The sequence below is a fragment of the Equus caballus genome, chromosome 17, assembly GCF_041296265.1.
Source record: "Equus caballus isolate H_3958 breed thoroughbred chromosome 17, TB-T2T, whole genome shotgun sequence".
In the NCBI taxonomy this organism is placed as follows: domain Eukaryota; kingdom Metazoa; phylum Chordata; class Mammalia; order Perissodactyla; family Equidae; genus Equus; species Equus caballus.
Genome location: NC_091700.1, coordinates 69954630 through 71108062, shown reverse-complemented (window position 1 = coordinate 71108062; position 1153433 = coordinate 69954630). Strand labels below are relative to the sequence as shown.

General features: G+C 38.0%; 8 protein-coding genes and 6 long non-coding RNA genes across 87 annotated transcripts; 6 read left to right on the top strand and 8 right to left on the bottom strand.

The window, feature by feature from the left end:
• Positions 1-31159: 31159 nt before the first annotated feature.
• LOC138918542 (uncharacterized) lies at positions 31160-33373 on the bottom strand. The gene is made up of 2 exons (XR_011428020.1): positions 33126-33373; positions 31160-32920 (listed from the first exon to the last, which is right to left on the bottom strand). It is a non-coding gene; the product is annotated as an uncharacterized lncRNA (long non-coding RNA).
• On the top strand, positions 32506-54269 carry EDNRB (endothelin receptor type B). The gene is made up of 8 exons (NM_001081837.2): positions 32506-32566; positions 33373-33910; positions 48192-48304; positions 48440-48644; positions 51080-51229; positions 51630-51763; positions 52313-52421; positions 53914-54269. Exons 2-8 carry the CDS (start codon positions 33425-33427, stop codon positions 54046-54048), a joined length of 1332 nt encoding a protein of 443 aa, NP_001075306.2. The 5' UTR covers positions 32506-32566; positions 33373-33424; the 3' UTR covers positions 54049-54269.
• A 117107-nt stretch (positions 54270-171376) lies between these two features.
• On the bottom strand, positions 171377-227792 carry SLAIN1 (SLAIN motif family member 1). 4 transcript variants are annotated; one of them, XM_023621712.2, is made up of 8 exons: positions 226982-227792; positions 213308-213447; positions 189667-189816; positions 188388-188537; positions 185930-186271; positions 179604-179759; positions 174300-174582; positions 171377-172461 (listed from the first exon to the last, which is right to left on the bottom strand). In XM_023621712.2, exons 1-8 carry the CDS (start codon positions 227596-227598, stop codon positions 172386-172388), a joined length of 1914 nt encoding a protein of 637 aa, XP_023477480.1. In that variant the 5' UTR covers positions 227599-227792; the 3' UTR covers positions 171377-172385. The 4 variants fall into 4 exon arrangements, with proteins under 4 accessions (XP_023477480.1, XP_023477481.1, XP_014587635.1 ...); XM_023621713.2 differs by lacking the exon at positions 189667-189816 and having other exon boundaries at positions 226982-227751; XM_014732149.3 differs by lacking the exons at positions 189667-189816; positions 213308-213447; positions 226982-227792 and adding an exon at positions 205043-205285.
• A 26202-nt stretch (positions 227793-253994) lies between these two features.
• SCEL (sciellin) lies at positions 253995-526922 on the bottom strand. Of its 39 annotated transcripts, XM_070240352.1 has the most exons (38): positions 526763-526922; positions 464991-465088; positions 424420-424500; positions 378337-378495; positions 343126-343187; positions 341775-341892; positions 338636-338695; positions 334952-335020; positions 329558-329626; positions 328928-328966; positions 327762-327842; positions 325302-325367; positions 308566-308646; positions 306040-306105; positions 304255-304314; positions 300458-300502; positions 299208-299267; positions 298849-298908; positions 298143-298202; positions 296764-296823; positions 296183-296242; positions 295751-295807; positions 294627-294686; positions 290422-290481; positions 289731-289790; positions 288749-288808; positions 286153-286203; positions 284891-284953; positions 281205-281264; positions 281004-281063; positions 280578-280634; positions 272631-272693; positions 266233-266325; positions 265459-265530; positions 263547-263621; positions 259899-260007; positions 257455-257557; positions 253995-255774 (listed from the first exon to the last, which is right to left on the bottom strand). In XM_070240352.1, exons 5-38 carry the CDS (start codon positions 343166-343168, stop codon positions 255758-255760), a joined length of 2217 nt encoding a protein of 738 aa, XP_070096453.1. In that variant the 5' UTR covers positions 343169-343187; positions 378337-378495; positions 424420-424500; positions 464991-465088; positions 526763-526922; the 3' UTR covers positions 253995-255757. The 39 variants fall into 39 exon arrangements, with proteins under 39 accessions (XP_070096453.1, XP_070096457.1, XP_070096454.1 ...); XM_070240356.1 differs by lacking the exon at positions 296183-296242; XM_070240353.1 differs by lacking the exons at positions 424420-424500; positions 464991-465088; positions 526763-526922 and adding an exon at positions 391016-391269.
• A 42-nt stretch (positions 526923-526964) lies between these two features.
• Positions 526965-783248, top strand: MYCBP2 (MYC binding protein 2). 30 transcript variants are annotated; one of them, XM_023621317.2, is made up of 86 exons: positions 526967-527604; positions 554962-555037; positions 559813-560028; positions 567869-568022; positions 572547-572743; positions 579008-579250; positions 579477-579548; positions 581256-581352; positions 585177-585250; positions 585392-585530; positions 587031-587107; positions 588006-588210; positions 589623-589787; positions 592049-592207; positions 596828-597032; positions 599731-599876; positions 600417-600518; positions 609582-609689; positions 616397-616516; positions 617479-617560; positions 622645-622762; positions 628364-628568; positions 629478-629631; positions 638597-638769; positions 639845-639970; positions 640058-640185; positions 645147-645238; positions 647238-647372; positions 648736-648819; positions 650169-650265; positions 652173-652365; positions 652866-653140; positions 656775-656996; positions 660884-661075; positions 663218-663424; positions 664292-664423; positions 665800-665978; positions 668374-668516; positions 670225-670325; positions 671023-671241; positions 673665-673890; positions 674923-675041; positions 675948-676035; positions 678345-678394; positions 680534-680706; positions 682209-682353; positions 686367-686582; positions 691143-691198; positions 693349-693464; positions 695645-695742; positions 696434-696550; positions 697251-697391; positions 706064-706138; positions 708800-709024; positions 709888-710020; positions 713601-713723; positions 716441-716596; positions 730383-730484; positions 734577-736220; positions 737151-737320; positions 738283-738527; positions 741060-741227; positions 745293-745450; positions 746490-746689; positions 747831-747980; positions 749316-749476; positions 750516-750672; positions 750834-751058; positions 753113-753178; positions 754585-754824; positions 755122-755220; positions 761110-761190; positions 762237-762503; positions 762982-763265; positions 764550-764646; positions 765977-766096; positions 767722-767823; positions 768609-768737; positions 769117-769249; positions 770531-770634; positions 771616-771804; positions 772623-772730; positions 773961-774170; positions 776700-776807; positions 777441-777606; positions 782415-783248. In XM_023621317.2, exons 1-86 carry the CDS (start codon positions 527303-527305, stop codon positions 782528-782530), a joined length of 14370 nt encoding a protein of 4789 aa, XP_023477085.1. In that variant the 5' UTR covers positions 526967-527302; the 3' UTR covers positions 782531-783248.
• On the bottom strand, positions 768169-794663 carry LOC138918541 (uncharacterized). The gene is made up of 3 exons (XR_011428019.1): positions 794537-794663; positions 772758-772890; positions 768169-768771 (listed from the first exon to the last, which is right to left on the bottom strand). It is a non-coding gene; the product is annotated as an uncharacterized lncRNA (long non-coding RNA).
• A 308-nt stretch (positions 794664-794971) lies between these two features.
• On the top strand, positions 794972-815305 carry FBXL3 (F-box and leucine rich repeat protein 3). The gene is made up of 5 exons (XM_023621701.2): positions 794972-795106; positions 799217-799565; positions 802387-802509; positions 805187-805358; positions 811641-815305. The coding sequence occupies exons 2-5, from the start codon at positions 799218-799220 to the stop codon at positions 812282-812284; spliced, it is 1287 nt and encodes a 428-aa protein (XP_023477469.1). The 5' UTR covers positions 794972-795106; position 799217; the 3' UTR covers positions 812285-815305.
• Positions 815306-815594: 289 nt separating this feature from the next.
• On the bottom strand, positions 815595-825153 carry CLN5 (CLN5 intracellular trafficking protein). 2 transcript variants are annotated; one of them, XM_023621702.2, is made up of 4 exons: positions 824911-825153; positions 821726-821891; positions 820817-821042; positions 815595-818609 (listed from the first exon to the last, which is right to left on the bottom strand). In XM_023621702.2, the coding sequence occupies exons 1-4, from the start codon at positions 825063-825065 to the stop codon at positions 818098-818100; spliced, it is 1059 nt and encodes a 352-aa protein (XP_023477470.1). In that variant the 5' UTR covers positions 825066-825153; the 3' UTR covers positions 815595-818097. The 2 variants fall into 2 exon arrangements, with proteins under 2 accessions (XP_023477470.1, XP_070096452.1); XM_070240351.1 differs by having other exon boundaries at positions 815595-819860; positions 824911-825146.
• An 11443-nt stretch (positions 825154-836596) lies between these two features.
• LOC138918539 (uncharacterized) lies at positions 836597-1149428 on the top strand. The gene is made up of 3 exons (XR_011428015.1): positions 836597-836733; positions 903545-903602; positions 1149291-1149428. It is a non-coding gene; the product is annotated as an uncharacterized lncRNA (long non-coding RNA).
• On the bottom strand, positions 843821-852682 carry ACOD1 (aconitate decarboxylase 1). Its single transcript, XM_001488399.4, has 5 exons — positions 852481-852682; positions 848763-848924; positions 847907-847996; positions 846436-846641; positions 843821-845550 (listed from the first exon to the last, which is right to left on the bottom strand). Exons 1-5 carry the CDS (start codon positions 852490-852492, stop codon positions 844605-844607), a joined length of 1416 nt encoding a protein of 471 aa, XP_001488449.1. The 5' UTR covers positions 852493-852682; the 3' UTR covers positions 843821-844604.
• LOC138918538 (uncharacterized) lies at positions 906090-909837 on the bottom strand. Its single transcript, XR_011428014.1, has 2 exons — positions 908833-909837; positions 906090-908629 (listed from the first exon to the last, which is right to left on the bottom strand). It is a non-coding gene; the product is annotated as an uncharacterized lncRNA (long non-coding RNA).
• On the top strand, positions 909886-916182 carry KCTD12 (potassium channel tetramerization domain containing 12). The gene has a single exon (XM_023621700.2). The coding sequence runs from the start codon at positions 910201-910203 to the stop codon at positions 911179-911181; it is 981 nt and encodes a 326-aa protein (XP_023477468.1). The 5' UTR covers positions 909886-910200; the 3' UTR covers positions 911182-916182.
• On the top strand, positions 1015914-1061460 carry LOC102148499 (uncharacterized). The gene is made up of 8 exons (XR_288655.3): positions 1015914-1016118; positions 1016636-1016851; positions 1030126-1030278; positions 1032155-1032263; positions 1052569-1052655; positions 1053305-1053443; positions 1053606-1057092; positions 1061197-1061460. It is a non-coding gene; the product is annotated as an uncharacterized lncRNA (long non-coding RNA).
• On the bottom strand, positions 1026552-1088115 carry LOC138918540 (uncharacterized). Of its 3 annotated transcripts, none has more exons than XR_011428016.1 (4): positions 1088001-1088115; positions 1067570-1067702; positions 1054864-1054965; positions 1026552-1028205 (listed from the first exon to the last, which is right to left on the bottom strand). It is a non-coding gene; the product is annotated as an uncharacterized lncRNA (long non-coding RNA). The 3 variants fall into 3 exon arrangements; XR_011428018.1 differs by lacking the exon at positions 1026552-1028205 and adding an exon at positions 1048057-1050189; XR_011428017.1 differs by lacking the exons at positions 1026552-1028205; positions 1054864-1054965 and adding an exon at positions 1065072-1065650.
• Positions 1149429-1153433: the final 4005 nt, after the last annotated feature.

Below are 1153433 nucleotides of genomic sequence, written 5' to 3'. Positions count from 1 at the left end.
TTCTCTGAATCTCACATTAAAATCCCTGGAAAAGGCACCCACTGGCTTAGCTGGGCCCCAGTACTCAACATGAACAAATCACTGAGGCACAGGGAATGGGTCTGGTCAGTCAATGGCCTGCCAACTGAGGTCAGGGAAGAGGTCATATGCTATGGTGGCAGCCCTATGGTAGCCAGTGAAAGGTGGCACTTCCAAGGAGAAGGATGAGAGAAACACCAGTAGACAGTATCACAGAAATCCCCTAGAGGAACTTGACTGAAATATGGCCTGACATCCTGTTACTCAACTGAAATGCTTCTGAAAAGGACAACATCATCTCTATATTACTAGATAAAATGGAAAACTTTTCTTCCCTCAGCATACAGCAACTCTCATTTATCGTTTCTCATTGTTGACAGCCCCTCCCCGCTTCTTGAAAGTGGCTCCCTAGTTTATGTGATACCGTCTTGTCCTAGGACTTCACCTTGGGTAGTTTTTCTACTCTGTGTGTTATAGGCTTCCTTTCCTCTGCTAGTTCTTCGTTCCTCCATAATCCCCGAGATATAAAAGCCCTCTCGCTTATTGTAATAGCTTCATATGATTTGTTCTTGTTTGATATTTTTCTCCCTTAATTTATCTTTATCATTTCTAGTCGGGTGAATATTATGAAACAGAAATAAGATCCAAATCTGTGTACACATGGGGAATAGTTCCCTATAGTTTTCCACGTAATATTCAAATTTCTGAGTTCATACCCTTCCTGGTCTGGACCCCACTCACCTTCTCTTTCTCTCTTGTACTCCTGCCCTCTCTGTCATCACTGACTCCAGCTTCCACGGCTCTGTCTCATCACTGGGAACAGAATCTGTCTACTTCAACTCTTTTTTTCACCAATTTTCTTCTAACTCCTAATTTTCCTTCAAAATTCAATTTAACAGCAATTGATTATTCAACAAATGGTTTTCAGGGGGTAAAAGGCTGTATTTAGGGCAGAAAATCAAGTTACATCTTCACTTTTTGTGTGCATGTGTGTGAAGAAGATTCAGCCTGAGCTAACATCCATTGCCAATCCTCCCCTTTTTTTTCGCTTGAAGAAGGTTAGCCCTGAGCTAACATCTGTGCCAGTCTTCCTCCACTTTGTACGTGGGATGCCTCCACAGCATGACTGATGAGTGGAGTAGGTCAGCTCCCGGGTTCCGAACCCATGAACCTGGGCCACCAAGCGGAGCATGCAAAACTTTAACCACTCGGCTATGGGGCCGGCCCCCACATCTTCACTTTCTAAAAGTCCCTGAAAATAAATCTCAGATGCGATTAAAAAGATGCATAAAAAATTAAAAACAAAGGAAAATGAGAAAATTAGTAGTTTATTAGTGAATTTCTGAAGAGGTTAATTAAGTATAAAATTAATTTTTAAAATTTAAAAAGATAGCATTGAAAGAGCTAATTGAGTCATAGTTTGGGGTTTTGGTAGTTCAAACAAAAAATATTAAAAGGCAAATGACAAACTAGAAAAATATATAAACAGACCCTCTTTTACTATTCACAATATGTAAATAACTGTGGAAAATTAATAAGGAAAGCACTAAGACCTCAGGAGAAAAAAATTTCAAAAGCCATGGAGAAATATAGACATATTTATTTTTAAAATGAAGAGAAATAGACCAAAAATTTAATAATGGTTACTGCTAAGTGGCTAAGGCAGAGGAGATTTTTATTTTATTTTTTTCTGTCACAGGGATTTTCCACAATTTAATTACGTTTTACATCTAAAAATGTAATGTAAACTATGTATAAAATTGTTCTGTACAGTAGTACTGAAAAATGATGAGAAATTGGAAACAGCCAATTCCCAAGAAAAGTCCAGGACTAAGTCTTTAAGTCTTCCCCAAAAGACTTCTAGCACAAGATGGATTAGGTTCCTCCGCCTCAGCATGGGTAGCAAACACTTCCATCTTTGGCTTTTGCTTCCTTTTGGTCTCGTGCTGCTGCGGCTGCTGCTAGCCCAAAGGAACTCTTACTTCCTGATACCTTAAGTTACCCACAATTACCCACAGAAAACGTGCTCTGGATCCAGCCTTTTAACATGCTAATCCAACTGCCTGGAACACCATCTCTCCCTCGTCTGCCAGGTGGGTTCTCACTTGGCCTTCAAGACTTCCAGCATTGTTTCAGTAGCTTTCTCTGACTTCCTCAAGCAGAGCTGGCTGCTCTTGTTTCCGTGTTCCCATAGAACCCTGTGTATCAATCCAGCTTCAAGATCAAGTCGAAGTGGAAGAGATTTATTGGGGGAAAGCTCTCTGGAAGATAAAGGGCAGAGGGAGCACGAGGAGGCGGGGAGAGTCTGCAGACTGTGATGCAGAAGCTTGGGTAGGAAGAGTCTGAGACTGCAGTGCAGCTCTGGGAAGATTTCAGCCAGCCCAGCAGGGAACTCCATTGCAAAGACTGCCATCAAAGAGCTTCCTATTGGGCAGTGACTAGGCCCTACTTCCCCTGCTGTGTTCAGTCATTGATGGGGGCAGTCCAGAAAGAGTGTAGCATCAGCTCAAATGCTATAATAGATCCTAAAGTTGCTGCAATTGAAAGCTGTCACCTAACTTTCCTCCTTGTCCTGGGTTTTCTTGTAAAAAGTAATCTAAGAGACATATCCATATGACTGTATACCCTGTAATATCATAGACTGCATAATATTATCACTTATTGTTTACCTGTTTTTCCTACTCTATTAAGTGCTTCAAAAACTAAAATTTTGAAAAGGAAGAGATAAGTTTAAAATTTTTCTTAATTTAATTTAATTTTTGACATGTACAGACAGTATCTTATTTACCTTTGTATCTCCAGATTGATGCTCAATAAATATTTGCTAAGTAAATGAATACGATGAAAAACAATGTGGCAATCTCTATGTTTTATCTCCAAAAGTATATTTTTTAGCTTTGTGAGAACATAGTAAATGATAAAGAAAGCGTATTTTTTACTCTTTCTATTTGCATTCATTTCATCTCAACAATTATTTGGCTGTGGTTTTCTTAGCAGTAAAATATACAGATGAAACTACTACAAGTCCTGAGTTTGAGCAAAAGAAACCAGAACATCAATATTCTTACAATAAAGATATCAAGTGCCTGTAGACAGGGGCACAATAGCTATTTTAAACCTTCATTTCAATCTTCAACACATTAGACAATCTTGATAAGCTCCCATTTCATTGAGAAAATAGAAGCCGTCTATCAGGTATGAACACCTTCAGATTCCCTTATTATCTGTCATCCATTTGAAAAGCTCATTAAAAACTACATGAAGGCATGGAGAACTGCAGAAGTAGCAAGTATTGAGCACTTACCGTGTACCAAGCACTGTAATATCCAATTATCCCTCAGCTCCAAAAACACAAGGGCTTCAGAAAGGATATGTAGGTGTCTAAAGCCAAGTTAAATCCTATTTTTAGAGCAGAGATTTGAAGCCAAATTTCTTTGACTCCCAAACTCAAGTATGTTATTCCCATAAGACCATTGACTCTAACTTTAAAAATTCTCTTTGAACCCGGAAGAAATCTTGTTCAATCAAAAGAAAATCTCCCTTCTACCTTTCTAGAAGATTTTTGTCTAGCACATCAGAGATTTTGTGGAGAATTAGACTAGTAGATCCCTGAAGGCAATATTAAATGTGATTTACAAGATACCATTAAGTAGTCTCATTTTTAGGAAAAAGCAGTTAAGCATTCCCTCACAACCAGTACCTACTCCTTTCTAATTGCCATTAAGAAAGTTAGAAATTCACCAGATATGTTTGACCAATATAGGTTTAGAAATTTTGATGGAGCTAAAAATTGAATTTATCTTAAAATTTTTGATGGTCATCCAATAGGAAATCCAATAAAAACCAAACTCTTTATTCTTAGATGAGTGCAAAGACAGTACAAAATCAATGAAATTATCTTTAGTATTATTATTACTATACAGGTGGTCATTGGTCATTATAATGAAGGGCTCAACTAAATCCTCAGTATAAGTACACATTGTTTAACTTGTTACACTGGGAGTTGTGACCAATGTTGACTTCAAAATGCTTTTTCACTTAGAAAAGCTTATTTAATTATGTCAAGGCTTTTTAAGAATAGTCTTAGATTGCTTTCCCCATCCCGTAACCTCATAGGATTTGTTTGAAGCTTTTCTCAAGTAAACGCTTGCTTTAAAGAACCATTTCTCACCCTTGCAAGTGTGGACATAAATCACTTGTATAAACTTGAAACTGCCTAGTATGATTTTTATGGAAACAACAATGGCAGTTCAACAATGGAACTGAAAGTGGGAGTGCCGACTGTTATAAATACATCACTAATAACGTCAGTGTATTTCCCTTGTCTTCCACACAGCTATCTCTAGGGAAATAAAAACTCTGTTACATGTTAACTTGAATTCCTGTCATTGTACTCTACCCATCAGTCTCTTAGTCTCAGGCTTATGGCCTATGGCTGAGGTTATCATCTAGTGTATCACACACGGTTACCGACATAGAATTGAAATCAATGGAAAAGGGATTTTTTTTTCTTATATAGGAGAGGCCAGTGATTCATGAGCTCCGCAATAAATCAGAGTGAACCAAAAACAACTGAGCAGTAGGACAAATCTTAGCTGGAAAAACTGGCGGTTTCCAGAGGAAAAGATATTAAACCTTCTCCTATGTGTTGATAACTATATTTGCTTCAAGTTTCTAAACCGTTGAAAGTGATGACACAACTAGCTTGACAACATGCCAAATGCATCATTTCCTTCCCTCTCCCCTCTGCACTGCACCCTCCCCTCCACCCCAACATTTAAGGAAGAAGCTGAGGACAGCCAACTCTGCAAGATTATACTCTAGAACTTTAGTCTGGCTTATCCTGGGACATTTTCGCCTTTTTCTTTAGATAACAGCTGTTCTATAGAGAAGCAGGTGTGCAATTTCTCTGCAGGACTTCTGAGTTTGGTTTCTGTGATGTTTCTGTATGTATATAATAGTTTCAAGACTTGTGGCTTTGAAGAGAGTCTTATTTTGTAATTATTACTGCTTCAGACATGAGTCAGGATTTGAGGCACTGTATATCTCAAGGGTTGACTAATGAGGCCAAATAGTGACAAAGCATTACTGTCTTACTCTGATCACTCCACCAGCTGTGTCATATCTGAGTCTGCTTCTGAGGCTTGCTTTGTCTCTTCAGATCATATTTCTTCTTGGCTTTTTGCGTGACTTGTATATTCTGTTGAAAACTGTACAAAATGTATCAGATAACAGGAACTGAGGGAAATAGTCCTTCAGTATGAGATTTTCTATCAATCTCTTTAGAAGTTGGGCTGTGTTTAATATTTGCTGTAGCTGTAAGTTCCAGAGGCTTCAAATTCCTCTACTATTCTTGATTTTGTCTCCTTTATTGACTTGGTATTCCCAAAATAATAGTCCTTAGAGAGAGTCTGAGTCTTGCAGCTTTCAGCTATAATCTACTATGGTTATCTGGGCGCCCAGTTTTTGTGGCTTCTGTTCCAGGGAAGCAGATGTTGGCTATAACTCTCTAGATTTTCCTGTCTCTCCAAATTTTGGTATGACGGTTTGCCCTGTGATTTCAGTTCTCTGATGGGTCCAAGAAAAGTTGTTACTTTTCGATTTGTTAGGATTTTTCTTGTTCTAAGGGTGGTAGTAATGACCTCCAAGCTCTTTACAAAATGTTGAAGCTGAAACCAGAAGTCCAACCTTACTGTCTTGGGAATCAGCAAAAAGGTGCATTTGTTTGTTTGTTTAATCCAAAAGAGCCCAAATGATTATCCCAAGATCTTCCTAGAGGTTTTGCTTCTTTTTCTTGTTGTTAGCAATAGCAAGAAGGATCTATATATTTTAAAAGCTAAAAATTAAAATCAGTTATCCAAAAACATAAAATACACATATATACACACAAGTCAATAAAGTCATAAATCCTTGAGATCAAAGGGATCAACACAGGACAGTCCTACTATAGGCCCCAGTTGTAACGAAACACCCTTCTAAGACAAACAGCATTGAGTTCACAGTAACCCCAAGGTATTCACTCAGTCATTCAACAGCTGCACCCCCTCCAAGATCTCACACTTGGAAATTTGTCTACAACACCACTACTTTTAGTCTACCAACTCTTTCACTTTTTTACCTTAGGGAAGATACGGCAAAAGTACTTTATTACTGCCTTTCTAAATCCAGTCCCACAACCTAGTAGTTGAACTAAGTTCATTCTGGCTTCTGGGATTGGCCCCTACCCAACTGGCAAGAACCAATCCTTTAATATGTAGGTAAAGTGGATGACTTGCTCTTCATGAGAATATGCCTGGGCACCTTTGTTCATGCTGCTTCCACTGCCTGGAAATACTATTCTCTCTACTCTGCCTTTTGAAATTCTATTCATCTTTTAACTCATAATAACCACTTCATGAATCTACTCAAGTCTACATGAGTTTCTGTCTTTGAACTACACAGCCTTTTATTTATACCTCTATTACAGACTGACAGTAGTCTGCCTCTCATCTAAATTTAGGCTCACCTACTTTATCTCCTCTAATAAGTGAGCTCTAATTTCTTTTAAGATACAGCTTATACATAGTGCCTTACACCTTGTAAAAATTTGTCAATCTAATGTACAAAGGGAGATTAAATTTGTGATGGCTCATTGAATTATATAATCTTGAAGTTGACAGGACTCACACATGTCCAAGACAACATATTAGACCAATGTATTCAGGGAATGGATTCTACTTATAGCCAGGCCCCTACTTTACATTGGTTCAATATCTAGGGCCAAGAATTCTCTAGCACCCTTTGAATAATATTCTCTCTGGAATATTCGTGCTCATGCTGAGGTTCATTGGCCATCTTTCTGTCCAGTCATGCAACCTGGTAAATCTTCCAAAAGTTTATTCCCATAAAATTGGTATCTTAACACCCAAAAGATCAGAGAGTTTTAAATTTTATAGATTTCACTTTGCAATCTGTCCTCTAGACTGTTTAGGTGTGAAATAAGATAAGACGGATCATTCCATGTGATTCCGTATAGATTCTGTTATGTGGTCATTTAGCCTGAGCTTGACCATCTCCAGTGTAAGGAGACTTTTGTAAGGTCACTTTCTCAAGTTTTCTGAAATGTCCGGTGTCTCCCCCACATTTATTTCAATAAAGGAAAAGAATTATATTATAGAAATTTAGAAAAGTACTGATAGCTGTCTTTTTATTAAAAAATTTCTTAAAATTTTCTAGAAACTTTCTGGAAAAATTTATTTACTTATTCAAAAAACAAAGAATATGGCATCTGACTTGGAATAGTGGATATATTTCTGATGGCTGAAGCCAAGAAACAAATAAATAATGAAGCTTAAAAAGTCCATGGAAAAGAAACTAAGATAATGAAGGGGGAGTTTAGGCCTTGATGAGAAAAGGCCAAAAATAGTTAAATTTCATAAATCAGAGTGATAAAGGCTGAGAGGAGGCTAAGAAAAAAGTGTATAAAATCATTAAGTTATTAAATAAAGCAAACATAGTTAAGTGACTAAATTTTAGAACAATGAAACTAGAACATCCTTTAAAGTTGAAATCAAAAGCAGTACTACTTATGAAATACCTAAGCTGGTAAAATGATCTCAAAACAGCTACAGGAAAAATTAAATAGGTAAAAGAAGAGTTACAGTAAAGCAATAGATGAGTTCCATGGATCACAAAGAGAAAGATGAAATCCATGAGCCTGTAAGAAACCTCCATTGTCGTGGCAATTACCCTATACAGTTAGACCTCTTTAATGCTTGGATTTTAACAATAGTTGAGACTGTAATAGACATTTCATATGATGACATAAGTATAATATAATAGGTTCAAATCTTTTTATATACTAGAGATCATTTAAAGAAAGCACTGTTCTTAATTATTATATCCCCACAGCAAAATTCTGCTCTATAGGACAAAGTGTTACACACTTTCAGGGAAGTTATACCAAAGAATAGCTTTGTAGCAGAAGGAGTATTTAACTAGAATGTAATAACTATGATGTGTAGCAATCCTTAAGTCAGAAATTGATTTCTACTTTAGACTGATTTCTATTTTAGATGTTTCCTTAAGTGGCAGGCTAACCATTTCCATCAAAGAAAGAACTTTTGTAATGGAAATAAAAATTTATAACATATTAGACAGATCTTTGCAAAGGCATAATACCTGTCAAACTATTATTATCCATATAATTAGCATAAAATAATTTAAGAATAATTGAGTCTGTTAAGAAAAAGTTTGTATAATTTAGAGAATAAATAATGTTTGCTTAGTAATGTTTCTGAAAATGCCTAATTCGCAATTTCCTTTTTCCACTGATTTGAGTCAGCATCTTGCCAACTGTCTAGACATCTTCTATTAGTAGAAAAAAATTACTGACATTTTTGTTTTAATCTAGATGATAGATATGAGTAAATATGGTAAGATTGGGTACATTATTAATTCTTTGTATGATGATGCCAATGGCCTTTATTTGCTGTAAACATTGCTGTAAATGATTCAAATTGTCATCTTTATTAATCCATGCAAAGTGATCTAATCAAAGAAAAAGGGAAATATATGAAAAGCCTGTTTGATATATCTGAGAAGTATGTATAATCTAGTGGATAATGTGTGGGCTCTGGACTCAGGTTTCTTGGTTTCTGAAACAGCTTTATTTCTGTACAGACTTCAGCAAGTTATTTAACCTAGCTTCCCGTAAAATCCTCATCTGTAATTAGCCATCTCTCAGAGTTAGTGTGAGGATTAAGTGAGATAATACAGAACACCAGAAACAGGGCTTGATTCATTGTAAACACTTAATAAATGTAAGACAATGTTATTTCAGGCTTTTCTTGTTAATATTACCAGACAACAATGAGGAATTTTATACAATGATCTTAAAATTGTATCAAATTACATTATAACATTGATGAAACCTTCTATTCTTCTATCTCTCTTCATGGATATTTATGAAATTGCAAAGTGACATTGAACTTACCCTATAGCTCTATACTCAAAATGCTGTTGTATATAATTACTTTGGCATTCCAGGCAAAGTTTCTGTTTTATTTGAGAATTGGTTCAACAAATATTGATTAAGCATTTATCATGTGCCAAATGGATTCCAGAGCACAACACAATTGTCCCTGTCCAACTGTCCATACTTAGAAGGTTTCCAATAACTAACATCTCTTATCTCTTTTTAAAAATTTTAAACCACAAAGTTATGGCCTGAGTGTTTGTGTACTCACAATTCATATGTTGAAGTGCTGTCCCTCAACATGATGGCGTCTGGAGATGGAACCTTTGGTAGACAATTAGATTCAGATAAGGTCATGAGAATAGAGTCCCTGTGATGTGTTTAGTGCCCTTATAAGAAGAGGAAGAGACACCAGAGCTCTCTCTCTCTCTTTCTCTCTTCTCACCAGCTAAGGATTTGGTAACAAAGTAGCCATCTTCCAGTAAGGAAGATAACTCTTACCAGAACCCAAGCATGCTGACATCCTCGTCTCAAACTTCCAGCCTCCAGAGTTGTGAGAAATAAATGTCTGTATTTAAGCCATGTAGTCTGTGGTATTTTGTTATTGCAACCTGAGCTGACCAAGACACTTCCGTTCCAGCTTTCCCGCCCCAGTTCTGATGATCTGTGCCCCATCATTTAACCTGCTTAAGAGAAATTCCCTCATCTATAAAATAGATATGAGGTTGTTGTGAGAAAAATGAACCAACAAATGTGAAAAAAATCTTATGAATATTATGCAAGTATTCCTTATTTGATATAACACTAAGAGTATTTTGATAATATGCAAACTAAAGAACATCCAATTAAGATAACAGTGCAATTTACACACTTGTGTCTCCTTGTAAACATTGGTCCTTTCCAGATATTAATTTTCCTCAGAACAGAGAATAGACAAATAAACTATACCACCTCTTCTCTACTAGGAAGTTTTTCTTCTAGAAATAATTATGAGTGTCTACAGGGACTTAAAAACAAACAAAAATTTAGCCAATGGACTTCTCTATTACCATCATGCTGAACCTCTGAGCTGCTTCTTGAATCTCTTCCCTCCCTTGGCTTCTCTGACTTTCCTCCTACCTCTTTTGGCATTTCTTCTCATCTTTTGTGGGCTGGCTTCTGCACTCACTCCCCATATCCAGCCTGCATCAGAGCATCCAAACAGAATGCTGATAACCCCAAACAGGAACCTGCATCTAAGACGTAAGCTCCAGACTCACACCTCCAGTTTTCAACCAGACATCACATCTGGATATGTCTCAAGCATCACAAATTAAACTAGTCCCAAATTGAATTCATCATCTTTCCCACTAGATTTCTGAGCTTCCTCTCTTAATGAATAGTACCAAACATGCACCCACACTAGAATGGCCTCTAGACTCCTCTTCTCATTCTCTTCAGCTCACATCTTGTGAATTCTGAGTCATAAATGACCTCCTCAACTTCCACTCATTCCCTTGCCAAATATTTAAAGTCAAAGTCTCTTCATCTTTTTTTTTTTTTTTTTTTGTGGAAGATTGGTCCTGAACTAACATCTGTGTCAATCTTCCTCTATTTTTATGTGGGACACCACCATAGCATGGCTTGATGAGTAGTGCATAGGTCCGTGCCTGGGATCCTAACCCACAAACCCCAGGCCACTGAAGCAGAGCGCACGAGCTTAACCACTATACTTCTGGGCCGGCCCCAAAGTCTTTTCATCTTGCTCAGGGACTTGGACAATTTTAGCCCAAACAGTCTCTGTGCATCACAACCTACCCCCTCCCCCACACACCTCATCCCTTTTCTACTAGACTTTGAATGATATTTTCTGATAAACTAATCTGCTCAAGACCCCCACTGTGATTTCACATGCTCTCCACACCTGAAAAGTAAACCCGATCTTCTTAGGTTGGTATGTGGGAGCCTCCATGATCCTCCATGTCTACCTTCCCAACATTATTGCAGTGAATGGCCCTCTTCTGGCCTTCATTCCACCCATACCAACATTGAAGTTACCTGGGTGCCTTTGGCGGTTTTATATCTCTGAGAATTTTATTGAGCTGTTCCATTTTTATGAAATTTTCTACCTTCTTTTTTTGCCTGGAGAACATCTACACACCTTTTACAGCTCAGTTCCATTATGACCTTCCTCATGAAAAACTTTTAAACTCTTTTCTGTTAGGATTAATCATTCTTTCTTTTCTGCCTTCTCTCTGATGTTTCAAACCTTTATCACACACATACAACGAATCTGCTTTATGGCGACAATAATATCTGACTCCCCTCTATACATTCAACCTCTAGTGCCAGCGTAGCACCTAGAACTATGAATGGGTGAATAAATTAGTGAATGGAGAGCTCTAGTGATGGTGAATATCAAGATGGTGTACATTCCATAAGAACATGTCAGTAGATTAGAATTTTAAGCCCAATCTGCTAACATAATTGTTTTTTAAATGTCTAGAGAAGACAGTTACATACCTTTGTTGAGTACTCACAAGATGCAAATACTTAAGCATCATTATCACATTTAATCTGCACAGCAATTCTTTAAGGTAGACATCATGCAGCACCTACAATGTACAAGGCATTTTTCATTCACAACCTCATTTAATCCTTCCAATAAATTTATGAAGAAGGTATTATTTTGACAAACATACAAATGATAACACTAGAACTCAGAGAGACCAGAAAATTTGCTGAAGGTCACACAAGTTAAAAGTGTCACACTCAAAATTCCAACCTACTCCTCTGCCCACCAGAGTAAATGTTCCCTAAGTTATATTTTGAATTTCAACATATCCCTGATATCCACAGATATTTTGAAATGGGCATATGAGTTGCTAGCATCTTAAGATTGTTACAGAAACAAATATTTCCAAAAAAGGATATTTGCAGAGCCTTTAAAATAGCCCTATCATCAACATTTCTTAAATATACATAATGCAGCACAAGGGAAATTTGCATGTTTGAGTACTTGGCGAAAGATCAAAGTTTGCTTCTTTAATGTGATGTATCCTTTAGTTGGTCATGACAGATTTATTACAACTGGATGCTTTCCAAAAGTCATTATGTTTCCTGATTTATTCGTTTGTTTTAATCTTGGAGAGATTTAAATTGAACTCTAAATCTGTGTGATTAAAACATTAAATTTGAGCACTGTCTAAAAAGAGATTGAAATAAAAACTGCTTTGGCCAACACCAATTGTTGGAAATTTTTTATTTCAATTGCATTTGTTGTCTTTTCCAATAAGTATGTCAGTGGAAGGCCAACAGGGAAGCTGTGAGTGGACCTAGAAATCCAGTGTCAATGTGAGCATGATCAAACATTTGCTTAAGAGCCCGGGATTGCAGTCAGATGGATTTGGTCTCAGGTTCTCGATCTGTCATTTACTTGCACCATGGCCGTAGGCACAGCGTTACCTTCTCTGAGCATCAGTATCCTCTTTAAGGCTGGGGAAATATCTTCTTCATAGGATTTTTAAAATAAGATTTTAATAACGAAAGTAAGTGACTGATATATCATTGAAATTTCACTCAATAAATGGGAACTATTTCTACCATTATTGTTTTAAATACTAAACCTTGTTAAATAAGCAACAAAGATTGGTATTTCTCATATCATTTCCACATGTCACCATGTAAGGATGTTCTGATAGATTAGATCCAGGAAGAGACACTGAAAAGATTGGAAAAGAGGTAAGACAGTCTTTGATGTCCACCTTACTCCAAAGACTTGGAACGCCCTTGGTCCCCTAAATCCTAGTTTCATCCGCTAATGTTGCACCTTCTTCATCCTTCCTTTTCTGAGATAGACAGTATCTAAGATTCAGCACTTCTGTTTCCACCTTCAGGTCTATTCTTTCCCTGTTCTCAACTGGCTTTCTCTTCTGATTTTTTCAGATAATCTAATTCACCAAAATAGTTATGTCTGTGTTATAAAACTGGATTCTGATATTATTTTGTCTTCTCTTTGTATATAAGAAAGAGAATTGAGTCAGTCAGGAAATAGCTATATAAAAATTAGTTTGTGAGCTAATACTTTTTACTAAAGAGAACTGTTATTGTATGATTTGAGCTACCCTAGCCAAGATATTTTACTAGAGATAATTGTTTTTAGATAAAAGGATATTTAACTCCTATTTAATAGTAACATGAAAATTACTTCTCTTCAAGTAGACAAATCTAGTCAAACTATATTTTAAGAAGACACAAACTCTACATGGTCCTTTCCTCCCATTTTTTCCTTCCACTCTTAGAAGAAAGGACAGAGAAGACACTGAGAAAGTAGTAGAAATTTCCTAAAATCAGATACCTGGAAGTGCAAAAAATCTCATGCATTTAAGTAACTCAGGCAGTCCAAGAAGGAAAATAAACTGCTTATGTTGGCTAAGGGAAGCAGTCTGAATGGAGTTTGACGTTAAATTGCTCTAAAGACTTGGGAGCTAAATCCTATTCATAGCAAAGATACAGTTCAAAAGACACGTTTCAGGGTGAGTTAATAAACGTGTTGCTTGACAGTCAAGGATACGATCACGGTTAAATCTTATCTAGGAATTAGTGACCAGGTTCCAAATTGCCTAGAAAGTTATTTCTTTAAATATTTGTTTTATAAGAAGATATTCTATGCTACTTTGTGTATTCTCCTTTCAGATATTTAAACAATTTTATTTTTCCATTTTTATAATCAGAGGACAATTTACTGTTGTATTTTGTGTCTGGTAAAAATCACACTCCTTATGTTGTGAATCACAGAACCTATGTAGTGTGTGTGATGAGAATTCAAAATAAAATTCTAAGACAGTAAGGAAAATTTCCATCTGAAAATTAGCTTAATAAGAGCCTTTCTAGGAATTTTCACAAGAGCTCCTTGCCAGTGGAATTCTCAACATCTCCCTTGCATGCAAGAATCCTCTAAATATATTTACATCTTAAATTTTGTGGCAGGTCAGGTTTCTGTCCCCTCATCGTACCCTAAACATAGCTACCCAATTTTCAAGGTGAACTCTGATCAAGGTCACCAAATTCCCAATTGGACATGGCTTTCCACCACAGGTGAAGAAGAAAGATATAGATAGAATCTTCAAAATCTAAAAATCCCCCGCCCAAAATTTGAAAATAAAGGACATAATAAAGATTCTCCCAAATATGAGGATAATTGGCATCATGTAAATTGATTATCTTGGAGACAGATGGACTTTTCATCAGCATATTTTAGTGAGAGATCAAATACCCAGAATTCACTCCTGGAAGAAAGCATCATCTAACTCAACATGTACCCAAATCCTGAAGCCAACAGTAAGAGTTAACAAAATCCTGGTCAAACCTATGAAATGAACAAGACCTAAGAGCTGTGGGAGTCTGGAAGCCCCTGACCAAGAGGCAAGTAGTCCAACATAAAATGTGGACAGAGATCTGAGGACACAACAGAAGACAGATTAATAAAATTGTAGTGTGAGCTCCTGAAGAGCCTGGAGCCTGACTGCTTCATCATTTTACTCCTACTGTGCTTGTGAATAGTTAATACATTTATTGAAAGCATAAGTGAAACAAGGAAATGGGGAGGAGGAGGCTGAGATGACCGCATCCAGCCATGGGCTAGTGGGCTATTGCCAAAGTCCAGAACACGAAGTGATATTTTAAAAAAACAAAACTCAGGGGCTGGCCCCGTGGCCGAGTGGTTAAGTTCGCGCGCTCCGCTGCAGGCGGCCCAGTGTTTCGTTAGTTCGAATCCTGGGCGCGGACATGGCACTGCTCGTCAAACCACACTGAGGCAGCATCCCACATGCCACAACTAAAAGGACCCACAATGAAGAGTATACAACTATGTACCGGGGGGCTTCGGGGAGAAAAAGGAAAAAATAAAATCTTTAAAAAAAAAAAACAAAACTCATATCTGCGCATGTTTGTTGGTAGCTGTAATAATCGAAGATCTTCATAACTAGTAGTGTGTTTGCTTTAACATTGTTTTAGTTACCTATTCCACAATGTAGCTTTAAGGTTTCCCTTACAATGTGATTGTGTAAAGTACTTAGAACCATGTTGAATCAACTTGCAAGCTGAGTTTTCCCAGATAAGAAATGATCACCCTCTAACTTAGAGTAGATGCAGAAAGATGTGAAAGGAAACACGTAAAGAAGTAGTATCAAATTAGGAACAGCCACATAAATACTTACACGCTGGACAGTCGCTCAGAAGTTTATTGATAAATGAATAAATGAGTGAAATGAATGCCTGAATGGTAGTCAATTCACCAAGAATTTTATCAGGAATTTAAGTATCAAGGAAAAGAATTATTATATGGAGAAAAAATTACAAATAAAAAGTGTGGCAAACCATTTCTCCATCAGATATGAGATGTATTTTAAAAACTAGCAACTAAGCTATCTTTTGTATACCATCCCTGCTTCAGTGTCTGCGACCCACTATCCCCAACTGGGGCAACCCAGCATCAAAGTGAAAAATAAAGATATCAAGAAAACCCTTTCCCAAATAATATAATAATTTGAACATTGATTCCTAAAGAGCAAAGCCAGTTTCTCATGACAAGAGTTTCCCTAAATTATTGTAAAGTAAATTATTTTTTTATAAAAGATACAGTGCTATTGTTTACCAAATGGCTCTCCCCCTCACCATATCAAGTATGATATTAATACATAAGGATCAGGCCAGCCCAGTGGCGCAGTGGTTGGGTTCCCACGTTCCGCTTCTTGGCAGCCCGGGGTTCACCGGTTCAGATCCCAGGTGCGGACATGGCACCGCTTGGCAAAAGCCATGCTGTGGTAGGCGTCCCAGGTATAAAGTAGAGGAAGATGGGCTCGGATGTTAGCTCAGGGCCAGTCTTCCTCAGCAAAAAGAGGAGGATTGGCAGCAGTTAGCTCAGGGCTAATCTTCCTCAAAAAAAAAAATAATACATCAGGATCATTGGCTAGTTAGCTTAGTCACGTGATCCAGTCGAAGTAGTTTGCCCAAAGTACCTGAGTTTCCCAGATATCTAATAAGTCCTTAGCTGTAAATACGTGGATTTTTCTGAACGTAACCACATACCTTCTTAATGAGAAAACAAATATTAATATATAATGTTTTTTCACTGTTTACTATAACTCAGACTTTAGTTTACATTTAATTTTAAGCAATCTAATTTATACTAGCATGTCGAATATGTATATGTATATGTGTGTATAAACACACACACATAGAGATATGCATATGAGTATATATATTATAAATATTTATATATGCCTATGTAAAAAATAAACCACTTTACAAAAAGGAGTTGCTTTTCTTTGAGTCTAAGTCAGAATCACTTCACCCTTATAAATAATAGTCTATGACAATGTTTTGAACTTTTTCAAGTATGTTATTAATACTTACATGTTAATATATTCCTTAAACACTCCCTCCATGTGACAGTAGTTTTGCTTCTTATATCCATGGATTGAGACCACACATAATGACATAGAGCTGCCATGAATTCAGTGGGTTTTTTCAACTGCTTTCTCATTCTTTGTATACATTTATATATTTTTTTAAATCAACTTTAATTCAGGTATTCATTGAATAAGTACTTACTAACAGTATTAGTTATCTATTTCTGTGTAACAAATTATTCCAAAGTTTAGTAGCTTAATATAGCAAACATTTATTATAGCTCATAGTCTCTGAGGTCAAGAATCCAGGAGTGGTCTAGCTGGGTAGTTCTGGCTCAGGGGTTCCCATCAGGTCATAGTTAAGCTGTTGATGGGGATTTAGTCTTCTGAAGCTCGACTGGGTCTGCAAGATCCACTCCCAAGCTCATGCTCATGGCTGTTATTAGGCCTCATTTCTTCACTGGCTTTTGGCCAGGGGCCTCAGTTTCTCCATAAGAATAGTATCTCCATAAGGATACTCATAACATAGCAACTGACTTCCCTCAGATCAAGTGATAAGAGAGGGAGAGAGAGACAAGAGTATGTGTGTGAGTGTTTGTGTGTGTGTGTGTTTGTGTGAGAGACAGAAAGAGACAGAAACAAAGAGAGACAGAGACAGAGAGAGAGAAAATAGGTCTTTTTTAACCTAATCTTGGAAGTCTCATACTGACTTCTGTCATATTCTACTAATAACACAGAACAACCTTGGTACAATGTAGGAAGGGGTTGCACACAGATTTAAAGGTAGGAGGCAGAGATCATGGTGGGCCATCTAGGAGACCAGCTACCACAGTAACTGATTGCATATGAATTGAAACATATTCTAAACAACACATACTTCTAAAACTAAAAAATAAGAGTCCTTCGTAAGCTTTCTACACACTTTGCCACCCCTATATAACTATTATAAATGATTGGTATATATGTTTTTTTATTTTTCTTTATGTTTTTACACATACGCATGTATGTGTATATGTACATGCACGTGTATATATACTTCGTCAAAATATTTTGGAGCTATACATTCTGTTCTGAAGCATATCCTTTCACATAACACTCTGTTGTGGACATCATTCCATACAGATACACTTTATTCAGTCATCAGTGATTAAATAGTATTCCATATTATGGATGTAATAAAATTATGTAGTGAACAATTTTATAATGGTTATGTATAGGTTGCTTTTAACTTTTCTCCATTGCAGTTACTTCAATAAATTTGTGTTTGTATTACATTAATCACAATAGCATCTACATATATTTGAAACAAAAGGTCAGAAAATTCAAGTAATATCTTCTCCAAAAGAAAAAAGGGCTAGAATTTCATGAGGGGATTTTTCAGTTAAGTTTTAAAGAAATTCACTATGTACATATGTAGTTTAACTTCTGATACACGCCTAAGAATGTTTGTTCAAAAACTACTTTGTATACATGCTCGCAGCACCTGATCTCAAGGGACCTAAAATCTTTGGTGGTGGTAGCGGTAGTGATGGTGGTGGTGGTGATTTGATAGTGGTGGTGACAGTGGTGGCGATGATAATGGTGGTGGTGGTGGTGGTGGTGGCACCTATGGTGGTAATGACGGAGGTGTGATGGTGATAGTCATGATGGTGGTGATGTTAGAAGTGTAGAGAATTGTGGAGTGCGTTGAGGCAGACAAGCAAACAAGATTTGTCAATATAGTGTAATAAGTATTGTGATAGGTAAGCACTTAGAAGGCCTAATCAAACTGGGGCATAGGGAAGTCTTCCCCCTAAAACTGTCACACGCGAAGGATGTAGGTTAGCCAGGCCAACTGAGTCATCCATCATTAATTTAAAAGCTGACTTGTGTTTCCAGTTCTCTTATTTATCAGTTCACACACACACAGACACACACACACACACACACCTTCATTCTTCAATTCCCTAATATTTCACAGAGTTAAGCATCTCCTCCCTGCCTCCAGAAAAGAAATATACTATGGCTACCATCTTTAAACTTTGGTAATTTATTCACTTATCAATATTTCCTGAAGTCTTACCATGTGCCTGTTACTGTTCTAGGCAAAATGAATATGGTAATGAACAAGAAGAAAAAGTTCTTGCCTTGTAGACTTATAGACCAGTGGAGTGAGATAGACAACAATCAAAAAGAAAAGTGTATAATTTGTCTGAGTAAGAGGATGCGAATGACAGAATAAGGTTTATTTTAGATAAGTAGCAAATAAGTGTCGTTCTTATTCATGGTTTTCGTATCGGTCATAACTATTTTGATTACTATACTTACCGAAAGATGCTTTACTGAAAATAATTTGGCAAAAGGGGAGTTTTTTAGATACACTACTATTTCAACCCTAAGGAAAGGTAGGAGATAGCTAGGCTCAAAAGAGCTGGATGGATGGACTCAAAGTCAACAGAGCTCTTCCTCACTCCTGTTGGGTAGTTGACTAAATTATCTTAATTGTGCACTGACCTCTGCCATTTCATGGAGGCCACTAATATCTCCTGTGAAAAATGGTTTCCCTGATCTATTTTTTTAAAAAAGAATCTGATAGCACAGCTTGGATCTGGTCTCTCCCTACCAATCAGCTATAGCCAACGAGGCTGGGTCATATGGCACAAGCATAACCTCTGGGGGCATCCAACCCCACATGGTCAAGACAGAAAAAATCTCTATGGATCAGGAAGCTTCTCCAAGAGTATCATTTATAAGCAAGTTGATTATAAGGTTTTTTTTAATATGATTTTTTATAGAAAATTTGCACAATTCCTCAACATATGAAAAAAGGCAGATTTGGGGGCATGACTTTAAATATAAACTCTAATAAAACTGAGCCCCTTCATCAATGTCCTTACGATACTTGAAGTTTCATTTTATTTTAGTCTCAATTATGCATGTAAATATTTTAGATGTATTAAAAAATAGAAATCTGGCTTTACATAATGGCTTTAGGAAAACAGGCTGCAATTATCTTAGTCAACAACATTATCATGACATTGGGCAGAATCTACTTAGATGCTGCTTTTCAAAAATAGCATCTGGAGACTGAATTTCTGTTTCTCTTTGGCTTGCAAAAATCATTATTTTGCTGCTAAATATAGGCCTATGTATAATACACATTTAGAGTTTGGGTCTTTACCTTATAAGGTAAAAGTGGGTGTGGATGTGTCATAAAATAGATAATTCTACAAATTCCACTGGCACCAATAACAAGACCCAGCTGTGTGTGTTAAATTTGCAAAGACCAAAATTTAGGCACTGCGTGCATTTAGCCAAATCTCATTATTTCTGAGAACATCTCAGAATTGCTAAAAGTTCTATTTTGGAACATAGATGTATCAATAAACACTGGATTTTTTTAAATAGCTTTCTGTATGTACTTTTGAAAAGTCAATAAATTACAAAGCATCAAAATTTCTGACATGATTTTGCTCTCAGATCTGCACTGATATGGATGGTCCATGTCCATCTTCATGAAAGTTTCTACTTGAAACCATTTCTTCATCACAACACCACTGTCTTTCTGAAAACAAACATCCAAAGAATAAAGAAATCATCTATGTTAATTTGTGGTACAATGTTACAGATGTTTAATAATAATAAATACAAAATTTAAAAGTATTCTGGGCCGGCCTGATGGTGCAGCGCTTAAGTGCACACATTCCACTTCTCGGCGGCCCAGGGTTCACTGGTTTGGATCCTGGGTGCGGACATGACATGCTGTGGTAGGCGTCCCACATATAAAGTAGAGGAGGATGGGCACGGATGTTAGCTCAGGGCCTGTCTTCCTCAGCAAAAAGAGGAGGATTGGCAGCAGTTAACTCAGGGCTCATCTTCCTCAAAAAAAAACGTTTTCTGAAGTAAAAATGGGAACTGACGCCACCACAGACCAGTTATTTAGATACTCCTCTCTAAAAGCAGCTTACTGGGAGCACTCCTTCATGAAAGTACATTTTGAGAGCTTGCTGAAATAAGACATCAGAATCTATGTAGCTCTAGCTTTGTAACTAATGCAAAATCTGCTGTCTATATAACTATTTTCACTGTTTTCAGCTTTCTTCCCTGATTTTCAAGTGGTTATTGTTGAACTGGTCATAAAGACCTTGACTATGTCTTTGAACACCAGTGAAACAAACACTGAGGTGGTCAGTATTACTCATTTTCTGGTCATCATATTGTTGGATTATCAAAAGAAGGCATCCATGGGACTGGCCCAGTGGCATAGCAGTTAAGTTCAAGTGCTCTGCTTCAGTAGCCCGGGGTTCACTGGTTTGGATCCCAGGCGCGGACCTACGTACCACTTATCAAGCCATGCTGTCCCACATAAAATAGAGGATGATGGGCACAGATGTTAGTGCAAGGCCAATCTTCCTCAGTAGAAAGAGGAGGATTGGTGGCAGATGTTAGCTCAGGGCTAATCTTCCTCAAAAAAAAAAAAGGCAATCCAGCACCATAGCCAATACCAGAATTGCAAGACTTAGCTACCAGTCAATCCATAAATGCATCAAGTCTATCAGGAGCAAAACTTCGCTAGAGAGACCCCATCATGATCTAACAGCGTCCCTACCTTAACATTTACCTTCAAGGAACCGGAAAACGTATTAATAAAAATGATCTCTGATATTTCTAGACACTTTATTCCAAGAGCTATACTGAATATTTTACAAACTATAGAACATAAATTTTACAACGGAGCATTATTCTTACGCTCCCTTTTACCCAAGAGAAATATAGAGGTAAAATGATTCTCATAAGGCTTCTCAGTTTGGTAAATGGCCAGGATTCAGAATTGCCAAGGTCCATGCTCTTTTCTCCTTTCCAGGCTACCTCCCTTACAAGGGGGCATGATTCTCTCCTATTTCTAGTTCAGAGATTTAAAAGGAAGATGTGGTCAAGAAGGCAATGGAAAATTGCCCACCATCAAATCAATCTTTAGGTCCTTAACAAACATCTAGCCCACATAAGAACTAAGAGAGAGAATATCTCACTGTTCTAAGATAGATAGACCTTAGCCCAAAAAATAATAGCAAATAAGCCACAGGAGGGCAAATCCTATAATGTACATTTAGAAAAATAAAGGCCACCTAAAAAGGACAGAAGCTATGTCATAAGACCAAGCGAAAGCCAATATCATCACTAAATGTCAAAGAACATTCACAGATGTATATGGATGAAAAGCTACATCTACCATGACTAGATCTTACAGATTTATCTTACCCTTTTCTCCTTACATCATACTTGCAACTGTTTAGGAAGATAGAGTCATGTATATTTTGGACCTCTCACTTGTGTGCTCTGAGGATTTCTAATAATCAAAACAATTCACAGTATTGGGCCCACATTATATTTGCTCATGCAAAACAAACAAGACCTTTACATGATTATTTCCATTGTCAGTCACTTCCAGAAATCTGTTGTAACAAGCAGCATAGTGACAACTACAGGAAATGAATCACTAACCTTTTGACCTTCATCAATGTCTGCACCTAAAATTTAAAGCTGATACATGTTTGCACACGACTGAGTTTTTCAACTGAAAATGCCTACTCCAGAACCAACCACGATTGCTTTGGATCTTTTGTTGATGGCCCTAAGTAAATTTGATACTCACAGAAATTCATTTAAAAGTTGAGGTTTGGAAGATGGTTGTTATGGTTAAAGTAAGCGTTAGAAATATTTTAAGAAATGCTTATAAAATTCTTCTTAAATAATTTGGTGAAAATGTTACTAAGACAATGACATTTTGCCCTTGCTTCTACTCCCTAGAGCAAATTCATCTTTTCCCTAGAGTACAGGTAAGGATCTCATTGTTCTCAGATTTGGTCTTCTCTTGACTTCCGAGAAGTTGTGTTGTGTCTGAAATTCCAAAGGAAAAGGGTCATTTTTGTTTTTCAGGCAAATCCATTGCATTTATATATTCCAGATTAAATAACTTAAATATGTGTTTTTAGAGCTAATTTTAAACCAAACACATTGTTGATGCCTCCAGTGGTAAACATTTTCAGGAAAAGACATTCCTCTTGAAAACAAAGCTCCTTAAAATATCGTGTACTCTAGCTAATTTTACACCAAAAAAACACTGTCATGAAAAAAAATATAAAATATTTGGTAACAATACTGAAACCACCCTGTGGTAAACAAATAGGATGAAACATTTGCTCAGAATATTTCTTGGTGGTAAGTGAAAACCACCAAAGATCAGGTCACTTGGTTCTGGACATAAGATAGTGGCTAACACTACAGCTTTGAAAATACGATGACATATTATGGTACTCCATAATATTAAATTCATACATACATGTATATATAATAAAAGTGTTACCTTATTTACCCCCCAAATTTTCATAAAAGATTAATTTAATTGCTTGTCTACATGCTTGCATATAAAAGATTAAATAAACCTGAGTAATAATATAGCTTTTTCTGCAAATACTTGACTCCCTCACAAGATATGGATTATTTATTGTAAATATCTGGATGGATGGATGGATAAATGCACTAAGAGAAAAGAAATTGTGTCAGGCTAAAGATATTACCACTCTTACTCAGGATAAATCTTATCCAAAGCATCTCAGTGATGATATTTACCTACTTTTTCAACTACTTTGGAAAAATATCATGAAAACATTTCTGTGAAGTTCATGATTGTCAAATTCACCTAAATTCCAGGGCTAGTATTTCACCAAATTGTCAAAAAGGGAGAATTTGTCTTAAATTTTTCTTGAGCAGCCCCACCTCTTGTTGGCCCTTGACCTAGTTCTTAGATACAGACTTCCTCAATCCTCACAGCCCAAGATGGATCTGCTAATGTCCTTCTTGAGCAATTTCAGGCCTGCCCAGCTTCTACACCAACTAGAACAAGGCAAGATATAGTTCAAGAATCCAACCCTCAACCTACCTCAACTTGGGAATCTCTGAACTTATTCAAACTCCCAGAGCAAGGAACTGAGGGCTCAGTGCCCCGACAGTGGTCCTTGAATCTCTGACTTCTACCACCAGGAAGGGAGAACTAAGCAATTAAGACTATTTCTGTTGAAGATGAGAGATAGATATCTCATATGCACATGTACGTGTGTGTATGCATATGTGTATTTTAATTAGCTTGAAGCCTTCACAGATTTAACAAGGTAATGAATTATTCGGCCAAGTTTCCAAAAAAGCAGGAAATCCAGAGAAGTAAAACTGCCATTTTGAGGCTGCTTTTCCCTCCCCCAGGTATTTACCAATCCAGTTGGGGGAAGAGGCAGCTTTTTTCCAGCTTTGAAGAGCTAGGAGGACAAAAGTTGGAGTCCAGGATACATAATGGGTGGTAGCCCTGGCAAATGCTCTCCATTTGGTGTTGCAGCTCAAAGATGTTGCCTTTTAATCATAAGGGTGGGTCATAAGTAAGTGAACTTTACATGAACTGAAACTCAGCTTCAAGTTATGTGCCAGCAGCAAGCATGCAGGGCATCAGTGGCCCCAACCATTGGGAAAATTTTGTGAAAACCCCAACAAATAGTTGCTGCTCACTAGTCTTGGTCCAAGACTTTCTGCTCATCAGTCTCAACCTGTGCCAGCCTCAGCCCACCCTTTCCCCAGCAGGATGCTTCCTGCTTAGCAACCTTGGCCAGTGATTGTGGACCAACTCTGGCCCAGGACAACCCAGTGAACTTCTCCACCATCCAGGGGGCCCCAACTTAGCCTTGAGGAGGGGCCCTCTTTTCTAAATGTTCACCTTTCTTTAGTGCTATCTTTCAGTGCTGGGGTATTCTTTAGAATTCTCTTAGTAGTCGTAGCAGGCAGCCTGTAAAATGGTCCTAAATCACCCCCACCTCCTGGAATCTATACCCTTGTGTAATGTCCTCCCTTGGAGTGTGGGCTGGACCTGGTGATTTGATTAATATAATATGGAGAAAGTGATGCGATGTCACTTCTAGTATTACAAAAAGACAGTGACTTCCGTACTGGATGCTCTTTCTCACTCTCTTGCTTGCTTGCTCTGAGGGAAATCAGGTTCCAGGTTGTGAGCTGTGCTCTGAAGGAGCCCACATGGCAAGAAACTGATGTCTCTGACCAGTGAGGACCTGTGGCTTGCCAACAGCCATGTAATAGGCTTTGAAGCGGGCTGGGGGGGGTCTGCTACCTGAGTGAACTGGAAGCCTGTCTTTTTCTAGTCAAGCCTTGAGATGACTACACTCCCAGGTGACACCTCATTGTGGCTTGTGGGAGACCCTGTGCCAGTATGAACCATCACCAGATTTCCCTCTACTATATCTGTCCTGCCTGCCTAGCATTTGGTGCCCCAATATCTCAAGCGCTTCTTTCAAACACCGTTCTCATATCACCCAACCACTGCCTGTCTCCATAGTGGAATTAATTCCTTCTGGCCCTGTCCCACCCTGGTGATTCTCTTTACCTTCTCAATAGGAAAAACCTGCTCTCAAGAAAGGACCATGAGCACATTAGTTCCTGAATGTGGAATTCCAGACATCAGGAAGCCAGAGGGAAAGGCATGCGTTTGGGTGGTGGTGAGAAGGAGAAGTGGTAAAGGTTCACAGAAGCCCGACATCATACCATATTATAAAGTCAATCATACACCACACTGCCCAAGTATAAATCCCTTCCCATGGCAACAAACAGAAGATTTTCTTTTCTCAGGAAAGCTCCAGAAGGAAGGATGATGAAGGACTAGCTTGCAGTTTACATTGGAAATTAAGTTATTTATTTGTTCATCTGTTTGGCTTCAATCCTCTCCATTGTATCAGAATAAGAAATGAGAGGGGAAAATAAAAGAAGACAACTATTTTAATTCTGATACATTTAGAGATAGACATATCACAACATTTTATAATTTAACTATTCATATTTTTCTATTCATTGATATTATAAACTAATTATTTTCTGGGAGTTAGTTTAAACTATAAACAGTGTAATTGTGAAATGGTACAGCTGCTATGGAAAACAGTTCCTTAAAAAATTAAAAATAGAGCCACCATGTGACCCAGCAGGGTATCCTTCTGGGTGTATATCCAAAAGAATTAAAAGCAGGGTCTCAAAGAGATATTTGTACACCCATGTTGGGACTGCTATAAGAAAAATACCATAGACTGGGTGGCTTATAAACAATAGAAATTTATTTCTCACAGTTCCAGAGGCTAGGAAGTCTAAAATCAAGGCTGGCAGATTTGGTGTCTGGTGAGAACTTGCTTCTTGGTTTACAGGCGGCCGTCTTGTTGTGTCCTCCATGGCAGAAGGGGCGAGGGAGCTCTCTGGAATCTCTTTTATAAGAGCACTAATCTCATTCATGAGGGCTCCACCTCTCAAAGTCCTCACCTCCAAATACCATCACATTTCGGATTAGGTTTCAACAGATGAATTTTGGAGGCACACAAACATTCAGTCTACAGCACATGTTCCTTGCAACACTAGCCAAGAGGTGCAAGCAACCCAAATGTCCATGGATGGATGAATATATACACAAAATGTAGCATATACATACAATGGAACATCATTCAGGTTTAAAAGGGGAGGAAATCCTGTCTCATGTTACAACATGGATGAACACTGAGGACATTATCTTAAGTGAAACAATCCAGTCACAAAAAGACAAATACTGTATGGTTCCACTTATATGAGGTATCTAAAGGAGTCAAATTCATAGAAACAAAGTAGAATGGCGGCTAACAGGACCTGGGGGGAAGGGAGAGGGGAGAGTTGTTTTTTAATGGGTACAGAGATTCAGTTTTGCCAGATGAAAAAGTTATGGAGATCTATTCCACAACAATATAGATATACTTAACACTACTGAACTGTACACTTACAAATGATTAAGATGGTAAATTTTACGTATTTTTGACCACAAGAAAAAAAAATAAACACTGCAGATATTCAAAGGATTGATCACTCTCTGGATTCCCTATTGCTTTCTCCTGCCTCCCTCCCTGCCTGCTATTTTCTCCTCACTGCCTTTGCAGTGGCCCCTCAAATGCTAGCCTCACATTGCCCCACTGCCCTTGTAGGAAGTATGTCTCCTGTGTATTTCCTGTGAGATTGTGTGAGTAATTTCATTTGGATAGTCCATAGCTGATGAAGCCATTTCGGAATCCCTGTGTCCATAGGTAGCAACAACTGTTCTTCCTAGCAGGCTTGAAAGGGAAGAGGCGAGTCCCTGCACACGCATCTCCAGAGGAGATGACCAGAAACAGCCTTATGAAACTGGACGCGGCTGTGAAAGCCCCTGATGATCCCTCCCTCAACAAAGGTATGCCAGAACTCTGAGCTGTTTATTTTACATACGGCTGGAGACCACATTATTCATCTAACACGAGGTAAATAAACTTTCAGGAAAACCATTGTTTCCCCTTACGTTTTGGTTCAAGTAGTTCTGTTCTCCCGCAACTGGATCAGAAATGATAGGAAATCTTTTAAAGATGTCAGCAGATTTTGGTTGAAAAGATTTCCATTAAAATCCAGAGTTTAATTATTAGCAGAAATGAAATTAAAATATCTCATTGATTAAATGCAATTTTTTAAAAAGACTGCTGTTAAATTTTCCTTTTCTTTGTCTCCCAGCATACTCTATTTTGTACTGCAAAAAACTTTTCCTTTCTTTAAAAAAAAAAAAAATTCTCCTTAATTTTTTTATTGAGGTCACACTGGTTTAAAACATTATATGAATTTCAGGTATACAGCATTCTATTTCAACTTTTGTATAGACTGCATTGTGTTCACTACCAAGTGTCTACTTGCCATCCCTCACCATACACACGTGCTACTTTACCCCTTTCGTCCACTCCCACCCCTTCCGCTCCGGTAACCACCATCTATTCTCCAGATCTATGTGTTGTCAGTTTATCTTCCACATGAGTGAAGTCATACAGTATTTGTCTTTCTCCATCTGAATTATTTCGCTTAGTTTAATACCCTCAAGGTCCGTCCATGTTGTCACAAATGGCAAGATTTCACCTTTTTTGGCTGAGTAGTATTCCATTGAATATATATATGTACACACACATATATATATACATATACCACATCTTAATTCATTCATTCATTAATGGCCACTTAGATGGCTTCCAAGTCTTGACTATTGTGAATAATGCTGCAGTGAACATAGAGGTGCATTCATCTTTTAGAATTAGTGTCTTCGTGTTCTTTGGATAAATACTCAGAAATGGAACAGCTGGATGATATGCATTTCTATTTTTAATTTTTTTGAGGACTCTCCATACTATTTTCCATAGCGGCTGCACCAATTTACATTCCCACCAGCAATTCTCCTTTATTTAACTGTGGACTGTTAAATCCCCGAGTTTCTCTTTCTCCTCTCTTTCTAACTTACTTTGACTATGTCACATCCCTTTGGACACATCATTAGGATGTTAAAAGAAGAGAAATAAGGAAAGGTGAAAATTAAAGAAAATAGTAAGAGAAAATGATCCATAAGCTCATCATAAATTATAATCCATATGAAATAATCGCCCCCAAAAGGAGAGCTTTACACATGATAGAATTATTCTGATATAAAGTAATGATAGTGTTTCGTCCATGACTGAATGGCCTAAAATAATTTACAGAAGTGTCAAGCATGCACTGACACACCAAGAAAGCACAGATTGGCCTGCCGGCTTAGACAGGAATTTTTAATACATTTTTAAGGTTGTGCCAAAGAGTTCCTGTGAGCAGTTTTAAGGAGTTTGTAGACCAGGTTACTCTCATTTTTTCTTTTACTGACGCTGGTATAAAAAAAGAATACATCAAAGAAAGGAATATAGAAATTACTTAAGCCATAAGCAAGAGAGCAAATCCTCTCATTAATTAAGGTAGATCCAGGCTGAAGCCGCTGAACTATGCTGCTTTTCTCAGACAGAAAAAAGGAAGCATGGCCTTCCTGCTTCTCAATTTTTCTATAAGCAGAAAAAAACAATTCTGTCTTATTTCTAGTTATTATAGTCCTATCAAATTTTCATTACTTTAGGGGCATGGACCAGAACTAGGCACTATCAAGCAATCATTGACAAGCCTTCAAATCTTACATTCTCTCATTTTAAACACACCCCTAATTTATGAATCATATTTTAGTTACAGAAGCTGATAATAGGTATAAAATAAATCAATAAAGTAGAGATGATGCCTTAATGAAGTTCTATAGGAAATAGTGTCCAAATCTGAAATATTCAAACTTTGCTTCTTTAGAAGAATAAATTCATTTTCAAAAAGCCCCATTAGGCATAAGTCAGAGAGACATACACATTTGTCAAAGCTCTTCAAACTGTTCACTTGTGCCCTGTCCATTTAGATATATATAAATTACATCTTAATTTAAAAAGAAAAAAAAAAAAGCCCCCTTAACCATTAGGCCCGAATAGCTACAGCCATTTAACACAAGATAAAAATCCAAGAAATAGAAATGCTCAGGCTGCTTCCTATTGATTTGTGCACTTACTTTAATTCTTCTTTATGCTCTTACTTCAACCACTGTTTGATCATTGGATCTGTTCCTGGGGGAATGTGTGGAGAAGCAACTGAACCAACACTTTCTGTGTTTTTCACACACCTTGCCCCTCAACATTCATGATTTAGAGAATGCAAGGTAGATTTTGAAGGGTACATTCATATCAAGGGGATTACATGAAAGTATTAGCTTTTTTGTGGCTAAAAGGGCTTTTCTTTGTTCTCGTACCAGGGGAAAAGGTTTGCTTTGCAGGAGCTCCCCATGGCAAACCTCTTTGAGGAATGAATTCTGAAGTGCATTCAACCATGTCTGCAGGACCTTCTAGTTAAAGCATTTAAAAGGGATAGTGGGACATTGTCCTTCACCACCCTTTCTGCCTTTGATGGGTGATCTCAGCCAATCTGGGATTTTGATACACTTCCTGGGACATTTCCAAAAGTGTCTTCATAAAAGCAACTTTGTGAAAGATTCCATATTTACTAAGTTAAAAAAAAGTCCTTCATAAATGCTAAATGCAAAATGAGTTCAAACCCAAAAGTTTTCGGGAAAGGACTACTTAAATTTGATACAACTTTTTGATCCTATTTGCAAATGAAACTTACATAGCACTTTAACTACTGGTGAATTTACTAATTAAGTTTATCAACAACAGATTTTAAGTCATAAAGTGAAAAACCTTGTATCTGTAGTAGTATTGCTCAAGGCATGAGTAGAGAAAGTAAAAAGAAGGAAAAAAATCTGACATAAGATCCTTTCTTAATTTTCTGCTCTTCAGGCCATTCTTACAGGGTCGGTTAGTCTGTCAGACTGACATACTAGAACAAGAAGGCATTTTAGAGAGCATCTAATCCTTTTCCTCTATTTTACAAAAGAGGAAACTGAGACTCCATTTCTTGTGACATGATTAGTGTCATTCGTGAGGATCAAATAATAAATCTTTCACATGATTACCTTTACTTTTTCACTCAATTTAAGGTTCAGTTAAATGGGGCCGGTCTGGTGGCGCAGCAGTTAAGTTTGCATGTTCCGCTTCAGTGGCCTAGTGTTCGCAGGTTCGGATCCCAGGTGCAGACATACACACTGCTCATCAAGCCATGGTGTGGTGGGCATCCCACATATAAAGTAGAGGAAGATGGGCACAGATGTTAGCTCAGGGCCAGGCTTCCTCAGTGAGAAGAGGAGGCCTGGTGGCAGATGTTAGCTCAGAGTTAATCTTCCTCAAAAAAAAAAAACTTCAATTAAATGTTACTGACGTCTAAAACACTGCTTTTCAAAAAAAAAAAAAAAGTCTCTTTAGACTCTTTGTAATTAAATTAATCAAAAGCACAGTCTGTGTAACCAGAGGGGGCTGGCCTAGTGGTGTAGTAGTTAAGTTCTTGCACTCTGCTTCAGCAGCCCAGGGGTCACAGGTTCTGATCCCGGGTGCGGGCCTACACACCACTCATCAAATCATGCTGTGGCCCCGTCACATATACAAAGTAGAGGACGACTGGCGCACACGTTAGCTCAAGGACTATCCTCCTCAAGCAAAAAGAGGAAGATTGGCAATAGATGCTAGCTCAGGGCCAATCTTCCTCACACACACAGGGACAAAAAAAGCACAGTCTGTGCAACCAGAGAGTCTTGAATTCAAATCTTGGTTCCAAATCTGTGACGTTGAGTGAATTTCTGAGGTTCCATTTCAACACCTGTAAAATCATGAAAGACAATTTCTAACTCAAAGATTGCTGTGAGGGTGAAAATGAGATCCTATGAATAAGGTGCCTCACACAGGTAGGAGACCGTATATAGGGGATAGCCAACATTGTGTTTTAAATTCCAGGTGAGAAATGTGTACGATTACCCTAAAATTATTTGGCTTTGTTCTTGAACCCTATAACTAGAGTTCCTAAAATATAATTAAATAGCTTAAAATTGTAATTACCAAACCTATAAAAAGTAGTTCTTGAGCTCAGCTTGTGACAAGTGTTGTGATGGTACAGAAAGAACCTACCATTCTGCCCCTCTCCTGAAAAAGAAATTAATTCACATGAAATCAATAGTGACCCATAAAAGTCTCTATGTGATCAAGCTCTCAGTTGTGTTTAACAGTCTTAAAGTGCTATGCAAAAAGAGAAGAGAGAGATCTTGGTGAGGCTTAGAATAGACATCCAGGACTGGGTGCATGAAATATGAATGGAGGTGAAGATGGGAAAGTGAATGGAGAGGGAGAGAAAGTGGTCCCTCCGTTTATGAATGATGGGGAAAAGCACAGGTTCACAACTGAGCAAAATATTCATACTCCAAATGCACCTATATCATTCCTTATTCACATAACACTGTTACTTGGCTCAGCTATAAAGAAATTGAATGTTGACTTTGTTTTTATTTACCAAGACAGGGAAGACAAGTACGGTGATCAAAACATCCAGATTTGGCATTAGCACTCACAACACCATATTTCTCATTTCTGTAGCCTTACTCTTTACCCATGTTCTTTAGACCATATTTCACACATAGAGCTCACTTTTTTAAATAGAAATTGATTTTCTACTTTCACTTTCCCAGAAAGCATTGCATAGGAGCCAAAAATCCAAGATTCTTATCCCATCTATGACATTAACAAGCTGAGAAGCCAAGAATGAGCCACCTAGCCTCTAGGTGAATTGCTTGCATGGAGTGATTCCTCCTGGGTCTGACATTTCACAGATTCAACAGGGATTTAGTTGACTGGAGGAGAGCAGAGTAATATCCAACGTGCATCCCACAGTCTGACTTTCTGACTTCTGTTTCATACAACTTAGGGCAAAACTGTCAGTCACTATTATTTCTCTCTATCCCTTAAAAATTGAGTTCCAGAATGGATAGGAAGAATTTATTTTAATGCTCTGCCTGATAAACAAATATCATCTTGTATTTGAACAGTAGCTTTCTGATTATTTTCATGTCCCCTATAGGTATCAGGTCTCTCGACAGTATAAACATCCTTGAGATGGCCTGACAATAACTCTTCAAGACATAAGAGGAAGAGAGAATAGCCACTGCTAGAGAAACGAGGGAGAAATTTTAGTCCTCTCCGAGGGCAGTGAGCTAGGGCTTGAGAAGAAAGGATCGGATCCCGCTCCTCCGTGTTGGGGCGGATGTGGACTAGAAACCTAAGGCAAAAACAAAAACGGAGCAAAGAGCAGCGCCCCCAAACCAACCAGGTCTTAGATATCATAGCAGGATATTTACCAGAAAGAAAAGGCACAGTTGTCATTAAAAGTCCAGGTTAACACGTTTAACAGAGAGTCCTGTTCTAGTCTGGATTCCCCAGCGCGTCGCGGGGTGCGTGAAAAGTTGCCCTTGATTTAGGCTTGTCTTTTGAAGAACTTAGAACTATGACAAATAAACAGCTTCTCAGGATGCGTCTCTGGCGGAGGACTGCCCTCTCCAATGGGTAGCTCCTGCTGATGCTGTCCAGGCATCGCCCAAGGGGAGAGGTTGTGGCGCGGTCGCAAGGCGCGGGAGGAGTCTGGCTGTGATTGATGGGGAAGGGACGAATGAATAAAAGTACTTGTCTAGGGACAGCAAAGACCCCGAGCACGCTGTGGAGGCTACACTGTCTGGCATTCCCTCAGCGTTTCGTCAGAGCCAGACCCGCCTGCAGCTGACGGGAGGCGTGCTCTGCTCCAGGAGAAAACTGGAACCGAGCTGGGAGCCGAGCGCGTCCAGGGAAGAAAGTCCCCGCTCGTCGCTCTGCGCCTGGTGCGTCGGATCCGCGAGGTAAACATTCTGGCGTGGTGTTAAATTAATATCGGTGATTGAACCTTTTGCTGGGGCTTCGGCTTGGTCTACTAGTTTGAAGATACTTTTTAAAAAGTTAAGTAGAGAGAGCGAATTAGATGAGGTTGGAGTAAAGGAGAGCGCGTAAGTGTTTCAAGCCACTTGGAGGAGACAGAAGCTTCCGAGTAAAGGCTGATGCGCTCCCAAGTCGGACCGAGTTGAGAATTCTCAGATTTTCCGAGTCAGCCCGCGCACTCTTGCGGGCGCAGGGGGAACCAGAGGGCGGGCAGCCCAGGCGGAGCAGCTTTCACCCGCCGTGAGGAGTCTTGTTCAGACATCGGGTATCCGGGTTCCCTGTGGAGCAAAATGCAGAGATTGGCATATGCCCTTGGCCTCTAGGTGCCGTAATTCCCCGCGAGCCCACGCGTCCTTAGCCTAGCCAGAACGTACATGCTTCCTCCGGACACACCAAGGAGCTCAGAGCTTTGCCTTGGAGACCCATCCTTCCCTCCCTGGTACACCCCTTCCAGAATGCCCCGCCTCACCGCGAATCATTTACCCAGGGTTAGGGGTGGGGGAACGGAGGGAAGAAAAAACACGGAGAAAGCTGGTTCTAAAAGGACAGTTGACCGGCGCAGGCGGGTCACACGCGCCAGAGTTTCCCGCTGGCGCGCCAACTTGAGTTACTTTTGCGCGCTGATAGTAGTGGCGCAGCTGAGCTCTGCGCTCTGCGCTAGCGGTTTGCAGGGGCGTGGCTGGGGTAGCTGATCCAAGGGTCCTATCTTCCTTCCCTTGCGGATGTCCAGAGTCTGAAAGCTGCGGAGCGGCCACCTGACGCTCACTGGAGCAGGCAGCAGCATGCAGCCTCTGCCAACCCTGTGTGGACGCGTTCTGGTGGCGCTGATCCTTGCCTGCGGCGTGGCAGGGGTCCAGGGAGAAGAGAGGAGATTCCCGCCGGCCAGGGCCACTCCGCCACTTCTGGGGTCTGAAGAGATAATGACGCCCCCGACTAAGACCTCCTGGCCGACGGGGTCCAACGCCAGCGTGCCGCGGTCATCAGCACCTCCGCAAATGCCTAAAGCAGGGAGGACGGCGGGAGCCCAGCGACGCACCCTCCCTCCTCCCCCGTGCGAAAGAACCATCGAGATCAAGGAGACTTTCAAGTACATCAACACAGTAGTGTCCTGCCTAGTGTTCGTGCTGGGCATCATCGGAAACTCCACACTGCTGAGAATCATTTACAAGAACAAGTGCATGCGGAACGGCCCTAATATCTTGATCGCCAGCCTGGCTCTGGGAGACTTGCTGCACATCATCATTGACATCCCCATCAATGTCTACAAGGTAAAGAAAGTCTGCTAATATCTCGCCTGCGGGGGCCGGGTTAGGAAGGGGGAGATGGGCGAGCCTTTGCTGGGAGCTTACTCAAGAAGATCCTCCTAAAAGTCAGTAATCGCTGGAACCAAATTCTCTTCTGGTATTCCGTAGCCTTCTGTTATGCCTAGAACAAGTGTAGTCCCCAGACCAGCAGCATCAGCGTCACCTGGGAACTTGTTAGAAATGACATCTTATGGCCTCACCTTAGACCTACTGATTCAGAAACTCTGGGGTGGAGCAGAGTAGTTTGTATTTTAACAAGACCTCCATGTGATTATGATGAACTGTAAAGTTTGAGAACCATTGGTTCTGAAGTATCTAGTCCCTAAGTCCAGCTCACTGGGTACGTTCTTTCTACTCAAAAGTGTGGCCTAGGGGAGAGCCTGGCGGTGTGGTGGTGAAGTCCCTGCACTCTGCTTTGGCGGCCCCGGGTTCAGGGTTTGGATCCCAGGGGTGGACCTAGACACCAGTCGTCAAGCCATCCTGTGGCAGTGTCCCACATACAAAATAGAGGAAGACTGACACAGATGTGAGCTCAGGGCCAATCTTCCTCACCAAAAGAGTGTGGTCCATGGATTGGCAGGGTTGATATCACTTGACAGCCTGTTAGAGCTGCAAGTCCACCCTAGACTGACAAAATCAGAATCTGCATCTTTTTTTCTTCAAGATTGGCACCTGAGCTAACATCTGTTGCCAATCTTCTTCTTTTATTTCTTTCCCCCAAACTATGTAGAATATACATAGTTGTATATTCTAGTTGTAGGTCCTTCTAGTTCTGCTATGTGGGATGCTGCCTCAGCATGGCTTGATGAGCAGTACTAGGTCCGCGCTCAGAATCTCAATCTGCTAAGCCCTGGGCCACCAAAGTAACAGTGGCTCAGCCCTGGCCTAGGGGATGTTAGCTCAGGGCTAATCTTCCTTAAAAAAAAAAAAAAAAAAAGACACTGTGAATTTCTTATATGCAGGAACTTGCCTTAGTCACAGCAGGCAATGGGCAGAGTAGTAAATAAATTAAGTTGTATGAGTACTTCCTAACAATGATGACTACACTTCACAAACCTTTGGTAAGTCAGCATTTCCTCTTCCTGTTCGCAGTTGGATGATTTCCTAAACCCTAGTAGATGCTGTGTCTGCCCTTATCAATTCAAACAACATCTTTCCAGCTCCAACCTAACGACTCGGCCACAGACCGGCCCCAGAATCTGCACCTTAAGATGCCTAGGTGATTCATTTGTACACTAACCTTGGGAATCATTGTCTTGGAGGGCCCTGAAAGCATAAGGGCTAGAATAGGAATAGGTTTTTAGGAAGCAAATGACCTACAAGAAGGAGACCCAGACTGGTGAGTACACAACACAGTTCACTATTCTGAATGACTGCACTGCACCTGCTCTATATTGAATGCCTCCAGGGGGCCAAGCTCTGGAATAGATGTGTTACTTTCCTTTTCTCCTCCTTCCCACAACCCACGAGGAGATATTACTCTATTTTACAGATGATTTATAGGATGTTCAAGGTCTCACAATGAGAAAGAGATGGAGGTGGAAATCAGACCCAAATCTGTTAGGTTCCAATGTTTAAGTGGCACCTCGTTGATTACTTAGCGGACAAGATAAAGAGCACTCAATGTAGAGTGCCTAACAGTTTCAGCGGCTAACATTGTTGTCTGATTACCAGGGGCATCAGAGGAGATAGAAAGCTAAGGCAGGACATAAACCCCCACACTTTTTGACTCCAAATTGCTTTGGGACTCTGGACACATCCCAGCATCTCTGGGCCTCAGTTTCCTCAACTCTACAGTAACGCTGTTAGTGTCCACTGACTAAGGTTTTATGGTGTTAAGAAAAATAGCCAAAGTGAAAGAGCCAGAAAATTTAAAGGATACGCAAATATGTAAAACTCTGCTTGCGTATCATGCTCAGCAGTGGAAAGTCAAACATAAAAACAGAACTAAAGTGTAAGGGAATGGGAATGTGCTTTGGGGCTTTGCCTAAAGCTAATCCTGGGCTCAGTACTCAGGAAAAAATGGCTAGATTGGAAAAGGGTTGCCGGAGACACTTTGATCTTTGTGGCAGGAGAAGACACCATAAGGCATGCCTTTAAATTGCCTTTCATGAATCTCTTGGAAATCTTAATCCAAAGAGCCACACTTTAAGGGAATCCAAGAGATTTCTGAGGTTTACAGATAGGATTTGGATTAGGATCCAGGCCCTAGAAGGAAACACTCTCAGAAATGGGGGATAAATAGAAGAAATCCTAAAATCCTGCTAGGCAACCACTTCTTATGAACTCTGAGGGTTCGTAAGTCAGCCAGGAGCTGAAGTGCTGTATGGAAAGTGGGGTTGAGGACATTTTCCTTCGATGTGTTGCCTCCAGGCCAGATGTACATCAGCTCTTCCAGGACCATCATACTTTCTCTGTCTGGTCAAATTATTAAATTTGATAAGCCAGAGGATATCTGACTCCCAAGGGGCACCCAGCTTTTACTTTCATTTCAAAGTCCTTTATGATTTTCCTAAGAAGTTACATCCTTTTGCCTGAAGTCATTCAGTCTGTTAAAGCTGTTTTTACTTCTGAAACAAAATTATTACAAATGTGACCATCTAGTCATCTATATTGGTCATAAATGAATCCATCACATAGAATTAGGTCCCATCACTAGGTTTGCCATCAGTGAATCCTATGTAGTGGCCTTTGGTTTATTTTTATAGTATGCATAAATATGTGTCACTTGAGAGAGAACATAACAATAACGGCTACCGTTTATTATGCATTAGATACTTAGCTTATTTCATTAAATCAGTGCCGCAAACACTATGGAGGAGCTACTGTTATCACCCTTGTTTTATGGGGAAACTACCTGTTGAAGAGGCGAAGAAGTAACTTGCCCAATGTCACACCTCTAGAAAGTGATGAAACTAGGGCTTGAACCCAGGCCATCTGGCCCTAGAGCTATGATCTTCCCTGTCCCCCTGCACTGAGCGAGCTCGGGCACGGAATGCTCTTTTCCAACCTGGAGTATTCTTAGGACCTCATTTACTGCACTGGTTTATGTGACACGCTACCACACAGTAGGATACTTGGCAAGCACTTCTAGTTCTAATTTGAATCATCTGAAGATTTCTGTCTCCTGAAATCCCCTTCAGATGGTCTGTAGTATATAACATTGATACTATCACTGTTTGTTATTCTAAAGGCTTTATTTACCAAAACACCGAATACAGAACCAGTTGAAAGCCACTTATTCCCCTAAATAATTGTGACACCATGGAAGTAAGTTTGAAAAAGTGCATTTAGAATTTTAGAGTAGCCGGGCATTATACTTCACACAAAGTTATATAAGCGAATTATGAATGCCATTTAAATTTATCCTAAAGTGGGAGATTTGAATCTCTAAATCAGTGATTTCCGATTTTGTTTTTGTGGGGTATTACAATTTTCTTTGAGAATCCGGTTAATTATATATATTACATATTATCTGTAATTAATTTATTACAGGTAATTTACATATACATTATAATTAACATATATTATAATACACATATATACATATATATACACACACACACATTTACAATTTCTGGGGGTTCATAGAACCTCTCACTCCATCTATTGGAACACCCAGGAGCCCAGAAATGTCAATGTGAATCTATTACATTAATCTGGAGTTCAGTAAATCTGGAGTTTGACAAAGTTGACAAACCACAAAATGTCACAGATCTCGCTGGAAGCCATAGTCCTTGACACCACTGTAGAATGAGACGGGATTTCACAAGGAGGCACTGCGTGAGGGACTGAAACACCTTAGGAAACATGTCAGCTGTGCCTTGACTCCCTCAAGGAACTGGGTATTCAGAAACTTCTAGGAAGAGTCAATCTACTCACCAGGTCTCCTGTGCCAGGGAGGAAATCTTGTCTTGAAGGCTAGAGAGGTGTCATAAGACAGTCAGAAAACTGAAGCTGTTGAAGTACTGCAAATATTCAGTAAACTACTGAAAATAAAAGCCTTGTTTATCCTTCTCAAAAGTACATAGTAGGGCTGTTACATGCTACATTACATAAGACCATCCAGATGAAAAATGAAAAGGGACTGATTGCAATCCAAAAAGGGTATTTTAAAATATATATGTATTTATGTGTATACATATACATATATAAATATATTAAATGTTATAAGAATGTATAGATACATAGGTAGACAGGTAAATATCATTTGGCACAGTGGCTGGCACGAAGTAAGCAAATAAGTAAATGTTATTAGGGTGTGTGTGTGTGTGTATGAACATGAATGGAAATGTGTTTGAGTTTTCTTTTTTCAGTTTTTGCCATTATAAACATGACTACAAATAACATCTTTGTACATACGGCTTTGCACACGTGTGACTATATCTGAAGGGTAAATTCTAGACCTAGAATTACTGGATTGAAGGATATCTGCATTTGCAATTTTGATGGATATTGCCATATTGTGCCCCAAAGTTATTGTTGTACTCTTAGTTTGAATCACTATTTTATGTAACATGTCCACATAGATATACATGTATTAATGTCTATCTCTAATATATACAGGGGTCACCATGCCAATATTTACGTGGTTTATATCTGTACCTGACCCAAAAGCCAATGTTTAAGTATCTGATGTGAGGATGAATATCTCCTTATTCACAAGCTACTTATTGTGTCCTTCCTGTATAGACTAAAATGAGTGTGGTAATTTAGATGTGTGTGTGCCTGTGAGAGGCCATCTAACTACTAAGTTGTAGGAGCACCAATGTCAAAGCTATGTGGGAATCAAAAGAGATTCATGTACTTGTGGACGCTGTGAACGTTTTTATGTTCTTGGTTGGTTGGTTAGTTGGTTTGGCTTTGTTTGGTTTAGCAATGATATTTAACAAGCCTTGAGTGCACATTGGAGCTAAAATTTCTTTAACTTCTCAAGTAGTTAAAAATTCTTGAGTAAATAATGTTTTTAAATTATTTCTGGATTTTATTTAACAACTGCACTCTCTTTGTACTATGTTTACATAAATGAGTTGACAATTAATTCTCAAATATAGCTTCCCTTATGTTTAAGCAAACTGCATTTGAAAACAATCTGCTTATAAACTAGGACAGATATTGAAATGGACATTAGTTTAATAAAGATCTAAGTGTAATCGGATGTCGAGTAGTGATGGAGAGCTTTTTAAATTTAGGCCGTGAGCCGTTGGAGTGCCCTTAGATGGTTTTGCTGTTAAGACTTTGTAGGCGCTATTGGAGGCAAAGAGACTGCCTTCGTAGCTCTGAGAGGCGAAACTGCTGATCCTTAACATTTAACTAGTTAAGGTGGGGTGCATCTAACATTAAAATGCTGGCGTGTCAAAATGTGGAATTGCTTCACTGAACCCACAAATGAGTTTCGAGTAAAGTGACCTTGTCAGGTAATCAGACATTGTCTGTTTGTGACACACTCAAAACTATATTTCTGATCAAAATCACCTTTCTCATTATCTGATCTTAGACTACTTTTAGTACTTAACAAGTCTGTATTAATTAACTAGTTTCATCGTTAATAGTAAAAGTTAATGGAACAGCATTAAATTTAACTTTCGAAGTCATAATTTTGCAATCCTTAAATGGAAGTTTATGCGTACGCAGCAATTCAAGAAGTAGAGGTGTCATGGGGCAGGGAGTCTAATTTTTCCCAAGATAATAACGCTGTTCCCGTTTCCAGTTAAGTAACTAAGACATTTTAGTGATATTTTAGTCATATTTAGAGATTTTTTAGTAGCAGAAGAATTTTGAACCAGAACCAGAGCCTAGATACCTTTGAGATTCATTTATTTAAAGTCAAAAAAATTTTAAGGATCACCAATTAAGCACATTTAAAGTACTAGCTTTTACAAGAGTATTATTAAACAATAAGACAGGAAGCTTTGAATGACCTCAAATCAATTAACAAAGAAAGCCTAACTCCCCACACCCACCTAGCAGAGCACCTGTAACAGTCAATACCAGACAAGTGTTTATTGACGAAAGATGTTATATATAAGGTGTAAGGGCAGTGGGCTTTAGTAACTCATATTTTTGTAACTGTCCAGATGAAAAAGATGGGGGAAAGTTTGCTCCCCTTTCTGTATGAGGATATAGGTCATAACTGAATAACAGGTCAATAGCAGAATTCAAATAACCCAGAAACTCAAGACTTCATATTCCCAACTCACTGCTTCAAACATGGATTCCTGTGACAAGATGGTTGGCAAACTCTTGGCCTTGGACATTGAAAGTTTCCCTAGGTTAAGTCTATGGTACTTCTTGTGTTTGCCTTTGATCTGCCACTTGGTCACTCCATAAATCCAAGCATCTTAAAATGTCAAAGCAATGTTTACTTCAATATGGTGAGACTTATCTATCAAAAGTTTACATTTTTTCCTTTGCTCACTTTAAATGAATCTTTCAGGATTGAAGATATTTCCATAGCTTTACAAGAGGATAACAGCCAAGACCCTGGTGTTTCATGGCCAGCGAGCCATGGTCTTCATTTCACAAAGAAAACCATATAAGGTTATCTCTGTGTGGCTAATATGCTATAGTTGATTATTTTTAGAGAAACATGCCAAATGCTAATAAATGATTAAGTGCTTTACAGGGTGTTGACAGATAAAGCCTGAGCTGAAATAAGATTCAAGATGTAATTTATTAAGTGAAACATGCTCTTTCAGGACTTTGCAAAGTTAAGAAGAAGTTGGTTATGTTTGGGAGATAGCTGAGTGTGGTGAATTGTATACCTTAGCTGACAACTTCTCTAATTTTAGACTTCTTTTCTTTCTAAGGCTTTTATTGTAGAGACTCATTATTTCTCTTTCCATACAGACCCTATGGCAAAAATGTAAAGGAACAAGAAAATGGCCAAAATGTGATGGCAGAAGAGAGAGAGAAAGAGTCACTCTTGAGTCAGAAATGTATGAGCAAGTTGCCTTAAGCATTTCTCAAACTCTTCTCTGTCCCTGAGACTCACTGCCATACTCCTGCCTCCTGCCTGTTGTCCCCTCTCTACTTCTCTCCTCTTTAGCTTCACCATCGTTTCCAGAGAGGAGGAAAATTATTCTCCGGATGTTTACTCTGTACATTGTCTTCTTCCCCCTGACTCAGTGTTTTCAAATTATTTTAAAGGGCTTTTAGACTCCATAATAATCGAACATTTTCTGATAGTAGTTTACCAGTGTCCCATAGGATATTCTACAAATAGAATTAGGTTTCAGTAAGACATGAAATTACTTAATAAGGCTTGTTGAATTCATTAACTTTGAAAGTCTTTCTGAGCCATGAGGCTATCAGGTTATAATTCTTCAGTTTCTTCAGGTGTCATGGTGATCTTAGAAAGTCCATCTTAGATAAGTGACTCTAACAGTAGGCTAGGGTCGTAAATAGCATTTATTATTTCTCTTGGTTGAATCTTTTCAGAATATGTAATGTGTCAATGAAAGTTTTTAAGCACAAACTGTGGATATATTTTTTTTAGGTTCAGATTATAGGAGAGTAGCAATACATTTCTTTATAGGCCTATTACAGACTTAGAAGTAAATTTCACTGTAACACTGGTAGGGAAATATATTTAAGGTGAACTTAAATTTCTCCTAAGAAATATTTATTTTTCATCTCTTTCGTATCTCTTTGCTTCTCTTCGAGGTTTGTTTCAAAACCCTTACTTCATCTTCAGGGAGTCGTCGTTCTATTTTAGCGAGTCAAAGGAATCTTTCTAGAGCAGTGGGACACCCTCTGCTTTGTGGGTGTGCATGCACAGATTCCTAGAGATAGAGCTTCTGCGTTGCACAACTCTGGGGGGTGCTGTTCACATTGTGGTCTATTTAAATGGCACCGCTGGGGGATAAACTGACATTATTTCTGACCCACATATTTCTAACTCACATGGCCCAACTTTTAAGTGATTAAGTGCATTTTGATGGATGCAGGGTGGAACTTGTAATTGATATTTGTCCCCAAGGGCATGGGTACAATGTATGTCAAGAAAATATTTTCTATGCACTTGACCAGTGGCTTACTTTAAATTCTCTCTATACAGATGAGTAAAAAAAAAAAGGGAGATCTAACATGGAAATCCTTGAATAGGGGTGCCTTGTCTTATTAAAAACACTAGTTCAAAGGCAGAAAAGCTCTTATCTGCTACAGGAAACTGAGATAAAAACAGAAGAATACACCCTTTCCCAAAGTTGTGAAACACAAGCACTCCGTTATTTCCCTCTTTTGACTCTTGCTGTAAAAACGTTTCTATAATACCAGTCATTGGAAAGAAATATTCACAGTTCATCGCAAGATGAAGCAGATAGCAATCTGGCAAAGTAACCCTAGTTGTCATCTTTAATACTTTGCTCAACCACCCTCTTAAATGATAATCTCTTACAATGTCTCTATGCTTACTGCGTCCATCTCCACCAAATTTACAATCCTCTACTACTAAAACTCCTCACAGGATCTCATTACATAGTGAGAAACAGTAGGGTCTGCTTTATGTCAGTCATTTCGTTGACAGGTTTGAGTAGGAGAGAGAGGTGGGAGAAGAATTTTTGCTTTTCACCTTTTCCAGCCTGCTCAGGAGGCAAAACTCCAACAAGAGAACAGCCATCCCTCCTCATGCCTCAATCCCCGACGCCCTGGCTCTATGGGTCAAGAAGACCTGAGCATCTGGAAGTGGGGAGGACATGGACTAGACAATACAACAAATAAACACACAGTCATCTCATTTCTCTAAAGAATTCATTTCAAATATGAGAACTGAAAAGCTCATAAAAAAGTTTCGTCACATGATTTCTGCCTTATGATCAAATAATTCATTCATCCACTCATTCATCCACTGTTATTCAAGGCGCTTTAATGAGTGACCGTTGTGTGCCAGGCACTGTGCTAGGCATTAAAAATGTTGTAGAATATTCTGAAACAAATAAAGAGTTAAAGCTCAGTGTGTTCTCGCAATAAAAAAATAGGAGAAAAAATGGTATGTATGGTTAATGAGGCAATTGAACATTTGTTAATGCAAGACAGTTAACTTTGGCATTTCCTGACTTTATGAGGCTTGATTCCTTTGGGTATTAACAGTAGTGTGTATTAACAGGATTTTCTCCATTTAATTTCTCAAGAATGTAATTTTTAATTAAAAGAGAAATGAAAAATGTAAATCCCCCGGTTGGGGAAATTTTTGTAGGACTCACTTAACGATACCTTTAAAGAAAAGATATTTATTTCCTGTTCAGGCTCTTTATCCTTTTAGAAATTAACAAAAAAACCTATATGGTTCAAAAATAACTTTATCATGTAATGTAAAAACAGTTTCTTTGGATTCTGTTGCCTTTTCTTTTTCTCAAGCAGCTATCCTAACATAAAATTTTGAAATCATAGCCATACTTGAGGAGAGACCTTATAGGCAGTATGGTCATAACATTTTTCAATCTAGGGTTTATTTATTTGTGTTTATTCATACAAAAGAAATGTGCTAAGGAAGCAGCATGGCTTTAGAGGAATAGGGTCAGCACAAGCATAGGCTGCTATTTGTCAATTGGCCACCACCTTCTCGTAGGACCTAACAGTAACAAAAGCTCTTCGGTGAATGAGACTCACGGTGTGAAAAACAGTGTCAGTTATAGGAGTATTTTCTAACTGGCTACATCTGATAAATTGTAGGTAACATATATTCAAACTTAACTTTAAACAAGACCTGAAAATTTAATTCATGTGGCGGGGACCTGGAACCAATCTCGAACTCTAACATTCATTTTGCAATCAGAGAGTCTTGTTTGATTATGTGCTTGATTTGTCTTCAGCATTCAGATCTTGCTCATAAGTTATCTAATTTGATGGGGTAAAGTCCAAAGAAAACAACCAAACATAAAGAATAAGAATGTGTCATTGGTGGGGTTTAGAGTTGCTTCCTCTGGCAACAAAGAGAATCAATTTCCTCTACAAAGAGGAAAGTTATATTGTTGGACTTCAAATTATAGTTGTTGAAAGTCATTATTTTTGACAGCAAATAGTGAAGCAATTAATTTTCAGGAATCATAAAAATCTATAAGAACATTCTTTCACCGAATTTTAAAGATATCATCTTGGTTGAGAGTGATTTTTTTTTTTTTAACTTCACAGCTTTTCCCCCACCCAGGACTTTGTTTACCATTAAACAAGAGGTTGAAGTCTTTGCATTTAAATAAGCTCCAGGCACTAAACTGCCCAAAACTTTCTTAGTGGAGGCCATGAAGACAAAGATGAGCATCAGTTGTGGGCATGGTTTCTGTCACAGGATATCAGGCTTCTGGATGTCTCCGCAAAGCCTTCTGATCGGAGAGAGTCAGAGGTTGCCAAAATCATCCTTCTCACTACAAAATAATAGAAGTGGCAGTGGGCACTCCATCCCCCATTTTCTATGGCCTCTCAGGACGAGCAGCATTCGGGTCTGAATTGAAACTGTGAAATACTGAAGCTGATAAAGGTTAACACTCCCTTTTTTTGCAGTCTTTTTCCCTTTTGAAGGGTAGATTAGAAAACCGTAGTCTCTCATTACGTTTAGGTTTCTGACTATCTCTGTGTTACACTTGAAGAGAATCCCTAGAGTTTTCAGTTTGTGTTTCTCTATCCTCTGTGATAACTTGGGTCAGAGGTTGGGCTGCAGGCCTCCCAGTGGTATGAAGAGCAAGCATCCACTTTCTAGGCTGAGCCAAAGACAATAGAACCTCAAAACAGGGCCTGGTTTCACTGCAGAGCTCATTTTCATTGGCTGGACTTCTTTCCCTGCAGTGGCCTGGACACTCATTCATCCTGATTCATCTGATGGCTGTACCTGTGTGATACTAATATTTGCATGTTTGGAATTCGTTTGAGACAATAAAATACTTGAGACTATCCAAATTTTTGGACACGACATGAATAAAATAGCTAAGTGGTTAGAAGAAAATTTTACTCTACATCTAAATATTTTACCATTATTTGACACATAGCTATGGGCCTTAAAATGCTAATATTGATTTAATTCTAAACATTCTCTTTTCTAAGGTCAGCTTTTCTAAAGCACTATAGACTCTAGAATCAGACCACGTGGGTTCAAATGTGGATACACTACTTACTTAAGTGAGTGACCAAGGACAAGTATATCAGTTGTCTAACGACGAGCAGCAAATTACCCCAAAACTTAGTGGCTTGAAACAATCAACATTTATTATCTCACACTGTGACTGTGGGTTGGGTATTCAGGAGCAGCTTAGCTGGGTGGTTTTGGCTCCATCTCTCATGAGGGTGCAGTCAAGATATTGGCGGGGGCTGCAGTTATCTGAAGGCTTGCCTGGGGCTGCAGGATCCCCTCACTTCTACACCTGGCAAATTTGTGCTAGTCATTTCAGGAGGCCTCAGTTCCTTGCCATGTTGGCCTCTCAGTGGAGGTGCTGGAGTGTCCTCCTGACATGGCAGCTGCCCCCCCCCCAGAATCAGTGCCCAAGAGAGTGCAAGGAGGAAGCTCTAAAATGCCTTTGATGAACTAGTCTCAGATGTCACATATCATCACCGTCACCACATTCTACTTGTTAAAAGCAAATCGTTAAGTCCAAACGACATTCAAGGGGAGGAAAACGAGGCTTCACCTTTTGAAGGGAGGAGTAGCAAAGAATTTGTGGACATAGTTAGAACCAACATAGCAAGTCAATAAACTTCTAAGTGCCTCAATTTTCTTCTATAAAATGAGGATAATAGTAATACTACCTCCTAGGATTGCTTTTGGGATTCACTGATAGATGATGTGTAGAGTGCTTAGAATAGTGCATTTTAAGTGCCATATCAGTGTTAGTTTTGTTTTTTTTTTTTTGTTTTCCTAGTTCATCTAAGGACAACCAGAATGATTAGACAGAATATGGTCTGGATCATTTACACCAAGCTGGGCCTGGCAGAGTCCTTGTAACTGGTCTGGAAGCTTTTGCTCTCATATTTCTGAGGGTAATTGGCAGTTCTTTTGAAGCACTTTGAATTTGTAGCTGGTTCAGACCTTGGTACCCTGAGTCTTCCCCATTTCAATAAATGGCTCCACCATTCACATGATAAACCTCTTTGAGTTTCCTGACTCCTCAGTCAATCCTACATCCAACCCATCCACAAGTCCTGCTAGCTCTACCTTTAAAATATGTACGTCTATAACCCAGTCTCCTCAGCCCCATGGCACCACACGGCCCAGCCCACCATGAGCTCTCACGAAAGCTTCCCTTTTTGGCCACACAATATATTCTACATTGAGGAGCCAGAGTGATCTTTTTAAAAACATAAATAAGATCATGCCATATTCCTGTTCAAAAGCAATGAATTTCCTCAAAAAAACATTCAAACTCCTACCTCTACAACATCACATCCTAGACACTTGGCCTGGATCACTCCACTTCAGCCTTATCAGCCTTCTTAATGTCCCTTCAACTCATCAGGCTTATTTTGACCTCAGGGCCTTTGCACTTGCTCTTTCCTCTGCCTAAAACGCTCTTTGCTTGGCCTACTCTCTTATTCTAGTCAGGTCCTTACTCAAATGTTGCCTGTTCTGAGAGACCTTGCTGAGAAGCCTATCAAGACGGTACCCCAAATCCCACCATACTCTCCTAATATGATAATACAATGTTATCTGACAATTTTTCTAAAAAAATGAATTAGTTGACAACTTTCTTAAATTGTGAGATTTCATATAAAAATTTCAATTGGGGTCTAAAAACCAAGAGATTTTTGTATTTAGAGTCCCTTGGCAAAAATCACATCATGTTCATTAGCAGCTACTCCTTTTAGATGAGATTTACCCCAGACCCCAACACTCCCTATTATCTTCCCAACACCAATGACTTTCTTACACCTGGCCCCCTCCGTTCCTCTATGTTACCTGACTGGCTCTGTCGGCTTTCAGAACCCTGTAATAAGTATATTTGTGGTAAGTTTGCCAACATTTGTCCTACATGTTGGTGTAATTTTTCATGTCTAACTTAGAAATGAAATTGATCCCCTGTTGGAGCTCCAAGTCATATTGGTAATGAGATACACATTTCAGCCTTTGGTGCCATTCTAGTTATAGAACAATCGCCCAGCTTGACAGACTCTGGAAAGAACCTTCACTAGTGAAAGGACAGAAAGATTCAATTGTGTTTCAAAATAGTTTTCACTTTTGGAAGGTTACTTTTTAAAACATTTATAAAAAAACATAGATTTGAAATACTTTTCTTTTTTTTTCAAAACCTCATGAACATTCGATCCAGATGTTTACCTAAAGGGATTCATTAGCCAGTGTGGGGCACACCCAGTCATCTTAAGAAAGAAAACAACTGAGTTTAACAAGAGATGGCTGCATAGTCTGAAGTCAGACAGAAAGAAATACATGTATAATTGGGAATTGCAGAGGTCATATTCTGTCTTGTACTCTGAGAGTTCCGGAGAGCAAAAACTAAACAAACAAATAAGTAAATGTTACAATATATGCAATAGGAGTTGATAAGTGCTATAGATAAAACCAAAAGTGGAGTAGAGTAAGGGAGATTGGAGGCCTGGGTGGTTGCTGTACTAATAATGTGATCAGGGTAGGTCATGTGGAAAAGATGAGATTTGATCAAGGCCTGAAGGAGGTAAGGGAGTTAGCCGGGTGGATCTGTGGGGAAAGAGCCTTCAAGGATAAGGAAAGACCTGCAGTGAAGCCCTAAGGCAGGAGCGTGCCTGGTGTGTTCAAGGAGCAGTGTGCCTACTGTGGCGGAGTTACTGTCCAGTCAAGTAAGCTGACTACAGTGAAGAAAAAGTAGGCGAATGCCCACGCTGTTCTCCATGGGAGTGCCTAGTCTCTCTAGCTAAGGAACATTTATCATCTATTTTTAACTAACCCGTGTCTTGACGTGGCCGTGACCTGAGCATTTGAGACTCCATGACAGTATCAGAGACGTGTTCAGCACCGCACGTTCAGTGTTGTCAGGGGAAGTTAAGTGACGGGCCTCAGTTGGCCCCACGGTCGAGATCCTGACCCTGAGCTACTATAAACGCATAACGAATTCTCATGAACTGGCTGCATTTTCATTATTCTCAGCCCACTCTCTTGTTCCATATATCGAACACTGGTGCTTTTCAAAGGAGTAGTCCGTGAGGAAAAGAATAAGAACTGGAATTTGCTATCTTACCCTGTACGTTAATTACTCTCCACTAAGTAATGCAGTTGAGAGGGCGCCTCATGAAAGTCTCCCTAACAGAGCTTCATGTCTCCTCCATGCAGCTGCTGGCGGAGGACTGGCCCTTTGGAGTCGAGATGTGTAAGCTGGTGCCTTTCATACAGAAGGCCTCCGTGGGCATCACTGTGCTGAGTCTGTGTGCTCTAAGTATTGACAGGTAAGAGTGAATATTTAAGTGAAGTATATCCTGGACACTATACTAGTGATTGCTCTGTAACTTAGAAAATAAACTATATAATTCAATAAAACCAGGCTCTGCCAGCTTGGCAAACAATTCTATTTTGCTCTTCAGATATCGAGCTGTTGCTTCTTGGAGTCGAATTAAAGGAATCGGGGTTCCAAAATGGACAGCAGTAGAAATTGTTTTAATTTGGGTGGTCTCTGTGGTTCTGGCTGTCCCTGAAGCCGTGGGTTTTGATATGATTACCGCTGACTACAAAGGAAGTTATCTGCGAATCTGCCTGCTTCATCCCACTCAGAAAACAGCCTTCATGCAGGTAAGTTTTACTTTTTTTTTCCCTTTCCATCTTGCCTTATAAATATTTAGGTATTTTCCCCCTGATCGCCCCTTCTTGGGAAGGTATTGATTTATGACTGTCCTTGGCATAAATTAAAGTGTAAGTTCCAGGACTGCGGGGTTAATGGTGAGTAACAACCCAAGCTGCAGGAAGCCGGGTCACTACATCTCCAAGAAAATCCTGGTGTTCAGGGATGCAGATAACCCAAGTTCACAGGAGAGAATCTGTCTGAATTTACAGCTTTTCTACTCAAATCCCCACAAAGACTGACCACTACTACGTATTCTGCATAAGACAACACAGCAGCCTTGAGAGAGAATGGCTGCTTCAGCGAATGGTCAAGTAGAAGTGGCCCTGCTATGGCAGGATTCTGAGCAGCAAGCCTGTCCTCTCTGTAGAGGGAAGGCTGCCATTGCAAAGAACTTTTCATCTTGGCCATTTATTCAAGAACGTTGAATTAGGAGATAGCAAAAAGAAGGGCAGTGCTGGTCATCAGAGTACAGAGCCTTAGTGTAAAAGGATCTTCCCAACAGAATGGGTTAAGAGGAGTTAAAGCAAAGGGGGCTGGTCCAAGTGTCACCGATGATTATTTTCTATTTTATATGTAAAAAGACTGCATGATACTTTACGAATTGTGTATATCATGGTAATCAAAAGAATAAAGAGGGACATTAATGTGAACTGCATAAGTTACTTAAATTCTGCTCTGACACAGATTAATCTGGAGCAACAAGTTTTTTTAAAAAAATTTTAAATAGAGCAGAAAAACAATAAGAGAAAAGGCATGTCTTAAGCAGTTTTGATTTTTTTTAATTGATAGGTTAGATTTATACATTACTGAGCTAAATGATTAACATAGACCTTTTCATATCTGTTTTTCCCATAAAACAAACTTGTTAAAAAGTGAAAACTTCCCTTAAACACTAGGATGTCTTTACATATTCAGATGTGGTATTTCACACAAAGACCACCTTAAGGATAACTTGCTTATGTGAAGACAAAAATATTAGAATTTCCAAATATTTTGAATTTTGTCCAACTACTTACATTTTATGCATAATTATAGCACACTGCCCTAGAGAATTGAAATGCTTTTTTAGGAAAGTTTGTTTCATTTAATGTATTTAATTATTTGCTCAGTAGATGTGGCCTGAAAAATTCTATATAGTATTTATGAAATGGATTTTATTTAGAAGGTATTTATTTCTTGATGAATATGATTTTTAAATTTTTTTTATTGAAATATAACTGGCAGACAGTATTATAATAGTTTCAGGTGTACAACGTAGTGATTTGATATTTTTATACATTATGAAATGATCACCACACCAAGTCTAGTTACCATCCATCACCATACATTATTACTATATTATTGACTATATTCTTTATGCTGTACATTACATGCCCATGACTTATTTATTTTATAACTGGAAGTTTTTACCTCTCAATCCCCTTCTCTTATTTTGCCCATCCTCTCACGGTTCTCCCCTATGGCAATCACTCATTTGTTTTCTGTATCTATGAGTCTGTTTTTATTTGGTTATGTTTGTTAGTTCAATTTGTTTTGTTTTTTACATTCCATATTTAAGTGAAATCGTGCAGTATTTGTCTGACTCATTTCATTTAGCATAATACTCTCTAGTTCCATCTATGTTGTTGCAAATGGCAAGATTTCACTCCTGTTTATGGCTGAGTAGTATTCCATTGTTTATGTATATACCATATTTTCTTTATCCATTCATCTATTGATGAACACTTAGGTTGTTTGCATATATAGGCTATTGTAAATAATGCTGCAATGAACATAGGGGTAATATATATCTTTTTGAATCAGTGTTTTCATTTTCTTTGAATAAATACCCAGAAGTGGGATTGCTAGATGGTATGGTAGGTCTATTTTTAGTTTTTTGAGGAACCTCCATACTGTTTTCCATAGTAGCTGTACCAGTTTACATTCCCACCAACAATGCACAAGGGTTCCCTTTTCTTCACATCCTCACCAACACTTGTTGTTTCTTGTCTTTTTGGTAATAGCCGTTTTGACAGCTGTGAGGTGGTATCTCACTGTGGTTTTGATTTGCGTTTCCCTGATTAGTGATGTTGAATGTCTTTTTATGTGCCCATTGGCCATCTGTATGTCTTCTTTGGAAAATATGTATTCATGTCCTCTGCCCTCTTTTTAATCAGATTGTTTGTTTTTGTGATATTGAGTTTTATAAGTTCTTTATATATATTGGATATCAACTCCTTATTAGATATATTGTTTGCAAGTATTTTCTCCCAATCAGCAGGTTGCCTTTTTGTTTTGGGGATGCTTTCCTTTGTTATGCAAAAGCATTCTTAAAATTTAACATTTGGTATGTAAGATTTTCTTAAAGAGGAATATTAATCATAAAATTCTCTCTTCACCGTAGTTTTACAAGAATGCTAAGGATTGGTGGCTATTTAGTTTCTATTTCTGCTTGCCATTGGCCATCACTGCATTTTTTTATACCTTGATGACCTGTGAAATGTTGAGAAAGAAGAGTGGCATGCAAATTGCTTTAAATGATCACTTAAAGCAGGTAAGAAAATAGAAATATGTACTAAGGCATGATTACAATTATGGTTAGGAATAAGAAAATTATTGTGATGATAACAAACTAAAATAATTATATACCAAAGCATATTTCCCTTTCTTGCTTCTGGTATTTTTGAATATACACGGGATATTTTTTATATTATCTATCTAGAGATATTCTATATAACCTAAAAGGATCTAGAAAGAGCCATTACTTATTAAAATGAGTCTCTAGTTATTTTAGTTCTAATTCACATTAACTATTTAATTTGAAGCTCATTGTCCTGAATTTTTACAAATGCCACTGACTTTTTGTAAACAGTGTTAACTGTTCTGCTTAGCAAGGATAATGCCGTGATTATAACGAACCATTTATTCAGTGTCTGACTGTGGTTTTATTTCAGAGAAGGGAAGTGGCGAAAACAGTATTCTGCCTGGTCCTTGTCTTTGCCCTGTGCTGGCTTCCTCTTCACCTCAGCAGGATTTTGAAACACACTCTTTATGATCAGAATGATCCCCATAGATGTGAACTTTTGAGGTAAGAAAGGTAAAATAGAAATTGTATTGTAAATAATGCCATTCAGAAGTTTTTCCATTAACCCCTTTCATAGGCAGAAAGAGAGGGTATTACTTTTCTAATCCTTAAGGAGCAATTAAGATTCTCCTTTTTTTACTTTCGCTCCTATTTTAGACGAAGGAGTAAAGGGGACTTATAAGAACCCTGGAAATGGAGCGCCAGAGTTGTCAAAATGATGAGTCAATAGCATGATTGAAAACATCAGGTCTGATTCTTCTCTACACTTTGTAAATCCTTCTTTCAGCCAGCCTCAGCACTTCCAAATGAGATTTTATTTTAAAAGAGAGAACTGGGCAAGGGGGTGGAGGGTGGGCAACGACAGAGAATGAGAGAAAGAGAGAGCCAGGCAGAGAGGAAGAGAGAGAGGAATTATTATCAGCAAAGGCCAGTGAGAAAGTCAAAACTATTGTTATCAGTAATTTTTTTCTTCACAAAAACACAAAAGTCTGCAAAGAATACATGCTCAGAGCAGCATATTTTTCACAGACATGTTTTGGGCTTTTTTTACAGCTTTTTGTTGGTATTGGACTACATTGGCATCAACATGGCCTCCCTGAATTCCTGCATTAATCCAATAGCTCTGTATTTGGTGAGCAAAAGATTCAAAAACTGCTTTAAGGTAAGAGTTTTCCAAAATGAAAAGCTCCCTTTAATCTGGCACCAAATGTAACCCTTCCAAACTATTAATATTTCTATCCAGAGAGATCTAGTAAATTGTTTTACATTTTCCCTTGCATTACATCATGGATGATTTTTTAAAATATGACTTTTGCTCATAAATCACTATAGTTGATTTCTGCCTATAAATCTTAGTCAACCACTCCCTGCTGCCTCAACCAATCAGTTATAAACATAGAATTGTTAATAAAATTAATAAAAATTACATGCATTGATATCTGACAGATATCACATAATAAAATAAGAGCTAAAACATGAATTAAATACACTGTTTCTGTTTTTGGTGGATTTTGGACTATGCAGCACAATTTGGATTATAGTTAAGTTGGTCTCTTTTTCACATGGACATAAGAATAACAAGACAAGCAAAGAAATTTTATTCAAGTTCTACCTCTTCTTTTCCACCTTTGTAAAGCAGAGATGTGCTCCTTGATGTAGAATATGTGCAATTATTCTTCGTTCAATTGCTTGCCTTGTAATACCCATCCAACCACTCCTTCACTCCTTCAACAATTTAACATGAAATGAAATGTTCCCTCTCCTTATATGGGAGTGATCTATTTGTCCCTGGTAGTTCATTATTGGAAAGCCAAGAACTTAGCTTCCTTGTAAACTCTAAGGCAGTCTATAAAATTCTTTACCCACTCATAAACTCATAGATTTTAGAGCTGGAAGAGAACATCATCAAGATCAACTCCTTCATTTTACAGAACAGAAAACAGTGCACCTCCCATTTCATTTTCTTATGCATATAGATTCTCAGAAAACAGAATGAACAAAGTTTTGCATTTTAAAAAATCCAAGAAAAAAATTGGATAAATAAAGCTGAAACACTTTTATAGTTTATAATCTCATTGTATAACAATACTGAAAAGGAACATGAGAATAACATGTGGCTGAAAAAAATGGCAATGTAATGTTAAACTCATTGACATGGAAAGGTGTTTATGACACTGTCAAGTGAGAAAAAGCAGTCTATGGAGTAGTATGTATAACAATTTTATTAAAATAAATTATACACATGCTTCCACAAACATGCACATATACAGTCATGTATATGTATGTGTGTGGTCATATTTCTATTTGCATATAAAAGGTCTTGAGTTATATATTTATCAAGTATTAAGAGTATTTCTTAAGTAATCAAGGGTAAATATCAAGAATTAAGAGTGACTTTCTCTTTTAATTTTAATTAAAAGGTGAAGTATTTTAATTATATACATTTTTTTCTTCTCTGTATTTTCTAGTTTAAAAAAATTGTCATATACTACTTGTGTAATTATATGTTTTTAAGGAGAAAAATAAGAGAGCGTGGAAAGAAAGTGGCCCAAGAATTCTGGATCATGCAAAGAAAGTCAGAACCCTAGAAAGTAGGAAGGGTCATGACAGTGTAACTGATGTAAACATATAAACGAGTTATTTGTTTTGTACAGTCGTGCTTATGCTGCTGGTGCCAATCATTTGAAGAAAAACAGTCCTTGGAAGACAAGCAGTCATGCTTAAAGTTCAAAGCTAATGATCACGGATATGACAACTTCCGTTCCAGTAATAAATACAGCTCATCTTGAATGAAGGAATATTCACTTAATCTCATCTTCTTTATTTTGGACAGAAGTCATTAAGACAGTGAGGCATTTGCCAAAACAAAACAACTGTGTGTTTGCACAAAATAATGTAAAAATGTAAGACTGATTATTTTCTTAACACTCACAGTTACATATGACATTTTATGAGCTGTTTACAGCACGAGAAGAAAAGCATCAAGAATTAAAAGCCTCATTGTGAAAGCACTTGATTGTTTTACAGTCAGCACTTCAATATAGCTCTTAATAACTTCCAGTATGTTCAGACACCACTTACAACTAAATTGAGCCCACTCAGAATTCCTATTAAAGAGATTTATTTTTTAAATTAATGTAAATCCAATACAAAAAAAGAAATGTGTCACTGTAAAACAGAATTTTTAAATGAAGGTTAAATTACTCAACTTAAAATTTTAAAAATTCTTTAAAAGAACTTTTTTATTCGTAGTATCACATCATTGGTTGAACTATAATTGGACACAAAATGTGAAAGCAGTTTAGCTGGTGTATTTTTTTGACATTAGAAACCTATTTAAATGATCAGGAGGAATTACCAGAAAGAGAGATTAAGGTTTTTGAAAATCATTAAACTTTTTACATTCGGAGAAGAGCAAATGTCACAAAGAGAAAGAGAGAGAAGGGTTGGAACACTCCCAGAAGACTGCTTTGAAATCTCCCATTCATGTATTCTGCAAAGAAAATACTATGTAGGATTTTTTCAGGATTATTAAAACATCTTCTTTCACTATTGTAATTTAAACACTATTTGTTTAGTTTTGTCGTCTGTAATTACTTAGCTACAATACACAACGTGTAGATGATTAAATGAAGGGCAGGCCCCAGTGTTCATACCTTTACAACGGAGAGATGCCAGTAACCCCGTAATGGACAGAATGTGAGTGGCTGGAGCAGGGTCCACTTGACAAAGGAGAAGTCAGCATCGTCTCTCACCCATGCTGTAATAAAAATGCTCTCCAGCATATGTATAATATGATAGTTAAAATACTGACTATTCTTTAAGATCACACAAATTAGTCAATTTAACAGCTACCTATAAAGCTTATTACTAATTTTTATATTATTTTTTGTAAATAACTAATAGAAAAGAATTCTTGACATGGTGTTTTTCTGTCACTTACAGGCAAAACTGCTTTTTGAGACTGTAAAAACCCCGTACTTTGTGCATTCTTGCCTAATTCTTTCATCTCCCCAGGAAGGTGCCTTAGGTTAACTTGGGATGAGATGCGTGTGAAAATACATACAAGAGAAAACGGAAGGGAGAGGAAATGAGGTGAGGGGGGAGGAAACCCATGGGGACAGATTCCCATTCTTAGCCTGACGTTCGTCATTGCCCCGTCACATCAGTGCAAAAGGTCCTGATTCTGTTCCAGCAAAACACACTGCAATGTTCTCAGAGTGACTTCAGGAACAAATTGGGCCCAAGAGCTTTAACTCTGTCTTAAAATACAACAGAGTTTCTACATTTTTATTTTAGTAACCCGGGGCCACATGTTGGAAATAAGCTAGCAATGCTGTTTTCTGCCAGCATCTAATGTGATGATATAGTAAATCAAACCCCAACAATGTGGCCAAAAAGAAAGGACAATAACTAATTCACATGCCACATGGATTCTATTTACAAATCACTCACAGTCTTGTTTATTAATTTCTTCCTGATCACTTTTTCAGATGCCTGTCATCACAAAAGACCTTTCAGACTTTGGTTTTTAAATTAACGTTGAGTCACAAATATTTTTGCAGTTTGTTAAAATATGTTTTATACCTATTCAAATTTCAGATCGCTTTTATTACCATGTACTGAATTTTGTTTCTTCCTCCTCATTTACATCCTAATACCCTTTCCTTCTGCATGTCTGCATTGTGGTCTGTAATCATCTTGCCAAATTTTGAACTGCACGCAGAGTACATCCATGCATTATTTATAATAAAATTGTGTTCAGTAACATTTCTAAAAATGTTTGATTCAAAATGTGAACATACTGATAAAGGTTGGTAAGAAACAAACATGATTTTTTGGCATGATTAAAACCAATATATAGGAAAAGGTGCTACTATTTAACTTTAAAACATCTTTCCTGGTATTAAGGACTGCATAATATAGCAAAGGACAAAAATAGCGTTGGTATGGATGTTAAAACTTAAAAGATTTACAAGTGATTTTAGCCTACTTTCTCCTTTATACATTGCTAATCTGGGTGCATGTTCAGACACCTTTTAGTATTGACAGCTTATGTATGGCCAAAAGAATACAATTTATAGCAAAACATGAGTATGCTGAAGCTAACTTTATAAACTTGTAACATAACCACATAAAATAATTATATATTTTGTTTTTCTGTGGTCACTTAAAGTGGCAACTACTATAGTGGCTGATTCCTTGTTAGGTAAACAAAACCAATAAAAATTTGAATTGCTTAAAAAGAAGACCAGCTTATTTTTTACGGTGCAGGCAATAATTCATTAAATACTAAATGATTAAGTGTTTCAAGGAAATACAAATATTACAAGTGGACATTATTTATGTGAAACAGACAGTTATCGAGGAAATATGAAAGTTCTTAAATTAAAATGCCAAGTTTCTGGTTTCCAGGCTGCTTTGTTGTATTTTATTGTTGTAAGTAACCAGCTATACATACAGACATCCGCTTTTCTGAGGTTGATTATCTGGTTGATGGTTTCCAATGGTCCCTTATGTCTTTCTATCTCTGGTTGCCTACCTTTGGAGCATTTCACTTTTTAATCATTATTGTACCATAGGTCAAAGGGGAAAGGTTGAAATGTGATTTGGGGATCACTCATTTCATTTCACAAGCTTCTTCTGAGTGTTTACTATGTGCAAGGTGGGATGAAATTGATAAAAATGCAAGATTCCTAGTAGATAGGAGACAGAAATGATAAAATTTAATACAAGGAAAATAAAACGAGCACTAAATAAATGCATACTGACTGTTCTTGAAGTTTACGTGTCTGTATCTCTTAGCACATATTATCTTTCTTTTTCTGACAAAAGTAATCAAGAATTAGCATTTATTCCTTTCCCATATAATTATGTTAAACCCAGCCTAGTGTTCTAGAGATTGCTGTGGTTATCTCTGAACTTTGCTGGATTTCAGCTGCCTAATCTCAGCTGGGCATTTCAAGATGTAGGTGGTTTGAATTCCAGGAGCTATATGAGAAGTACAGAAAAGGAAAACATGGGCAGTACCCTCTTTAAGCAGTCACCAAAAAGAGCCTACCTTCTCTTGAACAGTTAGTTGTCAAGTTATAATAATAGTAATGTTGCCCACACAATTCATTATAGTAAAAGTAGGCAAAATAAATACAATTTATATTCTTGGAAGAAAACCAAAAGATGTAGCAGCCCTAAGATGGAAATGTCCAGAAACCCAAATAGAGTAGAGGCCAAGCTTGTGAAGAGCAATGACTCTGGACTGACTTGCTTTCAGTCTAGTCAGCCTCAGAAGCAACAACGTTAAATAATCAACAGATCTAATGAGTATACCCAAATTGGGAAATCCCACTGGACACTTCCAGGATTCAAGGCTCACCCGAGCCAAGGGAATAACCCCATCATGTTAGGCAGGCAGCATGTGTAATGGAAAAAGCACCAAAAGTCAAAAAAAAATATGATATTCTTGATTGTTTTGGAAATATGGTTAACCTCAAACAAGCCAGTTAACATGTAAGAGCCTAAGTTTAATTATCTATAAAATAAAAATATTAATATTCCCAGCCTAATTCTTACATCAAATCAACAAATTTTTAGTGTACTTACTATATAATTTTAGTGTACCCTAAATGCAGAAGACATAGCCCCTGCCCTCCAGAAACTCACAATCTAATAGAGGAGATAGAAAAATAAACAAATGAAAACAGATGTTATAGGTACTGGAATATAGATACATACATGGTAAGAATTGGGGCATTTAGAGAAAAACTCATCAGAGGACTTGGTACTTGAGTTGAGCCTTAAAGGAAGTTTGCCAAGCAGACAAGGAGTTAATGGCATTACTGGCAAAGTGACTGTCTTGTGGGAAAACTGAAAGGGATGAAACAGCAAGCCCAGCTCAGGAAAAGGGCTGAAGCCCAACATGCTCAGGGAGAGGTTGTGAGAGGTGAGGCTGGAGAGAGAAACAAGTCAGGGAGGGCTTTGTGTTCTAAGAAATGGGGTTTGCCCTTTCCCATGGGCCAGTGCTTCTCAAATGTCTGAGGATTGCATGCCACAAACTCATCTGGGATGTTTGTTTAAAATACAGATTCCTGGCTTCCAATTCTGATTCATATAATCAGAACTTCTGGGCCCCACAAGTGATTAATTTAACAGAGACTCCAAGTAGCTTTTATGCACCTAAAATTGAGGAAACCCTGCATTGTAGGTATTTGCAAAGTGCTGAATATTTTAAACTAGGTACAACAGGATAAGTTCTGTTTTCGTAAGACTGCTTTGGAAGCAGCCTGTGGAGCATGGATTAGAGGACTCCAAGACAGAAAGCAATGAGACTGGATAAACAGCTACTGCAACTGACGGAGGAAAGAGATGAAGGTCTGAGAGAGGAAAGTGTGTGGGGATAGCAGAAACAGGTCAGGTCAGATGGAAAGGTAGAATCATCATACGTATTGATCAGATAGATATGGAAGATAAAGTTCAATTAAGAGGTTTCTGGCTGGAATGGCCATTAACCTAGATCAGGGATCAGCAAACTATGGCCCAAGAGCCAAATCCAGTCTACTGGCCTGTTTTTGCTGATAAAGTTTTATTGGAACATAGTCACACACATTTGTTTACATATTAACTATACTTGCCTTTCAGGACAATAGCACGATTGAGTAGTTATGATAAAAACCACATGGCTCACAAAGCCTAAAATATTTACTCTCTGGCCTTTACAGAAAAAAAATTGCCTACACCTGACTTACATAAATATTAAGGAAAAAGAGAGGCAGCAATTGAATTGGAAGAGAAAAAATAGTTCTTGGAATGGAATGAATTCTATTTTGGATAGAACGAGTTTAAGGTGCCATAGAGTATCCATGGAGAAATTTAGGAGATATATCTGGATTAAGACAAAAACTGCTTATCGTGTTTTAGAGATACTTATTAAAGAAGGGGATGCCTGGGAGTCCTCAAGGAGAATCAGAAAAAGTAGGGAAAAAAAGGAAAGAACAGACGGACATTAAAATAACAGGAGTCACAAATGCAAGAGGAGTGGACAGAGAAGAGAAATTCAGAAGAGACTGCAAAGAATAAGAAAGACTGGGGTCACGAAACTCAGGGGAAGACAACACAAAAATAAAGGAGTAGGTTGCGAACCAGAGTAAGATGAGAATGGAAAAGTGACCTTTGAAACTGACAATTCAAAAAACATCAGAAACGTCATCTAGAGCAGTTTGTGTGCATGCATGTGTGTGTGACATATAGGATGACAATATGTCTTTATTTTCTCATCTCCTATTCACTCAATATATATTTTATACATGTCATATATCATGTCACCTTAGCAGTAGAAAAAGATTAAGCTTTTGGCTAAAGATAGTGTATTAAACATATATGCTTTTTTCCTCATCTTCCTTCCAAAATGCCACTAAAATGACAGGTAAAATAAAAATAAAAAGGTATAAATCCACAAAGACAGAGATGAAAGAGCAAACCAGCCAACTAGAAACATTAACAAAATTGTGTAAGATGAAAACCAGACAGATGAGGGACAACTTATTCAGATTTAACTTTCCCTACTAAATGTCTACCAGAGACAGGGCAACATGTTTCAGAGCCCAGAAGTGACGCAGGAATTGGAGGCAGTAAGTACCTTTGAAGACAAGAGACAGAAGTAAGGTCAAAAACAAAAGAATTGATTAAAAGTCCAAGAGCACAGACTCCAGCATTCAACTCCAGCCTGTACAACTGGTGATTGTCCCCAGTCAGCTAAGAGACATATGGCTTATTTCCTGGACAGGTTGTGCCAGATTACCCATGGACTTAGTCACAATGAGGACATCTGTTGGTGGAAATGAGGCCTCTTACTGGAATCAAAGGCTTCAGCAAAGACCTGCCTTATAGACTCTGAGAGCTGCAGCCCTCATTGCCGACTAGACACACAGAAGAGTGACCAGCAGCCTTACATGTCCCAGGCAAGAGACTGAAGATTCTGTTCTGAGAAATAACCAACTCAAGAAAAAAAAAATCAACATCAGGGATGAGGAGGTTCTCACTGAATTGAGTCTTGCACCTGCTCCATTCCGCCCACATACATAAAATGTCCAATTTGCCTCTTAGTGCCACACTATTACATATGAACAAGCAGGCAAAGGTCAGTAGACATTTTAGAAAAACTTCTGAAGTGAAAGATAGCACCTGAAGCAAACAGAAAAAGGGTAGGTAGACTGAGGAAACGCAAAAAGTGCAGAGAGCACAAGAAAAAATTCAACAAAATTATAATAAATTTCCCTATAACAATAAAAAACGAAAAGCAAAAGCATATGAACAAAAGGAACATTTAAAGATCTAGAAAATTTTCCTGCAAAATGAAAATATATTAAAAGAAGTAAAACAAAATACAATAAAAGAATTTCAAAGGTGAAGTTGAAGAAAAGTAGAATGTAAAGCTACTGGACCAAAGTGTGCTTAAGCAAAATGGAGGAAGGAAATTAGGGAAGCCAGGAAACAGGTGAATCCAACACAGGAAAGACTCACAAACTATTCCCAAGATGATTGAGGGGGGAAAAATACTGGTTAACCTGTCTCTGATGCAATCATCTGGTTAGGAGCCGACGAGAAAAGGAAGGATATCGCCATGAAAAAACAGAACAGAGAGAGAGCCTGTTATAGCTGATTTATTTGTAGGAGTTGGTAATTCTATGAAAGCATCTGAGGATCAATGAATGGGAGTTACATAGAAAGCAAGCAAATGAATAGTAATTAGGCAATTATTAATCTCCAAAATTTTTTCTTATGGAGAAAAAATATATATAATCGAAGCTACATGACTGGATATAAGCAAATCTACATTGTCAATGTAAACATGGAAGATTGTTTTAAATAATCTTGTGATATAAATAAAATTGATAGAAATAAATTGGAATAAAAAGGGGAGAAAATTATGTGTGATGGTTATGATACAAGAAAGCTGAATCTTAATTTTCTATTGTAAAAATGTAACATGCACTTTGGAAAATAATTGGGAACTATCTAGGAAAGTTGGAGATATGCTTATCCTGTGACCAAAATTTCTACTTGTAGAGAAACTGCTATGTGACCCGGATATAGATACCAGAATGTTGATGATAGTATTGTTTGTTTCAGCCAAAAATGGAAAATTCAAACTCCAATAGGAATAGTTTCAATAGCTAAATTTTGTGGCATGTCCATACAATGGAATGGTCTACTACAGGTTTCTCAACCTCACCACTAATGACATGTTGGGCCAGAAAATTCTTTATTGTAGGGGCTGTTCTGTGCCTTGTAGGGTGTTTAGCAGCATTCCCAGCCCCAACCCCACTAGATATCAGTGGCATCCCCTCTCAGTCGTGACAACCAAAATGTCTCCAGACATTGCCAAATGTCCCCTGAGGGCAAAATCACCCCCTGTTGAGAACTAGTGATGATTGAAAGGTGGGGGTAAGAGGGAGGAAAGAGTCAGTGATACCTCCCAGGTTTCTAGCATGGGTGATGCCTTTCACAAGGAAAAGCCAGCCTGCAATTCTTTTGAAGGATGTGTGTGTGTGTGTGTGCATGTGTACTAGAATTGAGAGGAGAACATGTATTTACATGTATTTGACTTGGCGCGTCTTAAACTTGAGTGGTTTGTAAAATGCTTGTCTTTTGTTTAATACACAATAGTCTTGGGAGAGTTTACATAATGATGGAGGTCAAACTGCTAGAGGGGAGACGTTGAAGGTACAGAAGAAAGGAGATATTTGAGGGATATTCGAGAGAAGAAAATCCTGAGAAAGTGTAAGGAGGTGGGAGTGCAGTCATAGCGGGAGAGACTGGGTTTAGACAAGAGGAGAGAGAGAAGGGAAAAAACCTCTTTTGATTAATTTTGGTTCAAGTCTCTGTTTTCTCATCTTGCTGCTTCTAAAAAGTTGTTCTTAAGACACATGTAATCATATATTTACAAAATATATTTTGGAGTACCAAAATAAATTACATTTAATTTTTTAATTGTACAGAATAGTTTCCTTATACATAATAAACCACGTTAGAGACAACAAAGACTTTGTTGAGATTATTATGAGAGAAAACTATTTAATTGCTTTTTATAAATATTGGCCAACAGCTTGAGTTGAAATTGTAAACTCCTTGGAGGTTTGTGGTTATGCCTCTGCCTCATTTGTAACTCACCACGATGCCTTATGTGATACTTTCTATGTTGTGGATATTCAGCTGATGCTGACCACAAGTTTATAGTCATTTAAGTGCAAATGTAAATTTTTGCTTATTAGATGACTTGGGTAAGCAGTAAAACTCAAAAGTTAGTGACTGATGACAAATTTTAAGTTCTAGGTCAGATGACATAAATACTGGTAACTGGACTATCTATTAAGCATTCCAGATACATCAGGAGCTGTGTAGCTTTAAAATTCTTTCAAAGACGGAAAGGCTACATTTCTTTTAAAGAAGAAATTGATTTTGACCATCAAAATTATTCCTAAATCAGCAGCATTGGATATGTGGTCTGATCTTAAGAGTGTATAACAGAAGGTGATCTTCCATGTCTTTCCTTCACATTTAATTCTTCGACCTAATGCAAATGATCTTCCAGCCCTACCAATTCCACTGAAACACCCATGTCAAGATCACCCAAAACCCAACATTGTCAAACTCAGTAGACATTACTCTGTCCTCAAGATATCTAAGAAGCAATCAACACAACTGACCACTCTCCCCTCCTTTCAACACTCTTCTCACGACTCCCGTGCACCATGTCCTGGATTTCCCCCTGCTCCATGGACCATCCTTTCTTAGATTCCTCTGTCTACTGCCCCAGCCTCTATTGTGCCCCTGGAGACTTGGTCCCCTGCACGTTCTTTTCTCTCCTTTCCATTCTGTTCATAGCTGATCGCATCCATTCCCAAAGCATTGAATTAGCTGCTGACTTCTACATTTATACCATTAACCCAGCCCTCCGCTGAAGCTCCAGATTTCTCTTTACAACAGTCTCTCTGACATCTCCATGGACATAGGAAATCTGACACATCTAAATTAAAATTCTTGATTTTCTCACCAAACCTGTTTTCCACCCCACCACTCTCAGTATGCCCCTGTTGAGCAAAGGGTACTACCAACCACCCACTAACTCAAAATAGAAACCTTGATTCCTTCCTTTTCCTCACTTCTCACTTCCAATGCAATAGGAAGCTCTGCCTCTGGGTTCTACTCCAACATGTCTCTCAAATCTATGCACTTTCTCCTTCTCTGCCTCCACATAGGCGGGTAAAGCCATCATCATCTGGATATTTTCATTGTTTACTGATTGGTCTCTCCACTTCCACTATTTGTAAAATTATAATATTTTAAAATGTATATTGGATCATGTCACTACCCCCATTTAACCCCTTAATAAACTCTCATTGTACTTGGAATAAAATCTAAAGCCTTTAACATGACTTATGAAGTCTGCCTGATGTAGACGTCTCTCTCTCCAGTCACATATTGAGTCACTCTCCCTTTTACTTCCCATCATCTAGTCACTGTGGTCTTCCTGTGGGTCCTCACAGCCAACCACTTTCCTGCCTCAGGGCCTTTGTACATACAAAGTGGTTAGAGCACTCTTCCTACCCCCACCCCCACTGTTCGGGTGGCTAGTTCCTTCTTTTTTCCTTTAGGTCTCAGCTTACATGCCACCTCCTCTAAAGGTGATACCTCCTCTAAAGGGGATATTTAAACTGAGACTGGAAAGAAAAGGCTCTCTTGTCTAAAGTAGATTCTTTTTGTTATTTCCTATCTGAGCCCTTTGCATGTTTCCTTCACAGCCCTTACTGCAATTTGTGATTTCTTTATTCTTGGTTTGCTTACCTGATTTGGGGGAGGGGGTTCTCCGAGACAAAACTTCCTAAGGGCAGGGTCCACACCTACCTTGTGTACCACTGTATACTTGGTATGAGTGCCCAAGAAACATTGACTGAATGAATGAAACGCCCTCTATAAAAAATACTCTCCGAAATAATTTTAAGGTAATTGTTTATTCAGCCTTGAACTTCCTCTTGTTCTGGACAAATAATTCAACTACCTGAAACTTTCAAAGACTTCTTTTTCCTCTAACAAATTGCTTGGTTTTGTAATTCTTTTCTGAATTGATTTCATTTTCTCTTTTATTCATTTACTCTAGTCAGTGAGAGAGCAATGAGAAGAGATATTCCAGTAATGTACTTTTCTCATCTTTCCTCGGGCCTGGAACCTCTTCTGTACCCAATGTTCTAGGGAAACACCACGTCTTACTTGTTATAAATAGAGCAACATGACACGAGCTCAGGTCACCTGCATGAGTAAATGGCCTTTCTTTTATGGAAAAGGAGGGTGATGGATATAAAAGTGATATTAGATTTGCTTTTCAATTTTCTTTTGTAAAACAATTGTTTGCCTACTTATCCAGCCAGATATCTTGTCTAACAAACATGTACTCTGTCTCATAAAACATTCTAAGTTTGCCTTTATGAAGAAAAGCATGAACCAGGAAATCACTTTAGAAAAAAGCATCAGAGAGTTTGTTTCCAGGACTATTACTTGAGAGATTATTTTTTCAGTGTCACCTTTAAGCTTTAAATATGATGTAAACCAATGTCAATAGGTCAAGGCACAACAAATAGAATAATAAATTCAGATAAACTCCAATACATCCAAAACAAATTATAGGCTATTCAGCCCACAACAGCAATAAGGAACAAATAAATCAAGCTGATGTCAATCCAAAGAACCCAGAATCGTGTGTCATGAAAAGTTCCCTCCAATACAATTGACCACTTAGGGACAACAAGGGGAATGGACTGTTTTCTTGTCCCCAACCTGTAGAATTTCTTTAAAAAGCCATTCCGTGCAATTATCTAGCTGAAATCTTCAATTCTGTTACTTAGGGGAAGAGTTATGAATCAATCAAAAGGATTTCTAGTGTATCTTTTCCCAAATATCTTGTTTCCTAAGAAATCAACTGTATCAAAAGCAGGAGTAAGCAGTAAGACGACACATGGTATCAAATCAAAAGAGGAAACCAAAATCAGGACATCGTATGTTTTTCTTCCTATTCAGAGACTGGTAAGAAATACGTTGTGTACCAAGAGAGCTGATAAAAACTGGATGCGAAGAAATACGTCCCTTGAATCCTATGTGCAAATAAATATTAAACTGGCCTCATGCAGTTGTTAACTAGCACTTACAGCTGGGGTCTGCACGTAATCATGCCTTTTAAATTGTCATAGTTTTAAGCTGAGCAATGAGAGCAATTTTTCTAACTACTTACCCCATCCCGTTTCTACCCCACCACACACACACACACACACACACACACACACACACAAACACACACACAAGCACCCACATCAAATAGACTCCCTGCCTCCAACACCATAAAGCATTTTAAAAATCCAGCACTGGATGAGCAAATAAAACTCTTTTCTTTCCTTCAGTAGCAGCCTCCTTTATCTAGCAGGCTGCAACATGTTAATGTCTAGTTTTCTGGGAGAACAAAGGGGGTGTGTGTGTGTGTGTGTATATATATACCTCTTGAAAATCCTGTAAAGACCCTAATATGTGATAAGCAGCAAATTTCCCCTTCTTTCCATTCATTCAAAATGAGCCCCTTCCTTTTGGGATAATCCATGAAATTTTAGATTATGCTTACACAAGAACATGTTTACATTCAAATCATATCAACAATCTCGCACTAACCTAGATTTGTGTCATTTAAGATTCTTATTGGCCACAATCTGAGGGTCGTCGCATTTGTGTGGCATGCAAAGAGTGCTGTGTGCCCCACAGTCCTCAGATCACCTGTGCCCCACAGTGGTTGGTGGCAAGAAGGCCCTTTCACCTTCACTTTGCAGCTTAGTTACCTTGTTTCTTAATAAAAATGTCATTAGAAACCAAGATTTTTCAGTGAAAGAGCAAGTACAGATATCAAATCAAAGAAGTTGAGTAGAAACTCTATAATCCTGTATTTGAATGGAAAATATCAGTCTGAACCCACAAAGTATTTTCTCTTAAAAATGTTGTTTTCTAGTTCTGTCCACTAAAAAGACTTAGAAAAAAATGACCAATATGGTAGCAATATATACCTTGAGGGCCCAGATTATAATTTCTAATTATATTTACCACCGGGAAGAACCAGGGCTCCTTGGAGAAGTGGAAGATTTCAGTTCTGAAGCAGGAAATGTACAAGGAGGGTCTTGAGCCTCTTGTAATACCACAGAGCAAGGAAATCTTCAAAGACTGGTAGGGTCGTGTCAAAGACATAGCAGCCAATTTGAAGAGGCTCCCCCTGGCCAAAGGAGTACCATTTGAACAATAAAGTAAATAGTGACTACCATGGATCAAAATGCATCATATGTTAAAAATCAGTGAGTTCAAAATAATACAATAAAGAAACAAAAACATCAACAGTTCTATTGCAGTTTGTAAATATTTCTATTGTATCACTTACCACATAATTGCCCATTTTTATGGCTCCTGATTAAACTGTGAGCTCCTGAAGTGCAAATATCACTGAAAGAGGTAAAGAACCACTGCCCTGTAGAAAATGTCCTTTGTACAGGGTCTGACTTTTAGTTGGAATTTTACCCCGGAACTCCACTGAAGTCATTCTTCCCAAGGTCACCCATGGCTGCCATGTTGTTCAGTCCAATGGTCAAATTTCTGTCCTTTCTTAACCTATCAATAGCATTTGACATAGATAATCACTCCTTCCTTCTTGAAACACTGTCTTCTTTCAGATTTTTTTTTTTTTTTTTTGAGGATGATTAGCCCTGAGTTAACATCTGCCTCCAATCCTGCTCTTTTTGCTGAGGAAGACTGCCCCTGAGCTAACATCCATGCCCATCTTCCAGACGTGGGACGCCTACCACAGCATGGCTTGCCAAGAGGTGCCGTGTCCACACCCAGGATCCTAACTGGTAAACCCCGGGCTGCCCAAGTGGAACGTATAAACTTAACTGCTGCACCACTGGGCGGGCCCTTCTTTTAGTTTTTAAGATATTATTCCCTCTCTCCTTTCTTAGTTTTCTTTGTCAGATATTCTTCATCTTCCTAAACTCTAAATATTGGAGTGCTTCAGGGCTCAGTTCTCAGACTTCTTATCTTCTCTCCCTACACTCACTCCTTAAGTTATCTCTCCTAGTCTCCTGGCTTTAGATTCTATCTCTATGTTGATGACTCCCAAAGTTATATTGCTCGCCTCAACTTATCATATGAACTTCAGACTCATAAAACCAACTGCTTACTTGATAAATTCAATTGGATGTTTAATGGGTGTCTTAGTTTGAGGATGATCAAAACTAAACTCCTGATTGCCAGTTCCCCTCCAAAATTTGCCCTTCCAACAGCTTCCCCATTTCAGTTGATGACAACTCCATTCTTTCAGTTGCTCAGGACAAAAATCTTGAAGCCATCTCTGAGTTCTGTCAACCAACTTCCAACCTATTAGCAAATCCTGTTGAATTTACCTTCAAAATGCATCTAGAATCTGACCACTTCTCTCCAAATCCAACGCTACTTTCATTGTCCAAACAATCATCCTCTCTCCCCATCATTACTGTAATAGCCTCTTTGCTTCTGTCCTTATTTCGCTAGAACTCCTCAGAGTAAATCAGATCATTTCTCTTCTCTGTTTAGATCTTTACCCCCTTCCCAAAAAGTTTTCTATCTAGTCGAGAATAAAAGCCAAACTACAATTTTCACCCCAGTACGCCACTGAAACAGCTCTTATGAAGGTTACCCATGACCACCATATTGTTAAACCTGATGGTCAGTTTTCTCTCCTCCAGACACTACAAGATCTGGGCATCTTGCTACTTCCACATTCTCAACTCCCACCTCTCTCCTCTCTCACTCCGCTGTAGCCACACTGACTTCTTTGAATATGTCTTTAACACTCTTGCCCAGGGCTTTGTATCTGTTCTCTCTCACTTCTCTGCGGTGTCTACTCAAATGTCAACTTCTCCAGACCACCCTATATCATATAGCAACTGCCCCTTGCCTGGTATTTCCTGTCCCTCTATCTTAGTTTGGACTTCTATAACGAATACCGTAGACTGGGTAGCTTATAAACAACAGAAATTTATTTCTCAGTTCTGGAGGCTGGGAAGTTCAAGATCAAAGTCAGTAGATTGGGTGTCTGTGAGAGCCCTCTTCCTGCTTCATAGATGGCCATCTTCTCCTTGCGTCCCCACATGACAGAAGGGGCTATGAAGCTCTCTGGAGCCTCTTTTATAAGGACTCTAATCCCATGCATGAGGCCTCCACCCTATGAACTAATGACCTCCCCCACCTCCAAATACCATCTGATTGGAGATTAAGTTTCAACATATCATTTTGGGGGGACACAAACATTCAGTGTATGGCATCCCCTTTTCCTGCTTTATATTTCTCCAAAACAATGTTTATCAGATCTATCACACTATGGATTTACTTGTTTTGTTGTCTGTCTTCTTCAACTAGAATCTCGGCTCCACAAGGGCAGGAATCTTTGGTTTACTGCTCTGATCTTAGCACCTACAACAGTGCCTAGAACATGGTAGACACACAACAAATATTGGCTGAGTTAATGCATTAATTCGCCAAGTATTTATGATGAACACATTGGGTTCAGGCCAATTGTTGTTGAATGTTGTTACCCAAAATCACATAGCTGGTTGGAGGCACAGCCAGAATGAGTGTCAGGTCTTCCAACTCCATGTTCTGTACTCTTTGCAGTAGATCACACTGTCTGCTGCTTGGGGACTACTGTTTCCAGTAATTACTTAGATGAATGGACAGATTTTCTACAGTCTGTATACCTAAAAAGACATGAGGCACTGCCCACTTGGTATGTCATATTCTTTGAGATTCTTTAAATTAAAAATCAAGAAGGCAACAAGTATATATTGTAAAAAAATATTCTACATTTTAAAGTACATCAAAGAAATACAAAATGATGAAAGTGAACCTTTCTATTTTTTTGCATTTTAGACATTGGATTATGGATAATTGACCTGATCCCTTTGAAAGATACAAGATAATAAAAACCCAGGAAGAGGAAACAAGTTACTTGTTTTCCTGGCAATGTTTTTCAGTTGAACTGGTAACTATGAGTATATCTACCTCGTGAACATTACATAATATCAACTAAAAACTGCCTGGTGAAAAAAAATATATCCTTTTATTGCTATTCTAAGCCACTGGATAACTTCAGGTGCAAGAAGTGGGTTATTTCAGTAATGAACAACATAATTTAGAAACAATAATAACAAGCTTTACCTTAATCAGTCTTTTCTGTGAGTAATTCAATAACTAATGACATCATTACACGGTGTATGAGGAGCTTGGCTTCCCACTCCATTTCAAACAAAGGAAATCCTCTTATTTCTGATTAATATATTGGGCTTCCAGATAAGAGTTCTTTGACTAAAAAAAAAAGTATGAAATCCTCTGATTATTTTACCTTTCCCGTTCTGTGTATAAGGCAACTCAGTTCCAGAACCTGCTCAAGGTCCAGAAATTAGTGATCCAATATGAATAATAACCTGTATTCTGATTCCCAATCTAAACTTTATTTCATTATGCAAACTTCCTTCCCTATAAACAAATCCATTTTGAAACACAAATAATCTGGGGTAGGTCTACCAACTGTTACTCAAAAGTGTTTTAGTTGTGTGCTCTCAATTAGCTAAGGACAATGGGGAAAAATGATTAATTCTGAGGTATTTATCACCATAGAATCATTTACCAAAGATGAAGCTTGAAATAAGGACTCGCTTTCCCTCTGTCATATGACTTTTTCATGACCTTCTGGTTAGACCCAGGGAATCAGTAGGGAAATGTCCCTCAGATGTTCTGGGTCCTTAAAAGAGAGAGGACACATACAATTCCATTTCCCAGATCCCTGAGTCCTGATAAAAGGGACCAAATGGCTTCCCCTGAGGTTGAGAACAAGCTCCAGGACAGAAGGTACTATTCTCCTCTCGAGGAACAGAAGGGACCTCTGGAGTAAAGACATATTGCAAACACACTATCAAATCAATACTAAGAATTAATGTTCGCACATACCCACTAGAATGGCTATAATCAAAAAGACAAACAATAACAAGTGCTGGTGAAGACGTGGAGAAATTAGAACTCTCCTACATTGCTGGTGGGAACATAAAATGGTACAGCCAGTGGAAAATAGTTTGGCAGTTTCTTAGCAAGTCGTATATAAATGTATCATATGACCAAGTAATTCTGCTCTTAAGTATCTACTCTAGAGAAATGAACATCCGTGTCCACATAAAGACTTGTAATGCGGGGGCCAGCCCAGAGGCATAGTGCTTCAGTTCACACACTCTGCTTTGGTGGCCTGGGGTTCACGCAGACCTGCATACTGTTCATCAAGCCATGCTGAGGTAGTGCCCTACATAGAAGAACTAGAAAGATGTACAGCTAGGATATACAACTATGTACTGGGGCTTTGGGGAAGAAAAAACAAGGGAAGATTGGCAACAGATGTTAGCTCAGAGCCAATCTTCCTGACCTAAAAAAAAAAAGACTTGTAATGTAAATGTTCATAGCAGACTTGTCATAATATTCCCATGCTGGAAGCAATCCAAGTGTCCGTCAACTGGTGAATGAGTAAACACAATGTAGTATATCCATACAATGGAATTCTATTTATCAATAAAAGGGGAAAAAAGTACTGATACATGCTACACTGTAGATGAACCTCAAAAACATTATGCTAAGACAAAGCTAGACACAAGATCCAGATTTAAAGGCCACTTATTGCATAATTCCACTTGTATAAAATGTACAGAAAGGGCAAATCTCTACAAACAAAAAGCAGATTAGTGTTATCTAGTGCTGGGGTTGGGAAAGGAGACTGACAGCAAATGGACGGAGGAATCTTTCCAGGGTAATGGGAATGTTCTAAAAATGGATTGTGGCAATGTTGCAAAATTCCGTAAATTTGCTAAAAAATCTTTAAATTGTATACTTAAGTCAGATAACTTTATGGTATGTAAATTATATCTCAAAAAAGTTATTTTAAAAAGAGAAGTAGCAGACATTCACAGGGAATTAGGAAAGTCTGTAGAGAGATACTGGCTGCAGAAACTCCCATAGATCTTTTGAATCAGAATATGAGGTCACTTCAATACCTTATTTTCTCTTTGTTGTGCATCTTGCAAAGCAGTTGTGTATAATGGGAATCTGGTCCTGCCACACGTCAGTCCTCCTGTTCTGGAGCCTCTTTAATAGTGGTATGTCTTCTCACACACTGCTCTGCATCGTAAGCATTGCCAAGCCCAAGCACAATGCTGGGCACAAATGTAATACAGTTTGTTTTTAAAATGCTGTCTTGACCTAATTTTGAGGTCCTGACTAGTTAGAGGCCACTTAGTTCCCCTTCCTGAACAGTTAAGTCCACACCCCAACTGCTTCCCTTGTCAGACTTCCACACTCTGAGCTACTCTAAAACAGCCCTAATCACCCCAGGGCCTACGAACAGCCCCTGTACCCTGGGCCTGAAACTTGAATAGTTGGCCAAGCCACAGGGAGCCCAGAAACCTAGATAATCTCACTTCTTTGCCATATAAGCTACCCACTACAGCTTCAGCTGGTTGTTACCATGTCCCTGGGGGCAACACCGTGTATAGGTCTACCCGGCAGCCTTCTCTCTTTCTGAGCTCTAACTAACAAAGAGTTCTGCCTTTCATCCATCCAAGTGTCAGTGTGCTGTGTCCTGCCACCAAAAAGATGTTTAATTCTTTTTTTTTTTTTTTAAGGTTTTATTTTTTCCTTTTTCTCCCCAAAGCCCCCCGGTACATAGTTGTGTATTCTTCGTTGTGGGTTCCTCTAGTTGTGGCATGTGGGACGCTGCCTCAGCGTGGTCTGACGAGCAGTGCCATGTCCGCGCCCAGGATTCGAACCGACGAAACACCAGGCCGCCTGCAGCGGAGCACACGAACTTAACCACTCGGCCACGGGGCCAGCCCCAAAAAGATGTTTAATTCTTATAAAACAACAGAGAAGACGCTCGATGGCTTACTAGGGAAGGATGTGTCCACGTGAAACCACGTATCAACAGAACTTTCAAGTGCATTTTTCCCAAAACTTCTCATTTGCTAAGCACTTGTGAAGTCAGTCTAACTGGTCTGGAAGTATGTACACTTGATTTGGCCCTGGAAAGCTCCAAGGTTAATGTATCTAACAGTTTTCTCTAAAGTATTTTTTGATTAAACAATATGGTACTGGCACAAAAACAAACACATGGATCAATGGAACAGAATAGGGAGACCAGAAATAAACTCATGCTTATATGGTCAATTAATCTATGACAAAGGAGGCAAGAATATACATTGGGGAGAAGAACATCTCTTCAATAAATAGTGTTGGGAAAACTGGACAGAAACATGCAAAAGAATGAAACTGGACCACTTTTTTACACCATATACAAAAATAAACTCAAAATAGTTTAAAGACTTAAATTTAAGACATGAAACCATAAAACTCTTAGAAGAAAACATGGGCAATAAACTCTTTGACATCAGTCTTAATATTTTTTTGGAGATGTCTCCTACACAAGGGCAACAAAAGCAACAATAAACAAATGGTACTAAATCAAACTAAAAGCTTTTGCACAGCAAAGGAAACTATCACAAAACAAAAAGGCAACCTAATGAATGAGAGAAGATATTTACAAATGATATATTCAATAAGGGGTTAATATCTAAAATATATAAACAAACAACTCAATAGCAAAAAAAACAAACAATCTGAATTAAAAATGGACAGAGGACTTGAATAGATGTTTTTCCAAAGAAGACATACAGACGGCCAACAGACACATGAAAAGATGCCCAACATCACTAATCATCAGAGAAACGCAAATCAAAACTACAATGAGATATCACCTTACACCTATCAGAATGACTGTCACCAAAAAGACACCAAATAACAAGTGTTGGTGGGCATGAGAAGGAAAGGCACCCTCATACACCTGGTGAGAATGTAAATTGGTGCAGCCACTATGGAAAACGGTATAGACGTTCCTCAAAATATTAAAAACAGAACTACCATACAATACAGCAATTCCACTTCTGGATATTTACCCGAAGAAAACAAAAACAATAATTCAAAAGATATATCACCCCTATGTTCATTGCAGCATTATTTACAGTAGTCAAGATACAGAAGCAACCTAAGTGTTAATTGATAGATGAATGGATAAAGAAGATGGTATATACTTATATAATGGATTATTATTCAGCCATAGAAAAGAAGGAAATCTCGCAATTTGCAACAGCATAGAGAGACTCAGGGGGTATTATGCTGAGTGAAATAAGTCAGATGGAGAAAGACAAATATCATATGATTTCACTTATATGTGGAATCTAAAAACAAAACAAATGAACAAACAAAACAAAACAGAAACAGACTCACAGATACTGAGAACAAACTGGTGGTTGCCAGAGGGGAGTAGAGTCAGCCACTGGGTGAAATAGGTAAAGGGGATTGAGGTACAAATTTCCAGTTAAAAAATAAATAAATTATGTGGATGTAATATACAGCATAGGGAATCTAGTCAATAGTTTATAATAACTTTGTATGGTGACAGATGATTACTAGACTTATCAGGGTGATCGTTTCATAATGTATTTAAAAGTCAAACCACTGTGTTGCATGCCTGAAACTAATGTAATATTGTGTCAACTATACTTCAGTAAAATAAAAGAAAAAGCATTCTTTGATTGTTTCTTTATTCTAAAACAGGACAGGTAATCACAGAACTCATTTTGACAAAGAGCCTAACAATGTGTCACTTTTAAAAAAACTATAGTCACTACTTTCCCAGGATTTTTATTATATCCTAGGAAACCTTTGATAGAATGAGAAATCACCGATGCTGAGGCAATCCAGCTTATCTCCTTTGTCACACAACTGGAAGAACATACCATTTTCATGCTTATAAAATTCAAAACTGAGCTATTGACTTAGAAACTGACAAACATCATTGACTTCCTTCATAACTCACTGGTGCATCTGCTATGTAGAGGGATTTGGGATAACTTAAAATATTCCTCATCTTGCGTCCTTCTTTTTTCCAAAGAGCTAAATGTTACGGTTACAGGGTACTGGTTGAGCAAGTAGCATTTAGTGGTTCCAGATTTTCTTTGGTAAACTCTTACATGCAAAAACCAGCAGTGTGACGTACTTTAATAAAGAGGAATGCGTTGTTTATTCTCTTTTCAAGTCTGTCTGGGAGATAACATCACTGTCCTCTTTCAGAGGCTGGCGCTTCAGCATGCTCACTGTTGCAGGAGGTTAAAGAGACGCAGCATATAGGCAGTAAGATGTCTATCAGAAGTTTGTCTCCTCCTCCGCCCATCACTCCTTCCAATCCTCACTAGTTGATTTGGAGCTGTTCTTAACTGCTTTCAGACCAGCTTTCTGAACATTTACATTGACTCCAGAAGGTACAGATTGAGACTAGATATAAGACCTCTTAAACAGCAGAGGATCCAGTAGAAGTTAAAGAAGATGTTAAAACCCATTTAAATGAGGATTATACTTACAGAGATTTATTTCCTCCACCAGACAAAATTTATTGGCGTTGCCTTAAATGGGAATCATTTGCATTGCTATAGACCTTTGAAAGATCCATTTAATTAAGTAATCAAATAAAGTTATCTGAGAGAAAACTGCCTATAGAGATAACTTGAGAAGTAAAACAAAGCTCCTGAATTCTAAAATATCCCCTTCACTAGTCTGCAAAGTGCTAGAGATTTTTTGCTGGCATTATACTTTGGGAATAGTTATTGTCTCCAGAATTTCCCTGCAATAAGGCATCATCACCAGATGGAAAGAATATAACAATTAGCTTAGATGGGTTTATTGAATTTCCTTGTGACAGAGAGCAGGTCTTGAGTGAATGTGGCCCAGCCTAGCCTGGTTATCCTGAAAACTTCTTTGGGGACAGCAAACATTGAAAGGCCTTATTTTTGCATTTACTCATTTATTTGCACAAACACAAGAGCTTTTACTATGACGTGGCTAGCTACAGTCAAAAATTTGGTATTAACCCAGCCATGCCCTGGCATGGACCCTGAAGAGGTCATGGATGTTCTACTTACAACAACTTTATTTCCACATGAGATTTGAGACAATCCACAACAAAGAATGTCCGTTAAAGAAGCTGGTAATTTAAAAGTAAGAATATATCAAAAATCTGAAAAAGACAAAAACTAAATCCAGATTTATATCTTTTCTATGAATGGGTAGAATTGGTTATGAGTGGGCTAACCTACTGACATACCATTTTGCAATATCAGAAAACCAAAACATTCTATCAGGGAAATGAAAGTTTTCACGGGTCCTAAATTATAGGAAATTTTTCAAATGAAACATATTTAGGAGACATTGACTAACACAGGGGACAAATTCTAAAGAAATAGTCTAAGAGCAAGTGCAAAATGGAGGCTCATGGGATAATTTCATGCACAAATCCTTAAGAATATGAGTCTCCAACATTTGTGAGAGAACGATTCTCACAAAGAACTACCAACATTCTGAAGGAAAAGAGACAAGACAACTAGCCACATATATCCTTCCCCCAAAAAGATGTGTGTAAACTCACATGAATAATTTTTAAATGATACTTTGAAGAAGAAAAACATTTTAAAGTATTTTGATTAACTACAGATTTTACATGAGCCTCCTTTCTACAACATCATGACTTCACGTTCACCCTTCACCCAGTAATTAATGGGAATTTGTCATTTAGTCATACGCAATGATAAATATCAGTGTCATTGGTTCACGAATTCATATTCTATGACTTGGCATGATTAAGCTGTGATAGCAGCTCATTCAGAGAAATAAAACTGTAATCTGTTTGACTAGTCTGCATCAAATAGAAAATAGAAAAAGGATATCACAGGGAGCTGCTAGCGGGTTGCCCACGGCAGTGACTCAGTGAGCAAAGCTGCTGAAAATGAGGTAAAACAGAAGTTTCCTTGCAACATCCCCTTCTCTGTAAAACTTTTATCTTTTGCCCATCAAGTTTCAGTGGATTCTGCTTTTGGAGGAAATTATTAGAGTTATATGTTTCATATTAGGAGGCCCACGCTTTAAGCTTTAGGCTCTGGAAGTTTGTATTTTGTCTAGCCGCTTTAAGTCTACTGGAGCCAAAATCATTTACCTGTTTCATTTCAAACATGCATTGCAATCCTTTGTTAGAACAGGATATTATTCAGATTCTTTGGAATCAAAACAGAAAGCTCAATGAAAATCAGAATTTGTCTCTCAAAGCGGGGTTTTGTGAACTTTAATTTCCTTTCTGTTCAATTTTAGAAAAATTATAAAGCTCTAATTCAGTTTATGTAATTATTTTCATTTAAGAAACACATGTTTTTAATCTCTTCATTACTAGACTATTGCAAATGTAAGTGGGAAAATACAACTTGAATACTTACATGGGTATATTAATAAATATACATACACATATATATGTATTATATATGTTTACTATGTACTCAGATATTCACCTAATTCATATATTGATGGCTGAGGTAACTAAAACATAAACGTTGGAATCGCAGGGCTCAAAAGAAGTGCATGAGTCCTATGGGCAGGCTCCTGCTACGTCAATGCTTTTAAAAGACTATACGATGTATGCGTTGAAGTGCTTGCGAAGTGCAAACCTCTGATGAAAATCTGGCTCCACCTGTCAGCTCCACTTCTACCCAAACACAGCAGAAATGCAAGATCCTCCTGTGGGTCCCAAAAGGATTAAATTTGGCATCCATTCAATGTGGCTGTCCTTTATGTCTATGCAGAATAACTTCTCTGCCAAAATCAGAAAGGAAATTCAATTCCATCAAGCATCTGCTAAAGGTTCCAAATATCTGAGAGTTTAGAGAGAATCCAAGAGATGATCAATTCTGACATCACTTAGCTCCTCCAAGTTCTTCCCTAAGCCCTCTTGCCTCAGACACCAGCACTATGGTTGTCTGCTTACTAATTGGGTCTCTTTGATTTGGTTTAAAAGTCCCCTCTGAATTCCCAGGCATCTAATCCCCCTAGGATGCCCCTCAGTGATGATTAAGAAAACATCACTTCCCACAAATCCCAATCTAATTTTAACTATTCTCCAGTCCTTTCCCTTGTGAATGCACACATGTGTGCGCACATGCACGCACTTGCGCGCACACACACACACACGCACGTCTTCCTTCAAGTGACTCATACTGAGGTAATGGAGAGGTGTGGAGAATCCTGGAAGGACCATCTTGCAGGATTAACCCCATCTGCTGCTTCTCGTGGCAGCTCTGGTCAGCAGGTCAACAGCTGCTACCCTGGCAGTTAGCACCAGGGCTTGTGGTTTCTCCCTTTCTCCCAGCTGTTTTAGGAAGACACAGCTTCGGCAGCTGTTTTCCTGCAGCAGCTCTTGCCAACATACAGGGTTTTGTGTGTGTGCCCAGCTTGTTCAGCTGTCTCTTAAGATGACTCCTCAAGTACCATGTCAACACCACCGTTACTGGGAACTCACAGTGCTGCATCTGTTCCAGTGGGAATTGCAGTGGTGTACATCTCTTCTAAAGAAAGGATCTATTTAAGATGCAATTGATTCTAGAGTTCTGCTACACTGTAATGCTTCCCAAAATTTCCAGCAAAATTCCGCTGACATCAGTGGAGAGAAGATATGTGACCCTTGAGGTTTTGAGGCTTAACATGAAGTTACACTGATTTATGGAATTTTACAATCACAAATTTCTTTGATGTCTCATATTTTAGCCTAAAAATCCATATGATTTAGAAATTTACTTCAGAATATATTTGTTTGTTTTAATGAAAAATGTTTCTTTCCCCATCTCAACTCATCAATCTTTTAGTAAAATTGACGCTCCAGAGATAAGCGTCCTGTCTGTCTTATTGTCTTGTCTACCTGGGAAACCTTTGCAATTCACTCCAGGGATAATGATGATGGGTGATGATGATGACAATGATGATAGCGAGGATGAAGACATCTATGATGACCACAAAAACAGCTAGTTTTTATGGAGTGATTACCATGTGTCAAGAATTGAGCAATGCCCTTGGCAAGCATTCTCTTACTTAATTCTTATAACAAACTTATCGGTTAGTATAATTATTATCCTTATTTTGTAGATGAGTTAAACGAGGCACAAAGGACTTAAATAACTTGCCACTTGAAGACTTTTAGCTAGAAAGTTGAGGATTCACAATACGAGCCCCCACAATGGTGAAAACCATTGATTTCTTTTTCTTAGTCTTCTTATTTCCTTTCTTATCCTTAAGAGGAACTAACAGTTTCCTACCATGAATCCCTATGGGGCTACATGCCCAGAAACTCAGGGAAGACTCTAGCCAATTAACAGAGATGACCCCACAGTAACTAGGCAGCCAGTGTGTTACCTAGAGGGCTACATAGGGACAGAACTTGAGGAACTAAATCGTGCCAAAATAAACTTGTCTGCTACATTCTTTCTCAACTCTCAGATATTTTGAACCCTATCAAGTGCTATCTCATGAATGAGCTCTCTTTCTGGTACCTGTAGAGCAGATATTCTTGTTGGTTACAAGAGCCATATGCTCTGGGGCACATGTGCCCCAGTAAGGTTTAGTGTCACTCTTCTGGATGGCCACTCGGCCCCCTTTTATTTATTTCCTAAGGCAGGACTCAGTTCCTTTCAGGTCCTGCCCTCTCTTATGTCTCAGAGGTAGCCTTTTCCCTTAAAGCTGCGGCTCTGCTTTCATCAGGGTCCCCCTCAAGCAAGTAACTATGGAACTTGGCCAAAGCTGAGATAGATTTTTATGTTTTCTCTGCATGAACACTGGGGTTCCTGTGCAAATCAGATCTCAAGAATATTCCTGGCCACTCTATGATTCCCCAGGCCAGATATGCAAACTAATTCTAATAGGGTAACTAGGTTATATCTAAATTAGTTTAATAATAAAAGAACTTTCTCTCTCAGGTCTCCTTGCTTCTTTACCTGGCCAAAACTTCTTCGCAGACCCATTTTAAGGAGATATCCTCTGCATCCATAACAGGTCTCTACAAGAAGTATTCATTTGAACAGCATGCCAGTATCTTTTGTAAGGATTCGATTGGAGATGTAAGTCACTACTCAAGACCTTACATAAGGGTCAACCAAGGAAAATTTAAATTCCATTCCAGAGATACCTCATCTCTAAAGAAGAGTTTTGTACACTTCACCCAGAAAATGGAAGCTAAGTAACATGCTTCTCCCTTAAATCATTGCCAGGAATTTTGATTTCAGTTTAACATCCAAATTAGATAATAAGTTTATTTCAGGTGCTTGGTATCATCTATTGAATATTGCAATTTGCTTTAGCAGCTCTCAAGCCTAGCTGTACATTAGAATCTTCTGTTTCAAAAATACTAGATGTCTGGGACAGAGTCCAGCCCAGATCTAAGGGTGGGGGCCAGGTACTAGAATATTTCAAATGCTCTCTGAGATGATTCAAATGTGGAGGGGGAGCTGAGAACCATTTCTACAGATTCTCTAAAATTGTTGGGGTTATTTTTCTTTTAATTCCAGTTGTCTTATTGTAAACTGACTTATTTACCCTAACTCAAGTTCTTTTGAAAGATAAGAATCATCATACGCAAATATATAAACTGTCAATCTTACAATGTTGAACAGGTCCATATCTAACCAGTCTTTCTCAGCCTTGGCTGTCCATCATTATCACTTGTGGAGCTGATAAAAATCCACACCCAGAGGCTGGCCCCGTGGCTGAGTGGTTAAGTTTGTGTGCTCCACTTTGGTGGCCCACGGTTTCACCAGTTCGGATCCTGGGTGCAGACCTAGCGCCACTCATCAAGCCATGCTGAGGTGGCATCCCACATAAGCAGAGCCATAAGGACCTGCAAGTAGAATGTACAACTATGTACTGGAGGGCTTTGGGGAGAAGAAGAAGAAAAAAAAAAAAAAAGACGAGAAGATTGGCAACAGATGTTAGCTCAGGGCCAATCTTCAAAAAAAGAAAAATCCATACCCAGCCCATACCCCAAACCAGTTAAACCGTAATCTCTGAGGATGATATTGAGACATTGATAATTTTTAAAGCTCCTCAGGTGATTCCACGGTGCACCAATGTTGAAAATAACAGATCCATACTCTCTCTTCACCCTTATCCGTGTCTTCAAACATGCATTGTTCATGGACAAAATTACTAAACAAGTCAAGTTTATTTTGCTTCCAGCATAAGCTTTTTGTGGCCTTCTTTTCCAGCCATAGAGCATCTGCATCATGTTTCCTGACATCCTTTAAGCCTGCCCCAGGAGCACTTGCCCTTCCTACCCGGATCTCCTCCCTTCTCACTGAGTGTGTTCCACACCCACAGAAACGGTGCATCCTTCCAATCTGTCAAAGTCTGACTAGCTAAGTGCAAGGACACCCAAGTACAGAGAAACCCTGTTTGTTCCAATAAATAAAAAATTACAATACATTCCATCCTCCTTCTCTTTTCAAATTTCTTTTATTTTTTCCACATTTGTCACCCCTCCTGACACCTTCTGGGAAAGATTCTTGAACATCTCTCATCGCTAACTTGAATTGGCTAATCAATTTTCCTGTTTAATTCATTTGTTGACTTCATCTATTGTTTACTCAAAACTTCCAATTTCTTTAGAGCTGAATATCAAATTCGTGTTAAGAATTATCAATATTGTAGGGGCTGGCCCAGTGGCGCAGCAGTTAAGTTTGCATGTTCCGCTTCAGTGGCCCGGGGTTCGTGGGGTCAAATCCTGGGTGCGGACCTACACACCACTTGTCAAGCCATGCTGTGGTAGGCGTCCACATATAAAGTAGAGGAAGATGGGCACAGATGTTAGCTCAGGGCCAGTCTTGCTCAGCAAAAAGAGGAGGATTGGTGGTGAATGTTAGCTCAGGGCTAATCTTCCTCAAAAAAAAAAAAAGAATTATCAATATTGTTTGACATTTCAAAACTAGTATTGACCCAATTGCATAAGATTTCTTTGAAATTTCTAAGTGCTGCAAAACATCTACCTTGAACAATAAATTACTCTTCAAACTCTACCATCTTACTACGCAGTGGTTTGCCATTGCTCTTACAGAAATGGAGCACAGACTAGTGTTTGCCTGGGGATAAGAAAGAGGTAGGAGCAACAGGAAAGTGGATATGGCTGTAAAAGAGCAACATGAGAGATTTTTTTGGTGACAGAGATGTTCTGTACCTTGACTGTATCAATGTTAATATCTGGTTGCAATGTTGTACTGCAGTTTTACAAGATGTTGCAACTGAGGGAAACTGAGTAAAGGGTACACAGGTTCTCTCTCTATATTACTTATCACAAATGCATGTGGATCTACAATTATCTCAAAATGAAAAGTTTTAAAAAATCATTCCCATGGCTTACAAATCTCATGAACTAACACCAGTTTACCTCCAGCTTCACTTGGGCTTCTCTTTCCCTTCACTCTTTATACACACAATGCTCCATTCTGTCTCAAGGAAATTGCACATATTCCCTCTGTCCTAAATGGGGGCACAAATGCAGTGCCCTTCCTCCCTCTCGTGTATCATTCAGTTCTTGCTTTCAAAGTCACTTACTCAAGAAAGTGAATCATTTCCCCATACCAAGGGTAACTAAGTCAGAAGGATTGCCAGCATCAACTACACTGGGCCTAGAGCTAGCCTTCTCAAGACATTGGGGCCAGTTTGGGGTCCAGAATGTCAGTCCAGACCTATCACTCCCTCACGGTAAGTTTTCCTTCAGGATTCTGTGTGTATGTTCTTTGCATTTCAGCCATTATATTTTTTAAAATATTTTTTCTGCTTCTTTCTCCCTCTCCTCTCCTTTTGGCACTCCTATTACATGTATGTTGGTATGTTTAATAGTGTCTCACATTTCTCTGAGACCACATTCATTTTTCCTCATTTTTTTAAATCTCTTCTTCAGATTACATAATCTCTATTGATCTTTCTTCGAGTTAGCAGATTCTTTCTTCTGCCACTTCAAATCTACTGTGGAGCCACTCTAATGAAGTTTTTATTTCAGTTATGTTACTTTTCAACTCCACAGTTTCCATTTGGTTCTTTTTTAAAAAAAATAATAATTTCTATCTCTTTATTGGTAGTATCTGTTTAAATATGAGACATAGTCATCATATCTTTCTCTGTGTCTTTAAGCATCATTTCCTTATTCTTCAACCATTTATTTAATGGCTGTTTTGAAGTTATTGTCTCTTAAGTCCAACATTTGAGCCCTCTCACAGACTATTTCTGTTGCCTGCTTTTTTCCCTGTGTGTGGGCATTTTAAAGATTTTGGTTTTTTTCCTTTTTCTCCCCAAGGCCCCCCTGGACACAGCCGTACATTCCTAGTTGTGAGTCCTTCCATTTGTGGCATGTGGGATGCCGCCACAGCATGGCCCAATGAGCAGTGTCATGTCCATGCCCAGGATTCGAACTGGCAAAACCCTGGGCTGTGGTAGCGGAGCGCAAACTTAACCACTGAGCCAAGAGTCCGGCCACAGGCATTTTAGATAATATACTGTGACAAATGTAGGACTGATCCCTCCCTTGGGATTATTATTGTTACTGTTTGTTTATTTATTTGTTTAATGATATGGCTGTACTACTTTAGTGAAAACTTTTTACCCTACAGTCTGAAGCCTCTGATGTTGCCCCTCAGAGGGCACTATCCTGGCATAGCATAGTCTCTGTGGGATGACAGTAGTTTTAAGGGGGCTCTTTTTGACTATCTTTTGCCCTGATCTCTTTGTTGTCAGCTTCTGTTAGTATCACAACCATCTGTTAGTCTCCACTAAGTGCTGACTGATTCTCTCTTGTTTAGACAATGCCTTGGGGTATAAATTGCTCCATAGCCTGATCTAACTAAATTTAGGCCCCTTTGCAAGGGCAGTTTTTGAAACTAGTCTCTAAGTTTTGTTCTGACCTCAGGAGCACTCTTTTTATCTGTCTTTTTCTCTAATTCTTTCTAAAAAGTAGATACACTCCCCATACTCTGTTACAAATAAGTGTTCCTTTGGGCAGATTGTCAGCGCTCTCTGTTCTATGGCCTGCGTCTCATCCTCGGCAAAATCTCTGAGCCACCGCCCTAGAGCTGGGGGTTGGGACAGTGCCTGCTACTCTCAGAGCAATACCTCTGCTTTATGAGTAGGGAACTAGGCAAAGACTGAAGCCTTTGATCTTCTCAGCTTCCCTCTTGTCTTCCCTGGTGTGGGTCCTCTACCAACCAAAGCACAATTCAAGGCGAGGGCAATGGGAACCTGTGTTCTCAGTCTGCCATGCCTGGTGTAGATCCTCCACGCTCAGAGTGGAGGCTGGGTAAAGGAAGGTGAGCCCCCAACATCTCAGCCACACCCCCCTGGAATTTCCTCCTCTGCAACACAAAGCTGGGGGGAATGAAAAATGCCCATAGTCTGTGCTTCCTTGGGGAGATTCTACAGCCCTTGACTGGAAGCTGTGTGGGCAGAAGGAGCCCTGTCGTCTCAGCCACACCCATGCAGAGTGGAGCTTCTGTCATCATAAGTTAGGAGGGAGGGGGGAGAGGAAATAAGTCGTAACTCAACTGCTACAGACTTTCACTGTTCTTACTGAGATAGTGCATTTTCTTAAATAAATATTTCTTCATTTTCTGTATGACCTTAAGAAAATTTCCAAACTTTCTTTTTCTTTTTTTCCTAATAATTTTCACCAGTTATGGCTGTATCGCAAAGGAACAGGCCTGTGAAGCTCCTCTTACTCCCATTCTGGAATCAATTCCCATTAAGGCCAACTTGATTCGTAGAAAAGTTCTAGAGTGATTCTCAGAAGAGGAAGGCTGAGGTTCTTGATCCTTTTCCTTCCATGAAGTTTCTGAGACCTGCGTGAAAATCCCCAATACTTTGATACTATATACCAAGAGTATGAGGAGAAGCGATCTTTGTCAAACCAAAAGTAAGTATATTTTTCTATCCGTCTTCAGGAGAATAAGTATCTACTCTCATTAAAGCTACCTAACCAAAAATTTGCACTCTCCTCATAACAAAGAAATTTAAGAAGTAACTTGAGGGGCTGGCCCAGTGGCACAGCGGTTAAGTTCGCACGTTCCGCTTCTTGGCGGTTCGGAGCCTGGGTGCGGACATGGCACCGCTTGGCATGCCATGCTGTGGTAGGCGTCCCACATATACAGTAGAGGAAGATGGGCACGGATGTTAGGTCAAGACCAGGCTTTCTCAGCAAAAAAGAGGAGGATTGGCAGTAGTTAGCTCAAGGCTAATCTTCCTCAAAAAAAAAAAAAGAAGTAACTTGAGATTTCCAAAACAAGTCATAAAATTGGTAGGCAATAATTCTACCGCAGTTTTTCTTGATAATTTTTTTTATGCTCCACATTATCCGTCACACAATTATATAGACCTACTACACTGGTTTAATATCAGTCCTCCCATGTAGAATGTAAGCTCTGCGAATATAGGATCCATTTTGTCCTTAACACCTATCATAGAACATGATACATGGTATGAATCCAATAAATGCTAGTTGAATGAATAGACGTTGATAGTAGGACTTGGTGTTAGGACACTGATACACTTGAATATTTGGGGGAAAATTGACAATCCTTTCAGTGAACACGTAATTTGAAAGTAGCTTTAAGTCTAGGCCAACCCTAGGAAAGAGTACAATCTAAACTATCTTCCAGGAGTCTGACCGATGTCCCTTTTCCCCTGTCTTCCCCCTCCATTCCTCCTTTCCCCTTGAGTGAAATTAGACTGCATTTAATATCAAGGTTAGTCTTGAAAATGAAAACGATATCCCATGACAGAAGCCCAGGAAGAAAAGGAAAAACTTACCATTTGCCTTGATAGTATGGACCTTATGGATTGACTGTGCGTTTGACAAACTCCGCTGTTTTTAACTATCAGCTAGCCAAATCAATTCTTTCCATCAGGACATCCCTTCTTTTTCCATTTATTTTTTTATTGAATAAATTTGATGTGTTATGTTGTGTAAATTTAAGGTGTACGGTGTGTTACTCTGATACATTTATATATTGTAATATGATTGACACTGTAGTGCTATTTAGCACATTACATAATTATAGTACATTATTACCTATATTCTTTATACTGTGCATTAGAATTCTATGGCTTATTTACTACTCACTACAAGTTTATACTCTTGAACACCATCACTCTTATCCCCACCCCCATACACTGATAACTACCATTTATTCTGTTTTTTAAAGGTTTAAATTTTCTAGATTTCACGTATAAGTGATAGCTATTAAACCTTTATCCAATATATGGTTTGCAAAGGTTTTCTCCTATTTTGTAAGTTGTCTTTTCATTTTGTTAATTGTTTCTTTTGCTGTGCCGAAGCTTTCGAGTTTGATGTAGTCCCATTTGTTGTTTTTTTCTTTTGTTGTTTGTGCTTTTGGTGTCATACCCAGAAAGTTGTTGCCAAGACCAATATTACTGAGCTTCTTCCCTACATTTTCTTCTACGAGTTTTAAGACATCAGGCCTTATGTTTAAATGATCCATTTCCAGTTAATTTTTATGAGTGGTGTGAGATAGGGGTCCAGTTTCATTGTTTTGCATGTGTTCCTCCAGTTTTCCAAGCACCATTGTTGAAGAGATTATCCTTTCCCCATTGGATATTCTTAGCTGCCTTGTTGAATATTAGTTGACCATATTTTTTGACTGATTCTTTGGGATTTTCTATTTATAAGATGATATCATCAGCAAATAATTACAATTTTATTTCTTCCTTTCCAATTTGGATGCCTTTTATTTATTTTTCTTGCCTAATTGCTCTAGCTAGGACTTCCAGTACTATATTGAATAGGAGTGGTGAGAGTAGGCACACTTGCCCTGTTCCTGATCTTAAGGGAAATGCTTTCAATTTCTCTCCACTGAGTATAATGTTCATGAGCTCCCTTCTTGGTTCATATCTCAGGACCCTGAGCTTTGAATTAATCCAGAGTTCTAAGACCAAGATTATGACAAGATCTGCTGCACCTGAACGTTACATGCAGTTCCTCCTCAAAGCCATTTGTTCAGTTTTTATTCCATCTGATTGATTTGGGAACAAATAGCCCCATTCTGAAGGGGCTGACACATAAGGTTATCAACACTGAACCTTTGTTTCACAATCATTGTACTTGGTCTTCTGAGAATATAATAGGGATTTTTGTTTAGGAATTATTCCATTACTTGCTCAACATTGAGACCAAGCCCAACTCTCCAGAAAGCTTGTGATATATACCAGCAGCAATATACATCATCCCCAGGGTTATTTTTATGTGGTTATATTTCTTAGCGTCTGAAAGGTAGGGATTGGAAACCATAAAAGAAAGTAATGAATATTAAAATATTAAACAAGCAACATAACATGTGGCATATACTTTTACTATTACATTTGTCCTCCTCTAGAAATTTCAATTTTTCCTACTTAAAAAAAGAAATGAAGATCTAGGTTCTTACCTACCTACTTATTAAAATCAGAGGAAGAGAAGGAAAACTTTCAAGTTAAATTGTAACAAGAGGCAGGAGAGACAGAAATCACAGGCCAGATACACCTGCTGTGGAATTCCCAGTGTGATGCTCAAAATAATGGCTAAAAGTATTTCAATGGAAACTCTTTCCCAAAGGATTATGAACCCTGTTGCACTTCTCTGAGATATTTTATGTTATTTTGATTTCTACTATGATACCAAAGCTATCTACATGATACTGAAATAGTCAGTTATTATAATAATTTCAGTCAAATTTATGGATGGGTGTGACAGAACTAGATGAGGCATATCCAAAAACAAACAACTTGCCAAAATACCAATTCTAAATTGACAGAAGCATTAATAAAGTCACCAGTTAATGTTAACTCCTAACAAGAAAATATGAATTTAAAAATACATAAGTAAGCTTACTGTCTATAAAGATTTTCGCTGTGAGGAAGGCACAATAAAAGTGACATATCTATTTTGGAAGCACCACAAATCACAGGCGGACCACAAATTACTTCCAAGGAAAATAACTAGCAAAATAATGCTATCTAAAAAATGTCTCCATTTCATCTTTTCAGGATTATTCTGGCATTTAATAAGTCCAAAATTTTTATTGCTTCCATTTCTTTTAGCTCTAAAATACTAAACAATATTTTCTAAATTGACCTTCCAATAAATTTTGTTTATTTATATCCTGAGGTAATCAACAAATGACCAAAAACTTAAATGTTACTGAAAATTACATCACAAAACCTCGCTGTGGAGAATCTAAATTATCTGTTACCACGTAGCATATGGTTTAAGTCAAAATGACTTTACAGTTCAATCCTCTGCTCTAACAAGACTTTACTATTCCAGTAAACTGCCCAGGAAGATGAAGTTGCAAATAACTTAATTGTTTTTTTGGAGGAACTTCCCAAAACTCCATTTGTTCCAATAATGGACTACTCACCTAGCCCTCTTCAGAGTAAATATCCCATCTTGGGACATTGGATTGCTTCTCTAGGCTCATCAATCAATGAGTTACTCTTCCAGACTCATTTTAAAACTTTCACCTCACTGTGTCCACCAATTCTAAACTATTTTGGAACAAACTTTTCTCAGTCCCAGTCAGCCCCTCTACCGCACGTTAGAAGATGTGCCTTAACCAGAACCCTCAAAATCTTATAAATATCCCATCTACCCTTCCTCTTCTGAGAAGCTACAAAAACTGTCAAGGAAGGAGTCTCTCTTACTGAGGTAATAAATAACTTGACTTTGCTTTATCAATAGGTTATTTTGGTATTTTTTTCAGGACTTCATGGAATCAGCAAGTGGCACTGTAAACTTTAAATAATCCTACCATATATTACAAAATCAATGATACTATGCCCATTATCTTCATTTATGTACTACATTTATAATTATAGCAACTCCCTAGTAAGTGTTTTATTGGACTAAGTAGATAAATCTAACATAGAAGCTTAAGAAAAAATACTCATGAAAATAACCAAAAAGTACTCACATGAAAACTCATCTAATTACTTTTTACAGGATAGAAAATATGCCATAAAATCATTGAAGGTTTTTCATGCTTTCGGCCTTGGGTTGTTTTATCTAGTACTTTTCAAACTTCTGTTATAACTATATGAAGAAATCTGCACCTTCTCTAACTTGATTAACTTACCATAGTGAGCATAAGTCCTTTTGATAACAGCAGGTATACAGGACATTAGACTCACCCCATAACATAATTGACAGCCTAGTAAAAACTTCTAGACATTTTCCGATGTACTATAAATAGGTCAAGTCTTTTGTCTTCTAAAATTGAATGCCAAAAGATTTAACTAGATATTTCTATTCCACAACGTGGCTCTGTCATGTAACTTTATTCTGAAATCACTTCAATTTCTATTAAGGCATTCCTGAAACATACCTTGTTAATTAGTGTTAAAGCATGACAGTAGGAATTTGTATATTTATATATGGAAGACTAGTAGAGCAGTTCCTTTTCTTGGGCCTGGAGTTTGAGACCTAATACATAACTCCTCTTTTTCTCATCCAGGTTCTAAACCGTTTGAGAGGTAGATGCAAGCAATGGAATTCAAAATGTCAGATTCATTACTGATAAAGCTCTTGGAAAATGGAGCTGTAGGTCTATGAGTCTAGTGGACTTTACTGGCAATGCAGATAATGTTAGACCTCTCATTTTTAGTCCTTCCCCTTATAAAGTCTCTAAGATGAAAGCAGTTGATGCGAAAGAGCACCAGGAAAAAGAGATTGAGCTATGTTCCTTCTGAATTTTGTCCAATTTTTTCTTCTAGTCTCCCTAAGGAGATAAACCACTTTACCTCCCTTAGTGAGGCCTGAGTAAAGGGGTGGAGAAGACAAGAGAGTTTATTCCCAATGGAAAACCTTCCTGTGCAAACATAAAACCAAGAGAGGAGTTTGTCCCTAAGCACATAATACCTAGATAATAAGATTGGAGAGGTGACAATAGGTAACTACTACTAATCATTTATCAAACTATTTCCCCTGCTGTTTGGGGGAGATGCTGAAGATCCCCATCATCATAAATAGATTTAAAATAAGTTAATATTTCTCCAGAAATTTCCTGTCACTAGAAAATATATGTTAAAAGGTAATTTTCTTAAAGAGTGAAATCATGACTCTTATACCAATATAAAATTAAAACATGTCAAAGAATTTAACTCATTAATAAGCAAGGGAACCAGTAAGATGTTGCAATTGATTCAAAAAAGAATTCAACAAACACGTATACCTATATACACAATCAAGAATGAAAACAGATTCAAAATTGGTTAATGTCCACAGGAAAATAATAAATTGCATTTCCATTGGTAAAAGTTTTTTGCTTTTCTATGGAAAAGTTATTTACATTAGTATACAATTTAGACTGTAAATTTCTTAAAGACAGCAAAAGGCAGAGGTAATTAGGAAAAGTGCAGGATGCCCAGCCATTTTTTTGTACTTTTCAGTCTTCCATAACATTCCTTAATGTGTTCTATTAGTGACAAAAACTATTACGTAAACTGTTATCTCTTAATCTACATTTTCACATTAGCATATGTTATTTCACAGTCAAAAATATGAGATGCACAAAAAGTATGTAAGAACGTTCATCATTTTCTATAAATTTCTGTGATCGCCACATTTCCTCTGGACTCCGGTTGTCAGTATCCATTCCTGCTAGTATCAGCTGAGTGTATTTTCCGGCCTGGGAAAGGGCATGGGGCCTGAATGTGCCATTCCTCCCTCTCTCTCATCTCCCCAAAAGCAATTGCAGGAGCGATTACCTGGCTCTTCATCTGCTCTCTTCCAAAGATGGTCCTGAACCCATGAACTTTATTTCCTGATTCCCCCAGGGCTTTGCCTTTGATACTCAAAACCAAACTTTTGCTACTCAAAAACCTTATATAATCCAAAAGCCCAGTTACTGCAAACCAAAATTCTTGGCATTCAAAATTATTGTTTTTCTTTTAGTTCAAATCACTGTTTTAAAACTGAAGTGATGTCTCAACTGTTACTTTTTCTTGTCATCTCTGCTACAATAGTTGCAGTGTGCCCCAAAGCAACGGATGCTTCTGTCAGAAAAGGAAGACGTTTCTATATAAGGAAGTATAAGACCCTATGGTAAGTGCAAGATTGAATCTAAACAATATATCCTACTTGAAAATCTGCAAAAATTTATTATTTAATGATAACATAAAATCTAAGTCAAAACTATTTAGAACATGACCAAAAATACAATTACAGAAGGAATAAGCATTATGCTCACAATTTTTTTTAAAACTTGATATAAAGTCTATGCACTTGTTAACTCTTGTATAGGATGTAGACAAATTAGGTCTGCTAACAGAAAAGGGAAATTGTACAGATTCAGATAGATGTAGGTTATGTTGTCTCCTGCATGGCCCTCAGAAGACAAAATCATTTGATTCCTCTTTGAAACATGATTTCCAGGCTAAGCTCATCTTTTCTTTTTAAATGATTTATGTTTGGAAACACTATCCGAATTAACTGTGTTGATATCAGTAGACCTGGCTTTGCTTCTGACATCACCTAGCAGCTCTTACTCATATGGTTACTGCTGTGATTTACCAAAACTTTTCAGATTTTGAATTGCCGTTATATCTACGGCAGTTGAGCAAAACAGCTAAGGTAAAACAGGAAGATGGAGTTTACAGTTTGAGGAAAGCAACAGCTGTTGGATATCTGGGCAAGAGAATTGAGAACAAAACACAAACTTGTGTTGACCATGCATGCAAGCAGAGGAGATAAACGACTCAATGAAACGACTCACTTCATTTTCAAGTAAACTTTGTAGCTGTGGCTCCTTGGCTGCTGTGTTAAATATTTAAATTTACCTTTAATTATAGCCGAAGACTGGACATCAAAACCTAAATTCTTTCAGCCTGCTGCAGAAAAGATGTTAAATGCTTACTTCTAAAAATAACTTTGTTAATTGCTTTAGTAAGACATAGATCTGACAGCAGAGCCCTTGAAAATAAATACTGCATGGATCAAATTATCTATTATTTTAGACAAGCTATAAATGTGTTTTAATAGGCCAAAACTGTAAAATTGTTGGAGGTGTTGCCTAGTTTTTCAGGGGGGATTAAGTTGCTTTGCTTATTATTTTTTTGCTATTAATGATAGTATTTGTGTGTACTCAGATAAGACTTGGAACTGTACACAATATACGGTCAAGGAACTCTCAATTTTAGATTGAAAAGAAAAATAAAGCAGTCATGATTAAACACCTTCAAAATATTTTCATGTTTCTATTTTTGTGTTAGCTTTTTTCATTTTTCATTCATCCTTGAAAGCCTCCAAGTAAGAGAAAGAAAAACATGAGACTAGCAAGAAAGGAGGAGGGAAGTTTGAAAGAGAAGAAAAAATGAAGGGAAACAAAACAGAAAGGAAGTAGATGAGCAGTGGTTCAGCTGGGGGCACTGGTTGTAAGCAACAGTAACTGAGTCCAGCCAATGAAGCAAAAATGGAATTTACTGGGAGCCTATGAGTGAGTTCACAGAATGGTGAGTAAAGCTCAGAATCCAAGACTTGGAAAGGACAGGAATTAGGGTAGAAATGAATGCTCACATTCTTCCAGGTGGGATAGATCAGTTCTACTGATTTCCTGTCCTTCCATCACCGTGCCCTGGGTACAAATATCAAAGGCAGAGAGTCTGACCAACCTACTCTGGGTTAATGCCTGTCTCTTGGCTGTAGGGGATCCAGGTGGATTGTGATCCATCCAGATTGCATCTGTTGGGAGAATTGAGAAAGGAGAGTAGAATATCAAAACGATGAGCGAGAGGAAAAAGTGAATAACAGTAACCCGGAGCAAAAACAATGAATTCTTTGCATTTGTACATATCCATTCAATTAAAGCACACTTTTTGAGGCTTTCACTTGTTTTTTGTCAGGATGAGGATAGGGAAGGGATTAATGAGGATGATCAAAGGATAGGTAGAGGCTGATATTTCTCGGGAAACAGATAAGTAAACCATTTTTTTCAGAATAATTTCTAAATAGTAATATGAATAAAAGATATACCTTCTCATTGAAAATTCTGTCTTGAAATGGATTTATACTTGATAACTAACCAAGTAATTTGTAAAATCAACCCAAATTATAAGTTATGTTTAAAAGAAATACACTGTTTTTATGTTCACTTAAACACAGCAATTGAGCAAATGCCAAGAAATTTGAGTTTCTAGAATTCTGATAGAAATAATTTTAGTTAATAGACCATTTAATAAAATGCAAATAAATTATATTTAACATATCTAAAATAGTTTATTCTCTCAAAAAGCTTCTATTAGCATTTTTCATTGCATTATTTCTTTATTCATTTTTTTAAAGGGTCGTGCACAGGCAAACTCCACCTCAACCTGGATGAAATTCCTATGCCATTAGAATTACTAAGACCCAAATTAAAAAGGTTTTATGCTATCTTAATATACTAAAAATTATACTGAAAGTACTTGAACACCTTTGTTTTAGCATGCTTTAACTATTTTAGAAGCATTTCCAAATATTTGTTTCTTTTCAAAACTTAGCTTTAAATATTCAAATCTTAGGAAAGAGAGTTTCATTAACACAGGACCAGAATAATAATAAGGCAAGAAATGTAAAGGAAAATTATTTTGAAGGAGCTCATGTAACTAATGTTATTCAAATTCTGGGGATTATAGGCAAGCAAAAGAAACAAGAATTACAAGTAACAGCCTCATCATTAACCTACTGCTTCTGCTTCCTAGTTATATGACCTTATTAAGTCACTTAATCTCTCTAAATCTCAACTTACTTACCAGTAAAATGGGAATAATAATATTGCTTACCTCGTAGGTTTCTTGCAATGATTAAATTAACGTACAGTGTGTATTGTGATGTCTAGCACATGGTACTAGGTAGTTATTAAAATTGCTAGCTTTGCACCATATAAATAAAGATCTATAGTCTGAACAAAAAGAATGGAAAATTGACATCACTCCAGATATGAGGTAAAGATATTCCAAACTATGGAATTGCATTTCTTATAACTAGCCAATTAATATTTGTGATTGAGCTTACATAAAATAAAGTCTAAGCACACCAAAGCATCAGTGTAAACTTCCCATCCAGTTCTCCTCATCTTGAACCTAGCAGATGGTGCTAAAATAAACACTGATGGCAGTGAGAGGCCTTTCTCTGTATAGCATGACTATTTCCATTTAATTACCCAAACATGGCTATATGAATTGCTTCCTGATGAGAACTGAAAACCCCCCGGGACCTCCTTCATATCCATTCTATCCACGCTCAGCAATTGTGCTGTGCTCTGGCAATGAAGTCTGTCTGCATTCTTATTTCTAATTGTTCTCTCTTTGGAAACGTCCAGCTTCAAAGACACTGCAGAGCGAAGCCCCAACATCAAATGCTCTGCTCAAAAGCAGTAACCACATTTGACTGCTCTGCCTTGGTGGGTAGCTATTTAACTACTTGGGTGTCAGCTATTTGTTGAGCCCTACATTGCAGGCCTGTTCAACCCCTTAGGCACCCTGGGCTCAGTGCCTGGGGCCAATGAGCTTGTCAAAGACCTACAAAAATGTTTGAGACCCGAAAAAAAATTATGAACTCCAAAATACAAAAAGAAAAACCAAAGCTGAAGTAATAAATGTTTAAGTAAATGCCTATTTCTATTCAATTTCAATTTCTGTTCAATTTTATTTACTTTTCAAGTAAGTTGCTATGCATAAAAATTTCGTTATATTTGCAAAAACTTGCAGATTAGGTTTTCCTACTTCACTATTTCATGCAACTTTTTGACAATCCACAATGATTGCCAAGAAATATCAGCCATTCATAAATTAAATGTGTTATTTATGGCCAAGTAATTTTAATTATTTATAAAATAATTATTTTGATGTGGGATATGGGTGCATTGAAATGTATTTGTAATCACATGGCAGGGTGAATCCAAAGTAAAATGCTTATGGACTACTAAGATCTGTTCATTGAGGTTTCTCGGCTTTGAGAATACAAGAAGGACGACACATCTCCGCCCCCTAAGCTGTTGCTAAGTCTAAGGAAAGAGACCAACAAAGAAACATGAAAGGATCCACAACAGAAGGAAGTACAGGTCCTGTGGCTGTGCATAAGAACCAGCCACATGTACACACACACAGACACACAAACTGGTGGACACACACAAACGGGTGGGTGATGAGGAAGAAGGCATCATCCTCAAGTGACACTTACACTGAGCTATCAATCCCACTTTTGAAAACCTATTTGGAATTTCAGTCTAGTTTGGGAATCTTAAATCCATATTAATATGAACATGAGTCAAGAGTGATCAGGATACAGGATAGAGAAGCAGTTCTCCAAGTTTGTTTCTCACCCCAAAACACATGAATAGTGACCCTCTTATTGAAACTGGTGGCCAGATAGCCATTAATGATTAGGTAGATAGTAACTAAAGTTTTTTTTTCAGGCAATTATTAATTGTAGCCTTTAGTTGTTTGCCCATCCATTATTAGCTGTGCTGCTTATTCTTAAAAGTCACGTAGATAAGCAATATGTTATCAGACTCCCACAAGGTTCGTTATAGGTAACATCTCTGATGCTTGGGTCATGATGGTAGCAGTTGCCTAAGTTGTTTCTGAGGAACTGAGAGTTGACTCCTTGTCCAGTTCAAGTTGGTTGAGACCACCCATCCATCAACTAGGCTTGCATGGTTGAGTGTCCAATAGGTGACCCTTTGACATCTGGGGGGCCAAAAACTCCACCCTCAGATGATGAAGTCTTGTGAAGAGATATGAAGCTGGACTACATTTGTGCAGATCATCAATTCCCTCACTTTTCCTTACCTCCAATCATCTATCACCACACTTCAGACAACTCTGCCCTTTTATCCCATAAATATCCGTAATCCCCATTTTTGGAGAGGTGGATTTGAGACTTGTTCTCCTGTCCTCTCATTTGGCTGCCTTGTGAATAAAACCCTTTCTCTGCTGCAAAACTCATCATCTTGGTGATTGGCATGCTGCATGGTGGGAAAAATGAGCCTGGTTTGGTAACATTACATTTGATTCATCACTTAATGTGTATTGAGTACCTACTACATACACTTAATGTGTATTGAGTACTCCGTACCTTCTAGGTACTGGGAATACCTATATGAAACTCTCCTATGATTTTGAGGACATTCCTGCAAAATTCAGAGAATAAAGCCAAAAGATCTGCAGACTTCTTCTTTAAATATGATATTCACAAAGCCATGGATTAGTAACTTGCTTTCTAGAGGTAGCAAGCATTGATAAGATCCACTGTGAATTGTGGATCTTATATCCCCATTCCAGAAAACAAGAGAAAGCTAGTGAGTGATAGTGCATTAATAATTTTTTAATTGTAAATAATTTCCAGACATCCGTATTAAGGTCTTATTATCAACATCAGACCCCAGAATACCTTTTCCTACTGCTCTCAATTGCAAGAATAATAACTATTGGGTCAGAAGGGAATGCCAACAGATTGTTAGACTAAGAGGAAGGAGGGAGGGGATCTGTCCAGTCCTAGGGTTGGTAGCCAGGAGAGCCTTAAGTGTTCTTGAAGGTGAAATGACACTCACCACTCAAAGGCAACAGGGGGAAAAGCGAGAGTTCTATTGAGAAGGAAAGAAAGGGAGTGAGAAAGTCAGAGAAAAAGGGAAGAAAAAACAGGGAAAGGGAAGGAGGAGAGAAAGAAGAAAAAAGAGAGAGAGAAGAAGGAAAGATACAGAAAAGAAAAGGATGCAGATATTAGAACATTTCTGGGAACACGATGGCTCTGGAGATTACTATCCCCACTACTCCCCACTTCCTTTCTCCACCTTCCATTATTTCAGAATAACACATTTTGTAACCAACAGGAAGAAGTAATAAACGATACCTTCTCCCTCCAAGTTCTTGCAGATGGTTTGAGCACAAACAGTTAATAGATATATAAGATATATAACTGAATTCCTGGTCTAAAAGTTAAATCTAAAGCCTTTTTTCCCCCTCTCGTTCTCTTTCAATTTATTTAAAAAGTGGATGAAAGTATTTATCATCTTTGGTTCTTGGAAGTGAGTGTCATTTGATGTGGTAAGTCCTATCTTTGAGCCCAGCAATCATCATGGATTGCGTGGTTAGTGTGGTTTTATAGAGCAAAATGCTTGGCAGTCATAAAGCAAACGCATTGCTAAATCAGAACAAAAGGTACATTAATCCTCTGAATAAATTAGTATTAGATTCACTATTCTAGATGGAAGTGAACTAACAGGATATTCATTGTATGTGGCTTGCAAAGAGTAACTGAAAATGAATCTTCAACTGGCAAGAGAAAGGGAGATTCCGTCTGGTTTTCTTTTTCAACCTTCCAGTGCTGTTTTGAGATTGTGAAAAGACATGCCTGTAATATGACTTTATTAGCTTTCCAAAAGAAGTTTAAGATTAACCAGAAAGGATATGATTTAGCATAAAACATTAATAATATATTCTGCAAGGAAACAGATGCAAAAGAAGCCAATAAGCCCAGTCAAAACTAATTATTTAGTAGGCAAAACATCAAAACCGAGAAGCAAGATGTACTCCACACACGAGTTTGCATTTGTGCCTGAGCCACTGGAGCCCAAAAGGATCATTGCATTACTCCGTTGGCAGATGCATCCAAAGAACTGGCCGTGTTGTGTCTTGTCATCACAATGCTCCTTTCTGTTAAATGGTTTAAAATGTTTGACAAGCACATTACAAAGCCATCCAAGGAAATGCTTCCCTTCCAGGGATTAGATTCTTGCAGCCGACCATTAACACTGGCCTTTGTCAGTGATTCAACCCACATTAGCAACAGAAAGCTTCTTACAAACAGGCTGGCCTCTTAAGAAGCCTCTAAAGGGAACACTGAGCGCATTGTTATTGCTTCTTCACACATTATTAATGGAGGTTTAAGGGAGGGGAAGGGGGTTGTTCCTTATCCCCAGAAATTCGTCTTTTTTTTTAAACAATCATTTCCTATCTTTATCATATTAAGACAGTAGTCTAATCAGATTGCAATGAGATTAATGACTTGATTCTTAATGAAATGGAAAGAAGTCACCTAGCAAAATGGTCTTTTTCTCAAATGTGTACACCTACCAAAAAATCTTTGGCCAAATTACTGCCGGAAAAAGAATACTCAAAGTCACAGAAAATGAGACTTTGGCTCCAAATGAATATTTCTCTACATAATAAGGCAATGATACAAGAATGGATTCGTAGACCAACTTTCCTTTTCATTGAGTATTTATTACCATGAGATAGCTTGACTCTCAGTTGGTTTGCAACTTGCTTTCATGGAGTCATGTTTCTAATTAAAAATTATATCTCTCTCTCTCATCATCCATTCACGCTCTCAGGTTTCTTCGTCTTCTTATTCATGCTCTACCTCAGTTTCCAGACACCACTGACTGCACAAAGAAACTTCAATAGCTTGTCATGGCCCTCAAAAACTTTTCCCTGCTTGGGAGGGACATAGATGTATCTAAATTGGAAGCTGATTATTTGTCCTAACCTACTTTTCCTTACATTCAAATATAGAAGCAAAGTAAAATAGCGCAGTTTACTTTCTCTAAATCACATGCTCTGTTGTTGCCCTTCATTCCAATCTGAAGGCATGTTATGTAGCCAATAAAATACTAGACATGAAATAATTAAATAATGGCCCCAATCTCCAAACTATGGGCATGTTTGGAAGTTTCGTATAAGACCTCTTCTCTGACACAACGCGATTGGGATTTATAGATTATTACTAATTTATAGAGTCATTTTTATGTGTTTATTCTACGCATACGTAAAAAATATGTGTCCATACAACAACATTGCATTTTAACTTAATATTGTTGTACACTCATTTTCCAGTCTTCTGATGTAGAACCAAGGTCTTTTGAATGTTTGAATTTGGGTCCTGTTCTCTGCACAACTCCCGGAAAGATTTATCTAGGAATTTCAGGGTTACTTTTTAAATTCTTTTAAGTGAACCTAGAACTTACCAGTGCTCGCAAAGGACAAACACTGCAAAATCATCAATTTTAATTTTTCCCAATATTTTACAACTATCTCACCCACACTTAATTCAACACAATTTTTTAAATCCCTCTCCTTTGTGGTGTCTTTCCAATATTCTAAACATTTTCCACAGAAAACCTCTGTCTTTTCACATTTTAAATATTTAATTAAATATCTGTCACATTCTAACTGCAATAACACATACATCTGGAATAAACTGTTTAATAAACTTATATTTGTATCTTATATATATATCTCCTACATATATCTTAAATATATATATATTTATCTGGTATCTTATATATATATCTCCTACATATATCTTAAATATATATATATTTATCTGGAATAAACTGTTTAATGAACTTATATTTGTATCTTATATGTATATCTCCTATATATCTTAAATATATATATATATTTATATCTTAAATCACTAGAGCTTATAAACAAATTTAGGAAAGACACAAGTTAAAAGATCAACTTATACAAATCAACTGTATTTTTGTACACAAATATCAAACAATCAAAAGTGAAATTAGGAAAACAACATCATTGGCAGGAGAACCAAAAAGAATAAAATACTTGGAAATATATCTAATAAAAAAGTGTAAAAGTTATACACTAAAATGTGAAATATTACTGAGAAATTTTAAAGATTTTTTATTTTTCCTTTTTCTCCCAAAGCCCCTTGTTACATAGTTGTGTATTTTTGGTTGTGGGTCCTTCTAGTTGTGGCATGTGGGACGCCGCCTCAGCGTGGCCTGATGAGTGGTGCCATGTCTGCGCCCAAGATTCAAACAGGTGAAACCCTGGACCGGTGCAGCGGAACGCACAAACTTAACCACTCGGCCACGGGGCCGGCCACCTACTGAGAGAAATTTTAAAAGATCTAAACAAAAAATATTTCATGTTCATGGATCAAATGATTTAATATTGTTAAAATTACAATTTTTCCAAAATTAATCTTTATATTCAATGTAATCCTGATCAAAATCCCAGCAGGGTTTTTTGTATAAGTCAATAAGCTGATCCTAAAATATATATGACAATGCAAAGGACCTAGAAAATTGGGGAAAATTGAAGTTATCCAATTTTAAACCTTCCCATAATACTAAAGTAATGAGACAGTGTTGTATTGGCATAAGGATAGATGTACAGATCAACGGAATAGATTTGAAAGTACAGAAATAAACCCTTATATTTATGGTCAATTTACTTTCATTAAAAATGCCAACACAATGAATGAAGGAAAGGATGGTGTTTTCAACAACAGCTGCTGAGACAGCAGGATATTTTATGTAAAAAGAAGAAAAAGAAAAAAGCATCTAGATCCTTATCTCACACCATGCACAAAAGTTACCTCAAAATAGACCATAGATCAAAATGTAAGAAATAAAGGTAAATAACTCCTAGAAAAATAGAAATTTTCTAGAAGAGAAAAAGCTAGACTTATTATTGTGATCATTTTGCAGTATAAACAAATATGGAACCATTACATTGTACACTGGAAACTAACATGTTCTGAGAAACACATCATCAAGTGTTTTTGCTGTTGGGCAAACATCACAGAATGTACTTACACAAACCTAGGTGGTATAGCCTACTACTACCTAGGCCATATGGTACTAATCTTATAGGACCACCACCATATATGCAGTCCGTTGTTGACTGAATCATCATTATGCAGCACATGACTGTAATGCTATATGTCAGTTATATCTCAATAAAAGAAAAGAGAAAAATCTTTGTGATACTGAGTTAGCTAAAAATTTCCTAGATATGACCCAAAAAGCAAAATTCATTAAAAAATTAACAAATTCAACTTTAAGTTAGAATCTTTTGCTCTTCAAAAGACACTATTAAGGAAATGAAAAGATAAACCACAACAGGAAGAAAATTTTTACAAATCATATATCTTATAAAGGACTTGTATCCAGAATATATAAAGAACACTTACAACTCAATAATTAAAAGATGAACAACCCAACTAAAACATGAACAAATTTTTGAATGAATATTTAAACAAAGAAAAGATACACCAAACACTAACAAACACATGAAAAAACATTCCACATCATTAGTCTTTAGGGAACTGTAAGTTAAAACCACAGTGAGACACAATTTCATGCAAAATGACTACAAGTAAGAAAAACAAACAATTACAGGTTGTGGCAAGGACGTGGAGAAAGTGAAAGCTTCATACATTGCTAGTGGGAACATAAAATGGTGCAGATACTTTGGAAAATATTCGGCAGTTTCTTAAAAAGCTAAACACAAACTTACCATTCAACTTTGCAATTCTCAAGAGAAATGAACATATATGTCCACATGAAACTTGTATATTCATATCAGCTTTATTCATAATACTCCCAAACTGGAAAAAACCGTCAAGTGGTGAATAGATTAAACATGCAGTATATGATACAATGTAATAAAAAGAAACAACCTACTGATACATGCTATAACATAGTTGAACTTCAAAAATATTGAGCTAGGTAAAAGAAGCCAGACACAGAAGACTACAGATTCTATTATTCAATCTACATACGTTTTTTAGGAAAATGCAAATTGAGAGAGGCAGAAAGTAGGTCAGTGTTTATCTGGGCTGGGAATGGGAGCAGGAATTGACTGCAAACAGAAAAAAGGAAAATGTCCTAATACTACATTGTGGTGATTGTTGCACAACTCTCTAAATTTATGAAAAATTACTGAATTGTACACTTACAATGGATGAATTTTATGGTGTAAATTATACCTCAATGAAGCTGTTTAAGAATAACTAACATTTGGGGGCCAGCCTGGTGGTGCAGCAGTTAAGCTTGCACATTCCACTTCGGTGGCCTGGGGTTTGCCAGTTCAGATCCCAGGTGTGGGCCTATGCACCACTTGTTGAGCCATGCTGTGGCAGGTGTCCTACATATAACGTAGAGGAAGAAGGGGATGGATGTTAGCTCAGGGCCAGTCTTCCTCAGCAAAAAGAGGAGGATTGGCAGTAGATGTTAGCTCAGGGCTAATCTTCCTCAAAAAATAAAGTAAAATAACTAACATTTGGGGCCAGCCTGCTAGCATAGCAGTTAAGTTCACATGCTCCACTTCAGTGACCCGGGGTTCTCCAGTTTGGATCCTGGGCACAGACCTACGCACTGCTCATCAAGCCATGCTGTGATCCCACATATAAAATAGAGGAAGATAGGTACAGTTGTTAGCTCAGGGCTAATCTTCCTCCAAAAAAATAAAGTAACTAACATTTATTGAGCATTTACTAAGTGCCAAGCACAGTGTTGATTATTTTGCATCAATTATCTCATTTAATCTTCCCCAAAACATTATGAATGTATAAATCAAACTCGTAATGTTTTGAGGAAGACTAAATGAAATAATTTATTAATATCCCCACTTTATGGATAATGAAACTGAGTCAGATAGGGGTTAAATTATTTGCTCAATAGCATACAGTAAGTAACTAGTGGAGCCAGAACCCATACAGCCTGACTTCAGATTCCCATTTCTAAAGCACTGCACATATACTGTCTCCCAGTAAGACAGTCAGCCTGATTACTACATCCGACTTGTTTAGATTAGTATGATTCAGATCATTTTCTAGATTTTCCTATATTCCAGTAAAATAAAGTTCCCTACACCCTATATATTTATCTGTATGAAATTACTGATAGTGGACTATTCATGACTTCAAAAATGGCAATTTCACATAGTTCAATCTAATATAACTTTATTTTTTTTTAAGTTTCTGAACCAAGAGCCCATAGTCAAGTACATGTTATTTTAGATTCTAAAACTTTTCCCATAAACCAATTTCTGCAGTATCTTCCTATTAGTACCAATTCCGTAAAGCCTTTGGGCTCCTTATACAATGACTGCAAATAGTTCTATTCAAAACTGTTATCCCACTATTGCTGCCGATATAATCTGCTATTTTTCATGTCCTGGCTATTTTCTCTTTTCAGATTTCTTCGTTAGTATTTCTGAAGACATTTACTATCCCCCTTTGCATCCTTTTCAACAGAAATGCTTAAGTAATTTCTAACCAGAGACAATAAAGACACAGCATTGAGTCTTCATTTTCAATGACGTTATTCGATCACCATTGTTTCTTGAAAATGTTGGATGTTACTTTATAAGCATAAGACTCTCCACTTATTTTCTTAGTTCTGGACCTGTTTTTGTGAACTTCTAGATGCACAGTAAGTAAACAAACCTTCTATTTTGTTGTGCTCCTCCACACATACAAAGAGAAGTATTGTCCTGTGTTCTATTATTGATAAACAGTTCAAAATCCTTTCCTAAATAAAAAAAAGGAAGGTAAGTTTTTCTCTCAAATACCCTCACACTTTTGGAACAAGCTTTTCAAACTTTTCATTTCACATTCCCATGACACTTCCAGAAACACCTAAGCATTTACAAAATAAAAAATCCACTTTAAAAATATGCCATTTTTTTCTCTAGCTGTATATTACCTGTTATTTGATCACACCAAAATTATCCAATAGATGGGAAGATTCAATCCCACTGTCCCGTTGGGATCGGCACTCTGTTGGCACCACTCTTCCCTCCCAGCTCAAGATGTAGAGTCTTTAAACAGAGGGTCTAGCTTTGGGTTTCCTCTTTGGAGAATCTCTCTAAGTTTACCCACTCTTTGCCCTGTGGGACAGCTACGTTCACCTTGAGAATCTGTTTCTAACTGCCTTTCCCCTCCCTGTCATCCTTCCAAGATTAGAGGTTTTCTCCAGGCATGTGCTGTTCAGTACTCTGGCTACTGGCCACATATGGCTATGGAGCACTTGCAATATGGCTAGTCCAGATGGGTGTGTGGTGTAAGTGTAAAACACTCACACAACTTCAACTAGTACGAAAAATAATGTAAAATATCCCATGTATAGTTTTCATACTGATAACTTGTTGAAATGGTAATATTTCAGATGGTTTGAATTAAATGAAACATATTCTTAAAATTAATATCATGTTTCTTTTTGCTCTTTGAAGGTGGCTACTGGAAAGCTTAAAATCACGTATATAGTTGTATTACGCGTTTTGCATTACATTCCTTGTGGACAGCACTGATCTGTGCTAGCTCTTGGTAGGCAAGCTTCCTTCTTCCACTGGTGGAGAGCTTCTCACAGGCCCCTATCGAACCCTTGCTCGCAGCACCTCAGCCCCAGCCAGCCCTGCTGAACTCAACCAGAAGGGAATCTTGGCAATATCTGTAAAAATATCAATTAACAATTCCAAGGAAAAACTATAGAACTTCACAAAATGATTCTAGAATTCATCTGAAATGCAGGAATACCTAAGGATAATTTTCAAATGAAGAGAACCTTCCTAGAAACTCATAAGTTTTTGAGAAGCTTAAAGATTCTCATAAATGGGAATTATTTACTGCTATGTCTGCTGCATAGTAAGCAAGCACTCTATGTTAGCTATGAGTATTGTTGTTTCTTACCAAAACGGATAAAAGTATAACAACTAAAATCTTACAGACCTAAAAAAAAAGATGATTTTCAGACGGTTGGTATAGATCTATAAGTGACAACTTTTAGATATGTAGAGTATTTAGTACACTGTGTGATTAAATCTTATTGTAGATCAATGAGTAAAAGAATGGATTATTTAATAAGTAGTCTTCAGACAACCAACTAGATATTTGAAGAAAATGAATTCCAGACTGATGACTGGATGAAATTTTTTAAATATTTATTTTAGGAGAAGAAAAACTATAGGTGAATATTTATCTGATCTCCAGCATAGGAGGACATTCTTAGCAATAATAAAAAAATGGACCGTAATTAGTTTTTAGGTGGTGAACACTTGAAATATATTATGATGTACATCCAAAAGCTATATAATGTTATAATCCAATGTTACTGCAATTAAAAAAAAAAGAAAATATAAAAAAAAGAAAAAGAAAAAATTATACACGAAAAGAATGATATATTTGACAGCATCAGAACGTAAAGCTCTTTGTATAAAAAGCTGCTAAAACAAACAATAAACTATAAGGAAAAATCAATACAAATATTACAAAAATTCAAAGATTTTACTTTATTTATTTATTCTTTTCAGGAAGATTAGCCCTGAGCTAACATCTGCTGCCAATCCTCTTCTTTTTGCTGAGGAAGACTGCCCCTGAGCTAACATCTGTGCCCATCTTCCTCTACTTTATATGTGGGACACCTACCACAGCATGGCATGCCAAGTGGTGCCATGTCTGCACCGGCAAATCCCAGGCCACCGAAGCAGAATGTGCAAACTTAACCACTGTGCCACTGGGCTGGCCCCTGATTTTATTTTTAAAAAGGCATATATATCAATAAGAAATGTATCAGGAACAAAATAGAACTAAATACAAAAATGAACAAAAGATAAACCTGTCAAGAAATATTGAACTCCACTAATACAAATTATCAAACAGTTTAAAGTACTAATACTCACTGCTAGCAATGGTGCAATGAAATAACATTCTTACATGGTACGGATGAGATTCCAAGGGCTGTAATCCTTTTAAAAAATATTTGGCAGTATATAGCAAGAGCTTTATATCCCTTAATTTTAGGATTGTTACATAAGGAAATTATCATAATTTCCCTCTACGGGAAAGTTTAAATAAAGTTTTCTATAGCTATATGATGGAACATTGCACAATCATTAAAAGTAATGTATGTAGAGTGTTTAAAACTGTAGACATGTTTTATAATGTTAGAATAATATTAAGAATAGGTGGCAGGCTAGATCTAGTCTTGTGTGACAATCAGTAGACGTAACAGTTTATTTCTGTGATAGTCAACACTAGTCACAAATGATAGAAGCTCAGGTTGAAATCCAACATGCTACCAGGAGAATTTCATGGAAGTGCTAAGTACCGGATGAAGGGCAGGTCACAGCTGGGTCAAAGCAGTGGCTGGAAGCAGACTCGAAACAGTGTCAGAACACCCTGCCTCCCCCTCTGTGGTTCTGAGGTCATCTTTATTTTCTCAGATTGACTCTTTCTCCATGGCGGCAAGTATGGTGTCGATCTCATATCTCACAGCTTTATCTCCGGAGAAGAACTGGCTCACTTATAAGATTCTAAGGAGAAACATTTCTTGGTCTACTTTGGGTCATCTGTTTCATCCCCTGGACAAATCACTATGGCCAACAGGCAAGTTCCTGAGATTGACAAACACAACTTGAAATACAGGTTTGACAAAGCAAGTTAGCTGTTCCACAAAAGAATAGGGGTACTGGGCAGACAGAATGTGTTTGTAGCAAATGAAAACCTCTTTAAACAGGAAAATTTCAGAAATCAGCTTTTCTGATGGTCCTCAACAAAATAAAAACAACAACATATGTAAAAAGGGAAACATACCACTATGCTGTTTTAAAGATAAGTCCAGGGTAAAAAATCATAACAAAATGACAAATCCTTAAAGAAGTGACATTATTTCACTTAGTCTTCACGGTGAAGTATTATTATTTCTAGTTTACAGATGAGCAAATTGAGTTTTAATTTACTAAATTATTTAGCTACTAGTAGGTACTCCAAAAGAGATAAGTACTCAAGAAACTTAATTGCAGAGCCTCTAGTTTAAATACTATCATATGAATACAACAAAAATTAAGATGAAGTTCAAAGATCTGAAGAAAAGAAAAGAATTTTGTTCTGTGCGCCCAGGAATCTGGCTTTATTCTAGTTATTTTCTAATTATTGGCTCCTCTGACAATTTTTAAAAAGACTCCATGAGAGTGACATTATTATTCCTATCTTACAGATAAGGTAACAGAGGCTCAGAGAGGTGGAAGAACTAATAAAGTGTAAGTGGTAGAGTATAGATTCTAAATCAGCTCTGTCTGGCTCCAAGCTTAATAGAGTGAATTCTGACGTACTGTTGCCAAGGTGTGGAGCCATGAGCTGCTGGCTGGTTGGGGGATTATAAGCAGTTTGGTATGGTGCGATCATAGAGTGCAAGGGAGAAAATAAGAGTGGAGAGAAGAGTTGTTAATTTATTCTGGCAGTGATTTAATTTTAAGCAGGAGATTAATGCAGCCAATCAGATTAACACTGAAGTCACATATATACCCTGAAAAATTTGACTTTAGGAAAAAGTTCACCGTAAGTTTTTTCCTTAGACTTGGGGCTGAGGGGGGGAAAATTGACGATAATTGAACTTCCTAAGAAGGCACTAGCTTGTCTTGGCGTCTAAGTTTATTTGCATACTACAGTGCTTCCGTATTTAAATTTGTACACAAATGTCAGTAATAATTGATAAGTTGATTATTGTCCTTCTATTATTTATTAAGATGACATTTTATTGGGTATCTCCTTTCTCAATTGTCCACACTTGGGATAGTTATACAATCTTATGCTTAATTAAAGGACAGAAACCAGTCCTACAGACAAGTCTGAATGGCTTCCGGTGTCAAATCTCAATGAACTTTTTAATCTAGTATGTACAATCTGAATAGAAGACTATCTCCCTGGGATGGTTCCTGGAGGGTTATTATTATGATGATGATTTGCTTTTTCCTTGGCTAAAAAACAGCCATGTGGCTTTCACTTTAGGTCACCATCCCGTCATTAACTAATGGGTTTTAGGAACAAAAAGACAAAGTAGACAGTGTCTGATTTCCTCTTCCTTGTATCTCCACATAGTAGATGTTCACTAAATATTTATTGTATAAATAAATGAAACTCAGTTCAGGTCTTCTGGAACACTTACCGAGAATTTTCAGGATTTTTTTGTTGCTGTTACTGTACTGAAAATCCAAAGACAAATAAAACATTGTCCTTACCCTGTTTTAAATTATCATCAGGCACAAATGTTTATTGTAATCCCAATCTGGTAAATGCAATAACAGAGTGCCATGGGAGCATGGTTTGGCCACCTAGCCCTGGGCTTAAAAAGATCAGAAAAGATTCCTGGAACAGTTGATGCATTCGCTGAGTCTTAAAGGAAGGGTCAGAGTTAGAAAAGGAATAGGGAGATGGAGGCAGCAGTGTGGGGGCATGTGTGTGACAGGTATTAATTTCTCTCAACATTCCGGCGACAAAGATTTAATATAAATTCACTTGGAAGATGGTGCATATTTCACCTGTCAGTGTCTGGAGACCCTCCCATTTACCCCTGGGTTATCCCCACCCCCTCCCACCCACTACCACCCACCACAACACTCAGAGGAAGTTTTAAGTAATCATAAAGAAACTGCTGATGTTGATGAGATTTAGTATGAAAGTTAGACTCATACAAACCGAGCAAGGCCACTGGCCTGGAAAAGGCCTTTCTTCTGCGTGTATTCTTCCCCACATCTCCCATAGAAGACAGAGTTCCTTTGGATCAAAGAATCAGAGAATCCTGGAGCAACCAAGGAAAGATTTCCTTTTGTTTTTGTTCAAAACAGTTCCAGTAAACCAGCCCCAGGCTGCAAATCTCCGTCATAAATAATTTCTGCAGTGTGCGGTGAAATGCTAGTGCCTGGGGCAGTCACTAATGTCAGAGCAAGGGAAGACGGAAGTCTGCAGAAGTGTGATGATAAACTTGTCTAAGGATCCCTAAAGTTTGTTGTGCATACCTCACTGAGAGAGGAGGATTAGCCTACAGAAAAGGGCAGGGGCTTTGGGGTCAGACCCACGTGAGGTTGAATCCTGCCTCTCCTGCAAATAATTATGTGGCCTTGAGCAAATCACTCAACCTCCTTGAACTTCAGGGTCCACATCCACAAAATGGGAACAATAAAACCTTCCTTGCAGGGTTGTTCTGAAATTTTGTGAAAGTATATTTTAATTCTCCAACACAGTGCCTAGCCCGGAGAAGGTCCTCAATAATTGGTGAATACTACTATCATTGCATTATCATCATAACTTTAGTTATTTAATACATGTAGTTTTGGCAAGGAAGCTAGCAGCCCCAGAATCTTCCCTGATGGCCTTAACTCATTGAGTTCACTGGCCTAGGCCAGACCTGTGCTCCCTTGCTAATTGTAAATTAATAAAACGTCCAGCTAGATCTTATAGGATATTCTCTAACACTCCCACATAACCTGTCTTCACCCCTTATACCCTGAAACTCACCAACTCACCTTATTTGTTTGATGAGATGTGACATCCATCTTTCCTTGAGAAAGACTCTTCTCCCTGACGAGACTGGCCACATTACAGCTCAAGGCTTTAGTCATAAGATCTACTAAAAGGACTGACAGAAATTCAGTTTATTAGAACAAAAGTTGTTTTAAAAAATCAATTAATTAAATTCAATAGAAAAAGACAATTCCAACCAAAAGTTGGTTTTTAAATATTTTTGTTTGGTTTTGTGTTTGCTTTCTGTTTCATTGAATATAGAATTAATAGTCAAGGCATCTTCAAGGAAAAATTGCATTAATAAGAATACTGGGCACACTCTAGATTATATACTAAAACAGAATTCAAGTCCTTTTATGGAAAAGTAGCTTCAATATTTACTTTAGTCCATCTTTGCCCATTAAATATTTCTGTGTTTCTGAAGTACCATATGCTAAGAAATATATATATTTACCTTTGGGTGATATTTTTGTCAGTTGATACATCACATAGAATCTCTTTCCACACCATTGAATATTTCTATGAACAGATGCCAAAACTGCAAGATGAATGTTTGAGGGTTTTTTTCTGCTCTATTACATATCCAGAAAAATTCAAACTTTTTTTTCTTCCAATCATTTAGAACTTCTTCTTCTTTGGGAAGAAGAAAAAGCATATTCATATTATATTTATGCAATATAAAACAGGAGAGGAGTTTATTTTACTTATCCATTTTAGAATGTAGTAAACCAAGTTAAATAATTCAGATTAAAAAACCACGTTAGGTCTACAAGAGTTGGTTGTCTACACCGATGAAATTAGGCAGTTAATCGTGAGATCTGGACTTTACTTGGTATATTGAAAGCAACCTAAACACTGTGATTCATAATTTAAACTTCCCCTGTTAGTATAAGATGCATGCCTTGTTCTTAAGCATAAAACAATGCATCAAAGATTTGCTTTACAAAGCAAAGGATTTTTAACGATTACATTGATACTTTTCTTGTCCTTTGGACATTCCACCACGCTTTGGATTGTGGCAGAGAGGGCTGGCCGTTCTTTAAGCCTTCACGCTCTCTTTCCTTGGTAGCAAGTCATTGCTGGGAAGTGGCTACCCCACCAGAGACGGCATTTCCTAATCCCCTCCTTCTTTCATCTACATATGGGCATGTGACTGATTAGCCCCAGTGGAACGGGAGCAGCAGTGATGTATGCCACTGCCCTGCTGGGTTGGTTAAGAAGCAGATGTTTCTTTTTCCACTCAGCCAATACCCAAAGAGACCTGGTAAGCCACATGTTGAAGATGGCAGATCTCCCATCCACTTGTACCCTGTCTAATTAAATGGGTCAAAGCACCCCACCTCCCCACCGGGAACATCTGCATTGGAGACACATGAACAACAAGAAATAATTTACCCTGTTAAATGACTAGAATTTTGAGATTTGTGTCTTACAGTAGCTCGCAGTACCATAACTATTACAGGGTAGATACGTTCTAATTATTAAAAGCGAGAAACTGATCTATAAAACAAATTAATTACACAACATACTTACCATAGAATTCAACGCAGATAACGAATTGGGATTACTGCCAAAGTTAGGGAACAATGGCAAAGAGGCCAGTGACTAAGGACAATGTCTAAGGTCCAACGTCTAAGGACCTCAGGTAGAGCTTCCTACTGTGTAGTGTTTTAGTAGATTCATCATGATACAGGGTTTGGCCCTCTGTATTGTGGGAGCAAAGTTCACTTTACTCAGACGACCTAACCACATTAGTCAAACTCACAGGAGATGAATTTAGGAGGCTCAATGCCAATATACACATTTACTATGACACCTATACTTATTATGCTCTCTTGAGTACACTGGATAACTACTCCTAGAGACATATTCACCAATCCTATAGCTTTTGAGTTATTTCTTTCCCCTAAATTCTATGCAGCCGAAAATCCTGTTAACATAATTATTTTAAATAGTCAAGCTATAGCAAAAACGCATAGATAAATGTTACATGACTATCTCACTGCAAATATATCTGACTCACTTAGCAGACTTGGAAAGAATTTATTTTGAAACTATCTCTTAAGGAGAATTACTCCACAAATGACTATGGATATTTATCAGCTTTACTCTAAATGATTGACCTATTCTTCCATTTGGGGGCCACACTGTGCTGAAAAGAGATACACATGACGTAAAGTCATAGAAGGCAAGAAGTGGGAATGAAGAAGGAGGATTGAACAATTAGGTAGTGAGAGATAAGAGCCCAATTTGATGTATACATCAAATTAAAAGGATATTTTCCATGACATCAGTACCTAGATAGATGGCCAAGAAAACTGAGGTAATTGGATTATTTACAGAATCACTGTGCTTATGTTTGTGATCCATCTATATATTGCTACATCATCCTGCAGGCCTGAAGTGAACCTCTGGAATGTATTTATAGAACACCTGCTTCACATGCTATCATTTCCTCAGAGTCAAAATTCAGGTAAAAAAAGTCCCATCAAAAAGTAAAATTTGCTGGTCTAGGGGATTAGCAGGCCAATCTTAAATGGACAGATTCTTCCAGATAGAAGCAAAATGTTACTTTTAATATAAAATGTGGGTGATTCCTAGAGAATAGAGCATATCAGTTGAAAAGTACTAAGTGTGCTTGAACTCACTTCAACATAAGAAACATCCTACTACAAATCAAAGGTTGTAGACAGTGGAATATGTTTTAAAATCTGTGTTTTCAGGAAAATTCTGTACAGGGACTATCTTCTAGTTGATCAGACCATAAAAATACCTTTTCTATCATTGTACTTCATTGTATTCCTCTGGTCTACCAGATAAAATGTGAGCTTCCCAAAGCGGAGACTGCACCTTCTTCTTTTTTGCCTCCTTATAGCCAAGTCTCCAGAGCGGAAAGAAGGGAGGTAAGCAAGACAATCTACTGGAATGCAGGAATAAAAATATTAGAACTTCTACTAACTTACTTAATCATATTCTTCTACGTATTAAATGTGTTTTAAAACTTAACATTTTATTTTTAAAAGCACCTGTTTGGGGAGTGCATGCACAAGACTTCTTAATTAATAGTGATGTAGGACTAAAAATTGTATAGACCACTGCCTTATGGAAACTAGCATAAGAAAACAATTATTAAAATAATGTGCTGACTGGGCTGTTGCCACGCCACTGGTACAGCTGCAGAGAAAATGAAATGGATGTCCTTGAGATTGAATTCATTCTTTCATTCAGCAATTCTCCATTGGGTATCTACCATATGCCAGAGGCTGTGTGGGGCAGGAGCCACCAGAGAAGTGATTGTGTTGTTAAAAATAGAGTGAAGTGACAGTAAATCCATGACCATTTTCCCCACCTGGGATTGTCCTTCCCTGTCGTGAAAAGTGCTCTGATCCCTTATCTTCAGGTAAGGACATCCCTGGAGGAAACCCCCCATTCCTGTATGGCTAAGAAACTATGATCTACACTGTGATCACTTAGTGAACATTATTGACATACTGACAGTGGGATTGCCAAAACAGAAGAACAAAAGAAAAGTTCATTTAATTATTGCAGTATTGCTTAGGATGTTCAAGTACATATACTTTTCAATTATGTGGTCAGGATCTTAAGAGAGTAAATACGATCTACATACAGTTGTCATGAGTGGCAAAGAGTACTTTCTTACTACACGCTAACAACTGCCTAACAGATACCTGAGGAGCCCTGGCTGCTGCATTCACATGTAACCATATAATTAAATAGATGTAAACAAATTAGAGCAAGATTGTGATACAATACCAAAATTATAGTGATGCCTGAGTTTAACACACATGAGGGGGAAAGTCATAATTGACAAATTACAAACATAAGGCATCCATGTGATTTGGAATAATGTGCTGCAAAAAAGGAAATATCTAACCCAAGTTTGTTTTTTCTTTTCTATTTTTTTTTCACCTTAAAGGACACTCACATGGCTTGCATAGTCGTGTGATTTTCTGTCTTGCAGACATCTGGCTGAATACATCATAATGCATGTTGTGTCTCTCAAAGCAATGTTTCTTCAAAATTCAATCCCTGTTTTAACAAAAGTGACTTTCTCTCTCCATATTAAAATTGGATCCAAAGAAATAGTTTGGAGTATTATAACTACCACCAGCATTTCCCTTGCCTAAAAGTAAGGAAATTTGGCAAGATTTGATCCTTCTTCAAAAGGCCCACATACTTAAGAGATGTCTATTTATATGTAGATCACAATGATAAAACACGTGGTTGATTGGATTATCTTACTACATGGAAAAGTAGTAATCAGTCAGCCAGTCAAGTTCTACTCCACTCACTCCAGACATCCAATAGATGAGAACTCACAGCAGATCACTGCCTTTCTTCGCTCACAAAATCTACCAGAAACAGTCTCTGCTGTGAAGCACTAGAAAAAGAGATAGAGAATTTTGAATGTCACTGGTTTTCCTCCATCATTCTTTATTCAGTATGCCTGAGAGCAATTTTCAATAAATTCTTCATTGCCTGTAGTCTTATTCTATTTGATCCCTAGAAATAGGATCCAATCTGATTTAGATTTCTGTGTTAATATTCAAAGGTATCATAATAAGCTTATTATGTAAAGTAATTAAGAATTAAGCTATCAAATGTAAAGGAGTGCATTAGAAAAACATAAACCTATTCATCAAAAATATAAGCATAAATTTTAACATACCCCAGTGTATATGTGTGTATGAAATAGTGAATGTTTGTGATGAAAATATTATGATATAGACTCTGCCTAAAGTTTAGTCTTAAAATCTCAGAATCACAAATAAAAGACTCTAGTAGTCTAGCAACACAGTCTCGAAGAAAGGAAAAGTGGAAGCAAGCCAACTTAGGAACTGATTAAGTATTCAGCAGAGAATTTTCTGTGGCTCTGTCAAAAGGCTCGGTCAGTGCATTTAACTATCTGAACAAAAGGTTGTTGAAATCACACAAAGGATTTTCCTAATTCAAATGCTACAGATGAGATGATATTCACATAGAAGCACACCAGATCTTCAAAGCTTAATAAAGGCCACATCTATTCATTTTATGACTTTAACTTGCAAGCGGAGTAAGATATAAAACAAGCATAAAGAAATCTCTTTAGAAACGGAATTCCTGTTTTTACTTTACATATATACTTCAAGGCGCACATTCAGATAGAGGGCAAGTGCTAGATCAGACACAAAGAAGAGATGTGAGCAGGTTATTTTGCTCCAGTGTAAGAACAGCATCATTTTTATCAGGCCTAAAAACCCTCATTATGTGAAAAGTGGCCAAACACTTTTGAGTTAGAACATTTGTAAAAGAGAGATCGGCAGTTTAGCAGAACAGGCTGAAAACTTACATTCAAAGGAGCCACATATTCAAATTTGGATAAAGCTTAAGAAGTAAACAAAATGATTCCATGTATTTAGTGGCTCTTTGATAAAACTTCTTTACTTTCACGGGTCAGTGGGTACAATAGCTTCAATCAGTCTTAACAATAGAGAAAAAAAAGGAACAGGTCATACTGCCTCTCCAACTTGGGTGTGAATTCTGTGATATTCTTCCTGTTAATATTCTATCCTCACCCTGAAGTCAAATCGTATAAAGTTCCAATTAGAAAAATCTTGGTAACACTTACGAGAGAAGTTTTCAAACTATGTTCTACAGACGACTCAGTCCCACAGGGGCTGGCAGGAGAAGCCTGAAGTGAGAGAAGCCAGAGGAGCAGAACTTCAAACTGGTCTCTGGACCCCAGAGCAACCTTATTCTTTTTTTTTAAGTCACTTTATTGAAGTATGATTGACATACAAAAAGCTGTAATTTTTAACGTACACAGCTTGATGCATTTGGAGATAAGTATACACTGTGAAACCACCACATTCAAAGTTATAAACTTATCCATCATCTCCCAGACCTTTTATTTATTTGTTTATTTTAAAATTTTGTGTTAAGAGCACTTAACACAAGATTTACCCTCTTAGTAAATAAAGTGTTAAGTATACAACACAGTGTTGTTAATTACAGGCCCTTCATTGTGCACGAGATCTCCAGAATTTATTCACCTTGCATAACTGAAACTTTGTACCCTTTGGACAATAACTTCCCATTTTCCCCAGCCATCAGCCCCTGGCAGCCACCAGTCTGCTCTCTGGTTCTACGAATTTGACTATTCTGGATTCCTCACTAAAGTGGGGTCGTGCAATATTTGTCCTCTGTGTCTGAATTATTTCACTTAGCCTAAAGACATCTAGGTTCATTCATGTTGTCACAAATGCCAGGATTTCCTTCTTTTTAAAGGCTAAAGAATATTCTATTGTATGAATACACCACCTTTTCTTTATCCAACCATCCACTGATGGACATTTAGGTGATTTCCATGTCTTGGCTATTGTAAATAATGCCCAAAGAATAGGGGTGTGCAGATATCTCTCTGAAATCCTAATTTCAGTTCCTTGAATGTATACCCAGAAGTGGGATTGCTGGAGCAAATGGTAATTCTATTTTTATTTTTTTTGAGGAAGCTTCATGCTGTTTTCCATAAGTTCCAATTTACACTCCCACCAACAGCATGCGGGGTTTCCTTTTCTCTACTTCCTCACCAACACTTGTTACTTTTTTTTTCTTTTTTTTTAATAATAGCCATTCTAACAGGTATGAGGTGATATCTCATTGTAGTTTTGATTTGCGTTTCCCTGATGACTACTGATTTTGAGCACTGTTTCACATACCTGCTGGGGCCATTTGTAAGTCTTCTTTGGTGAAATGTCTATTCAGCCATATGCCCATTTTTTAATCAGGTCATTTGTTTTTTGTTTCTGGTTTTGTTTTTCTTTTCTATTCAGTTGTGTGAGTTCCGTGTGTATTTTGGGTACTAACTCATTCTCAGATATATGATTTGCAAATATTTTCTCCCATTCCACAGGCTGCCTTTTTATTTCGCTGAATGTTTCCTTTGCCGTGCAGAAACTTTTTAGTTGTTTGATGTAATCCTATTTGTCTATTCTTGCTTTTGTTGCCTGTGCTTTTCATGTCACACTCAAGAAATCATTGCTAAGTCCAATGTCCAACAGCTTTTTGCCTGTGTGTTCTTCTAGGAGTTGTATTGTTTCTGGTTTTACATTTAAGTCTTTAAATCATTTTGAGTTGATTTTGGATATGGTATAAGAAGTGATCCAGTTTCATTCTTTTGTGTGTGACTGTCCGGGTTTCCCAACACCATTTATTGAACAGACTATTATCTCCCCATTGTATATTCTTGACTCTATTGTTGTAAATTAATTGACCATACATGCATGGATTTATTTTTGGGCTCTGTATTCTGTTCCATTGATCTATGTGTCTGCTTTTATGCTAATATCACACTATTTTGATTATTATAGCTTTGTAATAGTCAGTGTTATGCCTCCAGCTTTATTATTCTTTCTCAAGATTGCTTTGGCTATTCAAAGTCTTTGTTTCCATACAAATTTTAGAATTTTTTGTTCTATTTCTGTGAAAAATGCCATTGGAATTTTGATAGGAATTGCATTGAATCTGCAGATTGCTTTCAGTAGTATGGACATTTTAAAAATATTAATTCTTCAAATCCGTGAGCACTGTTTCACATACCTGCTGGGGCCATTTGTAAGTCTTCTTTGGTGAAATGTCTATTCAGCCATATTTTCATTTATTTGTATCTTCTTCAATTTCTTCGATCAGTATCTTAGATTTTTCAATGTATAGATCTTTCACTTCCTTAATGAAATTTATTCCTAGATATTTAGTTCTTTTTGATGCAGTTGTAAATGGGATTAATTGATAGTTCATTATTAGTATATAGAAATACAACTGAATTTTATATATTGATTTTGTATCTTGCAACTTTAGTGAATTCATTTATTAGTTCTCACAGTTTTTGGAGGAGGCTTTAGGGTTTTCTATATATAATATCCTATCATCTACAAATAGTGAAATTTTACTTCTTCCTTTCCAATTTAGATGCTTTTTGTTTCCTTTTCTTGCCTAATTTCTCTGGCTAGGACTTCCAGTACTGTTTTGAAAAAAGTTATGACAGTGAGCATCTTTGTCTTATTCCTGGTCTTAGAGGAAAAATTTTTACCTTTTCATCATTGAGTATGATGATAGCCGTGGGCTTGTCATATAGGACCTTTATTATGTTGAGGTATGTTCCCCCCATTGAGAGGTTTTGTCATGAATAGATGAATTTCATCAAATGCTTTTTCTGCATCTGTTGGGATGATCAAATGATTTTTACCCTCCATTTCGTTAATGTGATGAATCACATTGATTGATTTGTGGATGTTGAACCATCCTTGCATCCCTGGAATAAATCTCACTTGATCATGGTGTATGATCCTTTTTATATATTGTTAAATTTGGTTTGCCATTATTTTCTTGAGGATTTTTGCATCTGTGTTCATTAGGGATATTGACCTGTCATTTTCTTGTCTTGTAATGTTCTTGTCTGGTTTTAGGACCAGGTTAATGCTGGCCTCGTAAAACAAATTTGGAAATACTCCTTCTTCTTCTATTTTTTGGAAGAGTTTGAGAAGGACTGGTATTAATCTTCTTTAAAGGTTTAGTAGAATTCACTCATGAAGCCATTTGGTCTTTGGTTTTTCTTTCTTGGGAATTTTTTGATTTCTGATTCAATTTCCTTATTTGTTATTGATCTATTCAGGCTTTCTAGTTCTTCTTGATTCAGTCTTGGTAGGTTGCATGTTTCTAGGAATTTATCCATTTCTTATAGGTTGCTTAATTTGTTGGTGTATAATTATTCATATTAGTGCCTTATGATCCTTTTTATTTCTGTGTCATCTGTTGTAATGTCTCTTCCTTCATTTCTGATCTTAGTTATTTGAGTCTTTGCTCTTTTTTTTTTTTAGTTTAACTAAGGGTTTGTCAATTTTGTTTATATTTTCAAAAAACCAACTCACATTCATCACTTTTTTCTATTGTTTTTCTATTCTCTGTATCATTTATTTTGACTCTAATCTTTATTATTTCCTTCCTTCTCCTAAATTTGGGCTTAGTTTGCTCTTCTTTTTCAAATTCATTGAGATGTAAAGTTAGGTTGTTTATTTGAGGTCTTTCTTCTTTTTTAATGTAGGTGTTTATTGCTATAAACTTCCCTCTTAGTAATGCTTTTGCTTCATCCCATAAGATTTAGTCTGTCATGTTTTTGTTTTAGTTTATCTCAAAGTATTTTCTAATTTCCTTTGATCCCATCTTTGATCCAATGGTTGTTTAAGAGTGTGTTATTTAATTTCCACATGTTTGTGAATTTTCCCATTTTCCTTCTGTTATTGATTTCTGGATTCATTCTATGGTGATCAGAAAAGGTATTTGGAATGATTTCAGTCTTCTTAAATTTGATAAGGCTTTTTTGGTAACCTACCATGTGATCTATCCTGGAGAATGTTCCAAGTGTGCTTGAGAAGAATGAGTATTCTGCTGTTGTTGGGCAGAATGTTCTGTATAGTCTGTTGGGTCTGTTTGATCTATAATATTATTCAGTTCCTTATTGATTTTCTCTCTGGGCAATCTGTCCATTATTGATAGTGAGGTATTGAAGTCTCCTATTGTTATTGTATTGTTGTCTATTTCTTCCTTCAGATCTGTCAATATTTGCAAAACAGCTCTTCTTTTATGGGTCTAAATATGAAGGGTCCATGTAATAAGCCATTAAAAAAAAGAAGGGAGTGTTCTGCTAATTTTTTTAAAAAATTAAAATTCCATCCTTTTATAGAGAAGAAAACAGAAATTTGAGGAAACTACTTTCTCAAAGTCACAAAGCTAGGTGGAAGTAGAACCAAAGCCTGGATTTGGTTCCTTTGTCCATGCCTCCCTCAATGAGGAACCTGTGTGGTAAAGAGGCCATTTCCATTTAAGGGTGTGAAGACTTAGAGAATCATAGCCATTAACACTTAGAAGAGGCCATCTTATCCAACCTCCCAGCCAGCACAGATATCCTTTCAACAGTATCTATGACAGATGGTCATTCAGCTTCCACTTGGGTATCTCCAGAGATAGGAAAATCACTTCATGTAAGAGCATACTCTAGAGTGGAGACACTTCTAATCTAAAAGTGTTTTCAGACACTGGAAAAAACTCTACTACTTGGAACTTTCCTCCTTTAGCCTTAAACCTGATTTTAAGAGCCAAATGAAAGGATAAGCAATGCAAAATCATCACAAATGTGATTTTTTAGTGTTTGCATTTAACATGTTTAGGCGAATGTATCTCTTGTGCACTCCCATAAAGTCAAATGTATCAGTTAGGAAAAATGAGCTGAAAATCATGGAAAACTCAACTAATTGTGGCATAAACCATAAATATATTTTTTTGTTTTCTTATCAAGTGGTTTGGAGATAAGCAGTACAAAGATGGATTCAGTTGTTCAAAGATATTATTAAGGATCCAGGCTCCTTTGCTCTGCCATTTTGAGGGTCTCAGCAGTGTAGCTGCTCATCTAGTTAGCAAAGTGTTCTGTCTGAAGGACAACTGGTTTAAAAAACAGGTGGGAGCCTAGAGAGGAAAAATTTTTCAGAGTATCTCAAATACTGTAGAGGTGAAAGAGTATTCTCACTTATGAAACAAAACACTGGATTCCCTTAGATATATCCCTTTAGAGGAAATAAAATAATACAGCTAAGTTGCTCAATTACAGTAGCCCTATATTGGATCATTCAGCTTATCTCTCACCCTGATTTTAAATACTTCCAGTTATAATACAACTTTCCAAGAAGATTTTCCTGTAGTGAAAGAAGGCAGTTAGTGGACCAGAAGACTGTATATTCCAATGTGATAAAAATAAATAAACTAAAAAACAGCAGTAACTTTGAAGCTATACAGACCTCAGTTCATACCTGGGCTCTGCTATATAGGATCTATGTGAATATGAATGGTTTATTCAAAATTTTTGAACTTCAATTTCCTTTCTTTTCTTTTCTTTTATTGAGGTCGTAATAGTTTATAATGTTGTGAAATTTCAATTGTACATTATTATTTGTCAGTCACCATATATATGTGCCCCTTTACCCCTCTGGTAACCGCTAATCTGTTCTCTTTGTCCATGTATTTGTTTGTTTATCTTCCACATATGAGTGAAATCATATGGTGTTTGTCTTTCTCTGTCTGGCTTATTTCTCTTAACATAATACCCTCAAGATCCATCCATGTGCTTGCGAATGGGACGATTTTGTCTTTTTTATGGCTGAGTAGTATTCTATTTTGTATGTGTGTATATATACATATACCACATCTTCTTTATCCAGTCATCAGTCAATGGGCACTTGGGTTTCTTCCATGTCTTGGCAGTTGTGAATAATGTTTCAATGAACATAGAGGTGCATAAGTCTCTTTGTATTGCTGATTTCAATGAATTTCAATTTCTTCATCAATAAAAAGAAGACATTTATAAATAAGAGAGACTATGTAAAGATTCAAACAAGTGGGAGGAATTTACTAAATGGTTTCAGAAAGAAGGAAGGAGGGAAGGAAAAAGAAAGGCGTGAGTAAATACATATTTTTTCCATTATTTCATTAATATAGTATCACATGAGATTGGTTAGGGTGAGTCAGTCAAAAATCACCTCTGAAATCAGGCAAATTTTTGTTGGGATTTAAGGGCTAACCTTAAGTTCTAGTATCCCAATCAACAAACTACTCCAAGATTCTCTGCTCAAGCAGCCATAAGCATCTCAATGATAGCTCTAGATTGAAAATTCTGTACATCACATCCAATAGCTTCAACAAGCGCTTCATTGTTCTTGGGTCTGTACAAAAAAAATGACATCAACCAGGTCCCTGCCTTCTAGCAGTTATCCTCTGAGACGATCAGTACAGACACACCCATAAGACGCATGGAGACGGCAAAATAAAACCAAGATGCCTGCAGCTATGATATGACATAAACCCAGATAGAATGTTCTTCCGCCCCCATTGGAATCTTATTTTACCTTCCAATGGCAGAAGGCAGGTTAAGAGTCTAGTTGTCTTCCTGCATTTGGAGTCCCACAAAAACAAACTCTTCTGAAAATTCCTGAATGTGACCAAAATGACTTAAACACATGGGAGTTATTATCATGTGTGACAGAGTACAAAATATTTTTCCTTAAGCTAAAGAACTTTACGAAACACCATTTCCAGGTTAAAACAACATAGATTTTGATTGAAGCTGCAAAGAGGATATTTTGTTTGCAATCTGGCTGGTGGGAGGTGGGTACAGGCTGCCTATTATTGGGAAGAAAATGAGGGCAAAGACTTCATTCAGACTAGAAGATTCCTGCAAACAGCTATCAACCAGGAAATAGCGCAATACGCTTACCATTTATTAGGGAGATGGAATTATTGGGCCTCAACTAAATCCCTAAATAAAACATACTTTGAAAAAAAAGGAAATTACTTTTTGAAACGAAAGTGGCTTTTTAGTATAAACCCAATATTTTAATAGTTGAAACATTTATCAAACTAGTACTTTTCTTCAGATGCTTTCTCTCCATAAATGGAACAGTAACAGATGGCTCTACCAAAAATGAGTGGAAAGATCCTTGTAGGATTTAAGCCTTATGAACCAGCATACATTGTTTCACACAGCAGTAGTGTACTATGCCTGGAGGAAATTATCCTATGTAAATTAGGATCAGGACCAAAGGCCATTTCACCACTGACTCCTCAGTTTAAGCTGATGTCCTGTCTGTGAAACTATACCTGTGCCTGTGGCTGTACGCAAATAGCTAGTCTATTTCTTAGAGTTCTCATTCGGCAAATATTGGTAGATCAATCAAGCTCTTTGGGTTTTACCTTCTTAATCTACCTCACAGAAAATATCAATGCAGATCCATTCCCAGGATTCAAACTCCTCACAATTAAAAAGATGCTAAACAAATTCTTAAGTAAAATTGAGAGGTTTTAGGTAATTATGCAATGAGTTTTTCTCTGCCTTGCCCATGACAAACATCAGACACCATTGCTCTGCATTTCTAAAAACAGCATTCCCTGTCTTTAGAGACATTTAATCACAATACTGCAGAATATTTGAATACAGCTAGAGCAAGAGGCTCCTCTGAGTTAGAAAACTGCTGCTTGGTTACATATGTTCATTTGTCTGTCCTCACTGGATTCATTTAAATATTTGATCTACCCCAACCCTCTTCCCCGAAGCAATGCAAGTTGGCTCGGTGATTTTTTAATTAAAATTAAAAGAGAATGGGCTTGCCACACATCTCCTCTTGTTTTCATTTATGAGATGAGCTTGCTTAATAAAGCAAAAATGTTGGGAGAGATGACAAGTTCAAACTGTGTGGCAATTTGGCCAAATCTGAATTGCAGGGGGAAGGTGTAAAAAGGTGGATGAATGAATAAACTGGATGGGCAATTTGGGGTGAGTGCTTTGGGGACACCACCTGCTAAACACTGAAAGCTATAGAAACACTGCTTGTGTGGAGAATGAAGAAGGATAACCGTGGAGAAGAATTAAGAATTGTAGATGAGTTCACTGGATGGAGACAGTTAACAGAGGGAATACACTGAAGTTACCAAAGTGAGGACAACTGTCTTGTTAGTACTTAATTAGGATGATAGGTATATCCCTGGTACCCTATCAGGCCTCTTTCTTACTTTTAAATTGTAAGAGTTGGGTTATTAGGCCTGGTCTCTTTAATTACCTTTATAGTCACTTGTCTAATAAAACTGATAACAGTCATAGTGTCCTTCAGACTCAAAACATTAACTCTACCAGCAGTGCAAATGAATAAGAGGGAGAGGACCCCGTTCACCTCTAATGGGGCTTTTCAACCAGCCCTCTCATCAAGTCTACAGCCTGCTTAGTGCTATGAGCCCTGAAGATCAGTAACAATTACATGAATCCTGGAAGAGAGACTTTACTTTTTGCCTCTTGTGCCCATTTGAAAGCCCAGTCTTACCCAATACAACATGCGTAAACTACTCAAGAGACTTCTAGGAAAAGAATGCTTGGCTAGAAGTGGATTCAGTATCCAACATAGTCTATTCCATTATGTATACCTTAAATCAAAGTCATCAGTTCTTTTGGCAATCAGCCTTATAGGGCTTCACTAATTACCACATAAATCTGGAATCCTGGAACCAGAAGGGATCTTATTGAATAATCTAATTTAAACCTCATCTCACAAGTGCTATCCTCCTCAACCACAAAAAATGAGATGATTTATGCTTGAAAAAAGGATTCCATTTATTTCTGTCAGTATTAGTGCCTATATTTTAACCTTGACTTGATTATAAGTCAATTATGAAAAATATAAGTATCAAACTCTTTATGAGATGCCGTGGCGAATTAAAATGAAGACACAATTCCTGACTTCAACAAATTTACTATGGAATGCTGCAGGCAGAGCAAACGTAGGAAGTTAAAGACATTAGCTGTAAAAAGAACTTGTGATCCTCTTTGCTGAACTCTTGATCTAATAAGGGACCTGCCTGTAGCCAGGCGGCAAGATTCAGCTTCTCTGCCCAGCCCCTCTTGAATGATGTCTCAGTTGGAATATCTGTCATGTTTGTCCCTCAGGATAAGCCCTGCCTCACCCTGCACCCATAAGCCCACCCTCACCCAACTCCCAGAGGAGTTGTTGAGATAGAGAAAAAAGATGCATTGGATAAGAGAAATTCCAGCCAAGGGATCAGAGAGAAGCTGAGAGAGCAGAGGTTTTTACTTCGTGCTATTTCCCAGTGGAAATGAATAAACAGTACCTGTCCTACCATAAAATATTTACTAATTGACCCCTCAAACTGTTATTTTCACTTTACATTATTCTAATTATTTTAAGGACCCCAGGAAGTTCCCCTACTTCTAGTCTTTTAGTCACTTATATATATTTATTTTAAACTTTTTGCCTTCCATACAACTCTAAATGTATAACACATCTTTTATAGCAGAAAAATAAAGTTCTAGCTCTTGTTTGCCATAATTATAATTCTTGATTGATTCATTAATCATTGAGTTACATCATGTTTTGGTAAAGTCCAAATAAGTGTCAATCTGGTAATTCATTCAGTTAGGCTCCTGTCTATAATTCCATGGGGGAAACTCATTTTATTAGATCAAATCAGATGGATAACTTATTTACAATAACCATCATGGAAAAATATTAGGTAAACCTATGCCTGGTTAGAAATCTAAGACTTCAGTTCAAGCAAAGAGTTAGCACATCACTAAAGGAAATATATTAATAATTTCTCCATGATGTGGTCACTATAAAATGCGTCACTGAAAAGATCTTTCAGGGGCCTGTTCCATGGCCCAGTGGTTAAGTTCGTGTGCTCCGCTGCGGCAGCCCAGGGTTCGGATCCTGGGCGTGGACATGGCACCGCTCATCAGGCCACGTTGAGGCAGCGTCCCACATCCCACAACTCGAAGGACCTGCAACTAAGATATGCAACTGTGTACAGGGGTTTTGGGGAGATAAAGCAGAAAAAAAAAAAAAAGAGATTGGCAACAGTTGTTAGCCCAGGTGCCAATCTTAAAAAAAACCAAAAAAAAAAGATCTTTCAGATTCTTAACCATCCTATCTGATGTCTTAGAGTGGTTATATCATCTGTTAAATCTTATCCTATAATAATTATAAGTAATGTAATTAATATTTATGTTGGACACAATGTAATTCTCAGGGATACGACTACCTGCAAGTAAAAAATGTAAGAGTAGATCTGGATACTATGCTAAATGACCTATATTCTCAAATTTTGGAACTCCTGGTGGCAGGGAGTGATCCTCTTTTTAAATCCTGCGCTCCTAAGGGCTGTGAAATCTCACTTAGAGATAAGGAAGTACTAGAACTGGTATCCATCTGTCCTTATGTACTTAGACAATTGTATTAGCCAAGGTCCCAGCAAGAAACACAAGTCACTCCCTAGATTGTTCAAATGAAGAGACTTTAACAAGGGAAATAATTATAGAAGTGAGGGCAGAGCTAAAGGAACTAACATGGGATGTTGAGGCACTGAGATACTAGCAACAAAAGGAAATCATTACTATCACTTTGGTTAAAGAAGCAAGAGGAGGAAACAGTGTTATCAGAGCACAATGAAGGCTGGAGCCACAGAAGAGCATCTGCCGGACAAGTGCTGTATTTCAGCTACTGCCAAAGGCAAACTACCAAAGAAGAGAAGGAGTGGGGATGAAATACCGGGGTTATCTCTCCTCCAGCTCTTTCATCTCCTGCCAGTGTTTCCCAGTGGCTGAACCTAAGCAGAATCCAGAAAGGGAGCAGTCCTTAGGGATAAGCCTTCTGGGGCACAAAGCAGGACGGAGAAGAGAATAGATTTCAGGGAAGGCAAACAGAGGAGTACCAGCATAACCACCCCAAAGCAACAAAACCCAAGAGAAAGCAGTAACTTTGTAGTGTCTCCCAAGCTTTCTTCTCTACATTCCTAGAAACTTCTAATTTCCTAAGACAACAAATCCCTACAGTTTTCACTAGAAAATTCATGGGGCCATTCTAAATGCCTCTGGCTTTTACATACTGGGAGAAAACAGCCACATCTGTGGACAGAGAGTACTTGAAGCTGCTGACCAGACCCACAGAAACAGAAACAGTCAACAAATCTAGTCCTTTGGAGGCTGAACACAGAGCTCAGACTTTTTGGGAGCACTGACCAACCAAGGACCTGGATGAAGATGTCTGGTGGTGTACTTCAGCGACCTACTGAAGCTCAGAACAATTGTATATCTTTCTCTGCTTCTAAACATCCCCATGGGATGAACCATCAGCATTTCAAATGGAACATGTATCAAAAACAAACTGATAATTTCTCTCTCTACCTAAACTCGCCCATACCATTCTCCACCTGAGCCTACAACCAAACTTACACACACATACTACTAACCAAAACCTTGTTCTTCTTTCTGTCATTTCTAATAATTCTTTATAATATTTTAGTCTAAGGGATTTACTTTCATATCATCATCTTTAATTCCTCCCTATCCACTGAACCTGGAGCCCAATACCTCTAAAAGCCAACCTGCCCTTTCATGAGCACCCAACAAGAGTAAGCACCAGGCATCGTGCTTTGCTGACTCCACTGTCCAGAAGAATCTTGGTTCTTCCCACCTGAAAATTTCCTTTACAGTTCTTTCTGGATCCCATCCATTAGTGCTGCGTCCATTAATAAAAGACCCTGCTTCTCTGATGCTGACCTTGGCTCAACTGAGAGGATCATTTACACCTGTTCTGCACTATTCTTTGTTTCCAACATCTCCATGGTAATAAATATCCTGCCTGATTCTGTCTGATCCAGAAACTGACTCACTTGATGCATCCTTTCACCAAGTTTGCTCCAGGCCAAGGTAAGCGGAACTGAAGGATTGCCTCCCACATACAACTAGCTCCTAAATTCCATAGATTCTAAGTAAGTGAGCATTCTGTCCACTTTTCTGTATTCTCACTTATTACTCTTCTTCAAGTCTACATTGCTATATTATTTCGGCAATAATCTATTCCTTACAACCTTTTCTCCCTGCATCCAATCCATCTAACATCACAATGCTAGTAAATTAATCTTGAATGAAGCTCAGCTGTGAACACTGAATTCATCCACTCAAATATCTCCTTAGTCTTCCTTGTAGACAAAATTGCTTAACATGGTAGTCAAGGTCTAGCCTCTGCTTACCCTTCCAACTTTATTCTCTATTGCTTTTCTTTCATCCATCTAATATTCAAGCCAAACTCACTTACTATGTATTTCTTAAATGCACTTTATATTTTCTTCTTTTATTTTTGAAATACACCTTGTACTTTCTGCTTCTAAGACTTTCTTTTCTTCAATGAACGTCCCACCATCTTTATATGTCCAAAAAGTTCTTCTTTCTTATTCAAACCATCATTCATGGCCTTCCTCAAATGCCACTTATTTTTCAAAACATTCTTTGTTATCCACAGATTTTATAAAGTTATAAAGCACCTGGCATAGTGTACACCACAATTATAAGTGTCCCTTATCCTCTACCACCTTTTCTTATCTGAAGAATCAAAGAACGTTATATGTCCCTCTTGTAGGATTCATTACTTTATAGCTTGTATCATATAGTTATATATTTAACGTACCTCACAAGACTATATTCATGAGAGCAAAACAGTAGATGTTATTCGATCTTGTATATTCTACAACACCTAGAGGAGAAAAATGTTTAATAAGTACACCTTATACTTTGGAAACAGTATCTCATTTAGGCTCCATAACAACAGCAACTGATACAAATAGCCCTATTTTATAGATCAGAAAACTGAATCTCAGAATGGCTAATTAACTTGCATAAATCAGAGCCAGGGCTACAATCCATATCAGACTATGTAAAAGCTCTTATCCTTTTCAAAAAACTCTGCAGCATTATGTGGATGGATGGCCTCTACATGGTACTGTGGTGAGTTCAAAGGAAACTTAAGGCCCTCTGGTCTGAAGGGCATTTCAATTTACCAGTCATCCTCAGGTATAGTTCATCATCAAAGATTTTAACACTTTTATCAATCCTAATGGAAGCAACATCAAGAGATTTGCTTAGAATCAAAACCTGAGGGAGAACATTACAGACTTGAAACGATATACTTTTTTAAAAACGTGTTTTTCAAAACACGTTATATTAGTTTCCTAGAGCTGCTATAACAAATTATCACAAACTCAGTGTCTCTAAGAACAGACATTTATTTTCCCTTACTTCTGTAGAAGTCCAAAATCAAGGTGTCGACAGTGTTGGTTCCTCCTGGAGGCTCAGAGGGAGAGTTCATTCCACATACGGCTAGTGGCTGTAAGCAACCCTCGGTGCTTCTTGACTTGTAGCTGCGTCACTTCACTCTGTACCTCTGTCTTCACATCACCTTCTCCTCTAAGGCTTCCTCCTGTCTCTTCTTTCATAAAGAACTTGTCACTGGATTTAGGACCCACTCTAAGCCGTGATGATCTCATGTTGAGAGCCTTCATTACATCTGAAAATATTCTTATTCCAAATAAGATCAAATTCACAGTTTCTAGGCAAACATATCTTTCGAAGGGGAAAAAATTCAATCTACTTTGTGTGCTCTACAATTATCTGTTGAATCATTTGGGTAATATTGTCTTATTATTTTAAATTCAAAGATAGAGTTTGCATTTTAATAACTTTAGGGAAAATTTGGTTTGCTCATTTTTTTTGTCCAGGGTATGGGGATATAAAAACTATTTATATGAAGATGATCCACACTAACACTAGACAGCAATGTTTTGTTTCATTTTTCCACAAGATTTTGCTGATAAGAGAAGATGGAAAACATGGCATTTAAGAAGTTGCTACATGGCTGTATGTATGTAAAAAAAACCTACAGAATCTACAACAACAATAAAAAAGCCACAGGAACTACTACATGAAGTTAGGAAAGTTACAGAACGAAGGTCAATGTACAAAAATCATTTTTATTTCTACCTATGTAGAGTATAATACTGTACGGCCACTTTGGAAAGCAGCTAACATTTGGAAAATAAAATTTTTTAGAAATACTACTTATAATATCTTCCTCAAACATAAAGTGCTTAGGGACAAATTTTTTAAAATATGTGTAAAATATGTTCAATGAAGATTATAAAGCATTGCCGAGAGAAATTAAGGAATACTCAAATAAATGAAGAGGCTGCCATATACGTGGATCGGAACAACTAATACGGTTAAATGTCAATCCTCCCCAAAGTGAGCTATAGATTTGGTGCAATCCCAATAAAAATCCCAGCAGTTTCTTTTCTAGGAATTGAAAAGGTGATTCTAAAATTTATATCAAGATGCAAATAGCCAAAACAATTGTGACAAAAGGAAGAACCAATGTGGAAGGCTTTCACTGTCTGTAATGTTGTAGGCATGACAACACCAAATGTGGTATCAGCATGAGGATAGAAATTTAAATCAACAGAACAGAAAAGAAAGTTCACAAAAGTAGATGCATACATATAAGGTCAGTAACTTTTAAAAGGGATAGCAAAGTGATTCAATGAGGAAAGACAGAATCTTTTAACACATGGTATTAGCATGATTGGCTATTAACATGGGGAAAAAATGAACCTTTGACGCTTAGCTTATAACATACAAAAAATTAAACTCGAAACAGATCACAGACCTCTGTGTAAAAGTTAAAATTATAAAACTTCTGGAAGAAAACATAGGAGAAAATATTTTTAACTTTGAGGTGGGGGAGATTTCTAAGAAATGACAAAAAAAAATAAACCATTAAAAATGACAAATTAGGCCTCATCAAAATTAAAAACATCTCTCTGAAACTAAGAGAAAATGAAAAGACAAGCCACCAACTGGGAGAAAATGTTATTCATTACATAGACGTGAAAATGAATTTTAACAGGGCTCCTCATCTGAAACACAGGTCACAGAAATTGATTTGTGTGACTATTTTCTCTGTTCTCCCAAAATATTCTGCCAAGAGTGGTACATAACTTATGCTTTTATGGGAGCATTGGGGAGCAGTTAATACTTACATATAACATACTTTGGGCATAACTGTTTAATTCTTTCACTAAAATTCCCTTGAGAATAAATGCTAACTCAATAATAAGAAAACAATTAACCTAACTTAAGAATAGTTAAGAGTCAAACAGACGTTTCATCAAAGAGGATGTGCAAGTTATCAATATTAGTAGTAGAAGATGTTCAACATCAATGGTCATGAGAAAGAAGCAAGCTGAAACCACAATGAGATAGCACTGCAAAGCCTTTAAAATGGGTAAAATCAAAATCCTAATCATACCAAGTGTTGCAGTGATGTGCAGAGACCGGAACTCTCATACATTGCTGGCGGGACAGTAACATTGTACAGCCACCTTGGAAAACAGTTTCTTATAAAGTTAAATATCCTCCTACTATATTACCAAGCAATTCTATTCCTATGCATCTACCCAAGAGAAATGAAAACCCTGTCTACATGAAGACTCGTATACAAATGTTCCCTGCAACTTCATTCATAATAGCCAAAAACCTGGAACCAATCCAAGCGTCCAATAACAGATGCATCCTCAGCGCTTATCTATCTGTTTTGACAGGAACCTAGCAATTCACCTACACATAACTCTGAAGCACAATGCTTCTAAAATGTCTAAGTTAAAGTAATTTTATGAGTTCCTTTTCTCTCATATTAAAATGTGAAGCTTGGAGTCTATACAAGTTACCACTTATATCAAAGGAATGAGTTTGCTCTCACGCTTCCCTATGTGAGGCAGGTATGGCGGGGAGACGAGATCTTTCTTTGCGTCAATAGTTCTCAACCTGTGCTGCACATGTTGGCACCACCTGTGTGGAGTGTTAAAAAATTACCAGTACCTGGGTTCCACCCCCACAGATTCTGATTCCATTGTGCTGAGTGGGGTCTAGGCAAAATCATTTGTGTGTGTGTGTGCGTGTGTGTGTGAGGAAGATTGGTCCTGAGCTAACATCTGTGCCAATCTTCCTCTATTTTGTATGTGGGAGGCTGCCACAGCATGGCTTGATGAGTGGTGTGTAGGTCTGCGCCTGGAATCGGATCCAAACTCATGAACCCAGGCCACTGAAGCAGAGCATGCAAACTTAACCACTATGCCACCTGGCTGGCCCCAAGGCAAAGTGATTTTTTAAATCTCCCTTCACCCCCAGGTGATCCTAACATGCAGCCAAGGTTAAGAACTACTGCTGTGGGCTCAGCAAGCATCTCTATTTCTTCTGCAGCGGGTATGATGAATTAGAAGAATGCAGGGGCTTATGGTGACAATCAAATAAGATCACACATAGAAAACTGACTTCCTCAGTGAGTGGCACATGGTGGGTAGTCAACGATGTTTTTTTCCTATGCCCCTACTTCCCTTCCAGTTTACCCTCTAAAATTGCCAGTCTGTCTGGGGGAGGCCACATTCTTTTTAGGTGACATCTTCATTATCAAATAATCGTCAGGCAAGAACTAACCACTAGAAACAAAAATCCTGTAGGAGTTAGGCTAAGGGTAACAGCAGGAATGAGAAGAGGGTTGTTCATAGGGACAAGCTTGAGTTTGCCTAATTCAGACTCCTAACTTATTGTCAGTCTCTTCAAGGAAGCCAAAACTGTGATACACACAGATCCTTCCTTGGTAGTCAGTTTGTTTCTCAAAGATTCTACCATCATGGACTCAGAATTGGTCATTAATGGAAGCATTTTTAAACTATCTTTAAGAAGGACCAGAAAACCTTTCTTCCTAAGTCTTTCCCATCTGTCTGTTAAAGTCACCTTTCATCCATCAAGACCCAATTCCAATCTCACGTCTTCCAAGAAATCTTCCTAGATCCTCTGGGTTGGAATTATTCTCTCCCTCCTCCTTACCATTGTAACTTTTCATTTATGAGCACTGTGTGACTTAGCATTAGAGATACCTATATGTGTGACAGTCTCTGACAGACTGTGATCCTAGAAGGCAAGGACCAGAACTGGTCATCTGTACATCCTCCACCATGTCTGGTAACAGTGCCTCCCACATAACAAGTGCTGCATAAATGGTTGTGGAGTTTAAGAGTGTGATGATCTATATGCCACATAGGGTTCTTCTACAGTGTGGTATATGCTTTCCTAAGAACCCCTGTGCTATGCAATATCTTCCAATGTAAACCGCAGGGCACATGGGAAAATATGGGGTTAGGTGAACCACATTCATTAGTGACACATGAAAACACGATAGGAACTTATTAAAAGCAGTAGCACAGTTTTACACGTTAAGTGGTTAAGATACACAAATACTACAATAAATACGGCTCTTTACTTGAAAAAGACCTGAAGTTTGCTGGCAGACGTGGTGTCTAGAAGGATTGCAGCTTGTGAGTCATTGTGGAGTGGTGAAGGAGGGTTTTCTGAAGTCAGAGGGAAAGTTGTAACAGCAGATGTGGATGGGAGTGACTCATAATGCACCCAGTGGCCGGAGAGTTAGTAAATGTTTTAGGTGTGCGGGGGTGAGTTTCACGTATTCCCATGCCGCCAGGGAACCAGCTGCGTATATGGTTTTCTGTCTTTACTTAGTGTTTCTAAGGACAGAATTGCACCTACCTCCAAATTTGAAATTCTGTCATGCTCGAATCATTCTCTAATATATCAATCATGTTGGAGCAAACTCATATTTCCAAAATAAGTGTTACTGTAGGATTGACTTACCATACTATATATACAGTGTGAAATATTGTTGACTTATATTTGAAAATAGGCAGAAAACTCTAAGTGAAGACATATTCTTTAATGCCTCCAAAGAAAGCTAAAGTAAAACGATAGTGTGAAAGTATGAGCCAAAAATCTGGGTTATGATCTCCTTTTAGGATGTAATGTAGGCAAGTCACTTAGGCTTACCTTGCCCTTCTTTCACATTCCATAAAACGGGGACAACACGATGTCTCTTTACCACACAAGTGCAGTGTGAAGACTGGGTCATACTCTACAGACCACTGAAGATGAAAGTCATTCTGATGAACTCTGAGCAACGAGATTTTAGAAACTTCATAACGAAGTTATATTCTTTGCACATGAAGACCTGAGTGTTGTCAACAGATATGTTTTGTAATCTCTAGAATAAGTTTAGTAGCTGAGTGAAGGTCAATATTCCTATGTAAAGAGTACAGGGCCAGTGTTAGGCAAATAGAGGTCATTTAGGGGTCAGGCTTGCTTGTGTTATCCGTACTGATCATTGAAGTGACTGAAGCAGTTTGCTTCTCTCGCAGTAAAAAACTTACAGATTTGGACTACAGTTTAATATTAGACTTACCTTTCAAGACAAGTCTCAAGGAGCCAGCTTCACTTTCTGTGACTGTACTGAGGAAATGAGCCGATGCTCCTCAAAAATGGCTTAAGGCAAAAAGACAGTAATGGCTCTCTATTCTCAGATCAGAAGAAAGAGGAGGCCACACGAATACCGCAGGAGATCAGCCATTCATTTCCTGAGACGCTGCTTTAGAGTCATAGGTGATCAAATGGGAAATCACCATATTTTTTCACTTAGTGGCTACGATAAAGATTTTTTTTAAAAGAATGCTGTGTAGGTATTTACCATCTACCAGGAGATTATTTCCTACTGAAAGGTGTGAAGGTTATAATTTTCCTGCATTCTACTCATTGAAAATTGAGTGTTTCCTTTGCTGTCTCTTCATTCCATGTTTCTGAGACACATATTCTGTACTTCCTAAACAAAGTTGGAAATTTTATATTGGTTCTTAAAATTTCATATTGGTATACCTTTCAGAAGTTATTAATTTTGATACTTTAAACTGCGAAATAGAGTTAATATATTTGTATTCTGTTTTTCATATGACCCCTTATTGATTTTATGGAAAGATATAGTAACAACAGCAAATAATTATGTAGTGCGTACATGTGTTATAATTAATCTGCTCAACAGCACCATGTGTTAGGTAATTATTTCTATTTTACAGATGAGGAAACTGAGGCACAAAACAGTTAAGTAACTCATTCAAAGTCCGAAAGTTAGAAGGGTTAGAACTTGCATTTGAAACTAGGCAGGCTGACTCGACAGTTTATGCATTTAGCTACTATGCTATACTGCCTCCATATACATATATCCATGTTATGATATAGCATATCTTATTAACCTCATTAAAAGAAAGAACTTTGTAAATTCTTTGTTGCCAATTCAGGATCTCCATCGTGGTTCCAAATCAGTGCAAATTGCCTTTGCATGAAAACCTACCTACCCTCATCCTTCTTGTGCACGCTCTAATTTTACAGCTCTTGTTTTCTCCACCCTTTAGTTGATTTTGATGATTAAAGAGAACTGTTCATCTGCAACAAAAGCAAAGACATTTCTGCCAATAGCAAAAAATGACAGCTGAAACAGCATTTAAAGTACATCTTGAATAAATGTTCAAAAGCATAGCCTTAGGGCAATTTCCTGTTTTACTGGAAAATCTACTTTGCTAGTGTCTGATAAAATTGTACGAACAGTGGAAGCTTAATTCTCCCAGGCATGTTCTATGAAGCATTTGACAGCTTATCTGATGAAATCCACTCTACTACCCATTCAGAGAGACCACGAGCCCCTGACAGAGGAAGCCCAGCCTGAATGGCTCTTGTAGCCTTGGGGCTGACGATTATTAGTTACTAAATGAACTGGTTAGTGTTTTGTTGACTTATTTCCCAGCAACTGTACATATGCTTGACACGCCAAAGGTTTTCCGTGTTGTATAATCAATCCACTGTTGAAAATGACTTGCTTGTGCGTGGAAATCTTATTAGAGCTATTTAAAATTTTGAGCCATCCAGGTGATTCAATAAATTTAGACAAAATTAAATCACTACTTACATAAGATTGGATGAAGTGTCAGTTTAAGTCCACAATTAAATGTTTCACTTTCCACAAACCATGGCAGGAATAAGCAAGCAATCATTCATAAATGGAATGCCAAGCGGATGGCCCCAGTGCCTCAGATCTGCCACACAGTGGTAGAAAAGAGTATAACAGAAATTTGTTTTAAAATATTCCCCATTGCACAAGTTAACAATAATAAAACTTCAAATTCAGGTACAATTTCTTAAGATTTCCTACCCAAGATCCAGTGATCTGTGCCAGGGCTACTAGCCTATTCTAAGCCTCATTAAGTGTCAAAGTTTATGCTTACACATACAATCAGTACCAGAGTCTTTGCATTCCAGGTACTTGCCAGAAGGGGGGTGTGTGTGTGTGTGTGTGTGTGTGTATCCTACACTCCTTGCATCAAATGCTGATCAGTATTGATCAGCCTGGCTAGAGAGAACAGTATTATGACCTGATATAAACATGATCCTTCTAAATGGTCTAAAATTTATTCGTTGGATTAAGCCATTCCAGCACTGAGCTGGACAACTGGAAAGCTTTATTTTTGGGTTCTATAAAATTGATTTTGGGGTCCTTATATAATTATTTTTTATTCACTTAGGCTTTAGTGTGCTGTCATGTTATACGGAAAGAAACATAAAAACTTTGGCTATATTTACCACATAGACACTGTAGAGAATATTCCTCACATCACACAGTGTTCTCATTGTGAGAAAAGCCAAGAATACTTCTCTGGGGTCTCTAAATTGTCCTGCTTTTGAATCTCTGGTTAGTTTTTGCCTTATGAACACCATGAAGAATGGAATCGTTCTTTCTCTTCTAGGCAATGTAAAGCCAAAGTTGCAGCTGACCGTTAGAACGTGCACTAGAGTTTGTGATGAGCATTTTATGTACTGATTTCACCCCTGGCTTCATCCTACATCTTTAATTTCAGTTACTCTTGGGATGCTTTTCCTCTTCCACTTACTTGACCATGAATGTTATCTAACTTTATGGTGCATTTTTCTGAGCCACCTGAAATTTTGCTAGACTATGTCAGGGTATAAATGAATGAATGAATAAATGTCCTAAAGTTAAGCATATCAGTCGTTCACACTCCAAGGTGATTCTTGTGATAATATGACAAGGGTGAAGTTGAGAATAAAGATACAGTTATTGATGATTGTGAAAATCTGACAAATTCAGTGACATAGAAAATTCTGTTTGCTGGCTCTTCATAATCAAGGAAACTAGTAAACTTCTCTGAATCTCCATGTCTTTATTTTTTTAATGAGAAAAATAATATTTCACACAGTTATGAATACTTGATGAGATAATTTATTCATTTATTCAACCAAAACAGTAGCTACTATACTATATACAGTACATTATATATATACATATATACTACATACACTTCACACCACTCTGCATGCTGGAAACAGAACAGAAAACAAGATAGGCAAGGTTCCTTCTCTTTCGAAGTGTATATTCTCATGAGGGGAACCAGAAAATAAACACCCAAACCAATAAGCCAATAAGGCCATTTCAGATAGTAGTAAATGTTATGAATGCTGTGACCAGAGAAGCTGGTCATATGAGTCTTCTTGAGAAAGTGACATTAAGCTGAGAGACATGAGCCATGGGTAACATCAGTTATATGAAGCAAAGGGAGGAGCATTTCAAAGTGGTTGAGGCAAAAACCTCAGCAAACTCAAAGACTGCAAGTTGGAAAAATGCGCTTGTTGCCATCAAAGAACAGAAAGAAGGTCACTGGGTTGAGCGCGGTGAGTGAGGACAGAAGGGTTGAGGAGAGAGGATATAGATGTCATTGTCTCTGTGCTTGGCAAGTAGTCAGTCTTCTTAAATGCTAGAGAGCAATTACTATGTTATAATATCTTTAAACAGAGATTGCTTAAAGTTGTTTTTGCCACTCTTGGGAGAAAAAAAATATTCCATTTAGTTCTGCCATAAGCCAAGACATAAAGCGGAAAGTGAGGAAGGTGATGGACAAAGCGGGACAACGTCAGCTCCCTAAAGAGGCCAGCAGAGTTTGCTCTCTGAGTGTGATCGTAAAGTAGAAGCTGTGCTAAAGGTGCCGAAAGAAGTCATGAGTCCACCTCCAGAGTCCACACGAAGTCCTGACTCTTGATGAGGGTACAAAACTAGGACCAAGGGCTGAGGCAAGTTCATCTTCAGTCCTACTCCTTCAGGAGTAACCAATTCCCCAGTATGAGTCAACTGAGCTCCGTTTCCCTTCAGGAAAAGGTACTAAAAGAGAACCATGCTGCAGCCTCTGACTTTCAGATGCTTGATAACTACTAAGATAAGACATATGCACAAGAAAAAATTAAACATTACCGCAATGCAATAGGAACAATTACTACTCTCCGCAAAAGCTGAATAATAAAATGTAACCAATGCCATGTTTTACCAGCACTCTGGCTTTGGGGACATACTGGAAAAAATCTGGAAAATTCTTTATAAAATAATCCTTTAGAAAAGCAATAGCTATTTATTACATCAATTAACACAATTGTAAGGGAGCTTTGGGAGAACATGAAGCCTTTGGATCATTTTAAACCATTCAAACTATAGCCAGCATCCTGAAAAGCCTCAAAGTCTCAAGTGGCTTTTCTTTGTGAAATGAGAAGAGTCCAGTAGCCAAACCTGTGTAGCTGAACTATCAGAGGCGTCTAGAATTAGGTCAGATTCTTTCTTTCTGCCATCACTAGTGGGGGCTTTCCTGATGGTGAATATGCTGTGTGTTAGAAAACTTCCGATCTCAACCTAGAAGAACGAAGCAACAATTAAAGTGTCACTGTTCACATGCAGCTCTACTGCAGGCCACAGAAGCTCGTATCTCCCTGAGAGCCCCAGGAACTTCATAGTGGAGTCCATTCCCAACGCTGTTCCCTCAACACTGTCTCGGGGCCACAAATAAGCATTTGTTGCTGGTGCTTAGCAGATTCTGATGCCCTGCAACTGAGGGCTTCTCACCAGGCATCACACTTCACTATCTCCCGAGAAGAGATGGCAGGATTCTCCTCAGTGCCTTGAGTAGATCCAAATGTGGAAGGAAGGGCCTTCTTTACTTCCGACTCTAGAAGAAATTTATAGATAAAATAACAAGTGGTGGAGACAGGACAAAGAACAAAAACCAACAGGCCTGTCTGCCCATGTGACTTCTTGATATCTATGTGAGTTTTTATGAGATAAGAACCATCTGGTAGTTGTTGGACAGTCGGGTTTTGGATTTTGGTCTTATTTCTCTGTTGTTGCTATCATTCATTTGATGTAGAAAAATAGCAGCCAGAGCGGCCTTTGAGATGCTGCTTTTAACATTCTCCACTAAAACCTTAGAACTCTCACATGGAGGACATAAAGTTGATTTATCATGGGGGTTCCGAAAAGTTAAGCCTTTGTTGGTTAACACTGTAGAGAGTTGGGTGAATTTGCTCTGGGTATTTAAAGCTATTGAAACTACCTTAAAAAGAGGACCAAAACTAACCTTAAAATACTTCATATAACCCAGTGATTCACCTAGAACAACAGAACACTCATTTGGCTCTTTTACAAAATATTGAGAAGCTAACACCTGCAGGTTCGTGTTTGTGAAAGGATGCAATTTTTTTCAATTCAAAGTATTTCCTTCAGTTATAATTTGTTGTAGGAAATTAAAAAAAAGAGTTACTTCTTCCAAACATATCATGCACTTTGTAATGACGAGGTTTTCTAACAGGATTTTATTGAAATCATGAGACCCAGCATTTGCCACTTGGATTTTTCCCTGCCGCTTAACCAGATGTGAGCTCCAGGATCTAGTCACGTTGATGGGCTTCAGTGGTTTATATGACAGATACTTGTCTTCAAAGCCTAGATGAGAAACAAAATGTGGGTGGACAAGACTTTTCGGAGTTCACAAGTTTCTTCCATCCCAATCTGCTCCCTAGCCAAGAACTTCAACACCGCTCTAAGCACGTGTCCCTGGACCTCCACGTTTCCTTCATTTAAAAACAGCTCAGAGCAATTGCACATCAACTTACATCATTCGCTTTTCAAGCAGCCTTCAAGCTCAAAATCTCCCCCACAGACTAAACCAAAAGTTTGTTGTACAAACTTGGGCAAGATTCAAAATATAAATCACAGGTGCTTGTCAAGTTCATGTAAGCACTTGAGGGCTCCTGGGGAACACATGCACAGAAAACCTGCCTGGCTCCGAGAGCCTTCAGCTCCAATCAGTGTGTGGGTCCCATTTCCTTGTGCCTTCTCAATCAGTCCTAAGCAAAGCCTGCCTCCTTCCTCTTCACAGAGCGGCAGCTGAGTGTGACAAACACAACTTAGGCAAAAACAGGGGCCATAACCCTTGTTCAAGGGACATCAAGAAGCACATCTTGTCTCTACAGATTCATTTACCTCCACAAAACAATAAACAAAAGAGGCAGCCCAACCCACAACTCTCTCAGGAGAGTAATCGCTTCCTCAAGCGCCCCAGGACTCAGCTTCCTGAAATGTCACCATTTGTCACCAGGCACAGAAGTCTTCTACCTCCTGAGCAATGACTGTGGAGTAACAGTGCTGGGCAGCAGAGACGGCTGCTGGAAAGTGTTTCAAGGCCCAATCCGGAAGACTGTCAGGGCTAAATGACACCTGTAAATCACGCAAGAAGGGTAGGAACTCAGCAGCTCCATAAGCTGTTGACAACTCAGATTTCACAACTAAAAAGATATGATGCAGAAAGAAAAAAGTGGTGGGGAAAAGGGAGAGCATTGAAAGAGATCACAAAGTTAAGCTCCATGGAAGTTTCCACAGAGGTCTTTTATCATGTTTAGGCACTATCTGCTAAATAAGAACAGGAATGAGCTCTCCCTGCCCTCAACCACACGGAAGCAGGAGCAGCCAGAGGAGAGTCAAGTCACCCGGTGGGAAATTCCTAGGAAAATTACCCAACACTGCCATCATTGGTTGCATCTCTTTAAGAATTAAAAACATCCCCTTTTCCCCCCAAAATAAACAAGTATTGCTTGTAAGATCAGAAAATGAAAGGAAGAGAAAAATACAAGAAGATTAAGAAAAAGATGAAAGAGATGGAGAGAGAGAAAGAGAGAGATTGCTTCTCTTTAAAAAGAAAACAATAGAATTTCTCCTTTCAGGGAAAGCGTTCTGAGCACAGTGACTATTAACTTCACCTACACTAGGATGAAGCTGAAGCTGACATTTTTAACTGAACAATTTTTGTTTCTCCAGGATAAAAGAAATTTAAGGAGATAGAAGCCCTTCCCTTTGGCATGTGCCTCAGCATTCAATGACATAAATGGAATATTCATGCAACTTTTCTATAACTCAATAGAGAAGGAATCCAAGAGACTATGCTACTAGTCCCTTTGCATATGTTCTTCCAGTAATTTCTTGACATTGTCAATATTATTCCTACTTTATGCAAAGAAACCAAAACTCAAGAGGTTAATTGACTGAAGCTTGCACAGCTAGAAGAGTAAGGATTTGAATTCAAACCATGTGGCCTCGGTAATTGTGTACACTTTCTTTATCCCACACTGCCCATGAGCCAGAGCACCTGTATCTCAAGAACTCATCTCCTGTGTTCACTCATTTTACGACCTCAAGCTTCACGCAAACTAACAAAGATCTTGAACTCTGGCAACATCAATTATTTTAATCTTAACATCAATACATTGCTGAACATAAGAAAAATGTTGTTTCATTCTGTTTTGTTTTTGCACTCTATGTATTTTGTGTGTGTGTGCAAGTATGAGGAAGATTGGCCCTGAGCTGACATCTATTGCCAATCTTCCCCTTTTTGTTTCAGGAAGATTGTCACTAAGCTAACGTCTGTGCCAGTCCTCCTCTATTTTGTGTGTGGGATGTCCCCACAGCATGGCTTGATGAGTGGTGTGTAGGTCTGCATCCAGGATCCAAACCCATGAACCCCATGCCGCTGAAGTGGAGCGCGTGAAATTAACCACTACACCACCAGGCCAGCCCTGCATTCAATATATTTTTTAACCAGCTATTAAATCACTAAATAACATCAATTTGCTCAATTCAACCCCACCACTAAACTTCAGTCACTCTTGTCAAGGTGCCCAGTGGTTCCATCTTGCCAAATCCAGTTGTCAAGACAGTCTTCACCACACTTGATATGATTGACAGCATTTGATACTGTTGATTATTTCCTCCATCTTGAAAGTCTTTATTCACTTGGTTTCCAGAACTTTACATAGTCTGGCTTTCCTTCTGTCTCAGTTAATGATCCTCTACAGTCTCTTGTGTGGGCATTTTCTCCTTTTCTGCCCTCTTTTCTATCCACATCAACTCCCTGACTGATTTTATCCGCTGCCTCAGCTTCAAATATCATCTAGATAGCCCAGCTGCAACTCTCCCAAAAGCTCCAGATTTACATTTTGAATTGCCAAGACATCTTCCAATGGATGTCTAATAGACAGCTCAAACTCCACATATCCAAAACAAAATCCTTGCTTTCCCCTCAAATCATGATCCTTCCTCAGTCTTTCCAGTGTCAGTAAATGAAACCTCCATTATCCAGTTGCTCTGGCTAAAAATTCAGGAGTCATCCTTACATCCTTTTTCCTCTTACACACCATATAGAATCCAATAGTAATACTTTTGGCTTAACTTTAAAAAAAATACTTCTGAAATTTGCTAAGAAAGTAGAACTCAAATGTTCTCATCAAAAACAAAAACACAATAAATGTGTGAGGTGATGGACATGTTAGTTACATCTATGTGGGGAATCCTTTTATAATGTATACATATATCAAATCATCACATTGTACACTTTAAATAGCTTATAATTTTGTCAAGTATACCTCAAAAAAATTTTAATAAAATAAAACATTAAACCTCAGAAAAAAATTCTGGAACTCAAACACTTCTCCAGGATCTACTGCCATTTTTCTAATCCCAGATACCATCATCTCTCACCTATACAACCTACCCTCCTCTCTTACACTTTCAGAGTCCACGCCCAACACATAAAGTCAAACTTGTTGCCATGGCCTGCAAGTTCTTACATTATCTTGTCTCCCCTTCCTATTGTCCATCAAACTCACAAACTCATTTCTACCTCAGGGCCTTTGCATTTGCTATTCCCTCTGCCTAAAATGTTCTTCTACTAAATCTCATGATTCATCCTCTCATTTCCTTCATGCCTTTTTAAAAATGTTGTCTCCTTAAAAAGATCTCCTCAAATCACCCAAACCAAAGACATCTTCCTCTATCTTTGTCCTGCCATGCATACTGTATTTGGTTTCACTGCACGTATCCCTAACATGTTATATATTGTTTTGCTTTTTATCTGCCCATCCACCCAGGATACCAATTTCATATGGGTGAAGACTTTGTTACACCTGTTCTCATTGGTATTTGCATTGTATAGAACAGCAGCTAACACCTAACACATATCAGTTCCTCAAAAAATATTTGTCAAGTGAATCAATGAATCAGTGTCTTAGAGTAAGAGCATGTAGTAAGCAAAAGGAAATTAGTGAAAGAGACATTGCAGGGCTGGGCTAGGGTCAAGTGACACTGGGCCTTGAAGGCCACAGGACGTAGTTTGGATTCTATTCCAAATACAATAGAAAACCTAAATAGGATCTTAAGGAGAGACAAGATATCACCTGATTAATGTTTTAAAAGATGACTGACTGCTTTGTGGAAACTGATGTCCATGATTTCATGCAATTTCTTGAAAATCTGTGGGTGAATCAGATTTTGGTAAATCAAATAATATTCTTAAAGCATTATAGAAATCCTCAATTTTATAAAATAAAGAATCCATGGGCGATGAAACTGCTGTCTATTTTATGGGAACAAATTTTCCTCTTAAGGTACAACAAGAGCAGAAAGAATGCCAGCGATGAACTAAGTAAGCTTAAAAGAAAATATCTGAATATAGAAGAAGAAGAGTTACCCTTCATTTTTATCCCCTACAAACTTACGGACTTAGATCTTTTTTATTGTTTGTTTGAACAAGGAGAAAATTTAACCTCACTGTCAGACTTTTTAAAGTTAGTTTCACCTCAAGCAAGTGGAAAAATAACATATGGATATAGAAGCAAAGACACAGTGTGAAAAGACCAAGAGAGAGAATTATAAGGCAGAGAAAGTTATCTTTGTGAGATGGACTCATTTAAGCTTATCTTCTCTCATCAGAACAATATAACTTGCCCCAGAATAAGCACAAAGGCATGCAGCTGATTAATAAATTGAAAACAAACACTGAACTACACAAAAGAAATACAAAACATTACATGTTCTTGTTCCACGTCATGGCAATGGGGAGCCCTATTTGTGATATTCCACAGTCTCAAAAGTGGTTTAAACAGAAATGTCAACATTCCATGCCTATGTATGTAGCCTTTTTCTTATCTCTAACATCTTTGAAATAAACAGAGCCATTACTCTAAAGGGAATTCCCAGGATTGGAAAACTGAGGCAAAAGCATGCCTGTGGAGCATAGGATATTCAGCCAATTAACAACAAAAAGAAGTCTCAAACTTAAGGTCTTTGTCTAGCCTTGCACAATTTGCATTTTCTTTAAAAATGTTTACATGTAGAAGATGGATTCAATTAAGATAATGGGAGAAACCAACTCTAATCATGTGCACACAGAAATATGAAACAGATGGGAAGTTCATTTACAGTCAGTTGTATTTCAGGGGAAAGGAAGGAACCTCCCCCACACAAAAGGGATGGGTGGGTTTGAGGCAGACTTCTTAATTAAGGACTAACAAACCCAAACCAAAGATGACACATCCCTCTGTGAAAAAACAGGGGAGTTGAGCAAATGCAGGTGGCATGTGAGTTATAAAAAACAAATTTGGAAGGCTCATGTATGATGATGACAATGTTTTTGCAGAGATAAAGTGGAGCAGAGAGTAGAGAATTTAATTTTAAATGAAGAGAAACAGGGAAAATGAAAATCTAGTTCTTTCTGAAATATTTTCTTCTCTTCTTAACTAAATAACAATCTCAATGGTAAACATTATTGTCTGGACTATAAGTTCCTTGAAGACAGGAACTATGCCTTACCACTTTGTTTTTTTAAATTTCGAATATCAGGAACTCAAGGAAGGTTAAATAATAATAATCGAAGAGGAAAAACAGAGGAAGAGAAGAAACAAAAGAAAGTGAAGAAAAACAAGTGCTGTTATCAGAGGCCTTCTCCGTGTCTTGCAACAAGAAGCAAACAGGTAAAAATAGACGTCCACAGAATTTAGGGGCTTTCTGCATTTAAGTATTTGGCCTTAATTTCTAAATCAAAACTGCTCCCTTTAGAGTGAAGACAAGTGTCTAAGTCAAAGCAGAGATTTTAAAGTACACATTCCAAGGGCAGCTTTGCAAACTGGTACAGGATCATAAACCCTCTCAGAACTGGGATTGTCTTTAGAGCTTGCAGATTTAGGCGAAGGTAGGAGGTGGGAAAGGGAGCCCCATTCCACTGGGCCCTGCAAACTGCCCAGAGTGCCTATTGGTGCCCTATCTCCTCCTTTCCCTGGCCATCCCTCTCCACCAAAGCTCTGAGAGGTGGACAGAAGGGAGCTATCACCATCACCTCTAGAAGCCTGGCACTCACTCCAAAGATCCTTTACAGCCTACTAAGAAAATGACCAGAAGGAACTTTCAATCCCTGTAAGACAAAGACAATCCCCTTTCACTGGACCTGCAAATGGACCCAACTGACATCACTGGAGCTGCCTGTTTTGCTTACGTAGGATTTGGCACTGTAACCTTCCAGGAGGTAGAATTAGCCTGACTTCTGCTTTTAAATACAGATAAATGTACTCTTCCGTAGTGCATCTGAATGCTTTTGATAGTAATAATCACCGTGAGTGATTTGGTTAAGCTAGAATAATAAATCTATCCAACGAAGCATTACTTGTGTCAGGAGAGACAGGAGTGATCCAAAGATTCTAAAAGTAGGAATCTGGCTCAGCAGATGAGCCCAGCAGATACTGCAAGTCCAGGCAGGCCTGGTTTGAGATATACAGCCAGTTAATTTGTGAGGAAGAATTGTAGATCCATGTAAGACACCTGACATGAGCTCTACGAAAACAAGGAGATACAATGATCTGGACTGACACACTCACGCAAGGATTTCCAGCTAAAACGATTGGATTAAAAAAATGCTTTTTACTCTAGCACCCATTAAGTTCTAAAATTTAGAATGAAGGATAAAAATTATACCAGTTAATAAGAACAAAAAGAATTGTAGATGAGACGTTCAGAAGTAATATATGTCAATAACATTTTAGAAGATGAAAATTCCAGCTGACTCACTGGAGCCCAGCAGAGTTCTATGTGACTGAGGTCAGTCGCTACCTCAGATCCCAGCTCATCAGGCTGTTGTGGGAGGAGGTTGATAAAATAGGACTCATTTGGAAGTCTAACCATTTCAGTGCATTAGTCTTCCAGATCTACTCCCCGACTCTGACTGTTACAGCTGGGTTACTCTTCCCTTCAACACGATACACGACGGGAGATTATTCTCTCGTGAAGTTGGACCAAAAAGGCTCTGTGAGGAGAGAGAGCAGGGGAGGCCCAGGGTGAAGCGCCTCATTGAAAACAGGGGATTGTATTAAATTTTGCGTGTTGAATGTTTTAATGTTCTGCTGTGTGAGTAACAAAAGTTCCCAGGTCTGGGCTTGCAACCTGGGGGCTAGGAAGGGAATAATTTATAGATATAAATGAGCATATGGGCACAGGGCTTTGTCTTCCTGGGGATCTTACAATAGACTAGTAACACCTCATTTTTCTTAGTTAATAATAAAATAAAATGAGGGAAAAACAAAATGTAACAACCAAAGCTTTTCAGCATGCAATGCTTTTATAAACTCTTTATTACGGAGAATTTCAAACATGTACAAAAGTAGAGAGAATAGTGTAATGAACTCATTACCCACATTCAATAATTATGAACTTCAGCCATTATTAATTTATGGTCTATTGTATTTCATGTTTACTCCCTTCCCTCCCGGGCATTTCCTTCTTCCCTTATTATTTTGAAGCAAATCCCACACATCATGCCATTTCATCCACAAAGAGTTCAGTGTATAACTTAAAAAAATAAGAAGTATTTTAAAACTTCATAGATTTAGAACCAGCATATAGGTATGCCCATTTATCAAAGATCACGTTTATTGGTTGAGTTTTCTATAAGCATTTTTTTAATTAAAAAATAATAAGGAGGTAAATCTTACAGGCAGGACATCATGGAGTTGGAAAGACATTTAGAGAGACAATATAAATGCCCTTAGCCAGTGCACTATCTTAAGGTCAAGGTGTTTAAGTGACTTCCTAAAGGTGAGATGCTGGTTGGAGGTGAAGTCTAGATGAGTACCCAGGATTATCTGGAATCAATGAACTTCAAAGAAATATATATTTATGGCTGTATGGATTATAGAACCTTGTAAAATCTGCTATTTACTTAAAGTGACTTGGTCTTGTGTGAAATCAGCTAAACTAGAACCATGTTTCTCTGCATTGTTTGAGTTAGAATAGGCCAAAAGAAAAATTTGAGATTTAAAAGGTAGGAGAGAAGCAGCAGCCGTGTTTACACTGGGAAGATGGGTTGAGAGGCAGGCCCTGCTGTAGCTCACATCGTGCACAGTGTCGCAGATGTGCTGGGTCACTGTGTTGGCGTGGAGCAATACCCAGGCCTTAGTTCTTCCAGCTCCTCACAGATCTCCTCCTTCAACTTCTCCCCAGCGAAGCGCACCAGCTCTTTTGCAGTCACCCACATCATCAAAGTGGGAAGCTTGGAAGCTATCAGAGACCGCCATGAGTTCCAGTGAGAGACAGGCACACATTCCAGTTCCTCTTCAGGGGTTTCACTTTGTCCTTGACCTCCCACACTTTGTGTTCTGCTTCCCTTTCTGACTCCTCCCAGCTGACCTAGGCTCAGCACTAGCCACAAGGACAACATACTTCCATAACAGCTTAGCCAGCTCCCATAACTACATAGTGCCAAACCCTATAATGAATCCCTTTTATGACTCAGTGTGGTTCTGCTTCTCTGATCAAACCCTTACTGATATACCTGCATGACCAATTGCACTGAAATTCATTAAAATGTATGGTTTAAACATTATTTGAAAAACTGTTATTGGCTACCATTTTGTATCTAAATAGTCTCTTTTAAGATAGTATATTTCTCCAAATCAATAAAACAAGATGTCTCTAAGATATACATGTGGGGCCGGGCCCATGGTCGGGTGGTTAAGTTCATGTACTCTGCTTGGACGGCTCAGGGTTTCGCTGGTTCAGATCCTGGGTGCAGACCTAGCATGGCTCATCAAGCCATGCTGAGGCAGTGTCCCACATAGCACAACTAGAAGGACCTACAACTGGAATATACAACTATGGACTGGGGAGTTTTGGGAAGACAAAGAAAAAAAAATTGGCAACAGGTGTTAGCTCAGGGCCAATCTTAAAAAAAATAAAATAAAATACATATGTAATCTTAATTTGCACAATATTTTAAACTTTTCATAGCCTTCTCACTTCCATTATTTAATCCAATAAATTTCTAAGACTCTGTAAGTATTTAGCAGAGAAAGTTTTGGGGGCTTCTCATCAACAATTGTGCGCAAGCTTAACTGTATGGAAGCTAGAGGAACTGTTTTGCTAGCACTTTAGAAGGGGAGGGCTGAGCAATTGAGTTTCCTTTCTGTCTACAGAGATGCAGCAGGTCTTGACTTAAAAGTCAATTTAGGGATTTTCTGGAAAGTATATGAGAAATGTGGGGCCTGGTTGAGAGGATGTGCCCAAGGATCTCACGGAGATGAAATACTTCCTGGAAGATGATAGGTGATGTAAGAAGTAGTGGAGAAAACTAGTCATGACCTCATTTATTCATTCAATCTTTTGTCCAGATATGTTTATTGACAGCATACTACTATTTTCTGAATATAAAGTAGTGAACAAGACGAATGAAGTTCTGCCTGCACGGAACTTATTCTTGTTGGAATGTGGACATGAATGAATGATAAATAAACAAGCAAACAAAGACATAAATAATATAAATAACATAAATCCGAAGAATGATAAAGCTATGAAGACAATAAAATAGAGTAACAGGGGAAAAGGGTGAGTGGGAGTTGGAGCATCTATTGTCACCAGGGTGATCCGGGAAGACTTTTCTGAGGAAGTGGCATTTGTGCTAAGACATAGGTAATAAGACTGAGCCATCCCCACAAACATCTAGGAAAGAGCATGCTAGGCAGAGGGATTAGCAACTGCAAAGGCCTGGGTGGAAATAAGCGTAGAAGTGCAATGCGGCTAAAGCATGAGAAGGGCGAAGAGTATGGAGAGGCAGGCAGGACCGGATTGTGCAGAGCCTTGTGATCTCTCGTTATGGCTGTGGGAAACCATGAGAGATTTTAATCAGGGAAGAAACCTAGTCTGATTTATGTGTTGAAGAGTCTGTCTGGGGGTGGAAGAAGCAAGACAGGTACAAAATCAGCCATCTTCTTGAAGGCATTCTCCATGATATTGAGAATCTTTACAAGAATTATAAAGGACTAGATCCAAGAGGATAGTTAGTTTTCCCTCAAGATTATCCAAACAAAAAGCAAGGTAACAATCTGCGGGCATCCTTAATGACTGGGTAGTGGCTGGTGGGTCAGCCCCACTGCCTTGTAATGTCAGGCAGCAAATAGGCATCAATGCTATATTTTGCTGAACTCATTGGACAATATAAGAGGATATTCCCCTGTTTGCGGACTAGGGGCCCTGGCGAGAGCCCGTGAGGCCTGGAGCAGTATTGCAAGGTCACAGTCTCCACTGAGTGTAGGAGTCATTGCTAGAGGGAATTATTAACCTCTGATCACCAGACCATAGAAGGGTTCAGACCTCTGATGAACTCTCCTGTCCTGAAAAGGGTTGAGAAAGCTGTTAAGAACTCATATGAGGAACTGGGCTTACAGGCAAGATGCTTAATCATTTGAGAAATATCTTAGTTGTGACTGATTTATCTCATAAGTGGCTTGTTCTGCTACCCTGTTTATTTCAAATATTTGAAGCTCATATTTTACTGCTTAGGAAGTCGGAAGCAAGACTGTGGACAAAACCCTTATGTTCTTACTTGCAGGGCAGGCTGAGGCCTCAAAATCAGCTGCCAGAGAGGGGGAAGTGAGGATGGATCTGCAGAGAATGGGCTAGAAAAGCTAACTGAACTATAAGGCCAAGTCTTGCTGGAGTGGCCAGCAGCCCAAAGCACAGTGTCCGAGCGCAAGAAGAAATGCAGTTGGAATCCAGGCTGCTTTAACTCCTAAGTTGCCTGAGACGATGGGTTAAGTAGGGCACCATTTCAGATCCCCAAATGGTGGCATCATGATCCTGGAGAGCTTTGAGTGAGGAAGGAAGCGAAACCACACAATTGGAACAGGATATTTGTGGGCATAAGGGCAGATAAGGGTTAAAGAGTAGTCACAGCCCTAGCTTAGTAGCTTGTGGTTTAGGCTTTATCCCAAAGGGACACTCAAGAGCAAATCTGGGCTCCAGGCAAATCCAATCCCAGAATTACTCCAGAAACCAGCTGCTGGTGGGGTTGAGGCCAAGTTGGTCAGGATTAACTAAGGCACCAAGCAAGACAGAGCTTACAATTCTGCAGTTTCTGCAGCTGAGTGAGAATAGAGGCAGTATGCCCGAGAGCCACATCTCAGGCAGGCAGGTTAACGCTGGCTGTTATAGAAAGCATCCTTTTTTGTTCAGTAATGCAGATTTCCCTTTAGTTTTTCTGTGTCAACTCTTCTGCCTGCTCATCGTGACCTATGTTACACAGAACTGGTTGATAAGATGCAGGATTTTAGATAATGAGATAGCAAGTACTAACTTAAAAGTCGATTTATGATCATTCAGAGACATTGGGCTGTATCCACTTCTAGGCAGAACAGTGATTAAATATCAACTATGTTTAAGGTCAAAGGTTTGCTTCAAAATTTGTATTGTCTACTCCTACTTCCTGGTCTAAATCAGGCATGGAAAAATGTTTCTGTAAAAAGCTGCACAGGAAACATTTTAGAGTTTGTAGGCCATATGGTCCCTGTAGCAACTACGCAGTTCAGCTATAGACAACATGTAAACAAGTGAGCATGACTCCGTTCCAGTAAAACTTTACAAAGTCAGGTAATGGGCCAGATTTGATCCACAGTCTGTAATTTCCCAGCCTCTGGTCTATATCTCCACTCTCCAAACTTTTTTGATCACATATCTTATATGTGTATATAAACACACACACACATATATATACACATACATATATACACACACATATATATGATATAAATAATGTAGTATATATATTATAAGATGTACACAAAGTAGCAATTTTTAAAAGCTGAGATGAAAATACAAGTAAAAGTTCTAATATTTTCTTCCCATACTCTCAACTAATCAGCCTGTGTACCCACTGGGTGACACGTCCCCCACTTTAGAAATCCCTTCTGTAAACACAATGAAAGCATATGAGTGAGTGAATGTGTGTGTTGTGTTTATGCACCTGGATGCTCTCATTTGCATTATAACCCACTTCATGGCCCAAATGTTGAATCGTAGAATAAACATGGCTTCAAAGTCAAGTACCAACCTAGATTTAAATTCCACCTCCCCCTATTTACTAGACACATGACCCTGGGGAAGTAAATCTCTCTAAGCTTGGTTTTCTCTTCTAAAAACAATACTGTAATAATGTACAACTACATGTTGACAAGTGAATTTAAAACTTATTTTAAAATGTTCAACGAGATGCCTAGAACATAGTAAGAGCTCAAAACTAAGTATTTTTCTCTTTCCTTTCCACCAAAATCGAAAGTCCAGTCTAACTGAAATGTCACGTCTGTAGCCACGAGCAACAGTAGAATCTTCCCATCTTCTTCCTCCAAATGATCGCTCTTCTTCCTTCCCAACCATGCCACCCGACTCCATCCCTTAGGGTAGAAATCACACCATGTTGCTTCCACTGTGAGGGCTCTGGGCTTCCACTTTCATTTCTGCCTCCTTAGCTCCCATTCTGGTCCCTACAGAGATAATTTCTTCAATCACAAGTTGCTACCTACTATCCAGGAAGAGATTGACTGATGTCTTTAATTTCTCCGCATTCTGTAGAATCATTTTCCTTGCTAAGGTAGCTGGGCCTAGAGCCAAACCAACATCCACTTTACCACCACACAACAGCCGAAAGAAGCTATAAAACTTACATTCTAATATCCAGGGTGTTTTCTTTATCCTTTGGAAACAATCAGACTATTTGCGGTGCATCAAAAGATAGTTATTAGAAATTAGGATGATAATGGCAGAAAGATCTCTACTAAGTAAACAAAACAGTGTGCCAGTGCTCTCTGGCTCTCTACTTAGTAGCTGACCTGTGATATAAATAATCAACTCTGTCGGGACATTGTTAAACGTGTATCCTCATCTTCTTTTACCAAGAAAGCATGAGTATCTTGGGCCCAATGAACACGGATTTCTAGTTTTCCTGAATCATCTGGATGCAACTCTTACTATCTTTCTCAAAACACTAGTTTATAGACAAAAGCCATGAAAACTCTCAGAAATTTTATACAGGCACTGAGAGAAAATATACTAAGGCTCTGTCACAGTCAGGAATATTGAGTGCAAGTTCCTTTCAATAAAATCCAACAGAGGAACACACTGTCATTGTTCTCGACCTTTATCAATCCGGTAATGAGATGAGCCAAATGCAATCCAGACTAGCCTATCTCAGCAGGCCTTCCCAAGTCATTGTTCTTAGAACAGAGCCCTCCGGTTCCATGTTGAACAGGATGGGACCACTGGGATTGGCAGAGTGGCGCTGGTAATGCGATCCGAATCAGATTCTCAGGACCCCAGGGAGGCGACATGAGGGAATCCGTGTGAACCTGCTTTGAGCTGTTCAGAAGAACAACCAAAAGTTTTGTTATTGATATTTTTAGCTGCCTTTGTGTTCCCAGCACTTGGCTGGATATGCTGAGTTGGTTCAGGAAGATCAAAGACTACCGTTCCCTTCAAAGAGTCCCCATTTGTGAGGAAATAAAAACCTCCTGGTCGCCAAGACTTATATGGGTTTGCATTCCCCATCCCTCCTGCCACCTCTCCTTTCCCCAGTGATTTCTCAGAGTCACAGCATCAGGTAGGCACAATTTAATGAAATGGGGTTTCTGTTTGAAAGGGCTAAGAACCGATAAACTGAGTGTTCTCAGAATCGTTCTTATCTGAGGCTCAACTTTTAGATGCCTACATTCATAGGTCTCCTTAAATTTATTTTTATATTTCAAAACTATGAAAAATAACAAAATATAATATAACAGACATAAATGTATCTGTCACAAAAATTTAATTGTGGGATATTGGTTTCAGAATTTTATTTTTAAAAATATGCCACTATAGTTTCAGCTGTGATCCCCATGCCCCCATCCCCTTCCTCTCCCATCCCCTGGAAAATCAACATCCTGAACTTAGGATTTATCCTTTCCTGTATTTTCAAGTTTTGTTACAAATGTATACAATTTGTCATTTTGTTTTAACATCACCATTTACATAAATGTTCTCATTTTGTGCATATTGTCACTTGCTTTCTTCATTCAAAATTACGCTTTCATTATGTGTTAATTAGATGTCAATAAACTTGAAAAAAGTTGTCAAGATTTTTCCATGTTATACCATATAATTTAGCTCATTCAATTTAACATTTAACTATTATACAGTGTTCCACTGTGGCCCATGGTCTTTCACCCATATTTCTACTGATGCTCATCTAGATTATTTCCTCTTTTTCACTACTATAAAAAGTATCTCAGTGACTGTTCTTGTACTTGGATCTTTTCACCCATCATACATATGCCCTGCTCTTTAGATAGTTATTTTATTAGTCTCCTCCTTTTAGGCATAGTTATGAAAAACAAAATAAAAAAGAAACGTAAAGGAGACATGCTCAGCTCACCCCTCCTCTTAATGTTCCCACATGCATCCATAGCGAACAATCTTCTGTGCCTTCCCAAATACTTGTTCTGAATTAAGAAAAACTTGGTTTGTTTTCATCAATTGAATTATCATCTGTGATGGCAGCAAAGCGACTCAGCATTCATCTATTAACTTTCTGAAAATCGTTCTCTTCTGAGGGTTTGCCATTCCCTGACCACAGGGAGAATATCTGCATTCACAGGAGAGAAACTATCCAGTTTCCAGAATATGGCTCATTTTTGGGTTTTAGTAATAACAGTTTTTTCCCCAAGCCATCTTCAAACTGTGGTTTAAAAAGGTTGATTCTGGAATCCTTAACTGTGGAACCATATGCCATTCTGTGCTCCTCACAAAGCAGGTTCTGAACTGCTCTCCCCTAGGCTAGGCCTATTTCCATTTCAAGCGCTGAAATCACGATCTTGCCACCGGGGTTGCTCGGACACTCCAGGCCACAGCAAACCCAGGGCCCCGTCGCTTCTGGGAAGGAGGGAAAGATGAGTTCCGCCCGGCTGGGCAGTCCCTGCGCAGACGGGTGGGATGGGTGTTGAGTGTTCGGGGTTGCCTTTTAGGTTCCAGGACCTGGGAGACTGTGTGTGAAGGAGGAATGTGATGCTGAAGAGTTACAATAACTTTTTTTTTCTATGAGGAACTTGGAGTTTTTGTAATGAGATTTTTAAAAGAAGAAGAAAGAAAGGAGCATGTCTTTCGGAATAAAATCGGGAGCGCAGAGCTCTAGCAAACTTGTAGTTTTGGGTTTTTTCCACCTGGCAGGATGTTACTTCCCCTCCCTCCAGAATAGGTGGCTTCTCCTCTCCAGATTCCACTCAGGGTCCAGGGCAAGCGCCTGTGGTACACAGAGCATGAGTCCCCTCTGCTCTGCCAGGCCACCCTTCTGAGTTGGCGCCTCCTTCCAGCCCCAAGCAGCCGGCTGGCCTTCTGTGCCTCCTGGTGGTCGTGAGAACCAGAATAAAGGATGCCAAGCTGAAGACCTGTTGCCTGTCCCTCCCGAAACCAAAGTCTTTAGCTATATTTGCAACCCACACCTCCCAAACCTCTTCAGACTCTTGATGTGTCCATCGTCAGCTTACACGTCCCTTTCCCCACAATTTCTTGACCTCATCTCACCCTGTATTGGACACCTCTGCCATCCAAGCACATCTAATCTCCCACACCCCTGCCACGCTGTCCTCTTTCTACCCACAAGACCTTGTCTACCAACTTTTCTATCAAGGACCTTGTCTATCCACTCAAGGTTAACAACAGCATCAGCAGTTATTTCTGATTGTGTTCTACAAAAAGGCTCCTGTGTGCCCACTAGGGGCCAGGCACCATGACAGGTCTAGGAAGCGGCACAGTCTTGGTCTTGAAGGGGTATAGTCTGTTAAGAGACAGCGACAAGTCCACAGGCACCTACAATGCCGGATGATGAGGAACTTTAAGACACACTAGCCAAGGCCACACTTCCCAGAAGCAGTTTCAGGTGACTCCTGAAGCAGGGAACCGAGACAAGGAAAGGGCTGTGGGAACAGGACTTTGAGCAGCGCAAGCACCAAATGTAGAGGCCCAAAGGCAAGAGAAAACAGGTCAAGTGCAAAAACTCCCGAAGGGGCACAGTGGTAAGAAGAAAGAATATGAAATTCACATAGGTAGCTGTACTCATGCACTGCAGGCCCTTTAAAAATGTAGAAACATGATCTGGTTAACCCACCTCCTCCCAAAATAGAACCGTCTGAAACAAATACACACGAAAGGTCAGTGTTATCACCTGTGACAAATACGGGCCTAAGTAAAACAAAAGGCAGGGAATTCATTCCATATCTATCTAGAACGTTCAGGCCCTCTTCTCTATTTCCTGTTGACTGAGTCACAGGGTGATGTTAAATTAGACCACGATTTTAAGGTGAAACCGTAGTGGGTCCAGAGTAAGAGGTGAGAAGAAGGGATTCAAAATAGTACATTTCCTTCTACATTCATAATGAGAATTAAGCCTGAAAAGGCCTAACAGTCTAAGAACCCGTGATTAAATGTGCTGACTCATCTCCGGGCAGGACTCCCCTCTCACACACGTTAAGAGAGTGGTATCAGTTCGCAAAAGTGACACCACAAGAGCCACTGGTTAGCATAGGTAACAAGAGAGGTGGTGGAGGTCAAGTTCAGCTGGAAACTGAGGGACTCTACAATGAATCTGAGTCAGCATAAAATGTTTATGACTGACACTTCCTCAGGGCCCATGGTTATTGGGCCTTACATGGACCACCTGTTCTGGAACATAGGTGAGAGATAGACAGACAGGACAAAAAAGAAAAAGCAGGGAAAAAGAAAATGGAGTAAGAGAAATGCAAGAAGAAAGAAAGAAGGAATAAAAAAAGAATTCAGCTGATTCTCTTGGATCAGACAAAAAAAATAAATTGTAGTTCTTTTGGTTTTGACAGGACTGATTCTCAATTGCCAAGCATAAATCATTTTTTGCTTATACTAGTACAAGATAAATAATTCAATCACCAGAATACCTACTCGCTGGAAAACAGAGCACATTTAAGCCGAAAATATACTTAGAACAGATGCTGCCCTCTTGTGGCCTGCAATGATATTGCTAATTATCTTGTAATAATGTTAAGTAAAGTTTTGAAATTATCTATCTGCATCTATAATTAGGCCATATTAATTTATTTAGAGATAATTATTTTTGCATAAATATATTTGAGTGTTTCTATCAGGAAAAATGTTTCGAGATTACTAATTAAAATTTGTTCCTTACAACTGTTTTTCAAATCATGGATCATGAAATCCATTTTGTGAAATTCACTTTGAATCATAATCAACTTTTAAAAAAATGTCACAGGGCTGGCCCCATGGCCGAGTGGTTAAGTTTTCATGCTCCGCTTGGATGGCCCAGGGTTTGCGAGGTTTGGATCCTGGGCGTGGACATGGCACCACTCTCCAGGCCGCTCTAAGGCGGGGTCCCACATGCCACAACTAGAAGGACCCACAACTAAAATATACAACTATGTGCCAGGGGATTTGGGGAGAAAAAGCAGAGAAAAATAAATAAATAAAAAAAGAAGATTGGCAACAGTTGTTAGCTCAGGTGCCAATCTTTAAAAAAAAATGTCATAAAATAGAACAGGAAAGAATAAGTAGAAAATATTAGAAAGGATTGCACAGATCCTTAACAAGATGGTGGCACACTAAGAAATGGTCATAGTGAAGTATAAGTGCTGTAAGACTCAACTGATGAAATAAGTGATAAACTCACGTCTTTGCTAGGGAAGATCATTTGATCGTTTTTTTCACTAGCATCTCATTTGAATTTCTGGCTTGTGATAGTTAATTTGACCATCAACATAATGGACCAATGCGGTAGGCAGAATTCTAAGGTGGCCCCCTGGAACACTGCCCCCTAGTGTACACACTTTGTATAATTCCCTCCTGGGTGCATTCTGAACCTGCGTTTAGGATGGAATATCACGCTGGAGATTAGATTACTGACCCTTGACTTTTGAGCTGATCAAAAGAAAGATTATCCAGAGGGGCCAAACCTAATCAAGTCAGCCCTTAAAAGAACCTGGGCCTCTCCTGAAAGACAGATTCGAGGCATAAGGAGGGAGCCACATGACAAGGTAAGATCTTTAGGAGCTGAGACCCACCCCAAGCCGACAGCAGAAAAGAGGCATTGGTCCTACAAGTGCAAGGAAGTGAATCCAGCCCACAGCATGAATGAGCGTGGAAGAGAACCCTGAGCTTCAGAAAGTAAGGCAGCCCTTCGGGCTCCTGATTTCAGCCTTGAGAAAGCCTGAGCAGAGAACCCAATTCAGCTGAATCCTGACTTCTGAGCTATACAGACAGGTGAAAACGTGTTGTTCTAAGCTCCTAAATATATGGCAATTTGTTATGCAGCAATAGACAACTAATAGGTAATGTTCCCAGTGTACTGGCTTTGCTCTGGGGCTGTCAGCTCTGCCTGCCTGTCTCTCATCTGAAGCACTGCTGGGCTGCACAGCTTCCAGGGGTTACTGCCAGCCCTTCTGGTTGGATAGGGCCGGAAGGCACACTCCCCCGCAGGCCGGCCTGTGACTCCGCTCTTTGCCTGGGCTTAGGCAAACCAGGCTCTAGGGCCAGAAAACTCCTTGTTTGAAGATGCGAATTAGGTAGATCTGTACCCCGCCAAGTTCCCTGTTGGAGTGTGCCCCCAACTTGGTTCTACAGATGAGCAAAGCAGCCAGTTGGCCAAGGTCTGTGCGCTGGTTGTTGCAAGCCTTCTCCTTCACAGATTCCCAGTGGTTAAGCCCTGCAGATTCCTTTGCAATCCTCATGATGCGAAATCAGAATGGGGGCTCCCACAAAGCAACCCCAAAGATGGGGAGCAGGCGCTGTTTGTCCCCCTGTGTTCTCTTTCCCCACTGAAGGAACAGAGGCTCAGGGGAGACCTCACCATGTGTGCCTGCACTGGCCTGGGGGAGCGGCAAAGCGGTCAACATGCAGCTTTTCGTGCCCTTGGAAAGCAGTCTGTCTTGGTCTCCGAGGTTCAGGGGGTGTTTCAGCCTCACCTCTGTGTTCTAGGATCCTCTCAGTGATGTCTTGTTCTTGAATAGTTGTTAGCATTTCTTCTTTTGAGAGAGAGTGAAGTCAAAAATGACCCATTTCCCCATCTTAGTGACATCACTCACACCAGAATTTCTTTATCCATTCATCAATTGATAGACTCTTAGGTTGCTTCCATATCTTGGTTATTGTAAATAATGCTACAGTGAACATAGGAGTACATATACCTTTCCGATTAGTATTTGCATTCTCTTCAGACAAATACCCAGAAGTGGAATAGCTGGATCATATGGTAGTTCTATTTTTAATTTTTTGAGGAATTTCATACTGTTTTCCGCAGTGGCTGTGCCAATTTACCTTCCCACCAAGAGTGCACAAGGGTTCCCTTTTCTCTGCATCCTCACCAACACTTGTCTTTTTGATAATAGCCGTTCGAACAAGTGGGAGGTGATAGCTCACTGTGGTTTTGATTTGCATTTCCCTGATGATTAATGATGATCAGCAGCTTTTCATGTACCTGTTGGCCATCTACATGTCTTCTATGGGCAAATGTCTATTCATATCATCTGCCCATTTTTAAATGATTGTTTGATTTTTTGCTATTGAGTTGTATGAGTTCTTTGCATATTTTGGATATTAGCCCCTTGTCAAGTGTATGAATTGCCAATATTTTTTCCCATTCAGTAGGTTTCCTTTTCATTTTGTTGATGGTTTTCTTTGCTGTGCAGAGGATTTTTAGTTTGATGTAGTCCTGCTTGTTTATTTTATTAGCTAGTTATTGATGAGTCCCATTTGTTTATTTTTGTTTTTGTTTCCCTTGCCTGAGGAAAAAATATCCGAAAAGATATTATTAAGATGAAATGTCAAAGAGCATACTGCCTATGTATTCTTCTAGGAGTTTTATGCTTTCATGTCTTAAATTCAAGTCTTTAATCCATTTTGAGTTAATTTTTGTGTATGGTGTAAGATAGTGGTTTACGTTCATTCATTCTTTTTGCATGTGGCTATCCAGTTTTCTCAGCACCATTTATTGAAGAGACTTTTCTTTCTCCATTGTATGTTCTTGGCTCCTTTGTTGTAAATCAGTTGTCCCTGTATGTGTGGGTTTATTCCTGGACTCTCAGTTCTGTTCCATTGATTTGTGTGTGTGTGTGTTTCTACCAATACCATGCTGTTTTGATTACTATAGGTTTATAGTATAATTTGAAATGAGGGAGTGTGATTCCTCCAGCTTTATTCTTTTTTCTGAGGATTGCTTTGGCTATTCAGGGTCTTCCGTGGTTCCATAAGAATTTTAGGATTTTTTTGTTCTATTTGCATGAAAAATGCCATTGGGATTTTGATGGGGATTGCATTGATTGCTTTAGGTAATATGGACATTTTAACAATGTTACTTCTTCCAGTTCATGAGCACAGAATATTTTTCCACTTATTTGTCTTTTTCAATTTCTTTCAACAGTGTCTTATATTTTCAGTGTACAGGTCTTTCACTTCTTTGGTTAAATTTATTCCTAGATATTTTATTCTTTTTGTTACGATTGTAAATTGGATTTTTTTTATTAATTTCTCTTTCTGCTTATTTGTTGTTAGTGTATAAAAATGCAAGAGATTTTTGTATATTAACTTTACCATGCAACTTTACTGTAATCATTTATTATTTCTAATAGTTCTTTGGTGGAGTCTTTAGGGTTTTCTATACATAAAATCATAGCATCTGCAAATAGTGACAGTTTTTCCTTTTTCAATTTGATGCCTTTTATTTCTTTTTCTTGCCTAATTGCTCTGGATAGGACTTTCCATACTGTTTTGAATAAGAGTGGTAATAATGGGCATCCTTTTCTTGTTTCTGATCTTAGAGGGATAGCTTTCAGTTTTTCACTGTTGACTATGATGCTAGCTATGGATTTGTCATATATGGCCTTTATTATGTTGAAGTGTGTTCTTTCTATACCATTTTATTGAGAGTTTTTATCATAAATGGATGTTGAATCTTGTCAAATGCTTTTTCTCCATCTGTTGAGATGATCATATGATTTTTATGTTTTAATTTGTTAATGTGGTGTATCACATTAATTGATTTGTGGGTGGTGAACCATCCTTGCATCCCTGGAACAAATCCCTCTTGATTGTGGTGTATGATCTTTTTAACATGTTGTTGTATTTGGTTTGCTAATATTTTGTTGAGGATTTTTACATCTATGTTCATCAGAGATACTGACCTATAATTTTGTGTGTGTGTTTTGTCATCATCTGGTTTTGGTATCAGGATAGTGTGGGCCTGATAAAATGAGTTAGGATGCATTCCTTCCTCTTCAATTTTTTGGAAGAGTTGAGAAGGATAGGTATTACATTTTCTCTGGATGTCTAGTAGAATTCACTAGTGAAGCCATCTGGTCCTGGACTTTTGTTTTTTGGGAGATTTTTTATTACTATTTTAATCTCCTTACTAGTGATTGGTCTATTCAGATTTTTTACTTCTTCATGATTTCATCTTAGAAGTTTGCATGACTCTAAGAATTTATCCATTTCTTCTAGGTTGTCCAATTTGTTGGTACACAGCTGTTCATAGTAGTGTCTTATAATCTTTTGTATTTCTATGGCATCCATTGTAACTTCTCTTGTTTCTGATTTTCTTTATTTGAGCCTTCTCTCTTTTTCTTTTCTTAGTCTAGCTAGGTTTTCAACTTTATTTATATTTTCAAAGAACCAGCTTTTAGTCTCATTGATCTTTTCTATTGTCTTCTTAGTCTCTATTTCATTTATTTCTGTTCTGATTTATATTATTTCCTTCCTTCTACTGACTTTGGACTTCATTTGTTCTTTTTCTAGTTCCTTTAAGTGTAAGGTTAGATTGCATATTTGAAATTTTTCTTGTTTCTTGAGGTAGGCCTCTATTGCTATAAACTTCTTAGTAATGCCTTTGGTGAATCCCATAGATTTTGTTCTGCTGTATTTTTATTTTCATTTGTCTTCAGATATTTTTTGATTTCTCATTTGATTTCTTCACTGACAAACTAGTTGTTCAGTAGCATGTTGTTTAGTCTCTGCATATTTGTGATTTTTCCAGCTTTCTTCTTGCCGTTGATTTCTAGTTTAATAGCATTGTGGTTGGAAAAGATGCTTGATATAATTTCAGTCTTCTTAAATTTGAGACTTATTTTGTGTCCCAAGATGTAGTCTATCCTTGAGAATGTTCCATATGCACTTGAGAAGAATGTATTCTGCTGCTTTTAGACGGAATGTCCTATATATATCTAAGTCCGTTTGGTGTAATGTTTCATTTAAGGCTGATGTTTCCTTGTTGACTTTTTGTCTGCATGATCTAGCCATTCGTATAAGTGAGGTGTTAAAGTGTCCTACTATTATTGTGCTGCTGTTAATTTTGCCCTTTAGGTCTGTTAATAATTGCTTTATATATTTTGATACTCCTATGTTAAGTGTATGTATATTAATAAATGTTACATCTTCTTGATGGATTATCTCCTTTATCATTATATAAATATATATATATATATATATATATATATATATATATATCTCATTATATATCCATCTTTGTTTCTTGTTACCTTTTTTTGGCCTCAAGTCTATTTTGTCTGATATGATCAGGGCTATTCCTGCTTTCTTTTGGTTATCATTTACTTAAAGTATCATCTTTATCCCTTCACTTTGAGCCTATGTTTGTCTTTAGATCTCAGTTTCCTGAAGGCAGCATATAGTTAGGTCTTGTTTTTTAATCCATGCATCTACTCTGTCTTTTGATTGGTGAATTCAATCCATTTATATTTAGGGTGATTATTGATACATGAGAACTTAGTACTGCCATTTATCTTTTGTTTTCTGATTGTTCTCTATATCCACTGTTTCTTTTTCCCTTGTGTTTCTGTCTGCCATTTTAGTTTGTTGGTTTTCTATGATGTTTTCCTCAGTTTCTTCTTTTTTTAATGTGTTTGTCTCTGTTCTAGGTTTTTGTTTTGCGGTTACCATGAAGTTTGTATAAAACGTCATATAGAGGAGCTGGCCCCGTGGCTGAGTGGTTAAGTTCATGCACTCCGCTTCAGTGGCCCAGGGTTTGGATCCTGGGTGCAGACATGGCACTGCTCATTAGGCCATGTTGAGATGGCATCCTACATGCCACAATTAGAAGGACCCAAAACTAAAATCTACAACTATGTACTGGGGGGGATTTGGGGAGAAAAAGCAGGCAAAAAAAAAAAAAAAAAAGATTGGCAACAGTTGTTAGCTCAGATGCCAATCTTTAAAAAATAAATAAATAAATAACATGTCTTATAGATATAACAGTCTTTTTCTACTGATAGCATCTTATCTTCATTTGCCTATACAATGAAGCATTCCCTTTCCTTCTTCCCTTTTTGTTTTTCTTGTCACAAATTATCCCTTTTTATTTTGTTACCAAATTGAAGTAGCTATAGGGTTTTTTGGTTTGTTTGCTGAGGAAGATTTGCCCTGAGCCAACATCTGTTGCCAATCTTCCTCTTTTTTTGCTTGAGGAAGATTAGCCCTGAGCAAATATCTGTGCCAGTCTTCCTCTATTTTGCATATGGGTTGCCACCACAGCATGGCTGATCTGTGGCATAGATCTGTGTCCAAGATCCATACCCATGAACTTGTGCTGCCAAAGTGGAGTGTGCCAAACCCAACCACTAGGCCATGGGGCTGGCCCATGTAGTTATTTTTAATGCTTTTTTCCCTTTTTAACCTTTTGCTATTGTTTTACAACCAATTCTCATACAGAATTGTTATTTTCTGATTCTGTCTATTTATCACCTTACTCAAAGTTTTGTATACTTTTGCTTCTTCATTACAGATAGAAGAGCCCCTTTCAACATTTCTTGTAAGGCAGGCCTAGTGGTGATGAACTCCCTCAGCTTTTGTTTGTCTGGAAAAGCCTTTATTTCTCCTTCATATCTGAAGGATAGCTTTGCTAGATAGAGTATCCTTGGTTGACAGTATTTATCTTTCAACATTTTGAGTATGTCATTGGATTCTTTCCTGGCCTGGGGAGTTTCTACTGAGAAATCTGCTGGTAGCCTAATGGGGGTACTTTTGTAGATTACTGTCATTATTCCCCTGGCTGCCTTTACAATTCTTTTGACATTTCACAGTTTTAATACAATGTGTCCTGGAGAAGGTCTTTCTGTATTGAGAAAATTAGGTGTTCTATTATGTTCATGGACATATAGTCAGTTCCTTCTCCAGGTTTGGGAAGTTCTCAGCTATTATTTCTTGAAATAAGCTTTCTGCTCCTTTCTCTCTCTGCTCTCCTTCTGAGATGCTCATTATCCTTATGTTGTCTTTTCTAATGAAGTCAGATAGTTCTTGTAGAGTTTCTGCATTTTTAAAAAATCTTAGTTCTCTCTCCTCTTCTACCTGAATCATTTCTTGAGTTCTATCTTTGACTTTGTTAATTCTCTCTTCCATATGGTCTATTTGCAATGCTTTCTAATGCATTCTTTGTTAACTTATTGAATTCTTCACTCCAGAATTTCTGCTGGCTTCTTTTTTAGAGTTTCAATCTCTTTGGTAAAGTATTCCTTCTGTTCATTAATTTTATTCCTGAGCTTTTTAAACTGCCTTTCTGAGTTTTCTTGTAGCTCACTGAGTTTCTTCATGAGAGCTATTTTGAATTCTCTATCAGTTAGATCACAATCTTCCATGACTTTAAGTGTGGTTTCTGGTGAATTGTCATTTTCTTTTTTGCAATACTGTGTTACCATGTTTTTTTATGGTGTATGCTGAGTTCTTCCTCTGCTGGCACATTTGAAGGTGTAATGAACACCTTCCTTATTTAGGTTCAGCTTTGTTTACTTTGATTCTAACAGTTCAACAGGTTGTTAATTAGAGGCTTTTCTTGTATTTTTCAGTAGGTGCTGCTACAGTACAAGTTTTTGCTTTCTCTTACCTGAGATGCCTCTGGCTATATTTGAGAATCAGCCCTTTTTGTCCTCTACCACCACTGCCAGAGGTGTCACTATTGCTCTCCGCATTGCTGATTTTGCCTCTGGCATGACTGGTGCCTTGCGGCTGCCACTGTTGCTGTGGTTGCTGGCACCACTGGAATGGCGTGTGCCTCTACCGTGTCTGAGGTTGTCCAGATCCCAGGCACCACTGCTGCAGGAGCAGGGGCCAGATTTGCAGGTGCCTCTGTGGCTGGATGGACCAGGGTCATGGGTCCTGCCTCCACTGCTGCCCTGTTCCCTGTGGGCATAGGTGCTGTCGTGACTGAGAGGTAAGAATAGTATATGCTGCCTCCACACCTGCTACTAGGGTAGCTGGTGCTTTAGGCTCAGCTGCTGCAGCGTGGGGTTGGAGGAGAACCACAGGCACTACCTCCACTATTCCTCCACTTCTACCTCCTCTGTATGTTCCATCACCCACCTTCAGATGTGCAGATGTCTAGATCTCCCTAGTGTCCTAGTGTGTTGGGCAGAGGAAACTTTGTTGAGTTATGGATGTTTTAGTGGTTGTAGATTAAAGGGGAGAGATGAAGGCAGCATCTTATTGCTGCCATGATGCTGACATCACTCTCAAGAATTTTTGTTTTAAATGAAGCAGTTATTAACTCCAGGAAAATGTATAAATTTAATAAATATTGTTTTGATCAAAAATTTGTTTATTATATTGGGAAAATGGAGGGAAGATGTAAAAGAGCCATGGTAGACATGAGCAGTGCTCACCAATATTTCCAAGTCTCTTCCCCTTCCTGGACACAGAATGTTATGTTTCCTGCTTCCTTTGCAGCCAAGAGAGGCCATGTGAGTAGTTCTGGTAATACACAGTGATAGGAGATGGCACAAGTCCCTTTCAGTCTGGAGCACTAAAAGGTTTGTCTCTGATTCACATGTTCTCTCTCCCTGCTGTGATGAACCCTGGCCTCCTCTGTTGGCCGTGTCATAGGAAGGTACAGAATGCCTACATGGAGCAAACCCTCCTCTGACCTCCATTGGACCTAGAATGCATGTGAGAAACGGTTGTTTTTAACCTGAGATTTGAAGATTGTTACTGTAAGATAATCTACACTACAGGCTGGGAAACTTTTTCTGTAAAGGGTCATAAAGTTAATATTTTAGGCACCGAAAGCGACACAGTCTCTGTAACATGTGCTCCTTTTCGTTTTTAACAACTCTATAGAAATGTAAAAATCATTCTTAGCTTATAAGCTGAAGACAGGCCATGGGCCAGATTTGGCCTATTTGCTGACCTCAATCTAGACAATTGTAGCAGGTGCTGTCAGAGCGCTGACTGTGGTCTCCAAAGCTGGGGAAGGCAGCTTGGTCACCCAACACAGAAGGCCAGGAGGCCTGGGGAATTGACGTGCTTCGGGTGTATCCTCAACCATTGACTGGTGGGAGACTGTGAATAAATACCTCAGCTGTTGACTGGGAGACCCTGAAGGGTGTGTTCATACCACCTCCCAGAATTTCCTTGTGGGCTTAAGCTCAAGATGCCCACAGCGGCTACTCGCCTAATAAATAGTACTTTCCAAGTCCTCTCTTGATTCCTCACTCACCTATGACATTTCCTGCACCTCTCAGTTAAACTACTTACCCTTGTCTCAGGATCTGCTTCTGGGGAAAACCAAACTAACATATCTATCCTTAGTAATACAACTATTAGTGCAGGAAGTGGAGTGCTTCTGTGGCTAAAAATGTAAAAGGTGTGCCATTCATTGGCTTAGCAATCAAGCAGTGAGAGATCAGGAATACGGCATCGGAGTTGGAAAGATGGTGACCCGTGTTACATGGTGGCAAAGCATCTGGTAAAGCTGTTTCCTGTGATAACTTCTCTGGCTGGGAGGTTGTGAGAGAGCAGATCACAGCCCTCACTCACCTCTCATCACTGGACATATTGTTCACTTAAATGAATCTGCCAAGCACAAGCTGTTAAACTGGCTCAGCTCTGTTTAAACCAAAGTCTTTCCAATAAGTCACCAAGCCCTATCCATTTTACCTTCTGCGTCTCTCATATCTTTTCCTTCTATTCTATCCACTGTCCAATCATCTCCATTATAGATGTGGTGCTCCTTTGGGTGTGTCTCCCTACACTGCAGAGGACAGAAAGCTAAAAGCCTCATCTATCAGACTTCCTTGCTGCAAGGATCCGAGATGTGATCGAGGGTCCACTGATGACGTGCTCTTGCAGTGAAAGGTGACAGTTCAGGGGCGTCTGACATTTTTGTTGGCAAGCACAGCTATAGAGGCCTTGGCTTTATTAGCAGAGGTTCCCCTATCTGGTCACTTCCTTCACAGGTAGGACACATGGGACCTGTGGCCCATCCACTGTTTGTTGGTGCAGATCTGGAGAGCACGGCGACACAGCCTGGATGCAGTCCTGATCCCTGGACTATAACTATGGCAGTGTCTTAGTGGAGCCAATGGTTCCAGTGGCAGCTTCCAATTCCCTACTGCCCAGTCTCTGGCAACGTTAACAGGTCTCCTGGTCTGTGATGCTATGTGAGGAGCCATTCTGAGTCCCAGCCTGGCCTGACCCACTTGTCCTTCCAATAATCTTGAAGGCACTAATTTCCTCCATCAAATTCTTTCTGCTTCAAAATAGCTAGAATTGTTGTGTTACCTGCACTGAACCCTGGCTAACCAGTATTAGATGGCTTTCTTGCCTTCAAGTCTCCCCTTGGAGAGATCAGGCTCCCCATTCTTCCTTTGCATGGGTACAAGCCCCTCTCAAAATTACCTCCTGCCCATCCCTTCAGCTTAGTTTCTTACAGCACTCCCTTGCACCCTGCAGTGCAGCTAAATGAAACTACCCTGGCTTCAACAAGCAATTTAACTTTTGTTCTTTGCACATCCTGTTTTCTTGTACATACTGCTCTTTCTGTAAGGAATGCCCATCCTACCTTGTGCTTGCTTCCACTCTTGGCTCTCTTTAATCCATTCTCCATACAAAGCGGGTTATAAATTCACATTTGCTCAAGTTACTGCTTTTGGGTTAAAAGCCTGGGTTCAAATCCAGGCTCTGACACCTAATAGCTCTGTGATCTTGGGAAAGTTGTTTAACCTCTCTGTACCCGAGTTCCCTCATCTTTCAAATGGGGATAATAGAAACACAGCCAGCCCTGGTGGTCTAGTGGTTAAGATTCAGCACTCTCACTGCTGCCACCCGGGTTCATTTCCCAGTCAGGGAACCACACCAACCATCTGTTGGTTGTCATACTGTGGCAGTTGCGTGTTGCTGTGATGCTGAAATCTATGCCACCAGTATTTCAAATACCGGCTGGGTCACCCACGGTGGCTAGGTTTCAGTGGAGCTTCTAGACCAAGACAGACTAGGAAGAATGACCTGGCCACCCACTTCCAAAAAATTGGCCATGAGAACTCTATGAACAGCAGTGGGGTATTGTCTGATACAGCACCAGAAAGTGAGAGGATGGTGCAAAAAAGACCTGGCAGGGTTCTGCTCTGCTGTACGCAGGGTCGCTAGGAGTTGAAATAGACTTAATGGCACTAACAACAAAATAGACAAACATCGTATGATCTCACTTATACGTGCAGTCTAAAAAAAACAAAAGAGCTCATAGATAAAGAGAACAGATTGGTGGTTACCAGAGGTGGAGGGTGGGAAGTGGGTGAAATGGGTGAATGGGGTCCAAAGATACAAAATTCAAGTTATAAATATGTCATGGGAATATAAAAAAATAAAATGGGGATAATAATAGTACTTACCTCAGTGGGTGCTCTAACTGTGCTGTCTTCAATTCATTGTGTCTATCTGGCATCCATTCATCACGGGGCCAGACCATTTACCAAAGTGTTTACCTTTCACCTGAAGGTCAGCTTGCCCATGCAGACCAGCTGATTGAAGGCTGAGCCCCCACCACCTTCTTATCCAATTGTCACACACCAAACCAGTGTTTTCCCTGCCCTCAATCATCCCAGGGCCAAGTACCAGGCAACTAGAGACCACCCCGAGAGCCTGAAGCCTGCAAGAATTATTCAAACCTGGGGCCGGCCCCATGGCCGAGAGGTCAAGTTCGCAAGCTCCGCTGCAGTGGCCCAGGGTTTCACCGGTTCGAATCCTGGGTGTGGACATGGCACTGCTCATCAGGCCACGCTGAGGCAGCATCCCACAGGCCACAACTAGAAGGACCCACAACTAAAAATACACAACTATGTACCAGGGGGCTTTGGGAGAAAAAGGAAAAATAAAATCTTATAAAAAGAATTATCCAGGGGCTGGCCCCGTGGCCGAGTGGTTAAGTTCGCGCGCTCCGCTGCAGGTGGCCCAGTGTTTCGTCGGTTCGAATCCTGGGCGCGGACATGGCACTGCTCATCAGACCACGCTGAGGCAGCGTCCCACATGCCACAACTAGAGGAACCCACAACGAAGAATACACAACTATGTACCGGGGGGCTTTGGGGAGAAAAAGGAAAAAATAAAATCTTTAAAAAAAAAAAAAAAAAAAAGAATTATCCAAACCAGCCTGTCCTAAACTGTTTACTCTGCCTTTCCTACAGGAACCCCAATAAAGGCTGTGGCCTAGACTTTGCCCTCACTTCTGCTTCTGCCTCCACATCAAAATCTGACGCTTCTCACATGGCCCTGTGTGGTATGACCCACCCCTTCCTCTCGGGAAATGTAAGTAATAAAAATCTTCTTTTAATGGCATTGACCCATCTATGTCATCACTCAGTCATCTCCATAAATTAAAATCCCACAGGTATAATTTTACAACAGTAAGGCTGTGTGAGGATTAACTTGGTAAAACTTCTAAAGAATTTAGCAGAATGTCTGGCACATAGGAAGAGCATTGTGAGTGTTAGTATTACTATTAATATAACTTCCCATTGAACTTGGAATAAAATTCAAAGTCCTTACTTACTTGAGGTTCTTAAGGGCCCTGCCTCTGCCTCTTCCTCCGACTCAGCCCTCATTACTCTTCCTCTAGCCAGGGCTGGCTTCATGGTCCTGCGACCTGTGCAGCGGCACACAGCCCATGCTCAGAAGGACACTAATTGGTTTAATGCTGTACTGTTGCTATCCTGAAATTCTTAATATATTGTCAATTTTCATTTTGCACTGGGCCCCACAAATCACATAGCCAGTCCTGCTGCTAACACACTAAGGTCCAGCCCCACCACCCTTCTTTTGGCTCTTTATACAGTTCAAATTCTTCCCCATCTCTGCCTGAAATCATCCTTGCCTTCCTCTTCATTTGATTTAACTCCTCTACATTCTCAGCTTAAATATCCTCCTCTCAGAAAGGCTTTCCTGGAGCATCCTTGTCCCCCTCCTCTCACCCTCTACTTATCTTAGCCCCTTGCTTGTTCCTTTATAGGAAGGACATAGTATGTGGTTGGATTCGAACCTGTCTTTCTCACTAGAACCAAGAGTGTAACTTCCACGAGGGTGGGGACTGTATCTGACTTATTGACTCTGATATCCTCAGCATCTAGCACAAACCCTGACACGTAGTAGTCTCTCCACAAATATCTGTTGATTTGTAAACTTAGGGCCTGGTTTAGATAAAATAATTATACTACCTGGGAAATTTTCTGGCCTCATGGCAGCTGATCATTCCCTTGGTCCCATCACTACTCTGTGAACCTTTCTCTAAATATCTTTTATCATAGGATGTTGCATTGTTTATATGGCTAACTCTATGTTCTCTGAATTTCAGAGAGCGCAAAAAATCTACATATGATCTCTCCTCTCTAATCCCTGGCTGAAACTTGAATTACACATACAGAGATCAGATGTAAGAAGGTTAGGCGGTCCTTACGTTGCCTAAGAGGATGGTAAAGGTAAAGATTAATATTATCCTTTGAAGTTAAGGATACACAGTGTAACTTCTTGAGGTACCACTTAAAGAAGAGCAGAGGATTAGGGCATAATTTTCAAACTAATAGGACAGAAAAGTAGAATCATAAAATAGTCTAAAGGAAGACAAAAATGGGCAGAAAAGGAACAGATGTAACAAACAGGAAGCTCATAAGAAGGTGTTAGATTTATATCTACATATGTCAGTAATTATTTTATATATAATAGCTTAAAGGCTCAAGTTGAAGGGCAAAGATCTTCAAACTAGGTTTAAAAAAACTGAACTATACACTGTTTAACTTAAGAATGATAAGTTTGAAAGGAAATATTTAAAAATATATATCATACAACACTAAAAGAAGTCTGATATAGCTATTTAATATCAGAAAAATAGATTTTAAGACATTAATAAAAAAGAATAGTTTCAATGATAACATTCACTCTGGCAGGAAGATAAAAGATATCTAAATATGTAGATCCCAAATCTTATGGCCTCAAAGACAATGGCAAAATTTGACAGAACTGTGAGGAGTATATAGATACATCCACTATTGAAGTAGGAGATTTTATCATAATGCTCTTAGAAGTAAAATAAACACATGAGATTTTCCTGTGTGCTGGTCAGCAGCACACAGGAAAAGCATCCTGCCAACAACCATGTGAACTTGGAAGCAGATTCTTGCCCGGTGAGTCTCAAGATGACTGCAGCTTTGTGACAAACTCTGAGCCAGGGGACCCAGCGAGGCTGTGGCCAGGCTCCAGATCCACAGAAACTGTGAGATAATATTATTTTAAGCCTTAAGTTTTGTGATAACTTGTTACCCAGCAATAGAGAATACAAATGTAAACCAGGCTAGACTGTCTGTTAACCCAGAACCACAGCTCTCTCCCAGGACTGAAAATGAAGCTTCTCAGGATCCCTTTTCCTAAAGAGTCCTGGTTTGTTACCCAGTGTGTGGAAGTCGCATGAGATTGAAGGCATAAGTGATCTCACCCAGAATGAAGGTTTTCAAACCCACTCCCCCCATGGCCTTCCCCATCTCTATTGGAGGAATTCATCCTTGTATTTGCCAGCCCAAAACCCTTGGAGTTTTTTGTTTTTCTTTTTCTAACACAGTACCATCCAAATCCATAAAGAAATCCTGATAGCTGTATTTTTAGAATATATTCCAAATCTGACCATTTTTACCATCTCCACTGCTATCCTGCTGGTCCAATTCCTCGTTATCTCTTACCTGGATTACTGAATAGTTTAATTCATCTTCCCTGGCATCTACATGTTATCTTACTCTCTGTATGCCAGAGTGATGCTTTTAAAAATAAGTCAGAACATGAACTCTGCTGCCCAAAACCATGAGCAGCTCCCATTCTGGCGTAAAATCACTGTCCTCTCTGTGGCCCACAGTGCCCCACACCATCTTGCCCTGTCACCTTTCTGACCTCATCTCTACTACTTTGCTCCTTGTTTCCTCTGCTTACAGCCACACTGGCCTCTATGCTCTTCCTCAAACACACCAGGCATAATCTGCTTCAAGTCTTGGCACAAGCTGTTCCTGCTTTTCCAGCAGCCTTTCTTGAAGGAGGTTTTGCAAATCACCTGGAGGGCTGATTCAGCAGGTCTGGTGGGGCCTGAGAACCTGCATTTCTAATAAGTTCCCAAGAGATGCTGCTTCTGCTACTCCTGCTGCTGCTGATGGTATAGGGATCACACTTTGAGAACCACTCCCGTAGGGCATCCATTCCCCTAGGGCATCCACTGTATGCAATATATTAAATTGTCTCCCATGCATCTAGAAGGATAATTGCTATATACCGTCCCAGGGAGATTGTGAAAATCATCACTAACACCATTTGTGTTCTATAGAACTCCCGGTGAAAGAGGCCGTGAAACAGCCTTACGACTCACTCTCTCTTCATCTCCAGGTGTCAACTCCTTAATGAAATCTACCCAGATGACCCCATTTAATGGAGTGCCCTCTCCCCAGCTCCATTTTCTCAACTCACCTTACTCTGATTTTTCCTTTTTCTCCCACAGTGCTTAGGATCTAACATACTGTGATTTACTTACTTGTTTATTGTTTATTGTCTCTCTCTCCCCCAACTGGAACGTAAAATCCAAGATGGAGGAGTCTTTGTTTTTTTATCCTAAGGGCTAAACAGACTTTTTTGAATATAACGAAATATTTGAATTGAAAATGAAATCAAATCCTTTAATTTCCTCAGAATATAAACTCATTTTTTAAAAAAGTACTAACATAATTACATGTGTTCACAGGAAGAGAACACAATAATGGGAAAAAGAGACTTGAGATCCGTTAAACCTGGATTCAAAAGACACCTTCACTATTTACTAGCTAAATATTTCCACGAGGTCATATCCACCTCTCCAGCTCAGTGTCTTTATTTTTTAAATGGTGTAAGAGTAGATGATTGTTCAAATTAGACAAATGTATACAAAATACCCAGCACAGTTAGTCACTAAAGAAGTGCTCAAAAAATATAACTTCTCTTTTGATGTCTCACCTCCTAGTCTAGCTCACATTTCATTTAAAATGCAAGTTACTTAAATGCCGATTCTTTAGTTTTAGATAGAATTATCATGTAAAGGCACACTTTAAATAAAAATCTCTAACGACCGGAGGTAGAACTCTATTTTAAAACTTAACACTGGGGCCAGCCCAGTGGCGTAGTGGTTAATTTCGTGCACTCTGCTTCGGTGGCCCAGGGTTCGCAGATTTGGATCCCAGGTGCAGACCTAGCACTGCTTGTCAAGCCACGTTGTGGCAGCATCCCACATAAAATAGAGGAAGATTGGCACAGGTGTTAGCTCAGGGACAATCTTCCTCAAGCAAAAAGAAGAAGATTGGCAACCAATGTTGGCTCAGGGCCATTCTTCCTCACAAAAATAAATAAATAAATAAATAAATAAAATCTAACATTAAAACCTTTGCCTAACCTTTCCATAGTACCTTCAGGTAAAAAGTTTTCCAACATTTATCAAATGTAATATAGAATTATAATACTTTGCTATTTACTGATCTGAGAAAATATTCAAATTCAACCCCATAAAATATTAAAATCTCCACTGACAGTGTTCATCCATAAATGTGTTTTTGGGCATGAGGCTACTTGAGTTCCTATGGCCTTTCTAATAAATAGGATATAAACCTCAGTGCAAAACTAAAGCCTCACATTTCTTATCAGAACTATTGTTAGAGAAAAAAAGAAGTTTTACAAATGTGACTATTCTGTCTACCTGCCTTTGATATAAATGCCCTGTATAAGAACATAGCAACGATAACTACTCTTACAATTGTAGGGAAACATAGATATGGTATTTCTACTGTTCATGCTGCACATTCATGCGCGACCTGATATTGCTGAAATAATCTTTATTTCTGAACATTCCAAAACAGCAGTGTACACAGTAACAAATAGTAAGTCATATACCATAAGAAAGCATTCATTAGTGCAAATGGGTTTTGTAAAAGGTCTATCAAAAAGATTTATTTGCTTTAAAATGCATTCATTTCCAGAAGCATTGTTAATAAAACATTACAGTTTCATCCTCTGTAATAAAGTATTGAAAATCAATTGTGGTACAGTAGCAAACATTGCAGGTGTTAAGTGCAATGAGCTTATGATGCCATTATAAATAGGAAACCCATGTATGACAATAAATTAACAATGAAAAAGACAAGACCATTGAACTCTGCTGTCTATCTCCTTGCAATGCTTCAGATTATGTTGTGCTCATTCAACATAAAATTATGTCTCTCAAATTGCATGGTGGATTTTTGCTGATATATCCCTAGAGCTAAAAAAATAGTACCTTACCACAAAAATATTTTTATGGCACAAAATTTAAGTTGTTCCATAGTGGTTCACATAGGTGTAAAAAGAAATAGGCACAAAAAATAAAATTCCTGTAAACTATAAAAAAGTAAATCTCAAAGCATACGTTATAGAACCTAGTTGTAAATATGCAATGTATTAAAATACAGAACATGTAATGGGAAGAAGTTTAGAACATGTAAGTAAATCCAACAAGTTACTTTAAAAAACTCATATGGCAAAGAAAGCATTATTGATACATCTCAATTCTCTCAAAAAGTATTCAGGTACATAGCAGGTCTACAAAAACTTCCTAGATCTAAGTGTCAGAATACTGCAACCATGAATTTGAGAATGTTGCAGTATCTCAGGCAAATATTTAAGTGCAATAATTAGTCTCTGGTGATTGGTCCATTGAAAAACAATGCAGTAAATATGTTAAAATGCAAAAGGGAAAGAATATCCCGACATCCACTGCTACCCAGCCAGCTGGGTAACACAACCCTCATTTCCACTTCTTTCCCACTCTTTAAGGGTACAAAAAACTGCATCAGTAGCAACCATCTCTCCAGTTTCCATCCCTCAGAGTGCTGAGTGAAGACAGAGGCTTTGGAGGCTGAAGGAAACTATAAAAGGATGAAAAAAGGAAACAGCTCGTTAATAATCCCATGAGACATCACATACTGTGATCCACTCTCCCGTACAACTCCTCCACTCCAGCAGTGACAGCCTCTTGGCACTTCCCCAAGTGTACCTGTGTTTCTGGGCATTCAACACGCTCATCTGCTGACACCCAGTTCTCAGTGCCGTGACACCCAGCCCAGTGCCACGCACATTGTATGTGCACAAGTGAACTTGCAACATAAGTGAAAAACGATCAAAGGCTTAGTGTAGAAATTTTAAAATCAGGAAGAAAAAGATAAACTCCTCAATAGAAAAATGGACTAAAAAACATAAATGGTTACTTCACTGAATTCAAGTAGTAAATTAACTTGAAGAAATTTTTCACCTTATAAAAAAATCAAAGATTTGCCTATCATATTGGCAAAGAATTTAAAAAGAATAATACCCAGTGAGTGCCTAAGTTTGGGGGAACAGATCCTCTCAGAGAGTCTGGCAGTGACCACCTTTCCAGGAGGTGAGTTTGGAGACCTGTATCCGAGGGGAAATGGATGGGCCACAATAACCCATGTACCTTTAATAATGGGATTCTATTCAGCCATGGACACAACAACACAGCCCTGCGTTCACTGGGGAGAATAAGCCACGATTTACTGAATAAACACGCACCAAAAGGAAGTCTATCTGGGTAGCAGGATTATGGGTCTGCCTTTATTTACTTTTCTGTGTTTTTCAATAGGTTCTGAATTTGTTTTTGATCTGAGCACCTATTCTAATCAGGAAATAAAAAGTGAAACTGTATATATACTGACACATAAAGAAAGAAACATGACTTGTTCCCACATCCCTTTCAATCTTTCACTACGGTTCCCTCGCTCTCCTCCTTCATATCCAAATTTCTTGGAAGAGTCGTCCCTATTTCCTGCTTCCACTGTCTCATCTTCCAAATTCTCCTCAACCCACTGTTACGGAATTTTTTTAACCTCAAACACTCCAGAATATCTAGTGTAAGAAGGGGACATGAGCTCATCCAATACGTGCCCCACAAATAATCTGGGATTTTGAAAAATAAAGAAATTCTACCTGGACCATACTGAACTTACCAACATAAGCTAATAAAGCTCCAGCTAAATATTACTAAGATGCTTTTCAAACCATGAGTGTGGGGGGAGGGTGTGCGTGTGTATACATGCATATGCCTAACACATTTTTGCTCATGTTGATCAAGAGTTATTGATTCAACAAATACTTGCAGTCCTGTCCTGCACTGGGCGTAGTTCTTGGCATTGGGGATAAATAGCAGTGAACCAAAGAATCAACTACCCCTTCACGAGGCTTACATTCCAGTGGGGAGAGTCTGACCAGAAACTAATAGATAAATAGAATACACAGTCCATCAGATGGTGATAAATGCTAGGGCGAAAAAAACGGAGAAAGGGAAGGGGAACTGTCACAGGAGTTACAATTTTGGACAGACATGTCACCTGAGCAAAGACCTGAAGGGGCAGGGGGCAGGCTGTGCCAATAACATGGGGGAAGGAAAATATGAAAGCTCTGGAGATGGCACTTACCTGGTAAATTACAGCAAAAGCAAGCAGTGCCCAGGAGCGAAGTGATGGCGGAGGAAGGGAAGGGTGATGCGAGGGAAGGGGACCTGACCACACAGGGACACCCCCACCCCGTCACTTTCCAGAGGAAGGAGGACACAAGGCAGGCCATAAAGGGTGGCATGGCCTACTAGGGTTAGACTGAGACAAAGGAAAAGTCAGGATGGTTCCAGGAGCAGTTTCTAATTTCAAACTGCAAATAAAGTTAATGCAGACCAACGAACAAAGATTCTTACCTCCTAACGGGTTGTGCAATTTTGCTTCGAGGCAGGTTACTCCCATTTATTGCCAAAGAAGGTCTTGGAAGTGCGCTGCGGCCCATGATCCCAGAAGCAGCAGCTTTGTTTGGCGTGGGGATGCCCGTGTTGGAATGTAACTGTAAGCCGTTGGATAAAGGCATGTTACTGCTGCCTTGAACGGTTGGACTCACGTACGCTGTGGCTTTAAGAGGCTGTCGGACAGACACTGGGAAATGTCCCACGCTGTGGATTCTGTGTTGAAGCTGTCCTGGTGATGGAACTAGAAGAGAAAACGACATGCACGTGAGAGAAAAGCCCTACTGCTCTCTAAATCTGTGTTATATTAAAAAAAAAGCTGATATTGCTTCAAAGAGTAATATGTATGTATATAGAAGTAGATAAATGAAATAAGGGCTCCAGACAGCATTTAGTCCTGGAAAATTCTAATTTCTGACAAGACAGTCTCCTACTCTGTCAATCAGCAACAGTTCTGAGTGCCTAACTATATTTAGAACCCATTTCTAAGAAAAACCTCCTTTCCTTTAACAAATTTGATCATCTCTGTGATCGCACAGGGCAATTCTTCCTTGCCTGCTTGCAAGACAGGATTTCTTGATGGTTGCTTTGGGGATGGTTTCATGAAAATCAAACAAAGGGACAATTTAATAGCTGTAATTATAGAAAGGAAGACAGAGGTGACATCGGTAGGTACAAACAGCTTACATATAGATGTATTTCTTAAATAATTTTCATCACGACATTTAGCTATCTCATAGGCTTGGTGGAAAGATTAAATGAGTTAATCTACACATAAAGCCTCATAATGGCACCTGGCACTTAGTAAGCACTCAGCAAGTGCCAGCTATTATTACCTTGATAACAACAGCAAAATCTGTAAAACGAAGGGAGCACTCGGGGTTAAAAACCCATAAAAACTTCATCAATGTACTGGCCTAACATTGTGTATCATTTCCCATTAAAAAACACTGAACAGTTGGGCAGTAATTTTTCAATTTTATAATCCTTTTCTCCAAGGGAAAAAATTTAATCATAAATTTAACGGAAACTTAGGGACAACCTCTGCCTGCTCTTTATTAATGACTCTAGCCTTTGCTGCCTGGTACTTGAGATTCAGTTAGACAGGAACATACCTTGTTTTCTAGAACAGCCTAACTGATTTGAACTTGCTTAGCCATAAAATATACAATAAATATCTTTTTGAAATAAAAATAGGAGAAGGAAAGACAAAAAATGTCTATGGTTTTATTTACTATCTCTTGAAAACATTTCCTTAAAACATCAGTTTTGCTCAAGTATACATGAGGTGAAATCAACACAGGAACGCTGATGTATGCGTGGAGTAGTCAAAAACTTCTATGAAAGATAAGGTCTAGGTAAGATTCTGCTAGAGTTAGGTTCCCATCAAGTTCTGGGGACACAGTGAACTTCTGTTGGTTGACAAATCATCTCTAAGATCCTTTCCAACCAATTCTACAACTCCTTAATTTAGTAGCTTCTAATTATGAGTATTTCAATATATTGGCTTATCAGCTGGAACAAATGTACCATACTAATGCAAGAATGTTAACAATAGAAGAAACTAGAAGTGGGGGTATTTGGAACTCTATTTCTTGCTCAATTTTTCTATAAACCTAAAACTGCTAAAAAAAAATAATAAAGTCTATTAATTTTAAAAAATATATAAATTTGGCCCTATTTCTTTTGAAACATAATATACATACAGTACATAAATGTTAAGTCTAGGGTGCAATGAAATTTCAGTGAGCACACTCATGTAAACATTATCCATATCAAGATATAAAACATTACCACCACCTCAGAAGGCTCTCTTATGCCCCCTAGTGAATACCCCCCAAAGACAAGTGTTATTCTCACTTTTATCACCATTGGTTGGGTTATTCCTATTTTGAACTTCATATAAATGGAATTATGTAGTATGTTCTCTTTTGTGTCTAGCTTCTTTCATGAAACATGTTTCTGAGATTTATCTGTTGATGCATTGCCAAGTAGTATTCCATTGTATGAAAGTCACAATCTATACTCCTGATGATGAAAAGCTGGGTTATTCCCAGTTTGGGGTTTTACGAACATTCTTAAATATGTGTTGGTGTTCATATTTACTCATTTTATCAGATATATTCCAAATTCTATAACTATTAGGATAAATGAAGTTAGCAAAATCACTGACTACAACATCAAAATACAAAAGTAAACTACTAATAAACACCAGCAAACTGTGAAAATGTGCAAAAATGTGAAAAAAATACTATTTACCAAAAACAATTTATTTTAAAAATCAGATACTTAGGAATAACCTTAACTATAGATCTATAAAACGTGTATACAGAAAGCTACAAAACTTCACTGAGAGATGTGAAACAAAATCTAAATAAGTGAAGGAAAGTTCCCTGTTAATGAATTAGAAGACCTAATATTGTTAAGATACTAAGTCTCCTAAAATTTATCTACAGAGTCAATGAAATCCCAATGACTATCATTTGAAATGAAATTACAGAATAGTTATTTAGGAAAATAATTCTATTATCTCTCCTATACACAAAATAGATAACCACCCTTGATTTTAAAAAAAGTAGATAAGAAAAACTAGTTAAAATTAATAGACATAATCCTAATTTTACAAACGAGAAAACAAGAATCAGAAAGAATATATAATCAGAAAGAATATAATCTTGCCCAAGAGCTTATGATTAAGACCCAAACTCAAGTTTTTGACTTAAATCCTGTGTTCTTCCTTCTACATCATGCTGCCTTTCCAACTTTATCTTTGTTCTTTACAGAAAGTAAACTGGTCCAGAACTAGGAATCTTCATGCTATAAACTCAATGTTTAACTATTTGCTGGGAATGCTTAGGAATAAAAGCAAACGATGGCAGAATCCTAAGATTTGAAACAAGTTTATCACTGACCTTCTATTACACATTATCACTCTTCTCAAGTTTTTTCCTCTCATTATCCTTGGCTTACAAACAATGACTTTTCCATTTTTTTAATTTTTTTTACATTTATTAGTTGGAATTATATTGTAAAGAAGAATTTCCCTTCTTTATTTATTTACTCAATTAAGTATGAACCTATGGTTATTTATTTTATTCTATGGATTATAATCCTTTATTATTTTTTTTGTGGCTCAAATTGTCCCCGATTCGGTCACTGGGAGCTTCAAGTTGTCTCCTACATCTTTTTGACATGTTTCCATCATTTTTTGAGCACTTCCATCAAAACTGGCCATTCGGTGTAGTGTACATTCTATTCTATTCTGGGTTACATTTTTCTGGCACTCAAATCATGCTATTAACCCACACTGAGTTAGAGTTAACAAAAATTCCTAATCATTACCATATTTACCACTGTCAAACCATATTTTCCCATTCTACGCTTATACTATTGACTTTTGTACTCAAGTATACAACTGTATGTTTATCTCATGATAAATTTGGCCCATTGTCCTAACCTCCTGACATAAAATTAGTTAGCAGCCCTCTCAGCTTCCCACCATTAGTAAATTGCACTGGTTGTCTTCTGTGTCTTTACACAATCATTAATTCAAAGAATAACAGATCAAGCCCTAAGATACAACTCTATGGCATTCATTCATTCATTCATTCATTAAAACCTTTACTGAGAGCTCATTATGCACCAGGCAGCATGCTAGGTGCTGAGGACAGAAAATCAGATAAACTACGGTCCAAGCCCAGAGGGAGCTGACAATCTGTTATGGAAGATAAATATAACAACAGTAAAGTATGACACACTGAATTACAGAGGAAGGCACCAAAAATCTAATGCATTCTACACGTTTTGAGGGTACACAGGACAGTTTACTAGAGTCATCAGTGGAGGCTTTTCAGAAGGTGTGGTATTTGGCTGTACAATAATGGTAAATAGGAGTACACTGGATGAAGATGGGGACAGAAGAACAGCACGTGAGGGTCAGAATATAGTAGTGAAAAGCATAAACTCTGGGGTAAGCAGAGCTGTTTCCATCTCTATTCCTTCACCTGCATGGCCTTCGGCAAACGTTTACTTAACCTATAAAACTGTTTCCTCATCTGCGAAATGGGAACAACAACAGAAACCACCTCATGGGGTTGTTGGCAGAACTAAATAAGATATGAATATAAATCAGTTAGCACAGTTCCTTGTGCAGAGTAAATGTCATCATTTTGTCTTTAGGAACTAAGACACTAAAAGAATGAAAGAACATCACATGTTGAGGAAATACCACTTGAGCCCCAAAACTGGATCCAAGGGAGAAGGGCTACAAACCACTCTGGGTGCAGCCTTAGATGTCCGGTTGAGGACTCTCGGCCAGCACACTCTGAACACACTGCAGGCTTCCCAGGTTTGGGCACCTCAGTAATGAGACTGGGACCTTGAGTCTGCCTCCCAGGGGTCAGTCTCAGACTTAACCCCTACTACCCATACAGACAGCAAGAGCAGGAATGGGGGGAAAGAACCTGGAACTACCGCATCCCCACCCAAAGTGAAAATACACAAACGCTAGACTTAATGCTCACTGCACTGCTCATTGCTCGGTAAAACGTACAGAGAATGAGTCACAGACCATGAGTACGCTGAAATGGAGTGGATAAATACTACTTTAGACACTCTAAAATATAACTTCATTTGTAGGGGGGGAAGCTATAGACTGGTGAAAAACAAGACCAAAGTAACAACTAGACAAAAGTGCTTTCTTCAGAGTAAAGGTATCAAGTAGATACCTAGGAAGAGGTAGATCTGCAAAGAAAATAGATTATTTTTGTAGGACGAGTGGACAAATTAATCACCATTTAGTGCTTCTACTGCTATCCTGGGATATAAAGGATTACATATACAGTCATGCATTGCTTAACAACACGGACATATTCTGAGAAATGTGTCGTCGGGTGATTGTGCTGCTGTGTGAACATCATAGAGTGTGCTTTCACAAACCTAGATGGTAGAGCCTACTACACATTGAGACGATATGGTACTAATCTTATGGGACCACTGTCATAAATGGGGTCCATCGTTGACTGAAACCTTCTTATGCGGCCTGTGACTGTAATTTACTAATTATTAATTGGTAACATGGGCACTGGTGAAAACACTACTCAATTGTAATGACAAAATACACACAAAAAAGTCACAAGACAAGGAAAAAAGTTTCCTGTAATGATCTTAAGAGAAAAAAAAGAAAAAAATGGAACAGCAAGATATACTTGTCATGGCATCACAACTAATTAAAAATTACAAAAAATTAAAAATTGCTAGACTTACTACAAGACTGTATTCTTGAAATTCCATTTCCAGCTCCATGCAAGCTTGAGTCAAAGCTCTGACTATTTCGCACGGTGACTGGAGAACTAATGTTGCTACTAACGGTGGTTGTACTTGGCATCCGAGCTAGATTAGGCATACTTCTTCGGAGCTTATCTAGAAGAGAAAAGAAGGTTACTAAGTTAAAAAGAGCAAATTTTATGCAAATTTTAACACTAGCTTTCAAAAGTAAATACTAATAGAAATCATATTTTGCTCAGTAAAAAATAAAAATTATCATGTGCATTATGAATTGTATAATAAGCTAATATAAGATTGATCTCCTGTACAGGAAAACACAGTATCTCCAGAAAGGTTTCACCAAATAGCCTGTTAAAAGAAAACACACATTGCGGTCAGCCCCATGGCCTAGTGGTTCAGTTTGTCACGTTCCGCTTCGGTGGCCTGGGTTCACAGGTTCAGATCCTGGGTGCAGATCTACACCACTCGTCAGCCATGCTGTGGCTATGACCCACATACAAAGTAGAGGAAGGAAGACTGGCACAGATGTTAGCTCAGGGCAAATCTTCCTCAGTAAAAAAAAAAAAAAGAAAGAAAACACATGTTCTATAAAAAGAGGTGAAGACCAGCTAATCAATTAGCTATTTGTTCTTATACAATAAGTGGATGAATGTGTATCAAAGCGATTTTAGAAAATAATACAGCCATTTAGTCTAAAAAAAAAAAAACCCTAGAAATTGTTACATGTTAATAAAAAAAACCTAGAAGACTCAAAACCAACACTTACTGAATGTTTTGCTGGCATATCAAAATGGAAGAAACTATTAAATTTAACTTAGGATGTTTTGAGAAATCCACTCATCACATCAACATGGCCACATTAACTTCTGGAAAGTTTTAACTCTCATGAGTATGCCACCAAACGTTTGGAGACTTGAAAAAGAGAGAATGCTTCCATTTCTTTCTCCTTGCTAAGGACATCTTCTGCCACCAAAGGGCAGCAGAGAGTCACACACAGATCTCAGTGTCGCTGAGATTTGAAATCAGCTGCAGGACTGCAACTCAATAAGACAGTTTCTCTCTATTAATACACATCCTCCAAAAACTAAAGTACGTACAGCAGGTCACTCAAGCTCAGAAAACAAAGGATATATCTGAATACTAAGCCAAAACCCATTCGACTTCAAAACCAGATTCATTTCTTTCTCCCCTTCACACACGGCTCCTTCTACATAACTTACATGTACTGATTTGTAGCCCTGTCCAGCCACTTACCTAATCCAGAAGTCTGGGGAATCTCCCAAGATTCACCTCCCTTCTTCACTCTTTACTCCAAATCCTGTCAATTCCGCCTCATAAATATTTAATGAATCTTCCACACCTTCTAGTTTGGACCTCATTATTTATCAACACATTTTCACAAAATCCTCTAAATTGGTCCAAGGCACCTTATCTTTTTCCTCCAATCCATCTTCCACACAGAACAAGTTCCACTCTTCCCAGAGAACAAACACACACCTACTCATCTCTTGTTTAAAAACCTCCAATTACTCTCCCTCACCTTCATCTGACAGCCCAAGGCATCAGCTCTACATACTTCTCCAGCCTTATCTCCTGCTACTCCCACCACTCAGCCTTCTCTCCGACCATAGTGGGCAAATGAAGTTCCCAAACACTCCACACTCTTTTGTACCCGTGAGCGTACTGGTCCCTCCACTTGGACACCCTTCCTCACTTTGTGGAATGAATGAATGAACAGGGGAACAAGTATTGACTGTGGGTGTACTAAACACCAGATGCTCTAGAAGACATTGGGGATACCACAGTGGATTAGGTATAGTCCCCCATTCTCACTGAGTTTATTGTCTAGACAAGTGTCTCTCAATCTTTTTTTCCCAGTATCAATCCTAAGGAGAAAAACTAAAATAAATTTAAAATTATATTGAGTTTGTCCAAAATGAGAGAAATTAAATATTAAAGAATAACATTTTGAAAGACTGGGTTAAACTCTGGAAGACCACAAAGCATTGTAATATCTCAGATGTTTTTTACCCCCCCCAATTCTATAGGATATTTTTATCTTTATTAATATGCACCCCAAAACACTAAAGTACACATATCACGACACTCAAGTTTGTGGTCATTTTCTTTCAAGCTCAGTCAGAAAACAAATGATACACTTGAATACTAATCCAAAATGTGTTCAACAGCAAAACCAAACTCATCTCTTCTCTCTTCCCCCTCACGCACGGCTCATGCTACATTACTTATACCCATTCACTGCAGCCCTGTCTAGCAATTTTCACCTCCTTGGGGTGGCCTAGGGAAAAGACAGAAAATTTATAAAGTATAATAAATATATTATAAGCATAAGAAAGTATAATAAATTGTAAAGACCACTATGATAGAAGACCAGAAAAAGACTATTATATCCACCTAGCTAACTTTCACTAAGTCTTTAAGATTTAGCACAACTATCCCTTCCTTAGAGAAGAGTTTCTATATACCTCCTAGCTGAGGTATCTATCACTCACACGTTTCCTTACTCCCTGTGCACATTTCTAGAGTAATAGTGCTCACATACTACCACTGACTTAGATTTCTTGTCCATTTTCCTCATTATCTCCTTGAAGCCTATTTTTAACAACCCTATGTCTCATATTCCCAAATTCTACTGAAGCGCCTAGACCCAAACAGCAGGCATTTAACACATTCAACAGATACTGTGTGTTGACAGGGGGTATGTGGTAGGAGTGAGGAAGTAAAGAGAAGAGAAAAGTCTTAGAGCCTTCATCCACATCTTTTGAACATCATAATAACTAGCACGAAAAAGTGAGCCTCTATCAATACAAGACTAAATTATTTGACTATATATCTTTAAGTAGCAAGAAGGCATAGGAAAATAAATATATGCTATTGCTTAGGAAATGAATTGAGTTTCTCCATTTCTTTTCTAAATTTCCCAACTATTTACTATAAAAGTTTTCATATATATAGAAGCGTTGAAAAGTAGTATCATAAACGTGTAAGTTTTCCACCTGGATATTACTAGTTCTTTTCATTTTGCCACATTTAATTCATGTCCATATATACACATCTGTTTGCTGTTGTTAAACAATTTAAAGCTGCAGATATCTTGACACTTTACCCCTTAATACCCTCTCCCTCAGTTTTAATATGGTGCGATGACTTTGATTAAGCACATGGAATACAATGTCCTCCTGATATTATGAGCTTTAAAAAATTAGTCATCGTGACATTCTTTAGCTGCCACTGTTTTCTTTTAAATTTGTAATTTGAATATTCTCAGGTACTTTGAAATCTCAGGTATCTCCTAAGAATAACGAAATTCTATAGAATCACAATACTGTCATGACATATAAACAAATTAATAGGTTTTAATAATCCATACACAAAAGTTTCCAAACATCTCAAGAATGTGTTTCATAAGCATTTCCCCCCATATCACAATCCAACCAAGGTTCACACGTTACACTTGGTTGTTATGTCTCTAATCTCTGTTAATCTAAATGCATCCATCTTTAAAACTAATCTTTACTCACGTTTAAGCATCACGTCAGTTTTGCATAGCTTTAAATCTGAATTTAAATCTGAAATATTCTCTTTAAAATAAAGCCTTCCAAGTGTAAATATTTAAGACACTAGTCCTCTGGGAGCTAAGCTGTGATCTCCAAGCTGTATCAAGGACTATCTGGAAATGAGGTACACTTTCCTGTCAAACTATCAGGAATACATTAATGGCCATATATACTTTAAAGTTCAAGGAATCAAAAGTAATATTCTATTTCTAGCTTCACAAGAAATCAGCTCTCTCTCTTCAAGGACTGAGCTGCAGCAAGAAACTACAGAACAGACCAAGAAAAGAATTCCAATGGGTCTTCTCATATTAAAGAAGCAGCTAGACTCACCACTCTATGGAACAAAGACTAAGGAATCCTTAGGAACAAAGGGGATACTTGGTTACCCACCAAACAGCGAGATCTAGACCTCCAGTCAATACAGGGTCCAGGGGAGGTCCTCAGACAACACTGATAACATCATGCTATCAATGACCCCTGCCAAATCCTAAAAATTACCATTAATAAAGACCCTGCAAGATTCAGTCATTTTTCATATCTGGCAAATCATTCCAAATACATTCCTTTTAATTCTATGATCCCCAGAAGTCTTCCAAGAACTTTTTAAGAGCCATCTCTTTTGAACTTAGGCAGCGTAGGAGCTATGGAAGCAATGAATATACATACACATTTCTGGTTTATTTTTAATTATTTTAAAATGGATCAATGATTTAATAATTACTTTCTCCTATCTATATTATTTTAGTAGTTTAGAAAAATATTTGATAAATTAGTTTCAAAGTCACCATTCTCATTTCACAATTTTATTCAAGTAATATTCCATGGTAATAAATGAAGGCTCAAATATCTGAACAGTATGGTAATAAAAGTTAAAAAACAAAGAAAAGAGAGGGAGAGACAACCTTCACTTTCTCAGCACTTGTACTCCAGGCAGTGTCATAGTCATTATTTCATTTATTCCCTAAAACAAGCTTAGGTTGGGAGATATGTACCAGATGATTTATGTGCAATTATACCTGTTTTCTAAGGAAGAGATATTATTTTGTCCACATTTTGTAGCCAAGGAAATCAAAGCTTAGAGACATGAAAAACGCGTGAAAGCCCTCAGTGGTAGGACAAGACTAGAACTCAGGGTCTACTGGACTCTAGAGCCTGTGTTCTCAACCACTGAGTTCATTAGTAAGAAGTCCAATCCAGAAAAGTATTGTTTAATTCCGTTTTGCTTTGCATGTGGAGACCAGACCTTTTAGGAAAAACACAACTACCACAGTTGGACACTAAGCTGTGACATGTCTCCACTTTCCTAATAGGAATCATCACAGCACAGGTTCAGGGAAACCTAATCCTTTCCATAATGGTGTTTAACGTAAGGTAATATCACTTTTCTAAGGTAGGACAATGATCTCATTGACAATACTAATCAAGATGCAGAGCTAGCATCTGCTTGACAGGTAGGATATGACGTTCTAAGGCACCTGACAAAAACAAAAACCTTTAGAAAAACACCTCTAGGTGCCCTCTCCCTCAATTTTAAAATGATGCTATGACTTTCACTGAGCACATAGAATACATTGTCTTTCTGATATTATGAGCTTTAATAAATTAGTCACTATGACATACTTTAGTTGCCAATGTTTTCTGTTAAAATCTTTTGAAATCTGAAGGTACTGAAAAAGACGGAATTAAAAACATAAAACTTTATTTTCAAATGATCTCTCAATTAGAATGAATGACAGAAGTACAGAGAAAGAAAAGGTAAAAATTAAAAACATGATAGCAGGTGATCATTAATACAATTTGTATTTGGTGGCCCGGCAATATTTTTAAATAACCTGTTTGATCACTTCTGGGCTGAGCACTGAGAAATGATGCTATAAAATAATTAAAAGCTATAACTACAAATATGGTTTGTTTCTCCATATTACATGGGATTTGTGTGTGAGGGTCTCACTGATCATTAGTACGAAAACATACTAGGCTTGGAATATCACATGATTATTCTCACTATAGTTCTTGGAAGTCAAGGAACGTAACTCTTGAAAGTGGGGAAAGAAGATAAATGATGAAGAGACAGAGAAAAATACAACAGAGAATGACACATGTTGCAACTCACCATGTTGACATTAGGACAGATCAACTTCTCATTACCATGCCAAACATCAGCCTCTATATCCCTGCTGCTACACAGGTCTTAATTCTAGATGTTGGGAAATAAGAGGGAAAGACACAATCCAAACTTCCCCTAAATCTGGAGGTGCATGAGCAGCATCCTTTCCAAGCATCATCGTCCATGCTTACCATCATCCATCATTCTGCACTAGGAACATGCAATGAGAGACTGAACCTTGCGGGAAAGGTGAGGAAAGATGCAACTCAGTGCCTTTGATTCCATGGAGCAACACAATGAACTCCTCAACCTGCACAACCCTGCCCATCCTACAGCTGGACCAGCAACAACATAAAGATGCTCCACATTTATGATTCATCCTGTGCCAGCTGTATCATGGCAGGGGTTTTTTTTAAACTATAAACCTATAAATCTGGGACATGTAATCAGAAGCTGGTTAATTACAAATTTAAATTTAGACCAAACTGATAAAGGTCTTGAGGAAGTACTTAATAAATCTGGGAAACATTTAATAATTATTTATATGGACCTTAAAACCACTTTGTGACCACATATGAAAAACCAAAGCAAATCAAATATCAAAAGGGCATACAACCTACCTCCATTGGTCCTATTTGGTTGCTGATCTGGAGTTTGGGCTTGAGGTGAATAATACTGTTGCTGCTGGTAATTAGTTGAAGGAAAATACTGGGAACTGGGGCTCCTCCTACAGTCTCGAATGCTGGAGAAAGTCTGTGAATGGGGAATTCCTCTTTGGAAAGGTGAACATCTTGGAAGACGAGGTTGAGGTGGTGGCAAATGATCAAATTCTTCCTCATCTTCCAGACTGAATCGATCATATTCTTGATCGCTACATGTCCCTTTTTTTCCTGAACTCAGTGACACACTGGAACTATGTCTTGACACAGATGCTGAAGTAGAAGCATAATCTTGCCTGAGACCTATAAGATAACAAAAAATAGTATTATCTGATAAGACATTTCAATCTAGTAAGAATTAAGTTCCAATTATCAAGTATTGGAGGAAAATTTGTGCCCAACAAGTGATTCAAATGGAGACCCGTTATCTTTTTTTTTAGTTTATTAAATACCAAGAAAACAGATACATTTATCTACCAAACAGATGTAATATTAGACTATTCTGGTTTGCAAAAAGACTGCCCAATTCCAGGGAAGATTAAACGTACTGCAACAGTTCAATCAATGTCTATCAATTTCCCCAAATGATCCCTTCTCAAATCTGAAGAGAGACTTAGGAAGACTACTGAGGAAAAACTATTCATCATCATAGTTTGCTGGGACAATTAAATTAGATAATTAAAATAATCAAATTTCTGCCCAGGTAGGAATTGCTTCTGCTCCCCACCCTAACTTTTAAAGTCAAAAGAAAGTTTAAAATCTGGGTACAGTATTTTCTAACAAGGTCACCTCTCTTGTTTTGTTACTAACATTATCTTTTGCAAAGCATACATACACTTCAATACTTCAACAGTTTTGGGTCATCCTAAATGACAATCATCTAAAAATAGTCAAAGTTTCTGGTTATTCGTCTCATTGCCAAAGCCACAACTTTTTTTTAAGGTAGTCTACCCTGACTATTTAACTTCTGAAACTAACATCCCATCTTTTAGCCATATATTTTTAGAAAGAGTTACTGTTACTTTACTGTTATTAAATAATGACATAAAATAATCATGTTTCCCCTCAAAATGTATCTCATTAAATTCTGCACAAGCATTACCATGTTTCTCATAGTGGCCTTGACTAATTCTGAAAGCAGGAAATCGTTATGCTTAAACGATACTTGGCTGTTTCTACTTAGGTTGTCCTGAAAAGATAACCCCAAAACAAGCCTGGCCCAGTTCTGTGTTCTACATCTTATTGTGCCTTTTGATGTCATTAATACCCTTGAAGCAGTTCACTCCCAGATTGTTTGTTGTAACTTTATTGCGGAACCAGTGATAAATTGTCCAATTTCCAATGATCTTCTCTTCCATAATTATTTATCCTGGGAAGTATATCAATGCATTTTTAATTAAATTTTTATTAAGATAAACATAAACTCACAGGCACTTCTAAGAAGTAATACATAGAGATCCCTTGTGCACTTTGCCCAGTTTCCCCCAATGGTAATATTTTGCAAAATTGTAGGATAATAAGACAACCAGGATATTGGCAGTGATACAAACTAATCTTATTTAGATTTTCCCAGTTTTACTCATGTATGTGTGTATATATTAGTATTAAGTTCTATATAATTTTATCACCGTAGGATTAAATATCTACCACCAGTATCAAAATACTGAACAGTTCCAAAAATCCACAAAAAAACACAAAAATCCCTTGTGTTGCCCTTTAATAACCACATCTAGCTCCCTTCTGACATGGCACTTTGTCCCTAACCTCCAGCAACCACTAGTCTGTCCTCCATTTCTAAAATTCTGTCAGTCCAAAATGTTATATAAATAGAATGATACAGCATGCAGTCTCTTGGGATCATCTTTTTTCACTCAGCATAATTCCCTGGAGATTTATCCAAGATGTTACACGCATCAATAGTTCATTCCTTTTTATTGCTGAGTAGTACTTCATGGTATGGAGGTACCACAGTTTATTAACCTTTCACCTACTGAAGGACATCTAAGTTCATTCTCCTTTTTGGCTGTTACAAATAAAGCTAATACGAACATCATGAACAGGTTTTGTGTGAACACAAATTTCCATTGCTTTGGGATAAATGCCCAAAAGTACAACTTACTGGGCCTTATGGAAGGTACATGTTTAGTTTTTTGAGGAACTGACAAACTATTTCCAGAGTAGCTCTACCAGCAATGTCTTTATATCAATGAGTTTGGGTCAGAGTATGTCCTAATGCCTTATGATGCTCATGAGAGTATGAGGAGCATTTAACTGCTCCACTTACAAAGTAGAATATGAGAGAAAGAATCTAATTGTTGGCCCATTAGCGGGGGAGAAATGCCTCAAACCTCCCTGCCCCCTTTTATTGCAAGTAGAAGCCTCTAGGTTTAAGTTTTCTAGTTTAAAAAGAGGAACATACTTTCTTCTTGCAGACGAGCCATGATCTGAACGTCAGTGAGGTCCTGTAACTTATATCCCATGGAGATAGAATCATCCTCCAATTCTGAAGTGCTCAGCTCACTGTCTATAGACGACTGGGGACTGAGAGGGGAGCCCCTGGAGGTGTAACCTAAAAAACAAAGGAAATATGTTCATTATTTAGTCTAAAGAACTGATATCTATATATGCTTTATAATTCATATCGACAGTCAGCATTGTTTTTCCTGTTTTCATAATGTCACCAAGAAACTACCAATACATCACCATGTAATGGTGAGATAATATGCACATCTTCACATGTTCACAATCCGTATATACGAAACCATCTTTTTTCAAATTCAATTTTCACAATTTAAAAAATCGCTCTGTGCTGTACACTAAAAAATTGTTCAGAGGGTAGATTTCATGTTATGTTTTTCAACACAATAAAAAAAAGTCACTCACGCTAAAATCTGTATCCCATTAGATATGTATACACCTAAAGGCATGGTAGGAGAACACATATCCATGTATGCTTTCAGTGAATATTCAGATATGCTTGTCTCTGGTAGTAACTGAATATATATTTTAAAATTAAATTTTAATCTGGTCCATTTTTTAAACAGGTACAAACAGCAGTGCTATAAATGAATAAAATATCGCACATAAAAGGCACACATACATACAGAGAAGCATCTATAAAACCTTCCTGACTGAGAGCAGAGTAGTCACAGGGGACTTGTAGTCACTCATGAAAGGGAAAAAGCAATGGCTTGATGAGACAACCAAGGAAGGAAGGCCCCCAAGGGAGAGCGCTGTGGGATGGAACTGCACCAGTGCTGAGACGCATGAGGAAAGGTGAGCCCTTCACCTCATAGAAAGCCACGATGACAGTTTGTTCTACGTAGCCCTGGCTTAATCAAAAAACTACCAGAAAAATATAATGTAAAAAAAACAAGATATAAAAGGTTTATAATATTGAATCATAATAGAAACTATATGAATTGTGTTTGACATTTAATTTTGAAGGCATATTAGGCATGCGGAAACATGTAACAACACACGTATGCTTTTGTTAACCAGGAAGAAGGCCTTCTACCACACCCAACTGACAGCAGTAGATTGATGGTGTCAAACTACAAATTCACGGAGCCATTTCTGTACCCAAAGTAAGTGTGCAGCACAAACTCTCCACTCAAGCTTGTCAATGATGGATATTTAAACTGTGTTTAGTGACTGAATTACAAAGCAAGCGGCTAGACAAGAAGTTGAAATATTACCTGTTCTTTCAGGTGTTAGTATTGCTTTATTGGAGGTTTTAGAGAAGCTGGGAGTATTAATGCCATTGCTATAAGGGCTGAGTCTTGCAACAGGACTATAAGGAAAAGCCAGTGAGACATTTGAAGAGAAGAGACTCCGCCATCGGCTAGCTGTCACAGAAGCAGAAAAGAAACAGCAGCGGTTAGCGATATGGAAGCAGATGTCAGTTTGTCATGGGGAGAAAGAGGGGAGGTTAAAAAAAAACGAAGAGACAAAGCAACTTTCTCTAAGAACATCTTAACTGACTTGCAGTTATCTATCTAAGGGAAAAAACATGTAAAAATAGGCAATTTGTGAATTAGGGTCCTCTGTATACCTCCACTAAGAAAAATTCAATCAGTCTCACCCTGACTAAAACCAATATGCCTGTACAACAGAGGAAATTTGTTTTCAATGTCTAAATCAGAAAAGATTTCTATTTTCTATTTACGCACAAAGATCCAGCTGTTTGGTAATAATATAAAAGGTTAGTGTCAAAAGAAAAAGTGGAAACTTTAGAAATGGTAGGAAATATTCTTAAGTATTCATAGTCCTCGGTTTTTTCCTAAGTTTAATTTTCAACCCATTTAATATCAGAAAAATCTTGGTTAAAAACTTTTTATAGAAACTTGCTCTTGGATTATGGAAGAAACTTAGAATGACTACTGCATTTCTGAATGGCTTTGAATCCAAAACAAGGTTTATGGAAAAATGATCTACAAAATCACAAAATAGATCCACAAAACCAAAACTTAACAATAGTTATTTTAGATGGCAGGTATAGAAATAATTGGTGATCTGCTGAACTTTTTTAATAAAAAATATTCTCCAAATTTTCTGCATTGAACATATATTATTTCTGTTTAAAGGTAGAATTATACATAGCATTACTTTAATACTATACAATAATGAACAAAAAGGAATTTTACCTACAATAGGCAGATGATTTAATTCTTACATTAGCTCACCTATATTTCTCTCCTCCCAATTACCAACCCCTTGCTGTTTCTAAGTTCTTGGGATCATGAAAAGGACCCCAAACTTTAAAAACTTGAGTAGGTCACACCAAAAATCACTTACTCTCTCTTCAAGAGATACAAATTACTGTGCTAGTCAAAATCCATTTCTCTAAAAAGCAATCATTTAGATGTGTGCTAAGCAGGAAAGAGGGAATAGATAAAAAATACATTTTACATTAAATTTCACTTTAAGCAATAACTTGGTTTATATTTGCTGGAAATCTGACAAAACTTGAAGAAGCAAGTATAAAAAGGACTGCTTTGAAATGCTTTCCCCAGACCACTTTTAATGAGTAATGCTAATGAGCAGTCAAACATCTGAAAAGTGTTTAAAAAATAGGCAGTGGGTGGAGAGAAAGAAACTATGGGACATGGTTAGTCAAGAAAATAATCAGCTCCAAAACTGATCCTTGCAAAATATCATCAACCTAATTATTTAAAGAGCAAAATGCTGCCTTTTACTTTGGCAAGAATTCTTGAGATAAGTACCATCCCATTTCAGTAACTACATAAAAAATATCTTTTCCTTACATAGGTGAAAGAACTAGGCAAGGAAACCACATACACAGTGATTACACTTTCAGAATTCACAAGTTTCACGAAGTGGACACTGACGCAAAGCCACGCTCCTAATTGATGCCAGTCACGTCACTTACCCAATACATAATTAATTGTGGTTAAACAGCTCTTCTTAATCTGAGCCAGAGCAGAGACTTCCAGAGCTGGCACTTCCAGTCCCTTAACTTCTGAATATGTAAACCTGAGCCCCAATACACCATGTAACACATACAAGGTAGCTGTTCTCACATCTTTCATCTCTATTACTCAAAGTTTCTCATTAAAAATTCTATATTTAAAAAAAAGATCAATAGTTCTTTGTGACGGTTAACTTGCTTTACAGATGATGTTATTTTATACCAGTCTGACCATTCGCCAAGCAAATTACAGTGCCTGCGTGTTCTCACCCCCAGATGCAGGCAACGACACATCACAAGTAAACAGCATTCATTACTCTGCACAATAACTACTCTGACCCAGCCTCCCAGCACAATGACACAGTGATTGTGACTATGACAGCAAGATCCCAACTAAGAACACAATTAGCATCTATTGCAAGAAAGAATGCTCTCCATTGTCCTCTGGCAAGGAGGCTTTTCAGAAGAGGGAGGAGAATTATTGTGGAGGCAAGCTAACAAAACAACGATGCTATATTAGCGCCCAAGGTTGTGGTGGAGGAGGAGAGGGGGAAAGAGCGGAAGCCACCACATCCTAGTATCTCTTCACTATGTAGCAGAAGAATTGTAAGAATTGTAAGAGGAAGCATTTTTACACAGAAAAAAGCAAACAAAAGGAACTTCTTAAAGGGCAATTTTATCTTTCCCAATCAATTAATTTAACGGATTTTGTTCATATAGGGATGTTAAATTATTTGAGAGGCTCAGTGATAATCCAAATGACCCTCAAAGGAGTGAGACAACTTTGCTAAAGGAGAAAATGGGTGATAAACTTCTGAACAATAACAGTTAAATTTTCCCATTCTCCTACTCCAAAGTTCTATAGTACAAGAGCTTCTCACACTTGGAGGTGGCATGAACTGTGTATTTTTCGGTTAAATCCAACACCTAGAATAGCAGAGTTGGGCCCAAACATAATGACACATTGGTTAAACGTACCTTACTTGGCAAGGTTTTCATTCCCAAATACCTTACGTTAAACTGCCTCACAGCACCCTTTCTGCAGCTCTCTGTAGCCCTCCTGCACCATCCTTAATCAAGACACTCGCAACCTCTCACCAGATTATTCCAATCTATTCCTCACCAAACTTCCAGCCACTGACACTGCCCTCCGCAAGCCTGTTCTGAACTTCACTATCAAAAGCTACTAGTTATATATTATTTTAACTGTGTTACTCTCTTCCATTAAAGTAGTGCAGTGACTTTTCATCGAATATACTCCAGACCATCTCACCAGCACTCTTATCTACTGCCATATAGCTCATGCCCACCTCTGGAGTGTGTCTGCAACTTCCTCGTTAAAAACACACTTGTATTACACTTCCTACTTTGCATCCCTTGTCTAATGAGTATTTTCTAATGAAATGAATGATAAAAAAGTACTAAGTTGTGGACTGAACCTTCATCTTTCTACAAAAACATAATTGGAGAGTGCCTAATGGTCTATTAATTTCCTGTGCATCTTCAAAGTTGCCCAACTTAAAAAATAATTTACAATGTATATGTGGTTATTTTTATATACCATTAAGTATGACCCCCCAAAAATAAAACTCAATTTGATAAATGCTCCAGTGATGATAGCATCAAGAAAAATCACAAAGAACAGGTGACAGAATAAGTTTAAGAAAGATCTAATTGTCTTTAATTCTCCATACAGAACATTATTCTTTTGACAACAAAAAAGTTCCCAGAAACAATTACATTCCTATTATGCCTTGATCATCTTTGCCTAGAGTTATAGTAAATATTCAAGTTTTTGTTGAATATGTAGGTCCTTGAGTATAATCAACATAAAGTTTAAGAAAGTAGCATGCCTTAATTCACATAAAAGGAAAAAAAGTAACTGATCTAACGAAAATTTTAGTGATAATCCCCAAAAGGTCAGTACTGCATCGCTCTAAAAGAATTCAAAAATAAAGCAACACTATAACATATTCTGGAAACATAATCATTTTCACTTTCTTCTCACTACAGAGAGCCAGTTCACTAATGTCCGTCTGCCACACAGCACACAGTCAGTAAATGTTAAATATGATCAAAATCTTCACAAGTTCAGTAATATTTCCTTACTTCAAATCATCCTACCATTCCTACCTTGACACATAAATGATTTTGCCCAATTTCTAAAACTTAATAACTATAATTTAGTATAATCTCTTTGAAGACAAAAGTTAGTCTAGACATTGCAGCCCAGCTAGAGGCTCAGTGAAAAAATAAACCTGTAGGAGCACTTTGTTAATATTTCCTAATAACTACTAAGTTGTTGAACTTTGTGTGTGTGAATCTCTTGGTTTCCACCTAAACGATTTTATATTACTACTGGCTAGGACCTGTGATTGGGTTATGTAAATGAACCATCAAGAGTAAACAGGAGTCACGGTCTAAGATGAGCTAGTTCCTACAGCACTGCATTGTACAAAGTGAAGACACTAGCTGGCAAGAAACCATGCAAGAAGGCAACAAAGCTCCCTCAAATTCTTGAAATGCTACCGAAGAAAGTCTTCACAAAACAGGTGAAAGTATGTTTAGCAGAATTTCTATAAATCCTACTGTCAATGATGTACCAACTGAGTTGGTTTGAGCTGGGTGAGGAAGTACTGGGGGGCAGTACTCTTACTCTTTCTAGTGCTTTCTAACAGTACAGCCAGATTTCTAATCAGGGTGCTACAGTCTGAATGTTTGTGTTCCCCCAAAATTCACATGTTCATGAGGTGGAACCCTCATGAACAGAATTAGTGCCTTACAAAAGAGGCTCTCGAGAGCTCCCTAACCCCTTCCACCAAGGGAGGACACAACAATAAGTCTTGCACCCAGAGGGGGGCCTCACCTCATCATGCTGGCCCCCTGATCTCAGAAGTCTAGCCTCCAGAACTGTGAGCAATAAACTGCTCTGTTTATAACGAAGTCTGTGGTACTTTGTTACAGCAGCCCAGACTGACTGAGACACAAGGGGAAGTTATTCTAGAAAACAAGCCCTACTCTACTTCTCCTATCCTTTTTCTCTTTTCTCATCTAAGAACAAGACTCTAAAAGGCAAAACCACAGCTTGCAGAGGCTATGGGTCACTCTCATTTGTCACACTCTATTACCTGCCTCTCACGCAAAGCAGGTGATCTAGAACCATCACTTCAGAAGGCTGGAAGGCTCCTGGCTGTGTGAAGAATTCAGTCCTTTCTCTCTTTCAGTTTTTAATGCCTGATGAAAACTCATTAACAGCAAATTTTAGATCTGTTTTACCAAAATTCACAGAACTGCTTTCTAAATAAGTCATAGTCTATCAACTCCTTGCTCATGGCTCTCTTCTTGGCTCCCAAAGTCATATTCTCCTTCATTCCCTATCCCAGGTTCTCCCTGAAGGAACTGGCCAACTATCATTTAAATCTTCAAAGGCAAAAAGCTATGTAGAAAGTGAAGTGCTCCAGAAGGATTCAGACACCCAACACTTACAGACCACATCCAGAGTCACTCCTTCATTCAACATTTACCAACAGATACCAAGATAATGATAAACATAACGGTCAGCTTCCAGTAGTTATCCAAGTATCTTTCATATATACACACAGCACATAGTTATTTCCCTGCTCCACAGTCATTCTGGGAAATCTGGCCTGACCCCCATGCTCCCCGCTGCTTTTTAAAATTCATTTCTCTATGCATTTGAGTGGGCACCCACCATGGTAGCTATAAAGTACCAGATGCTGCAGATATTGAGATGAGTCAAATATAGCTATTGTTCTCCCCTGCTTCCCACTCCAATTTGTAAAGACCAGCTTGTGCAGAAGACAGACAAGTAAGACATGAGTATCCTGTAACATGGTAAGTGCAAGAAAAGCACCATGAAGTACACGCAAAGTGAGGACAATGATTCACTGTGAGGGAATCCAAGGACTTCACCAGAAGACATGTTATCATGGCCCTTGAAGGTTGTGGAGCTTATCCCGCAGGGTACAACGCCATTCTAGGTAGAAATAACACACGCAAAGGCACGGAGGCATGAAAGAGCAGTGTATATCCAGGGGATGGCAAATGGTAGGACTGAAGAGCAGGGTACACAGGAGAAGAGTTAGGACTGCAGAGGCTGGCAGGATCAGTTTCTGCACTGTCAACTACAGTATACGCTCTAGTGGTCAATTAGCATTTTGACTTTGAGGAGGAGAAAGGCATGATCAGATGTGTATTTTCTGAAGATGACATCAACAGCCATATAGATGATGGATTAACTGGTCAGAGACTGATGACTGGGAGACCAGTTAGGAGGCCTCATAGCAGAGCTGGTAAGACATCACAAGGCACTGAATGATCAAGTATTAGGAGAACATCCGGTGAGAATACACTAAGCCACATCTGAGCTAAAGTAGAGATATCTGGTGACGCAATGAATTCAGGGAGTGGAGAAAAAGAGGAAGCCAAAGCTAACACCATGGTTTCTAAGACACTGCCGCCATCCACTAAGACAGGTAACAGGAGATAAGCAGGTTTAAGTGAAAGAAAAAACTGAGTTGCATTCAGGAGAGTTACAGGACATGCCTATGTGCTGGTGTCCAGTAAGGAGTTAGAGTTAAGGAAAGAGGGCTGGAGAGAAAGGGATCAGGGCACATCAACAAAGATATTAGATAAAGCCACAGGCATGAATGAAATCACCCAAGCAGAACGTAAAGAAGGAAAAGAGAAGGGGCCTAAGAGAAGGAAGATTTACGAGTGGATAAAGGGAGAATCAGAAGAGGAGACCGAGAAACGTTAGAGAGGATTCAAGACACTCAAGGATCAGTGGAGCCCAAAACAATAAAGATAATGAAGAGTTTCAACACAGGAGTGATAGTTAACAGTGGGAATTACTGCAGACAGGTCCTATACGATGAGGCCTAAACAAAGGTCACTGGTTAAGACAGCTAGGTCATTGATGACAGCAGGTCCAACAGAGGAATTAAAGCAGAAACCAGAGGTAATAGGTCAAACAGACAGAAGATGAGGAAGAAGAAATTATTCTTTCTAGAGAGATTCGGCTGTAAAAGTAAAAAGAAATCAGGTTGTAGTTTGAGGAGTATGAAACTCAGAGGAGGACAGTTTTTAGGATAAAGGAGACCTGCATGTTTACAGGATGCAGAGAATGGAACCAATGGAGAAAAGAAGAGTCTAGAGAAAAGGGGAAAGCACTGCAGTAAGATCCCGGAGATCAGAAGGAATGGGGCAAAGAGATTAGGTAGAGGGAATGGGTGAGGTAGAGCGGACAGCCTTGGAAAAAGGAGGATTCTTTCTTTCTCTGTACCACAGAGGCAAAGAGAGTGAGAATTATAGAGAACTGCAGGATATGAAGGTGGGTGTTATGGCCTCTTACCTGTAATTAGAAGGTAGTAAATATGCTGAGAAGGCAGAGGCTGGAATAAAGAACCTGTGTAGTAGTAATGGCCTGGCCACCACTGGGACAAGTAAAAGTTATTGCCTAGGTGAGTCTGGACAGCACCTCTTTGTAACAGTACTAATCTCAATGCGTCAGCCTAAACAAAACATTTGGAGATGTCAGCAAGAGTCTATTTTATGATTCTGTAAAGGACGTTTACGTCCTATGGGATTAGATTTAGGTAGGTGAAGTGTAGTCATACTGTTCATGGACATGTCAAAGTGACCAATTTTGTCATAAATAATTAAAAAAAAACAAAACAAAACAAATCCTAGTTACTGAAGGGTACTTCCCACTTGAAACTTTAGAGATCTAGGGTAAGATCCTGGTGAGAAGAGTTAGATGGGGGTCCAGAAGGGTTAGATGGCTGTATCCAACGTCAATGAAAGTCAGAGCGCACAATAGTCTAACACAAGAGTCAGCAAACATTTTCTGTAAAGGGCCAGCTAGCAAATATTTTAGGCTTTGCTGGCATATGGTTGGTCTCTGTTGAAACTACTCAACTCTGCCATCATAACGCTAAAGGAACCACAGACAATACATAAATGAATGAACGTGGCTATGCTCCAATAAAACTTTATTTATATACACTGATAGTTGAACTCCATAAAAATTATGGGTCATGAAATATTATTCTTTTGATTTTTTTCCAACAATTTCAAAATGTGAAGGGGGCAATACAAGAACAGGCAGAAGGCCAGATATGGCCGTAGTATGTCAACCCCAGGGTTAACATACATACCCGTTTTATAATATTCACTGTGAAGAATGTGCAGGATTAGAACTCTATTGCAAGCGTATATCAGGTGTTGAGACATAACAATGATGGCTGATAGCATACTTCTTTATTGCAATTTTTCATAACATTCTAATAAAGACCAACAAGAGACTAAAAGGACAATGGACTAAGAATCCAGATACAAGAGTTCCAGTCTCCATTCTGCCACATGCTAGTTCTGAGATGTGGAGCAAATCAATGTAACATCCTAGTGTCACAGTGTTCTCATTTGAAAAAAAGGCATGTTTGTTGGAGGGTAATAAGCAGGGCTATGGCGAGCATAAAACAAAAGTCTGCAGCATGCATTCACAAATTATAAAGCACTTTCTTAGGAAAATTACTGAAAAGTTATAGCAAGTTGTAGCAAAAACATTCTCTAAATGCTGAGGGAAAGTGTTCTAGAAGCTAGGTGGGAGAAAAGAGAGTGCAGCAATTTTCCACTCTTTTCCACTTTTCCTAATACTTAGGCAGTTTAACCTGTCTTCTCAAAATCATGGGCATGCTTTTTATGTTATGTCTTATCTAGATGATTTCATAGACTTAGTCTTTCCTCAACTCAGAGGCAAAGTACTAAACCTTGTAATTTCAACAACTGGATCAGGATGGGTCAACAGTTCTCACTTATTTATCCAAAGACTATCTCAGAGGAAAGAAATGTCCTAAATGCCACAATTTAAAGAAATAAGGTTTCTTCAACACCACAGGCTCCTAAGGTCATGTTTTTGACTCTTAAATAATGATGTTCTTTACCACAGAGTCCTGGAAAGTAAGGGAAAAGGAAGCAAGGAGAGATTGACAAACTTTCAGTCCTTCTGCTTTTATTCTTTCCTGATACAACAGGCAGGCAGGCCTCAATTCCAAGTCAAACAATTAGAGAGATTTGATGACATGGCCCTTTACTAACACCAGTTACAGCATGGTCTAAGATCAGTGAAGGGATGGGAGACATCAGTTCTCTTAATACTTTTTATTCTTCCTTATAGTGGCAGGAAGTTTTACCCAGACCACAGCATTTTGACCTAAACCCACAAACAACCAGGGCAGAATGACCTTCATTTTCACAAATCATCCTCTCCTGTAAGAACTTCCCAGGTGACCATATGACACCTTTACATACCTAGAGCCCACAGAAATGCTTGGCATATAGATGCACTCAAACATTTGGACTAAGCTTAAACAATGGAATTAGGGACCCTAGGTGAAGATGGTATTTTACTGGTTCACTCTTACAAACTATGCACGGACTGAGGCAGAAGTTTTCTGGAGAGGCCATAAGTTCACAGTAAGCAAGCACTCCTGACTTGGCTCCAACCTAAGCAAGCTCCCCGGAGTAGTGACATATGGCTTGCAGCTTATCTGATCCACTATTTTTACTGGGTAAACTTGAGCTGTATTAATTTCTCCACACCTCTCCATGACCTGATAAATAAGCATATGGGTTCTAAGAAGTCCTGCTACTACTGTGCAACAGGTGTTTAAAGCCTTGTTTCCCAGATATACACAAAGTAAAGAGGATTTAACTATTATGTCTTTGCCAGGGTATTCATATAAGGAGAAGGGCTAAAGAACTAGTAAACAATGCCTCTCATTGATATTCCTAGGGACTATGTAATCAGGGTAAGTTAGTCATAACCCCCAAGTCTCTCAATCTTCAAATTATAGCTAGAAAAACCTCATAGGTTAACTTGAATCTTTTCCCACAGTTCCAGTTCATTCAACCTATGATGACAGGTGCAATGATTTAGAATTAGTAACCATGATTTATATGTGGTCCCAGAATGTTATAGTCACTCAATACTTAAATTTCCAGTTATATTAAAAAAATGTAATAGTTTACAAAAACATGACTTACATACCACCAATAAGAAACATCTAATAAAAGAGTTCATTTACCCATATAAATAATACCTAGAGCTAATCAAAGAAGTCATCTTCCCTATTAGGATTAAGTTCTAAAATACATTAGGTTTGAAAGTAACTAAGGGATTGTATATTTCCAACGACTGGCAGATAAATGCTTAATAAATATTTGTTGAATGAGAGTTACAAAATTTTACCATGAAGGAGTATTACTTAATAACCTTTAATCCATAGGGATCAGAGTTTTATAATTATTCTTGATTTGAATTTAATAGGTCAATTGTTTCCTAGGTCTTAATGGTTAAAGCGATCTTGCTGATTAAAGTATCTAGTTATCCTAATTAAAGCATCAGGCCCTTTCTCCTTCTCGGACTTTAACCAGCCCCAAGACCACACGCTGAATGTTCTTCTCTCACTGCCACCACTGCATCCTTCTGTGGGTCTTCTCTACCCGGACAATGGTCTACAAGTAAAGCTGAAAAATGAGGGTAGGAAAGGGGAAATTCTCTGGACTGTCAACTTGTTTCCACTTAATCACTGGTCAAAACTGAAGACCAGCTGCCAGCTTTAAGTACACACAGACCAAATCCACTGTTATCCTGGACTGGAGTGATCTCTGTAACTTCACAAGTCATCATTAGACTTCCCATCAGCAATTAACAGGGGAGATTAAAAAAAAAATCTAACTTTAGTAGTAATCACACTTCAAAGGCATGTTTAAAAATTCCCTTTTATGGAAGCCATTTTTTCCCTTAGGCCTGATTGCTATGGCTTAAGTCAAATTTAAGGACAGTGAAAATGGCCACGGAATGTGAGTAGAGGGCCTATGTGAAAGTAATACAGTCATGCACTATATAATGACATTTCAGTCGATGATGGACCATGTATACAATGATGGTCCTGTAAGATTAGTAGCATAGAGCCTGGGTGTGCAGCAGCTATACCATCTAGGTTTGTGCAAGCACATTCTATGATGTTTGCACAGTGACAAAATCGCCTAACAATGCATTTCTGAGAACTACCTTCATCATTAAGTGACATGACTATAATTCAACCTGAAAAGAAGAAGGGGAGAGAGTAACCTAACAATCTGTCAATCATGTGGTGTTGTCATGCAGATTCTAGACAGCTGCTTTCAATTCAGACTACAGACACAATGCAAGCAGTGACAACCAGCTAGAAAAACTTCCACGTTCTACCCTGCAATAACGAGGTCAGTTAAGAAAGATGATAGAGACTCTAATTCTATGAAGAAATGGGCTAGATTATCTCATGTCTGAAAATAGTGGGTTCCCCCCCGAAACTAAGGATAGACTAGATAACCAATAAGTCTTCCCGCCCTTGACCATGTACAGTGTGATAGGAAATCCAAGCCCAGTCAGCCTTGGAAAGCACTTAAGTTCCTGCATAGAAGAGAGATGGAAACAGAATTTGGACAATCCTTCCTATTCAGTACCTCCTGGGGAAAAGTACTCAACATCCCGTAAGGGATACAATGTATGTCGCTTGTAGTCCAGTGGCAGAAAGGCCTCTGACCCACTAATCTTCAGAGGTGGTAGAAAGTAAACATAAATTTGATAGTTTTGACAAAGAAAAAACTATTTTTTTTGGCCCTAAAACTAACCACTTTCATGATTATATTAAAATACCAGCACGTAGAAGATTAAAATGCATATGAAGGTCTAAAACAGCCAGATCCACTTTCTAAGAGTTCTGTTTTGGAATTTAGGGACAATTATATAATTAGTTTGTAACTTTAAGTAGACAAACCCATACCACCTTGTTGGCATCTGACCCCCTAGTGAAAGGTTAGACATTTAGTACATGCAACCTTCTTTTATCTTCTACTTCCAGCTCCAGGTTTGACAGTTCCATCTGTACACTGTCAAGGTTTATTGTATTTTCATTCTGTTCTATAGCTGTGATAAGGAGAGCACGAAGGTGATCATTAGATGTTAAACCACATAAACATGGCATTTCAGTGTTTTGATGTATAAGTATATTAACTGGGGAAGGAAGCATTGTGAAAGGACCAAGGGAAAGAGGAGTAATTGGCACGAGACCCACTGGGTGAAGAACATCACAAGCCTTCAGGGTCAACTCATTTTCTTATTTCAATCTTTCTTGGCTTCTCCTAGCTTATTTTGGTAGCCACTGTTTTCTAGACCTCATGCATCTTTTTCCTTGTACTTTTTCCATCATTAAAGTAGGGTGCATAAAGTAAAACTTTAAATCTTTGCAGAACCAAAACCCTCTTCCATTTGTCTCCACAATTTATTACTTGCCTAGGTACAAAATTGTCATTTGAAAATAACTTCCCCTCAAAACTTTAAAGACCAAATTCATTTTTTGCCTAGCATCCAATATTACTTATGAAATGTCTGAGGTCTGTTACCATTGTAGATAACCTATTTCTTCCTTCAAACATTGTTAGGATTTTCTCTAAGCTTGGAAAATCTGAAATTCCACCAGGATGTCTAGGTACAGGTCCTTCTCACCTATCCTAGTTCATGCGGACACTTGTCTTTCTTCAGCTCAAAGAAATTTTCTCATTGTTGATTGATTTCTCCTTCCTCTAAATTATCTGTTCCTGCTTCTAGAACTGTTCAACATTAGAGGTTTTCATATGTCCTCCATGTCCCATAACGTCTCTCGCCTTCTCTCTCTTTTGGGAGATTCGTTGAATAAAAATAACCAGCTTGGTTCTTAGCCACGTCCAGTCTTATTTCAGTACTTCCAAGAAATTAAAAATGACTAAAAAAACCCCAATAATTTGACTGCTGCTTTTCCAATCTGTTCTTGTTTTACAGGTGTATTACCTTCTCAAATCTGAGCACACGAAGTTCTCCCATCCCTTAGTTATTTGTTTCCTACAAAGTCAGTTGATTTATTTCATTCATGCTATTATTAGTTTTCCCAAAGAGCAAACAAGACTTGGTTACTGCTTTGTATTTATGAATAAATACTAAGTTAAGCTGAATAGTAACTAGGATGAGTTTCCTCTGCACCAGTATAGGTATGACCCTGACAGGCCTCTAACTTAAAAGAGAAAATTAGGGGCCAGCCCGGTGGGGCAGCGGTTTAAGTTCACATGTTCTGCTTCTCTCTGGGTGACCCAGGTTTCACTGGTTTGGATCCCGGGTGCGGACACGGCCCTGCTTGGCAAAAGCCATGATGTGGTAGGCGTCCCACGTATAAAGTAGAGGAAGATGGGCATAGATGTTAGCTCAGGGCCAGTCTTCCTCAGCAAAAAGAGGAGGATTGGCAGTTATTAGCTCACAGCTAATCTTCCTCAAAAAAAAAGAAAATCAAAGAAAAAAAGAAAATTGACAACAGGCACTATGTAAATGCATGGATTATTCCATAAGCGAGACTTCCATAGGTGCCTAGCTATGCAGCAGCAGGGTGGCTGAGGACCCCAACAATGCAAAGGAAGGAGGTCTTTATTGTAGGAGCAGAATGCTTCCTAAGTTCATCCAGTACTCCTCCCACCCCCACTCCGTCCAATGTGGATGTATGAAGTTATCTCAGGCTCTGCTTCTCAATCAGGGCCAGGATCCCACACTTAGATCTCTCTACCTTCTTTAAGAGTAGGTCTCTAGTTCTACCCTGAAGACTAAACGCCCCACCCACTTGCAGTCACCACCTTCTAGCACAAGCTAGCAACTCCTACTGCTAGAATATCCTTTTACTGATCCGACTTATCTAAAAACGATATAAAAATGGAGGAGCAGACAGAGTATGCATGTGTATATATACACACACACATGCATATGAATACACAGATACATGCAAGATGACTATAAATCTTAATTCCAAAAGACTGATACTTTTACACACACACACACACACACACACACTATTCTTTGAAATACAATCTTAGAGCTATGACAGGGGGAAAAAATTAAACTCACAAACTGACAAGAGCTCCTGAACTCAAATGTATGAAACTTGTTACTATATAAAAGTTTAAAGCTCCACGTATTACAAATAATTGAAAATATCAAAGCCTTATATTTTCAAAGTAAATTAAGTATCATGAAGAGTTTGGCCACATTTTAAACTATCACTCCTCACATGAAGTCATGCAAGAAATTAAGGATATTAATGAGAGAAGCAGAAGAAAACATTTCCAAGTTTAACTAAGTTAAAGAATCCCCCTAAAAAAAAATGCTAAAGCCTAACTTTACTCATATTCTAAAGAATTTCTAAAATCACTATTTCAAAAACTCTCCGCATCTTGCCAGATTTCAAAAAAGACTCAGTCTTGTAAGATGATTCAGACAATAACCCGCAACTGTCCTATTCAGAGGCATGTCACTCCTTTGCTTAAAACTATCCAAAGGCTTCCCAGCCATCTTAAGATAAAGTCCAGAATCCTTAATGGCCCTGAAAACCCTACAGAGTTCTCTAGTTTCATTTATGGTCACTGAGAGAGCTCACATTTTCTCCCTCTTCGTTTCTCAACATTACACTCCCACCACAATGGTCTGCCAGCCTACCTCAGGGCCTTTCCATGTGCTGTCCTGAGGGCTGGGCCACTCTTCCACCCCCTAGCCTGCCCCACAGAGTTATCTGCTTAACTCCTGCTGACTTTCGACATGTCACATCCTGGGGAAAGCATTTCCTGGCCATACCCCTAAGACTCCGCTAGGTCTGTTAGCATCATCACGCTTATTTTAAGGCAAAGTAAGAAAAAAAAAACAAGAGTTGCTATCTGTGTAATCTGTTTCTTAAACTAGACTGCACACTCCAAAGGCCAGGTACTGAATTTGTCTTGTTTGCCACTAGCACTAGTACCTAGCACTGTGCCTGTACCGAGCAAGTAGTCAATACATTTATTTCATGATTTAGCATTCTAATTGTCTCTCAGTATTTCAGAAAAGAAGAATCTACAATTTCTTGCATAAACTTGACTCTACTTGGTAGAAATCCCAAGAAACAGGCATGGACACCTATCAAAATTAAATTTCACTGCCAAGAGGCAAATTTAATCAATCAGAGTAGGATGAAAGCAGTAAAGAACTATTTTAGAATTTCTATTGTTTTATTTTTCCTTGGTGGGCATGGGTAACAAAACAGCATGTCAAACATATATTCACCATAACAAACCTTACGCATCATCGTAAGTTATTGCTTCATTTAACAAACACTTTCTAATCATGGTGGAAAAGCAATACAAAAACAAAACAAAAAACTACAGAGAAACATATGCGTAACCGGCAAAAGAAATGAAAGGAGGATTGCTGAAGGATATCTGGCAATCATATATTTATGTTGCTGGACTTAATGGATGGAAACTGCAAATTTCATAGGAGCACAATCCTAATTATTTGTTACTTACTGTACTAAAAATTATTCCCAATACCAAAGTAAATGCACTGGAGCCATTCTGAACACAAGAGCAAAGCAAAGATGTGATGCAAGCCAAGAGCCATAACAATGTATCTTTAAGTTCCAGCCCACAGGAATAATAGCAAATGTCAAGAGACCCTGTCTCTGTACAAAACTTCGGTATGATTGCAGATTATTTTTCCAGTGAGAAAGGGAATCCATTACAAAGCTTACCTAAAATGAACCGCACAGACTAAGTTTTAATTTTGTGTTCCAAATTTGACAGAGCACCTCAAGACCGGAAACATGAGCTGATGGAGATAGCATCTTGGGCCACGCAAGGAGAGACTGGACAGGTCCCAGGAGACGGACACTTGATAAGCTTCTTAATGTCTCCGTTCAATCTGTGTGGCTTTACAAATGAAATGGCCACCTTCAGAACACTGGATTAGTCGACAACTTGCTTCTTCATTGGCTAAATTTAGAGAGAAACTCTCCATCATAACAACCTAGACAAGAATGGGAACTGGTATCATATGAAGATAAAAGAAAAACCCAAAAAAGAGGTAATATCTATTCACATTTGCTTAGCATATAATCCCAGAGGAAATGAGAGATGGTCACATGGAAACACGAGCCAAGACAGTAATTGTGCAGGGCTACACTATTTGTGAAAACTATACCCATACTCCTCAAATGTGACCTGTCCTGATTCAATAGTTATGGACATTCAAGTATCTTAAGGCAGGATAAACTTTTATTAACTGGCCCCAAATTAACTGAGCCACATATTGGGTGTTTCAAATTACTTAGATAAGCTTTATGATCATTATTTGGTTATTAACATCCCAGCCTCAGGACATGGATTTACCAAAACTCTAGATTAGCCTTAGTCCAATTCAGGACAGCATGTGAGTTAGCACTACCCATAAAAGTCCTAAGAGTGTTTGTTATTTATATTCTAAAGTGGGGAAGAACAAAGAAAAGCATGTCAGAAATGGAATACATACAGATCTAAGAAACAGAAGAAAAGGAATAAACTAAGGTTGCCTTGAATTTTCTATTCTTGAATAAACTATACTCATAAAACTTTTCAATTTAAGATCCCTAAATCTAACAGTATCTTTATTTGTAGGTAAAGAAAACAGACCTCCACCAAAGAAAAAAAATGCTTAGTTTTCTATAAAGTACAAATAGTCAACTAAGAGGATTCTCTATATTTTTTGGTTCCATTTCTGAATAAAGAACTGCATATCAGGAATGTGTCCAAATATTTATATAGCTTTTCACATTTTTCAAACTAATTTCATTTTCTGAAATCGAACAGCCCTGTGAAATCTGTTAAATATCCCCACTTACTAGGTAAGACACTGGTAACAAGGGACATGCTCTTAATCACAGAGTTAAGTAGGGCTGAGGCACTAGGGGACACAAAGTCTAACTAGCAGATCAAACATCATTCCACCATATTCATTTATTCAACAATTAGCCTTCAACACCTACAATGTGATAGGAATTATTCCAGGTTCTGGGAGGGTTACAGCAGTGAACAAACAGACTCAAATCTCTACCCTCAGAACTGGTTTTTTTTTTTAGAAAGATTAGCCCTGAGCTAACTGCTGCCAATCCTCCTCTTTTTTGCTGAGGAAGACTGGCCCTGAGCTAACATCTGTGCCCATCTTCCTCTACTTTATATGTGGGACGCCTGCCACAGATGGCTTGCCAAGCAGTGCCATGTCTGCACCCAGGATCAGAACCAGCAAACCCTGGGCCACCGAAGCAGAACATGTGAACTTAACCGCTGCACCACCAGGCTGGCCCCTAGAACTAACATTTTAACAAGTACCACCATGTGATTTTTTTTTTGGCTTGGCTAGTTGGATACCACTTACAACACTAAATGTTCGACTAGTTTCTTTGCTCATGTAAGGAATGCAAATGTACTCAAATTAATACATCACAAAAGTCAAACATTCAAAACTTAGAACATGTTTGAAAATTTATTAAGCATTGGCAATTCAAAAGGAAATTGAGGTATAGGCTTCTATCCTCAGATGCTTAATCTACTTGGAAAGAAGGCATACCCAAGCTAAAAATTCAATAGAAAGATGTTCACAAAACACGGTGTTTCCAAATGGAAAATAACAAACATTGTGGGACCATTTTCAAAAGAGAAAAACCAAGATATTGAGTTTTCCCTAAGACTGCATATTCAAACTTAACATTACTTTCTGTACGCTATAAAAAAAGCCATTTACATTATTCAAACATATTAGGAAGGAGAACTAATATTTAAGCCTTTACTACATCTGCTTCATAAACATCTTTATTTAATCCCTTACAACAACTCCACAAAATAAATGTAAATGTAGAAGAGGCTGAGAAAGCTTGTCACTTACCTGTGCTGACTACTTGATACATAAGGCTTTATAAATTATGAAATTTGAGTATTAAAAGACCAGTTTGGAAAAGGGAAAAATAAGTTTTGGGATCTACAATAAAATTAAAGTTTCAATTAATTTAATATTCAGTTAAAATATTAATTGACCAAGTCAATTAATATTCCCTATGAGAATTCAAGGGTATTGGATACACATTAGTCCTCTGTAAGTATATATATCTTGCACCAAAAATAATTATCCTATTACAGCTTAAATACACACACAAATTTAATCAATGTGCAAAACCGAAGCTGTGAAGACAACGCATTTCTTTTAGCAATAGCTTAAAATGGTCATAATGTGGGTGGCTACCTCCCCATAAAATTAAATATTATAAAACATCCCTTTCTTTCCCTCATTTTCTTCAGAAAAACTTTCTCCAGAAGGGCAGAATTTTAATAAGCCTGTTCTCACAACCTCAAGACAAAACTTCAACATCAACACTTCCCATACATTCTCCCACAATTTCCCAAGTTTTGTTATCTAGACCCAGGGTCACAAAGGCGTCAGACATAGCATGAAAGCTATTTGAGGATGCTCCCAAATAGAGCAGGTAGATGGCAAGAAGAGAGACAGAGGTTCTTCAAGAAGTTACCATCCCAATGAGCTCATTAGCAACTGTACGTTAGAGACAATCTTGGGAGAAATGTTACCCAATGTACCTCTAGAAACCAAGCTTGAGAAACCCTGACTCAGATGTGTTCCCAGGGATACTTACTCCTTAAGGAGGGAAGACAGCTAATTTGCAACGAAGAAAACAGCACAGGCTAAGTTCCCAGGGTACAAGAGGGAATAAGAAAGACCACGGGACCAGAGGGGTATAAGGTACACCCACTAGATACACTTTGGTTCCTCCTAACTATAGCCCCTCTCCACATGTTCTACAGGGAATTCATCTTTAATTTTTGAGTAATTTTCTTCCCAAAAACATCAGAGTCAACAAATAAAAACCAAATATCTAAAATATTTATTCTCTAAGGAGCAGCATCTTTCCTAAAGCCCCAGGCTAACATTAAAGAACACTTACCTATTCCTCCTTAAAAGAGAGTGCCTGTGCAAGAGACAAAGAGGATGGATGCCTCTACCCTTTCTTCAGGTCTAACCTTCAATCATTCCTTGTCAAGGCAGTGAATGGTCTTCGTGAACAGTCTTAAATTCGGGGGGAGCGTGTACAACTAGTAATCAGTTTGCAACAAAATGTGGTAAGTGAAAACTGATTAAAGTAAACATGCCTGTGAATGGGAAAACAAGGCTGCAAGCTGATACGTTCAACTGACACCAATGTTTCTTCTGAAAGAAAGAGATGGCAGGCAAGGAAAGTGGTGCAGATGCCAAAAATGCCGCCCCATCTTAAAATATTCAAAAACAAAAGTGAAATTATAACAGGAGTAATTGTGACATCGGGTTCAAAAAGAATTTAACAAAAATTCATTATTTTAGCAATAGCGTCTATTATATGTTGGGTTTCCTTCCAGCTGGTGTGATCAACAAAACAAAGTCCCTGTCCCTGGGCAATTTATATTCAAATGAAGGGAAATAACCCTGGTCTCAAAGAAAATGCTCAATAATATCTGTTACTTGAAAATGCTGACTGTTGAAGAGAGAAATGAAGTCTAAACAAACAGAAAATGATTTGAGTGTTACTTGAGACTTCTAAAATATGGAACGCTCACATTATTCCAATTAAATATTTATGCTATATTGTGAATAAAGTTAAAGTCAAAACTGAAATTTCTGTTAATTGCCATCATTGAAAGGACCCCCTTCACTGGAAGTCAGTAAGAGTTCTTCCATTCGGAGGACTAAACATGAATTCCTCCCTATTGTCCTCAAAACCACACCAGAATGACAGCTAAACTCAAAGTATTATAAACCCACCAGGAAGACTGAAATGAAAGGAGACAATATCAGTCTAACAGCGTCATTCCATTTAGAAAAGAAAAACAGATGAACATTAGGTATCAGACTTGGCTTTCAGCATCCTCTGCTCTAAGGGCCCAAGGTGGGGGATAAGCCAACAAGAACCTGGAAAGGCTGTGGAATTGAAGGTGCAGGGTACTACAGAGGGTAGGGGGTTCTACAGTGAAGCAGAAACAGGACGACTGCCTGCAAATCTGCAGGAAAGTACTGGAACCCTTGGGCTCCCTCCCCCGCCCAAGCAGCTGCTGTTCTCCTGCTGTTATCAAAAGGTCAGGTTCAAAAGGTTTTATCAAAAGGACAGGTTCTATTACTTAAATAAACTGAAGCAGGAAGCTGCTAGATTTAAGATATCTTACACAAATAAGGGAGCCTTACAAAAAACTGGGAGGGCTGAGTGAAGGTGTGCAGGCTAGAGGGTGAACTCAGGGGAGGCACGGACTTCACATCTGTTTCAGTCACTGCTGTGTATCCACACTTCCTACAATGATGCCTGGCACACAGAAGGTACTTAATAAATACGCAGCAGAGGAGTCTGGAAGAGGGGTTTTTAAAATCTCCAAGAAAGCAGAACATCACTAATATTAAGGATAGAAAACAGGAGAGGAAAATCTAAAATGTGAACATCAATCCAGGAGATGCAACATCTGCCTACAAGGAGTCTCTAGAAAGAAAGAATAGAGAAAACTGGAGGTGAGGGGGGATTACAAGGAAATAATACAAGAAATTTCACAGAGCTGAAGTTTCTTGGTTGAAAGAGCCCACTAACTGCCTAGCACAAAAAATTAAATTTCAAAATACCAGGAAGAAAAGATTCTAAGTTATCGGCTGCGTTTTAGACAGAAAGGTTACAAGAATCAGAAATTAGAAGGGTGCAGGAATTCAACGGCAATCCTGAGGCTAAAATATAGTGGAATAATGCCTTCCAATCTGTTGGAAATGGTTTCTGACCTAGAATTCCACTCCTAGCCCAAAGGACAATCAAGTGTAAGAGTGAAGATTAATCAAGACATTTTCAGACATAAAAGCTCTCAAAGTTTACCTCCCACATATCCTCTCTCCTTTCCTACCCCCCCAAAAAGCAACGGGAGAAGGTATTCTACCCAAAGAGAGAATATAAGGAAAAGGAAGTCTTTGCTTCCAGGAAACAAGCAATACAGCACTGACGAAAGGACAGGGAATTCCCAGGATGAGAGCACAGGAGGACAGCTGTGCGCACGCCTGCAGAGGACCAGTGCAGACTGGGGCAAGAGAACAGAGGGCACCACCAGGAAGAACAGTTAAAAAACAAAACAGAAACTCTCACTGGATTTATATCTAACTGTACCAAGGATGGTTCATTTGGAGAGTTTGGGGATAACTTAACAAGAAACACCAAAAAGAGCAAGTAAGTGTGTTTTTACAATTAACTCCAGAAAAAACAAAAAGTTAGATGAAAAAACAAAACATGATGATAAAATATTGCATGGCTTAGATATGACTATTTCTATCGTAATCGATATTGATGTATCCTAAAATTGATAAAAAGCTACATGGGAGGATATACAGAGAAAAAATATAAGAGGGAGGGGGGTTAAAGAATTAAACCTTCACCATCCACAGGAGAAACTGACAACTCAAGTAACAACCAAACAGGCATGGAATTTAAAGAGAGGAAAACAGCAAAACGGAAGCAAACAGCTTTTGTTAAGTAACCGCGTCTAGGTAATAACATAGGAATGGGAGAATAGGGTAGCAATCCGCTATTTTCCTTACAATACCCATAAGATTAATATTTTCTAAACTGCAGATATATTGCTTTCTAAAATAGAAGTTAAATTTAAAAAAATTTTCATCCAATGAACAAATTATAATCAGTGACTTCTTATCTCATAAGGGGACCACGGATTACGGATCTTTGGAACAAAAGTATCTAGTCTCACAGCAAAAGAAGATTTAGATTTATATACAAATTTAGCAAAAGACTAATTTTAGTTTTGAAGAGCTAGTTCTCTGCTTAAACTCTCTCATGTGAAATTTAAATATATTACATCATGAATAAAACTGCAGCACGTCAATTCAGGTCCTATGACCTCACAATTCTGCTCTAACCCCTTGTCAAAGAAAGGAAAATTAGATAATCAAGCACTTAGTCTAAAATCTCAAAAGCAACCAGCAATTAGGATTATTTACATTAAATTTAACAAAGCCTCTCCTCTATCTTTTTTTTAACTCAACCTTATATGTAAATCTGACTTGTGTGCAAATGAACTAAGGCAGGGGTCAAACCTTGGCCTGGGTGGCCCAAATCCAACCTGCCCATTTTTGTTACACCCACCAGCTAGGAATGGTTTTTACCTTTTTTTTTAATAGTTAAAAAAAAAAAAAGATCAAAAGAAGAATATACTTTATGATGTATGAAAAAAATCACATGAAATTCAAATCTCAGTGTTCGCAGATAAAGATTCAATGGGACATGGCCTTGTTCATTAATTATTGCATCTACGGCTACTTTCTAGTGATGGCAGAGATTGTATGGCCTGCAAAGTCTCAAATGTTTACTATCCGGTCCCTTTCAGAAAAAGTTTGTTGACCCCTGAACTTTTTAGAGGACTCTAGTTTTGAATTTCATTTGAATTGTCTTCCAAATGAAATTGAGCCAAATTCATATATACAAATGTACATATACAAAGTCCTTGAATCAAGCATGTTTGAATAAAGAACCTTAGAGGTGGTCTTAGCTCTCTTCTAGAGAGAGAAAAGTCCAGTGGGATTTAATGGTTTGCTTAGGGTCACTCGGGGAAATGGAAACAGAATCATCTGGAATCTCCTGACTTGGAGATCTTTTGCTCCCTTAGATAAGCATCTGTCACCAAGTTAACCCTAATACTCCTTTGTTCCTACTCCACTCTTCAACTTACTACTATTGCTAATTAACTTACTTCGTTTTAGTCAAAATGTTAATAAAGCATGCTTTTTAATTTGACCATCTCCAAATATTTAAAACAGATTTCTGTTGATATTTACTTATGACTGTGCCAAAAAAGCGTAACAAATACTGGTTAAGGACAGTCTGGTGTGAGGGAGACCCAGGCTCTGGCTCTGCCCCCGGGGTATCACTGTGGCCTCTTGACCCTCTGAATTTCTCTAAACTGCACCTTTCTCATCTCTAAAAGCTAGTGTAGGACCTACCTTAGATGAATGTAGTTAGACCCAATAAAATGGAGGATGTCAAGAACTAATGCACTAACCATCACAGAATTAAGAGCTCAAGAAATGTTACCTTTATACTTTGTCTTACCAGGTCCAAATATTTTATAACCATTCCTGAAGAGCCTCAGAAGGAGTGTTCTCAAACTTCAGCGTACCCAAGAATCACACTGGGGAACTTGTCAGAGCAGATGCCCCTGAGCTACTGTGATTAATCTGGCCCGAGTGGGAATCTGCATTTCCAAGCTCAAGCATGATTTGGATACAGGCATGGAATAGAAACAGTGTTCCCAGATAATGAAACAGATAGCAAGAGGCTAAGAGACAAGCTAAGGCCTAAATAATCACAACCTTAATTAAGTAGTCTACTTTATTAAAATAGCAAGGAGCTGAGTACTACTAATTCCTTTTGCTGTTTTTCCTTCTACAACAGTTCTAATTTTTTTTTTTACTTATACTTATGTTGGGCTCCATAAATTAACCAATGTTACAAACAATATGAGGATTATTTCCCAGTTTATAAAGGTTAGGACTTTCAGTTATACATCCTTAAACATTTAAGGAACTCAAAAAGGTCAGTACTCAGGTCCCAACGGAACCTCAGTTTTCTATCTTAGAATTCAGTCACATGACCTTGGCACCATCCCCAGAGAACTTAAGACTGACTCATTTTACTTATTGGTAGACAGAAAGAAAAAAACAGAGAGAAAAATACATATTCCTACTTTACAACACAAACTAAAACAAGCTAAAAATCTGGCCAAAATCAAGCACAAAACTAAATGTATTCTATACTGAGAAACCCTATGTGTAATATATGTGAAGTGAACAACACGCAGCAGCCACACCTCTGGGTAAGGTTTTTCCATTTAACTGTCTCTTCCAAAACTAGCGACAAAAAAGGTGACAGTAGCAAGAGTTTGAGAATGTAAATGTACAGGGTCGCAGTTACCTTGCTCCAGTCTAAAGCACAGGGAACGCCTTGCTGCTTCCATCTCCGGAGTCGGATTATCTAGGACGTGTCTACACCACTGCAAGGGGCTCAGGGACTTCTCTGATGACGAGAATGTCTTTGAAGAGCCAGTGTATAACCTTAAAAAAAGAAATCTACATTATAGGTATTATATAGATACACAGAGATCACCTCTCTTCTAGAGAAAACAACATGCATTTAATAGTTTCTATTGAAAACAGAACTCAAATTTGATTACTTCAAATACCAAAATTATTTTTTAACAGGCAAATATCCCCAAATAGAATATGACACTTTCTGTAGCCTGGTGGGAAGAAGGACTTCAAAAAACTGAAACTCTCCGAGTCAGAGATCGGGGCTTATGTTACTGAGCTAACCTTGAAAGGGAACCTCGATGATCCGACTACCTCACTTACATTTCTAGAAACGAACATTTTCGTCTCTTTCTTTGGCAACAGAATCTTATGTGAACTTGGGTTAATGTATGTAAACATGATGTGCCAAACAAGGCAAATCTTAAGTGCTTTTTAAAAAAATACGTCTAAAATAAGTGAAAGTCAGTTCTTTATTGATTCTCTCAATGCTTAAATAACCAGATATTTCCCATCTCAAATCTATACTAAACTTGGCATGTGCTTCTTTCTCATTAAAGCCAAACAAACAGCTTTCAAAGATAATTTTAGAAGAGTCCACTTTCAGCATCTATACTATTACACAGTAATGGTTAGGATTCAAAATAACCACCGTGAGGCACTGTAAGTTAAAACAAAGATCTCACTGAGAGACTGTGCTAAGGTAAATTTTATATTTTCAGTGACAAGGTTATGCACAAAGGCTTCTCTTGAGGATTAACCAACAGTTGACTTAAAAAAGGAAGAAAGAAAATTATAGTCACTAGCTCCAGTAAGACCGTGCTTTATAAAGCTATGTTCTAATTACAAATCTCATTAAAGTGATACTCCTTCAAACAAAGTTATCCTAACTCTAATGAGCACATTTTCGGGAAGTAATATACTTCATTATTCACTCTTTCACTGTTATAGTCAGGATTTCCACCTACTAGTATAAATTACCAGTTACACAAGATGGTTGGGCAAAGTACTATTCTTTGGTAAATTATTCTTACAGATGAAGGGTTGGCAAACTTTTTGTGCAAAGGGCCAGCTGGTAAATATTTAGGCTTTGTGGGCCACGCAGTCTCTGTCACAACTACTCAACTCCACGATGGCAGCCCAAAAGCATCACAGATGATATGTAAATGAGTAAGAATGCCTGTGTTCCTATAAACTTCATAGACATTGAAAGGTAAATTTCCCACAATTTTCACATGTCACGACATAGTATTCTTTTGATTTTTTTCCAATCATTTAAAAATGTAAAAATCTAGATGACCAGCCATACAAAGCAGGCAGCAGATCCAATTTGCCCGTGGGATACAGTTCGCTAACCTTTGCTACAGGTGAAGATTCTAAAATATCTTTTAATTGATATAATAGTAATCCTAATATATCATTCACCCCTTAGAGTATCGACCACAGTCCTGCCTTCATCAAGAGTAGATTGACTACAAATCCATAGTCCTGGGCCCCACCTCAGTCTACTAGGACAAGATTATTACCTACCTATGTAAATCCATCCCTTTCACCCTCCTTTGATAACAGACCCCTGATATAACTAGGTAGCTCTCCCTAGAACCTCCAAGGAAAGGCTAGTCAAGGCCAGTCATTCTCAATCTCTGATGTATCAAAATCTCTTAGAGGGCTGATTAAAACACAAATTGCTAACACCTGATTGCAGGCAGGTCTAACCTATCTGATTCAGTAGGTTTGGGGTGGAGTCAAAGAACCTGAATGTCTAACAAGTTTTCAGGTGATGCTGATATTGCTGTCAGGAGACCTCACCTGGAGATGGATGCGCTGGGCTAAGCCAATCATAGTAATTCCATTATTCCCATTTGCCCAATGACTGGTTTAGTAACAAGCGCTGGGCACAATCCTAGCCAATAAAAACTAAGGGGAAATATTCTGATGGGCAAGTTTCTCCTCATGTTTAGAGTCACAAAATACCCCATTATATGCTGCCTACAAAATAGGCATTTCACATATCAAAAAACTACCCACAAAGAAAAGCCAAGCCCCAGAAATTTTCACCGCTGTATTCTACCAAATATTTAAAGAAAAATACCAGTTCTTCAAACTCTTTCAAAAAACAGAAGAGGAGGGAACACATCCTAACACATTCTATGACACCAGTATTACTGATGCCAAAACCAGACACAGATGTTACAAGGAAAGAAATTAAAGACCAATATCCCTCATCAACACAGAAGCAAAAAGTCTAAATATTTTAGTAAATTGAGTCCAACCGTATATAAAAGGAATACTTCATCATTACCAAGTGGGATTTATCCCAGGAATGAAAAGTTGGCTTGACATTCAAATATCATTGTAACCTACCACATATACTAAAACAGACAAATCATAAGATAATCTCAATAGACAAAGAAAAGGACATCCACTCCTGACAAAAACTCTTAGCAAATTAGGAATAGAAGGTAACATCCTCAATCTGATTAAAGGCACCTACAAAAACAGCATCCTTAATGGTGAAAGACCGAACACTTTTACCCTAATATCAGGAACAAGGCAAGGACCGGACATTCAAGCCAGTGCAATCAGGCAATAAATAAAAACATTTAGCGCCGGCCCGGTGGCGCAGCAGTTAAGTTGGCACGTTCCACTTCAGCAGCCCGGGGTTCGCCGGTTCGGATCCCAGGTGCAGACATGGCACTGCTTGACACGCCATGCTGTGGTAGGGGTCCCAGATATAAAGTAGAGGAAGATGGGCATGGATGTTACCTCAGGGCCAGTCTTCCTCAGCAAAAGGAGGAGGATTGGAAGCAGTTAGCTCAGGGCTAATCTCCCCCCGCCCACCAAAAAAGATTTAGATTGGAAAGAAAGAAGTACATCTGTTTTTATTCGCAGATGACATGATCATCTATGTAAAAAAAATCTGAGGAATCTACAAAAAAGATACTACAACTAATAAGTGAGTTTAGTAGCAGGATTGCAGGATACCAGATTAATATACAAAAATTAAAGATATTTCTATTAACAACAATCAGTATTTTTGAAATTTCACTTTCCATTTGCAATAGCATACAAAAACAGTAAGATGCCTAGGATAAATCTGACAAAAGATGTCAAGACCCGTACACTAAAATCTACAAAACGCTATGGGAGAAATTAAAGAAGATTTACTAAATGGAAAGACAGACCACGTTCACGGGTTAGAAGACTTAATATTGCTAAGATGCCAATTATCCCTAAATTCATTTATATAATAAAATTAAAATCAAAATCTCAGCAGGCTTTTTATAGAAATGCAAAAGCTGATTCTAAAATTCATATGGAAATGCAAAGATCCTAGAATAGCCAAAACCACCTTTAAAAAACAATGATTTTGGAGAGCTACCACTAACTGATTGAGACTTACTACAAAGCTACGATAAGCTACAATAATGAAGACAATATGGCACAAAGATAAACGGATCAATGGAAAAAAATAGATGGTCCAGAAATAGAATGACAAATACATGGCACACTGATTTCTGACCAAGTACAAAGAGAATTCAATGAGGAAAAGACAGTCTCTTGAACAAATGCTGCTGGAAGAAATGGATATCCATATGCAAAATTAAGTAAACTGTGATCCACATTTCAAACAATACCTGAAGTTAACTCAAACAGATCACAAAAATGTAAAACCTGAAACTATAAAACCTTTAGAAGAAACCATAGGTGAAAATCTCTGTGTCCTTGTGTTGGCAAGTACTTCTTAGATACAATTTCTCAGACTGAAAGCATGATCCATAAAAGAAAAAAATTTATCAACTGGACTTCATCAAAACTAAAAGCTTTGCTCTTTCAAAGACACTATTAAGAGAATATACGACAAACCACAAATTAGGAGTACTTGCAAATGACATATCTGATAAAAGAAGTTGTAATTAGAATATATATAAGAAATTCTGGAAACTCAATAACAAGCAACCTAATTTTTTAAAAAAAGGGCAGGGGCTGGCCCAGTGGCATGGTGGTTAAGTTCACACACTCCGCTTCAGCAGCCCATTGTTTGTAGGGTCGGATCCTGGGCCCAGACCTACACACCACTCATCAAGCCATCCTGTAGTGGCAGCATCCCACATAGAAAATAGAGGAAGACTGGCAGACATGTTAGCTTAGCAACAATCTTCCTCACGCAAAAAGAGGGAGATGTTAGCTCAGGGCCAATCTTCCTCACCAAAAAGAAAAAAAGTGGGGGACAAAATATTTGAATAAACATTTCACCAAAGATGATATATGAACAGCAAACAGGTATATGAAAAGATGCTCATCATTATTCGTTAGGGAAATGCTAACTAGAACCACAATGAGATACTACTACACATCTATTAGAATGGCTAAACTTAAAAAGACCAGCCATAGCAAGTATTGGTGATGAAGTGGTGCAACTGACATTCTCATACACTGCTGGTGGAAATGTAAGATGACATACCCACTTTGGAAAAGATTTTGGCAGCTTCTTAAAAAGTTAACATGAACCTACTCTTTGTACCAACCACTCAAAAGTCATTAAGTATTTACCCGAAAGACATGAATGCCATGTGTTCACATAAAGACTTATTTGTAATAGCCAAAAATTGAAAACAATCCAAATGTTCGTTAAAAGATGCATAGATACACAAACAGTTGTTATGTCCATACAATCTAATAGCTCTCATAATAAAAAGAAATGAACTATTGATTCATGTAACACAGATGAATTTCAAAATAATTATCTTGATTGAAAGAAGCCAGACCAAACCAAACAAATGAAACGAAAAAAAGTACATTCTGTATGACTTCACTGATAGGAAAGTTACAGAGAACGCAAACTAATCTAGACTGACAGAAAGCAGATCAGTGGTGCCTGGGTTGGAGGTGGGCAGGATCAGGAGAGAGGGACCACAAAGGGTCCCGAGGAACTTGAGGTTGGGATACACTGACTGCGGAGACAGTCCTATGGTCATATATGTATGTCACAACCTATCAAACAGGACATTTTAAATATATATGGTTTATATTTCTTGTATAAGTTAATAAAGCTTTCCCAAAAGTCCTAAGACAGTAACTGACTGCTTCTTGTCCTTCAGTGTTCTTACAACTTAAGGTTGGCACTGCCATCTACCATGTAAGTAAATCAGAAGCAGGTGCCACAGCCCTGATGTAAATAAGCCTCTAAATTAGTCAACTGGGCAACTTCCTTATCTTTAGTCTTTTTTAAATTAATAATTTTCCTCTCTGTTTAATACACACAAATTTATGTCACTGTCTGAGCCTTTGCTTGTTCTCAAATCCCTCTCAGCTACTATCTGAAGCACTGTTCTGCCCACTGCCTCTAGCATCCTACAGGACGACTGCTCGTATCTTCTGCTGCTGGAGCTTCCACCAACCTGCTTGTCTCAGGATTCCAGATAGTCCCACCAGTTTTGTTTTCTTTTGTTTTGGTTGCTTTTTGCTTGCAGGGAAACTCCACAGGAAGATTTCCTTAATCTCTCATGGCCTATGTAATATAGTTCTCTCACTTGACCACACACCCTCACAGCATATTCACAAGAAGTGCTCACTTTCCACAGGCATACTGATTGCTAAGCAACCCACTGTGTCATATTCATTTATGAGGATTCCTCTCTTTCATCCTCTATTGTCCATCGATGCTGTCTGGTACTTATGTCTCATCCCCATGTGCAGTTCACAGAACATTGGGAAGATCATGTGATTGAAAGCAGGGAATTCAACTGAAAGTCTGTGTAAGGAACAAGTGGAACCCCACATCTCCTCCTCTCCTCCATACAGCCAGTTCCACCACCCCTTCTCCATCATTAAGATCAGAGGCTTACTATGGCAACAGGCTGACTCAGAGAAACTCTGACTTCAGGGTCACCAAACTTAGCTGAAGGAGGGATGAAGCATCTTCCTGAACCAGAGAGACTAAATCAAAATCTACATACCGACTGGTCAGAACCCAAGCCCCATTTTTCCTTTTACATTCCTAGAACGGACTGCCTTATTACTTACATCTCCCAGGAGTATAGAAGGTTTATGTCTGCAGAAACAGATGAACCCAAGAAAAGACCTAGAGATAACTGACTACCCACCCAATCACTAGTAGAGTGCACCAGTCAAAGAGCTCTACCACGCCAAGCTTTGGATCAACTTCAACACCTCCTTTGGGTATGAACAGACAACCAGAGACACCAGATAACTGAAATATCCTTTTAAATAAAACCCTGAGACTGGAAGTAGAGGAGAAAAACAATGCAGAGAACAGATGAAAAATCCAAGACAATGATAACTGATACTATCTATGAGAAAATGTTGCATTCACAAAACAAAAATAGGATATTAAAAAAGAAACAGTTTCTTCATTCTTGGCAAATGAAACTATTTAACTATTATAGCAGAAACGAAAGATTCAATAAGTGAGTTTGGAAGGTCAAGTTGAAGAAGTCACCCAGAAGCAAAAAAAGACAAAGATTAAGAATAGGAGAAGAGGTATAAAAAAACTAAATGATTGTACCAGGTGGGCCTACATCTGATTATTACAAGTTCTAAAACACACACATGAAAATGGAGAGGAAATTATTAAAAAAAAAAAAAAAAAACGCAGAAAATTTCTCAGAATTGAAGGAAGGCCATAGGGTTCTAGAGTAAAAGCCTCCACAAATATCCAGGACAACAAATGAATAGAGAGCCCTATATCAAGGTGCAATGTGACATTTTAGAACACTAGAGACAAAGAAAGAAACCTAAAGAAAAAGTCAAGAGGGATTAGATACCCAAATCACAGTGCACTTCAGGAGCTATAAGATAAGAGAAATTAGAACAAAATGGAACAATGCCTTTAAACATGAGGGAAAACAACTGACTTAGACTTTTATAGCCACCCCAAATATGAGTCTCATATGAAGACGTTTTCAGATATGCAAGATTTCAAAGTGTACTTCTCATGCATGTCCCCTTTCTCAGAAAGCCACTGGAGGCTGTGTCCCACCTAAAGAATAAATGAAATATGAAGACAAAGGATTTAAGAAAGAGGAGATCCAACACTGGCAAGAAACCAAAGAAATTCCCACGACAATAGCACTGTGCATTCAGCAAACAATCAAGACTTGAGCAATGGGATTAAAACTTCCAGAAGGGATGGCACCACAAAATAAATTTTCAAAAACAGATTTAAGAGGTTATCAAATGTGTCTGATCTTGAGAATCTTCATGACTCCATTAGAGTGTCTGGAGAAATAATCAGTAAAAAGGGATTAAAGAAAGTGAAAGGGAAAAAGAGAGGCCATTATTAACTCTTGGAAGGACAAAGGAATTAGAGAAAATAAATGTAACATATATTAATGGGGCTCAGCTAGTAACAGTTATAATCCTACCACAAGCATTACATATGACTTAATAGAAAAATTATGAAAAGGAAAAAGAGAGATGGTGGTGGGAGGGTGAGGAAGAGAGAGCTTGGTCTTCATCTTCCAAAATAAGTCAACAGATGTCTAAGATCACATGGCTTAAAGACTGTTTACAAACAACAAAAGAAAACAGCTAGAGGACGATAAAGGGATGCCGATGTGGAGGACATGGAGGCAGGAAAGAGTAGAGGACTACTGCCTTCTGTAATAAGCCCTGCTACAGATGAGTTTTTGAACTACTTACATCCTATTTATTGTCCTACTTTGATAAAACTTTGAAGCACTATGCAAATATATGGTAATTTTCAGAGTCAGTCTGCAAACAATGTATCCAGAATAGCTTTGAGTCTACTATTTCTACAGCTAGGCCTAGAGCTAGATTTAAAGAAAGAAAAAGGGCAGTTCATTATGGAGTCACGTATGAGCTCTAGATAGAGATCATACAGCTACAAACATACAACATATCTCCAAAATCAGACGAGCAAGGTAAAACCCGTATTTCTCCTAAATGGTTTTAATCTTCTAAAAAGTCACCAAAAAATCACCTTATTCATGGTCATGACCATGCCAGCAACATTTACAATACCCTATTTTGCCATCATTAATACAACATACCTCCTAGTGACTTACAAACTACTCTTTCAACTTCCATAATTTCACTGATGGTGAATTGGGATCTGGCATAAATATGCGAAAAACCTTAGTCGAAAACTTGAGAATTCTTTGAATATTAGAAAAGCTATCATTTGAAATCTCACTCTAATTTTCTTTAACGTTTCTTCAATAACTTCCAAAAACATATAACTAGAAACTATTATCTTTCTCATAGAATCTATTCCATACATTTCATATTCTGGACACTCTGGCTGAATACATGTGCTAACACTGGGAGTTCAGAAATAATACAAAGCCCACTAGAATAACCCTGAATGCTTCAAATTACATATTACAACTGTCTAGAAAAATAGTCTCAGTTATTTTCAAGCAAACATTTGGTTTTAAAGTCATCCTTTTGCAGATAACACAAAAACAAGTGGTACAGCAATATGCGCGCACACACACGTTACAGGCCTGTCACTGAAAAGCAGTATGTGGCAACTTGCAGAGAAGTAATTTTCAGAGCCTTCAATCACCCAAATTTTATTGTAAGGAAAGTTAAAACATCAGCACTGATGAACACAATGAATCCATCCTTAGTCAGCTTAAACAGTGTTGGATTCACTAGCACCTGCTAGGGTCAAACTGCAGAAGACACTTACCACTTACTCACCAGGCTACCGAAAGGATACATGAAGTCCAGATTTTAGTTACTGAGCTGTCCTACAGCAGACTCTCCCCGCTCCCTCCACAGGTAGATCTAAACTTGTTTCAGAGTCTCACGGTAGTGTTTCAAAGTTACTCATTTACAAGACACATCAGCACAGACTTCAGTCAACTCCAACTGCTCCCAGAAAACACTTCATATTTTCAATTAGCGCTGTCAGAAAGTGAAGCGCCCTCTGGTCTTTTCACTGAAAATCAATTATGCAAAAAAACAGTTTAGGTGGTCTAATTTCGCTGTGCCATATGTATAGTACAAGGTGTTCAACAGCTTTGATGAAGAACTGGCAATGATTTTAGCCAGCTGTCCGGGGTCTTGGTGTTACACATGGAAGATGAATATCTCATTCATTAAATTTTCATTAATTTGTATGTATCACCATTTCCCCCTTATATAATTAAGAACTTTTCTCCTGTCCTTTCCAGTTGGGCAAGTTTAAAATCCCTGCGACACCTCTTTTCCATAAGTCTCAATATTTTGTTAATTGCCGTTCCACTAAAACAAACGTCTCCTTATACAGCTGTATTTTATATGAGCTGGCATGTTTTAATCTTGGCATTTTCTGAATGTAGACTTGTCTTCCTAGTTGAGGAGTACATGACCTGACTTTCCCCAGCACTACACTATCTACAGAGAACTGTGCTCTTCCACCTGTTTTCTCCATTTTGCTATCAAACAGTATAAACTGGAGTTTTTCTAACTTTGGCCATAACACACAATACGTTTACTATTTTAACTAATGACACACACACATAAAACTGAAATAAGTTTAATCAAGACAAGTTTGTATTGTAAGATACAATGCCCTCTGATCCTGATTTTATATTCTACTGCATTTCATTTAAAAAAACTGTTGGTCACTCTATTGAGTTGACTTTATAACCCACTAATGGGTCACAACCATGCTTGTGGCGGAAAAAAGATCAATGGTGTAAATACTTCTGAATCAGTGTAAATAATCTGAATTTTAGCCTTAATTATTTCAGTAAATAATGGAGAGTTTGCATAAGTCATTTCACCTTGGAGCTTCAGTCCTTCAACAATGAATAAGAACACTGAAACAGGTCATGAGAAGGTCCAGTATGCAGTGACTGACTTACTGCTGCCAGTGCCCCCTCACTGCCACCTCCTATCAATCTGATTTCCTCTGCTTGCACCCTGGTGCTTCTCAACCTGTGACACTGGGACAGAGATCCTTAAAACATCCTTCTGCAGAGATTGGCAAAACATCCAGCTACACCACGTCCCAGGTACGGCACCATGACTTTAGTCCTGTTGAGCTTTTTATTGGCTCCTAATACTCAGTTTCTCCACATTACTTTCTAGCCTACGGTCTTCTGGAGAGCTAAGGCTGTCAGATTAGCAGTACGATAACTGAAGAATCAGTACAGCAGGATGTGAACTTTGCGATGGCACTGTAATATCTGGACCTAAGAATAAGGTTCTGGAACTGCTTTAATTAATCAGCTTTAACTGTCTGCGATATTTAATTCTAGCAGCACCACGCTAAGATAACCAGGTTGCGTTAAGGCAAAATTAAATACTTTAAATTCAACTGAGATAAATATTTGAAGAAATAAGACAAAGCTTTTCATCAAAATGAGAAGCAAAACACACCATTCTTCTTACGAAGTTTTTTTTTTAATAAATAGGGAATATTACAGATTAAATAATTGGAAATTATTTTGGAATAAAGACCTGAGACACCTGACTGATCATTCATTAACTAATGAACTATCATCAAGCAAATGCTTCTACTATTCACTGTGTTCCTTCTTCATGTAATTCTTGAGCCAAGTGTTGTCCAGATTAATAAAAGGTGACTAGTTACACTCTATGGTTTTATTAGGAAAAAATAAACTTACATAAAAGAACTTCTAAAATGTTCAATGATTAATCTACATTTGTGAACTTTCTTTCCTGAAGATATGACATTTTAGCAGGAAGTACTATTGTAATAAATTATCAAACATCAATTTTGTTTAACCCATTAGGATGAAATCATGATAAAAATTTATGAAAACTTGCAGGTGATACAGTTAACAGTAACTTGGTCCTTAATATTGTCACTTTACAATGATGCAATTGTTACACGGAGACAAAGAGGTTGAAGATGTGTTCAATGAAAAGTATGTGTAAAAAAACCTGATGTATATATATTTGCATATTGATTCATATAATTATATTTTTATCTTGAAGAATCAACAGAATAATAACCAAGTTAACTATGAGTCATGATAACAAACGGGACAAGAGGGAAGTTTTTTTATTTGTGACCTTATACTCACTTCTGTGTGTGTGTTTTTTAACGAAAATATAAAACTTCTAAAATATTTTTTAAATAATCAAGTATGTATTATTCACTATAGTTCTTTCTTAATAAACACAGGAAATGAAAATAAGTTGCCTTCCTGCAAACATATCAGAGAATCCATGTGAAAAGCACCCTGTGAGAGCACAGGACAGGGACACGTACACCCTGCAGTGGTGAAGGCACTTCAGAGGGCTTTGCGAGCATTAACAACTGCGTTAAACTTTGAAAATTAAACCCTCTTAATTATTTGTCCACCGGTAGGCCAAAACACTGCAATGCAAAAAGATCTTAATGTATAAAATGTGATGACCAAAGTCTTCTGTAAATCAGGTGACCCTAAAAAAAATCTGAAGTCCATCTCACTAAGATTAATGATCCCTCCCTGTTTTTCCACCTGGGATTCTAATCCTAGGTTTGTTTTGAGGAAGACACTCTATAAATAGTGTGCCATTTGTCTACAGAAACACTTGTAAAGTGTCAAGGCATTGATTTATTTATTCACCTACACTTGATGAGTAAAATTAGTAGAACCTGCTACAAATTTAGATTTGTCTCAAACCATTTTAAGTGCTAATAGGCTAATCCCACTAAGTAGGTGATTTTTTTAAAGTTAGCTATTTCAATGCTATTTTGATTAAAAAAATAAACCTACAGAAGGAAAGCCTAGATATCAAAATGCTAGCAACAGGTGGATGATAACTAAATATGGTAGAAGTCCATTCAAAAGATGATATTACAAGTATACTAACTATATATGTACTATCACCGATCCACCACTTTATTTTATAAGTGTATCATAATAAATTCAAAGCTGCTAATCTTTTTAAAACATAGGATTGATTGCCATCAAAAATACAAACAAGCTGTCTTCTACTATTTAAGTATATATCTTCAGAAAAGGCCAACGGGGGACTAAATCAATCTAAAATAATTTGAAAGTGGCATAAGGGCTTAGAGTTATTAGTGATAACCTAAGAATCATCATGAGAGCACGCTCCAGCACCATATTCAGGCTGAAACTGAGATCACAATACAGCCCACGCTCTACAAAAATAAAAGTGTAGCTTCTACACCTTTATGAATGGCTTAAAGTTTAAGAAAGGGGTGAGTTGTTGTGGTTTTCACAACGTGAGCTACCTGCACAGCTGCCAAAACGTAAAGTACTGAGGGGAGGATGAATATGCCTTTATTGTAGCTCCAAACATTTTAATTCTCAGAATCAAACCAACTGTAAAAGTACAGTTAGTGTACTTTACACTTCGAGTTCTCACATAAGAGTGTAAGGGAAAAGGAACACCACAGTCCCAGTAGGAAACCAGTAAGGTTCTCCATCTTCCACTCCCTCCTGTGCCATCATGCAACAGGAACACAAAGAAAGTGAGGAAAATCCAGCTTGGAAAAACAGGAAGGATCTTAAATAAAGGACCTAAGATAAAAAGATAGACGGAGGACTATTATTCCTGCCACTATGTTGAGGTGAATGCTGTTCATTTTCCCCCCATGAACCTAAATTGCACCTTATCTGACGCTTCTACTCATCTGACCACATCACACTACCTCTAGTGACCGGGAAAAACACATGAACCACCCAAAAGTCGGTCATGAAATGACTACTACTCCCTGAGCAAGTAGCATGAAAAACAAAGGAATCAGAACCGCCCCCCAAAGTTATTCATTGAGGGAAAGGAGAGCTAGCCAGATTTGAAGGAAGTAAATGCTGCCAGCCTCAAGTTTTCTGACAACCATCTTAAAGTTTCTCAAAAATAAACCTTCTCTAATCTCACCTTCCTTTAATCACCAGTTGAATTTTAAAAATTAAAGAAAGCTCCCTGGTTCCTAGATAACAGAGCGCCTTCAAGCTGCCCACTCCATTCTCTGAAAAGCCCTCATCTTTTACATCATCACTGATGGAAAAGCCAGTGAGCTCAGCACATTTTAAAAAGCCAGTCTCTCAAACGAGAAGCTGTCAGAGAAAATGCAGCGAATGAGGACACACAACTGCACAACTCAAACCACAAGAACGCATCTCCAAGGAGACATCGATCCGATTCACCAGGCGGCTTGAGATGCCACAGGAAGAGGGACAACACGCAAATCCTGTCCAGCGTTCGTTTGAGAGGAAAGCACAGTAACGTCGCAGGCGGAGGCCAACCTCTACCCATCCCCCGCCACTTCCAAAAAAGATTGGGAAAAAGCGCAGGACTGAGCCACAAAAAGATAGCATGGATTTTGCAGTTAATGATAACGAGGACCTTGGGACCCAATAATCAGCAAACAGCAGAACACAGGAGATGGAGAGGACCCGTTCATCTCCAACTGGGTCAGCCTGAGCTATTAGAAAAGAGGTTTCCGCCCTCGTGACAAGCCCCCGCTCGTCGCCCAGCTCGCCACCTGCCAGGCCACCATGTCCGGGGGCAAAGGCGAGGTCCCCTCTCCCTTCCTGCCCACGCCCTCCCGGGGTCTCCGGGTCGCGGGTCCTGGGGCGGGAGCGGAGCGCGGCAGTACCAGGTGTAGTCGTCCTCGTCCCGCCAGGCGGCCACGCTCTCCAGGTCCAGCGGCTCCACCTCGTCCAGCAGCGTGGGGGGCGGCGGGGGTGGCGAGGGCGGCGCGGCGGCGACCCCCGGCGGGGTCCCCGCGCCCCCCGGCTCCGGCCCGCCGCCGCCCGCGCCGAAGAAACCCGCCGCCGGCTTGAAGTAGACGAAGGGCGCCTCGGGGGGCTGCGCCAGGCTGCAGAGCAGGGAGGGCGCCGGGCTGGGCAGGCAGTAGGTCCCCGAGAACGCGGGGCTGGAGCCGCCGCTGCCGCCGCCGCCCCCGGCACCCAGCGCCAGCCCGAGCCCCAGGGGGCTCCCCGAGGCGGCGGCGGCGGCTGGGGGGCTCCGTGGACCCAACGGGCTGCAGGCCCCTGCAGGGGGCGGCGCGGCGGGCGGCGGTGGCGGCAGCAGCAGCAGGTGCGGGGCGGCGGCCGCGCTGGCCGCCCGGCTCCGCAGCTGCTCGTTCTGCTTCTCCAGCTTGCGCACCAGCTCCTGCAGCTTCTTCACCTCCAGCTCCGCGTTCACCACCGGCCCGGAGCCCGCTCCGGAGCCGCCCCCCGCCGAGGCGCATTTCACCTGCTCCGCCATCATCGTGGGTCCCCAGGGCTCCGTGGCCGCCGGGGGTGCGCGCCGCCGCGCGGGCTCTTCGGACCGCGGGAAGGCTACAGCTTCTCTCCTGCCGCCCCGGCCCGCGGGCCCGACTACGCCGGGACTGAGAGCGAGCCGGCTTTGCGCATCAGCACTGGGCCCTCGCCTCGGGCTGAGGCAGTCGCCGCCGAGCCGCTCTGCACATGCTCAGAGCGTCCCTCCAGTCCCCTGGGCGCCGCGTCGGCTCCGGGTTTTAGCCGCGGCCCCGGGGCGGGGCGGGGCGGGGCGCGGGCGCCCGGTGGGCGGGGCCGGGGGCAGAGGACCTGCCTGGGGCTGAGGCACTGCGGAGGGGCGGGGCAGGCTGCGCAGCCTGGGGTCCTGGGGCCGCTGCCCCCGCCCACGCTACATAATCCCAGGTGCCTGATTGGACCCGGCCTGAACTTTCCCGCCAGAGGCGCTTCCTCCGGCTGCTGCGGAGAGGGCGAGTTGAGCGCGGCTCCGAGCCGGGGGCGGAGCTCCAAAGACCCCGCGGCAGGTGCCTGCCCTGGAGCGGTGCGCCTAGTGCCCGCTAGTTTGCTCTCTTCCGCGGGCGCTGTTATGCTTAACGACCTTATCCGCTGGCCACTGGCAATGAAACTTATAGAGAACCAAAAGGCCGGGGAACATTATCCTAAGAACCGAAAAGTAAATATGTGGAAGAAAAAGGCTTTGAGACGGTGCTATTAATCCACTACTTGGTAATACAGAAACAAAATGGTGGGAGTCCTCTCGAGAGGCCAAGGAAAAAGAAGAAATCCCTCACTAAGAGGGGGAGAGTGGCCAGATGCTAAAGAGCCAAGTGTTCACTTTATTGTAAAATAGTCAAATTTGAACTATTCTGTTACCACCAATGTTTGCCCCAATAAAAGGAGCATTTTTTCATATTATATATATTCATACATTCATTAAACAAAAGATCTTTGAGCACCGAACTCTTGTGCCAGACATCATTCTAAGACTTGGCCATGCAAGCAGTGAACAAAACAGGCAAAATCGTTGTGGGAGAAACATGAGTAAAATTGTATAGTGCTCCATCTGTTTAATAATTTACAAGCTATTGAGGTCAGACTTACTGCAGGGAGGGGGGACAGAAAAACCCCGAAACTCTGCCCCAATATCCCTAATCTCTCTGCCGAACCTGCTCTTTCTTACGTCTTTTGGAAACCATTGGCAAATCTGCTTTTAAAAGGGCGGGTGGGGGGTGCTTTTAAGCAGAAGAATTAAATTGTTTGATTCAATTAATATTCACCTAGCATTTTGAGTGTTTAACACAATCAGAGAAAAGTCTGAGATGTTATTATGAGAAAAGTCCACACAACTGGTTCTCATCCCCAGATGACATACTATGTAGCGAAGGTCCCTGCTCAGGGACTTTACATTCCGATCTTTGTGACTATGTACCGCATCCCTCTGGAACTGCTGGCACATTGTATCCATTGGTTTAGATATGGCTCTGTGCCTTTCTGCTCAGAAACACTTGTGTCTTCTCAGTTGTCAATTTATATCTCTGGCTTCTGTGCGTAGGGTGGATGTTCTGCATTTAACTTGCTTGGTGGGAGCTCCCATGAATTAGATAACTATGTGTAGTAACTACCCCAAACCTTCCTATTTGGTGTCCCAGCTTGCTAGACCACCACTCAACCACCTGTATCACCCATCACCTTTCCGAGGTTTGGTCTATCTTCTGGATATTCTGGTTATTACTAAAACCTGGAGAAGTGGAGTGATACTACTGAAAGTCCTAACAGAAGAATCTATTGAAAGATTTTTCCGCATGCTCAGTGGCAGATGCGCGTAGCAGTTTCCTGCAACACAAAGAAAGGGAGACGACAGCCACAATGAGAACAAAGAGCAGCCGGGTTCCACATCAGCAAAAGAAATTGGGAATAGGCCCTAATAGCGAAGTCAACAAGAATTAAGAAGTAAAGGAAAGCAGTCATTTTTACTACAGAATTTATATACTCTAGAGAAGGACAGAAATAAGCAGCCTGCTCCTCCCCCATTTACCCAATGTGGTCTATAGACTACATGCAAGCAACAGTAGTCACGCTTTAGAACTGTTTTCTAGGTAACAATTATTATAAAACTCTTTGTTGCTTAAAAAGAAAGATTCATTGAAATTTAGACATAGAAAAGAGATGAAACATTTTGTTCTAAATTTCTATTCTGTATTCTTCCTCTGAAAAGACAAATTTGCCCTCTTCCTGTTTTAAAAGTGGGAAATGATTCGCGTCAAGTGAAATTTTAAATCATTTCTTTCTTTTCTATTAAAGCATCTCTTTTTCCCCCTCCTGTGAATTACACATGTACACACACCAGAGACCCTCAAAGTGCACAGATTTTAAGTTGGTGTCCCCAGGATGCCAGTCTTTTTAACACATAATTAAAGAGGTTGATGGTGTCAAGGCTTTAATTAAGCAGTCTTGATTTTTTATTTTGATGCAAATTTGTAAGCTTTAGGTTTTGAAAGAAACTGCATGCGTAGTTGCTCAATTTTAAGAGATTTTTATTTTGAATGAAGTACATCAGGTGATTTCAGAGGTTTGCAAAGAAGATATGAAAAATGAAAGTGCATGTCTCATTAAAAATGTTATGCTTTCAGGGTGCATTTGAAACACAATAAACTGATGAGAAACGTCCATATTTCACACATTCAAAACCAGATGAAAAAGTGTGTATTTCTCCAATGTGCCCCATCCTTTATACTTCAGAACTACGGTCACTCTAGTGAATTTTAAGAGAGAAAATAAACTTATTTTTATTTGTGTGTTTCACATATACCTGTAACAGGATCTACAGACATCAAATCGATCCAGCCACAGAATTGCAAAAGCAACATAGTTTCTTCTTGATTTTGTAAATGTAATTCTCCAAGGAAATCTAGGAACAGCCTGTTATTATCCTAGTTTTACAGATGAGGTAACAAGGTTAGGTTACTTGCCCAAGTTCAGTCATGAAAATGACAACAGTTCTCAGTACAGTTTCTAGGGGCCTAGCTGTTCTCCTTGTACATTTGTCTTAGAGTAAAATGCCTCTAAGAGTAAGCCCCATATGTTTTAAAGTAGATTTTCAATCAGTACATTGGACAAACCCTAATATGAGTACTACGTTCATTCAAGTTGCTAGATCCAATTCCTGCAAGAAGACAAAAGCACCTAATATGTTAAACTAAGATCAAAGATCCCCAAATGTGTTTTCAAGTTAAATCAGATGGACTACAGTGTTTGCATTTTTTTGCCCCTTAGTGCAGATTTCTGTTTATCCACCAAGAATAGACCTGAATACTGTGGGTCCCCACTGCCCTTGTGCAATGCCTAGCACAGTGTCAGGCCCATAGCAAAGAAACATCAAAATGTTTTTTTTAAGAATAGATGAACAAATAAATGTATCCCCAAGTTCTAGCTGGAACTTAGACAAGAACCTAATTAGCTATTTCCGTAAGACTCGTTTATCACATGGTAACAACACAGGAGGGTTAGAAGGCTTTTTGCAGACCCCATAAGAATTGATTATTTCACATGTAACCCAACGAAAAGTTAGAAAACTACTTGCTGCATCTGATATATGTGTTTTCATGTAAGGGGATAATACAGAGAAAACAAAACACATGCAGCTGAGATTTATGTAATAATCCCAGTGTAGGTTGCTCCATTCGACCCCACCCAACTCTACTCCTCAAATTCATGCCAACAACCCATGTAATTATACCCGGTAAAGTCACATAGAGTAGTAGCTGCAATGGCACTAATAGTAATAATTCTGTTTATCTGGCAAGCTATACTTGTCAGGGCCCTTTTTAATAAACACTTATTACATGTCTATTATGCTCAAGTCACAATGCTAGATGATTTTTTTAAAGTAAGACAGTGACTCCCCCACCAAGACTTTATCTAGTTAGAAAAAGAAACAAACAACTAACTATAGTATGAGTCTTAGAGTAATAAGTATCGTGATGAAAACACAAGTCAACAGCATAGGGAGTGCCCAAGAAGGAGCGATTAGTTTTGGCTAAAAATTGAGGGAAGACTTTACGTAGAAAGCGTCCATCTTTTCATTCAGTTCTCTTTATGAAGCTGTGAGGCACTGGGGTGGGTACTGTGATATTCAATCGTCAGACTGGATATCAGATGTATCAAAGCAACAGTAGAGCTAGGATACAGCACCAGCTCTAATTTCTAGTCAGTATTGCTTCCTCTGTGGTCACTTTGATTTGTTTTTATGAATAGCTCGCATATCTGCCACTCTCATTAGAATGAAACTTTTTATCTCCTAATAGCAGCTATTGGTGCTTTCTAAATGCCAGCAACTGCCCTAAGCTGTTTACTTGTATTAACTCATTCGATCATCAAACAACCCTTTGGGGTAGGTTCTATTATTACTCCTGTTTTATAAATGAGGAAACTGAGGCACCAAGAGGTCAGACAATCTGCCCAAGTTACCCAGCCAATAAGTGGCAGAGCCAGGATTTGAAGCTAGGCCTTCTGCCTTGAGAATCCAACTTGTAGACTGCAGATCTCTTTTCTGGTCTTCAGCAGCACCTAGCAGAATATTGTGCTCTGGTCTTGGTGGCTTATCAATAAAAACTATTGACTGATGCAAAATCAATAGCCAGGAATGTCTTGAACAAAGTCAGATTCATTAACAAGCAAATATTACTGAGACTTCAAAAGTCACCAAGCACAGATTAGAAAACAGTTGGTTTCCAAGATCAACAAAGTTGCCAGTGCTGGTACAACAGTTCTGAGAGTACAATGGCTATTCATTCAATGCTTATTTTTGTGCAGATGACAGAACAGCATAAACTATCACTGCTTTGTTTTGCATCTCTAGCTATTTGGATTCTTCGAATGTGAATACCACTCTAACAGCCTATGTTGGAACTGAACAGATCCCATAATGGTTTTGGAGGTATTTTAAAATTCAAAAATGTAAAAAAAATGTTCAGAAACTTTTTTCAAAATCTGAAACATATTTACCCAAAACAGATAGTAGACATTTTTGAACAAGGTTTTCCCTTCTTGAAAGTAAGTGTGAAAATCACTTAAACCTTGAAGGATAATGTCATACTGAAAATGATCTTTAAATTTTTTTTTCGAAATTTGTTAACTTTGTAAGAACAAAATGAATCTGGTATGATTTGAATCTTGCTGGCAGAATTGGTACTTTGCACTACGACCACACTGGATGGCTACTCTAGTGCTTTTGAAAGTATTTGGATTTAGAACAATCTATTTTCTTGTTTTCCTCAAATGTTTCTCTCATCGTAAAAGTCAATGTGGTAGAGTTTTCTTTCTTGAATTCAAAAGGGTTATTTACTTTGATAATTCCCAGAGCTTTTATAAAACTCCCTTGCAAAAAATTGCAGTCACACTGGAGTGTTGCAAACCAAAGTCAGAAATCATTTGAAAGTCTGTGTGACAGGACAGGGTGACCAGCCCTCCTATGAGTGTGGATCCTTTAGTTCTCCTTCAAGGCACTGGCACAGCTACAAGGACATGACTCTTGGGATCAAAGTAAGTGGCAGTGGAATGCAGCACAGAGAAAACAGCGCCTCATTCTCTTGGGCAAATCATCACATTCTAGAAGTTAGAAGATACCCTCAGAGAAGTTCCTATAAGTGTATTCCAAACAAATTGTCAGTGAGTGCCCAATCACAGTCTGTGCACAGAATGAATTTTCAGAAAAGAAAAGTAATATCATAGAGGGGTGATCTGTGTTTCAACTGTAGTGTCTCATCCTAGGTCCTTCACAAAGACAATGATTCTAATCGTGTCACTGAAGGATTGTCACCATGATTACAGATATGTGCCTATTTCTTATCTTCAGGAATATCTTTTGTTTAGTTTTAGAAAGGAAGATATGTGTCAACTATCAGAAAATACTTTATTAAAGATATGGTTGCCTCCACCAGAACAGAATGCCAGAAAGCTTCAAAGATGATCGCACGCTCTCTGGTAACTAAAGAAGAGTCAGGTGGGTAGGATGGGGGAATTAACTCCTAGGACTGTTTTCCAGCTTTACAACCACTTAAAGTCTCTGTTTTCAGGCTCAAGGCTTTATTTGACAGTATTTGTTAGCCCTTTTTATTAGTCTGTGAAAAACAGTGTCTGAAAGTTCCCAGATGCTACTAAAAAACTGGAGACAGAGAAAACAATAAACAATAAAACACAATGCTTAAAAATCAGGCTCGTTAGGTGATTAGGCCAACAGATTGTAAATACAGCTCCAAAGAAGGAAATCTGCAATCATTCAGCTTGGGGAAGACAGAAATCCAGAGGATAACTGGAAACCTAACTTGGAAATGAGATGGTGGCAATGTGTCCCTTTGATGCTGTTGCACCGCACGTGTAGAGACAGGAAGAGAGTCAGAGGGGGACTCAGAAGATTGTCCTTACTCAGGTACCTAGGCTAAGTGAGGTTTCATCTCCATGCTTCTAGAATTGCCGAGGGAAGAAAAAAGGGCCTGGCCAACCAAATACTAGCTCATAAAGCTCCTGCCTAAAAAGTAGCAAAAACTTCTTCAACTCACATTTCATTGACCAAAGCAAGTCATATCACTACTTGTAACTTCAAGGCAACAGGGTATGCAGTCATCCCATGTGACCAGAAGAACTGGAAATATTTAGTGAACAGCAGAGGCTACTACTATACATAGTACACTTCCATGTAAATGTTTCCTGCTACTAAATAGACTTAAGGATTAGATTTATCTTAAATATTTTGGCTGATTCCCATCACTTTTGGAATCTCCTTCCTTTGTTTGACTGTAAATTCACCGTGATTGTGTCTTCTGCTCATCTGTAATTTAAAAACACAATTTTTGTTTGTTTATATATATGCTTTTTTCATCACCTTTTACTATTGATTCCTAATTTAATGGCATTGTGATGAGAGATCATGGTGTATGTAAATCTGATTCATTGAAATTGTTTTATTGAGATATAATCAACATATTATATTAGCTACAACATAGTGATTCAATATTGTGCATATTGCAAAATGATACCACAATAAATGTAGTTAACATCCATCACCACACATCATTACAATTTTTTTTTTCTCGTGATGAGAACTTTTAAGATCAACTCTCTTAGCAACTTTCAAATATACGATAAGAGTACTGTTAACTATAGTCACCACGCTGTCCATTACATCCCCAGGATTTATTTGTGTTGTAACTGGAAGTTTGTGCCTTTGGACTGCCTTCACCCATTCCACCCACCCCACTCCCTGCCTCTGGCAACCACTGATCTGTTCTCTGTATCTATGAGTTCAGCTTTTTGGTGTGTTTTTTTTTTTAGGTTCCACATATAAGTAAGATCATATAGTATTTGCCTCTCTCTGACTTATTTCACTTTGCTTCACTGAAATTTGATGAGATTTTCTTTGTACCCTAGTATACTGCTAATATTTGGAAATATTCCAGGCATACTTGAATAGTATGTATATATTCTATTTGTTAGGTGCAGGATACATGCACACATATATAATTTATATAAATATATGGCATTTATCTAAACACAATATTTATAAAAATATATAATTCATGTATATTTACTTGAAATCAAGTTGCTTATTGATGTTATTCAAATCTTCTATAGTCTCACTTACCTATCAGTTACTAATAGAAAAGTGTTTAAATGTCCAGTTGATAATGTATGTATAAATATATATATTTATTTTATATATTTTATGCATACATGTTCATGATTTATATCTTTATTGTGAAGTGTTCCATTTATTATTATGTAATGTTCCCTTCATCCTTTTTAACGCTTTTTTGCCTTAAAATGTATTTCGCTTAACATTAATAATATCAATGTTGCTATACCAGCTTTCTTTCAGGTAGCATTTTTTATCTTCTGATCTTTCTCTGTTGCTCGGTTTTAGAAGTGATTTACATAAGGTACATACAGCTGGATTTTGTTTTACCATCCATTCTGAGGGTCTCTGTTATTTATTAAGTGAATTCGTTTATTGTGATTATTGATATTTCTGGACTTATTTCTATCCTAATGTTTTAAATTTTCTGTTCATTCTTTTTTCCTTTTTCTTCCTCTTTTCTACATTTTCTTGAATTCATACGTTTTCATATTTCGTTTTTTTCCCTCTGCTGATCTAGAAGCTATGGGTTTTATTTCTGTCATTTTGCACTTACCCTTAAATTTTTAAGATTCACATTCAACTAGAAATTTTTCTAACGAAATTTCAATTTATTTCCTTGTACAAATAGGACAAGGGCTTTGAATGTATTGAGCACTGCTGCCTCAGAATCCTTGTTATTGTTGCTTAGAGTTTTAGTTTCATCTATTTTTAGCACACACTCATGCACACATAGTTATTTTAAAATTAAATATTGAATTGCAAACTTTTCAAAAAAACTAATTTATACTTTCATTGTTTTTTCTGTTATCTTTCTCTTAACTCTGAGTCTATTTCCTTCTTCTGAAATTGAGGATTTGCCTTTTTTTTCAGTAAGAGTCTGTAGCAAAATATTTTTCATTCTCATCCTTGAACAAGCGTTAGCTGGATGTGAAATTCTGGATGGACAGATATTTTCCTTAAGAACTTTGAAGATATGATTTTCTTTCTTTTGGCAAATACTGATAATAAGAAGCCTCATTGTAGGTAATCTGTCTTTTCTCCCTGGTCAATTTTAGGAATATCCTTGTGTGTTGCTGTTTTATTTTAATGTGTCTAGTTGTGCATTTACTTTTATTTATCTGGAGTGTACCCTCAATCTGACAGCCCATGTCTTTCATCAACTCTGCAAATTCTCAGTTTTTATCTCTCTGCTTGTTGTGTCTGCCTTTTCCTCTTTTCTCTTCTGGGATTCTGTGAGTGTGTGTGTGTCATTCATTTATAACTATCTCCATATCAGTCTATCTTGTGTCTCTTAATTGATCTTTCAAATGTTTGTCTTTCCCTTCACCTGTCTGCTATTTTCTGGGTGAAGGCCTTAGTATTTCCTCCCACTGCACCCTACTCTACCCTACTTCTCTGTGGTGCTGGGTACCTGTATCCCCACTGTCTCCACCATACCTGATACTGAGACTTGCAGTTCTGTGGCTTCAGTCCCACACTTCTCTTCAGTCCCTGGTCCATAAAAAGGATTATGTTTCTCTCCCATTGTTATATGTTTGGATGTGGAGTCTGTGGGTGGCTCAAAGGGTGAACTTTGAATGTCATTTTGATAAGAAGTCTACGTTCTTTGATTATCTGCTTAAAAAAAAAACAAACTAAACTAAACAGTGCATCATCACCCCAGTCTGCAGTACCCATCTGAGCGTGTACTACCTCTCTCTGCAGGTCACAGCTCCGGTAGCCTCCAGTGCCCTGTACACTGTACCATTTTTTTAAAGATTGGCAGCTAAACTAACAACCGTTGTCAATCTTTTTTTTCCTCCCCAAATCCCCCCAGTACATGGATGTACATTCTAGTTGTGGGTCCTTCCAGTTCTGGCATGTGGGATGCCGCCTCAACGTGGCCTGACGAGCCGTGACGTGTCCGTGCCCAGGATCGGAACCTGTGAAACCCTGGGCTGCGGGAGTGGAGCATGCAAACTTAACCACTCAGCCACGGGGCTGGCCCCCACTGTACCATTTAATCAGCATGCCCCATCCCTGCTCAAAGAAAGCTACAGTGGCTTTAAACATCTCTCTCCTGTATAAAAACTAGAAGATAAGTTACATAAAACAGTTTCTTATAAAGAGATAGATGAAACAATTTCACATTCATTCGGGTGTAGCGGTATGTTTTGTATCAATCTATAAGAGTCAACTGGGCAGTGGGTGCAGCTTGCCGCTCTGCTTCTGCCTCCTAGAAATTATAGTCTCATAACTCTTGTTTCCACATACAGGTCATCAGCCAGGAAAAGCTGATAAAAATGAGGCATTGGCTTACAAAAAAGCCACTGTTTAATATGAGTTGTAATGGGTTTTGAAACTTGGGATAAATGATACTTCTAAAATAAACATCTCAGAATCATACTTGTGATGTTTTTCTCTCCTTTTTTGGCAAAGAGTGGAATGGAGAAGAGGAGGGGGTTTACATTTGGATATGTTTTAAATTTTAAAAAGCTGTTCTTTTAAATTTACCATCTGCTACTTCAGTGCTTCCCAGTGGCCATGGGAACTGTTTGAGGATACCAGACAGAACCATGGTGTAATCGGGTATGGCTTGACCCCTACTGTGCCTTTCTCATGGAGGGAGATCAACTCATTGTGAGTCTTGTCACATTACAAGAGAGTTTCTCTGCAAATATGTTAGGCTTCTGGTTAATACACAGCAGAGATAAGAATTAGTTATAGACATTCTTGTGATTCATTTGAATTACAAGGTGTTAATTCTGAGGAGAAAATTCTACCATCCTCCTGAGCTGGGCTTTCACATGTACAGTACTTGAACATTTTTATACAGATCTTAAGTAACACCAAGTAAATGTGTCTAAGCCATGCAATTAGTCTTTGCTGAAGAAAGAATGATCTGTATTTCAGATTCCATCCTTATCCTAGAGTACTTTTATTTTAGTTGAAGAAGTTACTAGAAATATGTTGTTGGTAGTGGCGTTTAAATGGTTATTTTGAGACTGTGATGTGTGCACTATGGGCGTTATGTGTGTGTTGTTGAGAACTAGTATTAATGGCATGGGAGAAAAGAGATAATCACCAAAATCAATGAGTTTAACTTTATAATCCTGAATTGAATTGAATTAAATTGGAATATTAGTGTAAATTCATTTGTATTTTTTAGATAAAAATTAACTATGTTTAGCACTATACACTGAAATGGCCTAGAGATATTGACCAACCCAACAACAATGAGTAAGCCTTGTGCCTAGATTTAGGTCTTTAAATATCATTTTCCACAAAAACAGACCAGAGTTCTTGAAAAAAAGTGCTGATTGGAGGTTTAAGGTAGGAAATATACTAGATGAGCCAGAAAATTTTTATCAACGGCTGTAGGACTGTGTCAAAAGGACTCAGGAGCCAACTTGAATAGCACCCATTGTCCAAAGACGAGATGACTTATGTGTCAGTAAGGACAATAACTGCCATGGCTTGAAACACATCAAATACATTTAAATCCATGAGTTCAAAATGATAGTCAAACACACGGATCATCTTTGGGGAATACTAGGGCTTTGAATTATCATTTTGAAAACTAGTAAATAAAGGATAAATCCTTTATTCTGTGTTTGCTACGCAAATTCAGGGTAACCGAATTGTTGATGAGTGAAAGTACATTTTTATAGATGTGTTCTGGCTAATAAATGAAAAAGGAAAAATCAAATGAAACAGCATACTTTGCGATCCCTAGTTAATTGCTAAGACAACAAAATCAAAGATATTATGTGCCTCTGATGCAAATACCAAATGTCACTTTTTAAGTGGTCTGCACATACACAGGCATACACACGCCACCACCACCACCAAACCTGAACTTGACCACATCTCGAGACGTAGAAATACAAGGGCTGAGAAACATGAATAAAACAAAACAAAATGAAAATGCAAACTGCAGGAGACTCTGCGAGATAAAGGAAACAGCTTCTGCTTCTCTTTCCTCCCCTTCTCCTTTTCCTTCTTCTCCTTCTATGAGAACAAAATGGCAAGAGAAAAAAAGGAGAAAGACTTTATAGATCAAAAGAGATAAGATCGTATTAACCAAATGCAACGTACAGAGCTTTCTGAATCCCCACTCAAGCAAACTTAAATGGAGAGACAAGATGGACAGCATAATTTGGGAAATGTGAGTACTGCCTGGATATCTGAGGAGATTAAGGAATGATAGCTAATTTGGGAGACATATTGATGATGTTGCATCATGTTTTAAAAATGTAAGCATGGTCACTGTAATGTAGGAAGCATACTGTATTAGCTACATGAACCAGTCTCCTGAGGCTGGAGGTAAGTGGAAGTAGGGTGGGATGGAAGAGTGGAGGGGTCAGGGAGGTGGGAAGGGAAGGTTTGTTGCTTCCTTTTGCCAAAAGAGTAAACTATAAATCGTATTTCAAATTTGGTTTTAATTCATCCTGAAGCATGTAGATGAGCAGTTTAACAAGTGAATTGATGATATTGTGAAGGCACGTAGATAGTGGAAAAAGTTTCTTGCTAGCTAATTTTGGTCTACTGAAGAAAGTGTATTGAAATTTTGTAACAGATGCAAGCATCTCCATACTGACTGGATTTACACAGAAGTCAATACCTTATGAAAGAGAGAAATATACATACATATGCCTGCATTTTAAGATTTTGTGTTTGTTAAAATTTGTTAGAATCCTAAGATTTTTTCCCTTTTCTCCCTAAATTAACCATCCAATATTGAGACAGAAGACAACCGTAAGACTAAAGAATAATAAAGAAAAAAAAGGAATCTTTGAAGCTGAATATTTTGATGGTTACATATTTAATTTTTCTTCCTGTGGCATATATTTCCTTTACAAAACCAAGATATCATGGAATTAAGCACTTCAGCAGTATATTCCTACAGTATTTCTTTCTTTTTTTTTTTTATCCTGGGAAAGATTTGTTCTTAGCCAACACCTGTTGCCAATCTTCCTCATTTTTTTTTAATGTGAGCCAGTGCCACAGCATAGCTACTGACAAATGAGTAGTGTGGTTCTGCACCTGGGAACCTAACTCAGGCTGCTCAAGCAGAGCCTGCTAAACTTTAACCACTAGGCCATCAGGGCTGGCTCACTACAGTATTTCTTGAATGATTTTGCCTCCACTTAGAATTGTTGAGAATTTTTTCCAGCTGTGACATCTCTGAAAAGGTGAGATATTAGATCTAGAAATATGTATATAAAGTGACTAAAACATAGTTCGTGTCTGGTGAGTGGAAGTTACTATTATTGTATCAGAAAAAATTATTAATATTGGCATATGCTTTAATTTTCCCCAGTTCCCTGGCTGTCAAAGAAAATCTGCATTGGTAAGCCCAATTTTCCACTTCTTCCTACCTCCTAAAGGGAATGGATAATTTTGTGCTGAATTTAACCCTAAATTAATCTCTCGAATAATGTGATGAGAAAAAGGAGAGAGAAAAGGAGGAAGGCAATATTAAGAAGTCTGGGAGCTTAAGAGGTTTTTTTGGGGGGAGGGGAGGTAGGGTTGAGGAGAAGAGAAGGGGATTTTAATAAAAGCGGATGTGAAGTAAGTATTTGGATCTTCTTGAATGTCTTTTGAGAGTGACTAGTAAAAGATGGACTTCTTCTTAATTACATCTCAAGAGTTGAACTGTGCTTCTTGAATGAAGCACTGTTATGGGACTGAACCCCAAGTGTCTCTGGATTTATAAGGCTTACATTATTGTTTACTTGAAAGTTGTGTAGTAAAGGATTACCCTTCCCCAAAGAGAGGTTTACCATTTGCCCTTGGCTCCTAGGAGGTCCTTGGAATGACCTGCCTGCTAAGTGTGACTTTGTTCACCTGGGGGCCTTGGGACCACTCCACATACTCCATGCTAACCATGTGCTTGATGGTGGAAGCTTTGCAGTATCAGCTCTATACCTGGAGGGGCTGGAGAGTAAGGTCAACTATGTGAGCCACCAAACAAGTCTACATGACTGAACACCAATGGCAACTCTGGACACCAAGGATGGGATGAACTTCCCTTATTGTCACAACTGAGTGAGTATTGTCACACATCAGTGCTGTGAGAAACAGGCACAGTCCACACAAATCCACCGGGAGAGGACAACTGAAACTTGGTGCCTCCTGAACACTGTCCTATGTGTCTCTTCCCTTGGCTGATGTTAATCCATATTCATAACAATGAGTATAACAGCTTTTCCAAGTTCTGGGAATACTAGCGAATTATCTAACTGAATGGTGATCTTGGAGACCTCTCAAACTCACAGTTAGTGTGAGAAGTGAGGATGATCTCAGGGACCACAAACTTTGCAAAAGTGCATGGTGAAATATATTTCTACACACAAATATAAGGGGAAAGTATTTATGGAAAAGCCTAAAATTAAAAAAGGGAACCACAGGGGCTGGCCCAGTGGCACAGCACTTAAGTTTACACATTCCACTTCAGTGGCCTGGGGTTCACCAGTTTGGATCCCAGGTGCAGACCTATGCACCGCTTGTCAAGCCATGCTGTAGCAAGCATCCCACATATAAAGTAGAGGAAGATGGGTATGGATGTTAGCTCGGGGCCAGTCTTCCTCTGCAAAGACAGGAGGATTGGCGGTAGATGTTAGCTTAGGGCTAATCTGCCTCAAAAAAAAAAAAAAAAAAAGAAAGAATCCAAAAAAAAAAAAGTGAACCACATTTAGGAGGAACTAGTCTAAAAATGTAGACCAATAAGCTATACTTCCAGAAGAAATACTTAAAATAGCAAAATATGGAAAATAATATGGCTGTTAAATGAGTAAATCCTAATCTTTTTAAATCATGATAAATATAATAAATTGGGGGCATATGATGGATATAATACATGTTAACTTTAGTAAAATTTTTATTTTGTCCCAGAGTTTGATTCTTTAAAGCATCTCATGTTAAATGGGATCTAAAAAGACTGTAAATTCAACTAATTCAACAGTGACACATGCAAAGTACAAAAAGGAACTCATGAAAGAGGAAATCTATACAAACGTAAGCTAGAACAGGACTTATCTTGCAAACGTATGGCATAAATTGATCCAGAATCATAAAAACCACAAGTTAAGTAGGAGTTAGCAGTGTGTCATTGCAATTCTAAAAGTTAATAAAATACTGAATTATCTAAATAAGAGACTGGCATGTGAGGCTTAGTCTGTCACTGTGTTCTATTCTGGTGAGATCATTTTTAGATTATTGTATTCATTTTAAAACTCCGTATTTAGTGAAAGAGACTTCAGCGTGCTGGTTCCCAATCCTAGCTTTGCCACTGACAAACTGTCTATATCACGGAACTGTTCAGGGACTCAGTTCTGTCCAGGACTCTTCATCTCCAGATCCCGTAAATTGAGGGCATGGGGCCAGAATCATACTCAAATGACCACAGAGATCTCAAATCCTGTGTTCGTCAGGAAAAGATGTTATTAAAAATGACTGGAAGGTTCGTTCGCAATGTCTTTGTATACAGAGAGCTGCTTTGTAGGAGACCCTGAGCTACCATCCACTGATAAGCTATCACAGGGGACAGGTCAGGAATCCCAGCTCAGAGGGCCCTGTGCCAAGACTACAACCCACTCCTACAATCCGTTTCTCCATCGTCCTTTAACAACAGAAACCACAGCATGTGTTAACAGGCGCGTGCTAGGAACGACATTTCACAGCCTCCCTTGTAGTTAAGCATGGCCAATGGGCTATGAAAGGCCAATTGCACATGAGGGACAGGAATGGGAGCAGCTTCTTCATCACATCCTTTCTTATCCTCATCCCTCAGGCAGGGGCACAGTTATGGAGCTGGTGAGTCAGCTTTGATCATGAGATAGTAGAGGATGGTACTACAACAATATGCTCTACTGAATTCCATGGACAAAGCTTACTTCTGTCTTGCTATGAGAAAGGGAAAAAAGATATCTGTTGTTCAAGCTACTGTATTTTAGAGGTTCTTTGTGACAGCCACTTAGTTGTGTCCTAACTTATTTAGAAACTGCTACTAGAAATAGGGTGTTATCAAACAAAAGCTAAAACATGCGGTATTGGCTAATTACTTGTGTAATAGGGAAGGAGGAAATAAATACTGTAGACTGGAAATTTCATGACCCTTGTTATGCCACGGCAAAACATTTAGCAAAGTTCTCACTTACCTTAACTACGGAGCCCATGATTCTAGAAGAGATTGGAAAAACTTGGAATACTGGTATATGTTGGCTGCTCCTTACTGCATTTAACAAGATACCAAGAAGGAGATTAAGTAAGCCATAAAGCAGCCAGTTTGCAAGCAGAAATGCTTAAACATTTCGGTTCTGCCCTGTCTGAAACCTGTGATTTAACTGAGTCTGGTGACTGAGGGCTTAACCAAGTTAGAAAAGCCAACTGCAACTTTCTGAGAAACAGCAAGAGATATCATTGTCTCTCAGAAATTGTGCCAGGGCCTTCCATTAAATGCTCTTCCCCAGACAATGGGAATCAATTCAACTGCAAAAATCATTTAATTAAAGGAGAGAGGGAGGAGCCTAGCACAGAGGACAGTAAATAGGAGAGGGGAATCTGCAGACAGAACTATGACCATGCAAGGCGCTTGCTAAAGTTACTTTCGTATGGAACTAACTAGAAGCAAATAGAATGGAAGCCTATTAATTTTTGAACAAATTGTTCTGCTGAAAAATAAAACATAACCCAGGCTTATTGAAGTCTATGATGGTTTGCCATCCCCCCAACCCTGAAGCAACCCCTTTGCCTCTAAGTCCATACCTCCAAATGGTTCAGATATGACCCTTGTGGATAATGGACAATGGAGTTCCTCTTAGAGAGCAGAACCAGGTCAAATCAAGGAACTCAATACTGGAGGGGACTTTTCAAAATTGCTGCCCAGCAAATGCTGTTACCTGCCACAGACCACTGACCACTGTGTGTCCCATTCTTCCCTTTTCTGAATGAGAGTTTTAGTTGTGATTACCCTGTTCCCACTCCACATTGTTTATTGGATGCCTGGGGGGATATGCAACTCCTCTTTCCATTTATAGGTCCCTGCACTGGAGGAGTCAGGTCAGGACCTGACAGAGGGCACTGAGAGTCAATCGGAATTCCTGGCCCTGGAACTGGGTGAATAAGTGAATGGGACTTAGGAATGCACCCCCTTGAGGGAGGTGTTGTGTGTGTGGGAAGAAAGGCGCGCTTGCATACTTGAGCAGGTAGCCAGAAGAACAGACTTACAATAGATACTACTCTTTGTTCCCAATATCCATCCTCCCTTCTTCCCTTAGTAATAGAAGCCCTTCGAATTTAATTGAGACTCATGGCTAGAGATTACGTTTCATCCTTTCGTGCAATCCGCCTAGCCATGAGTCCCAAGAAATTTCAAAAGGGATACGAGTAGAAGTGATGTGTGTAACTTTTGTGTCACATCTTTAAAAAGGAAGGTGGCTGGGGCTGGCCCCGTGGCCGAGTGGTTAAGTTCGCGCGCTCCGCTGCAGGCGGCCCAATGTTTCGTCGGTTCGAATCCTGGGCGCGGACATGGCACTGCTCATCAGACCACGCTGAGGCAGCGTCCCACATACCACAACTAGAAGGACCCACAACGAAGAATATACAACTATGTACCGGGGGGCTTTGGGGAGAAAAAGGAAAAAAAAAAAAAAAAAGAAGGTGGCCGCTTCCACTCTCTCTTTCCTGTGTGCTGGAAAAAGGAAGCAGCGCTGATGAGCCTGCTTGGGTCTTGCAGTAAAAGTAGTCTCCTAGGGGAGGGTGGGGCAACAAGACAGAAGGAACCAGCATCCCTAGGTGACCTCAGATCAGATCTGCTCACCTTTCCTGGGTTGTTACGTGAGAGAAAAATAAATTTCTGTATGTTTGGAACCCCTCTCTTTCTGGATCTCATTGTTCTAGCAGCTTACACTGTACTCTTAACACCATATCTATCATTTGACAGTGTTTCCATGCCCAGCGTTAGTGAGATAGAATAGGATTTTAATATGAACTTCTCAATTCAATTTATTGAAAAAATTTATATTTTAGAGTAGTTTTCGGCATACTGAAGAATTGTGAAGATAGTACAGATTTCCCATATAGCTCACACAAAGTTTTACCTATTATTAACATCCTACATTAGTATGGTACATTTATCACAACTAATGAATCAATTATAAACTAAAGCCTTGGATGTGAGGGCAATCTGGCTGTGACATCTGTCACCCCATTGATTGCCAGGGTTGATATGGTTGATCTGGCTGGCTAGGCAGGTGTCCCCTTCCTCCCTCACTGCTCCATGTGCGTCCCTCCCAAAGCTGTGCACTCGGTCGAAGAGAATGACCTTCTCCGTTGGAGGAGGACTGTTCTTCGGTCAAAGGTATATGAGTAGCTGCGCTCCCTGCTAGAACTTCCAAACACGATCTCAAGGTCCGTTTGTAGGAGAACATAGGGAAGGCAGTCAAGCTTCCAAGACTCCAGACACATCCAAACAAGGCACTGCATGTGGCAGTCTCCTTGTCTTAAAAAGAAAGAAAAAGAAGTAAAAACCAAAACTAAAGCATATATTTTATTCAAAATTCTTTAGTTTTCACTTAACAACCTTTTTTTTGTTCCAGGATCTCACCCAGAAACCATGTTACATTTAGTTATCATGCGTCCTTAGGCTCTTCTTGGCTGTGACAATTTCTCAGATTTTCTTATTTTTGATGACTTTGACAGTTTTGAGGAGTATTGACCCCCCTCAATTAAGATATGTCTCATTTTTTCTCAAGATTAGAATGGAGTTTGGAGTTTTGGGGAATAAGATTACAGAGATATTGTGCCATTTTTAGCACATCCTATCAAGTACATGCTAGAAATAAGATTTATTATTGTTGATGTTAATCTTGATATCTTGTCTGAGGCAGTGTTTGCCAGGTCTCTCCCCTGTAAAGTTACTTTTTCCCCATCCCATACTGTCCTCTGGAAGGAAGCCACCGTGCAGCCCACACAAGAAGTGAAAAGTTATATTCTACCTCCTTGAGGATGGAGTAGTTTTATAAGGTATCTGGAATTCTTCTGCATGGGAGATTGTCTCCTCCATCATTCATTTGTTCAATCATTTAATTATACCAGCAAGGATTCATAGATCTTTATTTTATACTTTGAGTTGTAATTCAGTACTACATTATGTAGTCGGTCAAACTGTTCCAGCTTTGGCCATTGAGAGCTCTTTCAGTTGACTCCTACATCCCTTTGGTGTATTCACATCATTTTGTGTGTATATGTGTGTGCACGTGTGTGTTTGAGCACTTCCTTATTTTCTGGCACTAGAAGGTACTCCAGGTTCTTTTTTTTTTTTTTTTGAGGAAGATTAGCCCTGAGCTAACATCTGCCACCAATTCTCCACTTTTTGCTGAGGAAGACTGGCCCTGAGATAACATGCATGCCTATCTTCCTCTACTTTATATGTGGGACACCTGCCGCAGCATAGCTTGATAAGTGGTGTGTAGGTCTGCACCCAGGATCCGAAACCTGGGCCACCGAAGCGGAATGTGCAAACTTAACTGCTGCACAACCGGGCCAGCCCAGAGATGCTCCAGGTTCATTTTATGTACATCCTGTCCCAGTTCTATAACCAGTCATTTCTCCAAGGAGCTTTGGTACCTTTTATTGGAGAATGGTATTAAAAATCAAGACCTGGGGCGGGGGCTGGTCCCATGGCCCAGTGGTTAAGTTCACCAGCTCAGTGACTAGGTGAAAAGATAGTTTTAAAAATAATGTTCTCAGATGATATTTCAAACAAGAGCTGAATGATGAGAAGCAGCCAGCTTGGGGAAAAGCACTCCAGGAGGAGATGTCTTAGTATCTGCCAAAATCAGACCATTTTCTGGGCTAAACCCGTCCTTGCTTCTTTTAAATGTAATGAGATGGAAGTTCAAAGATGCCAGGAGGGGCCGGCCCCATGGCCGAGTGGTTAATTTCCAGCGCTCTCCTCCAGCAGCCCAGGGTTTCACTGGTTCAGATTCTGGGTGCGGACGTGGCACCGCTCATTAGGCCATGTTGAGGCAGCATCCCACATGCCACAACTAGAAGGACCCACAACTAAATATACAACTATGTACTGTGGGATTTGGGGAGAAAAAGCAGGGTAAAAAAAAAAAAAAAAATCAAGACCTGGATTCATTGCTTCTAGCTTCTGTCAGCTGACAGAGCAAGAAAATATGTGTGAACAATAACCCATGTATATGCACATATCCATAAATATTTCTATATGTAACCATCTGTATATGTATTAAACTAAACATGAATTCATAGTGATGTCTCCAACTGTTATCCATCACCACATGAATCATTCTAGTCTCCTCCCCTTGCTTATCTGTAACCTCTCACTCCAACTGTGAGAAATCTGGGTCTGACCATCCACTGTCTATGTACTTAATTGTTCAATTCCAGTATACATATACAGTGTTTTCAGAGTTGTTAATCTGTACCCCATGAAAAACAACTTTATCAGCTAGAGTACAGCGTTCGTGTACAGTTACTTTTGTCTTCAGTCTTACACAGTGTTGCAGGAGGTCATGGAGAGGACATGACTGCTGGTTTGACCCGTCAGCTTGACCTGGGCAATTGGAGGCTCCTGACCCCTCCTCTGTCTTTGGAATGTGCATTCTGCTTGCCTTCCCTGCTCCCAGAAGCTGCCCCAAGGATACAACCTTGAGAGAGTAATGTGATGATGTGACTCTGGACTGTGTATGTGACTGAACCTCGTTAAGGCCTCCGTATAACTTTTAACTCCATATAAACTTTTAAGATTCTGGCGGGCTGGCGCGGAGATCTATTCGTCTTGCCATGGCCCAACACAAGCCTAAGTTCCCTTGCTTTTTAAAACTGCCACCTACCCATCTGGAGTGATCTGCATCTTTCTTTGATCTCTCCCTGCCCTCCACACACGGGTTGGGGGGGGCCCGAGGGGGGTGGGCAGTTTCAGATTTCACCCAGGAAGCTCCCAAGGAGGCTGAGAATCAACACACAATCCACTCATTTCCAAAGTTACTCAGGTCAGCACCTTTTCCCCTCCCCCCCTTTAGCGAAACTGTCACATACATTTGCAGAGCGGTTAGATGCATCTGTCACATTCCGCATTCCATCCAGGGATGCCCTGCCCCTGACCACCTAAATCAGATTTTTTTTCTTTCTCCCCAAAGCCCCCCAGTACCTAGTTGTAGATTCTAGTTTAGTTCCTTCCAGCTCTGCTATGTGGGACACCACCTCAGCATGGCTTGATGAGCCATGCTAGGTCCCAGGCCAGGATCAGAACTGGTGAAATCCTGGGACGCCAAAGTGGAGCACAGGAACTTAACCACTCAGCCACGGGGCCAGCCCCCTAAATAAGATTTTAAATTTGTGTACGTTAAGGTTCATTTCTACTGTAAAGTCCTACAGGTTTTGACAAATGCATAGTATCATGTATTCACCACTGCAGTATTATATAGAATAGGTTCATTGCACTAAAAAATTCCCTGTACTTCACCTATTCAACTCTCCATCTCCCCAGCCCCACTCCCCTTGAACCCCCAGCAATCACTGGTCTGCTTACTGTCTCCATGGTTTTGCCTTTTCCAGAATGTCATATAAGTGGAATCGTACAGAATGGAGCCTTTTTCAGGCTGGCTTTATTCATTTAGCAATACGCATTTAAGAAGTACCTATGTTTCTGCAGATTTGATAGCTCATTCCTTTTTAATGCTGAATATTACTCCATTGTGTGGATGTACCACACTTTGTTGAGACTTTTATTTATTGAAGGACATCTTGGTTTCTTCCAGTTTTTGATGACTATAAATAAAACTGCTATAAATATTCATGTGCAGCTTTTTTTATGGACATAAGTTTTCAAATCATTTGGGTTAAAAATCCAGGACACAATTGTTGGATTATATGATAAGACTATATTTAGCTTTGTAAGAAACTCCAAACTGTCTTCCAAAGTGGCTGCACCATTTTGTATCCCCATCACCAATGAATGAGAGTTCCTGTTGCTCTGCATCCTCGCCAGTAATTGTCATTGTCAATTTTTAGTTTTTAGCCATTCTGATAGGCATGAAGTAGTATCTCATTGTTGTTTTAATTTGTATTTTCCTAATGACAAATGACATTGGATAGCTTTCCTATGTTTATTTGCCATCTGTTTATCTTCTTTGGTTAAGTGTCTGTTTAGATCTTTTGCCAATTTTTTAATTAAGTTTTTTGTTTTCTTATTGTTTAGTTTTAAGAGTTATTTGTATATGGGGAACAAATTCTTTATCAGATGTGTGTTTTGCAAATATTTCCTCCCAGTCTGTGCCTTATCTTCTCATTTTCTTAACAGAGCCTTTCACAGAGCATGTTTTAATTTTTTTTTTTTTTTAAAGATGGGTACCTGAGCTAACATCTGTTGCCAGTCTTTTTTTCTTCTTCTCCCCAAAGCCTCCCAGTATGTAGCTGTATATTCTAGTTGTAGGTCCTTCTGGTTGTGTTGTGTGGGACGCTGCTTCAGCATGGCTTGATGAGCAGTGCCACGTCCATGCCAAGGATCCAAACCAGCGAAACCCTGGGCCACCGAAGCAGAGTGTGCAAACTTTACCACTCAGCCACAGGGCTGGCCCCAAGCACATTTAATTTTAATAAAGTTCAACTTAATTGATTTTTTTCTTTTTTAGATGGAGCTTTTGGTGTCGTATCTAAAAACTCTTCACCAAGCTCAAGGTCATTTTGTTTTCCTTCTGTGTTTTCTCATAGAAGTTTTATAGTTTTGTATTTTACGCTTAAGTCTATGATCCATTTTGAGTTAATTTTTGTGAAAGATGTAAGGTCTATGTCTAGGGTGTTTTTTTTTTTGTTTTTTCTTTGCATATGGGTGTCCAATTGTTTCAGCACCATTTATCAAAAAGATGATTCTTTCTCCATTGAATTGCCCCTTTGTGCTTTTGAATTGCCCCTTCGTGCTTTTATCAAAAATCAGTAGACTAGGGGCTGGCCCAGTGGCACAGCAGTTAAGTGCACACATTCTGCTTTGGTGGCCCAGGGTTTGCCAGTTTGGATCCTGGGTGCGGACATGGCACCGCTTGGCACATCGTGCTGTGGTAGGCGTCCCATATATACAGTAGAGGAAGATGGGCACAGATGTTAGCTCAGGGCCAGTCTTCCTCAGCAAAAAGAGGAGGATTGGCTGCAGTTAGCTCAAGGCTAATCTTCCTCAAAAACAAAAAAGAAAACAACAAAAGAAAATATCAATAAACTATATTTGTCTCAATACAATTTTAATCTGTTCATGAAATCAGTAATATTTTAATGACACAAATCTAAAAGGCATAAAATGAATTCTACCAAACGTCAACATTCATTTCATGATTTATATGTTTAATAATCCATTGTGAAACGACCTGTCTCTTGCCTGTTTCTTTAACCTCATCTCTTCCTGTTCACTAATTCCAGCCTCCTGGCAGTCTTTCTGTTCCTAAATCACACCAAAGTCACAGTTGCCTTAGGGCCCAAACACTTCCTTGTGGGAGACTTTCAATCCAATTTGTCTTTATGGTCCTGAAGGGCCCTTGAAGCTCATGATCTTTCCTTTTCTCTTGGGAAGGGAGGTAAAATTAACAAATTGTGACTGTCAAGAAAGTTATACCAAGATCTGAATGTTCCTTTCCACCAGATACATTATTCATATTGCAATAAGGGAAGAGAACATGTAATGTTTATGAAATTCCTGTGAGAAGTCTCTCCTAAATTAGAAATGATGCTGCCTGTTTAATGTTTCTATTTGGAAAACAGAAAGGGACCTGATTCTGAGTGCCTCAAATGAGGTGAGGAAATGTCATATCTGGCCTATTGTTTCCATTCCAGGTGAGGGCTGGTTCAGACCCACCTTCGACACAGTCCCAGAGCATGCCTGTATCCTTTATCCAAGTGACCAACTACAGCCTGAGGTCCAGGACAAAGGAGCCATTTGGAGTAACCTACCCCTCGGCAGTAAGTCGAAAACTATCTGAGTAATATCGGGATATTTTCTTGCATGAGGAATAGAGGAAGCTTAAATATCCTTTGATTGGTCTCTGTCTCATGGCATCTTTGAACTTCTATCTCAGTATGTTTAAAAGAAGCAAGGACAGGGCCAGCCCGATGGCCCGGTGGTTAAGTTGGCATGTTCCACTTCTCGACGGCCCGGGGTTCACAGGTTCCGATCCCGGGTGCAGACATAGCACCGCTTGACAAAAGCCATGCTGTGGTAGGCGTCCCACGTATAAAATAGAGGAAGATGGGCATGGATATTAGCTCAGGGCCAGTCTTCCTCAGCAAAAAGAGGAAGATTGGCAGTAGTTAGCTCAGGGCTAATCTTCCTCAAAAAAAAAAAAAAGGCAAGGACAAGTTTAGCCCAGAAAATGGTCTGATTTTGGCCAATATTAAGACATCTCCTCCGGGAGTGCTTTTCCCCAAGCTGGTTGCTTCTCATCATTCAGCTCTTGTTTGAAATATCATCTGAGAACATTATTTTTAAAACTATCTTTTCACCTAGTCACTGTGAATTTTATTTTTTTCATGGGTCTTTCTTACTACTTTCAGAAATTACTGTGTTTGTTTTCTGTCCTTCAAACTGCTCGTCCACCCTCCCTTAAGAATGTAGGTTCCATGAAGGCAAAAATCTTAGCTATTTTGGTCATCATTAAGATCTGGAACATAGGTTCTAAATGAAAATTTTTAAGTGATTGAATAGTAGAACAAATGAATTACTGAATTCATGAATTACTGAATGATGGTAGATTATAAACCATGCATTTTTTTCCTACAGAGTCTGGAATGGTTGGGCATTTGAATGTATTAATGAGAAGAATGTATCAAAGAATATACAGAGGCAATGAAGTTAAAAGATATTTGTCAGACAGCATTTACAGCAGTCCCCCCTTACCCACAGGGGGTATGCTCCAAGACCACCAGTGGATGCTGAACTGCAGATAGTGCTGAACCCTATAAATGCTAAGTTTTTTCCTCTACATATGTATTTGAGGTGTGACAGCAAAACCATCACAAATTTCTTTTTCCTTCTTCACAATTTCATGGATAGTTTTGTTCTTACCGTAGATCTTAGCAACCTCAGCATACGATTTTTTATCTTTCCTTATTAAGTTGAGAACTTTCACCTTTTCACTTAAAGGAAGCACCTTACAGCTTCTCTTTGGCATATCAAATAGCCAGCATCACTACTCTTGTGCTTTGGGACCATTGTGAAATAAAATAAGGGTTACTTGAACACAAGAACTACGATACTGCCGCAGTCGATCTGATAATCAAGACGGCTGCTAAGGCACTAATGGGAGGTTAGCGTATACAGCTTGGAGACACTGGACAAAGGGATGATTCACATCCCTGGCAGGACAGAGCAGGAGCACACAAGATTTCATCAACTACTCAGAATGGTGGCAGGCAATTTAAAACTTATGAATTGTTTATTTCTGGAATTTTCCATTTAATATTTCAGATTGCTGTTGACCCCAGGTAACTGAAACCACTGAAAACAAAACCATGGATAAGGGGGGGACTACTGTACTATAAGGCAACGATCATGTTCAGTTTCCTTTCTTCTAGTGAAAAAACTGAGACTATTACCTAACTCACGTGTTTGAACAATTCAGTAATATCTCAGAAGCCATAGTTTTCAAATAGCAGAACAAAGATCTAGTAAATAAGATTCAAAATGGTACCCAACATTTGTGTTGTGATAAAGTCAAAATGCAATTCTAAAGTACATACAAAAACATTCAATGACTCGTAGGCATCTAATAAAAGAGAGAATCTAAGAATGTGGCAAGCAGCAGGAATAGATTCATAGATCCATGCAACGTCTGAGCTGGTGGGTACATTAGCGAGCCAATGTTCTAAATCTCACATTTTAAATAGCAGGGACTAGGCCCCTGAGGGAAATGGCCTGCCCAGGTTAATACAGATATTTATGGGTGCCTCTGGAAACTGTTGAGTACTATAGAACAGGTGGAACTCTAAAAGCAATTTACTTACATTGTACCAAAATAACCAGTAAATTCAGTAGTGCAAAAACATCACCACCATCATTGTTAGTTTGCCATGATGTAGACCAAACAGTCACTTATTTTGGTAGAGCTCTGAATCAAGCTGAGTAGGAAAATGTTCCATTCATGATTTTCTATCATAGTAAACAAGTCAGGGTATGCATGATAGTGAGAGCTGGACCATCTCATCACTCATATCTAAATTATAGGAGTGACTGCAATCATACAATTAAGGATGTACAGATTACTTCTTGAATACATTTTTACTTCTTGGCCTTATTTAAAAAAAGACATGATTTTAACCAATTCTATTTCTGAAATTATATTTTTGCATTTTGCTTTTTTAGGATATTGTCATATTGGAAAAATTGTTAGTATTTAGAGACATGTCTTAATTATTAATAGAATTCAGGACCTGATATTCCAAGATTTAGGCAGTTGTGTCCAGAAAAAGCATGCCAGTCATAACATAATTAGATGGTTGCAAAAAAAATGAGAGCTTCCAAATTGTTTGAGGAATTTGTCATTCCTATGGTGTGAATAAACCCAGACATAATGAAGTGGACTTGGTGAATCAGAAGCCCTTCTCTCTATGCTCCATATTTACTCAATTTTTATAACAGCTTTCGGTCTAATTTAATACATTATTCTAGAAGAAAGGATCCACAAAATGGCTACAGAAAAGTGAGAAATATGTTCCTTTTAGGTTTTTTAAAATAAAGCATTAAAAGTAGAATACTTTTAAAATGATATTCAAATGACTTTTAATTACCACAAAGGCATTGAGATGTTAATACACTTTATATAAAAGGGAAGGATACTATTCCATCCGTCCTTTTCTGCCATGAATTCCAACTCTAAGAAAATTATTTCTTTTGATCCACTCTGATAGCATGTAATAAAAGAACAATAAAACATATGGCCCAATTACCACTGCTTCTCATCAAGCATGAATTAATGAATATCAAATTATTATTAATTGTTTTTTCTGGCTCCCTCTCCATAGGACAACGATTATACATTGCTGTATTTTGATAAGCATTTTGTGTTTAACACTTTGTGGACCAGTCTCTAAGAGGAACAGATGCTTGAAATCATTATATAGAAGAATAATTCTTTAAATTTATCAACATTTAGAAAATACATGATTATCTTTTAATCTCTCTAGTTTATGCCAGTTTTTTACAACTGCCTTAAATTTCCCTAGAATTCCACCCTCTCTCAACGCTTCATATGCCTTCCTTCGAGAAGCAGTTGCTATGTGCATAGAAAATAGTTTATGTTTAATTTCTCAATTTTAATAACAATTCTAGTTCCTCACATAAGATTATTGAATTTTCAATTCCTTAAGAAAAAGATCTTTAAAAAATAAAAGCTATAGCTTCAGCAGTTAAATAATTAAGTTAAGCAGCATGGCAAAGAATATAGTAAATTGTGATCACCATAATTGACCAAATCAATGTCAGTGAATGATATTTATAGACATTCCACAAAAGATTCTGTGTAACTGACAGTTCACTTTTTTTTTTATAAGCCATCTGGAAATATAAAGTGCTATGGAATATGAACAGATGTTACACGCTAAAGGATATGTCTTTGTAGTCCATAACCGTTATTTCTTATACATTATTTATATGTCTAGATTTTGAAATGCATGCAAAGAAAACTTAGCAAATTACAATATGTAAACTACACGTCATATGATTTTACCTGTTACCCATAAATCCATGTCTTTCTGTTTTTAAAACACATTCTATAAAAATTATATGTGATAAACCGAAGGATGGCACTAGGGTTAAATTGTTTGGATGTCCTATCTAGTTCAATATGCTTAACAAACACATATTCGGATATGTTTCTAAAGAAAAAACAAAAACTTCTTTTAGAATCAGATGATTTTGAGAGCAGAAAGGAACCTTTGGAAACATTTTGGCCAATACCCCTCATGTTACAGATAATGGCACAGAGATCTGAAAAGTTTAAGTGATTTTTTGAGGTCCATACAACTTGATATGTTAACATCTTTTTGCCAAACTTCCTAAGAAAATTTCTATCAGTATTTCTTTTGCACATAAAGGAAACATATCTTGCTTCCTCGACAGTTTGTCAGGATGTCAAGAACATCTGTAAATCCAAATTCTTAGGGAAACAAAGGTGAGAAAATGAGAAACTTGTCTATAATGGAAACCATAAGGCACAGGCTAAATATGAAGCAGAGATGGACCTGGTTAAGGCTGACAATGTTCACTGCCATCAGAAGCATCATTCTTTTGACATTGGCAACTGGAACCACTTGAATTTTTGATAGCTAAATCTAGCCAGATACCAGATGGTTCCCTTTATGTGGATGACCTTATTGAAGGCAATTAGATTATTTATGCAATAGCAGAATTGTTAATTCTACACAAGAGTCAATCTTTGGGGTAAAAACTTTTCTAGATTACATATTCTTAAAATAAAAATTTAAATTCCTTAATGAGCGCTTTCATCTTGATGTCCGTGTGTCAGAATTATTGAATCCACTTTGCTGAAAATTTTAAAGAAAATAACAGTTAGATATATGAATTCAGTACAAAAATAAGCCTATAACTAAAATTTAAAAAATAATCATTCTTCCAGGCGTAGTGGCGGATTAAGCATTTCACTTTGTCCTTCTACTACATTCATCAACATTGCTTTTGGTCATACCATAATATGAAGTACCGATGCCTGGTACTCATATTTATGAGATGCCTCAGAGTGATGTCTTGACAATTTATATGTACTATAAAAAATGTGATGTCTATGGAGTGCACGTAGACAGGGAGGAAGACACAAAGATTCTGAGTCTTTTGGTAACCACGTTTCCCAAGCCATATCTCAGATCTGGGAGACTGAAAGTTTTAGAGCTGCCACTATGTACATCAAGGCCCTCGATATAATACTGGATCATGATAAGGCTGCTAAGTTAGGAAGGAAACGGAATATGAGAACTGGCTGGGGAAAGCAGAAGATAGAAGGCAAAGGATGAATATAGTGAGGTTTGTTCTTGTAACTGATTCTGCAGCCTGATGAAACGTGGGTTTCTGAATATTTTTCAGAGCACTTTCCAGATGTAGCCTCCCAGTACCTCATTAATATCACACATTTGTCATTAAATCCCATATTTTGGATTCTATGTAAAAGTCACAAATGGTCCTCTTTCATTCACCACAAGACTTGCACTTCACACGGTGCTGCTGACCATCTCCCCAGTATCATGCTGGTTATTCTATCTACTGACTATTGAATTTAAAAATAAAATATTGATACTAGCTTTAAAAACTAATCAAGTTTCGGGGCTGGCCCCGTGGCCGAGTGGTTAAGTTCACGCACTCCGCTGCAGGTGGCCCAGTGTTTCGTTGGTTCGAATCCTGGGTGCGGACATGGCACTGCTCATCAAACCACGCTGAGGCAGCGTCCCACATGCCACAACTAGAAGGACCCACAACGAAGAATACACAACTATGTACTGGGGGGCTTTGGGGAGAAAAAGGAAAAAAATTTAAAAAAATCTTTAAAAAAAATTAAAAAAAAATAAAAAAACTAATCAAGTTTCATAGGACTTTATATTGCTAACTTACTGTGCATTCTGCACATCTTTTATATCAACTTTTAAAGCTTTCATGCTGTTTGTAGAAAATATGAGTTAAAAATGCAGTTTTTAATGCTTTCTTCTAACATTATTTATGCTAATGAAGAGCCCAAATTATAGTAATGTTTGTCTTAAACTGATAAAAAGTACTTAGATGCGACATTTCATATGGAATTTTTAGAATTAACCCTAAATTTTCCATTTAAAAATAACATTAACGGGTATTTAGCATAATAACCAAATTAGGTAAAAAAGTATATTCTAGCACAAATGTAAGGTCATTCACAGAAATGGACTTCCATTCCAACCATTATTTGAGGAGAGAAGATCTACTTTTGTTTGAAAAAAGTTGAAAATTTTCTAAAATAAATGACCTCTTTGTTTAGTTATATCTATGTCTGGTCTGATATCAGAAGAAAATATAAACACTGATTGATTTTACACCATAATACTACCATAGTATAATTATCTGCACCTGAATTCTAAACTAAATATAATTAATAAAATATTTTTTACTTTTCAAATTCTTTATTTTCAACAATCTTAAATGCTCATTAATGTTAATGATAGTTCCTTACAGAGCTTAATACTCACCCACAACTTTAGAGTAGCAAGGTTCACAGTGTATCGTCTGTCTATAAATCCAAATGCTGTCACCTGCTTGTAGGTTTTCCAAAGGCCGTTTGCATATTTCACACTAAAGAAAAAATCAATATGTAATTCTGCATTATATATGAAGTCTAGATTCTTAGTGTAACAGCATAGAAAAGCCCTTTCAATTCATTCGGGACCATCCTCCATGGCAACACTCAGATGAAGCCTCAAGAAAAGCCACAAGGGAAAGTGAGAGGGTCCTTGTCATATGCCAAACTTTCCAAATAAATTCTCACAGCATCTCTCTATGGAGGTGTGCATTTCAGGCATATCTACCACTGAAGTTTCTACTTAACTCACAATAGCATAGATGTAAATTATCAAAAATTGGTTATGCCAAGGACAAGATCACCACTCAACATCTCAAACAAAAACACAAACTGTATTTATTGTTTGCTTACTAAAGAAGAGCCATGCTGTCCAGCTATAGACTCCTTAAGCAAAACAAACTTCTGCTCTTACACAGGGTTTAGGGGAAAGTTTGTTCTGAGTTGTGTTGGTTACGGAGGCAGGGAAGGGTTGAGCTCTGCTTCAGAACTGTGTGCACTGGAGCCGATCCACTACCCATTGGCTGACTTTCAAGCATGAGGCTTCACTGATTGGTTGGCTTTCAGAAGCGAGTTTACTGAAGCAAATTGTCATTGATCAATTTGACACGTTTAAACCAGTCCAGGTGGTTCTGTATTATCATGCTATAGAATAATCCATCTTTTCCCAGGAGTATGGGGACATTTTTATTCTCAGTTAGTAGTACTTTATAATTAACTTATAATTAAAGAAAATAGAAATAAGTCATCCAAATATAATAAATGGAAATTATTCCTATTTACAAAGGCAATAATCAGGAAAGTCTTCATTTTAAAAAGATTTATGCATAATAATTTAAAATAAAGAGCTACAGACTAACCTTTGTTTCACTGAGTAAATTTTATTAACTAAAAGAAATGTTCATTTTCTCATAATTAAATAATTATGCAATCTTCAGATTATATTTTATATAGAACTCTATATGTTATATACTGTTTGGGTTTTTTTGTTTGTTTGTTTTTTAAGGACGATTAGCCCTGAGCTAACATCTGCCACCAATCCTCCACTTTTTGCTGAGGAAGATTGGCCCTGAACTAACATTCATGCCCATCTTCCTCTACTTTACATGTGGGATGCCTGCCACAGCATGGCTTGATAAGCGGTGCATAGATCCGCACCAGGATCCGAACTGGCAAACCCTGGGCCGCCAAAGCAGAACAGGTGAACTTAATCGCTGCGCCACTGGGCTGGCCCCTATATGTTATATACTAAAATTGGATTTTCTTTTTTTGCTCAAAATGAGGTATCATATTTCTGATTGCTATGTGTCACTGCCTGAAGCTAATTGGAGGAGAAGCAATCAGTTGTCAAAGTATTATCTCTATTTGACTGAATTAGATAATTTGCACGGACCATAGAATGTCAGGACCAGAAAGAACCCATAGATTTGGGCTAATGGTTCTCCAACTGACTCCCATTAGATGTATCTAAGGAGCTTTTAAAAACACCAATGCCCAGGAATCATCTCTGAGATACTTAATGCATTGGGGCTGGTCCCAAGCATTCTATTTTTCTCCTAATCTCCCTAGATGACCACAATGTGCAGCCAGAATTTAGAACCAGTGGTCTAGTCAGCTACCTCATTTTACAGATGAGGAAACTGAAGCCAAGCTAATGTAGGTGATTAGCCAAAGTCACACAGTCCGTTAGTGGCATAGTTAGAACTCAAACTCAGGTCTCCTGATTCCCACTTCAGTGCTCATCCAGTTACACCAAAAACTATCATGCTGACCTACCCAATGTCACTGTGAGAAGTAAAAGAATGGCATAGGAAAATGCAAACTGTGAAGCATGCTAGTATGTAAGCTTTATTATTATTATACCAAGCCCCAATTCATTATAATTCACCATACTCTCAAAAGCAGATTGAGTTTCAACTGCTGTTAAGCCCATCAGTTCTAATTTCATGACGTAAGGAGCTGTTAGCTTTCTTCTCAACAATTTCTTTTCCTTTTTGGATTTCATTATATATTTTATGTAATGCATAATTTACTAAAATGTTGCAAAACTTTTATAAAGAGAACAAGTGTTTATCTTCTTACAAATTTAAATCTCTAAAGTAAGAGTAATAAATGTGTCCGTCGTCAATTCTAAACCTAAAGCCAAGATAGTAATTATAAACTTTGAGGTTTCGGCTGCAGACTCTGAGAAACATTCGAGTCGTGCATTATTAATGTAGATGATAGTGTTTCTGAAAGCTAAATTCATCCCAGGTATTTCATTAAATAATTATTTTTATTCCAGTCCAGTCGTTTTGCAATTTTATATTTACTTAAATGCAATAAACATATCCTTACCTTGAAGCAAGTGGAATGGCAGCAAATTTGTAATTCATCTAAAATCATTTTAGTTTCCACGCCCAAGGGTTTTCGGCAGTAAGTGCACATATCTCTTTCAATGACAGACCTATAGAGACGTAAGCAATTAAAAATAAATTTGTCTTCATGCAAAAGACAGATGTATTCCCCATAAATTCATGTGGAAATGATATGTTCATTTTGTTCATACTTTAGGAAATTGCATAAAAATCAAGGAAAGTTCAGAGTTTACTTATTCTAGTGATAGAATTGATTCTTCTGCTTACCTCAAAATGATATCAAAGAATTAACATGAAGAAAGGCTCAAATTATTAATTCATTAGCAATCAAGAGTGCATCTGGGCAGGGCAAAGATGTTCACAGTATCCTAATTGAACTAGGTCATAAGTACCCCTTGAAGCTAGAAGAGGGTTTTGAATTATTAATTTACATCTATCATGGAAAAATTATGCTACAGATTAATGTAAAATTTTAACTCTCAAAACATTCAACAAGGCAAAAATAGAAATCCATTTAAAGTGTGTTGGTAAATTTACAAATGATGGGTCTGTAGTACCCTAGACTCTAGGGTCTAGAGTCGCCAAAATGCTCCCCTATGACGCTTTTCTTGGTGTCGTTGTAAGACTCAGAATACTGTACTACTTTTCATGATAAAATTTATATTCTCCAACGAGACATAACCCTACCACCAATTTGATGGGGAAAAAAGAGTTTTGTTATTTATTTTGGAAAAATAATATTCAATAATAAATGAACTGTAGATGTGATCAGCAGAGTCCAAAATACCTTGGATCACAACAAAACGTTAAAAAAGGCTAATAAACGTGTGACTCTTCCTTTTGGAAAGTCTTTTGCAAGGTGTCTTAAATAGCACCTTGCAGAATTGACTAGTTTCAGGGTGTTAGCGTGCAGGTCTGAAATTTCCAGAGTAGGATACATAATGGGGTGGTGAAATAAAAATAGCTAATATTTATATAATGCTAATATGTTTAATGTATGCAGTGCATTTTTCCATGCACTTATATAAACTCATTTGTTCTTCACATCTCTGAGAAGTGGGTATTATTATTTATATCATCATTTTACAGAAGAGGAAACTGAGGCACAGAAGGGTAAGTAATTTGCTCCTGTCATGAAGCCAATGAGTGGCAGAGACAGGATTTGAATGAAGGTCCCAGAGTTCCTGTGCTAACTCTGGGCCTGCCCATGAGGTCTGTCGGGCTCACTGTGTTGAAATGAACTAGTCATGCCCAGGAACCATGATCCTAACATCAAGCCCAGGACTAGAAACAGAGAGGAGGAAAATCAGAAGGGAGGAGGAGGTGGGAGAGGAAAAGGATTAGAGTAGATAAACCCTGTCTCTTTCCACACTTTCGGTCATTCTAGTAACATCTTCCTAACCCTTATGTATATAAATAAGTATTTTCCTCTTTAGTTACTTGCTTATATATTCCTAGAAAATATTTGCCTATGGATAATTCATATATATATACATACATATATATATATAAATGTGCACACACACACACTCAAATTTCCCATGTAAGACCATAAGCACTTCAGAGTAGAACACAAGCACTCTATCATTATTCCATTCCAGAGGCACTGAGATAGGAGCTGGGAATATGAAGAAGAGCGAGACAGCCTCCTCCAATAAGAAGCTTTCTTTCCACTAGGGTTTTTATTGGATTCGATGATGGCAGCACATTATGGATATGTGGACAGAGTTAGGAGAGCAAGTCAAGGAAGTAACTAGTCCCTGGAGCGAAGCAAGGAAAAGTGCCATGTGAGTTAAAGCTTGAAGACAAAGGAGCTCTCAAGGTGAGCTCAGTGAGGTTGGGAGGGGCATTATGGAGGGGTCACAAGGGGAATGAACAGGACCTACCAAGGTGCTGCACAATGAGGGTGTCTGTAGTGACTGACCATCAGTCAGTAATCAGCAGGAGCAGGTTCTGAAGGCTCATAAATAATGTGCGAAGGAATTTAGTCTTTATCCTGTAAAGTGGGAAGCCACTTTAAATGGGATTAACATGCTTAGATAAGAACTGTGGGGACATAGCTAATTTCAAGCAATAATCAACAGAAAAAGTTACTTGATTGACTGGTCTTATAGAGAATGGACTTTTGCTCTGATGACTAAGAAAAATTTCAAAGACCACTTGAGGAACAGAACTGAAATTTTTCATATTGAGAGCAGTACCTTTATGAAGAATGCTTTCTTTCCTTAAGTTGACAATAAAAATATGAGCCCAGAGAAAGCTCTGATGTTGGCATTGCCCTTATTAAGACCATGTCACTAGTCAAAGATCTTTTCAAAGCATTATGAAAAATCTAGCTCTGGGTTTTTTGTTGTTGTTATCTAGACAGTGTTTGTGGTTCTAATGCTTGTGTAGGTGACTTCACTCCTCAAAGAGGGGTGACTTAAAGGCGAGACGCTCAGAAGGGGATTGGTAATGGGCAATGTCTTATAAAAGTGACAGAAAGAGGATATAATTTTGATGCCTGGTCCATCAAGGTTAGCAAATGTGACATAGGTTCATTTTTTTAGAAAACATTTATTGAGTACTTGTTACTGAGTACTGTGTTACAGGCTGAGGCTGTGGATAAAAATAAGATTTGTCCTTACTCTCAATAAGTCATATTTCCAGCCCTGCTACAGAGAAACATCATCAGTAGAAGGTTGGACATTATAGCTGGTTTCCAGTGGTTGGCTGGAAATCTGCAGGCCACATTCTCCTGAGCGTCACCTATCTGCTCCACTGAACATTAAATGGTAAAAGAGGATCATCAACAGCAAAAGCCTGGGGTCAGTTTACCAGCGCTAAATTGAACTCATTGCAATCCCCCTCGTGGGAACTGAACCGTGGGCCCGGAGTGGGTCATAGCAGCACAGCCATGCAGCTGTTTGTAAGGTGAACTGGCCTTGGAAAACTGCAAGGAGGGAGGGCCGAGGGCACAGCCTAGTGATGCAAGAAGCCTATCGAGTAATAATGTGGCGGTACCGGAGACTCCTGGGAGTCATCCACAGCAGAGGGGCTGGCCTGGGAGGCAGCTGTAAGGCACAGAAAGCTCTACTGGCATAAAGTGCATCAAAACCAAAGAGCGGCAACAGTCAGGAAGCCAGGGAACAAATTCCTGGCAGCAGAGGGTGTTGTGCTTTGTTCCATTCATACACATGTATAACAATCACCATCAGGAGGGCCATCTCCAAGCACAACGGACAACAAGAATATACATATACAGAGTCAACTTTCTGGATTCGCAGGTTCGAGATCTACCCATTCAACCAACCTCACATGAAAAGGCGTACAATGCTTGTGTCTGTACTGAACACGTACAGACTTCTTTGTCTTGTCATTATTCCCTGAACAATACACCGCAACAACTATCTACACAGCATTTACATTGTAGTAGGTATTCTAAGCAAACTAGAAATGATTTAAAGTATATAGGAGAATGTGCGTAGGTTATATGCAAATACTATGCCATTTTATATATGGGACTTGAGCATCTGTGGATTTTGGTATCTGTGGGGTCCTGGAACCAATCCCCCTGTGGATACAGAGGGAGGACAGTAACGTATATAAGCATGTGTATATATACTTCTATATACGGAAAAATACTCACCTATCTGAAGTTGAATAAACAGTTTGTATGTATTTTCCAGAGAAGTTCTCCTGATATCCACCCTTTGGTGGTTTACTAGAAACAAACACATACGGACATGTGAGAACCGGGCTATTTCCCTAGTATTGATATATATACCTCCAGGCAGGTGAGGAAGCACACACTTCTCCTCATGGAGCCTCATTCTGCTTCTTTGTGATGTTACAAGCCAGGGAAATGTCCTGACACTTTTTTTTTAATCCAGAGGAGTACTGATATGCAAACCACCCCCAAGTTAACACAAATTGATGTATCTACCAAAGTAAACAGAGAACTGGGCATGGAGTGCAGGAACAAGGGTGAGCAGGAAAAGAAGTTATTGTTTTTAATGAAACTTATACTTCTACCTCCCTCATCTATTTACCAAAAGAAAGCTATATGGAGTCCAACATAGATAAAGGAAATACATGTACCAAGCATGAGCTGGAGCTGGTGCAAGCACATATAGACATATTCTGTTCACATAGAGAAATACTCTTGAACTTTCAGAGAAAGCTATAGAAATTTTTATCTTTACTTGAAAACATCCAAGAAAGAATAGCTTAGAATGAAAGCAAAAAAACTGTAATTTTTAAAAGTCGTCTTCGTTCTATTTCTTAGATTGTTCCAGTTTGTAAATGTCTCTCTTTCCTGGAGACAAATGAAATCTGCAACGCGGTAACCAGCTGGCTGCTCATAATTGCTTCCCACGTACTTACGCTACCTGTGAGTGTATCAGGTCTGCAAGCAATATGTTCCTATTATTTCATACAGGGAGTGATAACTCCACAGCCCTCATTTGAGATTTGTTAATGAGCCATCTCTCCCTCCCTCCTAACTGCCCACGGGCAGACTGCTGTCAGAAATAGAATCTACTTCATAGAACACATAACTCACAATGCTAAATAAGAATGTGTACGTATTTATGCATGGTACATATATCATCACTCCACTTTATTGATGAGGAAACTGAGACATGAAGAGGTTAAGTAGCTTTGCCAAGGCCACATGGACATAAATGACAAACAAAGATTCAATCTCAAGACTGATTCTAGGGCCTCTATACTGAATGGCACTGCCAGTGTAGATTTTAGGAAGAATTGGGTTAAGCAGAAAAATGAAATCTGAGGTTGCGTTTCACAAGGTAAATTATGTGTGGGTTTGAGAAACCTTTTCTTGCATGGCACTCCTGGCACAAACTGTATTTCCAGGAGCCTCCTCCCCGCAGAAGCACTTTCCAGATACTCTGTTATTTGGTCTCTTTGAAGTGGGCTCTGATTAACATGTGTGTCACGAATATCTGCATTTGCATGCCCACCATTACATTACCCCACACTAGGCTAACTCTTGTTTTTATATTCTTTTAAAAGTGAATGGACCATGGATCCCTGACCTTGGTTGACATTTTCCTCAACATCTACCACATTGATGAGCAGATTTTGTAGGACATCAATTCCTTGAAATTTGGGCCAGAGTATATTACTAAAAGTTAGACCTTTTATTTCAGATTAGAGGTAAACAATAATAGATAGAACCATTTAATTAAAGTGTGACCCAAAATTAACATAATATTTGTGACTTTTACAAAGCTTGTTATAAACATATATTCATATATGTTTATGTGAGAACTTTCAAATGGCTATCTATTATGTATACACATGCTATATTAAAATATTATTTAGTCCATCTGATGACTTTTTATGATTATTTGACAACTGCTTAATATTGGAAACATTATAAAGAATTATATACCTAGAACTCAACGTACACTTAAATGGACTTCGATTTGAAAAAAGCCAACATACTCTAAAATAATAGCGTTTCTCCTTAAACATAGATCATTTCAAAATTATAAAATAAATATAGCAAAATAGTGAAAATAAATTTCCAGTACCTATTCTCCACATATGTCCTTGTGTACACAACTGTGTCCTTTTGTCCTGCATGCCTGGTTTCAGCATTGGAGCTGCAATACAAAAATTTTACTTTATTTTTAAAGTTAATTTATAAGGATAATCAAAATAAAAAAGCTATTATGCAATCTAATGCAAAAAATAATCCTCATCTATTCTTTCTAAACTCTAACCTTTGAAATATAAATGTTAAAGTGGTATTAATCCACCTTTGCAAAATTTCTTTATGTCTTCCATAGCATTCTTAACTTTCATGGTGTTGGCCTACTTTTAGAATACTGTTATAAAAACTGGTCTCTCAGTAAATCTGCTGTAGAGTATGAAGTTTATTTTGAATATTTGTGTAATATGTTTTAGTGTCTGTTTCCCTCATGTCCCATTCGTATTTCCAAACCAGAACCTCCCCCACAAACCTCTAACAAAAACCCTAATCAACTAACATGATAACATCTTATTTAATGAAACTTTTAAATCTACCTAAAGAATGTCAACACCAATGTCACAATCATGCCTTTTTAAAAAAAGAAAATTGTAGACTTTGTAGGGAAAAATCACGTCTTACACTTTCCTATCCAGATGTCACAACTTACCAAGGACCAAGATGCTAACTCAACACCTTTGTGTAAGCCTGTTTAGCCACTGATAAAATTAGAAATTTCTTCATTTCAAAGGAAGAGTCAGGTTGTATAAGGGATGTTTTTTAAAAACAGAAGGAGAATAGTCCCTGTCATTTGTTTCATAATTGATCACAGTACCTGAGCGTCTTTCTGGCTTCATAAGAATAGGCAGGGGTTCCAGTGGACTGGGGGTTTAAAGCATCAGTAGATCCATTGACTTGGCCATCTAGCCTGAGAAAGCAAATGCAAATATTTGGCACTTAAAAATTAGGCCACTGGGGCCGGCCCCATGGCTGAGTGGTTAAGTTCGCGTGCTCTGCTTCATCGGCTCAGGGTTTCACTGGTTTGGATTCTGGGCGCGGACATGGCACCACTCATCAGGCCACGTTGAGGCGGTGTCCCACATGCCACAACTAGAAGGACCCACAACTAAGAAAATATATATACAACTATGTACTGGGGGGATTTGGGGAGGAAAAAAAAGAAAAATGGCAAGAGTTATCTCAGGTGCCAATCTTTAAAAAAAAAATTAGGCTACTTAAACATTTTTTGTTTCATTAAAATTCTGTTCAGTTAACATCTTTTTGCATACAGTGAATCTCTTTATGTTTGCCTGCTTTCTGCACAGATACACAAATAGAATACATATACTGTTTTACTTCTCCCAGAGACCACTGTGTTACCTTTAAAAATAGTCTACAGGTATGTGTCACCTTACCTAAGGATAGGATAGAATACATTTTTATCAAGGGCAGGAGCCATCTGAAATTGGTTCCAGTAACGTTTTCACAACAGCAGTGCCATTTTAGAAAGCTTCTCATGTACAATATTTGTTGTTAGTCCCTGGACAAGTCAATTCCAACTCCTAGCAACCCTGTGTAAAGCAGAGCGGAATCCTGCCCCGTCTTTTTGTGCCGTCCTCTCACCTTCTGGTGCTGTATCAGACAATGCTCCACTGCTATTCATGGGGTTTTCATGGCCAGTTTTTTTGGAAGTGGGTGGCCAGGTCCTTCTTCCTTGTCTGTCTTAGTTTGGAAGCTCCGCTGAAAGCTCTTCACCATGGGTGACCCTGCTGGTATTTGACATATTGGTGGCACAGCTTTCAGCATCACAGCAACATGCAGCTGCCACAGTCTGACAGCCGATAGACGGGTGGTGTGGTTCCCTGACCAGGAAACCAACCCAGACTGCCTCAGTGAGAGTGCTGAGTGTTAACCACTAGGGCACCATGTGTACAATATATCTGAGAGTTTAACAATTTACTGAAAATTATCCAGGGGTTACTTTGAGAAATTCCAGTTTCCACTTTATTTTTAATGGAAAGCAACGCTTTGAAGATTACAGAACTTTGACCTAGATTTCTGCTAATCTAAAAATGTCACTATGCTTAACAAAGCGTAGGCATGTTTGCTTTTTCTTTTGAAACAGAGGAACATTTTAATGCAGTTATAGTGAAAGTTTAACTCCTTTTCCTCCACCATATTAGTAAACTCTGACACAGGAGAGACACAAAAACCAAGAGCAGAGTTTAAATCTCAATCATGATGTCATTCTCAAACAGGCTGTTCCTTCCATTTCCAGAAAGCTCTTAAAGAAGAGGAAAACATTTATTCACATACTATCATCTCTGACCTCAGAAAATCATCTTCTAGTTTTAAGACAGATGTTTCACAAAACATACAGCTGAGTTAAAATAACACTAAGTAATGAAAATGTGGAATTAATATTATTAGAAGACTTCCTAAAGTGATTATGAAAATATTTCATTCCAGGAATAATGAAACCTAATTAGGAATAGTTTGGAGATATTCAAATCATATAATATACAATACAAAATCCAATTTAACAAATAGCTTCAAAGGACAAAGGTTGTCAATGAGTTTGAAATGTGTTTGCATTGTCCTCAGCAATGTAAAATCAAATATCACCAGTTTGCAAAATAAGCAAATGGGAGAGGGAAATAATTTGCAAACAGTACTGTTATGGACTGAATTTTGTCCTCCCAGAATTCATATCTTGAAGCTCTAACCCCAGTGTGATTTGGAGACAGGGCCTATAAGGAGGTGATAAAAGTTAAGTGAGGTCCTAAGGGTAGAGTGTTAATCCCAGAGGACTGGTGTCCTTATAAAAAGAGGAAGAGACACCAGAGATTTCTCTATATGTGTGCACACACACAGAGGAAAGACCTCATGAGGACACAATGAGAAGGCGGCCATCTGTAAGCCAAGAAGAGAGGCTCACGAGAAACCAACCCTGACAGTACCTTGACCTTGGACTTCAGCCTCCAGAACTGGGAGAAAATAAATTTCTGTTGTTTAACCCACCCAGTCTGTAGTAGTTTGTTATGGCAGCCCAAATGGACTAATACAAGTAGCATTTCCTAGCAGTGTTTATAATGAGATTAATGACGATGCCTTCCTGAAAGATTCAATTTTTATAATTATGAATAAAAACCAATTGTTAGTAAATAAATTCGGAATGTGAAACAACAAACTTTTTGATAGATTTTGCTCCTTCAGTAGGTTTGGAGAACGATAGGTTCTTTTAAAAAATAGACCTTTTATTTTGGAATAATTTTAAATGTATAGAAAAATTGCAAAGATAGTGCAGAGAATCTCTGTTCCCCTCACCCAGCCTCTCTTAATGCCAATATCTTACAAAACCATGGTACTTTTGGCAAAACTAAAGAATTAACATTGGTATAATAGTATTAACTAAATTACAGACATTATTTATATTTCATTAGTTTTTCCACTGATGCCCTTTCTCAGTTCCAGAATCTAAATCAAAATATCACTTCCACATAATCATCCTGTCTCTTTAGTCACCTAGGGTCTGTGACAGTTGCTAGGTCTTTCTTTGTTTTTCATGAGATGGCAATAGATTGCATAAAGTAAATTCTATCTTGATGCCAGTTAGCAGTTACACTATTTTTTTTTATTATAATTTAGAACCATAGAAATAGTTAGACAATACTTTGGCAACCAATGAAATAACCAGTAGTGCTTTTTAAAATGCTAATGGATACCACATCCAGATATTCTGATTTAATTGATTTGAGGTACAACTTGGGCACTGGGACTTTTTAAAATCTCTCTAGTGATTCTCACAGGCAAGTCAAGGTCGAGAACCACTGCCTTAGAGGTTGGGCAGTTCAACGTCTTACCCAAATGAGCACTGTTTCTCAAAGTGTGGTCCCTAGATCAGCAGGTGATTCTGATATACACTAACGTTTGGGAACCAGTGCAATAGAAGACTCTCTGCCAAAGTATTCCCCTCAGATGCTTTGAATAATATTCATAAAGGAGAACTCATGACTCACAATGTTTGTTGCTTGACAGCATTACTGTTGAGAAGTTATCCTTCATTGAAACAAATTGCTTAGTTGTAACTTCCAATCAATGGTCATAATTTTGTTCCTTAATTAAATAATAACTCTATAAAATACCCAAACATTGTATTTGGTCTTAAAAAATTCCAAATGGAATTACACTTGAGAAAATGTTTCCTGCACTGGAAATTCACCTTGAAAATTTACCTATCTGGAACCCTCAAGCGCTGCTAGCGAGAATATCAAATGGCACAGCTGATTTGAAACACAGTCTGGAGTTCCTCAAATGGTTAAACAGAGTTACTATACAATCCAGCAATTCCACTCCTAGGTATATACCCAAGAGAAATGAAAACATACTCCACACAGAAACTTATATATGAATGTTCATGGCAGTATTATTCACAATAGTGAATTACAATCCAATAGTGGAAACAACCCAAATGTCTATCAGTTGATGAATACATAAACAAAATGCTGTATATCCATACAATGGAACATTATTTGACAATAAAAAGAAATGAAGTACTGATACACACTATAATATGGATGAATCTTGAAAACATTATACTAAGTGAAAGAAGTCAGTCACAAAGGATCACATATTCTATGATTCCATTTATATTAAATGTCCAGGATAGGTAATTCATAGACAGAAAGTAGATTAGTAGTTGCACAGAGCTGAGGGGTTGGGGGAAAATGATGTGGACTGCTAATGGCTATGGGGTTTCTTTTCGAGTTGATGACAATGTTTTAAAATTGATTGTGGTGATGGTTGCACAACTCTGTGAATATACTAATTAGAAAACATATATTTACTTGGGCATCCAATTACTATACAAAGTGAATACATTCATAAAGTGAATCAAGTCTCAATTTAGCAGATTGGCCCAGGATTCTTATTTAGGTTTCCATTGTTTTATTAACCTTAGCAATTTGAGATTAAACAGCATAAAACAATTTCAACTGATAAACATCCATATTGCTACAAACTTTACAAATTTCTTTTGCATAAAGAATAAAAGCTTATTAAGAACTTGCCATTTGGTACCATATGTGTTAGAGTTTACATCTATAAAACTGTCAAGGTCTTGAGCTCTTGCAGAAATTACAAATTTTAAAACTATAAAAAGAAATACTCTACTGTAGAAAAATAAGGCGAGGACTTAATGCCAGAACACTTGGCTTCATTCTGCCTCTCTAATTTACTAACCTAATCAAGTCTCACTCGCTGATCCTCAATTTTCTTTCTGTTAATTATTTACCCATTTTGAGAGTCAAGCAAACTTTCCTTTCTGTAGCCAGAATACATAAGTACAAAAATTGAGGCCAGAGATTTCTTCTTTTCTTACTCTTTTTCAAGTCAAAATTTTTATTACAATTGTTCTGTCGGTGTTTGGATAGTGGTTACATTTTCCATTTAATTCGTAAATAGCAGAAACATGAGAAATCATACTGTAGGGATTATGATAGGACTGAAGGAGAATGAATCCCACCTGGAAACAGAACTCAGAGATCAACAAGTGGTTCTGTCATGGTGGTAGTTAAAGCCTCTGAATGTAGTAACTGAATGTGACGATCACCATCCCACTGGGGAGAGGGTGGGTGCATTTGTGAATGTGTATGTGATAGCTGGATTATGTCAGGCAGGAGGCACAGATGAAATTGCAGGAACGGAAAGGAGAGTGTGTGCAATTTATACTCAGCCATGGTGTTTTCCATCTACACGCCTTCTATGCAGATGGCCACACCCACGATGCCTGCTAAAGGAGGCCAGACAGACCACGGAAAGACAGAGTAAGCTGAAGTTATGAGGAAGCAGAAACTAGGAGGTAGCAAAAGTTCTTGGCTATCAAAGAGATAAAGAGTCAAGAATAAGGAAGCCAATAGGTAGAGGGAGGAGCAGGAGAAAGACAGGCAGAAGCCAACACTCAGGAAGTAGCTGAGTTAGATTAACGACAAGGAACTATGGTTATCGTTCAGGGATTCCTGATGGAATGTCCTCTGGTCAAGAATGAACAATCTTCCAGTTCAGGCCTCTATGAAGCGTGGCCACCCAATCATTCTTGCCTTTGAATTTTGATGAAATTCCATCTCCTCATTAATCTTTCCAATAAAATCCCATTTCATGAGCAAGTCCAACTGAAACTGGAGCTCCTCTCAAATAATATTAAATGGGAAGTTCCTTAATTAGATTTAATAATTTATTTGTAGTGTTTTTTACCTTGATCACTTCCAGATAATATTTGAATGAGATTGGTTAATTGTAAGCCCAGTCCTATTCCCAAAACAGTGGATGTATTTCCAGGATAAATAGATCCTATTGAAAATTTATCCTTCCTCTTTCTATCAAAGGCTTGCTTGGGATCACAAAACAAGAAGGCGGAAGATGATTTGGGAAATTAAGGGAATAAAAGGAAACTATCCACCTGTTAAATGCAAGAGACTTTTATAGATATTATGAAAAAAAAATTGAGCCAACTCTTTTCATGCTTTTCTACTCTCTGCACACAATATCAACAACATCATTTTTTTACAATCAAAAAAAATTTTTAAACAGAAAAAGCAGCAGCATTTTAGGAAGGTAGAAAACAGGAACCCATTGTTTTTAGGGTCCCCCCCCAAATGTGGGGGGAAGAATTGCTAAACGTGGAAGAGTTTTTTAATTCTTTCTTAAGCAGTCTGTGACAGTGAAGTGTGGCTTGTATCCTAATCTTCCTTGTAAAACCAACCAAGGTACCACAGTTTTAAAGCCATTATACTCCGTGGTGTAAAGAAATTTCAAAGTTAGTTCCTTTTTTTGTAGCTGTGATGAATTTGCACATTCTTTTAGCACTATGCATCCAAGGACGAGATTCCCTGAGTGCTTTCTGCACCGCTGAAAACCGACCAAGCAACAGTAAGTAAAAATAAATCTTCACAGCCCCAGTGCAGAGCTCTGAATTTCCATGACGCCTTTCACACTAAGCAGTGGAACAGCAGGCCCTTAGTCAGAAATGTGAACAGAATTCCAACTCAGTTAATTTTTTTCTGTATCAGCTATTACACACCCTGTACATTGTTTTTGGTATTTAGATAGTATTTATATTTAAATACCATAATACAGTTCAACTCCTCAGAAAACTCTTCCAAGGTTATATAATTTATGCAGGCTCATACGGAATTCACGGAATTCATAAGAAAAAAGTAAATTATAATGTCTTACCTTCCATTCTTATTTTTAGACACATTGGAATTTACTTCAATTAACTTTTCCAGGTCTTGGTCTCTATAGAAAAAAAAAAAAAATATATATATATATATATATATATATGTATATACACACATGCACACATACATAATTTAGTTACAATATAATTTTAGGAAATACATATTAGAATAAAATTTTTAAAAATCAGTACATAATCTTAGAAACAGTCATTTGTAGGCTAGAATGATATGGAATATTGAAAAATCTGACATCAAACTATTTGATCTATACAACTCAAGTATGAGAGCATGGATTACATCATGAGAGAGAAATAAAAAACTAGTTTTTTGGAAGGTTTGAGAAATCTGGTCTGAAAAGAAACAACTGACTGATATTCATATTCAGGTAACACTGAATGAGTGCTAACTTTGTGTCACAAAGTACTAACTATATTTCCTCATGGATTATCTCATTCAGATCTCACAAAATCCTGCAGGACAGCACCTGGGGCTCAGAAAGGCTAAATGAATGTTCCAAGGTCAATTAACAAATTTGTAAAAGAGTCAAGATTTGAGGCCGAGCCACCTGCCCATCTGAAATCAATTCTTGGATATTCAATTAGAACTGCATTCCAGCTTTTTGGATCACAGACACCTGAGAAGTCAACCCCAAATTTGAATAAATAATTCACAATGTGGAGGATAAATGGAATGATTAGATTCTTAAATCTTGGGCTGCAGTAACGATTTGACACCCTCTCATGAGAGACAATGTTCTCTGGTATGTTCTTTATATATTTGCTATAACACTGGTAGATCTTGATTTTTTTTTCGTGAGTTTGGAAAAGCCTTTGTCATGAACCGTATGGGTTAGCAGCATCGTTCAGGAGTCAGAACAATGAGGCCATCTCTTCCCCTACTTCCTTGGGCAAGCTAATCAACCTTTCCAAGCTTCATTTTGTAAACCAAGATAACAATACCTAATCTCATAAGTTGTGGTGGGAACGAATGAGTTAATGTAAATAAAATTTGTGTCACAATGACTCCCGTTGTGGGTGAACTGAAGAAGTGTAAATGAACGTTAGTAGAAGTGCAGTGACACAGCAGTAGGCACTAGTGAGTCCAAAATTTTGAGAGACTACCTTTTCAGTTTTATTTCTGCTCTGGCCTTTTACATGTGTGGAATTAACTCCAGTTTTTATAATTCTCCCTTCTCTTGGTCCCGAGCAGTGGATTTAAAGAAGGTTATCATACTTGGAATTAGTATATGGACTCTCACTCACAAAATTAATATTGATAAGGATGAAAAATAAGATAAAAGTTCTCATATTTATACGGAATGAGATTTAATACTCTTTTTATATAACATCCAAACCATCAATAATTGATAAATTTGCAAACTAAGCAGCATTCCATAGCTACACTTAAACTTCACATTTAAAGTACTAGCTGCATATTTTTAAAAATATAAAAATCGTTAAATTATTTTTTAATGTGAGTTACAGCAGAAAATATTCCAATTAGTATATTAAAAAAGCACAGGATTTCAGTAGTAGTTCAGAAGTATCAAAATCATTTGATTCGGCAGTCTGAATGATATAGAATTCAAAATTGACTTCCTCAAGATAACTACTACAACTGAGTAAGGATACCCCCCAGCTCGCATCCTTCAAATTTAGAAATGGAAACTGAGGGCTTTGCATTGGCCTAACCCCTGATGGTCCTTCACTAAGTACTAGAGCCACATTTTTGGCCTCAGGGGCCACCGTACTTTCTTAATAGCCCAGACATTGTCATCCTCCCCTTCACACTTTAAAGTAATACTTTACTACTAAATACTTGGGGACAATAGAATAAAACTAAGTGAAGTATCATGGTATTCCATAATCCAGTTTCCTAGGAATGCCAAACTGGGATGGTTGGCAATGGTAAATAGTGAAAGATGGCCAGGAAATGTGAGTATTGCAGAATTAGAATTTTGCCCCAGGAAATGATTCTCCTTGTCCTGCTAACCTTGGATAAACCCAGTACCATTCTATAAGGAAGCTGGTGATTTTCATTATGACTTGGGAGTACAGTCACATTACCATGGCCTAACATGGCCTTGCATGTAGTAGCTGCTCCAAAAATACTTGTAGAGTTAAATTCAGTTCTCTTTTCCTCCTTCTCTGGGGGAAATCTATTACTGCCTTACCTAGCTCTGGGAAAAGACATTTCCCAAGGGAAAGATATTAGACCCTGAACCTTTAAGGCAATCAGTCAGCTCCACCCACATCCAGGTACATAGTGTACATGATGATCATGTAGAAAAAGATTAGTAAAGCCAGTGGTGGACATTTCACCTCTATTTGTGTCAATCACCCAGAACCTGCCTTACTTCATCCTTGAATTGTAGATATTTCTTTCCTTTTTTCATAGCTCTCAATCCTGGCTTTGTTTCCTTATTTGGGGATGTTGTTATGGGTCCAGTCCTGCCCCCTGCTCCAAATTCACATGTTGAAGTTCTAATGCCAGTATGTCAGAATGTGACTTTATTTGGAGATGGGTTCTTTACAGAGGTAATCAAGTATAAATGAGGTCATTAGGGTGGTCCCTAATCCAATACGATGGGTATCCTTATGAGAAGAAGAAATTTGGACTCAGACACACATAGATGGAAGACAACGTGAAGACACAGGGTGAAGACAAGCCAAGGAGAGAGGCCTAGAGTAGACCCACCCTCTCTGCCCTCAGAAGAAACCAGCGCTACTGACATCTTGATCTTGAGTTCTAGGCTCCAGAACTGTGAGAAAATACATTTTTGTTTTAAGCCATCCAGTCTGTGGCACTTTGTTCTGGCAGCCCTCACAAATTAATACAGATCTGCTTCTGCCCTCACAACACGATTACCTGTAGTTTCTCTGCCTGATGCTGGACATCCTCACTTTCTCTGGCACTTTCCTGTCTTAGCTGCTTCAGACACTGCATCTTTGCTCTGCTTACACTTTTCCCCCTTTCCCCACCTAGTACCCAAGCCTTTTTGGACACCAGCTCTTGTGAGGGAGACCAGGAATGGATTTGGACGTGAGGAAGGAGAAGAAATCAGAATCTTACAAATCCAACAACTACAGGTAGATAACTCAAAACTGGACCTATTCATGCCTTCAAAGAAGTACATTCCCAAACTGGTATAATTGCAAACCATCAAATAAACCATTTTATTAGTGGTTTCATAGAATTTTTGTTATTTTTATTAAACAGTATCACCTATCAGGTTTGGTAGAGTGGATTATAAAATTTTAATCTGAATAATCTACACTAATACTTAAAGCAAAATAGAAAGTTCCAGATTATGAAAAGTACAAAATGTGTATTTGCTTGTTCACCCTGGTTGATGTCATCAGCTAGATTTGAAGATCCAATAAAAGAAGTTCAGATTGCCCATAAACTCCTCAAGTTGAAAGATTTAAAAATAAATTTCATTCTTTAATTAAGACCACGTCTATTGCATCATGTCTTTTACACCACGGTAGAAGATGAAGAGCTGTGAGTCCAAGTGTGAAAAACCGACTTTTATAGAAGCCCAGCAAATGCTGCAGGGTCGAGCAAAGGCTTGATTCCAAACCCTTTTCACGGCAGTTGCAGTGGAAGGAAGACCTTATAATCCTGACTTGTATAATTTATGAGTAGTTGGAATTAACTCCAAGAAAAGTCACCAATTCTCTGTGATACAGTGAAAAATGCTAAAAAGAAACTGTTGTTAGTTATTGCAACTAAAAATGCTTTTTTAAATGTAGATTTTGAAACATTTAGGAGAAAATATGTTATCTATTTGGAAGGTCATAGCACAAATTTTGAATATAGGCATTTATCCATGTTATAATAATGTAATTTGTTTTTCACTGCCCCACTAAGGAATACGACAGTCCCTTACAGGGCAGATTAAGAAAAAAATACAGATTCTGGGGACCAAGTTATTATCATGTTTCTTATACAACTTTTCCTAGGATAAGCTCTTCATGAGCTTATCAGCTCACTCCCAACTGCTCTTCCTCTCTTATGAGAGTGTGGGAGGTATTTATTAAGAGCTGCAATATGTTTCTCGCTATATAGCTTACTTAAATTGCTTTTGTAGAGTATCAAACACATTTGCAAAATTAAGAGCCTCCATATAAAAAATTTACTATGGTACTTCTTTTTTGCCAAGAACTAAATCTTAGGCACTAAGCTTTAGTTCAAAAGGAATATTTGTCTCTCTGAAAGGAGTGTAGAATACAGTTAGATAACCGGTATAATTCTCCAACAATGCTATTGACATGGCAAAATGGGTCCAGCTTTATATATTTTCATAATTCATTTCAATGAGGGAGTCTTATAGATTTTAAATTAAAGAAATTAACAGGTCTATAGAGAAACTGGACACTTTAGGTATTTTAAGATGCGACCAAGAATTTCAGTGGCTCTAATTCACCAGGGTTCATTGAGATTATGTCATGGGCAAGAGGCAGTCATTTGCTTAAGCAAGGAGATCAGTCTTATATCAGATTCCTTTAGTCTGGTTTCATTCACAGGGGCTCGGAATATTAGAGTTGAAAAGAAATAGGCTTTACCTAGTGGATGATCACAGGGCCTCAATTAGTTTGAGATTTAACCTTTAATTCACAGAATATTTGTTAGGCACCTAGTGTATGCCAGGCATTGTGCTATGCCCTGTAGATAGAAATGAACAAGACAAACCCAATCCTTGCCATTAAAAATCCTATAGTCAGAGAGAGATGATTAAATAATAATTCTCTCTAAGAGACGAATGCCATGGGATGGGGAAGACAGAGAGCTTGATCATATCTAGAAGAAGCATCTGATGCAGATGTAATGGGCCAATGGGGCTTCCCAGAGCCTGAGAGAGAGACATTTAAGCTGACATCTAAAGGATAAGTAGAAGTTATCTATGCAACAGCGATGAAGGAGGAATGAGGAGTGTGAGAGTCAGGGTGTGTGTGAGAGTAGGGATTGCTTGGAGGTGGAGGGTAATAGGGGAGGGGAGTAGAAAGGTCTCTGGAGGCAGGATTGGTGGGCTTTGGAAACCAGGTTAAGGAGTACAGCACCTATCCAATGGCAGTGGGAAGCTACTGAAGGATTTCATCAGAAGAATGAGGTGATCAGATTTGTGTTTTAGGAAGATCACTCTACAATATGGCAAATAGAAGGGCAAAAGGAAGACTGGCAGCAGAGGGACCAATTAGGGGACTGCAGAATAATCTAGACAGTAGTGGCGGGGATGTTGAAGTGTCTCAGTTCCTGAGATAATTAGAAGCATCCAAAGTGACCTATTGATCACCAGAATTGAAGCAATGGAAAGAGTCAAGGTTACCCCTTCCCAGATTTCTGTCTCAAGGAAAAATATGAGAAATATGCAATAGGAAGATGGAAAGGAACTCTTATTGGAACACTAAAAACTTGAAGGTATGTGTCTTAGCAAATAGGAAGCCCTTAAAAAGATGGAAGGATGATACTACAAATAGTTTAGAATTTCTTTTTCTACTTCAGATGAAGGATGTTTTTTCTAACTGTAAAAGCCCAAGTGTCACTAGATGCTTTTCAATCTTCATTTGGGGGCAGCAGTTTATAGGCTGCAGATAAGTGGATATCTCTCTTTAATGTCTGTTCACCAAAATGTGAAACTGTCATCACCAGAAGTCATGCAGTTTCTCCCTGAATAAATGAAAATTCTGTGCACATCTGCATTCATTCAGGTTATTGTGTTCCTAGAAGGAGCTCAGGGACACCTGCTTACATTCTGATCAATGACTGGAGTTTATTCTGCCCCTAACTGTGAATTAAATAGACAGCTGCTGGAAATGCCAGCAAAGTCAGATAAAAAGAACTCTGATTCACTGCTGTTACACTATTAAATAATCAGTGCTCATGTCACACTGAATTGGATATAAAAGTGTATTGTGGCTGGCATTCCTAGGTGGAGGCACTTTAAAATGCCCCCTCTCTCTACCCGTTAAAATCAAGTGGGCAGCATAGACACACTATAGATACATGTGACTGAACCAATTGAATGAAGTCACTTTTTTTCAAATAGGCAGCTTTCCTGTTTGTCTGTTCTGTGATAATTCTTGAACATTCTGGCTGATTATGATCAAATCTGGTGTAACCACTAAAGAATAGTCAGACGTTGCTTAGGTTAGATCTGTGGATCAAGCTGCCATCCGAAAGCAACATCATGGTCAATATTTTTAAATTTCCTTTTTATAGTAATCCATCTATATAAAGGAAATCTCTCCTTTTTATAGATATTTTATTAGGGGTTGCTGAAATACAAACTACCTTTTTATAAAATTAACCTCTTCTAATGAGGCAAAACTCTTATGAGAAAGTTACCATTGTCTGTCAACATAACACGTTTCCCAGAGGGAGGGAGGAGGGAAGGAGGAGAAAGTAAGAAGGGCAAAGTGAGAGAGGGAGGGAAGTGCATTTTGTGGACTCGGCCACCGAGCGACGAACTGGCTACAGTAGAAGATACCGTGAGTTATTCCACATGTGGTTATTAAACCTAACCTCTTCCAGCATGGTTGGGAACCTCCTGAAACTGTTACTAATAGAAAGAAAAATCTACCCCAACCAATACCACTGTGAAGAAGTGGTTCTACTTAGCAAAGATATTTCCATACAATTATCAGTGGCAGGGTTGACACCCAAAATCTGCTGTTATTTCAGCTATGGGAAAACCTCTGTGAGACAAGTACTTTGTCTCCTCCCTGCCATTTTAACAATACTTTTCTAGAATAAATGTATCTAATTGTAGTCCTTTCACTCCCGGGCGGGAGGGGCATTGGAAGGGAAGCGACTGCAGAGAGTATGAAGGATGGAAAGAAGAGGAGAGTCTGAGCTTTTGTTTTTCACAGAACTTTTGTTTGTACTCGAGGTAATGACATCAGAAGGACTTGAGTTTAGATCCAGGATGTATTTTCTTTCTTGAGAAGGTTATTTCATGTCTTTGAGCTATAGTTTTCTCTTCTGTAAAATAGGGTGTATGACATGTTTGTCATGGGATGGCTGTGAGGATTAAATGTATATAAATTGCCAGTCACACCATCAGTGCTCAATAAATGCTACTCTCTAAGTAGCAATTGCTCTTCAGTTACCTTTGTACCTTCCCGCTTCAGAGACGCCAACACCCCAGTGATAAAAACGTACAAAAAAGAAAAAGCAAAATAAAGCACTAATGTAGAAAACAAACTAGGAGACATAAGAGCTTGGTCAATGAGTACATTACACTGTCCTCTTTCTCCCAGCGAGTTCAAAACACTTTTCCATATGTTAATTTGCTTTCTTCATCCAGAACATTGAGACTGTGATTCCCAGCTATATGATTATTATGATAACATTTCAAGTCAGCAGAAGTATTTGGACATTTAATACAATACACTCCAGCGTGTTATCTATTATCTATTAATAAAGCCCTTTTGGTGAAAGATATGACATAAGGACAGTGAATTATAAGATATTTGCAGAACTCAAAATGGAAGTTCAAGGTTAAAATCTGCTGTAATATTTTGCGAGCTCGCACTAGCTGTGGTTCCGTAATTCTGAAGACCCTGAATACCCTTTCCGATGCTCTGTAGGCATCCATGTAAACCACCAGTTAGGTTCAGCTTCTCCAAAATACTTTTTCTTCTTATTTAATTTCATTCATTTTCCATTTCAGTCCTGACACTTCATTTCCTATAAACAACAAATACTAAGTTGTCTTAGTGCAAATAAAAAGCACAGAATTGAGTGCAAAATAGTGCAATTGATTCCAAAAGAATGCAAGGTTTCCTTGCTGACAGGAGATACATGGGTTATCAATGTGTCCTTATTGGAACACTAAAGAAAAAGAGAAGGCTTCTTTAAAAGAGAGAGAGAGAAAAAGAGAAAATTCCTAACCTAGAATGTTGAGAACCTGTCAAGATAGTTAGACAAAGTCACTTACCGCTCCATGTTTCTGAGAGCTGAAGGTTTCACTTTAATAAGATTGTCCAAGTCTTGGCTATTCAACACAGAAAAAAAGATGTTCAGATTAGTGATAGGTTTTTTGGTTGTGCTAGGTCAATAAAACAACATTTTATTTTATTTTACTGAGGTAACATTGGTTTATAACATTATATAAATTTCAGGTGTACATCATTATGTGTCGATTTCTGTGTAGACTACATCATGTTCACCACCCAAAGACTAATTACTATCCATCACCATACACAGGTGCCTTATCACCCCTTTTACCCTCCTCCCTCCCTGGTTCCCCTCTGGTAACCAATCTATTCTCTGTAACTGTGCAAATAAAACAACACTTTAAATCCACTCCATGCAGGGGCAACAGACAGATGAAAGTGTGAAATGATTGCTTTTATTTGATTACCTCTGATTGCTTCTGATTACTGCAGGATTCACTTTGATGAGGTTATCAAAATCCTTGTTTCTTTAAATAGAAAAAAAAAAGAAAGCCAGATATTATAAAGTTCTTTTGGTAAGATCATTAAGGTCATAAATCTTCTTGAAATGATAATAAAACAAAATATTCTTCCTGACCAAAGTACAAAAATGAATATAGTTCTATTACCTTCGATTGTTGGTGAGAGTTTCAGGATTCACTTTGATGAGTTTATCAAGATCTTGATTTCTTTAAGTGGAAAAACATTAAAGCAGCTTGGGTTAGAGATAATATGAGGGTAAATTGGTTGGAAATAGGAAGAAAGGATTAGCCATCTTATCATTTAGAATGAGACATACTGGTTTAGCATAGGACAGCCTTGAAATAAATTTTTTAACCAATCTAGGGTAGGATGAATTTTGCTGGGTCAGAAAATAAACTACTCTTACTTTACATACTTTATTGCCAGAGCACACCCACAAGAGCATGCTCCCTAAGTGTTCACGGCAAACATCCGGTGATTAACCACTTTTCACTCTCGAATGTTTTCACATTACAAATATATAAACTGATTTTAATGTCCTTGTTATTTTTAAAATCACATTCACGAACTAAAGATATTTTTTGAAACAATAATAAGCTCTAAAATTGGGATTGTACTTAACATAAGGCTTGGCAAAGAGAGTTCCAGCAATCCATCAAAATTGTAACCTTTCTTTTCTCTACAATGACTAAAAAGACAAATTAAAATCAGTTGTTCATGGTCAAATTACATACTCTGAAAACTATCCACTTTCTATTTGAAGTCCTACCAGTTTCTTTTCTCAGTCACAGAACAGTATTTCCTCCCACGTGGTTTGTTGTCATTCACTGTCTCAGCATAATACCTTGTTTTGAGGGTTGGAAAGTAGTGATTTTTCAAAGTGTTCCTCTAAATCCCTTTTTAATAGTTATTCAAAGAAATACAATAGCCTGCCATGGCAAGAAATCACAGGACTGATGACATCCGCTTCCAGTACCATCTTGGACAGCAATATCGCTGCGCTCCTTTCCCCCTAAGAGTCCTTTTTCCTTACACAAAAATGAAATACATTTCACTCATCAAAAAGACTGATGCAAGGTTAAGAACTGAAGGGGAACCACTTACAGGTTAACCGTCAGATAGGTCTGAGAAAGGTCTGCATTTCCCTTCCCCAGTCTTAAACCTTTCTGCAGAACGCGCTTCCCAGCTCATGGTTCCACTCAGTTTGGTCTGGTCCTCATTGTTCTCAGGTTTCCATGGTAGACAGACAACCCCTAACTGAATTTTCACTGTTTTGAATTACCTTCAAAATAATATTCTCAACTAAAGATAATCAACTGATGTCTACAAATACTATTAAAGGAATGATTAACAAATGAGAACTATTCAAAATATTATTTCCTTTCATAAATTGATTGCAAAATCTGTTATAAAACTGAGCTGTGCCTGGAACACAACAATCTTTAAAATGAGGTTAATTTCACATATTGCAAAAAAAATACAAGAATAAAACTTTGTAGAGGAGATAATATGTTCAAAGGCCACAACCTTTTCACGTAAAATTAATCACAATATTTTTTAGTGTAACTATGTTTAATATTCATGTACCAGCATAATTAAGAGTAAGCTGCACAGAAAGTGCAAACACAAACGTGAGAACTTCCATTTTCACTGTTCTGCTGAGCACAGAGAATTTGATTCATTCAACAACCTGAAACAGTGACATTCAAACTACTGTTTCATAAAGTCCATTAAGAAATACATTTTACATCACAGTCCAATACTCTCTTTTCAGACATAAACACACACAATACAATACACATTTCGTGAACTAACACTCTCACTACATTAGAACTCTCATATTTTCTGCTCGATTTAGTTCAATTTAATTGGGAAAAAATGCTGATTGCCACTCCCTAAATTAGTCACAAGACCCTTGAATGAGTTGCAACCCACAGTTTGAGAAACACTGACTAGAAAACATAGGAATGTATGCTATGTTCTACCCCTACACCTAAAAGACAATATCGTGTGTCAATAAAACAAGGATCTCAGTAACAGTCCTGAATTGCCTTGATTGATAGCATCATGCAATTTATCTCAATGAAGTGAAAGCAACAAATTTATAGATATTTTTTTCAGGGCCTGGATACCTGCAAACACAAGAATCTTATGTCTAAATTTAACCTGGAAAAATGTAACATTTTTCCTACTCAAGTTACTGCTTTTACTTATTTTGCTTTAAGGATGTAGTAAAGGGATAAACAGAATATTTAGCTGTGATTACTTCCATGTACTTTAAAAGCTGTAAAGAGCTTTGTAGTCATTTGCACATTTGTGCTGTTGTCATCTATGAAGTAATCTTTCAAAGGACACCTCCTGGCTGTCCCATGACAGGAGCAACAATCCTAGCTTTATAGCCTCTGCTATTTCCTGAGGTGCTTAATTAACTCATTTATTTTAAGATCAAAGTCTGTGTACTGTGGTTTAAAGACCAAGAGGTGGGCTGGGAGTTAGAAGAACTCACATAAGACTCTGAGATTTTTGCCCCTGGCCTCAGTATTCTCATCTGTGAAATGAAGAGATTGGATTGGATCATCTCCAAGGTTCTGTCCTCTCTAACATCCTCTACTCCTGGGAAAGGATGAATGTGAAGTTGACTGCCTGTCGTGTTTATTAAGTTATCTATTCAATGTCTCTTTTTCTTTTTAAATGCAATGCACCGACAATGCATTTTATATTCAGCAAGTAGTACATGAATATTCCAAAAATGTAATATATTAAATTGACAACCTATTATTGTCCTGGAGTAACATTTCTGTGCCCCTGGTACATAATTAGCTTTAATCTATGATAATTGCCTGCTGTTAATAAGATTGAGTATGTCTACCGAATTCTCTTTTTGGCGTTCACAGCCTGTAATTATACCTAATGTGCAACTAATGATACCTAGTTGTAAGCTTCAAACCCAGTAGGTGCTCAGTAATTATTCACTGCCTAACAGATCACAGAACTACTATCAGTCTTCCACTAGTTTTCTCTGTGACCCTGGTCAAATCACTTAACTTTTCTGATTCTTCATTTCCTCTTCTGTAAATTGAATAGGTTTGGCTGAAACAGTGGTTTTCAAAATTGTTCAAACTAATGGGGCTATGAGTTCTCTGAGGTTCCCTCCCTCTAGCTCTAAAATTCTGCAATTTTTATATGTACCAACTAAATTCAAAAAGGAAAATCATGAAAGCATTTTTAAGATATATTTATTAGTAGTGTATAATGATATAAAAATATTCATATAACCAGAGACAAAAAGTGAATTTCATCATCTTACAGACACTACTTAAAGTATTATCAAATTTTAGGTCCATAACTTTGCTGGGAGCAGTAAACCATCTAAGAAGCAATGACTCTCATGACATTTCCACTGACTAACAGAAAACACTCTTTGAAAACGAGGTGAATGATATTGCTGGTGATGAATCTAATGAAGCGTCTGGTCTTTTTTTCTAATTAACTATCATTAATAAATTTTAATCAGTTTCAGACAAAGGCATTAACATCAGTCCTATAAAACAAACAGTGCATAGACTAGCTGTGCTGTGCCCTAGTCACTCCTTCTAATTGCTTTCCTTGAGGCTGAAAGAAGTGAAGCCACCATCACATATTTTCCAGCTGCCCCTCTTTCTTGCTAGCAACAAATGGTTAAATATCTGTTTCCAGGGACATACAAAAATTGTGATGCTTTTCAAGACTTATATTCAATTTGCCCACAGAATGATTATAAGTGATTTATATTCATATTGTGTTTAGTTAAGGAGAAACAAAACAAAACAAATAAATAACATCCTTCTCTTACCCAGCCATGTTTTTGGCAGCTTTGGAGCTTACATTAATATGTTCATCAAGACCTTGTTCACTACTAAAACAAAATAAAATAAAAGGTCACATTCAGTTGGAAATCAGCAAATTTTATGATCAGTATGTTTTCTTTTGACAGTTGTGAATCATTCAACGCGATCCCAGATAAAAACTAATGTTAACTGAGTTTCTACTTTATGAAGTTTTTAAAAATTCTCAAAACAATCTAGTGAGGTAGATATGATCATCCTGCCTTTATAAATAAAGAAATTGAGCTTCATATAAGTTAAGGTACTCCTTGGGCCCAAGTACCTAAGAAGTGGCTGAGGGTGAACCAGGATTGAAACCATAGCAGCTGGACCCCAAACCTCATGCTTCCTCCTGCTGACATCCTTCCTTCCAATATGTTCACAATAATTCCTTCCATCTGCATAATGCTTTCATCAATGTTATCATCACAATAATTCTGGGAGGTAGCGTAGAGTTACTCTGTCATGCTTTCTTTTTTTTTTTGGTGAGGATGATTGGTCCTAAGCTAACATCTCTGTTGCCAATCTTCTTCTTTTTCTTGAGGAAGATTGTCCCTGAGCTAACACCTGTGCCAATCTTCCTCTATTTTGTAGGTGGGTCACTGCCACAGCATGGCTTGATAAGCAGTGCATAGGTCTGCACCTGGGATCTGAACCCATGAACTCCAGGCCACTGAGGCAGAGTGCGCAATTTAAATACTGTGCCACAGGGCTAGCCCCATTGTCATGCTTTCCTAAATTTTGTTCCAGGGTATAATGGGTCTTAACTTCTCAAGAAGACAGAAGTATATTTAATGTCATGAAAAAATATTCTAATCAAGTATATGAATGCTGTGTCACCTTCTCAAGAGTCATTTAAAAATTAATCCTTGGGTTTGTGAAAGAGTAGAAAGCCAACATTCTTTGGTTTATTCAGTTTTATGAACTTACAATTTGTTAACTATACATTTACAGTAATAATCTAGTTATGTGATTGCATCAAAATGAATTTTTCAAGTAGTAATTAAACAAAATTAGTTTCAATATTATAATTTTAAACAATATTATAATGAAATAAATTGAAGCTATAATAAAAGAAGAATCTATCCGAGATTATTAAACATCAACAAATTAATATGTTCTCATTTTTTTATGTCTCCTTTCAAAATGTCCTAAAATATACAATTAATCTTATTTTTTGGCATAATTTGGAGACTTGCTCAGGAGTCTTCAACAGTCTTGATAAGCTTACCTTTTGTTTGCTGAGGGAATCACTTTGATAAGATTGTCCAGGTCTTTGTTCCTAAAAATATATTGTAAGTTTCAATAGCTGGTAAAATCAACTAAAATAAATAATAATTTACACATTTTTTCAACTTTAATATTGAATTAAGTGACTGTTGCTAATTTAAAACTTCATCATTACTTGAATTCCCTTTTTAGCTCTATGTAAAAGCAGTTGGCTACTATCAATCCATTTCTTACACAACTATGTACATATGAGAATTTAATTTAGTTTTAGTCATATTCCTTTCAAGACAACCTCAAATTTAAATTACTCTTAAACTCCTAATTTCCCATATTATATTTTGCAGTAGGATTAATATTTGGAATACTTTTGAAGGTTGTAATCAATAAGAGAAAAATGTAAAACTTTTCATCATTTCCATGTGCTCCTTGCTTCCCTTCAAAACAAAACCTAGGACGTAACAAAAAAAAGAGTTACGTCCTGATTCTAAGGTATGCAGGTAATAGACATAATGTGAATATGTAATATTGAGGCTATTCCAAGATATTAATCAAATCACTTTAGAATCGTACTTCATGCAATGCTAAATCAGAACAAGCAAGACTTCAGATTACACACCTTGTTTTTACTCCAAATGCTCAAATAGGCAGTCATAGCTCTAAAAAGGCCTTTCTATTATCACACTGGACTCTTATCCCAACTGTAACACCAAAAGGCCTGAACAAGAGGCTTAATCTGATATACCTTATTATTGGATGATATGTTATATATCCCAAAGAAAAAAGGACCAGAAAGGCTTATATCACTTAACTAATCTCTAGGATTAACCTATAAACTAATTTTACCATGCACATATCCTTGCATGTAAATTACTGCATTCTACTATGTTGAACTACATGAAATTGTCATTTTATAGATTCAAACATGGTTGACAGTCAATAATTTTGTAAGGTTCAACCTAATAGGATAATTTCTTTGCTATCTTCTCTGAATTAAGCATTGAGTGGTGCTATGGGACCCAACAATGAAGAAAAAATAGTAACTAATAATAATACCAATAGACAATGTCTAATAAGTACTTGAGCATTCAGTGCTTTACAAGCTTGATCTCATCTAATTTTTCTAGGAACTCATGAAGAAGTTAACTCTTACGATCCCCACTTTACAGATAAAGAAGCTGAGGCTTAAAGGGGATTAAGTGATTCGTCCAAAATTACAGTTAGTAAGTGATCTCTGAACTCAGAAATTTTACTACCAAGTGGAAGAAATGACACATGACCAAATGCAATACACGGTAGCATGCGGGTACTAAAATAGAGGCCCAAAGACTGTGCAGTAAAGGTCATATGATTAAGGCCATCTTCACCTTTAGATACTAAGTTATCTTGGAAGACGAACAAGGGACATCTATCTTTCTCTGAATCTTAATCTGTAATATAAGGTATTATACGGTCTCTGGATTCAGTACCTGACCCTCAGAAAATAATAATAACATTATATTCTCATTTAGTGATCAAAATCTAAGGACAATTTAGCACTAAATATTCAGGTAAAAGAATGATGGAATTTTTTATCTAACCATAAAATAAATAAAACGATATAAGTAAGGGAGAGGAGGATGGGCAGCAGGCTGTGTTCTGGCAGCTGCCCCAAATACATTCAGAGTTGATCCTCCTGCCCTACCCACATGAAATACTATCTAGTCCAGGGGTGAGCAATCTGCGGTTCTCAAACTAAATCCAGCCTGCAGTCTGGATTTGTAAATAAAGTTTTATTGGCACACAGCCATGCCTATTCATTTACAATGTATCATCTGTGGCTGTTAGTTGACTAGTTCAAACGGAGACTATTTTGGCCCCCCAAACCTCAAATATCTACTATCTATGCTGACCCCTGATGTAGTCTATTAAACTTTAAATGATAGTAAAAATAGAGAGTATTCCTATATGCAAAGTAAGATAGGAAATCTGTCAGAAAGAAGATACATACTTTGGTATCTTTTGTATTTAACTTATGTTCCAACTAGTGTAACAATGTATGTTTATAGCTCCACAGTTTTGTCATGTCTCTTAGATTACATAACATGATGTGCCTTAGAGAAAATTCTCTCTATATAAAAGAAAAACGTCCTTCTTTGTATTCTTCTTTATTTCAATGAACTGAGTATAATTCTTGAAAACCATCTCCCAACTTTAGGAAGTGTTTGGGCGGCAGACAGAAAGAGGAGAGGGAATGGATGATGGAGGAAGAAAGGAGAATTTTTGTTCACATGAAGATCTTCCTTTAGACTGCTCAGCTCTAAGAAATTGTTTTGGGATGTTGTTTCATCTCATGGGGAATCCCAATTCATTTTGAGGAAATCCCAAGTGTGGGACATAAATCTTACATTGATATGAGATATTTTAAGGAATTCCCTCCCCTCCACTAAAGCTCACAGCTAGGGAGCCTGGAGCAAGGACTTGAACACCAGGTTTCTGACAGAAAGCTGTTGATTTTGGGTCCGTTACTGGCTGTCTCTATGGTGTGACAACAAATTCTATCATATTTTCAAGTTGAATAGAAAAAAAATGGAGAGCGAGAAGAGTTCCATAAACCTCACCCTTGGTTAGTTCTGTTTGTTTCAGGAGCCACTTTGATGAGGCTGTCAAGACTTTGGGCCCTATAAAACATGGAACAAATGATCAGATCCATGGTCAATTTACATCATGTGATTGCAAATATTTGTTAAAGCTGAGAAACATTTTTTCTTATAAAATACTTTATTATAAAATATTTATTAAAACAGAGATCACCTCAACAGTTTTTCAGTGCTGACTATGAATATATACTTTTGGACCTAACTATAACTGCATAGAAATAATAAACAATAACTAATGGTTTTAGACAATTCATGACATGCTGGGCATTGTCCTAAGTGATTTACATGATTTATATAAGTCAGTCCTCCCATCAATCCTTTGCCATAGGAAGCATTATCATTCCAATTTCACAAAGGGAAAAGTTGAGACACATAAAGATTAAGTTTTTCGCACGTAGGTAGTAGCGGCAGGGCTGGAATTTAAAGGTAAATAATCTAACTCCATGTTAGATAAACCACACGTGCTTTTCCATGACACCAACCCATCTTACTGGAACTTAGTAACTGAATTAGCGTTGGAAGTGACTAGAGCGTACTTGGTCCGGTTTCCTCACGTTGAGGATGAGAAAACTGAAGTCCAAACAGGGGAAGTGACCAGTCCCATTTCGCACAGTCAGTGAGGGGCAGAGCCAGGCTATGAGCTCCGTTCTTTCCCCTTGCCTGTGCCACCTTCTACTTAAGAAAAATAAACAAATCAACAAATAAAAGTGTCCTGTCCATCCTGGGAAAACAACTGTGCATCTAATGAATCAAAGGGTACCTCCCTTACATTAGAAATCAGTTGACCAAAATCTTTAACATTCCAGATGTGAGGTCATGAGGGTTGCATGGCTTTTCTTGAACTATTATTGACTTCAGTGTCAGTCTGCTGAAATGATAATTTAATTATGTTTGTAAGCATTGGTTAGTGTGAAAAAAATAAAAGGAGCGTATTAAATCTTACCCTTGCACACTTTTTCCCATTCTTGGATCCACTTTGATGAGGTTATCAAGGTCTTTGGAACTTTAAACAAAAAAAAAATGATAAGTAAAAATGGAATTAAATCAATTAAGTATTTTAATTGAAAGGATATATGTGCTCAAGATGAATTTTACTATTAAGTTTTGAGAAAAATAAACACCAGTCTATGCCCTTCATTTGAAAAAGTAAAAATTTTGACCTACATACAAATCATTGATATTCTGGCTCAGTTTCCCATTTTACCCTCAAAACGAAATTAGGGCAAGATTGAGTTAAAAAAATCAATTCAGGGACTACATAATGACTTGCCAAAAACTCTCACCTGGCCTCTCTAAATATTCCATCTAATGCTGCCGCTGTAACTAAACTATATTTTGTTAATAATTTCTGTTTGTAGTGCCTTTTTGCTTTAAAGCGGTTTTATGTCTATTATTTCACTTGATTCTTACAACAATCAAGTGACAAAGATGGAACAGACATTATGATCTCGTTTGAGAACTAAAGATGTCTGAGCTCAGAGCGTTCAAGGGACTTGCTCAAAGGCATCCAGCTGGTAATTAATGGAGGTCAGACTTTCTGATTCCAATCCAAAGATTTTTCAACACAGCTTCTCTGATGAGTGCCACAAATTGATGCAGACAGGGAAGGAAGAAAGATAAGACATAATCCTTACCCTGGGGTGCTTCTGTTTACTTCAGGGGTCACTTGGATGAGATTGTCAAGGCTCTGGCCCCTTTAAAACAGAGAAGAAATGAAGAGGTTAATGATCGATTAGGACCAAGTGGATAAAACTATTCACTGAAATTCGAAAACAGTATAAAACACTCATAGATCATGCCAAAGACTTGAAGATGTTAAAAGTGACTATGCAGAAGTATGTAGGGATTTATACATCTCTGACACTCACTGAGACTCAGTGAGACAATATTTTAATCTTGGAGCCATTAGGCCTCTAGCAAACACTGCACTAGCATTCTATCTTTATTTTGATTCATTTAATGCTACGCTCTTAGCCTTTGCCAGGTACACTAAACATTTTTTAGTAGTCTATAGTCGCATCTCATGGAACATTCCAGAAGGCACGCCCTCTACATATCAACTTCCAACACATGGTGGGACTTTTGGACTTTGGAGAATCTGTATTTTGTAAAATTGCCATTCGTTAGCAGCTTTTCTATTCACAACACTGGAATAAGATAAATACACCATTTTGTTAAAGTCCATGATCTGCTTCTATTACTTATAACTGTGTGTTAAAACTACAAATCCTGACTAGTTGGGTGACAACAAACAATAGGAAGATGAAAACCTACAGAGTTCTGAAATGTAAGATGTATTTACTGTAATATAAAACTCCAAGTAGTAACTGAAAACACCTCAGTATTTTATTGTTACCCTTCAGTATATCTGCTTCTGATCTTAATGAAAATTTGCTTTTCTTATCGCATCTACATGTATTTTCCACAAATGCAGTGCCAGGCAATGCTCCTCTGATCTACAAAGGATGCCATGTGGATAAAGAACATCCACAGAAGGTACTTATGTACCCTATTTCTCCATGCCTTCTGGCCAGAGTAAGAGCGTATCACAAAATCTCTGAGGTTGCATCTATACAACATCAAAGATACAGATATTTGGAAGCAACCAGATGTTGACTCAAGTTTTTACTTGTATCCAGATGTCTAAGAATTGTATACCTAAGCTAAAAGCAGCAATAAAAAATTTGGATCTTTTTTATGCAAATAATGAAACAATTAACCCAACAGAAACAACCACTCTACTCCAGAATATTCCTTGTTGATTATTTTTTTTTTTTGCCCTTTGTTGATTTTTGCCTCAATGAAGTATGTGAGATTTGAACGCCAGTGACTGGGAAAAAAACCTTCCAGGATTCTATTTCCAGATTTGAGTACTCAAAAAAATACATAAATAAATAACACAGGAGTATGCCTTGTAAATCCCCCCCTTGTAATATTTGTGTTGGTTGTGGAGTTTGCTTTGATTATATTATAGAGAACTTGATCTCTTTAAACATATTAAATAAAACACATATCAGTCTAAGGTTACTTAAATGTCAAAGTTCATAAAGTCAATGAAGAAGAGGATGCTAATTAATGAGGTAATGTAAAATAATATTTTGAGTTAAACTGTGTGAGGCAATGCCTCATAGTGCATCCATCTTCAATAGTTATGCATTCTCTCAACCCACAAATAGCTATAGAACTTCTACTATTGTCCCCAAGTGCTGGGATGGCTGTGAACAATATAGACACAGGCTTAGCCCTCATGAAGCTTCCATTCTAACTTGGGGAGAGCCAGGCAACATACAATCAAACATACAAATGAGTGCCACAATTCCAGATAACAATATATGTTATAAAGAAAATAAAAAAGGGTGCCTGGTGCCCACGGTGCTGGGGTTGGAGGAGGAGGTGGCAACTTAATTATATTCAGTGATCAGAAGCGGTCTCTTTAAGAAGGTGACAATATGCGGGCAGAGCATTCCCAAAGTGGGAACGGTATATACAGAAGTCTTGAGGCAAGAATGAACCTGGGATAGAAAAAAGAGTAATTTGGCTAGGCTATATTGAACAAGTAAAAGGCCATCGCTAAGGGTTAGATTTTTATTCTACCTGAAATGGGAGAATATTGAAAGTTTTTAGTAAGGGAGGGAGCATGATCTTATTTTACTTTTTTTTCTTTTTTTTTTTTTTTTGCCGAGAAAGATTTACCCTGAGCTAACATCTATTGCTAATCTTCCTCTTTTTGTATGTGAGCTGTCACCACAGCATGGCCACCAAGAGACAAGCGATGTAGGTCAGCGCCTGGGAAGAGACTAGTGGTGTAGGTCTGACCCAGGAACTGAACTCAGGCCACCAAAGTGGAGCTTGCTGAACTTAACCACTAGGCCACTGGGGCTGGCCCAATCTTATTTTACTTTTAAAATATCTACAGAATTTAATTAGGTGTAGTAAAAGAAAATGACAACTACTGTCCCTAAAACCTCCCAGGAAGCACACACATATGAATAGACACACAAACAAACACACATGCACTGCAATGCTCCTACACACATACACACAGGTGCACACACATAGACACCCACGCATATATATACTCATATACATACAAAAGCACACAGATCCACTAACACATATATTTATGCACACACAAGCAAATATGCATATGTATGCGATCACACACATACATTTGCACAGACACGCACACACCCATACATATGCACTCACATACACTCATAGGCACACATATACACTCATGCACACACAAGCATACACACATAAATGCATACAAACATTTGTACATACATATGCATGCACACACACACACCAACATATGAAAAACAATAGGTTATGATTTGAAATATTCTCTTTAATAAAAATTGGAAAGAAAAACATGGATTTTTCTTGGAGAGTCAAAGAAAATTAAGTATTTGAACAGTATCTAAATCACTAAGAAAATATAATTCATGTGAATCTTTATTATTGCTAAGAACTACTTGTATCTATTACGCGCCAGCCATGATAGTCTTATGACCCCTATTTTGTAGATGAGTAAACTGAGACATGCAGGCACAGCCAGCTGGTGACACAGCCAGAATGTGAACCCAGGTCTTCTAGACTCCTTTGTTGCTCATATTCACTACCTCAGGTTACCTCCTCAAACCACCAAGGTAGCCAGGAAATTAATGCTTTCTTCTCAGTCTGTTGGTTGCAAAACTGTACAAGTCTCTAACTTATTGGGTCGCTGTGCCTTCAACCATGCCACACTGCTGGGAACAGGACATCCTGACAGTGTGAACACCAGCTTTTCATCTAGGCGAGCCCTTGCTCTGCTGAGTGGCCTGCAGGCATCGGTGACACACTTTAGAATCAACTAATAATATCATGTACTGAGGTAACTGAATGGAAAGGAGTTCAAAGGAAACCACATGGAATTATTTGATACACTGTTTTCAGCAACATGCCAACAAGCTCAGTTTCAAATATATTCCATCTGTTTTTTTAAAAATTAAAAGCAAGAGGACATAAGCTTTCCAGATTTACTTGCTAATTCATAGAAGAACTCTTTTAACAAAGTGCACTTTGTTAAGCTCTTCATCTTTAAACACACACCACACTACCTACAAATACACTATACATGTGCACACACAGTTCACACATCCACACACCCACACACATCCACACATACTATTTACACATCCACATACATACACTTATACACTGTTTATACACACACATACACTTATACACACATGCTACTTATACATACACACATACACATATATACACACATTATGATGGTTAATTTCTTGTGTCAACTTAACTGAGTGCCCAGATATTTGGCCAAACATTCTGCGTGTATCTATGACAGTGTTTCTGGATGAGATTAACATTGGAATTGGTAGGCTGAGCAAAGCAGATAGCCCTCCCTAACATGGGTGGGCCCCATCCAATTAGTGGAAGGCCTAGATAGAACAAAAAGGCTAAGTAAGAAGGGACTTTGCCCGCCTGACCACTTGACCTGAGACACTGGTCTTCCGCCCCTGGACTAGAGTTTATACCATACACACATACATACATACATACATACAAAGAAATTACGTAGCTCAGTAGAGAAAGTGGGTCAAATTCCCATTTAATTTCTCAAATCTACCTGATGGCAAACTTCATCCAAGAATAAAATGCAACAGATCACTTCTGTGTATCATTTGCATAAAATTGCTTAATAACATGTGTTTGGGGAAAAGAAAGCTCAGTTTTGGTTTGAATTTCAGTTTACTCTTCTGTATATAAGCAGTCAGAATTCCAAAGTGCTCATACAATGCCAAAGGAAAAGAAAAAACTTTAAATGTCTCACCTCTTGATATTTTTATTTGTTTCGGAATTCACTTTAATAAGTCCATTGAGGTCTTGTTTTCTTTGAATATAAAAATGAGTTTTAATGAATGTCATTAAAATAAAATACTAATCAGGTGAACAATGGTTGGAAAAATTGTGGTAAATATTCAAGTTCACGATCTCTGTCAATGTAACTTTTAAAGATCTAAATGAAAATGAAAATTTTTCTCTTACACCTTGAGCTGAAGACCATTTAAGTTTTTATTTGTTAATAAGAAACATATAATTTTTTGTTTTGCTCTCAAAATGTGTAAGTATATGTGAAACTTGTTACTTAACAAAATCTACTTTACCCTCAAATACGTCTTGCTAGAATACCCCAAAATGGGTGGCAGTAAAGTTATATAAGCTAGTTAAAATTCCATACTGGGTTCAAAGAGAACATAAATTTCTACTGAAAAAATCAGATATAATTGCCTATTTTGTTTTTAAATAATAGTAATAATAATGTTAATAATAGGAAAATTAATGACTCACTTCTCAGGGAGACACATTTCACCCTCATTAAAATGCATTGACTAATACAAAAGGGGCAGCACCTGAATCCGGAAGGGGCAGTAGAGGATGACAGAAGTATCATGATTGGGTATGATGTCATGTCAACATGCTGCCATGTCAACAGAGCTCTCAAGAGGACAGAAAGTGGTGGAATGTCCTCACTCCCAGTGTGTGTATCTGCCCAGCCCCTCCTCTGGGCTACCTTCTGAGACCACCATCTTTAGAGAATTGGTTTACCAGAGTTTTAGTCAAGCCCCCCTGGCTATCTTTGTGATTTTGGAGATCCACTTTGAAAATGTTGTCAAGATTATGCTTTCTTTAGACACAAAGAAATTCAATTCAGTAACTCATCTCTAAAAACAAACCAAAGCCCAAAATCTGGGAGAAAAGACAACTCACTATTAAATCTTGGGATAATTCTTAAAACAAATGATTTTACTGGAAGCAAGAAGGGAAGGTCATGTGGCCCATCATTATTGTCCAATTCCATGCTAATAAAATATGGTTATGAAGTTAAAATGCCAAATCATTTTATCTTCTTATTTGTCACATAGAGAAATCAGATTTAAAGACACTGAGTCTTACCCAGGCATATTTTCATTTCCTTTGGGATTCACTTTGATAATATTATCAAGGTCTTCACTGGTTTAAAAAAAAGTTTAGATCAGTTTCAAAGTATTCCCATCATATTATACATATATACACATTCCATATTATTGATGATTAATTCAAGCTTTTGAAGAAAATTACTATACTTATACTAAATTCATTTTGTTATAAAAATTGCCTGTTAATAATATAGTTTAATCTCTAGGATTTTATTGGGCTAATAAATAAATGTAAATTTAGATAGAATGTACTGTAGACTCTGCAAAGTGAAAATCAGGGCAATAGGGATCAGACACAGAAGAGAGAAGGCAAACTCAAAGACGTAACCCCCTCAATATCACTGAGAAGTTCACACAATTAATCTGGGAGAAAATAACCGAGTTTCAGAAACATCAAAGCAGTTCTCACCCTCTGCTAGTTTTATCTGTCCTGGCGTTTGCTTTGATAATCGTTTTGAGACCTTGGGTTCTTTGGAAAAAACATGAGAACCTTATGTCAGTTAGGTTACTTTCAATTTTCTCTGACATCTGTATAAACAAGAATGTCCTTGAAAGGGTGTCAGATGTTCCCAAGGCCAAATGACCAGAAAAACCTTTGATGTAATTATCCTTAGCTTATCTTTATTAATTTCTACAGTAGTACTTATTTTAAATCAGTTTAGGAAATCTTCCCAATGTATCTCTCACTTTGCAATTTTGTCCTTTTTATTTCTGAACTTAAATATAAGATTTGGCTCATTTTTAAAATTACTTAAGAAAACATAGAATAAGAGATTATCTAGCAGGTTTTCCTGCACTTACTTCAATGCAACTCAGACATGTGGTCCTATGGGACCAGGATTCATTGTGTCCCTTTGCCTATTATCTCTGATAGGCCAAAAGTGCAACAGTTCATCTGTGACAGAGGAAAGCACAACACTCCTATTTCTAATGAGGTGTAAAAAGCTAACCTGAAAAAAAGAGCCCCATCAAGGTAGGAGCTTTACTTACCCTTTCTCACTTTTGTCAGTCCTTTGATTAACTTTAATAAGACTTCCAAGGCCTTGATTTCTTTATAACGTTGGGGGAAAGCGAGGGAGGGCAGAGCAACAGAGAGAAAAAGAGAGAGAACGATTCAATTTCTATGACAACAGCAGATTTCTCACAACAGGAGTAAGATGTTGTCAGTATCTAAAACATCAGAAGTCCTTAGAAATATTTAAGTCAAGTGGCTCTTCTTGCGCAAAATGCTGAAGAGAAATGCTAACTATCCTAACAGTAAGCTACCAACTATTACTCAGTAATGATGAAATCAATTGAAAAGTAAAAGTTCCTCCTAGTCTCAGCTTTTGCTTTCTTTGTCCTTTGAGGGTGGGTGGGTAGGAAATTAACTTTAATCCATTTGTTGAGATATTGTCTTCTTTAAACATGAAAATCATTCACATCAGGGGTAAAAATCAGATGATCAACATTTTCTAAACACTTTCAAGATTTAGACAAGTCATTTTTAACAAAAGGTTCAAGGTTCTGAAGTAACCTTGGAAAAGTGGAAATAACTCTGATGGCTCCAGGACTTTATATAAATTGGCCACAACCAATAAAACTTTCACACAGGAATAGCTTAAAAGTTTTAGGGAACATGGAAGCTAATTCCTCTAAATTCCCCACTGTCCAAGGGTTCCCCTTTGCCGTTTTTATCTGTCTCCAATTTCATTGTGATAAGACTATTGATATTTTAGTTTCTTTCAGTATAAGAAAGAAGGAAGGGAGGAAGGGAGGAAAGAAGGAAAAGGAACTATGGACTCTCCCTACTACACCAATGAGATCAGTCATTCCTGCATCAAAGCCTGGTTGCTATCAAGTTATCCCAGGTCACAAATCACTTCTCAATTTACTTGTGATGCTCATCCTACTTTTCCTATTTTCCATCACTTTTGTGGAACTTTCCAAACTTCATTTCCTAAATATCTGAAATCTCATCTTTTCCTGTAAAACTCATATAACCACTTACAGAGAATTGACTGCTTTCCCACTTCATCTGTTCTCCATTTGAAAAAAATTCACCCATAATAATGCTTGCACATTTTCATTATAGTAATGTATTGTTAATAAGCATTCAATGTCTGTGGGATTGTTATTGCCAACACTTTTCATTATATAGACTTTGTTAAATGTTCTACCTCAGAGAGGGTTGAGAATGTATCTGCCAAGACAGACTTGAAAAACCAGAATACCATTCTGTGCACAGACCAGCACAGAAAAATGGTTTTTAAAGATAACCAAGACAATAGAAATAATTATTGCATTAGGAAAGCAAATTTAATGACTAAGAAATACAAGGTAGACAGTGAATCTAGAGAAAACACAATAGAGATCTTATAAATGCTTACCCTTTGTCATTCTCGACTGTTCTGGGATTTTCTTTAATGAAACTGTCAAGGCTTTGGTTTCTTTCAAGACAAAAAATAATATGAGTAATGTAACTCATTTTCTAGTATATCAATATCAGTCCAGAACTATAAGTTAAACTCTTAGATGCTTTCAATTTAGTTACTGATCACTCATTAACTCTTTTTGTGATACAAAATAAATAAAAGCATGGCTCTTGACCTTGAGATATTTACAGATATATCTGAAATACACATATGAAGTGATTCAATCAAGATTCCAACTGCAAAGTGTCTTAGTACATTATAAAGACTTCAGTGGTGAGGGGCTATGCTCCCAGCATCAAAATGTCTTCTAGTAAATATATTTAGTTCATAAAGCAGCCTATTGTCCACTACTCATAATAACAAGTTTGATTTCTTTCATTTTTAGATATAAAAGGGAACTTGGAGATCATCTAGTTCATGGCCTCCATTTTATGAAATGAGGAAACAAAGGTCTCCAGAGGTTAAGCAACTTGTCCAGGGTCACCCAGATTGATGTTGGTGGCAGAGCCAGCACCAAGACAGTGACTCATCTCCAGTCCTTGACGGGGGGCCCTTTCCACCAGCCTATCTGACCTTTGTCCTGAGCAGGAGGTCTCCCGCAGGAAATGGTATACAGTCTAGGACTCAAAAGAGGCCTGTAAGAGTTTTAATCAAATCTTACCCTTTGCCGTTTTCGTCTGTCCGGGTATTCACAAAGATGAGATTTTCAAGGCTTTTGGCCCTGTAAAACACAAGGAAATTCAAATAAAAGACTGAATGTTGAAATTAAATTGTGTGGTATCTTAAAAGGTCAGATACAGTAAACATTCCTCATGAATTGCTCATTTACTTATCGAATAGAAGAGCAGAAATCTTTCTGGGCAATTATATCTGAACTAAAGGTACAATACTGAGAGTGCTACCCCATCTGCCAGTACATTCTCATGCCAGAGGATACAACTCCGTTCCAGCTAATGTCTGAAAGAATCAAACAAGCAATCTGGGAACTAATATTTTCAGGTTAGAGACAGATGCACTTACCTTTTCTCTGTTTGCTCTGCCTTAAGATTTGTTCTGAAGAGACCATCAAGACCTTGGTTTCTTTAAATATATTGAACAAAAAGCCTTGTCAGCGGTAACAACAGATACTTAACTCTATGGAAGCATAGAGCAGTTTACATCTAAGACACGAAATAGAAGCTGGTTGGGAAAGATGAGCCACAATTCTTGAAATTGCTTTATTCTAAACAGGTATTTTCATAGACTCAAAATTTAAATTGCAGTGGACCTTAGAGAAAATAAAGGAAAGATACAAACTGGGGATCCATAATCTGTAAGAGGTCCACAGATGTGTTGTTTGGGCTCATGGAGTGTTTTTGTTTTTAATGTGAGCCAATATTTACAAAGCTGGCCACGACACATAGAAACTGGAATTTTTAGGATCTGCTGAAAATGTCCCGCAACGTTGGGCTCAAATTCTCACACGTCAACCATCAGTGGGAGCTGAGAAACAGCTGGTCACTGTGGACAGGAGATTCGCCCTGTGCTTCACACAGTCAGCCCCCTTTGCTCATTTACACCTGCCTAGCCACAAGAGGCCATGAAGTCTCTGGTTCCTGATGTAATGCCTCCTCTGTTTATAAATGAGGAAACTAAAAAGCAGCCCATTTACATGAATCGTTGATAGTCAGTCATACAGATCATTATTGTCAGAATGAGGTATGAAAACCACAACTTTTCACCCTCAAACTAATTAACTAGTTTGGCATTTGCTTTGTTTCTCCTCTTTGTTCCCTGCCCATTGAGTATGTTAGTGTGCAAGCTGACAGAGAGATGATGAAAATTGCACACACCTCTAACACAAACCTCAATTATCATAACTTTTAAAATATGTAATTATAAACGATTCAAAATTAGCAGAGAATGTTAACTAAGATAAAAAGTGGTTTTTGTAATGTTAAAACTAAAAGCATTCAGTGACCAAACCAAACTCTATTTACATACTAAGATATTAATATTTCAGGAAGAGAAATGTGTTTACTTATATAACCGCCTTACTAAACAAATGGAGTATGAAAATTAAAAACATTTTAATATTAGTATCTTTAGATTGTAATAACCATTCATAATCACGATGAAATGATGATGATTTCTACAAGCTTTTTATTCAAGATTTGTAGGCTACCTTTAACGAGCCCAGTATGTGGGTCTTCACATAATGCTGAAGAGACATAAGAAGACACAATACGCAAGTGAGTACTAAAGCAAAAACAGATGTTTTAAAATCTTACCTATTCAAACTTTTGCTCATTTGGATGAGATTATCCAGTTCTTCACTTTTGGAAGAGAAAAAAAATCCTACATCAGTGAAAATCTGCTCAGGCTCAAAGGGAAGATTCACCTTAAAACAACTATTTCCATGTTCTGTGAAATACAACACGTGTCCCACCTTTTCATTTCAATAACCCTGTCTCTCTCTCAAGGTTCTCCTCACACACCTCCCTGTTCAAGAAATCTTTCCCAGTCCTCAGACTGAATAGAGTCCCTTATATTTTTGGTACCCTTGCAGCATTTGGGGGGTTTTTTCCTCTCCTTTATGGCACTTACATTACTATACTCAGCAATACAGCAATTGTACAATTGTCTCATGTCAATGCCCCTGCCCGCCGTCCCCCCACCACTTAAAATTTAGAGCCGTATTTTACATTGTATCCTCTTCAGTCTTCAATACAGTGTCTTTCACACAGTAGATGCTTAATACACGATTTTAATGGAATCAACAAATATGGGTACATTGACTAATTATAGATTCTATCTTTGCATAATGTACTTGCATAAAGTAGCTATTGGAAAACACTTGTTCATCAGGAAGTCTGGCTTCTTTCTTGAATTTTCCTCCTACCTCATTCCAAATCAGCTAAATTTGCTATCTTGTTTCCATATTTGAGAACCGCAACTTTCTGGCTGCTTCTTCAGGAGCAACCTGTTTAAGCTAAACCCCTCGTTCCAGAATATCCCTTAGAACCAATGAGCTCTGCTCCCTGCCCTATGAAGGCAGCCTCTGTGGGTTTCTTGTTCCTGTTCACTCCTCATAGTACGTCCTCTCCTCTTCTGTCCACCCATTTGTCTCCCATTTCTCTAGCCTCCCTCATCCAGTTTTTCAGTTCACAAATCTTGGTTCTCCCTTCTTGCTCTAGAATCACGTTTCCCACACTTTCTCAGTGTTTCTCTTTCTTCTTGATTCATCGCTGGTGTTAAACTCAGTAGCTACACATTCAGGACCCCAAGTGAGGGATACCTGGATTCCAATCCAGATTCACCACTTATTAGTTGGTGACTCCAGGTGAGTTACCTAACCTCTTGCTGCCTCAATTTTTTCATCTGTAAAATAAGAATACTAATTGTACCCTCCTAGGAAAAGAATCAATAATCTAATGAATATAGAGCACTTAGCATAATGCTTGGCAATTCATAAGCTCTCAATTAATTTTGCCCATTATCATAAACAGTTTCCAGTCAATACAAAATTTTTCATTTAATAAATGCTTGCAATATCTAATTTGTTAAACTGCACTTAGAGAGACTGAGACTTTGGCTCAGCTTTAAAGATGTATAGTTGCTGAGTCACTTATGTGCTTTGAAGATGCCTGGCACAAAATATTGCCAGAATAGCTGCTGAGGCAGTCTTCTTACAGATCCTAAAGACACCTTAAATTAACAGCCATCACACAGATGAACTCTTTCAAGTGATATTACACATTCAATGGTAGGATTGAAGGTTGAGAATAAATTCTGAAATACACAAGCTGTTGACCCTGAGAAAGAAAATGATCAACATTCTATCCTTGTATGGGACAAATGCTGCCTGGTCCCCTGACACAATGTCCCACTGTTGTTTCTTGCTTGAAACTCTACCTTCCAACACTGAGGCTTCCAATTTGTCCCTGTCCCCAGGGGAAAAAGCAAACCTAAGACTCCTGTAAATTTTAGCCCCAGATCTTCCTGACTGGTGTGAGTCACAATGATGAAATTATCAGGAGTTGGGGTTGCTCATGTTTATCACAAGAAAATTAGCCCAAATCACGGGAAGACACTCTGCAGTAAATTAAATAAAATGGAGATTGCATTCTGAACCAAGCAGTTGAGCTTTTAAAATGACCTTACACTGATGAAAGCTTTGAATATTAAGTTTCACCACTGCACTTGCAATAAATTAAATGCTGTTAATCAGATAGGAATAAGTCTATCGCACAAAGGAATATCACAAAAAGCAGCTCAGATAAATAAAGCTATTTCTAGTCCCTACGGACGGCCCACAGTAACAATACTTGGCTGTGTTGATGTAACAGACTTTCCCCCTGGCCCCTGTCAAAGCAGCAACTTCTCCCTGTGAAGAAAGTATCTGGCTGTGGAATTCGTGCATGTGACTAGGGAGAGAGGACAGGACAGTTAAACTAACTACGGCTCTCAATGTTTTTGTTCGATTAATGCCAAACCGTAATTTCCCTTCAGCATCACTCAGCTATCTCTCCCTCAAACACGCTGATCACTCACCAAAAAACTATCCAATCTCTATTAAAAACAAACTATCACCTGAGACGAAAATAAAGAAATAAAATTAGAGATCTAGACACTTAGGCAAGAGGAGAAATGGAAAAGACACACTCAGGATACTTTCTAGAGTCCTTGTCTAGATTCAGAGCTCCTATTTTGTTTATGAATTTGCACAGAAAAGCTAAGTGTTATTTCTGTTTCTTCTCTTCAGTTCTTTTGACTGAGACCACGACCCCTAACAACACTGTTAGCATTGCTAAATTTCATTAGGCAAGGACATTTTTGTAGGTATGCGATTTAAACTATGGAATTTTTCTACTCAATGGTTTCTCACTGCTCATCACTATTTTACCATTAGCCATTATATAAACATCTACTTTGCACAAAGCATCATGTCAGATTCTGCAAATGATATACAGTGAATAAGACAAAATATCTACTCTAAGAGATTAAACAGATGATAGAGAAGATGAGACATTTACATAAAAACCATGAAAAAACACCAAATATAATCAGTTGTTATAAAACATGAATAGTGGGACTCTAATAACTAAGAGAAGCAGAAGTCACATCTCACTGGATCATTCAGGGAAGACTTCACAGAGGAGGTGGTATTTGATCTGGATCTTGAAAAGTGGGTCAGACTTGGATGGATTGATATGGTAGCTTTGAGGATGGAAAAGTCTGCCATGTGGGTTCAGTGGCATAAACAAAGGCAGAGTATCTGGAAACTGTAGAAAGGAAGTGGTTTAATTTGGTATTGCATGTAGGGTAAATGTAAGGGTGAAGTCAGAGATAACTCTGGAAGGTTAATTTGGAGCCAGGTAGCCTTGAATGAAGTTATAAGTAATTGAATGGGCAAAGGGGAGCCAGTGGAGTGATTGCTCAAGCAGAATCTTAGGAAGAAAACTCTGGCAGTGATGGGTTTAGTGGGAGGAGAGACTGAAGAAGTGTAAGTAAATGTGGACAGCTACGGCTACTCTAATAACTGATGGTGGAATCAACGATACTTTGAACTAGGGTGAGGCCATGTGGGCATGAGGGGTATTTTAGACATTTAATCTATACATTCCTGATCTACATAGAGGAGATAAGACATGGAAGAATCAAGACTGAGTCTAGAAAGATGAGCTTACCTGAATGAAAGAACAAAGAGAAGTCAAGAAACAGCATATTTGAGAATGAAGTTGAATATGGCTTAGGACATTCTAAATCGAGGTGCTGGGGAGACTGAGAGGTACAGATCTGAGCCAGCAACATAAATACAGGACTGGGGATTTGGAACAAGGTCAAAACCACAGAGAGCTGAGGCAACTGGGATGAGTACAATCACCAGAAGGGGAAGCAGAGGAAAGAGAGTATCCATAAATGTCAGGATCACTCAACTTTCAGGGACACATATCTAGAGACACTGATTCTTTCTTAAATTATATATAATACACAGCTCATACCTGGAACTTTTAAAAGTACTAGGTAAGCATTTTTGAAATATACAGAGAAGAAAAAAACAAGCTCAAAAGCTTTGGGATCTTACCCCTTGTCAGTTTTCTGAAGTGAAGTGGCCACTTTGACAGTGTTCTCAAAATCCTGACTCCTTCAATGAAAAATAAATCCAAGTCAGTGACAGTAGAGCTATCTTTGAAGTAGCTAAAACTTCTCATCTGTCTTCAGTGAAGAAAGTGAAAGTCCATGCGTTGTTCAGGAATTACTAGGTTTAACTGAATAACAAAATAGTTCTATCATACCAGCACACGCACAGACACACACACACACACACACACACACACAGTTATTCCACCTGGACGTTGGCTCTGCCATCTAGTGTTCACTGAAATAACTACAGTTTCTTCTAAAGATTGTGTTGGCTGCTCCCAGGTTCTGTACTTAAAATAGGATACAGAAAAGAAAATAGTTAACTGCACAAGTACACATGGAAGTATGTTCAGAAGTTTTTCTACCAGAGCCAAGAAGCACTAAGCAACATATCCAGACGATTAATTAGTCCCTCGCCTGAAGTGAAAATATCTGTTGTCTTAGGCTTCCAAAGGGAAAGACAGTAAGTTTTAAACTATAGGAAAGGTGGAAACATCTGACACATAGAGGGCTTGACTCCATCCTGGTCTCCCTAGATCATGAAAAGGAGTAATTGTGAAAATCCTTATAGGTGCCCCTGTAATGAAGACCTATGTTTCACAAACAATGTCTCATAGAAGGTTAATAGGGTTCCATGAAGAATTTTGTAGTCAAGAAAATTTAGAAAATGTAAGTGACTTTTGGAGATTCAGAATATATATGAGCACACTGAAAGTTCTGAGAAGTTCTGTGGCAGAGGACTCCATTAATTGTGTTTCCTAATGTGTTGAGCCATTAGCCCTTCTTTCACAGAACATGCATTGACATCTTGTGCCACATGGGACACAGTTTGGGAAAGCTGACATAGAGCCACACTTTAAGTTACCAGGTACAAGAGAACCATGATTCTCCCCAAAGGTAAGGTATCCATGTGACATCTGTTTCAAACTGGGACTCTTCAGAGAGTCAAGGGAAACGAGAGAAGAAAAGAATGAAAAATATGTAAGTTTTGAATTTTGAAAAACGTTTTCAGTCAAAAATGGTTTTGACTGAAAAATCGGCTTATAATAATGGTTAAGATGGCAAATTTAATGTTACGTGTTTTTTATCATAATAAAAAATTGGTTTATCATATTGGTACACCTATAAAATATCATTGTTCAAAAACTAATTTCAAAAATAGTGTTTTCCCCCCAAAATAAAAACAAGATATATCTAAAGCAAATACTAAACTAGATGGGATGTGCAAGACAACAGGCATAAATCAGGACTGTCATGGGGAAACCTTACCCAGAGGCATCAGTACAACTTATAAGCCTCTTCCTGATAATGCTGTTGGGGCTGGATGTGACCTTATCATATAGCCGATTCCAGGCAAAGCTTTTCTCGAACAAGTTCAATCAAATGACTATATTTCCACCTATTCATTTATGCATACATCAACACCAACTAGATCATAGACCTTGGGACAAGTGCTGGGGATAAAGAGGTATTTTCCTGTCTTAAGGAGTTTGATCTTATTCTGCTGTCGTGTTCAGACAATTTTGGTAGTCTTCTTAATGTAAAGCTTAGAACAGAAATAAAAGGAATAAAATTCTTAGCTACATATAAAAATATTCATTATTCACTATATTTAAGTCAGTTGGAAAACTTATTTTATCTATTTTATTATTGTTTTGTATTTTTAAGTGTTCTAATAAAGGGTACTTTATCATTTCTAGAGTTATATAGATATAGATCATTGTACCTTATATTTCTTTCAGCAGATCTGTTGGTTTCCATATAAACACCTGGTTTAGGTGGACATATCTGCCTATATTTTTAAAGTTAAAGATAACATCTGTTAGGAAAGAAAACACTTCTCTGTTAAATTTAAATTTATAGGAAAACATTCATGTTCAAAAAAGATCAGTTCATAAGCACTACTTGAGATAAACTTACCTTAGGTCTTTCGGGTCACTAGAACTCAACTATCTTCTATTTGGAATTCTAGAGTTCAATATACCAACTTTGCAATTTAGCCTCTTTTTATATATATACATATATTTTATGTATATTATATACATATAGTATGTGAGTAAGGAAGATTAGTCCTGAGCTAACATCTGCTGCCAATCCTCCTCTTTTTGCTTGAGGAAGATGGTTACTGAACTAACATCTGTGCCCATCGTCCTCTACTTTATATGGGATGCCACCACAGCATGGCTGATGAGCAGTGCGAGGTCCATGCCTGGGATCCGAACCTGTGAACCCCGGGCCACCAAAGAGGAGCACGTAAACTTAAACACTATTCCACTGGGCTGGCCCATATTTTAATATATTTTTAACTGCTGGATATATCTAGATATATCTATTCCAAATATGTTCGTGTTTATTCTATTTTAGTTTCCAATCATCAATAAAGCATCTTCATACTTATCTCTATTAGATCACGATATAGTATTTTAAAATACTAAGAATCATTTTTTATTATTAGATGTCAGGGGAACGATTTTTTTCTTAAAACCATTCCATTTGAATACTATCAAGAAGTATATTTGCTCAGATAAGATGGGAAATATTTTCATATTTCTAGTACACCCATCACTTTGAGAAGGAAAACATTGAGTTGACAGTATTAAATTTTACAATGTTAGCTTCTGTCACAATTTATGATATAAGGCTTTTCTCTTCTCTTTTTCTAAGTATCTTATTGACCTACTTTATACATTCTTGCTTTTTCTCAAGAAGCTGTATTCAACTATTTTTTTGTACTCCTGAGGACATGTGTTAATTACATAGGAAACACTTCCCTTTCATATTCTTTCATTAAAATCATCTTGCTGTGATTAAAGTAATCAGGGTTTAAAACATGCAAGTTGTCCTAATTTTATTTTTAAGATCATTGGTGGAAGAAAGAAATCAGAGTAGTAAAGATGGATTGGACCATTTCCCATGAAATTTAGCCTCTTTCGAAACTGCACAAGCTCATTGCTTTAGAGCTGCTGATTTTAGGTTAGAATTCAGGTGGTACTAAAGCCAATTTATCTTAGCTCCCTAAAAAAAAAATCCTATTCAAATTAAGATTTAATTGTGTAATACAACAAGAGTAAAAGGCAAAATAAAATACAAAGCTTGAGAAGTTATTCTTAAGACTATAATTATAACCATCGTACAAATAAAAAGTTATAAATCTGGTCCATATTTTTTATTAATTCAATGAAAAAGTATTTTCTTGACTCATTAAGAAAAATTTAACCTCTCATCCTAAGGACAAAATTTCCAAGATCCTGTGAAGTTTCACTGAATAGGAATTCAGACCTGAGTTTTTAACTCAATGGGCTGAACACCTAATGCTACACGGGCTTGCCACCCAACTGGCATATTCTAGCTGAAGTTATCCTCTTACTGAAGAATAATTCTAGAATTGCCTCACATTTTGTCAAAAAATCAGCATGAAAAACGAAAATACAAAAGAATCAAAGCTAGGCCATAAAGTGGATCTAATGTATTCAGTCCTCATTGAGATACCATTTTTTAAATCTCGCAATCATAATGGAAATGTGCAATGCATGTCTTGAAAAATGGTTCAAGATTATTAAACAGTTTAACAGTAATGCATGGGAAGATTTTCACGTCTCTGAGTTTGTTTCTGAGGATTAATTATAGAGTGTCAGAGATTCAAAGTGGAAAAGCAAGTCTGTCATTTTTTCTTGATCCAGATACAAGTTAATTAGAACATTTTTCAAAATTTGTGGTAGTTTTGAAATAAATTACAAACTCCGTAGCTAAAACAAGACTCAAGAACTACCCAAAGGTATTTCTAACATGAGGGACGGTTCAAGCAGTAACCTAAAGTTTCAAGAACATATTTTATCAGAAAATGTATCTCTTAATGGCAAACTATACACACACACACAGGGTTTATATTATATACAATATATGTCGAATACATATATACATATATATTGGTATATTTACATACAGAGAGGGAGTTTCCTTACGTATTGGTTCCTAATACATAAATTAGAGGAACCCGAGTATGAACACTTCCTGGACATGAATGTTGCTCAGTTTCTATCTTGAAGGTGTAATGGCCATAAGTGTTCAAAGGCGAACATAAATACGCATTTGCATTGGCAAATAGAGTTAGAAAAGGTTTACAAGTGCCTCTTCAGTGAATGTGCACACAAAACATACCCATTCTTTGCACAAAACAGCTCAGAAATCATTTGCTTTCATTTCCCTTGAACTTCTTCATTTTGACACAAAGTTCTGGAGTGCTAGGTCTTACCTATTACCTCCTTTCAGCTGGTTAGGAGATGAAACTGGAGAACTGGGCTTTGGAGGTATTGGAGGGTGAATAGCTGATTCCCTTTAAAGCAGAAAACAGAAGTTCATTTCACCATGGGAGCATGGTAAATTTTAGCAACTATTAACCTGATGCATTTATTGCCTACGTGGAAATATCTCCTCCATCTTACAATCTCCATGCATGGAGTACATGAAAGGTCAGAATCTATGGAGCACTGAACTTTAATAAGTCAAATATTTAGATTGCAGATATTTTAAAAGTTCATCTAATCAGATTTTCGTAAACCCTATTCCCTTCAACTGTAGTTTGAAACATAACGTGTTCTTTAAACAGCTTAATATTTTGCTAGACTATCTCGCTCCAGTAGTGGCATTTTGGGTCAGCAGCACATGCGCACAGTAAGTGGTTCTTGGGCATTAACATATAAGCTTCTTTAGGAATTATGTCAACTATCAGGCTGCTACGGAAACAGCAAGAAAGAGTTTCAATTCCACAGACCTCCAGGTAAAGTTGATTTGAAGTTCTTAACTAAATCTGACTTCAATATTGTCAGCACAGGCCAGTTTGAGGCTAGCAAAGCATATATATACTGCCAGCCTAAACTTTCCAATGAAGCGCCAAGGTAGCCTCTGAGCTGGCATGACTGGATGACCAAGGAACTGAAGACAGACAATTATGTGCATATTTTGGATGGAGTCACCGAGGGCATGTCACTGCCCGCCCACCCACCCCCCCCCCACCACCACCATTACCACCCCAGGTGCTCCCTTTTATCCTCAAGATAAATTCCATACCTAGTAAAAGTACCCATGTGACCTAGACTCTGTGTACCCCTGTGGCTTCTGCAGCATGGAAGGTGAGCACATGGGCTCTGGAGTCAGGCTGCCTGAATTGCCAGCTGTGTGGCACTGGGTTAACCTGATTCCATTTTGTCATCTGTAATAACCCTTCTAATAAGATTGTCAGGGTGTTGTCAGGACTAAATGAGATCATGCTTTTATTTATTTATTTACTTTGACCAGCGTTGTGTACTTTATTTTTATTTTTTTATTTGTTTTTATTGGTGTATAATTGAATAGGTCATGCTTTTATTTAGCAAATGTTTTTGGGTAGCTTTCTATGTACAAGGCATTTTACAATGCGGATAATTTCCCTGTTCTCAAAAGGCTTTCAGTACACAAATTAACATATGACAAATGGAGAAAAGTGCTAAGAAAACAGAGTAAAAGGATATAGAGTGATGAGGGTAAGCACACTATTTTATATAAAATGGCCTGGGAAGGCCTCTCTGTGAGGTGAAATTTGAGCCAAGACCTGAAGGAAGTGATAAAATGAGCCGTGAGGATACTGGAGGAAGAGCATACAAACATAAATATTGTCAACTTAGACATGGTGTTTAATAGCTGAAACTGGACGAGATCACCAAGGGAGTAAGTGTAAGTAAAGATGAAAAGAGGGCCAGTGGTTGAACCCTGGGTCCTGAGATATTTTGATGTTAAGAATAGGATTAGAAAACAGCAGAAGAGTCTGAGGAGAAGTGGCCAAGGAGAAAAGAAGAGAAATATGAGGGTGTGGTATCCTGGAAGCCAAATGAGGAAAGTCTTTCAAGAAAGGAGTAATTGGCCATGCCAAATGCTACTGACAGATCAATAAAACAAGGATTGGGAAGTTAGCAAGATTTGGGCAATATAGCGGTCATTGGTAACCCTGGTAAGAGCAGCTTTGATGGAGCAGTGGTGAAAAACATTGTAGGAGGAGATTCAAGAGAAAACAGGAAGTAGAGGCATTCATGTCGATACTTCTTTTGAGGAATTTTGCAGTGAAGAGGGAGGAGAGAAATGAGTAGCCATCTGAAGGTTGGTGGGTCAAGAAAGCTTACTACACAATATAGTTATTATGACAGGAATGATCCAGTGAAGAGGCAAAATTTGATGGTGCAGGAGAGTGAGTAGAAAATTGTTAGACAGATGTCCTTGAGAACTGATGGGAACTAGGGCACATGTGGGGTGGTTGGTCCTAGATGGAGACACAAACAGCGCATCCATAGTAGCAGGAGAGAAGGAGACTAAATGGGTACAGCTGAGGTACGTTAGTTGATTTGGAATGGAAAAAGTTCTCTTTTGCTTGTTTCTATTTTCTCAGTAACATAGGAATCAAGATCACTAATTCAAAGTGAGGACGGGGAACAGGAGTTGAGGGAGAAGAGAAGCGAGAGAGAGAATGTGTGAAATGGTTTCTAGGAGAGGAGTAAATGGATTCAGGAAATATAATATGATGCTAATAAAAATAACACACCGTTATATGGAATTATTATGTGCCAGAAACTTCTCTAAGCACTTTACATATATTAAGTCATTTAATCTTCATTGCAATCCCAGAAATAAGTATTATGCTTCTTATTTTTTTTACAGATGAAAAGACCGAGGCACAGCAAGTAAAAATAAATATGCCATGATCATACAGCTGATAAGAGCAGAGTGAGGAATCGGAACTACGAAATCTGGTTCCATAAGTCCTCCTCATGCTATGATGCCTTTCAAGGGATTCTTGGGCAACACCAATGACTAGGTTAAGGTTAGTGGTCACGGAATCAAAATCAGGCTAGTTGGCACTGTTTTCTCTTACCATATTCAGCTCCTTCATGGGCAGGAACAGAATAGACAGAGTTGGATTTAACTAAGTTTATAATTCTGCCAAGTGAGTGCAACAAAAAGAAAGATGGCAAGGGAGGGGAAGAGGTACGCAAGGTAGTGATTACAACGAGGGATGGTGGAATCTGAGATGGACTTGGAGGGAAGTGAGATACGAGGGGAGAGGGACTGTGGTAGAATCAATGTATTGGTAGTTGTGTTGGACTGAAGAATTTCTGGAATCAGATGACTGGAGGGAGTGAGCTGGACAGATTGAAAGTGGAAGCCAGGGAAAGAAAGCTTCACAACTGAAACTTTGTAGCATGTGTGGTTACTTACAACGGCAAGATCTATGGATGGCTGAGGTCGGGTGAAGGACAAGATCATTGGAGAGGATGTCAAGGAAGTGAGAGGCCAGTGCAGGCAAGGATGCTCTACACAGATTTGGAAATCACCAAGCTCTATGACAGGAGGAGGGTTTGTGAGAGACAATGTGCCTGGTGCCAAAGTCTTCAAAGAGTGAGAGTGAGTGACTCAGAGACCTTCAGATGACTCCAGTGAGGAAGAGATGTTCATGATGGGATGGGTTCAGAGAAGATGGGGAGTTTAATGGGGGAAGGAATTAAAATTGAGAGGAAGTGGCAAGGAAGAACAAACAGGGCCCTCCCCCACTTCCTCCAGACCCCGTGATATGTGGAGTTAGGAGAAAAACAGCCCTCACTGAGAGGGAGTCTGTGGCAGCAGTGTCCTCTGGGAGAACTCAACAAAGAAGTGAGAGATCATGTAGAGGCGAGGCTGAAGGGTAGCAAGTTTTGATGGTAATGGACGACACATCCAGGGAGGCACTGTGCAAGGGTTTGAGAGGTTAGGATGCCATCAGGTTGGGTCAGGTTCAGTGATGCACAGAACTCTACGGAGATGCTCCAGGTAATAGGAAATGACCTGACTGGGGTTCCATTGGGGATCCATGGCCACAGGGATGGAGGACATGAGGGAATTAGTCCTGAAGCTTTCTCGGCAGAGTGCGGTAGGAAATCTCCTCATGATGGGCAGTAGAGCAGTAGAGCAGTAGAGCACAGAGCATGGTGGGTCTCCTGGGTCTTGTGTTGACGATGGCAGTGCAGCCAGCAGAAGGGCATGCAAAGCATTAGAGCCCTGACTGGCTCCTTGTAAGTGCTCAATAAATATCTAGTGCTGTGGTTGTTGTTGTTTTTACCCGACACGAACACAATACTGCAGCTGTACTGAAGCTAACAAAGTTGCACTTCCTAACCTGCCCCCACCACCATATTCTCTGCCCTCTCTGGCATGCCTCCTACTCCCTTACACCTGGACACCTCCTCTTCACCCTTTAGACTTTGGATTAGCCATTACTGTCTCTAGTGGTATCCAAAGCTATGCTGGAGACATCCCTATATCTCCCTGTAGGAAACAATCTATACAGCAAGTATCACATTGTTTTGGATTACCCATAATTTTCTGTCTCCACACTGGACTGAAAGCTCATAAAAGGATAGTTATACCCTAAGTGCTAGGATTGTGTATGATGCTGGTGCCCAATAAGGAAGTGTTGAAAGAGGGAGTGATTGACTGAATTTCTATTTGGTGAGGAGGGAAATGGATACTGAAGAGGGGCCTGAAACTTTTAACATCTGTTCAACTTCAGCTGTCCCATAGGAGAAGGCCATTGTTGATTCCACTACTAAACACCTAATAAGTACCGGGTGCTCAGATGAATTATTGTGTTACATGATATGCCTGAAAAAAACAATTTACATGAAAAAAGTCTCCTTCTTCTGGCTTAGTGTTAGGTTTTACAATTAGATGTTATTTTATTTGTATTACCGTCATCTTCTCTTTTCAAAAAATATCCCTGTGTGGAGGATAATGTGATAACACTCAAGTGATAATGTATCTCGAGCATGTCTGTGTGGATTAGCTGATGATATGCTTTTTTTTCAGGGGTAGAGGAAAAGGGTAAGAAGGTAGTTGGTCCTAGGTAATAATGAGTCTGCACAGGGTACTGGATATCTGAGAACAGGCGGGAGAGATGTAACAAGATGGAAAGGAGGATTACAAAAAGAAGAAATAAGATGGTACCCAACTCTGCTTATGCCAGAATCACCGTGATGAAAAGCTAAATTTCTTCCAGTTTAGAATGGCTAAGGCCTCAAAGAGGCGGGTAGATATTGATTGGGTGTGTCTGGGAGGCAGAGCCAGGTAGAGAGGTAGATCTGGGCACACAATGGGGAGACAGTTTGGGGGGAGCAGCCAGGAAAGGAAAGTGGGTGTGCAGTTGTGAAGGTCAAGAAAAGCAGAGGAGCACAGTTCTTTCTGAGGGTGATGCATTTATCTCCCTGCTGGGTGGGGCCAGGAGAGGCCACACTGACTTCAATTCACCTCAAAGGAGCTTTCATTTGCATCTCTGCAATGACAGCCACAGATGACAGAATCCGAGCCCTCAAGGGCAATGAGAGAAGTCATTCATGCCATGCCAGGAGCTTGCTATGATGCCAAGCGGGGGGATTAAAATGCAAGAGCAGAGCAGGAAGCTGTGGTCTGGAATGTTTTGAAGAGAAGGAAACAAGAGACATTCATGTGCAATGAACCTGTTTGAATGCTATGATAAGATGTAATGTTTAAGCTTGGACAAGTTGACCCTGGCTCTACCCTGTCTTTCCTTCAACCCCATAAGACCTCTGCAAGATTGATGCCACCACATTAATGGTTATAATTGAAAAGAATAACTTGCAAGATAAAAAGGCAGCTTTCAGAAGAAACATGTGAAAACTTGTAGATAGTAGCCCAAAGGCCAGAGCTAACAGAAATAACACTGTAAAGCTATATATATTACTTCATTTTCATGTGCTGCTGCAAAGATCACTTCTTTCCATTATGACTCTTTTGGGTAACATGCTTGGCTCTGTGACTTCTGCTCAAGACTGACTTTGTGAAGAACATTCTATTACTGCAGCACAGGTCTAGGTTGAAACAAGAATATTGACTCTTAACATTTGTGAGTTTTGTTTTTACTTTCCCTTGTGCCTAGCTTTTGTATCCCACAAATAGAACTTTCATTCTAACAATGGCAAAGGAGATGCAACTTATATTTTTGAGTTCCAGTAACATGCCAACTTTGCCAAGTTCTCACATACGTTATTTTATTCCCCCATATATCTATCCTGTGGAAGTATATTATTTTTTTTCACTGAGTTTCAAAAAAGTTGAGCAATTTGCCCTGGGTCACGTGAACATATATAAACTTTAGCTGGTCGATAGCCACAAATAGACACAAATTTTTAAGTATTGCTGAATTCGTGGCAGTTTTTGGTTTTCAGATGTTTTTACAAAGATGTAGTAAGAATAGTCCAATTATTATCAAGTGAAACTGGAAATTTTCAGCATTAAAAAGGAGTCCACTCAAGATGGATCATAGACCTATATGTAAAAGATACAGCTATAAAACTTTTAGAAGAACACATAGAAGAAAAATCTTTGTGACCATAGGTTAGACAAAGAGTTCTTAGATATCACACGTGTAGCACAATTCATTTTTTAAAAACTTGATAAACTGGACTTCATTAAATTAAAAAAACTTTTGCTCTGAAAAATACATTGTTAAGAAAATGAAAATACAAGTCACACACTGAGAAAAAACTATTTGCAAATTACATATCTGACAAAGGACTTGTAAGCAGAATGTACTTTTTAACACTCTCAAAACTGAACAATAAGTAAACCGCCAATTGAAAAAGTAGGCAAATGATTTGAACAGATATTTTACCAAAGAAGATGTACAGATAACAAATAAGCATATGAAAAAATGCTCAACATCATCAGTCTTTGAGGAAATGCAAATTAAAACCACAATGAGACACACTACATACTTATTAGAATGTCTAAAATGCTTTTTTAAAAAACTGACAATACTAACTGATGTTAAGGAAACGAAGCAACTTTTTTACTTCTCACACATTGCTGGTGGGAATGCAAAATGGTACAGCCACTTTAAAAACTGTTTGGCAGTTTCTTATAAAGTTAAACATCTGCTTATCATATGTCTTAGCAATCCCACTCGTAGGCATTTATTCAAAGAAAGGATAACATGAAGAAAAATGTTCACATGAAATGTTCACACAAAAACTTGTGTGTGACCATTTAAAGCATCTTTGGAAGCAAGCCAAATGCCCTTCAACTGGTGAATGGATAAATGAAGGGTGTACCTCCATACAATGGAATACTACTCAGCAATGAAAAGGGATGAACCACTGATACTTGTAACACGGTGGATGAATCTCACATGCATTATGCTGAGTGGAAGAAGCCAGATTCAAAAGACTATATATACTTTGTGATTCCACTTATATAACATGCTGTATACATCTAAGAGAGGGAGAAGAAAGATCAGAGGACAAAGTGTCCCCAAGTATGAAAACAGTCCTAAGTAAAATGGTGGTCTGTGCACCCCCCACCTCCTGTTTTTCACTGCCTTCCCCCAGACTCTTACAAGCACAGTCCCTATGTCAGAGTATGCTCCTGTCACTCACACTACACCACACTCAGGCCTCCCTGCCTGCCAGAGTCTTCTTGCTATAAAGCCATCTCCTCTCTACAAAATCCAAACCACCATTCCCTGAGTGTGCTCCAATTCTACCTAGTTTTAGCAGGAAAGAAACCTGATTTACATAATTGACACTATGATTTGAGTAGCCAGAGACAGCCCCTTTAATCTCTCGGAGTTTTCATGCTTTTAATTGAGGTGAGATTTATAATCTCTAGTTGATAGACCTTTAGGCAATGCTACTAAAGGGTGTAATAAATGTTTTTAAAAATCAAATTGTTTGCTCTTTATGGTTGGGGCACAGGGAGCTGTAGCTTGGAGGGTGATGTTTTGGCAGAGCCCCTGCCCCCAGGCATCCTGATTCTCACAGCTTCTTCCTCGCCCCTGCTTCTGGACCTGGAGATGCTCTGCTGCATTGTCGTACTTGCTCAAGGGGCTCCCCTGGCAGGGGCAGAAGCAACAGGGGCTCAAAGGAGGGAGGGGCGTGGAATCTGGATTGGGGGAAGCATGGACTTTTTTTAGGGGGGGGTTGTTGTTTGAATGTATGAGTTACTTAAAACTAGTGTTGGGAGATCAGAGACTATCTATGTTCGTCCTCATAGGACTGAGGAAAAGCAACTCATTGCTAAACGTTAAGCGCTTCATTTCCATATGCTGAGATAGCTTTCTCCTCAATCTATTCAAACAAGACTGTTTCAAAATAATAAAGCTTAACTCAGGTTAATATTTTAATTATTTTAAATGTTTAGAATGGATATTCTAAGCATTCAGATAAGATTTGAAAATCACTGTACTTTGACATTTTACTGAGAGTCTTAGAATTTTAATTTTTACAAAACAGATTCTAGTTAATATAAAGAAGATTTTTGTCGAGATAAAAATGAAATACATTGATTTAATTTAGCATGACAGCAAACTTTCTAGAAGGTTTGGTACAAATAGAGTTAAAAATGTTGCAGCATAATTAGAAAGGTTACATTTTACCATTTATAGTCACAGAAAGAAAAATATAACAGTAGTGCACGGTTGCCATGGCAACTGACTTCTCAATCAGGATTTCTTTTTCCTCCTTCAACTCTACCAATCAGCTAACTGGAAGTGGAAACCACTGAAGGAGAAGAGGTTGAAACAAATATGGATGACAAATTATGAAAGTACGTAGCAAGCATTTAAGTATATGGTAATTCCCCAGGTGTGTTCCCATTATTTTAATTTTATCAGACATTATTTTCTTCTCTGTCTTTGGAAACGATTCCAGAAAAAAAGACATTGTTTCTTTGTTGTTTGTGGTACTGGTGGTGTCTTCATTGTTGATCCTGAATCACTATAATGGGTAACATAATATTGCCTGTTAAGCAGCCACCTTAATTCAGCTTCAGTGGGTTTCTTAAATGAGCTTTACATGCCACTGGACTACTGAATCTCTAAGTCACCTAAATACATAGTCAGAAGCACTTGAATTTACCATGAACAGAAGACCAAGGTTTAATGGTGGGTTCTGAAATCAGAAGCAATTTCATTATCAACTTCTTAGAAATGCTGTTCAAACTTCACTATGATGCAACTAAACATTTCTCATGAATGGCACCTAACATCCATTCCATTGGCCCAAGACTAGTAAGTGTTATTACTCTTTTGAAGGACTCAAAGATGAGAAAAAGTTTAAGAACTTGACGAATGAAGACATACACCAGTGATTGCTGACAGATTGCTTTGCGTCATGCTTTCTGATAAATCTTAAAATGAAAGAAGTAGGAAAGGAAAAACTCTCACTGGCTCTGAAGTAAAATTTTCTATATTGATGACATTTGTATTTTTAAAAAATATTTTATAATCTCTAGCACATAGTCAGAGCTCAAATTACATAACAGCAAAGTATTTACTCTTAAAACAGAAACATCATATTCTGAAAAATTATCTAAGCTTATCATAAATTGTGAATGGATATATACCCATAATGTCTTACACTGAAAGACATTTTTTCCATATGACATCTAATTTGTAATTACTGGATTTTCTGCTACCACTGAACATAAGTAATAAAGGATGAACGCAGAGAGTGCCTCTTGGATAGAAACCCCATAGCTGTACACATACAGACACATGCACGCACATGTTTGTGTGCAAACACACACATCCATACAGCATGCTCTCTGGCATTAAAACCTTTACTCCTCTTCTCCTTTCTCCTTGGAATGGCTCCATCCCCACCTCACCTCTGCACCTGGCTTACTCGTGCTCATTCTTTAAAGTTCACCTCAAGCATCTTTTGACCCTACTGCACTTCTCAGTACTTCTGTACTACTATTGCTTCCCTCTCCATGCTTCCATTCATTTTGTGGCCATCTCCACCTTTGTGTTTATCATATCCCCAAGGACCTGCTCCCAGTTGGGGCCAGCCTTCACGTTTAGCATTCCTGGCTCAAACTGACTCCTTGACAGACTTTGCATTTCTTGGAATAGGGGCTGAGTCTAACACATGTCTGTATTCCTGGTTTCCAGCAAAGTGCTTTCCTAGCACACAGTCTGAGCTCAACAATTGCTCTGGAAAGAGAGAAAGACAGAGACAGACAGAGGGGAAGAAAACAGAGCAGGAGATGTTTAAACAGTCATCAAAACATAAGCGCATAGAATAATGCCTAACTACAAGTGACAAATAAAATAATGGATTGAGGAAAATTTCCTATCTTGTAGATACTAAGAAATATTAAAATTAATCAATCAATATGTACTTATTGACAAATTAGTATGGATAAATTTATTGATGATTCAAAGATTCATTGTGAAATGATGCCATCTAGTTGATGAGTATACCCCAAAAGTAAGAATGTTTCAAGATAATGCAGAATTAATTGTCAAGTGAGGATTGCAGACAATAAGCTTTCTGAGTTCAGGTGACAAAAACAACCCCTTGGGCTGAGAAAGCTGTTTGGAGGAAGTAAAATATATATAAGACTGAAGGATGGGCTGGTTTGGGATGGTAGGATGCATCTACCCTCTCTGTCTCCACCCCACCTACCTCCCATTACACCTCATCTTTATCATGTAATTACACTAATTAGGGTCTCATTTTCTAGTTCCTCCTTTACCACCTGATGTGTAGACACACATCCCCTGATGTTCAACTTTGATTCTCTTCTCGTTTAATATTTTCTCCATAGGTAACTTCACTCTGAAGATACCACATTTAAAATCTCTGGGCTTATTCTCAAATCTGGTTCTCTTATCCGAGCCCCTTCCCCATTTCTCATTGCTTGGCAATTACCTCCACAAATATATCCTTTCAGTATCCCAGACTCTACCTGCTCAAATCAATGCATACTCAGGTTCATAAGCTCAACTGTATACTCCCCATTCTGCTCCTATTTCTTCCTACTTTGATTGGTGACATCACTATGCTTCAAATCACCCTGGGCTTGAAAACCTAGCATTGTGTAATTCCTCTACTCCACACCCCCAACACGTCTTTCAGGACCTTTTCCCTGAATCTCCCATTAGGTGTTCTCCCTACTGCATCAGAGATCCCCCAAAATTGTGATGCTTATCTCATGATCCCACAGCAGATCTTGTGTTCTGGTTACTTGTGCATCCATGTTATCCAACTTTTGGAGCTATGAAAGACCTGAAGCTGCTGCTGCTCTTTGGAGTTCTCTGACCCAGGAATTGCCCACCATGCTGCTGAGGGGCCTCACCTAGACATGTAAGCCCCCTCTCTATTCCCTCCCTCCCTCAGGAGTTCCCTTGCCCTCCTCTCCTTCTGGGGGGTAGCCCCTGTACGGTTGCCTTTGGAAGGTCTCATGCTGTGAGTGACCCCCTCTCTGGGCAAACCTATCAAGGCACCATCCACATAAAGCTTGTGCTACTGGCACTCTGTGGTCAGACCTCTTTCCTTGATCAGCACCCAATCCCTCAAACTTGCTACAAGGACCGATTGAATAAGAGGATAAGGTAGGCAGAGAGGTTGATGACAGTTTTGGTTTTTCAAGCGGGGATTACTAGATGTTTATATTATTGTGACATCAGAAAATAATTCTATTTTAAAAGGTAGCATAGAGTGCCTCCCAAAGAGTGAATATATCATCAGGTTTGGTCGTAAGGATGAGATTCTCTGAGGATATCTTGGCACAGCAAGGAGAGAACTTAACTACCCGACATAAGTAATTAATAGGAATTGTGTGTGGAGGGGGAGGAAGAACAGAGCGAGAGAGGGAAAAGAGAAAAATAGAGATGGAAGAAAGAAGGAGTGAGGGGCTGCTGAGCAAAATAGCAACAGGGTCAGGCCTGTAGAGAAATGTCAGCCAACGAGAAAGGACCAATAACAGGGGTGGCCAAAGAATTCACAAACAGAAATTGCTAGTATTACAGCTTACGTAGTTTGGTCTGGGCTTCTGTGATGCATTGCTACCACTTGACCATCCCACCTCTTTATTAAAACTTTATGCAAGTGCCATTTGGACAAGTCAAGGAAAAGAAGCTGTCCTCTTCTATGCCTGGCTTAGTGTAGAGCAAAGAAAACAGACAGAGATAAGTCAGAAGTGATATTTTGAAAAGAAATCAGGTCAAAACATGACCACAAGAACATAAGTGTCTCAGGTGGGGAAGAAGACAGCATTGCAGGCAGAGGGAAGCTTATATGAGGGTCTGGGGAAGGTGGGAGTGCAGTGCATTTAAAACAAATTAAGTGACTGGAACAGAGTGCAAAGCAGAGTTATGAGGGATGGAAGGAAGGTAAGGACAGGCAGTCAACACTAAGGATTTGGGTCTTTAAGAACAACTAAAAGTGGTAATCTTTATTCAGGAGGGTGATAAGTTCCAATCATCTTTTTATAAATATCACTCTGGCAACTGTAAAGAAATGAGATGGGGGAGGTAATCAGGGTGAATGAAGACAGAATACTTAGGCAGCTACCATGATAGCCCAGGGGATTTATGATGACAGAAATAGAGACAGGTTTATGGATCAAGAGTTATTTAGGAGGTAAATTGACAGCATTTACAAATGGATTGGATAATAGTGGTTAAGGAGAAAAAGGTGTAAAATATAACTTCAAGTTTTTGGGGGTGTTGACTGGCTAGAGGATAGTATTATTAACTGAGATAGAAGCCCAGGTTAGCGTGGAGAACTATGAATCTCATTTTGAACATGCTGAGTTTGCAGTGTTTTTGAGACATTTTAAGTGGAGGTGTCAAATAGGCAGTTGGCTCTCCAAAGGTAATTCAGAGAAGAGTCTAGAGTAGACAAAAATGAAGGAGTCGCGAGTATGCAAATGGCCACTGAAGCCCTACACATGGATAATGCTGTCAAAGGACAGAGAACAAAATAAGAAGAGAAGAGGGACTTTGAGTTTTTAGGCACAGCCACATCTAACGGATTGGTAGAAGACGATAAGGTAGCAAAAGAGACTGAGAAAGAACGGCTGGAGAAACAAAAGAAAATCCAGGAGAGTGTGTTGATGGGGGCAAGGGATTCTCAAAAGGCAACAAGAGAGAAGATTTCATACAGATGTGAATAGCCAGTGGTGCCTTTTGAAAGGTCAAGTGATTACTGGGACTGATGTGTCAACAAGAATTTATCAGCAACGTTAATGATCTGGGGAGAGCTGTTTCCATGAACTAATGGTGGTAGGAGCCAGAAAAACTGGAGATGGAAAGTATCAAGTCTTCTGAGAACTTTGGCTGTGGTGGAGAGATAGGGTGCCGGTTGAATGGATTTGTAATATTAGGCTGTTCATTTTTAGGAGGCTATTTTTTCAGATGAAAGGCATTTGATCATGGAGAAGGGGGGAAACCTGTGAGGTGGGGGTTTGATCAGAGAGGTAGGAGGAGAGTCAGATGAATGCAACGAGCAACAGCAATTATAAAGCTAAAATTTTGATTCAATCTTGATTAAAATGGAAAGAAATTATAGGTCCTGATAGCATTTGACAAGAATATTTCAGAGGAAATAATTTTGCTGAAACAGGTTGGTCATTCAAAACACTATGTGGTTGTTTCCCTGCTCAGGAAGAGAAGGAAGAGGAGGTCAGAGAAAGGTTACATCCCAATGACTAAAAAGCAACCTTAGAAATCAGCTAGAAAAGGTTTTATTTAAGTTCAAAACTTTACATGTTGTCTTGCTATCATGAATTACAGCTTTTCTCTTTAATCTGGTTTTATCAAAAAGGGGGTAAGAGACTTTCAAAGATATTCAACTCTTAATCCCAAAATTTTGTTTGATTACCCAGGTCTTAACCCTCTCATGCAAGACTAATGTGTATCGTACATAAAATGATACTTGTTTTAAGAAAATGCTTTTTTCTTTAGCTATAAAATATGGCTATTTTAGAAAAGTAAATTTTCTCATTTACGCTCTAATTAAATTCACCAGGCTTATGTTAATTATATAGAGAGAACTACATGCAGAGAATTCCATCTATAGTTATAGATATAGAAATAAATACAGACATAGACAGACATATAGTCATAGTTATACATATAAATATAGATAAAGATGTGACGTCATGGGTTCTTCTGTTGATAAAAAAGCTTGAGACCCGGTGCAGTTTACCTCATGTCTCTAATAGATTTTAACGCAAACACAAATTTTCAATTCAAACACAACTAAGTTTGATTCTTCCACACTGTATAAGTCAAGAAAGGAACAACTGAGGATCAGGGTGATCCATAGTGTCAAAGGCTACAGAGGGGGGAAAAGGGAAGAAAGGTTCAGGAAAAGGACTCATTCCTGTAATGACTCGGAAGCCTGATGGTCTTTTCAAATGTGCTGCACAGACGCGGGTATGTGGGAGAAATGACATCTCCAGGAAAGACTAGGTGATGGAAAAAATGAAAGTTCACAAAATTAAGAACAGAAAAGAGAATGAGAGAGTCCATATTAAGGGGAAATTCTTTTGCAGAAGATAGGAGGGGAGAGAAGAGGGGCAAGGACACAGTGCATAAGTGTAGGATGAAGGGAAATAAGGTTAACATGGAGCCATTAGCTAGTATTAAAATCACAGTCCCTCATTTTTATCTATTTTTGACCTATTTTCATTTTCTTTGTGGTCTTCTGGGGACAAAGATCTCTTTTTGAAGACTTTGCTTCCTTTCATCATTTAATAATTGCTTCTATTTTCCAGTTTTTACTAAAAAGACTATTTCTCAGCCCTAGGAATGCACTGGCATTAAAGGTGAGAAACAGAAGTTGTACTTTGAGTTCTGCTGAAGAAAAGCACCTCAGAAATCAAAGGCATTGCTACATCGTTATTATTCTCTCCTTCCCCTGAAAACTTGGCATGACATTAGCTCTGATCCTCAAAGAGAAGTCTTTCAGTGTAGCCATTATATTAATAATCTGTGACTCTGAGAAAGGAATGGATATCTAAATTGATCAACCTAGTCCAATAATCTTCTCTTTTCCTTAGTTCCAGTGCTGTGGATCTGATCCAGGAATCAGAAATAGGAGCATTGGAACTCATTTTATCCTCCATGTAAATCACATCCAGCAATGCATAAATTGTAAGGGCATCTAGCCAAGCACTGTCAGTTCTAATGCAAACAGAGAGCCACAAGCTCAGTAGGCATTGAAAGCATGAGCTGGTAACTCATGAATAATCCTTCCATATTTTTACACAGTGATATAACCAGTTGCTTATTATAATGATAATTTATATCAATTTTGGAATAATGAATAGAAGACAAAAATAAGAAGTTATTTTAGAAATAAGTAATAAATATTTCTAAGTACCAGTTATTGTCTGTCAAGACAGAATTGGATGGATTTTACAATACTCAGGAAACAATAGTGTCTAGCAAAACTCCTAGTTAATATTCTCCCATTTAGGTAGCTCTATGAAATTTATCACTCATAGAGAAATATCTAAACACAGTTTGAGGGGAAATAAGGTTTTAAACTAGAAATATAATCCATACTTGGCAGTTCATATGATTGGAAGTCACCTATAAATGAGCAGGTTTAAAAGAAAAAAACATTTTAACAGAAGGTGTATGTAATTTCAAGTAGTGATTGTTCAACATGTTCAATAATTGTTATCTATATAAAATAATATATAACATATAAATAATATATATATATATATACAGATACAACAACAGGTGTGAAAAAAGCAACTTGAGCTCTTTGTGTCTATTGGTCAACTAAAGTTTATTTACATCCTTATAGACCAAACCTAAGTTATAATAGAAGATATTTAGTTCCAAATATTTCCATTAGTTGGAAAGCACAGAGATATAAAAGCCTGCATAGCGGGTGAAAATTTTAGGAAATTAAAACAATATAGTATTAAACAAGCACAACATTTAAAAACTCTCTTTTCCAATTGTTGAATTTGGAAAATAAGTACCATTGAAACCTGGAAATATTTGGTGAAGATACTCTAAAGATTGGTGACCTGAAAACAATTTTGGATACCCTAAAGCAAAACCCAGTCAGAGACCTATTTTTCTTCGACATAGATTATAGGAGTTCTACACTTGTGTCTGCTTCCTTGAAGGCTGGAGTAAGGCTCCACGTTTTGTTTACTGACATATCTCAAGATCCTAGAAAAATATCTGGCACACAGTAATCACTTATTAAACATTTATTATATTAAATTGTTGTTGACATTCCTAGCATGGAAATGGTAGAACAAGGTGTCCTCCCCATATGGTCTATAATTTTAGTTATAATTATTGCTCTAAACAAAAAACTAAAAGTAAAAACCACCCATCTATCACTCAACGTTTTCAAGAAACTTGCCACAGCAACCCCATGCACTCCTCTGGGCTCATCACAGCCCGGAAGCAGCTGTGCACCAGGAGCTCATGTTGGAGCCCCACCTGCTGGTGGACTCCGTTCTCTTCTCTGCCACTCAAGCATTGAATTATGTTCCCCTCAAATTCATAGGTTGAAGTCCTAACTCACAGTGCTTCAGAATGTGAGCCTCTTCGGAAACAGGATCATTGCAGATGTAATTAGTGAAGTTAGGATGAGGTCCTACTGGAGCAGGATAGGCCCCAATCCAGTATGACTGGTGCCCTTACAAGAAGGGGAAATTTGGACACAGACATGCACGCAGGGAGAACGCCATCTAAAGATGAAGGCAGAGATCGGGATGGTGCTTACGCAAACTAGCGAATGCCAAAGATTGCCAGGAAACCACCATAAGTTAGAAGGGAGCGTGGAACAGATTCCCTCTCACAGCCCTCAGAAGGAACCAACTCTGCCAACACCTTGACCTTGGACTTCTAGCCTCTGCATCTGTGAGACAATATATTTCTGTCAAGCCACCCAGTGTTTGGTACTTTGTTATGGCAACCCTGGCAAACTAAAAAAGCTATGTACTTACTCATCGCAGCTTATCAGGGTTCCTGCCAGGGGCACTCATACCCTGACCTCACTCCCACTGGGCACTGTCTTATTCAGTGCTCAGAGTTCACAAAATTGCCTCCAATTTATTGCAAAGCATCCACAATTATACGTGTCAATATCCTACACCTTCCTCCATCAAGTTACATAGCAATTACATCTGACACCTTTCCCTTACCTTCTGCTTGCTCCTGTGCTTGGGGTGGCATTATAACCCGGAGGGGGTGGTGGAAACCAGGACTGTCTGTTAAGAAATGACATTAGTTATAAACATGGTGGTTGAAAGGCCTGGTCCCACCCACATGCCAGGCAAGAAAAGCTGAAAATAATTTGACAGTTAAAAAAGCAATGAGATGACTTTTCTACAAGGCCTTGGAAGTAAAATGAAAACTATTTCACAAATGCTATAGGAAGTAACTGCCCTACAATCCCAGCTATCCACTCCTCTGAGTAAATTCCTTTTCCCATGTCTTTTGACACTAAACAATGTAGACTTTTCTTTTAAAAGAAATCTGAGGGAAATCTGGAAAATAATAACATCTGTGAAATGTAAATACTAGGTTCATGGGTGTTTATCATCAACATACCTCTTTTTCTGTCTATTTTTCTACATATCTGAAATATTTCATGATAAAAATAACAATAGTCTTATGCTCTATTCAAAATACAGCTTTAAAAAAAAACTGTAATAGATGTTAGCTCAGCAACAATCTTCTTCAAGCAAAAAGAGGAAGATTGGCAACAGACGTTAACTCAGGGCCAATCTTCCTCACACACAATAAAACAACAAACAAACAAACAAAACTGTGTGATAGACAACTCTGACAAGTAAGAAAATTGGAAACATAAATGAACACCACAGTAATTCTAACTTCAATTATGTATATATGTATATGTATATACACAAATATATATACATCCGATTAGAAAGATGTTTTCCTATTACTAGAGCATAATTTTAATTGGTAGAGATAACTAAGGGCTCTTTCAAAAAGACTAAGATATGGACCAAAAATGAAGGTGTTCAGAGGAGAGTGACGTAGCTGAGAGAAGGAAAAGCTGGGATAAGCAGGATAGGAGAGCTGGCTGTAAATTCTTGAAGCAGGTATTCTCTGAGGCACCACAGGACTGAACCAAGATGAGATGAGAGTAGATCACAGCAGACTTCAGCTCAGTATAAGTAGTAGATGCTCTCCACGAGAGCTAGTCAAAGTTATGTCACAAAAGGGAGAGTCTCATTGCTGGCTAAAGTGGTCCTCAATTATGCCTAACTGGTCAAAAGAAAGATTCTTGCAGTGGGTAGAAGGTTGAACTAACTGACCTTAAATTTCCCTTCCAACCTTAGGAATCTGTTTCTAATAGGCAAAGTGTCAGGCGGATGTGAAATTTGAGTCTAAGAGAAAGGTGAGCACATTTCTGAGACTCTGCAGATACAAACAGAATTCCAACTACAGGAAAAATAGAATCGGTTGTTTCTCTCCAGGATGGCTATGGAAGCGTCATGGCAGTCAGCCAGTCCATCTACAAACATTGAGCACCTACCCTATACCAGGCATAATCCTAGGTGAAAGCAAAGAAAATAAGAAAACTGGGGCTGGCTCCGTGGCCGAGTGGTTAAGTTTGCGTGCTCCGCTGCAGCAGCCCAGGGTTCGGATCCTGGGCGCAGACATGGCATCGCTCGTCAGGCCACGTTGAGGTGGCGTCCCACATCCCACAACTAGAAGGACGTGCAACTAAGATATACAATCGTGTACAATCATGTACAGGGGGTTTGGGGAGATAAAGCAGAAAAAAGATTGGCAACAGTTGTTAGCCCAGGTGCCAATCTTTGGGGGAAAAAAAGGGAAGATTGGCAACAGTTGTTAGCCCAGGTGCCAATCTTTAAGAAAAAAGAAAAGAAAAAGAGAAAACTTAAAAAGCACTGAGGTTCATGAATGCTTGTTTTCCATTAGCATCATGAATCGCTAGCACTGTGTTCTCTTCAACAGGCAGAAATCACCTCCACCATCACATTCTGTGTCATGAAGAATATCCTGCCACCACAGGACTAGCTGCTCCGCCTACTAGATAAATGGAACTCAGCACAGGAAAAATGTTGGAGGCCACACAGGGAAGTCCAAGGAGGTGGCAATAATCACACAAACACAGATCCATGTCTCCAGATAGGGCCTTTGACTCTACTTGGAAGGAGGGTCGGCCCAGTCTACCAAGCAGAGGACGCGGCCGTGATGTGGGCTGGATTCAGGGGCATGGCAACATATAGTCACACTGCAGTCAATATTTCAGGGTAACACATCCCCTTTGGTAGGACTCTATTAAAAGGTGTTACCTGAAGTAGCTCACCCTTCAGTATTTGAGCTCTATCACCAAAAGCATTATCTAGATATTCAACACTGAAGGAAATGAAGAAAAGATCACATATTTGAAAAGGAGATTAGCAGAAAGAAGGACTGAAGTTTGAGGACAACAAAATCTAGTAGGCACTGAACCCCTGGGAAGTGGAGGAAGGAGCAAGGAGGAAGGGCAGAGCAACTTTCGAATGCTGCCCGGGGGCCTTGGAGGATGATTTGGTTCAGAAATTAAAGAACAGCCCCTTACAGAATATCAGCAAGAGGCAGACACAAGGAGCCCGTGGTACCTCTTTTTCTTTACAGGAGCAGCAGCAGAGGTGGAAGCGGGGGTGCTGGTGGCGTTTGCACTGAACAAACCTCCAGGTTGCCTGTTTAATGACAAGAACAGCAAATCATCACATTCCTGAAGCTTTTTTATTCTACCTTACCTTTGAAAGGTCTTATCATCTACTTATATCCCACTTGTGTTCTATCCACCACACAATGTTTCACTTGCAGAACGAAGAACAAAAAGAAAAATTTCCTCCCTAGTTGACCCATTTTATACAGTGTCAGGCTCTCATCTAAGTAACTAAAACAGAAGGAATTGAATGAAGAAAGCATTCATCATATGATGTTAATTGTGTGTCTGAAATCCAGACCAATCCATTCAGGTGTGCTATGGATTTGTATACATATGTATAGACTTATATATATATGTACTTTAATCCTGTAATTATATTGTGACCAACAGAATTATATAGCAATTTTTTTGCATTAAAAGCATTAACTTGTTTAAGAAAACACTTAAAAATATACCATTTAAAATCTCTATTTAGTATGTATTGATATACACAGACCCTCAAAAAAATGGAAGTGGTCCAGGCCTGTTTCAACTGCTGAGAAGTGTGGTCCATGGTGAAAATTACTTTATTTGTAATACAAATTTTAAAACTAATTAAGTTTTCAAAATTCTAGCAAGTTTGGGCTGTTTATAAGCGCCAGGAGTACATTCCAGGGAAAATCTGTTTTATTGAACTAGGTTGTTAGCAAACCCATGATTTCACGGCTCAATTGAGTTGTAGACGTGATGGGTGTTTTGAGAGGCAAGTGCAACGGGGGGAAGAAAGAGTTAGTTGCCATAGGAATAGGGAAAATTAAAAAGGTTCTGTGGGGGAAAAAATAAAGAATCTAGATTTTAAAAAAAGGAAGAAAAGCAAAAAGAAGAGTTAAGCTTTGGTGTTTGATTAGAGGAAAGGTCGACAAACTCTTTGTCTTCAAGTCCAGATGGTAAATATCTGAAGCTGTGAGGACCGTTTTGGTATTTCTACCTCTCAAATCTGCCTAAGTGAAAGGGAGTGGCTATACTATAATGAAACTTTGGCCTGAGGGCAGAGTACCTTAGTTTTTCTTAAACACATGCAAGAGTTACACTTTATTCTTAAAACGTAACTTCAGTTAGAAAAGTACTTACGTCTTTGTTGCTTCTGGTGATCTAAACGTGGACATGTTTCTGGTAAGGAAAAAAAAATGCAACAGTTTGAGCAGCAAGAAAGAATTTATACTTGCATTGATTTGTAATTGTTCCTGGATTTAGAGTTATTATTATTAAAATTTAAACATTATTTGAGAGTAAGAAAGTCTCAGTATTTGAATAAATTTGATAAGGTAATTTCATAATCTTTTTATCTCTTATACGAGATTCCAAAGGAAACTTTTTTCCTTCAGAAAATTCAATATCATTTAAGCCCAAAGCTTTTATTTGTTGGGTTCAGTAATTTTCTTTAGCAATAAGAGTATAAAATTGGCAATTATATGTATTTCATAATCTTGCCACCAGGATAACTTAAACAGAAACATAAATCTGGTAGGAATGACGGCCTGAAGCAATGAGCTCTCTTGGTTTTTAACCCAGGCAACAAGATTTTATTTTTCTCTAACCACCAGCAGGAGTACTTTTTTACTCCAGAACTCTTGTATTAAAAAATAGACGATAAGAATTTACAGAAAGATATTAAGTAGGACTGAAGAATTGTAAGTAAATAAGTAATGCTTAGAGAAATATTATACTTGAGCCTTTCCCAAAGTCAGTAGATACTGGTACCTATTGGTTAGTCGGTTATCCAAGGTATTGGCCTTATAGGTTTTAGTGGCATCATTTCTGTCTGAGATCCTTTATAAAGAAACAAGACAAAAGTCTGGATGAACATTTGGATTATTAAACTCCTTTCAGACCTCTTTTATGCTAGAACAACTTCACAACACAATCTCTCTCTAATCAAGGGAACTTTTGCAGGTGTTACATTTAAAATTTTCTAATTTTACACTTAAAAAAAGCTGCTTATGGGGCCAACCCCATGGCCGAGTGGTTAAGTTCACACGCTCCACTGCAGGCGGCCCAGTGTTTCGTCAGTTCAAATCCTGGGCGCAGACATGGCACTGCTCATCGAGCCACGCTGAGGCGGTGTCCCACATGCCACAACTAGAAGGACCCACAACTAAGAATATACAACTATGTACCAGGGGGCTTTGGGGAGAAAAAGGAAAAAAATAAAATCTTTAAAAAAAAAGCTGTTTATGACAAAATCTATTTATGAGGCTATTTTGATACAGTTTGGAATTTTTAAAGTTTATGCTTTTCTACTTGCCTCACTTGCCTTTCTGACTCATCGAGCATTTAACTCATTAACTATTTTATATTCATTATTGTTTAATAACATATCTACTCAATGACAGTAACTCCTATGTCAGTAAAAGGCATCAATGGAAGACATAAGGATTTTTTTTAATGTTTATGTTTGCCACACTCATTTTATTTTCCTTCTGAGCACACAGGAAGACCACATTTCCCAATCTTCATTGAAATTAAGTTGGGACCACGTGATTGAGTTCTAGACTGAAGAATGTGGCCAGAAATATTGTTTGCCACTTCCAGACCCATCATAAAACCTTTTGCATGATCCTCCATGCTCTTTCTTCCCCTTCCACCATGGCTTTGGTACCCATGGGTTGACGACGGAAGCATTAAAACATGGAAAGAACTTAGGTCCCTGAGTCACTTCATGGAGAGAGATCCCTCCACCTCTTCCAGCCAATCACAATGGACTCTGATGAGAGCAAGCAGTAATCTTCTGTTGTGCTAAACCACAGAGATTTAGGGGCAAGAGAGGGAACTTGTTAAAAGAGCTATTCTACCATGGCAAATTAGTTTACTTTGACTAACACATTTAGTTAATAGGCCCTACTGGCCATCAGAAGTTTTAATCTCGCTAATCTGGAGTCTCCTCAAGGAGGGTAGGTCTGGAAAAGGTATACTTGTCTGTTCTTTGGGTCAGGAAAGAAACTCAGGAATCCTCTAGTCTGCATGCTAATGGTGGGATCTCATGACTATAGCCCCTACTCCTTCCCTTTTCTCCCTCTCACCAGATAGGAAGGTTTTTCTTGTAATGTGGAACTGTCTTCTGGAGCATTCAGCAGGCTTGCACAAAACTAGGATGCAGCAAAATTAGGCTCAGGAAAAAAAAGAGTCAGAAAGAATCTTCTGTTGATCCCATACTATGGGTCTACTATAACTTTCTCTAAATATTCACTTTCACCATCAACTTTAGTACAGGGCTTTATATAAACTATTCCTGGGAAGATGGACACTAACTTTGCTTCACTCTACAAAATAAAAGTGGGGGGCTGGCCCAGTGGTTTAGCGGTTAAGATCACACATTCCACTTCAGCAGCCTGGGGTTCGAGGGTTCAGATCCCAGGTGTGGACCTACATACCGTTCATTAGGCCATGCTTTGGCAGCATCCCACATACAAAATAGAGGAAGACTGGCATGGATGTTAGCTCAGCAACAATCTTCCTCAAGCAAAAAGAGGAAGATTGGCAACAGATGTTAGCTTGGGGCCAATCTTCCTTACTAAAAAAAAAAAAAATCATGTAGGGAAAAATATGACTTAATTTTCTTAGCTTTAAAATAATTTCAATCCCTAGATGTTATTTTGACATGTGTAACTAAAATACTGGCTCAGGGGCCAGAGCCGTGGCTGTGGTTAAGTTCATGTTTTCCTTTTGGCTGGCCCAGGTTTTCACCAGTTTGGATCCGGGGCGTAGACATGGCACCACTCATCAGGCCATGCTGAGGCAGCATCCCACATAGCACAAGAGAGGCACTCACAACTAGAATATACAACTATGTATTGGGGGGCTTTGAGGAGAAGAAGAAGAAGAAGAAGAAAAAAAGAAGATTGGCAATAGATGTTAGCTCAGATGCCAATCTTAAAAAAAAATTAATAAAGTAAAGTAAAATAAAATAAAATACTGCATAAATATTTAACTCCAAAATTAAATATTGGGTAAATATTTAAACTCTAATATATTAAAATTCTATGAGTCAACCCCAAACACACTTTCTATTTATGGTACATACTGCCACAAACTGATAACTCTTGAATGCAAAAAGGAAGGAAGGCTGGAATCCTACAAGCCCCATAACCTCAAGAGACTGTTCACAGTACAGGAAGTGACTTGTACAGAATCCTAGAACCCACGTATAAAAACTCACACCTAAGGTGGTCATCAGGCCAAAGACTATGAACATCTCCCCTGCTACTGAGCCTCTGAGATGTTTACATTCAAAGGGCTTTGCAGCAAAACACCGTGAATACCATCAGTAGGATGTCAGGAAACCCTAAGTCTTAAATCTTATGTTCCTTGGGAACTCTACTTAGACTCTATAGCTCTCTGTGAGACCCTCATTCAAGATAAAAATAATCTTGGGAAATTGCTGCTCTGGTACAGTGAAAACAACAATCTGTCTAAAGCAAACAGAACTTTAATATCAAACCTTCTCAAAGTATAAATAAAGGTGAGTCAGATGTTAAAATCGAATGAAGTTAAATTCTACAGTGTAAATCTTTATGGGCAATACTTACTGCACGTAATAATAAAAATAGATACCCACTACTCTTTGCCACTCATTTTATACATTTTCCTCTACTCTTCAGAGGAATTACACCTACAGAGTAGGTGTAATTATTTCATTTTATAGATGAAAAAATGAAGTCTCAGAGAAGGTGGGTGACTTTCTCTTGGCCACACAGCTAGGAAGTAGCCTCTCTCTAAAATCTTTTCAGTAGGGCCCAATGTCATACGCCTGATTCTGTGGGGTGATTGTTCCAAGACTCATATGTTAGGTCAATGTGTCTTCCTTCAGTTATTATTCTTTCTCTCCCATGCCACTAGGGGTATCAGTCTATGAACAACAACGGAGAAAACTCTAAACCACCATTCCAAAGTATATTGCAATTTCTTATTAGGGAAATTAAGTTTGTACTTCTCTTGGAAATTAAGTTTCTGCCAACTTCTGATATAAAATAGATTGTTTTACTATGAGTCAGTCTTGGAGACAGGAAATACTCAAACAATATAAGCAGCAATATGATCGAAAGCAGCCAAGGAAAAGTTACACTTCCACCACAGAACACTAGAGGTCTCCCTAACCTCGGTTTTCCAACTTAGTAATTAAACTACCCTCAGGATTCAGGACATAATGCATACTGCACACACTATTATTTACTGACGTCCCTGTAAAACATCTCATATTTTTACCTACATGTGTATATTTTAAAAGGGAACTCTTTAAATGTAAACTCAGTACTTTTCTCATATTCATTTAAAATAAACACAGTATTATTGAAATGCACACAACAGATGTATTTAATCATCTTCCTCCTAAAATTATTTCACATCTCGCATTTGGAGTGGCCTACGTTATAAAAGTCTGACTCCTGCTAACAGAACTTGCCTTTCTTCACTGACCCCTGTGTTCTCTCCCTCACATCTATTTCCACTCTTACAGAGATGTAGCTTACTGTTGGGAGACAGGACTGCCAGGGGAATGAGCTGACCAGGATACTTCTTCCAAACATGCCTTAAACCTCCATGTAATTAAAGCATGTAATCTCTGTCCTCATTTCCTAGTGTAGAAAAATGAAGGGGTCGGGCTAGATTTGTGGTTCTGAATTTTGGCTTCACATTAGAATCACTTCCTAAGGTTTAAACATGCCTGAGTCTCACCTCAGACTAATTAAATCAGAATCTGGGGGTAGGGTGAGAGGTGGTAGGATCAAATTGCCAGTAGAATTTTAAAGTTCAGTCTGTGTTTCTAATTTGCAGACCAAGCTGAGAACGACTCAACGAGTTTGCCTGTGCCGTCTGGTCTGGTCTGGTCCACTGCTAATGTTCCAAGGTTCTGTCTTGACCAACCTGAGAGAAACTTTCAGACACTCAGCCCACAAAAGCTTAAGTCTCCCAAATATTATATCGTTTCTTGAGGCCTAATTATCTCAATATCAAATTCATTCTTAGAAATAGCGTTTTCTTATTCAGTTAACGATGCAATAGGACAGTCTGCAAGGCGAGAGTGAATGAACAGAGGTCCTCTGACTCATCTCTCCACACGCTGCTGTGGAGACGAGATCTTGCACACATACTTCTACAAACTCATTTTTGTCAAGGCTTTAACTACAAGAGTGAGGCCAGCCCCTTAGGGATACCAGTCCTCTATTAGGGAGACTGACTTAAAAAAACCTATGAAGAGTGCAGAAGGATACACATTTGCTATATTAATTAACACTGGCATAGTCTGAATATAGAATCTGTTAGATACCATAAGTTTCAGCGTATCTGCTTAAAATGCGGCAGAGGACATTTTTGTCTACACTAGCAGCACGTCTTTGGCTACAGGGAGTGACCTCAACTCTCAATGGCCTCGGGTGTCTATTATGTAGAGACTCCAATTAAAAATGTTAACTCTTTTCTTATGCTTACTAAGCATCTCTACCAAATATAAAATAAAAATGTGATTTGTGGCATGTACACATCAACCTGAATAGACATTGCTACTTTTCTCTATACAGATGAGCCCTTTCCCTCTGAGCAAGAGAGAACTAACAGCAGGCACACTTAATAGATTCATTCTATGAGCCATATGGTGACTCCAGTGCCAAAAGAGCAGTTTCACTTTCCAAGGTAAAGAGGTAATGTCTTTATCCTAGAATAGATCAAACCTATTGTATTGTTAAAATTTACAGTCTCTCCAGAAAGTAGTTGTACAGAAACTGCTGTTTCTCCACCATCAGGATAGAAGGACCAAAAGTTAGAACAAGGACTGACTACTCATATTCACAAAAATAAATATTTTCTCTATTTTAAATTGAACAGATGCCACGTAGTGCCCACTCTACCTATACTCAATGCAATTTCTTTGGAATCTTTATATCAATTGACTATTAGCAGGATTTTAGAAAAATCTTTTAGAAAAAAAGATTTTATGAGTTGTGAAGAAAAAGATAATTCAGTCCTTATAGCCCTTCTGTCTCTGGGGATAAAATATCAATGGTTCAAAGCTTACTTTGGTAAACGTTTAAATACTTCATGCTTTATAAGAAATAGGATTTAACATGTTTCGCATTCCGCTTACAAGGTTCAAAAACACCTTACCTGTCCAAAGTGTCATCAGATCTGTACCGACTAATTGTGGCTTTTGGCTCATCTCTCTCATTTGTTTTCCTGTTGCAAAAAAAAAAAAAATCACAAAAAGATCAAATAAATTTCAAAAAAAATAGTTTATAATGCCTATCATGTATTTAGTAAAATTTTGACCTATTCAGGTAGGAAATGTACATATTATCAAGAAAAGACAGATTTCGGGTATCCAAACTTCCAACGTTTTGACTTGAATAGAATAAATTATGGAAAACCCAATTCCCCATGCTAATAAAGGAGTTCTTCTCTAGGTCTGATTATTTCTAACTACAATGTAACACATTCAAACTGGGGATAAGGACATATAAAACCATATAACACAACATGCAAAATGGTTAATAACTAATATGTACTCTTGTCAATGTTGTTGATTTTTACATAATAGGTACTCAATCCCTTATAATCGGCTATGTCTTGTTTGCAGAGTTTCAGCAGCACCATAAGCCAGTATAACAGGCTAAACACAAATTGCTATATTTAAACTTCAGCACCGTGGACAGGGTTGAAAGAAGAGAATTTGCTGGCAATAGGGAGGGAAGGAGAGGGAAGAAAGAGGAAAAGAGAGAAACAGGAAACGCTGGAAAGAAATGAAAAGAAGAAAGTGGGAGGAGAGAGAAAGGATAGACGTGGGAAGAAAAGGAGAAGAGAGAGGAGATAGAGAGAAGGAGGAAGAGGAGAGACAGAGGCAGAGACAGTAGAGGAAAACAGATACACAGAAAAAAGGGGACAGGAAGAAGACAAGAAAACAAGGAAAGAGAGGAAAGAAGCTTCAATAATAGGAATCATGTTCATCAAAGCAGTGGAAATATCTTGATCAGGCATAAATCAGCAAAAAACAAAATCCTGTTTAATGCCTTATATGAGCCCATGGTAGAGGGAAAACAAGCTCTTTGAGAAATTATACCATGGTTTATTGTGTTTGCATTTCAAAGCTTCATTTGAAGCTGACAGATCAAAGGTATTGAATCAGTAAAACTACTAAAACAGTATATATAAGATTTAATTTTTAACTTAATGTAGTAAATTTTTATTAAGTAAATATTTGGAGGTAAACAATATATAACACACTGTGCGATGACTATGAGGAAGTCAAGAATGAAATAACTGCGGACACTACACACACAGAGCTAGAGGGACAAATTAGATACGTACATCCAAAGGTAGAAAATGGTCAGTGTTGTAAAAGAGGCTCAGGTGAAGTGCAAGGAAGTTCTAAGTTGAGAAACTTTATTTCCAGAGGTAGGAATCAGAAGGCTTTATGGATGAGGTACAGTTTGAGCTGCGTCTTGGAGGATAAACAGATATGAACATTTTCAAACAGAAGTAGAGGGAATAATGTCCATAAAGGCAAGAAAAAAAGTAAAGAAAAATGCCTAATGCAATTACCCAACTTTTTAAGGAAACCCGGAGTGAAATCATGGTATGGTTCAGCATCGTGTGTAATGGGTGAATGCAAATAGGTGGGGCCATCTGACCCCCTTCTATAAAACAGCCCCTTCACAGACACCATCACTTTACATCTCATTAGTTGGCTTTAGTCTTCCTAGCACTTGTGGCAACACGACATAGTACATTGTGTTTATTTATTTTCAGTCGTCCTCACCACCCACCTTCAACTAGGATGCAAGTTCTATGAAAGCAGGGACTTTGTTTTGTTCCCAGTCCTTAGGCCAGTGTCTGGCTCACAGTAGGCATCCCTGCAGGCATTTGTGCTATCAGCCTTATTTGACATGTTTTATTGATCTGGCAGAGGAAGTACACAGCAAAATTTCTTAGTTTGTGCATAATACGAAGCAGTTATCTAAGGTGATGAGAATATATTGTTTATCTTCCTTTTCCTTTATTTTCAGTCTGCCTATGCAGAGCTCTTTGCACACATTGTCACTTCTACAGGAAGCATTCTTTTCCCTGCTCCATGCCCACCAGCCACCCTTTCTTACTTGTAAACTTTTCCTCCTCACCCTTCAAGCAGCAGCAGCAACCCCAAAGACCACTTCCTTGGTGAGGTCCGATTTATTCAGGCAGAGTTAGTCTCTCTATTCCAACAGCACTGTCACACACTTCTACAGTAGCACTTTCCATAGCAAATGTTAGTGTTTTAGTTTATGGACCCATCTCTTTCCACGAATTTGAGAGCTCCTTAAAGTCATGGTAGTGTCAAGCATCTTTGTACTCCCAGCACCTGGCACAATGTCAGCATGAAGTAGGTGCTCTAAAGCAGTGTTGAGTGAAGCACCAAACAGCTTCTGCACAAGGGCAGGAAAGTGCCAAGTGGGCATCCATTTGAACAAATGCAAGGAGAAAAATAATCTACACTACCTTTTTAGGAAGATGTAGTTTGAGACACTAGTTATAGGTCAAGGTGAAAATGTCTCAGGCTTACAGATTTTTGCTACTGAAGGTAAAACCTCAATGTGCTACTTTAGCTAAAATGCTATCCACCAACAGGAAGGGTTCAGAAAACCGATACAGCTTAAAATACCAAATAAGCACACAAGGCATTAAGCTTCTGTTGTCCTAAAACATACAAAGAACATAAAGCTTAGTTTTCCCAGTTACACTTCAAAACCAGTATGTCCCTTTCGTTAATAGTTCCAGAGAAATGCAAATAAAATGGAGGGGGCCATGTCCACTGGTGGCTGAACTCAAAGATCAGGCTCCCTTTGTTTGGTGAGATGAAGCCCAACTGAGAACAAGGCTGTAATCTTCAAAATCATGAAAACCATGGAGAGGACACAGGTAGAATCTGTTGAATCACAGAACAGTCAATCAAATGGAGTAAGGCTGGAAACCAGAAAACCAATCAGATTCTTTGTGCAGAGGGCTATAAGCTCAGGACCCTTAGAACAAGTCAAAATTACGCACAAGGGTAAAAGAGGGCTTAGAGAAATTCATACATAAAAGTTTCTAAAGTAGTCATATTCAAGGTGTCTACTTAACTTTTTAAAGTCCACACAAAGAAAGACAATCACACTCCTTTACCAAGTACCTTTTGGTGACACAGAGCCTACTAGAGCAGATAAAATTGTATTTGATAAAGAATTAGTTTCTTCTGATGGGTGTGGTTGTTTGTTTGTGTTTGTGTGTAAACGTGTTTTAATAAGAATATTATTTAATTACTTGATCAATCTTAGATTATTTACATCATTGTGATTACTAATTTTGTCTGATTTTTCCTACTAATTTGTATTTGCCAGTCTAATTGCCACTGAGTATCATTTAGTGTTTTTCCACAAGCCTAAGAGTTTCTAAAAGAAGTGTACTGTCCAATACAGCAAGTGAACTTGGAGCTCTGTCTGTATTTTAGGTCTCCTTTCCCTAAGGTTCAGAGATGTTTCATCTGGTGATGTTTCTGTGGGAGCCCTTTCCCTTTCCCATCAGGAGGGCCCCCGCAGTGGGGCAGGCGGAGGATTGGTTCTTCGACACCTCCAGGCTGTAGTTCTGGAAGCACGGAGCTGGAGAAGCAGAGTTTACCCTGTAGAAACCCCTGATGATATCACAGATTCTCCTTCACGTGCTCAGAACATCAGGGAAAGCCTGAGGCTAGCCACAAATATTCAGCGTGTCTTAAACAAGTCTTCTCTCAAAACTACCGTCTTTGTGTTTCTGCTAATGATGTAACTTGTCTGAAACACTCACCTGTCCAAGGCATCATGGGAATTATGTCGGGTGAGCACCACCCTGCCATGATTTTCATCTCTACAGAGAAAGAACAAAATTAAGTCATGTGAAAAGTTACCACAGTATTTAGTAAGCACTAAATAAAGGAGACAGGAAAGAGCTCACAAGTTTTGGCAAGGTTAATTCATTTTACTTCAGGCATGAAAACACAACTACGTATTTATTTTAACCAGTCAGCACATGAAACATCATGGTGAAAAGAAATAAGTTTGTCAGTACAAATGACCATTATTCTAACTTATCCCACGAGATTTCCATGTGATTCAACAATGGAATGAGTGTTTCTTGTTTTGTTTGTTTCTTTGTTTTTACCAAAATATGAGAACATGCGGTCATCTACTTTATATGTACTAGAGAAGTCCTTTTCTATAGGAAGGCAAAAGCTTTCTACCAAGAAGTTTTAAATTTAATTATGCCTATTATGTCTGGAAATTTTCTTTTGATAGACTTGATAGTGTCCTTGACTAAAAGTAGGAAAATAAGCACCAATATTTGTGGTTAAGGATGTTTATCATTTGAAGGGAAATTTAGCCATTTTTGAACCGTGAGAACACATAGTTTGCTCTGTTTGGTCTTTAAAATAATCCTGTAAATTAAGCAGGGAAGACACCCTCATATCCAGTTCACAGATGAGGACATTGATCATGGATTTTGTGGCTTTCCCAAGGCCAAAAGGTTAGCAAGTGACAGAGGTGGATCTAGGACTCAATCTTTTTATTCCAAACCTCTGCTTTTCCTCTTGGTCCACCCTGCAACAGACCTTCCTACATAAAGTCCCAAAGCTATGTCTTTCTTACTTATATATAAGCAGACCTATAGCAGACCTGAAAGTACAGGCAATTTTAGGAAATGTCAAAGCTTGTAGTAGAGCCTTTGGCCTTGAGCCAATGCAGTATCTGAACCTTTTTCATATCAACCTAACCAAACCTGATATACCACATTTCTCCTGGTTCTGCTCCACTAACATTACTCAACACTCTGGAACCATTTATAATAAAGCTATAAAAGAACTATAGTACATAATTAAAAGGAAAGTTGAACAGTGAAACTGAAACAATTCCAGCAAATATACACCCTCAGGGACCCCAAGAGAACCTTTTCATCCCTCTTGTTATCCCCTCCCTGAGCTTGTGAGAGAGTAGCAAACACCAGACGTGTTTTTACCTGAAGTAGAAGTATAACACATAGCCCAGAACTGGGCCAGTGGGAGTGAGAGAAGCATCAGAGCCAATTTCCCTTTCATTCAGCAGCTGCCATGCCAGCCAAGCTGGCTTCCCTGGGCCTTTTTAAGGAGGCATGCCTGGCATAAAACCATCATTCCTACCAACTGTAATTTGTCTTAGACATCTCTATCTTTACCCATCTGTGCAAATGTTTGCAACCCAAAATTTATGATCTACATTTGACATCACTCTACCACTATGGGAAAATAGAAATGCTTCATTAGGCTTCAACAGTTGAAGAAGTAAATTTGCTTCATCGAAGGAAATGATTGCTGTCCAAGAGTGTTAACTCTAAAAGTTAGTGTGAGTCTCCAAAAACCCCTATAGTTCCTCAAAATAATAATATTTAATACCAGAAGTTAATAGACATTTTTATTTAACAGTTACAAGTATGGCTCCTCAAATAAGCACATATGGACAGTTTAGCAAAAGGTTTACAGTAAGTATTCTGTAATGCAGGGCTTTTCAACCTCAGCACTGTTGACATGGGTTTGATAAATTTTTGTTTTGAGGAGTGTCCTGTGCATTGTAGGCTGCTTAGCAGCATCCCAGACCTCCACCCATTAGATATCAGGAGTAATCCCCAATTTTGACAAGTAAAAATGTCTCCCGACCTTGTCAAATGTCCCCTGGGGATAAAACTGCCCCTGATTGAGAACTAGCGGTATAACGGAAAGGCAATGGGTCATGTTAAAAATCTCAACTCCACCACTTAATAGCTGCGTGCCACTGGACAAGTTACTAACTTCTCTGAGCCTCAGATTCCTCTTCTGTAAAATTATGATATAATACCTACCTTGTGTGATTGTTGTGAGATTTAATAATGCTTTATATGTAAAGTACCCAGTATCAAGCCTGACACATAAGAGGAATCAAAAAAGTATACATATTTGTATATATATATATATATATAATTTATGATAAATATATCTAGGCTGGACAAGTGTCAATTGTAAATCTATGTTGGCAATGAGGCAATGTGCCTATGGTCATAGTTTTTAGATCTTTAAACATATACCTAACAGAAGCACATCTCAAAGCAGACAAAACCTTCTTGGTGGTTAATATTTTCCCTTACAAATCTACCACCACCTTTCCAATACCTAGAGGTATATGGCCCAGTCAGGACTTAAATGAGCTGAGAATTTACTTCACTTGAGCATAAAGAAACTTTAGATTGGGGCCGCCCTGTGGCTGAATGGTTACGTTTGCGTGCTCCACTTCAGCGGCCCAGGGTTTCACCAGTTTGGATCCTGGGTGTGGACATGGCACCACTCATCAGACCATGCTGAGGCAGTGTCCCACACAGCACAAGCAGAGGCACTCACAAAACTAGAATCTACAACTATGTACTGGGGGACCTTGGGGAGAAGAAGGAAAAAAAAAAGAAGATTGGCAACAGATGTTAACTCAGGTGCCAATCTTTAAAAAAAAAAAAGAAATTTTAGGTAAATGATTATTAAATTTGTAAATTTGGAGTAATACTACTATGCGTTTGTTTCAACTGACATCATCAACATGCCCCAGGACTGTCCCTACCATGGATTAAATATTAGCTTTTCGGAAACTGGAAAGCCATGTTTTCTTTTCAGTTTCTCAAGTAGGCACAAATGTCTATTCCAGTTATAACAATGAAACCCTGCTTTCTCTCACTAATGACTCACATTCTCTTAGCTATGTGAATATTAAAACTGGTAGCTATTCTTGAAAATATGATATAACAAATTTATGCTTGCTAAATTTTCCCAAAAATTAGGCCATGCAACAAAGTGTTTTAGAAGGAGAGTATGTGCTTTTCAGATGGCCATTAGCTTCCCAAACAGAGAATGGCTCTCTCTGCTCATCCACCTTCCCCTCTCTCCATACCCTCTTACCTTTCTTCTTCAGGACGTTTCTTTATCCAGCTGTTATCCTGTAAGAAAGTCCTTCTTTTGTTCATCTCAAGAAAGCCCTGCTGCCTCAGTGTGGTCCCCTGAGTGGTACTCTTCATATCTATCAACAGAAAAATGAAAACCTGGGAGATGTAATTGCCTGGAGTTGAGTGTGGGTTTGTTAACCTGGAAATCTCGAGACGCACATCTGATGGGCCAGCGTCAATCTTCTAGGCTGGCAAGTCCAGTACTGTTTCAAAGTAGGACATACCAGCAAGAAAGAAGAAATCCCACACCCCATCATCAAAGATAACATATAAAACTGCTCAGGTGCCAACTGAAACTGCCAGTGCAGCTCATGAGGTCCCATCTGGCACCTGGGAATGTAGACCCACAGGCCTGGGATAAACCAAGCCAGGGTTTAGTGGGTTGGTCATTTTTCTTCTTTTTTTTTCCAAACTTGATTTTTTTTTTTTAATTGAGTTCCTAATAGTTTACACCGATGTGAGATTTCAGTTGTACATTATTTCTTGACTGTCACCACATAAGTGCTCCCCCTCACTTCACTCCCCTGTGCCCACCCCCCTTCCTCTGGTAACCACTGAACTGTTTTCTTTGTCCATGTGTTTGTTCATATTCCAGATATGAGTGAAATCATCTGGTGTTTGTCTTTCTCAGTCTGGCTTATTTCGCTTAGCATAATTCCCTCTAGGTCCTTCCATGTTGTTGCAAATGGGATGATTTTGTCTTTTTTTATGGCTGAGTAGTAGGGTTGGTCATTTTACTCAAAAAGAAACACACCTCAGAAGTACACACAGGACTGTTTGTTGTACCTGGTAAATAACAGTCAATAAGTCCTGGTGCATTTCACTACAAATAACTAATTCTTTGATCTCATGAGAGCAAGCAGCAAAGAAGGTCACAGGTAAGAAAGGGCATATTTATTGATTAAAATAATATATTTAAATTGCAATTACATGAGTTAAAACTGTGGCACTTTTTTTTTCTTAAGCCTAACTTAAGCAATGCTAATTAAATTAGACTGTTGCTTCTAAGCTTTCAATATCTATATAAAAGAATTAGGGGGCCAGCCCCGGTTGCCTAGTGATTAAGTTCAGCATGCTTTGCTTTGGCTTCCTGGATTGGGTTCCTGGGAGCCAACTTACACCACTCTGTTAGCGGCCATGCTGACATACTAAAAAGTAGAGGAAGATTGGCACAGGTGCTAGCTCAGGACAAATCTTCCTCAGCAAAAAAAAAAAAAAAAAAACCCAAAACAAAAGAACTAGGACCTTTGAGTTGTTTTTCCTGGATTTTTAAGTTTTCTGAGTAAGAGAAACATCATCTACATTACCATTTCCTGTAGGAGATGTTTTTCTCAAGGTAAAATTGGACATGCTGCCTTCCGGTAAGGATCTAAAAAAAAAATAGGGGTGGGGAAAACACAACAATGACTCTAAGAATCTACAAGTGACTCTTTCTTTGCTGACAAGACACATTCTTCAATGACATTGACAAAGTCACATGATCTGGTATAATGAATACACGACATAAAGTGTCCCCTAGGAATCTTAGAGTCCATCTATCCCAAAGAATTTATTTTATAGATGAAGAACACCAAGAGTGTTTAGTGTCCCTAATGTTATATAACAAGCAATTAGCTGAATCAGGTCATCAATTAATTCATTTATTCAATCAATAAGTAAGCAGGGGCCAGCCCCGTGGCCAAGTAGTTAAGTTCACATGCTCCACTTTGGCGGCTCAGGGTTCCACTCGTTTGGATCCTGGGCACGGACCTATCACGGCTCATCAAGCCATACTGAGGGGGGAGGAGGAAGAGGAGGAGGAGGGGGAGGAGGAATAGGAGGAGGAAGGGGTGGGGGAGGAGGAGGAGGAGGAGGAGGAGGAGGAGGAGAAGAAGAAGAAGAAGAAGAAGAAGAAGAAGAAGAAGAAGAAGAAGAAGAAGAAAAAGAAGAAGAAGAAGAAGAAAAGAATGGCAACAGATGTTAGCTTAAATGCCAATCTTTAAAAAACAAAGTTTAAAATAAATAAGTATTGAGTGTCTGGCACTGATCCAGGAACTAGGGGGGAAAAGATGAGTAAGGCAAGTGTCTGGTCAGGTCAGTAGGGAGACAGAGACATGGAGCTGACTGCACAGTATGCAGGGTGCCCTGGGAATCTCGTCAGCCCTTCCCTAGGGAAGCCAGAGTGAACCCAGGCAACTGATGTGTGATCAGAAGGGAAGTAGCCAGAGGCAAGGAAATCACAGATCTGGGGAAACACGGGTGATTTTAGGCAACCACTGCATGGGAAAGCCCAAAGTTTCTTCGCTATGACCAACTGCTACGATTAGACTGTTAGGGAGTTGAGGGAGCCACAGTCCCAGTTTGCCCGGGACTGACTGGGTTTCCAGAGCTGCATTTTGACTGTGAATCCTAGGTACCTTTGCTTTCATGGCCTTCTTTCACACACACACACACACACACACTTAAAAATTATATTTTATGACTGTGTTAGTATAAAGATGAATAATAATCCAGCCTGGCTCTATTACAATATATTCATTATTATTATAATATTCATTTTTTCTTCTGCTGTTAGAAGGAATTGAAATTGGAACCCATTTGTAGGCCCCTAAAGGTATTGTGGACCCCAGGCACTGTCTTTTTTGCTTAACAAATAAATCAGTTGGTCCTGGGTTTCCCTGAATGTGAGCCTTCCAGTTTTAAAACCAGGGAAGTCCCGGGCAAACAGGATGGCTGGTCACGCTAGGTGGGGTATCACGTTTTTTTGCAGAGCCCATACACAACCAGACAGTGTATGGAATGTTAGATGGAAATTAGATCTCAAGTCAGAAGCAAGTGCTAGGCTCAGCTCTATCGCATCCACGTTCTACAATTGAACCACTTAATCTCCCTGTAAAATGGGCTAATGAAACCTGCCATCTATTTTATAAGGTTGTTGTGATGATCAAATAAATAATGTATGCAAAAAATCACTGTAAGCTATCAATGCTATTTGGACTTACAGCAGTATTATCAGACAGCTGTTTATACGTATAACTTGGGGGTTCTGAAAGCCCTCATCTCCAGCCCTCTCATGCAAAACTATCTCCTACAATAACTCACCCACCATAGGACCTGAAGTGGTGAAGATCCATTCCTTTGGATGAAGGCATTGTTTTCCCTGGGGGCACCTTTTAGCATGTCAATTCCCCTAAAGTTGGTGAGAAGGGGAAGCTGTTGGTGCCCAGACCATTTTCCAGACTCGTGCTCGTGCTTCGGGGCTGCAGGCTCAAGCTGGACCTCCTCCGGAGATTGGCCCTCAGCTGGTGGGGCTGCCTGTCTACACATGCTCCCCACGCACTACAACCTGCATCCAGTGACTGCCTGATCTGGAATAGACAGATGAGTCTCTTGCCTCAAAGTAGAGCAATTCTCCAGGTGATTTGTGCTTCAGAGCTCACTGTGGGATCAGACTGAAGCTAGACCATCAGAAAGCAGATCCTGCTCAGCTCCTTCCCTTGCCACCCCTTCCTGCTTCCTTTTCTCCTTTCCCCAGAGAGCACACCCTCAGTAAGTCACAGATGCCCAAATTCCTCTCAGACACTGCTTCAAGGGAACGCAACCTAAGACTGCCGACCGCTGTAATCAGTCGCAGCATTACCTTCACAGAGACCAGCAGCTGTGCACTCCACTGATAGCTGAGAGTCTGAAGGGTTAGTGAAGTTAGAAAGATCTGCATCTAAAGGGTGCTATTTACTGACGTGTCACCTTGAGTGTGTTATAGGCCATCTCCCTCATCTGTAAAATGAGATGTTTTGAGGATCAAATTAGATGACATATATAAAGTGTCTAATTATTGCCCAACACACAGTAGGTGCTCAATAATTCTTAACTTCATGCCTTGGAAAGCAGAGCAAAGACATAGGGGAGGTATGGTTGGGGGTGGGGAGGGGATGGAACAGCCTTGAATTTGGGCCACTGGGCACACAGGGAGTGTGGGGCAGCCCCTCGCTGGCTATGCTGGGGGATTGCTTAAACTTTGGCTGAAAGGGGAGGAAAAGAGACATGTAAAGACAATCGTCAATCTCAACTACTTGTACACTTCTTCTCAGTCTGGCTCCTCTTCTCTGGGTTCTTGGCTAATCTATTTCCTGTTTCTAAATGGGCTCTGATAAATTCTTTCCCTGAGCTAGTAAAGACCTGGAGAGTTCGCAGCTGATTGAGCTGGGATTCTGAGGTGATCAAAATGCTGAGTTATCTGATGATGCGTTTGTAGACACTGCACATTTGGTCGTGAGACAAGGGGCAGGGTAAACAGAGAGAAGGCATTTTACAATTATCTTGTATATTTGTCTCTCTCTCCTAAAAGGCTGAGAGTGTCCTGTGGGCTAGGCCTGAGTCTTTCCCTTATATATTTTCAGCATCTGGGGCAGAGCAGGCACTCCCTAGGTGCTTGTTATGGGCTGAATTGTGTCCCTCCAAAATTCATATGTTGAAGCCCTAACCCCCGATACCTCAGGATGTGACTATATTTGCAGACAGAGCCTTTAAAGAGGGCAAGTTGAAACAAGTCTGTTAGGGTGGGCCCTAATCCCATCTGCTGGTGACTTTATAAGAGGAAAAATTTGCACACACAAAGAGACATTAGGGATGTGGGTGCACAGAGAAAAGTCCATGTGAGGACACAGAGAGAAGGCAGCCATCTGCAAGTCAAGGAGAGAGGCCTCGGAAAAAATCAAGCTTACTGACACCTTGATCTTGGACTTCTAGCCTCCAGAACTGTGAGACAATAAATTTTATTGTTTAAGTCAACCAGTCTGTAGTATTTTATTATGGCAGCCCTAGCAAACTAACAGAGAACTTATGGAAAAAGTGATTTAATCATTCCCAAAATAGCTAAGTCATTCAAAGAGCTTCGTGCCACACTATCTCTGACCTCCGCCCATTATGTTTTCAGTTATCCTACTGCATGGGGCAATTGCCAATAGCATTAATATCTGTTAGTTGAGCACCTGTTCTGAAGAGGGTACCTCACAAGCACTGTCTCTCATCCTTAAATAAAATCTGCAAGGTAGCTATTGTTACCTCCATCTCCCAGATAAGACAACGGAAGCTCAGGGAGACTATGCCCAAGGTGTAGAGGCAGAATTTGGCTTCTAAACCAAGCCAACTCCTTCCTTAGCAGCCAGCGATAATGCTCACCATGGGTGATTTGCAAGACTAGACCAGAGCCCTGGCACTAGAGTGAGAGAGGGGAGGGAGACAGCAGGGGTTACCTGACTCTTGATATCTCACTCTTTGGAAGTCGCCTGAGTTCTGCTTCCAGTGCCTGACAGCAAGAGAAGAATGGCAGCCTCTCAAGGAATCATTGCAGCAGACAAACCCTCACAGAGCAGACTTCTCTCGGTCTTCCCTTATATTCCCTTAGTTATAAATATATGTCCACAAACAAGAGTTATAGCAACATTATTCATAACAGCCAAAAAATAGAAAAAACTCAAATGTCCATCAACAAATGAATGGATACATAACGTGTGGTACATTCATACAGTGAAACATGACTCAGCAATAAAAAGGAATAAAGTACTGATAAGTGCTACAATATGGATGAAGTTTGAAACATGCTAAATGAAAAAAGCCAGACAAAAAGACAACGTATGTACGATTCCATATGGCTGTTGTCTTTTAGATTCTCCTTGGTCTGCTACACATATCCCACCTCAACTCTCCTCCCAAGCCAGGCTTCTGCTGCCCCTCTAGGTTCTGCTGGGCAAGGAGAAAAGTTTAATAATAACACTTTAGCTGATTTTATAGTAATTTATAATTTATCCCATTTGGTTTCCACAACAACGTTTTAAGAGTTATATATATAACCCCTTCTTTGCAGAGACTCGGCTCCAGTAGCTAATGAGTGGCAAAGCTGGGACTGACCCTGAAGCTTTCTAGCTTGAGGCTCGTCACTTTTTCCTCTGTGTCAGGGACTGCCAGATGGTCAGCACTTCCTGCAGAGAGTTGGATAGAGAAAAGCAGGTATCTCTTCTTTACCTTATATTCAGGACTGGCTCTAACCAGATCCAATCTCCTGCTAGAGGGTCTGATATTTTCACGCCTTTGGTAGCAAGGCGTTCTCCAGAAGGCCTAGTTGAATGGAGTCAAATGAGATAAGACATCTAAACAAGCTCACGGCCCTTAACTCTTTCTCCCCGCCAATGACTAGCCTCTGGTATCCTATAAACACCTCAGTGACTCCACCCCAGAGCCTCTGGGATACTTTCTAGGAATAGCTTCCAAGGAACCCACTCGCTTTCTCTTGGACATCCCAGTTTTACCTTGTTGGCTCTTATGTGAAAGTCAGCTAGAAGAACTTGGCCTTCTACACTTCACCCTTCCCCTTCTCTGAAACTAAGATGCCATGCAGAAGGTAGGAGCAGCCGTCTTGGAACCATGGACGAACCACAAGGACTAAAGGCACACACTGAGAAGGGCCGAGCAGGAAATAAGAAGGAGCCTAGTTCCTGGACAGTATCGTACAGCTGCCACAATAGTCCTGGATTATCTATCTCTGGACTGCTCTTTGCAAGAGAAAAATAAACCTCCTAGTTTGTTCAGGAGATTGCTTTACCATATTTTTGTTTCTCAAGTTTAATGCTTTTCCCACCTGTTACAAGGCCATTGTGGAACAAATAGAAGGTCTAAAATCCCATGGTGGTCTAGAAAATATAAGATATTAGTGACTCTTCTATTAATAAAACATTATTCGTAATGTTTAAATAAAACATTATTTCTGGGGCTGGCCCAGTGGCATAGCAGTTAAGTTCGCATGCTCTGCTTCGGTGGCCCAGGGTTCACCAGTTTGAATCCCGGGCATGGACCTACGCACTGCTTATCAAGCCACACTGTAGTAGGCATCTCATATATAAAGTAGAGGAAGATGAGCATGGATGTTAGCTCAGGGCCAATCTTCCTCAGCAAAAAGAGGAGGCTTGGTGGTGGGTGTTAGGTCAGGGCTAATCTTCCTCAAAAATAAATGAATGAATGAATGAATGAATGAATAAAAATAAAATATTATTTCCAGTGATATATGTGTTCAATGTTCCTAGCAAAAAGGATTACTTGTTGAGTCCCCACTATGAGCCACGTGATTTATGCACATTATCTTATTTAATCTTTTCAGGTGAGAACTATTAGCCCTAATTACAGGAACACATAACTCAGAGGAGTTAAATAACCTCCCCAACATCACTCAGTAAGTGTCAGAACCAGGAACTGTAATTAGGTCTATATCACCACAATGCCAGGGCTCTTTCCACTACATGACGCTATATTTCACTCAAAGTACCACGTGATATAGCCAACACCAACACTCAGGGAAATGCCCTGGAGTCCCAAAAGATGGAAAATAATAGCAGAGTAGCTGGGAGGAGCAGCAGTAATGAATGGCTACTCCAACATCCCTGGATGGCTCAGCCTTGAGCCTCACCCCTCCTGGGGCTACACTGAAGTCACGAGTGGCCTGGCACTAATCCTGACCAGACTACTTCCCTGTTTCTATCTCCCTACTAGATAGTTTGATAATGTTTTATACTCTTTCCTAGCCCCTTGTGGTCCATTGACACAAGGTAAATGAGAAGGGAAAAGATAATGTATTCTACTGTCAAGTGATAATGGTTTAATAAGTATGTAGGAGTTTGTTTTTAATTAAAATGGCTAATATTGTGGGAAAATAAATTTTTTCTCATCAAATCTACATGTTTTTCCTTACTCTCCAACACAAACTCCCTCAGCTCTGTCTGCACATTTTTTTTCCCTTAGGACCCATTGGCCGTGTCACCCTAACCATCTTGTCGGCCCATTTGGTGGCCCCGGAAGCATTTCTAGAAGCTCCAATTTAAAATCTCTAAGGTGAAGCCCCTATCTCATCAACCTCTAATTCCACAGAAATTTCACTGCAATGGACCTCTTTCCATCTTGCCCAGAATGTAAAGAAAACTTTTTATAAGTGGATATTTCTTGTACTGTTATTAAAAATAGATCAATAACATACGTCTCTGTGAATAACACCCTTTTTAAAAATATCCTTTTTTAGAGTGGATTAGAGATTATCAACCTCTCAAATTTTTAGTGTCAAAAAATATATGCAGCAAAATCTTTTATTTATGTCATTCTTCAAAGAAATTACTGACTTCAGAGACTGAGGCTAGCCTGAGTTTCAGATCTACTCAACACCCAAATAATGACACCTAAGTAGCCTCAGTTTAGCCAACTGAACTTTCTAAGTGCCATCGTTCAGTTTCATTCTAATTAGCTTTTTAAATTCTCACAGGAAAGATGAAACTCTAATCTTGGCCCCTATAAAAAGCTGTTACCTGTACCATGCCTAACAATAGCCGACACCAGCAATTGTATTTTAAATGTGGAACATTATATGTAAAAGTTGCCTGTCTTTATTATGCTTGGAACTAGAAAAATGCTTCCCTTTAAAACATTGAATGCATAGGTGAAAAACTCCGATGTGAAATCATGATATCAAAGTCAGTAAGGGTAGTGGAAAAAAAACTTCAACTTCTGGTCCATCTTTCACTTCCTCTTTGCAGCCAAACACCAGAAGGAGCTAGTTTTTACTCACTACCTATAGCTTCCGCCCAAAGATATCTGTCTGTCTTTAGATTTTAGATACAAACCACTCTACTTAAATTCTGAATCACAAAACCAATCAACTTTATTAGTTCTCTTTGGATACATTTGAAACTATCAAGCATCCTCTATTTTTTAAATTTGTCTTTTCAGCTTCTCTCCATCTTCACATGGTTTTTCTCAATATCCTTCAGTATCCTCTATTTTTAAATAATAGCACTTCCATGGGAGCGTTAGGGTCCATTAGGTAATCGATCCACTGCTCCCCTTGCCCAGTGCCAGCCCCAGCTGTCCTGTCCCAACTCCAGGAATTCCCTGGGCCGCCTCCCAACTAAGCCACAATCTTCTTCTTCTTCTTATGGGTCCTCTTGACAAAAAGACTTTGCAGATCTCACTCTTCCCTTCCCACCCCAGGACAAAATGCCTCTTGACTTACCTAATAATATCTTTACTACTCTCTGCTAATTTTCTCTTAAGAAAAATAGTGTGAGCAAAGAAACTGGAATGCGGTGGTGCATACAGGAAAGAGAACAGGAGAAATAAAACATAAAAGAAAAAGAGGAGGAGCAGAAAATAGATTAACAAAATAGAGGATGAGACACGAAAAGAGAAAAAACAAGAAAGAATTCAGTTCTGACTGATGATATCTTGGATCACGTGATAGTTATAGCTATATTGGGCTTAGATTTTATATGTTGTATCTCATTTAAAACCCACATAATGCTTTAAGGTTGACACTATTATCATCCTCATTCTACACCTAAGTGAAACTTTATGGTGAATGATTTCAATGAAGTCAGAGTCGTTTTGCAGGCAGGGCAGGAGTTGGAAATGCCGACAGTGGGTGAAACTAGTTCTTTCTGGACAGACAGAGGCATTAGGATGAGTAGTTTGCCTGTGGTTACATAGCTAGCACACAGTTGGGATTCCAACCCAAATTATCCTGACACCACAGTTCCTGTCCCAGAAACCCAGGAAACAAAAAAAGGCCAACAGGTGGAAAGTTACTAGACTGAAAAGAAAGGGTGAGAAGAATGACATTCCCTTCGCGTAGAGATTCAAAATGGACCTCAACCAAGAGCAAGACTTGGAGCAGACTTTCTTTGATCATTTTACCAAAGGATCATGAGACCAGCACAGAGTGATAATTGGATATTTTACCTGCTCCCAGATCTTCCAATCAATTTATGAAGCTTGTAATATACTTACGTAAATTGATATCTTTATGGAAAAGACCAAATGTAAGTAGCTGCCTAGAGGAAATCTCTATAGTGATGGAAAGTATTAAAAAGCCAACATAGAATAAGGAAAGAAATACAGCAAAATTACCTAGAAAGTGGCATATGCACAAACTCTGGTGGTATTACCTTGGTGTATGAAAAATTCCTGAGAGTTTCACAGCCCACTAATAATGCCAGATTCACCAGTATTTGTTAACAGAAATCACTGGTAACAGGGAAAACCACCTAAGAAGTGGAAAAGAACAAATGCTGTAAAACCATTTTCAGTAGAAGAAGAGGAGCCCAATAATTACAAACCAATGAGCAGAAGCATTACCTCCTGGGAGATAAATAAAACAACCCATCAAACAACTAATTATCACCTAAGAGAACATGAAATATTACATAAGGAGAAAACAAATAGGGCTTCATGAAGTTTAAATATTAACAAGTCCATTTAAATTAATGGACTGTGTTTAGCCTGACTATGCAATGTAGAAGGAAATCCAGTAACTATCAAACTGGTAAAGACTCATTTAGCCTGCTGCAATGCTTAGAAATTGGCTAGTTCTTTAGTCTCATGGCCTCACAGTCTGTGCTTAGCATTGGGAAACTTGCTTACTGATGGCGAAACAGTTCAGAATGTAGCACAAATGAAATCTTTTAGCTAGCCAGAGGTCTATATGCTACCAATTTTCCGAGTCTGAGGAACCACCAACCATAAAATTTTCTCACTGTTGGTTCTTGTTTTTAATATAAGACCTTCACCCACGCATTTCCACAACCTATCTTTTCTGCAGAATGATAACATCAAGTTTCAGCATGAAGAGTCTTACTCTCTGGGGCAATTATCTATTTCATTTTAAAAAGACAATGGTCTAATGTTCATTAATAAAAATGTTATTTAATAAAAATTATGTATCACCTGAGCCCCTCATAGGGTATTTCCAGTTCAAGCTGAAAATATTTGTTAAATGAGTGAAAACTCAAATTTTGACTACAGACTATGAGGCAAAACGCTGTTAGTTACCTTAAATACCTTATCATATTTCAAATTCACAACACTTCTGTCACGTAGTCATTCTTGATTCCAATTTTACATAGTATAATCTTTCTCATTATATTGGTAATACGTGCTCATTATAGAAAATAGAAGAAAGCATAAAGAAGAAAATAATCAGATAACTTTCATCAATCATTGTTATTTTCCTCCAGGATTCTTCTTTGCCAATAGATCTACTGATACATATTTTTTTACTGGCATTTGAAAAATAATTAAATAATTCTTTCTGCTGCAAATACAAAATATATCATCTTACGGGTCTATTTATCAATATAATGTAATTCTTCTGATGTTTCCAACAGAACCATACACAAAATCTTTGACCACATCTCCAATTATTTCCTTTGGATGGATCCCTAGAAGTGAAATTACTTACCAAGGGGTATAACTTCTAAAATGTTATTGATCCCTATTGTCAAATTTCTTTTCATAAACTTTATACCAGTTTAAATCTACCAGCAGCATATGAGTGTCTATACATCTGCCAGCACTTAGAATGATCATTTCTTAATCTCTTTAACAATTTAATAGGAGAAAGCAGAGTCATTTTGCTTCAACTGCATATTTTCATCATTTTACTGGTCATTTTATTTACTTTGTGACTTCTCCATTGACTATTATTATAGATTTATTATTGCTTTCTTACTTTCTTTACATATCAGAAACATTCATCTTTACTTTCTGAGTTTTTCATTTAGCTCCCAATTCTGATTTTTTTTTTTGATTGGCGGCTTTTAATTTTGTATTCTCCTTTCTTGTTATGAATCCTTCCACTCTTTAAAAATCTCTGTAGACCATCCATGAAACTTCTTTCTGACTTAAAATCCAAGCAATTGCCAAGTCCTACGATTCTACTCCTATATATCTCTTGATTGTATTTCTTTCTGTACTCAAGCTACCTATTCAAGTTATCATAATCTCCTTAGCATCTTAATGGTTTCCTAGCTATAGTCCCAGTCTCTAGATTTACTCTCTTCTAATCCATTCTTACTGGTGCCAAAGTAGACACTCCTCGCGTAACACTTTTCAATGATGCTCCATTTCTGTCAGGATGAAATCCAGATTTTAACAAGGCTGACAAGTCTATACTCTCCAGCCTCATTTATCCCCACTCTCCATTCCTCATTCAACTCTAGCTGCAGTTACAATGAGTCACTCCAGTTCCTCGAGCGTTTCATCCTTTTTATCACCTTTAGCTTGTTGCTCACTCTACGCCCTGTGCCTAAAACATTCTCCTTTTTGAGCTCTCCTTACCCTTTGCTCTCTTTTCAGGAAAAATTTCTATTCATCCTTCATGTCACACATTATATATCCTCTCAGAAGCATTCAGTGACACTATCCTAACCTGCCCGCATCCCTACCTCCCCAGGCTAAGTTTAGGGTCCTACTGAGTGCTCAAATAGCAAAAAGTACCTCTCCATAACAACACTTACTATATGGATTGCCCATTTGTGTGGCTGAGTATTCTTCCCCCATCCCCAACACACACACACAGACACACAGGCGCATGCACACACAAACACACACGCATTATAAATCTTGGGGGCTGTAACTAAGACTGTCTTCTCCAGACCTGTATTTCCAGAGCTTATTACAGTATCTAATGCATAATTAGTTCTAGAGAAATATTTGTTGAACAATGAGATTAAATATTTAAGCTTATCTTTCTAATTTTTAAAAAATATTTTCTTGTTACAAGGAAACTCTAATCCATATGGATTTACTTTGCTAATGGGGAAATGAATACCTCTCCCATTGATATATGATTCTTCCTTTGTCACATATTAAATTCTTCCATATTTTAGAACGTGCCTCATGGCTGTTTGTTTTATTCCAGAAATCTGTGTTTAGTTTCTTACAGTAGAAACAAACTATTTTGATTATTGTCTTTTTATAATACATTTTATATCTAGTGCAAGCATGCCTCATTAATTTGCTTTGTAGAATTCTACCAGCTATTCTCACTCATTCATTTCTTTCAGATAAACTTTAAAAATTATTTTCTCAGGTTCCAAAATAAATGTTCTATTGGAAATTTTTATTGGAATTACATGAATCCTATAAAAAGGTTTGGGAAGAGCTGACATTTATGATACTCAATTTGTCCATCCAGGAAAAATACTCAAAGAAGCTTTTACTCAAGAAAGTCTTTATGCCTTACAGTAAACTTTTGTGATTTTTTTTATCCAGGTCCTACATTTTTCTTGCAGAGAGTTTTTTCTTGATATTTTATATCCCTTTGTGTTATGGTGAAATAGTCATATAATATACGTCACATTATGTCATATGATATGTATATTATATAATACTTTATATATTATATACACTATATATAATATATATACATTATATATAATATGTAAAATAGATAAAATTCAGTAAGAATCCTAAATTTTCCCTTTATCCATTGGTGCTGTGAGGTAAGCATGATCATATGTTACCCTTGGTCACAGTGGAGTCATGATTAAATCCAAGTTTATCTGGATTCCCGCCCTGCACTTTTTTCAATATGAATTCCTTTCAAACTTTTACCTAATGACAGAAGAGAAGACACTGGAAAGGAGTGAGGAGAGAGAAGGCTTGTAGGAGCAGTTTTCTCCAAAACCCCTTAACTAAAGTTGGCTCCCGATGCCTATGGCCCATGCTTATCCTGTGGTTTCTGTGCATTCTTTGCAATACTGCCACAGTTCCCCGAGACGGATGTATCCTAGTTTGAAAAGTATGGTCTATAGTTCACTATTTTCTCCCAGGAAGTTCAATGGAAACTCAGTCACATTTTAGGGCAGGGAAACTTAGATTTAGAGATAAAAAATAAATTATTTAGATGCTTAGCGCTCTCAAGTATACAATTACAATGAGTATTCAGGACTAGTGGCTCTCATGTCTAGAAGTGAGATGGCTGTCATTTAATGGATATCTATAAAATTCGTTCTTTCAATTAATAATCACAATAAAAGCATGTTTCACATCAGTAAAAAAGTTTAGCAACTAACATAAAATGCAAATCTAATAACTGTAGCTGTCATGTGACAAAGCATCCATTTGAGGAAGGGACTTTCCAAAATTCTAAAATTAAATGGGTTTTCACAACAGTTAACTGGACATAATTCAAGATATTTCATAAAAACTTTTGATTAAAAAGTGAACTTTGAGCAACTGCAGACAGGTTCACATCAATTAATACATAAAACCCTTATCTCAAAGTTCTCAGCAAGAGAAAGGGGAAAAGTTTCAATAAATGGCCTAGAAGCAGAATTATGTCAGTAGACAAGCTGTGTGGGACCAGCAAAGATTTCCCATGGGCAGCTGCTGGCCAAGGACTTTATCACTTCCCTCTTGAAGAATGCTTCGAGTTAATGCCCAAATCATACGGGAAACTATCAGTTAAATCATGTTTGCTTAAGTTGACTGCTTAGTGAATTATATGCGGTTCATTCCACAATTTGAGTTCAGTCATTCAAAACATATCCTCTTTGTTTTGTTTACAAAGTCCTCAGGAAAATGAATCTCTCAGGTATTTCAGTCAAAATTCCAGTGGTTAGAGAAGACAGCCAGATAAGCAGCACCTGTGGAATGATAGTGAGGTGAGGGGTGTGCCTCACTGGGGGATTGGGTGTACCACAACCTACACACACATACCACACCACCTTCCCACAGAGAGGCTGCCGGCTCCTGAGATTAAACCCCCATGAATATAATAAAAAACAAGACTGACTCCACAAACCACAAATTAAAAACGTATCCCATTATGTTATAGTCATACCATACACACTATAACAACAGTTTCAGGTACTACTGGATTAGGAAATTCTCATTTACATACCACTGTAGTCCTTTTATAAAGCCAGAAGGAAGCTCATTTATTACTATTCCATATTTTACGTGGAAAAATTTGAAAAATCATTGGGAAAATTCAGGTGATCTGGCTTCTCATTCCATTACTGTTACTATGATCCTGGCAAAGTTACTTAGAATTTATACTTCTGTTGTCCTCATCCAGAGAATTCATAAGTTAGACTAAATAAGCCTATGCTCCATTCCAAGTGAAAATCTGTGTCAATTGGACCTACGATTAACAAGACGCTAAAATTTTAATTAAAATCCTGGCCTGTTTATCTGCATTCTCTGTCTATCCTGACATTTAGAATCAACTAAATGTCTTACTAAAATTTTTGATGATGTCATATCTCAGTTTTCTCAGATTGATTTTTTTCAGTACTTGAAACACTGGAGTACAGCAAATATCAGAAAGACCATATCTGCATTATAAACAGTGGAAGTGAAAGCCAGTTTTAAATTTGATCATATTTCATTAAAAGTAAAATTATAATTCACAAATGCTATACTTTAGCTTACTGATTACTCTACATGTTTGAAAGCCAAGTTATAAAATTCTTTAGTAAACCCTTGGGAATCGAACTCCAAACCCCTGAGATGGCACATGACCTAGTCAGCAATGGGAAGCAACAAAAACTCTAGAACTAAAGGCAGAGCCGAGTGTGCTGTGGGGAACGCCCTCTGGAAGACAGAGCTGCTAGCTGCAAACTGAGCGCCCCCTACGTTGGATTCCCACAGCTCTGTATCATAGATGGAAATGGTGGTTAAAAAAAGCAGGAGTCAGACAAGTCAGCTTAGCTATTAATTATAAAGGAAATCCTGGTTAAAATAACTTTTCCATTCTTATCAAAGGGCTTCCAAAACTGGTTTTTCAGGACTAGGATACGAATGGAGGTTGAAAATTGTCCCCATATCCCTTAATTAATTCTTAGGTTAGAACTCAGAATATAACACAGAAAAGTTGGCCAAATGCACACAGATCCCTGTGGGAAAACACACGCCCCCGTTTAAGCCCACCCTGCTTTATTCCTTAGTACATTCATGCAAAAAAAAAAAAAAATAAAATGTGATTTTCTTATTTGGGGAAGATAGGGTGGAGAGGGTATGGTTTTGGCATCTCTCTCACAGCTCAGTGACTTGTAATGTTTTTAGCAGTCAAGAAAAAACAATAAGACTTATCCATAAAACAATAGAGTTCACATTTCACTAAAAGCATCATCTGTGAAAACAGGGAGGTCCTTTTAAAAAATGCTTTCATAGTCACTTGAAAAAATAGACCAGCAAGTGCCAGTCCCTTGACTTAAAGACCTGACTATCGTTATATGTGACAGGATTCACTAGCTGACAGCTCCCACACGGAACTCAAATAGGCTTTTATTTCTATGATGCCTGTAAATTCGTAAAATTGCCAAGAAGTTAAAAGCCATGCAATCTGAAATCACAACAAGGAACAGCAGAGCTGTTGACAAGCAGAGCAGCCCGTTGGAAGCTGTGAAAATTTAACTGGAAAAAAGACAAAGTTAATACAGTCAGTTCTAATTTTAATCATTTGCGAAGAAAACAGGGAAAGTTATACAAGTAAAGCAGATGTATTTATGTTTGCAAATATAATTAAACTTACCTCTCTTGAGCAGAAAACCAGGACTTTTTGTCTAAACAGCCTGCACTGATCCGACGTGGATCCAGCTGAAATAAATGTGCACCTGGAGTTTACTGCATGTGGTTTCCACCCCTACCTGACTGCGTTAATGAACAGTTCAGAGGTTTCTCCCGCAGTGGCTGAGTCACCCAGGGAGGAGGTGGGTGGTGTGAAAGAGGGTGTCACCTTGTGTAAATACCAATTCAATTAAAACAGGCTCACTCATGGACCTACTGTCTTTGGTGAATTCTTCAAATAATTTATGGCCTTGTTATGCCAAAAAAAAAATGTGCTTCTCTTATCACCCTTTTAGCTGATATCAACAATATGTACAACTATATCACTGACAAGTTGGCATAGTACCCAGCCTATTTTGGATTCTCCTTTAAAAAACAAAAAACTCTTGGCAGGAGGAATCTCCATCTGCCCATAGTACCTGGAAGGCTGGGGCGCAGATACACACAGAGGAAGTACACTGCTCAGAGGAACCAAGATCCCTTAGGAGAGAAAAATCTTTTGGAATCCTGGGATCAGGAAATATGTAAGGAATTTGTTACACAAATTCTACACACAGAATATTTTGTAAAACTGTCAGAGGAAAACCACATTCTGAAATGTAGGAATTCGGATCCTCATATAATTTCACCATATATAAAAATGTGAGAAGGATGGTTGAAACTTCTCTCACATCTGAGGAGGGCAGTAGACATCAGAGACAACACCTGCTTCTGGTGAGAGGAAGGAATAATGCAGAAGAGCCACCTAGCTGGGGGCTCCTATTACAGGTTCTGGAATGCACCTTCCATAATGGCCAGGAGGCTTTAAAAAAGCTTAGCAAATTTGGAACATTACTGAGAGAAGCCGGGTCATTAGAATTTCCTGGGTCGCGTTTATTCATCTGCCACACCAACAATTAACTAAATCCCCCCAGTTTCAAGACAGCTCCTGAAAACTACAGTCCAGCTGAGCTATGCCTATGGAGGGGACTATAACCAGAAATAGAAATGTTCAGCTTGGAAGGCATAGGCAATTGCAGTACACAATCATTATGAACGAGGACATCACTTCCTTAATGCGCCCATATCTGAGCTGAGTAATTTGAAAATCTAAAACGGAAAACGTTCTTTAAAAGTAAATCATACAGACATGTCTGTATAGCCCTTTTATGACGTTTTATATATGCAAAATATCTTAGAAATATATTTTAAATTTCTCTGATGCCCATAAATGTTGATTGGATTGAAGCTGGATATTAATACTACAGATGAGAAACTTGAAAAACCAAGATATGACTTGGCTCAATTCAAAAAGTAAATCAGAAGTTATGTTCAGCATCATAAACAGTTTATATTCAGCAAAATAGAAGTTATATTCAGCATCACTCAGTATTCATTTAGCCAAATGAAGGGCTAACAATTTAAGAGCCAGTTTGTAGGGACAAGTAGTAACTTTACAGAATGTTTAAATGTACATTTTTGTCCTTCTTAAAATACAGAATCAGAAAAATAAATTTTTACCTTATAATGAAATAAAATACTACCCAAGGTAGATTCAAGGCTTTTGAGCTTACAAGCAATTATTTGTGCATGTAATTGAGGGTTTCTCTTATTTCACATACCAGGACCCCAAACCAAGTCACACCAGTGTCCTTTCATTTAGAACCAAATCTTTGATTCAAAAAAGGGCTAAGTCTAAATGCTTGGGCAAAATTCAGACCTCCTCATTGCTGAACAGACATTCAGCAAAAAGAATGTCAAAAGTTAAGAACCTCAAAATTTGAAGAGGTCAAATCAAGAATGTGCACAGGTGTAGAGGTGGCCAAATAACTTCAGCCTTGGTTTCCTTTAGGCCTTGAACTGGGAAGCCTTGAGCATGTTTAGAATAACTTGACTTCACCACACCTATTTCTAGGGGAGTGTCGGAGTTCTTGAGGTCTCTTTAGAACATAAGCTCTTAGGCTGGGACAGCAAATGTTTTATCGCAGGTGCCCATGCCAGTTGCTTGGTGCTGGCTGCCTGGAGGGATGTGATGAGGTTTGTAAGGCAACTTTGGACTTACACAGGGGAGGGCCATGATTACTTAGCAGTGTCTGCCACAGGTCTCAGCTGGGGGAGTGTTTGCTGACTTGTCTCCTAAAAGAAGACAGTGCTTCTTCTCTGTTGTATTCAATGAAACAATCAGCCAAAATGAGCACTTATTATGACATAATAATGAAAGTAGCAAAACTTATATAACACTTTTAATGTGCCAGGTTTTGTTCTAATCACTTTTCACACATTAATTTAATAATTGTTATTAAATGATTGTTACCTCCTGCTGTGGTCTGAAAGTATCCCCTCAAAATTCATATGTTGAAATCCTAACCCCCAAAGATGATGGTATTGGGTGGTGGGGCCTCTGGGAAGTGCTTAGGTCATGAGGGTGGAACCCTAGGTCATATAAGTGTTCTTATAAAAGAGACCCTACAGAGCTTTCTAGCCTTTTCCACCACGTGAGGACACAGCAAGAGGGCCCAGACTAAGATGCAACATGAAGAGGGCCCTCACCCAACCATGCTAACACCTGATCTTGGACTTCCCAGCCTCCAGGACTATGAGAATTAAAATTTGGTTGTTTATAAGCTGGCCAGTCTGTGGTATTTTGTTATAGCAACCCAAATGGACTAGGACACCTCCTCGCCCCAGAGAGATGCCAAACTTGATGCTGAACATGCCAAAAAACACAAAAAGGACAAACCAGCGTCTCAAAGCTCCCTAATCTATTACACCAAGATTTAGAGGCTTTGAAAAATAGAAGTTTCCCCATTTTTCTCCCAGATGGAGAAAATAAATGTTAGGTATATTTTAAAACAAAAGAAATATCATTAGGGTGATAATTACAGAACCAATTCCTCCTTGGCTGGGAGTAGACAGATGTCAGCGTTAAGGAATAACCACCCATGCAGCAGAAGCTGGTGCATTGCTTAGTACACTTTGATGGCACCAACATGATGCAGACCAACGGAGAGCACAACACAGAGCCCACAGGAGCCCGGGTTCCATTTTCTGTACAGACCTGCTATTCACTATGGGCCAATCACTAACCCTTATGCCCACGTCTTTCTTGGGGCAGTGAGACCAACGAAATCTATCTCTTTGCCAACTGGACAGGTCACAATGAAGATATCAGGTTTTTTTAACCAGGACTCAAAACCTTTGCTCTTTAGATAACATCAGGAGGAACCAGGAGAACCCAGCCCTGAGTTCCTGCGGCTTTCTGACATGTCTTCATGCTCTAAATAGGCAACTACCCTTGCCCAAAGCAGCCAGCAGAGATTAGGCATGGTTGATGATGATTATAATGATGATGATAAAAATAACAATAATAGCTACAATAATAAAGTACGTACCAATCACTGCTAAGTGCTTTACATATATTATTTCATCTGATCCTCACAAAAACCCTATGCTACAGGCACTGTTGTTCTGTCGTGATAGAGAGGAGAAAACAAAAGCCTAAGAACAAACAGCTAGGAATTAGATGAGTCCAGAATTCCAATCTAGACAGGCTGACTGTAGAGCCCACATTCTTGCTATGAAGATCCACTGTCTCTCATAAGTGCCAGAAAGAAGCCTGGGCACTTTAACTGAGGGCCTGTGGCTGGACTACAAGGTGAGTTAAACTTATGGCAGGCCTGAGCCCCAATTAATAGTGACAGAAAAGTGCAATGGTTGTTACCAGGAAATGTATGTTATATGTATGTATGCCTGAAATTACATCACGCATAGCATCAAAAACAATATATCACAGCCCACATATGCTAGATCACAATGTCAGACCAGAGAATGGCCAGGAATGGCTTCAGAATCTAGAATCTTTTAATGATATTGCAACTCTAACTCACTAGTTTTCTTTTCTTTTCTTTTTTCCTTCTAAAGAGACTATTTTTACAGCAGTTTTAGGTTCACAGCAAAATTGAGAAGAAGGTATAGAGGAATCCCATAATCCCCACCCCCTCCCCATACATACATAGCTCCCCTATTATCAACATCTCCCACCAGAGTGGCACATTTGTTACAATCGGTGAACCTACATTGATACATCATTATCACTCAAAGTCCATAACTTACAATAGGACATTACTCTTGGTGTTGTACATTCTATGAGTTTTGATGAATGAATAATGACATGTATCTACCATTATAGGATCATATGGAATAGTTTCACTGCCCCAGAAATCTGAACTCTGCCTAGTCATCCCTCCCACCCTGTTAATCCCTGGCAACCACTGACCTTTTTACTGTCTCCACAGTTTTGCCTTTTTCAAAATGTCATATAGTTGGAATAATACACTCTACAGTTTGTCCAGATTGGCTCCTTTCACTTAGTAATATGCACTTAAGTTTCCTCCATGTCTTTCATCACTTGGCAGCTCATTTCTTTTAGCACTGAACAATATTCCATTTTCTGGATGTACCATGGTTTATTTGTCCATTCACCTAATGAAGGACATCTTGGTTGCTAATAAGTTTTGGCAATTAAGAATAGATTTGCTATAACCAATCCATATGCAATTTTCTTTTTCAAAAAAAATATTTACACAATATTTTGAACCAGTCATATATTTATATTTTTCAGAAATTAAAAGTATGCAAAGGAATATAGTGAAAAGTCTTTCCCTCTCTTCAAATGGCAATCTCCAAAAAATGGCAGTTAGTTTCTTCTGGGTCCTTCCAGAGACATTCATATATATGTATATATTCATATATATATATACATACACAAACAAATGTAAGATATAGATATTTCCTCCTTTTTTTAACACAAATGTGTGCATATTACACTGTTCTGAATCTCACTTTTTTGTTTTAACTTTATATTGTGAAGATCTTTCCACATGGTGTTTTTCATAGCTGACTGGCATTCCATCGTATGGATATCCTGTAATCTCTTTCTTCAATCCGCTGTTAACAGACATTTTTTTATTTCTAAGCTTCTGCTAACAAACAATGCTGAAGTGAATAACAGTGTACCTAAATATTTGGCACATGTGTGTGTATATGTCTGTAAGATAAATTCTTGGGGATGTAATTGCTGGATCCAAGGATTTATACATTTTAACTTTGGTAGATAAATATTAACAAATTGTCCTCTGTAATGAATTTACCAATTTATTCCTCTTATCCTTATTTGTCTTCTTTAATCATTTGTTTATTTAAAAACTATTAAGAACCTAATATGCTTTTAGTACTGTTTCAGTCCCAAGGGACAGGAAAATTAATGAGACCCAGTGCTTGCTCTCTAGGAGTTCACTGTGTTTTGGGAGACAGACATTGAATTAAAAAGCTATAATACACCAGGATCAAGTAATACAGGGCAACATTATGGGCATCACCTAATGAAGAGACTGAAGAATTCTACCTGGACCTGGGAAATGATGTTGACACTGAGTTTTGAAGTTTAACTGGATAATGATTAGATGATCAAGAAGGAGAAGAGTCATCCATCCACTCTGCCTTCGTAGATCTTCTTCTTAATGTCTTCCAGATTTCTGCTTATGAATGTAGTTCACGGTTTGGCAATCTGAGGCATAGCTGATCCAATTAGTGAGAGATGTAGCAGCAGAGATATAATTGGGTAAGCAGGACTTGCAGCCAAACTCTCCTCAATGGTGCCAAAGTTGAGAAACCCTACTTGAAAGTTTTGCTGCTTTCTTCCTTATTCCCAGAACTGCTAAAACAAGCATTTTTGCAGCCCATCATTACCAATTTCTCAGAGTGTTATATGTCCATATTTTCCTAGTCTGATAGTCTTCTGTAGACAAACACGAGCTGCACTGCAAATGTAGTGCCATCCTCCTGGCCCCAGGCTGAAATAAACAATTCCATAGGGAGTGGAAGGAAGAATTGCTCTTTCTTCCACTGAAAAACTTAGAATGGCAAATCAACTTTTATAAGTCTTACTTTTAAACCCAGATTATTTCATAATTTCATGATCATCATTTCTGATTTCTTCAATTCACAGTCATTTCTTCCACTTTACACCAGTCTATCCATTGCCAAATATTTCGTGGTATTATATCATAAACCCCTTGAGATCAGAGACCAGGCCTTTACATTTGCCTTTATTAAGACGATGTAATTAGGACAATGTGCTAAACATGTAGCATGTTCTTGACTCATAGTAGCACTCACTAATTGTTGATTGAATGAAGGACTAATGATCACAAACAATATGTGCATACACAAGGGATAGTCAATGTTTGCCAAAAATCTGTTCTATCTGTTTTTTAAACCTGATTTTCTTATCAGATTTTTCTATCCTTGGCTGAACTATAGACTATAGTAGGCTAAACTAAGGACTATACTAGTAGCTCTTTGACTCACCTGTAACACTCTGTTCTCTTAAAACAAGATTTCTCTACATTTTATAGAGATCGTTCAAATAATAGTTATCACAGCTGAACTTATTGCCCAAGGGTGAAACCTCTGTTGTCATTGCCTCCTCCCTCACTCTTTCCATATCCACATCCAATTAAATTTTCACTCACCCATCCCTGCCAATTCTATCTCCTAATTCAGTCTAACCTTCCCCTTCTACTTGACTCTCACCGCTCCTGCTTTGGTTGGGACCTCATAATCCTGAGGGAACACTACTTCAATTACCTGCTAACTCTCCTCTTCCCTGTCCAAATCTGTCGCCTGAAGGGTCAGTTAGGTTTTTTCAGGTTGCAAAGGTCAGAGATAAGCTCTGGAAACTTCAGGCAAGGGGAGTGCACTAACAGTGGCAGTTAAACAGGGAAGAGCCACAGTACCCAAAATGATGAAACTTAGAAATCTATAGTTTATTACAGGAAAAAGATGCAATGTAGCAACCACATGAAAGTAAAGATAAGCATCATAGCTAAAAGCTGTCTGACAGTAAGGCATCAGAGAAGCCACCTGTGAGCTTCAGTTGTCTCCCTCTGGAAGGGTCTTTGCAGCATCCACTTTCTCTCCCAGATAAGAACTCCTGACTTGTGAATGGATCACCCAAATGGAGTCTCAGCTGGAATTTCCCATATCCAGCCGGTCACATAAACATATTCCTGCTATGTGACCAGGTCACCAGGTATAAATCATCAATCTCACTGTTATTAATAAACAATGCTGACTAGCTGGTACAAACCATGCTGAAACTCTTAGGGCGCATGGTTACAAAGATATGCTATGAATCAGTATGTTTCACATCAATGTCGTGTATGCTCATTTCTTATTTTAGTAGAATAACTCAGGCTAATTCCAGGCCTGAAATTAACCTTCACAGCACAGAAGTTTAGTTTAAAAATTCAGGGGGCTATAAGGAAGACAGGATACAGTGTCAGCAGCCTTTCTTAGAAATTAAATAATATTTCCTTCTAGTTACTTTGCATAAACACTAGTTGTCCTGAGAAACTCTGGGCACCCAACAGCAAATCTATGAGTCTCCCTACCATGACTCAGTGCCCCAACCTCTGATTCTCTTCCTGCTTCTTCTTTTGACTAGGTTACCAATTTATCACAGACTCTACATGTACAGTTTAAATTCTCCGAGCGAGATCTGTTTGAGTTGGTCAGTTCCCATCCCATTCTGGGTTCCTATAGGTAGGGGTCTTGCACCAGGCCATCTCCTGGGCTTCTGGTAAGCCCTAGAGGACAGTTTTGCCGAGACACCTACCCTATCTAAATCAGCTGTGACCAAGGCAACAGCACTGCCTAGTTCAAAGCACGGTTCCCCTAAGCCTTGCAACTGCTCAAAGGTGGGCTACAGGCATAGCACACATAAGTTATAGCTTTCTCCCTAGTAGACACATCACCCCCTAACATTATTTTTACAAAACAGATGCAATCATGTCACTCCCCAGCTTCAAACTCATCATAAATTCCCCATGTCCCATAAAATTCAAACACCTTACATTCATAGCACTGTGCTGTCCAATGCAGCAGCCAATAGCCATGTGATGAGAAATATGTCAGTTTTATAGGGCTAGAGTCAATGTGTTGGCAGAGTTGGTTCCTTTTGGAGGTTCAGAGGGAAGAATCTATTTCCGCCTTTTTCAGATTCAGGAGGCTGCCTGCATCCCTTGGTCCATGACTCTGTCCTTGCATCTTTCTAACCTCTTGCTCCAGCATTACATCTCCTATTTCTGACTCTGATTCTTCTGTCTTCCTCTCATAAGGACACTTGTGATTATGTTGGGCCCATTCAGATAATCCAGGGTAATCTCCTCATCTCAAGATCCCTAATTTAGTAATATCTGCAAGCTCCTTTTTCCCAGGCCAGGTAACATATTCACAGGGTCGGGGGATTGGGATGTGGACATCTTTGGGGGAACATTATTAAGTCTATTGCACCTAGAATATTTTTACAATTTCTCAGCAGTCTCTATAATTTCATCTGCTTTTACAATTTAAAAACTAAACATTTCATTAAGTAAACAAAAATTCAAAATGCATGCAATTATTTGATTTAGTAAATAAATACAAAAAAATCTATCCTATTAAAAATAAGTAACCTCTTCAGGATTACATCTAAAATTTTGCATTTTAAAATCTTGCAAAATGCTAGAAAAACATGCAATTTTTATAAACAGTCATTCCCTATGTTCCATTCATGAGTGATACAAAAATATTAACTTCATCATGTTTTCAAATGATCACTGGATGCTTGAGTATTGACTGCAAAGATCATGGGAAAACTGTTCCCAGCTGAATTTTGGGGAAAACATACCTAAGCTGTATATATTACCTATGCAAGCACGCACACACATGCATACCTCTACATATATTCCCCCATATATTTATATTTCCACATGTATTTATATGTATACATCTGATATATATTTATACATATATAGAACATATATATTAGATTTATATATATCTACACACACACACACATCGATAGTTTTACCTGCATTTTTCTTCCCCATCAGAACGTAAGCATCTTGAGGGCTGGAGCCCAAGCTTATTTATCCTTGAGTCCTTAGTGTCTACACTGGGCCTGACCTATCCAATTCTCAGTAATTGTTTCTTAACTGAATACATTTGCATCACCATGTGGCACATGGAAAAATGGAACAGAAGTTATCTGACAAGAAAATGAAATCACCCTTTCTTTTCGTGCATCTTCCTTCTCAGTATCTCAGCCTTCAAGAGACTGAACTAGAGAAATGTGGTTCAAACCATCCTCCCCATTCATACTTATGTTTCTGTTGCTGTTTTCCTTTACTCCTTAGACGTTCTGATTGACTGAATCTCTCAAACCACCTGGGTTTCTCAAAATTGTGTTCTTGCTCCCTCCTCACACACAGTATCTGAAAAGCCCCCACTTACCTTACCTTCAGTCTCTCCCACTCACTTCCCCTGCCCACTACTTGATTCCTCCACCCTCTTCCTCCTCATGTTTTTCCTCACAATTCATCTTCAAATTATCTCCCATTTCCTTTACTTTGTATTATCAGAGGATAAATCCTGCAGAAGAGAGTAGAGAATTCTAAAAAGAAAATTAATTTCCAAACATTATTGTAAAACTAATGGATTATCATTTACTGAAACAAAATTGACGATAATTTTAATGACTTTCATAGAAAACAGTGATTCTCAAATATTTTGGAATTGGTGCACTTTATTATTTGATTTTGCAACAAATCCCCCTCCAACATCCCATTCCTCTCCTAAGTCTTTTAAAGTTATTAAAAACAGTTGGCCTCAATAATTTGGGAATGTGTGTGGGGGGGTGTGTGGGTGGGTGTGTGGGGGTGCGTATGAGAGAGATAGAAGCCTTAAGGTCATTGAGAATACTTTGAGGTAATTTGCTTTTTTATTTCATGTAACTCGTGCTCTTTTAAAATTTTTTATATGTTTTTAATTTTTTTACTGTTGGCTTGCTTTTTATTTTCCATTTTCTCTACTTAATATTTAGTTATTTCAGGAAGAACAATTACATATGTTTATACCTTCAGATGCCTTCTATGAAAATAAATCTTGACTTTTATCACTTCTACTAATACCTGATGGAAAGAAGGTGAGGAAACGTTAAACTAACAGACCAATCAACTTCTCAAGGCATGAGAGAAAAGGATGTAAAGACTTGATTATATTCATTTTTATACGTAAAAGGTACAATACCGACCTATAATTCCAAAGTCATCGTCTGTTCAAAATATGACAATTATTTTTAAAAAGTGCTTCATATGGAACATTTCCTCCCAATCAGGAGAAATTTCCAAGAAACCATCAAGATCCTTGTTCACAAATCCTGCATTAGCAAGTAAAATGTGACACTGCTTGGCTTTGAGCACAGATAGAGACAAAGGTTGATATGAAAGCATCGAACAGAATAAAAATGTTATGACAGCTTTCATTGTTAACAATAACTGATGCAACTCAGAATCAACCCCCTTTTTCGCTCTTTTTCTATGGCCAGAGGTCAGCAATCTTTTTCTTAAAGGGCCAGATAGCAAATATTTTATGTTAGGCTTTGTGAACCATATCCAAAAACTCAACTCGGCCATTGTAGCAGAAAGCAGCTGTAGACAATGTGATAAAGGAATGAGCACGGGCAGCACGGTCTGCAGCAGCTGGTGCTGGCAGCACTGGGTGAACTTCTGGTTCATGCTAACCAACTCTACTGGAAAAACATGTCTTTCATTTCCTCCTCTCCCTGTGGAGGGAGAATGATAAATGAGAAAAAAGATCATAAACACTTAGTCAAAAATCTCGTTTTCAAGACGAGAATACTGAGGTTATGAATGATCAGATGACTAGCCAAAGATTCAACAACTTCATTAGTGTGGAAGTGAGAGCAGAGGCCATTCAAAATTATGGAACATTTCTTGACCACTTACTATGTGAGGTAACCTTCACAGCACTTACATCTTATCTGATTTCATCGTCACAACAACTTTCTACAGTGCTATTATCATCTTCATTTCACAGATGAAGAAACTGAGATTCAGAGAGGTTAAGCAACATGCCTAGAGTTTCACAGCAGAAACATGGAACAGGGAAGAGCCAGAGTTTTTAACCCTCTGCTACTTGCTGTTGCATCTTCTGCTGCTCCTGCTGCAACACACCCACCATTCCACTTTCCTCTGCATACTATTGCATGATCCTCTTGAAAAGAAGCCTTTTCACTTTAGTGCATTTATTTTCTGTCCTTGGCAGCCAACACTAGACTTCCCACTGTCACATCTGACCTAAGCTGTCATGGTTAGGATTTTTTCCCCCTCAGAAGCACTCACGTAACCTGACTTGTCGATCCAGTCTAACTATAATTCTGCAACACAGAAACAGGGAGTGGACCCTGACTTCACACACCCATGGCCAACCCCATGTAGAAAGGCTGAGAAATTTAAGTGTTTGATCTTTGCTTGCACAACACCAACCCGAGAAGACCCACATAAGTGTCCCTCCTACTCTGTAGGACACCTGGGGAAGGACTGTGGTTCATTCCAGTGTCACAGCCACTAGAGTCCAAGAAAGTTCCCCAGAAAAACTGGACTGGAATTCTCTTTCATTTTACAGCTCAAATATGTGATTCTTTTAGAAAATCAGACCTTTCCAGTACCCCTGACATTGCACTATATTCTCATCCACTCTCTTTACCTACTTTGTTTTTTCATAAGCCCTGTTGAACAAGTAGGTGTAGAAAATGTAGGAAGGAATAAAGAGACATTCAATGCACACTTCTTTTCTGAATAAACATACTCCCTCATGAATGTTTGGCAAGTGTCACGCTTAAAGGTCCACTGTTAAAAGAAAAAGTCATCACATCACATCAAATGGAAAGCTACGAGCTGAAAAAATGTTTTATAAGTTGATGTGCTCATGTTACAGAATCAAATATTATTCTTCACATATCCTATCCATGAATGCAAGCCACTGTTTCTTGTCCATTTGCTAAAGGAGAAGTTGTGTGGTCTTCATACTTTTATTTTCATCTCAGATTCTAGAAAAGGGCATATATAAAATGCATTATCCTCAGATTACTGAAACCTATAATCATGTATTCCCTCTCTGTCTTCCCCTTCCCAACCAAGCCCCATTTTGCTCTGTTAAAATAGATGGGTTCAACTGAAACAGTTAAATGAGAGCAAAGTTCTGTCTAGCAGCAAGAGTAATTCCTAGTGGATTTCTAATGAAGCTACTTGATAAGATCTATTGTCCATTACTCTTTCATCCAAATCTTTATTTCTGCAACAGTAAGAAAAAAAAATCTGGAGTCAAATTGGGTAAGGTAGCCCATAGGAGTCCCCAGTAAGGTAGGACAAGACTGGGATACTGAAGCAATGGGTCACACTGTAAAACAGCAGCATTAAACACCTTACTTTCCCTTTCACTCACTCAGCAGACCCCATGGCAGAAAGAGTGGGGAGCTCTTCCAGGGGTTTCCTGAGCTGACTGCAAAGATTAGAAGGAAAGAAAGCCAACATTATTTCACCTAGCTGTGTGATTTGCCAAGATAGCCAAGGCAAGTTAAGAAATTTTAAAAATCATGTTATTGATGCCATTTACTGAAGGTAGATAAAGTTATTTTAAAAAAACAACAAATTTCCATGGAGAGGATCTCACTGAAGCACTTCAGATACCTCCAGGCAAAGGCCTAACCACAGGACAATAATTGTAATGTTGCACCTGAAGTTCCCACTGCCCTGTGAGTGGCTGGGCAGCTTCCTGGGTCTCCCAGGGAAGGTATGCAGCCCGCCCTGTGGGCTGACCCACCCTTCACAGCCAAATCTGACAAGGCCTGAGCAAATACACTCTCAAAAGCACAGACATTCTTTCGGGATTGTGCAGAGGAATTTGGCAGCTGTGTCTTCCTCATGAGGTGTGGCATAAAGAACAAGTTCCTCAGCCAGCGGCATAGGATTATCTACAGCCTCTCTAGAAGAAATCACTACTAAATTGTCTTTATTCAGAAATCTACTATCACCTTAAAAATACCTGTGCCCCTCCTCCGCTCATATCTTTAAAAAAATTTTTTTTAAATCATAAGAAAACAAAACACCCTGGCAAATGTTACTTGTACTGAACCAAGTAAAGGATGGAAACAATATAGTATACTTTGCATAAATACCATTTCTACTTCTCTCTTTTCTTCTGGTCCTTCCCTCCATAGAAAACCAATGAAACAGCTCCTGAGATTCATGGTGCATTCTGGGAACCCAGCAAGGATGATTCTGGTACCTCCTATATCCCAGGAGCGATGATAGCCCTCAGACATAGAACAGGCCCTCCCCAGGGTCCTTTTTCAATCCTGGAAAACTATGCAGAGAGATACCAATGTCTTTTGAACTATAATCTTGTTTCCACAGGCTACGTCAGTCATGGGAAAAGTCAAAGGGGTAAGAGTAATTTGGTTCCAGCCCCCATCTTTTTATCTCAAGGATTCCTACTAGACCCAACCTGAGGTCATTATCTGTTTATTTTTGATGTGTGCTTCTGTTTAGTTTGGACAGAATACAATATTGGGTGACAAAGGTGCCTCGTGGCCTGCAAATGGGTAAAACTACTTCTCTACTGGAGGGGAGGAGTCTTATGCTGAGTGAGAGAATCAGGGAGACTACAGAGGTGACCTGAGCTGTCACCCTGGGCTAAGGGCTGAGCCTCCTGTGGATTCTCAATGGGAGTCAATTGTCATGGCCCTGTGACTCATTTATGAACCAGGCATGACCCTCATGAATGCCAGCATTAAGTGGGTGGAGCACTGAAGGGGTTTTTGTTGTCATTATTTTGTATTTTGCAATAAGGAAGACTCTCTGACTTGTCCATGGGTAGGGGTGGATGAAATAATAGGCCAGTTCCTGGAGCCCAGAAAGGCAAACTAAAAGACAAGAAGGATGCTGGGAGAAAGAATTCATACAAAATGTCCGTGGGATGGTTTCAACTCTGTGGGACTATACTTGAGTTACTTCAGGGACAGGAACCTGCACTGTCTAAATCATTTCTGTTCATGTCTGCTGGAGCAAAAATAATTAGTGAATAGTAGTTTATAGCCTTTCCGTCTCCCCAGCCTCTATTAGAGCATTAAAGCATTGCCCACTCAACTAGATCTTCTACTGCTTGTATTTCCAAGGTGAATCTTTAGGAGGAAAGTACCCATAGCTGAAGAACAACTACACACCATAGGACCTGCACAAGATGGAAGAGAAGGAAATTAATTTGTCCTAAAAGTCTATTGGATGGTGAGGAAGGAGGAGATCAAAAAGAAAGATGGTAGGGAGAAGGATTGTGAACTAGAGAGAGAGTAAGTGCGGGATAAGAGAATGAGAGACTCCCTAGGGTTGCTGGGCACTAGAGAAGTACTATCCAAAAACATTTGATTGCACATCCTTACCAGCATAAAAACATTTTGAGCACATACCACTTATATAGTATATTGACTTCTTTTTTGTACTTTTGTGTATTTTGTGTTGTGTAGATTATCCATAGATAGCCCAGAACTATTCATCTTCCAAGATCTTTTATTCATAAGGGCTAAAAGACTAGAAACTACATTTCTTAGAATCCCTGCCAGCAGGGTTTCACGTTGTCTTCTGCCAGTGACAGATACTCATGTGAGCTTTGGAAGGTGGGAGAGAAGCAGAAATCATAATATTGTTCCTGTGCCATTGGTAGGCATGTTGTGTGCTTTGGCAGACAGTAGATTTAAGATGTTTCAAGAAGCTTCTGATATTTCTCCTATGATTTATTTCATTTCAGTAGTGAACAGGTATCTGAATCATGGCCAGCCATTTCCTGTAATTCCTCCAAGTTCTGACTTCCTGAAAGCCATCAGCACCATGGTTTAACCTTCATCCTCCCAGATTTTCTGTTTCCTTAACAGAAATTTGACACATATTCCTTATAAAGCATAATATACATCATAGAAATAAAAAAGAATAACATAAATACTACTTTAATTATTTTATTTTATAAATAGCATACAAACTTTTTTCTGAAATGTATTAGTTTATAATTAATTCTTTTCAATTAATTAGCATATAATTTGAATGTATGGTTCTAAATTCATTTATTTCAGTATTTAGTTTTAATATCTATAAGAGCTTAAAAAAGGCATCTCACAAAAACCTATAGATTAAAATGGAAGATGCACTCATTAGCTATGCCTACAAAATTGTGACATGCAGAAAATTATGAAACTTTCCAGAAGGACATTAAATAATACCTAAATAAAATGGAAACAGATCTTGTGTTCTTAGATAGGAAGATTTAATATTATAAAGACAGTAATTTTCCCCAAATATTCTACAGACTTAATGCAATTCCAATCCAGACATCAACAGAGCTCTGCATGGAAGTCAATGAGCTGATTCTAAAACTTACATAGACAAGAAAGAATATCTAAGAACTCTCTGAATAAGAAGGCAGTGGTGGGGTGTAGAACTTATCTCACCAGGTATAAGAACTTGTAATAAAGCTATAATAATCAGTACAGTGTTGTATAAGGAGAGATAAGTTAATTAATTGGACCAACACTGTGGGAGGAAACCCACACAAATATTTAACTTTGACATATAACAGAGTTGTATGTATTAAGCCATCTAATTCATGGTACTTTGTTATGGCAGCCCTAGCTAACCAATACAGTCTCCAAGCCAGAATTTCTAACGGTCACTCCTCCTCATATTTCCAGCTTTACATGAGTACAGCAAAGCCTGAAGCACACTAGCACCTTCTGCAGAATGATTTCTGTGTAGCTACTTTGCATCATTACAGAAAAAAGGAAACTGATAAACATTATTAGATTCTAAACTCTCCCACCAAATTCCCTTCTGATCTTATGATTACAAAATTAAATTTCACATGATGTGTGAATGTGTGCGTCAATCCTGTGTTTTGCTCCTTTTTGGTGATGACTGCATATTAGGCATATTAGCATTAATTATATTAATAACAGCCCACATGTCTGCCATTATTAATAGCTAAATAATATTCTTATATGTTTATGAAATCTACAAAATGGCCGGCATGAAAAGGTTATGCTGCTGTCACTAGAAGTGGTTACCAGGGAAATGACATGAATCACATGACTAACTGCGAGAGACGTTGGAACCAACCTGAAAACCCACACTTCCCGTCAAAGCCAGCACGCTCCAGGCTGCTACTCAATTCCCTTCAAAGCCAAGAGAAACTAACAGAGCAGAACACTGAGGCAGCTAAGCAACAAGGACGTACAGTCCCAGAGCACAGCTATATGGCTGTGCTCAGAATGAGAGAAGACACTCCCTAAGTAAGAAGTAACTGGCACAAGAATTTTGCTCAGCATCTTAGAGCAAATGGACTTTGATTTAATGCAGGTGATTGAGATCACTGTCAGAGTGACACAAGTTTGATCCCTGAGCAGTGTTTTCCATGGCTGTGGAACACTAATAAGACTGTGTGTCTTCCCAGGAGTCAGGCCCAGGAGCATCGCTGCTACTCCACAGGTAAAGAATCAGGAGGCTGAAGAACAGCAGACACCACCATGAAAGCACAGTTTAGGAGTTTGCTAGTCTGAACTCAGATTCAGTGGGTTGGCCACTGAGAACAGTCCAGAAAAATCTCAGCATTGTAACTGTCAGGGGGTGTACAATGCAGAAGGAAACTAGATAATTCCTGTAGGATCTGCCTTAGCAGATCTATGAGAGTTTATTCTAAAGACAGCTTAAAGATCATTCATTGAAAGCCAAATAAAATATAATTGTTTCTACCTTTAAAAATCTCCAAATTTACTATAACTCCTAAAAAACAGAAAAACAATCAATCAGAAGCAACAACAAAAAACCTTTGCCAATATTTAGGTCAGCTTCTTAGATGATAAATGAATTAATGACTATGCTGGGTGTGTCTTATCTTTTGTTTGTTTGTTTTTGTTTTGCATTGTTTGGGTGGGGTAAATTGTTGCTGAGCTAACATCCATGCCAATCTTCCTCTATTTTGTACGTGGGACACCACCACAGCATGGCTGATGAACAGTATGTATGTCTGCACCCGGGATCCAAACCCATGAACCCCGCTGAAGCAGAGTACAGGGACTTAACCACTATACCACCAGGCCAGCCCTGCTGGGTATGTTTTAAAAGCTCATAATAGTATACAGGCTCTCTGTTTCTCTCATTGAGTTTTTTTACATTTGAAAATGCTATTTTTTTTAATTACTAGACTTTATTTTTAGAGCAGTTTCAGGTTTACAGAAAAATTAGGCAAAGTACAGAGTTCCTATATGTCCTCTTGCCCATCCCACACCCCGGGTTTCCTCTATTATTAACCTCTTACGTTAGTGTGGTACATTTGTTACAACTGATGAGCCGATATTTATAGATTACTGTTAACTAAAGTCCATAGTTTGCATTAGCATACATTCTCTGTATTGTACCATTCTATGGATTTTAACAAATGCGTAATGTCATGTATTCACCACTACGCATCAGAAAGAAGAGTTTCACAGCCCTAAAAATCCCCTGTGCTCCACCTAATCCCCCTCCCTCTCCCCACCAAACCCTGGCAACCCCTGATCTTTTTACTGTCTGTATAATTATGCTTCTTCCAGAATTACATGTAGTTGGAATCATAGTATGTAACCTTTCAAACGGGCTTCTTTCACTCAGCAGTATGCATTTAAGGTGCAACTTGCTATTGTACTTTAGAAAGTGGTGAAAAAGAGAAAAGTATAAAGAAAACAGTTAATACAGAAATACTCTTAGTGCTTTACCAGTGATTATCCCCCCCCCCCCCACACACACACACATACACAAATCAGTCATTGAGGATCTACACTCACTATAAATGTGCCAAGTATAGGAAATACTGAGGTTTGGAGTAAAGACTATTCCCATGTTAAATCTGTAGCCTTAGGCCAACAGTAGATGGAAGTCCCACATTGGTGACTTTGAAATTTGTTCTCTCGTTAAAACAATATATATGGGGTAGAAAGTGGGGGCAGAGAATTTGAAAACAAGTTCAAATTCTTTTTAGTAGATTTACTTATTATAGTGGTATGAGTGCAGTGACTCTGAAACAACTGAGATATTTTATAGGATTGAGCAGTGAGTAAATGTGTTTATGTTGTTCAAAGCCAGAGTTCTCACTAAGAAAGAAGGGACATACAAATACACAACAGTGAATGGCAAAAAAGAACCTCATGGAAATGGATTGGAATTGGAAGTGTTGATGTAGACTCAATTTTTTTTTTATTTTTTTGAGGAAGATTAGCCCCCAGCTAACATCTGCCACCAATCCTCCTCTTTTTGCTGAGGAAGACTGGCCCTGAGCTAACATCTGTACCCATCTTCCTCTACTTTATATGTGGGACTCCTTCCACAACATGGCTTGACAAGCAGTGTGTAGGTCTGCACCCGGGATCCAAACCAGTGAACCCCAGGGCCGCCGAAGCAGAACATGCGAACTTAACCACTACGCCGCCAGACTGGCCCCAACTCTTAATTTTTTAAAATACATTGGGATGTGTATGTGCATGTGCTTGTGCACCTGTATACGCATATACATCTATATGTTTGTATATATGTGTGTACATATGTGTAAGTATATATGTATATACTTCCCAGCTTTGTGTACTGAAAGGGCCAAGAAGCAAAGACACCTCAGTAACCATAAGCGTACCTAATCCCAAAATTTGGCCTCTAATACCATTTCGACTAAAAGGAACCAAGGCTTTACTTCATGGAGATATGCTGAGCTAAATACTTTAAAATTAATATCAAATTTATGTGCACAAAGATTTGCAACATCAAGTAGGCTGAGGATCCAAAGATACAATATAATATTCACTAATCACCCACGAGGAGCTAGATTCTTTATAATACAAGATGACTCGGGAATGTATTATTATGTCTGAAAGTGAAGAAGTGTTTTAAAAAAAAAGGTGATGGGGGCTTGCAACAAGGACAAGGAAGCAAATTGAATAGGCCTTCAATTGCCAAATCAAATTGGGGTTAATTTGAGCACCAACATACTAAGTACAGTAATGAACTACAAACCACTGAAAAATGAGCTAATGAGTTTATCTACTGATAAAAGATAGATAGATAAATAAATAAATGAGAGAGAAAGGAGGTCTCATGCTTTTCAGGCCAAACACTGAGTGCTGACTGGTTAATGTGGAGGGGGCACTGGAGTTGAATCATCATTTTGCAGCACCATAGGAAAGACTAGATCAGGCAAGAATCATTAATGGGTGATCAATCTAGAGAGAAGTTTTGCTGAAAACCAGAAACTTGAAATGGACTTAAAGTGCCTCAATGCAAACTGCTAATTAGTTTCAAGTGAAGAAAAGTAATGATACAGAGGAGATCCTAGGCAACACCTTCCCTGGATGATTAATATTAATGTCACCAGTGAAGAGCAGATGCCCGCTGTGTGCCCCCAGATGGGACACCTTGAGAAGGACACAATTTCACCTATGAAGTCTTTGGTTGAGAATATATAACCTCACTCTAGTCATGAGGAAACACCACATCAATGAAGAATATTAAAAAAAAGAGGAAGATTATAGTCTTCAAAAGTGTCATTGGCACAAAAGACAAGGAATGGCTGTGGAAATGTTCCAGATTAAAGAAAAAAAGACAACTTGTATTAATATGTCCCAGGTTAAAAATACAAGACAATTAAATGTAATATCTGACCCTAGATTGGATCCTAAATTGGGAGAGGAAATTCTATAGAGAACATTATTGGGGCAACTGAACAAGGACAATTGCTTGGATAAAACTATTGTATCAATGCTAAATTTACTGAAGTTGATGAGTGAACTGTGGTTATGAAAGAGAATATCCTTTATCTTAGGAAACATACAGCAAAATATTTAGGAGCAAAGTGATACAGGGGTAAAGGGTCATGATGTATATAATTTAATATTGGTAATATAATGTAAAATACATAAAAAAGCAAGACAACAAATACAGTAGTCCCCCCTTTTCTGCAGGGGATATGTTCCAAGACCCCCAGTGGATGCCTGAAACCATAGATAGTATTGAGTCCTATATATACTATGTTTTTTCCCTAAACATAGATACCAATGATAAAGTTTAATTTATAAATTAGGCACAGTAAAAGATTAACAACAGTAACTAATAATAAAATAGAACAATTATAACAATATACTGTAATAATAGTTATGTGAAAGTGGTCTCTCTCTATTTCAAAATATGTTGTTGTACTGTACTCACCCTTCTTCTTGTGATGATGTGAGATGATACAGCACTTACATGATGAGATGCCGTGAGGTGAATGGCATAGGCATCCATAACCTGACATCGTTTTCCAATCCCAGTTGATGAGCGGGTAACTGAAACTTTGGAAAGTGAAACCATAGATGGGGGAGATGTCTGTACAAACAAATAGAGTAAAATGTTCAGAATAGATGAACCTGAGTGGAGGGAATAAGAGGTGTTCTTTGTAGTATTCTTATTCTCAAAACTTTTTTGTAAATTTGAAATTATTTCCAAACCAAAGAAAACAGGATCTAACGAAGTATGTGGTGACAATGAATGTTCTTCCACTGGATTCCTTATCTCCCGTCACGTGGGAAACTCCTATACATCCTTCAGAACAATCTGCCAAGGCATTCCTTTCTCTACATTACTTTCCCCAATACCTTCCTCTCAAAAAAAACCCTACACACTTTACATCAACTGAAATTGCATTCAGATTCTAGTAACAGAGTGAAAATAACAGTGGCTTAAACAAGACAAAAATGCATTTCTACCTCAAAATTAATGGAGAGACAGTTTAGGGTTCTGCTGTGTCATCAGTGACCAGCCTCGTTCTGTCTCCTTTCCTTGCCATCCTTCATATATGGCTTCCATCCTCAAGGTCACATCATCCTCCAGTATTCCCTCTGGAGCTCCAGCCATCACGTCCACATCCCAGCCATTTGTTCCCAGGCTAAAGAGACTTCCCAGAAGTCCAATCCCCAAACATCCCACTTGCATCTCGTGAGCCAAAACTTAGTCCCATGGCCACATGCAGCTGCAAGGGAGGATAGAGAACGGAGTTTTTATCTAGGCATTTTGCCACCTGTTATAAAATTGAAGTTCTTTTATATGAAAGAGGGGAAGAATTAATATTGGGTAGGCAATTAAATTATCAGTCTCTGAATACCTTCCTGTTGTGAAGTTGGCCATTATTTTGTACATATTCGGTTATTACCTGTATCATATCATATTTTGTTTATATTCATGTCACTATCCTAAACTATAGCCTACGATTTTTAGATATGAAATATCTGTGTTGGCTTTGGAGTGCTCCAACTCCTGGCTCAGGGCCTGTCCCATAGTAATTGCTCATGTAAGGCTGGTGAAGTTAAATGAGTTGATAGGCAGCCATTTGAAGTGTTCCAGATACATGTATTTGACTTTCCACAGAACTACCTCGCAATTATGGAAAGACCTTGAGAACCAACTCTCAAAATCTTATTTGGTTATAAGACTCAAGCTTAATTCTGGTGCTGACAAAATTCACTGATGATTACAGGTCATAGAATATAGAAGATAGTATACAACTGAAGGTTGTAACAGCAAAATAGCAATCATTTTTCCTTAGCTTCAATGACTTCCCTATATAGGCTCTGAATGCTGAGAGTTCCTTCATTTATTAAATGTTACAAAACATTTAATATTAGATATATCTCTGACCTCGTTTACCCAATCAATAAGGAAGTAGGCTCAGAAACAATTTCATCGGCATGCTCAACAATGAGCAACATAATAGGAAACAGGAAGCAAGGGATGTCAGATTTCTGAGTGATGTTTCATCTTTTCAAGCACGCAGTACACTGCAGAACCCAACAGATCTTCAGAAAAGAGCAGAGAAAAGAGCAATCTTTTTATATGAAAACACTAACTCAAAAGGAATTTTCATGCACAGAAAAAAAAATAAACAACACTCATGTAGTCATCAAATATACTTGAGCTTTTTCTATGCCAGGCAATTTGCTAGACACGAAAGGCAGAACGGCATAAAGGAAAGAAAAGACTTAATTTCATGGAGTCTTTAGCCTCAGAGAGCTCCCAGCTAGCAAGAGGTGGAGCATGTTTTCAGCCTCAAGGTTGTGTACTTTCAAAACCCACACACTTGACCACTATATTTTTATGTGAAAAATTAACTCTTCTCAAATACTTCTATCCTAAATCTTGGGTCTACAGTCACGTGATAGCCGAATACCCTAAACTATTGCCTTTAGTACTCATTATTTCTCTTAAAGGTGAAGCTGGTGGTAAGGGGTAAGTGAACTGAAACACATTTTTTTTAAGTTAAAGAAAATGTTCATTGATATTTTATTTTTAAAGTCCCACTTCACTGAGTTCTATATAAATGAGTAACCAAAATTTTGGAGTGTTTGGATTGCTTTATGGTTGTCTCAACATAACAACCAACATTCTGAACTTCAAAGTAATGATCTGGATTATTATTTTTCTAATTGATGCCAAAAATTCAAATTACCTGATTTTTTTCCCCTAAACTGACCAGATAGTGGCACTGTGAGTAGCCTCAGCACGGTTGCCAGGGATGTTGGCAAAAATATTACCCAAAATTAAAGGTGGGGCTCCAGAATGAGTAAAACAAAAGCCATGCCAAAATAGATAAACACACAAACTCCTTTGAAGATTATTGCCAAGTGTCTTTAATGCCAAAGAAAACTTCTCATCCAGATTTACTTCATCTCAACCTTCCCTGTTCTAATTCTAAACACCCAAGATGTCAGCAGCACAATTGTTCTGTCTTGAGCTTTAAAAACATAGTAGGGAACTGATTGGCTGAAATCCGAGTGAAGCTGTTTTATTGTGCCATCTGATTATCATCTGATGGAGAACAGGCAAGAGTGTGAAGTTGAAATGGCTGGCCATGTATTTGAGAACACAAAAGGTCAGGGTTTGACGAGTTCCCAGTGCATCTATGTGTTTCCCTGCTGGCCTTTCTGGCACCTTCTTTGAGAAGAGGACAAAAGCGTCCCTGACTGGTTGTCACACCTAGATTTTATGATTAATAGACCTGTTATTGTGGGAAGTTGTCCAATCTCAGTTGTGAGATCATCAAATCCGAGAAAAGCTATAAAAATATCATTTGGCCATATGCACCCTGCCTTCTGTCAAAATGATTTTAAATGGCTCTGAATCACAGTTCCAGAGCACCAGCCCAGAGCTACTGCCAAGCATATTCTTCCTCATTTAGAATATCAACAAGGTAGTAATTCTGCCCCAAAGGAATAACTCTTACTATGGTAGCACGCCAGGATCATTGTTCTCTATTTTAAGACTGGGGGAAAGACAGACATCTATTGCCTCAGATGCTCAGGGATGACCAGAAATATGACAAGGATGGTATCCCTGGGTCAAAAATGGAGTGCCTGACATCTGAAATTCAAATATTACTCTAATTCCCCCTTTAAAAAAATTACTATGTGTTATAATACAGTGAATATTTGATTGTGTTTGTATTAAGCCTATAAGAATTTTTAGGCTAAAATTCTTCCAACTTGAGCCTAATACCTGCATATCATTATAATTTATAGCATTACTACATTCAGACAAAATACCAGGAACAGGTAGAAGATATGGAAGCAAATATGATCACGTGCTTGGTCCCTGGAAATCTGAGTGTTACCAGGAAAAGCAGTGTTCAGCGGTGCTGGTGGGTTAGAGAGGGAGAGGGGATTCAGGACTCTGGCCCACACATCGTCCTAAAAGGGGCAATAGTGCCCAGATTCTAAAAGGGACCGTAAGAATGAATCTTCCCAATTCCTTTCTAATGAACTTGAGTTGGACATGTCTCCACATAAAATACCCATGGACTTTTCAGTTTGGGGTACTAGAGGGAAACAAAGTAAGAAAAATGATGAAGTCTAAAGTAGTAAGCTGTTAAAAGAACACTGTTTTTTTTTCATTTTATGAATGCATTCTTCTGTTACCTTAGGGGGAAAAATGCTTTTAAATGGTAGCCTGGTTTCAAAATATACCAGTTTGGATTTTATTCCACAATATTTCAATCCCACTTTTGAGGAACAAATCTGTACACGGAACATTTGTCTCCAATGAAGGCAGAAAAAAATAGTGAGGCAGTAAATCAGGTATGAGAAGGGTTTGGGTTACATAAGCCTATTATTCAAGGCTTACTCAAATTCTCTTTAGGAAATTACTTTCCCAATTAAATGTAGGAGCACATTTTTCACTGTTATTAAGAAAAGGAGGCAACAGCCCATTTTTGACTTCAGCTTCCTTTTTAAATATACCAATAGGAAGGTCATGGCTTTCAGAAATAGAAGAAAAAGAAGTATTACAATTTAGTGTACACACTTCATCGCCATCTTCCCATAAAGAAAATATCTCTGGGATTTCGTTGTTGACGATAACAAGTGTCACTAAGCCTTTTTGGGAGTTCTCAGTCTTTAACCCTCCTGTCTACCGTCCATTTCAGGTGAAGGAAGTTTCATCTTCTAAGTGATACCCCAGTGATTATTCTTAATCATGTTTTGCATATAAAATAATTTTAGAATTAGTTTTATATTGAGATGATAATGATAACATTTGAAATTTAACTTGTAACTGGCCTCATCCAACCAAACAAAACCTAGGGATTATTCTTACTTAGAGGGAAAAAAACCCTACTAGGTCCCAGTAAATTTACTCAAAGTATTTGGGGAGGTAATACCTCATTTTAAAATGTGTATGTGTAATGTGTGTGTACGTGTTTGAGTGTTATAGTTTTTTAAGAGGCAGTCATTATTAGAATAGAAAAACAAAGTGATAAGTGCCAACTTTATTTATTTGAATTGTCTTTGTGAAAACAAAATATCCATATTTTGAGTGCTGGTGTACATTTGGGATTTATTTGCAGGGCTGAATGAGTACAAATTTAGTCCTTAGTCTTTTCTGGGTCCCTAAAATCTGGCAGTTTACAAGTGAAATGGTGTCTGGGGCCTCTAAATTTTTCCATATAGTAATAGAATGACTCTGAAAAAGTAACATTGCACTTGTGTTTCATTGATTCCTTAGTTTGAAAACTTAATAACTCTCATAAATCTTATGAGTTATTAGAATTAAAATAATAATGGCAACACTTTTTTGTCTTTTCACCTTCATATTTTTGTTTGTGATGCTCAAATAAAAGTTACAGAAATGCAGCAAGCCATGTTCTGTAGAATTTGTCTAAAACAGAAAGGGAAACAATGTTGTAATAAAATATTGCAAACACATTTACAGAGCGTACAGTGATTACTGGAATGTAAGCTCCATGAGGGCAGCAGCTTTCTTTGCCTTGTTCAGTGTTGTGTCCTTATCCCTTGGACAGCGCTGAGTACATGGAGGGCACTCAGTCTTGGCTGAACGAATCTAAGTAGGGTTCAGGGAATGGAAAATTTGTACTCATCTTGAAAACAGAAATAAACAGGAGAGTTTAAACTGCATAAATTCTAAATATTCTGGCTAACAGGCTAGTTTCAGCTAGCCACTCAGGGTTCCCTAGGAAACGGACTGACCACACAGAGCCTTGTATCTGACCCTAAAATCTGTGGGAGTCATTGAAAGTTTAAACGGGAAAAGAATCATTAATATTAGCCCATCTTATAGATGAGAAAACTGATTTACTCTGGTTTTCACAGTGGTAAATGGCAGAGATGGAACTTAATCTCTGTCTGTCAACCCAAAGTTTGTGGGTTTTATCACTACACCAGCTCAAGCCAAGATAAGGAGCAAAATATGGGGTACAGTAATTTAAACAGTGATCTTACTTTCTCACTAAAGCCAAGACTAAAGGTCATGACTAATGAATGGAAGAGAAGACAGAATTAGGGAACGTACAGTTTTTAACAAATTAGTTGAAACAGATAGTGAGGACTATCACTCTGGCATAACTATTTCTAAAATGTAAACGTAATACATGATGTCAGATATTCTTCCCCTCAATGGCTCTCTGGGGATCTTGTCATAAAACAGATTCTGATTCAGCCGGTTTGAGGTGGGGCCCAAGATTCTGCATTTCCAACAGACTCCCGGATGTTGCCAATTTACTGATCCATGAACTGCTCTGTGCATGGCAAAGCTTAACCTGATACCTGTTTGAAATACCAGGTGAGAACTGCATGTCTCTGCTTTGTCATATGAAGCAAGACATTTTCAGGTTTCACCAGCTTGAAACAGGTATAGTAATAGCCAGTTGTACCAGAAATCAAAGCAATCACAACAGGCTTAAAGTGTGATTTTGGAGATTAGAACTGGGATTTAGGTGGAGTAATAATTATGCAAAAATTCCAGAACACCTCCCTTTTGGTTTCCTTATTGAACCTGGCATATTCCCTTAATTTCTCACCACTCATAAAACTAGAATATAAACACCACAGTAATGGAGTTTAACATAGTATAACGGCAGAACATGCTAAGAGTTATGATTTTTCCAAGAGAACAGATTTGTGGTTACCAGAGGGGTAGGAGGATGAGGGAATTGGAGGAAGGTGGTCGAAAAGTACAAACATCCAGTTATAAGACAAGTAAGTAGCGGGGATGTCATGTACAACGTGATGACTATAGTTAACACTGCTGTATGGTATACGTGAAAGTTGTTAAGAGAAAAGATCCTGAGTTCTCATCACAACGAAAAAAATATTTTTTCTTTTTCCTTTCCTTGTATCTATACGAGATGTTGGATGTTAACTAAACTTATTATGGTAATCATTTCATGACATATGTCAGTCAAATCATTGTGCATATACCTTAAACTTATACAGTGCTGTACATAAATTACATCAGGAAACAGAGGTTTAAGGAGATTATGCAGCTCTCCCAAAGTAACTTAGTTGATAAGTGAGTCAGGATTCCCTGCAATCTGCCTGAACCCAAAGCCCAAGCTCCTACCCACTATGCTCTGATAGTTTCTTTTCTGAAAGAAAGGAGTACATTTTCTTTTGAATATTTGTAAAGAGCAAGTTTAAGGATTCTTTCTATAAGCAATTTTCAAGCCAAGAAGGCATTTTTGGCTTGCTGCAGGAAGTGATGCTTCCCATCCTGGACTGGATCACCAATAATCTCAAGTGTACCTGATTTTAATTTACATGATGATGAATTCTGACAGTATGCATGTTTGTTCCTGTGGGGAATCCTTTTACACTGTGCATCTACAGCTCCAAATTTAATTGGTAGCTGAAGCTACCATAAGGAGTGTTCTCCCAATGCCAACTATTCCACCTTGGACTGTGTCTCTACAATGACAAGTATATAAGTACATAGGTTGTGTTTCTTTGTTTTACGCCATGCAATTACGACTTAGAACGAGTCATGGAACCTCTCGCTTTTCATCTGGATTGTTAGGCAGATGAAGACATAGGATTTCTGGAACGCGCTGGAATAGAGAAGCAGAAACCCAGAGGATAAAGACACACCAGTGGGACAAGCAGTCCAGAAAGCTCCAGACAGTGCCCAGAAGCCCAGAGTGGCATAATGGTTCAGCAGCAGGTAGCAAATGGGTTTCTCAGCACCAGGGACACAGTATCAGAGACTCCAGTTAACATGAAGCTGTATGTGGTTGACATCAGGGACAGATGCTGACAGGACCTTGGAGAAAGGCTTAGGAAACATGTCCCCCAGAGGAATGGTGAGAACGTTGGTCCTATAGGAGTCATTGAATGAAGTTCAAGGCAAGGATTTGCTTAAAAAAAAGCAGTCAATGTTTAGAATCACGTAAGGCATCTGAGAAGGAAATCCACAGCTTGTGACTTGATACTGAGCCTCCAAACCACAGACCTAGACTTCCCCAAATATCTTCCAGCTCAGAATGGAATTAACCCTCCACTCACTCATGCACCTAACCCTGTGAAGAATCCACTATGGGAATTTATCAAATGTGGCTTTAGGAAGCCAAGCAGATCACTAAAATCACATCATCTTGTTTTGAACTTCTAACTCACTGATTGAAATAAATGAGCTTCTTTTGTGATAATTAATTAAATAGTACATTTTTAAAAACTGAACAATTGGAGATGGCTCTGAAATACTTGGATAAACGTTTAAGTGCGTTTTTCATTGTATCTTCTTTTACAGGGTGACTCATAGTTACTCTAGACCCAGCATGGCAAAGGCTGCCATTGTCCCAAGAAAGCTGGTCTCCCTTCTTCCAGGGCACATGGCTGTATAGAATAAAGAGTAGAGCTCTCAGCCTTACAGATGGGCATAGCCCTGAGAGTAAGTTCTGGCCAGCGGGATATCAGCAGAGTGTTTTGTGAAGCATCAGGAGGTGTCCTTAAATGGTAGGAACATGCCCTTCTCCCTTTCTTGATTCCCAATGTCTGGATGGGGACATACTGGCTTGAACTGAGAAATGGAGACTGTGGGTGGAAGAGCAACAAGATAGAAAACTAGGTCCTTGAGCACTACAGGAAGCAGAGTTCTCTGCTATTAGAGCCATGGAATGCCTACATCCAGGAATTAACGGGAGAAAGAAATGAACTTTCTTGATTGAAGTGCTGTCATTTGAGTTTTATTGATTGTTACAACCAAACTCAATTCTAAGTAATTCACTGTGCCATCATCTTTGCAAAAGTAACATCAAGAAAAAAGTACTTTTGCTAAGTGGTCACAGTGGTTATCAATGTACAAAGCAGTAGAAATGAGGATAAGTCTGTGGGAAATCAGTTCTCAGGTCATCAGTTTCAGACATTTAACATTCCACTTAAGTCAACATACAAGTTGAGCAGTAATGTTAACATTCCCAGAACAAAGCATCTTTACTTCTAGCACTATTTCTCTGAGAAATTTTCACAGTCACCAAATTTTCTTACACAGACATAAGATAGACATTGAACAACTTTTCCTTTTTTTTTTTGAGAAAGATTAGCCCTGAACTAACATCTGCCACCAATCCTCCTCTTTTTGCTGAAGAAGATTGGCCCTGAGCCAACATCCATGCCCATCTTCCTCTATTTTATATGTGGGGCGCCTGCCACAGCATGGCTTGATAAGTGGTGCATGGGTCTGCACCCGGGATCTAAACTGGCAAACCTCCGGCCACTGAAGCACAATGTACGAACTTAACCACTGTGCCACCAGGCTGGCCCCTGAACAGCTTTTATACTACTATTGCATAGTACAAAAAGTGTTTTTAAATTAATGGAACCGAAGGGAAAAAATATAACTGACTAGGGAACAAGAAAACTCTCCCACTGACACATAACAGGGTTAGTGGACCGTAAGATGAGAGAGAAGGCTTACACTAATCTTTCTCTGGCAGCCACAGTGGTAAAGGTGCTTTAATCAGTGGCTGAATGACTCTCTGCAAAACAGTGAAAAAAAGAAAATCGATAATTTACACCCACTACCCTTCTGGGTGAGCTCTTCATATTATTTTCTAGCACTCCTACTGTTTTCAGCCCTATTGTTCTTATGATGCACCTTTGCTGCCCCCTACACACACACACCTCACTAAGATATGATTCCATCCTCTAGACTTTTCCTCTCATCTCGTTAACATAAGAGGAGTTGATACTTATACGGTTTTTATATATATTAGCTCATTCAACCCTATGAAGTACATGACTATGAGGTACCCTTATTATCCCCATTTAAAAGATGAATATGAGTTACACAGGTAGTAAATTGTGGAGCTGGCATCCAAATGCAGCCAGTCTGGCTCAAAGTAAATCTGTTCTAGAAATATATCTCATTCCCTCAGGAATATTTGTGAAATAAATACGATTGGCATTATCTATCAGGTAATAACATCTTCCACAAAGCACAACTTCTTAGCCTAGCTAAAATGTGTCCTCTTAAGGAGAATCAGTAACACAGATCTGAGCAGTCTATTGGAAGAGTATTTTGGGAAGGGGGCTTTATGGACCCCTCAAATCTCACTCTTTAGACACTCAACCAGTTAGTACAAACGGGCCTTTCATCAGAATCCTATGTGTAACCATGCTTGAGCTACTAAAATGCAATATGAACATTAGGAAGTAAGTTAACTTTGCAATTTTTTAAAATGAAATTAGTAAGAGTGAGCCCTGTTATATCTGAGCCCAACATATTCCCATTTTCAAAATTGTTTCCTTTTCTCTTTTATGAGGCTCAAGTCCTCGATCTAAGGAAACTGCTGGAGTTTTTTATTTCCAGCTTAGTACTGAGCTGCTGTTCTTCAACATCACTTATACTTCATTGTTATCTTCACTCTACCATTGATGTGTTTTTTCTCTGTGCTGGTAGCCTTTTGAATCTGGCAAATACAGACATTAAAAAGACTTTTTATCTATTGTGATCATGACATCCTCTATATTTCTGAGTTGTAATGCTGAATTTCTCAGTGAAGACACTACCTAGTGAAGCTACTCCTTGTGAAGTAGTATATTTATAATGATGTGATATTTGGCATTTTGTGAGATGAATTTTTTGGTCCCTGACTGCAGAAGAAAGTGAGGCTCTGAGAGATATCATGCATTGCCCAGGATTAATTGAGGGCAGGAACCCAGAACTCATCCAGATCACCTGACTCCAAATTTTGTGCTCTTTTCATAACACTGTGGTGTCATGTCTTTACCAGATTTAAAGGGTCCATGTTAGTAACAGTAAGAAGAAGTTCATGAATTATATCTTGGAGGTCATAAAATCAATGAAAATCATGATTCAATTTATAAAAATTTGTTAAAAATCCAATCAATGTTTCTATAAACATATTCACTTACATCTTTGGCCAATGCATGTTTTATGGTGTCTGTTGCCTACCCTTTCTTCTGCTGGAAACTGGGAACTGACTGACTTATACCTGAGCCCTCTACCAGGAGGCCGTTATACCCAGCTCTCTACCTGGTGAGAGACAGCAGCCATATTGTGCACATAGGATTCCACCTCCTACCCCTATCCATGGGATTGGACTAGAGCAAAGCACTTGCCTATGAGGCAGCCAATCCATTGGTCTGCTGAGAACCGATACCAATGTGGCCTAGCTCAAAAAGAAGAACTGAGCCAAAGAGATTCTTCTCTTGAGAATGTGGGACTGAGGTAGCAGCAGGGTCAGAGGTGTTTGTAGAAAGTATCAGGACAACCATCTTGATCCATAGGCAAGTGAAGTTATAAGGAAACGAAAATCAAATAATAAAAGCCACCATTTATATGGTAGTTACTATGGTGTTTCACTTTCTTAATTTATTTACCCTGTGAAGTAATGACTCTTATTAATGACTCTCCCCACCACATTACTGATGAGGATATTGAGACACAAAGGATCGAAGAAACTTTTCCCACAGCTAGGAAGAGGGAGAGCAAGACTGAAACCCAGGCCATGTGGCTTTGCTGCCGAACTTGATTTCACATAAAGGCAGCTTAGTGTACAGACACAGAGAAGATAATAAATGACAACATACATGCAAAGAGAAGCAGAAAGTTGCAAGAGAGAAAGACTCAGAGAGAAACAGGCAGAGAGAGAGCAACACACAAGACACACCAGTTCTCAGCTACACTTTAGCTCCTCTTCTCAGATTCCCATGAAATCCCTGATTATGTGCTCACACAGGACAGCTTAGTGAGTCTGTTCCTTGTAAATGAGAGACCCCTAAATAAAATAATACAGCTCATTTTGGTACTTTGTAATATACTACCCGAAGGTATGAAAGGTTATATCACTGTGTATTTCTTGTCTGAGGTAAAGATCGGACCTCTTAAAGATTTATGATTCAGTACAGAAGAGAAGGTAGAAAAATATGAATATAAAAGAAATATTTATAATTTCAAGAATACAATGAGAATATCATGTCAACTGAAGTTAAAGTAAGCTGAATAAACTCAAAACTGTTGATAATATATCATGAAAACTTCCTGAATAGACATAAGGCATAAGCAGGGATACAAAGGAAGGTAGGGAAATGTTTGTTTAATATACAGCTCGAACTAGGGTGAATAGAATACTTTTACCTCAATAGAGAGGAGGAAAATGCATGGGGAGGGTTGGATAATAAAATCTGTGTGCACACACGTGTGTGTGTGGTTTTGGAATGTAGAGGAAAGAAAAAGATAAAGCAGAAAATTTAAATGAAGTTAGGTATTGTACAACTGTATAAGAGCCCAGACCAGAGTAATGAATTTCTCTGGTCTCATAAAAATCTGACATATTTCTGGCTGATGCTTTAGCAAAAGCACTTAAAACAAACATAAAATTTTATGTTCATAAAACCATCACTAAATTCTTATTTTATTATGTTTAATCAAATAATCAAGTATCCTTAAGTTAAATGCCTCCTTGCTTGGTGTCTTCCAGCCACACCTGGTGTCTTTCTCACTGTCCTGTGTGCTGACACATTCTAGGCACTCAATAAATACATGAGGACTGAATAAATAAATGTTAGTGTTATCTCCACACTCAAACATGAGATCATATCAATAGAATTTAAAAATCTCATACAAATTCTTGTAATGAATTGCCTAGACTCACATCTTATGAAACCAAAAAATTCTTTGCTCCTATCTCCTTGCTTTCTGCATCCCCACCAGACTATCTATTCACATTGTGTCATGAACTTTTCATGAGCACAAAATAGATCAATTAAGAGATCCACTTATTGTGCTCATCAGTTTGCAATATATTCAAATATTGAATCACTATGTTGTACACCTGAAACTAATATAATGTTATATGTCAATTATACCTCAATAAAAAAAGATCAGTTAAAATATGAATTTTTAGTTATTTAAGCAGATTAGGTTTTGCCCTGAAATAAAGAGCTGATCATGCAATATTTGCAGATAAAGCCCAAATAACATCCCAGTTCTATCCAACCTGGAAATGCTAAATAGACTGAATCCAAGGAAACGTGATGCTAAAAATATGAACTAAAAACACTAGTAATATAAAAAGGAAAGAAAGTAATTCATAAATACATACCCAGAGAGCAACCGCCATATAAAATACCATTGAGAATCTTCTTTGGGCCTCTCAGGGACCTGTACAGAAAAACTTCAGGATAAAGCAGCTCTTTTCCCTTTTGTCAGAACATATATACTTGAAGAAGCAAGCCACCATGAGATCTATAGCTGCAGGAAATGAATTCTGCCAACAACCACTTGAGCTTGGAAATGCACCCCGAGCCTCAGATGAGACGACAGCCCTGACCAAAACCATGCATGCAGCCTCTGAGCAGGGAACCCAGCTTAGCTGTGCCCAGACTCCTGACTCACAGGAACTGTGAGATAATAAATGTATGTTGCTTGAAGCTACTAAGCCTGTGGTAATTTGTCATGCATCAATAGAAAATTAATACATTTCCTTTGCACGTCTCTGAATTTTTCAGATTTTCTGTAATAAATATGTTCATCTTATAACAGAAGAAAAACTTTCTGTAACAAAATAAAAGTAAATTAATGTAGGTGATTCGGATCAACCCAGCCATATTTTGCAGAAAAGTGAACTGACGTCATTTTTCTTCATGTTGTTAACAAACACATTAAACAGGAGGATATCTTCTCTTTGCATTTTAACACTTGGGATCAAATCTAGAGTTACCCAACTCAAGGACAAAAGCTAACACACTCTATATAATCAAACTGGGTGCGTTCTGAAAACAAATGTGCTGAAAGATAAACCCTTGCCTAAATCACTCTTCTCTTGCTGTACTAAGCTTCCGTGAAACCATCCTGAACAAACAGATTTTAATTTCAGTTTAGACACCAACACCCAGCAGACTACCCCACTGATTAGTGATGATAAAACTGAGTAGAAAGGGAAGCCATTCATGAAATAGACAATGTAACAATAAACAAGTTTACAGCACATACTATTTAAATACTGTATAGCACTCGACTCTCTAGCGCCACCCCATGGAGACCTGCTGAGCTGCCAAATGCTTTAAAATTAATACCAGAATTATCAGTGCAAAGGTTCACACTATCAGTTAGGATGAGGACTCAAAGATAAAACATGGTATTTACTGACCACCCGAAATGAACCGGATTCTCTATGTTGCATGTTTAGCTAAAATCCTAATAAAGAAATACGAATCCTTCTTTCCCCAGCACCCATTGCCTCCTGCATCTGCCACACAGGCGAGTTAAATGGAGAACAGATAGGGAATCGTCACCTCTGCATCTTTTAAGTCCTTGTTTGTGACTTTGATCCCTTCCACCAGGTGTAATTGGCTTTTTGTTCATTATTTTTTGCAATCAGTGCTATGTATTATTTCATTATTCCCACAATCTACGTTTACATTGGTCACCACGAGAGGTCCAGGATCTCCCACATCAGCCCCCATCTCCTCGATTCTAATCCCAATTGGTTGTGTGAGAAATGAAGCAATCCCTCTGCCTCCACCTCCACTCCCACCCCATCCCTGATTTATTTTTTCCAGGGCACTAATCACTACCTGACATACCATACACTTCACTTACTCATTTGTCTTCTTCCTCTAGGATTCTTGCTCCACTAAGGCATAATTTGATTTGTTTTGTTCACTAATAAATTACCATTGCATAGTGTCTGACACATAGTAAGCATCAACAAGAATTGTTGAATGAAATAATGCATGAATAGCATTATTGTTTGAAAAACGTTAGGAAGAGTTCTAGCGGCTTCCACTCAGCTCTTCTTATCATAATAACCCATGTGTCAGGAAATCAACAAGGGAATTTTGTGGTTGCTAAGGGTTTTCATTCCAATAATGAAATCAGGAAAACAGTAAAGAAACAGAGATGAGTCCAAGTTTCACTGAGGAAGATTCAGCTCAAAGCACCATCTGTTACCTGGCCCCCTTAGGCCTTCACTCCTACTGAGAGGTCACAGTGGTCTTCTGGATGCCAGGAACCAGTGTTAGCTCAGAGTAACTCTTGTACTACATCTGAAAGGTCTGGGCATTTATTTCCCTTTCCCAGTGCACAGTGGTCCCAATAGCTGAAGGTCCCTTCTAGAAGGCTAGGAGAAACCCACACTTGTGATGTTATCACAGAATTCTTTTTCAAGAGTACCTGGTCTTCCTTTTAGCATCTGAAATTTAAGTTTGGAAATTGAGCAAAAGGTCAAGCCTTTCTTATGTGTTAATTCAAGTTGGGCCTCTGATTGCCACACCTAGATTTTTCTGGGTTATTGTTGGTGTTGGCATTGTTTTACAAATCAAATGTTCTCTTGATGGGTTATACATATAGTTTGTTTCTAGAATAGCCCACAATAGCCATGAGTGATTAGCAAACACCTAAGATCTCTGGGGATGGAACCATTTTGATTACCACACTGACTCACTCTTTCTTTCCCCCTAAACCCACCCAAACCCTGATTGCCTCCAGTGCTCTGCCACTCTGGAATTCTGGTATCCCAGTGAAATCAGAGAGCTCATTTTAACTGTGCCTCCTCTCACTGCATTCTAGGTTCACAAAGAACACCCTCTATAGGGACCTTCTAAAAGGCTGGGACTCTCTTCACCAATGAATCAATGTGTGGCTCAGTAAGGAGGACTTGTGGCCACAGTCAGGAGTTAAGGGAATGGATTGCACACAAGAAACTCATTCTTACCTCCCTATACCTCTAAGTCTTTTAATTTCTTCCTCCATATTATATGAGAAATGTCCAGGCCACTGTTGAGTCTAAGTTTCATCAGTAGACCACCAAAAGTAACTAAAATGACCCCCAGTTGAATATAGCATTGCATATAAGGTGCATGTACATATATTGGTGCATGTACATATATCGACACATTCTGCTTTTTCTAAATTGCATTCCTCCACTCTTGGTCAACAGTCTTTAGAATTCATTCCCACATGTATCAGCCAGAGTTTTGCAAACGTAAGTTAATAAAATCTTGTAATTCTTTCAGGTTGACTTTGTAATAGGTCCTGGGGTATGCTTAAGCTGGGCGCAGAGCATTGGGGCAGGCACAGTGGTGTTTGATGGTCTGAACACTGAGCAACCAAATTCCACTCACACATCTCTATTCTATGTTGAGACCTCTACTTAGCATCCTTGTTAGTCAAAGTTGGAATTTCCACATAAGAGACTAGGGAAGGTTATAAATTGATATAAGCAACCTGAAGGCTAAATCTTTGAGTGTAGATTCCAATTGTCTCAGCTCTGTAGCTGAAAGAGATTACACATGTTTTTAGCACTATCTTAGAAGGTGACTGGTTTTCAGTTGCTGCCTTGAGCTGAGAGTTAAGGACTTGGAGTTTGTCATTTTCTGCTATTAAACTGCTGATTGCTATACCCCACAGTCCTGGAATTCCTCGTACCCTTCAACTGTCCTCTTGCAGCAATCACTTCGTCTCACAAACCCAGCCTTCAATGAGTCTGTCACTCAAGGGAACAAGAGGTAATAATTTGATTAGCTGTTTTTTCACCAATTTCAATGGCTGTTTAGGTCCATTTTGTTAATATTAACTTGATTTCCACTTCCCCTTAGCCCCTCCTAGGACAGGTAATAAATTTTAGTTTCCTTCCTATTTTCCTGAACGTCTATTGCTTACAACCTCTCCTGGTACAACTTTCAGTAACAGTGAGGGCTTTTGGATGCAAATAAAAGAAACTGACTCTGGCTAATTAAAGCAGAAATGGAAATTATTTTAAGAATGTTGGATAGCTCACATACTCTCTGGGAGGGTTGGAGAAACAAATTTAGGAATTTTACAGCCAAAAACAATTCCCAGAACCAAACCACAGGACTTGTCAAGTAAAGACATTTGGAAGATCCTACTGGGCACAGACACCGCAGCACATTCAGGCAGCCTTGGGGACCAGATCCTGGATGCTGCTGCAGGAGTTGCTGCCCCTGCACCCTTTTGGAATCCAATGTGGTGGTGGTTGCTGTCCTCAACTCCTCATGTTTTCCAAATATATTCTAGGTGGTGCCCACTTCTTGGTATCACTAGTTACCGATTCACAGTCTGAAGAGCAGAGCCTAGACCCATGCGCTAACTGCAAGGAGCCTGGAAAGGTGAGTACTTTTCAAGGCATCACAAAGGAAAACATTCCCTAAACATAGAAAGCAGGTTCTGATGCTAAGATGGACAAAAAAAAATGGATAAACGTCCACAATACCAGCTTTATAAGAAATGGCAAGGACTGTGGCTACAGACTGACTCAGGTTTGAATTTGTGCACTTCCTTCACTTTCTATTTGACTCTGGGCAAGTTAACCTCTCTGAACTTTGTTTTTTCTCATAAGCAAAACGGATATGACACCTCTCATATGGGAATTAAAAGTAAGGCATGTGGACCATGTTCAAAAATTAGAAGTGATTACTTGAAAAGTTAATCAAAATATACTCTATTTTTGGAGGCCTCATCTTGGTAAAATATTTTATTTTTATTGAACTTTTCAATGTATTTATGGTTATTTTCCCCATTTAGAAGATCACTTTACATTAGCAACCATGTTTTATACTATATTTATTTCCCCACAGCATTACACACACACACACACACACACACACACACACTCTCTCTCTCTCTTAATAAATGAACTAATATCCCAGATCTCAGAAATCACAATGAAAGACAGCAATGCTTCACCCTATAGCAGTGACTCTAAGAATATCTGAGCACAGGGCATATCACACTGCAACTTTGAGATGGGCTCCTAGAGAGCCTCTGCTGGTGATCACAAAGTAACAGTGTCTTATTCTGCATTATACTGGGCTCTAAAAGACAAGTGAGCATGAATGAGAGCAAACAGGTCATCACTATTATAAGAAACACAAATAAAAGTTTCAATGATCTGAACTAAGTCAATTTAAGCAGAAACAAATGGCAGTATCTGGAAATAATATGATAGTAGCTAAAAGGTAATGTATTTCTTATACAAGTCAAAAAAATAAATCATGCCAAAAACACTAGAGCTTGAGTTAAAAAAAACAGAGTGAGAAATATTTTCTAAAATACATATAGTTTTTTAAAATTCATTCACAGAACTAAGAAATATTCCTGCTGGAATAACTTCCTGAAGTATAAATTTGATCAATTCACTATCTTTCTCAGATTCCCCACAGATTCTCAAATAGACCTCTTGGAATGGAGATTATACATGAAGAACAGGTAAATAAAACGTGATTTACATTTTTTTAAAAATCTCTCCTCCACTTACCCAGTGGTAGAAAATAGAATTTTTTTACTGTCTCTACCAAATATTAATGATTCTATAATGATTCAACCAAGCAGAGGAAATATGGCCTCCTATGTCTGCTCCCACACTATGGACTTGGCAAGTCACTTGGCCTCTTTAAGTTCAGTTTCTACACTTGCAAAATGGAGAAATTGGACAAGATTCTTTCTGGCCCTGAAGGATTGTCAACTTTGGTTGGCCAAAGTCCACTTGCTCATGTTCTACCCCACGTAAAGTGGGCTCTATTTCCATTTGGCTTGGTTCATCAAGGTAATCAGCCAAGGAGATAAAACACAAATTGTAAAGTTGCCAATTTTGAGTCACATAGCAAAAAATAATCTAGTTACCCAGAATCTCCATAATGCTTTATTATATTTTCAAATAGTGTTTAGCCATTAATCAACACAAATCATAGTCACAAGCCATAAAAGAAGACCAAGAGATAAAGGAAATTCTCTTTGGCAAAATTGGCACAAGTCAAAAGCAGACAAGATGAAATTTTTAAATTATGGGTGAATAATCCCATAGGTGACTAGGGGAGTCACACACAAGTGTGGTATGGGGTTGTATAATATAATGCTTAGTTGGGAGAAGGATGCCACAATCTTGATTGGGCCCTACTTCTTGGGTCCTCATCCCCTGAAGCTGGGATGATGACAGTTACTCTCTCACCTCACACCCAGGGACCACTATTCTCACCCTCCTATACATCTCTCTTTGTTACAATTAAATAATTCATTCAATCTTCCCTGACCATTTGTTATTCCTGTCAACGTTTCATAGAACCCCCAAAATAAATAAATAGTTGAATCTTTCTGCCTCATCCCCATCACCTCTCTGGCTTCTGCTCTCTCCCTGGCTCTGCCCCAGTCACCCTGGTCTTTCTTCCCCCTCACACATGGTGGAAGCCTCTGAGTGTCCTCTCCTGCTCTTCCTTCTCCTCGGATGCACCAACCCTCGTTTGCCTGTCCAGCTCCATCTCTGTCTCTGCCTGCTCCCCTAGCCCTACTTTCCCCCTCATGGCTCAGCCATCCTGAACCTGGGGCTTCATCTTGCGTGTGTGGGATTCCCTTGAACTCCAGCCTGGCATTCCACAGTTACATCTCCCTCCCCTTCCTTCAAATTTCAACCAGATTAGAGGTGACAACATTAGGCACTGACTGAACCTTAATTTTTGGTAAGGAAGTAACTTGTGGAATTTCAGAATAAAAGTTTTATATAGTAATAACATTAAGAATGACATCTCTGAAAATTAAAAATTAAGTTTTCCAGTGAAAATATAATGGAATCATACTTTTTCAAGAAAGACATTGAGTGCCTAATATGTCCTAAGGATAAAAAAGATGAAAAAGATATATTCTTGAGCACAACAAGTATACAGCCTACCAAGAGAGGTAGATGTACAAACAACTAAATTATAATGGCATAGTTGTTGCAATAGAGGCATGATTTAGACGGAAGAAAATGCAAAGCAAGGTACTACTCTGTTGTAGTTCTATTATGGTATTTACTGGAAGATATTAAAATTGCGTATTTATTTCTCTGTTTCTCCCTTTAGATTACAGGCTATTGAATAACTAAACTATATCTTTGACATCTTTGATATCCCCAACACCTAGAAAAATACTGTACTTTGCATATAGTAGTCACTCAATAAGTGTTGGACCTGAATTAGTTCCACCTGGGGAAGGGGGAATATTCATGGATGGATTTGCAGAGAAGGTAACACCTAAGCCGGATCTTAAACAATGAGTTGGAATTTTTTCCAAAGATAAAGGGATAGAGTAGCATTTGGAAAATTGTGAGAGACATGAAATAATAATAGTAATAATAACAGCTAACATAAAATATGCCAAGAACACTGCTAAGCACTTATATGCATTGCTATTTTATTGTTACATCAACCAAATGATGTAAGTACAATTTTTACAAAAGAGGAAAGTGAGGATATGGTGGTTAAAAAATATGTCCAAAGTCAGCCAGTAGGTGAGTGGTGAAGCTGAGATTTGAATCTCAGGGGCACCAAAGATTTTCTAACTCCAAAGCCCATGAATTAGGTAACACTATATGCTCTTCCAGAATTGAGCCAGCTCCAGTATCCCAAGCAACCCAGCACTATGGCCACCAGTTGTCTCACCACTCCCTAAGAGTAGGCATCTATCCATTCCTTCTACTCCTGTGATTCTACCATTTTCTTGACACAATTTCTGAATGTCCCACTTGCTGTTTGAGTCTATCTCATCTTTGCTTCTCTGTGCTATTGCTACTCTGTTTCTACTTCTCCTCTGTATCTGGCATTCTTGCTCTCCAGGAAAGCATCTCATTCTGTTAGGGAACCATCTATAGTCACCATTTGTTGGTTTGGGCTGTCCGGCATCCAACGCCTCTTAACACTCCAATCTTTTTTGGAGAGAATCTCTTACTGTGTGTAGATGTAGGGATGGAACCCATCTCCCATACAGTGGCCAGTGAGCCAGTGTTCTTTCTCCCCGCCCAGCCCAACGTGGAACAAGCATGTCACTTGGCTTAGGCCAGTCAGACAAGTGTAGGGACAGCTGCAGACCACCTCCATCAAAGGAGCAGCAGTAGAAGCAGCAGGCTGAACATGCTGTTCTTCATGTATAACTTTTGCTATGCTCCCCACTGCAGAGTTCTTCAGAGCACCTTGGTTTCTGCCTCTTTTCTAAGCCAGGTTCTCTAGGTCCCTGTAGATATGTGAGCCACAGACCTCCTTCCAGTGAATATCCTATTGAGGTTAAATTAGCCAGAATCATTTTCTATTGCTTGCAAACAGGAATCCAAACAGGATGCAGACACCATGTAGTTTTGGCTCTCACATCTGAGCTGCCTTTGGCTACAGCCTTTACATCTGCTGCCTTTGGCTACAGCCTCTATCCATAATCCAATCCCCTGAGGCCAACGTGGCAGGATCACGTAACTGAAAACACGGCAGCTTCTGTCAAAGGAGCCACTTGTGGCCTCTGTGTTCCCCAGAAGGGAATTGGGGGTCATCACTTGGACTCTTATGGACCTTAAATCAATACTCTGGGACAGATGTGTGTCAGGTTTATATGCTGAGACAGTTGAGTCAGTGACCAGTGGGAGGTTGAAGATACCTGAGAAAGAAGAGACAAGGATGGAGCAAAGGCTCTGAAAAATTGGGAGTGAGGTGGAGGGATTGGTCTTGGAAAATCAGAAGAGTCTCCTTGCCCTCCATCCCCACCCCACTCCTGAGATTGCAGAGATAGATACATTTGAATGGAAGCTTGAAGGAGTTATTGTAGAGTCTATTTCCTCTGTGAAGTAAGAGCCAAGGTAATCTACAGACAGTGAGTGTAGTGGTTTGGGGGGAGGGTACGAAGAGAGAGATGAAGACTTGGAAAAGCCAAAATGAAAAACGGGAGGGGGGTCTACTGGGAACTGGCAAAAGGGCTGTTGAGCTGCATTGAAGCAACTGTTTCTATTTGCATTCACTAATAGCAATTACCCACTCCATAGACATTTTTTGAACAAGGACCCAGACAAAGGATAACATAAGCTTTCCCTGAAACTGTTACAGTGCAAATTCAGGGACTTGGCAAAATCTAACAAATTTCACAAAACAGAAAAACCTTTGACCTCGCTTCTCAATTTTGCAGCTTTGGAACTCTTCAGAGTGAGCTCCTTTGCCTGCCCAAAAGAGAATAATTATTGGGCTAAAAAAAGAAACTTTGAGACAACAGAAATTTGTTCTTAAGGAATCTGGATTCCGTCTGATTCAGTTCTTCTTGAGATAAGTTGGTTCACTTTGTATATAAAAGTGTAAAAGAAAATTCAGACAAAAGACTTTTAGGGCCCTTACAGAAATATTAAATAGTGATAATCATATTGATAAATTTATTCAAAGTAGTCTTTATTATTCTTGGTGAAAAATGTAACCACAGAAATGATCCCTGTTGAAATTCAAATAGACAAGGAAAAGCTGGTCTCTAAAGTCTCTGAAGAATAACACAACTTGGGTGTGGTTACGTTTGATGATTCAGCACACTGAATTAAACCTTAAAATGCCCTGCCTGCTGGTTCTGGTAAGCAACTGAACTGATATATAAATTGTAGACTCCGTTTTAGACTGCTAGTGAGATTCACGAAGTAAACATGTGCTTCTGACATGTTATAAGAAAGCGAACAACAGCTCTGCATCAGTTGGCATATCCTAAAAGAAGACAGCATCTGGATAAAATTCAACATGCAATTTTAGCTTTTGTTGCATTTTGAATAAAAATAGTTGGCTGAACGACTACCTATTTAAATTATTGAAAGCGGGTGATTACAAATAAGCGTCCTGGTTGACAATTAGAGTGACAGTGGAAATCATTCAGAGTACGAAGAGCTTGGATAGGATTCCAAAAGTAGTTTTCCCTTAAATTGAGTAGTGCAGACAAAAGCAGTCTGGTCTTCAAAGAATAAGTATTCTTAAACTATTGCTTTCACTGAAGGAGGCTGCACAGATGTGGGTTCATTTACTTAACACTTCAGAGGTTTGGGGTTTTCAAAGTGCAGCAAAGATGAGGCAAAATAGAAATTAAAATTCATCATTATTCTCTTATTCTCTTATTCTTCTCAAACACGAAAGCATTGCATTCTTAGAGGAAAACTCCCAAGCACACAGGTTTTTATTTGAGACATGTTAAAGAAACAAAAAGATAAATTCTCTTTTTGAAACTTAATATGATTCAAAACAGCCACTAGAGGACAGTCAAAACACTGAAGATGTAGCAAGGCAAGTCGTTAGATCAGAGCCTTAAAAATGAAAGCTGTTTTGAAGGATTTTAAAAGCATTTGAATGTTTAACAGGGAGAGAGAGAGGGAAGGAGGGAAGGAGGGAGGGAGACAGAGAACAAAGTATCTTCTTGATCACATTAATGTATAATTAATGGGAAACAGCAACAGAAATATCGCGCAACCCTGAGAAGATTTTTTACTGGCACATATCCATGACAGTGGGAGGACAGTGCAAAGTCTGCCCCATGCCTAGGCGACGACAGTTGTAGGACAGTGATTCAGCACATACAACGTAATGAGGTCAGTCCCCCAGTACACTCTGATTTAACGCTGCCTCCAAAACAGATAAAGATGAAGGATAACACACCAAAACACAAGTTTCTGGCATTGAGCTTATGGAACATTCACAGGCAGCTGTATTGGCAGGTTACTCACTGTCTATGTGTGTATTTTTAATGAAAGTGATGTCTTTTTAGATTCCAAAGTCAGAATTATTTACTTTTTTTTTTTAATTCCCATGGCTCCATTTACCCACGCTATTTGTGGGAGGTGAGGAAGAAATGACTCATGTGATTGCTAAAATGCTTGTGAAAATGCTGATAAAATGGTGACAGACATTGAAACACTCTGCTCCTATTCTTTAAAAATCTTTCCAAAAAGAGAATTGGGCCAGCAGTGGGGAAGCAGTGAATAAGAATTAATTCTGAGCATTATGTAGAATCCTAGACTTTAAAGCTAAAAAAGTACTTTAAGGTTCTTAGTATATAATATTTTCCATTATTTCCAGCCTACAATTTTTCTCTTAGCCATTTTAAAGTAGAAAAATCTGTATCTATCACATACAAGAGACTTTTTCTGCTTCCTCCTGCTGAATTGCCCAAGAAAACAGGGCTATAGATACATTCTGCAAATGTTAAAGTCACTAAAGAATTGTTAGGGATTCTAGGCATAAATATGATGAATAAAGACAGAAGACAGGGCCAACACATTTTGATTTCCCGAAGCAGAGCTCCGTCAGCCAGTGTTGGGACTTCCGTGAATAGCACCCTGGCTCCTTGAGGAAAAGCCTTTGGATGCTTTGAGCTGAGACAATGGGAAATAACTACACCCTTGTTCCTTTAGAGTAAGATGACTAATCCTAACTTGTTGACAGTAAAAGGCAGTAAGCGTGATATTAAGTCCAAGAGAGTTTCTCAACCATCTGTCTAAAACATAGCTACAATTAATTTATTGAACATAATTATTTATATTTTTGTCAATAAATACTTATATTTCTTATGAACACTTTAAAAAGCAAATCATTTCGTCTAATGTAAGATATTTTATATGTAATGGGTCTTCTGACTATATTTTATTCTAATCTCGTCTCTAATAATCTATGTGACCTTGGGTTTGCCTTTCCTTTTTCTTCCATGAAAGAGTTGCATAGGGGCAGTAGAATCAGGCATGCCTTAAATATTTGGTCATTTGGATTCACTGGAGTCATTCTACTTAGTGTGGGAGACAAAGAAACCTGAATTAGTGATTCCTAAGATTCCTGAAGAGAGCTTCATAAGCTTAGTGGTTCTGAGCACCAAAGGGTTTTTCTATATCTGCTTCTACTGCAGGCAAAGAACCTCGCTTGTAGGGTGAGTTGTAAAATAAGTTAGTTATATGCAAGAGTAAAAGTTCAGATCCTAACGTGCCTGCAAGTTTGAGATTTGGGGTCCCAGTTAAAGTGTGCAATGGAATAGAGTCTAGAGATTCCTCTCTGATGCTTTCCTGATATCACCAGAAGAGAGATGTGCACCCCCATAGTTCCTAGTTGTATCTTCTAGATGGTCCATCCATCTTGCAGTATAGCTACCACACACTCCTAAAAAGCAGGTTGTGTCTCACACATCATTCAATTGCCCCAGACTGTCCTGCACATTTGTAATTCAATAAATTTTGACTGGATGAATGAGATGGCAAGGTGGAAGGTAAGCAAAGGATGAAATTCACCCAATACACATGCTACCAGAAGCCCGTGGTACTTATGTTCTAGCAGTGAGTCCTGCCAGGAGTGAATGCTGATAGACTAAGAGATGAGCTTATATAACTAAAAGAAAAGGAAAATAATTAAACCTGATGCCAGGGGGCAAGCCCTGTGGCCTACTGGTTAAGTTCAGTGCACTCCACTTCGGTGGCCTGGGTTTGGTTCCCTGGCATGCACCTACACCACTCAGTGGTGGTCATGCTGTTGTGGCAACCCACATACAAAATAGAGGAAGACTGGCACAGATGTTAGCTCAGGGCGAATCTTCCTCAGCAAAAAAAACAAAAACAAAGACAAAAACAAAAACAAAAACCTGAGGCCAAAATAAACACTGAAATAAAATTCTGCCTGTTTATTTTTTCACAGCTGGGAGGAAAATTTCAAAAATAATAGGATCAATTGCTTCACAAAACAGTACCAAAATTGTCATGAAAAATAAGTGTGAGGGTGTTTATATATTAAGTATGATTCTTCCTTCATGCCTTCCTCTCTCCCTTCCTTCCTTCTTTCTCTTTAATTTGCTCATTCATTCTTTCATGATTACACATGTAAACAGATAAAACAAAGGAGCTTTTCTCCTTTTGAAAACATGAAAAATGAGAGAAATGAGGAGGAGTCAAATATTCTGCAAAAGTGGCAAAAGTCTGACTGAATTGTCTTCAATGTACCCTACAATACTGTTAATTATTTTGCCATGAGAAAAATTTAATATATTGGCAGAGTTGCAATTCTGGTGTATCCACCATGGGTATTTTAAGCTTTGGTATACTTTCATATACCTAATTTTGTTTCCATAACTTGTTATATCAAAGTGTAATAGTTTTACAACTGTAAGAATCTTTGAGGACTTTGTACAAACTCTTTAAGGCTGTCATATTTTTTCTTAACATTTTAGTTAGAATCCTTTGAAACAGAGACTCACTCATGGCATCTGTGACAGCAACTAGTTAATTCGACAAACGTTTTTTCCTTTCATCCCAAGTCCACTGGTGGGCGACATGCCATAGCTACTTTTCCAATTCGATGTTGCCTTATGACTTGGGTGTTGGTCAATGGAATATGAATATAATGAGTAGTATATGAATAGTAGTAGTATATGAATAGTAATGTATATGACTTCCAGGCCTCACACACAAAATTCCCTCTTTTTTACCCTTGTACTCATTGAATGGAGAAATCTAGGGATGGAGAGAAGGATCTAGAGCCTACATCACTATTTGAAGGAAAGCTGCCTAGTAGAGCCAGCCAACCAGGCTAAGGCTGTAACATGAGTGACAAATAAACTTTTATTTTGGATTTCTAATCTAAATTCTAAACTTCGAAATTTTAAAGTTCTGTATTATAGCAGTTGGCTTTCAGTCCCAACTAATACTCTAGTCTGAGAAAATTGATGTTATTCTAAAGAGCTTCATGGACTGAGCTGGAATGGGAAGAACAAACTGCTGGGAAGTGGTGTGAATACAGAGATCTGCTGTTTTTTCCCTCTCTCTGTCACTCATTCATAAAGCACCAGACTAAAGTAAGACAGCCATGGAAAGATACTGTGAACATCCAATTCTAAAACATTTAGTAAGTAAGGTCATTTACTTACTAAATGCTTTAGTAAAAAACATTTATGTGCCAGGAATGAACAGGATGGGGCTTCCTTCAGTGAATCACTCCATGGGAGTGGTAAATAGTTCTTATTAAAAGGGTAGAGACCTAGAAAACAATACAGCTTAATAAGGACAATTAACTAAACGGTTGGGTAGGGATAAACAAACCAGGTATGAAGAAATGGGGGAGAAAGGGAGGACGGACACCAGAAGAAGGAAGTACAGACGGAAGCAGGCAGCAGGGCTTGAGACATCCCTTGCGGCACTCCAGAGGATTTTCAAAGGGACCTTGAGGTCCTGTCCAGGGATGGGGAGGATATGGTAACAAGTACCAATCTTGGATCTGATACTTTCAGCCTTCTCTTCATCATTCCCCATCTTCTTTAAACTTCTCTCATAAATCCTATTTTCTAACCATTTTATTATTTTATTCCCTTAGCTATCTTTTAAAATAAGTAGACTATTTCCTGGTTTTGCATAGACAGTTTCAATTATAGTCACCTAGATAGATACAAGCTAAAAGACTGACCAGAGGAAGCACTTCCCCATGCTTCTCCAGGCCATGCTCCATAGTTGTACCTCAGGGGATACCCCAGGTATCCAGCCAGCATCTGAGGGAACTGTCACACCAATCAAGCAATAGCAACTTCCAGATCCTTTCCTGCCACAGTGCAGCACAGACTATCATGCAGTGTCTTGGATTTCTATACAGTACTTTTGGTAAGATATAAAAAAATATATCCTGACCTAATTTTTGTGATTGTCTGGAGTTGGCTGCCACCAAGCAAGGTTGAGCAATCTAGTTCTCTGAAGGGAACACCCATTTTTCTGGGAAAATTTAGGCACATTCCTTCCTAGAAAAGAAGGGAGAGACTAAGCGGCTTTTGGCAGAATTTTAAGAACTTACTATCTTAAAAAATGACATTTCACAATGATAAAATGGTGTGGCAGTGAAAATTTTGATTTGACGTTGCTTATTATCTCCAAAAGATTCACAGCGCCTTTGCATCATTAGCCCTGAGATACTTAGTTTGGTAACAGCCTCACTTACAGAACTAAATAAATTACTTTGTCCAAGGCTTCCCAGAGACCTTTGAAGGTCTAGAACTGGTACTTTCATTTGAGGAATAACTAGACAGAGTCTGGAATCCTAATATTATCACTTTTGAGTCAAAGAGCCCTGAGCAGCCTAGGTAACTCTGACCTCTGGATCTTTATCTGTGAAACGGGAGTAGAGTGGCTAGACCAGGTTTCCTTTCCCTTCACTCCTTCAACTCATTTTATCCCATCCAATGGGTCAAGGTAGATTCTCTTTGGTTCCACCCCTACCCTCAGTGGAGAGGGGTCTTTTAGCATAATATTGAGAACGTTCCTGACTGCTCAATCTAATGTAAATATTCAGTAATTCTCCAGTACGTTGCCCTGGTTTATTTTACTCAGAAAATTCATCATTATCTGAAATTATCTTTTTAAAAAAATGTATTGGTTCATGTATCAACCATTTGCACCACCCCCCTCCCACATATACACACATTAGAATGTATGCTCCATGCTGCTTGTTCACCACTGCATAGTACAGTACCTAGCAAATAGCAGCAACTTATTTAAACGGATAAGAACATGAATAAATCCAAGATGTACTGAAAAGTGATGAATATTAGCTTTTGTTGGTATTATGGGTGCTTCCCAAGAATGGGGCAATCCAACGCAAAGAGAATTTACCAATGTAGGTAAAAGTAGCACAGTGACGTAAAGTCAGGACTGAAGGAGAAGGCAGAGGGCAAGACAGAAATGAGAATGAGCCAGAAGGGACTCTGTGAGCCCCTGCTGAGAGCAAACTTGGCAGTGACTGGAAGGCAACCAAGGTGAGCAGTAGAGAAACATCTGCACTTTCCTTTGTACTTCAAGGACATTCCTAACAGACATGAGTAAGCCTGGGACCATTCTTGTCGGACTTCCTAGCCATTTGGATGTAACACAAGGTTACAACTGTGATTCTTATTCCTAGTGGTGTTGTGAGGATTAAAATGGATTCAAGTCTACAATACCCATAGTATCTTGATACAGAATAAGTAGTAGCCTCAACTTTTTGTCCCCCTTCTCCCAGGCATCTTCAGTATCACCTTCTCTCCTCATTACTCCCATCAGCATTCAGACAGGCACTCATAGCTCCTATCTTTTAAATAATATCTTTGTCCCTGCATCTATCTCTATTTAACTCTGTTTCTCTACTGCCCTTCACAACCAAGCTTCAGAAAAGAACCCTCTACCCCATCACTGATTGGTCTATCACAGTCCACTTACAGAAATTGCTCTTGCCAAGGCTGCTAGTAACCCCCTTGTTGTCAAAAACAAGCAGCTCATTCAAACCCTTTCCCCCTACTTCTTTCAGAATTCAACATTCTTGAGCATTCACTTCTTGAAACCCTTTTCTCCTGGCTTTTTCGACACCACACTCACCAAGACCCTCTCCTACCAGTCTGGCTACTCCTTCTCACTCCCCATTGCTGCCTTTTCTTCTTCTATCTGACTTTTAAATGTTGAAATTCTTCAAGACTCAGCCTCTAACCTTCTTCTCTATCTTCAAGCATTCACATCTGTTCATATGCTTTGAATTCATCTATATGACAACTCCCAAATTAGTAGCCTCCATATTTATATCTCAGCTCCAGATCTGTGTATCTAAACATTTATTTGACATGTCCACTTGGATATCCTACAGACATCACAAACTTAACATGTCCAAAACAGAATTCTTGCTCACCTCAGCCCAAATCAATGCATCCCTCTTCCAGTCTTCATCCTGGCAAATGACACCTCCATTCACCCAGAAAATAGCAAGCCTCTCCCTTGGCTGCTATGACCAATCTATTACTAAGCCTTGCCCATCTTCTCTCCAAATTAAATTTTGACTCTATCTCTTTCTCTTTATCTCCACTTACTTCCTCCATCATCTTGCATCTGAAATCTTTTTGTTTCCCTTTCAATTTTGTGCAACTCCAATTCATTCGTAGAATTCCTATTATATCCTAGAATGATAAACTTAAAACTCAAATTTGATCATGTCACTACCCAGCAAGCAGAATAAAATGTTCTTTTCCATGGCCCATCCAGAACAATCTAGCCTCTGACTACTTCTAAAGCTTCATCTCATCTGTTTCTTATCCCTTGCCATGTACCAAGCGCATGGTCTTCTTCCACCCTTCACATCTGCCGAGATTTTTCCTACTCCTGTACCTTTGCACAACCTGTTTCTTCTAGATGGCATGTTTTCCCCATCCCCTTCCTCTGCCTACTCTTAGTAACTCTTCAGATTGCCATTCAAATATTTCCCTGATTCATCAACCTAAATTAGACCCCTCCCCATTTTTTCCTGAACTCTGTTCTTTTCTTTCATACCATTTAACACAATTTGTAATTATATAGCTGTACATGTGATTATCCATGATATCTATCTGTAATTAAATATAATATGTAAGTATTGATGTAATATATCAACGTTATATATAATTTTATATATAATATATTTAAATATATAAAATATACAGATATTTATAGAGACAGATAGAGATATATCTATAATTATATAGCTGGACATGTGATTGTCTCCCCAGCTAGATAGCAGGGACTATGTAAGCTTTCCTCACTACTGTATATCCAGCACCTAGCAAAGTGCTTGGCACATAATGTGCATGCAATAAATATTTGTTTCATGAAAGAATATCATTACTTAGGAGTAGTAACACAAATATTTATAGTAGTATAGACCCAAATCCCTTTGTGAAAACTTTAGAACCAGAGGTATTTTGGAATTCAGCAATTTTCAAATTTTTGTAGCAATGTGGTGCATATGCAACATTATGGAATACTCCTGGCATGGTCTGGGGCACCATCTGTAATCAAACATTAATATTTCCACAGTTAAATATATGAATATTTATAATGAGTAGAACCAGTTAAAATTGCAAATAGCCCTGCATGAGGTCAGGTCCAATATTATCACCAATGCAGTTGTGAAAACAAACACTGAGTTTTCAGAGGAGCTTGGATTTGACAATTGCCCATAAAGGAGGATATCTGGCTTTCATAAGAGGTGCCCATAGAAGAGTTCATTTTTACCATGTGAAAAAGCACTTGACATTTATTCAGACTGACCCAAAATAAATTCAAACCACTCATGAGGAAACAACTGACTCTCGATGAACTCCAGTCCTTTCCACCACGAAATTCACTCTCACTGAAATAACCATCTCCTGGGAGCACTTGAAACTATATTTTGCAACATATTTGGGAAGGAAAAAAAAATTAAAGAATCTTGTCCGAAGTCAGGGCCACTGCTGCCCAAGATGTATTTAACAGTAAAAGTTCTGCCTTACACATCCCCATCCCTACTCCCACTCATGACTTACATGACTTCTCTGCTAATAACTTTCCTGAAACTTCCAAGTATGTTTGTACTCACGTTATAAATTCTTTCACCTTTAAATTCAGTAAAGTGTTACAGGATATTGATTATTCTTTGCAATAATTGTTTTATTTTAAATTCTTTATACAAGAACTAAGCATTTATGGAAAATTTCTGTCAAAATTTAAGTAATAACAGACTCATTATAAAAAGGGACTAATGAAGGTGAAAAATTCAAGGTGCTTTATACGCTGCCAAAAATGTGTCTAGGTGGTTGGATTTGTGTCTTCTCACCTATCTTTCATCACTATCCTATGGGAGGAATTCTTCTAAAATAAATCGTACGCAAGTTTTTGGAAGAGAAGCTGAATTTTAAAACACTTGATAGATTATTGTGATTTTACTTTAAAAAAAGGAAAAATTCTCACTCTAGCATTATTTGCATGAAACTTTGACACATAAAAGATATTCATGATAGTTATTATAACAGAAAAATAACTTTTGGGGGCATTATTAGCCTAGTTTAAGCATAATCAAAAAGTAAAAGAACAGTAGTAAGATTTGGTCAGATATTCATCAGGGAACAAGAAGCATATCATCAACAGCTGGGGCTCACTTTAGCAAATAAGAAAATATTCTATAAGTATCTTTAACTTGATGCCCAAATATGTATTTTTAAATATGTTCAATAATAAGAAGACACGGTAATAGCACATGTTTATGTAAATTGTTATGCATATACCCTCCCAAAAGGCAATTTTCCAAGATGATAACATTATTTTTCTTAATTAACCTTCCACATTTGTAATTGTAAAACAAATGCAAGATGTAACTGAGCTGTAACTCTATTTTGTCTGAATTCAAAGCCACGAAGATGTGTCTTAAAGCTCATGACCTACCAAGAGAGACATCTTAAAAGAGGCAAAAAGCTGTTGGTGACATATTATTCAGCCTTAAAGCAGCAGAGACATAGAATTTTGGAGAAATGAAACTCATCCCCCCATTAAATTAGGAAAAGGGATAAACATGAAGACGCAGTTGAAGTCATCTTGAACTTTTTTCAAGTAAAATTTAGTTTTTTTAATTGTGATAAAATATACGTAATGCAAAATTTGTCATTTTAGCTATTTTTAAGTGTTCTACTTAAGCCAGTTCTGGCTTTAAGTACATTCACACTGTTATGCAACCATCACCATTAACTATCTCCAGAACTTTTTCATCTTCTCAAACTGAAATTCTGTACCCATTAAACACTAATTCCTCATTCCCTACTCCTCCAGCCCCTGACAATCACCATTCTTCTTTCTGTCTCTATAAATTGGAATATTCTAAATACATAATATAAGTGAAATCATACAATATTTGTCCTCTTGTGACTGATTTACTTCACTTAGCATAATGTCTGCAAGGTTCATTCATGTTGTAGCAAGTGTCAGAATTTCCTTCCTTTTTTAAGGCTAAATAATTTCCACTTATGCATATCACATTTTGTTCACCTATTCATCTGTTGATGGACACGAGTTGCTTCCACCTTTTGGCTACTGTGAATTATGCTGCTTAAAACTCTTTTTTAAAATATTTCTTATAAAATCTTGGCAATAAAAATTTCCCAAGATAAAACTGACACTCTTTGCTTCTAAAGGAAATCTATTCAGTCAGGAAAGAAACTCCTCATTGTTCAGTAATACTACAATTACCCTCCCTCAAGTTAAATGTTGTTTCATTAGTAAACTGTTCTCTTAACCTCCTTCCCTCCCAAACACCAAACTTAGTTTTAGAATTCATGTAATATAGAGATTGTAACAAAACAGCCTCTTGTTGTTACTAAATTTGTGCCACTGAAAGGTGACAACCAGTTGCTAAATTCACCAAGTTAGGAACAAGAACAGAGAACAAATCCTTGTCTCCTAATTTTCCAGGAAATTAAGTTCACAACAACTCTGTGGATACATATAAGCTTCAGAATCACAACAGTCCCACCACCAGGTAGCTTCTAGGATAAATTTAGGTACACCTTAACACCACACAAGGAGGTTTATTATTAAGACGTCACCTTAATATGCTCCCTTGTAATACAGTTTTGAAGGACAGATTCCCCAAATTTTCCCATAAAAGCTGTGATATGGACGACACCTTAGAGATTATCTTGGGCAATTCCTCATTTTACGTAAGGCCAAGAAGCAGTATTTCCCCATTACATCTTATAGCCAGTTGCCTTAAATCATTTTAGGAATAAACGGGGAGATGAATTAACTGCTAACATTCAATGTCTTACCTATGTCTTCCTTTTATGTCTAAAAGGAAGACTCTAGGATAATTTGATGGTTTTCAAGACAGCATACCAGGAAGTTATGATTTCATATTTTGAGGCTGCAGAGATTGAGTGGCATAAATTTTGTTTCCTTGAAAGAATCTAAACCTTTCATCTCAGGAATTGCTCCTAAAGCGAATGTGATTCTCAAAGGCCAGATCTTGTTGATAGCTGGCCTCACTGAATGCTTCTTGGAGATGAACTATTCATGTGGGAGAATCATCACATTGCTCAGTAATACACACAGTTACCTTCTCGCAAGTCTAGGGCTTTTTCCTTGGATGAAAATTATACTCCCCTCCTCACACTCGCCTTTCCTCCCAATCACTGTCTTAATGTTGCCTCTCAATGTGATTTCATCAGGAAGGCACAGAGGAATAATTTTGGGGTTTCATACTATACAGAAATCATAATAAAACACTCTACTGTTGCTACTAAATTTGTGCCACTCAAAGGTGACACCTTGTCATCTATTTAAAAACACTGTACTCAATCTCTCAAACAATGTCACATGAAAAGTAAGCTAAAGGGAAAGAAAAGACAATTCATTCACCTTCCTGACTAATAAAGGATTCAATCATCGAAGTAAATGCTGAACAGGTATTTCTTGCTTTAAAGGGGTGAAAAAGTTTCTCTTCACAATTCCAAACTTACAAAGCCAATAAATTAGGGAAATTATTATTAACATTGTAAAGGAATTTTAATTTTTTTAAATATATGGGTTCAATGAGCCTCTATTCTGCCTTAAAAGTCTTGCATGAGCTCATTTCATTGACAGAACGTAAATTACACCCAGAACGCCAAAAGTAAAGGTGTCTGGGAAACAAGGTTCTCAGGCTTCCAGCCGTCGATACAGGGGAGGGTATAAAAGAGTGTGGAAATAAATGCTGGTGAGATATAGATAGAGACAGAGAGAGAGATACAGTATAGAGATATACAGTTATAGATGTAAAATCATTGTATGGAGAGAGACAGAGAGAGAGAACAAGTCATAATATAGAATATATTCATGTGAGATATACACACACACATCTGCCAAGACGGGCAGTGGGTTTCCCTTTGCTGCTTATTAACTGTGCTAGCTGGAAGCCACACCACCCATACAGTGTTTCCTGCATAGAATCATCTCTAGGCTCTTCCACAGAGATGGTTATAACACTGCATTGTGAAAGGTCATCCCTTGCTCTGCCCATGTACTCTCTTCTTAATGTTGTCACAGTTATTCAGCAATGTCGAGTTCAAACAAACAAAAAAAAAAAAAAGGGAGGAAAAAAAGGCAGTAAGCCTAGTAATTCCATTTCCCACTTATGAATTAGATGAAGAAGGCTTTCCTCCCAAGACTTTGTCTATAGCTGCCAGCTGGCTTGCATTTTATAAGCAAGTTTCAGCATGTGCTCTTGTGTTTGCATCTGAGTACTCACTTTTTTGGCAACATTTCTTGAATATCCACCCTAAAGGGAAAGAAAGAGAAACCACAGACATCTCCCTGGATGAACAGACATTCTAGTGAGTTTCCTGAGCACTTATTGAGCAGTAGAAACTTGACATATATTTACATATATCATTAAAATAAACATGCAAGGTAAATATTATCCTTATTTTACCAAAAAAAATTAAAAGGAGAAATTGAATATCTTGTAAAACCCAAACTCCAATCTAATTGCTGTTGACAATAGGAACACAAGTTCACTTGAGGCAGAAGTGCTGAAAGGATGCAGAGCCAAGTGGGGGGGGAGTTGAGTAAAGAAAGGCGTACACAAAACCAAAGGTTGCTGAAGTAGATACATTGCCTCAGGTCTCTTTTAAAAAGCAAAAACATAACATTTATATAAAATTCTTGCACTAATGCTTTATGACATTTAAAACAATATGTCTAAATTAGTTTCAATTTGTGCTTCTAACATGCAAATTTTCCTTTAACAATAGATGGTATTACACACTAAATTTTTGACACCACACACATAAAAGTTCCAAGTTAATTAAGAACCTATGACTATCCAATCATTTCCAAGGAAAGTTTGATGTCTAAAGGTGGTTCCATATTAACAAAGATAATGTGATATGACCAGAGTTCACAGGACTCAGCTACGAGAAAACCTAAAGTTCTCCTTGCATGGCATAGGTACATTCCCAGGCTCCTGTCATTCATTGAATTTATAGACTGGCTCCTGACAAATCACTGGTCAGATTTTCAGTTACTTTAGTTATGCTATACTGAGAGCGGACCCAGTCAAAACAAGGAGGAAATTGAATAATAATCTGGTAAATAAGATAACTAATCTGGAAAATTTGAGCTAAAATCACTTTCTCACAAGTAGGACTTTTGTATCCCTCAGCTGCCTTCTTCCTGTTAGCTATTTGCTCTCAGCCTTAGTGTCCTTCAAGGCCTGCAATTCTTTGAGGCACATGCATCAAATATGTGACCTTGCTTTGGAAATAAGTTTCTGAGATTAAAAAGGTCAATTTAGTAAACAATTGAGACTATTTTTAAGGCTATTTTTAAAAGCAAAAATTGTTTCTTGCTTGGAAATTACAGTAACCAAAAAAAAATTGTCTTAAGGATAAAACTTTTAGAATCTTGGACTTAGTTTGTTCAAACAATAATCTATTACCCAAACTGCAAAAGACTTAGCTCACCTCTCTTCCTAGGGAATGGTATTTGATGTTGCTGGGTTTATGTCATTCAGATGTTCACATCCTAAACCAAAGATCTAGTTATGCTGGACCATCACTTTACCTGCTTCCATATGCCACTACAGGGCTCTGGCAGGACTCACAGCTACAGGAGAGTATTCCGTGGTCTCTTCAGGTCATCACAATTGTCTTATTTCCAAAATGAAAAGGTTGACCTAAATTTTCTTTAAAATTTTTTTCAGGACTTATTATTGGCTAATTTTACAGTCTACACTGGAACTCTACGTGGATCAAATGATAAGATTCTTCCCAAAGCTACCATCTAAGTCAACACAGGTTGTTGGGTAGACAAAAGCAAGAGAAGATGACCACAGGGCCTTGTCACAGATGTAATCGTATCTTCTACTGAAGGACTCTACTAAAGCTGCCCGAGTCAACTCCATCAAAGGGGTTCATGATTGCAATATGTGTTTAAAGGAGAAGAATTTTTCTTAAAATGGACATTTCTTGGCAGTCACTCAATAATCATCCTTAGTCTCATATTCTTCTCTCTTTCCCAATAACTAAGTCTTAATGTAATTATCTCCAAACAACTATGGGTGATTGTGTATGGACCTCTGAGATTTAGTTAGTTATATTATTTTTGCACTATAATTAATTGTTATGATCCTGCCTGTCATCCCCATTCATCAACAGCAAGAACCATCTTGCTCTTTTTCTTCCCACACAGACCTATGTCCTCCACACTCCACTGGGGTATAGACACTCAATGGTATTTTATAAACAAAAATTTCAACAATCAAAAAATATGTTTTAATTGCTTTTACTTATTTTCTAATCTCTTAAATACCCATTGTAATGTTCTATACATTGCTTCCTACTCATTAATATCACAAAATCTTTTAATGTGACATCAAGAAGAAATATGTAAGCAAATTTAAAGATTTTTCAAATTAGAAATTTTATTTCAACATGTATTAGCATTGTCAACCTTCTTTGATCCAAATATGAACTTAAGGAAGTGACATTTACCTCCAGTTCCCAAGGAATGCCTTTGCTTGCATATTTAAAGTCTGAATGTCATCTACTAACACAATTTGAATCACTGTTATTTAATTTTCTAGCATGAGCCTTGCTCCCACAGGTTGCTAATTCTCCTGTACATGCTCTCTTTCTCCTAGTAAACTGTGGACTCCTCAAGGACAAGAGTAACATTTTATTCTTATGAACAGACAGGAACTGGCAGACTAAAAGATTCTTATTTATGCTTTATTATATCTATTAAAACATTCTGAACTAAAATCCACTTCACTAGAATAATAGTAATTATATCATTTCAGTGATTACAGTCCATACTTTCTATTTCAAAGGGAATATTGTAAAGCTTTCCTTTACTTTCCCTGAAAAAAAAGAAAAAGAAGTACAAAAAACATGAGGACAAAAGTTGGAAAATACTATAGCACAAAAAATAGCATTCATATGCCATTATTAAAATGATCCATTTATGTGAAACTAGTAGTAAAAGCGTCAAAATATAAGGCGAAATTTTGCAGAGTTAAGCTCATTTTCAGTTCACTAAAATGTATATTACTTGCTTACATACAAAATAAAGAATTCATTTTGATATAATATAATGTACTCTTCCACAAAATTATTATATCAGGTGCTGTTCTGCTGAACTTAAAGCAGGGAAGTTCAGACAAGCATTTAGGCCAAGATTTGGAGAGTCAGAATCTGGGTTAGATGCAGCTCCATTTCAACCAAAAAGGAATAAAGAACCTTATTTTTTAAGAGCCTATTACATCTGTGGTAAGCAGAATAATAACTGGCCTGCCCACTCCCACCCCGCCAAATATTTCCATGTCTTAATCCCTAGCATCTGTGAATATTGATTCATGTGGCAAAAGAGATTTTGAAGCTGTGATTAGATTAAGGATCTACGAGACTGAATTAAGAGGAGATTATCTGGGTGGGCTCAATGTAACCACAAGGGTCCTTATAAGTGAAAGAGGGAGGCAAGAGTCTAAGAGTCAGAGAAGGCGATATGATGAGGGAAACAAAGAGTGATAAGTATGAGAAAGACTTGCTTGGCCATTGCTGGCTTTGAAGACAGGAGAGGCCTCCATTGAAGGAATATAGGCAGTCTCCAGAAGTGGGAACAGGCAGGGAGTGGTTCTCTCCTAGAGTTTCTGAAAGGAACACAGCCCTGATGACACCTTGGTTTTAGCCCGGTGCAGCCCATTCCAGACATCTGACCTCCAGAAATGTAAATATAAAATCATATTGTTTTAAGTCACTAAATTTGTGGCAATTTGTTACAGCAGCAATAAGAACCTAATACAAGGCCACCAAGCCCTCAAAACTCTGGTCCAAATGCTAAATAATCACATTGTAATAATCACATTGAAAGAATTACGGCACAATTTATACCTAGAGGAAGTCAATGTGGAAGGAAGGAAAGAGAGAAGGAAGGGGGGGCGGGGGAAGGGAGAGGGTGAATCTAATTTACCAAGTTCACAAAAACACTAGAGTCTCTCAAAATTCAAAGCTTGTGGATTTTGTGGAAATGGGCTACTGGGAGGAGAAATATTATGAAGCCTAGTAAGTAATTCAAATTTTTAAAACTGAAAAAAAGGTTAAAAAAATTTAACAGGACATAGATGAGAAAGGAGTATAGATACACAGTCTTGCTGGATAAATCTAAGCATTGCAATGGTGAACTGAGATCTCTTTGGGGGCATGTGTCAAGTTTTATTCATTTTTTTATAGTCATGCTCCAGCATAGTACCTAACATAAAGTAGACACTTACTAAGTATTTGTGCATGTATAAACATGGGCTCTAGAGAAGCAGGCTCTAGAAAAAGAGATAGCAATACAAAAAAAAGTCATTCATTCATTCATTCATCCAACACTTAGTTATTGAGTGCTGATTTTGTGCCATGTGATAGAATAATAAGAAAATTACAGCCCCTGCTTTCATGAAGCTTCAAATTTTCTTTACTCCTCAAATACCCTCCAACCTTTAAGTATCTTTGACATCAGTATCTTAGGGAGATACAGCTTTAATTTCCTAAATTACCATTTCATTGTGTCAGGTTTTTACATACTCAATAATCTGAGCTATTTTGAGGTCAAGATTTACTTATTTCCCACCTTGTGCCAATAGAGCTAAGTTATTTTAAGCAGCATTTTTCAGACTCTATAAAAAAAAAAAAAAAAGAACAAGCTCCTCAGTGTACCAAGCAGTTAATCCTCTAAGGGAATCCTCTGCCTCTAACTGCAGAGCTTCCATCACTCCCAAGTGCCTGAGACAAGTTGAGAAAATCCAGGCAATACAGTGAGAGTGGGTGTCCTAAGCACAAAGAGAAAACGAAGAGTACTTCAACTTAATGAAAGAAATGTGATCGACTTTTATTTAACATCATGGATGGGACTAACTGAGATACAGAACAGATTCTCTATGCCCTCAATCAAGCAGGAATTTTGTTACATTCACGGGGTACCACCAGTACATTGAAGAGTGTTGAAAAGAGTGTACCTGCTCAGTAAATGAATGAATGCCTGATGATCAGGGCTGGAGCCAAATTCTTCTTCCCAGAGACAAACCTGTTTTCCAGGTCAATAAGTAGTATACCCAGTGTGAGCCCTAGAAACAAAGAGGGCTCTAACCCATTTCCAGTTTGAGTGATGATGGAGAAGGCAAGCAGAGTTAAGCATCGGGTTAATAGTTCACTCATCACATCTTTAGTTTACCAACCTTCACCCTGGCAACCCTTACTTAGAGCCAACTCCAGCTCAGAGCCAGGAAGGTCAGATCTTCACTGCTTGTGGCAAATTTAAGCAAGGAGACAAGCAGAGTGTTGCAACTTTGTACAGACTCAGAAGAAAGCCAAATGGGGAACTGTTACTTGTATCTCGTGACTTTGGCTACACTAAAATTTTTTAAGAGAACTACTTTTTTTTTTTAATTAGAAAATATCTTGCTTGCCAGCCTCAGGAAATTTTATGAAGAGGAGAAAATGTTTTTGATCCTCTCATGCCTTTCTTGGCTTCCTCCCCTGCCCTCTTGCCTTGTTCAGCTCAGAGAGACTCTCCCTGCGTTACTATGCCTCCTGTGTCAAATCTTGCTATTAAGGGCCTCCCCTCATCGGGACTATGGGCTCCATTAATTCCCAGCTGACTAGAAAATGCTCTGTTCCCCAACTCCATTCCCAACTGGGCTGTAACTGTTAGCAGCCTAAACTGTTCCTGCTAAGGAATCCTGCCCTTTAACATGGAGTGTATGGAGACCTTTCCTTGGCCCCAAGAAATGCAACTTAGTACAGGATTCTTATCTTACCAAAAAGGCTTCTCATCCACCAGAAGTCTTATTATAAATTCAATGATGGCCACCCCTCTGGAAGTCCTCTCCCTATGAATGCAACACTCCAGGAGTTAGATAAATAGCAACATAGCATGCAGAGATCAAATCATGTACTAGAAGGTTCCCTCTATTGGCTTGCGAATGATCAAGGTGATTGAGGAAGAGTGAAACTATATTATGTAGTGTACTGCTCTAGCGTGTTTTCTTTTCTGAACATCAGGTTCAATTTTGGAAGATCTAACAAACATCCCAAAGGTGTGTCATGCTTCTGTAAAGTTAATATTTTCCTGCTTACAAAGATGTTCTTCTTTTGTCCTTGGAAAGCAGTGTAACAGAATTTCACTGTATTATGAACAGCTCTGCCAAGGAGGTATTTTTAGTCTCCTTTAGGGACTTTAGTATATATCTGTACCAGAACTTCCAAATTCTTAAACAGATTACATACAGCTTTTTTTTAGGAAGTGATACTGTTTTCAAAAAGATACAATCTATGTAAATGCTGCTACTACACAAAATATTATGCTGATCCAAGACATACCAGTTAATAGAAAACTCACTTTGAGAAACAATTTCTCTAATATAGACAGTATCATCTTTCTTATAGCCATTAATGCAGCAATGGCACATGTGGCCTGAAGTTGACTCGCCAAGCCTTGTGAAGAGTTTCATTAGTGGAATAGGATTGCTTAGGTGGGTGGTTTGTCAATATGTCTGAAGTGGTGTATAATGTAATCGTTTTTATGACTACAAGCACTAGAGAGGCTATTTTAAAATTACAACTGGGGAAAGATAAAAACACAAACTATAATCATTGTGGTTGTTGCCTGTCATTTTAGATCTATTCTTCTGTTGGTTGCCACTAGCAACAAGAAAATCAAGCTGAAGAAATTTTTATCAAATGAATACTGTTTGTTACCTCCCTGATCATTTACTCTGTTACACTGAAAAGTAGGTAAGTTCAATAGAAATCGATAATCTGAAATATGAATTCTTTGGATGAAACTTTTCCAAATAGTAAAACAACAATCATCAGTCATAAAGATTAGGTTCTTGGAGCATGAAAAATAACCTTCATTGAGCTCACGAGCATCTTTCTGCTCCGTGGCATGTACAACAGTGAGATTTGCTTCTTTAGCCCTCACAAACAGAGGCAGAGACAAAATTAAATATCCAGTATTTGAACCAGAAATTTATCTGAGCTCTACCATTGCTGATTGTAATCCTGAGGGCTATGATCATTCCAACACAGTGACAATTAGGTGTCTTGAAAAAAAACCTTAAAAAAATCTTGATAGCACATTAGTGACATAACTGAAGCTACTCTTAACTGAGCGTTTATTACGCCAGGCAGTGTGCTAGGTGTTCACATATCCTAACTCATTTAATCCTCACGTCTGCAGATACAATCTTCTTTTTCTTTTTTTATACATGAGGAAAGAGAAACTGAAAGAGGTTAAGTAATTTGTTTAAAATCAGACAGCAATGAGTAGCAAAGGAGAGTGAGGCTGGTTTTGTACAACTTCAAAGGCCTTGCTCTCTCCACCCTGCCACACTGGCTTTCTGAAAATGCAGAAAGTCACTAGGTGTTCAGAGTATGTTGTGGCATAGGGTAAAAGAAGGAAGAAAACAGAGAACCTCCTGTGTGCCAGGCACCTTATATACATTGTCTCCTCTAAAGCACACTGTAACCTTGTGAGGCAGGAATATTGACATTCAAACCTGTTAAGGGACATAATCAAGATTACAGAAATAATAGGTGGCGCAGCTAGTACTTGAAACCAATTTTACCTGACTCAAACGTATGTTCTTTCTGCTCTCCCATCCCACCTCCTACAAAATGGAATCTTCAGATAATACTGGTATGTATGGATTGAACAAAGATCATCTTATATGAGAATTTTTTTATTGAATATAGTTATGTTTCAGAGGATAATATTTGACCCACGGCATAGCCAAATCTGTATATATCACAAATTGCAGTATAACAAAGTTCTACAATATTTTCTAGCTCTCATTAGAGGTCACAATCTCCTCCAAAATTTTTTTATCTTATTCTACTTGCATGAAAATAAAAAGGCACAATGGAGTAAAAGAATGTTACTGTGAAATGGTATAAGAATAAAATGCTATTGCTTATGCATAATCTATTTAAACTTTTATTGAGTCTTATAAATGTCACTTAAGAAAGAAAAAACTTAAAAAATCCAAATTCAAATGGAAACTAACACCAAAAATTCACTGATCAAGTTACCATTTTCTATAGACCAAATTTTAACTTACATTCTTGCAAATATGCATGGCATTTGCAAATTTCAAGAGCATGTTAACTGGAGCAAGAACAGGTAGCCCTCACTTCTAGATGATATTCTCCTGGAGATCCTGTACTAAGACTAAACCTGGCCCTGCAGGCACTGCATCTTGAAAGGAATCTACATGGATTTGAATATTGCTGCAAACAAGCAAAGGCAATAGCAGTGAGAAATCAAGTGAGGTTCTCGTCAACAGTGTTGAATGGCAAGGAGAGAAACTGGAAGCACAGAAAAGTGGCAGGCACTACCTTTATTTTGAACAATGTAACATTACGCTAATATTTTAAATTTCAAAATGTTGTTAAAAATAATACATGCCTCACAACACTATTTGTGCACAGGCAGAACAACAGTGTCAGCAAGACCCCTCATGTAACTGGATGTTTTCTACAAAGACTTGATGATATTGTGGGGTTTTGTTCAATTTCTCTATCAGTTTTTTCAATTTCATTGATTTCTGCTCTTGTCTTTGTTAGTTACTTCCTTCTATTTATTTCCACTTTACTTTGCGTTTCATTTTCAACCTGCTTAAGACGGAACTTTAGATTACTGACTTTAGGCCTTTCTTCTTCCCTAATAAAAGCATTGAAAGATTTAAATTTCTAAGCACTGCTCTTGCTTCATCTGACAAATTTTGAAATGTTGTCATTTTGCTATTACTCAGTTTGAAGTATTTTCTAATTTCCTTTATTACTCCTTTGATGCACAGGTTATTTTGAAGTCTGCTGTTTAATGTCCGAAATTTGAAATTTTCCTAGATGTGACATTCTTATTGATTCTTAATTAAATTGTTGTGGTTAGAAAACATATCTTATATGATTTTAATCCTTTCAAGTTTATTGAGGCTTGTTTTATAGCCTAGTATAGTATAAGTATCATGTACATTTTAAAATAAAATGTATTTTGCCCTTGTTGGGTGTAGTGATCTGTAAATGTCAGTTAGATTATGATGGTTGACAGTGTTGCTCACATCACCTATGTCCTTACTGATTCCTTTGTCCAGTCTATTGATTAGTTGGAGAAGAGTATTAAGCTCTCCAAATATGCTTGTGGAATTGTCTATTTCTCCCTTTAACTCTATTAATTTTCCTTCATGTATTTGGAGGCACCATTGCTAGCCATTGTATTATAATAAAAAATAAATGTTTGGGGCCAGCCCCGGTGGCCTAGTGGTTAAGTTCAGTGGCCTGTGTTCAGTTCCTAGGCATGGGACCTACACCACTCACCAGCTGCAGCCATGCTGTGGCAGCAGCTCACATGCAAAATAGAGGAAGATTGGCAACAGATATTAGCTCAGGGTGAATCTTCCTCAGCAAAAAAGAGGAAGATTGGCCACAGATGTTAGCTCGGGGCAAATCTTCCTCAGCAAATAAATAAATAATTTGGACTTTGTCCCTGGTTCCTGACATAGAGCTCCTAAAACCCCTGGAATTTACTGTTTTTTGTATGTTTATGAGATGCCTTATGGGAGGACCCTAGATAGCTTCAGCATAGGGGCTGCTCACCAGAAAAACCAACCGAGTGATTAAAGGGTTAGACCTCTGGGAGTCAAGAGGAGCTGGAGATTGAGTTCATTTACCAATGGCCAATGATTTCATCAATCATGTCTACATAATAAAACTTTCATAAAAACCCCTAAAAGACAAGGTTTGGGGGGCTTCTGGGTTGGTGAACACAATGATGTGCTGGGAGGGTGGTGAACCTGGGGAGGGCATGGAAGCCCTGTGCCTCTTCGTCCCAATCCTTGCCCTAACCGTTGCTCCCATTTGCCTGTTCCTGAGTTGTATCCTTTATAATAAACCAGTAATTGTGAGTTAAGCGCTTTCCTGAGTTCTATGATTCATTTTAGGGCATTTTTGAATCTGAGGGAGGGTTCTGAGAATCCCCCAATTTTTTGTCAGTGTGGAAGAAGTGTAGGTCTCCTGGGGACCCCACTTGTGGCTGGTGTCTGAAGTGAAGGCAGTCTTGTGGGACTCAGCCCTTAACTTGTGGGGTCTATACTAAGTCTGGGTAGTTAGTGTCAGAATTAAATTGAATTGAATCGTCAGACACTCAATTGGTGCCAGAGAATTGGAGAATTGGTTGGTGTCAGAAAAAAACCACACAGGCATATAAACATTCATAATTGTTACAGTTTCCTGCTGAATTGATTCTTTACCATTATGAAATATCCCTATTTATCTCTAATAATACTCTTTCTCTTGAAGTCTGTTTTATCTGACATTTGAATACTATATCTTTCTGCATCTTTATATTTAAAGCGTATCTTTTGTAAACAATACAAACTGAGTCTTGCTTTTTTTTAATTATCCATTTTGACCTTCTCTGTTTCCAACATTGTCTAACAGAAACTTATGCAATGAAGAAATGTTCTACACCTGCACTATCCAACATGGTAGCCACTATCCACATGTGCCTATGGAGCATTTGAAATGTGGTTAGTGCAGCTGAGAAACTGAATTTTTAGTTATATTTAATTTTAATTAATTTAAATTTAAACTAGCCACATGTGGCTGTGGCAGCCATATTAGACAACACAAGTTTAGTTAATTAACTTTCACTGTAATTGCTGATCTCATTAGATAGAGGTCTACCATTTTGTTCATTTTCTGTTTTGTGTCCCTCTTGGATAATTTCTATTGATCTCTTTCCAAGTTGTCTGATGCTTTATGATGTGAGCTTCAACGTTCGTGCACATTCCCTTCCTTTCCTCCATCACCAGGAAGCACATACCCATTGTTCAATACTCAGTTCAATGATTTACAACTCTTTAAAGAATTTCCTGAATTCCCACAAATGGACCTGACAATTCCTCTCCTTGTTGCCCTTACTATATTGTACACATTTATCTCTCCTAGCACATCTGATCTTATTTTTAGGTTGTAGCCCTGTCTCTCCCTCCTAGCTGTCTGTGTCTTATTCGTCTTTTTGATCTGTCTTCCTAACTCTGTGACCTGTTCTTCTAATACCATATAGATTTTTTTAAAAATCATTTTGTAAATCTCATGATAAGACCCACTAGAAGTAAAACCATTCCTTAGAATAAATCTTTTCTCTGCCGTGGACTGGACAAATGTTAATAATGCTATCCTCAGATTCATCAGACTGAAAAAGTTATGAAAGAATTGCCTCTCGGAAAAACTCCTAACAACAGCAGATCCTTTGTCAAGACAGGGCCTTGTTGCTGTAATATTGAATTGAAATCCACATCAATGGAAATAATTTAATCAGCTACAGGGAATCAGTATTCTATTAAAGAAGAGAATGTAGAATTCCCTCAGAGGTTGTGAAATCGGCAGCAAAATATTTGGTATTCACTAAGGAGACAAGGTGGTCTAGAGGTTAAGATTTGGTACTCTCACTGCCGAGGCCTGGGGTTCATTTCCTGGTCAGGGAACCACACCATCCATCTGTTGGTTGTCATACTGTGGCAGCTGTGTGTTGCTGTGATGCTAAAGCTATGCCGCTGGTATTTCAAACACCAGCAGGGTGCAGAGCTTCCAAACTAAGACAGACTAGGAAGAAGGACCTGGCCACCCACTTCAGAAAAGACTGGCCATGAGAACCCCATGAATAGCAGCGGAGCATTGTCTGATACAGCGCCAGAAAGTGAGAGAGGACGCCACAAAAAGACAGGGCAGGGTCTGCTCTGCTGTACACAAGGTTGTTCGACAGCACTAACAAAACAGGGAAACAAAACCCATGCTGATTTTCACTACATGTGACTGGAAGGACAAATTTCCCAGACCACTTGACGTATTCTGAGCATACAGCAGGTGTGGTAGAAAGAACAAAGGCTCTGGAGTAAAACAAACCTGGTTTTGAATCCCAGATCTTCTGTTTACTAGTTGTGTAGCTTTGAGATGTTTCTTAATCTTTCTGAGTCCCTGCTTTATCTATAAAATATGGAAAATGATAGTTAATTTGTGCCATTGTTATAAGTATTTAAATTATATATTTAAATTGCCTGGCAAATAAAGTTTACATGGAACACATAGAAACCATTAACGTTATTATTTTTATAAGCATTATTATTATTGTTTTTCTTTATCGTATACATCTAGTCAAGTTAACTGGAAACAATTTAGGGCATACTAAGGCTGATTTTGTAGCTACTCTTGGCAACATATTCTGTTCTGCATAAATTCAAGAGTCTCCAAAATTTTATCTTATTCTAGCTATTCCTAGGACTAATAATTCAACCTATGAGAAGAGAATTTCAGACCAAAAATGATTCTCCAGGATCACAGGACAACAACAGAAAAAAGCTATCACTTACCAAGCACTGAGTATGTGCCAGGTACTGTGCTAAATGCTTTACCTGAATTATCTAATTTAATCCTTACAACAGCCATTTAAGGTAGGTGCTGTTGCAAAAGGAGAAAACAAAGCCTTTGAGAAGTTAAACAACTTGCCCAAGCCCATACAGTAAAACACAAAGCTGGGATTCAAAGTCACATGTCTAAAGCCCTGGCCCTTTAATTACCACTCAATATTGCTTTCCATATGATCTAAACCCTCTCTTCTCCAAATCTGCTAGTTCACCTGGAGGCCAATCCAGGATTTGTACCTGCTTAAGGGTAAAACGAACGGTAAAACCAACACGAACTCGAAAAGAAAGTGCCTTGACATCAGGGAACCACATCATTTTAAAGCTGCTACAAATTAATATGTCCAGTAAAGCAGGGGGCAACCAATATTGGTAGGCATTAGCAATCCTAACACTAAGATTAGCTTTTCTTCTTAAAACTTAGCTATATATTTCACTAGCTCTCAAAGGGTTTTCCTGAAGGAGTTGTCTGCCCTGTTTACCAACTGAGAAAGCAGAGCCTGCTTCTATCCTCCCACAGACACTGCCCACACAACACGGTGAATCAGAGCTAGTGAAGGTACAAGTTCTCTTCTTCATCATCAGAATTCTTTCCACTTTGCTGCTTAGGCTTAAAAAATGAGAAACTTCTGTATAAAGTGGAAGATGAGAATTAAAGGGAACAACAGTTATTGAGATCCATCCACCGAGATCACACTTTTAAATGCATTTGGGGGCAGGAAATCAATGTTCTAACCTGAAAACTTGCAAACTGAATTGAAACATTCTCTTTCCCAAAAAACATAAAAATTGAAAATGATTCTGTGGTCCTTATTAAAAGCATATATATACAAATATCACTCTTAAAAAGCGTGTTACAGCAGCGCTATAATCAAGGCCAAAAAAGCTTTAACTGGCCTCTCCATTAGTCAAGAAAGGAACATTGGGGCTCGGTAGCACAGCGGTTAAGTGCGCACGTTCTGCTTTGGCGGCCTGGGGTTCTCCGGTTCGGATCTCGGGTGCACAGATGGCACCACTTGGCATGCCAAGCTGTGGTAGGTGTCCTACATATAAAGTAGAGGAAGATGGGCATGGATGTTAGTTCAGAGCAAAAAGAGGAGGCTTGGCAGCAGTTAGCTCAGGGCTAATCTTCCTCAAAAAAAAAAAAAAAGGAACATTGGTCTTAATTCCTTATTTTTTTTGGAGCGTGTGTGTCTAAGTGATATGAAATGGAGTTCTAAGACTTCAGCTTTAACAAACTCTTCTTGAGAAACTATCACCACGATGATTATTTGCAATTATCGGAGCTGTTCAGAGAGCGACTAAATTCCAACAGAATTTCTGTGTTGCTTACTATGAATCAAGTTGCCCTTAAATTCTCACTTAGCACAGAAAAGCTGTGTGTGTGTGTGTATGTGTGTACGTGTGTGTTTGGTATGTGTGTGAGAGAGAGAATCTGGAAGAGAAAAAATGATTTCATGTTTTTTAGACTCTGGGTTTAACTAATTTTTTTTTCTAGTGGCTCATCTAACACAAAATAAGAAGAATGGCACAAGAAAATCAGTAGAAAATTCTCAGAATATTCCAGTACTAAAATATCCAGATTCAGGGCTCAATATTTTTGGTTTCCAAAATCTGAAAAGAGCCTACAGAAATTACTTATAGATTACAGTGTAAGGAGTGAAGGAACTAATCTACCTAATGAATTCTTCTTGAAAAATAAAGACTGACATGGATGTTTAATAAGATATAAATCAATAAAATGCAATCATTTTACATCTTTTCAAACGAGGCAGACTGGTTCTTTCTTAAGAAAGACAAAAGTATACTTGCCCTTCCCCCTAAAAAAAATCAAGAGGAAGATAAGATAAACCAGACCACGCTGTACAGTTGTACATTTTGTGCACTGCTTAAACATGCCTCACCAAGCTATTTGCCTAGCTGGAGTCCACGGCTCTCTGGAGCTGGCTCTCTGCAGGGTGGACCAAGTCAGAGAGAGCACATCTGCTCAGTGGGTGCCTTTTCCTAATTTATCCACCCAGAGGGAGCACTTTTTCTAATTTTTCTACAGCCACTGTAGAGGCTGACTGTGGCCTGACAGGGTCACATTCTTCATGATATGCATTTTCTTCGTTTAAATCTAAAATTGTTTATGCTCAATTTCTTACCTACTTCATTCACTCAATTTATCGAGTCCCTTGGCTATGCCATTCACTGATACAAGCATGAACAAACCATTGCACCTGGTCTAGGGACATGAAGACAAATGACCAAAGATTACAAGGCACAATTACTTCTAGCCTTTTGTGGGGTCATATTCCTAAAATTACCATGACTGCCAAAACTGAAGCTGGCAAAATTAAGATCTGGTAGAAAACAGGGGATCTGAAAGGATGTCATTTCCGCAACAAACCAGATTCCCCCATGTTAAAAACCTGCCCCAACGGCAAACATTTCTCTTGACTCATTTTATCCAGTTATTCAGAAAACATTCCTTGTAACATGGCTGTGATCTGGAAAACTGTAGAATTTCCTATTAATTCCACAATTTGTGGATTCTCCAGGTCTAAGACAAACTTCACCCTTTATTAGTATATGAACTGGGGCAGGTTCTGTGCCTCAGTTCTCACTTGTTAAATATGGATTATAATAATATATTTACCTTACAAAATTGTTATGAGGATTAAATGAGATAAATCACATAAAGTGACTAGTATATAATAAATATTCTATGTTTTCTGCATTTACTTTAAAGTTTTCAAATCTAATATTGCTAGCAAGTTTGAAGTTAATGGGTGGGTTTTGGTTTTGGTAGGGTTTTTTGCACTTATATTTTTCTTTGGTCTATTTTCACATTTCACAATTTTCAATAAGATTTTTATTTATCTCATGAGTCTTTCAGAAGTGTCATGGTAGTTGAGGAATGATTTTCTGAATCTGAAGAGCCAAGAATAATGGTAAAATATTGGTTCTGAAGTCATAAAGTCCTAAGTTCATACTTGCCTCTGCCACTCCTCAATTTGAATGCTTCTGACATCAGGATTATCTTAGAAGTAATATGTGTATATAAGGCCATGTTTCCTTCTCTTCTTGAAAAGCTATTGTTGAACCAATGTGTTTTGGTTGTTACTGTTTTGAGTTTTTGGTGTTTGGGTTTTTTGGTGTCTTGTTTTGTTTTATTTTTACAACCTATGATGTGTCAACATTTAGAAACAGTAATTTGTGTAATGGTGCACAATTTATTTAAACTCCTTAGGTCTCTGTTTCTTCCTTTATAAACCTATTTTACTCCTGAATCTGTTCCTTAAAGTTGATATCAAAGGAAGTGAAATACTGCATATAAGATGCCTGGCAGAGTGTCTGGTGTGTAGTGAGTGAGTTGTACATGTTAGCCATTAACAATTTGTATCTGCACTTTGCATTGAGAGGATAAAATATAAACAGCTTCTCTTTCTGTGCCGTAAACCACAAAACTGCCCCTAGAAGGGCCTATAAGAGGAAGAGTCATCATCACTGCCTTTTTCAAGAGAAACACATAGGAAGATTAGAGATCTCAACTTTTGGTATTTATATATAAGCAGGGGATTGTTACAGTGTGTTGGCTATTTTGATAAGATGAGTAGAGTCCAAAGAGAATTTGCAGATCAGCCTCCTGGAAATCATCCTTGGGGAAGTGATTTCTGGACTGAGCCCTGGAGGATGAACAGGAGTTAGCCAGGCAAGCACAGGGGAAGAGATCTGCAAGCAAGAGGAACAGGATGTGCCAAGTCTTGAAGGGAAGACGAAGTAGGGTGTGTTAGAGACTAAGTTAATGCTATTCATAAAGCTTTACTGTGTTTACAAAACACACTGTATATTTGACCATAAGTAATGAGTGCACTTCCTTCAAGATTAGGGAATCATTTCCAAACCACAGAACTTTAGATTCTTAAAGAACTTAGTCATCAAATTAAAGCCTTCCCTTTTTAAGACAAGGAAACCAAAGTTCAGAGATGAATGAAAGAGAAGAGGAGAAGAAAGAAGGTAGCTAACATGATGGGCACCTATTATGTGTCAGGAAAGTGACATTATGCAAATATAATAGATGAGGAGGCTGAGAAACAGAGATGCTAAATAACTCACTCAAAGCCATAGCTTTAGTAAGAGCAGAGTCAGAATTCAAATCCAGATCTACAACCTTCCAGATTCTAGGATCATTTTCACTATACTCCTCTGGAACTTTCATCCACTTGTGAATTTATCTCCACAAAGGCATTGTAATTGTTTATTTGTGTGTTTATTTATGCACTAGTCTGCAAGCTTCTGGGGAGTCTTTTTCTATTTGCAGGCACATTTTCTGGCAGATGGATGAATCCAACAAGATATCAGATGACTGGATAGATGAATGGGTGGTTGGATGGATGAATGAATGGATGGATGGATGGATGGATGGATGGATGGATAAATGAGCAGTTGAGGGATTACTTAGATGGGTTTTTCTGAGGATCTACCCAATCATCTTTCAAGAGTATTGTGATACTCTCAAATATTTTTCTAAATCTAATCAACAACTACATTTCAAAAAGACAATAAGAAATCTAACATAATTTTAAATTTTAAAAAATGTAAAACTGATGGTTCTGAATAAAGTAATAAGTGGCAGGACCAGGAACAGAAGTCCTGCATATTGAGCTACCTGTGGACACAGTCCATGGCCAATTCTCCTTTTGTCCCTAATATCTGGCCTCTGAACACATTTGGCATGCCTACACTGAGAGTCTAATAAATCAACAGCTCTGATTAAAGTCATGCATGGCTGGCCTTTTAAATGATAGAAAGAGTCCAATTCTGAAAATAACATTTTCTGGTGGACAAATAATTCTACACTGATCTTTAACAGAAGAAGAGAGCAGCTAATGCTTTACAATGCAAAGGATCTACATTTACTATCTTCGTAATGAGATTCCAGTAACGCTAACAGATATCAAGTTAAATGTTGACTCTGGGCAGGAATGACATGTAACATATCTAACCACATACAAGCAGCAACTAATCAGAACAGATGCCATGGCCCAGAAGGAGGATGCCTCGATACATCAGAACAGATACCAATATAAATAGTGAGTCCAAGGCACTGTGTGGGGCGTGGATATCTGCCCTGCTCATAGGTCCTTGGAGATGAGGAGCACAGATGTGGTTCATGAGGAGCAGAGACTGATAAGAGGAAAGAGGACAACAGAACTAGGCTATAATATGAGGACTTTTTTTTAGGAACAGGATAGAGCACAGTTTTTAGAATTTAACCACATAATCCTTATCAGTCTTGTAGCAAGGCACAAGGGATACTAAAAAGACTGAGCACAGATATCAGATGCTTGCATATTTGGTGATGGAAAACCCAAGTATTGACCTGGAGGTCCTGAGAAAGGATGGGATCGGTCCAATCATCTCTGGGGTTAAACTGAAACTTTAGGTGGAGATTACTTGATTCAGCTGTGGAAAAGGAGAAAATCACTCCGACTTCAAAAAGAGTATCATATGTGTTAGCATGGCCAGCTTCCTTTCTTCTTTCCTCTTTTTGTTTCTTTTCTGTCTGAATTAGCTACAGTTAGTCTCTGTTGCTTGCAATCAGATAAGAACTGTTACATAAGATACTTTGCCTTACTCTTGACACACTATCCCTATTAATTCTATCTAAGCTCATTAGCTCTTTCAACAACCCACTGCTTACTCATTAGGTATTTCTGCAGATGTTCATGCAATTTGTGAGTTTAGCTCTAAAATAGTTCGATGCAAGATAATCGATAAAAACTACTTGAGTAAGATTTAGCAATACAAAAAACAGGGTTTTATCCCCACAACTTTATATTGAAGAGGCCATTGTCAGTTATCGCCCACTGCCAAATTCCAACCGTCTCTTTCTCCACAGCCCCATCCCTTAGCTCATGCTGCTCTTTCTCCCAGAAATGCCCTTCCTAACATCTCCACATGTAGAAAACAAATTTATCCTTAAAGGACCAATTTAAATATCACTTCTGCAAAGCCTTCCCTATTTCCCAAGATAGAACTAATCACTCCACATCTGTGATTCCTGGCAACATCATCTCTGTTGGAAGGGTGCCCTGGTGTGCCTTAAACTACAGATAACTGGATTCCTCAAAGAATTCATCTTAGGTTACCTAGGGCCGCAACAATTATTAGAAGTTACATTTATGACTCACCAACATAAAGATAAAGATATTAATATTACACACTAAAACATTTACCTTGACCTATAAGTTCATTTTTTAATTCCAATTTCAAAAGAAAATATTTTTGTGGACCCCTAAAAGCAGAGTGGACTCTTGGCTCTGTGCCCACCATGTCTAATGAGTAAGTTGTCCCTGTGTGTGTGCTCTTACTTATACATTTTTCTCACTTATACAATCAACAGCTTACAGGGGTTTCTCTGAAGGAGGACAGGATTGGTTCCAGAATGTGAGGATAGGAAGAAACTTGAGGTGAGGGTCAAATGATTCATCTTGTAGAGGCTTCTATTAAAGGAGGCTTATTTTTTTTTCTAATTGAATGGCTCAAATATATAACGATTCTTTTAAAAGATTCTAAGCCCATTCACACTTTTCTAATTAAAAGTTTTCTCCAAAGAAAATTTTTCTAGATAGAATCAGGCCTACTACAGGCATTAGCAGTCATTTATTTTGTTTGAGTAATATTTGAATTAATCCGAAATAAAATAATTATCCTTTGCGTGATGCTTTACATTTTACAAAGCATTTTCAATATATTTACCTGAAAGTTTGATATCTTTTATTTTTCATTAGACAGGCAAAAAAATCAAGCCTCAGATGAATTAAGTGACTTACCCAAGGTCACACAGCTGATAGTGCCATGTCTGGGACTCATGCCCAGTTCTTCTAATTCCAGAATTTCACATTCTTTCCACTATATCATGTTGCCCATAGGAAAAAAGCATCTATGTAAACACATGCATAAAAATGTTGAGCTCATACTTCTAAGTAGATTGGTGTTCTTTTAGAAAACCTAATGGCATTTCTGGAGATGTAACTGTGTTGTGGGTTTAGATCTCAAACATTTGAACAAGAAAATGGTGGACAAATTTATTTAGTTTTATTTATTTATTTTTTTGATGAGGAAGATTGGCCCTGAGCTAACATCTGTGCCAATCTTCCTCTATTTTGTATACAGGATACTGGCACAGCATGGCTTCAAGAGTGGTGTATAGGTTCATGCCAGGGATCCAAACCTGCGAACGCCAGACCATGGAAGCAGAGCATGCAAACTTAACCATTATGCCACCAGGCCAGTCCCAACATATTTATTTTCAATAGAAGTCAAAATTAACTGAACAATATTTTGAATTTACATGAAATTCTACGGATCACGAACGTTGGTCAAAGTTATCGTAAATATGTCAGGAATGTATAGATAGCTATATATTTTTAATTTCAAGTTCCAAGTCTTTGTTCTTTAGGTTGTTAGATTTCCCTTTTCTTCCTTTCTCTCCTCAGTCTCTTAAGCCTGACCTTGGAGGTAGACTCCTTTCATACCTCTTTTTAGTTAACAAGCTAACATGAACTTGACTGTGAGTTATCTTTTATCAACTCCTTTGTTCCTGAAGGGAGTAATTTCCCCTCAAAAGAAACAAATGGAAGGAAGGAAATGGCATTGAGCAAGTCTGATCTTGAAAAAGGCATAATTCTGCAAAGCATGAAGACTAAATTATTCATTATCTAGAAAAACGAAATAAAGGCTATTAAAATCAGTCAGCATGGATACTCAATCTTCACAAGAAAGTTGGGCAAAACAAAGGATGAGATTTCAGAAAGATGTGTGACCCAATACTACACAATATCCAAATTGACTCTTTCAAGTATAAATTCAATAGTAGTTTTCACAGTTCTAGGAACCAGTCTAACAGAAAAGAAATTATATTAAGCTAAGTTTGCAAGTTCAGGAAGTGGATAATTGCATAATTGAATGCGAACATGTCATCTCAGTTCAATTTTATTTTGATTACCCACAGAAAAAAGGTTGGGAAATAGTTATAAGATTTTTCTGGTATGCATTTCTGAAGTTTTAAAATATTTGTGTATTATTTTACTCAGAAATACGAATGAAATTAATTTAATTTCACAAATATCTTGATTTTACATATCTTACCATATGGTATTCTATTCATTTGTGATATGAATAGAAATAATTATACTGAATATTTAAACACACAACTTTATGTCATTTTACATTCTATGTTCCTCAACTTTTTGGTCTCTGAGTCACAAAACAAAAGGCATATTTCAGGTGCAGTCTCATAAAGCTAGCATTGCACAGACTGCCTTATCTACAGCAGACATCCTAACCGGAAAGTCAACATTTCAACCAAATGCTGCACTTCAACCCAGCTCAGCACAGCAATGAAGTACTTGAAGCAATGTTTGCATAGTGTGTGTCCCTTGTCCTCAGGCAATTTGTTGCCATAGTAGTGACTTTCATTTGAAAATCTAAGAACAATATTTGCTCCCCTATATTTTACTGATTGGTACAAAGAATGTCCCCAAAATTTGAATAAACATTATTGGAACTAAGAGGAAACAGTCAATACAGATGGGATGCCTCACAGGGCAGATGGGTTTTGGGGGGATGCTTTTCTTAACAATTTATGGAAGTTCTGCTAGAGGTCAGGCGTGTGTCAAGCACTGGAGGGATACCAGGATGGAGAAAACCACCCCTAACCTCAAGGAGCTCAAAGGGACTACCATTATCTTATCTCCAAAATTCAGCACACTGATTGGCACATAAGAGGTCCTCAGTAAATCTTTGCTGAATTAGTGGAAGGCCTACTTACTGCTGAGAAAATGCTGCTACAAACATGCACACACACGAGAGTTCCAAGCCAGAGAGCCAGAGCAAATAAATGGAGGAGGCACGAACGGAATGAAAGAATAATAATAGGTGTGACTGGTGTCAGACAACATGGAGGAGAAAGACGGTGTGGAAAAACATTCTTAAAGTGAAAGATGTAAGTGAATTTTGTCAGAAAGGAAATGAGAAACTAATGAAGACACTAGAAAACCAAAAAATGTACAATAAATAATTTATATTAGAAAACCAAAATTTACTTTGAAACAGAGAACTTAATTTCATTGATAAATACACTATATTGTGTTAATTTAAAGTATAAATTTTAAAAGAAATTTTAGAGACTTTAGTCATGACTTTCCATTAACAAAATCACCAATGTTTTAAAACTTCCATTTTTTCAACCATTTGAGCTCCTATGCTGAACAATGATAGATTGTTAAATATTGTTTTCCCATAGTATTCCTTAAATAGTTTTTAAGTTTGTTTTGAAACTTAAGGAAAGAGTGTTGTGCTACAGATATGGTGGTAAAAATTGTCAAAAATAAAATTAATAAAGAGCACACTTTAGGAAAAACTAGCACTCACATAATTTATGACTATCCTTGACAAACCTTAGTTTAACTTTTTTAAATTTTACTTTTAATAAAATTACACAAAGAAAATAGCTGGTAATGATTTGCATAAGTATACTGAAAATAATTTTTTCATCTTCACAATGAATTTTTTCATCCTTTTATAAATCAGTAGGATTGGAATCAGAAATACAAGCAAGTCATCACTTCACTTAATTGTTGAAACCTGCCAAGTTTCAGAGAGCAATTGGCAAACCAGACAAAGCAGAAAATGCGAGAATTTGATATTTCAGATCTCAGTGACATTTTGACTATGGGAGTTTTTTTAATTGAAAGTGTGATAAATCTTAAAAGGACAATTTCCACATAGCTTTTATGAGAGCTAGGCACTGTTGACAAATAATATATGATTCTGACAAAGATTTCTTCACCCTTAAAGCTAAAATGTAGCCAACTATCAAAGAGTTATCTGCTGCTAAGACAGCTGTTAGTCTTTGTTACTGCCCACAGAGACTTTTCTATTCTAAAAACCTAACAATGTTCCAAACCCTTTCAAAGAGGCCCTGACTTCCCGATAAGATACATTTATGCTTTCTTTACACAGTAAAGTAATACAGGCATGACATACTTTTCTCCCAAAGACCTGCACAATAATAAATGCGTTCATTTCACTTTAAACTTGTTCATTAACCAGAAAAATTCTGAATTACAAAAGACAAGTTCGACCTGCTCAGTGATATTATGTAGAGGTGAGCATTTACATTTTACCTGATGTTATACAATTTGGTTTCGTAACTGCTTAGCCATTTAGACATTAGTTAGGTGAGACAGTGTCTCAGGCATTTCGCAGAATAATATGTCAATTTTTTAGGTTATTGGAATAAAATATAGATTTTCTTTAAATCTATACCTACTCTATTCTTGTGAAAGCTAGTGACAAATTAAAATATGTATGCCAGTAGCAGTGATATTGCAGCCAAAACTGTTAAGAAAATCTGGCAAAATTTGATTCTATTCAAGAACAAGTTTTCATTTTCAAAAGAATATTGGCAACTATCAAAATTAGTAAAATTTTCTTTACTCATAAGCCCCTTATAGCCGGTGGACTCCAGCTTACTCCAGGGCTGCATTAACAAGTTCTACTCTGTTTAAAAAAAAAAATTAAAAAATTGATTTGGATCTATCAATTTATTTTGGGAATAAAAGGACTAACTCCATTAGAAATAATAAGAGCATTACCTGGAACAAGGACCCTCCCAGTGGAAGCAAAGCAAGTATTTTCCACGATACTGGGAAGAGAGTACTGAGAAGACGCCAATGTCCTGAAGATAGAAAGAGAAGCCTAACCAAGAACAAAGGACCTGCAAAGGGTCAAGAAAGGCAAGATGTTGCAGTCCCAGAAAGCAATGGGGTTCAGGAAATTTAAAAAGAGGTAATAGGAATAGGGCATAAGTAGGTTTGGCTAGAAAAAAAAAGACAGAAATATAAGTATTAAAACTGGGCCAAGCAATTAGAAGAGGTCCAAGTAAACTTTTCTCTGTTTTAGATTAATATCGAGCCCAGGGCTTACGTTTTGTCTGAGCCTACTGGTGGAAAGTAATTGAACTTAGCTGCTGGTAGAAAAAAAACTTCAGGGCAGAAGCCAAACAAGCAATATAGTAATCAGTAAGTTGAACTGATAAAAGGAATTTGCTCTTTTACAGGTAGCTACAATGTGGTAGATTGTTTTTAAAGATGGCCACCAACAATTCCTCTTATCTCTGTATGTGCATGCTGTTCTTCCCTTCAAGAGGAGGAATCAATTTCCCCTCTTCTTGGCTCTGGACTGGACTTGTGATTGATTTTTACCTAGAGGATGTGGCAGAGGTGACAGACACTGTGACAGTTTTAGGCTGAGGTAAGAAATGTAGCAGCATCCACTTTTGCTCTCTTGAGGAACAGCTATCATGTGTGAAGAAAGACAGTCTAGACTGCTGGAGAAAGGGATGTGCATGGAGGAGAACCAAGGTGCTCTAGCCACTCAGCTCACTCCAGTTGAGGCACCAGACACATGAGTGAGGACTTTTTTGATGTTCCAGACTCATTCCAGCCACCAACTACTTGCAGCCATGCGACCCCAGCTGACACCACATAGAGCAGAAGAGTTGCCAACCAAGCCATAAGAGAAATAATAAATCATTGCTTTAAGCCACTAACCTTTAAGGTACTTAGTTATATAGCAATAGATAATTAAAATTTGCAGCAAATTAAAAGAAAACATAAGGAGTGGCTGGAGAATAGTAAATGAATTTAAGGTGAACTTTTTTCAAAAACAACAAGAAGTAATAAATGCTGGAATAGAGAGCAAAAGAATGGCAATAGAAAGTGGCAAAGAAAACCAAGCAATGAGTCTGGGAGGCCTGATTATTGAATGTCTAAAAGTATTTTTTAAAAAGGTAAACAAAAAAGTATCATGAACATAAGGAGAAAAATAAATTGTCCTGATAAAAGAAAATTAGGTCATTTTCAGTAACAGTAAAAGAGCTTACTGCATTCCAATTTGAATATGACTAGAAAATTTAAACAAAAAATCTTTTTGGAGAAATCAGGATGCTACCAAGGTGTCAATACCTAAAGAACCAGGATCTCAGAGAGAAGGAAAGCTCATTAATATGAACCCAACATTCTGCAACACTTTTCTCCCTTAGGGTATTTGATGATTCCTAAGCTATATGGGAAGGAGAGATAAAGAAACGAAGCAGAAGACAGTGTCTAAAGGGCTGGATTCCTAAACTGGGATTTCAATAGTCTGACTGCTGAAAAATCAGAGTCCAAAGCCATACAAGGAGTAGGATCCCCATGAATCTCTCATACTTCCACTAATTGGGGCTGGCCCAGTGCTGTAATGGTTAAGTTCATGCTCCACTTCGGCGGCCTGGGGTTGATGGGTTTGGATCCCAGGCATAGACATGCACACTTACCAAGCCACACTGTGGTGATGTCTCACATATTAAATAAAGGAATATTGGCACAGATGTCAGCTCAGCAACAATCTTCCTCAAGCAAAAAGAGGAAGATTGGCAACAGATATTAGCTCAGGGCCAATCTTCCTCACCCCCACCTCCAAAAAAAAAATTCAGAAGGACTATATTCTAAGAATAAATATAAGCCAAAAATAGATAAAACCTTACCAAGGACTGAAACCCATCTTTGAATCAGCTCAACCCCAGGTAGGATTGAGATGATCTTCCCTTAATCTAATTGCCAATCAGAAAGGAGAAAGAAAATCCTCCTTGGAAGAAGAGACCTCCGTCAAAGCCTCAAATTATCTCTACTATTTTTTAACCCTAATGTCTCATACTCAATAAAAAACTGCCAGGCATGCCTGGAAAGGACCATATATCTGGAAAATAAAAGAAAAAACAGACAATAGAAGCAGACCTACAGGTGATCCAGATATTATAGTTATTATATACAGTGTTTGAAATTATCTGAGAAAATACATGACAAGATGGATAATTTCACTAGAGAATGGGAATCTATAAGAAATAAATTTAAATAAATATTCTGTAAATGGATATTACAATAATAAAAATTTAAAACTCAGTAGATGGACACCAACTAGACATACCAGAAGAAAGGATTAGGAACTGTAAGGAAGGTGAATAAAATACACCAACTGAAGCATGGAGAGAAAAAAATTATTTAAAAAAAAACACAGTAAAGAGTATAAACATATAAGACATGATGAAAAGATCTAACATACTTATAAGTATCCCAGAAAAAGTGATGAGAGAGAGAGAGAAGGAGGGGGAATGGGCATGAGGGTGGGAATGATGCAGAAATAATATATGAAGAGAAACTGGCTGAGAAATGTTCAAAATTGATAAAAGACGACATCACACATTTAAGAAATTCCATGAATCTCAAGCAGAACAACCACAACAAAATATCCAAGCACATCATAGCAAAACTGCTTAAAACCAAGGACAAAAGAAAAACCTTTAAAGTGGACACAGCAAAATAATCAGCTCCTTCAAAGGAACAACAATAAGACAGGGCTGACTTTTCAACAGAAATAATGAAGATTAAGTAAAAATGGAATAATGTATTTTTCAGGTTCTCAGAGAAACAGAACCATTATTTACTCTCCAGAGTAACTAAGAAAAGAATAATAAAAGAATGTGCAGGTACACAGGTAATAGCTGGGGGGAACAGAATGCTGATTAATGAATTAATTAACTAATTAACTATAATTTCTTGTCCTCAAGAAAAAGAGAGGAAAAGGGAAGATAGATCAGGAGAAAAAAAGAGAAAAAAATATTAATGTAGTAAATTTAAGCTCAAATATATCAATAATTGCATTAAAATTAAACGGGCTAAATATTCTAATTAAAAGACAAAGTCCTCAAAGTGGATTTTTAAAAAATAAGCTGCTTATAAAAGATAGACCTTAAACATAAGGACATAAAAATATTGAAACTAAAAAAATGGAAAACACACCACAAATAAAAGCAATAAAAAAATAAAATTGTAACAATTATGATAACGAGATAAAATAGACCTCAAGGCAAGAAGGATTCCTAGAGATAATGAGTACTCCTAGCATGAAAAGTGACAATTGGGCTGGCCTGGTGGCGCAGCGGTTAAGTTCGCACATTCTGCTTCGGTGGCCTGGGGTTCACCGGTTCAGGTTCTGGGTGCAGACCTGTGCACTGCTTGTCAGGCCATGCTGTGGCAGGCATCCCACATATAAAGTAGAGGAAGATGGCAACGGATGTTAGTTCAGGGCCAGTCTTCCTCAGGAAAAGGAGGAGGATTGGCAGCAGATGTTAACTCAGGGCTAGTCTTCCTCAAAACAAAACAAAAAAAAACAAAAACAGTGACAATTGAAAAGAAAGATATAAAAAAGCTAAATTTGTATGCATCAAATAACATAGTTTCAAAATACAGAAAAAAATTAGCAGAACTCAAAGGAGAATAAAACAAATCCATAGAGTATGATACTTTAAAACAATTCTGTTAGTTACTAATAGAATAATTGTGGAAATGTATTAACTGAAATAGAGAAGATTTGAACAACACAGTTAATAAATTTGACCTGACACGCATAAATCATTGTATGGTATTCAACAACTAAAAATTATACATGCTTTTGAAGTGCACATGGAACATGCAAAATTGACTCTATGCTAGGGCATATAGCAAACCATAACAATGTTCTCTGACTAGAGTAGAATTAAGCGAAAAATCAGTAAGACAAAGATAATATTAAACCCTAAACTGTTTGGAAATTATCCCCAAAACTTCTAAATAACTAATGGATCAAGGAAGAAATCACAATAGGTATAAGATAATATTTTAAACTAAGTATAATTAAAATATGACATATCAAAAATATGCGAAATGCAGGGCTGGCCTGATGGCGTAGCAGTTAAGTTCATGTGTTCCACTTCAGCAGCCTGGGGTTCGCTGGTTCAGATCCCCGGCATGAACCTACACACCGCTTATCAAGCCATGCTGTGGCAGGCGTCCCACATATCAAATAGAGGAAGATGGGCACAGATGTCAGCTCAGGGTCAATCTTCCTCAGCAAAAAGAAGAGGATTGGTGGCGGATGTTAGCTCAGGGTTAACTTCTTCAAAAACTAAACAAAACAAAAAGTGAAATGCATCTAAAGCAATTGTTAGAGGAAATTTTATAGCCTTAAATACATATTTAGATAAAACATATCTTAGATAAAATATATCTTGTTTAGAAAAAATAAATAAGAAGGGAAATAGTTACAATAAAGGCAGATATTAATTTTTAAAAAGTCAAACAGCTCTCTGGAAAAAATTTTTAAATCTCTAATATGACTAAGAAAAAGAAAAAAGTCACAAATAATCATTACAAGAATGAAAATAGAGACAGCAATACAAATCCTAGAGTGATTAATAAGATAATAAGAGAATATTACAACATTTTGCCAATAGCTTTGAAAATTTAGATGAAGGTGCAAATCCTAGAAAAGCACAACATACCAGAACTAATTCAAGAAGAAACAAAATAAAGAGTCCTATATATAGTAAAGAAAGTAAATCCAAAATTAAGTGCTTTCCCAAGAAAAACAAAAATCAAAAACAAAAACTCCTCCAAGCTCAAAGGGCCTAACTAGTGAAGTTTAGAAATAGATAGACAAACTCTTCTACAAACTCTTCCAGAGAATAAAAAAGAGGGAACAAGTTGCAACTCATTAATGAAACCAGCATAACTTTTACCCGAAAACCTGACAAAGAAATTGTAAGAAAGAAAATTACAGGACAATATCTCTGAAAAACATTGATATAAAAGTCTTAAACAATGTATTAGCTAATATATAAAAAAATCATACATTATGACAAAGTGGATTTTTTTCTAGGAACTGAAAGGTGGGTTGACATTTGAAAACCAATAAGTGTAATTTACAATATTTACAGAAGAAAGAAGAAAAATAATGTTATAGTAGATTCAGGAAAAATATTTAATAATTTTCAACACCCATTTGTGATTTCAATACATAATAATATTTTTTAAAAACTTATAACAAGATAACAGTAGAAGGCATCAAAGATTAAAGATGGTCATCTGCTCCTTACCACTCCTCCCATTGAGAAGTGGAATCCAATTTCCTCTCCTTAAATCCGGGCTGGCCTTTGTAACTTTCCTGATCAAGAGCAGATGGTAGAAATGACATCCTGGGACTTCTAGGCTTGATCATAAGACCTGAAACTTCCACCCAAGTTTCTCTGAACACAATCTCTGGTAGCCTTGAGCTGCCATCTATAAAAGTCAACTATCCTGAGACAAGCATGCAGGAGAAGCCATGTGTAAGGAACTATGGTGAATACGTAGTACCAGCTGGGCCCAGCCTTCCAGTCATCCCCAGCAAGAGATACATGTGAAAGAAGTCATCCACCAGTTGAAAACCTCAAAGAAACCTCTGTCAATACCATATGAAACAAAAGAATTTCCCAGGGTTATGTTAATTAATAATATAGCAATTAATTAAAGGTCAAGTATATCTTGTACTTAAATGGGGTGTGTTGACAAATGCTACCAAGCACTTTCTGATTAGTTGTGGAAGACTGAGATGTCAGAAACTGTCACAATTACACAGATCCTCCCCTGCTTCCTTCACTAGAACAGGGATCAGCAAAAGTTTTCCATGAAGTCCCAGATATTTTAGGCTTTGTGGGCCAAGAGGCAAAAAAGGGGATATTTTATGTACTTATATAACAAGAGAGAAAACAAACTTCTACCAAGTTTTTATTCGAAATTTAAAATATAATAATAACAATTGAGTATAATTTTTTGTAACACAGGTCTGCTAATGAGAAGATTGGAATTCTTCGGGCAGTGACAGCTGAACTGGGGTTCAAAAATTAGTGGGCACAATCATAGAATAAATTATAAATGTTCGTCTGTAAAAACCATTCTTAGCTCGCAGGCCATACAAAAACAGGCAGCAGGCCAGATTTGGCTCACAGGCTACAGTTTGCCAACCTCTTCACTACAATATAAAAAAATTGAGGAGATTTCCTTGAAGATCCTCTGCAATTAAGTGAACACACACGGTCAGTTGTTGTTTTATATGCCCTTCTATTGGCTTTGGGCAGAGCAGAGCAGATTCTCAAACATTTGTTGGGTGCCTTTATATGATTACTGTTACATATAGGTAAGGGAATAAGAAACTTTGCCCTTCAGCCTTCTCTTTACTTTTTCCCACATCTCTTGACTTCCCTTAGCACCCCCTTTAGAAAGCTCCCCTATCTCTCTGGCATAGAATCTTAGAATTGGCTCTATCCCCTAAAAAAAAATACATTTGGGTCTTGAGACTTGGGTGACTCATCCTCCATCTATAAAATCTCTCTCTAACCAAGTTTAGGCATCTCCACTGTAAAAAAAACTTTTTTCAACCTCAATCACTTCCATCTCTTCCTCTAAGTGTGTGATAACGCCTCCTTGACTATGGTAAGTGAGTTGCTAAGAAGCACATTGTTGTGCTGGATCTAAGACAAAAACGAACACCGTCAATTAAAATAGTTACGCGATATTTTTATTTCCTACCTGTAATTAGCTACGGAGTTTTTGTTAAAACCCAACAGACTCCTTCTGGAAAACAATACGATTTGAGATGAATCAACATTGTTAGAAAACTTCCAGTAACTCCTATTGAAAATTGTACACTATCATTAAATAAATTCACATGTTGCTAGCAAATAAACACTCTTTAGATAATTGAATTCAATTACTCTATAATTGAAACAGTACTATGTTAGAAAAAACAGCATTTTAACTGTAATTACTAAGCATCCTCCTATTCTCCCATTGTATTTCTTGGCATGAAAACATTTCTTTTGCCCCACTAGTACTATTATTTGTGATTTGAGAACTAAATCATTTTCAAATTTTTCTGGTAGCACAATTTGTCTGAAATGATAGAGGATGGTGAGAAATATATAAGGTATAAAATCAGCAAACATTTACGCAGACAAATGAATAAGCTACAAGCGGAATTTCTTCATTATTTTCCTATGCCTGGAAATTCAAAAGAGTTTGTATCCATTTTACCTTCAGACTTTATCCATGGTGTTTCATTATTTCTTACTGCTTTCTAATGAGTGAGTTATCTTGTGTGCACATCTTATCTTACTTAGCAGGGATTTTCCCTGCCCCATGTCCATACATTTCCATCTGCAGCAATGGAATAATGATGGGCCAAATTAGATTGATTAAATTATCAGCTCCGAAGAGTTCCCACCAACTTGAGCATTTTCATCTTTGTTGATAAGGCAATGAAAGGATTGCTGTGAACATTGTCCACTTTCATAACAGGATTGCATCCTGGCTCCAGTTGATCAGAACATTACTTTGGAGTGAGCCTTTCCTCTAGAATATACCAATTAGGACCCTAAGGAACATGGCGTTTTTGCTCACCCAACATGTAAAATACGACATCCACTTTCTATTAGAAGAAGTTCTCTTATGAGAAAAATAAGCTTTTCAAAATGTTGTGTTGTGGTTTTTTGTTTGTTTTTGTTTATTTGCTTGTTTTTAATCTCAACTAAGCTGCATTAATATTTGTAAGCCTAGGCATGACAGTTCCTAAGAGCACAGCAAAATTCATTGCAGCAAATTTGATTATCTCAAATGGGCAGATCCATCAGAAGACTCATTAGCTGCTGGCTTTGTTTGTCGCCTGGGAATGGCATTGAGGAACTGTCCCCAAGGACCTCTTTGCTCTTCTGAGTACTTTCATGAAAGGACGCAAATGTGTCCTGTCATTTTACTTACCATTTCCATATCACTTCATCAGGATTGCCCCATTTTGGCTTTGTGTGTTCTGGGAGGAATGGCTCAGTCTTAAAGTAATCATACATGGCAAGAAATTCCTTGTTAAACAATTGATTTTTAAGTGAATTCTACTATTTGCACTATCTGGACTATCTCACTCTTCTCTGAATTTTCCAAAAGCAATTTATTTGCATCTTTTATGACCCTGAGTATGTGTTATGGGCTGAATTATGTTCCCTCCAAATTCATATGTTGAAATCCAAACTCCCAGTACTTCAGAGTGTAGCTATATTTAGAGATAGGGTCTTTAAAGAGGTAATTAAGGTAAAATGAGGTCATTAGGGTGGGCCCTAATCCAGTATAACTGGTGTCCTTAATAGAAGAGGAGATTAGGGCACAGACAAGAATGGAGGGAAGGCCACGTGAAGACACAGGGAGAAGGCAGCCATCTACAAATCAAGGAGAGAGGCCTCAGAAGAAACCAACTCTGTTAATACCTTGATTTCAGACTTATAACCTCTAGAATTGTGAGAAAATAAATGTATGTTGTCTAAGCCAAACAGTTTGTTATGGCAATCCTAGCAAACTAATATGGCATGCTACCTTGAGCAAAAGTTATTCATGTATATATACCAGCTCCTAGGGACTGACCTTATCATATGTATGACTCATGGAATGTTAAACTGAGAAAATATTATGCAAATTTCACAAACACACACACTTTTGTCATGCCTTAAAAACATTCAAAACTTACAAAGGTATCTGAATAATTTTGAAACCCTTAAAATATAATGCTTATACCAACCATCACCAAACTTTTTCTAAACAGTCACTACATTTTAGATATATATGAGTAAACAGGCAAATTCAATATTCTATACCATTGGGTAGAGTAGCAAACAGAAATTCTTTTCCAAGTTTAACTCTTTATACTACCTGCAAAACCACAGGCAAATCACATACCTCATTAAGCCTCATTTTCCTCCTCTGAAAAATGAAAGAATTAAATTAGGAGATCATACAAATTGCTTCTGACTCTCAGATTCTATGATTTTTAAGACTGTGTGTTCTCATTACCCACATGGTAAAACCCCATTATGGTGAATTTAATACAAGCTTTACAATTTTTAGTCAAAACAAAATGTTAGAAAGGAATTCAATATTAGAATTCACACATTGTTCCAATAGAACCTAGAGATAAAACAGCCAAAAGAGGCATATTAAGGGAAAAGAAAGCCTTGGAATACACTATTAAAAAGGAAAAAACTTTTTCCCTCCATCTCAGCCCATCTTCCTACAAACTCCTGGATGCTCTCTGTGCAGTGGGTGCTCTGGAAATTCAGGTGTATTTTCCCAGTAGGAGTTGTTGAAATACAAGTGAGGCAAGAAAGCAAAAATGGAGGGATGGTCATTAGTTGATGTCTTTGACAAAAGAATTTGAGAAATACATGTCAGTGTGATCTTAGATCTATGATGCAAACAGCACACAAAATAAGCTATTTTGACAAGGTGTAACAAAGACCAAGAAAACCATTTCTAAAGGAGCATTCAGAGGATAGAGACAGCAGAAAACTGTGGGCCATTAGCAGGGGCAGAGAAATAACTTTGTTATGGCAAACTTTTCCTTTGTAATGGTTTTCTCATAAGTACACATTTAACTATAAATTTTCCTTTTACCTGACCGAGACCTGCCAGCCCTGTCCACCTTTAGTGGGTACCAGTAGCACCCATTGGCTGTGTGTGGAAAAGACTAAGGCATGTTTACAGAGAGAACAGATGGGTGCATATGGCCGTAGGCAGTTCTGCCTTCCCAGAAGAACCAGCTTGTTCTGGCAGAAGGGTTTAGAAAATGAGCTGAAGGAACCACTCTGTTCAGACAAAGCAAAAACATCACCATTTGCCCTTTTGCATGCATAACTGGAAGCTACATGATTTAGACTTCTTGATTACAAAAAAACAGTAAACAAGTGGAATATCTACAGTTCTCTGTTACCGAGAATGACTTTCATTAGATTTCATAGTTAGTGAACTGGGTTACTGGAGCTTAGGGTGGGGAAAGGCATCTTTGTTTCGCCAAAGAATGTCTAAAATAAAACAAATTTGGTCATGGATGCTAATAAAAGCCTTTCAAAAACAAAATATCCCCTAACCACTAACCAAAGTTTGACCCATGATGAAGACAATGGTTTTATGGAAAAAACAAAAGCAAAATTTAAGCAATTACCTAATTATTTTTATCAAAGACATAATCTGAGCTGCCTAGACCTCCACCATTTGCCTTTTTTTCCTCTCCAAACAGGTATGTGATGTGAAAAATCTGGGTAATTTCCCTTAAGGCATAGTAGGATGTATGTAGTTTTTCAGGAAAAACCACATTCTCTAGTGAGCTCCAAATAAGAAAACGTCCTTCCTGATTCCTTTACTTATTTAATTATTTTTCTGGCTTGTTACTCATCACCTCATGACTGATCTCAGGGAAAAACTTGGCACTTTTACTAATGGACAGGTGACCTTCATTAGACCTGGCATGCCAATTATAAGGGAAGCTAGAGACTATAAAACCAAAAGAACATAGGCAATCAATCCTGACCATAATTCCTCAGAGTCTGCTTAAGGGAAGCTGCTGAATACAGGCAGAAATCCAAGTTGCCCAAACACTTCAAGTTTTGCAGTATCATAGAACATTAGATCTCAAAGGGTAGGCTGATGTCCTAACCCAAGCGGAAAGCAGTCAAAGCAAGTGCACAAGGAGCAAAGAAGAGAGATAAATGGCAGATCCTTCAGGCAATTGCATACCTGTGAATATTATTCCTTTAGACTGAGTTTTAAAGATTAGATATTCATATTCATTAATTTTGTTCCTTTAGTGGGGTTTTTGAAAATCACTGAGAAGCAGAGTCTTTAAGGTTAAGATTTTTGGTGGTTAACCTGAGGATGGCTAGTCTGTTTCTAAGGGCAGATCAACACGCTTTTAAATAAGTGAAACTAGTGCTTATCTACTACGAGTGCTGAAGAGCTGAACTAGGACTCGTGGTCACTAGACATCTGCATGAAGGGAGCAATAAAGCATTGTCATTGTGAGGTCACCCCTGAAGCATCACTCTCAACATTGCATATTACTTAAACAGAGGGAGTTCTAATAATATTTTATTATTACTTTTTATTTTTCTCTAAAATAGATTAAAATGTCTCTGTTATGTTATTCGGGGGGTGTGTGTGTGTGCGTGTGTATGTGATAACTGGAGCAAATTGAGCCCAGCAAAACTGAGTATCTTGATCGGCAAGGTAACATAGAGATCGAATTAGAAATAATTTCCTCATTCCCAAGCTGCTGTACAAGATGCCTAAGCAACTGACACATCAGTTAAAACCAGTGACTGAAATCAGGGAGGGCTAAACAACTAACTGAATTTCCACTTTCAACCAGTCACATGCTTCTGCTTGAAAGAGCTACCAGTAAATTGTATCAATTATCTCACACAAAACGGTACAAGTCTCAAGGTGCAATTTCAAAATTCCTTCTAAAGGGAAGCCATTCAGCAGCAAAATCTACAAATTATCTGCTGCTAAAAGACAGGCAAAATTATGTTTTCTTCCATGTGACATCAGACAGAAATCACTCAAATTCAAAATAGGACATTAGGTTGTGATGTAACTGGATTATCTTAATTAAATAAGCCAAATGTTTTTCTATTGCATTATAGCAGTAAAACAGCAGGACTGTTGCTGCTGCATGTTCATGGGTCAATATGCAGCACCTTGGAGATGTCGATGTGGACATCAACATTTAAAGTCAGAAAGGTTTTCCAATCTTTTACTGGAGAAAAAAAGGGACGATGTTTTATACGTGTCTTCTCTACCATACCAGTTCAGCTCTCAGATATATTTTAAATTTTATTCAAAATTGTTTTCCATAAAATGTTTATATCTATTTTATTATGGACATAACATATGCATAAAATGAAAAAATATTCAAGTTAAAAGTATACTAATGAGCTTTAAAGCTTCAAACAACTAAAGGTGTTTCCTATTAAACACATGAAAGCTTTTGTTAACATTGTACTTGCTTTCATAGAAATTGCTATAAAGGCTATTCTACAGACTTCCCCTTTCAACATACAATTTGGCTTTATTTTGGTAAGCATGAGATTTTTCAGTTATGCTGCAAGAACTGAAGGTCCAATCTGTGAAAAGATTTCACAATACTCAAGCAGATGTTTAAACAAACAAAAAGTGAGCAGCCCGTTAGAGAGGTGCCCCACATGAAATTAGTTTCCATTGTGGGACACTGCTTACTTTATGTTGAGCAGTTGTTTTGTTATAGGAAGGTGTGCTCAGAGGCCTGAAATAACTCAAAGTTGAGACGTGCCTCAGCCACAAACAACAATGCTCACAATAACTATTTAGGGCAATGATGATGCTGGATTCAGGGCAGACTACAGGTAGGTTAAGTCTCATGTTTATGAGCTTGACTTAGTAAATAGGAACCAAAGATTTTAGTACACGTTGAGCAGACTACATACAACGGTCAGGATCAAGCAGAGTGAGGAAGGAAAGCTGGCTTCCATGGAGACAGCTTGAGAGCTGCCTGCCAGTCCCTGAGGAGAAGGCTGATGCAATGGTGCTATAACCTTCAGGTCACCAAGCTGTAGAGAAGAGCCCAAGGGGCCCTTGGCAAAGATGATGTTGCTTTCATCTGGTCTCATGTGGAAAGCTATAAGTAGGAAATCAGAACTGAAATGGTTGCCTACATAGGAACCAGACCATCCAGGTTTTGTTCTCGGCTGCTAAGTGTGCTCTGGGTGTGCCCATGCCCAAGTCCCAGTCCTTGAGGGTCTCAGTGTGGGGCATGTGCGATGGGATAATGGTACCTTTCACAGGGCCTTTGGGAAGACTGGGAAAGAGCTCTGGACTGGGAGTTGGGATGTAGCCTCAGATTAGTCATCACCTGTGAGCCGGACTTGGCCCTTCCACTTCCCAGAGTCTCATCTTAGTCCCTGCTTCTCAATTCCTTTGTCTCTGCCCTGGCCGGGTCCCTCACCATCCTTCCCAAGGTCATTCAAGGTCATCTAAACTATCTTCCTGCTTCTAGTATCTCTTTTCACTTCATCCTTCAATAATTATCTTTTCAAGGTTACATTTGGTTTTTGAATACAAAAGTAATATGTGTCCAGAACAGAAAAGATGTTAAACATAAAAAAACAAAAAAGTCAAAATCACTCATAATCCCACTTTCATTTTTTAACTGAAATGAAATGACAAGTGAAACTCTCCTTTCCCTTTCTCCTGCCTCTTCAGCTCCCATCTCTGTAACCAACATTAAGAAATCATCTTATAGTCTTCCAGACTTTATTCTATGCTTAAAGGAATAAATAGTTTTGTTGGTTTTTTCCCAAATGAAAATAGAATCAGAGTATGAATATGGTTTTGCAATGTGCTTTTTGTTTTACTTATAATGAATATTTTTCCAAGTTAGTTCATATGAATCTACTACTTTCTTTTTAATTGCTATATGAATTTCCTTTAATGAATATTCTGTAATTGATTCAACATTTTCCTATTCATTGAGAGTTCTTCTGTTTTTGGCTAGTAAACAACACTGCAGTGAGCATCCCAGGACATAAATTATTTTGTAATTAAACTAATATTTTTCTAGGATTGGCCCCTAGAAGTAGAATTTCTAATGAAACTGCCAAAAGTCACGCATATTTTAATTTTGATAGAAAATATCAATTTGCCTTATAAAAAGCTATACCCATATTCACTCCCATCAATACAGAGTACTTATTTTCCCTCAACAAAGGTGGATGTTATCAATCTATTCAAATGTTGCCAGTCAAGTGGGTGAATAAGATACCTTGTTAATGTTTAATTTCATTTATTTAATAATGACTGAAACGGATCGTACTTTCATAAGTTAATTGGACATTTATATCCCTTCTTTAACTAATTTCTGTTTGTATTCTTTGTCAATTTTCTATTTGGCTGATTGTCTTTTTCATATTTATTAGTAGAATATTAGTAAAATATCCTAGATACTAATCTTTTGTCTTTACATATGTTGCATATATTTTTCTCCCAATTCTTCACTTATTTTTTAACTTTATTTTTATCTTTTCAAATAAAAGGGTTTTTTATTTTCAATATGTTGATTTTTTTAATAGTCTCTAGGTTTATATCATGCTGAAAAAGTGCTTCCTCATCCCATAATTATAAACCTATGTTTCATTCCTTTTCTTCTAGCATTTTTGTAGTTTGGGTTTGTTTTCTTTTCATGTCTAGAGCTTTAACCTATTTGGAGTTTACTTTTGTGAAAGGTGTGGTATAGAGATATAACTAGATTGCCAAGTATCTTAACATCATTTGGAATAATCTTTTTGTCTATCATTTCTGAAATTCCACAATTGTTATTACAACAAATTCCCAGATGTGTCAGTGGATGTTTTTAATATAGACATAGGGGGAGTGTGTGTGTGTGTGTGTGTGTAGTTGCTACATATATACACATGTTTTAATATCTGGTAGGCAAGTTTCCTATACTACAGACTTCATCCTAAAGGTAGCAATAATGTCTATGGTCTATAGGGCATAAAACAATAAATGAAATTATGCTCAAGAAACTCTGATTTACTTATTAAAAATGATGCTATACGAAAGCACATAATGTTTTTTAATTAGTTCTTTTAAAATGTTGCAAAATATGTAGTTTAATGTTTAAAATAGTATTGTAGAAAACATTCCTCTTTTTTTTTAACATTATCTCACAATAGTCTAGTTGGAAAAAAAGATTTTTAAAAGAGAGCAATTTTCTGTCATTTCTTTAAGCTGAGAGTAAATTATTGCTACCACATTTTACAGTTCATGCCAGGACATAGCTTCAATTAGGAAACAATTTATTCTGTCCAGTGAGACAGAATAAATGGCTCGCAGTGGCAGTCCATTTTGCCATTGCCAGGTCTCTAGTCCAATAGAAATAGAAATTTTTCACAGATGGGTAGTTCCCAAGAGATCAAGTCTCTGGAATCTTCTCTCAGAGAGTCTGTATTTTTTTAAATCTTTGTTTCAGAACAGGAGAAATGATTTTACACTAAGGTTTATTCTTACTAGCACCAAAGTATAGAAAAGAAACTTTTTTTAAAGATTATTTAATAAGTCGGACAGAGCTAGCATGGACGATATCATCAGTAAGGGGTTGCTAAAGGCATAAGGTGCTAATAAACCCACCACTTCTTCAGCTCCATCAAATGTTCAGTTCACTGTTGCTAAAGTCACAGACATTCTAGAAGGAAAACTGGCATGGGGACAGGGTGGCAAAGAGACACCACATGAACGTGACTCCAACACAGGACATAGGTCTTTCCAATGCCTCCATCCCTGCACCATTGTTATGCAGTGTAACCATCTTCACAAGGAGGATGAATAGAAATGTACACAAACCACTGAATTATTAATGTTCTTCACACTGTGAAGTTAAGTGATGAAATGTGCCCTAAAGTAGCTTGATATGAAGATGTGGATTTTGTCATCAACTAGTCTGTCTTTGTAGTGGCTGAAGAATATTCAGGCAAAAGTCATACATAGTAGAAAACAATTTGAGAAAAGATCTTCTACCACATGGTAGATCTTAAAGAATGTAGCATGAATTGAAATCAATGAACATTTCCCGCTGCCCATAAAAAGATATAGATTAAGTGCTCCCAAGGGAGTATTAGCATCTGTCTACACACCTGATCGTCTGCTTCCTCAAATTGATAGAGATAATTAAGCCAGCTGTAATTTGCATATTGAGTATACAATTATTCTTCATCTTAGCCAAGGTAAGATCATGCCATTAATATTAAAACTGCTTGTTATCCTTTAAAGATAGTACTGACTAGCCCGCTCTGTGTCCATGTCTATCTGTAATTGTCTTAATCCCTCCACACTAAGGCCAGAACTATGCTTTACTCATTTTGATATTCCTTACATATCCCATACTTGTTTTTATATCCCTTATAGTATATTGCCTTGTACATAGTAGGTGTTCAATAACTATATGAATTAGGTGAATTATATGAAACATCAAATATTTTCTAGAACAGTATGATTTAGGTGCTCACCTGGTCCAATATAATTCATGTAAAAAGTCAGTACTCATTCGAAAATGTAATATTCACTGTAAGATTTAAAGATATAGTCATTCAGATTTTAAAAACCACTGTACAGAAAAACAGAGTTTGTAGACATAAATTGTGAATAAGTTAAGTCTCAGATTCTTTTGAATTAATAGCTCATCTGTTACATACCAAAGGAAGGAAACACACATCTAATTCCTTAACTATATAGCCTGCTTATTCCCCTACACATTAAGAATTTAATATTTACTACACTAGATATGTTCTCATGCATACATTGATGTCCCTCAGAATTAAGCAGGAAGCAACACTTCAAACACCTCCAAGAGACATAACAAACTCCAGTTCATTTAATCTGATATGGATACATGGGTGGCCCTCCTCCTCAGAACCACAACCATTTCAGTTTTGTGATTCTGAGCCAGTCTTTTGCCCTTAGCAGGTATTTTAGAGAGAATTACCAGAAAAGGAGCTGACAAAGTTAGGAAGAATATAGGGTCCTAGACAAGAGGGATGAGTTTAGAAGCATAACATCCATTATGAAGATGAAACTAATGTACAGAAAAATAAATCAGGAAAAGAATTTTGTCATTTTACAACATGTGAAAGTCAAATCATTATGCAGTACACCTTAAACTTATATACAGTGCTATCTGTCAATTAAATCTCAATAAAACTGGGGGAAAAAAGAATTTTGTTATCAAATTTGGGCAAATACGCTGAGAGGGTTGGGGGGGCACAATGATGGTTGAGGTGATGGTTCATAGGAATATGCTACTCAACTTAGACTCATTCCAGACCCCACCATCTGCTACGTTAGAGGCCAGTGATAGACTGTTGCCTCAGACAGGATAATTTAGAAGCTGGGTACGAGAGGAGTTTGCTACAGTGAAGATCTTCTGTATCTGCAGCTGAATGGGGCTGGGACAGCCATAATGGGAAACGGACCAAGGCATTAAATTCATTATTGGATCAGTGTTCTCTCCCCACTATCCCACTCACACCCAGTGACCATATCTTCAGAATAATTTAGTGTTGTGTGAACACAGTTCAAATATGCTGCTTTAAAAATATTTATTTTGAATAGTGATAATCATCATCAACATCTTCTTTTGAAGATGATAGGAGTTGATGAGGATTATCAAGGAGAGTAGGTAAAAATGTTTAGAAACATTTGTAAAACCGATTTTGTGGTTTTTAATCACAACCAATGATAAACATGCATCGAATTTATAAACAAGTGTATGAAATGGATATCAGTATATCACTGCCCTGGAGGCCTATGCTATGAAATTATCTTTCTGTGCACTAATTTATTTAAACACAAACACTACTTTTTATGCTTCATCCAATAAATTGTCTGAGATAGGATAGAGGGGATTCCATTTTATACCAAATTTGCCTCCATCAAAAATTGTAACTGATACCCTGGACTGGGATCTGGAACAAAGACTTTCGAATTGGGAATCAAAAATCAGTACTATAGTAAAACACTCTAGGTTAAGTCCAATAATCTGAATCAGGATATCCAGATATCCAGGAGAAGATATCCAGATACTTCTTACAAAGAGAGAAGTAAACAGTGTGGAAAACAGCCAACAGAGGCATGACTAGATTCAGAGCCTAAATTAAAGTAAAACTCCAAATAAGTTTTCAAAATAACATGATTTCTAGATCAGAATGTCAGGAAAACCAAAGAAAGCCAATGTTAGATTAAGGTCTTTGGGCTCTCATTCATGACAGAGGATTCTAAGACTCTGGGTTGGTAAGTGAGAGAAGGTTGAAAGGCAGCATAGGACAAGCGACTACCATCCTCTTATCAGCTACAGCCTAGCTGGTCAGCCTAAATAGTTAATAAATTTGAAACTTAAAAAAAAGAACTAGCTCAAAAGCATTTTATGAAAGCATATTAGAAAAGCTTTCAGTAAAAGTCTCATCTCTGCTTAACTAACCCAACCTTATCTGCCACTACTCTACAATGAGCTCACTAAACACATTTACTCACATCTCCCAAACATGCCTCATGCCTTCCTACATATTCACCTTTTGCTAGCTATTCCCCCAATCCAGTAATGCCCTCTACCATTCCCCATTTACCCAAGCATTCCCTAGGCAATAAGACCAATTCAAATCCCACATATCCCATAAGGCCTTTTTTATTCATCCCAACTTGAAATTATTTCTCACTCCTCTGAACTCTCAGGTCAGTCATTTGACCCTTCACAAATATTGCCTTGCATTATTAATTTTATTTTCCTTTTCCTATAATTAACTGGATTGCTAGGTCTGTGAGGAGGCACTTATTGTATCTTATCATCTCTGGATCCCTATTGTATATTAAAGTACTCAATAAAGATTTACTGAACTGAACTTGAAGTCAAAGGCCTTGTCTTAGAGTATATTATCTCTGTATCACTCCAGCCCTAGCACATGCCTTGCTATAAAGCTAAACAATTCAAAATGGTACCGAGTACTGGCTCTGATTGGTTAAAATACAAACACGTGTTTAATTTTCTTCTTGTTTTGCAAGTACATTTCATCTTTTCCAAAGCAACATCACATTGCTAGAATACGAAAATTCTCTACCAAATGGAATTATATCAAAACTAAAAACTACAGAGGAAAAAGTACAAATCACATTGTAGTGATATTATTTCCTTATTTCTCAAGTCATACATAATCATTGCAGAAAAATTAGAAAACAGAGAAACACAAAAAGAAGCATATATGTTTTTCAAATCATTTATAATCCTGCTACCCAGAGATAGCCAACATTAATTGTCTGGTGTCTAAACTTTCCTTATTAGAATTACTTTATGCTGCCTATCTGTCCAGGTGATTCTAAATGAAATTACCCTACCCACACCCTTCTACCATATAAAACTTACCACCCCAGCCCATGACCCCAGCTGTAAGTAAACATCTCCCTAAAGGAACTAAACAACAGGTTGTCCAGAAACAAATCTAGACCAACAAAATAAGCCAAGCAATAGGCTCTATCTTGATAATTTAAACTAAAAACAGTTAGCAATAGGATCTGAAACCAAAATTTCATGAATTGGAGACACCAAAATGTGCTTTGGGCAAGTTAAATTTACAAGGAGGGGATATTATGAGTATGCCAGCTGAAAGTGAAACAGAAAGAAGCTGAAAGGCACAATGTGACTTAGTCATGTTCAAGGGGAGTATTGGAGGGAAGGCTCTCAATTCTGATCCCCTAGAGCCTTCTTAAATCCAGACCTACCCCTAGCTCCAGACTTCACAATGCCAGCTGTACAATGACATGAACTCCTGGATTCCCAGATTTCCTTTGAAATTTCTTATGTAATCCATCAATGCTATCTTTTTATTTAGGCAGGCTTGAATGTTTTAAGAACCAAACTAAGGACTTTCCCAGATTTTTTCCATAGTTATCTTTTTTCAAAACATAGTATATATGCTGTTTAGAAGCCCACTTTTTGACACAGTGATATGTCATAAACACTAAATATCAATATACATCTTCATTACAAATGGATTCATGACATTTTGTTGTATCATAATCTGTCTAACCTATACTAAATTACTGAATATTGAATGATGTCTCCAGTTTTACCCTAATACAAATTATTCTTCAATTGGCACTCTTGGCTACACTGTGTTTTCGCATTATTTCCTCAGGATAAGAATACGCTCTTTATACAATATAACTTACTTAATAGGGTCATCAAAATTCTATCCTTGAAATTCTATGCTGTCAAATACTGATTAAAATAAGTAACTCAGAGTTTGGAAACAATGTTATTGCAATCACATTCTATAAACATTATACTACAGCAGGGATTCATATGGTAGGAATCTAGGAATTGGCTTCAGGAGATCCATAGGTCCCTAAAATCATATGCAAACATTTGTGTTCAGGTATATATTTGCTTCTTTCCTTAAGTGGGTCCATAGCTTTAAGCAACTTATCAAGAGTCCACAACCCAAAAGAGGTTAAAATATCACTGATATAGAGACTGAATGAACTTCATATATATACTGAACAATGATTATATGGACCCAAATTAAATTAACATAATGCATCTAACGTACTTAGCACTATACCTGACACATTAAACTTGAAATAAATATTAATTACTATAATTAATAATAATTGTGTATATCAGATATTCAGTTGCCTTCTACAGGGTTTTAATCTCTATCCCCAGATGACACAATCATTAAGAATGTATCCACTAAAATGATGGATATGAAATGGATATGAAATAAATCCACCAAAATGGTGATTTCTATGTACCCACAAATTAAGCAAAAGCTTGCTGGTCTATGCCTAGACTCATATTATGCAACTGCAGCATTTTTATTACTTGTGGAAAGAGATCAATTTATTTTCTGCTTGATAAGGTAGGTGATAGTAGTACAACTAACCAAACCTTGTGAATAACTGATTTTTCTCATCTCTTTTAGGTTTATCAAATAAAGTTGTCAGTGTATTTTCTTTTAGACAAGTCACTGCAGCTATACTTAACCTAAAGTCTTTATTAGTTTGCTTATGGTCTTTTCCTCTTTCTTGAGAGAGAAGATATTCCACTGAAATAAAATAATCACCTACAAAAACTTTGATTTTTTTTTTTTGAGGAAGATTAGCCCTGAGCTAACATCCGCCACCAATCCTCCTCTTTTTGCTGAGGAAGATTGGCCCTGAGCTAACATCTGTGCCCATCTTCCTCTATTTTATATGTGGGACACCTGCCACACCAAGGCTTGATGGTGCTTATGTCCCCACCCAGGATCTAAACTGGTGTACCCCAGGCCACCTAAGTGGAGCTTGGGTAACCCAACCACTCCAACACTGGGCTGGCCACTGATTTTTTTTTAATAATCTGAGTTTAAATCACCTGAAAAAAATTCATCAGCCCACATAGATAGCTCCAAGCACCATTTTGAAGATGGCACTGATAGTGACTTTTCCTGAAACTGACTCACAGTTTCTATTTGATAAATATACTATTTGACTGCCTTCATTTCAAATGTTCCTGCATAGCTTAGTAATGTGTGGCCCACGATTTCATTCTGGATTATTGTTATAGCCAAAAATGTACAACCAATCACACAGAAGCTGGAATTCCCCTCTCAGAGCCCTTCAGGCAGTCTTATTTACCTTGTCAAGATTGCCTACTAAGAAATATTGTGGAAACATTTGATAATTAATGACTGTGTACTGACCATGAGGAAGGAGGGGCATATAATAACAACATTCCCTTCTCAAAATATAAATGAAGAATCCAAGACTAATCTCAGCTTTCCCATCCATCAAATTAAATGAATATCAACTTCACGATTTTTGTTTAACGATTAAACAAAATATGTGAAATCATTGAGTTAACCTAGTATATGGCACCTAAGTGTTCAGTAAGTGTTTGTTGCATCTGAATCTGAATTAGTCACCTCAGGAATCTGAGCATTGGTTTTGGTCTAGCTGAGAGCCAATGAAATCTCTCAAGAATTTGTGGCAGACTTAGAGGTAGTTCTACGTATAAATTCAGAAAAAGATGGGGAAAAAAAACATCAAATTCCCAGAAAAAGTCAAACGAGTTTTCTAGTCCCACTTACCCATAGTATTGAAGACAATTGACATCAAGAGAACCCCCAAAATGATCCATTTTTTGTTATTTCTAACATAATCTAAGTTTGGATACAATAGATCTCCAGATGGCGTTGAGAAATAAACAGGTTATGTAAATACCATCCTGGTTTTAAATAAAAGGAGAAAAAGGATTTTTAAATGAGCTAATAGAACCAACACAAAGAGACTTGGTTTTGAAGAATAAAACTAATCAAACTTTATTAACCAGACAGGGAGGATTGTTGGCAGTGGAGTGCTGGAGCTGACTCATACTGGCTTGCAAGAGACAATAGTCAAATTTTCAGGAATTTTGCAAGCCAATTGGTAGAGGCAGCCATTATTAAAAAGTGAATTACATAACTTATAATTAAATTGAAAGGTAATAAATACTCAAACTCATCACTTCCTAATTATTTACTAAATTTCAGTATTATCCATTCTCTTGAGATTATTTGTGTCTGTTATATCTGTATGGTAGAAATCCTATACAATTGTGTGCTACTGTGCATCTCTTGCTAACTCTGCGTTCAGCAGTGTCCTACTGGTAGCTTAAAATCAGCCATGATGGGAATCTTCACACCATAGAAATCAGCAAATGCTGCAAACCAGGACTTCCTCTTTCTCACTTTTTTTTTTGGTCTCAGAGAACCAGTTGTTGAACATTTGTCAGCACACTACAGAGTATTGGTCTCAGTTTTGCTTTTAAAATGACACAATTTGGACCAACTCTTGACTTTGAGAAAGAGATAGGTCTTTATATTCTTGTTGGAAGACATTTCCCCATGAGTCTCTTGTGATTCGACATCTCTTGTGAAACAAGGCACTGACCATTGTTCATTCTGAACTATTTTTCAAGGATTGTTTACAGCAAACAGCCTTGAAAGTTACAGGCATGCCTGTTATTCATTACCAAAAAAATCAGGTTCCTTAAGATCAGCGTTCCTCTCCTGTAATTCCAGCCACCGCGTGAAGGCATCCATCTGGGCCAATCTGTGTCGTTTCTGTGGAACTTGGAGACAAAGGGAACAAACACAAACGTGTGCCGATGCTCAGCCTGCTGGCTGTGCTGTATTTATGTTACTCTCAGGCCCAGGAGTCTCGTGTCTTCCACCAGTCTCCACCAAACTGTGGCCGGCTCACTCAGCTTGCAAAAAGGGTGAAATCTCAGGCCCTTCACAGTTCTTGATAATCCTTATCTAAAAGAATGATCTAATAGTTTAGAACAGCCTAAAATAAGGCTAAAATGGGCTAGAAAGGTTTTTTTCTTTATATTTCAATGTGTTTCTTTCCTTTAATGCAGTTCCAAGGATTTTAGTTGCTAAATGTTTCCTCAGTCCCTTTTCTACTTACCAGAATCTTCATATTCTCTCCATTCCAGACTAGGTCCCTTCGGTTCCTCTTCTATGGCACAAGCAACAAAATGTCTATTTTCAAGATAATGACAGAAAAAATAATAAAAGGAAAAATAATAGCTTGGAAAGAAAAAGAAATATTGTTCTTTTTCAATATTGAAAATTAAGTTTAGGGACCGGCCCCCTGGCTGAGAAGTTAAGTTCACACGTTCCGCTTCTGTGGCCCAGGTTTCACGGGTTCAGATCCTGGGCGTGGACCTACACACCACTCATCAAGCCATGCTGTAGCAGCATCCCACATAGAAGAACCAGAATGACTTACAACTAGGATATACAACTAGGTACCGGGGCTTTGGGGAGAAAAGAAAAAAATAATAAGAGAAAGATTGGCAACAGATGTTAGCTCAGGGTCAATCTTCCTTAATAAAAACAAAAAAGCATAGAGTTGCATATGGGACTTTATTTAAAAAAAACGAAAGAAAGAAAATCAAGTTTAAAATGCCAGTAAAAAGTAGAAATCTAAAGACTGTTAGAAAAATTAAGAAAATTTAAAAACCTGTTTTAAGAAAATGGCAATTGACATTGAATAATAAATAAATTCACCTAGGAAAAATGCTGTCTGAAGATTCCAAGAAGGCATGACTATATAATACATTGATTACTATCATTATTATTATTATTATTTTGAATGATACTATACCCATTTTAGAAATATCCATGTCCCCAAACATCACAAAATCTTATTTTGTAGGGGATTGTGATATCTGGAAGGAATGCCCTCTTAGCCAATCTGAGGCTCTATGAAGTCATATTCCTGTTTAGTTACTGCGACAGGCTCTGGGCACTAGAGGCAACCATGAGAGTCACCAGAATGAAGATTTGTGAAAGCTAAGTTCTGTATTATCACTAAAGCAAAGCCTGATCCAGATGGCACATGCTTGGAGCATAGCCAGCACTGTTTACGACAATTAAATTGCACCTATTCACAAAGAAATGAGTAACAGCATTTACAGACTACCATCCCTTAATAGTATATTCTAACATGAAATCTCTTTAGTTTACCATTTTCAAGTCAGTGGCTGTGTTTTATTTCTCAAAAACAAATGACAATGGCATAGCAATAGAAAAATAATCCATTACACATGAACTTAAAGTAGATAATATTTTTTTAAATCACATCCTCTGCACTCTTTACTATTTACAGACCCGAGAGAGCTTTAGAATTAATTAGCGCTTAGAAACCACAGCAAAGTTTTCATCATTTAAAAATAGTCAAGAATAGCAAGAAAATAATTACTGTGCCAACCAAGAGGTCCCTTTTATAAGGATATGTTGATTAGTAGCTGATTTTATCATTTTTTTTTCTTTCTTGTATCTCATTATCTGGACTCAAAATATACTACAGTATTTTAAATTAACCTAACCAGAATATGTTGCCCATGTCTCACCATGTAACACCCACCTAGAGGATAGAATTAGGGCACATTAATAGTGACAACCCATATTTCTTCTGACTTTGCCTCCCCAACCACAATTTTGGGATCCCCAGATTCTCTCAAAATCCCTCCAGTTTTATCTAAGAGTCCCCAGGAGCAAATCTGTTCTGCCTCCACTACCTGCAAAGAAGCAGCCACAGAGACTTTGTACCTGCAGATGCCAGCCCTCGTGATGCTAATTCTCATGATGCTAAATGTGGAGACCTCTCTGGAAACTCCTATGTGTCAAAGATATCCTGTTCCATCCAGAAAAGAGAGAGTACTTTCCTTTTTTGACTTTGTGCCTAGAGACCAAAGTAGAGCTGCTTAGTGCCCCACGTCTTATGTAGACGCTCCTATCCTCAACCCCTATTTTCCATAAGGCCTATGTGGTGCTGGATCAGTAACGTTGCTGAGAGGCTGACAAAGTGCTACACATTAAATCAAGGTTCCCTTTGATGCTAGAGGCATCTGTTCAGCCAAGTCTTGCCTGTCTGACTTTTCCTTCTTAAGCATGAGTTCTGTTCCAGGAGGCTTCACTTAGTCATGCAAATAGACCACCACAGGCAGGTCCACTCACCTAGCCAGCCGGACATGCTTGAACCCTAGCAGGAAATATAGCTTAAACTCTAGTGGGTCCCCTAGTATGCTCAAAAAAGAACCAAAATAAAAGTTGGCAGCCATCCTTAACTATCGTTATATACCCAGTGCTGAATAAAAGTCTAAAAATGGTCTGGTGAATTGAGACTATAGAAGGTTAAATGAGTTCTTCACAATCATCTAGAGAAATTCCTTTTCATCTGTTATTTAGAGCATCAGGTAAGGTATATTTACCTATTTATAGATTTACTCTTAAAAGATGAACTTCAAGAGATGATTGCTACATATAATGCAAAAATCCAAATCACCTAAGTTATTGTTAGAGGCCAATATTAACCACACGATTATCCAATATTCAAACAGAAGTGAAGTGAACTGCTTTGAACAGCACAAGCATTTACTTTGTTCCTTTTTCCTCTTTCTTTGTGTCATCAGGAATAACCAAGAGTTGTCTTTCCTCCAAAGCTGGATGTTTTAATACTGACTTAATAACTTTTTTGCCTCTATTACATGCTGCGTGTCTCTTTATTTCCAGAAATTTATCATCCTTCTGTTATAAAAATTTATATTAAAATCAGTATAATTTAGGAGTTTTGACATGCGGTCTGTCCCATCAACACTGGGGCAACATAGAAAGATTTCACCATGTATTAACAAGCTTAAAAAAATTATATAATCATATAAATAATGCAGTATTTGACAAAATCCAAACCCATTCTAGATAAAATTTCAGGAACATAAGAAGGGAACTTCCTCAAACTGCTAGGTGATATCTACAAAAAACCTACAGCCAACATCATACTTCTTGGTAAAAGACAGACGGCTTTCTCCTAAGATCATGATCAAGGCAAGGGTGTCCACTCTCAGCACTTCTACTCAGCAATATATTGGAGATTCTAGCCAGTGCAAAAGGGCAAGAGAAAGAAATAACGTCCTCCATACTGGAAAAGAAAAACAGTCTTTATTCAGAGATGATATAATTGATTATGTAGAAAATATTATAAAGAAAGCTATTAAGTGAGTTTGACAAGGTTTGGGATATAAGATTGACATTAAAAAATCTATTTATTTCTGTAGAGCAGGAACAAACAACCAGATTAAAATTGAAAAGACAATAGCATTTATAACAGCATAAATAGATGAAATATTTAGGGATAAATCTGACAAAAGATGTGCAAGACTTATACATTGAAAACTATAGAACATAGTTCAGAGAAATTAAGGAAGACCTAAACAAATTTAAAGATACGTCATTTTCATAGGTTGAAAAACCCAACATTGTTAAGATGTTTGCTTTTGCCAGATTGATCTATAGATTCAACATAATTCCAATCAAAAAAAGGAATTTTTCTGTGACAAGGTTCTAAAATTCATATGGAAAGGCAAAGGATTTAGAATAACCAAAACAACTTTGAAAAAGAACAAAGTTGGAGGATTAACACTACCTACCTGATTTCAATATTTTTGATAAAGCTACAATTATCAAGACACTGATATTGATGTAAAGAAAGACAAATAGATCAATAGTACAGAATAGAGATTCTAGAAGGAGACCGACACATATATGGATAACTGATTTTTTAACAGATCTGCACAAGCAATTCAGTAAGAAAGAACAGTCTTTTCAATAAACTGTGCTGGAATAATTTGGATACTAGCTTGGTTTTGTCAATTTTTTAAACTTCTGATCTTAAAAACTCACTGCTAAGAGAAAAAAAAGAAAAATCACACACTTGCAGAAAATATAAAGAATATATTTAAAATATTGTCAAAATTCAACAGTAAAAAGCAAATAATATAATAATTTAAAAACGGCCAGAATATTTGAACAGATACTTCACTAAAGAAGATACATTGATGGAAAATAATGATATAAAAAATTTTCAGCATCTTTAGTCATTAGGTAAATGCAAATTAAAACTACAATGAGATATCACTACACAACTACTAGAACTGTTAAAATTAAAAAGACTGACCATACCAAATGTTGGTGAAGATACCAAGCACCTACAATTCTCACCCACTGCTAGTAGGAATGTAAAATGGCACAATAGCTTTGGAAAACAGGTTGGCAGTTTTTGAAAAGTTAAACACAGACCTACCATATGATCCCCTCATTCTACTCCTAAATATACCTAAAGAAATGAAAGTATATGTCAATATAAAGATTTATATAAGAAGTTTCACAGCCACTTTATTGTAATGGCCCAAACTGGAATCAACCTAAATGACCATCAATAGGTAAATGGATAAACAAGTTGTGGTATATACTTACAACAGAATATTTCTCAGCATAAAAATGAATGAACTATTGATACACACAACATAGATGAATCTAAAATAATTGTGCTTAGTGAAAGAAGATAGACAAAAAAAGTACATAATGCACAATTCCTTTTATTTTAATTCTAAAACATGCAAACTAATTTATAGTAATAGAAAACAGATCAGTGGTTTCTTGGGGATATGGGGTGGGGAGGAAGAGGAGAGAGGAAGGATTCTAAAGGGGCACAAAAAACTTTGAATGTGATGAATGTGTGCACTATCATGATAGTGGTGATAGTTTCACAGGTATATAAATAAACCTATCAAATTTTATACTTTAAATATCTGTAGTTTATTGTATGTCAGTTATACCTCAATAATCCTACTAGAAACAAAACCAAGCACACACAAAATACTTTCCCTAGATTATCGAACGGCTAAGATCACTTGAAGTTTCAAACTTGGCACCAATATTAAGAATTACTAACATTCATATCAACTTCCTAACTTCTAAACAGTCTGCAAAACTTAAAATAAATGGATATTTGGAATTACAATACTTTGTCACTAATAGTCTTATTCTACCACAGTGAAACAGTAAAATATTGCATTACCACTCTTTTTGAAGCAGTGAAATATTAAATTACACAACCCTTTAACTTGAAAGGCTTTAATCAAATTTGTGAAAGACTATACAAAGGGATCCTGGAGTAGGAGTCTGCTCTCCCTGGAGTTTTACATTAAACGCCTAGAACACAGTGCATTTCAGTGGGCCATGCTAGGAACCCCAACCTCTGAAGGTGTTAACCAGCCACTAGATACCTAGCATTCTAGCAATTCAGTGGTAAAGAAATCCATTTCCTTAGCAATAGGATGATAACGCTTTTATCTCATCCATATTATAGGCCGCTCACTGTACTATGTGCTAGTCCTATATGTATACCAGGCATATAAGAGAGATTAACATCTCTGCCGTTAAGGAATTCATAGTTTAGTATTATTTTGATATCAACAAGCAATGCTATTGTGTCATGAATATAATTTAGCATACATATTGCTAAAGAATAAAGTGCAACTCTATAATTACAGAGATAATTGCTTTGAATTTATAAGAAATATAGCTTTATGCCCATGGAAGAATAAAGATTACTGAATTATAGTTTTGAGTTGTCAACACACTGTGAATCAGACACTATAACACAAAAAATATCAAGCATAGTGCATGGATGGTACAAAGAAAGAGAGAAAAATCTAACACTGTGTAGCAAATTATCTGTTCACTAGGCCTACATTATCTTTCATTTGAATTTATTCTTGTCAAATATGAAGATTGTTGTTTCCATATAGACTTTCTTTTGACATCTGTAGAATGTTTCAAGACTGATTCATTACCTTGGTGATAGACTTCACATTCTATTTCCAGGCTTTTTTCTTTCTTTCTTTCTTTTTTATTTTACAAATTTCAGGATCACGATTAACTTCCTGTTATGATCATTTTTTAAATAAAAAAGTATTTTGCATCATCCACATAGACGTGTCCTAGGTTGTGGTCAGCAAGTTTAAATAAACAAATGTATCTAATGGGTGTAGTCCAAGTACAATGAGTGTAATTAGGCAGGCACTTCCTTATCATTAGTTTGTAACCTTTCACAATAACCCTCACTCTTATTAACAAACCATTACTTTTTCGGCACTTAACCCTGCTTCTGAAACTTGCTTTAAATTCTACATGCTCTGGCCATTTCTACACAACACAGAGCAAAATGAAGACCTAGGGAAGTTAAGACAGACACAGTAAATCTGAATGATTCACACTCAGGTATATTGCTAACCTGTGACAGCTAAAACACTATTCAGTCCTAAATTTATCTCTTTCACTAAAAGTAAAAAAAAAAATTGTTTTAGTTAATACAAAGTAGAAATAATTACATATTGTACCTCTGGTTAACATTCCCAAGTTGAATTCCAGGGGCTTTGGTGAAGTTCTTGAGGTATCTCAGCTCATTGTACAAATTCAAATTTTCCACCAAGTAATACTGAAAGAAAGCACAATATAAAAATTACATTCTGAGTTTAGTAATACAAAATAACGTATTATTTTGAAGAGTAAGATTAGTTGGGCTAGCAACTAGATTATCACATTGCTAGAACACTCAGAGTTTGTTTCACTTCTTCATTCTTCTGAGTCAACATCAATCACAGCAAGCACAGTGATGCTGTGAAAACTCATTTCTACCATCAAGAACCAAAGTTAAATCAATACTGACTGATTTAGCTTACAGAGTACATTCTTAGTATAAACAGACATCAACTTGACTTCAGTTTTCTAGCTATTTTCAATTTGCTGGTAAACTGAATGCATCTTGCTGCTATACAAATTTTTGTAACATCATTATAATATTGTAATTAATCAAATTTTATGATATTGAAGTGAGTGAATGAAAATAACTGAAATATGAGCCTCCTTTGGGAATTTCTAGAATGCACACTCTAACATCGGCAAGAGAAATGAAAACAAAATCTAGTTTTCATGATTCTGCTCTCTTTCTAGATATTCCTTCACTAAGAATACAGCAATGCTAGTTTTTATCTATTTCCAAAATAAAAACAAAATGTTCTAAACAGGAACTGATCTGTGCATAGTTACAGAGAGAATTACAAACAGTACATTTATATCTCCTCTAGTGTTCTCTGCCCTCTTAATTACATATTTCAATTGCATTAACATTAGTTCTCTTGGGAATTTTCCATCAACTGATCAATCTGTCCATTAGGATATTTTCTCTGATATAATATTGAGCTCCTGCTCTCATTTGCTATTTTCCCCCATTAGTGCTAATTAGGTCCCCTTGGATCAGGGAGAATAATACTATTCCATCTTGTCATTCTCTCCCAGATGCTGTAGACAATGATGCACAGCTTTATTTATTATGCATTGAATACTTTTAAATTGTCCTGAATAATTCTGTCTGAGATCGTAATTATGTTGACTTGCCCTTCTTTGAAAGTTCTTACACTTTCTGATCTTTTCAAAGCAAAGGTATTTAAAATTTACTATAACATATTATAAAAAAAATCAGCTTCCACACCAATGACTTCCGACTGTAGCTAAAGAAGAAAGAGAGAAAGAAAGAGAGAGAGACAAAGGAGAAAAAGAAAAAAGAAAGAAAAGAAAAAAGATTTGATTTATCAAAGAACATTACATGCAGAATTTAACACAAAATACATTTGTGACCATTTTAACTATGAGATTAATTAACCCAATTTCTAATTTAAAGCAAAAATATTAGAACTTTAAAATTAGTCCAGTTCTTATGCTTAATGAGCTTAAAAAATTTGACAACTTTGTCTTCTTTCCTTTTGTATTCCTCCTCTCCTCTACTGTGATTCTCTCAAAAGGCCTTTTGCTCAAACCATCTTAGACATTCAATAAATACTGGTTAACTGATAAGTATAATATTGATGGATGATGGGGGAAGAAATACAAATAGGATTAAAATGTGTCACTTCTGTTAGATTTAATGTGTGACATGTGTTGCTATATAATTTAAGTAGCTATGGGAATCCATGTTCTAACTCTTTTAATGATTACGAAATTGTACAAAGTCAATGCCATGAAAAATATGTGAGGGAGACTGTTCTAGACTAAAAGAGGCAAAAAAAGCTCTAATAATAAATATAATGTGAGAATCTAGCTTGAATTCTGTTCTAAACAAACCAATTGTAAAAAGACATTTTGAGACAATTGGGGCAATTTGATTACAGACTGAGTGTTACATGATACCAAGGAATTATTGTCAATTTGTGAGGTATGATAATGGGTCTGTGGTTGTGTAATAAAATTTCTGTAATTCTTATTGACACATACTGAGTTAGTTAAGAGTGAAATTGTATGCTGTCTGAGATTTGCTGTAAGGCAAAGAAAATAAGAGGTAGGGAGTATATGAAGTAAATCAAGTAAAACCCTAACAATTGTCAGTTGTACTAGATTACATATATGGAGATTCACTATTCTATTTTCTACTTTTGTGTATATTTAAAAATTTCATAATAAAAATGTTTTAAATAATACAAAAGTAATACATATTCAGTATGTAAGAGTACTGTACAAATAATATAAGGCATGTATAAGTTAAAACGCAAAAGTCCTCCCTCACCACCACCCACCAAACCTACTCACAGGAGGAAACCACTGTTAGCAATTTGGTGTATACCAATATGGACATTTCTATCTGCATACATACCTATATATACATATTTAATTTTTTTTTACCAAAATGCTTGTTACCTTCTTCTTTACTAAAACTATACCTTGGACATTTTTCCATGTCAGCAATTCTTATTCTTACTTAACTTAACTAAACCTTATTCTTACTAACTGATACAGAGAACTCCATTGTTTGGATATTTTGCATGGATGATTTTATTTTTACAATCGCATATAGGGGATGAATATTTAGTCTGTTCTCAGTCTTTAACTATTACAAGCAGTATTACAGGGAACCTTTTTGTACATGCACCTTTGTACGTTTGTGTGACCATGTCTGTAGGATGGAGTTTAGAAGTAAAATTTAGAGGAAGTCTAAATCAGTGGACAAGTGGGTGGACACTCCAATCAGGCTCCCTGGGTCCTAATCTCAGTGCTGTCTCTACGATCCAAGTGATGTTGGGCATATTGTTTAACTCTCTGAATGTCAGCTTTTTCTTCTGAAAATAGGATTCATAATAATTGTATTCATTTATAATATTATCATGAAAATAAATAACGTATATAAAGTGTTTAGAACAGCTGTGAAATAATAAGAAATATATCTGTTGGTCTCCTACTAATATTTGGTTTTTGACCCCATTTTCTGACACAGAGCTCCTAAAATCCTTGTAATTTCCTGAGTGATAGAGTGTCTGATACAGAGCTCCTAAATTCTTTGGAATTTCCTGGGTAAATAGAAGCATCTTTTGTTCTAATGAGGTGACTCTTGGTGGGCTCTTGGATGGAGGCAGGCTGCTAGAAAGACCAAGCCATGATTAGCAGCATGGAACTTTCAGTCCATGAAAGGTCCCCCAACGTTCCTACTCTCTGGAGAGGGGAGAGGAGTTGCAAATTGAGTTTATGATCAATTATGCCCAACTGATGAAGCCTCCATAAAAATCCAGAGCTTCCAGGTTAGTGAACACATCACATGCAGGGAGGATGGCACACCCCAATTCCTTGGGGACAGAATCTGCTGTACCTGAGACCTTCCCAGGCCTCGCCCTCAGTATCTCTTCATCTTGCTGTTCATCTATAACCTTTGTCACAGCATTTATAATAAACTAGTAAATGTAAATAAGTGTTTCTCTGAGTTCTGTGAGCCATTCCCGCAAATTATTGAACCTGAAGAGGGGATCATGGGAACCTCCAATTTATAGCCAGCCCATCAGAAGTAGAGGTGCCAACCTGGGACTTGATATTAGTGTCTGAAGTCAGGGCAATCTGTGGGACTAAGCCCTAACTTTTGGGATCTGATGCTAACTCTAGGTAGATAGTGTCAGAACTGAACTGAATTGTAGGACACCCACCTGGTATCAGAGAATCGGTTGGTGTGGGAAAAAACCCACACACCTGGTTACAGAAGTGTTCTGTATGAGTGTAGTGAGAAGGAAAAAACAGAGCTTTCCATTAGGTGGTGTAGAGAGTTTTTTCCCTTCCTGTAAAACAGTTTATGACACACACAGGAAGTGCTCAATAAGTGTCAGTTATCATTATTGTTAATGTAGGTTGGGTTCATTTACATTCCCATCAATAGTAAGAAAATCCTTTTTTTAATCTGATGTAAGAAAATCATCTTCTTGTTTCAATTTCCATTTTCTTAATGTTTATTGAGATTGAACATTTGTTTATAGATTTCCTGGCAACTTTTATATTATTTCTGTGAAGTACTACTTAGTTTCCTTAGTCCATTTTCCCACTGAGATAAAACTTAGTGATGGCACATTCTAGAGATGAACAGCCACCTACAAGTTCTGATCAGACCTGAATTTCCAGGTAAGAGAATCTGCATACTTTAGCTTCAACCTAACCTAAAGAAATTCCAGAGGACATCCACCTCCAGGTATGTATCAGACCAAGACTCTCACCATTAAGCCAGATGAAATCTTATAAAAGAAATCAGCTATTCAAAGGCACTAGAGAGCAATGTAGGCAGCCAATGCTTAAAGGGCCAACATCACAGAGAAAAGAAAAGCACATAGATGCGAGTTCAACATTCTGCTTCACTTTGTCCCTTGAGAAGTTTGCCAATATTTAAGCACCACAGGGCTTAGTGGCCAGCAGAGCATCCAACCTTCAAACTCAGAGCTTTCAACATTTTCATAGGGATGAAAAGATAAAAACTGATGCTCAAGAACCATCAAGGTAAACGTTTTGGCTTTGCATTAGACCCCAGAAGCCTATGTGCTAGGATTGAGAACAAATCAATATGCCAGAACTTACATGGATTGAATTCCATCACAAATCATCTTAATCATTCATTAAATCAAAGAGAGAAAATTTTACACAAACTGCCTATCAACAGAAAAGTAAATCCTCTCTGAAAGGAATATAAAATCATCCAGTCTATAATTTTTATACCTAATATCCACTATTCAAACAAAAATTACTAGGCATGCCAGGAGACAGGACCAAATTTCCAACAACTAAAAGCCAAAACAGAAACAACATAAAAGAAATGAATCCACAGATAACCAAATAATGGAGTATCATTTATGGCAAAGAAACAAAAAACATTTCCTTCAAATAAGCAACAATAATATTGACAGCTGACTTATCATCATAAATGTTGAAAGAAAATAATTGTCAACCTATATGTTGAAGGGGTTCAGAACGGGCCTCCCCAAGATGTGCCACTTTGGCATGTGGAATGTTTTGAGCTAGAGGCGATCAAGACTCTGAGGGCTCAATAGAAACTTTTACCTCTCCCTTAAAGAGTTTAAATTGTGGGTGTTGCCCATAATAAGAGCTATTACCAGAAATAACTTTTTATGACCTATCTGTTTGAGAGGGCAATCACCTAATTACTAAACATGTGCTCTTTTTATCATCCTGTGAGTTGCCCTCCTCCCCTCTGAAGCCTCGGGCCCCTACCCATTCCTTGGCTCAGAATGGCATATTTACTTCATTTTACCTTCCTGTCTCTGAACCTCTCATGTATGTAGAGTCTCTGATTTTCTCATGTCTGTGGGTTTTCTGTATGAAATTAAATTTGATTTTCTCCTGTTAATCTGTCTCATGTCAATTTAATTCTTAGACTAGCCAGAAGAACCTAGAAGGGTAGAGGAAAATTCCTTCCTCTCCCACAATGCCTATATCCTCCCCAAAATAAACATTAAAAGTAAAAGAGAAGTTTTGCAAGTTGAAAAAGTTCTAGAGCGTAAGTGCACAACAATGTTAATATCCCTTAGCACCACTGAACCATACACTTAAAAATGATTAAGATGGTAAATTTTTACACTGTGCGTTTTACCACAATTTTCTTTAAGTGAAGGAGAAAGTTAAAAACAAAGTGAAGAAGAAGACAGGGCTGGCCCCATGGCCGAGTGGTTGAAGTTATGCAGAGCGTTCCGCTTCGGCGGCTCGGTTCGTGGGTTTGGATCCCAGGCGCAGACCTGCTCCACTCATCAGCCATGCTGTAGAGGCATCCCACACACAGAGTCGAGGAGGATTGGCATGCGTGTTAGCCCAGGGCGAGTCTTCCTCACACACACACGTGAAAATAAATTTAAAAAAATAAAGTGAAGAAGAAGGTGACTTTTGTGGTACGTAAATTGTACCTCAGTAAAGCTGTTTTTAAAAAAGTGAAGAAGAAATAAAGACATTTTAAAACGAGAATTCATCATTAGCATACCATGATTTAAAGAAATATTAAAGGTAGTTCTTCAGAGAGAGGAAAACAATCCCAGGTAGAAACACAGAAGTGCAAGACAGAATTAAAAGCAATAGAAAGGAAATATAATAATTGTAATGACAAAAATCAATAATACTCTTGTGGGGGCTAAAATGTACATATATATATGAAATTAGAAGAAAAAATGCAGGAGTGTAGTATATGGAGTCTGTGTTCTAATGTGCTGACATTGTTAGGAAGTGGTAAAAGTGCTAACTTTTATAGACTTTAGTAAATCAAGAATAAATGTTGTAATGTCAATGGTAACCACTAGAAAATACTATAACATATAATCAACAATTAATAGTGGAGAAAATAGATTTATAAAATTTATTTATCAATTCAAAAGAGCCAAGAAAGGGAAGGAAAAAAAATCCAGAGGGACAAATAGGAAACAAATAATAAAATGACAGATTTTAAACCAAAAATATTAGCAATTTTGGATGAAAGTCTAGCATAAAAGAGATCATCCGGGGTCGGCCTGGTGGTGCAGCAGTTAAGTGTGCACGTTCCACTTTGGCGGTCCGGGGTTCCCCGGTTCAGATCCCAGGTGCAGACATGGCACCACTAGGCAAGCCATGCTCTGGCAGGCATCCCACATACAAAGTAAAAGAAGATGGGCACGGATGTTAGCTCAGGGCCAGTCTTCCTCAGCAAAAAGAGGATTTGTGGGAGCTGTTAGCTCAGGGCTAATCTGCCTCAAAAAAATAAAAAATAAAAGAGATCATCAGACTGGATTAAAAAATAAAACTCAACTATATATTCTTATAAGAGACTTACCTTAAACCTAAAGACACAGAGGGGTTAAAATCAAAATATTGGAAAAATGCACACACTGCAAAAACAAAACAAAAGCTGCTATAGCTACACCAATATCAGGAAAAAAAGAATTACTAGAGGTAGTGAATGTTTTATAAAGATTGAAGAGTCAATCCACTAAATTGACTTAATAAATGTATGTGCTACTAATAACAGCCTCAAAAGAAGCAAAAATTGACAGAATCAAAGGAAAAATGGGTGCATCACAATTAGATTTGAAGATTTGAACACATCTCTTCAGTAAAGGAAAGAACAAGCAAAAAAAACACAAAAGATTTAGATTTTAACAACATGATTAATGAGCCTCATTTACCTGCTATATACAATATAATAGCATGCATATTTTTTCAAGTGCACATAAACCATTTGCCAAAATTAACCAAGTGTCGAACCATAAATCAAGTCTCAGCAAATTTCAAAGTATTTATATCATTAATCTTACGAAATAAAGCTGGAAATCAATAATAAAAAATAACTAGAAAAGGCCCAAATGTATGGACAAAAAGCAGTACACTTCTAAATAACCCATTGGTCAAAGAATTACTCACAATAAAAATTTTGAACTAAATTATAACAGAAAATATGGCATATCAAAATGTGATAGATGCAACTAAAACTGTGCTTGGAGTGAAATTTAGAAACTTAAAGGCTGATATTAAGGAAACAAAGGGCTACAATTCAATGATCTCAGTATCCATCTCAATAAATTAACACACACTTTTGATTTGTGCATTTCTCAGTATGTATCTTCTACTTCACTTTTTAAGTTTACTTAAAAATTTTTTTAAGAAAAAGAAACTCCCCAAGGTCCAGTCTCTGGTTCTACAAGATCAAAGGATCTCAAAGTCTAAATTTATTTGATAAACCAGTCAGCTCTAGCCCCTCCTTAGCATATATTTAAAATCCTATGCATACTCTACTCTCCTAGGGTTTTGGAGGGATTTTTGGTGTGTCGTTTTTTCCATTTTACATATGATCTAGGGTCAGATTAGCTTCTTTATAAACTTTCTGCAGCAGAAAAGAATACTCAAACACTCAATAGTTCAGACTCACCCTTCCAGAAACAGGCAGACACAAGCCTCTGGGTTTATAGAAAAAACTAGTTACTCTGCAAATATTCATCTCACCACACCCATTCAGCAAGAAATATCTGTTCAGCCTATGTGTTATCACACCAGCCTCAAAACAAGATTTGCTAAGTATGAAATTACACAGGCAGTATCTTTGGAAAGTTTCTGACCTCTTTTCATAACACAATAAAGTACAAAGTTAAAACTCATTAGTTACATGTTTTAAATTATTAAGCAGCAGATACTTCGTTACTGTAATCTACTGCAACTGACACTGCTACTATATTAATGAAACTAAATATTGTTTTGAGAAAACAATGAATTCAGTATTTTAGTTCTAGAACTTAACTAATATACTAAAAGAATTTTCATGATGTAGTTATGAATTTTCATTTGAAAAAGTATTTGGGGTGTGGCTGTGTGTGTATTGTAAAGGTATTCAAATTTATTTCCTCATAAATAGAATTAGATATCTGTGAGCACTAATTAGAAAGACTTCATTGAAAACAGATTAACTTATTATTAATATGATATAATTCCCATCAGACTACATAGTTAAGACCTTTAAAATTTTCTTGCTTACTTTTCAAACACTAGTGTGACACTGGTCCACTCATATAGTATCGTTAAGTAAAAATGAAGGAAACTGCTTGTTCATTGAAATTACTAACTTCATTTTGAATAGTCTCCTTCTTACAGAAATATTATTAGAAATAATACTCTTGATAAATCTGAGATCAGTCCTCCCCATTGACTATAAGCAATGTATTTCCTGGAGCACAGAAGGACAAAGAAAAATTGCCCTGCCCTGTGCCTAGGTTACTGGGGTAGCAGGGTGCCTCTGCTGCCAACATGACTCCTTCTCTAGTCAGGACAGGAAAATCAGGGGGGAAAAGTCTCTGCTCTAGCCATTCCATCTTGGAGGTTTCCAAGGCCCCGGTCAATGTCTACTACACTACGAGTGACTGGGAGAAGACGATGCTCCTTCTCAAGAAACCCTTAAGGATTCTCTCTGGATGTTTACAACAGCCTGGCAAGCAGGGAGGATGACTGGATAGGAGGAGCTTGGGGCAGACTTTTAATCCCAGATATTGAGGACTGCCAAAGAGAAGAACTGTGCCCTTTTTGCAGTACTTGTGCATCGAGCACCACCCTTTGTTGAAAGATAATAAGTGTCTTGCAAATCTTTCTCCATCTCCACGTGTTTCCTCACTTCTCATGTTCCTTGTACATTTAAACTATTAGAACAGGCATTCCGCTAACTCGCTGCTTCCACTAATCCTGATCTGGACTGCTTTCTGTTCGAATTCTGCACCTATTTTTTAATGCACCCTTGGAAATTATAACACCCTTCTCTCATTGAAGCTACAGCTCTCTTTTAAAGCCATTATCTTTAAAAAAAATTGCTACCTATTTCAAATGTGTTCCTGCATCAAAACGTGTTGAATTACGGAATCAAATGTCTGTCAATCTGCAAGTAGAGCCCTAAATACTTACAGAAAAAAGAACCCTAAATGTTATTCAATGTATTGAGACACTACTAAAAAAGTCTTAAATGACAGCATTTTATCCATTTTTTCACTTATTTGTCAATGTTTCATTAAAATGTCTCTGATATATGGTAATGCATTCCTAGTTAAAGGATGTATTTCGGAAGAAAAAATTTTTTTTTAGAAAGCTAGACAAGGAGCAAGTCAACTAATAATGTCTTATGTTTGCATAGCATCCTAATGATCTTTCATTTTCATATGCTTTCTGTAACTTAACCTTTCAAATAACCACATGAGGTGGGCAAGGCAAGCCTCATTACTTGCATTCTAACACCAGAACCATCAGAATCTTGTGGCTAATACAGCATTGTAGTACTTTCATTTTAACTCACACTCTGCCTTTTCAAGCATTCATAGCAACTTAAATATTCATAGCAACAACCCATCACCATAGATAATATCTAAGCAATTCTAAGCAAACATGACATTTTCATTTTCTGTAACATCTTTAAACCAGAAAGGAAGACACCAAATATGAATTTAGCCCAAGGACCATAGGACTTAAAAGATATAATAGACTTGGCCTCCCAGGGGAAAAAGGCCCAAAGATTGTCACAAGTGCATGTCCCAGAGTCTGCTACTTATTTGGAAGGTATGAGTCCATATCCTTCTGCTAAGGAAAGGGCTTACGGAAAAAGTCATCATGAGTTTACCTGGGTATGCTGGTTTGTGACACTATTCCAAAGATTCAAGAGTGGTGAGTGGTAGAATCTTAACCTGTGGGTCTATGTGCAATAAAGAGGTCATTTCCACTCTCCCTCTCCACCCCACCCCAGCCTTTGAAGAGAGTGCTTGGACTCTTTCATGGTGAGAAAGGAATCTTGCGAGGGTCAGCTGGCCTAGAGAAGTGCCCAAAGACAATTAAGAGAGCCACTATTGCCCATGATTGGAGCTGCTCTGAGAGACATAAAAGTGAGTGCTTGAGTTTCCCTACCACTGTAGAGAAATCATGACATACAAGATGCTCCTTATGGCTCTCCAGCTTCACCTACCCTGAAATCTTGAAGGCTCTTGAATGCATCATGCTCTCTCTCAAGTCACAGAATTTGCACAATAGTCAGTTTAGAACAATCTTCACCTTTATCTGCCTATCTTCTACTCATCCTTTTTGAAACAGTTCTATCAACACCTCCTCCAGGAGGCTATCTTTCACACACTGCACTCCTCACCACCACCTTGTATGTATGCTCCTGGAGAGCCCTGTGCTTATGTTTAGCATGGTTCTTACCACACTTGATTGTAATCAGCTTCTCTAGTTTACGCATAAGACTCTAAATTATTGGAGGGCAGGGGCAATATCTTATCATCTTTGTATTCTCAAAACCTAGCATAGAGCCTGGCACCTAATATATACTGAATGAATGAAGGAAAGAAGGAATGGCTACCCCTGATTCCATCCCAGAACTTCTGATACCTTCTGGCCCCTCAGTTTGGCAGTGTATACAAATCTCTCTGAATCAATGCACTTAGCTTCACTCATGTTTAAACTCGCCCCAGATTTGGTTTAGAGGCTCTTAACCAATGCAAGCCTGGTGGACCCTCCCAGTCAAGGAAATTTTGTCCTCCAGCCAAGGGAGGGAGATACAGACAGCCTCATTCTTGCTCCAGTTATTCCTAACATCACAGCTATCACCAGGCACAGTCGCACCCAATCCCATAACAAACTGGATTGTAGTTTAGCAGGTTATTAGTAGCTCCTTCTTCACCTCATTTGCTTTGTTAAAATCGTCTGGTCAGACACTCATTGTCTGGTGCTTTGTTTTGCTGTAATTATCCCACCTGTCCTGAGCTGCCAATATTCCTGAATAATCCTTCTGTCTATATTCTTTTTTCCCAGTCTCTGCCACCAAGCTAAACTTTTCTTTTGCTTTCTTGCATTTCAAATCAAGGGATCTTCCCTCTTAACAAGCTGTCCTTGAAATCTGTTGTGGCTGTGTTCAGAATTCCTAAAGTCATCTGATTCTACCTGCTTCTCTTGGATTACCCTCCAACTCTGCCCTTCAATTTCTATACCTCCTTTGAACTTGGTTTACAACAACCAGTTCTGCTTCTGGGCCCAGGACCTTTACTTTGCTTGGGGTTTTTTCCAGTCCTGTTTGCCTTTTCTATTCCAAATTCAACTTTCAAAATCATGTTCCCCACTGAAGATAAGGATAAAATCAAACTGAAGGGCAACATAGGGCATTATACATTTCTAAGATAGTTAAACTGCTCCTAAATGTTCCGCTTAAAGTCATGAAAATTTGTACTTTTTGTAGATCCTGCCAATAACATTGATGGAATAGCTGATCAACCATTTAGAAGCGCACTATAAATAGGGCCAAAATTAAGAGTCTGAAATAGCTGGGGAGTTTTCTCCACAAACTTTCATGTGATCACACCGGGGCCATTGCATTTCACAGCATATCCATTTTTATAAGTCTATTTATGAGTACAAAGAGGCTTAGCCACCACTGCTTTGGCTTGCCAGCTTGGACTGACTGCTGCTATTTTAACCACATTCCCTTTTACAAAGAGCACAGCCAACAGTTCCAAATTCCTGAGGGAACTGTAACTGTTTATACTGAGAAAACTGAATGACACATCATTTGGAAATTTGTTACTATTTAAGCCACTGTCAACTTGTTTTTTTTTTTTTTAATTTATCCATAGTGATCTCTTAAGGCCCAAAGTGCCATACTTCCACCCTGATACTCAAAGGTGACTGGTCCCAAGTGCCAAAGATCATCCTGGAGATGAGCCTAGACAACCAGACACGAAAACCAATACACCCTAAAAGAAGAAAGTCTCAGGGCTCAGCCAGTGTTCCCCAACAGGCAAAGAGCATCACTTCCTCTTAAACAGTAATAGTGAAAATGACTAGGGCTTCGCATGCCGAGGGCTAGGAGATCCCAAGACTTAGAATTTAAGAACTCAAAGTCTTACCCTAAGGGTCACTTTTGGAGGAGGGAAAAGAGCCCAATCTGTATGAAAAGTCATGCTCTAGAATAGAAAAGAATGAAGTGGTTTCTTTCTGCCAACCTATTTCTGACCACTTTTGTCTGGGATTATGTGCCTACCTGAGCCATCCTAACCTCAGAGGGCTACCTATTTTCTAGTCTGTCCATTCATTTAGGTCTACTGGGAACCCAGCTTAGACAGCTTCTCTTAGATAATATCCAATTGCCCCTATTCACCTGAAAATTGCCTCAGGCCAGTAGTGCTTTTCCCTCCAGATATGCCCTACTCTGATTATTCAGCAATGATACACACCAGGGGTCCTGATCCAGGACAAGCCTTGATGATACCCAGGAAAAAACCTTCCAAACTCATTTCCCTGGAAAGGATGCTTCTTTGCAAGTATCAAGAACTGCTACAGCTCTGAGATTTTACCAAGCTTTGCAAGCTGACAAGTTAGTCTGCCATAGTTTCTTGGACACTGGCAGAAGACATGAGATTCCTGGGTCAAAGACAAAGAATTTTATTACTCATGACACAGTCAGCACTTTGAGCATCATGTTCATATTGGTTCCCCTTATCCCTCAAGTCTCACAGGGGTTACACAGAACAGCCTGAGTAGATGCTGCTCACACCACGGGCTTGCACCACAGCTGAGAAACTCTGAGCTTAGGAAACTCCAATCTTTTAAGACTGGGCTGCAAGGAAGCCTGTCCAAAGATGCTTGAGAGGGAGACATTATTTTTATTATACTAGACAGCAAACAAACTGGCCCTCTGCTCTAGAGGGAGATACCATCTCTGTCTTCTGTTTGCTATCAAACATCTTTGAAAAGATCATCAAAACAAAAGGCTATCAGTACCTCTGTTCACAAGATGTGCAGAAACATGAGAAACCCAGGGGAAATTGTCTCTCAATAGTAAGTTGAAAAAGTTAGTGAATAAATGAATGAATGACAAAATTTATGGATACTTTATAGAAACAAAGTAATGAGTACTCAATACAAATATTTCACCCATTCTCTACTTCTCTAAATAAGCACACAGGCATATGTCAACAGAGGTCATTTCTGTTCACCAAGGAAGATTCTGATCTTATTTTTATTAATTTAAATGCGTATCGCTCTTTCAATAATTGGTACTCATTTGAAGGAATCCTGCAATACTTAACAAGTGACACTTTTGAACTTACCAAATACTATCTATCTCATGGAAATAATTTGTTTCAAATATCATTCCATCACTCCACACATAAGTTATTGCATATATCTTTTGATTCTGAAAATCCTTATCCCAAAGACTAAAATGAAAATGACATAGAATTTAAGATTGAAATTAGCCAAATTAAAGAAAGAATACAGAAAACTGTACATAAAGACTGTGCTCCCAACTTCATAGCAGAGAGTTGATCACAGACCTTGGAGGGCAGATAAACATGGGTTTAAATCACAGAATTAATTCGACAAGTCCTCCCTATCTTCTGTGGCTTCCTTCTTATAAGTGCCTTGTAATATCTTTTTGAGGATGGGGCCTTTTTCTAAATAAATTATTCCAGTCAGAAATGGCATGAGCAACATTCAAGGAATTCCAAGCATTATGATGGTTAAGCAGCATTTCACAAACTGTATTCTGGAAAACACAAGTGTCCTTCATGATGTTAATAAATATTCTGACATCCAAAAAATTCCTTGGTCAAATAAGTTTAGTAAACTATACATTAAATCGGTTTCTTACTGCCAAATTTTTCAGAGCCTCTAATTGGGCTAATGTACTCATTTATCATTGAACTTCCAATAGGTGGATTAGAGATATGGTATGAAATGTTTCCCAAACTTGTTTCACCATGCAAAATGTTTAATATCAGATGTTTTGTATTAGGGATACTAGATGCTTTATATTAGAGGACCCCAGAGCTCCATGGAACACATTTAGAAAAACTCTGGACCACAATGCAGGATAGATGTGGGACAGGAACAGTAAATGTATTGAGATAATTGAGTTAGTTTTGCAAAGGACCTTGAATTATATGCTAAGATATTTGGACTTTATTATGTAGGCAATGGAGATACAGCCTTTTGACATTCTTTTTATCTATTTGGTATGTTTAGATGCAGTCATTTTAGTCAGAAACATACTACAAGATCCTAGAAATTTTCTATTTTGTAATAAATTCTGCCATGGAAGAAGAGATCTACAAAAGAGAATTATTTCAGAACTCAATAGCCTCACTCTTAAGAAAGTCTTCCTTATGTCTAAGAATTCCTATGTAGTAGTTTAAATTAATTTTACTTTTTTTAAATCTGTTCTGTGTTCATTGTACTCCCTCTTCTCTGAATTCCAGCTCTAGGACTTAATCTTGCAACAGAGACCAGTTGAGACACCAGATCCATTCATGTATTATCCTGGTCTGCATAAATTCACTCTCCAAGTTTTATTATTGAGGCTGATTTTCCAAAGTTTGATCAAAGTTATGACTATCTTGGATACTCTAACCAAATTTTCTTTGCTCTGCCATTCAAGGAATATTTAATGAGCATCTACCTGATGCAAGGCATTGTAATAAGTGCTGAGAGAAATAAAAGGAGGACTTAGATATATTCCCCTTAAAACACTTTTGAATATTTTGCTTTAAGATCAACTTGACTTAATTTCTTTCAAGCTTTGATTGATTTGTACAGCTAGGAAGGGCCAAGTGTATAAAAAACAACTCAGTGCATCCATCAGTGAATGTTTATTGTGTTCCTACTATATGCCAAACACCAGATTAGGTGTTAGGGATGCAGCAATGAGCAAGACAGGCCTAGTTCCTGCCCTCATGAGCTTATAAATTTAGCTGTGACTAAAGGCAATAAAATGAGTATGAAATTTGTATTAGTTATCTCTTTTAAACTCTTTAAGAAATAAATATAATTAGTTATAAAGGAACATAAAACATATATGGCAAAATGTTAACAATTAGCTAACATAGGAAAAGGGTATAGACAGTGCTTAGGTCAACAACAAACTTCATATACAACAGTGGTCCCATGAGATGAGTACCATGTAGCCTAAGTGTGTAATAGGCTATACCATCTAGGTTTGTGTAAGTACTGTAGGGGAGGAAAACATTTTCTTCTACCTTTCTAGATTCTTTTGGCTGTTCTAAGAATTAAATTGACATGAGACAGATTAACAGGAGAAAAATAAGGTTTAATAACATATACACATGGGAGAAACCCAGGAAAACCAAGTAACTAGACAAAATGGCCAAAGCCCTCACCTTAAATACCATCCTCTGCTAAAGACAAAAGAAGATGTTGGGGGTGGGGAGAGTCAGGAACGTCAAAGGGAGGGAAGGCATTTCACAGGTAGGTGAAAAGAAGCAAACATTTTGGAAAATAAGTGTTTGGCCATACAGAAACAGAAGAACACACTGGGGAGTCCAACAAATGCTTTTCTAGGTTCCTCCCTGTCTACCACCTAGTTCATGTTATGCTAAGGTGATAGCTCACTTCCTAGACATATTTTTCAATCATTTGACTTCTTTTAGGCAGTAAAGGGAGAGGTAACAAGAAAAACTTTGAGTCTTTTGTTTCTTGAAAATAATCAGCCTAAAATAATCCTCATGTTAAAGAGATGCATTTTGGGGTGGTGAACTTTGTTCCCCTTCAGCACACTCTATGATGTTCATACAAGGACAAAATCATCTAATCACACATTGCTCTGAATGTGTCCCCATTGTTAAGCCACACATGACTGTATATGGATATTCATTTTACTATTCTTTTGATCTTTCCATTGAGTTGAAATTTTTCAAAATAAGAAGATGGAGGAAAGTTTATTAAGAACAAATCTGTCAAAAAATTAAAAAATTTTGGGACAGCTTGGTGGTGTAGTGGTTTAGTTTGCACACTCCACTTCAGTGGCTCAGGGTTCACGGGTTCAGATTCTGGGTGTGGACCTACACACTGCTCATCAAGCCTTGCTGTGGTGGCGCCCCACATACAAAATAGAGGAAGATTGGCATAGATATTAGCTCAGGGCCAATCTTCCTCAAGCAAAAAGAGGAAGATGGGCAACAGATGTTAGCTCATGGCCAATATTCCTCAATACATACCTACATACATACATACACAAATTTGGAGTCAGATTTCTTCCATAATCTAATACGTTCTTTGCTTGGTTTTAATGTTTCTGTGTTCTGATTTCTGATTCCATTGTTTCCATATCAGAACCCCAAAGGCAGAAACCAAAGCATTACCAAATGAATAAAAGCAAAAACTTGGATTGGATTTTCCCTAGCACAGAATGTCCTGCCACAAGTGAACGCTGTGGCTCTTGAATTTGGCCAGGATTTTTGCTAACTTTTCTATAAAATATGTCAGCATATTCAGTCTGTGGCTAAGTAGATAAGGAGAATTACAATGCCCAGATATGCTATTTGCTGTCATTCATTTGGCATTTCTTAAATCATTCTCTAATGCAAGCATATATGTTTATATGATTATAATAACCTATAACAAACAATAAACTCAATGTATTTGCTGTATTATGCTAAAATATACAAAGTGGAACCTCTTCATTTTACTAGTGGCATGGACAGGATTAACACTGCCTGTAATATATCCAAATAAAACAATGGGTGTTAAAAGAAAGTATGGGTAGATTTAAGTGGCTTTTAACAATGTCTTCCCATGACTCTTAACCCCAGGCTCACCAAATAGGTATTACCATTACTGCATCTTTGTCTTCTTACCTTCTCAAGTTATTGGACACATCTTTGTCTCTGATGCATGATCTATCTGTATTTTCAGCAAGGAATGCATATAGGAGAAAATCTAGTGCATAAAAATGAAGGCCAATGATTAAAAGGGAAAAGAAGCATGAAGGAATTTTATAGGGAAGTAAATGTGAAATCAAAGATCTGCTACAGGTATTCCCAAAGAATAGAAATACGGGTTAATGGGTAAGCGACATTTCCATCTATTCATTCATTCAAAAAATGCATTGTATGTCTGCCATGTGCCAGACTCTATGCCAGTGGAGATAAAAGAATACAATACAGTCTCTACCTTCAAAAATTTACCAGCTTCCAACTAAGTAATCAGACCAGCAAAAGAGAATCCAGTATGCATGGTAGAGATAAGAGAGGTGATAGGTGTAGCAGAAACAGCAACGTGGGCCTTGGAATCAAACTCAAATTCAGTCTCTGTCATTTATGAACTAATGCCTTGGCCAAATTACCTACCTCTGAGCTTCAAGTTCCTCATCTGTAAATGCAAATAATAATACCTTCCTTGTCCTATAGTTATAAAAATTAGGAATAAGGTATGCAAAATGTCGGGCACATATAAGTACTCAAAAAACTGCTATTACAAATACTTCAATGGAGGTATGTGTGTAATGATTAAGGAATACAAAATTCATCCCTACTAATATTTTATAACCCAAGGAATCTCAAAAGTGATGCTATTAATCAGTGTCCTAAAGGAAATTGAGATTTTGAGTAGAATTTAATGAAGGGACTCTGCAGGGATAAGGGCAGGGTTAGGGGACCCAACAAGGCATGTTGAGTCCCCAAGGGGCCAGCAACTGAAGGGAGCCGTTACTACCCCTAGACCTGAGTCCAGTGAGAGGTAGAGCCTTGGAAGAGGCTCATCCCCTTTATAGCCACACCCTTGGTGTGGAGATGACAGCTCAAACTATCAGAGTCTGATGTCTTCAAAGATAACTATTACCCTTGCTCAATAATCAGCTGGCTAGGGGGCTGGCCTGGTGGCGCAGCGGTTAAGTTCACACATTCCGCTTTGGTGGCCCAGGTTTCGCCAGTTTGGATCCCAGGTGCGGACATGGCACTGCTTGGCAAGCCATGCTGTGGCAGGCATCCCACATATAAAAAGTAGAAGATGGGCACGGATGTTAGCTCAGGGCCAGTCTTCCTCAGCAAAAAGAGGTGGATTGGCAGATGTTAGCTCAGAGCTAATCTTCCTTAAAAATAATAATAATAATAATGATAATCAGCTAGCTAATTACAATTTTGTTTTTCTGTTTAGGTTGCCTGCTACAAATAGAAGTTGCTGGCCAGTTAGCACAAGTTTACACTGCTCATTGAAAAATAACGAATTGGTAGTAAGTATAAATAAACATTCAGACAATCAAATAACCTAAACAAGCATAATGCTCCAGATGTGGATTAAACCCAGCAGAATACACTGGCACCATTGTCTGGCTATTGTGCCTCTATTAATTCAGGTTACCTATTTTAACCACCATGTGGCCTGCAATTAAAATACCTAGGTCTTTTTACTCATGAGACGCTGCTAAGCTATGCTTCTATAGTAGATTTTTAACCTAAATTTCACATTTTACCTCTATCCCTGTTAAAATAGTTTTATTTTGGCACTTCATTTCAACACATTGAGATATTTATATATTCCATTTAAATTGGTAGTTTTACGTCATCTACAAATTTGATCAGCATGTCTTTCTATGTATTTTTCTAAGTTATTGATAAAAAGGTTGAATGAAGTAAACACAAGAACAGAGCCATTTGTATGCATTCTTTTAAAAAAAATTTGAGCATCTAATATGTACCAGGCTTTGTATTGATTGCTGGGGATGCAGATAACACAGAAAGAAGTAATAAAACTTTGGTTAGTGATAAACGCTACAAAGAAGCAAAATACAGTAATAAACTAGTGACTGGATAGGGTATAGGCAACTTTAGATAAGAGGACTAGGGAGGCGTCACTGAGCCTCAAGTGATGACAATGAGACTATTCTACGCATATCTGATGAGAAAATGTTCCAAGAAGAGGGACACGGGAAGTGCAAAGGTCCTAAAACTGAATGAGTTTGACATATTAGTGGAAAAGATAGGAAGACAATTTGGCTGGAAGAGAATAAGCAAGGGGAAGAATAATACTCCACGAATTTAGAGAGATAGACAGAGATCAGATTATGTAGGGATCTGTAGTCTCTAGTAAGGACTTTGAATTTTATTCAAAGTGCAATGCTACTTTCTTCTAAACTGGCACTGATCCCACTGATCTGTTTATGAATATAGCTTTAGAACAATAACCTTACTGTAGTAACAACCAGCCTACTTAAAATCAAGAATCAAGACACCATGGAAATCATTCACGGGGACACAAACAATCAAATATTCTCTGCCAAACAAGGATTTAATCTTCCTGAGAAACCTATTCATTACTTTAATATGGTTTACATATTGGGGTTCTACATAAGCAATCAGAAGAGAATTTACGTAAGCCCCCCCACCCCATCTACACACCTACCTGAATGGACTACCTGCCCACGGACTCTTTCTTGCCTCCTATTACTGTGGATGAAATGTCTTCCTCCTGAGACCAACCCCTCCACCTGTGCATTCGTGTCTACCACCTCTCTCTTAATCCACAACATCACTCCAACTATTCTTTCCTCTCTTGTGCATCTCAATTTTTGCCTTACTATAGGTTCATATCCATCAACATTAAACAATGCAGTAATTTCTCCAATCTTAAATGCATACACACATACATCTCTCTTGACCCCAACATCCCTCTCCAGCTACCACCTCATTTCTCTTCTAGCTTTTACAGCAAAAATTCTCAAAAGAGTTGTCTATACTTACTACTTAATCGCTCTCTTTTCATTCTTTCTTGAACCCTCTCCAATCATATTTTCATCCTCACAGCTTCCATAAAACTGCTCCTGTCCAGGTTACTTGACTTATCTGCTTCATGCATTGTAGTTGTCCAGGCAATAGCCATTTCTTTCTACCAACTTCCTTGCTCATAAAACAGCCATGTGCTTTAGGAGACTTGGGTCTTTCTCTAGCCCAAGCACTGGGAATCACAATTAGTCTCTGAGCCATTCACGATACCACCATTACCTGTACTGTGACCTGTCTTAAGTCAGACAGACACGTGTCACAATTCTGGCCAATGAAACCTGAGGGACTATTGCTTTGATAATGAAGTGAATGTACTAGTGTAACTATTGCCCTAGTAGCGAACATTAACCTGATTCCAACATAGTCTTAATTATTAATCAGACAGGGACAAACATCTTTGTGCATGTAGAGGTTCTCTTTCCATCCATTTTGTTGATTGGACAGAATCCTGGAAGTCATCCTTTCAAGAATGATTCCCCACTCCCACCTCCATTCCACACCCTCTCTCATAAATTGCTTATCTTTCAGCCCTCAAATCAAGATCACTCCCCACTCCCATCATCCACTCTTATTTAGGTTCTCTTGTTCTCACTTTCTTGTAAACAAGTTTCTTTCCTTTTGGATACTCATCTCTATAGTAATACAACAGCCAGTATCATTATTTGATGTTATCTATGTCCCCTATAAATTGTAAGCTCCATGAGGGCAGGACTCTCCTTATTTTTCTTGTCATTGAATATTGAGCACTTGTTACAGTGTAGGCACCCAGGAGGTACTCAATAATTATTTGTTGAAGGCAGGAAAGTGAGCCAGAAGAAAGGAAACCCTCTGCACAGTAATAGATGAAAATGTTTCACATGCAGAATTCTGTTGCTTTCAGACATTCTGTTCCTTGTAATATAAGTGAGTTCATTTCATTCAGATGGTACATTGGATAAGCATCTTTGATTCTAAGTAACTCAGTAACAGAAAAGAATTCTGGATAGCTTAAACAAACAAAAAAAGTGGGGAGGAGGATTTACTGGATGAATCCTGAGGCATTTCACAAGATCAATGAAAGAGACAGACAACAAAACCACAGGAAGGCAGGAGCAAAGACAACCAGGAAACCTCAGAGCAAGAGTTCATAGGCCTTGTCTCTGGGCACTGCCATTAATGCAACAGGTCTCTAATCAGATCAGTCTGTGTGCTCCTTTCTTACAAGTTTCAAATTGTCAGAAGAGAGAGGATGATTGGCCCAGCTTGTGTCAACTGTCTGCCTATTACTACTAGAGGCCCACTCCTGTGTTTTGATCCATTATCAGGACAGAGGAAACTACCGTGAGCAAAATGGCCACCCCACATGACATCCCCTTTAGATAAGGATGGGGAAGACATTTATATTGTCCAGCAATCATTCCAGAGCAAGGGAAGGGGCAGTGTCAGGGGTCAATTCTGTTAACAAACAAATATTTTAATATAGATTTATATTTATTGCTTATTTTTATATTTCTTTATAGTTATATATAATTTATATTTATATTATCTACAGTTATATATAATTTAACCTTTATTATGGAAATTTTAAAACACATGAAAGTAGAGAAACAAAGTACAATGATCCCCCAATGTGCCCATAACACAACTTTAATAATTATCAATATTGTATTGTCTTTATTTTATCTTCTCTGTACCCCAAAACTTGTTCCCTGTGGTATTTTTAAATAAATGCCAGATATCACATCTCACCTTATAAATATTTCAGAATATATCTCTATTAGGTAAGGAATTCTAAAATCATAACCATAATATCATTATCATACTGAACAAAGTAACCATAATTCCTTAATGTTAGATACTATTGGTGTATATCCAGTTCTATAAAAACTTGCTCCTTGCTATCAAAAAGCTTACAATCTAGAAAGAGTGATAAGACCTTTACTTAAATAACCAGGAGAAACAAACACCATAAGAAAAACAGAGATGAAGTACCATGTATCGGTCAAAGAAGGGAGATGGTAAAGAAGTAGAATATATATTACAATATGATCAGGAACCCAGAAACAAGTATGTGACCAAAAAAGTCAAGAAGATAACCAGAAGCTAAGTAAGTAGAAGACCCCAAATTCAGATCAGCACCTGGGACTGAAGGACTGAAGGAACAGTAGAAGTCAAAGCACCTGGCACAGTCCAGAATCACAGCAAGAGAGGACACAAAGACAAGGAAGGGAGACTCAGCTGTCCTGGACTCAACTGATGGGCAAGTGAAAACCCCCAGTGAATGGCCGACAGGCTGCAAGTGATGAAACCAAGAGTTAGGTCTTGGGGACACTCAGCTGGTATGCACTGGTCTAGCTGAATCTGTTGTTTACTGCTGGCTTTGCTCCTGATTGTATGGGACTGTGATGCGTGAGTTGTTAAGTATTTGAACATCACCCCTGATTACACATAATATTTCCATGATATCAGCTTTCATCAAGAAGTATCTTTAGTGCCTAGTCTTGTTCAGTGCCTGAAACAGAAAAGACACTCAAATATATTCTGATAGAACTGATGAATGCATGAATTCTATATTGCTGTTCAGACCCTTTATTAAGCTATTTCTAAAGCTGTATAGAAAAATCTCATTCATTTACCTGATGGTTTTAGAGCTCCTACTATGATAGCTCCCAGCATTATTGAGATATTTCTTCATTAACTCAAGAATAAATTGGCTCCAAGAAAAAAATAAAGAATATTCTAGAGAAATATTTTTCTCAATATGCCTCAAAAAGTATACATTTCCCAGTACTAATCAGAGAATAACCTTAGAAGAGATCCTTAAGATTATTGCCAAAGTAACACTGCTATCAATTAGATATTTCTCTTATTTGCAGAAGCATGAGTGTAAAAATCACACATCACAACAAAATATCTGATGGATGAATGCCCTTAACTGAAAGACAAAGTTCCTTTTTTAAAAAAACCATAACAGCGGTAATATTTTAGGTTGTTCGATGCTGTCAAGTTGGCTCCAGCTCCTGGCAACCCTATGAATGAGTGATGTCCACAATGTCCTGTCCTCAACTGCCCTACTCAGCTTCTGTAGACTCATGCCTATGGCTTCCTTTATGGAGTCGATCCCTCTCATATTTGATCTTCCTCTTTTCCTGCTGCTTTCTACTTTTCCCAACGTTATTGTCTTTTCCAAAGAATTTTGCCTTCTCGTGATGTGCCAAAAGTAGGACAGCCTCAGTTTTATCTTTTTTGCCTCCAGGGATAGTTCAGGCTTAATTCTCTCTAGGATCCACTTGTTTCTCTTTCTGGCAGTTCAGGGTATTCATAGAGCTCTCCGACACCATATTTCAAATGAATCACTCTTTTTTCTTGTCAGCCTTCTTCACTGTCCAGCTTTCCCACCATACATAGTGATTGGGAATATGAGGATGTGGATAATCTTGGTCTTAGTCTCTAATGACACTTCCTTATACTTGATGATCTTTGCTAATAGTATTTTAGTATTACTTTATTATTCCATAAATCAAGAGTTACCTAAAGATCACATATTTCTGCCATTTCTAATAGTATTGTGATCTTTCTTATCACTCTTTCACTATTGGAAAAAAGATGGAGTCAGTGTAACTATCATTTCTTATTCACATAAACATTTAATTCACACTCTCATCTACGTAACTACTCTAAAGGGGTTCCTGAGCAAGTTTTATCTCATATGGGGGTGGGGGGGGGGTGTGGGCTGAGTCAATTAAGCTCCTAAAACCATGTGTTAGAAAGAACAAGGTTGGCTAATAACAGATCATTGAATCATTGGGCAGGAAAGATCTTTGTCACACAAACAAGCTTATAAAAGTGCAGTGCTGAGTAAGAAATTTGGTTTGCTCCACAAATCACTGAAGTTCATAATTTAAAATTATATGTAGTTGCCTCAAGCATTCCTCTCAGAAGGTTGTACGTCTGTTTTTTTTTTTTTTCTTCTGAGAAGTAAATATTCACATTAAATTAGAAAACACTTTGCTTGAAGTAATAAAAATAAAATAAAAATTGTGATTTCCAGAGTTACTCAGAAATTTATAGCCACTACCTGTATCAGCTAGAATGCTGTCAGGATATAGATGAGTAAGGAGAGCGTTTAATGAGAGATCTTTAGAAAAGGCAAGGTTAAGGAAATCAACAAGCGTTAGTGAAGAACCCAAAGGCTAAAATAATTGGGAGGTGTTACCACTCCTAGAGCTGAAGGCGCAAGAGGAGCAAGCTACTGCTGGAATCTGAAGAGAGTTGTAGCTGTATGTGTAGAAGGATACTGAGAACAGGCTGTGGACTCAGGTAGAAAGCAGCTATGAGGCCCTGCAGAGCAGAGCTGGGTGAATAAATACCCTTATCTCATTCCTTCTGCCCTTCGGATTTCCTTCCACTGCCTCCTACTGGCTGAACCCAAGTGGAAGCCAGAGGGCAAGGGAGGAAATTAACACAATCCACAAAGATCAGACAAAGTAGGATGGGGAGTGGGTCTGGAAGGATAATAGGAAATATCCAACACACATTCCTTTCTACGATAATAACTCTGGTTGACTAGCCTACAATATTTTTCAGCAGTTTCTCTCATCCCCATGATGAGAAGCAATCAAATATGTATTTAAGAAGCTCTATCTAGATTCTAGCACAATATTCACTACTTACAGGAAAAATATAAAGAAGTGCAAGACATGGATTTGGCCCCCAAGATGTAAAGACTATGGAATAAATGGGAGCAAGATAATATAAAGAGTAAGTTATAAATCATGAAAAGACTAAAGATTTGGCCTCAGGCAAGACCAGGTGTCCCCATTAAGGCAGTTTTCAGAAGGTTGTGTGTATAAATTGTAATTTTTACAATTTTTATAGATAATGCAGGAAAAGAAAGTTGCAGAGCAAAGATATTCTTTGGGAGTAACAGCAAACCAACATGCTTAGAAATATTCTCTAGCAACCTGGAACATTGCCCAGCCTATTTTGCTGGGTAACCTGTTCCAAAAGGAAAAGGAGGCTAAAGAAGGAGAAATTGACTACTCTTTTCATCCTCTTAACATGTACATTTCCCTAAAGAGCAAAGACTGACAGTCCACATAATATCTGCTTTCAACATTTGGAGAGCTATCATATAAAAGCTAAAGCCAACATCAACTGGCGAAGTCTATTCCCTCTCCCTGAAATTCTTTCCCCACTTCCTCATCATGTAAATTCCTACTAATTCTTCAAGACTCCACTCAAACATGACACTTATGTAGCTTTTGAGGAGTATTCTAAGCAGAGCCAGACCCTCTTCTGAAATTTAACTTCTAAAATGATTAAAAAGAGTTACTTTTCAACCATATCCCTGGTTCATATAATCATTTTTGAAGAAGCTACCAGGTATTTTCTTTTCCTACTTCATTCCAGTATTAAAATTTCATAAAAGATACATATGACTTGGTTTGTTCAGGATCAGAAGCATTGCCCAGAGAGATCTTTCCATGGTTAATAAAATTTTCTAAAAGAAAAAAGTAGGAACTTGCAATAACCATTGTAGCTTCTAAGACAATAACTCTAAATTTGAACATATGAAAATTTTTAATATAGCATTTAAAGAAAAACTCACTTCTCCCATTAAATAGCTCATCCTTTCTCGAATAAAAAGCTATTACTCAACCACCATTCATTTATCTTTTATGTATTTTTCATAGCAATAATTAAGGTTGTCACTTTTTTGTTCTCTAAGCATACATATGGGATCTGGTGACTTCATAACTTAACAAACTATCATTGAGCCTGATTAATTTTGAGACATAAAACAGAAGTACTTATGGATGCTCAATAAATACCTTTTTATTTGAAAACCAACCATGATGAAACCAAGGAGAGTGTATCCTGGAACTACATAGAGCAAAATAATCTAAACGGAATTAAAAACTAAATAAAATGGGTACAAATATGAAGAAACAATAGTTTTCCATTTATGATTCTAGAAAGTATGACCATTTAGAATCCAAAACAAGTTGGGGGTGAGGGAGAAAGTGAAATAGCTACAACCTCATCCAATTTTCCATTTGAATCGCATTTATGCCTGGTCTGAATACAGAACTGTTCACTTAAAGCAGGTAAAAAGTCACAATTTCCAAAGAAATTTGGAAGGAAATCAGAGCTATTCATTCATTAATCAAAGATTTATCGAGTGCCTAGTCAGGACCAGACACTGTGCTAAATCTCTCTCCCTGCCTGAATAATCTAGTGGGAGATGTAAACATGTTAAAATTATACATATTATAAGCCAAAATGAGAAGCAAGGAGTTAGTGTTTATTAATGGGCCAGGCACATTGTATACAGAATCCTATTTAATCTTCACAATGACTCTATAACTTAGGTATTATTTGTCCAATTTTAAAAATGGGAAACTAAGGTCAGAAGAGACTCAGTGAGTCACCAATTTGACCCTGATAATAAGTGGTAGGGTTTAGATGCCAACTAAGATCTGTCTGACTGCACAGTACATTCTCTTTTCTCTAGCCAGTGAGAGGTGAATCTTGAGGTATATGAGGAGAATCTTGAGGCACCTCTGCATAGGTATCTTAGGGTGTGGGCAGTGTGAAAACCACTGTTGGACACAATGTCTAGAGGGTAGAGTGCAGTGGGACACAGGGCTAGGAGTGACTGATTCTATGTGGTGGAGCCAGGTGTGTCTTCACAGAGACAATGAACAGAAATTGGGCAGGCTAAGAAGGGGAAGGGAATCCCAGGGAAAGCAAGAAAAGTAATACTCAGTTTTTACAAACATTAAGGACCATGGCTAATTTGGGGAAGGTGGAGAAGACCAATCTGTGCAGCTAGAGCATAGGAGGAAGTGGCCATGGTGCAAATGGAAAGTGAGGTTGGCTCAAATTGTAAAAATTTAAGAGGCATTTTTAACCATGCTGACAAGGAGCATGATGGTAAATTATGTACTCAAATTTGGATTCCGGAAAATAATGGAAAGAGGGACCAGCCATGTGGCCTAGTGGTTAAGTTCAGCTTGCTCCACTTCAGTGGCCTGGGTTCAGTTCCCGGGTGTGGACCTACACCGCTTGTTGAAAGCCATGCTGTGGCAGTGACCCACATACAAAACAGAGGAAGATTGGTGCAGATGTTAGTTCAGGGTGAATCTTCCTCAAGCAAAAAGAGGAAGCTTAGCAAGAGATGTTAGCTCAGGGCAAAACTTCCTCTGGAAAAATGAAAGGAAAAAAGAAAATAATGGAAAGATTACAAAATATTAAGATAAAAATATTGATGTGTCTTACAGAGATGAAACCCTTCATCTAAAGAAAACCAAATGCCAAGTTTTCCTAATGCCAAGGGAGTTATTGTTGTGCAAATCACTGTGGTGTTTCTGTTAATGGGGGCTTATTCTCTATAAAAGAAGAGGAGAAAAGTTTTTATCTTTAAAAACGCAAATTAAACAATTTTAAAGTATACAATGAAACTCAACAAAATTGCAAAGTCTGTCATTCTATAATTAACACTTTTTCAGACCCCATTTTCTATGTTGTCAGTATAGTATCCTCACAATTTGTATTGGGTTTTTTTCGTCACTTAGTAATATTCAGTAATTTTGTCTTTCAGTAATAGTAAATTCCTATCATTGGTTAAAACTTGTACAAAAAGCAAAAAAAAGTCCCCAGGCAATGATAAATAAGCATTTAACACTTTTAGAAATTCCTCCCAAGCTGAAATGTAAGGCTAGGATTGAAAAAAAGAAATCCTGGTTGATTGGATCTAGAGTTCTATAACCTAAGCTTGGTACTTGGGACAAACTTTGGAGATCTGTGACCACTAAAACGAAAGCATTTTCCGCATGCTCAACAATATTATCTAGTCCCTGTGGCTGGTCTTCCGTCCCAATCCCTGTCTCCTGTTACTGGGACAGGGGCCCTTAACCCCATCCTGCTATGACTGAGGTTCTGATATTCTTGCCAGTCACTCCACTAGTGAAATATATACATTAGCCAAGTTCCATTCTACAGTGAGTAAACCTTTGCAAATCATAATGCCACTTCTAGTCCAATAGTTTGACTATCATCACTGCCAAGATATTCCTGCTGCTATGCTCACAAAGAAGACTAGCATTCACCACATCCTTACCCCAGCTTCCAATCACCCTCCATCTGGCTTCCTTCTCTTCCTAATGGCAGGTACTCTGAGAAGTCAGCAAGTCTCATGAAATCAAATGGCTTTTGTCACTGTCACTGTCACTTACCCTTGCTAACAGGGAGAAGTGTACGGATTTTGTTTTATGTTAATAATCACTAGCGTCTAAATAAGGCAAAGCTACTAAGGCTAGCAAGGCCAGAAGCAAAAATAGAAAAGTTGCATTCTTCTAAAATCACCAACATTTGTATCTTTGTATGACCTACATCAAATATTCAACCCTTCAAACCCTACTACTGAAAACATTTTTGCAATGGGAATAGCTTTATGATTAGTTGCTAGCCATTAACATTAGGGGTTTTTTTTCTGGCATATAATTTTTTTTATTGAAATACAATTCATAGTTCATAAAGTGAGCCATTTTAAAGCGTACAATGCAGTGATTTTTAGTATATTTACAAGTTTGTACAACCATCACCACTATCTAATTCAGGAACATTTCCTTTACCCCCAAAAGAAACTCCATACCCGCTAGTGATCGCTCTCCATTCTTTCCTCCCCCCATCTTCTGGCAATCACTAATCTACTTTCTGTTTCTATGGATTTGCCTCTTCTGGACATTTCACATAAATGGAATCATACAATATGTGGCCTTTTGTGTCTAACTTCTTTCACTTAGCAAAATGTTTTCAAGGTTCATCCATGTTGTAGCATGAATCAGTACTTCATTTCCTTTCATGGATGAATAACATTCCATTGTGTGGACATACAAATTTTGTGTATCCATTCATCAGTTGATAGACACCTGGCTTGTTTCTACTTTTTGGTTATCTTGAGTAATACTGCTATGAACATTTGTGCATAAGCTTTTTTGTAAACATGTTTTCAGTTATCTTAGATACATACCTAGGAATGGAATTGCTGGGTCATACGACAACTCTATGTTTAACTTTTTGAGAAACTATCAAACTGTTTTCCAAAGGTGGCTACACCTTTTTATATTCCCATCAGCAATGAATAAGGGTCCTAATTTTTTCACATCCTCACAGATACTTGTAATTTAAAAAAAATTATTATAGCCATCCTAGTGGGTGTGAAGTGTTTTTTATTTGTATTGGCTAATGACTAATGATGCCATTTAAAAATAATAATAAAAATTATACAGTGTTGTTCAAATCAGCTGTTTCCTTATTCTCTATCTGGATGATCCATCCACTGTTGAAAGTAGCAAAAATAACAACAATAAAAATTAGGAAAGAGTTATTTTTATGAAAAAATAACAGTAATAAGTGCTTTATATGTTAGCATAAATAACATATTTTACAAAACTGAAAAACAAAAAGAGTGGTATTCTTTTACATTTTGTCAAATCTCTTTAATATATGGTTTAAATAGAAAAGAGTTGGATTTCCATATCTTCTTCTACATTTAATCTGTTGTGATATGTTCTTGTGGTTGAAGTATATGAAGAAACTCCAGTCTTACATAGATATGTAGTTGGAGAAGGGAGGAGTATTTTAATAGCTTTTTCAGATAATTGTGGATAATCTCTATTGATGAATTCACCAAAACTGGGTACTGATCATTTCTGAGAGGTTAGTTGTAATACGGCATCTAAAACCATACCAGTGAATTTTTCATTCTCTGTTATAAAATCTATTGGTCTATCTTGTACTATAAACAGATTTCTTTGCCATGATTTTGTAACGTCCTCCATTGGTCGCTTGGCAAATATTGGCTCACTGAGTTCCAAATGTTGACACAGTTCATTATATTATATTTTTAAAAATCACATCCATTCATTTTACCAACAGTCTCATTATAAAAATCTTTAAGTGTTAGGATGTTGTCAAGTTCATGGTAGCAGATACAAGGTTTTCAAAATTCTAATTTTATCATTGGCAACAAAAACAATTGGTTTCCTAAAGTGACAGACTCATTTCATTTACTTTCAAGAAAATATCTGCCAACTAACTAAGGCCCCAAAGTCATAGTTTGTCAGTTATTCTTTCAAATAAAAATGATGTTCTACTGGGGGAGAAATGGCTAGGTCAGCTCACAACTCAATCATGCAAGTGTTTTCCTTGAAGGAACTGTGCGTTTTGATGGGAAGTAGAAGTGTTTCATTTGTACCTTCCTTTTCATTATACTGATTATTAAAAAGCTGTATACTTAAGGATCAAGTTTTAATAAAAATAATACTTTTTACTGCATCATCAAAAATATCCTTAAGTGAAACAGCTTTTTTTGTTTTTTGCTACAAGTATGTGGGTGAAGAATACAGTGATTACTATGTACTACTGACACAGTTTAGTGCCACTGCCTCGATTTGTGCTAAAGAGCAGTTTGCTTTTGTATTATCAGTGCAAATGTCACCATAATGTAAAAGGCAAACAATATCTTAGTATTACTACGAAAATAGTTTTAACCTTGCAGAATTTGCTGCAAGGGTCTCAGGGACCCCAGCTGTGCACACTCTGAGGACTATGGAATAGAACACTTATGAACAAGACGTTTGTAGTTATGCTACCAAGAAAATTGAATATGAGGATGCTTTGAAGAGAAGTGAGGATTCTTTAGGGAAGCTCTAGAATTTAATCTCTACAATTTTCTCACCTATTCTTTCATCTCCTTTGCTATAGACACTATCCAAGTTAAAGTACCTATGACTTTATGTTTGGATAACTCTCTGGACTGCCCACTGGTTTCTCTGCCTCCAAAACCTCCTTTCTTCAAGTGTTCTTCTATGCAAACTGCTGTAGATTAATATCCCTAAAGCCCGCTTTGATCCCTTTGTGTAGAAATTTCCAGGGACTTTTTCTGCCTACCAAATAAAGTCTAAATGCCTTAATTTGATTTCCAGGATATCCTTTGTTCTGGGTTCAACTTCCAGAGCTTTTCCCCCATGCTTCCCAACCACAGAACATACATAGCATTTCCCAACTTGTGTATTTGTATGAACTGCACCTCTGCCCCAACTCCCACCCATGCTCCGTTTCATGTCTGGAGCATTTCCTCACCTTTTGAATCTTCGTAGATGGCAGAGTCTACCTCCCACTAAAGAAGTTGAAAAGGATGGATATTTGCTTTCCCAGGAAGTGTGGTAGTTAGGATATAGGTACATGAGCAAAGCTCAGCCAGCCATCAGGATCAAACTCATTAGGATTTTGAATTTGGAGCTAGTGACATAAAGAGCCATAAAGAAGGTGAGGTGGCAGATTCCTTTGGCAGTATTGGGGCAGAGCAATGAGCCACATTGGTAGTTGCAGTAGCATCCAGTATCCAGGGGCCACTGTGGTATCAGTGCCAGCAGCAGGAGCATCTGGGAATATCAGGTGGTACCAGTGGCATCGGAGCTGCAAGCAGTAGAGCCCAGCTCTTCACATCCCCTGGGCGAACTTGGCTGGAGTGACTGGTCCTGACTAGGGGGAAACAGGGTTTGCTTCCGCACAGCAAAGTCAAATGGCAAAATCAACAGGCTCAAAATAAATGTGAATTCACTTTTGCCAAGTAAGAAAGAAAATATTGCAAGTCGAATAGACGATTCATCTTCAGTCAGTTATTTATGAGTAGTTTATCAGAGCTTGGAACTAATGAGGCAATGTTCACTATTCCAAAGGTCAAAAAGGTAAACCAACTGTTCTGAGTTGTTTGGTCACACACCACTGGTTAGGGCACAGAGGTGGCAAGTGGTCATAGCGTAGTCCCAGGAAAAGAGAATATTTGGGTCAACGTCAATATTAAAATCACACTCTAAGTGCATGGTTCAGTGAATCGGTTTCAGTGTCTGTGTATACATTAACTAGAGTTCATTGACTATGTCTGCCCCTCAAACCTAATCTGGCAGAAAATTCCATTTATTTCATGAAATTTGAATCATCAGCTACTTCCTTGCTACTCATACCAGTGCACTAGGGGGACAGAAACATTTCCCTCCATTAGGCTCACAGGAGGACTAACAAAAAGGACACCATATTAAACAAGCCCTCTGCTGTCTGATTTTTTTTTTCCAGAGGGCTGATGGGAGTGGTTATCATGTCCTAAGTTTGCTCTTGTTTTCATGATTCCAGTGACCTCTGGATCCCACAAGTATACGAATGACTTAACATCGTGCAAACAACAAAGCTTTAGTCTGAACTTTGTAAAGTGCATGGCAATCTCGAGAAAGTACATTATAAAGGTAAAGATATAATTTAAAGTTTGCTAGTAAGGAGTGTGAGTAAAAAAGTTGAATTTATATGACCTGAAGAAGGTTTAAGAGAGATTGATTCTTGTTTTTGAGTATGAAAAGGGTTCCTAAATAAATAATAGCAAACAATTATTCTCAGTTCCATGTGACAGATTAAAATTACAGCAGGAAGAATTTAAACTAGACATTAGAAGAACTCAAAGGATTGTGAAATGTGGGTATATACTGCCACAGGATTATAAAGGGGGTTTTTAGATATATCAAGTTAAGTTGAAAAATAAAGTCTTTTCTAACAAATATAACTTGTCCTTGGTATAACTTGAATAACTCACAACTGCGGGAAAGATGTTGGTTTCCTCTGAGGAAGCAATACGCTATATAGATATATTTTTACAACAGGATAGAGTTGATAGTTATTTTCAAATAATTTTAACACATACTAAAAACAGGATGACTCAACTCAATTTCCTAAAATAAAAATTCACATCAAGACTCTTTGCAGGGATGGAGTGACAAGACACGTCTCTGCCTTCTGAGAGTTACAATTGAAAGGGGGCAAGCAGAATTAGCCAAATACAAAAATAACTGCAAAACAAAGCAAAGTATAACTGATAAATACCAAAAACAAAATCCTATTTTTCTGCAGATCCTATCACTGTAAGGACCACTTATCAGGTTATATCGTTGGTGATGAAAACTGCGAATCAGATGTCTCAGCCCATAGGGCCATGTTTGCTCCTCAAAGTGGAGCTGAGCAATAGTTGAATGACCATAAGATCAACTCACAACAGAAAATAAAAAGAAGCTGCCATTTGGCTATGCCCTTCAGCAATACCGTTTAACACAATTTGGCAACCAGGATTGAGCATTATGGGTTTTCTCATCTTATCTTTGAGGAAGTATATAGGAAGGGAGAGGTTTCAAGTTACCCAAGCTTGCAGAAGGAAGAAAACGTGCTTAAAGAAGAATCTTTGTATTTCAAAAATTCCAATTTCAACATAGGCCTAGAAGAATTGTAATTTTAAAATTTCTACAGCATGTCCACGTATAGGTGACTCTCTGGTAATCGAAAGCATGACCATATCAAAAACACCATGAGGAAACGTCTACAGAGGAATTGAGCAGCAATGGAAGCAGAGTTTGGAAACTTGCTCCATGTTCAGTGCTATGCTTTGGACACTTAATAAACACATTCAGGTTCATTGCTGAAATATTTACCAAAATCAAATATCCACTTTGCAATGGCATCGATTTTTAAATCACTTAGCATGCCTGATTCTCATCTGCATGTGCTAGAAAGAAGCTCTCTGGAAACAAAGTGCAGAGAAACCCTTTTCCCATGGTAGGATCATAGTATCTCTAATAAAACAGCCTTCTTCAAAAGTCAAACTGTAAAAATATAATTTGCAGTAAAATATAATCTAGTACATGGTTATTCAACATTCATCACTAAGAAAATGCTGAAATTGCAGTAGAAAAACTGGCAATGGAACGACCAAAACAATTTACAGAAAAAATACGTGTCGAATTAACATGAAAAAGAAAGAAATTAGAATAAAACATTTTTCTGTTATATTCAGAAAAGATTTTTAATTATAATGATCAGCATTTAGGAGTATATTTAAGTAAATACTTAAAAACACAGCTGGTGAAAGTGAAACTTGGTACAATCTTTATGAAAAGCTAACCAGCAATTCAGATCATTAGCCATAAGGTTTGTAACATTGACCGAGTTTTTATACTTTTAAGAATTTACTCTAATGGTTTGGCCACTATGGAAAACAGTATGGAGGTTTCTGAAAAAATTAAAAATAGAGCTACCATATGATCCAGCAATCCCACTTTGGGGTATATATCCAAAGGAAATGAAAACAAAATCTTGAAGAGATATCTGCATTTCCACGTTCATTGCAGCATTATTCACAATAGATAAGTTATGCAAACAACCTAAACGTCCATCAATGAATCAATGGATACAGAAGATGTGACATATATATACAATCGAATATTATTCAGCCATGAGAAGGAAGGACATCCTGCTGTTTGTGACAACACGGATGGACTTTGAGGGCATCATGCTAATGGAAAAGAAGTCAGACAGAGAAAAACAAATACTGTGCGATATCACTTATATGTGGAATCTATAAAAGCCAAACTCATAGAGACAGACTAGATGGTGGTTACCAGGGACTGGAGGGTTGGGGAAAGAGGAAATGTTGGTCAAAGAGTACAAACTTCCAGTTATAAAATGAATAAGTTCTGGGGATCTAATGTACAGCATAATGATCATAGTTAATAATACTGCATTATATACTTGAAAGTTGCTAAGAGGCTAGGTCTTAAAGCTCTTACCACAAAAAAAAATAGTAATTATGTGATGTGTTGTAGGTGTTAGCTAACACTCTAGTGAGAATCATTTTGCAATATATAAGTGGATCAAATCAACATATCATACATCTTAAACTTACACAATGTTCTATGCCAATTATATCTTAATAAAGGTGGTGGGGGAGAATTGACCTTGAGGAAAAAGATCTAGATTCAACAATATTCACTATTTATAATATAAAAGTTGGCCCCTTGGTCTTCCATGGTGAAGGCAGCCATGAGAACACTCTGCTTAGGATCACTTTTGTCTGCCGTGTACCGACTATACAGAAACAGCAATGAATATCCTGCTCAATGCTTTCAGCTTGTGTAATTCGGAGCAGAGGGTCATATTTCCTAAGAAAATGTCTGGCAATATGTGAGAAATTTGGTAGGAGTAGGAGTGGGACAAAGGGTTCTATAATACTTAGAAAACTATGTATTAGTCTGCTTAGGCTATCCTAACAAAATGCTATAGACTCAGTGGTTTAAACAGCAGAAATTTATTTTCTGACAGTTCTGGAGGCTGGACATCCAAGATCATGGTACCAGCATTGTCGGGTTCTAGTGAGAGTTTTCTTCCTGGCTTCCAGCCGGCCACCTTCTCTCTGTGTCCTCACGTGACAGGGATGGAGAGAGAAGGAGAGAGAGAGAGAGAGAGCAAGCTCTCCAGTGTCTCTTCTCATAAGAGCATTGATCCATGATGAGCGCCCCACCCTGATAACCTCATCTAAACCTAATAGTCTCCCAAAGGCTTCATCTCCAAATACCATCACACTGGGGGAGTAAGTCTTCAATACATGAATTCTGAGGTGACACAACTCAGTCCATAGATAGTACTGTATTAAAGAATTATATTTCTAGGTCAACCTAACTATAGAATAATAATAATAAATGATAATCATGTTAAATTTAACTCATTCATATAAGCTATCACTCTGATGCAATTCTTAGAAACAATAAAGGTATTGAACAAATTTCCCATTAGTATGACAGAATTAAAAAGTCAACATTTTGTAATATCTAGGAAATGGCTGTGAAAATCATTGAGTGGAAGGCTGTTGAGAGAACAGGATATTCCCACAGTCCCCAAATATCAGCTCTCAGATTACTTATTAATTCCAAAGAGTAAAATGCACCTTTACAACATGGAGATCTGGCAGTTCCCATCTGAACTTAATGATCACAGTAAGTATCACTAGTATTGGGAAAATCTGACATTATACCTCTCCTGTTTAGATGTGAAGTCACAATATTACCTGTGTTGTGAATGAAGGATTCTTGACAAACAGATTTAATCTGAATTTAATCAAGTCTAGACCTAAATTTCAGTTTACATGAAATGCAGAGAATAGAGGAACAGGTTAAATAACATCATGAGAAACAATCAAGATATAGAATATACTAGATAAGACAACTGGCCTGAACTCTTCAAAAAGTCAAAGTCATTAAAAAACGGGTTGACACAACCAGAGGCACTCACAACTGGAATATACACTTATGTACAGAAGGGTTTTATGGAGAAGAAGGAAAAGTAAAAAAAAAAACGATTGGCAACAGATGTTACCTCAGGTGCCAATCTTTAAAAAAAAATAGGTTGAAATTGTTCTGGATTAAAAGAGACAACCATCAGATTCGATATGTCAAATTCACTATGTCCAAATACACCTCTATAAAAGGCATGTGGAGATAATTGGGAGAATTTGAATATGGAGTAGATATCAAATAATATTATGAAATTATCATTAATTTTCTTGGGTATAATAATGGCATTGGGATTAAGTAAGACATTCTTATTCTTAAGGGTTGTATGATAAAATATCAAAGGGTGGGGTTTTATATGTCTGCCAACGACTTTCAAATATTTCAGTAAGAAAATAAATTTATGCAGCTATATAGATAGAAATATTTTAAAATTTGGCAACATATTAATAATTGTTGAATTTAGTGGGGGTATATGAATGTTTTTTGGTATTATCCTTTCAACTTTTCTCTATATTTGAAATTTTAAAATAAAAAGTTGTCAGAAAAGTAAATTAAAATGTTTTCATTTACAAATAAATAATATTAAGTAAATAATATGCTATAAATATGTAAGTTATAAAACATAATATAATAAATACTCATAAATACACCATCCAACCCAAGATCTAGAACAGTAACAATATCATTAAGTCTACATAGATGCTCCTCTCCATCATATCCCCTGAACTCCTCCTCAGCTATCTTGATATTTTCTAAATTTATTACAGAAATTTTCAAGTATATACAAAAGTTCCAGTCCCAGCTTTGCTGTTCTATTTTTGTATTTTAGGAGTTATCCTTAGAGAATTCCCCTAACATTTTCAAAACCAGTAATCCCTTCAAGGTGCATAGTGTCCAGAAGTTAAATATTCTATAAAGGAAGATACTCTCAGAGATATTTAGACCAACAGAATATCAGAAGCAGAAATCTTTCATGTAATTCTTAACCTTTCTTTGGATGGAATCAATTCTAAAAAACAGCATTGATTTGGATACAATATTTTTTTTTATACAAAACCAAATAGATTTTTAATATGAAATACAGAATATATCTTATAACAAGCAGCACCTGAAGAACCTGTTCTGGCACTTCATTCAGTTTAATTTATTGCTATTGTGAAATGAGCTTGTAAAACAGAAATGAAACTTAGTTCTCTGTCATGAGAAACAGTTGAATCGAAAGCAAGTATACCAACCAGGACACTGATATTCTTGTTGTGTAATAATTAAAGTAGCTCAACAACGAAAAAACACATAGATACAGAGAACAGATTGGTGGTTATCAGAGGGGAAGAGGGTGGGGGAGGATGAAGGGGAAAGGAGGACATTTGTACGGCAGCTAGACTTTTGGTGGTGAACACGATGTAGTCTATACAGAAGTCAAAACATAATGATGTACATCTGAAATTTATATAATGTTATAAATCAGTGTGACCTCAGAAATAAAAATTTTAACAAATATAATTAAAGTAGCTAGTACTTAGTCAAGGATGAAGAAAGAATTCTAGTTAGTAAATGTAATGAACCTAGCACAACACTGAAAGGATTAAGAACAAGAAGCATTAAAAAAAAAAAAGGAAAGAAAGAAAGACTTGAGTCAAACTTTAGAGTTCTGTTAAAGAGGAAATAAGAAAAGGAAGTGGTTTACAGAGTGAGGGTTTTTATATATTAACTTGAGATTTTTACCTCTATTTACAGAGAACATAAGAGCTACCATTTAAAATAAAGCTAATACATGATAGAAAGAAACTGTTAACGTACAAAGTAATTATATTTTCCCATTAATCACTTTTCCATTGTGTATCCAGATGCTCGCTCATCGTTTGATTTTAAAGGATGATAAAATGTTGCACGCTATTATGTGCTGGATTATCTTACGGATCTTCTAATTCTCACAACCACCCCAGAAGACAAGGATCATCCTCTCCATTTTATAACTGAGTTAATTGAGGCTCAGAGAAATTAAGTATGGATACAGATCATAGAACTAGTAAGTGGTAAAAATAAATTTTGAACTCAGTTTTCTCTGGCTCCAGCTTAAGGCTTTTATTTACTAGGCTAAACTACCTCAATAGCCTAAATAAGTGTTCACAGTTAAGCCTACCTTCAGAAGACATGCGATTTCTGAGCTGTTAGCAAATGAAACATTAGACAACTTTATTTTTATTTAATCAAATCTGAAAAATAGAAATAACTAGAATGAGCTTTTAAAACTTGCCAGTGAGGGGGCTGACCTGGTGGTGTAGTGGTGAAGTTCACAGGCTTCACTTCAGTGGCCCGGGATTTGCCTGTTCAGATCCCGGGCATGGACCTACACACAGCTCATCAAGCCATGCTGTGGTGGCATCCCACATAGAAGATCTAGAAGGACTTACAACTATGATATACAACTATGTACTGAGGCTTAGAGGAGCAAAAGAAGAAAGAGGAAGATTGGTAACAGATGTTAGCTCAGGGTCAATCTTCCTCACCAAAAGAAAAAAGCTTTAAAAAAAATTGCCAGTGGTGGTTAGAAAAGGAAAGAACTGTTTCTTTGCTTGAGGAAGATTAGACCTGAGCTAACATCTGTGCCAATCTTCCTCCACTTTATATATGGGTTGTCACCACAGCATGGCTGATGAGTGGTATAGGTCTGCGCCCAGGATCTGAACCCACGAACCCATATGGCTAAAGTGGAATGTGCCAAACTTAACCACTACGCCACAGGGCCAGCCCCCACATATTTATTTTTTAAAACACCACTCTAGTAAACAAAAAATGACAAATAAAAACAATCATAGATCCATTTTGCCCATTAACTTGGCAAATTTATTTTAATGCTACAAGAGTGCTATGACACAGGTGCTTCCAGAATTGTTCTTGGGAGTTAAAATTGATATCATCTTTCTTGAAAGCAATGTATGGTATTCAAAAGCTTTAAAAAGAAAACCTGCTCATCTAGTATGTCCACTTTTAGGAATCTAGCCCAACAGAAATAAAATTAGAGATCATGGCAAAATTTTATGGAGAAAGATGTACACCTCAACATCATTTATAAGGGTGAAACAATGGAAACAATTGAACAACAAAATGGGAATTATGAATAAAACATGGTACTTTCATATGATGTTTATTATATAGCCATTAAAATGAATTTCTCAATTATATTAAAAAATGATTAACATATAATTTTGAGTGAAAAAAGAAAGATACAGTATTGGATATACACTATAATCATAAAATATCTTAAGAAATACATCACACAGAGAAGAAATATTTAATGAAAATACACCAAAATATTAATTGATGTTATTGCTGGGTTGTGTGATTATGGGTGAATTTTTGTACTGCATTTCCAACATTTTCTATAAATGAGCACATAGCAATTTTATAACAAAAAATTATAAACCTGATTTTTTAAGTGGCAAGGTTTGGTCATCTTTTATTGATATAGTGGTAATGGTGTTTCCTATGAAAGAATACAGTATCAATCCTTGGATTCATTTCTTTTTAAAATTACTTGCCCATAATGACATGTTGTATTTCTTTTGGTCTAAATTTTGGGAACAAACAAGTATCATATTCTTTATGCTGGTTGTCCAACTAAAATGAACAGTTTATTTTATTACATGCTTGGTTTATTTAGGAGTTGCAGTTCAGGAGAGGTATAAATATAAGATGCTTGTGTCTTCTTTATTCAACCATGCTCTGTTAACATCATTTTTTTTTTTTAAAGATTTTATTTTTCCTTTTTCTCCCCAAAGCCCCCCAGTACATAGTTGTATATTCTTCGTTGTGGGTCCTTCTAGTTGTGGCATGTGGGATGCTGCCTCAGCGTGGTCTGATGAGCAGTGCCATGTCCGCGCCCAGGATTCGAACCAACCAAACACTGGGCCGCCTGCAGCGGAGCGCGTGAACTTAACCACTCGGCCACGGGGCCAGCCCCTGTTAACATCATTTTAAGCCGATTCCATAAGATTCAGTCACTTTTTTCTCTGCCCCTTATTGCCCCCATGGGGCTCTCTCCAGTTACTAGTTGTATTGCCACAGGTTTGCTAAAGGGTCTAAAACGTGAAAAGGGGTATGGTTTGCTCATTCACTCCTCTTTTCCATTCCTCTTCAAGGTATAGGTTTGATGGGTCTGGGGGTGGGAAAGAGGGATTAAGAGAAATTGAACAGGTGAGGAGGTAGTTCTCTCTACGTTGGTTCTCATTACTTGACTCGTTACAGATACCTCCTGCCCCAGGCATCCAAAACACTGGTTCTCTCGTGCAGTACATGTGTGAGTTCTTTGGCAACCTGTGAAGGATATCTCCACTACAGAATTCCCTAAACTGTGGGAGACCTGGCTCCAGTTCAGTCTCTTTTGCCTACCTGCTACCCACAGCTCCCACCATCTGTGGGACACCTACAGTCTCCAGCTACTGGAGTCCCCCTTCCTGCAGCAAGTGATCCTAAGTGGCATTCTGAGTAGATGGCTCAAATCTGGCTCCATCCTGCCCCAACCTGCTCACTTGACCTAAGGAAACTCATGTCCCCTGGTCCTATGTGAAAGACTGATTGCATTAAGAGTCTCAATTTTTTACCTTCCCTGTATCAACCCCCTTTAACATGACTTTGAAGATTCTTTCACTGGCTTTAGTCTATATCCTTATTCCTTGAACCTGGACTTGTCTTAGTATTTCTTTGTTCCCAGATGGTTTCCTTTTCTTTAATCAACGTTATTTCCAGTTGTTCTTTAGCTAATGGGTTACTAGCAAACATGACACAAGTAGGAATTTGGAAAGTATTGGCACGATTGAGTTTGCCAGGCTCTTGCTTGCTGCCATCATTGTGAGAAGGTCAAATTTGTGTTGATCCACTGATCCCAGGGTCAGAATGCTGAAGCCATCCTAGGTCATTCAAGAACCATGAACTCCCAGAGAAATGAGTGAACCTAGACCAAATCGGTGATCAGTAAATTTGTCAGAATTTTGAGTGTAATAAAAGTTCATTTTTGTAGCTACTGAAATTTCATTGTTGTTTTTTGTGTGACATTATTATGGCAATATGTAACTTGTATACTCCATCCAATGGTGGTTATGCAAAAGCTGTTCTATTCAATTTCTTCTTTCTGCCTTACCATCTTTCTCTGATTCCCTTTTCCTATGCTCAGTAAGGACAGGGGAAGAGCAACACCCATCTACCACCTAAGCAGACTGTCAAGAACTGTGAAGAGTCTGAGGCTTTCTCTTCCTTACAGTCTCACAAGTTAGCCTAGCAGTTTTAAGGATGCTGGTAGAAAACACAAATTTCCTGCATCAGAGAACAGGAGCAGTTTACCACTCACAGCAAGAATGTAGCCACAGTATCATTAGGTTTGTGCTGTTTCCCTAAGCCCCAATTCCCACATCACAGAGAGTCGTGAAGAGGGCCACATGACACCTGCACATGAAACGGGCTGCATTTGGGGAAAGAAATGTCCAGCTTAGGAAACCCGAATCTTTTAAGAAAGGCACTTAGTGGGCCTGACCTTTGCTCCAGAAGGAGACTTCTTCATTATACTAGATGGCAAGCATTCTTGCCCTTTGCTCTGGAGGGAGACACTATCCTTAACTGCCAAAACTGTTTGCTATACAAACATTCTTGAAAAGGTAGACTAGAACAAAGGGTAGTCCATGCGTCACTTGTAAGACATGCATATATGTGAAAGACTCATGAAGAATGGGAAGAATTTTCTCTCAACACAGATGTCTACCAGGAAACAGAATGGCAGTCTCTTCTTCTAGCCAGTTATACCCAATTTTTAGAAGAGATTTTCTTGGCCCCTCTCTTTACCACCCCTTCACCAGGCTGACAATTCCCAACTGTCTTTCATTATCTTTACTCTCAGACATATGTAGACTGAGAAAGGGTAGCGGGCACCAGTTTTTTCAGAGCCAGTTTCTGTGGCCTCTAAAAAATCCCTAGCCCAATTCTCAAGCAACAGGAAAAAGTCCATGTTTTGGTACAAATGGACTGTGTTGCTCAATCAGCGTGTGTACAATAGACTCTCCTAGGAATAAAGCAAGCTGGCAGCACAAATTCGATAAAAACTCATAGCCACACAAATTTATATGTGCAGCATAGATGTGTTCCGCTGGAACTTGGCAGCAGATGCCATATGAACAAGTCTTGCAACAATCTTAGATAGAGAAGTTCTTTTTAGAATATACCAGAATCCACATAATATTATACAGCCTATGAGGCAAACAAGACTTAGAATTGGACTCAGCAAACGATAAATATCCTTTTCACGAATAACATCTCAAAGTTAACAGGCAAGTCACAGATATTTGCAACATTGCAACCAATTAGTCCTTTATTACAACCAATGAAGGATCAATATTTAAATATGTAATAGATTCCTTAGTATCAGTGAGAAAACACTAGACAATTGTGGTGTCCAGGGAGATGCATTACTCTCATCTCCCTTTAACAGAAACTGTGGCAAGAAGGGTAATTGGCAGAGCACTGCAACATCTTTGGATCCACTGCAGTGTTCATACCAAGGCCAGGCTCTCCAGGTTGGCTCCCAGCCAGTAACTGAGCACGGCAGGGGCACTGGGGCCTGAACATTCCCGCCCAACACAGGACTCCTTTGACAGGTATTCTTTGCTCTGGGACTCTCCATTGGCCTGGCTGACATTTTCTCAGAGCCACACTGCAATGAGTGACTCATATTCAATCATCTTTTCTTCCTTCTCTCCTTTCGTAGGTGTCAAATCCACACTCAGGTCAGAGGCTTTTACTATCTATTCCTAATCACTTTATCTTTCCTTTCTTCTTTTTTTTTTTACAAATAATTATATATTTTTAATTTCAAAATTTGAAGGTAACCACAGATATATGTTTCCCTCACAACAATAAATCAGAGGCAGGAAAATATAAAGGTGGCAGCCTTACATCTCAGCATTAACATATCTTAAGTCAACAGTTAAAATGGATGCTACTATTAAAAGATAATGTAACAAATAATCTCATAAAGCAGTAGCAGACACATCGCTATCTTTCCCACCCTAGACAGACAAATACTCCACTACAACACAGCCAGCCAAAGCAATAGCAACAGAAAGTTTCCCTGCACAAAGGAAAACCAGAGAAGAATCCTCCCTTCTCCATTCGCTCTATTAGCAGGTCACCCTTTTCCCACTGAGTTTGTCATGCAATTATAATTAATAATAAATGTCTCTGTAATGTCCATCTTGGCATCTGCTTCCTAGAGGACCCAGATTCACAAAGAACCCAATGAAAAATAGCAAATGATTTGAACAGGCAATTCATTAAAAAGGAAACTCAAAGTCAGTATACACAGATACACATACAATACACATACATAAATAAAAGTAGAGAAGACAGATTAAAAAAATCTACCTCAAATATATGAAACTGAAGACCTACTGGAGGAAAGAAAATGGAATTCGAATTCAGAAAAGTAAAGCTATCCTCCAAAAGAGCAGGATTATTTATGGACCAGGAAAAGGACTATGGAGCTCAATGGTCTCTCAAGAGCAAGGGTTAACATTTACTGAGCAGTTAGTCTGTGCTGAGCACTGCTGTATGAGTTTCCACAAGTTAACTCACAACGGTCCTGTGAGGCAGGTACTACTCCCATCTTCATTTTAGAGATGAGGACATTGAGGGACAGAGAGATTAAGTAACGTGCCCAAGGTGTTTAAAAAGAACTCACTCTATTTCAGTTTAAAAGGTTGTATACATACGTGGTTTAGAGACTCTATTCTAAATGCCATTTTAAAATATGATGGAAAATGATAACAGAATGAAACATAGCACTCAGCCACATTTTAATTTTGTAACCTTGGGAACATTTTTTAACCTTCCTGGATTTAGTTTCTTATCTAGAATATAGTGATGGTACTTCATTATTTGCGATTATATTTTGGAAATTCTATTTACAACTATAGCATGCTATACAAATATGAGATATTAACATTAGCTTATGTGTTACAGACACTGAAGTTTAAAAAGAGAATAGCTATAAAGTACAATTTAGAAAATCCTAAATTTGGAGGCATGTAATAAATAAAGCCAAATATCAACTGAAAATTTATTTTAGCCAGTTATTTTCATTCTTCCTCAGCTATGAATTTATGTATGCACACATGCATGCATGTGTGTATACCTGAAGATTTGTAAGTAAATACACATTTTACCAGAGCTGGCAATAAATAACAAAATTTAAATGGCACTACCTTCCAAGTTCACTCTCTTGGGAAGGGACCAGTAACCATGAATCAGCTTATTGAGGTTCTTTTTGACAAACAATTTATCATACTCATAAAGCATAAGATGCCATAGTGAAGATTTCTGTGTAGAATGGAATGGGAAGGACAAGAATGGAATGTTCTCTCTGATTCTGCAAAATTCTGCTAAACTTCTAATTATCTTCATGCCCCATCCTCTCACATTTTATCTCTCCAATCCAATTATTTCACTTTACAAACTAAGGCTGTTTTCTTTCTGAATGTTAGCCAAATTAAAGCAGTCAAATAAATTAAACAGTGCAATGGCCCCAGAAGTATTTTAGCTTTTTAAATTTGTTTATAGGGCTACATCATGTTCCCACATGGTAACAAGTTCGTTTCATATGAGACAAACTGTTACTGTGGTATTCTACAACTGCATTGTTCTATCACCAGTTACATAGAGTATGGAATCACAGCAGCAGGATTTACATAGTTGATAATAAGTTATTCAATAGTTATCAGATCTGTGCAATTATGAAAAAGTAATATCTCTAGTAAGTTAAAAGTCCATAAAAATAACCCCATTATTTTGAATATTGAAATTGTAATACTACTACTGATTAATGTGTTTATTATTTTTGAACGTGTCTCATGCTACACTTTGAATTGGGAGATGCATTTTTCTTGGACAGGCTAGGAAGTTGAGTCTTTCCTTTGTACTAATTTACATTTTTATGTCAGAGTAAAGAAAGAAATTTAGGAGTGGTGCTCAGTTCTGTAACAGTGGCTAGAAAATGGATTCATGGGGCAAGATATTGTACACACACACACACATACACACACACTATTAGGCAATGCTTCTGTTTGTCAACAGAATTAATTTTCTCTTGCATTCTGTAAATTTCTTTAGGACAGGCCAATGTTCATTTTTGAAACCTATATTGCTTTGAAATAAGGATAAATTAAAGCATGTCAGGGACATGGTATTAATTCAGACTATGCGCTTATAAACAATATTGGTGGCTTGACTTCTAAAATTTACCATTATTTGGTTTTCTGGTTATATTTTCCTTGGTTCAAATATTATGTAAAGTTAAATTTTTAACCCACTGAAGAAAGACTTTATCATTTACGTGGGAAGAAAAACGGGGTGACAAAGGAGATGAGTATGTCAAAAAAATATTTGTAATAGCTTTCAATACTGTATGTTGTCAGTGTTTTAAAAACTAACAGTTAACTTAGTCACTATTTGCACTTATAAGGAGCCAGACTAATTTTTCTGTTGCCACTTTAGAATTGGGGCTGATCTAGTTCCTCAAAATAAAACTGAAGTAGACATGGTGGTTGGCTTAGAGCGGGGATTTTCTCTCTGTGGTCAAATATTCATGGGGTTCCCACACCAGTCTTTAGTTTTATAAAGCATGTCGATAAAGCTTGACATGAAGGTGGATTTCTCTTGCCCCTCCTTAAAATAGTTTAAGAACGAAAATGATAGTGTTTACCTGAGTCTATTATAGCAACAGTAGTTAAGTAATTATGTCTCTTACATCCTTTCCATGATACACTTCTCAGGGGCTATTCATGCCTCACACCAGTGGTAACTAACAAAGAATTATTTACTCTGTTTCCTGAGCAGAAGCTGAGTGATGATTTATAGGACTGTTTTAGTTTGCGACCTTGCTTCTTACTGCTCTACCAGACCAGAAGGCCAACATCTACCTACTAGAGTAGAAGGGCAACGTCTGTCTACTGGATCAGGAAAGTAGCATCTACCTATTAAATAATGAAGTAGCATGTGTCTACCAGATCAGGAGAGGAGAATCTGTCAACCAGACCAGGAGGGTATTACCTGTTCACTAGGGCAGGAGGATAGTATCTGTCTACCAGAACCAAAGGTTAACATCTATTCAACAACTGGGAGGGTAGCCTTTGCCTACCAGACCAAGAGGGTAGCATTTTTCAGAGCTCACAGCAAAGAACATTAAGTAAATTTATTTGGTTTTTATATTTGTCTACTTGCTTTAAAAATCATATTGTGGGAAATTCTGATGATTTAATAATCAAAAACCCATTTATACATTTTGGTATGAAAGATAAATATTAAAAAACAAACTTTTGAATACAGAGTAAGATACTATAATTTTATAAGCAGTAGGTCACAGGAATAAATTATCAATACTTAGAGCTCTACAGAATCTACTTTCAGATGATAAATATATTCTAAGTACAGTATTTATTCAACAATACTTTAAGGAAAGCTATGGGATAAATACACTTGTACATAGGATGGCTTCACTAAAATGTCTAATGATATATCTTTTTCTCTTGAGAACATCTCAAAATGAGGTGAAGCACTTTGCAATGTTAGAAATCTAAAGTAGTTATGCGTAATTTCAGTCGTATTCCAAAAATATGATTATGTAGTAGATAAATCAAGAAACTATTCATATTAAGGTATACCAATAAAATATAACAGTGTTAATATGACACATGCCTAGACAATCTTACTAATCTAGCTCAAAGTAGAAAATAATAAAACTATTTCTGTGGGAGAAAAATCAGTTTTAAAGATAAATACTATATTTTCTACAAGAATTATACATTTTAATAATTGGGAAAAACCCAGAACTAGCTATTTACTTATTCATTCCTGTATTTATAGTCTCCACGTTATCATTCAGAGATTTCAGTTGATTTGTGTCCAGAGTACATATTTTGAGTTAACAAAATACAAACCAAAGTAGAAAATTAAGATCAAGGAGAAGACAAATATGGAAACCAAAAGGGAATGCCAGAGTATCAGTTCAGTTCGTTAAGATCAGTGATTTTTCAACTCTATTACCACATCTCTTCCTAATAGCAAATATTGTGTAACAACTTCTTTACTATCCTAATATTAAATTAATAACTTATCTCTATATGTAATTTAAAAAATACTATACCGTAAAATAAAGGAAAAGTAAAATGAAAGTTTGTATCTATCCTTCTATCTATCCATCTATAAATATTTTGGTGTTAAATCTATTTAATATACATTTAATAAATAATTTTTTATAAAATAAAAATATATTTACTTATAAATATATTTTAATATATTATTTTATCTTTTATATTTTATAAAATATAAATATTTTAATACATAAATATGCCTAAAGTAAACAAAAATGAAACACTTATATATACATATACATATATGTACATATATTTTATCATACAGCAGTCGACAACCAAAACAGCATTTATATGTAGAACTGAATTCGGCTCTAGGTTCAGGCCAATATAAACAGGTTTTTCACCTATTTGAAAATCTAGTGGGACATTTGACAGTCTTGCAGGACAGGGAAGAGTTCTTCATTGTGAAGGACTGTCCTATATAACACAGGATGTTTATTTAGCCCATACCCTAAATGTCAGTAGTGTTTCCTGGTTATTATGACAACCAAAAACACTTCTACAAATTTCCAAAATGCTCTTTAGGGGGATGGTACTGACTCTGCTTAGAACCACTAACTAAAATGATTATTTGTATAGTGACTACAGTGGTAGGTCCCGGGAAAGGGAGAAATGAAATACAACCCACGCCTTTAAGAAACTGATTTCAATTGACAAGATGAAGAAATGAATGAAATTATAACACAGAGTGATAAAGGTTATGATGGGATGTTGTCCTGGCACTGTGGTTGTACAGAGAACCAGCCGTTAAATCAATCTTGGGAAGGGTCAGGACAAGGTTCCCGGAGGAGTTAATTATTGAGCTGAGTTCTGAAGTCAGCCAAGTGGAGAAGAGGGAGAATAGAAACTCAGGAAGAGGAAACAGCTTGTGCAAAGGCATGGCGTGGGGCACTAGCAGCCATAAAGTAACAAGGAAAGGGGCCAAATGGTGGCATGTTTTTTTATGCCCTGTTAAAGAGTTCACAATTTTGTAGTACTAGCCAGGGATAATGTCATATGTTCACCACACCACTATCCCTGCATCCCCTGCAGTTAGCTTGAGGCCCTGTGACTTGTTCTGGGCAATGGAGATGGAACGAAGAGATGTAAGCCACTTCCAAGCCTGGCCCTTAATAGAATCCCCTGCAATCTTCCAATTCACTCTTTGCCTGCCTTGGGTTGGAGGCCATGTGGTCTAGATGGCAAAGCTCCAAGATGAAAGAGGGCTCTCTGACTTGTATCAGATGTGTGAGGAGTAAACCTTTATTGTGTTAAGCCTCTGAGATTTGGGGGGTATCAATCAGAATTCTGTCAGGAAACAAATCACCCCAGATGGTTCAAATGTAGAGATGTTAATGAAGGAAATCCTTTCACAGGTGTGGACAGGGTAAGACAAGAAATATGGGAGTCAGGAAGCTGTTCCCACTCCTAGAACTAAAGAGGCAAACAGAGGAAATAGAGTTATCATAGTCCTGAGGCTGCTGCCAAGGAGGAGGAGCTGCCCAGCAGGAACTCTAGTCATGAAGGGACATAGCTACCACCAGAAGAAGCGAGAGAGCTGGAAAAAAATACTCTGACCTGCCTCTTCTCCTATCCTTCTGTCTCCTGAGAAGGTATCCCCATTAGCCAAACCCAATCAGAATGCAGCCTTGAGGGAGCCCAGGTGATGTGTGCACAGGAGCCAACCTCCTGGGGCACAAAGCAGTTCAGTGAAGGGAAGAGAAGGCTCTGGGGGGTAAAGAGAATAAGCACTTCAGGAGGTTTGTCTCTTGTGGCAACTAGCCTTACTCTGACTGATACAATACAAAATCACTGAAGGATTTTAAGCAGATTTTTGAAATAAATTTTATTGAAATGTAATTTACATAACATAAAATTCATCATTTTAAAGTGTGTAATTCAGTGGTTTTTAGTATATTTACACAGTTGTGCAATCATCTGCACTACCTAATTCTGGAACAATTTCATCACATTCCCCCCACCAAAAAAAACCCATACCCATCAAGCAGTCCCTCCCCATCCCACCTCTTCCCCCGGCCACTGGCAACCACCAATCTACTTTCTGTTTCAATGTATTTGTCTATTCTGGATGTTTCATATAAATGAAATCATACAATATATGGCCTCTGTGTCTGGCTTCTTTCATTTAGCATAACATCGTCAAGGTTCACTCATGTTGTGGCATATATTCCTTTTTATTGCTGGATAATATTTCATTGCATATGGTACAGTTTTCAAAGATGACAGCTGTGCAGAGAGTAGTTTGGAGCAAATCAAAAATCAATGGCAGAGGAATGTATGTAAGTCAGGGAGTGATTGCATTCTATGACGATCGTCTCAAATTATTTTCAGACCAAGAAATAAGTTAGAGAAGATAAACGGCACTCTTCATCTTCCATTCTGAAACAGCCCTCTTTTCCTGAGTTCCCATTTCAATGAATGACACCATTGTCCACCCAGAATCTGGGAGTCACCTTAGGATCCTCCATCTCCTTCACCCTCCACGTTAGATCACCTTTTCTTGTGCATCCTACCTCTTGAATGGCCCTCTCCCCTCTATGCTGATTGCCTTAGTTGAGGCCCTCAACGGTCATGCTGAACTACAACTGCCTAACTAGTGTCCTTTGTTTGTGATGCCCAGCCACGCCTATCATCCAGAGGAGCAATGATGACAGAAGAGGGATGGATGGGGGAGGTGCGGTACCTTTTCTCAATGTTGAGTTAGGAAGCAGAAATTGGGCATTTATATCCCAGCCCCTTCCTTCTTTCATTCAATTGGGAGTTAGGCGCCATCAGGGAGCATACAATCTCTTCCCTATAGCCTAAGGAGGACTGTCCTGCCAGTATTAAAGTGAGTGTATGGCTAAAACTGCTAATATCTGGGCTTCAGAGAAGAGAGCTCCTTTGCCATTACATTAAGCTCCGTCCTCTCATTTAGCCATTATTGTAACAAAGATGAGTTTTGCTTCCATTTGCTACAAACACTTTTACAATTTTTTTTTTCAAAAGTTGGGAGAGAAAGGACTGTAGCAAACACCAAATTTACTGTTTCTCAGTAGCCAAACGTAAAGGGAATCATGATAAATTATGTAATTTTTACTAATAAAAAGGGAAAAAAACAAGTTTTAGGGAAAGCAATGTTTTTCAGAGTACTTAATTGTAAAATAAGATTTGGAATATGGCATGATGTCATGAACAATGTCATCAATAGTTCAAGCAAATACAATGACAGATTTGATGTCTTTTAATCAGAGTAATTGTCTTAGTTTAAGTTCCCTGGGAAACCAGCTCTGAAACAAAAACTTGCATGCAGGAAGTTTATCAGGGAGTACACTTAGGAACAAAACCTGTAAAGGAGTGAGAGAAACAGGATTAGGTAGAGGGAGAAGTTGACCAACAGAGAGCTCTGGAATTGGGATGGCCCTTAGAGTCGTCCCCAAATTAAGGCAATGGGGCTAGACTCTTGGCCGACCGCAATGTTAAGTCACTTGAGGCAAACTGCACCTCAGGGAGGGGACATAGCGTAACCATGGTCCAGGGAGCAACCTTTCACTGACTTCTCATAGCGGGGCTCAGCTGTGAGCTGTCAGCAGCCAACACTTCTGACCCCTGGAAAATAAGTGAATCAATCCCGAAAGGGCAATCCATCTGGGCAACAACACTATAGTAGCCATTACAGTGTTGCTCCATTACAGCGCTCCAGCATTGCTCAGATTCATTTGTTTCTCTAGACAGTTCACCCCATATCCAGGATTCTGGGTAGTGTTTTTTTTTTTTTTTCTGCAGAAACCTAAAAGTGGAAGATAAGTGGGAGGAACCGCAGCCCTTGTTCCTACAGCTGGTCTCAGTGCTACAAATGAAATTCATACGACCCTCGTCCACACCTGTCCTAGATTGCCTTCACCTTCAGCTAGAACCTCTGCTAGTCTAGGTGACCTACCTAGTAGGGTCACCCACATCCTTGCTCTTGAGAGATCTGAGCCTCCTCTAGTCGCCTTGCCCTGCTCAGGCCATGGGGACTGTACATTAAAACTGTGTAAGGAGCACCAAGAGACATAACCATGGCTGGCTCACCTAAGTGGTATACATACTCTTCCCTGTTTCCATATGTAACAGCAGCCTTATCTACCCTTGATAGTAGGGGTTAGTTACTCCTACCAGCATTTCTTTGTCGGCTGGTCTCTTGGACTGAGGAGCCAGAAGTGACTTAAAGCAACCATAATTTAAAGTCCGATGGGGCTCTTACTGGGTCTGCTGGAAGCAATCCACCTTTGGGAAGCTCTAGAACTACAGAGCCCTAGCAGGGCAGAAAGCACATATTCTCTAGGGGTTGCTGGGAGTATGGCCACTACGACTTCCCCTCTGAGTTCCTGAACTCATATATTGCACCCCTTCAGGTCACAGCACCATGTAATAGCTGTTAATTTAAAAGGTATTATGTGTTGCTTGTGCCCCAACTGCACCTTCAAAATACCACACCATCATTCAATCATCAGCAGGTTCTGGATGGCATTTTATATGACAGGATAAGTGGACCCAATGGACATTGTTATTAGTTTCCTTTTGCTGCTGTAACAAATTTACTGGGTTAAAACAAACCACATTTGCTATCTTACATTTCTGGTGGTCAGCAGTCCTAAAATCAAGGTGTTAGCAGGGCTATATTTCTTCTAGAGGCTCCAGGGAAGAATCTGTTTCCTTGACTTTTTCAGCCTCCAGAGGCCATCTGCATTTCTTGGCTCATAGCCCTTCCTCCATCATCAAAGCCAGCAGCATAGCATCTTCAAATCTCTTTCTTTCTTTTTCTCTCTTCTCTCCTTCTGTCATCATATTTTCTTCTCTGACTCTGCTTCCATTGTCACATTGCTTTCTCTCACTCTGACCTTCCTGCCTCCCCCTCATAAGAACACTTGTGATTACAGTGGGCCCACCTGGATAATCCAGGATAATCTCCCCATCTGAAGATCCTTAACTTAATCACATCTGCAAAAGCCCTTTTCCATGTAAGGTGACGTATTCACAAGTTCTGAGGATTAAAATGTGCATAACTTTCGAGGAGGGGGGTCACTATTCACCCTACCACACACATACACATCATTTACCATATATTGGGCCCCTTGGTCTGAGACAACGCTTTTCAAGATCCCATCAATGTTTCAAGATCTGTGAAACAGAACTCTCTGCAAGCCTTCAGATAATAGTGGTGGCCAATGTAGGCAGGGAAGGCAAATCCATACCAGAATATGCATTAGTCCTAGCCAAGTTGAATCACTGACCCTTCCAGGGTGGAGTGTAATCAATTATCCAGCAAGTGGCTGATTGGTCTCCTTGAGGGATCGTTCTGTACTGGGGGTTTAGTGTTGGTCTCTTTTGCTGGCAGGTTGTACATTTGGCAATAGCAGTAGCTAGACCAACACTGTTAAGTCAGAATCCTCACTGTAATTTCCACGCATAACTTCTATACTTGCCACCACGCATAGTTTCCATCTCAGCACCATGGCTACTCCATCCATCTGCCCTTTGTGCCCCCACTGGGTGGACAAAAGCAGAGGCTAGCTGACATCAACTGGTGGAGTCATCCTGTCTATGTGGTTGTTTACTGTCTCTTCCATGGTAAGATGTTCTCTGAGAGGCATCACCATGAGATTCAAAGATATTCACACTTCATGCCCACTCCCATAGGTCGCAGAGGTCCATTCACATGCCTCTTCCACAGACCTTCTCCCCAATCTTCCAACCTTTCTACTTCCAGGACCCTACCAAAAAGCTAAGCCATCTGCCACTACCCATGAGTCTTACACGTTCTTACTACAGGCCACTTCTCTTCATGTGCTTAATAGATGACCATGTACACTGCATGAAGTATGAACCATTGAGAGGACTTTGCCTCATCACCATCTGTCAGATCATAGTGCAGCAGCAGTTCACTTCAGCTTGCACCTACTTACCAAGTCAACCTGTTCTTGAAACAAACTCAACTTTTTCCTCCTCTACCATTTGGTCATAAGGGACTCCCCTGCCCCAACTCTGCTGCCAATCCCATGCAGCCACACATTTGAGCTTAGAGGCAGGTACCAGTGCCATAATGGTTCATCACATAGGAGTTGGGCCACACACTCATGCAGCTTGCTAGTGCTCTGGCCCTGCTGGTGCCTGATCCTGGGCGTGTCACCCCTATCTTACCATAGACTTTTGCTTATGTGTTGGTGGGTCTGACAAAACCCAGCTTCTGATGTGCAGTTCTAGCCACTTGACATCTTACAGTCAGGTGCTCTGTCTCAAATAGGCCCAAATAGCCTGCCAGGAGCCATTTTTCAATAGTGTATGATATTTTTTTGCTAAAAATTTTTTGCCTTGCTCCAGAACCCTTAGGCTTTTCTTTGTGATTTTCTCATTGAAACTTTCCATTCACTCTATGGCATCCTTCCCTACCAATGATATATCTAATGTCACAGGTTTTGTCATATTATATGGTCCAAGAAGCAGAATGCTTGCCCCACAGTTAAGTGATGATGCAGAGACCTTTCCTGCTCTGGGCACTACTTAAAGTTGGCAGCTATCTGTGTCAGAGGAAATGTGTCAGAGTAACATTTTCAAGTAAATGGTACGCCTTCAGAACCCAGAAAAGCCTAGCAGGTGTTGTCCCTTCTTCTTTGTGGTAGGAAGTGTGAGATGTGATAACTTATCCTTTAGTTTGTAGGAGATGTCGGGCATGCTCAGATCTTTGGACCCTTAACACAGCATTTCATTGTCTTTCTCCAATGCATCGATGACACTCAGCAAGAACAATCTAGTTCCATTACCTCTATAATGAACACCTTCCTGGAACCTCTCAAAAGCTTGAGATTTTGCACCTGTAACTACATTCCCATCCGCAGGTATCCCATCTTAGTTCACTTCCAGTGAGAGTTTCGGCAATTGCACAGTTCCATCCATCATACATCAGGGCTATCAATGCTCCTTCTATCATCAGTGATGGTCTATTAGCTTTCTATTGCTGCATAACAATATTACCACAGACTTAGTGGCTTAAAATACACATATTTATTATCCGACACTTTCTGTGCATTAGAAGACTGGGCATGGCCTAACTCCATCCTCTGCAAGGCTGTAATCAAGGTGTCAACTGAGACTACAGTCTCATCGGAGACTCAACTTGGAGAGGAACCACTTTCAAACTCACATAGTTTTTGGTAGAATTCAGTCCCTTGCAGGCTGCCAGACTGAGGGACTTAGTCTTTGTTGGCTGTTAGCCAGAGGCTACCATCAGCTCCTTGCCACCTGGACCTCTCCATATGGTGGCTCACAATATGGCAGCTTACTTTCTCAAAGTCAGCAAGGAAGAGAGGGTCCCAGTAAGACGGGAGTTATAAAATAATGTAACTTAATCACATATATGTAATCATGTACATCCTGTCACTTTTGCTGTATTCTATTGTTTAGAAGGAATTTGCATGTCCTACCCACACACAAAGAGAGAGACTTATACAAGGGTAGCGATATCATGGGGTCACTTTATAAATTGTCCACCACAAATAGGGTCTTCATTGTCACCTGGCCAGTGGATGATCCAGCTCCAAAATCCCATTTTAGAGTCTGCTTCTTCAGACCACTCTCCATACCAACTGACTTACATCAGGTTCCCTGGGAAAAGGCTCAGAGATGGAGACTTGCACACAGGATGTTTATTGTGGAGTCCTTTCAACAATACTGCCCGTGAAGGAGTGAGGAATGCAAGATCGGTCAAAAGGGAAAGAGAAATGGAACTGCAATGCAGTTGCAACAAACGCCTTAGCTAATTCCATGGGAAGTCCTGAAGCTGGGATGGCTCTTCCGAGTCATCCTGAATTAAGGTCAGAGGGCCAGGTCTTTGTACACCACAATGATGTTATCTGATGTGTGCTCCCCCTGGAGAGGGGGTGGAACCTTGGGTGAGACAGCTCCTTAAGGCCAAGAGCAATTTATGGGAAGATGCTTACCTGAGAGCAGCCAGCAGTTAACACTCCCAGGAGCTGGAGGAATAAATGCCTCAGACCTGGAAGGGTATCTGGGAGGCACATCACTATAGAAATCTTTAATAAACCAAAAGAATGATATAAAATGCAATTCAGTGAAGTTTCTGATGTTTGACTTGAATAAAGCAAGAATGTTTAAGACTTGGGGAAATGAGTGGATTTTTAGGTTTTGGATTATTTTCCACAAATATTTCTTTTTTCAGACAGCCTACTGATAGAATCTAGATGGAGAGTTCACTCTTTGACATGATGCTGGAGTTGGTGTATCAGGTAGGAACGTTTTTAGCTACAAGTAACAAGAATACTTCATTAACAGTAGCTGAGACAATTTGGAATTTGCTTTTTTCTTGCATAAAAATCAGTTTGAAACTTTGTTCAATGGCTCTACAGTGTCAAGCCCAATGTCAGTCATGCTCTTGGCCTTTATCTTGTACCTCTGGTCTCATGGTTACAAACGTCAGCCATCCTGTGCATCTTTGAGGTGGAAAGAAAGAGAGAGAGACAGAAGTAGTTCCAGCATATTTTCTTTTATCCTGCCGGCCTGAATTGTGTCCCAAAGCCAACCCTAGATGCAAGAGATGGTGAGTCAACCAATATTGTTTTCAAAGCAGGTTTCTGTTTTGCTGATTGAGGTCAGATGCACAAGCTTTAAGGACCAGATGAAAGATGAAGAAATGCCATCATTTGGCTGAGAAGCTAAATCAGGTCTATTATTTGGATGGAAGACTATCTGCATCATTCAAGGTCCAAATAGGAAAACAGATAAGTGCATGCCAGGTCATTAAGAAAGGGAATTGAATATGGGGAGCTAATTGCAATGTTACTGAAGCAGCTGCAAAGCCAAACAAGGGACAGAGACATTGTAAGGATTAATATCAGCAAGAAGTCCAAAGGCTGGAGAGACCAAAAGAGGAGACGCTGCTGGCTGGGATTGCAAGTGAGAACTGGTTCCACAACAGAGGTGACCTGGCTGGAGCTGGATCATGGAAAGAGAAGCCGCCCAGCAGGAGCTGGAACCACAGAGGAGATATTGCCCAAAGCAGAAAGAGAGGCAGGGGTAGGAGGTGGGGGCTGGAGGAGGCATGGTTTCTCCCCTCTTCCCACTTTCCCATTATCCCTCTCACACCACAGGCTGAATCTAACTTGAAGCTAACTGGCAAGAGAGCCTAGAAAATGTAGTTTGCAGGACACATTCCCCTGCTGTACAGAGCAGAGCAGGGAAATGGAGAGGAACAGACTGAAGAGCACACAAAGAGATTATTGTCACCCCATCCCACGTGCACGTAGCGGTGGACTTTAGGAGTACCTGTAGAGAAGCCACAGTTTTCCTCTGGAAGCAGTGCTGTCTTTGCTCCACCACATAAATAATTCAGTTCCCAATACTTAACATCATATAGATAAGATTATTCTGTCTAAGCTAAGAAAATACTGTCACCACAAATTAATTCAGGAAAAGTATGAACGATTTTTCATGAATTATATGTTCTAAAAACTTTTAAAATAGCTTCCGGCCCGGTTGAAGGCAAATCTGACAATAAAAAAGAGGCAAAATATTTTTAAGAGCATTGACTTCTGAAGAACTGGTAAATTCATTCCTTTTTACTTTCAAAATATAAAAGTAAAAATATTGATCAAAACAGGAAGTTGAACTAGGTGGGTCTAAGATTTTTATGTTAATTACAGATAAATTAACAGAGAATGTGAGCCACGGATGATTTAAAATTTTTGACCCAAGAAGTGTACCATAGCCACTAGCCACTTGAGAAGAAACTATAATCTGACTGTGTGTCAAAATGTAGCCATCTTTTAAAATTCCAAAAACTCACTGAATTTTTGAAAGTAAGCAGTATGTTTTGTGAATTAACAAGTTATCCAAGAGCAGGATGTTTTAGGGAAACAACTAGTCTTTGGATTCTATTCTTCTTGTCATGTAAAGATATAGTAAATCTGTATTTGTAGATAAGACTGTTAAAAAACAAACTTCTATATTCAAGTGTTTATAACTCAAAATGTATAACTGTTTTGCTACTTCCTCTAGCACACAATTGGGACACCTCAAATAAGGGACAATACATAATATTAATAATAACAGTTATTGCCTGCCAGATAACGTGCTAAGCAAGTCCTTAATGCATAACTTAACCCTCAAAGAATCTAATGACGTAGGTGCTATTATTACTCTCATTTTATTGATGAGAAAACTTAGCTTAAGAGAGGTAAAATGTCTTTAAAATAAGACCATGTCTAGTATAATCAGTTAGAGCCATTTAGATATATCTTGATATCTGGATTAGCCAAGAACCCTGTTAAAAATAATATATTTCAAGAAAACTTTGATATGATAAAATTGCTATTATATATAAGAATTTCAATAGTCCTTTAGGAGTTGAGGAAATATCATTTAATTATTAAACTATTTAACCTTAATAATAAAGATCAACCAAATAATTTATAAACTATTCTAAAGTTTTCAAGGTTAAAATGCTATGGTTCTTACATTTCTCTCTTACATAAAGTTGCACTTTACATGACTTTCTACATGCCTTGTAAAAATTCCCTCTGGTTTAAAATGCATTACCACAATGAGATTTTTAAAAATGTGATTGCATTCAAATATATATTAGTGAATTCACATACTTCAAAGAATATCCTCACTTTCTAATAAATATTTTAGAATAATTTTTCAGTGAGTCCATTTTAACTCAGGCCTCCCTGGATCCAAATTTTTTATTTGTAGGAAAACTTGGACATAAAATTTGTACCTTTTGAAACTAATATGAATAAAAAGGAAAAAGCATTAACTCTCATGCCTATGAATTACTGAATCTTCGAAGTCTCTGAAAATGTAGTTGTTTAAAGCAAGAGGTTAAGATATCTAGGGGATCCAATATGTAATTTTTGTTTAAAAGAATTTCAAGTGCCAAGTTGAATTTTTCTGTTCAGTATGGAGTATTAAATATATTAAAATATATTTCATTTTAAAGTGTAATATGGTCAGATTTGTCAAGAATGTAGAATACGAAGGTTCTTAAAAAGTGAAGTTTACTCAAGAGTGAAGCATTTCTTCACTCTTCAAGTTGAGCACTTTTTTTTCTTCCAAATTTGTTCTCAGCTACCAAGCTTGTTTTAAAATGCTCAGTGACCAATTTTGTTTTTAACTACTCCAATACTTTACTGTACAAATCCAGGAAACAAATTCAGACTCTTGACCACAGGATTTTCAGCAGTCTTGATGTTCCTGATAATATACATGCTTCCTGTGTTTGTAATCTTGTAGCATTAGTACAATATTAACCTTTTAAATGAACCTAACAACATCAATCATTGCCCTCTTACATACACTTTATGGTTTCCGCGGTGTTATTTACTACAACAGTGCTGATGGTTTCCTTTAAAACAAACAAACAAAAATCCTTAAAGATACAGAGTATAAAAATATGTAAATCTGATGAGTTGAAAAAATTGTAGTCCTAGGTTTACAATTTCAAGTGGAAAGAGCATTAAAATCTGTGCTAATACGAATGAAGGATGAAGCCATAATCTTATATCATCAAAGACAAGAGAGATGCTTTTGTGAAATGAACATGATATCAACCAGAAAGACGAAAAGATACCACTAGGCAGATGTTTCACTAATAAAATGGGAAAAGTCAGGTTTTCCCTTAGTTTAATGTTATCCTTTGAGGGCGACTGTGTCCTGAACTCCCGTCCAGCCAATTCTGACACCCAATCCGCCCAGTGCTCTCTCCAGTGTCCCTTACTCCTCTAGCCCTCCCTCCCAACGCAAATGCACACACACGCCCAGCCTGGCCAGAAGATAAAGCTAAGATGGCAGCGTGGAAAGTACAGGAGCCGCGCTCAGTGGGGCTGGAAAAACAAAAGCAAAGCCCTCTACATTTTTTCATTCTGCACATTTCCTTGAATAACAAGACTTCCCCCCTCCCCCCAACACCTAGGCAGCGTTAAGGCATTCAAGAGTAGTGCGCGCAGGGTTGGCGGGAGGGGACGCTTGCTTTGCACACTGCGAGAAACACACCTCTCCTGTCTGCAGCGAAGGTTCAGGTGGCCCTCGCGACTTGCCTTGGGGGCCACCCTCCCCTTCATGTCCCCTTGACAGGGAATTAAGGGTGACTCCAAACGTCCTTTCCTTCCCAGCATGCGCCCCATTCCCCGCCACCCCAGGGGAGCCTTCCAAGGTGCCCAGCTGCCCAGGCAGAAACTGTAGCGGTTGCAGTGACCCGGGAGCGCACTGTGCGGAGGCAAGAAGAGGAGGAGGAGGAGAAAAAACGCTGCATTGGCTATCAATCTAGAGTAGAGCAGCCGCTGCCGCTGCCGTGGAAGGAAACGCTGCCAACCGCAACAGAAACGCCACCCTCGGATACCTAAGTGAGCATGTGTGTGACTCTGCGCACGCCTAGTGCGCCGCTCAATGACAACGGGTTTGTTAGGAAATTATCCAGTTACCGGGTTTTGTGTATACCCAGAAGGCTCAGGAAGGAGCCTGTTCGGGACCAAAAGGTCTGGTTAAGACTGAAGAGAAACTAAGGAAGGGGTGGCAGGAACTCGGAGACCGGTACAGCCGCTTAGGTCAGTCTCCACTAGAAAGTCTAAACGGGCAATGACTGCGCATGCCACCACCTAAGCCTGAGTTGGAAAGATTCTCTGTGCAGGCAACATTCATTCATTCATTCAACTCACATTTATCTCCCTCCTGCTTAGGGCTAGAATCTGTGCTAGGAGCTGGGAATGTAATGCGGGAACAGACATAATAGATATCATTCCAGTCCTTATGGAAAAGTCTAGTTATGTTTTGTTTTGTATGTTACCATTTATTAAAAGCCATGTGCCGAGGTGGACATTCTAGATGCTGAAGTCTTCCCACAATCTCATGCAGTATTATTTTGACCATTATTCAGAGGATGAAAGTTGCCCAAAGACATACAGGTAGCAGAGTCAAGATCAAATCCTCGTCTGTCGGAGACTTTTGGCTACGCCGCTGCCTCTTGGAACAGTAATAAGCCCTTGCAGCTGCTGCACGTTGCAGGCCTTTAACATTGCCAGCCTTTAGCTGCCTGGTACCTGTATCTTGGCTCTCATCCCAGGGTTTTAGTGCGCGGCCCTGAGGAGGGGGCGTTCCTGTTCCACCCTGAGTTTTATAACTGTGCTGAAGTATCAGGACAGGAATTTAGCCTAACAAATACTTATTGGATACCTACTATGTGCAAGGTTCTAGACTATGGGCTGAGGAAGATACAAAGATAAACAAGAAGCTCTGAAGGGGCTTCTAAGATAGTTGAGTAAAGAAGAGAAGTACAAAACCTGTTTAACAGGGCTACTTACAGTACTAAAATACTATGATTCTCTGTGCCTGTCTTTTGTCTCTATGTTTTCATTATTCCACTTCTAGCTATCCTTTTAAAATCAAAATGACACCCATTTATCATATAAAGCCCCAGATAAAATGCACTTCTTCAGCACTCCCTCTCCCCAAAAGCTAGAATTAATTTACTTCTCCATTCCTTGTTTGTACTTCTCAAAACACTAGACAGGGCTTTTTTTTTTTTTTTTTTTTTAAATGAAGGCCATTCAAAGAAGATGCACAGACTTAAGAGCAAGTAAGCAGATAAAGGATATAGTACTGGGATGATAGGACTTAGAAACGATTTTGTCAGCAGTATAAATTAGGTAAACTCTTCAAATTGAGAGTCAAAAGGATAAAAATAGGAATCAGGGTGCATTGTTGCATATATTTCTAGAGCACTTGCTTAGAAGGGGTTAATAGAATAGCTTGGAACAGGGGACTCAGCAAACATTACATTTTTATAGATAATGTTAAGAGTTTTGGTAGATATGACATTTTCAGATATTATACAGTCATAGTCACAATTATAGTTTCAAGTCATATTCAAGATTTATCTTTAGTAACGTAAGTCTGGGCCGAAAAAGATCAGCCATTAAGTGACCACTGTCAAGAATATCAGTGCATTCTTAGGGTGAGTGTGGAGTCAACAAAAAAGTATTATTGCATTAAGATTTAGCTCTGATGTAAATGTTGAGAACAATAATTTAGGAATGACCCTGGCTTGTGAATACTCGCATATCTGTGAATTCTACTTACACAGAAAAAGAGAATGCACTAGATTCTACCTATTTTTTGTAAGTAAAAGCTGTTTTAAACAGACAAATCCTAATGACAAAAAATCCAAAATAAGATCGCCAAAGGGACTTCTAATTCGGCTGGCCTTGTTTGCCTTGAATTCTGAATTAACCAACACTATTCACAGTAAATCTTCACGTCGGCAGCACACACTTTGGCAAAAGGTAGCAGGAGTGCGTACACACTCATCCTCTGACGGTGGGCACCCTCCTGCTTGCTTTCAGGTCCTAGTTCTCCCACCTGGAGGGAACCTCATTACCTGAAGCCGGTGGCATGTAGCTGACAGCCTTCCCAGCACTTTCCTTACTCCTCCTCAAGCTGCTAGTAAAACCCGGAGAAATGGATTTCTTTCGGATTCCGCACCACACCAGCGCCCCACACCCAAAGCCCCGAGGCTGAGGGAGTGGTGGCGGAGAGGCGGGGTGAGAGAGAAAGGGGCTGGAGTTACTGAGCATGTGCGAGGAGTGGCGCATGCCCAGTGCGGCCGGCAGCTTCCCATTGCGGGTAGCCCCGGCGGTGGCAGCGGTGGCGGCGGCGGCAGCGGCGGCACCGCCTCCTCCTCACGCTCCCGGGGTGGCGGGGTTAGATGAGCGGCCCCAGTAGCGGCGAGGGCGGCGCGGGGGGGAGGAGGAGGAGAAGGAGGAGGAGGAGGAGGTCGCTGTCTTTGTAGTCTCCCTGCTGCGGGAGCGAGAGGCCGCCGCCGGAGCCGTCGTCGTTGGAAAAGGGCTGTGTGTGCGCGCGCGTGTCTGCCTGCCCGGCCCGCGGGGACGAGGCGGCGGCGGCGGCGGCGGCGGCTGGGATGATGATGTGCGCAGCGACTGCCTCCCCCGCCGCCGCCTCCTCGGGGCCCGGCGGGGACGGGTTCTTCCCAGCCGCCACCTTCTCTTCCTCCCCGGCGCCGGGGGCGCTGTTCATGCCGGTTCCCGAGGGCTCCGTGGCTGCCGCGGGGCTGGGGCTGGGGCTGCCGGTCGCGGACTCCCGGGGTCACTACCAGCTGCTGCTGTCAGGCCGGGCCCTGGCCGACCGATACCGGAGGATTTACACAGCTGCGCTCAGTGACAGGGACCAGGGGGGCAGCAGCGCTGGACACCCGGCCTCCAGGTGCGTCTCCGGGTTCCCTTCCTTGCGCCACATGCCGCATGTGTGCCCGTGCCCGTTTGCGTGTGTGTGTCTACGTACATTTTTACCGAACTGTCTTTCAGCCAGCGCTTGACGCTGGGTGGTAGAAGCACTTACTGAGATGGAAGGGTGCGGTGGCAGCAGTTGCTGCTCTAAGTGTGTGACTCTCTTTATTGGGGGGGGGGTGTTACTGAGGGTGGGAGGGTAGCGTGTGATGCTAGAAAAGGTGATCGTGCTGGTCGGTTATGACACGTGTGTGTGTATTGTTGAGGAAGGGGGAGGAATGGCTAGAGGGTAAGGGGGTAATACACGAAGAGAATTTGCAGGAGTGGTGAGGGAAGTGGCGTTTCCAGTGTCTCTGCCGCAATGGTATTTGCACGTATTTCTTATCCCCTCCTACCCCCCCCCCCCCATGACATTCCATCCTCCCCTTTCCACTTCTCTAAAAAATCTGCCTTTCACTAAGGGGAGCAGTGGTATAGGTTAAGGATAGTGTCATATATATAGGATGAGTTTTATATAATCAGCCTGTCGGATTAAGGCTTGGATTTCAATTTAAGAGATTTATGCAAAAAAGATTCAGAATGGGATTTATGTGGATGTGAAAGGTGGCTGATACAGATTTTTAGAGCTGTGCTGTGATAACCAGACCTTTTGGTCTTCTAGAGATGTGGTTGCATCTGCTCTTGTGTTCTGATGTCCCTTCGGCCATTTCCCTTCGTCTTCTGTTGTATTTCCTCTGTCACGGTCTTTATAGTAAAGGAGGTTTTGTGGGGAAAAGGGAAAGCTGAAGAAGTTCAAAATATGACAGCTGCTATAGTATTCAACTACCACCAACGAGAAAATTTGAGTAGCTCCTGGATCTCTTCCTAGGCTAGCTGCACCTTCAGCTTCATTGATGTGGGAGATGTTAAATCACTTTCATTTTCTTTTTCTTAAAATGTGGGTGTCTTTTTGCTAAGGCTTCTCCTATTGTTTTCTTTTCCATGCCCTTACATGCCACATACCCTGAAGGATGGTGACTGACTTGTTTTACCAGTTTGGCTTTGACAGTGGTAATTGGGAGTTGGCTTCATCTTTTTTCTGACTTGCAATACGTATGAAAAGCATTGTAGGATTTTGTCAAGTAAGTTAGAGTTTACTGTATTTATTTAAATGTGTAGTTTGTTGGACAATAACCGGATGTCATTTTCTCCCATTATGAAATGGGCTGGGCTGTAAGTCAGGTATTTGTAGTTTACCAGAATGTGTTGTGACTCTTAGCCATTGCAGAGGGTTGTAAAGATGGAGCTTTGTTCACACTTTTTCCGGATAAACCAGTCTTCTCGTGTCTATAATTGTTTACAGGATTGGGCACATGAGTACTTTTATCATAAGTCTATAAATGTTTGTAACTACCTTTTGCTGTCTAAACTGAAGGCCATAATGGCACAAGTCTGATTCTTGCTAATGTTTTTGAAAATAACACAGAACCTCGTTGGACAGTTTGCTCTGATAATTAGGTATAATTTTGAGCTGTGAGTCTCTAAATTATGGCACTGTAGGTACATCTTTACAGACCCCTCTCAACTTGAATTTATTTTGTATGTTGTTTCCATACTTAAGCAATAATTTGTGACTGGTATTTTCCTATTTTAACTTTCTACTACTATTTAACTTAAACTTTAACTTACTACTACTTTTAACTTAAAATTGTAATAATACAATTTCTATGTATCTAGAACTGTATTTAACACATATATAGATTAACCACATATATAAAATTTGTGAGTAATTTTTAGTCTTTGGTCTATGTTTCTACTAGCTGTCAATTAAAATTAATGAAGAATTCAAGTATTTCAAGAAGTACTCATGGAAACCAGCCTTAAATTGTATAATATTGCCTTCTAGAGCTTATTCAGAACATTATTGTTTGTTATAGTTCACGTTATTTTTTCTCAGTCTTAGCCTGTACCTATTCTTTATTGAGGATTTACTTAAGACTTCAATCACATTTCTTATTAAATATGATGGGGAAAGTGGAGCTAGGATTTAGGTTCTGAATGCATGACACAATTATTTGTATAGGGGCACTAGTTGAGGTAGAGGAGAGAGATAGATCTTTTCAGAGGCAGAGAATGGGGCAAAGAATAGAGGATGAAGCTGTAGTGAGCACCAAATGTAAAGGTGTGAGAGAAAGGAGACAGTGAAGGAAGCTGAAAAAAAGAGATAAAAAATTAAGAAGAGAACCATGAGACAGTAGCATCTCTGGTCCTAAGAAAGTGGAGTGAAAGTCCTCAGCAGTGTGAAATGCTGAAGAAAGCGAGAACACTTTCCAGGTCACTGATGACTTTTGAGGAAGTGGTCATACTACAGAGATGTGGTGAGGAGTCAGTGGGAGATGTTGGGGTAACGGGGAGATGCATGGTTGAAGGAGGAGTATTCAAGTGTGGGAGGGTGGTGGGAAACATTCAGTAAGTGGAGAAGGAGGGATTGAAGAAGTGAGAGGGGATAATTGATGGGGAGAGGTCAAAGGGAGATCTCAGGGAAAGGTTTAAGAGGACAGGTGGAGAGGTTAGCCGTTGAAAAAAGTTAGGGGCTAGTCTTCCTTTATGAGAGAAGAGGAGGAGGTAAGTATTTATAAATGTCAAGACTAGGAGTTTATTGAGGGTAAGAAGTATATTCTGTTTATTTTGGTAATCCCAGTGTCTAGCATACTTTCTGGCACCGATTTTGTACATATCAAGTGCCTACTGTGTGTCAGACACTGTTTTAGGTGCTGAAGATGTAGCAGTGAACAAGATAGACAAGGGCTCTGTTCTCTTGCAACTTACACTCTAGTGGGAAGAAATAAACAACTAGATAATTTCAGGTAGTGTTAACTATGAAGGAAATAAAACCAACTTTGTGTGATAGGCAATTTGTAGGGAGGGGTTATTTTAGGTAGGGTGCTCAGGACAGGTCTCTTTGGGAGTTGACATTTAAGTTGAATCGAAATGATGGGATGGCGGATCTAGAGGAAGAGTGCTTTAGGAAATTGTAAAGGCTCTGAGGTGGCAACCAGCTTGTTGTGTTCAAGGAACAAAAACAAGGTGAGTGAGTTATCAGTCAGTGTTGAATGAATTAATTACTGTGGATTAGGCATACAGTAGAGAAGTTGAGGGCTGCAAGCCTAATGGAGTCAGTGACTTTGATGGCATTCTAATGAAGTGGTTAAGAGCTTGGACTCTGAAGCTAGACTGGTTTTAAATCCTGACCCTGCTACTTTTTAGCTGTGTGACCTTGGGTGCATTATACAACTTCTATGCCTCAGTTTTGTTTTTTTTTAAAATTTTTTTAAATTGAGATATAACTGGCACGTAACGTTAGTTTTGGTTATACAACATAGTAATTCCATTTTTGTATATATTGCAAAATGTTCACCACAGTAAGTCTAGTTAACATCCATCACCACAGTTACAATTTTTTTCTTTAAATGAGTACTTTTTTTTTTTGAGGAAGATTAGCCCTGAGCTAACATCTGCCACCAATCCTCCTCTTTTTGCTGAGGAAGACTGGCCCTGAACTCATGTCCGTGCCCATCTTCCTCTACTTTATATGTGGGACGCCGACCACAGCATGGCTTGCCAAGTGGTGCCATGTCTGCATTCGGGATCCGAACCAGCAAACCCTGGGCCACCCAAGCAGAACATGTGCACTTAACTGCTGCTCGGGGGGTGGGGGGGGTGGGGGGGTTGGCCCCATAGATGAGTACTTTTAAGATTTACTCTTTCAGCAACTTTCAAATATACAATACAGTATTTCTTTCTTTCTTTGGTGAGGAAGATTGGCCCTGAGCTAACGTCTGTGCCACTCTTCCTCTATTTTGTATGTGGGACACTGCCACAGCATGGCTTAATGAGCAGTGTGTAGGTCCACGCCTGGGATCTGAACTCACAAACCCTGGGCCACTAAACAGAATGCTCGAACTTAACCACTATGCCACCAGGCCAGCCCCATACAATACAATATTATTAACTATAGTCACCATGCTGTACATTATATCCCCATGACTTACTTATTTTATAACTGAAAGTTTCTACCTTTTGACCACCTTCACACATTTTGCCACCCCCCTCCCCCCACTCCCCAACCCATCTGGCAGTCTGGCAACTACCAGTCTGTTCTCTGTATCTGTGAGTTTTGTTTTTGTTTTTGTTTAGATTTCACATATAAGTGAGATCATACAGTATTTGCCTTTCTCTGTCTGATTTATTTCACTTAGCATAATGCTCTCAAAATCTGTCCATAGTGTCACAAATGCAAGATTTCCTCCTTTTTTATGGCTGAACAGTATTCCATTGTATATATGTATCACATTGTCTTTATCCATCAGTGGACACTTAAGTTGCTTCCATGTCTTGGCTCTTGTAAATAATGCTGCAGTGAACATGGGGGTGCAGATATCTGTTCGAGCAGTATTTTCATTTCTTTCAGATAAATACCCAGAAGTGGAATAGCTGGATCATAATATAGTTCTATTTTTAATTTTTTGAGGAACCTCCATACTGTTTTCCAAAGTGGCTGCACCAATTTACATTCCCACCAACAGTGCACAAGGATTCCCTTTTCTCCACATCCTCTCCAATACTGATTTCTTGTCTTTTGTTTGATAACAGCTGTTCTACCAGGTGTGAGTTGATATCTCTTTGGGGTTTTGATATGCGGTGCCCTCATGATTAGTGATGTTGAGCACCTTTGCATGTACCTGTTGGCCATCTGAATGTCTTCTCTGGAAAAATGTTTATTCAGATCCGCTTTCCGTTTTTAAATTGGACTGTTTGCTTTTTTGCTGTTGAGTTGCATGAGTTCTTTATATATTTTGGATATTAACCCCTTATGAGATGTATGATTTGCAAATATTTTCTGCCCCTTGTTAGGTTGCCTTTTCATTTTGTTGATGGTTTCCTTTGCTGTGCTGAAGCTTTTTAGTTTGATGTAGTCTCACTTGTTTATTTTTGGTTTTGTTTGTACTTCAGTTTTCTTATATGTAGAATGGGGATGATAATGAGGATTGTTTGGTAGATGAAATGAATCCATATATGTAAAGTGCTTGGTACATTAAGTTCTATTAAATATTAGTTATTGATTTCTACTGAGAGTGCAGGGGCAGATGGGGTTTGGGGACTTAAAGAGAAGACAAGGATCATGTCTTACTCTTATTTATGGTCTCAATAACAGTTGAATGTGGGAATAACCTTCATTTGTTCAGTGACTGAATAAATATGTTTTTGTATGATTGGCTCAATCAAAATTGGAACATTCCCATGGGGAAAGGGATTGACCAGGAGGTGAATAAAGGAATGTTTGCTCAGCTCTGAGTGTGAATGGCAATATATCATTGCACTTGGGAAGACCCATAGCACCGTGCCTAAATCTGCTCTGGAGGCAGATTGCCTTAGTTTCAAACCCAGTCCTGCCTTTTTTTGTCTGTCTTAAATTGGGCAAGTTAATTAGCATTTCCTGGTTCCTTTACTTGTAACCTTATGCGGTTATTGAAAGGACGTTGTGCCTGTATATGGTAAGTGCTCATTAAACGTTAGCTGCTGTTGTTGTTGTTGTTGGTATTATTATTAAAATCACATATTTAAATTCCAATCCGTATGATATTGTAAGTTTTTCCACTCAAAAAAGAAATGGAAAAGACTGCTAGTTGAGTTGATTCAAGGCTGAAGTGTGACTGGAGGTCAAAGAAAAAAAGAAAGTGAAGGTTTTTGGTGACAGTGATTGACTAAATGGTAAAAAGAAAAGTGATGCTAGGAGGGGACTGATAGACTGGAAGATAAAGAGGAGTCAGGGTATCTGGGTTGAAGTGGTAGAGGAACAAGGGTGGTGGAAACAATAGCGGAGGTTGTGATTAAAATGGGGAATTGCTTTTCTTCTCTAAGCTAAAAGCATTTTGTTCCTCCAGCTGCTTTATCTCTTTCTTTTTAGAAATGGTATTTGAGCACATCCCTCAGATGCATGAGATTTCAGTTGTAAGAGGTTAAGTAATCAATCCAACAAAGGTTCAGGGATTACCACTTGATGCTAACCGTTGGCCTTGTAAAGATTTATAAGACACAGTTTCTATGCTTCAGTTTATTGTCTGGATGGGGGTGAAAAATACAAAGGCAGGTACTTATAAAAGTGTTAAATGAAATGACTAAGAAAACATAGCCTATTATAACAAAGGGATGGCATTCTGGGCTGGCGCAAAAGCATGAGCAAGAGATGAAGAAAGCACAGTTTGCGTGTAGGTAATGGTAATAATTTGTTAGAATTAGAATGTAGGTGTTAGGCGGGATAGTAGTGGGAATTCACCTGAAAATGGAGGTATTGGCCAGAGGGTAGGGCAGCTTGAACAGCAACGTAAGAATTAAATTTTATTCAGTAGACACTGATGGTTTTGAGCTATGAAGAGACATTATTATAGGAGTGTTTTAGGAAGTGATGTGGGATTGAATTAGTGAATCAGTGTATCTATATTTGTGGATGGGTAGCAATTTGCTTTGTAAGCTGTTACATCTATAGAGTCCCATATAAACACATGTTAAGGCAAAAACTGCTCTGTTGGCATATTGGTAGGTAGAAATATGAAATGACTTAGTCTCCTAGCTCAAGATAGGAGAAAATCTTGCCTTTGCCTTTTCTTAAAAAGAAAATAAAAATGTTAATTTCAAAATTCTTTTGCTTTTTAAGATATATGTTTAAAAAATCAACAGAATAGTGAGAATAGTCTCACATTTTTATTCAAAAACATTAAATATTCAGGTTTTTTGGGGGAGGGGCCAGGTTAATTGCGGTTTAATTTACTTACGTATAATAAAATTCAGCTTTTAAGTGTTCATTTGAAGTCTTAGAACCATCACCACATCCAAGCATAAAACGTTTCTATCACTCTGAAAAGTTTCTTCAGTCCTACCCCTGGCCACCACAGATCATTTTGTCACCAGTATTTTCCCTTCTCTAGAATGTCTTATAAGTCTAGCTCCTTAAGGGCAGGGCCCCAGATATTGTTAATCTCTGTGTCTTCTATCCTCATATTTCCTGTAAATGGAAGTTAGGCCTTAAAGCTTCATTAGGTTTTGGTTAAACATTTTTTAGCAAGAATATTTGGTGTATAGTGCTGAGTGCTGCATATGGCATCCTATCCAGAGGTTTTCAGGTTGTCTCGCTGTTTAATAATGCTCAGTCTAATTACTTGGGTAAGATGGTACCGATCAGATCTTCTCTACTATGACAAGGGTATGGCATTGTGGGCTGGTGCAAAAGCATGGGCAAGAGGTGAGAAAGCACAGGTTGTGTGTAGGTTATGATGGAATTTTTCATTTGCAATAAGCAGGTAATCATGGGTAATAACTTCGGCATACTGTGAATATCTTTTATCTAATGGTTTTAGCATCCTTTGATAATCCTTGTCTGAGTTAGTAATTTCATTAGGGGTTTCAAAATGATGATTTTTATAATTCTCTTATTCGTTTTATATTTATGCATTGGTGCTCTTTTGCAAAGGGGACTTTTCCCTCATCAACTGGTGATGAACTGTAGTTCCTCCTGAGAAAGCAGGGTAAATGCTTAATTCTCTCCCCTAATTAGCCACATTGGTGTAATATCCAGTAGTGGTGTGGTGGGTGCTGTGGTTCACCGCCCAGATCTCTTGCTTCGGGTGGAAGTTCCCCTGGCTGCTGGGCATATTGGCATCTAAAACTGATTGCAGCGGAGCCCCTCTCCCTGCGTTGCCTGAGCCGGCAGAGCTGCTTCCCTCAAAGTCATGCCTCTTCTTCAGGGTCACCAGTCTCCAGTGCCTGTTCTGTGTGGGCATATAAATGCCCGGCCCTCTTGCTCCAATGCAGGACAACTTTGAAGATCTGTCTCAACTCCAGAGCTTCCCATGGGATTGGCTGAGGCCTTCCTATGACAGCACTGCAATTCAGCTTCTTCCTCTGTTTGGTCTTACTTCCTTCACTCTCCCATAATTGTTGATTTGGAGGGTGTTCCCCAATAAATTTCTGGTGTTTAGATCTCCGTTCGAGAGTCTGTTCCATAAGGAACTTTATTCAAGACAATTGTGGTGCCCTGAGTGGTCTGAGGAAGTAGCCTTTGATTAAGGAGGGGCCAACTCCCAGGCATAGTGGTTAAGTTCAGCAGGCTCCGCTTTGGTGCCCAGGTTCATGGGTTTGGATCCCTGGCGTGGAACTACACTGCTTGTCGGCCAAGCTGTGGTGGTGACCTACGTATAAAGTGGAGGAAGATTGGCACAGATATTACCTCAAGGCTAATCTTCCTCAAGCAAAAAAAGAGGAAGATTTGCAACAGATGTTAACTCAAGGCTAATCTTCCTCAGCAAAAAATAAAGAATAAAAAAAATAAAATGGGATTAAGGAGCTAGATTATCTGCTGGCCTGGCTGGCAGTGATAACCCACTACTGGCTATAGAAGGAGCACTAATACTGATAACTTTTGGCATGCACTGTAGCTGTGCACCTGTTAAAACTTTAACTGATGGTGAATTGGAATGGGATTTCTGTAAAAGGGAATGCACTGGTGGGTACCATATGTTAGGCTTTTGAAAGGTTCAGAGAAGTTATTAATTATAAGGACAGCATAATCAGATGGTTGTTGGTGAGTGCCATTGATAGATTGGAGAAAGACACTGAAATGCTGAAGGTAATTTGGGGCAAAATGAGAAAGCGATTTCTTTAGCATCATGTAAAGAAACTTATCTTCTGCGGTAAGAGGAAAGGAAAAGCTAAAGAGTAGGCCCAAGACTTAATTTCAAGAGTAGCGGAGCTCCAGGATGGGTTGAATTCTGCACAAGTCAGCTATGCCAGTGTCTGTGCTTTCGTTAGAAATGAACGGGACCATGACCCTTGGGGTGGGACATCTGAGTTGATGTACTTGAAAAGCTTGAAACCCCTAATTCCCCCAAGCCCTCTGGGCCTGCAGAAGTGGCCTTTGTCTCCTGGCTAGAGGATAGTTGCTTGAAGACTATGCTACCCCTATTACCGCCATCTACTCTCCTTTCCCCTGCTGGATATCGCCAAACCATTGACTAGAATTACAACAAAACTTACTGGGAGGTGCTGGGCCTGCTGTGGGGGGAAAGGGACTGCATGTTTGTGTGCGCATGGGTGCACACTCGCACGTGCACACACACACACACACACACACACACACACACACACAAACACACAGTGATTCCCCAACTGTGCACCAAGGCACCCCAAACACCACAGCAGACACACAGAAATTACCATGGAATATTTCAGAATTTCAAAGGAAACACCTCAACGTCTGTCAACGAACTACCAGCTTGAAGTAGTTCATGGTTCCGACGTTGGATCATCTTACATTCCTTTTGACGGTGTCATATCTTTTTGAAGTTGAATTTTTGATATTTGCTGTGATACAAATCAAGCACTGCACCAAAGTCAATGTGGAACAGGGAAGGAAGACTGCATGTGCAGGCTGATTCCACATTTGAGAAATTGTGCAGTACCCAGCAGGTGCATATATCCTATTATTAAGTAATTGTGGTTATTTAAGAATGAAATAAAAGTGTTTTTTCTTTCAATTTATGTGTATTCTTTTTTCAAATGGCTACTAAGTTGTTAGGACATAAATTCTTATTAATTATTTGAATCTAACTACTTAGTAAACACTGCTGTTAAGTATTTCTTTTGGCCCTCAAGTGATGTGAAAAAATTACTGATGATGGCTGTACAAGGGTCCAGTAACAGACTTCTACTTATCAGTGCTATCTAGGACCTGAGTTGCTGAATGTCTGGCCTGACAGTAGCAGAGACTAGCTGTTCTTCAGGGAGAACAACCAGTCCTTATGCCCTGGAAAGCACTGTGATTCATTTTGACTGGAGTTGATGCGTATTCTGAGTCTGAGTTTGCCTTTCCAGCTTGCAGGGGCTCAGCCTGTGCCGCTGTTTGAGGTCTTACGGAGTGTTTGATCCTTCATCACAAGGTCCCACATAACATTGTTTCAGAGTAAGGGACCTACGCAAAGGAGGATCCGTGGGATCCATTTGTCCCATCATGCGCCATACCACCCAGAAGCTGCTGACCTAATAGAGAGTAAAACAGTCTTTTGATGGCACAACCAATGATGATACCCTGGAGTTAGGACGTGATACCCTGCAAGGATGAGGTCCCATCCTCCTTCCCAGGAGGAAGAACACATGGAAATTGTAGTGGCTCCACTTAGCATCACTCTCAGTGATTCACTAGGGAGTTTATGCTTCCCATTTCTTTAGCTCTGAGCACTAGGGGTCCTGGTTCTCAGAAAGGAAATGTTTCCAACAGAAAACACTCTAAGAGTCATCTTACATTTTAAGGCACAGCTACCTCTGGGACTTGGTGCTCCTTTTCCAGGAAAAGGAGTCACCATTTTGACAGGGCTTGTGCACCTGATCATCTGGAGGAGGTAGGGCTGCTGTTACATAATGGAGCATAGGGGTTTGGCACACAGGTGACCTGGTGGGTGTATCTTAGTACTTCCATGTCCAGTTTTTTTAAAAATTTTATTTCTTTATTTTTTATATATATATATTTTGTTTTTCCTTTTTCTTCCCAAAGCCCCCTGGTACATAGTTGTATATTCTTAGTTGTGGGTTCCTCCAGCTGTGGCACGTGGGATGCCACCCCAGCGTGGCTGGACGAGCAGTGCCATGTCTGCGCCCAGGATCCGAACTGACGAAACACTGGGCCGCCTGCAGCGGAGCGCACGAACCTAACCACTCGGCCACGGGGCCGGCCCCTTCCTTGTCCAGTTTTGATGATAAATAGACATGAGAAAAGTCTGAGGACCACCTCATGAGATCAGCCACCTGAACCGGGAGAATTGCTAGCCAAAGATGAAGGGAATCTAGAGTGGCTAGCAGAGAAGAGGTTGTGACTATAAATTTTGGCCTTGAAACCAATGGCAGGGGCTGTATTTTGTCCTACTTTACTTCCTCTGGAAAGTTTCTCCAGGAAATGAAACTAAGCAGAATTCTGGAGGAGCTTTTTCCAGTATTTATTTGAAGTAAATGAATCCTAGTAGTGTAATAGATGGACTATAGTAGAATGTTGTGGATTAATTTTAATAGTTGTTTTGTAGATTCTCTTAGATGTTCAGTGTAATCATATCATCATTCTTTCTGATCTCCTGATACCCCTGCACTCCCCCTACCTTTATTCTAATCACAAGAACGTCCATAACAGTGCTGAATAGAAGTGGTAAAAGTTGCATCCTTCCTTGTTCCTGTTCTGAAGAGGAAACAATTACAAATTAGTCTTTCAGGTTTTCAATGTTAAATATGATGTTAGCTGTAGGTGTTTTGATGGCCTTTGTCAATTTGAGGAAGTTCTTGACTATTCCTACTTTGCTGATAGTTTTTATCATAAATGTGTAGTAATTTTATCACATACTTTTTCTACATTGATTGAAATGATCATCTATTAAGAGAATAAAAGGCAAAATTAAATTAATTAGTTTTTGAATGTTGAGTCAACCTTGCATTCCTGGGTTAAAAGCGTCTTATATGTGGTGCATTGTTGAATTTGATTTGCTTATATTTTGTTAAGAATTTTTGGGTTTATATTTATGAAGGATATTGGTCTATAATTTTTTTTTTTTTAATGAGGAAGATTGGCCCTGAGCTAACATCTGTGCCAGTGTTCCTCTGTTTTGTTTGTGGGATGCCACCACAACATAGCTTGATGAGTAGTGTGTAGGTCTGTGCCTGGGATCCAAACCAGCAAACCCCAGGCCACCAAAGTGGATTGTGCTCCGCTAATCACTATGCCACTGAGTGGCCCCTTTAATATATATATTTCTTTATAATATCTTTGTCAGGTTTTAATATTACAGTTATCCTTGTTTTGTAAAATGAATTGGACAGCAGTCCCTTCTCCTGTATTTTCAAAAAATTTGTATGAAATTGGTCTTATTTCATCTTGAATATTGGATAGCATTCACCAGGGACACCATCTGGTCCTGGAATTTTCTTTTGAGGAAGTTTTGGCAAATTCAGTTTCTTTACTAGATATAGAGGTATTCAGATATTTAGTTATTTCTCATGTCAGTTTTGGTAACTTGTATTTTTTTTGGAACAGTTTGTCCATGTCATCTAAATTGTTGAAATTTTTGGCATAAAGTTGTTCATAGCATTCTTTTATTATTTAATGTCTGTGGGATCTGTGATGATAATCCTTTTTTCATTTCTAGTATTGAGGTTTTCTCTTGTTTTCTTGATTAATCTAGCTAGAAGTTTGTCAATTTTGTTTATAAGATCAAAGAACCAACTTTTGGCTTTGTTAATTTTCTCTATTATTGATCTGTTTTCTATTTTATTAACTTTTCTGTTATCATTATAATTTATATTGGTTACCTATTTTGGGTTTACTTTGCTCTTTTTTCTAGTTTCTTAAGGTATTCTTAGATCACTGAGTTTAGATTTTTTTGCTCTTCTAATGTAAGTATTTCAAGCTATAAATTTTCACCTGAGCACTGCTTTAGTTACATCCCACAAATTTTGATATTCCATATATTCTTTGTCATTTAGTTTAAAACATTTAAAAATTTTCTCTTTGATCCATACATTATTTAGAATTATTTTATTTGACCTTCAAATATTTGATGTTTTCTTATATGTATTATTATTATTTTTCATGCACATCTTGTATGATTTTTATCTTTTAAAATTTATTACGAGGTGCTTTATATCCCAGGATATAGTCTGCTTTGGTGATTGTGCCATGCCCATGTGAAAACAAAAATTCTGCCATTTTTGCATGTGGAGTTCTATGAATATGAATAGTTGAAGTTGGTTGATGGTGCTGTTTGGATCTTTTATGTCTATACTCATTTTTTGTCCAGTTCTATGAGTTACTGAGAAGGGGTATTAAAAATATCCCACTCTAACTGTGGATTTGTCTTTGTAACTTTAATTTTGTCACTTTTTGCTTCATGTACTTTGGGGCTCTCTTATTAGGTACCTATACATTTATAATTGTTACAGCTTCCTGATAATTGTTCTTTTATTTCAATGACACATTTCTCTTTATCTCCAATAATACTCTTTGTCTTGAACTTATTTTATCTGATATTAAAATAGTCTTCCCAGCCTTCTTTTGCTTACTGTTTGCATGGTAAATTTTTTTCCATCTGTTTCCCTTTTTTTTGAGAAAGATTAGCCCTGAGCTAACATCTGCTGCCAATCCTCCTCTTTTTGCTGAGGAAGACTGGCCTTGAGCTAACATCCTTTCCCATCTTCCTCTACTTTATATGTGGGACGCCTACTACAGCATGGCTTGCCAGGTGGCGCCATGTCTGCACCCAGGATCCGAACCAGTGAAGCCCGGGCCGCTGAAGCAGAACATGGGAACTTAACTGCTGCGCCACTGGGCCACCCCCCCATCCATTTACTTTTGACGTATCTGTAGTTTTATATTTAAAGTATCTTTTCTTTGGGCAGTACATATAGGATTCTACTTTTTTTCTTCAGTCCACTCTGTCAATCTTTGCCTTTTATTTGGAGAATTTAGACTATTAATATTCAATGTAATTAATTATTGATATGGTTGGCTTTAGGTCTACCATTTTGTGTTTTGTTTCCCTCTTTGTTTTTCCTTCCTCTGTTTCTCCTTTTCTACCTTTGTGGGATTATTCTTTAGTATTCCATTTTAATATATCAATTAGCCTCTTTGGCTTTCTCTCTTTCTATTAATTTTTAATGCCCTAGAGATTACAGTATACATACCTAACGTTTCATGGCCTCCTTAGTGTTACTGTTATACTGCTTCACTTCACATGGAGAAAGCTTGCGACCATACAGATCCTTTTTTCTTCCTCTATCCTCCAACCCCAAGCTGCATTTTGTGGTTGTCATATATATTGTGGCTGCATACTTTGAAAACTTCACCATAGAGTATTAGAATTTTTGCTGTCAGTATTTTATTTTGCTGTCAAATCTTTTAAAGAACTTAAAGGAAAAAGTAATATTTTATGTTTACCTTTATATTTATTATTTCAGTTATTCTTCCTTCATTCCTGAAGATGCTGCATTTCCTTTCAGCCTAAAATACTTAGTTTAGCACTTCTTGTAGAAAAGTCTACTGGGGATAAACTCTCTTTGTTTTTCTTCATCTGAGAATGTCTTTATTTTGCATTTATTCCTAAAGGATATTTTAGGTGAGCATAGAATTCTGAGTAGACACTTATTTAACCTTTCAGAATTTTAATGATGTTGTTTCACTGTCTCTTCACCTTTATTATTTCTGATGAGAAACCTTTGGTAATTTGAACCTTATTCCCCTCTATGTATGCCATTTTTCTCTGTCTTCTTTCAAGAAGTTTTTCTTTGTTTTTGGTTTTCAGCAGTTTGATTTGATGTATCTAGTCATTATTTTCTTTGAGTTTATCCTCTTTGGAGAATGTTCAGGTTCTTGAATCTGTAAATCGGTCTTTCACCAAATTTGGGATGCTTTCTGCCATTGTTTCTTAAAATATTCTGCCCTAGTTTCCTTCACTTTTCCTTCCAAAATTCCAGTGACAATTATAAAACTTTTGAGATTGTCCCATACGTCTCTGACTGTTTAGTTTTCCTTTTGTCAGTCTTTTTTTCTCTTTGTTCTTCAGATTGGATAATTTTTACTGATTCATTTTCAGGTTCACAGACTCTTTTTCTCTGTTATCTCCATTCTCTTGAGCCCATCCAGTGAATTTTTTTATTTCATGTACTGTGTTGTCCAGTTTCAAAATTTACATTTGGTTCATTTTTAAAATAATTTCTCTTTGTCTTTTGAGAACTTTTTTCTGTTCAGTTCAAGTGTGTTTGCCTTAACTTGTTGGAGCATATTAATAGCAGTTGCTTTAAAGGTATTGTTGGGTAATTATAATATTTGGATTGTCTCAGGGTTGGCACCTGTTAATTGTTTCTTCCTTTGAAATTGATCACATTTTGTTGCATTGTGAGAATTTCGGATTGTATCATGGACATTGTGAATGCTATGTTTTGTAAACTCTGAGGCATAATATAATTCTCTGAAGAATGTTGATTTTTGTCATTGTTACTTTTAGCTATCAACCCAGTTAGGTTCAGATGGCAAATTTGATCTTGCCTTCTTTGGGTGGTGATTCAAATCTCAGTTCAATTCTCAGAACCTTTCTTATGTTGGTATGGGTCTATCTTATACCTGTGCAGTTCCAGAGTGAGCCCAAGACTTGTGTGAGTTTATAGACAGGATTAGGGAATCCTTCTCCATCTTTCTCCTTTCCAGGATTTCTTCCACCTTATCCAGCATGCAGGAGCCCCTTTCCACAAGTTCTATAGCCGGAAAGTTAGGGTTTCTTTTGGAGTTTTAACTTCCGTGTTGTTGCTCTGTATGCAATGATTGCTTCCTGGACTTAGAACAAAGCTTTTAGATGAAGGAGAAAAAGTAACCAAGCAGGAAGCTCAGTCTCCTGGGGGTCACTTTTCCAAGTTTCTCTGCTCTTCACAGTCTGCTTTTGTTTGCTTTCCAGAGTCCTCAAGTAATTTTATCTTTTTTCCTTTGTTTTTCTTTTTTTGCACTTTGTCCATGTTTTCAGTTGTGAACAGTGGGAAAGATAAGCTGTATTTGGTTTATGCCACCATACTGGAATCAGAATTTCTTACCTGACTGCTTTTAAGATTTTTCTCTTTTTCTTTGATTTTTTTAGTAATTTGACTATGCTGTCCCTAAGTATGTCTTATGTGTCTGTGTGCGTGTGTGTGTTTATATTTATCCTTTGCTTGGTGTTGATGGAATATCTTAGATCTGTGTGATATTAATTTTTGTTTAATTTGGTACAGTTTGGCCTTTATTTCCTCAAATATTATTTCAAACCCAATTTCTCTCTTATTGCCTGCTGCGAATCCAATTATACACACATCAGTCTGACTGCTTGATATTGTCCCATTGGTGAGGGGTCAGCAGACTTATTCTGTGAAGGGCCGGATAGTAAATACTTGAGGCTTTACAGGCTGTACAGTCTCTGTCGCAGCTATCGCAACTCTGTTGTTACAGATTGAAAGCGCCATAGACAATTTGTAAATAGATGAACATGGCTGTGTTCCAGTATAACTGTATTTACAAAAATATGTGGCAGGCTAGATTTGGACTGCAGGCCGTATTTTGCTGACTCCTCAAGTAGACGGTCATAGTTGCTGGAGCAACGTTGTGAATTCAGGGATAAAATCAAAGAAGTGCAAAACACAAATATTGGCAATGACTAAAGTGTGGGGAACTGGATGAATGAGAATAAGGGCATATGAGAGACTAGAAAGATGTGTTCAGACCGGCTTATTATGTTCCACGTATGTCTGAGAACAGCAGTGATAAAGTTAAACTTTCAATTTATAAACATATCTCTAGTAGCACTGTAGAGGATAAAAAGGCACAGATCCCCAAAGCAGGGCCACCTTTAAAGAAGCAATTGCAGTAGTTCTGACAGGTGATGATAAACTCTGAGAAAAGGCAGTGGGAATAGATGAAATAGAATGGATTTGAGAGACGTTTTGGTGTTAGAGAGATGAAGAAAGAATGATAGGTGTAACAGATGGCTGGATTTCAAGTATAGAGATAATAATGCCTTTCCTCTGGTTAGTAAGGGAGGAGGGAAGAGCTAGTTTCTCAAGAGTTCATTTTTGGTACCCTTCTCTCTAAATTTTCTTCCTTCGTTATTTCAGTTAGTCCTGTGCTTTCAGCTATTACCTAATTGTTTTTGACTTCCTGGTCTGTGGTTTGTATCTAAAACCTTTCCCTTCATCTCTGGACCTGTATTTTGGGAGGTATACTGTTAGGAGTCTCTCAAACCTGTCTCAACTACATTATGTTCAGTATATTTGAAGGCTCCTCATGAACATACTGTCATTTATAATAAACTGTCTCTTTCCCTGTAGGTCAGCTAAACAGAAGTCTGAGACATCATCTTGAAATTGACATTAAAAGATCATAATCACCTAACACCCACTGACCCTCACCTCCTTTTTCCAGAAGGCCAGGAAGAAGCCATATTTCAGTGAGAAAGTGAATTGAGGTTAGGTGGAGAAGAGAGTAGAGTATTTAGAAATTAGCGTTTAAAGGAAAAGGAGGAAGATGGTACCTTGAAGAAGGAGACAAAGAATTAGTTTTTCTTTTGGATAAGAGACACTGTAGCAGATGCTCTTAGTGTCCTAGTCATGTCTCTCTGGCATTCATCTCCATACTGTGTATTTACGTCTATGGCTCCCTGCCTGAGAGCTTTCTTACTGGCCATAGAGACATGCTTGGCCTGTATGCAGGGCAAGCCAAAAATGCCAAGGAGTTAATATCTTCAGAAGGGCTTTCAGCCAGTGATGAATGGGGAATTGGTGGATAAATACCTCATTTTTGTCATCCTTCAGTTGGGATAACTGAGCCATGTTCTATATAATCTACTTGAGTTCTCCAGTAGGATCACACTCTTGTTGCCCGTGAGGGTAACTGGCATAATAATGCACCCTTTGTTGACTGCCTTCCCTTCCCTATCTCACTTCTGATTTCCCTTACCCGTGTTTTCCGTGGATTGCCTCTCAAAACAACTACTTACACCTGAGTCAAATCTGCTCCTAGGGAAACCCAAATCAAGGTGGACACTTTACTTTAGCATGGTGATGATAAGAAATAAAATTTGTTTAGCACTTACTAATGCCAGCATAACTCAAAGTGCTTCATAATCCAATGGAAGAAGTACTATGTTCATTCTGTTTACAGATGAGACAACCGAGGCACAGAGAGATTAAGTAACTTTCCCAAGATTGCAGACCTAATAAACGACAGAGCCTGAGTTTGAATCTGTGCAATTTGTTTCTAAATTCTGTACTCTGAATCTGGTAGACTAAAGGAGAAAGACAGGAATAATGAACAAAAAAGAGAGAATGAGAATAATTAATGGAGTCAGGTCCTCAAAGAGATCATTTCAAGATGGGTGGAAGGAAAGTAAAGGGAGTACCTTCCTAATGGTGTCCCCATTTTAGCAATTAAGTAGAGGGTTAGATTGTCTGCTCTGAGCTAAATGGGTAGGGGTGGGATTTTGAAGTGGCTAGAAAAGCCACTTTTCATGGTGGATGTACCTTTATTGTCATAGAACATCACTGGCTCTAAACCAGCATTCTGATGATGTTCATGAGCTCTCAATAGCTATTATTGTTTAGAATTGTTTTAGCTTGTTGAAAACAAAGTTTCTAAGTTACCAATATAGAAACAAACATGGAATATGAACAGATAACTCTCATAAGTAATATATGTACTAAAGATTTAAGGAACAGGAAAAGGATGAAAAAGGAGCTAATAAGACTGAGAAGGAATCATCAAAGGTAGAAGAAACACTAAAATAAGGGTTGTTCTAGAAGCTAAGGGGGAGAAGTATTTAAAGTATGGCAGTACTCATATGCAGAAGAATGGGAAGGATAAAGACTGAAGATAGGGAATTCACTAGGCAACAAGAAAGTTTGTGGTATCGAGAATCTCATATGCTGTAGGAGTTTGGTAGTAAGTGATTGAAAAAGTTGGAGACAGTTTTTCCTTAGGAAATTTAGTGATGAGGAGGGAAGAGGGATCGAGAATCATTTAAACTTCTTTTTTCAATTGGAGGAAGCTAGTAGGCCTCTAAGGTTAAAAGCCATAGAAAAAAGAGAGCGATTAAAGAGTGAACAAAGGAAGGTATAAGTGGTTGAGCAACATCCCAAGGATGCTGAGTGAGATGGGGCCCACTGGATGAGAGGAAGGGTGTGCTTGGCCAGGGCCAGTGCTGTCTCTGTTGGGATGGGGGGAGTTGAAGGAGGAGAGTTCAGATTTGGAAAAGGTCTTAGGGACGTGTTTTCACCCTTTTTATCTTTCTGTGCTGAATTCTAGATATATTTTTCCTGATCTCTTCAAATTCTCTGTTCACCTGTGTCTAATATGCTGTACACTCACCTGTTGAATCTTCAATTTCAGTTATTGTAGTTTTCATGTCTAGAAGTTTGGTTTGATTCTTTTTCAAATGGGCTATGTTCCCAATACCCTGCAGATATTTTAAAACTAGTCTTTTATTTGTTTTAATTTTTCTTAAATATGTATCTTTTAATGAATTAATATTTTTATATATTAATTTATTTAATATATTAAATGAAAAATCTTTTAGCTATTTATTTCTTTAAATTTAGTAAGCATCGTTGTGTCTGAAAATCTTACCTGAAGTCAGTTTGGGTGTCTTCCTGTTATCTATTCTGCTGGTTCTCCCTTATGGTGCCTTATACCTTTCTGTGCCTGATTATTTGACTGCTAACTCTCATTACCTTTGTGGTGGCTCTCTGAGGCCTGGGATGAATAGATGGTCTTCAGAAAGTTTTACAGTTGCTTCATGGCTTGAGTTTTCCTCACCCACCTAAGCTATGTGTACCTAGAGGCTAAATCTGCATGAGACATAATCTAAAGTCATAATTTTTCAGGGACTTCTCCTCCCCTCACTCCCTGCTCCCACCCTCTTCCCCACCTTCTTTTTCTTTTTCTTATGCTGCTCTGCCCATTGCCAAGGTAGCTTTATTTATAGTCCTTACCACCCCCCATCCCTCATGTGAAGACTTCCAAATAAAATCAAGAGACTGAAGCTATGTATAGGAAATGTGTTTGCATCTCTCTGCTAGATCAACTTGAACTGTTAAAATCTCTTTTCTTGTTACTAATTATCAGCTAGGTTAAGTAAATATAAGTTTTCTACTTAGTAATCAGACTACTATTCCTCCCTAATTTACTCACTGATGCTTGAACACAGTGGTGAGAGTATCATTACATTAATTACACAGGAGAAATTAGTCTGGCTTCTACAGAAAAGCTGTGGTTTACATATGGTATTTTATAAATTAGTTGATTTTTAAAAATTGGTCTTGTATCTAGTGACCTTGATAATTCACCTGTTAATTCTTTATTTATAAATTATTTTGCATTTTCTATAAATACAGTTATGTTGTCTACAAATAAAAATGCTTTATTTTTTCTTTTTCAACCATTATGACTGTTATTCATTTTGCTTGACTTACTGGCTTCCAATGAAGTATTAAATAGAATTGGTGGTAGTGTGAGTCCTTGTGTTTTTTCCCATACTTAGTGGAAGTATTTAAGTTTTCATCGTAGAGTATAATTAAGTATAATGTTAGCTGTAGGTTTTTTATAGATAATCTTTATATTAAGTAACTTCTTTTCTTTACCTAGTTTAATGAGGCATTTCATCACAAATGGTTCCTGAGTTTTATAAAATACTTTTTCTGCTTCTATTGAAGTGATCATAATTTTCCCCTTATTCTGGTATTATGTTGAATTACATCGATTGAATTTTGTATTTTACCTATTATCCTTTTCATATGTTACTGGACATTGAAATTATTTTTAGGTCAATGGCTTTTTTCCTCATAGTCTTTTTAATTGAGATATAATTCACACACCATAAAACACACCTTTTAAAAGTACAACTCTGTGGTTTTTAGTATATTCACAAAGTGTGCAACCACAACATTTTTCTTCGCCCCAGAAAGAAATCCCATACCTTTTAGCAGTCACTCCCCTTCTCCTTTCTGTTAGCCCATAGCAACCACTAATCAACTTCCTGTTTCTATGGATTTGCCTATCTGGACATTCATATAAATGGAATCATACAATTAGTGACCTTTTGTGGCCTTTGTTTCTTTCATTTAGCATAATGTTTTTAAGGTTCATCCATATTGTAACACGCATCTGTGTCATTCTTTTTTATGGCTGAATAATATTCCATTTTATAGATGTGTACCACATTTTGTTTATCCATTCATCAGTTGATGAACATTTGGGTTGTTTCCACTTTTTAGCTAGGTAGTATTTTTGCTTCTATGTTCATGGGAGGTGTTGGCCTGAAATTTTCTTATTTTGAAATATCCTTTTCAGATTTTGATATCAGAATTATACTAGTCTCATAAAATGAATTGGGAAATGTTTCTTCTTTTTTATTCTCTGGAAGAGTTAGTCTAAGATTGATATTGCTTGAAAGAATGTCCTAGTAAATTCTTTAAGAGTTTGAAGGAGTTCACTAGTGAAGCCATCTGAGTCTAGAGTTTTCTTTGTGGGAAGGTTTTGATTAAGGATTCAGTTTCTTTAACAGATATAAGACTATTCAGATTTTTTTCCCTGTTTAGTGTTGAGAAGTTACATTTTTCAAGGAATTTGTTCATTTTATTTAAGTTGTAAAATTTATGAGCAGCATCTGGAGTGATGTCCCCTTTCTTATTTCTCCTATGGGATAATTTTCTATATCCATGCTGCTTTGTCCTCTACTTGTTCTATCAGTTAGAGAGAGGTATTTTAAAATCTACTCTTTTGATTATGAATTTATCTTTTCTCCATTTACTTCTCAATTTTGCTTCATATATTTTGAAGCTATGTTATTAGATGCATTCAAATTTAGAATTATGTTTTCCTATTGAATTAACCCTTTTAGCATTATGAAATGCTCTGTTTATCCCTAATAACACTTCAGACCTTAAAAATTACTTTGTCAAATACTAATGTAGTACAACATCTTTCTTTGGGAGGCCAGTGAGTGTGTTCAAGCTATACCTTCTCCAGTTCTTTTACTTTTAGTCTATATTCTTTAACATAAGAATTATTTAACACAACAATTATTAAAGGTAACAAAACAATTATTAAAGAAATTCCTTTTGTATTTCTTGTAGTGTTGGTATATTGACAATGAATTATGTCAGCTTTTGTGGGTCTAAAAACATCTCTGTCTTTTTTTTTTGCTTGAGGAAGATTTGCCCTGAGCTAACATCTGTGCCAATCTTCCTCTATCTTGTATGTGGGTTGCTGCCTCAGCATGGCCACTGATGAGTGGTGTAGGTCCACACCCAGGAACTGAACCTGGGCTTCCAAAGCAGAGCATGCCAAACTTAACTACTAGGCCATGGGGCCAGCCTCAAAACATTTCTATTTTTGTCTTTATTTTTAAAGGATATTTTTGATAGGTATATGATTCTAGTTTGCTAGGATTTTTTCCATTCCTCAGCACTTTTCAGCAAAAGGAATGAAAACTATCAATCTTGTTTCTTTGAGTGTATCTTTTTTCTCTGGCTGCTTTTAAGATTTTCTCTTTATCCTTTGTTTCATCACTTTGTGCCTAGCATTTGGTGTGTCTAGGTGTCGTTTTCTTTGCATTTTCCTACTTGAGATTTCCCAGAGTTTCTTGAATCTCTGAGTTGATTTCTTTCCTCACTTTTGTAAAATTGTCATTAATTATCTCTTCACATATTGCTTTTGTTTTATCTCATTTTTATTTTCCTCTTTCTCTGTCTGGGATTCCAATTACATGAATATGAGACCATTTGACTGTGTCCCACATGTTTCATACTCTGTTTTGTTCATCCTATTCTTTTCTCTGTGCTTGAGTTTAGATAGTTTTCTTCTTGCCCTGTCTGCAAGTCCATGAATCCTGTTTTCTTCTGATCTAGTCTGCTCTTAAAACCATCTGACAAGTTCTTAATTTCAGATATTTATTTTTCAGTTCCAGAAAATCTGTTTGGTTTTTTCCTTTATAGGTTACATTGAAAATTACATCATTTTATCCATTTTTTTCATCTTTGGTGTATTTCAAGTCTTTGGCTCTTAACTTCAATATCTTGATTATTTGGAGTCTGCCTAATTGTTTGGTTTTCTCTTGATTGTCTGTCACATCATTTTGCTTCTTTGGATGTCTCTTAATATGTTTAGTGTGTGCCTAACATTGTGTGTAAAAGAACTGTTATTTTCTTCCAGAGAGTTTGCTTTTTGTTGTGTTAGACAGATAGGGTGAGGTGTTGACTACCTCAGTTCAATTATGGATCAAGTGTACTGCTCCCTCTGTTGGGATTCTGTCTTCTGAACACTGGGAGACTGTGGGAAATTGACTCTGCCCTGTTGGCCCATCCTCCCTATCCTTCTTCACTGGCCATCACTAAATAGATGAACCGTTGGAAAAACTGACCACACATCTGGCCTTTTCTGGATTTCAAGTCTGTCATTTAGATGCAGACATCAAAAACACCACTAGTTTCTGGCTTTCTTTAGTAGAGTTCTTCTGTTTGAGCTTGGCTCTTTGAGTTGTACCCAGACTCTGCAAATGCCCCCATGGAAGAAAACGCCAATGGTCTGAGCTTACCTTGGAAGTGCTTTTCTGTCACTGGAATTGTAGTTCATCTAGTCCTTAATTGCTTCCACAGCTTTCTTATGTTAGTCTAGGTTTTGAAGGAAGAGCAGTGGCTTACTCCTATCTAGTATCTTACATTAGTAAAGTGGATGTCAGGAGTTTATCTTTGCAAAAAGAAAAGGCAGATAATTTTAAGAGTGCTTATTTATATAAGTGTAGTGATGTTTTTAATAGTTTATCTGTGTTGCATATTAGTATTTTTTCTTTCTGATATGAGCCTGTTTATCAAAATATGCTCTAGAGCAGGGGTCAGCAAACTATGGTCCGCAGACCAAATTGGTCCCAATTCCTGGTTTTGTATGATATGTGAACTAAGAATGGCTTTTACTTTTTAAAAGGTTAAAAAAAAAAAGAAAAAATTTTTGTGGCACATGAAAATTATCTGAAATTTAAATTTCAGTGTCCAGAAATAAAGTTTTATTGTAATACAACCACATTCCTCTGTGTGCTGTCTCTGGCCACTTTCATTGCTATAAGGGTTGAGTAGTTGCAGCAAAGATCCCATGGCTCACAAAGCATAAAATATTTACTATCTGGCCCTTTCCAGAAAAAAAAACTTTCCTACTTTTGCCTTAGACCATGGACTCAGGAATTTTTTCATTTCTCATTACTCAGGGAAAACAAAAGACTTGAAACCCTCTTATTCCAGAAGTTCTTTGAATTTGGACTTATTAAAATCCTAGCATTTTAGAGTTAAAAGAACCTCACAGATAATTTCCTTCATCTTGTTATTTTACAAATGGAGAAACAGATTCAGAGTGAGAAAGGTTTTTAAATTAAGTTATGACTAATTATTGTTTTGTTAGAAAACAGACTCAGTAATGAGCTGATAGAGAAACTAATGATCTGTATCGTGGAACAACTTGCAAAATTTGTTTGTTCTTGTACTGCAGAAGTATTTTGTTTTCCTTAAACAGTGGTAGCTATTAAGAAAACTTCTTTGGAATTTTTAAAGTAAATATTTTAAAATAATTGTATAAAGTGTGTTAATAGTCTTTGCCTTTCATTACCACTCATAATTCTTTCAAATATCATGGGTGGGAGGTTCTTTTTGTGAAAAGACTAAAAATCTTACAGGACCAATTCCAGACATTTTTCGTTAAGCTCCTGTTTGATTTAGGATTTAAAGTCCTAAATTATCAGAAATTCCAAGGTGACTTATTAATGTGTTAAGACTGGTTTCTAGAGTTTTTCGTTTATCTGTCCATCCTCAGATATCATGAAAAGTTTTTTTAAGCTTAGTTCTTAAATGCAGTCATATAATGGGATGTTCTGTTACTAACAAATAGCGTTTTTGTTTTCTGATGTTGAATATAGGTTTTCTTCATATGATTTTTAACTTATTACTGGCTCTTTTTGACAACCTACTTCTAAAACAAGGCAAATCAACAAAAATCATGGTAACATCAATTTGTGGTTATTTGAGGAAAGCTGATTCTTCACCTGGTCTATATTCAGGAATTAGTGGGTCCAGATTCATTAAAATTGTTATGACTAATTAAATGCGAAATGCACAGAAAGAAGTATTTTAGGAATAAATATACAGTCGTTTGAACTTTAAAGGTCCATTAAACAAAACAGACAAAAAGTATTGGTGTATACTTGTGAAAATTTAAGTCTGTGATCACTTCACTGACTTCAGGAAATTACCTTAATCTGTATTTATATATTCTGCTTGTCTGAAGATTGGTTTTGAGTGAACCTTAATGTTTTTCTAAATTGTATAGATGGGGATAACCTTTTAGCAGTTAAATATTCGTTACTGAAACAACCGATTTCACTCAAGTAAACTTTAGTATAAAGGGAGGTTGGTTTCCTAACCGTACACGAGAAATACTCGTTGCTTTTTATTAACTTGTTTCTTCATCTGATATTTCTTCAACATCCTTGATGTGTCAAAGACTGATGCAGGTGCTGAACATACAGAGTTGAAATAGACATTCTTCATGCTCTCACAATGCTCATAGTTGAATAGATTATGTGAGCAGGTACATCTGTTCATGTGTAGCATTTGATACTATTAATCACTCTCTTTCTCTTTACTCTTTTAGCATACTGTCCCGGGGAAATCTCATCCACATGCATGGTTTCCATTACCTCCTTTGCACCAAAATCTGCTTAAGATAATCCCATGGATAACAGCTTAATGAATATTTCTGGCTAGATATCTTTTAAATGTTTTGGTGTATCTATGGACCTATCCTTGGTCCTTTGCTTATTTTACTCTCTGGGTAAGGCTTGTAGCTTCTGAACTTCCTTCTTTTCTCCCCTTCCTCTCTCCTTCCTCTTACTTTCTCTTTCTCTCAAAATAGTATTGAGTACTTTGTTACATGCACTTTTCTGGGCAAAGAGGCCACAGCAGTGAGCAAGAAAGACATGGCCTCTGTACTCTTGGAGTTTACAGCTTGGTGAGGGAGTGATACATTAAACCAATAATCCTGTACATACTGAACAGTTGTAGATTAGACAATGAAACACAAGTGTAAAATGAATGAGTGTATGTTAGAGAAACCAACCCAGTCTGAGACATTCCTGAGTAAGTGACACTTACACTGGGACATCAAAGATAAGTAGTGGTTAGCAGGAGAAGATGTGGGAGAGAATTCCAGGCAGGGGAGAACCTTTGTGAAAGCCCCTAAGGTGCTTAGCAGATTCAAACAACTGAAGGAATGTCCTGTGGCTGGAGTATGGTAAGTTAGAGAGGGATGCAAAATGAGGCAGGAGAGGCTGGCAGAGGTCAAATCTTGGTCGAGGATCTTTTAAACCATGTCAGTGCTTTTGGACTTTAGCCTAACGGAATTGAGAAGTTATTAGTAGAGTTTTAAGTGGGGGAATTACTCAGATTTGTGTTTTAAAAACTCGGCTTGCGTTCCTATGTGAAGAACAGATTGAAGGGGCAGAAATGAGTTAAGTAGCTTTCGCAGCTGTCCAGGCAAGAGGTGGTGGTAACTTAGATGATTAGCATAGCAGAAGTAGAGATGATGTAGACAGATTTAAGAACTATTTACAGGGTATACTTGACAAGATTTTGTGATGATTTTGGTTTAGGGGGTGATGCTGAAGGAATTTTCATATGCTTGGTCATGTCTGTCTTGTTGACATTTTAGTGTCTTGGCCTCAAACAACTTCAAAATCGAACCCATTTTTTCCTTTCGCAAACTGATTCTTCCCCTTCACTTCCCTATTTTTGTGATTGGCATCCCTACCTCCAGGTGACCTAGGCTCACAACTTTTTTTTGGTTACAGCTTCCACCAAATTAGTTACCCAAAGTGTTAAGGACTTGACCTCTGTTGCATCTAGAATCCCTTCCTTCTCCTCCTCCTTCTCCTCCTCACATTTTGTCTTTATTATAGTAGTAGCATCCTCTTGCTAGATCATTAAATTATGCTTTTCAGTCAAGTCTCTGAGCTCCTTGAGGGCAAGAACTATCTTTTTCATCTTGTGTCTTTAGTACCTAGCAGTGTGCACCTCAGCATGGTAGACATAAAAAAATATTAACTGAAATGCAAGTAAAATAAGCTATTTTCCTTGACTCTTATTTCTTCCAGTAGATTCTTATTCTTTGCCATGTATTTTTTTCTCTTTCTGAAAATCATTCAGGGGCTTCCTTTTGCTTAAAAAACAATCCGGTCTTAGGGTTGTGAGGTGATGAAAAACTGGCTGCTGGATATGAGAAATGTGTGACTTGGGATTTTCTTATAGTAATTTAGTAAAATTGGACTCCTGATCCTTTTTGCACTGTAGCCCGCACTACTGCAAAGAGCAGATTTTTCTGGGAAGGGAACAAAGCTGATATTTATTAGCATCTTCACTGTTAAATAAAGTTTTAAAAAGTTCATTTTATGCCTTTTTAAATTTTATAAAACTATTTGCAGAAGTTCAAACAGTTTTCGGTCATTTAATGTATATTTTCTTCCAGTATTGTATCATCTCAATAGCTATGTTATATTTTAATGTCTTATATGTACATGTAGAGTATATTGTTTCAAAGGAAGAAAGTTTGTGGAAGAACTACTCTAGTGTCTACTTTGGAAGTACCTATTTTTAGTAGCTTTGTATGTCCTAATATGAACTTTTATAATTATTTTTTCCACTTTTTTTTTTACCTTTTTAGAAATAAGAAAATTTTAAATAAGAAGAAATTGAAAAGAAAACAGAAGAGCAAATCAAAAGTGAAGACAAGAAGCAAGGTAAAACTGCTGGCAATTTATGGGGAATAAGGACTTTTTCCGTATAGTAATTAGAATAAAAATGCCAAGATTAAAAAAGTATAATTAGCAAACCATTTCATTTCTGTGTGCTAAAGTAATTTTTTAAAAGACCCTTATTTGGTTACACTGTTTAGTTTCATCTTTTGGGTATTTCTTGACCAGTAGCCTGGAAGTTAACATCTGGGTGCTGAAAATTATTTATTATTTGTTCTTCATACCTTCGATCACTTCTTTGGGGGGACATGTTCATGTCTCTTCTCTTTTTCACTCTGATTACATGTACTAGAAACTGAGTGAAATCGTCTTGGGTGTTGAGACTTGGATTTGGGTTCATCATATGCCTATGCATATGTCATGGATTAGGGAGAATCTTGGTGCATCTGTATTGTTCTGAGCTGCTTTCAACTGTCGGTGGCTGTGCAAATGAAAAGGCAATATAGAATATTTGAGTTAGGTGGGACTTTAGAGATCAAGGATCTCTTTTTTCCACCTAGTACAGAAATCTTCTCTATAAAATCTGTCTAGTTTTTTCTTAAACATTTGGAGGGGCCAGATCCCATTTAGTCTAAAAGAGTCTCTTTTCTTTTGTACAGTACTTAGAAGCCTAGACAGGAAGAGAGGAGTCATAACTATGATTTCGAACAGCTCCACTTTTGGTTAAAGAAACAATAGCTTAGCTTGGCCTGTATATCATATTTAACTTCTAGAGATAATTGTTTCCAGTCCTTTAATTAGTGTTCTTGCAATTTTAACTGAGAGAAATATACTTTAAAGTAGTAAATCAAAAAAATAAAATAAAAGGATAGGGGGTAGAATTTATTTGGTGGGTCTATCTTGCGACATGGCTGGATCCAGGAATTAAATAATGTCATCAAATTTATGTCTTCGTCTCTTGCTTCTGCTTTCTTCTCTGTGCAGGCTTATTGCCTGTGGCTGAGGACTAAGGCTACTGGCAACTCTAACTTCATTTTCTTTGAACAAGAGGCAATCTCTCTACTAATTCCAGCAGAAAGTCTTGGATATGATTTTTGGTTGACCTGCACCGTTCACTTTGGCTTGGAGATGGCATCTTTGATCGGTTAGACTGAGTTATGTTATAATCCATTGATGGGTGGTAGGTGAGCACCCTGATGAGCAGGCCATGTGGAATGGGAGAAGAGTGGTTACCCTAAGGAAAATGTTACTGGGTGCATGGATAAATAATATATATTCAGTACATCACCTCTTATTACTTCTGCTTTTGGGAGAGAAGAGGGAACTGGAGAACATTCTTAATATACTTAATATATAAAAACCTTTAACAAATACATAGTCATTCAGATTTCCAACCTTTACCCCTTTCCACTTTTTGGGGCTATGTGCAAAGTCAGAGTATGAGAATGTTGAAGGTCTTTTTAAGTTCTTTTAAGGTTTCCTTTGTTGATTTCCCTAAAAGTGGTGGCATATGATATCCAGGAAGAGGTGGGAAGTACAAGTCTTTCATCCCCTTCAGTTCCATCTCTAACTAGCTTTGTGCCCTTAGTAATTCATTTTTCTTCTCTTTTCCTCAGGTTTTGTATCTGCTTTTTAGAAGCAGCTTGTGATAAGTGATATAAAAAAACGTATTCATTTATTCCTCAAACTTTAATTGCACGCCGACTGTGTGTAGGTATTATGCTAGGTATTTGGGATAGAAAGATGAGTAAGAAACATTTCCTGCTCCTGATGAGCATGTAAAAGTGGTAAAGTGGTGTCGTGAGTCTCCTTGCCCTCTATTACTGTTTTTGGACTATTTTCCATCTACTTTCTTTTTTAAAAATTTATTTAAGAAATGCCAGTGGGGTTTTTTTCATATATTTAAAAACAAGCGTTTCTTTTCAGCAAAAAAGTTAAAAAGCCATTTAGCTGTTTTCTTTATCTCCTCCTTTATTCTCTCATTGACCTCATCCACGAGCCATCTCCTTCATTTAACTTCCTTCTCAGCCAACTTACATACCACAGTCTTTTTAGAAAAACTCTTGCTTAATCTTCTGTAGTAGTTCTCTATAGCTACTGTAACAAATTACACAAACTTGATGGCTTAAAACAACGTAAATTATCTTACAGTTCTGGAAATCTGAAGACCACAATGGGTGTCACTGGGCTGGAGGCTGAAGGAGAGAATTTATTTGCCTGCCTTTTCCAGCTTCTAGAAGCTGCCTGCATTCCTTGGGTTGTGCCCCCTTCCATCTTTGAAGCTGCCGGTGGTTGGTTGTCTTCTCATGCTGCATGACTGACACTTTTCTGTTGTTACTGCTTATTCTCTGACTGTCCTGCTACCCTTTCTCATTTATAAGGCCCTTGGGATTACTTTGGGCCCACCCAGATAATCCAAAATAACCTCCCCATCTCAAGATCCTTAATTTAATCACAACTGCAGGGTGACTTCTGCCATGGAAGGTAGCATTCACAGGTTTCAGGGATTAGGGGGAAGACATTTTTAGAGGCTATTATTCTGCCTATCTCATCTTCTTTTCCCTCATGTGTATTTGTTACACTCATCTGACAAAACTCTATCCTATACGAATCCAGCAGGTTTTTTCTTTCTCTGCAGGTGAGTACCATGTGCTACTAAAGGGAGTTAAACAAGTTAGTTGATACCAGTACACGTTCATGATCACCAATCTCAAATGGACCTTCTATAGAAGCCAGGCTGTGTTCTTATTTTTTCTGGTCAAATGGTTCTCCCATTTTCTCCTGTGACTATTTCAGACCTTTGCCACTGTCCTCACACTTCTGATAAATCCTGCCCTCCTGCAAATGACTTTACCTTCTTACAGGAGAAATCATATGTGTCACATGGGAAACTCCCTCAGTATCCTGCTACCAAATTTGTCTGTCTTAAGTTAGGAGCCTTAATAGCAGAACCTGACACAGGGATTTTAAGTGTATAATTCAGTATGTTTTGAAAGATACAATCAAGATTCAGAAAATTTCCATCATCCCCAGGGGTTTCCTCATCCTCTGCTGCATTCCATCTCTCTGTATCGTCCTGGCTCTAAGCAATCACAGATGTTCTTTCTGTCACTATAGATTAATTTTCACTTTCTGGAATGTCATATAAATGTAATCATACAGTGTATACTCTTTTGTGTCTGTTTTTTTTCCCCTCAGCATAGTGATTTTGAGTTGCGTCCGTGTAGTTGTATATGTTAACAGATCATTCCATTGTTTTTCTTGATTAGTGTCCCATAGATTTGTTAATCATTCACTTGCTAATGGACATTTCAGTGTTTCCAGGTTTTGGCCATTGCAAATGAAGCTGCTGTGAACATTGCTGCTCTGTGTGGATATATGTTTTTGCTTTTTTGGGGGCGTAAATACTTGGGAGTGGAATGATTAGGTAGTATTTCCTTCTATGATTTGCCACAGAACTCAAAAGACTTAAAAGCAATTTATACTAATGGCTAAGATTTATTCCAACAAAAGTAGGGAGCAAGAAAGAGAAATGTATTGGTGATGTCTAGGGAGTTATGGTGTAGGCTTCCCAGTCCTTCCTTGTCTGAGCATACAGGACATGCTTTCTCTCTGGCAGTGAACTATTGGGATATGTGTGGAATGTTTCTGCCCAGGGAAGCCCTCTTGAGTCTTAGGATCCGAGACTTTTATCTTCTCAAGGGCATATCCTGCTATGCAGCCAGCCATGGCAAGTGAAACTCAGGTGCACATCATCCATCTTGATGTTTGTGCAAAGTAATCGGACAAGCCAGGAGGCGTGGTCCATTGTTCCAGGTGTATAACAAAATCATCGATAACTAACTTAAGGGACGCTCTAAAGACCACATTCCCAAGGGTTGGCCAAGGGTCGAGCATGGTTCCCTTGGAGAAAGATAAGGAATAAGCAAGCATACCTACAGTGTTAACTCTTTCCTCACAGGTGGCATGGTAGATGAATGTTTCACTTTTTAAGAAATTGTGAAAACTGTTTTCCAAAGTGATTATTCCATTTTACTGTTCCAGCAGTAGTGTATGGAGAAATCCAATTGTTTTACATCTTTGCAAACACATGGTATTGTTTGCTAGCTTTTAAAATTTTAATCATTCTATTAGGTATATAGGGGTATCTCACTGTGATTTTAGCTTGCTTTTCTCTAATGACTAATGATGTGAAATCTTTTCATGTGCCTTTAGTTGTGAAATATCTTTTCTTTGTATTCATACAAAAAGCTTTAGGAAAAGCATATGCTTTAGGAAAGCGTATGTCTACAATCTGCAGTTTTCTTGGCATTACAGTTACTTGAATAAGAATGAAATTAGAAGAATTGATTAAAATTAAGGGTTTTTTAAAATCCCTATTTTCTTTTTAAATCCTTATATCTACTTTTAAAAGAATCAAAATGTAATTCAACATTTGTAGTACATCATTGAGACTCTGCAATACATCTGGTGTCCGTAGAAAAGCACCAAATTAATATCCTTCAATACTCCAGCAGTTAAGCTTTGTTGGCTTTATTCCTAACAAGGGGTAAAAGTGTATTCCTGTTAAGTTCTTTCCCTGCTGCTTTCCACCCCTTGTCAAGTTGGTTATTGCTGTGTTACTCAGAAAGTGGTGAAGTGTAGTAGAAAGGGTACTATAAGTTGAGTCAATAGACTTAGATTTTCTTTGCTATGCCTCTTATGTATGTGACTTCTGCAAATCAAATCATCTAGCATGTCTAATCTTCAATTTTTTATTTAAAATGAGAATCGATGATAGAAAGGAATATGAAATTGAAATATTATATCTTGTATTTTAGTCCGAAAACTTGGAGAATACAGTAATCATACCAGATATCAAACTACATAGCAATCCTTCTGCATTCAATATTTATTGCAATGTACGCCACTGCGTTCTGGAATGGCAGAAAAAGGAAACATCATTGGCAGCTGCATCTAAGAACTCTGTGCAGAGTGGAGAATCAGATAGTGATGAAGAGGAGGAATCCAAAGAGCCCCCTATCAAGCTTCCAAAGGTAAGTCACTAAATTCCGCTTAGATGCATAACCTACAGGTGTTTTGGCTATAATACATATATTTGCATTGCTAAAATACCTTGCTTTTTATAAAATTGTCCTCTAAGAATAACAGGGCTTATGTGTAAAAATAGGTTTGGGGCAGACCAGGAAACTCTGTGCAACTTGATAACTGGAGTGCTAAGAGTCAATAACTGGTAACTCAGTGGGGAGTGCTTGGAAAGCTCAGGCAGGGAGATCAGTGGGTTGGAGTCTGTTGCAGGGGCTGTTAAAAATGTACAAAAACAGTAGAGTGGAAATGGTCTCCTGTGGGTGTTGAGCCTTTGCAGATGGGCGTAGAGCTCTGAGCCAGTGGGCTGCCATTAAGGTGGGCACAAGAGGAAGTGTAAGTTACTACAAACCAAGTGCCATGGGAAGCGGGGGGTACTCCCCTCTGGGGAGGGAGCCTTGTGTACAGGTATACATTTTAGTTTTTCTTGAAATATAACTAGAAGGGCTCCTGGCTGTGCAGCAGCTGAGCTGAGAGCTTTTGCCTTTTCTGCCTAAAGTTATTTTGTACTCATGCTATTCTGGCTTCCCTTGCCTAGGAAAAAAATTACATGCGAACCAGCAAAACTTCTCCATTGTTCTGATGTCACTCTGTTATTTAACAGGGGCATATAAGCTAATTGAAGTTACAGAAACATATATTGTAGTACAACAAACTGTTCTTAAGGTATTAAGGAACTGTTCTATTTATGTATTGATATATTTCAAGACTATAATATTCTTTCATACATAATATATTTTTTCTGTGTAGTAGGTGTAGTTAGTATTTCTAACAAAAGATTATGTGAAAATATACATATTTTTAAAATGGTACCTTTATCATAAGTGATTTATGTATATTGCTTTTTTCTAAATAGAGACATTTTAAATTATTTCCTTTATCATAAAGGATTCATGTAGATTGCCTTTTTACCAAATTGATATCTTAAACTATGCTTTGAAAACTTATATATATATATATATTTACACACATACATGAGGTACCACGTAAATACCGTCATGTGCCACATAATGATGTTTTGGTCAATGATGGACCATATATGATGGTGGTCCCATAGATTAGGACCGTATAGCCTAGGTGTGTAGTAGGCTGTACCATCTCGGTTTGTGAGCAGTACGCTCTATGATGTTTGCACAACAATGAACTCACCTAACGACACATTTCTTCCCATCTTTAAGCAACACATGACTATATTTTTACTGTTTGGAAATAGCAGCCAGGATAGAAACTATGTTCCTACTCTCATTTCTTTTGCACATTTCATGGTGGCTGTTCCTAAGTGCACCACTGTCCTTAATCATTACTGTGAAGTTTTTCTCACCTTATTCTCAGTAGATAACTTGCTTCCTATTTCTTGGGGTAATAGAAGTTTTCTGAACTTTCTCAGCCTTCTAATCAACCATCTTCAAATGTCCTTATCTCCTCTTCTTGGGACCCTTCTCTTTCCCTTAGTCCTTTTCTCTCCAGTGTCCTTAGCTGTACTTCTCTACTAGCTTCTTTCTTCAACTTAAAACAAACAAGCTCATCTTTTCCATGTATACCCCTTCAGGTAGAGGTCATGATCTCTTATTCTAATTTCTTATGTTTAATTAGGGGAGGTTGAGGAACATATATTGTTAAGTTTAGGATATGAGGCTGTAGGACTTAGGTAGTGTACTTTGGTAAGAATTCCATTCTGTAATGTGAGTGAGTCACAGTATACTACTGTAATTGCCCAGCTTAAGTTCAGTATTGGGAAGAAAAATAAAAACCCAGAGAAATCATTCATACAGGTTTGCAGATTTTGAACAGTAAACCAGTTTAACTTCAGATACTGCACAATCAAGAATAACTGATTCTTAAGACTGTTTCAAAACATCAGGATAAATGAGTATTAAAGAAATAAAATATCAGGCATTCTTAAGACATTTTTTTTATCATGATTAACAGAGTCAAAAGGGGATCTTTCAAAGAAAGTTAAAATAAAATTAGTTGGCCCAACTGATTAATATTGAGTTTTCCATCAAGTACTGACCCATCAGGAAACAGGATATAGTGATTAAGAACATGGGTAGTGGAGTCAGACTGCCTGGGTTCAAACACTCATTGGTAAAAATATTAGCTGTGTGATGCTAGGAAAGTTATTTGATCTCTCTGTGCCTCAGTTTTGTCATCTGCGAAATGGGGATAATATCTACCTGATAGAGTTGTAGTGAGGATTCAGTGAGGTAATAAACGTCAAATGCGTGCGTGCTTAATGAATGATAGCTATAGTTACAAGTATCACGTTAGGTCCAAACAAAGAAATGTGCGGATGCAGATGAATTTGAGTTACTTTTCAAGGAACTCATGAGTTTATTAAAAAATATTTTGTATCCAAGGAAATGAAACTTCTCGACAGTCAGAGAGATCATGCGATGAACGAGATGAACGAGAGAGGAAGAAGTGAGTGAGGAGATGCCTTTGTGCAGAGGCAGTTAGAATGCTCTGGGTTGGGGCCTGGGTGGGGAAGGAAACTTTGAGGGGATGTTTGTGGGAGCCGTTTGCATGACGTGAAGGATTGACATAGAGGAAGAGCTGAGGCCTTTAGGGTTTGAGGTGTTGGGAATTTGAGGACAGGTGAGAAATGTTGGCATTTTTCTTTTCCTTTTGACCATTTCCATGCTTCTGCTCCAGATGCCACTCTTTCACGTCAGTTCCTTCCTTCTCTTTGTTGTTCCTCTCTTGCTCCTCCCAAGTGTGTGGCTGTCGCTTTCCTTCTCTCCTGAGGTTTCTTTCTCTCCTACTCTTTTCTCTCATGTAATTAAGACAATTTTTATTTGTTGTTGAAATATCATTTTGACACAATTTCAGTTTTTCCCATCCTGAATTTTAAAAGTTAAATTGAATTTGACTATTATGTAGACCTTGCTTGTCAGGTTTTTTTGGTTTTTGGTTTTTGTGGGTCAATAATCATTGACTAAAAGGACTTTCTTAACCCCACATAAATGCTTCTATATTATATTTTTTATCCAAAGCACAGTTTTTGCCCAGCTCAAACTGTCTTTCACTATCTAATTTCCAGATCCTCTGAAGTATTCCAGATTTTATCGCTATGTGATTTTTTTTAATAGTATTTAGGATTCATACTTCCCGTTCAGTCTTATTCGGGGCTAGTAATGCCACATATTTTGTTAAAAGATGTAGACCTAGATAGACTCATTTATTTGCTTCTTAATTCAGTAAATTCCTTTTGAGTCTATCGCAAGCGTTTTATTAGGCCCTGAGAACAAAATGGTGAGACACAGTCCCTACCCTCAAGAAAGTTATGTCTCCCTGGTATAGCAGGCTTGTGGAGTGCCTTGAGCATTGATAGGGGTGTGCTGGGCGTAGTGGGACACGGTGGGGTAGAGATGCAGACTGACTGCAGATGCACTGGCAGGCAGAGGGAACAGGATCATCATAAAGTGTGAGTTGTCTATTTTGGCTAGAGTGGAATGGCTGAATAGGGCAAGAGGCAGAGAGCAGGAGCTGGATCATGAAGGGCCTCATATGCTATGCGGCCATTTTCAGATTTTGTCTATGAATTGGAACTCCTGAAGATCTTAAGCAAAAGAGTTTGGTCAGACTTGTATTTTAGTAAAGTTACTCGGGTGCCAGTAAGGCAAGTCCGCTAGAGGGTGGTGTGATTAGAGCAGAGGGACCAGTTGGGCAGTTTCTGCAGTTGTCCAGGAAGTGTTAGTGAGGGGTGGAATTAGGGTATGGCAGTGTTTGGCGTACAAGAAATGTTAAGGAAGCAGAATTGACAGGAGTTGGTAATGAGTTGTATATGAAGGCTGAAAGAGAAGATGGAATCTAAACATATTTTCAAAGTTTCTGGGTGATGATGCTGTTTACAGAAAGGGAGAACTGGAGGAGAAACAGTGCTTTGTTGGCGTGATGATCAAGTTTAGTTCTGGCTGTACAGAGTTTGAGGTAGCTGTGAAGTGTCCAGTGTACACCTTGTAGGGCTGAAGTTCAAAAGAAAGGTCCCAGCTAGAAGTATAGACTTTGGAGTTATTACAGTGTGGTGGCAGAAGTTGAAACAATTCTGTTAGAAATGGAATGGAGGATGGGATCAAGAGCATTGTTTAAAAATTAAATTAGCTTTGAAAAGTTGTAAGAACACTTTTTCCTCTGAGTGAAGAGAAGGGAAGAAGATGGTAGTAGTTGTAGATAAATTTGTTATGTTTAGAGGATAGGAACTTCGACATTTCCCACCCAAATCTTCTGAGAAGCAGAATTCTTCCTCCTCCCCTTCTTCCCCTACCTCCTCTGCTGCCTTTGCTGTCGTCTCTTCCTCCTCCCTTCCTCTTGCTCCCCTCTAGATTTTTATTTTTTATTATTTGTAAGTGTTGTCTCTACCAAGTATTTACTTTATACAAAAAGTTTAAAAAGACAGTACACTTCATTCTGTAGTAACATATAAATTACTTTTCGTTTCCTCTTGAGCTTTTTCAAATGTATTCTGAAAGTATTAGTATTGATTCTAGGACTTTTTAATAGAACAAGATATAATTTCTAATAGCAAAGAATTGATTATTATTAGTTTGTTTTTTAAAGATTTTATTTTTTTCCTTTTTCTCCCCAAAGCCCCCCAGTACATAGTTTTATGTTCTTCGTTGTGGGTCCTTCTAGTTGTGGCATGTGGGACGCTGCCTCAGCGTGGTCTGATGAGCAGTGCCATGTCCGCGCCCAGGATTCGAACTAACGAAACACTGGGCCGCCTGCAGCGGAGCGCGCGAACTTAACCACTCGGCCACGGGGCCAGCCCCAAGAGTTAATTATTATTAAATCTAAATGTAGTGTAACTAAACTTTATGTTCACACTTGTTAGTGAAATTAAGTCACCTTTGGAAATAACGAATTAACGAGAGCAAAGTAAAACCTTGAAAGACTCATTATGTTGTTATGTTCTTTGGCCACGTATGTTTTTATCTCAGTTTCCCCAGCAGTGACATTGGACTGGCTGTATCAGGTAGTTATTTGGGTTTTGTGTTCCTTCAAGTATAGTAGAGAGCCCTCAGGATTTAATTATTTGAAGGCAACAGTAAAGGTAAAATTCAGTAAATTTACAAAAGACTATTTTCTGAAGGTAAGTGGAAGACCATGTGTTGGGTAGTTAGTTATAGCTTCTTATTGAAAATATTGAATCTTAGAGTGTTATCTTATTATTATAATGAACTATTCTATTTAAAAGTCACATTTATTAACTTATTTTTGCTAATTATAAAGACAGTACATATTCGTTATAGATAATTTGAAAAATGCAGAACATTTTTATAAAAAGGAAATAGAAATTAAAAACTGGAAATCATTTCTAAAATTCTATTAACCAAAAAATACCCACTATAAACATTTTTATATGCACACATTGAGTATATTTATTTCTGCACAAATGAAATCATACAGTATTTGCAGTACTATATTTTTTCTCCTTATACTTTTCCTTCCTAATATTGAGGGAGGAGAAAGTATAGTCTGTTCTCAGTGACTATAAGATACGCTTCATAGTGTAAAGTGCAATTTCAAAGTTCATGCCTATGGTAAAGTACTGTCAGCCAAAATACTCTCAGAAAAAAATGCTTACTTCACAACATGTTTTGTTCCTCTGCTCAATAATAAATATGATTGGAAAACTTGAGGTTGATTTTTATTTTGTTGTATATTGAATATATATCACTATTCTGGAAATAAATTAGTTTTCCTCCTTATTAAAAAAAAACCTACAGTGAATTAAGATAGAGGATTAGTGAGAATCCACAGTGGTTGACCTAGACAGATGGGTAATTCTTTGTCCTGATCATTATGACAATGTTTTGTGGGTACCTCTCAGTAAACTAGCTAGTGTCCTGTTCTTAGGCAGCCGTCCTGAGGTGCCTATTGTCATACTTTTGTTATTGCACCTTAAACTTAGCAGAGAGACAACTCAGGAACCTGTTCAGTAAGTAGCTTTACTGTTTTTGCAAGATTCAATACTTTCTCTATTACTGTAGGAATCTTACAACAAACAAACGCTAGCCAAAAATGTCATTTGTGAAGAATCTTCTTTGAATTATAAAAAGTCATGATTAGTAGTAGTAGAGTAAGCAATCTTAAAGACTCTTGGGACCTAATAGTCTCCCATTGGCCTGAGAATAGAGCCTCATGTTTTGTACTTAGGAGATCCTTGACTTCAGATTTATTTCCTGTAAGTACATAAGCAGATGGAAATCTTGGACACCATATTGTTATTTTCTAGTCTATTCTAAGAAAAGAAACTATGTCAAATGGAAAATTTTCATTGCTTAATGCGTTTAATCAATTGAAACTATACAAGCACTTCTGTAATCTTAGCTATAATCAAGTCTGCTAGGATTTTAGATAACTTTTCTAAAGACTATCCTGCTAGTTATTTTGACTTCTCAGTCATATCTGTATTAATGAGAAACTTTGCAGATGGTAATCATAACTGCAGCTGACTTGCCTGCAATTGATTTGACCCTTGTCTGGAAAATTTATTTCGGAGTTGCAGTGGTTTTTAGCACACAACTGAGAGAGTAATTAAATGTTTATTGTCTGCCTATCATGTGCCTGGCACTGGGCTAGTCATGGAAGATATTAAGCTAAAGACATGCTCCTTGTCCACAAGGAGACCACAGTTTAGTTAGAAAAACAGAAACAAAAATAGTCAGTTGTGCTATAACATAATAAATGCTTTAACAGAGGTCTGGACTGGATAAGAATTACGTGCAAGGCACATTTACCCTGTTAGATTATAAACTCTGAGAGGACAGAGTCTGGTATGTCTTTGTATCTCCTGTAGGAAGGTGACCAAATAAATACTTAAGAAATATTTATTTAATATATAAATCAATGCACAAATCTCAACAGAGAGAATATTCTTCTACTGTTACATCTAATAGAATTAATGCTTTGATGCATTTCTAATAATTAGTCTTGTTTTAACTTTTTCTGTTACTTGTCCAAATAATTTAATATCTCCTGAAAAGATCTTATACATCGGGTTCTCAAAATGTTGGCATAGCCTGAGAGAGAGAATTTCATTGTCTGTTGTTCTGTCAGTCCTCTTGAGTATCTCCTTGTTTATACCAGTTCCTCACATTTGCTCTGTCTTGAGTTACAGATTTATCTATCTTTTGCTAGATACTGAGTCAGATTTTTCTTGGTCCTGATGAGGAATGGTAAGATAACTAAAGTAAAAGTAGCCATGATCTTTTAGGTAGGCAGTTATTAATTCTTTTTGTGATAAATCCTGTAAGAAAAAGGGGCACCATCTATAAGTAATATTATGGTGATTGTACCATTATAGGAAAGGCTAATGTGAAAAGCTCCTTTTTGAATCTTTTCACCATATGTGCTATATTGACTTTTTTTCTGATCATAAGTCACAGTTAACATGACTTAACAGAAGAGTGCTGATTTTTACTTGAGTACAACCAAATTAACTTTGTAAATTAATACAATTTATTTTTTCTGGGTGAATGCAATCTAGTATCATCCCTGTTATAAACAGTTTTCATGATGTTTTATTATGGCTTCATTATACTAAAACTACTTTTTAAACAATGCCACCATTTTTAAACCTTCCATGTAACTAGACGGTTTTCTAAATCTTCAAATTAAACACACTTGATTTTTTTCTTTTTTTATGTGTTGATTTTTGTTTTTCTCATTTAAATATTGCAACATTAATCATTTGCCATGGAAGTAAGCTGCACCAATTAAACTGCCTGAGAAGTGTTATTTGCTTACATGTTATAAAGTGTAATTCTTTTTTTTTATCTTAAATAGATCATTGAGGTTGGACTTTGTGAAGTTTTTGAATTGATCAAGGAGACACGATTTTCCCATCCATCACTGTGCCTCCGGAGTCTCCAAGCCCTGCTTAATGTGCTTCAGGGTCAGCAGCCAGAAGGCCTCCAATCAGAGCCACCTGAGGTCCTAGGTAAGCCCTCAGGCACATTGAATGAAGGCTTTAAATGTAAAGAGCTTCTCTTATGAAGCGCCTACAACCGCCTGGAATGCAGTCTTTGTTTAATTATGTTGCTGAAACAGCAGGGATATACATTTTAAGTGATTTTGCTATGTTCCACTGGAGTAATGGATTAAGAGTTATAGTTCATGTGCAGGCATCTTTTGATTATTGTGTTGATGGGGAAAAAGCAAAAGATAAATCCTTGGAACTCACAAATAATCCTCAAGCCTGATAGTCACTGTTAACTTAAATTGTTCTTATTAAACCTTTGGCCAAAATAGCTAACATTGACTTTCTCTAATTTTACATGTTACTTTGGAGAGTTAAAAAAGTAGCAAAAAAGGGGAACAAATGCTACCAATCCCAAACAGCACAATTAGGTTCTAAACTGAGAGAGCATTTCTTTTGTATTCATCATAAATAAATAATATTTTTGTTATAGTTCAAGCTTCTGAATTAGTAGCAACTTCCATTAAGTAAAAATGTTTGCTTTTTGTAAAGTGTGTTTGAATTTTATGAATGCCTGCCTTTTGTGCCAGTGACCTAGGTTCACCATATAATTCTGTAAGTGAGATAGGAACTCTTAAGGAACAGAAATAGAGGTGAAAGCACAATTGTGAAATTGCCTAATTGCTTTTCTCTGATGCTAATAACCATGGGCCTTCAAAGAGTCAAGAGTTTTCTAAATCTCAAGCATTAGCTTGTATCAGAGTCCTGTGGGCCCTACCTGTGGAGTGTCTGATTTGGTAGATTGGGGGTGGGGCCCAAGAATTTGCATTTGGCCTGAGTTTCAGGGTGATGCCCATGCTGCTGGTCTGGACTGGAGTTTGATCTTTTTTCTCTACTGGCTATTTGGATTTTATTCGACCCACATGTGAGAACCTAATTACATGTGAGATGGGGGGGATTTTGGGCCATGTATAGTGATTAGTTTTTGTGTTTGATTTTTTTGTTGTTTTGTTTTAGTGCAGAAGGGGAGTGCTGGCCGTGAAAACAAGCTGAGGAGTTTTTAAAACAACTCCCCTCACTCACCCCCCATGTTATTAAATGCTGCTGCAAGAAGCAGACACCTTGCTGGTTATTGTTACTGGTGGCACCAGTGATCAGATTACTATTGTGATGCACTGTATCAGATACTATTATGATAATTGGCTTCGTGGCTTTTTACTGAAGATTTTATTTAATTAATTAGTTAATTTTATTTGAGAATATCTTGCTAGCTATTCTTAGCTCTGGTCTGTCAATTACCAAATAATTGAAATATTTAAAATATCCACTAAAACCTGTATATCCTATTTCTTACTTTGAAAAATGTGCTGAATCATTGCTGTCCTCCTACATCTTCTACCATTCTTTTGTCTTCTATCTGTTGTTAGATGCTTTCTTTTGTATCCATCTGTACATAAATGCTACCTCCCATTTATTCTTTTCAAAGTAGATCTTGTTCTTAATACTGATTGTTGAAATTATAATGTGTGCTTTATCTTAATCATCTTCTATCAAAACTTTCATCTGATGAATTTGTTCATTTTTATTTTCTTAACAGTTTCAAATGCTATACTGTCTTTGGTCTCTCTCTTCTATCCTTTCAGTGCTTGCTTCTGATCTCTTCACTGCTTTGACATTTTTCTATTGAGGGATTTACCATAACTTCATATTTTTTATTTCGTTTAATTAGCACAAATATAAATAATTTGGTTCTTTAAAACTAAATTTCTATTGAAATCTGTTTCTGCTTTTTTCCTTTGATCTAATATCATAATCACATTACTTACACTTTTTTCAGCTTTGTTTTTTTATGACATTCATGAAAATCTATGTATATATGTGTTACTCTTACTGTCAGAATAACTTGATGATTATTGTACACCAAGCTTCTTCTCTTTGCAAATGGACTGTGATTTATAAATTATCTAGTTAAAAAAAATCTGGGCCAGCCCAGTGGCATAGTGGTTAAGTTTCTATGCTCCACTTCAGTGGCCCAGGGTTCGCAGGTTCAGATCCTGGGTGCAGACCTACACACTACTCATCAAGCCATGATGTGGCAGCGTCCCATATACAAAGTAGAGGAAGATTGGCATAGACGGTAGCTCAGGGACTGTCTTTGTCGACCAAAGAGAGGAAGGTTGGCAACAGATGTTAGCTCAGGGCCAATATTCCTCACCAAAAAGAAAAATTACTCCCTTATATCTTATCTTTCTATTCAACTTAAAGTTAGAATATCTGTTCTCAAGTATTCACTTAAATGTAATAGCACCTCCTGTGTTCTGTGCTAGGAGCGTATAATTCAGGGGTGATCAATACAGACATTGTCGCTGTTATCATGGGACCTAGGATCAGATAGTCGGACACATGTATGATTGTAAATGTGGATAAATAGTGTGGGGGAAAGTAGAGGGAGTTCTGAGAGTCTATACCAGGCTTCCCTGAAGATGTGACATTTGAGATTTGAAGGATGAGTAGGAAGGACTTAACTAAGTTTCTAGTCAGAAAGGACAGCATGCAGTAAGGCTCTGGGTCAAGAAGGAGAATGACTGAAAGAAGACTGTATGGCTAGAATGTGGAAAGTGAAGAGAGGGAGGGCTTTGCCGTATATGAGGAAAGAGACATGGACCAGATCGTGTGGAGCTTTATAGGCCGTGTACAAGGAGTCTGGTTATGGCTCTAGGAGGAGTGGAAAGTCACTCTCTATCTCCTTATGCTTAAAAAATATTCTTTATTATATAGCCCTTATACTCTTTTCTTCCACTCGAATCTAAGTTTTTTGGTGGCAGAGACATTCTTTGTCTTGTTTGCCAATGTATTACCCCAACTTAGAATAGTTCCTTATGTACAGGAACAATTCATTAAATATTTGCTGAATAATGAAAAGAAATGGGCAAAAGGATAATGATAGAAGGAAAGATGGACTAACAGAGGGATAAATGAAAGGATGGGGGGAAGGAAAGGCAGAGAGACGGTTACATGGAAAAAAGGAAAGACTGAAGGATGTATAGACAAGTGAAGAAAGGGAGGGATAATAAAAAGGAGGAGGAGAAACAGGAAGGAATTAACAAAGGAGTGAATGGATTTTAAGTAGAAAACCAGAGTTTTGGTTTAAAAGTTCTCTTTGGCTCTAAGGGAGCAAAAGTGAATGGTAGAGGTTAATTTATGAACACGTTTTAGTAGTCCAGTTCAGAGATGGTGATAGACAGGATGAATTGGGAAGATGGTGATGAGATAGAGAAAGTGGAAGAGTTAATTAGGAAGGGAAATTGATAGAACATAATTGGGGATTAGATATGGAAGATGAGGAGTAGGTAGAGAGAACCTAGGTTTCTGTGAGTTAACCAATAAACCACAGATGGCCTTTTAGTTTTCAGAGAATTGCAATACTCTTTCTCTTGTTCTCCTCCTTCCTTCCCCTTTACCTCTCCCTTTCTTCATCTTTCTCACGTTTTCTGTCTCTTTTTCTGACTGTTTCTTTCCTTTTCTCTCTAAGCGTTTTCAAATCCACCTTCTCTTCTACAGAGGAAATAGCCAGAAGTCTTTTGATTCAGTCTTGGGAGAAGTTGTTCAAGGACTTTTGTGTGGAGACTTCTGATGGCCATGGAAAATTCACGTGTTATTTTTCTGGTTTTGATACTAAATGGCTTTATGATTTAGGGACAGTCTTTTAACCTCCCTGTGTCTCAATTTCATTATCCATTACAGGAGGAGAATATCCATCCTGTTGACTTGGAGGTTTTTCTAGGCTATAAAATCAATTACATACGTACTCCCTCCACAATGTGAACTGCTGTTATGTTAGCAATACAGCCAATTTTCTATTAAAACAAAGTATAGCATGTGTTTTGTGTATTCTGTTGTTGTTTTCCAAATAAACACTTAATTTTCTGGACACTTAACATTTTAAGAAGCGTCTATTCTTCCCAGTCTAAAAGGTAAAATAAGTGCAATGAATACTCTGTTACTTGATAGGATATTTCTTGAATATGTGAATGCCTCAAGGCAGGTTTCTTCCTTTTTTTTTTTTTTTTTTTTCTGTGAGGAAGATTCACCCTGAGCTAGCATCCATTGCCAATCCTCTTTTTTTTTTTTCCTTTTTTTGCTTGAGGAAGATTAGCCCTGAACTAACATCTGTGCCAGTTCCTCTGCTTTGTAAGTGCGTTGCTACCACATCATGGCTGATGAGTGGAGTAGGTCTGCACGCAGATCTGAACCTGTGAACTTTAACCACTCAGCCACAGGGCCAGCCCCAAGGCAGATTTCTTTTAAATGAATTTGGAGAGATTCCATGTCTTCATTTAGAAAAATTAAGGACTAGATGTTCTCTAAGGTCCTTTTTATATAAATATTCTAACTTTGGGGGAAAAAAGGTACTAGATAGGATCTAATGCAAAGTGTCCCAGCTGCCTTAAATATTTTTTCATAATGAGGCAAGGTATAAATAAATATACACATAAAATGTTCTGTATGTCAAATGAATATAATTGAGTTCTGTTTTATCCACAGAGTCTCTTTTCCAGCTCCTTTTGGAAATCACTGTTCGGAGTACTGGGATGAATGACAGCACGGGACAGTCTCTGACAGCACTTTCCTGTGCTTGCCTCTTTAGTCTGGTGGCTTCTTGGGGAGAAACAGGAAGGACGCTTCAGGCCATCTCTGCTATCCTCACCAACAATGGCAGCCATGCTTGCCAAACTATTCAGGTATTTCATATTTACAGCTGCTTAGAAAGTTATAAGATGCCAAGTTGCAATTTCATCTCAATTTCTGTGAGTAGGAATTCCCTGCTTTTTCTCATTCAGTATAGTGGTTTGATCTGTCCAAGGTTGATATATAAATAATCTACAGTATTCAAACTAAGCTACATGTGTGTTTAACTCTGTAGCATTGAAGGTAATAAAATGAAATTTGGCAAAACCCTAAATCTTTAGCCTGGTCTTTGTGTCAGTACCATAGCTTCCTCTTTCTGTGCATTAGTTTGTTCTCTGCCCTCCCACATCTCCCATCTTGCCCTGAATTTTCAAATATGGAATTCCTTCATAGTTTCTAAACATCTCTTCTCTGTTGAAAGAAGAGTATGATATCATTCTATATTTTTGATTGTTGATTATAGTTTTCTTGAATTTTATTCCTGAGCTACTTCAGCTTTGCATATAACTTTTCTTTTCTTTTCTTTTTTTTTTTTTTGCTGAGGAAGACTCACCGTAAGCTAACATCCATTGCCAATCCTCTTTTTTTTCTCTGCTTGAGGAAGATTAGCCCTGAGCTAACATCTCTGCCAGTCTTCCTCTATTTTGTATGTGGGACACCACCATAGTGTGGCTGGAGAGTGGAGTAGGTCCACACCCGGGATCCAAACCCACGAACCCAGGCAGCCGAAGCAGAGTGCATGGAACTTTAACCACTCAGCCATGGGGCTGGGCCTGCATATAACATTTTAAGCTTTTAACGTCCAATTGTGGAATAAACTCTTCATCATTGTTAGTGCTGGGAAATATAATCCTCCTTATAGGCAACTTGATTTAATTCTTTTGCAATGTTCTGGAAATTGAGTAAAAAGTTTCAGTTTTAAGTCTCTATTATGTGCTCTTCTCTGGCTGCTTTGACAACCTCCAGAACAGGTGAAAGGGCTGCCTCAATCCTGTTATTAGCAGGTCAAAGACAGCAAAAGGAGTATTTGGGTCATTTTCTGTGACTTATTCAGCAATGTTGAACTCTGCTTGTCAAACATGAATAGTCACCTTACTCCAGATTTCTGTTCTTAGTCTGTTTCCTCTTTATGCTCTTCTTAAAATCCTCTTTTCCCTGTTTTTGATCCTTAATTATTTTGAAGTTCCTCTAATGCAGTGGTTTTCAAACTGTTCTACACTGTTCTTTGAGGATTTGGCAAAATTTTAATTTAAATATATGCTTAAAATATACAAATACTTTTTAAGTTTTAAGAAAGTAACACAAAGATTCAGATACCATAGTGACCAGAAACACATGAGCTTATTTTAGGCATGCGTGTGATTTGTGTTTGTGTAGACTTATACCCGAGGATATGAGGTGAGGTCTAAATGATGATTTGAAATTAATCCAGAGAGTGGAGGTGTTAGCGTTGGGGGTGTGGAGGAAGAATGTTCTTGGTATCCATGTGTCACAGCCTGGAGGTAAGAGTGGAATATCGAAGGCTTAAAGAAATTTAGTATAGTTATAGAGAGCTGTCAGATAACGGAGACAGAACTTGAATGCATATCTGTCTGACTGCAGTATTATACTCAAGCACTAGGCTGCACTCAACTGCTAGCTCCCCTCGATCAACTGCTGAGGTTCTCGATAGACCTGTCCCATCACTGCATCCCCAGCTGCAGCCCAAACACCACATTAAAGCCCTCTATCGTAACACAGCTTACAATGTTCTTCATGATTTGGCCCCATCCCACCTACCAACTTCATTTCATAAAACTCTCTTGGCCAGGCTAAGCATGGAGAGAGAAAAGTGAGAGAAAAGTCTTCCCTGAAAATGTATAATCATAAGATCTCAAATCATTCTGGGGTCCAAATGTATATTACCTATTTTGTTCCAAAAAGCTTAATTTGAGAGTTTACAGTAGGGTAAGGATGGTAATACTGTGAGGGACCTTGTTGAAGGAGATGAAAATCCTTTCTGGAGGGATGAACTCCAGACTTCAGAGGCTTTCCACAGACAAAACACTGCTGCATCTGAGCTCACAAACAAAAAGCACATGGAAAAAGGCACCATCGTTGAGAGTCAGTAGGAACCAGTATTGATTATAGTAGAATCAATCCTGCGAAGTCTTTATACATTGAAATTATTTGATATAGAACGTAAAATTTATGTGTGTGTGTGTATATGTCTATTTAAGAAGGTTAAAGTAATAAAACAAAGTGTCAAAAGTATGATTAAGGAATAAGAATATAAAAAGTAATCAGATCAGAAAGCGAACCAAATTGAACTCCTAGAAATGAAAAACCAAATAATAACAATTAGAGACTTAAAGGATGAGTTAACCAGGGGATAATATAGTTGAAGAAAGAAATAGTGAACTGAGCGATAAAGAGGAAGAATTGTTCAGAGTGCTGCACAGAGAGACAGAGAAATATGAAAGATAAAATGAGAAACATGGGTAGAGCATGAGGAAGTCTAATGTAATCAGTACAATATGAGTTCCACAAGGCAAAAATAGATTTCTGGAGAGGGAACATTTGAAATAATGGCTAAGATGTCCCAGAATTAGTGAATTACATGGAATCCTCAGATTAAGGAAGTCTGATTTCTCTAGGTCCTGCCACTGTGTTGGGGAGAGAAAATCAATAGGAGAGAAAAAGGGGAGTCTATCTGAGACTTCTTATTGTAGCACTGGGTTTCCCTGAAACTTCAGCACCTTGGTGGAAAGCGTGAGAGAAATAGAGCCATGTTGAAGACACTGGTTAATTTCTGCTCCCTCCCCAGTCTCCACTAAGATTATAATAAAGAAATTTTCTTTTTAAGTGTAAACTTTTAAGAACAGGACATTTTTGGAAGATAGAAATTAGGGAAAGCTTAAATTTAAGTTCCTCAAGAGGCTAATGTCCTTAGAAAGTATTTTCTAAGAAAATAAATCTTTCTAAATCTTAGAAAGATTTCCAACTAAAACTCCAGATAGGATTGGAATTGGAAATAATGGGTACATGGAGAGGGGTGGTGAGGGGAAGAGCTAAAAATCAGTTAGAAAATGTGTATAATGAAAAGGTAGTGCACCCCAGGGCACTTCCTCCACCCTTCCCAACTAGGCAACTGCGCTTTTCTCATACCCCTAAGAGTTAGGTTTGCAGTCTAAAGAAATTGAGCCAGACAGGTCACGGGAAACCAGGCACGATGGAGAGTGGAATTGAGGAGGTAGGCTGAAACGGAGATTAAGTGAAAGTCTCTGTATTGATGACGAAATTTCTTAATCCTCACAGAGTTCCCAGTACACTGACAGTGAGGCTTATTATAGCTTCTCTGAAAAAGACTGGCAGATTCTTCTTTGGAGAAAGAGTGAAAAAAGACCCACAGATGCAGACACTTGGGAGGGTCCTGCAATGAAACTGCTAAACTTAGTGTAATCGTTCTGACATGAGCTCACTAACATCAAACCGTATCCACTCACATCAAGCTTCCTATCAATTTTTTAGTAGCTTACTCTTAAAAATAAGTGTACAGCCAAGTATCACTAGGCTAACATGAAAGATGGAGGTCCTCCAAATCAATAATAATATAATAATAATAATAGTAAAAGAAACTTTGGATAAAAAGAGTGTTGAGAACAGAAGATACTCTAAGAAAATGTAATTCATTAGTTATTATTATTATTATTATTTTTTTTTGGTGAGGAAGATTGCCCATGAGCTAACATCTGTTGCCAACCTTCCTCTTTTTGCTTGAGGAATGTTGTTTCTGAGCTAACATCTATGCTAGTCTTCCTCCACCTCGTATGTAGGATGCCACTGCCGCATGGCTTAATGAGCGTTGTGTAGGTCCACTCCCAGGCTCCGAACCCATGAACCCCAGACTGCCAAAGTGGAGCACACGAACTTAACCACTACGCCACCCGGCTGGCCCTGTAATTAATATTTCGAAGAGGGATAAGAGAAGAAAATTGTTTACATTAAACATCAGTATTCTATTTTTTTAATAACTCAGAGGACAAGAGAGAATTTTTATAAGTTAAAAATAACATAGCAGCAATGAAAAGAAAGTCAGAGCAGTTAGAAGATCAGGTTGAAGAGGTCCCCAGAAAATAGGAAAAAGAGAGAGAGAGAAAATAGGTGATTTAAAATAAAATTAAAGGATCCATCCGGGAAATCCAGTATCTAATAGGCATTCAAGCAGAGTGGAAGAAATTTCCTAAGAAATCTTATAAGGAGAATTCCTCTACCCCACAGACAGACATTTTCAGATTGACAGAACACACACTGAGTGCTCAACACAATGAATGCAAAAAGATTCACACCAAGGTATAATTTTCCAAATCAGAACACAGATAATAAAGAGACAGTAAAGCTTCCAGAGAGCAAAGACACTTTACGAACCAAAGATCAGGCAGAGTGGCATTGGATCTTTCAAAAGCAATACTGGCGTGGAAAATAACAGAACAATGCCTTCAAAATTCAAAGGGACAATGATGTTCACTAACCCTGGCTCAACCATCAGTCATGTCTGAGGGAAGGTAAAGATGCTTTTGAACATGCAAGGTATGGAACAATTTTAATTTCTATGCCTGCCCCTGTCCTTAGTCTAGACAGGAGCTGGGCTTCACGAGGTGGGTTGCCAAGGGAAAAAATTAGAAATGACATGTTTGACTTTATTGAGAGGAGTGTAGGGAAGACTTAGCAAACACAAAAATGGGGCAATTGTTGACTCAACAAAAAAAGGGAAATTATACACAGAGGCAGATGGAGGATGTTATACAATTTGGCTTAGTTCTGAAACCATGACTACACAGTCAAAGTAAAATGACCTCTGAATATGGATTTAACCAGAAATTATTGTGTATCTCCATTTTGAGAATTTGAGAAGGAAGGAGAGGCATCCTCTTTGGTAATAGACACCGATAGAAAGTATCTGAAAGAAAAAAAAAAAGTTAACAATGGAAGCTTTGGCATATTGTATGGAAATGTGGATATTAATTGTAGATAAAACAGCTGTAAGTTTGGTGTAGCTGTTTCTAGGGAGATAATTTGTAGTATTCAATTATATATAAAAGTTTTCTAAAGATAAAAGTTATGTATTTTGGCTGAGTCACAGGCCTTAGAACTGGAAGGGGAAAAGAATCTCTGTGAACAGTGGGTCAGTTATCCCTTTGAAAGCTCTATCCTCTAGAACAGTACTGTCCAATAGAAATATAATGTAATCTACATATATAGTTAAAATTTTTTTATTAGCCATATTAAAAGGTAAAAAGAAACAGGTGAGGGTAATTTTAATAATGTATTTTACTCAAGTGAGTATATCCAAAAAATAATTTCGACATATAATCAGTATAAATTTATTGATTCCATGTTCTTATGTTTATATGAAGTCTTCCAGTTTGTATTGTACATTTAAAGCACACCTCTAGTCACACTAACCACATCTCAAGAACTCAGTAGTCACATGTGGCTAGTGGCTGCCATATTGGACAGTGCAGGTGTAGACCTATAGTTGAGTACAGTGCCCTGGGCTCTGGTCCTGCAGTTGGATGTGTGGCAGTCCTCCTTGGGTGGTGAGAGGCATTTGATGAGGAGCAGAAAGTTTCCTCTAGTGGCAGTGTTGGTCTCATGCTGGTGATTCTGGAGGGCTCATTTACAATGCCCGGGATTTAACAAGTCTTTGATAAGTATTGGTTAAATGGATGCTGAATGAATACACAATTAACACAATCAAGTTTTCATATGATGAAAAATTTTTGATGTCAGTGGGTATTAGGCATAATGGAGAAGCAAAGTAGAAGAGAAAGACTGGGAATGTTATTTTATCTATGGAAGCAGCACTGTTTCTCTCATGCTTTTGTGCTTCATTATCATGAGTTAGCACGTTAGTGATTATACATATCATACAAAAGAGATCATTTTGGCTTGTGTATTTTCTAATACAACAAATAATTTTATTTCTGTCCAGTGTTTATACTTTTTACTACTCTAGAATATTTTCATCCACAAAACTTAAAATAATAGGCACTACTGGTTACTTGGTGTTTTGGAGAAACATGCATACGTCAGTGTTTTTGATCAAAAATACAAGTTAATATTCTTTGGCTTTGACATTTTTATCTTGGCGTGCTTGGGATTTGCTTCTTATTGGTGAATTTCTTGTTCATACTTTCTGCTTACATGCCAAGCATGATCATTCCAAACAAATTATTTTCTTATAAATGATGATATATTACTAAATTATTTTTATTTTGTCTGTTCTGTGTTTGGGACATTTAAAAATGTCTTTTTTTTTCTTCTCTTTTGAATAGGTGCCAATGATACTAAATTCACTACAGAGAAGTGTACAGGCAGTGTTGGTGGGAAAAATTCAAATTCAGGACTGGTTCAGCAATGGTATTAAGAAGGCAGCTTTAATGCACAAGTGGCCACTGAAAGAAATATCTGTTGATGAAGATGATCAATGTCTACTTCAGAATGATGGATTTTTTCTTTATCTTTTGTGCAAGGATGGATTATACAAAATAGGCTCTGGATACAGTGGAACAGTTAGGGTAATATGATTCCTTACAGTTCTTAATCATAGCACAAGTTATATCCATGCTGAATTGTGTTCTGTTTGTTTTCAACTTCATTTTTAGAGTACCGTCTAATTTTGTCATGGTAGTATTTCTTTAAAAATCGTAATGGAAACATATGTATTACATGTCATTTATCCATTTGTTATTTTCCATTGGTTATTAATTGAAACTATTCATAGGCTAACTTTTTATTTTGCAGGGCCATATATACAATTCTACATCTCGCATCAGAAACAGAAAGGAGAAAAAGTCTTGGTTAGGGTATGCTCAGGTAGGAGAATATTCACAACAAACCAAACTTTTCTTTCTCATCTTTTAAAACGTGGTTCATACTTATTTAACCAATAAATAATACCACTTCTATTTAAACAGATATGGTATATTTTTAATAACATGGCTGTAACAATGGCATAGTGTAGTGTGAAGAACATTAGCTTAGAATTCATAGGAGGTTTACTTTTGGTTCTAGCCCTGCTTCTTACTAGCTGTGTGACTTTGGACTACTCAGTTAACTTATTCGATCCTCTGTTATTTAGCTGTAAAATGTGAATAAAACTGTCTTCTGTGGGAGTTTTTGTTGAAGTGGGCCTTTAAATAAGAAAGACTGCCTTTGTCACTGGCAAATCTGAATTGGGGATGTATCTGTGCCCTGAGTCCAAATTAGAGCTTCTTGCCACAAACTCCTCCATTCTAAGTCTAGATCAGTACCTTCCAGGAAACTGTGTGGCCTACCCAGTAGCTGGCTACCTGCACCTGCATGGAGGATCATACAAAGTATGACCACAGAGAGAAAAGAGCTGGGCCCAGGTTACTTTCTTTTCTTTTCTTTTCTTTTTTGGTGAGGAAGATTCACCATGAGCTAACATCCATTACCAATCTTCCTTTTTTCTTTTGCTTGAGGAAGATTAGCTCTGAGCTAATGTCTGTGCCAGTCTTCCTTTATTTTGTATGCGGGATGCCTCCACAGCATGGCTGGCTGATGAGTGAGTAGGTCTGTGCCTGGGTCTGAACCCACGAAACTGGGCCGCCAAAGCAGAGCACATGGAACTTTAACCACTCGGCTACAGGGCTGATCCCCTCTGTTACTTTCTTAATGCTGTGATCTCATCACCTGACTAATGTGGCCACTTGGGTGTCAACAGCCAGATACATCACTCTCCTCCCATGGAGAGAAGCAAATGAACGATGGCCAAAGGGCTAGAAGTGTTTGTTTCTATATCTTCCCTTCCTGAGAGGTGAAGCCCAAGTTCCCTTGTGGAAGGCTGTAGAATAAATATGTCCCTGTAGACCTGTATTTCCCAGCTCAGAGTTTGTTGTCAGCATCAAATGATAAAAGATTTTTGAAAACTAAAGAAATTATTATTGTTTTTATATGAAAAATAATCCTGTTATATCAACTATTAGGGAGATTTTGAAATTAAATTTTAAATGTCAAATTAATTACTCAATAATTGTCTCTTAAAACTTAACCTGGTTTAAAATGTCTCATCAAACTTTTATTTGCCCCTATTGTATTTTGTCTAAGAAATAATGCCATGGAAAATACATTATTACAGAAATATGTTCAATGGCATATTATGTCACCTAAAACCACTACTCTATTCGTTTTAAAATATTAACCTAAATATTTCATTTTTTTTTTTTAAATATTTGTTAAAGTAACAGTGGTCATTTCTATTATTTACTTGTCAAGTGATATAAAAATTTTGAACAAGGTGTGCTGTCCTGTGTAGTATATCTAATATATGTACCTGGGAATATAGTAGATTAAATTGATATGCAGTATTGTACAATTCCTCTTATTGAAGTATATCTGTGTTCTTATATTTTTAATCTGTAATCTATTTTAGACATCAATATTGATGTATTACTGTATCTCAGAAAACCGTAATGCACACCTGTGTGACTACTTTTTCTGCTAAGTTGGTAATGAAAAAATATTTTAACATATAACAGCAAAACTTTTTGTTGTTATCAGGGTTATTTATTGTATAGAGATGTGAATAACCACAGCATGACAGCCATAAGAATAAGCCCTGAAACACTGGAACAAGATGGTACTGTAATGTTACCAGGTATGTTACTCAACTAGTCATTTGTTTGCTTTACAGGTGATTTAAGAGATGTGCATGTTAGGCCATTTAGACATATAAAGAATTGATTAGCAAGGAATAGTGCTTGCTTACAAGTAGGTTAAAAAAAATCTTGACATGCGAAACATTTTATAGGCTGTATAAAGTTAACGCATGTGAGGAAAACAGACACAGAAATACAGTATAAAGTGTTTTAATTTTTTTTTTGATTTCCTATTTGCTTTATTTATTTATTTTTTATTGCGTAACATTTGTTTTCAAATTCTTGTCCATCTGCAGTCTGATCCCCTTGTCCCACCAAGACTGTTTCAGCGCTGAATTATTGGGGTGTTATTTTACACTGCTCTTAATAAAACCAAAACTCCAGCTCTCATATAGCCTGATATAAAGAACCTTCTGTTTACTTTTACTTTAACGACAGTGCACTTTGGGTTCACATCTTTATTTTAAAGGATTTTTAGAGACAGATTTTAGGATTGTTCAGGAATTTTTTTTTAATTCCATCATTTTATACTTTTTGATAATACTCAGATAAGGCATGTTGAACGTAATTCATTTTGCTTTATAATTTTGAGGTTGTACGTAGTGTTTATGACTCAAATCACTCTGCTGTCTAAATTCTGAGGCAGTGGGTCTTAAATTTTGTGAAACACTGGGCAAATACATAATATATTCTCTATTGTAAGGGCTTTGAATTTGCATATACCTTTAATACATTCTAAAGGAGTTTGTTTATATTAAAATCTTGAATGTGTAATGTATCTATCAATAATTTCATGGTAAGCAGCCTTATTACTTCTGGGCACTTGGCCATCTGAAGATGATTGAGAGCTACTTCTGAAGAACACATTGAGGAGGATAATTACTCCCAGGCTGCTTGTTAATCTTTAAAATATTCTTATAACTTCGTCAAACATTTATTTGAACATTGTTATGGATACATATATCCAAATTGGTGTACATGACACCATGTTAAGATAAATGCCACTTTTTGTATATTTCACAAGTAAAGCTACTTTGGAAAACTAATGACTTATTAAAGCCATTTTGTAGATAACTGTTTGTTTTCTGATATGTCTACAGGGTTGTTTTTTTTTTTAATCATCATAAGTCCTGGGCCATGTCTCTGGTCCTAATAATAATAATAATAATAGTAATAATGATAATAAATATTTTTAAATGATAACATGCCCCCTCATATATATACATAAATTAAAAGTAATCATATTTATTGTCTAAGTATCATGTAAGCAAAAAAATCAAAATTAACTGTAACCCCACTTACCATATATAAACACTATTAACTTATTGGTGAATATCCTTCCTGTCTTTTTCCTATGTATGTGTGTACATATTTGTAAAAAAGTGATCATATGCTACATATTGCTTTTTTAACCTTTCTTTTTCACTTAATATTCTGAATATATTTCCAGGCTGTTAAATAGTCTTCTACAACATCATTTTAATGTTTTAAAATGTATGCCACTGATTAATATATTGGAATGGAAGTTCCCTCCAATTTTTTGCCATATAGATTACACTATAATGAGCATCCCTATCACTCTGTCTTTGTGTAAGTCATTTTAGGATAATGTCCTGGAAGAAGAGTTCTTAACTCTCTGCCACCAACAGATGGATACTAATATAAAAGATTTACTTCTGAGAAACCCTGATCATTTAATAGAGATTGTGACTGAGAAGACCATTTGAAAATGGTTTACCTACAGCTGTTTTATTTATTCTACCGTGATAAAAACTGACTTGTTAATGTCCTCATTCAGTTTAAATCCTTCTATGTCATTTAACATATGAAATGCAGCTTTTAACAATACAAGTGTGTCTTTCTGTGTTTCATAAATAAGTGCCATATTCATGGTGAAGAATGAACCAAACTTTGGGAAGATAGTCCCATGTTGTGTGTCTTCTGAACTGGCAGATGTTGCTTGATGTTTTCCTGAAGATGCTGCCTTCTAACACTACATGATGGATAAAGAGAAAATCTTTTTGAAATCACACAGCAGGAAGATGTGCCCTCAAGCTTGAAGAAACCGTTGTCATTTTTCCGTTTCTTTGACCTGGACTGCAATTTCTTCAGTAGTACTTTTTTTTTAATTAGGGGCAAGTCTGCTCTGTAGCTTTCCCATCAAGAAGGAGCAGGAGTGAATTTTGAGGTTTATAGATGGTAATGAATACCATGTTTAAAAGTGACATAAATCTGGTAATTCCTTGAGCTTCGTGTTCCAACCTGTCTTACAGTCTAGTTTAGAAATAAGTTATTTTCACCCTAGCATTGACGAACGTAAAACGTACTTTTTTTCTTCTGTTAATTGTCATTTTGGCCTGTATATGTTGGCATACCTTTTATATTGTATCTTTATGTTATTTACTCTTCATGTCTGGTGACATGTTGCCTCAGATCATGAGGGTTTTTGCCACTCTTCTTGCGCCGCTTCACTCCTCACCCCTGCGTTTATCTGAAATTATAATGAGTTTTTCTTCTTTGCTTTTTAGTTTAAAATCTTACTGCTTAGAGCTTGAGAAGCATCTTTCTTGCGCCTCTTTGTATTCTGTACAGTGGACTAGGAACTCTTTCTTTCGATTTCTCCTCTCTTTGATTACCAAGTCTCTTGGGCTACCAGTGGGCCTTGTCTCCCAGTTTCTATTTCCAGTTTGTGATCACTGAATTCTCTATTTGGTAAGGGTCTGCCTGTGTTTTGCATATTTATAATAAGGAAGTATGCTAGTATGAAGCTCCTGGGCAAAGATATAGAGTAATCCAGCTTATTTGGGTGGGCTCATTACTGCATTCCAAAAACAGAATTTTATGTTTTGTTGATTCAGGTACAAATAGAAATGAAATATGTTTTTTTGGTATTCTAATTAATGGAGAGATTCATCCTAGTTCTCTGCAGTTATTTTGGGAAGTGTGTGTGCTTTTATACTTGCTTGCTGAACATTTGTTTTTTCAAAAGGATCAAGTTTATACTTAGATGTTGATTTTGCTTGTAGTTTCATGTTATTTAGTAGCAATCACTAACACATGTCCAGTGGTCCTCCTATAATACTGGTATCCCTTGTTACAGTCAGGTTTGTGCATTATTTTGCTCAAAATATATAGTGTACTGTTCCACAGAGATATATACAGTATTGACAAAATATGATATTCCAGCCAAAATATGAGCCCTTTCAGACAAAAAGAAACACATAAGCATAGCTTTGTCTGTTCTATAAAGGATGAACACTTAAAAAGTGTATGGCATCCTAAATGCTAAAAATACTGGGATAAGCATTAAACTTCTAAGTGGAAACTGAACGACCAGTTCTAGTTTATAAAGCAAGGGATATCTGTAGTTGGACACCATAGACCTCAAATACAGAAGCTTTAGGTCTATCTGTATTTTTCTGTGACACTAATGACTGTGATGTATGTCTGAGGGTAGAGTGTTGCCTACATTGCATGTGTTGGTATTGAAATGATTATAACTAATATTATGGTTTTGTTCATCGTGGTGCATGTTTATTATCAGACTACATCTAATATTAATTCATTTTGAAATTAGGTGAGCTCTCAGGTCCTTGATTATGGAAGATTTATAAGTGTAAGCACAAAATATAATAAGTATTATTAGCTGAATTATTTAGTTTCTGCTAATTTCTAATTCTTTATTAAAAAGCACTATCTCTCTTTGAGTTTAAGTTTATCCTTATTGCGTGGAGAACTCTCATTCTGACTTCAACAGAGGAATAAAGTCATTTTGTGAGTTGTTTATATTGTAATATAATTACCTTTTTCTTCTTTTGCACAGATTGCCACACTGAAGGTCAAAATATTTTATTCACTGATGGAGAATATATTAATCAGATAGCTGCTTCAAGAGATGTAAGTACTCTGAATCATGATTATCTGGTGTAAATGGAATCTCTCTCTCTCATAAATTATCTGATTTTTATTAGATGGAATATAGAGCCTTAAATGACCAATTTATGCAATATAATAATGTGGATATTTTATTTCTTTTAGGATGGCTTTGTTGTCAGAATATTTGCCACAAGCACTGAACCTGTGCTACAACAAGAATTACAGCTTAAATTGGCCAGAAAATGCTTACATGCCTGTGGTATCTCACTATTTGATCTGGAAAAGGACTTGCATATTATAAGTAAGATGGTCAAATAAGCCTTTCTGCCATATTTTAATTTTCAAATTCTGTATTTTTTTGAAAATTAACATTATGTTTTCAGTAGTGTAGCTTATATTTTAACCGCTATTTTGCTCTTTGTTACTGTAAAGCAACTTTAGAATTAATATGCATAAGTAAATAAATATGGTCTTTAAAACAGAATCTGGTATGTGAACACCATTTTAAGGAAGTGACTGATAATTTCCATTTTTACTTTGAATAGAGAGCAAAAGAAAATAAATTTACATTTGATAAGAATTATAGACAGACAATACTTGTGTATGTCATTAGTTTATATGCTTCATCTTTAATTATTTAAAATTTTGAAAACTTCTGTTGTAAATGTTACTGCAATAATATGCATAGTTCTCTCATTGAAACCTTTAATTTTTATTTGAGCGTATTTTCAGGATAACCATAAAATGATCCCATAGGTTATGAAAATGATAATTGGCCTGCCAAACTGATTAATAATCTTTCATTTGGATATAGAAATACAGACAACCACAGAGTATTTCTCAGGCTTAGTATTCTTACTCTTGCAGTGTCATAGTAGTAATTTAGGATCACTAGTTCCCATGAGGGTCTCAAAATTGGTCAGCCATGCTACGGATTTAATTGTGCCATTTTTTTTAACTATGGGATTCTTTGTAAGACCACCTTTTTGACTGATATCTCGTTAAACTTCATAAATTTGACATTAGTCATTTACTTTGCATATTTTATTTAATTATGTAGTATTTTTCTAATTCTTCCGTAGAAAAATATTGAATTGAAATTATAGTTTTTAAATTTAAAAAGCTCATAAACTGATTAGTAGTTTGTATAATTGGACAAAATCATAAGATGTGTAATATATAATTATTTACTTATAGTGTTATAATTTGAAAATGTGCATAAGGGTCTGTGTGTGTATATGTTTGCATATGTATTCAAATTCATGGAGTAGGTACATGAAATGTTCTTCTGTAGAAAAAGTACGAAACAGGGAATCTGAAATATCTTAATTCAAATATCTGCATCGCATTGTTCAAGCCCGAATGACTCTGTGTCTGGACTAACCTAAGCATGCTTTATGTTTGCTCATTTGTAAACTGGACAATATAGTTGTGAGGATCAAATAGGCTAAGTTCATGCGTTCTTTAATGCCTGATACCTAGTAGATGCTCAACAAAAGTTTGGCATTCATTAATTCAAGGAATATTGCTGACATTGATTTAAAAATATTTTTCTATATTAAAAAAATTAGTTTGGCACTACTGTGGAGCAAATAGAGAAGCTTATGGTAACTTTGTTTTTCCTTGGAGTAGTGTACCTATTGTTAATGTTTTTTTTAAATTCAGGCACATGACATGTTTCGTCATCCTTTGAGATTTATTAATTGAACTGATTTTTTAATCACCCAAAATAGTACAAGTTGTACTTGAAATTATTCATGTTAAAAAATAATGGTATTTATTAATCTTGTTGTATTATCAGGTACAGGATTTGATGAAGAGTCAGCAGTTCTTGGTGCCGGACGAGAGTTTGCATTAATGAAAACAGCAAATGGAAAGGTAGATTACTCTTTTAGGCTTAAAAATTAATATTCTCTGCTTTAGGAGACAGTCAGTTGATTCATTTATGTAGTTCACATGTTTAAGCATCAAATTTTAATTTTGTTTAAAAACATTTAAATTTTGATTTAAAATTATTTTATGTTGTTTTATATGGTAAAATTTTATTCATGTTGAAATAATATGAAAGAAAATTGTGACGTTTAAGATTATGAGACTTTATAAACTTTATCAAACGTTACATTTTTACAAATATTTAATTTTAATTATGGAGTTCTTTATATAATTTTTTGAGCTGAGGTGAATTCACATTTTGTGTTTATTTTGATGAATAGGCTATCCATTGCAAATTTCTCAAAATGTGCAGAAATACACAGACTACAACTTGGGGGAAGTAGGAGCATAAATAATTAAGTTATAGATTGTAGAGGTCAATCTATAGAGAGGGAAGCTTCTTTCTTCTCTAGTGGGTGTGGCAATAAAGTAAGATAAGTAAGTAAAAGAATTCTGAAAGTTAAAATTAGTAGTCTAATAGAGTATATGTGTATCTAGGGCTTTTTATGCTGTGAAAAACGAATTGAGAATTTTATGAATTCCCTCCTGTTGTGAGTTTGGGGTATATTTATTCATATCTATTCAGGATACTTAGAATGAAAGATTATAAATATCCTGAGTAGATATGAAAAAAATTATTATGAACTGTGTCTTTTTGGAAAAATATGCCTATTTCTCTCCTGTGGAGCTCACAGAAGTCAAATAGTGTTAAAACAGGGTTTGGATTCTTGTTATTTTTGTTTTTTGGTGAAGTATGGAAGTTTTTTTTCTCTCGTATGAAACCTGGTGCGCTACTCCAAAAGGCATTATAATTCTGTTTTTTTCTTTTTTTTTGATATATAAGATATATTACACTGGCAAATACCAGAGTCTTGGAATCAAACAAGGTGGTCCTTCAGCAGGAAAATGGGTTGAGTTACCAATTACAAAATCTCCAAAGATTGTACACTTCTCAGTTGGACACGATGGCTCTCACGCACTTTTAGTTGCAGAAGATGGAAGCATCTTCTTTACAGGATCTGCTAGTAAAGGAGAAGATGGAGAGTCAAGTAAGTTGACTGGTCAAATGGACATTCAGTAAAAATACTGTGGAATTTATTAAGATAAGGTATATCAATTTCAATAGCACTAACCTCACCAAGTTAATAGAGGATTTTACTTGGGGGCATATTTGGTTAATGGTGGTGCTATACTTTTCCTTAAAGAATTATGATTGCTGATTTCACTCTAGAGTTCATGTTCGTGAATTTTTATATGGTTTATGGATACATGGCTATTCATCTACTTTGTCAGTTGATGTTACTTTTAAAAACTGACTGACTTCAATGTATTGTTTTAGGTAACCCAGAATTTTGGAAGCAATAAATATTACAGAATGAAGTAAACTTTATATAACCTCATGTAATAATGTTAGTTATGGATCACTGTTCTTGGTGTTATTTCTTTCTGATGCAGTCATTCCTAAGCAATGAAAAAACAATTTTATCTCTTATCTTCCCTATACTTCAGTTCAGTCTTCCTCAACGTGTCATTTTATTTCTTTTTGTAACTTTTCATATACTTTATGCATTGTAGCAGAGCATGGTAGCATTTTATGAGGATTAGGTTTGAAGTCAACATCTAATGTAAAAACTGTGAGTAAATAAAAGTTACCCTGAAAAACATCCCTTAAAATAGCCTGAAGTGTCTTACCATATCTCAGAAACATCACCACAATCAGTTTTTCCTTCTAGCATTCAGAAGACATTGTTCTTCTTTGCTTGAGCACCAGATAATGTAGTTGCCGTATGTTTGTAAATGGATCATGTTATATGAAAAAATATAATGGTGTTTTAAGTTCCAGAATTGTACCCAGCACAGCAATATGTTTTTGTTCCAAAAGGCATCTGCCAACTGGAGTCGACTGGAGGAACAGAAGATTGCTGTTTCCCATCTTTTGCTCATTTCAGGGTTTTAGTTTTTGAGAGCAGAGGCTGCTTGAATCACTCACATTTAAATTTCTTCGTTCTCGCTCCATTTGTATATCTCCCTTCCTTACAATCTCTCATTGACTAGGTGTTGATTTTACTTTCTAGGCTCTAGCATAAGAATACATGTGAGCAGAGTTTGAGGAAAAAGGGAACTTTTTTATATACACGATAATGGAATGGTGTTGATTATGTAAGTAGCTAAGCTAGAGATTGTGCTTTCCAGAAGTTTGGTAGGAAATTGGTGTTGCCCGTTGGGAATTCCAGTGTGCTACAAAGAAGAGGATCTGACAGTGATAGCCTAAATATTAATTAACCAGATGAGGCTTGTAGGTTGATTCATTTTAATTGACATGTTGGGAAGCCCAGGCCTTTGTGAAAATATGTAAATAAAGTGTATCATAAATGCAAATAATGTTTTTTTCCTTGGCTTTCTATGTCATTATTTTTATTTGTACATGGATGCTTTAAATTAATTTTATTTATTTTTTAAGCTAAGAGCAGACGGCAATCAAAACCTTATAAACCTAAAAAGATAATTAAGATGGAAGGAAAGATTGTGGTGTATACGGCCTGCAATAATGGAAGTAGTTCTGTTATTTCTAAAGATGGAGAGCTGTACATGTTTGGAAAAGATGCCATTTACTCTGATAGTTCAAGTAAGTTAAACTTAAATGCCGTTTTGCTTTTATACAAAGAAAGTCCAGGACTAGACATTATGAATTGCAAGATATGTCTAGAAAATTAACATTTGTAGCGTGCTTTTTCTACATTTTTCACATCTCTTTCCAAGTACAACATTTTGTGATTCCTTCCTGTCTTACTGCTGGGAACACTGTTGCTGGTTTTGGGGAAAGCTAATCATGGGATATGGCTAGTGCAGCTCCACCCTAGCTGTTACTTTCTCTGGAAAGCTTTCCATAGACTCAGTTAGATGCTCACGTGACATGTTCCTGGTAGTACCCTGGGAAATGCTTTTTATAACGTAGTTGATTTATGATTGGTGGATTAATCATCTCTTCCTGTTAGGTAGTTAGGGAGGGATTCTCTCTCTCTTATTTACTGTTAGATCCTCAGTGCCCAGCACAGCATCTGGTGCATGGGAGAGTCTTAGGAGTTACTTAAGTGGCTGAGTGACTGATAAACCAAAAGTAGTAGATATGAAGGATGGAACCAGCCAAATAAAGAGTTTTATATTTATAAACACTAATCTCAAAAACTTGTCATATTTGGTTGCTAGATTTTCTTTCTAGCACTTCGAAGTGAGTATAATAATTGTGGTAACCAACTTGGAAGGACGTTATGTGAGGTAAATGTGTAAAGCCTGTGAATTTCTTTGTCAAAAGGAAACCAGAATCAGGAAGTTTCTGATTGGAAATTTAAGTGATTATCTCATGCTGGGGAAATGACATACATCAAACATAAATAGCAATTAATTATTAAGTTGAACTGTACTCAGGTGATATGAGAGTTGGCTTAATGTGGTAATATTTAGGTTCTAAGTGGCCTCAACGGTCAGAGTGAATCAAAATTTTGGGGTGGGCTCGTGTATAGTTTAAAAATAATATTCAATATAACTATTGCTTGCTAAAGTCCTCTTGACTAAGGCTGATGGAAATTTGTGCATTTATTCAACATGTATTTCTTGAGCACAGATAATATGTCAGGAATTGGTGGACCAGACAGATGTGATCCCTTTCTTTTTGAGAATGTGAGAAACAACTGGGCATTATAGAACTTAAATATTAGAGACGTGTGGCTTTATGGTTATGGATATAGACTCAGATCCTGGCACTGCCACTTTTTAGTTGGCTAACTAGCTTAAATTACTTAACTTTTCAGAGCTTGCTTCCATTTTTTTTTTCCCACTTGCAAAAGGGAGCTAATGACAGTACCTGCTTCGTATGGTTGTTATAAGATTACAGGAGATAATGCTTATGAAATGCTTAGCACAGAACCTGGCACATGTAAGGGCTCAAGACATGTCAGCTAGTGCTGTTAATTATAATAAATACTGTTGCTATATATGTATATCTCTTTCAAGTATGCTAAATACTGAAAATGGGAGTTTTCGAGAAGTACTTAACAAAAAGACCTAAGCTAGTATAGAGTGGTAGAGAAGGTTACCTTAAGGAGGTGATATCTGAGCTTATAATGTAGAATAGTTTTCCCAAAGTGTATACAAGAATTATATTGTTTGTAATTTAAATAAAAGAAGTACTTTAATTTTTGAAAAAGTGTGTTTATTTTAGTGTATGTTGGAAAAAATCTTTTTTTACTGTTATTATTACTTGAAAAGGGTAAAAATGCTTCAGTCAATTTAAAATTGATGCAAAAAATATTAAAAGATAATATGGATGGCACTTGGATATAGCAAGTGTATGAAAGTAATATGTGAATAAGTGAAGTTTAGGAACTAGCTTTGTATTAGATTGTGGAAGAAAGCATTGTAAGTTAAAAAGGATTGAAAGATACAGCTTTGAAAAATCGCAGGTTTCTACAAAAACAATGTTATTTCAGTATACTCTAGTGAGTGTTTTACTGAGGTAGGACGTGATTTTAGGCTTCTTTGTGACCAGGAAAATTTGAGAACTAACTAGTGACCCTTCTGAGAATTGCTGACAAGTGTTGCCGTCTAGAGCAAGCATTCAGGAGAAGCGAGCTTGAGCTAATGCCACAGGAAAGATTTGTCCCACATCTGGGTGATAATATTTTAAGCTTTTGAAGGTTCATTACAAAATTACAGAATTGATATACCCTTTCAGTCTTTTGACCACTTATTTCCAATTTTGGTGGGTTATTTTATCCCAGAAATGAAAAGTTCTGCATTGGAATGGTCCTTTTACATTACTGGTGATTTACTAGGCTCAGAAAGCCTTTTTTGTTGTTGTTTCTTACCAAATTTGTATCTTTCCTATAGGTTTGGTAACAGATTTGAAGGGCCATTTTGTAACTCAGGTAGCTATGGGCAAAGCTCATACTTGTGTTTTAATGAAGAATGGAGAAGTTTGGACATTTGGTGTAAATAATAAGGGACAGTGTGGACGAGATACTGGGGCCATGAACCAAGGCGGGAAAGGTAGGTGTTGAATGTGTGGATGTTAAAGTTTGTGTTGTCTTTTTATTAGTTTTGCAGAACAACATGGTGAAGAATCGTACTCTTTTCAAAACAAATGACTCTTTGATTTCATACTTATAAATTCGGAAAACCACTGCATTTCTTGTTTATTGGACAGTATATCTCTGGAATAATCCAGTATACTTTAGACTTTTAATTTCTGAGCAAATGATCTTGCTTACTTTTGTATTCTTCTTAGTTTTATATAAAATATAATAGTACCTTTTTGACTTAGCATTTTTGGTGACTAAATTATTTCAGAAAAGTGCATTCCTTAAACTCTTTGTTATTAGCTGCTTTTATACATGTGTTTTTAGTTTTAATCATTTTTGGCAACAGTCTGTCTGTTTAATATTATCTTCCTGTCTAACAGCACACACTACCTGTAATTTAATCATTTCTTGACAACTAAGAATGATCCTTAAGAATGCTTGACCTTTATCAAGAACTCCATTGCAGATGCACTGTATCCTTTGCCCCAACACTCAGTCTATTGAAGGGAATAAAAAGGTTTATCCTTTGCTATGCTCGTTGTGGTCTTCTTTTGGAAATAGTTTGTGTCTACATCATGCTGTTCTCAATTTTTATTTCTAGCTGCTGTCAGTACTATCCTGTACCCTTCACTCCAATTTCTGGTTTTCTGTTTTTAATTTTGTGTGGGCTGGAGAATAGGAAATAGATACGTATTATTAGAACTAAGCATTGAACTGTGTTTAAAGTACAAATGAGTCAGAGGATTAATATTGGTATAAATTTACAAAAACAAATTTAGCAGTTTTGGGGCCTTTTTGGTGGCAGACTTATCTGGATATCAAGAGCTCACTGTTTTGTTTCGTTTTTTTTTTCCCTTGCCATATTTATATGTGTGCGTATTTAAAATGCTTTAGTTTTTAAAAAAGCAAGTTTGTCAGAGCATATTGATTTTTTTTAAAAAAGGGAAAACAAAAGAAAGAAAAAAAATGGATTACTCCAAAATGGAAATATTTTTTCTATCTGCTAAACTAATGAATTGTAGCTTTGGATAATACCTGCTAGGCAAAGAGGAGAGAAGCAGTTTGCTTTTCTATATATAATATAAATATATATTCAAATCATATTTTATAAAAGTTCTGAACTGAACAAAATTGTTTATTGTTCCGAAACTCTTTTATGCAAATTTGGCATACATTTACACCTATGTTATGGATTCTTAATGTAAATTTTGTAATAACTAAAATAAAATTATTAAAAGGTTTTCTGCTTAATAGAAATCACACCCACTCTGTTTATAAGTGATGAATTAGAAAGCAGGGTAGTAGTGTAAGACATATAATGAATACAGATTGCACAGTCATAAAGAACATAAAGGGATTGCTTAAAAGTTGTTTTTAAAAAAAACAGGAATAGTACAGAAAATAATATTTAAATATTAAAAATTGTGTATCTACCACCATGTCTTATCATTTGTCAGTAAAAAAAAGAGAAACTATAAGATTCAAGTGTCCTGTATTCCCTTTCCAAGGTTTGCTATTATACTCCATCTCTCCAGAACTAACCACTATCATGACTTTATTAATATCCTCTCAGTCAGTTCCTATATTTTTACTTGTTCTTAGATATTTTATATGTAGAAAATATTTATACTCATGTATTTTCCACATAAAAATAAGATTTTTTATAAGGCTAACCTATTCATATTTTTCTGTAAATTTTTTTGTCTCACCATTTTGTTTGAAATATATTTAAGTTGATACATATAAATCTAGATGATTCATGTTAACTGCTGTGTAGTAAACCACACCACCAACATACCACACTTTATTCTCCTGCTGATAGAGTTTATTTCCAATTTTTCATTATTATAAATAATTTTAAGACCTCCTCCATGTTTTCTGGCACACGTGTGTGAGAATTTCTCTAGTGTAATTGTGTTGTAGATTTCAGCTTTGTTAGATTTTTCTTGGAAGAGGTTGTACCAATTTATACTCCTACCAGTAGAGTTTAATTTTTCACATCACTCCAGTAGTTAGTATTGACAGACTCTGATTTTTGTCAGTTTAATAGCTATAACATTGTATTCCATTGTAATTTTTTATTTGTTATATTCAAGTATAACATACATGCAGAAAAATACACGTAGCATAAGTGTGCATCTTGATGAATTTTCACGAACTGAACACATTCATGTAATCAGCACCCAGATCAAGAAATAGTATATTACCAGCACTCCAGGAAGCCCCCTTTCCAATTACAGTCTACCTCTCCAGTTAACACCAGAAGTTAGTTTTGCATGCTTTTGTACTTTATCTAAGTGGAATCATGTGAATGAACTCTTTGGTGCCTAGTTTCTTTCCACTCAACTTTATGTTTATGAGATTCATCTATATTGTTACAAGTAGTTATAGATTATTCATTCTCATTGTTGTATAGTATTAAGTTGTATGAATATACCACAGTTTTAAAATCTTTTCTAGTATTATGGACGTTCGGATAGTTTCTAGTTTTGGTTATTATGAATAGTATTGCCGTGAACATTGCTAGTAAATGTCAGTGAAAACATATATGCATTTCTTCTGGGTATATAACTAGGAGTAGAATTGCCAGGTCTCTCATTTTTCTTTTAATTTGCATTCCCTTGATTATTAATAGTGAGTTAGACTATCTCTTCAAACTTCTTATTTTGCTTGCCTTTTTCTTACTGATTTGTAGGAATTTTTTATGTATTATGTTGTATGTGTTGCAAATATCTTTGACTAACTTGTGGCTTATCTTTTACATTTACTGATGGTTTCATTTGTTGTAAATAATTTTTAACTTTTGCTGACAAGTTTTTCATTCTCTTTCTTTATAAATTTTTGCTTTGTGTAGTCAAGTTGGGGCCTTTATTTCCCATATCAGTTAAAATTAGTTTTTGTACTTGGCTTTGAGATTGGGATTGCTTTGAATTTAGAGATTAATTTGAGGGTAATATTTATGGTCCTGTTGGGATGACTAAATGAGTAATACGTGTATATCCAGGTACAAGTAAGTGCTCAATATATTTTAGTTATTGTTAAAATAGAGTCACTCAGGCCGTCTTCAGGATTGCTTTATTCTAACTCTAGACATAGTTATCCAATACTTGGTTGTCTAATTTCCCAGCCTGTCCATAGATTACAAGTGGCAAAAATAAAGTAAGGCTGTATATTCTATGAGTTTGTTTCTTGATTAGACAGACATATACTGAGACTGTTACAAGTCTAAGTGATGAAAGAATAACGTTGACTAAGAATAAGAGATATAGCAAGGTATAACCTTGCCTTTGAGAATCTAAGTCTAATAGGAAAGACAAACATAACTAATTACTTGATTCCTGCAGACTTTCTCGTTCATTATCTGCTGTTATAGTACTACATGTTTCTTCATAGTCCTGTCACATTTGTATGTTTTCACTTTTCTGTATGGTTATTAATGACATTAATTCTGTATATATTAATGTCTATCTCTCTCCTTAGATTATAAGTTTAATAATAGCTCATTATCATAGTCCTCAGTGCCTAGAGCAAAGATCTGAAAGCCATAACTTTATGCCGTGTCTGCTCAGTGGCCAGTTTCTGTATGGCCCTCCAAGCTCAGGTTGGATTTTACATTTGTAAAGGATGATTTTAAAAAAATGTGACAGACTTATATGGCCCACAGAGCCTAAGTTATTTACAACCTGGCCCTTTACAAAAAAGTTTGCTCACTCCTTGACATAAAGGAATGCCTATGGCATAGTAGGTGTTCAATAAAAAAAAAAATAGTTGAATGAATTATAATACAATTAAATAAGTCGTAATTGAGGTATAAACAGGCTTAGAGGAGATAGTGACTGACTCCCTGAAAAAAGTGGTAAATCCTTTCATAGGAAATGACTTTGGAGCTGAGTTTTTGGAGGCTGCAAAGGAGTTTCTCTGGTAGATGAAGTAGGGAGAGGCACGTGGTAAGTGAAGTAAAGAGATACAGATGGAGTAGGAATGAGCAAAGGCCCTGAGCACATGAAAGGACACAGGATGTTTAGAAAGCAGAGGGAATTTCGGTTCAGGTAGAATGTAGTTTACATGGAAGGAATGAAGTTGGAGAAAATTGGGAGCCATATTGTGATTGACTGTATCCTGCTCAGGAGTTTTGTTCTTTTCAAGACCTTGGAAAGACATTGTAGGTTTGTAAATTGTAAAGTCATAGGATCAAATATATATTTCAAGAAGCTGGTTGCTAGCAGCGGGAGGATGTTCTAGAGTGGAGAGACTATGCTTAGAACGTGGTTAGGAGACTTTCTTTGGTCTGTTGAACAGTGAGGATGCGACAAAAATCAGAAAAAATTGAAAATATCATTGACAGAAAGTAACAGCTAAGAGATGTTCCGGCCTTCCCTGACTCTTTTTGCAGAAGGGAAATGGGGAGAGCATTTATTCGTGATCCCTAAATTAAATTTTGTTTTTGTTGCTGTGTATTTTAGCATTCCTTTGTGTATTCATTTGGATTATTATGTGTTATGTAGTTTTTCAATTGGGAAATATAATTATCAGCTTTTTAGACATGGGAGTAATCTACATAAAAATTATAAATTGATCTGTCAAATAGGATTTGGAGTTGAAAATATGGCAACAGCAATGGACGAAGACCTGGAAGAAGAGCTAGATGAAAAAGATGAGAAGTCCATGATGTGCCCTCCAGGCATGCATAAGTGGAAGCTGGAGCAGTGCATGGTGTGTACCGTCTGTGGAGACTGTACAGGTTATGGAGCCAGCTGTGTCAGTAGTGGGCGTCCAGACAGAGTCCCTGGAGGGTAAGAAAGTGTTTAATGCTACAGAAGTAAATTAGTAGAAATGTGTAGAACACAGTTCTTTTCAAAATTTTTCTAGAGTGTATTCTACTGTGTTGTTTCTTAAAGACATATTGGCATATACTAACAATTCTTATAATTGTTTTCTAATATAATAACTTCTAATTCAGTGTCAGTTTTATTTAATTTGCTTTTCTTTCAATTGACTCATTTAAACTATTATTTAAAAACGGATCATAAATTCCTTCAAGGCTTGGGGCTGTGCCTTCATTTGTTTTCTTTTCCTAAGACTGCTTTAATGCCAAGTATTTCTATTCATTTTTGTTGAACATGGATCTTTTCTGAGTATAATTATCAAATATCATATAAAATACTCAATTAGGGATATATAATTTTTTTAATGAAATTTACTGTTCACAGTTTTAGGAGTTCTAGGAGCTGTCGCTTCTAAGTTGTGTTATACCTGTTAGATTTATCCTTTTTTACTCTTGTTGGACCACTTTTTTTTTTTCAGGAACCTGTATTGTTGTCATTTTAAAGTTAATATGTGAGTTTGGCAGAGTTGGAATGCAGATTTTTCCCTAGCATGTTGGGGAGAATTTTGAGTCCTGTTTTGTATTGCCATTTATAGCAATGTAACAAAATGGGGTATTCTTTGTAGGATCAAATTAATTATGCTAGATCTTTGCATTATGATAGCTCTGATCTTTGTAAGATCAGATTAATTATGATAATTAGCTGACTTTGGGAAGTAGGGGCAATCTTGTGAGGAAAAGCCCAAGTGAGTACAGGCACCCCCCATCTCTGACCTCCCCATGTGAGCCCTCTTGAATAGTCAGGTGCTTCTTCCCAAATCATGTCTGGATCTAGTACGACTACATTTCTGGGTTTATACTTGGCCTGACATAGCTAAATAGATCATATATAACAGGGCTTTTCTTCTAGATATTGAAATACTATGATTTTATAACAATAAATTTTCTTTGCGTTTTTAGCACATAAAAATATTATGGCTCTCTTTATCAAAGGATGATATTTCTTCTACAAAGCTGTCTTTTTGGCTCTGTTTACTATATTTAAGTCCCTAAATTGTTTATTTTAAAATTTAATTTGGATACAGAAAGATTCTACGATTTTTCTTTTTAAACAATATTGGAGTTGAAATTTGTCCTCCTGGATGCTCTCCCAAGTTGTTTCTACTAAAATTGTGTCCCCCAATCTCTGAACTTAAGCAGTTGATAAATATCGTAATTGAATTTCTGAATTCTCTGGTCCTTCTTGAAATTAATTCTTCTTCTTTACATGCTTTTTCCCCCATAGATTTACTGTCGGTTTTCAATTTATAGATCTAAATGGACAGTACCTAACCAAGTACAGTAATTTCTTTATCAATGATGCAGAAATGAGTAAAGTCAACAAAAGAACATATGCCAGGACAGTAAGCACTGTTAAAAATGACTTTGATTATAAAATTGTGACTGGATATCTTAGAATAAATTTAGAATTAAACATTATTTTTTAAATAGTGCCCACGGACAATTCAATAGGGCAAATTATTTTATCAGTTTTTATTGTTGTAGTTAGTGATCCTCCAAATTGTCAGTAATGCTTGCATTTAAAAGCCAGGAGTTTCACAAGCTACCCAGCTGTGTCTTTCAAACCTACTGCCAGGTAGATCCTTCCTCTTGTACCTCCACCAATCTGGATAGCCAGAGGCTCAATGAGGCTGTCCAAAGTTTTTTAGGACTGATCCAACATATAACATTAAAACTATGACTTCTACATTTACAAAATACGTGGATAAGAAGTTACTTGTTCACTGACCCGCTAGCCAACTTCTGAGAGTGGTTTTGTCTTCTTTATATTATACTCAAATGCCATACGCTTACTTAACAACTAATAGGAAAAAGACAAAGAAGAGAAAAAAGAACAGGTAATTGGACACAGTGAAAGGAGAGAATGGGAGATGGGGGCATAAAAAGCAGAGTGGGGGAAGGAGACGTAATGTGTGAAGCTGACAAGCTGGGCTCACTCAGTGAAGGCTGCCCATGCCTCCTTTAACTTACCTGGTAGATACAATGTTGTTTGTTTGTTAACCAACCAGCCTATCCAGACTGCTTACTAGTAAAGCTTCTGGTGCCTCACTAATTGTGAAAACTTTAAAAGTATTTGTTAATAGCAGCTTTGAAGATAGCAGAATCCATTTGTATTTTCTGTAGAAGTAATACCAATTATGCCTTTGAGGAGCTTAATAAACTCTTGTTTTTTAATTATTCATCTTTTCATACCTTTTCTTTAAAATTGACACATCCTAATTGGAAGGCGTGATTTCATTGCTGACTCATTTAACACAATCTCAAAAATGCAGAAAAGGGGGCCGGCCGGGTTGCATAGTGGTTAAGTTCACATGTTCTACTTCAGCGACCCAGGGTTCACTGGTTCGGATCTTGGGTGTGGACATGGCACCACTTGGCATGCCATGCTGTGGCAGGCATCCCACATATAAAGTAGAGGAAGATGGGCACAAATGTTAGCTCAGGGCCAGTCTTCCTCAGCAAAAAGAGGAGGCTTGGCAGCAGATGTTAGCTCAGGGCTAATCTTCCTCAAAAAAAAAAAAAAAAATGCAGAAAAGGTGTTATAGAAGGCAGTTTTAAGGAAAGAGTAGAAGGATTTCAGTTAATTTTTTTCTTTTTCTTTTTAGGATCTGTGGTTGTGGTTCCGGAGAATCTGGCTGTGCTGTGTGTGGATGTTGCAAGGCTTGTGCAAGAGAGTTGGATGGTCAGGAGGCAAGACAAAGAGGAATTCTTGATGCAGTGAAAGAGATGATACCTTTAGATCTTCTGTTAGGTAATTTGATTGATTGTGCTAAACGTATTGTCCTCAACTCAATAATTCTGATAGTTTAAATATTTTCTATTAGATATATTTTAAAAAATTAAGATAATTATGCAGTAGTGCTTGTATGGCAACTGACAACATGTCATTAAGAAGGAGTGACATTCCCTTTCCCTGAGATTCTTGCAGTAAAAATAATTTGTGTTTTAGACGATAGTTTTTTGGTTTTGGCTGAGGAAGATTTGCCCTGAGCTATCGTCTGTGCCAGTCTTCCTCTATTCTGTATGTGAGTCCCCGCATGGCTTTGGACAAGTGGTGTAGGTCTGTGCCTAGGAACTGAACCCAGGCCGCCAAAGTGGAATGTGCCAAACTTAACCACTAGGCCACAGGGCTGGCTCCTGGACAATGTGTTTGTTAGCTTTTACTTTTTGGAATTTCACGTAGTTCTGTCATATCTGTTATGTAACAAGTTTTAATTGTAAAGATAGATTTATTATTTATCTTTATATATATATAATTATTGTAATTTTTTTCTTTTGGTCAATCATCTAGCTGTCCCAGTACCCGGGGTTAACATTGAAGAACACCTTCAGTTACGACAAGAAGAAAAACGGCAGCGTGTAATCAGGCGACACAGATTAGAGGAAGGAAGAGGTAAGATGTGGCTGCAGAGAAAAAGTATATGAAAATCCATTTTCTTTCCCTATATGGAGACCACTGAAAAGTTTACAGAATAGCCTGATTTGGTAAGAAATTGAAATTAAAATTAGTAACATTCTAGTGACTCATGAAAATTATTCAGGATATTTACAATTGTGCTAATAACATACGTTTAATTCAGGAGGATGTTTATGGCGTAAGTCAACCATATTAAGAATTTTTGTGCCATTTACCAAGCATCAAAAGCTATTAGCAACAACAACTTTTTAAATAAAATGAATTCTAAGAACTTGTCTGTCACCCAGATTTTGGATTCATCTGTTTAACCATGAACAACGAATTAGGTTAATATAGTATTTTACTTTCTGTTTTCTTAGTCATTTATGACCATTATCATTCGGGCATAGTCCCGCCACTCTTCTTCCAATCTAGAGTAAAATGTGCTTTTCTGTCTCTTTTTTGGGAAAAACCTTATTCCGGTTATGTACAAGAAGGGTAAGTTGGAGAGTCTGCAAGTTTTAATAGCAAAGATAGATTTATTATTTATCTTTTCCTCATTGTTTATGAACATTTCTCAGCCTAAAAATACATTTAACAGAGGTTATAATAGGTATTTTAGTATATATCCAACAAGCAGAGATACGTAAGTATTACGTAAAGCTGTTGTTGCCCAATGGAATCTTTTCTTTGTAGAATTAAGACAGATTATTACAGAGGTCTGTGATTTTATTCTTCTACTAGGCAAAATCTTCAGTAGAAATATTTTCTGATACTGCGTATTTTAAATACTTATTGGAAATGACATGGTATTTGATACATGAGATAAAACCTATTGCCTGTTTAACTATCATTATAAGTTTTTCTAGACATTCTTTTTTTAATGTAAAATGGAATGAGTAGTAAAATATATAGCACACATGGTAAATCTGTTTTTATTAAACTTAAGTTGTAAAACACATGCTTGAAACTTGAAGATTGTTCTTTATAGTTTCTGATAAGCTATATTGATTCATTGATACAGTGAATATTTGCTTTTAATTTGGCTTTGTTTACATAAAATCATTGCCTATAAAGAATATTTTAATAAGATTCATGTATGTAGTCATGCGTCATTTAGATGGGGATACGTTTTGAGAAATACTTCATTAGATGGTTTTGTCATTGTGCGAACCTCATGGAGTGTATTTATACAAACCTAGATACTATAGCCTACTACACACCTAGCTATATGGTACTAATCTTTTGGGACCACCGTTCTGTGTGTGGTCTGTTGATGACTGAAATATTGTTATGCAGTGCATGACTATAGTGTCATTATTTACATTATATAAATATTTGGGAAAATTACATATTAAGTGTTTCATAGAAAACAGGGTAAAATTTAAGTTCTGCATCTTTATGACGTGGTAGTTGAGTGATAATTCCTTTTATGTTAATGATATGATTTGCTTAAGGTTAATTATCAATGTATCTTTTTTACTACCTAGGTTGAATCATATGAACTGACCTATAAAACCCAGAAATTTCTTATGTTTCAACCAAAGTATAGCAAAAATTCTTATGATGACATTTACTTACTTGCCTAATGCTATATATCTTGTTAATCTTTTTTCTCCCTCTATAAAAAGCTATTCTTCTCTAGCTATAGTATATTTCTGCATATCAGAAGTAAAAGAACATTGACTGTGCATGTTATTCAACAAAGCTTTGTGATTACAGAATATTCTTTTGCCATTAATTTTAAAATGTGTCATAGACCTCTAAAACATAAACTGTAACATTTTAAAGGTTAGAAAGCTTCATTATTTAAATATTTTCAGAAATTATTTTATTGTATCTGATTTTACAAACACTGACTTAGGTTCTAGGCAATTGGTGTATATTTTGTGACAAATCAGTTTCATCTGCAGTTCTCAATATATAGAAATACTTCTTCAGATTATTGGTGCCAAAATTTTGTGTTATCCTTATTTTTTGGTTGAGCTCTTTTCATTTTTGTTGAAACAGAATATGTAGTAAATATATTTTCTTGATGGGTTAGGCTCTTCATTATGGACCTTAATTATGGCAATCATTGCTTTGCAAGGTAGCAAAATTAACTGAAATCTGTGCATATTAGAATCATGTCCTTGCTTTGCACAGTCACCATGGTTACTTTGGCATCATGCAGTGAGGACATAGTTCCAGTATACTTGACAACCGTGTGTGAAACACAGTACCATGCAACAAGAATCCTGCTTATATATTTTATTTTGTAAAAATCTTTTAAACAAGAATTCTAACTTTGTATCCATTTTTGAAAAGTCAAACTTCAAATTCTTATTCAGCGACTTTGGAAAATCCTTATACTATGTTAAATAATTAAAAACCAGTATTGTAATATGATACTTTCATGATTTTATCTTTATATTCCTTCTCATCACTCCCATTACAAGCAATTTTATAAGAAAACAGATTTTTGTAAGAAAACAAAATGTACACAGAGATACACCCACACTTGCATAGGGAAAAAATTAGAAAGGTAAATACCAAAATGTAATACCTGAGAAGTGAGTTTACAGGTGATTTTTATTTTGTTTTTTACAATTTGTTTTCTAAGTAGTCTTCAATATGCATATTACTTTTGTAAACGAAATAAGAGTTATGTTTTAAAACTTAAGCCATTGTTTCTTAAAAAATATAGACTAGTTCTGGGGTATTTACACTTTACCTTTGCTTTTTAAAAAATACTTCTCTTTTGATTGGATGGAGGATTCCCTTTCATCATTTTAGGGCAGTAGTTCTCAAAGTGGTTTCAACAGGACCAGTACAGCTTGGGCACATGTTAGAATTGCCTGTTCTCGGGCCCCACCCGAGGCCTACTGAATCAGAAACTTGGGGAGCGGAGCCCAGGCAACTCTGAAGAAGTCCCCCAGGTGATTCTGATGGTGGTAAAGCGTGAGAATCACTGCTCTAGGGCAGTGATGTCCAAAGTTTGTTCCACGGACCTTCTACACCAGAATCACCTGGGCCTAATGAGTCAGAATTTCTACGTGAGGGTCCTGGATGCAGATTTGAGTCACTTACACAGTATTCAAGGACTCTTGTTTGGCATCATGCTTTAGAGGATTTTCAGTCTTGTTTTGTCCTCATGAGGAACAGGAATGTCAAAAAAGTTTTTAGTGTTCCAACTGCCACACATAATTTTTTTTTTTTTTCTTGGCCTCTGCTTGGTACTTTTTTTTTTAAAGATTGACACCTGTGCTAACAACTGTTGCCAATCTTTTTTTTTTTCTTTTTCTCCTCAAATCCCCCTAGTACATAGTTGTATATTTTAGTTGTGGGTCCTTCTAGTTGTGGCATGTGGGACGCCATCTCAGCGTGGCCTGATGAGTGGTGCCATGTCTGCGCCCAGAATCCAAACCACTGAAACCCTGGGCTGCCGAAGCAGAGCGCACAAACTCAACCACTCGGCCTTGGGGCCAGCCCCCTGCTTGGTGCTTTTTAGATAACTGACCGTTTAGTAGTATGTTAGTAGTAACTATGCTCATTAGTAATTGGCTTTTACTTGTGTTGAAATTTCAGAACTTCAAGATTAGTTTATATTAAATTATTTTACTTGATTTATCTATCCTATTTACCCAGTTTGTATTAATTCTTTTGAAGGTGATCAGAATTTTAGGACCTAGCTGTTGTAGTAAAGCCTTGCTCAGTCAGCCTCAGGCTGATTGATGTAATTTAAGCTGCTGTTTATGACCCAGAGCCTTCTATAATGGAGTGTGCTGTTGAAACCCAAAAAGGAGTGTTATTACTGCTTTTCATAAGTTTGGAATTTTGCCTTTAAAGTTTTTATGATATTAATCTCCCAGATAATATTTTTCTTAAAATATATTCTTAAGTGCCAGTAGTATTCATTTACAGATTTTATTTCAAGACATTTGTGATAACTGTTAGTTTTTTAGATTGTATGGGGTTGATTGGTACATAAATTCTCTGAGACTTCAGTGGAATTTTTAAGTAGAATTCTCTTAAAGTTGTTGGCAGGACTACTGGGTGATTTTATCAATGATCCTATCTTTATATTCCTTCTCAGTACTCTATTGTAAGGAAAATTAAGCTCAAATATTGTTAGCTACTTTTCCTTCTTTCTTTTCTTCCTAAATCTCAAATCAAAGTTTCATAATTCTGAGCTATAGAGATGGGGTGAGCTTATGTCCTGGATTGCCTGGCACAGTACCATTTTATGCCTACTGTCCAGGCATATTTCTTAATAATGCCCTCTTTTACTCTGAGTAGGTTCTCCTTGGATAATAAGTTATATGGTTAGTGTTGCTGTATAGCATGGTGATTAAGAACATGGGTTCTGGAGTTAGACTTTGGTTCAAATCCTGTCTGCTCAACTTTTACTGGGGTTTATGACCCTGGAATTTAATCACTCTGAAGCTCAGTTTTCTTACCTTTAAAATGGGGATGACTACTGTATCTACCTAAGTAGGGATGTTAAGGAGGATTAAGTGATATGCATGAAAACGCCTGGCATGTGCTAAGCCCTGAGTAAATGTTTGGTGGTGGTGATGATAATGGTGATGAAGATGGTGCTAGTGGTGGTGGGCTGTTTAGCAGATTTCTGTTCTCTTTGGATTTGGTTCTTTTCCAGCTCTGGCCTTGACTTGATACATTGGAATGCTAATCACACATCTTTGATTATTAATAACAAAAACCTCCACAGCTTCTGTAGAATAAAATAGATTGCATTTTGATAGGAAAAAAAATCAATTTCCCATAGTTACAAATTAGAATGTAAAAAGAAATTTATTATAATTAGTGTCTCTAATTTCAAAGTGATTGAACAGTTATTGCTATTGACTTTTAAGCCTCTAAAACCATTGTTTTCTTGATTTGACATATTAAATCCAGTATTAGCTATCTTCCAGTGCTACATGAAAGTCCCTTTTTAAATTAAAATATTATATGAAGCATTTAGAAAACATAAGTCAAGTAAGAAAAAAGGATCAACGTAATTCTTCATCCAAAGATAACCACTGGTAGAATTTTGATGTACTTCCTTACAATTTTTTCTATGCATACTTTTTTGTTTTTTTATATCATTTCATGCTGTGATATATATTGGTGTCCTGTTTTTTTCCCCTTAATGTTATATCAGAAAAATTTTTTTGTGCTTTATTGCAATACCATATTAAAGTAATATAGGAATTTAGGTCAAAAGTTTTCCACAAACCTATCCTTTAAGTAAATTAATTGCTTTTATTTTGTTGTCATCTTCTAATCAAGTTTTACACATTTCCAGTTGTATCACTGACTGAATTTTACATTTTATATATTTGCTTAACATTATAGCATATGCATTTTTATATTTTGCTAGTATTTTTTCCCTTGCCTTCACATTCTCCTCCACCAAGCAAATAAGATTTATTCTAATACATATACTTGCATATCTTACTCCATTATAATATAATTGTGTGCTGACATCTGCACATGCGTGAAAGGATACGCATATATTATTTATAAAAGTGGTATTGTATTACATATAAGATTATTTACAACTTTTTCTCATTTTACAATATGATGTGAACACACACTAGGACAGTAAATATGGATCTACCACATTCTATTTAACAGAATAGGTTATAGTAACACCTTTGAACAGAAATCTTTTAAAAAGTATTTTAGTTTTCCTTAGGATAGATTTCTAGATGTACAATTACTGGGCCTAAGGATAGTAATAATTTTTAGGTTCTTGAAATGTATCACCAGTAATTTTCTGAAAGGCTTGTACTATTTTCCACGGCCACTTATTCCAGTCACCCTTTCTGCCTCCTGCCTATGGATGTGCTCTGAAAAACCCGTTTTCTACACGTGAATGGAAGGAGCTTTTAAATATCTAAATCTGTATTTTCACACTCTTTTAAAATTCATGCCCCTCCTACTAAAACATGTAAACCAGCAAGTTCGGTTAATTTTACCTTCTTGGTTCTATTAAGAAACTAAAGCTTTTGAATATGTCTACTTCTTAGAATACCACTGCTGTTTTCTTAGTTCAGTCCACTTCTGTTGTTTGACTGAACTACAGCGAAAAGCTTTTAAATGTTCTTTCCCCCAGTCCTATCTTTTAAGCCTTTGTCCACCTTCTGTCTAGAATGTTTTTTCTAAAATGCAAATCTGATCAGCAGCACTTCTCTGTTTAAAACCAAAAAGCTATTCATAGTTCTCTAAACGAATTACACATTTTACCTCTGCAGTTTCATCTCCTCTTACTCTTCTTCCCGTTCTCTGCTCCTGAACTTTTTTTCTTTGTATCTCTGAACCTTTACAGCACTCACTACCTCTTTTATTAGGTCTCAGCTTATGTGATATTTTTCTCTTCTTGTACTCCAAAACTTCCTACTTTCTCACCCTCAAGGTTTGCTAGCTGCACCTCCATTGTGCTTAATTTTGTCTTAGCACACTGTCATAGTTTCTTGTTGAGTCGTGTGTGGTCTCTCCCTCCCCTATTAGACTGTAAGCTTCTTGAGGCAGAGATGTGTGTTCTTTAAGTGTTCCTAGGACCTAGCCTGGTATCTGAAATCAGTCAGTACTTAATATGTCTTTGTTGACTAATAGAAAACATTTCATGGACTTCTCATCAGCTCTACAGTGAAGTTGCGTGGTATAAAAAGATTTTAATTGTTTTTTGTATACGTCTCCAAACTCATTTTCCACCAGTTTCTGCTAAATCATCCTATACTCCATTCATTTCAGCTATGTGTGTTTTTAATGGCTATACAATATTCTTGTTTAACATCTTCCTATTTTTATAAATCCTGTTCCTTTTACCTGGAATGCCCTCTCTTCCTTGCTTCTCTCTAGGCAAAGTTTTTCTCATTCTTTGAACCCTCTCTATTCACCCGGGTTGATTTGGTCACTTTTCATCCTTCAAGATATAATATGTTCAGATTTCCTTTATAACATTTATCACAACATATTGCAATTCTTTGTTTTTTTATTTCTGTCTTCCCTAGTGGACTGAATTCTGATAAGATCTGTGTCTTTGTCATTATATCCATCACACCTACTGTCTATTACATTAAAGATAATAAAAAATTTTTGGTGAATAAATGAATGACTGAACTATGTTTATTTAGGAAAACTATAAGGAAAATTATTTTAGTCCATGGATCACAAAAGTATTTTAGAACTTGATAGCCTGGTATTGTAAATGGTGATTTAAATTGAACTCAGATGGTATACTTTCTTGATATGATTGCCTGTGGACCTTCTATATTTATACATCAAAAGACTCTAAAAAGGTTAAATTTAGTGAGAAGCTAAATAACTATGAATGTTATGGGTGTAATATTTTTATGAGAAGAAATAATATCCCAAACAGACCATAGAAATCAGAAAATGGTAAATACAACTTAATATCATTATTATTTTAATATTTACAGTTCTTTTTGTGTAGTTGCAAAGTGTCTTACTTTTCAGAGTGATTTACATTATCTGCTTTAGTAAATCAACTAAAAATTAATGCATGTTGAAGACATAAGACATTTTGTTCATATTTGAAATATATTCCATTTTATCACATTTTTAAAATGGAGCTCAATATATATGATCTTAGCTTGCAAATAATTGGTACTGCATTACTAGGAAATAATAGTTAATTCTTCTATTAACATTAATTAGCATATTTTTATCTGTGGTAATCACAGAATATGTTATTCTTGGATTTTCATAGAGTTACTGCTGCTTATATTTTTATCTATATCTAGAAACATAATTAAAATATATTTTTTCTACCTGTTTTTGATGGTTAATGAAGGGTACTTTGGTATTTAATGTGGCATTTGTCAAATTTTAGTACAGACCAATAGTTTAATTTTTGTTCCATTGTTAGAAAAATTAATTATAGCTGAAGATCTATAGAGAATCCTGTCGAAACAGTGCTTACATACTGTCAATTCCCTTTTCAAATACTGGTAACCTCTTAACTGTCAAATTTAGAATGTTTTGAAATGTGCAGGCATTTTTGATGTTGCTAAAACTCAAGGAAGCTGTGGTTCTGTTCTGTAAGAAAAGAACTAAAATTTTAAGGTGTAATTTAAAGTTTCCTTTTCAAGCTAAAGGATAATGAGGAAAAGCAATTTTTAAGTTTTATTGAAATTAATTTGGCTGTAGATTTTTTCCTTTAATACTATATAAGTGGAAATAACTGTAGTCTATGTAAGTATGAATTTGTATATGTATGTTATGTGTATGTACCTGGTGGAGCTTGAGAAAGAAATTATTTTATGAGAGAATGGTTAATGTTCCCGAGAATGTTACCTTGGGTTCGATTCCCCTATTCAGTGTCGATATGAAGCTCAGCTTATCCTTGTTTCTGATTTTGTGTATGTGGTTACAGAAATCATACATAAAGTTAGACTTATCTTTTTTAGGACATCAAATCACATACAACTTCTACAATTCTGTCTTCATAAAGCAGTGATTTTATATATATACATATACACGTATGTGTTTCAATTTTTAGTTGCTGTTTTTGACCATCTTGTGACCTCTTATGACCAAATGTAGTTAAGTCGGTAACATTTCTCTTGGTTTTATAGCAAGACTCATAAGGACATTAAATCTTGAGGACCTTGTTAAAACTTAATCATTAAATTAAAAATTAGTTGGTTTTTGGTATTTCAATAGGAAACATATTTGTTTTTAATGAATGTATGGTTTACTAAGTTTGAATAAATATGATATTAAAAATGTTTATAAGATAATTTGATTTATTCTAATTGAAATTTCTGATTATTTGAGACTGTTAGTAACTACCTGATAATTTTATAATTATAAAAGATAGAATTTGTACGTTATAAACTATATTTAAGATATTAAAACTTGTGTGTGGAATAGTGAATAGATTATGGTTGGGGGTTGGGGGTTAATATAGGGGAATTGGGAAGACAGTATAATGTCCAAAACAGTAAAGAATAAATTTCCATGCTTTTTAGTTTGAATTATTTTTGTTCATTGTAGTGTTTTCATTTTGTGAGCTTTTCTATGCACATACAAAATGTTTCTCCTCAGGCCCCCTTGTATTTGCTGGTCCTATTTTTATGAACCATCGAGAACAGGCTCTAGCCAGACTCAGATCCCATCCAGCACAGCTAAAGCATAAACGGGACAAGCACAAAGGTATTTGGTCTTCCTTATCAACTAGGTGGGATACTTTCCCGATTTCTTCCACTCATTTGAATTTTGTCTCTGGGAAAATGTACAAACCTAATTCTTCTACTTTGCTCCTATCATTGTTATATAGCCTGAGGAGAAAGAACATGCTGAAAGTTGTACTGTTTGTCAATGACTGTCAATCTTATTTCTTTTTTGTTGTTGTTAATTTTAATAAAGAAGATGTTTTACAGTATATCTTTTTGTTTTCCATTTCTTTTCAAATTTCATTAAGTTAAGGGAAGGTAGAAAAAGTAATTATTGTTTTTCTATTTTTTATCCTTTATCATCTGCTCTTAGATGACTGCCATTTAACATTTTACAGTCTTTTTTTTAAGGCTGTTCATTTGCTTTAGAATTAGCAAAATTACTAAATTCAGTGTGCAAAGTGATAATGAATTGACTACTTTTACTCTTTTTTAAATTGTTTTAATATTAAAGTTTACATGCATAAGACATGTGGATTATTTGATATTTGAAGGTTAAATAGTGATAGATGTAAGCAAAGAGTGAATTTTGTAAACCTACTCTCTTCCTCAGAAACTGTCAGAGGTCTAAACAGAGTCTGTGAGTGACTGGGAGTCTATTTTTGTGTAATTCTTTGAGATCTCAGAGTTCTGGATTAATTAAAAATATTCCTAAAGCAACCTTATTTTCTTTCTAACCACAGACTATAGGTCACCTAAGATCAGGAAAGAATTTAATGCAGAGAATTTATAAGTTTATATGTAAATTCTGCCTTGAATCCTAGCATGTGAACCAGGGGCTCTTTGACTAATACAACTTACGGTTGCTGTTTTTCTTAAATGCCTAAGATAAACCCTGCAAAATAGAATAGAAAGGTTTAAAAACACGTTCCATATAGACAAATTAATCTAACTAATGTTTTATGTCCTATTTTCTCCTTTGCTGTAAAACTGTTATACACTAATTATGCTTTTAAACTTTCACATATGATATATTATAATCAACTTTATTTTTATTTGCCCCTCTCAATCTGTCAGTTTGCCACTCAAAGCAAAAACGCAAAACACAACAGACAAAACCACTGTTTTTAGTAAAAAGCACAGAGTACTACTTAAGATATATTCTGCAGAAATAAAAATTGGAAGTATTTTAAGTCTAATGTGATTAATGATAGTAAAATTTGTGATTGCTTGATTTACTGAGTTCTCTAACAATGCCATAAATATTTAAATCTAAGGAACAATATTTGGACGTGCTATGTAAATTATTTTAATTATTGCCAGAATCTCTGATCTCGTATTTTCTGCTATGCCACTATTAGAACACATTTTCTCAGTGTCTTTTTTCCCCCCCAATTACATGAAAGTGGAGTTTTTCTAATACTTTACCTGAGGTTAAATATTTACATTTCATGAAACAGCTTAAAACTTTTTCAGCTCCGTGTTAGTATCTTATGGACAAACAGTTTTATTTTTTCCAGAATTTTAAAATGAAATGCTAAATGAAAACTAAGTTTACAAATTCAAAACAGACTTTTTACAACTTTTCATTGGTTGGCTATAGAAAGTACTCAACAATAGCTAGCCTTACTTCCATCTTGCCTGCCCCAGGGTTCTGTTATAAGAAGACTCTTTGTGTATTTGTAGCAACCTCTTTGGAGGGACTTACTTTGTAGTATTACAGTGTAGGGCCAGTTTTGCTTTTTTTTTTGTATTAGATGTTACGGTTTTATAGAGTGAAACAGTTTCATCTCTTTACCACCAAAATGAATTTAAAGTGTAAGTAATATTTTATGAAATGGTGCCCTATTTTATATAAAGAGTATTAACTTACCACTTACTAATTCCTGCACACCCACAGATTCTCTCTCCCTTACCTCCTTTGCATTCAGTGTACCTAACTGTCATTTAATCATCTTCCCATTCACTGCTTTTACTCCTGCTACATATAGTCATAGTCTTTTAATAAATATATTTTTCCTACATTTACCTTCTCTCTTTTTTTCTTATTCTGTTTGTTTTCCACTGAGAAATTCACTCTATTAATTGCTATATTCTGTCTTACATTTAATTATGTTGATGGTACACATTGTGGGATGGTAATAGTTAAAATTTTCTAGACTATGACTCTTCCATGGGGGTGTGTGGAGGGTAAGAACTGTGGATTTATTGTTAACAGGATTGAGTTCTAAGATGGAAAGTTGGAGAGCTTCTGGCTGATTGGAGAGAATTCAGAGAAGGTGATGGAATCTATTGTATACAGGCAAATTTTGACTTGAGGCAAAATAGAGTATATAAGGCTGAATCAATAAGTATAAAATATAATCCATATAACATATATTAAGTTATTTTAAAAATATAACCATAGACTATATTTCAAGCAGATATCTGGATTAACATTTGTTTCAGCTATTCAGTGCCTTACATAGAAAAAGATTTTAATATGGTATTCCTAGTTAGGAACGTCTGGAAATAGTCTTGAAATCTGTCTTGAAGTGACTGACTTGGAAGTCCAAAGGCACGCTGATAAACACTTGTATGTGTTTTATGCCTACCTTCTGTTTAGAAATGAATGGTGTGGTATAATGGAAATATTATAGCTTTTGGAATTAGTCCTCAGTTTTAATCCTAAATTTGTCGTTTACTAGAACTGTGTGGCCATTCGTTAATTTCTTAATCTCTTTGGCTTCAGTTTCCTTATTTTAAAAATAAGAATGATTGTGGCCAGCTGCGTGGCGCAGCAGTTAAGTTTGCACATTCCGCTTTGGTGGCCCAGGGTTCACCGGTTCGGATCCCAGGTGCGGACGGACATGGCACTGCTTGGCAAGCCATGCTGTGGTAGGCGTCCCACATATAAAGTAGAGGAAGATGGGCACAGATGTTAATTCAGGGCCAGACTTCCTCAGCAAAAATAGGAGGCTTGGCAGCAGATGTTAGCTCAGGGCTAATCTTCCTCAAAAAAAAAATAATAATAATAGTAAGTATCATAATTCCTAACTGATTTTGTTGATATGAAGATTACATCAAGATACATGTGTGTGTGTGTATATATATATATATATATATATATATATATTCTTTGCAAACAGAAGTCCTCCATGAATACTAGTTTAATTCTTTGAATTGAATTCTTTGCTTTGTCTTTTACAGTTATCCTAAAGGTACAAAATTTGAGATTTGTTAAATGTGTAGTTGGTTTATTTTTACAAAAGATTTAGGGTGTCAGCCATTTGATGGTGATAAAATGCTTCATGAGCCTTATTTTTTTAATCAAACTCCAAAACTGCTGTATCATGTATTACTTTGAGCTGGTTACTTAACCCCTCTAAGCCTTGGTTAGCCCAACTGCAAAATGGAATCACAGTACCTGTGTCATTGGATTATTGTATTAACTAAAGGAAGCAACAATAGTGAATACTGATTGAGCACTTTTCGTACATTATTTCACTTAATCCTCATAAGAACCTTGTGAAGTAACATACCATCATTGCTGTTTTATGGATGGGAAAGCTAAGACTTAAAAAGGTCCAGTGTCCACTTGTCACACAACCAGTAAATAGTAGAGCCAGGGTTCAAATCCAAATCTCTTAGGCTCCAGGGCCCCAAAACACTAGAGTGTTATCTACTGTGCACTTTAAATTTTCACAGTGTTTAGCACAAAGCAAGTGCTTAGCAAATTGTAGTTGCTGCTGCTTTGCTGTTTTATTTTAGTGATTTTGCTCAAAATACTCACTGTGTTCTGTGATACTTTTTGTGATATGCATAACTATAAGATTACCCCAAAAAGTGTAGATTTAAATAAAATTAGAAGTTGGAATCCTTTAGATACTGAATTCTCTTTTCTCTATATGTGTACACAAATACGCATATTGTATATATACTTACAGCGTTTTAGATACATATATGTCAAAACTTTATAGCTATTATAGTTTCAATATCACATGATATATGTATGAACATACTCATATTAGGGAAATACAGATATGCATATACCTAAATGGCCAATTATAAGAAAAATCTTGAGAGTATTTCAACACTTCACTAAATAATGATCTTAAGCAGTTAATCTTGCTACATTTCACTTGCTGATTCTTGAATTTTACACTAAATTTTTGGCCGCTTATTAAGTACCTTTCTTTTTTGATGAACTTTTATAAATTTCTAAATTATTAGAATTGTACTTGATTTTTTTTAATGGACATCAGATACCAGATACAGACATATATTTTTTAAATTCTGCCTCTGCTGCTGATAATGTTAAGAACCTCATCCTTATTTTTGAGTTTGTAATACTAATGTTTTTGCCATCTATAGTAATTGAGAATTATTTTATATAGATAAAAGTTTGTTTAGATGAACTTGAACAAAATGTTTCTAGTATTATTTTTACCTTTAAATAATAGCCACTACTCTTTTAATCACTATGGTTTTGATCAGTATATTACTAGGCTTTTTTTTCCCTCCTTCCTAGATGCTATGTCTCTATTGTAGGATTTGTGTCTATATTTAATCTCTGACTCAAGGGAGGGGACAAAATGCTAAATTCAAAGTTAAAAGCTTGTAACCAGGCTCGATACATTTATATAAAGTGGAATGATACTTGTAATAATGAATTTAGTTAAGTCTGGCAAAATCAGATGAACACAATTTGTTTTCTTTGTTAAATCAGATTTGATTTTAGTAATTAGATATTTTTACCAATTGAGATAAAAGCTGTAAAATTTCTATACGTCTGTCATTTTACTTAAATAGTCTTTGGAAGATACTCCTTTTGGTATAGGCCCTTGTTTATATTTAACCATCCCATTGTCTTTCCAAGATGAGGAGTCTTTGAACTAGGGTTGTGTTTCCTTTTGGATGGAGTGAAACTAAATGTGATTTTTTTTTTTTTAGCCTATCCATTCTTGCAGATTTAATTTGGCAAACCCAGGTTAGATAATTTAACGGAAGAGGAATCATTATCTTTATGCTATTATAGTAAAACCTCTCACTAATTCAGAATTTATGATACTTCAGATGCAGTATTTGTGATCTTTTTTTGAGTAAAAAAATCAAAATAATTTCTTCCTCTGAATTTTCAGGGTCATACATATAAGGGGAAACCTGTCTAAAATCACTAGCTTTTCAAACCAAGGGCTCAAGAAATGAAGGATTCCTTCAACGTGCCTTCAACCTCTGGGTCCAGCAATTAATTCTTGTATGTTAAAGGACTTTTATGTTTATGGTACACTTTTATGTAATATAGGCCTATTTTGAATTATAATGTAGGTAACCACATTTTATTTATTGTAGCATTTAGTTTAATCTATAATCTGTACTGCTTGAAGGTAATAAAACTGAATTTTTACTTTGATGTTCTATGATTAAGACCTTTCCAGTAAGTCGTATGGGGCAATCCATTCTATGTTTTTCCGAATTAGTGAGGTTTTACTGTCCTAGTGTTATAGAGAGTTTAAGGCTTTTTGAAATGATAGCCATTTAGTTACAGAAAGGGAAGTCATAACTTAGGCCAATTTTGTCTTGTCTGGATATTACTAAAGGTTAGAAATATTAGATAAAAAAAGGAACACATAATGTGAACATGAAATGATTTGGTATTCTGTTTAGCATTCTAAAATGGGCAATGAAAATATAGAATTAATTAAAAATGTGTGTCTGTAGATCCACATGTGTATCTGCATATTATACACACTTGTTTAGAGTTGCTATACCACAGGACAGTAGCTTAGACTAGTTGACCTTTTGAAATTCCTTTTATATTTACATTTATTCCATGTGCAAGGAATTTGAATCTTGATGATACAGAGGTCATATTTTAGTGATATGTAGTTTTAGACTAGGAAAAGTAAGTTGCCTCCCTTATTTACACATTCCAAACTAGAATTTTTATATTCTTGAATGTGGCTTTTTATTTTGTGGTTAGGATGCCAGAATATTCAAAGTCAAATGTAGAAACCAGGGGTGGAGGGAAGGCCTAAAGCAAGCATAATAGAGGAAAGGATAAAAAGAAGGGAGAAGGAAAGAAGGAATGGAAGCAGGAAGGTTTGATTGAGAGTAGTGGTTGGGGGTCAGAAGAAGACCATAAAGCAGAATGGCTGAAGGGCCAGGTGGAACAGGAAAGATGAGTTGAGAGTAACCCATTGAACTACAATATATTGGATAAAGCTATTTGGTCTTTATAAATTTTTTAAAGTTCAGTTGAGTTTAGCAATATTCGTGGAGAGGGTAGCCTTTCTAAAATGTGTTTGGGGAATCTGCATCATTTGTAAGTCAGCTAGGAATTTTTAAAAAACTGGCTAGTACTAACAATATCACTAAGTTCAAAATAATTGTTAAATGACTTTGCATGCAGTTATTTTTTATGCAAACTAAATTTTCACATATAAACTATTACATTTAGAATTTTGTTATTTCTATAACTTAATGACCCATTTACATTACATAACTGATTAGCTTATTAGGTTTTATCCATAACCAGATCTTCTCTCTGTTTTTATTGATTTAGTGATGTTTGCAAACAGAAGTATGTAGTGTATCTTCTCAAAATGGCTTCTTTGCAGGTAGATTCTTGATCTATCAATTCTAACAGCTGCAGATTCTTCTTGCTTGTTCCTTTTAACATTTTTCTCTTGTTCTTCCATAGTAAACTGATGTAAAATTTTACTTTTAAGATGAATAATGGCTTAATACAAATTATAACACTTACAGATGGAAGTGGAGAACGGGGAGAAAAAGATGCAAGCAAAATCACGACATACCCTCCAGGCTCTGTGCGATTTGACTGTGAGCTCCGGGCAGTACAAGTCAGCTGTGGATTTCACCATTCAGGTAGCAGCCGGAACTTTAGGGTATAACTGCATTTTTACAATCGTGCTAAATAACTTATTTGTTTAGTTTTGATGAATCTAGTCTGTTATTTGTGTGTTAAAAGCTATAGTGTGGCAATATTTCTCAAATCCATAAAAGCTTTATATTTATTACAGAATCTCTTTGCTATGGCGTGATGAAATAGGTACTTGTCTAGAGTCTTCCAGTCTCTTCTGATGAACTTCTAGTCTGTCTTCTGATGGTTTATTTTGTAATTCAATTCATGAAATTCCCAAAGATGAAATAATCCCTGAAATCCCTTTGAACTCTAGAATTCTGTGATTTTTATAAAGTAGTCCCATATTTCCTTAATGTTCAATAAGAAGTGTGCATCAACAGATTTCTTTATTTTCTTAAAGTGTAGAAAATAATTACATTCTTAGTAAATTATTGACATTGGATTATATAACTTAGGTTGTGCTAGTCAACCTTTACAAAAATAAAAAATGTTAAAATCTTTGATATTAAATATTTCCTTATTTGATAAGGCATTGACAGATATTAAAGTTCTAACATTTCATTGATTTTGCACATAATTGTGCAGAGCTCAAACCCATTTGCTACCTCTATAATTATCCTATATTTGAGGGAACAATATTTTATATGTGGTTACTCATTATTAGAAAGATTTTACAGCTGACCCAAACCAATGTTTTGTTAAATATTAGTGTTATTAAATGGTATTTGTAAGAGTTTTAAAGTATGTATTATGAACAACATTATGTATTTTATAACCTACAAAAGCATTTTACAGAACTAAAATTATATTTGTTTCTCATTAAATATAAATTTATGCTTCGATTGCCTATTTTTAATGGCTCTATAAATTTTAAATAATGAACATTACACTGCTTTCAGTATAGTTGGGATAGAAATATAAAATGCATATAATGAAAAAATAAAGCTGTGTGTTTTGGTTTCAGTGGTTTTAATGGAAAATGGAGATGTCTATACATTTGGATATGGACAGCATGGACAGCTAGGACATGGAGATGTCAATTCCAGGTGCTCCGACTTTTTGTTTGAAGGAACTGGAGTTTTTTTCTTTTCTTTCTTCTTCCTTTTCCTTCTTTCTAAATGTATATTTCTACACTTGAAATAGTATTTATACTGCTGTTTTGCAAAGTGTGGCTCATAGATTACTGGTGGTTCTTGATTTTGTGGTTGAGTGCTTTTGTGGGGATAGATGATTTTGTGGTTCAGGAGAAAAATTGATGTATATATTATACATTTAAAATATGAGTAATTATGATTATCACAAAATCCTATTATATTCTTAATAATTGTATCTTTTTAAAGGCCCTTCATGGCAATTGAAAAGACAATGAATATCCCCAAATTGCATTTTAAAAAAATCAGCAATGGATTCAATCATATTCCTTGATGTTATCTGTTTTGAAGTTTTGCTCTAATATTAACTTGAAGTTATTGGGGCTTTTGAATAATTTTCAAACAAAACCTAATGGTCTCTCAGAGGAACCGTTTTGAGTTATCCAGAAGAGTGAAGAAGTAATTATGGTAGAGTCTGCTAGACGTTTCCTAATACCCATTCTTCCCTGCTTCGTTTGGTGATAGAGTTTTAGTTGGTGACATGACCGTGCAGCTAAAGACTTCATTTTCCTGCCTCCATTGCAGCAAGATATGGCCATGTGCACTGAGGTGACATGTGCAACTTTGAAATCATGCTGTTAAAGGGAAGAGGGATACTCTTCTGTTTCCCCTTCTCCCCTCCCTGCTTGCTGCCTGGAACCCATGCATGGTGGCAGGAACTGGAGAAGTCCTCAGAGCTGTCATAAGTTGGAAACCACGTGTTGAGAATGGGAGAATTATAAAATAGAAATAGTCTGGGTCCCTGACACCATGGAACTGCCACATAACCTCCTTACAATTGTACACTTACCTGAGAGAGAAATAAACTTCTATCTTGTTTAAGTCCCTCTTACTTTGGCTTTCATGAGAACAGCTAAAGCTGAATTCATATCCTGCTTAACACAGTGAAAGTACTTTTAGTCGAAAGTATAGAAAATCCATCCTTATTACTTCAGGTTTTCGAAGAAGATACTAAGACAGGATTAGATATGCAAGTGATTTATTGGGGGAAAGCTCTTGTGAAAGGAATAGACAGGGAAAGCCTTCAGACATGATGTAGGTCTGACTCCTGTAAAGGAAAGAAGGAAAAGGATGGGGTAGGAAGAATCTAGATTACAGTGCTATTCTGAGAGAGTTTCAGCTGGGCCAATGGGGTGTCCTCAAGCCAAAATTGCCTTTGGAAGTGTCCCAAATTGGGCAAGATGGGCCAACATTAATACCTTCATCACGCTTAGTCACAGGCTGATAGCATCCCAGGGGGAGAATGGCCTCGTGGATCCAAAGGGACAGCATCTGAGGCTATCAGTCAGCTATGAGTCTACAACCCTCTTTTTCGTTTGCTTATTTGGTTTAGTTTGCTCGTAAATTTCTGAATTCCAAATTCTTTTCCCATTTTCAGTAAACTTAAACCTGGATGTTGGGAAAGAGACTATATAGTTTAGATGCTTTTATTCTCCCTTTGCCTTTAGAATTTTGATGATTCTTATAGTGTTTCTGAGTTTCATCTTTTTCTTGTGTACTGTACTTCTTCATTAATATGCTACGCAGTCATCATGTCTGGAACCATTTAGACAAGGTTCACATCTTTGCTTCATCTCTTACCAACTGTGTGCCTATAATTTGCCAAATATCCCGTAGGATTGTTGAAGAATTAATATAGTGTATAAAGTGCCTGGCATGCATACATACACATAATTTTTCTTTTCTCTTCTTCCTATATTTTCCAAATAATTTAATAAATAGGCTCACTAGTATGATGGAAAGAGTTCAAAGACTGTGTGTTAGAAGCCCCCAACTCTTGGGAAGATCCTTTTAGCTCTTCAGATCTACCCATAGAGTTATTTTGATAATCAATGATTATTGACTCTAAATATTTATATATGAATAATTATATAATAATGTAAATAATGAATATTTTATGTGATGGTACTTTGTAAACTACCAAATAAACAGTTATAGGAACTTTCCCTTTAATTCTTTGTTTGAATTGAAGCGGATATTTCTATGAGGGCATTAGTTCACCAGTCAGCCTTTTAAAGTAATAATTGTTTATTTGCCAAAACTCCCTGTACCTCAGAATTGAGAACCACTTACCTTTCACTGCCGTTTCTAGCCATGAAGATGCTGTTCCATCTTCAAGTAAAATAGCTACTGCTCTTTTGAGGCATGACCATTCTGCTATACTCCCCTTTTATTACCTACCTACCTTTCATTCTTTGAAAATTTAGTGGCTGGCTCACAGTGTTTTCTCACTCTGAATCTCGTCAAACTTGTGAGTAACTTCAGTATCCATGTAAATGGTCTCATACAGTATACTTATCTTGACACCTTATATCTAGTGAACTTTACTTCCACATTCATGGTGGTTATTCCCAGACCCATCCTGGATCTAGCACAGCTCCAACTCTGAATTCTTAAGTTTAAACAACCCATAATCTGGTGACAATTTCTTCTTCTCTTATTTAGCTTTGCTTTATTTTACTTGGCCTTTGACTTTATCAGCACTTCATCCCTACAGCCCTCTACTTCTGTATTCTCTTTCATTGTTTTGACTTTATTTCCCACACAAGGTAGAGACTGTTACTTGTTCTCTTCACTTATGCTCTTCCAAGTATCCTCAGTTTTCTCACCCTCTTGGTCTTGATGCCAGGGCATGGCAAAATTTCAAGCATGAATCAATCTATCTGTGTTTTCCATGTCTAACATAGGCTTCAGGAAAAAAAATAACAAATGCAGATTGCTATGTGATTTCTAGATTTGACCAATCCTTCTACAATGGGCAGTAATCCTCACATTTTACAGTTTTGAACTATTTGGTTTAAGACCTTTTGAGAATTTGATGAAAGATATGGGCTCTCTCTTCAGAAAAATAAACATAAGAAATACACATAAAAGTTGGCTTACAAATTTAGGAGGTTCACGTATCTCCTGAAGTTCACTCATAGTCTTCCTAGAAAGTCTTTGGATCTAGGTTAAAAACTGCTGATCTGGGTATTTACTTGTTCCATTCACTACCATACCTTTTCTGTAATCTTCAAATTCTCTACTCACTCATTTCCTTCTTCCTTTCAGCACATGGCCTCTGTTCACATCACAACAAAAATAAAAACCATTAGATGGGAAATTCTTCAGCCCACCAGCTCTACTAACCTACCTGCATCCATACTACTTCATTGTTCCTTCTGCGTGTTCCACTGAAGGAGGAACCTCTTCTTGCCTGTGCTGTGAGGACTGTCTACCTTGTCCTTAGGGATCTAGGTCTGCTTCTTGTCTCCTTTCTGAACTATATCTTTAGCCTCTTTATCTTCCCTCACAGGTTTAAACTTCTGCAAATCTCTGTCATCTTAAAAAGAACAAAGCCTCTCCTTCAGCTTCATTTTCCCTTTAGCTTTTGATTCTCCTTCTTTTTCTTTTTTGTGCTGAGGTTCTTGAAGGGGTTTTGCATAGTCTCTGACCCCACTGTTAACTCCTCATCTGCTACAGTGTTCTGCCTACTTCCACCAGAGACTTTCTTCTTGCTAAATTGAAAGATCACTTGCATGTGTCTCTAGAGCATTTAGCATGTACATTATTTCCCCCTTCTTGAAACTTTCTCTTCCAATGACTCTCTTCAGACCACATTTTCCCAAAGTTCCTTTTCCTCTTTGTATGTCCTGGATTTCTATGAGCTCTTCTTCCTCTATCCATACCTAAAGTGTTAGAAGAGACCCATAATGGAAACTAGGATCTTGTCTTTTCTCTCTAATCATCTTTTTAGATCTCATTCTCATAGCTTAAGTGAATGTTACCACCATCTACCTTGTTGCTTAAGCAAAAAACTTTCCTTGCCCCTTATCAATCACTTACCAAGTCCAGTCAGTTCCATTCTGTACAGAGCTATCAAATTCATTCATTCCTTTCAGTCCACACTGTTCCTAGTTCAGACCTTCATCGTAACTCACCCAGATTATTGTAAAATTTTCTTAACTAGGTTTCCAGCTGCCAGTGTTGCCCCTTTACAGTTCATTTTTCATTGCAGCTTGAATAATCATTGAAAATATTATATGTAATTTTAAAATTTAAAGTATCGTAATTACATTTTCTCAGAAACAGAGCATTCCTATTATGTGGACTGTTTCTATAGTGATGGTGATTCTAATTACAGATAATGATTACTGAAAGTGGTTAGTAAATGGGAAAGTGATGCAAGGATGGATACAAGGATGTCGTTTATCGTAATAGTTACAATTTATTAAATGTTAACTGTGTGCTACACACTGACCCAAGCACTTGACATATATGAGCTTCTTTATTGTTCATAGGAACCCTATGGAGGAGATACTCTGTAGTATTATACTCCATGTTATGGAAGAGAAAACTGAAATGCAAAAAGGATGAGTAACTTGTTCAAAGTCCTGGTCATGTTGCTTTTACATAGTAGACCAAGGCTGCACACCCATGCAGCCTAGCTCTGGATCCTGAGCTTTTAGCCACTGCTGCAGTGCCCCTCACGATGCTGTGTTCTGATTCGTTAACTACTATGTTAAAATCTAAAATTATAGATCAGAGAAAAATGGTAGAAAAGAGGCCATAAAATTGTTTCCTATAGTTCCTGGATTGAATTCCTGTTAAAACAGTGCATGATTTTTTATTTCATTCAACAAATATTTGTAGAGATCTCTAACACACCATTCTGTATAAAAGATAAAATTTTTTCCTTTTAAAACAAATGTAGCACACCAGTCTTTCATAAAAAATAAAAATTATGTGTCCATAATTAGGGGAGTAAATTCAGGAAATCTTTTTAATGATCTCCGTAAAGTCAGTGATTAGATCTTTTTCATCTTTGTACACCTAGCATCTAGAATGGAGACAAGCATATAGTACCTAACTAAGTGTTTACCGGATATTCTTATTAGTGCCTTTTATCTCTTCTATTTCTTATTGCATTGTTTATTTATTGTTTTTTATTTCAGTTAGGTCTTGTAAGAAGTTAACTTAATTTTTTTTTTTTAACCTAGGGGATGTCCCACTCTTGTTCAAGCATTGCCAGGCCCTAGCACACAAGTTACTGCAGGCAGCAACCACACGGCAGTACTTTTATTGGATGGACAGGTCTTCACATTTGGAAGTTTTTCTGTAAGGAATTTTTTAAGCATTGATAATATTGCATTGTACCATTGCCTTAAAATTTGTCTGTTAGCTATTTTTTCTGGTTTCAGTGAAATTCTTATAATTATTGCATATGCATATTTTTTGTCTCCACACCTAACACACCCAAAACCTGAATGATGTTACTTTGAAATAATTTTCTTCTGTAGTGTAGCATTACACTTTATTAAATTTAACAGCTGTGTTGGAATTGTACATGTTTATTCCAGGCCAAAGTCCTTTAAGCATTCAGTAGAACTGATTCTTTGATTTGAAAGCTTATTTCCCAAGTAGTTTGTAGAAATTCATTTTTCTTAACATATAGAATTATTTCTATTTTAGAACTGTTTAAGAACCTAGTTTTCTTATTAGATTTGTTTAAAATTATAGTTTCCTCTTTCCTCTCCCTCTCTCTCTGTGGTCTCTGTCTGTTTGCCTGTCTGTTTCGCTTTTCTCTTTTTGCCAAAGCTTGAAAAGAGTGAAAATGCTCTGAGAATTTTGTGTAGTTTGGGCCTAGTAGAGATCAAGGAAAAGCTTCGTTAAGACTGTGCTAGTAAACCTATACCATCTCTGACATGGGTAACTATTCAGAACTCTCTAACTTAAGTCTCTAGGATGTAATTTGCAACTCTTGATTTTTAAAAAAACGTAAATTTGAACTTAAAAAAAAAATCTTTTATTTGGAAATGATTTTAAGTTTACAGAAAGGTTGCAAAAAATAATACGTAAATTCACCTATTGGTAGCATTTTGATCGGTTTGCTTTACCATTTGCACATGTGCACTCTCATTGTCTCTCACACACTCTGTGGGTATGTATGTATATAAAACATTTTTTTTTCCCGGATCCTTTCAGAATAACTTACATACATTATGACCCTTTTACTCCTAAATACTTGAGTTGGTATTTTGCCAGTTGACCCAATAATTATTTTGGCGTTTTTTCTCCTCCAGTCTAGGATCAGGCATTGTATTTGCTTGTCATTTTCTTTAGTCTCCTTTGATCTATAACATTTCCAGACCTTTTCTTTGTCTATTAGAACATTGATATTTTCAAAGAATATGGTACTTTAAAAAAAATGCTCCTCATTTTTGTTTCTCTCATATTTCCTCATGTTTAGATTCAGATTGTGCATTCCAGGCCAAAATGTTGTATAAGTGATGTTGGTGTTCTTCTCAGAGCATTCCATCTGGAAGCACACAATGCCCACCTGCCTCTTATTAGTGATGTAAATTTTGATCGCCTGGAAAATATTGTCTGATTTCTCTGCTGCATACTTAGTATTTTTTCCCTTGAAACTAATAAGCAATCTGTCAGTTGACGCATTTAAGAAAGTTTTAAGATATCTGTTTCTCATCAAAATTTCCCCCTACATTCAGCATCCATTGATTATTCTTGCCTGTACCAGTCTACTATAATGGCTGCAAAATGATTTTTCACCTCCAGCACACACTCACGTTTTACCTGTCGGCCCTTTGCATTTTACTGTCAGCAGGAGCCCTCTTTTATTATTTGTTTGTTTGTCTACGTATTATTGGTCTGTCAACTTACTATTGTATTTGTATTTTATTCATTACTGTCCTTAATTATTTGGGTACTTAGATTGTCCCAGAGTTGGCCAGTGGGAGTCTTTTCAAACTGGCTGTGTTCTTGCGACATGCCCCTTAATTTTTTTGAGCGCTTTCTTACTTTGTGGCATAATGGGTATCCCAGGCTTGTCTCTATCAGTCCTGGAATCAGCCATTTCTTCAAGAACCTGGGTTCTTTTTAGTGGGGAATAGTATTGGACATCAAATGAAGACTCGATGTATTCATTACTATAGGATGTCTTTGCATCCCCAGTACACATATATGTACGTATATACATACATGCATGTATTTTAGAAATCACAAGCACACACTGATACCTCTAATTCCAGTCCATTCCCACAGGGTACTTTCTTACCTTGTCCCATTCCATATTTATGCCCCTTCTTCTACAGTAAGAATCCTGGCTCCCAGAAATACCAGTACATTTATCTCTTGCTCACTTGTTTCTAAACTCTCTACAGTAGTTTTATATTTGCTTTGTCCACAGCACTGTAGCAAGCTCACTGAAAAGATGTCAGGGTTTGTCTGTCACTCTTGCTCCTGCCCCCTCTCACCTACGTCCTAACCCTAGACTGAAGGTATATGGTCACATACTGTGTTCGTAAGTTACTTAGATCCTTTCTCCCGACCCCCCTTCACTGGAATTATGTTATTCCTTTGGAATAGAATTGACTTTGTTTGGTTGTTTTTTTTATTATTAAAAAAACACTTTTATATGAATAAAAATAGATAGAAATGATAGATTCTTTGTAAAGAACAGCAACAGCCAAGGATCACCCCCCTTTCCCTTTGTCTCTGAAAACAGACCCTTTTACCAGGTCACTTTTATCTCACCCTATCCTGGACAAGGTTAATCTCTGTAAAGTGAATAAGATCTGATCTCAGGAGTTGGGGGAGAAAGCGGGATGACCCTTCAGCGTGGAGATAACTTTGGCCTTCAGCCATGAATGAAGAGTGAGGCTCCCTGGAATGCCATAGGTAGGGCAGAAAAGTCCCAGGTTCAAAGAACTGTCACACAGTGGGGTTCCTCTTCTCCCTAGATTGAAGATTGAAGATTGTTACCATCTTCCTAGCCTTCCCTAGGAAGGCACTGGTTAAAATGCTGACCCCTACCATGTCCTGCCAACTTGGAGCTCTCACACTTCCAAGGAGTGGGGTTTGTGGTCCAATATGCTGTTTCAGTTTGCTTTTAGTTTAAGGATCCCTCCTCCTACATCCTTAGATGGAATTTTATTTTTTGAATATGTAGAACATTAACATGTTTACAAAAGTTAAGTTATATAAAAATGGTATACTCAATCAAGTGTCATTCCCTCCCATATCCCTGGCATCTCTGCCTCCCTACCCCCTTTGCTCCATGCTTGTAGGTAACAAACTTCATTGTTTTTCAGTTCATTCTTCCTGTGTTCCTTCTTGTAAAAATTAATAAATAAATAAGCACACACTGTCTATCTATCTGTATCTGTATTGATCTAGATATAGCTATGTGTGTGTATATACGTATATATAATTATTTCCCTTTATTTTTTAAAAGGAAGCATTTTATATATGCTCTTCTACACTTTGCTCTTTTCACTTTACTGTATCTCCCAGAATCTTTCCATATCAGTTTATAGATATTTTTATTCTTTTTTTTAACATCCGCATAGTACATTGTGTATATGTACTATAGCTTATTCAATCAATTTCTTATGCTTGGACATTTAAGTACTTTCCAGTATTTTGCAAAATAGCAATGAATATTGTTAGAGGTATATCTTTGAGCTAAATTTCTGGATGTAAGATTGCTGGGTTGAAGGTTAATGCCTATGTAGTTTTGTGAGATATTAATTCTCCTCTATTTTGCATTCTTACCAGCAGTGTATGAGAGTGCCCATTTCTCCACAGCCTTGCCAATAGAATGTGTTGACAAACCTTTTAATGTGCATCATTCTGATGAGTGAGAAATGGTCCTGCACACTTTGGAGCCTTTTTCCTGTAGCTGATGCTATGAGCCTTCAAGCCCTTATACATATTTAGTATTTCGACATTAAGGGTTGGATTTTCTCCTTGAGGGGATGATTTTGCCAGTGCTTTTTCTAAGTCTGCTATACTCCTCTCCCTTTTAAGCCTCCCCTTTTGCACTTACCACCTGCTCAGGCTTGCAGTGGCAGGTGGGTAGAGAAAACTCTGTTGGAATTTGGTTTCTTCTCTGTTACAGGTCACTGGAAGGTCCTGAGATGTGCTGTTTCCTAATATTGCTGAAAGCTTGAGTCGTGTGATTTTCTTTGCTCTGTTTTTTGGTTTTATGTTGTTTTGGGAGAAATGTGAGTGGTAGTATTTGAAATCAGACAACCATTATTCTCCTGTATCCCCAGCAGTCCTACTTGTGAACTTTTATGAATTTGAATGTGGCTTATTTATAACCACAGCCTGAATCCCATGGAGCTGTCCAGACGCTTGTCATATTTTTGGACTACTTTTCTTCACATTAGTTGGTTGATAATAAGGGAATAGATATTTGTTTCAATAGTCAATGAAAAATAGAATTAATTTCTTTTTCCTCCAATAGCATAATATATCCCTGAGTATGATGTACTTTGCTCACTGTTCACATTTTTATGTTCCTTTTCTTTGTTGTTAAAAAATAAGGGTAAAGGGGCAGCCTGTTGGCATAGTGGTTAAGTTTGCACGCTCCACTTCATCCACCCGGGGTTCACTGATTCTGATCCTGGGCACAGACCTAGCATGGCTCATCAAGCCATGCTGTGGCAGGCACCCCACGTATAAAGTAGAGGAAGATGGGCACAGATGTTAGCTCAGGGCCAGTCTTCCTCAGCAAAAAGAGGAGGATTGGCAGTGTATGTTAGCTTAGGACTAATCTTCCTCCAAAAATAATAATAATAATAATAAGGATAGATATTGAAATAAGCTGAGAATAAACACTAACATTTTTTGGCTGCTTCTCTCTCATGTGCTTGCCACTTTTCCCTCCCCTGGTTCAGCCCAGGGACTGAAGCTCTGTTGCTTCTGCAGTCACTTTGTGGCTGTGCTTTCTTGCTGTGGTGTTGAAGGAGTCATAGAACTTACCAGAAACCTGGTTGTCAGGTGAGAACTTAACTAGGCTGTTTGCAGTGCTCCAGGCTCCCCTGTTCTTTGGGTTTTTTGCTATGGTTTCTCATTCCTATCACTTGTAGATAACCCTGGGTGCCATGGTAGAGCATTTTCTACCCTGCAGAGGGTTTTTAGAAGGAAAACGCTGAGCCCCTGAGCCAGGGGAGGATGAGTAGTTACCAGTCCAACATCAACTGTCTTTTACAGCTGCTAGCTTAGTAGTGAGAAACTTTCTATTACTTTTTAAACTCTTACTTAACCAGGTACCTATAGACAGCCATACTTTTTAAGTGAGTTAACAGTTATTAACTTAAGACATCATTCCTTACCATTGATTTTGCTGTTTATCTTGAAACATAAATAACTTATTAACATATGATCATGAGGAAAATACGTAATTTTCTAATTGTCTTCACAGTTGCAGTATTTATGATTTTGATCTTTTACCCAAATATTTTCAGACTCTGTGAGTTCAACAGTGACTTTCTGTTATACTATCAACTTAAAATATAAAAGTGATTTTTTTAAATGAACGATTTGTAATGCTAATTTTTTAACATATTGTATATTTATTATACTTTTCATTTAAATGTAGTGAAGATAGTCACAATACTTCAAGGAGATTTCTTGCATGGAAATACTTTAATCTTATTATTATTTTTCTTAATAATGCAATTTGTGGTTTATTAGGGGGAAAATTCCTAGGAATAGTAGAAATTGTGTTATCCCTTTATAAATCTTTGGTCCAAATTTCACATAAATGTCATTTGTTAAAAAACACTACTAACAATTGATGAAGAATAATGTCTCATAGAGCTATTTTTGTCTACTGTCTCCTTAACTTTATAAAAAATTATAGATTATTTATCCAGTAATATTGTTAATATGGTCTGTTTAATCTTTTAGAAAGGACAACTGGGCAGACCAATTTTGGATGTGCCATATTGGAATGCAAAACCAGCTCCCATGCCTAACATTGGATCAAAATATGGAAGAAAAGCTACCTGGATAGGTGCAAGTGGTGACCAGACTTTCTTACGAATTGATGAAGCACTTATTAATTCTCATGTGCTTGCTACATCAGAAATTTTTGCCAGTAAACACATAATAGGTAATACTCATCACAAACAAACGTCCTCCCCAAAAATCCTTGTCTTGACTGGTAGTAAATGGTTCATCTTTTCCTGTTATGAGATATAGTCTTGTAGCTTTTTTTTCTTTCTGTTTAAAGAAGTTTAAAAGAAGCTTCTAAGTATCTGTGTTTATCTGTGTCTATGTGCTAGAAGAATGAAATAATTGGGAGATCTAGAAACCAAAGTATTTGTAAGCTAAAGAGTGGTAGTAATATGAGCTAAATTGTAGTAGGATAAAACCTAGACTGGCGTGGCTGGCCCAGTTGCATAGTGGTTGAGTTCGTGTGCTCCGCTTTGGTGGCCTGGGGTTCATAGGTTTGGATCCCAGGCATGGACCTACACACTGCTCATCAAGCCATTTACTGTGGTGGTGTCGCACGTACAAAATAGAGGAAAATTGCCACAGATGCTCAGCAACAATCTTCCTCAAGCAAAAAGAGGAAGACGGGCAACCGATATCAGCTCAGGGCCAAACTTCTTCACACACAAAAGAAAACCTATATTGGAAGAAGAAATTTTTCTGCATTGATTCTTGTTAAATAAAGGGTAGAAATTAAATTTTATGGAAGATTACATAAATCAAACTTTGAAGTCTCATTAAGACCAAGGTATTAATCCATACTTGTGTCCATGGTATCATGAATAATATAGAATGGAGTGGTATAGCGTAGAAATTGAGTGTATATTGTGAATTTAGACAGCCTGAGGTTTTAGTCCTAATTCTGCTACTTAAAGATTTTTAGTTACTTAACATCTTTAAGTCTCAATTTCTTCATCTGTAAAATGGAGATAACAATACTTACCTTATAAGTAATACTTACCTTATAAGTTGGGGGGAGTATGAAAAGGTAATGCATCTTTAAAATATGTAAATATTTTTCCCCAAGGCTTGGTGCCTGCTTCTATATCAGAACCCCCTCCATTCAAATGTCTTCTAATAAATAAAGTCGATGGGAGTTGTAAAACTTTTAATGACTCTGAACAAGAGGATCTACAAGGATTTGGTGTGTGTCTTGATCCTGTGTATGATGTCATTTGGAGGTAAGCTTCTCTGTTTATAAAATAGTGTAGTAAATAAATTTTGATCAAATTATACTGTTGTGATAGTATGAAATTCATGTATAGGCAGACTCTTCACACATGAAAACTCTCCTGTTTGTTAACTACACTTCTGTCATAGTGATTCACAGGAACCGTTATAGGATGGGGTGGTGGTTAAGAACATGCATTCTGAGCCAGACTGCCTACGTTTATCCCAGCTTCACAATTTGCTTTCCATGTCACCTTGGAGGAGTTACTTTGACTCTCTGTGTCTCATTTTTCTCACTTATAAAGTAGGGATAATTATAGTACCCACCCCATATATTGTGATGAGGCTTGAAGAACTTAGAGCAGAGGCACGTAGTAGGTGCTACAGAAGTGTTGGCTACTGTCATTGTAATAAGCAGTTTACTTTCAAGAGTTTTATTGTTAATTATTTTTAGTCTATCAGTAATCTTGTCTATATTGTCTAGGATTCATTCTGTTTCTTGTTCCCATAAATATCTTATTATTGCCAACTATGTAGAAGAAATTACACTAAAGACAGTACAGAATAAATGAGATAAATGAGCTTTTCCCTTTAAGAATGTACATAACAAAATTCTCATGTTGGTAGAGAAATGTGCAGGGTTATCACACTCTGGAAACAGTAAAAATGTAGAGATGGATACAGGTACACAAGAGATTCAAGAAATTATATTATTTGTTTAAAATTTATTATGGTGCTTTATATACATAATGAGTAAAGAATAGAGTTATCCTTCTCAGCATTTCTAGCTTTGAATACTAGTAGGAGGTGTACCCCACCATTACCAGAGTGGCTTATCACAGGACTTAGCATGTTTTCCGCCTCTGGCATTGTTTATTTGCCAGCCTTAGTAGGCAGGAGTTCAGATAAGTTGAAAGGTTTAAGTGGCTTGAGTCAGGAGAGGGAAAAGACTTTCTCTGTCTTGCTTCTCTGCCCATGCCTCCTTTACTCTCCATCAGCCAGGCAAGTCTTAAGAGGCCGTGTTTTCATTCCTGAGGCCTGCATTCGGGGTAAAGGAATTAGAGTTCTTCCCAGGTTGCTGACCAGCTTACTGTCTGTTGGGCATTTTGTGTGAAGGCCTGGAGGCCAGAATTGAGTTGTGCTTTTAGCTCTCCTTAGCAGCATTAAACAGGATAGATTAGATAACAAGAGACTAGAGGGGAGTAGTCTTAGAGTAATTCTTAAGACATGAGGTACTAAGAACCAAAATTAGAGTGGTCACAGTGGGATAGAGTGGAGGGGATAGAGAGGCGAGTGGTGTAAAGACAGAATTGTCCTCAATTGTTTACTGATTAGATGTCAGTGTACAAGAGACTTAGCAAAAAGTAGGCTCTGGTTTGGATCTAGGTTTGAATTGATATTTTACTTTCTATAATCCTTATATCTTTTATTTTTAAATGAAGTAAATTTGCGTAACAAAATAAAAATTGAAATTGGCAGTATGGAGTTTGTTTTTGGATACATTCGCTAAATTAGAAATTCATTCTCTAAATTAGAGGTAACAGTAGAACTGAGATTCTAACAGTAGACTAGAGCCATTTCCTTGGAGTGTTAACAGGACTCAGAAGTGTGCAGTCCAGTGCATTGAACCTTGCCTTCTCACATGTGGTAGTAGCAGTGGGTCAGATGATCTCAAATGCCTTGCCAGGTCCTGATTTAGCCCCTTGTTCCAAAAGGGAGATTAAAAGATGAGGGCAGTCTCCTTCTCTGTTTCAGTGAAACAGCTGGAAGGTGTTTTCCCTTAATCAGGATCAGAGTTTGTTACCTTATCCTTACTTCAGGCTGCTTTGTGTCCATTGTGTTTTTTAGCAGGGTACTTGCATTTTACAGCTTTCAAAAACATTGCAGATTCGGTATTAGCTTACTTTGACTTTCCTTCTGCCCTGAGTCTGCTTCCTGTTGTATTTTTTTTTATTGTGGTAACATTGGTTTATAACATTATATATATGTGTATATATATATATATATATATATATGTATGTATATATATTCGAGGGTACATCATTATATTTCACTTTCTGTGTGGATTACATCATGCTCACCACCCAAAGACAAAGTACAATCAATCACCACACGCATGTACCTAATCACCCCTCTCGCCCTCCTCCCTCCCCCTCCTCTCTGGTAACTAGCAATCCAATCTCTGTCTCGATGTGTGTGTCTGTTGTTATTTTCTATTTATGAGTGAGATCACAAAGTATTTGACTATCTCCCTCTGACTTATTTTGCTGAGCATTATACCTTCAAGGTCCACCCATGTTCTCACAAAAACCCAGGTTTCATCATTTTTTATGGCTGAGTAGTAGTCTATCATGTATATCTACCACATCTTTATCCATTTGTCCCTTAATGGGCACTAGGTTGCTTCCAAATCTTAGATATTGTGAATAATGCTGTGATGAACATAGGAGTGCACGTATCTTTATGCATTCGTGTTTTCATATTCTTTGGATAAATACCCAGCAGTGGAATAGCTGGATCATATGGTAGTTCTATTAATTTTTTGAGGAATCTCCGTATTGTTTTCCATAATGGCCACACCAGTTTGCACTCTCACAAGCAGTGTATGAGGGTTCCCTTCTCTCCACATCCTCTCCAACACTTATTGTTTCCTGGCTTATTAATTATAGCCATTCTGATGGACGTGAGATGATATCTCATTGTAGTTTTGATTTTCATTTCCCTGAAAATTAGTGATGTTGAACATCTTTTTCATGTGCCTGTTCATCATCTGTATATCTTCTTTAGAGCATTGTCTATTCAGATCTTTTTCCCATTTTTTAATTGGGTGGTTAGTTTTTTTGTTGACTTAGATGTATGAGTTCTTTATATGTTTTGGATATTAACCCCTTATCAGTTATATGGTTTGAAAATATCTTCTCCCAATTGTTAGGTTGTCTTTTCATTTTGTTGATGGTTTCCTTTGCTGTACAAAAGCTTTTTAGTTTAATGTAATCCCATTTGTTTATTTTTTCTATTGTTTCCCTTGCCTGGGCAGACATGGTACTTGAAAATATGCTGCTAAGACAGATGTCAAAGAGTGAACTGACTATGTTTTCTTCTGGGAGTTTCATGGTTTCAGGTCTTAGATTCATGTCTTCAATCCATTTTGAGTTAATTTTGGGGTATGGTGTAAGATAATGGTCTCCTTTCATTCTTTTGCCTGTGGCTGTCCAGTTTTCCCAGCACCATTTATTGACGAGACTTTCTCCATTGTATGTTCTTGGCTCCCTTGTCAAAAATTAGCTGTCCATAGATGTGTGGATTTATTTCTGGGCTCTTGATTCTGTTCCATTGATCTGTGTGTCTGTTTTTGTGCCAGTAGCATGCTGTTTTGATTACTATAGCTTTGTAGTATATTTTGAAGTGAAGGAGTGTGATTCCTCCAGCTTTGTTCTTTGTTCTCTCTTTGTTCTTTCTTTGGAGTCTTTTGTTGTTGCATATAAATTTTAGGATTCTTTGTTCTATTTCTGTGAAAAATGTTGTTGAAACTTTGATAGGGATTGCTTTGAATCTATAGATTGCTTTAGGAAGTATGGATGTTTTAACTATGTTAATTCTTCTAATCCAAGAGCATGGAATATCTTTCCATTTCTTTCTGTCTTCAGTTTCCTTCAGTAATATTTAATAGTTTTCAGTGTACAGGTCTTTCACCTCTTTGCTTAAGTTTATTCCTAGGTATTTTTTGTTGTTGTTGCAGTTGTAAGTGGGATTATATTCTTAATTTCTCTTTCTGCTACTTTGTTAGTAGTGTATAGAAATGCAACTGACTTTTGTATGTTGATTTTGTATCTTGCAACTTTATTCACTTATTATTTCTAAAAGTTTTTAGGTGGATTCTTTAGGGTTTTCTATATATAAAATCATGTCATCTGCAAATAATGAAAGTTTCACTTCTTCCTTTCCAATTTGGATCCCTTTTATTCCTTTTTCTTGCTTGATTGCTCTGGCTAAGTCCTCCAATACTATGTTAAATAAGAGTGCTGAGAGTGGGCATCCTTGTCTCATTCCTGTTCTTAGAGGGATAGCTTTCAATTTTTTTCCATTGAGAATGATATTAGCTGCGCATTTGTCATAGATGGCCTTTATTATGTTGAGGTACTTTCCTTCTATATCCATTTTATTCAGAGTTTTTTTTATCATAAATGGATGCTGTATCCTGCCAAATCCTTTCTCTGTATCTATTGAGATGATCGTGTGATTTTTAGTCTTCATTTTGTTTATGTGGTGTATCACGTTGATTGATATGCAGATGGTGAACCATCCCTGCATCCCTGGAATAAATCCCACTCATCATGGTGTGATCATCATACATCATCATCATACATTTAATGTATTGTTGTATTTGATTTGCTAGTATTTTGTTGAGGATTTTTGCATCGATGTTCATCAGTGATATTGGCCTGTAATTTCCTTTTTTTGTGTTCTTGTCTAATTTTAGTATCAGGATAAAGTTGCCTTCATAGAATGAGTTAGGAAGCTTCCCCTCCTCTTCAGTTTTTTGGAAGAGTTTGAGAAGGACAGGTATTAAGTCTTCTTTGAATGTTTGGTAGAATTCACCACAGAAGCCATCTGGTCCTGGACTCATTTTTTGGGAGATTTTTGATTACTGTTTCAATCCCCTTACTGGTGATTGGTCTATTCAAATTCTCTGTTTCTTCTTGATTCACTTTTGGAAGGTTGTATGATTCTAAGAATTTACCCATTTCCTCTGTATTATCCAGTTTGTTGGCATATAGCATTTTGTAGTATTCTCTTATAATCTTTTGTATTTTTGAGGTGTCCATTGTAATTTCTCTTTCATTTCGATTTTATTTATTTGAGCCTTCTTTTTTTTTTTTTTGAACCTTCTCTCTGTTTTTCTTGGTGAGTCTAGCTAAAGGTTTGTCTATTTTTTCAAAGAACCAACTCTTAGTTTCATTGATTTTTTTTCCTGTTGTTTTTTAAGTCTCTATTTCATTTATTTCTGCTCTAATTTTTTTCCCTTCATCCTACTGATTTTGGGCTTTGTTCTCCTATTTCCAGTTCCTTTAGGTGCACTGTTAGATTGTTTATTTGGGATTTTTCTTGTTTCTTGAGGTAGGCCTGTATTGCCATAAACTTCCCTCTTAGAACTGCTTTTGCTGTATCCCATAAGTTTTGGCATGTCTTATTTTCATTTTCATTTGTTTCCAGGTATATTTTGATTTCTCCTTTGATTTCTGCATTGATCCAATCGTTGTTCAGTAGCATTTTATTCAATCTCCACATATTTGTGGCTTTTCTAATTTTCTTCCTGTAGTTGATTTCTAGTTTCATACCCTTGTGGTCTGTGAAGATGCTTGCTATTATTTCTATCTTCTTAAATTTATTTAGACTTGTTTTATGGCCTAATATGTGATGTATCCTGGAGAGTGTTCTGTGTACATTTGAAAAGAGTGTGTATTCTGTGGTTTTTGGATGGAATGTTCTGTATATATCTGCTAAGCCCATCTGGTCTGTGTCATTTAGGGCCGGTGTTTCCTTATTGAGCTTCTGTTTGGATGATCTATCCATTGATGTAAGTGGAGTGTGAAAGTCCCCTACTATTAGTGTGTTACTATTTCTCCTTTTATGTCTGTTAATAATTTCTTTATATATTTCAGTGCTCCTATGTTGGGTGCATAGATGTTTACAAGTGTTAAATCCTCTTGTTGAATTGTTCCCTTTATCATTATACAGTGCCCTTCTTTTTCTCTTGTTGGTTTTTGTTTTAAAGTCTATTTTGTCCTATGTAAGTATTGCTACCCCAGCAGAATATAAAAATCATACCTCCATGAAGTGACACTTGAGCAGTAAGTAGTCAACACTATAAGTACAGGATCTCGCTGAGGGCAAATGCTGATATCAGCACTGCAATTTGGCAAACAGATTGGGCCCACTGCAAGGTGAGGGCGATGGAAACTCATCCTGAAACTCTCCGATTAAGTTTCTGGCCTTGGAATGATGCTAAAGTGGGATCAGATAGGTAATACCCCTTTGTCTCCAGCAGAAGACAAGTGTAAATCATCTTTAGAGAAAAGTCTCCTCCATTTAGGCCCATAGGTTTTTAAGTAATTAAGAGTCAATCAAATAAGAGCACAAAGTCTAAGATTGCTTAACATATAAGGAGTATCACTGTTAGTGAAATTTAGCAAAAGAACAAGCAACAGGATCAATTTCAGAACTTGCAGTTGTCAGAATATAACAGTGTATGAAATGTTTAAAAAGTAAGTGATGGAACCTCCAAATTGAGCAAGCAGAAGAGACTCAGAATGGGGCCGGCCTGGTGGCGCAGCAGTTAGGTTTGTGTGTTCCACTGTGGTGGCCCAGGGTTCGCTGGTTTGGATGCCGAGCATGGACCTATGCACCACTTATCAAGCCATGCTGTGGCAGGTGTCTCACGTATAAATAGAGGAAGATGGACACAGATGTTACCTCTGGGCCACTCTTCCTCAGCAAAAAGAGGAGGATTGGTGACAGACGTTAGCTTAGGGCTAATCTTTCTCAAAAAAAAAAAAAGAGACTCAGAATGAGACTCAATGAGGTATATTTGAAAAACAACCAGCAGAACTTGTATAAATGAAGAATAGTTTTTTAAACAAATGCATGAGTAGATCAGGAGATTCAAACAGGTGAAATTACCCAAACTGCCACAGAGACAAGAATATAAAGAATATGAAAGTTAAGAGATTTGAAGAATATAATGAGAAGATCTAATAGACATCCAAGAAGGAAGTATTAGAGATTAGAGAAAATAGAGGAGAAGCAATGTTTGAAGAAATAATGCCTAAGAATTTTTCAGAACCAAAAAGCGATTTGAATCCACAGATATTAGAAACAATGTGTTTCTATTATCTGCAATCAAGAGACATTATAGTGAACTTATAGAACAAAAAGACCAAAAGAAAAGAATGATCATCTACAAAAGAGCAACAATAAGATCAATAGATTAAATTAAAAAGCAATAATACAATAATATTAATGCTACTAATTATAGCAGCTGCTTTCATGGAATTTATTCTGTGCCAAGTATTATTTTTAAGTGTATTTTTTTATTTTTAATTGTAGTGAAAGGCATAACATAAAATTTACCATTTTAACCATTTTTAAGTGTACAATTCAGTAGTGTTAAGTATATTCACATGGTTATACAATAGATCTCCAGAATGTTTTCATCCTGCAAAAGTGAAATTCTGTACCCAAGGGACAGCTCTTCATTTCTCCCTTCCTCTAGCCCCTGGCAACCACCATTCTACTTTCTGTTTCTATGAATTTGACTACTTTAGTTATATAAGTGGAATCATGCAATAGTTGTCTTTTTGTGACTGGCTTATTTCACTTAGCATAATGCCCTCAAGGTTCATCTACTCTGTAGCGTGTGACAGGATTTCCTTCCTTTTTAAGGCCGAGTAATAGTCCATTGTATGTTTCTACTGCATTTTGTTTATCCATTCATCTATCCATGGGCAGTTGGGTTGCTTCCACCTCTTGGCTAGTGTGGCTAAGGCTGCAATGAACATTTGGTGTGCAAATATCTCTTCAGGATCCTGCTTTCAGTTCTTTTAGATATATGCCCAGAATTGGGATTGCTGGATTTAAGTGCTTTTATATTTAGAAAATTTGGATCATCAAGCACCATTGATTGAGAAGACCATCCTTTCTTAACTAATCTTAAATGTCAGCTATATCTGACATGAATCAAATTTTCAAGGGGATCAGTGTTTTCTGTGTAGACATACCAACGAGAGAAAGAATGAAGATTTTGTTGTACTCTTGTACCTATGCTTTAAGAGCTTTGAATAAGGTTGTCTATAGCAGCATTTTTTGTAATGAAAAATTGAGTAGTTTTCATGTTTTTGCCATCAATAGTAGAAGGGATAATTAGTTGTGATGATGACATGACAAATACTCTATGACAATGAGAATGAGCCATATGCCTCTGTATAAACATATTGTAAGAATATTCTATTGTTTGAAGAAAGCAAGCCACAGAAGAATAAAGTGTATATCCTGTTCGTATTCCATTCAAAAACATGAAACTTAAATAAGATACTATTTTGATACAAACATAGGAAAAATCATGAAGAAAAGCAAGGGAATGATAAATTTTAAATTTCAAGATGTTTGAAAAGGAATTGAGTAGAAAGAGAGACACAGGGTAATTAAAAGATGATGGTAAAGTTCTTTTTACTAGTGTACAGCGTGTCATTATTCATCATACCTTATTTTTAAAATATTTTGTTACTGTTCTTTTGTGTGTACTCAGTAGTTGATAAAAACAACTTTCCAAAAAAGAATTCATGGAATAAAAGAGGTAAAGAAGTAGAGACAGCTTTTTGAGAATTTTGTTATGAAAGCGATAAAAGCAATGAGATAACGGCAAGAGGGCATTGTGAGCACCTTATGGTTTTTATTGATGCTTTGCTGTTTTCTCGTAAGGTTGAACATCTGCACACCTTCTGTTTGTGCTTCCTTTCTAAGAACAGCCTTCCGTGTCTTTTGCCGTTTTGGGTATTGGATTGATTGTCTCAGTGGCTTGCTGTAACTCTTACACCTTATGGATATTGTGTTTTGTCTCATATGTATGTTTCACATATTTTCTTTTAACTTATCCTTTGTCTTTAAACTTTTTTCATGGAGTTTTTGTTGTACAAAAGCTTCATATTTATATGTACGCATCAGACTGTTAAATATACTGTTACTCTATTATTCATGAAGTATTGTCATCTATTTTACTGTTTTGTTCAAATTATTTCACTTATTGTGACATAAATCATTTTATTTATATGTTTAGGTCAAGTATGGAAAATAATGAGGTACATTTTATCCTGTTTAAGCTGGCTGTGTGTTCTCTTTGTATTATCAACTATACTTCAGAAGTTTTTCTTAAATGAAACTATTATGTTGAGGTGCTGTAATTATTTTCTTTCTTGAAAGGTTTCGACCGAATACTAGAGAACTCTGGTGTTACAATGCAGTTGTTGCTGATGCCAGACTTCCCTCTGTAGCAGACATGCAGTCCAGATGTAGTATTCTAAGTCCTGAACTTGCCTTACCAACAGGATCAAGGGCTCTCACCACTCGATCTCATGCAGCTTTGCACATTCTAGGTAGGGTTGCTATTTGATAACCAGCTAATTTTCATTAATGTGTGCTGAGGAATTTTTTTCTAGAGTATTTAAATTTGTATATCAGTCTGTCACGTTTGTTAAGCAATAATATGCTACGTGCAAAATAAGTTAAATCCTCTAACTTTAAGAAGTTTATCCTACAGAAAACAATATATCAGACTTATACCAACACTATGAAGGATTCATATATGCCCAAATATAAAAGCAGTCCTGAATATAATTTTCCTAATAGGTAGATCTTTAAAAATCTTATTTTGCTTAACTTGAATATAAACTTTAGAGATCTAGGTTAAATATTCAAATATTTAATTATAATATTTAATTTATATACATTATAAAATAAATTCTATAAAATATTATATCAATTTTATAGATACTACTTCTCTCTCTTCTTACGTAGCACCGTTTTCCACAGCACATTATCTTCACTACTATTAAATTAATTTGAGATATAGGGCTTTTACAGTATATATTCTGTTGCTGGAAATTTTATATGAATCCACACAACTACTTATTTTATTGCTTTTAAACATTATTAAAGATAATTTTTAAGCACTCATTTATGTTTATCTAGAATTTCCAATTGTGAAATCATATTTCTAAACATAATTACTAGATCATAAACATAATTCCTTGCTGCTTTTTCCACAAATTTCATCTCATAACCATAATAAATATCCCAAACTAGCATCAATTAAAGTTATCTTAGGCTACTGTGTCTTTCTCAAATGGGACTTTAAGAATCAAACTAAAGTAATTTAGAGAGTTTCACAAAAGGAAGAACCTTGTAAGGGTTCAACAATTAAGCCATTCCAATGTTTCAAAGATACAGTTTTGTGTAAAACATTATGATATATGTTTAAATATGGTAATTACCCAGGCAGAGGAGAATTTTTATAGGTTTTAAGTATTCCATGAAATGTTGCTTAAAGCTTGGAATAAATTTGTTGAGCACCCTCAGAGTTTATTATTTAATTATCCCCAGCATTCATATCTTTAATATTACGGGAAATTTTAATTTCAAGGAATTGAATTTTTGTCCGTTTCTTTTTAGGTTGTCTTGATACCTTGGCAACTATGCAGGATTTAAAAATGGGTGTCGCAAGTACGGAAGAAGAGACTCAAGCAGTAATGAAAGTTTATTCCAAAGAAGATTATAGTGTAGTGAATAGGTTTGAAAGTATGTATGTTTATGTTTAGGAGATACTGTCTTATAACTGAAACATATGGATATTTTAAAACATAAATTATTATTTGTATCTTTCAGGTCATGGCGGGGGCTGGGGTTACTCTGCCCATTCCGTGGAAGCTATCCGTTTCAGTGCTGACACCGATATTTTGCTTGGTGGTCTTGGTCTGTTTGGAGGTAGAGGAGAATATACTGCTAAAATTAAGGTAAGCAGTTCGTTGATGCCATTGCCCTTTTTGTTTGAGGATACTGATTTTTGACTTAGTTTATTATTTTATTTAATGCCTCTTTTTAAAAAGGACTTGAGACATTGCTGAAGTCTAGTATAACGCTACTAACTTAATTCATTAAAAAATCAAAAGTCACATAGTAAGGGAGTAAAATGAGTAGAAAATGATTTTTCAAGGATTTTAGACTGAAAAGGACTTAAATAGTCAGTCTCGGTCCTTTGTGCTGTACTTCCTGGTGGCCTGGGAACAGCAGTAACTTTCTATGTGCCTACTTTCTTGTAGTCTTTTAATGACAGGAGGCACAACTGTTTTGATGCAGGGACATTTTGATATGGCTTTAAAAGTTTTTAGCATTTTTATTGCCAAATACTATGTAACCAGACATCGTCACCCCAGGAATGGGGACCAGGGATGAAGTGAGAGACAGAGTATAGGGGCTGGATTCCCTCTGGTAGACAAACTGAAATTAATCAAGAGTCATAAGTTTACCACACTATTCATCTTAGAAAACGCCAGCAATTACATGCAGCAAAGGATATGCTCTTTCTTTGAAAATTCACTAATAGCTTAAATATTCTACTTCTCAAATGAACTGATTTTGCTCTTAAAGTAAAAGAGAAAATTATAGTTTCTACATTAATTTTAATAGCAGACTTCATCTTAATTAAATGCCATTTGCTCAGGAGGTATTTTCTTAGTTCTCTCAATAATATCTAAAAATTATATTAATATGTTAAAACTCCCATATAGTGATGGTTTGTGAGGACGCTTCCCATAGAGGCCCAGCCAGAACTGACAAACTTCAAAAAGTATTTGCTTATTTCTGGTTATAATTGGAATACATGTGCTAAAAAAAATTCAGATAACATAGAAATGAAGAAAATAAAAGTTAAAAGTCCCTGGAGTTATACAAAGAGTAGGGATGGAATAATGATTAAGGACATCTGTGGCATATATATGTTGATATAAGAAAAACAATAGTTTTAGTTGTGGCTCATTACAGAGTACCTGCTTTGAACTGGTTGTTTTAGGATGTCTTGATTCAGAGTCAAGATAGAAAAACAAACTCAGTGACTTCTGTAGTTCTTGCTGGAGTGTCTGTCGGCAAACTAAGCTTATCAGGAAGATATATTTTTTCCTGGCCATGAAAGGCTCTTTTTTATAGTAGTGAACACCATAGTGGACCCTGTCTCCAGTAGTTGTGGTATAGAGTTATAGAGGTCTTCCATTATGTTGTTTTTATATCGACACTACTTTTCTTTTTCAAGTCTCATATCCTCACTTACTCCTCTCCTTCTCTGGACATGATCTTGCCTTTGTATTTAGTTATTCGTTGAGTGGACTGAGGCCTTCCTACAGGTGTCTTTTTGTTTTTTCCCCCTTCACCACTCTAAGGTATACATTTTTTTCCTAGCAGTAAGCCTCTTCTTTACTTTGTTTTGTTTTGTTTTGTTTTCATGTTTCTGGTTGTTTCTTGTGTCTCCTCTGTAGGTTTTTCCTCTTCTATCAGGCAACTGAATGTTGGAGCCCTTCTAGGCCCAGCCCTGGGCCCTATTTCTTCACTCCTTATTTTATCCTAGGCATTCTCTTCTAAGCCTGAAGTTTCAATAGCTGTCAGCACACCATGATGCCCAAATTTCTATCTCTAGTTCACACTTCCTTCATCCGTTTCCATGTAATGTTTTAAAGGCATGCCAGTTGTCAGTCATTATATCTCAATTGAATTCATGCTCTTCCACATGACTTGGTTCTCTTCCAGTGATCCCTCTCTCTTGAATAGTACCACTCACCATACGCTTGTTACATAAGCCAGAAACCGAGTTGTCTTTCTTGATAGGTCCTCTTTCATCTCTTTCCTCTCCTGAAAAAGACTTCCATCACTACCCTAGGCAAAGCTACTTGTCTTAGATTAGCCATCTAGCTGGATTCTGTGCATCTTCTTAACTTTCTGTCTCCATTCTCTCTCTTCCCGTTCCTTCTTGAACCTACTTTAATCAAGTTTTTTCCCCAACCTCTCCACTGACACTACTCCTGTCAAGGATACTAATGACTCTGTATTGCTAAAGCCAAGGGTCAAGTCTCAGTCCTCATCTTCCTTAACCAATCAACAGAATTTAATCCAATTGAGCTCTTCTTTGAAACACTTTCTTCACTTGGCTCCCAAGACACCACACTGGTTTCCTCGGTCTCACTGACTGCTCTTCTTACTCTTCTGCTGGTTACTAATTGTCTTCCTGACCTTTAAATGTTGGAATGCCAGAACTCAGTCTGGGACATCTTTTTAAAGTCTACTCACCCCATGGTGGTCCAGTCTTATGGCTTTAAGTATTTTTTCTCTGATCACTCTCAAACTTAGAGACCTCCAAAGTTATATATATAACTGCCTACTCTGCATCTCTACTTTTGATAGCTAATAGGCATTTTGGATGTAACACATTCAAAACTAGGCTTCTGATGATCTCTCTTAACTTGCTGTTCTCATGTTCTTCCCTATCCTAGTTAACTGACTCAGAATAGAGTTAACTTCATTCTTCCAATTATGCAGGCCAAAAATCTTGGAGTCATTCTTGACTTCTCTCTTTTCTTTCACACCCTGCGTCCACTTTATCAGCAAATATTGTTGGCTGCACTTTGAAAATAAATCCAGGATCTAACTACTTCTAAAAACTCTCCCTGGTACCAAGTTGATCCAAACCACAGCCATGCTCACCTGGATTATTACAGTACCCTCCCAACTTATATCCTCCTTATCTCCATGCTTTCTTCAGTCTGTTCTCAACACAGCAGTGTGATTCTCTTCAAATGTACACCAGAGAATGCCACCCCTCTGTTCAGATTTCTGCAGTGTCTTCCTATTTTGGAATAAAAGCCAAAGACCTCACAAGAGCCTACAAAACACCATCAGAACTGACTGCCATCATCACTCCATCCTTAAGTTATACTAGTTCCTTCATTCTAATCCAGTCACACCAGCCTGCCCTTGTTTCTCAAACATGCCAGGTGTAGTCAAGCCACAGGACCTTTGCACTTGCTGCTCCCTTTGACTACAACTCCTCACTATCTTCCTACCTTCGTGGCTCACTCTTCATCACCTTCAAATCTTGACTCCCTGGTGAGCCTAGTTAAAATTATAAATCTGGGGGCCGACCCCTTGGCCGAGTGGTTAAGTTCACACGCTCCGCTGCAGGCGGCCCAGTGTTTCGTCGGTTCGAGTCCTAGGCGCGGGCATGGCACCGCTCATCGAGCCACGCTGAGGCGGCATCCCACATGCAACAACTAGAAGGACCCGCAACTAAGAATATACAACTATGTACTGGGGGGCTTTGGGGAGGAAAAAAAAAAAGAAACTATAAATCTTCAGGCCAGCCCCAGTGGCCTAGTGGTTAAGTTTGGTGTGCTCTACTTCAACTGCCTGGGTTTGGTTCCTGGGCGGAGACCTAAACCACTGTCTATCAGTGGCCATGTTGTCACAGCGGCTTACATACAAAATAGAAGAAGATTGGCAATAGATGTTAGCTCAGGGTGAATCTTCCTCAGCAAAAACAAAAACACCTGTAAATCCTCTCCCTTACCACAAACTTATTCCCAATAGCCCCTGTTTTTTTGTTTGCATCGTTCACCCCTGTATGCCCAGTTCTTAGAACTATGCCTGGCACACAGTATGTATTCAGAAATATTTGTTAAACATAAGCAGGGGAGCCACGTTGGAGCAAATTATTAAGGATCTTTATATCACGCTAGGAAGAAGGAGATGAGAGACCATTGAAGAATTTTAGGTTAAGAAAATATTCTGATCAAATATTCATTTTAAAAAGAATACTAAGGATCATTAAACAAAAGCAAAAACCCTCAATTTTGTGGAATATTGATTAGAGCAAGGAGAGAATGGAGATAAGAAAACTAATTAGTTGTTATTAAAGTGTTCCAGCCAGTAACAGTGAATACAGTTGAATTGGCAAGTAATAGAATAGACATAGTGATGGCAGAGAGAGATGGAACAGAGGATTATTCCCGGTTTTTTGTCTGAGTGACTAGGTGAATGATAGTACCATTAATCAGAACAGGGAAGGAGAAGGGGAGAGATGAGTCGCTGTAGAACTAGTGAGATTGAGCTACCTGGGGGAATCCAACAACTGTTGAGAATCAGATCTTATGATAATACGTAATACATACTCTATATGTATTACGCCATTTTTTAACAAGACCTCTTGCTCATAATTCTTTATTTTCACTTAATATCGTAACTTCCCCTATTTGATATCTTCTTCTCTTCCTTCCTTTTCCCAGGCTCTTTGGTTCTCCTCATTTTCTCATAACCGTTTTTTTTCCACACTCCTTATCTCTCCTTTACCCATGCAATATTACTTTGAACTGTTTTTTTGTTCCTGTTTTTTTAAGAAGCTTTGTCTTCTGTTTTTCCTCTTTCTCTCCATAGCTAACATTTTCTAGCCTTTTTTGCTGGGTATTCTTCTGTGTTTTCCACAAGTATTATTTTATTTAATTCTCACAATTACAATGAAGCAGTAACTGTTAGTATCCATCTCCCATTTATGGATGAGTAAATTGGGTCCTAGGATCTCACAGCTAGTAAGTGATGAAGCAAGATTCTATCTCACTTAGATAAAATGCTTTGGTTGAGTTCTCTCATCTCCTTCAGATATTTATATCTGGTACAAAACTATTTGGAGAATTTGATATAAATAGATGAATGTGTAAATTAGGAAAAGTGAGATCAATATAGGCCAGAAAACATTTATATGTTTCTTAATTTAAATATATTTTTGTATATTTCACTTAACATTAAGAAAGCAGGTACTCTGATTTTTACACTCTGTATAGTCCAGCATATGTATTGGACACTTGCGAAATTATAAACATATTCATCTGATTTACATGACTGAATGACTGGGCACAATATGTTTTTCTCCTTTCCCCAGCTGTTTGAGTTGGGTCCTGATGGAGGAGATCATGAAACTGATGGCGACCTTCTTGCAGAGACTGATGTATTGGCTTATGACTGTGCTGCTAGGTAAAGATTTGTTCATTATTCAGTATAATCCTTATATACTTAAAATGAAAAATTCATTATAAGTGAATAAACATAGCTTAAAAAGGAAATTTTAAATAATCTTTTAATCATGCTTGAGAAATTAAATTTTATATTACCGTGAGTGTTGCTTTTAACAATGCTGCATTGAAACGAATAATATCTTTCACATTTGTATTTCACAAGATAAATTGAGTGTTTCTACATTGAAGATAAAATGGAAATATACACATATTTTACACACTTTTATCTTCATACATCACTTAGAGAACACCTAATATGCTAGTGTTCTAGTGATGTGACACAATTACTTACTACCTGTAGCATTATGTATATAGTGTCAAATAGTCTCAGTGGGCCATAATTCAGATCCCCTGTGTATGCTGATACCGTGCCCATAGTATATGCTTGATTATAACACACCTGGGGAGGTGACCAGCTTTACTGGAACCTCTTAGGAGATTACCAGAATCAGGACATTTATTTGTGAAGGTTCATCAAGAAGAGACCTAGATTAGTCCTCTCTGTGTAATGCTAAGAATTTTCTCATCACTGTGTTGTGACAACTTAGTGATTTAAATCAGGGAATATTATGATGAAAAAAAATTAAAATTGAGCTTCTCAATAATAATAGTACACCATACTTCCTACAAGAATGATTTTAAGGAAACCTTGTGTGGTGTCCATAAGCTTTTTACTAGTGAAAATGTATATGTTCTGGAATAAGAATGGTGGTAAGGCATTGAATTTGCTTTAACAGATAAAGACTTTTGAGAACAAAATAGTTAACCTAAAGAAAATTTTGACTGTTTCTTCACGTGAGATGTGAACCAATATTAGGAGATAGTTTTTCAGTCATCTTTTATATTTTAAATGAATGAAGATTAGAGAAATTTCAGGAAAGTTAATTGGTTGATAAATTTTTAAGAAAGCCTTAAGATGCCATTGTCATTTAGCATTTATTTTTGAGCATGTGATTATGTCAAGAATATAATATATGGTTTCATGTATGAGAATCATCTAGATTTTCTTCATTTGCCTACTAACAAAGCTCAGATTCCTAAGGCCAACATTAAAGGACTTCCATAATCTTTCACAGCATCTTTTTTGACTTTCTACTTTCTACTCTCTTACATCTGTCGTAATGCTTTAACCTAACTGGACACCTTGCCTTTTCCAGACCCTGTTTTGTACTTTCATACATCTGTCGATCCATTCATCACATTCTTCCCCTTCCTACTTGCCCTTTATTCGTCTCTCTTTCCCAGTTACAACTGATACTCATTCCTTCTACTCTGTTACCTAAAACTTTGTAACTTGCTTATATCTTTATCAGATGCCCTTATTTTTATACATACCTTTTCTCTCCTAATTTATTAAACTTTTTTGTGTAGTTACTGTGTGACAGTCACAATTCCAAACACTGTCTGAATTAACTCTATCCTCAGAACAACCCTATGAGCTAGACATTATTGTCATCCCTATTTTCAGATGAAGAAACTGAGGTACAGAGAAGATGTAGTAACTTGCCCAAGGTCGTGCAGCTAGCAGGTCACAAGCCAGGCCTGAACTCAGGCCATGTGACTCCAGAGCCGTTTTTTTAACATGCTACCTCTCAAAACACTGTAGTTAAATAAATAAATTATAGAATTGAAGTTCAGAGTTTTATTTTCCAACAAAACTGGCAAGGTTTTTTTTTCCAACAATTTAAAAAATTTTGTCTTATTTTAATATGAAAGTTTTAATTAGGCAAGTTTTAAAATTCAAGATGGGGGGAAGAAATGTAATTCCATCACCATAACACAAATACCTATTATCTGTATTTTCATTCAGACTTCCTAAAATCGAGGGTTTTTAACATTGTTTGACAAAGAATCTTGTAATACAATGAATTTTGTGTTTTTAAAAGCTTTAAAGAAATAAATGTATGTAACGGGGAAGTGCAAACACATTGTCTTTGACTTACTAATTTTTCTCTCAGAGAAAAGTATGCAATGATGTTTGATGAACCAGTTCTCCTGCAAGCTGGGTGGTGGTATGTAGCATGGGCTCGAGTGTCAGGACCCAGCAGTGACTGCGGCTCTCATGGGCAAGCTTCTATCACCACAGATGATGGGTAAGCGATTGTTTAAGTATTACTTAAGCAACTCATTTTTATTAGTGGAATACTGTTTTGAAAGCTTAGAGGTGTTTCAGTAGGATAAAAATCTTAGTAAGGCTAAAGCATAATATGACTGCTAAAAATTAAATTCATATCACCTCATGCCAGATTAAAGGTCTAGACAGAACAAGGAGGTAATAGGACTACTGTTCTTTGCTCTTGTCAGTTGGAATTTGTATGTATTTCTGGATGTTATGCTGTTTAAAAGCTTATTACCAAAGCAGAAATTATCTAGAGGAAAGTGACAAGGATAATGAGGAGTTTGGAAACCATAAAAAAGAAACATGTACTTACTATAAAATTCGACAGTGCTTATGAAAACAATAAATTGAGAAGCTTCAACGATATGAGATGTTATAGTTTTAATGAAATGTAGTGGAAAATTTACTGTTTAAATTTCATGTATAGAGTGCTTTTCAGTTTATAAATTTGATGCTCAAAAGAACTTTGTGGAGCAGTTATTAGCCCCATTTTATGCTCAGGGAAATAGAGAGACAAAAAGTGAAATGATTGGCTTTGAGTGATGCAGTAACTGTGTGGCAGGACCAAATCTGGACCTGGCGTCTCTTGACTCTAAGTCCAGCCTGCTTTATACTCTCTACTCTGGTTCATGTGTTTGAAAGGACCATCTTTTGTAGGAGAAATTCAGTTTATTCTCTATTATTCTTGAACATAAACTATTTGATATGGGTAGAAGTTATATAGTAGTATATTTCAAATAGCTTTGTTCAACTCATAACAGAGCTGACCAAAAAAGAACAGACTAATTTATGAAGTCAGTTCCATGTTGCTGAATGTTCCAGTGGGATGCTTTAGAAAACTTAATTCTGTTGTTGTCTGTATCCTTTTCAACTTACACTGAGTTTGTATGCTGGAACCAGGGAGGCTGCTTTGATCCTGGACCATATGATTCCTATATACAGGTCATCCAACCTGGGAATATCATAGCATTTTGAAGCTAAAGCTTGTAATATATTTAGTTGAGCAGTTTTTAAGCAGATTTTAAATTGTTTTTAAGTAGAAATATTTTGTTAGAAGCTTATTGCTCTAGTTAAAGCTGGGCTGGGGGGTCGGGAGCGGGCAGGACAGCCACTCACCTAGCAGTTCCTGATCAGATTCAGTTCCTTTGTTTTACTAATAAAGCCATTCAGAGCTAGAACTAAAAACCATGCCTTTTCACTTGAATTTTTTTCCTTAAAGAATGAATCTCTATTCATCAGCTTATGATTTGAAAACATGATTATTAAATTCCTTATTTCCTTCAATGAATTCTGAATCATGTTGTTTTTGGTATCATTGTTATTTTTTCTCTCCCTAGGGTTGTTTTCCAATTTAAGAGTTCAAAGAAATCAAATAATGGTACAGATGTTAATGCCGGTCAGATACCTCAATTATTATACAGGTATGTAGCATTTTTATACTTAATTAATATGGTTTATTCTTTTACTGTAATGAGCTAGGATCACTATAAAATATACAGTAGAAGGGATGCTATTTGAGGCATTCAGCAAATTAGAATATACTGGTGGAAATATAGCTGCATTTAACAAAAATATTTAATGTTTTGCATATTTTTAAACATCTACATCAAGCTTAATTTTAAACTTAATGACTCAGATTATCTGTATTATGCCAATAACAATATTTTAATAATGTATTTTTTTAATCTATTGATTTTCTTACCAATTCCAGGATGTTATAAACTAATAAAATTTTTTAGAGAAATGAAATCAGTGTTTAGATGGGGGCTTTAGATGTAGACCCAATTGAGTTTTGGCAGTCTTATGTTTCTTGTTCATCTCACGATAGAACCAATTGAAAAATCACTTACTGCTGAAAAATGTCTGCTTTTAAGTGAAATATCAAAAAATAACTTACTCATGTGATAATATTTATTATATTTCTTGGTGGTAATTGAGACGTATATGGAAGCGTATGCCTATATGTGTATCCATCTATTTCTAGGAGATTACTGCAATTATTTTTAGAATAAAAAATTCAAATAGGAGCCAGCCCAATGGCACAGTAGTTAAGTTCACATGCTCTGCTTTGGAAGCCCGGGGTTAGCAGATTCAGATCCTGGGTGCAGATGTACACACTTGCTCAACAAGCCATGCTGTGGTGGCATCCCACATACAAAATAGAGGAAGATTGGCAACAGATGTTAGCTCAGGGCCAATCTACCTCACCAAAAAAAAAAAAAAAAAAAAAATCAAATAGATATATACTCTCACTTAAAAATGTCATTCTTACTTTAAGTAGTAAAAATCAAAGGAAATACCTCCAGAATAGTGATTCTCTGTCTCCCATATCTTCCTTTCTAGTAGTCACTTTAAGAATCTGGGTGATATAAACCTCACTTTTCCCAAGAAGGGACTTTTGCTTGTTTGTTTTTATGCAGTCTTGTATAGTTAGTAATCATAACGTAGCATTATGAGCATAAGTTGCTTAGACTACTCCTGGTAATAGTAGCATTACCAGAGAACATAAGTTATATATATTGTCTAGTAAGAGAAGAGATTCTCTACTACCCATTCTTACAAAGGTGAGATTTAAAAGATGAAGTGCTCCTGTGCTAGAAATGTTGCTTAGCATTGGAAAATGTTTCTAAAAAGCCCCATATTTGCATTTTACCTAAAAAAAAATTTAGATGTATAATTTAATTATTTTGCTATTGCAAAATGTATATTTTGAAGAGAAAAATGCCATTGGACTTTCCAACATAACTTTATGTGTGTCTGCTACCTTCAGACTTCCAACCAGTGATGGCAGTGCTTCAAAAGGGAAGCAGCAAACCAGTGAACCTGTACACATTTTAAAGAGATCTTTTGCAAGAACTGTCTCAGTGGTAAGCCTTTTTTAAGAATTTCAGCTTTTGTAGCCAGTGCTCAATTTCATTTTGGTGTTTAGCATTTAGCCACTCTTCTAAGAGTTTATCTCAGCATAGCTTTATGAACTCAGATTTGTTTTTGTATTAGCATTAACACCCAACTCCAGAGAATATGCACTTTAAATAATGGGAAGATAGAGAGGTTGACTGATTTTAACATGCCTTGCTATTTCTGAAATAATGGGTGGATTTTCTAATAAATCATGTATGAATACATATGCTGAAGGAGTCAGAAAGTGAAGGAAAATTTTGGGCTGGTTTTGACCAAAAAGTGTTCCTCTAATGCTTGAGGAACTAAATAAAAGAGTCATGTATCTAACTAGGGACTCTTGAGCTACTTGACTATCCCCATTCTACATTTAAAGATGCATAAAGTACCAAATTAATTTACGTCCCTGATGGGAATAGAGTGGAGTGGGAATAAAACTGTACTAAAAGTATATTAAAGTTTTTTCCTTATCACCTATTATTACCATATATGACTACTGTTTACATTTTGATGTTTGTGCTTCCAGACCATTTTTTATACACATGCAAGTTTATTAGTCTGTTATATACAGTGTGCTATACAACCTTCTTAGTTGTTTTTAATGATACTTTAAAGTTTTGCATCCTCCTTTTTAACATTTTCATAGTATGCACTATGGACATACTCCATGTTAGTACATTTGGCTCTATCTCAGTCTTGTGTTGCATAACGTCCCATAGAATGGTTGTACTTTAATTTATTCAACCCTATTCCTGTCAAAGGATTATTTGATTCTCGTTCTTTACTGTTATATCCGGTCTTTGATTATGTAGTTATGTGAATATTTCTACTGGAATTGTACTCATTTAAATTTTCATGTATATCAAATTGACCTTACGGCAGTTTACAGAGATTGTGCTTTGAATAAGAGACTGCAAGAATTTTGGTTCCTTGGTACCAAGTATTAAGGTCAATTTAGTGGTATCTTTTGATCCAAATAAGTATCTTTGACTTTATTGTATCTTTTTCAGTGCTTTTTTCTGTGGTTAGTAATTCTTTTATATTTATGTCTAAGTGGTTTTGTGGTCATTAGGTAATTGTAATCCTTATATGAGAAACTTATTCAATCCTTTCTTTCAAAAGTTAAACTATAAACTCTTATTCTTGGTATTACTACACCAAAGGACTAGAATTTGGTGGGGATGAGGGAATAAGTGCTTTGCTTTGAGATTCGTCTAGTATCTGTCATCATGTAAGCATAATAAAACCTGCAGACCATGGGATGCTCACACCCTCAACTCGGATCCTAGAATTTTTAAATATCCAAATAAGAATTTTTTAGTATTTTCTAGTCAATTTTCATCTTCTGTTAACTTGTTTGTCAAAAGGTGGCTATAGTTTGTTTTGTAAAATTTAATATGTAGACGTAAGTTATTTGATACTGTCGCATATCTAATACTAAAATAGTTTATTATATTCAATAATTATTAAAGTGTTTAAAATATTTTTGGTTTATTTACATAAAACTACAGTCACAATGTAGAGTTTAATTTTCCTTTCAAGTAAACATGTATTTTTAAGTGTTTTCCCTTTTTTTTTCCTTACTTACATGATAAACTAGATAGATAGCACGGAAACTTAAAAATGTATTTTTAAAAAGGTAAATATTGAAGAAAGTTGTTTTTATAGTTGCCTAACTACCTGTTTTGTCAAGCTTCAAAGATGCTTCTAATGGTAATATAATGAATGAACTAATAGAACATCTAATATTTTGGCTGCCAAAACTCAGTAAAAAGTTCAAGATAAAGTTTTGAAGTTGAATGTCATCTTTCCATTTGATTTAACTTATGGTGTCATTTGAACTAATTGTTATTTATTTTTTCATATTCTGGATTAGGAATGTTTTGAGTCATTGTTGAGTATTCTTCACTGGAGCTGGACCACCTTAGTCCTAGGAGTTGAAGAACTTAGAGGATTAAAAGGTTTCCAGTTCACAGCTACACTTCTAGATTTAGAGAGACTGCGCTTTGTGGGTACCTGTTGTCTGAGGTTATTGCGCGTCTATACCTGTGAAATTTACCCAGTGTCAGGTATGATGCATTTTTAAATTACTTTAGGGAGAAAATATTTGAGACATTGAGAAGTTTTATACAGGAAAACCAAGAGTTTAGATGCCCAGCTGCCTTTAAGCTGCTCCTAAAATGAAGGGAGAAAGTCGGCTTGCTATGGTGCTTATGTGTTTACTTATATAGAACCACTTAGATTCCATGTCATCCTCGTAACAAAAAGTCATGTTAGGCTAAAATGAAATACCTAAAGTGTTATTTTAAACAGATCCTGTCAAATAGAAATATTTTATTTTGAATTAATGTGGACTTAAATGCTCAAACTAGTGTTGTTATTATGTTTTTACTGTTAAGATTTTAAAACGAAATGCTTTTGGACCACACTTAATTTCTAAATTGTTTCGTTTCTAGGTGATGAGTACTTGTGATTTTTAGTTATATAGGACATTACTTGAATTATATTGAATGTTTCCATGCATATTTATTATTCTATTTAATTAGCTATCTGCTTTGTTCTCTCAAAGCTACAGGAAAAGCAGTTGTAGAAGAAACTAGCAAATTAGCAGAATGTATTGGAAAAACCAGAACTTTGTTAAGAAAGATTTTATCAGAAGGAGTTGATCACTGCATGGTGAAGTTGGATAATGATCCTCAAGGATATCTCAGTCAACCCTTGAGCCTCCTAGAAGCTGTCCTTCAGGAATGTCACAATACCTTTACTGCCTGTTTTCATTCTTTCTACCCAACTCCTGCCTTACAGTGGGCTTGCCTTTGTGATCTGCTGAATTGTTTGGATCAGGTAATTTAAGTTTGTAAAATGGTAGTTGCAAATATGACATACTGTATTACTTAGTACTCTTCAAGAAAATAAATTGCAGTTGTCTCAGTCTTTCTAACTTTTATGAAAGGTAAATTAGGAAATCAGTTTGGTATATGTGACTTAAATAATCAGAGTTAAAATTTTTTTCGTTTTGTGTTTATCATTTTTTAGCTATAAAATTGGCAGGCCTGTTGTGCAGCTGCTGATCTGCTCTCTGAATGTGTGGGTGAGTGTGTGTGTATAAGAGAGGGAGAGAACAGTAGTGAGGGAGGATGTGAGAGCAAAGACAGCACTAGAAGAGCAGTCACTTCTGCCCCACATCTGAGATCAGTCAGGAGAGAGCTGTGGGTGGACTTGGATGCTAACATCACTCATTGATTCGTTCACGAGGAAACCGTGACGCTCACAAGCGTGTCTGCCCCAAATCCCAGTTTCAAACACCTGAGGCGAAAATCTGAGAGAGCTAAAGAGAGAAATAGACAAATTCACATTGATACTTGGAGACTTCAGCACTCCTCTTTCAGTAATTAATAGAATAACTAGACCAAAAAATCAGTAGGGATACAGAAGATGTGCACAACACTGTTAACCACCTTGGCTTAACTGACATTTATAAAACAGAATGTGCAAGTGCAGTATACATGTTGTTTTCAAGTATACGTATAATGTTCACAAAGATAGATCATATGCTAGGCCATAAAATAAGCCTTAGTAAATTTCAAAAGATTAAATTCTTAAAAGTGTTTTCAGACCACAGTAGAATTAGAAATCAATAGCAACATATGCGGAGAAAAGCACCAAATGTTTGGAAAATAGACAACACTTGTAAGTAACCAGTGAATCAAAGAAGAAATCCAAAGGAAATTAGAAAATATTTCACACTGAAAGATAAAACTATTAAGATACCAAAATTTGTGAGATATAGCTAAAGCATTAACTAGAGAGAAATTTATGCTTGCTTATACTAGCAAGGGAAAAAGGTTTAAAATCAATGATCTAAGTTTCTACCTTAAGAAACCAGAAAGAAGAGCAAGTCAAAGCCGAAGTAAGAAGAAAGTAATAAAAGAAGGAAATAATAAAGATAAGAGCAGAAATCAGTGAAATAGAAAACAGAGAAAATTAGCAGTCAAAAGTTGGTTTCTTTGAATATAAAAAAAAATTAATAAATTCCTGCAAGTCTGATTGAGAGATAAGAGAGAAAGAAAAAACACAAAATACCAGTATCAGGCATGAAATAGGCAATATCGCTATAGATCCAACAGGTGTTAAGCTAAGAATAAGGAAATTTTATGAACAACTTCATACCAATAAATTATAACTTTAGATAAAGTAGACAAATTTCTTGAAAAATATAACTTAACTAAAACTGACACAATAAGAAATAAAAAAATCTGAATTGCTTTATATCCATTAAAAAATTGAATTCAGGGGCTGGCCCTGTGGCCGAGTGATTAAGTTAGCATGCTCCACCTCGTCAGCCCAGGGTTTCGCCGGTTCGCATCCTGGGTACAGACATGGCACCGTTCATCAAGCCATGCTCAGGTAGCATCCCACATGCTACAACTAGAAGGACCCACACTAAAAATATGCCACTATGTACTTGGAGGCTTTGGGAGAGAAAGGAAAAAATAAAATCTTAAAAAAAAAAAAATTGAATTCATTAGCAAAAACTTTCCCACACAAGAAAACTCCAGATCCAGATATTGTCACTGGTGAATTCTGTTAAACATATAAGAAAGAAAGAAGATCAATCTATTACAAACTCAGAAAATAAAGGAGACAACACTTCCCAACTAACTTTATCAAGGTAACCTTATCCTGATATCAAAATCTAACAAAGATTAAAAGAAAAAATTGTTACAAATATTACTCAGAAACATAGATGCAAAAGTTCTTAACAATATTATCAAATCAAATACAGCAATATAAAAAATATACCTAGTGGGGTTTATCTTAGAAATGCAAGTTTAGTTTAACATTCAAAAATCAACGTAGTTCATCATATTAGCTGAGTAAAGAGGGAAAATTGTGTGATCCTCTCAATAGAGACAGAAAAAGTATTTGACAGAATTAGCACTTAATCAGTGATGAAAACTTCTCAGCAAACGAGAATTTTTGAAGTTTGGAAGGAAGTTTTGAGGAAGAAAGGAAACTTCCTCAGTCTGGTAAAGGATATCTACAAAAAAATATACAGCTAACATCATATTTAGTTGTGAAATATTGATTACCCCCCTAAGTTCGCAAACAAGACACACAGTGTCTGTTCTCACTACTTGTATTCAACATTGTACTGGAAGTTCTAGCACCTCCTCCCCCTATAAAAAAACTCACTGTCACCACCAAGGCATCCTAGCCTAGGTGAAAGATATTCCAGAGGTCACAGCTGGGTAGGCAACTTTGTTTTTATGTTATTATTTTTAGCTATTAACATACTGAATTTATTTTTCTTGGCATTTAAAAAAAATTTATTTCATTATGGTAAGAACACTTAACATGAGATCTACCTTCTTAATGAATTTTGAGTGTGCGGTACAATACTGTTAACTACAGGTAGAGTGTTGTACAGCAGATCTCTAGCATTTATTCATCTTCCATAACTGAAACTTTAAACCCATTGAACAGCAATTCCCCATTTCCCCTCCCCTAGCGCCTAGCATCCACTGTTCTAGTCCCTGCTTCTGTGAGTTTGACTATTTGAGATACCTCATGTAGGTGAAATCATGCGGTATTTGTCTTTCTGTGACTGGCTTATTTCACATAGCATAGTGCCCTCCAGGTTCATCCATGCCATGTAGCAGGGTAGTCCATTGGGCCTCTCGATTTTCTGAGGCAAGATTATTGGTGGGACTAGTGCACAACTTAATTACTCTCTCAACTGCCAAGTCTGATGTGGTGGTTTTGTTCCTTTGCTACTGAACAGGCCAACTTCAACAAAGGTTCATTTAACGTGTAGAATGTTGCTTTACTTTTAGCCTGACTTATAACACAAATGTTTGATGAACTAAGTAATGTGTATACAATTTTTGTGAATTAGGATAGCCTATGTTAAGTTTTTAATGCTGTGTTATAGAATTTTACAAGTATGCTACTAATTTTTCTGAATAAACTGTACAGTGTGATGACATAAATTTTGTGACCCTAGTGAAATGTTATTAAAGTAGCATAATAACATTATGCTACATTAACATTAGTGAAACGTTATAGTAGCACAGAATTAGAATGTAAATCATTTATTTGTGGGAAATAGTTTCAGTGCTTATTTTTTGGAAGTGCCTTAGATGTGTACTAATTGGGAACTTTTTGATATCTTTCTTTAAGAGTAGAGCTGGAGAGCCCTGTGATTCTGAGGATATATAGATGTATAAATTCATTTGCTAAAGGACAGGAGGCTGATTTTTCATGACCATATTTCATAATTCTTCATCTTCATTGGGTAGTAAATTAAACAACCGCGTTTAAAGTATCGCTATCCTATAATAAGACAATTAAAATGACTGAATGCTAGAAAATTTTGGTATGATTTAAAAGGTTGTTTAACTCTTATATATCCATAAACTTGGATTATGTTGCTGCAGTATTTCTTTGACGAGGTGCGTATTTTTGTTTTTAAAAGGATATCCAAGAAGCAAACTTCAAGACGTCAAGTAGCCGACTCCTTGCAGCTGTCATGTCTGCTCTATGTCACACTTCTGTTAAGCTGACCTCTATCTTCCCTATTGCATATGACGGAGAAGTGCTACTACGATCAATTGTTAAGCAAGTTAGCACAGAGAATGACTCAACACTAGTTCACCGTTTTCCCCTTTTGGTAGCACATATGGAAAAACTCAGCCAGGTAGGTCTTTCTCTGAAATGTATTTTGTATTGAAGCACTAAAACTGTAACTGGAGGTGTCTTTAGCTTGATGCTTATTCTTCTAGATAGGTAAATATATTTACCAAATAATTATGTGTTTCACACAAAAAGCTGAAATTAAGAACAAAAACTTTGTCATGTTTACCTATAAATGAGCAATCTTTTTTCTCTAATTTTTTATTTTGAATGATCAATCCCTAACCTATAAAAAATTTGAGTGCACTACGCAATGAATTCCTATATATTTGTTTTATGCTGAACCATTTAAAGTTACAGATGCTATAAGCAAACTTTTATATTCTGAATATAATATTTTAGATTGCCAAGATAGAATTCTAGGGAAATAAATAATGTTTAAAACATTTTTTTTGTAACATTTTGGTAAGTTAAAATAAGCAGTGTAAAACAATAGTCATGGGAAACATTCTTCAGGAACTGTTTGTAGTTTGTTAGAAAGCACTGTGGAGGAAAATTAACTTAAAGACCCATGAAAACTGTACATAATTACTACCAAGTTGATGAGAAGTAATCTTTAGAATAAAGCAAAAAAAAAAGAGTAGAAAATAGAATAGTTATCTTATTACTATACAGCAGCAGTCTTCTGTTGACTGAAACAACAAAATTTATGAGGAAAATTTCATATAGACATATAGAAACAAAAAAGGACAATGGCAGAATGAGAAGAAAATTTGTAGTTAGAATAATACCTTTGTGGGGTTACGGTAGAAATAATAAAAGTAAATGTAAGTGAGACTTTAGACAGTAAGCCAGAATGGGAAAAATTTTCATCCTTACTAGTAATTAAATGTGAGTAAAAGTTCTATTGAGGTATCAAGTTATTTGTAAAAAGATCAGGAAAAATAAATTTTTTCCTCTTATAAAGTCCTATGCTGATGAGGCTATGAGGAAACCTACTAAACTTATAGATGATTTATGGTATTATGTGATTTACCTAAATAATACTTTTCTTTCAGTCTTTCAGTGGGTATTTAGTGTGTGCTTGCTATTTACTGAGATTTTAATTAGGTACTAGTTGAGACAGGAATGAAAAAATAAATACAGCTCTTGAATTGGGGTTCTATAAATTGGAAGATGTTTTTACAAGATAAATTGTCAATTCGGTTTTGTGTGTGATAAGAATTTGCAAAGGAAATTATCCAAGGGATAATTGGAAGACTAAAGCTATATGTGTGTATTTTATTAAAAGGAAAAATGAAAAACCTTAATTAGAACCTTAAGTATTCATCATTAAGTGAAATAATTGAATTTGGATATGTCAACGTGATAGAATATGGTTCAGCCATTAAAAATAACTATATTTACGGGGCTGGCCCCGTGGCCGAGTGGTTAAGTTCGCGCGCTCCGCTGCAGGCGGCCCAATGTTTCGTTGGTTCGAATCCTGGGCGCGGACATGGCACTGCTCATTAAACCACGCTGAGGCAGCGTCCCACATGCCACAACTAGAAGGACACACAACAAAGAATATACAACTATGTACTGGGGGGCTTTGGGGAGAAAAAGGAAAAAAATAAAATCTTTAAAAAAAAAAACAAAACTATATTTACTTTTAATATCAAGGCAGATGTTTTTAAATTTTTAAATTAAATCAGTAACCAAAAGTATATGACTATGTGAAATATGTAAGCAAAAGACATACATATGTTATAATATGTATATAATACATATTTTGGAAGAGAATACTGAGAAATGAAAATAATGCTTAGGTGATAAAGTTGGGGTAATCTATGTTTTTCTTTTGGAATTCCCTATAGTGTTGCAGTGTTTTCCTTAAAAATATAGTAAAATTTTAAAATATGTAAAAAACATTTTTGAGAAGTTCTAACATTTGGTAATTATTAACAATTGTATATTTGTATGTCTGTCTTAATGTTCTTTGAAGATATATCCTGGTTATTATATATTCTTCTACCTTCTTTTCAATATGTTATAAAATTCTACCATTTGAGTATAGCATAATATAGTTAATCCTTTATATACATATAATTATATATGTATGTATATTTAGATTATTCCCAATATGTCAGTATTTTAAGCAATGCTGCTGAAAATATCATTGAACAAATTTTTATGCATATTTATGGTGACTTTCCTAGAATAAATCTTCAGGAGTGGAAAAATTCTTAAGTCAAAAGAAAACATGTTAAGACTGCTACAAGTTGCCAAAATGCCATCCAGGAAGCTTGTGTCTGTCAGCTTGCTTAAGTGGGTGCCCCACCACTGGGGAATGAGAGTTCCTTTTTCTAAAATTTTAGTGGACAATGATGTGCTAATTTTTTTTTTTTTTTAGTCCTTCAACTAAAACATATTGACCCTATTAACTTTGTTTTCAGAGTATATGGAAAGCTTCTTGTATTAATCTTGTCAATTACTAATTAGAAACTAAATGGACATAACTAAATAAATACACTCCACTCATCCTCGTGCCCCACCCCCCAAATAAAGCCCTTCCAGATTATTGATTATGGAGTACAATTGGGGATTGAGTTTCGTCGAAAGCTAATTTTCTGAGATGTTCCAAAAAGTAAAGTTTTTGGAGAATGAAAATGATGTAAGGGATAAAAGAATTATAATTTTAACAAAATCAAGAGTTGATTATTTTAAAGCCAGGAAAACTAATTACGTAAGAAATCAACCTAAATGTTATGGTAATCTTATCTCCAAATGACTTTTTCTGGTCTAAGATTATACATTAAAAATATGTTGAGAGTGATTTATAATAACACTCATGATGATTTTAACTGAAGTTACTTTATTTCCTCTAATGGATTAAAAGTGCACTTAAGTACATATTTGATTTGTCTTGGGAAGAGAGATTTAACTCGAAGACCTTTTTCTACTCTAAGACTTTATCACTTTATGAAATCTGTTGAATCTGTTTTATATACTGTATCTTGTAAAAGCAGTGTGAAATGTAAGTATTGTGAAAAAAACTTGCTTGCTCAGGGGGCAACAAGGTGATTTTGATAACTGAATCATGGCAAATAGTTCCCCTGATTTTACAGATGAAGTTGAGGCACTATGAAAAAACTGGAACTGAGTCCCAAATTGTTTGATTCCCTACTCCACAGTAAAACTGAAACGGTCATTGGTCATGATTGGCTCCCTGATGAAATTGAATGCATTTTGCTTTCTGTTCACATAGGCTAAAAGATATTGAAGATGGTAAAAGAGATAAATAATGCTCATGTTGGATATCAGTTTTAAATAAATCATCTTTCCCTTTTTTTCTGAAAAAAAAATTTTCCCATGGGTTTTTAATAAGACTGTGTAATTTCTATCTTGAAATTTTTCCATTGGTAGAGGTTGGGATTTCTTATCTTCACTTATGAAATCTGGTACAGTAGAAATTGTAAAACTGCATAGGAATATTTGTAGTAGAATTCCATATTTTTATTACATTCATGTACAGAAAGAATTTTATTAGAAAATAGATTTGTACAGACTATTTCTCAGTTGCTTTACCTCTATATATACCAGAAATAATCATCTCAGATTAGGATCTTGTCCTATAGAAAAAGCTTAAATAGGAAGAGTTTTTTTCTGTCGTATACAATCATTATTGAAGAGTTGAATAAGTGAAAAAGACTCAAAGGTAATAAAAACACAAACTCCTTGTAAATGTGTGCTGTTTCTATAATATACAGAGACTAGTCATTCAAAAGACTTCCAAGTGAAAAGCAGATCTAGTGACACTCCGTGTACAACTGGGTAGGTTTCTAGTCATAAACTCAAGTCTGAATTTTAAAGGTATCGTCTAGAAAGACAAGATTTTGCAATTGAGTACTCATGTGATGGAAAATAAAGCAGTATCTTGGAAATGTTTTTTTTTTTTTTCACGTGTCATAGAATGAAGAGAATATCTCAGGGATGACAAGCTTCCGTGAAGTTCTGGAGAAAATGCTGGTTATTGTTGTGCTCCCAGTCAGGAACAGCCTGAGGAGAGAAAATGAGCTGTTCTCCTCCCACCTGGTCTCCAACACCTGTGGACTACTGGCCAGTATTGTCAGTGAACTGACAGCATCAGCCCTGGGATCTGAGGTGATGTTATATTTTGAGTTTGGATAATAAGTACGTGTTCAAACTTTCCTCATAGTTTCTTTTTTCATATACTTTGGCTTTGTAGAAACTCATTTTAACCCCATTGTATTTTTTTTCCCTTAAGAAAAGAAATACCTTCAAGCTAGGCTGTTTGTTTTACCCTTTCTTATACCCCTTCTCTACTCTTACGTGCTTCCTCTCTCTCGTCAGTTTACCCAGGATGTCACAGTAATACAAAGTGTATGTTTTCCCCTTACCTGCTCCATTGCACAGCCTCACTGCCATGTCCCAATAAAAGCAAAAGCAGTTCACATCGCTGGGTGATGAGTAATAGAAGTAGGACTAATAATAACATACAGTGGGGAAAAGGTAAAGAGGTTCAAACCTTAGCTCTGCCCACTTGATTGACCCTGGACAAATATGTATGTAAAATAGGAATAATAATTTTTAATTTCACTTATATCACAGGTTTTTTAAATTGTAGTAAATATAGATAACAAAATTTACTATTCTAACCATTTTTGTGTGTACAGTTGAGTGGCATTAAGTACATTTACGTTGTTCTACAGCCATTATCACAAAGTTTTAAAAAGATCAAATATAATGTTTGAGAAAACGACTTTGAAACATTTTAAAGTGCCTTTACATTTTGTAAAGTAACGTTATTTTTCACTATTTCCGTGCCCTGCTCACTCTGTTTTATAATTTATCTAAATATTTTGACTGAATGTGGAGAATGTTTTTTCCCAAAAAAGCAGACAGTAGATTGGTTTTGAAAATCATGTCATAATGTGAAATATCTCATATCATTGAAATGAATGTTTAATAACCAGCATGTACTCAATGCTCCCAGGCCTTAAGTTTTTCACTAAGGAACATCTTTCCTGTATTTTACTGTTATAATTACTAGTTTCGCTTTTTCTTACTTATAGATTTACTTTAGAATCTATTCTGAATGAATGCATCTGGTGTCATTTATTACTGATTCATAGTGACAGTTTAGCCTTTAGGATTTCTAAATGATTTCATGCACCTGAGCAGATTTTAGTGTCTCACCCTGGGAAGCACTTCCTCTATTTTTTTATCAGCTTTGACTTTGGCCTAGGAGGCCATTGAAGCCTTTGTCAGAAAATTTAAATTTTTTTTCGCTTATTCATTCAGCCTATGATATGCTTGCCTTCTGTCCTAGGTCCTGGAGGAAAAAGTCTATAATGCGTACTTCTCCCTCAGAAGGTTACTATCTAGTTATCCTCTGTGAACTTCCCTTTCTAATGAAAAAGAATGTCCAGAATTGCAGGTGCCTAAAATACAACCTTGGGAGTTCCCAAAAGTCCTGGCTTAGATATCCATATTTCTTTCTTTCCCAGAGCAGTATGTAATTCTTGCTAGAGTCATAAACTTCAATTGTTTTCCTTTTGTAGGTCTTCCAAATTTGTGCAGCCAGTTAGATCAGAAGCAGGCTCTATAATTAAAAAGTGGTTTCAAACCAAAATAAGTTCTCTGATCCTCTCTAATGAAAGTCTGTAATTAGTGAGGTTGTACTGGTATATATATGTTCAAATATTGAACGCAGAGTTATCATAATGTACATTAGTGATATTCAAACTTAAGACACAGAACATTTTCTGCAAGTGAAGTCTTACTTGAAAAGTATACAGAGAAGAGGAGGGACAGTCTGACTGAAGAGGCAAACCTTGAGTCCACTTCTTACTTGAATACCTATCTCTGCAGAATTCCTAGAGCTTTGTGTGGCGTAGTTTGAAAACTATTGTTCTATAAAATGTTGTTGGAACTTTTGGTATCTCTTTTCAAAGTGGATGATGATTCATTCATACATTACTATGTTCATATGATAACTTACAAATCACAGTTCTGATATTATAAATTAAGTAAAATGTGTGGTTTAATATGACTGAAAGAAGAAAATATGTCAAGTGATATTGATTTGTGAATTTGAAGGATAAAATCTGGTTTTATTGCTAATTAATCTCAGTAGAATGTACCTTTAGGAAGATTTAACCCCACTTATTAAATGCAGATTATTTTATGGAACTTCTTAAAAACCTTTGTGTAGTTTTGTTAAAGGTATATCATTAACGCTCAGGTACAGACTGCTGATGTAATTGCTTTTGTTGTTCACAGGTTGATGGACTTAATTCTCTTCACTCTGTTAAAGCCAGTGCTAACCGGTTCACAAAAACAAGTCAGGGAAGAAGTTGGAACACTGGGAATGGGTCCCCAGATGCAATTTGTTTTTCAGTAGACAAACCTGGAATAGTTGTGGTTGGTTTTTCTGTCTATGGTGGAGGTGGAATTCATGAATATGAATTAGAGGTGTTGGTTGATGATGTAAGTGCCCTCTTACAGTGTTCATCTTGCTGTGTGGGTTTGTGTCAGAGCTTAGCATCATTATAGGGTGATGGTCCAAATCTTTGAGGGTTTAGCAGATGAGTCATAGAGGGATGACATTAAAGAAATTGTAAGAGTGATTTTACATGATTGCTTGTGTGCCATTTTGGATCGCTCCTGCCTCATAGTTTTTACACTTCAAGGGAAGATTTTAAATGAAAAGACTAGAAATTGTATAGCTAAGCCTCTGATCACAAGTCTTGAGTATTTTTTTTTACTGTTGTAATTTTTCAAGAAACAAAAGCAATATTCAGACTGATATTACCTGTATCAATGATTAAGCAATTTTGTCATAGAGTGCTAATAGGTGATTCTTAGTAAAGATAGTATTTATTGACTGATTTAGCTGTATATTGCTATATTCTCTAAATTATTTAAAGTACCTGAGTTTTCACAAAGTTTTATTAAAATGGGACAGAAAGATAACATGTAACTCTTTTCCTAATACATAGTAATCTATCTCTATCTTGGTTCTTTTGAGCAATTATTTTAAATTAATTATTTTCGTACTTCATTAGGCTCTGTAATTAGATATATCACTCTTTTATGAGGAAGTGAGAATCATTTTAAGACATCAGATGAGAAAAGACGATTTATGTGATTTGGGTTGTAGATTCCTCAGGAAATCAGAAAAACATGAATTAAGTACTAAAAATTATTTCTTTAGTATGTATGGGGATATGCTAATAGATAATTTTATATGCAAGGAACTAAACTGCTTAAAAGCAATAATTGATTATAAGTCAAAATTGTTCATATAATAAAATTAAGAGTATGGTGGATTTTGTTTTCTTTTGTTTTAATTAGAGTGAACATGCAGGAGATTCAACTCATTCTCACAGATGGACATCTCTAGAATTAGTCAAAGGAACGTATACAACAGATGATTCACCCAGTGATATAGCTGAAATCAGACTTGACAAAGTTGTTCCTTTAAAGGTAAATTTAATGGCATATCTCTTTTGTAAATAAGAGGTATTCTTAGGTAGTTTACTTAAAAAATAGTGAAAGGATTCCTTTATGTGATGCTTTTAATGTTTGTGGGGTATCTACTATATTCCTGATATGGTACTGTATTCTATTTTTGCAAAAGATCTCTTAAAGTCTGATACAGTTGAAACTATTGTTAGGTTTTGGAGTCACACAGACCTAGCTTCAGATATCTGGTCTTCCGCATATTAGCTGTAAGACATTGGACTCATCATCATTTAACCACTCTGAGACTTCCCTGTAGATTGGGAAGGAGAATACCTACATTGTAGTGTTGTTCAGGTTAAATTAAATAATAGAATAAAATACTTGCCTCAATGTCTAGCACAGTATAGAAACTCAATAAATATTATTTCCTCTCTTTCCTTCTCTTGTGCCAAAACTCTTAAAAAATAAGTGGTCTTATTAGATAGTATTAACTATTAAAGTTATTATTACTTTATATAATTTAATTTTCTAGTAGTAAATAACTATTTAGCAAAACAGAGGAATTGTACTTAATGGTAAAGTAATTGTCAATAGAGTAATTCTGAATTCAACTGTAATGATTTTCATTATAGGGCAGAATTTTGGATAAGGTAAGTTTATCAAAGACTTCATCAAAAAGACGTTAAATACCAAAAAACAAAAAACCTTCGTTATGAAGTTTATATCATGGATCATAAGGCACGAGTATCCATATCTCACATTTTCTATGTATAGTGCATCTTATTATGGACAACTTTTTCTTGTGGATATTTTTTCCCATGTCTGTCTGCCTATCTATTTCTGTCTCTGAGTGTCTCTTAAAATAAAAATATAATAGACTCACCATTATTTTTTCCCATATTTAAAATTACTTCAAAAATTAAACTTGTCAAAGAAAAATATTAACTTATGTCTTTAACATCTTTTATTATGGTTAATACTTTTTACAGTATGATTAAGAGCAGGAACTAGAGTTACACTGCCCATATTCCCAAATTCTAGTTCCATCACTTATTAGCTGTGTGACTTTGGGCAAGTTACTTAACTTATCTGTGCCTCAGATTCCTCAGCTGTAAAATAAGGATAATAATGGTACTTACCTTATGAGATCGTTTTAACAATTAATTTGATTAAATTACATAAAGTACTTAGGATAGTTTCTGTTAAACATAATAAACATCAGTAAGTGTTTAATAAACATCATCTTGTTTGATTCATTAAAAACTCATTTAACCAAATTGTCTATAAATATGAGAAAGAAATTCAGTATATTTGCCCAGTTTACTGCTAGAGTTCTTTTTTATACCCTGTGTACATTATGAATAAATATAAACATGTCTTACATCTTTGTCGTGAAGGAGAATGTTAAATATGCTGTACGCTTGAGGAACTATGGGAGCCGCACAGCCAATGGAGATGGAGGAATGACCACGGTTCAGTGCCCTGATGGTGTGACGTTTACGTTCAGCACCTGCAGCTTGAGTAGTAACGGCACGAACCAAACCAGAGGACAGATTCCACAGATACTCTACTATCGGTAGGTGTGTGTGTAGAGGTAAGGGGACTGTTTTAAAGTGGTAGAACATACGCAATTTACTACCAAAGGAAAAATGCTAAGTGGGTGGTTATAGTTAAATTATACATTGTATCTTCCTTACACATACTTGTGCTCATTCATATAAAAAGGTCTCATTTTAATATATAAATTCACTGTTAACTCTAAAGGTGAATTCTTTAACATGTTTTTTATCATTATTTCTTTAATATCTTTGAATTTTATATGTACTGAGCCTGTGTGCCATTGTCACTTTTATAGGTTGTGGTCTACAGTTTCAAATTTAAATGGAATTTTTTCATTTCTTTTTTAAAAATACCAAACATTATTGATCAACTCTACCCAAGTATTAGAGTTGCCTTGATCTTATTATCCAGTCCGCAGAATATTGATGTCTGTGAATCTAGTCCTTGGGGCCCTAGAATATAATAGTGATGTATTTCTTATAGTATCTTTAACAAAAATCATTGCTTATGCAAACACTGGAAAACAAAGAATGATAATTTAGGGTTTAAAAAAAACTTTAAATATACATTTCTCACTAAGTGTGAATTTTTTCTAGAAACTTAGCTGGAATCGTAGGTGGTAGGCAGTACCATTCACTGCATTTGTTCTCAGCCTGACAGCATCAAATCACTGAAGTTGCATATCATTTTCAGAGGCTTGCTGCTTCCTCTGTTTCCTTCATAAATGATCTAGAGACACAGGTAGTACAAAACAGTTTCCCTAGATGTCAATTTTGTACTTTTTCTGTGTACAGTAGAATAGAAATAGTAGGTGTTAAATAGCTACATAGTGGCATGTTGCTGCTGAGATACAAAAACTTTCTAGTTCTTTTACCCTAATCATGAAAAACATTTTTTGTTACATAGCACTATGATAAACAGTACGTTATTCTCTAACCGTAGAATAAAAACCATATTATGCACAAAAGAAGAGTTAGATATTTCAAAAAGCTGGAGAGCCCCTTAGAAGCATCTGCTGTCCAGACTTTATATCTTATACAAAATACAATGTTTTAGATATTTTGATGTTTTCCACCAAGTTTCACATACCCTTGGCTTTAAATTTAAAATTAACTAAATTTAAAAAAATTAAAATCGCTTAATGTTAAATGCCATCCTACTCTGATGGCTTCCAAGTGTCTATCTCTAGCTTTAGTCTCCTCTCAGCCCTGGACTGAATATCCAGGTCCCTCCTTGATGTCTTCATTTGAGTGACAACAGTGGTGATGATGATGGCACTTAATGTGTGCTGAGCACTTTAGGCCACACAGTGCTCTCGGTGCTCTTCCTGTTATCTCAGCTAGTCTCACGGTAACTCCATGAGGTGGGCGCTTTCCTGTCCCTGCTTTATAGAGGAGGGAACTGAGACTCTGAGTGGTTAAACAACTTGCCTAAAGTCACACTTCTAGTAAATTATGGTCCAGGGACTTGTAGGCAGGAAATTGGGCTTCAGATGACCTACCCTTAACCACTATGCCACACACGTCCTCTGTAATGCTCTAGGGAGTTGGCTCATAGACATCTTAGACTAATGTGTCCCAAGTACTCCTCCCCATACACAGTTACAGCCAAACACCTTGGAGTCATTCTTGACTTCCCTCTTTCCCTCACACTTTACATCAGCAAGACCTGGTGGCTGTACTTTTAAAATGTCCTAAATCTGACCTTTTCTACCACTCCCATAAGTAACGGTCTATAGTCCAACCATCACTACCCCTACCTGGGTCCCTGTAATAGCCTCTAAACCACTCTCTCCCTCCTTTCACTGTTGCCCCTCTACAGTCAGTTCTCCTCAGGGCAGCCAGCAGCCAGAGTGATCTTACAGAAATGTAAATCCTATCAAGTTATGCTCTTGCTCAAAATCTCCTCCCAGCTTCCCATTCCCAGTGCAGTGTAAGATGGAACGTTGTTACTGTGGCATCCAGACGTCACATCACGTGACTCCTGGTTACCGTGCCCACTCTGTCACCCTTCACTGTTCTCTTTTCATTCCAGTCACACTTGCCTTCATCTTATTCCTTGAGCTCACCAATCTAGTTCCTGTCTGAACCTTTATCTTCTTGTTCCTTTTGCCTGAATACTTTTCCCTCAGATCCTTTTGTTTTTTTTAAGATAATTCAGGCCTTTGTTTAAATATGGTTTCCTAAGATAGGCTGTCCTTGATCTTATTAAAATAACTTTATGCTGTTATCCTGCTTTATTTTTCTTCAAAGCCCTACCACTTTTTGAAATTATATGATTACATACTTACTTTTTTTAACTTTTAACTTTTTAAACTTTAAATGAGGAGCTCTGATCTAGATATGATTCCTAGAGTTAGATCGTATTTTACCTACCATGTTAAATAATCTCATGTGTTTCTCATGTTACAGGAGTGAGTTTGATGGAGATTTACAGTCGCAACTTCTGAGCAAGGCCAATGAAGAAGATAAAAACTGTAGCAGAGCTCTCTCTGTGGTAAGCACTGTTGTTCGAGCTGCAAAAGACCTCTTGCACAGAGCTCTTGCTGTGGATGGTAAGACTTTTCTTTTACTTTCTTAATAGGCATATTTTAGATTCTTTGTTCCCTAATTTATGCACAGAGTTATTGAAGAGGAACCATCTTATAGAATCCAAGTGTTTTATTCATTGTAGATCTGCAAACACATGCTTTCATTTTGGGTCAGCCAAACCCTTAATACTCCAATGCAGAATTTTTTAGAATGTTCAAAAGCAATTACCCGATACTGTTATTTTCTTAGTTAACTCAGTAAGAGAACAACTCTTGATTAAACTGAATCTTTGCTTTATCCTTCATTTAGTAGTGAAAAAGCATTTTGTTTTCTCCTTTGAACCTTCTTTTCTTCCTGTATGTCCTATTTCCAGTAATGGTGTCACCATTCACCCAAAGGTGTGGATAACCCTAAACATCTCCCCAAGTTCACTTGTCTAAATTGAGTTCTATGAGTTCTTCCAGGAGAAACTCTCCAGTTTGTATTCCTCTCTCTCTTCTCCCATAGTTCAGGCTGCCGTGGTACAAGAACGTGTGCTCTTTTTCATGGATGGATAACATCCTAATAATCTCACTGCCGCTTTTCCCTCCTTCCCCATCTAGTTATCTAGTCATCCTCCACACTGGCAGCAGTGTTATACGATCATGCACCACATAATAACTTTTGGGTCGATGATGGAATGCATGCACAACAGTAATCCCATAAGATTAGTACCATACAGCCTAGGTGTGTGGTAGGCTGTCTTATCTAGGTTTGTGTAAATACACTATGATGTTTGCACAATGATGAAATTGCCTAATAATACATTTTACAAAACATATCCCCGTCATTAAGCGACATGTCACTGTATTTACAAAAACATTAATTGTTACTCACCTCTCCCTCCTTACTATATTATCTGTAACATTTGTTCTTAAGCCGAGCTGCCTGTCAGAATTATCTGGAAAGCTTGCTAAAAATAAAGAATATTTGGCCCATCCAAACCAGGGAGTTAGGCTGGGGTGAGAAACTATATTTTAAATAAGTGCCCAGCCTGTTCTGATGCAATAGCAGATCTGGAGATGAGTATTTGCGAATAATTGGCCTGTAATGTAAAAGTCTTCACAATCTAGACAGCTTATCTTCCCAGTGCCGTGTTCATAGATAAATGATTAAAATGTCCATCAGCAAAGTGTTTTCTTTAGAAAAATAGAAGGCACTATAGCTTAATAACAGCAAACATTTTTGGAGTGCTTAAAATGTTCAGGAATTGTTCTAAGCATTTTACATGTATTAACTCATTTAATCTTCACAACATCCAATGAGGGAAATACTGTTATTATCATCTTTTACAGATGAATAACCTGAGGCACACACAGATGAAGTAATTTACCTAATTCACATGTATAGCCATGTGTGACACCAAGAGTGGTGGTTTAAAATTATGGCTGTTACTCTAGGTTCTAATGCTGGCTCTATCATTTTACAGGTGTATGATTTTGGGTTTGATACTTAAACACTGTGTGCCTTGATTTCCCCTTCTAAAAAATGGGATAATAAAAGTATCTTATTGTGAGGATTAATTGAAGTAGCACATGTAAAGAAAGCCCTTAGAATAGTCCCAGCTTCCTTATAAGCGCTCAGTCAACGTCAACTATACTTTTGCTCAAGAGAAAAGAATATAGATTTAGTATAGAAAATATAAATTACAGCGAAATTGCCTTCTAACTATAGTTTTAATGCCTTTTTTAGCTGATGACATTCCAGAACTGCTTAGCTCTTCCAGTCTGTTTTCCATGCTGCTTCCCCTTATTATAGCCTACATAGGACCAGTAGCTGCTGCTATTCCCAAGGTGTGTAATTTAATTCTATAACTTTGAATCTTCTTTTAAATATAATTATTTTAGAGTTTGTATCTTTCCTTTAAAAATATTTTAATCTTTGAGGCACCTGGGTTGTAGATAATAAGCAGAGGTGGACATGTTAAATGGTAGAAGTTATTAGTTAAACCTCTCTGTTCTTAGTGTTGTTTACTGGGTTACTATGCTTACTTATTGGCTTTACATCTGAAGAATTTGGGAATGGGAAATATATTTTAGAAATATGAGATGTAAGGAAAGATTAAGTTAACTAAGATTTTTTTAATTTATGAAGTTGGTGCCTTATCCTTTTTCTGTTTTGAATAAAAATAGCAGTGTAAAAAGATAGGAGTGTTTTAAAATAGTGAAAGATTCAAGACATGGAAGAAATCATAAACTATTTATTCTTTGACGCAATTAAATATTGAATAAAACCTAGTTTACTGCAGATGACAAAAAGGCGGAAGTGTTCAAAAATATAGATTAGGTTATTTTCATATAACATCTAAGACATTTAAGATAAATCTTTTTTTTGCCCCATAGAGCAAATTTCTCTTTGAATGAAAGCTTAACTAGAAAAACCTCTAGATGGAAATTTTTACTAATAGGGTTAACCAATAATTATAGTAATTAGTAATTTTAAACAACTTTCACATTTATTATCACATTTAATCTTTTTTTTTAATATTAGGTGGCTGTAGAAGTCTTTGGCCTTGTCCAACAGCTGCTGCCCTCAGTCGCCATTTTGAATCAGAAGTATGCACCCCCTGCCTTCAATCCTAATCAGTCAACAGACAGCACCACAGGAAACCAGCCTGAACAAGGCCTCTCTGCTTGCACAACCTCTAATCACTATGCTGTCATAGAGAGTGAGCACCCCTACAAACCTGCGTGTGTGATGCATTACAAGGTGGGCACCAACTCCAGGGAGACCTGAAACTTAAAACCTGGGTTGGACGTTCTATAGCGGTATCTTAAAGGATACTTTGTTCAGAAGTATAACTTCTTTTGTAGTGTTTAAATACAGAGAATCAGTAGATGGTTAGGTACTAGCAGATATACAAGAAGGTTTAGGACATAATTTTTACAATTAAGAGTATAGTTTTGTAGGATTTATGAGAGTTGTTCTGATGACATTTTATAAGTAGAGTGCAATATATAAAGCTAATCTGCATATTATAGATTGTAATAGTGGATATAAGCATTAAAATTTAAAAATCCTATTTTTTGAACTGATATTGTGTCACAGCGTGTGCTCTGAAAATTTACACACCCAAAGTAGGATTTAAAGTACTCTATATATATAATGTAAAAAAATACATATAAAACATTTATAAATATGTTATTATAGAGTATTCAAAATCCTTATTCCTTGCTTTTTAAATTGTATCATGTAAATTGAGGAGGAGGAGGATTTGTCCACTTCATCAATTTAATTATAAGTTTTATGTGCTTGTAGAATATTCAACTTTTTATCGTAGAATGTGGTAAACATATAAAAGGACAGATTAGTACAGTCACCCCATTTATCCGTCATCCCAGATTCAACAGTTGTCAACTCTTGGTCAAGCCTGTTTCGTTTATTCCCCACCCACTCTGTCCCACTCTGTCCCTTCCTATATTATTTTAAAGCACTGTCATGGATATTTCATTATGTGTCTCTAAAATACAAGGAACTGTACAAAATAACTATATTATCACACTAAAAATACAAATAATTCCATCATGTCATCAAATATACACATTTTAAGCTGTTTGAATTAGAACCCAAATAAAATCTGTATATTGTGATTGGTTATGTATGTCTTTTAAGTCTCTTTTAATCTATAGGTCCCTCTCCATCTGTTATTTTTTGTACTTGTTAAAGACATTGGTTTCTGTGTCTTTGTCAGATAGGAGCCTCTTCAGCTTGCCTCCTGAGTCCTGTAGATGCACTTTTTGTAGTCCTGTAGCATACTTGCTCTCTGGTATCATAAGAGGTTCCAGGCCCATCTTATACCTTTCGTGCCTCAGATCTGAAACCAACCATTTTTTCAAAGTGCCCTTGTTCCTTTCAATGGTGATGGGTATTTAAAAGCCAAAATCTGGCTCTAAGGATGCTCATTTCTCCTGGCTTGGTGGTTGTTTCTAGATATTTATGTTGCACAGAACTAGTTCATACACTCACGTATAAACAGACATGTATTTATACTCACAGGCACATATTGTTTTTATATGTGTGTATATATATTTCTGTGTATGTGTGTATATATTTATGTAGAGACACATTTATGTGTATATGTATTGTTTTAAAGATAAAATACCTTATGAGTTTGTATTGATGATACTAATTCAAAATAAAGACCACAGGATGTTAGACCTGAGTCTCCTTTCTCCTACATCGTCAATTTTAGAATTAGAAAGTCACTTAATTATTCATTTCCTCTATATGTGTGTATGTTTTTGTTTGTCTTTTGGGTATATCCCAGCTAAGGTGTATGGAGAAATGACTGTGTTTTAAAGTAAATGGGAATAATCTGTCTCTGTGCGAATACCACTAACTGGGTATACATTTGGCGTCTTTTGTTTTATTTTATTCTAGATTTTTAGGACTTGCTTTTTAAATCTTGCTTTGTTTTATAATAATTTAATATTTACATAGTCCCAAGTCAAATCTATGGCAGTCTAGGCTTTTATGAAGTGTGTAAGTGTGTGTGTGTGCGCGCATTTATATTTATATATAATATACTCATAATATGTGAAGTTGTAAAGCTTTTTTGCTAATGAAAAGAAGCATTTGTAACAGATACTATGAATGGTAGATAACCTATGACTAAAACAAATAAAACAAATGATGCCAAAACCTTACATTTTAATTATTTATTCATTTTCTATTAGTATCTTTATCTTGTACTTATCAAGTTGTATTTTCACTGACCCACTTATATTCCTTAAATGCATACTGACTGAAATGAAAAATTTATTATATAAATAAACTATTCCACAAAGAAATCAGATAGCTGAATGTTTATGGAAATTAAGCAGCTTTGTAATATTTTTTCTAAAGATATCAACATGTACTTAAAACATTATTAATGTAATATTAATCAATTAGGTATAAAGCACTAGATATTGCAAGTGGGGAGTAGGGACAATTGATAATGAACATTAATTACTACCTTGATTTCTGACCATATTTAAACTACTCTATTAATTCCTTACTTAAAATTTATTTTACAGTGTATTTATATGAAAATATCATCTTTACAGTATGAGGTCCTATTTCTAAAATAGACAATAAGCAGAAGTCTAATTCTTCTTAACAAATGTAAGTGTCTTGCCTCTTGACCTCAGGTGACATTCCCAGAATGTGTACGGTGGATGACAATCGAATTTGACCCTCAGTGTGGTACTGCACAGTCAGAAGATGTCCTCCGTTTGTTGATTCCTGTCAGAACTGTTCAGAATTCAGGATATGGACCAAAATTGACATCTGTTCATGAAAATCTTAATTCCTGGATAGAATTAAAGAAATTTTCGGGATCCTCTGGGTGGCCTACTATGGTTTTAGTGTTGCCAGGTAAGTTATTTTCTCTCTTCTATTTTATATGGTAGAATATATGCGCTTACAATAATTGTGTTTAGTAAGGATACATCACTGAAAATCTTTATTTAATTTTTAGAAGGATTTCTTTAAGACCTGTTGTGTCTCTGGGTTGCAGCTGAGGAATAAAGAAGACTCTCTAGACAAGGGGCATACCATGACTGAGTTTTAGAAGAGAGAATGTTTTGAGGATCTTGTGAAAAAAAGATTAGCTTGACCAAAGTAGAGTTAATATTGAGGAGTGGCTGTCTGTATAGTTGGGACCAAACTATAGCAAAAGTAGATTAGATCTTGTATTTTCCCAAACAGTGCTGAATTTTGAGAACTTACGGAGGCCTCCTCCCTTTCAAGAGAATTGGTGAACCACCTAACCCACTGAGTTGTGTTAAAACTATTGTTTTCAGTCCTTCGGGCTTGGTGGGCTAGGGGGTACGTGCACACATGCGAGAGAAAGAGAGAGAACAAGTGCACTTTTGTTATTGCAGTTACTAGTATTTTCCTTTAAAAGAAAGTTTGTAAGTTTTTAAAACTATATGTAGTCTGTTGTTTTTTTAACCAGTTAACCATAACTACTCTTATGATCCCTCAAACTAAGAGCCAATTTGAATTCAGAAACTTCCTTCTTCTAATCTGACCTGCCTTGTTTGTTAGTGAAGAGATCAGACAAAGCTAAATGCCAGGGCAGAGGATTGCTCACTCTGAAACAGAAAAGGCCAAGCTGAGTCACCTCAGTAATTGACAGATAACTGAAAAATGATTGTTCACGTAGGACGTTTGATTAAGGAGAATTTGATCAAAAAGAAAAATAATAACAGTTCACTTCAGATGGTTCTATTTTTTCTAGTGTTTTTAGCACAGTTTTGTTTAAGTAGATATAGGGACTCCAAAACAAGACCAGGTTTTTGGTATCTGATTTATATTGCTACCTATCTTGAGATGGATGAAAAATAGGGAAATTTTAATAAAGTTGTTTCAGATTTTGAGCTCAATGTTACCTTTTTTCCTTAGGAAATGAGGCCCTTTTTTCATTGGAGACTGCGTCAGATTATGTGAAAGATGAGAAAGCCTCTTTCTATGGTTTCAAATGTTTTGCAATTGGATATGAGTTTAGCCCTGGACCTGATGAGGTAAGAGTGAACTATCTTCTCATTCTCTTAAGAAAGACTGTGTTTCAAAGGGCTGCTATTGACTGCTATTGTGCTTGCTTCCTGTATTCAAGAAGTCTGAAATTTATTTTAAGCTAGGATGTATAAATTTAATAATTTAATATTTAATATTTTGTAGTTTAATTTTATTCAGTGATCTGTTTATGCTAATTGATTTTTTTTGGTGAGGAAGATTCGCCCTGAACTAACATCTGCTTCCTATCTTCCTCTTTTTTTGGCTTGAGGAAGATTGGCCCTGAGCTAACATCCGTGCCAGTCTTCTTCTATTTTATATGTGGGATGCCTCCCTAGCATGGTTGATGAGTGGAGGAGGTCCGCGCCTGGGATCTGAACCCATGCACCCGGGCCACCAAAGCAGAACACACAGAACTTTAACCATTCAGACATGGGGCCAGCCCCGTTTTTGTTACTTTTAACACATGAAGAGAATGGAGGCTGTGCAAGGAGACCCAGCCTTTAAAAACTTAGTACAATTGTGCCTGTTCCAAACCTGCGTAGGTGGCCATACTTTTCTGAGTAAATAATAGAACCTAATTTCACAATGGGCCTAACTTAATCTCTCTTCTGAATGTTTCAAATAATACAATAAAACAAAATCAAGGTGAAAAAATGATCATGTTCCTTCAAAATAATGAATGAAAAATTCTTTGGACAATGAACCTGTAGGCTCAATCTTATAACCAGCATGAGACATTATATTAAATCTCTTCCCCTCAATTTAACATTAGCTAACACATGCTTCCTCCGAGTTTCAAAAGTTACACTTGAAAGTAAGTCACATTTTGTTGATAATCCACATTATCTTCCAAACATTTTTATCTTTCAAACATTTTTAAAGCAGCTGATTTTTTTTTTGTAATTCTCCAGGGAGTCATTCAGTTGGAAAAAGAATTAGCCAATCTTGGTGGAGTTTGTGCAGCAGCTTTGATGAAAAAAGATCTAGCACTTCCTATTGGTAAGTCTGGTCAAGCATTAGGTGTGTGTTTGTGATTTTTTAAAAAAATTTTAAGAATATGTTTATTATAGAACGTTCTGAAAATAGATTAGCAAAGTGAATTTGCTAGTCACATACATTTGTGAGCAATAACTGCTCGTTATACTGGTAGTTTGGTTTTTTTAAATAGAAACTGAACAGTGTTCTCTAGTCTTTTTTATTCACACACACACATGCACACAAACACCCTCCTTATGCACATATATGCCACGTGCCAGGCACTGGGTTAAGCACTGGATGTATAGTATTAAACCACAAGTTTGAGATATTTCTTAAATAACCTAGTGGACATATCAGGTAATCAATTGGATACTCATTGTCTGGAGCTCAGGGCACAAGTCAGTAGAAATGTCTTTTGAACATAGTTGATATCTAAAGACATAGGACCATGTGAAAGATGAGCTAGGAAGGGAATGCAAATGAGAAAGAGAAGATAGCCCAGGATCAAAGCTGGAACTTGGCAAAACTTCAAAGATGGACAAAACAGGAGGAAGAGGCTGTAAAAAAGACCGAAGCAGCAGCCAATGAGGTAGGAGTAAAACCAGGAGAGTGGATATGCATGGCATTTTTTTAATGTGGCCGAGAAGTCAATTAAAATTTATCCTTCAATTGAAAAACTTGTTGGTTATTTATATACTCAATAAGAAATATATCAGTAAAATGAGAGGAATATAGGGCCTATTAGAGTTGAGTTGGAGAATGGAAAGTCCGGAAGGGGAGTCAGGTTGAATATAAATAGCTCTTTGAGTTTTCCTGTGAAGCACAACAGAGAAATGAGGCAATGGCAGACATAGTGACTCTTTATATGATACAAAGTTGTATGATATGTAAGTTGATGTATAATCAAGATGGTAAAGATGAAAATAAAGCTAAAAATATTTACTAATTTTATGATGTTCACACGTCATAATGTAAAAATTTATTTTCACATTATTTGGGAATAAAAGGCATTATTGTTGTATTTCCTCAATTCTCATCCCCAAAACTCCATCTGTATCTTCTCCCTTTGAGACTGCCCTTTCCACTTAATCCTTTCTTTCCTCCCTTCTCTTTCTGTCTTTTCTTCCTTCTCTATTCCATTTCCTCTTCCTGCTCCCCTTCATCCTCCTCTGTTCCCTTGCTCCTACTTAATGTTAATACATGTGTGAGGAAATAAGACATCTTGTATTCTTTTTACATGAAGAAAATTGGTACAACCTTTTTGGAGGAAATTTGTCAATAAGTGTTTAAATTTTACGTGCATATACCTTTTGATGTAGCAGTTTTTTATACATACTTGCACAAATACTCAACAAATATATGTTATAAGATAAATTTGGCAGTGCTTAATGATTGTAAAACCTAGAAGCAACGAAAATGCCTATCAGTTGAGAACTGGTTAAATAAGTAATGTTACATCCATACAATGCGATGTGTTAGCTGTTAAAAAACAACAGAGTAGACCTCTATGTCCTGACGAAGAAAGAGATCCAAATTATATTAACTGAGAAAAGCAAGTTGCAGAAGAGAGTCCCATTTTTACAAACATTATCTTATATGTGTATAAATATACGTATATATGTACATGTGTGTATGTTGACAAACACATGCATACACTTACTATTTGCACATAAAGTTTCTAGAACGATACATAAGGACCTCTTGACAACATATGTCTTTGGAAGGGTGGCAGTGGCAGGATTTTTCATTCTACACTTGTGTATAATTTGAATATTTCCCTTTGAACATGTATTACTTTAATAGTAACATTTTATAAATTAAACTATCAAAGAAAATTCAATAAATAAAATATGTTCTGTATTAAGCAATAAAGCAGAAAATGGCTAGAGGAGACAGTCACTACCTTATGTTTTCCTGTAAGTTATTACTGTTTACTAAAGGTACAGCTCTTCTATAAGATAACCAAAATAAAAAGACTCAGATTCTGAATAATCAGTTCCCCTATTTTTGGGGGGGAAAAGGAAATAGACTAAATTCAAAAGTACACATTTATATACATAAATATAGTTTATATTTTTTGCGAATCACTCGATGGATGCTTTTTGAGTAAATATACTGAAATTCAAAATAATCTCAAAGCTTGAGAATTATAGCTTATATTCACACTGAAAATTACACTTTAAAATGTAAACCACTGAGATTTATCCAGAATGATAATAGTTCTCTTCAATCTGGAATATCAGAATTGTGAAAAAGGTATAAATGCAAAGGATTCATTAAGTTAACTAAGTATTGATATATTTTAGTAAAACTTTTCATTTACACAACAGGTAATGAATTAGAGGAAGATCTTGAAATTCTAGAAGAGGCTGCATTACAGGTATTGTCCCAAACATTGTAAAGATAAACTTTGTAGATTAATTTAAAAGCAGTATTTTCACTCAGATCAACCTTATTTTTCTTGAACATACAACTCGTTCATTAAGTACCTCATTCTATTCATTGGCGATTATAAAGATAAATAACTCATAATTTCTCCCTTTGATGGGAGAGACCCGTGTAGTCCTTGCTATGCTGCGTGGAGAGTGTTAACTCTGGAGTGAGACATAAATCCTGTGAGAGAAAGGAGAGCTACCAAGTGCCAGGGGTGCAGGGGAAGGCTTTGCAGAGCCGTGGACATTTAAATTGGATCTTGAAAGTTTTATTTACCGGTTAAAAAAGGGAGAAAAAAGGTGTTGGTAGTAGTAATTTAAATACTATGTATAGAGCACTTTATAGTTTGCCATATCTTTAGTATCATCTGTCTAGTTTTGCAGTTACACTTTGAGGTCAGTATTATCTCTTGTATCTTACTGTTCCAATAACTGAAATTCAGCAAAGTTGTGTGACTTGTCGAAGTACACAGCTAATTGGGAGATAGAGGCTAGTATCCAGGTCTTCTAAAACTCACAGCTAGTGGTCTACATTTTATTTATTTCCTGAAATGAATTGATCACAGCACTAGTAATAAAAACAAACATTTATTTAATCTTAACTTTATCAAGTACTATTCCAAATACTTTGCATATTTTAACTCATTTAGTCCTCACAACAACGCTATGAATTAGAGACTTTTATCTCCATTTACAGATAAGGAAACTGGGCCTGGAGAACTTAAGTAACTTGCCCAGAATTGCACAGCTAGTAAGCAACTGGGCTAGAATATGACCTCTGGTTGTTTGGTGACAAAATTCATCTTCTCGATCCCTATGCTCTAATCATAGGGAGCCATGGTGTCCTTAGTAATGTTAAGAAACGTCTGGGTTTTAAAAACCCATCTTTTGTTCCTGTTAAAAGAGTTAAATCTTTGTACCTTAAGATACAGAAATAGAAATTAATTCAGCAAACATTTAATAAACACAATATGTGTCAGACAACATTCTAGTTAAGGAGAACCATCAAGGAGCTCATGTATTATTCATCATTACAGGGAGTTTTATGGTTTATGTAATGCCATTTCGGCCAGATATGAAGAGATCTTTATTGTGCTGCTGTTCAAGAAAAAAAAATGTCCCCAGTTGCACGCCTTTTTCGCATGCAAGGTAGTCGTTGTGGTCTAACATGTTTTAAACACCTACTACTTGTCAGGCAATGTAGTGTGCATTTTATGTGTTATTTAATTTAAATTTTATAATAACCACAGAAGAGATGTATTATTTGATAACCAGATTATACATTTTACAGATTCAAGAATTGTCTATAACTTGTTAGCTCAAGAGCACGCAGCAATAACTTGTCCAAAGCCAGGGTTTGAATTCAAGTCTGTTTGATTTTAAACATCATGACTTTTGAAATTGCATAGCTTGTAGACTGCACAATTTACTGTTGTATAAATTTGATAGTACAGGAAGTATCATCCTTTTCTATGAAAAATGTTTTGAAGTTTCTAGAGTTTTAGCATTTAAAGCAGGTCTTTCCAAAACATAAGGCTTGCTTGTCAGATAGGTGAGAACTAAAATTCCAGTTTTATATACCTCTTTTTCTTAACTTTAATAAGGCTTAGATAGGCTAATGTAGTTTATGTGCAGCCACAATCAGGCTTCCATCCACTTTTTGCCCAAATCAAGACCTTGGTACCCACCCACCGAAGAAAATAGACACAACCTACCCGTGATAGCTGCTGATATTGGAGACACAAAAAGAGAGAGACTGCCACAGCTGTCTACAGAAGGGAGCCCTGTTCCTGACAAATGGGGATGTAACATGCAGGGGACTAGAGTGGGAGGAGATGCACCATTTCAACCAGCATGCAGATCTCTGATAAGTCGCTTATTTTTGTGGGGGGAATGAGACTGGAAGTATTATCCTGTATTTTTCTCTCCGGGAATTTTTCTGCTTTATAGGCTGAAGGAACACTGGGGCTTGGGCAGAAGATGATTTCCCCAAAAAGACCTATCAAAAATTGTGTGCAAGTTCAAAAAATTCATGTAATTAAAATTTTATATTGTAAAATAGTTAAATGTTCTCTTTTACCCAACAGGTGTGCAAAACCCATTCTGGTATTCTTGGAAAGGGTTTAGCTCTTTCTCATTCACCAACTATATTAGAGGCCCTTGAAGGAAACTTACCACTTCAAATCCAAAGCAATGAACAGTCCTTTCTGGATGATTTTATTGCTTGTGTTCCCGGATCAAGTGGTGGAAGGCTTGCAAGGTAATGTCCTTTAAGTGCTATAATTATTTCTTTCAGGGCTTGCCTCAGTCTTCATTTCTGAAGAGAAGTGAAAGGGGAGTCATTAGGATGTTAAAATGCTGCCTAAAATAATCTAGTCTATGTGTTTTGAACTTCCTGAATTATAAAATGGTAGTTAATATTTCAAAATATTTTTTAAATATATGCTAGTTGTTAGTTGATTATTTTCAAGTTTCCTAGGTGAACTTTTATTTAAAAAGCATGTGGAATGCATGGTATAATTGAGAAGTCTGCGTATTTGGTAGTAATATTTAATATATAGACTAAACTCCTAGATTTATCACCATATTTTATCTTAATAATATGAATGTTTTCAAATCCACAATCAGTGCAAATATAAATTTAGAATTTAAATCAAATCATGAGTTTCTGGAGTTCTCATTTATTTTTGTTGCTATTTGCTTTTATCTTTTAAGAAAAAGAAAACTATGCTGACTTAATGGATTTACTAGTTAAAAATAGAAATCCAGGGGCCAGCCCAGTGGCCTGGTGGTTAAGTTCATGCACTCCACTTTGGTGGCCTGGGGTTCATGGGTCGGGACCCCAGATGTGGGCCTAGACACTGCTCATCAAATTATGCTGTGGCAGCATCCCACATATAAAATAGAGGAAGATTGGCACAGATGTTAGCTCAGGGACAATCTTCCTCAAGCGAAAAGAGGAAAATAGGCAACAGATGTTAGCCCAGGGCCAGTCTTCCTCACCAAAAAAATAAAAATCTAACTTCTTTCTGGTTTTAATTTTAAAAATACAGAGGTTACTCTTTAGTCTTTAAAAACCAGAATGGTGATGGGAGAGTAACACAAAATCTTTTAAGTCAGCCTCACTGCTATCTTTGTGGACATTTTTTATGTAACACATGACAGGATTACTTATTACTCATTTCACAGGACAGCTTGAATGTAGACCATGAAAAGAACTCAGGAATGGCTATCACAAAGTATAGAAAATTGACAAAATTTATCTGGAAAGGAAGGTAGTGAGGAACATAGTTGAGAAATTGTGTAGAGATGGACAGTACGTCTTGAACCTAACTGCTCTCAAGCAGGCAGAATGCCATTTCTGTTCCCGCTTTTACAGAGAAGCTGCTCTTTCCCAGGTTTTTAGGCTGGGAAATTAAGGCAGGTCTCCTTCAGTAAGAATGAATATACTCAGGACTTCAAATTATACACAACTCAAATTCATTTTCTTGGTTATTTTAAATCATCCATAGTTAAAATTTCAAGTTTCCTGATTTTAAAGTTATTTCTGTCTTATTTAAATCTCATGTGCTTTGTCATATTTTTTAATCAATTTGTCATTATCAGTTTCCAAGGGACACACTTGTGGTGACTATCACTGAAATGCAAATGAAGATCTTGTTTCAGTATTTTTTTTGATACAGTGTTATTCCTTTGGCTTAATTTCATGTTAATCATTGAAGATGTTGATGAATATTTGTTTTGTTTCTTTATTATTGTTAGGTGGCTTCAGCCAGACTCCTATGCTGACCCTCAGAAAACGTCCTTGATCCTGAATAAGGATGACATTCGTTGTGGCTGGCCTACTACCATAACTGTTCAAACAAAAGACCAGTATGGGGATGTGGTACATGTTCCCAATATGAAGGTAATTATATCAGAATTAAATTAGTAGGATCTGTGCACTGACTATAATAACTAAAGAAATTTTAGAAGTGGCAAGTACATAGAGTCCATGTGCAGTGTGCCCTTTTTACATAGACATAATAGAGGAAGCCAAAAAAAAAATGTTTAAATAATGTGTTGATATTAATTAGTCCCCACTTTTCCAAGTTACATGTTTTGTTGTTTGTTTTTTATATTTTGCTAGGTGCTATGGTGATTCAAAGGAGGGATAAGAAAGTGTCCATATAAAGAGTGCTAAGCACGTAGAGGGACAGCCCTCAATATACAGTGGTTGAATAAATCAATGAAAGAATACATTTTTAAATTTTGTATATATTTTTTAAAAGACTCAAATACATTCTGCATTTGGTGTTATTGAAACAACATTTAAAATATAATTTTAATACTTACGAAATGAATTAGAAATACATGAATTTGGATTGCAAAGAATGAGGAATGGAAATAGTCGTGTGCTATGTTGATGAATGTAGAGCTCTTTGGATACCCCTTTCCTGAGACATTAATTAATAATCACATTTTTTGAGCATATTGTAATGGCTAAAATTAAGTCATTTGTGATATAATCTATTAATGTAAATATCTCATTTAAAGCTTTTATTATATTTCTGAAAAAATCAATACTGAAGGAATTTTATTAATTTTTTTTCATGAGGAAGATTGGTCCTGAGTTAACATCTGTGCCACTCTTCCTCTGTTTTTTATGTGGGATGCTGCCACAGCATGGCTTGTTGAGCAGTGTGTGGGTCCACACCCAGGATCCAAACCCGTGAACCCCAGGCCGCTGAAGCAGAGCATGTGAATTTAACCACTACACCACTGGGCCGGCCCTGAATGAAAATTTTTATAGGCAATCCCCAGCCCTGAGCCCCCAGCCCCCAAAGATGTATTACAAAGTGATTTGGTTGTTTGGAGGTTAGAGTTGATTAAACCACAAAATCCGTTTTAACTCATGGAGCAGCTAATTTTACCTCAATGGTACTTTTGGTAGAACTATTTCAATTACTTGTACATTCTTTGCTTTATACCATAAAGAAACACAATGCCAAGGGAGACTCTTTCCTGATACAGTAAAAATAGACAAGAGACATAATAGTTCACATGTCTTAAGACCAGTGAATAAAACTGTATGGAAAAGTATATGACTTTGATAAAAATATATGTCTCTGATACTAAGCAAAAATCAGTGTTTACCAGTGTCTTTCAAAGTTTTGGCCATGACCCACAGAAAGGGTTTGCATCAAGACCCAAACATACACGTATAGGATGGAATAGTACACACTCTTAATTACATACAATATATATATAAAAAATACATATTTATATAATATATTGCACTCTGATATTTTCTCTTCAATCTTACTTTTTTTTTTAATGAAGATCATACTCCATCAAAGTGATTTCATGGCCACTATGAATTACTCTATGGAATGCCAAAAGCATCACAAATTATAACAAAAAAAATTGAATAGAAAGTAAAGTAACTGTGGTAGTGCTGTGAAAAATAACTCCACCTAAGGACAGAATCTTGATCACAACATAATACGCATTAATATGTTGAGGGGCTTGTGTCTTCACTGAGAATTTCTCACTTGAGCATATGTAGTGAGTTGTTAAATCCAGACTTTGAGCCCCCAAGATTAAGTTCTTTGTTCACGTGACTACATTGTAATAACCATTTTCCAGGTCAGCATAACATTTCTTTTTAGTTTTCATACTGTTATGCTTATGGTATTTCTTTAGTTATATTTTCTTATGTTTTCTTCTTTCTCGTTTTGTTGTCTCTTATTCCTCTTCGGTCTGTGGATTTGTCTATATCTTACATTTCAAAATCAGACTTTATGCTTTGTCTTTTGTTCTTCTCCTCTTTTGGCTCTTTTTGTTAACCACATGGTCTGTCTTTCTTTACTTCCTCTTTTTCTCCCGTATATTTTGCTTCTCCTACTCTCTTTTCCTTTGCCCCAAAGCTCTTGCTTAGTATGCTGAAAATCCATATCAGATTTATCTCTAATTTAGAAACAGTATCTAGGAAACTCCTGTAAATACTATTTAGGAAAAGTGATTTGTGTACCTATTGATGTTTAATTCATTAATATCACGTTGTTATATTAGCTGAAAAGAAAATTTAATCTGTTTTATTTTCAGCCTCTGATAGATGGCACATGAAGTTTTAGGAGCATTTTAGACTTAAAAATTGTTGAAGTATCTTTATGTAGTAATACCCAATTATTTGAATCATAAAAGTTGATTTGCAGCTAATATTTTAGTGAGATCCAAAATGCTTTTTAAAGCACCAAGTATTATTGGTATTTTTTTTACTTATAAAATTATTATTCCAAGGAAATCTTATTTAGTGAAAAGAGAAAGTCACATAGGAAATAAAAGAATAACAAAAATTTTTAAAAGGAGCACAATTTATTTAAAAAAGCAGAAATGTCAGTGATTTCTTCAGTGATTTATGTCTCAGTATCTTAGAGTATAAAATTATTCAGTGATTTACTTCAAAGTTCCTAGTACACAGCAAATGTACTTCTACTGTTAGTTTACCTAGGGTAAATATAGTTGTTTAAAGAAAAATTAAATCAAAATGGTGTGTATAAAGATAGTGGCTATAATTTAAAATCAAGTGTCTTAAATTTTAGAAGCATTTACTTTTTTCTTTTGCTTTTTTAATTACATTTAAAGTTTAAAACTTTTAATGGTAGCAGTGTATATGAGCTGAAGAATTTTGCTATATACCTTTAAACTTCTGCGTTTTAAATATAAGATGGATTTTTAATTTTTAATATTTCCAGGGCATTTTGTCATTCCAAATACTGATTTCTCGTAACCGCAACCAAAGATTGTGGTTTTTTAATGGAACATATTTGCCAGCCACACTTAATTTTATGTAGACAGTAAGAGTCTCAAACTACTGCCTCCCTAGAATGGCATTAATAAGAAAAATAAACATTAACATTCCACATTTCTGGGATGTCCCTCAATTGCTTACGTAGTACTGTCACTTTCATTTATGCTACCCTTCCTGTTTCTATGAAAATCCTGTTATTGAATTACCTGTTCTTGCCAACCACAAAAGTAGTATCTGTAAGGAACAGAAGAAACTTTGAGTGAACCTCAGAATGATACCTGATAAAGAGCCAAAGTAGTATTTAAATTGTTGGTAACTTTGTGGTTGCCTAGGAATCAAGTGTTTTTTGCCAATGCATAAGTAAACAACAATGAAATGTTTTGTGATAATTCCTGGAAAGTATTTCTGAGTATTGGTTGTAAGATAATTTGTACTTTCAGTGTTTTAACGTGCCTTAGCAAATCTGTTCTTTGCATTTCTACAGTTAAGAGGATGAAAGATACCCCCTTTATGGTTGAAGAAATTGAGTTGAAAAGTTGAGATTACTTAGTTCAAATAATTTATGTTAGTGATAGAGCTATCTAATAGTACTGTTTCTGCACTAGAGTAAGTAAACATCTTTAGGCTTTAGGTATAAGATTTGTTTTATGATGTGTTAATTTTTAAGACTTCTATCACTGGAGTGCATTTTCTTCTGTAGAACAGTGCAGCTAAAACTGAGATTAGTGCTTTAAAATATATGGAGATTGTGGGAAAGTATTTATACTTGAATTACCTGATTAAATAATTTAATGTTAGTCTCTGCAAGACTTCAATGTAGATTCATTCTACTGTCTTTCCTGTACTTAATTAGTGGTGGCCTTTATTTTTATTTTATGTTTTGATATCTGTGATTGTTATTCCAAAAACAAGGCCTCTCTTTTACACTGTGTTCAGAATCCATATTGTGGACCATCTTGAGGTCATTCTGGCACTGTTAAATAAGCCTTTCAAGGGAATGCCCAAGATAGACCAATGATAGCATAGAATTTTTAGACTTATGAGCCCGTAATTATAAATTGCTTTTTTGGAGGTGTCACAGACAATTATGTAATGATAGCATTTGGTTTTTATAATATCATGGTTAGGTGGAAGTGAAAGCCGTTCCTGTTTCTCAGAAAAAAACATCTTTACAACAAGAGCAAGGAAAGAAACCTCAAAGGATTCCTGGCAGTCCTGCAGTAACAGCTGCATCTTCTAACACTGACATGACTTTTGGCGGGCTGGCATCACCAAAGCTGGATGTTTCCTATGAACCGATGATAGTGAAGGAGGCTCGATATATTGCCATAACAATGATGAAGGTAATTTATTTTACTTATCAGAAAAATTTTATTTTTCACCATTCGTTTATTTAACAAACATTTCAATGATTCAAATTCAGACACAAAATTACAGGTCTAGAAAGCTGTTGATAGATGTAAAAATTGCAGCATATTTTTAAAAATGATGTTATTGTCCTCCAAAGAGGATTTTCGTTTGTCTATGGCAGATGTCTAGAGAGGTTACCAATTATAGGTCAGGTTAATCCAGTCAGAGATTGAGATTGTTGAAAAGTGAATTTCAGTTCCTGCAGAAGTACTTGTCTGTTTCCAGGTGACCATTACTCCTAGGACGTAGCCCTTCTGGGATCAGCGTTTACCTGGGCCTCTTTTAATTTTGCTCAAGTGTCGTGATTCGGGTTAATCTCTTTGGGAGACTATTGATTTAATCTGGTGAGATATGCTGATCCCTTGGACTAGTAAATTGTCAATTAGAATAGATTGAAGTGATAATTGGGATCAGTAGGACTTGGAGGCTAATGGGGATGGGGTAAAGAGAAGAGGTAGGATAAAAGATGAAGTTCACATTTTGAGCTTAAGTAGTAAGATTGATCATTTTGAAGCAGGGACAGGTTTTGGTTGAGGAAGTCAGTAGATTCAGTTTTGAACGTGATGAGTTTTAGATATCTCTGAAATACCCATGTGAAACCTATAAAAGAAAGTTTGATGTTGGATCACCAGAAGTGATCAGTCTGATCTCAAGAAAAGAATTTGAGGATCATCAGCACTTGGATTACTCATGAAGTCATAGAAGTAGGTGATATCTATTTTCTATGGTGAGTGAAGAGAGAAGTTCCAGTATGGGATCTTAAGAAACACCAATATCAGTGATTCCCAAATTTTGTCTACCTCTGGAGCACTTATTAACAGAGATTTTCTGATCATCCAAAGATTTAGATTTAGTAGGTCTGGAAAGAGGTTTAATAATTTGCATGTAAAACAAATGCAGAGTGATTCAAATTCAAAACCTTCACTTTGAAAAACATTGATTTACATGCAATAGATAAGAGAGGGGAAAAAAAGAAAGAAAGAAAAAGGGAAGAGAAATACATACCACATTGGTAAGAATACTGGCCAAACAGGTAAGACATAAACTAGGACACCAGTGCTTACTTTTGCCATTTTCCCCACCACTTTTCATATAAAACTCATTAAATCCTCACAACAACCCTATGAATTACTGTTTTAATTCCCATTTTTACATATGTGGAAACTGAAGCACAGAGAGATTCAATAACTTGTCCAAGGCCACACGAATGGCAGGGAGTCTGGCTCCAGATTTGATTTTCCTAACTACTTTGCCCAGCTACCTTATAGCATGTCCTGAAAGTCCAGGAAAGAGCAGTTTAAGAAGGGTTAACATGTTATGCTGCAGAAGTGAAGTTTTAAAAAGAATCTAGCAGCAGTGAATTCAGCAATGATGTTGGCAGAAGTGGTTTTAGAAGCATAGTGGGTTGATGAATTTATAAATGAAGAGGAAGTGAAAATAGCTAAAGATAAAATGAGTGTAGGTAAGTCTTTTAAGATGTTTGCTTATGAAAAGAAGCAGAGGAAATGGAATTGAGTGATGGCTTTAGCGTTTGGAAATGAGTATAGAAAAACTTACATGTTTTAATACTGATAAGGAGACAGTTAGAGGAAGGAAACCATGAAGCTACTCAGAAAGATAAAAATAGTATCTAGACCTCAGATGCAGGAATTGGCCTTAAATAGGAGGAGTATTGCCTCTTTCACTCTACCAGGAAAGGGAAAAGAAAATAATTAATTCAGATGCTAGTAAATTTGTAGGTTGTGCAGCCAAAATAATTACTTATATTAATAATCATTATGTTTTACTTTGGAGATGGGAGTGATGAATCTTAGAGTCAAGATTTTGAAACAAAGGGGACAAATGAAATAGTCATTGTGGAGAATGAAAGAGGACTGATCAGAAAAGATTCATCAGATATCCTTAAAGAATCAGTTGAAATTGAAGATTATATATAAACAGTGCGGTGTGAGTGATATGAACATGGATAAGATTATCATTTGGATTGGGTTCAGCATTGAAATTTTGCCAGATAGTTAATCAAAAGAATAGTGAAAGGCGGCTGGCCCCGTGGCCAAGTGGTTAAGTTCGCGCGCTCTGCTGCAGGCGGCCCAGTGTTTCGTTGGTTCGAATCCTGGGCGCGGACATGGCACTGCTCGTCAAGCCACACTGAGGCAGCATCCCGCATGCCACAGCTAGATGGACCCACAACAAAGAATATACAACTATGTAACGGCGGGGGGCTTTGGGGAGAAAAAAAAAGGAAAAAAAAAAAAAAGAATAGTGAAAGAAGGGAGTGGAGCATATGATGCTTAAAGAAAGGACAGTGGAACCTAATTGGTTTGGAAAGGAAGATGGAAGAGGATTCAGAGAGAGAAAGTTGAGGGGGTTAGAAGGACTAGAAATCTAAGAATAGACATAGTAGGAGTTACTGAGGCAGAACAACTGGGCAGGCTGTTTTGTTTTCATTTCAGAGAGAGAACAATTCTGAGTAATGTCACAGGTCTATGACTTTTGGTATGAGTGGCTAAAATAAAGTTGAAGTTAAGATTAAAGCTGGAGTTTTGGATGAGTTGTCCACTACAGTTAAAAAATTCAAAGCTAAACATTCTCATGCATTTCAACTTTTATTTAAGGGATTTGGTTTCTGGTCTCCTTGCTTCCTTAATCATTCTTTTAGTTTCCTATGAACATGCTTAAATTTGTATAATTTCTTTGGAACGTCTAGTTACCAGAACTGAAAGCAGTATTTCAAGAATGCTCTGAGTTGCCCAGGGTTAGACCAGTTACAGAATACCCTTCCCAAACTGTCTCTTTGAGATGGTGATTCATGTTCCAGGAAAAGGGATTTTCTTATATCAACCATTCACAGATACTGTGAGCCAAATCTCGTGGAGGATAGAAAAGTGGTATATGATCTATTCTTTCATTATTAAATATAATAATATGTATTTGAGAGAAAATGGTGGAGTGGAAAACACATTGTATTGGGAACCTGGAAACCTGGATTTTCCTGCTATTCACACCTTTGTATTCTTGCTAAAGACTTAACCTTAAATTACGTTTTTCTCATTTATAACATTTTAGTAGGTGAAGGCAGCCAGATCATTTCTAAATCAAATTTCGTGAAAATAGAAAGGGTGAGGAGAAGGAAGGGGGCTTGTGAGTGGTGAGGGTATGCTTGTCTTGACTATAAGCACAGTGGAAGTTAGAAGTGAATGAACAGTTGGAGAACTTAAGCTGAACCTTGCAAGATAATGACTAATTTGGTAATGTTACAGGAATACAAAATTATCAGGAATAATGTGACAAGTTTGATGTACCTGCAGCCCATTTTTGTCTTTACATTTTACCATAATTCTTTCAGATGTTTTTGTTATTTTTATTAAGAAACAGATTGTTACCAGCACAATTGCACTCTCTGTAAACCCTGCCCTGGACCCATTCTTAGCCCTTCCCTAGAGGTAACCCACTATCCTGAATGTAATGGCTCTCATTCCCAGATATGTTTTTATACTTTACTGAATAAAGATTTGCCTTAAGTGATATTTAGAGTTTTTTTAATGTTTTTCAGAAGTTTGTAAAATTCGTGTCATATACACATTGTTTTGTGAGTATTTTGCTCAAGCTTGCTTTTGAGGTTTTAGCCGTGTAGCTGTAGTTCATTCATTTTAACTGCCTTAAAGTACTCCAATGTATTACTGTTCCATAATTTGTTCATTCTCCTGTTGATGGGCATTTAGGTTGTTTCTAGTTTTTTTCACTGTTACGAACTGTGCTGAAATAAACATCCTTGTTTGTGTCTTCTTTTGTACATGAGCAAGAGTTTCTCTAAGATATGTCTAGAAGTGGAATTGCTGGATTGTAAGGCATGCATATCTTCAGCTGTATTAAATACTGGCAAATCTTACACTCCCATCTGCAGTGTATCAAACTGCTAGGTACTTCATGTTCTCATTAGCACTTGGTTCTTACCAGCATAATTTGATGACTGATATGATTATTTTGTTGTTTTAATTTGCATTTTCTTGACTCCCAGTCTAATTGAATAACTTTTCAAATGCTTATTGGCCTTCCAGATTTCTTCAGTAAATGATCTTTACTCACTTTTCTTTTGTATTGTTTCTCTCCTTTCTAGTGATTTGTTTTTTATATATTATGGATTCATGTCCCATTTGATTATGTAAGTTACAAATTCCCTTCTCCCAGGTGAAGGCTTATCTTTGCCCTCTTTATAGTGTCTTTGTCTTAGAGAATTTTAAAATTTTAAATGTACTCAAAAGGTATTATCTTTTGCTTCTTCTAAATTTTTTGATGTTTTGTGTGTTACATTTGGGCTCTTAACACACCTAGAATTTATTTTTGAAAATGGTGTGATGTAGGTAATTGAGTTTTTTCTTTTTCTCCTATATGATGAATAACCAGTCGTCTCAACACCACTTATTGAATATTCTACCACTACATTAATTAAGAATGTTTCTAATGATTTTATGATTCTTACTGGTCTCTTAAAGGTTTATGAAAATTACTCATTTGAAGAACTGCGTTTTGCATCACCAACTCCTAAGAGGTAAAGATTATTTTCTCAAAGCATAGCAGAAACATGTGCATTCAACTGCTTGCATCTAAAATCATCCTGCAATCCAACCTTATTCTCCATAAATAAATATTTCATAACAGTTTTTAATTTCAATAGAGATTTGCCACAGATTTTATAATGTATAGATTTGCAGATGTATTGATATTCAACTGTAATACTGCCAGTATATTGCATAATACTAAGTAAGGTACTAGAGAAAGAGGAACTAGTATCTAAAAATACATAAATTGGTTCTTTAGGCTTGGTTAGTTTGGTTTTTTTTGTTTTGTTTTTGCTATTTTTTTCAATTATTCCTTTTCCCCTTCACCTAATGAATTGCGGAGAGATTTCAGTGTGTGTTGTATTTTTATTTTTGGTCTTGAGATCTTAATTTTTCAGCCCCTAAATAATTCTAACTCCTGATTTAAGCAGATTTTTTGACTTACTGTTTTATTTGCTTGTTGGGAGAGGTACTTTTTAAAATAAATGCTTGGAAAAATGATTAAATGGATTGTACTCTGTAGAGATCACTTTGTAGAGAATTTAGAAAAAGCTCCAAAGTGAGTGTGAAAAAGCATAATTACTTATACCTTTCAGTGCATCACATATCACATGACTTATTAATAGATTACTCTGACTTTATCTGACATGTATACAAAGTAGAGTTTTAATGCACAGTCTAGAAATTTTGTTTTGTTGGGTGCTGGCATGAGTGGGAAATAAAAGTTTTTCTTTGGATACATTAAAATTGAGATGCCAAGATGCCTCATAGTTATCCAAGTGGGGCTATTTCCAGGTAACTATAAATATTAGTTTGAAATTCAGGGGAGAAATAAATTTTGGAGTCATCTATATAGAGATGGTATTTAAAACTGAGGAATAGATGAATGATTAACTAGAGAGATGGTATTGGAAGGAAAAAGAACACCTAAACCTAAATCCCAGGGCATCCTATAAGTTAAAGGATGGTCAGAAGAGGGGGAGACAACAAAACAAAACTGAGAAAGAGTGGCTAGTGAGGTAAGAAAAAAACCAGGAGATGGGGCTGGTCCAGTGGCACCCTGGTTAAGTTCGCACGTTCTGCTTTGGCGGCCTGGGGTTCACCGGTTCGCATCCCGGCTGTGGACACAGCATCTCTTGGCAAGCCATGCTGTGGCACGCATCCCACATATTAAAAAAACAAAAAAGTAGAGGAAGATGGGCACGGATGTTAGCTCAGGGCCAGTCTTCCTCAGCAAAAAGAGGAGGATTGGCAGCAGAAGTTAGCTAAGGGTCATCTTCCTTAAAAAAAAAAAAAAAAAGGAGAAAATTGCATAAGCAAAAAGAAGGTATTTCAAGAAAGTAGGAGTTGTCAGTTATCAAATGCTACTGAGAAATTGCTAAGGACGAAGAAATGACCATTGAATTTGGGGACATGGTAAAAGTCTTTGGTGACTTTGACATAAGCAATTGCAATGAAGTGTTGGGAACAAAGGCCTAGTAAGGATAAGTTGTGGAAGAGAATTGGAAATGAGGAAATGGAGCAGGTGATTGTAGACCATTCTTTGGATAAATTTTGATATGAATGGTAGAAGAGATATGAGACTTTATTAGAGAGGGCTGTAATATCAAGGAGGGAGGTGTTTGTTAAGATGGAGGATTCTGAAGTTTGTCTAGAAATGAAATAGAAATAGAAATGATCCAGTGAAGTGGGAGAAATTGGTGATGAACGAGAGAGAACAAGATAATTACAGCATGGAAGTGTTGAGGGAATGAAATTCACAACACAAGTGGAGGGGCTGGCTTTGGATAAGACCCAGGACACTTCTTCTATTGTAACAGGAGAGAAGGCAGAGGAAAGTGTTTTATTAATCTGATTGCAACTTTGGGGTTTGTTAATATGATTGCCTCTGTTTTCTCACTGAAGAAAGTGATGAGGTCATGAGTGTGAGGAAGGAGGGCGATGGAGGTTTGAGGTGAGAAAAAAATAAGGAAATTCAGTCATTTTGGAGAGTAGGAAAACATAGTATGGCAAAGCAGTAGGATTGCCATTCATTGCAATAATACAATCAAAACATAAGTGTTTGCTGATGTGTCTTAATGATGTTGTCAGCTGTTTAACCAAAAGTAAATTTTCCAATATCCATCTTATTTCTTTTCAGACCCAGTGAGAATATGCTCATCCGTGTAAATAATGATGGCACTTATTGTGCAAATTGGACTCCAGGGGCTATTGGACTCTACACTATTCATGTTACCATTGATGGCATTGAAATAGGTAATTTTTTTTAAGTTATAGTTAGTACAAAGAACTAGAATCAAAATCGTCTTTCGGTTCTATTTTGCCCTTTAACTTGTGTCATAGACATGGACAGGTTTCATAACTTATCTGGGGCTTCATTTCCTCCTTTGTAATGAGTATTTACTTAGTACATTCATAAGTCCTTAAAATTTTGCAATAATTTATGGTGTCATTATAGCCCTCCTGACTCTTTTTGTCCATTCTCTAGTGTGACTGACCAGGTATGATCTCCATGCTGCTGTGTAAGGCTGTGCATACCTGGTCCCCCCTCGTAGTATATCTGTCTTCCTTTCCTAGCTGTGAGCAGAGACCATCTCATTCATCTTTGGATGTCCCAGTCTAGCTCAGTGCCTGGAATGTAATGACTGCTCAATACATACTGTTGAATGAATGAATTTTCTTTATCCACTGCTAACTTAGAGAAGTATATTGCTTTTCCTTTGGGCATTAATCTTTTTCTTTATTTTTAACTATCCATGTGATAGGACATAGCAGAACAAGAAAGCCCTGATAAGTGTTTGTCGATGTAAATTCCTTGTAACACTGTCTTTCCTTGAGAAAAAGGGTTCCTATGATCAGATAAATTTAGAAAACCTGGTACAGTCAGCCCTTAGTATCTGCGAGTTCCACATCCACGGATTGAATTATGAGATACAGAGAACTTGCAGATACGGAGAGCCGGCTAAGGGGCTTTGTTATTCTCAAGCAGTCCTGGAACCAATCCTCCGTGGATACCAAGGGATGACTCTATATTATAGTCTTATCTTAGACATTCATACAATTCCCATTAACATGTTAGGCATTCTAAGAAGTCCTGAAGTATCTTGTCTAACTTTGTTTAATCCTTAATCTTGAGACCCTTGTATGTGGGGAAGAGGAAGCCAGGTAGAGATAAAAGTAATACTGATTAACATTCCGCCAAAATAGTCTTTGGGAAACTCTTGTTTAATTAGTTTGTTTTTGCGGTGGAGGTAAAGAGGTACTTTGCATTGATGTGACTGCATAGAATATATGTTAATGCAACTGTGTAGTATCAGATATGTCATATTTGTCTGTACCGTTCCAGAGGCCGTTATCCTCAGCCTTTGCTGCACTCTCCTTTATTTCAATATATCCATAAAGACTTTAGTTCAGCAAACATTTGTTGGTTCTGAGCAAAACATTGTTTTGGGTAAGACAGTTCCTTTCAAGTCTTAACAGTTTACTGACAATTACAAGGTAAAACAGGCAAACAGAATCATACAAAGTAGAATATAAGTAGTAACATGCGAGAGGAACAAGTTACAGCAGGAATTCAAAAGTGGAGGTAGTCAAGAATGGCTTCATTTTTGCTAATAGTGGGGTGAAGGAAACTGATATAAAGTAGATAAGAGAAATCCACTTATATCTTTTTTTTGGAATGAAACTGAAGAAAAAGATTCATATTTACTTAAAATCATCTATTTTTTTGCCTGCCCTCTTAACTCAACTTTCTCCTGAGGTGACCAAACTGTTAGTAGGCTGGGACCTTGCTTGACCATAGACAAGGACAGATGATAATTCATTAGAATAATGATGATGGTAATAGTTTACATTTATTTAGCACTTAATATATATCCAACGTTGTTTTATGCACAATGTATATATTTTAAATCATTTCGTTCTGACAACAGCTCAGTGAGGTAGGTAGGTGCTATTTTCATTCCTATTTCATAGAGGAAAAAATTGAGGCACAGAGAGACAGACGATTGGCAGCAGATGTGGGAGCATCCACGGCAGTCTAACGTGAGCACCCCAGCCTTTAACCACCATGCTGTGCTGCCTGTTAGTCACGGAGATGAGTGGTGTGGATGACGAGTGGTGCTCTGATCTGATGTTGTGAGAGAGCATTTAATCACACAAGGATTTCTTTTTTTATTATTTTGATTTTTTTAGCCTATCATTTCATATGTTCCAGTTAAAGAATCAGAGCCCCTCCTCTTTCCCTTTTAGAATCTCAGGGCCATTTTTCAAGTATTTCTCTTTTTTAGCTATTAAATGTCAATCACCTTGAAAGAACAGAATTCAGATATTTGTTTTCATTGTTTAAAATAGCCTGTGAATGTTTATAGGGTTATTTTTAAGATCCTCCCTGCTGTCTATTTTCAAATGTTACAGTTCCCTTCCTTTTCTTACAGATGCTGGCCTAGAAGTAAAAGTAAAAGACCCACCAAAGGGGATGATACCGCCAGGAACTCAGCTGGTCAAACCAAAGACTGAACCTCAGCCAAATAAGGTTAGGGTAGAGTGAGATCAGGATTTAATTCTCTTCATTGATGCTTCAAGGTGGCCGTGAAACATGTAGTGTTTTACTTGATTTCAATATTTGAATTCTAAATATCCCTAAATAAATTTGGAGAGTAGTTCATAGTAATTCAGATCATGTCTAAATTGTAGAACCTATACTTTTTGGCTGCTTTGTATAATGCTATAGTAATTTATAGGCCTTGTATACTTTCTTTTACTGCAAGTTTACAATTAACAAAAAGTCTACTGAAATTGTGTGTGTAAGGTTTTCAAGGTTAAAAGAAAAATTAATTTCCTAATGTCTAAAAATTAAGTATAGAAATTTTAGTAAACTGCTTAGTAAAAAGGAGACCTTGGTAGTAGGATATCATACCTTTCTGAAAGGAAATAAATGGTTCTTTTCTCCATTTTATCATATGGCTTCAAAATTTAGGAAGGAAATTATAAATGTATATTAATAATCTTATTTTTTTCAGTAATACACATTTTAATACTTTATAAAAGTTCTACTGTTGTTGTTATAAATAAACCACTATTATTTGCAAAGGGTAATGAGCTACAAGTAATTTTGGAAATCTTTTCAGAGTTATACTTTCAAATCTGTTTAGTTTTACCTCTTACTACTTGTAAGACTTCTGTTCCATGATTTCCCTGTCTCACTGTCTATCTTTGCTTCTCAGGTTCGAAAATTTGTAGCCAAGGACAGTGCGGGGCTCCGTGTCCGTAGCCACCCTTCCCTTCAGAGTGAGCAGATAGGCGTAGTGAAAGTCAATGGCACCATCACTTTTATTGATGAGGTAATTTGTAAAGAAACACTGGGTAATAAATTTTGGGCAGAAAGTTTTTGTGTTGTTTGCACAAAAATAACGTTACAGATCTTCTGTTAGAATATGTTTTAAGCAGTTCGGAAATTTGTTTTGCAGAATATGTTCATTGAGTTTCAAACTTTCATTTATTTTCTTTGTCAGTAAACAAGTAACTGAAGTTATATTTTTAACATGAAAGGAACTCAATTAACATAGTAGTCAGTGCTTTGTTACAATTACTCCCTGAAAATGGGTACAGTTTTTCTTGAATTTTTAAACATTTGTTTTTAAATGTGTTTATTGTATTGCTTTAACTTTGGACAGTACATTTTTCTAGTAGTACAACCAAGTAACTTCTGATTATTAAAATCTGAATTGAGAGGAAGGAAGACTTATGTCTTTGGGAAGCTTCTGATTTCATATTTAAACTGTTTATCTTAAAGTGTGACTTCTTTGTGCTTTAACTCCTAAGTGACATTGTTTCTACAGTGTTACCATGTAAATTATTGTATTGCGTGGCATTCCCTGCTGCTTTTTTCTTTAAGTTTCTCTCATACTTACCTTCTGCAAAAACTAGATGTGTAGTCTCCACATTCCACGTTATTTGCCTGCTTTGTAGCCTTTCAGCCCTTTCTACCCTCAGAGGAGTTACAGAAAGGCATGGCTCGTTTTTGTTGCTTATTTCCCGTAGATCCACAACGATGATGGTGTGTGGCTGAGACTGAATGATGAGACGATAAAGAAGTATGTTCCTAACATGAATGGTTACACTGAAGCCTGGTGCCTCTCTTTTAATCAACATCTCGGCAAGAGTCTTCTGGTGCCTGTTGACGTAAGTAAAAGGTGGTTTTAAAAAGCTTTATAGGTGTGCTGTGTCCTCATTACAGGGCTTTCTTTAATTAAGGCTTTTCAGTTCTGAGGTAAACCACAACTAAATAACTTTTATTTTATAAATGCTTAAATTCTTAAGAGCTTCTGTGTAATGAAGGTGGAGTTTGGCAAGGCTCTCAGGACCTTAATACTTAATTTGATTCATCACAGGCGAGAAGTAGTAAATTAAAACTAGGCTTAATGAATTCCTTTCAAATGTGTAGGAAATGAGAGTAGTTGCATATTTTCTTTCCTTTCTTCTTCACATTACTGTGTAGAATGAATTCCAAACTAAAATCTGTGAATTCCATGTTATTATACGTGCAAAAACATGTGTAACGTGCTTGTTTTTTATGTTAGCATTTTGTAATTAGTTCTCTGTGTTTTGTCTAAATTTGAATCTTTTCTCTCTGTTGCCTTATAATTCTTTTGAGTTAAAATGAAACATGGGTTTTTAGACTTGTGGTGCTGTAGTGTTCTAGTTGAAGCTAAATTCTAGCGTCTGAGAGAATTCGTTGAGCCTCTTTGACAAATGCAGTAGAATTCTTAGAGCCAGTGTTCACAAGATTGCCATATCACCAACTATGATAGTAACCCACAGCTTTTTTTGTAATTTAAAGAGAAGAGTATGATTTTTCTTCCTTTTCATCACTGTCAACTGTATGTACTCTGTATGACACTGCTAATAAGTAGCACTGAGGAGAATTTTATTTTAAGAAAACCCTAGTGTCTTAAACAGTTGACCCTCTTAAAAATCAGTGTACAAAGTTAATTATATCAAACCATTCGATATATTATTCGTTTTTCTCCTTCATAGGTCAGTAAGGTTCTCCAAAGGGGCAGTTATAAGATGATGATTATTTGGGAAAGAAAATAATGGAACTTCTATTTATATTTATTGATCTCATTCTTTTTTATATTCTTTTGGATATGTTTAAAATAGTACAGTGGGGAGAGATATACCTGTATATGTTTTTTACTAACAGATGCGTGATAAAGTTGGGAGAGTGTTGGCTTACTGCTTTACTGCAGTTAAGCTAAACAATGGTAAATCTATAATTAAGATATAAAATTTTTTTTTTTCAAAGATTTTATTTTTTCCTTTTTCTCCCCAAAGCCCCCCGGTACATAGTTGTATATTCTTTGTTGTGTGTCCTTCTAGTTGTGGCATGTGGGACGCTGCCTCAGCGTGGTTTGATGAGCAGTGTCATGTCCGCGCCCAGGATTCGAACCAACGAAACACTGGGCCGCCTGCAGCGGAGCGCGCAAACTTAACCGCTCGGCCACGGGGCCAGCCCCAAGATATAAAATTTTAAATCAAATCTTCTTAAATTTTCCTCAGATTTGTATCTGTGGTTAAAAATGAAAAGGAAAGAGGGACTAGTCTGGAAGAGAAAGAATAATTCTTTATGATCTGTGGCTAAAAAATTGGCTTTAATTAGATAACTATAAAAGCCATTTTTTTATTTTTAGTTTTTTAAAAAATTTTGACAAATTTAGACTTTCGTGTATTTTAAGTCTCTAATAAAGCATTATATTAGATTAGATTATCATTACTACCTCCTCCACTCCAAAATTTTCTTCCTAATTCCTTTGCTCATTTGAGGAGACGCTTTTGGAAAAGGAAAGTATTCACTCAGATAAAACAAGAGAATAAACAAAGCTAGAAAGGAAAAGGCAAGAAGTGCTGTTTTGAAGTTCTGAATTCCATGGTTTCATTTTGGAACATTGGTGTTTGTTATTTGATGCTTTGAAACCCCATCCAAGACACAATTTATAGTAGACAATCCTGTTGAGGTCAGAGAGAAGGGCAGTAACAAAGGTAAGAGAGAATGCTGAATGGAGTGAGCCATACAAATACTTGTTGATGAGTTTTCACTAGAATGTGAATGAGAAGGTTGTCACTGATTTGTTTGAAAAATCTAGATGCAGAATATTGGAGATAGAAAGTAAAATGAAGTGGCTTTTGGTATTTTCTAGGCTTTCTTTATGTTGAAGAAATTGCTATTGTAATGTAAATAACTCAGTGGTATCATTAAGAAGACAGGTTTTTCTGGTTCTTTTATTTTAAAGATGGCAGTGACTTGAGATCCTTACAAATTAAAGATGCCTATAGAAAGAGGAAAAATTAAAGATGTAGATGAGAAATCTGAAGACTGAAAAAGGAGGTGAAAATAGAATTAAGAGCACATTTGGGGAGTTGTTTCTGTGAAGGAGGAGGGGATATGCATGGCAGTAGCTAAGTTTTTAGGGATGGAAGGAGGAAGGGAAAAGGTTGAAGGAGACCATGATTTCCATAAAAGAGAAGAGAGGAAAGTCATCAGTTGAGACTGAAACAAACAACTTAAGTTAGAGGGTTTAGAAAAGCAGTAAAGATTTGGAATAATGTTTGAGAGAAATACAAGAGGGATCTGATTAAAAACTACTTGTTTTTGGATTATTGGGCCACTAAGGACCCTATAAGACTACTGGATGGATCCATTTTGGATGCCCTTCCTCCTTCGCCCACTGTGGAGTCCGGCCTAAGTTAGACACCTGAAAGGACAAATGGAGCGTCCAAGAGACTTGGAGGACTTAATAAAATCCTAGAACAATATAATGAGTGTGCTGTAGTTAAAGAGCTGAAAGGATATAGGCAGTGCATGTGATCAGGTAGAATATTTGAGTCTGATTTCATAGTTAGAGCCTTTTGTTGAATGAGATGACCCATTAATGTGGCCGTGAGAGGGTGGCTGAAGTACAGTAGAAGTGAAAGTCACTGGAACTGCCTACGTGTAAGAACTAAAAGACTAGGCAGTTGGATGATCATCCACATCAACACAAAGACACACAGATGATGACAGCACTGTGACCCACAAGGTTAAAGATGAAAACCAGTTTGTTTGCATTGGAGGAAGGGTCCTATTAGAAACAATACAAAGTCATGGGATGAATGGAAGTAGTTTGATGTTGGGTCAGGGAGAAGCATAGAGCAGCTTTAGTATAAAAATAAGAGAACAGGTAGATGACATAAGGGTTTATATTTTATGTGGTGACCAAAGATTACAGAGAGGATACAGTGTGGCAAAATTAACTCGCCTAGGGTTCCAAACAGATCTGGTGTAGAGTTGCTTCAGTGCAGGTGTTAGATGAGGACCCACACAGAGTCAGAATCTGGCCTAGGCAAGAATAAATAAGCTAGTTTTCCAAGGTTTGTCTGTAGGGACTGGTGTAGGCCCCGTATACAGTCAGTAGTTTTTAATGAGTACCTTACTCTGCAGGGCAAAACATGATAGTGCATGGAGGGAATAACGATCCCATCTCATCCCCTCAGGGAACTAATACAGCTGAATAAATGCATCTTGCTACTTTTTTCTTTTTGTCTCTTACTACATTTACTCCTGGAAAAACACTTTCCACCTTTTCTCCCTTTTTACTTCAGTCTGTTTGTGAATAAATCAGCTATAATTATGGCTGATCATTGCAAAACACTATGCAATAAAGAAAGTGAAACCTGGGAGATTTGATATAAAGTTAGAAATAATCAAGGATCAATGCCATTAACTTACAAAGAGGCAAAAGTACCAAGAAGTTGCCTTCAGCAATCTTTACCTCTACCTCTTCAACCTTTTCTAGTTAGAACAATTTTGCATTCGCATCAATGCGTACACATTGTTTGAATCCTGACTCAAACTGTTGTGGAGGGTGGAGGTGGGGATTGGAAATTTGAACACTGACTAAATATTTGATGAACTATTTTTTAAAAAGATTACCCTAAATAATCATATTAGGAATAAGCTTTAAAGTGACACTTGTTGCACTGTCTTGTTTATCTACTCATGTAACAGAACTCTTGCTTTCTTTGTAGATATGTACTTTAGCTAAATTTTGGCCTGCCTAACAATAGTTCTATTTAAACATCATTACTTTGCTAAGAAATAATGGCATTCCAGCTTAGTTCAAATGTGACTTTAACTCTGTTTTAGCACTTTAATAATGCTCTTGTTTAGAGATTAAATAGCAAGGCTTTCATATTATGACTATGTATTTTTTAAAATATTTTTAAATCAATGAGAAGAATAGCAATAAATATGAAGAAAGCAGATCCTTTTTGTGAGGAGCTCATGGTCTATTAGAACACCTTGCCCTTTTTAGAACACACTGTTCAATTTTACATCATAGTAAAATGTTATGTTTTATTTGTCTAGAATGCTTTTGCTTCCATTTTTTTCTAACTTTTCTAATATTTTCCTGGTTGACTAGGCTCAAAAATTTCTATTGACCTTTTTTCCTCTGTACCTCCTAATAATGCTGTATTTATTAATTCATTAACTGTTCATTCAGCAGATATTTATTGAGTCCATATTATGTATCAGATACTAAGCTCAGAAGTCGTTGTTGGGTGGAGAGGCAGAGGGGAGAGATACAAAATCACTAAGATGGAGTGCAGTTCTTGCTCTTGGGATACTCACCATATAATGTGATAGACATATCATACTCGAATAATTAAGTTGCTTTGTGATAAATTATAGAGTGGCTTCACTTAGGAGGTGACATTTGAGATGATGTTGAAGAAAACTTGCCAGGAAAGAGTGAAGAAATTTCTAGACACAGAATCAAATGTCCAAAGTTATGGAGGTATGCTGTGTTTAGGAACTGATAAATAGTCAATATGGGTGAAGCAAAGGATTGGGGATAGAAAACATATAAGTACTGGGGAAATTGTTTCCCTCTCTCTTTTCAGGTAGCTCTTTGTAAAAGTAGGAAAGACTTACTTCTTTCTCCACCTACCTGTAAGGTTTAGGTTATCTTGCCTTCAGCTCATTTATATTTATACACCTCTTATTTCTGTTGTTAAGCTCCTTAAAGGTAAGGGCTCATTAAGGATGTCTTCTTACTCATAGTTGTTTCTTCCAAAGTGTTAAATGTTACATTTTGCTCATAGTAAGCTTTCAACATTCGTTGAATTTAGTTCTTGGCGTTTGGTATGATCATGCTGCTTAAAATAATTCCCGACACATATATGCTCCTTACTTTAATTCTTTCATTTAATTCTTAGTGTGACCCTGTGATGTTAAATATTTTATTGTTCTTATTTTTCCAATGACAAAAGATAGCTACTCTCCCAACATCACAAATAGAAATTAGTAGAGCTGGTTCTAGAACCCCAGTTGATGTGATTCCAAACCCATGCTTTTATGTTTAGTCTACCTTAATCTGGTGGAGAGATAAGGATGAATATAGTTATAAAAGGATAAAGTAAATATAGCTATAAAGATCATTACTTTGGCCAGAACTCCCAAATTAAATAAGTGTGAATACTCATAACCTTAATGGTTGAGTGAGGATGAATACCATGATACATGTTGAAGGTGACATGGGTCAGTCTGAGAAGGCATACTTGGGGAATGTTGATTTTAAATTAAAATTCTAAAGATTTGGAAACTATAAAATGTGAGCAAAAAGAATGTTTTGTATATCGGGGAACATATAGGTAAAAAAAGAGAGAGAATCAATTATGCATTTGATTGCCTAGAATAGAGCTTAAATTTTTTGGAAAGCAAGTTTACTTCTAGGATAGGAGATATTAGTGATATGAAACTTATATGCCCAATTCCAGCATTGTGAAGGATGTTGAATGGTAGAGAAAGTTTATATCAAGGAAAGTGGAAAATACCTCATTGCAAGTGTTTTAAGATATCTTTGTATTGCCTGTGTTATCTGAATTCTTGCAGAAGTGATTTGGGTCTCCAAACATCTCCACGCATGTATACAAACTATTTTTCTGCCTACTTAGGCTGATTGGTGTTCACATGTAGAAAGTAGGTGGATTTTTCCAAATTTTGAAGCCCCAAGGATTTGGAGGAGAGATGAAGAAAAAACATTATTTGGTAGTCTGTCTTATAGCATTACCTGGGGTAATTGGTAAAATTAGCAATTGTTTCTTGCATTTTATGTCCAATTTCATTTTGGGGGGCTACCTAATGATGCCTGCTAATCACAGCTTTAACATACCCCCAATTTTTTGGTTTTGTTTTATTAATAGATGTTTGTGTATGTGTATGCGTAACTTGTTTTTTAATCTTAGTGAATACTAAGTATTTACTTAATACACCACTGGTATAAATGTGCTGTCCTTAGATGGTTATCAAAAGCTTCATCTCATGGTTTAGCTTTGTGTTTAAGTTTCCTAAACAGAATGAGATTGAAGCAATTAAAATAACACTGTAATTGTTTGTATATATGCTATGTTTAATTTTCCTCAGATAGTTTATCTTTTTCCTTTTGAAAATGGCCATTCTTAATTCTGTGCTTTTCAGCACAATGAAAGAATTATCATCATTATTTTTTTGCATGAGCATTTGGCATATTTGATCATGTATTTTCACCATGAAAATTATTCACTTATTTGGTTTCTTCTATACCTTGAAAGATTATCAGTTTAGAGTTGCAATTTGATGCTCATTAATTTAATTAGGTTTTTAGTATGCTTTAATTTTCTTGACAGAACTTTTTTGCCTTTAAATAATCTTTGAGAATAAAATGACTCAGATTATTGTAGATATGTGTGTGCATATTTGTGTATTATATATATACATACACTTACACATACACATATAGTGGTGCTCATATTACGCAATGAAATTATACAGTGTGAAAGCCAATTTATATATTTTAAGAGTGAGAAATTGAGACTTTGGGGAAATTAATATTTTCATATACGTTCGTATCTTTAGACTAATCTTTCCTAAATTTTCAAAAGAGAACTGTGCAAGTATATTTTATTTTTAAGCTCTAGCTTTCTATTTGAGGCATTTTTGGTACTTGATAATTATCAGTGCAATTCTATTAGGGCACCATGTTTTGAAAATAATCTTAAAGTAGACCAAGTGCAGACTAAGAATTTTCTACAAATGCAGAACAAAGCAAAAAAGTGTGAAATTGGAATCCACATATAATTAACATCTACAAAATTGATTTTAGTGGCAATTCATTACCATGGTTAGCCATTGCATCACCTTAAAGTATCCTTATACATGTTAACTCATGTACTCAGACTCAGGAAACACCTGTTTGCACGCTGAAATAAAAGAGAGGTGCAAGCTTTAAATATTGTCAGTCACCACATTGCTTCTTTATCACTAATTTCATCTGCATTGCTTTTCACAAGGTGTTTCGCATTGCTTTTAATACTAGAAAAATTTACGCTAAAAAATAGAAAATGCTGAAAAAAAATCTTGATATTCTTTTACATCAAAAGGTCTGCACCACTATTCTCTCTGAAGGAGTAAAACCATTCAGAAAATACTCAAGTTCTTATGTATGTGGATGAACCAATAAGGACGTCTTTTTCCCAAAAAAACAGCATTTCAGAATGCTTTGCACCATGTTTCTACTTCACCTAAAGAGAAAAGACCCTATCCACTGTCCATTTTTAGACATGGAGCGGGGATTGGGCTTTGGATTTTCTTTTGTTTTACATTTTTTTGTAGGTATATTATTAGAAACTCATTTGTACTGGCTTTTTATCTTATATTTCTAAATTGGCATATATGTATGTATATGGGTGTGTCTCCATCTGTCCATAACATATGTGAGGAAAATACGGAACTAGAGAATATTAGATAAATTCTCATTGTCTAAAATGCCTTATAAATGGTTGGGAATTGTGTTGTTTCTTTGTGTTGAGGTCTTGGATGGTGACAACTTTTATTAACATTTTTAATGTCCTTTTATTGTTCAAGATAACTATACATTATTTAGTAAAATTGTGTAATTGCTACTCACTGGAAAGATTTTAACTTCAAATCAGATAAATATATTCAATGGCATGATATATCTGTGCAAAATGTGTATCATTTAAATTTTCATTAAGACATTTTGTGAAAATGTTGATTTTTCTCGGACCATGCTGCTGTAAATTGATGGTTCTTTAACAAAATATTTTTAGACTTTAATGTAGTGATCCTGAATGCTCTGTGCATTTCCCCAACTTTGAGATGGAGAAAACTAGGCCTGTCTTTTGATAAAAGATTCAGATTGAATTTTTTTGTATGCTTTTCTTAACAAATTTGCTAACACCTTTCAGTTATATTTCCAAATGATTTTTTCCCGTTTATAAAAAAGAAGAAAATTGAGAAATGACTTAGACTTTTTTTTTACTTATTGATTTTTTTCTTTTTCTACTTTAAAAAGTAATAAATAGTTCACATATACTACATGCCATTATTATTTGTGATAATTGCACTATCTGTACAATCTATATTGTTCACATTTTCTTTAAAAAACAGCAGACAGTTTTCTGTCATAAAACAAATCTGGCTTGTATCGATTGGAACAGATACATCGTCATTTAAAGGAGTTTTAAGGTTTCCTTCTTGCATTGACTGATGTAAGCTTTAAATCCATGTCTGGCTCTTAATTTTAGCAAATGGCATGACACACTATATCCATGAAGAGCTTTTGACAAAATTTATCAGAATATCTTTGGTGTGTGGTTTACTCAGGTGGCTTCAGTTTCCCTTTAGTAAAATACTATTCCAGTGCTGCTGCTAGAGTACAGAACAATGTTGTTACTGTGAACGCATCTTCTGCAGATGATATCCTGTTCCCTTTCTTTGTTGATATTTTTCTTTCTTAAACTTTGTCGCTCAGAATATCTTTAATGCTAGCCAAGGAGTCAGGGATTTGGACGTATTTTCATGGACTTCCAAAGCTTTTTTCCCCCAGGTGAGTTACCTGTAAGGAACAGTCATACATTATTCAGGTATTTCATTTCAGCATGTGTAACAAATTTTACATTATATCTTTGAAGCTTTTGCTTAAGATTAATAAAATTTTTTTTTTACCAAAAAGAATCTATACAAAGTGCTGTAATTGAGTTTCTCTTGTAATCTTTTTCCTTCTACTTCTGCCGAAGAATCTGTTATTAAGTTTAACTTGTACATGACTTCAAATTTGCTATATTTGATTTTATGACTAGCTTCTCCAACCACTGCATCGAAGTCTAGCATTTTGAGAACTTGCTTATTTAGGTGGGAGAGTCCTGACCCTATGGCTCTTCTCCTTTTTCCTAGCCTTTCACAATGCCCTTTTTAATGTTCATCTGAGATTGGAGTGGGAATGCAGGGAAAAAAAACTTTGCAGTTTCATCAATCTCATCTGCTGGTGCCCACGTCTTACATTTCTGTGTTGAATAAAACATGTATTTTAGGATTGTTTGAAAATGACGGGCAGTTCTGTCATTTTATATCTGTCAGGTTTTTTTTAATACTGAACGGTATTAAAACAGTATATACTGTTCAGTATTAAAAAAATGGGTAGACTCTTTTACATTTATTTATATAGTTTCTTTATTCAATTAAATCAATAAAGTTTCTCATATATTACCTTTTGGTGAATAACTTGCATTTATTCTTAGCTTGTGCCACGATTTACCTCTCAGTATTACCCTGAATGATCCAATTTGGAAATACTGTTATAACTTAATTAAATGCTCTAGCTATATCATTAAAGATCATTGAAATTGATTTTTTGCTAAATCTATTATTTGCTTGTTTTTAACGTCATACCATGTAATTTAAAAAAAAATCAGTTGTAAATAGGACTAACTTGCCTCTTCCAACTATGAAATGACATAATGTGTTTACTAAAATTAATCATTCACAACTAGACATTTTTAAATGTTTACTGAGAACCTTGTGAGTGTAGTAGCACAATTTAAGGTTTAGACCTTACTCTCCATTTTTATTTTGAGTGCTCTCTTTGTATTTATGTAATTTGCGCATATATAAGTTTTACAAATATATATGCATAGGTATATAAAATGCATACTTTTAAGTTTATTTTAGATTGTAAATCTAGTTTAAATTGTTCAAGTATTTAAAATTCTCATTTCCATTGACTTGCTGATATATAACTAAAGAATGTTGGATAAATATGGTATTATAATTATAGTAAATGTAAATAAATATTGTCCATAGTGCATATTTGTATAAGTAAAAATTGATGATCATTCATTACCCCAATGAAATTTACAAAATATTGTGTAAAGGTTAATAGTGTGTTTAAAATTTTCCGTGACCAACCGTATGTTGAATTAAAGTTACAGTCACACAGAATTCTTGAATCCACATTTTTTTAGCGTCAGAATTTTATTTTTTATTTCCTGCTATGTAATGGACATGTATACATACCTCTTAGTATGAGACTACTTATAGGGATAGAGCTATTCAGTAATATTTTATCTTGCATAATATGTTAATGTTTTTTCATTTTTATTCTATTTATAACATTACTAAATATTACTAAATATTAATTTAATTTTAACCTAATATTTGAATAAGTGTGCCATTATGGTCATCTTTTAATGCATTTGAACATAAAGCAATTTGTAGGGTCTTTATTACTGTATTTAAAAGTTGCGTTTAAATCTGTTTTAAAGGAATAGTAATGACAGTGGAAGAACCCCCAGCGCGGAACTTTCATTTACATTTAGTTGGAAGGAAGAGCAAATATGGGAAGGCCATCATTTCTCTTTATTGCATCCACGTAGGAAGCAATTTCATCACAGCATTCAGATTCAACAGAAAATTTAGAGCGTGTTCTTTAATTTAGAAGTGACTCTTTTATATCCAAATGCGCTGTATTTATGTAAAAACGTATCTTCAATGTTAATCTCTCCTCTCTACTAAAAATATAATCGTTTTTTGTTAAGAGCATTAATATATCACTGATTAGTAATGACCTAGCAAATCCAGCAAGATATTTTTATTTGTACTACATTAAGAAAGTGTGAGTTAAAATCTTACAAGCATTCTTATTTCATTCATAACTAGTAAATATTAAGATGTAGCTATATTTTATGCACATTTTTCATCGTTATCTCTGTTTGTAGATAAGTGTCCAAAGTCTTCACACCTATTTTCTCTATGTATAAATAATTATTATAGACAAAAATAGAAGGAAGTGAAGTTTAGACTTTTTAACCCATACCAACCTACAGAATGGACGTAATAATTCAAAATTATTCAGTTGTGGTTCACATAGAAAATTATTTCTGTTTCTCGTATTGTTAAATGTTTCATTAAAAGATAAAAGTAAAATCAAGTCCTACTGTCTTTCTCATATTTTGGTGGGCAATGGCCAGAGGTTCAGCTGCTCTCCTGCTATATTTTCTTTCTTCAACTTTATTTTAAATATTATTCAGCATTGAAAAACTGAAAGAGTCTTTAATGGTGGTATTGACTAATACTTCAGTTACCTTTGGATATGTATTCTCTTTCTTAATTGGCAACATTGTAGATTGCTGTGAAAGCTATTAATAGGAGGATGTTGAAAGTGATAATAGATTGTATTTTGTTTATTTTTTTTTCCTATTCAAATTTTCAGGAACCTAAAACTAATACTGATGACTTTTTCAAAGACATAAACTCCTGCTGCCCACAGGAAGCAACAATGCAAGAACAAGATATGCCGTTCTTGCGAGGAGGGCCAGGCATGTACAAGGTAGTGAAGACAGGACCTTCCGGTCACAACATCAGAAGCTGCCCTAACCTTAGAGGTATCCCAATTGGAATGTTAGTTCTGGGAAACAAAGTCAAAGCAGTGGGAGAGGTATGGATTCTTGTAGCTTCATGACTTCTAGATGTTCATTTTTAATATAATACAACCAAAGCATCACTTTCTTCCAAAGGTTGCCATTTCCATCCCAGGTTTTTAAATGTTAATGTTCTTTATCTTCACTTGTATTGAAAATCCTAACGTAATTTTTCTGTGCTTCTTTTCTAATAACTTTATTCTAATAATTGTCCTTGTGAAAACAATATTTATATTAACAAAATGATGTGTATTGTATATATAAATGTTCGGTATTTGCATATATCTTTTCATTATTACAAATGTACTATACCGTCATGGATTAACAGCACTTTAAAATATTTGCTATGAATCGGTATGGAGGTGTGATATATAAAGGGTTTCATTTGTTTGTTCCCATTCGTGTGTCTCACTGAAGTCCTGAGCAAATAAAATTACTCCAGTCAACTGTGGCATTTGCCTCAGCTGATGAGCTTGAAGATGTAGTGTGTCATGCTATTTCTCAGTGTCAGGGTCATTTTCAAGTTGCATTGTAGGGGCTACCAACCTAAATAATAGAAAATGCTGTGTTAGGACATTTTAGGTACCAAAAAAAAAAAGAGCCATGTGTTTTTGAGTAACATTTAAAATTATTTAGGGATTATTTTTGTACCTTAAAAACTGTTATTTTAACTGAAGTCATAAATAAGCAGTATTTTACAGAACTCTTTTATTGATTTCTGTCTTACCTCAGTCTGTGGTCTTAATTTCAGAAACTAATTTCATGGTAGAAATTTATTGGAATGATTATACTGTTCAAACACTTAAACTTTTTGCTGGTTTTCAGCCTAAGTACCCCGAAAGAATCAAGCCAATCAATCATGCTTTTTGTTATGTACTAGGTAACCAATTCTGAAGGTACGTGGGTGCAGCTGGATAAGAACAGCATGGTAGAGTTCTGTGAGAGTGATGAAGGAGAGGCATGGTCCTTAGCTAGAGACAGAGGCGGAAACCAGTACCTCCGACATGAAGATGGCAAGTTGGCTTAACTTTGTGATTTATTCCCATTAACCTTTGAAATGCAGAAGTTTACAGTGTATTGTATTCTTTTGGTGTTGTAAAGAGCTTTTTGTGTGTTTATTTTTTAAGTAACAGCAAGACTCAGGGTTAAAAAATCTTGCATTTTCTAAAATTCGTTCATAAAATACATGGATACTAAATGCACTGAAAAAAGAGAATTAGAAGAAAATATGAAACATATGAATCCATTCTTCTGTGCCAGTCCAGGACTGAACATTTTACCATTTCTGCCAATAAATGGAAGTTAAGTTTTCAAACCACCAATGGTAGTACTTCTTTCAGGCAATTTCATCCAGTTGATTTCTGTTTCAGGAAAGGAGCATTGATTGAATAAATGCATAGCATCTTTTTAGGGACTCCTATTTTGTTGCTAGAGTTTCAATTTTAAACTTGATTTCACCTTTTTCAACAATGATCTCATTTAATAAAAGATTGTCCTTTTTGTCCCCCATCTTCATTCTCCTGTTGTCAAAAACTTGTTCTTCAAAAACTTGATGACCCTGTCATCACTTGGGTGAAGCTTTGACTGATCTTGACAGAGTCAAGAATTCCCTCCGTGTTCCTAAAGAACTGTATTCACCACTAAAACAAAACTGATATTATATTGAAGTTAATTTTTATTTCTTCATACCCAGATTGTGAGTTCCTTATCGACAGGCACAGGGTTTTTATCTTTGTATTGCTAATTCTAAAACAGTTTTGGCACACACTGACTGCTCACTAAGTTTTGTATATACAAGTTGAATCACAAAAATATTAGTTAGGACATCAAAATAAATAGACAAGTCAAGCATAGACTTTTCTACCAAATCCGAAAATTTTGTAGGATAAGATCAGATAAATAAAAAAACATCCTTCTTTATCCAAAAGAGAATAAACTTATAATAGTCATAATCCAAGAGGTAATAATGGCCATGAGTATAGATAGATTCAAAAAAGCTTTGACATTTTGCGTGAATGACAGAGTACATTTAGATGTGTTAACGTTATACATTAAACATTCTCCCTTTTTCCTTACAACAAGACTTTGAGATAGGTTATATACTCTTCATTTTACAGGTAAGGAAACTAAAGTTCATAAAACTTAAAGTGACCTGCCTGTGGTTCTACAGCTGGATGCATGGCAAATGTAAGACTTGAGCCAGACTCTTCATTCGTATATCAAATGCTGTGCTCATTACAGCTTATCATACTGCATCAATAATCTGTTGAACAGTTTGAGAACCTGCTCCCTCCCTTGTCTTTACCAACAAACTTTTCTTAGTCAAAGATTATGTTATAAAATAATGTTCTGAGATGGTAGAACTATTCTTCCTTCTGTTTGGAGAAACAAAATGGTTTTATTTGGTATAAATCAGACATTTTACAAAATAATCTCCCATTTATAATATACTTACTACATATTACAGTATATTTATATATTCATAAATTCTTAAACATTTTTATTGTATAAGAATATTCAGATATAAATGAGAATACCTAAGCTGAGATCAGCTTTATATAAGACATAGTTAAAAATGAAGAGAATGGTTTAGGTGACCATCAAAGGACCTTTCTCGCTTAATAATGATTTTTACTGGCAGTACAGCATAATGTGTAAGAATGGACTCTGGAGCTGGACTGCCAGGGTACAAATGCCAGCTCTACAACTGGTCAGTTGTGTGACCTTGGCTAAATTACCTAACATCTCTGTGCCTCATTTTTCTCATTTACAAAATGAGGATACTTTATAAATTCAATATGAAAGCTAAACGAAAAATCCCATATAGTTAGCAGATGGTAAGGTTAGCTATTATTGTGAAAATGTAAAATGCCTTCCATACTAAGGAGCAAGTTTTAACATGGGAAATTGAATTCCCATATACTTAGAAGGTAGAAGAGTCTTCGTAGAATACCTCTTAAACTAAACTAGGATATTGATTGTTCTAAGATGCATATTCAACCCTAAAAGAGGTTCTAGAGTTTCTCTCTGTAATAACTTATTACAAAAGAGTTAATCCTTTACTCTTTTGATAAATATATATATATTTGGTCATAATATGAGTCTTCATATTTTAACATGAAAGCTGGGATGATAAGGAAAGAAGCAATAAGAAGTTAGTACCTTAAAATCACTAAGAGTAGTTGATGTATCCAAATAGTCTGCTCACTGGAATTAGTATGTAAATGTATTTAATATGGAAATAAGAAAATTTGACACTTTTATAATTTATTTATATAAAGTAGTGTAAGTAAAGCAAAAGCTTTCCCCTTTGTAAAACTTCTCTATAGGTCTTTGGTATGTGTAGATAAAGCTAGTAGGCAAAGTTACTGCTATGGTAAAAACAGACTTCGCACTTGGTGCTAGATCGTCCTGAGTCTGGAAGGTGACAGTGATGCTGTCTTCTCCATTCAGATTACTATTCATGGGTATTATTTTCCAGAAGAAGTATTTCACTGCTGAAGTGTTTCATACTGAAGAGTATTGCCTAAGGGAAGTGCTAGGATTGGTTTCTTGAAAAAAGTCTTAAAAGTGCTGGTAAAGGGGTAGACCATACAGTACCACTGGTACAGCAGAATTCTGACTTACAGGTAGGAAGAAAACACTCCACCACTCTCTTCTGGTTCCATTTTTTGTTTAAAGGGGTATTGACTTTTAAAAATTTATTTAAAACTTTTTATTATTTTTTTTTTAGTGGAATAAATACTTTTTTCTTCCTTGTACCTTTTATTTGACAGATTTTCTTTTGCCTTTTTTCTAGCTGGCATTAATGTGACAATTTAATTATGGTATTAGTGTTTTTAGTATAATCTCAGACAGAATCTTATAGCTACTTGATTGATAATAGGAGATTAACTTAGTTTACCAGTTTATACATTGCATTCTTGCCATTTGTAAACTGGATAAAATATTTGCCATTTCCTTTTTGAAATAAGAGTTCTCATACATTTGTTGACGTCAGGATGTCTTAATAACCCTAATTACATGACCTGGTGTATTATCCTTTCACTTAGGGAAAATATCCTTATATAATAAGTAAAAATAAGTTAAAAGCTAAATTTTTCATAATTTTCTCATTCAGAACTTAAAATATTTTACAAGCGAAAATTCCTTTTGGTATCATGTACTCTTAGGTATTTTGAAGACACTTTTTTTTCTATTTGAGTACTAGCATCCAAAATATTTTGATTTCTGGTTTATAGGGTATCCATTTTTGTCTGGTAACATGCCCTTGTATAAATTTGTTAGAAATAAATGAGTTCTTGGTCTAGAAATATTAGTATACATTCAATGATGTATCCTGCCACAATAAAAGTAAATTGGCTGTATAAGAGCATATCCCATTTCTAAATTGCACTGTGTATTTGATAAAGGAAAAGAAAATTTTGTCATATACTTTGTCAGTGTCAATAACCTAATAGAATTATCATCAAATCTAAATGGAAGCTTATTTTAAAATCTAGCATAAAATCTTTCTTCAATTTTCTCTTTCTATTCTATGAATAGGGAATATCACAAAAGAAACTAATGTTATAGCTGTGCCTTTTATTGTAGAACAAGTTCTTCTGGATCAAAATGCCCAAACTCCTCCTCCTAGCCCCTTCTCAGTACAAGCTTTTAATAAAGGGGCGACTTGTAGTGCCCAAGGATTTGATTATGGACTCGGAAATAATAAAGGTAGGTGTTTAAAAGTGAGTCTTTTACTTACCTAACTTTACTATTTTTTATTACCTTCTCTCCTACCCATTTTTATTACTGTTCACCCACAAAATTTTGTCAAAGTTTGTTCCTAAGAAACTAATACTCAAAATTTTTACAAAGGTGTTCTTTTTACAGTATTGTTTTTACCAGTTTTAGCTGAAGTTTATAGGAGTTCTTGCTTATTGGTTCCTGTTTTAAAGACACTCACTTTGAATTCGCCACAAAGATTCCGTCACTGTACGTAGTAAGAGAACTCTGATTTTTATCATCAACTTATTATTAAGAGTGATGTTAATGAGTAAAAAAGAACTTTCCAAAATGATCCATTTAAAATCAGAATATTTTAAATAATATATTTAAGTAATATTGCACATCAGTTTAATTAAATATGTGTGGTCTCGGGTGTCTAACCAAGTATCTCAGTTAATTTAGAATTACATGAAATGATATTTTTGGGTTTGGAATGTATAGTAAAACCGGGAAGTGGTAAAAAGAAAAACAAAAACCCTAAGCCGCGTGAATATAAAATGTGTGCAGCTGTTTTTGGCTACGTTAATGGAAGAGACCAGCATCATGGACAGTCCAAACAATGATTATTTTAGAAAAATTTCTACCTGAATTTCATCCAAAATTGCATTTGTATTAAATTTGGACATTCGTGTTCTTTCCTGTGTACCTAATCCTGACTCCTTCAAGATCAGCCATATTGTCAGCAAGTAGCATACAGCTGGATGATGGGTAGGATGGAGAAGATAACCTACATCAAAATAATTTTACTTTAAAAGGTTATTTAAACTAATTCACAGGATTCGATTTCAAGAAACAAATACAGTGTCATTATACCTGACTTGCAGAGCAAGTGAAATAATGAAATAGTCAACAAAATACAAAATTACATCAATGTAGAGGACACATTCAGTGTAAAATAAAACCATTTTCTCTTCAATATCTTTATTACTTTCCACAAAGTACTTTTATGGAGGAAGCCTAGCCACAAGATTTCTTTTTTGGCTCTCCCTTCTGTACTGGATTGTTCTATCCTACAGGCTTGAGTACTGTCTGCTTTCTCATTTCTAGTAGCTCAGACTTCAACCAACCTAAGTTAGATCTTCATACTTAAATAGGGTGAATGCTTGGTGGTGTTTTCTTCATGTCCCTTTCTCTCTACCGTTGTCAATCCTTAAATTAAAATCTCAGTGTTTACTTACCACTACTATGCTTCTATAGTAATCTGTTTTAAAGCCATGTTTAATTCAAATTGTATGCTTTCAGTCTCTAAAATGTCTAAATTGTGCTGGTGCCTACCACTTTAAATCAGTCTTTAAAATATAATTTATTAAAACATCATAGGAATAAAAATCAACTTTTAGGAGACAGAGACATTGCTGAGAACATTTGTTATTAAATAGAAATAATAAAGTATTATTTTTTTAAAGGAGTGATTTGGGTAATATTGTTCAAAAATAGCATGCATTTGTTAATAGGCATTTTAAATATTTAAATGTAGCAAAGAAGTATTAAGAAACTTAAATCTGATTAAATATACCTGACCTTTATTTATTAACTTACATTTAACAGTAGTTCCCATTTTCTTTAACTCTTTATACTGTCCAAGAAATTGTTTTCTACAAAAGTTCTTTTTCCTTAAAACAATTTTATAAAATTCTTCATAATCTCTAAAATTCTTTCTATAATCTACAGCTTTAATTTTTTAAAAGTAAAGACGTGCAGCTGTGTACACATCTTTCCATGTAAATCTATTCCTTGTTAGTGCTTCATTTGAAATTTTCGTTTACAAAACTATTATGTTTAGGGAATATGGCTGGAAAGGTACTGTTTTCCAGTTTCGGCATCAACTAGTCTAGGTATTTTTTTTCCTCTTCTCTTCTTCAGCATCATTTAAACTGTTTAGTATACTTATTCTCGTAAATAAGGAGCTATCATCCTTCTAATTGTTTCATATTTTCAAAAATATTTTTCTGTTAAAGTCCCTTGTATTTAATTTTAAGGAAAAATGTCAGAATTCATTTTTAAGGTCTATTCGTATTAGGTAACTCATATTCCTTTTTATCTTATAGATGTTTATATTATCCATCCAAGCAAGAATTCATGCTTTTAAAAAAAAGTATAATTTCTTTGGCATAACAACTTAAAAATATACATTAATTTATTAACTATAAAGTAAATAAATTACTAAGTTTAACAACATATACTTTGCTTCCCTTCAATTCTACAATAAAAATAAAACTCTATTCATATTATTTACTTATTTTCTACATGAAATGTACTGCTTGTGAGTCAGGGTGGTCTAGTCATTGTTGGGCACTATGTAGAAGACATCATTTACTTAGATCTTCATTTATACTTCTATGATGTTGAATCAACTTATAGATTCTTCGTAAACTCTGCATTCTCTCATGCTGCTGCTGGATGTTGTATATGAATTTACATGGATTTGTTTTTGTAGGTAGGCTGTTATATAAGATTTTGGTGGGGTGGTCCATAATTAAAACAACATGCAGCACTTGGTCCCTATTTTGAGGATAACGAACACCAACTTCCACCCATTTCTGAATTGGCGTAGTTTTATTTAGTGTTTAACTTTACCTGAATGTCATAAAGCACCATTTACTTTGCCATTTGGGATGTTAATTAATAACGAGTTGTAGTTTTGACTGTTTTGCCTACTGCAGGTGACCAACTGAGTGCCATATTGAATTCCATTCAGTCACGGCCCAATCTCCCAGCTCCTTCCATCTTTGATCAAGCTGCAAAACCTCCCTCTTCCCTAGTCCACAGCCCATTTGTGTTCGGACAGCCCCTTTCCTTCCAGCAGCCTCAGCTTCAGAGTAAGTCTGTCAGTCTTACCTGCCTCATCAAGCCATTTCTGAAGCTTTGTTCTGAGTTGTTTATCAGTTAATAATTATTTATCAACTCACCTGACTGTTTTTATTTAATGAGGATGTTATCCCTTCCCACATTTCTGAAGCATTTAAGCTATTCTGAGCTAAGACCTTCTGCAGCTAAGACATTTATTTTTAATCACACATTTTTTAATTAAGTGTAGTTATTAAAATATGACTATTATGCTTTCTATTCTAATTCCAGTATAAGCAAATACATACTATAAAGCATTTTTTTAAAAAACTTATTTAAAATCTTTTATAATATGCACAACTATGCTAAGCATCAGTTATAGGGATAACTTTCATTGTTTTATGTTGGATTTTTGTTACTTTGCCCCAAGAGAATAAAACTATTTCACTATGCTGAATGAGATAGTTTATGAAAGTCTCAGCTTGCACACCCATTGTTTAGATTTAAATGCATGACTTCTTTGCTTTGATAAAGTACATTCACACTTAGGTATAAGTTATTTTTCTACAAAAATACTTTGATAACTGTTATTAGGATTACTTAAGAGAATGCCAGTTGGTTTAGTTTATATTAGGAACCAGGGTAGTATACAATTAGCAAATGATGTTATTCATTATGATATTATTATCTACCTTAGATAAAGAGTGTACAAAAGTATGAATGTTTCTAGGTTTGCACTATACATTAGACAAGTTTAATTAATGAAATTAGTTTGGAAACAAGTATTATCAATTTCTAGCTAATCATCTCTATTCATATGTAATATTCAGTTGAACGTCTCTTAAAAGAAGAATTTCAAGGAAACATAATAGTGTCACGTGTATGAAACAGTTTTTTCCTTCCTTGAGAAGCATTACAGAAGAATGAAAGAAAAGTGAAGACTTAGTTTACTCATTTTATGGAGCAGCAGACTTCTTAGATTTAGGTGTACCCAGGTTGCAGGAAGTTTTAAAAATGAGGACAAAAAAAACAAGAAGTAAAAAATCATAGTCAGGCAGAGTATTCATATTAGATATAAAGTTTTAAAAGAGAAATTACCTTGATAATGTCACAGCAGCAGCAGACAAGAGAACAAAGGAGTAGGACCTTGTTCTTCCTAAAGGGCCATTGCAAGTCTCACCAAAAAAAGTGTAGTTACTACTTTTATTTTACCAAATTATTTAATAAAATATTTCAAAACAAAATATAAAGACCATGCTAAAGTCAGATTTGTCTCTTTCAAGGGATAATAGCTTTCCGACTGACATTGTGTCAATATAATTGTATGCATATTGTGTCTAAATGTTATCGGTACCACTATGTCCTTTACCGCCATCTTGGGGAAAATTTGAAATTGTGGCCTAGAAATGTCTTAATTACCAGTTTTCTGAATCTTTGCTTGCCTGTACTTCAACAATGGGAATTACGTAGTTTTACAGACTACTTATTCTCAGCAGAGTATCAGTGAAATTTGACTTCCAAATTCCTGAAACCAGAAATCTTAATCTGTAGGATAACTAAAAAAAAGTATAGAGTCTAAAAGTAGTTTTAATTTTTTGGAAATAAACTTGAATTCTGTTAATTACATCATATTAGGAAAATTAAATGTGGCAGAGTGCTCATTAAGACCACCTAAGTAAGATATTCTTCTCTGAACTTCACTGCCATCCATCCCACCAGCATTTCACCTTGCTTTAGATTTATCCATACTGAACTTCTCTTTACTAATTAGTGAAATGAGAATCATTTTTGTCTTAAGCTTTTGTGACACTAAGATAAAACAGGTATAGAAGACCCATATTTATTAATTTTGCTTATACTGATAGTCACCACCATGTACTAAATACTGTACTTAAGTATTTTTAATACATCTTCCTTTAAGATAAAGTCTCTATTTTACAAGTAAGGAAACAGAGGCTTAGAGAGGATTTTCCCTAGGTGCATACATAGTAAAACAGTAAAGCCAGGTGTGAGGCCAGTGCTACCTGACTACTAAGGCCTTGTTTTTAAATATTCACCTTTGCCTACTGATAAATAATGCAAAATCTGTCATTTAATATGTATTTTTAAAATTTCTATCATCTAGAGTATTATCTTTTTTGGATTGGCTATTTTTTCCTTTATAATTTAATTTTAGGAATGTAGGATAGTTTTAAATGAAAAAAAAGATTTCTTAAATATCACAACTCAAGTTCTCAGTTAAGTAGACAAGTTCTACATAGACACACATAAACTGCCCCACATGTTAACTTTGTCTAGCATTTCTATGAGCATTATTATCAGTTGTTTTTTTGTTGTTGTTGTTGAGGCATAGTTTTTTTGCTAAGCTTTGGAATTGGTATTTAAAATTATTCTGGAACATTAATTTGATAACTTTTCAAACTAGCAAAATTATTTTGCTATATATATGCACACATGCAAATTATTTTGACTGTCATTCTAGTGAAATAAAATTATTAAAAAAAATAAAAGTTACAGATTTTCCTTGTCTTACTGTGTGTGTGTGTGTGGAAAGACATGAGGGAGGGATAATTTTGTATGTAGAATTTTCTTTACTGTTTTATAATTTACTTTTTTACTTCAAAATTATTTATGTAGTTTTTAGAATTGGTAAGCAGTTTGGCAATAAGGCCCTGGTGGACTGAGGTGGGGAATAATATCTGCACCTGCGTTCTTTAAGAATGTTGGGGCCAACCCAGTAGCATAGTGGTTAAGTTTGCGCTCTCTGCTTCAGCAGCCTGGGGTCCCTGGGTTCCAATCCCGGTCACGGACCTACACACTGCTCATCAAACTATGCTGTGGGGGCATCGCACATTAAGATAGAGGAAGATTGGCAACAGATGTTAGCTCAGAGCCAATCTTCCTCACACACACACACACACACAAAAGAATATTACATTCTTATTTTCATTATCTTTCCTTATTCCTTTTGAAAGCATTCTTTTATGTCCCAAGCCCCTGACAGTGTCTTACACATCATATACATTCAGGGAGTACTTAATGACTGTAGATACCTAACATTATCACTTCTTCGTTGTAAACCGTGAATGCAAGAGCGCGTTTGTCTTGTTATCTTATGATAGATATTTCACTGTTTACTCAGAGTACATCTTCAAGGAAGTGAAAGAGTATTTCAGTCATAATTAAAACCAGCTATAATATGATGATATGACGTCCAATAATTCTGAGTTTATGCTAATTGAATCCTAAGCAAGATCCTCCATCTGAAAAACTATATTCCAAATGACTGTGTTTAACATAGACATTTCTATCTACTGTCCAAGAAGCTAAATAGTTTATTTTTGTTTTTCTTGGTAAGAAAAAGTGGTAAATAAAACATTAAGACAATTTACTATTCTCCCAGAGATTTTAAGCAAATAACATATATGTCAAAATATATGTTACTTTCAGGCCCAGATAGGGGACCGCTAGGTTACCTTGCAATAAGCGTTTTTCTGTTATACCCCTGTCACAGTCTTAAATAAGACAAAAATGCTAAAAGTGACCCAAAAAGTCCACTTGAATATCTGCTTGTGTATTTATTTACATGTGAGAATACTAACATATACTAAAGCACTGTTTACTTAGTTTATAGAGACATAGTGATGGAAAGACTTTAAGCTCAAATTTCCCCTCCAGCCACTTACTAGCTTTAGTTAAGGTATTTGACATGTCTGAGCCCTTTTTAGCTCATCCATAAAATGAGATGCCTAATAAATATTATCTGCTAATATTATTATTGCCTTTTGATGCAAACGGTTAACATCTCTCATGCTGCAAGGAAGACTGGAAGAAATTACAGTCTGAAAGAGAGCTCTGTTGTCTGGAATGAGTTGCAGGAGGGAATTTGGAAAAGGACAAATGACGTTTCCTAGCTACTCCTTGGTACATTTTTACAGCATAACTTCATCATTTCTTTTGAGGTTAATTCTTTATATAGTAACACCATATTCAAATGTTAGTATGAATGTTAGTATCAAGGCCAAGTTTGTTCCCAGGAGTTAGAGATCATTTCTATCCTGGACTATAATGACATTACAGAATTTGTCCATTAGTTTGCTTGCCTGCTGTGGAGGTGTGGCATGGATGGAACACTTAGGAAGGAGACCTGTATTTTAGTCTTTGTTCTCCCTCTGACGAGTTTTGTAACATTAGCCTGATTTCTAAGATCCTTTTTCTCTTTATAATTTTTATAAAGAAAAATTGTGTGATGATTTTTAGCAAAGATTTTATAAAATCAGGGTCATCTTTTATTCAAATATTCAAGTTCAATAAAATTTTTTACACTTGAATCTATAGCATCTATCATAGCAGCCAACATATTTATTTTAGTTTTGGTTCTAACATCTCTAGCATTCCTACAAATCCTTCTCATTTTAATCTTTGCCATAATTTATCATCACTCAGCTTTTCCATCTTCTCTGTGGTGTGAAAGCTTTGACCCGTATTCCTTTTCCTCTTCATCAGCAATTTCTCCATTGACTCTTTACTTTATCCTAGGAATTCAAACCAAAGAGAATGCTGCTGTTGTTTATAAGACAGTGTCTCCTGGTACATCTGTTTGCTTTCTCCTGTCCATATTTGAGCTTTTAGCTCTCCCTCTGCCCCCACCTCTTTCTTGGCTACTATGTTTATTCCATCCTTCATTACCTTCTTTCTTCAGGTTGGTCACTCATTCTTCCCTCATCTATTCACTTGCTTTTATTATCTACTCTACACTAGATTTTGGGGACCAAAAAGGTGACTAAAATACCATCACTAGTCTTGAAGGGCTTCTGGAATATTGTAGAAGGCAGCTATGTTTAAAAAAAAAAAAGGTATTGTAAGTGCTGCAGGAACAGTATTCACAGGATGCACTGGAAACAGAAAAAGCTCCTGGCTCAGCTAGAGAAAGCATTCAAAAAAGAGGTGGCCCTTAGTCAGCATGTTGAAGGACTCATAGGAGTTCATCATGTGGCAGTGGGGGTGGGGAAGGTGGTTACAGGAGCATTCCTTCTGTGAGAATAGCATAAGCTCTGTTATTGTGCACTGCCTACGTGTCAGGCTCTCTTCTAAGCACTGGTCATGCAGAGTCCAATTTGGGAGACTTTTTGCAGTAATCAAGGTGAGAAATGATAGTAGCTTTACCAAGGTTGTAGCCAAAAGGATGGTAGTAAATCGTGCAATGCTAGATATATTTTGCAGGGGAAATCAATAGGATTTGCTTAAAGATTGAATAAGCAATGAGAACATTGAAATAGTACAAGGTGAATCTAAGTTTTTTGCCTAGGCACTTGGAAGAATGTAATTTCCAATTGCTAAGGAGACTCCAGGAGAACTGGGTTTGGTGGGCAGTAACAAAGGCTTAATTTTGGACCTTGTATTGGTAAGCTACTGTTGCATAACAAGCCACCTTAAAACTTAGTACTTAAAATGAACACTATTTAGCTCCCAGTTCTGTGAGTCGGCAGATTAGGCTGGGTTCATCTGCGTAGTTCCTTTAGTCATGGCTAGGTTCCTTCATGCATCTGTAGTTAGCTAGGTAGTTTTGCCTTGGGAAGTTGACTGGCCCTTGGCTGGCATCAAAAGGGTAATTGAGGGGCGAGCCCTGTGGGCAAGTGGTTAAGTTCCCCTGCTCCGTTTTGGCGGCCCATGGTTTCACCAGTTCGGATCCTTTGGGAAGAAGAAGGGAAAAAAAGAAAAAGATTGGCAACGGAGATTAGCTCAGGTGCCAATCTTAAAAAAATAAAAAAAGGGTAATTGAGTCAAGTGTCTTATTAGGCAGGCCACCCTTACTTTATTTGCATGGACGTTGAAGGATTCTGAGAAAGCAAAAGCATGCAGTCTTTGAGGCCTAGGCTTGAAACTGACACAGCATTACATCTACCACATTCTGTTGGTCAAAGCAAGACACAAGGTAAGCCTGTGTTCAAGGATGGAGGTATAGACTCCACTTGTTGATTAGAATTGTTACAAAGGGGCATGGATACAGGGATAGAAATAATTGTAGCCATGTTTGTGAATGATCTATCCCAGATATAAGTTCCTATTAAATCCAGTAGAGATACTAAGTTGAGATCAATGTATGACACTGGAGTTCAGGGGAAGTGTCTAGGCAGAGCATGTAAGTTGGGAGACCATTGGTGTATAGCAGAATAATTTGAGAATTATTATATATAGATAATATTTAAAGCCATAAGCGTGGATTAAAGCAGCAAGAAAGTAGAGATATGTGAAAAAGAGAAGAAGCCTAAAGACTTGAGTCCTTGGGTACTCCATTGTTCAGAGGTGGCAGGGAGGAGGAAAAATCAGCAAAAGAGACTGAGAAGTAGCCCTGGAGACAGGAGGAAAACCAAGCAAATGTGGTGTTTCTGAAAGCCAAGTGAACAAAATATTTCAAGGAAATAGTGATAAGCTGTATCAAATGTTGCTAATAGGTCAGTGAGGATTAAGAATGGACCATTGGATTTAGCAACGTGGAGGTCACTGATGATCTTGATAAGGGCAACTCCAGTAGTGTGAGATGCTAAAGCTTGGTTAGAGTGGGTTCAAGAGAAAAGAGGGAAAGAGAAATTGGAGACGAGTATTGATATATCTGTCAAGATTTACTGTAAAGGGGAAGAAAAAACATAAAGTGAAACCAGGAAAGGGGACGTGAGATCTGGAGAGGTTTTTGCTTTTTAATGGAAAAAAGGTAACATCAAGCTTGTTTTCTAATGAGAATGATCTAATATAGAGAGAAACTGCTGATACAGGAGAGAGAGGAAAATTGCTACAACAATATCCTTGCATAGGAGAGGGGATGGGATCCTAGTGCAAAGTGGAAAAGTTGGCTAAGTAGGAGCACAATTAGTTTTATCCATCACAACAGGAGAGAAAGAAGAATGTACAATGTTAGGAGCTTGAGAATGTCTCCTTTTTCTTTCCCCCACTCAGTAAAATAGGAAGCCATCATCAGCTCAGAGTTAGCTTGGGGAGAGTGTTATAGTGGTTTGAGGAAAGAGAAGTTATGAAATAGTAAAAGCTAGCACATATCAGATATTTGCCACATAACGGGCACCGTTTTAACCACTTCAAATGAATCAGCTCATCTGATCATATAAGAGAACATGATTCACTTGAAAAGTGTCATGCATTTGTAGCTTAGAGTGTGAGTACCCTGGTGGCAGTCTCTTACTCTAGAGAGGATGGGGCCAAGATTGCAAAGGGTCTTGTAAGCCATAGTTAGTAGTTTAGACTTTATCCTGTAAGTATAGTGAACAAAATGCAAGGAGCAGATGAAGGAAACATATAGTTCTGCAGAATTTTAAACAAAAGGAATGATATAACCAGCTTACATTTGTGAAAGATAACTGAAAATATTATGAGAGGGAGAATGTTTGAGTCATGGAGTCCAGAGAAAGCTGAGTGGGGCTTAAACTAAGGTAAATTACAGTGGGAATGTAGAAGAAGGAACAAGTTTAGAAATATTAAGGCAGTAAAATCCACAAGACATGCTAATCACAGTTAAGGGAGCCAGTCTAGAATGACATGCAGTTTTCTAGCTTTGTTTTGAAAGATAATATGCTTACCTAGTACCAATACAGGGAATAAAAAGCAGGTTTTAAGGAAAAATGAGTCGTTAGGTAACTTAGCTCTAGTAAGCTGTAACGTAATTTGAATATGAGAAACATATTTAGTATTCCCATAACTGAAGATGGCATTGCTGACTGACAAGTTGAAAATATATCAAGTTATTCATATATACATTTTAGTAACAAATCATGAAGCATTCTTAGGATTTTGCAATTATTTTAGAAAGTGTTTCTTTAAGTATTTCAACTATATTTTCATACTAGGTCTGCCATATCTTCCACTTTGCTATTCTCTGAAACTTCTACACTGTAGTATATTTCATTACTTGGGCTTAGCAAAACTAAAACTAAATGTTTACCTTTTTGTTTTTGACAGCTTTATTGAAATGAAATTGATATATAGGAAATTGCACTTATTTAATGTATACATTTTGATACCATCACCATAATCAACTAAATGTTTATCTTTTAAATCAGACTTTTCATCCCTTATCATTAGGGATTGTCTTTCTTCTTTCTCCTCCTCCTTTTGTTTATTTAAGTAATATGTTATATGATGGTATAATTATTTTCTGGTGTTCAAGGGGCCTGAGAAGTCATCCAGCAATCGCTTTGGAGATAAGGGAATTCTCAGTGACTCGCAGAAGTTAGCTGGCAAATCTAAGACCTGAATTCTTAAGAGAGACTCTTAACTCACTCCAGTGATTGTTTTTCTACTACACCTCAGTTACCTTACATTGACTAAAAATTGGAAAAGTCAAGAGGTCATTTAATCTAGCCTTCTTATTTTATTCATTTAATTTTTTTTCCCACCCAAAGTCTAATTACCATCCATCACCGTAAACGTGTGCCCTTTTACCCTTCTCCCCTCCTTCTGCTCTGGTAACCACCAGTGTATTTTCTGCATCTCTGTGTGTGTTTGTTGTGGGTTTTTTGGGTGTTTTATCTTCCACATATGAGTGAAATTACGCTGTTTTTGGCTTTCTCCGTCTGACGCATTTTGCTTAGCATAATGCTGTCAAGGTCCATCCGTATTGCGGCAAATGGCAAGATTTCATCTTTTTTTTATAACCTTCTTATTTTATATCTTAAATCCCTCAACAACATCCCTGATAAACTTTTTCCACATAGGAATTTCACAGTATCAGAAGGCTGTTCTCGTTGTCTCTTCTTCTCGGTTGGTTAGAGAATATGGAAATAAAAATCTACCCCCCTCCCCAATAATAATCAAAGAATGGAACAATGCCAGGACACTTAACTGTAGTTGACACTTGCTTAGGGTTCAAGGCAGTGAGCTGGTGCTTGCTTTTTTCTTCTTTCTCCAAACGTAAGTATCATGTCCCAAAAGCCCTTTGGTTTTATCTGTCTTCGTGCTACATAAGTGTATCCTTCTGAAGGCAGGGCGTAGTTACAGTTAATGTTAATCACCTGATCAAAGTGTCTGATTTCTCTGATGTATTGTTATTACGTTTTCCCTTACAACTAATAGGCAATTTATGGAGAACCAGGTTTTTATTTTTGAGAGCGTCTTCAGCCCTCGTGTGTCTCAAGTTATTGCTTAAGGAACAATACTTAATCTCTTCTTACAGTTTTTTGAAGTTAGTCTTTCTAAGGCCCAGGATACATAAAAATCAAATTTTTCTCAGAATTTTCCTATGTCAGCCATCATACACTCTGAAATATGCTTTTCCCTAATGTTGTATCCCTTAAACGTATTTACTAGCGATTTACTATATATTCAGTAATATGTTACAAATGTATTTTATGCAAGTGCAGTTATGTCTAGAAGTCATTTGGAGACACATAGTATTTTGGGGGTTTATCCACCTTACATATTTTCATCCATCTTCCTTTCTACATTCATATCACGTGGATTAATGTTGTATTCTAGTGAATATCTTATTTCTATTTTATCCTTAAGTTGGAAATTTTATTCCAGTTTGCATTCTTTTCTAATTTGTTTAGTATACTTACATTTATGTAAATAAATTTTAGTTCCTATTTCTTAAGCTCTTAAGTGTTTTAAGCTCCTTCAGCATTCATGCAATTCCACCTTTCTCCTGATAGATTTACTAGAATTCTGGATATACCAATCATGCAGTGATACTGCATCTAAAGTCCAGACTGCTGCTAGCTAAGAATATGTAATTATTGTCACTACTACCTTATTTTAAATCCTTCAAAACATCAATGGAGAAAAATGAGAATAATAATTATATTTAATTATACTTATTTGTTATCTGCATATTGTTTGGTTACTCACATTTTTTTGCCAGGTTGAAGATCAATTTATTGTCTCCTTAAGAACTAATAAACTAGTTTTTTATATTTTTAAAAATAAATAGTTTTAAAGTAAGTAATTTCCAGAATATCTGGAATATATATATATAAAACATATATCCAGAATTATAAGTTAGACGTAAGCATTTACTGCCTCTTGCAGGAGTCTATACTGTCAAAAATATCTGAAGTTCTATTCAAAGAATACAAACATACAATTACTGGGATTTTAATTGGATGAAGAAAGTCAGGAATACTGTTCCTATCGTTCTACCATAAACTTGATAAAATTTTATCATTATTGTTTGTGAAGGATCTATTTTTTTCTCATATCTTAAAAAATATATACACACATAAATGTAGGTCTGTATAAGCAGGAAAAGAATATAGTACATTTGAACATTGCCATAGACTTATTTATAAAACTTTCTCAACTTCTTTCAAATTTCTATGTTAGGATTAGGATTCTGTGTTAGTAGTTTTATTGAGACTATAAAATTTGTAACTGCTGCGCTGCCTCCTCAAGATTGAGAACTAGACAACATGAGCAGCAAAAATAGATGCTGAAGATTATTTCTGCCATTTGTTATTTGTAGCATCCCAGTGGAATGTTCTGTGAAAAAAATTCCCATCAATATTACTTCCCCTGTGTGAGTATCAGGGAGACCGTATGCAAGTGTCATTAGACACCCGACCTCTTGAATACAATGTATTTCCATTACAATGTCCTTCCTAACTAGTGTCCTGTTTGACCTTGCCTGCCAATAATTTGGTAATTAATAGCTTGAAGATAGCGCATAATAAGAAATCAACAAATTTAATGCTAAATTGAATTTACACAAGTACAATACTTGTGGGAGTTTGTATCAGAATCCCTAAGTAGTCAACTTTGTTTTATAGTGCTCTGGTGTATTACTGATTTTTAGTTGTGAAATTTACCAGTTCTGATCATTGCGTTATTGTTGACTCAACATTGAAAAGGAATATATGACATTTTTTAAACCCCAGAACTGCGGTTTTGTGTACTGCCATCACATGGTGACAGGTGCCTTGATTCTTCCAGTTTATGGTCCCAACAAGGCCAGGGTCCTGATATTCGTAGCAAAATCACAATTTGTCTTTGTTAAACTGACGTGAGAATGCTTTCCTTATAAAAAAGAAGAGTTATACTGTTTTATTATCATCAGTACCTAGGGAGTAATTTTTTAAAGTACAATTTACAATGACTTCCAAGTTTCTGTGACCAGAGAATGAATAAAGTCTCCCAGGGAACAGTATTTCAATGACTGAGGGTCCGCATATACAACAGTGGTGTCATAGGATTAGTACCATATAGCCTGGGTGCATCGTATCTGTACTATCTAGTTTTGTGTAAGTATACTGTGTGATGTTTGCAGAACGACGAAATTGCCTAACAACACATTGCTCAGAACATATTCCTGTTGTTAAGTGACACATGGGGCTGCATATCGAAGTATGTTCAAACATGAGCAAATTTTGTAAAAATTAAATGCGTAGAACAAATATTGTCTGCAGTCACAGCTTAATTTCTTTAGGCATTTAACAGAAACCTTTTTTAGACTTTCAAAAAATATTTTTTCTTCTTCACTCTGAAACCTACCTAGGAATCCAATCTCTCTAAACTTTCTAACATATTGAAAAGCTCTCAAGGCTATTTGGGCTTCAAAACCGTTTCCAGGAGTTTGTCCTTAAACCTCTAACATGTTATCAAGTGTCTTTGTAGTTTTCACATATATGTTTATGAGTGCTTCCAATTAAGGTAGTAATCTGATTTCCTGCTCCTGTATCCTCCTGCTAAACCCGGTCTTCACAGATTTTTAGCAACCAAGCCACGAGACAGACTGTATCCTTACATTGGCAGTTTGAATTCCCCTTGTATTAACTCTTCTAGTCAAAAGCTGGCACCCTCCTAATTGATATTGTCAGTAAGAGTTGCAGACTGTGTATTGTATGTGATAAGCATAAGAATTCCTTTTGCAGTGCCTGGTACCTTTTAGGTTTTATAGACTTTGAAAAGAAGGCTGCTCAGAAACATTAAAAATTGAACATTTTTTTTAACTTAGGTGAAGATAGCTTAATGGCATGTGTGTCACATCTCTCTATCCACTTCTACAATTCTGCCTCTTTGTTTTTAAAGATTGGCACCTGAGCTAACATCTTTTGCCAATCTTCTTTTTTCTTTTCTTCTTCTTCTTTTTCTTCTCCTCAAAGTCCCCATTATATAGTTGTATATTCTAGTTGTAGGTCCTTCTGGTTCTTCTATGTGGGATGCTGCCTCAGCATGGCTTGATGAGCAGTGCCATGTCCGCACCCAGGATCCCAACCGGTGAAACCCTGGGTCTCTGAAGTGGGTCACACAAACTTAACCATTCGGCCATGGGGCCGGCCCCCTACCATTCTCTCTTGAACCCACTACAAGGGGTCCTTGCAATTGTCCTTACCCACAGAAATTGCTTTAGTCAGTCTTTGACTTTGTTTTGCTAAGTTCGATTATCAATTCTAAGATTTCGTTTTACTTGATCTATCAGGTATCAGCAGTGTTTGACAGAGTTGCTCTCTCTTTCTTCCTTGAAACACCTTCTTCCTTTGCCTGCTGAATATTTCCTACTTCATCAATTTGTTTGTTTCCAGTCTCTTTCTTGCATCCTCCTCTATTCTGTATTCTAGGAATATCCCAGGGCATTGGTCTTTCTAGACCTCACTCCATAACTGATTTTATCCAGGCATAGAATATCATCCAACATCTGCATGCTTTTGACTCCCAAATTTATCATCCTTGATCTAGTATGTATTTACTTTTTCATTGTCTCTCTGCTTTCCCCTGAAGATAAGCTCCATAAGAACAGGGACTTTATTTCTTTTATCATTTTATCCTCAATTTCTAGAACAATATCTGACACATAATACATACTCAGTACCTTACGTGGAATGACTTCTTGATTTATGAGTAGTTCATCTTTAATAATGAATCAGTTAACTATTACTTTTTCTGTTTTGGGAAAAGTATATTGTATCCAGTTTTTTATTTCAATAATATTAAGAAAGTTATCTCCTTATTACCTGAATTTATTTCAGCTCAATTGATTACATTTATTTTAATTACAAGTTAAAGTTTTAAATAAAAGAGGGTTTTTTTCAGATTTAGATAAAGGGTTTTTTTTTGTAGCATACTGCTTTTGAAAGACTGCACTTCAAAGATTCTAGTAATTCTTTGAAAAAAGATAAATTATTTAATTTTAAGTACTTCATTTTCTGCATGGTAAATCATTAATGTGTCTAACATTTTTCAGTGACTTGTAATTTTTTTTTGGCTTTGTGAAACTTTTTATAAAGAAAATTTGGTATCTCAGGATCTACAAAACAGACGTTAAGTATTGAGATTAGCACTAACGTTTTTCACTGAAGGTGGACTCAGAAAAGTAGTCAACCATAAATGTCAGCTTAGGTCCATTCTGAGATACATACTGGAAAAATCATAGTCATATGTCCATACAGAAAACCAGGTGACAGTAGGTTAAACTGTAAGTAACATTTCTTTGTCTCTCACTATTTACAAAAAAAATTTACTTATAAACTTTCATTTATAAGTAAATGAGCACCAAATTACAGAAAACTGAGTTAAAGAAATATTAGTCTAAAAAGAAATGCTCAAATTTGATTTATCAGAGCCATGAACCTTAATTAACTTCTAAGTTAGCACATTTGGAGCTATCATTATTAATCTAAATTAACTAATTAGACCTTTGTTTCCAGTTTTAATTTTAGAGAAATATAAACTTGTTGAAAAATTTAGCAGAATATAAACTATTTAATAAGTTAATAGTTGCGCATACCATTTGAAATGCTTTGTTTCTGCTTGTGTTCTCTGCTGCATTTTTTTTCCATTGAATCTGTGCTGCTTCTTTGCCAATGTTTTCCACTGTAGAATCTCCATCTCGCAACCTTGCTTCTCGTGAGCGCATTTACAAAAATTATGGTGTAGCTGGGCCTGCCTCTGCTCTCTCATCTCTGTCTCACAAACTGAAGGGTGGGTATGCGTGCATTCACGGATGGGCCATTCTTAATGAACATAGGAGGTTTCAATAAAGAAGTTTTAGTTCACCTCAGTCATTTTCATCCCATTCCATTTTTTAAGATTAAAGTTTATCATTTTATTTAAAATTTGATACTTTGACATAATTTGTGGTGTATCTATTCAATATTATAGTATTGATTATCCTAATTGATATGTATGTTTACTGTATCTGTAGGTTAAACATTACTGTTATTTAATTTCAAACCTATATGAGGTTTTAAAAAATAAAGTACGTATATAGAAAGAAGTGCCTGATTTGAGGAGTCGTAAAATCGTTATTATCAGAACAAGATGGTATATGTATAAGGTGTAAAGCACATTGTGATCTGTTAGAATATAGTATCTTTTGTGACAGGTTAGTCTTAAACTTATTTTTCTGTTGTGTAATATAAAAATCATTTTCCTATTTTAGTTTTTTATGAGAAACACTGGTAATTAAGTTAAAGTTTTTTAGTTTAACTTAGTTATCAGGGCATATATATATATATATATAAACCTACCTATCCTGTCTGGCATGAGTCTTCCTTATAGTATTTTCTTAATCACTTAGTTTTAATATTTTAAACTTAGAAATGTTTAAACTATTGACAATTGATAAAATTTCAGATAATTTAAAAATATGCCTTTGGTCTGTTAAAATACTACAGATGCCTACTCACATATTTTTATCTTAAAGTAATATTTAATTAAACTTTTAAAATCTTATCTTTTAAAAAAATGTTATCAGAAAGTTTTACAGCAGTGGCTAATGTACTGCATAACTTTTTCAAGTAATTATTAATTTTATTTTTTTCTTAGAAATGAGTAAAACAGTTTTACATTTCTCCTTTGTACAGTTGACAGATGATACTACATAATATTCTAATGTAATAAATGGTATTATAGAACCTGATCTCTGGAGCATATAGTGTTGTATAGCCTGATATACTATATATTATGGCATGCCATATTACCATATAGTATTATGTTATCTTATGACCTGATGCTTTACGATTTGGGCATGAAAAAAATTATGCAGGTCATTAATGAATGAATACTTAACATTTAACATGTTTACTAATTTGTTTGGCTGTACTAAATTTCTATCCTGTCCTGTATTATTTTTTTCTTCAGAATTTCTTTGTCTGAAGTTAGAAAATTTTTGGCCCATTATCACTTAAACTTAGATATGATAAATATAATCATTAAACTAAATTAAGTGACGAATGTGAAAGTATTATGTATGATCTAAAGATTTTTAACAGTATTTATTTTATTGATATTTCAAGCAGCTACAATATGACAATTTTTAGTAATGCTTACTACATGCTTCAAAACTTTTGAAACCCAAATGAAGATAAACATCAGTTAGTTAGCATACAGGTTTACAACACTTAACAAACATGACATATTCTTTTTTAAAAATATATGAAAAATATTTGGGAAAAGTAAATTTTTCAAAAGAATTTAGTTATAATTTGACAGTACATCTCAGGAAGAAATAACTCCACATTATTTTTGCACCTAGACTCCAACAGGTGTTCAGCTATCACCACTTACAGTACTTAAGAAAGTATTCACCACTGGTAGAGATATAGAAATAAGGTATACAGAGGCCTGTACTCTCTAACACTCTCTACATAACAAACATTTTTGCCAGCATATGACAAGTAGTGTTCCTGATATTTGAAAGATTCTGGTATTCAGCCAACCACAGAGGAGATTTCCTTTATGAGGAATTGCACACCATTAATTTAGAAAGCAAACCTCTTTAAGTTCATGAATTGAACTTTTAGAGAGAAGAGTGCCAGATATAAAAGATTTACTACTTACTTGTCTAGATTCACCACTATGTATGATTCAGCTTCTGAGATAAATGTGATGATGAAGGCATTTCCAGCTATCAAAAATTAGTACTCCAAACATCACACACTCAAAATTAGTGGCAAGGACTAGGCTGTTATTTAATTCTACCAAATGCAATATATTTGTTTATCAGATTTGCATCTATTCGCAGATTGATAATATGGGCAACAGTTTCTTAAACTACTTTTGTGCAGTTTGAGAGCACTTATTATCAAGATTATAACAGCTTTTTATCTGTGCTCTACCAAGACAGCATCAATGTCTAGAATTTTTTTCTATATTGTGATTTTTTCACCACTTTTCCCCCAAATTTAGCCTAGTCTCATACACTGCTCTTATAAAAGGACACATATACGTAAATGAAATTCATGATAGAATAATAAATAACTTCAAGAAACTGAAGAACATTATATTTTGGTATAGTTACTTTTATTCATCCAAAGAATGAGAGTAGTTATTCGAAACACTGGCATGTGGAAATTAAAATAAATATTCAGTTCATCATTATGCCCTCAATAGGCTATTTGCCATACTTTGTTATTTTACTACAGAATTACTCAACTTGCATGCAGCTCACCCTTACACAACAATGGCTACTGTCACCTCTGTCCTGTGGCTTTGAGAGCCATAATTGTAAAAAGTGGATTTTTGGAGAATCTGAAGATTTGGGAATAGCAGAAGAAAAAGAAATTAAGAAAGTAGAAATTCATTTACTCAGTCAACAAATGTTATTGAGCACTTACTATATTCCAGGACCCATTTTTGACATTACATCAGTGAAGAGTAACAGACAAAAATACCAGGCCTTGCTGGACCTTCCTTTAGGAGGGCAGATTCTATGGCAATACTGTCTTGATTTATAAATAACTAGAGTGTGACTATAAGCACATGTGCGTGCTTTTGTGCATGCACAAACACATAAGCAGGCCCAAAAACATTTCTCTGCATTATCCAAATTTGTTCACATCTCTTTTGCCAAGAAAAGAAAGAAAGAAACACTTGCAATGTAAACAGTTAAGAGTATCAATTTACTAGATACCCTTTTTGAAAAAATATAAATACTTCTAGCAAAGTTTATGGCTTTTCAGTTTTTCGTGCCACTCAAATCTCTTCAATCAGACTGCTCTCCTCCTAACTAACTGATATCACTTATTCTAAGAGTAGGAGTTTTTATTTTAGGGAAGAAAGGTAATGTTGCAGGTTGTACCACTTACTGGCAACAAAGGCAACCTGGCTCAAATGCCTCAAAGGAAAGCATAAAGTAGTAGGAAAGAGAGACACTGAGTATGAGTAACAGCCAGGATGCCAAAAACAAATGGTGTTCATTTAGAAGTAGCTAGTGCTTTGCCTAGGCAAGAGGAAGATTATTTTTCTTTTTATCTTTTCTGTTATTCACCTGACTCCTTGTTTTGAGGCCCCGCAATTCAGACTCGTACTACTAATTCTGAGGAGCCTACCATTTCTCTTCTTTCCAAGGAGACACGCGCTGAGTTCTAACCGGCCAAGCTTAATGAACTAAATAAACTTTTAGAATACAGTCTGTTTATAAACAACGGACTGCCCGAATTACTTGTAATTAAATAATAGCTTTAGGGAATTCATATGTTAATTATAAATTATTCTAATCCACTCATTAAAATAGAGTGTCTTCTAAGCAGCTCTTTGTTAGCCTCATTGTATTTATTTGTGTACTTGAAAACAATAAGTGTATCTGTACATAAATTGAGTTCCCTAACTCAACAAGACCTGCACCATTACCCTAATAAGGATGTGAAGTATTAGTATACTGGAAATTTAGCTTGACTCCTTCATATTTAAAAATAATAGTTTTGCATAATTTTTTATTCCAAAAGAAATTCTTTTTTTTCTTTCTAGTCCCTCACTGAATTTAAATTCTAATTAATTATTGTACTAGGGTGAGGTTAACATATCACAAATAATTTATACTGGTGCATAGGCACTATTTATTCAGTCTGTTTTGCATCCATAAAAATAGTTTTTGGTGGAAATGTTTGTATACTGATGTAATAGAAATTTTATGAGAAATCTCTCCCTTTTTGTCTTTATTCTTAAAATACTTTTGTCTATGACAAGCAATATGCATTTTTTAGGTATGTTTTTTATTTTAGTGTTTAGTGGCTGAATTATCAGTGAGTTATATTTTTATTAACAAGTTTCACTATGAAATGGACCACACAGGTGACCGAGGAACTATTTCAACATCTTCTAGACCAGTCTCTACATCAGGAAAATTAGAACTGTCCTCCAAACACAGCAGAACACTTAAACCTGATGGACGTATGAGCCGAACTACTGCTGATCAAAAGAAGCCAAGGGGTACAGAAGGTTTATCAGCTAGTGAATCCCTCATGTTGAAATCTGATGCTGCAAAGTTGAGGTCAGATTCTCATAGTAGATCATTGTCCCCCAACCATAACACCTTGCAGACGCTAAAATCTGACGGGAGGATGTCTTCTAGCTTCAGAGCTGAATCCCCAGGACCTGGTTCTCGGTCATCATCTCCTAAGCCAAAGACTCTCCCAACCAATAGGTCTAGCCCATCTGGTGCCAGCTCCCCACGCTCCTCCTCACCACATGATAAAAACCTACCTCAGAAAAGCACTGCTCCTGTTAAGACAAAACTTGATCCTCCTCGGGAACGCTCCAAATCAGACTCTTACACTCTTGATCCAGATACCCTCCGCAAAAAGAAAATGCCCCTCACGGAACCATTACGGGGACGGTCAACATCACCAAAACCAAAACCAGTACCAAAAGATCCTAAAGAGTCCCCCGGATCTGAAAATAGAGCTCCCTCTCCCCATGTGGTACAAGAAAACCTTCACAGTGAGGTGGTTGAAGTCTGCACTTCAAGTACTTTAAAAACAAACAGCCTAACAGATAGCACCTGTGATGAAAGCAGTGAATTTAAGAGTGTGGATGAAGGTTCAAATAAAGTTCATTTCAGCATAGGAAAAGCACCGCTGAAAGATGAACAGGAAATGAGAGCATCCCCCAAAATAAGTCGAAAATGTGCTAATAGGCATACCAGGCCCAAAAAGGAAAAATCTAGCTTTCTCTTCAAAGGAGATGGATCCAAACCTTTAGAGCCAGCCAAGCAAGCCATGTCTCCTTCTGTGGCTGAGTGTGCCAGAGCAGTCTTTGCCTCTTTCTTGTGGCACGAGGGCATAGTGCACGATGCAATGGCTTGTTCTTCGTTCTTAAAATTTAATCCTGAACTTTCCAAAGAACATGCTCCTATAAGAAGTAGTTTAAACAGCCAACAGCCTACAGAAGAAAAGGAAACCAAATTAAAAAATAGACACTCATTGGAAATATCATCTGCACTGAATATGTTTAATATTGCACCTCATGGACCAGATATATCTAAAATGGGTAGTATCAACAAAAATAAGGTGTTGTCTATGCTTAAGGAACCACCTCTGCATGAAAAATGTGAGGATGGGAAAACCGAAGCCACTTTTGAAATGTCCATGCATCACCCAATGAAGTCTAAATCTCCTCTTCCCTTAACTTTACAACATTTAGTAGCTTTTTGGGAAGATATCTCTTTGGCTACTATCAAAGCTGCTTCCCAGAATATGATTTTTCCAAGTCCTGGTTCTTGTGCAGTTCTTAAAAAGAAAGAGTGTGAAAAAGAGAATAAGAAGGCCAAAAAAGAAAAAAAGAAAAAAGAAAAGACAGAAGTTCGGCCCAGGGGTAATCTGTTTGGTGAGATGGCCCAGCTGGCAGTAGGAGGACCAGAGAAAGATACCATCTGCGAGCTGTGTGGAGAGTCCCATCCATACCCAGTGACATATCACATGAGACAGGCTCACCCAGGTAAGTGATGTAGTTGAATATGTATAAGTACTCTTTATGAAGAAATGAACTAGGTCACTTCTAAATTGAGCTGTTCTTTGAATTATGTTAAGGTACAGGGAAACTCTTGCCCAGAATTTATAGTGTCTTACAGTACGGGTTTTAAAGTGCGTTATTAATAGAGGTTTTGTGAAAAATAGGTAAGGAAATTCTGATAGAATGGTGGTAAGGCAATTTAGTACTATTTCATTTTAATGTATCACATTCTGAAGTATTGTTTATTTTTAAAAAGTTTTATGTGTTATCCAAAGGATGATTTTTAAGGTGTCTCACACAATAGAAATAAGGGCGTGTCCATACACACAGAAAAGATCCAAATATTAGGTCTGCTTTGACTTTAATTTTCAAAATTGCAAATTAGATTAGATTATACTGATTTCTTTGGGCATTTTTCTATGGAGGTGATATCAAGTGTTTCATCAGAAGACTGTATCTTAGATAAATGTAAGGATTTCTGTAGCAGTTGATTAGTATTTCAAAATTTGCCTGAGTTTGGTTAAATTTTTTCTCTTTCTACATATTACACCTGAAATCTTTTGTAAAATATGTGATTCCTTAAAATATATCATTCTTACAGAATATTTTATACCCATTTAGTCCAATTTTATTGACATACTCAAGTAAATCTAAATGTACTCATATCTTATATTTCTTTTTATCTACCTGTATTGAGTAGCTCTGATGTTTTAGGCATTATTTAATTGATTAGTTTTTGCTCAAGCATGCTATTTTTCTAATATAGGTAATAGCCTGAAAAGAAAAAGTCAGTAACTGGCTGTAGTAGGTTGCTTACTTTGAGAATGTAAATCTGTCATTTCTGTATAAGTGGCAAGGATCAGACTATTAAGTACACTTAAAGTGTTACGTATTTGTTTTTGTTCTTGTCTCCAGGTTGTGGCCGGTACGCTGGTGGACAAGGTTACAACAGCATTGGGCATTTTTGTGGAGGATGGGCTGGGAACTGTGGTGACGGTGGCATAGGAGGAAGCACTTGGTATCTGGTATGTGATCGCTGTAGAGAAAAATACCTCCGTGAGAAACAGGCTGCTGCACGGGAGAAGGTATATTTGTTCTGTTCTGGCTATACTGTCGCGATAAGGATAAACTTATAAAAATCTCTTTATGATCGTATTACATCAGATAACTCAACATAGTTGATATTAAAGATCAGCGTTTAAAACAAGAATAATATACCAATTTAATATTTGTTCTAGGCCAGCCGTTTTGAATTAGAAAAATGAATTATATCTTGGGATAACACAAGATGACTAACCTGTGGCACATATACCTTATTGACGAATGTTTATTGTGTAATTCTTTATTATTGTCTACACATATACATAGCTTTCCCGTTTCACCTTTCTCTCTTAACTCTCCCTCTTTTTCTTTTTCTTTTTTTTTTTCCTACTCTTTATCTCCTCTCTCTTTTTTTTAACCCCTAATTACGTTGTAGGATTCGTAGAAACTTAAGATCACACTAGTGGCACTCATAACTGAAAATTTTTGCTGAATACAGACACACACACACACACAGAGATTATTTACTCTTCTTTTAAAAATAATGACATTTAGGTTTTACTAGTTAGGTTTTTAATTTTTCCAAGGAAAGAAAATAAATATAGTTTGTATTCAATATAAAGTAGTTTCGGGGTCTGGCCCCATGGCGTAGTGGTTAAGTTCTGTGCGCTCTACTTCAGCAGCCCGGGTTCATGGGTTCAGATCCTGGGTGCAGACCTATACCATTCGTCAGCTATGCCATGGCAGCAACCCACATATAAAGTGGAGGAAGATTGGCACAGATGGTAGCTCAGGGCTAATCTTCCTCAGCAAAATAAAAAAAGTATAGATTCGGTCAATTCAAGAGAAGCATGAAGTAAATGTTGTTTTTGCTAATCACTGTTATTGTTTTAAAACAGTTCATAAGTGTTTAAGAATTTTTATTAGAAACTCAAAGTACTTAGGTTAAGAAATTTAAAATTTGAATATAAGTAGGCAAAGATCACTCCAAATTTTTCTTCTCCAGGTCAAACAGTCTAGGAGGAAGCCAATGCAAGTGAAGACCCCTCGTGCCTTGCCCACTATGGAAGCTCACCAGGTGATTAAAGCAAATGCTCTCTTCCTGCTGTCCCTGAGCAGTGCCGCGGAGCCCAGCATCCTGTGCTACCATCCTGCAAAGCCGTTCCAGTCTCAACTGCCCAGCGTGAAGGAGGGCATTTCTGAGGATATTCCCGTTAAAATGCCTTGTCTCTACCTGCAGACATTAGCCAGGTAATATAACTTGGTTGTTGTTTTTTCAAATGACTTTTAGATTAACAGCTATTGTTGATTAACACCATCACACTACATTACATATTGTGTACGATAAAAAGAGACCTCCAGGGGCTGGCCCAATGGCACAGCAGTTAAGTTTGCATGTTCCGCTTCGGCGGCCTGGGGTCCACCAGTTTGGATCCCAGGTGCAGACATGGCACCATTCATCACGCCATGCTGTGGTAGGCATCCCACATATAAAGTAGAGGAAAATGGGCACGGTTGTTAGCTCAGGGCCAGTCTTCCTCAGCAAAAAGACGAGGAATGGCAGCAGATGTTAGCTCAGGGCTGATCTACCTGAAAAAGAAAAAGAGACCTCTAAGAATTTATTTTCTGAGTTGCTTGGACCAACATATGACTGTTAAAGTACACACTTTATGGTAGTACGTATTTAAAAAGCACATAAATACTATGTCAATTTGTATTATTATTAATAAAAAATACGTCTTAGAAAGTAAAACTTTAGCTACCTTTTACTCTTTGGTAGGCTAACCTCAGTCTGTTGATAGTGGGAAATGCTAAAGTGGAAAGAAACTGATATTTGCTATTGAAATTTTTCATGTTTTTAAATTATTCATTCTGTTAGCATTTAAATGTTAGTTACCTGACTACCAGCTTTCTGCTAGACCTTGAACACCAAGATGAATGTAATAAAATCCTGACTTCCATGTGCTCACACTCCCGTGAAAAGACAGACATGTAAATGAAACATTTAAAATGTTATGTGAAGAGTACTATAATAGAAGTGTGTATAGGATTTTGTTAAAGCATAAAAGATGGAGAGCACCCCCAGAGGCCAGCCTGGTGGTTAAGTGTGCAGGCTCCGCTTCGGCAGCCTGGGGTTCACTGGTTCAGGTCCCAGGTGCGGACCTGTGCCCCACTTATCGAGTCATGCTGTGGCAGGCGTCCCACATATAGAGGAAGATGGGCACCAGTGTTAGCTCATGGCCAATCTTGCTCAGCAAAAAGAGGAGGATTGGCGGCAGGTCTTAGCGCAGGGCTAATCTTCCTCAACAACGACAAAAAAAGATGGAGAGCACCTAAATCTTCCCAAGGAAATCAGGAAAGGTTTCCCAGAGAATCTAGCACTTTTGCAGAGTCTTGAAGGATAAATAAAAATCAGTCAAGCAGGTGATGGGAAGAAAGTGATTCCTAACAAAATAAACCACATGAGTGAAGACACAAATGAAATAGCATTCCACATTTAAGGAATCACAGGCTTGTTAAAAAGCATTCGCTGTGGGGGAAATATATGAAATGCCCTAGAAGTAGTTACTCAAGACCAGGGGCTCTGTAACTCATGCTAAGGTTGGATTTTATCCCATAGACAGACGAAACACTGGGTGAATTTTAAACAGGGAAATACATGAACTGGTTTGCAGTTAGAAGATCACTCTGCTACTAATGTGGAAACTGGATAAAAGGGCATAACTGAAGGTGGAGAGAAGCCTGTTAATAATATACTATTTTCCTATATTGGACTTGAGTGGTGCAGCATGTACTTGCTTATATTATATACTGATACTCTAAAACAGCCTTTCATATACCAAATTTAAACTTTTTTCATCAACTAGCAAGTGAAGATTCTAGAAATTGTCTGCTGGCATGGCTTACCAACTCACAGTTCCACTTGGGCAGTGTTGTCCTCTTTGTGTAGAAGTGTTATATAGGGTTGGTTTCTTTTTTAGTTGTGTACTTACTATTTCAATAAAGTGAATAGGAAACGAAAATGAAAATGTACGACTGAATACATTTGAGACTGAGGTGGAAATCATCAGGTATGCCAAATGCCACGAATCTTTAGCTTCATTCAGACCATTTAGTGAACTTAGGTTAACCCCTCTTTGTTCCAGTTTGGAAAAAAAAAAGAATCAAATTGTAAAACATGTAAAAAATGTTAGCATACCATAATTATGGACTTTATATTTTTAGCTCTCTGGGGAATGGACACTCCCGCAACCCATGGAACATTTCATGTATCTAATCTTTCTCAAATTTGACTCTTTTATATGTTCCTACAAGAGAGGTGACTGCCTCTATTTCAGTCATCCATGCGGGAAATATGAGCCTGAACCAAGGCAGTGATGATGGGGAATGAGGAGAAGAATAGTTGTGAGAACAAACCTGGTGTTCCTTGGCCTGAGTGACTGGTCATGGTTGAAACCTAAGCCTGCTGTGACACTGAAATAGTTTAGCTTAAGCAACTGGATAGTTGGTGGGGTCATTCACCAAAACACAGGAAGATGGAAAAGTTCTCAAAAGAAAAGAAAATGAGTTCAATTTTGGATTTGAAATGTTTCTGGCACCTGGAATATCTATGTGTAAAATTATCAGACTTTTATTTCCTCCGACCTACATCTATGGTTATTTTAATACTTTAATCCTTAATTATAGATTTACATGTCCTGCTTTTACTTCTGCAAAGCAGATTACAAATGGTAATTGTCTGTATTGCAATCATACTTTGTTAATGGATTTGATTTAATGCAGGCATCATCACGAAAATTTTGTGGGCTATCAAGATGACAACCTATTCCAGGATGAAATGAGATATCTACGTTCAACGTCTGTACCTGCCCCGTACATATCAGTAACTCCTGATGCAAGTCCTAATGTATTCGAAGAGCCAGAGAGCAATATGAAGTCTATGCCACCAAGGTATCTGAGTTCTCTCCTCTCTGTTGAATACCAGAGTTTGGTGGAAGAAAGACTCTGGACTAGAAAAGAATGGTCTAGAAGTTCTTTTGTACATCCTTCCATCTCAGGAAGGACACTGAGTCTGCTTTGCTAACGATTAGAATCGTAAGAAAAAGCATACATACATGAATAAGGTAAGGTCCTTTAGGGCAGAGTGAGACTAGTTGGAGAAAAAAGAACAATTAATGGAGTAATAAAATATTTGATTATGTGATATTATATCATTTCATGCTGTAGTAAATCAGACTAGAGAAATGTCACTTTGAGGCAGTGTTTAGAGAAGGTTTCACGGGAGAAGTAGCACTGAAAATAAATCTCAAACTTCTTGGATTATTGCTTGCAATGTGCCCCCTCACTTCCCCTGCTTAGGTGTGATATTATCAAAGAGCTTCTTGAAAACTGAATAGAAGCGTGTAAATATAATGCAGAAAGAAATAGGATACCACTGAGACTTTTTAGAGGAGGAATGACATGATAAAAATACAGATAGTCTCACAGTATCAATTAAGAAACTGAAAAATTTAATCAAAGATTTCAGCTAAGTCTGTAAATTGGATTATGTTGGCAATTGTTATGAAACGAAGATGGATAAAGAAAATATTTTGTAGGAAAAATCAGTGTGACTTGTTGACTGACTGACTAAGGGAAAGGATAAGTTTAGGAGCATCAAGATTTCAGGCATGAATAACTGTGAACATATTGGAAAGGAAGACATTCACTGACAGAGGAAAGAATGTGCTTATTAAGATATGCCACTGTGTTAATACTATACAGTTATAATTATATACTAATATAACAGATACTTTAGTAAAGATAATAGAACTTATATATCCAAATGAGTGTTTTTCCATTGAAAATACTTACTACTTTTTCCCCCAAGTGTGTGAATTATTCATCAGAGTTTTTTTAGGAACGCCCCTTGAAATTTTTTCTGAACAGTGCAGGGCAGCCTTTTCTATCTTTAAAGGTAGTAAAGTATCTTTAAAGGAGAGAGATTTTTTTTTAAAGTGTTAGAAACCGTTTTGAGACTAGTTTGATAAGTGTGATTCATTGGGTTAGTATTACCCTTTAGGATGAAAATCAAGTGGTATAAACTTTAGGTAAAGATAATGAAATATATCTATGATGTTTATTTTATGTATTATGGAATATCATAGTCAAGATAAAATCCTCTAGTGTAGAGGTGTCTAGTATCGTCAGTAGTGTCACAGAAGAAGTTGAAAATCTTCTAGGGAATTCTGTTTTCCATAGCTCCTTCCAGAAGCAAAGCCACAATCCAAGGACCTAGGGAATGCTGCCACCGAAATAGGATATACACCCAACTAGGTGGGATGGTCCCTGCTATAGAACATTGAATAAAATCTCAAGTTATCTCTTAGAGGGGAATAAAACAGACATCAAATATTGTGGAAAAGGACGTCTAGGGAAATCCACCCATACTTTATCAGAAATAACAAAAGACCTAGACAGAGCTGCCTACAGAAAATAAATGGTATGTCATATAGGTCAGATGAAGAACTCAATCTGAAAGAAAACTTTCTCAAGGAAAAAAAGAAAATTTCTGTAAATACTCTGTAGTACTGAAAAACTTGATATAAATTTAATAAAACAAAGACTCAAATGTGAGAATGGGTTAAAAAGCAGAATGAGGTAAAAAGATCCATTACAGAGCTAAGAGGACAGACTGAAAACCAAATCAGCATCATTATAAGACTAATAAGTTAGAAATGTTTAGAATAGTAACTTGAGTTATTGACATAGAGGAAAAGTTTGAGATAATCACAATGACGAAAGAATAAAAGGACAAAGAGATTATAGCAATTAGCGTGAAGATAACAGGTATGGAAACAGGACAATCCAACATAAGAATAACTGGTATTTTCATAGTAGAAAATCCAACAAATATAGAATAAAATTTATCTAAAGCAAAATATAAGAAAAAATTTCCCAAAATAATAAAGTGCTGAGTTTCCAGATTAAAAGGAAATTTTTGTAATAGGTAAATGTAAGAAATAGCTTAAGTTATTGAAACGCTATGAGAAAAACCATGAGAATTTTTCAAGTATCTGAGCAGAGAAAAACAAGTCATCTTGCAAAAGGAAAAAGACTGAATTCAGACTTCTGTATAACAACTTTGAATGAAAGAAAAAAATGAAATGATGTCTCTAAAGCTCCAAAAGAAAGAAAATATTACCTTAGAAGTTTTACCCAGTCAGACATACTCAGAAATATAAAAGATCTATATATAAGATAGATAACATTTTATATTTTATATAAGATAACACTTTATATAATATAATAAAATATAAAAGAATCTAATTATGGATTAATCAAATGATTAATGAAAAGCATGTTTAAAAGACTATACACTTATGTATATAAAATCCTAAAGAAAAAAACCGTGATCCAAGTGTTTTATATTCAGCCAGGTTGAGACATTCTTAAGCATACAATAATTCAGGAAACATAGCACCTTTGAGCTATTCTTTAAAGAAGTTTTGACAAACTGAAGCTATTATAAAAGGTGATGAATAATGAATCCATTAAATCAGTGGTTCTCAATGGGGGTTGATTTTGCCTCCCAGGTGACACCTGACAATGTTTGAAAGTATTTTTGGTTGTCATAACTGGGCTAGTTCCACGGGCACCCTAGTGAGTAGAGGCCAAGAATGTTGCTAAGCATCCTACAGTATGCAGGACAACCCCCTACAACAAGGAATTATCTAGCTCAAAGTAGCCAAGGTTGAATTAATGGTGGTCATCTTTGTTGCTTCTTTTGGGTATTCCTGTGTTGCTTGAGTTTTTTCACAAGCATGATCACTTTTATAACAACAAGTCATTATTTTTTAGGTTGTATAACAATTCTTTTTTTTAAGGTGTTAGATAAACTTCCTCTGAAAGCAGAACAGATATCTTGTGGTTTATAGTAGCACCATATGTAATGTGGATTAAATTAACATATCCCTATATTCTGGTCATTCTGGAACCAAACAGCCCAAACTAACATCCCGGCACATTTACTCCAGTCAGTTATGTACAACATTTATAGTTTATTTAAAAAAAATGTTTATACACTTAGAGAGGTGGGTGAGTAAAGAAGACAGCCAGGGAGTTAGCCACTTACTAGAAAATACCTAAGCTGTACTGGGGGATGTAGGATTTCAAACCTGGCTTGAAATAATGGAAAAGAAACAACTCCAGAACTCAAGGAGAGCAAAAATATCCCACTTTGGAATGAGGTCTCAGAAAAAATAATAAATGAAGAGAACAGTTTGTAAATTTGTCTCAGGGAAAAAGTAAGGGGAGATAATTTCTCTTTTTTATAAAATGCTTCAATAAAGGGAATTATATAACCATCGTAATAACTTTTCAAGTGTTTTTTAATGTTGCTATAGTAAATAGAGAAATTGTTTACTTGAACTTCAATGAAAATCATTGAGTTTTTATATAGAATGTAAGTATAATATAAGTGATGCCAAAAATCAGTTTGTTACCTTTCATTAACACTTTGGGGTGGCCATGCTCGAGAAAGGGCTTTGAGCGGCACTTCCCAAGAATGAGAAACCTACTAGGACACTCATATGCCAAAAGAAGATTGACTCATTTCACTTTCCATTTTATTAGGTCTCTGTATGTACATATCCATTTCCTTTCTATTCAGTGCTCTTATGAATATATCTGCCTGTTTTTCTTGAATGTCATGATACACGACTTTCACCACCATGCTTTTGATTCTGAAAGGAGCTTAGAACATTTGATGCCTTTTCTTCTTTTTCATTTAAAATGCAAAGTAGATTTAAGAAAACCGAAAGTTTTAAGATGCAGTTCTGAAATCAGTCAAAATGTTATTGCATGTGGAAAGATCAAACTATGATTTAAACAGAGATTGTCAAGTTGGCTTTGAATTTGTGTTTTTCCATGTGCATATAGGGTCACATAGTTGACTACACTATTATAAACTAAATATAGTCTCGTTTCATTGACTTTTTTCCTAAGTTTTTTTCTGTCCTCTTGTTCTGTCTGCAGTTTGGAAACTAGTCCCATAACTGATACTGATCTTGCAAAGAGAACTGTCTTCCAAAGATCATACTCAGTTGTTGCTTCTGAATATGACAAACAACACTCCATTTTACCTGCACGAGTTAAAGCCATTCCTAGAAGAAGAGTTAACAGTGGAGACACTGGTAAGTATAAAGAAGAAAAGGAAGACTGAGTGATCTAAATGGTTTTATTTGCAGATATTTTTTAAAATCTAATTTTTGAAGGAAGAGGAATGGATTAATTGTAAATTGTGGTACACATACGCTCTGTGACACAGCCATAAATGTGCCTTTCTAAATTTTGCATTAGTTAGAGGAGACCCCCCCGAGATCATTCAGTGATTATTCAAGAATAAATTGACGGTTAAAATCTTGCTTGTTAGATGTCTAAGCCAAATATTGCTGCCGTTATCTCTTCCACTAAGTGTCAGTGAACCAGTAGTTGCAATGACTTTACTTTCACAATTGTCTTCCGACTCCCAACAGAAGCTTATAACTCTTGCAGCTGCTACCACTCTACCTAGATAATAAAATTGGGTGATATGAGTAACTCTTAATCAGATAATCTGGACCAATTGCTATCTTGGCCCCAAATTGGGGTTGGTTGAGTCTGTCTCAAGAATAAAGAAAGAAACACAAGAGAAAAAGATAACATGGTACTGATTTATCAGGTAGGGCACTTACTAAAATGAAGATCTGACCTAATATTTATAGATAGATGATTATGTATCTTATTGAAGACCCCAAGGAAAACATTGAACATCTCCCAGTGATGTATAGATTCATTCAACAAATATTTTTGAGCTTTTATTGAGACAGCTTTGTTATAAAGCACTCCTTTAGAAAATGATGGGGATAAAATGTAGATGCCGTTTAGGGAGAAAATAAATCACTTAGTGTTTAGTGTTTTAGAAACATGAACTTTAGATTCAGTCCTGGATTCAAAACCCGCCTCTGCAACTTAATAGCTGTATGACTTTAGGAAAGTAAGATATTTACTCTTTCTGAGCCTCAGTAAAAATTGAAGTCGTTATGATTTGTGTCCCATGCAAAAAAAAAAAAAAAAAACCCAAAGACTCTAAAGTGAATAAGCCAGATACTATTATTTTTAGTATCATCTGAAGTATATTAATCTTATGTATTGCATGTGAAAATTAATTTTCTTTTTTTTTTTTTTTAATAGAAGTTGGTTCTTCCCTCTTGAGACATCCATCTCCTGAGCTTTCCCGGCTAATCTCAGCCCACAGCTCTCTTTCCAAAGGAGAACGAAATTTCCAGTGGCCAGTTTTAGCTTTTGTTATACAGCATCATGATCTAGAAGGTCTTGAAATAGCAATGAAACAGGCATTAAGGAAATCTGCTTGTCGAGTTTTTGCTATGGAGGTATGAATACATTCGTGGGGTTGTTGATTCATCATACAAATCATGTGATAATTCCATTTAATGATGTCCCTTTTTTACCAAACAGAAATTGCAACAAATTAAGAGAAACAGTAGCCAATTGAAAATATCAAACATTTACATCAAAATTAAACTCTTAATTTTATGAATATAAATGAATTTAGAGTTCCATAGTTAAGCACTCAGAAGAAATTTATTTGTGAATTGCTTTATTATTTGAATCCTGATATTATCTTTTTTAAAAGCTTTTTGAAATCACAGTGTCATTTCAGTTAGAATAATCAAAGGTTGCCACAACTAGAAGGACCCACAACTAAAATAGACAACTATATACTGGGGGGATTTGGGGAGAAAAAAGCAGGAAAAAAAAAAGAATAAAGGGGATGAGAAGTAGGGCTTTTGAGTTATAAATTTAATGATATCTGAGTCAATCTATTTTCTGGAAATGAGAGGATTGTTGTATATCATAGATTTGTATATAGCATACGTTTTTTTCTTTATCATAGGTATGATAACCTGCCACTTTGTTGATGGGAGCAATATAAATATATTTAACTAAGTGGTAGTTTGTGTAGAGCTTGAGGAACAGCCTATGTTTTTCCTAAATGCAAGTTGGAAAAAAATTTGCTTGAGTAAATTAATATTAAGATGAATTTTTGAAATAAAAAGTGGTTTGAGGGCCAGCCCCAATAGCCTAGTGGTTAAGTTCAAAATGCTCCACTTTGGTGGCCCAGGGTTCGGTTCCCAGATGCAGACCTACACTACTCGTTTGTCAGTGACCGTGCTGGGGTAGCAGCTCACATACAAAGAAAGAGAAATTGGCAACAGTTGTTAGCTAAGGGCAAATCTTCCTCAGCAAAAAAACGTGGTTTGAAAAAGTATTTTGGTATTGCATTTTGTAAGTACTATTTTCCCTATTATTATGGTTTTTTTTAAATTAGGACCAAAAATATTGACTATTTCAAGTTCAGTGGGCTTTCAGTGGAATGAAGGTCAAACTTAGTATCTTTCCTTGAAACACTTAGTCTGTGGAGGTACTTTGTTTCTGAGTAAGAAAGGCCCTGCATTTTTTAATTGTATATTTTCTTTTTATCTTGGACTCATTTAACCATCATTTATTCAGGCTTTCAACTGGCTTCTGTGTAATGTCATCCAAACAACTTCTCTCCATGATATTCTGTGGCATTTTGTGGCATCATTGACTCCTGCTCCAGTAGAAACAGAGGAAGAAGAGGATGAGGAAAATAAAACAAACAAAGAAAATGCAGAACAAGTAAGTGAGATTTTTGTTTTTTTAATTGTCTATATTTTTATAAAAGAGTAGTACCACCTTCAGATAGTGCGGTAATTTGAATGAGGTCATTCACAGATTATATAACCTAAAGGCAAGAATAAAATTTTGTTGCTATGAGCAACATATTAACTATACTTACTGAAAGTTTTCTCTCTAGCGAAAATACTGTCAGTCAATTCTGATTTCTCACTAAACATCATTGTCAGGAAGCAATCAACTAGAAGGTATAAGCTATTACAGTAGAATATAAGACAGATAACCAGGGCAACATTATTACATAGACGATCAGTCTACTTTACGATATTGCTGTAAGATATCAGAGAGTAAAATGATACTGTGTAGGGACATGAAATTCAAAAATCTCCTTTTGGCTAGAAGACACTTGGATTTTATAAGAGGCAGCCTATATAATGGAAAAGCATTGAACTGGATCCCTGGGTTCCAGCCGCATTTTTACCTTTGTAGCTCACTGTGGGCCTCATTTCCATATCTAAAGTAAAAACATAGAGGACTAAATCCTCCATTTAAAAGACAAGGCTATCAAAATAGATAGCAAAAAAAAGCTAGATGCTGTTTATAAGAATCACATCTAAAACATAAGGATACAGGAAGATTAAAAGTAGAGAGTTAGACAAAGATATTCTGGATAAAAACCAACCAAAGTAAAGTTGGTACAGCTAATTGGCACCAGAAAAAATGGATTTCAAGACAAAATTATTACTAGGAATAAAAAGATTCTTTACAAAAATGATAAAAGATTAATTCTGAACATGTATGTCCCTAATAATATAGCCTTAAAAATATTAAGTAAAAATTGACAGAACTGCAAGGAAAAATAGAAAAAAATCCGCATTTACAATGTGAGATTGTCACACACCTGTACCAGCTATCTGTTCCTGCGTACCAAACATCTCCACAACTTACTGGATTAAAACAGTTTCTTATTGGCTTACAACTCTGTGGGTCAGCTTTGGGTGAGGCTCAACTGAGAGGAATGGCTCATTTTTACGTACACATATAGATTGACCCTGCTAATAGATTTGTGAGCACACTAGAATTGATACTTATATATGTTACTCATTTGTTTGGTGGTTTTATTTATGAGTGATCTTATGATTGTTTCCCATAAAAGTGGTATAAGCATAATTAGTTAATCTTAACGTATGTTTTGGGTATGGTTTGGTTTTGTTTACATTTCTGTTACACGAGTATCTTTAAAGTATACATAACACTTTTAAATATATGTAATATGTTTTTGTGGGGAAAATTCCTTCAAGCACACAGACTGATCAGTTTGCTTTCAATTTGTCTCAGGAGAAAGATACAAGAGTATGTGAGCATCCACTCTCAGACATAGTGATTGCAGGTGAAGCCGCTCATCCTTTGCCACATACGTTTCACCGCCTGCTTCAAACAATCTCCGATCTTATGATGTCTCTCCCCAGTGGCAGTTCATTACAGCAAATGGCCCTCAGGTAATTTTATATCTGAGCATTCTGAATCTATTGGAGAAGAGGTTTTTATGGAGCATTCAAAGCACAAAATGCTTGAAAGACTTCTCTAAATAGTAAGTTACAAAGAATCCCTATGTGATGTGATGGTGCTTCCCTCGTTACTGTCATAGTTTAGAATTGTCCTTCTTAGCTCACACCTGTTTGCCCCTCTGTAAAATGTGGATAATGTACTTCTTAGTGCTCTAAATTATCACCGGCTGTGGCAGTCTTCCTCACTTTCCCCTCTCTCCCACCCTGAATCCATTGTCTCAGTGCTGCCCAAGAGCAGAATCTTAAATGTCACAAAAGGGAGAGGGAGAATGACATCTCAAAAACAGAAATCAAGATGGGGTTTTGAATTGAAGAGAATCTTAAGAAGTGGAGCCTAGTTATATGCAACCAATCCTACAACTACCTTGAGAAGCATCACCTGCTTTTAAGTCCACATCTGCTCAGATTTAGCATTACTTTTACATTGTGAACCTTGTTTTCAGATCCACATACTAGACTACACATATATATAAATCCTCCAGTGATTTTTATAAGAAATAAGTTCATGGAGTGATTTTGACTACCCACATCCCTAATGATAAGATCAGCAAAGGGGAGATTTTCTTTCCTCTTCACAAGATTTTTGAAGTACAAGACGTGTCATACTCTGAATTAGTGTGGAATTGTAAGACTAGTAAATTTGAGGGGCTATTATAATTGGGGGAACACTTGTCTACAAAACTGATTTCTTAACCTTTTTTGCTTCTGTAGTCTTCATCTTCATATATCCAATTTTTCTATATTTAAAATGGGTGCACTTTCCTTAGAACTTGCCTTGTTCCAAAGAACTTACCTTTATCTCTCAAAAAAAATAACCCAGTAGCAATGAGTTTATTCCTCGAATTTTTACATTTTTTTTCTAGAGTATTAAGATTTCTTGAAATATTAACTCCAGAGTGCTTTTTTACCAGGAATTCTTAGAAATTCCTGGAAAAAAGAATTATTTAATGTATTGCTTCTGCCTTTATAGATGCTGGAGTCTGAAGTTCAAGCAGTCTGATCACCAGTTCCTCCATCAGAGCAACGTCTTTCATCACATTAACAACATTTTGTCAAAATCAGATGATGGAGATAGTGAAGAGAGTTTTAGCATCAGTATACAATCTGGCTTTGAAGCTATGAGTCAGGTCAGTCATTTAACTGTTAACCCTGTTAATATTCAACAATGTATTGAAGGAGAAACTGAAAGTTACTTGTAAACAATTTGATTCTTTTATTTCTTATGTCTTCCATTATCATGGAAGATTTCCATTTGAGTATTATAATTATTTATATTTGTTTCTGGTAGGAATTATGCATAGTGATGTCCTTAAAAGACTTAACCAGCATTGTTGACATAAAAACTTCAAGCCGGCCTGCCATGATTGGCAGTTTGACAGATGGTTCCACAGAAACCTTTTGGGAATCAGGAGATGAGGATAAAAACAAAACTAAGAACATCACCATCAACTGTGTAAAAGGAATCAATGCCCGCTATGTATCTATTCACGTGGACAATTCCCGAGATCTTGGGGTAAGATAGGAAACTTAACTTGTGATTCAGTAGTTCTTTTCAGACCTTTAGTAATCATGCACTCTCATTTGTGAGTTTAGCAAAAGGATTTTCATTTGGAACTTCACCAACCAAACAGCATTTTTATATTTCAAAAATAAATCTTGTCTAAAGACAGATTAATATGATTGGGGATACTGTGGAATATGAATTCTATAGACGTCTGATTACAAATATACCATGACTACAACTAAGCAAAATAAATGTCTGCTCTGTAATTTTCTACCTCCATGGCCTTGTTTAAGCTATTCTGTTGGCCCAGAAGTCCTCCCTTGAACTCTGCCCGTCAGCTTCTCCCAAAATCTCTAAGACCCAGCAGAGAAATCCACTACCAGTACCTCCTCTATATAAATTACTCTTTCTCTCCCCTGGGTTCTTTTTTACATTATTCTCATGGCACTTAATACACTTTGACCTGTAGTGTAAAGAGCTTTCAGTTTCTAATCCTCACACCCAGCCATCGTAGGGGAGTAGGAGAGTTCCTGGACTAACCTAAGTAATTATAATTTATATTCTCCCTAGCCTTAGCCTGTCCACATGTTTAAACTGAACTAAGCATTCTTTCATAAAAGGCACTGATCAGAGGAAAAAGCGTCCTATTTCTTGGAGTATTGAGACCAAGGACAAAGTAGCGCCAACGGCCAAACTCCCATACTTCTACCCCCATTCCTGGGGAAGAATACTGCTCGGAATTGTTTCCCTCAGAATGGATGTGGCTTGCTAGCAGATCAGTATTAATAAATCCCCATGGACCGTTGCCAAGCTGCTCCTATCCCATTCCCATATTTCCTTTCCCAGGAAGAGCCACAGCAGTGGGGTTGGGTGTCAGATAACTTGGATGGAATGCCAACCACAGAAGTCCAGTCTGTGGTCAGAGCACTCCTTGCCATCCATAGCCACCCCCAACTCCTGTCCATCTGTGCAGATTTTATCTTCCCTGGTATTGAAGAAGAAAAAGGGACTTAACTAGTATATCATGAGCTTATCTCCTCTTCAGTCTCAAGTTTCAATTGGTACAACTACTTTATCAAGTGTAATAACTCAAAACATTTTTTTGGCTAGAACTCACTGCTCAGTATGAAGTTATCTTTGATTCATGATACATTTAAGCCAGAACATACTCTCCCCTAGAACAATGATTGCAATCGATATGACATTTTTGCCTTTTAGAGGAGATAATCATAACAATATTTATGGGACATAATAGTCTCACTATATATACTGGCATCTGCTTTCCTTTTAAGAAAGCTCCTTTATATGCAAACTTAAGGCTTATGTATCTCTATGTCCCTCAGCCTGCCCACCACAGTGCCTTATATGCTGCATTTGTTGATTTGAATTGCATCAACCTATGGCACTTAAAGTATGCAGCTCTCCAAGGAATTAATATGTTAGTTAATCTTTTTCTTGATGTGCTTTGCATAAAATTTACTCATCCTTGAGGTCTCTAGCTCTAGTACCAGCATGACTCTTTTCAGTCCTTAACGGTATTAAACTTCTGCTATTTGCTATTTATTTTATGTGTTAGATTCCTTCCCTAGGTTGGCAAGGATCTCAAGGGCATGAAACCCATCATTCTCATATATCTTTCTCCAAGTCCATAAGACAGTCTTGGTACATTGTGATACGCACAAGTATTTGTTGGTTAAGCTACCTGCCTTCCTTCCTTTTCCTTGCAGAAGCCATGAGAATATAGTGATGAGAGTGGGACAAGAGTGACAAGCAGAGTTGTTGAAAGGCTTCTTAATAGAGATAGAATTTAAATGTTTAGACTTTGGATTAAAAGAAAGAATGCCAAGCCACTCTCTCAGAGCCCATGGAGAAAGGCTGAAATGTGAGATTTAAGATAGTTTGTAAGAATAAAAGACTGGAGTTGTAAGAATTGTGGCTAGATAGACAGATGGAGTAAGGTCAGTTAGAAAGGACCATAAAAGACAGGCAGAAGAGCTGATGTGATATTGTGAGTTCTGGAGGAGGAATATGACAAAATAACTATTTTGAATTGTCTGTTTTAGAATAAAGTTACCTCAATGACCTTCTTAACTGGCAAAGCAGTAGAAGATTTGTGCAGAATAAAGCAGGTAACTAAAATTTTGTCATTAAATGTTTTGCTACCTAGGGAGAAATTTCTTCTTCTCAGTCTCCACTGTTGAGTTCTAATCTTGGCATGCTACCAAAGCATTATAGGAAATCAGCTACTTACAGAACACTAAATTGACAAATGGTCCATACATAGGAACAGTTATGACCATCCTCCTGTGCTAAACATCTTACCCATTGTTGCCCAAAATGTTCTCTAGTCATGAGCAATGTACTCTGCCTATAGTCCTCCACCCTCTACAGCCTTCTGCTCCCCTGCAAAGATTTAGGGTGACTTAAAATTTGTCACAGATCCGATTCACAATTAACACCTAAATTCACCTACACTTCAGGTTAAAATGTGGGCTGTTGTCCTCTATCACTTATAACACTGCAACTGTATCTAGGTTGCAAGTCAGTTTACAAACCAACTCTAGAAACAAGTTAAGGTTTATCTGGGCATGTGTCTGAGATTCTCTATAAACTCACTTGTGTTAGTGAAACTTTTATCAAAGGTCTTCTGTAGCTACTTTATCCCACTAAAGTTGACCTTTTGTTTTGTTTTGTTTTCGGATCATATTGAAAGAATGAATTGAGATTTTGGATTAAACAAATATTAAATTTTGCTTAAATTTTTTAAGAATTTGGGGAAATAATCTTCTTTAATGAGATATTTATTTATGCTTAATACTGTTTAGAAAAGTGACCTTATCAATTAAAATAATATCAATTTAGGTATCTATAGAAATAATGTTGAAGTTCCAAGTCATTCCTAGGACATCAAATGCCATAAGAGTAAATTTTCATTTTATAAAGAGAATAGTGTCAAAAACCATTTCACGGTGCACTGAAATTTAATCTTTGAAAAAAGTTATATTCTCAATGAAATACAGTGAAATAAGGAATCACAAATGTGAAGTTATGTATTATATAATTTTCCTTCAAAAGTAAAACATATTAAGTAACTGTACATTGAAAATGCCTATCTTTAAATGATGCTTTAATGTGAAGATGCACAAAACAAGACCTCATTACTGATCTGGTGTTTCTACTTACAGTCAGTATAGGTAAAATACAGTCACATAAATTGTAATGGTTTCACTTATGTAACTTGGGCCCAGAAGCCATATAGTGGTCAGACCTGTGTTTCAATTCTCAACTTTGTCACTTACTAGAATCTTTCCACCTGTGTGGATAATAGCTCACTTCTTCGTCTGTATAATAGCTATCATAATATTACTTATCCTCACAAGGTTTAAATAAGGTAATCGATGTGAAATAACCTAATGAACTTGAATGTGTACAGTTGTTTGTCATTTGAGCTTGGTGTCATTAGTGCTAAATCTAGGACAGTGATAAGACAGTAGTACGGCTGTGTCAGGTTTATATCCCTTTTCTGCTTTACTAGGTTGATCTGGATTCCAGGCACATTGGCTGGGTAACAAGTGAACTTCCAGGAGGAGATAATCACATCATCAAAATTGAATTAAAAGGCCCAGAAAATACACTGAGAGTTCGACAAGTTAAGGTTCTGGGCTGGAAGGATGGTGAAAGCACTAAAATTGCTGGCCAGATTTCAGCCAGTGTGGCCCAGCAAAGGAACTGTGAAGCTGAGACTCTGCGAGTGTTCAGACTTATTACATCTCAAGTGAGTGGCCTTACTACATTTTCTAGCACAGGATAAATTGAAATAATATATTGTTTTAATAAGAGGGTAACAAAATATTTTTTAAAACTGGCTAAAAATGTGGCTGGCCCATTTTTTCTTCTTATAGCCCTAAATTCTTGTTTCATTTTTCATTCATAATTCTGAAAAGTAGTGGTGTATAGCAGGAATAGCATAGTAATGTTATAAAACCTGCAGAATCAGCTAATGAGTCCTCTAGCTTTCACAGTGATAATGCCTGCCATTAGTTCCTTCTCATGTTCCTGTCTTCTTTATCAGGTATTTGGAAAGCTCATCTCTGGAGATGCTGAACCCACACCAGAACAAGAGGAAAAAGCACTGTTGTCATCACCTGAAGGAGAGGAAAAAGTATACAATGTATTTATTTGTATTCTAAAAATATTTATTTACATTTTTCATTTTCTTTCTTTTGTTCTATGAAATAATCCATGTATTGCTATGTATTTTTAATGATTATATGATATTAGTTTATATGCAGTTAATTTTTTTTACTTTAATTAGAAAGAAAATGAAGGAGCTATCAAAAGAAATTCATTATTTGTTCATGTATAATCTAGCTAGTATTTTAAGTAACAAAAAAATTTCCTCTAGGGCCTGCCTGGTGGTGTAGTGGTTAAGTTCACACACTCCGCTTCTGCAGCCCGGGGTTCACAGGTTCAGATCCCAGGTGTGAACCTAGCACCACTCGTCAAGCCACGCTGTGGTGGCATCCCACGTAAAATAAAGGAAGATTGGCACAGATATTAGCTCAGCGACAATCTTCCTCAAGCAAAAAGAAGATGATGGCAACAGATGTTAGCTCAGGGCCAATCTTCTTCACACACACACAAAAAATTTGCTGTGTACCTTGGGCTGTTGTGCTCAAATGTTAGCATTTGTAGAATTAACTTAGTCATTTACTGTGCTGTGCACTATCAGTTATCTTCTCCTTCCTCTATTTTATCTGTCCTTCACAGTCCAGCTCAAAAACACTGTCTTCTCCATGAACCTTCTTTATGATTTCCCCCAAACAAAAAGCAGTTTTCCTTCTGCTAAACTTTGTAGTAATCTCTACATGTCTCTTCTTAGTTTCTCTCTTGTTATTTTTATTTATATGCATATTTTACTTCTACTGAATCATAGCGTCTTAAAGACCAAGTGCATGTCTGGTTTGTCTGTGTATCCACCATGGCACAAACACACATACATTCAGTAAATTTTTATTGTGATAACCTGTTCTTTATACTGTTCTTGAAATTTCTTCTAAAATTCAGTTGCCTTCTTTATTTGGTATAAAGTAAAGCACTACACCTAATAGGAAAACCTCATGCATTTCCAAGAAAGAGAAGTCACCCCTGACTGGTCCTACTATTCTTGTGTCTTTAGATGTTACAGATAATCACCTTGGCAGCCCTTTGAAAGATAATTTCAAGGACTTACCTAGGCTAACCCTGTGCATTCTGATACAGTAGTATCTATATCAACTACATATTTCTATGTGGGGTGGTCTGTGAAAAATAGAATTTCATAAACTCTGGTAATTTCTTCCAGCATCTTTTGGAGATATCATTTACTTGACTACAGGACTGTGTTACCACTCATTAAATCAGCTAGATTTTAGCAAATGGCAATTCTGTACTAAACAACCATGAGCATTGGTACCAAGCCCTTTTAAGCTTACATTCTATTCTTAGATATGAACCCTCCACCCCTCCTAGAAAAGAAATCAACCAGGATACTGTATAGTATATAACCAACTTATTAAATATGTGAAAAAATTGTGCATGTCATAGGATTTCAGAGTACATTGAGATGCTTGTACCCAGGAGTAGTCAGAGAAGGCTTCTTGGGGGATATTGGATATGAGTTACCTGAAAGAGAATGAATGAAAGTTAGATTAATAGAGAGGATGGGAGCAAGGGCTCGTTGACGAGGCTGGCCCAATAGTAGGAGAGTGTATGTTGAAGTGTTAAGGTTGAATAGGAAAGATTGTGATAGCTGTTGGATGCCCACGATAACATAATTTTTAAGAAAATAATTTGTCAGGTTTTTTAAGTAAAATTTACATATAAAAAAAATTCATCCTTTTAAACTGATGAGTTTTGGCCAATGTATACAGTAGTAAAATCATCACCACAATCAAGTTTTAAAACATCACTCCCAAAATTTCCTTCATACTCCTTTGTATTCAGTCCCCATATCTCATGCTAGACCCTAGCAACCTCTAAACTGTTTTCTGCCCCTGTGGTGTTGCTTCTCCTGGATGTCATATAAATGGAACCACATAGAATATAGCCTTATATCTGCTTTCTTTCACTTAGTGTAGTGCTTTTGAGATTCATCCATGTAGGAGCATGTATCAGCAGTGCATTCTTTTGGTTGTGAGAAGTATTCCATTATAAGAATTTACCATAATTTGTTTATCCTTACACTTTTTGATGGATATTTAGGTTGCTTCTCCTATTTCACTATCATTAATAAAGCTGCTATGAATATTTGCATACAGATCTTTCTATGGGTATGTTTTAATTTTTTGGGTGGTAAATACCTATGAGTAGGATTGCAGGCTGTATGGTAAGTGTATGTTTAACTTTATAAGAAATTGCCAAACTTTTTCCAAGGTGGGTAAACCATTTCACATTTTTACTGGCAGTGTATCAGATTTCCAGTTGCTCCACATCCTCAACAGCACTTGGTATTGTCAGTCTCTTTAACTTTAGCCATTCTAGTAGGTGTGTAGTAGTATCTCTTTGGGGGTTTTAATATGGATTTCTCTGATGATTAATAATGTTTAGCAGATTTTCATGTGCTTCTTTGCCATCTCTGTACTTTATTTAGTGAAATATGTGTTCACATCTTTTACCCATATTTTTTATATTGGGTTGTTTGTGTTATTATTAGGTTGTAAAATATTTTTGTATATTCAGGATATAGGTCCTTCACCAAATATGTGTTTTCAAATATTTTCTCCTAGTCTGTGGTTTATCTTTCAGAGAGCAGAAAATTTTAATTTTGATGAAGTCCAGTTGATCTGTTTTTTTCTAAATGACTCATGGTTTTCGTGTCTTATCTAAAACCTACAGTCACAAAGATTTTCTCCTATTTTCTTCTAGAAACATTAGAGTTTTAGGTCTTTTGTTTAGAGATATATACATTTTCAGTTAATTTTTCTAAACAGTGTGAGGTAAGGGTTGAGGTTAATTTTTTTTCATGCAGCTGTCAGTTGTTCCACCAACATTTGTTGAAAAGATTATCCTTTATCAGTGATCAATTCACCATAATGTGTAGGTCTGTTTCTGGACTCTCTGTTCTCTTCCACTGATTTATATGTATATTCTTACACCAACATCAGACTGTCTTGATTACTGCAGATTGATTAGTGCAGTCTTGATTACTGCAGATTTATAGAAAACTATGAAATTAGATTCCAACCTGGTTCTTTTTCAAAGTTGTTTTGGTTATTCTAGGTCCTTTACATTTCCATATAAAGCTTAGAATCAGCTTGTCAGTTTCGTCCCCCTCTAAAAAACCCTGCTGCACCAAATTGATGAGCCACTTTGGGGAGAATTGACGTTGTAATAATATTGAGTCTTCCTATCTGTAAACATGGTATATCTCTGTATTTATTTAGATCTTCTTTAATTTCTGTCAACAGTGTTTTGTAGTTCAGTGTAAAAATCTTGTACACGTCTTATTAAATTGATTCCTAAATGTTTCATGTTTTTGTAAATGGTATTTTTTATTTTGCTTTCCACTTGTTCATTTCTGCTATATAAAAATACAATTGACTTTCTTAAGGTTATAAGTATACTGACCATATAACCTGTGATCTTCTTAAATTCACTTATTAGTTCTAGAAGCTTTTTGTAGAATCTTTAGGATTCTCTTAATAATCATGTAGTCTGTAAAGAAACTTGGTTTTACTTTTTCCTTTCCTATCTATATGCCCTAAATTTCTTTTCTTGTGTTATTGCAATGGCTAAGACCTTCAGTACCATGTTGAATAGAAGTAGTGAGATCAGACATCTTTGCTTTTTCTGGATCTTAAAAGGAAAGCATTCAGTCTTTCACCATTCTATGATCTTAACTATAGATTTTTTTGTAAATGCTTTTAATCAGATTAGATTGAGGATGTTTCCTTCTATTCCTAGTTTACTGAGAATTTTTATCAGAATCGATATTCTTGTGTATTTCTCTTTTGTCATTTTCTTTTATTCAGTAAAATAATCTACATATTGCTATGTTTGTTAATGGATATGCAGTATTAGCTTATATGCAGCTCATTTTTCTTTAATAAATATGAAGATAAATTAGGGGAGTGATAGCTAAATGGTACATTGTTTTTGGGGGGAGTGTTGAAAATGCTTTCAATTCACTGTGGTGCTGGTTGCACATGTCTGTGACTATACTAAAAACCATTAAATTGTACATTTTTAAATGAGTAAATAGTAAGGTATGTGAACTATATTGCAATAAAACTGTTTTAAGAAAGCAAAAAAAAGAAACAAATTATGAAAGTAGTTTAAAAATAAGGAGATAAAAAAACTATCTGAAAGGAGCTCATTTGTTAATGTTTAATCTAGCTAGTATTTTAGATAGCCAAAAAAATACTCTAAAATTTACTCTCTTTAATAGATACAGGGCTATTGCAGTTATCTATTCTTGAGTGAGCTCTGGTAGTTCTTTCAAGTAATTTGTCCATTTCATCTAAGTTGCTGAATTTCCTGGTAGAAGTTGTTCATAATACACCCTTATTATCCTTTTAATATTGGTAGAATCTGTAGTGATATATCTTCTCTTATTATTTATTTCGATCTGTTTGCTTTGGGTTTGTTTTGTACTTTATCTAGTTTCATAAGGTGCAAACACAGATCATAGACTTGAGACCTTTCTTTTCTCGTATAAGTAATGCTGTAGTTTTCTTCTAAGCACTGCTTTAGTTGAGGGTCACAAATTTTGGTGTGTTGTTTTTTTCATTACATTCAGTTCAAAATATTTTCTGATTTCCATTTTGATTTCTTCTTGAACCCCTGGTTAATTTAGAAGTGTCTCGTTTAATTTCAAAATATTTGGGCGTTTTCCTGATAGCTTCTTATTATTTATTTCTACTTTAATTACATTGTGGTCAAAGAATATACTTTATATAAGTCATTTTAGAATTGTTAAGATTTGAATTCTGACTCATAATGTGGTATATTTTAGTTAATGTCTGTGTACACTTGAAAAGAATGTGAGCTCTGCTTTGGTCTGTGAGGGGGTTCTATAAATATCAATTAGTTCAACTTGGTTGATGGTTTTGTTCAAGTCTTCAAGAGCTTTACTGATTTTTGTTTGCTCATTTACTTGTTCTGTCAAGTACAGAAAGAGGAGTTTTGAAGTGTCCAGCTACTATATAGATTTGTCTCTTTGGATTTCAGTTTACCTGGTTGCCAAGCTCAACTCTCCAATGGGTACCAAAAAAGTTATGGTTTTGTAGATTATGAGCTTTTTCTCATTGTTAAGGTGGGAGTGACATTCTCTTGTGGCTTTCTCTATTCTACGAAAAGTGAAACCAAGAGTCATTTTTTATTCTTAAACAAAAGAGTGCCTTCTGTCAGTTTTCTTACCTGTAAAATAGGCAAGACATCAGATCTTAGCTTAGGAGGTTGTTGTGAAGATTAAATAAGATTATATGTGTGTGTGTGTGTATATGTATGTGTGTATATGTGTGTATATATGTATGTATGCCTGTTATATATCTATCTATCACTTAGAAGAGTGCGATATGTAGTAAGCACTGTAAAATTTCTTCCGTCATTTTTCTTCTTACGATATGTTTCTTTGATTACTGCTGGTATTGGAAGGAGCGTAGTTCAAGACCACCATTATCATAGAGTTTTGTTAGGACACTTTCCTTTTAACCAAATGTCATTTTCCTAAATTGCTCTTCTAACAACTGAATGTAGGATGTGAACTAATAATGTTCACAATTTAGAAATAGATTCAATCAAAGTGACCTCAATTGACTACATTAAAGAAATCCGTGAAAACATAGTATACTCCTCTAGATTTCTTAAATTTGGAAATTTTGTTCTTTTTATAGTCACCTTAGCCAGTAGTGATTTCTTCACACTTTATCCTTTGTCTTAGTATTATAGACATTAAAGTAAGTTCACCTTATAAAAATACCTGCATAATTATTTCTCAAGATACTTTAAAATGTGAAATATACAAATTTTATTCAAAAAGCCTGCTTCTTTCTTTTTTTTTTCTTTTTTCTATTTAAAGGCAACATCAGATGCTGACCTGAAAGAACATATGGTTGGAATCATATTCAGCAGGAGTAAACTGACTAACTTACAAAAACAGGTTGGTTAATAGCCATCTCATTGTCTTCTCTTGTTTTTTTCAGGTGTAAAGTGTTTTCCAAAATTTATGGAAGCTTTTTTATGCTGACTTTTTTATAGGTCCTCCATCGTGTGTCTCCCTTTTTCTAGAGAGAAGGGAGTATATTGGCATACCTGCATCACTTTAAAGCTTTTGTTATGAACGTTAACTTTCTTTCTTTGCTGCTCTTTGTTATTTCTCATTTTCAGGTAGATTCTTTTCGTTTTCATGTCAAATACCCAGCTATGTCAGATTTCATTTGTGTTTCCTGTGATCCTTTCCCCACTGTTTTTTTAATTTGTTGGTGGATTATTTTTATTGTTATTTTGCTGAGCAGTTATAATATTAGCTAAATCAGTGCTTATGTTTTAATGAGAAGGAGGTGGGACAGCAGCACTAGACTGTGCAGACAGTGGTGTGCCTGGGTGACTTAAAAGTTAGCCCTTCAAAGGTTAAACACAGTATTGGTTTTAAATTAGCCCGTTATTTTAACTTTCAACACTATTAAGTCTTTTCTTAAATAAATATCATAAATTTATTTGTGCTTTATCTTTTTAAGAACATTTCATGGAATCCTAGATGCTACCAGTTATAAAATGTGCTCTTATTTTATATATCACTAAAAAAGAAAATTTGCTACCAATTAAATTGTGGATACCATTAATTATAAAGCACATTGTGAATAGAAATGTTAAAATGTGAGGGAAAATGTACCTTTGAAGTGATAAAATATGGTAATTTGTTTTTGTTTGATATCTTAAACCACAGGCAGAGATATTGGTAACTTGTAAAAAAGTAATTTCTACACCATAGTTGATGTCAATATTCAGATTTTTAATCATGGTTCCATTAGTTTTTCTTGATTGTTTTTAAGATGAGTTAAGAGAATGGTATGATGGAGAATTAACTGAGAGGAAGAGTATTAAATTGAGTATCAGCTAATATTTTTTGCCTTTTTTTTAGCCTAGGAGTAGTAAATTGGTCTTAAAAATGTGTTTTTACGTTTTCTTTCTGTTGCTTTTAAATAGGTGTGTGCTCACATAGTCCAGGCTATTCGCATGGAAGCTACCAGAGTTCGTGAAGAATGGGAACATGCCATATCAAGCAAAGAAAATGCCAATTCTCAGCCCAATGATGAAGATGCCTCCTCTGATGCTTACTGCTTTGAGCTGCTCTCGATGGTTTTAGCACTGAGTGGCTCTAACGTGGGCCGGCAGTATCTGGCTCAGCAACTAACTCTGCTCCAGGATCTCTTTTCACTGCTCCACACAGCCTCCCCTCGAGTCCAGAGACAGGTGACTGCTCATACCACTGAAACGTTGTTTAAAATTATACTAGCAAAGAGAATCACCTTAGGGCCTTAAGTATTGATTTTTATTTTGTTTTGTAAGTTTTAGTTTTTGGATTGTATTTTAACTCCACGCTTTTTATTTTTGACTCATTGTAATGAGAATATGAAGAAGCAAGATATGTTCCATTTTACTAATGTGCTGTTGTAATAAAGAGTATCCTGGCTATTGATTGTCATATTACCATGAGATATATAGCGTAATTTTCCTTTAATCCTGACCAAATGAAAGACACGTTTTTTTTTTTCTTGCTGCCCTGCAGTGTTAATTACCACTTGAGAAATTTAAAATAGGGTTTAAGTCATATTTCTATCCTTTTCAAAGTTTTCAAAGTCATAGAATGGCAGCTAGGCTTATTAAACAGATGAAAACTTTAAAACACCAATCTTTAAATGGAATTTGTTCCTTTTATTTTTCTTACCAGGTGACCTCCTTACTAAGACGAGTTTTACCTGAAGTGACCCCTAATCGGCTGGCCAGCATCATAGGAGTGAAATCCCTTCCCCCAGCAGATATCAGTGATATCATTCACTCAACAGAGAAAGGAGATTGGAATAAGCTAGGTATCTTGGACATGTTTCTAGGATGCATTGCCAAAGCACTCACAGTACAGCTAAAAGCCAAAGGAACCACCATCACAGGAACAGCTGGTACCACCGTGGGCAAAGGAGTTACAACAGTTACCCTTCCAATGATTTTCAATTCCAGGTTTGTCATTGCGTCTCTTTTAGTGCAAAAATAGAACAGAGCAAGCCACTCTTTGAAGAGTTAAGACATGATTTCAAATTCCACCTTGTCTGCTTCTTCACCAACTATAAGCCATAAACGACTGATCTGTATATAAAAAAGAATGCCATTTATAATAAAAGTGTCATTTTGAATTAGTGGGGAAAAGAAAGTCTGCTGAATAATGTTGGAATACTTCTCATGTAGAAAAAAATTGTAGGCCCCTACCTCACACTATATACAAAAGTGACCTTGAGATCAATTAAAGCTTTATATATATTTCTTTTAAAACTCTACCAGAACGAATTATAGGAGAATATTTTTGTTATCTTCAATTTGGGAAGACCTCCTTAAACAAAACACAGGACCTAAAAGTTTCAGAAGAAAAGATTCACAGATTTGGCTATATAAAAATGTAAATTAACTGATAGCACAATTTAAATGTTTTAAAATACAAGCAACTTACTTGGAAAAAACATTTAACACAGATATAGTAGGCAATGAATTATTAGTTGTAATATTAGAAGAATGACTACAAATCAATGAGAAAAAGACAAACATTTTGAGAAATAGGCATTTTTTTATGACACCTAATGTATATTGCTACAGCCTTTTTGGATGTCAATTTGAGAACATATCATGTATTTAAAATATATATCCTTTGACCTACCAATTCTACTTCTAGAACTGTTTCCCTCAAAAATGTTCATACATGCACACAAAGATATATATACAAAGATATTTGTTACAGAATTGTGTGTGACAGCAAAAAATTAGAGACATCTGGAATAATGCTAGTCAAAGAGCCAATACATGACATTAAGCAAATAACACCAGAATGTAAATCAATGTATCGCTTCCTTCATTTAGTCTTGCTAGGGGAAAAAAAATGTCAGGTGAACTAAATGGTAGTATACTCAATGATATAGTTGGCATATTCTGGTGCAAGCTCTTTATCATCTCTATGTGGACTGGTAACAAATAGTTTGAAGTCTATGGAATATACTTTAAATAGCACTGTTCTAGAAAATGCCTACAAAAATAATATATCAACAGAAATATTTGAAAAAGAACACATCAGAATAGCTATTCTCTGGGGGTTGAAGAGATAGATTCTGGGTAATGTTTTGATTAATTTTCTTTTAAAATGCTTTAATTGATTGAATCATTTAAAAAGCTAAAATACCTGCATGCTGAAATAAGTTTTCATCTTATTCATTTATAACTGTCACTGATTGGTTTGCAAATGCTGACTTTCCTTTGTAGTTATATCCGACGAGGTGAAAGTCATTGGTGGATGAAGGGCTCAACTCCCACCCAGATCTCAGAGATCATCATTAAACTTATTAAGGATATGGCGGCAGTAAGTTCCCATCCTCCTGTCCATTATGTCAGGGAAGTGCAGTAGAAATCTGATGAGTAAAACAAGCAGCTTATTCTACTGGATTGATAGGAGAAGTACATTCATGTTATTTTCTTTACTTAAAGGCTCTGTTTAGTAGGTTAACTATTGTGCCATTTGTCTTTTCAGTTAATAGTGAATTTATCCTTTGTGTAAAGTATGTTCATTTCAAGCTTCCCAATTAATTTACTTGAGAATTGTTATGAAAGTTTTCCAAGACTTTAAAACTTAAATTAAAAAATAAGACATACTCTTTGAACCCTAAAAAACAGCCTGAGTCACGAGCCTAAAGGGAGAAAAAAAGGGCTCCCCAAAGTAGAAGTTTCTTGTTCTCATGGTTCATAAAACCTTTTCTCTTCTTTATTAATGTCCTATACCACTATCTTTAGATGTTGGCTTTGGGGGGAGATCTGGGAATGTGGAGGAAAGGGAATTACTTCTCAGAGTGCCCGGCTCTTACTGGTTTCTCCGTAATGTTAGTTTCCGTACATTCCATTATATTTCCAGGAGTCCAGCCTGAGGAGGGCAGGATACTGTGGATTATAGGTTCCTGAGGGGTAGAGTAGACAGCAGGCATTTTGGAGGAGAAGGAATTTGAATTTGAACTGCCCCGTAAAAGATTAGTAGCATGTGGATATGAGACGAGGAAGGATATTCTGGGGAAGGAGGAAGTTCTATCACTTTTCCCAACAGTGTGAACATTTCCTCAATCAGAGAAAAGGAGAATTTTTTCACTTCTTAAGTAGGCTTTCTCAATATGTTCATTGGATGAAAATACTTTGGAAAAATGTTTAGGAACACCTAAATTCTATGGTAGTATTGGTGTTTGGTAAAAATCAAGTTAGCAAATTAAGGTAGTTATAATTTGAACCCATTTAGGCTCTTGGGTTCCAGCAATACTCATCTAAAGCAGTTAGCTTAGCTGTATAAATTTCATGTTAAATAACAAGGTTTCATAATTTAAATTTCTCATGCATAGACACCTTAGTACCTCTGTTATGTTTTTGTCTACATGTAAGAGGCAATGCCCTTGAACTCTACAGGAAAAGAGTATTGAGAACCTACATTTTTATTTACTTTTCTTTTGAATCATCAAAATAGTGATCTGGAGTTGAATTTTTCTTAGGCTTGTAAAGGATTTTTTATTTCAAAAGTATGCCCCTTGATCTAAAAGTTCACGAATGATTAAATCTTTTCTTTTTGGTGAGAAATGTTATTTAAGAGAATAGAATTTGCTACTATGATTAATCATTTCTGGTTGTTTATTACATTATTCTCTCCTGCTCAATAGGGTCATCTGTCAGAAGCATGGTCCCGAGTGACAAAAAATGCCATTGCAGAAACCATCATTGCCTTGACCAAGATGGAGGAAGAATTCAGATCTCCAGTGAGGTGTATTGCAACAACTAGGGTAGGTTTCTGTTTCATTTGCCTGTGTCATTCTATGTTCTTTTTCAGTAATAGGTTTGAACAATTTTAAATCAATAACGTAGCTTAATCCATGTGTTTTTTTTTTTTTTTTTTTTTACCAAATACTGTATTTATTGAAAACATTTGAAGGCTTTTTTGAATTATGAGCTAAGTATGGTGATTATTAATATTCACTGCTATATGTTCTTTATCGCTTGTTTTTGTTATTATTTAGGAAGCTAGGGATATACTGGTTAGAAAAGGCTAAATTACCCATATGTCAGTGTATTGTCTTTCTAATAATGTATGTACTGTAACTTACCACAGTATGTTTAGTGTCAGCATTATGCTGTGATAGACTGAAGGTCCTCCAAAGGAAAGGCCCCTCCCTACTCCTTTTGGTATGGCCATATAGTAGAGCCCAAAAGTATGGTCCCAAAGTAGAGTGCTAGAGCCTACTTCTGGGTTTATGGGCCTTACTTTTAAAAAGCAAAAAGTTTGAGTGCCCAGGGCGGGGTAGGGCAGAATCTCTTAGGAAGTGGAATTGCTTTCTTCACATGTAAATTTGTACGTACAGTAAATTTTCACCTACTAAATTTCGTGTCCCATATACTTCCAAAAGAGGTTTGAGGTTTCCTTGAAGCAGGGCAATGTAACAGCATCAGGAAGAAGTAAATACTGGTAGAAATTGCTTAAGTTAATCCTCAGAAGTCTGAAAAAGAAGATAAATTGTATTTCCCTAGGGCAGAAAAGGCCAATTTATGGGCTGTTGCTAGTGAGTGTGACTTCGGAAGCATCTGTTCTGACAGTAAGCCTTTTCCACCATGCACGCATTTCCTTCATTCTGCGCTCCCCTTTCTCCTTGCATACTTTCTTTTTCTTTTTCTGCTTTTTCTTTCCCTGTTTTTTCCTCTCTTACTCTTCATATCCAGTGACACTCACATGTACCTCATAGAGTTGAGACAGTTAAGTAATCTTCTATTTTTCAGTAATGAAGAAATGTATCATTTTATATAAAACTGAACTTTACCCTTTAAGCCTCAGAAAGTTTTAAACTATTTTTGAGGGCAATTTTCTAAAGTTTTTAGACATTTACTTATTTCTGATAAAGTGTAACAAGCATAGTGCTAGACGATTGGGGCTTACAGAGACTTCTAAGGAACTGTCCGAAGGAATTTAATATATACTCAACTCCTCAGGGAACTGCGCAAAATTAAACACCCATTTTTGCCACCTTCCTTTGAATGTGATGCCTCAGGCAGACAACACTAGATTGGAAAAATCTGCAGGAGGCATTGGTATATTAAATATTTAAATTCATTTACTGATATATAATTTACACAGTAGACCAATAAAGAATAATTTTATATGTCAGGTAGAAAACAGAATGGTTCATCAGAGCAACAGTCCTTTACTCAGTAAATATTTGAGTGCTACTATGTCCGTGGCACATACTGCAGTGAGCGTGTGTGCCTGGTAGCACATCAGGAAAACTTGAGTGCCACAAGGTAGCTGTGTATTTTCAAGTTTAGCTGGCATTTATTAAGCTGCTATCATGTGCCAGGCAGTCAGTGTTTTTTAAATCTTTCCTAAAAATTCACTTGTAACAGTCTTTCCTTTCAACAGCTCTGGCTTGCTCTAGCATCACTGTGTGTTCTTGATCAGGACCATGTAGATCGTCTCTCCTCAGGGAGATGGATGGGAAAGGATGGACAACAAAAACAAATGGTGAGATCAAAATTATTTTATAAAAATTTATGTTGTTTTACTTTCTGGTAAGCTTTAGCTTGGCTTTAAAAAACACCCTGCAAGTCAAAATACACAATTAATGGAACTCTTGAAAAATTGTGTCACATTGCCCAAGTTCATCTTACAAACCTGTCTCACTTGGGATCCCCTCTCCATAGTAGATTAGGGGCTTTAATTATATAAAAAGCTTGCCCGTTCTTCTCTGAGTCACGTTTGCATCATATCAAAATGTGTTTTTAGCCAGACTTTGATTCTATTTCTAGATTTTGTACTAAATTGTAATCCATCTTATGGTAAGAAGAAAATAAAGCAGTTAAGAGAGGCAACATGACATTACCATTTATTCACAAATGTACTTAAAGCAGTTTTGATAGAAATCCCGAAGTTCACTGGAAGGAAAGACTTTAGGTGCTTTCAGCATTTCCTTATTAACGTTCAAGTTTCAAAAATGAATCATTTATTCATTTAGCATACACAATGTTTGAATATAATGGGGAGAAGTTTTCTTAAGTCACTAAGCAAAATATATGTGTTTATTTATCATTAAACCTGCATAGCACATTAATCACTGAATTGAGGGTTTTGAGAGATTTTTAGTTAAGTACACTTGCCATAATTCTGTTTAGTGTTCAGATTCTAAATTCTTCATAGACTTCAGTTCAGCATAATAGTCTCATTGTTGTAAGTAAATTATATTCAATTTGTATGAGTACTTGAGACTTTCTTCTTAATCTAATATAACAAATGGAAATGTCTTATTTTAGCCCATGTGTGATAACCATGATGATGGTGAAACTGCTGCGATCATTTTATGCAATGTATGTGGAAATTTATGTACTGACTGTGACAGATTCCTCCATCTTCATCGGCGAACCAAAACTCATCAGAGACAGGTGACGGTTTCTGTCTTTACATGCAGAACAGTATCTGGAACATAGAATATATACAATAAATTTTGAAATAAATGTGGAAGGAGGCTTGGTGTAATGGGAAAAAATGGACTTTGGAATCAAAGACCTCCGTGGAGTTCCCAACTGTCTAGCTTATCAACTGTGTAAATCAAGCAAATTGTTTAACCTGTGTGAGACTCAGTTTCTACATTTATGAAAATGGGGCTGTTGTGAAGATGAAACAGAAGATTGGAAATATCTGGAACTTCTTAGTGTGCTTAGTAAATAAAAGCCATTATTATTGTTATTGAATAATTAAAATTTATACTTCGTCTTTCAGGGAGATAAATATACTTTTCCCTTTTCTTTGATGATGCTATAGGTCTTCAAAGAAGAAGAAGAAGCTATAAAGGTTGACCTTCATGAAGGTTGTGGTAGAACCAAATTGTTCTGGTTGATGGCACTAGCAGATTCTAAAACAATGAAGGCAATGGTGGAATTCCGAGAACACACAGGTAAAAAAGATTCAAGATTGAACTGTCCCTTAAAAAAAAGATTGAACCCTGCGTACTGATTATAATTAAACTAGATGTTTAATTATTTAATGTGAATAATTTTGAGTGTATTCTGATAAGTGGTTATGACATCATTGATCACTGTCTATATTATTATATTTACTAGACAAAGTTCTATGGTAGAAAGAGCATTAGACTAAAAGTCAGGAAACCTGGTTTGCCACTAACAAGCTGTGTGACTTTGGGCAAGTCATTTTATCTCCAAAACGTGGTTTTTCATTTTGACTTTTTTTCTAAAGTCTGGCATATTCCCAGCTTAAAGTTACAGGGAATCTTGCAAATCCTCAATTTACGGCATCTCTGTAGTCTGCCATTTGTCTGACTAACACAAATGTCTCATGTTGGAATTAGGTGTAAACCTGAACAAATGTAACTCTAAATACAGGTAACTTTTCATGCTACAAGAGCATGGTATTTTTTTTCTCATAGCTGACTTTTTTCCCCCTATAATCTGTCTGTGCCATATATTATATTAATAAATGTTCTAATGTTGAACCATTATTCATAATATAAACTATCCTTTTTTAAAAACCATTTTCTATAAATATTGCTCAATTTAGTGTATTACTGTTATGGTTAGAGTTTTTGTATCTATGTTTAAAAAAGAACTTGATCTGTATTTTCCAAATCCTTCTGTTCTTTTTCCTGTTCTATTCTGGTTTTATGGATTCTGTTCCTTCTTTAACTATTTCACACATATTCAAAGTCCTTTTCAAATTGCTCTATCTCTAGTTCCTTGGGTGTTAATTCTTCTGTCTTTGAAGTTTCATGTTCTCTGATGATAAGTTTTCTCCTATGTCTTGTAATATTGTTATTATAGAAAGTTACTTAAATGTTTCCCTTTCTTCTTTGTATTTTTATTTAATTTTTGTTGTTATATTTTGTATGGTATTGTGCTTTATAGTGAGGGGCTTGCCATATCTGCTCAAGCTGCTATATTTACTAGAAGTCTAGTCTATTTCTTTTTACTAAAAAAGTGTAAATAAATCAGTTAATTTATTTGGCTTTGGATAGATCTTTAGTTTCTTATCCCTTTTTTTGTGTAATTATTTACTGTGTAATTAGGGCCGCTGCAACCCTTCAGCTGTAGAACTGCCAGGCTGATTTCCCAACTGATACAAACGTGGTGTGGCTTCTTGTTATTGTTTTTTAATTAGTTATATTAAAATGTGTAGAAAATATATCCTTAAGGAGGATTCCTCTTGTTCTGCTTGAACCTAGGCAAACCCACAACCAGTAGCTCGGAAGCATGTCGCTTCTGTGGTTCCAGGAGTGGAACAGAGTTATCTGCTGTTGGCAGTGTTTGTTCTGATGCAGATTGCCAGGTGAGTATACAGGCAGACCACCCAGTAAGGAATAGCACGCATTCCCTCATGACACCTTCACTTCATATTAATAAGAGTTCCAGCTCAGCATCACTCAATTTTCTAAATATATCAAGAGTTAAATGCTGGGGCGAGCCCCGTGGCATAGTGGTTAAGTTCTGTGTGCTCCACTTTGGTAGCCCAGGTTTGCGGGTTCAGATCCTGGGCACAGACCTACATCACTCATCAGCCATGCTGTGGCAGCACCCACCTATAAAATAGAGGAAGATTGGCACTGATGTCAGGGCTAATCAGGAAAAAACAAAGAGTTAAATGCTTTATCAGAGCTAGAGAATGGATCAGATAAGGCTCTCAAGCCCAAACCAGACTTTTTTGTGTTTCCCAACTACCATCACCATATATATTTAACATTTGCTTTTGTGCCTAGAAGCAGTTAAAAATCTTTGGACTACATTTTCTTTGCCTCTTACGTGTTTTATTCGCTTATTTCTCTAAAATAAAATTCCAGAATCTGGAAGTTCTTTAGGCCTGAACATCTATACACATTTCCATGCTATCCAAATATTTTTGATTACTAATTTAATCAACAAGAATTTGGATTGTGCCCAGATAGCAAAAGATAGCTGTATTTTTTTTTCCAGTTCCCATTTTGGGGAGGGGATGGGTGGTGATTGGGAGATTGTAACAGGAATTTTTTTGCTTCATGGCTATGCCTGATAACAGATGAAAATTGTAATTCACTTTTTATCAGCATTCCCTTTATGTGGAGTAAAATTTTTTTAAATCATATTAAAAGAAAAATGAACTCTGTGAATAATCCTAAGTTATATTCAAATAAAGAAGAAAAATAACTTTCCTTTGTTGTAATTTAGCCTTAACATGTATTTCCTGTGGGAAAATATAAATTAATATAATGGATATAATTACCAGGATGTGTGCCATTTTGATACGTTGTGTGCCATTGTAATTCATCTTTAACAGGAATATGCTAAGATAGCCTGCAGTAAGACACACCCTTGTGGCCATCCCTGTGGAGGTGTTAAAAATGAAGAGCATTGTCTGCCCTGTCTACATGGCTGTGATAAAAATGCCACATCGCTGAAGCAAGATGCTGATGACATGTGCATGATATGTTTCACTGAAGCACTCTCGGCAGCACCAGCCATTCAGGTTGTCTCAGCTTTTAAAGTATTAAATGTGTCTAGATTTTAAAATGGGAAATGTAAATATACTTGTCAAATAAAGAATTGATTGAATGTTTTTTGTATAATTGAGAGAAAATGTCCCATTAATACCTACTAGTTTAGTAAAGAGCAAATTCTGTCTCATTATGCTCATTAAGCACTCATTTTGTGTGCTTAGCTTTAATGTGTGATTTGTATGAGCCTATATAATCAATAGAAGGTATATAATGTTCATAAGTGAGGAAAAAATAATTAGATTATTCAATAGCTACTCTCTCCTTGATTTCCAAAATCCAGAATGGTAGTTTATAGCATTATGTAATTGATCTGATACATACCTCTATACATAATGTATACACTTACATCTATAATATTAATAATATTATGGAAGTTACTATTTGCTAAATACTTTTTTTTATAACTTTTACTGGTTGTTTATTTATATTTTCAGTTCTTGTGATTCCAAGATAATGAACATTCTCAAAAATAAATCTTAAATCTTTATTCAGTAGCTTGCTCTTCGTTCTGTGAGATACGAGATTGAATGATTTTACATTTCTCCCTAACCCAGCTTTCTCTCTATAAGATGGCCTTAATATATGAATGATGAAAAACTGGGAGATGCTGAAGAGCTAGTTATAACATTCCATGAATAGTAGAGAAGTGCTGAAATTTCATTGTACTAAGTTTCTTGATTTTTCTCTTAGCTGCTTTAAGTAGCACCTTACATTGAGTAATCTGCCAGTTACTCAAGTGTTTATCATGATTACATTTACTTATCTCCTTCTCTTTTCTTTATTTAAGCTGGACTGTAGTCACGTATTCCACTTACAGTGCTGTCAACGAGTTTTAGAAAACAGATGGCTTGGTCCAAGGATAACATTTGGATTTATATCTTGTCCCATTTGCAAGGTATGAAAAGAACCAGAAGTGACCTACTTTTTATTTTCATCTTTATCTTCATCTTTTATCTTTCAAGATAAATGTGTTTTCAGCATCTCTCAGTGTCCTTTGCAGTTTATTCTTTACCACCAGCTTCCATCAGGTTCTGCTCTCCTCATCCAGGTGGTACCTGAGAATATTATAAGATCCCTGTATCTATTATAATGCGTTTCAAAACAGTAATTGTCAATTAAAGGTTGGTTAATTTAAACATATTGTGTCAGGAAATTCATGTAAACATTTAGACATGCATTAAAGGGCATGCATGCATGCATCATTATTTTCAGACCCCCTAAGAGTTCGGATCATGTGACATGGCAATGAGTGACTACCAAAAAGAAAAATGAGTTTCTGATGCTTGTAGGTACTGATACCTGCAATTAAAGAGTGAAATCTGAACTTTCAGTGCCATTAGGACAGAATCTTTTAGAGCTTAGGTAAAATACGGAGAAAATTTTTGACATTTTGACACATCTTTACAAAGATCGTATGCAAAATAGCAAGTTGTTTTGCCAAGCTAATACTGATTAACAAAAAAACCTTTGTTTAAGAATGTGATTGACACTGTGTTGTCTATTAATTCTTCATCCCCTTTTGTTTTGTTCAGTTCTCCCTATTTTCTTATCCTCAGATTTACAGACTGGTATACAGGGTATAAAATGAAAAGACTTAACACAGTCATTGCTTAGTTAGACTGAGAAATAATTTAAAAGATTGTAGTATTTTGCTCTTCCTTCTCAGATAGTACCGCAAAGAAAGGTCACGTTTAGAGAATGATACATGAAAGTGGTATAGAAAATATTACCTGCACATTTCCATCACCTGGCGTTCTACCCTGCCCCTAAGGAACCAAAATACACACACATGCATGCACAGAGGGAGTGTGTCTTATTTGTGGTAGCAAGGTAACCTTCTATCCCCAGAATGGCTAAGGCAACAGGAGATATATTTCATACTCAGGAATATGAAGCTAATAAAATGGGATTTTCATGCTCTTGCCCCACTTGCCCCCATTTTTCCTGTCTTGGAAAAATATGGGCTTGTAAGAACTTCACAAGATTATTTTTAAATGGCATTTTTGTTTTAGAAAATGTTTGGTTATCTCCTAGCACAGTGCTTAGCACTTAGGTGCACACTAAATGTTTGTTGAATTAATTAATAAATGATTCCATTAAAGAGTGATCATTTTTTTAATTTCAGAACAAAATAAATCATATAGTATTAAAAGACCTGCTTGATCCAATAAAAGAACTCTATGAGGATGTCAGAAGAAAAGCCTTAATGAGATTGGAATATGAAGGTCTTCATAAGAGTGAAGCTATCACAACTCCTGGTGTGAGATTTTATAATGACCCCGCTGGCTATGCCATGAATAGATATGCATATTATGTCTGCTACAAATGCAGAAAGGTATGCTATAAATTATACTAAGAACTTTTAAGAACTAGAGATTACGGATGTGATTAAGGAGTTGAATTATATAGTGATAGCCAATTATTCTTATGCATGTCTGAAGTTAAAAATGAGAAAGCTTGGTACTGTGATTCAAGTTGAATTTATTTACTTAATTTGTTTTAAGATTCTTTTTAACCCATATAAACTATTTCTAAAACATGAAGTATTTCTGTACACAAGCCATTTCTCATCAGTAATAACCTCCAGTTTGCCGAATCCAGTTGGTTCTTGAATAAATTTCTCATACTTGATTCTTTTGACTATTCCCTCCTTAAAATTCTCACTTCCTTGGTTCCCAGGAGAACCTCCTTCCTTTCTGGTGATTTGTCTTGAACTCCCTCAAAGAGTTCCTTTTCATTCGCCTATCCCTGACATATCTGTTTCCCCAGCACTCCATTCTTGCCTCATAATACCTCATCTTTGGTGACCTCTGTACATCCATGCCTTCGCCTACCACGTATACTGTTCTGACCTTCCAGAATTTTTGAGTTTTACATACAGATATCTAACTGCCTACCAGACGTTTGTATTTCCTACAGATACTTCAAAGTCCACGTGTCCAGTATTACCGTCATCAACTATGACTCTCTCAATCTCCAGTCTTTATTTACTAAGACCTGTCAATTCTGTCTTCAAATCTCTCAATTTTTTTCTTTCTCTTACATCTTTGGCAGCCCTAATCATTAATTATAGTAGCCTTGTTACTGAGCTCCTGTGTGGAGCCCCTTCCCTCTCTATTCCATCCTTTATACTTACGCTGCTACTAGTAGATTAATATAGATCTCAATGTGATTATGTTATTCTTCTGTAGCCCTGTCCACCTCTCCAGTCTCATCTTCTGATATGCTACCATTTGTGCCCCATGCTACAAAATACTGAACAACTTGCAATTCCCCAAACTTGGCCATGTTTGCTCACTCACTGACACCTCCTTGCCATCGTGTAGGCTATTTCTCTTCACAGAATGCTCTTCTCTACCAGCTGCTCTGCATTTCACTCTCACCTGCCACCTGCCTGCACACACGTGCTCATATGCATAGTCAAATCTATCCAATCATACTTTCAGATCCAGCTCAGGTCTCACCTCCTCTCTGAGGTGCCTATGCCTCTCCACCACCACCACACAATTTTGATATCTTGCACACATCCATCCTAGCACTCGTTATTCTGCATTATGATTACTGGTTCACTTGTCTGTCTGCCCCACTTGATAAGATCCATGAGGACAAAGACTTTTTTCATTTCTCTGTCATTAGACACTAAGTTAATTAGAGAATGAATAAATGATTGAAGGAATCAATAAATGAAAGGTGCATAGTCTCCCAAGGTAACCAAAAAAAAAACAGATAACGAATGGAAGGCTAAAGAGGTAGATGATAGCCAGAAATGCAGACAAATATGCATACACCCAAGGAAAGACCAATAGTGTGCATTTGTGAAACTTGTATTGTTACAAATAATAAAATATTATTTATTGTGTTTAGTATACTAAACATCATAAATGAATATTGTTGTCATCACAGGGATGACAGTCAAATGTCCAGAAAGCCAGGCAGAGAATCGAGAAAATTGAAACAGCTAGAATAGGCCCCAGGATAAATGAAATATTTCTGAGGCTGGATTTAGCTGGTGGACAACCATTTATAATGTCTGTATCAATGGAGCCTATCTTTTGACCTGTTTTTCTAGTATAGATAATAGATTTATCTTGACTCATCTTGTTTATCCCCAATTATGGACATAGCTTTTTGGCTATGCAGATTGCCCCAGCTACAACTGGCCTCATTTATTTTGTGCCCAGAGCAAATAGAGATAAATCATCTATCATGATAATTTCGTTTATTCAAGTATCTACATTGGATGCTGTTGAGTTCCTGCAATTAATGTAGCTTTCTAAGTATGAGCAGTATTCTGAACAGAATTGCCAAACTTTCCTTTCCTTTTTGAAGATTTTTGTGTGATCAAAACTGATTTTTTCTTTCTCATTAGCCTCAGGATTATAATTCTGTACTAATATTTATTTTAGGCATATTTTTTTCTATAGTATTAAAATTTGGAAATTTCTAAGCATACTTTTTAAAGCAGAAGAAGGGAATATGTTATTTAATATTTCAAAATGAGAAAAACTAAACTTTGCCCTGAAAAAGCATAGTTTCTCTTTACTACTTAATATCCTATTATTGATATTTATTTGAAATCTTATACAGTTTTTTTTGTTATTTTGCTTTGACAGTACAATGTTTGAACTTCCTACTGTAATGATTCTGTAATGAATCCATCCCAGAATTGAAGTAGCTTTCTCTCTTACTCTGATCTGCCCTACAGGCAGCAAAGTGGGCATCCACTTGGCATTGCCAGGGAGTGTCTAATAGACAGTAATACTTCCTAAGGCCTCTTGATCTTACTTCCACTCCATCCATACTGGATCTCCCATGGCAGAGTTTTCCTTTTTCCTGCTATAATATAAATATGTTTTCTCCACAGGCATATTTTGGTGGCGAAGCTCGCTGTGATGCCGAGGCTGGACAAGGAGATGATTATGATCCCAGAGAGCTCATTTGTGGTGCCTGTTCTGATGTGTCCAGAGCTCAGGTGGGCAGAACACTTTATTAGAAAGGACAGTTTAAAAACCTTAAATGTTAAACTTCTATTTTTTTGTTAATAATAACATAACCAATATGGTGGGAATGGTATAGCAGACTTTTTCCCCAGTGTTTTCTGGTGTTTGTACGGCAGTATATACTTTTCCAAATTGTTTCATGTATATTATTTCTTTCGGATGGTATTTGTATTTTATAATTTTGTCTCTCATGAAAATAAGTAGTAAATTTACTTATTTCACTTTCTTAAACCTGCAGTCACACTTTTATGTTTTCCCCTCTTCACTGAAATCTTTATAGTACATCTATGAGACAAGTGAAATATTAATTTTCAATTTGGCGGACAGAAAACATTCACAAGGAAATTAAGTGGCTAGCTTATTAAATAAGATTGGTTATGATGGAGCTGGGGTTAGAACTTGGGGATTTGTCAGGACATGTTATGCAAAGCCACGTATTTATTCATTAATTTTTTTAATGGATGTATCGTCAGTTTTTCAATCAGTTTTAAGAGGTATGGATACTCTCAAAAGTATGAATCACTGAGCTATATATATGACCATCTTAAGTATAATTTAAAAAGACTCGCTATAATCTTGTGTCTATCTATTTTCTTTTGCTATAGATGTGTCCAAAACATGGCACAGACTTTTTGGAATATAAATGTCGCTACTGCTGTTCAGTGGCTGTCTTTTTCTGTTTTGGAACAACACATTTTTGTAATGCTTGTCATGATGATTTTCAAAGAATGACTAGCATTCCTAAGGAAGAACTACCGCACTGTCCTGCAGGTATGCTTTTAATATTTTTAAATAGGATTATGATGTATATGGTATCTAGTTTTATTTAATGGTCACATGAGAACACTTTGTTTCAAGTGGCAGAAACCCAGTTCAAACTATCTAAAGAGGTCTGGCCTGGTGGCGCAGCGGTTAAGTTCCCACATTCCGCTTGGGCAGCCCGGGGTTCACCGGTGTGCGGACATGACACCTCTTGGCAGGCCATGCTGTGGTAGGCGTCCCACATATAAAGTAGAGGAAGATGGGCACGGATGTTAGCTCAGGGCCAGTCTTCCTCAGCAAAAAGAGGAGGATTGGCAGCAGATGTTAGCTCATCTTCCTAAAAAAAAAAAACCTATCTAAAGAATCAGAGGGAATCCCTTGGCCCTTGTAAGCTTCTGACTTTTGACTTTGTGAGTGAAGTAGAAGGTAAGATCATCATCATGAGTGAGGGGTGAGGACCTATAATGGAGCAGACTGCTTGCAGAATGAGAAGGCAGTCAGCTAAGATTATTAAAAGGGTTGCTGTTCAGCACTAAAGGGCATGTGAAGTTTGAAATTGTAAGTTGATAACAGAACCATTTAAAGGGATTTCGTGGGTTTTGTTTTTTTTTTTATTTAAGAAGCTTAGAACTAGTGCCATAAAATGTACAAGTGGTGTGATCTAGAATGGCTGGGAATTGGCAGTGTGTGAGAATTATAAAGCCAAGAGAATTAAAGAAGCCACTGAGAATATAGGAGAAATGATTGTGGAGGTCAGGCTGAGAAAAAATGAATATGAAGCCAAAAAGATACTCAAAAAATTGGAAAAGGTCAGGAAGCTGGTGATGACAGTGAGGTGGAATACTAGGCTTAACAGAAGTGAGAGAAGTAGAAGGAGAGGCAAATGGGGCCGTCAAAGAGAAGTTTATATGAGCTGTATCTGGAGTTAGTGAAAATACCTATACAAGTACACATGCCGCAATGTGCAGTGTTGTAAAGCTGGGAAACACACTCTCATCCATGGCTGGTCAGAGTGCAAATGGTCAAACCCTAACGTGTCTCTCAAAATTCAAGTACATCTAGTGTTCCACAATCCCACTTCTGGGGATATACCTACATATGTGAGGGAAATAAAAAGGGCAAATACACCAGGTTATTGATTGCATCATGCTTATAATAATAAAATATGTAAACAATGCAAGTATCCAGTAGGAGGTTGGTTAAACACTAAATACTATGCACCATTAAGAAAAAGAAGATGACTGAGGATGGAGTTTGTATGTACTGATAGGGAAAGATCTATAGGGATAGTGTTAAATGAAAAATCAAATTACAGAACAAGGTATATATAGTATACCTTGTATGTCACCTTTTGTAAGAAAGGGAGAAATCAGTATATATACTCATTTGTTTATATTTGCATTAAAAAACTGGAAAGATATGTAAGAAATTAATAAAATTGATTAACTATTGGGGAAAAAGGGAAGATGGGGTAGAGATGGGGGAGGGTGACTTCTTATTGTGTAAAATTTTTTAACATTGTAATTTTTAAACCATGTGAAATATATTATCAATTCAAAACCAAAGATAAGATAAATCAGATTTTTTAAGTATGGCTACTTTTTGCTCTTTGCTCATGTCTAATAGATATTGTTGTATTGTTCCTCCTCTATTTTTAAAAAAATAGAAGTGGTGGACTTTGAAAGAAGCAAGATCAGAATACTGTGAGGCCAGAAGGTTTAAGATAATAGCCAGATTGGAGATGTGAGCCATGATTAGCAGGAGGAGAGTGGTGAGCTGGAGGTCAGCAAAAAAGGGAGTGAAAAGGGGCCAGTGTTTTAGCTTCAGGGGAAGAGGGATTATTGAGTGAAAGTTGGAGGTTAGTGGTCTGGAAATTAATGGCAACCAGGAAAGTCAGTCTTGCCTCCTGGCCTTATGACGTGGAGGAGCTTGGGAGATAACCAGCTTCTAGTTGAGAAAGTGTAGAGGCAAGCAGTGTAGTCAAGGAAAATCCAAATTTTACTTATTGAAAGCAAGTTTCTTCTATGTTAAAAAACAAAGCAAACAAAAAAACACTGAAAACTTTAAGGAAGTTAGCGGGGTAGTCACTGAAAGAGGACCGTCAACGCTTCTCATACATTCACATGATCGTCCCAGTCAGCCAAGAAAAAGGACTTTGTCCTTTAAACAGTTGTGAATTACAGGAATGAGGCGGGAAAGGAGTTAGGGAGAGGCAGAAGAAGGAACTGACATTGATCCTGGGTATTTTTACATATATTTTCCTCACCTAATTTTTCTAACCTACAAGGTAGATAGTATTATCCCCACGTTCACAAATGGAAAATTAGGGCCTTAGAGAGGTTAAATAACTGGCCTCAGATCAAGATTGAGGTGTGCTCTCCCAGCCTCACACATTCCTCCAACTCATCTGATCATTTAGAGAATTGGAAGAGAATTAAAGGAGACCCCACAGTGAAATCAGCAGGGAAGATGGCCATGCAGCCTACTTACAAGGACGGAAGGATCATTCTCTAACCGTTGTCAACCCATTAATTCTAATTTTTAATAGATGGATGAGGACAAGAGTCCAGATTAAGAAATTGAAGTAGATAATCCCTCTATCCATTCCTTTCTAAAATATTTCTTGACCACCTTCTTGAGCCAGGATATTTAATCTTCACAGCACCCTGTGAGTTAGATATTGTTGTGCCTATTTTAAAGATGAGGAATTTAAGAATCAGAAAAATTAAGGTAACTTTGCCTCAGTTTCCTTATCTGCAAGATGGGGCTATTTCCTGCCTCTAGGACTGAGAGAAGATTAAGTGGGTTCACACACTAGAACAGTGCCTCAATAATAAGCACTCAAATGTCTGCAGGTGTTTTTTATTTTTTAGCATAACGTTAGATTATGAACTCCTTGAAGATAGGGGCCATATACATCCATCTTTAAATCCCAAGCGTCTAACATAACGCCATTCATTTGTTAGGCACTCAGTAAATATTTGCTGAATAAATGACCATTTATTTTTCCCTGAAGAAGCGCAAGGGCTGCAGTTTGCAGGAGCCACCGTTGATGGCGTTGCGTGCCTCAGCTAGCTCCACCGTTGATGGCGTTGCGTGCCTCAGCTAGCTCCACCGTTGATGGCGTTGCGTGCCTCAGCTAGCTCCACCATTGAGTGTCCCCGTCCTGACCACTCTCCCCACCCACTGGGGGCAGGCAGAGTATCAGTGTGTAGTATGATTTGAGGATGAGATACTGATATACTTTATAACAGGAATAATCACCTTCCTAACAAACCTCTGGTGTGCTCCCACCTTGACCCATCCTGGGGTCACATGCCTGCATTTATCTGAGGCAGCACTAACTGCCATCCTTGTGTCTGTTAACTGGAACCAGCGGTTGACTTCTCCCTCTGAGATCAGCTGTCTTCGGTTTGATATTTCCCTTCATGCCTTGGTTTTACTCCTATACGAAACTTTTTATTCCTCTAGATCAGGCCATAGTGTGTTCTTGTTCAGGAATCGTAATAACAGCTTAACATTTATTGAGTATTTATACATGCCAGGCTAAGAGCTTCTTAAATACTAACCTTTTATCCCTCGTGTTTTGCTTTTTTAACGTCACAGAAGTTTTTAAATCTGGAAGAGGTAATTTAAATGAGATCTCATTCCCCATTGATCTGGATAAGCTCATTTCATCCGATGTCATGCTAGTTTTCTCTCAAACAAAATCAAAATTTACATTAATTATTTTGGAAACTAGCTGTAGGAAACGAAGGCATAGTTGTATTCCTCCCTCTGCTGTTAATAAGGACTCTGCATTCAAGTATGAGCCCAGCCTGTATTCCCTACACAGTAAAGCTCTTCGCTTATAGAGGAGTTAAAAATCCTTTTTAAATAATATGAAACACATGACACGAAGCACATTAGCATAGCAAGTCTTTTAAAAAAATAGAAAAGTATAGTTTTTCATACATTTTTAAGCCTAGTTTATTTTGATTAATATCCACAAATTTTTATCTTCCCCAAAGTGTTTCTTCCAGATTATTACATTTTATATTATTTTACCATTCACATTTTTAAGATGATTAATTTTCATTTTTCTACTAATCTCCCTTCAAATACTTTTTAAAATAACACTAATACAGTCAGGCATTGTTTACTGGTGGGGATACGTTCTGAGAAATGAATCGTTAGGCGATGTTGTGTGAACATCATAGAGTGCACTTACACAAACCTAGGTGGTATAGCCTACTACACACCTAGGCTCTATGGTACTAATCTTAGGGGACCACCATCGTATATGTGGGCCATTGTTGACTGAAACACATGACTGTAATCATTCTTCCCATTTTACCAATTGTGCTTTTTCTTCACAGAAGGTAGAAGGGTAACATGGCCTATTTACACTTAAATTTGATTTTACCTGGAGGATAACATTCTATATAAAGTCTCCATATGTTCTCATCCAGAATAATTTTCTGCTAGGCTAAACTGAGAGATTTTGTTGATTGCTCTTTGTTTTCAGATGATGCATCTAATTCATTTATTAATAGAAAAAGATCTGTAGCGCATCGTAGTTATCCCTGGGCAGGGTGTTGTGGGTGAGGGACCCTGTCCCTTCTTCTGTTGTATATATCTGGAATGTTGAATTTTTTACGGTGAACGTTTTTACTTTTGTGGTTAGAAGAAAAGATAATGTTTTGATTTTATATTTGCATAACCATAGTCATGTTATTTCTTTGAAGAACTTTTCGGTGATGTATATTTACATTAGGTTTTTATGTGTGTATTTTTTTTTCAATTACATTCTTTTGCCTCCTTCAAAATTTATACAGGTCCCAAAGGCAAACAGTTGGAAGGAACTGAATGTCCACTCCATGTTGTTCATCCACCCACCGGGGAAGAGTTTGCACTGGGTTGTGGAGTGTGCAGAAATGCTCACACTTTTTAGAACACTCAGATTCCTTTGTCTACGGAGAGAAAAGTTGCCTTCATCCTCCAAGCGGATGTGATGAAGTTTAAACTCTGCTCAGGATAAGGACGGGACCATTTTTACATCCATGAAAATGAACCATTCACAGTGCAAGAAGGATGCCAAATACCATGTACATAATTCTTGCTATGGAAAGTTTCCCCATTATTTCGGTTTATCTTCTTTTGAACCAAGACATCAAACTTGTGAGGTGTTTGCATGTGGCCATTACCGTCATTGGCCTGTGAAGCATTGGACATTTATAGATAATTGATATAAAAGAATTGCCATACCTATGGACTAAGAATGATGCTGGCTTTCAAGCAAAAAAGAAAAATAATCATTGTTTATTGTATACTACCTTTTTGTAATCCTGTACAATTGCATCACGGGTGGGGATAAAAAAAGGAATATTCTGGTTTATTTCCTAGACTGTTATTTAAAAAAAAAATTGTGTTAGGACGGCATATAAATGTAATAAGTATCACACTGTATATAAAGATATCAATGTTTGTCCTGTATAAGAATTACTAAATTACAAATGCAGTTTCATTTAAACTTCTAGGTTAAGTTTGAGCCTGAAATTTTAATGAAGTGCAATACTGAGTGTGCCTCATTATCTTGCAGCTGTAAACATATTGGAATGTACATGTCAATAAACCACTGTACATTTTTATACAGTGATAAAGTCTAACAATTGTGTATGGTGTTGCTTGAAAAACAAAATTTAAATACTTTTAAAGTCTAAAAAACTCCATCCAATTTTCCTTGGAAAGAAATTTACTACCACAGCACAGTGATAACTTTCAAAACTGTTAGGGAAAATAAGAGTAATGAAGTAGAGCCAGCCGTGATGAGCCCAGTGGTTAAAGTTCAGCGTCCTCACTGCTTCGGTGGCCTGGGTTCGTTTCCCAGCCTCACAACCACCCATCTGCCGTTTGCCATGCTATGGCAGCTCACACAGAAGAACTAGAAGGACTTACAACTATGCACTGGGGTTTTGGGAAGGGGAAAAAAAAGAGGAAGTAAATGTTGGAATAGTAATTACACTGGGTAGAAATATATATATATATTTATTTTTATCCATAAACAGACATATGCCAAAGACAGAAGAAAACTTTTAGGATATCGAACAACCTCCATCTTATTAACCAACTCCTTTTTGAACTTTTATAAAACAATTAACAAATTCACTAGTGTTTTCTTTATCTACTATAGACTACAGTGTATTTCAGTAGCTCTTTTTTCAGTTAACTCATGAAATTGACAAATTGTTGACTTATGACTCATCGTAAATCAGATTATATTTATTTCACGAGACTGACAAAAGTTTTGATCAGTTTTATTCTAAATTCCCATTTTTGAAAATATATAATTTGTTACTATCCATGATCTTAATGACATTTATTGCATTTGTGAGAAATTTAAAATAATCTTTGCCTTGAAGGAACTTGAAATATAAAGTAAAGATCAAATCTGAGCACAGATAACTATTTAGAATCATCGAATTTCATAAAAATGTCCAAGCCAAATGCTTCAGGATTTGGGAAAGATCGTGGTTATTGGTGTTTTTGTTTTTGTTACAATTGTTGTTGTGGGGGGGGGTAACTAAGAGACTGAGCTGCATCTTGAAGAATAAGTCACATTTCAAAGGGCAGAGATGTGAAAAAGGCATGAGGAAAAATGTATGTAAGTAGAAAATTCTAGAATGTGAGAACAGTGTAAGTAGTCTAACTTCCCAGTAGTGGAGACCTTACTGCATAAAAAAAAAAAAAAACCTGAAAATCACAAGGACTGATCTCTTCATGATGCAGTTTGTGGATCCACTGTATAAGCACCGGGGCTTCCTGAGTAAGGAAGGACTTTGAAACAGTACAGAAGTTTTCCCTTCATCTAAATAAGAGACATCTGAAGAATCCCTGAAAAAGTAATAATACCACTTTCTTTTAAAATCTCTCAAGAGCAGATTATGCAAACTTCCTTTGCAGCACCTGATGGTGCCTCAGAGTTGCAAGCAATTTTTAATTGCCCAATGTGTTTGAAAGCAGGAGGAGTAATTTGTTGTCATTGGGTCCCAAGCCAAGCTGAAAGGGTTGCAGGCAGGACTAGTTCAGTTTCAACCTCTAGAATACCTGGGATTAACATTTCATGAAGAAACCCTGATACCTTAAGCAGAAAAGTTTGTTCAAAAGAGATTCCAGAACCTTCTATTATGTAGGCAACACAGCCTGTTTCTTCAAAACAATCATTCTGCCATGAGGATGTTGGGCGACAGGCATCAGGAAGGACGACCCTGCTCCTCAGACAACCCCTCCACCCAGCTTCCACCTCTCAGGACCTGCTTAGGAAGCCCTGCCTCTCCTTTGCCAGCCCTCGCCTATCACAGTAATCTCATTCCATGCCCAGGCCTATGGGGGACAACCGAGGGGACAGGCTCAGGATTGGCTTTAAATGTTTCCAGAAAACACGAAGTAAGTACAGAGACAGAAGCTCTTCCTAGGTATAAGCCAGGGAAACTGGAGGGGAGAATGCGATGAGGCCATTGTAAATAAAGCTGACTTAAATTCATAGGCCACAGCAAAGAAACTAACCTTGAGAATGCCACACAGATAGGAGACATCACAGACACTTAATGAGAACTGTAAAGAATACCATTTTGTGTCTGTTAACATTGCTGGCAAATCGATCAACTCCAGTGCGTAGCTTGGAATGGAAAAGAAAGGGAAACTATCGAGATGGTTTGACTAGCAGGAGCCATCTCAAGTTAATATTCTAGTAACAAAAGGGATAAACGCAGCAAAGCCCTGTAATGGATTCTCACAATGACTTCAACTTAGCTTCATTTATGAGGAAGCTATTTTTAATCATATCCTAAGTGTCTATAACCAGAACACTTAAACATTATAGGAATAAGTTGTGACAAAGCACAGAAGGGAGATGGCTTTGGCACACGTTCGTCTCAAGTATACTGTGCACAGACCACCTCCAAATGCTGTATGTAATGTACCAGGTAGGAAACAGCAGAACCATGACAGCAGGTACTGGAGAACCTGGAAAGAAACTTTCTTTTCCTGTTATATTTTCAGGCCTAGGAAAAGCCACTTTTCTTCAGCAGTTTTCTGGCCAGATTGTTTAGGTCTGAAAACGCCATATTCCATCTATTTGAAAAATATATGCAGTACTCTCTTCATTCACTTTTCATTCACAGTGGTTACTGATGCTCCTTCCTTTCCAGATTTTTCAGCCCCAACATCTCTCCCTGCCTATTTCGTCACTGAATTCCACCTGTACACAGTCACATGTGTTTCTGACGGTGGCTGTAGAATGGAACATGGCAACTCATTTTCCTGAAAACTGACAATAGTACATAAAGAGTGCTGAAATTGAAGCCAGAAGACTTTAAGTCCCAACCCTGCCTGTTTCGGTCCTGTGACCTTGAGTCAACCCTTACCCTTTATTAGTCACAATTTGTTAGAAATAATACCTAATCTAAATCAAATGAGAAAATATTTACAAAAGCACATTATCCCACAGTGAAATATTATTCAAAAGTGAAAAGCAAAGGAGAGAACATTTATTCAATTCCTCAGTAACAGACACTAAAAGGTAGGCATTTTATTTAATCCTCTCAGCAACTGTATAGGGTAAAACATTATTAATCTTATTTTAGCAGATGACTTTTAAAGGCTTAGAGAAGTTAAATAGTTTGCATTAGATTCCAGCAAATCTAATATAGATTTGACTGAAAAAATACCTGAGATGTGAATCCAGATCTTTCTGTCTCTCAAACCCAAACTCTTTCTAACACATCATGCTATTACTATTACGTTACCAACTGGTGCTAAGAAAAGAATTTATAAAGTCGTAACTGGACACTTGTAATATGGGCAAGTTTGCAAAGGGAACAAGACAAGCATTTGCCTCAAAGAGTGTGCAGTATAGATCTGGAGTGCACGGCTCAGATCTCCCTTCAGGGGAGACCCTACTTCTAGGAAGGCAATTAGCCGACAGCCTCCAGCTGCAGCACCTGTGGGATCCACCACAGCATTTGATTGAAAGCCACGCTCTTCCCAGGCAGCCCCAGTCAATGACAGAGCATGGCAGGGGTGCTAGAGCCTGGCCATTTCCTCCCAAGGGAGCACTCCTTCCTGGACAATCTGCACCAGACTCACGCCAGCAGAGACTTCCTCAGTGCTGCACTGCAGTCAGAGGCTTTCCTACCCAATCTTCCTTCTCCCTGTCCTCTCATAGACACCAAACCCACATGGCAGTTGAAGGCTCTCCCTGCCTACTCCTGCTCCCTCACGCCTTGATCTCTCATCGGCACTACCCCCAAAAGATTTCTTGCACTTCTAACCTTATTTTGGCATCTGATTCCTAGAGGACCTGACCGACCAACACAGGAGGATAATACATTTAAATGACTTATGGTTGCTTCATTTCACCAATGACATAAGGTAGCTTAGAAAAAATACATAGACAAATACTAAAAGACAAATACTGGAGGGAGTTACAATGAAGAAAAATTATGAAAAAAAATAAAACAAAGATTAGAGATGAGTGTCCAGGAAGTAACCATACAGTTTTACATAGTTGCTAGCGAATAGGCCATCAGCTTTGCACTAAATATCTTGGCTAACAAAGCACTAAAAGAAACATATTCAATAAAAACTTAACAATGTCCATTTCCTCGAAAAAAGCAAACGCAGGTATTCGAGCCTAATCTTGAAGGATGGATAAGTTTTGGCAAGCAGAAGTGGGCAAGAGCATTCCTGGGAGAGTGTGGTGAGAATTAAGGCAGTAATGTGTCCTCAGAAGAGCAAGTAAGATGTTTTGCTTCATCAATTCATTCAATAAACACTGGAGCGCGTGTTCTACATCCACTCGATGGTACAAGCTCCTGAGGGTGCGAACCATATTCCACTTGCTTAGTAACCAAGACTTATACAGAGAAGATGCCTGATGAATGAACTGGGTGTGTTACTGAATAAATATGTGTGGCATGCTGTGCCAGGTGCTAGGGATGAGACGTTCACAGAACACAAATGCAGAAACAAGTAAATAAAAGGTTATTAAGAACTATAATCAAGGTTTTCTAATCATAAGAGAGAACATTTATTGAGGGCTTACAGTGGTCAAGCACTGTGCTAATACATGGGTGTGGTAGGCAGAATAATGGCCCCCCCAAATATGCCCACATCCTAATCCCCGGGAGATGTGAATATGTTGCCTTACATGGCAAAAGGCACTTTGCAGACGTGATTAGGGTACAGACCCTGAGATGGGGAGATTTTCCTAGATAAACCCAGTGGGCCCAATGTAATCACGAGAGTCCTAATATGGAAAAGAGGAGCAAGAGTGTCAAAGTCAGAGAAGGAGATTTGATGACTTGAGCAGAGCTCAGAGATAGAGACATGAAGACTGTTCACTGTTGGTCTCAAAGATGGAAGAAGGGTCCAGGAGCGAAGGAACACAGGCAGCCTCCAGAAGCTGGAAAAGGAGAGGAAACACATCTTCCCCCAGAGCCTCCAGAAGGAATGCAGCTCTGCCAACACCTTGATTTTACCTACTTTACATACGTTAATTCATTTAATTTTAATGACAATTCTATGTGGTATATTCTTCTTCTTATTATTATTGTTATTGTTATTATCTACATTTTACAGATGAGGAAACTGAAGCACAAAGAAGTAACTTGTCCAAGCTCACATATCCAGTAAAGGCAGAACTGTGATCAAAACCTAAACCATGACCCAGATCCACATCTTCTCCATCTCACTCTGCAGCAGCTCTGACTGAGCAGTGGAGACTGGGGGCTCTCAAGCTTGCAAGGCCTGAGAAGAGGATGAGGAGACAAAAATTCCTCCTCTTGCGAGGGAACACCAAACTGGGAGACCTGAAAGGAAAGAGCTTCAGAAGAAGGAGAGGAAATGGGGAAGAAAAAAAGAGAGGTCAAAGAGTGAGAAAGAACATGTGGAGCATCCTCCTTATGAAACCAGAAATCCATAAGGCCCTTCCCTTGTATGATTCAAAGGAAGGACTAAGAGAGAACTGAAAGTTCCTTTCCTCGTCAATCCAACTGCTATTTAGAGATCTACCTGCCCCTCGGGAAAGAACTTCATGCATCTTTCTCATAGTAAGTTCTGTGGTTCATCTGTCAACTTGGAAGGCAGAAAATCCTTCAAAAAGAGGCAGTTGTCATGCCCAGTCTTTTTCCTGGGGCTCCATCCAAGACAGGCCCATCCCCATCCACCACCATCTCTATATTACTAGGCAGAACCCCCCTTGGTTCATGGCAGCTATGGAGAAGATGCCACGCCCAGCCCCACTCCCAGACACAGGACACGGTGAACCAAATTCCATGACCACCTTTCAGTTAAAAGGAAGCATGATCTGAGACCCAAAGAGGAGCCTTTCCAGGTCAAGTTTGCACTGGTAAGGAGTTTTTGTTGCAAGCCTAAGGAAGCAAATTCAAAATAACTTCAACAAGCAAGAACAAAATGCAATCTCTGGGATATCTCCAGGCCTGGGAATAGGGTAGAATCAGGGCTGGGGACTGTGGCTCCATCACTCCTCTAGGTCCTCTCTCTGCATCTATTTTGCTCTTCTTTCTCACTGCAGGGCACTTTTTTCTGCTTTCCAGAGCATGTGGTAGGAAATGACCACCTATAGCTCCTGGGTCTATATGTTACAAGTTCAAGCACCCAAGGAAAGGACTACTCTCTTTCTTTCAGTATTCATTCCAAATTCCCAGGGGAGAGACTGTCTTAGCTTGGATAGCTAAGGTGTCCATTTCTGGACCAATCAATTGTGGACAGGGGCCAGATTCATGTGCTACAGGAAGCCACTACTAAACCAAGTAGACGGGGAGGAGCTTCCCCCAAAAAGAGCTACCAGGTGGACAACTGAATATGTGTCCACTACAGGCGCCATAACAGATTTCAGTGCCAGGTGAGAGTTGAACAGGATGACCTTCTAATTACAATTCTATCAACTTACTAACTCCTGGTTTTGTGCTTTTCTTGCCACCTGGATAGATTGCCTGTCTCTCTTCTGCCAAATTTCCTTACTTTCTTCAAGATTTGATTCAAAACTGCCCTTCATCAATGAATGAGCTCTCCCTGTCTATCCCTATTCCATCCTGCATCTGATGCCCTTAGCACTTTTGTACACAGTGTTAATCTTATTATAAAGAACTTACACATATTTATACAAGTGTTTTCTAATTTCATTGGCGGCTGTTATCTTTCTAGACAGCTATCAAACAACAGAGCTCAGAGGAGTTTCCTCATTAGCAACCACCAAGTACCTTGTAGACAGTGGAGGAGAAAGAGGAGAAGGTGGAGAAGGAAGAAGAAGAGGAAGAGGAGGAGGAGGAAGAGGAAGGAGAGCAGGGGGAAGATCAGAAAGCGGAGGTGGAGTAGGATGAAGAGAAGAAGAGGAAGAAGAGGGGGAAGCGAAGGAAAAGGAGGAGAAGGAGGAACTTGGTAGCTGCAGTTTCTTTCTCCTGTGTTTTATTAACAGATTTCCTGTTTTCCATGAAGAGGTTCCCCATTCTTCAAGGGACTTGAGAAATTGGTGAATCATAAAAGCACAAGGATTCCTTGTATAATCTGAGTCTTCTGGTCCATAATCAAACTCACTTATGACTGTCCTCTCATCACCATCCCATTCACCTCTTAAGATTCTTCCCTCCCCTGTAATATCTAACTGCCCATGTACTCCCCATGACAGATTTATCTTTGTCACAGCATGGCTCAAGTCCAAGACACTACACCATAAGCCCTGCCCTGTCACGTTCTTTCATTCTTCAAAGAAACATTTACTGGGGCCAGCCCCACGGCCGAGTGGTTAAGTTCGTGGGCTCCACTTCAGCGGCCCAGGGTTTCACTGGTTGGGAACCTGGGTGTGGACCTGGCACCACTCATCAAGCCATGCTGAGGCAGCATCCCACATAGCAAAGCCAGAAGGACCTACAACTAGAATATACAACTATGTACTGGGAAGCTTTGGGGAGAAGAAGAAAGAAAAAAGAACACTGGCAACAGATGTTAGCTCAGGTGCCACTCTTTAAAGAAAAAAAAAGAAACATTTACTGAGCCAGGAACTATTCTAGGAGCCTAGTATCCATGAATAAAACAGACTAAGATTCACATTTTCATGGTGCTTAAATTCAACTAGAAATATAACGGGAGACAGACATTAAACACAGACATACAATATATAACATGCTACGAGGTGAGACATGCTGTGAAGGAAAAAAGGGGTTTCTGGAGTGTTATTGCCATGGTTTTATTTTTTGGTTTTAGTGGTACCTTGTGGGATTTGATTAATATTTCTTTTTAAATTTTTGCACCTATTTTCAAAAGGAAGATGTGGCTACAGTGGTTTTTTTTTCTTTTCCACATTTGGTTTGGTAATCACAATTATAGTAGCCTCATAAAATGACCTGGTGACTTTCCATCTTTTTTCTCCAACAACTTGTACAAGAAAGGATTAACTCTTCCTTGCAAGTCTGGTGGGGCTCACTTGCAATTCCCTCAGGGCCTACGGTTACTTGGAGAACAGGGCTTTGATAATTATTTCAGTGCTTATTGATCCATTCAAATTCTGGCATTTTATATTTTTCTAGGACTTTATTCATTTTATCTAGGCTTTCCATTTTATAGTTGATAATTATAACATACTTTTATTATTTTAAGTATCTGTAGTGGCTATATTTGTTCCCCCTTTTAAAAATTCCATATTTTGTTAATTTGCAACTTTTTTCCCCTTAATCAACCAGACCAAAGTTGTATCTACCTTATTCACTTTTATTTAAACCAGGTTTTGTTTTTGACAATCTTCTCTTTTTATTTTTTTCCTATTTTATTGATTCCTGCCCTCACGTTTGTTACTAAATCTCTTCCAGTTCGCTGGAAGATAACTGTCCACTACCATAGGACAAACCACTCAACACCTACTGGGTTAGAACAGTAGTTTATCATTGTCTCTCGGTTCCACGGGTTCACTGAGCATCGCTCCCTGAGGTTTTGTCTTCTCACAACATGACAACTGGTTCTTTGGACACACTGTCCAAGGATTAAGCAAGCATTCCAAGAGACTCAGGTGAAAGCTATGAGGTATCTTGTGATGTAGCCTCAAGTTTTAGAACATCACTTCTGCCTCATGCTATTGGTGAAACAAAGCACTAAGGCAAGCCCAGGTTTAAGGGCAAGGGAACAGGGCTTTACATCTCAATGTGAAGAGCAGCACTTGCTTACGGGGAAGGGAGGCATAGATGATGGCCATCTTGTAAACCGTCACTGTACTTTTTTGTTGTTTTGGATTTTTTCTGTTGCTTTTCCTTTCTTTCTTTTTGTGACTTGAGTTAAATACTTGGCTTTTGTTAAATTGTATTTGTTTCTGGATTACTATATTTAAAACTATGAATTTTACTTGGTGGCAGTAGAAATGTTTTTCACAAATATTGAAAAATATGGCATTTTCATTATTACACAAGAAAACATTTTCTTAATCTTTGTTTTGATTTATTTTCTAACTTATTTTAGTTATGTTATTTAGTATCCAAACAATGGCATTTTTAGCTCTCCCTTTGTTGTTTATTCCTAACCTTATCATATTATGGCTCACAAACATAGTCTGTATGATGCTAAAACTCAATTATTTCATATAATTAAAGTGATTAGAGAAAAAAAGAATTAAAAACAAGAGAACATCAAGAGAGATCAGGAAGATGTGAAAAAGAATCAAGTCCAAGTTTTAGAAATAAAAAATATAGGCAGAGATTGGCTTAAGAGACTAAACACAGCTAAAGAAAGAATTAGTGACTTGGAAGACAGATCTGAGGAAATTATGAAGATTTTAGTAGGGAAAAATAAAGACACAAAAATATGAAATTAAGAGACATAGAGGCAATCCTCCCATGCATTATGTAGACATTATGCATGGAGGTAGAGCATAACTCCACATCTCTTTAGTGTGAGCCATACTTAGTGACTTCTTCCAAAGAGGACAGTATGGAAAGGGAGAAAAAAAGTAACTTCACAGCAGAGCAACTTGACCTCAATCTCTGATTAATATTAACACCAAAAGGAATAAGTCCTTTTGACAGCATGTGCTGTTGATGTGAAGTGATGAGAATGGTACCTTATTCATTTGTGATCTTCCTCCCAAACACTCATAAACTCAGGCTAATCATGAGAAAAACAAGAGACAAACCCAAAATGAGGAACATTCTACAATATACTGGAGCAGTACTCTTAAAAACTGTGAAGATTATCAAAACAAGGAATTATAAGATGGTGTTTAAGGAACTACTCAACATAACCTAAGGTATCCTTATCAGTGGAGTGCCAAGGTGGGGTGGGGGTGGGAGGGGCTCATCCCCAGTGGAGAGGGTACACTGTCTGTGGAGAATTTAAAAACAATAATAAAGCTGATTAAATGTTGGCTTGCTTTTCATGACATTTCATGCATTGACAATTCTAAGCAAGGCTGGTAATAAAATAGCCTTTCCTGCTGGATGAAACTACTCCACAGCCAGCCTACCCCTGCCTCTCACCCCCCAAGCCACTGACCCTGACTAAGACAACTTATAAACGTAAACAAGTATTGACTGATTTAAACGTAAGCATGTTTCTTTTTTCTAAAAGGTGAAATAAAATCTTTAAATACCAATAACAGGGAAGAAGAGGAAACACTCAGTAAAGTGTGCCAAGATCCTTATCTTCTTTAGGGAGAGAATAGACTATAATAAGGAATTAAAAAGAGTCTACAACTGGAGTGTGAACATTTTAATGTAATATAATATATAGTAGTTATGTTTGCTGATTTCGTTTAATGTGTTTTGCTGACGCTTTATACTGTTAATCTACCTTTAAATAAACGGGGCTGTATTTGACTGACTTGTTCTTCTTCCTCTAATAATTATCATTGCCTGTCTTAGAACTTCCTATTGTCCTTCATCATCAGTCACTGAGGGACCTAAAAAAATGTTGCAGTTCAGGAACACCCACATTATTATGTTGGTCGAGACTTGTTCAGTTTGACTTGATCAGAGAGCCAGGCCCTAACAGAAAGTACAGACAATTTCCCACACTGAATCTTAATATAATTTTACACATGGCTTCCTACCTCAATTTTGGGGGGGCAGTAGAAGGGGAGAGGCTCCCTAAGCATCAATGCCTTCCAGTCTCTTACACATGGGTCAGAAGGTTGACATCTTTCGATAGAAAATGACTTTCTTTTGTTTTATTTTTGAGGGAGGCAGGAGGGATGGTGCATGAGTCAAGTTATGATTTGGCGCCAAAGGACATTTCTGACTTTAAGAAAACCCAGGATCCAAAAGTCGAAACTTTTAAAACAAAGTTAACTAGGTAGCAGTTACCCACAAAGATGCCTGAACGTACAAAAAGCTTCATCAGAGGCTTTCTTTCAAATAGCCATCTTCTCCTTTATACTTTCCTCATGTGTTTCACAAAGCTATTTACAAATTTCAGGGGTCTATCTACTTTATAAAGGTGGTGTTTAAAAAGTAATAACTCTGATGACAAAAGTCGTTTTTAGAAAAATAGGAAAATACAATTATTGTACATATAAAAATCATCTGTAACCCCAGCGTTAACACTGTCACCTGCTGTCACTTCTGTTAACCTCCTGTTAACACTGTCATTCTGCTATAATTCCTCGCACTTTTAAAAACACACCTTACGCATATATGATGTGTGTACTGTATTTTTACAGGCTGTGTTTTAACCCCCTGGGTCACCTGGCGCGGGCGTGACCATCCGCGGCCGCAGCTGGCCGCGAGGAGGTGTGTCCGCTGTCAGCAGCTGCTGTGGATCCTTCTGCCTGGACCCAGCTGCTGGGCTACAGCAGGCGCCAGACACGCCCTCCTTTCTTCTTTCTGCTCCACCTCCCTAAACTGGCCAGTTCCAGCCGCAGATCGTCTCTTAGGCATCTACCTAGCTCCAGCCCTCCTACCTTCGGCTGCAAAACGAAAAAGCTCCTAAAAGCAGTAGCCACGTCTCAGGAGAAAGGCGACAGACTCTCCTTCTGGAACAGGGAGGCGGAGGCCCCCAGTTGCGCCGGCGGCGCGCGCTCCCGCGTGGGCGGGCCCCGCCCCCGCCCTCCTCGTGCGCGCCGCGGCGGACACGCGCCCGCCCCCTCGGGCGGAGACGCGCGGGGAGAGGCGCGCGGCCGCGAGCTCCGGGCGCCATTTTGGACTCGGTGTCTGGGCCGAGGCACGGGGAACTACGCGCTGGCCGCCGCTCGCCGAAGGAGTCCCTTGCGACGACGAGGGATCCCGGGAGAAGGCCGCAGACGGCGCGGGACTGCGAAGGAAGCTTCTTCCTGGGCAGCCGGAGCCGCCGAGGTGGAGCCGCGTTGGCGCCCCACCCGGGACCGGCGCCTCGGATGCGGGCGGAGCGCGGGGGTCCGCAGCGGCGGGAGCGCGACGCGCGGGGCCCCGGGGGCCTCATGTGAGAGCCGCGGGAGCAGCCGGCGACCCCGGAGCCCGGGGTGCTGTGTGCGGGAAGCCGCCTCCGGCCGCAGGTAACGGCGGAGGGCCAGCGGCCTTCGCGGGAGCAGGGCGGGCCGGGGGCTCGGGGGCCGGGCGCGTGCGGGGCGGGACGGGACGGGGCGGGGCGCGGCGCCCAGACCTGGGAGTTACTGGGGGCGTTTCTCCGCCGTGCCTGCTTCAAAACATGTCACCAAGGCGTGGCGCTGTGTCAGCGACCCCGCGGCCCCGCGCACGGCCTCGGTACCCTCGGCGGGGGCTGGTGACAGGCGCTGCAGGGCTCGCGCTCTCCGGGCTCTGCCCGGCGTCGACTGTGCGCGTGCTTGTAGCTGGAGAAGTGAGGGGCGTTAAGATGTCAAAACAGACTGCCCGGGGAGGCGCAGGGGAGACGTCAGGGCGAGCCAATCCGGGGAGGTGGCGCAGGGAGGCGGGCACGCCCCCGCCGCGTCGCCAAGTGGAAAACTTGGTTAACTTGTGCTGAGCAGCTCCGCGCCTGCTTGTGGCGTGAGCAGCCGTCTCAGTTCGGGTTGCAGACAGGGATCGGGAAGCAGCCTGTTAAATGATTGGCTTGCATCTCCAAGCTGAGAGGTGAGATTACTATTGTTTTGCTGCGGATGGTGTCCAATCGAATGGCCCAGATCTTTTCATTAGGCTTTTTTCTGCTGTTCTTGAAATATTTCTAAAAAGACCGTCGACTCCCAGTTATCTGCAAATGACCACTAGATGGATTTTCCCCATCACGCTCTCCCTACCGTCTTGTTCTGAGAGTTAATCTCTTTCCACTGTTTTATTCTTGTATTCCAGCCAAAGAATCCATTTTAATTTTGATATTAGTCAAAGCGAAACATGAATGGAAAGGAAATGTGATGCCCAAACAGGCGTTTTAGAGCTAAGTGCAAATGGGCTTTTAAAATTACTACATACTATAGTGTACTAAAAGTGTCTAACACAATGGGGGACACCAAACTAAGTGTTCTCTTCCGCCCTTCGTCGGATGGGCATGTTGACTGCTCATTTCAGAGTGTATGGAGATGCTGAGCGTGTTCAGTAACTCCCTGTGCTGCTCGACTAGTCTGTAGTCTTTCCTCACTAGTTTGCTTTTGGGTGCTTTGTAGAAATACCAGTCCCTCACTACGTGCTCTTGGTGGCCTAAGTTGCATCAGTTACTTATTTGGGGCCTGGAACAGTTGGAATTTGAAATTGAACTGTCAGAGCCCCGAAGGGGCCTGGTTTTGGTGCTCTGCAGTCTCAGTGTTTATTGTCCAGCTTCGTCCTCTGCACTCCTGTTCAAATGTAAGAGCTGTTTTCGCTTTGATTAAAAGTAGGAGATAAATAGTCCATTCTTTGCAGATTGGTGGGTGCTCTGAATTATTTAACTTTCCATACAGCAGAGTTTCATGTGTAAAAGATTTAATAAGGTACTTCTGAAAGCAGTGTAACTTTTTGCGTGAGTAAATGAGATCATCTTGGGGAAAACTGACATTTAAAAATGTAATCAGGTGCCCACTGTGTTGTGTTATTTTCATGCATATGTGAGGATAATACAGAGATCATTTTTATTGGCATTTGGCCTTACATTTTTTTTCCGTTGCATAATATACTATAATTCTGACATGTTATAGTCATATTACATGGGACAATTTACAGACTTCTGTTCAGCTATTCATAAACCAGTAAGTGCTTAAAATATACTTTGGTGGTCATACAGTCTTATATCCAGACGAAGAAATACTATTCCTCCGTGTTGCATCTTTCTTTTTGATATGTCAGCTTTTTTCTCCTCTCAACTTGGAAAGGTATTGAAATATACTTTGATAGACAATGAAAGTGTCTATTGTTAGAAGATCAGCAAAGTATTAGCAAAGATAATTTTGTGAATAAGGCTGTCATTTTATTTTGTTTATATGTCCATATCTTACAAAGTAAAATGAATCATTCCATCTTTAAGTTGAATAGTTCTGGTTTTAGAAGACTTTTCTCCAGAAACAGGCAATCAGTATTCTATAATAAGGAGTAGAAATTATAAAGACAGCTTCATTCTTTTTTGAATCTTTTTATCTCAAAATTCTGAGTAGTTTTAGGTAGTCAGAAGAGAAATGATAAACCCTGGGTAGCAAACTCTTTGTTGTTTGACCCAAATTTTATATGCTAAAATTAAAGAAAGCCTTCAGAATGAGTTAAAGCAGAAAAATGGGTCATAATGACAGTGTTATCTCAGCGTCTAGTGGGACATTATTACTAGGAGAGATTTTTTTAAATTAAAGACTATGTTGCAGGTTATACTACTTTTTCTCTAAACACATTTTTAAACATGTATTCTTAGATTCACACGTAAGTTTTAGGTTTCCATGAAACTACCCTCTTCCTGTCACCTCTGTCATTCTCTTTTCTCCCTTCTTCTCCTGGTAGGATATATACATTATTTACTTCACTTAACTCACGCAGTTGGAAGTAGGAGCAATGAGGAATAGGCAGTTTATTGCACGTGTGCTAAGACCTCCTGGGCTGAGTTTAATGGCATGAAGGCCAAGGGCCTCTGCCATTGTGTTTCCCTCCAGCCTCCAATCCTCTTACAAGGTTTGCTAGCTACCGGATAGAGAGAGAGTCTGCAGAGACATATTTGGTTGAGTCATGCATGTGCACATCCTTTGACTCACGCAGAAACCAGAAATTCAAATATGCTAATGTGCCAGAAGAAGGGAGTTTGAGCCACAAGCCATCTTTTTCAAAAGCTGTGACTCCAAATCCAAACCTGCTCTGCCAGAACTGCTCTCTTGAGACAAAAGAAAAGCATTGCAGGCTCTAAACTAGGTGGGGGTGCAAAATGCTCTGCAGTTACCCCACTTAGTGTAGAGACTGCAATACCTATTTTTCCAAACAACAAATCAAAACAGCACTTTTTTTAATCTGATTACAATGTAATTCATTGACATTAAAAGAAACCTGTAAAATATAGAGAGACATATTGGCAAAAACAAAAATTCGCCTGCAAGCCCACCACTATTATAATCCCATTCACTATTATAGTTACTATATTAATATGGTAATTATATTACCAATGTGTGTTTCTTATACATAAGCGTGTGTTCTTGCACTCTCTCTCTTTCTCACACACTTCATTTTAAAACAAAAATAGGGTCCCTCTTTGCCTTCTGGTTGGTAACCTCTGTTTTTACTGTGTCGAGCACTTCAATGTCTTTGACACTGGACTGCTTTCCTATACCTGAATTCAACAATCATCTGTCTCCTTTCAAAAGCCCTGATATATTTAATTCCTCACAAGAATCCTATGTGTTATTATCTCCATTTTACAAACTGAAGCACAGGGAACGTCAAGTGATTTGTTCAAGGCCACATAACCAGTGAGAAGTAGAGCCAGGCTTCAAACTCAGGGAGCTTGATTCCAGAGCCCATTCTCCTTGACCATACTGCTGTTTTGCAATAAAAAGATTATTTTCAAAGAAACAAATGGAATGAAGGTAGTACAAATACACAGAATAGAAACATACCTATCATTCAGAAATAGAACTTGGGGAAAACATTTCATTAGTAAGTGATGTGTTGGAAGAAGAAACCACATTTCAGACAAACCCAATGCTTATTTTTTAAGCAGAGATTGGGTTTGGCAGTAACACAAATCACAGACTGTTGAATGTGGAAACATCTGTTGGCTACTTAATTCACATCCTCTCTGGAGGTTCCTGGGACTCTGGTCTGCCCTGAATTCAGGAACTCAAATACATATAGCAGGTATCCTTAGATGACTTGTAAGAAACCTTTAAAAAGTGTCACTGTAGGTTCTCTTTTATATTCCTTTTAGTTAGTTGCCTACAACTTTTGAAATGTAGATTCTTGATTTTGTTTCAAAAATCATGAAAAACTTTTCCCCCAGGTAGTACAACATAAATACAAATATTTAAAAACACCTGTATAGAATCTCTAAAACAACAATTGGTCTCCACTGGCATTTTTCATTATATTTTGTTTTGATATTCTTCTTGAATAACTGGTCTAATTCTTCCTGCTTGTTTCCGTTTGTATTTATAAACACATGTATACACATCTCAGTGACAGAAAAATGAATTTTGAATTTATTTCTATTCAAAAGTTAAGTATGAAAAAAAATGATGCATTTTTCTGAATAGGATGAAACGAGGAGGAAGAGATCATGACGATAATTCATCAGAAGAAGGTACTACAGAGAAATCCAAGAAACTGAGGACTACAAATGAGCATTCTCCAACTTGTGATTGGGGTAACCTCCTTCAGGACATTGTTCTTCAAGTATTTAAGTATTTGCCTCTTCTTGACCGGGCTCATGCTTCACAAGTTTGCCGCAGCTGGAACCAGGTATTTCACATGCCTGACTTGTGGAGATGTTTTGAATTTGAACTGAATCAGCCAGCTACGTCTTATTTGAAAGCTACACATCCAGAGCTGATCAAACAGATTATTAAAAGACATTCAAATCATCTACAGTATGTCAGCTTCAAGGTAATTCTTTAAATCCTTCTTTTAAAAACTCAAGCATATTTAGTGGCTTTTGTATACTAAACCAGTACATCTTTCCATGTCTTTAAAATAATGTCTTTTTAGGGGAAGTGCTTAAAAACTTAGAATTATCATATATCTTAGAAGCTGTCAAAAATAATTAATTTGAGCTAAATTACTCCATTATAATTATTAGTAATTTCTTAAAAGAGTAGAAGTAACCACTAAATAAGCATAAATCATAAACCAAAGCTGTCAGTCACATTGAATTATTGTGAACACAAATCTGAGGAAAGAGAAATATATAATAAAAAATGTGGAGCTTTTGATTGACTAAAACTTAATTACTGTCTCTAATAGGGACTGAGTTTTGCTTATTGATGGCTTTATCAGAGTCTTCAAAGAAAAAGATATAGACACTTTATGTAAAAGGTTTAGATGAATATATTTTAGAGAGAAATAGAAGCTACATGGAGAATGCCAAAAAGAGCAGTTTGTTTCTTTCCATTGCCAGAAAGGACGTATTGGAAATCATGCAGCAATGAGATAAATGAAGTAGGGTGGCTTTTTGAGGTTCCAGAATAGTTTAAGGAACCACAGCGGTTTGTATAAGCACTGAGGCTTGTAATGTTTTGTTTTGGGGATGAATAATGGAATGTGGGCATGTTTACTAAATCCTTAACACACCTGATACTTATTGTTGAAAAATAATGCATGAGGGGCCGGCCCTGTGGCCGAGTGGTTAAGTTCGTGTGCTCCGCTTTGGCGGCCCAGGCGCTAGTTTGGATCCTGGACGCGGACATGGCATCGCTCGTCAGGCCATGCTGAGGCAGCGTCCCACATGCCACAACTAAAATATACAGCTATGTACCAGAGGAATTTGGGGAGAAAAAGCCAAAAAAAAAAAAAAAAAGAAAAGTAATGCATGAGTACCGGATTTTCCTATGTGTAGCAGTTGTTAAACAGGTCAAGTTAAACTTAAGTTATGGTTCTTAATCCAGAGTTCCTTGCCCAAACTAGTCTTGTCTGCTTCCCAGAGTATCATTCCTTCTTAGCTGGAGATCACTTGCTTGTTCTCTAATATATGTCTGAGGAGGAGCGGAGACCTGGTGGGGGGAATGGTTGGGTGTATTATGGCTTTCCTCCCAGAAAAATGCACAAAGTCACTTAGGCCACTGGGGCTAGGATTGCTAGGTTTAGCAAATAAAAATAGAGGATGTCTAGTTAAATTTGAATTTCACATAATCAATGAATAATTTTTATTATAAATATGCCCCATGCATTATTTCAGACATACTTAATTCTTATTTAACTGGATGTCCTCTATGTTATCTGGCAATGCTAACTTAGGGGCAAGGGTTGGGGAATAATGGGAGGATCAAACAAAAATCCAGAAACTCCTCATATGTTGCCCCTACCTCACCTCCCTGTGAAGAAGCCTGAAGAGCCTTCCCTTTGTTTTCAGTTCTTTGAGTTGTCTGAGAGTGTTTTAATGGTAAATCCTATAAAAAGATGAGTATAATATGTTAATCTCATAGGTCTAAAGACCAGTTCCATCCAGTGGATTGGCTTGGTCGATGTTATTCTTTTACAGCCCTGTGACATCATTCAGCTGTATCCAACTTGTATAGCCCTCATAAAACCATTTGTCCTGTAAGCTTTAACATTTTTATTAGGAATTATTTTCCTGAGGAAATAATTTCTGATTTGCAAAAAAAGCCACATCACAGGATTCTTCTGGGCTCTCCTGATAATATTTGTGTTTAATTCATCTCTGACTGTATGCCAAAGAGGCTTGTACTCAAAGCTATTAGTGTAGAACAGTGATTTTCAAACTTTATGTGTATCAGAAATACCTAGAATGCTTGTTGAGCCAAAGATTCCTGGGTCCCACCCCTAGAGTTTCTGATTCAGATAGTCTGGGTTGGGCGTGAGAATTTGCATTTCAAACAAATGCCCAGGTGATGTTGATGCTGTTGGTCCAGGGGCCACATTTTGAGAACCACTGTTGTAGAGAAACGTAGCCAAAAGATAATAATATAAGAGCTCTGAAACTGTAATATAAATCAGTACATCAGTTTTACAACCAGCTCTTCAGAACGTTCTTGGGTTATGGTAATGTACATCAATATAGAAATTAAATTAATGATACTACTTTTAAGTGTCCTGTTTAAGATGCTTTTTAACCCAGGGCACAACTTGGTTTTTGATAGAAGACTTTGTCTTATATCCTTGAGTTTTTTGGCCATATTATCCTTACCCCAGGAAATGTCTATGCAGAAGAGCATGTAGGAGCAGCTACTTCTCGATTGGTTCAGATTTTCATGCTTAACTGGTTGGAGGCTCTCATTTTACTTCACATTCAGCTTTCTTTTAATAATAGATCCCAGGTTGTAATTCACTTGAATCTTCTGAGTAAATACTCATTTATTTTCTGGTGTCTTGAAATGTGTACCATAGACACTGTATTTACGTGTATGATGGGCTCTACTGCCAAATATATAGTATTTTTCACAGATTATGAATTCATGTTTTCCATTCAGTTATATAGTCAGTTTGGAATAAATCAGCTTAAAAGCTAAGTCCTTTCAACATTAAATATATGTCTTATCATAACAAAAGTCTTGACAATTGCCCTTAATGCTTCTTCAAGGGGACTCAGAAAAGGCTAACGTTGTATGTGAGGGTGGATGTTTGAAAGAATAAATATTAATTCTTTAAATTATAATGCAGTAAACCAGTAACTTTCTTGCTTTTGTAAAATTAAGATATGCACAGAGAAATGTAAATATATGTATGGGTAAATGATGTTTTCTTTTCTAAGGTGGACAGCAGCAAAGAGTCAGCTGAAGCAGCTTGTGATATATTATCACAACTTGTGAATTGCTCTTTAAAAACACTTGGACTTATTTCAACTGCTCGGCCAAGCTTTATGGATTTACCAAAGGTATCTGCTGGTTTTGTTTTATTAGCTGTTAGTGAGAAATCCAGTGAAACCCTACCCATTTCTTTGACAGTGAGAGTGTAAGAAAAGTAGTATATATAATGGAAAACCACTTACTGTTTAGAATGTTAAGCAATAGGATTTTTTTAAAAGCTTTTCCTTTTTTTCATCACCTTGTGCTTCTTCATGGGTAAGGTTAAAGAGTGAATGAATTTGCAGAGGATTCTATAGGAAGTACTAAAAGAGACTAAGTAAAACTGAGAAACGAGCTTATTAGGAAAAAATATAAAGATGCTCCTTTTTGGACTCTCAGAGCAGATTGGTGAAATTATAATCAAAGAAAAGTAGACAATGTGCCAGTATTGAGAGTAGGTATAGCTTACTTATAAAATCTTTTGGTAAGTGTATAAAGATTTATTCTTGAGCAAAGTTAGTATCAGTATAGCTTGGATTAATTTACAGATTTCATTTAAGGAAAACATGTTTTTTTTGGTGAAGAGTTAACTATTTATATTCATATATATGTTCTCACATGATCCTGCAGGTAATTCGAGATCGTCTCTCTCTTTAATAACTGTTGTCTTAAAAAAGAAAAATAAATGTGCATTTTTAGAAAGGCAACTGATAAAGGCCCCTGAGTATGTCAGCTGATGTTCAGTAGGTTAGCACCCAACAATAATTTGAAAGTTTTTTCCAAAGTACACCATGATCTAAAATATAGACACCCCTTTAAACACCTTTACTAGGATGATTCAGGAAGAAATATTAGAAAATGGAGTGTATATTATAACCCAGGTGGTTCAATGGAATATCAGTATCACCAGTTGATTTCAGTCTTAATTGATTTTTAAAAAGGCTCATTAAGTATGTATATTTGAGATAAAATGTTTTCCTCGTGTAAAATAAGGGAGGTAGGCAAGAGAATCTCTGTCCATTTCAATATAAGATTCTAAGTACATGTGTTAGATCACAGTGATTCTCAAACTTAATGTGCATAAAAATCATCTGAGGAACTTCTAAGTTCTGGATTATTATTCCTATTCCAAATCTCCCCTTCCTAAGAGCAGTCCAGGTGATTCTGATTAAGATGGTTCAAGGACCTCTAAGAAGCACTGAGTTACATGGTATAGTAGCACCTTGTTCAAGGTTCATATGGGAAACGAAACATTCTGAATTGATTTTCTATGTTCATACCATAGTTAAAAAAGAAATATACATATGGCATCTATAAAACATTGCATATTAAAAGATATGTTGAACATAATTTAGTTTCCTTCTTTTTCTTATTACTCAGGATTATTCTTATGCATATCTAGGACAAATACTATGCTTATATGCAGTAGTTTTGTCTTTGGGAACTATTGATGCATCTAGGACTACTTCCTTCTTATTAAATGGGCCTAGGATACTTATACTTTTTTCCTTTTTTTCTTTCCTATTATGGCTGTTGTAGGAGGTTGAAATAGGGTGTGGCTATGTCTTGGAAATCCTGGGAGAACTGAAGAGAACATGAAAGAAGTATATTTGACCAGAGCTAAACCTGAGGGAAATGGGAAAAGAAGGCAGTGATGCAGTCATGAGTATACTAATGAAGAAATATGATTGTGCAAATATAATTGAGTTTGATATGAAAATATTAGGAGACAGATGTTAACATTTAAGTAGTTCAACAGTTACTTAATCAAAATTTAAGTAGTTAACCCATTATTTAATCACAGTAGGGAAAAGTTTTAAGTTAGAGAATGTGACCAGAAAGATAATGTTTCATTGTAGTTTCTTGGCTGTTAGCCTGCCCTTATCCCTTATCACTGCTGTAGTGAATTTATAAAGCTAAGTGGAGGGTGAGATTGGTTATGTGGAGGAGCGAGTTGGCACATGTATTGGCCTCTCTTTCCTTTCTCTCCCGGATTCTCTGTCCCTTGATATGCCTTCTTACCTTGGATTCAAAGTTACACACTTTAACCATGCTTTAATTCCTGTTTCCCTACAGTGGTTCCTTTAGGTCAGATTCTGTGTCCAACAGATAGTTATATGTATATAATAAATGGTATGATACTAATTGGTACATTTGTGGGAAAAATACATTAAAATAGGCTTGAAAATATTGTGGATAACGTAACATATTTAAAGGAGTTTTAAATTTAGAATTTTATCTAGGTATGATATTGAATATTTTTGAATCAAACTTTGTGTTTCCATATTCCAAACAAGTCTTTCATAGCTTCTGAGTTGATTGTTATTTTAATTTTTAATGATTATGCCAATAGTTATTTCTATTTTAATGGCCATTACCATCAGACCAAAAAAGAATGCATTTCAGTTTTATAAACCACTAGAGTAGGGTTTCCAGATAAGGGGATGTGAAGTATCTGAAAGGTATTCTCATCCTGGATTCCAGAATTCCTTTTTACTTACCAATGATTGTTGTGATTTAGAGACACTCATCCTAAGGCTTGAAATCTTCTTTTTTCTCCTACAGGTAAAAAGGCTCTTCTTAAAGATGGCAGATAGTCACCTCTCTTTTTTACCATACTCCCAACAAGAGTGAGGGGATGCTACCCCTAAAATAGTTAGGAAATAGATCATTATCATTCAGATGAACCATACATGTATTATATGAAAACCCCTCATTTCGCATTTGTAAAAATTTAAACAATGTTTTAATTTTTTTGCTTTTCAGTCTCACTTTATCTCTGCACTGACGGTTGTGTTTGTAAACTCCAAATCCTTGTCCTCACTTAAGATAGATGATACCCCAGTAGATGATCCATCCCTCAAAGTACTAGTGGCCAACAACAGTGATACGCTCAAGCTGCTAAAAATGAGCAGTTGTCCTCACGTCTCTCCAGCAGGTACATTGTGTTTTTTGCCAGATAACATTTTAGTAAAGTGTATTGATATGTATCAAATAAGAAAAATGTTGATTATTAACCTTGAAGGTGAGTTAATATAATTATTTTGTCTCTTTTGCATAAAGATATTTTTAATGTCATAATAGCATAAATTTTGTAGCATTCCTACCCTAGACACTTAGTTTCAACTTACTGTCTAATCTTATTTGGTAATTTGTGTCCAACTTATGCTAGAAAATGGATAAATTAAAAAAATAAAACAAAAAGACAATATGAAGTCTACTTGAGGTGCCCCTTTAGGTAAAACAGAATTTTCTCTAATTGTAGTTGAGCTAACTGGGTAGGTTTTGAGTCAGAGCAGTCTCATAATTACTTTCCTTCTGACTACTTAGAGAGAGAAGAGTTGTGTTGAAGTTGTTGCCTTGACCTTTTGCATGATAATACTTTCCTAAGTTGAATTTTAGAGCCCATCAAATGGGAGAATAACATTATAAAATCTCTTTCCAACTTTTCACATATAGAATTTCTGTGCATTATTGCATTATCAGTTTGAGACAATTTAAATTCCAAGTGGTTTGTATTGTAAAGTAAGTATAAACCTGCACTTCATATTACTCTCTGAGCTTCACTCCTGACTCATCCTCCCACTATTGACATCCCTCCCTATCCTGTGACTGTGTTATTTGGGAAACCTGTTTTTAAGGGACAATGTTAAATCCTTGATCTCTTTATGGAGAACACTTCCCACCTTCTTGCCAGAACTAAAGCCTGGCCTTCCCCCAAGAAAATGATTCCCTCTTGGATGGAGATTACTTGCTCCTTCTCCCATGTCTCCTACACAAAGGGTCTTGGTGATGGGAATGGCTAGATCTATTGCAGTATTTTCCTAACCACTTCTGCCACTTCTAGATTATCACTGAAGGTGGTAATCTAAATAAATTAGAAGTTAAGAAGAATGGGCTTTGGGAGTTACTACTTATGTGACCGTGGTCACATTTTCCTGTGTACTGTATAGGTTTGCTATGAGAGTAAGGTCCATACTTCGTAGCTTCATAGTGTACAATGTCCCTTGTATCCTGACCTTTACCTATCTCTTTAATCTTTTTTGCTACTTACTCACATGCAGCTTGTACTTGAGCCCTACACAACTACAGTTCTTTGTACCTGTGTAGTTAGTACACTGTACGTTGTGGGATACCTTTTTATTTTTCCACTTCTTCATCTAGCTAACTCCAACCCAGCCTTCACAGTTCAGCTCAAGTGTTGCGGTTTTGTTCCTGTTTCTCTTCCTCTCTGGTTTAGATCCCCCACCGGTTGTTTCCATAGCTCTCTGAACATAACTTGTAGCACTTACCACACTGTATGAGAGCCTTTGTGTCTCTGCTTTCTCTGTAAGACCGTGAGCTCATTGTTCTCTTTATCCTGGTACACCCCATGTTCACTTGTATTTATTAAATACACACATCAGTTCTGATAATGCAGTATAAGCTTGCTTGGTCTTACCTAATGGCTTTTGGACTAGATGTTCAGGAAGAGGAGGGAAGAGGAAGAGCACTTGTAATACTTTTTAATTTAAGAGTATAACTATAAAAGATTTCAGTTTAAAATTTAACATAGTTGTATATTTTCTTTCTGTCCATATTTGGACAGATTTTTTTCTCTAAGTTGAAATTAAGGACTATTTTCTATTCTTTCTTCACTAACATTTTATCAAACTTTTTTCCCATTTCATATAGTCCTTATAATTGTCTATTACGGGACCTCTAGGCACCATTTGACATTAGTGACTGTTGCCTCTTTGATATCATACTCATGCCTTTCCTCCTTCCTCTCTGATTGTTCCTACTCTGTTTCCTTTGCTTGTTTTTCTTTTCATTCCTTATGTTTTGGTGTTTCACTGTGTTCTTTACTGAGTCCTTTTCTGTTGTACTCCGTAAACTTTGGGCTGTCTCTTCATCATCGATGGCTTCAGTTACGTTCTGTGTGTTGATACCTCCTCCTTTTGGTGTCTCTGGAACTCCAGAGCTATGTGTTGAGCTGCCGATGGCCCAGTGCCTCTAGAATGTCTTGCCGCTACTTCAGATTAATGAACTTCTTTTTTCCCCATCCAGATCTCTTGCTTGTCCCTTTTTACTGTTTCAGTGAATGGCACTATCCATCTAGTTGTCAGGGATCTAGCAGACAGGTCGTTGATTTCTCCTACCCTTACTTTCTCCATCCCTTCAGTCACTGAGGTGTGGTGACTCCATCATTGAAACATACCTTGAATCTCTATGCTATGGACTGAATGTGTGGTTCTCCTCACTTCCCTCCCAATTCATATGTTGAAGCCCTAATCCCCAGTGTGATGGTGTTTAGACGTGGGTTGGAGCTAATTAGGTCATAAGGGTGGAGCCCTCATAAATGAGATTAGTGCTCTTATAAGAAGAGAAAGAAGAGAGATGATCTGTCTTTCAGCCATATGAAGACACAGTGAGAAGGTGGCCATCTACAAATTGAGAAGAATTGTGGTCCTCACCAGAAACCAACCATGCTAGTACAGTGATCTTGGACTTCCAACCCTCTGAACTATGAGAAATAAATGTTTATTATTTAAGCCACCCAGTCTATATATTCTGTTAGGCAGCCCAGACTGACTAAGACCACCTACCTTTCTTCATCTCCACTGTTGCTACTCTAGTCCAGGCCCCCATACTCTTTGTGCAGCACCCTCTTAACTGATTTCCCAACTCGCATCCTTGCTCTTTGTTAATCTCATTTCCATGCTACAGCCAGAGTAATCTTTCTAAAATATAAATCTGATTTTTTTCTCCAGCCTCCCTTGGAACTTCTCACTGTGCTTTACATAAGATCCGAATTCCTTTCCAAGGCTGACAAAGTCCTATATAATCTGGTCCTTGCCTATCTATTGGGCTTCATCCTTTAAGATACTCTCTTACTTGCATACTGTGTGTTGAGCTCCCTTCAGCTTAGAATGCTTGTGTTTTCTTCCAAGTCTGGGTATTCACACAGGAAGTAATACTCACTTTCCTTCTCCACTCGCCTTTTGCGCTAGCTTAATCCTTCTAATTCTTTAGGTCTCACTGTATTAGTTCTCGGAAATCTTCCCTGATTCCCTTGTTATGACTCCCAGAGCATTCTTGTTTAATTACCTGCTGCCTTCTATTAGGGATAAGGATGTCATTCCTGTTGTATCTTTACCTTTGTAGCACCAATGCTTGACGTATAAGACACCCATTAATTACCAGATGACCTAATGGTCATTTACTTAGTATTCTACCTTGTTGACAAGCCAACATTTGTCTTATAGTTCTTTTAAGGTTGGACACTTAACTTGGTTCCACATTTTTGCTGGCCTTAAAAAAACAAACTATTTTGGCACATAACAGTTTGCTTCTATTAATTTCTTCCTTAGGACAAATTAAGAAGTGGAAGAGCTAGATCAGAGGGTCCAGATCTTTTTAATGCTTTTTGCTGCCTTTTTTCCAAATGAGTTTTTTGAATTTATAATACCAACAATGGATTTCTATACCAGTTTTGTAACAGCTTTAATTGAGATATAATTCATATACCATACAGTTCACAATTTATTGGCTTTTAGTATATTGACGGAGTGCATCCATCACTACAATCAATTTTAGAATATTTTTGTTAATTATCTCAAAAAGAAACCACGTACCTCTTAACTGTCACCCCTGCCCCCTAGACCTTCATTGCAACCAGCCCTGGGCAACCACTAATGTACATTCTGTCTCTGTAGATGTGCCTATTTTGGACATTTCGTATAAATGGAATCATACTATATGTGGTCCTTTGTGACTGGCTTCTTTCACTTAATGTGATGTTTTCAAGGTTCATCCATGTTGTAGCATGGATCATTATTTCATTTCTTTTTATTGCCAAATAATATTCTGCTGTATGGATATACCACATTTATCCATTGATCAGTTGATGAGTATTTGGGTTGTTTCCACCTTTTGACTGTTCGGAATATTGCTGCTATGAAAATTCATATAGAAGCTTTGTGTGGACATATAGTTTAATTTCTCTTGAGGATATATGTGGGAGTGGAATTGTTGAATTATCTATTAACTCTGTTTAACCATTTGAGGAATCGCCAGACTGTTTTCCAAAGCAGCTGCACCATTTTACATTTCCACTTGCAGTGTGTCAGGGTTCCATCTTTTCCACATCCTCACCAACACTTATCTTTTTGATAATAGCCATCCTAGTGGGTGTGAAGTGGCATCTCACTGTGGTTTTGATTTGTATTTTCTTGATGACTCAAATGTCTTTTCATGTGCTTTTGGCCATTTGTATATCTTCTTCGAAGAGTTGTCTATTCAGATCATTCACTTATGTTTTAATTAGGTTATTTGTCTTTTTATTATTGAGTTGTAATAGTTTACCAGTTTTATCTTGGAAACTATTTTGTGTTCAGTACTTAAACACTTTAACTCTGTATTAGTTTTCTATTGTTGCATAACTAAGAACTACAAATTTAGTAGCTTAAACCAAAACTCATTTATTAGCACCACAGTTCTGTTGGCCAGAGCTATAGGTGTGATTCAGCTGGCTTCTCTGAGGCTAGAGAAACTGATTCTCTCTGAATTCCTCTTCTGCAACCAGCCAGAAAAACTCTTGGCTTTTAAAGGGTTCATGTGATTCGATTAGAACCACCTGAATAATGTTATTTTAAAGCCAGCTGTGCTGTATAACATAACATAATCATGGGAGTGATATCACATTCACAGATCCCAGGAATTAGGGCATGGAATCTTGGGGACCACTTTTAGAATTATGCCCACCACAACTACTTTAGTAGTATTAGTGATATCTCAAAGTTTCCTTTGTTTGCATCTTTGGTTACCATTTCCCATCTGTTTGTTTTCTTTTTATATCTGGCTTTATGAGATTGCAGAGAACATTGATGTGCTCAGGTTACCTTGGGTGATCGGGGTTCATTTCAAAGTATATACATACCTCGTGGAGAATGAAAACTTTGCATTGGCTGAAGAGTGAACCACAGATGTCTTTTACTCTCTCTTCTGCTGACTCTCTTATTACTAGTGATTCCATTTATCTCTTCACTGATTCTGTTGCCTGTATTCTGCCACTGCTCTACAGCTTTTGGCTTATTGGTGGCCTCTGTCTTGTCACTTCTTGAGCAGTAGTTAAGCACATGAACTTGAGAGTCACACAGTCTGTTTGAATGCTAGCTTTGCTAACTTTAGCTAGCTGCCTCAACTTCAAAATAGAAATACTTATTTTCTAGATTTATTGGAGTATTTGTGGTGTAACATGTCTGGTACCTAACATACTTGTACAATAAATAGTAGATATGATGTGTTTGGTTGTTCCTATCCTTGTTTCCAAACACAATGAAATGGTTTGAGTGGGCCATTTACCAAGTAGTTTGGGGTGTCTCCTTGGGGCAGAGTTCTTATACTAGGCCACTTCAGAGATCAGATATTGACCTTTGGTGAAATCATCTGCTGCTAGGGGTTTGGGGCAGTTTTGAAGCCTAGTAAGCCTAAGTATATAGGGAACCATTTAAGGAACTGCTTTCTGTGTATGTGTTAGAGCTTTAAAAGTCATAGTGTCTATTTCCATTAATGTGAATTGGGTAGTTATCTTTTGACTCCTTTATCAGGTGGTATCTTGGTATTTTTTAAGAAATTTGACAAGGTTATTATATACTATTAGCAGTTAAACTCTTTGTTGCTCATTTGATGAAAATCTTTTTAATTTTTCAAATGTTTTATTTAGTTACATCAGTCATATTTGATATGGTTTTACCTCATCTGTTTTTTTTTATTAGGAGTAGGTTTTGAATTTCAGAAAATGTCCTCTGACCTCTGTTGCAATGATCATTTAATTTTTCTTCCTTAACCTATAAGTTTACTGTTAGTAATCAGTTTTTTTAAAAATAGACACTGTCCGTGCATTACTGGGATAAACCTTACTTAGAGTCATGATATATTTTAAAATGACAGTTATTTATTAATAATTTATAATTATTCTGAGTTAAGTGAGCTTCATTTCTTCTTAAGGTATCGGATTTAGAATTGGTCTCATTTTCTTGTAGACAAAATTAGTAATAGATTTTTAAGTGTGACTTTCTGCTCTGTTCAACCATACAACTGAATTTTAAATTGTATAGCTTTGTGGTAAGGGAAATATGGTAAAATTTTATTGTGGGATATGTATTTGATTAAATTTTTGAACAGATGATGAACTTGTACAAAAATTTGTAAATAACTACCTATTTTTTCTTCCAAGGTATCCTTTGTGTGGCTGATCAATGTCATGGCTTACGTGAATTGGCCTTGAATTACCACTTGTTAAGTGATGAATTGCTGCTTGCTTTATCTTCTGAAAAACACGTTCGATTAGAACATTTGCGTATTGATGTAGTCAGTGAGAATCCTGGACAGACACACTTTCATACTATTCAGAAGAGCAGCTGGGATGCTTTCATCAGACATTCACCCAAAGTGAACTTAGTGATGTATTTTTTTTTATATGAAGAGGAATTTGATCCATTTTTTCGGTATGAAATACCTGCTACCCATCTTTACTTTGGGAGATCAGTAAGCAAAGATGTGCTTGGCCGAGTGGGAATGACATGCCCTAGACTAGTTGAACTAGTAGTGTGTGCAAATGGATTACGGCCACTTGATGAAGAGCTAATTCGCATTGCAGAACGTTGCAAAAATCTGTCAGCTATTGGACTGGGGGAATGCGAAGTCTCATGTAGTGCCTTTGTTGAGTTTGTGAAGATGTGTGGTGGCCGCCTGTCTCAATTATCCATTATGGAAGAAGTATTAATTCCTGACCAAAAGTATAGTCTGGAGCAGATTCATTGGGAAGTGTCCAAGCATCTTGGTAGGGTGTGGTTTCCAGACATGATGCCCACTTGGTAAAGACTGAATGATGTAGGGCATGATGAATAGCACCTTAACTTTAAGCATATTGTATTATAATAAAAGTTTTATTTCTTGTAGTTTTACTATTTTGTGGCATGGAAATTTGATATCTGCATTGAGTATATAAGGACGGTTTATTGGAGGACCCACGGACCAGTTTTGGCCAGAAAACATCTGTCTCTTTAGCCTAACAGCAGTCAAATGTTAGAAAAGTTTTTTAAAAATGTGGTTCAGATCTGAAAGTAATAACCAGTTATAAAGATTAAAATGTTACAGTCTGAAGGAAGCAAAACATATAATATCCAAGAAGTGAGTACTAATAGATTTTCCAAAATGTTATGTTCTCTATGCATTTTTTTAAAAATGAAACTTGACATTTTAGGGTCTTCAGTTATACTTACACCTGTTATAAGGTGTTTAATATAGCTCAGGAAAGTGAGCATTTTGTGAGAAAAATGTAGGATATATTGTATCTAATGAAAGAGATTGGTTGAATGTTCTCAAATGTTACAGAGCTATTTAAAGAGGTATATATAGATAATTGGAATACTTAGAAAACTGATGTCACACAGTTGTTAGCACAGAAGGATAATAAACAGAACCAAGATCAAATTAAAAGAAAATAAGTGGAATAGAAGGGAGGCAGTGTTTAGCTTTGTATAAATTTCTGTTTCCTCTATAATCTGCCAAACCATATAATTCTTTTCTGTGATATGTTACTATATGGCACTTGAGGCATCATGTGTAAAGTAAGGAATGCTTTACCAGTTCTCCTTGGTTTTGTTTATCTTTGTTTAAACTAGTTTTGAAGTGTTATATAACAATTGAAATGATAAGCTTATCTATTTTAAAAAGCCAAATTGAAATAATTAAAGGTAGAATTTTAAAATGTTGATAAATTGTTTCCATGAAAGAATATTAGTCTCCACTGAATTTTAGTGGTGGCTCATTTTTCCATTTTGGAATTATATAGTAATGTAAGTAGAATTTTCAAAAATCATAAAAGCACCAATGTACAGTTCAGCATAAAGAGTAAATTTAAAAGATATATTTAAATTCATAATCATATTTTTGAGTAAGTATTGCTCAGTGAACTGGAAAGTTTTAATAGAAAAATGTCTGCAATTTTGTGATTGTTAATTTGGTTAAAGTGCTATTTTATATTATTTAAGTTAGGTAGCATTTTTATTACTTTCATATGAATAAAGGTAATTCATATATTGTAGAATCTGTAAAAATATTAAGTTTTGGGCTACACTGAGTTTTAGATATTATATAAACTTTGATTCTGAGCACTAGTGCTAGTAGATATCACCCCCCAAGGGGAATTAGAAGTGATTTGCCCCCAATGGAATATATTAATACTTGAGACTTGGAGAAAGCATTTCCGTAGTTATGGAAGCTAATAGTTTTACAGATTGAATCTATTTTTAAAATAGATTACCTTCCTAAGAATAAAGTAAAAGGTGATTTTCTACATAATTTATGCTTTTCAAAAGTGATGGTATTCTGGCCACATAAAAATGAGATGAGGAAAGGCTGATCCAGACTTAGAAATGAAAAGCAATTATTGTAATCTTTTCCCCTCTTACTAAATAGTAAAAAGCTTTGATTGTACAAGAAATACTGTGTTAGTGGATAAAGTTATTTTTCCTTGAATAACTTTGGAAAATGGATTTGGCAGTACATAATCAGTTCTACTAACCAAAGCTTTATTTGGAAATTTACTTTTTGTACAAATTGAATTATATAATGCTTGAAATACTTTAAGTTACTTTATAAGCAAAATGCATAGCACTTGATTTGTTTATACTGTAAAGTATGTTAAATGCTTTTATCAGTTTCAGAATAAAGATAGTTACTAATGCTGTTGTTATTACAATTCTTCAGAACTACACTAACATATATACTTACTTGATTTTAAAACAAGTTAAATTTACACATTTATAGTTTTAGTTTCAAATACATATTTGATGGATATAATGCTTAACATTAAATAATGTTTTTGGTAGAGTAACTTTTTTGAAGATACAAGATTAAGCAAATGGACTCTATTCTTGAAATATGCTCTGATGTCTGAAGTGATAGTAAATTAAAAATGGACCATGAAATGTAAATTTATTTTTCAAATTTTATAAATAAAATGGTTAAATTAAAAATAAGGAATAGGGTCTTCCTGCATTTAGAATAAGAATTTATAAAACAGATTATTTAAAAAAGAATTCTTAGGGTCCTTGAACTCAGCCAGCCTTTTTAGAGAGAATGTCTATATAAATCCATGCAATAAGAATAGTTTTTAAACTACTGAAATTATTTTCATCTCCTGTCTGTCTTAGCTTCCAGAAAAGAACTTTAATTTACCTTGATATTCTGGACTATTTTAACAATATTATCAGAAAAAACAGGCATGATTGAAGATTAAATCAATTTACTGCATTCACAGAATTTTTTCTATTTACAGAAAAGCTTAGGCCAGAAGGGAGGGTTGGTGTGAAGAAGGCTCAGGCTGAACTAAGTCCTTTAAGACGCTGTAAGCAATGTCTACCCTGTACACGGCTGGACAGTCTTTGCACAGGCTCCAGCCCCCTTTATCTGTGGGGCTGGCTGTAACGTTACCAAGCAGCCGGAAGAGTTTTCCCTGCTCACTGACACCCAACTTTCCTTTCAAAAGGGGCATATCATGAGATAACATCATAAAAGGACACAAAGCCTGGTACTCCAAAAGTGAATTAAGAGCTTATTCTTAGAATAATCAGTCCAGTAAAAGAATATATGTTTAATAGCCTATCTTGTTTTAAATAGGGGAGAGAAAATAATGGAAAGGAACGTTTGAGGAGCAGGAAGCTGCTTGGAAAACAAAGGGTAAATATGAGAAAGACGCTGGAAACAAACTGGCCAGCCCATTTGCCTTTGGCTGTGAATAGGGTAAAGCATCTGTGTGGTTTATGAAGCATTGCCCTTTGTATAACATGCCAGTAATTTCTTGAAAAAAAAAATAAAGTCATCTTCTTAAAGGAACTGTAGTCCCAGAGAATTCATTAAATGCCACCAGAGCAGATTATAAAACTGGATGAAATTTCCCAAGACTTTTTTTTTTCTGATTGATTTCTAAGAAGGAGCCAATATTGATTGAGGGTTCCAAATAATCTAAAGTTTAGTAGTTATTTTCACCTTTTGACCATTTAACTGTACCTACAGAAATATATTTGACGACACTTTGTGAGTATACTTACCTAATACCCAGATTTGAGTGAGAATATATATATTCTAAAGCCCTAATAAAATAATTCAAACTTCAACACAATGGTTTTTCTTAGGAAATTTTATACATTTACAACTTAAATTGACAGAAAAACAAATCATATTTAAGTTATACAGTAGTTAATGGCAGCAAAATTTAATTGGCAAATTCCTGCCTGGCCATGATTTGGTTTCCCAACTACCATTTTGAAAGCATGTTCCTGAATCATTTCTACTCCAAAGCCCTACGTCGTCATCTAAGTACAGTTGACAGGTCTGATAAATTCTTAAGAAGTACTTACTTGTATGAATGCTGTGCTCTGGTGCTATAGTCATCTGAGTCTATGTTACTTTCACAGAATTTCTTCATTTATTAATATTCTTAGGAACAATGAAAAATCTTGAATGCTTTTTTAATGTAACTATTAGAATCTTGCTTTAAAATTCATGCACACAGGTCCTCATTTGTCTCTGCCTATGGAACCAAGTTCTGTGATTTACAGTTAACACAAACTTGGCACAAGAGTTTTTGCCTGTTACCCCAGTGCAGTTCTGGAAATCCAAAATACAGTTTTCCCAGAGCAATTTTCCTAAGAATCTAGTAGAAGTTGGTATTGCCCAATTTTAGCCACTAGATGGTGATAATGCAAAGATCCAAGTTTTCTGGTGACATACCCTGAAGACAACTAGTAGGTTAAAGAGGCAAAATTAATTCGGAATGTTTAGGCACTATTAACATGAGCAGACAGACTAAATGATGGGCAGTGAAAGAAAGTTCTCCCTAGGTATTTGAGTAAGACTTTACTTCTGTGTAATAAGCAGAATAGTGCAGTACTTCTCAAGCTATTGGTGGTAAAGGGCTGGGTTTTTATTTTCAGACTGTTGTAGTGCCTATAGTTTTGAAAAAGAGTAAAAACGAATTCCTAGACAAATAGAAACAAAGAAAATATAAATCCCAATTTTTTAATTAGGTTCAACAGAAACAAAATTACTCCAACAAGTTGCTTTACAAGTTTCTAAATGCTTCCTATCAGCATCTGTACTTACCTCCTCACAGACCAGTACCACACGGTGTTAGTGACATACAGTGCAGGCACTGGTTTGAGGACCACACTTTGAGTAGTGCTGAAAAACTGGCTTGATAGTGCATCCCATTCAGTCAGCAGAGCCTGGTTCAAAATGTGGCTCCATAACCACCAGCTGGGTAGCTGTGGAAAGGTCACTCAACGTTTCTAAGCCCCAGTTTACTCATTTGGATCAGGTAAACAATATCTATGCTTAGGCTTTTTATGAGAACTCTGTGATAATGTGCTAAACTCTCAGGAAGCACTCAAATGTAAGCAGAAACTGAATAATATAATTGGTACCTTTACATAGTAAACAGGGATCGTTTTCTCTGATTTCTGTTTCATCATCTTACTGACTGGTGTTTTTTCCATGAATAGAAAGAATGTGTTCAGTTGATCATCAAACACTTAGAGGACCTTGAAATTTTGTTTGATGGTCCTGATGGAAACACAGCTACTTGGAGACCCTTGACAATACCTGTCCTCTCTCTGGGAAGTGGACCCTCTTCCACTGAGCCGGCAGCTTTGGTGGGCAGAGCGAGGACTACACGAAGCAGAGAAAGAGTCAGAGGGTGCATGTCCACGCAGACGTGTCTGCGTTCAGATACTTCCAGGCCCCACGCATCTGAAGAACTGCAGAAGCACTCTGCTGTCAGCTCAAAGTCTAGGTGGTTATTACAAAACTCAGGAAAGGCTGGCACGTAAACGACATTAGGCAAGATGAAGGATGGCAGTTTGTTCCTTGATTAATCATTATATTGTGATTAAATACCATTTATTACCATTTAATACCAGTAAATACCATTTATTGTGACCTTACTATGCCAAACACACACGACTTCACTCTTTACAACCATCCTGACAGATGAATCGTTTTAGAAATAAGGAAACTAAGGTTTGGAGCTGTTAAGCTGCTTAAATCACAAAATGCTAACCAGAAACTTGTGCTCTTTAACACTGTATTTACCACATCTGGAAGCACAACCACTCCAGCTATGGTGTCCCAATCGGTCTTTAAGGTTATGTAAACGGAACAAAATCAACTATCAGACCTGGTTCCAAAAGTTACAAAAGCTGTAAAGTCACTCAAAATGACCAAAAAGTACTTAAATGAAAAAGCATAACCACCATACCGGAAAAAAGTAGCTCCCACCATGAAAATGTCACTGGGGGTATTTTTAAAATCTTGGTACACCATATCCACAATTTAAAAATACTGGGTTCAAAGATCCTCTATATCTGCTATGAACTATATAACTCAAAAAGCTTGGTAACTGAAATCAAAATCTCCTAACATGCTCACTTTGGCCAATACATTAAGAGTTTCAGCTTCTTTACAAAAAAGGTCCTGAGATATTATGATGCAGCAATTCTGCCCATGTGCATTTTACCTTTCTGCCCCAAGGAAGAAAGGACTAAGAAATCCACAAAAGTAAAACCAGGCAGGCCCTGAAAAACTGATATGCTGGTGGCAGGAGAAAAAAGAGCAGTAGAATTAAGGTTTTATAAACTGGAGAACGTTTTGTTTTTGTTAGGTAAAGGGATTTCTTCATATGTTATTTTAATAAAAGGGAATTTCATAGGTAAAAACCAATATTCAAAATTATAAAACAAATAGAACTGTCTGTGTATAATCACTGCATCAAAAATTTGCAAGAGACTCAACAGAAATTCTTTAGTTGGCAAATGCGGTTTGAAGGGGTAATAAAATCTTTTTATGGCTAAAGCAAGAGTCTTGTTTCCTGTTGGCCCAAAAATAGATGTTTCATTTCCCAAATAAGTAGGTTCTCCACTGTAAAGAAATATTCTTGTATAGTTGGTTTCTATCTTCTTGAACTCTGCTCCAAATTCAGCCAACTTCTCATACGTCCTTAACACAAATTTGGAACAGTCGTAGGATTCGAACCATGTCTCCGCCCCTTTTTCTGGGCTGGCTTGAACAGTCCACGTCTCGTAATAAATGCCTGTTTCATTGTCCCGTTTTACCCACTTTGCCATTTTGTTAAATGCGTTTCCTAGTTAAAAGAAAAAAATCACCTATGTAAACATCAAAGCTAATCACATTAGTTTTAAGCAAGATGTTCCAACCTGATTAAGGCTAGGGATGTATGTGAATAAACAACAGGTTTTGAATTTCCAAACCTGCATCTCACAATAGGAATCCAAGCTCAGCCAATTTGTATTCCATTCTTCAAGGCTCAAGGTGTTTCTGAATTGTGAACACTGAATATAATACTTGTATAAAGAAGTCTTACACACTAATTCTATAATCATTTAAGCTACAGTCAAAAGCAAAATTATGCATATACAGAAGCCCTCTTTCTCTACCCTACTCAACAAATCTTGGATTTAGAAGCAAAAGGGAGAAAGAAAGGAAGGAAAAGATTGTGGAAGAGGAAAAGGTGAATGGGGCAAAGACAGTAAGAATTGAGGAGGGTGAAATATGAGGTTTTCAGTCCCAAAGTGTAGTACGCATACTGTAGGAATGGCTGTCTGAGGCACAGCTACTCTAGAAGGCTGGCCTACTTATGTTAGTTACAAGACAAAACACCATAGCCCCTCCACTTTGAATATCTGGTATTTCCCTTTTCTCCCAGTACTCACAGCTATTGGGAATCTGCTTACAACCTTGCCAACCACCACGCAAATTCTTCCAATGAATCAACTAAACTGGAAATGTTTTTGCCCAAGTTCATGAACTATACAGACTCTAGGATGGCTAACACTCTCTCCTGCCACCTTGTACCAGACCAGAGGAATGTGGTCCAATGTTAACAAAACACCACACTCCACATGGTTACAACCTCATCTGGGCATTTATAATGCCCAATAGAGCTCGGCTCCAACATTTCACTTTGTCACCGTGGGAACCTTTCCCAGGTTACTCCAACACGAGTCCATAAAATCAATACCTCATGTCCTAGAAAATGAACAGAGTGGCTGCCTGTATCAATTTTAGGGAATTAAAATTGTGGAATAATATAAAGCCTGTTTTCTTAGAACTGGGGATACTGTTCCTAGTGTTCTTCAACTTTGAAAAGCCACTGCTCTAATTAAGAGTTAAGAATGCTTCAAAACACTATTTTGTAATGTGAAACAAAGATCAATGAACAGGATTAATCACAAGGCAAATGGATAACAAAAGATTTAAGTGCTGTCGTATTAGAGAAAATAGTGATCACTTGTTCGAACATATGATCATACACTGATGCAGTAGGAAGAATTTTCAGATAATGGAAGTGAAGAAAGGAGAGATGCAAACTGGCCTGGAATGAAAGAAAGAGCAGCTATTTATTATATGGAGCACTGTTAAAAGAGAAAGACTTTTATATTGTTGGGATGGTTTGGGGCACATCTGTATTCGATATACGAGGCAATGAGTCGATATGGTAAAATATGACCCAAGGTCACCTAACCAGTTGCTGATAAAAGTTCTCCTGAACTCCCTTCATCACTAACCAACAATGCTGCACACGCAGCAACATTTCAAGTGTTTCAGCAACTTTCCCACACATCCAAAAGGATAGACAATCTCGGGGATAAAATATTTAAATTTCTCAGGGGTCCTCAAATGCATAAGATCATATCTGTTTTGAGAGGCAATGTAGCAAAGCGGTTAAGAAAATGGTCAATGGGACTTCACTGCCAGGGTTGGAGTCCCACTTACTTAGTTCTGTGACTTTAAGCGCTTTGTGCCTCAGTTTCCCCATCTATAAAATGGGGAAAATAACAACTACTCTCTCAGGAGGTGGTTGTGATGAAAAATGATGTGATATATGTAAACACTCAGAACACCGCCAGGACCAGAGAAAGTCCGCATGAATGGGAGCTATTATTATTTCTTGACATAAAAACATTTTAATTTACCATCACTAAAATCTTTTTTCAGATATAGTTAATAGGTCCTTTAACCAATTATTTTTTCTGGTATTTTATGGATTTTCCTCCACTATTTTATTTAGAAAGTGCAAATCAATTACAAAATGTTTTATCATGGCATTCATTTTTCCTATGGGAACACAGCAGGAGGAAAACTACTCATGACCTGTAGGGGAAGTTTTGCATGAGTAATAGTTTGGGTCAAAAGTTAGCGGTTCCAGAAGTACATTTTATAAATTCACCTCTAAAAAGCAGAACATTAGAGACATGCCTGAATGCCACTAATTTCTTTCATTTTGCTATCGATACAATCATCACATACTGCCATATTTTTTAAACTTACCTGATATGGTCGCTACTAGAACTAACGTCCCATTTTCCTTCCAGTGAATATCATCAATTCCTTCAAAAAAGCAGGCAGCACCTTGATTACACCAGAAAGGGGCATTCATTTCAGGTCGGAGATGGGGAAATGTGCAGTTTCCAAGTTGGAAAAGTTCATACCATTCCATCGTGTAATTCTTGCCCGTTAAGGTACTCCGGAATCCAATGGCATCATGCATAATTTTCTGCGTAAGGATCATACATGTATAAAAAACATTTGTGAAGTGGCCATTGATCGAGGAACCAGGTGGGAGAAAATGTGATCTACCACAACGGCACATCAAGGAGAACAACTGCTCAGCTGTTCCTCTTCCAAGCTGCTACTCTCATGGCCACTCCATGGGTCCTCAAGCTCCAGGCCCTCTTCCACTCTGTTTTGGCCACTGCAGCTCAGCTCAGATAGGAAGACGTATGCTATGTGGACACACTTGTAATTGCCTTACAGCTCAGAGTGAATGCCAGAAGCCTCCATGCCAGTCTCAGGAAGGGCATCTGTGTACCTCGCAGGGTGATGAGAGGCTCAAATGGGGAGCTAACCTAGGAAAAGCATGTAACCAGGGCCTGGAAAAGAAGCTTCCTGCCTGCCTGCTCTTCCTCTGGGCCTCCTCCTTTCCCACTTTCCAGGAGCTGAGTACAGGAGTTGGGTTTGGATTCAGAATATTAAAAGGGATTCAAGTGATTGCGTTTGCTATTGTCAAGATCACAGAACCTGATAATATTCTTTGACAACTCATTTTAAATATGCTAAGAGGAACACCAATAAACCTGATCTGAAATCAGCCTTTTGAATAGTGATTATTCCCTCAAATCCACTTAATAATGGCATCATTTAACTGACGAAAGTTGTAAGATCAAGATGCATCCTTACCAAGTGTCCCAGGAGGTCCCCGTATTTGAACTCCCATACCGGGGCTTGTAACCGAAAGACTTCAATGACGTCATCGCCCTTCATAACTGGCATAGGGGAGCTAGCTGGACAGAAAGTATATTTAGCTTGACAATAAGGATCCGGCTCCGGACGGAAGGAAAAGCGTCTAATAAAGAAAAAGAAGCCATCAACTTAGATTCTGACAGGAATTGGGTTCCTCTCGCATATTTTAGAACGCATAAATTTCACTGTCAATAACATTTTTAGAGAAAACATTCAAAACTCAGTCCATAGTGTATAAACATACGTTTTATTTGTTATAAACAAACTCCACTGTCGTTAATAGCAAATGACACTTTAAAAACACTTTGATAAATGTATGCTTCCTTGTTTCCTGCTCCCATTCTGAGAATTTTGAAGACAGGGATCCTATCTTAAAATGTTTATAGCTCCAGATTTTATTATAGTAGACAAATATTTACTGAATACATGAATATTTTTCAAATGATACTTAATTTTCCAAACAACCCATACATTAAGATTATCTAAAAATAATTAGGATTAAACAGAATCTGTTTTCTATTTTCCTAAGAATTAACCAACATTCCTTGAACCAATATTCATTGAGGATCTACTATGTGTGGGACACTGTAGTAGAAAGAGAGAAACAAAAATTCATACACGGTTCTCTTCCGTAAGGAGCTGTGGTGGAGGAGGGCGAGGCTGGGAGGAGATTACAGAAGCAACGCAGGACAGTGTGCTAAGTGCTAAAGGAATACAGACAGTCCTATGGGCACGAAGAAGGGAGAAATCATTTTTACCTGGTGTGGGATGGCTGGGGGTGATGAGGGCAAAGAAAGACACGAAGACTTGGCCTAGGTTTTTAAAATACTTTCCAAGGTCAGAACAGAAAATGAGGGAAAACATGAAGTATTACAAGACAAGTATGATGTGCTGGGAGTCTCACATGGGTAAATAAGGCTGGAATTCAGGCTTCAGGCAAGGGTCGTGGGAGTGGCATTCGGGAGGCAGAGCTGTCAGTCTGCACTAACACAGTGTGAACCACACCCCCCTGGGGGGTCCCACCACCAGGGAGGACTGAGCCCCGAGCCCGGGAGGGAGCCTAAAGGATTTTAAGTAGCACATCTGATATAACTGAGTTTGCTATAAAATCCACTTTATGAATTAGGAGAAGGTGGTGAGAGAGGCCAAATTCAGGCTGACAGGTCAGCTAGGAGGTTACCGCAATAATGCAACCAGAAAAGAAGGTGGCCTGAGGAGGCCATGGCAATAGGACCCGAGAGGGGACTACGGCTGAATTCAGCTCAACAGACACACACTGGCCACATTCCATGTTTGGCACTGGGAGGGAAAGATGAAAGAGCCAGAAGCTGCCTCTATCTATCCTCTACAAATCCTAGATCCCTAAGATTCTAGCCAGATCTATTGTTTTATCATCCTAACACATCAACAAAAAAATTTAACTTTTTTATTTTTATTTTTTGCTGAGGAAAATTTGTGCTGAGCTAACATCCATTACCAATCTTCCTCTTCTTTGCTTGAGGAAGATTAGCCCGAGGTAACATCTGCACCAATCTTCCTCTATTTTGTATGTGGGACATCGCCACTGCATGGCTTGACAAGTGGTGCAGGTCTGAGCCCAGGATCCAAACCCATGAACCCCAGGCCACCAAGACGGAGTGTGTGGAACTTGAACCACTCATCCATGGGACTGGCCCCCAAAAATTTTCTTTAAGAAGTTAACAAAATGTTGATGTTAGCCAAAAATATTAATGACCTTCCCCAGAATTTATGAGACTTAGGTATACTTATCTATTTTATAGGTATTTACCTGGTTTAAACAAATACATAACTATACACAGGTTTTACTTGCCCACAGCAAAACCCACTTTAAGTCAAAGGTAATTCCAAAAGCATAATTTAAGTATGAGCTTAATAAAGTTAAATTTTATTATACTCAGTTGAAAGGATGAGATGGCAGGATGAACTTAATACCTGAAACTTTTAAAGAAATGTAAGAAGTCAGAGTCAATACCTTGCCCTTAAATCTAGTAGTTCTGGATCTACAATCTCTTTCTTGTTTTACAGAATATTTAATTTTTACTTCTTATAAACATTTTATTAACATTTTCCAGAAAACTAGCTTCAACCTCAAACTTCCCTTTTCTTGTATATCAAGCAAAACAAGGAAGTGATGCAAACCATTCAGTGAGCAGAATACACTAATATCCACGGTTGACAATACCTGGCATTTACTAGATTTAATCGTCCCAACAAACCTGAGGTGAGTGCTACTACTATTCCTACTTTCTGACTCAGGACACGTGGGCACAGAGATTTGGAGTCACTTTCCCAAGATCACACAGCTCCTAATGGTGGAGCTTGCTTTGATCTGCAGCAGTCGGAAGCTAGAACTCGCTCCCGAACCGCGATTTTGACATTCAAAATACTTGTGCGTTTTCAAAAGCTGCTGGCCTTTCCTCTGCCTGATGTTGACACGGTGTTATCTTTCTGTTTAGCCATCTCTGACGGTCCTAGGCCTGTCAATACTTTTCCAGGTCAAAGGCTCAAATCAGCTTCACAGGTTTGAGTCTCTGGCCTCGACTTATGACCAGGGTCCCCACTCCAGGCTGAAGACAGTGGACAAACGAGGTCACCAACCTCCCCAGTCTGCCCGGGACCGAGGGGGCGGGGGATTCCCTGGAGGCAGGACTTTCAGTGCGAAAAACGGGAAGTCTCAGCGAAGCGGGGCGAGTTGGTCAGGCTGTAAATTGGGCCAAAGGTTCCGCACCCATAACTAATGACAGGGCATGCCAGAAGTGATAAATGCGACATTAAAAGTCCCCCCAAAACATTCAGAGTCAATCGCATCTAAAAGGCACACGATAAGATAACAGTACTCCCTTTTCCTCCATGATTCGGGACAGCCCTGAGCCTACGTCACCTCGCAACTGGCTCAAGGGTCCCGAAAGAAAGAAAAGCCCCGGGCGGCGCGCACCCAGCAGCTCGCCTAGCGAGCCCCAACTTCGTTCACCCTGAGCCCGGAGCGTCACTGGGCTCCGCCTCCAGGACGCGTGACCAGTACAGAGACGCCCGCGCCCCGCCCCGCCGCCCCCGGCCGTGCGCGCGCCCGCCCCGCGCGCCCCCGCGCCGCGCGCACTCACCTGTAGGGCACTGGCCACTGGCGCCGGGAGGGGGTGCCGGCGGCCGCCGCCAGCCAGAGCAGCGCCAGCGTCCAGCTCCAAGGCGCGCGCTCGGGGGCCGCGCCCGCGCCCCGCAGCCCCCGGCTCCCCGGGCCTGCGCTCCCCGCCTGCGCCATGCGGCGGCTCCCGGTGCTTCCGACGCCTCCCGAGCCCGGACGCGGCGGAGGGCCCGCGAGCCGAGCATGCGCGGAGCCGCTCCTCCGCGCCCGCGCGCATCCCGGGCTCGCGCCGCTGTGGCCCCGCCCTCTGCCCGGCGCGCCCCGGCCCAAGACTCGGTGCCCCAGGTGCCGGGCGCCTACCCGAGCTCCAGCGTGCAGGACCACGGCCCCCGCGCGGCCGTGGCCTCTCCTCCCCAGCGCCCTCCCTGCACGGCGGCGGCTTCCAAACTTTGCTGGCCGGCAAGGCACTCCGGGCCGCTCTCAGGAGCGCTCCCTCTGAGCCTTGGGGTCGCAGTCTCCGACTGACAGGTGGTGATGCCCAGTTCTTCTGGCCTCATGTCTCAGGTTAAGGCTCACCGCTTCCTTGGCGCTTCCTCTGACTTTCCCCCACTAAACACCAAAACCAAACCAAACCGAACCAAACCAAACAAGCCAGCTTCTGGGCTCCTCCCTTGGATTCTCTATCACTGAGCTCTTCTTATCTCACAGGGCCCAGACTAGGTGGCAACAAAATTTGAGTGAAGGAGAATCTTTGGGGTGGCGGGTGCAGTGAGGAAGACAGTAATGGGCAAGTGATTTGTCCTCTCCCAACCTGAGTAGTGTCAGCAGTGGCCAACACTAACAACATATAGCCCACGCTGCTGCTCTAAACCCTATTGAATCCAGCCTCCCAGCTTCCCCAAGATGTTCTTCCTTGTTTGGATCTGCCGCTTCAGTGGGGAAGAAGATTCTACATTATCCTCTCTTCTTTGACCCCTCGACCACCCCAAGAAAACAATGGGAGCAACTGTCCTGCTTCTGATGAGACACTCATGGCCTGACCTGCTGTTAGACAGATGTTGACTTAAGTCTGTAACTAGCACAGTCATGGCCTTGTCACTTACAATCACTTGTTTTACAAGAGAGCAACCAGCAGAGAAAGCCAGGGCTTTCCAGTGCCTTGACTTCCCTCACAAGTGAGCCATCCTGATAGTTGTAAGCTTATTGGAATAAGGGAGGTGGCTACAATTATTACTGCCCAAGGGGGATCCTCTGCTCACCACAAGACATGCCAATAGACAGGAGGCAAGGTAGGAGAGAAAGGACTGTATTACAGCTTGCTAGCAAGAGGGAAGGTGGTTGACTAATGTCTGAAAGAACCCACTCACCGAACAAAGACTACAGGCCAGTAATATGTGGGGCTATTCTCCAGGTGGGGGAGGTGGCTGGTCTCTGGGTGGGGCAGACATCTGGTCCCAGTTCCTCATAGTCCTTTGTTTTACTGGCTATGCGTCAGAGAATGGAGCAATGCCCTCTACCCTGATCTTTCAGTCGTCATTGATGATGGCTATCGGCATAGGCTCTCTGCCCCGGGCTCATCACATTCCTAAGGAACTCAAAAGAATAAAGTTATCATATTAAAGCAGCTGGGAGGGGGCCACAAAATCTACAGAGTATCTCTGGGCTAGTTAGTCAGAGGTCATTTAAAGTTACAATATGGTTCAACCTTGTGTTGAGCTAGTAGCACCATGGCCAGAGGTGACCATCATGACCCATGGCGGAGAGGGGTGGGAGTGTCGCTGGCTTCCCCAGGCCTGCCAGGCCACCTCTCCTATACACGCACACACACCTTTGCCCATTTGCTGCACTGGGGTGGGGAGTTCTGTGGAGGTTCAGGCAGGCCCCAATTTGACACCCACTTGCCTAAGTGTTTAGGTGGCTCCAAGTCTAGCTCTCCTCCATTTACCACTCACCAATTTCAAATCACCAAGGCTAAACCGGCCTAACCACAGACCCTCCAAGATGAGAGGGGAACACATCCTAGCCACGAAAGCTGAAATGTACGTAATGTCTGATTTGAAGGGCACCTGTGGGCTCGCAAGCGGTCCCATGCTGGAGCATGGCTCAAAACTAATTAAAAGAAACAGTTCCCCTAAGCAACATTATAACTTTACAAACAATGGGACCAAATACTAGAGGGCCACAAGGGAACTTCCCATCCAGCTCAGGACCTCCCAGAGCTACCAAAACAAGCTTCAGGTTGACCTTGGGCAGTGGTGGGGATCTCCCCTCTTGGGTCTGCAGTTTCTTCGCTTGTGTGCAGAGAGCTCTAATGGTGAGAAAGCATGTCCTCATATTAACCCTAACACAGCCTCTTGGTAGCTCCCATCTGCTCTGGTCTGGTTCTACCACCTTCTGTTTCTCTGAGCTATGATCCAGCACCCTAGGCTAAAGATGTTTGTAGATTGTTGTTGCCTGATCCCTCATTGTACTTGTTCTTTCTCTCTGGTCCGTGGTTTTTAAACCTTGAGGGCCCGTCAGTAGACTGAATTTTAATTCAATTGGTCCTTGCCCAATTAGCTTAAGACCACAAGAAGCATTGCTGTAGCCTGATAAAATCGGGTTTGTCAACCATTGCAACGTGGGCGATTTGCACACCAGAGGAACAGCTTGGCATCTCCCCAGTGGAAAAGATGGAGTTATAGGATTCTGGAGTATGGTGGAATTTAGGTGAAATTTACATGAGCAATATTTCAGGAGGCCCAAAACCAAGCAAGGCTGTGTGTCAACACACAGGGTCAATGTGCAGTGTAGACTACAAAGTGGACCTAGGGTCCTATTTCCTTGGAAGCCCCGATGTTAAAATAGAGGTGGAATTTTGTGTTTAGAAACCCCTTATTGGAAGCTCTGCACCTGGGTTGTAAAGGTTATAAATTGAGGCTGGTTCTGTGTGTCATGACTGGGATTCCTCAGGCAAAGGTGGGGTAGTTCGTTCTTACTGATATAATTTCAAATACAAAGTCTCTTTAAGTCGTTAATTTTAGAGAATGCATTTTCTCAATGAGTCAGAAAGCAGAAGGTTATGACACTTCACAACTCTACTGTGTTTGGGAAGAAATATTGTTTTCTGTTAATTTTGCAACTGGTTTTATCTGCCTTTTATTCCAGGCTCATGAATGGCAGGGTAGATTTTTTACTGTCCAAGCTGATTTTCACTTTCTCACTTATAATCCGATGGTTTTTAATTATTATTTTAGACATTAAAAAAACATTCTGAGAAGAGGTTTTCCCAGGCTGCCAAAGAGGTCCATGGAACACAAAGAAAGGTTAAGAGTCCCTGCCCCGGACAATAATTTTCTGCACTAATTTTAGTGCAAGAGGTTAACAACCTCTTGATGTTAACCAAAACATTAACAGTCTCGCTCAAAAATCTTATGAGACTTGGGTACACTTACCTGCTGTATAGGAGCTTAACTCACTTAAATACATCAATTATATGTAGGTCCTATTATCAGATTTTTATTGGCAGTTTCATTACCTACAGCATAATTTATTTTAGGTCAAAGATAATTTTAAAAGTATAGTTTGTGTGAATTTAATAAAGTTAAAATTGTAAAATTCGTGGGGCTGGCTGGGTGGCGCAGCCGTTAAGTGTGCACGTTCTGCTGCGGCAGCCCAGGGTTTGCAGTTCAGATCCTGGGTGTGGACATGGTACCGCTTGGCAAACCATGCTGTGGTAGGTGTCCCACATATAAAGTAGAGGAGGATGGGCACAGATGGTAGCTCAGGGCCAGTCTTCCTCAGCAAAAAGAGGAAGATTGGTGGCAAATGTTAGCTCAGGGCTAATGTTCCTCAAAAAAAAAAAAATTGTAAAATTCGCTTAAGGAGGGAGTTGGGGAGGTATCTACTTAATATGTGATACTTTAAAATAAACAACTACAAAGCTATACTCAACACCTCACTATAATCTGTATCTGGACCTCAACCTCTCAGTTTTAAGTGTCATAAGAAATTGTTTGTCTTTCAGCTCTGATGTAGAAAGTGTGCAATGGCATTTCCCATTCAGTCTTCACTGTCAAAACACCACTTCAACTTTCAGCTTGGGAATTGAGCAGTTTAAAAATCTATTATATACGATTAAAAATTATTTTTAAATTTAAAAATTATTGTATATTAATATTGCCATTCTCTCTTGAAGTAAGTTCCGTGGAAGTTACTTTAGTCCAGCTAAGGATAAAATCCATATTTCTTTCTTGCTCTTTCATTTAAAGATAATTTTCAAATGAAAGTCTCTAGTGTGAAAGATGACATGAGTGGAGCCATATTAAAGCAGAGCTGGAGCAACCATTTCAAAGGAATTGCCTTGCATGTCTTGTTTTCTTTATTTTGCAAACGTCTTGTATTCTTTATTTTTATTGTCCAAAAAAAAAATTTCTTTATTGGACCAAACCGCCAACATTCCAACAAGTCAGTAAGGACAAGAATATCCTGTTTGTAAGGACTGATGAAACTGGACTTTGCTGATGACCAAATCGCTAACCAATCAACGAAGTACAAGTCTAGCCTTTTACCTGATGATGGAATCTCAGGCCAATCTGTGAAGTACAAACCTAGCCTTACCTCATCTAGCACCAGTGAACTCTTCCTTAATACAACTCAACTCATCTTCCTGCCTTTTACCCATGAAAACTCTGAGCCCCTCTCTTATAATCGGGACATTGTTTGGGTCTCTGAATCTGTGCTCCCGGAATTGCTACTCTTTGATCCCAAATAAACACTTTGCTTCCTAAACTGTTTCTGTTTTCGTAGATTGACGCTAGTTAATAAAATGGGAGCTCTCCCTTCCTTCCTAACACCAAGACAGAATAGTTGCATTCTCCGCAGGTCCCTAATGAGCAGTTTCAGCAGGCACGTGTCTGTCCCACCGCCACCGGCGGCCGGCTGGACTCTGCGCCAACGCCGGATCAGCCCCCAGGGGGCGCGCGGGGACAGCCGGGAGACGAGCGCAGCGCTACTGCCGCCGAACTGCAGCTAGGCTCAGCTGCCCATCCTGGCCGGAGCAGCCTCAATGGCAGCCAAATGCACGTAGCCTGGGCAGGGCTGGCGCATCTGAGGCGGAGAGACTAGGACAGGGCAGCCCTGGGCCTGCGGGCAGGAGGGGCACGCGCCCTCTTCCCTCTGGAGCATGCGCAGTTGCGGGGAGCCTAGGCTTCAAAGACTTTTTCCTTTCTTGGGGTTTACTTCTGTCTAATTTTAAACTGTATCCAACGCTTCTCCCTCAGGCCCCTCCAATCAGTCGCCAGTTACTGCGCTTTAGACAAAAAGCGGGCAGTGGGGATGCCCGCCATCCAAGCGAGAAAGCAAGGCTGAGGCCAGACGTACACGCCCACACTTCACCCCCAGCACCCTTAACCCCACACGTCGCTGTCCTTTAGTCAACAGTGGGTCTTTGGTTTGTCGTCGTCTTCTTTTTTTGTAGTGAAATATGCGCAAGAAATTTTACCATCTTTACTATTTTTAAGCGTACATTTCAGTAGCATTGAGTACATTCACAATGTTGTGCAACCACACCACTCTTCATTTTCATAACTCTTTCATCATCCCAAATTGAAGTTTGATGCCCATTTGTGATATTGTGATTTATAATAAATGTATATTTGGTCTTCATCCCCTGGCTTTATACTCTGGCACAGAGTTCCTAAAACCCCTGGAATTTCCTAAGTGATGAGAGAATTAAAGGTGTCTTTTGTTAAATCAATGAGTGACTTTTAGAATCAGCTAAAGATGGGGGCTGATTGCTAGGAGAACCAACCATGTGATTAGAGGGTTGGAACTTGCAATCCCTCCCGGCTCACCTCTGGGGAGGGGAGAAGGGCAGGGAGGTTGAATCAATCGCCAATGACAGGGGATTTAATCAATCGTGCCTGTGCCTATGTAATGAAACCTCCGTAAAAACTTACAAGGAATAGTTTGGAGAGCTTCCAGGGTGGTGAAGACTGAGTGAACTAGAGTTGGTGAACTAGAGTTTTGGGGAGAGTGGTGAGCTGGAAGAGGTCGTGGAAGCTCCACGCCCTTTCCCCATACTTTGCCCTATGCATCTCTTCCATCTGGCCATTCCTGAGTTATATCCTTTTAAAATAAACTGGTGATCTAGTAAATAGAAGGTTTCCTTGAGTTCTGTGAGCAGCTGCTAGGAAATTAATTGAACCCAAGGAGGGGGTCCTGGGAACCTCCCATCTATGACCAGTTGGTCAGAAATGCAGGTGACAACCTGGACTGGCATCTGAATGGGGAGAGCAGTCTTGTAGGAATGAGCCCTTAACCTGTGGCATCAGATGCTATCTCCAGGTAGATAGTATCAGAATTGAGTTGAAGGGTAGGAAACCCAGCTGGTGCCTGAGAACTGCTTATTGGTGCAGAGAAAAAAGCCACATATTGGAGGTGGGTGCAGAATCTTACCATTAAACAATAACTCCTCATTCCCCCCTCTCCTCCGCCCCTGATAACCTCTATTCCACTTTCCGTCTTTATGAATTTGACTACTCTAGGTACCTCATATAAGTGGGATCATACAATATTTGCTCTTTTGTGGCTGGCTTCTTTCACTTAGTGTAGTGTCTTCAAGGTTCATCCACATTTTAGCACATATCTGAATTTCATTCCTTTTTAAGGCTAATATTCCATTGTATGCGTATCTCACATTTTTTTGATCCATTCATCTTTTGATGGATATTTGGGTGGTTTCCATTTTTGGCTGTAGTGAATAATGCTGCTGTGAACATTGATGGAGAAGTGTCTGTTGAGTTCCTACTTTTAATTCTTTTGGGTACATACCTAGAAGTGGAATTGTTGAATGATATGGTAATTCTGTGTTTAGCTTTTGAGGCACTGCCATACTGATTTCCACAGCGGCTGCACCATTCTTTTCATTATTATTTAGGATAAGCTACTCGTTAATTTCTTTGACTGAAGGACTTGAAGTTTGAAGTCAGAGGACATTCCTGTTCCTGAGGAACTCACTGAGTTTCCCTGGGAGGAAAAATAACTTGTTCAAGGTCATTACTAGTTAGCGACAAAGCTCATCCTCTTAGAGGCCAGGTCTTTTGTCTAAAACTTAGGAAACTGTTTAAACTGACCCCTGTTTAACTTGAGGGGTATTAAAATTAATGTGGCTGTTCTTCATTCCTTTGTTCCACGAGTAGTTGTGGACTTCCTAACAGGTGAAGCGTCGTGTCCTGCCTGCTCTGTTCTTGTTGTTGTTTGATGAGCCCAGGTCTCTGTCCTTGAGGTGAAGTCGGGCGGAGGTAGGGGGACTTGTACTCTCGATTACAATGCATCACTTTGTTACCGGCTCCAAGGAACACGCAAGTGTTGAAAGTGTGTTTCACCTTCACCTCCTCCTCTGGCAGGTGCATTAATTCCATGAAGCAACTGCAGGCCAACCTGCTTCCAGAATTATTGGTTTAAAAACCAATCTATGTTTCTTTGCATCTGTCTTTCTTGCCCTTCAGAATGTTCTAAGTATTTTTCACTAATAATGGGATATATATATATGCTTAGAATCTCTCTCATATATTTCACAAATAGGAGATATGACTCAATTTTGCAAAACCAAAAATAAGAAGAGAGAATGTTCAGAATATTAATATATATTTTAATCAAGTACAAAGTTTCGTAACAGGACTCATGAGCTAAGACTCATGATCTTGTGCTTTCTCCCCTAATGATACCTTCTCAGAAAGTCAAGAGACATTTGACTCAGACCAGCCTTGTCCACTTTCCCTGGAAGTGGACCTCTGTGTTTTGGGATGGAGTCGAAGGCAGGGAAGAAGGTATGACTCAAAGTCCCCCTAGTATAGAGGTGCCTACCCTGAGCTTCCTCCCTTGCCTCCGAATCCTTGTGTCTCCATCAGTGCCTTTGCAGGATCCAAGGGTTGGGGGCAGGGGAACTAGAGCGATCCCTTCCTTCTTCAAGTGTTTCTGTTGGCAGACTGGGGGTGTTAATCCAGGGCTTGATGAGGCTGGATGCGTGGAAGCAGGTCAAATGAGAGCTTCCAGATGGTCTGCTTTTGGGTTCTTGGCATTAAAACTCCTGGGATTTTAACCTGAGGTTGTGAGTTTTACCTCCCATTTGCTTTAGATCAGTGGTTGCCAACCCTGACAAAGGATAGAATCACCTGGGGAGATTTTAAGACGTACCAATGCCCAGGCTAGTGCCTCTCTCTGAGATTTCCCTCTAGCTGGTCTGTTTGGGTCTCAAACTCCCCAGATAATTCTAATATGCAGCCAGGGTTGAGAATCACTGCTTTGGAAAGATTTCAAGTGCGGATTTAACCAATCCTCCCACGTTTTTGAGCCCTATATTTTCCTATCTATAAAATCAAATCCTCTCTTCCATCTCTTTAAAAAACATATATAGGGGCTGGCCCTGTGGCCGAGTGGCTAAGTTCACGTACTCCGCTGCAGGCGGCCCAGTGTTTCGTTGGTTCGAATCCTGGGCGCGGACATGGCACTACTCATCAAACCACGCTGAGGCAGCATCCCACATGCCACAACTAGAAGGACCCACAACTAAGAATATACAACTATGTACTGGGGGGCTTTGGGGAGGAAAAGAAAAAAATAAAATCTTTAAAAAAAATTATAGTCTTAAAAAATATATATATTTTTTATATACAAATATATATATGTGTGTATTTGGGAACCAACCTCTTTCTGTTCTGCTTTCTTTCTAGAAGCTAATTTATAGCTCTTTTCTTTTTCCTCTAGAAGTCTCCTGCAATTTCTTCCTTGTGGTTGAGCTGTAATATTTGTAGTTGGTGTTGGCCCTGAGGACTTGCAGAATTACTTAGTGGTTTGCTGACTTTCCTTTCTGGTTTAGGCTCTGAGATTGATTTGCTTGATTGTTTTCATAGAGGCAATGACATCATTTGTTTTTGTTTCTATTTTTGAAGGTGAAGATATTTGCTCCTAATGCCAAGCAGATGCACATCGTTAATCACTTGAAAGGGAGCCCAACAGAAGAGAAGAGAAATGTGCTGGAGGAAACTGCCAGGAGCACTCGTGGGGATATACAAGATTTGGCAAACTTGAACTTTAGCGAGCTTGATGCTGTCATTATACCTGGTGAGTTAGCTGAAAGCTGTGATACCAACTGTTCATTTTAATTAATGCTCACTGACTTTAAAACCCTCTTTCTGAAAGAGTGGTGCAGGCTCAGCTACCATTTTGAACCCTTCTGTGCCAGGCTTTAGCTCTGTGGTTCTCAAACTTTGCTGCACATGAGCTTCTCTTGGGGAGCTTTTAAAAACTCCCAGTATCTGGGTCATACCTGAAACCAGCTACATCAGACTCTCTGGGGGTGGAAACAGATATTAGTGTTTATTGTGTTTTAGGTGACTCCATTGTGCAGCTAAGTTTGAGAACCAGTGCTCTAGAGGGAGAGACTAGTGATTCCCAAACATGGCTGCACCTGGAATCACCTGGTGGGCTTCAAGACCACCAATGCCTGTGTCCCTATAGAATGGGTTTTGGAATTTTTAAGATTCCCAGATGATTCTCATATGCAGACAAGTTTGGGAACCACTGATCTGTACCAATATGTCTCTAACTTTAATGGGCATATGAATCACCTGGCTATCTTGTTACAATGCAGTTTCTGATTCATCTCCTAGGCGGCATGCGGCGTGCAGCCACCATTCTGAGGCCTCAAGGCTCTGGAAATCACAGTGGAGGATTGCCTGTTTCTGGAACTTTTCAGTGCAGGAATCATTTATAGATGAGTGACTCCACCTTTTAAAATAAAAGATTGATTTGTAAGGATAATTGTCTTAGATATTTTTGATTTCTAAGTTCTTTTAAGTTCCTTCATAAGGAACTGTATGTTATATATTTATTCTTTTCAAACCAAACAATTAAAATGTTTCATTTTAAGATTATTTTAAAAGTTCACAATATTCTTGAAATTTTTGGAGGCAATTTGGAGATGTCCCACAGTGAGAATCAGGAATCATTGTTTTAGATCAGGAGTGTGTTGCTTGTGGATACTTATATATCTCTATCTAAATAGGAAGTATTTCAGATATCTATTGCTATGTAACAAACACAGCCAAAATTTAGTGAGTGGCTTAAACAATAACTTATTATGTGTAGATTGACTGGGCTTCCCTGGGCTTTGCTCGAGGTCTCGCATGCAGTTGCAGTTGGATAGCGGCTGGGGCTGCTGAAATCTGAAGGCTTTACTGGGCTGGAAGATGCTACTTGGGTGTCTTGACTCCCATGTCTGGTGCCTGGGCTGGGATTGGCTGGAACAGCTGAGGGATGGCCATGCAGCCATATGACACATTTCATGTGATGATCTTGGGCTTCCTCATAACCACAGATCATAGACCTCGAGGTGGTTGAGCTTCTTACGTGAAAGCTGGCACCGCCCCAGAACAAGCATTCCAAGAGACCCAGGCTTTCTGCTTATGATCTAGCCAAAGCAGTCCCTCAGTGTCACTTCTGCCACAATCTATTGATCAAAACGAGACCAGATTCAAGGAGAAGGGACTTCAAAAGGGCATGAACACAGGGAGGCATGGATATTGGGGCACCATCTTTGGAGACTTGCTACATGTTACGTATACAATATAAGTTTAAATACTTATTTACAAAACCCCAGAGAGGGTGAAGGGGTGAGGGAGAGAAATTTTATCTGAGCTGCTGCTGTGTGAGGATTGACTCTTTTCTTCCTTTGCAAATGGTTGGCCCTAAGACAACTTTGGAAAGATTGTTGCCTCTGACATTTGACGCTACAATTAGTGTTTTCACATCTAAGACAGCATTACTTGTAAATCAATTGAAAACATTACTGCTATTTTAAAAAATCTTTCATTCTAGCACATAAAGATAGGTATTTGTTTTTGGGAGAAATGAAGATGTCTCAAATGCTTGTTAAAAAATATATTCTACTTTGGGGCTGGCCCCGTGGCTGAGTGGTTAAGTTCGCGCGCTCCGCAGCAGGCGGCCCAGTGTTTCGTTGGTTTGAATCCTGGGCGCGGCCATGACACTGCTCATCAAACCACGCTGAGGCGGCGTCCCACATACCACAACTAGAAGGACCCACAACGAAGAATATACAACTATGTACCGGGGGGCTTTGGGGAGAAAAAGAAAAAAATAAAATCTTTAAAAGAAAAAAATATATAGTTCTACTTTGTACGAAACTTGAAATATTTAGCGAAAATTAGCGTCATGAAAGGTTTCTCAGCTTGTGTCCTCAGAATGTCATACTGTTGATGCAAAATGTTTATTATTTTTATTATAGTTAGGTAAATATAAACCCTTTAGGTCTGTAAAGTCCACTTGCTACGAGGGTTACACTGAAGCCTGTAAAACCCCTAATGTTTGGCTGTATGTTTTAGCGCTTGGCACCAACTTTTTACAAAAGAATCTCTGAGCCACTCTGACAAATAAAAGTTGCTATCTTGACTTTTTAAAACAAAGCTAATGAATTAATCAAAGTCATTATCAACTCCAGAAGATTGTAAAGAGATGCTATTTTTACATTCTCATCATGTGTGTTATTGCTCTTCTATGCCTTAATTCTTTGCTTAAGGATGAATTGTTCCCAGGTTCTTCTTGTCAGCTGCCTCAGATAGTCCTGGGTCCCCCGTCTGTGCAGGTGGTTTGAGGTGGCCCAGCACTGCACTGTCAACAGTTCTGCAAAGGACTCTTCAAGCCTTCCACTGTGCTAAGAAGCTCGTCAGCTGGTGCCGCATTTCCCCTGCGCTGGCAGCTAAAACCTTCCAGCTTGTCTAGTCACAGTGGGTCAGGGTAGTAATGTGGATGGAGGGGAAGGAAAAGATGAAACGCTTACTGCCGGGTAAGCAGGTTCTACAGTGCTTTTCTATTTTCCTTCCTCCAGATAAATAGAAATGTGACTGCTTTTCTGATAGCTTAACAAGTTATCTTTTCATTATGGGGCTGCGGTATTTGGTGATTGGCATTAGGGTGGGGGTGGGCATGGTAAGGGACTGTGGTTTAAGGTGATAAGACCAGGTAGCTTTAAATCATAGAGAAGATGTAGTCTTTCAAAATACATGGGCTTACTCTGTAAGAACAAAATTCGATATAGCAATTCTCTTGTATCATTTAGCTGTGTCGATCAAATTGTAGTTACTATAATTATTTTCTATTGATCCCAGTATGTATAGCCTTCATTTCTCTAACTGGATATTTAAATGAGCCTCATGTTGGAACAGATTTCTTATGTGCACAATGTCTGTGAGCTTTTGTTCTGAATATTGCAGTGCTTGAGAAGCCCATGTGAGCTGATAATTTTAACTTTCCTCACAGTCATGCTGTCAGGTGCCTAAGAAACATTTTCTCCCACTTGGTTAGATCTTCTCTTCTGGTAGTTTTGCTGATGCAGAGAGAGCCACTGCCGTATAGAAGCCTAGATGCAAACACGGCTGCAGGGATGTGAGAGAATCCTGCCAGGATGCTACCGACTAAGTGGTGCAGATGTGCGCTTTCATGGCCTGGCCCCTCTGCATGACATTTTTTACGAAATAGGAAAAATGGTGGGGGATTGTTTATAATGTATTTAATAAGTGATGCTTTAGTTATAATATTTAGAAGAAATCGTTCAAATCAAAATATTTTAGCTCTAACCAATGAATTACATACTCTATTACTTGATAGGTACTTTCAATGTGACCTTGACTCAAAGATAAAGTAAGCATCATTGAAGTATTCAGATATACATGGTTTCTACACAAGCATATTGTCATTTTTATTTTTCATTTTTTAAGTCAGAAGCAATACTCTCATGCCATGTTTCAAACAGATGGACATTGGGCTGTTCCAAAGGCTTTTTCCTGAACCTCCAGGCTGGCTCCTACATGGGCACCAGCTGTAACTGGGCAGGTTGACTTATTTTTAATAATAACTACAACAAAAAGCAGGGAGAATTTTTTAAGTGAGATGATGATATCTGAATGTTGATTTCTGCATTAACTTCTGAACTAGATGACTAGGCTAATTTTCATGATTTCTGAGAGGTATTTATTCTGTACGTTATGATTCGAATAAAGCCATGACACCTTAAGTTACTATGTATCATAAATTCTTTTGATGTGCTTTATAGCTGTCAACTGCTGGGCCCCCAGGATTTAGCAGGAGCCAGAGTAGCTGCTTCTGAAGCACTCGTCTGCTTTGGATGTCTTTTGAATGATCACTTTTTGTGAACTATCCCTATGCTATTTTTTTTTTTAACGTAGGGTAGAAGAGAGCAATTTCACTAATGAGTAATAAAAAGAAACTGCTGTGTTGCAGATAGATTTCCTCTTGGTGGGAAGAGACCACACATTCGTGCATACATACATAGCATGTACCTGCACACACGTGCATACTTCTGCTGAAGGAAAAGCAGTATATCTTCTTGCAAATTCGCCCCCTTCCTTCGGTTCCCTATACCTTTGCTCCATGCAGGGAAGTCCTGCCAGAATTGACAAGGAAGCCACATTTCTATAGTTCCACAAGTCTTTTGTTGTCACAGGCTATATTATGGCCCAGGAAGGACTGGAAGCTATTAATTTCACTTAAGGAAGGCTCACATTCATTGGACTCCCTGGTGCCTGAACCCAACTCAGCCTCTAGAAGCTCACATTGCCACCAGAGGAGGAACAAAGGAAACACAGCTGGCCTGGAAGAAGTTCAGAGCACTTTCCTTGTCCTGATTTACTTATTTTGCTTGTCTCTCTCCTCACGCTAGATTGTAAGCTCACAATTGTGAGGGATTTTTGCCTGTTTTCCTCACTGCTCTATCACTGTACCAAGGACATTCTCTGGCACCTCATAAGCCCTCAATACACGTTTGTTGAACTGAGTGGATGCCCTCCATTTACCCAGCATTGCCAAAGAGGTTCCCTACCAAGCTATCACAGACCTTAAAGTGGTCCCAGATCTCTTGGGGGACTTATCTGACTGCGATCTCCTTTTTAGATAAAGGCTTCCAAGCAAAGTAGTTATAAAATATAATTTATAAAGATTTTCTTTAAACTCACATATTCTCATTTTTAGTGCCTGGGTTAAGACCACTATAGCTCTTTGGTCTGTGTCAGTTTTAAGCCTATTGGGGACATCAGTTTCAGTTAATACTATGATAAAACACACAGCTTATGGAGCTCAAGTGCTGCAGAGCAGAAACAATTCCTAAAGTGGGGGCAAAGTCCAATTTTTCTGTAATATTTTTCTACCCTACGAAGCCACGCAAAGAGGAAAGGAAGATGTTTCAGGATGGGAAAAGCTGTTTAGGAAAGAGATAACACAGCTGGCCGGAGGCTGCTATCTTTAGCAGGTCCTATTTATAAGGTTGGTCCTGGGCTGACGTCTGGGAACTGGGCACTTGACTCACTCTCTAACCGATAAAATTGGTTCACATTGCCTGGACTGTGCAAACAATGTGAATTATGTCGAACTCCTGCTTTCCTTCTTTGAGATTTGAATTATGGTTGTTGCTGGACAGAGGGTGCCTACATGACCAGCCACTAATAAAAACCATGGGTGCTAAGTCTCTTCCCAGGGCAGAAACGTTGTATACACTTTACTGAATTTTTCGCTGCTGGAGAAAGGAGCACATTGGTGTATCCCCTCCCTGGAGGGAGAGAGCATCGAAAGCCTATGTGTGGATTTCTCCACACTCTGCCTGTGTCTTTTTCTCTTATTGATCCTGTCATGTCTCTTTTCACTGTGATAAACCTTAGCCATGAGGACAACTATATGCTAAGTGCCATGAGTTCTTCTAGGGAATCTCTGAAAGTGTACGCTGTCTTGGGGACCCCAAGACATAGACAACAACCAGCACTAGGGCTCCTCAGAGCTGGCAAGTATGTGTCTGGTGGCTAAGGCAGTTTGACTCAGGGCTCTGGCTGTGAGCTGAGGAGGCAGAAATACAGAGAGGGGCTGGAATGAACCTCCCTCTGGGAGCTGAGCCTCTGTCTTAGTCTCATGGTGGGTTTTCTCGCTGGTGGTCTGGCCCGATGCATGTGGAGGATTCATTTGCCTACACATAGGGCTTATAACACTAAAAGTAGGCTGAACAGCATCCTTTGTTGCTATCCCCAAGGGAAGGGAAGGCAAGGGAAAAAGCAAGCATTTGTCACCATGCCTAGACATCAGATCAGAGCTGTCTAAGCTGCCATCTTGGGCTTTCTCAGGGTAAAGTAGCTCACAGCAGTCCTTGTTCTCTGGCCTCATGGAAGGAAGAGACAAGGGGCTCAGCTTTAACTCTCCCATTCCATCAAATGATCTCCCTAGTATGCTGGCTCAAAAATGCCCTAGCTTTTGACCCTCATAGAAAGGAATCATCTAGAAACAAATGTGGGGAGCCAATCTCTCTTGCTGTCTCTTTTCTATTTTTTTGTATGTGGTTCTGTAGGTGTGGATGGTGTTCAGGGCTGCTGGTGAGAGGACCCATAAACTCTCTCTACAGACCTGTATTCCTCCATATTTTCTCCTGCTTTTAGTTAACTCAGTGGGCATTATAACCAATGTCAAGGTCACCTTGAGTGCTGTAGTCCCCCTCACGAGACATGACCTTCCCAAACATCTGTGGTTGGTCCGAAGCATCCATCAGGGGAGTTAAAGATAAATAGGCATATTAAAAAAATTTGAGTTTATTTGAGCAAAAATTGATTCAAATTTGGCAGCATCCAATCTAACAAATAGAAAGGAGCTTCAAGGAGCTGTACAAAATGAAAGACTTTCCCAGTGAAGGGGAGCGGGAACTAGGAAGCTATACTAGGCAAAAAGGCAGGTAGGTTATTGCAAGGTTACTTCCTTTAGGGGATGGCAAGGATCTGTCAGGTAGATTACCTAACTATTGCTGACCAGGAGATTCCTGATTGACTGGTTTAAGATTCTATTTCTGGGAGGGCTGAAACTGTAATTAAGTCTTAGTCTGGTGATGTGGGGCTTAGCATAAGCAACACCATTTTGGACCTGGTTGTCTTGTTTTTAACAGGGGTTATCTGAAGATATTATTAAAGACCCTGAGTTCTTGCCCCTAGAAACTTCCAAAATGTGTAAAGAGAGGATAATAAATTTTATCTCAAGGTGACAATAGAAACCACTTCTTCTATATTCTCTTTTATCAACTGTGTTCAAACAAATTCATTGGAGTTAACATGATGTGTCCCATAGAACAGCATAATCCAGGTAATTGGAGCCAGTAATATAAAATTCTACACATTTCTAAGTACTGCTTTTGCTATATCCTACAAATTTTGGTATGTGATATTTTTGTTATTGGTAAGTTCTAAATGTTTTATAATTTTCATTATAATTTCTTCTGTGACCCAAGAGTTATTTAGAGGAATGTTTATTTCCAAACATTTCAAGCTTTTCTAATTATCTTTTTTTATATTGATTTTTAACTTAATTGCATTGTGATTAGAGAAAATGATCTGTATGATCCAGTCCTTTGAAAAGTTGTTGAGACTTGCTTTATGGCTCAGTATATAGTCCATTTTTATAAATGTTCTGTGAGATTTTTAAAAAATTGTAAGTTGTCTAGACATTGGATGCAGAGTTCTCTATATATCCATTGGATAAAATATGTTGATTGTGTTTACAACTTATATAGTCTATTTATTTTTGTTTTCCTTGAAATATCAATTATTCAGAAAGAAATGTTAAAATCCTCTCAGTACAATGTTGGATTTGTCCATTTCTCCTTGCAGTTCAATATTATTTAGATGCATATAGGATTAGAGTTACTTTAGGTAGCTAGTGATTTGAATTTTTTGGCATTGTGTAGTGACCCTCTTTATTTCTAGTAATGCTCTTTGCTTGAATTCTGTTTTGTCTGTTAACATTTATTTATTCCAGCTTTCTTTTGTTAACATTCCATCCATATTTTCCTCATCTTTTTAAAAAAATTTATTATTTATTTAATTTTTTTATTTTGAGGAAGATTAGCCCTGAGCTAACATCTGCCACAAATCCTCCTCTTTTTGCTAAGGAAGACTGGCCCTGAGCTAACATCAATGCCCTTCTTCCTCTGTTTTAAGTGGGACACCTACCACGGCATGGCCTGACAAGTGGAGTGTAGGTCTGAACCTGGGATCCAAACTGGAGAACCCAGGGCTGCCAAAGTGGAACGTGCGAACTTAACCACTGCACCACTGGGCCAGCCCCTCCCCATCTTTTTAATTTCAACTTTTCTGTACCCTTATGTGTCTTGAATGAAATATATAACTGGATTTGAAAAGATTCCTGCTGATGACACCAAAAACAGGAGCAATAAAATTTTTTTTAAAATATGGTAAAATGGACTTGATCAAAATTGAAAACTTTTGCTCTTCAAAAGAGACCATTAAAAAGATGAAAAAGCATGCTACACACTAGGAGAAAATATTTGCAAAACATATATCTGATAAAGAACTTACACCCAGAATATATAAATAACTCTTACAACCCAATAATAAGACAACCTAATTAAATTAATTGTCAAGAATGGGCAAGAATTAGTCATTCGGGAAATGCAAATTAAAACCACAATGAGATACTATTGCACACTCACTAGACTGGCTAAAATAAAAAAGAGTGACAATTCCAAGGGTTAGTGAGGATAAGGAAAAACCAGAACCTTCCTACATTGCTGGTGGATGTAACGTGATAGAGCTACTTTAGAAAACAGCTTTTTATAAAGTTAAACATGTACTTAACAAATATCCCAGCATTCCAGGAAACTCCTAGGTATCTACCCAATATATGTCCACACCGAGACATGTTATGTGAGTGTTCATAGAAGCATTGTGCGTTATAGCCCGGAACTGGGAACAAGCCAACTGTCCATTAACTACTGAATGGTGAACAAATGTGATACATCCATACAATGGAATGCTACTCAGCAATGAAAGGGAATAAAGTACTGATACATATGTGGAAAAATCTTAAAACCATTATGCTAAGTGAAAGAGCCAGACACATAAGACTGCATGTCGTATGATTCCATTTATATGAAATGTCTGGAAAAGATAAGACTATAGAGACAGAAAATGGATCACAGGTTGCTGAAGGCTGGGGTGGGAGTAAGGATTGATTACAAGCTGCATAAGGGAGTTTTTGGAGTGATAGAAATATTCCAAATCTGGATTGTGAGTTGTTTGCACAACTCTATAAATTTACTAAAACTCATTGAACTGTACATATAAAGTGGATGAATTAATAGTATGTAAATTAGATGTTAATAAAGCTATTAAACATTAAAAACAAATTTTTTTTTGATCCCTTTTTTTTTTTTGCTGGGAAAGATTCACCCTGAGCTAACATCTGTTGCCAATCTTTCCCTTTTTTCTCCCCCTCCCCAAAGCCCCAGTACATAGTTGTATATCCTTGATATAGGTTCTTCTATTCTTCTATGTGACCTGCAGCCACACCATGGCTACTGACAGAGGAGTGGTGTGGTTCTGTGCCCAGGAACCAGGCCCAGGCTGCTGAAGCAGATTGAGCAGAATTTTAACCACTAGGCCCTCAGGGCTGCCTCTAAACATTTTTAAAAATGTATTCATAGTCTTTGTCTTTTTTAACTGCAGCATTTAGTCCATTTACTCTTTTTGTAATTATAGATATATTTGGATTTTTTTCTATCATTTCATATTGTGCTTTCTGTCTGTTCTGCCTTTTCTATATTTCTTTCCCCCCTCTTTTCTTGCCTTCCTTTGGATTTTTTTTTTTCTAATTCTGTATTTCTTCCTCTATTAACCTGGAAGTAATACATTCTTCTGCTGTCTTGTAATGGCTACCCTGGAAATGTCAACATGCATACTTACAAATCAAAGTCTAGAGTTAATAGCTTTGCCCTTTTCTCAAATGACACAAGGAATTTAGAACACTAACTATGATAGTTCCCTGCTTTTATCTATTGCTAATGTTATAATTTTTAACCTCATAAGACATTGTTATTATTGTTTATCGTCAATATTTATTTAATTACCCCATATATACTTTTATTTTTGCTGTCATTCTTTATTACATCTTAGACTCTTCATCCATGATCTTTTTCTCAAAAATTTTCTTTGTAATGAAAGGTGATATATTGTAGTGGTTAACAGCATGGCTTCCAGAGCCGAACTGCTTTATTTTTTAATTTCTCCTTTACAAATAGAGAAAGTGAGGCAGAGCGACACCCAGTGACATGCCCAGGGTCACATCAAGTAAGTGATGGAGGCAGGATCTGAACCCACTACGCTGTCATATTTAAACCCAATAGCATCCCCTCCACTGAGGAGGGCTTCTAATAATCCATGGTCTAAGAAATCTGTTGGTGGCACGACAGACGAGAGCTCTTCTCTGCTGTCAGCAAATAAATATATAGGTTCAAATTTCTCTCACACGTTGAGGTTCGTGAAGTTCATAAATAACTCCTCTGAAAAGATGAACTTTACAAGCAAATTACAGGTGACTTGAATTTTAGCCTTATGAATGCTTATAAAGTCAATTTCTCTGCGTTTCTTGCATATTTATTATTTTGCTTTAAGTAATTGGAACTGTCTTGCAAAATTTAGAAGGCTCCTTCCATAAAAATCCAGTTTTACTCCTGGACTCTTTCCACCTTGCTTCATTTATTCCTGGGCAGACCAACAGCAGACTCTGGCTTTATAAAGCAAGTCATTGAATTTCCCCAAGTACAAAGTCATTAGATGTCGGTAAGCCCCAGGAGAGATTGTGCGATGGCGCTGTTAAATGCTAGATGGATTTTGACATCATCTTTGGTGGGGAAGGGCCTTTCAGAAGTGCGATTAATACAGAACAGTCTTCTAGGTCTTCCAGGCTTTCCACTCTCTCTATAAGTCTTTCAACTGTGTCACAGGACAGCATCCTGGAGGCATTGGCTCTGAACTTCTCCTGCAGGTCCTCCTGACTCAGTGGCTTCCTCCAGTGACCGTAGAAGGTATCCGCGCACTCTGTGAAGGTGGCTCCATCTTTGAGAGTGACACTTATCTCACAGTACAGTGTGTTGAAGCTTGGCAGGTTGTCCTGAGGGTGCTCCAGCTCCACCTTACCAAGCAGCTCCCTCACCTGGGGCCTGTGGATCTGGCGTTCATAGAATGATGGCACAGTGATGCCACCATCCAGCAGTGTGGTACAGGCCACATACTGGAAGGAGTGACGGGCTTCATGCTCCGAGTCTGGAAAGGGCCTATTTACATACTGGACCTCTGGAATTCTGAGCACAATTCTCTCAATGTGGTCAACAGGAAGCAGGGCTCTGTCTGTTACAAGGTGCTTTCTCACAGATACAGCTGCGTCTGCCACCCAGTGGGTGGCCAAATGTGCAGGGAAACGCTTGAAGGCCACATCCTGCTGGTCCAGCAGCCAAGTGTGGGAATCCAGGTTTGGAAGGACTTTAGGGGAATAGTTGGTGTAGAAGGCCCCAAACCCTGTCTCCAGATCCAAGACTCGCTTGTTTCCTTGGAGACCCAGCATTGCCAGAAAAACAGCCTCAAGCCCATGCCTGGCGGCATTGCCAATATGAAGAGGCTTGGTCTGAGTGGCAGCATTTGCCATGGGTGCTCCAGCATGAGACACAGCAATAGCCAGGGCCTCTTGGCACTTTGTCATGCTGAGCCCTAAAATCTTGGATGCAGCAGCAGCACTCCCCAAAGTTCCTACCACTGAGGGGGGATGGAATCTGGAAAGCAAAAAAAGCAAAGAGTTGGAGATTTACAAACCTCAGTCACCAGGAGGCAGTATAGAGTAGCGGTCAGGAGCGTAGATAATGGAGCCACACTGCCTGGGTTCAAATCTCAGCTACCACTTATTATCTGTGTGACCTGGGGAAAGTTATTTAACTTCTTTGTACCTGTTTTCTCTTACATAAAACGGTGATAATAATAGTATCTACCTCATAGGGTTTTGTGAGTTTTAAATGAGTTCATGTGCTTACAACAGTGCCTGATACAGTAAATTCTATATAAATGGTACTGTCACAATTATTGCCAGAATGCTGAAATCCCATGTAAGTAACTGTAAAAATTGAAGGCCCTGTAAAAATGTGAAAGTTCACTCAATATTCTAATTTACTCCTCTCCCAGCAGGCTGGACCAAGTGGCAAAATAAATATTAGAGTGAACCATATGATACAGCCAACATTTGACCATTTTTGATCTGTTGGTTGAACAGTCAGATGCAGGACATTCTGAATGTTCTAAGTCTGAAGGACCCTAGCAAATATCAAAGTCGATTCCGTTTTGAGATGGAGTAGGGAATGTTCAGGGTACCCATGGATGGCAGACATGAGTTACTCTGGGATGAGAGACCCCAACTTATTTCATGGTCTTGGTTGCTGGATTGGCTCTCTAAACCCAAAGGAGATTTTTCATTAGCAACTTCTGAAATCACAATTTGTGTATGGACATATGGTTTGATATGTGACAGGTACATTGACTCATCTGCCAGCACTAATGTTAACATCTTCAACTGACCTAACCTCTGTGGCAGAAGGTTCTACTGAGGCAACCACTGACAGCTGAAGGGGAACGTGATTGCCTCTCAATCGGGCAAATTCTCTCCATACCTCTTTGGTATGTCATTGGCTTCCTTGGAGAAATGCATTAATCGACCTTGTACTTCAATCCCAACATTGAAAGCCAGTAGCAGGTCAAGGCCAGAAAACTTTGGACTTGGAGGCAGGGCTTCTGATAAAGCCATGAGGACAGGAAGGACAGCTCCGGAAGGGTGGGTGGCAGGGTGCCAGGTGTCATCGAAATCCATTGAGTGAATCTATGTAAACAGAAACACAAACAACCACCAAAACCCAAAATGTATTTCCGTGAATGCAACAGCTTTTGGACCAGTAAGCGTTTAGTTTGATGTGAGACTTTTAGGTCTGATTCTCTGAAAATAAAACTTATGAACTGGCTGTAATTCCAAATTACATGGCTGGACCCTGGACATGCTGTCCTCTGCCCAGAGCAGGTGGGACTGTGGGGAGCAGCTAGTGAGCCCCAAGGAGCTTGGATCTTAGCTAGGTGGCCAGAACTCTCTGCCATGGCCCCTGGAAAAATCTAGATACCCCCAAAAACACAGCTCTGGAATTAGGTGGCTGCTCCTTTCTCACCTACCCTTCAAACGATCGCACTAAAAGTTTAATCTCATTTGTTCCATATCAGGCCATATATTTCTGTACCTTTAATTATAAAATAATTTAAAACTTATGGAGAAGTTGCAAGAACTCATGAACCTAGATTAACTATTAAGCTATATTTTAAAATCATTATTTTCTGCTATAAGGTTTTATTCCTCTTTCTCTCAGCCATTTGCTTTTCCCTTATAAGAAATAGTTAGTAATAAGTAGAAGTTCGTTTAAAAGTAGATTTTATGATTATTGGATGTGGCTGGTGCATTTCCTATTGTTTACTGGACGTTTACTCCTGGATACACTTTGGATTTGGCTTTCAATATTCTGGACCACTGTTCCCCAAACCATAAAAATATCTCAGAAATCCCAACACATTATGTCCAGGGTATATCTTGTAGACTGCTCCTGACACATAAAAAAAGCATAAAAATTGTCGGATGAGAAGTGCTGATTTTTGGTTCAGAAAGTATAGACATCATATGGCCATTGTTTCTTTCTCAATAAACATCTATTAATGAATGAGTGAATGAGTGAATGAATGAATGAATGAAGAGCTGGTTACTGGATAGAAACTGGTACTAGCCACAACAAAAGGAATTGAGTCTGGATATTGGGTTTTATATTTTTTGCTACGTACATTCAAAGTTTAAAGTTGAGATACCTTAAGGGTGTTTTTATCTAAGTCCTTCCACCTTATTTCCTCTACTTCATAATTTGTTTGAAAAGCCTCAGTTCACTGTAAAACATGCAAACTGAAATTACTACATAGAAGAGGGGGTGGGCCACTTCATTTCTCTGAACCTCAATGATCTCATCAATGAAATATGGAAATTGGCCCATTTCTGAGATATTTCCTGGCTATGAAATTATTATGATTGACATGGAAAAGACACGGAAACCTCCTTACAGCCACACCGTTGACAAAAGCAGCATATGTTGGTGGGAGCCTGAGGTCTGGCCGGCCCCAAACAGTGCTGGACATATTGGAACTGTAGATCTGGAACAAAAGAATATCAATCAGTGATACAGAGTGTGAACATGACATGCCAAGTCACCATTTCAGGAGTTCTTCTTCATATTTTGAGTCATTACATTAATAGTCCTTGTTTGAACCCTTTGTGCTAACTTGAAGCCTTGATCATTGGATTCCTCTCTTCCTTGTAGAAGAATACACTTTCTCCTTGGAAGGGAGAGGAGATGCTGTTGCGCCATCCCAGAGAGTAATCCAGAAGTGCTCCAGGAAATGGAGTCTGAATTTACTCGTATTTACTCATTGGAGTAAATTCTGAGGAAGGTGGACTATCTAGCACCAAAGCACATCCTTTGGAGGGGGAGTGTTACATCTCCTACATACACGCCCGCTCTCTGCTCGGAGTACTGGCCCAGCCTTTTCTCCAGAGATTCTCAAAGTTTTTGTATGAATGAATGGTCTGGGGTAGGTACTATTGCTTCTAAGACTCTTGGGTAAAAAGCGTTTTCAATTATAATAGTAATAAACTATGAGATATGACTAGAGTTAAGACTAGTCTTCAGACAGTGACTTAATAAGGGATACGGATAGACATTAAAACTCAGATAAATAGAGCATAGAAAAGCATAAACTATATACAGCAATGCTATATACACGAAGTACTATCTCTAGAATGAAGAGTAGAGTGATTGAAGACAAACACACAACTCTGTGTACACTCATGGGTCCACCTCACAAGCAGCCATGTGCGCACACTAGGTTTTATCTCTAAAGGAGAGATTGAGCTTCTTACTTTACTATATTCGCTGACTTTGTGAAACACTTCTGTACTGGTTCCCAGGAACCCAACGCCCAGCGTATCCAGAATCATCCTCTTGCTCCTCTGAATAACTTGATCTGTCAGGTGTCCCACGCTCAAGCCATGAATCACTTTGGCAAAGCTTTCTGTGACAGACTTTAAAGGGAAGAGTGTTAGAACAGTGCTACACCCACTTTGCATTTGCATAATTCCTTTCTATACAAGAATTTGAGGTACTTTTCTGTAAAGAGTTTACTCCACTAGAGGAAACCCGGTTGGTCAAATTAAGTTCAATTCCTAAAATTGATGAGTACTGAGCACCAACTATGTGTGAGGCAGAGGGATATGGAAATGCACAAGAGCAAGTTTCTGTCTTCAGATGAGTTGAGGACACAGACTAGCAAGCAGCTGATGACCACAGGTTGTGGTGGGCCATGGGGAAGGAAGCACAGAGAATCAGCACAGGAGGACAGGAAGGACATCTCGCCCATCAAGTGGGCACGCCTGGGCTGGGGTGCATCCAGACAGCTAGGAGCTGCCATTCTTAGTTATGTGCTGACCTTTTAAAATACAGTATCCATTTAATACCCACACATCTCCAGGTAGGTATGATGAGTCTTACTTTGCAGGTAAGAAGACTAAGACCTAGAAAGATGACGTCACTAAGTTACACAGCTATACGCAAGTCTGGACGCAAACTCCTATAAGTCTAACTCCAAAATCAGTGCATCATAGCATCTGGCTATGAAGCCCTCATTTCCTAAAATGTGGTCTGAGAACCATGTACATCAGAAACACCTGGGATTCTTGTTGAACATTTCTGGTCTCCACTCCAGACCTAGAACTAGAACCTCCAGGGAATTAGAAGCTTTGGAAGCATCGCACAGGGTTCTATGTTTTCAATAAGATCTCTAGGTGATTCTTAATTGCTCCAGTGCTGTCACGTCCAATGTGGTAGCTACTCTTCACGTGTGGCTGCTGAGCATTTGAAACGTGGCTAGTCCGAACTGAGATATATTGTAGGAGTAAAATCAACATTGGATTTTGAAGTCTAGTAGGCAAAAAAGAATATAAAGCATCTCATTATTAATTGTAAAATATTGATTACAAACTGAATGGGTAATATTTAGATATTATTAAAGTTTCATCGGTTTCTTCTTACTTTTTAAACTATGGCTACTAGAAAATTTTAAATTATACTTGAGAACCACTGCTTGCTTTCGCTGTTGGTGGAGGATACCTGGAGGCACTGATACCTGAGCTGGTTATAAAATTTCTGGGAGTCAGCTGGGTGAAGTTGCAGGGGATGAGGATGGAGGTTAGAGGCAGAGGTAGCAGCATGGGCCAAGGCTTGGGTGGTGAGGGAGGTGCAGTGAATTCAGCAAATTCCAGCTGCAGAGCTGCATGCCAGGGGCAGAGGTGAGAGGGAGAATGAATTGCAGGCTAGGACAGAGTGGTGAAAGTTACATTATGCTAAAGACTGTGACATCAGCAGGGAGCCATAATGCTGTCTTAAGAAACAGAGAGAGATGATTGGAACTGTGTTTTCCATAGATCTCTGAGGGCACTTGTACAGAGAAGGGATCAGAGTTGGGTAGATAAGGGCAGGTAAGAGACTGATACTGTAGCCCTGGCTCTGGATGGGGAAATGGCAGTGCCATTTGCCAAGAAAGGGAACATAGGAAGAGGAGCAGACTTTTGGGCAACGACGATGGGCTCATTGTGAACTTGTTGCATATGAAGTGCCTGTGGTCACCCTGTGGAAACCATTCCACTTCCATGGAGAAGCACTGCTTCACAGCAGGGGAGAAGCTCATTCTCTTTCTTCCCACAGACCAGATAAAACAGCCTGCAGGATTATTTGCATTTCATAAACAGCAGAGTACTTTGCAGTTCCTTTAAATATCAAGTTCTTCAATGCATAGGCAATTATTTTGTTTTCTATACGTCTTCAAAAGAGAATGTCTATTATGTGTGGTTAAAAACATCCACTCTTAAGTCATATTTCGCTATATGCCAAACACTTAGTACCACTTAGTAAATGCCGGGTCACTTCTTTTCTCTCCTCTGATTATTGCATCATTGTACAACTTCCTGCATCTCTGAGCATCAGATACATCAAGTGAAATGTTAGCTGTAGGGTGACGAGTTGTCTTGTGAAAGGAGGTGGGGTGTTTGGGGCTCTCTGACACTAAGCTCAGCGCTGGGGCAGAGGTGCAGAGATGGAAGCAGTGCTCCACTGAAGGTCCTTCAACCTGGCCACTGACTAGTCCCATATTTTCAGTCTCCAGATTATTAAGTTCCGGGAAATACTGCCATTTTCAAAAGAATACCCTGCTTTTTATGTCTCTGAAGCTTTGGTAGAAAGGCAAGGGAGTCTGGAGTGGGAGAAAGCAGAAGCTAAGCTGGTTGGAGAGAGAAAGGGTACTGGCACAAAACTTTCTGATTAGGATGGAGAATAACAATAGTTTTGATTGTCATGCTGCTAGAAGTTTAGGTAAACATATTTAGCGGCAGAGGGAGGGAAGGAGAGAAAGCACTGGCTTGGTGATCTGCCAATTAAACTTAAAATTTCAAGTACTGGTTGGATCCCCTGTTCCAAACAAAACTGCCTCTTTTCAACCTCTCTTCCCACCCCTCACAATTCCCAGAGTTGAGGGCATTTAATGATTGATTGCTCATCTCTTTAGGATTAGATCTGACCTGGGACTGCCTGGTGGGGGAGCATGTATGCCTAGGGAGCATGTGTTAGTTCGGCACCAACATGGAACCTGGAACCTGATTGTGGTGTCCATCCACACAATCCCATAGGGTTAGGGACTCATGAAAGCAGAACCCTACGGGCATCCCCTGACAAGTCCTGCACACCGCTCCATGTCCCGAAGAACAAATGGCCTCTTTCTGGCCCCTGAGAAAGGGTACATGAGGAAGTAAACAAGCGGCTGCTCAGGTGTCTGTGCCCTTATACCCATCCATTTCTAAAACATCTTTTTGGTCCTCTTGACTTTCTCTTGGCATTTACATCTCTTTTTAGTAAAATACTGTGATTAATGTATAAATTAAGGCAAAATATGCTGTCATTTAATAAATATTTCACAAGTTCTTGCTGTGTCTGGCACTATGCTAAGCTCTCTAGAATACCAAACCAAGATGTTATGCTTCCTGCTGCAAAAAGCTTATCTTCTCCATGGGATAATTAGAAACGCAACTTGGGGGGCTGGTCCAGTGGCACAGTGGTTAAGTTCGCACACTCCATTTTGGTGGCCCAGGGTTCACTGGTTTGGGTCCCAGGCACGGACCTACGCATAGCTTATCAAGCCACGCTGTGGCAGGCGTCCCACACATAAACTACAGGAAGATGGGCACGGATGTTAGCTCAGGGCTAATCTTCCTCAAGAAAAAAAAAAGAAAGAAATGCAACCTGGCAATGCCATAATGGACATATACAAAACTAGGAGGTTAAAATTCAATGAACTTATAATGATTCATTTTCCTCCTAGTGTTATAGAATAGAATCATGCCTATTACTGTTAAAACACCAATTAAAAAAACCCAGGATGCAGTTAGAGAGCCCAGAGGCTATGAGAAACGTTAAAATGCCGTTTTTGAAGTAGAAGCAGGTACTAGAAGGAGAGGGCAACTGAGAAAATTGAGAAAGCGAGAGACAAGGTAGAAAACTAATTTAAATAAGCCACATAAGATGTAACAATACCTTGAGTGCCATGTTCTAAAGAGAGGTTGTCTCACGAGTGAGTCCAAGGAGTAATGCGTGTGCTGGGTGGCTGCTTTTGTACCCTCTGCTCCTCTTGAGCCCATTCTCTTTCACTTTGGTCTAATTCTAAAACTTTCCACCATTTCAACATCTGCCAGCTAAACTTACTTCCACTTCCTCTGTAACAAGTTAACTCATCTGCAGATAAAGAATTAGATATGACCAGGAAGTACAGCAACAATAATCAAGTGTTTTCTCCCAGGCCTCAGAAAAGTACATTGATGGCAAAACTAAGATCGCATCTTGTGCCTAGATACCGTGTGTCAAACTTAGAAAAATAGTAACACTCTTTTATCTAGGTATCACACTTCCAAAAATGTATGCTAAGGAAATAAGCATAGGTGTGTGGAAAAATTTAGCCAAAAAAGAAAATAAAATTCATGGTCTTGCTTATAAGATTAAACATTGGAGACAATCAAATGCCCCCCAGTAGGGGATTGGTTAAGTAAAACATGGCATGGACAGTATTTAAGGCACACTCTCATTTTCCCCTTCTACCTCACCCCTGCTGTTCACCATTGTCTAGGGACAAATGTGCCATCCAGAATTTTCTGGTAGGTTGAGATTATTCTGAACCTGTTGTTCCAGATGTTGTGGCAGAAAATGTCTTGGGGGAAGATTGCATTTCAGTTTTGGAGGGAATCTCCATGAGCCTATGGTTCTTCTCCAATCCTATTACAGAAGGCTTTGTGACAAAGAGGAACTAAATTGCCCTGCATGAAAGTGCAAAAGGCTATCTTTTGTGTGAGCAGGTGATGTCTCTGGGAGAAGGAGTTGAGTGGTTTGGCTTCTCTTGGTTGAAGCCTGTGGAGAAAGAGTGCTGAGAGTCTGGACACAGGGCCAAGGGCAGGATTAGTGGGAACCTTCATGGATTGTTGGGGGTGATACCCTGGTTATAAGCCAGAACTACATGGGGTGGTGAGGGTGGGGGGAGGTGGTCAGCAGGGAACCCCATGGGGAAGGACACACTTAAAGGAGCAGCAAGATCGGGTATCTAATTTGAAGTGTTCTTTACAACACCCTAATTCCCTTCTGTCATCCTCCGAAAAGTTTGCTACATATCACAACCTAGCGTCAGCCATGCTTTGGGGAATGAAGGTGCTATCGAACCAAAATGAGTTTGCTCCCTGGTGAGTTAAAATCAAACTCTCTGCCAGAAGTAGTTATCACACAAAGTAAAGTATATTTGCAGTAAATAGGAGACCACATGGAATCATTTCCTAAGTCGTGGTGGTCCCCAAACAGAGGGAGGCAGGTCCTTTTATTTCTTCAGGTTGGGAATGAATATCTAAAAGGGAAGTTTTGTCATCACATATATAGTTGGGTATTAGCTGGCATAGGAACAGTCTGAAAACATGCTCTCGTGTGTTATGTTATTAGCATCGTGTGTTACGCTAATAAGGCCTAGACTCCTCCTACGGCAGAGACTATAGTATTAAGGTGAGGAAAAGGGCATTTTCTGGTCATCTTCAGGTCGTCTGCTCAGGCACTGCCCTTGCAGTGGGGCTCGATCTGGTTCAGGCCGGTTGATACTGGTATCTCTTCCTAACATCGCTCTGAAAAACAACCTTGAGGGAGTGTTAAGAACCTTTAAACTTCCTTCGAGCTGCTTAGGGAATGCACTGGTGACAAAGGCAGGGGTGGTTGTTTGTGAATAGAGAGCTAGAGAGAGAAGCTCAAGGTACCAATCGGAGGGAGAAGTGACCAGCAGCAACCTGGGGAAGGTAGGTAGTCTCTGGTTATCCTCCATAGATAAGGAAGAGGCAAAGGAAGTGGGTGTGATTATATCTACTGGATGGTATAGGGAAGAGGGACTCGGAAGGATGAGGACTTGGGATGTTTGGATTCTACTCTTAAGCCAACTGCTGCCTAAAGTGGGCTTCCCAGCCATGGTCGAGATCGGGGAAACGCAGAGCTGGGTTCAGCACTGGCACACATGGTGGTTGTGTGCGTCGGGGTCCATTTCAGATGGTCTTTATTTTGCCTTAGTGGACTCCAAAGCCAGCTTCCAGTGGAAGGGTGGATTTCTGTATCCAAAGAATAAGATGGGTGTTTGGGGATAGGGGGCAAGATGGGTATTTTGGGGCCATTTGGATAGACTCCAGCAAATAAGAACACTCTCATTATAGGATTTTGTGATTTATTGGTGGTTAGTCTACATAAATTAGTGTTAAGAGTAATCTTATCAAGTTGAAAGGAAATAGACGTCTAGTTTGACAAACACTTAAAATAGAGCTATCCTAAGCATTATCCCAATTGGGAGTTCTGGAGTTTTCAACTTAAATGTCTATAGTTGGACATTTAGAGACTCTGAAGACCACTTTTACATGAAAGTGAAGAAGGGGCTCTCATGAGCCCAACCAGCTCACCGAGCAAAACTTTATAAAGGGATGATGAGCTTTATCAAGGCTGATGAGCTTTAACAGCAGCTCCCTCATTTAGCTTCTCTGGGCCTCAGGTTTTGCCACTATTAAATTCAGAAGAAAAGTTCAATTATTTGCTCATTTAATTACTTTGCGCTTTTACGGAGCTGTGACCAATTTAAAGACCAAGGCCCTCTGTAATTAGAGTCACTTCCTAACTATCCAGGGGCTTGAATGATAAGTTGGATATTGAATGTCACCTCTCCAGTCAAAAACAGTTGCTCACTTCCTGTGGCCTTTTGCACCTAGCCCTAAGTAGAAGCCAGAGCAATTGTTTTGAAATGCAAATCTTCTCTTCCATCAATCTCTGTGGGGAAGCCATGTGGTGAGCAGCCCTATGCCTCCTGCTAATAGCCAGTTGGATGCTCATCTTTCCATAGCAAGTCTTCAGCCGCTGCAAGCCCAGGCCCATAGCTTGACTTGCAACCTTGTGAGAGACCCTAAGCCAGAGCCACCCGGCGGAACTGCTCCAGGATTCCTGACTCTCAGAAACTGTTGGGATAATAAAGGTTTATTGTTTTAAGTGGAAAAGTCTTGAGGGTAATTTGTTACCTCAATAGTAATAGATAATTAATTAATAAAAATTAATTAATAAAAAATAATTAATACAAACTCCAAGCTGTTAATGTGACTTATATGAGTGTTTAGGACTTAATCATCTCATCATTCTCATATTGGGATTAACATCTCCCCCAACGTAAGGGGCCCAGTTCTTTATCGTCTTAGGGAAATTTGTACCAGTGATTTCTTCTCACTTTTCATGTCTTCCCCTCTTCTCTCCTTACCCCATAACTTTCCTCTTCTCATCTTCCATCTAAGTCAGTGTTTCTCAGCCAGGAATAAGTTTGTCCCTCAATGGACATTTGGCAATGTGTGGAGACACTCACCATATTGCGGCATCTAGTGGGTAGAGCCCAGGGATGCTGCTAAGCATCTACCCTGTTTATCACTCTGTCCCAGGGTCTCACAAAGGACTCCACAAGTAGTAGCCGCTCAGTAAGTTTTTGTTGAATGAATTAATGCAAGCCTGATGATTTCAATAAGTCAATCATACTAACACATGAATGACATTTCACCCCTCTTCATCCCAAATGGAAATGTGTCGGGAAGGTACTGTTTTAATGGCTGTGGCTTTTATTCAAGGAGGAATGCTGGTGTGACAGCAAGTAGTGTGCAATGAGCAGATTTTTCTCTTGGCAACAGCAGTTTTAGGTGTAAGGGATTGCTCGTGAATGTGAGCTATGAGAGGAAATCAGAAGTTTTTGAAACAGCAAAGCAGGAAGATTGGGGTGTTTGATTTTGTTTCCCTTTTCCTGCCCTGCCCTTCCTGTGCTGCTATTAAGTAACACCTGAGGAGTTAAGTTTCACTTTCTTGGAAGCCTGTTTTATGAGAGAGCTCGGCAGCAACTGGGGTTTCTTTTCCTGATTAACTCTTTGTGAACTCTTTTGGGATTTTGAAACATGCTTACCATGAGAATGTCTTTGTAGAAGAGGAAACTTTGGGGGCAAAGTATGTTTAATTTCCTTAAAACAACAGTAACCACAGCAATAACACATTCAAAATCTTCTCTACTACTTAGGCTGTTATCTATCAGCCATTGTTCTGGCTCCATTTTCCTTAGCCCCTGGGCAATAAGACAAAATTAATTTTTAACAGGGAAGATGTTAACTTCAGTAAGACATTAAAAGAGAACATTTTAAAACAGATATTTAAGAGAATGCCTCACAGTTAACGGTCAATGTTTATTTTGTATGTTCTGTGTGTGTGTGTGTGTGTGTGTGTGTGTGAACTTTTCTTTACTAACTTATTAAACTTTAAATGAAACTTTGTAAGTGCACAGGAAAGGATTAGGTTCCAGAGATTACGAATGAATATGCGGCCATAGAATCATTGCTAAATACAGTTGATTCAACATATTTTATTGTGAAGAAATCTTTCCATTTGTGGAAGCTCAGGTGGTTATAATTTATCCTCTAAATCACACTACCTCAAAGAAAAGTATTTTTTTGTAGTTCTCATAAACATAAAACAGCCTGTTAGTGTTTTTAAGTTAACTAGCAAATACTGAGCGATAATCCATGGGCTATATTGCCCTACACCAGATGTTTGCTAAAAGCAGAATAAAATGAATGAATGCCTTATTTGAATAAGTCTGGCAAGTATATAAAAAATATTCCTTGCAGAAATTGTGTATGCACATTTAGCAGACAGATTCTACGTAGTTCTTGTTCTTTTGAAGCTATATTTAAATATAGAATTGTCATGGACCTCAAAAGAAATGTAGTGAAGCACTTTAGAAGCAAAGTTCTAGTTACTGTCTTCTGGTATCCCATTTCACACCAGAAGCTCTTTTTCGGATGACGAAATCTTTATTTGGCTCAGGGAAATTCTCTTTTATTATTTTCTTGATTCAGTTTCCTATCTATTCTCTTTTATCTTGCATTTATCCTCTTTGTTTCTACTTGATTCTTATAATTTCCATATTTTTACATGTCTGTTCAATGCTCTGATAGGATTGCATGACCCGGTCTTCCAATCACTAATTCAGTCTTCAGTTGTACACATTCTGCTAGTCAGCTTTTTTAGCGAGTTTCTTATTTTGGCAAGAATGTTTTCATTTTATAAGAACTCTTTCTTGTTCTCTAATTAGCATTTTATATAGCAGCTTTTTCTTGCTTTATGAATACTGTAACTTAATCTCTTTGAGAAAATTACTTCAAAGATTAAAGAAGTTTTTTTCTGTTTCTTCGGGGATCATTCACAATGCTTTTTCATCTGGTACCTCTCTTTCATGCTGTTGGTTTTCCTCTTGTTTACCTGTGAAAAGTTCCACATGAAATTAGGACTGGTCGCTGCTGTTGGGACATACCCTTGACTGCAGGATCCCTCTGTCTGTGGTGGATGCTCCCCCATCCCCTCCATCGCCCCATCTGGAGAGTCCCTTTTATCATTATGTATTGTCCCTCTTTGTCTTTCTTTATCTGTTTTGCTTTGAAGTCTACCTTGTCTGATATTAGTATAGCGACACCTGCTTTCTTTCGTTCATTATTAGCTTGGAGTATTGTTCTCCATCCCTTCACTCTGAGTCTGTGTTTGTCTTTGGGGCTGAGGTGTGTTTCCTGGAGGCAGCATATTGTTGGGTCTTGTTCTTTGATCCATCCTGCCACTCTGTGTCTTTTGATTGGGGAGTTCAATCCATTTACATTTAGAGTGATTATTGAGATGTGGGGGCCTACCACTACCATTTTATGTCTTGGTTTCTGGTTTTCTTCAATTTCCTTTGTTTCTCGTCCCATGGTTTAATCTGTTCTGATGTAGAGCTGCTACTCTCTGTTGTTGTCCTTCTACTTATCTCCTCTGCTCTTGGTTTTGTAGCCCCTTTCCTTTTTTGGATTTTTCAGGAATGAGGGTTTTCCTGAGGATTTCCTGAAGAGGAGGTTTTGTGGCAATGAACTCCCTTAATTTTTGTTTATCTGGGAAAGTTTTTATTTCTCCATCATATTTGAAGGATATTTTCACTGGGTAGAGAATTCTCAGCTGTAGGTTTTTGTCCTTCAGATTTTTGAATATATCATTCCACTCTCTTCTAGCCTGTAAAGTTTCTGCTGAGAAATCTGCTGATAGCCTGATGGGGGTTCCTTTGTAGGTTAGTTTCTTTTGCCTGGCTGTCCTTAGTATTTTCTCCTTGTCGTTGACTTTTGCTAGCTTCACTACTATATGCCGTGGGGTTGGTCTTCTTGCATTGATAAAGTTTGGAGATCTATTGGCTTCTGTCACCTGAAGATCCATCTCTCTCACCAGATTTGGGAAGTTCTCAGCCATTATTTCTTTGAATAGGCTTTCTGCCCCCTTCTCCCTCTCTTCTCCCTCTGGTATACCTATAATCCTTACGTTGCATCTCCTAATGGCGTCTGATAATTCTCGGAGAGTTTCTTCATTTCTTTTTAGTCTTACTTCTCTCTCCTCCTCTGCCTGCAGCATTTCTATATTCCCATCTTCCAAATTGCTAATTCTTTCCTCCATATTATCGGCCCTACTGTTCAGTGCATCTAGATTTTTCTTAATCTCCTCTATTGTGTTCTTCATTTCCAGTATTTCTGTTTGGTTCTTCTTTAGCGTATCAAACTCTTTTGTGACATAGCTCCTGAACTCGTTGAGTTGTTGGTCAGAATTCTCTCTTAACTCATTGAGTATTTTAATGATGGCTGTTTTGAAGTCATCATCATTTAGGTTATATATTTCATTTTCTTTGGGATTGTTGTCTGTGTATTTGTTGTTTTCCTTCTGTTCTGGAGATTTAATGTATTTTTTCATATTGCTTGATGTTGTAGATTTGTGCCTCTGCATAGAGATAGAGATTAGTTGCTCCTTCCACTTGTTTCTGCTGGTGTGGTGGGGGAGCAGCTGTTTATACTGCACCAACCAGGAACCCTATCCACAGTTGCTAACTGGGCCTGGGCCCCTCCTCGTAGTCACAGTGGTCCTTTGGATTCCCTCTTCTGCCGTGGGGGCCGTCACGGGGGGGCTTCAGGCTGCTGGTGCCTACTGTTGCAGCCCACCTAGACGTGCTCCCTCCTTGGGGTCTGCAACGGTGTTGTGGGCTTTTCCAGTGGCCAGGGGTAGGATCACTTATATTTGTCGCTCCGTCACTGTCGGCACCCACAAAATCTCACTTGTCCACTATGGGTCGCAGGAGAGCTATTGGCATCTTCTACAGTCTGTGGTTAGCTCACCTAGCTATGCTACTTTTGTCCCAGGGTCTTCCAGCCTTGTGGCTGCCGGATGGGTGCTTTCTACTAGTGCTGTGCAGAGGCTTTCCCTGAGGCTGCTGTGAGCCTGTAGGGTTTCCCCCTAGGCTATGGAGCTGGGCTGCTGGAACTCCACCCAGCCCCAGTCCTGTTCCCCAGGAACTCGGGGAGCCCTTTGCTCTGACTGTGGGATAGTCAGAGATCCTGATTTCAGTGGTAGCTGGTCAGCTGCTGCCCTGCCTGATATTCTCCTCTCCGGGACCCTCCCGGTGTTGTGGATGCTGGGCGTAGCCCCTCTGCTAATGGCAGACAGAGAGTTTTGTCTGCTGCCCGGGCGGAACTCTGGAGCTTCCCCCCCGGGCCACGGAGATGGCCTCTGGAGCTCCACCCAGCCCCAGTCCTCTCCGAGATCTCCGGCAATCCCTTGCCCCATGGGATTGGCAATGGCAGCTGGGGGTCACCTCACCCTCTGGGATTCTCTCCGGGACTTTCCCGGAGTTGTGGATACTGGGTGTGGCCCCTCTGCTAATGGCAGACAGAGAGTTTTGTCTGCTGCCCAGGCGCAACTCTGGAGCTTCTCCTCTGGGGTGCAGAGCCGGCCTCTGGAGCTCCACCCAGCCCCAGTCCTCTCCGAGATCTCTGGTAATCCCTTGCCCGGCCATGCAGGCAGCCGGGGGGCCACCACTCCCTCTGTGATTCTCTCTGGGACCCTCCAGGCACCGTGGACACCAGGCAGGATCTCCCCACCAATGGCGGGGCGAGACTCTCCCCACGGGCTCAAGTGTGTAACTCTAGAGTTTCCCTCTGCATTTAGGAGTAATTGCGGGGGGTTTAGGTAGGGTTCTGGTCACCTGTTTCCAACGTCGCTCCTCTGGTGTGTGTTCGCTCCTGCCCTAGGTGTGTGTTGATCTTCTGGGGGCGTCCGTTGGAAGAAAGCCGCTTGCAGGTACTAGGCTGTTCGGTCGGGGTTGGAGAGTTTTCACCTATCTCCACCTCCTCCCGGAGGGAAGTCCGTCCGCCTTCTGATGTATAGTCGTGTGGGTCTCTCAGACGTCCTGAGATGCTATCTGGATATCCTTTGTTAAGCGATGAGTGTCCAAATAATTGTAGACTCGAAGGGGGAAAGACAAAGAGGACTACTCATGGCGCTATCTTGGATCTTCCACCCTCCATCGCCCCATCTGGAATGACCATCCCTAGGCTTGGAGACCATCTGGCCTCCCTGGTCAGATCTCAAGGGAGCTCTCAAACTCAGCTGGGCTGAGAAGTACTGGTCAGGATACAAAAATAGGAGGGCTAACATGGTCAGCCGTGCTTGCATATTACAGTTTTAACATTCAAAAAACTATCTACAGACCCCAGAAGCTACAGAGAGAACTTCAGGTTTATTCACTGTCACCTCACTTTGCTAGAACTTTTGGATCAAACTGTCACCACACCACTAGTAGTCTCTAGATTGCTCTCCTTAGATCTGTGTCCACTGCTGATCCAGTCATGGCCAGAGCTGCTGGGGTCTTGCGGGTCCTGTGGGGTTACTTAGTGTTCAGAGGTGGACCATGACGTGGTGTACAGTGTTTGGCTTGGTTTCTCAGGCATGATGATATTCCCTCAAGAATTGTCATGATTTACTTTTCATATTTTGTGCTTATTTTTCATGGTGCTTTGCCTGCCCCATTCAGTTGAACATAAACCATTAAGCAGGGTGTTTTGCTGATGTCTCAGTGATTTTATCCCCTTCTCTATTTGCATATTTTCCTCAAGGTGATAAACAAGAGTTCTAAAACTTGTTTCATGAAATGAGAAAAGAGAGAGAGAGAGTGAATCATAAAGAGACATGAACTGGTTCTAACAGATTGCTGAGGCTGGGCCCCACAGAAACATCACCTATGGGTTCACCTTGGTAGATGACCACATCTGTGGGACTGATTATCAGTTTTTCAGGTCTTGAGTTTATCAGTGCACCCAAAGTTGACTAGAGTCTTGGGGACTGACATTCACCAACCCAAGTTATATGAGAATGAGAAGTCAATCAGAATTCCAATTTATTAATTTACGTTGATCAGAATTTTATAATTTCTAGTATCCATAGGAGTCTGCTATTTAGGCCTTTTTCTGTATCAAGGTGCCCGAGAAGGTGAGTTAGCAATGCTCACTTGGTTAGTAGCAGAGGAATGGGTAGAGAGCTATCTTACACAGACCATGGAAAAGCCAGATGCCATCCTTGCCCCATGAAATCATCCACCTCCCTGGTACCCAGAAAATGTGGGTCCACCAGATTCTCTGCTAGACGCACTTGACAAATCCTTATTTTGCTCTACAGAAATTACCTTTATTTTATTAACCTTTTAGTCTTTGCTCTATGAAAACATGATGCTAACTTATAGCACAAAACAATCAGACATTCCTGGATTTTAAATTTCACACCCAAAACATGTCAGCCTTGTCTGTCAGTGGGGTGGGTGAGATCTGTACCCTGCAAGTTCACTACACAATAAAAGATGGACTCTGGTTATCAACGAGATTACAGCTAATAGGCAAAACTCACTATTGTTACATTTCAATGAGAGAAAAATTCCTGTCTGCTGAAATGTCTGGCGTGACTCATTCAAACTATACGAATTAGCTGTGCATTTCAACACCATAGTAGTTCCTCAAATTTTTAGAAAAATATTTAGAATTAACACGGTGTCTTGTGATGTTTCTAAGACTTGGTATTTTTCTTACGACTACTTGTGCTCTGCCTTCTGGAGTTCTCCTTAGCCCTTTTCCTTCCCCTCTTCCCTCTATACTTCCTGGTATCCACAAAGAACATTATCCTTATTCTGCTGTTTAACATTCATTAAAAAAGCTAGTTTTCAAAGATTTTTCAAACTCTCTGACTGTGGTTTCATTCCTTGAATCAGTATTACTATTCTTTTTTCCACCAATTAAAAAAAATGTGTCTTGATCTCAGATGTATGAAAATTAGGAAAAGGAATGATCAAAATCAGCAAAGAATCTTCTATGTGTGAGCAAACACTGTGCTAAAGTCTGTGGATGTGGAAGAATAAGATGTTGGGGAAATATAACTAAAAACAAAATATTTCAACCCAGAAATCCTCTCTACAGAGGTAATAGAGAAAGAAAACACTTAAATTATTGAGTAAGCGTTAAACCAGAAGACGATGCACATCATAGGCAATCCCCTAAGAGACTGCAAAGACTGCAAAGAATCGTACCTCCTTAAACCCCCTTGCATAATGGGTTGAGTATAGTCAACCCATTACTTACATGACACAACCCATTACATACATGTTCTTGAGATAAACAAGAACTAGTCCCCAAGTCAGGGGTCTTAGCGGTGTCATTTATCACAGACAGTTCATCCTAAATTTACCTGGTAATTGAGGTGACTGTGTTGGCTAATTGACTTTATATAAAGGAAAAGCAAATTCCTTCTAACTTTATGACAGGAAGTGGTTTTGCAACACAGGCTGGCCCATTCAAGTTAGGCTCCTACCTTCCCAGGCAAACTGGGAGACGGGCGCCATCTCCCTTGATGTTTACATTTCGAAGAGATGGCTCCCAGGTCCCTGAGAAATGTTCCTGAGTCAAAAAGCTGACAAAAGGCCTATCTAGTCTTCAAAAGGATTTATATACATTTTAAAGGGGGGAGAAAGTACCTAAATTTTAAGTTTTCTAAAGAAAATTCGAAACAGGAGGGGAGGAGAATCTCTTCCCCTATTTGCAACAGGGAGAATGAAGCTTCTTTCATTATTGTTGTTATTGTTATTCTTATTGCCTCTTATTTTAAGTTTTATTTGTCTTTACAAAGACAAAATAGCCCAACGCTCCAGGAGGGACCCGGAGACGTGGATGTTAAAGATAACCCTAGAGAGCAGTAACTATGGGATGAGGGGTTTGAGCAGTCGGAGGTGCAGACTTCCACGGAGGCGAGAGTGGGTGCTGCGGTGGAAGTGCTTCAGAAGCTCTGCAGAGCGTGGAGGCCTTGGGCTGCTGTGGGGCGATTCAGATGAAGAGGGTGGGGGGTCTGGCTCAGGGGACCATGCAAGCCAGCTTCTCCTCCTCTAATTCTCCCTATTTCCAAGGAAAGGGGCAAGTGTTGCACCTCAGTGCTCATTTGCTTGCTCTGCGGTGAGAATGGGGGCTTCCTTTGGGCAAAGCTTGGGAGGAGTAGAGGCAGGGGAATTTGCAGGCGGAAGCGGTTGGTGAATTTCCCTCCCTTCCTTCCCTGTCTAGCCATGGAGCCATGAATGCCTCTAAACAGGGGTGTGTTCTGGCATGAGTTTTCTGAGGGAATCCAAAAGGCTTCAAAATTTATATTTGCATCTCCCTCCTCTGGAAGCTTCTTGGTTTAGCAAGCTTGGTGGTAAAGAATTATAGGGAGGGATTCACAGGATACAGGTTATTTTAAAAAACATCCTGCACTTCTTTCAATGATAGAGAACATGTGTGTGTGTGTGTTTGTGTGTGTGTGATGGTGGAGGTGTCTGGGAGTGAAGTGATGAGGGTGGAGGGGAGGCTGGGAATGGCCCTCTCTGAGTCTGTGGAACACTTTGTACTATAAACCTGTGATGGTTAATTTTATCTGTCAACTTGGCTAGGCTATGGTACCCAGTTGTTTGGTCAAACACTTGTCTAGATATTGCTGTGAAGGTACTTTTTTAGATATGATTAACATTTAAATCAGTAGACTTTGAGTAAAGTGGATTACCCTCCATAACGGGCCTCATCCAATCAGTTGAAGGCCTTAAGAAAGAAATTGGAGTCCCTCAAGGAGGAATTCCAGACTGCCTTTGGACTCAAAACTGCGACATCAACCCTTCCCTGGGTCTCCAGTCCGCCAGCTGCTCTGCAGGTTTTGCACTTGCCAACCCTCACAATTGCATGAACCGGTTCCCTAAAATCTCTCTCTCTCTTTTGATTTGATGCTAATGATACATATTTATCATCCTGCTGTTTCTCTTTCTCTGGGGAGCCCTGAGAGACCCTCTCAGGGCAGGCAGATCCCATATCATTTGTCTTTGTGTCTCCAGTACCTATTAACTGTCTCTGCCCCATTCTGGGTGCTGTGTGAATGAATGTATGAGAGTGAAAAACTGTGGACCCAGGTGAGTGTGATGGTTCCAAGTCCCTATCTTACTCTGGTTTTTTAACAGTTGAGAAGTTGCATTTCAGTCCTGGGAGTGGCATTCTGCCTGCCTGTCCTAAAATGGACAGCTGGAGCCTTCCTGAAAGGCTCTGTAATTGCTCTGCCTCCATGGACTTCTGGAATGTTGGGGACCCGTTTCAGCTCAGGAATTCATCTGGGGGAGGGATGAAAGCTGACAGTGGGAGCAGTTCCCATCAGGAAGTGATGAGGGGGAGCTGGTCCTACTCCAGGAGGACCTCCCTGGGAAATGCCTTCATGAGGACACCTGAGTGACTGTGTTGGATGCAGCTCTGAGTGCTGAGCTCTGGGGGTGACCTGCCTCTTGGGAGGGACCGTCACTCCTCATGAGAGGCTGAGGTGTAGATCAGAATGCCAGTGTATCATTTTACACTTTGGCTGTTCCTTTACATTGCAAAGCTAGGTGCTTTCCCCGTGTAGGGTCCTTCCTTGTGATAGTGTGGGTGGGATGTCGGATGAGTAATGGGATGTCGCTTGCTGAATGTGGAACTGAAATAAAGCAGTGGCAGGGATTTAAAGAACACTTACCAGGTCTTTGGGAAAGCTGGGTGAAGTCCCAGCTCCCACGCAATGGGTATTTCTCTGTTGGTCTTCACCAGAGGCAGTCTTCCTAGGATGTGCTAAGCAGTCTCTGTTTACTTCTTTTTCTTTATTCCCCTTTAAAAATTACGTATTGATCATCTTCCTGTTGTTGCAACATCCAGACACATGACATCACATTTTTGTTTGGCCACCTTTGTGGTGTAGTTCTTATGAAAGTTAAATTTGAGTTCTTGTAACTGGTAAGATGGCAGCTTACTTGTGGCACACCACGTCTTCCTGAAGTGTCCTCATGCCCCTGAGACCATGTCAAAATACTTAGAAATCAATCATTTCACCTCTTCCTTAGCATAGATCATGGGTTGTTTGTTCAGAACTCAGTCATTATATGTAGATTTTGCTAGTTTAACTTCAAGAGCTAATCTGTGTGTCCTGGTCCTGATGGCACCTTATGTTGCTCCACTGTGCTAAGAATAAGGATTAGGCTCAGGAAAGTATGGGGCTGGTCATGTCTAAAACTATCAGAATCTTAAGGTAAATAATATCTTGGGAAACAAAGCAAGAATCAATAAGTTCAAGAGGGTTGAAATAATATCAAGCATCTTTTCTGATCACAATGCGATGAAACTAGAAATCAACTACAAGAATAAAGCTGGGAAAGGGCCAAAAATGTGGAGACTAAACAACATGCTACTGAGCAAACAATGGATTATTGAAGAAATTAAAGAAGAAATCAAATATTATTGGGAGACAAATGAAAATGAAAACACACCATACCAAATTATGTGGGACACAGCAAAGGCAGTCCTAAGAGGAAAATTCATTGTAATACAGGCTCACCTCAATAAGCAAGAAAAATCTTACATAAACAACCTCAAACGGCACCTAACGAAATTAGAAAAAGAAGAACAAACAAAGCCCAAAGTCAGTAGAAGGAGGGAAATAATAAGAATTAGAGCAGAAATAAATGATATTGAAACAAAAAAGACAGTAGAAAGGATCAATGAAACAAAGAGTTGGTTCTTCAAAAAAATTAACAAAATCGACAAACCCTTAGCCAGACTCACTAAAAAAAAAGAGAGAAGTCTCAAATAAATAAAATTAGAAACAAGAGAGGAGAAATCACAACAGATACCGAAGAAATACAGAGGATCATAAGAGAATACAATGAAAAACTATATGCCAACAAATTGAACAACCTAGAAGAAATGGATAAATTCCTAGACTCATACAACCTACCCAAACTGAATCAGGAAGAAATAGAGAATCTCAATAGACCAATCACAAGTAAAGAAATAGAAACAGTAATAAAAAACCTCCCCAAAAATAAGAGTCCAGGACCAGACGGCTTCTCTGGAGAATTCTACCAAACATTCAAAGAAGATTTAATACCTATCCTTCTCAAACTGTTCCAGAAAATAGAGGAAGATGGAACACTCCCTAATACATTCTATGAAGCCAACGTCACCCTGATCCCCAAACCTGACAAGGACAACACAAAGAAGGAAAACTACAGGCCAATATCACTGATGAACATAGATGCAAAAATCCACAACAAAATTTTGGCGAACCGAATACAGCAATATATCAAAAAGATTATACACCATGATCAAGTGGGATTTATACCAGGGATGGTTCAACATCTGCAATTCAATCAACGTGATTCACTACATTAACAAAATGAGAAACAAAAACCACATGATCATCTCAATAGATGCAGAGAAAGCATTTGACAAGATCCAACATCCATTTATGATAAAAACCCTCAATAAAATAGGTATAGAAGGAAAGTACCTCAACATAATAAAGGCCATATATGACGAACCCACAGCCAACATCATACTCAACGGACGAAAACTGAAACCCATCCCTCTCAGAACAGGAACAAGACAAGGGTGCCCCCTTTCACCACTCTTATTCAACATAGTACTGCAGGTGTTGGCCAGAGCTATTCGGCAGGAAAAAGAAATACAAGGAATCCAAATAGGCAACGAAGAAATAAAACTCTCGCTGTTTGCAGACAACATGATCTTATATATAGAAAACCCCAAAGAATCCATACAAAAACTATTAGAAGCAATCAACAACTACAGCAAAGTTGCAGGGTATAAAATCAACATACATAAATCAGTAGCATTTCTATATGCTAACAACGAACTAACAGAAAAAGATCTCAAGAACTTAATCCCATTCACAATTACAACAAAAAGAATAAAATACCTTGGGATAAATTTAACCAAGGAAGTGAAAGATCTATACAACGAAAACTACAAGACCTTCTTGAAAGAAATCGACGACGACATAAAGAGATGGAAAGACATTCCATGCACATGGATTGGAAGAATAAACATAGTTAAAATGTCCATACTACCTAAAGCAATCTACAGATTCAATGCTATCCCAATCAGAATTCCAATGTCATTCTTTACAGAAATTGAACAAAGAATCCAAAAATTCATATGGGGCAGCAAAAGACCCCGAATTGCTAAAGCAATCCTGAGAAAGAAGAACAAAGCTGGAGGCATCACAATCCCTGACTTCAAAACATACTACAAAGCCACAGTAATCAAAACAGCATGGTACTGGTACAAAAACAGATGCACAGATCAATGGAACAGAATTGAAAGCCCAGAAATAAAACCACACATCTATGGACAGATAATCTTTGACAAAGGAGCTGAGGGCCTACAATGGAGGAAAGAAAGTCTCTTCAACAAATGATGCTGGGAAAACTGGACAGCCACATGTAAAAGAATGAAAATCAACCATTCTTTTTCACCATTTACTAAAATAAACTCAAAATGGATCAAAGACCTAAAGATTAGGCCTGAAACAATAAGTCTTCTAGAAGAGAATATCGGCAGCACACTCTTTGACATCAGCTTCAAAAGAATCTTTTCGGACACCATAACCCCACACATGAGGGAAACAGTAGAAAGAATAAAGAAATGGGACTTCATCAGGCTAAAGAGCGTCTTCAAGGCAAGGGAAAACAGGATTGAAACAAAAAAACAGGCCACTAATTGGGAAAAAATATTCACAAGTTATTTATCCGACAAAGGATTAATCTCCATAATATACAAAGAACTCACACAACTCCACAATAAAAAATCAAATAACCCAATTACAAAATGGGCAGGGGACATGAACAGACATTTCTCCAAAGAAGATATACGGATGGCCAATAGACACATGAAAAGATGCTCATCATCACTAATCATCAGGGAAATGCAAATCAAAACTACACTAAGATATCACCTTACACCTGTTAGAATGGCAAAAATATCCAAAACCAAGAGTGACAAATGTTGGAGAGGCTGTGGAGAAGAGGGAACCCTCATACACTGTTGGTGGGAATGCAAACTGGTGCAGCCACTATGGAAAACAGTATGGAGATTCCTCAAAAAGTTAAGAATAGAAATACCTTATGACCCAGCCATCCCACTACTGGGTATATATCTAAGAACCTAAAATCAGCAATTCCAGAAGTTCCATGCACCCCTATCTTCATTGCAGCATTATTCACAATAGCCAAGTCATGGAACCAACCTAAGTGCCCAGCAACTGATGATTGGATAAAGAAGTTGTGATATATATATACAATGGAATACTACTCAGCCATAAAAAAGGACAAAGTTGTCCCATTCACAACAACATGGATAGACCTTGAGAGTATTATGTTGAGTGAAATAAGCCAGACAGAGAAAGACGAACTCTATATGACTCCACTCATAGGCGGTAGTTAACATATGGACAAAGAGAACTGATCGGTGGTTGCCAGGGGAAAGGGGGTGGGGGGAGGGCACTAGGGGTGAAGTGGTGTACCTACAACATGACTAATAATAATGTAAACTGTAATTTCACAAGGATGTTAACTTTTATAACCTTAATAAAAAAAAATCTTAAGGTAAATAACTAGTGGAAAATTGAGGTAGAAGTAGGAAAAGGATTATAAAGAAGATAATTGAAAAAATAAAAGAAGTTTGAAGGCAAGGGAGAATAGGGACCAACAAGGATAGAGGAGGAAAGCAAGATAAAAGTATAAAAGCTGAGACACAATGCCACAGGGTACAATTGTGCAGGTCATGAACTGCTCAATGATGCCATATGTAAGAGGGATCCATTCACATCACAGACATTGTAGTTTTGCATATTTATTATGATAGCTGCATAGCAGAGGACATAAAATTTTTCGCTCTGATAATGTTAGTATGTTCTAACAATTTTTCTGACAATAAAGTGTCTGGGAGACAAGTTTCCATGGGTCTCACATGTTTATTCATATTTTGCCAGCAGAGGCACTGACTGCATTTATTCCTGATTATCTTTTCAAGGTTGTGTACAGCAAACAGCCTTGGAAGGTAGAACTATAATCTCTCTGGAGTAAATGGCAGGCAGGCTTATTGCCTGTTATAAAAGATTTAAGTTTCCTGAGTTAAGAGTTCCTCTCCTATAACAAAGCCCACTGCATGTGCCGATGTCATCTGGCCCCCTTTGCATTGTTATGGGAAAGGGAGCTAGGAGAAATGATGCAAGAAAAGCCTGTACTCTGGTTACTGCTATTTCTATGAGTAATAAAGTCCTTTGTCTCTGACCCAGGAAGCTCATGTCTTCTGCCACCAGCCCTGAAACTGTGGTAGGCTAGCTAGTTAGCTTCCATGTAGGGTGACAGCATAGGCCCTTCTCAATTCTTGACAAAGTGTGTTGAAGAAGGGGAGCATTTTTCTGAATCATGAAGAGGCACTATGTGGAGTAGCAGCAGCCAGGGATGGAGTAAGTCCAGAGCACAGATATGAAGAGGAGAGAAGGTAGGGATGAGTAAGCAGGGACTATGTTTTTCTAGCCATTTACCTACAGTTGGGTGCATCACAACTTCCAGGATCAATGCTGACAAGCTTAAAGGAGTGTAAGTGCTCAACCCTGGTTATCTAATAAACTCTCTTGGGGAGATTTTAGAAGTCTGTTGCCCAGTTAATGTCCCAGACCAACAAAACAGACTCTTTGGGGGTGGGACCCATATCTTAGTATTTTTCAAAGCTCTTCCGCTTAGCAACCCAGGTGAGAGCCACTGATCCAGCCTAAAGTTCTGAGATTTACTCATTATGTTACCACCCTTGTGGGCAGCCAGCATTTACAAGGCTCCTTGCTTATACTCCAGGATTTAAGGCTTGTTCCTTTTCCTGATATGCACCTGACTTTGTGCAGAGCCCCACAGTTTCTCTAGTTCTATCCTGCTCTCGCTGGGACTTTCCCTAGGGCTCATAGACCTTCTGGATGCTGTCTCCTTGCGTTTCTGACCTGACTCTGATTTCTGGCAAGCCATGTCAGGCTCCATTGGGGAATAAATTCATTCTTTTAAGACCCTAAGCACTGACAAAAACTGTGGGGCCCTTCTGCCATTTCTACCCACTTGTAATAAAAGTTAATATTTACTTAGCACTTAATGAATACCGGGCACTATTCTAAGAGTTTTGCAAATATTAACATAATGCTTAATTTTCACAAAACATCATTATCGCCATCTTACAGTTGAGGAAACTGAGTAATGGGAGATGAATAACTGGCCCAAGATTACACAGCTGGTCCCTGCTACAGCCGGGACTTAGAGACAGGCAGGCTGGCTCCAGAGACTATAGTAAATCACACTAAACAGTGAAATGAGTGTAAAGAAGTCAAATAATGCGATTTGCTCCATGGGGTCTATTTTGATTTTCTTTTTTGGAAATGTCAAATTCTTAAAAAAAATTTTTTTCTCATTCTTTTGGTGTCCTTGCATAGCAGATGGCTTAAGTACATGCTTATCCTTTTCTGTTGGGCGATCCAGCGCTGCTTGGTTAACAGATGTCAGATATCCCTGATGCTGAATGCCTGTGTCAATGCCACCTGGACACTTGGATGTAGAGAACACACCTGCTTGACGAGGTTTCAGCCAGCACCCTGGCAGGGCCGGTGTCCCCAAAGCCCACTTCCCAGTGTGGGCGGATCTGTTAAATGATTCTTTTCTGCAGTTAACTGAGCATTGACTTCTCTGTTCTGATTGTCTCAGCCCCAAGACAGCCTTGGTTCCCTTCCTCGTGGCAAACAACACAATACCTAGTCCATCTAGGCAAGCAGATTTACTTGTTTGGAGCATGGTTCTCAAACTTTGTCTGTATCAGAGTCACCTGGAGGGCTTGTTCAAACACGGATTACTGGGTCTAACCCCAGAATTTCTAAATGAGAAATTTAGGTGTGCCCTGAGAATTTGCATTCCTGACAACTTCCCAGGTGACACCCATGCTGCTGATCCTGTGACCACACTCTGAGAACAACTGCTTTAGACCCGGGCTGCGGCAGTGTGGTCTACAGACCAGCAGCATTAGCACCACCTGGGAGCTTGCTAGAAAAGCAGAATTCCGGGCCATAGCCCAGACCTGTAGAATCAGAATCTGTGTGTAACAAGTTTCTCAAAATGTGGTTTGTATGCACATTAAAGTCTGCGAAGCGCTGATTTAGATCACCTGTTGTGATCCCTTCTAGGACTTTTCATGTCAAACAAAGATAAATCTTATTTGACAGAATTATCCAAACTTGTCATGACATTAAACTATGTTCTGGCCACAAGGAGACCAAATATGATTATGTGGGTGATTTGGGGCAAATCTTGCACAATTCACTCCAAATGGCTCAGTATTGTGTCCTTCTATCAGAGGGAGGGTAATGTCTTCAACTTGATAGCCATTTAAAAGACTGTTAATATGCACATGCTCAATGTAGCCTAATGCCAGGGGGAAAATGGACTTTTTAGCTCCTTCTCTATCAGTAAAACAATGGATGGCATAAAATATACACTGGTTATTTAGAGTTTGAATCCTGTGAAAATCTGTCAATTAGAAATGAAAACTGTTGATTCTAGGTCACTGATGGTAAGAGGTGGGAAAAGGAAAAGCTATTTTCACTGTTACTTTTACATTTTGTAAAAAAAGCATAGGCAGACAAGACAAAGTCCGTCAAGTTTTGTTTTTTAAAAAGTAAAAAAAGTAACTATTGAGATTATTGTTATTTTCCCTAAATTTCAATAAAGATTTTTGAATTTTGAAAGTCAGTGAATGAATGATCAGAGAGGTGTCCAAACTCAGTAAGGGAAAATCATCTGCATCTGTCAATCGATTCTGACGTGTTGCGTGAGAACAATCAAACAGTGTCAACAACGCTGCTACTTCAAACCCAAAATGTGGAAAACGGAAGCATTTAATAAATGTTTCTGAAATACAAAATCTAAGTGCTACAAAAGTCTAAAACTTAATAATCAAAATAGCTATCTTTCTTGCATGGTTGCTATGTGCCAGGAACTAAGCTAAGTTCTTTATGTTCTACATGATCTCCTTAATCCTCATCAAAACCTTATGGTTCATGGTTGTTTGTATCTTGCAGACCAGGAAACCGAAGCTCAAGGAAGCTTTAGAGTGAATGTGATATTTGCATACTTATATGCATGTGTGTATATATACATATTTATACACATATACTGCAATTACAGACACTCTCTGCATAACCTACCTCTTGAAGAAATAATTATTAGTTTATTTTGCCTGAACGTTGCTGGTAGGAGAATAAAGAGGAAAACTTTCACATATTTACTTAATTTGCCTTTTATTAGAATGAAGAATGTTTCCTGTGACCAACTATCTTGTTTTGCCCAGGACTGAGAAGTTTCACTGCTAAAACTGGGAAAGCCTCAGGCAAACTGGGGCAGCTGACGGGTCTATAGGGAGTTCAGGGAAGTGAGGCTTTGCAACTGAACCTTTAAGAGCAGATGGCTCACATGTTTCTTTAGTTTGAGTTAACAAGTGGTTCTTATGATAAAACGGAGCTAAAAGCACTGAAGAGTCTTAGGTCTCTCCTTAATGGATTCATGAATGCTGAACCTGCATCCCTAGAACTGACTTTTTGGTTTGGTTTGGTTTTTCTCAGCAGTGGTGATGGATTTGTACGCGATGGTTGGCCAGGTAAGAATCGTAGTCTGAAGTCACGGAATTGAATACTGTGATTTGCCCCACCTATGGGAACACAGAGAAGAAATCAGCTTTGAACGACCCTCACTCTGAACATGTCTCAAAGGCTTTGTGCCCTTTGGTTTTTTTAGCTGGCTAATGAAAGAGTCCATCTTGCTTGCTGTACACAAGCACCCCTCACTCCCACCTGTGTTTTGTAATTTTGGGTTGTGAGTTCATCTTTGGTGAGGTTTTATCTGTGGACTTCTGCAGTGGCCTCAGTTGAGGGTGCGCCTCCTCCCCATCTAGAGCAGGTTTGTATTTGCTTCTGCTAGGAGTCCTGGGATATCATGGTGGGGGGTCTGGGGGGAGGAGATTTGTTATGCTAATTTCTGGTTGGGTAGATGCAGATCATGCAGATAGTGTAAAGTTGAGTCATACATCCATGTAAGAGCAGGCCTATGATTGTTAATTCTTGGGGGGCTGCTTTCTCCCCCTACTCAGAGCCCACGTGGAAATAGGCATGCATTCTTGTTGACTCTCTATAGTAGTGGGTAAGTTTTCTGGTGTACCTAGTGTTGCCAGATGAAGTATAGGGCTCCCAGTTAAATCTGAATTTCAGATAACAAATAATATTCTAGTATAACTGAGTCCCAAATACTGTACTGAACATACTTATATTAAAAATTTATTCATCGTTCATCTGCAATCCCAATTTAACTGAATGTTTCGTATTTTTATTTGCTAAATCTGGCAACCCTATGTGGACCTTTTATTTAGGCTGAGGTCCTAACTCCCCAACTTGAGTTATAACTCCCCAACTTGGGGTCTTCTGCTTTCATGAAGCCTTTAAAACCTCAGCCCTAGGGTTGTAATGCTAACATTGAACTGGAAAGCCCTCACCCACATAACAGCTACACTCTTGGTTCTCTGACTTACTGCTGTAGTTTTCAGTTTCACTTTCATTTTTGGCCCCTGGAGTTCTCATATTTTCTTCCAGGCTCAGGTACATCTTTAAGAAAATGTTTGTTATATTTTGTCCAGGATTTTCAGGTGTTTGAAGTGAAAGGGTTAGGTTATCTGGTCTACCCTATCTCAGTAGACAGAAACTCTGACACACACTCTGTAACAGTCAACTAAGGCCTCTGATACTATCTTGATTTGGGGAAAAGTTAACATGTTGCTCTCCAGACTTTCTCAGCTGTTTGCGGGAGGGAGATATTATGCGTGATGAAGTATACTTGACCTAAGTATAACCAAGTCAATGGTATAGTGAGATACTTCAAAATTGGGTTATCACAAAACAAACAAATTTCAAATGCACCAAAGGTTAAAGATATCAGGGAAGAAATAATTAAAGAGCACTTAACTAGTTTAAGAAAAAGTAATCTTAAGTCCAGATGACTTAATTCCTAGAGGAGTGTCATAGATAGTGTTATCAATCACCAAATATTCTGTTCCCTCCCTGAGAGGGTTACATATCTCCTTCCTGGCTGTGTGACTGGGGTTTGGCTAGTAAAGCAGAAGTACTAGCAAGAAATTTGTGGTTTGCCCTATGTCTTTCTTTTTGCCATGATGATCTTCCCGTGGATATGAGGCAGAATAGAGCCATAGCTAACTGCTCTGATGGATATGTAGAGTAAACACAAAAAATCCCTTTGTTCTTTTAAGCCACTGGGGTTTCAGTCTGCTAATTACTGCAGCACAACTTGGTCTGATTTTTGGGGGGTCTTTTTGGAGGAAGATTAGCCCTGAGCTAACTGCTGCCAATCCTCCTTTTTTTTGCTGAGGAAGACTAGACCTGAGCTAACATCTGTGCTCATCTTCCTCTACTTTTTTATATGTGGGACGCCTACCACAGCATGGCTTTACCAAGTGGTGCCACGTCCACAGCTGGGATCCCAACCGGTGAATCCCGGGCGGCCAAAGCGGAATGTGCAAACTTAACCGCTGCACCACTGGGCTGGCCCCAACTTGGTCGATCTTGATTGACACAGGAACCATGAACCTCAGACATTATGTGACGCACTGAGGATACAACAGTGAGCAGATTAGATGTAGTCTCTCCCCCTCATGGAACTTAGGTTCTAATAGAGGTGACAGAAATTAATCAAGTAAAAAAATTAATGCAGGGGCTGGCCCAGTGGCATAGTGGTTAAGTTCGTGTGCTGAAGTTTGCTTTGGCGGCCTGGAGTTCACAGGTTCGGATCCCAGGCGCGGACCTGCACACTGCTCAAGTCATGCTGCGGTGGTGTCTCACAAAATAGTAGAAAATCGGCACAGATGTTAGCTCACGGGCAATCTTTCTCACCAAAAAAATAAATAAGAATAATCTAAAAATAAAACGGAGATAAATGTTGTGAAGGAAACGAATTCTTGGTAAAATTAAAATGCATTTCTTTCAAATGTTACCCCACCTATTTCCAGAAAAGCCTGAGGCTATTTACAAAATCAAACACAATGAACAATTTAGACCAGAGACACATTAATATCTCAGAGGAATCAATGTCACAGGGCCCTTGAGATAAATCAGTTAATGCAATGGGGCACAATAATTCCTACTTTTCTGGAGCTAAGGCAAAAAGGGAAATAGTTGGGTAATACTGTTCTTGTTGTTTGACAGCAAGATTCCAGGGAGCTCTTTGAGGAACTGACATTTTTCTTGCCCTAAAACAAGAAGCAATTTTTCAACCAAGTCTTCATGTTAGGGACATGTCACAATGTAACCGGCAATTTCTCTAAATTTGGCCTTGCGAAGTCATAGGAACATTGCTTAAGTAGATAGTCCTTCTCTAAACCATGTACAAAAGTGAAAGAGAAAACATCTTAATTGAGGGAAGCCATTTCTGCAGGGACCTCAGGTAATATTAACCGGATTGGTTACTTCCTGCTGTCTAACATTGGTGGGGCAGTGCTGGCAGAGGGGCAAGAAATAGCGCACTATGAGATGACCCATAAGACTAACATCAGAGGTCTCATATGAATCTTTGGAAAGGGCTGGTTTTAAATTGGCTTGTGGTTGGATTTTTTCAACCCAGACCTCACATTATATTCTGTGTTGCTGGCAGAAGAATCCATCATTCACTTTAGAGGCCAGAAGGAGGCAGAATTGCCAACATGTCAGTTATGTTCAAGAGCCTGATTTCTGTCTTTTGTCATATGCAAGTCACAGGGTCCTGTGGGAAGGATCCATGTTGTCCTCAAAAAGGAGCATTGCCTTCCCTCGAGTACTTCAACGGGTTAGTTAAGACACCAGTGGTTTGCATCATCAAACATATAAAAGATTATTTGGGTCTGAAAACTTTAAGGGCTTTTGTTTACAATGAACTATTTCAGCCAAACAAGAACGTGACAGGCCATACCTGGCTTCTTAAGTGGAGGGATAGTGAACACTTGGTCTAGATCAGCGCTAGTTACAGGAGAAAAAGTCTGTCACCTTCAAAGTCATCTCACTTCTTTCTTGGAACGCTGATTAGGCTGTGTAAACCAGGGTGACACCACAGGCATGAGCACAGTGCTGTGTGGTTTTAGCGGGACGTTTGTCAGAATTTCGGTGTGTCAGATGTAGCAGGCACACATCTCCACCCATAAACACAGGTATTTAAGAATGTTTCTTTTGTAAAATTTCTAAACCTGAGTGTATTTTCTTGTTGAATCTGCATTCTGCAGAAGCTAAATCCCAGTTGGTTCCAGGATCTCAGCCTCCTTCATCTTCCTGTACATTGTGGAGAGGGGGAAGGCACTAGTGTTGTCTCAAGGCACTGGCTAGGGACCGTCAGATATCGGGTCTCGGGTAGTCATCGTCAATCTAAGCTGGCTTTGGTGGAGACATCTTTGCTTTTTCTGGCATCTGGTCTCTGGTCCACCTAGCCTGGAGATCTGCTGTACAATACTGTGCCTATAGTTAACAAAACTGTATTGTGCACTTGGAAATTAGTTAAGACAGTAGATCTCATGTTGAGTGTTCTTACCACACACACACACACACATACACACACACATGCTCGCACACGGATACAAGGAAACTTTTGGAGGTGATGGATATTTCTATTACCTTGATTGTGGTGATAGTTTCATGTGTGTAGGCATATGTCCAAACTCCTCAAATTATATACATAAAATATATAGAGGTTTTTGTATATCAACTATACTTCAATGAAGGTGTTTTTAGAAATTTTTAATTTATTTTTATTTTTTTAATTTTATTGAGGTTATAATAGTTTATAACGTGAAATTTCAGATGCACATTATTATTTGTCAGTCACTGTATATAAGTGCCTCTTTACCCTTTGTGCCCACTCCCCAAACTCCTTTCCCTCTGGTAACCACTAATCTGTTTTCTTTGTCCATGTGTTCATTTATCTTCCACCTATGAGTGAAATCATGTGATGTTTTTCTTTCTCAGTCTAGCTTATTTTGCTTAATATAATACCCTCGAGGTCCATCCATGTTGTTGCAAACGGGACTATTTTGTCTTTTTTAATGGCTGAGTAGTATTCCATTGTATATGTATATATATACCACGTCTTCTTTATCCATTCCTCAGTCGATGGGCACTTGGGTTACTTCCATGTCTTGCCTATTGTGGATAATGTTGCGATGAACCTAGGGGTACATAAGTCTCTTTGTACTGTTGATTTCAAGTTCTTTGGATAAATACCAGAAGTGGGATAGCTGGGTCATATGGTATTTCTATTTTTAATTTTTTGACAAATCTTCATGCTGTTTTCCATAGTGGCTCCGCTAGTTTGCATTCCTACCAGCAGTGTATAAGGGTTCCCTTTTCTCCACAGCCTCTCCAACATTTGTTGTTTTTTGTCTTGGTAATTAAAGCCATTCTAAGAGGTATAAGGTGATATCTCATTGTAGTTTTCATTTGCGTTTCCCAAATGATTAGTGATGTTGAACATCTTTTAGTGTGCCTGTTGGCCATTGTATATCTTTGGAAAAATGTCTGTTCATATCCTCTGCCCATTTTTTGATCAGTTTGTTTTTTTTGTTGTTGTTGAGTTGTGTGAGTCCTTTATATATTTTGGAAATTAATCCCTTCTCAGATATATGATTTGCAAATACTTTCTCCCAGTTGGTGGGTTGTCTTTTTGTTTTGTTTCTGGTTTCCTTTGTCTTGCAGAAGCTCTTTGGTACAACGACGTCCCATTTGTTTATTTTTTCTTTTGTTTCCCTCGTCTGAACAGACATGGTATTCAAAAAGATCCTTCTAAGACTGATGTTAAAGGGTGTATTGCCTTTATTTTCTTCTAGGAGTTTTATGGTTTTACGTCTTACTTTCAAGTCTTTATCCATTTCGAGTTAATTTTTGTGTATGGTGCAAGATAATGGTCTACTTTCATTCTTTTGCATGTGGCTGCCCAGTTTTCCCAGCACCATTTATTGAAGAGACTTTCCTTTCTCTATTGTATGTTCTTAGCTCCTTTGTTGAAGATTAGCTGTCCATAGATGTGTGGTTTTGTTTCTGGGCTTTCAATTCTGTTCCATTGATCTGTGTGTCTGTTTTTCTACCAGTACCATGCTTTTTTGATTACTATAACTTTGCAGTATATTTTGAAGTTGGGGATTGTGATGCCTCCAGCTTTGTTCTTTTTTCTCAGAATTGCTTTCACTATTCAGGGTCTTTTATTGCCCTATATGAATTTTAGGATTCTTTGTTCTATTTCCGTGAAGAATGTCATTGGGATTCTGATTGCGATTGCATTGAATCTGTAGATTGCTTTAGGTAGTAGGGACATTTTAATTATGTTTATTCTTCCAATCTATGTGCATGGAATATCTTTCAATTTCGTTATGTCATCACTGATTTCTTTCAATAATGTCTTATAGTTTTCATTGTATAGGTCTTTCACATCCTTGGTTAAATTTATTCCTAGGTATTTTATTCTTTTTGTTGCTATAGTAAATGGGATTGTGTTCTTGAGTTCTCTTTCTGTTAGTTCATTACTAGAGCATAGAAATGCAACTGATTTTTGTAAGTTGATTTTGTATCCTGAAACTTTGCTGTAGTTGTTGATTATTTCTAATACTTTTCCAATGGATTCTTTAGGGTTTTCTCTATATAAAATCGTGTCATCTGCAAACAGAGAGCTTTTCACTTCTTCTTTGACAGTTTGGATTCCTTTTATTTCTTTTTCTTGCCTAATTGCTCTGGCCAAAACCTCTAGTACTATGTTGAATGAGAGTGGGAACCTTGTCTTATTCCTGTTCTTAGAGGGATGGCTTTCAGTTTTTTCCCCATTGAGTATGATGTTGATGTGGGTTTGTCATATATGGCCTTTATTATGTTGAGGTACTTTCCTTCTATACCCATTTTATTGAGAGTTTTTATCTTAAATAGATGTTGAATCTTGTCAAATGCTTTCTCTGCATCTATTGAAATGATCATGTGGTTTTTATTCCTCATTTTGTTAACGTGGTGTATCACATTGATTGATTTGCAGATGTTTAACTATCCCTGTGTCCCTGATATAAATCTAACTTGATCATAGTGTATGATCCTTTTAACATATTCCTGTATTTGAGTTGCCAATATTTTGTTGAGGATTTTTGTGCTCATATTTCTCAGCATGTTGGCCTGTAATTTTCCTTCTTTGTGTTGTCCTTATCTAGCTTTGGAGTCAGGGTGATGTTGGCCTCATAGAATGTGTTAGGAAGTGTTCTTTTTTCAATTTTTTGTAATTGTTTGAGAAGGATAGGTATTAAATCTTCTTTGAATGTTTGGTAGAATTCTCCAGAAAACTCATTTGGTCCTGGACTTTTATTTTTCAGTTTATTGTTTCAATCTCTTTACTTGTGATTGATCTATTCAGATTCTCTTTTCCTTCTTGATTCAGTTTTGTGAGATTGTATGAGTCTAAGAATTTATCTGTTTCTTCTAGATTGTCCAATTTGTTGGTATATAGTTTTTCATAGTATTCTGTTATAATCCTTTGTATTTCTGTGGTATCCATTGTAATTTCTTGTCTTTCATTCCTAATGTTATTTATTTGAGCCTCCCCTTTTTTTCTTTAGTGAGTCTGGCTAAGGGTTTGTCAGTTTTGTTTGTCTTCTCAAAGAACCAGCTCTTAGTATCATTGATCCTTTCTACTGGGTTTTTTTTTTTTTTTTTTGGCTTCAATTTAATTTATTTCTGCTCTAATTTTTTATTATTTCCCTCCTTCTGCTGACTTTGAACTTTGTTCTTCTTTTTCTAGTTCTGTTAGATGTAGTTTAAGATTGCTTACTTGAGATTTTCTTGTTTGTTAAGGTGGGCCTGTATTGCTATGAATTTCCCTTTAGGACTGCTTTTGCTGCATCCCATATGAGTTGCTATGGTGAATTTTCATTTTCATTTGTCTCAAGATATTTTTTGATTTCTCCTTTAATTTCTTCATTGATCCATTGGTTGTTCAGTAGCATGTTGTTTAGTCTCCACATATTTGTCACTTTCCCAGCTTTTTTTGTAGTTTATTTCTAGTTTCATAGCAGTATGGTCGGAAAAGTTGCTTGAGATGATTTCAATCTTCTTAAATTTATTGAGGCTTGCCTTGTTTCCCAACATATGGTCTATCTTTGAGAATGTTCCATGTGCACTTGAGAAGAATGTGTATCCTGGTGTTTTTGGATGGAGTGTTCTCTATATATCTATTAAGTCCATTTGGTCTAGTTTTTCATTTAATTCCACTATTTCCTTGTTGACCTTCTGTCTGGATGATCTATCCATTGATGTAAGTGGGGTGTTGAGATCCCCTACCATTATTGTGTTGCTGTTAATTTCTCATTTTAGGTCTGTTAATAGTTGCTTTATATACTTTGGTGCTCCTCTGTTTGGTGCATATATATTTATAAGTGTTGTGTCCTCTCGGTGTGTCCCTTTTATCATTATATACTGCCCTTCTTTGTCTCTTATTGCCTTTTTTATCTTGAACTCTAGTTTGTCTGATATAAATATGGCAACATCTGCTTTCTTTTGTTTGCCATTAGCTTGGAGTATCATCTTCCATCGCTTCACTCTGAGCCTCTGTTTGTCTTTATAGCTGAAATATGTTTCCTGGAGGCAGTATATTGCTGGGTCTTGTTTTTAAATCCATCCAGCCACTCTGTGTCTTTTGATTGGAGAATTCAATCCATTTACATTTAGAGTGATTATTGATATATGAGGGCTTCATACTGCCATTTTATCCCTTGTTTTCCAGTTGTTCTGTATTTCCCTTGTTTCTCATCTCATGTATTTCTGACTGCCAATTCAGTTTGGTGTTTCTCTGTGATGGCTTTCTCAGTTTTCTCTTTATCATTTACGTCTCTCTTCTGATTTTTTGTTTAGTGGTTACCATGAGGTTTGTATAATAGATCTCATAGATGAGATAGTCCATTTTCTGATAGCCTCTTATTTCCTTAGTCTAAGCAGTTTCCATCCCTTTCCTCTTCCCCGTCTAAGTTATTGTTGTCACATTTTGTGTTGTGAGTTTGTGGTTAAAATGAAGTGATTATAGTTATTGTTCATGTTTTTCTTCCCTTTATCTTTAGTGTTATAATTGTTTGCTAACCTGTTCTGATAGCTGCAATTTTCTGATTTTGTCTGTCTGTTTTTCTACTTGCTTAAGGCTTTGTAAACCCTTTTTTTTGTTTTTCAGGTATGAAGGCCTTCTTGATCATTTCTTGTAGGGGGCATCTTGTGGTGCTGAACTCCCTCAGCTTTTGTTTATCTGGGAAAGTTTTTATTTCTCCATCATATCTCAGGGATAGTTTCACTGTATAGAGTATTCTTGGCTCAAAGTTTTTGTCTTTGTGAATTTTGAATATATTATTCCACTCTCTCCTAACCTGCAAAGTTTCTGCTGAGAAATCTGCTGAAAGCCTGACAGGGAATCCTTTGTAGGTTATTTTTGTCTGCCTTGCTGCCCTTAATATTTATTCTTTTCATTGACTTTTGCCAGTTTTACTACTATATGCCTTGGTGAAGGTCTTTTTACAGTGATGTAATTAGGAGTTCTATTAGCTTAATTTACATGTAATTCCAGCTCCTTCCTCAGATTTGGGAAGTTTCAGCTATTATTTCTCTGAATAAGCTCTTTGCTCCTTTTTCCCTCTCTTCTCCCTCTGGAATACCTATAATACTTTTGTTGCATTTCCTAATTGAATTGGATATTTCTAGGAGAATTTCTTCATTTCTTTTTAGTCTTAGTTCTCTCTCCTCCATCTGAAGCATTTCTATATTTCTGTCCTCTAAATTGATAATTCTGTCCTCCATAATATCAGCTCTGCTATTTAAAGGCTCTAGATTTTTCTTTATGTCCTTCATTGTTTTTCATCTCCAACATTTCCTATTGTGTTTTTTTAATAGTTCAATCTCTTTTGTGAATAATTCCCTCTGTTCATTAATTCTATCCCTGATTTCATTGAACTGTCCTTCTGAGTTTTCTTGTAACTTGTTGAGGTTTTTTATAATAGCTATTTTGAATTCTCTGTCATTTAGATTGTAAATTTCTTTGACTTCAGGATTGATTTCTGGGTGTTTGTCATTTTCCTTCTGGTCTGGAGTGTTAACATATCCCTTCATAGTATCTGATGTGGTGGATTTGTGCCATTGCATAATGGTAGTATCTGGTCGCAGATTCCACCTGCCGCCACTGGGTAGGGGACGGGAGCTGTGTATTCTCAGCCCTCCGTGATCCCTGGCAGGTGTGCCTGTCCTTTGGAAGCTGTGCTGAGAGGGCCTGTCTGTGGTTTCCCGCTGGCTGCTGCTGCTTTACACACATAGGTGTGCAGGCACTCTGGTGGGCATCCCCTGCTCTGACTGGTGTGCCAGGCAGGGGGATGGGTGCTTTCTTTTGTGTGTGTTGTTCCACAGTGTACTCACTGTCTGCCCTCCTGGGCAGCTCAGCTTGGTGAAGATGCCCCTGTGATTGCTTAGCCTCCTTGGTGTGGAGCATTCCCACGGGCTTGGAGGCAGCTCAGAGAGTGAAGGTGTTCCTGTGGATGGCTGCCCTTCCCCCCCCCCCACCCCCTCAGAGCTGCGCATGGTCCTGTGCCCTAGGTCGTGGCCATTCAGGGAGGGAGAGGAGGTCCTCTTACCTCCTTCCACTGCCTCTTAGGGTGTCCAGCACCTCCACCTTCAGACATATGGCTGCATGGATCTCTCAGATGTCTATTGTGTTGTATGAATGTCTTCTGTTGGTTTATGAGTGTCCTTTTCATGTTATCTTAGGAGGGAGAGTCTAAGGGAAGAGCTCACTCCATCATGATGCTGATGTCACTCCTCCAACAAAGGTGCTTTTACAAAGCACTTTAAAAGAAGAACATACTATGTAGCAGGTAGTAGTCTAAATGCTTTTCATATTAACTTATTGTACTATCACAATAATCTTATGAGATGGATATCCTCCAGTGTGCCCATTTTACAAATGAGGAAACTGAGACATGTAGTAAAAATAACTCTATTTCACCCAACTAGTAAGTGCTGGAGCTGGGACCAGCTCAGAGACAGTCAACTTCAGGACCTATGCCCTTAACCCCAGCATTGTTCTCCCTCCTGAAACATCCTTCCTTTGGATCCCTTCACACCATGCATTCCTGCTTCTCCTCCAGTCTCTCTAACCATGCTCTCCATGTCCTCTTCCTCAGCCAGCCCATTTCACCTGGTGCTTGCTCTCTACAGCTCTGCCTAGGCTTTCTTCTTCTTATGCTGAACCCTCTCACCAGGGGCTCTTTTTCAGTCTTATGGTCCCCAACCACTAGTCAGGGGCGGACGACTCCAAGATCTGTCTTCTCAGCTCATTCTGCCTCCCCAGGCTTCAGGCTCAGGCATTCGGCTGCCTCTTAGGTATAGGCATCTAATGCCCTATATGAAGATGACTGAATGCATTATCTTTCCCCTTAAATTGACTTCTCCTATGTACTCCATATCCCACTTGGGGCCCCATCCATGCTGGAAAACTAGGAGTAATGTTTGACTTCTCTCTCACTCTTCAGTCTATCTAATAACCAAGTTTGGGGAATTTCATTTTCCCCTTGACTATGCTCTGGCTGGGGCCCTTATCACTTCTTAATTTGACCACTGAAAAGGCCTCCAGAGTGGTCTTTCTGCTTCCAGTCTCGTCCTCTTAAAGGCATCCTCCTCTAAACCATGAGTGTTCTCTCTAAAACACAAGTCTGTTATTGGTTTTTGTAAATCCCTCAAAAGCTTCCTATCATTTACAAAAGTGTTTCTTAAAAATGTGCTTCTTGGACAAGATGCATCAGAACTACCCAAGTGTGTGTTATAGTGGACGATTTCTGGCTCTTGCTCAGACCTGCTAAATCAGCACCCCTAGGGGTGCAGCCTAGGTCTATGAATGTGGACATTTCTGATGCTACCAGGGGGATTCCTAATCTGCTGCTTGGGTAAAATCTAAGCATCCTAAAAGAATGTGAATGTTCTGATCTCTATTTGTCTCTCCAACCTTCTCTCTTACCAGTCTCTCCCAGTTCTCCCAAACACGTAGCTGCTTATATGTTCTACCCAACACCACACATGTGTAACTCATCTACCCGCCTTTCCACTGTCCCCTCTGCCCAGAATGCCTTCGCATTGTTGATTCTCCTTCCATTGTCTGTTTAGGCCTCTTTTCCTATTGAGCATCTTGACCCCCTCCCCTTCCCAGGCTCAGTAATTTGTGCCTCCTCCCTAACTTTCCCACTTGCGCATCCTTGTCCATCGTTATCATACCATCTTGTAATCATGTTCCTGTCTCTCCTCTAGCTTGCCAGGTTCTTGAAAGCAGACCCCAGGTGATATTCATCTTTCTGTTGCCAGGGCTGGATATGATGTCTGATCCATGGCAGATTATCAATAAATATTTTTTGAAGAAATAAATGAGTGAATATGAAGTGTTAGTGCAGCATAACAGAGGGAATTGATAGAGTGCTGAGGAAGCACTGAAGTTGGGGTTGCACATTCTGCTTGGAAGACCCAGTTGGTGCCACATGGGAGGTGACATTTCATTAAGGCTTTAAGAGAAAAGAATGAGTAGAAATTTGCTGGTAGAGCAAAGAGGAAGAGGGCATTGCTGGCCAAGGAGACTTTCAGGGAGAGGTGGGGACTTTGGCAAGGCTGGACACAAGGGGACCTGAGAGGGGTGGCAGCAGATGAGATGGGAGGCAGCTGGCAGCAGGACTGGGGAGCTCAACAATGCCTCCCCAAGTAGTGGTGGCCAAATGATGCTGACCGAGAAACCCAGGGGAGGCAGTGCCACCTACTGTGCCAAACTGGTCTTCCAGCTTCTTCAGTGTGAAGAAGATACTAAGTCCCTCATTATCTAGTCAACACAATGGAAGTTTTAAGTTAAAATCTCTCATAGAATTAGAATATCCACGTGTGGTGATATGTAGAACACACTTGACAGATGACAATAAGCATCATTCTAACCTGTGACATTTTCTTGCCATCAAGCATTTAAAAAGGGACCTATCCTTTATTACTTTATGGAAGGTGTCTCTCTTGCTTGAGCGATTTTCCCTTTATCTTTCTTGACTTTTTCATCCTAAAGTTATATAAGTATCTAGGCTTAATTGCTGCTGCTGCTGCTTTTAATAACCCGCATTTGCACTTGGGATTTTTATTTCCATGTAATAATGATATAGCAAGAATTACACCACAATTATTGGTAGAGTTAATGGGAATCCAGCTCCTTCAATATTTCTTGTTTTATCTGTAATTCCCACAGTTACAACTGTTACAATCTGTATCATACCTGACACAGTTCTGAGCTTCCACTGGGTGCTCAGTAAGAATAAGAGTGTATTAGGAAAGCATTTCTTGCAATCAAATCTGGTGATCTAGAAGTTTTTGAATAGTGCTATTTCTATTTAAGGCTACCTTTCCTCCAAAATTTCAGAGTTGAGTCCTTAAGATTATTCTAGGGGGCAGAGCAGGCAACTGTGCAGCCAATTCACTGTCCAAGTCTTTTCACAGAATCAAAAGGCATCGTGGCTTACAAGACCTCCAGAGAGAGGCACTGGCTCCTCTACTCTTAGATCCACAAACTTACATGGGGGCCTCTATCATCTTTTCTTACAGAGACTGAGGAGGTTGGAGTGGGTGCATAAAATCTGCTTCCAGTGACCAATTATATTTTTCATAATTCCATGCAAGTAGTAGCAGAAAAAACAGATTCTCCCTCATTGTGTCTTCTCCCAAATCTTTCTATCTTATACATAGACAGGTCCAAATTTTTCTAAAGCCAAGAACTTGATTTTATTCTTACATTCCTCCTGGTTTTCCACACAGGGGTGGGTCACATGGTTAAATCAAATTCAGAAGAAGCCACGTCAGTTAGCACTGTGGGAGCATCCCACACTCTGATAGGGTTGTCATGGGAGCAGATGAGGTCATCCGAGGGTGTGATGTAGATTGGTGCACCTCAAACCTTAGAGAGCATCAGAATCCCCTGGAGAGCTTGTTAGAACACACATTATAGGCCCTGTCCCCAGAGTTTCAGTAGGACTGTGACAGGGACCAGTCATTTGCATTTAGGATTGTAAAATTTAGCAAATAAAAATACAAGCTGCCCAAGTAAATTTGAATTTCAGGTAAACAACAATTTTTTAAAGGATAATTATGTCCCAAATGGGATATGGGACATAATTATCCTAAATTTTGTTTTTTTTTATGAGAAAGATTGTCCCTGAGCTAACATCTGTGGCAATCTCCCTCCATTTTTTATGTGGGACACCACCACAGCATGGCTTGATGAGCAGTGCTAGGTCTGCAGCCAGGATCTGAACCTGTGAACCCTGGGCCACCGAAGCAGAGTACGTGAACTTAACCATTGCACAACTGGGCTGGCCCCCTAAGTTTTTTAAATCATAAAATTTATTAATTGCTTAGCTGAAATTCCAGTTTAACTGAGTGTCCTGTATTCTACCTGGCAACTGAATTTGCATTTCTAACAAGGGCCCTGGTGATGGGGATGTTGCTGGTCTGGAGACCAGTTTGAACCACAGGTATAGACCATCCGTGAGTGCAGAGCCCTGAGGAATACCAACATTCAATCAGCAAAATGTCTGAGAAGGAATGTAAGTGAGGTAGCAGAATTAAGAGCGTTTTCTGAGAACCCAAAGGAGGAAAAGTTTCGAAGAACGGAGTGGTCAACAGAGTCACATGTCACAGAGAATTTGGGGGACGCTGAGGATTGAAAAGAAGAAATTAGATTTGGCAATGAGGAGGCCTTTGGAGATGTTTGTTAAAGTATTTTCAGTGCGGTAATGGGGTCAGGAACCAGCTCACAGTGATGAAAAGGGTGGGAGTGTCACGGTGGAGATGACAGTTTGCACAGGATTATTCAGGCGGGGAGCTTCTATGTGAAGCAAAATAGACGGGGATGCGGGGTCACTTGAGGGTATTTTTTATTAAGGGAGACAGCCATATTTATGGCTGAAGAAGAAGTCAGTAGAGAAGGAACGTCTGAGATTACAGAAGATAGAGAATTGCAATGGGGCACAAGGCGGAGGGAATACTGGCTGGGAAGCAGGAAGAAGATGGAACTGGGGAGAAAAGTGGGAGGGAGTAGCTGGCCTGGGTGCAGATTCAGCATCCCACCCTGGGGCAAAGAGTCAGATGTCAATTTTACAATTTGGCCCCTAAAAGAGAAAGATCATCTGCTTGGAGAAATCTCTGCTCACATCGATGTTTACCATGGCAAAGTCAAAAAACACCTGTTTGTGTGTGTGTGTGTGTGTGTGTGTGTGTGTGTGTAGGTGTGTTCAATAGCACATTAAAAAAATTCTGTGCTTAAGTTTTTTTCTTGGGGCTGGCCCCATGGCCGAGTGGTTAAGTTCTTGCGCTCTGCTTTGGTGGCCCAGGGTTTCGCTGGTTTGGATCCTGGGCGCCGACCTAGCACTGCTCATCAAGCCGTGCTGAGGCGGTGTCCCACCTAGAGCAACCAGAAGAACCTACGAATAGGATGTGCAACTATGTACTGGGGGGATTTGGGGAGGAAAAAAAAAAAGAGGAAGATTGGCACAGATGTTAGCTCAGGGCCAATCTTCCAAAACATTTTTTTTATGTATAATTTATTCTTTGATCCCCTCTTGTATTTAGTTTCATCGGGTCATTTTCTCCATTTTCTAAAATTGTTTTTTCTTCCTCTGGGCTTTCTTTTGCTTGTGGAACAAGCCATTTTAATTTTCGTTTCGGGGCTGCAGCTTCTGATTTAGTTTGTTCCTCATGTATTTCCTTCCAGGGCTGCGATTCACTGGCTGTGCTTTATCCATGAACATCCCCACTCAGGCTCACTGCATCACCTCTGATGCTTTTCATCCTAGCCTTTTCCACTTAGTTCTGTGTTAAAAAAAAAATGGCATTATATATTAGATAACCTAAACCTAATCATTAAAGCATTGCTTCACTCTGTAGTATTGGAATGATCTCAGGCTTAGGTTGTTTAAGTGATCAGAGTTTTGGTGCCAGCCCCATGGCATAGTGATTGGATTCAGCTTGCTCTGTTTTCATGGCCTGGGTTTGTGGGTTCTGACCCAGGCATGGACCTACACCACTCGCTAGCCATGCTGTAGTGGCGACCCACATATAAACTAGAGGAGGATTGGCACAGATGTTAGCTCAGGGCTAATCTTCCTCACTAAAAAAAAAAAAAAGAGAGAGAGATCGGAGTTTCTCAGATTGTAGTCTTGGGAGCATCTGCCCCAGAATCACTTACTGATTTATTCTTTAGGGGGAATCAGGAAGGGTGAATCTCTTAGGAGCCATTGAGAACCATTTTGATAACTCCTGGCAGGAACGGGGAGGTTCTGAGGCAGAGCCACCAGGCTCCTTCTCCAGTAATTTTGCCTGGCTTGCATTTTCTCTGCTGCAGTCAACCTGGACTGTCTTTCTTGGCCAAGAGAACTTGGAGGTGGGTCAGTGACGTAAAGAACCAGAACCTAGCAAATGGAAGGAGGTGTGGGCTACTGCGAGGTCTGCAGAATGAGGTGGTGAATGCTGATGTAGATGGGCATGGTGGGTCATTGGCAGAGCGGTGGGCAAAAATCCAAGAGATGTTCCAGGCAACTTGTCCACCCTCTCTCCCCGACCTGCTGCGGGACAAGGGTATGAGATTTGAAGTTAACGTATGTATCTCATCCTCACTATTGTAAATGTCAACTCTAGAATGCATTCTCCCTTAGCTTTTTTCTATTTGTATTTGACTTAACTATTTACATTTTACATATTGGAAGTTTGATACTTAATTTTAAAATCAAATGTATTATTATTATTCAATAAATAACATTTATTTAGTGTATATTATTTGTCATATTATTAAATAAGCATTATTTAATGCATGATATTCATTCAATATTATTTAATAAATAGCATTAATATTACTAAGAATAACATTTATGAAAAGTTATTCAATAAATAGTATTCAATTTTTGTTAATATGGGTTCCAAATATGGAACTGACTTAATTTTGACACCCCGATCCATGTTCTCTTGCACAGTGATATAACCAAGTATTGCATATGAGAATGTCCACACGTTGATCCCATCCTCGTCATGGCCAGTGTCCCTGGATCTCTCTTTATTGTGAACATCTGAAGAAGGGCTGTGCCTCCTCTGCAGGGAAGAAGTGATACAGAGATGGTCCAACCACAGTCTAGTGGGTATAAGCAATTTCTGTTCCTGCCCCTTCCCCAGCTTAACTGAGGAGGAATTTGGGGAAACAAAATGTCAGAATTACATCAAATCACAAACCAATACTATGACATCCATCACTCTGCCCTCTCTTGGAAGTTTCCCAGTGGTGCTGACTTTGAAATGGGTAGACTTCTGTGACCCAGAAGTAGAAGGGAATGCGTATTGCCTGGACAGACAGATCTGACAGTAATGGAATGCCCTTTGTTATTTAGGGAGGTATGATAATGCATTAAATAAACATTTTGTTAGTGGATTTGGGAGAGAGTGTGTGTTTTGCAACACTGGCAACTATCTGTTGAGACTGAGGTTCCAGGATACAGTTCCAATTTGTGTAATTCTGAGAAAAGAATACCCAGGATAGAGTTTTTGTGTCTGTCCCCATTCCTGGTTGATGTAGTGTGCTTATTCTAAAGAGGTGAGAATTCATTAATTTGTTGTTTAAATATCTCAGTACAATAGAGGGAGCACTTGAACACTGATAAAAGGTTGAACCCGAATGCCTCCAAACTAACGTTGAGCACAGAAAATCCAAAAAGCAGTGTTAAATTCTTTAAACTTCAGCAATGTTTCTGTCCATTAAAAATAACTGACAGTTTATTTCCCAATTTCAAGATACTTTCTCAGTTTCTCTTCCTAACTTATCCAATTTATCAGTGAATGAAAAATGGCCTTATTTTGACTCACAACTTGTAAAACTCACCTGTGTGTGGGGAGATGGTCTTCCTGCGGCCAGATCATTGAGACCAGAACCACAGCCTGACGTTAGCACCTGGTTGGGGTACCTGAGGACAGAAGGACAGGGTAAGGTTGTTCCTCTCTTCATCTCAGAAGTGAAGGAAGTTATGGTCTCTCCATCTCAAAGCAGGATTCAGGAAGCATGCTAATATAGTTCTGTAGTTATTTACTATACTTATTTATTTTATAAATAGATATTTCAAGGCCATTGAGCTTGGTAGATATGTCAGGACTAAAGAAATAGGAAGAAAAAACCAATTATATCTGCCTAATTGTCTGTCATAGTAATGAATAACATTACAGTAATGAATAAACCCAATGAAAGTTAAATAAAGTTTAATAAAATGAAAACATCTGCAACAGGTACAAATTAGGTAAGTATTAAATTGACCATTAATGTGACGTTTTGTTTTCTGAATTTGTTCTTTAGTTTTAATACAACTAACAATTTAAAAAGAAGAAAATATTTTAATTTTAAAATTATTATCAACATTAAGTAAAATATTTCATGTATAAATTAAAATTTTCAGTCACAAAACAGAAACAATACACCTCACAGTTTACATACTGTTTTGCTGTTTTAAGTTTAAACACAAAAAAACCTACTCCAAGCAGTTACACAGGATAAAAGGATTGAAGTAATTCAATTTCTGTTTCTTTCCTGTACTGTCATTGTTCACTTGGGATCTGCTGTTGAAATGCAGAAATACGTAGTTCCACTGCGGCTGGAGACACAATTTGGGCCTGAAGGGAGCTCAGAAATCTTAGGTGTTGGAAGCTAAGTGGGAGTTCTTTGAATTAATTTCCAAGGAGAGTACCACGTTATTAGAAGATAAATAATAAAAATGTGCTGATTTGAAATTTCCACATATAGTATTAAAACTCAGCAGTAATCACATCAATTCTTGACAATTTAAACCACCAACATGATGTTTTTCAGGGAGGAGTAGTCTATCAATGTATTGTTTAGAATCGTTGGTGGATGGTGATGATAAAAAGCAAACTGACTTGAAGTTAGTTTTATTGCTTCTTAACAACTTCTCTACAGATGATGCATTCCCTTACAGCCTGCACCTGAGGCTAAAGAGATTTAAGTGAACATGTTGTGTGGGACTTCTGCAAAGTCTGCGTATGGGCAATTGACCCAGGAATTGAGAGGAATACTCTTTCTTGCTCTATTTCTCTGCTCCTCTCTGCAGTATGTCAGGCGGACATGATGGTTAGAGCTCTAGCAGCCTTTTTGGACCATGAGGGAAATTTGAGGATGGAAGCTAGTGATAGGGTAGAGCAGAAAAAAGAGAGGACCCAGATCCCTGATTGTGTGGACACACACTAAGGTGACCCCCAATGAGCCACACCCTTGTATAACCCCCTCTCACTGAGTTGGGATGAAACCTGTGACTTGCTTCTTTTAATCAAAAGAATATGGCAAAGGAGATGGGAGATCACTCCATGATTATGTTACATTATATGGCAATGGTGAAGGAAGTTTGCAGATGTAATTAAGATCCTTAATTAGTTGACTTTGAGTTCGTCAAAAGGGAGATTATTCTGGGTAGGCCTGACCTAATGAAGTGAACCTTTCAAAGAGGGACTATGCTTTCCCTGAATTCAGAGATTCCAAGCATCAGAGATTTTTCTCTGTTGCTGGCTTTGAAGAAGTCATGTTCCAGAAACGTTACAGCCACAAGGAAATGAATTCTGCCAACAACCTGAGGCAGCTTGGAAGTGGGTTCTAGACTAGAAGGCAGCCCAGCCAACACCTTGATTTCAGCCTTGTGAAACCACCCAGCTAAGCCACAGTCAGACTCCTGATGCATGGAAACTGTGAGATAATAAATATGAGTTGTTCAAAGCTGTTAAGTGTGCGCTAATTTGTTATGCAGCACAGAATACTAATACATTGATGTCCTGTTGTTGCTGTAACAGCCTGGGAATACCTACCTCCAGCCTTCTTTTATGTGAGCAAGAATTAAATTTCTCACTTCTTTAAGCCATTGTGATTTTAGATTTTCATTTATAGGCAGCTGAACCTAACCTTAACCAATTCATGGGGTCATGAGGAAGGATTAATGGAAGATCAATCATTAGTGGTTGGTCTTGAAAAGTGGATACAGTTTCAGAAGGTGGAAACCAGGGTGGCTGGAGGTAGAACATAATTTTTCTGGGGCAGAATGAATAAGGGAAAGTAGTAGGTATTTTGAAGGAGTAAAAAATAATTCGGTTTCACTAGATTGAGTGAGATAAGCCTGGAAAGGTAGATTAGAGCCAAATCACAGATCTGAAATCCAAAAGATCTTGGGATATTTTTCAGGCAATGGAGATTTTCTTTTTCTTTTTTTGTTTTTTTAAAAGATTTTTATTTTTCCTTTTTCTCTCCAAAGCCCCCTGGTACATAGTTGTATATTTTTAGTTGTGGGTCCCTCTAGTTGTAGCAGGTGGGATGCCGCCTCAGTGTGGCCTAATGAGCAGTGCAATGTCTGTCCCCAGGATCTGAACCGGCGAAACCCTGGGCCACCAAAGTGGAGTGCGCAAACTTAACCACTTGGCGACAGGGCCGGACCCAAAGGAGATTTTCTGACCAGGGTGGTAGCATGATCAAAGATACACCTTATTTTAAAAAGGCGGTATGAGTCAGTTCTCTTTAGGTTGCAGAAACATATCTCGAAATAGATTTTGACTCAAAGAGACTTATGGGAAGAGAAATTGGGGAAGAAAAACAGGAACCGGAAACAGGAGCCAGGGGCCTGGGCAACCAGCCCAAGAGACTCACAAGAGCCTGAGGGCCCATTCGCCCTCCTCTCTCCTATCCCACTTCGTTCTCTGCTGTGATGTTTCTTACGGCTAGAGCTTTGCCCGTTACAGCTGCCCACCAAAGAGGAAACAAGGGACTTCCCTGTCAGCTCTGGTTCAGAATAGCAGTGCTGGAAGCTGCACTTTGGTTGCACAACCTTGGAATAACCTCAAAGGCCAAGGGAGGGGATATGGTGATCGGCCTGGGGGTGTGTGTGTGTGATGTCTGCTACTAGAAAAAGGAGCCTGAGGAATAAAAACAAAATGGTTGTAGGTGCGATTCAAATTTCACAATTCTGTCTTTTCATATCAGGGTCTCAAGGACAGATGACATACTCATATGATTACACCCCCCACTAAGGGAATAAAAGTTTAGTTGAATTTATAGTTAATTTAGGAATCAAAGTAGGCACAATTTATTCATGATTTTTCCAATTATTTCTCCTTATCACTATCAACACCAATCAAACTATAAACTATATAACTGAAACTACTTTCCACGTTAAAAGTTTTTTTAATGCTCAATTATTAATTTATTCGGTGTCCAAAGTGTGTAAAATACTGTGTTATGCTTATGGAATCCATCACCAGAAGAAACAAGAATTTCAGGATAGCTATGAACAGGTACTTCTGAGTTCTTGAAATAATTTCAGTGAAATACTAACTTCTTGTTTAAGAAAGCAACACTCTTTTGCTTAAAGGTATTAGTAGACATAGATAGAGAATTGTTAAGTAATATCGCAGGTCATCTAACAAATATACTATTTTAACCTGCACATTTTACCAAATATACTTTAGGTACCTGTGGAATGTTTGAAAAGGTTAGGGTTTTTTTGTAAAATCTTGTATATGTTGATCATTTCTACATTTTATTTGGAAATATTCAAACACATAAAGTTGACTCAAATCTGTAACTGACACGATAAACACCCATCTTAGGAATCGAAGATACCAGCCCTTAAAACGCCTGAAATGCGTTTTTTAAAATGTGGCCAAAACACTTCCTGGAAGCCTTCCAGGCAGCTCCCTGGTGGGTGCAGCTGACACTTCTCACCACTAGGTGCTCCTCTTCCTCCATCACATATGCATCTAGTGTCTCAAAAGCAATGTTTTGGATACAAAACCGACCTGGTTCTTTATCTCCTGGCTACTATTTAAACATAAGATACAATTTTACCTCCCATATTTACTCATCATTGTAACCATACGGTATTTTGAAAGTGGTGGGCTAAGCACGCAACAATTTGTAGAAAGTCAAATCCGTATCTGCCTTCTGTAGTATTATCCCACACCACGTGTCAGAAAACTAGACTATCAATACGTCTGGTTGCTGTTAATTCTTATTAATCTATGGAAGCTACAGGGTTACAGTCTCATTAAAGAGACAGTGGATGTGTCCATGATTTCTCCCTGAAAAGCTAACATATTGTGGTGTCTGAACAATTTTACGTGAGATAATAAAAAATACAAAAATTCTAAGTTATTAGCTACGTGTTACTAATCACTCAAAGGTATTATTATTGATATCCTGTACATCTACGAAGGAGGAAAATATATGGAATCTCTTTATAGTCCCATGCCAAATGTTTTGAGATTGATGGTACAGCTGAGAGATAGCGGTCCCTACGTGTTTAACTTTCCTGGAAGCATTTCTGCCACCCACTGCTGTGAATGCACAGTAAACATTTTTGAAGATGAAGAGGACATAAACCATCTTCATATTTATGTCCACTGAACCCTTTTGAGAGGAGATTTATGCATATTACTAAGGCATCTGATTTTAAATTCAGCAATTCTAAATATTAAAACTTTAAAAATTTTCTCCCTCCAATGGATAAAAAAATATATCAGGAAGGAAATAATTAAAAGCTAAATAAATTGTGATTTAAAAATTACAACAAGGCAACTGGGCAAATTAGATGCTTGGGACATATTTATTCACTTCTTCCCTCAGATTCATCCATCCACTTTAGTTGTCCATTCACTGACTCATTCCTTCATTTATTTGTCGAAAAAAGTTATTGGACAAGCTCATGTATTTCAGATACCAAAATGAAATGAAATGACCTCTATTTTGTGGAGGCTTAAAGTTTAGGGCGAAGTGGGTCTGCTAAGGAGGAGAATCAGATTTGCAAACAGAAAATTACATAGTGATAGCTCATGGGGTCAGATTTCACTTGGGCATGACTGCAGATATGAATATAAAGATCTTTTGGTGACTTTAACACACTTTGAGACTAAGTGAACAAAAATGTTCCGTGTGGTTAAATTTCCACGGGCTCAACTTTGGCAGCCCAGGTTTGCAGGTTCGAATCCCAGGTGTGGACTTACTCCACTCACCAAGCCATGGTGTGGAGGCATCACACATACAGAATAGAGGAAGACTGGCACAGATGTTAGCTCAGGGCTAATCCTCCTAAAGCAAAAAAAAAAGAGGAGGATTGGCAAGGGATGTTGGCTCAGGGCAAATCTTCCTCACACACACACACAAATGTTTCACTGTCTGAATAGATGTGTTGCTGAACCGCTGGTGGCCTTGCTGCCTATTGCCTGTTACCCTCCAGGTGGATTGCTTCCACCTGCCTGCTCTTGTTATGCCACTGCACTGGATGTGGCCACAGACTACGTTTTTGCCAAGGAGATTAATGTGAAAGGGTTGGGTGGAATTTTCAGGTTTTGGCCAAGAGATCTATGTGAAAGTGTTGGGCAGGACTTCCAGGTTTTGGCCAAGAGATGATGTGAAATTCTTGGATGGGACTTCTGAGACAAAAGAGTTGTCAGGTGCTGTCTGCCTTCCTCTCTGCCACCACCATGTGCCACAGTCACAACTGGTGACATCTACTCCCTTTCATTCTAATTAGGTCTGTGTAAGCTGGGAATAAAGTCAACACTGCTTTTTATTTTACTTATGTCTATTGAATCTAGTTTCCTTTTTAAGGGCCTATTGTAGGAATAAAACCCTGCTTTTTGTTCTAACTTTGGAAATAGGATATTAGCGTTTAGCCAAACAGAAATAGATAAAAATAACAAAATGATCAAATCCAGAGATTCAACCTCTTTTACACAAGCAAGAGTGCAAGTCACCAACAAAGGTTACTTTTGAAGGTATAAAGGGAATTTAAGTGAAAGAAATATTGATTAATCCAGGAGAAGCTGAAAAGGCTCTGTTCTAAACTGTGGGCTTCAGACATGTGATGTTAATAATGGAAGCTAGAGAGATACTGAGAGACAGCAAAGGCGGGAGGTGGGAAAGGATCTTCCCATTATCCCTTCTTGGTTAGAAACCACATTATCTGCACTGCTGGATCCCTGAACTCTTCCTTTGAGGAGAAAAGAATACTGAAGAGTAATCCTATGTCTTTAAGTGCTATTTTGAGAAGGCCCCACTCATGGCCTCATTTCCCTCCTGGCACAGCTTGGATTCATTCCATCATTTTAATCACTCCCTTGCCTACACCTTCAACTCCCTCCCTGGGCAAATCCAACTCTCAGCTTCACCTGAGTAGCTGAAAATAGCTGGAGGAAAAAAAAAATATATGCCTCTTGATGTTCCTGGACAGGGCGCATTGTTACTGCCTTATCCTGCCCATAGGACAAAGAGAGATCATTCACTCGCTGCTTCTCTGGATTGAACATCTAAGGTTTGATCAGAACGCTTAAATACCTAACACGTTAGTATATATTTAGCCTTCCTAAGGTGCTCTGAGCAAGCACTCAGGGATGATCTTTTGGTCAGTGGAAGTTGCTGTGTAACTAGGGAAAAATATTATTCTTAAATTAAAAAAACTAGGCAGCGCTTATTTGAAACTTATAATGTCAAATAAGTGATTTCACCCATATTTTAAAGATATTCAGTTTAAACAGGTTGAATATGCATACATGATTCTGTCAGGCATTATTTTTCCCTAGTAAACTCTTTGTAGGTGGTATGAAGGAAAAATTTAACTGAGTCCGGATTATCTTCCTAATGAGTTGAGTTCATTCATTCATTCATTCAACCACTATTTGTTGAGTGTACATTATGATTGTGATAAACTGAATTGTTTATTATAAAGTTTGTTTAATGTCTGTATTCTCTGTTGAGGATAGGAACTCTGTCTGCCTTAGACACAGCTGTATCTAGAACCCAACACAGTGCCTTACATGTAAGAGGCACTTAATGAGTGGAGACAGCTACTTCCACTGACTGAAGGCATGAATCCTCAGGCCTGTTCGGGACAGCTTAATATAACTTCTAGTTAGATGACTAGAAGAGTTAAAAGGATGATGGAGACTGTTTCAGGAAAAGGGATCAGATACTCCGTATGTAGAAAATTCTTAACCATGGAGCAACTATTCCCCTGTCCTTGGGAACACCTGGTCTTAAGGACACCTGGTGCTATATTAAATTGAGCGAGGTAAATTTAAACGTCCAGATTTCACACATTGTGTGACGATGTCACACACTGGGACAATTCCTGAGATAAATGAAAGCTGTTTCTTTCTATCTTTAGTATCTCTATGTCTCTACGAACAGGATATTTGTAAACAATTATGATTGCAGGGTGATAGACCCTTTGGGGGCATGGCCCAAGGATAAATAATAAGAGGGCTGATGAAAGTTTGGCTCCTTCAGTTTTTTTTTTTATTAATAGACTTTATTTATTTATTTATTTATTTTTGGAGGAAGATTAGCCCTGAGCTAACATCCGCCACCGATCCTCCTTTTTTTTTTTGCTGAGGAAGATTGGCCCTGAGCTAACATCCATACCCATCTTCCTCTACTTCATATGTGGGATACGTGCCACAGCATGGCTTGACAGCAGTGCATTGACCCAAGCCTGGGATCTGAACTGTGGAACCCTTGGCGCTGAAGAGAAGTGCACGAACTTAACCGCTGCAACACAGGGCCGGCCCCTAGACTTTATCTTTTAGAGCTGTTTTAGGTTTACAGAAAAATTGAACAGAAAGAAGAGAAAGTTCCAGTATACTTCCCTCACCCCTACAGTTTCTTCTATTATTAGTGTCTTGCATTGGTGTGATATATTTGTTACAATTGATGAACCAATATAGATACATTATTATTAACTAAAGTCCATAGTTTACATTAGGATTTACTCTGTGTTGTACAATTCTATGGATTTTGCCAAATGCCTAATGACTGCTTCAATTTTTATCCAGCATAAGTGCTAAATCGTGTAAGATTTTAGTAGAATGAACAGGTGAGAAACCAACATAATTAAAAAATCAATTTGTGCAATAAAATGATTTAAATTATGTGGATTGGTGCTGTATTATTTAACAGGTTTTTACTTCCACTGTAATGTACTTCTAAAAGGAGATTTATGAGTAAACGTTCACTTGTTATATGTGTATGGTTGGATTTATTTAAATAAATGAATAAAACTGATTATAAAACACTCTGGAAACATTTGATAATAATGAGAATATTGCCCTTACATTTAATTGAAGATTTAACAACAACAAGAAAATTATTCCATTTTTTCAAATCTGTGAATCACTGGGTATTCAGACATCTAAGGCATGACTGGTCTACTGTTTGCCATATATCCTGCACATAAGGAGTCTATAAGATATACTGGCTATTGATTATGATGATAACACCTCTAATATTAGAGGTATTAAATCAAGCTTTGATCCCTAAAAATGGGAGAGAAGATTAGAAAAAAAGGTGCTTATTTTTGCATTAGAACTCGGTGAGGAAAATTGTTCTCTGAAATCATGGAATCTTAGAAATAGAAAAGAAGTAGAGATCATCTAGTGCAGCTTCTTAACCCAAGTCATGAATCCCTTCTATGTCTCCTGTCTTCAGTGGGTCTACAGCTTAGATCTATAGCAGGAATGGGAACCCAGTTCACGTTGAAATGGCCTTTCCCACCCACGGGTGGCTCTGGTTGTTCAAAAGGTTTTTCTTAAGCTAAACCAGAACTTTTCCTTTTAATCAGTTTTACCTGTAGGCCCTAGTTTTGCCCTTTGGTGTTGGAAAGAATACAGCTGCCATGCTGCCTCAAACAGTACTCCCTTCTAAGCTATTCTACTATATCCTAGGCTAAAATAGAAACTCTCTTGCCATTATATTGTTTTTGCATTCCTCACAACCTTGCTTACACTCCTTGAAATACACTCTTTCCTATAGAATAGCTCTTTATTTAATCCTTGTTATTATTATTTGTGATAAGAACACAACATAAGACCCACCCTCTTAGCAAAATTTTAAGTATACAATACAGCATTACTAACTATAGGAACTATGCTGTACCGTAGATCTCTAGGATTTATTCACTTTGTATAACTGAAATATTGTGCCCTTTGACTAATACCTCCCTTTTTTCCCCTCCTCCCAGGCCCTGGCAACCACTATTCTCTCTGCTTGTATGAGTTTGACTATTTTAGATTCCTCATATAAGTGATATCCTGTAGTATTTGTCCTTCTGTGTCTGGCTTATTTCACTTAGCATAATGTCCTCCAGGCTCATCCATGTTGTCCCAAATGGCAAGGTTTCCTTCTTTTTTAAAGGCTGAATAATAGTTCATTGTAGGTATATACCACATTTTCTTTATCTATTTATCCATCGATGGACATTTAGGCAATGAAAGAAAAATAGACAAATGAGACTACATCAAACTAAAAAGCTCCTGCACAGCAAGGGAAAAAAATCAACAAAATGAAAAGACAACCTACAGAATAGGAGAAAATATTTGCAAACCATCTATCTGATAAGGGGTTACTATCCAAAACATATGAGGAACTCCTATACCTCAACAGCAAAAAAAAAAAAAAAAACCCCACTAAGAAATGGGCAAAGGAATTGAATAGATATTTCTCCAGAGAAGGCATCCAAATGGCCAACAGGTATACGAAAAGCACTCAACATCACTAATCATCAGACAAATGCAAATCAAGACCACAATAAAATAACTACTAAGATTGTGATGTTTACAATAAAACATACACATATTGTGTTTCTATTATTGGATGCTCATCTTTTCTCTGTAAAATGAGGGGTTTGACTTCAATAATTTCTAAGGTCCTTTCCGATTGTTTTTTTTTTTTTGCAGGGAAGGATTCGCCCTGAGCTAACATCTGTTGCCATTCTTCCTCTTTTTTAAATTTTTTCTCCCCAAAGCCCTAGTGCATGGCTGTATATCCTAGTTGTAGGTCATTCTGGTTCTTCTACATGAGTAGCCGCTACAGCATGGAAACTGACAGACAGGTGGTGTGGTTCTAAGACTGGCAAATGAACCCGGGCCACTGAAGCGATAAGAACACTGAACCTTAACTGCTACGCCATCAGGGCTGGCTCCCTATCCAACTTTTAAGAGCTATTGAATTCTGAGTGTGTGTACGTGCGTGTGTTACAGACATGCCATCTGATTGGCTTCTTGAACTTGCAGCTGATGCAGAGTCACAGATAATTTTTCACCTGAACTTCTGCTAAGCTGCATCTTAAGCAACTGCATGACTTTACATTTATCCTTACTACATCCTCTCTTATTTGTTTCTCTTTGATGCTGAAGCTGATGTGGATAATTTTGAATGTTAATTCCTATTTGTTGGATTGGTTAGCCCACCAAGATCTGTGTCATCTATAAATTTTATTAGCATGATTCCTACATATTCATTTAATTTGTTGATAAAAGTCCAGTAGAAAAGGTCTAAAGCAGAATCTTGTTCCTAGCCCTTTCGCTTCCATTCAACATTATTCCATTAATCATCAATCTTTGAATAGACCTGTCTTACCAAAAATGTGTTCATCTAATTGATATTATCCAGCCTACATTTCTCTAAACTGTTCAAAAAGACATCATGAGTGCGCTGTCAAATGCCTTGCAAAAATACAATATACCGTGCCTCGAATATTACCACACTTGTGAGATTAGCAGTGAGGTCCAGGAAGGCAAGGGAAAAAAATCAACAAAATGAAATTTTCCCTTTTGTTTGACCTGATTTACTTGAGGTGAGCTCCAGAGGTCAATGCGCTCTCTCTCTTTTTAAAAAGCTTGTAAACAATCTACTTAATAATCCATTAAGGATTTTTGGGGGAAAGGAATGTTAAGTTTTCTAGTTTCTATTTTCTGGGAACATCTTTTCTCTCTCCTTGAAATGCAGAACAAGCTTTCTTTGTCTCCCATTCATGGGTAAAAAGGTCAATCCTTTAACGCCCTGCTCATACAGACCCGAGAGAATGAAGACTAGAAAGTACTTTGAGGATGGCAGAAGTGATTTTTGGAGGGGACTGGGCATCGTCAATTTAGTTATGAAATGCTTCCTTCCCCTATGATCTCTTTACGCCTCTTTTAGAGAGTCATTAATAAATGATACATAATAGATTAACAGTAGAGAATACCTTCATTAATAAGTGAGCATTTACATATGTAATGTGATGTACCCAAACCCCTGTTTTATCTCTGCTCACGGCACTATAAATGGAGTAGAGAGCCCCTCCATCCCGACAGCACGCAGCTGTGAGAGGGACCACTCTAGCTTCTCTGTTAACACACAGCTTGGATCCCACAAGTCTGTCTGAAAATCTCCTTGATCATAAGTACAGAGTGACTAAGGGGAATAAACTTGTAATCCCAGATGCTCTTACACTAAACATGAGTATAGTATCAGTTCTTTACAACTTACGAAACTGTGGCTTCTTGCTGACGGACAGGCATCTTTCCTCAAAAGAAGCTTAGTTTCACCACTAATAAAACACTTTCTGGAAAATATCATGTTTAATTTTATGTGTCAACTTAGCTAACCAATGGTGCCCAGTTGTTTGGTCAAACACTAGTTAGATGTCGCAGTGAAGGTATTTTGAAGATGTGATTAACATTTACAATTAGTTGGCTTTAAGTAAAGGAGATAATTCTCGATAATGTGGGTGGGCCTCATGCAATCAATTAAGGTTATAAGAACAAAAAACTGAGGTTTCCCAGAAAATGAAGAATTTTGTCTTAAGATTGTAACATAGAAACCTTGCCTGAATTTCCAGCCTGCCTGTCTGCCCTACAGATTTTAGACTCAAGACTCCACTTCAACTGTCACCTCAATTTCCAGTTAGCTTTCAGACTTACCAGCCCTCACAATGACATGAGCCAATTCCTTAAAATCAATCAATCTGTCTCTCTTTCTGTATGTATATTAATTAATAGATATAAAGATCTATCCTATTGGTTCTGTTTCTCCAGAGAACCCTGACTCACATAGGAAGGTAAATTCCATCCTTATGATCTTTACATGTGACATGTGGAACTCTCAATGACCTGCCATTGCCGGCCACTCACTTTGAGATTGCAGATTCTCATGGACCATGGGTCTGTGGAGCCATCCACGACTTGTAGCAAGGTCAGGCACACAGCAGGCACTTCATAATTACTTGAAGGGATGCTGAATGCAATGTGAAGAGGAGCTAAACTTCTCCTGTGCTGTTGATATTTCTTCCAGTAATATCTGCTACTGTGATGTCAAACTTCTGCTTCCTTTACAGTATGCACATGTGCTCTTCCTCTTGTGGACCCATTGCAGCCTGGGAGCTATGGGGAAACCCTACAGTTGCCATTTGGGTTGGTGCTCTTGCTGCTCCGCCCTCTTCAGGCTTGGTTCTTCATCATTTTCTGGCCTAGGCCCCTGGGTTCTGCACACAGAGGAAGTCACTCTCTTCAGAGTCTAAGAACACCTGGAGTTTTTTAGGCCCCCTTCCTACACCTCTGCACACCCCTTCCCAGACCTTACCTCCCAGATGTTGCCATGGCTGAACTTTTAGTTAGAGATAAAACTATGCAATTTTATTAATTGTCATTTGAGTTGCAAAATCTAGGATGAGAAATAAACTCTGAAACAGAGAGTTCCAAACTGTCTAGATTTTGACTAAATCTTCCAACCAGAGAAAAAATTTGTGAGAAATGACCGACTACTGGGAAGAATGGGGAACAGCAGATGAAATGCCATTTACCTTGTCCATTTCAGATGCTACTGAGGAGATGTCATCCCAGAGAAAGAGAAATAACACTAAGAGAAGAGCAAGGTAAGCATCTCAGCGAGGAACTGTTTGGATGACAGACGTGTGATGGAGACGGGCATGGGAGGTGGAGCTAGAAACTTATGTTTCGGATGTGTCTATTATGTGCTAGACACTGCGAAATGAAATGCTTTATATCATCTCATTTAATCTCACAAGAATCCAACGGGGTTGGTGTTTTTGCTCTGTTTTAAGCTAAAGAGCCAAAATTTAGAATATTTAAATAACTTTGCCCAATACCTTAGATTTTAAGCAACAAAGTCAGGAGAAGAATATAGGCTCATCCAACTCCAAAGTGTAGGATTTTCTCATCTATACTTTAGCAAAAGAAACATTTTCTAAAACCAAATCATATTAAGCAATATAAATTTAAAGTTTAGCAACGTTTGAGGCCATTCTCCTACTGTGAAATATCATGCACATTTCTGTAGAAACTGGAAAGCAAATTGGGTAAAGGTTTTTTTATCCCTCCTTAATTATATCAAAAAATGGTCTTACAATTACATAAGAAGTCACCCATTATAGTCTAGCCAGTGGCTTGGCTTCCTGTCCAAACCTCACAGTGAAATATGCAGACTTTCTGGAACCACATATTAAAATCTCTGCAGTTGAATCAGCCCTTCTTCTTTGTGAGTAACCTAAACTCAATACTATTCAGCATATTAGAGAACTCCAGGGATGAGATCTTTAAAACCCAATGTCAAAAGGTGAATACTTGATCATCCTCACCTTATTTTCACACTCATGAAAACTGACTTTGCCCTAATTTATTCTGAGTCACGTGGGTCTGTCCTGCCGTGCGGTGCCGTTTTACAGCCTTGTACAAAGAGATTGACCCCAAATTTGGGATAAGTATAGAGTAATGGAATGATGTTCTTGTGTGAACTGGCTCTGAAGAAAATTCGTAAACAGATGTGCAAAACAATGGTGAGTGATTCTGACATCTCTCAAAGAAGCGCACAGTCTCCAAGGTGATTATTTTGAATGATAACCCTCATTTGGGGCATTATATTGAGAAGACTGATAGGGCTGCTCAAGAGTTCGAAGAGCACTGAACCTGGAGTCAGGAAGCATCTATTTGCAGGTCAGTACTGCACCCCAGCTACCCGCGTGGTACCATTTGCAATCCGGTGCTACGTGAGAGGCAGGATAAGTCACTTAAACTTTCTGAGCTTCTTTCTTCATTTGTGACACTGTTGAATAGAACCTCCCAAAACTGTTGTGTTAATCAAGAACCTGACAATAGGAAAGCCCTCAAAACAGTGAAGCACTGGAATAGAATGTGGTAACTCACTCATAGCTAACCTCTAAGTTTAATACCACAATTTGAAACCAAGGCCTTCAAATTCTTTTGAAACATCAGTGGTGTTAATAATTAGCCTTAGTCAGAAATTCCAGAATCACCCATGTGTGTGAGGTCCAGTTATTTTTGTGCTGAGTTTGAGATGTAAAGCCACAAGTAGAATGTATTTCTTCAATTTTACAAGTGCCTGAAGCCCACTGGATGCTTCTCGCTTTTATATACTGGAACCTGGATCTCAGCAGTTTCCGTGGACGTGCTCTGTCCTTATCTAGAGTTAATGAGATCAGAATAAAACTAAATAAACATACTAAGAACCTGGTACTCCGCAAACCATAATGGTATTTTAGAGAGCCAGAAATAAAATATTTATGGTGTGTAGGACTGAGTTAGGCAAAGAGTAGGACAATGGTGTGCCATTGTATCTGTGGGCTCAAATATGTCCTTGGCAAGTCCCATCTGAGGCAGGATTGTGCCATCAATAGGAGGCAGAAACGAGAGCCAAGGACTTGACTCCTTCCTAATCCTAGTTCTTTCACAGTTACACAGCTACCCTGAGTTTCTGGTTACCAGCCCTGTATATCATAAGCACATGGATGTTAGAATACCATTTCTGCCCCTAGCAGGGATAAATAGCTGTTATTTTGGTCAAGCTACGTAACCTCTCTTTGCCTTGGGTTCCCCATCTGTAAAGTGGGGGGAAAAAATAGAACCTATTTCTTAATACATGTAAAGCACTTAAAGAAGTGAGAGGCTGTAAATTACAGTGTTTAAAGGTACAGATTCTACAGTCAGACTGCCTGGGTTCCAGTCCCGGCTCCACCACTTATTTCCTCATAAGATCTTCTAAAAATTGGGTAATAATAGTACCAACCCCCTAGAGTTACTGTGGGGATTAAATGTGTTAATATGGGTAGAGTTCTAGTGACAGGGCTGGCACATGGTAAGTGCTATATAAATGCTTGCTATTATATTGCTACTTGTTTCCTGGAAAAGCTTAAAATACTGTTTATAAGGAAATGGAAATAAAAATTTAAAAATTTCCAACATTATTAACTTTTGTTTCTCCAGTTCTATTAAGTATAAAAATCATATAATAGCAATACTGGGACTTTATTTTCTAGACCTAATGTTTTGGCAATGTCCCTCATATAACATTCTCTCTCTCTTTTTTTTAAGACTAGATATTGGCATATCTTTTACCAAATCTTTATTAAGATAATTTTATCCCCTGATTTACTTAACTTTACTGTATCCAATTCTTTTCTTCCTCTGATGCAAAAAGTCACTGATTTTTAAAGCCTGCATACAGCAACGATTCACACACACTGGGAGGATGAGAAATGAAATAAACATTTGTTTGGGATAATTCCTGATTCTATTTCTTCTCCCCTTTCCTTATAGCATTCATTTTAATGTTTCTGCCATTCATGTATTCATTCAGTATTCATTGAACAGACTCGTCAAGCACCACGATAGGCAGTGGGAAATCATGACTGTGACACTTGAATGGTGTTTTACAGCGTACAGATCGTTTTCACATATATTAAATTCATTCAATCCTCGCTTTATTTCCCCCCAGTTCTTTCTCTCCTTTTAACTTTACATTTCTCTTAATCTTCCTCATTCCTTCTCAAATCTTTCAAGGGCAGAATATTTACCAAGTGCATTGGGAGTTGGTGTGTGGGGGAGGGGGAGCTGACTGAAGAGAAGGTAGCAGGTGGGAGAAGATGCAAATCAGAGGAAAATGAGGTCCAGAGATATTTCCAATGCCCTACACTTTAGGATAAAAGGACAAAGCATTTCCAAGGGACACTGCCTCTTATCTAGGAAACAAACAGTCACTTGCAAAGGAACAATGATCATCCATGTATCCATCACTAGAAACTCGACTGAGACTAGACACAGGGCTAGTGGTTTCCCAAATCCTCCCGTACCCTCTGACAATTAAGCATATTTAACAGACTGAAGAAGCTAAGGGGCTACCATCCTCCCTTCCCCCACAAACACTAAGTCCCAGCACTGAAGTTCCCTAATTATATTTCCTCCTGAATTTCCTGACAACAACCAGTAAGGCAGGAAATAGAAGACACAAAATTTATCAGAAAATTATTCTTTCAGTCTCACATCACTTGTTTCACTCATTATTATGCTTCTCATGCACAACCTAGGCTTCTACAAGGAAATACCAATGGCTTCCTGCAGTCAATGAGTTTATGATGAACAAATACGTTATGTCAGCTGGTAGAGAACGAAACGAAGGTAGCACACTGCTTGGGTCTAGGCACGCCATCCCTCTCATATTTGATCTTGAATGGATCTCCTAGAGGGTACTTTGGAGAGTCACAGGATACAAGCAGATACCACAACAGACAAACTTCTACTGTGAGATGTGCCAAGCTCATTTCTGACCCAGCCACCTTTAACTTGCTATGCCTTCTGCCTGGAATGCTCTTCCTCCAGAACTTCCCATGGCTATCTCTTTCTTATTATCCAGCTTAAACATTACTTTCAGGGAGAGGCCTTCCCAGCCACTCTATATAAAGTAGTATCCCCTCTATCTCATTTCACAACTTTATTTCTTCGAGGTATTTATCTCTACCCGAAGTGGACTGACTTCTCTATATATTTATTATCTGTCTCCCTCATGAGACTGAAAGCTCCAAGAAGGCAGAGGGTATTTTTTCACATGCTGCCTGGAATACAGTAGTAGGCATGTAATACATATTGGTGGAATAAATGAATGGGCAACAGGTATTTATTGAACTCCTATTATACACCAGCTCTGTTCGAGGCACTGGGGATATAGTAATGAATCACGCTGACCAAAATCTCTGAGCTCTTGGAGTTTATATTCTAACCCAGGGAAACAGTAAACAAAGCGGGAAAGAGATGTTGCTGGAGTGGGTCCGGGATCTATTAAACAGGGTGACCAAGGGAAGGTCTTGCTGCCGAGACCTGGAGGAGATGAGAAGGGAGGCACCCGAACAAGCCAGAACAAGCCGAGAAAGCTATGAGGGAGACGGGGAAAGGAGTCTTAGCAAAGAAACAGGAAGTGCAAAGGCCCGAGGAAACAGCAGGGGGGCTCACGTAACTAAAGCCAGCAGCTTCTGGGAGAGTTCGTTGCTGACACAATGAACAAAGTAATGATACAAAACTATGTGCAGAATTGATACAAAGAAGGCTTTTCTTGGATTTATCGAAAATAGACTGGTTTTGTCCGGCCTGTGACACTGATACAACAAACGGAAGCACAACCAACTAGAAATTCAGCCTCCTGGGAATGTGGAAGTTTTGTGTCATCTATTACTTATTCCAAGAATAAACCCCCCCAAAAGTGGTCAAATATATTCAGTATCAAAATCTGTACTTGCAATTAAGCGAGCTGCTTCGGGCCTTGATCTTATTTCAGCACGCTGACATGAATGAGATAATTGTTCAGCAGACATAAACATTTCAAAGTAAAGATGACACTTATCTGTGAGGAGACTGCAAAGCTCATGGGGTAGTTCATAAAAGGGTAAACACTATCATCAAGAACAAAGATCTCGCCTGGTTTATCCTGACTGACGTCTGTCGACTGACGGTCCCAGAACCACTCAGACTTCTGACCCTCCGCCCACCGGGTTGCGCTCACAGCGCTTTGGCGCCAATTCGACCTCTCATTCTTCACCACCTGGCGCGGGCGAACAGCGGCTGCACAACAAATATTCATTGTCCCGGTGGTTGTTTTCTAAATCGAGATAAAATTGGTATATAATACTATACAAGTATCAAGTGTACAGCGTTATAATTCGACAAATACACTACACTACAATGTGATCATCCAAAGACCTCACGATTCTTAACGTCCATCGCTCCCTTCTCTTCTGTCCTCTTTCTGCAGGGCTCAGGAGCACCTTACTTATCAAAGTCAGAGATCAGATAATCACTCACAAATACGAAATTTCAGAATGCGCTGGGCGTTATGCAGGCAGGGCGGGTGGAGGGAGCATTCCGGAGGCCCCACCCGCCTACGAAGCCAGGCCGGGGTGGGGGAGGAGTCCCCTGGGCTGCAACGAGGAGACTGTGGAGGGAGCAGGAGGTGGAAGACCAGACGGAATCTGGAGAGTGGGTCAAACGTACAAAAGCCCCGAGGCTAGAGGGGACCTGGACGGGATGGAACAGAAGGACCGCGGCGCGCGGCAGAGCAGGGACGCCTGGACCTTGGGGAGGATAGACGCGCAGGCGCTGAAAGGTGGCTTTCTGTTACGCGAGGTCCACAAACCCTAGAGTTTTAAGGCGAGGGCTGAGAGGACCCTTCGGCCTCCCTGTACCGCTGCAGCCTGGCCTCGAAGGCGCCGCGGGAGGGGGCTGCGTCGGCCCTCGGGACCGCGCCTCCAAGTCACTCTTTCGCTCGCTCAAGTCCCCCCACTGCCATTTCAATTCATCTCTTCCAATTCTGAGGTCTCCCAACCAGCGAGTTTGTCTCTTTACCCAGAAAATAAACCATCGGAGAGAGTTCTACGGCAGGATACCACGGTTAACTTTTTGTTTCTAGGGCTTTTTCGAGGCTACCCATCCTGGCTGCCTCCGGGCTGGGGAGGCCCTATGGTCTCTCCAGATTTTTTTTCGTCTCTCTCGAGAACTTTCAGCAACACAACGACTGACTAGGACCGCGCCACAGCTCCAGTGCTTAAAGCGGCCGGTTCCAGAAGCGGCCAAGCACTTCCACTCCTGGGCGGGGGAAGCCGGAAAGTTTCGGTCCTCCTTCCAGAGTCGCCGGGCCAGGGTGGAGTTAGCAGGCGAGGGGGCGCAGTCTCTGCCCTGCCAAAGACAGCTTGTCTTCCGACGCTGCCCGTCCCGAGCTCGGCTCGCTGTGGCAGCGGAGGAAAGTTGGGCAGGAGCGGGAAGGGGCTGGAGCGCGTCGTCTGGTCGCCCCGGGCGCGCGCGAGCCGGGGTGGAGCCCGCGGCGGGCGCGGCTCAGATGCAAATCGCCTCCCCGCCCCCGCCCGCCCGCTCGCCGCGCGGGGAGCGCCGCCCGCAGCCGCCCACGCCTCCTGCGCGCCGCTGCGCCCGAGCGGGCGGCTCTACTTAAGCGGCGCGCCGGCCGCGACCCGGCACTCTCCTGGAGCGCGCGGCTGGGCGGGCGGAGCGCGGCGGGGCTCTCGGGGGCGCACAGCGGCGCGCTCGCACCGCGCGGCTCCGCGCGGCTCTCGGCGGCGGCCGGGGCGCAGGGCTGAGCGAGCGTCCGGAAGAGGCAGCGGCGGCTCCCGCGCGCGGTCCCGCTCCCTGCGACTACCCCAGCCCGGCCACCTCTCTGCCATGGCTCTGGCGGACAGCACACGTGGATTACCCAACGGGGGTGGCGGCGGGGGCGGCAGCGGCTCCTCGTCGTCCTCGGCAGAGCCGCCGCTCTTCCCCGATATCGTGGAGCTGAACGTGGGGGGCCAGGTGTATGTGACCCGACGCTGTACCGTGGTGTCGGTGCCCGACTCCCTGCTCTGGCGCATGTTCACGCAGCAGCAGCCGCAGGAGCTGGCCCGGGACAGCAAAGGCCGCTTCTTTCTGGACCGAGACGGCTTCCTCTTCCGCTACATCCTGGACTACCTACGGGACTTGCAGCTCGTGCTGCCCGACTACTTCCCCGAGCGCAGCCGGCTGCAGCGCGAGGCCGAGTACTTCGAGCTGCCCGAGCTCGTGCGCCGCCTCGGGGCGCCCCAGCAGCCCGGCCCCGGGCCGCCGCCGCCCTCGCGGCGCGGGGTACAAAAGGAGGGCTCGCTGGGCGATGAGCTGCTGCCGCTCGGCTACGCGGAGCCCGAGCAGCAGGAGGGCGCCTCGGCCGGGGCCCCGTCGCCCACGCTGGAGCTGGCTAGCCGCAGCCCGTCCGGGGGCGCGGCGGGCCCGCTGCTCACGCCGTCCCAGTCGTTGGACGGCAGCCGGCGCTCGGGCTACATCACCATCGGCTACCGCGGCTCCTACACGATCGGGCGGGACGCGCAGGCGGACGCCAAGTTCCGGCGAGTGGCGCGCATCACCGTGTGCGGCAAGACGTCGCTGGCCAAGGAGGTGTTCGGGGACACCCTGAACGAGAGCCGGGACCCCGACCGGCCGCCGGAGCGCTACACCTCCCGCTATTACCTCAAGTTCAACTTCCTGGAGCAAGCCTTCGACAAGCTATCCGAGTCGGGCTTCCACATGGTGGCGTGCAGTTCCACGGGCACCTGCGCCTTCGCTGGCAGCACCGACCAGAGCGAGGACAAGATCTGGACCAGCTACACCGAGTACGTCTTCTGCAGGGAGTGAGCTCCCCAGACCCCCTCGCGACTCCAGCGCGCCCATTCCCCCTCCTTCTTGCCCGGGAGAGGATTATAGAGCTCCTCTCCCGCGCCACGGCCTCCCCTCCCCCTGTCCCCCAGCTCGAGTAGCTGGGCCGGACTCACTCGGCCCCCACTCCAGAAGCTGCAGCCGCGAATCCTCTCGGCTTCTTCGTCTTCTTTGGACCCCACTAACCGAGAGAGCTCAGACACACCCCCCTCCCCATTACCCCAGGCTTCCTCTTCCCCGTGCCTCAAACCTCCCCTTTCCCCGGATTGCCCTTCAGTCTGGATCTAGTGGGGCAGCGTGGCCACGGAGTCCCCGAGGACCTGCGAGTGACTGAATTGTTCAGAACCTGATTGGACCCTGTCCATTGTGGAAGATTCCTTGAAATCTTTTCAAGCCCTTGTGTCTCATTCGCGGTAGAAGAGTTCAGAATTGATAGCACTGTTTGGGAATAGTGTTTTAAAAGGTCGTTACCTAGTCTTTTTGACCGTCTTTCAAGGTAGAGCTTTAGAAGGCTGGATGGAAGACTGTGGACCTGGAGTTAGGATCCCAGTGACTATAAATGAATAAAGTTCTGAAAAGTTACAGGTAGAAGTGGAAGAATCTAGTGCAGGCACAATGAAGGATCGTAACTTTTCCATGCAGAATGAAGAGTCTCCGCCTGGGGCTTAAACTTGTAGAAAGTTACCCTCCTGCCTGGGGAGGCTCCCTTTCTCCTCGGCTCACCGCCAGCAGCCCTTGGTTCGACGGGTTGACACGGCAGCCATTATTGCAAGAGCGAGAAAGAGCACTGCCGCTGATAGGGGCAAGACAGCCCGGGTCACCAAACGCTGCGGGAAGTCAGCTGGCAGTGACTATGGACGGAGCTGGGTAGTATTGCACGTCGTGGGTGTGTTAGCAAAGTCCGTCTTCTTGCAGAGAATGGGAGTAGGACTTCAGCTCTACAAACTTGAGGGGGGCGGGTGGGGAGGGAGGATGGAGGGTAGGAGGGGTGGGATGGGAGGAGCAGACATACTCATTTATTGTTTGAAAGTTGGTAGTTTGTACCATCCGTTTGAGTACATGCACGTTAAAAAAATAGTCCACAAAAACATGCAAAGCGTTTTGTAAAGATTAAGAGATCTACTCTTAACTGGCAGTTTGAACTAACTGTGTTGAGTCCTAAACTTAGAAGTTGCTGATACTTACATAACCTAACCAAAGAGCTATCCAGTAGGGTTTTAGTTTGTGAACTTTATTTTCCTGTTGATTATAAATCCTGATTTTTAAGATCTATTTACTTGAGCAAAATATGTTTGATTTCGGTTAGTTAGACTTAAGATCTCTTATTAAAAGTCCTTACTTTCTCCAAGCCCAGTCAATGTTGACTTCTGGGCAAACCTGAAAATGCCACTTCTTTCATGCAGATTCTTTGAAGTTAAGATGGAATCTTTTCGAGTGATAGAGCTGCAGAGAAATAGAAGCTCCATGGGCTGCCCATCTGTAGATAGCTGTAAAATGGAATATTTTTAATTGAAGGCAAAAAAGTGCTTAAAAGTGAGCTGAGCAATAAAATAGTGTTTGAGGTAAATGCAACAGAAACAGAAGGAGACCTGGTTGCCTTATACCTTTACGCGAACACGGAATAAACTCCCACTGCACATCCTGTCTACACCATAAGTGGAGGGAAACGACTCCTTGTCTTTCATGCTGTGAGGCTCCTTTGGATATTCTGTGATGACCGAGAAGCCTTTCTTTTTTTATTTGTTTCAACATCTTTATCCGAAGTACGTTTTTAAAGATTTTGTAAGAGTCGTTTTCAGTGTTTAAATTAGCGCTATTTTTCCTTCTTTTTAAAAATGAATCTTGTACTGTATCTTACTATGTCTGTAACAGGTGTTAAGAATTGAAACAGTTTTATTCTTAGATTCATGCGATCCAGTCTGTATATACCATATATAAACATTTTACACGAATCATTTAGTTTTTTAATTCATTTACTAATGCTATAAAATTTCCTATATTTACCCCTAGTGACTTGCATCAGATGGTGTATATACTAAAGCAACATGTTTTGATGAGTTTCTTATATCCTTGTCTATGGGGAAGTTGAGTTAGAAAAAAATACGTAAAACTGAGTTTGCTCCATACTTTTTTGCTTAGATATTAGTTGTATACTAATAATATACGATTAACTGTCTCCTTAAATCAAGGTACCTGTATTTTTAATCCACTCCTTTTTTTTTTTTAACTTGGGAAAGAGAAAGATTTGAGGTCTTTATTGGAGTTACATTGTTAGAAAAGTAAAGTTAGCTTTATATGCAAAGACTGTAATTGTAAGAGAAATGGAAGCAGAGATCCAGAAGGTTGTGTTTGCTTATGTGTTGAGTGTGTTCTCAGACTCGGTAATAATACATCAGAACTTATCTCTGTTTCAAGCCTGAAGTGATTTAGGAATGTTGCTCAGTGGCCAAAAGTGAGTGTCACAGAGGTTTCTCCTCCATGAATGGTATTCTTTTAGATTGTTCAACAAAAAGCACAGAATTGAGAACATCTTGGGACAGATCAAAACCATTGACTTGGCAAGACTCCGAGATTCTGATTTTCCTTGTTAAATCTTCACAACTCCAGGAGTCATGGGAAACTACTAAGGTTTTGTCTCTGCCACTCAAGTCTTATAAATTTTATCCTGTAAAACTTTGAGGTGAACTATTCCACTGCTTTGGGCATGCACATCTTTCTCTCTCACATACCCTTGCTGCCCTGCAGTACTCCGCTTACCCCTTTCATGATCTGAAAGGCTGGGAATTAATGGTTAGAGACAGTAAACCCCCCTGTTTTTCTAGGGATGATGTCCTCTCTAAAGTTGGAAGTCAACTTGTGAAAACATTCTACTTTTAGCCCAAAGTAAAGGCTGGGGAGGAAACTCATTTTCCATTGGGTAGATGATTTAACTGAGGTAAGATGACTTGGCATGGGTACTTTTGGGACACTTCGCCTCCATGTGCTCTGGGCCGCAGAAGGACCCTTAACCATCTACAAAGTGGGCTGGAGTGTTGATTGTCAGCTATGAGCTTGGATGGGATATTGAGAGTCTGTTTGAGTAAGCTCTCCAAAGACACCATTCAAATCACCTGGGAGAATTCATAAATTATTCACATAATTATGACTGCATTAATCTGACTCAGTGTAGCATGCATTTTCATATGTAATGGCTCTAATTACCATTTGGTTCATAAGTACAACTGAATGACATTTGATTTTAATAAATTTAATTTTTAAAGAAGAAGAATTGTCGACAGTGTTGGTTAAAAAACAGGTACCATGTTCAATGCTTTTGCACCAAGTGTTTGACAAGTTGTCTGTTTTTTAGTACATGTAGACTATGAACCATATTCATTCTAATTTTTCAAATTATATGTTATGGAAAATATTCCTTGAAGGTGTGAAACAAAAATTCTTTTCCCTTTCAATACCATTTTTTATTCTTGTATTTCTTATTTGTTTTTTTGCATTGATAGCAAAGTGGTAATTTATAATACTAGCCAAAATTGTCTTCTCTTTCAAACCAGATCCATATGTATATGGGGCCTCTTACGTCTCTGAGGAAATGCATAATTTGTGGATTCTCAGACAAAATGGGCAACTGGCAATGCTCAATAACATATTTCAATTTTTATTGGAGTTTTCCATGGAATGTTATTATTACATTGAAGCCATTTAAGGTGAAGCTTTGATAACTTTTTACTTTTTAAATTATGGTAAATTCTAGTATTCAAAAGACTTTTGTACTCCACATGAAAAATGCTAAATTATAGTGCAGGCATAAGTATTGACTTGAGGGGTTGAATTCCTTAAGAATTTCTTTAATGGTCTACGTCATAAATACTTTACTCAATTGACTTAAATTTCTAAAATAGTAAACTGAATATTTTTATTATAAACCTACCAGAGTAAATCCTTTGACTTTTTTCCCCTTACTATAACTCATTTAAAAACTGAAATTAGTTTTCCTAGATGACCGAAGTCTGTCTCTCGAGAAATAAATACAATACTCTTGTGTTTCCAGTGGCTATAATACCTGAAATAAGTTTTCTTAGAAATAAGTTATATTGAAGTTAACTTTGCTTTGTCACAATTTTGGACAATTGAAATCTAAAAGTATTACTGTTTGAAGCTTTAGGTTCTCTACTGGGGCCTTTGAAACTTAGATAAAAGAAATTCAACCACAATATGTAATTTAGAGTATAATCTTGTGTGGTAGGAAGATGGACTAGTTGACCAAGAATTCTTGTCACCTTATACATTTTGTGATTTTTTTTCCCCAAGTGAAGTTTTCTTTTAATTTTAAGTGTTTTGAAGTATGTGAACATTAATTGTAGTGTAAGCTGTTATGCAACTGTCTTTGTGACTTTATAGGCAGGTGAGTTTTGCTATTACTATCAAATACGGATGATGACAATTCATTTGTGACAACTCAAACAGCATTAGTGACATTTAATGACAAAAAGTTAAAACATCCATCATGGATGTTAATTTTGAAGATGTAAATTATATGTTATTTAAATTTTTCTGGGCATCTGAAAAACTGTTACCTGCTGAACATTCTAAGATTCCCATAGAGCTATCTGGGATTATGAATTGTTGAAAGTGTTATATGCTGAGTGATACACATCACTGACCCATTTTCTCAAAATAGCAGAAAGAAGGAAAAAAATCATGATTATCAGACTTCTAATGAAACAGAAAGCCAAGAAAAAAAAATCCCTCTCTATTTTAAAAAAGACACTGATGAAGTCTTTTCAGACATGCCCAAACTTTAAGTGAAAATTTCTTCAATCATCTAAATGCTCTAAAGATTTTTGTTCTCTCCGTTCACAACCAGTTGTATAACAGAAGTACTCGATACTGTTTTCCTCCCTGTGTGTGAACTAATGAATCATAGATTATGTGACTTGTTATGTATTCTATTAAACACTAAAGAATAAAACATTCACTCCTTTAGTTATTTCTCTTGGTTCCTGGGTATGGATTGGCTGGAACACTGGTCTGATTTCATTTTAGGGGTTCTCTAAATTCTGGGAATGCTTCCAAAGTTGTTGTGGGACTAATGGTGAGCATTATGCCATCAGAACTCCTCACTGTGTAATTGGCCAGCTGGGCCAGAAGCAAATAGGCTCTTTCCCCAGAGTTTATGGTCAAGAAGGCCTGTTGTCGAGGTGGTTTGGTACTCAGTGTGGAGGAAAGGTCCTTCACAAATGTTTCCTTTGACCTGTATTTGTACCCTATGTGGATTCTTTTGAACATGAGGAATGTAGGTAGAGATGACCTCTTAAAATTTGTAGGGGAAAGGAAATAGAAGCTGTGGACATGTCTTAATTAAAAGTACACTTCATGAAGATAAAATTCTAAAGAATGTTGGGAGAGGATCTGCATGTTTAATATGGGGGCTCCTTCCTGAATCATCTCCAGTCATTGATGTCCTTCCTCTTGAAAGAAAGCACAGTGCCTCCCAGATTGAGAAATCACAGAAGATGGAGCCAGGGACCCCAGCCCGGGTCTGCTGGATTGTGGCACAGGAAGCCAAGAGCCGGGTGGGGAGAGTGAGGCTGGCTTCGCCCTTCCTCTTTGCTTTTGCCGTACTTCCTCTAGATAGTGTTTGTTTTAAAAGTGTGTATAAATACACATACATATACAATCTTAGTTTTTAAAAGGTTTATCATGGAGAATGTAAGCAGTACAAGAGTGTAGATAATAAAAAGTAAATCTCACTCCTCCTATAACCTCTAATTTCTCACTGGGACAGCCGTTGGTGTCTCTTTACAGAGACATTCTATACATATATAAATATAGAGATATTCCTTCCTTTTTTTTATTCAATAGGAATTATACCTGTTCTGTGCCTTACTTTTTTCTTTAACCACATATCCTGGAGCTCTTGCGATGCATGCGTGAACGTGGAGCAGTGATCCACTTCATTTTATTTGAAAGCTACGCAATAGTCTGCATGACATGCTATTGTCTGGACGTGCTGCCATTTATGTTACCAGTCCTTTCTTGATGGGCATTTAAATTTCTAGATATTTTGTTTCTACTCCAAAGAATGCTATATTGAATATCTCTTTTCATATATGCAAATATATCTGAGTCTTTTTTTATGAAGTGATGCCAAGAGAGGAATGACCTCGAGGTACTTTTTCTTCTTCAGGGGCTATGGAAAGAATAGGATTCCTTGGAAGCTCTTGAGGGAATGGGGATGATGGTGGGATGAAATAACTCCAGAATCATTAAACATTACAAGTATGAAGTCTTATGTAGCTTTCATCTTGAGGACAAACCCCCCACATGCCTTTTTTTTCCTTTCTATTTCTGAAGTTCCTCCTCCTTCCATTTTTATTCTAGGTTTTTGGCTTTTTTTGTTTTTTTTTTTAATGAATCATGACTGACACTTAGTTTTAAGGGATATAGACTATGAAGAGAAGCCATAATGTGTCCCATACTTCTTAATGAGGCACCTCTCGGGGAGCTGGTAAAGGATGGAAGCTATAGAATAAATATGGAACACCTTCCTGGAATATTAGCTTGACCGATTGAGATGTGTATATAAGAGTTGGGGAATTAAACCATTTCACTGGTAAGTGATTTACAAAGATCTATTTCATTTTATAGAAAACATAAATATACATGAATTTAAACGACAAAATGCTAAACATTAAAGATATTCTGAATTTATAGGATCCGAGGGATGAGTTCACCCTCTTCTGCCATTAAGAACTTGGTGGTGGGGTGGTGGTGATGGGGTTGAGAACTTCTGCTGGTATATACTGGCCTTGCGTTTTGATGGATGGTTTAGGGGAAATGTTAGTCTCTTAAGTTCTCTGTTTTACTCTGCTCACATAAGAAATTTCAAGGTGAGTGTCCATTTGGGGCCAGAGTGCATCTCTCTTTCCACTCACAGATCTCCTAGGAGTGGCCTAAGGGGCTCAGCAGAAAGGAGGTGTTCAGGGCAACTTTAGGCCATCAACTATTAACTTGGCTGCTGCAGTTTTCCCCCATGTACAGCCATTCAGTATTTATTGTCGTTCAAATTCTCTTGAGTACCTACTATGTGCCAGATTTTGCCAATGTGATAGGGACACCGAAATGAGTAAATGCTGAGGATTAGTAAGGGAGCCGAATAACAATAAAATAACTTGGAAGTGCAGTGCTAAGTAGTAGGTATTTTATTGAGCACCTATTATAATACACCAAGAACTCTGACATACCAACTCCTCTTTTCAGATTCCAATTGTTAATTCAGCCCCTAGTATATATGAGACACAGCCCTCTCCATTCAGGTATGTTTTCTTTACCTTCAAAAACAGAAAGCAAAATGGTAAACTGGCCACTTAAAGGGCCTGTCCTTCTGGAACTACTGGACATCACAGGAAACTTAGCAGTGTTGGGCCTTATACACTTTGCATGTTTGGAGTTTTATGAACACTGTCTTTTCCCCCACAATTCTTTAAAATACATATAATAGCTACTAAAATGATTTTTTCTCCCTGTTTTTCAAAGTGGGAAAGATGGAGCACAGTAATGACAGATTCTAAAATTAGTTATTTGGACTTGTCTTTTCTCACAGTAACTGGGAACATTTCCTAAGTTGTTTACAAATTATTCCTATTCAATTCATTATCTCTCTCCATTCTGTTACTTTCTAGGTAGGCGAGGGGAGGAATCCAAGGTTAGAGCCAACCCTAATTTCTGCCTATAGAAAGAAAAGGGTAGAAGAAGTGTCTTCTCGTTCAGCCTTTATCTATCTTCTTTGAAAAGCATTGAATAAAAATCACACAGTTTAGAGTGAGAGGAATGGGAAGGAAATGACACCAGGATTTAGACTCCTTGGTGACTTGGATTGCTTGCTTCTCCTTTATGGTATAGTCTTAATCTTCACTCATCCTGACATCTATTTGGCCATTTATAGGAGGTGGAAAAAACCCATTTATTTCTTTATATTTGCCTCAGGGCTTAATGCAGTGCCTAGCATGTAATAGATCACCAATAAAAGTTTGTTGAATAAATGAATGAGTGCTTATGTTAATTCATTCTTTTTTGTATATTAGGGAGAAAAATTATAACTGTTGTTTATATACATAAAAATGTTTAAATGTAAAAAAAGTTTAAATACATAAAAATTACTATCTTTCTATCTGATTTGAAAGTCACAGAGATTACAAGAAAACCTAAACTGATTTGGGTATTATTTTCTGAATAGTAATTAGGTGGCAGCTGCTCTAGAAGTCAAAACTCTCAACAATGTTTCCATTTTATGATGGAAGTCAAGTTTACTGACAGCTATATTATAGACTTTCCCCTGGGGCTGTTATTTGTTACAAACTTTTGAAAATCTTAACTAGAAAGTTTCAAGAGGTGCCTCTGAAGAGTTGTAGGAAAGAAATTTGACCTCCTTGTAACGGTGGAGTTTACTGTTCCCAGTGTTCTGCTGGTGAGAGTTGTGGGGTTTTTTTGTTTTGTTTTTTTTTTTGAGGAAGATTAGCCCTGAACTAACATCTGCTGCCAAGCCTCCTCCTTTTGCTGAGCTAACATCCATGCCCATCTTCCTCTACTTTGTATGTGGGATGTCTTGCCATAGCATGGCTTGACAAATGGTGCATAAGTCCACACCCGGGATCCAAACCTGCGAACCCTGGGCCACTGAAGTGGAGCGTGCGAACTTAACTGCTGTGCCACCGGGCTGGCCTCAAGTGAGTTGTGGGTTTTAAAAATGACATTTGCGAAGACTTTTAAAAAATAAATGATCTGTGCAATGATGCCCTGACCTTACAATAGTGGAGGTGTTGTTTTTTTCTGTGCTCAGAGCCACGTGTGTTCAAAGTATAAGTTCTTTCCGTGAGCTAACATCAGAAACACAGCCGTTAGGTCAAAGTTTTGCCAGCTAGATCTGGCAATGTTACTTTTAAAATGTGAGTAAGGAACAACAACAATGCTATAGACTGAATGTTTCCCCCTCGAATTCACATGTTGAAATCCTAACCTCTAGTGTGATGGTATTTGGAAGCAGGGCCTTTGGGAGGTGATTAGGTCATGAGGGTGGAGCCCTCAAGAGCGGGATTAGTGCTGTTATAAAAGAGACCCCAGAGAGCAACTTTGTCCCTTCCACCATGTGAAGACACAATGAGAAGCTGGCCATCTATGGACCAAAAAAGTGGCCCCTCAGCAGACACCGAATCAGCCAGCTCCTTGATCTTGGACTTCCCAGCCTCCAGAACTGTGAGAAAGAAATGTTTGTTAAGCCCCTCAGTCTATGATATTTTTGTTATAGCAGCCCAGACTAACTCTGACAAACAACAGTGAAAGTTTATTATGTTGTTGTCGTGTTTCTCCTCTGTAGTCTATAGTCTCCTTCTCCCAGTGTCTTAGAAGAGTTCTTTAAAAAGTCTCATGTTATTATTATCCTATGGTTTAATTCCAGGTTTGAGTCAATTTGGGGATAAGTAAGGCAGGTCAATACTTTTTGTATCTGGATCTAACAGGTGAAGAGAATCCATGGGGCTTGAATCCTTTGCCATTTGTCTTTGATCCAGTTACTTTATGGACTTAGACATAATTGATAAATCTACCAGCAACTTCCCAGTTAAGAGGACCATATTAGCTCTTATTTATCTATAGGAAATAAACCAGAAATAATCATTAGCCAAGAAAGAGCAGAGAGAAGGGAGTCACCTTCTCTTAAAAAAGGTTGACCTTAACATTGTCACGCTCTGTACTCACTCCTTTAATTGTGGCATGACATTTCCTTATAGGGAACTTTTACACAAGGGCTGGAGTTCTGTGGCGATTCTTGTTAGCAGCTCTGTGAAGATCACCACTGCCATCCACTTCAGTCTTCAGACATGAAAGTCTTCTTCAGAAAATGAGAGTGTCTTCAGTTCTAGTACAAAAAACAATGTAGAAATGTTTTCCTCAATCCTCAAAAAATCCAAAAGTTTGGAGTTTTGTGATAGTTGGATAGTATTTTAAAGTTTCCATAGTCTTTATGAGAGATGTACAACTAAAATAAATTTTATTAATAAAGCTAGGGCTATGGGAAGCTGAAACAAACTTTATTAATAAAGCTTTACGGAGCTTCTGTCTTCCTTAATAGTTAATACTTTGCATCTGTTAAACCAAAAATGATGTAGTCTAAAAGCTAAAGGCTGAAAAAAAACAAAAACAGAACAAAACAGATGAGCATGTCTTTGTCTTGATATCCTTTAACCAATGTCCATGATATCTTTTTAAGCAAAATAGAGTACATTTGTTAAAAAAAGTTTCAATTTTGCAGATACAGAAACATACTTCTCTAGTCAACAATCCTGTGCTCTGTCTCTGTACTGTTTGAGGCAACCAAAAGCACTTTGCACATGTTAAGTTCCCTAGATTGTTGAAGGGGAAATGGTGGAAGGACAGGCTTAGTCAGGCATTGAATAGTGGGAATGTATGAAGCGTAGCTATAAAAAGATGAGCATTCCCTTTTTATATAAGAAAGGCTAATTAATAAACCTATATAAATGCTGTTCTTCAAAACAATCATTTTGGTAGACTTTACATTTATTTCAATAAGACCTACAGGAAATTAACTTAAAATGATATTAGCGGGGGCCAGCCCCGTGGCTGGGTGGTTAAGTTCGCGTACTCTGCTTTGGCGGCCCAGGGTTTCACCAGTTTGGATCCTGGGCACGGACATGGCACCACTTGTCAGACCATGCTGAGGTGGCATCCCACAAAGCACAACCAGAAGGATCTACAACTAGAATATACAACTATGTACTGGGGGGCTTTGGGGAGAAGAAGAAAAAAAGAAAGAAGTTTGGCAACATGTTAGCTCAGGTACCAAGCTTTAAAAAAAAAAAGATATTAGATTATTAGTAGACAAAGTGGAGGGGCTATCTGTTAAAAATTGATGATATTGGAGAAGATGAGAAAGTTCTGGATATAGTTGGTGGTGATGGCTGCACAACAATGTGAATGCACTTATGCCACAGAGCTGTACACTTAAAAATTGTTAAAATGGTAAATTGTATGTTGTGTATTTTGTTACAATCAAAAATAATAGGAGTTTAATGAAGATAATGTGAAAAATATAAAAATTATAAAGAGAATAAAGGTTCTTATATAAACCTACCAAAAAAATGTTGACATTGAAATCACCTCCAATTATAATGAAGAAATATGGAAAGTCACTCCTCTGCTTCTGTTATGCCAGTAAGATAATGCTCAAACATATTAGTGATTCTTGATTTGGAAGCGTTATGAATCATGCAATAAAATCAGTCTAACAACTTTTTGCAACCTTTTAATTTCTGAAAATCTGAGAATGTGTGTTTGTGTCAGTATGAGCTTAAATTTGTATTATGTAAATATTCTATTTTTGGTGCTTCGTCCCTCTCCATTAGCTCAACTAATTAAGAGTTGGTACGTGAATTCAAATGAAACTCCACCCAGTTTGGAATTTTAAAGGACTTTGCAAAGACATTATAATTCCCATTCCACTGTTAGAGGAAGGAATGAAAAATTGTTCAGGAGGGTGACAGCGTTTAGAGTCAGGAACCAACTTAGCATTTCTAAAGTTAAGAAAGGTCTTGGTCTATGTTCTATTAACACTCTCATTGTTATATAAATTCATTTAGTGTTTGTCGGGCTTATGGCATAAGGCCAGTATTTCTGGAACAAAAGTTTGTAATGAAAAATTATAGTTGTGATGTTAAGGAGATATCAGAATAAACAGACTCTGCATGGATTGGAACTCTATACTGGGAGACCTTCCACAGAATCCTCCTAGCATTCATCTGCAATGGGAGGGTTAAGGATGACCAGCAGATGTGAGAATCTGTCTGAGCTTCTTTTATCATTTGGAAAGTTGAATCAAAGCTGAAGGTTGCCAACTCAGGAGGAAGAAGATGCTTCAGAGTAATGGATTGTAAGCATGGGTGAAAATCAAAACTGGGAAGAATACATATGCCAGATGGCAGAGGAACCAACTTGATTGAAGTAGTTTGAGAGACTGGACATACAGAGAGAGCGGTGGTTCTCAATGGGGTCGGGGTGGGGGGAGCAATTCTTCCCTCTGCCAAGGGATCGTTGGCCAATGTCTGGAGACACCTTTGGTTGTCATAAGTTGGGGGAAGGGTGCTACTGGTATCTGGTGAGCAGAGACCAGGGATGTTGCTAAGCATCTTATTAATATACAAGACAGCCTCCTACAACAAAGAATTATTTGGCCCTACGTGGTGATAGTCCTGAACTTGAGAAGCCCTGTGATAGAAAGGAGAATGCATAGGCGGGCAGGCGAATAGCCATGGTGAGGCATTTAGTCCAAATGTGGCCCAAAGTGTTGCATGCTATTGAATTCCAAGAGGAAAGGGTTATGTGACTTGTCAGATTTGATATGGGTTAAAGTGAAGGAGGGAAATGGCTGGTGGGTAGGAGGACCCTTGCTAAGGTATTTTTGTAACCTTGGTGGGTGTCCCGTTGGGGCAAGTCAGGGGAAGCCAGAACCTGGAAAAGAATTGAACAGAATCTTGCCATGCAATGTATCAAGTCTGGAGAACAGCGAGATGGTACCATAGCTTCAGGGAGCAAAATGAAAGTTAAGAGACCCTAGGAAGACACCCCATAAATATGGGTAGGTGAATGTGGAAGAAAGTCTGGCAAGGCATGGAAAGCAAAAAATAATAGAAGCTAGCAGGCAGAACAATGGTTCTCAAATCTGTTTGCACATTAGAATCACTTAGGGAATTAAGAAAAATATTGATGCCTGGGTCCCACTGAGACCAGTTCAGTCCAAGTGTTTGGGAGTGGGTTCTAGACTTCTAGTATGTTTATAGACATTCCCCAAGTGTTTCTAAAATGCAGCTATGATTGAGAACTGCTGTCCTAATAGGTCAATAAAATCAAGGAGGAATAAACAGGGCAACTAGAACAATACTCTGAAATGGGCTGCCGTCTGAGATTAGGGGCTGCTGTCCTCTGTCCTGGAGTTTTGCTCCCCGTCTTTCGCAGGGATGTGTGTGGGTTGCTGCGTGCTGGTCTATGTGCTAGGAGCTGGAGACTGAGTTTTGCTTACAATTTGATGCTAGGGAGGCAGAGCCAGGCAGGCAGGGGCTCCCTTCTTACTAATGACCCATGGCTGAACTTTCAATTTAAACTTTCAGAGAGACCCCAAATTACCTTCTGATGAAAAGGAATCACTTAGGAGTAAAAATAATATTGAGTTACATGGACTATTAAAAATTATTTCATATTTTATATATATAAGAAAGAATGACATTATAAGAGAAGAAAAGCCACCAAACTACAGATATTTTGGAGAAAGTGCATATTTTCTCTATAAGTGGGTGATAAAGGCAGCCAGTTTTCTCACCTCTTGGTGCCCAAGGAAGGATGGTTAACCGGCCAGGACGGTGCCTCTCCCGGCCTCCATTTCAGAGGGGCATCCCTTATCTGCCTTTTTCAGTTTGGAAACATTCCTGAGAAAACATTCCTTTCCAGTAGAAAGGGAATTGGAGTGAAAGCATTCTTTGTCTGCAGATTCCTGGGACATTTTCAAAGGGATTGAGTAAGTGACTGGTGGTGAGAATCTGTTCTGTTTTCATTTGTCTCTGGCAGGGCCTGGTGGCAATTTAATATTCTTTATTATTCTTTTACATGCAACTTCCTTCCTAGCTTATGATTCCTGTCAGGACTGTGTATTATTGCCCATTAGTCATTTTTCTTGGGTTGGCCTATAATGCCTCAAAGGAGGGCTGGTGTATTTCAGTAATTTTGCTTACAATTTGATTTGCATTCTCTAAAATCCCAATTTGGTTTCATCAGCACATTTCAACATAAAACAGCTGGGCCCCAGGATGGGCTTATTTACATACATTAGCAGCTGAAAGCTAAGCACTCGCGACCCAGAGGCTGGCCTGGTATTTTCTCAGAGCCTCACCTGACATTTTTTGAAATAAACTCTGCCTCCTTATTTGTACCTGTGTCAGTGACAATATCCTGTGAACGATTTAAGAAAACCGTTGGTCTCCAGGCAACTTTGAAGCTGAAATGCCTTGGTAAAAAGCCTTGAAGAATAATCAGAGAAAACACGTTCTGTCCTACTTCAGTGTCAGGTAAGACATTGCCCCCTCTCATTACAAATATCTTTATTATTAGACAAATGGTAGAGAAATCATCTTGTTAATTGGTCAATGGTTGCCTGAAGGCAGATAATCCATTAATCCATAAACATCATTGTGACTGAGACCCCAGCTGACATTACAATCATGACATGAGGACGTTGTGTGAGTCTTGTGGAAAACTCAGGTTTCTTTTCACCATTTTCTTTCCTTATGTTTAAATTCTTGAACTGTGGTCTTGGTCCGTGTGGTAGACTTAAAAAATGCCCCTACCCTACCCTGGCAAAAGATATCTGCATCCTAATTCCTGCAACCTGTAATTGTGAAAAAAGTGTCTTTGCAGATATTGATGAGTTAAGGATTTTGAAGTGAGACTATCTTCAGTTGTCTGGGAGGACCCTAAATGCCATCCCAAATGTCCTTAGGGAGGCAGAGGGAGATTGGGGCACAGAGAGAAGAGGAGGAGGTCATACCACCACAGAAGCAGGGATTGGAATGGTGGGGCCATGAGTCAAGGACTGCTGTAGCCACTAGAGGCTGGAAGAGGCAAGGAAAGGATTTTCCCCTAGAGCTGCGGGAGGGAGTGCGGCCCTGTCAATGCCTTGATTTCAGCCCAGCGATGCTGATTTTGGACATCTGGCCTCTGGATTGTGAGAGAATCCATTTATGCTTCAGTTTTATTACTGTAAAATGGAATTACTTCACAGTTTTGTTTTGAGCACTAAATAAAATAACATATATGAAAGCTGCTAAAACGGATTTATGTGTAGAAGGGGCTCAATTCATTTTTTGTGTGTGATTGTTCATTGAGGCACCTCCTCTTGGTCGTAGTCTAGATGCCAAAGGTTCCCTGGAAATATTTCACAAAATTTTTATTATTTTGAAATAATAACAAATGAACAGAAGAATTAAGGACTTTGTATGTGCATATATCTGCATCTATATACCTATCTATGCATCTATCTATTCTATCTGCTTTTTTTTTTGTTGAGGGGAGATCCTGTCCTTTCCTTGCCTCTTTTTTCCACGTTTTTTCTCAAACTGGACTAACTTGGGCTGATGTTAATGAGATCAATTCTAACTTGGACGATGGCAGAGGACTGCCAACAGGGGCCCCAGACAAAGTTTTGAATTTTGTTTTGGCAGCAACTCCTGCTGTCCTTTCATGTGTGAGCTTCGCTCTTGCTTCCTACCATTTCCCATTTCTGTCTCTAGGAACAACTTACATATCACGCTGCTGTGGCAGTCGACCAGGTGTAGGATCTCAAAAACCCATTTTCTGAGAGCTAGGACATGACTTAGGTTTACATTTCTTAGGAGAAATTTCTCTTTGTAAAGAGGAGCTGGTTAGCCCCTTTGGGGGGAAACGCAGAGATGAGGGAAGGCCTTCTCCCGGGCTTCTCTTCCTCCCAAGTGCAACCTCTTCCAGGATTTGCAGGTGGAGCCAAAGATTTGCAAATGTAGGTAACGGATGTGATTTATTTGTCTTGGAGAGAATAAAAAAAAAAAAATAAATTAGCTGCCAATTTTTCAAACTCAGCAGATTTCCCGCCTGAATCTAGTTTCTCCTAAAAAAGATCTGCAACATCCCAACAGGGTAAGGATTGATGGATGACAAATAGCTGCCTTTAGAAAAGCAAGTAATCCCCAGTCTGGACAGTTCTCTCCCAACCCGTGTAATTGTCTAAATTAGCTGTTTGGCCCTTGTAGGTATTTGAATTTGCCACACCCACTCTACACTTAGCATTGCTTACCCACCTCTATGTCTCCTGGTCACATCTTCCTTCCTCCTCTCCTGGCATCCACTCATACATATTTGTTTTTCCAGCAGAGCCCATGAGCTCAGTAAAATTAAGAACTGGTCATCGGAGAAAGAACAGGGTTTACCATGGCAAACCAATGATATTCAAAACCACAAACCGTAATTCCAGAAATGCCATGTCTGTTTCTTTTGAGAAGAGAATAATCTTATTTTGGAAGCTAGAACTACATTTAGAACATTGCAGTGATTGTGGTATTATGGAATCACTTAAAAAGCAGTGGAGATGATAAAGGAAAATTGGAATTAAATGGATGGAAAAAGATAAATCAGGCAAATTCTCACCAAAAGAAAGCTGACGAGGTTATATAAGTTTATTAAAAAATAGACCTTAAGGCAAAAAAGCGTTACTAGAGATAAAGATAACGTTAAATTCCCTTGAATGATGTAACAGTTTTAAATTTGGATGCTCCAAATAATATGGTTTCACAGTTTCAGAACTGTGAAGAGAAATAAGCAACTCTACAATCATAGTGGGAGATTTCAACACATCTCTCTAAGTAAGTAATATAATTAGTTAACAACAAAATCAATAAGGAGAGAGAAAATTTCGAGCTACTTATTAACAAATTTGATCTAATTGTCATATATAGAACACCCAAGAACTGAAGAGTGCATTTCTTTTTAACAACAGATGGGTTGTTTATAATAATTGATGTATCCTGCACCATAATGGAAGTCTAAACAAATTTAAAATTTTAAAATCATACAGAGCATGACCACAAATACAAATAAGTTAGAAATCACTAACAAAAAGATAATTAGAAAAAACTCAATATATGTGAAAATTAAGAAAGAAGGTTCTAAATAACCCATGGGTTAAAGAAGAAATCATAATAGAAATTAGAAGCTATTTAGAATGACACCCAAATAAAGATATTACTTATAAAACTCATGGAGTGCAACCAAAGCTGTACACAGAGGGGAAGTTTTAGCCTTAAACTTGTATGTCAGAAAACTATGCTAATACATTTGAAAACATAGATGAATTCCTAGAAAAATATAACTCCTCAAAACTGACTCGAGAAGAAATAAAAAGCCCTTCTACAAAAATCATTCCAGGTCCACATAACTTTACCAGAAGTTTTACAAAATCTTTAAGAAACAACCGTCTAATACCATACAAACTTAGAGAACAGAAAAAGAGGAGTGGTGTCTAGAATGAAAAACTCCTTAGAATCAATATGGAAAAGACGATTCCATAGAAAAAGAGGCAACATATTTGAACATTTTTACAAAAGAGAACGTCTTTTTAAAAACAACTTTATTGAGGTATAATTGATACACGAAAAAACCTGGACATGTTTAATGTCTAGAATTTGCTGAGTTTGGACATATGCATGTACCTGTGAAACCACCACCACAATCAAATTACAATTACCTCCAAAAATTTCCTCCTGTCCTCCCACCCCCCTTTTTTTATGTTAAGAACACTTAGCATGAGACCCATCCTCTCCACAAGTTTTTAAATGTACAATATTGAATTGTTAACTATAGGCACTATGTTGTGCAGTAGATCTCATGAAAAGATTTTCAACCTCAAAAACTATCCCCCTACTCCCCTCCCCTCCCCTGTCTTCCCTCTCCTCTCTTGTCTTCCTTCTTCTCTCTTGAATAATCATCAGCATATTCCCAGAGCGTAGAAAATGGAACAGGATCTGGTTCATAGTAGACTTTCAATAAATATTTATGTAAACTCTAAATAAATATTTACAGCTGAAGTCATCCAAGTGGAAGAGAAAGCAAGCACAAAGAGAAAGACAACGGAATAATAAGAGGAGGACAAAGGTCAAACTGTCCAGAACATTAACATGCAAGGGGTGGTGGAGTTCAGGAGAGGGCCTGAAGAGTAGGCAGGATGTAGAAGGGAGGCCAGGAAGGAGAGTATATCAGCATCAACTGGGATATCTATGGCTGCAAGGATCAGAACATCTAAGAGTGGCTTAAACAATAGGAACTTATTATTTCACATAATAGTCTCGGGGTAGGGGGTTCCAGGGTTGGTTAGTTCAGTATTTTTTCCACATCATAGCTCTATGTTAGCTTGTGGTGATTCTCCTGGCTTTCCTTGCATGGTCACAAAAAGGCTGTCACAGCACCAAATATCAAAAATTGAGTTCAAAGATAGGAATTCGTGCCTTGGGAAGAACTTATCCTCTGGTCCTAATAGGCAGTACCAATTCCTAAATCAACTACAGCAAAGGGGAATGAGATTTCCTTCATTGGTTTAGGCCAACACCGTGCATCTCCTGGGTCTGAGGGGGAGGCCTACTTCCCCTGAGCATGCTGCAGTCCCACACTTGAACACAGATGGGCCTGTATGAGCAAAGAAGTAGATGTGCGTTCACATGAACGTGGAGTAATGCCTGCTGGGGAGACAACCAACAGCATATTTGTCACAGGAATCAAGGAAGGAGATGTTCAAAGGACGAGTCACTTGGGTCAATTGTAGCTGAGGGGTCATTCATAGAAGACAAGGATTGGATTTGACGGAAAGAGAACATTGATGGCAGTGGTGAGAGCAATTTCTCTGGAGTTGGGGGAGGAAATTATGGGGAACAGACCAGGTTAGGGTGAGTTAAAAACTAAATGGGCAATGAGGGAGTGGAGGTGGGAGGGAATGCAGCTCAGTCATTGGTCCTAGCTATGAGGGAGATGAGAGACAATGGAGCTGGCCTGGGCCGCTGTCCTGTTTCTAGCTGGAAATTCTATCCATTTTGTTCCCCAGACAGGACTATGTCAGCTGTGACATTGCTTGCCTGTGTAGTTCAGAACTTTTTGAATAATTCCCAGATCTGATAATGTTAGTTTATTACCTACTCCTCTGACTAATTACCCGCCTTAGTTCCAACATTTCCTTCATGAGAAGTGGGAATGGGAACTGTACATATGCTTTTTTTGAGTTTGAAAAGGACTCTTTTCTCATTATAAAAATAATATTTATTCATCACAAAAAACACAAAAAATGGAGAGAAGCAGAAGGAAAAGTAAAAATTATATACGATCCTAATTCACAGAGATAATCAGAGATAACATGTTGCTGTGTGTTTCTTTTAGCTTTTCCCCTCATCCACGTATATATTTATTTTACATAGTGACATACTCTACATTCTGTTTCATAACCTGCTTTTTTCTTGATATTAAATGATGAGTTTCTCATCTCATAAAACTTGATGGATATGATTTTTTCTTTTGGTGAGGAAGATTAGTCCTGGGCTAACATCTGTTGCCAATCTTCCTCTATTTTGTATGTGGGACACTGCCACAACGTGGCTTGATGAGTGGTGGGTAGGTCTGCACCCGAGATCTGAACTCGCGAACCCTGGGTCACCAAAGTGGGGCATGTGAACTTAACCACTACATCACCATGCTGGCCCGAATATAATTTTTTGACTGAAAGATACTTTATCGTATGAATAGATCACTTAACAGTTTTCAGTTGCTGAACATTTACATCACTTCAAATCTGTGCCCGCCTATGACATAGTATCTTGGGATAGGTTTGTAGTAGGGTCAAAGAGAATAGGATGATTTTAAGATTTTTGGCAGGGCAGCAATTTGGTTGAATGTAGGTGTTCTGAGTCCTGCTTGTATTCCAACTCAGATTCTGCCATTTTCTAGGTGTATGACTTTGGGTAGTAACGGACCCAAGGCTCAGTTTCCTAACCTGTGAAATGTGGATCATCTTATCTGCCTCCCAGTATTCTTAATGGGCTAAATAAAATAATTTGTGTAGCGCTTTTATCACAGAGTCTAACAAAAAATATGAGCTATTTCTAGAAATGATGCATCAATTTATGTCTAAAAGCAGAGTCTATTTTATTTTAATCTACTATCTATAAAGTTTAGCCTACGGATTTAAAAATATTCTACAATGATATAAATTGTGATGTGTCCAAAGACACTTGTCTTAATAAATTGAGGGTCAATAAATCTTCAGGCTTTAGCTTTTTTCCCTTGGGCCAAATATTTCAAGTTCAGAGAACACTGTATTGGCCCCATAGAATGTTCTCTAGAAAATATTTATTTCACCCTCACTGGGTGTCTCTAGCTAGTGCATTCTATGTACAATCTCTTGCATTTGATTAAAGCATTTGAGTGGATGTGAGCAGTGCTTAAAATATTTATTCCTTAAAGTGCTTTCCTCACCTCTAATCTGGTTTAGTTTCTATTACATAGTTAGCCACTAGGACTAAACAAAGTTGTAAATTGACTTTGAGTACAAATAATGCTTAGATCTGTGAAAAAATCACTAATCCCAAATGTAACCTTTAGATCTTCTGGAATCTCGCAGAACAGAGAAAAGGCAATCTTATAAATTTGCTGAATGCCAAAGGATTTTCAATAGCTAGTAAGGTGTTCTATAGCTCTGATAGTGTCTGACTTTTCCACTTTCTGCCCTGAGGCTCAGTTCCAGCTCAGGGGAGACTTCTGGCCCGTGGATTTGCTTTAGTGGGGCTGTCATGGAGCCTGGCGTCCTAACCTCACATAATAGTGTTCTCAGGATCTGAGAATAATCTTTGGGGGATGGAGCCAAGTTTGTCCACTTGGCGCTTTTATCTACCAGAAACAGCCCCTATGGAATTTTCAGTTACCAAATAGAAACTTAGATGTTATTTTTTCATATATAAGCTTATTTTATTATTTAATAAGCTTCATATATAAGCTTATTTTCAATATATTTTTTCAATATAAGCTTGTTTTCCTTTTACGATAAAACATAAAATTCAAATACTGAACAATTATTTATTATGTGATTTGTTTTTCAGAACTTCAGTTTCTGTATCTCTTCAGAGGGTTTTGCAGTGGTCTGCTGGAGCAGGCTCGTACCTGCTCATCAGAACTAATTGTTAAATTCTCATGAATTGGTTGAGGTCATGTTGGTAGCTTCAGTCACCCATGGTGGGGGTGCTTACACTGTAGATATCAGCCAACAATACAAATCAGGGTTCCCCACTCCCAAAGCTGGTTGGTAAACATTCACCAGCAGACCACTGCTTTTCAGACATTTTTAAAGGCACCAGAAATTTTAACCTATCATACCAAAGTTCAATGTAATATATTTGAAGTAGAATAAAAAGGTTAATTATCAGCTTTGCACATTCTACCAGTGGATATTTGTGAAATGCTATCATTTACTCAAAAATAGTCATTTAGAACATGACAGACAAATTGAATGTGGGAAGAAAGGAAACCACAAATAGGAGGCACACATTACAGTAAATGTAGAAAAATAGGCAATAGAGGTAAGAAAATAGAAAGCCAAAGGAAAAAATCTTGAAGAATGAAGGATAGGAAGAAGACTGCTAAGTGAAATTGATGTTAGAATTGAATTTGAGACATACAGAGAGGTCAAAAAAAGGCGTCAAAATGAAACAGTTTTGAAAATGGTCACCAATGCCAACTGGTGAAGTAATGTTTTCCATCCAAGGTGACATTTGCTGAGATGGAAAGTGGCACTAAAACCACCAGCCTCTGAAAAACAAAACATTTTGCCCTCGGTGTTTTGGAACACATTTAGAAAATAGCATTATGGGTAGGTAACTATATATTTATTGTCCAAACTGGGACTTTTGTGAGTGAAAGGGGACTCTATTAATACTCACTTTTGCACAACAACATAAGCCAGAGCGATTGAGGCAAACTGGGATATGTATACACACTAATTACAGGCTATATTATTGGCCACCCAGTTTTTAATCCAATAGGTTAAAAGAACTTGTCTGATAGATACCACAGTGAAAAGATTAAAATAAATATTCCTAGAGTCTATGATTATATGTAATTAGGTGTTTTCCCATTATAAGAAGGTTAAAAAATGTAAAAGGTAATTCATAATTCTATTGATTACAACAAAATATTTGTGGGGACCTGGCGTCCAGTAGTCACAGCACAGTCCTGGAACCCCATCTCTCTCGTCTCTTTTGACCTTGGTGTGGTCCGGGTACCTGTTCTTGTTGTAACTGTCAACGCTGGAAATTCTTGGCCCAGAATCTCTCTCACTTCAGGTTACTTATCAAGTCCTCTTCTTTCCACTGTTCCCTATAATATTTCTAGCCTTTTTTCTTTGTCTGGCTTTGGTGATTAAGTTTCTCATAGCTCACAATATGTGGATGGGAATCCTCAGTACCACGTGAGAACATGGCTGCCTTCCAGAGATGGACTCATAAACTCTATTGAATTCTATGGTTTTCCTTCCGCAAACTTGCTGTTCCTCATCTTAACTGTATATTTTAGCTAACTTTCAAAAATCTTTCTCAGAGACTCATGCAGGATTTCTCTGGAAAATCACCAATTTTCTGATTTTTGTGGCTTGTATAAGGGCCTTGCTGAATTACATACCACCTCCGCCCCAATATCTAGGCATACCTTTCTCACGATATAATGGGGCTTGATATAATGGAATAATTTCATGCTCTGTGGCTTTGGCCATATTTTACAGTGTATTCATTTTGCTTCTAGGATATGGGTCAGCTTCTTTAAAAATTTGGTGTCTGAGTCAGGGGACGCAGAAATTCTTTTTCCTGGCACTCTCTTCACTAGTATCTTCCTAGAGATCGGAAGGTCATCCTTCTGTAAGGAAAGCTGTAGGAAGACTGTGTTCCCATTCCCTTCACTGTACACACCAGAGCAAGTGTGCCATTCTGGCACGGTCCAGTAGACTTTGTTGTGATGATGGAAATGTTCTATGTCTATGCTGTCCAATATAATAGCCAGTTATCCACATGTGGCTATTGAGCACTTGAAATCTGGCTAATGTGACTGAGAACTAAATTTTTAATTTAATTTAGTTTAAGTTCATTTAAATGTAAATAGCTGCGTCTGGTGAGTGGCTACTGTATTGGATGGTGCAGCTCAGTACAAACCCAGTGGCCATAAAATCTGTCTATTCAGTGAAGACTTTGCCACAGTTCAGTTCAACAATATTTCCCAAGCTAGGAGTGGTGTGTAAGGGCCCACGCTGATCCCACTAGGTCATTTAAATGTCTCACTGCAATTTTCTACAATATCAAGGAGCTGAATTCAAGAGGGGGCAGTTAGTCTATGGTGTAGATGAACATTGTACCAGAATTTGGATTACTCTTGATAAAACCCCTTCTCTTCCAAAGACTATAAATGTTTCTGAAGGCTCCCCAGTCTAAAGTAAGAATAAAAGAGTAGGGCTCACAACAATACTATGAACACTGTGAATACTATGTTTGTACTCTTGACAATAACGCTATGAATACGGACATCATCTCTGACTCAGTCCCTCTCATTATTGTAACCAATGGAACTTCCAAGTCATCTGTACCCCTGACAGTGACTGAGTACAGGTCAGAAGTGGTCTATGCTGTAGCCATTGATGGTGCCAGTTGCTCCCTCCATGAGGGTGGCTGAGACAGCGCCTACTCCAGTCATCATCCTGTGGTTGCTCCTAGTTCTGCCAATGCCATTTTCCTCTTTTGTAGACATGTCATCATGTACTCACAGCCGCTTCCAAGGGAAACTTTTTTATAGTTTCCCATGAAAAAACAGTCTCAGATGGCCATGCCAAGCATCGCATGACTCTTGTCCTCAATTGTATTTCATTGTCCCAGAGATGGGTACCTGTCCTAAAGGCAGCCAATTCATGGGCTGTCCAGAGGCCTACACCATGATCTGGCCCAAAAAGATGAGCTGTGCCAGCTCAATTCTCTCAGTCAGGAATGTGATCTGTGAATTTTCATGATAGGAAAGATGCCAGCCAGGGACTGAAGCTAAAAGATTGCTTAGAGAAAAGCCGTAGAGTAGTTTTGGCACCATGTGGGTCACGACAAACCAAAGTCACAAGGAAGCAGAAATGATGGAGAAGACGAAAAGGCAGAAACTATGCTATGAGAAAGCAGAAGATACAGGCAAAGAATAGATAAACAGATTAACATATGAGGGGTCAATCTCTAGCTACTGGAGAATGGCAGAGTCTTGAAGTGAGTAGCAGAGACACAATGATGACAAAGCCCTAGAATGAGAAGCACAAACTCCTGCTGCTGAGGCGCTCAGTAACTGGGCATCTGAATAGTCCTGGTCTCCAAGAGCCTGACTCCACCTTTCCTTCACTGTGTGAAGAAGGGCTGTGGGCTTCTACTGGGTTCCCTAGTGTGGATCTGTATTGAGCAGAGTTTCCCAGAGAAACAGACCAATATTATTATTGGTTAATAATATTATTATCAGGGCTGGCCCTGTGGCATAGTGTTTAAGTTTGGCACGCTCTGCTTTGGAGGCCTGGGTTTGTGGATTTGGTTCCTGGGCACGGACCTATACCACTTGTCAGCCTTACTGTGGCGGTGACCCACATACAAAATAGAGGAAGATTGGCACAGATGTTAGCTCGGGGCTAATCTTCCTCAGCAAAACAAAACAAAACAACATTATATTTTATAATTGGTTAATATTATTATTATAGTCATATATTATACATTTATATATTATTATAACTATTATATATTATATATGTGTATGTGTGTATATATATACATAGAGAGAGACAGAGAGAAGGAGATTTATTTTTAGAAATTGGCTCATACAATTGTGGGGATTGGTAAGTCTGAAATTTGTAGGGCTGGAAATTCAGGTAAGAGTTGATGTTGCAGTCTTGAGTCTGAACTCCACAGGGCAGCAGGTTGGAAACTCAAGCAGGGTTTCTATATTGCAGTCTTAAGGAGAATTCCTTCCTCTTGGAGAAACCTCAGTTTTTTCTCTTAAGGCCTTCAACTTATTGGATGAGGCCCACCCACATTATGGAGGGCAATCTGCTTTACTCAAAGTCTAATGATTGTAAAGGTTAATCACAACTAAAAAATACCCTCACAGCAATGGTTTTTGATCAAACGATTGGGTACCATAGCCTAGTCAAGTTGGTACATAAAATTAACCATCATAGGATCCTTACCAAAAGTTTCCTGTTGCTGGAGCCAACTTTATTCTCTGTACTTTCCTCATGTTTTTTCAGCTAGTGTCAAAGAAGGATAGAGTCTAGCAATCTGACTCAAAACTTGCATTTTTAACCACTAAGAGCTTACATCATTTTGTCTTATGTGTATCATTTACTAATTCACTTCTTTTGTTTTGTAAGGAAGATTGGCCCTGAGCTAACATCTGTGCCAACCTCTACTTTATGTGGGATGCCGCTACAATGTGGCTTCATGAGTGGTGCTAGGTTCGTGCCTGGGATCTGAAACAGTGAACCCTGGGTCCACCAAAGTGGAGCACGTGAACTTAACCATTACGCCACTGGGCCAGCCCCTACTTCATTTCTTTATTCAGGAACATTTATTGGGAACCTCCTAAATGGTTGGTGTGGTATTAGGTTCTGGAGATACAGAGAATAAATAATTAAAACATATAGTAATATACTCATTAAAGATAATAAATATGTTTAAAAGACAATGGCTTCATGATATATGTATTAAATATAATATATTTTAAATAAAATATAAAATATTTAAAATGTAAATTAGAATCTAATGTGATAATAGATGGGGATAGAAGGCATAATAAGGAGGGGCAACTACTGTGGTTGGGAGGTAGGTTTAGAGAAGGTGTCTACTGGGCAACACTGGGTGTCAGATCTGAGGATGAATTGGCACTAACTAGACAGGAGGAGAATGGGATAAGAAAGGATATGCAGTGAGGGGCTACTGCAGGCAAAGGACCAGCAGGTACAGAAGCACAGGCCGGAGAGAACAGATCACATCACTGGCATGTTAGCTGGATGTTTCCATTTAAGTTCCTTGAAACGGTGACTTGCATTTCCTTCCTTCCTTCCCCCCTTCTTTCCTTTTTCTTTCGTTCTTTTTCTTTTTCCTTTCTTCCTCCCTCCTTCCCTTCTTCTCTCCTTTATTTCCTTCCTTCCTTTCTCTCCCTCCCTCCCTTTCTCTCTCTTTTTCTCTTTTTTTCCTTCTCCTTCAATTCCACTCAGCCCTAGCCACTTAATTAAGATCTTATATATTCTACACTCTTTATTAAAATTATTGAATAAATGAATGACTGATAAGAAATAGACACTTTATCTTATCACCAGATTCTTCCACAAGTTACTTGCTGCCCCTCAGAGACCAAAACACTGAGATCAACTTGTATAATAATTCTTGTTCTTTCAAGCAATTTTCCTTTGACGGTGATATTTTGAATTATTCTTGCCTCTTCCCCTTTCTGCATAGATAATCACGGACTGATTATGACTCTGAACTAGCTAGGCAGAGGAAGAGCCTGAAGACTACATTGAAACTTAGGCACAAGCAATGAAATGCTGCAGCTGACCATGGGGTACAGCTGCCACAAGCAGCCCCTTCTGGCGGCCATCAATTAGGAAAGAGGAATCTCAGAGTTCAGTGTCAACAGAAGCATTGGGCCATCTGGAGGGTCAAAGGGCGAGGCCGTGAATCGGGGTGAATATTGCAAGAAACAGTGTGTGGATACATATAATACCTTAGGAAAGTTTCAGGTCATGAAGGTTTTTTTGTTTTTTTTTTTTTTGAGGAATATTAGCCCTGAGCTAACATCCGTGCCCATCTTCCTCTACTTTATATGTGGGATGCCTGCCGCAACACGGCTTGTTAAGCGGTGCGCATGACCAAGCCCAGGATCTGAACCAGCAACTGAGGGCCACCCAAGCAGAGCTGCAAACTTAACTGCTAAGTTGAGTTAGCGGCTGGCTCCAAGAATGTTTTTTTACTTAAAGGATTGTTAATACAGAATGGTGACATGGAGAACTATTATCTTGGCTTAAAAAGTTATTATAAAGATTTGATCTTCTAATTACATATTTTAAAATTTGGAAGGAACTGAGTAATTTGGTTTAATTCAATGGACTGCCTCAGGGCAATTAGCTAGTAAAAATATGTAAGATTTTCCCCCATTCCAATAGCCTAGCACATGTGACATAAACAGACACACTCTCAGGTCTACGTAGAGTGATGAAAATAACCAGCTGAAACTCACTTCTCCTGACTGTAACCATATAATACAGAACAGTCCAAAGGTTCATATGTAATTGAAAAATTCTTCTCAAACTGATACTTTTTAGGCTCCAAGCATGGCACTGTTGACTACTTATGAGTAAATTCTTTAGCTTTTGTGAGCCACAGTTTCTTCATCAGTAAAATGGGGACCAAAGCAGTTGATTTTTACAATTCATAAAATGTTGTGTTCGTCAGAGGAGTTCATATTTAAAAAAGCACTTTGAAATGTGTAAGATCTCATACAAATATGGGAAGCAGAGCTATCTCTCATTCATTCATTTACGCAATATACTGAGAATATTATACTGCTCATATATATATATATAATTATATATTATACATACATACTGAGCACCTATTATATGCTAGGGACCATGCTAATTACTGGGGCCACATTGATAAAAAAAGACAGATGTTGTCCCTGTCTGCATGATCTCTTTGGAGGGGGTGAAGACAATTGGAAAATTCTTATGTTTCTACATTACCATTTAATGCTTGTGTTATTTCAGGTAGATATAGAATGGACGGTAATTAGACAGACCTGTCAGGACTATGTGATAGGATGGCCATGAGAATCAAAATGTGATAATTGTTGTAAAATGTATAAAGTGCTGTACAAATGTGACCCTACCATGAACTAACAAGTGGAGAGAGAGAAGAAATTGGAAGAAGATTGAAGTGTGGAAACTTTCCCAAACTAAGGATAAAGATAAAGGAAAGAAAAAGAGAGAGAGAGAGAGAGAAGAGAGTAGACAATTGACAAAGAGGGAGGTAGAAAAATGAGAAGTAATGCATGTAAAATATGTTAGTTGTGCTAAAAGTATTTTTCCGATTTTACCTAGTTTAATAGGTTAAATTCGTAGCTCTTATTTCAGCAAGATTTCCCTCAAAATTTGGGTAAAAAGTCCATTAAACGTCTCTGATTTTTATATTCAAATGCTAAATTAGTTTATTTTTACCTTAAAGAAAGACAGATCAGTTCTACAAAACTTTTCTGCATTTGCACTTTATCCTGAGTCTGTTTTTCAGTAACTTCGCTAAAAACGTCTTTTCGCTCTGGACTTGGAGAAAGGGCAAGTAGTGTTGCAGAAGAAAGATTCTACCCAGTTGACCAGAGATTTTAGCCGTGCATGGGAGCACACCTTCTGGCTGAGATCTGACAACAAAGCTTCACATCTGAAAGAACAATTCTTGCTGGTCAATATAACTGTTTCATTGGTTTTGTTGAAGGAAGTCAGACAAGATTAAATGCTTTGTTGATGCAAGAACAAGGTCAGCTTGGAAATCTGGCAAATGTTGAACAGGATATTTTCAAAGTGAAGATGACACCTTTCTCCTCAATTTTTATGATTTGGCTAGTCACGTTTTAGTTGAAAATCTAATCTTGTCCTAAGACTAAAAGGACAAATTGATACCCTCTTGACAACACATGAGATGTTTAAAGATAAAACTATTTGATTATTTTTACTCTGACATGTAGAGAAACTGTCATTTTAATCAATAAAATGAATTAGTATGACATCATGTTTGAAGCTTTCATAAAAGTAAAAACCTTGTTTGTGAGTAGATTTGCTTATATTTACCTGGTCGTCTCTCTTCTTCCATCTCCAGCATTTTGGCTAATGCGAATAGTCTTTCTCTTGATTTAAACTCTAGTCATTATCTAATTTGATTTACTCAAGAATCTCAAAATATTTTGCTGAAATAAAACCTTTGATATTTAGGGCAAGTTTTAATAATCAGTCTTCTTCTGGAATGACTAATTTTAAAGAAAAAAAATGCTGAGTCACATTCACACTTTCCTTGCATGCATTATTTTGTGACAAATTTTCTCCAGCATGAAGAATTTCTTCTTAGAACAAAAACTTGCAGGAACAGAGGTGCCAGGACCAAAGCATTTACAAGGGGTCTGTCTACAAGGGGAAGAGCTTATCTTAAATTTATGCAGCAATCAGGAATAAAGGTAGATAAAACCTTCTTACACTGTCACTGTAGGGAGGAAAAGGACAAATGAATACTTATTGCTTAGTATTTTTTCTTACATATCTTGTCAGAAAAAGATTTTCGTGGTCCAAGCATCATTGTTAAATTTATCTCCAGAGGGATACTGCTATTCAATTGAATCTTTGCAAGATTTTACCCTGGTTTTCTAAAAAGAAAAATTACTCAGTGTGATATGTTTTATTATTTTCTTTGAATAATTCCAGGAATAGTTCATAAGGTATTTTGGTCAGCAAGTGTTCCAAACTGAGTCTTGGAGATTAAGTGGTCAAATTAAGACAGCGAGTTTACAGAATCTTGTCTGTGATGGTTTAACATTTACTGTGTCAAGATGGAAAGTAGCTTGATGTTTATTTATTTCAGAGAATGAAACTTGGAGTAGACACAGTTTTGCTTTTGCTGAGCTTTCTCATTTTAAAGTGAGAAGATGATCTTTTATAAAAAAATTAAAAAACATTGAATTCGTTTCTAAGGCATGAGGTAAAGAGGTGTAGTGATTTTTCCTGTAGCACACAGACATTAACTCTACCTTTAGTGTGTTTTGTTCTGCTAAAAAATATATACCCATTTGGTCTGTTTTAATGTGACCCAGTGTTTTCCATAATTTTTGAAACTAATAGAAAAAATAACCGTTCCCTCCCCAAAATTTCAATGTGAGAAAAATATTGGTATACTCTTACGCTACCTGGGAATAAACTGATCAATAGCATCTGTGTCACCTTGGGATTTAGAAGGATAGAACAAAAAGTTCTCTGTGTGTGTGTTTCCTCTTTTTTTCTCATTATTTTGCATAGTTTTTACTTGTAACTTTAAAACTAAAACTCATTCTAAATGTCAAAAGTTGACTTACCTGTTAAGGTTTATGAGCCTTCAACAATTAAGTTATTAATTTTTAGAGTTTTTGTAGTTTCAATGAAAAGTTTCAGTCTCTATGTACAACATATGTAAACAGGATGAATAAAAATTGGTTCTCAAATTAAAAAGAATAGTAAACCCAACCACAGGCTTAAAAGAGGGACCTAACATAGAAAGACAAATATTTTATAAAAGTATTTAGTTAAAAATTAATTTCCTGCCAAGAATCCCAGTCCTAAGGAAACTACTGATGAAGATTCCCACTCTCCATGGTAAACTAGTTGAGGGTGACAGTGATCTGACTATAGCAGAGGAAGTGGATAACCACTGTCACTCTTTTCCCATATTCTCAGTTGAATGTTATACACGGTATAAATCTTTAGAATGCTAGAAGTTCTGAGATGTGAATGAGCAAGGAAGAATTTTACTTTGTAGAAGAATTTTACTTCTGATTTTACTTCCAGAGTTTGCTCAGTCTCCTTTTTTTCCAACCTAATAGTCTATTTCTGAGTTCTTACAAACTTAATGTATATTAATAATCAGAAAAAGACTTGTGGATTATTTGTTGAGAAGCCTTTACTTTAACCAAAACTGTGACAGACTTTTCCCTTGGATCAAGTATTGGGGCCTTGACAGCACCGTGACTTAGAATGCCATTTTTAGATAATAGATTTCCATCTCAACAAGTTGAAATTTTTAAAGTGAAATTAGCCCTCCAATTTCATTATTATTTAATTATTTATCAAAGGAATCAGGGCCAACAGAACTTTACTTTTTGCTTTTACATGCCTGAGTTTTAATTTTTGATTTGACACCAGAACTTCAGTGCTTCAAGTACGACTTCTCTGAAGTGATACATTGAAATGGAATGCCATTGCAAGGAAATTGATGGGTGGTATGAGGGAGACTACAAGTGATTGGAATTTCCCTATGACATTCACTTTTATTACAAAATTTCTACAATTTTGTCGTCGTTCCTACACACTATCCTAGCTGGAATCAGTCTCATTTCCTCTCTTCCACCATTTTCTTTTTGGTTATTGGTATAAAGACTTTTAAGGATTTGTAAATAACTTTCTAAACTAATCAAATAAATATGTGTCACATGTATTTTTTCTTTCAATGTTAAATTTTAATAGTTAATCCCTGAGTTCATTTTCTTGCCGTGCTAAAAGCACTTCCAGGATGGGTTCTATTTCATTCGTGTTGAAATAGAGATCTCTGAAATCTCATGCTGTATCGCCTGACTGGTACTGTTATGCCAGGGAATCCTGTTCGATAACTTTTCTTGGTGAAGTTTAATTTATATTTGTGGAATTAATCAGAAAATTTAAACCAAGAACTCCTTTTATATCCCCTTTCTCAATCTTAGAAATGGAATTATTAAAGACAGTTCAGGTTTCTTTTTCCTGTCCTGGGTCTCATTTGTTGTCCTAAATGAGCCGATCCTCCCACCATTCTAAGAGAGGTTCCACTTTGGCACCTGGCTTCAGGCCTTCTGTGGACCCTCAGGCTGTGTCATATCCTGGGTGATTTCAACATCTGCCCAAAGGACACATGCTTCTCAGAGCTTTGACTTATTTATCTCCAACAGCTTCCACCATATCCCCTCCTCAGTGAGTCCTTCCAGAGCCATACTCTGCACTTGGTCATCTCTCACTGAAATTTTATATCCAGACATTTGCTCTCTGGACACAGCCTTCAACAAATAACATCTCTTTTTTTCCAATAGGCTCTCCAGACTTTTGATTCCTCTATGTTTTCTTTTTCTGTCATCCACTTTCTATACTAAATTCATTTCCCAAGCATTTAGATTTTATATTCCATCATTTCAGTTTCTCTTCAACAGTATCAACTCTTTTGTCCGCATGCTCATCTTTCACATCTGCTTGGCAAAATCCTAAGCCTGGATGAATCCAACCATCAGTCTTCCACTCCTGATTCTTGCTGACTAGAAAATCTCCCCCATGAGCAGATTGGTGCTGCTGAAGGTTTAATGGGTTCAATTGGGTTTCCAGTACTTCCTGGCGTTGACTCCTTACCACACTCAGGAACACAGCATGTATCTTGATTTATTGGAGACTCCTTCAGAAAAAGAAGTTGAGGCTTTCATTATACATGGGTTTGCCCATTTCTTCTTCAAGTTCCTCTTTAGTATCTGCAGTTCAAATTGTGATGTTGAAAGACACATGGTAAATTTGGGCCCAATATCCACAGTAGTAGGAGATTCTTGGCCAGCAGTGCTAATATTGAAAGTCTAGTGAGAGGTGGCATGATGATGGAGGTCTTTCCAGTGGTTTCCGGCAAGATCCCAGGTAGTAACTGAATAACAGGGATCTGGAAATGGACTGGGAATGTTGTTGGGCCCCAGTTAAGTGTCTAGGTTTAGGGAAGAGCTTCATCCCCAGTCAGGAAACAGGAAGGCTCAGTGAAGAACTAAGTTAGAAGGCCATGCATAGTGTGCTCAGTGGTAGGGGTAGGGTTAATGTCAGAGAAAGGCACGTTTCAGCTCTGTCTTCCAGAGCTCACTTCAGCCACGCTAGTTAGTGATTGTCTTGCCACGGGATTGATTTGAGAACTTACCAACTGCCTCCTTTGTCAGGAGTGATTTGGAGAAGTGAGTCGAGCTGGGAGTGCAGGTGAGTAGGGCTGGTGACACTCTAGGGGTGACAGTGATAGATTGTCATCAGAGAAGAGGCAAGAGAGGTAAATTGGGGTCAGCCTGTAGAAAGCTTTGCTCAAGAGCCTTACCTGATAGACAGCCCTGGAATAGAGTCACCCAAATGTGGAATCAAGTTAATTGGAAACTGAATGAATAGGAAAGGGTTCCTTATAGTGTTTTTTCATAATATTATTTTTATTTATGTAAAAGGGATGCAAGGGAACGTTTAAACCAAAGAATCAGCTCTTGGTTTGCCATGCGAAGAGTGTACATTTTAAGGATGTTTTAGACCCAGGCATAGTTTTTTGGGTCTGTAGCCTCCTGGCTCTTTCTTCTGCATGCTAATCTTCCGGTTTCAGTACATTAGGAAAGTAAACTAATTTTAGTATTAATGTAATCAAAGTACAGGAAGGCAGATCTGCTGTAATAACATAATATAATATAATCCAAAGCTTAATATATTTGTATCCTGCTTTAGGCAACTATAATATGTTACTAGATAGTTACATAAAAAATCAATTGGAGGATAGTTATTTGCTTTGCAAAGTTTTCATCATGAGATTTCCATTAAAAAGATCCAATTTCCTCTAGGGGATTTAAAATTTGATTTGGTGTACCGAGATTCCATGTGCACAAACGTTTATCCTAATTAATAATCAAGCAGGACTTATTAATAGGGATAGATATACTTCTTTGAGTTTAGGCTTAAACATTTCAATGTAAAGATGGAGCTGAGCTCTCTGGCTTTTCAGCAGCTCAAGAGGCTAGTTTTATTAACTGAAAGCTAAGTATAAATTGATAGGGTGACACAGATGCCAAAAAATGGGAATGCAATCTGAGCCTCAGTTACTCGAAATCAAGGTCCAGAATGACAGTGTCAGATATGCTGCACAGACCACATCTGGGGACTTCATGCCCCACTTTACTGGAGGATCTCACAAACTCAGTGCCTACAGAGGCAGGTGTTAGGGCCGATGAAGCAGCTGGGGCCTCAGCAAAGTGGAAAAGGATGAAGACATAGAGGATGCTGGGCTTGAGGAAGAGAAGGCAGAGCAGGCAGTGATGGTTCCTTAAACAGTGTGATGGGTTGTCATATAGAAATCGACTTGGATTTCCTCGTTATTGTTTCAGATTTAGAATTTAGGTGGGAATTATAGTGAGGTAGTTTCCCCTTCCTCACAGTGTGTCAAAGACTTTTTATTTTTTTGGAGGATTCTTGTATGAGATAAGTGGTTGGACTGGAGGCTTCCAGAACTCCTTCCACTGACCGATTAGTTTAAATTTATCCTTTCAGATGAGCTACTCAGCTGTTATTATTTGTTATTTATACTTATATATATCACTATGTGTCTGGAACTGTTCTAAACACTGTACAAATACCAACTCATTTATTTTAACAACCCTACAAGTTAGCTGTTACTCATTTTATAGATGTGGCTACTGAGGCCCAGAGATGTTAAGTTACTTGACAGAGTAACACAGCAGGAGCCAGATCCCCACCTAAGCTCTCTGCCTCTTTATTTTAGGAATGTGTGTCTTGAGGGTTACATTATACTTGACTTATGTATGCGGTGGCTCCATTCCTAGTATATTATTGAGCTATTGTCTGAAAATGACTTTCATCTTTATTATTATGATGATTTAAAGTTTTTTTTTTTGTCTGGGAAGAGTTTCTGATTCACCTCAATTCACATATGCATCTTCTGCTTGAAAACAAAAAATATTGTTATGTATCCTCTGTGGCCTAAATCATTTTCAAATAGTAATTTGGATGATTTGAATACTTTATCAGCTCATCCCCCTTTGCATAGGTAAATTATACTGAATTTTAAAGAAAAATGACATTCACACAATTGCTTCCTTCACTATTCATTTGATTTCTTTACAATCACAGACTCTTACGTTGTAACTCCAAGACTTGGAAGAAACTGTTTTTTTTAAACAAATATTTTAACTCCCTGTCAGGGGTCCTCTCAGTCCTGGAGGGTAGACGGCTTATTAAACACAGAGTAGTGTTTGAGCTCTTTCTGTTCACAACCTCAAAAGCCTCATCTGTTAGCAGACAGCTGTAACACACCCATAACGGCCTTCCCAGCATTTATGTTTAGTTCATGAAGCAGAAAATATGACAAGTTCTGTATCTTTCAAAACAACTCCCCCCAAATGCTAGTTAATCCCCTGGCTTTCAAAGGCCAACAAAATTTATCTTTCTGCTGGCAGCAAGAATGTAGTGTCTTTTTTTTTTTCTGTCTTGTGTAGGTGCTATTTACTGACACTATTGTTTAGCTAAGATGACTATAATTTTTCATATGATATTAAACAAACCTTTGTTTCCAGAATACAAATTAATTTTATGAGAAAAATTTATCAATCACGTAGTCTAGGTTCCAATTTTTTCTTTTTTATTGAACTGGTTGAATAATTTTAGATCTGAAGGAGTACTATCTTAGATAAGTCGATGGACAATTTAAAAATAGTTTAATAACGTATTTCAGTAAGCAATTTGATTGTCAAAATAACACTAACACAAAATGACAATTGGAGACAATCCTTGGAAACACTTAATATTCTGCATAGCTTTTAGCAATCTTATTGTGTATACAGCTGTAACTAGACTTCAATAGAGAGCAGGAAGGGACTGAGGATTGACTGGGCAGGAAGGCTTTTTGAGAACCATTGGGGACCGGAAAAACTGGTCAAGATAATAAAACTGATATGGTGGAGAGAGATAAGTGATGGGAAGATGTAGGCCCGTTCCTGTGTAACACTGAAGAGAAATCTTGTGATGTTGGTGTCAAGGGTAACGAGCGGCACTAGTAGCAGGTGCACCAGTCACCCAGAATGTGGCTTCCTGGAAGGCAAGGAATGAAAAGGCTGCAGCATGAGCAGCAGGAAGTGGGATGAGCACGTGAGTGAGGAGATGGAATGAGGAAGACCTGGAAGGAAGGGCATCCTGGATATTACCAGGATTCAGCTTATGCTGGGAAAGGTGGAAGGCTGAACGGACAGAGGCACAAGCACCAAGGACCTAGTTTTAGGCCAGGAAGATGCATCAGGCGTCAGTGGCCTTGGTGAGTAGGAGAGCTGCCGACTAATATCTCTCGGGTCGTCTTGAGAGCAATGTAGAGTCTATAAATGTACCTGTTAGTGATGCTTTCGGCTGTGTGTGTGAGAAAACCTGGATATGATGCCTTAATGGTAAAGAGGTTGATTTTTCATACACACTGAAAAATCTGTGGGTGGGCTGTTGCTGGCACTCGTTCAGGGGTGCAGAAATGTGAGTACTGACGTCTCTGATTCTTTTGGGATTTCCTTCATTGGGTGAGGAAGTCTCCTGCAGCCCAGCCATCATTTCAGCAGGAAGGAGAAGGAAGACTTTTCCTGTTGAACTGTGTCATGTGGACTTTCCAAGCTGGAAGAGGACCTAGGGAAGAGGCTGGAAGTGGGCTAGGGTCACTCAACCAATGGTGTCTACCACATCAGACTTTTCTGCTAACTAATCTTTGTAATGCAATCTTTTAAGAAGATTTTTTTTCCTCTTGTGTCTCAAACACTCCAAGAAGTGCTGGAAAAGAAGGGGGGTTGTGAATATGAAATACCCTGTGATAGTCCATGAAATGATTTTCTGAGAATTAATGAGATTACTGGATTATGGTGCCTTACAATAATGATGATGATGATACCAATAACAGCTAGCACATGCAGCTTCCTATGTGCGAAGCTCTGGTTTAAATGCTGTGTATAAATTACTTTTAAAATCTTGTCAACAACATTATGAGATAAGAACTGGCATATTATTCCCATTTTACACATTGGGTAACTGAGACTTTGAATGATGAAATCACCTATCCAAAGTCATCCAGCTAGTAAGTGGGAAAGCCAAGAGTCACGCCTTGCAGTCTGGTCCCAGGTCCCATGCTCTCTTCACCACTGCTCTACCTGCCTATACATTTTGTTAAGTATCACACTTACCTCTTTAATATTATTCTAAGTTTTATCATCATTATTATTTTTCCAAATGATTACTTAATTCTATGGTCCTGAAAAGACGGAAAGCAATGTAAATATGGGCATATGCCCCAACTCCAACAAGTGATATCACTGCTAGGACAACAACACCTGCACAGGTGAGATGGAAGGAGGAGATGCTGTATCTACATACAGTGAGGTTGGCAGCAGAAGGCCATGTTTATCCGCCTTCACTCATTTTGAAGAGTCTGGCTCAGATTAGGAGCCATTAAGGAAAACAATGTGCAAAGTTCAGTTGGAGAGATGACATATTTCAAAGGCAGGCAGTTGAATGATTCTAGCTTATACATAACTTTGGGTATAATTTATTTTGTCACCTGCCTGAGCCAGACAGAATTACTTCCTGCTGCTATTTTTCTTCTGTGCTAATAGTTTTGAGCATCTAGACCAAACAGTTTATTTTTTTTTATACTGAGGCAGAATTTCACAAAATGCCAACATTCAAATGAGCTACCTTCTCACCTATCAAAATTGATTAAAAATCTATGCGTGTGCGTGTGTAAGTATAAAGCAAATAACTGAACGAGTTGGTTGCAAATGAAAAAACAACCCATTAAACATTTTAAATTAAAATACTAAGAAGAAAGAAATAGTAAACACATACATTTGTCTGACAGGATGAGCTAAAATTGGAGAAAAAGTATAGTTTGCTGGAAAGAAAAGGCAGCTAGGAGTGAGAAGAAGCAGGCTTCTGTCCCCAGTTGTCTTTAATTCTATAGCACCTGTAATGCTGCTTTCATTTTACTGCCCTACCTTTAATAACACTGTGGTATTTCTCCCGCAGTGTGGCTTAGTGTCTTCCAGAGGACAGATCCATGTCATAGGTCCACAGTGTTGTTGGCCATTTGGAATCAGAAAATAGAATCTCGGCTGCAAGGGATTTATCTCAGAGGTCATTTCCTCCAACACCCGTCTGTAGAGATGATCCGTGAAATGTTCGAATCAGTATCTAGGTGGCCATACTGATGAGGATTCTATGGCATTTAATGTAGGTGTGGTTTATCTAGAATTTAAGCTGTTCTTACTTTGCATGTTGGATCTTGGAAACTGCATGAAGTCTTTCAAGCTTAGACATTCTCCAGTTGCCTTTAAGACAAAGTCTAAGCGTTTTGCCTCCAAACTTATTGACTAGTAGGTGGTTACTACCTCTGTGGAGGAAACCTCATCACTTCCTGTAGTTCCTGCCGAACTACCTGTCTAAGCTCCTTCCACATACCATGATATCAGTTAACTCTTCTGTCTCCATACCTGCTTCCTCCTAACTGGAATATCCATCTTCATCTTTCACTTGGCTAATTCCTTTGCCAACTCTAAGGGTCAACTCAAGCATCACCACCTCCAAAAAGCCCACCTTGATTGCTTCAGATTGAGTTAGCAGCCCTTCCTTGTGCTCCAGTAATAACCTCCATATGTGAACTCGAGTACCGCATGTTCCACATTGTGTTGAAATGATCTCTTTAGGTTTCCTCCCATTAAGACTGTGAGCAACTTGATGGCAAAGACGTGTCTCAGCCCTCTTCCTGTTTCTGGGGCCTACTACAGGACTGTTGTTAATTCTCAATAATATTTATGGACTTTATGAAAGGATAGAAAAAATCTACCCCTGAATATTCCTGCTGCAATGTATGGGGTCATTCCATCGGGGAGTGGAATGGAATGAGTTTTGGGACTGCCTGTACCATGGAGGACACAGTCCTGGTCTGGAGCCCCATATGCTTTTCTTTACACGTCATGGGCTGGGTTGGCTACCAACACCTTTTGGTCAACGGTAGCTGTCGGTAGCTGAGGGATTTTATTTGATTAGTTGTCCTTAGCAACGATGATATGAAATGTTTCTACTTATACTCTTAGTTGATACCTGATATTATGTTGTCTTGCTTTCATTTTTGATACTTATTTTCTCTAGTTATTTAAAACAGTTCACTATCTGTTTGTACAGCATGTTATTTTGCAACTCCTGTGTTCATCATATCGAAAGTTTTAATACCAGCAAAGCTTAGATGTTGTAAATTTTTTACTAGTTTCTAGACTCAGATTTATAGGTTTCATGTATTATATAGTTTGCCATCAGAGATCTAAGTCAAAGCCAAACACCAAATATTCCTTGAATCTATTAAGTGTAAAGCCCCGTGGCAGATACAAAGGCATGGAAGTGATGGACTGGTGGGGGCCACAAGCAGAAGTACCTGGGAAGTTAAGAGCAAAATAAGGGTTAAATAATAAAACAAGAACAGCCCTGAGGTTGGATGGTGTGTAGCTAGACAAGCACTATAAAATTAGAGGCAGGTGAGAACCCTAGGGCTGGGGAGATCTGAGAAGGTTTTGGAGAGGAGAGGCTCATTTGGGACTTTGAGAAATAAGAATGCTGCCTTTAGGTAGACAGGAGGGGAGAGGGCTTTGCAGATGGTGGGCAAGGGGGCTGGGAGAGCAAAGGCCTGGAAGCCGGAGGTGGTCTGGTTGGTGGGAGCAAGGTATTCATGGAGGGCTTAGACCACAAAGAGGGAGCCCTCAAAAAACTTATTTTAACACCAGATTGATAAAAGCAGTTTACTGGTAGCGCTTCTCAAACATGAATGTAGCTGTGGGTTCCCTTGAGGAACTAGGTAAAATGCAGACTCTGATTCGGTTGGTCTGGGGCGAGGCCATAGATTCTGCATCTCTGACAAGCTGCTAATCTATGGACCTCACGTTGAGTAGCAAGGGATTCGAGGACTAGGCGAAAAATTGTGCAGATTTAATTGGAAGAATGGTTAATGACGTTCTTATTATATAACTGACTATTTCAGGGTTTTACATAGCACTTCGGAGTCCAGAGAGTTATGGTTTCCAAAGGGGTGTAATATTTCACCAGGAGTCACACAGACAAAGTCTACGTTCAGTGGGTAGTGACGCAGTTCCATGGAGCTGTCCTGGAAGAGAAAATATTGGGTTGGCTTTTATGAAGCATCATTATAAAACATGTAGTTTAATGAATATTAAGCAAATTAAAAAAATCTAGAGGAATTACTTGTTTAAATTAAGCTGGGATAACTTCTTTAGTATTTGTCTGTCCAAACAGTCCTTATTAAGCAATTCGTTTTTGCATGTGGCAGGAGGCTCAGCACTGTGCATGTTTTGGGTTTAGATTCTTGACTCATGACCCTGGCTCCCTTTGAACTATCTGTGGAGCTTTAGAAAATACTGCTCTGCCCCAGACCATTTAAATCAGAACCTCTTGGACTGGCGCCTGGGGGTTAGTAATTTTTAAAGGCTTCCAAGAAATTCAGGGATGTTTCCGGATTGAGATCCACTGGATTGACTGATCTGATTGTCTAACACAGAATTAAAATGCTGGAACTTGGGGTTTTGACTAACATACTGTGGGTTTAACAGGATCGAAACCAGTGTTGGTGTTGAGAGTCGGTCTGCGATCCGAGAGGCAGACTCCCTGGGATTCACCTCTGTGGGGTTCTAGGAGCTCACCGGGGAAACTGCAGACAGACGGGGGTGGGCTCAGAGGTGTGCTAGAGATTGGGAGCACTGGTTACTAGGGAAGCGGGCAAGGTAACCAGAGACATGGATGTGGGAGCAGTTGCTAGGGAGAGGCAAAAGTATCCTGCCAGATGGTGCCTGGCATCTCCACGGCATGGAACTGTTTTTAATGGGCTGAGCTTGTTCTTGCAACACAGTCTTCAAACTGCCATCCTGGGTGTGTATTCAGAACACCAGAGCCCTTTGATGTGGACAGGCAACCTGAAGATGGGGTCTGCAGACAGAGAACAAAGAGAAGCTTCCAAGGGATTCTATAAAATGTAAGAGGGTGCTAAAACAGAGGAGAGGGGACACACAATACAAACTTCATGCACTTCCTAATCCTTCTTAGTGCACCTGCATTGAAGTCCACACTCAGTGCCCGGGGCTGCGCCAGTCATTCATAAAACAAGGTCCTGGTGTCCAGATTCTTGCCATGTATTCATATCAAATATCAGCTGATGGTGTAAGGCCTTTGCCCAAGATATTTGTTAGGTTTTAATAAGCTTCTTATTGGACTCTACCAAGCTGAGTGATTTTGCTATTGAAACAAGTCTTTCAAAACAAGGTGAAACTAGATGGCTTAGTTTAATTTTTGCTTTCTAGATGTAAAAATCTTATTTTATGTGAGATTATTTTTCAAGGATTTATGGTGGCAAACATTTAAAAATATGCACATCTACCGGTGCCAAAACCCTTGCAATGAACTTGATGATGATGACTTGCACCCTATTGAAATAAGAGGGATATGATTGCTATGGAGCAGATCTGACGTGTTGGTTCTCTTCTGGGGTCCCATGTATAACAAACAAACAGGCAGAAAGAGAAAGAAAAGCACTTCCCGACCGTGGAGGAGTTAGGCAAACATAAATTATTATCTGCTCTTGGTCTGAGACTGAAATAGGCACAAGGGAGACCATTCTTATTCTTGGCAAAAGGCTCTGGCTTGTTAAATGTGTTTTTCGCAGAGATTTATCTGAGCCCTTCTAACATGGGACCCTAGAGCTGATGTCTTTTAGGGCAGGAGACAAGTATCTGAGACTCGGGTTTGGGGGAAAGATGCTGGCCAGGAGCTGAGCTGCAGCTGCCCGCCTCTGTTCCCTGCCTTTGCCCTTGGATGTGTAGGAGGCCTCGTGAAGGCTAGGCAGGGTCACAAGCACAGGCTTGCTGGAGGTGGGGTCGGGGGAGGGGAATGGAGCAGTCCGGCTTTGGCAGGGGAGGCCAGGTTTTTTAATTTTTATTTTTTATTTTTAGGAAGATTGGCCCTGAGCTAATATCTGTTGCCAATCTTCCTCTTTTTTTTTCTTTCTTTTTTGCTTGAGGAAGATTTTCACTGAGCTAACATCTGTGCCAACCTTCCTCTACTTTTGTGGGATGCCCCTTGAGGAATGGTGCCAGGTCCGCACCTGGGATCTGAACTTGTGAACTTCTGGCTGCCAAAGCGGAGCACATGGGAACTTAACCACTATGCCACTGGCGGGCCCCAAGGAGAGGCCAGTTTTGATAAAAAATGTTAAGGATGGGGAGAAACACGGGCAAGGATTTGTCAAACTGTCAGCTTGTAATTTTGCTATTCAATTTAAGGCCAACTATACACTCAGTATTTCCTTGGTGATGAGGCCATGGGTCTTTTTTTTTCTTTCTTAAATAAAATCTCCCACAATTGGGAAGAATATAGCCATTTGAAATAATTATTTAGCAAAATGTTTCAAATGTTAAGATCAATTCCTTTTTTTAGAAACTAGTATTTCTTCCATGCTGGCTTGGACAAAGCCAGACAGCAGAGGACAGCTCTTGTCACACCCTCCCTTCCACTTCTATTGACACCCCCGATTCTCTGTATTAAAATATATTACCTGGGATAAGGTATGAAGGGCTGGTAAGAATTTAGAGTATTCTCTCTGCAGGGATCGCGTTTAACAGGAATCCAAACCTTAGGCCATAGGGTAATTCCAGATCTGATGGAGGAGGGCTCTCCCTATGCTGGATGCTCATTCCTCTGAGTCAGAAAACTCTTCGAAAGGCAGGTGGAGGGAGTGACACCAATTCATACGCTGTTTGTTTAAATGCAGAGTCTTCCCCGATTATGGGTCACCCTCCTTTCCCTTTTTTGCCAGTGAAGACCTCCCCTTTACTTCCTTCCCATCTCCAGTTCCTTGAGAGGTTGGGATCTTTCATGTGACAAGGGCTGCAACTCCTCTCTAAAGAGAGGCCATGAGTCCTGAGACATCTTGGGGAGGGAGTCTATTTGGGGCCTCAGGGAGTCTGTAAACCTCTGAAATGGCAGGCAGACGTTTTCGCTTATTTTTCAAAGAAGAGGATTGATTAGACTCATTAGATTCTCAAAGCCTCTGTAACATCCTCCACACCTCCCTCTACCCCCCACCAACATCGCAGATGCTCCGTGATGGCATTTCAGGAAGCAGCCAGCAGGTGGAAGAAGTTATGTGAGGTCACTGGGGTCTTTTTGGGGCACAGCTCACATGGGTCAGTGCTCAGGTCCTGCCAGTACCTCCCAACTCAGCGTCATCCATTAATGTGCATCCACAGGTGTTCTCTGTGGAGTGTAGACTCAGCAGTAACACAGTGAGCCTCACAATTGAGCCTCACAGCAGTCTTGGGAATCCCAAGACTGATGTGTGAATTATTCAGCACTCTTTCGGTTGCAAGTTGATTTACATAGAAGAGAATATTTATTGGCTCACATAAATGGGATATTTTGGGGGATTAGTGGATTTCAGGGATGATTCAGCTAATGTCATCAGGAATTGCTTTCCCTCTCAAAGATAAAGATGGTTATCAAGACTGCAGGCTTTCATTCTGCTGCTTTAGTAGCCATAATGTGAAGACTTCCCTCCCTCCCTCCCCCACTTCCTCCCTTCCTTCCTTCCTTCCCTTCCCCTGATGAGAACTCTCATCAACGTTGTGCCATCCATGAGCCCTTCATTGTGGCTAGGGGAATGAAGGATTCTGCCTGGTCAGGTTTGGGTGACTTAACCACTTCTTGAGTTGGGGGGAGTTGGTCCACTTTTCTTGAAACATGTTGACTAAGAATGGTAAAGAGGTGGTTTCACAAAGGGAAACTCGTGCCGCTACCAAAAGGAAAGGGAGGGAATGCTGGGCAGGCAAAGCAATGGATATCTACCAGGATGTCCTTCTACTTCAGATACAGTCACCATATTAGAGATGGAAGGGATCTCAGGACATCTTATAGTTGAGGGACTTATGATTCCCTGAAATTGTATGGAAAAAAAGTCTGGCACATGTGTAATATGTGCCTAGTTACAGGGAGAAAATCCATAGCTTTTATCAGATTCTCAGATAAGAACCACTGATTGAGTCACTTTATTTTTCAGATGAGGAGACAGAGGGCTCAGAGACTCTAGGTGACTTGCCCTAGGAGACACTTTGTCCAGCACTTATCAACAATGCCAGAGTTTTCTAGCAGGACACTAGTCTCTGGATACTCTATTAAAAACAGGCTTATCTGATCAAATACATTTGGGAAGTACTGTACACCATATCCACCTCTGGAGATTCACAATGCATTTAGGCATGTTAGAAACTCTGAGAAATATTATTCTAAAGAAATATGTTTAATTCTGCTTGCCCCAGAAACCTATTTGAATACTTTTTTTCATGAGCCACCTGTAACACACTTAGGGAAACTGTGTTGTAGCCCTTTGCCTCTCCCTTAGGCTGTATGGTGTCCTGTGGGTCCTTGTTGGGTATCCAGGACACCTAATTTCCAGTGCCATGTGCTCCCTATTTATCTGGTTCAGTTCCAGAGATTCTGGGACACAGTTACTTTCCAATTTACAGAGGCCTCTCCCCACTGCACTTTTCCTCATTGGCCACAGCATAGCAGTTAGCTTCTGGCTCAACCCAGGAGGGAAAGGATGGCCACAATTCATTGCCAGGCCCTCAGCGGACCTTGGTAAGTGCCAGGTGCCTGGGACATGGGCAGTGTCCACAGATTTGTTCTGTGCACACTTGTGTAGTAGGAGAAGCTAGTTTTGCTCTCTGTTCCCTTTCTGCCTAGCGCCCACTTCCTCACAGACCCCTCCCTTCAGTATCACCCCACTGGGGCCTTCTGGTTCCAGTTCTCTAGACCTTTCTGTTCTCCCATTATTTGTGTGTTTTCTTAGTCATTAATAATAATAATAATAGTCAATATTTACTGGGAGCTTGCTATATTCCAGGAACTGTTCTAAGCATTTTAGACATGTTAATCATTAACTCTTCACAACGACGTGATGTGCTAGGTACTATTCTGTCCCCACTTTATGGAGGTGGATTCATATTACATTTTATGTCCAGGGATTTGCACAGCTCTGAGGATATAGCAGAGAATAAACATATGACAATGTTTGGATTTTTTTCCCTTGGGACAGCTAACTAAGGTGACCACCAGGGAGTACAATACCCCAGTGTTCATGAAATTATTAGCAGGCACCACCCCAGGAAGAGTTCTGCTTTTATCAAATGTCTTGGGAGGAGAGGACGTCTTTAATTTAAGAATGATGCTAATGATGAACATTTTCGACCCTGAGGGGGTGATGGGAAGATGACTTTGAAGTAGGGAATTATTTCCTCCGACTTAAAGCAGACCGTGCACCTGACTGCCTAAGGTGAGGCTGCCTCTTACAGGCCATCTATCTCTATTTGGGGTTTCTAGAGTGGGAGAAACAAGCGTGCTTATAGTGGAGACAGAAAGAGGGGCAATGCTTATGGATCCATTTTTGCCAAGACTTTTGATCTGTAACAAAACTTAGTAATTCCTCTCAATTCCCTAGTTTTTATTGGCTCGGGCCAGTTTGAGTGAACATTGATGTGTCTCTGCTCACACACACATGCACTGTCTTTGCTCCTTCCTTTACGGTCTTCTTGTTCCACGGAGGAGCCTCGTGCCCTAATATGACCCCTAACCCTGCAATTCATATGAAGGAGTTAGTGGCATAATGTATTGCCCTTCCCCAAACTTCCTACATTTCAAATAAGAACTTGGGCTTCAACATAGAAATGAGAAGGGCTCTCCTACAGATGCACTAAAATGTCCTTCTTACCATCTCTACCATTTTTGTATAGATTGCACCTGTTTGGCAGAGTATAGCGAGTTTAACGCAGCTGCTTTGTGGTTGTGGTTCTTTGAATTAAGGAATCAACTTAAAGGGGGGGGGGTGGGTAGGGAAGAGGATCTGTGAGTGCAGGCCTGGCAGTGTGGGACGGGAGGGAGTAGAGACCAGGAGAAGCTAGAGGGAGCAAGGCTGAAGGTGGTCGTCGCTGGTCAGTGTCCAGAAAAGGGGAGGTGGGGAGGAATTAGGAGGTTCTTAAATTATGGACTTACCTGTGCTTTACCTCATGGGTGTATTATATAGAACCCATATTCCAGAAACTGTGGTAAAGCAGAAATTGTTCTCCAAATAGCTAACTGATAGTTCACTATGGAGGAAGGGCACTAGGCTGCCACCTCTAGGCAGAAAACTAAGGACAGGTGAATTGCGTCCCCCACAAAAAGATATATTGCCTGTCCAGTGCATAGTGGTTAAGTTCGCACACTCGACTTTGACACCCCGGGGTTCACAGGTTTGCATCCTAGGCAGGGACCTAGCACTGCTCATCAAGCCACACTGTGGTGGCATCCCACATAAAATAGAGGAATATTGGCACAAGTGTTAGCTTAGCGACAATTTTCCTCAAGCAAAAAGAGGAAGATTGGCAACAGATGTTAGCTCAGGGCCAATCTTTCTCACAAATAAGAAAAAAAGAAAAAAAAGAAAAAGATGTGTTAAAGTCCTAACCCCAGTACCTCAGAATGTGACCTTATTTAGAAATAGGGTCTTCAGAAGATTAATCGGGTTAAAATGACATCATTAGGGTGGGTCCTAATCCAGGATGACTGATATCCTTATAAAAAGGGGAAATTTGGACACAGAGGCAGACATGCACGGAGGGAAGACTGTGTGAGGAAACACAGGGAGAAAGCCATGGGAGGATGCAGGCAGAGACTGGAATTATGCTGCCACAAGCCAAGGAAAGTCTGGGGCTACTAGAAGCTGTAAGAGGCAAGGAAGGACCCCTTGTCTACAGGCTTCAGAGGCAGCGTGGCCAAGGCGACATCTTGATTCTGGCCTTGTTGCTTACAGAGCTATGAGACAATACATTCCTGCTGTTCTAAGTCATCCAGTTTGGGGTACTTTGATATGGCAGCCCTAGGAAACTGCTATCAGGGGAGAAGGACTTACATTTGCTAAGACTTCCTATGTGCCAGGCACCGCGGTAAGGTAAGGGCATTCATATTCAGACCTCCTTTTTATCCTCATGGCAACCCCAGGAGGCAGGCATTGTTAGGATACTGAGGTTAGGGAATGCTCAAGGGTGTGTAACTAGTATGACACAGAGCCAGGGGTTTCAAACCAAAGCCAGCTCCTCTCACCACACCAGATCTCTCAATCCCCTGGGAGGTGGTAATGGAACTGATGGTTAACCTGGGAAGTTTTCAACTGGGGCCACCTTGGGAATTTGATCTGAGACCTTACTTCTTAATCATCACAATGCTCACTAACCTCTGCTATGTACATCTGAAATGTCAGCCTCTGCTCTGTTACATTAGGTTGAAAAATCTCTATTGTATCTCATTAGAATTTTCCACATCCATCTCCGTCCATCTCTCTGGTGCAGGCCACATGAATTTCAGGAAATGTCTGGGAAAAGAAGATTTCGATTTGAGAAGCGCAGTGATGAACTATTATTACCATGGGTCTCTCTAATAGCTTTGTTATTCTTTCTACTCACATCTAAACTTCTAGGAAGTCCTATTTCGGTTGTAAGAAAGTCTTACCTGGGCCAGCATGACCTGGGATCATCAGCCTCATTATCTTTATCAAAAAATAATTGGTTTATTGCATTGAGCCTGGTTCTTTTCTGGAAATGGTATGCAGCAACAGGCATGACTCTGCACACACATTTCAATTAATTAACAGCCTTCAAATTCCACTAATAGTTTAAAGTAGGCCAAAGAAACAATGTACATAATACAGTAGTGAAATCTGAATTTTAAAAATAATAGAAGAAAGGGGTAAAACATATTTGAGTAGACGTCAGGGTAGGAAGAAAATATAAAATGCACGTATGTTAAGTGTATCAGTCTGGGTCTGATGAGGAGAGAGAAACAACACAGAACACGGAAAGCTTAATATAAAGAATTATTAATTATAACAGGGGACTGAAGCTAGAAGGGGTTCCCGGGGAAGAAGTAAAGAGAACTCTACAGAATATGGGAGTGGCAGAGATCAGGAGCGGTCACTATCTCCAGGGCTGAGAGAGCGGGAGGAGGACTCCCCCAGAGTTGAGATCCAGACCTCACTGGAGAGGGTGCAGCTGGGGCTGAAGTTGAGAGCAGAGAAGTCACTGTGATGCTGTGCTGTTAGAATTCTCTAGAAATTTGCCCTTAGGAACTTGCTGGAAATCTGCCCTCTAGGGTGTTGGAGAAAGTTGTTCATAGGGAGGTGTCTCACGAGAAAAAGTGTGCTACAAATCTGCCTGAGGGGGTATTGGGGAAGCTGCTGACTGTTCCGCAATGTTGCCCACTGTGCCTCACAGAGTCGGCATTGGAGAAGCTGCCTCTACTGCACGTGCTGGGCCCTGGGAGACCACATGTGCTGTGGGAGGACCCTAGAGAAGTTGTGAGCCCTGCAGGAGCCTGGAGAGCAAGCACCAGAACCAGGAAACAAAATCCCTTCCTCCTGAAATGCCTCTGCAGAGCCCTCTACTGACAAAGGTTATCATCGTGCCAGCTGACAAAGGAAAAACATTTAAAGGGCCCATATCATTTTTCACAGAGCAGACAAAAAGGATGAATTTGGAGCTGAGAGGCAATAAGGTGAAAACTGGCATATTCAGCCATAAAATTCTAAACAACTCCAATTCTGACTGCAGCTAATATAGATCCAAATATGATTGCCTGCAAATTGGCACTGAGTTTCCTGGTGGCCAAAGTAAAATGAGAAATATGACAAGTTTTCACTGTTTATAAGACAAATAATTTCAATTCTTCAGGACAGGCAAAACATTTTCTAGAAAAAAATATTAGAAGGAGTTTCTCATGCGGTATCTGCTATCAGAAGGCACTAGAAGGGGCTGGCCCTATGGCCGAGTGGATAAGTTTGTGCGCTCCACTTCTGCAGCCCAGGGTTTCACTGGTTTGGATCCCGGGTTGCAGACATGGCACCACTCATCAGGTTATGTTGAGGTGGCGTCCCACATGCCACAACTAGAAGGACTCACAACTAAAAATATACAACTGTCTACTGGGGGGATTTGGGGAGAAAAAGCCAAAAAAAAAAAAATAAAAAAAGAAGACACTAGAAGACGAAGGGGACAAAATTCCCATAGTAACATCTGTTCAAAATGGATTTTCTGTAATTTTATAGTTTTGCTTGGTGAAAGCTGAAAACCTAACATACTTATTGAGATCTTACTATTTATCAGACACTGATGTTTAGACACTTGGACATCTTATGCATTTTATGCAGACACTTAGCATCTTAGGCGGGAAACACGGAGGGAGGTAATAATTAAGTCAACTCTATTTCTGATGAGAAGAAAGTCAAACACCTAGCAATATATTACCAAAAATACCCTCCTCGACTGAACACAGCATAATAGAATAAAAGCAAAAGGGGTTTTTTGACTTGGCCCACTGGAAAATTGTAACCTTCTTCTATAAGTTTGTGTTATAAATATTTGAACAAGAGAATTTGATTTCTAGGCTGTAGATAGCCATCTATACCACACTCTTAGTATTTTCTTGAAAATAGAGGCCTTTGGAGTTTGTTCTCAGACATGTCTCAGATAGTATGATTAGCATACCATTAAATTGAAGAGTGGAGGGAAAGTTTGGTTTCTTCGCAGAAACTTTATAATTTATGAGATGTTTCCATGTGAATTTCTGTGCCACAAAAAGGCAGATGTTTCTCTAACCTGCTTTATCTGACTTGACTCTTTGAGGAGGTGAGAGGAAGCGTAGTGTGTGCCATCCGAAGTCCCCTCAAATAAAGTTGAAGACAGAGAAATATTAATAAGCCTTTTCCTGTTGAACTATTCTCCGTGCTAAAATAAAATAGTTTGTGAAAATTTACTTTAGAATTCTTATAACATGCTCTTTCTGTGGAGACCATGAGTAACTTTGCAACACGAAATAGAGTCTCTTGGTCACTAGCCAGTACCTAAGAGCACTGCCTCTGGAGCCAGCTTGCCTGGGTTCAACTCTGGGTCTGTCCCTTTCTCATTGCATGACCCCGTTCAGTTAACATAGGTTTCCCATCTGTAAAATGGGCATGATGGCATTTACTTGATGGAGTTTCCATAAGGACTTGTGAGCTCTCAGAATGTACGTAACACCTAATCAGCACTATTCAGATGACTGTGGGACCAATGTTCCTGGATAATGACAGCTGCTGAGGTGTTATCTCTGTTTCTGCCAGCACGCTTGCTGGGGAAGAGTCAACTGCTGACCTCTTATTTCCTGGCTCCCTGAAGAAAGATGTCCTACTTAAGAAAATGCACAAGTGTCAGCATGTGGGACATGGCCATGCTAATAAGCAAGGGCATCCATAGTCATGTCGATAGGTAAAAACTCTGTGGAGTAAATTTAAAGTCACATATCTTTATTGACTGCCTATGATGTACAAAGCCTTATGTGAGCTGCTGTGGACATTCCAAGAAGTCTAACAAAGAGCCTTTTTCATTAAGGACTTTAGTGACTAAATGGGGAGATAAGACATATTTATGCATAGATAAATAAATAAACAACAAAAGACACAAAGAAGAGTTTGAGACAATGAAAGAAGTGATGTCACATGGTACATGATCTGCTAACAAATGGATTATGAAGATAATAGCTACTATTGAAGTTTGAAGAAGAGAAAAAGTCCTTCTTATTAGGGAGTTATGGAAGGTGATGGTGATGGATGTGGGATCAGAGCTGTGTGTTTAAAGATGTAGGATTTGGGTAGGCAATTGATGGTGGCTGGTCCTGTAAGGACGTGAAATGAGCAAAAAAGCCCAAAGTGAAAGCATGTGCTGGATCTCAAGATGGGGAGTAGGAGCCAACCAGTGTAGTTGTAGTAGGATAGAGAATTTTAGAAAGTAAGTGGAGAAATGCTGAAAAGGCAGATTGGACCCTGTTGTGGAAAACTTTGAATGGTGGTCTAAAGACTTTGCTCTTTTCCCCAAAGGCAGTGGGGGTACTTTTGGTACTATTGAGGGTTTTTGAGTCTACATAATTAGCCTTCCTTCTTCTCTTAGCAAAGATAGAATCTCATTTTCTGGGTTGCAAAGCTTTATCTGAAGCATTGTTGTAGAGCAGCAGAAGTAGAAGAAGAGCTCATTGGTAGCAACAATACCCCCAAAGGGTATGATCCATTCTTTTTGCCTGCCCAGTATTCATAGGTATGACTTATGATTGGAGAATTCACTAACTGAGACACCCACCAGTTTCCCATATTCTTACCCAGGATCTCTCCAGTTAGGGCACAGGTGTGTGATCTAGGTCTCACTAATCAGACTTTGAATTGGAAGCTGGTGAAGCTAGGGATAGCGTGAGATCCATTTTGGCTAGTGCAGTGATAAGAGCAGCCAGTTTCTAGAGACCATGTGGTAGATGGTCTAGGGTAGCCTGGCATGTCCACGTTGGCAGTATTGGTTGTATGGGCCTATATCTCTAACTACAAGGCTGATTGACTGTGATTTGGGGAATTTTCTGGGCTGCTTAGCCCCCAAGCCTACTGATGGGCTCTTCTAAAGATCCTGTGAGTGAACTAATCTGCTTTAGTAACATTTTTGCTCCTTAAACTGTTTAGAATTGGTTTTGGATTGCCTAAAATTAAGCTAACGCGACAAGCTGCTCAGGGGGCAGAGGGGGACAGGTACTCTGAGTATCTCGTCATCACTGTAGGGAACAGCCATACTTTTTGCATCTTTTATGAACATCCTATGCCCTCTCTATCCCCCTTCCCCTGGCCTTGTGAATAATTTATAGATCTAGGCCCTTTGGTGCCTTGGGTCAGCTGTCTTGGCCACCTTTATAAATGGGAGTGATCAGTGTCGACAACTCCAATTCATTGCACATTATCTTATTTCACACACTTGATGTACTGTCTTGAACACATAGTATGTGGATCCCAAACTCTGAACATAGGATTCCTGTTGGTTTGGAACTTCTAGTATAGTGAAAGTAATAGAATTAATGGACAGATCTTCAGGAAGGAAAATGGAAATGGTGAAAACAGCAGGATATCTGCAGTCATTTAGTGCCTCAAGCAGAGTGGAAACTGAGAAGGGTTTCCTGATCAAGGTCAGAAGCATGAGCAAAAGGAGAGGTGAGCTAGTATCAAGGGCAGGCCAGGGCTTGCTCCTGTCCTGGTCCTCCTTTTATCTTCTTTGTTGTTAACACAGAGTGCATGCCCCCAGCAGGGGCCAGCCCACCTACCATGGCACCCTCTGCCAAAGACTCAGTTTCTCTGGGTTTTCTTTCTCACTGCATTGTCCTGGCAGAAGTCCTTGAGGGGAAGAAGTGCCATCTAGTTACTTTTACCAAAACAAGTCTGCTTTTATTTATTTTTTATTTTATTATTATTATTTTTTCTGAGGAAGGTTAGCCCTGAGCTAACATCCACTGCCAATCTTCCTCTTTTGGAAGATTGGCCCTGAGCTAACAGCTGTGCCCATCTTCCTCTATTTTATACGTGAGACGTCTGCCACAGCATGGCTTGATAAGTGGTGCATATGTCTGCGCTCAGGATCCGAACTGGCGAACCCCAGGCCGCCAAAATGGAGCACGCGAACTTGATCACTGTGCCACTGAGCGGGCCCCAGCAAGTCTGCTTTTAATTTTAAACCAAGAAATCTCAGTTAAGGGGGCCAAAGGACAGGGTCAGTGTCTGGGATTTAAGAAGCTACACAAAGCTAGGCTTGATGGTTTTCTGTGGGAATGGCTGGCTGTCTGGGAATGGCTGCTCTAAGAGGAAGCTCCTGGGTGAAGTCTGAAAAACTGCCGTAAGCAGACTTCCAGAGGAAGACAATTAGAGAAAGCCCTGGAACCAGCCCACCAGCCAAATGTCTGGGCTGGGAGAAGTCGGTAACTGTACTAACTTCACTGGGGATCTGGAAGCGGAGAGGTGGACTTGAGGCATAAGAGCACAGGTAGCATGCAGTATCCTTCTTTCAGTTTTTTTCCCCCTGTGAGATATATTCTCTAAATGATATGTTTTTTTATTGTAGTAAAATATGCATAAAACATAGTTTACTATTTTAACCATTTTTAGGTGTATACTTTAGTGGCATGAAGTTCGTTCACATTATTATACAACATCACCACCATCCATTGCCAGAACTTCTTTTCTCCAAACTGAAACTCTGTACCCATTGAAACCTATCTCCCCATTTCCCCCTCCTCCCAGTCTCTAACAGCCACCATTCTACTTTCTGTCTCTATGAGTTTAATTACTCTAGTTGCTTCATATAAATGGAATCAGAGAATGTTTGTCTATTGTGACTGGCTTATTTCACTGAGCATAATGTCCTCAAGGTTCATCCACGTTGTAGCATTTGTCAGAATTTCCTTCCTTTTTAAGAACAAATAGAATTCCATTGTGTGTGTATACCGCATTTTATTATCCATTCTTCTGTCAATGAACATTTTGGTTGTTTCCACTTGTTGGCTATTGTGAATACTGCTGCTTTGAACGTGGGAGTAGAGACGTCTGTTTGAGTCCCTGCTTTCAATTTTTTTGGTTATATACCCAGAAGTGGGATTGCTGGATCATATGGTAATTCTATATTTAATTTTTTAAGGAGCCACCATAATGTTTCTAAATAATATTTTTAATAAACCTTCTTATTAAGGAAAAATTTAAATACAACAAAATAGAATAGTATAATGAATTGTCATGTGCACAACATTTGGTTTCAATAGTTGTTTAGGATGATTATTTGGTGTGCAGGATGGATCAAAATATCAGTGCAGCAAATATGTATCCAGTAGTTAAGTACCAAATGATGAATCAGACGTGATTCCTGTCAGCTGAGGTCACCCTGGGTGGTGGTGATGATGCTCAGCTTTAACTCCGTCTTCTGGGAGAAAGGCCGACTCACAGCCCCAGTTGCTGCCTCTCTGGATGTACCATCACGTTTGCATTGAGTACACACTTTCCGTGGGCTGTTACCAGCATGGTGGGGGTACTATGCCTGGCTGTGAGATGCAGGACTCCTTCAACAGTGACTCAAGGGCTTTCCATCAGCCTGGCTGGATCTTTCTTAGAACTGTCTGTGATCTAAGACTCTTTCCAACCAGTTTTCCTTACTTCCCCCTCTCCTGTCACAGGAATCAGACCTGCATCTCACTCTGAAGTCTCTTCTCACCTTCTCCAGCTCCCACCTCGTACTCCATCACAGGTGTTTCCCCCAGTCAATCTCTTACACATTCCCTCCTGTCTGCTTTTTGGAGGACCTGAGCCAACACACCTGTATTTTGGTATTTAAATAATACAGCCTTGAGCCTTTCATTGCGTGTATCCCGGGAAGCCCAACCTCATCACCAAGACTTCTTCAAATTCCTGAAGGTTTACATTTTCATTCTGGTTCCAGATTGTAAGCAGTCCCTGAACTCCTATATGCAGTTGCTCTCATTTCCATGGCTCCTCTCCTCCCTCCACAATTCCAATGTGGAACTCAGCTCTTTTTCCTTGATTTGGCCCCAAACCACTTACCACAAGCCCTTTGTGTGTGTATCAGGCTCTACTTAAGTTTTGGGTCTTTTTCACATCTCAGAAATGCAAACAATTTGAACTTAAAGATGACTCATTCCTACCTTAAATGTCCTCAGCTCCTGCCACCAGAAATCTCTCACTGGCCGCCATTTTCTGGACCTTGAAACATTTTTTTACGTTGTCTTACTGCCTTTTCCCGCTCACCCAACTTTTTTCTCACTCCTTACCTGAACCCCAGGTGTGTGTGTACTTCTCTTCATATAGAGGAGTCTTTCTTTCTCTTTTTCCTTACAGAGTATTTGGGATTCATCTTTCCCGCCAAAATTTACCAAGTATTTGGTAAATTTATCAAGGTAAATTTATCATGTATTCCCTAAATGAAGACAATTTTCTGTCTAAGTGGACTTCTGATATTGGCTATTAAGATACGTGTTTTTTAGCCCCACTGCACATAAACATAGATAGACAAAAGGAAGTAAAAAGTGTAGTGGGGACTGTGATAGAAATGTCTACTGGACAATGTGAACTGTGAAGGAGGGGATGTTAGATTTGAACTGGAGGTGGGTGGAGTGGGGTATACGAGAAACAGGAAGCCCCCCTGGGATCCTGCTTGTTGCAGTTGACTAGGGGAGGGGCGGCGGTGGGGGGTGGGAAGTAGGGGATGGAGAAGAGTGGGAGTGGAAGCCCTAAGGAAGGCATCAACATGAAAAAAAATCGTTATCAAAAGAGCTGATGCTTATGTATCATTTCTTATGTGCCAGACACTGTTCTAAGTACTTTCCATATAACTCAATGAATCTGTGCAACAGGTGGAGTTACTAGCCCCACTTTCCAGATGAGGAGAATGAGGCACAGAGTGAGTGACTAGGCATCTTGTCAATGTCACAGCGCTAGTAAGTGGTAGAGTCAGGATTTAGACTCAGGCTGGCTCCAGACTGTGTGCTCTTTCCCGCTCCTCTCCCCTGCAGCTGTAAGACCATGTGGTAGTCCTAGTAACTATTGAGTTGTGGGTGTTAGAGAGAAGGAATTGTCAGAGTTCATCATCTTAGAAACTGGCACACTAATCTTTCTATTTGACCTTACATGCAGACATAGTAGTATCATTACTAATGCTTACTCTAATATAAAAGACAACATTTAATATTTACAGCAGGCCAATGTCATTTATTTAAGCAGTTGCCATCAAAGACGTGACTGTTATTTGTCTGTTGCAATGCCATATACAAGGAAATGACCGGTATTTCTGAATTTAACTGTCATGCATCTTTCAATGCCCCATCTCGTATGGCTCATAATGCACTCAACCTTTTTTTGCTGAATTGTAATAAAATGTCCTCACTGTAGGTATCATCTTTACCTGCAATTAAAACAGAATAAGGATATATATGAGTCAAAAAGCACATTTTTATTCTTTTTCCGTTCTTATTTCTATGAGCTATGGAATAAAATAGCAAAAATGACAAGAGATGGTTGAAATATGAATTCGTGGATTGATTTCTGTGTCCTATTTCTAAAGCAATCTAGAAAGTGCTCACATTAAAGTAAATTTCCTTTCCAAAAATGTACAGCTTCTTAAATGATTGCAAGCAATTGACATACAATTGCTTATAAGTGTAAAATTATTTGAAAGTAAAAAAGACTTCCAATTTATGAATTCCCTGTGCTGTTCTTTCAAAGCTTTATTTATTCTCCCTGAAAGCACTCAGCTAGACCATGAATGCAATAAAAAACAAATGTTGTAAATGCAAGATGGGATCAGGGCAACAGCTATTAGACTGAGGTGTGTTATATATTCACTCAGTGCATAACATAAGCTATTTGTATTCTTTATTTACAGTCACTTAAGTCTAATTGCTTCAGAAGCTAAAGGTAATTTTTGACTTATGTAGAAAAGCTGCGGGAAAAGTTTCTGATCATTTTAAAAGATATTCACAGCCAGGGTCTGAGTGCCTTCTTGGGGCAGTCCCTTCCTGATGTGAAAGTGTCTCCACAGTTCTTATCTTTGTTATTTCTGCCCTTATTTCACACTCAGACCACAGCTATGGCTGTTACTGTTTAGTGTGCGAGGCTCTGTACCATCACCCATCACACTGACCCTACTCAGTGAGCTTGGCAATGGTATGCAGAGCCTTCTGGGAGAAGGTGGAGACATGCGGCTGGCTCATGGGGGACCAGGCTGTCTGCTCCAACTTCTCCCACTTAGAGTCATGCTCAGCATGTTATCAGGGAAACCAGTAGTCCACGCACCCTGTGTGAAGCTTCCGTTGACTTCTTTCTCCAGCCTGTCAGTTTGGCTCTGAGCTTGGTGAATTATGACTCAGAGATGGTTGGTTCCCTGTTGTGGGGGCAGGTGATGCTTCTGTTTGCTGACAGGCACTTCTTCCTGAAGCAGTTGCCTCCTGCAGCCTCTGAGTCTCTTCTGCTCCCTCTGTCAGTGCCCTGGGAAAGAGGATACTAAACCCTTATCTGGTACTACCAGAGAAAATCAGTTCACAGAGACTCTGCTTCCCATGTCTACTGAGTCCTCTACTGCAGCTCGTTGGGAAATCTTTATGGATAATTTCAGTGAAGTACTCTGAGTCTTTTACAGGACAGAGCTTCACAGGCCTTTATCCCACCACCACCACCATCATCATCTTCATCTTCATCCTGGAGATCAAAGATTCATTAAGCACCTAATTCTGGGTTATTTTCTGTTTGATGCTGAATCAAAAAAGTAAAAAGTCTGGATATCTTTTGTCTAGGATTATAACCTAAGGTAGACACACTGGTATGGGCATATGTTTATAAGTATTACAGAAAGATGAAACCAACTTGATAGCAGCCACCATGGGGAGCTCACTTTAAAAGTGGATCCATGGTTGGCATATCAGAAGGAGAACTTTTAGGTATCTCATGGAAAAGGAGGTAGTTCGCCTTTCTCTGGTTAGTATTTTGGGGGAACAGCGACAGTAGAGTTCACCTTTTCTGGGTCTTGAAGTTCAAGAAGAGTGTGGAGTGGATGGGTGTATTGGAGTTTCTGTGTGCTTAGCTTTGAGGAGAGTAGGATTGAGTTGATTAAGGGAGCTTTGACCAGCTGTACCCGAGATGGGTGGAAGGAGAATCACTGTGGAAAGAATCCAGGTTCCAGACTCAAGCCTGGACCCACAGCCCTGTTACCAGCTAGCTGTAAGATCTGGGGAAAATCAAGCAACCAGAAATTCTTCATTTTGTTCATCTGTAAAATGGGAATAATAACATGTACTTTGCCTAATGTATTTGAGATCCCTACCATGTACCACAAAGAGTAATTACTGTTATCTTGGTACATGAGAAGAGACAAGGCAGGTAACAACACCTGGAGGACCCACACGAAAAATCCTGGAGGCTTGCATCTCACCATGAATATGCATTTCCTGAAGATGGCTTGGCCTGGGGTTACGATCTAGGTTTTGTGCTACAAGTAGATCCACAATCTAAACAGGAGGAAACTGTGTTTTTTATTTTTAAACTTTCAAAACTCTCTTTTAAAATGAGTTAATGGGACTGTTTATGCCACAGGCACTAGCTTTTACACGACACCTGCGGAGGCGGTAGAAAGACAGGGACCTCTGCAGCTGTGGGTTAGCTTGAAGCCCTCAGCACTCTATCTCTGCATATTGTCTGCTGATGCTGACCACAGCTTCCCTTTTGTAAGTTTCCACATTTCCACTGTAACTGCAGGCCGCCCAGGCTGCAAGAGGGAGGTCCTGGGATCCAGAGGGCTCTTCCTCTGAGCCTGGGGAGGGAGCTGAGTTCTGTTACTGCCCCACTGCATTCAGAGCTGGCACAACGCGATGAGGACAGGTGTTAGGAGCCGACAACCAGATGCCTCATGAGGAATGTGGGCAGAGCAGATTGAAGTTAAACCATTTCTGATTCAGAAAACCCTTGGGCTGGACTTTTCCAGTTCTCAAACTTTTCCACTCTAAGATCCTCTTTACTGCCTTCTCTTCTCAGGAGACAGTAAGGAGTAGTAGGCAGAGTGTCATCAGAAGACCTGAATTCTAGTCCTTGTTCTGCCCCGGTGTAATCTCGGGTTCCCATCACCCCTTCCAATCTAGTTTTTCCATCAATAAATGACTAAGGTGGACAGAAGTCCCTCTATGTTCAAATGCCTGGAACTTACACTCTAAGGGCACTTAGAACCTCTCTACACTCCCCTGAACCCGGTGGCCCACATGCCTGGGGGCTCTGCTTTTCCTGTCTCTGCTCCCCTGACTGCCCCAGAGCCTGACTCTTTGCCACCCACCTTCTGTGTGGAGCAGAGGGTGCTGAGAGCTTGTGCTCAGGAAGGAAGTGAGAAAAGTCAAAGCCTGTTGCAAACCCTTGGTGCTTTGGGAGGGTGAGGAGGAGGAGGCAGTGGAAAGTTTGCATTCATTTCTATTTGCCTGATGGAAATCGAGACCGGGTTGCTGAGAGCCAGAGACCATCTAATAAATGCTATTTCCGGGATAGGAGTCAGGGGACTCCATTCCCTGAAAATTTTACTGCTCTGCTTTAGGATTTTTGCCTGAAACTTTTCAACACCAAGTGCTTAGCTAAAGCTTGGCGCTATTTCTTAGCCTCTGGCCTTCCTGTCAGACTGGCCAGGCTGCCAAAAGTGTCTCATTGTGTTTGGGGGCAGTAGGGTTTAGTGAAAGCTATGATCTCATTCTCACACTTTCCTCTTCACAGTCCACACTTGAACAGCAAATCTCATGCCCACGATGGAGCTGGAGAAGCTGAAAGGAAAGCTGGGTCGACACATGAAGTAAGGGTTAGGAGAGATGTTACAAGAAAAATCTCATCAGTGTGGCATGCTCATTATCTGGATATTCCAGATGGAACCTCCAGAATGATTTTCTTTTTTGAATATAGATACATCTAAAGACAATGAGATTTTGTGACCCATACTATTCTCTGCCTGGTGCCCAGTAATGTGCTCAATGGAGGTAAAAATGCAAAGTACAGCCTGTAAAAAAATTTTTTATGCTTTCTTAGAAATGACTGCCATCCATAGCACTTAGCATGTGAAGCGGCAGATGGAGTTGCATATTCCTCATGGGAGTAAGAATGTGTGCCAAGATTTCTTTCTGACTCCAGTGCATTTCTTACTGACACATAGGAAGAATCATGAAACTTGATGCCTTTGCTTATCACTGCTCAAGACTAAATTCAGCCCAAATTGCTCTTGTTAGAGAAGTGAACTTGGTTCCTTTAATGAGGCAGGAAGGGGAACTTCCATTTTCTGCCTGAGCTCAATGCAGACTGCGCAAGGGCTGAGGGCTCCGGATGCTGAGCCGGCGACCAACTTGGATTCGACAGGAGCAGTGTCAGCAGATCTGGAGGCTCAGCCCTCACTTGGAAACAGATGCCATTCGAGCAGAATGGAATCCACTCTGAACAAGCTGCCATCACAGCTCACAGGGGCACCATCTGCTGTAGTAATGTCCCCACCATGACATGCTCCCTGCTTCTTCTGGTAACCTTCCATTGGGAGTAGAGCTGCCTGATGTGGGAGGCTGTAAGCTATAAATAATGGCTTTAGCATCCCAGTGCAAGCCAGGAGCAGAATTCTCTACTGTAGGATTGGTCCCAGCAAAGGGTGGTTGCTCACATCTGCCCTCCTCACTCCTTCTTTCTCTTCTTGTCAGTTCTCTCCTCCCAATGTCTCTCCCACCCCCACCCCAGGCATCTGGGGCTCTCTTGTTTTGCCAGTTGTGTCTAATAGGCCAGTTCAGAGCAATGAGCTCCTGCCTGCTAACTCAGTGGAATTTGTAGGTTAAAAGAGAGCCTCAGGAGGAGAGCAGTGCTTATTCCAGAAGAACGGGCTTTCGAATGGTGGCTTAGCAGGTGCCCAACTTGCTAGCTCCCAGACCAGGGAGATACTTTTGCACGAGGTGGCCTCTAGAGTGCTTGTTCTTCAAATCAGACCACCTAGGTCGTTTGCTCCACATTTGGGGGTAGGGTTGGCACTGACACAAATTAATTTCTAATCCTGCTCTCAGAGTATCAGCACCCAAGAACTGGGACTGTTGGCATTCAGCAGGCCGCCCTGGGGACAATTTCTTCAGACATTTTTGTCGTTTCATTTGACCTCTATGTTTAGTACAGGATTCAGGTCTAGTACTAACTGTAGGGCATTGGGTGACTTAGTTAGCTTGGGTAGATGTAACAAAAGACCACAGACTGCGTGGCTTAAGCAACGGACATTTATTTCTTACAGTTCTACAGCTGGAAGTCCAAGATGAAGGTGCTAGCTGATTTGGTTCCTGGTAAGCGCTCAAAGCCTGGCTTGCAGACAGCTGCCTTCTTGCTGAGTCCTCACATGGCAGAGAGAGAGAGAGAGAGAGAGAGAGGAGTTTTCTCATGTCTTCTTATAAGGGCACTGGTCCTATCATGAGGAGGGGGAGTGATGCCCCACCTCATGACCTCATCTAAACCAAGTCACCTCCCACAGGCCCCACCTCCAAAGACTGTCACATTAGGGGTTAGGACTTCAACATATGAATTTTGGGGGATACAAACATTCAGTGCATAACATTGGGCAAACCACTGAACTTCACTGGACCTCAGTGTCTTCGTCTGTGAAATGCAGATGATGGTAGGACCTACTCATAGGGTGGTTTTAGGGAGTGAATGAGATGGTGTGTGCAAAGCGCCTGGAACGTGGTAGAGACTCTGTCACTGGTAGCTCTTTTCCTCCCTCCATCTTAGCAATCTTTTTCAGTAGTATGGCATGTCAGCTCTAGTATCTTAGATTCATAAAAATTTAGAGCTGAGAGAAACCTTGGAAGTGATCACATCTAACTCTTTCACATTCCAGATAAGGAACAGAGATTGCAGAAGAAAATAAAGGTTTCCCAGAGCTTTAGTGGCTGAATGAGGTCAAGAACTCAGGTATTCTAAATCCCAGTCTATTGTTATTTCAGCCACCTCCTTGTGCCTCAGGTACCAGTTGTTTTTTAAGTTACAAAATCTGCCATTCCAGACTTCCTTTGGCAGAGAGTTTGTGCCTATGAAGCCAATTTAATGAGAAGAATATTTGTGTCTCAGATGAAAATTCAATATAAGGATTTGCAGATGAAACCATCAAATGGGTAGTATTTGCTTCAGAAACAGGCCAAATATATTCTTCTCTGGAGAAAAGTAACACCAGTTCTTATAAGCAGAGGTGACAACTTGAATAAAATATCACACAGTCCTTGAGAGTAGATATTGGCAAGATTCACCTTAGAAATAAAGTGTTTCACATGCAATCACCAGGAAGCTTAAGAACCTAGTTTGAGCTTATCAGTATTATGAAGAACGAGAAAGAATATGACATCCAGGTGTAGGTGGGGGAGTGAAGGACAGGTGAGTGTGGGATGCAGGGAAATAAGAGACAAAGAGGCCCAAGCTGGCACTGTCCATTCAAACTCTCTCCTAGGAAGGTAGAAGGCATCCATCCTCCCCAGCTTGATTCACTGACCCCTCGAGTGTGTTCCTGTTCTGTGATGAATAGACCAAAAGTCCTGTAATCTGAACCCTCCAAATAGCTCCAAGGCCAGGCTCACAAAGTGAACTTCTGCTTTCAGTCTGTATTTCCATGTTGTATATTCATAATCAGAGAGGCTGGCCTCGTTAAAGGAGACACTCCTGAGGATCCCAAATACTACATGGTTCAGTGTAAATGAATAGGTTGCCTTTCTTGTTTATCCCTCAATCTCTCATGATCTTAAATCCTCCAGAGGTGAATTCATTTGTGTGTGCTGACAACATTAAATATCAGGGACTACAAAGAGGAGGGGCCTTGCCCAAAAGAGAAAGCCTCAAGGAAATGTAAATTTGAGGGGTCATTTGGCCTTAAGCTTGGCAGCCCTCCTGGTGACCCTTCTGACTTGATCACACCTTCTTTCAAACCTCGTCAGATGTAATCAGGGCAATTATTTATACACAGTGTAATTGAACTACTTTTCCTCCAGCTATGTCAAAGCTTAATTTCAACCTATTTTTCTCATGTCAGCTCTTGCTCTGCCTTCTCCTCCCAATTCCTATTTTTCATTTCTAATCATTGTCGAAACAATTTTGAGAAAGTGAAAAGTGACTTACCACCTGTTAGTCTTACTTGCCTGTGATACAGTCTTGTCTTAGACGAAACGAAATGCCTTATTACTCTGTTTTCTAAGAAGTGAATCATTTCTGGGTGTATTTCCAAGTAACAATTTGATAATAAAAATGTTTGTCTTTGTGTCATATATTTGTCTTTATGTAATATGAGAATATTTGTCTTAATAATAATAGTATTACTTTATGTCCCTGTCTTATGCAGGAAAAGAATGTGACATAGGGTCTCCCACCAGATGAGGAGAAAGGATCAAAATCACAAGAGTGCTGATCACAAAGATGACATAAGATGGCTTTTGTGATAACAACAATGCCAATGATAATAGTACCCCTCCATATATGCATATCACCTCACATCTGTTGTGGTGTTTGACCTTCATGACAACTTTGTGAGGTAGGCTGGGAAGGCTGTATTGTTTTACTTTAATTACACAAGTGGGAACTGGAGGATGCTTAGCTTTGAATCAGTGTTCTGGTCGTGGTGAGGAGCGATGAACATACGTGGTATGGGATGCCTTAGAACTCCAGGCTACTCTTGCTTTGGAATCTAGATTCTCTCACTGACCCATCACCTATATAGCAACCACTGCCTCCTTGCAATCCACAGGACTGGAATCGCATCATCTACCTACCAGAGAGAAATTAGTTTATTAATTACTATTGTTGTGGGCTTATTATGTGCAGGTCATCCTTCTAGATTCTAGAGAAAGAGCTATAGACATGATCCTTGCTTTGGAGGTCACAGCTAGTGAATAATATGGATACTAAGGATAGCTTTCCTTCACTGAGGTAATCATCAGTGCTGTAGCTGTGGGGTTGCAAAGGTAAATTCAATGTAATCCATGTCTTCTAGGAGTTCATGCTTGATGCTGAAGATAAAAGGATGGATAAGATACTGTTCCTGTACTTAAAGAGTACAATAAAACAAACACTAATACATATAAATAAGAATGATAAGATTAGCTCCTATTTATTGAAGATCTACCATGTACCAGGCACTGTGCTAAGTGCTTTGATTCTACTCCTTAAACTTTACTTCTTGCAACTATCCTAATAATTAATTGGGATAATTAGTTATCCCAATTACAGAGATGGGTTTAGGGTCAGAGTGATACAGTAAGTTGATACTGATTGCCTGGGCAGAATATTGTGGAAAAGGGATCCAACTCAGTCTGACTGTAAATCTTGCTATTTCTTCTGCACAATAATATAGAAGCCTGTTGTTCAGCAAAATTTTATCGTCAGTAAGGAACAGGTTCTTTTACAGCATCTGCAGTGTTTTCAGAAGCACAATTGCCCAATGAAATGCTCTAGTGAACAACAGTGTGTTGGAAAGCACACAGATATGGGGGCATCTCAGAAAGAAGGTGCATGTTGCTTAAGATAACTACATTGCTGTAACAAACACATTTGGGTAAAGAATGTATAATGGCTCAAACAGAGCAGAATTTTATTTCTTGCTTATGTGATGCCTTAAAGTGTATTCTTTGACTGGAGGTTCCTGTTGGTGATTCAGGGACCCAGGCTCCGTCTATCTTGTGGCTCTGCCATCCTTGCCATGTGGCTTCCAAAGTGACTGTGTTTGTTGCATCAGGCTAGTGGATGGAGAAAGAGGATGGGTTACTACTGTGTATGGAAGTTTCATGGGCCTGACTGTGAGTGGCGCACATCTCTTACAATCTACTTGTTAGAATTCAATCTCACGGCTATACCTAATGAGGGAGCTGGGAAGTGAGGTCCAGTTGTGTGTCCAGGATAGCAGAGGGAAGTGGCTGCCAGTCTCCACCACTTCAATACCAAAAAAGCATGATTAACTCGGCAGCACCAGGTATCCTGTGAAAGGGTACGTGTTATTTTGGCTATAGCATCAGCGTAGTGGCCTAGAAGTTCTGGCTGGAGTATTTGTAGGGAGGAAGTTTCTGAAGGAGAGAGAAGTAAAGGAGAGGTCAGGAGAGAGAGATCCTGGATTGTAGAGAGCCCTAATTTAATGACTTGTATCCATACAAGAGGAGGAAGCTTAGCATACAGGAACACAGAGACACACGAGGAGAGTGCCATGTGGTGACGGAGGCACAGATTGGAGCGATGCAGCTGCAAGCCAAGGAATGCCAAGGATTCTCGGCACGCTCTAGAAGCTGGAAGAGAGGCATGGATCCTCCCTCAGCATCTCCAGAAGGACCCAACCCTGCCAATACCTGGATTTCAGACTTCTAGCCCCTAGAGCTGTGAGAGAACAAATTTGTGTTGTTTGAAGCCACCCAGTTTGTGGTGCTTTGTTATGGCGGCTCCACAGGAAACTAATACCGAGGGGAATGTTGGAATTGTCTTTTCCTTCATCAACCTGCCTACGTTATAGTTTTGCCTTGTGTCAGAAGACCCTGGAAATGTCCACTGGTGGGAAAATAATTTCGTTATCATATTGCTCCCTCTTAGAGCTATGAGAACTTTCTCTCTCTCCCTCTCTCTCTCTCCTTTTCTATTTCTCCTGGCATCTTAAACACTCACTCATTGGTAAAAGCATCACAATGATGCCTACAGTTTCTTTAAAAAGATGTGTAGACAGGGACCTATGTTTTTCTCTTTCCTTTTCAAATGCTGAAGGTTTTAGGGAGCCCTTTCTTGTTAATACTGCAGGGCTTCCATCAAACAGCACTTGAAGTCTTGCAAAGACCTACAATAGTGAAAAAGATTCCAGCTTATTAGAATGGGGACTAATAGGCTTCACACACCCACCTGCCTCATTCCTACAAATATCTTCTCTTCCCTTGCTGGCTAGAACTGTGAAAGAGAAGGGGACCTGTGCTCAGAAGAGGTGTGGGGAGTGTGGCAGTACAGGGCAGCATGAAGAAGAGGAACTGGCATCCTGTGGATTATGCCGATTTACTGATTATCCCAGAACAGTACAGGGCAGCATGAAGAAGAGGAACTGGCATTCTGTGGACCATGCCGATTTACTGATTATCCCAGAACAGTCTGTTGAATCCAAGGAGCCTGTTAAAACCACGCCAGCAGTCCCACTGCTGCCTTTGATATTTAGAATTAAGGTGGTTGAGGGAAACCCAGTCCAATTAAGCATGTGGTACTTTAATCAAAGAAGGATTAAGGGCAAGCAAAGACAAAGATAGTACCTTTACTGATTTCTGGGAGATAATTAAATGAGACACTGCACAGGGAGAGAAAGGATATTATAAGTTTATAAAAGAGAAGACCTTAAATTCTGCAACATTAAGTTAATGATCTGCATCAACAAAGCAAAGAAATCCCCTCATTGCCTGGTAATGGGGGGGAATCAGGATAGTTAGTAGCTATTAAATAAGTTAGACGGAGAAAGACAGTAACCGTATGATTTCATTTATATGTAGAAGGCAAACAAATAAACAGATACAGAGAATAGATTGGTGGTTACCAGAGGGGAAGGGGGTAGAGGTGGAGTGAACCAGGTAAAGGGGGACATTTGTACGATGACAGATGGCAACTAAACTTTAGGGGTGAACATGATGCAGTCTATACAGAAGTTGAAATGTAATGTACGCCTGAAATTTATATAATGTTATAAACCAATGTGACCTAATAAAAGAAAAGGAAAAAAGAGATTGCAAAGGGTGAAAAATAAAATATCCTTAACCGTCTGAGCATAATAAACTACACATTTATTGAATAGTTATATCAAATGTCCTTTAAACTTGCTGCATAAGGTATGAAATTTTTCGAAACAGGGAGGTGACTCATTTCTTTGCTATTGGAGTTCTCACTGAACAACCCTGTCGCCAATTTTAACTCATACTCCATTGAAGGTATTAATGAAATTTCAGGACATACCAATAGATCTGAAACATACGTATCGTGTCTGGAAAAGATGCTTTCTCAGCTCTTGTCATTCCCCTGGAAAGAGCTCATGGCAGCCTTTTTACCTGAAAATTCAACTTCCCTGTATCCTCTTTACTCATTGATCAACAGAATGCATCTGCCCATATATACTAGTTGCCTAGAATGTAAATAATATGTTTACTGTGTGTTCTTACTCCCTGTTTATTTCATAAGCAGCTGTAATGGTCAGGGTCCTTGGGTTACAGGCAACAGAATCTGACTTTGGGCAATGTAGGAAGGGAATTTCCTGGAAATTTACCAGGAACTCAGCGAATCGACTCGAAAGCTGAGAACAGGGCTTGATGATTGTCATTACTTAAGGATGCTCTAGAGGACTGAGAATGCTTCCAGACCAGGAATAATCATGTCAGGGCACCACAGCTGGAAAGTATTGGATTCCAACAGCTTCTTCCATCCTGGCATCTCTCACGTAAGATGCAAATCCTGGAAGACAGCAGTTGATTCCCTGGGCTTCTGACTCTTCTGGGAAAGTGTGAGGAAATCTGATTTATTTGACATTCTTAGTGGGAGGCAGGCACCTGAATTTACTGTTCCACGAAGACAATAGAATAGGAAAGCAGAAATTCTCCAAAAGAAAATTTGCGTCCTATGGAAAGCAGAAGAGATGCTGAGCTGCCAAAAATATTAAACATATATGCACACACTATCTACTGCAGTAATGTATATTTATTTACATTTGATTTAAGTTGTTATATATGCATTTGTGTATACACATAGATCTGTTCCACTTTTAATAGTATCTTGCAATGATAGTGCTTAATTAATACTTCATAATCAAAGTTTTACAGATGTGATGTACATTTAGAAGGCCATGAAACACTTCTTTGATGATTCTCTTCTGGAAATTATTTCCTCTAATCTGAATGATATCTTCTTTATGGTCTAGCAGAGAAGGAAGAGGGTAATGCATTGAATCAAAAGCACACCCGTGGAGGTGGGAGTGGGGAGGGCGAAAGAGATAAAGGGGCACATATGTATGGTGATGGATAAAAATTAGACTACTGGTGTTGAGCACGATGAAGTGTAATCAGAAACTGATAAACAATAATGTACACCTGAAATTACACAATGTTATAAACTATTATAATCCCAACAAAATTACTTGGGGGGAGGGAAAAGCACATCCATTGATTTATGGGGTGTTTCAATAGTGACTTAGAGATGACAGATCATTGATTTGATAATTGCTGAGAAGTTGGATGGAAAGGCAGAGAGAGAAGGGTTGAAATTACAACAATACCACTGGGCTTTTGACATACTGGGAAAAGGGATCTCAAGTGTGGAGGGGTCTGGCTTATGATACAAAGTGAGTAGTTGGGAAGGAAAAGAGAAATGAATATGAAATCATTTAGTCTAGTCATTTTTAAGACTTCTGAAGCTAACCTAAAAATTGTCAGATTTTTATGCTCGAGTGTATGGTTTTGTCTTGATTTATGGAAGAAGGAGTTAGTTGTTACATAGCTATATTTATGGTTAAACATCTTGGTCAAATTCAATAGATGTACTAAAATTTTATTTAATTAAAAAGTGGAATGATCCCATTAAATTCATACACAAATACAATTAAGAGGCCTAACTTTTTTTTAGTGGTTGCTATTAAAGTATGTTATAGTAATTTGAAAACACTGTGACATCTGTGATCAAAACAATCAATTCTGAGTTACTACATGTTGAACCATGATTTTTTGTTAGTGGCTTGATCTATAATTACTGATACACATACTCTGCAAACTAAGTGCTTTCAATAGAAGAGAGTGGGCATTTCAAAACTACTAGTAGAACTAAATGTTATTTAATTGGGTGGACCAAATTTCTTCTATGTAATTTCCTTTTTTTATTGAGGTACAGTTAACATATAACATAATATTTGTTTCAGGTGTACAACATAATGATTTGATATTTGTATATATTGTGAAATGAATACCACAATAAGTCTAGTTAACACTCATCACCATACATAGTTACAAAAAATGTAATTTCCTTTTAAACCCAAACCAGTTTGGCTTTATTTTATTCTAACATGATGGTGTTTAGTTGAGGTTGAGCTCTTTTTTTTCCCAAAGCTCTCCAATGGTGGGTATTACTTTATTATCGCCCAGCCTGACTGTGTGTGTATGAATTACAGGATGGTCTATGCTGTAGACCAGACTTTGCTTTACCGACATGGAGCTAAATGAGCTTGTCAACCATTTAAAAACTACAATAGGAAGTGGATGGTAATGTATGTGGTCTCCAAGGTGAAAAGTGAACAGATTCCGCATTACTATGATTTTCTTAAAGAAAGAATCTTTAGCCATGGCATTGCCATATTTTGTGTAGTCTTGAAAGCAGCAATGCATATATGTAAATGTGAGAGTCTCAAACAAAATCTTAAGCAAGGACGTTTAATGTGGGCGTAATAGTTCCCTGGGATCTGGAGGAGGTCTGATGGAGAAACTGCTGGACCAGAAGAAGCATCGTAGGAGAGAGGTTGTATTAGGGAAAGATAAGGGGAGATGCTATACCTTGGGGAGAAGTGGGCTCGGCTTCTTTCCCTAAGTTTCCTTTTATCATCCTACTCCCTCTATGCTCCCTCCCACTCCTCCCAAATTCCCTAGAAAACTTCGTCTGGGGGTGGATGCTATAACTGGGCTTAAAGGCTTTTCTTCTATTATTCTTACAAAATCTCTCTGGAGTAGGCTAATATTATCACCATTTTACAGATGAAGGAACATATGTCACTAGCCCACAATTATAAAGAAAATGGCAAAGCAGAGATTAGAAAATTGTTCTGTGCTTAGTTACCTAAAAAAGATTCATGATATTCATGTGATTAATCTCAGAGTAAGCGATGTGAAGGTTCAGAAAGATCTGGAAAATTTCAGAAGGAAAATTGCACTCCCCAAGGATTTTTTTTTTTTCTAAAAAAATGTCAGCGGGAATCTGATTTCAGAAAATGAGAAAGGAAAAAAGTGGTCCCCCCCCAGAGCATTTGTTTTGTTATATGTTTTCATACTTCAACCCAGAGAGAGGGGAATATGGGGTACTGTCTTGAGACCCAGTAATTTGGAAAGTCCTATATACTTACTGGAAACAGGTGTCTGGAGTCAGGTTTCTGCAGGAGGCAACAGAAGGAGGTGTGGCAACCAGCAGATGCTAAGACAGCCTTGCAGTCTTCATGTATAATGAACAGCACACAATGGCTTCTCTGCCTCACGTCACTGAGGCCAACATTGGGATTGGCTGCCGGGCAGCGCCCTGGGACACATCCTTCAGGATGTGTTTGCAGCCCTCTTAGAATCCTTCTCCCCTTCTGACTGTTTCTTTTGCTTGTGTCACTTGTGAAAATCTAGGGCAAGTAGAAGCAGAAGTTAATTTTGTAATACTAGATCTCAGAGATGAGGGACCATGGTAAACACTGAAGAATACTATGATAAACTCAAAGAAATAGGCTGAATCCATGATTGATTTATTTTCTATTTTAACTCCATTTGGCACTTATGTGAGCTTCATCAAGTCACAAGTCTCCAAGCCTCAGTATCCTCATCTGTAAAATGAAGCCCATCTTCCTGGTCTTGACAGGATATTTTGGAGGATAACTGAGTTAAAATAGGTAAAGGCGCTGTACACAGTAGAAGCTGGGTCTATATTGAATGCTTTGGTCTGACCTGAGATCATAACCCAGGTCTTTCAGACGAGGTCTAAATTCTACCTTTTGGAGTGAAGTGTTAGAGTTACCTATCTAACTAACGTAGAAATGTGTAGACAGCACCTCAGTGTTTGGAACTCACATCTGTGGTTTCCATAGTTGGTCAGCACTTCAATCTCTCTCAGTTTATGTGATTGCCACCAAATCACTAAAAATGGTATCTCATGTTCTCTGTTTGTAAAAGCATCACTTACCCAGTACCTTGGACTTAATAAATTGAAAGTTTTACTACTGAGAAAATAATCAGGCGTTAAGAGAAGCACAAAATGTACTATCCTTTTCTGAAGGTTAATAGGCTTGTTCTATTTCTGTTTTTTCCTCCACAGCATTACTATCTAGCATGAGGCTGGTTCTCCAGATGAAGCAGAGATTGAAATGTCACACCAGCATGATCCATTCAATGGTGTAGAATAGAGGCGTTTGCTACCTGACCTTAATGCACAGGCAAGAACAACTGATTGGGGAAGACAGAATACAGAGAGACTCAAAGCTAGAGGAAATCAGCTGAGTATAGTTCAAGCAGACACAAAGCAGGATAAATGTTGACTCAGGACAAAAAGAATTATCCTTAAGGGTAAATGCTGATATGACATGTACTGGTCTACTTATTTGTTCAATTCTGAACAAATAATCTAATCTGTTAAAAGGAATATAAACACCTTTACCAAAAGAAATATGGTAGAAAAGGAAGCAGGTAAATTTTTCAAAAAATTTAGATTTTGTGTCACTTAACTAGCTTAACAAAGTGACAGGGAAAAAGATGCAAAATATATTCGGGCTGGAGGATGTTCTATGAAGAAGACAGTAGGAGATAAGATGAAGAAGGGAACACCATAGCTGTCTTCCTCTATGTAAAGGCTTAGTCATGGGAAGAAGAATTAGGCATATTTAGGTGGGAATGACAGAGAAGAGGGGTGTAAGGAATTGGCTTTGACTTAGTATAACAAGTAGCTTCCCAACATTTGGAACTTGACAAGGGTCATCGGAGCAGGCCTGCCCAGCTTCCATTGCTGGATCAATGGATAACCACAGTGGCAGAGAGATTGTTGCATTAAACAAGATGACCCAGTCACCCCTAATATACCTGCTCTGAAGGTTTCAATCATCCTGGAGAGGTCGGAAATGGCTTGGAAGTTTCTTCAGGAGCAGAACTGCCTGAACTTTGGAGCTGCTTAGGCCTTGGTAGAATTAGTCCTTCCCAGCAGCACGTATGTAAATCATGGGCCTGGGAATGGTTGCTGGTCTATTTTGACTGTGGGCAGCTGATTTTAGCTAAGGGATTTATTGGCTTAGTCATCCCTAGTAACAATGACATGAAGTGTTTCTCCCTGGATTATTAGTTAATATCTGTTATGTTTACTCCTTCAGTTTTATATTTATTTTTCGTTTCCGTTCAAGCACAACTTAATGTAAAAGTGTTGTGGTTGGGAATCTACTTCCCAAAATAAGCCATTATTTTTTTCTAGAATCCATTTCATTGTTTCTATTTGAGGAATTCAATCATGAAACATCAATTTATCATAGATGTGGAAAACCAGCAGAAGGTTCAGAGGAAAGCCATGGAAACGACGAGGGACTAGGAAAATGAAATGCAGACATGAGTCCTGGACAGGTGAGGTGGAGTAGAACGGTTACAGTTATTTTCATGTCACTTTTCCTAGCACAGCTACTCAAATCCATAATAACATTGATCAACTTATGTAAAACCTACTGTGGTCTTCTGTTTATGAAGCCTCATGCAGAGGATGTTTTCTGTTGAGACTTGGGCATGAACTTCAAGGTGGTCACATAGTAGGTACTCTGTATTTAACAAATGTTCATTATTGGATTAAATTAAATTTAATGTTAGTTTCTACATAAGCATCATGCTGATAGTGAAGATCATTAAAATGTGTTCCCAAGGAACACTGTGGCATCTTCACTTGAGAACATCTTTTAAATTGGATAGCTAATTATCTGTTAAGAATAAAAGCAGAGGAATCATTCTGAGCCTTCATAAGGACTCATACAGTTCTTATTTTACTTATGTGTTTTGCTTGTGTGTAAGCAAAGCACTAAATCCGTAACTCAGGGGTGCAATAACATATGCATAAAAGATGACTACGTAGAAAGAATCTTCTCATTTGAAATCTTGATTTTCCTCTAATCACAACATATATGATAGTCTTAGTACTACACTATCAAATTTCCTGATTAAAAAACTAGCACACGCATTCCTGAGAGTGCCCAACATGTACTGCAAAACTATTGTAGTCCCTGGGAGAAACTGATTCTGGAGACCACGGGATAGAATAAACATTTGACTTTTCTTAAAAAAGTAACTGTGTGGAGGACATATTGTTCCACAACAAATAGTTTAATTATTTGGGATTATTAACAGGAACTAATAGTTTCAAGTGGAATATGATTATAATTATAGTGTTGGCGAAACTCTCTGTCCTTTTTCTCGATGATGGGTGGTGTAGACACTTGGCAGTTACCTCTCCTGCATTTATTACCCCTCTTCTCCTACTGTTTCCATTCTCAGCCAGGAAGTTTAGGTGACATTGACCCTACTTTTATCTTTCAGTACAATCAAGGGGATCTGTTTGGCTGAGTCTAACTGGCATACCCCAGTCTCCCTGTCCATGTGAGAAGAGTGTGTAACACAATCAGGCCAATAGAATGTGAATTCTAGAAGATAGCTTCTTTTCCTCTGGATAGGGTGGTGAGAAGACATGAAGGCTGACACTGCTATAGCCACTTTACTGTTAGGAGAGAGATCCTGCGAAGATGAAACTGACTAGCTCTCTGTTCTTTAGTTTCCTCATTTTTAAAATAGAGATGACAATAGGGCCTTCCTCTAGGTTTGTTAGGAAATTAAATTGTTTTACGTAAGATGCTTAGAATAGTAAGCACTCAATAAATGATAGTTTTTATTAGTAGATGTAGTATATTTCCTCTACTGTAACAAAAAGCATTATTTCCCCTCCTTGAGCCCAATATAATAATTTTTTGGACCTGAGCTGTCTAGTTAGTTATATTTAATTCCTTAAATTACTTTTTCCCCCTATTGGCTCTACACTCAAGGAAACTCTGCAACATCTTCACTGATTTTTTAGATTTTCCACAGAATTGGTTTTACCAGTAGTACATTGTCCATGTCAGCACTTAAATAATGAAACCTTAGAGACTAACCTCTAAGAGCCACCTCCAGACTTCTAGTATCTCCAGAGCATGCTGATTCTTTGTCTCAAACCCACCACTCTATCTGGGAGTAGTTTTGCAGAGCAGGGAGAGTTGAGAGTGAGAAGAAGGAAGAGGGAGAAAGAAGAGTTGTCATGCTGTTTCCTAGCAGCGCCCACAGGCTGGATGTGTTTCCAAATGGTAACTAACCTGGGGGCATCTGTTGAGCTCAGTGAAGTCTGAGCTAATAAAGGTCTGCATATGCCTATGTCTGGGAGGCCAAAAACTGCACTCACAGGCTTCTGTGCGGTTCTTGCTGTCCTACTAACATTTCCTCCTTTAATGCCCATGTTTACTTGCTTATTATTTTAAAGATAACAAGATTAGCAGTGATAGAGAGTAACGTTTAGAATCACTTCTAGAAGATACAAATGATGGATTTTTCTTTGAAAAGAAACTATTCTGTTTTAGTAAGAAGTTTGTCAAGTTTTCGGTTCAATTTGACAGAGCAAAGACATCTGGTATTTATAGATATTCTTGTAACGCTTTGGGAGAGGTATGAACCATGGAAAATAAGTACATTCAAAGCAAAAAGGTCTAAAACATAGGTTATCTGTGGACAGACGAGAGGGATGGGAGAAGGTGAGGCTTGAAGGGGAATTGCCATTTCTTTTACTCTGTGTACATCTGTATGGTTTGAATTTTATTTTACAGTGAATTTATAACTTACTTGTATAATTTTAATAAATTAACTTTAAAATGTTAATAAGTCCCTCTAAGTTAAGAGTTATGCTTTCTACCACTAACTGTTCAAATCAGATTATTGTAATCATTCCAGGTGTTTATGCTTCAGTCACCAGATGACTCAGGTGAATTCAGACTCTATTAAACTTAAATATTGGGAATACAGCTAACTCCTTATTTATGTTCATGACATTACATAATTTAATCTTTCTGAAATGCTACCTTCCGATCTCTTTTTTGACACACCCCCTCCCCCCATTTTCAATACCGTAGATATCTGGGCTGTATTTACATCTGCAAGGAATATTTTGCCTGAGAGATTTGTTCTGAGATAACACAGTGTGTTGGATCTCCTGGATATTTATGAGTATTGGCTTTCATCACTTTGTGTTGAATGTGAATCATTTGCCTGTGAACGGAACTTCGCAGTAACCTCCCGCTCATGGTGATTAGAACTTTCTGCTGCAGTTGGCTCTAGCCAGCTCATGAAAAGTTGAAATTTCAAGCTAGATGGGCCTTTGGGGTCATCCAGACCAAACTTTTAGTTCATATATGGGGAGAAGTTGGCCCCGGATGCTCAGAGGGATTTCCAAGGTTCCTGCATTACTGTTAGGGGCAGGATGTGGACTAGAAATCAGTTCTTCTGGCTCATTCTGCTTCCTGACACATGATGTGCTGAGGAGTCACCCAGAAGTCAGCCTGCTTGCTTCATTTGCATTCTGGATGCTGGAAACAAAGTTGAACCATGTGGGACTTGGGGAGTCCAGATAGTAGGAAGTGCAGTTAGTGGAGTAGAATGTGGAGCAAATCAACAATAAAATATAGGTTTAAACTGAGGAATATCTTACATTTGTGTAGCATTTGAAAAGATTATTTTTTTCTGCTTATAAAAATAACATATGCTTAATTTAGTAAATCTTTTGAAGCATAAAAGAAGAAAATTAAAATTTCTCAACTGTCTTGTCAAGAAATGATCAAGATTAATATTTTGGAATTACATACACATATGTAAAATCAAATCAGATCACATTGCATATGTAATTTTGTATCCTAGTTTTTTCATTTAATGTTATATGCTGAGCACTTTCCTATGTCATTGAATGTTCTGCAAAAATATGATTTTTTTTTTTGGTGAGGAAGATTGGCCCTGAGCTAATGTCTGTTGCCAATCTTCCTCTTTTTGCTTGAGAAAGATTGAGGCTGAGCTAACATCTGTGCCTATCTTCGTCTATTTTATGTGAGACACTGCTACAGCGTGGCTTGATGAGTAGTGCTAGGGCTGCACCCGGGATCTGAACCTGTAAACCCCAGGCCGCTGAAGAAGAACGAGTGAACTTAACCACTACTTCACCAGGCCAGCTCCCCAAAATAAGATTTTTAAATGGATAAGTAATATTCTCAGATTGTTCTTTCTGATTTTTATTCTTCTAAGCAATGAACTATTAGAACTGGGCAATGTGGAAAAAATCCTGGTGCAGAAATAGAATAAACGGGTGCTAAGGTTTGATGCTAGGATCTGAGGTGCCAGCATGGAATGAACGGTGACAACAGTTAAAAGCAGTCTGTCCTCTACAAGAAGCAACTTGGGGTCATTTAGAGGCAGGTGACAGAAGTCAATTCAAAGACACACTTAAGACAATGCAATAGTTTCTTATTTTGTCCTCTTTGTCAGCATAAATTTATAATGCAAAGCACTGTTTAGGCCACAGACTGGTCACTGAGGCTGCCACGAAATAAAGCCCTCAACTCGGGATGGAGTGGCTCAGATGCGTAGCCAACTCTTCAGAATTGAGGCATTGATTATCCAGCTCACTTTGTTCCCCTTCTACACATGGCCTTTAGACCATGTCCCTGCTTCTTCCTCTTCCACCAGAAGTAGGGCAATTAAAGGAGGAAGAGGTAAAATTTAAAACAGTCCATTTGTTTCAGGTTAATCAGTTTTGCTAAAAGATGTGATGAAGAACGAGGTAAAGTATTGGAAGTGTTTGCCTTCTTTTACGTCATGTGTCCCCGTTGCCATAGATAATTGAGACCTTGCAGCTAACATAACCTCAAAGGTGAAAGTCAAAACCGGTGTCAAGGCTGGTCTATCATTTGGGGCCGTGAGGCAGCTTAAATGATTAGAGAGGCCCTACTTCTGAAAAGTGCCGGGAGAATGGAGCTGGAACGTAAGAAAAACCCAGCCTCCCTCCAGTACTCTGGGCACAATAATGCTTTTTCATCCCTCTTTCCCCATTTCCACAGAGGTCTAGTATGTTGATCATTAAGGAAGCTAATTATACCTCTGTTCTAATGAGTTAAACAGAATTCAAATAAGGAGGACTGTACTTCAGGTGAAAAGAGTGTTTATGTAATGATTCCAGGAAATGTTCCTAAGTCTGATAAATACTCACAAGCTACTGAGATCAATAAAGGTGCAGGGGTATTTTGCTTTCTTTGTGTTTTCATTGTGGGTTGGGTTGATGATCAGTCTATTGCCAGGAGGGTATGGTTTCCTCCTGTGCAGAAATGCCAAATTTGCAGCTCTTGGTGGGGGCTGAGCTTGGAATGTGATTTCTTCTTTTCTCCAGCAATTTTCTGACTGCCTGCATGAAATGCTAATGAACATCTCACATATGACAGAGCGATGAGAGGTATCCTGATTTCACTATTTTTGGCAGATTTTGACTTTGCAAAGTCTAGGTCTTAATGCAACAGCGACAAGACACTTCTAGCAGACGCTTCCTCCTCCTCCTCCAAGTTTGCACACTGGATGCTCCTCTCCCTGCACTGAAGTGACATGTGGTGTCTCTGAGTTGAAGTAAGCTCTATACTGCTGTGGCAGCCCTGTGTCCCATTTTCTTCCATCAAGCCTCTCTGTCCAAAAGTCTAGGATCAGCAAAGTTAGGCTTGAACTTCAATCTCAGACCAATTCAGACATTTATTATCAGTTGTAAGTGAGTAGCATGAAAGTCAGATTTTATTTCTTTGTTATTTTAACTAGTTGGGAGTGGGCTAAGGCAGAAATAGGGAGTTGAGCATGCTTATGGGCTACAGGTTAAATGCCTAAATGATTTTATAATTGCACCATCAAGTGAATTTACTTGTAGGAGGGACTGCAGTGAAAACAGAGCTTCTGGTAATCAAATTTTGATTTATGGACTTGGATGATTGATGGGCCAGTGGGACAGCTTAATTTGAGCATGGTGACCTGCATTTGTGGAATCAATTGGTGGTACTCTGATACTCCTGCCACATCTGCAGGAGGGCCGCCCACAGATTCTGTGAGCGACTGAAGAGTGCATGAGGCACAAGGATGGAACCTCGCTAACTGCACAGACAAATAGAGATGCTGCTTTGGGGGAGGTCTTCTGTGAGCATTGATTGATGAGGATCTCTAACACGCGAAGTTGGGATTCATCCTGCTTCCTGTTTGCAACCCAAGGCTGCCTGTGGCAGTTGGGCACAATTTATTTTGACTGTAGAAGCATGAGAGAGACAAGAGAAGAAAGAGACAGATTTTGTAAATGCAATATAGCTTAGAAAGATCCAAGGCAGAGAGAAAGATGGGCCTGGGGATACATTCCCCAGCACGAACTCAGCTTGTGCAGGGTCCCCTGGTTCCGAGGTTTAATTCAGGCTCTGTGTCTTCTTATTGCCGTTCCATCTTCACCTTCTGTTCTCCTCATTCATCTTTTCAGTGACCTCAGAAATTCTAGTGTTTAATATTAAAGTTACTATCTGAAAGTCCACAGCTGCAAAATATGCCAGCTAAAAGGCCCTTTGATCACTAACACATTCAGAAAAAGGTGTGTTTTCTCTTTTGTTCCTCTTAGTTTCTGTTGTAGAGAAAAGAAATGGCAAGATGCCCAGTTGGATAAATAACATAGGAATATACTTGGTCTGCTATAGACCTGATTTCAGATTAGCCCAGATTGGTGAACTTGGAATAGTTAAAAATACTAAGAAAGATGAGTTGGAAAGTTCCTTATCTGAAAGATCTTCAATATTTAGAGGAAAAAATTAATAAAATAGCATTTGTGGTTGGAGTAGCAAAGGCCAAGAAAGTTTTTCTGAAAGTTATGAAGATGTGAAGAACATAGATTGGGTTGACATTTACTGGATCAATCCAGGAACACCAGCAAGGACATAGAATTTGAAGCTTGTGAATCTATATAATGTATTTCTCATAAAAAAAATAAGAATATGAGATATGAATGAATTCATAAAAGGCTTAGCCAGATAACAATAGTGGGTTATAAAGGAAGTTGTTAGTGCCTGGAGGGTACATTTCCATCTTTGCTTTTAGTATTCTAAAATTATTTTTAACTAATTTAGAAAACATATTCTTTTAGTAATAATTTGGAAAACAAAAAAAAGAAGAAAGATTAAGTATAATCTCATTTAACAGACTTTTAACATCTTGATGTATTTGCTTTTACTTTTTCCACACTATTTTAAAATTGTCTTACATAGTTGTGACTGTTTGCAATTTTGTATTCTTCTTTTGTATTTTTATTTAAGTCCAAAGTTTTCTCTACATCTCCAGGAAGTCTTTATTTTAAACATTATTTTAAGAGGCCATTGACTTTAGGACACGTTATTTTACAAACTGCTATAAAAGGAAAACTATTTCCAATTAAGCTGTGACACAAAGCCTTAATGATCTCCTTACATGACACCCCATTAGTTGGTCACTCAGCTTTTTGATGCTTTGACATTTCTTTCATCTATTATAGGGATTTGGCAATTCTTTTGCCTTTAGTTGTGTTGCTTAGTGTGTAGGAGATGCTGCTTTTGCATATTTCTCAGAAAACAAAATGTAGCACGATTTCATCCACTTTAGTTTCATAAAGCACTTACATGATTTGTTGCTTTGGAACAAATTATGGAATAGTGATCATTCCTCCTATGATGAATATTTGCTTCACCAATATAAAATTTACCCGCTATGTTCTGTTTGCATGCCTTTTTTGTGTGCACAATAACTTCGTCTCAATGTTGAATCAATGTCTCACTTTTGAAGACATTTTAAATAGCAGTAAAATCAACATGTATAGTACCAACAACGTACATAATTCAGTTGAGGTAACGACAAGATGAACATCTGTCACCAAGTTCATACGTGTCTGGCAATGACAGCTACTTTGTGTCTACTGCATGGCTGATAGGGATAATAAGATGCCAGCTACTACAAGACACATTCCAATTTCAGAGATGTTAAAATGTGGAAAAAGGTAAATTTTAGCATCAATGGATGCACCAAAATTTAATTAACCATTTCATAATTCTGAGTCTTTTATTTATAAAAATTTATTTATTTGTAAAAAGCAAACTTTATTTCTCTTGTAGTGCAAATGTTTCTTTGCATTTGTGACTATTTCTTCGGGATAGATTCTGAGAAGTGGAATTATTCAGTGAAAGAATATAAACATTTTAAAGGTTTCTGACATATTTCCAAATAGCTTTACAGAAATGTAGTTCCAATTTCATAGTCTTATGAACAATGTCTTTTTAGCTTCCTAAACATGACTCGATGGAAGAAAGCTATGATAGGTGATCTGGAAGATGGCACCAAAGATCCAAAGTGATGACATGTGGCTTTGAGGATAGGTCATACAAGATTGGAGCTGCTACCTTGCTTTTTTGGAGCACATGTTCTGGGGGAAGCCAGGCGCCGTGTTAGGAAAACACTCAACAGCCTGTGGAGAGGCCCATATAGGGAGGGACTAAACCTTACAATGAGAAACTATGAGTAAACTACCTTAAAAATGAATCCTTATGTCCCAGTCAAGTCTTCAGGTGTCTGTAATGCCCTTCACAAAAAACCCACTGTGAGACTCTTTCTGGATTTGATGAAGAAATAAGAAAGTCTACCTTAAATCTAGGTCTGTATCACGTAATATTACATGCCTCTGTCAACATGCATTATCTTATATATTAAACAGAACCATTTAAAATAATGAGCATTTTCCATTTTCAATGTGGAATGTTTCCATCTTCCTTGAGTTGATGTGTCTGATCTGTGTGGTTTGGGGTGGGATTATTGGCAGATGGGACAGTGGGACATTGGCAGATGCTTAATGTGGGTCGGATCCAAATGCATGTCAAATTGAGTGTTGCTAGATGTTGAGAGTTCAGGAGAAAACAGGGGGGTCTAATATCTGTGTGTTGTACATGAAGATCACAGTAGCAATTTGATGTGATTCAAATCTAGAAAACTTATTGAGTGTTATTTCAGCAAGTGCCGGGTGGTACAAGTAGAGTGGTCACTAAACTGATGGTCTTCCTGCCCGCCTGGAGCTTACAATCAAGGGGCAGCATAACTCGTCCCAACTTTCTTGAAATGTACACTCATCCTCTGTAATAAAATGTAGTATTTAGGGTATTCGAAGGGCACTGAAGTTGGGAGAGGACTACAAAATATTTCACTGGTAGAGGGAGTTTTTCTCTTTCTTATATAGTGTTTCCTAAAATTTATTAATTGACTCATTTGTTCATTCAATATATTTTTTGTCTGTTTTGAGTTTTATGGTAAGTCAGGTACTGTTGGCTGGAAATTCCTTATCAGCTCCCATGATGTCCAGCTGGACACTATGTCACCAATATAATTTCCTAAGATTCTGAGTGTTAAACAGAGTCTGTCTTCTATAAGCTATCCCAGGACCCCAATGTCTGCGTTCTCCTTGGAATAGAAACACTGCTGGGGTCAACGTCTTTCTCCTCTTTGGTACCTTCTATCTGCATGCCATCTCTGTCACCCTCAGAAGTGGTGTGATAAGTGGAAAGTGGTAGGAATTAGAAAGTTTGACATTAGGAGAGCTAGGCTCGAATCTGGTTCTTCTACTTCCTAGCTGTGTGTGATGTTAGGAAAATTGCTTAATTTTCTTGGTCATCACCTTTCTCATCGTTTTCACAGCAACCTTTTGATATAGACACTATTAAGCATATTTTTGCCCTTGAGAAAATGGAAGTTTAGCAAGGTCAGGTAATTTTCCCAATAGCCAGGGTTCAAATACATGGAGCCTGACTTTAGCATCCATACTTAAGGATTCCTATATGTCAATTATCAAGAGCTGAACACAGTATTTTGTGCATTGAAAACCTGCAATAAGATATAGCTATTATTATGGCTGCTATGACTCAGAACCAAGACAATGAAAGTATTTACTAAAGGAGGAAACAAAACCTCAGAGGTAGATCTGTGCTGGAGTTATTTTGGAGTATAGAATCATTCTCATTCTACCTCTGACCCCAACCACATGTGAGGCTAACCTTGGTTAGAGTAGTAAATGTCATTTGTAATTGAAAGATCTAATTTTTATAATTCTATTTCCACTGTAATGAAGAATTATACTTTTGACATTTTAAGTTAATGCTCTAGATTGCCCTGGATTGACATATGTGGTACTAGAGGCCTTAAACCAAGAACTGAAATATAGAGATGAATCCTTAATTAATGAATTATGGCTCCTGTTAAAAGGTTAAAGTTAAATAAAATATCTGCAATTAATACTGTTTTGAAGTATTTAAAAATATTCAGATTCTACATGTATAAAAACATAGGGCAAAATATATATAGATTTTCATAAATGGCAACACATATAAAAATTCTTGGCTAATGATGCATTGTTATCTCTTCGGCTCAGCATGGAGAAATACAGTCTAATTTCTTTGTCACTTCCTCCCCTATCTTATTAGCATTTCAGAGGTTAATCCTCTGTTAACACATCTTCTCAGAGCGCTTCTGTTTTTCACTCATGAGTTTTAATTTTTTTATCACCGTAGAGAGATATTGTCCTCATTTTTTTTTGCAGTTAGGTAGAGGGTCGATGTTGTTCAAGTGTCACGTTTCAGAATGTCTTTCCCTTTCTTTTTCCATTCCATTCTTTTTGAGTTCTCTGTTGCATCTGAAATAGTCTGTAAGTTCCTGGAGAGCATACAAAAAATCATTTTATGGCAAAGTTAGAACAAAAACTACTTCAATTATTTCTGCTTTTTTGAAACAGAGAATCAAACCTCATTTCCTATATAATTTTGACCCAAGTCATCTTGTTTGGGTAGACAAACAGAACAGCAACTCGGCCATGAACACATCCACCCTCACAGTCCCTGGGGAGAGGGAAGAGCTTGTGATATGAACACCAAAACGTGCGTTCGGTTTGATTTTCCAGAGAAGCATGAAAATTCAATTCAAATAATATTGCTTACTGCACCCGTTTAAGAAAGGATATTTTAAACCTACACCAAGTAAAGATAAACTTATCCGGGGGCTGCTGGCAACACCTAACTGTGGCTTTGCGGATTTGTACCAGCAACTTGATATGATTCCAAAGCAAGGAAGGACAATGAAAAATGAAAATCTAAACCAAAATATTTCTGCTTTTGGAGGAAGAGAAGAAGAAACCTCATTGCTTTACACTTAGGTAAACACTTATAAACCTGCAAGCACACCAGTTTTGTTTCTAGAGTACGTCAGTTCTTTTGAGATGAGAAAAGTCAGACTTCAGGCCTGGACCTAATGGGAATCACTTCTTCTTCATGATTTGGTGGACAATAAGTGATTTACTTTTTTCAGAGTTCATTACTCTTCAGAGTCAAATAACAATAATAAAAAAGAACTTCTCTTTCAACTTTACACCACTGTAAATGAGAATATACTGAGGATTTTGTCAAAAAGAAATAAATGAATTTGAAAATTTAAGACGTCCTGCTCACCTGGAATGTGGCTAGGTCCAGTCTATCATCATCCTTTACATAATTTTTCCTAAAGAAAATTTAGACAAATGAATGAATCTGAAATATTTTGTTTGGGAACTCCAAAGTTGTGACTCTTAGTGTGTATTTATCGAAAATTGTAAGAGCCAAGAAAGCAAGAGTCAATTTTAGGAGCATGAGAATGTATAATTAAATCACTCTCCTTTGTTCCATAAAAGTGACTGAAGACTAACGGGATCCATTTTCATCTCTAATGTGATGCCGTTTGTGATTGTGACAATTCGTATGATGTAGAAGTTAACCTGCCTCGTGAAAAAGATGTAATAGAGGTTTCTGTTTATGTTACTGAATCACGATCCTTTCAAACTCTTCTCCCCAGTGCATTTGTCTCTACTAGAGAACTCTATCAGAAATCCCCTATAATCTGTGTGGGAAGACAGGCGTAGAAGTACTGGGGAGTTATTAATGATGGGGGAAATGGAAGATTAACTTCTTTCTAAAACACTGAAAGCCATCTCAGAACATGTCCTTTGATTTCACCGAAATATGAGGATGTGGAAAATGTCTCATTTAAATATACAGGTATTACATTTACGGGGCTCTTAAATCTTCGTTCTATACTGTAGCTTCCTTCCATGTGTTTATTGTCAACTAACAGCTTAGAACTGATGAGTTGTGTGGAAACGTTTTGTAAAGCTGCAGCTCTTTCTTTCTGACAACTGCTTCTTTTGTTTAACTCAAACTTCTTCTCAAAAAAACAACATGATTTATTTGCCTTTTTTTGGTCAATAAAACATGGCCAATAAGGGTACCTTTTACATTATATGAAAGAGGGTTTAATTAGATATAATTTCTTTAATTGTGATTTAGATGGATGTGACACAAACATGCTTGTGTATTGGGAAGGTCATTCTGGCCACAGTGAGGGAAGTTCGATGAGACTGGAGCCAGGGAGAACAGATTGAGAGTGTTACCACAGTCCCTGGAAGAAATAGTAATGGCCTGAAGGAGGCCATTAAGGCAGTAGGAGGGTTGTAGAGAGGAGGGAACAGAATTCAAGGATGTTCTAGGAAACAGATTTATGGGAAGGATGTATTGAAGGGGAAAGGGGATGTATTATGAATCAAAATGTCTTCCTTGGTTGATGGTAAATAACATTAATGGAGATAGGGAATGCACAGGAAAGACGCTGCTTCGACATTTTGAGATTGAGATGCTTTTGATACACACACGTGGTTCAGTTAGGAGTTGAGCTGGTAAGAGAAATCTGCACTGAAGATTCCGAATGGGTAGTTGTCCATCTATGTGACAGTTGGGAGCGTGTGGTTTGAAAAGAAAAGGGAGGGGAGGGAGAAAAATGAGAAAATCCAAACATGAAAGGGTGGGTAGAAGAGGAGATTGTGAAAGAGTGTCCGAGAAGGGAGGCAAGAATGTTTGAGTCTCCACACCCATCACATGAAGAAAGGTTGAGCGAATGGGCCATGTTTGCTCCAGGGAGAGCAGATCCTCTCGAGAGTGGAATAGTGTGCCTTTCACTCTTTTTAAAGAGGGACTAGATTTAGTCTGTGTTGCTCCTGAGGGCACTGAGGAACTTTGTGAAAGTCAAGGCTGCTTTCATTTATGGAAGCTCTTTGAAAGAATAGAAACACACAGCATAGGATGTAACTACCTCAAACCGTCCTTAGCTGCCTCCTTATTGAAGAGAGCCTTACAGCCCATCAGTCAAGAAGCAAGTCCTGATCGGAAAGGGCCGGGTGGGAACACTAGGTGACTTCTAAAATTCTCTGAAGTCTAAGAGTGGATAAAAAGTTTATAAAAAGTCTATAAAAAGTCGTACTTTTTATGAAAACGTTTTGCCAAATTTAAGTTCAACTTCAAGGGGACTGTAGCGTGCCATGGTGACAGAGCACAGTGAAACGGTATTTCCCCTTCATGTTCATGTTCTCCTCCAAATTGTGATACCTTCTCCCCTTTCTTCACATTGTAATATTCAGGCTTACAAATTACATGAATTAACTGTTCTGAGGAAAGATCAGACAACTTTTCTTGCATTGCTATCCAATTTGTATTTGAAAATAAGGAGGTATGTTTATAGTTGTTTGGAGTCTGATAGTCAAATGATCAACATTGTTTTTCCAAAGAGGATATGATCTTTCATAATACAGATTTGTTACTATGCTAACTCCACATCAGAACCTGAAAATATCTTAAAGAGTTTCACTTATTGTGGCACCATAATGCCATATCTGTTGTACCAAAGAAGACTCAGACAGAAACATTCATTGTTGATGGGGAATCCTTGAGAATACATTAAGTGGAAATAACCAAATGTGTTAGTCATATTTGATCCTATCACAGCCAGGCAAGTGTGGCAATGTTGGGAAGGATATGGCTTATCTTACAGAAAAACATCTCTCATGGGACATGTAGATTGAAGTTAACATGTTGGGATTAAAACTAGGAGTAGACTTGACTGAGAGTTGGGTTGTTCATGTAATTTCTCCCTCTCAGTTACATAGACTTTATTATACTAAATTACAATTTGCATCATTCAAATGCAAATGAATTTTCAAAAGCCCTGTGTGGGCTTAATGTAATTCTTTTTGGGCAAGAGCTACTCAATGTTTCACTTATTCAAAAGAATTCAGTGGTACAACTAGTTCCAAGAAAAAAAATGTGAATTTGAAAGGGCTCTTCCTCTTGGAAGGGGTGGTGTAATCAGATCAAATTCACATCTGGTTTTATTTTGCTGACTGTCTCTCCTCTTGTTTCCCCTAAAGTATGTATATGTGACTCATGGAATATAATGCTCTTTACCTGACTTTCCCTTGTTTCCAGGGTCTGAATCTTCCCAGAATTGTGATCCCACTTAAATATTGTCTATAAAAGTAAGAAACACAGAGGAAAGTTTTGAAAAGCATAACAAGTTAACAATGTTATTATGGAAATGTGGAAATTCATTCAATGGTAACGCTTCATTTTTGGCCTTTATGAACCAATCTTGCAGCCGACCAAACTGCTCATAACGCAGAGCACTTCATAAGTCACCAAACGTCCCTTGGCAGTTTAACATCTTTTGTTCTAGAAGGTAAGAAAATATTCACACAGCTTTTAATACTCTCCAGCTGTTCACTGGTAAAGACTTCAGCATAAGACTTATAGGGAGAAAATTATGCTTCGTTTAAATTCTAAAAGAGATTCTAGAAAGGCCTGACTCTCCTTAGCTTTTGCCCTCAGGAAATATATCTTTTCTGATCAGCCCTGTGACGCTCGTACTGCTTCATAAAACTTTTCAACAGTGACTCTGTGGTCACTGGTTCAGGTTATTTAGTGAGCAGCTAACTGCTGTGAGCTTCTTTTCTGATGTTTTTCTGACCCAGTTTTTCCAGATGGAGAATCTAGTGTAGTTCTAAACAGGTCCTGTGGAGCATTGATCACACAGGATGCTTCGTGGTGAAAAGGGTACATGGGATAAATCACTTTGGGAAACGAATTTAGAGCTTAGAATTAGAGATAGCATATTAAAGGGTCTGAGAAATTCTGCAGTAAAGAATTCCTACTTAACTCTGTTTAATCCTGTAGTAGAACGCAGTATTTAAGAGCACCAGCTTTGAATACAGATAGACTTGGACACAAATTCCAGGCTCACTATTAGCCATGCAACTTGGGCAAGTCACTTCCCTGTGCAATGGAATCCTCTCTACATCAGCTGTGCAGTGGGAATAGTGAGTGCCAGCTCACAAGCTTATTGTGGACAGCAAATAATATAACGTGTGTAAAATATCTGGCAAAGTGCCAGGATCACAGTCCACACTGCTATTCATTTTTAGTAGAATATTATTATCTTACTTGACCTTATGACTCTTTTGGGGCAACATACAAGAAACTACTCTTCTAAGGAAACGTGGTGGGAAATGCTGATCTGATTGATTGGGATGTGTCTATAGAACTGAGAGAGCCAGTATCTGTTATATCATGAGATTTCTCTGCTAAGTTGGTGGAAACTTCTCTCCCAGTGTTGTTTCATAGAAAACATATATAGAATTTTGGGTGAATAATGCGAAATTGGCTTTGAAATATAATACACAAAGTTTGTGATAACCAAGGCTTATTTTCTGTCTTGAATATCAGAATCTAAGTTCTTGGTTGTAAGTGTCCAGAAAGAAGCCCCAAGAGGGTGAGTGAGAAAGAAGGGAAATTTGTTTCCTTTGGTAAAAAAAAAGTTAATGGAGAATTTGAACACCGGTGGGAACAGGATTGGAGCCAAGTCTTCTTTTAGAAAAGAGACGAGGTAACAAGGCTGGTTATTAGTAAGGTTCTAGTAGGTAATTGGTTTTTAAGCCCAAGTGAAATGTAGGAAAGGTTTGTGTTCTTTTTAGTTTTTTCTCTCCCTCTGAGATATCTCCTGCTCTTGTCTTAATTCCTCCTCTCCCTAGGCACCTTGCTCAGATAAGATAAAACCTAACGGAAACCTGCTCTTAGTTAGCGAAACTTTTGAAAAGATCTGATCATCAATTCATGTGAAAGTATAAAGCAGTATTTCTCAGCCTCTGCACTATGGACATTTTGGCCTGGATAATTATTTATTGTGGGAGGCCATCCTGCGCATTGTAGAATTTGAACCAAATCTCTGTCTTCTACCCACTAGATACCAATAGCACCCTTCATCCTCGTTGTGACAACCAACAATGTCTCTGGACATTGCTAAATGGTCCCTGGAGGGCACCCCTCCATGGCCTCCCACTGAAATCCACTGACTATAAGGGTTTTACAACAGTTAAATCTATACCACTGTCTGAGTTAGATTCTCTTTTTATCATATGTAATTTCTTAATTAGCAAAGATACGACTTTGAACAGAATATTCATATATAAGACCCAGGTCATGAAAGAATGGTTTTGTACTCCAGGAAATCATATAGGGGAGGTGGATGCCTCCTTTATTTACCAAATAGGCCGTACCTGTTAGGCAGTAAACGCTCCTCCTCAGTGGACGGCTTGAGACAAGGTTTGAGCTTTGTTCACATCTGTATTAAACCTTGAAGTCTATTTCCCACCCTTCACTCCAAATATGTTGAACAGTTGAGCATTAAACAATGGAAAGGGGTCCAAGAGTCCATCTGACTTTGTCGTTAAAACACAATAGATGGACTGCTAGTTTTTGTCCGCTGGTAACTGATTCACGTTATTGTTCAACAAATCCTGTGGCAGAAAGGCACTTCCACCAAAGGCAAAAAATAAATCCTCAACTGGTGATTTTTCAAGGTGTCTTTAAAATACATATTTGGGATTGAATCCAAAAGAATAGGGGCTGAAGTCCAAAGACTGCTGTTTTTTCTTTAATTTGCATTTGGCTTTTTGAGTCCCATCTTTCCGAATCCACATCCCTCCCATCTCCCATCTCCCTCCTCAATTGCAGTTCTTCTCTGTGAACTTTTGTTTAACAAAGAGGAACAAGCACTGTGCAATGAAAACATTGGCTGTAAATCATTTCAGCTGTAAAATGTAGCTGTTTGGAGCCGGGTAATTGGGCCTGTGGTTCTGACAATAAGAAGGACTGCCAACATCTGACTGTGCTGGTTAATTGGTCCACAGGGAGAGACCCTGGGAGTGTCCAAGAGACCATTTTTCGACTTTTTATTGTTCTAGTTTTTCCACAGGACCTGCAATATTCCCTTGCTAATCGTTTGCCGCAACTGTTTATTTTGCTTGGTAAAATACTGTTGGTACCACAGAATTCATAGCTCTGACACAGGGGGAGCCTTTCAAAGCCTTGAATGCTTGGCAGGCAAAAATATGTGTGCTTTGTAGATTCAGTGCAAAGTAAGCGGGAACATTTCTTTATGGCCACAGTGTGACTTGGGACACCGGGTACAATGTTATCTGTGAAACCCAGGTTGGGAGCAATGCAAAATCCCTGCATTGGTCACAGAGCAAATAATTAACTAATTTATTTTAGATATTAAAAATGTGCTCAGAATTCTCACTGCTTCATGAAATCCTTAGTTTAAGAATAAGGATGTATGCTATATAAATGTGCAGATTTGAAGTAAAAATGTCAAGCATTGAGTGACCCGGTGTGTGTTGCAATGATTTGTTTTCTGAAAGTCAGATATGAAGGAGATAGTTTATTCTCTGAAGTTTGAAAATATGAATTCCCTGCAATGAGATAAGAAGACGGTTTAGTCCTCTTTCCATTTTGCCACACCTGAGAAAATGTACTAAATGCATATAACCTTGCACTTCTTTCTTTTAATTAATAAATGTAATCCCTGAGACAAAGAAGTATGGTTCCTGGGATGTGGGGAGTATCCATTCCAGGAACAAAGGGAGATTCTGGGGAAAATCAAAGTTGAGGCGAGCTGAGCCAATGGTTGACTATCAACTTCTTGAGAACGTGGAGAGCAATAATGGTTTGATGTTACATCCTCTGCTGGGGTTTAGGGTCTGATATCCCTAGCATCCAGTACCACAGGGTACTCAGCAAATGCTGACTGAACTAATTAGTAGTAATCATCATCTTCATAGTATTTCTTCTTGCCTCACAGGCCAAGAGAGGACTCAGGAAGGTGGACAATGATGGGCAGGTGTGGTAGGTCAGCCTCGTGGAGAATAGATCATAGAAGAATGGCTCAAAGAAGACTGATTCTTTGCATGAAAGTAATAGAAACTCTATTTAAAGCAGCTAAACTAAAAGGGGGAGGAATTTATTAAATGTTGGGGGGTTTCACTGAACCCAAGGACAGGAATTCAGTCAAGACTGAGGAACTAACTCGAAGCAGAGGCTCAACCACCAGCAGACTTTCTCTCTAGTCTTTGATTCTGCTTATTTCTGTTCAGTTGCACATTTTTTTCTCCATTTGAACATTAGCCTTCTCTGCCTCTCTTTTACCCATAGCAAGAGACATGGCAGATATCACAATATCAGCATCCGAACTTTTCTTTTTATGGTCTCAAATCTCTGGGCACTGAGTCTAAAAATCCTGGGGAAGGACCTTATTGTCCTAGTTTGGATTAGAGAGTCACCCCTGCTCCACTGAATAGGATCAGTGGTGCGATGTCATGCTACCAACTGGGTGGCGCAGACCTGGGACGAACGAAGTGAGAGGGGCAGTTCCTAGAAGGGAACACAGAACTGATGATACCATGTCCACAGGTTTCAACAGAAGCCAAATCATAAGTGAATAAGGAGGAAGAATAAATTTTTCGGTCACATGGAGGTTTACTATCTGTAAAGAGAGAAATAAGGAAATACATCAATCACTTCACAGGAATTCGTTAGGGGCCATTATGTGCTGGTGAAGTCAGAAATGGCTTATATGGGAAGGAAAGGTTTGAGTTTGGCCTGGAAGGATGGGCTAGATCAAGAGAAGTAGAGGAGAGAGGAAGGCTTCCAGACAAGGGCTGCACAAAAAATAGTCCAGAGGCGCTAATGGGCTCCACATTTGATGACAGGGAGAACCTGGCCTGCTTGTATTTAGATATACCTACAGAGAAAGTGCAAGATAAATGTGGATAATTAGGGTGGCCGCAAATTTTAGAGGGCCTTGAAAGGTGGGCAGAGGATTTAGATTTGGCAAGCAAGAATGAATTTTTTTTTAGAGATTTTTGTAGAAAGAGGAATATGATAAAAACAAGTTTTAGAGGGTGAGTTTGGTAGCCATGGATAAGACACGCTCGATGACCGAGCCGCTGAGCGCAGGACGGCTTTCTAGTAGACTACTTTGGCGTTCAGCATAAAATACATGTTCTCAGACCTCATTCCTTCTATTGAATCTGAATCTCTGGGGTTAGGGCTGGGACTTTCTATGTTAGGAAAATTTCTCAGGTAGCAAATGCTGAGGATAGACCTAACTGGTTAATGACCTGCTCTTTTTCAGCTTGGGCAGCGACAAACTAAAATTTTTTAAGTAGGGAAACTATCGTCCTTTGAGAAGTACAGTTCATTCTTCATTAATTGGAGGAATGCGAGAGGAGAGGAAAGCAATAAATAACCCTGAATCTCAGCTTATTTAAGACTAAGGTCAACTCAACGATCCAGTTTCCCCTTGCTTTTATCTGTTTAATTACTTCTTTAATTTTGTTCTTTTGAACAATGTAACTCCTTTGAATCCACCATCCAAATCAAAAGCTGGGACCATGGTTTTTGCTAAATCTAACTTGTTCCATGCCTCCATCCCACTTCATTGTCTGGATGTTTATACCACTAGAGGTAACCATCATCCAGGATCTCATGGTCATCATTTACCTGCTTTTATTTTTGCATAGTTTATTGTATGTGATACTGTTTATTGTATGCATTATTGTAGTGTTCCTAAAAAGTATATGCAGTTTTAAATGTTTGACTTTATGAAAAGGGTAGCATACTGTAAACAGTGTTTTGGAACTTACTTTTTAAATTTAGTATTACCTTCCTAAGATTCTTCCACATTGTTGGGTGTTGCTGTAGTTCATGTGATCAAGCTTGTGGAGTAACTGCGGGAATGGGGCACTGGGACCTGGGCTGAACTCACCAAGCCCCCAACAAGCAGTTAAGAAGCAACTGACTGGCTCTGGCAACCTCCCCTTCTCAGGGCAGGAGGTGGGAAGCCACGCCGTGGTGTGTCTTTTCCAGAAAAGTGGAGGTTGAGCCAATGGATTTCCTGTTCCTCAACCAGAGTAGCTCAGAGGGGCAATAGCTTCTTCCTTTGCATACCTGTAATCAACTGTAATCTATGCCTGCCACAACATTAAGGAGAACAGCCAGGGAAGTGGGTGTTAATTATGGTTAATGTGCAAATTGCTGAATTCACCCTGATGCCAAGAACCAACTGTACGTTCTGACTATTTTTCTCATATTATTTATAATACACATTTATGATATCTTACCTTCGTGTAATATACAATTTTATATACTATATTATTATATGATGTATTGTTATGGGCTAAATTGTGTCCTTTCCCAAATTTATGTGTTGAAATCCTAACCCCTAGTACCTCAGCATGAGACTGTATTTGGAGATAGGGTCTTAAAGAGGTAATTAAGTAAAAATGAGGTTCTTGGTGTGGTCCCTAATCCAATATGACTAGCTTTATAAAAAGAGAAAATTTGGACACAGACACACACAGAGGGAATGTCATGTGAAGAGGCAATGAGAAGGCAGCCATCTCCAAGCCAAGAAGAGAGGCCTCAGAAGAAACCGAACCTGCTGACACCTTGATCCTGGACTTCCAGGCTCCAGAATCATGAGCAAATGAATTTGCTAGATAAGCCATACAGTCTATGGTATTTTGTTATGGCAGACCTAGCAAACTAACAGACATATAATTTTTATTATGACTAGGGCTAGCATGACAATTAAAATAATGGCTTCTATGACTAGACTTCCTGGGTTCAAATAATAAGTTTATAACACCTTGGGTACTTTGGCTCCACCAAGATGGAGTAGCCCCATTCCTCCCAGGTCCCCCACTTTACAACTAAGCATCTCCGGACATTATACAACAAACAAGAATACAAAGTCTCTGGAGGTGAAAGAAGAATGGGCTGCCTGGAACCAGGGGACTTGAGGAAAGAGATGGTGGTGAGTTCCTGGGTTAACTATTGCCATCTATGTATTTTGTACAGGTACTGCAGACCCCTCAAACCAGAGCCACAGACACAAAAAGCTCCAAGAAAAGCCTGTTCCCATTAGGCAGATGACCAGGAAGCATTTTGAAAACACCTACCCTACTCTAGCTAAATGCCAAACATCAATGGAAAAATGCCCCTCCATCTGCTACTTGCTCACTGGGTGGAAGCAGGCAGCATAGTCCTGTCACCCCACGGGGTGGAATCAGCAGGGCTGATGGGGAAGCTAACTTCTATCCTGCACATGGCAGAAGCAGGCGGTGCTTCAGTTCCCTTGCCAGGCAGTGTTGGCAGGACCAAGTGGGCAGCTGATCTTCCGTGCCCCGCCCAGTGGAACCAGGCAGTGCAAATCTGCCAGGGTAGTGTCAGTAGGGCCCAGTGGTCACCTGAGTCTCCGTCTTCACCCAGAAGCAATGAGACTTCAGGAGTTGGTGCATGCTGGGGCTGGTCAGTGCTTCTCTTTCCCCTGGGGTGGGGAGCTGAGCCTCCACCCCATCCAGGAGCAACAAGACAGAATAAGGTGGTGGAACATAGGGCTTGTTGGCACTCTGCCTCCCACTTCCCTTCCCCTGGTGGCAGCAGAGCCCAGCAGGGTGGGAGTTGGTGCCTCCTTTTCACCATGAAGGTGTCAATAGGGCAGAAGGGGGACTGACTATGACCCTCCTCTCTGTAGTGAGCCAGCATGAGTCAGTGCCCTGCTCTTGCCAAGATGGTGTTGGCAGGGCCCAGAGGAACCTGGACATACACCCATCCCACCCTCGCACTGTACCTCATCAGGGGACCACCTGCTGAAAACAGAAGATAAAATAGGATTCAAAGTCTCATAGTACAATATCCAAAATGCCCAGCATACAATAGAAAGTCACCTGTCGTACCAAGAACAGAAAATCAAGACATGATGGAGAAAAGATAATTAACAGATGCCAACGCCAAGATGAATCAGATTTTGAAATGGTCTGACAATTTTAAAGTAGCCTCATAAAAGTGCTTCACAATGATTATAAATTCTCTTGAAACAATTGAAAAATCAGGAAATCTCAGCAAAAAAACCCAGAAGTTATTATAATAAGAACCAAATGGGAGCCTGCTGATGGCATAGTGGTTAAGTTTGAAAGCTCTGCTTTGGCGATCCTGGGTTCCCAGGTTCGGATCCAGGCCACAGATCTACACACTGCTGATCAATCCATGCTGTGGCAGCATCCCACATATAAAGTAGAGGGAGACTGGCAGGAATGTTAGCTCAGGGACCATCTTCCTCAAGCAAAAAGAGGAGGATTGGCAACAGATGTTAGCTCAGGGCTAATCTTTCTCACACACACACAAAAGAACCAAATGGAAATTACAGGACTTAAAAATACAATAACCAAAGAAAAAACTCATTGGATGGGCTAAATAGCAGAACAGTAGAGTGAAGAAGACAGGATAAAAATCAGTGAATTTGAGGACAGATCAATAGAATTTACTCAATAGGAACAACAGAGAACATAGGAAAAAAAAGACTTTGGCTAAGTTAATTAGACTGTCTGGATTTCAGTTTCCTCGCCTTTAAAATGAAGGTCTTGATTGTAGCTATGTCAAAGGAATGTTGTGAAAATTAATTGAGATGTATATAAAAGGCTTATTTGGCAGAGAGCCAGGCACACAGTAAGTTCTCAATAAAAGTTAACTGTTACAATTATTATGATCACCCTGTGTAGACAGCCATGTGATTTCATGTCTTTGTACACTTAATTCAATTCAATATGTAATTCAAAATGACAAATGCTATTTTTAAGAGCTGAGGGAGAGATCGGCGTGGGGGAGGCTGGGCAGGAAAGGTTTCTTGAATGAAAGTGTTTTTAATCTGGGCTTGGAAGAAGTCGTGGGCCTGGATGAGCAGGTGGAGGTGGCACCTTCTATACAGAGGTAGCAGAGTGCCTAGAAATGAGAACGGCCTGGTCAGGAGCTAATTAGGAATATGACTGGAGTTCTTTTTGCCTTCTTGGTCTAATTAGGATAAAAAGAGCAGCAAATGGATGGACAGGAAGGCAGGCCTTAGCTTTAGGGGACCATTTAGGAAATGACTTTAGTGCTGAATGTGGTTCTGGTCTCAGTGATCTCACAGGAAGCAGGTTGCTATGCTAATTATCCCTTCGATATCTCTACTCTTTTTCTTTCCTTCCAGGCCATGGAAATGTCTTACCCCTTTGGTTTATTAGAATGTTCTTCTGTTAGCAACACCTCCTACATGTGTTTACATCTGCACAAATACGCTCACACCCACATCCACACTCACATATATATTCATGCACAGTTACATACTCGCACATATACTCATGAACATTTGCCCCCACATATACCTGCACATATTCACAATCACATACCCCACAGACACTCATGCATGCAATTACATACATTCAAACACACTCACACATTCATACACACACGGCACACGTGTACATATACGCTCATATGCACGACCACACACATTATGCACACCACATATATACACACACTCAAGTCATACAGACATACATAAACATACCATATGTATGCAACCAGTCACAAATGTGTACTCACACCTCCCACCATTCATACATACGTAAACACACATACACAAGCACCCTTTGAAACATCCCAACGTGTTTATTTTATATGACATAATACTAATATGTAGAAAATTTTCACAAAATAAGCTAAAAATAGATAATCTACTATTTAGTTAAGATTGAATCTCTACCAATAGTAATAAAAATGTCATATAGTGAAATACTCGTCTTTGTATGATTTCTCAAGATTTATTTTTGTAGGAAAGCTCTTAGGATTCTATAACTTTTCTTATGAGACAAGAGAAATGTAGTGTTTCTCTTTTTTTCTTTTTTAATTTGCTTTGGGTCACCGTAGTACCTTTTAATAATGACATACCTTCTGGCTATAAACCTTCTTAAAATAAATAAGTGCAGTTTTGTTTACCATCTCCTTTCTATCTTCTCAGCATTTTCAGTTTTATTCTATTTTCTGGAACAACCGTTTATTTTTCACTTGGTCTTCAATGTTGTTTTCCTTAATCATCCTTTTGTAGCGGTTAAGTTAATCTCCCAAATCTTTGAATTTTTTATCTTCCATCTTTGAAATCTCTGAGACGTTTTTTCTTACAATCAATTACTTGCATTTCATTTTCTTTCACCTCTACTTGTTTTTATAGAAACATCCTTTTTCTTATTTTGGTATTGCCTTTAGTATTATTGCATGCGGCTTCTTGGCCTTGGCTGTGAGTAGCCTGCACAGGCAGGTAGAGAACTAAAACCTACGATAAAGAGCCTGACATCATTTGCACAAGGTTCCAAATATGCATTTGTCATGCTGTGCACCTAATGTTTGTATCTATCACCAAAGCAATAAAGGGAGCACATTAAGCAGATATATTAGTGCTGGGGATGCTTGCTTAAGAGAGAATAAATAAATAAAATACTTCTCAAATAGATAAACACCATCTGAGTTTCCATCTTACCAAAGACAATTGGGAGTCATAATGATAACCAGGAATTGCTTCTTTATGGGTTTCTTGGTTTTCAGTTACGTAAAGAAGGGTCTGTACTTAGATCAGGGCCATTGGCTCCATAATGGTCAAACAGGGACTAATAATGCCAGTTAAACCAGTAATATATCTTATCTCTGAGGATATAGGATAGGATAATATTCAGAATGAGAAAGTGCTTAGGTAACTAGGTATATTTAGCCTTTTTAAAAATTAGAAACCTGGTCTATTAACTAATTAGACAATTTTAGACTAGCCCAGTAGGAAAATTAGGTAATTGTGCAGTGACCCAGAAGTCAAGTTATGCTTTCCAGGTTAGGGGAGGGCCAGGGTCTTTATGGTTTGCTTCAATGCTGTTTCCAGGCACCCTACTCTGCCCCTGAGTGACATGGTGCATGATGATGCCAAATCTTAGGTGTCCAGCCAGACTGGCGTCTATTTCATTGACAGAAACTAGTCCAAGCCTGTCATGCTTCAACTCAATGTTTATTCTTCCCCTTGGTGTTGATGTCATTGGTGATTGTGGTAGAAATAGCAGTAATAGCCTTTTCAGTGGCTCCTTGCTGAGTATAAGGTCTTCACATTAATTCTCTTAACCTTATGAGAAAGCTTGAATTACTCCTTTGACTCGATCAATGAAAAAATTGTCTTAGAAGAGTTAGATGACTTGTTGAAGAACTGTGCTTTTCCCACTCATGGAAGAAGTATTTACTGAATATCCATGTTCTCCCCGCATCTGGTAGCGCCCTCCCGGTACGGTAGAGCATTTAAGAGCCAGTGCACGGCATTGTGATCCCTTGCTCAGTGGATCTGTGTTGCCACAGTGATCCACATCTTGAGATGTTGGAGTCCCAAGATGCAAGTGGACTGGATTCCTGATTTACTGCTTGAAGGGAGTTGCCCTGGATTGCTGCCAGCCTTGCTGGTAATTTTCCCCTAGTGAGAAATAAACCTTTGATGTATTTATTTACTGAGATTTTATTTGTTACTTATTCTGCAACATAACTTAGCCTATCCACTATAGTAAAATGATCCCTATTTTTATCTAAGTATATGGAGTTTAAAAATACGTTTTTGTGTATATCTCCACAAGAATTTTGAAAGTTAAATATATTTATTTCATCTTGATCAGTATAGTAACAATACTGACATTCAGATTATTTTCTGCTCTTTGAGGGCTATGTGTCTTTCATTCAAAGCGTTTGTCACAACTGGGATTTTATACTATTTATATAATTCTTTGATCAATGTCTGTCTAGAATTCCAGCTCCAGGACAATACTACATTTCTAAGTCTGAATCAGGCAGTTAATGCCTATTTGTTGAATTGAGTTAAAAAAAATGAGTGCTGGTATCAGCAGATAAGTGCATCTTATCTCTATAGACGAGCCGCAAAGATTCTTAGAACCAGGACAGTTAGTTGCATGATTTGAGTAATCCATGGTATTTGGCAAAGGAAGCTTGATTAATTCATCCTCATGATAGGGATATATCCACCCCTGGGACAGGATGGGCCATGTCTTTGGGCCAGGACATCCACCTTCTGGCTGTTTTGATGTTGGAAATATCGACTTAAGCGCTTTATGTTTTCATGTTAAATATGATCCGTATTGGTGAACAGCCTTAATGCCCAGTTTATTAATATAGTAAATTCTGATGGCATGCTAAACCTTGTCACAGTTACTCTGGGGGCAGAGCCAATTTCATTGGATTTTATGCTTCAAGATCATAGAGAAAATCCATGAAAGCTTCAGTTATGGTGATGCCATTACTTGTGTGAATATTAGAGTCTGAACTTTTGACTCTGTAGATATTAATTACAGACATTAGGTGTTAGTACAGGTGCTGGTTTGGAGTTGTTTACATACAAAAACACTGAGTGAATGGCACTCTTCTATATTCAAGGCAACTGTTTACACAGGAAAAATGACCCATGTTTTTGCAGGATGGGTGTCTTTGAATTGTTTTATCGCTTAGAGTGGTTGATTTACTGCTGATGAAGCCACTTTTTCTTGAGTTTGTCTTCTTGGTAGCCTGTAGACATTTCTGAGACAATTGGCTAGGACTAGTACAGTCTGTGACACAGAACTGAGCGACATTAACTGACAAATGAATAGATTAATGGGTGGTCTTATTAAAGTGGTGTGCTAATCACCTAAACCAAAGATCACTGACTTCAGAGAGAACTCTTGGAACCAAAGAGAGCTACAGGGATAAAATGCAAAACTCATAATTCATGTTTGTTTTCTCTGGATTCAACCAGCAACACAAATCCTGCTCAACTGTATAAATCTAGCCACCATGGACTTAGGGACACCCATAATTAGGTAACTTTAATCACTCAATCTAGTGAAGAAAATGCAACAGCACTTTGCTTATTTGGGCACAGCTCTTCTTATCTGTACCTGTGAACAGGATGTGTGATAACAAGATGTCAAAGCAATTGCTGCACTGTTTGCTGACGGAGGGCAGTCTACTCAAAGCAGACGGTAGGAACAATCAAGGGCATGTGTGAGAGCCATGGACAGGGAGGTGGCTGTGGCTGCAGGCAGAGCCCACTGACTTGTTGTTTGAGATGGGGCTGTCGCCTGAGCATGTCTTACTTGTGGGCAGACTCACAGGGCCCCCAGTAGTAAGTAGCCCAATGCCTTTTATGTCAAATACAGGCCAGATCTCTGAAAAGAAAAGGCGTGTAGGTACAAAGCTGATCTTTTAATAAAACCAACGAGTTGAGGAGTCACTGTTGGCCAGATGTAGATCCCTTGGCTCAGAGGATGGAGCCGTTGTCCTCAAGCTCGCAGGAAGCAGAGTGTCTTATGATATCCTGTTTAGGAAAACGCCTCCATGTCTGACCATGCAGCTGTTTTACCATTTATCTGGTTTCTTTCAAAATTTCCTGAGCAAATCCTTTCATTTGAAGTTGTAACATGTGGGTCAGGGTTGCGAGTTATTGCAGTGAATTACTGTGGAAACATGGATTCAGGTATTTCTGAAGCTGTAGAAAGCAGAAGGCGTTTCCTGCTTTTAAGTTTCAGAACTCTTCTCAGTGCACAAAGTGAGGCAAGAGTTAAATGTGAATAATTTAAAATTCATGGCTTGGGGAATAGATTCTGAATGAGGAAGATGAACAGTCCCCTGAAAAAGTAGGAGGAAACAGAGAAGTTTCCATCAGGTGGTGTGAAAATTGTCAGTGGATTGTGCAATGAGATGGGATAACTTTGCTTAGCAGTTTATTTCCACTAAATCTCCATAGTGGGAGTTATATAAGCAAAGGATGCCTCTTTTTTTTTTTATTGTACTGTTCTCTTTTCTTTTCCTTCTTGTAAATTTCTTTCAAAAGAAGCCTAAGCAGCAGCATGCAAACCACTGAGAAAAATGAAAATTTACTCTCACATGCTGATAAATGTAAAATAGCTTTTTTCTTTTTTTGCATTTGAACAAGTACGTTTTCTTATTCTGTGGAAGTTTTTGTTTTGTGGAAGTTTGTGTCACATTTCTCACAGTGGCAGACTTTAACCAGCTTGGCTATTCCTGAAAATGAGGCCCACAACATTTCTTTCAAAAATTTCCGTTTAAAGAATCTTTCTTTGTTTAATCTCATGGAAAGAAATGTTGGTTGCACAGAGGTCTTTTAAGAAAGAAAAACACTATAGAAAAAGCAAGTATTATTAAATCAACCGAATTCTGCACTCCATGAGGCAGAAAACAAGCTTTCTTGAAAACCAGGGGCAGAAAGTGTTTCTAGATTGAGAAGAGTTTGGGAACCGAGGAGGAGGAAGGCACATGTCCTCGGTCCATGCCAGGGCAGTGACCAGGGGACTGAATAATCTTGATAATAATTGCAAACATTTACACAGCACTTACCTGGTGTCAAGAACTTTTCTAAACACCGCTTTCTGTATATAGATCAACGAATCTTCTCACACCCTACAAGGTAGATCTATTTTTATCCCCTTTTGCAAATGGAAAACTGAGGTAGAGAGAGATGAGATGATTTGTCAGAGATCACACAGGCAGTATGTGGCCTACTGTGGTTTTAGCCAGCTTTGCTTATGGACAAAGACAACCACTCAGGAGGTGCGATTTGTGGTCTGTCAGAAAGAGACCCCCTCAGTCCATAACGCTCTCTGAGATTTTTACCTTAGCGTCTGAAGCCTGAGCCATAAAAACTTCATTAGAGTTGAAGTATTAGACTATTAAAAGGAAAGCCTCAGTAATAGATTAACCCCTTTCCTTTCCTACACAACTGAGGGAAAGGGGTTTTGAAGGAAGGAGGAAAGAGAGGATAATGCGTCTGTGTGGAGCCTTGCAGGCTGGGGAGAGGGTGGTGAGGGTGGGCATCTGATGGACAGCCACCTACCCTCCCACCAGAGGAATGGTTTAGAAAAAGCTAGAAGAGGCTAGAAGAAGATGGGCTTGAAGAGTCAGACTGACCTGAGTTTGAAACCCTCTCTACCAATTCCCACGCTGCTGACTTCACCTCTCTAAGCTTCAGTTTCCTTTTCTGTTATCTCTTGGGGTGGTTTTAAACATTTAATGAGATATCAGGGTTAACATATTTTAGCACAGACGTTAGCACAAAGTGGAGAGGCAAAATGAAGAGCAAACTCCAGGGCCAGGCTGCAGGGGTTCAAGTCCAGGGGGCCTCACTCATTGGCTGTGTGTCTTTGGACACATTGCTAAAACTCTCTGTAATCTGGGGCCCATTAGAGTGTCTACCTCCTAGTGTTGTCTGGGAGTATTGGTTGGGTTAGTATGTGTAAACTGTTTAGACTAGTCCTTGGTACATAATATGTGCTATTTAACTGCTGCTATTTTCATGGCAAGCACTAAAAGAAATAGCAACTGATATCAGTAAGTATAAGTTAGCCAACTTAGAATTTTTTTCTAGCGTATCCATGCCTTGCATTGGTACTTGTTAGCCTGTAAATAAGCTCTCTTCATTGACTTTGAGCTTTCCTATACCCACTGTGAACTCTGACCCTTGGTTTTGGTTAAATTCTATCTTTTACCAAGCACAGGGTTGGTTCAAAAGTGAAATGCAGGGGGTAAGGAGGTGGGATTTTGTTCTTCCAGGCTTTGAGAAACAGTCATGGTAGGAGCGAAGGATTTGTCTTTGCATTTGGACTGACAACCAAAGGGTGGATGTAAATGGTCGGTGACCTTGTTCTCCAGGTTATGAGGGATTGGGCTTGTGACTTCCTGTTTAGCTTCCTGAGCTGTGTATTCCGATGTGACGCTTCAGAACTGGAGTTTCCACAGTCTTGTTCTAGTGACGCAGAAATGCGAGAACTCTAGCCAGGTGGCTCAGTGCACTGTTGACGTGCCCATTTACAAATATATATTTGTTGCTATTTTCTAGGAACAATTTTGTTTTTTTTAAGAATTTTTTTTAAAGATTTTATTGTTTTCCTTTTTCTCCCCAAAGCCCCCCAGTACACAGTTGTATATTCTTAGTTGTGGGTCCTTCTAGTTGTGGCATGTGGGATGCCGCCTCAGCATGGCCTGGCGAGCAGTGCCACGTCCGCACCCAGGATTTGAACGGGCGAAACCCTGGGCCACCGCAGTGGAGTGCGCAAACTTAACCACTCAGCCACAGGGCTGGCCCCTCTAGGAACAATTTTAAATGCTCTTGGTGCTTTGTTCTGGCCTCCATTTTAATGTGTCCTGAATGGCGTTCTACACAGGAACATTGTGAACAAATGCTGGCAATCATATTTTCTAGTTAGTGATTGTTTACTCATCTATCCATCCATTCACTTAAAACATATTTGTTGAGCATCTATTATGCACCAGGAGTTGTTCCAGACACTGGGAATTCAGCAAGGAACAAAACAGACACAAGTCCCTGCCTTCCAGGTCCTTGCATTTTGGTGAAGATAAGGGCAGTCAAGTATGTGGCGAGTTAGGTGGTGATAATGTACTAAGGGGAAAAAGAAAGCAGGGAAGGTTGGTAAGGAGGTAGGGGGGCTAGGAAAGCCTCACCGAGAGAGATGTTTGAATAAAGACTTGAAAGAGTTTGGGAATGAGCTTTGTGGGAAGAGCATTCCAGTCAGAGGGAACAGCAAATGTGAAGTTGACAAGAGAGTGCCTGGCACATGTGGGGCAGAGCAAGGAGGCCATTATCATAGTTGGAGAGGAGTAAATGATGGGACGAATAATTGGAAATAGCGCCAGAGAACAAGGAAGAGCCAGATTATACAGGTCAGGGGAGGAATTTGGCTTTACTCAGGGTGACATGGGAAAGTCCCAGGTAGAGGAGAAACCCAGCCTGATTTTCATTTTACCAGGATCACTCTGGCTGCTGGACAGAGAATAGACTGAAGGGGTAGGGAGAGAACATGGATCAAAGTGGAGACAGCAGTTAAGATGCTATTACTGTGATCCTGGGGAGGGATGACAGTGACTCGGATCAGGGTGCTGGCCTGGTGGGAGGAAGTGGTCGGACTCTGGAAACATTCTGGAGTGTAAAACGACATTGTCACTCTGGAAAGCAGTTCAACAGTTTCTTAAACAAAATGAAAACAATAAATAAACAAACACAAAACCCTAAACCTACACTTACGATACACAACCCAGCCATTGCACTCCTGGGCAGTTATCTCAGAGAAATGAATGCTTATGTTCACACAAAAACCTACACAGGAGTATTCATAGCAGCTTTATAGGTACTGGTAAAAAACTGGAAACAACTGAGATGTCCTTCAATAAGTGAACAGTTAAACAACTGTGGAACATCCACACTATAGAATACTACTCAGCAATAAAAAGGGAACAAATTCGTGATACATGTAATAACTTCTAAGGACCTCGAGGGTATTATGCCAAATGAAAAAAGCCAATCTCAAAGGGTCTCATACTATTTGGCTCCATTTATATGACATTATCAAAATGACAAAATTAAAGAGATGGAAAACAGACTAGTGATTTGCAGGGGTTAGGGCTGAGAGGAGGTAGATACCATTATAAAGGGGTGGCACAAGGAAGTTCTTTGTGGTGATGGACTAGTTCTGTATCTTGATTGCAGTGGTGCTTACAGGAATCTATATATATGATTAAATGACATGGAACTATGTGCATGAACCAATGTCAATTTCCTGCTTTGACATGCTGTAGTTATGTAAGATGTTAACATCAATGGAAACTGGGTGAAGGATACATGCAATCTCTGTGCTATCTTTGCAACTTCCTGTATATCTGTGATTCCTTCAAAACAAAAAATTAAACAATATTATTAGCTGATGGGAGGGTGGGGCAGAACCCTCAGAGAAGCAGAGAATGAGGAAGACTGAGGGTCAGGCAGAGTTGTGGCTCTCTCTTGGGGTCTTCTGCATTCTTTGGCATTTTTGATAGCATTTGTGCTTCCTTTTAAATTTCTGTAGTTGTGTGAAGCTTTGAGCCCTTTAATAATAATAGAAGATGCTGACGAAAGCAAAAAATAAGTGGAGTCAATAGAATTTGCTGACAGAGTTGATGTAGGGTAAAGAGAAAAAGGAGCTAAAGATGACTCCAAGCGTTTTGGCCTGAGCGACTGAAAGAATTGAGTTGCAATTAACTGTCAAAGGAGCTAATTTGGGGGTCTATATTGAGAGTTCAGTTTTGGACGTGATAAGTTTAAGATGCCTATTTGACATCTTTGGAAATCATCAGCACGAAAATGGTATTTCAAACTATAAATCTAGATGAGATTGCCAAGGGAGTGAGTATAGATAGAGAAGAGACTTCAGGGCTGAGCTTGGGCTATTCTGACATTTAGATCTTAGGGAGATGAGGAGGAGTCAGAGAAGAAGACCAGGATGGCATGTCCAGAGGGGTAGGATAAAAAGCAGGAGAGTGAAATATGCTCAAAGCCAGTGACGGAGGTATTAGAAAAAGGTAGCAATCACCTGTCTCAAATGCTGACGAAATGTCAATAAGACGAAGACAGATTTGACCACAGCTTTAGCTACGTGGAGGGCATTGGGGACCTCAGTGAAGTTTTGAGGGTGAGGGTACGACTAGAGTGGACTCAAGTCACCACAGGAAGAGTTAAGTTGAAAACCCTACTCTCAGCAGCTCCTGGGGAGCCTTCTGTGAAGGGAAGGAGAAAAAGTGGAAGTAACTTGGAAGAAGGTTTTTTTTTCTTTTTTCTTTTTTAAAACGTGAGGCGAAGAGCATGTTGTGATGGAAATATCCAGTATAAGAAGGGAAAATTGATGCTTCATGAGAAAGGAGGGACCAGCTGAAGAAATGTCCTAGAAGAGGCAAGAAGGGCTAGGATCTAGTATCTGAGTGGAAGCATTAACCTTTTTCAGGAGAGAACGAGAGTCTGAGAGTGCGGATGTAGATGGATGGGACAGGCGAGTGGAGGTGCGAGCTCATGGGAGTTCTCTCGGGTGGAGTCCGTCCTTCCAGTGAAAGGGTAAGCAAGGTCACAGCAGTAAAGGGTGAGAATAAGTAGGCGGGGCTGGAGGTTTGAGGAGGGGAGAAAGTGTGAAAGCTAGAAGGAATGCACCCTGGGAACATATGTACACAGTGTGCTTCTAGGGCAGCACGATGTGCCTTGCCGAGGGTGGCGGCGTGGTGTTCAAGTGCACCTTCGTTCCGCTGCAGTACGGGTGTGGAACGCAATGAGACCTCTCTACCATTGGTTTGGTGTCTCTTTCATTACAAGAAGTGTACTTCCTATTTAGTCAATTATTTCGCAATTCGTGCAACCCCTGTGACCTCGTCTCTCTTAACCTTTTGAGTTGAGAGGTTAATTTTGAAATCATAGATTTTAGAAGAAAGAAAAAGAAGAGAGAAGAAGCCTCCTGAGAGGAGGTATGGAAATCAGAGTCAAGAGAACAGAAAATAGAACAGTTTCTTATTTGATCACTTAAGGAACTTGTGAAAGCGTTTTAAGCCATCGACATGCAAACAGTGACAGTTTTACCTAAATGGAATAGTTGGGATATTTTTACTTGTGTTGCTTTCATTCAAACAAATATTTATTGAGAATCCAGGCACTGTGTGTGTTCCAGGGATGTGAAAGCAGATGAGCTCTAGGTGCTATAGAAGCAGAAATGCAAAAAGTGTGGTAAGTGCGAGGATGCAAGGATAGAAATATACACTTGGGCACCAGTAAGGGAGGCATTTGAATCCCATCTGGGCAGTGGGTGGGAGTGATTCAGAAAGATGCTGAGCTAGGGATGCTGGAGTGGAGATTTACAGGAGGGAGGGAAGGATAGCCAGGTGACCTGGATGGGAGCCGGGGGTGGGGGTTGGGGCAGGGAGAGAGGCATTTCGTGCAGAAAGTGAGAGCAAAGGTGAAAGGGTAGAAGGGAAGAGAAGCAGGGAGATAAGGGCTCCAAGGGAGAGTCTATAGGGCGAGTGGTCAAAGTGCCTAGATGGAAAGGGCCAGAGCAGAGAGGAACCATGCTGAGTAAGGAGGAGAAGACACGGGTAGAAGGGTTTTGACCCTGGGAACCTGAATTTTATTGTGAAAGCCATGTTAGTGCTGCATCTTCTTGGAAGGCTGGCTCGGGCGTAGGAGGGGAAGAGGAACTGACCAAGAAGGAAATAAGGCAGGGGAGGGAAGAATGTCAACTTACTGGTAGATGCTGCTGAGATAGAGCCAGTGAATGAGGCCCAGCACTGAGTCTGCCTTTCCCTCCCCAAACCTGGATCAGAGTTTGTACAACTTGTCAGGAAGCTAGGGAGCTGTGGAAGAGCACTGGTCTAGGCATCAGGCGACCTGGACTCTGGTCCATGATGCGAACTCTTTGGGTGAGTCCTTTTCCTCTGGGCCCTGCTTCTCTCCTCTGTGAAACCAGGTGGTGGGGCCTGAAGCTCAGATGAGTCATTCCTAAAGAATGTTCTCTTGTGCTGTATGTTAAACCTTAGTGACTTCAAGGATATCATATTTCACTATTCAGCACCATGTGCTAGGCCTCTTTCATGGTTGTGATCTATTCTAATTCAGGTCTCTGGTGTAGCGCATTTGTGACCTGTCTGCATTTGTCTTCTTATTCTTCTGTCACTTAGTGATGCTGGTTGCCATAGAAGAAGATTTGGCAGTTTCACAGAGAGGATGATGGATTGTCACACTTGTGGGTGGATGCTTTTAGAGGAGTGAGGAATGTGTGTAGTAATGATGGAGATGATGAAGAAGAAGATAATGATGACAATGATGATGAAGAAGATAGTGACGACGATACTGATGAAGATAGAGATGAGGATGGTGATTCTAATAGCTAATGTTTATTGATCATCTATATATTTTTTTTCCTTTTTCTCCCCAAAGCCCCCCAGTACATAGTTGTATATTCTTCGTTGTGGGTCCCTCCAGTTGTGGCATGTGGGACGCTGCCCCAGCATGGCTCGATGAGCAGTGCCATGTCCGCCCCCAGGATTCGAACCGGGGAAACACTGGGCCGCCTGCAGCGGAGTGCGCAAACTCAACCACTCGGCCATGGGGCCAGCCCCGATCATCTATATTTTTTAGTATATATTATCACAGGTAATCCTCACAACAAACCTTTGATGTAAGTATTTCCATTATCTGCATTTAGCAGATGAGGAAATTGAGGCACAGAGAGGTAAAGTAACTTTCTCAAAGTCACGTGGCATTTGAATCCATGTAGCCTGACCATGGGCCTATAATTCAGCATGACAGAGGGCTTCATATAGGAATGGCAGCTCTGTGCAGAGACACAGAACACCATTTGAGGGTGTGAGTAGAGGAGGGCAAGGGGAAAGCAGGGCGAACGTTGAGGAGTACATTGTTGTTGCAGTTCTGTGGTAGGCTCCCAAACATCTCAAGCTGCTAGGAGTTATCCTTTCTGTAGGTGGACTCTCAAAAATCTTTTCAAGGTGTATATATGCTGCAAGATGAAAATTGTTGCTGTACCAGCAACAGAATGACTTTCTGGGGAGATAAATCTCTTCAGCTCTGTTAAAATGGCGGAGGGAGGTTGGAACCCGAGCCTCTTCCCTCACCTTCCTCCTCAGTTCTGAGGGCACCTCCGGGATACTTCAGCCTTCTCCAGCCAGACAGGAAACTCACCAGGACATGCCACGTGGCTCTGTTTACCGAAAGGAAGCACGTTACCTAGAAGCAATAATGAGCTGACTCTATGACCATTCCTGTCATGTAAGAGCGACGTAATAACCTGCCTTTGTGCTGTACTTGACAGTTTGCAAAGCGCTCTCACATTATCATTATAGTTAACAGTTACTGAGACGACTATGTGCCAGCTCCCATGCTAGGTGGTTTTACATGTGTCATTTCACTCAATCCTCACAATAACCCTTTGAGATTGGTTTCATTCTTATCTCCGTTTTACAAATGAGGAGACTGAGACACAAGTGTTAAGTGAGTTGTTTAGAGTCACATGGCTGGCTAGTGTATCAGGAATTTGACTCAGGCCAAAATGACCCACTATAAAGCAGGAATCAGATTTCTTGTTTGTTATAAGGAAATTTCCTTTGTATGTCAAATTCAAGATGTGGCAACAAGGGCTGTTTTAAGTTTTCTGTTTTCTGAGTGACTCTGACTACAACTTGAACGATGAAGAACTTTTTCATTCATCAGAAATCAGAACCTCTTCAATTCAGTAATAAATGTTTAATAATTTTCAGGTCTTTTCTCTACCGTACTGTGAACCATTTCTGTAAATAATGTTCCCTTTGTTACAAAAGTCCTACAAAACAGGTCAATGGGTGAAGGAAAGAAATGACACATTTCCAAAAATCCTCTTTCTTTTCTGGCCACTTCTTTTTCCTGTTGTGCAATCAGGTAATTCTCGGTCTGATGAGGTAAGTCTGCGTCCTCTTGCTGTAGATTTTTGGTGGTTGGTCTTTGTTGGCGTTTGGGGCTGAAATTCGGCCAGGAACCCGCTGGGCAACTTTTGGCTTTGCTAGGCGTTTAGTACACCCTTGGTGCTAGGCAAATATTAATCGCCAGTGATGATATCGAGGCAGATAAAATCAGCCTTTCATGCTGTTCAGCTTCCCTCTTAGGGATGGGGACAGGCCAGCATGAAGCAGAAATGGTGGCCACTTCCCTGTTTATGGCACGGCTCCCCGGGCGCTGTCTGCAGTGTCCAGTACTACTGGAATAATCTATTGTACTAAGAATAGAGGAACTAATTTAATTTCTACAGGCTGCTAGGATCTACAGTAACTCATTTTATGAGGCTGCAGTTGCTTGCAATTGTCTTGCTAGAGAACAAATAAGTATTTGGAAAATTTCATGCCTGGGGGTGATGCTGTTGTTTGCATTTTGTTTTTCACTCTGCTGAACTACATTCCTCTCCCTTTGCCTCCAGAACTCTGTATGAAACCTCTGTGTATAAAAGTGATGCCAACTGGGGGGAAGTGAGTGTTCTACCCGTTTTTCCTCTGGTTTTGATTTCGGTGCTCTCTCCCTCCTGACTTGCCCTGTGGCTTCAGGGACCCATTTCACGTGGCTTCTGAGCGTGGGATGTATCTTCTTAGATCTGTGTTTTCTCAGTGCTGTAATTTCTGTTTCAGAAACAGCAGGGAAGGGCTTTATTCCTGAAACTAAGAGTAAGCTTAGAGATTAAATGAACACATTTCCTGCTGTGCATAAACGTTGATAGGCTATAAATGCCCAATTTTTAAGTAAAATGTTACCGATCTAGGGATCTCTGAATAATTTATAAATATTTAAGGAATATTGTTTGGATGGTCAAGAGATACAGCCTAAAAGTATGTGGCAGGTGGATTTTGTAACTGTATCAATCGTTTAACTCATTTGCTGAGGTAAAGGGGTTCTGTTACGATCTATACAAGGGGGTAGGGAGTGAGGACCCACTTTCTGTCTTCAGGCAGGATGTTGTGCTCTGGAGAAGAGAGATGAGCCTCTTGGATGTGGGGTGGCTGAGAAGCCTCTGGGGCTTAGTAATCTTTCACTGGTGTTTGGGTTGGGGCCATGGGGGGGTGACTGTACTTATGGAGGATGGCTCAGCTCCCAGGCTAAGTGACCTCGAGAACAGGAGGTAGTGCTTGGAGCATCCCTGGGGGACTCTAGGCTTCTTGAACCCTGTGGTGGTTAATTGTATGTGTCAATTGGCTGCGCTATGGTGTCCACTTGTTTGGTCAAATAGGAGTCTAGATGTTGTGAAGGCATTTTTTAGATGTGATTAACATTTAAATCATCACAGTTTGAGAAAAGCAGATTGCCTTCCACGATGTGGGTGGGCCTCATCCAATCAATTGAAGGCCTTTGGAGAAAAAGAAGAAGGAATTCTGCTTCCTGTATGCCTTTGGACTCAAGACTGCAACATCAACTCCTGCTGGAATTGCTAGCCTGCCAGTCTACCCTGCAGGATTTGACCATGCCAGTTCCTACAGTCACTTGAGCCAATTACTTAAAATAAATCTCTCTCTCTATATATATCCTATTGGTTCTTTTTATCTGCAGAGCCCTGACTAATACGGAACTCCACTGGACCCTGGGTTGAGACTTCAGCACGTGTTCTTGGGGCTGCTGGAGGAAACCTCACCTGGAGCCGTGGGCAGCCACAGGGATTCCACATGTGGCTGCCCTTCCAGGGTGGCCTCAAGTCCCCCAAATCACTCAGGCTGGCCTGTGGTTTGGACTTCAGTGTCAGCCCATTGCAGTAGCTCATGACCCTTTGGCTTCCAAGTCTCATTGGTGACAGATGGGCTGTTCATATTTGCAGACTGGGATTTCATTAGCCTACTCTGAGTATATGGCAACGTCTCTGCATCTCTGCTTCCTGTCTCTAAAGGATGAGTGGCTGTCTTGACAAGGTGGACAGTCTTTTTGGTGGGTAGCAATGAAGATGTGGCAGGAAAAATAGCGTATTTCAAGATTTGAAGGTGTAGTGTACCTTTTGGGGGACAGGAAGGATAGGGTATTGTTGAAGGTGGAAAATGTGAGGGTTTTTCTTTTTTTTTTTGGTGAGGAAGATTTGGCCTGAGCTAACATCCATTGCCAATCTTCCTCTCTTTTTTTTTTGTTGAAGAAGATTAGCCCTGAGCCAACAATTTTCCTCCATTTTGCACATGGGACATCACTACAGCATGGATGATGAATGGAGTAGGTCTGCGCCAGGATCCCAACCAGCAAACCCAGGCTGCCGAAGTGGAGTGCAGAGAACTTTAACCACTTGGCCACAGGGCCACCCCCTGCAAATGTGAGTTTTAATAAGTCAACCAATTAAATTAAGACAAAGAGGGGCCAGTAAGGAGAGAAGTGACAACTCAAGAACTAGGCCAGTGGGGGCTGGCCCAGAGGCATAGTGATTAAGTTCGTGTACTCCACTTCCACTGACTGGGATTCATAGGCCTGGATCCTGAGCACTGACCTCTACCCTGCTCATCAAGCCATGCTATGGCAGTACGCCACATGCAAAACACAGAGGAAGATTGTCACAGATGTTAGCTCAGTGACAATTTTCCTCTTGCAAAAAGAGGAAGATTGTCACAGATTTTAGCTCAGGGCCAATTTTCCTCACCATAAAAAAAAGAAAAATAGAACTAAGCCAGGGTGGAGGTGGCGGACAGCTTCAAATAATGAGGCAGGAGGGTGATATCAGGCACAGAGGTCAAATAAAGTCTGGCTCACGGCATTTCATCCGCCATATGCACTGAGGTATGTGCAGTAGGCCTGCAGGGCCGTGACAGAAGATTGAAGTTTATATAAGTGAGATTGAATTCTTTCCATTTTCCCCTCAGGGACTGTTTCCTCTTCACCTTTTACAGGTTTTCGTTTAATCAACTTGTTTGCTTATCTTTACATTTTGGCAGCAGTTATATCTGACAACAACCCTCATAAATGCGAATTTAGCCAGATAATTTGGAGGTGCTGGGATATCCTGTCGCATGCTTTTAAAGCCTCATAAACTCAGGGCTGGAAAGTAAACTGCCCGTAAATGTGGCAGATTCACCTTGTGGCACCACGGGAAATTTATATCTTGGCTTCAACTCAGTTGAATGCAATTGCTACCTTACTCTAAATAGACATTGCAGTATTATTTTAAAGATTAGTTAGAATGATTCTTGTTTGTCCCTCAGATATTATTATGATATGTAAATGAGGGACATTCCAGGTCATTCTCATTATATTTACACTTGAATTTTCAGTCTAGCTTTCTTTACAAGGGCAGAGTTACATGGATTATATCAAAGCTATCATCAGTGGCCTATAAAGGAAAGGATGGCGGGGCATCCGGGAAGTTTGCGTGGGGCCAGAAAAGATGCTGGAATAGATGAATCCATCTGCTCAACTCCATTTGAAAGGATGGTGTTAGGGAGCTGCGAGTGTTGACGGGTGTGGAATCTTTGCCCACTTGGGAGATACATGGGGGTGCTGAGTAACTGGTGATGGAGAGGACTGTGCATGAGGCGGTCGCTGTTGCTTCATGAGAAGACGAAATGCACGTGCGACAAGCCCATTTGATCTATCAGACAATACGTCACTCAGTTATTTTGTTATTTTGTCTGAGCTGTGTGGTGTATATTAAACTTTCTGGGGTCTGAATTATAAATATGACTACACAGTAGTCGTTCTTGTGCCAGCTAACAAGCTAGTATAATAAGCTACTAGGTGTATCCCAACTTTTACACCCAAATCACAGGGCAACTTGGTCAATGGAAATAGAGACCTAATTTCACCCTGAAAGGACAGGCACATAGAGGAGCCCTCCTGTGTCCCATCATCCAGCTTCGGGCTTCATCTAGACATCAGATTCGTTCACGTGGTTGAAGATTGGCCCTCGGACCCAGGGGGGTCTCTAGAAGTTACATTCTCTTAGGTTACTTGGAGCCCATTGCAGAGTTCATGGGAAGTTCTAGAAACCCTTGCTTTTCTCAGTTCTGTATCAGACAGGATTATGTCTGGCTGCATATGACAGAGAATCTAAATTTAAAGTTGTTTAAACATACATAGTATTTCTCTCATGTGAAAAGTTAAGCGGGAGGCATTCCATGGCTGGTATGGTATATCCCAAAGTCACCAGGCGTCTGGGCCCCTTCCTCCTCTCTGGTCCACAGTTCCTAAGGTGCAGCCTTTATTCACATGGTCCCAAAGAGTTGTCACTGTTTTAGCCATCACTTCTATGTTTTAGGCAGCGGGATGAAGGAAGGGTAAACAAGGTTATACTACTTCCCCCTAAGGACATTCCTCAGAAGTTAGCCACAGCACCTCTGCTTACCCACCATGGTCCAGAACTCCATCACCTGAGCATGCTGAGCATCAAGGGAGCTGGAAAATACACTCTTTATTCCTGGTGGCCAAGCGCCCAGCTAACTGTCAGCGCCCAGTCACTAAGGAAGCAGGGGAGAATGGATATCATAGACAGCTAGCAATACCTTCTTCTCTTCCACCACATGGTATTTGGTAGTATTTAAATTTACACATTTTAAAACTTTTTATTATTTATTCATTTATTTTTTTGAGGAAGATTAGCCCTGAGCTAACATCTTTTGCCAATCCTCCTCTTTTTGCTGAAGAAGATAGGCCCTGAGCTAACATCTGTGTCCACCTTCCTCTATTTTATATGTGGGACGCCTGCCATAGCATGGCTTGTTAAGTGGTGTGTAGGTCTGCACCCGGGATGCAGGCTGGTGAACCCTGGGCCACTGAAATGGAGTGTGTGAACTTAACTGTTGCGCCACCGAGCCGGCCCCTAAATTTACACATTTTTTTTTTTTTTTACACATTTTTTTAAATGTAAGAATTATTGAATGTCTACCCTGTACCAGGATGGGGTTGGGTGCTACGGAGGAATTAAATATGACCAAGACAGGAGGCTATACAGGGTTGTAGAAACAAAGATATCATAGGTCATGAGAGTGTCATTTTATGTACCATTAAGGAAGAAAACAACCGCCAGTTTTAATTATAATAAGCCTTCGTGGTTAGATATGCTAATAATTTCAGAGGTGTTTAAATGTGAAAAATATGTCTCTTGGGGGTTTATTTCTCTTTCAAAACCTTAGCACTCCCATCTATAAAACAAGCATAATAATAGTTCCTAACTCATAGTGTTATGAAAGGATTAAATGAGATAACTCATATGAAGCTTGCAGCCCAATGGCAGACATACAGTTAGTGCTCATCAAATGCTGGCTGTTTGTTAGTGGTTCTAAGTAAAGTTTCCTACCCTCAAAACAGCTTAGTGGGAGACACAGCTAATGTAGGAGAGCCAACAAAATGGGGAGATGAATGGGAAAATTCCCCAGCCTGTTTGTTGCAAATGGGAAACTGGTGTTTGCCTGTGCGCTGCTTCTCCAAGTATACAGAGAGGCATGCTTTGTTTAAAAGAGGTCAGTTGTGGGGGCTGGCCTCGTGGCCGAGTGGTTAAGTTCGCACGCTCCGCTGCAGGCGGCCCAGTGTTTCGTTGGTTCGAATCCTGGGTACGGACATGGCACTGCTCATCAAACCATGCTGAAGCGGCGTCCCACATGCCACAACTAGAAGGACCCACAACGAAGAATATACAACTATGTACCGGTGGACTTTGGGGAGAAAAAGGAAAAAGTAAAATCTTTAAAAAAAAAAAAAAGAGGTCAGTTGGAAGAGTCATTTTAAAAATAGTTTTCGAATAGGTAACATGTGTGATAAATATGATCCCTATTGAAATGTCTGAAGAAAATCTCCCTAAGTAGCAGGGGAGAAATAGTCACCCTTCCGACCATTCCATCGCATTGTGTCTATCTCCTGCCCCTCATCTGCCTAGGGTGGACCCATCTGGGAAGGTTGTCTCTTGCAAGGACCTTCAGAGTCATTGGAAAGACCTGTGTGTGGCTGAGGGAGTTAGAGGTTTCTGTTAATAGGAGACTTACAGAATGTGTTCTGGAAAGTTCTCACATTTTCACCTGTGACTGGGCACATAAGTTCCCAAGTGGAATTGTTCTTCAGAGGCAAAAATCCCATGCATGGAGAGAAACTCCCATTTGTTTTCAAGGAAATGTTGATTGTTACAAAGGACTGAAATCATTCCCCTGGAAAAAAGCTGCTTACAATAGGTTTTATGGTTCTTTGGGAAAGGATACTTGCCCAACGCATTTTCTTTGCTGTGTTTGATTTAGTGCAGGCAGCCTCTATCTCAAGTGTGTTTATTCCTTTTGGTTAAGTGGTGCCTACGACATTTACGGCCTAGAAGAGTAAAACATATCTATTATGTTTTGGAGAAATGAACCAACCTGAAGCTCACAAAGTTATCTCTTGAGAATTTTTGGCTTCTAAAAGTATCTCTTATATCATATTATATAGTTTAAGTTTGAGACAACAAAGTTGGAAATTCTAGATTTTTACTGTTTATCTCAAAATAGTATTTTATTGTATTCAGGGAGATATTTTTAATGGATTAGTCTTGCTTAATAATGTCTATTTCTAAGTTTTACAGTACTTAAGGCCAACTTTGGTGTGTTGTTACTTATAATAGTATTTATATAAAATATTTTTGTTTGTATCTATAGAACCTGAATATTTCCTAGTTTCCACCAGCTTGTGGAAGCCACGTGGTTGAGGTGACTTTCACAGTAGTAGTCCTCTGGCTCATGGATCAATAGCCACTTCTTGTGAGAGGCAGGCCCTGGTTTGTCATTGTTTCTGTGTTACTCAGAGAATCCTCCAGAAGACAGGAGGAAAGGGACCCTTGTAATACAGTCACTGCCTGGGGGGCTGCTGTCCCTGTGCTGGCTGCTGCTGGTGCCTTCATGGAAGCCAGCTGTCTTGACCTCTCTGGTCCTAGAGTGGCTACTGCTGTTCTTCTTGGTGTGCACGACTTGCCCTTGACCTCTAATGACCTGGAGTGTTTATCCTCTGAGTTGCCATGGCCTGGAATTCTGTCTCCTGAGCTGTTGTGCTCAGCTCCCTCTTTGGTCAAGAGGAAAATGCCTTCCTCCCCCTCTAGAGCCCAGCTCTGTTTTTCTTTGGCATGTGGGTGGGTGGGAGATGTCTCAGATCAGACTCCCAGAGAGAGATACAGCCCTACCAGTTATATTTCCAAACCCCTCAATGGCGTGGTGGCAAAATTCACACAGCAGAGTGGCTTAGAGTCTTAGAGATACAACTTTGCATATTTAAACGTTTCTTTTTCTACATATTTCTCTCTATTTTAGTGTGCATAGCCAGCCCTGCCGCCAACATTTTTGAGGCCTGGGGGAGAGTAAAAATGGAAGCAAACATAGAAAAGTCTAAATACTTGAGTATAAATCAAGTGAACATACTGTTATATAAAATATACCTTATCACCCTATCTTGGCAAATATCCTTTCATTACAACAAAATTCTTATTTTTTAAATTTCGGCCTTTTTACTTTTCTGAACTCCATTTTGTATTTTATATCATGATTTTCGCTTGTTCTCAACCTTAGTGATTGAAAGCATGAAAAAGTAAAATGTAACTTTAGAGTGTACAAAATTTGAACACGTTAAAAAAAACAGATGAAAATAAATGTAAACATTGGAAAAGAAAATCTTTTCATGATTTCAAAAAGGTTGTTTTTTGAGCCAGCCCTGATGGTTTAGTGGTTAAAGTTCGGTGCTCTCACCTCATCAATGCCCAGGGTTTGCTTCCTGGTCATGGAACCACACCACCCATCTGTCAGTTGCCATGCTGTGGTGGTGGCTCACATAGAAAAACAAGAAGGACCTACCACTAGGATATACAGCCACACACTGGGGCTTTGGGGAGAGAGAAAAAAAAAAGGAGGCAGATTGGCAACAAATGTTGGCTCAGAGTGAATCTTTCCTAGGGAAAAAAAAAAATCATAACAATGAAAAAAAAAGGTTATTTTTTTCTTCTGAAATATTAAAAAAATCTTTGAAAGTAAGAGGTAAAATTCAAATTGGAATTAATATCATAAATTTCAATCAATTTTTTGAATACAGCTGACGTTTTAATTTTCTGACTATAAGTTAAATCATTTAAATATATCTATAAAAATAAAAACATTACTACTTCCAGTGTTCAATGTCCATCTAGTTGCCCATGTCGAGAAATGATATTTTGCTTCAGGAATGTTATGTCTAGATTTTATGTTTAGTTTTAGAGTATAAACTTATATATGTATAATTTAAGAGTAACGTAAACTATCTGTATTGAAGAATGTTCCTTATCTTCCACATGCGACTGCTGTGAATGGTGTGCTAATTTGTGAGTGCCTCCAGAACCCCAATTTGGAACATGAAGAAAAGAAAGACAATAGATGCTCAGTAGTAATGTGAAATGATACTTCATTATGCAAGAATCCATTACATTCATCATATTGGAGAGGATTACGACGCATCATTTAATTGGTTTTTCCCTTACTTAAGCACTTTTAACTACTTGAAGGCTCCTTGCACTCTGAAGGGTTGTCAGTCTCTGAAGTCAGCAGTGGCATAGTGCACAAACTATCATGGCATTTGGATACAGGTGTCATTTCTTCCAAAGACAGGGCCAGAGATGTGAAGACTTTCCCTGGGGCTTGGTTGGCATTGTGATGAGAACTGATATTTAGGATTATAGATTGTGCTGGAATTCTGGAGTCTTGGATCCCAAGAGCCAGAGATGCCCAAGTGTTCTTTAGTGAATTCTTTTTGCTAGGGCTGAGGTACCACCAGAGACTGATTTTTGAAGGATGGGTGTCAGCGTACCACTTTACATTGTACCTGCCAGGGCTTTCCCTGTGGATGCTCAGGTCTCATGCTACTTCTCACCCACCATGCCAGATTCTCTCTTGATTTACAATGCTTTTCTCTGAAGGACTTGGCTGTCCCTCCCTGACATCTGGTTTCCTCTTGGCTTTCCCAGCAGACATATTTCTAATGTATCTGAAAGTCATTGTCATAGTTCGATTCCTTTCCCATGGACATGTGGCTGGAAAGTTTTTGCGTGTTCCTGACTATCCTGTGACAGTGATAGACTCTTTTTCCTAGGCTCTTAGGGAAGGTCCTAAGTACTTACAAGAGTGATATCTAAATCCACTATGTTGGTCCAACATAATGTCTGTTCCAGCCAGCAAAAGCATCCTCTGACACTTGATATTACTGTCTTTGTAAATAGTCTCTTCTCAACACCGGTGGTCTAAACAATGACAAAATATAACAGATATTTAATGTGCTTTGAAGATAAGCATGGTATTGTTGAGAGAGCTCAATTCCTCTAGTCTTTGGTTCTGCTATCAGTCTTACTTCCTCATTGGAGGTTGTCACCACCAAGCAGTAAAAATAAAGACCATTTCTCCTCCTTGGGCAACACCCTAGAGCTTCTAGTCTTTGGTCTGTCTGAGAAGGTCACTTTCCCCAGTTGTCTATAGTGAGGCAGAACACAGCCCACAAATAATTTATGATAAAAGTAGCGAACTTAGGGGCTTAGATTATTTATAGCTGAGATCAAGCAATTAACTTTCTAGGTTTCACTCATCAGTTCTGTATCTTTCATTGGTTCTGAACTCTTTAATTCTAGTTCTTCTTCAGTTACCGTCTTACTTCAGAATGGCAGGTCAGTCATTTTGACACAAGTACCGTCTTTTCAGTTCCTCCCTTGTGTTAATTTCATGTCCTCCTCTAGCTCTTCTTTCCTTTCACTTTCTCCATCCTCAGTATTGGAATGTACGTAGTGGTTAAGGGCAAGCCTTGAATCCTAGCTCCATCACTTGCTAAAATGTGACTTTGGAAAATTACCCAAACTCTCTAAGTGTCAATTGCCTCATTTATGAAATGAGGATTATAATGCCTACCTCAGAGGATGGCAGGAAGGATTAAGTGAGATAATTCAGGTAAAGCACCTGGCAGAGATCCGACATTTGAAAGATATCAGTCAATGGTATCTGATATTATTGGTCATCCCTTTGTCTTCAGGTTATTTCACAGCTTTACCTAGACGTTACCTGGCTCAATTGAAGGAGACAAATTAAAGGGCAATTTCAAAGCTAAACAATAGAAACAACAGTTTTACAATAACCTGAAGGATATTATTTGAACACAGAAAAATAGGGTGCCTCCTCAAAGCTATATTGTCTTAAGAAAGAAAGGGATTCTTTTATGCATGTTACCAAACCTTAATGAAATAAATACTGTTCTTCTCTACAGCTATATGTTTTGGGCACCATTTCCATTTCCAGTGAATTTAAAGTTAAGTAATTAATGGAACCTTACCTGTACATAGAACACTAACAAACAAATCCCACTGAAGCCCTAAAATGGAAAAATTCAAGCCCAGGTCATTTGGCCACTATGCTCTCTTACTCCCCCTGCTCCCGGCCCCCAACTATTATTACGCTGGACACTAAAGCTGGGCAGGCGGTGTGAGGAACTTGCGCCGTTAACATGTGGTTTCTGCAGTGCAAGAGCTCGTACTTTGGTCATGAGGAAGCTCTACTTCAGGTCCTGCATGCAGTTTGCTACCAAAACTAAAAAAATATAAAAGAATCTGTGCATTAAAGGAAATAGAACTTGAGATAAATGAGAAGAAAAAATAAAACATCTGTTTAAAGCATTTGATGCCCAAATGAGCAGAAAAATGACCCCTTCCTAGGATTGAAATAATTGAAACTCTTTTTTAACATGTTAATTGGCTTTCTTAGTTTGCTTCCTCTTCGGTTTACTTGGTGTTCCTGAAAATTCTCAGGGCTTCCCTCCCTCGTGCCTTTAATCTTGCTGTTCCCAGGCTGTAGTCCCCTCTCTCTACCTCTCCAGGAATCCTAGGAATTCAAGGTCTTGCTGGCATTTCTGTTCCTCCTGAGATCTCCTTTCCTCTTGCCTGCCTTTTCATTACTCTCTGAATTGTTTCAGTTAAATTTTAAACTATGTAGGTGCAAGGACCATGTCTTGTATTTTAAAAATGCCATATCTCTTACAGTGCCTGGTTACAGTTCTGGGCACATAGTAGATCTAAACTGAATACATTTTAGCTGATGGTTTGACGAACTTCCTTTTACTCAATCAGAAAAATAAGAAAAATTTGCCAAGTCTTTTATCCCTTTCAAAATATGATTAATGAGATTTTGAGAAAAACCCTGTTTCTCAAGTTTTAAAGTTTCATGTTATTATTGATATTATTATATATTATTATAATTACAATATTATGAATATTATTCTCACTTTAATGCAGGGCAGCTGAGGTAGTGTACTTTTGGGTGTACTTTCATATACAACAGGTAAGGTGTACAGATGTCACTGAAATCCATCAGGAAGAGTAAAGGTGGTAGAAACATCAAACTAGAAAATAAGTTCATAAAACATAGTAGAGATTTTGTCATTACCCTGAAGAATTGTCCCAAATGTACTGGATAACAGCCTCAAATTCCCATGACGCCAAACAAGTAGAGCTTCTGGAAAATAATTGCTTTTGGCTTGCTTGTTTTTCTTGATTCAACAAAGAAAACAAGATGTAAATGGATTGCAGTGTAGTGGCCAAAGGAAAAAGGAAAACCCCAAACCCAGAAGGCCGTGAGTGTGAGATGACCTTCCAGTTAATTTCTCCTTTTTATCTGCTGCTGTTTGCGATTCAGGAAACACAGCTCTTCATGTTGTCTGCTAAACCTGCAGTAGCATTTCTTTCCATTTTTAAAAGTCCCTCAGCAGATGCTATCTTTTGGAAAACAAAACAAAACAAAACAAAACAGCACAGACCCACAGATAACTCTCCCTCCCTGTACCAAATCCAGGCATACTCTTAAGTCAGAAAAGAGCAATTCATCTTTTTTAAAATTTCTCTATTTTCAATGGTGGCTTTGAGTGTGTGCTTATGTCTCTTAGAATTTTCTTCTTTTAGGGATTTACATTATGTTCTTTTTTTACAAATCCAGATTAGATAATTAGATGTGGAGGGTTTCTACTAATTACTGCATAAATCATCACAGTGACTGCACAACAGAGGTTGTTGATGGACGGGTTATTGAAAATGGAAGCCTCTATCATCATTTTCTACTCTCTTGTCAGAAATGACATTTTTGTATGAGGTAAGTAGGCTTGGTTTGTTCTGTTACTAAATTCTTCTTTTCCTTCCTTTTCTTTTTGCCTTCTTTCTATTTCTCCTTCCCTTTTCTCAGCCTGCTATACAGTGATTCTTACATATAATGACCTCACCATGTCTAGTATTTACTCGCTTAATATAGGAAGCAGGACACTGGCCTGGGTTTGCTGCTTTCTTTAATATCTACTTCTATAGCTTCATTTTTAGCTTATGGACACAGAATCAGAATTTTTAAAAAGTTCGGCCCCCATGTTAAGCTCCACTCAACGTGCTCCTCTTTAACGCCCGACTCATTGTGTCACGTAGATTTCCCACATATTTTAGCATGCATTTTCCTCCAATCTCTGCTGAATTAAATTTCATTGCTCTTTAGTTCTTGCTGATGATTCTTTTCAGGAATGTTGTCCTACTAAACAAAAAAATACTTGGGAAATAATTTGATGTTTACAAGATATGTTTTGATTTTGCAAGAAAAGGGATGTTATTTTTTTTCATTCCCTGTCCAACTATTTGAGAAAAATCAGAAAATGGATGACAAATAGTGGCTAATATGTGTTCCAGTATATAATGAGGAATATTAAATAGTCATTCCTAAAGCCCCTGACATTTGCCTACTATGTCGGACACCAGTGAGAAATAATAATGTATCTGTAATGTTGTATCAATAACATTACTGGTAACATTTGCTGGAGTTGTGAGTGCCCTTGGTTTTGAAACTAGCTTTGAAACCCAAGTGTAATAACACTAGAGCAAATAAGAGAGTGAAGGACCCATGAAATGTGTCAAACTTGGAAGAAGGGAAGGACGCAGGAGGGTTTAGCTAGCAGAAGAGATCAAAATCAGATGTGAAAGAGAGAACAGACTCTGTCTACATTGTCCTTCAGGGCCTTCGAGAAATAGTCTAGCCGAGGCTGGGTGACTAAGCTTCAGGAATGTTACCATCAGAATTCTTTCACTGGGTGAGAGCGCAGGGCAGATGGGAACTGTGGTCCATCCACAGATTGGGAATGGGGAGAATTCCAAGTTGCCTAGTTGACAAAGGTGCAGGTTGTCATTGGGGCAGATGATGGAAACCTGGCATTGAGCTTTTCCGGTGGCTTGGGGCTCTGACCCCATTTCATGTAGTAGGTTACCCTGCTTCCTGTTTGCTGAGAGTTGTGAGGTTGCGGTCCCTGGTGGTTGTCAGGGAAGTCTGTAAGCCTGCACCGGAAGAGTGGGCTGCAGAGAAGCTGGGAGGAGCACCCAGCCTGGGTTCAGCCGGGCAGGATTGAATATTTTGTTTCATCAACTGATTAGGGAATTTATTGATTGTTACTATATTGCTACAATATTCTTCCACTGGGATTGCAAGAGTTTTCTTCTTGTTAATTTTAGCGAATTTGGGAGGGTGAAGGTAAAAGCATTTGTGGAGGACTCCCCTATAAAAGCTACAGGTCCTCTCAGCGAGGCCCTGAACACAGTGTGAACTGAATACAAAACATTAGTGGAAACGTGTGTGTCATCCAGGAACCCAGCTGTCATGGAGGTTTCTACTGTTTTGTCACCAAAGCATCATAGAGACAGCCAATTCCTGTAATGGCTTTGGTGTAGCAAGCTAATAGGAAGAAAAGACAAGACAGGGTGGGTTTGGGAATGAGAGAAACAGTATGAGAAATACATGGATGTACTGAGAGGAGAGGGCAGAACTCATTGTGGGATGGGAGTTTGAAACATGGAAATAAGAAAGGAAAAACAGGTAATCTTTAGATGCTAACAGATCAAAGAATTCAAACTAGAAAATGAGATTGACTTACAGAAACAAAAATTCATATTGACTAAGTAAGAAGGGAACAACAGAAATAATTCTATCTCATCTAAAATAGGAGTCAGCCCTTCTTATTGCTGTGCCTCATCTACCCTGGCAAAGAGGATTCTCCTTTGGTGAAAGATGTATTATTTGGCCTACCTCCAACCTCCAAGCCTGAGCAGTAGGTACTTGTGATATTTCTTGTTTCTATCTAGGAACCAGCTGGATCAATCAGGATGATACATACATGCTTGAAGTAGATTTGACTTTAAAAAAAAAACAGCTAAGGATAGGTTGCAACCAAAATTTCATATTGGTGGAAATCAGAAAGCTTAAGAAGTCCATGAAAAGATCCTTTTTTGTTTTCATTTTGACAAAATTTGATTAGAAACACAAGAAACTAGAGGTGGTTCTTAAAAACTGGTAACGACAATAATAAAATACCTGTGCACGACATATTCAGGCTGAGCCAGAGACCAGGATAAGTCCCAGTTTCCTGAGGAGGAGGAAGGATACTCAGGTTTGTCAGAGGGGAAATAGAAGTCATGCTGGTTGAGAGCTGAGAATGTCAGGCATTGGGCTAAGTACTTGCTATCTATGATCTCATTTATTCGTCAAAACTCTGAAATTAAGTATTGTTATTACTATTATGCAAAAGAGGAAACTATAGGAAAAAAAGAACATATATGGACTGCAATTTTTTGAACTATATCCTCTATTTATTAGGTATCTGTGGCTTGGATTCAAATGTAAGATTTCCCTTTTTTTTTTTTTTAAAGATTGTCACCTGAGCTAACAACTGTTGCCCATCTTCTTATTTTTTTTCTGCTTTTTCCTCCCCAAATCCCTCCATTACATAGTTGTATATTTTCTTTTAGTTGTGGGTCCTTCTAGTTGTGGCATGTGGGACGCTGCCTCAACACGGCCTAATGAACGGTGCCATGTCCACGCCCAGGATCCAAACCCTGGGCTGCCAAAGCGGAGCGCGCAAATTTAACCACTCGGCCACAGGGCCGGCCTCCAAAAGTAAGATTTCTATAGCTTGACTTTCAAGTCCATGAAATTTCTTTTGAGAAATTGCCACCTCCTCTCTTCTGTAACAGTCTGTTGATACTGTACACTTCCTACCATTGCCACTGCCTGAATACTACTCATGTCAACTAAGATGCTAAGAAAGGCCAGAGACCTCCAAACCATAACGCCCCGCCATCCTGAAGCTTCACCTGCGGCTCCTGATGGTGACACTTCTTAAAACTTGGTCAAGCCTGTAGCTGGACAGTAGGACAACTTGCCTGACCTTCTATTGACTCCAGTTAAGTAGCTCTCACATTTGTGATGGAGTGTCCCTGGGATAGCAACATGGAACTGATGTTCCCCTCCTGGAAGGGCCTATCTCAGAATGTTGTCATGCACTGAACTGTGTCCTCTCCCCACCTCCATTCATGTGCTGAAGCCCTAACCCCCAGGGTGACTGTATTTTGAGATAGGGCCTGTGAGGGAATAATAAAGGTTAAATGAGGTCATAGGGATGGGGCCTTAATCAATAGGACTGGTGTCTTGATGAGAAGAGGAAAAGACCCCAGAGATCTCTCTCTCTGCATATGCACAGAGAAGAGGCCCTGTGAGAACACGGCAACAAGGTGGCCATCTACAAGCCAGGAAGAGAGGTTTCATCAGAAACCAACCCTCTCAGCACCACGACCTTGGACTTCTAACCTCCGGAACTGCGAGAGAATAAATTTCTGTTTTTTAAGCCACCCCGTCTGTGGTTGTAGTTTGTTATGGCAGCCTGAGCAGAGCAATACACCAGAACAGTTAAAACCCTTCCTGGGAACTGTCAGGAGTGAGGCACGGTCCTTTTGCTGAAATGGCTAGCTCAAAGGATTATGAACTCCTCCAGCTGCTGGTGGCCATCTTTGTCATGCTGGTGGGGAGTCACTTCCTGAGAATGAGGCCAGCGCAGATGGGAGAGAATATCTTAAGAACATCTTTAATCAGTGGTGTCCAGTCATGCCTAGGCTAGCTGCACTTTTTGAACTTCCTAGTGGTATGAGCCAATACTTCTCTTTTTTTTCTAGCAAGTTTGAGTTGGGGTTCTCTCATTAGCAATCAAAGATTCCTGACTAATACCCCACTTCTTTTGACAAGGTAGCTTTCCCACACTGCATTATAATGGGTACCTGATATTTTGATATTATGGTTTGCTGCTGTGGACAATTTGATATTCATTCTTATTTCACTTAAAAAATGTTAAATTTCATATTAAAAAGAAATTATTATATAATGTATGTAATAGATACCCTATTCCATCTCTGCACCGTACCTTATCCTGGTCCATATTTGATCATAGCCTTCATCCCATTCCTGCAACTCATCCTTTGCTGACCTGCTCTGGATTCTGCAATTTCCCCACCTCAGGTTTGGGGTAATATTTAGCGACGGAGGAAAAGTCACAAACATCTGCATGTCAGAACCACGCAGTCAAAAGTCTCCACATTGAAATGAAGAGCTTTGTTTCTAGTGGGGTGGTCTTGGCAAACAATTGACAAGTACTTGCATGAGAAGTCTAATTAGACTGGAAAGTCCCCTGACAAAATCCCCACCACTGTCTAGCATTGGTACGGGAAATTCTCACCATGAATTTTGCCTTTTTATTATGGCATTGGGTCCACCAAAAGGCTAACCAAATGTAAATTAAAAGGGAAGGAGTGAACACCACAAGTGTACATTAGTTCCCATTAGCACTGTTATCAGGGCTAAAGGTAGGAGAGTAGAATTGGTTGTATTTTACTGGGGCAGAGAGATGAAGGGCACAAACACTCCTGAGGGCTTTGCTGGTGAGAGTGCACCTCTCACTTCCTATAGCTATTGCTGTTCTACCGAGGACTCCATCCCGAAATGAAGTTTCCTTTAGTGAATTTAGATGGCAGCTCTTATTGGCAAAGGTGTGTTCAGTACTTTCTCACTGATTGTTTGATGTGTCTTAGTTGTGTTTCCCTCAGACTTGAGTGCATCCACTGAATCTTTTCCTCTCTTTCCACACATCCAATCCTCCTTTCTCTCGCTTCCTCCTATTTCCTTCTTTCTGTATCTAAGTCATATAAAGAATATTGATGGCCAACAGACTCATGAGAAGATGTCCAACATCACGAATTATTAGAGACATGCAAATAAAAACTGCAACGAGATATCACCTGACACCTGTCAGAATGGCTCTAATTAACAAGACAAGAAATAACAAATGCTGGAGAGGATGTGGAGAATAGGGAGCCCTTATACACTGCTGGTGGGAATTCAAACTGGTGCAGCCACTGTGAAAAACAGTATGGAGATTTCTCAAAAAATTAAAAATAGAAATACCATATGATCCAGACATCCCACTACTGGGTATTTGTCCAAAGAACATGAAATAAATAATTCAAAGACATTTATGCACCTCTGTGTTCATCATAGCATTGTTTACAATAACCAAGATGTGGAAGCAACCCAAGTGCCCATAAGTGGATGAATGGATAAAGAAGATGTGGTATATACATACATATATATATATACACGTATATATAATATATATATATATATATATATATATACATACACACACAACAGAATACTACTCAGTCATAAAAAAGACAAAATTGTCCCATTTGTGACAACTTGGATGGACCTTGAGGGTATTATGCTAAGTGAAATAAGTCAGACAGAAAAAGGCAAATATTGTCTGATTTCACTCATATGTAGAAGATAAACAAACAAACATATAGATAAGGAGAACAGATTAGTGGTTAACAGAGAGTAAGGGGGTAGGGGGAGGGTAAAAGGGGTAAAGGGGCACCTATGAATGGTGACAGATAAAATGTAGACTATTGGTGGTGAACACAATGCAATCTATACAGAAACTGAAATATAATAATGTATACCTGAAGTTTACACAATATTATAAGTCAATATGACCTCAATAAAATAATTTTCAAAAAAGAATATCGACGTTAACTTTAAAAAAAATAATACTTGTTTACCATAAAAAATCAAGCAATACTGAAATGAACAAAACTGAAATTAAACATCTTCTTAAATTGCACTACCAGTGGTTATTTTAGACACCTCTCTATGTATATTGGAAAGATAGACATGTAGAGATATAAACACTTTTAGAAAAATGGGATTATTCTATGGATGCTTCGAAAATAGCATACGTTAAATTTTGTTTTATTTTAACTTAACCAAACAAAGAAGAAACAAAATTACAGTATTGCTGAACTTCAGATAAATTTTCACTGTAAGGCAAATTTACTCTCAAGGAATCTTGCTAAGAAAATAGAGAGAATGTAGTCATTTTTTAAAACTATAGATGCCAATTTAGACACTATCTATTGACTCTTTGTAGATTAAAAAATTAGCACACTTCCTCCAGCTTTCACCTCTCCTCCAGCTTTTTGTTATTCATACTGTAAGTTTTTTATTTTCAAGATTTTTGAAATATGTATTTTATTTAAGCATTGTTCTATTTATTTATTTATTGAGATATAATTGGCATAGAACATTGTATTAGTCCAAGGTGTACAACATAATGATTTGATACATGTATATATTGCCAAATGACTACCAAAACAAGTCTAGTCAGCATCCATCACCATACATAGTTACAATTATTTTTTTCTTGTGATGAGAACTTTTAAGATCTGCTCTCTTAGCAACTTTTAAATATACGATATAGTATTGTTAACTATTGTTACCATGCTGTACATTATATCCCCAGGACTTATTTATCTTAAAACTGGAAATTTGTACCTTTTGATCACCTTCACCCATTTTGCCCACCTCTTCACGCTTACCTCTGGCCGCCACCAATCTATTCTGTGTATCTATGAGTTTGGGTTTATTTTTTGGATCCACATATAAGTGAGATCATACAGTATTTGTTTTTCTCTATCTGACTTATTTCACTTAGCATAATGCCCTTAAGTTCCATCCACATTGTCACAACTGGCAAGATTTCTTTCTTTTTTATAACTAATATTCCATTATATATATATATATAGTGCATATATACATATACAATATAATATTATATAATAATTATATATACATATATAATATAATATATATAATATTATATATATATATATATTGCATTTTCTTTATCCATTCATCCATTGATGGACACAGCTTATTTCGATGTCTTGGCTGTTGTAAGTAATGCTGCAAGGAACATGGGGGTGCACCTATCTTTTTGAGAAGTTGTTTTCATTTCCTTTGGATAAATACCCAGAAGTGATATTGCTGGATCTAAGCATAGTTCTATATACACACTGACTCAATGCTTACCAGGAGTCCTTTTCAAAGTAAGTTATTTTGGTTCACTTTTTAGTTGGCTGGATTTTACCTTCTAGTTATGTTTTTTTAACTTTTTTTTTAGGTCTCATAGAGGCATGGATTCTCCAAGTTCTTACCTATTTAAGCAGATCTCTCTTTTGCTTTTGTTTTTGTTCTTAAAGAAAAAATTGGCTGTATGTAAAATTCTTGGCTCAGATGTACTCTCAAGATTATAAATATTTCACCACTGTTTTCTGGATTTGAGAAATTTCGTGGAGAAATCTGGGGTCTCTTTTGTTAATTACTTGCTTTGTATTCCCAGATTTAAATAACATTTGTTAATTTTTAATGATGATCAGTAACTTTGCCAGGATACATATTGCTGTTGATCATACTGGGCTCATTTTGACAGTTCCTTGTAATCTGACAATTTGTATATGGAAGGATTTTAGTTCAAAGAAATTTATTTATTTTTCTGTGATATCTTTGTACTTTTTTCCTTCTGTTGCATTTATTCTGTTCTGTCTTCAAGAACAATTGTGTATATGTTAAATTTCTTTTGTCTGTCTTCCATATCTATCACTTTTTCTAGACTTATTTTTACATATTATTCTTTACCCTCTGATTTTGTTTAATTTTCTCAAGCCAACATTTATGACGTTCCCGAGGATAGTTTCAGTTGTGCTTATTCCATTATCTACATTTTTCTAGTGTAGTTTCCGTCTCTGAAATCTTTTTATTTTTCTCTCATTTATTTCCTGAGTTCTGTTCACTTACATAACACATTCTTCTGTAATCTAACAAGCTCTTCTCTGAACTGTTTTCTCATTTGGTTTTCTCCCCTTCCCTCAATAATTTTGCTTCTCTTTCCTATGAGACCAAGGAGAGTTACTCATCTCTTATCCTCATCTTTTCCCTTTCCCCTATTTATTCCTCATTTTTTTAGTAGGACCAAATATTTACTGACAAATAGGTGTGTTTATGTGTGTGTGTGTGTGTGTCAGAACTCGGATTAGGGTGAGGTAAGCAAGGTGCCTGGAGTGAAAAATTTAAGGAGGCAACTCACTTTCAGGGTCTCCCTGGGCTCCTTCCTCACCTTCCTCCTGGCCCTGGTGTGTGTATGTGTGTGTGTGTGAGTGTGTATGTGTGTGGAGAAGGGGGTAACATTGAGACAGTAGCAGTGGTGGAGTGAACCATGGATATCCACTGCCCTCTTAGGGTTTCTTGTCTTGAAAACTTTCTCCCTCCCAGAAATTACACTCTCCTTTTGCCTAGATCACAATTTCCCTGTGATATTCAGTAAACAGAAGATAGTATAGTTAACAGCAAAGCCATTTGGATCACAGGCTCACTGTTCTCTGCCCATCACTGCTTCCTCTCCTCCCTCCACTGTGCTTCACATCTGGCTGTTTCTCTTGGATAAGAGGCTGGATCATCCCATATAAAAAGCAAGATGTCATGCTTTTTCCTCAAGCTCCCTACTTTTTCTTGTTTTGTGACATTGCACTATAACTGTTCAGGAACATTCCCTGCTTCTCTCATAATCTGTCCTCATGCCAAGAACTCGTAGTTTCAGTTCAAAGATTATTGGCTGTGCCCCTCACTTCTTGCAGGGTAAGTCTCCATCCTTCCTGATATCCAAGGAGCAGTGCTCCTAGGCAGGCTACCTGACTCAGCCCACATTGCAGGGTGCCTGGCAGGTTGGCCGCAGGGTGTGTGGTCTGTGGCTGTGACAGTTCCTGTGTTTTGCAAAAGGGGGAAATTTTTCTGTATATTTTTAGATATTTTTGGTTGTCTTTTGTGGTTTTTTTAGGTGACAAGCTGAGCAAAACTGCTTTTATGCTACATTCAACAACTGAGAGCATACTCCAGGCAGATGGCAGATGCACGATAATTACTAATTGATTTTGGGTAAGAAGATCTGGGGTAGAACTTTAAAGGAGGCAGAGAGTAAAAGTTGATGTGGAGTATTCAGAAGGGGACTTTGTTGCTGTCAAGGATGTCACTTCCACAAAGCACAAATTCTCGCCTTTTCTACAGCCTTCAAGCTGAAATCTTTAGGGGCATTGATTAAGAAGGGAGGGAGATTTCTCTTAGCTTTTCATCTTCTCTGTTAAAAAGAAGCTGGGCTCGGGGCTGGCCCTGTGGTATAGTGGTTAAGTTCAGCATGCTCTGCTTCAGTAGCCCAGGCTTGTGGATTCAGATCCTGGATGCAGACCTATACCACTCATCAGCCGTGCTGTGGCAGCCACCGACATACAAAAAAAATAGAGGAAGATTGGTATAGATGTTAGCTCAGGGTAAATCTTCCTCACCAAAAAAAAAAAAAAAAGCTGGACTGTGGAGGGCCTTTTTGAAGTCTATGGCTGAAGATTCCAGCTATAGATAGTGCCCAGGCACATTAATTGCTCCAGCATTGCCATTTCCAGACCTAGATTAGCTGTGGTGATTCACTAGGTGAGTCAGTCATCTCATGGCTTGCTTACAGCAGACACAAGGTCTCCTTGGAGCCAGACTGGTGTGTTTCTGGGTCTTTCCCAGGCGCCTCCTTGGACCAGCTGGTCTCTTTACTTAATCTAAATAATTTTTTGTTCTGACAAAATGGGTTACAAATAATTTATATTTTTTAATCAGAAGAAGAAGGCAACAAATTATTGTAATTTCAAAAGACAATATTTAGAAAAAAATGTCTTTTCTGAAAGCTGATTATTGTGTTTTTATTGGTCCCACATTAGAGTTAAAAATAATCTTTCAAGGTTGTTGAGAATTGACTGATGGGCATTTTCAAGACTGATTGTAGCATCTCCTTTTCTGAGCTTTATAAGAAAAGGTTAAATAGGACTAAGTTTTGCCTGGCTTGAAATCATTACTGTCTGGAAGAATGTGGATTTTGAGACAACTGCTTGAGGATATTTCCAGATCTACAATTCTATGATAAGTTCTTTTAAGTTTACAAGTTTCACTATTTACAGAAAAAGAAGAATTATTGTAAATATTTTTTTGTAATATCTTTGACTGAATCTTTTTTATTTTAACAACTAGTTTGACATACTAAGCATAAAGATTCTTTTTTTTTTTTGTGAAAGACCTTTGTCTCATTTATAAAACATATGATGAACGATGTTCATCTGATCTCAGATAATTCTGTCATGTCAATAAATAAGTTTTCTTTTACCTTTGGGTATCCTGGAATAAGCTGCCTTAAGTCTTTGTCTGGATTTACATTTCAAGGGTCAGCACATTATTGAGGTTATCACGTTACTTTATGTGATATTTTCCATTTCTTCTCTTTTTTTAATGCATTTAATTTCACTATTATATCTAACTTATGGTTTTAAATAGGTATAGTAACGGCATCTTTGAGATTTACTCTCATTTCTTAAACTACTTCAATTGTTTATAACAACTTGAATATAAACTTTAATCGTGCGCTTTTTTGCATAGGAGTCATTTCCTGTGCTTCTGAGTGGTCCCTTTGCCCGTTCCTTGCATTTTTTCTTTCATTCTCATCCTTTACTTCTGTCTACACTCCTTCTCTGAATCAGTGCTTGTTCATTTTGGGGTAGTCATATATAACTAATCGCTTTGCAACTTAATAGATTGACCATATGACTCCCTACTTTGATATTACAATTACTTTGATATTGATATTACAATGGGCCAACACTTTGATATAATCCAGATGGTACTATGAAATGGAGAATATTAGGTCAATAACGTCGGCAAAAATTAAAGAATCAGTACTAGGAAAACAGCTAATTTTTGCATGCTCTAATCATGTTTCTTTGATCATGGTTTTTTTTATGCTTCTTTTTTCCCATAATCCCTTCTCAACTAACATGAATGCTTTGCCCAGCATTGGAGTTTCTCTCCTGCGAGCCTTACCTCTTATCAAGCTCAACCTTCATTCTTATCAAGAGATGGATTATGAAAGGAGCAGATTTAAATTCACTGCCTGCTCATGAATACACATGGTAAAGAGAGATGTTAAGATAAAGTTATATTACAGCATGTTCTTTCAAAAAACTCATCATTTTGCTGCCATGGGAATTTCTATATTAAATTTTATTTTGGCAAATAATGGCACTCATAAAAAAATCTACCCAAAGGCTTTAATAAAAACAAAGAGCCAACACACAGCATTTTATGTCATGAAAATAATAGCTCTGAGAAGTTAACAGGAAAGCCCACTGCTTCATGTTGACTTTGGCCAGTGATTCCCCTCAAGTTCTGTGCAAGTGCATACAGGCACACAAGCACATGTGGGCATAAAGCCCACACACTGATTAGAATTTTGTTTATTTTAATTTCCTGATTGTTTTTGTTCATCAAAGTGCTTATTTAAAATAAGTGAAGTTGATGGCAGTCCACTCCTCTCTCATGTTGACCTCCTCCCCAGTCTTTATTTCTAGTGTAATAGGAACTCACTGTTCTTCCCAAATAGTTCAGTTGCAATTGTAAATTACTTGAGTTGGTAGGTTCTCACTGTGGCTCTGAGTAGAAGACAACTGTCTGCTACAATGGCCTACACAGCCACAAGAAAGTCACTGTTCATTGCCCTTACAAAAATATAAACTCTGCTGCTGCTCTCTCTCTCTCTAGCTTCTTTTGAGCTTTCTCAAACAAACTATTCCGAAGGGCAGAATAGCAGACTACTCAAAAGCTGATTTCTGGAGCTAGATCTGGGCTTAAATTCTGACTCCACCATTACTGTGTGGCAGTAAGTAAATTATTTAACCTTTCTAAGTCTCAGTTTCCTCATCTATCACATAGTTATTTGTGAAGATAAAATAAAATGATGCATGAAATAACCACTATCACAGAATAAAACTTCAGTAAAATGTATCTCATTATTGTTGTCTTATTATAATAGTGACGTGTTTGCAAACCATTTTATTATTTTTAAAGTATTTTGCACCCTTTTTATTACCACTAGATTCCTATCTTTGAAGGAGTCTTACAAGAGCATTGCCATTATCTGACTTTAGCAATCACAGGTATTTTTTTGAGCAACTATGATCAGAATATCACTGGACTGGGCTCTTTGATTGCTGCTAAAAAAATAGTGGAAGTCGGCATCCATTCTCTTAATGTGCTAAATGTCTGACCTCAGCTAAATATAAAGGCTGGGGACTCAGTAAGGGAGGATGAGTTCTTGGAGAGAGGAGTACATATTTAGAATTCTGAGAAGCAGGCAAGGTTCTTCCTCTGTACAGAAGGGACCAGTAGAACAAAGACTTGCATCTTACTTCCATCTCTGACACTAACTAGGTGTCTTACCACTTAACCTTTTAGAATTTTCATCTCTTTGTTGAGCAGGTTAGTTTTCCAAGAGAACTGCTTCAATGATGTTCTGCTTAAAAGCTTCTCCCTTGCTCATTGTATTAAAGTCAAACTCCTTGCTTGGCATTCGTATCCCACAACCTGCTTTCCCCGCTTGGTCTGCTATGACGCTGATGCGTGTAGCCCACACTCTGTCCTGGGTGTCATTCCCTAAGGACCTCCCATGCTCTTTTGTCTTGGCCTGGCCTAAATGCCCTTCTCCATCTCTGCCATGCTTGCCAGCGGTGAACGGCACTGCTTCCCACCCAGCTGCCGAAGGCAGAGGTCTTGATGCTCCTTTTCACATTCCCTCACTGTCCCTCAACAACCCGTCATTTGCAGCCAGTCCTGTTAACCTCACCTGACTAAAATCTTCTTGCTCATTCTCTGCATTCTCTCTGTACTCCGTGCATTATGGTGGGCCTCCTTTGTATCTTGCCTAAATTATCGCAGTGGCTCCTACTGCTTTTTGCCTCCCTTATTCCCTTTAAATCTGTTCTCCATCTTGCCAGCAGGGCCATCTTTCTAAAATGCAGTTACAATTGTTTCACTTTTCTTCATATAACCCTTCAGTGTTTTTCCATTAGTTTATGGAAATCAACTAAAAGCTTTTCATAGCCCACTCTGTATTGTAGTTATATGTGCTTTTGCTTTGTCTTTCCTCTTGATGAAAAGCTACTGGAGAATGGGGATTATGTGCTACTGAACTTTGTATTTCCCAAAGAACCTAACAGAGCAGTGTGCATTCTAGTGGGTGTTCATTACATGCCTGTTACATGATTCTATCAAATGGCACTAATGTTATTGACTTTACCTTTTTCAAAGTAGATGTGATGATTCAAGGAAGTATTATATAGAAGTGCATTGACCAAATTAAATTGGCCCATCCTCAGCAATGATATTTCAAAAAAAAAAAAAAAGAAACCCAAAAGCCTATGGGAGTCACATATTCATAAATCCATCTGAAAATTTCATTCTTTCAACAAACTACTCAACAAAAACTCATCTTCACATGACTGACATTAAGAGATGATGAACTCTTGCAAATCTCAAAAATAATGGCAAAGCTTTATCACTAGAGTCCAAAGAAGGTAGAGAAGGGATGCAGTCTATACAGCTATCAGCAACAGCTAGATCAGCAGGCCTTGATGAGGTCTAGGCTCCCTATAGACAGCCGACAAGCATTGAATGAGCACCCCAGAGGAACTTGATCGTCCATCCTGTTACTCAACGACTTTTTTTTTCGGCCAAGATGACTTGGTAAACCCATAACCCTAAGTCACCAGTTGCCCGAGTTCAAATATTCTTTCTCTCTTCTCAATTCTTCCTTCCCTCTCCTCACTGCCAGACTAGAGTAAAAAGAAATGAGATGGAAAAGCTCTCATCCTGGTCCACTTTAAGTACTATTTCACCATAAAAATGGAACTCTTCCCTGCTCCTCTTAAAGGAATGAAAACTTTTCTGCTTAGAATTCAGTGACTCATTCCTCTTGGATACAACCACATTCTTTCTAGGGCGGAAACCCTGAATTCAAGTGCAACTGGCCAAGTTGGGGTAGGAACTCTAAGTTGTTTCTGGGAAACAACTTTAAGCTCTCTTACTGATGATGAGAAACAATTTTTACTCTTTGCAAAGGGTTAGCAGCCTAAGTGTGCTAGTGAATAATAAACTTGGACCTAGCCAAAGAATGCTTGGGTGGTGTTTTGATTACCACGGAATTTTTTTTTTAACTTAAGTTCCTGAACTCTTAAGATAAATTTAATTCTGGGGATGCATCAAGGGAGGAAGAAGTACAAACTGGAGTGAAAATAGGGGTGGATTACCGTATAGTTGTATAGCAAAATGTTTTTTTGCTAGTCTGTAGCTAAAGCCAGAATTTTCAATGCTATATGTAATTTATGATAGCCACCATATGTGATTGCTTCTTATATGGCAGGATCTAAGTTAAGTGCTTAACCTGCAAAATTTTATTTAACCGTTATGTCGACCCTATAGGGTGGACAAACTCTAACTGCCAAACTGAGTCTATATTTGCCAGGCGATATTTATTCAGCACTAGGGGAGAACTATTTAGAGACTAACATGAAACTGTGATAGAGGAGGAATGCAGTATTTAATAGAATCCCAGCGAGGAACAGGACTGTTGAAGGATCAGGACTGATGCTAAACTCCCTTGGGCAGGTAATCACTTCTTCCGGCTTTAAAAAATCACAAAAATGTGTTTCAAGTTTTTCTGATCTGTGTGTTTCTGTAGTCTGCTGAGTCCTTTAGGATTACTGAGCAGTATGCTCTCATCCGGGTTAAAGGGAAACCAGAAAGAGGGAAATTAGCTTCATTATCTAACCTAAAACCTTGTGCAATGAACCTGGAGGTTCCTAAGCGCCTGCTATGGTGTAAGGTCCCGCAGGGCTGCATTTCAGCAGCTAGCCAAGGCATTCTTTTGTGTATATCTTGCCAAAATCCCTTAAGAGCATCTATACTGCTTGGCAATTTTCAGGACAAATCCTTTTCAAGTGTAAAATAAACAGAGATTTTAAAATCTTTCCTTCTGTTTCGGACAGAATTCCAGCTGTCTGCTTCTTCCTTCCCTCCAACAAAAACAAAGCGAGTGACCTGTATCCATTTCCAGTCCGCAAAGTTTAATCTTGGTGATCTCTTGCAGGATGGATTCTGTTTGCTGTATTTCCTGTGTTGGTGAGCGCTTCATCTTCTGCATAATCGCGGTGTCCCTCAGCGCTTCTCCATACTCACTGCAACTCTGTAGTTCAAGCCTGTATTCGTTTTCCTATTGCTGTAGCTTACTCAATTGTTTGTTCTTGTTTCCAGACTTACTCCCTTCCTACTGATCCCCCATGCTGCCTTTACAAAACACACCACAAGTCTTATCTGCCTTAAATCTGCTTAAAACTGGTGATAAGTCCCTACTGTTCCCTAATGCCTTCAGGATAAATGACCAACTCCCTGGTGTTGGGGTTTGAGGCAGAGCTTAATTACTTACCATTCTTCCTTTCCAGATTCCGAACCAATTGTGGGTTAGACACACAAGCCAGATGGAGAGGAAAATGCACTATTCATTTTGTTGCTGATCATGCTGCATTGGGGCTTGGGCCAGAGGCAGGCTAATATATGGCTTCCTGCAATCCTTTCCTTGAACTTACTCACAAAGTTCAGGAAGAGCTTCTGGTGAACTGTAGCCTATTTCCTTTCGGTGCAAGCAGGTTTGGGGGCCTAGAGATTGCCTTAGGAGTTGAGCAATCAATCACAAGCCTGTTTGCAGGGCTTGAAGAGTTTCTGGAAATAACACTTCCTTAAAATCTCAGAGGGAGGCCAGCCTATTCAATTTCTGGTGACCCAGTGGGCTAGCAACCAAGACCAGCAATCAGACCATGGTATGGTCCTTGAATCCAACCTGGATTTGGAATTTCGCTCTCTTGGCAGTAAGTCTTTACCTGCTTGCCTCTCAGTCCCTATCCTTGAACAGTGGGCTGGGTTAATGAGGCGGGTTCGTCCTCATGGATGTCTCTTTAAAATGGGGAAATTTTGAGGTAGGAAGCATACAGCCAGTAGTGTTTGGTGAAGATCTGGGAAATGAGGTTTCCACAGGGCTCTGGCTCTTCCTGCATCCCATTATTATTTCCCCTTGAAACGGAAAAATCAGTCTTTGCGTATGGAAGTCTAAGAGTTGTCTCTGTTTGGCCTCAAGTTTGGCTGCATCCAAGGGTTTAAACTGCATTATAATGATTTTCTCTCTATATCTTGATTCTTTCTTCTGGTAGTCTTTAGCTTCAGACATCTGTATTTTTATAACTGCTTCTAGTACCAGAGAAAGAAAGACTTTTCTTTTCCTGGAGACCTTGTCTCAAATATGATGGAGAGAGTCTGATTAGCCCACCTTGGGGCATGTGCCTCTCCCTTGACCAGTTGCAGTGCCTGAGGGAAGGGGTTCTCTGAGCAACCAGGTTTGTATCCTACATTATATGCCTACCTCTGGGGCACACAGGAGTTGGGGTGGAGGAGACACCTCATCTTAATCACCCTGGAAGGAGGTTGGGGTTTCCTGAAGGAAGCAAGCAGAACAGACAAGAAACATATGCCATGCCATGTGACATGGGCCTCATCACATTGTACCATAATTATGTGTTTACCTGTCTCCTTTGGCCTCCACATGAAACTCAGAGCTATAGCACAAAGAAGATCACAATTGTCATTCTCACAAAGCCAGAAGGAAAAGAAAGAGACTCCCCAAGCACCGCAGACTTGTGACCATGCAGCATTTCCTCTAACCACCATAGCCAGCTGGGTCAACACCCCTTCAGTCACACTGAGAAAGGATGCTGGCACAGCCACTTGCCCTGCTGAGCCTGGTGCCTCCCCTGCTGAAGCCTGAGGCTCAGTGTAGCTGTTGCCTGGGAGGTCTGCAGAGACGTGGCCTCAGCCAAGCCACCTGCTCTGGCTTTTCAGTGCCCCACATGCTGCCAGTTTCCCAGGTCACAGGGGTTTCTGAACATAGGATGGAGCGTTCTCCATGACTCAGTGATGCACGCCGTTAAGGTCTGCACCAAATGGTCTGCACTCCAGGTTCTTTTTCGTAATGTCCTTTAAAAAATAAACTTCTTATTTTGAATTAATTTTAGTTTTGCAGAAAAGTTTCAAAGACAGTAAAGTTTCCATATGTCCTTCACCTAGCTTCTCCTCTTAACATCTTATAACCACGATGAATTTGTCAGAACTGTGAAATTAATATTACTATTAACTACAATACAGACTTTATTCAGATTTCAGCAGTTTTCTCATTTTTTTCCCTTCCAGGATATCACATTGCCTTTAACCAAGTTCTCTTGATTTACTCATAGAACAAATTCTATTATGTCAGGGTGCCAGTGTGGCAGATTAATTGCCCTAATGGCTTCCATTTATCACCCCTCCTTGTAACTGTGCTCCTTGCAATGTGAAATTGTATCTCCTCCTATAAAGAGGTGGTCTATTTCCCCACCCATGAATCTGGGCTGGCCTTGTGACTTTTTTTGGCCAATAAAATGCAGCAGATATGAAAATGTGCACTTTCTGAATCTGGGCCCCAAGAGGCCTTGAATGCTGCTGCTTGCTTTCTTGGAGCCTGGCCTCCTTCATAAGAACAAGGCTGGGCTAACCTGCTGGATTGAGGGCCCACATGAATCAGAGAGGAGATATCCCAGCTGAATGCAGAGGCCATAAAAGACAGCCAGGCCCCAGCTGACTGCAGATCCATGAGGAAGTCCTGCCAAGGTCAGCTAAGGCCATCCCAGAGCAGCAGGACTACCCAAATGGCCTAAAAAGGGAAGGAAGCAAAATAAATGCTTCTTATTGGCAGACACGGAGGTTTTTTGGTTGTATTTGTATAATAGTATTGTGGCAATAGATAACTGAGACAGCTAGGTGGGGATAGATTCTAACATCGATCATATGGTGACTCAGGTTTCACTGACACCAAGAAGTTGAGTTAAATTTGTTGAATTTTTCAAATTGTGGTTCTTCTTGGGTCCTAGACTTTTGTAACCACATTCGGCGAACACTTCTTATAGGATCTTCCTCTCTTGATCTGAATGGGTTTGAATAGAAAACTCACACATGGAAAAATATGTCTTCTATAACACTGGATAGTTCTGGATGGTTCTCTAACTGTGGTGCATACTGGCTTGTGCATACTGACTGAAGTTTTGGGTCACCACAATACAGTAGTACCCATCTTATCTGCAGTTTTGCTTTCTGTGGTTAACTACAGTTGAAAAATATTAAAGGAAAATTCCAGAAATAAACAATTCAAAAATTTTAAATTGCTCACTGTTCTGAGTAGCTGATGAAATTTCGTCCCATCCTCCTCAGTCCGGCCGGAGATGTGAATCATCCCTTTGTCTGCTGCATCCACGCTGTATGCACTACCTGTCCATTAGTCACCTAGTAGCCGTCTCGGTTATCAGATCAACTGTCCAGATATCACAGTGCTTGTGCTCAAGTAACCTTTATTTTACCTAATAATGGCCCCAAAGTTTGAGTAGTAATACTGGCAATTCAGATATGTCAAAGAGAAAGCACCAAAGTGCTTCCTTTAAGTGAAAGGGTGAATGGTGAAAGAAAATAATTGTATGGTGAGGTCACTAAGATCTATGGTAAGAATGAATCTTCTATCTGTGAAATTGTGAAGAAGGAGAAAGAAATTCATGCTAGTTTTGCTGTTGCACCCCAAATTGTATGTATAGGAAAAAATCTAGTATGTATAGGGTTTGGTGCTATCCATGGTTTTCGGCATCTACTGGAAGTCTTGGAATGCGTCCCCTGCAGACAAAGCGAGATTATGGTATGTCCCCAGGTTTCTTTCTATCTGATTCCAAGGACAAGCGATATACACAGACTTGCTCTAGGATTTTGCTGCTTTGGGTATTTCCCAAATAAGCTGTCTGTGTTGGCGGGGTTTTCTGCTGACTGCAGTAGGTTACAAGTCTGGAATTTAAATCTGATGTCTTCAGCCATCTTAGATTAAAAAACTTTTTTTCTTTTCCTCTCCCAGTGTAGAAAATAGTCATTTTCTTTCTTAAATTTTTCTGTTTTTTTGGTGCTCTCAAAACTGTGGAATGCGACTTTTGGGCAAAACCAGTTGTAAAGGGAAATGATATCATTAGTATAATGCCCATTAAATAGCTTTGCTTTCTCAGTCTTGGAACTAAATTCTGGTTCCCCTGGAGAATGCTCTGGTCTTCTCCCTTAGAAGATCTCAAGCTTTTCGTTGGCCCTTTCCACTCTCTTGGATTCCTCCTACCTCCTCCTGGGATGGTGGCAGTCTTCCCAGGATTACAAAGATGCAAGTGGCAGCCCCAAACTTTTTGCCATTCTCCCTCCAGGGAGTATCTTACCCCTAACTCTCTTGCAGCAGGAGTTTCGGTATCTTGTGCATGGGGAAGCAATAGAAGGAGTTGCTGCATGTTTCTGAGCTCTGATCCACTGCAATTGCCTGGATGTGTCAGAGGAGGAGGGATCCAGAGGTCGAACATCTCTATTATGGACTTTCAGACTCTCCTGCTGTCTGAAATCCCCTGCCCAACTTTTTAAGGCAACTGTGCACCTAGTGACTTAGTCTTTCTGAATTTTGTGGAATGAAGTGACTTGCTTCACGTTAGCCTCCTCTCCCATCCGCCACCAAGCGACCAAGCCAGGCACCTGTTGTTCAGCTTTCTCTGTTCTTTAACGCTTTTCCATCTTCCAAAAATGTGTTGACACTTCTTTTTCACTATTGTATCCTCTTACATTCTTTTGGTCTTTGTGGGTTTACATCTGGATTTTATTCCTCCTGTCTTATTTTAGTGGGGTTTTGCAAGAGAGTAACATCCATGTTGTATCTGCCACGTTTAGCCTGAAGTCTTCAGACTCCTTAGGTTTTTAGAAACACACATAAATTTATTCTACTATAGCTCAATAATTGCCTTCTTCAGGAATCTTGTCTTGCTGTTACAAAAAATCACATTATAAACTATTTTAGTAGAAAAAGAGTTTGGAAGTAAAGAGTTCAGAATTTTAAAGCGAAATTAATTTTTACCTATAGGAATTTCAGTAACTCTTAGAGTTATAAAAATAGCAACAAAACCTAAACATCACTGGGCATATCTAGCATTTGATTATACACAGCTTTTGTTCAAGAGAATGGATTTTCTCTTCCTCGCACTATCAATGCTCTCGTTAACACAGAGCTCATATTCATTGGTATTGTTTTAATCACCCATTTTGCTGGTTATTATGAGAAACAAAGGAGGAAGTTGCACAAAGAAAGCAGCTTTGGTGCTACAGCCTCTCTTTTGTGAAGCTGATGTTGGCTGTGATGGGGACAATATAACCCAAAGTCCGTTCTATAACAAATCAAGGATGTGACATTATAGTCAAATCATACGTAAGCTTTCACATATGCAAATATTATTATCTGTTAAATATAAATTGGATCATAACACACCCACTGTTTTGCAACTTGCTCGGTTCTCTTTGTCTATCATGAGCCCCTTCCATGTCATTACATAAAGAACTAACTCATTCTTCTTTTTCTAAAACAACTTCTCAGATGGTTTCCAATTCAAAGTGATGTTGTAATAAACACACTTTAATATACCTTTCTGCTCATTTGTTTAGGTATTTCTATAAGATATTTTTTTCCAGAAGTAGAATTCTGAGTCAAAGAACCTGCACCTGTCACATTTTAATACATAAGGCCAGATTAGCTTTCAAAAAACTATCAATTCATACTTTCTGAGTGTTTGTCAGAAAGACCATTTTTTCATCCCCTTTCCAAAACTGTTGTCCTTTTAATCTTTGCCTAGCTGATAAGTGAGACAGTATTGTCTTAGTTCACACTGGATCCTCAGTGTGATGGTGTTGCTCTTCACTCTACCTGAGTCCCCAGACAAAAACAGATACTTTTCTCCCATTTCTGATAAATGGTAGAAGAATGAAGTCAGGCCTAATGTTTTCAACAAGTCCAGATGCTTGTTAGTCATAGAGTAGTTATCCTTGAGAACATGAATGACTTGAATAGCTTATCTTTCCCACCTCTTGATTGCACCATTCTGGCAGCATTTTAGAAATACTCCCGGTCAGGGCTCAAATGCCCCCTCTCTGGTACCTCTCTCCCTAGGGCTTTCTGAGAAGAGTTTGAAGTCTCAGTAAGCATTGTCTCTAACTAGGTGGAGAATAATTTCCTTAACTGCCTTTCTTGGTGTCTTAGTTGAATCTTTGGGAGCTTCCTTTTGTTATCAGTTTCTTGTAGTAGTCACTAGAGAAGTATTCTGATTCTGTCTTTTTAGACTTTTGAAAAGGTTGCACTCTCCTCCCCCCACCTCCATGAGTTGTGGCCATGGGGATGCTTCCTCTTCACCTGAAGCCCTGTGAGAAGGGTTTGTAGGGGAGGAAGGCAATTCCTCTACCCTCTAGGTCCTTCTGGCTGGTCTAAGAATTAAACTGACATGAGACAGAGTAACAGGAGAAAATCAAACAAAGTTTAATAACATGTATACACGGGAGAAACCCAGGAAAACTGAGTAACTCACCAAAATGGCTGAATCCACCACTTTAAATACCATCTTTAGCTAAAGACAAAGGAAGATTTGGGGGGTATTGGTTTGGGACTTCAAAGGGGAGGAAAGCAATTCACATGGAGATGGAAAAGAAAATGTTTGATAAAACAAGTGTTTGCTGGGCCGTCTATGGACAATGAGACTCATGGGAGAACATTGATAAAAATGGGCTTAGCAAGGATCCTCCTGTCCAACACACCTAGTTTATATCATACTATAGTTATGGCATTAGCTCCTTCCTGGAACAGGTCTTCTATCTTAAATTCTGTCAGGCAGTTAGCGGGAAGGTCAAAGTTTCCTTCAGAGTCTTTCATTCTTAAAAATAATCATGCCAAAGAGATACATTTTGGGGTGGCCAATTCTGATCCCCCACAGGTTCTAAGGAAGGAAGAGTAGAGTAACGCATGACTCATGCTTGAGAAAGGGAGACAAACTGGTTAAAGCTGTCTGTGTCTTTGGATTAGAGTGGGGAAGTGAATTGGACACCTATTATGTATCTTTTCAAATTCTCTAGGCTTCATTTCTTATTCCAGCCATGTGGGCTTCAACCAATTTTGGGAAGTAAAAATTGACTCTACCTTACCTTGAACCTCTTACTTCCTCTGCTGGGGCTTCTCTGAGGCTGTGGCATGGGATGCTGTAGGACCCCACCGGGCGCTAATGCACATCTCTCTTGGACTCGTGGGAGAGTTAACACCCTGGGGACAACCTTGATCAATAGGGGATGGGTGCTGCCAGATAACTTTGTCTCCCTTTCTTGCCCTAGGTGAATGGTTCTGAGATGGATTTCATTAGACTACTTAAAAGGTTCTGCTGGAACGAATTGCCCATAGCAGTGACCAGTGCATCTGCGGTAGGCTGAATAATGACACCCCAAGGATGGCCATGTTCTTATCCCTAGAATCTGTAAATATGTTATCTTATATGGTGAAAGGGATTTTTCAGATGTGATGAAGTGAAGGATTTTGATATGGGTAGATTATCCTGGGTTATCTGGATGATCCAAATGTAATCACAAGGGTCTTTATAAGAAGGAGGCAATAGAGTTAGCGGTAGTAGAATGTATGATGAGCAAGAGGTTGGAGTGATGTAAGAAAGGGGTTATGAGTCAAGGAATACAGGCAGCCTCAAGAATCTGAAAAATACAAGGGCATGGACTCTGCTTTCAGAGGCTCAAGAAGAAACCAGCTCTGACAACACCTTGATTTTAACCCATAAGATCGGTTTTAGACTTCTTACCTCAGAAATATAAAATAATACATCTCTGTTGTTTTAAGACACTAAATTTGTCGTAATGTGATACAGCAGTAATAGGAAACTAATGTGGCATCCTTGTTTCATTCCCTCATCCTTCACTCCTATTCCTTGGAATCATATTCACAGATTAAGTGCTCATAGAGAAGGCTTTGTCTCAGTGTCTGCTTTCAGGGGAACTCAGGCTAAGATAGAAAGCAATTAGACTTCCACTGACAGTTTCTATGTGTGTTTTTCTTGAGGATCAGATCTAGGACGTGTGCAGTTGGCTCATCTTAGATTCCATGCAAGATGGCATTGGAAGGGAAAGGAGACCTCAACTGAAAGATGCTCAAGTGTGCACAGTGACCAGGGATGGAGAGAGAAGCTGCAATTGGCTAGCTAGTGGTGAGTACACTCCCAGGTCAGAGGATTGAAAGTGAAGTTCTAGTAATAGGGGAGGCAGTGTGAGTGTGTGTTGGGGTGTATCATCAGAGTCTAACTAGGAAAACAGAAATACCTTCAAGTATTCTAGTGGAGGAAATTTACTGCAGGAATTTGTTTATACAGGTGACAGAGGAGCTGAGAATCAAACAGGGGATGGAGAGGTAATCCAGAGATTGGCAAGAGCATGAAGCCACTGCATCCTGAGGTTGGAGGACAAAGTGAGAGGTGGTGTTACTGGAGCCCAAAAGCTGGGGCCGCTAGAAAGAAGCTGGAATCAGAGTGGGGCTCTTCAGTAGGAACTGAGCTTCTGAGGAAGCACAGCCAGTGCGGGAGAGGCCAGCAGAGGCGAAGTGAGATGGGGAGAAGTACCCTGGCTTTTCCCTTCCCTCTCACCTTCTCTTCCCCGTTGAGAACCTCCAAATGGCCAAAGCCAAAGAAGCTAGCTCTGCTGAAATATAGAGCAGGTGGAGTAGGGGATGGGTCTGAGAGCAAACAGATATAGCACTGGCATAGAGCATGCTGCCAAAGAACCTATGAAGAAACACCCACGGAAGAAAGAATCCATTTTAAACACTTGCCAATCCCTGTGGAAACCAATTCCAGATTGGAGCCAATTGGGGGACATTTTTTCCTGCCATTAACTCCTCTCTCTTACTATGCTGGCAAGCCCTGAGGGGTCAGAAACTATAGCCAGTAAGTTGGGCATATTCCTGGAGATGCTGACAGAATAAAGAAGGAGGAACCTGCCTTCTGCCTCCTTTTCCACTCCTGGATTCCCACTCACCATTGGCTTGAGCTGGAGGATGTAGAAGGTTTAACTCTGAATGAAATTTGGGTTTTTGGTTATTACATTGGAGCACACATTAATTACTAAAACAGGTCTGTTTTAGGCAGCACTGACATGACTGGAGGACATTATCTGAGAGAAGTCAGATAACCTATGGGGCCTGCTTTAGAGTTCATCTAAAGTAGTGTGAATAAATAAGCCTTCTCACACTGAACAGTTATGCAAAGAAAGTTGTGAGAGAAGAACAAAGTTTAGTTGCATTAGAACCCTTTTAATCCCATCTGTGAATGGGAAGCTTTGTGACTGGTCCCTTTGAAGCTCTTCTCACTTGAGTAGAGGTGACAGTGAAGATTCCAGACTCCTCCATTTACACACAGTAGTGGGTTAGGAGCCAATGGTCGTGTGCACGCTTTTTTCTCTTTTCACTGCCTCCACCATAGGAACCGAAATGTGGGAATAGTTGACATCTATTATTTTTAACATTCTTTAATATTCACACTTGGAATGATGAAGTCTTTAGCCTCAGCAGACAAGAAGGAGTGTATGCGATATCTTTAGTTGTGAAAATATAAAGTGCTACCTGTCCATACTCACCTTTTGTGATTGTTGAAATTCATGTCTCTTCCACATGGACTCTTGTCTGGAATTCTGAAGAATCCTGTATAAGGCACACCTGCTCCACAGACTAACATAATCCTAGGTTAGAATAGGAACAAGTCAACTTGAAATCAGAGTTGTGACCCTAGGAAAAAAATGGTGCACAGCAATGAAGTAAATTCTCAGAAGTCCCTGCTGATTTTGGAACAGAGACTGTCATAAACCCATGATTGAGAGTGTTATCACAGAAAGGGATGGGAATGGAAAGATATTGATTGAAGTGTTGAAAGTACTAAATCTCTTCTTGGAGAGGGAATGCTGTATGATCTTAGATAAGACATGTGGAGGGCTGGGGCATATTAAGAGGGTCTTCACTTTGAAGGGAGAGATTGGCCCAATAATTAGGCAAGGAGGAGATCTTAAAGCTGGGAATTGAGATGTTAAAGCAGGCTTGGGATATCTGGGGGAAAGTGAGAGAGGGCCCAGAAAGTGGAGCCGGAAACTACCTTTCAAACTAGGTGACCACACCTCAGAGACCCAGTGACTCTGGGGAGGAGGAGGGAATGGCAATAGATTGGGTTAGTATTTCACCCAATACTTTTCTTTGCCTTTAGGCAAGAAAGCTGCTCATCATTATTGAGCAAGGACTACCCAAAGTTTGTCCACTGTCAGGGGAAGCCAGGCCTACACCTGAGCCTAGCAATCTGCTTTGGGTGGAGTGGATGTGGTCAATGATGCTGGGAGAAAGGAGAGTGCTCTAAGAAAACAAGTAGTGATTCTCTAGTAGAAAAATATGGGCACTTCACCAGGATTTAGGTCCAACCCACATGCTCTTGGGTAGTTAGTACTCTGAAAAAACAGATTCCAGATGTTAACTTTGTTCCCATATCCTGGGAAGGGCAGATTGTGTGGGGTGCACTAGTATGCCAGCAAATGTCATTTATAAGAATGCAAAGTTTACTTGAGGAGGAATGCAACAGAGTGACATGCACACACACATACACACACACAATTACCAGGGAAGAAAATGAATGAAGAGCTCTGGCAGACTAGGATTAGATTGGTCAGCATTGGGAGGTGGTGCTAGGAGTATGCATGGATTGTGACACTTGAGGAAGCCTGTGAGCTGTGCAATGAAAGCAACAGGCTTGGAACGAATCACATGAAGAAGAGCAGAGGCACCTTGAGAATCTGCCAGCTTCTGCCGTATGAGCAGTATTGAGGGCATGGTGGCTTAGTCAATGCCTGCCCATCCCCATCCATGCGCCCTGTGCCTACAACAGGAGAGGAGCCACAATAGCTATCCTTCTAGGAGGTATCTGGTGAGAAACTCCAGCAAGAGCTGATGTAATAGGCAAAAGTGATAACTGTTCAGCTCTCTCTAAACCCCTCAGTATGGATCTCTCCCTTGGAACACTTACAAGTTCCAATGTCACTCCCAAACCTGTCTACAGAATACAGATTGAAACAGAAATTTAGCCCTTGACAAATAGCGGGCTGCGTGACATGAGAGAGAAAACGTTAATGCCTTTATTTTGTGTGACTTAAGAGAAACAACTTGATATTCTTTCCCAGAGCTGGGACATGTGGAAACATGGCCCTGTGTACCATCTCTGTTACATAAGTAACAAAATCACATTTTCAGATGTCATCTCCCTACCCCATAACTCACATTAGTACTTTAATGAAACCAATTAATATTCTACTTCAACTTTGATTTCTAAAGGGGACCCAAAATATGAGTGTCACTAAGATTTTTATCATTTGCATTTCTCTTTGACACCATGGTGTACATTATCTGCATAATCTCAGTATCAGCAAATGTTACCCAGAAGTTTATAGGTGTTGCTGAAACCATACACTTTCTGTTCCCACACCCTGGCTAGAAGTATGGTTAGTAAGTAGTCTCTAAAAGATCAGGTAGACTGCTTCTTGATGGAGCTTGTTCTAATTTGAATGATCCAGAATTACAGGCAGAAAAAGTGAAAGATTGTTTTGTAATTATTCGCAATTTATGAATATTTAATATACTACTCCATTGGACATAGATCTACTTTGCTGTTTTAAAAGTGCTTTCATATACAAGCCTAGAAATACATTTGGCCCAACTCTGGAAAACTTACAGTGAAGTCATTACAGCAGATGCCTCTGCAGTTGCTGAATTTAAGTCCTGCCTTGGTCAGGGGAGAGAAGAGGCCTGCCTCCAGCATGATCTGATATAAGAAGGTAGGTGAGTGGTCATCTCATCTGAGTAATCCCTTAGAGGGCTCACTTCCTCTGTGCATATTTGAGTGTCTTATGGTAAACTCTTAGGCTGGTAGTGAAAACATTAGGAAATTGCTGCGTTTGGAAAATTCTCTGTATCTACTCATTTTTGTTGTTTAAGTAGATAAAGCTATTAGGCTGCTATTAGAGGTAACTGGTTTTCTAAATTCAATTTGTCAAAATTAATCTTTTTTGAGTTATGCAAACATACACACAAATGCAAATCTGCCAAAAATATATTTACCTAATTTAAAAATTAGTTAATCATTTTTTAACTAAAAGTCCCCCAAGAGTGAATGTAAACTTGCAAATTAGATCTTACAGAGGATTTAAAGAAAAATCTCAGTGAGATCTCAAGCCACAAGGGATAATTTTTTAACCCCAAAATTCATCCAGCCTCAGAAGCATTTGAAAAAAAATCAATTTTCTTTAGGGAATTTCCATGTAAGACGCTACTATTTTCATATTGCATCTTGCTTGTATTTTTAAACATGGAATGGCAGATTTGGTGAAGTATGAAAGGAACCAAATGCTTTTAAATTTTGCGTGGGAGGTCTTTTGAAGGGGAGGGGATTTTTACTTTTATGACTGTATTCAGATCTACATCAAATGTAGCTGCAAGATGATAGAGTGACGTGAACATGACTGGAAATCAGAAAGTGAGACTCCATTAACGTCGTGATAGACTGTCCTCTATCACAGAGGTCAACACCTCTCTCCCCACGATTGGGCACATTGACCAACTCTTTCTGACTTAAGCATACAAAGACTTTGTAGGAAGGATAAGGATAGCTCATAGATCCAAGGAATTGCTGAATCATCAAACCTCTGGAAGGACAGGAGTGGGAATAGCTCCAGGGAACCTTCAGGAAAATTCACTGACACTGTCTTCTCTGGACAGTGCCCTTGGAAAAACTCAGCCCCGATGGATTCTATCTGTTTTTCATGATGGTATAAATAGGTGCAGCCTCCCAGGAAAGAAAGTCCAATTGGTCTGGCCTGGGTCACATGCCCTTCTTTCAGCACCCTTGAGATAGCCCCACGGGACGAGAAGAACAGGAAGGGATATGATCCTTCAAAGGAAAAGTCAAGGTTGTTGCCAAGAGAAAGGGAAAGGGAGATTGGGCCAGCATCCCTCGTACTGTGGCAAAGCAAAACCATCAAAAGGAGTTTTATTTCCAGCTGCTCCTTGAGCCTTATCATCTAACCCAAAGTCAACATGAATGCAGCTGAAAAAAGAATATGCAGATTAAAAATCTGCTTCTTTAACATGCTTTTCACGTTCTTCTGATGTTTTCAAATGGATTCGCAGTGGAAAATTCTTGTAGAAGAGGCACTGAGCTGAAGGAAAGGCATAGATTAGGAAAATTGGGTGGCAAAAGCATGCAGACAACAATGACATCTCTTTCTTCTTTATCAGATACGCATCTCTCATTGTTAGAAGAATTTAGTAAAACAAGCCCAATCTACTTTCTGCTTATTTTACACCTATAATTATAATAATAACGTGCACTATAATTCATGCAAATTATATGCAAATCTTAATAAGAGTAACTGGAAACCAGTGCAATCAACATTCTATATATACTTACCTCAACACTGGGAATTACCATGTATTTAAATATAACGACATAAACTCTTCCTATCTGATTATACTCACATAATGAGATGGTTTCTATATCAGACATGCATTTAATTAAAAGAATGTGTAATGGTGGGTATATAGGAAATGATTTAGATAATTAATGACTAACACTGACTTTACAAACAACATTATTTTTATATATTCCCGTCCCCTCTCCACTCTATCCAGAGTTCTGAGGTTTTTGCCTTTTGTGAAGAACAGTCTCGAACAATATGCATATTTCTTTTAGGAAAAGTCCTCACAATTTGACTAACTTATAGGCAAAGGTGGATTTACTTCGAAGAAAATGAAGCTTTAGTTTTAGTACCCCTCACTTATATGGACCATGGAGCTAAGTTCGGATATTTGTAGAAATTTTTCTTAAAAGAGAATCCCTCAAATTATGTTACTTTAGTCTCCAGAAAACCTGGATCTGCCCCACTTATGGATTTTGTGTATGTAACCAACCTAAGGTCAGCTATCCCTTCAGCCATGCCCTGATTATGTTTCAGGCTGCATCAAAGCAGATTTGGAACATTGTACGTTCAATGGTTTTGTCAAGACATCCAATAAACACTGAGGATTTTTTTTGTGTGTACTCTTTTGGTAGTGTTTACTGAAGATATGGGGGAAGGAGGCGGGGCTGGGGGTGGGGAGGAACTGAGTAGGAGTGAGAGCTCTATGTTACATAACATATAGCATTTGAAAAACATAGCATACTAGATATCTGTGTTCACTGGACTTCTTTCTTGGCCTTGCCTCTAACAAGATTCCACTGCTGATTCTTTTTTCCCTTGCCTCCTCTTCTCTGGATCCGCTTTCTCCTTTTGGTTTTCCCAGAGGTCTCAAGATCCTTTGCCCTGTATTACACAGAACCATCTGGCTCTCTCACTAGCCTATCCCCTGCGTGCTTGCTCACCCATCACAGGACCTCGGAACATAAGGCCACATTTAAATGGCCTTTGATCTTTAAAAAACACTTTAATGAAAATCTTTTACTTGAGTTTGTCCTCTGGTGTCTCAAATCTCACTAAAATGACTCTTAAAAGTATTCTGTTTTCCAAAAATGCACAATGCTTGCACCAAGAGGAATTTTGGGAACTGAAATATTCTCTACCTCCATCTTTTTCATGCATGTTTTTACATTTAAACTGAATTTAATTGAAAAACACTTGGGATGGCATGATTTGCTGCTGGATTGCTGTCTTGTCTCTTCATCTCTTATCCCAGCAGTAGTACCACATAGGAGAGGCTCAATGAATGAATGTTGAATGTTTATTGAAAGAAATTACCATTTTATAAGAGGTGCATACTGGTGTCTACATTTTTCATGTGGCCTGATACAGAAGCTAGAGGAAACACACACACTGACCGGGCCCTTTCCCCAGAGAGTTCACAGAATCTGTGTAGATTGAAAGAACAAACAAAGGAAAAGAAAAGAAAACCAAATCAAACTAGTCTATCTGTTTACAACTTAAGTGATTAATAATAGGGGCATTTTGAACTAAATAAACTCCTGCTATTGACATATGTGTGCTTTCATATCATTTTACAAGCAATGCTTTATAGGCTTTGGAATTTTCGCAAAACAGATAGATGCTATGGGAAAGTAATCTAACTTTTAGGGGGCGTTTTTATACTGCAAATGAGAAAATACAGAGATAGAATACATAAAATGGTAAAGAATAGACTTTATGACAAAGAAAAGAGGTAACAAGGTTTTTTGTTCATCTCAAATATTCTGAATCCTGCTGAATTTTATCATACAGTGAAAAGCAATTTTCAAAATAGCAACTGAAGAAACAAAGTATTTTTAGTCCCCTGAAATGGTTTTCTACTTTGTAGGGCTCCTGGCTTGTACCAAATTGTAACTTTTCTTTTCCTTTAATTAGTGCCAATTCTCTTCTCAAAGAGGAGACATATTTTCTGATTCCACCAACATGCCCCCTTAGTAGCATCTGTCACTGTTGTCTCATCCTTGGAGTTGACTGGGACCAACTCTTTGATTCAGCTTAGGAAGAATGCACTAGTCAGGGGTGAAGCTTCTGACTGACATGCCAGGGATTTTATCAGGCATATCTCAGGTCAGGTTTTGTCACACAGGCACTTGATTTGGGATGAAGAGAAGGAAGGCCATGAAGGTGTTATTATCATGCTGCTCTGGGTGTATAATTGGGTCTGTTGAAGGGATATATAAGTGAAGAAACTCAGCATTTTAGTGGTGATCTTACTATCAACCATTTTCTTAAATAAACTTACTAGACTCCAGTTAAATCTACTCTTAGAGTCCGAGATTATTGTTTCTGAGAGACAACATTAACACCAGAATTTTCCATGATAAATCATGACTTGGGAATTTTTTGGTTCAGCATATTTCATAAGGCATGAGATTTAATAGAATAAAATAAGGATTAAAAGGAGCATTTTTCTTTCTTTTACAGGTTCCCATGACACTATTTATTGCAACTCCATTTCCCATTCCTCTTCAAGAAGTTTAGTCATCATACTTTTTCTTAGCGTAGACACGAACTGAAAATCTGAACCTAAAATATTTTTAGGGACAGATTGACAAGAGCTGGATTTAGTATTAGGAGACTTTGTTAGTTTGGGACAATATGTTCTTTCGAAAAAGTACACATAGCCTGGGACTTCTGTAAAAATTTATTTTATAAATTCAAAAGTAAATAAAGAAAACATAAGAAAAATTTTCCTTTCCTTTGCTTTTTTTCTTGGTATTATAGCAGTCTTTAAAAAATGACAGCAGCCTCTATTTATCACTTAAGCTATTGATGTAACCATAGTGGTATCATTGATTTCCAATTTTCAGGCAAACTGTTATTGCTGGTGGAAGCCCAAGTCTATTCATTTATTATTGTGTGTACTCAAGGGAGGGAGAAGAGCCCGTTGATCCAGCAGTTCACAAGCTGGTAAATATTTAATGTTTATTCCCATCACTGAGATTATTTAAAGTTTGGATATTGACAGTCATTCACATGTATGAATTGGTGTGGCCTGCAGTACAGAACATAGTCTCCAGCAGTTAGTCTCCAGTTTATTTCGTCTTTGTAGATTGATGTATTTGCTATGTAGTAGTTTTGCAGCATTATTTTCCAGATGGCTGTTTTATGCCCAAATTTAAATTTCAGTTAATCTTGATGTCTTTTGGTGGAAGGATTGTGTAAAAGACACTTCATCTCTACTCTTTCTCACCAATTGAACATTATTAGAACGTTAACATCCTCAAGTGTACTTGCGAATTATTGACCTTTACAATTACCATAACACCTGTGTCTTCTCATGCTGTTTCTCACTAGAGATCCTTTGCTACATCAAGAGAAAGATTCTGCTTTCAGATTTTCACCACAGCAACAAATACTTTGCTTCATACCAGTACAGTTATTCACATTTAAGTGCTTAAACCTTGGTTTTTATTTTGACATCCTTAGTGGTCTGCCCAGCCTTAGTCTTTGAAGCCATTGTCCTCTTCCCAGCTATCATATACCTGCTGACCCTTCCAGGGAAGCATGCATACCTAGAAGCAGTGGAGACAGTTCTCTTGGAGACTCATGTTCTGCTGAACTGGTTCTGATCAACTCGAATTTTGACTTCAAGATCACTTGGCTTTTTGGACCTTGTGTTGATTTCTGCCTTTTACCCTTGGATTTAATGCTTGGCTTCTGTCTCCTGGGCCTTTGAACCTCATTTTTCCCAGTGGTTTTTGGGCTGATCGTCCCTTGTATTCACAGCCTCTACTGCTCCCTTTCAAGCCTACAGAATCTGATCCTGACCCCACCCAAATACTTGATCATCAACCCAGTTGAGTCAGACCCGCAACCCCTTCAAGAGAAAAAGAAATCATATATTGGTTAAACAACTATTTCTCTGTCCTTTACAACAAAACAGGTATAAGACTCTTGCTTTCTTGTTAATGTTGTGTGCTATTATAGCAGGATTATACTTCCATTTTAAAAATTGTGAATTAATATTAAACTACAGCTTACACATTAGAAATTACACATTCCACTGGCTTCTCTACAAAATTAGTTTTATTATTTCTCTCATCTTTTGGGGAAACATATGAGAGTCTGAGAGATGTAGAGTCTCTAAACAAACTTTTGGCTAGTCTTCCCTGTGAGACAGAAAATTGGAAAACAGTGTAATATTCTACCTGTTATATGTTTAATTCATCAAGTGCATTTTTAAAGAACTGTGTATTTTTGCTTGGTTCTGATAGAGATTGTTAAAATACCCTAGAAGATAATGTTTTGTTAAAAAAAAAAAAAGGCCCTGGAGTCAAACTGCCTGAGTCCCAACCCTGGCTCTGTGTGGTATTGGACAAGTCACTTAACTTTTTTGGGACTTGGTTTCCTCATCTCTAAATGATAATGTTTTGACTATAAAATGAGATAATGTATGAAGTGTTTAGCATGAGGTCTTATTCATAACAAGCGCTAAATAAATGTTATTATGATATGTATGTTATATCAATTAGTGCTCTTTCAACTAAAAGTAACAAAAATCCTGACTCAAACTGGCTTAAACACTAAGGAAATTTACTTTCTCATGTAACAGGAAGACTGATGGTAGGACCCTGGTTACTGCCCTTAAGGGGTGGTTGAGTCCATAGCTCAATGATGTTATATTCAGATACTCATATTCTTTCCATCTGTAATCTGTAATTCTTAACATTGGCTTCATGTGTAGATAGCAACATGGCCATTGTAGTTTCTGGACGTGAAAAAATCCAGTAGAACAGGGAAGCTATTCCATCTTGTAGATCTCTTAAGCAGGGATAGTTTTCCAGGAAGCTCCCCAAAAGACATCTTTATACTTTTCTTTGGTCTGAGCTGAGTTACAAGCCTGTTACTGAACCAATCACTAACAAAGGAAGTGAGATCCCTCTTAGACTAACTAAGTACATCTTCTGGATTTGAAGATGGAGTCTGCTTCCTCTGAAGGAAGAAGTTCATTTTCCAAGATTGTGCAAACAACCTCAACGACACAAGAAAGGTAAGGTGATTGAACTTAACGATTCTTCTGACACTGACCCCAGGCCTTTTCGTTATCTCATGTACTCTGTGTCTATTGTTTTCCTTGATGTTCTGTCTCCTTAACTAGAGGGTATGCCTTTTAAGGTAAGGGATGTATCTCCTTTGTATTATAGTGTCCAGTATTTTAGGATTCAGGAAACGTTTGTTGATTATAAATGATCTGCTGAACCAAGGCAAAATTAAAAATCTTGAGTTTGAATCTTTCCTCGACAGTGATACACTTGTGGACAAAGCAATTAATTTCTGCCTGCGTCATTCTTAGAGGGTATTTATTTATATGCAAGTAAATCCATTTTCCTACAAAATGAAAAAAGGCAATTTGGTACTTAATTTCCTTTCCTTGACTTTTTTTTGGCTATTTCATAGAATTTCTCACAAGCTAGTTTTATTTTAAAGACTTGAAACTATTAACATACCAGGAAAGCCAAAAATTATAAAGTAAGCCAAAGGCACATGTAGACAAAGCCGAAATCCAATCCAACCAAAACAAACAAAAAAGGAAATCAGAAACCATTCTGCAGAAGCAGACAGAATAACCAGCTTCTAAATTGGGGTTTTCTGGGAAAGAAGAGCACAATCAGTTGGAAAGGGATCAACCTAACATGTGCAGTTTAGGGTAAGATAACAGCATCAGAATAAACAAAATCTACCATAATTAAATAGTTGAAGACATCTGAGACCGAATGCTTTCTATCATAAATAAATTTATTTCTATCAAATTATGTTATTGTAATCTAAGAATAACTTTCTAAATGAATTAAGTGGAACAGTACTGTTTTCTTCTGGCCTTCATTTGTGACTGATACGCCGCTGACTCCATTGGAACCACCTGTGTGGGTCCTGCTCCGTCCGTGGACTTAGTTAGGAGGATTCCTCCATGATAAAGCCCAGGATAAAGAACTAAATGCTAGAATTTAAACCCAGACAGATAAAGATGTGGCCTTGTACCAACATTTACATGTTTGGAGTCATTTGAAAAGTAGGCTAATTGTTCATTTTTTTCCCATTTTCACCTTGAGCTCTCTCTCATTCCAAATTTGTTTTGATTTTGATCAATGCTTTGAACACAACCAAAGTTAACAAGGTCATCTGCATGGACAGTTGCTGCAAAGGCTTTTTGTAGGCAATGAATGTCTTTATTCTGTGGTGTGTGGTCTGCACAAGTCCACAGGAAGAAAAATACTGACATAAAAATATCTATTAGTATTCAATCAGTGTATGACACATCCCAGTAATGTGTGAATAAAAATACAAGACTAAAAATGTTTCTTTCCAACTATTTATTAAAATATATCATTATTTAAATGCGGTATAATATATATTTTTGTGAATGCTATTTGTACACAATTGTGCATTCACTTTCTGTGAATGAAAGAGAAAAATTGGGGGGCTAAGAAGAATGTACTGTTTCTGTTGTAGCACACATCTCTAGTTTTGATTTAAAAAAGAAAATGAACATTTTTAAAACCCAAAAGTGGGCAATTTCTATTACAGTAAATGTTGCAATATTCAACATATGTGCATTGAATTAATTGATTGTCTAGTTCCTTTCTCTTCTTTTAAAAATCTGCCTTCATTTCAGTCACTTCACCAGAGAAAATATACATTAAAGATTAAAAAAGAATGAACTATGATGGCTAAATAAAATTTTATTGTTCAAAATACATTTTTTTTTAAGATTTTTTTTATTTTTTCCTTTTTGTCCCCAAAGTCCCCCGTACATAGTTGTATATTCTTCGTTGTGGGTCCTTCTAGTTGTGGCATGTGGGACGCTGCCTCAGCGTGGTCTGATGAGCAGTGCCATGTCCGCGCCCAGGATTCGAACCAACAAAACACTGGGCTGCCTGCAGCAGAGCGCGCGAACTTAACCACTCGGCCACGGGGCCAGCCCCTCAAAATACATTTTAATCACTCATTCTTGTCTTGTCTCCTCATTTGTTAAGGCCACTTTCAACCCTGAGCATTGCTCGGATTTAATCATGTGCTGAATTGCTTGTGTTAACCTCTTGGCTGTTTTGGTCTGGTAAGGCATGGTGGACCCATCTTAATTGACAGTGATTCTATCCCAATTAAATGCAAACAACTCTGACAAGTTTTTTTTCAGCCAGTACATTTTCATAAAATATTTCTTGACTCTAGGAGAAACCAAATTTGAAATTACACTTTAGGTAAAGAGAAAAGGTATTCAAAAGTCTTGATATAATTTCTGATTCCTTCTGGGAAACATGCTAGCTGTAGTTTCAGCAATACTTTCCATTATTAATCTTATTGCTAAATTATTAAAATATTTCGGGGGAAAATGGATTGTCATTAAATCTGACAAGTTCTATTGATTTGAAATGGTAGATAGATCTGTAAGCACTAAGGAGTCACTCAGTTATGTAGATCTTCGGAAAATATTGCCTTTCACTCTGGAGAACCGGAAGCTGTTGCTGGGGGAGGCAGTGGATTCTTCTACGGGGAAGGGTGTGAAGGAATGCTGTTTGCTTGTGATGGTTTGAATGTGAACAGGTTACAGTCAGGGAAACGGGCTAAATGACTCCAGAGATGTCGGGACCAAAGACTCAATGACCTTTTCCCGTATTTAACTGTAATTGACCTTGTTCAGTATCAGCAATTTCAGTCTCTATATTCAGACTTCTGTACGTTCCATTGCTTATTTTCATATGTAACCCAGATAGGAAGTAAAGTCACTCTCCTGATGTCCAACTATTGTTTTCTAAGATGTTGTTAGTGCTGTTGAGTTGCTTCTGACTCCTAGTGACCGTGTGTACAGCAGAGTGGAACCCTGCCTGATCTTTTTGCATCATCCTCTCATCTTCTGGCGCTGTATCAGACAGTGCTTTGCTGCTATTCCTAGGGTTTTCATGGCTAATTTTTTTGGGAGTGGGTGGCCAGGTCCTTTTTCCTAGTCTGTCTTAGTCTGGAAGCCCTCCTGAAAACTGTCCACCATGGATGACCCAGCTGGTATTTGAAATACCAGTGGCATAGCTTTCGGCATCACAGCAGCATGCAGCCATCACAGTATGACAACCACCAGACGGATGATGTGGTACCCTGACTGGGAAAGGAACCCCGACTGCTGGGGTGGGAGCCAAATCTTAACCTCTAGACCGCCAGGCTGTCTTGTTTTCTAAGACCTTGCTAAAATCATGGTTTTGAGAGTCTAGAGCTTGCCTTATGGTTTCTGTTAATTTTTGGACCTTTCACTCATATAGTCCTCAATTTTTCTGTCTGTCTCTTATCCCATATCAACCACAGAGCTTGAAATTCTTTTCCTGCTTTTTTCACAGTAATACCCGACCCCCAAAATTTGCATAACCTAAGCTCATAAAAGCACTCAGCAGAACAAAGGAGGCTTCACTTTCTTATATAGCAGTTGGAGATCTTAGCAAAAAAGAGAAATATCCACAGGAATAGAGAAGATGCGGAAGAATGGAAGGTGACTGGACTAGCAGTGTTTTCTTCCTTGTATTTTTTAAATAAAAATTTACTTAAGTGATTAACAGCCAGTCGAGTGTTTTTCTAGCCTAATTCAGAAAGGATTACCTCTTTGGATAACTAGTCACTTCAGCGAGACACTGACTTATTAAACATACGTCATATTTGACTGCTAGCTCTCCTTTCCCAAACATCAGCTGCAAAAGAATCCTTTCTTCTTTCCTTTCTTAGCCTCCCTCCCTTAAAATTATCTTAAAAACTTTACTCCATGGTGTAACAACCCATCTGGAGCCGTTTGCATGTAGCCTGCCTGTTTACTTACAGAGTCATCTCCGGGCATAACCTCTGTAGCTTCACTCACACAGGATACAGTCAGGGAAAATGGGGTCAAAGTAAAATTCCAGCACAGCTTGGTCCAATTGATGTTGATAAGCCCTTCTACTTCAGCCTTGTCTCTGTTAGGGATAAAGATGAAATTTTAGCTGAAAGGCAGCATGTTGCAACAAGTTAGAAAGATAGGTGTCCAGAATAAAGACGTTCTCATTGCAATTTTTTTCCCCCTGTGCATATAATCAAATCCTCATTAAACCTCTGGGACCACATGGTACTGCTACATTGAATGATAAATTCGGGACAGATAATGCATCCAGCTGGGAATACTTAAGAAAACTTGAATACTTTTTGAAGTTTTTAATAAAAATTGGTTTTAACACTCAAATGAAGAACTGTGCAAGATTTAGGTTTAATGGGATGCTGGTCTAAAATAGAATAAACCATAGTTGAATATCTTCTTATAACTTGAGAAATGCTATTGAATGTCTTCTGATTGTTTTCCTAGCCACAGCTGAATGTAGCAATTTTTTTTTCCCCAAATGTTTTTGAGAGTTTGTAAAACTTGGCTTACAATTGGGACTTAAACAATTATAGGTTTGAGTTCAGTTAGTAGGACTATGAAGCAATTATGTATTTAAATCTGTAGAGTGAAGTTCTGGTGTTTAGTTGTATGTTTTAGCAATGTGGCAAATCTACCATAAATTCATCTTTCTTTATATTAACCGTGCATTTACCTGCGTGATAACTTCCTTTTTTTTCTTGAAGGTATCTGTTTTTATTGTATTCTGAGATTTGTTTCATCTTCCTTTAATTTTTTTCATTTAATCCAAGGATTAACTTTATTCTCTCTTTTCTTTTTCTTCCCTAAGAGATGAAACATTTTCATGATGTTTTAAATCTTACAGCATTGAATAGAATATAAATGGAATTCTAAACAAGTAAGTGCACAGTCTATCACCGCTTTCTGGGGCTGCCAGATATCAAAGGAAGTTTATTCTTTGCTTTCAGGGTTTTTACATATACATATTATTTTCACTTAGGCATTTAAAATACTTTATTAAGTTTTAGTGTTTTCTGAGGCTCTTCTATTTTTACATAAACTGATATATTGAGTAAATAGAATATTTCTCTATTGCTATAATTCTGTGATTGGACTATTCCAAAGAAATATGTTCCTTTTTGCAGAAAAACAATATAAATGTGCTTGATTTGGAGTTGCAGGGCCAGCAGCAAATTATTCAACACTAGGGTTTCCAAGTAATAAGACCAATCCCCTCCTGTTACAGAAAAGGATCTGAGACTCAGAAGAAAAGTGACTTATCGAAGTTAATGGTAGAGCTGAGTGCTCTTTTGGGTACAACCTGCTGCCTCTTATCTAGAAACCTTTCCAGATTCATTGAACTCTTACTGCATGCCAAGACTGTATAGGGGATGTTTTATAAATTCATTTTTTTCTGCTTTATTGAGATATAATTGACATATAACATTGTGTACATTTAAGGTGTACAATGTGATGATTTGATATACACATATATCACAAAATGATTACCACAATAAGGTTAGTTAACACATACATCACCTCATATAATTACAATATTTTTTGTATATGGTAAGAACATTTAAGATCTAGTCTCTTAGCAACTTTCAAGTGTACAATACAGTATTGTTAACTATAGTCAACATGCTAAATATTAGATCCCCAGAACTTAGTCATCTTATAACTAGAAGTTTGTATCCTTTGACCAAAATCTCTCCATTTTCCCCATCTCCCAGCACCTGGCAACCACCATTCTATTCTCTTTCTATGAGTTTGGCTTTTTTTTTTTAGATTCCACATATAAGTGAGATCATACAGTATTGGTCTTTTTCAGCCTGACTTGTTTTGCTTAGCATAAATGCCATGAAGATCCAATCATATTATTGCAAATGGCAGGACTTCCTTCCTTTTTATGGCTGAATAGTATTCCATCATGTATACACATGTAACATTTTTTTTATCACTCATCCGTTGAAGGACAATTAGGTTGTTTCCACATCTTGGTTATTGTGAACACCACCGCAATCAACATGGCAGTGTAGATATCTCTTCGAGATCCTGATTTCATTTCCTTTAAATATATACCCAGAAGTGGGATTGTTGGATCATATGGTAGTTCTATTTTTAATTTTTTAAGGAAACTCCACACTATTTTACATAGTGGCTGTGCCAATTTACATTCCCACCAACTATGCACTAGGGTTTCCTTTTCTCCACATCCTCACCAACACTTGTTATCTCTTGTCCTTTTGATAATTGTTGGAGGAGGTCATCAAAGGATGTGACCGATGGTTGGCCTGCAAGCTGGACAAGGCAATCAGAGGCTCCTCATCTCTGACCCCTGTCCTTGGAATGTACATTCTACCCACCATTTCTACACTGCTTCAAAGATGTAGCCTTGAGAAGGTAAGGTATTGTTGAGACCATCTGGACTGAATAGATGACTGAATCCAGTCAAGGCCTCTATATGAACTTTTAAGATTCTGGCTGGTTGGTGCAGAGATCTATGCATCTTGCAGCTGCCCAAGACAAGCCTCATATGTAAGTTCTCATGCATATTAAACCTGCCATCTACCAATCTGGAGTGACCTGCCTCTTTCTTCTGACTCTCCTTGCCCTCTGTGCACAGGGGCCAGTTTGTGAGACAACAATAATGGCCAAGAGGGGCTGGAGCCAGTTCATGGGCCTCTCCAGGGTCCATAGCCAGGGCCAAGGTCTGTAGGTCTATTACCCAGTGTATGGCTGGGTGTGACACCTCCTGGGTCCCTTGGCATATAGTGCTGGTGACAGACCCAAAGCCAAATGGGGCTGTAGCCAAGTCTTCAGGGGTTTGGAGCTGTTTCCATTTCTGTAACTAGGACCACAGTTGGCAAGTCAGCTGCCTGGTTGCGAGTCTGTCTTCTCAAAAAGACTCTCCTTGGTCTTGGGCTGCACTGGGATTTCACAGTCTCCTCCCTGGGTCCCAAATCTCCTACGAAGGCACTTTTGTCCATGGAGGGATGCCAAATTATCGTTGTTGAGGAGGAATACGTATGAGGGACATCTTATTAGGCCATTTTACTCAGGGATATATTTTTATATAGTATATATTTCTTCTTCATCTTTATGATTTTACAAACTCCAGAATATATATACTGTGAGAGGCACATTGATAGATATTGTTTAAATAAATTTCGTTTAAGAAATATTGGACTTAAGCAAATCAAAAAAATGATAGTAATAATTCACCTAAAAGGACACTAAAATACAAAGTAATAGGATTTGTTATTCCAGGATCAATGATTCCATATAAATGGTTTCACATACTTTTTTCCCCCCTGCTTTTTCTCCCCAAATTCCCCCAGTACACAGCTGCATGTCTTAGTTGTAAGTCCCTCTAGCTGTGGCATGTGGGACGCCGCCACAACACGGCCTAATGAGTGGCGCCACGTCCGCACCCAGGATCCGAACCAGCGAAACCCTGGGCCGCCGAAACGGAGCACGCAAACTTAACCACTTGGCCATGGGGCCGGCCCCTTGACACAGTTTTTGTATACATTTTCAGACAAGAAGCCACAACATAAAAATCAAAAACTCATAGGCTCTGATACCAGAGAGGCCCAGGTTCAAATCCTGTCTCCATCATCTACTGGTTGTTACGCTTGGCCAGGTTACTTTGACCTGGGGGGCATCAACATACAAATAGAAATATGTGATAGAGATAGCATGTGGTATGATTGGGACATGTACAGGATGCTATGAGAGCATGGAGAAGGGACCCCCTAACAGAGCTGGGGATGTTGGAGAAGTCATATCTAATCCTGTGCAATTGAGAGGCTAATACCTGTAGTGTAATTTGTGAGGTGCAGAAAAGCTCTGTTGTTCAAAAAGTATCTCCCTCCATCATCAACCACTATGCTCAGTAGCATACTGCTGGATTCCTAAAATTGCCACTGTTGTAATAACTTCTTTGAGCTAAATCTTTCTCTAAAATGCCTGAGTAAAATACAAGTCTGTCCAAAGAGTGGGGCAACATATTTAGAACACATCCCTTCCTGTTCTCTCCTCTCCCTCTTGTTACCTGGAGGCAGATCAGGGATTTGGGAAAATGAACAAGGATAAAGGAGTTGTGGGGAAGAGGCTGGGAGAGGTTTGGTGAAAGGGTTGAGTCCCAGATGTCTGGAATGGCACTTGTCTGGAGGACAGAGGGACTGTGTAGTGGGTGTGGTGGATGCCAAGGATAAACTTTCCTGACTCGATTATTTTTTTGAGACCCAGCTGAGTTCCTAAAGGTGGAGACAAATTTTGGGGACAGTGACCATAGAAGACACTGACAGTTGGAAACCTGAAATTATCAAGGAAGGGTTTTCCTTTATCTACAGCTTTAGGAAACACATTTTATATTTAACAAAACCGTGAGAAGAGAGTCAGCATGATTACAAATGTGGAAGACGCAGAAAAGTAGCTACCATGAAGGAATTACCTTTCATTTGAATAACATTTTTTATATATTTGTCAAAGCCTAAAACCAAGATTGAATGAGAATGAGAATGCGAAGAGAAACCTTTGGGAGAAATTGTCTAAATCAACTCTAAAAACAGAGTTTTCAACCTAGTATATCTTCTTACACTGACCCGCTGACTGAATGCTAGGAAAATTCAGCATTTCCTTCAGCACTCCTAAGTGCGGCAAAGGGCACCTTGGGCCACCATGTTTGGCTCAAATATGCTCATAGGCCTCCATCTTAGCCCTTGGAAGGCCAAATAGCTGAAGGTTTACTTCATTTCCGGCATCCTGGCATTTTTGCAATTTTATCAGATGTCTGAAGTCAAATGTGCAGTAATAAGAGATTATTAAGAAAGTTGTTAGTTTTATTAAAAAAATGATGATAACTTTTAAGTAATTGATTAGGGAAACAGATTGGCAGATACTAAAATATTTAGAGTGTTTTAACTTAACTGTAGGAAGAATAGTATATATATTTAGGTATATGTTTACAGAAATTTAAATAATACTAGATAGGATAATAGGAAGCAGATGATATAATTTTAAACTTTGTGGAGTCATTTGGGGTATTAGCATTTATAAATGTAAACAAAAATAACTTGTAAGAACTGCACTTCATTTTTATTCATTTAATTGCATTTAGGGCTTAAGCCTTCTAAGAAAAAAACATCCTTTCTTTGCATTTGTGAGGAAAAATTAAAGAAGAAGATCAACTGTACCACCTGAAGATTTTAAAAGCAGGAACATCTTCAACATTATGATACATCCATGAAAATCATCTCTGATTCAGACATAGTGAAGGCTATAAAGAATGTGGACAAGAAATAATTAAATGTCGTTAGACCAAGTAGTTATGATGATAAACAGACATTCTCCAGAAAATTTATTAGCCACATGATTAGTGATGCCAGAAATGATGTTGAAATATGCATTCGGGCAATCCCAATCAGAACCCAATGACATTCTTCACAGAAATAGAACAAGGAATCCAAAAGTTTATATGGAATGACAAAAGACCCTGAATAGCCAAAGAAATCCTGAGAAAAAAGAACAAAGCTGGAGGCATCACTATCCCTGACTTCAAAATATACTACAAAGCTATAGTAATAAAAACAGCATGGTACTGACACAAAAAGATCAATGGATCAGAATTGAAAGCCCAGAAATAAAACCATACATCCATGGACAGTTAATCTTCGACAAAGGAGTCAAGAACATGGAATGGAGAAAGGAAGGTCTTTTCAATAAATGGTGTTGGGAAAACTGGACAGCCACATGCAAAAGACCAAAAGTAGACCATTATCTTGCACCATACACAAAAATGAACCCAAAATGGATTAAAGACTTGAATGTAAGGCCTGAAACCATAAAACTCCTAGAAGAAAATAGAAGCAGTACACTGTTTGACATTGGTGTTAGCAACATCTTTTCAAATACCATGTCTACTCGGGCAAGGAAAACAAAAGAAAAGGTTAACAAATGGGACTACATCAGACTAAAAAGCTTCTGCAAGGCAAAGGAAACCATGAACAAAATGAAAAGCAGCCCACCAACTGGGAGAAAATAATTGCAAATCATTTATCAGGCAAGGTGTTGATCTCCAAAATATATAAAAAACTCATACAATTCAACAACAAAACCCAAACAATCCAATCAAAAAATGGGCAAGGAATATGAACAGACACTTTTCCAAAGAAGATATACAGATGACCAACAGACACATGAAAAGATGTTCAATATCACTAATTATTAGGGAAATGCAAATCAAAATGACAATGAGATACCTTACACTGGTCAGAATGGCTATAATTACCAAGAGAAGAACAACAAATGTTGGAGAGGATGTGGAGAAAAGGGAATGCTCACACACTGCACAAACTGGTGCAGCCACTGTGGAAAACAGTATGGAGATTTCTCAAAAAATTAAAAATAGAAATACCATATGATCCAGGTACCCACTACCAGGTACTTATCCAAAGAACCTGAAATCGATGATCCAAAGAGATTTATGTACCATGTTCATTGCCCCATTATCCACAATAGCCAAGATGTGGAAGCAACCCAAGTACCCTTCTACAGACGAACGGATGAAGAAGATGTGGTATATTTATACAGTGGAATATACTCAGCCATAAAAACGACAAAACTGTCCCATTTGCAGCAACATGGATGGACCCTTAGGGTATGATGTTAAGGGAAATAAGCCAGATAGAGAAAGACAAATACTGCATGATTTCACTCATATGTGGAAGATACATGGATAAAGAGAACTGATTAGTGGTTACCTGGGGGGAAGAAGCTTGGGGGAGTGGGCAAAAGGGATAAAGGGCCACATATGTATGGTGATGGATAAAAATTATACTACTGGGGGCGAGCACGATGAAGAGTATTCAGAAATTGATAAACAACAATATACACCTGAAATTACACAATGTTATAAACCATTATGATTCCAATAAAATTACTTAAAAAAAATGAAATATGCATTTGGCTATTTAGCCTTCAGAAGGTGAGGGCCAAGGCCAAGAAGCTGACTGGCAATTTTGGGGAGGTCTGTGGCTGAAGTTGTAGAAGTTCATATCTCCAAATTTGTGGGAAATAAGGGCTGCCTCAAATGCTGCCGTGTCCCCAGAATTAATAACAGCAGGTCATATGGTGAGTATGGGTGCCTGCCATTCAGAGAGACCTTTAACAATTCAGAAGACAGGGAACCATCAGTGGATGTTTTAGCCAGCTTAAGTATGTTAGTTAAGGTCACTTATGGGAGAAAGCATAACCAGGCCCAGGCACACAGAGGCAAAGACTCACACACTTTGGAGCAGGTGGTCTTGGCTTACACTGTTGTCAGAAAGCAATCACCCAGGAAAAAATTGGGATCTTAACTTCCACAAGATGATTTACCATATTCCTAACATAAACAAATATTTTCTCCCTTTCCCATTTCCAATGGCCAGAGTCAGGTCTTCAAAATCTATCCAACCAATATGTTGGAGAAACTTGCTTCCATGATCTCATTGAATCACTTGTGTAAGCTGTCCAAGTAAATTCTAAAGTTTGAGATTCCCTGCTATTATGGAATGCTCTAATTCCAGGCAGTTTGACAAATGAAATAGGAAAAGAGATCTGGGTGGTAGTGATTGGGGTATCCATAATATTTTCAATACTACTACTGATAAAGGAGACAAATAGGGGCCAGCCCTGTGGCTTAGGGGTTAAGTTTGGTGCACTCTGCTTTGGAAGCCCAGGTTTGCTTCCTGGGTGCAGACCTACACCACTCATTGGCAGCAATGCTGTGGTGGTGACCCACATACAAAATGGAGGAAGATTGGCACAGATGTTAGCTCAGGGCAAATCTTCCTCTCAGCAAAGAAAAGAAAAGAAAAGAAATGAATAGATGAGCCAAATTATACGTGAGTCTTTTGGGTCAAGTCTGATGCAATAAGCCCTCTATATGGCTATAGCTTCTATTGTACCATCTTCCGCACATATACATCAGGAGGTTCAGCACCACCTAGTTCCTTATCAAGGAAGGCCAATGGCATTTGTCTAAGCCCCAGCATTCCCTGGGTATAACCAACTCCAGGGTCTTCTTCCATGACTTCTGACAAATCTTGAAGATGTTGGAGACAATGAATTTTCAAATGCACTGTTTCAAAAGCACTATTCTTTTTAAGTGCTTGACAGAACCTGCAGAGGAGCAGTAGCTCTTGTTGCTAGCCTGGCTTGGAGTAGTGGCTGGGAAGTCTAGAAGCACAGGTCTTGTTTCCAGGCCAGTTTCTGGAGCTGAGCCTGAGTCAAAGGCAGCATCCGAGGTGGAAACCGATTGACAGCAAGACAGTCCTGTGGTGTTCTCATCCGAAGAGAATAGTCAGGAGTGGGGGTTGGGGATGGGTTCCAAGTAGGAAGCCATAGGACAAAGATAAGGTAAAAGAAATTAATGAGCTACAGTTTTGCGGGCAATTCATTCAACAATTTATTCATTCAACAAATATTTATTGGATCCTTATGTGCGATAGGATATACTAGGCACAGGTTTAGATATGCTAAACACGTATAGCTAGCACATAGACTTATGTGGTATATAAGGGTACAGCAAAGGGTAGAGTAGAGCCTGAAGGAGACTGTGCCAGAAAGCTTAGCTCCAGCTGCTTTTCATAGGACGTCTGAAGCCACGGGCAGAGATGGGATTAAAAGGTCTGATTGATGTGATACATCCAACTCCTCAACATGACTTACAATACCTTTCTTCGTCTAGCTCTCACTTAACAATTTAGCCTGAACTATTGCCATGGCTATTTTCAAAAACATATGGCTCTTCCTAGCCATGAAGAATTCTTTTATGACTGTGCCGTACGCTGTCTTGCCTCTGGAACTGTGAACCTACTCTTCCCTCTGTTTTAAGTAATTCTGTCCTCTCCTTTTCCTCCATCTTGTATACTTATTTCCTGGCTAACTCCTACTTATTCATCCTTTCTAGGTCAGACGTCACTTCCTTTGGGAAGTCGTTCCCAATTGCCAGGCCTGGGTGATGTGACTACCCCATGTACTTCCGTAGAAACTTTTACTTACCATTGTTCTCATACAAAACACACTGAATTATAATTTCTGGTTTACTATCTGTATTGCCCACAAAACTGTAGGTAAGGATAAGGATTCTGTAATGTTACCGCTATTTCTCCAGACCCAAGTGCAGTGACGGAGACATGGCAGACACTCTAAAATATTTGTAGTATGCTTGAGTGGTTGACAATATCTGGGAGAAATGAACCAGATGGAGGGAAGAGAAGTGTATTGTCCTGAACCATTCTAAGGTAACCAGGTCAAGTTATTTATTTATATATTTATTTTTATAGCCAAACTTGCAAGCGTGTAGTTTCATTTAGAGGAAACTTGAAGGACTGTTTCAGATGCATCTGGCACTCTAATGAATTGTATTTTCCAAATGTGGCTGCACCAATATATATCCCATCCCATATGCTCTTCAGAGAATGTGACATTGACTACATTCTTTCTCAATTAAAACTAGATGTGTGTTTGCAACTGCCTTGACCAACAGAATGTGGCAGAAGTGATGCTGTGTCACTTTCAAGTCTGGGTTATAATTAGGGAGTGTGATTTTACCTCACTCTCTTTTTTTCTCTCTCAGCTTGCTCACTTTTAGAACACAGTCACCATGTTGTGCGGAAGCCCAGGCCACATGGTGAGGCCATGTGTGCGTGTCCTGGACAACAGCCCTGGCTCAGGCCTCAGCTGACAGCCGGAATCAAATGCCAGACTTGTGAGTAAACAAGCCTTCAGATGATTCCAGGTGCCAGCCTTTAAATCTTCCAGCTGAGGCCTCAGACATAATGAGGTAGAGACAAGCTGCCTTGTGGTCCCTGTACGGATTCCTGACCCACAGAAACCATGAGAGCTAACGAATAACCATTGCTGCTTTAAGTCACTACATTTGGGATGATGATGATTATGCAGCAGATAATACAGGCCGGAGAGCCATTTTCCCACCTCTCCTGTTCTCTGCCTTTCCACTGCAGTCAGAACCTGCTTCTTCATAAACAAAGTCAGTATGTTAAGTTTGTACAGAAGATGAGGAAATGGAAATGGAGTTCCAACGGGGGGATAAAAGGTTAATAAGGGTAATTTAAAAAATGAAGTGATTGAAAATTAACAATTAAGATGCTAATGTAAATTAAAACTATAAAGATTAAGAATGAAAGAAAATGGAATTTTTTAAAACTATACTAAAATAAAACTATCAAAGTTAAGGATAATACAATGAATTAAAAATGTTAAAACGACAAATCCACTCTGTTTCAGCATTCCTTATCCCTGTCTTGTCTTCTCTCTCCTGCCTGCCTTCCTCCCTTCCTTGCTTCTTTCCACAAAGAACCAATTTTCAAAGAAACCCTATCCTTATAAAAAAGAATTAAACATGTGAAAAGATTAATTTCACTCACATTACTTTCCAGTTAAAGTTCTGATTACATGTATGTTAGTACATGTATATACGCAAATGTAATATATATTTTATACTAAAAATCAATCCTTTGCTCAGATTTCTTTGGTTTTTACCTAATGTTCTTTTTGTGTTCCAGGATCTCATCCAAGATACCACATTACATTTAGTTACAGTGTCTCTTTACTTTCCTCTTGGAAATGACAGTTTCTTACTTTTCTTGTTTTTGATGACCTTGAAAGTTTTGGGGAGCACTGCTCAGGTATTTTGCAGAATGTCTTTCAGTTGGGAAATGTCTGATCTTTTTCTTGTGTTTAGACTGAGAGTTTCTCCAGTTTTTGGAGGAAGACCGCAGAGATAAAATACCATTCGCATCATATCATATCAAAGGTATATACTATCAGCATGATTTATCCCTGTTGATATTGGTCTTGAGCACCTGGTTGACATAATGTGTGTTAGGTTTCTCCACTGTAAAGTGACACCTTCCCCCCTTTCTTCCTTGTGCTCTTTGGATGGAAGTCTCTATGCGTAGCTCTCATTTAAGGCAAGCGACACTCTGCCTCCTCGAGCGCAGTATGTTTACATAAACTTGGAATTCTTCTGCATAGGAGATTTGTATTTTCTCCCTCGTTTATTTGTTTACCGAATCATTTATTTATACCAGTACGAATTCATAGATATTTATTTTATACTCTGGGTTATAATACAATTCTACTTTGTTTATTTGGTTGCTCGTATTTTTCCAGCCTTGGGCATTCTGAGCTCCGTTGGTTGGCTCCAGTGTCCTCTTGACATATACCTGTCATGGTGATTTTACATTTTTTTTTTAACACTTCTTTACTTTCTGGAACTACAAGATGCTCCAGGCACATTTTGTATATTTCATGCTGCCTGGACCTTCCTCCGAGAGTCCTAGTTTCTCTTATTGAAGAATGGTATTAGAAACAAAGACCTGAGTGTTAGGTGTGCTTGTCACTACTGGGTGGTTGTTGATTCTTGGCCCTCTCAGCTGACAGAGCAAGGAAATGTATGTGTGTACTCTAATCTGTGCATATACACATATCTGTAAATATTTCCACAGTATATCCATCTATATCTATATTAAGCTAAACATGACTTTATGCTGATGTCTCCAACTCTAATCCATTACCACATGGACGGTTCTAGCCTCCTTGCCTTGCTTGTCTGTAAGCTCTCACTCCAAAGTAAGTGGGTGGTTCCAACCATCCACCATCCATTTATTTAACTGCTAACTTCCAGCATACATGTGCAGTGGTTTCTGAATGGTGAGCAAGTACTCCTATAGGAAATAATTTTGTCAACTAGAGTATAGATAGCGCTTATCTACAATTTCTTTTGCCTTTAGTCTTACAGTCTCCACTCATTTCCAGTGTTACTTAGATCAGCACTTTGTCCCCATTCTCTTCAGTGAGGTTGTTTCCCATATTTGTACTACACTTAGATTCTTTTGTCACATACTACATTGCATCCTTGGATCTTCTGATCTCCTAAATGTTTAAAAAAATTTTTTTCATACAGTAATGGTTATTCCTTGTGCTGTAAAGCTCTGTGGGTTTTACAAATGTGTAGTGTCAAGTATCCACCATTATAGGATTATAAAGAACAGATTCACCACCCTAAAACTCGCCCATGCTTTATCTATAACACACCCTCCGATATAACTGGACTAACATCTACAGTATTTATAACTGTTCCCTATTCTCTGCATTTGTTCTTTGTTTCATTTCTCCCTCTTTAAGTGAGCATTTTATATGATTCCATTTTATCTTCTCTCTTAGTGTATCAATTATATTTCCTTTAAAAATTTTTTTAGTGATTGTCCTAGAGTTTAAAATACACATTTTTAACTAATCTAAGTCTACTTTTGAATAACTCTCTATCACGTTACATGGAGCACAGGTAACTTAGAGCATTCCCAATTCCTCCCTCCCACTGCTTTTGACATTGCTGTCACTCATTTCACTTATTTATATGCTATAATTACCCAATACATTGTTACTGTATTGTTTAACAAATCGTTATTTTTTAGATTAGTTAAGAATAAGAAAAATAAAAAACAGTATTTTAGCTCTTTTGCTGTCAGGATTCAATCAGAGAAATAGAACCAAGAGGAGATTTATATTGAGATTTATTACAAGGAATTGGCTTATGCAATTTTGATGGCTGGTTGGGCAAGGCCAAAATCCACAGGGTAGGCTGTCTGGAAGGGCAGGGCAAGGTAGAACTCTTGGGATGCTGAAGCTGAAGCTACTGTCCACGTATGAAATTTCTTCTTTAGGAAAACTTAAGTTCTGCTCTTATAAACTTTGAACTGATCGAAACCAGCCCATTCAGGTTATCTAGGATAGTCTCCTTTACTTTATCTCAACTGATTATGGACTTTAAGCATATCTACAAGACACCGTCACAGCAATACCTAGATTAGTGTTTGAACAACTGAAGACTGCAGCTCAACCAAGTTGACGCATAAAACTGACCACCATGCCTTCATTTATTCTTTCCCCAACACTCTTCCTTTCTTAATGTAGACCGAAGCTTCTGATCAATATTCTTTTGCTTCTGCTTGCAGTTCTGCTGGTGATAAGTTCCATGTTTTCATTTGTCTGAGAAAGTTTTTATTTCTCTTTTACTTCTTAAAGATAATTTTGCTGTATGTAGAATTCTAGATTGGTGGAGGTTTTTTTTTCCCAATACTTTATGTATTTTACACCATTCTCTTGTTGCTTGCATGGTTTTTAGCAAGAAGTGCACTATAAGTCTTCTGCTTATTCCTCTAGAGTTAAGGTATTGTTTTCCCCCTCTATCTCCTTTCAAGATGTTTTCTTTGTCTTTGCTTTTCTGCAGTTTGAATATGATATGCCTAGGTTTAAAGTGATTTTTGAAAAAATTTTGCTTGGTGTTCTCTGAGCTTCCTGGATTTGGTGTCTGTCATTAATTTTGGTAAGTTCTTGGTCATTATTACTTACAATATTTCTTCTGCTTTGTTCATTCGCTCTTCTCGGTCTGGTATTCCAATTACATGTGCTTATATATTTTCACATTGTCTCACAGTCTTGGATGTTTTGCTCTATTTTTTAAAATTTTTGCTTTTTCTTTGATTTCACTTTTGGAAGTTTCTATTAACCTATGTTCAAATTCGCTGATTCTTTTCTTTGCTGTGTCCAGTCTGGTAATGAGCTCATCAAATGCATTCTTCATTTCTGCTAGTGCCTTTGATTTGTAATATTTCCTTTTGATTCTTTCTTGTAGTTTCCATCTCTCTGATTACCTCACTCATCTATTCTTACATGTTGTCTACTTTTTCTATTAGAGCTCTTCATGTTATAGTTGTCTTAAATTTCCTTTCTAATCACTTCAACATCTGTGTTATATCTGAGTCTGCTCTGATTATTGCTTTGTCTGGCACAAAGTAAGTGTTCAACTCTATGTGGAAAGAATGAGTGAATAAAAAACAGGATAAATAAGAATAACAGAAAGCTGTGTTACCGAGGTGCAAATGCTTAAAAACTCATACAAATACATGTTTAGTAAAACAAGTTAAAAATGGAAAGAAATGAATTTTTAAAAAATTCTGCTTGTTGTTCTCTGAACTTCCTGAATCTGTGGTTTGGTGTCTTTCACTAATTTTGGAAAGAAAACACAGTGATAGATTGGATAATGGCTTTTAAAGATATCCAGATTCTAATCCCTGGAACCCATGAATATTACTTTATATGAGAAAAGAGACTTTTCAAATGTGACTAAATTAAGGATCTTGAGAGGGAGAGTGATCCTGGATTACCCGGGTGGCCCTTAAATGTCATTACAAGTGTCCTAACAGGAAGGAGGCAAAGGGAGTCTTAATACAGACAAAGAAGGCAACATGACTGATACCAGCTCAACACAAGGTTGATATAAGAGAAGCCATGTCGTAGAAAGGAAACCATATTGTAACTTTAAATGACTTCTGACTAACTAGCCCAGACATGCTCTGTAGATTTTGTGGTCCCTCCTAGCTTCTTTAAGTTGATAACTTTGTTCTTTAGAGTTCCTTAGGAATGTGATGGTCCCCTGGCAGAGACCCTATGCCGATAGCCATCATCAATAACAACTGAAAGATAAGAGTATAGGCCATTGCTCCATTCTCTGATGTATATCCAGTAAAACAAAGGACTATCAGGAACTGGGACCAGATGTCTGCCCCCATGCAGAGACCAGCTGCCTCCTCCACCTGGATAATAGCCCCGTATATAACTGGCCTGTAGTCTTTGTTTGGTGAGATGTTTCTTTCAGACATGAGTTGGCCATCTTCCCTCTTGCTAGCAAGCTGTAATAAAGTCCTTTCTCTCCTATCACCTTGCCTCCTGACTATTGGCGTGTCTTGCGGTGAGCAGACGCCCTGCAGTGGGTGGTAACAATGGCCAATGAAGCAAGATTCTATGCTGCTGGTTTTGAAGATGGAGGACAGGGCCGGAGCCACAATGCAAGGAATGCAGCTGTAGAAGCTGGGAAAAGCAAAGGAATGGATTTTTCTCTAGAGCATGGTCTTGCTGACAACTTGGTTTCAGGCTAGGGAAACTATTTTGCACTTCTGGCCTCCAGAATTTGAGAATAAGTAAGTATTGCTGTAGGCCACCAAATTTGTGATACTTTGTGATGTAGTGATAAGAAACTAATATAAATGCTGAAGTCCTTAAAAGAACTTCGAGTTGCCTCTGGCTTCCTATAGAATTGAAGACTCCACACGAATGGAAACTCTCCATGGGGTGGAACCCGGGATGAATGGAGAGCCTAGGGCAGAATACCCTAGAGAGCTGTTCTTCTCTGTCTTTGTCTCACTGTCTAACAGCTTGAGCTCCTTGCCAAATCATCTATTTCAAGTGGAGTTCACCTGCCAACTAATTAGAGATTATTAAGTAAAAAGGAGTGATTCATGCCTCTTTGGCTGTGTAGCTTCAAAGTCTCCAAGGCTGAGCCTCTTGGCGCAGCCACAGAACTTAATACTCAGCAAAAATTTAAATAAAATGAAAGTTGTCTCAGATAAATCAGACAAAAAAAATCCTGAATATGAGCAAACTAGAAAGGGATACCTTTGAAAGGATGACAAAAATATCAAAGAGGCTGAGAATATGCTAGCATATATGAAATGCTGTTAATTTGTTGAACTCTTTTTAGAAATAAGAAATTAAAACATAAGTGTCTCCGTGTTGGCTAAAGACATTTTTGAAGTACTTAGATTGTCAAAATAGAAAACTAAAGGGGTAGAAAAAAATCTCAGGAAGAGTTACAGTGATCTAGCATAGAAAAAATAATAAATGTTAACAATAATGGATTTTAGGTAAATATACCATTAGAGAGATTAATAAGGAAATGAGTCCATATGTTCCCATGTGTGGCAGGAAGTAATTCTAATATTTAAAAGACTGTAAATGTCTGTAGTACATATCATTTTAGTAAGTTTGTCCCTCCAATGATTCCTATTTTACTCCAGCAAGTGACTAAAAAGCCTTCATCAAGAATGCATCCTGGTGGAGCACCCAAATTCCTTCTGAAATGTCTACCCTCCCAATCCCAGATCTGCCGCAGTGATATGCAACAAAGAGACCCTTGTACATCATCCTTTCAATTCAATAAACATTCACTGAATACCTAGCACGTGTTAGGCATTACTGGAGTTTCTGTCCCCAAGGGGCTCCATGAATTTGAGGTTTTGTGGACAGCAACTTTATTTGATCTATCGTCATCACTTTTAAGCAAATGGCTCAGATGGAAAGGTGATACTGTTTTCAAAGAATGTGAATTAGGCTGCTGAAAACGTTTTGCCAATACAACAGGTTTCTTGTCTATCTGTGTATTTCTTTTTTTCCCCAAATTTTATTGAGAAATAATTCACATATATCACTATGTAAGTTTAAGGCATACAGCATGATATCCACATATTTCTTACTGGTCAGCATTAGGAGTCATTTTACATTCTCAAAGGTTTCCTCTCATGTCGATTGAAAAATTTAAAGATAATTTAATCATTATATGAACATAATGAGGCCGTGTCTTCCGATCTATAATCTGGCTTTTATGAGAATCTGCTCTTGGCTGTTCACAGCATTGAGTCTTCACTGTTCTTGACTTTTCCTTATAGGCAGTGGCAAGAACATTTCCTCATTACCTGCTATATCCATTCCATTGCCATGCCTAAAGCATGACATCTGTAGCCGCCCCTGAGACAGGAAGGGTTAATAATCACTGGAAAAAGCTTGCCAACAAACTGTGACCCGCAGGTGAGAAGGCCGGTTAGCCAATGACGGGTAAGACCTCCAGGGGGAGGCAACCTAAGACAGGCAGCGGTCACCCTGGGGCACAGATGGAGACACGATATTGGGAGCAGGAGGAGCCGTTGCCTAGGAGGCCTTGCATGCTCTGAGATAAAATATACGAGCACAGCAATAACATGATAATATCAAAACAGAGGCCAAGGGAGGGCTCCTTGAGAAATCACTAAGAATTCTTGGCATTCTCTAATTACTTCATCCAGAACACCTGTGTATGTTTAACAGATGCAAGCTATGTATATATTGAAACTCAGAGCGGCCATCAGCCCTCTCCGCATCTATTCTGATGTGTACATTGGATTGCGACACCGACAACATCAACTACTATTTCTATCTCTATGAGCAAAAGACAGAGGCAACCTTGAAAAAGATATTTCTTTATTGGTTTCTTTAAATTTGGCATATTATTTTACGAATTGCGTGCTTGTATCAAATACATTGTGTAGTAAAAAGTGAACAGCTCACCTTCTTTCTCCTCTGATCTCACTCTTTGAAGAAATTAAGAGTTAACAATCTAGCAGAAGTAGTTTCCAACCCTACCTGCATGTTAGAATTATCAAAAGAGTTTAAAAAATTACAGATACCTGGTCTCTACCCAGTGGTGTGCTGCTATGTAGGGTGGGCGTAGTGCGTGGTGGCTGGTTCCTGAGCCACCATGAGCTGGCTCCAGCATCCACTGCTTCCTCCTTTATCCCTCTCCACCATAGATGAATCAGGCACTCTAGGGATCTGTCCAAGGATATCTGTCTGACACAGAGCCCTTGTAAGGCAGTGCCTGGCCCCCAGATTTGTAACCTGTTTCTATCACTTAACATCTATATAACTTTGGGAAATTTATCATGCCTCAATTTTCTCCAGTTATAATATGGTGATATTAATTGTCCCTACCTCATAGGGTAATTACAAAGATTAAATGAATTTATGTAAGGCCCGTAGATGAATGCCAGGTCTGTTAGCTCTTATTAGTTTCTCTTAGCTCAGTTTCTTTCTCTTCACTTGGCCTCTTGGAGAAGACTGCCCAGAATTGAATGGTAGCTTTTGTGTATATTGGGTTATCCTAAACAGCTCAGACATCTGTGTTGGAAAGAATTTAAGATGAGCCTAGATAAAGAGTTAGAGTGAGGACAAATAAGAGTTTTAATTAAAATGATAACTAAAATTCATAGAACAGTGTGTTTCATTCCTTGCCCCAGGCTGGGGTGATGAAGTTAGAGAATGTTCTGATCAGCTGGAAACATTTCCTGTCGACACCCCAACACTGTGGGCCTGGGTTAGAAATGCATGCTGCTTTGGCAGTGCACATGGCACAGAGGCATGCTCCTCTGCAGAAGCTCGCCTCCACGGAGAAAGTACAGGCTTGGGCTTTGATGAATACTGAAAGCAGAATTCAGTCCCTTGAAATGACTTTCTGAAGAAGAGCTTTAGGGTTCAGATCCACTGCTCATATCATTAAAACGCTTGCTCTTTTAAGGAAACCCCGCTCATTTTAAATCATAGAAATTTACAGCCAGAAGGCACCTTAGAGATCATTCCTTATTCGCCTAAAAGAGAAGACCTTGTTGCTAACTGGGCCTGAGGTTTAATAAGGAAGTTCTGAACAAGCCTCTGGCATTTTCTCAAATGTTCCTAGGCTCTCAGTTCTTTCCTCCCTCACTGAGCCTTCTGAATGGATTTTTAAAAATTCACTGCAAGTTCCTGTTAGTCTTGCTTTGCCAGGTCATTCTGAACAAAGGGACAGTTACTAAACAAGAAAATAAAGGAAAATAATAGAAGGTGACTTGTAAATAATGATACGGGATCAGCTTTGAAATGTGTCCTTTTGCAGCAATTCATCCTTTGCAATTGTGTGTTGATTCCACTCCAAGGCCAGTTGTGGTCAGTGTTAAGTGATAATGAAAGATCCATTCTGTATAGATGACCCACTTTCCCACAGTTCTTTGGTTAGGGGAAACTGTTTACAGTGGAAGAAGTAAGATACCAGTAAGATACAATTATGTGTAGGCTGCCCAACGGAGTGGCAATTATACTCCTAGCTTTGGACATTTTCTTCTCTGGTTCAGAAATCTGGAATTTCATCTTTTTAAAAAATGTTTTAAAATTCCACATATGACATTAGATAGCGGGTAGGGAAGGAATGAGAGCCAGCATTTTTTAAAGTTCTTACTTCACACAGGACACTGCAAGTCATAGTTTCCTTATGTTCTCTCACAAAACCTCACGACAATGGTGAAAGTTAGGTTACATAATGTGTTAAAATCCTAGGGTTAACACTTACCAAAATTGTTTTGCACAGCTGGCTCTGCCTCCAAGCCTCTGGGTCAGTATTATCAGACCCCTGCTGTTTATGAAAATGCAGTATTGCTGTAAGGCATTGCCTGCCTAAGTGTTTGCCTTGCCCATTCTTCAGTAAGCTCCACCATCTTAGTAGAGTAGAAACACTGTCTTATTTATCTTTACATCTATCACCAAGCTTTGTCCCCTGGTACATAGAGAAATGCTCTCTGTATGAAATAACTCAAAAGACTGCAGCATTAACATATGATTATATAATTACAGGCTGTGGTAGACTTTTAATGACTGGATTTTCAAATGTCTTGTTGGTAGGGAATTAAGTATGACTTAACATACTGCCCCATCTTGGCACTTATTTAGTAGTTGATAAATAAATGTTAGTTTTCTTCTCCCTCTTTCTGCAGTCCTAGAGGTGGGACAAGGAAGGATATGTAAGAGTGAGGAGGTTTGGTGAAGCAGACGATGTGTTCTGGGATTCTTGAGAACACATGGAGGTTTACTACAATAAAAATGGTACCATGTGTCAAATGGAATCAAATGTGCTAATGAAGATTAGTTCCATCATCTAAGCATCATTTATATCATTATCTCTATGAAGAAATTCACTGAATCCTAAATAATTTACAATAAACTTTTGGAGCAACACTAGTCTGTATTTTGTCTGAACTGCATAGGACTAAACTTTTTTGAGTTGAATATGTTGAAATTATTCAAGAAGTTAAGGTTTTCTGAGGAAATACTGAATAATTTTATCTTTTTACATTTATTATTTAATATTTATGAGTTAATATGTTCATGGCATAAGTTTACACAAGAAATATTATCATGATGAATAATTACTAAAGTTTCGGTTGGGAAGCATATTACAAGAGAATAGACCAGATGATGTTTGAAAACACTATATCTTGTGTGAGAAACAGGTCTGGAGAACTTCTCCTTAGATGGTACCTCATCCTAAACCCTTGCTTAGAAAACAAGAAATTCCTTGCCCAAAGATGTTTATAGTTTCAAAGAAGGCATGAGGTAACCCGACAAAGATCCAACAGCTTCTTCCACAGAAAGAACCCAGGTAGTGTGTGTTCTTGGGTCAAGCTGAAATAGGAAGCCTGTAGATGGCAGATTCTACCTCAGAGCTTCAGCTGGGGAGATTAAGATCACAGAGAAGCTAGAAAAGATGCTGAGAGAAGGTTCCCATTGACATTCCTTTGAAGCTGCAGGGATTTCTTCAAAGTATTGTGAGGCTTGAAAACCTCCTCTTCTCAAATGCCTGCTGGCAAGATTGGGACTGATTGAACCTAGAGGGAACCATAGCTCTTACCTTGTTCTCCCCACTCAGTTCTCCAGACAGAATTCTTGGTGCTCTAACTGTGGGTTGAAGTGGCTAAATGCGGCATCTGGATGATGAGAAAACTACTGTTTTTCTTTTGGGGGATCAAGATGTGGGAAAAAGCTATTGAAGCATAACAAAACAAAACTTTGACAACAACCTCAAATCAGGAGAAAGGAAGCAATCAGCTTGCTGACCTTGGAGAACCCTGTGGAAATCTATCCCGTCAGACTTTGCTATTCTATTTAAAATCTTGTATCTGCTCTGTCTTGATAGGCTTCAGCTCTTTTACTATCTTTTTCATCTCTATTTTTTGTCAGGTTTCATATCCCTGAGTTCATGATTTCTTGCTGATGTCTTGTTTGTGCTAACGTTAGTTACTGTTTGTGGGCAGTCGGGGGTGAGGTGGGGAGCGGAAGGTGTTTTGGAGCTCCCTCAAAGCAGTGACTGATTCTATTTCCAGACTTTAAAGTGAATTCTAGACACCAGATGGATATTTAGAGATGACAGCGAGGAATTATAGTCTGTAAGAACTGGAGAAGCCCTGTGGTAGAAACAGCCAGGGAGAAGAGGGCTTGGAATGGGCGAATAAAGTTGGGGACGTAGATTTTGTATATGTGTATATATCTCAAAGAGCCTTCACATAAAGTGGACTGAACCTGACCTATGGAAGGGATAGAAGTAGGTTGGAATTTGAAAGAGGATTTAAACTTCTTAGATGTTCAAGGAGGGAAGACCTAATTCAAGAATAGTCTGTCTTTCAATGGCCAAAGAAAGCCACGGTCAAAGAGTCTTCTAGGTAAGTTTTTCTGTGCAAATTATCTTCCTTCTTGGATTCTAATTTCTCCTCTATACATGATTCATATACTTTACTCTATATATTCATTTTAAGAGCAATTTAAAAGTTACCATCCCATGATAATACCTCTATCACACAGCACTAACCCCTCATAATATAGTAACTGGACCATCTCTCTCATAAGGAACTTTGTGCTCCTAGGGGATGGGCCATGTCCCATTTGCCTGTGATGTTCCAGTGCCTGCAAGAGACTCACACTGAAGTATTTGTTGAAATAAAATGTTGCAGTGGTGTGAGGGTGTTGCTGAAGTTGAACTATAACCACTGAAAGGAAAACCAAGACCTTGGACAAAGATAAGGAGGAAGAGAATATGCCACAATATTTCATATCCTTTTCCAAAATATGGCATGCTTTCACTCGCTTTCCTTTACAAAGTCTTTTCATGCTTTCTCTTAGACCATAACTAAATATTCTTCTTTTATTTAAGGTTAGCTTGGAAATATAATCACTGAAGATTGAAATGTGATTAGAAAAGGTTGACAAGGGCTGTAAAGGAAAGTCCCAAAGTATTTATACAGCAATTTTTCAGACATAAATGCCAAGTGTTTAGAAACATGTGATGCCCCACAGCTGACAAAAAAGTGTAACAAAAAAATTAAAATCCCAGGAAAAAAAAGGGTCTACAGGAGGCAGAGAAGTAAAAGACAAGTTAGAATTAAGAGACCTTCCAGGAGGAGTTGAATTCAGTTAAATACGATGGTCTTATTCTAATTGGACGATCTCAAGATTTTCCTTTATTGGTAAAAACACATGGGCACATTATTTAGTGGAATAGAAACATTATACATTTCTCAGTAATTCTCTAATGATAGAGTTGATAAGACCATGGCAGTGATTTCTCTAGCTATTCTGACAAAAGCATTGATTTTTTCATTGTTACAATTTAAGAATGTAATGTAGATACTTCCTTCTTTCAGAAAAATATAGTAGTATGAAAATCCAAACCTAATATTGATGAAAGGATACTTATTTGCATTAAAAATAATTCATTTCAGAGTTTCTTTTAATAGCAAATTTCCTTTGTGTATTTAAAGTAGCATTCCTACTGTACAACTTTTCAGAAAAATCTTAATTCATCCTTGCAGAAATTCAAGAAATATTTGCTTTCTGCTTATTCTAAGGACTTGTCTTAGGGAGGTAGAATAGGGAGAGGAAAGATTACTTAGTAACTGTGAGATCTTGAGCATCTTATTTAACTGCTCCGCTCTGGTCTAATCTATAAAAGGAAAGAGCTGAGATAGGCATTTCTAAGATGGCTTCCAGTTAACCTCTCTATAGGTCTATAATTCTGATACATACAAATTTTCTGAGTAAATTGTGTGAATGTATTTCTGTGTATTAAAGGATGACCTGGCAAAGAGCAGAAGAGGCTTGTTTACCTGATTCTAACCCATTCCCCCCTTTCTTTGGTTCCTGTCCCTGTAGCAGTGGTCCTCTGTGGTGTGATGGGAAGAGGAGAAATCAGTAGAGTTCTACCCACATTCTTCCCGGGCTTTTGTTTCAATAGTGCAGTTGCAAGTAGCAGTCATCTTTCAATGCCTCTTTTCCCTCCACTCCTTAGTTTAAACATCTTCAATTTCTCCTTAAAGAAAAACAACCAACTAATCTTAAAGAAAAACTACCCCAAACAAATCATGAGAATCATTAATATATAGAAAACACTTTATAATTGGTTAATTAATTTAAAAAAGGATGATGAGTGAGTGCATGACCACAGCACCCTGTGCTCCCTTTGTTTTTACCCTCGTCATACCTACATGACTCTGTGAGGTTAGGGACTGCACTTGTCTTGTAAAAGGGTGAAAATATAAATGCCAGAAACTTAGAGGAGACTAATAGGGGAACATTTATGATCTTGTTTCTCCTCCTGAATTTGAATTCCAAATTAATACTTTTTGTTGATCATTTCTACTAGCTAGGCAACATCTTTACTTCTCTACATTTTTCAGAAAAGGATATTTATTTTTAGCACAATTTTAGTCCAATAGGTAATCTTCTATAATTCATGTGGTTATAATTCATGTGTCATTCATGTGAATGGCAACATACAACCTCTGTTTGCAATGTCAGGAATGCCAGCCCTCCTCTTTGTTCATCTGGCAAAGCCACTCATCTTTCTGCAGGATTCTGCTCCAACGGCTCAGCCCCATGCTACTTTTTGGTATTTCAGAATGTGCTTCTGCATGCTTCTATAGGGGAGGAAGACATTTCTTCTATCCACCCTGGGTTCTTCTGGCCAGAGAATGAATTAAATTCACAGAATAACAGGAGACAGAATAACAGGAGAAAATTAAACAAAGCTTTATATCATGTATACATGGGAAGGCTCAGGCAACCTGAGCAACTCACCAAAATGGCTGAAGCTACCACCTTAAATATAATCTTCAGCTAAAGACAAAGGAGGATGCTGGGGGTGGAGGGAGTTAGTTATGGGAGATTACCATACAAGTACAGTAAAACAAGAGTCAGGTTATTATGCAGACTTGAGTCCTTGCCTTCCACATTGATAAGAGTTTCTAGAGATAAGGTCATCCCTCCTTCCTGGTACAGAGAGGGAGACACCTTTACAGATGGAGATTTCCTTTACAAATGTAAATGTCTCTTAACAAAGGGTAAGTAAATTCTACTTTTCAGAGTTTCTTTCCTGTCTGCAGTTTTTAAAAGTAACCAGCCCAAAATATTCCTCAGGCCAAAGAGACATATCTTGGGATGGCCAATTCTAGTCCCCCACACTTTCCTCTAGGAAGTCAATGTATGTTACATTAGGAGATTATCTCATCCTATTTTAATTTTTCGATTTCCATATCTGTTCCCTACATTCCTCTGAATTTGTAGGGGAATTTGGTACCACGAAAAGTGCGTAAGTAAATTAGAGACCATAAACACATGGAAAAGGAATGGCTACGAGAAGGAATTAGCAGAAATCATTTTTTCCAAGAATAAGTGAGGAAAAGTTGCTAGCAAGGGAGATAGAGATGGAATAGAAAGAGGGGAAAAGGAAAGAAGAATGCTAGAGAAGTTAAGGGAAAGAGTTTATATTAGAAGGAGTGAGGTCAACACGGTCAAATGTCCATTTTCAATCAGCCAACAAGTATTCTAGAAAAAGTGTTTAGTAATATTTGTAATTACAGAAATTTGTGCTCATTGAAATTGGTGAAACAATGCAAACATGCATTAAAAAGATCATTTTTCCTCATTCCCTCTATTCCTAGGTGTTCCAAACTAACATGCATGTGGATGTTAAAATTCCATGACTCTCTCAGTGCTCATACAAATGTATATACATATATAGGATCTCATTTGCTCTTTTACAAAAAAATTATCATACTATACTAACTCACATGCAAATTAAGAAGACATCTTGGATATCCCTGTAAATGAACAGATACTGAGTCTTTTCCTTTCCTTTCCTTTCTTTTCTTTTCTTAATTCAAAATTTTATTTAATTGTGGTAAGAACACAATATGAGATCTACCCTTTTAACAGTACTGTACAATGCAGCATTGTTAACTACAGGCACAATGTTGGATAGCAGAACTCCAGAACTTACTCATCTTGCGTTACTGCAACTTAATACCCATTGATTAGCAATTCCCCATTTCCTCTTTCCTTTGTTTTCTTTTTCAAGAGCCACTCTAGAGAATGGATATTCCAAATCTATTTCACTATTTCTGTATTGACGACATTCATTTCCAGGAATTTTTCTTTTTCTTTTTTTTATCTTGACAAAAATTGTTGCAACGACCGTCCTTGTATTCCTCATCGTGCATTGGTGCTTTTGTTTCTGTAGGATCGATTTTCTCTTGGTCAAAAGATATGTATATTTTGAATGTTTACAGCACTTGCTGGACCACTTGACTTTAGCTTACTATGAAGAGCTTGAGCAACTCGTGGTTCCAGCAATAAAATACGGTAGTGCCCATTTCCCCATATCTTCATCAGCACCAAATGCCGTAAATCTTATTTTTGCTGATATGGGTGAAAAATGCCACTTTAATTGTGCTTTAGTTTCTACTTCTCCAGATACTAGGGAAACTAAGCATCTTTTCACGTTTATTGTCTAATTGAGTTTCATTTTCTATGAATTGTCTGTTTATAGCTTTTGTCCATTTTTCTTTCATTTTTTTCCCCAAATTATAGACATTCTTTATTCTTGTTAGATGTAGTTGCCCTTTGTCACATGAACTGCAAACGTTTTCCTAATCATTTTTATTTTGACTTTATTTATAGTGGATTTGCCATGTATTTTAATTTTATGAAGTCAAAATATGTCTATTTTCTTTTATTTATGACTTCAGACAATTATGTTTTGCACAGGAAGATTTGCCTATCTCAAGTTTGTGAAAATATCTTAATTTCCTAATTTTTAAAAACTTCGAAAATATTTTTGCATTTAAATTTTATCCATCTGGAATTCATTTTGACATACGGTCTGTAGTAGATGATGTAGCTTGTTTTCTTCCAGACAGTTAGCCAATTATGCCAGGATCATTTATTAATAAACTAATTCTTTCCCACTGAATGAAATTGTCACTTTTGTGGATTTATTTCTGGACTCTTGATTTTGTTCCCCAAATGTATTTGTCTGTCTCTGTGTCAGTGCCAGAGATTACAATGACTTTATAGTAAATTTAAATATCTCGTAAGGTACATATTCTCCTTACTAATTTTTTTTTTTGTTCATAATCTTCTTTTCTATCACAGACACTTCTTTTATCTATGAATTAGATATTAAAACAATTTTACCCATCTACCCTCAAAACAACAAAAGAATCATCCAAATTAGGATTCTGATTGAAATTGCATTAAATTAATAAATTAATGTTGGCTTAACTAAATTTTCCTCAAAATTTAAAAATACTTTTTATTAGCGTTGTTTGAGAATTTACACATTCATTACAATATTCTTACTTGCTTTCTTAAGCAACTTTCTAATGTTGATCCCCCCTATTTATTTTTCCATTAGTTGTAGCTTTTGTTGTAAAGGACACTATACATACAAATCATAAACACACAGGTTAGTGAATTATCACAATAGTATCATCAGTCTTTTTAATTTCTGTCATTCTGGTGGGTTTATAGTGATATTGATCTATGATCTAAGCTTGCATTTCCTTGACTATCATTGAAGTTGGACAATTTTTGTAACTTTCTTGGCCATTTGGTCATCTTCTTTTGTGAAATGTCTATTCGAGTCTATAGGGCTATCTCTTCAAGGATGATTTGTGTCAGCTCTTTCGTCGAGAATAAGCCCTTTGTTGGTTGTAAGTGTTGCAAATATCTTCTTCACTCCTGTAACTTGCCTATTTACTTTTTTGCATTGTGATCTTTCAGTGGGGGTTAATAATCTTATTGTAATCTTATCAATCTCTTTCTTTATCATTAGGTCTTTTTATATTGAGTTGAAACTACTTCAAGGTCCTAAGGATATATGCAAACATGTTCATCTAGGAACTTTGTTTGGCATTTTACATTTAGATCTCCAATCAACCCCAAACTGATTTTTCTATATGATATGGGGTAGGAATCTAGTTTCACTATTTTCCAATTGGATATCCAATTGACCTAGAACCATTTATTGAAAGATTCTCTTTTCCCCTAGTGCACTGCAGTGTTATCTTTATCATAAATCAACTCATCAGATATATGTAAGTTTCTTTCTGGACTCTTTAATTAGTTGTACTGGTCTATTTGTCTATCTTTGAGGCAATATCACACTGTTTTAGTTACTGCAGCTGTATATTTAGTTGAGTAAACACTCTCACCTTGCTGTTCATCTTGGTTATTCTTGGTCTTTTGCACTTTACTATGGAGTTTAGATTGACAAATTCCACCAAAAACTGTAGAAATTTGAATCCATAGACAAATTTTGGAAGAACTGACACCTTTATAACATTCATGAAATGAATTCGTGGAATTCATTTTGTGAAAATGATTATAGCCCTCCATTTATTTAGGTTTTATTTAATTTCTCTCAATAATGTTTTATAATTTATTGATTCCTAGGTATTTGATATCTTGATGCTATTGTAAATGCTATTTAAAAAATATTTTACAACTATTTATTAGTATATGGAAACAAAATAGATTTTGTATATTGATTTTTATATCTAGAACTCTTGCTACTATCACATTAATTCTAATAATTTACTTGTTTGTTTACAAACTTTTATATGTATTGCAATCATATCTTTGTGTCACATGGTACTTTAGACAAGAAAACAAGGGAAGACTTCCTCTTTGTAGAAGGAATATATAGAAGAAAGCTTGCTTCTACCTTTTCAGTCTTTTCTCAAAACAGAAGCCAGAAAGATCCTTAAAAATGTGCCAGATCATGTAATATACTCAATTTTATACCTTTTTATTTGATATTTACCATTTTTTTCCTCTATTTCCCTACTTTTGTTGGCTTGCTAAAATTTTCTTTCTTTCTTTTTTATCCGCTTGTCAGTTTGGAAGTTCTATTATACTTTTAAGTTTTGACAAATGTATAAACCAATGTAACCACCAACACAATAAAGATGTATGGCATTTCCTTCACCCCAAAAAGTTTGCTCATGCTCCTTTGCAGACAAGCTCCTAACTCCTCCCCTCAGGCAACCACTAATTTGTTTTCTGTCTCTATGGGTTGGTTTTGAATATTCTAAAATTTTATGTAGATGGACTCCTTCAGTATATACTCCCTGGATTCTGGTTTATTTTGCTTAGCATAATGATGTCAAGATTTAGCTACATTGTTGCATGTATCGGCAGTCCACTCTTTTTTACTGCTAACTAGTACCCCATTGTATGGATATACTTCAGTTTGTTTATCATTTCATCTTTTGATAGATATTTGAGTTGTTCCATCTTTTGGTTGTTATTAATAAAGCTTCTTTGAATATTTATTTCAAGGCTTTGTTTAAACAGATTTTTAGGTCTCTTTGGTAAATACCTAAGAGTGCAATTGCTGGGTCAAAACATTCTCCAATATGACTGTACCAGTTCACACTCCACGAGCAATGTATAAGAGTTCCAGTTGCTCTACGTTCATGTCAACAATTAGTACTATCAGTCTTTTTTATTTTTTGATGAGGAAGGTTCACCTTGAGCAAACATCTGTTGCCTATCTTCCTCGTGGTTTTTTGCTTGAGGAAGATTACCCCTGAGCTAATGTCTGTGCCAGTCTTGCTCTATTTTGTATGTAGGTCACCACCAGAGTATGGCTGACAAGTGTTGTCTGTCCGTGCCTGGGATGCAAATCCGTGAACCCAGGCTGCCGAAGTGGAGTGCGCAGAACTTAACCACTACATCCCTGGGCCGGCCCCACTATCAGTCTTTTTAATGTTAGCAACTGTAGCGGGCTTGTAGTAGTATCTCATTGCTATTTTAATTAGCATGTCCTTGAAGACTAAAGATGCTGAGCACACTTCCATGTACTTATTAGCCATACGTATGTCTTCTTTTCTGAAACATCTGTTGAAATCTTTTGATTACGTTGTTTTTAGTTCAGTTATCTTCTTTTTTGGGTTGTAAGAGTTCTATATGTATTTTGGGCATAAGTCCTTTATTGGATAAATGCATTGCAAAAAATTTTCCCAGTCTTTGACCTGGCTTTTCCACTTTCTTAGTGGTGTTTTTGAGGAGCAAAAGTTTTAAAATTTTCTAAAGTCCAGCTAATTACTTCCTTAAAAATGGTTTATTTTTGTGTGTCCTCTTTATGAAATCTTTGTCTCCCTCAAGTTTCCAAAGGATTTCTCTTACGTTTTTTCCTAGAAGTTTTATAGTTTTAAAGTTTACATTTAGGTTGATGATCCATTTGGAGTTGATTTTTGTATGCAATGTGAAGTAAGGGTCAAAGCTCATCTTTTTTTTCCACATTGATATCCAGTTTTTCAGTATCATTTGCTGAAAAAACAAATTTTTTCTCCCTGAATTACTTTGGTGACTTTGTTAAAAAAAATAAACGAAAACCAAACAACAACAGCAACAACAAACTCTGAACCGAGCATATGTGTGTGGATCTACATTTGGATTTTCTATTTTATTCCACTTTTTTTACATATCTCTTTTTATGCTACTATCACACTGTCTTGACAGCTGTAGCTTAGTATAGCAAATGTTAAAATCATCTTCAAACTTTGTTCTTCATATCAAAAATTGTTTCTTCTATCTTAGGTCCTTTCCATTTCCACATGATCATTAGAATCAATTTGTCAATCCAAAAACACCTTATGGCATTTTGATTGAAATTGCATTGAATCTATAGATCAACTTGGGGGGAGTTCATATCTTAACTTGGAATCAGTCATTCCATGGATGTGGTATATTTCTCCATATACTTAGGTCTTCATTTATTTTCTCAACAATGTTTTGTTTTTTCAGTGTCAAAGTCATACACTTGTGTTTTAAGATTATTCTCAGTATTTCATTTTTTAATACTATTGTAAATGGCATTTAAATTTCTTTATTTTCCAATTGTTTATTGGAACATAAACATTGTTGTTGGAGTTGTTAGAAATGTGGTTGATTTTTTACATTTACCTTGTATCTTCTGACTCTGTTATATCCACTTACTGATTCTGATACCTTATTTTGTAGATTCCTCAGAATTTACTATGTACAAAATTATTTCATCTATGAACAAAGAAAACTTTACTTGTTTCTTTCCAATTGGAATGCTTTTTCTTTTTCTTGACTTCTAGCCAGACTGGCTAGGACCGGAAATATAATACATAAAGACAGAGACAACAGACATCCTTGACTTGTTCTCACTGCGTATCACTTGCAATTCATTTTTATTCTTTTACTTATGCACATATATTCTAATTTTCTGTAGTGGATACATTATTTCTTATGTAAGAAATCATTAAAATGCTGATCTCAGAATATGGAAACTAATATTCACAGCTAAAAATTTTGTTTTTCCAAATTTAAATAAATCAGATAGAATTTTAGGATTCCTGTCTTGAGATAAAGTATATGTATAGTTTTAAAATTTCAGATAGCAGTATAAGTCTTGGTTTTGTAGATTATAACTATGAGATTAAAATATATGCAGATCACGGCAATGCTGAAATAGTCTTGTTGGCCCTCTCAGGGATATATGTGGTTCACCCCACAATCAATTTTAGCCATGAATATTGTTATTGACCACCAAGAGACTGAAACTTGAGGGTTGGCTTGCTCTGCTGGTAGCATTTGGTGTCTGAATATAGATAATCATAGGCTCAAATTCTTTTATTGCAACCATTTTCTGATTGGATTTTTAAATTTGGGAACTAAAATTCACATCTAAAAATGTTATTTCTTAACATTTAAATAGGTAGAATTTTTATTGTGGTGAGTGCGTTGACTTTACAGCTCTATCCTTTAACAACTCCATCCTGAAAGATGATACTTGGCATGATTTTACCTATGAACCTGGTCTGAATACAAAAATGTTATCAGCAATGACAGACAACCTTATTACAAACTGCCTTGCACTCAGTTTCCTTTGGTTTGCACAAGATGGATTGCTGAAATTGGATTTTGATGCCTAAATTCTTTCTGTTTGTAGAACACTTGGTTCTGAAAATCACTGTTGATGCACTGGCTCTTGCCCAAATTTTCTCAAATTAATGTGGTTGCCCATTTATATTTACTTTTGTTTCCCCTTTTGCTTCTTGGCATTTGTGGTTCCTTTCCAGATTTTCTAAAACCTAAGATGAAAGATATAAGACATCTGTATATGGCTCTTATACAATGTTAAATTTCCCAGTAAGCCAACACAAAGTAAGTGGGGGAAAAGGATTAACAAATATTAACTATTTGTTTCATAATTTCTGCTTATCTTCATTAGCCTGGCTTTTAAATTTTCATTAATCTCATCCTGATTTCATTAAGATTCAGACTATTTGCTTACAGAGCTGCCTTATACTTTATGTGAAGATGTTTTTCAGTGGATCCATTATTCCTTAGCATGGTCTATCTACTTTAAATTGATTGCCAGCCCATTGTTTTCAGTACCATCTGTGGAGTCAGGACGTCTGAGTTTTTGTCCCTGTTCTGCTTCTAACTAGTTGTGTGACACTGTATAAAACACTTATCCTTCCTGGGATTCCGTTTCCTCATTTGTTAGATGAGGAGATTGGTCTGGACGGTCCCTGAGATCCTTCATAGTTCCAATATCTCCGGATTATAAACTGATTAATGCTCTTCATTAGAAATTTCAGTCTCCAAATGGACTCCTATAATGGAAGATTACATGTAGCTATTTGGTTTCTATGTCAAATTTGTTCTGCATGTGTATATCACACAAATGATGTCAAATGGGTTATTTTAAAGAGCACAAAATGAGGACATTTATAATAGCAGCCAGCATGATAGATGACAAATGATGCATCTGTCATGTCAGTAAAGGAGAAAGAGATTCATGCAGTTACGTTAAATCACTACCATTGTATTTATTGTCTACCTAGAGTAAAACAAAAACTATTTTGCCACATTAATGTTTCTCAGATGGAAATGTTTTGCAATGTACTCTCTGAAAATGCGGCAAAGAAAATCATTTTTCTGGTTTTTGACAAGTCTTCAGTTGGTTCAAGAAAGCATTCCCTTAGAGCCAATAACCCTCACGTCCACTAGAAATCGTAATCTTGTATTTAGAACTCTTTTGGAGCAAGTTTTATTTAGGCTGAGTTACTGAGTTGTCACTGGTGCTGCCAGATTAGCAGGCAGAATTGTCTATAATAGAGAAAAAAAAGGTGTTTATAACCTCCTGGCTTCCAACCTTTTATATCAGAAACTTTCAAATTAAATGTTTCCATGGGCTTCCTGGGATTTTGGATTTCTGGGTATAGGATGACACAACCAAGGATAATTGAAACTTTACCTCTTTTGGTAAGGTTGGCACCTATTTTCAACCTGTTCACATCACTCCTTGACTCCCTTTCTATAGTCTATTTTAATAGAATTCGAAGCATTTTAGCAGTCAGGGTTCACTGCATTATTTATTATTGGCTGATAGTAGCTATCACCTATTCAACTCCATTAAATTCCAGGTACTGTACGATGTGCTTGACAACATCCAGCATTGTTGAACTCTTACGATTAGAAGAGTATTGTCCTTTGAGAGACAAGGAGGCTAAAAATCAACAAGGTGAACTAGTTTGCCCAAGGCCACGCAGTAAGAAGAGGATCTGGAGGATGATCTCAGTTCTGTAACTGCAAAGCTTTTGCTCTTCCACTAGGTCTCAGGTATGGTGTGCAACAGAGCACCACTTAAATATGTTTACTCTGAATATGAAAGATGTTCACTAAGCTTATTGTATCAGGTTGGTAACATATTAAGTAGTGAGACCACTGCTTCTCCCATCAAATTATAAAAGCTTCTCCTTTCCTAGTCATTTTCATCTTTTTTTCCCATTGATATTATATTCTGTTAGTTAATTGCATTATGGGTTTATTTCCTTCTATTAGGCCCATCTCCTGCAAATAAGACGACAATCACTCGACATTAGCATAGACATGCAAGATATGGCCTTTAAGTGAGCTTACTCTTACTCCTAGCTGTGGATTCTTTTATTAATAATTTAGCCTCTGATCTTTGATCATAGTTACAGAATCATAAAATAGGAAAAAACTTTTGAGGCTATATGAGAATAACACTTCACAGAAGAGGAAAATAAGGTTGAATATTGTCTATACTTATGCATCTTGGCAATGTTTTTCACTTGCTTAAATTACTCAAAGAAAAAAGTGGGCTCCTGTTACTATGGTTAGGTCTACATAATGACACATAACTCAATTAATTTAGTCCTTAAGTCTTTCAACTTCTTGGATATCTTGTATATAGCAGTCTACATAATCGTTTTAAAATGATTTTTCCCAAAAGATTCTTATCCTAACCTGTTTGCTGATTTCTAAAAATGTTTCTGATCTATGGCTACTTCATATTTTGGTGAAAATAAACCAATCTAGACATCTTTGTTTATGACAGACTCTGTTTCACTTGTCCAAGCTTAGTGGAGTTTTCAGAGCTTCATTTAAGAGTCTCAACATCAAAATTAAAAAAAAATATGCTGTAAGTAGACAAAAACACTAATAAAAACCTTCCAATTATTCCATATGAAGAAATACTTGAGTGATACAAACATTTATCTTGTAAGGAATTAAGAATGACCTTCTGGAATAGAAGACACACAGAGCCTTTATTGAAGACTCTTGGCTTCTGTTGGTTTGGTCAGGTTGGTCATTCTTGGCTTTGAGCAGATGTTCTGCCATATACACACATTCTATTGTAAAAGAAAGCTTCATTGCATGCTCTCATGTAGATAATTAGCTAGGTATGCTATGCATCCACTCAGGAGAGAGCTAGCCACTCACTTCCCACCCCATGCAACTTTGTTTCCATGTTTCATCATCATAAACCAACACCTTCCCTAAAGTCCTTCATCTGCTTTGGTGTACTTACCTAGTTAAAATCTGTTAGTCATCTACTCCAATGATGCTGTTATATAGGGCAAAATTACCATATATTCCTTGCATATTTATTTTTCAAAGCAATTTCAAATCCTCTCTCTCAAACTCTCCTCAAACTCTTACACACCCTTTTCCCTCATTCTTAGCTGATGACTATGTCTCATATTTCACTATTAAAATAGAAGTAATCAAATAGAAACTCTCCAAGATCCCAAACTACCAACTTACCCAGTCGTGTAGCTAACTCTCTGACTTGTCTTCTGTGGTTCAGGATGGAGTGAATGTCTCTGCTCCTATCAAGAGCCAACATTCTCAATTTGCTGTGTTCTGAATCATAAATTTGTTTAACTTTTTAAGGTCTTGGCTCCATTTCTTGCATCTTCTGCACCTCTCTACTGGATAATTTCCATCAATATATAAATTTTCCATTTTACCTCCTATCTTAAATATCCTATCTTTAAAAGAAGAAAAACTCATTCCTCTGTGGCTACAGCCCCGTTTCTCTGCTCTCCTTTGAAACAAAATTTCTTCAAAATAGGTTTTTTTTAATATTCTCAACCCACTCTAATTTTGCTTCTTTCCTGTCAACTAAACTGGGGTTGCTACTGTCTAAATCATCAAATGATCTCCAGGCTGCCAATACAATGGTCACTCTGTTTTTGTCTTTCTTGATCTCTCAGCATTGAAGTACTGAGAGGTCCCTTTCTCCCTTCAGTCTATATGCTCTCCTTTGGTACTTTCATCCAGCCTCGTTTTTAAAAATACAATATATATGCCAATGACTCCCAAATCTATATCTTGAGTCCTGATATTTCCTCAGAATTCTAGATTCATATATCCAATGCCCACTGGAAATCTCCACACAGATGTTTGATTTTTTGAACTTAACATAGCCAAAACTGAATTTTAAAATCTAGCACACCTGAACTCCACTGATTTTTCAGTCTTTCTCATCCTGGTAAATGGTATCACTGTCCTTTCAGTTGCCCAAGTAAAAAATCCAGGACTTATCCCTAAATTTACACTTCACCTCGCTTGCTACATCCAGTATCTCAATGAATTTGTTGATTATATCTCAAATATACTGACTTCCTTGATTTGCTTTCAAATTTTCATTTGACCTACTGCATTAGCCACCTTTTAGATTCCCTGTTTATACTTTTGATCCCTGGGCTGGCCAATTATTCTTTTGTTTCTTAACTTCTTGCTCAGAGACGTAAATTTACCAGCCTCTCTTGCTCTCCAGCTTCTGCATAGACTTGGCCAATGGAAGGAACTGGTGAAAGACTGCTTCCTGTGATGTCTTCCACACTGGAGGCGTTTTTTTCTGTGGCTCCAGTTCCAGCCAGATAGATCTTCCTTCTGTAGACCCAACTCTCCCAGGAAGCCCTTATCATGCTATTGTCAGTTGGATGACTCCAGCTTCTGTGCCCTGATCACACTACCTCTTCCCTTGGCTCCTTCAGTTCTGGAAGTAGTAGTGTGAAATGTGTTGAATTTCAGTTTGCTTCATCATACCCCGTTTGAACTCTTAGGTTTGCTATCAGCTGTGTAACTGATTCCTAGTATTAAATATCCCTTGTTTAAAAGACCCTAAGTGATTTCTATTTCTTTGTTTAACACTAATTAATATACCCCTACAAGGTATAATTTCCACACAGCAGCCAGAGAAATTGTTTTAAAAATGTTACCTAAGGGCTGGCCTGGTGGCTCAGCGCTTAGGTTCTCACATTCTGCTTCTGTGGCCCAGGATTCGCTGGTCCCGATCCCGGGTGTGGACATGGCACCGCTTGGCAAGCCATGCTGTGGCAGGAGTCCCACATATAAAGTAGAGGAAGATAGGCATATATGTTAGCTCAGGGCTAATCTTACTCAAAAATAAATAAATAAAATTTAAAAAAAAATGTTTTTTAAATCCTGTTACCTCCACCTCCCCCTCCCTCTCAAACTCATTTAAATCTTTCCAAAATCTTCTTATCACTTTAGAATAAAATATATACTCCTTATCCCAGCTGACAGAGCCCACCATGATTTGGTGTCAGTTTGTGGCTCTTACCTCATTTATACCACTTTCCCATTCACTCATTCTTCAGCCACACTGCCTTTTGTTTTGTCTTTTGAATAAAGCAAGCTTGTCCTGTCTTCAGGGACTTGCACAAACACTTCCCTTTACCTGAAGTGCTCCTCTCTCTGATCCTTATGCTGCGGCTCCTTCTTACTGTTCAGATCGCGCTTCGACGTCGACTCTTCAGTGAAGCCTTTTAGGATTCCCATTCGAAAGTGATTACTCTTCACTCTCTCAGGTTAATCTATATTCATTCTTTGAATATCATTTGTTAATACATAGTCTTTTTTCCTTTTCTGTCAATTTTCTGATTTATTCAAGTATTTATTTGGTTTCTGTCTTTTAGGCAGAGATCTTGCCTGTCTTGTTCTGGTTCCTAGAACAATGTTTGGTACATAGAAACCATCAATAAATATTTGATGTCTGTATGAATGAATGCAAACCAGAATTCTGGTTAGGCAAGGGTTGAATGGATAAGCACAAGAATCCCCAAATTGAATAGTTAAATAATCGCTTAGTGTGTAGAAGTTAAATTGAAAGTTAAAATGTTGTCAGAGTGCTCAATACTACATTTAACAGAAGATTGTAGCCTAATATAAAAGAAGATAAAATACTGGGGTCAAGTTCACTACTCTATGTCTGCATGCTGAGCCATAAATATACTCTCATGTTCTTTGTAGCTGAGTGGAAAGAGGTTAAAAAGAATGACTGCAGGTTTCATCTGTATGGGACTTCCCCTTCTGCTAATGGCTGATTAGGTAAATCAGTCCAACTCTAACACTGAGAATACCTATAAAAGATGGGGGGGAACCCTAAAAATATCTACTTGAAAGCATTGGTGAGCTAACAAGGCAGTAAAGAATTACATTCAAGATCTGGATGGAAACAGAAGTTCATAGGAGTAGGCCCTGCATTTGGGTCAGTTTTTCCCTACGGCTATCTACTGATTCTGAAAGAGGTAGCACAGAGGCTGAGAAACACAGCAGTGCTTTTGATAGCTTCATGGGACCAAGGGGACAAAACTGGAATCAAAGGTAAGGGTGAACCAGAAGTAGACTGAAAATGTATTTATATCTAGAATATATAAAGAACTGCTACAAATCAATAAACTAAAGACAGACAATGAAATAGAAAGAAAAAGACTTGAATAGGCACTTCACTAAGAGGATGTCAAATGGCCCATAACGTGAAGGTGTTCAACCTCATTGACAATAAGGTAAATGTAAAGTAAAAGCACGATGAATATATTATACTACTGGTGAGGATATGGAACAACTGGAACTTGCATACGGCTAGTGAGACTGTGAATTGATACAACAAACTTGGCGGCACAGTTCTGCATATCTTTCAAAGTTGAAGTTATGCAACTCCAACAGAAATGCATGTGTTTGTGTACCAAGAGACATGCGTAAGAATATTTATACCATTATTATGTATTACTTCAAATATTTCTTCTGCTCCTCTCTCTCTTTCTTCTCCTTCTAGTATTTCAATTACCTGTATGCTATACTTTTTTAGATTGTCCCACATTTCCTGTATGCCCTGTCCTGTTCTTGTTTTTTCATTCTTCTTTTCTCTTTGAATTTCAGTTTGAGAAGTTTTTATTGACACCTACCGAAGCTCATGATTTTTTCACTGGCTATGTTTACCATGCAGCCCCATTACTCATCATTCTTGCTACAATGACAACTCTGGAGGCTAAAGAGCTCTCTACTTGTACCTTAGAGGTGCAATCCACCACTCGTTCTTCTGGTTACTTTACCACTCTGGAGTTTCAGCTTCTCTTTGTCTCCACCTTTCCATCTCCTACTCTCACATCACCTTTATTTCTTTGTTTTTCTTTACCTGTGACTTATACCCACTCATGACACCTTCTATGTCGTAACTGTTGCTTATTCCCTCTTCCACGGGTGACTCCTTCAGTTTTTGCTCCTACCTACAGTAGTTTTTGCATTCAGAGTCCCTGGAAAGACCTGCTCAGATTCCATGTTCACACACCAGTACTGAGTAGCAGTGTTGTGCAGGCTTCTCCTGCCTGATGTCCTACAGAGTTTGCTGGCTCTCCTCCCATCTAACCTATTAAGGAAGGCTTTTGGGTCAGAGGCTGATCCCTGGGCCCTGAGCCCACAGTAATTTATGATCATGAATGGATATTATGGCTCTCAGAGAGTATGATGCATTGTCCAATATTGGGAAAATGTTTGGCAGAAACTCTCATGTAGAAGGAAGAGAGGGCAGTGGTGTTAAGAGCTAGGAAAGCTGTGGAAAGAAGCACAACCTGTATTTAGACAGGAAACAACAAGTCAGAGTATCTGGAGATCAAGAGGGACCTCAGAAGTTCTAGTTTTCTCAGAACAAGTCTGTGCTATTTGCTCTAGGGACTTAAGTGGCTGCAGGGAAACTCTACATCTTTCTTTGAGAGGTAGGGCAAAGGTCCAGAGGGGCTGGAAATTTGAGAGACAATGCTCAGACCTCAGCATTTTTGTTCAAATGGGTAAGGTCAATAAGAACAAATTGCTTCGATGAATACATTGTACTCAGCAAATGCCGCAGCTATGCATCTGGTTGACCATTTAAGGAGAGCTAGTCCTCTCATGCACTAGCTCTAGACAAGGTACTCTTGTATACTCCAGATTCATCAATAGGGTTTCATTCACAAAGCTACTTTGGGCACCTGGGAGCTATCTAAACTCTTCCTGGTACTTGAATTACGTACATGTCTTTCCAACTTGTGGTGATGGAACAGTTGAAGAAGAGTTTGGGGGCCTTTTCTGTGTCTATAGTTGGACTTTACTAGGAGGGAATAATAGCCACAGTTCAGTTCACCAAAAGGCAGTCCCTTTAAGGAAGTTAAGAATATACCCTGAAGTTAGGAAGAATTTACTGGATATAAATTTTAGTTATGCAACATGAGTAAGTTCTAGAAATTTGCTGTGTAACCTAGTGACTATACTTAACAATACTGCACTGCGCTCTTCCAAATTTGTTAAGTGGGTAGATCTCATGTTAAATGTTCTTACCACAAGAAAAAAAGAAAAGAAGGGGGCTGGCCTCCTGGCCGAGGGGTTAAGTTTGTGCACTCTGCTTCGGCGGCCTAGGGTTTGGCCAATTTGGATCCTGGGCACAGACATAGCACTGCTCATCAAGCCATGCCAGAGTGGCATCCCACATAGCAGAGCTAGAAGGACCTACAACTAGAATATACAACTATGTATTGGGGGGCGTTGGGAGGAAGAAGAAGAAGAAGAAGGAGAAGGAGAAAAGAAGATTGGCAACAAATGTTAGCTTAGGGCCGATCTTTGAAGAAAAAAAAGAAAGAAAAGAAAGCAAACAAACGGACACAAGGACACTTTGGACATGATGGAAATTTGTCTGTTACCTTGATTGTGGTGATGGTTTCACAGGCGTTTGCCTATGTTTGTGTCTGAAATCATTAAATATATACACTCAATATGTACAGCTGTTCTGCATATAAATTATATCTCAGTAAGGAGTTAAAAAAAAAAATGAGTGGATCTGTGTCCTAAGTCCTGTGTCCCAGGAGCGAAAAGGAGTGTGGTCTGAGGAGGGTTTATTGGGGGAGCTCAGATCAGAGGATCTTTGAACTCCTTTGAAGGAGCTACAAAGTAAGTATGGTAGGCAGAACTTCTTGGAAAGGCCTTCAAGATCACACCCCTCTAATCCCTGGAACCTAGGAATGTGATGAGTTATCCCTGCTTTGATTATATTGTTATATGTCTGGAATCAAGGTGTCAGCAGGTCCATGCTCCCTCTGAGACTCTGGGTAGAATCCTTCCTTGCCTCTTCCTAGCTTCTGGTGGGGATAGGAAGTCCTTGGCATTCCTTTGCAGTTTCCTCCATCCAATTTCTGCCTTCGTCTTTACATGATGTTTTTCTTGTATGTCTTCACATCGTCTTCCTTCTGTCCCTGACTCAATGTCCAAATTTTCCCTTTTTATAAGGACATCAGTCAAATTGGATTAGGGTCCACCCTAAAGACCTTGTTTTAACTTGATTACCTCTTTAAAGACTCTATTTCAAAATAAGGTCACATTGTGGGGTATTGGGGGTTAGGACTTGAACCTATCTTTTTGGGGCAACACAATCGAACCCATAACATAAGTCATAGTTGACCTTAGAAAAGAGAAATTATCTAAGTGGGCTTAATATAATCACATGAGCCTTTAAGGAAGCAGACTTTCTCTGGCTGATGAGGAGAGGAAGTCAGAGAGATTTGAGGCATGAAATTGAGGCAGAGGGATTTAACGTGCCATTGCTCGCTTGAAGATGAAGAGGGCCATGAATCAAGCAATGTGGGCACCCTCTAGGATCTGAGGATGGACTCTGATTTGCAGTCAGCAAAAAATGGGACCTGAGACCTAGAGCTACAAGGAAAGGAGAGTTCTGCCAACAACCTGAATAGTTTTGAAGGTGGATTCTTTCCCTGAGCCTTCAGAAAAGAGTCCAGTTCAGTCAACATTTTGATTTTGGCCCCACGCAAAGAACCTGTCTGAGTCCACCTGGATTTCTGATTTATAGACCTGTGATATAAATGGAAATTGTTTTAAGTCCCTAAGTTTATGGTAGTTTTTCTACAGCAATAAAAAACCAATACAGTAAGGTACAGAGTGCTGTAAGTTCCTCCATTGAGTTGATGCTAAAAGAGCCACACTGGGACCCAGAACCATTCTTAAATGACATTAGGTTACCTTACCCCACAAGAGCCGCTGACACAATCAGATTTTGGGAACAGACTATAACTGACAGTGGAAACAGATCCTGGAAGCTACTGGGAGCTAAGGGAAAATTTAAGAATTTGCTGTGCTCAAGTAACCATTAAGTAACATTAAACCCTGCTAAAGGCTACTTCCTGGGAGTACCAAATAAACCTATTGACAGGAGCTGTCACTGGAAGTAATGGAGACCGTTTTAATTGGAAACTCCTAGTCTTTTATATTAGTGCTTCTAGAAATAGGGGTTTCCTACAGCTTAGATAAGTATAGGCCCAGGTGAGCAGACTGGAGTTTAGGGCAAAATTCAAGAGTCAGTGGGGGAACTCAAGAACCAATTAGGACCAAGAAAAGAAGCCCTATCATGTGATTTGGGCACACACAGTAGGGTTCAGACATCAGCTTGAAGCTTGAGGACAAACAGCTCCTCAAGGGCTCACTTGTGACAAACTGGATAACACCCACAGGGCAGCCAGACTAAGGGTGGGGCTAAACCTTCTGTACATGGTAGGGCTTGCTTATTAACCGAAGGACTGGCTAGGGTTGAGCAAGCAGCATGGAAATCTTCATTCCTCACCCTTGGGCAGGAGCTTGGACATGTGGGAGCTGATCTGGTGTGGTTAGAGACCCAGAAATCCTAGATGAAAATCTAATATCAGTGCAGAATCTTTTAATTGAACCTGATATTCACATTCTCAGCTTTTCAGGGGCTTATTTGAACTTGGAAAAGGAATACATACACACCTATTCCTTAGATCCCTTATCTAATTTCTAACTCACTATTTTCCCTGAGATGTATTTTTGTCCTTTACTTAATAAGAAGAATCCAGTGTGAAAAACTGTTTCAATAGAAAGTGAAGGTTATATGCTCTATTATGAAATAGAATTTGGCTTCTTACTTACATTCATTTTAAAATTACATACCAGTAACTTATGCAATCAACATGATATATAGGAAACAACTTTTTAAGAACAGCTTGGTCTCAGCTTATTAATCCTTCTTTCCCTTTGGTTGGGGTTATTGTTCCCCTCAGCACAATGAGCCTGGTCCCAGCACCTGGACATAGCCTGACCCTGGCCAAGTTAGATTTAAGGGCCGCTGGCTCAGCATCGTCGCTGTTACTGCTCAGCTGGCCCTGCCCTTGGCCCCAGAATCTGCTCCTAGACTCTGTACCAGCTCACCTCAGTGGGCAAGTTCAGGTCCCAAGTCACACCATCCAGTCACAATCATTCCAACCTAGTCTGCTCTAGATGCTCCTGGGGGTCTTACCCTGGCCAGGCAGCAGTGACTGATCCTGGCTCTGAACCACCTTAGCACTTAATATCCATAGTTGTTTAACACTTAGCATAAGTTACCTTGTCAAGATAGTTATGTGTTTTTTTTTTTTTTTTTTTTTTTTACCTAAACTCATTGAAATTTTAGAGCTATGAGACATCTACACAAGTACGTATTCTAATTTCCCCATTTTCAGAATTGGAAATCTGCCTTGGGATATTAGGCTAAATCATATCGAGGAAGAGCCAAGACTAGAATTCTATCAAATAAAACTCCTTGACTTCTGTTATTTTTCTTGTACAATGATGCCATAATTATTTTATATTCTCACTAAAGTGTCAGTCCCTTAAGGATCAATGACCTATCTTTGTTTCCTCTACAGATGCGTGTTCCTCTAGTAGTACGAATTGATGTCATTGACGAGAAAGCTCACCAATAGGCATCTTAACCATCTTCTATGGCTATTTAAAGATCATAATGATTATGGCTACCTTTATTTATATGGTGAGGATTGACATCAGTTCCGTAAGTTATTGTTCCCTTTGTTGAATTCAAGTAGATATTGTCCAAGATTTAGCTTCTCTGTAAGTAAAATGGGAACCAATCCTGTGGTAAAATTCCACAGAGGTAATGATTTCGACAAAGGAATGGCATTAGCCAAAATATATTTCTTTAAAAGATAAGAGGAACACCTAAAATATTCCATACCAGACAATTTTATCGGTTTTGTTCTCACTGAGAACACAGGCATACTTGAACTAGAAAGGTTAATTAAATACTAGAGATTTGATAATGGGATGGAATTTTTTGTTATATTATATATTGACTATGAAGCATTTTGACCCTGCGTTTACTGAGGAATATAGTGCACTCCAATAATGTATATGTAAAATGTTCTCTTAATAAGTCAGTGATGTAAAACATATATTATTATTTGCTGTAGTCTGGTAATAAGGCCTGTTAATAAATTCAATCAGAAATCTAGACGTAATTAGCATACTTCAAATTACTGGTATGCCTTGATTAGAAAGGTTACTTCCTGGGTACCATTCTTGAGATAAAAAAGTAACAGGGTTGACATGCCTATTTATTTAAAGGAATTCAAGTTACCTGTGCAAGAATTGAATACTTTTCTGGTAAGTTATTAGTGTCTGTTCTGCCTCAAAGAACAGTTTCAATCAACAGTCCCCTTTTCCCTCTTACCTTTTTGTGCAACAGCTTACTATAGAAAACACATTAAGCAGTTGTTTAATATTCTTCACTGAATTTGGCAACATACATTCAAGTATTAAAGTATTTATTTGTGAGATTTCTACTGACTCATCAGTTGGGTCATAAAATGAAAGATTAAATGGAAAATCGCAATAAGCAGTAAGCAAAAAGTAACAGCTTGGATCAGCACTGTACCTGATGGGGAATAGAATATAGCTTATAAAGTGTCCTTCCTCATGGAGTTAGGACTCACAGGCTTGAGGAGCATGGGGGAGATTCGGTATAGCCATGTCAACAACACAGGCAACTGGTGAGCAGGAATCAGGATGACTATCCCCACCCCCACAACAAAACCACATTAACTGGCAAGTTTCACAGTGATGTTGGCAGTATGTTTTTTTCTCCTGAGGCTCAGTCTAATCTAAACCAATGCTATTTTTCATTTCCTGGAATTAGTTTAATCAGCTATGTCATGTTAAAGTCAATTTATCAATAGAATTAAACATCCTGCAGTAAGTCACAAAACTCTCTTAGAAGGTGGATGTCCCTTTTACGTCTGTGACCAGGACACCTAGCCAGAATCGGGTCTGCTCCCCAGACCAGGCTGTGCAGGCAGCAGCTGTGGTTCCCTCTCACCAGGGAGACCACGAAGCAGCTTTTCCTTGAGGCCATGCGGGGCTTTGGTGTCACAAGCAGCATCATTCTGAGGAAACAAAACCTGAAGCGTAAACATTTTTGGAAAATAGTCTGTAACTGTACCTAACGAACCGTGGAAGAACAAGAATTTCTAAGGAGGACACACATTTTTAAGTTTCTTTTTTTTAGTCCAGTAATTAGGCTGCTCATATGAGAAATTTCTGTTGTAATTTACAAATTTAGTAGAGTTATAAAATGACATAAACTGTCAAGTTATAAATAAAATCTACTGTTTTAGATAAAAAGAAAAATGTATGGACTGAAAGTGATGCATCTAAAGGAAGTTTTATGCTTGAGTTAGTTCCCGGGGATCATCCCAGGCTCCGGTTTTTGCTATCCCTTGGGAGGGAGAATTGACTCCTGGGGAACTGACTGCTGGAGTTTTTCTTGCATATTGTTTTCTTATTACGAAAAGCTCCCCTTTTCATCCTTAAATACCTTCGCAGTCAAGTGAGTGTTCACTTCTGCCCCTCACTGTTGACCTCCTTTGTTCCCGCTCTGATTGCACTTCTGGACAGTTTCTCACTGCTTAATACTTTGCTCATATTTAATCATTCCAGGCTTATTAGTTTTGCTTCCCAAGTTAAATTTATGTCCTTGAAAACAGGGATTTGAGTCTCAGACAGCTTTTATCTCTCTTACTTCAGTAGTTCTCAAACAGCAGATTCATTTACTACTCAATTTACATAAGTCTGTAAATCTGACATAAATTCTTGGAAATTAAAAAACATCCTTTGAAAAGGGAGCCCGTGGACTAAGATTCTTTAATAGGATGGTTGGTGGTGCCTGATGTAGATAAGTTGGCAAACCATGCCTTACAGCACCTGGCACCCTGCTGGGCTTATGCTGATAATGATATGGTCAAATGGTTACTTGCCTGTGAAAGTCCTGGTTGTTTTACTTTACAAATGTGACTTATTATTGGCTTGAATATTAAAAACCGTTTCCTATTATCTTAGTTTCTCTTGCTTCAAAATGAAAAAAATAAATAAAAATAAATAAAACAAAACAAAAAATCCAAAACAAATCTTACTTGAAAGACTCTATATAGCAAACCAAAATATTCTATGATGCTAAACAGCATAATTGATAACAGGTGCTTAGTTAAATTCTACCAGCTGTAGTCATAAAGACAAAGAGAACTTTCATGGTCAAGGTCATGATCTTGAACATATTTTTGATGTGAATGGAAGCTTTGTAAGGGTAAGGAATAAGAATACAATGAAATATTGTATCAGCAGAATGATACCAAATGCTGGGAAAACTAAAAATTATAGTCATTTTTTAATTAAAAAATACCTTACATTCCTCATAATAAATCCTTATTTTATTTCCCACTTTTCATTCACAGATGTAAGGATTTACATGATTTTAGAGAAAAATTATTTTCTCTACTAAGTATGTGATGCTTAATGGCTATATTTAAGACAAAATTATTTGGTGAAGCATAATTTGTTCTTACTTAAAGTAACGACCTGTGTTGTTTAGATTAGTTATTCTGTAATGTTTCTTTGGAAAGAGTGAATTACTTTATTTATAAATTTATTTTAGTGCAACATTGAAGCCAGTTAGAGACAATGAGTCTAAGGATGAAACTTCATGGATACTAGACTTACCAAGTCACATAACCATGGAGTTGGCAGAAGCAAACACACGCTTAAGCTAATCAGACAGATTGGTGTTGACTCCATATTTTTAAAAAGTCCGTGTAGGAGTGCCCATAAGGACTTTGGTGGAGTTTTCCAGTGTTTGACAAGAACTTTGATTTCCATGTTACTAGTATTTATATTGTCACTATCCATGAATTTGATATTTTTTCTTCTACCCTTAGTTTTGTTGTAGGGGAAAGTCAAAAGGAAAAGTGCCTGTGCCTTATTTTCCTTCCTAAGATAGTACCTTATTTCTCTCCTTCAATCTATCGCCGCACTTCTTCAAAGATTAACATATTGTGTCATATATGTATTGCTCTCTGGTTTCTTGAAATCCTCTTTTTTTTTTTTTTTTAAGATTGGCAGCTGAGCTAACAATTGTTGACAATCTTTTTTTTTTTCTGATTTTTTTTTTTCTCGCCAAATACCCCCAGCACATAGTTGTACATTTTTAGTTGTGGGTCCTCCCAGTTGTGGCATGTGGGACACCGTCTCAAAGTGGCCTGACAAGCAGTGCCATGTCCGTGCCCAGGATCCGAACCAGCGAAGCACTGGGCCGCTGAAGTGGAGCGCACAAACTTAACCCCTTGGCCGCGGGCCAGCCCCTATTGAAATCTTATAATAATAAATAACAGCAGCAAACGTTCACCTGGAGCTTGTGTCAGGCAGTGGTGTCAGTACTCTAAACCTGTTAACTCATGTGATCCTCATGTCAATTCTCTGAAGTAGGTGCTGACATTAGCTCTATTTTATAGATGCGGATGCTAAGGCAGAGAGAGAATAAATAATCTGCCAAGGTCACAGAGCTAACAAAGGTTTCACTAGGATGCAAACCCAGGCAGTCCCACTCCACAGTTAGCTAGGCTGCCTCCCACTCGAGGTTTACTTGATCTTTTAATGACCATAGCTAGGGCAGGCCCTGTCTCCAAGTGGTTAAGTTCATGCGCTCCGCTTTTGTGGCCCAGGGTTTCACCGGTTCGGATCCTAGGCGCGGACATGGCACCGCTCGTCAGGCCACTTTGAGGCGGCGTCCCACATAGCACAGCCAGAGGCACTCACAACTAGAACATACAACTACGTACTAGGGGGCTCTGGGGAGAAGAAAAAGAAAAAAAAAAAAAGAAGATTGGCAACAGTTGTTAGCTCAAGTGCCAATCTTTAAAGAAAAAAAATGACCATATCTAATGATTTTTTTCAGTTCTCCTGCTGCTTAGCATCTTGATATTACTTGACACTGTTGATCCTCCCTTGGCTTCTGTGACCATGAAGTCTTCTGGTTCTCCTACCTGTCTGCTTTCTTCTTTTTTTGTGGATTTTATTATACTGTTTGCATTTTTTGTGCCTTATTTTCATATATTTACCAAGATGCTGTCCCCATTACTCTTATTTATTTTCTCCCTTTACTATCATTCCCTTGGCAATCTATTCATCTATCACTGCTTTGTTTTAATGATTCTCATGTATTTATTGCCTTCCCCAATCTCTGCCTGAATGATTTCCTTCATAACTCTTTCTTCTGAAATGTTTTATAGGTACTTTAAAGAAAAAAGCCACCTAAGTTCATTATCTACACTATCCCTTTCCCTCCCAAATCTGTCCCTCACTCTGTGTCTGCATCTCAATCCACTTAATGGCACCACTTTCTTTGCATCCACCTGGATTAGGCACCATCAGAGTTATCCTCAAAAACTCTCTTTCCCTTACTTCTTTGATATAGCCAATCATGAGGAATTTTAGACAGAAAGAACAATTGGAGGAAAAGATAGAGAGATGAATGTTCTTGGCATATTAGGGAAATGGTGAGTAGCCTAGAGGGTTAAAGGAAGAAAGAGCAAAGCAAGGAAAGAAGAGATTAGAAAAGATTGATTGAGTACAGTTTGTTGACTCTTGAATGAAAGTGTTCTGTGAGGTCAAAGTGTGTTATTGACTGATTGGCTCTTCACCAACAGGCTTCTTTTCTTTAGAGCTTCCCAGCCTTGGTGAAGAGACTGAAGTCAGATCTGGTCTTCATTCCTGCAGCTCCAGGACCTTGGCAGTACCAGTACTTACAGAGACCAAGAGACTCTCAGAGATGGACTGACACCAATCAAAACACCATCAGCCAGTCATGGGGATTAGAAGTAGAAATTAAGCCTGGGAGAGGGGAGCATTCTTTTCCAATGCTTATGCCCCCTATTTGGGACACTACCCCAAGCATCAAGCCACTTCGGAAGACAATCCAGTCATCAAAGTACCTGGTGAGCTTGAGAGAGAGAGAGAGGGAGAGACGGCAGAAAGTAGCCTGGAAACAGGGAGGGTGGTTTCTCCTCCATTTCCCTACCCTGAAAGCTGATGACTTACTACCTTCCACAGAATGGTATAGTGACCTCCCACATAAGGGTCTCCTGACCATATCAAGCACACCTGCCAAAGGTTACTTTTGCAAATTCTATTCCACACCCTCATTCTGGCCATCTTTTAAGCATATGTTCTTAGGTAATTCAATACCATTGGTAAGCTAGAGGAAAGGAGATAATTTCTTAGGATACAGGAAGCACTCTATTTTTTTACTTTAATCTCTTTTATTGTAAGATCAAGTCATTCCTTGGTTTGGGGGGTGGGATTTAGAAAAATAAATGAACTTTTAGTGAGTCAGAATAGGTAAGTACTTTGTCTTGTACAGAAAATCTGTAATCCTCAATTAGGGCAGTGACCTGGCCTTAGCGGGGGCCTCTAGCTGATATCCGACTTCAGAGAAGGGCCATCTGGGGAGATCTCTAAGTATGTGGGTTGCTGAAAGAGGGGGAAAGAACCTCACATGAGAGGTACTTGCTTACTTCCTTTGTGAGATCCTGTTTAGACGGTTAGATATTAGGGCAGATTTGGGAGTGTCCTAGGGTTTTTTAATTCAAGATGTTTTCTTTTTATTTTGATAAAGCTAGAGTAAGAAAACGTGTTCTCTAATAATGCTCAATAACCTATCAGTTCCTTTGCACTTCTTTTAGGAGGCTCGCTCATTTAAATTGAGTAAGTATTCCCCCCTCCCTGGCCAAATGGAGGTAAAACATAGAACATCGTAGTTTGGTCACCTCTGAGTGGTTCTCCCTCCCCTTGAGTGTTATAGGGGCCCGAAGGTTGGAAGCAGATCATACTTTGTGATGGGAAATATTTTGTTATATTCTTTCTGTTTGCTTTAGATTTTCATTGTTTTGGTTTCCTCACTATGGTTACTTTACACTTAGTCTGTTTTATAAATTAAGAGTTGGCAATTTGTCAATGAAAAGAAACTATAAACTGCTAAAGAAAGGAGAGGAGGAAATAGAACTAGTAAAACATAGAAATCTAAACATATGGTGACCATATTTCCTGCATGAAAAATCAGTACACACAGTCTGACCAGTTTACGTCTATCTGGGGACAGTAACACCAAATATATCACACCAGGAGTTTTCCTGACAACTTGGTTTGTGTGATTTCTAGTCTCACATGAGCCTTAGAATAAGGAACTTACTTGGGGGCCTCTGCTGCCCACTGCACAGGTCACAAATGGATCCTTGGAGAGGAATAAACCCTTCCACTTTTTCTCTTAAGGGCATATTGGCAGGGAAGGGATATTTATTCCCTCATTCCTGTGAAGGCATCAGCAGGCTTTGAAGAGCAAAATCTCTCACCAAAGTTTAGATGTTTGATGATTGGGTTTTCTAACATAAAAACTTCAGGAAAGCATTCATAAGTTTACCAAGAGCTCAAAACTGTATATCCTATTGACCTTACAATGCGTTAAAAAGTTGATTCAAATAAAACTTGATTCTTACTGTGTCATCGTGCTCTTTCTATTTGAAAGAAATTCACACAGAGCCATACACTTAAAAAGAGGTATGTATTTTTCTACAGCAGATTTCCTCTTATCTATACGTTCTCAGACCCTTTTATCCTTTACTTATCTGTGCACTTTTTTGTGATCCAGTGGCTGGAAACATTTTTGTGACAATAAAAAATATTTCCATTAAGACTAGTCCTATAAAAATGCTCTTTCTCTATTTTAATTTGCATGACAACTTCAACTTTTATTTTGTCCCTACTGGATAAGACTAGAGTGATAATGATAGATAGAGTGATAATTTACTTTTTTTATTTGAAGCCATTGCAAGCTGTTAAAACACATAAAAATGTAGAATACTACAGAGATGGAAAGCTTAGGTTTTGTGAATATGAAGAAAAACATTCCTTGGTATGTCTTCTTTTAAACTGTCATCCAAAGTTCATTGCTGGGGGAATATTCTGGCTTTGATATTTTGATAGGCCTGGAAGTAATTTTGTAAGTGCCAGTTTCCTCATTGATTTCACACCCTCCTCCACAGTCATACCACTGATGAAAATTAAAAGACAACATTGGTCTATGGGGAGAAGAAGTCCCCTGTCTCTCTGTTTGATCCCTGTCCTTCCTTCCCCAACCCTCCTCAATAGGAGAGCTAACATCCTATCTCTGCCAGTTCAGTTTATGAGGCAAAGAGGAACATTAGTAATAAGACTTATAAGTTGTCCCAAGCTAAAGCCAGAAATTGTAAAGGACTTATTGGTCTCTAGGGTGAGGAACTCATCTTACTTTTAATGAAGGCAAGCCTCCTGAGAACTATCGTAATAGAAAAAGATTCAATTCCCACACCACAGGATGTTCCTCAGTTGCCCCTGTTTTTAGCAAAGAAAGTTCACATGCTCCCTGTCCCTCCCTCCAACCCCACCCATGTTCTCAAATTCCTGCATCATAGAAATTCCGGCCAAGGTGTGGGCTTCCAATATCAAATAAAACCACATGCTGCATTACTGCCAAAAAGTAAATTGGTAGGTTGTAGTGTCTATACTCCATTTATTACCAAGTACATGGATTAGAAGCCCTGTTTTTATCAAGTATCAATGTCTAGCCTTGTCTCAAAAAAGCACTCTTGACTACACTCTAACAGCTGTGCTCAAAGGTGAGCAATAGTCCCTTCCTCATAAAGAGCTTCCAAAATGCCTCACCCGTGTGTCAGCAATAATTGTACTCTCTTCAGACATTATCTATAAAAACATTAGGATGCAGAATCCCTTGGTCTTTACTTTACCACCCTTTGTGTTGCACCCTCATGAATTTCTCCATGTAAAAATGAGCCATCTCATTGTGTCAGAGGGTGGACTTATACAAAGAACTTTGAGAATCTTGGCTGTGATGGTTAACTTTCTGTGTCGATTTGACCGGGCTAAGATAGCTGTTAATGTGTTTGAGAAGGTGTTTCAGAAAAATTAACATTTTAATCAGCAGACTGACTAACAAAGATGACCCTCACCAGTGCAGGTGGGCATCACCCAATCTATTGAGTAGAATACTCAGTAGTACTCAATACTCTACTGCTTGAGTAGAATAAAAAGGCAGAGGAAGGGCGAATTTGCTGTCTGTTTAATCTGGGACATGTGTCTTCTCCTGCCTTCAGACGTCGGTGCGCCTGGTTCTCAGGCCTTTGAACTTGGACCAGGACTTCACACCACTGGCTCCCTGAATTCTCAGGCCTTCAGATTTGGACTGGAACTATGCCACTGGCCTTACTGGACCTCCAGCTTGTGGATGGCAAATCATGAGACTTCTCAGCCTCCATAACTGTTTGAGCCAATTCCTTATAATAAATCTCTTTCTATATACCTGTATATATCCTATTAGTTCTGTTCTTTGGGAGAACCCCAATTAATACATTAGCTAAATGTCATAATGCAAAGTTCAAACCAGTCAGGTGACTAAAGAGCTCAATAGGCCTGTGTAGGACAATGATTAAGAGAGGGCTCCAGAGTCAGTATGTGAATCTTGGCTCTGTCACTCGCATTACCCATGCATCTTGGGAAAGTTATTTAACATTGATTTGCCTCAAATTTCTTAGCTGCAGACTGAGAGTATGAATAGTACTTACATGATAAGATTGTAAGCACCACACGGTATATGCTTGCAAGGTTTTTAGAATAGTCCTTGTCACCTGTTAGCCCTTATTTAAAAATTTCCCATATTCCAATATGCTGCCATATCTCCTTCCCCCTTTATCTTCCTTGGTTCCATGTGTTGGGTCGTCATACTCCTGACTATGCAGGTCCCATATATGCTTGATAATAATGCCCTGTACTCTGGACCTACCCTTCCTCTTACCACTAATGAAAACTTTGTCAAGTGGGCCCTCCATTTCGGATATAATGAAATAATTCATCCTAAGATGTTAATGACTGAAAATATCTATGCAAGTTCTTTCTTCCCTATCTTTGTATTATAACAGGGCACAAGTCTTAATTCAAAGGCACGGATTCTTAAGGGGTAGGGTTCAAGATGGGGTATATTTCCACTGGTAGTTAGTGCTAGGATATTTCTGACATCCTTCAAGTCACACATAAAAGGCAGTGGTCAACTCTAGCAGTTTAAAGTCTAATAATTAGCTTCTTTGCCCATTTAAGACTTGTCACCATCACCATCATCATCATTGTCATTGTCATCATGTGAATAAGAACTCCTGTTATCTGAGCACTTTCCTTGGTATTTTACAAGATTATCTGAATCCTAACAATCTCCACAAGGTAGTTATTACTATTCCCTTTTTACATATAAGAAAAGCAAGGCTCAGAGAAATAAAGAAACTTGCCCAAAGGCACACAAGTGGTAAGTATTTGAAATTTGAGCTCAGATTGTGCTTCAGGTCCATCTGGCTCTGAGGGAAATGCTGTAATCACTATAGAAATAGAAAGGACAGCCACCTGGTTTGTGTCATTCTTCCTCCTATGGACAGCAGGCTCAGTGTCTACCTCTTTCCACGATTACCCTCCATTCCTAGTACAGTGCCTTGCTCATAGGGTCCCACTACATGTTTGTGGGAAGAATATGTAGACGTGTGAATGCATATCTCCCCAAAGAAATGCGATGTAACCAATGACTCTGTTGACTGTGTTTGTTAGTTGTCATACAATGGCATGAAGAGTATTAAGGAAGTAAACTGTGATATCCACTATTCACAGACCATCTTAGTTAAGTTAATAAGTCAGAAATACTAGGTATCTGAATCACATTCATTTGCACCTATGCAAACAGAACTGCTTACAATCGCAAACAATATCTGACAATTATATGATTAATCTGACCAATAAGCAGAGCAGTTCCTAGATTCACTTTAAGATTTAAATGATGTCACTTAGGCAGTCCTCCTTGTCCAAATTAACTGACCTCATCAGATCCTCAACTTTCTTTGTGCTTTACCTGCCCAACCATAGAAGGTGTAGCCTGCTAGTTTCAGTTTTACTGTATTCTGAGTGTGGTCCTACTGGCATCAATTTCAGCACGGTGGGTGGAAAGGTATTTCTCACTGCACAGTAAGGCTATTGCAAGTTTCATGGTGAAAACCTATCACTGCTTGCTGTGATGAAAATGGATCTCATGGTGTCATATATTTCACTGCCCTATGAACAAAATTATTGAGTAATAATGAAAATAGCAATAACCTGAAGCATAGATCCAGTGTCACTACAAATTTCTGTTCCAAAGATTAGCTCTCTATTTTTAAACAAAAGGGTGGCATGTAGTGCATATTTAAGAAATTTCCTTTTCGTGTTTTAGACTTTCTATTTTTTAAAGAACTCAAAAACGTTATATCGTATCGATAATGTTCAAATACAGTACCTAGCTGATACAGTTGAAGGAGAGGGCTGCTACATCTCTCTTGAGTGATTTCTAACTTCAAAACAACAGAAGACATAACCATGGACTAAAACTTGAGGGCCAAGAGTGAATACTTCATATCATGGCGTTATTTTTAAAAAATCCTGAATAAAACACGTATGTGGGATTAAAATAAATTGCAAAAGCAAGACAGAAAGCTAATGTTTTTATATATTTAGAATTCAAAAATAGTTTTTTCACTCTGAATTAAAATTGCACCAGAGACCACTGATAATGTGTACATTTGCTTGGAGACATGCAGAAAAACCTAACCAAATTAAAAAACATTAAATGCATTGTTAAGAATTTGTACTTTGTTTTTTTTTCTTAAGTTTGTTTTCTTTCAGAAACTTCGTTGTGTTCTCAAGGAAATGGTTCTAAAGCTTTTTTAGTAAGTCTGATGCAGTCATATAATAGATTAAAATCACTCCAAAAAAGGCAATTAAAGTCAAATAGATCTACAATCAGCTGGTAAGGGTGAACAGACTATAACTATATTTTCTTTTGCTGAGCGATTGGGAGAAAAAATTGCTATAACTTATTTTTTACTCCAAATAGTGAAAGAATGCTTACGTTACTAGTCTCTGCTTTTGTGCACAGGTGATTGTGCTGATACATGAATTACTTTCCATATATTGATTTTCTGTTGAAACGAGAATCTACAAGGTGCTCTAAAATGGATGGGCAGGGTCTTAAAGTCTATAAAGTAGTTTGCTGGTAGCGATTCAGAGGAATTTCAGTTTCAAGCTGTATGTGCCATATGAAGAGAGGTGGGTTCATACTGCAGACTGGGTGTTAATGGTGCTTGAGGCATTTATGAGCACCCTGGACAGCGACTCTGTTAACCTAGGCATTCCCAAAGTGAGAGAACACTACAAAAGGACTATGCATCTGTCACCAATGTGACTGCTCGGGCTATCTAGATGCTGAGTTAGGTCCGTTTATAATCCAACAAAGCCACAAGATCACCATGATGCAGGGGACATAATATTCATCAGCGAAATAAAACCTAGGACCCCTTGGGTCAGGCCCTGAAAGAGAATCTTCAAAGGGGAGGGGTCAGCATCCAGTGCCCTAACTTTTCTCTTTTCTCTTAGAGTCCTCTCCCTTTAATTCCTATTACTGTTAGGGATGTACTCAATCGCTTAGAAGGACTTAGATTTCCTCATAGAAAAGAGCTTTCAAAAACTACTTTTTAAAGTACTAACGGTAAATAAAGGTATAATATACGGAGTCATGGGCAGAAAATTATAGCCAGCATATAGAGTATTAGGGTTGTTCTGCTATGTCTAACCTGACCATGGCTTCCAGAAGAACACCTTAGCTGAATTCCTCATTTCCAAGCTTCTCAATTGCATTTCACTTGTTGTTTCCAGAAAATGCCTTTATTCACTTAGTTCCTTTGTTACAGGGTCAAGAAAAGGTGTTTTAACTTCGATCCTCTCCTAAAGCCGTCTAATTCTTTCTGGCTTTTAATCCAGGGCGAAGTCTTTACCCTAGGAGAATGCCAGAACAGGATACATTTTCAGATGAAAATATTTCAGGGCTCCATGTATAAGAAATGGCTTGGTCTCTCAGGCCACACATATAATATTCCCTTAAACTAGCATCACAGCCATATGTATCAATCAGGTTGCTTTTGGTCACAAGGAACAGAAACTTGACTTACCTGGCTTAAATGTTGAGGAAATATATAGGGTCACTTAGCAGAAGCAGGCAGGCATCAGGACTGGTTGATCTAGCTGCTCAGTGTGTCATAAAAGATCCACATTCTTCCCATTTCATCTGCCTTTCACAGTGTAGACCTCTTGCTAAGGCTGGATTCCTGACAATCATAAAGGTACTGCCAGCAGCAAAGCTACCTGCTTTCTCAACCATTTTAGCAGAAGAGAGAGAAAGCATTTCTACCTGTGACTCTCTATCTTTATCTCTCTCTCTCTGGAAAGTGGCCTCTGATATCTCATTGAACTGATTTGAGTGACATGCCTGTTCCTGAACTGATGGCTGTTTCCTGGGAAATGCCATGAGCTGTTGGCCTAAACCTGGCTTCTTGATGCTTGTGTGGGTGAAAAAATTTCCGTTATTGGCATAGACTGCTTAGTGCTCACTCTGGAGTAGGGTCAGTCCCCTAAACTGTATTGATGGTGCACAATGAGGAGTGGTAGAATCAACAGGGACCAGTCAATCAAGGAAGTATCTGCACAGAAAAATTAATTATCAACAAAAGCTGAATGAAAGGCTACTCCGTTATGCTCTATGTTTTTTAAAATAACACGACTTCTTTATCAGAGTATTCAGTAAGCATTATAAATGACTAAGATGGTGTGGAAATCTCTTTGGTTTAATGGCTGTCTTGGAACTCTGGGATCCTCAAGGATATTTGGAGGAGAATAGGAATTCTGTCTTTTCTCTCATTAATTGTACACACATATTTACCTGGAGAGGGGGCTCTCAGATTGACTTTGTTTGATTTCAGCTAATATGTGGAGTTTCTCTCGTGCCCCTGACCACTTCACCAAGTGTCAGGCTTCCAATCCCCACACAGATCTGGAGCTTATGACTTCTTTGGGACAAGGGGATTTTGTAGAAGCTAGGTTGACAGAGACCAAGCAGAGCCTTGGAGCTCAGATGGATGTTGCTAATGTTTGCTGGTCAGTGGCCATTTGATCAATGCTAGCTGCTGTCAAAGGGAGATCCTCACTGAACTCCAATGGGGAGGATAACTGGTATGCAGGCACCATTCACATGAGTAGAGACTGGGAAGCTTATAGGCTCTGACTCTGCACCCATGGTGCTTCTGAGTGTTAGCAATGGCCTGGACACCTGGGTGGAGGCTAGACCATTTCTGCATCCCGACTTGGCTTCAATCTGCACAATATCTTCACAGTGGGACCTCTAGTCCCAAGCTCCATCAATCTCTGTATGTTCTATCTTTGCCTCCTTAACACAGCCCAGGCAATCCCATTGAGACCCTTGCTCATCACATGTTCCTTCAAATCTATTGTTTATTCCTTGAGTTGTTTCTTTCCTTCCTAAAATGTTTTGCACCTTAAGAACCAGGGAGAGACTCCTTCTTGCAACTCTCTGTTTATACATGCATATTGATCAAACTACTTTTTAACTCTCTTTCACAGAATGTAGCCACTTTCTGTGCCTTTAATTTCAAGTTAGCCTCACTGTTTAGTCTTCTTTGAAAATTACATGCCCTCAGAGCCCTGAGGACTGGAATATTTTTTATAAGATGAAATAATAAATCAATATGATACTGTGGGTCATTTATTTTTACATTAATGGCTTTGAGCCAGCTAGATAGTAGATGAGATGACTCTTGGAGAATCTTTTTAACTTTCCCGAGATAAACATAGTATATAAACTCGCTTTGAATTTTAGGTTTTTTGAAATCAAAAACATTTTATGACTAATTTAAAGGGAGAGCCTAACACTTCTTATTCTTACATCATTATCCTTATTTCTAAGACATTATTGATGCACCTTAAATGCATATTTTATATATGTAATAACAATAATGACTAGTACTTACAGTGCTTTTAGAGATTACAGAGTGTTTTCTTGTTTTTTATCTCAATTTTCTTTAACGTGTGATGGCAAGTATAATTATTATGTCTATTATACAGAAAGTATAAGCAACAAGCTCAAGGCCATGCATGCAATGTGGTAGAACTGCTGCTTAGATGAAGATAATCTAACTCCAAAACCTACACTCTTTCCATTAGACTAAGTGGTGAGAAAGCCCCTCTACTAAAATCTAAATGTTTCTTTAGCTTCCAGGAACTCTTTCCCTTTTTGCCTTGGAAAGAATTGATGGGCACTAAGGAAACATTTAGATGCATTTGAATAAAATGAAAAATGGTTTTGTAATCTCAATGCCAAGGAAGAATGCTAAAAGAGATTTTGTTATTTTTGAACGGACACCCACTGCTACGTAATATATAGCTTGTTGACTCAGGGAGTGATCGATCTCATTTTTGTTAAAGGATAACACTATTCCCTTAAAATTATGGACTAATTAGATTCTCAGACACTCCATCTGAAAGGTAACTCAATGCCTGTTGCTTAATTGATATACGGCAAATTTCATTTGCACAGGCCTATATTTTATGAGAGAAGAGGAAAGATTTAATTCGAGAGAGAGAAAAGGAGCCCCCGCCAGCTAGGAACTGGCCTGGCACTATCAGTTAGGTGTTGGTGTTGCTGGGAAGTGGGTTGAAACTCCCAGCAAGGCCTTGGTGTTGTCCTGTTGAACGAGAACCTCACAGAGCGTCAACATCGGATGAGGCCACGCTGTGACCATGACAAAGTGAGACACAAAACAAGACCACTCTGTAATCTTGTCTACACACAAACAAAACAAGGTCACTGTGCAAACCACAAAATACCAAACATTCCCCTATCCTGACTAATATGAGTGACTGCCTCTTCTTTACTAATCACAGCCTCAGCCTCATAGCTTGTTTCACTCCTTCTGTATAAGATATAATTCTAGAACTATAGAATTACTCCTGCTTCCTGAAAGCATCCAATCCAGAGCAAAGCTTTGCTTCCTGAAACTTCCCCAAAGTCACCTAACCCAAGCCTGACAACTGCAATAAGTTCTTTCCAACATCCTCTTACTGAGATGTCACATGGTTCCCCATGGTGTGTGGTCGCCCTTATTGCAGTAATCAATAAGTCTAACTTATCTAAATACAGATGTGTTCCTCATTGCTTTTGGCTGGAGGACATTGACAAAGTTTAGTTATTCAACTAGAGGAAAGATTTATGTACAGTTAATGGTTAATGATAGAAGTGCATCCTACCATTAACCTCTTTTAGTTATACACTTTATTATCTGGGAGAGATCTCCTGGGAATAATAGTGGTTTTTATTGAAAGGAGTAGTTTATGGATTAATGATATGCTCTCCACAGAGACCACTCCCACCCAGTTATTGACAGTTATTTAGAACCTGCACCTTAATATAAGGTCAATAGTTCTTACAGTTTGCAGTGGGTAAACTAGAGCTATGCCTTGGAACTCTTTTTAGTGTCCAGAGTCTAAATCCAACACCTGCTATCACTAGTTGGGTGACTTTGGGAAGACGTTTAACTATTTTTGAAATGAGGATGATGATAGTGCTTAATTCATAGGGCTATTGTGAGGACTGAGTGAAATGACGTGTCATGTCTTAAGCACTCAACATATTTCAGTGATTACAGTAGTTCTCCTCTATCCTCAGTTTCACTTTCCTTGGTTCAGTTACCTGCAGTCAACCGAGGTCCAGAAGCAGATGATCCTCCTTCTGATATATCTTTAGGAAGTCCATAGTAGCCAAATGCTATGTCAGGATTCCGACGTCATTCACATCACTGCATCTCATCACATAGGCACTGTATCATTTCACATCATCACAAGAAGAAGGGCGAGCACAGTACAATAAGATATTTTGAGAGAGAGAGATCATTTATATGACCTTTATTACATTGTTATTAATGTTATTATTACATTATTAAATTGTTATAATTGCTCTGTTTCATTATTCGTTATTGTTCCTAATCTCCTACTGTGCCTAATTTTTAAAAATTTTACTGTAGGTATGCATGTATAGGAAAAAACATAGTATATATAGGGCTTGGTACTGTCCACGGTTTCAGGCATCCACTGGGGGAGGAATGTAGCCCCTGTGGATAAGGGGGACTATTCTATAATAGTTTTTGCTATTGTCATGACCTAGGAGTGGTATGTTAGTCTGCTGCAGCTGCCATAACCAAATACCACAGACAAGGTGGCTTAAAAAACAGAAATTTATTTCTCACAGATCTCGAGACTGGAAGTCTGAGATCAGGATGCCAACATGGTTGGGTTCTGGTGAAAACCCTCTTGCTGGCTGCCTTCTCACAATATCTTCACATGGCAGAAGCGGAGAGAGAAAGAGAGAGAGAGAGGAAGCTCTGATGCTCTCACGTCTTATCTTATAAGAACACTAATCCCATCATGTGGGACTCACCCTCATGACCTCATCTAAACCTAATGACCTCCCAAAGGCCCATATCCAAATAATATCACATTAAGGATTAGGGCTTCAACATATGAACTTTAGGGAGACATAATTCAGTCCCTATCAAGAGGCCTTATCTTTCAATTCATGGAAAGAGCTACAAATGAACTATTTTAAAACCCAAATAATTTTTGGTGGTTAGTTCCCCAAATTGAGCTGATTTATGGTTAATCATTTGATACAGTGAGTTGTGTAAGATATATCAAAAATTTACACAGTTCAAGGTTCTACTTTCTATGAGTCCCTTACGGAGATTTTTCATGACGTTTCTCATCTGTACCTCTTCGAACCTCTCTGGCCTGAGGCAGAGTGGTTTTCGATTAGGACTGGAGCACTTATCAGTCTTCTCAGCTTTTGTAAGAGAACAGCAATTCCACCCCCAGTTGGGCTGATTCAAAAAGCACGTGGCCCTGGATTTAACTGAAACAATAGAATATTGCACTCCAGGTACTCATGGGGAGAATTTTCTCAAATTCTCTGCCACTTACTGTTTATTAAAAGCTCAGTCTAGAGAACTAATACTTACCTATTGTGACCCATTTATTCCTCTACATTTTCTAAAATCTGTCCTAAGTTTAAGTCAGAGCAGAGGCTAGCTGAGTACCTGGATTTTGTTAGTACAGCTCCTGTAGAATTGCTTTTACAAATTGTGTTTTGTCATTGTGCCCTTAGCCTGCATTGGAAGATGTTTCAAACTAAGGTCTTCTGCTACTTATTGCTAAATCCAGTTACTGGTAGAATGTCTAGAAAAATATTCAGTGCTTGGTAAGTGTTTGTTAAGTGAATGAATACATAAATAAACAAAAAAATGAATAAATTATCGCATGGGTTCACCCTTAGGATGGTTGGTATTCACAGCCGTTTGTTGCACTGCATTCATAGGATCATGGGAGAAATTTCTCGCAGGACTCAGTACTAAGATCAGAGGCATTTCACCAGTACTTTTTTCATTTTGTTTTTTAAATTAACATATAGTAAAATTTACCTTTTTGGGGGTGTACAGTCAGTAGGTATTCAGAAGAATTTTAACGTGTGTACTTTCAGGGAGCCATCACCACAATAGGATACAGAATAGTTCCATCATCCCAAAAAACTCCCTTGTGCTTTCATTTTGTAGTCATACCTTCCCTCTCCCCCTAATCTCCAACCACTGATCTCTTCTCAGTCACTACAGTTTTGTCATTTTAACAAAGTCTTATAAATAGAATCATACAGTTTGTAATCTTTTGAGACTGGCTTCTTTCATTCAGCATAAGGCCTTTGAGATCATCCAAGTTGTTGTGTGTATCATTAATTAATTTATTTTTATTGCTGAGTAGTATTCCATTGTATGGACGTAACACTGTTTATCTCCTCACCCATTGAAGGGCGTCTGGGTTGTTTCCAGTTTTTAACTATTATGAATAAAGCTGCTATTATTATTCATGCACCGTTTTTTTGTGTGGATGTTAAGTTTTTGTTTCCCAGGGGAAATACAAGTCACGAGTTGCTTAATGATGGGGACACATTCTGAAAAATGCATTTTTAGGCAATTTTGTCACTGTGTGAACATCATAAAGTATACTTACACAAAGCTAGATGATATAGCCTACTACACACCTAGGTTATATCTTACGGGACCACTGTCATAAATGTGGTCTTTTTTGACCAAAACGTTGCTATGTGGTGCATGACTGTAACTAGGAGTGAGAATGTGGGATCATACGGCAAGTATATATTTAGCTTTGTAATAAACTGCCAAACTGCTTTCCAGAGTGGTTGTGCTGTTTTCCACTTCCACCAGCAATGTATGAGAGTTCTGGTTGCTCTGTATGCTTGTCAACCCTTAGTAATGTCAGTAATTTTTATTTTGGATATTCTAATAGATACCTTAGAGTATTTCATTATAGGTTTAATTTGCATTTACCCAATGGTTAATGATGTTGAATATCTTTTCAGGTGTTTAATTGTCTTCTGTATATCTTTCTTTGTGAAGTGTTCAAATCTTTTGCTCATTTTTAAAAATTGGATTATCTTACTGTTGAGTTTGAGAGTTCTTTACATATTTTGGATAAAAGTTCTTTGTCGAACATGTGATTTGCAAATATTTTCTTTCAGTCTGTAGCTTGTCTTTTCTTCTCTTAGTGTCTATCACAGAGCAAACATTCTTAATTCTGATTTGGTCCAATTTATTATTTTTTTCTATTATATCCAAGAACCTTTGCCTATTTTCTGCTTTTGCCATAGAAAATGTTTACCATATTTTTGTTTTTGTCTGGAGGTTTTATAGTTTTGCATTTATGTTTAGATCTGAGATCCATTTTGAGTTAATATTTGCATATGGGGTAAAGCCTAGGTTAAGGTTCACTTTTTTGCCTACGGATGACTAATTGCTCTGTATCATTTGTTGAAAAGGCTATCATTCCTCTACTGAACAGCTTTTGCATCTGTGTCAAAAGTGAATTGGCCATATTTGTGTGAGTCTATTTCTGCACTCTTTATTCTCTTTTGTTGATCTATGTGTCTATCCCTTTTCTAATATTACACTGTCTTTGTACTAAACTTTATAGTCAGATTAGAACTGGGTGGTGGGAATACTCCAATTTTATTCTTAGTTTTCAAAGTTGCCTTGACTATTTTAGTTCTTCTGCCTTTCACGTAAATTTTAGAAGTAGCTTGTCTGGATCTACCCCAAATCCTGTAAAGATTTTGATTAAATTGAGTTAAAGCTATAGATCAGTGTGGGGGAGAATTGGCATTTTGAAAATATAATGTCTTCTAATCCACAGACATGCTATGACTCCTTTTATCAAGGTCTTCTTTGATAACTTTCACCAGCATTTTGTAATTTTCAGCATACAAATTCAGTGTATGCTTGGTTAGATTCACACCTAAATATTTCATGTTTTTGGAGCTACTATAAGTGGTATTTTTTAAAACATTTCAGTTTCTAATTGTTCGTTACTAATATAAATATGATTGATTTCAGTGTGTTGACTTTTTATCATACATCCTTGCTAAACTCACTTCTTTGTCTTAGGAGATTTATTATGGCTTCCTTGGGACTTTCTACGTAGACAATCATGCCATCTTTCAATAGAGTTTTATTTCTCCCTTTCCAATGTGTATGCATTTTTAGTTCTTGTTCTTGTCATATTGTCCTGACTAAGAATTCCAGTACAATTTTGAATAAAAGTGGCAAGATGGACTTCCTGTGTTGTCCCTTATCTAAGGAGGAAAGTATTTCAGTCTTTCACTCTTCAGTACGATGCTGACTCTGGGTTTCTTGTAGATACCCTTTATCAGGCTGAGGAAGTTCTCTTCTGTTCCTATGTTGCTTGGAGTTTTTTATCACGAATAGATGCTAAATTTTAGCAAATATCTTCTCTGCATCAACTGATATGGTTGGGTAGTTTTTCTTCTTTAGAGTCTTAAAATACAGTAGATGTATTGACTGATTTTCAATTGTTGAACCAGCTTTGCATTTGTTGTGATGTGTCATACTTTTCAAAATTGCTGAATCTGATTTGCTGATATTTTGTTGAGGAGTTTTGCATCTGTACTTTGATCTGTAGTTGTCTTTCTTGTTGAGTCTTTGGTTTTGGTATGAGAGTAATAACTTTATAAAGTGATTTGGAACTGTCTCCTTTTCTTCTGTTATCTGGAAAAGATTGTATAGAATTGATGTTATTTCTTTTTTAAGTGTTTGGTGGAATTCACCAGTGCAACTATAAAAAACAAATTCAATTCTTTTAAATTTGTTGAGGATGTTTTAGCGGTCCAAGATATGGTCTATCTTAGCATATCTGTGAGTATTTGAAATAATGTATATTCTACTGTTACTGGGTGGAGTGTTCCACAAACGTGCATTAGATCATGTTGGTTGATGACGTTATTAAGTTATTCTATATCTCAGCTAATTTCCTGTCCATTCGTTCTATTAATTTTTGAGAGAGGGGTGTTGAAATCTCCAACTAAATTTGTGGACTTGTCTATTTCTCCTTTCTGATTTATCAGTCTTTACGTATTTTGAATCTCTGTTGTTAGAGCAAACTTATTTAGGATTATTGTGCCTTGATGGTGAATTGATGCTTTTATTAACGTTCCTCTTTATCCTTAATTATCTTCTGTGCTCTGAAGTTTACTTTATTTGGTAATATAGTCACTCTGGCTATCTTTTATTGTCATTTGTATGACATATCTTTCCCATTCTTTTACTTTGAATCAACCTATATTGTTATATTTGAAGTGAGTTTCTTATAGGCAGCACTCAGTTGTGTCTTTCTAAAAATCCATCCTGATAATGATTGTCTTTTAGTTGTCTTAATCCATTTGGGCTGCTATAAAAAAACTACCACAGACTGGGTAGCTTATAAACAACAGGAATTTATTGCTCACAGTTCTGGAAGCTGGAAGTTAGAAATCATGGTGCCAGCATGGTCATCTTCTGGTGAGGGCCTGCTTCCTGGTTCACAGCTGGGGCCTTCTTACTGTGTCCTCACATGGTGGAAGGGGTTAGAGATCTCTCTGGAGCTTCTTTTATAAGGGTGCTCATCCCATTCATGAGGGTTCCACCTTTATAACTTAAGCACCTCCCAAAGTCCTCACCTTCTAAAAACCATCTTTGAGGCTTAGGATTTCAACATCTGAATTTTGGGGAATACAAACATTCAGACCATAGCAGTAAGTTTTAAAAAATTTACATTTAATGTAATTATTACTATGTTTGAATTTAGGTCTACCGTTTTACTATCTGTTTTCTGTTTGCACTTTCTATTTTTCTTTTCCCTATTTAACGTTTTTCTTCCTTTTTGAGGTTACTTTAACATTTTTTAGGGTTGCGTTTTATCTATTGTATTTTTGACTATATTTCTTTGTATAGATTTTTTTCCTAGTGGTTCCTTTAGGGATTATGATATACATGCACAACTTTCACAGTCTGCTTAGAATTAATATTCAAGTGATATGTAGAAAGCTTACCAACTTTACTCTTCCCCCTTTATCATGTAGTTGTCTTAAATATTACATACACATGCATCGTAAACACTATCGCTGTTATAATTTTTTCTCTCAGCCAAATTTTAAAGAACTCAAGAACTATTATATTAACCATTTCTGTTGCTTTTCTTTTCTTCTTGATGTTCCAAATTTCTTTCTGGTATCTTTCCCTTCTGTCTGAAGGGATTCTTTAGCAATTCCTTTAAAGCTGCTCTTCTGGCAGTAAATTCTCTTGGTGTTTCTCCATCTGAGAATGCTTTTATTTCCCTTCATTCCTGAAACACATTTTCAAGAATCCTGGACTGGCAGTTCTTTTCTTTCAGTATTTTTAAAACGTTCCACTTTCTCCTGGCCTCCATGGTTTCTAATGAGAAATACACAGTAATTAAAATCATTGTTCTTGTGTAAGTAGTGCGTCATTTTTCTCTGGATGCTTTCATGATATTTTCTTTGTGTTTAGTTGTCAGCAATTTGATTATAATATGTCTGGGAATGAATTTCTTTATATTTATCCTATTTGGGGTTCACTGCACTTTATGTATTTCATCAAATTTAGGAAGTTTTTATCCATTATTATTTCAAATATTTTGTTCTGCATTATTCTCTTTCTTTGCATTCTGGGCTTCTTATGAGACAAATATGAGATCTTTTGGTATTGCCTCACAGATCCCTGAGGCTACTTCCATTTTTTAAAAAACAATTTTCCTCTGTGTTGTTCAGATTGGATAATTTCTATTGATCTATTTTCAAGTTCATTGAATCTTTCCTCTGTCATTTCCATTTTGCTATTAAACCCATATAGTGAGTTTTATTTTGGTTACTATATTTTTTCAGTCCTAAAATTTCTATTTGATTCTTCTTCCAGTCTTCTGTTTCTTTGCCAAAATTTTCTAGCTCTCTGTTTGTTTCAACGGTGTTTGTAATTGCTTGTTCACACATTTTTATAGTAGTTGCTTTAATGTCTTTGCCAGATAATTTCAATGTATATGTCAACTTGGTCGTGACATTTGTTTATTTCCTTTTGCCACGTGAGTTGAGATTTTCCTGGTTCTTCATATATTGAGTAAATGTTGATTATATTCTGCACACTTTGAATATTACAAAACTCTACATATTGTTTAAATCCCATGGAGAGTGTTGATATTTTTGATTTAGCAGGCAATCAGCTCAGCTGGGTTCAGGTTACACATTTCCACCAACCATGTGTTGGATGTGGTTTCAATGTTCTTCCATCTTCAAAGCCTTTTCAGTGCTATTCAGATCTGTGTCATCTATGCGTCACCCAATGGGACAGGTCTGGGACCTGGGTGGTGGTCTATATGTTAGTTCAGTTCTCAAAGTCTTTACTATGCTATGTAGGATTAGATCCACACATGTGCAGCTCAAGGTGAATCTCAGTCATCACAAACTTCTTTATGGAATCAGTTTCCTGAGTCCTTCCCTTTCAGTGATCTCCCTGGTACTTTCCAGTTCTTTCAAGATAGTATTTTCAGTCTTTTTCTAGAAACTCAAAACTTTACTTACCTCACATTGCCATGTACTCCCATGACTGCACCCATGTCTGGGTCCAATAGGTAGAACAGGGAGAGAAAAAAAGTTAGTGCCAATAGACTTCTTTCTCATTCTTTGAGACTGAAGTACTGGGCTTCTTCTGTAGCTATCTTAGTCCTTGTTGATACCCCTTCTTGTGTTTCTTCCAAGACCTGGCTGGAGGTACTAGAGAAAAACAATGATAAACTCACCACCATTTCAGCAATACTTCAGATTTTGGTCTGCTTTCCTAATATACCTGCTACTTTTCAGAGTCTTTAAATAGCTGTGCCTTGCATTCTGTCCAGGTTTTATAGCTGCATTTGGTGGGAGAGACAGGATGGCGAGTGCTTACTTCATTTTTCCTGGAACCAGAACCCCCTTGTAGTTTGTTTTTATATTCTGAACATAGTGACTCATGTAACCAACAGTTTCTCTTTCTCTGCCTTTCAGAAATTTTAGAGCCAAACTTTGGCTGACCTATACCCACATCCAAAACTCAAGTTACTCTGTGGTGTTTTCAACCTTTAGCCACTATGTCATATTTCAAATGTTTAAGAAAGGTCTAGGAAATTTAAGTAAACAACATCGTCTCCTAAATCTTACCATTTTCTCAGGCTGCCCCCTTGAATCACATGTGCTTTCATGTGTGTATGTGTATGTGCTTTACACTCTGAAGAATCTTATGATCTAGCTGGGGCTAAAGAAAGACACTTGTGAAACAAAATGTGATATTCATCCTCGCAAGATTATTCACAGTTTTCTAAATATAATATGCTATTTAATGCCTGCATGCTAACGTGCATAGTGTTTTTTCTACCTAGAGTGATTTTTCATTCTTTTATGCCTGGAAAACTCCTATTTATCCTGCAAAGGCCTTTGGAGCATGTTTTCCCCTCTTTACTTAATCTGCTATAGGCACAGCTGGTTGCCTTTTTTTATGCTCCAAGAAAGCATCATTCACATACCAGTATTTTTACGCTGCGATACGTTGCATTATTGTTTCCACTTATTTGCTCCTTCTCCTGTAAGAGTATAATTCATCCTCCCCCTTGCTGTGATGCCAAGTAGATGGTACTTTTCTGTCCCAAGGTTAGGGTGGGCCATATGACTTTCTTTGGTTGATAGAATGTGGGTGGACATGATTCATGAGCTTTCAAACAGGAACTTATATATACTGTGTGGTTTAGTTCAGCCTTTTGTTCTTGATGTTTTCCATGAGTACAGGATATCTTGATGGGGGCTACCCTTTCAACCAGAATGAGAAGGCACATGGAGCAGAGACAAGGAAAGTCCCAGCTGATGTGCAGACCCATAAATGAGGAATAAACACTTCTTGCTGAGTTAGTCACTGGGATTTTCAAGTTTTTAAAAATTATTATCATTACTATAACAAAATCTGACTAAAAGTATATCTTATTCCCCAGCTGAACTGCTCTGCAGGGTCAGAAACTGCACGGGCAGAGCTTGAAATGTGAGAGGTACTTGTGGAAGGTTGTTGGACAAAAGAAACAAAGCAGACAATAAAACAAATGAAGATTTCACACAGAGGAGTTCCTGGGGCCTCTTATGCTTCCGGCCTGGACCTTCTGGGGCAAGTTCAGACAACATGGACAAATTGACAGCGACTGGGTTAGGCCAAGTCTGAATATATGCTTTGGAATGGCACAGGTTTTCTAATCTAATCTCTCTCCTCATCCTCATTTTTTATCATCCATAAAGAAGAAGGAACATAAAGGTGGATAAGAGTTGGATTACCCACTTTCAAAGGTCCCTTTTTCAGTGTTATTATTCTCTGATCTTTTTTTTTTTTTTACATTTTTTTCTTTAGTTCCTCATGTACCTACATAGTTTAGATGTACCTATAGAAGGGGCCAAGTCATTATATGGAAGATTCCTGCAAAGAATACAATTTCAATTATTTGGAATTTTATTATAGTAAAGAACTACAGATTGCATCAAACGAAATTATCAACAGCTCAACTCTATTTGGTGCCTGCCAAGCTGGGAGTGTGCAGCCTTTCCTGGGCATCTCAGGATCTTGGTTGTAAGCTGCCTTCTTAGCTTCCTTTCCAGCTTTGCTTGGTCCCTGCATGCCACTCTCAACTTCCAACCCTGTGGCTCCTTTGCCTTGGTGTCGGCAAGAATAAATAGTGATTCACCCTTCTGTGCTGCCCACTGCTGCTTCTACCGAGAAAGGAAGATAAAGAGATGGTATTTTTGGCTTCTCATGTGCAACCGAGGAAAAGCGCATTTGGTCCCTTGCTGTTCAGGAGCGTGGGAGCTGTGCATAAAGACTAACAAAACCATTGAGCTAGAATAAAGATTACCCAGTTCCATCAATTTAGAGATGAGGCATCAAAACCTGGAGATTTGGATTTACTCAGCACAGCTAAGCTGACTAGTGGCAGGGTTGGGATAAGAATTGGGTTTGTGACCCTCCCCCTGCAACTTGTTAATGCTCTAAAGATGGAAGCTTCAGGAATCTGAGGAAAATAAACTACATAATAAAATGCAAAATGATCCCTAAATTACACCAGGTAAGAAGCAGAAAAGAGATCTGATAGTTCAGTGCCTGTCTCCCCAATTCTTCTCTTTCTCTGCCATTAAACGTGTAATTTTGGGCAGACTTGATGACAATCAATCTTTAAAAAGGCCTTTGCAGATAATCAGCTTTTAAACAGCAACTAAAACATCAAAAGAAAAAAAAAGAAAGAAAAGAAAAGAAAGCACAGCAAAAAACCCAGTAGGCTGCTGTTTTTATGAGGATCACGAGAAAACTGACAAGTCACTCAGCCCCTAAGCCTCAGCTACTGTAGTTATCAATTACGTATCATAATTCTTGCTTGTAAAGTTCTTTGAAATATTCAGATAAGATACTCTAAAGGGACAAAGTAATTAAGATGATTAATTACGACAGAAAAACGTTTAAATCAGTGTTCCATATAGTGTCTTTCATATTACATTATTCTTAGTTCTTATCCTTCCTATTGCGGACACAGGAAATGGGCTGAGAGACACAGAAAGGATGTGATTCAGTTGAGGGGAGGGGTGCAAAAAGCTAGTCCTTGCTCCTCTGTCATGTGCTTTTCATGCATGGCCTCATCCATTACTTCTAACAAGGTCCTCTAAAGGAAAGAAAGGTAAGGAAACTCAGGCTCAGAGGGGTATATTTCTCAAGATTGCACAGAACCTAGACTTGAAGACAGACCTTTCTAACTCCATAATCTAGGCTCCTGAGATAGGTTGATTTCTCCCCTTGCTTTGTGAGTGCATCTTAGAGGTAAGTGGGGCAAGTGGTGTGTAGCGGGGTGAGCAGGGATATGTAAACAATATTGGCTTACTGTCTCTGCACATTTATTAATTCATTGTTTTGTGCAGTCTTGCCAACTAGTCTTGAGGCACTGTGAGATAGTGATGAAGCTGACACTGTCCTCATCCTCAAGGAACTTAGGGTCTTGTAAGGGAAGGCAGACACTAAAAAACCACAGGAAAGTATTCTACCTACTCAGAGGTGTACAGAGCAGTGGTGGTTCTAAAATTTTTCTATAGGAGGGGCAGTTTGATATTGTCAGTTGATGCTAGACATCCATTCCCACCTCTTTGTATGTCCTGTCTTGTGTTGCAAAAGGCTAGAAAGTGAAAGCTTAGTTCTCCCAGAATCCCTAGCACTTAATGTTCTCAGTGTAAAATACCTTCCACCAAATAGATGCATTTGCTTGAGACTTGGAAAGCAGAAGACAAGCAGAGGCCATCTTCCTGACACTCCTGCTGATATGCTAGGCTCGGAGTTGTGAATGTTGAGAGACAGTTATAGCAGCTGAAGTCGGCCTATCTATCACCTGCATTGTGGGGGTCATAAGATAGTTGCGGTACAGTTGGGTTGATGGCAGTGTCTTCCTGGTTCCTGTGGCAGTGTTCTTGAACCCAATAGTACCCAAAGCACCCCCTGAATTCTTCTCCTCCAGCCCTTCTAACAATTTTATAAGCACTTAATCCTTATAATCAATCCCTTTCTTATTTATATATGTAGAGCAGGGTCTATTTCTTGCCCACATACCTGACAGACATAAAGGGGTTTAGGGAGAGGAATTGGTTGGAAGAGGGAGGTAGTAAGGAAATTACCTGGAGAAGTCATTTGCATGGTAAGTCCGTTGTGTTTCTGTATCTGTGTGTTTATTTTGATTGGCTTAGGGTGGAGAAGCTAATCAAGTTTGAGAGAGTATAAAAGCCACTTCAAACAATCCCCATTGTCTTCCTAGTCTCTATAATCTAGAGAAAGCCATACAGGTCCTGAAAGGTGATAATAAGGCCTGTTTATGAGATGTGGGTTGGGAGACAGGGAGGCTTGTCAGGGAAAACTCCACAGAGGAGGCAATGCTTGAGTTGGGTCTTGGAAGATGGTGGCCCTTTGTTGGCAGATATGGGAAAGGGCAGATCATTCCGGGTAAAGGGGCACAAAGATTAAGAGCCTGAAGTAAAAGAAGGCATTGGGAATCCTCAGAACTGCAAACTGTTGTGTGACCAGAGCACGGGGGGTTGGCAGAGGGAAGCCTAGGGAGGTCTCCACTGGTCCAAATCTGCAGGGTCAGGTACACCTCCCACAGAGTTTGCATTGCATCCTGCAGGGAATGGAGAACTTCTGATGGGTTTTAAACCAGGAAGTGACATGTCTGGTTTGAATTTTGGAAGAATATTCTCGCTGTAGCAATGAGGATAGAGAATGAGATTGGAAGTGGGGGGATACTTGGGAAATTCAGTGACAGAAGATGTGAGATGACAGAAGCCTGATTCCAATGGGTTGAAGAGTGAAAGTGGAGGTCATGTTACCAGGAGTGCAGACTGGTCACTGCAGGAGCTTAATTGGGAAGCAAAGTTTGTGGGGGGAGAGTAACTAGAGAGAGCTACAGGGTCAAGAGAGTGTTTTGCTTATTTTTTTGTTTGTCTGTCCAATGTGCAAGGCTTCAGCCAGCTTATTGGTTAAATGAAGGAAACAAGGAAAGCAAAGCACTAGAAATACAAGAGAGACAAGTATATTTATTTGTTCATTTTTTGTGAAGTTTAAATAAATGATATACTATACTCAAATAAAGTGTAGATTTTTCTAATTATAAAAATCAAAATCACATTATAGTGGAAGACTCTATGGGTAATGATGCTTATAATCTTTTGATTGAGATGTATGGTAGACAGAATAATGACCCCTCAAAGATGTCTATGTCCTACTTCTTGAAACCTGTTAATACGTTACCTTACAAAACCAAAGGGACTTTGCGGATTGATTAAATTAAGGGAATTGAGATGGCAAGATTATTCTGGCTTATCCAAGTGAGCGCAATGTAATCATAAGGGTCTTTATAAGAGGGAGGCAGTAAGGTCAGAGTCAGAGACAGAGATGGAAAATGTGATGATGGAAGCAGAGGAGAGAGAGAGAGATTTGAAAATGCTATACTACTAGATTTAAAAATGGAGGACAAGGAAAGAGCGATGAGCCAAGGAATGCAGGCAGCCTCTGGAAGCTGGAAAAGGAAAGAAAATGGATACTTCCCTAGAACCTCCAGAAGGAATGCAGCCAACACCTTAACTGTAAGATTTCCGACCTCCAAAACTGCAAGCCAATAATTTTGGGTTGTCTTAAGCTACAAGTTTATGATAATTTGTTACAGCAGCATAGAAAACTAATACAAGAAGAGATGAGATGGAAACCAGAAAATAAAGGAAAAATGGATATTCTAGATTACATAAAGTTTTTAACTTTTTGCACTAGGTCCAGATTATAAACCTGCTGAAAGACAATTGAAAGATGAAAAAAGGTTATACAAAAGGCAATATACATGCAGACAAAAAGTGTTGACAACAATGATATATAAAGCACATTAAAATCAGTATAAAAAGACTAATCCAATAGAAAGTGAGCAAAGAATAATAAATTGGTAGTGTCAGAAGAAATAAAAAAAATAGGTAAATATGTGTTGCTCAGAAATGCAAATGTAAGCATTGCGATAACTGTTTTCATCTGGACAAGTAGCAATGACTTATTAGACACCTGGCACTGGCCAGGGTGTAGAGAACAGGTATTGCCATGAACTCTAGGTGTGGTTGTAATAAGATCTTTCTCAAAAGCCGCTTGGCAGTTATTACTAAGTGGTAACTGTACGTGCCCTTTGATTTAACAATTCCGTTTCTAGGATTTCATTTTTTAGAAATGCTGACTCAAGTGAACAAAGACACACATATAAGAACATTCAAAGCAGTATTGTTTGCATAGAAAAAAAAGAGAAATAGCCTAAAATGGGTACAATTAGGAGATTGTTTGAAAAACATTTGCTATATTCAAATAATGGACAACCATGCTGCCTTTTAAAAGATCGGGGTAGATAAGAGTAAATGTTTATAATACGTTGATAAGTGACCAAAACTAGCTGCAGGATAATGTGTTCATTTTGATTCTTTTTTCTTTTTTTTAAAGATTGTCCTTGAGCTAACACCTGTTGCTAATCTCTCTCTCTCTCTTTTTTTACCTTTCTTCTCCCCAAAGCCCCCCAGTACATAGTTGTATATTCTAGTTGTAGGTCCTTATAGTTCTGCTATATGGGATGCTGTCTCAGCACGGCTTTAAGAGTGGTGCCATGTCCATGCCCAGGATCTGAACTGGCGAAATCCTGGGCCACCAAAGCAGAGCGTAGGAACTTAACACTCAGCAATGGGGCCAGCCCCTACATTTTTATTCCATTATAAAAATTTGTATACGTGCATTTCTATATTTGTGAATTATGTGCACATATAATTTTCATCAGTATTTGCATAGGAAAGAATCTAGCAGAAATCATAAACAAACTATTAACAGGAAAGGGTGTGATTGCAGGTGACTACTTTCTGTTTTATTTATTTCTCTATCATTTGGATTTTTTTTACAATGTAAACTTTTTAATTCAGGAGTAAAACACTTATACAACTGTGAAAATGTTAGATGTTTAATGACTCTAAAGTGACTCATAATTGAGCATGGTGGAGCACATTCTTCTCTTGGTAACAAATGACCAATCTAAATACATGTGGAAGAAAGAGTCTGGCAAATTATTATTTTTTGCAGAGTAGACAACAAATAACTACTTGCTGAGTGAATAAATAAGTAAGTAGAAATAAATTCATATGCTTTGGTAGCTAAGAAAGGAAGGGCTGTATAAATCTCTCATAAGAACCAACAGTCATTTCTTTGACGCTACCTGAAGAAAGAAGTGTTCAAATATCTCTGGCCATTTCTTTCCTCCTTCTTCCAATTCCTGAAGCTACCCTCAGTATCCTGACATCAATTTGGAATCTTCATATAATACAAGTTATAAACATTACCTATTAGGGAGCTCAAGCACAATGTTTCATATTGATTAAGAGTGAATTATTTCAAGAAGAAATTCCGGAAGAAATCATCTCTCAAGTCCAATATTCTGAATTATGTGAACCGAGTGGCAACAACTACTAAATCAGTATAATTTTGAAAGGCATTTAAAGATCTCTCATTTAAAATGTGATTATGCTTAATTGCATCCTACTATTTTAAAAAATATTTCAACCTCGATAGTTTAAAAAAGTATTTGGATCATTAGCTACATTATGAAGGTGAATGAAGTTGAACATTCACATAACCAATTTCAAATGGACAAATGGAATCCAGTGACTGAAGTTTGCATTATATCTGATGAGAACTTAAAATTAGGCTTTACAGTTGAAATTTTAGAACTTTTATCTATTTACATGCTCCCGAGAGCCCCCTCCACCCCCATCAAGTTTTTTTTGGCCAGAGTGGGACAACGCATAGACACCTAGTCCGTTCATCTCTGTCCAGGGAAATTGGAAATGGATTCAGAGGGGCCAGTTCTTCTTTAGGTGTAAGTAATCTAGAATCAGGAGCAGTGGTGGATTCATATTTGTCTATGTGAATGGAGAGTAGAGAAATCCCATGGGGTGGGGAGAGGGGGAGAAGAAGGAGGGGGAGCAAAAGGAGGGGAGGTGTGGGAGAAGGAAGAAGAGACAAGGAAAGTAAGAGAACATTGCCTGGATTCCTGAGGGCTTCACAGTGCCAGCTCCTTCCTAGGTCCATGTTATATTTGTATAACCATTTCTGCCTTTTTCCTCAAGCTACTTTGGTATAATTTCTACTACTTTCAAGAAAAAAATTGTAATTAGCACTAGAGAATAAATAGAAGCATCTTTTGTCCAGTATTATTTCAAATAAGTCTGGAAATCAAATTCTGTCTAGCTTGCCAGAACATCCTTGCACCTGCTGGAGCCTGTGTCTCATTTCCGGACTCTGGAGTCGAATAACTGTGGAGTCTGCCCCCATCCCTCGCAGCCTCAGAGTGTTGTGTTGTTCCATTCCAGCACTTGGGTTTCCACTGGAAGCAAGGGATTGTTGACTGTTGGGGGAGTCACATCATCACACAAGTTCTGCCTTATCCTTCCTTCACTCCTGACCACAAATGCACACACCACAGAATATTGGAGCTGGAAAGGGCCTCAGAAATCATCAGATACAACCTCCTCATTTAATAGATGAGGAAACAGAGGTTCTAAGGGATGAAGAGGCGTATTCAACGTTACATGATAAATTAGTAGCAAAACCAGGAACAGAACCTTCCAACACTAGACTTTTCCTGTGTACCACCAGCTGAAGTGAGCATCTGTGTTGGGCCACAGCCAAGGAAAAAAAACAATGCTGTGGGGAAATGGTGATAAACTTCATGAAAAACAGCAATTTTCATCAGCTTTCCTCTTCTTGGGAGGCGACTTAGAGTTTTTGTTCCCTCTTGCAGAGCATTCAGCCCTGCTCTCACAGCAAGAACAGCATTCAACTTTTCCCAGCTTTTGTTTCCAGCCAGGGTCAGGATAGTAAATAAGAGGAAAGCTCTGAGCTTAATTGGGGCTTCTTTTGTAAAACAGAATGGAAGGGTCACTTAAATGTCAAAACATTTTCCAGGGATCTGGGCAACTTACCTTTCCCTAAAGCAATTACCAAAATCTTCAGCATGACATTTGCATTGGAGAAAGGCTTGCATAGAATCAGAAATCACATGAAGCCAGGTTTTCACTCTCTGCAATGATGGAAATAGGGAATTCCCACAGAGGTTTTGCAAATATTTTGCTTTTGTTTTTTTCAATTATTTTTGGCCTTAAACGTGGTTTCCAAGCTATTTCATGAACCATACTTTTCCTATGCAGAAATTGCGGTCATTAAATCATCCCAGAGTCAAACATTTCAACAAATTACTGGGACAAATTAATCTTAAAGCAGTCAAATGAATATTCACTCTCAATAAAATTAATAATCAAACTGACATCAAAGCTATATTCATGGAGGTCTTTTAATGGATGGTAACATATGCACTATTCATTTCGTAATTTTAATTAATGGCCAATGATATGCACTTTTAATTAATTATTCCCTATCTTGTGTACTGAAAGAGGAGAGTGAATTTAGTTGAACTTTACTATTTCAAGACTTAATCATTCAGAGCTCTGTTACTTTCAGTTCTAAAGTTTAGCTTGCTTGGTAAAAATTTTCTCATTGTTAAAGCAAATTTATAGTACATTCAAGGTGTCAGGGGAAAGGTTAAAATGCTTACCTCAGTCTCTCATTTCCTTGTCAGAGCAACCCTGTACGGTAGGCATTTTTACCCACTGTTACCCTCCTTTTATTGAGACAAGAGGGACTCAGAGAGATTGAGAGACTTAAGATCATGCAGCCACTGTCTGGCTGAGCTGGAAAGTGAACCCAAGTTTTTCTGACGCTATAGCCTGTGCTATTTTCTCTGCCAAGATGCATCCAACAGCCATTCAGCTGCAGTTTATTTATTCATTAATTAACTTACTCATCAAACATTCATTAAGTCCCTATAATACATGGACCAGACAGACTCTGGCAATACTAAGATGAATAAGATCCAGACTCTAACCTGGGGGTGGGAGGTGGAGATGGTTATACTTGGAAACAGAAGATCACCAAACAATGTGGCCACCTCTGTCACAGAGCTGTGCACACAAAGTAACAATAAGAAACGCTTTATTTGTTAATAATAAATTTTACTTATTTCTTCACTGAAGTCATATTGTTGGCATTCTTTGAGTTGCTTTGTGTAATTCAAAATAGTAGAACTTCATTTCTTTAATAGCTTTTGGTACTTCAGATTATACTGCCTAAGGCTGGCCATTCACCAAGCAGCCCAACATTAGTTAGGCTTTACCTTATTCACCTTATTGATGTCTGAGCTAGGGAAATTGTAAAAGATACAGCAAGCCAGGCTGACATTTCATCCAAGGGATGACTTAGGTTCAGAATATGAGTCAAGAGACCTTTTACCTCTTTCAGGAAGCTAGGAAATCAACACCCTTGCTGCATCAGCATTTCACCATATGTGTTATTCTTGCAAACATTGTTCTTTGAAATCCCTTAAGACATAATTTTGAAAGTGAATATTTTCTTCAGGTTTATATATATATATATATTTTTTCCAGAAACATTTATTGAGCTCCTTCTAGCTTTTAGCTACTGCTAAAGTAGCTAAAGTATATGCAAAGTAGGAACACTTATTTGAAGGAAGCCTGTTTTCATTCATTTTAACAAGGCATTTCACCATCTATATATTGGAGACAAGAGCTGCTCTGCATGCTTATCAGGGTTGTAAATGGGATCAAGTGAGATAATACATGCAAAATTATTTTGAGAACTCTGATAAATATTATAATTCTCATAAAAGTAAACTTATGTGCTCCAAAGTATATAGTTCATAAATTGCAAGGTACGTGGGTGTGGTTTAGGCAAACTAAAGGATTTCATTTTTGACAAATTCCAGTTGATTACACATTCTATTGGTATGAATGACTTTAAAACACATTTGTTTTGTGGGTTCAGGTGTTGAACTTTTTCGTAGCAGGACACACTTGCCCTTTCTTTTTAAAGCACATCTATTTTAATGGATTTTTGTTTTTTACACAATGCTTCTGATTCAATGCAACTAGAAGTCAGTTTGATCATTCTTTTTTGGCCTTTCTAGAACTCCAGTATATATCAGATGACAAAAAAACAAGTGAAAGCTTTCAACACAGCCAAATTAAAAGTCTAAAAGCTTTTTAAAACCAGGAATTTAACTTTTCACAAAGATGGACCCCTGGTTTTGAGAATAACACTGATCAACAGTGCCGTCATAGTCCCAGATCTGTTGTACTGTACTTCAATGCTGTTACAATTTGTTACAGAAAGTGCATCAAAATCAAGTGATTAAATCTGAGATCTGGCTGCTGTGAAAGTTTGAAATAACCACATAAAAGGAGACAGGCTTGTGTTGTCAGCACATGCAAGTGCAGCTCAAATGTGCTGAAGGAGCCAGTAATTAATGATCCCGAGAAATCAAGAGATCGGAGGGCTGAGCAAAGAAAGGTTCAGGGTGGGGCTGCACCTATGGATGGAGTCGGCTGGTGTTAGTGAGTGTTACTGCTGGAGCTATGGATTGCCTCTGGGAACGTGTCAATACTTCTTCCTAATTCTAGTTACTATTTCCAAAGGCTATAAAAGGAGAGTCAATTTTGTGTAGGCTGCCTGGAAAAAGAAAGTAAAACACCCAGTGAGCCATTGGCATTATAAAATTATCACATAGAATGCATTTAAAAATGTGGGGAAAATTGGGGGCAGGGGAAATCTATTCTTCTATTTCCAGGCAGATGACAGAGTCTGGCAATAAAGTTTCATTGCTCATAAAGTTAGAGTGCTTTGATATAACAGTTCTAAGAGAGGCTTAGAACGCCCCAGACGAATTCTTTACACCACAGTCACCATCCATGAGAATACATTGGAGGCAGGCATTGATGGAAGGCAGGGAGAGGAATACTGGAAGCTCAGTTAGGTTTGAGAATTGGCTGTACCACTCATCCCACAATGGTTAACTTTGCTTTCAAACTTTTTTTGAGATTTTCATTTTGCTATGATACTATTTTTAAAGTTCAAAGATCTGTTTTTCTCTCAATGCTCTTAGATTTACAGCCTTGTGTTTTTATTTGGTGAATTAAGTATGCTACTTTCCTCCCTGAGGGTGTCAATTATAGCTTATTCAGTTTCTATCTGCTTACTGCGATATTTCTGGTTCTCCTGAATTATTTTTTAGTTGTTGGATATCTTAACTCCTCTTTTTCATGTTGGGGCTTTCCTTAAATGACTTTTGATCCTTGGCTTCCACTCATTTTTGAGAATGAGGCAATAAAAGTTTGATCAATAATTGTGTATAAATGGGAAGGGCTTATCAATGGATGGCTTTTTCATGGAGGGACCCCCATCTATCAGTACATGCAAGTCTTTTCTCTTGGTTTGGCCAGTTTCCTACCTGAAAGGGGTAAGCCTTTCTATCAGCATTCTAGAAGAAGAGAGCAGGGATCTTACCATTTACTTAATGCCCATATTTTCAATATTACACGATGACCCTCAGTTCTGCCTATGTATTGAGCTCAGAATCTCTCTGGCCCACACTTTTTAGAGAGTAAACCTCTGTCTTCTGTTGGAGTGGGAGAGACTTCTATGGTCCTAAATGCATTTTGTACAGATTTTCAATTATCTTCTTATTTTTATAGCCCATCTGTACTCCCACTCTTATATAATAGGGTGCCTCCCACTCCTGAGCTTTTCCATGGATCAGCCTGGCTTCCTCCTACTGCTCGTGGTAAGGTCACTTCTCTCAGCTCTACGTCACCGATTACCTTTCATCTGCCAGCTTTTTAGTTTCCAAAGGTATTTTGCTGTTGTCTCCTTTCCTGTTCTCTTTTTGTTTAAAAAAAAAATCTCTACTTTCATCTAGTAGAGTTTTGGGAAGGAATTGATAAACACCATGAGTAAGTGTTTATTTTTAATGTTGCTTTTTAAAATTAGATTGTAAATGTAACGTGTGTTATTATAGACAATTTGTTAATTAAATTATAATGTGTAATAAAAATAATCCAGATCCTACTTTCTGTGGGTAATTAACATTTTGGTCATTTTCTTGAAGCCATTTTTTTCTAGAATTATGTTTTACATAATGGAGACCATTTCATAATTATAATTTTGTATCTTCTTTTTTTATTTTTTTACTAAATGTTATAAGGATTTCCCATGTTATTAAAACAATTTGTAAACATTATTTTCATAAGTTCCATTATGTTGATTTTAATATACCACAGTTTATTTAGCCATGTGTTTACTACTGGGCATTTGGGAAGTTTCTCTTTTGTACTATCTTAAAAAAAAATAGAGGGGATGAAAACCTGTATACAAAGCCTTTTCTGTATTTTGAAATATTTTCAAGGATTAAATTTCAGGATGTGAAGTTATTGAGTCAATAAGTGTGAACAATATTAAGGTCACTAGCATATTAAATCAAGCATTATATATTTTTAGCATTTAGTAGAAATGAAATCAGCATAATAGTTACTTGGCTATTCACAGTTACCTGGTATTTCCTTGTCTCCTATCATGTCATAAAGAAGCCAAAGGGCAACTCACAGCCATGTCTGGCTTTGTTCCAACCCCTTCTTCAGAGCCAGGTTCACCTCTGACATTTGCAGGACCTTGGGTCAAAGAACGAATGGAATCTCTCAACCCATAGGCCTCCTCCTACCTTTACTTCCCATATCTGACTTTGGCCTGGACTACATGTATATAGATGTTCCAGTCTCTTCATCCAAGTGAATTCACACCTTAAATATGCTCATCTTGGGCATCTCTCAGGGTTAGTGGTGTCTACACTGGTGGGGTAGTCCATCTTTGAGAAGAAAGACTTTGGAGCTCTTTGGGCAGGGAATTTAAAGATTGCAGTCTCCAGAATGTGGTCTAGAATGGGAGGGGGAGGGCATGAGCTCTAGATAGGCACTTCTCCTCGACCCATGGACTCTTCACTTTGTGGGGAGGGGTGCAGCAGTAGTGAGACCAGAGTGGGGCCTCCAAAGGTCAGGACCCATGGCAGGGGCCCTAGGAGCCTGGGTCTAAGGGCAGTGTTACTTATAGCCTATGGCTCACCTGTTCTCCAGAAACAGTTCTCTATAAACATGGCCCAATTTAGCAGGGGATAAAGGTGGGGTGGAGGATAGGGAGTGGGAAGGGTGGTAGGAACATGGGGAGGAAAGGGATAAAGAATCATAGCTCGTCCATTTTTTTCTGAGGAAGTCAAGATAGACTGAAAAGCTAACTACTATTACATGTAGTTCTCCTGTATGTGAGTGAAAAATAGATTACACCAAATATAATACTACAATATTACAAATTGACTAGTGACCGGTCAAAGATATTAAGTCCCAATCCCTGGGATTTGTAAACGCCAACTTAATTGGAAAAGGGGTCTTTGTAGATGCAATTAAGTTAAGAATTTTGAGATGAGGAAATTATCCTGGATTATCCGGGTGGCTCCTAAATGCCATCATGAATATTGTTATGAGAGAGACACAGAGAGAGATAATACAGACACACAGAGGAGAAGGCTATGTGGAGACAGAGCACAAGAGATGGGGCTAGAAGCCAAGGAATGCCGACAGCCACCAGAAGCTGGAAGAGCCGAGGAAAGGACCCTCTCCTAGAGCATCCAGAGAGAGAGAGCATGGTCCCGCCGGTACCTTGATTTTGGACCTCTGTCTCCAGGACTGTGAGGAAATAAATTTATCTTGTTTTAAGCCACACAGCTTGTGGTAATCTATTTTAGCAGCAATGGGAAATTTATGCACATACTATTAAATGGAAACTATCATTATCACCTACCTGTCAATCCCTAATACATGGGTTTCAAGAAATAGAAAATGAAATCCTTAGGTCATATTTTGCCTGGCCAAGGATTTTTGCAGAATACCAGTTAACATTTTAATAGTCTGCAGTGCCTGTCATTCAAGACAAAGACATGCTAAAATTCCTGTGATTGTTGCATATTACCACAGATTAAACCCTCATTTCTACTCCCCTAAGCAACATGATATGGGGTAAAGACTAGAGGTGTGAAATCAGATCTTGGCTCAACGCTCAGCTCTACCATTTACTAGCTGTGTGATCTTGGACATATTACCTAACCTCTTACTCTGCAACATGGAGAAAAACTTGTCCTGGTACCATCTTCAGAGATACTTCAAAGGAATCGTGGACTCTTCATGAAGATCTCTCCTGATCAATCTCAGCTTCATACACGTATTCCTTTAATGTAGTTCAGGGCCTCATAAACTCTGGGCACTCAAAGATTGTAGTGTGGAGGATGTAAGTTTTTCAAATTTTGGATAATTTGGTTCATATCAAAATGTGAATGGTTTTACGTAGTACTTTTTTAAACCAGAGGAATTAGTCTCTAATAGTAGAAATTTATTCATTATGGCTGACCAAGAGGATGATATTTTAGTCAGAATAGCATTTTGTGTATAAATTTCAGGAATAATCTATTGAAAAATCAGCCCTTTTATGTCAGTATTTCTGTCTCATTAGACACAAAACAACATAGAGGAGAGGGAAAAGCAGTGCAGTCATAAAAATAATAAAAAAACAGGATTCATCTTCTTACGTTATTATTGCAGTCTCGAAGAGTTTACATTTAGAACAAGGCTTATTTCCCTTTCTGTGGGAGAGAAATCAATTGAAAATCACAAGGGGTAAACAATCCCCGTTATAGATCTTAAAGAGCAGAGCTGTGAACATTAAAATTTCCATGAACAGCAGCAGACCATCCCTAACTTATCAAACTGGATTGAAGCCAACATTCACAGCTGCTCTTTCTTCTCAATTTTGCAGAAACAGCTTGGGAGGAATTAGTCTTACTCTGTATTTCTTATGGAGGAGGTGCTCCTTTTGACTTGGCCTGGAATTAAAATATTTAGCACTAAATATTTTCAAATGCCCACTTTTAATTTAATCTTTTAAAAGCATTTTAAGCCTCCTTTTGGAGGATCTGTAGGTGGTGGGTTGGGTTGCAGAATGTTCCTTGTGATTGCAGCTGTTGCTGCTGTAGGAGTATCGTGAGTGATTACGAGATGGATTCTCTGATGTGTGGACCAGATGTGTTAGTGGGAGATATAACAGATGATTTCCTTTGTTTCTTTGTTGTTCTGTGGCAGGTGGAGGATGATAAACTGGTAGATCGCCAAATGGAAGACATCGAGAAGCTGAAACTTGGTGAGCAAGTGGCTGGACAGTTCAAGAAAGTAGAATATCTGAAAAAAAAGAGGGACATTTTGGCTGGTGCATTTGGGGAGGAAGAAGATCAGTGGTGTTCTGGTTAATGTTGAACATCAAGCTCTCTGACAAAACACACAAAAAAGATCCTGATTCGTAGTATTTGCTGATGTTTGTGAAATAAATACTCCCAAGATGGCTGATTTTAAGCAACAGTATGATGTTAATTGGCTGACAAAATTTCTGAAAATGTGACTTTTGCCTCTGACAAGCTGGTACAAGCCAGATCCAGTGCATCATTGGCAAGATATGAGCTGAAATGTGCTTTTGTTTTTGTTTTTTATGATGGAATCTTCCATTATAAATGGAAGTGGTTTAGGTCTGAGATAAAGTCTAACGGCACAGGTTCTTGGAGACATCTGGACATTAGGAAGTCAGAAAGTGTGTGACATCTCTAGTCTGTCTTTGACCCTACACATGAGTTGTTTCCAGTAGTAACATTCTGACCATGTGTTGATGGGTGCAAGGTTATTGTGAGTTTCATGGACCAAGTGAATGCCTCTGAAAACTGGCCAGGATGGCATCATGAGTTATGTGTCTCTGTGGCCAGTGACGGTATATACTGTGTCCTATCCTTATAGGGCAGGTACAAACTTCTTTTTTTGCCTCCAGGGACACCAGGAGGCACTCATATGCACTCTACTGTCATTGAGCATTTGTTCAGTGGTGACATCAGACTGCCTCCATTATAGCTGCCGTGTGGCTGTTGACCTATACTGGTTTCTGCATCTAGATATACTTGTGATAAGGGTTCCCCTTCCTTAACATGCTCCTTTTGTTTCTGAGAAAGAACATTTGTATGGCAATTTGTCAACAAATGGTGAAGCGTGACTTCCAGCACACAGTGAAATTCTGAAGTTTTCTCAGTTGTTCCAAGTGACACAGGAAGGTCTTAACACATCTTCAAGGGGCACCAGGCTCCTTGGGGGTAATACCTCCTGCCTTGAAGGTGTTATCATTGACCATGTGTGTTCCCATACCCTGTAATTGACTGTAGCTGAGGCCCATTTTTGGAGAAACAGGGAAGGGAAGAAGTCATTGAGGCAGTGCTCTCCTGGATAGGATGTTAGACACTGCCATGCTGGGTGCGAACCAATGAAAAACCGTCTCAGAAACCAGCACAGCTGTCTGCACTTGTCCTCTAGAATAGCCTACAGGTCAAATCCAATCCCTACCCCTGTTTTTGTAGTTTTTTCACAACAGGGCCACGCCCATTTATTTGCCTATTGTCTATGCTGCTTTTGTTGCTACAACTTTTGACGGAGACTGTACAGTCTGCGAAGCCAACAACCTTTACCATCTGCTCCTTTACAGACTTATTCCCTGGTCCCTCCTGTTTTTCTACTCCACTGCCCTACATCCTCACTTTCCTGATTTCTCTACTTCCATTGGTAACTATGTGATGTGATAGGGGCTAATGCTATTGTAGTAATCATATTTCAGTATACACATGTATCAAACCAAAAAGTTGTACACCTTAAACTCACAAACTGCGATAGGTCAGTTATATCTCAATTAAAAAAAAGATAAAAGGGATCAAATGGGAAATGTTAGATAGCATATTGTAGCTGTTTCTTTCTTGGACTATATCTCAGTTTATAATACCTTCCAGGATGCTAATGAGAACAGAAGAATTCAAAAGATGATAGATGGTCAATGCTAAGTATGAAATCTTTCCTGTATTTAAATTCTCTTTGAAAAGTATGAGCACTTGGGTAGAAGAAAAAAAAAAGACAGAACTTCATTAGTTCCCGTTTTAGAAGAATCAATTTTTCTTCATTTTGAAATTTTCCCCTTTCCCAGAAATTGGAGAATAAATCATGCATTTCTGACCAAAAAAGAACAGACCCTGCCTCTTTTTTTTGAGAAAAGTTTTTATTAGCAATAGTTACCAGGTATGTTCTCGACAAGAAATATGGACATCAGCTACTTACTCCTACAACTTCTCTGGGAAAAATGTCTTCCCACAAGCCCAGCGAAAGGGCAAAAGTGTCATATTTTGGACATATGGCACCCTCCAAATATTTGCATCAGGCTTGGACAGCTGACCACAGTGACTGTATTAGTTTCTAGGACTCCTGTAATGCAGTAGCACCAACTGAGTGGCTTCAAATAACAGAAATGTATTCTCTCATAGTTCTGGAATCTAGAAGTCCAAAATTAAGGTGTTGGCAGCGAGCCTGTAACAGAGGATCTTTCCTTGCTTCTTCTAGCTTCTGTTAGCCTCAGGCATTCCTTGGTTAATGAGAACACAACCCCAATCTCTGCCTCAGTCTCACACGGCCATCTTCCCTCTATGCCTGTGTCCAAGTTTCCCTCTTCTTACAAGGACACCAGTCATAATGGACGAAAGCTCACCCCAATGACCTCTTCTTAACTTCATTACATCTGCAGAGACCCTATTTCCAAATAAGGTCACATTCACAGCTATTGGGAGGGTAAGGATATCAACATATCTTTTGGGGGGGACACAATTCAAGCCATACTAGTAACCAAATATTTGTGAACCGTGACTGGACAGAAAGGAATGAATTGAGCCAACCACATTCTCTATCTTGGGAATCTGAAATTAAAGCAAAATAGGAACTTTTTCTTAAAGGATGTCATGAATCAGGCCTGTAACTAGCCAAAGCCATGTGCAAACTGAAATTATAAAGGAGCAAAAGATATACATAGGTGGAGAGTATAAAAGAGAGATGATGTGCATAGTGAAACAAGGATGAAGAGAGACAGAAGGAAAAAGAAAGAAGAGTTTGCATAGCAGCGTCAGTTCTTCAAATGAGCAGCCTTATATTTAAGCTCTTTGTTCCCCTACATGAGATAACCCAAATGGTTTCTTGTTGCTTGAAAAGAGAAGAACAAAATCCTAATACCTGTTCTTGGTCCAGAAGATTTGGGCGGGGACGCTCAGGTTGGGAGGTAGGATGAGGAAGGAGGCAGAAGGAGTAAAACCTGCCAGCTCCTTCGTTTCCTCTTTTGTTTGTGCTTGTCGCTAATCTTTGTTTTCTGTCCTGGCTTCTCATAGGCACCATTTGTTTGTAAAATCACCCTGACCTTCAAATCTAGCTGGAACAAAGGATGGGGAAGAGCTCTTACTGATATTACATCCTTTAATTAAGTCATGCATCTCTCATTCTCCTGGGCTCAGCTGGAGGAATAGAAAGTAAAGTATGCGCCCACGCATGCGCGCGCGCGCCCACACACTCCCCCGTCCTTTTTGCTTCTTAAATTCACTCTCCAATCTGAACTAAAATTTTCCTTTCAGTGTATGTTTTGTATAATATGAATTGTTTGCTGGGTCAATAAGACCCAGCAAAGACAAGGTGATGGAAAAACCAAATGTTAGATATTTCCTAGTCCACATACTGACACTTTCTATATGGGAAGCATGGTTTCAGGTGTGCCCTAGACTTGCTATTTGAAGTAGAGAACCTAGTTGCTAGCTCAGGGTACACTCCCTCACAACTGGAGACTGGTGTCACTCTTTCCTAAACATCCTGCATGTTAACATTCTCAACACTCGTGAGTGCAACACGCTGTGCACTCAAAGAGATGGCAAAGTAAATTGCATGCAGCCTCAGCTTTTCTTCCTGATCAATAGAAACAATCATGTGGTTTTTCAGCTTTCCAAGAAGGTGGCTTTGATAGTCTGTTCAATTAAAGTTTCCTATATCAACCTCCAGAAAATCTAAGAAAATTTTCCAGAAATAATTTTAGTTCTCTTGAATACATTTGCTTTCTGGCACTTTTAAACCTAGGTTGGAAAGATCTTTTTATTCTTAAAAGGTTTCAGGATGGAAATTTTCATCCTTGCTCTTTGAAGATAATGTCTTTACTCTTCTTGGTGACCTTGCCTTTGAGGTGTGGAGCCAAGAAGAATCCTGAAGTCTGTTTGCTACTTTTGACTTTGCTAAGCAATTTCCATCCAAACACCTTTATCTCCCAATCTTTAGCAATAGCTATTTCAGCTGTAAGGGTGTTCCATTTTATTGAGAAACCTTTTACCAATTGCGAGAGTTTCTTTT

Coding starts and splice junctions, on each gene's coding strand:
- FBXL3 (XM_023621701.2), top strand. CDS start 799,218: ATGAAACGAGGAGGAAGAGATCATGACGATAATTCATCAGAAGAAGGT. Junction 799,566..802,386: donor TACAGTATGTCAGCTTCAAG/GTAATTCTTTAA, acceptor TTCTTTTCTAAG/GTGGACAGCAGCAAAGAGTC. Junction 802,510..805,186: donor GCTTTATGGATTTACCAAAG/GTATCTGCTGGT, acceptor TTTGCTTTTCAG/TCTCACTTTATCTCTGCACT.
- MYCBP2 (XM_023621315.2), top strand. CDS start 527,303: ATGATGATGTGCGCAGCGACTGCCTCCCCCGCCGCCGCCTCCTCGGGG. Junction 652,366..652,865: donor TGAAATTTACCCAGTGTCAG/GTATGATGCATT, acceptor GTTCTCTCAAAG/CTACAGGAAAAGCAGTTGTA. Junction 776,808..777,440: donor CTGATGTGTCCAGAGCTCAG/GTGGGCAGAACA, acceptor CTTTTGCTATAG/ATGTGTCCAAAACATGGCAC.
- EDNRB (NM_001081837.2), top strand. CDS start 33,425: ATGCAGCCTCTGCCAACCCTGTGTGGACGCGTTCTGGTGGCGCTGATC. Junction 48,305..48,439: donor TGTGCTCTAAGTATTGACAG/GTAAGAGTGAAT, acceptor TTTGCTCTTCAG/ATATCGAGCTGTTGCTTCTT. Junction 51,230..51,629: donor TAAATGATCACTTAAAGCAG/GTAAGAAAATAG, acceptor GTTTTATTTCAG/AGAAGGGAAGTGGCGAAAAC.
- SLAIN1 (XM_023621712.2), bottom strand. CDS start 227,598: ATGATGGCGGAGCAGGTGAAATGCGCCTCGGCGGGGGGCGGCTCCGGA. Junction 186,272..188,387: donor GGCTCGTCTGCAAGAAGAAA/GTATGTTCCTCT, acceptor GTTATCTTATAG/GTCTCAGGCAAGATTATGCT. Junction 179,760..185,929: donor ACCAAATAGGACCAATGGAG/GTAGGTTGTATG, acceptor TTTCTCTTCTAG/ATAAGCTCCGAAGAAGTATG.
- KCTD12 (XM_023621700.2), top strand. CDS start 910,201: ATGGCTCTGGCGGACAGCACACGTGGATTACCCAACGGGGGTGGCGGC.
- ACOD1 (XM_001488399.4), bottom strand. Junction 846,642..847,906: donor CTTTTGTCAACGGTGTGGCT/GTAAGGAGGTTT, acceptor CTGTTTACATAG/ATTCACTCAATGGATTTCGA. Junction 845,551..846,435: donor GCCAATGACATACCAAAGAG/GTATGGAGAGAA, acceptor TTTGCTTTCCAG/ATTCCATCCCCCCTCAGTGG.
- SCEL (XM_070240352.1), bottom strand. CDS start 343,168: ATGTCCAATTTTACCTTGAGAAAAACATCTCCTACAGGAAATG. Junction 308,647..325,301: donor AGCACAGGAGCAAGCAGAAG/GTAAGGGAAAGG, acceptor TCTGCTTTAAAG/GGAATCAGCTATTCACCCTC. Junction 281,064..281,204: donor ACTCTCACCAACAATCGAAG/GTAATAGAACTA, acceptor TTCTATTTAAAG/AAACAAGGATTTTGATAACC.
- CLN5 (XM_023621702.2), bottom strand. CDS start 825,065: ATGGCGCAGGCGGGGAGCGCAGGCCCGGGGAGCCGGGGGCTGCGGGGC. Junction 821,043..821,725: donor GGGACCTCCTGGGACACTTG/GTAAGGATGCAT, acceptor ATCCTTACGCAG/AAAATTATGCATGATGCCAT. Junction 818,610..820,816: donor TCTAGTAGCGACCATATCAG/GTAAGTTTAAAA, acceptor TCTTTTAACTAG/GAAACGCATTTAACAAAATG.